General features: G+C 38.4%; 9 protein-coding genes, 1 long non-coding RNA gene, 7 other non-coding genes and 6 pseudogenes across 43 annotated transcripts; 13 read left to right on the forward strand and 10 right to left on the reverse strand.

The window, feature by feature from the left end:
* The first annotated feature begins 22,092 nt into the window (after positions 1–22,092).
* On the forward strand, positions 22,093–124,788 carry KIAA2012 (KIAA2012 ortholog). 4 transcript variants are annotated; one of them, XM_032354455.1, is made up of 24 exons: positions 22,110–23,080; positions 24,263–24,547; positions 38,564–38,723; positions 40,888–41,043; positions 44,665–44,807; positions 45,895–46,078; positions 46,705–46,847; positions 49,786–49,954; positions 50,499–50,648; positions 53,942–54,112; positions 55,863–55,973; positions 66,842–66,910; positions 74,837–74,913; positions 88,552–88,689; positions 97,043–97,115; positions 108,583–108,667; positions 110,604–110,760; positions 112,645–112,759; positions 114,231–114,559; positions 117,207–117,418; positions 118,051–118,223; positions 119,036–119,255; positions 121,710–121,868; positions 123,290–124,788. In XM_032354455.1, exons 1-23 carry the CDS (start codon positions 22,997–22,999, stop codon positions 121,846–121,848), a joined length of 3,543 nt encoding a protein of 1,180 aa, XP_032210346.1. In that variant the 5' UTR covers positions 22,110–22,996; the 3' UTR covers positions 121,849–121,868; positions 123,290–124,788. The 4 variants fall into 4 exon arrangements, with proteins under 4 accessions (XP_032210345.1, XP_032210344.1, XP_032210343.1 ...); XM_032354454.1 differs by lacking the exons at positions 118,051–118,223; positions 119,036–119,255; positions 121,710–121,868; positions 123,290–124,788 and adding an exon at positions 116,844–116,847 and having other exon boundaries at positions 22,093–23,080; positions 55,863–55,967; positions 117,218–117,375; XM_032354453.1 differs by lacking the exons at positions 118,051–118,223; positions 119,036–119,255; positions 121,710–121,868; positions 123,290–124,788 and adding an exon at positions 116,844–116,847 and having other exon boundaries at positions 22,093–23,080; positions 55,866–55,973; positions 117,218–117,375.
* A 207-nt stretch (positions 124,789–124,995) lies between these two features.
* SUMO1 (small ubiquitin like modifier 1) lies at positions 124,996–152,220 on the reverse strand. The gene is made up of 5 exons (XM_032354456.1): positions 152,050–152,220; positions 138,803–138,877; positions 135,410–135,487; positions 132,307–132,378; positions 124,996–125,839 (listed from the first exon to the last, which is right to left on the reverse strand). Exons 1-5 carry the CDS (start codon positions 152,059–152,061, stop codon positions 125,771–125,773), a joined length of 306 nt encoding a protein of 101 aa, XP_032210347.1. The 5' UTR covers positions 152,062–152,220; the 3' UTR covers positions 124,996–125,770.
* A 1,958-nt stretch (positions 152,221–154,178) lies between these two features.
* On the forward strand, positions 154,179–157,214 carry LOC116597027 (annotated as a pseudogene).
* A 19,470-nt stretch (positions 157,215–176,684) lies between these two features.
* On the forward strand, positions 176,685–207,668 carry NOP58 (NOP58 ribonucleoprotein). 3 transcript variants are annotated; one of them, XM_032354458.1, is made up of 15 exons: positions 176,685–176,909; positions 184,071–184,147; positions 186,178–186,230; positions 190,346–190,467; positions 193,782–193,918; positions 195,968–196,032; positions 197,246–197,380; positions 198,144–198,289; positions 199,044–199,170; positions 200,751–200,914; positions 202,031–202,165; positions 202,364–202,425; positions 204,343–204,476; positions 206,872–207,038; positions 207,397–207,668. In XM_032354458.1, exons 1-15 carry the CDS (start codon positions 176,865–176,867, stop codon positions 207,445–207,447), a joined length of 1,620 nt encoding a protein of 539 aa, XP_032210349.1. In that variant the 5' UTR covers positions 176,685–176,864; the 3' UTR covers positions 207,448–207,668. The 3 variants fall into 3 exon arrangements, with proteins under 3 accessions (XP_032210349.1, XP_032210350.1, XP_032210351.1); XM_032354459.1 differs by lacking the exons at positions 176,685–176,909; positions 184,071–184,147 and adding exons at positions 186,437–186,552; positions 186,786–186,832 and having other exon boundaries at positions 186,180–186,230; XM_032354460.1 differs by lacking the exons at positions 176,685–176,909; positions 184,071–184,147 and adding an exon at positions 186,437–186,552 and having other exon boundaries at positions 186,181–186,230.
* LOC116598013 lies at positions 184,898–184,986 on the forward strand. The gene has a single exon (XR_004288923.1). It is a non-coding gene; the product is annotated as a small nucleolar RNA SNORD70 (small nucleolar RNA).
* LOC116598014 lies at positions 186,331–186,417 on the forward strand. Its single transcript, XR_004288924.1, has one exon. It is a non-coding gene; the product is annotated as a small nucleolar RNA SNORD70 (small nucleolar RNA).
* On the forward strand, positions 198,350–198,429 carry LOC116598020. Its single transcript, XR_004288930.1, has one exon. It is a non-coding gene; the product is annotated as a small nucleolar RNA SNORD11B (small nucleolar RNA).
* Positions 199,324–199,407, forward strand: LOC116598019. The gene has a single exon (XR_004288929.1). It is a non-coding gene; the product is annotated as a small nucleolar RNA SNORD11 (small nucleolar RNA).
* Positions 207,669–222,944: 15,276 nt separating the features above from the next.
* Positions 222,945–223,028, reverse strand: LOC116598016. Its single transcript, XR_004288926.1, has one exon. It is a non-coding gene; the product is annotated as a small nucleolar RNA SNORD88 (small nucleolar RNA).
* A 12,885-nt stretch (positions 223,029–235,913) lies between these two features.
* On the reverse strand, positions 235,914–236,020 carry LOC116597956. Its single transcript, XR_004288870.1, has one exon. It is a non-coding gene; the product is annotated as a U6 spliceosomal RNA (small nuclear RNA).
* A 22,226-nt stretch (positions 236,021–258,246) lies between these two features.
* Positions 258,247–466,203, forward strand: BMPR2 (bone morphogenetic protein receptor type 2). 3 transcript variants are annotated; one of them, XM_032354461.1, is made up of 14 exons: positions 258,247–258,339; positions 258,528–258,605; positions 369,139–369,309; positions 371,147–371,317; positions 413,943–414,053; positions 414,764–414,855; positions 417,803–418,033; positions 418,759–418,873; positions 423,154–423,314; positions 424,278–424,425; positions 430,197–430,333; positions 453,576–453,748; positions 456,081–457,360; positions 458,773–466,203. In XM_032354461.1, the coding sequence occupies exons 1-14, from the start codon at positions 258,321–258,323 to the stop codon at positions 459,021–459,023; spliced, it is 3,138 nt and encodes a 1,045-aa protein (XP_032210352.1). In that variant the 5' UTR covers positions 258,247–258,320; the 3' UTR covers positions 459,024–466,203. The 3 variants fall into 3 exon arrangements, with proteins under 3 accessions (XP_032210352.1, XP_032210353.1, XP_032210354.1); XM_032354462.1 differs by lacking the exons at positions 258,247–258,339; positions 258,528–258,605 and adding an exon at positions 347,293–347,735; XM_032354463.1 differs by lacking the exons at positions 258,247–258,339; positions 258,528–258,605; positions 369,139–369,309; positions 371,147–371,317 and adding an exon at positions 400,916–401,152.
* LOC116598018 lies at positions 378,851–378,972 on the reverse strand. Its single transcript, XR_004288928.1, has one exon. It is a non-coding gene; the product is annotated as a U6atac minor spliceosomal RNA (small nuclear RNA).
* Positions 466,204–469,352: 3,149 nt separating the features above from the next.
* On the forward strand, positions 469,353–469,441 carry LOC116597947 (annotated as a pseudogene).
* Positions 469,442–512,697: 43,256 nt separating this feature from the next.
* On the forward strand, positions 512,698–581,536 carry FAM117B (family with sequence similarity 117 member B). The gene is made up of 8 exons (XM_032354464.1): positions 512,698–513,648; positions 550,320–550,471; positions 557,037–557,129; positions 558,835–558,948; positions 569,190–569,333; positions 570,819–571,044; positions 573,107–573,227; positions 579,180–581,536. Exons 1-8 carry the CDS (start codon positions 513,051–513,053, stop codon positions 579,496–579,498), a joined length of 1,767 nt encoding a protein of 588 aa, XP_032210355.1. The 5' UTR covers positions 512,698–513,050; the 3' UTR covers positions 579,499–581,536.
* ICA1L (islet cell autoantigen 1 like) lies at positions 579,072–663,023 on the reverse strand. Of its 7 annotated transcripts, XR_004288468.1 has the most exons (15): positions 662,646–663,023; positions 653,290–653,440; positions 637,856–638,024; positions 634,468–634,540; positions 632,874–632,997; positions 631,524–631,722; positions 629,646–629,771; positions 627,724–627,822; positions 626,321–626,403; positions 624,041–624,084; positions 613,686–613,760; positions 607,757–608,011; positions 604,814–604,903; positions 599,370–599,629; positions 579,072–579,090 (listed from the first exon to the last, which is right to left on the reverse strand). XR_004288468.1 is itself a non-coding variant. In XM_032354470.1 (14 exons), exons 2-14 carry the CDS (start codon positions 653,313–653,315, stop codon positions 599,514–599,516), a joined length of 1,476 nt encoding a protein of 491 aa, XP_032210361.1. In that variant the 5' UTR covers positions 653,316–653,440; positions 662,646–663,023; the 3' UTR covers positions 597,553–599,513. The 7 variants fall into 7 exon arrangements, 6 of the variants coding, with proteins under 6 accessions (XP_032210361.1, XP_032210357.1, XP_032210358.1 ...); XM_032354470.1 differs by lacking the exon at positions 579,072–579,090 and having other exon boundaries at positions 597,553–599,629; positions 613,686–613,757; XM_032354466.1 differs by lacking the exon at positions 579,072–579,090 and having other exon boundaries at positions 597,553–599,629.
* Positions 663,024–665,024: 2,001 nt separating this feature from the next.
* Positions 665,025–666,211, forward strand: LOC116597157. The gene is made up of 2 exons (XR_004288472.1): positions 665,025–665,429; positions 666,078–666,211. It is a non-coding gene; the product is annotated as an uncharacterized LOC116597157 (long non-coding RNA).
* Positions 666,212–671,259: 5,048 nt separating this feature from the next.
* Positions 671,260–692,109, reverse strand: WDR12 (WD repeat domain 12). Its single transcript, XM_032354478.1, has 14 exons — positions 692,030–692,109; positions 691,349–691,449; positions 686,425–686,519; positions 682,620–682,714; positions 681,698–681,804; positions 680,572–680,687; positions 680,001–680,155; positions 678,627–678,672; positions 676,868–676,953; positions 675,647–675,787; positions 675,440–675,545; positions 675,146–675,278; positions 672,914–672,986; positions 671,260–671,911 (listed from the first exon to the last, which is right to left on the reverse strand). The coding sequence occupies exons 2-14, from the start codon at positions 691,387–691,389 to the stop codon at positions 671,834–671,836; spliced, it is 1,272 nt and encodes a 423-aa protein (XP_032210369.1). The 5' UTR covers positions 691,390–691,449; positions 692,030–692,109; the 3' UTR covers positions 671,260–671,833.
* A 32-nt stretch (positions 692,110–692,141) lies between these two features.
* On the forward strand, positions 692,142–768,837 carry CARF (calcium responsive transcription factor). Of its 7 annotated transcripts, none has more exons than XR_004288471.1 (18): positions 692,142–692,244; positions 696,258–696,423; positions 709,627–709,744; positions 711,635–711,853; positions 720,983–721,103; positions 722,175–722,304; positions 723,544–723,628; positions 729,919–730,108; positions 735,355–735,475; positions 738,770–738,913; positions 743,177–743,410; positions 744,936–745,098; positions 746,878–746,941; positions 750,976–751,106; positions 751,486–751,858; positions 756,588–756,616; positions 767,955–768,093; positions 768,444–768,837. XR_004288471.1 is itself a non-coding variant. In XM_032354472.1 (18 exons), exons 3-18 carry the CDS (start codon positions 709,667–709,669, stop codon positions 767,989–767,991), a joined length of 2,232 nt encoding a protein of 743 aa, XP_032210363.1. In that variant the 5' UTR covers positions 692,142–692,244; positions 696,258–696,423; positions 709,627–709,666; the 3' UTR covers positions 767,992–768,188. The 7 variants fall into 7 exon arrangements, 4 of the variants coding, with proteins under 4 accessions (XP_032210363.1, XP_032210366.1, XP_032210364.1 ...); XR_004288470.1 differs by lacking the exon at positions 768,444–768,837 and adding an exon at positions 754,244–754,421 and having other exon boundaries at positions 767,955–768,007; XM_032354472.1 differs by lacking the exon at positions 768,444–768,837 and adding an exon at positions 753,421–753,533 and having other exon boundaries at positions 767,955–768,188.
* On the reverse strand, positions 737,892–738,557 carry LOC116597491 (annotated as a pseudogene).
* LOC116597155 lies at positions 740,002–741,900 on the reverse strand (annotated as a pseudogene).
* A 34,978-nt stretch (positions 768,838–803,815) lies between the features above and the next one.
* Positions 803,816–996,833, forward strand: NBEAL1 (neurobeachin like 1). 8 transcript variants are annotated; one of them, XM_032354484.1, is made up of 56 exons: positions 803,817–804,033; positions 805,064–805,352; positions 830,151–830,242; positions 834,698–834,859; positions 848,760–848,841; positions 849,453–849,580; positions 859,298–859,380; positions 865,378–865,463; positions 869,181–869,487; positions 870,902–871,008; positions 881,273–881,359; positions 883,410–883,493; positions 886,503–886,601; positions 886,689–887,269; positions 887,988–888,120; positions 888,731–888,850; positions 890,751–891,054; positions 893,618–893,703; positions 898,101–898,190; positions 898,805–898,973; positions 899,428–899,561; positions 900,009–900,168; positions 900,274–900,376; positions 900,921–901,077; positions 902,771–902,929; positions 905,030–905,189; positions 908,881–908,969; positions 910,996–911,571; positions 911,911–912,086; positions 912,803–912,956; positions 913,455–913,583; positions 918,270–918,575; positions 918,673–918,822; positions 923,671–923,828; positions 925,918–926,042; positions 931,246–931,372; positions 942,201–942,349; positions 943,179–943,312; positions 944,920–945,021; positions 946,599–946,694; positions 947,083–947,207; positions 949,587–949,727; positions 952,950–953,080; positions 955,577–955,686; positions 964,160–964,277; positions 966,722–966,819; positions 975,916–976,032; positions 979,155–979,244; positions 983,085–983,194; positions 984,598–984,770; positions 987,062–987,156; positions 989,009–989,125; positions 989,781–989,942; positions 991,493–991,641; positions 993,444–993,579; positions 996,039–996,833. In XM_032354484.1, exons 2-56 carry the CDS (start codon positions 805,302–805,304, stop codon positions 996,138–996,140), a joined length of 8,169 nt encoding a protein of 2,722 aa, XP_032210375.1. In that variant the 5' UTR covers positions 803,817–804,033; positions 805,064–805,301; the 3' UTR covers positions 996,141–996,833. The 8 variants fall into 8 exon arrangements, with proteins under 8 accessions (XP_032210370.1, XP_032210371.1, XP_032210372.1 ...); XM_032354479.1 differs by lacking the exon at positions 996,039–996,833 and having other exon boundaries at positions 803,816–804,033; positions 993,444–995,431; XM_032354480.1 differs by lacking the exon at positions 996,039–996,833 and having other exon boundaries at positions 803,816–804,024; positions 993,444–995,431.
* LOC116597161 lies at positions 841,746–842,350 on the reverse strand (annotated as a pseudogene).
* LOC116596845 lies at positions 850,054–853,143 on the reverse strand (annotated as a pseudogene).
* Positions 996,834–1,007,337: the final 10,504 nt, after the last annotated feature.

Genomic DNA, 1,007,337 nt, shown 5'->3' on the forward strand with positions numbered 1-1,007,337 from the left:
TCCCTAAAGCTGAGAAACCAGGAAGTTCAGTGACTTTCAGCCTAAGTCCCCTTCATTTCTATATCACACTGCGTACATCTTTCTGCTTTTTCCGCCCCACTACCCTAACTAAAGAGTTGTGGGTATCCATAGACTCAACTCGGTCTTTGAAATATCACTAAAAGTGTGATTAACTTCTCTTGGGATTGTGAAAGACGTATATTCCAAGTCATGTGCTGTTTGTTAGTGGGGAATCAGACCCTGCCTTTCCATGACCTATGTTTAATGACTTCACCTCCCATGACAGGGTCTCACAGGACGATCACAGTCACCAGTGGGGGAAGCTTATAGACTTGTGAAGCCAAAATGGGTTTGAATTTAGCTGATCTCATTGCGTTCTTACATAAAAGGGATTGCAGAGGAGCCCAATAAGAACCCCCTGGGACAAAGTGACTCAAGGTCAACATCCAACTCCAGATGACTCACTGCGTGTGTCCTCAAGTATTCACCCTGTATCCAGCCCCCTCCCCCCAAGATGAGAGATTTGAGAAATAATGACAGATTCTCTCAGAAGTTTGGGAGTTGTTTGGAAAAAATGAGTTAATGGCTCTCTCCAAGCATGAAAAAAGTCACCACTGTTACTCTGATTTGGGGAAATAACTTTGGCTTAGTTGTTGAGTGCAAGGTACTAAAATGGTCAAGGGACACAAGACTGTCTCACAGCCAACCTAGGCTCTGTCACCCTCCAGCCTGAGATGTCCGACTTCCCAACCATGGCACCCTGGGAGGTTGAAAAGCCCATCTATGAACTCCGTTTGAAGAATAAGGCAAAGCAGGCAACTCCCCATCTGAGAGGCACTTGTGGCTACCTCTGCGAGACTTGCCCCGGGGAAGGTTCCGAGGGAAATCCTGCTTTCCCTGCGGTTGTCCTCCTTCCTCTACAGTCGGGCAGACTCTGAGTGTTTAAGAGGCATAGTGGACGCCGAAGACAAGGTCAGTGGCTTGAGACCCAACAGCTGGTGCTATATATTTCCTTCTGCCAGCAACTGCAATTTCTCCTTGGCTCTGTCCTCTCCCTTAATCCCTACAGTTGGCCAACTAACTCGGATTCTAGCTCCTCCCCATGACCTCCATCTCTTGCTTAGATCACGATAATGGCCCCCTAACTGATCTCCCTGCCTGCATTTTGGTCCCTCCTCCAATTCATCTCCACCCTGTGCCAGAGAGAATCACAGTCAATGGAATTATGACTGTGTCTCTTCTTCATTTAAAACCGTAACTGAAGGGGCGCCTGAATGGCTTAGTTGGTTGAGAGTCTACCTTCGGCTCAGGTCATGATCCCAGGGTCCTGGGATCAAGCCCCACATTAGGCTCCCTGTTTGGTGGGGAATCTGCTTCCCCCTCTTCCTCTGGCCCTCCCCCAATTTGTGCGCTCTCTTGCACGCCCGCTCTCTCTCTCATTCTTTCTCAGATAAATAAATATCTTAAATATGTATAAATATGTATATATATGAAGCATGCAAGTCCTTTCATGATTTCTGCCTAGCTCTCCAGCTTCTTCTCCCACCATTCCTGCTCTTTGGAAAGTACTCTGGTAATGATCTGCTCACAGTCGCCCTACATACTCATGTATCACACAAATTCACTTTTTGATGAAAAGGAGAATTTGTAGCTATTTTGACCACAGAAAGTTAATCAAGCTCTGTATTGGATACACTCCAGCTCTCATGCTCCCTGCAGAAACAGATAGGAATGTGGTTTCAGAAGAAAATGAGGGAGAAGGCCTAGACCCCTCCGTCATCACCCTGGGACATTTCCACATCACCCTGGGATATCTAAGGGAATCCCAAAAAGAAGGAACACTACTGGACTAAAAAAAAAAAAAAAAATCAAGCAAGAGCATTAAGTATTATGAAAGCCTAGGCAGTCATTTGTCTTATATTTAATTTCTGGTGCCCACCATAATATCTAGAACATAGAGATGGTCAGTATACAGGTTGGTTGTGCCCCCCTCAAAGTTGGTCGTGCCCCCCGCCAAAGTTCATGTCCTTCCTGGAACCTCAGAATGTGAACTTACTTGGAAATAGGGTCAGTTCAGATGTAGTTAATAAACTTCAAATGAGGTTATATGAGAATAGGGTGCGCTCTTAATCCAATATGATTGTTGTCCTTATAAAAAGAGGTAGAAGGACACACCAGGAGAATGCCAGTGATGACAGAGGCAGAAACTGGAGTGATGTGTGTATCGGGAGAGGAGCTCCAAGGATTGTTGGCAGCCACCAGAAGCTAGTGAAGGCAAGGACGTGTTCTCTTCTAGAAAATTCAGAAAGAGCATGGTCTTACTGGTATCTTATTTCAGACTATTAGCTTCTTGAACTGAGAGAGAATACATTTCTGTTGTTCCAAGCCACCCTGTGTGTGGTAATTTATTATAGGAACCCTAGGAAAACAGTACACTCAGTGAATGTCTGAAATACAAGAATAAGTGAGTGGATCACATATGGAAAATTATGTGGAGCCAAAGAAAGTATTAGCACCCTTACAGGTATGATTTGTAGCTTATTGGCAAAAAACGATTTCCATTGCCCCATGACCCTGTAACTAGATTAGAGCTGAATGTGTAGTTAGAACTCTAAATACCAGTCTTTCTGTAACCAGCTACAATACCTCACTATAGCTAGAGAACAAAACTAAGAACCCAAAGCTTCTACTCAAGGAATCAGAGATCCTTTTGAAAATCTGATGGAAACAATGGGTTCGGTCCTCAGAAAAACACAAGTACAGTCATATATGCCCAAGATTGCAGATAGTTTCTTCCTACCTCCCCAAACTCATTGAACCAAGATTGAGACCACCTAAATTAGAAGATACCGGTAGGATATTTAAGATTTTCCACCAATTCTTTGAACACACAAAAAATGGAAAGAGGCAACAGAATCATTTCTCCTTTTTAAAATATCCTATTTTATTTTATTTTTTTTTAAAGATTCTATTTATTTATTTGACAGACAGAGATCACTTAGGCAGAGAGGCATGCAGAGAGAGAGGGGGAAGCAGGCTCCCTGCTGAGCAGAGAGCCCAAGGCAGGGCTCGTTCCCAGGACCCTGGGATCCTGACCTGAGTCAAAGGCAGAGGCTTAACCCACTGAGCCACCCAGGCACCCCTAAAATATCGTATTTTAAAGATTTGTATTAAAAAAAATTATTTTATTTATTTTAGGGAGAGAGCATGAGAGCGTAGGGGGTAGAGGCAGAGAGAAACCTCAAGCACCCTCCTTGCTGAGCGTGGACCCTGAGGCAGCGCTCCATCCCACAATCCTGAGATCAGACCTGAGCCAAAACCGAGACTCTGATGCTCCACCAACTGTGCCACCCAGGTGCCCCCATTTCTCCTTTTTAAATCAGGCCATGCCAAATCATCAGGCTCCCATCACTTGGAATGGGCTTCGACGGATCATCTAAGAGCGTGAATGGACCACAGGGGAGCAACATGGCCAGGAAATGCAGAGATCTGAATTCCAAAACCAGCCTTGCCATTTCATTCTTTTGTTCTTTCTCTCTTCTAGTCACACTCAGCCCCACTAAAATATGGTTGCTTTTAGGGTCAGAGGACAGGTTAATGAGATAACGCTGGTAATGCACTTTGCCCCCAGGAAGATGTTGCTATGTAAACATGAGATATTATTAGACATTATCAAACTTTGGCCCAGCCAGCGGCAGCCCAGACAGTGGTGAGTCCTCTTTTTTATCTACTGTTTGGCCAAACTGGGTCCTTTCTCTAAGGCAGAGTGTGGGAGGTCTCCTGCTGTCTGGTGTAGGGGACCCTGATAAGTGGACACTATCATCTCTCCTTGAACAGTGCAAACAGATCATTTGACTACATTTGATTAAAGGCTCCGTCCTTTCCTAACAGCCCCAAATCAATTTATGCATACATATTAAAGAAATAATCTTCAGGGAATTCTTCCTTTCCTGTGTGCGTTAACTTCAATGCGAATTATTCAAATATATCAACAAGAAAATAAGTCTTCCTTCATATTTGGTGGTTGTGATTTTTTAATTACCTCTTAGGAATGATTACATAGAAATTCTCTCTTTATTTCTGCTGTTCGTGGTCAATTTGAAAAAAGGAGAAAAACATGATGATCATTGGTTTCAAGGACATTGGCTTTAGAGCTTATTAAAAGTAACCAAAAGAAAAGAGTAACTTCTACAATTAGTAAATTACAGTCAAACTTAAATGTTTCAGACTAACATTTCCTAGCCTCTCAAAAAAGGCCAAAAAAAAAAAAGGCAACTGCTTGAGTTCTATGGAAATTTGTTAAGAAAAAAATCTCAAGGGAGCTTTTTTCATCATCAGAACTGACAAGGACATAGCGAACCGAGAAAAACCCAAAATGACAGCAGTAATTTTCATCAACATGAAGATGACATAGAATCTTAACGCAGACCCTTAAGAAATCCCACTACAAAGGAAAAAGAGTTCGCCCACAATTACCCACTCCTGCACACATACTAAGTGTACCTGACAGATGACATTAACCAGCGCTCGGCATTCGGTCAAATAACATTTCACCAAATTTCACCAGTCATACTTAACAACCACAAGGATGAACTTGCAAAGAGATTGTTGAATCCTAACCATACAGAGCACAAGAATCTCTCTTCTTCCATTTTGCTTCCCTCTCCGCCTCCCTCCCTCCTTCCCGTTATGTACCAGGTGCTGTGCTCAGTCAAAGTGGATGACCTCCCTTCTACCATCTATAAGATCCGGATTTGAATCAGTTAGATTGCATATCTCACAAATTTTGGAGGGGGTATAGAGATGCACCTTGGGAAGAGGAAATTGTGTTTGGGGTGGGTGTGTGGAATGGGGGCAGTGGAGGGTAGGAGAAGGATAATTTGTAAGAATGACTGCCCTTGGAAGGTCCTATTTCAGACAAATTTGAAAAGTGTAGTTGTATTCTACTGCTAATGTAATATAATGCAGGTAGGATATTTTCTCCATGTATGATAGAGAGAAAGGGAAGCAAATTTTACTTCTTCCCACTTTCTCGCTAGTGGATCAAACATTTAACAGTTACTCAGGACCACCTTAAATGACACCCCCCAACCTATGATACATGATCCTTGTGTGCGTATCCGGGATACGTGGACTCATACTACCGGCTGTGGAAGCGAGACAGTCTCCTCTACTTTTCCTCTCAGAATACTGTGTCCTAGGAACATTCATGCCTCATCACAAAGGAAGAAGGATGAATGAAAGAGAACCCCAGTAGGTTTCAGAAAAAGTTTACATGAAAGTTGTTTAAATACATATTTAACATTTACTAAAAATAGCTCTGATTGCAGGAGAAAATTAATTAAAGTCGACGAAAAGCTTCTAATCAGATTTATGCTATCTGATCGTGTAATTAGACCTGACTTTTAGGCCATCCTAACAAGTTTATTTGAAAAGGGAGAGAGATCATTGTTTATTGGAATGGCAATAATTTGGGTTTCTGTAATTGACTCCTGGTGTGAATACGTTGATGCCTGCTGTTCTCTAAGAGGCAGCATGGAAAGTTTCCAGGAAAAGTTCACATTCCAGGGGCAGCTTTGGAATCTACTTTCCACTGCAACCCAAGTCTGCCATTGGGGCTTGAATTCACCCCAGCAAAACGCCAGCTTTCCAAGGCAGCCTCAGCAGGCGGCAGTCATCACCACCGTGCTGGGGGCGGGGGCGGGGGCACGGGGTGGGGGTGCAGGATAAGGAGCCCAGTTTTGAGCTGGGCCGTCAAGATAATGGAGGGCATTGCCAAAATCTTACCTTTTCCGTGTCCAAAGCACTAAAAAGCACTAACAGCGCCGAACGCTGTGACTTTGGGGCCAACAGCCAGGATTTGGAGACGGCATTAACATTCTGACACTGTCAGTCCAAGAAGAGCCGTGATGAAAGTGGAGAGAGGAGTACTATATCTTTCTCCTCCCGGGGCTCCCAAATTCCCAAAAGCAGTGTTGCCAGTTGCCTGCTAAAAACGAGTACATTCCATAGGAATTTAATAAGGTGCAAAATAAAAATAATCCATAACCCACTTGAAAGCAGAGCACGTTTTCAAGTCCCTCACTAAGCTAAGCTCCAGTAAATTACTGTTTTCTTTAATAGGATGTTTCAGTAAGAAGGAAGGTAGAGAAGAGAGAGGTCCTGAAACAGGAAACAAGGATTTCAAATCCTGGTTTCACTCTCGAGGCCCAAGAGATGACCGAGTCTCCCCACATGATCAGAGCAGCGGCCTTTCTTCCTGCTCTGAGAACACCCAGCGGGCAACGCAGCAAGCGTGAGCCCCACCATTCGGGAAGAGCACGAATCATGGCCCTTTTGCTGACCCACTGGAAAAATACTGATCACTGTGAGGGTAGGCGTCTGACCCAAGCTGGGTCCAGTGGAGCTTTTCCCAGGGAATTAGAATTGGAGTTAAAAAAGAAGTCAGGCTCTCTTTGGGCCTCCAGGCTGTAGGACATGAAGTCCAGGCTCCCTTAAGTGCCATCTTAGCATAGTAAGAAAAAATTAGGGTCTTTTTTTTTTTTTTTTTTTAGAGGGGGGAAGTGAGGGGGTGTGGGAGGGGCAGAGAAAGAATCCTGACTTGGGGCTCCATCTCCCAACCCTGAGATCATGACCTGAGCTAAAATCGCGAGTTGGATGTTTAACTGACTGAGCCCAGCCAGGTGTCCCAGGATTTCTTTTTTCGCCCCCCCCCCTTTTTTTTTTTTTTTTAAAGATTTATTTCTGTGAGTACCGCTCATTCTGTTGGCGTCTACCTTCGCCTCAGGGCATCATCGCAGGGTTCTGGGATTGAGCCCCACATCGGGCTCCCTGCTGGGAGAACCTGCTTCTCCTTCTCCTCTGCCGTTGCCCGTGCTTGGGCTCTCTGGCTCTGTCTCTGTCAGATGAATAAATAAAAAAATCTTAAAAAAAAAAAAAAAGATTTATTTGAGCGAGAGGTGGGTGGGGGGTCAGAAGGAACAGCGAGAGAATCTCAAGCAGGCTCCCCGCTGATTGTGAGCCCAATGCAGGCCTCGATCTCACGACCCTGAGATCATGACCTAAGCCGAAATCAAGAGTCAGATGCTGAACCGACTGAGCCCCCCAGGACCCCCTCCCCCCAGGATGTCTTTCTAATCATCTTCTAGGTCTTCTTCCTTTTTCTCCATGGGACTTTCCTACTTCGTACTGCCTAAAATGTCTCTTACCCTGGAGCATATCTGATGTACCAACTTCTAACACATAGTGGTAACTGGGAAAGGGGAGGGAAAGAAGTGAAACAGTAGATTTAGAACATTGAGGACATCAACCTGGTACCCCACAAGGACTGGGTGCCTGTCCGAGTCCTCCAAGAAGCAGACACCAGGAAAGGGTTAGATGTGCCAGAGATTTATTAGGAAAAACCCCTGTGAGGGAAAACAGGGAGGGCCCCCGGAGTCCTGTCCGGCAGCAGACAGGTCTGGCCCCGCGCCGGAGCGGGAAAAGGAGGAATGTGAGCATGGGAGTGGTCTTAGACTGCTGTGCGGTTCTCACAAATTCTTTAAAAGTTTGGCAAGGGGGGGACGCTTGGCTGGCTCAGTGGATAAAGCATGGGACTCATGATCTCATGAGTTCAAGCCCCGCACTGGGCATGAAGCCTACTAAAAAAAAAAAAAAAAGGGAAAAAAAAACCCCAACACCAAGTTCAACCAGGCAGCCTGGGAGTCCTGGAGACCAAGTCACCCACCAGAGGAGCCCCCCACCCCCAGCGGCAGGGTCTCCCAAGGACAAGTCTGCCTGCCCTCATCCTGCGGTCATCCCCAGTCACTGGCTAGGAGCCGCCCGAGGGAAGGTTGGCTGCGGGGAAATGGCTGGGATGGATTTCGGAGTGTGCACCTGAGGCCCGCGGTCATTACGCTCCGCACAGTTGGAGATCTGAGAGGTCCCTTTTCTCGGTCACCGCAGTCTGCCTCTTCTCTCCACAGGGTCCCATTCAGCACCTCTTTCCTCCACACCCACTTGAATATCACCTGCTTCTCTGCCCTGATTTATTCAAGCAGAAGTATTCTACCCCCCGCCCCCCCGGAATTCCCACAGCGCTTGCTCCATCCTTCCCTCCCGGGACCTAATACTTTGCCTTCTGTTACTTTCTTGCAATGCTCTCTATTTTACATTATGAGTGATCTAACAATAGATCCTCAAGAGAGATTCTCAACAGATTTCAGATACAATGAGCCAAGATTCTATAACGGGGCTGATGGTGGGGTGCTTACCTTATTGGCCTCTGGAGTTTTGACCCGAAACTTCAGAGTTTACCTCATTTAGGCAGCTGCTTTATTCCCTCTGATGTCAGACTCTTTTTTTTTTTTTTAATTTATTTGACAGACAGAGATCACAAGGAGGCAGAGAGGCAGGCAGAGAGAGAGGGGGAAGCAGGCTCCCTGCTGAGCAGAGACCCCCCCACCCATGTGGGACTCGATCCCAGGACCCTGAGATCATGACCTGAGCCGAAGACAGAGGCTTAACCCACTGAGCCACCCAGGTGCCCTGGTGTCAGACTCTTCTGAGTTCACATCTTAACATCTGTAAAACGGGGATGCCACTTAGAACTTGTGTTAAAAGAAATTTGCCGCCCGCTGGCAGGAGAGTAAGTGGAGAGGGAGCTCTTGCTGTCTGCCCATGGGAGAACTTAGCACAGCGTCGTTACAGTAAGTGAAGCAAATGTTTATTGCTGAAGGCACGACTACACTTTCATGTTTTCTAGGAAAACAACGGCCAAGCACTCCAGAGGACACTAGAAGAAGATTGCCAGTCTACACAATGGGCATAGTAATTACATACAACAAAAATGGAGATATCTCAGGAGAAATAGCAGAACCTTTCAAGTTAAGGGAGGTTGGTGTGATGAACTCCTTTATCACAAAGTGACTCTCAGGCCCCAAGTATCTTTTAGAACCTTCCTTATAACTTTCGAGAGAAGCTGTTTACCTTCTAAAAACGTTTAATTTAATTAAGAGTAGAACAAATCATCGGGGCACTTGGGTGGCTCAGTCTGTTAAGCATCTGTCTTTGTCTCTGGTCATGATTCTGGGATCCTGGGATCGAGCCCTGCATCTGGCTTCCTGCTCAGTGGGGAGCTTGCTTCTCCCTCTCCCTCTACTGCTCCCCCTGCTTGTGCTCTCTATGTGTAACATAAATAAAATCTTAAAAAGAAAAAAAGAAGTAGAACAAATTATGAATGCAACCAAACAGGAAATAAAAATGAAACCCTAGCATTCTACCATATGGCTAACAACTATACTGCCTAAGCCTACATTTACTAAGAAGGTCAAGACCCCAAGGTCAGGTGATAAAAAGCAGAGGATCCCCATAATGCTATGCACAACTGTCAACAGTCACAAACGATTCAGAAGAATCCATAGGCTGAAATTGAAAGAGGTTTATTCTCGGTATGCCTGGCTGGCTCAGCTGGTTAAATATATACCTCTTGGTCTCAGAGTTGTGAGTTCAAGCTCTATGTAGGTGGGGAAATTACTTAATAAAATCTTTTTTTAAAAATTATTTTGTCTTATGTATTTATTTGACAGAGAGAGACACACAGAGAGAGGGAACACAAACAGGAGAAGCAGGCTTCCCACCTAGCCTGATGTGGGCCTGGGTCCCAGGACCCTGGGATCATGACCTGAGCCAAAGGCAGATGCTTAACGACTGAGCCACCCAAGTAAAATAAAATCTTAAAAAAATAAAGATCTTAAAAATAAAATCATAAAAAAAAGAAGAGGTCTATTCCCAAACATTAAATGAGGTACTGAAAAAGACTACTCAGATAAGTGCTATATTTATAGTAGTTTTTCCCCCTTAAAACCTGTTAATATATTATCAGTGTATCTAAAAATGTATGGCATCTCAGACTTGAGGAACTAGGGTTACTATAATAATAAGTGGAATAGTTCTTCAACTTTTGACTTTAGGTTGTTGCCAGAATGATTTGTTAAGAACGATTAAATCCACACCCTGTAATAAGAATCCTGTACTGTTTAAATATTGAGTCGGCAAAGCTCAGTACCAATGGTCCTCAACCGGCAGGTTCAATTTACGATAGTTCAACTTATTTTCAGCATTAGGATGATGCCAAAGCAATGCACGTTCAGTAGAAAATTTTTCATTTTCATCTTTGCCCTGGCTAGTGATATGTGGTATGCTATTCTCTCGTGATGGTGGGGGGCAGCAGCGAGCCACAGCTGTCAGTCAGACCAGGATGGAGAGGTGAACCACTGATACATCCGCAATTGTTCCGTACCCATACACCCATGCTTTCTCATTCATTACAGTATTCAATCAATCGCACGAGATGTTCGACCCTTTCTAAAACAGAATTGGGGTTAGACAGTTTGGCCCAGCTGCAGGTTGATGTCGGTGTTCTGAGCATGTTTAAGGTCGGCTAGGCCAACCTCTGATGTTCGGGTTAGGTATATTAAGTGCATTCTCCACTTACAATGACTTTATTGGGACTTAATGCCATCATAAGCTGAGGAAGATCTGTATATGTATATCAATTCACTCTCTTTCCCTTGCCTATTGGAGACCTAGCTTATCAGCCATGAAACTTTTTTTTTTTTTAAGATTTTATGTATTTATTAGAGAGACAGCGTGCACACCAAAAGGGGGAGAGGCAGAGGGGGAGGGAGAAGCAGACTCCCTGCTGCACAGGGAGCCCTTACCTGGGACTCCACCCCAGGACCCTGAGACATGACCTCAGCTGAAGGCAGACACCTAACCAACAGAGCCACCCAGATGCCCCTTCTATGAAACTCTTTTTTGCCAGGCCACAACTCAGCAGAATTATTCTCAGTCAAGTGTTCTAGGCAGCCACTACCAACTGACTGGATTTGGTACACAACAGGAAACCTGTTTGCGATCCCTAGGTCATGTTCTTACATGAAGTTAGCTCCAAAGAATATACAAGGGGTTCTTACATGGGTTTCCCCTCTCTCCACCCTGAAAATTAGCAAAAGCTCACAATGGTATGGCCAAAAGAACCATCTGGGGGTCAGTTTGGAATCTTCTCACAGGTTCTAGAATCTCTAGACCCATGTCCCACAGTGTTTTGAACCTCCCCACCTTGTTACCAATCACAGAAAGTTGTCTTTGCTTACATATTCACAGTATAAGCAGCTTTGAAATAACATACATCTTCCAATTGAGATATTCAAAAGATTTTCTTCCTTCAACTGTGCCCTACAATGCTTGCTGCCTGTTCTGCTAAGTAATGAAAATGGCAGTGTGGTATTTCATAACGTTTTACACTCTCGCTGAGTGTTCTGTGTCTTTATTCTCTGGGTCTTTAATCAGAGTGTGCTATCCTTTGTGAGGAAGGATAAGAATCACTTCCTGCTTAGAATCCAAGCTGAAAAATGTGTCCTTCGGTTCTGGGTATCTTGAAACTTCCACCACCAGTGTCTCCTGGAGAAAAGCATTTTAGGGTATTACTATTTAATCATGCCAAGCCTAGGAACATATAGGCTTCTTGTAACACATCTTATTTTCCCTTGCTAGTCTGTGAGCCTCCTGAGCCCAGGAACTGTACTCTTTATTTATCCCAATTACACATCTTATAACAAAACATTCCTATAGAAGATGCTCCATAATTTTTTTCAGGGAGGGGCTCAAAGGGGAGAGAGAATTCTTCTACGGCACTGGGGTACATCTCCATTTCGATCTGCAGTGACTCTCAGATCTGAGGAAGGATTACCAGAATTTTGTTTCTATAAATATTAACCTCTTCCTCATCTCCATCCCCAAGAATCCCTGACATTCAAGGAATTCTTCAACCTCAGAAAATAAATAACCTTTAGCCAGAATCTGCAGGGGTTGGGGCACTGGTACATATTTCTTCTAGTTCTTACAATGGCCCTCCGAGGCTAAGTGCTATCATCCCCATTTTCCAGATGAGAAAACTGAGGCCCTTAGAGGTTAGGAGTTTTCCCATCATATGCCTAATAGGAGATAGAATCAGCCTGGTCCCCACAGAGCTCCCAAAGGTGTGTTGTTTTTGACAAGTGCCGCGCCCCCTCCCCCTGACATACTTGAACAGCATGTGAGGTCACACCACTGAAAGCCCTCGCCTAGCCAAGCTGTGGCCAGGCTGGCATCGGACACAGAGAGCCTTTCATCCACACGTGGCAACAGGAGAGGACCTTCGCTTGCCCAGGCAGAGGAGCCACAAACCCGACCATCCCTGAATCATGAGCGGGCCCGCTGCACCTGGGCTCTGTGACCAGACGACTGTTTTCTCTTGAGGAACCAGAAAGTTAGGGCAGCACAAATACTCAGGGTGGCCGGCTGGCCAAAAGTCAAACTTCTGTAAATATTCGTGAATTTTGAATGCTTCTGGTTCCTGAATGATGCTATGTGTTTAGCCTTCAGTTAGTCTAAGTGCATGGGAGAAAGTTTGATTTTTAAAAAGCTACGATGGGGGCGCCTGGGTGGCTCAGTGGGTTAAAGCCTCTGCCTTCGGCTCAGGTCATGATCTCAGGGTCCTGGGATTGAGCCCCACATCAGGCTCTCTGCTCAGCAAGGAGCCTGCTTCCTCCTCTCTCTCTGCCTGCCTCTCTGCCTGCTTGTCATCTCTCTCTGTCAAATAAATAAATAAAATTTTTTAAAAAATTATAAAAAAAAATTTAAATAAATAAATAAATAAAAGCTACAATGAATGAAACGGATTGATACCCGTAAACCAAAACTGAGAACAGCTTGCTTCCTCTTTGCTTTGTTGCTTTCACTTTATGGATTCCCTAGACAAAACAAGAAAACCCAAAGCAATTCTCAGTAAGGCTAAAGAATTTCCCCCCTGAGAATGCCCATCTTGATTAAAAAATCGGGTAACTTTTTTTTTTCTCCCCAATGCGGCCGGAACAGCTACTTTTTCCTGCCATTCAGAAGCTGCTGAGACATCTTGGGGCGGGTGGAACAGCCACCTGGCTCCCCGGGTTCGAGCGCAGGCTGACCTCTTTCCGCAGCTTGTGGCTGACTGGGGACAAGCCTTCCACAATATGGATTTTGTTGCCTGACCTCCCTCGACTCAGCAACGCCCCTTGTCACAGCACAGAGCCCGGAGTTATAGCACAGATCAGCCCAGGAAGCAACGAGTCATGAATCACAGAGGCTCAGGGATTTCTGCCGAACAAAGGACTTCAGCGCTGGGAAACTTTCTGGGCCCGACTTTCTCTCTGTCCCAGCGGAAAAGCAGGTAATTTCCAACGGCCGGGTAGAAAGCCCGTGCAAGGATCGCACAAGGCAGGTGTATTCAGCCCAGTCACGGATTTATCGTCTCCCATCCACAAATGTTATTTTTCATACCAGCTGCATCCTAAGCCCTGAGTTAAGATGGTGATTAGTGGTGGTGGTGGGCGTCTCGGTAGGAGCGTTCTTAAGAAGAAAGGGCTTTGATTGAGCCAATGAAAGCTGTTGCCAGGGAACCAGATGCCATGAACAGGCCACTCCAGCAGCGCAAGAATACAAACCGGGAGTGCTGGACTGAGCATGAAGTGTACTTGGCAGCCGAGTCCTACAAGGCCTATTAACCCTTTGTGCACCTAACCATGTCTAGACAGTGAATCAGGGGAAGGATTATCGTAAACATCTTAAAAGCCACTCGTGCTCTCAGTAGCCCCCACTGGAAGGCACTGTTTCCAAGACCTTCTCCCTGCTTGCCTAACAACTCCCCCTGGACAGCAGCTCTGAGAGCCGGTTGGCATTAGAGGTGGGCATGACCGAGGGCTGGCGAGAAGCACGAGGCTCTGCGGAAGGCACCGCTCGTATCTGACCGCACTGTCACCTGCTCCAGTCAACTTGTGATGGAGTCTTAGCCGGTCTTTTGGCCCCCGGGGAAGGGATTCTGCTGCCCCGGGTCGGTCTGCTCTGTGAGAGGAGACGGAAATAGGCCGCTCCTCGACCTTAAATGTAGACTTGCGGAGCTTCCCGGGGCCACCCAGAAGTTGGCAGCCTCTGCCCCATTTTAAGATGGTTGCTGGGAGGAGCGTGGGCACGGGCTGGATGGCAGGAAAATCGCGGAGCAGACAAGGCTGCTGGGGATGCGCCTCCCAACCTGCCTCCCGGGGGTCACTGTCCTCCGTCTTGCCCCACTTCCTCTCCCTCTGTCCCTCATGCGTCTCCTCACCAATCCCAGGTTCAGGCGTCCACTCTGGGTCCCATTCCGTCACAGTGCGATTCATCCCATCTCTCCAGAGGACTTACTTTTTAACTCAGTTCTCAGGAAGACTTGACTTTTCCTTAAAAGCTAAGTAACAGGCAGCGAGATCACCTGTAGGTTATGGGCTCCTGGGTTCCCAAGGAGAAGTGCAGCAATGCACGGGCCTCGAGAGGAAGGTTCTCCCAGAACCCAGGCTCCCTGATGCCCCTTCCTCTTCCTCAGACGGTCCCTCCAGTTCCCTGGGGCTGAGGCAGGGGACATAGCCATTTGTACATCGAAACCTGACCAGTGTGGGCAAATGGTGAGAAGAGGGGGCACCTGGGTGGCTCGGTGGGTTAAGTCTCTGCCTTCAGCTCAGGTCATGATCTCAGGGTCCTGGGATCGAGCCCTGCATCAGGCTTTCTGCTCAGTGGGGAGTCTGCTTCCCTTCTTCTCTCTCTGCCTGCCTCTCTGCCTACTTGTGATCTCTCTGTGTCAAATAAATAAATAGAATCTTAAAAAAAAAAAAATGGTAGGAAGAGAACTTGTGTCTACCTTGGGTTACACAATATGTCCCTGAAAAAACATACATGTTTTATGCATCGAATGAATGTTTCTCTCAAATTATTAGCAGGCAGCTTACAATTTTTTGTACAATTTTTACTCTGTGGTGGTTAGAAAGTATAGAAATTATTCCCATCATGGAGTTTAAAGAGTGACCTGGAAGCCAGGGGACAGATCAGTGTCTGGTTGTACAGCCCAAAAGCTTAGACTCCAAACAAGATTCCCTCCTCTGAGGGGAGGGCTTCCAGAAAGTCACTCTGTCCAGCATTACTGTGTGGGGAGCATTACTAGTGGGGAGAGAATTCACCCATACTCTTAAGTATAGAATGGAATTTTTGGTTAAACTGTACTTTCTATTTACTGAGCACATACTATGTGACAGACACTGTACTCAGTGCCTTACATACATCACCTATTTGTTAATTAAACATCATCAGAAAAATATTTAATGAAAATCAAAAGAAAAACTGTTCCTACAACCACACTAATGACAGTCATAAAATATTTTCTCTTCTTACTCTAATGTTCAGTGGTTCTCAATGATCAGGACCCACATAGCTTTAATGAACGGCATCTGCTCCTACATCCTATCCTCCCTTTGAAACTGAAATCACCGCTGCTCTCATCACCCTCCACAGGTTGGTTCCTACGAAGGTTTCTCACTTTTGCCCCCAGTGACTGGGCCGCTAGCCAGAACAGTGATTGATTTCCTCCATGTTATGAAAGATCCAAAAATGTGTGATTTTTATTTTTTCCCCAGCCTTCCTATCTCCCCCACCATAAATTTAAAAACTTGCAATGACCGTGAGCACTCCTACGAATAAAATGAAGCCCTGAGCAAAAGCATAGCTATATTTGAGACTCCCAAAGCAAACCCTTCAGAAAAATCTAAAATAAATAGATCTTCAGTCCTCTCCTTCCTGAACTAGGCAGGCCGTGAGGTCATAATTTATACATAAAGAGAGAAAGGAAGCAGGGAGTCATCACTGACTTTCTCCCTTGCTATGGTTCTAGAATATTCTTTATTGTCTTTTGTATTTTCTGCTTTCACACCTGACCTACACCACATGAGAAATTAGCCCCAGTCTCTGAGCAAGTCTTGGCAGGTCTCTGCTTCTTCCAACAAGTCTAGGGGGCCGGATCTTAAACACTGATTCTCTTGGGCCCTTTCAGCCTTTGGACACCAAGTTTTTGTTGGCCAGTCTTTAACCTATAGCTTTAAGCTTTGCACTGTAGGCAAACGAGAGCCTATTAAAACAGGCTTTGACCTTATTATCTCTTTTTTGGTATATCTTTCCTACTGGCCCAGAGATCATTCACATCTCTCTGAGCATATGAAAAAGCAAGCAACAAATTTTGTTCAGCTCTTACTATATGCAAGGGTGTTATGGGAAGTATGAAGAATCTCGAGATGTGGTTCCTACCTTCCAAAGACTTACAGTCTAATTGGAAATATAAAACACAAGCAAATGAAAAAACAACAACAAAAAAAAACCCACAAGCAAATGGAAAGAGACTTAGTGATGCAAGGTCATGCTGATTGTCACCTACACAGCCTATATTTTTTTAATTTTAATTATTTTTTTAACATATCATGTATTATTTGCCCCAGGGGTACAGGTCTGTGAATTGTCAGGTTTACACATTTCACAGCACTCACCATAGCACATATGTCCATAACCCCACCGCCCTCTCCCTGCCCCCTCACCCCCCAGCAACCCTGTTTGTTCTGTGAGATTAAGAGTCTCTTATGGTTTGTCTCCCTCTCGATCCTATCCCATTAAAAAAAAAAAAGATACACAGTCTATGTTTTTTTAAAAAATCCTTTGTTTTGACTTTCTCATGCAGCTTGTCTTTGGTACTTACGGTAGGTAGCCACGGATGGTTCTAGCAACCTTCCCTCTACCCTCCCCCCAGAGCAAGAGACTGAAAAGCTAAAAATGTATTTTCCTTGACTCTCTTGCAACTCGATTTGCAAGGTAAAGTGAGGATAAGCAAGGCTGGGGAGATAAGAGTGTTTGGAGGCCTTCACAGGGCCAGACACAGATCTGGGGTCCAGTCCCCAGCTCTGAGGCTGAAGAAGGAGTTGCGGTGACCTCGGTCACATCAGCTTCCCAGCTGCCGGATATTAACCAGGACGTAGCTTCTCAGGAATAGTTGCTACTACTCTGTTGCAGAAATGGGGTGACCAGCAGGCCGAGAAGAGGACCGAATTTGAACAAGAACCCGTTTTGCCTCTGGTTTGTCCTGTGGCTTTGTGCAAATCATTTAATCTCTCTGTGCACTGATCTCTCCTCTGTGGGTAACAAGGGCAACATCAATGACTCTTCTGGGAGGCTGCCCTGCTGGTGCACACAGTTCCTGGAAAACACTATCATACTGCCCTTTATATATTTTTTTAAACTTTTTTTTATTAGAGAAAGAGAGAGCATGAGTGGGGGTGGGAGGGGCAGAGGGAGAGAGAGAATCTCGAGCAGACTCCACGCTAATCAGGGGGCCCGATGCTGGACTCAATCCCAAGACCCTGAGATCACAACCTAAGTCAAAATCAAGAGTCAACTGCTTCACAGACTGCGCCACCCAGGGGTCCCCATACTGCCTTTTAAAGGGGGATAAGGATGCTGACACTCTCCCACAGGCCACTTCCCCAGAAGGGCATCCATTTACCCCCAGCACTTTGGAGCAAGGGACAAATTCCTGGAGGCTGCGGGACACGGCCATGGAACAACATCTCCCTTCTTTGTTTCATGTGGTTCCTATTTATTTACAGAGTGCCATGGTTATTCATGATGCTTTACAAACCATAAAAACAAGGTCTCCACCCTATAGAACTTACAGTGTAATTTAAACAGACATGCGGCATGGACTGACAGGTCGGGCGCGCCGGGAGATGGTGTTGGTGGTATATGACATGGGTGTGGAGGGTTTCTTCTTGAGTTATAAATACTTTCCAGTTACAAGGGCCTTTCATCTGGGATCCCCAAGCACTTTAGAATAGCAATAACCTCGATTGCTTTCTAAATGCACTTTCCATAAACTGCTGTGGGGTCTGAGTAAATGCTTTTAAATGTCTATTAATTGATCGGTACATCTGTTCATTGTCCATATTAAACAGCACAGATGTAAACACGACAGTTTAGGAGAGGCCTGGGCTGTGGTCTGGCTGCTCACTGGTTACAGCCCCTCAGAGGCCTGGGAGCCTTGCCACGGTGTGGGGAGAGCTGGATGGGCCCCTGGGTATTTTGTTCACTCGACCTGGACTCAGCGAGGTCACCTCCTGGAGTTGACCGCATAGCGGTGACTTAAGGTTTCTAAGTCAGGTGAGCTCGGAGGAAGAATTTCCGCTGGAGCAACCTGGAGTCATTCCTCGGCTGACAGTAGTGGTTCTTCCTCGGGTCTCGGTCGCTCAGTCGCTTCCTTCTTGTGTTCCTAACTGTCTTCCCCGAGGAACGACATTTGCAAACAGCAACATCTGTATTTTCTTGCAACTGGAATGGAGTTTCCTCCTTTATGTTCCCAGTCAAAGACCAATTAAGCGGATGATTATTCCTGATGATTTGATTAATTCATTCAAATCCAAGAGAAGGTTGGCCTGGGCTGCAAAGTCCTGAAAGTCCTTCATTCTATCCATTCTTTCTACTGTTCTCCGAGTTATCTTTCTAAAACCCAGATGGAATCCCATCACCCCGCCGGCTTTAAAAAACCTACCTGAGTGAAGTATGTCAATTATCTGTCAATGAAACTGGAAATTTTTAAATTAAAATTTAACATTTAAAAAAAATAATAAATAAATAAATAAAAAGAAAAGGGGGGGGGCAGCTGGGTGGCTCAGTGGGTTAAAGCCTCTGCCTTCGGCTCAGGTCATGATCCCAGGGTCCTGGGGTTGAGCCCCGCATCAGGCTCTCTGCTCAGTGGGGAGCCTGCTTCCTCCTCTCTCTCTGCCTGCTTCTCTGCCTACTTGTGATCTCTGTCAAATAAATAAATAAAATCTTTGAAAAAAAATTTTTTAAATAAACATTAAGAAGTGAAATAAATTAAAAAAAAAGAAAAAAATCAATTCTACTAGAATTCACCCACTCAAATCTATTGTAAAAAGAACCATGTTTTACTACTCACTGCAAACACAGCACAGAAGTGGCTAAGTAAAGCAGTGTTTGAGACTACAAACACTGTAGTACTTTACACAGTCTTTTATTACAGAACAAGTCGAACTAGTGTCATACAAGCTACTCAGAACTACTATGTTTTATGATAAAGTCCATGCGATTCAATTTTCAGTAATGGATCGGGGCTGTTTCTTCCTTTGAAATTCAAAATAAATTTCATTATGAACCTGTGAACCACTTGAGGAAAACAAATACAAAAACAAAGTGACCACTAATGTCCTTTTCAAGTCTGAAGTTCTACGAAAACACGAAGGTTAGGAAATGACCTGTATTTTCATGACCAAAATGTTTGAAATGATACTACTAAAAATGTCTAAGCAATCTAATTCTTTTTTTTTTTTTTTAAGATTTTATTTATTTATTTGACAGAGAGAGATCACAAGTAGGCAGAGAGGCAGGCAGAGAGAGGAGGAAGCAGGTCCCTGCTGAGCAGAGAGCCCGATGCGGGACTCGATCCCAGGACCCTGAGATCATGACCTGAGCCGAAGGCAGTGGCTTAACCCACTGAGCCACCCAGGCGCCCCTAAGCAATCTAATTCTGAATCTAATAATTTCTACGTTTTACTGGCTTTACCTCAAAATCCCTTACATCTATTCTTTCTGTCCCTCTCCCACTCCCGCATCTCATAAAATAAAAGAACAAACAAAGAAACCTGACGAATAAAGTCCAAAGCGCCTTAGTAGGGCACGTGTGGCCTTCATGGCCTTGGCCCACTGGCCTGGTTCTCCAGCGGCATCTCTCCCCACACGACCTGTGGCTTTGGCTACACCAAGGATCTCAAACTTTCCTGTCCGCGCCTCCTGCAATATCCTGTTTCATCTTCCCTCCTTGCCCTACACTGCTCAGTTCATCAAAGCCCACCTTTAATATCCCTCCTCTTCGGAGCCCTCTACAAGGCCCACCACCACACAACACCCACCCCACCTCTTGTCCTGGAGTGCCTACTTATCTCCACTTCCATTGTCATATCTGTCACATGTGTCCTATCTGTCACATGTGTCCTATCTGTCACCCCTCTCAGGTGCTGCTCCATATATGCCTGTCTTCTCTACCCTGCTGGGAGCTGCTGTTCCTTCTTTTTTTTTTAGTTTTATTATTACTGTTGTTGTTTATTAACGTAGAATGTATTATTTGCTTCAGGGGTACAGGTCTGTGACTCATCAGTCTTACACATTTCACAACGTTCACCATAGCACATACAATGTCCATCATCCAGCCACCCTATCCCTGGGAGCCCCCTCCCCTCCAGCAACCCTCAGTTTGTTTCCTGAGATTAAGGGTCCCTTATGGTTTATCTCCCTCTCTGGTTTTGTCTTGTTGCATTTTTTCCTCTCTTCCCCTATGATCCTCTGCCTTGTTCCTTACATTCCTCATATCAGTGAGCTCAAATGAAAATTGTCTTTCTCAGACTGATTTATTTCACTTAGCATAATACCCTATAGTTCCATTCACGTCACTGCAAATGGCAAGATTCGATTTTGATGGGTGCATAACAATCCATTGTATATATATATACCACATCTTCTTTATCCATTCATCTGTTGATGGACATCTGGGCTCTTTCCGTAGTTTGGCTATTGTGGACACTGCTGCTATACACATTGGGGTGCAGGTGCCCCTTCAGATCACATATATTTACATGTTTGGGGTAAATGCCCAGCAGTTCAATTGGTGGGTGGTTAGGGTCTGCTGGGAGCCTCTTGAAGACAGAGGCCATGTATAGTGATATATACTAATATATGTTATATTATATAATTAATTAATAATATATAATTAATATGTATCTCTCCCAGTAAAGTTTTGTGGTGGGTCCCTTTTGCATATCAAAGGGGCAGAAAGGGGAAGAGAGGGAACAACTATAGCTTAAGAGCCCTGTAAACTCTCTGGAACCCTCATTTTGTAGGATTTTCGTCCCACCTGTAGTGAGGAGCTCACTCCACAGTAATGCTGACCAGTCGGCCTTCAGATTATAAAGTGATAAATTCAGCTTTTTGTTTTCTTTTCCTTTTTTAAGATTTTAATTGTGATAAAATATGTACAACATGAAATTTATCATTTCAGTCATTATTTAAATGTACCATCCATTGACATTAAGTACTTTCATGTTGTTGTGCAACTATCACCACCAACCTCCAGAACTTCCTCATCTTCCCAAACTGAAGATTAAACATTAAACACTAACTTTCCCTCCCCCCCTCCCACCTGCCCTGATGAACACCATTCTACCTTGAGTCTCGGAATTTGACTATTTTAAGTACCTCATATAATTGTAATCCTGTAATATTTTCCCCTTTGTGAATGGTTTATTTCACTTAGCATAATGTCTTCAAGTTTCTTCCATATCGTAGCATGAATCTGACTTTTCTTTCCTTTTCAAGGCTGAATAATATTCCACAACTATGTCACATTTTGTTGCTTGACTAATTTCCACATTTTGGCTATTGTGAGTGATACTCACGGGGTGAAACATGGGGTTTTTCAATATCTCTCTGAATCTCTGCTTTCATTTCTTTTGGATTATAAACCCAGAAGTGGGATTCCTGGATCGTATGGTATTCATCTTATTTCTTATACTCATCTTAAATTCTTATTTAAAGAATTGTCATGCTGTTTTCCACGGGGGCTGCACCACTTTGCATTCCCACCAACAGTGCACAAGGGTCCTAATTTCTTCATCTCCTCACTAACACTTGGTATTTTGTTTTGTTTTGTCTTTGAACAATAGCCATTCTAATGGGTACTGCAATGGCACCCACTGGTTTTGACTAAATTCCATTTTGAACCTCTGCATTCAATGTTCTAATTGTCCATGATAAACCCAATCTATTAAATAGCATGACCCGTATTTCTTCCTCGGGAGACTTGAGCCTGCCTCCTCAGAAAGCGACAGAGGGAGATCTAAAACCTAACGGGGCCTGAAGCCTGTTGTACTTCTTCCTGGAGGTCAGTAGGGGGCACTCTCACAAGGTGGCCCTGGAAGTTCAGTAGACTGATGACAGGGCAGGATGGTTTCTAGATCAAAGCTGGGTTCTAGATCACCAGCAAAAGTGTCTTTTGGTTTCCTGAACTTCTTACTGCGTCCTGCCCTCATAGCGTCAGCATCAAGGAGAACCAAGCAGCCCAGGCCATAGCCCTGTTTCTCAAAGTGGGTGCTACTGGTACGCGGAGGGGGAATATTCTGCATCATGCAGGACAGTTGTGGAAAGCACCTCCCCACCCCTTCCCCCCACATCTCTTAAGAGATTGGGAGTTGCCCAAGTGAGACAGACCTGCAAAAGAATCTGGAGATTCCCAGTATCCACACTCACCCATGCAAAGCCACAACTACCATAAAAAGGCCTCATGTCCAGTTGAGAAGATGCTGGAGCTCAGCCAAGGAAAACGTCACAGGTTGCTTTAGGTGACCTAGACGACTCCTCTGAGTCTATCAATGGCTGGTTGACAGTGAAAAGCTGGCCTATCAGGAGAAAAGGGAAGACAGCTCTAAAAGCAAGAAGAGTACTGTAACAGAAAAAATTACCCCAACATCGCTGTGGCTCCTGCAATCAGGACTTGAAATCTGAGCCCGGTCCCTGAACCGTCCCTTTGACCTTCCCTCCCCCGCAGTGTGTGAACACTGCCCTCAGCAGTCCCTGCCTTGCCTCCGCTGGTTGAAGAGACTTCACGTCCCTGTGCTACCATAGCAACCAGGAAACAACCTCCGTTCACAATGAGAAGGATGGTGCAGTGGCCCAGATCAGTATGCGCACGCGGGCCCCGTAACAGAGCAACAGGACAGTGGGACAACAAGGGTGCAGGCGAAGAAGAGAGAGAGAGAGAGGGGTTGCCGGAGGAGGAGACAATCCAGAGCTTGAGATCAGTCTGGATTTTGCGGTTTATTTTTTTTCTCCCGACAAAGACACACACTGTCTAAACTGTGTGGCTGGTTGTTATTAAGAAGCTGCTGTACGAAGGAAAAATGTATTTCATAAAAGGCCCAGTGTTTGTGGTCTTCTCGGGCTCACTGCTGAGCTCAGGAAATCTTGAGGTGTGACCAGTTTTCAGCCTTCAAAACCAAGATGAACTGCCCTTGAGGAGGGTGGTCAGAAGGGAAACATGTTCACGCTCTCCCTCTTGAGCCGGGGACATGGGAAGTTGGTCCAGAACAAACAGAAGCTAGAAGTCTATTTTGAACCAGAGGTGAGTCTTACAGCTGAATAAAGGCATATTTGGGGGGTGGGAAGAGAATGCTCTATTTTTCCATTTGGGGCTGAACCATGCGTGTTTTGGTTTGGTCTGTTGGTGAGGTTGGCGGGGCTGGGGGGTGGTCGAGGGTAGATGTTCCCTCTTCCCTTGGTTAAACTCAAGAAAACAAGGAAGTGTGCTTGCACATCAGTGTTGCCTCTGGGACCCTCTTCCTTCCCCTTGAGCACTCACTTACAGCCTCATTTGCTTTAGACCGAAGGAGATTCCAGACTGTTCAGAATTCAGGCGGTTTGGTTCAAGACCAGAATTTCCACCTGGGTCCTGGGCAAGTTGATGGCCGTTTGGTTTTTAGAAGTTGTGCTCTGCGGTTGAAAGACTGTGTATGTTCGTGCCATTTCAATGGCTTCCTTGAACTTTCTGGAATTCAACCCAGAAGACTCATTACTTGACATAGGCAGAAAAAATAAAAATAATTTTTTAAAAAATCTCATTTTAGAAGATTTTAAAGAGGTGGCAAAATTCCCTTGTACTGGAATTTTATTTCATCGAATCCTGCTGGGAATAAGCAACCCAGTGGGGTTCTTTGAAAATGTTTGGATCACACAGAGACTTCCATTGTCATGGTAGCTTGTCGTGATATTTGACCTTTGCTATATTAAAAGACCTATAAAGTTTCAAAGGACCTCTGTGGCCAATGGCATTTACTTACTTACAAGATATGCAACTACTTTATAGGGCCCTAAATAGCCAAATTAGGTCATGTTACATGGCATCTGGAGTGCAGAGAAAGTCTCCCTGTGTAGAGTGATGCTTGGAATGAACGGTTTTCCCCTAGTTAAACTGCCAGCGAGTCCAGTTCTAATTTCAAAGTTATCTGCTGCCCTTGATAATTGTGACTACTTACTTGCATACCATACATGTTAACTGGCCTACTGAAGCCTCCAGGCATGAACGGCTCTGCTAAAAATTCTATGGCGGTAAAACGGAACCCTGCCCGAGGTTCTCCTGATTCTGAGAGGTGGAGAACGGAATCCATTGCTCAGAAGAGTGGTTGTGTCCTGTGACAGCATGGAAACAACTCACGGAAAATCAGTCACTGCAAAAAGATCAAACACCTTGCACAAGGGCTGTGGCTATGGAGGGGCCTTAGATTGAGGTGGTTTCTTTCCCCTGCAGGATTACTTGAACTGGAAGTCCCCAGAAGATTATGTCCTGGTCAGCAAACCACAGGAGGAGGGCAGTGTCAACCAGCACACCTGGAGCCTCTTTCTCCCTAAAACCTTCAGTACCAGGAAGGGGGCCCTGATCCTCTACTCGGAGGGTTTAGCCATAACAGCATGGACACCAGAGCAGAGGAGGAAAGGCCCCCACCACCCCATAGGCCGCAGGAGGAAGCCAGGTATTGAGCTGCACACACTTCAGGACCTCAAAAAAGCCATCCTGGCCTATGGAAGGAGACAGGTAGGCAGAGCAGTCCTGGGTTTGGGGAAGGCGCTGGCCTGTGTGTCTAGGACTCCAGCTATAGCTTTGGCCATGCCTTCTCAGACCCCAGGGAAGGTGCGAAACCCTAAGATCTCCATTTCCTCATCTCTCTGATGGGATTGTACTCTGGGCCCTCTGGGCCTCACAGAGTTGTCATGGGGCTTAAACAAGATAATGTATGGGAAAGGGCTCTGGAAGCATCCGGGGCAGTGGCTACCACCGTCTTGTATTTTCCTTTCCATTAGAGTAACACAAAGTCCTTTTCAGCTTCAGACGGATCCAGGCCAGCAGACGTTTCATCAGAATCCTTGAAATCCTGCCTCATAGCCACAAGCATCATCATCACACCTCTGATGTTTTTGGCTTTGTGCAAAGGAGAGGAGGAACATTTTAAATATTTACCTTGAGCCCTTCAGCATCTGCAGGAGAAGTTAATGAGTCTTTCCATTCTGAATTTGGTACTAAGAGAAAACCCTTATTTTTCTGATTCATACTTTCTAATGTCATGAGATGTCCACGCGGTCCCTGACTGACATGCACGAGCCCTTTGGCTGAGGCCGTGAGAGAGTCTGGGAAGATGCGTCGCTTCGCTTTATACAATTCTAGGTTACCCCCTAGTTTTTTGTTTTTAAGATTTTGTTTATTTATGTGAGAGAGAAAGTACAAGAGAGAGCAGAGAGAGTTGGGAAGGGAGAGGAATGGCAGGGGCAGAGAGAGAAGCAGACTCCCCGCTGAGCAGAGAGCCTGCTGTCCGGCTCGATCCCACGACCCCGAGATCATGACCCGAGCCGAAGGCAGACGTTTAACCAACTGAGCCACCCAAGCACCTCGATTATTCCCTAGTTTAAAAGTCTGCTGGCTTCTCATTCCCCACAGGCTGAAGTCATTAGCTTCTTAGGCCAGGCCCTTCCTGCTGACTCTCTCTTCCAAAGCTAGCCGCACCTGCTGGTGGTTCTTACCACCACGTTAACTGTGAACCCCTCAAGAACCCACCTGCGAAAACAGCTCACTGTTCCCCAAACACTCTGCACCCTCTTCTAATTGTATGCTTTTGCATCTGCTTCTATGCTCCTGCTTACCCTACAAAGTACAACTCAGATATCATTTCCTCACTGAAGTTTTCTCCCATGTCTCTAGGCAAAGATCTCCCATTGCTCTCTCCTCTGTAAACATTCCCATAGTATCACGCATTGCAATGTATCTCTCTGTCCATCTGCTACTATCTCCTTGAGGGCAGGGCCCATGTCTCAGTTCCAGAAAATAGTGAGTACCCACAACTGTTTGTGGAATGAATAAATCGATCATGTAGGGTATTTTCAGTGTTTCTTCCATCATCTCCCAGTATCATTACTGGGTAACTTATCACCTACTCCTCCCTAGACAGAGCTTCCAAAAGGAAAGATTTCTGTGCCCCCTTTCCTTCTTTCAAAATACAGAGGTGTGTGTGTGTGTGCGTGTGTGTGTGTGTGTGTGTGTGTGTTTTAAAGATTTTATTTATTTATTTGACAGAGGGAGAGAGAAAGAGAGGGAGAGAGCAGCAGAGGGAGAGGGAGAAGCAGATTCCCCGATGAGCAGGGAACCCGAAGCAGGGCTTGATCCCAGAACCCTGGGATCATGACCTGAGCTGAAGGCAGAGGCTTAACCAACTGAGCCACCCAGGTGCCCCCAAATACAGAGAAGCTTCATGATGTGACCAAATGCTCATTGTCCTTTGTCTTAGAATCATGAATTCTTGGGTGAAAGGAAACCAATTGTTATGGAAAGCCTTCTATTATTTTATAGCTATTATTTCATCTTCACGGTGACTCAGTGACATATGGTTTTTCTTGCCGCCTTCCACATATGAGAAAACTGAGGCTCAGAGGAGTTAAGTGATGTGGCCAATGTCTCAGAGCTAGTAAGTGACAGAGTCAGAATTCAAGCCCGGGGGTGCCTACCTCCCCAGGACAGGCATATTGGGTCCTTTGCCCTATTGTCTTTGGGCTCAGAAGGGCCTGCAGAGGTCACCGTGCCAGGCCGTGGCCTGTCTGCCCTCACTTTTACTTTGCTTTGCACAAATGTGGGGTTGAGCACAGGCTATACACAATTCCACAGAAATCTGTATCAACTGGCTTTTAGTTGAATTTGCCAGTGGGAGACGTTGGCAGGAGACTGGAAGGGAGGACAGAAAAAAACAAGGTATTTCTCCCCCTCCGTTCTGTCTCTCGGTGGTGATCACCTCTGTGTCTAGCTCCCCACGGATGGGCCCGGTGTGGCTCCTCACCAGGTTTCTCCTGCTGGGGACCCCCACCTGCTCCTCCCTCAAGCCCAGGGACAGTGCTGGCCTGTAGATCACTCATCTCAGCGTTGCCTGTCCATTGTTGCAGCTTCTGAGCTCTCTAGTCATCTATGCAACCCATTCCCTGAATTAAATTTTTGCTGTGTTTAAATACTAAGAGTGGTTTCTGCTTTCGTGGTTCGACCCTGCTGTGTAGGCTACCTTACTGTCAAGAGTAAGAATACCTTTCACAGCTTTCCAACACTTGACTATTTCAGGCCGCATCAAGAAGGAGAGTCTATTTGGGGATGGATTAGACTTGGGCTCCATGAAAAGAGGGCAAGTTCCCGTCCTCCCGTGGTCCCCCCCTTCCAGGTTTATAAGCCACACCCGTAACAAAACAGAACACTGTCACCTACCCCTGGGTGGGTAGAAGGGAAACTGTGTGAAGAAACCAGAAAGGAAAGAAAAGAAGAGTTACAGGGCGGAAATTTAAGATTAGAGAACATTGTAGGTTGAAATAGGGGCAGCAGGGACGCCTGGGTGGCTCAGTTGGTTAAGCAGCTGCCTTCGGCTCAGGTCATGATCTCAGCGTCCTGGGATCGAGTCCCACATCGGGCTCCTTGCTCAGCAGGGAGCCTGCTTCTCCCTCTGCCTCTGCCTGCCATTCTGTCTGCCTGTGCTTGCTCTCTCCCCCTCTCTCTCTCTGATAAATAAATAAAATCTTTAAAAAAAAAAAAAAAGAAATAGGGGCAGCAATTTGAAGGGATTTGGGATTAAAGAAAACGAACAGCTCAGGAGAGCTTTGTAAACTACAGGCCACCATCTGATTAGGAAAACTACAGACTGGCAAGAAGCTTTTTACATCATAATATCCAGTGCTGAGAAGGCTGTGGGGAAATGAGCTGTCTCATACATCAGGAGCGCACAGTCACATGAGTTTTCTGAAAGGCATTTTGGCAAAAGCCTATGAAGAGCTAATACTCTGATTCGGCATGCTACTTTCAGGAATTTGCCTTAGGAAATAATCAGAGATGTGCCCGATGATTTATGCACAGGAATGTTTACTACAGATTATTATTACTATGCAAAACATTGAAAATAATAAATGTCTAACAATGAAACATTGATTATATAAATTATAGTATAGTCATATAATGAATTTGGGGTTGGGGAATAAAGTCATGTATTAGTCACGAATAACATGATAAAATATCCACAGTATATTCTTAGGGTAGATTACAAAGGAATATTCATCTAATGAAAATACTGAAGTTCATTAACATTTTTTGAGTATTTACTGCATTCCTGCTAACTCAGGTATGCTTCCTATCAGTCCTGAGAGTGTACTATTACTATCTCATTTTATTTATTTATTTTTTAAAAAGATTTTATTTATTTATTTGACAGAGAGAGAGAGATCACAAGTAGGCAGGGAGGCAGGCAGAGAGAGAGCAGGCTCCCTGCTGATCAGAGAGCCCAGTGTGGGGCTTGATCCCAGGACCCTGGGATCATGACCTGGGCCGAGGACAGAGGCTTTAATCCACTGAGCCACCCAGGTGCCCCTTAAAAGTCATTTTTATTTACACATACCTTTTTACCAAACATTATTTTTTTAAATCATGGAGTTTTAAAAATAAAATAAAAATCTATAGGGAATCTCTTATCTTTATATGGATTCCCTGTGTATATGTATGTAATTACAATAGATTTCCTCTTAGTTAAAAAAATAAACAAATAAAACAAAAATTTTAAAAAGTAAAGATCTACTAAAAAAGTAAATATCTATCCCTTTGAAGGAAGTAAAACAGTGGCAGAGAGACTGGGGTTAACCCCAAGGGAGTCAGGAGAGGTCAGGAAGGGAAATGAAATAGGAAAAGTGCTGTAAATTGAGCCCACCAATAACCGTGCCATCTATTTCTCAGGGTCACTATTTCATTGTTCAAATAGTATACAGTTCAGGAGTTAAAAACACCACACTCAAAGTAAAAGAACCAAAATAGGGCAGGAGGGAAGAGGAGATAATTAACAGACAGAGTAGTACTACTTACAGAGGGATCTATTCTGGCTAAACTATGAAATCAGGAAACCTGCGAAAAATTCCAGCTTGTTCAGACCTGTGGTCCTAGAGCCCATCACAGGGAGCTGCAATTAAATTTTTCAACCATCTCCCATTATCTCCAGTTCCATACATGGATATAAAGTCATGGGTGTGGCAGCATATCCATCTGGGTTTCATAGTTCAACATACACTTACTCTTTAACCTTCTTTTTTTTTAAATATTTTATTTATTTATTTGACAGAGAGAGAGATCACAAGTAGGCAGAGAGGCAGGCAGAGAGAGAGGGGGAAGCAGGCTCCCCGCTGAGCAGAGAGCCCGATGCGGGACTCGATCCCAGGACCCTGAGATCATGACCTGAGCCGAAGGCAGCGGCTTAACCCACTGAGCCACCCAGGCACCCCTCTCTTTAACCTTCTTGATGGCCCAACTCCTAATGAGCAAAGGTTAAGTGCTAAGTCAAGTGATTAGATATCAGAGTTCTCACACTTGTAGATACACACAATATGTTCCTGGGTTGTTTTTTTTTTTTTAAAGGAGAAAATATTGTTAAAACATTTCCGAAGTGGTTACCATTTTTCCTGAGGGGTTGAATTCATTCGGCTTCCCATTATTTAGAATTCGAATAGCTCTAAAACCTAAATAACCATAATCTGGGGTAGTATCGAAATGATAGTCATGATGATTCTCTTGAAACATGGCAGAATCTTCAAATACTTCTCAAATCATCAGAAATATGACATAATTTTCCCATTGTTTTAGTATGTCTTGTTCTTTTTTACAAATGCATTTTAGTTTTATTGGGTTACAAAGAGTGTGAGCCTTTTTGGGTGTTGGCATTTTTTGTTTTTTCTTAAGTAACCTCTGTACTGTGGGACTTGAACTCACAACCCAGAGATCAAGAGTTGCATGCTCTATCGACTGAGCCAGCCAGGTGCCCTAGTATTTTTAATTTTTTTAAAGAGTTATTTATTTATTTACTTAGAGAGGGACGGGGAGGGGCAGATGGAAGGGGAGAGAAGATTCCCTGCTGAGCACGGAAGGGGCCCATGAAGGATGCAGGGCTCCATCCCACGACCCTGAGATCATGACCTGAGTCAACCAAAGAGTCAATCACTTAACCAACTGAGCCACCCAGGTGCCCCTCTTATTTTTATAGTTTTAGAATTTTGTAAATCTGGTGATATTTTTAAGTGTCCAACGATGGAACATAAATAGCATATTAAAAATAATTTGTTTCAAAAACTAAATTCACAGAGCATCCCATTTCTCTGTCCCAGTGAGGGATAAATAGAATTCAGATTACTATAGTGGATTTCAACCAAGGTTGCATTGCCATCTCCCTTATAAACCTGGCTACATTTAAGGGGAATGTAAACCTTGCTCCACTGAATATATCCCTACACATTCTACCCTGTCTATTATCTGAGCCTCAAGGTTCTTAACTCTTTATTTGGTGTTTTCAGCCAAAGTCCAAGCCATGAAGGCACATTCAGGCTACTATCTTATCAAGTAATACTGTGAGAAATGTGTTTTTTGAGTAAAATTTATTTTCCTGTCCTGAACATAATGGTTCATCATACAAAATGGAATAGTAGGGAATATAAGTTATTTTTTTTTTAAGATTTTATTTATTTATTTGACAGACAGAGATCACAGGTAGGCAGAGAGGCAGGCAGAGAGAGAGAGGAGGAAGCAGGCTCCCTGAGGAGCAGAGAGTCCGATGCGGGGCTCGATCCCAGGACCCTGGGATCACGACCTGAGCCGAAGGCAGAGGCTTTAACCCACTGAGCCACCCAGGCGCCCCTATAAGTTATTTTTTGAGCCAAAGACCAGGAGGAAGAAGTTCCTTTTGCGACAACCTGCTACTTGTTTGATGGTTTTCCTAAGAAATGCTCAGTGCTGACGGCTATCAACAAAGCATCAAGTAGGCACCAAAGCAGCGAAAGGTTAACAGAGTGACCTGACTATACTCTTTCTGCCAACTGTCCTCCATTTGAGCTGTTCCTGAGCACTTGTACGTAGAGCCTTTAGGAGAGCCAGAAATAGGAAAGATCAAAAGTGAATCACGGTTCAACCATGGCAATGAGGTCAAAGGTACTGCCAGTAATAGCTAGCACTAATTGAGTGCTTAGTGTATGCCAGGCATTTTATCTATATAACCTCACTCAATTTGCACAAGTTTATGAGTTGGGTATTAGTTTTATCCCCCAGTTGTAGGAGGAAACATTCGGGCTTGAAGTTAATTAACTTGCCCAAAGTTACACATCTGAGGGGTGGAGCTAGGATTAGAAGCCAGACAACTGATTCCAAAGCCCAACTCCTAATGCTTAGAGGGCCTGATTTTGAAGATTCCACATGCTCCAGAGAAAAGAAGCACCTCTCTTGCTTTAAGAGCAGTTTTTAAAAAGGGATCTGGGTCTTCCTAAACATCCCTTAAAACCATTTACAATTCTAGGAAAGCAAATCAGATTTTCATCAAAATCAGCCTGGGTTATAGGTAGTAAGTTCCTAGTTAGCCATATATACGATCCAATCGACTTCTCTTTTTCTAGGTTTTATGTACTTCATCCACTGGGTCCCTTGTATGACCAACAAATAGAGAACATTTATACTAATGGCTAACACTTATGTAACACTATTATATCCATGACTATTATAAGCACTTTACACTTATTATCTCATTTAATCCTCATAGCAACTTTATAAGGTGTGTTGTAAACTTTATAACAACTTAAAAATATATTTAAAAGTATACATATATAAAGCATATAACAACTTTATAAGGTGTGTAACATAAAATTTACCACTTAATTTTAAATATACAGTTCAGTGGCTGTAAGTACATTCACATTGTTGTACAATAATTATCAGCATCCATCTCCAGAACCCAAAAGATTTTATTTTATTTGTTCTTTTTAAAAGAAGTATTTATTTGAGAGAGAGAGAGAGAGAGAGCGCACAGGTAAAGTGAGGGAGGGACAGAGGGCGAGGGAGAGAGAGAATTTCCAGCAAACTCCCCGCTAAGGGCAGAGCGAGACACAGATATGGGTTTGATGAAGATTCTCTTCCTCTCCCTCTGCCCCTGGCTTGTTTCACTTAGCGTAACATCTTCAAGGTTCATTCATGCTGTAGCCTGTAGTGTATCCGAATTTTTTTTAAGCTGAATAATAATCCTCTATGTATAGAGCTTTGTTTAGCCATTCATCAGTCAATAGACATTTAGATTGTGTCCATACTTTGACTATTATGAATAAGGTCGCTATACATGTGGGTCTACAAATATCTATCTCCTCAGGCCACCTGGCTGGCTCAGTTGGGTGTAGAGATTACTTAAAAATAAAATCCTAAAAAAAATCTTAAAAAAAAAATCTGTTTATGTCTCTGCTTTCATTTCTTTAGAGTCCATATCAGAAGTGGAATTGCTGAATCATATAGTAATTTTATTTTTCGTTTTTTGAGGAGCTGCCATATTGTTTTCCATAGCAGCAGCTGCATCATTTCACATTCCCACCAGAAATACACAAGGGTCCCAATTTCTCCACATCCGCACTAACACTTGTTATCTTCTGCTGTTGTTGTTGTTGTTGCTGTTTTAATAACAGCCATCTTAATGGGTGTGAAGTGGTATTTTGTCATGGTTTTGATTTTCATTTCCTTCCCATTGAGCTGACTTTTCATGTCCTTATTGGCCATTTGTATCCCTGTTTTAGAGAATTGTATATTCGAGTCCTTTGTCCATTGTTAAAATCAGGTCATTTTGCTTTGTTTGCTTTTGAGTTGCAGGAGTTCTTTATATATTCTAGATATTAATCCCTTATCAGATAGATGATTTGCAAATAATTTATCCAGTTCTGTGCATTGTCTTTTCAGTCTGTTGACAGTATTCTTTGATGCACGAGTTTTAAATTTTTATGAAGTCCAACTTATCCATTTTTTCTTTTGTTGCCTGCTCTTCTGGTGTCATATATACAATAAATTATTTCCAAATCCAGTGTCATGAAGCTTTTCTCCTATGTTTTCTTCTTAAAAGTTTCATAATTTTAGCTCTTATACTTAGGTCTTTGATCCATTTTGAGTTAGTTTTTGTGTATGGTGTGAGGTAATGGTCCAGCTTCATTTTTTTGCATGTAGGCTATGTACTTTTATTATCCTCGTTTGACAGTTTCTTAACTGAGGCACAGATGGGTCAAGTAAGTTCCCCAAAGTCACAAAGCTAGTAAATAATGGAGCGCGGAATCAAACCCAGGCCGACTGAGCTCTTACAAGAACTGAAGCTTAATTCTTGCCATTTTCAATTCTAATTGTTATTATCTTTGCTTTTATGACATGTGGCTGGTCAACACTTTGATGTTAAATGGTGTGGTCAGGAATCAAGCAACAATGGGACTATGGGAAAATTCAGACCACTTTCTGATTCTCTCTCTCTCACTCTTTTTGTTTTAAGAATCAGTTATCTATTTGAGAGCGAGAGAGCATGAACAGGATGGGCAGAAGGAGAGGGAGAGAGAATCACAAGCATACTCTGCCCTGAGCATGGACCCCAGTATGGGGCCAATCCCACAACCCTGAGATCATGACCTGAGCAGAAACCAAGAGTCAGATGCTTCACTGACTGCATCTCCCAGGCACCCCAATTCTCTTTTTAATGGCCTGATATCCAGGAACATATAGTCACCACAGATATATGGAAGAGAGATAATATCGTTTGCCCAGAACTGCAGAAATTAAATCTGCAGAGAAAACGGTTGGCTGAGAGTGGTAGTGTTTACACAGAACCGATTAGAGTCAGGCTACGGGTGGAGAAGGCTTTCTAGGCACCGCTGCAAGTGGTACACATCTCTCCGTTCCCATTACACCCCCACTCGTACCCCAGTGGCAGGTCCCTTGTATCTCCGCGGCTGGCTCCAGTCAGACCTGCACAGGTGCGACAACCACGGGTGGTCAGCCTCTGTGGGAAAGCTTGGCCTTTGCCAAGGCAAACTGGCTCCGGCAAGCCTGACTGCAAAACAGGAGGCAGCTGTGTTCTTCCTCAGAGAAGAACTTCTGATGGAAGCAGGCAGTCCAAGAGACAGGTGTTCAGCAGGGAAGGACAGGCATTTTGGGGATTTCGATTCAAACGTGCCAGCATCTTGAGGGGTTATTAACTTGTCAGTGCCTAGAATCGTGTCTGACCTACATCAGAGGCTCAACACATCATTGTTGGATGAACATATTAGCTGTCAGGGTGTGACAGGGAAAGGCTATAACCTCTACCCAGCAGGGGTGTGCAAGGACCAGATTAAAGTGACTACGTCTTGGAGGAGGTAGAATTTGAGGCGAGTCTTATGGTACAAATAAGTGGAGAGAAACCTTCCAGTCATCGGTAAGGGAAGGCCTAGAGGGGAGAACCAGTGGAAGAAAGTCAGGACAATGAGGCAGGTAAGACTCTTAGCCTGGAAATGGACCTGGAGAAGTGGGGGGGCTCAGATCGTGCAGGGTTTTGTCTGTTGGTCTTGGGATTTCTGGACTCCTCTCTTCACCCCTCTGTCAACTCCCGCACGCAAAGGCTGGCCACCGTCTGTGGTGAGATGGCGGCTGGCTGTCTGGGCTTGGCACCCTGCCACGCTGTATCTGCTGAGCAGCCTGCAGCGGCTCCCTCCATTCTCTGGAAACCCTCACTGGCCAGCACTGGGGCAGGGTGGACATGACCGCCAGTGCTCAGCGGGGGCGGTGGGGGTGGAGAAGGCACTTGGGGTCTTCTCTGCTCCTCCGCATATGGAGGCCTGGCGGGCACTGCCACATGGCTGGCCAGAGAAAGTCCCTTATTAAAGGAAGCATTCTGGTAGAGTGGGGACAACAGGCTGCGCTGTGCACAGTAATTACTCTTTTCAGAAGAAACCAAAAGCTGGAATTGATTGGCAAAGCCAAGGCAAGCCTGAGAATCCAGCCTCCCGCTGTCACTTATTTCCCCGTTCCAGAAACTCCCTTCCCAGCTCCCTTCTGTCTCCTTTTAGGTTTTATAGAAACTTCTGGTAGTTAGAGGTCCAGGTTAATGTTAGAGAAGGAATTGAGAGGAGGATGGGTGTAATAAAATAAATTAATTTTTAACATGTTTTCCATGTCTTAATATCATCTAACCATATTATTGGATTTTTAATTTCAAAAAAGGAAGGCAAGAAAAAAAAACAACTAACTGTAACTTTATGCCCAAGACTCTATTACCACTGTTATTAGAATTTTAATATATTTTCTTGCAGTTTTTCCATCGTGATTATACATGTATAAAATATACTTTTATGAGATTATAATTGTACTTTACATTCTCTCTTGAATCTTTCTTTTTTCTATTTAACATATTATTCTACGCCTTGGAAATGACTGAATAGGTTTAACCCTGCCTGGTCTTCTTGGTAGCTCTAAGCAGGCCTTGGGCCTCTCTCTCGGGGCATCAGTGTATCCAATGACATGTGAGATCTATTAAGCAACTTCACAGACATGATTTGAGAAATAACTAAGAGAAACCAGAAAACTGGAAAAAACTTAAGAGAAACTGTGGCAGGCAGAATCATGACTTCCGAAGATGTCTATGTCCTAATCCCTGGACTGTATTAGGTTAAATGGCAAAGGAAAATAAAGGTTGCAGATGGAATTAAGGTTACTAATCAGATGACCTTGAAACAAAGAGATTATTGGGGTGCCTGGATGGCTCAGTTGGTTGAGCCTCTGACTCTTGGATTCAATTCAGGTCATGATCTCAGGGTCGGTGGGATTGAGGCCCACCTCAGGCTCTGTGTTCAGTGGGAAGTTGGCTTCCCCTTCCTTCTCCCTCTGCCCCTCCCCCTGCTCACAAGCATGCACTCTCTTTCTCTCTCTCTCAAATAAATAAATTTTAATTTAAAAAAATCTTAATTTTTAGAAAGATTATCCTGGATTATCTGGGCAGGTTAATGCATCACGAGGATCCTTTAAAGTGTTAGAAGGAATTGAAAGGGAGAACCAGAGAGATAGCAGCACGAGAAGGACTTAGCCCAGTTTTGCTGGGTTTAAAGATGGACGAGGGGTTCACAAGCAAGGAATGCAGGCAGCCTCTAGGGACTGGAAAACGCCAAGAAACAGATTATCCTCTAGAGTGTCCAGAAAGAAAACAGCCCTGTCAACACCTTGACGCTAGCCCAGTGAGATCTATTTTAAACTTCTGACTTCCAGAGCTATAAGATCATAAATGTTTATTGTTTAAAGCCACTAAGTATATGGTAATTTGTCAAAGCAGCAATAGGAAACTGGAGCACCTGGTGGCTCAGTCAGTTAAGTGTCTGCCTTTGGCTCAGGTCATGATCTGAGAGTTCCGGGATCAAGCCCCACACTGTGGGGCTGGGGGGGTGGTCTCTGCTCAGCGGGGAGCCTGCTTCTCCCTCTCCCACTGCCCCTTCCCCTGTGTGTGCTCTCTCTCTCTCTTTGCTCTCACTCTCACTCTCAAATAAATAAATAAAATCTTTTTTTTAAAGAAAACAAAGCACCAATAGGAAACCAATACAGAGACCAAGATCAGCTTTCAAACTACAGGCAAAATATGTCTAGATACCCCAAATTCCAGGACAAAGGACTTCCTAACTCTTCTTGGCAACTCTCTGCCCATCTAGCACGTTGCCCAGTAGAGCTGCAGAACCAGCCTGATACTGCAGAAATACCCATGACTGGGCTCTTGTCCAGATCAACCAGTACATCATGCCGTCTGCGCAGGGACTGTAGCGTCTCAGATGAGGCTTGGTAGTGTTGCATTCAGAGAAAAGTCTGGAAGCAAAGATTTACAGGAAGGGAATGAAGCTCCAGGTCACCCAAAAAAGGCCTTTGATCTTATGGCTTCCTATTGCATGACTTAAAACCACAGTACCGAGCACTTAGAAGATGCTCAGGAAAGATGACCAATGTTTGTTTGATTACCAAATGAACAAATGAAGAGAGAGAGAGAACTTGAGCCACTTTGCTTCCACTGCCTTCCCTATAATTCTTTCTTCTCCATCTGTCTTATTTGTCCCTTCTCCTCCAGTGCCTGGCATATTGTTTGATGCACGGTATGAATGAATAATTGAATGGACGAATGAATGAATGAATATCTACCCTGGGTAACTGTTTCTCTCTCCCCAGCAGAGATACTCTTTTGTCCTATGGACTTTGGCTTCCCAACCTTCCTTTTAGCTGAAGAAGACTCTGGTGGCCTTGACTCTTCAGCTACAGCTGTAGGCTGTCCTTCTGAGGCATTTTGATATCCTGAATACATCAGAATGGGGAGCAAACCACAGATTAGCTCCATAGAATAAGAACCCAAAACCCAAGGCCTTCCTTTCCACATTAAGCAGGTTCTATATTCCCATAGTATTTTTCCTTTTTTCTTTACTTTTTAAAATTTAACCATTCTTCTTTGGTAAATTCTGGCAGGATATGGCAAAGCAACCCAGGCCTGTGGTTTACTGACCTCATCAGTGATTCCCTGATGGTTGGGGAGAAACTGACCAGGAACTAGCATGAGGGAACTTTCTGGGCTATATTTTGTTTTGTGTGGTGGCTACCAAGGTGTATACAATTGTCAGATTTTATTAAACTAAACATTTTAGCTTTGTGCATGTTATGATATAGAAATGATGTCTCAGTTTCTTAAAAATCTGTAGGAGAATGCAGCGCCTGGGTGGCTCAGTTGGTTCAGTGTCCAATTCTTGGTTTCAGGTCAGGATCTCAGGGTCGTGAGAATCAAGTCCTGTGTCAGGATCCACACTCAGGACCAAGTCGGCTTGGGATTTTCTCTCTCCCTCTGCCCTTCCCCCCACTCACATTCTCTCTCTCTCTTTCAAGTAAGTAAATAAATCTTTTTTAAAAATTCTGTAGGAGAAGGACTCTGAAATCACAATCTATTCAACAGTCAAGAATACCATGATTGATTGGTGATGTCCACCATAGACAAGGGGGAGGCGGACAGATGTCAACCCAAGTCCTCGTGTTTGCGGTTCTTGTCCTTAACTGATCATCCTACGAGAGTTCTGCATCACTCGAGTAATTATAGTATTAACTCACCCACATTAAAGGATTATAATGAGGTGAAAGTTCTTTGTAGAATATATATGCCCACCTCAGTGTAAGATGTTCTTATTCCCATTTGTTTCCCGTGAGTCTTGCACAGTGGAACTGACTTTGGCTGATAGGTTCCCAGAAAATTCTCCTGGGCTGCAATGAAAGGCAGCAGAGCCAGATATTTCCAGAGTGCCAGGCTTCCCAGTAACATGAACATAGTCTGTGTGTCCCAGTATTCATACTGTAAACATTGACCGGCGATGCTGACTTGTTGAGCTGACTTTCCCACTGCCCTATAGGACCACTTTTTCAGGTACTAAAATGATTTCCACAGCCTGAACTAAGTAATGTGTTTTCTTTGAGGCTCTTGTTCTTTTCTGACGCTTCGTCTCAAGACGGGGTCCGGAATGTCTCCTTTGTCCTTCTTCCAACTGCAAATCTGCAGGGGCCTCTCACAGCTTTGCTCTGTGGGCTCTTGGTTTATGTCTGTCGGCCGAGGCACCTGTTTCAGGGGCCTTTAGGCCCCTTCCAGGAGTCTCCCCGATTACTGATGAGGATTATGCTAACCAGAGTGTATCACTGGGAGGCTCAGGACTCCGCAGCCGCGCTGTTTCCTGACTGGTGTCCCCACAGAGGGAACAGGACAGAGCCTGGCAGCCGTACCTCCATTTCCGAAGCCAACCAGAGAGCCAGGGCCAACGGCAGATGCAGCCTGGGTATTCAGCCAAGAGATACCTCCGAGGCCTCTTGCGGACATGGCCCCCTGACACCATGTACAGGCTCCAATGTGCAGGTCAGTGGGGCTATGGGAGGACATACATGCTGAGATGCCCTGCCTTGAATTCTGATGTGAGAGTATTTTCCATCAAGTCCTGAAACACTAGAATTTCCGGTCCAATTTTGTGTAAGACAGACAAAGGTGCTTCAGCTTAGGAGCTGAGAGCCTCTGTCATACGTTTTGCCTTTTGTCCTCTCCCACATTTGCAGAGGAACATACAACCTGAAGTCTTGCCTTCTCTCTAGCTCTTCTCAGGACCTTCACAGCCCACATCCCAAGTGGAACTTTCTTGCCAACCTTCCCCACCAAGAGACTTCAGGTCCTCCAGATCAATCCCTCTCTTTTACAAGATAAGGAAAAGGAGGCTGGGGGAGAGAGGGCAAAGTAAGTTATCCAAAGTCATTCAGTCAAAAGCAGAACTGGGACCAGGAGACAAATCCTCCCCACGCACCCCCACCAGCTCCCACATTCACCCCACCACTCCCTAGTTGCCCTTCTGAGGTGATCTCAGCTCCAGGAAGTGGGACTGTTAGGCCTCCTCCTCCTAAAGATGGCAGCTCTCCGATACCACCCACCGAGGAGATGGATGCCCTTCTGCTGAGCAGAGACCCAAACGGACTCTGTAAAGGCTTAAAAACGAAAACAGGAAACTGTTGGGGATCCAAGTTGCCAGGTTTAGCGCATACACACAGGGACCCACACAGACATACACAGATACATAGACATAGTGCCACACGTGGCTTTCTTCCACATAGAGTATATGCATGGAATAAACCCTATACACAGACACATATGGACACAGAGAGTTAAACTTGCAATATTTGGTACATATTTTTGCTTTAAAAAAGTATTCATTGTTTATCTGAAATCCAAATTTTTTTAAAAAATCCAACTTTAACTGGACATCCTGTATTTTATTTGGCAAACCTGTTGGGGATGAGAGGAGTGAGAAGTAGGACTTGCCAGTGCCCATTGGGTGTCTGCCATTTCTTCAGCACAAACAGACAGGACCAAAGGAAGACTGACTTGCTTTTTGCTTTATAGGTTTACTTTGGGAAGGGAGAGAAAACAGCTCTCTCCCCAGTAAGTGATGACTGAAGGAAAATGAGATGTGGGTTTGTCCAGTAATTGGTTTTACCTTCATGGTAGGCCCAGCATTAGAGGCAGTTTCATTATTTAACACTTGTAAGAAAGAGCCCCTTAACCAAAGATATATTTATCACTGGGTGGAGCAGAGGACACAGCAGACCACGGCCCCATAGACTAGGCCCAACACTGTCTAGGACAAGAACCCCACTTCACATCAAAAAATGCCTCAGACCCCTTTTTGGAAGTCATATGGCCACAATGTGTAGTTTAAGAAAGGATTCGTGTGTATGTGCATTCTTGGGCCCCTTGCCATAATACGTCACCAGTATACCTCTTGACGGTGAGACCCTCAAGCTAGAGGGACAACAGCAACACTGTGGTATGAGATCACTGGCCCAGTGACCTCCACCAGAGAGCTCACGTCTCAGAGCTCACTACCCTTGTGATGCTGGTGTATGTTCTCCGGTCCCATCTTTTCACCCCTATGATAACTCCTTCAGACCCTTTAGGCCCACATTTTCTACAAATGCTTCTCTGACAACTCCAGCCAATATCGAGCTCCCTATTTTCTGACCTTATATCACACTGACCTTTGGGGCCACAAAGTTGAGCACAGGAAAGCTTGGTCTCTCCAACGGACCTCTTTTAGTGCCTCTAAAAAGGGGCCATGCTAGCCGTCATAAGCCCCCATTAAATACTTGTAGAATGACTGAGTTGAGAATCATGGGGCCTACAGAACCAAGTAGGATACCTCCAGGAGAAACCTTCAGATTCTCCTCTTGAAGCAGGAGGGATCTTCTACCCAACCCCAAAGAAGCAGCCATGCTTCTTCCACCAGGGAGACCCAGGTCTTGGAAATGGTGAAGTGGAAGAAACCCACATGTGGCACAGGACCAGAAGTACCCAAGACACTGAACAGAGAACCCTCCGTGGGTTCTATACAATTTTAATCCCTCCATCTTCTAGTTGTCTTCTTTAACGGGAAATGTCTAAAGCGAAGACTAGTGTAAGTGGGGAACCTTGTAGTCATCTCCAAGACCTCTGGACTGGCATCACTGTTTCTACCAATAACTCCCAACCTACTCTTCAGGGTACATCAAGGATTCTGTGCTGCTCCAGGACAGTCAACTTAATGTACCAAAGAATCTCAGGCCACAACAGGATCTTTCAGGCGTACCCCTAAAATACCATCTCCTGCCTGTCTTCCCTCCATTTTGGATTCAACAAGGAAAATCTTTTGAACAAGGTACATGTTGATTTTATGACCAGATCTCAAACATTTAGATTTTTAACACTTTAAAATGGAGTTACTCAAAATAAGGGAATTCTGGGTTTCATTGTCTTTAGACCAGAATTATCCAACCGTACGTTCTGCAATGATGGATTATTCTATAATAGATACTGTCCAATTGGTAGCCATTAGCCATATGTGGCTATTGAGCACTTGAAATGTTGGAAGTATGACTGTGAAACTGATTTTTTTTATTTTTACTTATTTATGATTAATTTACATGTAAACAGCCACATGTGGCTATTGGGTACTGTATTAAACAGTACAGGTCTAGACTCTAGATTTTAGACTTCTTAGGCCTGTTCTACTCTAACATTCTTTAATTCTATGGTTTTGTGGCAATATCATAAGAAAAAATCCAGGTTTTGGAGCACTGTCCTCTCTCTTACTAGATGTAAGATCTTGAGCAAGTCACTTAACCTCTTGGAGCTTCTGTTTGCTCATCTCTGTAATGAACATAGTAAGACCTGCTTCATTACTGTACAGAAGATTACTGAATTGTCTGTAAGCTGTTCAGTACTATGGGGGGTTTTATTTGTCAAAATTATTCTTGGGAACTTGAAGCAATAAACGAGCCAAAAATTGCCATTGTTAAGGGAGATAAGAAAAGAGGACTGAGTAACACTAATGGACATAGAGTAAGACATTGGCTAGTGCCAGGGTTTTCGAGAAAAGAGAAGGGAAGAACAAGAGCCTAACATGATATAGTTATTTTTTTCTGAAATGAAAAAAGGAATTTTCCAGAAATAATGATAGTGCTTAACCAAGTCTTGTCCTTAGAAAAGGATCTGGTCAGGATAAGTAGATTATCTGGTCTATCCAATGAATGGAGAAGAATGTGGCATGTTCTCATTAAACATTCCTGCCAAATACTTCCCTTAAGTCTTGACTCTAGAACCAGAGAATTTTGGTTATAACCTGACCCACATATAGTTCATATACAGGAAATATGCTGGTCAGGCAATTGTATTCCTCTTTGTAAATTAATACCCTGGCTTATAGAGTCTCTATGTACTTTGCTAATGTGGGTCAAGATCTCTGAAACCAGTTGATTCTGGGACACTAAAAAGATCTAATTTCTGGGCCATTCTTGGCCTGGGAATGGGTGAATTTGCCCAGGTAATGCTCCTGTGTTGGGACTTTCTGTCCTTCCCCAGGTGGCACCCCATTTGACATTGCCTTATGTCCTCTCTCTTCAAAAATCCCACTGTCTCCAATTAATATCCTTGGATTTTGATGTCCTAGGGTCTATAAATACTAGATAGGGGACTGAAGTACTTTCATTTGGGGAGTAGATCAGCACTGCACATCTAAGGGATCAAGTGATTTCCTTAGTTAATGCCATATGCCAAGGGCTGAAACAATCAGGAAGAAAACAGAGAGGCCATATAGAATTGTAATTAAACATGTGGCCATTAGCACCAGATCCCAAGCCATCTGACCTCTCGGGGCTTCAGTTTCCTCGTGTATAAAATGGAGATGACCACACCCACCTTTGCCTCACAGGGTTGGATGTTGGAGTTAAATGGGATAATGCCATATCTGGCACATAGTAGGCACTCAATAAATGCTAGGTATAGACCTTCCTACCTTGTGTATTTCAGCATAATTACTAATCACAGTGCCTCATTGCTCACGATCATAAGGACCAAAAATTAATTTGCAAAGAAATAAAAAGAGCTCATTGGCTATAACTTGAACCCTGACGGATGGTTTTATTGGTTTTAATTTCATCTTCCCTTGGCCTCCCTCTTTCTTCCAGACACTTTATTTGGAAAAGTAGGAAAAGTCCCAGCTGCAAATATAAGATTTCCCCAACTATGTGATGTTGGTCATGTCACTTATGCTCCCTGGGTCCTTAGTTTGCTAATCTGCAAACTGGAAGTAATGGTATCTGCTTTCTACCCTCTCTGGGTCATTGTAAAAAAAAATATCACAGAAAAGGACAAAGGTAAAAAAGCTCTCCAAGACCTCTAAATTGCTACTCCATTTCACATTATTTGGGTAATCTGAATCCAAATTTTGAGACACAGAGACCAAGTTTTATGGTCTCCTTTCAACAACTGAAACTTCCAATACCTTGCTTGCACACCTGTTTCTATTAAGCATAAGCACATGAGCCAGAGATGATGTTTCCTGAGAAAAATCTTGGTTTCCCTTGAATAGATTGAGTCATATATTCAATATCACCTGGGATACAGCCAAAGGGAAGAAGGCTTCTGTCTATCCCCTGCCCACGGTGCCTCCTGCCCCAACTCAGTCTACTGCAGTCGGCTGTCCGCTGAGTGAGTGGCCACTTGCCAGAGTTTCACTTCCTCTGCCCTCAGAAATGCATTTGGTTCCAGGTGAATCTGACCAGAAAGGATGGACCCGAAGTCTGGCTTGGCCCCAAAGGATCACTCTAGAATACACAGAAAGGTCTTTAGTGCCACACCCTGTATGGTGTTGTGGTCCTCTTGGGGCAGGCCTAGTGTTGCCCTGGACCTCCCCGGATTAAGGGGTTCCCCAGGGCTCGTCAGGTTTCCCTGGGCCGCTAAAACCTGAGCAGATCCCTCTGAACCTGAGCCTGGTCTACCTCTGCTCCACCCACATTCTTGGCTTTGGCTCAGACCCCCAAACAGTCAGGAGCCAATGGGCAAAGGAAGGAGAACTGGAGGGAAGGAGCAGCCTCGCAAGTGGGCATCTGGCTTTGGACCCATGACACCAAGGAAGGGAATGACGCAGGGGATGACGAGGGTTGGGGAGTATAGACAGAAGGTGAGGCTGGCTGGGAGCCTCCATAAGTCTGGAGTTCCAACATATACAGGGCCCCTGAACGGCTTCCAGAAACCCATGGTTGAAAGACAGTCCCATATTGTTCCCCAGAACAGCGTGCTGAGAGAGAAGGTGTTGCTAAAGCAGCGCCAAACAAGGAAGGTTTGCCAGATCGTTTCAGCAATAAATCTACCTTGAGTAAGTGATGAAAATAGCTGCGGGACCCTTTACCCCACCGATGAAAGATTTGTGAACTCGGCTGGAGTCATCTGTTGACTCAGATCCTTCCTGAGCGTTGCACAGACAGGGTGAGTTCAGAGAGCGAAGCAGCCGTCCATCACAGCACATTCCGCAAGTAAACAACCAGCAGATGGCCCAGGAAATCAAGTGCTTCCGCCTGAGCATCTCAGTGACGACAGAGCAGGGATGCGGGTCTGTCCTCCACGATCACACCACTGTTATCCTCTTGTCTTTCCGTCTGCAAAGGGCCATCATGTTCATTATTCTGTATGAGCTCCAGACAACTCTGTGAGGCAGCAAGGGCAAGGAATCAGTATCCCCACTTTACAGATGAGGAAACTGAGTCCAAGAAATGAAGACTCAGTCCCAAGCCTCCTGATTCCTAGTGCAGTTCTGTTCTATAGACCTGATACCACTTCCATGAAGGCACTAGCAGAAATACAGGAAAAAGGAGGGAAGAGAAACAAGGGCGTTGATCAACACTTTTGCTCAGAAGAGCAAGTAGGGAGGCAGCTTGGAAGCAGCTAATAGCATCAGCCTATCTCTGGGTTGACTAGGCTGACCCACTGTTCACCTTTGCAGGGCAGCAGGGCCTGGCTGAAGGGGAAGCTGGGGCTAGCGGACGTGTGGACCAGGGCTCCAGAGCCAAGAGCTACGGCAGTCAGGGGATTCACTTGCCGCAACTCAGGAAGCAGCCATGGCAGGAAGCTGAAACCCAGGCAGAGGTACCATTTCTGGTGGGCTCCCCTCTGTCATGGTTCTTGACTTCAGAGGGGATACGCCCTCCCTTCACTGTTTCTTAGGGTTCCTCCAGAGAAGGGAAGAGGACTTCGAGCCTATGGACCACTGTTTCCCAAAGTGTCACGTGTGGAACCCTGCCAGCGTCTCAATGAGAAAAAAAAGAAGTTCATGGCCAAATACATTTAGGAAATGCTACATACCATGTTCTCCTCCCAGAGGGTCACAGGGCACACTTAAATATGGGCCATTTGAGGGAAGTTCTATAGGTAAAGTAGCTGGTTTTACCTGAACTCATGGGTTTCCAAACTTATTTAACCATAGGGTCCCCCTCCACTCTTTACCCCATCTAGGCAGCTGTCGTCTTCTCTAGGGAAAAGAGCTCATGGCCTTAGAATTGGAAAAGGCTTGGTTTGGGTCTTGCCTCTGACAAGTCATGGTGAATGTGATAAAGAAACTTAAAAGGAGCCTGAATGACCTCCTTTGTAAAATGGAGCTGTTACCATACAGACTCGTTAGGCCACTCTGAGGATTAAATACATTAGGATATAAATGTGCTTTCTTAACTCTAAGGCCTGTGTGTGTGTGTCAGAATGTGTGTGTGTGTGTGTGTGTGTACAAGATGACAGTGGTTCCGAGCAACAGAGACAACACATGCTCCTATCTTTAAGCTCATTCGACTGACGAGAAAGTCACATGCCACTGGGAGCTGAAAAGGGGAGAAGGGAGCTGCCACACGGAGAAGGGCAGAGGGAGAGACATTTTACAATGCATAAAGACAAGGACATAGAGCTTCGTTTTGATTTTTAAATTTTCCTGCAGGAAAGCACTATATGAAAAAAAAGAAAGAAAACTATATGTCAGGCATAGTTAAAGGTCATTCTTGCTCTCATGATAATACAATGTTTTATTATAACAGATAGCATTGGAGAACATATTGTTACAACTGTTTTTCTTCCTAAACTGCAAAAGAAATTTCTTCCTTGCCGCTGAGAGTCTAGCCACAAGGTCTGACTGAACTGGTCTGTTTCTTCAGAGAGCCTGTTTATAGGATGTGTATCTGTCGTTCCCCAGGACACATCAATAGAGAATCACTACCGTATACACACTTCAAAGGAGAGCCACAGTGAAAACATACAGCAAACCTCCCGAAGGGCCTCTGGGCATGCCCACATCGGCCATTCTTGGCTCCCGAGTGACAAATCTCAGATTACGTTCTATGGAGGGGCCTTTCCCAACAGAAAGGCAGATCTCAACGGTAAGAAGCGAAACATCTTGCTGGTTCATCTCGGTAACCCTAATCATGCAGAGTTCATCTGAGAACACTGAGGCACACCCAGTGTCACTGCCTCGGGCCTCTCCTCTTCGAAAGTAACAGCCGGAGTCCGGCAGAAGGCGGCAACAACACCGCCAGCCTCCTTGCCTAGGACTCAAGCGCACACATTCTGCCCTCAGACTGCCGCGGGGTAAATTAATCCCACTTTCCAGCTGTGATCTTGAGCAGTTATTTGGTCTTGCCCAGGCTCAGTTTCCTCACCTATAGAATGGGGATAACCTAATACCTTCCTAAGACTATTTTGGGGATTAGGTGAGTTACTGGAGAGAAAATACTTTGTATCATTCTTTTCCTATACTTAGCACTGAATATGTGTTAACTGTTAATACTAGCGTTATAATTCTCTCCAGCACCTGACGTGCCAGCAAGAACCCAACCCAGGTGATGAGACTAGGGCTCCCTGAACCTGCCTCAGCTAAAGCCATGGCTCTCTCAGTGCCTGTTCTTGCCTCTATTCCTGGTAACCCCAAAGTGACAAAAGTTGAAGGTCAACTGTCCATTCTCATACCTGCAACTCATACGTTCTCATTCCCATCCTGTTTCTACAGACAGACAAGGGAATATAAAACTCCATAAGGGCCGAAGCAGCCACTTGTTCCCGGAGCCTCCTGCTGAAAGATGCCTTTTCCCTCCTCTAGCACCTGCTACCGGCTCAGAGAACAACACAGCTGGGGAAGCGAAGAAGAAAAAGGTTGTATGTGTGCGTGTGCACGTGCGCATGCGTGTTCGCCCTTCAAAGATTAATCTCAATCCGGGAACGAGGGAACTCAAAGGGATGTCTCAAACAGAGAACTGGCCTTACTCGCTCTTGAGCTCACCATGTGGAGCTGAAATAAAACGGTTATAATTTACTAAATGTTGAAAATAGTGAAGTACAAGGAGTTTCAACTGCAACTGCCCCCCGCCCCCCGCCGCCCCTAGTTCTACCTTATGATATTACCACACTCTGGTGGCAACAGGGTCCTTTGTGCTATGAGGGGGCTGGGGCTTATCTGTAAATATGTAAGAACAGAATTTGAGCTTGCAAGCCATTGACCCACTTCAAACTCGAAATGCTGGTGATCTTAATCCAGCAATGGTTTTGCTTAATTGAGAATCTGTCACCTTTGAAAATGTACAGTAAATCTGGCAGCTTTACCAGCCAAAAGTCAAGTATACCTTCTCCCCTCAGGAATATTCCTAGCTGTCTCTGGCCTTGTCCTGCTTTGCAATTCTGTGCAGGTCTTCGGTGGTTTGAAGGTACCTGTGCTGAGCAGGAGCAGTGGGGCTCTGGAATGTTCTGTCCCGTAGCAGCTGCGTGAACTCAAGCCAGTCACTCACCCCTCTGAGCTTCACTGACCTCATCTGTGCACACGGATAGTAATGCCCACCTCAGGCTGATGGAGGGATCACACGAGATAATGCATTCCTGTGAAAGTATCTCGTCTTGGAATGGGAACAAGAGCAATGTTTGTTCACTGTGGGGACTCAGCCTCCGAAATGGCGTTGGAGGAGCCATGGGCAACTCCAGGTGCTCCTGACGCCAATGAGGGAGGTTCTTTTCAACCTGCTCAGGATTTTCTCAGATTTCCTGTGTCTAACCTGATCAAAACCTTCCCACCCACACCAGAAGGGCCTCTGTCTTCTGAGGTTCCTTAGGGACGCAAACAGTAGGCCTGATCTGCCCGAGTCACTGCTGTCTTGAGGAAAGCTCTTGATCCCATATCCCAGGTCAGCCCAGATCCAAGCCAGGCACAGAGAACAGGAGTCCTTTCCTTCAACCCATGTGTATGGGTTGGCAGAGGAAGGCAATATTTTCTACTATATCAAAACTCTATAAAGTTTTAATTAGAATAAAGAAATTAAGGATTGGTTTGTCATCATACCTCATACAAATCATACGGGTTTCCACCTGGATTTCTCAATGCAATCCTTGTCAAACAACGTGCACCAGGTCAGTGTTCAGGAAAGGGCAGCTGGTGGGCAGCTGGCACTGGGCAATGAAGGTCTCCAGGAACATAAAGATCCTATGTGCAGGTATTTGATTAAATCGTTTTCTTAATGTCTGTTTTTAAAAGATTTTATTTATTTGATAGACAGAGATCACAAGGAGGCAGAGAGGCAGGCAGAGAGAGAGAGGAGGAAGCAGGCTCCCTACAGAGCAGAGACCCCTTTGTGGGGCTTGATCCCAGGACTCTGGGATCATGACCTGAGCCAAAGACAGAGGCTTTAATCCACTGAGCCACCTAGGCACCCCTCTTAATGTCTTGAAATCATAAATATCACCCTGCATATACTTGGGTGAATTTCCTTCCTCATTCAACTCTAAACATGGATGATGCTTACATGTGTTTCTGATCATTTTTTTTCTCTTTGAACACTAAAAAAAAAAAAAAAAAAAAATTGAGAAACATTTTTATTTTTCCTTCTGTGAAATTGAACTCCTTGAAACCCAGCACACATGTACATTTCACAGAGCCAAGTTCATATGTTAAGAGCTGCAAACTAAAAGACATTTCCAGCAACTTCTGCTTTTTAAAGATTTATTTATTTTATTTGCGAGAGAGCGAGAGAGAGAGAGGTGGGGAGGGGCAGAGGCAGATCAAGAGAGAAACCCAAGCAGACTCTGTGCTGAGCACAGAGCCCGACACAGCGCTCGATCTCAAGACCCTAGTTAACAATTTGAGCCAAAACCAAGAGATAGACCCTCAGGTGAGTTTTGACATGTCCCTCAGCAACTTTTGAACAACTGGAAAGAGAAGGCTCTAAGTACTACCCCAATGTCTCTCTCCCTCTCTCTGTCTCCCTTTCTCTCTGGACGCACACACACACGCACTCGCACACACACATATTAGGGTTTTTTTGGATACCAAAAAAACTGGGTTAAAGTTGTTGCTGCCTTTGTTACGGGGTGATTCATTTTCAGCTCTGTTCATACTGCAGAAACATAGGGACGCCTAGATACCCTGCAAGTGGCGAGACTGGGCATTAAACCTAATAAGAGGAGAGTCTACCCTCAAAGAAACAGAGGCAAAATTCTAATTCCAAACACCATTGTAACTGTATGTAATTCATTTACTACTCACGGCAACCTGATGAGGTAAGAAGTATGATTACTTCCATTTTACAGAAAACGAATTTGAGGCTTAGAGAGTTTACATAAAGCAAGCAAGCACAAATGCATATTCCTGCTTTCTGCCCTTTCTAGCCTAAAAGGTGGCAGAATGTTCTTCTGCTTTTTCCCCTTAGCAACATACATAGAGGTTCTTCCCTCTCTGTACATAGAAACCTCAGCTGTATCATTCCATCCCAGCTTAATTTCCCCAGCTACAAGACAAAGAAAGACTAGAGTTTGTCTTGAAGGCTGGTGAATTTATCACTTTATATTTCTCAGGGGAGTAAGAGGCTGGATTAAGGGAGGGGCATTGCCAGGTTCCCAAAGAGCAGAGCGACAGGGCTTTGATCAGAGAGCTAGGCGCCGCCGCGCCGGCTGGCTCCACTTCTCCACCACGGGTACCAAGGCTACATCACCCCCTGCAGCACCTGGCACCAGACTTACAAGAAGATGCGGTGTCATTTGTCCTCTGCAAGCAGCAGTTTTTAAATACCTGCCGTGATAGGTTTGGTTTTGTTTTACAATTTTTCTCCAGGTGCCAAAGGCGTTGACGTTACCCCCTCTCCCAGAGGAACAGCCCAGAGTCCTGGACCCCCTGAGGAGTCCACTTAAAGCCAGTGAAGCTCCAGCAGAGCTCTTCATCCTCCCTGTGGAGATTCATTTCCACACCCAACACCCCCCAAAAGAAAAACCACACCAAAGAGGTAGGTCCCCAGTGTTTGCGTGTTCCTCGTGGAACACAGGCAGGTCAGTAAACACTGGGACGGGGGTGGGGGTTCTCCCTAATGTAACCATTTCCTAAATCATAGGTGACCCTCTCCAGGGTCATCCCCTTCAGAGCATGTTTTTTAAAGGAAGAAAAAGAACAAATGTCTTCTGGTCATATTTGTGTGTCCCCATATGGTAGGTAGTAAAGACAGCCTCGGGCAGTTTCATGCTAACCTCTTACCTGTTAGCTGGACTCCAAAGGATATGCCCCTTACAAGCTCTTGTGAAAGTACCAGAATTGCCTCTCATGGGCCAGGCGTGGCTTGTATGCCCAACCTGGACCCAATCACCACAGCTCAGACAGTGAGGAGTGCCCACGTGCCAGGCTTCAGTCGCATGCCTACCCCCAGAGTCAGGGAGTAGACACAGATCCACCCAGACCACATATGGGAGCAGAGGGGGAAAGACGGGCCTCCAGAAGAAGAGACGGCTGGCCAAAACCACAGACATCTCCAAAACTTGGCTTTCTCTGTCTCCTAGGTGCTCCACACCCTGAGGCAGGACCAGAAACAGAAGAAAAGTCCAGGCCTTTCTGGAAACCTTCCCTGAAGCATGCATCCCTAGGAAAGCCAAGGGAGTTAACCGTGCGTCTCCCAGCGGGCACAGGCAGGGACATGCTCTCACGTCAAGGTAGCTCTCCATTCCCTCCAGTACCCCACAGGACTCTCACCCCAAAGGGAAGCAAGGCAAGACACACGAGAGTCCTCAGCCGTGCAAAAGGAGGCTGGAAGGGAGGCTAGTTCCTCCCTTGCCTCTTGAAGATGACTTAATTCAGGCAGCTCCTGCCTTTTAACCCAAGTGCTACAATGAAACCACTTTAGCGTCTAGTTCATGCAACTTACTCAGTGAATCACCCCTTACTAATGGTTTCTGGCTGTAGACCCAAAACAGCACCCAGCTCACTGAACATTTCTGCATACTTTATAGTTTATCCTATGTTTTTAACCAATGACATTTCATTTCTAATCAATTTAGGAATACATACTTATTCATTAAAAGTCTTAATATCAATGAAAGACTTCATTCCGATTTTTCAAAACATCATATAGACATGTGAAACCATACACACGAGTGTATCTAAGCGTGTTTTTTATGTGTTGATAAGTTGGAAATAATGGGTCAGATTCTGGAAAGCCCCTCGCTTTCAGAAAACTGGACCTCCTTTCCAAAGGGCAAAATGACTACATGACAAACGCTAAGTAATCTCTGACCAGTGGTAATTAGGTCATGATCCAGGGGTCCTGCGATCGAGCCCCACATGGGGCTCCCGGCTCAGTGGGGAGCCTGCTTCTCCCTCTCCCTCTGCTGGGCCACCCTCTGCCCCACTTGTGGTTACTCGCTATCTCTCAAATAAATGGATAAAATCCTTAAAAAAAAAAATTGACAGTTAATTTGTCTGAGGTCACCCAACGGCAAGTGACCTCGCTGGGGCTGGAGTTCGGGCCCTCTGCCTCCATCCTCCTGCTCACTACACTATACCGTCTTCCAGAATAAACAAAACAATGAGCCTGGGTCAGGAAGTTCTTGAGATGTTTCAGTTTTGAGAGCTTCCTTTGATAACTGGGGCAGGGGCTTGTTTACTCTATCTCTTAAGTGAGAGTTAATCATCCTAAAGACGCTGAAGTTTCCTTTAAAAAAAAATTTGTTTTAAAAAAAACAAATATGGGCAAGGGTCACTCTGTGCGAACAGGTAGGAAAGGAACTTGCCATCTGTGCACCACGACGGCCAGTGCACGGTCTGAGCCACTGGGATCAATGGCAACACCAGGGGGTTTCATCTTTGGTGTCCTCGCTTCGCACGGCTCTCCGCCTGTTTTGAGTGGCCATGCCCACCAAGGAGCTAGCACTTGTCCGTCCTCTGCCACCCTGCCAAGGGGAAGCTGCTCTAAGAAATCCGTGATACCTCGGTGTTAGCTAGTTCAGTATGTGACCAAACCGAATCAGAGAAGCCTCAAGAAGAGTCTAAAGAGGCAAGATTTGCATGGTAGTCTTTCCTACAAAGACTCCGGGGGCAGGCCTGCTGGGTGACCGTCAGTTAAGCGTGTAACTCTTGGTTTTGGCTCAGGTCATGATCTCAGGGTCCTAAGATACAGTCCCATGTCGGGCTCCCCCCCCACCCCCCGCCCAAGCACGGAGTTTGCTTGATCTGTTCTCTCCCTCTTCCCCTCTCCTTCCTCTCCACCTAAAATAAATAAATACACCTTTATTTTTTTTAAGGTTTTATTTACTTAAGAGAGAGAGAGGATATGAGAGAGAGATCACAATCAAAGGGGAGAAGCAGGCTTCCCGCTGAGCAAGGAGCCCGACATGGGGCTCGATCCTAGGACCGCAGAATCATGACCAGTGCCAAAGGCAGATGCTTAACCGACTGAGCCTCCAGGTGCCCCAATAAATAAATCTTTAAAAAAAAAAAAAAGAAAGAAAGAAAGAAAAAGAAGAAGACTCCTGGGATAAGGGTGTCTAAAGCTACCAAGCAGGGACTATCCCATTGCCAGAGGCTGCATGTAGCCATTTACATGCTTAGCCCTGGATTATCGCACCTTTAATATCATAAAAATAAAACCCGATTTTAGATATGCACATACGCCAGACGTATTTTATTGCCAAACCCTTGAGATTAAATTGCAGACTTTGTATATTTCTTCTCTTATCATCACGTATCTCCTAAGAGCACTGATTTTCTCCCTCATAATCACAATGCAATTACCACACTCAAGAAACTTTATTATTTGATATATAGTCCATATTCCAATTTTCATAATTATACCAATAATGTTCCTTGTGGTTCCTCCCCCCTCCCCCCCAATCAATCCAGGATTCTACTCAAGATCATGTATTGTATTTAACTGTCCCATGTCCTTAGAACCTTGTTTTTCATAACATGAGCATTTTTGAAGACAGTAGGCCAGCTGCTTTTCAGAATGAGGCTCGATTTTGATTTGTCTGTTTCCTTGTGATTAGATTTGGATCCAACATTTTGGGCAAGAACAGTATGTAGGTCATGATGCATCTTTCTCGGCATATCACATCAAGAGACAGGAAATATGCCTTCATATTTATTCCACTTGTTATCATTTGTTTCATTACAGGGGATGTTAAAATTCATTATTTAGTTAAAGGTGGTGTCTACTAGATTTCTCCATTGTAAAGATAACTTTTCCCTTTGCAATAAATAAGTGGCCCGTGATACTTTGAAATTATGTGTGAAGCCAGCTTTTAAACACAACAGCAACACTGTGTTGAATAGGAAATAAACACCACTCCCTCTGAGATGAAGACATGGTCTCAATCACTTAGATTACTGGGTTTCACCCTTCCTGGAGTAGTCCCTACCGATTTTGAAAAAGAACCGGAGAAAGAACAGAAGTAGAGGGCACGGTGTGCTTTGTGCATTTTCATCAATCCCATTACCCTCTAACTAGCATCTGGAAGGTGCTACTTTGTACTTTACGACCTTGAGGAGTCATGTGATCATCGGCTCTGCTTAGAAAAATTGCTTTGTGGTTGGATCTGTAGCCAACAACCCCATAAGCTCAAAAGCTGGAGTCTTTTTTGTTTGAGCCTTTGTTTGGGGGGCTAGAAGGATCCCACAGCCTCTGTAGCCTTTTTTCTCTCTCTCAGGATCCCATCGACAAGACGACAACCACCACCACCACCACTCCAGTCCTCCCAGTTACTGGAAGGTCCCAACTGAAGGACCCTTGTTCCAGCCACCTTGGCCTCCATTGGTGGTGGAAAGGAGTCACTTGGCCTCTACTCCTCAGCGGGGCTAGAAAAGAGGGACAAACTTAGGAATGAGCGAAATAAACCAGCCTAAGCACAAGGAGCACAAGAAAGAAAGAAAGAAAGAAAAAGGTTCTTTCTCCTTCTTGCTGATTCAGAGTTCTCTCTCACTTGTGTTTTTTCTCCTTTTGCTTTGAAAGATGATGATGGCCCACCCCAGAATGTGACCCCACCACTGTCCCTGATTAAAGAAAGAAAAAGTCCAGAGAGCCGGAGGGGCCTGGACAGCCCCAGGACATCAAGCTACAGCAGCTCCATGGGTCCCTTGGATATGAGAAGGCCCAGGGGGGCACTCCCAGCAGAAGGACAAGGTAATCACTCTTGGGGGGCACAGATGTTCCCCCTCCCCCACGCTCAGCTTGTCTTTGGTTCTGGGCTCACTTTAATCATCTGCAGGGCCACACAGCAGCTGTGAAGCAAGCTGTCTGAAAGCCGCCCCATTGAAAAGGGGGAAATCAGCAGTGTTTCCAACAGTGTCTGGGATTAATGTTCACCACGCATATTCCTAAAAGAGTCAGTACATGTTTTAAGAGTTTGTTGCACCAACACGCAGTGTCAAGCCGTTCTGTGCTCTTCTCATTCCTGGCAGCGATGTGCAATGACACAGCTCCCTGTGCTCACCAGGGATACACGTTCCCGGGTTACTAGGCAATCCTCAACACCCTCCCAGGGGCCAGGGAGCCTGGTGACAGGACTCTGCCGAGAGGAAGAAGTCCCCATAAAGAAGTCCCCCTCCAGCCCAGGGTAGAGCCCGAGGCCTATCCACAGAGGGAGGAGGACTCTGGATTTCTCTCGAAGGGCGAGGCAAAGTAAATCCACCTCCTCTGTGACAGGCACACTGAAATTTCTTATCCCTAAGAGCTGACAGTCTAGGAGGAGACTGGGATGCTTAGACAGAGCCAATAACGCAGAGACGTTGCAGTGATTGCTTCCACGGGGGCTGGGATCTAAAGGCAGCTCATAAAGCAAAAACGGCTTAGAGTCCAAATCACCCCCTGAAATACCCTGGGGGAGGTGCCGTGCTGGACACGGACGGCACCACTTTCTGGAAGGGACAGCCCAGCCAGCTGTTCCTCCTTCATGGGAGTGCGGGGCTACTGTCTCTGGCTGAACACCAAAGGACGGAGACTGGTGTGTGTTTGGGTGCCAGACACTGCGAAGAAAGTGTCTCGGTTAACAGCAGAATCACACTCGGGGCTGCGAGAAGCTCACACTCTGAGAGGCACGTGGGAACTGAGAGCCACAAAGACAGCGGGTGCGGCATCTTTCATTTTTATCTCCTGCTCACTCAAGGACCGGATGCCTCACCCTTTCAGTCCCTTGGTCCCTCCTCCTCTTCCCTCGTCCCTCTCCCCTCCTCCAAGCATCTATAGTTGAAGCCTTGTAAGCACAAATTAAATACATCCATCAGTATCTCCATTACGTGTTTGCAGCTTCTCTGCCACCGAAATGGTCAACCTCAAACCCCCTTCTCCCCTAACTCACTCTCTCTCTCTCTCTCTCTCTTCCTCTCCAAAGACGTCGTTTTCATTTATAAACTGTTTTGGCCCAGAACCTCTCTCTTACAACCCCCTCCCTTTTGTAGTTGCCTGGCAGGGATCCTCTATTACATTTGATACAAATGAACCAAACTTTAGCTACAGTCAGTCAGTTACAAGCCTGTTCCTGGGAGGTTGAAGAGCCCAGGACAAACTACACCAAATAGACACACACACACAACCCCACCTGGACATGTTTGTAAAGGGAGAATTGGATTAGTGGTTTGAGCCTCTGTCTTCGGCTCAGGTCATGATCTCAGGGTCCTGGGATCAAGCCCTGCATCAGGCTCTCTGCTTAGCGGGGAGCCTGCTTCCCTCTCTCTCTCTGCTTGCCTCTCTGCCTACTTGTGATCTCTCTGTCAAATAAATAAAATAAAATCTTTAAAAAGAAAACAAAGAATGAATGCCAGGGCCATGACAATGATGGCGAGCACGTGACCACACTGGCTTCTCCCCGTGGGGGGTTCAAGGAGCCTCCCCTGCAGTGACGCTAACACCGGCCATTCTTGTGCTTATTTTCAAGAAGATTCCAGAGACCCCACACTGGGACACTTCTCGCCAGGTCCAGATGAACAAAACATCTGCCTGTTCCTCCCCGGGCCTACTGAAACCAAGGAGCCTCTTTCAGGTAAAGGTAAGATGATACATCCCAGGCCAGCCTCACGTATACATGGGAACATTTTACCTGTAGCTTCCAAGACTTCCCAGCAGCAGAGACATCATTAAAAACAGATGCAAGCCAGCCAGTTTCTTCCCTCTCACTGACACAGAGGTGCCTCTGTAGCTCAGACACAATAACCCAATGTTTGCACGACAAGTTTGCTCTTGCTGGAGCATCTGGAGGCGGAAGTTCCTGCAGAATGGCTTGGAGGAGGTCTCCTGTGCCACGCTGATGCCTTGATGAGAACGATAAGCCCTTTTGGTAATTGCCCAAACTAAACACTGCCTTTTCGCTTGTTTCCAACCACCCTCCAGAGATGGAGATGGCTAATTGGTAATCCAATCAGGTACCCTTGTTATATGCGTTGGTTCATTGCTGCGAATCATCTGGCTTCTGACAGATCATCAAGCCAGTTTCCAAAAACCCTTCTGGCACGTTACTTTTTTGGAGAAGAGATGCTGGCTCTGGACAATAGCCATTTTGCAAAGAAAAAAAAAAGTGAAGTCAGAGGGTGAGGAGTACCAACCACCCAGGATCCACCACGATGTGTGCGTGTGAGAGTACGCCCCGCAGGCCTCTTGGCGAGGCAGATTAAAATCTGCGCTCATTTGGTAGGTTAGGTCACCCCTGGCTTAATAAAAAGAGAATGGATTCAAAGCCAGGAGATCTGAGTAGGCCTGGCTTGTCCTCTCCATCCGTCTCTGGGTCAGTCCCTCCCAATGTCCAAGGGTCCTCCTCCCATCCAAAGTGAGAGGATCAGCTCTTATTTTGATGAGGCCGGAAGTCTCCTGACCATTGCTACAGTTTATGTGTTGTGTCTATTCCTCTGGAAGTAGCTTCCTAGCACATGGGTTTCCAGAAACTTGAAGGCATTAGGTTCCAAATTCAGTGTTAAAACTACTTGTGTTATCTCATGAGATAAATACAAAAATAGCTTGGTCCTGACTTGGTGGAAGCAGGATTTAGACAGGTGGAGGCCACTGTCAGTGTGACACAGCTGGGCTAACAACCAGAGGGCACATGATTCTGTTCACCTGCTGCACATTTTTCTACTCTGTTCCAGGAGAAATAACCCCCCTTCTGGCAAAGCAAGAGTCAGAAGCAGAAAAAGAAAACATTCAGGTTTTAAGGAGGCTGTCAGGTCGTCGATAGGATGTTTCAGTCATTTTGGGGTTCCCAGCGGCCAACACAGCCCCTGACACATACACAGCAGAATCACAATCGATTTTCAGTGAAAAAAATCTTTCAACAATTTCCACACTAAAGGAAGAAAGAGAGAAATGAAATTTCTGATGAATAAACAGAGACTGGCCTGCCATCTTGTGCTAGTCCCATGAACAGTGTATTTAATCCTACCTGTCTCTCAAACCTAAAAGCATTCACTGTAAGCTTGTTGAAGGTGTGACTCTATCAGTCAGTCAGTCAGTCAGTAGCCTCGCCCCAGCCTTTCCTCCACTTACCATCGGTGGGTCTTCGGTCTCGATGGTGACTGGAATGTGCCCTGGAAGTCAAAGCAGAACCTCAAACCCACCTTCCCTACAGGGGCCTATAGGCCATATCTAGCCCTCACAGAGGATCTATGAACAGGACAGGTTTGTTGCTGTTCTGTTTCATTTTGGGAAGCAGCATACTCAAAAAAAAAGGGTCAACTCTTGCAAAGGATTTGCTCCAATTACACCAAACTCTTCGTAGCTCAGTTTGCTTAGATCCGTCTTGACCACACTCCCCACCCTGCCCTTCAGTCTTGTCTCCCATCACATCCGGTTCCACTCTTCTCTTGCCAGTGGCCCATACATTCAGGCTTCCTTCTCTTACCTCCCAGCCTTGGCCCAAGTGCCCACAAATGCTGAGCATGGTTTTAAGCTCCAGGGGCGCCTGGGTGGCTCAGTGGGTTAAGCCGCTGCCTTCGGCTCGGGTCATGATCTCAGGGTCCTGGGTCCTGGGATCGAGCCCCGCATCGGGCTCTCTGCTCAGCAGGGAGCCTGCTTCCCTCCTCTCTCTCTGCCTGCCTCTCTGCCTACTTGTGATCTCTGTCAAATAAATAAGTAAATCAATCAATCAATCAATCAATCAATCTTAAGCTCCAGGCAAGGACTCACCTTTCCTGGGACAGTTTCCTTAACAAATCTACCTCCTCTCAGACAACTGCTGCAGCCCATTCCCCTCTCTCAATCCCACTTTTGTAATTGTTGTATTTATCTGCATCTGTTTTCTGTTGAGTTCCCAAATATTACATGAGTCCTAGAGAGCCTCTTATCTTTATCATATGTCCGAGAAATACTTGTTGATTGACCGAGTACCCCTGGTGCCACAAAGGAAAGTTCCTTGGGGATCATAAATGGTTACTTTTTTAATTTAAAAAAGTCTTGAGTAAAGAAGACAGTATGATCTGTCTGATCTTTCTTTCACTTTCAGACTCTGTCAACATCTATTTGGAAATAAATTCTTGGGCAATTAGATCATGATATCTTACTTTCAAAGAGCCTAGAGAAATGAATATAAACCTCCAGAAGAGGGGGGGGGGGAAGATGCAAAGGCTAGAGCTGGAATTTGACCCTTTTGGTCGTGTTGGGATGTTGCAGCACTTAGAAAATTCAAAGACTTAAAAAAGGAGAATTTCACTTGGAAGGATTTAAGTCAAAGCAGTGGATATGTGCTCTGCGTTGCTTACCCTTGGGTCAGACCCTTCACCCATCTTCCCAGTCACAGTGGCCACAAGAGATGTTTTCTCTCAGAAGTTTTTTCAGTCAGAAGTGTCTTACTGCAGGCCACCTGAGTGGCTCAGTCAGTTGAGTGTCTGACTCTTGATTTTGGCTCAGGTCATGATCTCAGGGTCCCGGGATCAAGCTCCATGGGACTCTGCGCCCACCAGGAAGTCTTCTTCAGGATTCTCTCTCTCTCTCTCTCTCCCTCTGCCTCTCCCCCAGCATGCACATGTTCTTTCTTGCCCTCTCTCTCTTTCAAATAAATAATATATCTTAAAAAAAAAAAAGTGTTTTATTGCAAGAAGTTCACGATGTCTGTGCCAGCGATCGAGGTTGGGACTTCAGGTCTCATATAAATTTAAATTCTTGATCTCTTTCAGAGTTCCCAGTTAGCGCTTGTTCTTGTCCTAAATGGATGTTTACCCCAAATATGTTCCTTATGTTTTGGTCATTTAATTAAGCATCCTTGTTCTCATACCTTTTTCCTAGTATGTCTGCAAATTCTTTGACTCTTGTCTCTTCAGTAGGGAGAAGCTGATATTCCTTCCCTCGAGTGTAGACTGGACGTAGCAGCTCACTTCTAATAAATGTAGAATATGATCGAAGTGATAGTGTGTGGCTTCTGCGCCTGGGTCATAAGAGGCGCTGCTGTTTCCTCCTCACTCTCCCCCTCCCTTGGATTACTCACTCTGGGGAAAGCCGGCCACCCTGTCAGGAGGCCATTCAAGCACGCTGGTGGAGAGGTCCATATGGCAAGGCGGTAACACCTCCTGCCAGCAGCTAGAATAAACTCTCCAGGTTTATGCATGAGCCAGCTAGAGAGGACATGCTCCCAGCCCCAGGGAAACCTTCAGATGGCTGCGTCCTGCCTGCCACGGGGACTGCCTCACAAGAAACTCCGCACCAGAATCACACACCAAAGCCACTCCCAGATTCTCACAGAAACCGTGTGAGATATCATAAGGGTTTATTGTTCTAAGGTCACTAGATTTGGGGGTAATTAGTTTTGGTAATAGATCATATACTCCGTGTCACTTCCTGGTGCTCAGCAATTTGGTAAACAGAAAGATGAAGGGTCTAAGAATATCCCAGCTGGTCTCAAAACACTGATTATTTGGAGGCAAACATATACTCAATGGTTGACTTTCTCTTTGTTTTCCCCATTTGGCATCTGTGATAAGGCTGGTTGTGGCATCCCATGGGTAAAAGAATATGATTTTCTTTGAGAAGTCTTTCTCTTAGCAACTGTTGCTTTAGAGAAGATGCCTGGAGATTCTTTTTAAAGATTTTATTTATTTATTTGACACACAGAGAGAGCGATCACAAGTAGGCAGAAAGGCAGGCGGGGGGGGGGGGGGGAGTAGGCGCCCCGCCTAGCAGAGAGCCCGATGTGGGGCTCGATCCCAGGACCCCGAGATCATGATCCGAGCCGAAGGCAGAGGCTTAACCCACTGAACCACCCAGGCGCCCCACGTCTGGATACTTAACGGAGGAAAAGTCCTTTAGATATAGTAGTGTGAGGGACAAAAAGAAAGAACCCCAGACTAAATGTCCAAAGTCTTGAGTTATTCTCAGCTCTGCCACCTGTGGTTTCTGTGATGACGGGCAAGTAATTTCACTGCTGTGGACTTCAGCTTCCTCATATAGGGAAAGAGGAGCTGGAATTAGATCCAGTCCTCCCAGCGGATGTCCCATAGAACTCCAGTTCCTCACAAGGCTAACAGGCATTATATAAAAAATCAAAACGTTCTGAGGTCAAATAGGTGTGGAAACCAGGGGGCAAAAGCTAAGCAGATTCCTTACGCGGGATTTCACAAGGACTCAAATCTGCTCATGGGCATTCCTGCTGTCTCAGACGCTGTGCACCTGACCGCTTAGTTCTTTGTTGTTTTCGGCAAAGCATCATGTGGATCTAAATCATTTTTGGAACACACCTTGGAAAATGCGAAACAGAGGTTTCTGTGGTCCCTTCCAGCTGCGATGCTGTATGTTACTAAATATGCTCTTTTCTGATAGGGCAGCTCTGCTGTCTGAATCTGGAAGCGGGATCTCAGCCATTCAGTAACTCATGACTGCTCTTATTTTCATTTTCCAAACATCACTCTGAATCCACAGTTCATCCCTCTCTGAGGGAGAAGTAGAGGAAGGTAAGAAGAAGCCAGTGTGGCAACAGGCCTTTGTGCCCCAATCTGGGTTTGTTAATAACCCATAAGAAATCACATTGACAGTTTTAGGGATCTTGGGTTAACTGAAATAAAGGAAAACATGACCAGATAGGGTCCGTCCCTGGACACCCAGCATTTCCTTCCAGTGGGCCCTCCTGTCCTGCCGAGCCTAGAAGGCTAGAGACACTTCCCAGATCCTTTGCCATCAGGAGGCTGCCCACGAATTTGTGTTCTGCCAAAGAGCTGCCCTTGCAAGAGACACTGGAGGGCAGAAGCCAGGCAGAAGCTCTGGGCTGCTGACCCTAGCAAGCAAGTTCATGAAGACTGAGTGGATCCAGTGGCGGGCCCGACAGCAACTTTATAAGCACCAAGTTCTATAGAGTAACTCTGGTCCTTTTTCAAATATCTGGTGGTTTCCGTTCTCCACTAAGCCCGGCCCGACACGCTCTCCTTACAGAAATTAGGGGAGATTCCTGTGAAGCTCGGCGTGGGGCTAATTTGGATCTGTCACATCCACCACAGGGCGGGTTGTGATGCTGCGCTTGTTCCTGGACTTCACAGAGAAGTAGGTTCTTTCCCTCAGCACAGTGAGACTGGCAAAGCCCCAGCAGCCCGTACTGGAAGGTGTTCCGATAGCCACCAGCAGAGAGCCACTAAAAAACATTAGGGAGCCTCCTCTCCTTTGACAAAGACCTCTCCTGATTCATAGAAGCACAAAGACTCCCCTACCTCACATTTGGCTGAAAATGTGTCATCACTACTTTATGCTTCCCAAAGAAGAAAAATGTCAAAAAATAATAGTTCTCTCTGAATCTGCTCAGAATTTTTATTTTTTAGAAAAAAAATCAGTATGAAGTGTTGAAGAATATTTAGTTCCTCTTTAGTTTTTGCATATGGTGGGACTTACGTTTTTTACAAAGCCCGTGAAACTATGAATTCTACCTCCTTTACTTTTGATCCCATTCAGAGAGCCTTCAAGTCGAGCGGGAATGTAAGCATTGCCTTCATCACCGTTTAATACCAGACAGACTCGCTGAGGACACTAGTGGATAAAATGGGCAACCGCAGAGCCGCCTGGTTGAAGTGGGGTTGGTCTGTCCCCCCACAACTTCTCCACAGCCCAACTAATTCTTCCCCTCCTAAGAGGACACCCAGGGAGGGTGTCACGCCACTGCAGCTACGAGACCACAATGTGAAAGTCTCTCATTTTGTAGATAAGGACCGTGAGGCCCAGATAAGTGTGGTGATTTGCTCAAAGTTACACTGCTTCTATGTGGCAGATCTAAGGCTCAAATCCAGATTTTTCCACCCCCGATTAGGTCAAAGCTCTTCCCACTAAATCATACTTGCCTCTCGCCTTATTAGTCGAAGTCTCCAGGCTTCAAGGACTCGCTGAATTCCCACCTTCCTTGTGATGCCTCAACCCCTGCTGAAGGCTATTTTCTTAGGTTCCCCTCATTCTCATGGTCTGGGCCTCTCACCAAGCACTCCATCACTTTCTTTGTCTTCTTTACTTTTTTTTTTTTTTTTAAAGATTTTATTTATTTATTTGACAAAGAGAGAGATCACAAGTAGGCAGCAAGGCAGGCTGGGGTGGGGGTTGGGGGAGCAGGCTCCCTGCTAATTAGAGAACCCAATACAGGGCTCGATCCCAGGACCCTGAGATCATGACCTGAGCTGAAGGCAGAGGCTTAACCTCCTGAACCACCCAGGTGACCCTTTATTACTTTTTTTCCTTCTTTCCTCTCCAAGATTTGAAATTCCTATGGGTAGATCCCCTTTATCTACTTCTGAATATCCCAGGAAACAGCATGTGCCCTCCTGGAACACAGCCCATAATTAAGGATTGAAGCCGTGAGTAGCAAAGAGTCGAATTGTTCCCCAATATCCATTCTTTCATTATCTTGTTAGAAGCGCCTAAGTTCAGTTCAAGAGATGGCTGCTGGCTAGAAATTCTGCTTCTCAGCCTCTCTTGCAACCAAGCATGGCTCTGTGACTACGTTGTGGCTAAAGAAATGGGAACAAATGTAACATGTGCAACTTTTAGGTCATTTTCTTGAAAGGACATTGCTCTCTCTCCTCTTCACTGAAGAAGGTCCTCTTTCCCCTTGGACTTGGCTGAGGTGGTGAAATAGCTTCAACCATGGGGAGGAGGGCCATACTCTATGGGATAACAGAGCCATAAGATCCAGGAAACCTCATCGCTCAGATGACTTCATGGAGCAAAGCCACCTTGGTCTGCCCACCTACCTCTCAGCTCTTTCCTGAAAGAGAAATACATGTTTATCTTTCAGAGTCTTTTGGTTACAGCAGCTTGCCATGTTCCTTAGCTAAAACAACAACTGTAATATCTGCCATCCTAGTTTACACTTTATAACAGTCAAACCAGATTCAAGATGCCTGGGTGGCTCAGTCGGTTAAGCATCTGCCTTTGGCTTGGGTCATGATCTCAGGGTCCTGGGGTCGAGTCCCTTATTGGGCTTCTTGCTCAGTGGGGAGCCTGCGTCTCCCTCTGCCTGCTGCTCCCCCTGCTTGTCCTCTGTCTCTTCTCTCTGTCTCTCTCTGACAAATAAGTAAAATCTTTCAAAAATGAAACAAAAAAATCAGCGTATACTTGGGGCGCCTAGGTGGCTCAGTCGGTGGAGCTTCCAACACTTGGTTTTGGCTCAAGTCAGGTCATGACCTCAGGGTCACAACATGGAGCCCCAAGTGGCTCGGCGCTCAGCAGGGTTTCTGCTTGAAGATTCGCTCCCTCTGCCCCTCTCCCCCACACATGCATGTTCTCTCTCAAATAAATAAGTAAATCTTTAAAAAAAAAAAAAAAAAAAAAGGTCGTACTTGCAGTACGTCTTGTAAAGTATTAAATAAAATTCTGATATAAAATATTATTGCACCTAAAGGAGAGAAGACCCATGACATGTGTGCTTGATGCCTTTGGTAAAATATGAACACCTACAGTATGCAGGGGACAGAGAACAATGCTGATATTGAGGGCAAACTCTGTCAGGCACTGTGTCCCTCCGTCATCTCATTCCAGGAGCCCAGGAATCCCACGAAGTGAGTATTTTCCTTCACGTGTCACAGCTGAGGAAACTGAAACACAGGAGCCCAACTCCCCTGCACACGCTGATGGTACCTGGTAAGCAGCCGGCTTTGTCCTTCCCAGGGCCACTTGCCCCAGAGCCTGGGCTCTTCCCCCGCTGCTTCTGAGGCTCAGCACCTGTGGCTAATGCCCTGCAGGGACTCACAGACACGTGAGGACAGACTCACAAGCAATGAACTCTACCATAGGGCAGGATGGAAAGAGTGCTTCGTTGGAGGTCTAACCGACTAATTCCAACCTAGGCACCTGGGAAGGGTGTTTGCAGAGAGATCCCGTTTGCACTGGCCTTTGAGAAACCAGGGGAAGAGGATAAACAGAGAAGAGAGAGACAGGACCAGCGGAGAGACCAGCATGAACCCAAACAGAGAGAGACAGAAAAAGAGAATATGTGTGGGAAAGGACAAGTGGTCCGTGTGAACGGGCTGGGAGGGGCTTCCCGGGAGGCGATGGGGCTGAAAGTCAGGTCAGGGCCAGACCAGAGAAGGCCTTGTGCTCCAGGGTAATGCTGAGATGCTGCTTTCTCGGCACCAAGGAATCACAGATGTTTGAGGAGGGATGTCATGTCGCCCAGTGCGCGTGCCAGCATGAAGGGACAGGCAAGAGAAAAGGCTGAGCATTCAGGCCACTGCGGAGCCATCCAGGCAGCAGCTGACAACAGCCGAACAGAAGGCCACACGCAGACCTCGGAGATGCTGCCTGGCTGTGGGGACAGGAGCAGTTCTCTGAACCCCAGCAGCCAGTGACAAGCCTGATAATAGAGTCTCTTTTCAAAACAGGCTACTATTCTCATCTCCAATTTTAGACTCAAATTCCTTTTTTCATTTTCACTTTCAGTGAAGAGGGTTTCTTCAGGGTGTGTGTGTGTGTGTGTGTGTGTGTGTGTGTGTGATGTCTCATACTTGAGATAAAGCAACAGTCAAGGCCCTGGATCCCGCCACCCGCCCACCAGCAGACACGACGCCGCAGCCTTCTGACAGGCGTTCTGTTCCGGCCACCTCCCTCACTTTAAGTCAAACTCCCACCAACACACATAAAAAATGAATTCCAGTGTCACACACCTCTCAGCGTGTCACTGTGCCGCATGCCTGTTTTGTGGCTTCTGCATTCTTGGGGAAGTGGTGGAGCTTCCTAGCAGACAACTGTGGTAAACAGTAGGCGTCCTAAGGAAAACCCTGAGAGCAAACAGCTTGGGAGCTTCGAGGCAAAGGCCAAGGCGGTAAGCAGTGATGGAAAGTGTGTGTGTAACCCTCCTGTACCCTCTTACCCCAACACACATTGAGGTTTCTCTTTCATGGTTGTTTTAGCCTCTTTTTCCTCTCCAACCACCGACCACTCAATTCTTTGAGGGAAAATTAACATTCATTATGCAATTTATCTCTCTCCTTTTAATCCAGAGTGTCTGTCTCCAAGGTCCCTACTCAATAATTAATGTTTGTTCTCATTTCCCATTCTCCAGAGCATCCATTCTTGAACTGTAGGGTCAACAATTAACACTAATTATGGCTTTTCGTCTCTCCAGTGTTGGTTCTTAGAATCCCAAGTTGCCCTGCTCAGCCTAAGTTATGTGTGCACGCGGCTGGGTCTGCACTCCGAGGTGGAAAAACACCACGGAATGGGCTTTTGCAAGCCCACCACAGTTTAGCAAATCAATAAAAACAAACATTGTTTTTTGGCAACCTCTTTAGTATATTTTTTATCAGTAATGAGACCAGGAAGCATGAATACTTACATACACGTATTTAGAAAGTAGTAGGGAGGAGGGGGCAGTTAGAGCATCTCAAAATCTTTTTTTCTTTTTCTTCTCTTTAAAGATTTTATTTATTTATTTGCCAGAGAGAGGGGGAGAGAGCGCGCGCGAGTAGGCGAGCACAGGCAGAGAGAGTGGCAGCAGAGGCAGAGGGAGAAGCAGGCTCCCTGCCGAGCAAGGAGCCCGATGTGGGACTCGATCCCAGGACGCTGGGATCATGACCTGAGCCGAAGGCAGCTGCTTAACCAACTGAGCCACCCACGTGTCCCTCAAAATCTTTTTCAAGTTGAATTTTCTACGATTCCGCCTGACTTTTTCCTCCCTATGGCTATCTCCTCAATATCTCACACACACCCCACCCCCCATACACCCCAGATTTCCCATTAAAAACTGTTCTTCCGTCTCAGATCCACACAGCTGACCTCTTTGCTAGTATCACCGACCCCCCGCCCTTAAAATGGTCTTTCTCTGGTCCATCAAGCAAATTCTCCTCATCCACTAAAACAGCATTGTTTTAACCAGTTTTCATTTTGACTGACAAGGACAGCCAGGAGAAGGATTCTCGCCCAAGGTAACTTTAAGAAATTGGGGAAAAAAAAAAAAAAATTCAGGGCTGTGCAGAAGCCTGTCTGTCTTCTTGGCTGGATCAGATGGGCTAGAATCCGTCCTGTCTGCCCTGGTCCAACCCTTGTATTTGCGCTACAGCTGCCGGCTGGGGCTCCCACTTGTCTGTCACCCCCATCGCCGCGCGCACTGGGGCCCCACAGCACATCTGCTCTTCAAACCTGGGCATGTCCTCCCAGCGTGTGTCAGGCCTTAACTGTTTCGTGCTCTTGCTCTGTCAGAAGTTTTCCTCGCAGAATTTCAGCATCGTGGTCCCTCCTGGATTTCACCCTTAAACACCTTAAACAAAAGTTATTCTTTTCCTTGATGCTTTTAAAATCCCAGCTCAATCTTCTCTCCGTGATGGCATCAACACATTTTTTTTTTTAAACCCCTCCATTCATTACGAGAATTCAACATCGAAGCCACCCCCTGGTTTTCCCTTGTCTTGAGGTAAGAAAAGTAGCTTTTTTCAAGAGTTTTCCACGCTCACAGGTAAAACGCCTCTTGTTTTTCAGCCTATGACTCTGTCCATTCAAATACCAGCCATGAAGAGGAGGGGTCTAGAATTCAACGTCCCCTAAAAGGTAAGCTTTTCCTCTAAAGGAGTCACCTCTACTTCTCCTCTAGATCATGGGATTTGCCTGCACCTTATTCCATACAGGGACCTCTAGAAACACAGTTTCTCCACAAAATGGCAATAAGGAGGAAAGAGGATTCGCTTCTTGGAGAGCCTGGGCAATGTGGTGTCCTCGTGAGTGACCCATGGGCAACGCTGTGTGCTGTGGCTTGAGTGTAAATATTAGGGGAGAAGAGAAGCCAGACTAAGAGCTTGTGCTTAGCTCGCCCCGAAGGAAAACGTACAGGGACGTCCTGTGGCTTCTGCAGGCCACACGCCGCACGCGTCACAGTTTAACGAGGTGGGCACGGCCCCCAGAGTTGTGCACAGCTCCACCTGCACAACCACGAATGAGGAGACCCTCTGGGACATCCTCTCAGGCACGTATTCAAAACGGAGGGCTGAGGCCAGCTTTTCACCTTCCACGCTTCCGTTCATACTCCGTTTCCCGCGCGTAGCAAGAAGCAAAAACTAGGAGCAGAAGTTGACTCCGCGGCTCATTCCGTGCCTCCCGCCACTGCTGCTGCTGCTTCAGCCCGGGGTGGGGGAAAGGTTGGTTACATAGAGACCTTCTCTCTCTCCTAAAAATAGTCTTTGATTAATAGAGAGACGTGTGTGGTCTGCCTCGCTGCTTGTCTGGGGACAGGCGGCAATGAATCCTGAATGAGGGACCCGCTATGGTGACAGGAAGCGATGCCCCAGATGGCGTGCTGGAGCCAGGGCTTGGTGGCGGGGGGCAGACTGTTTTTGCCAGAGACTACAAAACCAGAAGGGGAACAGGCACCATCATACGCTTGCCAATCTCAAAATCTGTAAGCAGAGAAGTGCCGAGAACTTGGCATTCCGCGTCACCTCTCCTGCCATTCTCCTTGGATGGACGTCCTGGCCGTGGTGGGAAGTTTCAGCGTCAGTGCTGTTCATTCTCACGTGTTCGCTGGAACTGGGCCAGGGCTGCTCTTAACAGGAGCCCTCTAGGGGAGGAGGAGGATGGAGGTGACGGGGAGGACGGAGACGACAGCCACCAGTTGTCTGGCTTTGACAAGCCAAACGCTGTGCTGAGTGCTCGACAGTCATCGTTTCACTTCATCGGCGCAGCAATGACATGGGGCAAAGTCTGTCATTATCCTCATTTTTCATCTGGGACAGTGTGGCTCAGAGAGGTTAAGTGACTTGCCCGAGGTCACACAGCTATGGGGAGACGCTGTGATGTGAACCCCAGAACGCTGCTTTTTTACCACAATGAAGAGTGAGGAGCGATGTCAGTCTAAACAGGCATGTTGCCATCTGACAAAGTGGAGACTTTAGGAAGTTCCTGACTTTATGACACACACAAATAAATGGCTTCTGTTGCATATCCCTTTCTCCCTCCAGTTCCCCATCCTTGGCATCAGACACCCTTTTGAGGGTAACACTGAAAATGATTTGCAACTTTTAGAAACATGGGGAAAAGGGAGTTGGGAAAAAAAAAAAAAAAAATAGGAACAGTCTGAGAGAAGCCAAACTCTTGAGACAGATTTTCTAGGAAGATAGGCCATTTATAGGGTAGCTCTCTGGACCAAAAACATTCTTCCTAATATAGCCAAAAATGCTGTAATTTCACTTCATTCTACTAAAACCTTATTAATAGATTCACTTTGAATTCAGAAGTATTCTCTTAAAAGTTTGATACTTCTGAGAAGCTAATAGTCATTCACACTTTAGTCATATATATTTAACCATACGCACACACACACACATGCACACACACACAGATACACACACACAATCTCCATCCAGATGGCTGTTCTCTTGCAACCTAGCTGAGAACTGCTGTTTAGAAGGACTAAAAATTCTGACAGGGGTAGAAAGAGAGGTGGGTAATTTGAGGGTAAAGAGAATTTTAAGAATTGAAACATGCCTGACTGGTGGATTGATCTGGAAGGCTTGGGCGAACTGAAGACATTAGCTATATGGAGGAAAAAGGAAGAAGAAAAATGCAGAAAGGGATACAGTAGAGCGCCAAAGACAAACTTGGACTATTTCAGAATTGCCCCATGGCAAGCTCTATATTCAGGAAAAGGAAAGGAACCTTTTATTTCTTCTTTTCTCTACTCCTAGTAACTAAAGACCTTAGGCTAATGCAAATCTCCTTCTTATTTCCAAGCTTTTGAACATCCTATTGCCTCTGCCTGGAGTACAATTCCTCATCTCCTTCTATCCCCTAACATTTTTTAAAATTATGGTAAAATATACATAACATAAAAATTGCCATCTTAACCATGTTAAGTGTAGCATTCAGTAGGGTGAAGCAGATTCACATTATTGTGCAACCAATCTCCAGAACTCTTCTCTTGGAAAACAAATGCTGTACTTACTAAGTAGCAGCTCCCCATTCCAACAGGCCTGCCCTTATAAGCTTAGGGCACCTCTTTTAGGGCTTAGATGTAGGACACATACTTGCTCCTTTGATTTGCTCAGTGACCTTAACAAAAAATTCTTGTATCTCTTTGTGCTTAAGACTCCCATTTGTTTTTAAGAAAATGGATACAACACTACTCTGAAAATATGTAATACTCCCTGGCATTGAGTTCAAAGAGCAATTTAAGACTCCTATTCATTGGACAGACCTATAGATCTTTCACAACTTTTTGTTTTCTTTTCGGCCATTTGGTTTGAATGAATATTTTCAGGAAAAAAATGACAGGATTCTAAAGAATTACATAGATGGTGGACTTTGGGAACTTGTGGACTTGAAGATCAGTTTCCCCTATTTGCAAATGACTTCGCAAATCAGGGATACAGACAATACGTCATCATACAGAGGCCTGAAGTCAAACCGAAGACATTACGAGGCTGTAAAACAGAAGACCATCCCTAGGCTAGTGAGTGCACCTAGCGCTCCTCTGAGCACCCACATCTCACTGTTGTGATCTATATTCATTGTAACTTGTGCAATTACTCTCATGACATTCTTTTTCAAAAAGAAGAGCACTGACTCTCTTCATATAAATATTGGTTAATGGACCTAAATAGAAGGCCAATTGCTGGGCCTGGTGATGAAAGCAAGAGAAGGTGATGTGGTCTAACATTTTGGTGGTTCTCTGCCAAGAAAAAAAAAAAAAAAAAGTTTTATAAATCACCCTAACCCTTTATTTATAGACTCATTAAGATCTTGAAGAACTCCCCCTCTTTTTATTAAGGATATGATATGCACTAGGGGTATATCTAAGGATTCTTGAAATTCTCAGAATGTGTCCCTTCCAAGTAGCCAGAATCTGTGGTTCACTTAGTGTATAATATGCACAAGGGATCAGGATCTGTTCAAGCTGTGAGGTAGTGCTTAGCCCAAAGCATTTTAAGGCTGGTATGGATTTTAAGATGTATGTGTGTGCATGAGCTTTGAGTACGTGAATGTATTACCAGTTATATGTCTCAACCTATAATATGGGTTACAGTATTATTTTTTCTTCTGTCAGAATGATCAAAAAATTATAACTTTCATTAACTAATAATCCATTAATACTCTTTACTGTTTTATCACTCCTCAGACATTTGTGCCGTAAAGAAACAGGAGGCTTTTCTTTAGGATTTTTTTTCCCTCCTAGCTTCTCCCTTGCTTCTTTCACACATCTTCCTGTGTGGCTTATGGATTTTCATTTACTGTTGTTTTAATTCTCCACAATTCCTTACTTGGAAAATAACGAAGACACAAGCATTGGAACATGCCCAATAGAAAGAATTAATGAGTCTGTTTTACAAAGCACATAGGATTGCTCATTCATTTATTCATTCAACAAACACTAATCGACCATCTACTAATGCCATATACAGTGGAAGGCACATGAATACAGTTGAGAGACAAAGTCCATGCCTTAGTATCATCCACAAGAGTGAAGTATGGTGACAACTATAAATGAGTGCAGACTCACTCAACCTGGAGCTCGAGAAAGCTTTAGGAATGAGAGAACACTTAAGCTCACTTTCTACGGATATATGTAGGAACTCGCCAAGTGGAGAGAAGGAAAGGATGCTCCAGGGAAAGGGACCACATTAAGGTTGGAGAACATGGTAACATAGAAGAAATGGAAGCGGCTTCTAAAGATGGGCCCCCAGGGCACAGTTAGGGAAGGGAGTGGGGGAGAAATGCAGTTAGCTAGTGATGGGATCAGGAGCCAGATCATGAAAAGTAACTGTAGCAACTAAGAAATGTATCCCAAAGATTGTGAGATCCCACTGACACAGGAATGGATATAACCAGATTTTTATTTTAGAGAAATGACTTTTCCAACTGTGTGAAAAATGGATTGAAGAGGGCAAGTCTAGAGGCTGGGAGACCAGATGTCCATACTTACCTGAGAGTGAGTGACCAAGAACAGTGTCTTCCACAGAATTGAGATCACCACATGAATTGAAGTGTTTCTTGTTAATTATCCTCTTCCTCACAGTCTTCTACCACAGGCATCCTTATTAATCCTATGATGTATCTTGACTGGAGGGTTTCTCATGAAGTTGATATTTTGCTGCCACACAACTTGAATTTAAATTCCATCATCTAGCTTGCCTTCCATTTTGGGTTTGGTAAACTGCCATGTACCTTTGGACTGCTCCATAAAAAATAATTTATGAGCTTTTAACAGACGTTGGTGTTCCCAAAGCTAAAGCCAAACCCTTGAGACTGAGCTAGACTTAGTCTAAGAAGACATAAGTAAGTAAAAGAGCTGTTATCCCAACTTGCAAGAAAAATATTGCCCTTGCATTTACTAGGCATTTCCATATTTAAATTCGGACCAACTTCTATCTTCTAGAGGACTCTATCTGGCTCCTTTAATAGAACTCCCTGGGGTATGTCTTTAGCTTGGAGATTTTCTCAGGTCTTGAGTAATTGATATGCCCATTTCGCCCTCCTGTTCATCTATGATTTAAAGTAAAAAATGTGTAGCATTAAAAAAAATGTGTAGCATAAACAAGGTCTTAAATCTTACCCCAAGGATTTGATAATGACAATACCAAAAAGCCATCTTGGGTCTTGGTTTCCTGCATGAAACAAGCAGATCAAGATTTATTATAACACATCAAACGCTCCATAGGTCATAGGCATCTTGCGTCATATCATATAAAATATTTTTAGATATCATTCTTAAGAAAAGGTCAGCAGGGCTATGTAAAGGGACCAGAATTATCTTCCTTTTATGGTTAGTTTATACTAGGAAGATTTTTTTTAAATTAATCTGGAATTTGCCTTTGCATTTTCCATTTTTGACCACAAATACAAAACCATGAAGGTACAAAGCCTGACTTTTAGGATTCCTCCCATTGGCTTCTGCTAGGATCAGCAGGTCCATGTGTAAAATTGTGAGAAGGCGAACGTGCTTTCTGGGATCTGTTTGGCCGTGGAGATCTCCCCTCTCCAACGAGGAACCACTGCAAATTATGGGTAAAGTGTCATGAAAGCACACTAGGGATCAAAGAGTAATCATGTCTCAGAAATGACATCTGTGGGAAAAGGCCCTAAACATACTTAAAGAGGCTCCTGCCAGCACCTCCAAAAGCTACCGCGCTGGTAACCACAGAATGTTTGGTCACTTTGGAGCCTGTGGGTCTGATGTTCTTTCCCAAGCCCTAACATACAACCACAAAAGAGCCAGGTGGCCTGGGCTGCCTAATAAGATAACTTTTTGGTTGGGTCTCTATTCTGATACCAGGTGAGGCCCCCCAGAGCATCCCATATCAAGGGAAATAAGTATTAGGAAACAATGGGAATAAATATGACTGTATTTATTTCACTTTTATCAAAACAATGAACATTGTCAACATGGGTTTAAATGAAAGGAAATTTTAAGCCACCCTATTCCGTGCTAGAATCGGATGCTCTTTGTTCTTTCCTGCTTTTGAGTGTTTGGTGAAGGATCCTATGATTTGAAGAAGGCAGAAGAGTTTGGGATGAGACCCCATCTGGTAAGGGTCATCTCTGAAACAGCCTGATATCTGGTGGGAACACTATCTCCTTGCTAAAAGCCTGTGGTTAGATTAATGCTAGCATTCGAAAATCTGCTCTGGCCTGATGGTGGGCCGCCAGAGGAGGAATGTGTTTTCTGTTTATCTCTTCAGCGGCAGCACTGTTCATCACAGAAAGACTCTGAGCTCCCAGTTTCGAGCAGGTCTGGAAGCTGCGCGGTCTGTGGCCTGTGAATGTACACACCAGTTCAGAATGATGAGGAAGAGCCAGGCCCGGGTTCACGGCCAGTTGCCCGCACTGGGTGATGGGTCAGGCAGTTTCTCCAGCTTGATAACAAGGGTAGATCCTGCCACATTGTCTGGAGAGGAAGCCTCACCCCCCCACCCACTGCTTTATCTCCCAGGAATGCGGTTTGAATTGTAACTCCTCCTTGACAGCGTGGACCTCAGTAAATTACCAAGGTCTTGACCCAAGAGATGGAGAAGTTCTAAGCGATTTTTTTAGTCTCCTATCTAAAACTGTGTTTACATTTCCTGAACTCTGGCTGACTGATTCATTCTCCTGGTGTTGCAAGAACTTTCTTTATGCATTAGAATTTATAAGTTTCATTTCTAAGAGACTCAAGCTTCCTTCCAAGCCACAGTGAAGTGAACCTCATCTCAACACAATTCTGCTGGGCTAGATGTGTCCAGAGGATGGATCATGGCCAAGCAGCTGTGATGTGGCAAGCTCAAGCGAAGCTAACGGAGGGAGTGCAATGTGGAAGGAAAAGTGTTAGAAACTAGGAAGATTTGGGTTCTAGTCTCACACTATTTCAAGGAATAACCTCAAGCCAATCTCATGAAACCACTCTCTGGGCCTCAGTTTCCCCGGCTGTTTCAAAAAAGAAATATTTTAAATCTGTCTCCAAAAGCCACTTCCAAACAAGAAGAACAGGACAGCTGAGAAACAACAGAAAAGGAAAGGTCAGCCCACAAGGAATGAATAGAAACTCGGGTCAAAGAGACAAAGATGCCACGGGCTCTTAAAAGTAGCAAGCATAGAAATAACTTTCTGCTGGACACCCAGCCCACACTAGACACTGACTAAAACCCTTGTCACTGGAGCCATGTGCTTAGCTAAATCTGTTCCTCAAATAAACATTCCTTTATAAACATTAAATTCACTTTCTCGGGGATAAAAAGAAAAATAAAATAAATCCTATCCTTTCGCAGCATGGGGTTTGAGTCTTGGACTCAAAATCGCTCCTGAAAACCTCACTAGTTGTACAAGCTCGGGTAGGTTAGTTCACGTTTCAAGCCTCAGCTTCCACACCTGTCCAGAGCAGGGACCCAGCAGCCGTGGAGGAAAACCATGTAGATCAACTCCACGGCCGAGTCTGCGTGGCAGCTGCTTTGCGGCGAGTGCCACGATTTCCCTTAGTGCCCCCTCACCGGCCGTCCTTTGGCCTTTGCCTCTGTTTGCTTTATGTTTCCACTTCTCCTGTTGCCCTTCCACATTATAAGGGGAGAGCGAAATCTCTGATCTCTCTATCTGGAAGGCTGCAAAAGCGTTTTTCTACTTCAGTGAAGTACGATCATACAAAATTTATATTCAACAGTATCAGCAGATATTTTCCCATCAATATTTCCTTTTTAATTTCAGCTTTATCTGAATTTTAGTAGCACAAGGAATTTACTTTAGTTCTCTAAAAGAGCAACCAAAACAAGAAAAATAGAAATCCGAGTATGAGTTTTCAACACAGTATTTAACATGCTGTGTAGACAATGCTTCTAGAGGGTACAGGTGTTGTTTGGTGAGTAAATACGGAGGTCGTAGAGGTGTGTGTGTGTGTGTGTGTGTGTGTGTGTGTTTATAATCTTATATACATGAACTAGGTTTGTATGTATATAGTATATATAAAAATTAACTAGACCTGGATCTGACAACTTTGATCGTTTTCTCTGATTTTCACCATAGCAAACACTGAATCCAGAACCTATCTTCTCACGAATCTTCATGAAGCCTCACCTTTGACCCAAAAACCAGAGAACCAGGTACAGTACTGACTCTGAATGAGCCTGAGACTGGGAGGCAGGAATTTGGGGTTCTTGGACCAGCTTGCTGTGTGACCCTGGGTGAGACTGTTCCCCTCTCTGGGCCTCATTTGCCTCATCAGTAAAATGAGACAAGTGGATTATAAAATCACATAGGTTCCTTGGAACATCTTAACACAACCTGGACTATTTTGTGTGGCTCTTATGTGCCTGAATGAGTTGAAACAGCCTTTCCCTGACTTCTGCAAAGTCAAAAAGGTAACAAGGAAACACAGAAATGTATCATCCATCAAGGCAGTAGGCCCTAAGACTTTGTACCAAGGGCCCATCTTTTTTCCCATCCATTTCTCATTCCTAATGGGGAGGGGGAAAGTAGCAACCAAGAAAAAAAAGTAAGGGGCGCCTGGGTGGCTCAGTGGGGTAAAGCCTCTGCTTTTGGTTCAGGTCATGATCCCAGGGTCCTAGGATGGAGCCCCACATCGGGCCCTCTGCTCAGCAGGGAGCCTGCTTCCTCCTCTCTCTCTGCCTGCCTCTCTGCCTACTTGTATCTCTGTCAAATAAATAAATAAAATCTTAAAAAAAAAAAAAAACAAAGAAAAAAGTAAGGATACTGTGAAGAAAGGAGAAAAATGCTTCATTTGGATAGGTCAGAAGTATCTGTTAGTGTTTCAAGGATGTACCTTCACACATATTTATAAGTCTGTTCCTCCATTTGTGAGGTTGCAACTGTCTTCAGACTCACTCTAGAGAGACAACTCAGGGGAATTCCTAGAACTGGGCCCAGGGTCTCCGAGAACCGAAGGAGAAGCAGCACAGCTCCAAGGCCTTCTCAGGTCTCTCCCTGCTGTGCCACAGCCTAGGCAGGGAGAGGGGGGTATGATCTCCATTTCTCCCTTGTCCCCCCCTCCCCCCTTCCTGCCAGAGCCTGGCTTTCTCCTCTTCCCTCACATTCATGAAAAAACAATAATAATAAAAATAGTTTTGTTTTCATGTGTGTGCCTAGCTGGGTTCTGAGGAAGGATCTGAACTCTCCCTGTGAGAACCCCAGGCCTGGGTCAGGCCTCCGCTGAGGTAAAACACAGCTGAGCTGACCCTTCCTGCTGCTGAGGAACCACTGAACCAACCTCTGCATTTTGTTTTCTTTTCTTTTTTTCTTTTTTTAACATGCCTGCTTTGAAGACAGCCTTTATAAGGGATCTAGAAGGTCTTCTTTTTTAAGAGAGTCTGTGAGTAAGGAAAATATAACTATGCTATATTTTGCTAATTCCACAATTCCAAAGGCCTAGCGGATGCCTCACGTACCCTAGACACGCTCCAAACTCACCCAGTTTGGAGGCGGCATTTCCGGAGGCCTAACATCACCTGCCATAAAAGGGTGTCTCGGCCACGTCAGAATGAAGCCCTAGACTGAATTATTAACCTCGCAGTCAGAAAGAGGAACACCAGACCGAGGGTCTTAAACTCTAATCCTGGGTTTCCCCTGTGAGGCGGCGGCCAACCAGCTTACTCGGAGAACTTCTCGAGTCTTCTTTGTGAAAGGAGGGCCCTTGCTCCCCCACAGAACCTGTGGGTTTGTTCAAGTCCCAGCAGTCGTACCCCCAAAGGAAAGCCATTTGAGGGAAAGTCTAGGGAGCCCCACCACCCCTAAACCCAGAGAAACAGGGGGGTGGGGCGGAGGAAGGGGAGGGGCTCCCGGGCCTCCCCCACCCCTGACTTCTTGAGGCCAACAGCCCTTTATTAGATTAATCACTGACTTCAATTTTAACTACTTCCTCAACCTACTCCATGTAAATGACTAATTTCATGTTTACTATAAAGCATCTGGAAAGGATTTAGAAACAAATTTCTGCCCAGCCGACTGCAGTCACGTACCTTGACTGGCCGCTGGCGAATCCAGTGGATTCCTCGCAGGGCTGCCTCCCCCGCTCTGGAGCAGGCTAGGATCTCACACAAAATCGATCTCTATCAGCACCAGCGGTTTCTACTTTTCTTTCCTTTCCCTTAATTCCTCACTCACCCACCCCCTCCCTCCCCTCCCTGGGGTCTGACCATATTAGGAGTTCGGGCCCGTAAAACACTTGCAACTTTTTTTGAGCATTGCGCTAGCTGCGAGGAAAGCGGGGGAGAAACAAAAACAAAAACCCACCAGAGGTGGACTATTCGGGCGTCACTTGCTTTCACAAGTCCCAGAGCCAGATCCGGGGAACGAGTTCTCCGGGGTCGAGGGAGCAGGGGGGCGGGGGTGGGAGCGGCAGGGAAAGCCAGCGGGGACCGGGTTCGCGGATCCGGGCGCCGGCAGCGGGAGGCTGCCCCCGGGTGCCCCCTAGCGGCTGCCTGGGAAACCGCGGCGGCGCGTGGCGGCGCCGGCGGCGCGCGCGGCGGAAGAGAGCGGGAAGGACCGGGGCTCCCGCCTCCCGCACGCGCGGTGGCCCAGCCCGGCGACTGGCTCCCGAGGCGCCCGCTCCACTCCCGGCCGAGGATCGGGGCCTCGAGGCAAACCCGCCGAGAGCAATGGGAGTCGCCACGACCTCGACAGCTTGCCGGGAGTTGGAGGAGGGGGTCGAGTCGCCGAGCGAGGGCGGAGAAACTACCAGGGCAAAAACGTGCAGATGAAAAGAGCCGTGAAAAGAGAAAAAGGAGACAAGCAGACACGTTCCAACTCCAAGCTCCCACTTCCTCTTTCAAACGCACTGCCTCCCCACTGTGAACAGAATCAAGTATTTATGAAGGCATTTTTTGCATATTAATAGCCGCATACGGAGCATTGCCAGCTCTCAAGTGCTCAAGGTAGGATGCCCTTTTTTTAATGCAGGTCCTCCAGGCTCCTCCCGGAACCCGGGGTCCTCCTCCACCTGTATTTTCCTTTCTGCCCTGTGGCTCCTCCTCAGGCCTTTCATTCGATTAAAAGAAATTAGTTCCCCCGCACACCGTCGGCCGCCGAGTCCTGCTCTTACCTCGGTGGCTGACATCAATCGCTAGAGAAGCTTCTCGTCTTCCCCAGGGCCTCTCCCTGGCGAGGCTGCAGGTTGGGTGAGGTGACCGGCCCCTAAAAAGAGTATTAAAATTGTAAATGAAAATTCCAGCAGGAAATGTTAACGTATCTATGCTGTAGGGACAGAAAGGCAAAACTTTAAAAAATAATAATAATAATAAAGTTTTTTTTTAAAAAATGGTGTTAACTGTGACAGCATGGCTATCTATGCTCGACAATGATGACATGCAATTTTAAAAGAAAAACAGTGAGAACCAGTTAGAGAAGTAAGTAAAAGACATAAACAATTTATATCAAAAATAATAGCCATGGGAAACAAGGATGGAAAAGTATTTATCCCGAGTCGTAGTTTGAATGCAGCTTAGGACAAACTGGAGGTATCATTATCTCCAAAATGATATAAAATATCTTATATTTGAGGTGTATGTCTTCTTCCACTTTTTTTTTTAATGGTAACCCCCTGGACTGCCTATGTTTTGGTGGCACTGGTAAACTTAATACACTCCTGGTGGGTTGTGATTTGGTTTAATCCAGTTGTAAAGCAAACTGGCAATATAAATTTGTGAAGCATGAAAGAAATATTCCCACTCGTTTGTTCAGTATTTCTGACTCCTAGGAATTTATCTTAAGGAAATAATTCAGCTTAAAAAAAAAAGTGAGTGAAGATGTCCACTGCAGCATTATCTATAATAAGGAAAAATTGGAAACACCCTACTAGTCCAACATCAGAGAAATGATTACTTTAATTATGACATCTCCCTCTCGGTGAGTGGTTTAATTCATTCATTAAAAAATGATGCTTGTTCATACTAGAAACTGTGACTTAATGCTCAGTTTCTCGCCTCCACACCATCAACATTTTGCACCAGACACTCTCTGTCGTTGGGAGCTTTCCCATGTGTTGTAGGATGTTGAACAGTATCCCCAGACTTTTACCCAGTAGATGCCAGTAACAGAGCCCCACAGTTGTAACCATAAAAAGTGTCTCCAGACCTTGCCAAATGTCCCCTGAGGAGAAATATCAGTGCCCCCCGCCCAAGTTGAGATCTACGGATCACATTTTAAAAGTGGAAATCGAAGTGATATTACCTAGAACTAACTACAGCTAGAGAAAAATAATAAATGTATCTACTAGGAAAAGACTGGCAAAAAAAAAAAAAAACATGCAAAAAAGTGCAATCATGCTCATTTGAAATTAAGGCTGTGTTGAGGTGAGGTTTTGGTTTTGGTTTGTCTTCTTGTTTTTCACCGCTTTTCTTTCTTTTTTTTTTTTTTTTCCCCAAAATTCCCCCTGTAAGAAGGAAAATGAATCAAGCGGAAAACTGGTTTTATTCAAGTCTGGCTTAAAGTGATCTAGGAGTCAGAGTAAACAAGCATACAGCAAGCTGAACAAGACTGTAGTGCCATTGTTTTTAAACTACTGTTAGTTAAAATTATTAAGTTTTTATTAAATAGTTGGGATAGAGGCACCGGAATTCTCCTTTGAAAGATCTCAACCCCTTGTCAGCATTTTATTCCTCTGACCCTAGGCCCCAAGGGACAGCAAATTTGCCTCTTTTTTGGAAAAGTTTGATTCTCAAACGATGAAACTCTTGTGTACTCAGATCCATCCATGTAAGCTGGAAGCAAGAAGGGTCCTTAGGCCACTGGTTTATGGAGCTGTCAGGGCAGAGAGCTTGTCAGTAAAGAGTATCAAAGTACATGCTCCAACCTTAATTAGATTTCCCAAGAATCACTGCATCTCTTTGTTTAAAACAAGAAAGAAACTATCTCACACTCTTCACGTTGTCTATTTTCTCCTTTTGTTAAGGAAAGCAAACATCCTTTCTCACATGCTTTATCTTGGGTTTTGTTTTGCTGCTTTGTGGGGATTAGAACTTTGGTAGTGTCCTAAAAATCCTGTTAAACTGGAATTATGTCCCTTTTTCCCATCTCACAAAGCCACTTCTATTTCAACCTATATTATCTCTTAAGTTGAGGTTTCGTGAGATTTTAAGCGTATGAATTTGTGTTTGATCTTAGGTGTCCTAAATTTACCTCTTTGGGATTTCAAAGAGTAGCCTGTAATTCTAGCACACTAGGATTTAAGTTGAATAAACCTATGTTGACCCCATCTGTTTCCTTGGTGGTTTCACAGATGGTGTTCATATCCCCTTTCAGCCTCCCTCTTGCAGAACAAAAAAACAACAGCATACACACCAAAACCCACCTGTAGACACACTAAGTTTTTGTACAAAGGTAACCTTTTGTTTCAGTGTCCTTCTGAAGCATAGCCTGCCTTCTGTTGAGATTTTGGGCAGTTATCTGAAAGAACAAGCTACTGATCTTTAAAGACAGACCCCCACCCCCCACCCCCACCCCCCCCACCCCCAAACACCGCCACCTGCCTCCCATTTTGCCCAATTCACCTTTGTATCCCTTGTATTTAGCACAGTTCCTGGCACATGGTAGCTACTGAAAAAAAAAATTGACAAATTAATCTCCAGTTGACATTAAGGACCGTGTTCTGGGTAGAAAAGCTATAATCCTCCGAATAGGATTTGGAAATTGCGCTTGCTTTATTTCCAGTGATAACGATATGAAGTTCAGCTGGCATTTCTGTTACAGCTCACACAATCTCCAGGTACTTCCTGCCATTGGTGGGCACGATTTGGTATTTCACTCTCTGGGTCATGTGCAGATCAGAAATGTCACTAGGCATCCTTCCTGAAGATCTTTTTGAGGCTGATAAGTACGATTGGGCTTATGATTGATTCCCAAGAGAATTAACTGTCTGCATCTCCCCAGCCAGAGAAATAGGCTTTACTCCCTCACCTTTTGCTTCTCATTTCCAAAGGCATGTCCTGGCATTTCCCCAGGTTCCATGCTGCTTTCCTCTCCGCTTTCCCTCTCTTCCCTCCTCCCCACTCTCTCTCCTGGCTTTGTAAATAATTTTGGTCGTGGAGCTGGATACCAAGGTTTTTTGAAGATCTAAGCAGACTTCAACTTCTGGTTCAACCTCACCCCCAGGACTATTTTATCAGCTCAAAACCCCACTGACAATTTAAGGATGATTTACTAAGATTGTTTTTAATCATAAAACCAAGGCTTTCATATTTGGAATTTTCACTCTAACTATCATTGATTCTAGGAAGTCTGTGTTTACTGATCTATTCGCTGCTGGTTCCAACCAGGCACATGATCGGTGCCTAGTTGATTTCTTTCCTTTTTTTCCCTTTTATTATGGAAAATTTCAAACACGTGCAAAAGTAGAGAGAATAATATAATAAACCTCCACTTTATAATAAGTATCAACAATTATCTCCCCATCATCTTGAGAGGGTCTTTTTAGATAATAGTATCAGCCGATGTTGTTGAGGTTTACTATGTGCAGCATTGATTTTTTTCCCTCTATCCTTATGGTATCCCTGTGAAGTAGGCACAGTATTATCTCCATTTTACAGATGTGGAAACAGATGTCACGACAGAGTCCCATTCAGCCCGTGACCTGCCCTTGCAAAGAGGTCTGCTGGTTTGGGAATCCCACAGAGCAGCTTCCTCCCAACAGGCTGTGTGGTTTCAGGCAGGTTATTCACCCTCTCTGAGGCCCGATTTCTTCATCTGTGAAAGATAATAATACGTTCCTCATGGGGGTCATGACAAGAATTAGACGAAACAACATATGGAAAGGGACTAGCACAGTGTTTGTCGCTGAGCCATCCCAATCAATTACAAGAGTGTTCTGTTCCCTTGCTCTCTGCTTGGAAGCCATGATAAAACACAACGTGGCGCTTGTATACAATCGCAAAGGTCAGATGTGGAAAAGGAGAAGCTTGAAAAGTAGGAATAATTTCAAGGACTGTGAGCCAGTCTACTTACTACTGTCCCCCGCCCCCACTCTGCCCTCCCCGCAAGCCCCACTGTCGCCCCAACCAAGTACTCCCCATGTTGTCTCGATTTTCGCTGCTTACATTTCTACCTCCTAGAGATTCCTTTGGGTTTCTCATATCTCGTTGTGAATTTTTCTTTTTTTTAATTGTTTTCTGTCGTGCACCTAAGGAAGCACAGTTGAAAGGTTAAAGGCCTGGGATGGCGGGGGTTGGGGGCGGTGGCAGAGGATTTTGGAGTCAGGAGCCATGTATCCCGCCCCTGCCTGAGACAGTGCCCCCCTCCCCTCACCCCCTCTCCCTCCCACCCAGCACCGGGCTGCCCAAGGAAACGGAGAGGTCAGAGGACAGGAGGGCCCAAAGGAAAGGAAGGGGGCGGGAAAGAAAGGGGAAGGAGATCTTTGTTTCTGGCCCTCCAGCTTTCTTGGCTGCCCCAGCACTACCGGGGCTAGTTCAACTTTTTAGTCCAGCTAAATGGTGGGTTAGATAAACTTTTATGGGCCAGTGTGGGCATCAAAGCAACATGGGTATCATTTCTTTTTCTAGTGAACATTGACCGATTTTAAATGACCTCTTACAGTGCAATCAGTTGGCAAGTTGAGATTCCCGGGCTCTCGGTGGGCTGTCAGATTGGAAAAGTCACACCAGACTCAGCAGTAACAAGGAAGTTACAGAGTTTGGGGTTAAAGAGTTGGGTAAGAAGGAGGTAGGCACTCGTTCAGATTTCCTACCCTGCACCCCAGCACCTCTCATCTCCTGGTCTGAAATAGGATGCGTCATCTCTAAACACAGGCACAGTTCCAGCCTGAAGACAGCCAGACACCCCCTCACAGAAAAAGCTAGTTTCTACCTCCCCTGGGGCAAAAGAGATCACTATTTTGGCTTAAAATTTTTCTCCTCCAGCTCCTGCTAAGCCAGATAAACAACGATTCTGTTGTGTCAACAAAGCACTTAATTAAACTGAAGACAATTATCAATTAGAACTCATGAATAAGATTTACTCCCAGATAGTAGAAGTCTGTGGAATGAAGGTGTCCTGGGTTTCATTATTCAAAAGCTCCCTGAGGGGAATAGTGCAGCCGGTTGGCCCCATTGGATAGGTAGGGAAACTGAGGCACCAAAAGCTTGATGACATGGCAAGAGTCCCTAAATGAGTCTCTCATAAAAGCTAAGACCGGAGATTGCAGTGTTTCTCTTCCTAATCTAAGTTAGCTAGCTATTGGGGCTAAATTTGCTAAATACTCAGGAGAAACGTGAAATCTCCTTTGGTAGAGCTGTGGCATAAAAAAGTGGATGGAAACCAAAATCTGTGCCAGGGCGGGAAATAAGAAGGCTCTTCTGGCTTCCAACCAAACTGTCTGTTTGCCAGGCCTCCTTGCAGAGCCGCTCCCAAAACCGTCCACTCAGCCCATCTCACCAGGACCAAATTGCCTTTAGAACACAAAATGTGAGCCAGGATGTCAGGTGGCCAAGATGAACAGGCCGAACCCAGGTGCCAGGCACATGGGCCGCTGGGCACAGTGGTGATGAGTGGAACCACACTCTTCAGAAAGAGCCTGGGCAGGCAGACCAAGTTATGGAATTGGGGTCCTGGAGTTCTCTCTGGCCTCCTAAAGACTAGAGGTCTTCTGTTCCTCCAGGCCAAGGAAACCTAGACAGAGACAAGGTCTAAGATGGGGACCAACAGCTGGCTGGGTTGCTGACCTTGCACGGGAGTTACCCTGAGCTGATGGTCTACACAAAGCCTGTGGCCCGCTCACATCCCTCCCCAAGCAGCCCAGTCATAGGGAGCCCCGCGGGGCTCCATTCCCCTCCCAGCTCCCCCCGTGTCCCCATTCCTACCGCCTACTGTTAGTTCCACCGGCAAGAAATAACAGGGCCTGAGAAGGCCAAGTGCTGGGGAACTGGCCAGACCCTTCAGCCCATGGCTCCCCGGCTGGAGTGGCCCTTTCCAGGATTTGGTCCCCACCCACCCAGCAGGGAGCATGGTGAGGGGGCAGCTGAGAATCCTAGCCCTCCTCACCCCTCCCCACCCCCAGTGACTAAATCTCTCAGATCTGTCCATCCCCGCTGGGATTCAGAGTTCCCCCAACCCCCAGGAAAGTGCAGGGACAGACTCTCGGCCTAGGAGGGGGGCCTGGTGGTCCAAAGGAGAGCCTGGCTCTTTTCCTTTTGTTTGCTCACAGGAGGGGACAAATGCCCTGTGTGCACAGAGGTTTGATGTGACAACTTGATAGACCCCATGAGGGTTTCAGCAAAGGCCTCCCGACCCTGCTCTCCATGCATTAAGATAATGATGGGGTGTGTGCCCCAGCGCATTTCAGATCTTGGCTACAAAGGCTCTCCTTCCTTCTGTTTTCTTCCTCGGGCTCAGCCTGCACACAGGTTCCCAGAGACTCTTGGCAGCTTTCTCTCAGGCAGAATGAAGTTGTGAGCTGCGTGGGAGGCAGTTAGCGAGAATGTTGCAGCCTCCTTAATGAGGGACAATAGCTCTTCTTGGAGCCATTAAGCTGCAGCTATGGAGATGGGGAACCCCAATTAGAAAGGAGTGGGAGAAGTAAAGAGGAGGGTCTGAGAGATGCCTGCGGGACAGATTGTATCTTGGGTGGCTCTGTGGGACCCATGGGTGGAGCTCGGGCTGACTGAGTTTAGAATCTGCTTTCCTTCTCCAGGTAAGACCTTCCAGTGGCTGTAGAGCCAACCCGTAGGGTGGTGACCCTTCTCAATACACGAGTTGAAATGAGAAGGGAAACTTAACCGGACAGCAGGGCTTTTCTCTAAGTTTGAGGCTCAGATATTACAGGAGTAAGAAAGGAAATGGTATTTTTTTAATGGACATCCTCTGTAAGTTTTACTGCATTAGGTATATGTACGTATGGGTTTTGGTATCATAGCCCATAGCTCCCTTTTGTTCTGGCTCTGAGCTCAATCACATTATGTTTACAGCAAGATAATAATCCTGGATTTTCCATGGCTCTCTCTGTCAGAGTGTAAGATTAGCTCTTGAATTCATTAACAGCCGTCTCCTTTTAAATGTCAGATAACTTTCTAAATGCCAAGTCCTTACGCAACACCTTCTGTGCAATTCAAATCAGCTTTACCAAATTAACTCATTAATCTTTATTGTTTCATTTGCTGAAGAGAAAGGCTTCCAGGTGTTTTTAGCACAACATGAAAATATTAGTTACAATACAGTATGGGTGGGTTTTGATTTTCGGCTAAGTATTTCACCCTCCCATGGGTTTTGTAATCATTCGCATTGAAATCTACACACACGCAAAAAGAAGATACAAAAAAGCATCAGGCTTCTCTGCTTTCTGCTGATCCCCCCTTTTTCCTTCCCTTCTGTCCATCCTTCTGCTTCTTATCCTTATCCTCTGCAACTTCAGATACGTGACTCCTGTTTACTATTTATTCTGTTCTCTTTGCTCTCAAAAGAGCCCAGGAGGTGCTCTTCCGCGTAGAAAACAGAAGCGTGCCTCGCGGGACCAGGGACGGAGCCCAGAGGGCTGGTCAGAACAGGCCTAGGAATCAGGAATTCCGCTTTCCTTTTCAGAGGACCCCTGCACAGTTTTACCTCTGAATAGTCGGAGACAGGCCACCCTGATGGCTGAGGATAGAGCCTTCCCAGGGCGAGTCCAGAATTCTTGTCACCCGCTCTCTGCCCCCGTCATCTCCAGAGTCTTCCCTCATCACCCAAAGGCAAGTCCCACCCCTCCCTATCCTATCCCATTTCATTGTCTTCATAGATGTATCACGATCTAAAATCACCCTGCTTCTGTACGTGTTTGTTTGTCTGACACATACAATGTCACTGTATAAATAACAGCTTAATTGCGTAAATGCAAACCCATCCCAACACATGGCTTTCTTGCCAGATTTCAACTTCCTGACTTTTTTCTCTTCTCACCACCTCCCAGAATCCTCTTTACATATTTAATCTTTCCTTTCCTCTCATCTCCTAAGCCCCCTTTCACTGCCATTTATTTGTTAGAACATTCGAACGTAATAAGCAAAAACACTTCTTTGCATTCCAGTGACTGTAGAACCTTGGTGAAGACATTCCATCAAGCTAAAATTCATGGCCCCTCAAGTTAAGGAGATGAACCATACAATCAAAAGAATTGTTGTATCGAAAGATTTATAGGCTGGGGGGCACCTGGGTAGTTCCGTTGGTTAAGTGTCAGACTCTTGATCTCAGCCCAGGTCTTGATCTCAGGGTCGTGAGTTCAAGCCCCATGTTGGGCTCCACGCTGGGTATGGAGCCTACTTAAAAAAAACAAAAAACAAAAAAAAGATTTACAGGTCAGCTGATATGGAGAGATTTTCCCAAAGCCTCTCAACTCCCTACTCTTCAGTCTGAGTCCCACATCAGGAGTTAATTCTAGCCATTGGAACTGGCTGTGACTATGCTTTCATCCCCTGGGCTAACACAAAATCTTCTCCTGAAGGTAATGGAGAACTTTCCCTCAAATCGGTATCGTCTGATTTCTATTATCGCATCCAGTGATTTCATGTGTGATTTTGGAAGCTAGGAAGCTTCGAAATTTTTGTCTGATTCTAGCTTGGACCAAATGTTTTCATTTGTTCTAGAAACAGGGAGGGGCTCTCTCCCTCCAAGGAGCTAATCAGATATATGACTGAGATGACAAAAAATTGGATATGTGTTTGTCCAGAAAAGTCTTTATCTCTAGCCACATTTCAAAACAAAGGAAACGGACGGAGGTGTTCATCAAAATGATGGCTCTTTGTGGGGACCCAACTGCTAATTCATCATTAATATTTTTAAATAAATGTTATAGGAGGGGGAGTTTATAATGGCCCAGGGAGACATCCGAGATCTAAAAAATATGGAAATGATCAAATCCACACCCACGGTGATCTCATGGCATACTAGTGACCCCAGCAAATCAGCCCTGAAAAATAACAGATAACTTTCCTTTTTGGAACTGAGGAGCCGGTGCTACGCGGAGGACAGGCTCTGGAGGTCAGCCCATACTTCTGGTCGAGCCGTCTTCACTGGCCTCCCCCATGGTAACTGAATCCCGCAACACAAAGCTTGCCCCAATGTGATTGTTACTCTTTTGTTCAGCACATATCTGTCAAGTATGTACTGTTTCCAGACTCAGTGCCTCGGAACAGCACAGTCCCGGGTCCTGCCCTCATGGAGCTTACAGTGGGCGGGGAGGCGAGTCAGCCATCCTGCAGGGCCATCCTTGGGGACCACAGGGGACGTGCTCCGTGCTGTGGGTGAAAGACCCAGATGAGCCAGGCCTGAAGGAGGAGGAGGAGTTAGGAGGGAGGCATGTGTTCCCGTGAAAGGGAAGGCCATTGCTCCAGGAACTGAAGGTCAGGGTTGGCGGCAGCTCTTTGCACTTGCTGTTCCCACAGTGAGGTAAACCGTTCCTGCAGAGAGCCCCACAGAACCTGCCCTGGCCTTCTTCAGAGCTCTGCTCAAACGTCACTTTTTTTTTTTTTTTAAAGATTTTATTTATTTGCGAGAGAGAGAACCTAAGTAGGCAGGCAGGCAGAGGGAAAGGGAGAAGGAGGCTCTCCACTGAGCAGGGAGCTGGATGCGGGACTCGATGCCAGGACCCCAGAATCACGACCCGAGCCAATGGCAGATGCTTAACTGACTGAGCCACCCGGGTGCCCCTCAAGCATCACCTTCTTCTAGAACCTTCTCTGAGTGCCCTGCTTAAAACTGCAGCCTCGACTGCCATCCCCACCTCCTCCTTACTCCCCTCTCTGCTTTATTTTTTTCCGTATCACAAATCCCCGGCAGACATAACCTGTGTTCCCCTGGCTGCTTGTCTCCTCCCTCCCACTGGGATGTCTGCGCCGTTTTCACAAGGGTGGAGACTTCTCTGTTTCTTGCACTGTCGTCTCTGCTCTGCGGGGCATAGAAAAGGCACTCGACAGATATTAGTTGAATGACAGAATAAGGCAGAAGAGATGGTCCAGAGCCATCTCTTACCAAACAAAAAGGGTCTTCCAAGTGAGTTGGCCTTCATGCTGAGGGCAAAGGCCTTTTTACGTTGTAAGCAGAGAAGAAGACTGGTGTGGTCCGCTTTGCGTCTTGGAAGATCCCCCAGCTTGCGCTATGGAGCAGGGGTTGGAAAGCACCTTCAGATCGAACTTTGCTGTGCTCTGAATCATGACATCATTTGCCTGTGGTGCTAACAGGAGGGAGCACAGCCCAGGAAATTAAAGAGGCCCAGGGGCCTCCCATTCTTCCTTCCCTCTTGCTAGACACATTCAAATCACTCTCCCTAATGTATCAGCTACATTTTAAGCTTGCAAATAGACTGGAATCTTGCTAAAATCTTATCTGCAAGGTGGATTTGATAACCTTTTGTGGAAACCACGCAAGCATTAAAAAGATCTCATTAAGAAAGGAGACTGGGGCAGACGGTGATTTCCGCTCTGCCGTTTACCAGCTGTAACTCCCAGAGCCTCTAGTGCCTCATCTGGGAAATGGGAATAACAAGAAAACAGGGGTGTTGTGAGGACTGAATAAAACCACTACAAACCCCGAACACAGGAAGGTCCTTTTTGCCCCTTTCCCATTATACTGACCCCAGCTACGAATTAATAACCAGTCTTGGATTATCCTCTATACATCTGGGTCCCCTGTGGCTTCGATGGCAAAAATAGGTGTTATGACTAGTGTTACAACGATGAAAAATTACTTTCTATAAATATTTGGGGATTTAGACTAGCTCTTGTCGCACTATATATCATTCCTATGAAAGTTGGGCTTTCTGCTTCTCTTCACAGGGAGCCCAGCAGTCCTTGGAGGCAGCAGCTCAGAAGACAGGAGAGCCTCAAAGTTGTATAAATAAAGGGCTGATATGTTCAAACAGAAAAGAATTTTACACGCGCAAGCTGCACATCGACATGACGCCGTTCCTGAAGGTGATCTCACACTGAGAAGACGAGGGGTTTTAGAGACATGTACACAGGCATTGCAGTTAATACATTTCTGCATGGTACAAAAACAGCTTCAGAAGTCCCTCAGAGTTCCTGCTTTATCAGAAGGGACAGAAAATAGGCAGTTTGTAGCGGATGAAGGAGGAACAAATTAGGACAGTAATCACAGCCAGCCATCGGGGACAAATCAGTTGGGTGTCTGGTTTGGGTGGTGGGGGACAGAGAAAAGAGAGGAGAAAGGACAACCTTGAACTACCTCATAAAACAAGCAAATACAATTCATTTTTTTTCTTGACGGTAGCTAAAATAATTGTTACTCTTGTATCACGGTAACTGAGTGGAGCTGGTTTTCTGATCGGAGAAGACTGATTCTTGGTAACTATTTGCAAGTCAACTGTGTATCTTCTTTGAATGTCTGAACTTCTTTTCTGTTGTCTAAGGGCTCATTATTCTCCTAAGCACAGCTTCAGATCTAGTTAAGGGTCCTGAGCGTTCCTGTGGTGGGATGTCATTTGCCCACCACTGCAATAGTCTCTCCTGTCCCCGGCATGTGACACGGTGCCTGGCACTGCAAGGCGCTCACTGATGGCCCCATAAATGGGCCCCCTTCTAATCCAACAGCCCTCTAGCTTGGGGTCCTCTTCTCACCCATTCTTTGTCCCCTAAAAGCTGAACGAACTGGAAATAAGTGATCAGGGAGTAAAAGAAAACTAATCAGGAACCAAGCAGGCAAGACTTGGCATGAAAGGATCTCCAGTCCTTTGTACAACCCTATTAGAGCAACATGCCAGGCCCTAGATAAGCAGTGACTAGGAGAGGGACCTGGGTGGCTCAATTGGTGAAGCATCTGCCTTTGGCTCAGGCCTTGATCCCAGGGTCCTGGGATTGAGTCTCACACTGGGCTTCTTGTTCGCTTTGTCTGCTGCTCCCCCTACATGTGCTTCCTCTCTCTCTCTCTTTCCCTGGCACATAAATAAATAAGATCTATCAAAAAAAAAAAATTTTTTTTTTAATAAGATATATTTTAAAAAAGAAGAAGTGACCAGGAAAGAGAAACAGGGGAAAAGAAATCAGATCCCTGCAGGTTCGTGATGGTGGCACTAGCTAATGCTGTAAAGGTCAGAGGCTTGGGAGGTCATGAGGGTCACCCCCTCACCTCAGTGAATCCAGAGTTCTCAGGTTACGTCTTCTCTCGGCCACTCCAGTCCCAGCCCAGCAGTGTGGGGCTTCCGTGAAGAGGCATGTGTCTTTCCCCAGTCTGTCTCACTCCATGGCTGGGCTCTGCGTTCCTCCATTTCCTTTTGGTTAGGGTCTCTCCCCATGTAACAAGATGGTCGCTGACTTCTCTTTTCTAGATCATTCTGGTACTGAATCTCATTGGCCCGACTTGGGTCACATCCCCATGCCCAGATGAATCAGTCTGATCAGGAAATTGAAATACACTAATTGGCCCAGCCCAAAGTCACAGGCACCAAGAATAGAGAGGGGAGCAATGTCTCAAAAAGGAAAAAGAGGATCCTTATAACGCTAATAAGAGAGAATTATTCTGGACAGGACACAATTTTTTTTTTTCTGCAAGTATTCAAAACAATGAGTTTAATTCATTACATATTATATTAGTTTGCCAGGGCCACCAAACAAAGTTCCACAGACTGGGTGGCTTAGTGGAAATTTATTTCCTCACAATTCTGGAAGCCAAAAGTCTGAGATCTAGGTGTTGGAAGGGTTGCTTTCTCCTGAGGCCTTTCTCCTTGGCTGGTAGATAGCCATCTTCTCCCTTATCTTCACATGGTCTTCCCTCTGCACATGTTTGTGTCCTAATCACCTCCTCTTATGAGACACCAGTCACGTTGGATTAGACCCCACGCCAATGATGAGCTCACTTTATTTTAAGTTTTTAAAGGCCGTACCTCCGAGGACAGTCACGTTCTGAGGTACTTGTGGTGGGCTTCAATATATTAAAATTGGAGGAATACCGTTCACTCTAAAATACTTATGAAACAACCCTTTTTTTTCTTAGCATCCGCTTAGTTCTCCCCTTGGGGCCTGTAGAATCATGGTTAGTACTTCCTGGGATATCATCAACATCATCACTACTCACTCATTGAATGTGTCTGGCCCTTTCTGGGCATTTGGAATACATCAGCAAACAAAAGAACCAGGATCCTTGTCCTGTCCTAGGCAATATGTATAGTATGTCCAAAGGTGATAATTACTATGGAAATGAGATAGATATATTTATGGAGCATCCAGAAACTGCAGAATTGAGAGTGTAGAATTTTACAGTAATTTTTTTGTGTGTGTAGTGTCCACAATGCTTTTGAGTTATGCTTTCTGTTCAGCAGTGTCGGCGCCGTGTTACAGAGGGAAGGCATTGTCACCCCAGAAGCCCACTTTCCAGTCCACCCTTTCCAAGGCTCACAGAAACTGTAACTTGGCCTGCTTCTGCAGGGGACCCGCAGAGCACACAAGAGGCTCTCTGCCCCCCAGGCTGTCCTTCCCCAAAAGATCACGCCTTTTCTTGGGAATGTTCAGTGTTAAAAGCTCTCCTTCGGTAAACCTTCCCCTTCGTGGCATGGTAGCTCCTGGATTCTTAGGAAATCCTTAAATATTGCAGGAAAGGACAGATCTCAGATCTTGTGTAGAAAAGGATGGTGAATTCAAACAGAGAAAGTCCTGTCCTCAGCATCTGGAGCTTAACAGAAACCAGCTCATTCTACACATGTCATTTGTACATTTCCTGCCTATCCACAGGGCATTTCATTCATTTTTCTTCTTCCTGGTGTGTGTAGGAAGCACTGAACATTTCAGGGTTTGAGAGTAAGAGATAAAAATATTGAGACAGAAAAGGGGAATGGAAAGAGATGCAAATAATCATAATTGCTAACATTAGCGAGCACTTACTCTATGCCAGACTCTGTTCTAATGCATTTAATTCACAAAACGAACCCAAGAAATAGGTAACATTATCCCATCTGACAGATGACAAATCTAAGGCATTGAGAGGTTAAGTAACTCCCCAAATGTCCTACAGTTAGTAAATGACAGACACAAAGCCCAGCTCCAGAGCCCATGTTCTCAACCATCTTCCTTAAAGCCTCACTGCAAACCCCAAATGAGTGACCTTGTAACACTTCTGGGACTGTGCATGCTCTTTAGTAAAATGGAAATAGTAATACTGGACATCCATAGTTGCCCCGTCAATAGCGAGGCAAGAATTACATGAAATAATAATCTTGAAAGAATATCCACACCTACAGAAGATTCATAAAGGAGAAAAAAACCCGAACATTCATCGATTCCTACTTAGGGCCAGTTCCATGTTAGAACTTTATTTAATCCCCCCCCCCCCCCCCCCCCCCCCCGCCCTCCCTTCCTGGTGAGTGTGTAGGGATCTCCGCTGTGCAGATGAGGATCCTGGGCTGGTAAAATGAGCGAGTGATTGGTGACATGAGGCCAGCAGAGGGCGCCAGGAGCTAAAGCCACAAAACCAGCGATACCTGGTCTTGACAAGGTCAGTCTACTCTTTTCCTGCGAAGAACTCAATGGTACATCTTTGTTTCAACTTTAGAACCTAGGAGAGGAGCAGAGAATTAATAATATACTTAAATCTTAATAACACAAGATACCTTATGATTTTCAAAAATCGGTTTTCTTTTTTAAAGAAAATGTGTGGGATATTTATAATACACAAGAAAAGTACTAGCTTGAGGTTGAAACTCTTAAATAAGATACTGAATTTCTTTTTCTTTTCTTTTCTTTTTTTTTTTTTTTTTTAAGATTTTATTTACTGGGGTGCCTGGGTGGCGCAGTGGGTTAAGCCTCTGCCTTCAGCTCAGGTCATGGTCTCAGAGTCCTGGTATGGAGCCCCACATCAGGCTCTCTGCTCAGCAGGGAGCCTGCTTCCCCCCTCTCTCTGCCTGCCTCTCTGCCTACTTGTGATCTCTGTCCATCAATTAAAAAAAAAATTTTTTTTTTAATTTTATTTAGTTATGTGTCAGAGAGAGAACATAAGCAAGGAGAGGGGCAGGCAGAGCAGGCAGAGGGAGAAGCAGGCTCCCCGCTGACCACAGAGCCCAGTGCAGGACTTGATCCCAGCATCCCTGGGAGCATGACTTGAGCTGAAGACTCACATTCAAGGACTGAGCCATCAAGGCATCCCTCTCCCCCACACCCCGCCAAGATTTCCTTTATTTATTTAATTAATTTTGAGAGCAACAGAGATAGCAAGCACGAGGAGAGGCAGAAGAGGGAGAAGCAACTCCCTGCTTAGCAGGAGCCCCATGTGGGACTCGATCCCAGGACCTTGGGATCACAACCCAAGCTGAAGGCAGACACTTAACAGAATGAGCCCCCGCAGGCGCCCTTGGATAGATTTTCTTCTGTTATTAAGAAGTTGTTGAAATTAGTCATTTAGATGCATGTATTGTGGTATGTTACACAGAATTTCCAAATGTATTTTCCTAAATACTGTACGGGAAGAAGCCCGTACAGTATTTATTACTCCTCCCATTTCCCAGATGGGGAGAGTGAGGGGCCGAGGGGAGGTCGTGTGGCTGGCTGCTGGCGCACCGGCTCCCCACTCTGACTCCGGCACCCCACTGTCCTCCATCCTCCCGGGGCCCCTCAGGAAAGCCTGCACTGAGCCTAGAAGTCCCGTGCTGGAGGGGGCACTGCGTGCAAGGGTAGTGGGCAAGACGAGTGGAAGATTCTCCAACAAGAGAGAACTACAGGCCACCTGGCCGGCCCCTGTCCGCTGAGGAAACTGAGGCTTGGGGTTTAAGTCAGCGGCATGCTCTGTAAGGCAGGAAGTGTAAGAGTAGGGCCTCGGGGTGGTCTGACCACAGGACCCGCACCCCAGCCACTGGGGCAGCTGCGTCTCTCATCTGGGTTCGGTGCTGCGCTTTGTGTTTATGAAGCATTTGTTCCTGTCCCCACCCACCCCAGCCCAGGGATACCACCCTGCCGCCGGGGCTCGTTCTAAACACAGCTCAGCCCCCTCACGGGTTTGCTTGAAGTTTCTTAACCACGTCCCCATGGGCCTTCTGGTTAAATCCTGGCATCAAAGATGTATTTCTTTTATAAATAGAAAAATAGAACAAATCCATTCTTTTTTTTAAAACTCCATCCTGCAGCCTGCAAGGTCTGGCCCCTACCTCATTCTGCTGTCCACGCTCGGCAGCCACACCACACTACCCCCTGACCAGCACCGGCTGCTTCCTCCACCGGGAACTCCCCTAGCTCCCCATCCCTGCAAGACTCAGCGCCCTGTCGCCTGGCAAACAAGCCTTCCTCGGATTAACAGCTTTGCATTCTGGGGGGTCCTGTGGAAACCCGTCATGAGCTCTCACAAGTACCACAGCATCACGGTCCTGAGTTCTATGTCGTTTCTCCACAAGCCAAGGGCTCTGTGCTCCCAGGGCCTAGCGCACGTCCCGGCACACAGCACCCAGCAGTGCTCATGCGCTGAATGAAGCGATGGAGAGCAAACGACTTGGCCAGAATAACCGAGTGGGATGATGGAATTTCCAGTCCTTCGGTTTGTTTCACTCACTCACCGGGGTGTTAGGAGCTTTGATCACTCAGTTTAGTCATTGCATTGGTAATTCATACTAAAAATGACAAATTGCTTTTTATTTGCTTTAGACTTTTTTTTTTTTTAAGATTTTATTCATTTGAGAGGGAGTGAGAACACAGGGAGAGTGAGAGAAAGAAGCAAACTGCACCTGAACAGAGAGCAGGAAGCAGGGCTCGAACCCAGGACCCTGAGATCATGACCTGAGCTGAAGACAGACGCTTAACCCACTGAGCCACCCAGGCACCCCAGTTTAGGTTTTTTAAAATTGATATAGTTGGCCTACAATGTCATGTTAGTAATATTTTTGGTTTTGTTTTAAGATTTTATTTATTTATTTGACAGAGAGAGACAGCTAGAGAGGGAACACAAGCAGGGGGAGTGGGAGAGGGAGAAGCAGGTTCTCGGCTGAGCAGGGACCCTGATGTGGGGCTTGATCCCAGGACTCCAGGATCATGACCTGAGCCGAAGGCAGACGCTTAACCACTGAGCCACCCAGGTGCCCAGTAGTTTTAGTTTTTTAATTTGGATTTTGAATTTGAAATATACTCAGATGGTCTTTGAAAATTTGAGTATGAAAGGGTATGTCTCTTAGCTATTCAGCTTCCCTCCCCTTGGGTTCCACTGTGGCCAGCTTCCTGTGTGTCCTTCCTGACCTGTAGTACTCATGCATAAGCCAGTACACGTAGAAGAATACACAGACACATGTTTTATACACACTTTAATATCATACACATTGTTCAGAGTCTTACATCGTTTTTCTTGATAGATCTTAGAGTTTTTCCTATGTTAATTCATAAAGAGATGCTTTTGCAGTTGTATAATATTACATAGTGTGAATTACCATAATTTATTTGGCTAGTCATCAATTGGTAGCACTTGTAGGTTGTTTCAAAACTGCTAAAATAAATGATAGGTATAAGTCATCTATCATGTGTGTTTATTTATCTAAAACATGATAGGTTTTTTTTTATATAGTTTTCTGAGCAACAGACAGAATTTCAAATTCAGACTACTTCTTTTTCTAACAGAGACCTGCCAGAAGGTTCTTTAAAAGTCCCTCCCTCTGCCCCCATCTCCCCATCCGTAAAATGAAAATATTTCTTGCCCTGAAGGCTCATAGCTACAGGTCGTTAAGACTGAAGGTTTGTCTTTCTTGTCTTTGAAATTCTCCCAAAGGAGCAAGCTTGTTTCTCCCTTTTAATCCAATTTCCTGTAGATTAAAAGGATTTATAAAGAGGAATTTTTCTTTCAGTTTATCTGTTTTCTACTCATAACTTAGCAGTTTACAGTGACTGAGGTGGGTTTTCCTGCTGTAATTTTTCAAAAAAAAAAAAATAACCTTTCCATTTATTTAGGGATGCATGGTTTTCACTGCACCAAAGCCAATCTGCTTTGTCTCCAAAATGAGAAATCCGAAAGAAAGAAAATCACTGTGCTTGCTTCAGAAGCACATGTACTGAAATTGGAATGATACAGAGATTAGTACAAGGCCCACGTTGGGATAGAGATGACTAAAAAATTAATAATAATAAACTTAAAAAATAAATCAATAAAAGTTTAAAAAGCCAAAAAAGAAAATTATTTACCTGCTCTAGCTCTATTTTTTTAACATATCTTATTTATTTATGTATTTATTTATTTAATTATATAATCTCTATGCCCAATGTGTGGCTCGAACTCACAACCCTGAGATCCTAAGTCACATGCTCTTCTAACTGAGCCAGCCAGGTGCCCCAGCTCCAGCTCCTTTATGTCAGACTGTCTCATCCGCTACCAACACGAAGCGAACAAGTGAGAAACACGCAGGGTACAAAGCTATAGAGTAGAGAAGGAATGTAAAACAAATTAGCAGATAATTGTTTCTTCCCAAAGCAGCTTGGGCATTTGATAACAAATAATTTTTTTTTTTTTTTTGTCAGAGAGAGTGAGCACAGGCAGACAGAGTGGCAGTCAGAGGCAGAGAGAGAAGCAGGCTTCCTGCTGAGCAAGGAGCCCGATGTGGGACTCGATCCCAGGACACTGGGATCATGACCTGAGCCGAAGGCAGCCGCTTAACCAACTGAGCCACCCAGGCGTCCCCATAACAAAGAATTCTAACTGCACAGCCAGTTAGGACCACTGTCACGGAGATTTCTAGGTGGTGGATGGCACCAGTTTGTATGGTGAAACACTGTACAAGCTGATGTTTGAATGGTGAAACACTGGGAGAAAGGAGGAAGAAGGGATTAGATGTGATAAAGCCCCCAATCCGTGGTAATCCTGGAAACTCTACAAAAGGCCAATCTGACCCTTTTGCTTCCCCTCCTTAAACCCTCAGTACCTTCCATTTGTTCTCAAGACCAAAGCCCTTAATCTACCGTTAAGACCCACCCTTCCCATTCTTTCAGAGTCGGCCCTCATCACCCCGTCAAGTCCGTGGAAGTACCTTGCTTCCTTCCCGAGTTGGACTTGGCGTGTGGCATTCTTCTCCTTGCCCCCAGTTAAGGCCAGGCATGGAGCCCCGTCCACATGGACGGGCAAGCCCCCCACAAGAGAAGTACAGCTGAGACCCCCACCGGTGCTCAACACTGCGGCTAAGCCCACCTGCCTCTTTAGCTTCCTTCCCGGGGCTGCTAGACTTCTTGGACACTGAAGTTAAAATAGGCTGACAAAGAAGAAACACTAGGAAAATTTGGTTTCCTTTTACCAAAGGACATGGACCACAGGAGTGTTTGCCTTTATTTTGCCTTACATATTTTTTATTCTGTGTTAACCTCATAGGAAAATGGAGATGAGCTAGACGATCATGAAGAACCAGGAGAACCCCTCGGAGAGAATCATCAAGACGACCAAGGTAGAGACAGCTGGGTTGGGTTTTAAATCTTATCACAATAATTGTCTGATGAGGTTTGCACTGGTTCAAAGATGTTCATGCAGAATGACCCCTCCACTTCCTCTCAGGGCCGGAAGTCAGAAAACATGCCAAAATGCCGAGTTCAGACGCTGACGGTTCTTAGTGTATCACAGACCTACTGATGATTGCGTGCTTTTATATCCTCGGGCTTACAGAAAGATTTCTGTCCTGCCAGGGGCAGCAGACTGATGACAGAGAATGGAGACTCTGGGGCATCAGGAACAGGCTGCATGAGCCCCTCCCCATCTCTGATCCCCTTGCTTGCCCACGGGCTCGGATATGCGGGTGCAGGAGCCAAGATTCCCTGCCCAGAGGGTTAATATTCCAGCAGAGGTGGCGACCAGTATCTTTAGAGACCCAGACCTTGCTACCTACCACCCTGGGTGGCCAGAGCTGTTGAAGTGTGGCTCCTCCGAAAATGATAGTACATTTAATACTGATGATTCTAGGAAATATTGGGCCTAGAACTGGGCTTTTTGGCATAGTTCATGTTCCTAGACCTGAGCTCAACTCTAAGCTCTTCGTGGGGGCACCCGTGTATCTGCGTGATGCTACGTTTGGATAGCCCCAGGGAACAGGACTGTTCGCTGTCCTCGCTGCATCTCGTGGGAGTGGAGACGGGCATGTGAGAGACTCTTGTGTTCCCACGGGGTAGACACGTGCTGGCTGGAAAGAAGTGGTGGTTGTTGGCTGTACAAAGGCATCCAGCAGAGGGAGCAAACAGGGGCATACACTCTGCTCCCAAAGCCAGGCAGCTCAGGACTGGGGTCTCCATGCTCTGGGGGCTCCTCTTCCTACTTGGCCGGTCTACAGGGGTGCCTTGCTTGGTTCACATAAAGTGCTCTACAGAGGCTAGCAGCAGCTCTGAGCAGCTGAGTGGAGAACATGGCCTCTGCTGTAACCCCTCTGTGCCTCAGTGTCCCTAACTGGGGCTGAAGACAGTACTCCCCACGTACTGCATGAGACTGCCTGAGGAGTCAATGAACTAATTCACACACAGTAGCCCTTTCACAAATATTAATCTTGACTTGGATATATTAATGATTAAGCGTCTACCCTCTCATGGCCACGGTTTATCAACCTGTGAAATGAAACCACGACTCTTCCTATCTCCTCTAGAACCCATGAGGTGAGGAAGACTGTGAAAACGCACTAGAGATAAATGCGCAAAGTCACGGATTTGGGATTTTACCCTACACTTGATATTTTCCTGTTTACGTATTTTATTATTTCTTTCAGTTGACATTCTAGACAAAAATAATTTTTATACTCATTTTGGAAGATTTCATTGCTAGGGCACCTGGGTCGCTCTGTTGGTTGGCTATGTTGGGTCGCGATCTCAGGGTCATGGGATTGAGCCCTATGTAGGGCCCCGAGCTGGGTGTGGAGCCTGCTTGAAATTCTCTCTTCCTTCTCCCTCTGCCCACCATCCCTCCTTGTGTGCTCTCTCTCTTTCTTTAAAAAAGAATTTTTAAAAATTTAAAAAGATTTTACTTCATTGCTTCTGCATATAAGACAATAGAATATTGTGGTTGCCCAATTTCTAGGTTTGGTCAAGCTTTTAAGCAAAGTTTTTGCTAAAACAAGCCTCCCACCCCCTCCATTTTCAAAGCTGAGTGACAATAGCCAAGGAAACATGTTCCAGTCTTCAGACCTTTCTTATCCTAAGTCACATATGTAGAATGTGAACACTGACGAGACTCCAAGATCTCGGCCAAGTGCAGGGGAGGTTTTAGGCAGTGCAGAACAAGGCAGTCCAAACAGGCTTCCTGGCTCACAGCAGAGCGACGGGCTCTGGCTGAGTTCCGTAAAGGTTATCCAGACAGTCTTTAATGCAGTGAAATATCACTGCAGAAAATTAAAGAAGGCATTTGCCTGTCCTGAATGATAAATGCTAATGTTTAAAAAGGATTTCAAATCTTTGAAGGAAAACAAGACAGCACGCCAAGGAATTCTTTTTTTTAACTATTTAAAGAGCACTCTTCCCCTCCTAGGTCTTACATCTAATGGCTAGGATTTTTCTTCTACACTAAATTAAGTAGTGATCTTCATGCTTAAATTATGAGCAGTGAGTCAGTGCCATCTCCCCGGAGAATACCTTGGATCTCAGATTCGGTGAGGTGACTACATGCCGCTTTTCACCGGACAAACCAAAGAGGGTTCAGAAAATTGCTCATGTTAAATACAAAAGTTTCCTTTCTAACCTCTTTTCCCCAACCCCATGGCCCAAAGAAAGAATAACAATTCAATTCTTGTTTATTTCCTAGGCCAGCAGTTCTCAAACTTCAGGGTGTATCAGAACCCCCTGAGAGGCTGGTTAAAATAGATTTGGGGGCCCTGTCCCCAGAGTTTCCGATTCGATCTGGGTTGAGGTCATGGAATTTACAATTTTAGTAAGTTCGCTAGTGATGCTAATAGCAGTGGCACAGGGACCACACTTTGAGAATCACTGCCTTGGGCCTTGTTTCTAGAATTTATTTCTCTTAAATTTAGCAGCGATTTGATTTCATCTGTTCTTTCAAAAATAATGAGGATGGAAGGAGTAGGGGTACTGTCTAGGCAGCGTCATAGTGATCAAAAGCACTGACAGCAAGTCTGATTCTCTGGGTTCAGGTCCTGGTTTCCCCACTTACTAACTGCAGGCCCTGGAGTGTACTACTGAACTTCTCTGGGCATCTTCTTCTTCATCTGTAAAATGTAGGTACTAATACTGCTTATCTCATAAGGTGACGGAGAGATAAAAGAGTTAATACGTGCAACATATACCAGTGTCTGGCATACAGTAAGTGCTCACTAAAGGCTAACTCTTCATCTATTTCTTGGAAACCTTAATTTAGTAGCCATAAATTGCACCTTGTCAGGAGAGGCTGGTGCTAAGTTGATAACATGATGATTACTTTCTAGATCAGTCTCAGTGATGGTGGAGGGCGGGGCTTGATCTTGGGGGACTGATGGAGTGAGTCCTCTGTGTAAGTCCTTCTTTTCCTTAAGGCCGAGTGTGGGCCGCAGACCCAGTCTGAACGAGGCAGTCTTACCGGCCTCCGCATTCTGTGAGTGTCTCTGGAGCCTTCTCCAACGTTAGTGACGTAACCCCTTCAAGTGCGGCAGAACTTAATATTTTCTTAGGGGTGGGAGGTTTGGGGAGCCCTGCATGAGGTACAGAGGATCCCTAATGAAGAGCCTCAAACAATGGGGAGAAAAGTCGAAACACGTGTCTCACAGAAACCTTTAGAAACCAGTGAGCCACTTCTATTCTGCAACGGGAAAAAAAGGCTCAGAGCTTTATTCAAAAGACAGATGTGTAATAGTTAGGATATTGATTCTAACAAAGGCCAAGATAAAATGACTTCAAATAAGATGGAAGGTTTATTTCTCCCTTGTGGAAAAGTCCAGTCCGGCAGGCAAGGCATAGGACAGCTCGGCCCCCATTCCTTCTCTCTGCAATACCGTTTGCCATTACCCTGCTCTACCTGGTCAGAGCTGGCTCAGCATGTCCTCACCCTCACACAGAAGACATCCGTGTCCTCTGTGTGTGTCCTCTGTGTCCTTCTGTCCTCACACAGAAGACATCAGTGCTGGGCCCACTGCTGCCTGCTAGGAGCACAGTTCCCAGTGGCCCACCTAGCTACAAGGAGAGGTTTAAAAGCCTGTCCTCAGGGGCAGTTCCTGACTCCAGGCATAAAAAGCTCCAGAAGGAGCAAATCTAATGACTTCCCTGCCTGCGCAAAGAAGTAAGGAGTAGCCAGTGTTGCAAAAATTTCTCTTAAAGCTATGGAAAAAATAAAGAGATCAGAAGTGTGTGCCCGGGAGTTGAGATGGTGCCACGGCCCCAGAACCTCCAGCTTGGAAAGTGGTATCCACTTGTGACTTGATGTCAGTCAAGGCTCCTTGCTCCTGATTTGCTCCCTGTGAGGCCTACACAGTCACTGTAGCCTGCCAGGCTCTGCGGTCTGGAGCCCCCGTATTGGGTTCAGAATAATCTGCTGCTTCTTAGCAGCGGAATGAACTACACACTCAGTTACATCTTTATTTTTTGCTCCTGGAAAGTATTTCAAAGTCCTTCTTGGTGGGAAGTGGTCCATCCTTAAGAATGTTTCTGGCTCATTCTGCTTAACTCAAAATGGAAACCCCAGGGAAGTCCCCAGAATCCCAGAACCCAGCTGTTGCCCCTTGATCCTGAAAATTCTCTTCACCTTCCAGGAAGTAAAGCTTATTTCTAACTTGAGACCCAAGTTCATCAAAGCCAAAAAGCAGGGGCGCCTGGGTGGCTCAGTCATTAAGCATCTGCCTTCAGATCAGGACATGATCCCAGGGTGCTGGGATCGAGTCCTGCATTGGGGTCCCTGATCGGCGGGAAGCCTGCTTCTCCCTCTCCCACTCCCCTGCTTGTATTCCTTCTCTCACAGTCTCTCTCTCTCTGTCAAATAAATAAATAAAATCTTAAAAAAAGAAAACGGAAGTTGAAGCTAGAGACAAGGACAACATAAGAAAGGAAATTTACAGACCAATCTCACTTATGATCAAAGATGCAAAACTCCTAAATAAAATATTAGCCAATCAAGTCCTTAAGCTTATATTTAAATATATAATGTTTTATGATATAGGGTGTGTGTGTATGTGTGTGTGTGTGTGTGTGTGTGTGTGTGTGTATCCCAGAAACTCAAAGATGGTCTAATATGGGAACTTCTGTTTATGTAATTCACATCAAGAGATTAAAGGAGAAAAACCTTAGGGTCATCTCACTGGATACAAAAGGAAAAATAAATTTATGATATTCACCCACTCATGATTTAAAATGATCAAAATGGGAACAGAGGAAGACTTGCCAATTTTAATAAAGACTGTCTACCAAAAACCTGCAGTAAACATTCCACTTTAATGGTGGAAATTTTAAAAGAATTCTCTCGAGACAAAGAACTAGGTAGGGTAAGGACGCCCTCTGTCATTGCTTCTATTTCAACATGGGGGTAGCACAGTAGGGAAACCAAAAGAAAGGAAAAAGACAGAAAGAAGGAAATGACAGTGTCATTATCCCCAGACAATAGAATTACTTACATGGAAAATCTGAGGGTCTCTCCGGACAAGTTATTAGAAGACAAAAATTCAACAAGATTACTAAATATAGAACAATACATAAAACTCAATTGTGGAGAAACAATAGCGTGTCAAAACATAAAGCACAATTTATAATGCAATGTTAGGATCGTTGTTATCATGGAAAACCCCAACCATACACCAGGACGAACAGAACAGCACAAGAATCCCATGGGCCCAACTCCTGGCTGATACTGTTCACCCATATCCCCGACCCCTCCCTTCCATTTTATTTTCAAACAAATTTTCCAGTCTTATATCATTTTACCCATATACCCTTGTGTATATATATCTCTTTCTAAAAAACAAGAAAAGACATTTTTGACATAACCCTAATATCACCATTGCACCTAAAAATTAGAACTATTCTTTAATATCATTGAATATTCTGTATTTTCAATGCCATAACTGTCTCATAATGATTATAATTGTTTCAGAGTTTGTTTGTTTGGAGTTGGTTGGTGTGGCCTTTACGTGGCCTTTAATTTCTAAGTTCCCTCCATTTCTTTTCCTTTACCCTCTTTTAGTTTATTTTTAAGAAATTGAGTCACTTGTCCTAAGGAGTTTCCCACAATCTAGATTTCGCTGTTGGCTTCCTCATGGTGTAGTTTAATGTGTTTCTCTGTCTTCTCTATCCCCTGTAACAAAAGTTAGTACTCAGGTCTAGAGACCTGGTCAGATTCAGATTTGGTTTTCCCCTTTAGCAAGACTGTTTCCTGGAAGGCATTGTGTTCTTCCATCAGGAAACGAACGTTTGCTTGATCCCTTCACAAGCCAACAGCTACAGATCCATTCATTCACAGACGTTGTGAAACAGTGTTACTGAAATTCTGTTGTTCCTTCTCCTTGTTACTTGGCAAACTCCTCCCAAAAGAAACAAAACAACTTTTCCTCCTCCACCGCTTGTCCACTGGTACAGTGTATATAGGAATGGAGGATAAATGTAATTTTTAAATACATATGTATAGATAAATGTATATATATCCTACAAATAAATGAAAAAAGGTGTGTGAGATTTGCTTGAAGAAATTACAAAATTTCATTAAATTAAATTAAAAGAGCCAAAAATAGATAGAACATTTTGTATGCTGCTGTATAGAATGTTCACAAATAGGAAGGTAACAATTCTCCCTAAATTAATCTGCAAATTCAGTGCAATTATGGTTTTTCTCAGTCCCCAGTTGGGTTTTTGGAAGAACATAAGTTGATCCCAAAATTCATAAAGGGGTCTAAAATAACCAATAAAATTTTGAAGAAAAACAGAGTCCAAATTCTAAAATATCAAAAATATTAAATATCAAAAACGACTTTAAGGCCTTATGATATTGGCTTAGGGTCAGACAGAAGAAAATAAAGAATCCAGAAATAAATGCATCCACATATGGAAACATTATATGGCAAAAGTATAAAGAATGAAATATATATATGTGTGTGTGTGTATATATATATATATATATATATATATATACTATATAACTATTTTTCAGTATATAATTTTGAAATAACTGGTTATCCAATTTTAAAATCTTTACCTCACAAAATATCAGGTATAATTTTTGAAAAAGCAAAAAATAATTTTTTTAAGATTTTATTTTTAAGTAATCTCTATACCCAGCATGGTATTAGAACTCACAACCCCAAGATCAAGAGTCTCGTGCTCTTCCAACTGAGCCAGCTAGGCACCCCTGAAAAAGCCAAAATTTAAAAATTTTTAGAAGATTTTAAATTTTTTAGAAGAAAATATAGAAGAATATCTTTATGAATTTGGGAAAGGAAAAAATTTGCTACCTATGATTCAAAACATAAACCATAGAGAAAACTATTGACAACCTTGGTTATATTAAAATTTAAAAATTTTTTTTTAAAGATTTTATTTATTTATTTGACAGAGAGAGATCACAAGTAGGCAGAGAGGCAGGCAGAGAGAGAGGAGGAAGCAGGCTCCCTGCTGAGCAGAGAGCCCCATGTGGGACTCGATCCCAGGACCCTGAGATCATGACCTGAGCCGAATGCAGCGGCTTAACCCACTGAGCCACCCAGGCGCCCCAAAATTTAAAATTTTTGACAAGACAGCAAATACAAAGTTAAAAGGCAAGTCACAGTGGTGTGCAACTCTTGATATCGGGTTGTAAGTTTGAGCCCCGTGTTGGGTATAGAGATTACCAAAATAAATAAATAAATAAATAAAAGCTTGAGTGGGGGGGAGACAAATCATAGACAAAAAGACAATATCAGCAGTGCATAAAACCAACAAGGCATTAATATCCAAAATGCAGCAAGAACTGCTACAAATAGAGAAGGAAAAGACAATCAACCCAAATAAAATATGGCTAAAAGATATGAACAGGCAATTAACAGAAGAGGAAACCTAAGTAAATGGCTGTGTAAAAAAAAGTCAACTTTGGGGTGCCTGGGTGGCTCAGTGGGTTAAGCTGCTGCCTTCGGCTCAGGTCATGATCTCAGGGTCCTGGGATCGAGTCCCACATCCGGGCTCTCTGCTCAGCGGGGAGCCTGCTTCCCTCTCTCACTCTCTCTGCCTGCCTCTCTGCCTACTTGTGATCTCTGTCTGTCAAATAAATAAATAAAATCTTAAAAAAAAAAAAAGTCAACTTTGCAGCTAATCAAGATAATTCTAATTCAAACAAAAAATAAAAACAAGAAAAATCATTATATATGTATGTATATACACATGCATATGCATATTGTGGACTTTTACATTTTGGCTAATCTGATATATAATCTATATATGATATATATAATCTCTATATATAATCTGATATATGTTTTATATAATCTACAATCTATATATAATCTATATATCTATATACAGATATGGGTTTGTTTATTTTGGGTTTTTTTTTAAGATTTTATTTATTTGAGGGGCACCTGGGTGGCTCAGTGGCTTAAGCCTCTGCCTTGGGCTCAGGTCATGATCTCAGGGTCCTGGGATGGAGCCCCGCATCGGGCTCTCTGCTCAGCAGGGAACCTGCTTCCTCCTCTCTCTCTGCCTGCCTCTCTGCCTACTTGTGTATCTCTCTCTCTGTCAAATAAATAAATAAAATCTTAAAAAAAAAAAGATTTTATTTGAGAGAAACGGCACAAAGCAAGGAGAGGCAAAGGGAGAAGAAGCAGACTCTCCCTTGAGCAGGAAGCCAACGGCTGGGCTGATCCCAGGACCCCGAGATCACGACCTGAGCGGAAGGCAGATACTCAACCATTGGAGCCACCCAGGTTCCCCAGTGAAGGTCTTACTACCTGCTTCAGAGGAGAAGGGGCAGTGGTCAGAGAATCCTTCTCTCACGTGCTGTTCCTCAAATTCCTTCAGCTTGAAATATTTAATATGCAAAGGTTCTATATTTTGGGGTAGTGTGCCCCATGACAAACACCAAATTTAAGAGAACGGTTACCACCAAGGAAAGAATGAAAGAAACGGGATTGAATGGGATACAAAAAAGTCTTGGACAGTATCTGAAATACTTTATTTCTTTAGAAAAAATGTGAATCGGGATATGGCAAAATGTTAACATTTCACAGAGCTGGGTGGTAAGGACATGGGTGCTCAGTGTTCGCTATTTTTTTCTACACTCTGCATTCGCAAAATATCTTACAGATTCTTGAAAAGCAGTTAAAAAAGTTGTACACTAGTCTATTCCAATACTTCCTAAATACCAGGTTATTATACTAGAGGTGGGGGCGGAGTTGGGGGCGGCTTTTTTGAGGAGCTCTTTTCTAGGGTCCCCCTCCCAGAACTGACCCGGGCTGCAGTTCTAATCAACTTGGTGAAGTTATGCCCATGTAGGACTTTGGGTTTTGGTCAATACAAATGCGCCCTCTGCTGGTCCTATAGTGCTCTGTCCCAAAGTTCAAGAGAGCTGTGAGGAGCTGTGAATGTCATCAGTGCGATGGCTTTACTGAACCAGCCACCTTGGGGCCTGCCACCCCCCCCCCCCCGGCACCCCGCTTCCTCCAGAGTTTCCCCTTATCACAATTCTGTTAATGTTCCATATGATCCAAGACAAAATAAATTCCAAGGTACCACCCCGATCAACCTCCCCAATTTCCCCAAGCACCCCGTACATTAACAATTTTGTCCCCACTGCTAGATCGGGAAATTGATATGGGACACAACACATGCCACCCTTCAAGTTTAAGAATGACAGGAAAAAAAAAAAAAAACAAGTGACAAAGATGCTGTGGGCTGGGAAGGAGTGAAGGTGTCACAGACAACTTTGAATGCTGAAAAATGGATTAACTGTAGGGGTGATGTTGGCAGGATGACAGGTGAATTTTTTCCTTTCCAATCTTTCCTTAAAGGTATAATACCTATAAACAAAATTGAGGAAAAATAAATTCACAGAAGAATCTACTGCTCAAAGAGAAATAGAGACTGCCTATTAGAGTCTTCCTTTTTAGAAGTTTTCTTTTATTTTTTGGTTTTGTTTTATTTTGTGTTAATATCCATCTTCCCCGATAAAATTTAAGCACCCCAAGTCTAGGTGTTTCCATCCTACTCCCCCCTGTATTCCCAGTACCTAACACAATTCCTGGCATGTAGTAAATATCTAATAAGCATGTGACAAATGAAGGAAGGAAATGAACATTTTCTCAGGATAAATCAGTACAAATTTTCTGGGGAACAATTTAGCAGAAAACACTGTGCCTTAAATACTTATATTCTTTAATAATCATAGATGTGAACAAAGAGTAGATCTTTAAATAATCAAAAACATATCTTTCAAGGATATGTCATGCAAAGTTCTTACTAATTATAAAAAATTTGGAACAATCTGAATTTTAAGTTACATTTAGTTAACTCAGTTATGGTACATCTGTACAGTGAAATGTTATGCTGTTATTACAGTCACTTTCAGGAATATTTAATTATAAGGGAAATTCTGATAACAAAAGTAAATTAAAATTATATATACTTTTTAAAATTCCATTAAAATGAGTATATATTATATATGCATGAAAGTGCATACACCAAAATATTTGCAATAATTGTATGTGAGTAGAGTGATCATGGGTGAGGGTTTTTTTGGTTCTTTGTTTATTTCTACCAAGTGCCAACCCTGTTTTATGTATTTTATTTGTATTAACATTTTTTCTTTATTGAGGGATAATTGACATATGATAACTTACACTTATTTAAATTTTATAATTAGGTAGGTTTCTTAAAGTGTTAAATAATACTATTTATTTCTCCTGTAAAGATTTTAATGCAGCCAACATCACTTTTTCTAGTTTTTCTTAAGTTTTTTTTTTTTTAAGATTTTACTTATTTGTTTCATAGACAGAAAGAGATCACAAGCAGGCAGAGAGACAGGCAGAGAGGGTGGGAGAAGCAGGCTCCCTGCTGAGCAGAGAGCCAGATGCGGATGTGGGGCTCGATCCCAGGACTCTGGGATCATGACCTGAGCCGAAGGCAGAGGCCCAACCCACTGAGCCACCCAGGCTAGTTTTTCTTAGGTTTTTAAAAAATATTTTATTTATTTATTTGAGACAGACAGAGAGAGAGAGGGTGCGTGCACACAAGCAGGGGGGAGGCAGCAGGAGAGGGAGAAGCCTATTCCCCGCTGAGCAGGGAGACTGATGTAGAACTTGATCTCAGGACCCTGGGATCATGACCTGAGCCTGAAGGCAGATGCTAAAATGACTGAGCCACCCCATCTTCCCTAATCAATTTCATTTTCAGTGTTATAACCACACTGGGGTTTTAAGAAGAAATCTAAACACACAGAGCCCTCCTAGTCTATTATTTTTTTCTTGTTTTCTTTTATAGCCCTTATTTATTTACATATGTATTTTATAGAGTTCTAACACACTACTCTATAGTTTACATTTTTACTTTTTTATACCATATTTTCCATATTGCTTATCTTTTTAACCATAATTTTAAATGTCAAATTAATGCATCATGAATTGTTTCCTCAATCTCCCACTATTGAGTTGTTTTTAATTTTTCATTATTAATAACAAAGTTATAACAACTTTGGACCAAAATCTTGTTCTTTTGAATTATTTCTTCATGATAAATACCCAGGAGTGAGATCCTGATCAAAGACAGGAACATTTTTCTGGTTCTTGGTACATACTGTCCCATCGCTTTCCCAAAGAGTCTACTAATTGTAATGTCACTTGCTATGGGCCAGCACTGCTTTGTGCAGCATTTGCTTATTTTCTAGGTATAACATACTTCACTGTACTAATCTATGTGTCGTTGACTGCGAACCTAGCAGATGTTTCCCCATGTCTGGGATTGTTTTCTATTACCTCTTGTCCTTTGCATTAAGGATGCTCTTTGTCCTCACAGACCACGAGCTGAGGAGTATGATCCCTGACCCTCTAAGAGCTTCCCTGGCTGACCATGACCCTGATGCAGATACTGTCCGAAAGACGTAAGTGTTCAAAGCTGTAATGACATGGACTGCTCCATTTTTGTTTCATTTTTCTTTGTTTGTTTTAAAGTCACTACTCTACACCCAACCCGGGGCTTGATCTCACGACCCCGGGACCAAGAATTACATTCTCTACTGGCTGAGCTAGCCAAGCACCCCTCCTTTTTCTGTTTGTAATTAATTTAATTTTTGTCTTTTCTAAGCATGAAGATTCTCAGGCTAGCTGCATACTCGAACATCTAGAATGATTGTTTTAGAAACGGAGTCTTGGGGAGGATTATACTGTGACATGCTTCCTCCTTCAACCATATTCTTTGGCTGGGTGGGTGAGGAGTGAAGTTTAACAGCATGGAAACCACTTTCTCCATTTTTCTAAGTAGCTGAGATCTACGAACGGGCCTAGAAAGGAGGAGTCTGTCATCTCAGCCTTGGTTTCTCCTCTCAGCGTTCGGTCGGCTCTGGGTAAAACAAATAGTACTTAATAGTACTAACACAAGTAGCTAACACATAGAAAGTGCTTCCTATGCGCTCTCTGGGCTTATTTGAAGCTCACTGACCAAGGCTCGGCCTATAGCCCCCATCACTTGACCTAAGCCCCATCTGGCATTGGCAGCCAGAACTATAGCCTATTGTGACCCCCCATGAGGTCAGTGACTTGAGAACCTACCCTTGCCTACCCCGTAAGGAGTCTCTCCTGGGTCAAAAAGGCTTTATGCTCTCTACAAACAAAGGGAGGGAGGCACGCTATGGTGTGGAGGCAGCTACCCACAAAATTCCATTTTTTAGCTTTTATACCTCGGCTTTTTCCACCATGGATTCAAATGACTTATAGCAACCCCGTCGCCAAGAAAAAGGTGAGGTGACCAAAAAAGAAAAAAAATTTTGAGCCAGAGGATTAAAAAAAAAGAATACCAATAACACTTCACAGAAGTCACTATAGTCCTTGTAACTAAAGATCAGACTTGCAGTTTTGAATAGAGATTCCTAAATGTGAAAGCAAAAAAAGAAAAAAGAAAGACAGACTGACAGACAAGAAAGATAAGACGAAGAAGCAGCAGCAACACAGTCAGGTTTGTGGTTCTCATTTGCAGCGCACCTGCTCCTCGGGGGAAATCAATGTTTTCCTAGCATTAAATTCTAAAGGATAAATCTTCTGTGGGTTTTTATAGAGTGACATTGAAGGATTTAAAGACTCATATATTTACAGGAAATTCCATTTACCTCATTCAACAAATATTTCTCAAGCTTCTCCAGTAAGGTCCTGTACTAGCGCAGCACAGTGAATGTAATACTGATTTAGCTAGAAAATAAAATGCCCAGAACCAGCGCATTGTTGCTGTCTAAGAGACGGATTCTTGGGGAGGTAGCTGCTGCTGCCGCTTTCCTGAAACCCACGTGGCTATTTTTTAGGGGCCCTTTTGCCCAGAGAACATAAGTCTGTTCTCCTCAAGGCAGAGAGTCAGTGACAGCAATCCTACAGGGGATCACACAGACACAGCACGTGACCTTTTGGTGGCCAGATCTGATCAGGAATAGAATTCCAAAGGGCATAACAGAGTGGATGGATAGTGGCATGTTCCTAAGACAGTCTTTCTTAAAGGTCATTTATTTTCAGCTAAGCCTTTGATAGAAGACCTTTGGTTCGACAACCATGTGTCATTCAACCAAAGGCATAAATACACAACCCCAGAGAGGCAAACTATTTCTTCTGCGCTCTAAATTGAGGATTTAACCGAAGAGAATCTAAAGGGAAGACTCGACTTGTTACTCTACCTTCTTCAGGGCTGTGTTGAGGAAAAGAAGGTTAACCCAAGTGTGTAAAATGTCCATGACAGCGCTGCAGAAATGGGGGCTCAGTGTTTGCTGACTCTTCCTCTTCCTTGTCCAGCAGAGTTTTCGATTCAGTCTGGTCCTGTTGTTTCATTCTTTCTTCAAGGGGCAGAGACTATGATGTACGCCATCTGCCCGGGACACTCCCAGGACACGAGTCCCCAGACAGGCTGGGTCCTGTAGATGCCTCTCTTCTTCCAAGAGGATCGGAGGGGAGGACCGAAGCGAGACTGTTCGACCAGCAGGCTCTAGGCGACCTCAGCGTGAGTGTTAACATCCAGGAGCCTGGTCCAAAGCTTGCTCCCAGTGGGCTCCCATGTACAGTTGCGTAAGTGCTGACTCTGTATGATGGGGATGGCAAAGGGACAAGTGAGAGCTGAAATCCAGTCTGCGGTTCACTCATCACGCCCTGCGTCCCCGCAATGGGCTTCATTCTCCCAAAGGATGGCGTGCCCATGTCTAATTCCTACAAAGGTACTAAAAGGAAACTTCAGTTACCTACACACCACTTCTGGCGCCAGATGTGTGGAGTCTTTCTCCACATCAATCAGTCTCCAGCTCAAAGGACACCAACTGGGTGCCCCATCGTTCAATTCTGACCCTGCCTGGAGTTTGCACAGCCCCCACAGGTGAAGGGCACGGTCCCACGAGACTGCCCCCACTTCAGACACAAGACTTCAGTCACAAGTCCCAGGTTGTCACCAATACATGGAGGGTTCCCACAAGCCCTTTCTCAGTTTTGATAATTCACTAGAATGGTTCACAAACCTCAGAAAGTCATTTCCTTGCTATAATTGACTTATTGCAAAGGACGTTTTAAAGATTTTATTGTTTTTTGTCTTTTTTTAAGATTTTATTTATTTGAAAGAGAGAGGAGGAATGAGTGATCCCAGGGAGGGCCAGAGGGAGAGGGAGAAGCAGGCTCCCCACTGAGCAGGGAGGCCGGCGTGGGGCTCTATCCCAGGACCCTGAGACCATGACCTGAGCCAAAGGCAGATGCTTAACCAACTGAGCCACCCGGGTGCCCCAAACATTTTATTATTAAGTAATCCCTACACCCAACACGGGGCTCGAACTTAGAACCCCAAGCTCAAGAGTTACACACTCCGCCAACTGAGCCAGCCAGGCGCACCTTACAGAGGATATGTTAAGGGATACGTCTGAACAGCCACATGAAAGGGTACATAGGCCAAGGTCGAGAAGAGTCCCAAATGCGAGCGCTTCTGTCTCCATGGAGGTGAGGGTGTGTTCCCCACTCCCTGCACGTGGATGTGTTCACCAACCCCGCAGCAAGCCACACTCATTTGGTTCAGGTTTTACAGAGGCTTCATCAGTACAGGCCTTGATCGATAAAAGCATTGATTAAAGCAAGCTAGCCTGTTCGTCCTCTGAGGTTGGCGGTATTGGGCTGAACGTTCCAACCCTCTAATAACACAGTTGGTTCCCCTGGTAACCAGCACCCCCTCCTAAGGTGCTTTCTAAAATCAACTCATTAACACAATCTCAGGTGTGGTTGGAAAGAGTTGTGTTAATGAAAAGCAAAAGCCACTCTTTCCACATTTATGCTCTAGGAATTACAATGGCTTCAGGAGCTCCATGCCAGAGACTGGCGATCAAGACCAAATACGTATTATGTCAAAATATTACCGGCACTGAGTGGGTAGCCGCGTCCCCACTCTGCCATCCTCTCTTAGGAGGACTCTCCATGGTTGTCCCAGCCCATGGGGAAAGGTGAAGACTGACGTGGTTGTGGTCATCTGCTTGAGAAACTTCTGGAAAGTTAGCAAATGATGCAACAGTGACTAAAGCTGGCTTTGATTTAAACTAAACAATATTTGTAGCAATAGCAATCTATCAAAGTTAAAAATTGCTTCACTTTGATCCAACTCTGTAGATCATGATTTAGCATCAAGAAAGTGTGTTCTGTTCCTCTTTCCTCCTCTGGCATTAGACCCAGCAGGATTAAAGGAAAGGCTGAAGCTGAGCATCTCAGCACCAGCTCCATTCTAAGACTCCCTCTTCTGCTCCATGTGGAACCCACACAAAGCCCATTCGAAGCCGTGCTGTTTTGGTCAACATACTCTTCCTTTGACGGTTTTTTTCTTCCTTGTTTCCTGCACATCATGGTCCTTTTCCTTAATTTTTAGGAGATGGAGTTGATTGGCAAAGCCAAGAGAAAGAAAAGAACCAGGACAGACAAGTCCAAGGCGCCCAAGGGGAGGAAAGAAGGAAAGGTCCACAGGGAAGCAGAGGCCACTGTTGGTAAGGGGGACTGTGCCCTTGACAAGCGACCCAGGAAAAGACACCTAGTGGGGGCTGGGAGGTGTCACAGAGAATCAGCATGAATCCGGTGGGACGAACCACCTGCTTTTGAGTCTTTTGGACTATGTCTGGTTAAGACGCTGTTGCAGCGTTACTTCATGTCAGTATCTTAGGAGAGAGGGAAGAGAGGAAACCAGGCTTGCCTTGAGACTTGCAACAAGAGAGGAAATAATAAAAACATCCCCTAGTTACTGAATACCCACTGTATTGAGAGCCCCACACACGCGACATCATGAAATTCCCAGAACATCGCCCTTAAAGTAAGCATTATTATTATTATTTTTAAAGATTTTATTTATTTATTAGACAGAGATCACAAGTAGGCAGAGAGGCAGCCAGAGAGAGAGAGAGGGAAGCAGGCTTCCCACTGAGCAGAGAGCCCGATGCGGGGCTCGATCCCAGGACCCTGAGATCATGACCTGAGCCGAAGGCAGAGGCTTTAACCCACTGAGGCATCCAGGCACCCCAGTAAGCATTATTATTATTATAAGGCGTAGTGGTTGAGGCTTGAGAGAGATAGGGTGGCTTGCATTAGATCAAACAGACTGGACAGGAATTGGTGGACCCAGACTCGGAGCCTGACGTTTGATTCCAAGTACATGGTCTTACCGTGTCTCTGTGAACGGATAACGATCCTCATTTGAGAACGGGGCATGGGGGAAGGGGAAGGATGAAAGGGGCTCTGAATGAGCACCCCCGCTGCTGTTTTTCTTCTTGGCTCCCTGTGTTGCACTTTCCAAGGAGTGTAGAATCCCATGCTTCTGAAGACCTTAGCTTAAAACTTAACACCCGCTCTTTCCTGGCCATATGACTGAGAAGACCCTCCAGGCACATCAAAGGCTGTCAGAAAGGAAGGGATTGGACTGTCTCGTGGGCCCAATCTATTTTTGAGATTTGCTCTTTAAAGTCTTGCTGACCTTACGTTGTTGTAGCCCATGACTTGGGTTGCATTGGCAGGACTGGGGAAGGGAAATCCTTGTGGTCCCCAGAGGTGAACTGAGGAAGAGTTCGGAGAGGATGGAAGGCTTAAACTCTGCCAGGTTTCAAAACCGCATCTTGAAGCCAGACTCTTGAGGCTTGACTTTCCGTGTGTGTCTGTAGTTTTCCCCCGTGGAGAGTCTTGCTTCTACCGTAGATCAGGATGAAACAGACCTTCTTTAGTAGAAAGACTACTGAATGACAGTTGATCCAAACAGGATAAGGTAGTTTCTCAAAGGGTGGTCTGTGGACTGTCCTTCTCAAAACACTTGGCGTGAACATTAATATGCAGTTTCCTGCAGAATCAGACTCTGGGAGTGGGGCCCAGGAATCTATACCCCAGGTGATTCCACCGAAGTTTAGAAGCTACTGGAAAACAGGCAGAGGTGACATTTACTTAGCTACAACTCTGTCCCCCATTGTTCTTCTCCAGGAAAATCAAAGGAAGCAAAGGCTGAAAAGAAATCAGAATTAATTCCTAAAGAAAAAAAACCAAGAGCCAAAAGGAAAAGTACACAGAAGGAAAGGAATCTGGATGTAGCAGAGCTGAGTGGGCCTGATGTCATTAACTCTAAGGAAACAGAAGACACTACTGAGAGAGGTTTCTCCCCTGCAGAGTCTGTGGTAGAGGACCCTGGGCTCTCCCACGAATATGATGCTCAGGAGAGCCAAGTGTCCATAGACAGAAGATCATCACCTGCCCAGACCGCACCTGCCAACAGGGGATCTCAAGAAGAACGAAGTTACGAGGACCCTTCCAAAGTAAGGTCCAATACTCTCACCTGGGCCAGAGAGATTTCTGTTCTCACTGGTACCACGGCAGAGGTGGGGGAAACTGCCCTGAACCACGTTGCAGTTACTGAAACAGTGCTACTACAGCTTGGTTTCAGTTGTTCTACTTTGATACCGTCTGACCCTTTAAGAAAAGGCACAGCGTGGCAAAGCCCCTCTGAAATGATGTGTTCTGTGAGGTTTCCAAGATGCCACAGCATATACGCAACCCATAAGGAACAAGAAGTTGGCACAGGCTTCACGGTTGCAGGGAAAGGTGGACTTTGACCATCAGAGCCAAGTACCTACCCTCTTTTTTTTTTTTTTAATTTAATTATTAGAGAGCATGAGCAGAGAGAGGGAGAAGCAGACTCCCTGCTGAGCAGAGAGCCTGACATGGGGCTCGATCCCAGGACCCTGAGATCATGACCTGAGCCAAAGGCAGCCTCTTAAGCAACTAAGCCACCCAGGTGCCCCCCCCCAACCCTTGGCCCTACCCCACCCCACCACCACCAAGCACATATCCTTGACTTGGCCTGGCTAGGAGCTCATGTTTTGTTTACCACCCAAAGGCTACAGAAATTCCTCCTTTCCTAAGCTGCTTTTCTGTGGCACATAGCTGTCAGACACGTATCTGTCTGTCTTTACAAGGTGCTGCAGCATATAAAAGTTATTTTGTTTCAGGAGCCTTGATTCTAATGTCAAGTATTTAAGAGAAAAATTGAGTGAGTGTAAGGAAAATTACCCTTGAAAATCTCTGCAATTAATTTTTTTAAAAGATTTTATTGCAGAGGCAGAGGCAGAGGCAGGGGGAGAAGCAGGCTCCCTGCCAAGCAAGGAGCCTGATGTGGGACTTGATCCCAGGACGCTGGGATCATGACCCAAGCTGAAGGCAGACACTTAATCGACTGAGCCACCCAGCCTTCCCTCTACAATGAATTTTTTTTTAAGATTTTATTTATTTATTTGACAGACCGAGATCACAAGTAGGCAGAGAGGAAGGCGGGGGTGGGGGTGGGGAGGCTCCCTGCTAAGCAGAGAGCCCGATGTGGGGCTCGATCCCAGGACCCTGAGATCATGAGCTGAGCCGAGGACTAAGGCTTTAACCCACTGAGCCACTCAGGCGCCCCTACAATGAATTTTTAAAAATACCACACAGATATATCTCTCAGTAAGACCAACACAAGCAAACTTTCTTCTGCTGTTGGAATAAATCTTTTTTTTTTTTAATATTTTGTTTATTTATTTGAGAGAGAGAAAGCATAAGAGGGAAGAAGGTCAGAGGGTGAAGCAGACTCCCCGTGAAGCTGGAGCCCGATGTGGGACTCAATCGCGGGACTCCGGGATCATGACCTGAGCTGAAGGCAGTCGCTTAACCAACTGAGCCACCCAGGTGCCCCCGGAATAAATCAATTTTTTCCACTGGCATGAAGGTGCTGAACTACATTTGTTGTAGGGGAGAAAAAAAGAGTATCTTTGAATGCCACAATTATACTCACAGCTAAACTGCTATGCTTAACCCCACATAAGTTACAGGTGCATATGGTGCAACTCTGCTGAATCTCATTTAATCTTTACGGCCACATTTGTGCGCCAGATGTGATTATCCCCATTTCTCAGACCTCGAAACTGAGGCTTAGAGATAAGCAGCCCAGTTGCCAGAAGTTACGTAACCATCATGCCGTAAAGCCGAGACTTACATCCAGGTCCTTTGACTCTATAAGTAGGGCTCTTGTCAGTTTTAAATTACTATGGTTTTCTTTATTTTATTGCCCACGGTCAACTAAAAAGGGTTTCAGAGAGATTTTTCCTTTATCGTTCCCAATCCTCCTAGCTGCGCAGACTATGGACTTCTGCTCTACACCGCAGGTGAAAATTTTAAGCTGTGGGCAGAACTTTCCTGAATCTGTGAAAGAATCAGAATTTCTTAGATGTATTATCAAGCCAAAGTACTCTGCTGCTCTGCAAAGGCTAATAAGCCGCTTAGTTTCACCCCAAGCGCAGGATACGCAAAGCTCCCATGGAAGAGTTACAGTCAAAGTTTCCCTCCTGGGCTCATTTCTGACAATGTATAGAGGGTGTTAGGGAGAAAAGGAAAGTGAAGACATCCTTCATTTTAGCTGAGAAAACCTTCTGTTTAAAAAGTGGGTTTGCCTGGGACTCAATGTGAGTCTAATACATTGACATCTAAGACCACCTGTGGTAAGTTAGGCTTTATCTAGAACCTGTGCTTCCCAGTCCTGGGTCACCAGAGAAGCTTCTAGAAACCACCAAGGCCCCCCCCCCCACCCAGGTGTTCTCATTGAATTGGTCTGGGAGGGGCCTTGGCCTCAAGTCCGGTTTAAAAGCTCCTTACGTGATTGTAAAGTGCAGCAAGGATCGAAAACTCCAGACGACCATGTGCCAAACGTTATTTTGGCACTTGCCCTACTTCAGTTAACCCCGGTAACAGCCCCAAGAGGAAGACAATATCGGGAAAATTAAGTTGAGACCTCGAAGCGAGTACGAAGCCTGGACCTAGGCCAGTCAGACCGCCCAGCCCCAAGCAGAGGCCACGGTCTGTGCGGAAACCACTGGGGACTCGTCTCGGAGCTGGGGAGGAGGGCAGGCCCCCGAGACAGGCTCTGCCTTTCACCAGAACATTCTGGTTCCTCAGGCCAAGAGGGAGCGAGAGGGAGCTTCCCGGGACAGGCTGCGAGCGGAGAGGGCCGCGATGAGGCACGCAGAGGTGGAGAGGAAGAGAAGGGAACAGGCGGAGCAGCAGCGGCTCCTGGAGGAGCAGCTGGAGAGAGCAGAGAAGATGCAGGAGGAGCTGGAGCTGGAGCAGCGCGCCCGCGCGGAGGAGAAGCGGTGGGTCCCGCAGGCCTCGGCCGCTGGCAGGTCGGGGGCAGCGGGAAAAGCCCAGGTCGACCTCCACTAGCGCCAGGGTTGGTTCTGAGGCTCGTGCCCAGTAGGCAGACAGCACGGCCCGTTCTCTGTTCCCTGTTGGAAGGTACCGGGTTGTTCCTGACCCTGACGGAGCCTCCAGGTTCATGTTCATGGGGTGTTCTTGGAAGGGCTTTGCTTCCCAGCCCAGCAGGCCTTTGCTGAGTCCCTGCATCTGTCTGCATTGTTCTAGATTCTTTTCATAGGCCTTGACTCATTTCATTTACTCTTTCCAACAACCCTGGGAGGCCTCCAGAGTTCTACGGTTCATCTCCTAACAGTGGAAAATGAAGCTTGGGGAAGGAGTGCCCCTGCCCCAGAGCACAGGGCTGTGCGAGGAAACCTGCGGCTTCCAGCTCCAGGCCAGCGGCCTTCTTGCTTCTGCTCTTTGCTTGGCTTCCCTTGGACACCCAGTGTCCTCTGAGTGGCATGTCCCCGTGGCCCGTAGCCTCAAAGCACGCCCCCTACCCCCCGGGGCACTGCCCATGGGTTCGTCTCACGAGGATGTCCCAGTTTGGGCGGCCATTTCCCTGACCATCCCGTGGCTGTTTCCTCAGCCTGAGGAAACAGAGACTCGAAGAAGAACAGCAGCGGCGGGAGGAAGAGGAGAGGAAGCAACAACTCCAGTTGCAGGTGGCCCGGGAGAGGGCCCGGCGGCAGCAGGAGGAGTTCCGGAGGAAACTTCGAGAACTGCAGAGAAGAAAGCAGCAGGAGGAAGCCGAGCGGGCGGGTGAGGAAGGGCTCCTGGAGCCGCCTGCACCTCCTATCTGGGGCAGATGTATTTTTATCCCACTGTGGGTGTGCACTTGACTCTCCCTGGAGTTATTCCTACCCTAAGCCTTGGTGCGTGAAGCAGTCTAAATGCATAAGCTCTTCTTTCTAGAAGGGATGAGTCTGTGTGACCGCAGTGAGCCGAGACACATGATCAAAATAAACACAGACTCACTCGTGGAAAGGACTCTTGGCCGCACTCCCAATTCAGTCACCTCCTGAACTGGGATCCTGCCCCTCCCATGGCCCTTCCAGCATTGCCCAGGGGCTGCCTACATGGGGGCTGGAGCCCTGCTTGCCCATGGAAGCAAACATCTGGGTGGCTTCAGGGCAGCTTTTCACGTGTGGACCTGCACGATCTCTGTGGCCTCACTTGTGAGGCTCAGCATGTGTCAGCAGGTGACCCGCTTCCGGCCGGTCAGCTCAGCCGAGCAAGCACAAAATTTCTCCAGACCCCGACCTGACGCCTCTCCCCAGCTCCCTGCATATTTCCCACGAGTACCTCAGGCTCTGGAAAATTCTCTGCCAAGGTTTTGTACTCATTTTGTACTCATATGTGCACTGCACATAGTACGTGCTTAATAGAGGACTCTTAAATTTGTACATGGACCCCAACTTGATCCCCACAGAGGAGCTGGCAGCTGGCAGGGAAGCCGGCATAGTATCTCCTGGCGAGTCCTTGGGAATCAGACTTGGGGGTTGGGTCTGAGAACTTTCTCCAGGAACAGGACCCCCGTGGAACCTACCCCTCTCCCACTTTCTATTCTGCAGAGGCTGAGAAGCAAAGGCAGAAGGAACTGGAAATGCAGTTAGCAGAGGAAGAAAAACGCCTGCTGGAAATGGCTGAAGAAGAACGGCTGGAGCACCTGCGGAGGAAACAGGAGGCCGAGGAGAAGGCTCGGCTCGAAGCGGAGGAGAGAAGGCAGCGGGAAGAGGAGGCAGCACGGCTGGCCCTGCAGGAAGCCATGACGCGAGCACAGGAGGAAGCCAGGTAGGGGATAGTCGGGCAACAGTTGCCACAGGGAGATGGTTTCAAGGGCTTGATTCCCCATTTGCACGGCCTCCGGACAAGGGAAGTTCTCCCGCTTTCCGTACGCGTGGTTTGGAAGAACTAAAATCCTGAGATTGTTTTGCTGTCGGTATCACAGAATGTCTTCATGGCTTATAGACTTTGTAGTGAAGCTGGAAGGGAGTTTAGATTTCGTCACTCTCAGCCTTCTGGTTTACAGATTAGAAAATTGAGTCCTTAGGAGGCAGGGAGGGATCTTGATCAAGTCGAAGAGTGAGTCAGCAGCCGTGCCAGGACCACATCTGAGACCCCCTGATTCTGAACCACTGCCCTTCTCAGTATTTTCTGGTTACATTCAATGTGCCAAACACTCTTCTGGACACTGAGAATTCAGAAGTAAGCAAAACAGATGTCTCTTCTCCCTTGGCATTTACATTCTGGGGCTGGGGGTAGAAAGACAATTTTTTTTTTAGCTGGCAATAGATGCTAGACAGAAAAAGTTTTAAACGTGTGACAGGATTGCAGGACCCTTCCTTCAGATTGGTTGCCAAGGGCAAAGCTTTTCATAGTTCTATAAGGTGAAACCTGAATGGCAGAGAGCCACATAAACATCTGGGAAGAGACTATCCCAGCAGGTAAACAGTGAGGGCAACGGTTCACAGGAAGGAATGCAACTAGCATGTTGGAAGAATAAAGGAAAGTCATATGGCTGGAACTAAGGGAACAAGGCACAGCTACTTCCAGATGAGATCAGAGAAGTAAGCTAAGACCAGATCTCATGAGAAACTTGTTTGGTGCACTAATTATCAGGGGCCAATGGTATCCCCCCCCATTCTTTTACAATAGTAAAGATCATTTCATCTTTCTGATAATACAATTTCTTGAGCAATGTGGTTTCAATGGACTCTAAAAGCTAGGTGCTCTATCATTGCTTTCTTACGAATTTCCACTCCTTAGAGAAAGCAACAAATAGATATCATTCTTTAGAATCGTCAAAATTGAAGGGTACAGAGACCCAACACAGAAAAGCGTGTGAGTCCAGTCTTGACTGTAACAGTTTACCCACCTCAGATGTGTTTTTCTACAACTTAAGCTGAACCGAAGTGAAAAAGTACTCTTCAGGGGACCAGAAAGCGAAGACAGCCAGAACCATTCTATTTCAAGGGTTTCCACCTCACCTTGAGTTGCTCACCTCCTGGGCTTTTCTCAACTGTTGCCCACCCCAGCTGTGAAGTGAATTCAAAGACAGATTAGGGAAGTCTTGATTCAAAATCAAAATTATGTATTCCATGTGTCAGAGCAGCAGGACTGGGTTCGTAAGTATTGAGACCAAAAGCAAGCTGAATGGTTTTGTAAAGCTAGTCCAAGTAGCTGAAGGCAGAAAACCAAGTAATTAAAGCAGTGAGAGGTATAGCCTCAGTGCACCCAGAGGTAGAACTTAATGCCAGCTGGCTTTATCTCATCTTCACTTGGGTGACATCGGCCCAGGTACTTTAACTTCTTTCTCTGGCCTGTTTCCTCATCTCTAAAACAAGGGAGTCCCTTCCAGCAATACGAGTTTAAGAACTGCTAGCTTTGCCTTTCCTTTCACTTTTCTAGTAGTAAAAGTAAATATGATCTTCCACTAAAATGCGAGATCAGCAGCCCCAAGTCTGATGATTGCTCAAAACCAAAGTTCTTCTACTAGCTTATAAGAGCAATTTTTTAAAATTTATTTTTTAAAATTAACATATATGTATTATTCGCCTCAGGGTACAGGTCTGTGAATCCTCAGACTTACAAAATTCACAGCACTCACCACAGCACATACCCTCCCCAGTGACCATAACGCGGCCACCCTATCCCTCCTCCCCAACCCCCAGCAACCCCCAGTTTGTTTCGGGAGATTTAGAGTCTCTTATGGTTTGTCTCCCTCCTGATCCCATCTTGTTTCATTTTTTTCCCTCCCTACCCCCGACCCCCCCAGTCCTGCCTCTCAAATTCCTCACATCAGAGAGATCATGTAACTGTGATTGATTTATTTCGCTCAGCATAATACCCTCTAGTTCTATCCATGTATTTGCAAATGGCAAAATTTTTTTCTTTTGATGGCTGCACAGTGTTCCATTGTACATATATACCACATCTTCTTTATCCATTCATCTGTTGATGGACAGCTAGGTTCTTCCCATAGTTTGGCTATTGTGGACTTGCTGCTATAAACATTGGGGTGCACGTGCCCCTTCAGATCACTACACTTGTATCTTTGAGGTAAATACCAGTAGTGCGATTGCTGGGTCGTAGGGTAGCTGTTTTCAACTTTTTGAGGAACCTCCATGCTGTTTTCCAGAGTGGCTGCACCAGCTTGCATTCCCACCAACAGTGTAGGAGGGGTCTATACGGGCAATTTCTAAGATGCTTAATCATATCTGGATTGTGGTTGGCTTGTCTCCTTAGGCAAAAAGCTGCTTTGGAGAAACATCTTCATTTCCATCAAGAACTCTGTAAGGAAGCCAGTGCCCTACAGTGGACACATAACATTTCCAGATCGTGGGTCTACTCTTATTTCCAGTTCCTACAAATACCCAGACCTTAAGACTAGAAGAAAACCAAAAAGTAAGTTGGGAGGTGGTGACAGAAGTGTTTCTGTAGTGATGTCCCATTTCATCTGGTTTACCTCAACCCACACCTCACATCACTCTAGGACCTCCATTCCCACAAACCCTCCCTACCACACATACTCAAGTAAACTCTTCACTCACCTAAATCCTTTATGGTCTCTAGAACCACATAAATCCAGAAGCTTTGGTGCCTAAAACTGGCCAATAATTTCATTTCAGTTCGAACTGCAGTAAATTCAGTTGAGTTTCAATTAGTAAGACTAACATCATCTTAAGATAGTCAAAGCACTTCATCTGATAATGTGTATGAGAGTTGCAGATAAATGGAAATTCCATAATGCAAATAATTCTGAATAAGCTAAGGAGTTAGTTCATATTTTGAGAAATTTATTGTCTATTTATAAGGCAAAAGCACATCCATTTCAACCTAAGAATTAAAATGTCATGTCCGCTTAAAAGAAGGTAATCACTTGGTAAACGTTCACTTGAGCAAAAGGATATTCTCACTTCCTCAAAATACAGATTTTAGAGCTGCACTGGCCAATAAGTAGCCACATGGAACTATTTAAACATAAGTTAAGACATTCAAGTCTCCAGTCACACTAGCCACATTTCAAGTGCTCAACAGCCACATGTAGCTACTGGCTACTAAGGAGTTAGTTCATATTTTGAGAAATTTATTGTCTATTTATAAGGCAAAAGCACATCCATTTCAACCTAAGAATTAAAATGTCATGTCCGCTTAAAAGAAGGTAATCACTTGGTAAACGTTCACTTGAGCAAAAGGATATTCTCACTTCCTCAAAATACAGATTTTAGAGCTGCACTGGCCAATAAGTAGCCACATGGAACTATTTAAACATAAGTTAAGACATTCAAGTCTCCAGTCACACTAGCCACATTTCAAGTGCTCAACAGCCACATGTAGCTACTGGCTACCTTACTAGACAGTGCGGATGCAGAACATTTCCATCCTCTCAGAAGGTTCTACTGGACAGCACTGTCCTAGACCCCGGTAATTAACAAATCTTGAGGGTTTGTTCCTGTGCCTTTAAAATCCAACCACTCACATAGTTTCCCCATTTTAAAAAAAGATTTATTCATTTATTTAGAGAGCAAGCAAGAGCACACGGTGGGGAGGGGCAGAGGGAGAGGAAGTCTCAAGCGGACTCCACAATGAGCGCAGAGCCCCATGTGGGGGCTCGATCTAACAACCCAAAATCACGACCAGAGCCAAAACCCAAGAGCTGGACATTCAACCCAGGGCGCAACCTAGGCACCCTCATAACTTCATTTTTAAAATCATACTGACACTATTAAGGTATAGTCTTGATTAGGTAATTTTTCTTTAACATCTCCTTAAGTGTCAACAAGTATCTAATTAAAGTATCTATCCTAAAATGATCATTAAAAAAGGGATGGAAGATCTTTACAAGCAAGATACACAGAAGGATGTTAAAGCCAGCAGTAGCTGAATCTGAACTTTCCCACAAATTTCCTTTGGCCCTCCTCTGTGCTTCACTGTCCGCAGCTGAAAAGCTTAGTATTTGCAGATAATTCCCTCAGATTTCTCACCAGTGCTTGTGAAGTATTTGCTCTCTACAGGAACTGTACTTCTACAATCCAGAAGTCAAGTTTAATTGTGATTCTGTATTGCTGTTATTGAACTTGTTTAGGTTTGATGCTTATTTTTAACTTCTTGCTTTATGTAAAACAGAAATAAAATGGCCAAAACACTGGCAATCAGTCACAGTGATTTTAAATATGTCACAAACTTTCTTACAATTGTCCATCCTACTAGCACAGTCATTCATCAAGTCACTCAGTGGTGCATGAGCAGGTGAGAAAGGAGCGTGTCAAATACTACAGAACAGGCACTCAAGGAAAACATCCTTGTGGGGGCAGTTACCATTACCGACTTGATCGGCTCCCTTCTACAGATTTAGGGTGCTGCGGTCAACCACCAGATGGAGCGGCTACACGAAATGTTACTGAAGGTTCCTTTCCCAATCTGATGTCCTATAAAATCGTTGCTGTGAAAGTTCTATTTTACCAGCTCTGCTACACCAGAGAAGCACATTTTAGTAAGTTAAACCATAGCAGAATGCAATGTGTTTTGAAGAATTCAATAAACTAAAAAAGATGATTTCCCCAGTAGCTACGCTCCACCACCTAAATGCTAAGAACTTTCAGAGATCCAAACGAAATTAAGATACCAAACTGCATACTCACACATTTTGAATAGCTCAAGTAGCCTGTCGAGTTTGTCACTCAGGCCTGACAGAAATGTGCATTTAGGATTTTCCAGAAATGGACCCAGTCCTAGTTGCTATTTACTATAATAAATGCCAGGTAACAGTCTGAAAGCTCTAATTTACCAAAACTATACATGTACAATACAAATAATCTTTCGGTTAGGGTCAGACATAGAAAGTTATAAGGCAAGCCAATTATTTTTCAACAGGTGACTTGAGTAGGTATTTAAGCTCTAACAGTTTACAAAATCAGAGAGAGGTTTTTATTTGCTCTTCTAAAGTATCAGATGACATTCTACCTGGGATAACAGGAAATTAGATTCTGTGTACGCATACACACATATACTAAACTCTGATTTGAAGAGTTAAAAGGTTAAGCCCTCTAATAGGAACCAATTTGATACTTTAACTTTACACAAGTTTAAATATTTAAGATATAAAGAAATAAAAAGCAAATAAAAACAAAGTATACCAAACCTTAACTGAGCAGAGAACATTCTGTAAATTATTAAAGGAAAAACTTAAAATTACCGATATGAATCAATTAAGAATTTTTGGCATGCCCATTTATTCAACATGATTGGGAACTATATCATAGATATGCACCATACAGGAATATCCAGTTAAAAAAAAAAAAAAAAAACCCAGAACACTGAGTATTTAAGAAGGTAGTGTGGCCTTAATTAAACCCTTAATTCAAAGGCACTTCAGTAGCTTTCAGTGCTTCAAAGTCATAATCATCATCACTGTACAGTACTGAAAAATTTATTTGTACCATGTACAAACAATAATTTCCAGTATTATGCAAGAAAACTTTGTTATAGGCATTTTTTCTTACTATACAATTAAAAATAAAATAAACATTAGTACGGTTTTTACAAATACTTTGTTTATTTTAATTAAGCTGGTACAGACAATGTCCATTTAAAACCCATATCCCAGGCCAAAAAGTACAAATAAAATCAAAAAGAGCAGTGTTCTGTTGAATACACATCTGCATGAATAACTTTATTAACTGCTAATGAAAATTAGAACTTTTCTGGGATCTTCTGACAAGACTTTTCTTTTATCTTAAAATGCCTTCTCTTCAGTGAAGCCATCTTTGGAGTTAGTCATTACTCTCCCCATCTTGGTCATCTCGACTCCAGCCCGGTGTTTCTCTTCTTTTGGTCCAGACCCTCAAATTTTAAAAGTAGCTTCAAGTTAAGGAAAGGTCATTTTTCCACAGTTCAGTTCTCTGAAAAACTTCCATCTCCCACTGAAAGTCACAGTCCAGGAGCGAAGCCATCACATGCTAGAACTTCAGGGCCAATTGGAAAGTCATCATGAACACTCGCATGGTCGATCTTATTTATCACAAGCCTGAAAATGCACAGTCCTGGAAAAGGTGGCCTCTCTGTGCACACATGTAATTTTTAAAAAGGAGAGGATAATATGAACAGGGCTGAGGTTTGATCACCAAAAATCAGCACAATGAAAACAAGTGATAATGAATAATGGGCACTAGAATTCAAATTACCAGATGTTTTAAAGAGATGGGGTGCCAGTTTTCAATTCCGTTTCGAACACCACATTACAAAAGAACTATTTTTAAAAATAAAAAAGGATTGAGGGTAAAAGAAAAAAAAAATAAAAAGAATATCTAAATCGTTGAGTGACCCCCTGTTTGTTCCTGATAAACTTCAATCACATCTTCTTCCTCCATTCCCAGCTGTAAGAGGATAAGAAAACGTTAGAATATAATGGCACTATTTTTTAATTGGCTGCAATTATGTGGCCATTGTTTTAAAGTACAAAAAGATACAAAAGTGATCCATCATTACCCTGTTTTAAGAATCTAGGTTTCCAAAAAATAAATAAATAAATAAATAATTTAAAAATTAAAAAAAAAAAAAAAAAGAATCTAGGTTTCCTGGGCGCCTGGGTGGCTCAGTGGGTTAAGCCGCTGCCTTCGGCTCAGGTCATGATCTCAGGGTCCTGGGATCAAGTCCCACATCGGGCTCTCTGCTCAACGGGGAGCCTGCTTCCCTCTCTCTCTCTTTCTGCCTACCTCTCTGCCTACTTGTGATCTCTCTCTGTCAAATAAATAAATAAAAATATTTAAAAAAAAAAAGAATCTAGGTTTCCTTTAATCTAAAGAACGTAAGAGGTATGTATGTCTTTCTTCCTGATTCTACCTGTGAAGTCATTCATTTGCTCCTGCTGAACAATTTCACCTCCCAGTTTATTCAGCATAGAAAGTGTCTTTTTTATTTATTTCTTAGAGTGTGAGCATGGGGGTGGGGGAGAGGTAGAGGAAGAAGGAGACAGAGAATCTTACGCAAGCCCAGTGCAGAGCCCTATGCAGGGCTCAATCTCACCACCCTGAGATCATGACCTTAGCTGAAATTAAGAGTCATATGCTTAGGGGACGCCTGGGTGGCTCAGTTGGCTAAGCAGCTGCCTTCAGCTCAGGTCATGATCCCAGCGTCCTGGGATCGAGTCCCACATCGGGCTCCTTGCTCAGCAGGGAGCCTGCTTCTCCCTCTGCCTCTGCCTGCCATTCTGTCTGCCTGTGCTCGCGCTCTCCCCCACCCCAGTAAATAAATAAAAAATCTTAAAAAAAAAAAAAAAAAAGTCATATGCTTAACCCCACTGAGCCACCCAGGCGCCCCAAAATGTGTGTGTGTGTGTGTGTGTGTGTGTGTGTGTGTGTGTTTTAAACCTCAAGAGTTGTAAATCTAATGAAACCTGTACTTAATAGTTTAAAATGCAATAGTTTGGGGGCGCGTGGGTGGGTTGGTTGGGCAACTGCCTTCAGCTCGGGCCATGATCCTGGAGTCCCAGGTTCAAGTCCTACATCAGGCTCCCTGCTCAGGGGGAGTCTGCTTCTCCTTCTGACCTCTCCCCTCTCGTTCTCTCTCTCTCTCTGTTTCAGATAAATAAAATCTTAAAAAAAAAAATTTAATGCAATAATTTGATGATGTATTTTCTAAAAAACCATTTTACATCTAGATGTAATTACTTGATATAATCTCTTTATTTCAAAAAACCTGACCTCACTCTGAAATGTATGTGGTTTTAGTTAGAAAACTACTGCCTAAGGATTTACTTCAAAGTGGTTTGCTTCGTCATCTACAATTCCTTCTGGCATGTAACTATTCTTTTGATAGTGACCACTCTGACTAAACACACATCTACTCTTATTCAATAACTTCAAGTTTTATAGGCTAGATTTGTATGGTCAGCCCAGCCCTTCTCAATTCTTAAAGAAAAAAAGGCTCCTTCAAAATGCCTTTTACAGAACACTAAGCAAAGAAGAGGCAATTATTGTGTGGGATTTTTTTTTTTTAATGTGTTCTATATGCACTGAAGTGTTCTGTAATTTTTTCCTTAAAGACATTATTAACAATGGCTGCCTCTGAGAAATGGGAACGCAGACATATTCAGAGTATATCTACTTTCCATTTAAAATACTTCAGTAGTTTGGTTTTTATTACTTTTAACTATGAGTGTATCCTTTATTTAAAAAAGAAGAGTACATAAGCAGGTATGGTGTTACACAGAAACCCAGGTTTTACCCTCAGTGAAGGTAAAGGAACATCACTCTCTTGACTCCGGTGCGCATTCAAGGTTCAGAAGTACTATAACAGGCAGACTGAAAACAAAAACTAGCATATTCCACTAAATTATAGTGGATCACAAAAGCAAATGAAAAATAAAAGGAAAGTCTAAGATCACTAATCTCTAATGAGAAAAGGTTCACGTGATATTTTCGGTGCAGAACTGTAAAATAAGAAAAAAATACTCTAAGAAATTTAAAAATAAAACAGACATAGGGGAGCGTTGGTGGCACAGTGGGTTGAGCATCCAACACTTGGTCTGCACTCAGGTCATGACCTCAGGGTTGAGAGAGACCCTGCACCAGGCTCCATGCCCACGTGGAATCTGCTCGAGATTCTCTCTCCCCACTCCTCTGCCCCTGGGCCCCCGCACTCACGCTTTCTAATAAACAAATCTTTAAAAAAAATAGATTCAGGATTTTTTAGGTGATTAGGCTGGCTTTAGTGTTATGGAGATTTTGATTGTAGTATATATATGAATGTTAAAATAATTATTAAAGACGCTATTAAAACTTAATTTAAAGATTTTATTTTTAAGTAATATCTACACCCAACATGAGGGTCAAACTCGCAAGTCCAAGATCAAGAGTCACATATTCCACTGACTGAGACAACCAGGGTACCCCAAAACTTAATTTTACTGCACATATCATACCTGGTAAATACTGCAAGAATAAAATGCCAAACATGACAAGAAACCTTTAAGTCAGAAAGGCAGCAAATATCCTCCAACTATGGAAAATGTGAAGCAATCAGCTTCAAGAAGTATCTTTGTAGAGATGAATAAACAACAGTACGAGGAGTTACTCCCTAAATACCTACAGTCTCCCTCCGCCCCATGATGCTTCTTTAATGACAAGGAGGAATGTATCGCTAAAATGTAGTCAGGATCTACTGTGTTTTGGGGGAGGCTTTTAGATTTTATTTATTTACTTGAAAGAGGGAGAAAGAAAGCACAGGTGGGAGGTAAGGAGGGACAGAGGGAGAGAGAAGCAGACCCCCACTGAGCAGGGAGTCCGATGCAGGGCTCAATCCAGGGACTCCGGGATCATGACCTGAGCTGAAGGCAGACACTAAATCGACTGAGCCACCCAGGAATCCCAATAGCTACTGTGTTGAGGAGATTCTATCAAATTAGGACAGGGAAAACACCAGTTGAGTTTGGAACATCTAATTGTGCCAGGCATTTAGAAAATACTCAAGGGGGCGCCAGGGTGGCTCAGTCATTGCAGCGTAAGACTCAGTCTCAGGGTTATGAGTTCAAGCTCTACATCAGGTGTATAGATTACTTAAAATATCAAATCCTGAGCGTCTGGGTGGCTCAGTTGGTCGAGTGACTGCCTCCGGCTCAGGTCATGATCCTGGAGTCCCGGGATCGAGTTCCGCAGAGGGCTGCCTGCTCAGAACAGGGTCTGCTTCTCCCTCCGAACTTCCCCCTCTCATGCTTGTTCTCTCTCTCTCAAATAAATATATAAAATCTTTAAAAAATAAAAAAAAAGTAATAAAATCTTAAAAGAAAATAAAAGTACTCAAGAAAGTAGGTTGATACTAAACCAGGGAAAAGTAACAACTGTACTGTTAAAAAAGAAACCAATTAAACTGAGTGATAAAAATAAACATCACTGTTTACTGATAATAAAGGGACTGACGTCATGTATTCCAGCTATCACACCCTAAGAGACACATCACCATTTATGTGGTATTCCAGCCCCAAATGCATAACCTGAATCTAATCATGAGGAAACAGACCAGCCCAAATTGAGGGACTTCGTAGAAAACACCTGGTTTGTATCCTTTAACAATATAAATGTCATGAAAGACAAAGGCGGCTGAGGAACTGTTCCAAATTAAAGATGATTAAAGAGACACCTAAATAAAATATCTTCATACCGAACCGGATCATGTGATGGAGGAGAAGATTTGTTACAGGAGACACAATTGGGACAAATGATAAAATTAGGTTGTAAAGTATTCTAACAGTGTTAAGTGTCCTGAATTTATGAGCACTGGGGTTACATAAAACAATATACTTATTCTTAAGAAATGCACACTAAAATATTCAGTAGTAAATGCCAGTGGTATATGCAATCTACTCCAAAGTAGTAATAAATACATATATATGGGCAGAAGGAAATAAGTAAAGGTGGTCAAACTTTAAAAATAAGCCAAAGTAGGTGGACGAGAGTATAATTTTTGGTACTATTCTTACAAGTTTTCTATAAGATGAAAATTATTTCAAAATAAAAACTTGAAAAAAGATGGAGATATGTCAAAAAGAGCACAGACACCAACCCCACTGGGCAATCTCTAAAGAATATTCATACAGTTTCAAAGTATCTCCCCACAAATTATTTATTAATTAAAAAGGAAAATAACTTGGGGCGGCTGGGTGGCTCAGTAAGTTAAGCCTCTGCCTTCGGCTCAGGTCATGATCCCGGCATCCTGGGATTCGAGCCCAGTATCAGGCTCTCTGCTTCCTGCCACCCCCCTCTGCCTGCCTCTGTGCCTACCTGTGATCTCTCTCTCTGTGTCAAATAAATAAATAAAAGCTAAAAAAAGAAAAAAAAAAAGGAAAATAACAACAAATAGATCTGGCAGTTACCAAAGTTGCCCAAAGTTAATGTTACCCAGGACAGGCCAAGTGGCCATCATGTGGCTCCTGATGTGATGCACCTGAGAGCACAAAGCTTCACTCCGTGCTCCTGCTACCAAATATGCAAAACTGAATCTAACCATGAGGCAACATCAGAAAGGACATTCTAAAACATGGCCTGAACTCTTTAAAAATGTCTGGGGGGAGGGGGCGCCTGGGTGGCTCAGTGGGTTAAAGCCTCTGCCTTCAGCTTAGGTCATGATCCCCAGGTTCTGAGATCTAGCCCCGCATCAGGCTCTCTGCCCAGCAGGGATCCTGCTTCCCTTCCTCTCTCTCTGCCTGCCTCTCTGCCTACTTGTGATCTCCCTTGTGTCAAATAAATCAATAAAATCTTAAAAAAAAAAAAAAAAGTCTGTGTGGGGGCTCCTGGGTGGCTCAGTGGGTTAAGCCTCTGCTTTCAGCGTATAAAGGCCCCGTATAGGGCGCTCTGCTCAGCAAGAAGCCTGCTTCCCCCAAGCCCCTGCCTACCTCTCTGCCTACTTGTGATCTCTCTGTCAAATAAATAAATAAAATCTTTAAAAAAAAAAACCTTTATATAAAAAAAAAAGTCAGTGCAACTTACAATGAAAACTGAATAATTGTTCTAGATAAAAGAAAGCTAAGGAGGGACGATAACTAGTTAGAAGATACTAATCCTAGATGGGATCCTCGGTCAAGTTTTTTAAAAAAAAGCTATAAGGGACCTTTCTGGGATAAATAGCAAAATCTATTTTGACTACATATTTGATAAGAGTACTAGAGCACTGTCAAATCTTCTGTATTTGATAATTTAACTGTGACTCTTAGGAGGTAACCAAAATATTTAGGGCTAAAAGGTCATGATATCTGCAAATTTTTTTTTTAAGATTTTATTTATTTATTTGTCAGAAAGAGAGAGAGCGAAATCACACAAGCAGGCAGAGTGGCAGGCAGAGGCAGAGAGAGAGGTAGGCTCCCTGCTGAGCAAGAAGCCCAATGTGGGACTCGATCCCAGGACCCTGGGATCATGACCTGAGCCGAAGGCAGCAGCTTAACCGACTGAGCCACCCAGGCGTCCCATGATATCTGCAAATTAATCTCAAATGATCCACCAATAATGACAGTGTATATAGAGAAAGTGATAAAGCAAATGTGTCATAATATTAATTGGTGAATCTAATGAAAATGTTATATGGTAGAACATTATATTAGTCTTATAACAACTGTAAGTTTGAAATGTTTTCAAATAAAAATTTAATAACAATAGATCATTCCCACTATCAGAAATAGCAGAAATATTATTTTATATTTGAAGGGGGAAATCTGTCCAAATATAAAAGCACACACACATACACACCCTCTCCCACACTTTATGACTTTAAGATACCTCTCAGGGGAGAGGGGATATAAACACAAAGAGTCCATACAATGAAACAAAGACACAGAAGCATTAAAAAAATAAATCAAGATGACAGAGCCAAATATATATTAATATATACTAAACTTCTATATTAAGTTCTCAAAATGGGTCACACATCAAAAACAGAATCATAAAAGGTCACCATCACCAAGAAAGTGCACCAGAAATCTGCCAAATTTGAGCAGATTTGTTCCTCTTAAAAAAAACTTGCAGGTTCTCCCTCTCTCTCTCCCTCCCCCTGCTGTGCATGACCTGACAAATAAATAAATAAAATCTTTTAAAAAGAGTTATTTATAAAAATCTCTACACCCAACGTGGGGCTCAAATGCACAACCCTGAGATCAAGAGTTGCACAGTCTACAGACTAAGCCAGCCAGGAGTTCCACCACCTCTCTTTTTATTGGACTTTTAAAGGCAATATATGGACATTCAACCCAAAGACTATTTTTCTATTATTCAAGAAAAGGGTAGTTTAATACCAGTGAACCAAACATTCAATGCAGGATTTAACATTTTTCTTCACTCAGAGAAGAAATTATACTCACTTCTTTTGGAGTGTGATTATCAGCAATTCTCTGACCTTCAAAGAGAAACCTGAGTGAATTCATTGGAACTCCCTGAAAAGGTTAAAAAACACACACACACACACAAGAATCTTAAAACAGGTAGTAGGAACTTTGAGCACAAAAAGCAAACATGAAAGCTTCAACAGAATACACTGAACATAAGGCTAGACATATCTATCCTATCCTAATTAGCATCGAGGACCACCTATCTGCTAGGTCCTCCCTATACCAACTATTTCACATACATAATCCTAACGTTCACCGCCACAACCCTGGAAGGTAGGTAGGATCACCTTATCTTCATTTCACAGCTAAGGAATCTAAGGCATGGAGAGGGCATACAAGTTGGACAGCAATTTAAGGCTCAATCTGTTTCTAAGCTTATGCTCTCAACCACTATTCTTCTAGTTTCCTCTAAAAGCTCTAAGCTAAATAAAAGATTAAATTAGAAATTGGATGAGCACCCTCACTAGTTTCCAACCATACAAGCAAAATAAATTTTTAGCAGATAAAATCACAGAAATTTGGTACAGCACTACAGCTAGCCAGGTGAGCGACAGTCACCTGTGATGACATAGATAACACTGTTAAGTTTCAAAAGAAGTTATTAAAATATATTTTTCTAATCAATTACTCAACAAAAATAGCTAAAAGGGAAGAAATGACTCATTTAAAGAGAAACTGCTTCACTAATAAGTATTAATCAAGAATAATTTCTTTAGTCCAAAAGTTTTAGAGAAATTTAAAACTATCTCCCAATAAGTATTAATACATAAATATATGGGACCATGCAAATTAACCCTTCATTTGATTTTAAATTCTAGACTTCTAAAAAACAATACAATAAGCATAACTGACAAGAGCAAAATATTCTTTGATTTTAATTATATAATCTTTTAAAAAATATTATCCTGTGTTGGGGTCAAGAAAGTTTCTATAGAAACTGGCCTAAAACATCAAAATGTAAGAATGATTCAATAAATATTCATATATGTTTCAATCTCTCTACTGGGTGTTACATACTTAATAAATTAAGTATAAATTAAGTTTGTTACATAATTAATAAATTAAGTTTCCTATTCCTTGTATATCAGTAAATATAAGGAGAAGATTATCAAGCTTCTGTGAACTAAGTATAAACTCTTTTTCTGAAGACTGTATAGGGGGCACCTGGGTGGCTCAGCCCTCTAGTGTCTGCCTTCGGTTCAGGTCATGATCTCAGGGTCCGCATCAGGCTCCCTGCTCAGCACGAACCCTGCTTCTCCCTCTCACACTTGCCATGCTTGCGTTTCCTCTCTCCCTGCCTCTCTGTCAAATAAATAAATAAAATCTTTTTTTAAAAACTAAAATAGACTGTATACTCTGAACAAGAGTATTCTTTCTGAATAAGAAAGTTGGAAATGATTCCAAATTGATAGTTTTAATTGTCTCTCTAAACCTGGCACCTTTAATTTTGGGTCAAAGTTACTCACTTTAGCATTCTGATTGAACTCTTTATTTTGCATTGTTTTTCCTCAATAATCAACTCCATCACCTACAGATGGGGTGAAGACTTGCTGTTGTGAGAACTCTACAACAACGCCTTTAAGTATCTAGCAGAGCGCACTTAATGTATGTTCCTTCCCTGTGAATATCTCCATTTTGCTCCCAGCAATATCATTAAAATGTGAACTGAGCCCCAATTAATCAAATTTTACTGAATTTAACAACTAACATCAAAAACAGAGAGCTGTTTTAGTTATCCTAACACCTAAGTGATCTCTTTTTTTCTGGCAGAAGTGATTTTTATGTTGGTTACAAATTTAAACTATAAAAAGCACACTTCTAAAAATAAGACCAGTATTACCTAAGTTAATATCATGTAATATTCAATTATTAAACTATTGGCTCTTACATATACTAATTTCAATTATATTTTCTGTTTTATTAATAATAATTAATATTCATTGAGCATTTAAAAAGATTTTATTTATTTATTTGACAGAGAGAGACACAGCAAGAGTGGGAACACAAGCAGCGGGAGTGGGAGAAGAACCAGGCTTCCCGCTGAGCGGGGAACCCAATGCGGGGCTCGATCCCAAGACCCTTGAATCATGACCTGAGCTGAAGGCAGACACTTAACAACTGAGCCACCCAGGTGCCCCATCATTGAGCATGTTTAAGCATCATGTTAAGAGCTTTATGTAGGTCATCTGCATGAGGTAGGTACTGTAATATTCCCAATCTACTAATGGGGAAGCAAAGCACATAATTTGTCTAAGATCCCACAGACAGTGGGAGAGACTGAATTTGAATCTAAGTAGGTTAAAGGTATTATTGATCTAATAATAATCGAGCTCATGAAGGCCAGAATCTGAGGTTTTTCTATTAGTGAATCAACAAGCCGTCTTTATTTTTTTGGAAAAAAAAAAAAAAAAATTCTTTGATGTTGAAAATGCAGAATGCAATTAGCAATAATCTGTAATACTACATATAAAGATAATAAGCTAACACTATTAGGGGCACCTGCATGGCTCAGTGGGTTGGGCCTCTGACTCTGGCTTGGGTCATGATCTCAGGGTTCTAGAATCAAGTCCTGCATCAAGCTCTCTGCTCAGAGGGCAGCCTGCTTTCCCCTCCCCCTCTGCCTCCCTGTTTGCCTACTTGTGATTTCTCTCTGTGTCAAATAAATAAATAAAATCTTTAAAAAAATTAAAAAATGAAAAATACCCAAACAATACTAGTACTTAACTTTAACATATGGCTAACCAGTCATGATTAAAAATGAGGAAACTTCACAGTGATCACCAAAAATTACTTGCCTTTACTGTTATATATATGGGTAAGCCATTAAGATAGATATACTCATATAACCATTTTTACAACTCTGAGTTACTTTTCAAAACACTTCTGGCATACCTTATGAATTCAAATTTTGAAATGGGCCACAATGGGAAAAAGGCAATTAAACAAGGTATAAGGAGTACTCTCCTTTATCTGCTAATAGTGAAAATAATAAAAGATCATTTTTCTTTTGATAGCCTCCTTACAAGAAAAATTAATGACATATAACACACTGTATTTTATTCCATAACATACAAACCTGTCTTTGACAGTATGATTCTTTGAGTTTCTTGAGATGTGTTGTCATTTTCACTTTGAAGTGAATCTCACTGCTATCCTAAGGAGATAAAAGAAAAATAATTATCCCTTTGTGTAAACTATTTGTTTTGCTTGAAACAAATTATTTACTTTCACATATACTACACACAGAAACATAAACCCTGTCACTAATACCTCCCCACTAAAATACTTTTTAACATTCCTAACAAGGTTTATTAAAACACTACTCTAGGGGTGCCTGGGTGGCTCAGTGGGTTAAGCCACTGCCTTCGGCTCAGGTCATGATCTCAGGGTCCTGAGATCGAGTCCCGCGTCGGGCTCTCTGCTCAGCAGGGAGCCTGCTTCCCTTCCTCTCTCTCTGCCTACTTGTGATCTCTCTCTCTCTCTCTCTGTGTCAAATAAATAAACAAACAAATAAATAAATAAATCTTTAAAAAAAAAAAAAAAAAAAGTACTACTCTAATCATCTTCAGGGCGCCTGGGTGGCTCCGTGGGTTAAGCCTCTGCCTTCGGCTCAGGTCATGATCTCAGGGTCCTGGGATGGAGCCCTCAACTGGGCTCTCTGCTTGGCGTAGAGCCTGCCTCCTCTCTCTCTCTCTGCCGGCCTCTCTGCCTACTTGTGATCTCTGTCAAATAAATAAATAAAATCTTAAAAAAAAAAACCAACACTCTAATCATCTTCAAAGTTACTTTATGTCCATTTCAAAAGAAATTTAATAAAACAAACAATCTGTCTTGGAGGTTAAAATTAGCATTATAGGGGCTCCTGGGTGGCTCAGTAAGTTAAAGCCTCTGCCTTCAGCTCAGGTCATGATCCCAGGGTCCTGGGATCAAGACCCACATCGGGCTCTCTGCTCAGCGGGGAGCCCGCCTCCCCCTCTCTCTCTGCCTGCCTCTCTGCCTACTTGTGATCTCCGTCAAGTAAATAAGTATAATCCTTTAAAAAAATTAGCAGTATAAATAAAAGCATTTATGTCAAAGAATGCATCCCTTCATAATCGCATATCTATTCTATTTTCAAAATAAAGTTGAACTATCACAAACACCCAAAAGCAACTCAAAACAAAAAGTACCCCCCACAACTGAAGTATTGTTGAAGGTGGTCCAACCTACAAGAGAGGTATATACCATAAAGTAACAGACAAGAAACTCATGTCTGTCAAGAAGTCACCCCACAGAGTCCAGTTTCTCTCACAAGAGTAAAATGAATAAAAACCTGACTCAAATTGATTTATGGGACCACAGATTATTTTCTTCTACCCAGACTGTCAAACAAACTATCAGGCAACTATTAGAAAATAATTCAGGTAAAAGTTCAAAGCCAATCCTTACGATTACATATCACATTCACAAGTGCGTATTAGTGAAGGTTGCATGTTTACAATTCTTGTTTGTGACTATAGAGAAAAGCAAATTTTCTTCCTATGGATAATTTCACAAACAGACAAAATTTCTACAGCATATCTCATGCCATACACTAAAATCATTTCCAGATAAATTAAGGAGCTAGCATTAACATACATTTTTACTATTTTGAAGAACTCTTTTCCTAACCTTGACATTGGGAAATCTGTATTCTAAAGCAAGAGTTTAGCCTAGAAGACACAGCAAAAAAGGACACCGATAGCTGAAAATGTCACCCAGCAGTTAAGAGACACTAGAGAAAATATTCACAACAGATAGACAAGAAAAACCAAGGGGCACCTGGGTGGCTCAGCCAGTTAAGTGTCTGCCCTGTTCAGTGTAGGTCATGATCCCAGGGTCCTGGGATCCAGCCCTGCATAGAGCTCCCTGCTCAGCAGAGAGCCTGCTTCTCCCTCTCCCTCTGCTGCTCCCTGTGCTGTACTCTGTCAAATAGATAATTAAAATCTCAAAAAATAAATTTTTCAAAATAAGATAAACATAGAAAATGGGAAAAGGATATAAACATAAAATATAAACGTAGTAGGGGTGCCTGGGTGGCTCAGTTGTTAAGCAGCTGCCTTCAGCTCAGGCCCTGATCCCAGAGTCCTGGGACTGAGCCCAGCATAGGGCTCCCTGTTCAGCGGGGTGTCTGCTTCTCCCTCTCTCATTCCCCTTGCTTGTGTTCCCTCTCTCACTGTCTCTGTCAAAGAAATAAATAAAATGTTTAAAAAATATATGTAAACGCAGTAGGTCAGTAGTAGCCTAATGTCACACCACAATGCCTACCTCACTTCATCTCATCACGTATGCATTTCGTCATCTCACATTACCACAAGGATGAGTACAGTAAGGATCAAGTGAGATCACATTCACATGACTACATTATAGTATATAGTTATAATTGTTCTATTTTATTATTAGCTATTATTGCTAATGTCTCACTGAGACTAATTTACAAATTAAACTTCAACAGAGGTATATAAGTATAGAAAAAAAACACAGTATATATAGGGGTTTAGGGGTTCAGTACTATCCACAGTTTCAAGGATCCAGTGGCGGCGGGGGGGGTCTTAGAACATATCCCCACAGATAAGAAGGGAAAACTGTATGAAGATTGACTCCTCCAACAATTTTCAACTAACCTTATTATCAGTTAATATCTTTAAAAAGATCAATAAAGAGGGGCACCTAGGTGGCTCAGTGGGTTAAGCTGCCTTCAGCTCAGGTCATGATCCCAGAGTCCTGGGATCGAGCCCTACATCGGGCTCTCTGCTCAGCGGGAAGCCTGCTTCCGCCTCTCTCTCTCTCTGCCTGCCTCTCTGCCTACTGCCTACTTGTGATCTCTCTCTCTGTCAAATAAATAAATAAAATCTTTAAAAAAATAAAAATAAAAATAAAAAATAAAAATAAAGATCCAGTCTGAGGAAAAGAGATGCCAGGAAAGAGAATGGGGCAGGAAAATGGTTGAGAGGCCCTTTGGTTTAAGGTTGGCCCCTAACACTCAACAGTATTTACTGTACTTGCTACTGAAGATGCTAACAAAAAAAAAAAAAAAAAAAGTTTTTATCTGGAGAAATTAAGATAATCTAAATCTGCCTAGGATCAATAAAACAGTATCAGCCTCTTCTATCTCCAACAACAGATGCATATGTAGTAAATGAAAATGCCATTTTAATTTTATTTTAAAGATTCTATTTCAGAGAAAGTACATGCGTGCACGCACACACAGGAGGCGGGGGCAGAGGAAGAGGGACAATCAGCCTCAACCTGAGGAGGAGTGGCCCCAATGCTGGCCTGATCCCAGGACTCCAAGATCACAACCAAAGGTGAAGTCAGACACTTAACTGGCTGAGTCACCCAGGTGCCCCCAAAATGCCACTTTTCAATAATTTGCCTTATTTAAATCATTTTTCTGGTGTCAGAAATTACTTACGCTTTAGAGTTAAAGGAGAAAAATAATGAAACTCACCTGTCCAATGACTTTGAGTTTAATGTATTCTCCCTCCTTCTTATCCCCCAAGTCCTCAGTTGAAGGTTTTGCCTCCTGAAAGAAAAGTATATTTAAAGATAAAAGTTCCTACATGCTGTTTTTTTAATGAAGATTTTATTTATTTGACACAGAGACCGAGACAGTGAGAGAGAGAGAGAGAGAGAGCACAAGCAGGCAGAGCGGCAGGCAGGCAGAGGGGGAGAGAGAAGCAGGCTCCCCGCAGAGCAAGAAGCCTGATGCAGGGCTCAATTCTAGAACCCCGGGATCATGACCTGAGCCAAAGGCAGCTGCTTAACCAGCTGAGCCACCCAGGCATCCCCGCATATGCTATTTTAATTACTTACTTAATGAGTACCCATCTCTCTGAGTACAAAATTTGCACTTAAGAATATAAAAATCATTATTTTCTCTGCCACGCAAATTAAGGGGAAAAGTCCTAATTACGATCTGAAACACAACTGTGCTAGAAATCAAAAAGGAGATCTCTTTTATTATAATATACTAGAGTAACAGTTCTAAAACCTCACCATATATAGGAATCACCTCAAGGACTTTAAATGCCTGCTGGGCCCCACTTCCAGCTTTTTATTCAGTAGGTCTGGGCTAAGGCTGTAATTTGCATTTCTAATAAGTTACCAATTGGTGCTATGCTGCTCTGCAAAGGAAAAACCTAGAAACCACAACCCAGTCAACTCCTATTAGTCTGAAGCAGCTTGTTCTCCATAAACCGTAAAATATTCTGAATCCAAGATTCTCTTCTCATAGCCTATCGGAAGTTAACTACTCCAGTTGCAAAACTGTACCCAGAAATATAAATAAGCCAAATTAGCATAAGAAAATCTATTTGGGAAGGAAAATTAAAGAGTATATTAGCCTAATGTACTCTAGAGTCAAATCAGTTTTATAGCATCTACTTATTTTAGACTATCTGAACCAATCTATCCAATTTTAAAAGATTAGGTTTGGCTAAAAAAACTTAGGGGGAATAAGTAGAATAAGTAAAAAGTACAGCATAGGTAGGAACAGGAAAGAAGAGACAAAATTTGAAACAAGAAAAGAGGGTTATAAAATAATTTTGGGGGCGCCTGGATGGCTCAGTTGGTCAAGCCACTGCCTTTGGGTCAGGTCAGGATCCTGGAGTCTGGGGATGGAGTCCCGCATCGGGCTCCCAGCTCCACAGGGACTCTGTTTCTCCCTCCGATCTTCACCCCTCATGCCTGCTTGCTCACACTCTCGCTCTCTCTCAAATGAATTAAAAAAATAATAATAATCTTTAAAAAAATTAAAAAATAAAATAATTTCAAATGAAGGGATACTGAAATGAAAATGAAGTTAATACAATAAATTACTTAAAACAATTTCATCATGAAGTACCTAAGAAAAGCAAGCCACGGAAGTAGTTTGGAAATTTTTAGTCAATGTGTTAAAAATAGCTTTCCTGGATACCTTACCTTAATTTGGCTACCGAATTAGCCACTTACTTAAATATATTCTCGTTAAACATGTAATAATTTCTGTTAATCCACACTTTTTAAAAGAATAGACCAACTACGTTGTATTTTACAACCAAAATAACAGGGGCCACTATAACCTGTATATCTCGTGCCAGTAACTTAAAATTCCAAGTCTTCGGGACGCCTGGGTGGCTCAGTTGGTTGATCCCAGGGTCCTGGAATCAAGTCCCACATCCGGCTCCTTGCTCAGCAGGGAGCCTGCTTCTCGCTCTGCCTCTGCCTGCCTCTCTGCCTGCTTGTTCTCTCTCTCTCTCTCTCTCTGACAAATAAATAAGTAAATAAAATCTTAAAAAAAAAAAATAAAAGCCTTCAACATTCAAACTTTAACAGAACATAATAAACTGCAAGTAGCTTTTAACTTTAAGATCCAGGATAGAGTCCAGGGAAATGCTTAGAGTTCAGAATTGAGTTCGTCAGTGTAAATCCTTGCCCGTTTTTCATTCTGCAGTACGTTCACCACTTGCTGACTACCGCATATTTTGACAGCAGACAAAATGAACCTGCTTTAGTGAGACAATATTTCACTTGAAAACTAGATGACTGTCTTTAAATAGTCTCACCACCACCTTTCTATGAATTTATATTCATAGTAAACAGTTGCTTCGTCCCTTAAGTATCTAGAGAGGATAAGGACAGTTTATTCCATGCAGTGAAGAGCAATAAAGAGCCATGAAACCCTGAGTTCTGCGGAACTGAGGAAAAAGGCGTGTTAGGAAGCGGTTGTCTGAATTAACACAAAGGAGGAGAACCCCACCCCCCACCCGCAGCAGCAATTCATCGGCACAATGGGAGTGATTTTGCTCCAGTTTCTTAGCTAAGATAGCTGTAGAGGCTACTAAAGGACAAAAGAGTTCTTTCCCCTCCTCCAATGCCTCGTCCACCCTGCTTTTCTAAAGCACAGCTTCTCGGACTGGATAACCGCGTCTATCTAAAAGCATTAACAGCTCCCAGAACTTTAAGGCCTAGAACCAAACTCCACAGCACCGAATTCAGTTCCTCCGTTACAAACTCAAATTCTCATTTCTCCCTCACCACTTGCTTTACAAACCTGAGGATTCGCGGAAACTGGACTATCTGCTATTCCCCAACTAAGTCCATCAGCATGCTTCTACCTTCAGCCCTGTGTGGTTCCAGTTTCCTTTATCTAGAATGTATATCCTCCCTCAGACCCTCCTGAAATCACCTCACAGAAATCCAACCCACACATCATTTGAAGTCCAGTATTAAAAAACCAAACCTCCTCCAGAAACCACAGCAGCCCCTAACCTTCCAACTGGGCCTAATATTTTCCTTTCATGCTTGTATTTGCAATTTCTTCATCTCTCATGGCATTTATTTTCAATTTTAAAATACTCCCCCTTCAACCATTTTCTCCAGTTGTCCTCATCTTTTTCTTCAAACTTCTTAGGTCAGTACTTAGCATTAACTGCCTCCACTTTCACCCTTAACCCACTATCGTCTGGTTTATACATCACCATTCCACTTGACACTGCTCTCACCAAGGTTCCAGTTTGACGCCTTATTACTAAATCCATCAGACAATTTCAAATCTCACCTTTAACTCTACAATAAATACTGATGACTTCTTCCTTGGAAACTCGATACCTTTGGCCTCCAAGGTTCCACTCTCTCCTTATCTTAACTAATTCCTTAAATGCTGGGTCTCCTCTAGATCCCAAGTTCTCAATCCTCTGCTTTGTTCTCCCTCAGTGACCCATGATTCCAAACACTTTTCAGATACAAATGACTCAGTCATCCTCTCCAACCAGACAACTTTTCTGAGTTTTACACTCATTTATCCAAGCACTCGGCCATCTCCCCTTTGGATGTTCCATGGGTACCTGAATATAAGTATCTAAAACTGAATGCATTATCTCTAACTCCTCTCCTAGTTTTAACTCTCCTTCCTGAAAACCACAATTAAAAAAAGAAAAAGAATTCCTCCTGGAGTCCCAATTACAATAAATGGTCACCACACACTCAACTAACTGCCCCAAAGAGATACTCATGTGTCATCTGTGGCTATTCTGCCTCTCTTAAATCTCACAGTTAATCTTCATCCTTCTGACAATGTTATCTGTTGGTGGCTCTCAAGTTTATCCTTCTCTCCATTGCACTGCTTTATTTCAGGTACTCATTGTTGCACATGAATATTACTACAACAGATGCCCCCAGTCTTCCTCCCTTCAATTCTCCAAATACCACCAAAGCCATCTCAAAAATGCAATCTGATTTGCCCAGAATCTTCAATTCGAAGTCCTTAGCTGACACACAAGTACATATACTTGTACTTGTACATACAAGTTCATGTACTATTCTCCTACCTCTCTTGCTAGTATCATTTGCTCCGCAATTTGATCTCTAATTCCTTACACATGGCACCCTCTACCCTATCTCCACCATCTCTGTACACGTTAATCACCTCTGCTTAGAACACCCTTTCTTACCCTCTTTCAATACCACTCAGGCATCACGTCCTACAAAAATGATTTCTCTAATCACCCTCTTAAACATTCCCATAATGCTTAATCTATTAATTTTACTTTTATCTATTAATGCTTACTTTTATCTGTAATAACCACATATTTGCATATCTGTATCTTCAACCAGATTTTGAGTTCCTCACTGGCATACTTCACTCACTCTTCACTGTATTTCTTTTTTTTTTTTTTTTAAAGATTTTATTTATTCATTTGACAGATAGAGATCACAAGTAGGCAGAGAGACAGGCAGAGAGAGAGGCAGAAGCAGGCTTCCCGCTGAGCAGAGAGCCTGATGGGGGGCTCGATCCCAGGACCCTGAGATCATGACCTGAGCCGAAGGCAGAGGCTTTAACCCACTGAGCCACCCAGGCGCCCCTCTTCACTGTATTTCTGATCAAGCACAATGCCTGAGACTTTGAAGATATTCAATATGCTTGTTAAATAAATTAATGTTTTCTATGACAGTTTTGTCTTGACTTCCCTACAAGTTTACAAAGAGAGGACCCAAAGTTTTTTCATCTTTATCATCTTTGTAATGCCAGACAAATACTAGGCAGTTATTCAAAGCCTGCTGAATAGAGTTAACAACATTATTTTCTGTATCATACCACAAAATCTTACTAATGCTTCATACCTCTACTGTACACAATAGTCACAAGTAAAAACACTTTCAGTTTTTTGTATTCGACAGTTGGAAATAAAAGATAATTCACTTCAACTGCATAAGAACATGTGAACAACTAGGATACGAAATTTTCAAAAATAAGCCACCCGTTTCCCTAGTCACTACATGTTGGTGATCTCGTCCAACTCTGCAGCACTATGGCAATGTCATCTGTACCACTTGTTTAACAGCCTCATGCTTGCTTAATGCAGTCATCCAAATTTTCATGTATGTGTTTTCTTTTGACAAACTCGTCTGAAAAACAAGAAGATCTTGGGGGTAAGAGGCCAAAGATCATCCCCAGTGATCTCAGTGTCTTTTGCGTGTCTTCTTTCCTTCTCTTCCCTGTAAAAAAGCAGCCAATACAGAATGGTATGGCACACTAGTCACAAAAACAGTGAAAGTATTCATTCAGCACCGGGTGTGGGACACTAGGTCATCAGGGAAAAGAGAACCCCGGAGAGGACTGGTTGATTTGGCTAGATAGGATACACAGTCCTAGAACAGAAGAAACTGTTAATGGAAAGAAAACTAAATATATGAACAAAATCAAAGAGAGGAACCAGAAAACTCTAAATTTTCAGATCTGTGTCATCCAGGGCCTGAACCACGGTAACTGGAATGGTAGAGGAATTTACCAGGCACAAGGCACTACCAGCTCTTCCTTCCAAGACATAGAGGGAACAGCTTGAAAATAGAAGATGGCTGGATTTGGAAAGAGAACTAGACTGGAAAGAACAAAAAAACCAACAAATGTCTGAAATTCATGAGAAGAATTTTACTGTGCCATTTCAAAGTCAAAAGAAAAAGAACTCTGATTATAAGTATTGGCAATCAGAAAGAAAGAAACAAAGGAAAGAGAAAAGAAAAAAGCAGCATTGGCAATCAGTATGTTGACAATTTAATCTCATGAAGGGAGCATCATACTTAACTACCTCCAATTTGTCAATGATCCTTCGAGCAATACAAGAATTGCCCATTCTTGGGGGTGGGGGATGAGAGAAGGAGCAGGAATCCTAGGGAAATACATATTTACTCTTATCTGATGACATTAACAAATCTTCATTTTTTAAGGTGTGATAACAGTATTGTAACAGTATTTTTACTGTTTTTACAGTATTTTTAAATGTGTAACAGTATTGTCAAAAGGAAAGTTCTTCTCTTTTAGAGAGATACATATTGAAACATTTACAGATGAAATGATATAATGTCCACCATTGCCTTCAAAATATGAGGAGTGGACTGGAGCAGTGCAGATGAAATAAAATAGGCCAGAAGACCGGTATATGAGTACATTACACACATATTAAAGTTTCCATAAAACCTTTCACAGAAAATGCATTCACTCAAAGTTTCAAAAAAAAAAAAAAATCTCTAAACTCTAAACCATAGGTCTGACTATAATACCTCAGTTTATTTCATTTTATTTCTTTATGAAAAAAGTCCAATACGGTAAGCTGGATAATTCTAATACTTACATCCATTATTAAAATATACAAAACACAAAGCACCTGAGTGGCTCAGCTGGTTAAGCCTCTGCCTTCGGCTCAGGCTCAGGTCATGATCCCACCGTCCTGGGATTGAGCCCCAAACTGGGCTCCCTGCTCAGCCTCGGGGTGTGTGTGTGTGTGTGTGTGTGTGTGTGTGTGTATAACCCAAATTACAATAACATCATCTCCCTCCTATTTCAATGGATTTACCACAATTCTAAAAATACAAAAATAAACATACACTTTTAGTTTCACACTGCATATGTTCAAACTTCAGGCACAGTACTGGAGATCTGTAATGAAACCAACCAGACCCAGGCCCATAACTTCAAGGTTTAAGTCAAGCTGTCCAGACACCAGATCCTTTGCAAATTTACATTCAACCCTACAACTGTGATTAAACAGTAGATATGCAACTTCTCAGGAACTAAAAAACACAATTGAAAATCACACTGGTTGTGTAAAACTACTCTTCGAGCCTAGACTAAGGACCCTAGGCAAAGCCTGGAACAAACTGCCTTGACTGTATACAAAAGTCCCAGCAAACAGATTTAGAGGTATGGCAGACATTCCCCCTTTTTCCTTACAAAGGGAAGACTAGATTTGCCCAGCTAAAAAACATATTTCTCAGTGTCTCATGGCCACATGACATAGTGCTGGCCAACAAGATAAAAGGTGACAGACTTTGTTAGCACATACTTTTCCCCTTTGCTCCATCCCTTTCTCCTGCCTGGAATAAAGACACAAAGTAACTTCTTTGTGCCCACAGGAGACAGGCATGAGAGTGAAGACATCTGTTATGGATGGGGGAAAAAGGAGTATGAAGGCATTGTGGAGCTGCCTTAGTAGGCCTGAACTAACTACTTATGTCCAGACTTCCTGTTTCATAAGAAAAATGAGCTGCTACTTGTTTAATGTACTATACATCAGGTTTTCTGTTACTCAGCCCAAAAGAAATCCAAGCAGACATAGAAGGTACTGTAAATAGGTATCATTTGCTTTATATTAAAAACAGAACCTAGAAAACTACCTCAATATGCATCAAGAGTAGAATAAGTCAGGTGTGGTAAAGTTATACAATGGAATGCAATTTAACAATGCAATTTAATAACCTACAACTATGCACAATATCGACAAATCTCCAAATAATGCTGAGCAAAAGAAGTCATACACAGAAGTACACCCATATGACTCCCATTTATGTAACATGGTAATATATAAAAACAGGTAAGCTCATCTAGTAGTCAGGCCAGTGGTTCTTTTTTTCTTTTTTTTTTTTTTTTTAAGATTTTTATTTATTTATTTAACAGACAGAGATCACAAGTAGGCAGAGAAGCAGGCAGAGAGAGAGGAAGAAGCAGGCTCCCAACTGAGCAGAGAGCCCGATGTGGGCCTCCATCCCAGGTCCCTGGGATCATGACCTGAGCCGAAGGCAGAGGCTTTAACCCACTGAGCCACCCAGGCGCCCAGGCCAGTGGTTCTTAATCTGAGTACTAGCTGCATGGAATACGTTCACTTTGTGAAAATCCAGCAAACTGTAAATATGTGTGTGTGTGTGTGTGTGTGTGTGCGCGCGCGCGCGTGCGCACACGCATCTTTGGTAAAACTGTGGAGAATAACTGGGCCTAAATATTGAGAACAAGAGTCCAGCAAACAGAACTCCACTTTTCCTTCAGAGTCCCATTAGCTCAGTAAAGACAATGGAATGCAAAAATAATGGTCAAAATAAAAAAGTGTAACAAATACAATGTATCCTAAAATAAACTGAAGTTATGTTGTAGGAATATCCACAATTTAAACTAGTAAGGGGCTACCTGGCTGGCTGAGTCAGAAGAGCATGTAACTCTTGGTCCCAAGGTCATGAGTTCAAGCCCCACATTGGGTACAGATTACTTAAATTAATTTTCTTTTTAAATTTAACTGTTAAAGTGCTCAATAACAGGATGTGTGACATACCCACATGACTTTTTTAAGGAAGCAGAGTATCAGAAAATGACCTCCCAAAACTCACTTTAAGAAAATTCTAAAATGGGATACTAAACCTATCTTAGAGAAAATTATCCATAACAATCCCAAAGTCCTGGAAAAAGCAAATGACTTGATCTTAGAGATAAAGTTACCAGATCTACTGCTAATAGAAATAAAGATCAAGATATGTAAAGGGGGTGCCCATGTGGCTAAGCTGCTTAAGTGTCTGCCTTGGGCTCAGGTCAGGATCCCAGGGTCCTGGGGCTGAGCCCCACAAATCAATGGGGAGCCTGCTCCTCCCTCTCCCTGCTGTTTGTGCTCTCTCTCACATGCGCGTGCACACGCTCTCTCTCAAAATAAATAAATAAGTAAAATCTTAAAAAAAAAAAAAAAAGGGAATGTGAAAACTACTCCATGACAACCAATCCTTCCTCAATAAGGAAGAAACATCATGGAGGCCGAAAGAGGAGGAGGAAGATACCACCAGCTGCTTCAAGTTTTTGAAGCAGTCTTCCAATTCTAGGGCCTAGAATGGTGCCTAGTACATACTGACATTCTATAAATACCTGTTAAGTGAATGAATCTGACCACTTATTCCTTCAAAAACTTACTAAGTATCCAGTCACTGTGCCGGGCACTTCAGGAAAAAAGAATGAATAAAGCCTGATTCCTGACCCTCAAAAGCAGTCTAATGAAGAAAGACACTTAAGTAAATAATTGTAACACTATATATAAAAGCTATAATAGAGACATTTTCAGCTTTCCTGGCAATATCATAACCAACGAATGAGGTTTATCCCAGGTGAAGATTACTGCTAAGGGGGCTAACAAATAAAGACATATTTGACAACTGCTTTATTGTTCTGAATTTGAACTATTCAACTAACCTTCATCACTACTCTAACCAGTTTTCAAAAACAATTAAATATTGTTTTGGTGACATTTTATTTGCAATATTTTACTATAACCTGTACGGCTGCAACATCCACTAGCAGCAACTCATGTCTATCACAAAGAAGAGAGACTGTATTGTATCAATACTCTCTTAGGGCATGGAATGCTTACTGTATGTATCAGGAACTACACGCTCAAGTCATAGCTGCAGTTTACCAATCTTATTATGTGATATAAATAGTAGTATACATAATTATGAATTTTAATATATACCCAATTCATCATATTCTCATGCCATCTCAAGCTAACAGTAAGATCAATAAACATCGACAATAAGGAAGAGACAAAGAATACTGAAGGGGAATAATGCTATCCTGACAGAAGAAATACCATTAATGTGGTTGATTAAAGATAACTGTAAATTCTTTGTTACTGTTCCCATTGAGAAATGAAATCTAAATGCCTTTTCCTTGTTGACTATAGTTAATAATACTGTATTGCATATTTGAAAATTGCAAAGAGATTAGATCTTAAGTTCTCATTACAAGAAAAAAAAAACTGTAAATGAGTGGTGACGATTGTTAAGTAGACATACTGGAGTGATCAACTCACAATATATACACAAATAACAAATCATTATGCCGTACACTGGAAGCTAACATGTTATATGCCTATTATATCCCCCCAAAAAATAAATAAATGTCTTTCCCTTGAATTTGGGCTGGCCTTAGTGATCTGCCTGACCAAGAGAATGCAGAGGTCACCTCCAAGGCTAGGTCCTAAGAAGCTTGAGGTTTCCACACACAGTTCTCTGGGAACAGTCACACTCTTGTGAGCCCTGAGCCACCACAGATCAATATCCTAGAGTTCCTATGTTGTACAAAACACATGATGAAACCCCTCAGAGAGGCCTTGTGACTTTATGAAGAGCCCATCCATTCCAGCCCCTGACCATTAATCCCAGCTAAGGCCCCATAACACACCAAGTCCAGCCCATTTAGAGCCCCGCCCAAATTGCAGCTAGATGAGCAAAATATGAAACTGCTGATTTAAGTCACTAAGTTTTGACGCAGGTTGTAAGATACCAACAGATAACCAGAATTACACAATGCTTCCAAATCCTTGACTAAAAGGAAAATAAAAGAAATTCATTCAGACTCTCTCTGAGGTGGGAGTGGAGAGAGTGAACCTGCTTATAACAGACGGTTAGCATTTCAAGTAAATCAGTCATCCAATTATTACAAATCAACAGACCTGAATTAAAGACCTGAAGTTCATGCTGTCTTTGATGACTTGGGCATGGGTAAGAAGGAGGGGAACACTATAAACCTGAATACAAGCGAGGAAGGGAAAATATTTGTACGAGTTACCCATACCCATTTTGATAGTGAGCTTCTGGTTCTATATTAAGTGCTTAGATTTTGCTGCAAGGTGAAACCAGGCTAAAGGAGAGCACCCAATGAGATCTATTATTGGTTAAAGGTCACTCTTTATCCTTTTTGAGGGATCATGGAAGCTGATGAAAGCTATAGGCCCTTTCTCGCTAATAATTAATTAATTAATTAATTAATTTTAAAAAATTTTAAAAACACGTGTACAGATACAAAACACCATACAATTTCAATGCATTTTTGGCCCTTAGGGTCCACGAAATTTGGGCTTAGAACCTGTTTTAGAGGATTATTCAGTAATTGTTCACAAATCCACTATATAATTATAAGAAAGTATTTCACTCAAATTTACAAAATAATTTCTCACTCATCAATGGAGGATCCAGCAATTCAAGTCTTGATTTTAATGTCCACCTATTTTTTTTATCTAAAATTGTTATTCAACTGCAACAGCTTAGCCCAGGCAACAAACTTCTGAAAGGTGCCTCAGAAAATGTATCCTTCTAAAAAGATCTTGGTTTAAGTTTGTATTACCTTTTGGGGACAGTGCTTCAGTCTCATGCTGCTGATATTGCACAGTAATAACTTGAGATTCTTACTCCTGCTCGTAAGCCTCTTAAGGGTAAGAGTTCAGCTTCATATCACTTTAAATCCTCAGCACCCAGCACTGATATTGTAGTGGGTCTTAATTAATAATGATGCTGGTCAAACAGACTGGAGCAACAGTTCTCAAACTTTTTGGTCTCATGACTCTTGTATACTCTTAGAAATTATTTAGAACCCCATAAAGCTTTTGTTAGGTTGGTGATATTTATTGAGGTTTACAGTATCAGACATCGAAACTGAGAAATGTTTTTAAGTATTCATTAATTCATTCAAAAATAACAATAAACCCACTATATATCAGCAGATAAGATTTTTATTTAAAATAAAAATATTTGAAAATATTTTTCAAAACTAAACAAGTGAGAACAACACTACTTTGCATTTTTTGCAAATCTTTTATGTCTGGCTTATAATAGAGTCTGGCTTATAATAGAAAGCTGCGGGATTTTCACATCCGCTTCTACATTTCAATCTGTTGTGATATCACAGGTCATGTTAGTGTTTAGAAAACACCAGTGAACATTCATGAAAGGATGACAATGAAAAAGACAAATAATTACTAGTATTATCATGAAAACAGTTTTGACCTCAAGGACCTTCTAAAAAAGAACATCTGTCCATCTATTAGTGTACCAAGTCCGTTATTTCTTCTTTCGTGCCTCTCAATGACTGGAATTCAAACTGAAGCAATAAATTCTACAATTTAATTTATAATTCTGTACATTGCTCTTTCATCAGACTATGACAAATTTCAACATGCTTCTTAACACCAAAATAAAAGGCTGATGAAACTAAGCATTTACCTGTTCTTTCCCCGGTAACCAAGTAAACAACTATCCAGGGAGATACTTATAATGCCACTTATAATTCCCATACCAATTTGGGAATTAATCTAGACTGTTAGTTAAGAAGATCCATCCAAAACTAATCTAGATTATGATTAAGCTTTAAAAATATCAATGTACATTTACCCAATCGTACAAATCCACAAAAGAAAGCCTCACTTGCTCTCATCCAGTGGTACAAAACTGAACCTGGTTGAAAACCAGGGGAATAACTGTGTTCAATTCAAAAGTTCAAGTACATTAGGAAGTTGAATGAAAAACAAACTTTCTAGATAACTATCACGAAACAAGCAAAAGATCCAAAAAGACTTAAAAGTCAAAGTCATCTGAGCAAACAAAACAAAGTCCAGACAAAAACCTTATGAATTAAAAACTAGCTTAAACGTGGTTAACTGAAGAAGGATGAGGAAGAAAAACTTACCAAGCAAAAGCGAACACTCCTGATCGAGTGCAAATCCCAAGTAAATTCTTGATACTAACACTGAGATGGAAGACTCTGCCATTATAGACCGCTTTCCGTGAATATTACGCAACTGCTCTACATACACGAAGTTTTCCCATCCTTTCCCTCAAAAGCATCAGTCAGCTTGAGGTTAATGCTCAGATGAAATGTTTTCTGTTGCTCTAGCAGTTTTGCTCTACTTTGTTTCTCGGCTATTCTGAGTGCTCTCTTACAACTGGAGAGTTGCTGAACCAATCCCGAGTAAGAAATGTTAAAGTACAAGAAAAGAGGCGACAGCTCTGCACCACCACACGGAAAAAGACTAAGCGGAGCAGCGGCTGCCCTGCCCTAGCTGCGATCCGAACAGAAAGCAGAGCTTTTTAGGTTCCCAGCAACACCAGACGTCTCCCGCCCCCATGTCCCCACTCCTGGACTATCTAAACACCGAAAACCAAAAAGTGGAGTCCACCCGCTTTTCAGGGCCAGAGAGTCTCCGGGCTGGGATCCTCTCCCGTTACATAACTGGGGCCTAGCGCCCTGCTTCTGCAGTCAGCCCCTAGGACAGAGAGACGGACGTGTTCCCCGGGGACCCTCTCAGGGAGGTGGACGCTGGGCTCTGCACCTGGTCGACCCCGGAAAAAGAAGGGGGGACGACTCGAGCGAGGCCGCAATCAGAGACGCTGGGGCACAGGGGGTGATGAACAGGCCCGGAGAGGAGCAGGGCGGCTCCTGGAGGCCCGCCGCAGGCCCCGGCGTCTCCGACACTAAGTCCACTCCCCTCCCTCTCCGGCCGAGTCCCCACCGGCCGCCCCCTCCCCCATTCCGCGCTCCCCTCCCCCGCGTCTCCATCCCCGGCCCCAGCCGAGAGGCAGGCGGACCAGCCGAGTAAGGCCTCGGCCACGGCCAAAGGACCGCTCCCAACCCAGCACCTGGTCAGACATGGTGACGGTGGCTTCACCCAGGGTCTCCGCACAGCAGCGGCCTCGGGTAGGCAGAACCTCGCTCCGGGGTTTACAAATCCGTCTCTCTTCCCCACAGCACAACACCGCGGCTGCAGGGACTTCCGCCACGCCCTGCGTCACTTCCGCTACGCGCTGGGAGGAGGGATGGGGAAAAGAGGAAAGGAGAGGCGGGAAAACGGGTGGGGGAGCTGCCCCGGGGCGAGAGGGCCCTGGAGCTGCTTTATTGGTGGTCGCTCGGGTGAATGAACAACAGTCTCCTCAGCTCCACTGAGGAGTAGACTTTTCGCCTCCGCCCGGAGCCTGCCCTCCAGTGGAAAAGTTCCCGGTCTTAGTGTTTGGAAACATACTAACAGCCACACTCCTGCCCCTCTGACACCTCGCTCGTTTTCGAAAGCTGAGCCAAGATGTTTCTATTGTCTCTTCCTGGCCTTGCTCGTAAACTTCCCCAAGGACATTAGATTGAATACCAGTGCTTTTTACCATACAGCTAACTTTTGATTAACCAGCCACCCTGCCCAACTCATAACCTCGATTTTAAAAAGATTAAAAAAAGATCCCATTGGACGCGATCTTGATGGCTACTGATGAAAGAGATTCTAGGGAAAGATTTAAACCAGTAAGGAGGAAGTAGTAATTCTGACCTTGCTTTAAGTTAAAGAATGATCCTTGTATGACTTCTTTAAAATACAATGGCCCTGCTGGCAGAAGGGTAGGAGATAAGGATTTAGACAAATGAAATAGAATTGAGATTCTGGAAATAATAAGCCTTCACACACTGATTAATTTTCGACAAGAATATCAAGACAATTCAGTGGTGAAACTCACGAAAAATTAACTTGAATGGATCAAAGGCCTAAATGTAAGAGCCAAAACTACAAAACTCTTAGGAGATGGGGCGCGTGGGTGACTCAGTTAAGCAAGGGCCTCAATTTTGCTCAGGCTACGTTCTCAGGGTTGTGAGATAAAACCCCAGCACAGTCTGCTTGAGATTCTCTCTCTCTCTCCCTCTCCTGCTCCCTCTGCCCTTCCCAGCTGCACTCTCTCTCTAAATAAGTTAATTAAATCTTAAAAAAAAAAAAAACTCAGGAGAAAACATAGGCATAAGTCTTCTTGGCCTTTGATTAGGCAATGGATTTTTAGATATGACACCAAAAACACAAGCAACCAAAGAAAAATAAATTAAATTTCATCGAAATTAAAAACTTCTGTCTTTTGTGTTGAAAAAAATATAAAGAATGAAGAAAATATTTGCAAGTAACATATCTGCTAAGGATCTAATAGAATACACAAAGAACTATCACAATCCAGTCATAAAAAGATAAATAATACAATTTTTATTTTTATTTATTTTTTTTAAGATTTTATTTATTTATTTGACAGACAGAGATCACAAGCAGGTAGAGAGGCAGGCAGAGAGAGGAGGAAGCAGGCTCCCTGCTGAGCAGAGAGCCCGATGCGGGACTCGATCCCAGTACCCTGAGATCATGACCGGAGCCGAAGGCAGAGGCTTAACCCTCTGAGCCACCCAGGCACCCAATAATACAATTTTTAAATGGACAAAAGATCTGAATAGACATTGCTCCTAAGAAAATGTGCAAATGGACAAATGGATAAGAAAAATGTTCACCATCATTAGCCATCAGCGAAATGCATATTAAAACTACAATGAGGGGTACCTGTGTGGCTCAGTCGAGGGAGCTTCCAACTCTTGATTTCGGCTCAGGTGGTGTTCCCCAGGTCATGGGATGAAGCCCTGTGTGCAGCTCCCCACTTAGCAGACAGTCTGCTTCTTTCCCTCCTTCCCTTCCCCCAGCTGAACTGTGCACATGGATGCTGTTTCTCTCTCCATCTCTCTCTCTGAAGTGAATAAATTAAAACACACACTATACACAATGAGATATTATTTCATGCCCACTAAAATGTCTGTAACCAAAAAGACAGATGACAATAATTTTTGACAAAGATATGGAGAAATTGGAACTCGTATACTGCTAAGCGGGAACATGAGCAGCTTTGGACATTTCCATGCTACCCAGGGCGGAGTCCCTACAGTGTTATTTTGCATTCCCATCATAACTTAAACGGAAATTTTCACAATGTCCAGAGACATTGATGTCCTACAAATGAAGGAGGAGGATGTCCTCAAATTCTTTACAGCAGAAACCCACTTAGGTGGCACCAACCTTGACTTCCAAATGCAACAGAACATCTACAAAAGGAAAAATGATGGTATCTACATATCCACCTGAAGAGAACCTGGGAGGAGCTTCTGCTGGCAGCTCTTGCCATTGTTGCCATTGAAAAGTCAGCTGATGTCAGGGTCATATCATCCAAGAACACTAGCCTTTGAGCTATGCTTAAGTTTGCTGCTGCTGCTGCTGCTGCTGCTGCTGCTGCTGCTGCTGCTGCTGCTGCTGCTGGAACCACTCCTATAGCTGGAAGCTTCACTAACCAGATCCAGGCAGCCTTCTGGAAGCCGGGACTCCGAGTGGTTACTGATCCCAGGGTTGATCACCAGCCTCTCTCAGAGGCATCTAATGTCAACCTTCCTACCACCACTCTGTCACATGGACTCTCCCCTGAGCTATAAGGACATTGCCATCCCTTGCAACAAGGGAGCTCACTCAGTGCGTCTAGTGCCGTAGACAATGACTGGGAAGTTCTGCGCATGCGTGGCACCATTTCCCATGATCACCCGTGGGAGACTGTGCCTGAAGAGATTGAAAAGGGTAAGCAGGCCGCTGCTGAAACGACTATGACCAAGGAAGAATTTCAGGGTGAATGGACTGCTCCCGCTCCTGGATTCACTGCTACTCTGCCTGAGGCCGCAGACTGGTCTGAAAGCGAGCAGGGGCCCTCCGTGCCTAGTCAGCAGCTCCCTCCCGGGGACTGGAGACCTCAGCCAGCCACTGAAGACTGGTCCGCAGCTCCCACTGCTCCGGCCACTGGATGGGTAGGAACAACCACTGAGTGGTCTTTTTTTTTTTTTTTTAAGATTTTATTTATTTATTTGACAGACAGAGATCACAAGCAGGCAGAGAGGCAGGGAAGCAGGCTCCCTGCTGAGCAAAGAACCCAATGCAGGGCTGGATGCAGGGCTCCATCCCAGGACCCTGAGATCATGACCTGAGCCGAGGGCAGAGGCTTAACCCACTGAGCCACCCTGGTGCCCCACCACTGAGTGGTCTTAAGTGCTCTTTCACAGCAAACAAAAGGGATAAAAGGTTAACAGAAAATAAACAGATTCTAAAAGTTAAAAAAAAAAAAATCAAAGGCTTTGGAAAATATTCTGGCAATTCCTCACAGTGTTAAAGTAACCATGACCCAGCAATTCTGATAGATATATATCAAGATAATGGATAAAATACATCCGTACGAAAACATGTACACAAATATTCACAGCAGCATTATCCATGATAGCAAAAAAGTGGAAACAATCCAAATGTCAACTAACTTATGGATAAACAAAAGCAGAATATACATAAAATGGAATATTATTAGGCCATAACAATGAACTACTCATACAATGTGGAAGACGCTTGAAAATATTATGCTAAGTTAAGGGAAACAGCCACAAAGTATGGTTCTATTTATATGGTATGTCCAAAATAGGGAAATCTACAGACAGGAAGTAGTTACAGGCGCACCTCAGAAATATTGCAGGTTTTATTCCAGATCACTGCAATAAAGTGACTATCACAATAAAGCTAATCAAATAAATTATTTAGTTTTTCAGTACATGTAAAAATTGTTTACACTAAAAAAAATTGTTCACACTACACTAGTAGTCTATTATGGGTACAGTAGTATTGTATCTTAAAAACAATGTACATATCTTAATTTTTAAATATTTTATTGCAGGGTGCCCGAGTGGCTTAAAAGCCTGAGTCGTTTAAGCACCTGCCTTTGACTCAGGTCATGATCCCAGAGTCCTGGGACTGAGTTCCCCATCCGGCTCCCTGCTCACTGGGGAGTCTGCTTTTCCCTCTGCCTGCTGCCCTGCCTGCTTGTGTTCTCTCTCACTTTCTCTGACAAATAAATAAAATCTAAAAAAATAAAAATTTAAGGGGATCCTGGGTGGCTCAGTCACTAAGCGTCTGCCTTCAGCTCAGGTCATGATCCCCGGGTCCTGAGATCCAGCCCGGCATCAGGCTTCCTACTCAGTGGGAAGCCTGCTTCTCCCTCTCCCACTCCCCCTGCTTGTGTTCCTTCTCTTACTCTCTCTCTGTCTGTGTCAAATAAATAAATAAAATCTTTTTAAAAATAAATAAATAGGGGCGCCTGGGTGGCTCAGTGGGTTAAAGCCTCTGCCTTCGGCTCAGGTCATGATCCCAGGGTCCTGGGATCGAGCCCCACATCGGGCTCTCTGCTCTGTGGGGAGTCTGCTTCCTCCTCTCTCTCTGCCTGCCTCTCTGCCTACTTGTGATCTCTGTCTGTCAAATAAATACATAAATAAATCTTTAAATAAATAAATAAGTTTTAAAATAAATAAATAAGAAACATTGATTCACTGAATTTTGTAGACCTCCTAAATGTTGACACATTTCATTATAAAATATTTAACAATCATATTATTTTCACAGACTCATCACAAAATATCTTCAATAGTATTCATTATTTTTAGACTCATCAGAAAAAAACTTTTATTCATTACTGTCGAATTCACAATGATGAATCTGAGTTTCCCGAAATGGTAATTTTTGCATAAAGCCTCAGATTTTTGTCATTTACAACAAATACTGGCAATTGTTTTGTTAGACTTATTTGTTCATTTTTTTGAGAAAATATCTGCTACATGTCTAATGATTATTGGCCTGCCATTTGTTCTATCACTTAGAAACAGTGCTCCTTTTATTTAAAGTGGCTAAATCAGCTTGTAACTCAATCTTTTATGTACTTTTCCTGGAGATAGCCATCTTATGGAGAATAAATACCTGCATTTCTTTATATAGAATATTTTTTAAATGTTATTCAAGCACTGACATTTAATAAAATTAGTGTTTTTGTGCCCTACTGCTGCTATAACAAATTTCCACAAACTTCATGGCTTATAAGAACACAGTTTATCATTTTACAGCTCTGGAAATCAGAAGTCAAGGTGTTGCAGTGCTACATTCTTTCTGGAGGCTTGAGGGGAGAATTCCTTTTATTACCTCTTTTAGTTTCTGGAGGCCCCCTGCGTTTTTTGGTTTATGACCCCTTCCTTCATCTCCAAGGCCTGATGGATATTTAGCAACTACCTTCTCACCCCTACCCACTTCCCTCTCCCTCTCCTCCTCACCTTCTGCTGTGGCCACATCTGCTTCTCTGACTCTGACCCTTCTGTCTCCCTTCTCTAAAAACACTTGTGATGACACTGAACTATCTAGGTTATTCAGGATAACCACCTTGTCTCAAGATCCTTAATCACAGCTACAAAATCTTATTTACCTATATGTAAGGTAACATATTCACATATTTCAGGGAGTGAGAAGTGGACATGTTGGGACACCTGGATGGCTCAGGTGGTTAAGCATCTGCCTTCAGCTCAGGTCATGATTCCAGGGTCCTGGGATGGAGTCCCACATCGGGCTTCTTGCTCAGCATGGAGACTGCTTCTCCCTCTGCCTGCTGCTCCGTCTCTTGTGCGCTGTCTCCCTCTCTCTCTCCATAAATATATAAAATCCATAAAAAAATCTTTTAATTACAAAAAGTAATATATCTTATTTTTCCCCTCTTCAAAAAACCCAGTTCATCCCAAATTATATACGAAATCAATGGTCTATTTCATTTCTTTTAAAGGTTTTGTTTATTTATTTGAGAGAAAGAGATAGAGAGCATGAGCAAGGTGGAAGGGCAGAGGGAGAGGGAGAAGCAGACTCCCTGATGAGCCTGTTGGGGTATTCGATCCAAAGACCCTGAGATCATGACCTGAGCTAAAGGTAGACACTTAACCGACTGAGCCACCCAAGCACCCTAGTGAATTATTTCAAAGACAGTAATCTGATTGTACATCTTCAACAGGAGATAATCTAGGAACAAAATGTGTAAACTTTCAATGAAGTTAATATTAATAATAATATTAGTATTGTTATTCTGAAGCTATTATATATCAAGTATAGAACAAAGCATATAAATATTTTAAATCTATAGAATCAGTAGGATGATACCCCCTTTTTATTCCTGATACTGCTTGTTTGTACCTTCTCTATTTTTTCTTCAACAGTCTTATAAGATGTGTATTAATTTTATTAGTCACCTAAAAAAAAACACTTTTGCTTAATTCTCTATATTGCAGGTTTATTGCTATTTTTTTCTGCTTGTATGCCATTTTTTCCTGATTTTTTTGCTTTTAATTTGCTTTCTTTAGCTTTTTGAGATTAATACTGAGATCTGATTTTTAACCTTTTTCTCTAATAAATATATGTATTTTTATTTCATATTATTTTTTTAAGTAGGCTCCATACCCTGAGTAGAGCTCAACACGGGGCCCAAACTCATTACCCCAAGATCAAGACATGAACCAAAATCAAGAATCAGATGCTTAACTGACTTAGCCACCCAGCACCCCTAAATATATATGTTTTTAGAAATAAATATTTGGGGAGGAGGAAAAAAAATAAAGGTAAATATTTCACTCTAAACATAGCTTCAGCCTCATCCCACAAAGTTTGAAATATTATATTAATATTTTCATTATTAGTTAATTCAAGAAGGAGACATCTTGGGATAAAGCAAAACTATCACTTAAAAAACACAGTAGTAGGGGTGCCTGGGGGGGCTCAATCATTAAGGGTCTGCCTTTAGCTCAGGTCATGATCCCAGGGTCCTGGGATTGAGCCCTGCATCAGGCTCCCAGCTTGGCAAGGAGCCTGCTTCTCCCTCTCCCTCTGCTTGTGTGCTCGCTCTCGCTGTGTCTCTCTCTGTCAAATAAATAAATAAGATCTTTTTTTTAAATAAATAAGATCTTTAAAAAATTAAAATAAATAAATAAATAAAATGAGATGAATCTACCAACAGCATTTTTCACAGAAGTAGAACAAACAATCTTAAAATTTGTTTGGAACCACAAAACGCCCTGAACAGCCAAAGAAATTTTAAAAAACAAAATGGAGGTATCCCAGTTCCAGACATCAAGTTACGTTACAAAGCTGTTGTAACCAAAACGGTATGGTACTGGTGCAAAAACAGAACATAAATCAATAGAACAGAACAGAAAACCCATAAATAAACCCAAAATTATATGGTTAATTGATCTTTGACAAAGGAGGAGAAAGAATATATAATGGGAAGAAAACAGTCCCTTCAAGAAATGGTGTTGGGAAAACTGGACAGCTACGTGCAAAAGAATGAAAGGGGACCACTTACTTACACTGTAACGCAAAAGTAAATTAAAGATGGATTAAAGACCTAAATGTGAGACCTGAAACCATAAAAATCTTAGAAGAGAGGGCCATTTGGGTGGCTCAGTCAGTTAAGCATCCAACTCTTGATTTTGGTTTAGGTCATGATCTCAGGGTCTCCAGATCTAGCCCCATGTCAGGCTCTGTGCTTAGCAAGAAATCTGCTTGAGATTCTCTCCCTCTCCTGCCCTTCCCTCACTCTCTCTTTCTCTCAAATAAATAAATAAATCTTTAAAAAAAAAAACCCTGAAAGACAACACAGGCAGTAATTTCTCTGACATTGGCCATAGCAACATTTTTCTTGCCTCCATATGTCTCCTGAAGCAAGGGAAATAAAACCAAAAATAAACTTGGGACTGCATCAAAATAAAAAACTTCTTGGAGGGGGCACCTGGGTGGCTGAGTCATTAAGTGTCCAACTCCTGATTTTGGCTCGGGTCATGATCTCAGGGTCATGAGGTCAAGCCCCATGTCAGGCTCTGTGCTTAGCCGGGAGTCTGCTTGAGAGTCTCTCTCCCCGTCTCCCTCTGCACCCCACTCCAAACTAAATAAATTCTTTTTTTACAAAAGCTTCTTGGGGCACCTGGCTGGCTCAATCAACAAAGTACGTGACTCTTAATCTTGGGACTTTACGTTTGAGCCCCACATTGGGTGTAGAAATCACTTTTTTAAAAATCTGCACAGCAAAGGAAACAATCAACAATACTAAAAGGCAACCTACCGAATGGGAGAAGATATTTGCAAATGACATATCTGATATGAATAAATATGCCCATTTTTTAAATTATCTAGTTTTAAAAGTGAGCTGTATTTAGTGGAGGCAGGAGGAATTATATGATTTATGTTTCTATGGGGAAAGAAAACTGCTGCTAAAGTACTACTATTACTGTTACTAACAGCAGCAAACACCATTCGTAAGACACTTTCTTAAGCTGAATCAATTATTTTATTTAATATTCACAATGACCCTAAGAAATAAGTCTATAATAACACTGTTTGCAGATAAGCAAAATGGAGTATAGTTTAAGTAAGTAACTTGTCTAAGAGCCCATAGACAAAAAGATAAAATTTGAAACCGGGCAATTTGGCTCCAAAGTCCATTATCTTAACCCACTGTGCCAAGTCATCTGAAATATAGTATAAGTAATTATATTTATATAATATACATATAGTCATATAATTTATATTTATGTCATAAATAAGTTATTTTATATACTATAAGTAATTATATTTATATACTATGAATAATTTCTGTATGTATCATACATAATACAAATATATAAATATCATATATAAGTATGTTTTATATATAAGTATTTATTTATATATAATATACATATTTTATATATATTGTATGAAGTAATATACATATAAAATATGTATATTATATTTATAAAAGCATATACATTCAGAATATGTATATTATCATCTTTTTTCTTTTTTTTTTTTCTTTTTAAAATGATTTTATTTATTATTTGACAGAGAGAGACACAGTGAGATAGGGAACACAAGCAGGGGGAGTGGGAGAAGGAGAAGCAGACTCCCCACAGAGCTGGGAACCTGACACGGGGCTTGATCCCAGGACCCCGGGATCATGACCTGAGCTGAAGTCAGACGTTTAATCACTGAGCCACCCAGGTGCCCCCAGAGTTTACAATCTTGTACATCAAACTTTTGGGGTTTTTTAGCTTTTAATTTGGAAATAATTATAAATTCACAGGAAGTTGAAAAGACAGTATAGAGAGGTTCCATATACTCTTTATTCCTCTTCCCCAATGGCTACATCTTATGTAACTACAGTAAGATTATCAAACCCAGGAGCTTAACATTGTTACAGTATATGTATATGGCGTGATGACATTTTATCACATATATAAATTCATGTAAAAACCACCCTGATGAAGACACAGACTATTTCATCACCACAAAGATCACCTTTATGCTCTTCCTTTATAGTAGTTGTCACCCCCACCCCATCTCTAACCCTTGTGAACCACTAATTTGTTTTCCATCTCTATATCTTTGTCATTTCAAGAATGTTATATAAATGGAATTATAAAGTATGTGATCACTTTTATCTGTTAGTTTCATGGAAAGTCCCCAGTTCTTGCCCCTTTCTTATTTTTAAAAAATTTTAAATTTAAATTCAATTAACATTTAATGTATTATTTGTTTCGGAGTACAGGTCTATGATTCATCAGTCTTATATAATAACCAGCACTTCTTACAACATATATCCTCCCCGATGTCCATCATCCAGTTACCCCATCACTCCACTCCCTCCCCATTAACATGTAATTTATATTTATAAATTTATATACATATTTATAATATATAAATATAAATGTAATATATAAATCTATGGGTTTTTTGTTTTGGAGGGTTTTTTAATAGATTTTATTTATTTATTTATTTGATTGAGAGAGAGAAAGCATACAAACGGTGGAGAGGGGCAGAAGGAGAGGGAGAAGCAGACTCCCTGCTGAGCAGGGAGCCTGCCACGGAGCTTGATCCCAGGATCTTGAGATCATGACCTGAGCCGAAGGCAGACACTCAACCGATTGAACCACCCAGGTGTCCCAATATATGTTATATATATAAAAGCATATACATACAGAGTTTACAAAGTTATACATCAAACTCTTAACAATTGTTATTTCTTTTTTTTAAGATTTTATTTATTTATCTGACAGACAGAGACTACAAGTAGGCAGAGAGAGAGGAGGAAGCAGACTCCCCATGGAGCAGAGAGCCTAATGTGGGGCTTGATCCCAGGACCCCAGGATCATGACCTGAGCCAAAGGCAGAGGCTTTAACCCTCTGAGCCACCCAGGTGCCCCCCCTTTTTTTTTCAAGAGAGGAGGAACAGGGAGAGGAAGAGATAAGAGATGGAGAGGAACAGAGGAGAGAGAGAAAATGTTCAGCAGTTTGCACATCCAGCACTGAGCCCAATGTGAGGCTCGATTGCATAACCCTGAGATCATGACCTGAGCTAAAATCAAGAGTCGGACACTGAACCAACTGACTGAGCCACCCAGGTGCCCCAACAATGCTTATTTCTTGAGGAGGCATTACAGGGACTTCTAAATTCTAAGTTATTTTGGGGAGGTGCTAACATTTAGATTGTTTGTTATCCAATGAATATACTACTTTTGTAGACAAATAACAACTTTGCCATGAGCCAAGCACTGATCTAAGTATGGGGGAAACTGTATATTAGTAATAAGGTAACTAGCTACGAACAAATAACTCAAAGATTTCAATGTCATAACAAAATTAGGCTTTATTTTTTATTCACATCACAGCCCCAATTGGGTGTTTAGAAGGCAGTCTTTCTTATTTTGATTCAAGGATTGTGTCTCCTATCAACTTATCATGGGACCATCTTCTCAGGCAAGTATATGCAAACATTTTCCATAAAAAGACAAAGAGTAAATATTGTAGGTTTTGTGGGACAAACTGTCACCATTCTGCCATGAAAGCAGCCATAGATAATAAATAAATAATTGGGCATCACTGTGTCCCAATAAACCTTTATTTACAAAAAATGTAGTGGGCTGGATTTCACCCACGGATGACAGTTGACCAGTCCTTATTCCAGGGTCTTCTTAGAGTTCTGGATTGGATCTTCTCTGCATTCAAGAGGTCAGGGGAAATAATAAGGCAAGCTAGAAAGGGAACTGGACTTGACCCATACCCCTTTGGCCAGAATCCAGACACATAGCCCCAAGCAAATGAGCCTGGGATATGATATTTTCTTGTGACTCAACAAAAGGAAAAGAGACCGGTGACCAGCTAGTGAACCTGCAGCAGAGTCAGCTCTTTTTGTCACCAAATATCCCATTTACTATTTTTCCTTTGTATAGATAATACTCTCCATCTCCAAAGAGGACAGCCCAAAGTTCCACCCAGTAAATACATTCAGTTCAAAGTCCAAGCTCTCCAGGTGATGTCCAGTTTTCTCCGTCAGGCTTGGATGTGGCTCTTCACAGTCTGGTCACCTATGAACTAAAAAGACAAATGATCTGGGGCACCTGGGTGGCTCAGTGGGTTAAAGCCTCTGCCTTTGGCTCGGGTCATGATCCCAGGGTCCTGGGTTGGAGCCCCGCATCAGGCTCTCTGCTCAGCGGGGGGCCTGCTTCACCCCCACCCTGCCTGGCTCTCTGCTTCCTTGTGATCTCTGTCAAATAAATAAATAAAATCATAAAAAAAATTAAAAGACAAATAATCTACCCAAACACAGCCATATCCATTGGTAATGCACTAAAGACAGGAAAACCGAAAAACGTACTCATTCAGAAGAAGGAAGAATTGAACACACAGCACTCACTGGGTCACAGCAATTCTGAAATCCCACTGGGTGAATATGGTAAAGGTCTCTTTCTCTGGGGCTGGGTCCACACCTCTGATGGTTCTGCTACCTCACAACAACCCGCTACCCCATAGTCATGTCCTCAGTCCACTCAAGCTCCAATACCCTGTACTGGGCAACCATGGACACAAATGTCTTCCTCCCCCTCCAAGTTCGGACACCCGTTGCTAGGCCTCCCCTCCACAGGACACCCTCTTTAACCCAGGCAGGCTCTGAGCCTCTGTCCAGATGATACCATACGGACACTTAGTTTCCCAGCTTCATCTAATGACTTTAGATAGATAGAATAGTTTAGTAAGAGAAAGAGAGAAAAAAGAAGGAAGAGAAAATAAATGGGAAAAAGAACGACGAAAGACTCAAAGCCCTTTTTTTAAAAAATATAGGGTTTTTTGTTTTGTTTTGATTTGTTTTAAGAGAGAGAGCATGCATGGAGGGGAGGGCGGAGGGAGAGGGAGAGAATCTTAAGCAGGCCCCACACCCACGCCCAGCATGGAGCCAGACACAGGGCTCAATCTCACAACCCTGAGATCAAGACCTGAGCCAAAGTCCAGAGTCAGACACTTAACTGACTGAGCCACCCAGGTGCCCCAGCTCAGGGCCTTTCTTAACTAATTTCTTATTATTGAGGTGTAGCAGCAGTCAGAATTTTTACCTGCAAAGTTCCAATTTTTAGATTTTATTTCCTTGTATTTCTTTTTACAAATCCATGAGGGAATTCTTTCTTTTAATATCTTGGACACAGTGTTAAAAATAACCTCTATTAAGTTTCTATTTTCTATTCCCCCAGGACTCAGTAGACACATAGTCTGCTGCTCAAGTAATCTCAGGCAACAATTTTGCCAAATGTTTTGCCACTGCATCTCACAACTAACCTTCTTTCCATGGACAGATTTTAGATGCACCGCAGCCCATGACCCAGTTACTGTGTAGATGCCGCATAGGTTTGTTGGTCTGTTTGTTCTTATAGTTGTTTCCTACTGTAAGCAGTGAGCAAAACACATAAAGCCTCTACTCTTACTGAGCTTACATTCTGGAGTATTCCTCTAACTTGTCAGCTGGTTTTATTTTAGGAAGGGCATGATTGTTTTAAATTGTGCTTGGGACTTGTTTTCATCAGGTACAGTAAAACATGGAGACACAGCAACTGTCATAAAGGAACAAGTGTTTTTATACTCACGGATCCCTAGAAGCAGGAGGCACACAGCACATCACAGAAGACCAAACAGCAACCACCATGAGGCAGACAAGAGGGGTTCGGGAGGAGGGAATGCAAAAGCTTTTCTTTTGGTTTTCTCAGGAAAGAACAGGTAAGGCAGGGTAAGCAAGCTGAGCAGTTTAGGATTGGATAGTTTGACTTCTGTGAGCTCTCGGCAATAGGTGTGGTCCCCAGATGCCCAGTACCTGGCCCTGGAGTGATTTAGGGCAGAAGGTTAGGGTCCTGAACTGCAGGAACCTGACCAAAGGAGGTGTGTACTCAAGATTCATTGGTTTGCATATCAAAGACCTTTTCCCAGGTAAGTCCTTGATGATCTCCAGGAATTTGCTAACTCTGGAAGGGGCAGTTCCTTGCTGGGTCCTTAAGGTCCCAAGACGTCAAAGCATCATAAAATATAAAACATTTTGAAAGGCGAGGAACACTGGGGGGCCCAGCTGGCTCAGTTGGTAGAACATACAACTCTTTGAACTTGGGACTGTGAACCCAAGCTCCACGTTGGGTATAGAGATTTCTTTAAAAAAAATTTTTTTTTAATCTTAAAAAGAATTTAAGGGGCACCTGGGTGGCTCAATTGTTAAGCATCTGCCTTCAGCTCAGGTCATGATCCCAGGGTCCTGGGATTGAGCCCCGCATGGGCTCCCTGCTCAGCAGGAGGCCTGCGTCTCCTCTCCCACTCCCCCTGCTTGTGTTTCCTCTCTCGCTGTGTATCTCTCTGTCAAATAAATAAATAAAATCTTTCTTAAAAAATTTAAATGTGAGGAATACTGAGCTCTCTGACTAGAAGATAATCCTATTCCCTACCTAGTTCCCTTCACTTGGATCAGTCCCATCCACTCAGCAGCACTCAAATGATACCTCCTTCAGCCACATTTTCTCATCCCCTAATATACATCATCCATATTCAAAAAGCATCAAGATTTTGCACACTTCCTTCCTCTCTATCATCTTCTTTCTCTCCTGAATTTCTCTTAAGGCAACCCCAGACATGTCATTTCATCCAAACATACTTCAGAATGCATTCCTTTAAAAAAAAAATGGCTGTTTTCTTAAATTATCATATTATTTAGAAATAAAATCACTCTTCTCTTTTAAAAGAGTAATTAGGGGGCACCTGGATGGCTCAATTGTTAAGCCGCTGCCTTCGGCTCAGGTCATGATCTCAGGGACCTGGAATCGAGTCCCGCATCGGGCTCTCTGCGCAGCAGGGAGCCTGCTTCCCTCTCTCTCTCTCTGCCTGCCTCTCCAACTACTTGTGATTTCTCTCTGTCAAATAAATAAATAAAATCTTTAAAAAAAAAAAAAAAGAGTAATTAGTATTTTGAGTTATGGTGCTTCTCTGTGGTAGCCAGAATAACCCCCACCCCCACCCCCAAAATGTCCATTTCTAGTCTCTAGAACCCGTGGACATGTTACCATGCATGGCAAAAGGGAATTTACAGATGCAACTAAGACTCTTGAGATGGTAGAGTTATCCTGAATTATTCAGATGTGCCAAATATTATACGAGTCCTTAGAATTAAAAGAAGAAGGCAAGATAGCCAGAGTCCGAAAAGGAGATGTGACAGCTGAAGCAAGGCCATGAATGTGGGAAACCTTCAGAAGCTGGAAAAGGCAAAGAAACAGATTCTCCCCTGGAGCCTCCAAGCTCTAGCTGTCCTGCTGACGCACTGATTTTAGCCCAGTGAGACTTTTTTTTTTTTTTAAACTTATTTGACAGAGAGAGACACAGCGAGAGAGGGAACACAAGCAGGGGGAGGGGGAGAGGGAGAAGCAGGCTTTCTGCTGAGCAGGGAGTCCGATGCAGGGCTTGATTCCAGGACCCTGGGATCATGACTTGAGCCGAAGGCAGTCACTTAATGCCTGAGCCACCCAGACACCCCAGGCCAATTTTTTACCTACAACTATAAGATAACAAAATCTGTGCTGTTTTAAGCCACTAACTTTGTGGTAATTTGCTACAGCAACACTAGCAGACTAATGTACTTTGTATGTGAATATGAATGTATTCTAGCTGACTTAAAAGTACACTATTACTGAAACATACATCTATCAATAACCGATAATATCTTGATTATATATGATTACTTTATAGAAATTGAGTTTTCTTTTTCTTTTAAGATTTTTATTTTTAAGTAATTGCTACACCCAACATGGGGCTTAAACTTACAACCCCAAGATCAAAGGTTACATATTCTACCAACTGAGCCACCCAGGAACTCTGAACTTTTCTTTTATTGAGCAGTTCTTTGTAATTTTGAGCTTGAGAAACAAGAGAACTTTCATACTCATGCTGAAATAATTAAGTATCTGGAGAATGCCAAACATATTTAATTATGATTAGCATCATCTCCTTTAACCAGATGAAAGTAAACTTCTTTGTGGTTCATCCATTGCTATCTAGGAAACTCCAAATAAAGTTTAGGTGTAACTGTTTTACTATTTTGAATTTGAGGTTTGAATGTAAGAACAATATTTTAAAATCTTATTTTTAATTTAATTTAAATTTTTTTCATTTTTTAAAGATTTATCAGAGAAGACAAGATATGAACATAAGTCATATAAGCATTAATATTTATAAGCCAATCAAAATAAGAGTTCTGTTAAACTTTAGATAAGTGGGGACACCTGGGTGGTTCAGTGGGTTAAGCCTCTGCCTTCTGCTCAGGTCATGTTCTAGGGGTCCTGGGATGGAGCCTTCAGACAGGCTCCCTCCTTGCTAGGGAGCCTGCTTCTCCTTCTGCCTGTTGCTCCCTGCTTGTGTGTGCTTACTCTCTCTCTTTCTCTCTCTCTCTGACAAATCAATAAATAAAATCTTTTTTAAAAACTTTAGATCAGTTATAATCTAATATATATATATTTTTGAAAATGGGCAAAAGTTTACTGCATGTTTACTCAGAAAATATTTCACACAATAGAAGAATCTTATGTAAATCTTGGGCAAGCTAGGAATTTCAGAAGAATTTTATAACTGGATTTCTCCTTGTGTCATTATGCATTGTGTTTTGTAATACTTTTAAGTCAGGCTATGGACCAAATAGGGGCATAACTTTAAGATTTATTAATATCTTGTCCATACATAAAGCTTTGCTCCAACTTGGCTTAGTTCATTTGTATATTTCCATAAGGCTTTCCTATTTCCCTTTGAAAAAGGGAGAGAGAAAAAGTCTTGCTTCTAGAATGCTTTAGATTTCTTCAGAGATCATGAATCTCCAGACAAGTCAGAAACGTCAAGTCCTTCTCTAGATTCCCATTCTATCACACATTCAGGCTCATTCATGTAGCTGTTATATAAACCAAATGAATCATTTTTTAAAAAGATTTTATTTATTTACTTGAGTGAGAGAGAGAACGTGAGCAGCGGAAGGACAGTGGGAGAGGGACAGGCAGTCTCCCTACAGAGCAGGGAGCCTGACATGGGGTTCGATCCCAAGACCCTGAGATCATGACCTGAACTGATATCAGATGCTTAACCACCCAGGTGCCCCCCAAATGAGTCATTTTAAAGTCCTCTTGTCTCTTCTCTAAATCTATATGCCTAGAGTTAACCAAACAGCAAAGTTTACAGCCATCTGTCATGTTTAGGGAGCACACAGTCCTCCACAAGATTGTTCTTACTCTGACAGTAAATGCAAATTTTTTTTTAAAGATTTTATTTATTTATTTGACAGAGATCACAAGTAGTCAGAGAGGCAGGCAGAGAGAGAGGAGGAAGCAGGCTCCCTGATAAGCAGAGAGCCCGATGTGGGGCTCGATCCCAGGACCCTGGGATCATGACCTGAGCTGAAGGCAGAAGCTTTAACCCGCTGAGCCACCCAGGCGCCCACTAAATGCAAATTTTAAGGGGTTCCCAAAATCACCTTGAGGCTTGTTAGTGTACTAGAATGACCCAAAGAATTTACTGAAAGCTGTTGTATTCATGGTTACAATTTTTTTTTAAGATTTTATTTATTTATTTGACAGACAGAGATCACAAGTAGGCAGAGAGGCAGGCAGAGAAAGAGAGAGAGAGGAAGCAGTCTTCCTGCTGAGCAGAGAGCCCGATGCCGGGCTCAATCCCAGGACTCTGAGATCATGACCTGAGCTGAATGCAGAGGCTTTAACCCACTGAGACACCCAGGCACCCCCATGGTTACAATTTTTCTAAAAGATTTTATTTATTTGAGAGAGGGACAGAGATAGTGACAGAGAGCACAAGTAGGGAGGACAGGGAAAAGCAGGCTCTTCGCCGAGCAGAGAGCCCGATGCGGGGCCAATTCCAGGACCCTGAGATCATGACCTGAGCCGAAGGCAGACATTCAACCGACTGAACCACCCAGGTGCCCCCATGGTTACAATTTTTTGCTTTTAATTTTTATCCACACCCAAAGTGGGGCTCAAACTGACAACCCTTGAGATCAAGAATTCCAATTCCACTGACTGAGTCAGCCAGGGGATCCTCCTGGTTACTATTTATTATGAGGAAATGATAAATATCAAAATCAGCCAATGAAAGAAACACAATAAGGCAAAATCTAGGAGAGCTCCAAACACAAAATTTCCAACGTCCTCTCCCATCGAGTTAGTGTGTTGTTACTGTCCCAGTGTTTGTGTTTGACAATATTCGTGGACTTCCACCAACCAGGGAAGCTCCCTTGACCTTTCAGGTCCAGAGTTTTTATTAAGGCTTCATTACATAGGCATGACTGATTGATTGATTGTCCACTGGGTTGAACTCAGTCTCCAGCTTAGTCACATGGTTGTCACATGACCAACCCCCACCCTAAACAAAGACACTTCTTTCAAACAGAGATTACCTCCCAGAAGTCAAGAGCACAGGCCAAACCTCTCTTTGAGAAAAGTCAAATTACTTCCCATAGATCTTTGAAAAGAATTTCAGTTTTTTTCTTTCATTGCATTCATTTTCTTCCCTTCGATGATAATCCTTCTGATTGTATACAAATGACAGATTTTTATGATCAATTAGTTTTTAATAGTTTTCAGAGAGAGGTGGGTAGTCACAGATACAGAAATATAAATGAGGGGCACCTGGGTGGCTCAGTGGGTTAAAGCCTCTGGCTTTGGCTCGGGTCATGATCCCAAGGTCCTGGGATCGAACCCCACGTCAGGCTATCTGCTCAGCAGGGAGCCTGCTTCCCCCTCTCTCTCTCTCTCTGCCTGCCTCTCTGCCTACTTGTAATCTGTCTGTCGAGTAAATAAATAAAATCTTTAAAAAAAAAAAAAGAAACATAAGTGAACCATTACAAAGGCTCCCTACCTTTCTCTTTCAGTGAAGGAAAATATTTTCTTCATTTATGCACAAACAGAAAACTAGTAGCCACAGTCTTCCAATTCAAGGGCTGAAAGGAAACACAGAGTATAAAATTTACCAGCTGGTTATGGCTGTTCCAGATGTCAAAGAGTTGTTTTCTATTCACAGATACATAGAAAATTTAAAGCTCGTAATGACTCACAGAATAAACAAAAATACAAACCAACAAATAACCAAAAAAAAAATTTTTTTTTTAAAAGACAGATACTCATGTATATTAACTGTATTCAATTAAAAAAAAAAAATCAGACTTTCTGACTTCTGCTACCCAACCATGACCAGACTCCCTGTGTCTGTCTGCCATCTGGCCTAGAACAAATGGTTATATCGTAAACAAACAAACAAATAAATAAATGCCAGATTCCATGTTTCTGCCACCAGCAATTGTACACAAATCAAAACCAGAACTACATCCAGATCTGGTCATAAACTAGAAAGAGAATCAAACAGAAAAAGACTTCGAGTGAAGTGCTATTACACAGGAGAGTGAACTGAGGAGCTAAGAAGATTACATCCAGGTAAAAATAGCCCACATGGTACCCTTCTCTGGCACTGCAGTCAGTTGAGATCTGATAGGTAAACTCTACCTGGCTTCCCAGTGGAATCGCTAGAACTGCTGAGGAAGTCTAAAAGAGAAAGTCATTTAGGAAAAAATTTACTTGCCAAGGAAGTTATTAAAGGGCCTAGTATTTAAAACACTTGCTCATCACAAACCAAAACGAAACAAAAGAACCTGTATTAAAAGGAAAATGCTCATTTAATTTGGTTACCAAGGTTATTTAATAAAGGGGAAAAAAATAGCAGTTTTTTCACATGAATATCTCATCTATCGAGCTTTTCCCTGTCTGCAGGTATTAACATAGGAAAAGGGAGGGATGGAGTTGTTTTTGTTTGAGAGTATAATTTACATTAAATTGCAAGATTTCATTTAACTAGGGATCTACAACTAAAATCTGGTTGTGTTCTGTTTTTTGTTTGTTTTCTTGGGGGGCAATGGCACGCGCGCGCGTGTGTGTGTGTGTGTGTATTTATTTCCTATCTGTAGGATGCGATATGCATGTTTACTCTTTTTTTTTTAAGATTTTATTTATTTATTTGACAGAGAAATCACAAGTAGACGGAGAGGCAGGCAGAGAGAGAGAGAGGGAAGCAGGCTCCCTGCTGAGTAGAAAGCCCGATGCGGGACTCGATTCCAGGACCCTGAGATCATGACCTGAGCCGAAGGCAGCAGCTTAACCCACTGAGCCACCCAGGCGCTCTGCATGTTTACTCTTTTAAAAAAATTATTCATTTATTTATTTGACAGAGATCACAAGTAGGTAAAGAGGCAGGCAGAGAGAGAGGGGGGAAGCAGGCTCCCTGCTGAGCAGAGACCCCCCCCCATGTGGGGGTTCCATCCCAGAACCCTGGGATCATGACCTGAGCCGAAGGTAGAGGCTTAACCCACTGAGCCACCAAGGCCCCCCTGCATGTTTACTCTTAGTGGAAAGAAAGCATGTCAATTTTGTTCCACATTTCTTTAGTTTCCTTTTTGATCTCTCCCTCCTCTGGTCTATTTGAATTACAGTCCTTTTCTTTTTTTAAGATTTTATTTATTTATTAGACACAGAGAGAGACAGACAGACAGAGAGAACACAAGCAGGGGGACTGGGAGAGGAAGAAGCAGGCTTCCAGCTGAGCAGAGAGCTCGAAGCGGGGCTGGATCCCAGGACACTGGCAAGGCAGTCGCTTAACGACTGAGCCACCCAGGCGCCCCTGAATTACAGTCTTAATTTAATTTAATTACATGGTAATCGTTGTCATTTACTGAGCACTTAAATAAGGTCAACAAAGATATTATCTTGCTTAATAGTCACAATAACTCTGTGAGGTAGATGTTACTCCTATTTTACACACAAGAAAAGTGCCAAGAAGTTAAATCATTTACCCAGGGACCTAAAGATCTGTTAAGTAGTAAGAGGTAAAACTGAGATTTGGACTCTGCCTTACTTTTGCTGTGTTGTAATTGTGTTGTACTAGTCTGCTTTCCCCACAAATCAGCAGCAACTTGAGGGCAGGGATTATGTATTCTGTATCTTTAACCAGAATAAAGTATAGGGTCTAGAATGCAGTAGACATATAAATGAATGAGCTATCTTTTTTTTTTTTTTTTTTTTTTTTTTGAGAGAGAGAGAGAGAGAGCATGAGCAGGGGGAGGGGCAGAGGGAAAGGGAGAAGCAGACTCTGCTCAGCCAGGACCTCAATGGGGGCTCAAAGGCAGATGCTTAGCCAAATGAGCCACCAAGGCATCCTATGAATGAGTTACTTTCAGTATTTTAGAATTTTTAAACATGTATAAGTCTTATTTTTGGAAAAGCTACATTGAGCTCATTGTGGGCAAGGAATGTTGAGACTTGAGGTACTAATGTCAAAGATTAGAGGCCAGCTAACAGTCTGTTCAGGCCCGTTATCAGGATGTCGTTCAGGGTCTGGACCTTAGCCTTATAAGTAAGAAACTCAGTTTTGACCAGAAATCCAGAGTTGATTAGTTTAGAGAGGATTGTTCATTTTGTTCAAGTTCACAAGAAAATGAGGAAAGAGGGGCACCTGCGTGGCTCAGTGGGTTGAGCCTCTGCCTTTGGCTCAGGTCATGATCTCAGGGTCCTGGGATGGAGACCCACATCAGGCTTTCCGCTCAGTGGGGTGACTGCTCCCCCACCCCCTGCCTGCTTCTCTGCCTACCTATGATCTCTGTCAAATAAATAAATAAAATCATTAAAGAAAGAAAAAAGAAAATGATGAAAGAGCATAACGGTAATTAACTGGTCAGAGAGGACACTTTTTTGGGCTGTTCAGAGTTAGGTGACACAACTTCCCAGAACACAGATCACTTCTGTGTTCCCTAGGTAGGCTACCCTCTCTGAAGGCTATCCAAACTGTTATGTCTCAATGTTCTGGAATTTTTTTTTTTTTAATTCAAGAAACTTTTTAACTAAAATAGTCGGAACTCCATTGAAACATGCTCTTACATAGGATCTATAGTACATAGGGCAAATAAGGGAATTAATATTTTCATTTAGGGGGCACCTGCGTGGCTCAGCCCATAGACCGTGTGACTCCTAATCTCAGGGTTGTGAGTTTGAGCCCCACTTTTGGTGTAGAGATTACTTAAAAATAAATTCTTTTAAAAAAAGAAAATATTTTCCTTCAAGTACTGATCTGATGGCAGGAAACCCTCAGAAAATGCCAGGCTGGAGAGATGACAATAGGCTCATGAAAGGCAATCATCCCGAATCTCGTCGCATGAGCCAAATTGAGCAGGAAAGAAGGCATGGCTGTTAGAATTGGTGGCCTGAGATTTGAGCCTGTTTCCAACCCATGTCCTAACTGCCTCTAGAAAGAGTACTCCAAGTACCCACGGTCTCTTAAAGGAGAGGACTTTGGCAAAACGAAAAATATGGCTCAGAAAAGAACAGGTGAAGAAGCACCAAGCTGCTTCCCTGCTACTTGGAGAGGAACAAGAACCCTTGAAGGTGGTGTCGTACAGAAAATGGGCCATGGTGTGGGCAGCACCTGTGTTCAGTGATGTGGCAGCTGTCACCAGAAAGCGTTACTAGCAGACAGCAGAGCAACGGAATGCAGAGCGACAGGCAGCAGCTCAACAATTCTATGACAGAAACAATCTCTACGGCCCAGCCTCTGGGGATTCCTAAAGGAAACCATGAAGGAGGTTGTGTCATCATGGGTTCTTAACTTCTTTGAAAAGGCAAGTGAGGGTAATAATTAGAGTACTTGTTGCGAGAATTACATCATATGACGAGCATTGAAAACAAATACTAATTGTTACATTGATAAACATGTTAATTCATTAATTTTAAATGGGGTCATTTATTAGTCAGGACTATCATACTGGTCATATTGGTCATACTGTTTTGAGAACATACCAGGCACACTCTTGCTTGGGTGTCTTTAAATAAACTGTTCTCTTTGCCTGAAATAATTTTCCTCCAGATATTCTGAGAGCTGGCTCCCTAAAGTCATTTATTCAAATGTCAACTCAACGAGGCATTTCCTGGTCATCCAGGAATATCTTATTCCCCTATCCTGCTTTCTTTTTCTCTGTAGCACCTAGTATTCTCTATTATACTAGATATTTATTTATTTAGTTTCCTCTCACTAGAATATAAGTTCCATGAAGTGTGGAGATTTTTCCATGTTTTGTTGACTCTTATGTCCTTAGTGCCTTTAAGAATGTTTGACAGAGAGTAAATACTCATATCTGTTGACTACATAAAAGATGTTTACTACTTTAACGACATGAAAGATCCAAGCATCTCCTTCCGTTTATTGCAAGGCACATGGGAGGTCTCAGAACAAAAGGATATCTTTTGCTAATATCAGTTGGTCCCAAGAAGTACAGGGAGCCTGTATTAGTGCCTTGAAATTTAAACCCATTATTCATTCCAGTCTTTCATTCACTCATCACTAGTCATATTTATGTATTTATGTAGGAGTCCCTAACATGAGCCAGATACTAGCTTGGTACTGGGCATCCATCAGTGAAATTTCATGGAGCTTATATTCTAGCTAGGTCAGGGTTGGGGCTAGAGGGTGGGGAGAGAACCCAAGACCCAAATGACCTTTGTCATTTCACCATGCTAAGTCATTGCTGAAGTTCTAAGTCCTTCTTCGGGGTTATCTATACTCTCCCATGTTCTCCTCATACTTCTTTGTGCTATCTCCCCTTGACCTAGTACTTTGTTTAATCAAGTATTAAATCTCTTATTTTTCTCTTGCAACAGGGAATTTTCAGACAATTACTGTATTTGGCCGAGATCCAAATCCAAATCCAGAGTCAGCTCTGAACCCGGCACTAAAGCAGCACTGAGCTGATTATATAAATGGCAACGTGCAAATACAACTTCTCCGAGAAGCCACAGTAAAGAGGGTGCTCCGTGAATAAGTGGTTTCATTTCTCTCTGAGTAAAGGTTGGAAGCTTTAGATGCAAGAAAAAGAATTTTACTTCCTGCAAACATTTATTCATTAAATGGTTAAGAATTTTTGAAGAGGGGCACCTGGATGGCTCAGTCGGTTGAGCATGCGTCTTTTGATACTTGGGGTTGTAAGTTTGAGCCCCATGTTGGGTGTAGAGATTACTTAAAAAAAAAAAAAAAAATCTGGGGCACCTGGGTGGCTCAGTGGGTTAAAGCCTCTGCCTTCGGCCCAGGTCATGATCCCAGGGTCCTGGGATCGAGCCCCACATCTGGCTCTCTGATCAGCGGGGAGTCTGCTTCCCTTCCTCTCTCTCTGCCTGCCTCTCTGCCTACTTGTGACCTCTGTCTGTCAAAAAAAAAAAAAATCTTAAAAAAAAGTAAACTAGACCAAAAAAGATGTATCTTATTAAATGATATGATACCACAAACAGACGCGGGGCTTCCACTTCACCCACCTACCCTTCTTTTCCCAGTGAAGCCACTTTGCCTCCCTGACCACGCCGAATCCTACCGGTATAATCAACTATGCTCTGGTCGGTACCCTAGATTCCCCCACCCCTTGATTTTTTTGCCCATGTTCATCTTTTCTGTTATTCAGTCCAGGATTTTCATTCCTCTAGATCCTAGGTTCCAGAGCTGCTTGAAAAAAAATCAAGTTACTTAGTATTTCAAAACTTTCAGCAGGTTGCAGCTTAATGTTTACAGACAATCCGCATATAAGGCCTGGGAAGTGAGGAAGGAAACTTCGCTCCCATTGTGGAATAATTGAGTTATTTAAGTCAGTCATTCAAACTGAAAAGTCCCAGAAAAGCCAGTTCCACTAAGACTAGGACGTAAAGCCTAAATGTCTACCCTAGGAATCACTGCAGCAAAAATGGGAGAGGCCTTCATATACATGAAAGACATCTGTGCTAAAAACCAGTTTGGCCAGAGAGAAAAGAACCGCCAGCCCTGCTCGCACGTACGGGGATAGTCATGGTGTCATCCTGAGAACCTCACTGCAGGGCAGCGCCATCCAGCGAGTAAAATTAAGGGGCTAGCATTTCCCAAATTTCAGATGCTTTGGGCAAACGCACGAAACAACTCCGCATTTCTCTCATGGTAAAATATATCACATGCAGGAATTTTTAAAAATAATAAAAAGCAAAGTTTCTCCCCTTTAGGTTTCCGTACCGCTTAAAAGCTCGCTTTGGCCCCTAAGAAATCTCGCGACATTTTCTTCCTTTCTCCTTTTTTCCTCCTCCCCCTTCCCACCCGGTCGGCGGGAACAAACCGGAAGCGACGTCCCGTTACCTGTCGGAAGTGACGTCATACCCCAGAAGCCCTAGAGAAGGAGAAGCGCGTTCCGGCGTTCTGCCCAGAGTCGAGTTCGGAACGTTTGGACAGCGTGGTCTGGTTCTTCGCGAGGAGGCGTGCGCATTTGTGCGCGGCCGGTTGCGGCCTTGCAGGCCTTTGGGGGCCGAAAGTTTGGCGTGTTTTCGTTGGTACAGAGCCGCGGCGGGCCGCGCAGCCCCCTGACCCGGCCTCACCATGTTGGTGCTATTCGAAACGTCCGTCGGCTACGCCATCTTTAAGGTAAGTTGCAGGTGGAACCGTTGGAGGGGCAAGGCTTGTGCTGGACAGGAGAGGACAAGGAAGGACGAAGGGGAGGACGACACTGCTCAGGGTCGCGTGGGAGCCGTTTTCTCTGAAAATCAGCAGAGCGCTTTGGGCCTGGGAGGCGCGTGTTTCGGTGAACACGTGGCCGCGCCGTTTTGGGCGCCTGGTTCTGTGTTACGGGTTTGGCCCGGTGAGATGGGTGGGCAGGAGGCTTACGGAATTTCACAGGTAAAGGTATGGATTTTGGGGATTATTCTGAGTGTTTTTGAGGAATGTTTGAAAGGTTTTAAGCGGAGGAATGACCTGATCTAAAGTTGGCTTTTAATGAAGTTGCTCTCCTCTGTGGAGAACAGATTACAGGAGGCAAGAAAGGAACCCAGAATATTTTTGTATTAATCGAAACAAGATGAAATTGCTTGGATCGAGGTTGGTATGGAGGGAAACAAATACCAGGAGAAATTTTGAAGGTAGAACTGGTGGGATTGGTTGATCAATGGAGAATGTGGGTTTGGGGTTGCATGGGTACCTGATGGTGGGGAAGAGAAAAAACGAAGTTTTGGAGGGGGGCTTCTCCAGGGGAAGATACTAAAAAGGTCCAGTTTGGGCTGTGAAACTTGGGGTATTACTTAGACGTGGAAATGCAATCGTCATTTTAAGTTTCAGGCCTAAGGGAGAAATCCCGGGCCGATGGTAATCAATTTGAGATATGGTTGTCTTAATAGGGAAAGTTTGAAACTTAAAGATATCAGCCCAGAACTGATTGAACCATGGGGCATTCGTGTGGTAGGATGCTATTGAGATGTTCTAAAGGAGGAGATAAACAGTACTATCCATGTGCCAGGCACTCCTCTGAGCTCTACAAATGTAGCAACGAAAAACAGAATTTTCATTTAACTCCCCTAAGGTAAAAATCCTGGATAAAATGTCTATAGTATGGTTCTTTGCATCAAAAAACTATGTATGTGGTATGAGTGCAGAAAATATGGAATCAGCATTCCAAAATGTTGATTTAGAGGAGCTTTTGATGTTATTTTTTTAAGCTTTTTTCCCCCAGACATTTGAAAATATTTTCCATTTGCACTTGTTACATTACTTACTGTTTTTAAGAGATAAACTAATAAAAGCCGAAAGCTAGCTTTGCTTATTTTTTCTCATTGGGGTTGTCTGTAATTGCAGTAGTAGAAATTTTAAGGGACTGTAAAAGGGTTTAGAGCCTGGGAGTGTGTCTGATTTTACTTTCACCCAGCTTTTTGCAGTCTCTTCTAAATTTTTTTTTTTTTTTTTTAAGATTTCATTTATTTATTTGACAGACAGAGATCACAAGCAGGCAGAGAGGCAGGCAGAGAGAGAGAGAGAGGAGGAAGCAGAGGGCCCGATGTGGGGCTGGATCCCAGGACCCCGGATCGTGACCTGAGCCGAAGGCAGAGGCTATAACCCACTGAGCCTCCCAGGCGCCCCCTTTTCTAAATTCTTAAGTAGAATTCTGCACCTGCCAAATTTTCTTAGCCAACATATTCATATCCATATTTTGAATTAGTGTGTGTGGATGACTTATCCTCTAAGTAGATGGTAAGTATACTGTCCAGCACTAAGGGAGGCACAACTGCACAGTCGGTCCACTGGTTGCTGCTGTTGGTAGGAAGGAATTGGCTTAGCAATTGTCTGGTTTTTAAACCTGGGATATAAAAGATTCAGTTGTGTCTTTTGGTGAATTACTGATTTCTTTTAATGAAGGGTATTCTCCAGAAAATAAGTCTGGAGTATTCTGTCAGTTTTTAATGGTATCCATTGGCAAGTTACTGTTCAAAATTATTGAATTGTGGTTTATGGGTTAAGTAACGTGATAGAGAAATAACTAAAGGCTTGAATACATTGGTAAAATAATTCGATTCCAAATATTTCAATTAATAGACGTTACTAATTGTTAATAATAGAGACATAGAAAATGTTCTGGAATTGGTGGTTGCATAGTTTTCTGAATATATAATGAGAAGTAAGTTGTACACGTTAGAAGAGTGACTATTATGGTGTATAAATTGTACCTTAAAAATAGATCTCTCGTACAAGGTTATTAGCTCTGTTTCCCATAATCAGAATGCTGGGGTCTAAAACTTGGTTGCATAAAATTTATGCTTTAGTGGGAATGCTTTCAGAAATTTTTAGAATTTTTTTTTTTTTTAAATTTTAGAACTTTTAACCTCAGGCCATAGGAATACATTTTATATCATGATCTAGTGTACATATGTGCACATATACAGTGATTTACAAAGAATTAATTTGCTTGTAAAAAATTACTGGATGTTAACAAGGTTATATATGAATGCAAAGACAATACTAAATGAACTGTTAATATTTTTAGGGTATTGTAAAAACTCAGCTTATGTCCATTGTATCATGAGGCATCTTTTAGTTTTACTTACCCAGACCTTTTGTGGCTATGCTGCCCAAAATGATTGCCACTGGCTATTTATTTAGCATTTTATGTACATAGCTATTTAGCACTTCAAATTTGGCTAGTAGAGCTGTGGAAATCAATTTTTAGTTTAATTCATTTAAATTTCAGTAGTCCCATTGTGTAGTACAGCCATGTGGTGTAGTATTGTGTTCATTTCCTCACACCTGGAGGAAGAGATTTTTTTAAATGTGTATACCGGAGTTTATGTATTAATAAGATTACTGAGCAGTATTTTTTCCAGCTTCATTTATTGGGTATGGTTTACATACTGTGTAACCCACTATTGTAAATGTGCAGTTTGGTACATTTTAGTAAAATCTGTACAACTGTGCAAGTTGCAATCCAGTTTTAAAATACTTCCTCTTAAAAAGTTACCTCCTGACCATTTGTAGGTCAGTCAGACCCAGCTTTAGGCAGCTACTTGCTGTATAATTTTGTCATTTTTAAAAATTTCATGTAAATAGAGTAATAGTTTTTTTGTGTCTGGCTTTTTTCACTTAGCTTGCTTTTGAAGCTAATCCATGTTGCATATATCAGTCTATTCCTTTTTGAGTAATTCGCTTTTGAAACTATTCCAGGTCGTCCTATACAACTCAAGCTTCCTAAAACAGGACTTACCCATTTTGTTTGTGGAGTAACTCTAAAAAGCATTTTAGCATTGAATGTTTAGATAAAACATAGGAAATCTCAAAGTAAGCAGTTAAGTGAAAATTAAGGACACTTTTTAAAAAAAATATTTTATTTATTTATTTGACAGACAGAGATCACAAGTAGGCAGAGAAGCAGGCAGAGAGAGAGGAGGAAGCAAGCTCCCTGCTGAGCAGAGAGCCCGATGCGGGACTCGATCCCAGGACCCTGGGATCATGACCTGAGCCGAAGGCAGAGGCTTTAACCCACTGAGCCACCCAGGCGCCCCTTAAGGACACTTTTGATATAGTGTGCTCTTTCCTCTATAAATTTCATGCGTGTCTGGGATGGAGGAAGATACTCTAAGAACATCTGGCATGCTGTGGATGCATTTGTGTTTGTGTTCTACTCTTTTTTTGAAAAATTTCAAGGAGGCAAGTGGTAGATGATAAAGAACCTCCACGTACACCATCACTCAGTTTCAGCAGACCCATTTTGTGGGCCATCTCTCCCCTTCGCCTCCCCACATTGTTTGAAGCAAATTGCTGCACATTTAGTTTTATCTATAAATAAGTATGTGTCAGGAGTTCACTGTGAAGGTGCGCACACAGGTGTCTTTCTACAGTGTCACCCCCCCCATGTTAGCTTTATTCAGTTTCAAAGCAAAGTTAGTATGATTATAATGCAGGGCTCCAAACATGATGACATTTCACTACCTGCATAACTTGGCTTACACATCACAGCAAAGCTCAACAAACACAACAAACAAGACAGAACAAGGGGAATTGGAGGTAGGAAGTTAATGCAGTCTTTGACTGCACAGTTGAAATCAGGCCTAGGTCTGGTCCAGGTCACCTCATAGCACTAGTTGCTTATGTTCAGGCAGTGGAGGACCTTTTTTCTTTTTAAGATTTTTATTTATTTATTTGAAAGAGAAAGAGAAGTGCACGCTGGTGAGCCAGGGGAGTGGCAGAGAAGCTGACTCTCCACTGAGCAGAGAGCCCAATGTGGGACCCGATCCCAGGACTCCAGGATCATGACCTGAGCTGAGGGCAGACGCCCAACCACCCAGGCACCTCAGACAATCTATATTTTGTTCAGAGGTCACTTGTGCAGTGCGTTCCATGGCAGCTACCTCTCTGATGTGGTCAGATGTGAGAGGATTAAAAAGGTCTTGATGAGTTTGCTGTGCAGATCTTTCATTTCAAAAGGGATTTATTCAGTCTTGATTAGCAAACCTCTGTTTCTGCTGGTTATAGTTTCTGAGTGGGTCTCAGCCGGTGCTGGTTCGGCAGTATTTGGTCTTAGCTGCAATGCCCTTGGTTGCTTGTGCCACTGCTTGGCAGAAGTTACTGCTTGACAGGAGTGACTCCATTTTGCTCTCTCTAGTATGGACAAGATAAAGACTAGTATTAAAACTAGCAAACGGTAGCTGCTGTACTTAAGATTTTAGTGTCAATAACTACACATTTCTGCTTGGAAATGGAGATAATTCCATCTTAATCCAAAATGGACTGAAATATGGACTTTACATACAAATGTTTTCAGATTTCTTTGTGTGAAAATGAATGACTAAAATTTGAGGCATATTTTTCAGGAAATGTAGAAGTTATTTCTAATTATATTTTGTTCAGACTGTCTCTTTTGGTAATTTCTCTTAGGTATGTTGTAGCACAATTGGGAGTGCCAAGGTTTTATTTGCCATAACAGTGTCTTTGGAGACCTTTGAGTAGTCATGAATGTTTCCATTACATTTCCTTTGTTACTTTAAGAATGCTGATAATATCTGTTGAATATGCCAATAGTTACCCAAATGTTATCTACAAATATACTTGTTTTTCAACTAGGAAAAAATGTAAATTTTATTCATGAGTCATATCCCCTGTTTGGTACATATCCTCTCAACAGTTCCTGAACTTTGGATATGGTTAGTGGATTCTCTGAATAAACTATTTCCAAAAATCAGTACTGTTCTGTGAACTTCCTTTATCAGAAAATAACTGAGTTAATGTTTCGGCACATTCATGAGGAATGTCTTTGGATTCTAAAGTTCTCATGATAGGCAAAATAGAACTGTTAGTGGCTTGTAACTTTTAGTATGTGTGAAGATTTTTAGTAAACTCTGTGCAAAACATGGGGCTCTGAGTTCAGAAGTTGCATACTCTGTGGACTGAGCTAGCCAGGTGCCCCAGCTTGTAATTTTTTTTTTTAAGATTTTATTTATTTATGACAGAGTGATAGGGAGAGGGAACACAAGCACAGGGAAGCTGGAGAGGGAGAAGCAGGCTCCCCGCTGAGCAGGGAGCCCAATACCGGGCTAAAATCGATTTGACTAACTTCTCAAGTTCTGTAAATACATCAATTCAGCTGTGTGTGATTGAATTAACCAAGACAACAGATCCTTAAAATCCTCCAGGCACACTTGCCTGACAGAAATTAAGTGCAACTTGTAGTGTTGTATTCATGCTTTATCACAAAAATACGTAGTAGACTATAACTGGGCAGTAAATCCTACTGTGTAAATATTCTGTGATAATACAGATTTGGTGAAATGTCTATCAGTATAGGTTTTAATTTTATCAGCTGGAATTTCCCCCCTAAGAAGATATGCATAATATCTACTTGCATCTTATTTCACCAAATTGTTTTTTAAAGATTTTATTTATTTATTTGACAGAGAGATCACAAGTAGGCAGCGAGGCAGGCAGTGATCAAAAGTAGACAGAGAGGCAGTTGGGGGGTGGGGGTGCAGGCTCCCCGGCGAGCAGAGAGCCTGATGCGGGGCTTGATCCCAGGACCCGAGATCATGACCTGAGCTGAAGGCAAAGGCTTAACCCACTGAGCCACTCCAGTGCCCCATTTCACCCAATTTAATATGCTCTTATTTTGCACTGCTAATTAAACTTACTCTCATCAATTAGAAGGCATCCCAATTTTAAGAATGTCAAATATGGGGAAGTACATTTTAGAATTGATTCTATCCTGTGTAATACTTAGGCAGTTTACTTACTACATTGGGTATTGATTGGAGTATAGGGAAATAAGTATAATTAATTCTTGATTTAAGTGAAATTAATAGATTCTTTTGAAAGCAGTTTGGTAGCATCTGTCAGATGTAAAGTAATGCATTTCCTATGTGATTAATTAACTCCACTTCCAGTAAAATCTGTCTTATAGAAGTACAACATATATACATACAAAACTGTTTTCAGAAGGAGAATACGGAAAATTTAGAAAAACCCTGAACATCTGTAAGGGCATAAGATGATGGTATATTCATACAGTGCAGTTCTAGGTTGTTAAAACCTAGAATGGTGTCCATGTTATGCTAAGTGGTATAGTATGATTTCTAAAGGTATGTGTAAATAAAATGTTGACAGTCAAAAAGCCTTAAAGAATATATATATACCTAAAAGTTCATGACTTTTTTGTAAAGTGCCCCCTTTTTTATTTTTTTTAAGTTTTCTTACAACAGGATGTATCTTAAAATTGATGGTACCTTAGTTTTAGAGAGAACTCCATTAGCAGTAAATAAAACTTCTTCCTTATTCTAGAAAGCAGGCAAAAGAAGTCTTTTTTTTTTTTTTAATTAATTAATTAATTAATTAGAGAGAGAGAGAGAGAGAGAGAGAGAGATCACAAGTAGGCACAGAGGGAGGAGGAAGCAGGCTCCCGGCTGAGCAAATAGCCTGATGCAGGGCTCCATCCCAGGACCCTGGGATCATGACCTGAGCTGAAGGCAGAGGCTTTAACACACTGAGCCACCCAGGTGCCCCAAAAGAAGTCTTTTGATGTTCTGTGAATATGAGACCCTTTGTGAAGGGGTTAGTGGTTCCTTCAAAATAGGAAGTTTTCATCAAAGACCTCAGCTGAATTCCATTCGGTTACAGTATTAATTTGACCAAAATTTTATGGTGGGTAAGAAAACTTTCTTGTTACTTCAGTGAGAAAAATAGCTTCCACACTCATTTTACATATGCAGTTGCACTTGAAGTGTGTAGTTATGTATGCCTAAGGATCCCATTTGAATAAAATTATTTAAATATTTGTTACAGGTTTTGAATGAGAAGAAACTTCAAGAGGTTGATAGTTTGTGGAAAGAATTTGAAACTCCAGAGAAAGCAAATAAAATGTAAGTCATCTTGAAACTAAGAATTTAGCAGTTAACATTTTGTTGGTGTTTGTTAGTGGTGGTGGTGGTGGTTTTAAGATTTTTATTTATTTAGAGAGAGAGAGCCTGTGAGTGGGGGGGGGTAGGAGCAAAGGGAGAAGGGCAAGCAGACTCTGAGCATAGAACCTGGCGTGGGGCCTGATCCCACAACCCTGAGATCATGACTTGAATGGAAATCAAGAGCCAGATACTTAACTGTCTGAGCCACCCGGGTACCCCTGTTGTTTTAATCTCTATACCCAGTGTGGGACTGGAACCCATGACCCTGAGATCCAAAAGTCGCATGCTCTACTGGCTAGGGGCCCCAAGTGGTGAGATCATTGAATAGTAATGTATCTGTAGATCTCTTACTGACTTGGAGAGAGGTCAGTGGTGTACTGAGGAAACCATGCTTCAGAATGATTGTATCAGGGGATCCCATTTTTGCAGGATTCTTGTTTATCTCTATATGCTCTTATGCAAGCATAGAGAGAGATGAAGTGCTACTTCAGAAAGGTGAAGTGAGGCAGAATAAGATGAAATTACTGCTTTTCCTAAAATCTTTGTATTATTGTTAAGTGTGTATTTAAGGGACCCCCCCCCCCCCCGCCCGGGGTTTTTGTTCATGGCAGGTAAGAAAATCTTCCTTAAAACACCACTATTTTAGGTATTATAGAAGACTAGCTTTTCTTTTTCAAGAGCTGTATGCTTCATTTGGCTGAGTTAACCTGATTCATTGTTGTCAATGATGTATTCTTGTTGGAACTGAATATAAATGATCTAACTCAAATATTCGTCACTACCACTGAGACAACAATGAATTAATGAATTAATTGTATATTTCTGTTTCAATATAAAATGGTGTTACCTTGCATATACCTTGCATGGGGGGAAAGGTGGCTAAATAAGGGTAACAGGAATCAGATTTGATGATAAGCTATTTCTTTTCTTTTCTTTTTTAAAGATTTTATATATTTATTTGACACAGAGAGAGAGAGATCACAAGCAGGCAGAGAGGGGGCGGGGAAGCAGGCTCCTTGCCAAGCAGAGAGCAGACGTTGAGTCCCACGACCCTGAGATCAGTACCCAAGCTGAAGGCAGAGGCTTAGACCACTGAGCCCCCAGGCGCCCCAATGATAAGCTATTTCTTTTTTCTTTTTTTTAAAGATTTTATTTATTTATTTATTTGATAGACAGAGATCACAAGTAGGCAGAGAGGCAGGCAGAGAGAGAGGAGGAAGCAGGCTCCCCGCTGAGCAGAGAGCCCGATGTGGGGCTCGATCCCAGGACCCCGGGATCATGACCCGAGCTGAAGGCAGAGGCTTTAACCCACTGAGCCACCCAGGTGCCCCTGATAAGCTATTTCTTTTTTTTTTTTTTTTTTTTTAAGATTTTATTTATTTATTTGACAGAGAGAAACCACAAGTACACTGAGAGGCAGGCAGAGAGAGAGAGAAGGAAGCAGGCTCCCTGCCGAGCAGAGAGCCCGATGCGGGACTCGATCCCAGGACCCTGAGATCATGACCTGAGCCGAAGGCAGTGGCTTAACCCGCTGAGCCACCCAGGCGCCCCTGATAAGCTATTTCTTAACAGACTTTGTACTAGATGGACAAATCACTGTTGTTGAGATTCCTGACTTAGGAGGGACTCTTAATACCTTTTCTAAGGTCTCTTTTCTGTGTGATACAAGGATCTGTGTCCAGCTTTATAAGCAGCAGAGGTTATGTTGAAGCTTCAGCATCTTTCCTGTGGTTGGGATGTGGTATCAAACCTCTTTGCTGATCATTTTCCTTCAAAGTCTATAACCTCTGCAGCAGTCCAGACATTATTCACCTAACATTTAGAGATACTGGTTGTTTCAAGAATTTACCTAACTTTGCACCCTGATGCCTAGTGATGGGAAAGTTTATTTTGTTGGTACGTGTTTCGGAAACAATCCAAAACCTTTTTCCTAAATACGTGGCTTCTACCCAATCAATACGCCCTTGTAACTTTTCTTTTTTTCCTTCTAGAGTAAAGCTAAAACATTTTGAGAAATTTCAGGATACAGCAGAAGCATTAGCAGGTAAAGTGAAAGACTAGCTTTTTTTGGTTTTGTTTTCAATCTTGTCAGTTGATTATCCTTATCAAAAGATGATTTGCTTCAGTTGCCTGAGTTAACCTTATTCAATGTTGTCAATGATGCATTCTTTCTGGAATTGAATTTAAGTGATATAACTCAAATTCGTCACTACCACTGAGACAACATTGAGTTAGCTTTTTTCACCATAGGGTTTGTTCCCCCCATGTGATGAGAGGTGAGAAGTGGTTAAATTGATCTCCCTGTGGAAACCAACAGCATAATGCTGAAGCACAATTCAGTAAAAGCTGTTCTGCAAGGGACCAAGGTAATGTAGTCAAGTACACAGCTCTCTGATAATTTTAATCCAGGGGTAAAGTTGAGAATAGCTAGGGTTCACAATTGAAGTAATAATAAAGCAGCTCTCTAAAAGTATGTTTTTAGTGCAGCCACGCACATTATTATTAAAAGCTTTAGGAAAACTAGTAGGCTTTTGTATGTATGGTTTGGTTTGGTTTTTAATGCAAAAACTACACCTAGGGGGAAAAAAACTACACCTAGGGTGAAGAGTTAATCCGAAGGGGACATAAGAATGGATGACTCTCAAGGTTTGTGTTTTTTTTTAACGTTAGGAAAAACAAGAAGACTGGATATATGGATTTTTCATTTGCTTAAGTTCCATATATCAAATCAGCCAACTGCTTGGCGGACCATAAGGAAGAATATGGCATATAATTAGGAATTTCACAGACCCAAATAATTTTGTTCATCAGCCCCAATAAAAGGGTATAATTCTCTTGTAAAAATTAGGAATGTAATTAAACATGCTGGAATATTAATGGGCTGCCCCCAACATTAGCAGTAGGGTAGCTGAAAGAAGACCCCAAAATGGGGCCAATTTTTTAATTTTTAAAAATAGTTCAAATAAATAAATAAAATATTAAAAAAATAAAAATAGTTTTAGGACTGCTTTATCGGTTAAGTCAATAATTAAAGCCTCATAGAACCATTAAAGCACAACTATGATAATTTTTGCCTGGAGGTTTTTTATTATTATTATTAATATTTTAAAATAATCTCTACATCCATCATGGGGCTTGAACTCATGGCCCCAAGATTGAGTCACATGCTCTTCCAACTGAGCCAGCCAAGCACCCCTGCCTTGGAGAATTTTTTAAAAGATCTATTTATCACAGCTCTAGAATTTTATGGGTAGAATTTGTTAAGACCCCAAGTGAGATTGTGTTTACTCTTCTCCTACTCTGGGGGGCATTATTCACAAAGAGTGATTTGAACTTCTGCTGGAGTTGTAAAGTGGAGGCATAAAGTGGTCCCAAGTGGCTTCTTTTGAATTCCTTTTTGCATATTATCTCTTTTATCTTTTTTGAGATATTTCTGACCTTATATATTAAATAGATAGATTAAATAAATAAATAAATAGGTATATTAAATAGTCCTTACTAAATAGACCAAATTCTCTCCAGACATGAAGCAGGTTTTTTGCTTTTAATAGGTAATGTATTGATCATGTACTTGTCAGGTTTTATACTCATGATTTCAAAATTGTTCCCTGTGGGGTAGATGTTAAACACTATTTATAGGAAAACTGAGGCTCAAGGGATATATCCTTTTCTTCCTGAGCTCTTGATATTCCTGAAAATAAGGTAAGGTAAATGGCCAAATGCCATGCTAGCTGAGGATTTGAAGTCAACTCCAGCCCTCCCCCCATCTACCTTCTGTGAAGGCAGAGACTGTGCTGTTACTCACCATCAAATTCCTGGAGTCTAGCACATAGATATTTTGGGTAAAAGAATGAAAGTAGTGAGCTCTGTCAGGAATCTGCCTTTTCCTATCTATTTTTACCAGAAACTCCAATATCACCGTATTAAGAGAGCAGTCTTTCCTGGGAATTACCTTCCTGCTCCCTGTTACAAAGAAATTTTGATCTAACAGATCCCAGACTGAGTGATTATAGATATTATAGTATGCATTTAAAAGCCCATACCCTAAGAAACAGTCTGATGGGTTGTGATATCAAGAATATCTGGCTCAGTCCATAAAGCATGAGACTTCTGGTTTCAGAGTCATGAGTTTAAGCCTCTTGTTGGATGTAGAGCGTACTTTAAAAAAAAAAAAAAATCTTTGGGGTGCCTGGCTGGCTCAGTTGGAAAAGCATGTGACTCTTGATCTCAGAGTCATGAGTTTGAGTGCCAGTTGGCTGTGGAGATTACTTTAATAAATAAACTATTAAAAGATGAAAATAAAAGGTTGATTTTTTTTTTTTAAGATTTTATTTATTTATTTATTTGACAGAGAGAGATCACAAGCAGATGGAGAGGCAGGCAGAGAGAGAGAGAGAGAGGGAAGCAGGCTCCCTGCCGAGCAGAGAGCCCGATGCAGGACTCGACCCCAGGACCCTGAGATCATGACCTGAGCCGAAGGCAGCGGCTTAACCCACTGAGCCACCCAGGCGCCCTAAAAGGTTGAATTTTTAAAAGGACTTTATTTTTAAAGATTTTATTTATTTATTTGACAGAGAGAGACGGTGAGAGAGGGAACATAAGCAAGGGGAACGTGAGAGGGAGAAGCAGGCTTCCCACCGAGCAGGGAGCCTGATGTGGGGCTCGATCCCAGGACCCCAGGATCATGTCCCAAGCTGAAGGCAGATACCCAGCAGCTGAGCCACCCACGCACCCCTTTCCTTAAAGAATTTAAAGCACCTGGGTGGTGCAGCTGGTAACTATACGATTCTTGGTTTTGGCTCAGGTTATGAGATGGAGCTGGCTGGCATCTGTGCAGAGTCTTCTTGCTTTCATATTCTCTTTAAATCTTCCAAAAAAAAAAAAAAATTTACATTGGTCGTAGAAGTTCAGATATACATTTGTATGGAGAACTTTATTTTCACAGTCTGAATTTTCAAGTTGCAAGTCTTCCAAATACTGCAGAAAATTTTGGTACTATCTCTCTCTCTGACAAATAATAAAATTAAAAAAAGAAAAAAAAATTTTGGTACCAGCCTACATTTGGATGAAGTGGAAGGATTACTAGGGGATGCCGAAAAGTGGCTAGTAAAGTACAAGACTCAGTTTCTTTCCCCTTTACCTTGTCACCATTTCTGGCATCTTTTACTAGAAAGTAGAAAGATAGAAACTCAGATAGAAAGGAGTCAGTGTTGTACAATATGGTATATCAAAGGTATAACCTAACAAAGTAGCTTGAGACTCTGCTTCTTAGAATGTGGCAACCTCTGTAAGAGCTGTGTTGTAGCTAGATGATTTTTGTCCTCACCATTCATCTTCCCAGATAACAGATGAAATGGACTTACAACTCAAATGGATGGAGGTGTGATCAGGAAGAAAGAGAAGGTACCTGGCTGATTAAGGATTAACTGCCTGGCCTTCGAAATTGGGGCTGACTTCTTCTTAGAAGGCATACGTAAATTCAGCCCAAACTGCGACAGATAGCAGAAGAGATGTTAACCCATGTGGGTCCGGAAGATTCTAAGTGTAGGCCTAAGGAAGGGTGAGAGTTAACAAAGTTGCAGATTTAGAACCTGCCAAAAATGAAAGCAGTCCCAAATGGAATAGCCTGCCTTTGAGTAGTGAGTTCTCCATCACTGGAGGTTTACAAGCAGAGGCCTGATGCTGTATCTGGATCTGGAATTAGCAAAGCCTCCACTCAGGCATGTTTATACTGCAGCAGGACCTTTCACAGGCTTGACGGATTTTAGTATATTTCCCAGAGCATCAGGCCAGTCTGTCTACAGTGACACTGGAGAGTGAATCTATTTGTCATTCCAAGATAGGTTGTTTCTAATATTTTATGATTCCAGTTCTGTCTGGATTCAAGAGTAGATTTCATGTGACATAAGGAATGCTGGATCTGCTTTTAACTTCTGGTTCTAGAGCTGAAATGAGTGGAAGGTCGGAAGAGACTGGGTTGTGTAACTCCTTCACTGTTTCCTACATTTATCATTTCATTTTAGAAGTAGTGTTAAATTCAGAGTTTTTGAAAGGAAATGCTTATTTTCCTTTATTCTTTAAGTTTAAATGAGATCTTGAAGTTCTTAACATTAAAAAAACTTGAGAGTTAACTCTTTTGTTTTTTCTTTTTCCCAAAAGCATTCACAGCTCTGATGGAGGGCAAAATCAATAAGCAGCTGAAGAAAGTTCTGAAGAAAATAGTAAAAGAAGCCCATGAACCCTTGGCTGTAGCTGATGCTAAACTAGGAGGGGTCATAAAGGTAAGTATGTTTTTTGTGCCTGCTAATCAGACCTCCCCATACAGCATAGTAACTACAAAGCGTAGCCTTTGAATTGAGTTGTTTGTTGTAAGTTCTCATACGTGATCTTTTTTTCCCCTGTGCTACAGAATAATTTATTTCCAATATGATTATCAGGACAAAATACATACAAGTAATGCCTGTTCATTGTAGAAAATAATTAATAACCCCAAGAAATAATAAAAATTAGCTTTAACCTTGCCACCCAGAGATCTGTTAACACTATGTATATCCTGCCATGTTTTTGTTTAGTCACGTTTCTGTTTCTGAAATTTCAACAGAAATGAGGACATGACATTTCTTTTTAGTGTATGTATTTTATTAGAAAACTTTCTCGCAGGGGGTAGAGTCTCTGGAGATGAAAGTGGAAAGACTGGAAAAGTGGGCTCCCAAGCATGAAAAGGCAAAACAGTTTGAAAGCTGGTTATGATAGTTTGATCTTCAGTGGTTATAGTAAATACTGTAGGGACAGTGAGCATACCTCTGATTTTTTAAGTAGGATTTATATTATGTTGTAGGTCTTTTTTTTTTTTTTTTTAAATAAAGATTTTATTCATTTATTTGACAGATCACAAGTAGGCAGAGAGGCAGGCAGAGAGGAAGAAGCAGGCTCCCCGCTGAGCTGAGAGCCTGAGATCATGACCTGAGCCAAAGGCAGAGGCTTTAACTCATTGAGCTACCCAGGCGCCCCTGTTGTAGGTCTTCTTAGATAGAAAAATGCTAAGGAGATTTGAGAGGCTGTTTTTTTTTTTTTTTTTTTTTTTTTTTTTTTTTTTTTTGTAGATTTTCTTTTTTTTTTTTAAGATTTTATTTATTTATTTGACAGAGAGAGATCACAAGTAGGCAGAGAGGCAGGCAGAGAGAGAGGAGGAAGCAGGCTCCCTGCTGAGCAGAGAGCCCGATGTGGGACTCGATCCCAGGACCCTGAGATCATGACCTGAGCCGAAGGCAGCGGCTTAACCCACTGAGCCACCCAGGTGCCCCGAGAGGCTGTTTTTTTAGGTCAGGGTTGTGAATTTAAGAAGTTCAGTTAATTTTTTTTTTTTTTTTTTTTTTTTAGTTCAGTTAAATTTTATTTCTAATTCTTTCTGGTGAGTAATGAAGTTTTCTGTGAGGGTGCAGTCTATCCCCATTCTTTGAACTGCCCATAAGCCTTAGTGTGTAATTTTTTTTTTAGGATTTTTTTAAAAAAATTATTTGACAGAGCGAGATGCGGCGAGAGAGGGAACACAAGCAGAGGGAATGAGTGGAGAGGGAGACTAAGTGCGGGGCTCAGTCCCAGGACCCTGGGATCATGACCTGAGCCAAAGGCAGACACTTGACGACAGCCACCCAGGTGCCCAGTTTGTAATTCTCTGTTAAAAAAAAAAAAAAAAAACATTAAATTTTAGGGACGGGGAGCCTGCTTCTTGTCCCTCTGCCTGCTCCTCCACCTGCTTCTGCTCTCTCTGTTACAAATAAATAATAAGGTGGTTTTTTTTTTTTTTGTTGTTGTTGTTGTTGTTGTTTTTTGTAAGATTTTTTATTTATGTGAGAGAGAGTGAGAGAGCATGAGCGGGGAAAACAGACTCCCCGGAGAGCTGGGAGCCTGGTGCGGGACTCGATCCTGGGAGTCCGGGATCATGACCTGAGTGGAAGGTAGTGTTAACCAACTGAGCCACTCAGGTGCCCCAAGATCTTTTTTTAATTTTTTTTTTAATATTTTTATTTATTTATTTGACAGACCACAAGTAGAGTCAGGCAGAGAGAGGGGGAAAGCAGGCTCCCCGCTGAGCAGGGAGCCTGATGCGGGGCTCGATCCCAAGACCCTGAGACCATTACCTGAGTTGAAGGCAGAGGCTTAACCCACTGAGCCACCCATGTGCCCCAAGATCTTTTTTTAAAAAAAGCATTAAATTTGGGGCACCTAGGTGGCTTAGTCATAAAGCATCTGCCTTTGGCATAGGTCATGATACCAGGGTCCTGGGATTGAAGCCCGCATCAGACTCCCTACTCTGCAGGAAGCCTACTTCTCCCTCTCTTACTCTTCCTGCTTGTGTTCCCTCTCTCACTGTTGCTCTCTCTGTCAAATAATAAAATCTTTTTTTAAAAGTACTAAATTTTAGCATAATAAATACAGGATGATAAATTGCTAAATGGTGGGATTATAGGTATCTTTAGTTTTTATTTTTTAAGATTTTATTTATTCATTTGACTGACAGAGATCACAAGTAGGCAGAGAGGCAGGCAGAAAGAGAGGAGGAAGCATGCTCCCTGCTGAGCAGGGAGCCCAGTGCAGGGCTTGATCCCGGGACCCTGGAATCATGGCCCGAGCCAAAGGCAGAGGTTTAACCCACTGAGCAACTCAGGTGCCCCAAATGAAATCTTAAAAAAATTCTGTGTATAACTTCAGACTCCCCCAGAAATTTACTACTGAAAGCCTATTGTTGACCAGAAGTCTTACCAATAATGTAAATAGCTGATTAACCCATATTTTGTATATGTGTTAGATACTGTGTTCTTACAATAAAAGCAGGAGAGAAAGATTTTACATATTTGACACACAGAGATCACAAGTAGACAGAGAGGCAGTCAGAGAGAAGGAGAAACATGCTCCCTGCTGGGCAGAGAGCCCAATGCAGGGGTTCTGTCCCAGGACCCTGAGATCATGAGATCTGCTGAAGGCAGATGCCTAAGTGGTTGAGCCAGCAAGCATCCCCAAAATTGTAATTTCTCTCTCTCTGTCTCTCTCTTTTTTTTTTTTTTTTAAAGATTTTATTTATTTATTTGTCAGAGAACAGAACCATCGAGAGCAGCAGGCAGAGGGAGAAGCAGGCTTCCTGCTGAACAAAGAGCCCATTGTGGGACTCCATCCTAGGACCCTGGCATCATGCATGACCTGAGCTGAAGGCAGACGCTTAACTTACTGAGCCGCGCAGGCATCCCTATTTCTCTTTTTTTAAAGATTTTCTTTATTTTGGGGGCGCCTGAGTGGCTTAGTCGTTTAAGCATCTGCATTTAGCTCAGGTCATGATCCCAGAGTCCTGAGATCGAGTCATGCATCAGGTTCCCTCTCACTGTCTCTCTCTCTGTCAAATAAATAAAGTCTTCAGGAAAAAAAAGTTTATTTTGAGAGAGAGAGAGCATGAGTGAGGGGGAGGGACAGAGGGAGAGGCAGACTTCCTGCTGAGCAGGGAACCCAATGGGGGGCTCTGTCCCAGGACCCCGTGATCATGACCTGAGTCCCCTAAGTGTACAAAACTTCTATTTCATTAATACAGATGTTCTTCTTACAGGAAAAGCTGAATCTCAGTTGTATCCATAGTCCTGTCGTCAATGAACTTATGAGAGGAATCCGTTCCCAAATGGATGGATTAATCCCTGGTGTAGAACCACGTGAAATGGCAGCTATGTGTCTTGGATTGGCACACAGGTGAGATTTACTGGAAAAGAAAGTCCACTTATTCCTGTTTAGTAAGCAGTTGCGTTGCACTGGTTTAAGCATATTAAAATACTAATTTAATTCTCAATAATCTTTTGAGGAAGGTAGTAGTGGTATCCTCATTTTATAGATGAATCTGATGCCCAGAATCAGTTCACCTCGTAAGTAATGAAGCCTGGATTGGAGCCCAGGCAGTCCTCATCGTAGACATTCTCTATCCTTCAAGTGTTGGGCCCCACAACTCTTGGGCTTTCTCTTTTCCCTAATGTCTGACTGAATCATTTGCTGTTCCTCCATCTTTTCATCTCCCCAAATCTCATCTGCTGTGGTCTTCTTCTGTCTTTATCTGTTTTATTCCGATTTGTATTGACTTTTTATAGTAAGGCAAAGAGAAACGCATTGACCTGTCGTGTTTAACCTGAGGTCCATCAGAACCGCATTTCTGCTGAGCTCTGATATGTTCTGAAAAGCTTGGCATTCTGTGAAATTGCACTAAAATAATAGGGGTTTTTTTTGTTGTTGTTGTTGTTTAAGATTTTATTTATTTATTTGACAAAGGGGGCTCGGGAGCAGGCTCCCTGCCAAGCAGAGAGCCTGATGTGGGGCTTGATCCCAGGACCCTAAGATCATGACCTGAGCCGAAGGCGGAGGCTTAACCCACTGAGCCATCCAGGCGCCCCAATAACAGGGTTTTTAAGTGAGAAAAAAATAGGGTTAAAGGTGGGCTGCTGAGAACTTATGTGACTTTATAACTGGAGCGCTATCAAAACTAGTGCTACGTACTAATGCAGTTAGAAAGATGTGTACATTTATATTAAAGGAATAACAAAACAAGCAGAGGTCTGTACCTTTGGACAAAAAATAGCAACAATTAACAGAAGGGTTAAAGCTGCTGAGTTACAAAGATGAACAATACACATAAAAATCAATAACTTTGTAATAAGCATTTTTAAGAGCGCACAAGCAGCTAAGCTGAGTCAAGATTCAAGCTTGTGATTAATTGACATTGTATAACAGTAGTGGTTCTCATTCAAGGGCAGTTAAATATCACTTCGAGGACATTTGGCAATGTCTAGAGACATTTTTGGCTGTTACAGGTGGGATCAGATCTCTACTAACATCATGGGTGGAGGACAGGAATATTACTAAACATCCACAATTCACAGAATAGGCCCCTACAACAAAGAATTATCAGTCCCACATTGTTAACAGTGCTAAGATTAGGAAAACCTTATGTTTAATACTGTTCTTCCATATCTTTCTGTTTTCAGGTGTTAATGCTACACATTTATTTACCTGCTGGTATCCTTGAAACCCTGTAAACATTGTATATGAACCAGTGTGATTTGTACTACACAGCATTATCCTGTTTGTCTTTCACAAATTAATTCACATTTCAGGAACATGGGTTATAGCAGGACGTATATTCTCTGTTTTAAGATTTTATTTTAGAGAGCAAGCTTGATTGAGGGGGAGGGGCAGAGGGAGAGTGGCGCAGAGAGCCCTGTGGAGTAGAGAGCCCTTTGTGGGCCTAGATCCCAGAGACCTGGGATTATGACCTGAGCCAAAGGCAGATGCCCAACCAACTGAGCCACCCGGACGCCCTTGCATTTTCTTTTTAAGTGTGTATTTCCTAATTTTGCACATTGTATTCTCATTCAACTGGTTTTCCTATGTTGGGAAAATTAATGTAGCTCTGAGGAGAAGGATTTGGGGGTTTTTTGTGGTTTTTTTGTTGTTGTTGTTTTGTTTTTGACAGACTCACAGTGAGAGAGGGAACATGAGGAGGGGAAGTGGGAGAGGGAGAAGCAGGCATCCTGCAGAGCAAAGAGCCCAGTGCAGGGCTTGATCCCAGTACCCGGGATCATGACCTGAGCTGAAAGCAATGCTTAACGACTGAGCTACCCAGGCGCCCCTAAGGGATTTGGGTTTTTAAAAAGTTTTTAAAAAGATAGATAAATAAAAAGTTTTTTAAGATGTTAATTAAACTCATTCCGTAGACTCTGTCAGTAATTTTTTATTTTCCCCCTTTATCCCCAGCTTGTCCCGATACAGATTGAAATTCAGTGCTGATAAAGTGGACACCATGATTGTTCAGGCAATTTGTAAGTATAATGCATATGATGTCTGATCCTTATAACTTTTTTGTGCTGTTAAAACTATCTCTTATAAAAAAAAAACTATCTCTTATAATTTTATCAGTTGAGGAAGGAAAGGGAGATTAATTAGAATTTTTAATAGTGAAGTAAATAACTAGAAAATGCAGAATAGAAAAGGCAAGCCACCCGTAATTTGACTAGTTGGAGATAATGTGAATTAACACTAGTGATGTTAACAGATTTGTTTCCCATGCGGCATATCAATACGTGGGATCTACTGCTTTGTGCTTTTTACACTTGGCTTTATAATAGGTCAGTCCTATGCCATTAAGTGAATTTTGGAAACCTCAAATCCTTGTTTCCACTTTTAAAAATCCCTTTAGATGGCAATTACATTTCTGGGTATGTGCTCCGAAGACCTGAAAGCAGGTACTCACAGATAGATACGCACCTGTGTCTGTAGCAGCGTTACTCCAATAGCCAAAAAACGCAAACCACCTAAATACCTATAACAGATGAATAGATAAACAGAATGGGGCCCATTCACACAATGGATAATTTTTATTTTAGATGAATAGATAAACAGAATGGGGCCCATTCACACAATGGATAATTTTTATTTTTACTTTCTTTTAAAAAAACATTTATTCTTAAGTCAGAGAGAGTGTAATTATAAGCAGGGGGAGTGGCAGGCCAAAGGAGAAGCAGGCTCCCTGCTGAGCAAGGAGTCCTTTGTGGGACTTGATCCCAAGTCCCTAGGATCATGACCTGAGCCAAAGGCAGCTGCTTAAACTGCTGAAACACCCAGGCGTCCCAGATAATTACTATTTTTAAACCTTAAAAAGGTTTACAACATGGATGAATTTTGAAAATGTGCTGAGAAATAAGCCATACAAAAAAGACAACTGTTGTGTTTTTCCATTAATGAGGTACCTAGAACAGGCAAACTGATAAAAGACCGAAAGTAGAAGAGATTACCAAGAGATGGGGGAAGATTGGGGGTGAGGTGTTCCTATTTAATGGGTGCAGAGTTTCCATGTGGATGCTGAAAGAGTTCTGGAAATGGGTAGTGGGTGATTGTTAAATAACATTGTGAATGTGCTTGATGCCACTGAAACCTGCAGTTGAAAATGCTTAAAATGATAAGTTCTATGTATATTTTAGTTTTTTAAAGCCATTTTATGTTCCTCTTTTTCTCTTTCATTTTAATCTACTGCAGCCTTGTTAGATGACTTAGATAAAGAACTAAACAACTATATTATGCGGTGTAGAGAATGGTATGGCTGGCATTTCCCTGAATTAGGAAAAATTATTTCAGATAATCTGACATACTGCAAGTGTTTACAGAAAGTCGGTGAGTAACTATCCTTTAAGGCATTGAAAATAACAATTTATTTGCATCCCAAAACATGAGTTGTAATATTTTTTCTTAATAAGCTTCCCAGAGTTCCTTGTGCCTTGTGTGTATTTTGGGAGTGTAGTCAAATTAGGGTCTATTAGAATTCAGAGACCGTTGACTTCAGTGGCCAGTAAAGCAAGAGATCATGGTTCTCATATTTGGTTTTTCTTAAAATGGCTTCTTAACATGGAATGTATCTCATAGGGAATTTATCATTAATAGGGGCAACTGTAGACTTGGGATATCCTGCATATGTTATAATACTAAAGTTGGTACTGCTCTCTATACTGTTTTGTATACTGTTTTGTATTCCATACCAGTGTACAGTAATATTAGTAGAAAAACCCGAGTATTGTTAATAAATAGAATTTACCAGGCTTATATTGCATTACTGTATTACTGCCCCAAGAATTCATGGCCCTGGATTTAATAAAACCTTAGCTATAAATTGTCTGTTACAGTGTTATTCTATTTCATGGGGTATTTTGTTTTTATTCTAATTTATATCTTTTTAGAGGGAGATGATGGGGAGAAATTTTAATCTCTAAAAATCAAGCCTTACATAAGGGAAATTAGTAGGTCAAACTTGTTCGCTTTTTGTTTTGTTTAGGCACCCTTTTCATTGGCTTTCCTCTACTTTTTTTTTTATTTGACTATTTGGATTTTATATAATTTGTTGAAGAGTGATTCTCCCTCATCCTCTGCAAACATTCCGTAGGCGATAGGAAGAATTATGCCTCAGCCACACTTTCTGAACTACTGCCAGAGGAAGTTGAAGCCGAGGTGAAAGCAGCTGCAGAGATATCAATGGGAACGGAGGTTTCAGAAGAAGATATTTGCAATATTCTGCATCTCTGCACGCAGGTAAACTGTACGCATGGAGAAGCTAGTTGTGGTGGGACCGGCTATGTAATAACAACTTTCTGATGGCGATGATGATTTTTAAACTTGATCCCCCTGATAAATATGAGGGTGTTCAGTCACTACCTCATCTGATGCCATCTTGATTTATATACTTCAGGGGGGAAATACATACTGAAGTAAGTTGAAAGAAGATTATCTAATTTATTTATACTAGCATTGTCTGGATAATGAATTATGAATCCCTTAAGGAAACAGAAATACAGCTTGAGTTATTTAATTCCAGCCTTTATGTTTATAGCCTGGAATGCTTCCCCCCGCCCCCACCCCCCATTTGGAGATCACTGAAGAAGAATCACAAAAAGGAGGCTGGCCCAGTCAGTAGAGCATGTGACTCTTGATCTTGGGGTTATAAGTTCAAGCCCCATGTTGGGTGTAAAGATTACTTAATAAAATCTTTAAAAAAAAAAAAAAGAAAATCACACATGCAAAAAAGAATCACAGAGAGGATGACATAATGTCAAGCCCTTAGACTTTTTTAAAATAACAGTAATATTGACTAGTATATTAGCTTGTTTGCATTTATTATCTCATAAAATATATGAAAATGGGAAGCTGAGATAAAGAATGCTTTGTTTTCCCAGGATTACGCGGCTTATCTATGATAGTTTAGGGCTCCAGTGTTTTCAGGCATGTGGTTTTTATGTAATTTTTACACAAGTCATTTATGGTATATTCATCTTGTTTCTTATACTAGGTAATTGAAATCTCAGAATATAGAACCCAGCTCTATGAATATCTACAAAATCGAATGATGGCCATTGCACCAAATGTTACAGTCATGGTTGGGGAATTAGTGGGAGCACGGCTCATTGCTCATGCAGGTGATGATTTTAATGTAACCTATAAATAGGGATACCTAGAGTAGATTGTTTTCTACCTAGGATTATTTTTTCATCTTCAAATTACATTTATTAGAAATTATAGGTAATAAATATAAGTAGATGGTGTATGGGAGAGGACTAAGGACCAAGTAAGTGTTCAATGATGATTCTGATTCCTGTGCCTGATTTCCTTTTGGGTAATGAAGGCATCTTCAGTCACTACCTCTTCTGAGACACTTGGGGTCCGTTGTCAGAAATTTATTACCATTAATGAGAATAATCAGATGAATGCAGGAGCATGAAATCCGTTAATATTTCCTAATACTAAAAATTTAACCAGATTAGGGGCACCTGGGTGGCTCAGTTGGTTAAGTGCTTGACTCTTAATTTTGGCTCAGGTCATGATCTCAAGATTGTGAGATTGAGCCCAGCATTGGGCTCCACTCTGGGCATGGAGCCTGCACAAGATTCTCTCCTCTCTCCCTTTCTGCCGTGTCCCCGCCCCCCCCCAGCACACACACCCCTCTAAAACAAAACAAAACAAAAAAATCATCAGATTAAATAGCAGTAGTTCTCAAAACAGGTGATACATACCCTTGATCAAGAATCTGGTTCACTGCTGAGTTTGCTGTTTTAGTATATTTGACATGCAAAATATTTTTAATGAATTTATAATAAGACTTCATGTATATATATGGTGATGTTACAAAGAAGGTATGCTATAAAAATATACTGTATAATTGAATATTTGCAAATAGAGTGAAATACTATTATATTATTGGAGTTAATCATTAAAATCTGTCACAGAAGATCATAAAATATCCTCTATATCAAAGTATCTAAACTAGAATAGCCCCTCTAACGACATCATTAATCAGACAGACAGGCCATTCAGATGCCCTCAGCTGTGAGGCTGGGATTGTCTGGTTGGTTTTGTTTTCTGCATCCAAATTTTCATAGCCTTAACTACACTTTGGTGGTAAGAGATGCAGGGCTTAACAGAAGTCTGTTGAATTTTAAGTAGGTATATAGTGGTTGAGCATTAATATTGGGGGTCTGTTCTGACAAAATCTATGCAATAAATCTAACAAAGCAGCAACTTTTTATCCCTGATTAGTATGCTTCTATCTCCTCATCCGTATCTTAAACAACAGATAGAGTGTGAGAAAGTTAACGCATAGTGATACTGTTGAGATGTCCTGTGAGTGTCCCTCTGTTTGTATGTTTTTTTCATACCTGAAGTAGAATATTTGATGTCTAAAGACCTCCGCAGTGGTATGCTAATGGAATGTAGAATAGTTAATGCCATCTCTGGGGCTAGTAAGCGTATAATTGGAGTAATAAGCTTAACCTTCAGTTTGTCCTCAGCGTTCACTGTAAGCGTCTGCTTACGCTGCTCCATGAATGAACCACAAACGCTGAGGCTTTTTAGGGAATCTCAGACTAGAATCTGTATTGTGTCAGATTTTTTATTTACTCGGTGCCTGTAATATTAAGATTATATGTCTGACACTTAATACATGGAACGTTGAAGTACTTGGAATTGCATTCCTTGTAACTACTACTTTTATTTTTGGAAGGTTCTCTTTTGAATTTGGCCAAACATGCAGCTTCTACGGTTCAGATTCTTGGAGCAGAAAAGGCACTCTTCAGAGCCCTCAAGTCTAGACGAGATACCCCAAAATACGGTCTCATTTACCATGCTTCACTTGTAGGCCAGACAAGTCCGAAACACAAAGGAAAGGTGAGTTGCATGTCTTCTGAGGCAGGTTGTTTTTTGTTCTTTTTTTCCCCCAGATAACTCCTCTTCTGCCTGTTCTGTGGTATGCAATAAAATTTTTTCGTTTCTTTTTCATTAAATAGAGAATGATGAATTCTTGAGCTAAAAAGCACTTTTGTGTACTGAAAGAAAATAATATTAGTAAGTGTTGCTGGGGGCGCCTGGCTGACTCATAGTCAGTAGAGCATGCAGCTCTTGTTTATGGGGTCATGAGTTCCCAGCCCCATGTTGGGTGTAGAGCTTACTTTAAACATATATATATATATATATATATATATATATATATATATGTATAGTTACTATTATTTTTTTTAAGATAAAGTATTACTAATTTTGTTAAAGCCATTTTCTTTTGCTGTATTAGGATTTTTCTAGAATCCACCTGTTGTGAAGGATGGAGTGGATGGCACATCAAAAGTTTTCTATGTGGCAAGAAATCAATTTAACATCATTATTTATAAATTAAAAAATAATAACCATGCACTGTGCTCAACTCTTAGTGGGACTTAAGTGAGTCCTTTTAATAGCCCTTTGAGATGTAGGGTATCTGTCTTACAGATGAAAAAGCTGAGTCTTTGGCACATTAAGTACTTGCAAGCTTTTTGCTTAGGGCACATAATTTAACAAATTGAAATGTTAAGGAAAAAAAACTTGAAATGTTACAAAATTCAGAGCTGATTGATGAAAGGGGCTGAAAAATTGTTAATTAGCTTACAAGGGCGGTTGTGCCTTTTCCAGATGACATGGTGCAGAACTAAGGCCATTGAGTAGAAATTAAAGGAAGACATTAGGAAGGTAGTTTGAGCTTGTTTTAGACATGAACTACTGCAAGATCATCTCATCCAACAAAGTGAATGGAGTTATGTGTAACCAGTTAGCCACTGAGAGATTCAGATAAAGCTAGGTGGCTTGAGTTGTATGATTCATAATAATTTTATAATTCCTGACTTTAAAAAAATCCTACAGTGAGTGATAGAGTTGATGATTTGCTCCAGTTTTCTCATGAGTAAGTTATTGAGGATTTTAATGTCTCAACTTGGAATATAGTTTGAGTGCCTCTGACTTCAAGTTCTCTATCAGATTTCTCGAATGCTGGCAGCCAAAACTGTTCTGGCCATTCGGTATGATGCTTTTGGTGAAGACTCCAGTTCTGCGATGGGAGTTGAGAACCGAGCCAAATTAGAGGCCAGGTTGAGGACCTTGGAAGATAGAGGGGTAAGGACCGTATCCTGCCTATTGGTAGAAATTTTAGCTGTCAAAAATGAATAAACTTCAACTGGTCTATGTACTTACTCATTTCACCTACTAAGCAGTTCTATTTTAATGATTAATATTATTATGTCTTATTATGTTTTTTTCCCTGCTGTTAAACAGTTTCCCTCGTATTTACTAAGAATTGATATCTTTTCTTAGATAAGGAAAATCAGTGGAACGGGAAAAGCATTAGCAAAAACAGAAAAATACGAACATAAAAGGTGAGTACATTCGGGGAGGAGGGGTGAGCAATACCTGCTTGATGCAATTTTAGTTGACAGCTGCAGTGTTTATAACAAAACGTAAACACTTCAGTGTCTTATTTCTCTTTGCTATTTGTAGTTCTCCATATTTAGAATTTTTAATCACATAAACTTTTTTTTTTTTTTAAGATTTTATTTATTTATTTGACAGAGAGAGATCACAAGCAGACGGAGAGGCAGGCAGAGAGGGAGACAGAGGGAAGCGGGGCTCCCCGCTGAGCAGAGAGCCCAGTGCGGGACTCGATCCCAGGATCCTGAGATCATGACCTGAGCCGAAGGCAGCGGCTTAATCCACTGAGCCACCCAGGCGCCCCAATCACATAAACATTTTTATATTGTAATAAATAGATACATCGTATATATTTTGGTTTTTCTCTTTTCCTTTAAAGTCTTATTTAAGTAATCTCTTTACCCAACATGGGGCTCAAACTCAGAATCCAAAGATCAAGAGTGATGTGCTCCTTAAACCAAACCAGCCAGGTGCCCCTTGGCTTTTTTTCCCCTTCTTAATATTTAACTTGTTCATTTTCGGGTGTTGATAGTATGTATTTGTCATTCATAGCTTCTGTATCGTATAGCATCTGTCACAAAGAAAATCAATTCCGTTAATTCACAGTGAAACCTAAAGACAGAAAAGTCTGAAAATAGCTAAAAGGCGTAATAGTAAAGTATTCAGACCTCACCATGAAACGAACAAAAGATATGTGTAGAGAGAGATATTGTGGCTATTTGAGGTGATGTTCAGTACTGCTAAGGTTCTGATGGTGCAACTTTTCTGGGAAGTGGTTTGGCAGTATGTACAGGAGCCTTTAAAATGTTTCTAGTCATTTACCCATAAATTCTCCCTGAGGACTCCTGTCATTCCTTAAGAATTTTAATTCATTCCCCAAGGCTCCTGGGTGGCTCAGTGGGTTAAGCCTCTGCCTTTGGCTCAGGTCATGATCTCAGGGTCCTGGGATCAGGCCCCGGATCGTGCTCTCTGCTCAGCGGGGAGCCTGCTTCCCCCCTCTGTCTTTTCATGCTGCTCTTCCTACTTGTGACGTCTCTCTCTGTGTCAAATAAATAAATAAAATCTTTTTTTAAAAAAAGAATTTTAATAGTATACTTTTAAACTGGACAATGAGTAACAATCTTACTGTATATATTCATATATATATTTAAACATATGTATTTAGAAAAATTGTTTCCTTTATTCTGGAAAGAAAGCAGAAGTGTTCTGTGGGCATTAACATTTTGTTTTATGAATGACTACATATATATTTTGTAATGATTAAAGTTGAATTTGGTGTCTTTATTTGATAAGTGTGGATTTTATTTTTTAAAGATTTTATTTATTTATTTGACAGAGATCACAGGTAGGCAGAGAGAGAGGAGGAAGCAGGCTCCCTGCTGAGCAGAGAGCCAGATGCAGGGCTCGATCCCAGAACCCTGAGATCATGACCTGAGTGGGAGGCAGAGACTTTAACCCACTGAGCTACCCAGGTGCCCCTGAATTACCCTATTTCTAAAACTTAAATTGCTTCGGTTTTTAATTTCTAGAGTAATCATTTGTTGTAAAGAAATTTTCTGTTTTTCCCCATACTGACTGACTGTTTTTCTATACCGTAGTCAGTCATTACATTGATTACTAAATGAGAATTCATTTTAGCTCACCACTTCTTTGAAGTGTGATTGACTTATGTGGAAAATAGTGATTGATACCTCCTTACCTTTTGGAAATTACTAGTTTTCATAAACTGCCTCAAAACCACTAAAATGAAGCAGTATTATATGCTTATGTAAGTATTATCTAATGGCATTTCTTTTAAACTACCTTAGAATTATTTCATTTACAAGTATTTATAGAGATTTTCTATAATTCTTTGACTCTTATAGTGAAGTCAAGACTTACGATCCTTCTGGTGATTCCACACTACCAGCCTGTTCTAAAAAACGCAAGATAGAACAGGTAGATAAAGAAGATGAAATTGTTGAAAAGAAGGCCAAAAAAGCCAAGGTTAAAATTAAAGGTCAGTTTGAATTTTTTAAATGTCGTTCATATTCATATTCTTTAAGAAAGACTTCGTATGTCGTGGGGAAATACATGCCGTTGAACTTTATTGAGAAACCACCCATATTGAAAGTTAATGGTGTTTTAATAAGCCATCGTTATGTTCCTTGAGAACAGTTAAGGTATTAAGTTTATCAGACTTCATAGAGGAGTGTGAGAAGCATTTCTTTGAAAATATGGAATCCCGTATTATGTTAAGTACACCAAACTTTAGTTCCTACCACGTGAACTATTTTGGTAATTAGCTTAAAAAGAAAAAAAGTTCATGGTTTTTAAGTTAGTTGCCAAAATATTTTTGTTATATTGTTTTCTGTTACATAGAATGGACTAGAGTAATAACATTGGTAACCTACCATTATAATAATAATATTTAATAGGTACTTTCCAGCGAACTCAGCTGTCTTGCAAAGTTGATGAGCAAGTAACCCCATTTACTAACAATACCTTTGTTGAGTTTGGTTTCTAAATAGCTTAGTGGTTAAAAGTATATTATCAGCAAATGTGGGTTCCTGCCCTGGCTGAAGAAAACATAAACAACTATTTAACTCCTATGTTTCTCTGTTTATTGAACAGTGAGGTGATCCCTAAGCCCATTAGTAGCATTTGAAACAGCAGACTCCAGTGTCTGCACTTGCACTTGCGCATCCAGTAAACGTTTCAAACTTAACATTCCTGTGTCCTTGTCACTCTCAGTCTGTTGCTCCACAAATTTGTCTTACTAATGGCAGTTCTAGTTGCTTTAGCCTTTAGCCTTGACTGTTTTCTTAAAACCCAAATCTACTCTGGCACCAAATCCTTTTTCTTTTTTTTTTTTTTTGTAAATTTTTCTTAAGTAAACCCTGTCCCCAGTGTGTGGCTCAAACTTAAAAGTCCCAAGATCAGGAGTCACATGTTCCACCAACTGAGCTAGCCAGGTGCCCCTGTTCTGGCAACAAATCCTGTCAGTGCAGTTCTGCTTTGAAATATGTATCCAGAATCTAACCACTTGCCTTATCCACAACTGCTTTTCTTTCTTTTTTTTTTTTTTTTTTTTTTAAGATTTTATTTATTTATTTGACAGAGAGAAATCACAAGTAGGCAGAGAGAGAGAGGAGGAAGCAGGCTCCCTGCTGAGCAGAGAGCCCGATGTGGGACTCGATCCCAGGACCCTGAGATCATGACCTGAGCCGAAGGCAGCGGCTTAACCCACTGAGCCACCCAGGTGCCCCCACAACTGCTTTTCTTAATGTAGCAGCCAGAAGGGCACCATTAATTCTCTCATTCAGTTTTATTCCTTTTAGCCACACTGGCCTCCTCATTATTCTTTGATCCTGCCAACTCTCCTCTTCTTCCAAAATAACCTTAGCTTTTGCTTTTCTCTTTACCTGGAGTATTTTGCCTCAAGACAGGTGCCATCTTTTCACTCCTTTGCCTCTTCCAGGTGTTGCCTGACTGTCCTATCTGAAGTACCCGTACGCACTGCCTTCCTCAGTGTGCCTCTTCCTGATTTATTTTCATTCTTAGCACGGATTACTGTGTAAAATATTATATGGTTACTCTTTTGATTCCCTCCAGTCCTTAAAAAAAAAAAAAAAGGCTACAAAAGGACAGGGATTTGTCTGTTATATGCCCTGTTGCGTCCAGTTGTCTAGGATATAGCCTGGCACTTAGTAGGTACTAAATAAATTTTTTGGTGAACGAGTTTCTAGTGATAGGTATATATTATGGAGTCCTCTTTTTTTTTTTAAGTCCTCATTCTTAAGAGCCAAGCATGATATGTTATCTCATTAAATCTGGTAAGATGGGCGGTAAAAGGGGTTTAGAGAACTCAGTGACTTCTCAGGGTCACAACAGGTTGAAACAAACCCAGGTCTTTTAACTTCAGAGCACAATTTTTTTTTTTTTAAGATTTTGTTTGTTAGAGCGAGAGAGCACAAGCAGGGGGAGCATCAAGTGGAGGGAGAGGGAGAAGCAGGCTTCCCGCCGAGCAAGGAGCCCGAAGCAGGGCTCAGTCTCAGGACCCTGGGACTGTGACCCGAGCCAAAGGCAGATGCTTAACCCACTGAGCCAACTACGAGCCCCTCTAGAGCACAGATTCTTAATCCTTTCTATTATAAGTGACAACTGCCAAAAAACATTGAGTTTGGAGATCCTATGATCTGTTTCAATCCTAATTTCCGTAGATAGCTGCATGACCTCATAAAGTTGGTGATCTTGGACTAGGTAGGTGTTTGAAGAACCTTTCCACTTAAAGAATTTTATAATAAACATTGGATAGTTAGCCAGAGTGATGGGGGAAAACTGAGATTTGAAAGGTGGGAAAGTGAGGTCTTGATATAATGTTAATTGTTGTGTGTGTACTTGACCCCGCTCAGTTGAAGAAGCCCCCGTAGCAACAGAGGAAGAAGAGGAGGAAGAAGGAGTACTCGTGGTGGAAGAACAGGAGACATCTGTGAAGAAGAAGAAGAAGAAGGACAAAAAGAAACACATTAAGGAAGAACCACTTTCTGAGGAAGAACCATGCACCAGCACAGCAATTCCTGTATGTTTGTTTTTAATCCTTTGTTGGCGCAGGCCGGGTTTCTGTTTTATTGAACTGTCTGAATTAGAAACGAGCAGGCAGTTGAGGTGGTTTTTATTGATGGAACAGTAAAACAAAAATGATATTGTTGTAAAAAGGCCAAACCTAAAATCTTACTACAAAATGGGTTTACTTTGAGGAAGAGAGAATATAACTTGCTACATATTATCATAGAGGTGATTTTTATATTTTTAGGTCTTAATCGTTTACCAAAATTTATTTTTGAGGGAAATTGATCTACTTCACTTCTTATAAAGTTACTGTTCCTCACCCATACATTTACAGCTTTTTCAAAAGCATTCTTATTTGTTACTTTCAGAGTCCAGAGAAAAAGAAGAAAAAGAAAAAAAAGAAAGATAATGAGGACTAATTGAAGGGAATCATCTTTGAGCCATCGGGACACATCACACCTAAGATTCAGTCAGGAGTGTATCAGAAATGTTCCGTAATTGAGCGAAGGTTGGATGCGACAGAGTTCCTACTCATCGATACCTTTTCAAACCTACGTGTCTTGACACAAGTTCTGTTAACTTGATTATGTCATTTCTCAGTCTTTGTTACACAAATAAAAATATTTTCTTTGTATTTTAAGGTAGTTCTGTGATCTCTGTATTTTAGTACATAATTATGACCATTTCTGTATTTAGCATTTAATGATGATTATTGCTTTGATAAGTGTCGCTGAAAAGTGAGAGTTGTGAATTGTTCATTCTAGCCTTCTGGAAGGCTGTGATTAGGTGGACCAATTTAAGAGCTTTACTCTAATGTTTCTTTTTCCCTTTTTGACTTTTTTCTCCTGTTTTTCTGCCTCTGTATTTATTTAAATAAAGCTGTGTTTTGTGTTCAAAATTTTAAAATGAGGTGAGCAAAACTATCCTGTATCCCTTCAGAAAGAAAAAAAAATTGTATCTATAACATGATTTTATTTCATAGTTCTGACTGGAGCAACAAAATAATTATTAACATTAACATAGATGGAGATTTTTTTCTAAGGTGACATTTTTAAAAGGATAAGAAAATGATTTTATAATAGTAAAGAATGGGCGGGATAACAGGAAAACAAGATGACCAAAATAAAATGTCCATGGGTATCAACCAGGACATAGAACACCAAAGAGAAACCCTTGTTTCTAAAATAGTGTTTCCTGGAAGTGGAAAACGGCCTGGCGGACAGCTGCGAGTTTCGTAGGGCTGTTCAGTCTTGCATCGCTTGTGTGCAGGGGTGTGATGGTAGAGCCCAGCTCAGTGAAAGCATTCAGCAGGTGGATGAGCCAAAATGATTCCAGTTTTGGGACACCTGGGTGGCTCAGTCAAGCGTTTTGATTTCTTTCAATTCAGGTCGTAAGCGTGGTGTCTCGGGGTCCAACCCTATGTCTGGCTACCTGCTTAGTGGGGAGTCTGCTTCTCCCTCTCCCTCTGCTCCCCCACTGTGCGTGCTTGCTCCCCACCGCCGCTGCATGCTCACTTGCTCGCTCAAATGAATAAATAAAATCTTTTTAATAAAATGATTATAGCTTTGAGTTCCCTCTGCTTTTCATGTAACTTTTGGCAAGTCCACTAAACAAAGTTAACTTTAGTTCCTCACTTGTAAATTCGAGATGAGGTCAACTTTACCTCTCCATCTAACAATGGCTTGTAGGGGAAAAAAAAAGATAAAAATTTTCAGAGGTTTAAGTATACTTCAAATTTAGATATTTGAAGTAAATGCTACAGGAAGTACATGTAGCCATCCCCAGACACAATTACAAAATAAAACTGGTTATTTTGCTCCCAGAAGAATGTTCCCATCATTAGTACCTCAGACACATTCTTGACTTGGGACGTAACAGATTTTTAGTTTTTATTTTTTTAATTATTTTATTTTATTTTTTGACAACAGATTTTTAACAGCTTCTGATGAAAGTTGCCCATAGACCTGCCAAGGGCTGTAAAAGTTTTCTATCTGAAACAGGATAGACTTTGAGAATGCTAATTGATAAACTTCTAATCACTTCAAATGGTCTCATACAGGCCTGGGGAAAAATCTAGTTAATCACAGAGCTATCAAATTAATTGACATATACTATATTACTAGTTTCAGAGATAGAATTAATCAGTTACATACAGTGACCAGTTGATTACTTCAAATGCCTGTCCTTAATGTCCATCACCCAGTTACTGCATCCCCCCCACCTCCCCAAGCCATCAGTTTGCCTAAGGGCTAAAGTCTTAACTGTTCAAAACACTAACCACAAGGTATGTTCTGGTTCTTTGTACTAAAATGAAGTTCTACCAAGGAGCTTTAGGATCTTACTCTGTAATGGGAAGTGCAGGTGGGTTTTATATGACTGAAGTTTGATGAGCAAACAATTTCCGTTGAGTGGGCCCCATAAAATACTTAAGACCTGATTATCTGGGTGCTGGCTGACAGTTGGTAGAGCTTGGGACTCGGGTTGTGAAGTCAAGCCCCACACTGGGTGTAGAGATTACTTGAAAAAATTTAAAAAGCTTGCTGATTCTCAAAAAGTGAAAAAGCAATGATTCTCCACTGTATTCCACATCCCTTCAAAAGTGTAAATTTAAGTTTTTTGGTTTGAACAACTGTATCAGGGCACCTGGGTGGCTCAGTTAAGCATGGGATGGTGGCTTCAGCTCAGGTGGTGATCTCTGTCCTGGGTCAAGTCCTCTATGGGGCTTGATCTCAGGGTCTTGAGTTCAAGCCCTATGTTGGGCTCCAAACTGGGGCATCAGGCCTACTTTAAACAGTTCACGGGGTGCCTGGGTGGCTCAGTGGGTTAAAGCCTTTGCCTTCGGCTTAGGTCACCAAATCAGGGTCCTGGGATTGAGCCCTGCATGGGCTCTCGCTTAGCAGGGAGTCTGCTTCCCCCTCTCTCTGTCTCTGTCTGCCTCTCTGCCTACTTGTGATCTCTGTCAAATAAAATCCTTAAATAAAAATCAGTTCATAGAGAAGTAAATAGAGTAATCTTTATTTCTGTATCTCTACTACTTTGTGTCCTCAGTGTGCTTTTGCATGGCCTTGGAGGAGCTGTACTCTCCAGAACTCCAAGCTCAGATCACTTTTCTGCAGTTCTCTGAAGAGTTCTTTTCAATGCTTTGTTGCTTCTCCAAGGCCATCATTTTTTTTTTTTTTTAAGATTTTAAAATTTATTTTAGAGGGTGTGCAGGGCAGGGGCAGAAGGAGAGCGAATCCTGAAGCAGATTCCCTGTTGGCGGAGCCCGGCCCCAGGACTGTGAGAAGATGACCTGAGCTGAAACCAAGAGTCAACCCACAGCCATCCAGGTGCCTCCCAGAGCATCCTTTACAACTGGTTTCAGGCCCATCCTCTATCCCAGCTGTACCATTTAGAATAATGGGCATTAGGCCCCAGTAATTAAAACCTTTAACATGTGTGAGAATCACCCGGGGATCCTGATAAACTGCAGATGAGTCCAGCAGATCTGGGATGGAGCCCATGAGTCTTCATTTTTAGGAAGCTCTTAGGTGCTTCTTGTTGGAGGTCACACTTAGGGTATATGGTAAAATACTCAGGCATATTACTCAAACTTGCTCTGAGAATAAAGTGGAGAATGCTTAAAGGGGTCTTATAAACCATTCACTTCCGGGGTGCCTGGGTGGCTCAGTTGCTTAAGCAACCGCCTTCGGCTCAGGTCATGGTCCCGGAGTCCCAGGATCAAGTTCCGCATCGGGCTCCCAGCTCCATGGGGAGTCTGCTTCTCCCTCTGACCTTCTTGCCTCTCATGCTGTCTCTCATTGCCTCTCTCTCAAATAAATAAATAAGAATCTTTAAAAAAAAAAAAATTCATTTCCTCCTGTATCTCTTGAATATCTCCATTCCCCAAATTGTAGACCTTCCTGTGTTCTTACCTGTAAGGACCTTAATCTTTGTGTAGTGATGAGTGAATGACCTGTGGACGAATTAACTAGATTTTTGTGTTATTTTCAGAAGAAAATAGAATTAAGAGCACCGGGGCACCTGGCTGGCTCAGACATTAGAGCTCTGTGACTCTTGATATTGAGGTTGTGAGTTTGAGCCCCATGCTGGGTGTAGAGTTTACTTAAAATAAAAACTAAGAAGGCCACTTCTGAGTTCGTTTTTCTCATCGTGAGCTTTTTTTGTTTTTTAATTCTTATTTTTTTAGTTTTTCTTTTAATTCCAGTTAACAGTGTTATTTGTCTTTATTTATTTAAGAGTGCACAAGCTGAGGGAGTGACAGAGAGAGGGGGAGAAGGAGGAAGAAGACACCCCACTGAGCCTGGAGCCCAACACAGGGCTCCATTCCACAACCCCAAGATCACCCCAGCCAAAATCAAGAGTCAAAAACACTTAACCTGCTGAGCCACCCACGTGCCCCAGAATTTTTTTTTTTTTTAAGATTTTATTTATTTGTCAGAGAGAGAGAACGCGAGCACAAGCACAAGCAGGGAGAGTGGCAGGCAGAGGTGGAGAGAGAAGCAGGCTCCCTGCCGAGCAAGGAGCCTGATGCGGGACTCTATTCCTGGACTCTGGGATCATGACCTGAGCCGAAGGCAGTGGCTTAACCCACTGAGCCACCCAGGCGCTCCCCAGAAATGGTCTGAAACAAAATGGTGTTGGGGCGACTAGGTGGCTCAGTTGGCTAAGTGTCCAACTTCGGATTTACACTGCAGATGTGATCTCAAGGTCGGTGGTGATCTCAGGGTCCCGAGACCAAGGCTCACTTCCCTGATGGAGCTCCATGTTCTTCAGGGCGGCGGCCCGAGATCCGCCCGGTTCTGCCCATTCCCCACTCACTCTCCTGTGCGCGCGCGCGCCTTCACGTGTTCTCTCTCTCTCTCTCTCTCTCGCAAATTAAGTCTTTAAAATCACTTTTTTTTTTTTTTAAGATTTTATTTATTTATCAGAGAGAGAGGTGGGGAGAGAGTAAGCACAGGCAGACGGAGTAGCAGGCAGAGGCAGAGGGAGAAGCAGGCTCCCTGCTGAGCAAGGAGCCCGACGTGGGACTCGATCCCAGGATGCTGGGATCATGACCTGAGCCGAAGGCAGCTGCTTAACCAACTGAGCCACCCAGGTGTCCCTTTAAAATCACTTCTTAAAGCAATGTCAAATGGTAATTCTTCTGGAGTACTTTACACTTGTACTGGGTTTTAAGGAGAAATTGGAAGTAATTAGAGAAATGGTTCTCAAATCTTGTGGGAACTTCATACATCTGGAGAAATTTTTTTAAAGGCACATTTCTGGGATCCCTTGGTGGCTCAGTTGTTAGGCATCTGCTTTGCGCTCAGGGGTCCTGGGACTGAGTTCCACATCGAGCTCCTTGCTCAGGAGGGGGCCTGCTTCTCCCTCTGCCTGCCCTCCCGCGGCTTGTGCTCTCTCTCGCTCTCACAAATGAAATCTTAAAAAATAAAAATAAAAATAAAACGTACATTTCTGATTTGGCAGATCGAGGATATAGGCCTCAAGAATACGCACTTTGACAATTTTGACAAGCTGACGATGCTTCCACCTTTACCACTGTACTAGGAGGATTCTTTTACCTTGCAAACTAGTACCTTCTTTGATGCCCAAGACGTCAGGCCTTTGCCTCTTAGTATTAGGAGAGCATCCCTGCAGTACCACTGCCGGCCAGCGGCTGTGCTGTTTCACTAGTTAATTTTGAGGAGACACAGGCTGGGCGCTTAACGTGTGCCGTGATTTTCCCACATAAATGGGGCCAACTTTGGATAGGTACGAGAAGTACCATTATCAGCCTTGTTTCCTGTCCCAAGGGTTTGCTTTTGAAGGAATGGAATTGCTGATTCTGCAGGTGTTCTGTACACATCTAATATAACAGTGAAAAAACTTAGTCATTGTTTTACTAAGTTTGTGAGAATAAAATCCCAGATTTAAGGCAGCACACACAGAGGAGAAAGTACACAAAAGCGTCTTTGAAAGAAACATCAATGAGAAATGTATGGACTAGCCCCAGATGTGTAAGTGGCTGAGAATTTCTCAGTCTGAATTGGTTGACTCTAACCTTAAAGAATGTGCAAATCACATGAAAACTGATTTTGTGTCATTTTTATACTAGCATCATTTTATCGTGTCCAAGGGTCTACTATTTAGTATTTTTCTTTGGAGGACTTTCACATTTTGTTTTTTCTTACATTGGTTTTTGTTACCATTTTATTACAAAACTGTAATGAATGCCTTATACGTTTGTCTTTATATACTTGTGTTTCCTTAGGATACATTTCTAGATGTAGAATTACTGTATCAAAGGGATACAAGTGTAAAATAATACCAGTTTGTGGGGCTAGCCGCCTCGGTGAGTAGAGCATGGGACTCTTGATCTCAGGGTCATGAGTTTAAGTCCCATGTTGGGTGTGGAACCTACTTAAAATAAAACAGAGGCGCCTGGTGGCTCAGTCGGTTGAGGGCCTGCCTTTAGCTTGGGTCACAATCCTAGGACCCTGGCATCAAGTCCCACACTGGGCTCCTTGCCCAGAAGGAAGTCCACTTCCCCCTCTCCCTCTGCTTCCCATTTCCCCTGCTTTTGCTTGCTTTCGCTGTCTGAAAAATAAAACAGACACGATTTTTTAGAAATAAATAGTACCAGTTGGCTTTCAAAATATTGTGGTAATTTATACTCCAACCAATAGTCTTAAAAGAAAGTTCCTTTTTCAGGAACTGTCTCGTAACTGTCTTTATTAGCATCTGCTCTTAACCACCCGCACCCCCATTTTTAAAAAAGATTTTATTTATGGGCGCCTGGGTGGCTCAGTCGGTTGGGTGGCTCAGTTGGTTGGGCCTTCAGCTCGGGTCACGGTCCCAGGGTCAAGGGATTGAGTCCCGCATTGGGCTCCCAGCTCCATGGGGAGTCTGCTTCTCCCTCTGACCTTCTCGCCTCTCATGCTCTCTCTCACTGTCTCTCTCTCAAATAAATAAAATCTTTAAAAAAAAAGATTTTACTTATTGATTTGTCAGAGAGAGAGGGAGGCAGAGGGAGAAACAGGCTTCCCACTGAGCAAGGAGCCCGAGATGCTGGACTCGATCCCAGAACTCTGGGATTATGACCTGAGCCAAAGGCAGGTGCTTAACTGACTGAGCTGGTCACTCATCCCAACCCTTTACTTTTTAGCAAAGCTTTTGCACAATTAACTTTTTAAAAATATTAACTTGAATTAAGTGGTTTTAAACTGGATTATTTTCCTTTTCTACCTCTTAAAATTGTGCAGTCAATATATACAAAAGGACTCCATCCTATCACTACATAACTGAAATCCCATTCAAGGATTAAACTCTCCCACCCGGCCTCTTGCAATTAACCCAAAGTGGGAATTTGTATGGATAGAAAATTAACCTTGTCTTCAACATACTACAACTCTAGGTGTCAGAAAATTGTCCTAACCATAATCTAGTGACAAGAAGATTGTCCACCCTCCCCCCAGGTTTATGCAAAGAACAGCCCGTACGACCGTGCACAGCCCTGCACTGCTTCTGTGGCTCTTAATTATGGTCTTTTATCATTTGTTAGAAAGTACAAAGTAGTAAGCCGAAAATGATTAACATTTAATGATTTTATTTATTCTAGAGAGAGAGTGTGAGCACACGCAGGGTGGGGGCGGGGCAGGAGCACAGGGAGAGGGACAAGGAGGCTCCACACTGAGTGCAGAGCCTGTCTCAGCGCTTGGTACCCCGACCTCAAGATCACAATCTGAGCCAAAACCAGGAGTCGGAGGCTCAACCAACTGAGCCACCCAGGTACCCTGATAATTAACGTTTATTGAGTACTTACAATGTGCCAGGTGCTCTTGACTTCCCGTCTAGCAACCTTTCTAATAAATACTATAATCATGCCCACTTTATACGTGAGGAAACGGAGGCACAGAGAGCTTAAGGAACTTAGTCAATGTCACTCGAGTCATTAGGAGCGCCTCTCAAATGCTTCTGAAAAGTGCAAGCCATTCTATGTTGGAACACTTTCTTAATAGCACGAAGTTAACACAAATCTTTTTGAAATAATATCTGGTGGGCATATAGATATCCATCATTATTTTCTCATTTTTTTCTGTATGCTTGAAAGTGATCATAATTAAAAGTTGTATTCTTTAAAAGAAATAACATGCTATTTATTTTGCTTTGATTCTATGTTTTTGTAAAAAAGATTTTATTTATTTATTTGACAGACAGAAATCACAAGTATGCAGAGAGGCAGGCCAGAAAGGGGGGGGAGGCAGGCAGCAGGGAGCCCAATACGGGGCTTGATCCCAGGACCCTGGGATCATGACCTGAGCCAAAGGCAGAGGCTTTAACCCACTGAGCCACCCAGGCGCCCCTAATTCTATGGTCTTTATCTCCAAAAACTTCGAAGTTCAATCTTTACAGCATTCTTGGCCAACATGCATTTGGAGACGCCCTCTATGGGCCAGGTGCTTGTTAAATAGCCAGAACCCGCCCAAGGGAGCAGAGGGGATGCAGCTCCTGCTGCCCTCGGAAGGCACAAAGGGAACCGAAAACCTTAGAGCCTCCTGAGGAAGGCCATACTCTCGTAACCTTGTAAGTCCTTTCTTGCTTGAGAAACGGGGAACACAGGGAAGCAACATATACAGAGAGAAAACAAGAAATGGGGGCACCTGGGTGGCTCAGTGAGTTAAGCATCGGCCTTAAGCTTGGGTCATGATCCCGGGGTCCTGGGATCGAGCCCCACATCAGGCTTCTTGTTCAGCAGGGAGCCTGTTTCTCTCTCTGCCTGCTGTTCCCCCTGCTTGTGCTCTCTCTCTCTCTCTCAAATAAATAGATGATCTTAGAGAAAATGAGATGATGAAGGCAAAAGCTGCAAAGTGGAATTTGAGTCTATGGAAGAGAAATCCCTCTCCCTCCCCCTGCTAGCCCGGAGATGCTACCCACGGAAGAAAGTAGAAAACAGAAATGGCAGCAACAGAGACCTACTCCTGGCAGGTTCCGGAGCTGTAAGCACAGCCGGGCCCCCGGTGCTCCATATCCCCACCCTCAGACCCCTTCCCAACACCTCTCGGGCTGTGAGTGAGCGAGAGAGCGGCGCTGTGCGGTGCAAGTGTAGGGAAGCGACTTCTCGGCACTTCCAGCCGCTTTCCTTACCTGAACTGAGAAGCAGAGACGGCCTTGGTTTCTAGCAGAGGTGGATGGAAGTGCCTGACTCCAGGAAGAGAAATGGTCAGACAACAAATGCGTCTATTTATAACCTGTAATCTGCTGGGCCAGCAACATGCTAATAACCAGCTGGGCGTGATGGAGAGGCCGCAAGCCGACGGTCAGAATGGGACGATCCTTGCACTAGTGGGCAGAGAAAATGATACGTGTGAAAGTGCTGCGTGAGCCAAAAAGCACTGTGAGAAGTGTCCTTGCTATTATGAGCCGGTTTCCCCACATACTAGTGCATGTCCTTGGGCAAATCAACCCGTGCCTTCTCTGAGCCTCAGTTTCTTCATCCATAGAATGGAAATAATAACTCTTTGTCTTACAGGCCTCTTGGAAGCTCAGGTAATCTATGCAAAAATTCCTTGTAGGGACACCTGGGTGACTTCAGCTCAGATCATGAACCCAGGGTCCTGGGATCAAGTCCAGTATCAGGTTCCCTGCTTGGGGGGGGGGGTGCCTGCTTCTCCTTCTCCCACTCCGCCTGCTGTGCTCTCTCTCTCTCTCTCTGACAAATGAATAAATAAAACCTTTAAAATAATGTAAAATAGGGACACCTGGCTGGCTCAGTCAGCAGAGTATGCAACTCTTGATCTCTAGGTCATGAGTTCAAGCCTGACATTGAGTGTGGAAATTACTAAAAAACAAACAAACAAAAACTTTAAAAAGTTTTTAAAAATGTAAAATAAATGAGCCTATAGTCAAAAGCTATTATGATGTATGTTTTATCTAAAGCTATGAGATTGGCTGTTTGTTTTGTTGTTAATGGTTCGGTTTCTCTGTAGAGATCATAAGGGGGTATATATTTTTTTTGATTAGTTTTGTGGTTTCACCAGTGTAATCACCAAGCCTTTTCCAGTAAAGAGTAAAATGGGAAGTGGGAAGTATAAATGAACAAATTACTTGTGATTATTCATTTCCCCACCCTTGCCCTTACTTAAGCCCCAATTACTAGTCTTTATACTTTAGGCTGAGAAATCAGTCCTTGATTTTGCAGATTTTGAAGGTCTCATCCCCATTTTGTAGAACTAGAATCACAGAAGAATTAAGGGGACAGAATCATAACTCCATCTTCTACCTGTTTAACATACTTGAGAAACATGTTTGTGAAATGCTAGACTGAGGACCAAAGGGTTGTGAATATAAATTAATGCAAATGATCTGAGTTTATCTTACATGATCTATATTATAACTTAGAAGAGCGTAAATAGATATTAAGATGTTGCGCTTCATTTTCTACTTGTTCTAGACAGGCTTTTCTCTTTCTCACAGTCTTCCGTGGGGCCTTCCTCCCTCTCTGAACAATTCTTCCCAAATCACAAATTGTTTTCCCAGCCTGTGAAACGGAGGGACTCGCTCGCCAGAGCATTACGGCAATTGTGTTCTTCTGAAGGAAATCCTTTTTTTAACTGCCAGGAATTTCAGGCTCCAAACTTGGCGGGGCCGGTGGCGGGCGGGGGAGGGGGGCGGATATTTTGGTGTAATGCCAGGTAATTGCCTACTTTCCCTTTAGCCATCTGAAGGCGACTGGCTGGAACCCAAGGGTAAAACCACAGTCTCCCAGGGCTAAAAGGAAGAGACTTTCAGGGATCCTGGGAGACTGAGACCAGTCATTTCTCCTCCAAGCAGACAGGACCTCTTTCCAACCACAGCCTAGCAGAACATAACGCCTTACAAGGAGAAATCCCAAGATGCCATTCATCACAAGAGTGTTAAAGCCAGTATCACGAAACATTGTCTTTCATCTAGAGGAGTCTGGCAAACTTTTCCTGAAAAGGACCAGTACGTATTTTAGTTGTCGCAGACCATATGCCTTCTATTTGCAATGACTTTACTCTGTCTGCCATGTGGTACAAAGTAGCCACAGACAACACCGGAGCCAACAAGCCCGAGTTCCCACTAACCTTACAGACAAGCTTACTTACCTGAAACTAATGTAACATTGTGAGTCAACTACAATTAAAAAAAAAAATTGTGGACACTGAACTGTGAATTGCATTTAATTTTCACGTCACATAAAATAATTCCTTTGTCCCCCAGCCATTTACAAATGAAAAACAAAAAACAAAAAACCCACAAACAAACATTTTTAGCTCATAGACTGTAGGAAAACAAGCAGCTGACTATAGTTTATTGACCCTTGATCTAAACCACTGCTTTTCAGACAGCTTTGGCAAGTCCTCTGAGGGCAGAAAGAGCTGGTAGCACTAGGCAGTCCCTGTTCGGGCTTTCATTACTGGAGCCATTCCCCTTTTTCCTGGTTTATATATGAGGTGCTCAGGTTTGGGGGATTTTGTTTTGTTTTGTTTTGTTTTGGGGTCTTTTGAAAGCTTTTTTTTGCATTGAAGTAGAGTTGACATATTTGTTCCAGGTGGTTTTGTGTTGTTTTTTTTTTTTAAGATTTTTAAATTTATTTCACACAGAGAGAGGGATCACAAACAGGCAGAGAGGCAGGCGTGCTCAGCTCCCTGCTGAGCAGAGAGCCTGATGCAGGACTTGATCCCAGGACCTGGGATCATGACCTGAGCCAAAGGCAGAGGCTTTAATCCACTGAACCACCCAGGCGCCCCTTGTTCCAGGTATAAAACAGTGATCTGACATTTATATACATTATGAAATGATCACTACAGTAAGTCTTGTTACCATCTGTCCCCACACAAATATTCTAATATTACTGACTACTCCTTAAGTTACATCTCTTTGACTTAATTATTTTGTACCTGGAAGTTCGTGTCTTCTCAGGTTTCGTTTTATTTACGGAAAGGTTGCCATAGCAAAAAGTCACTCATCTAACCAGAAGCCTCTTGTTGCAACTTCAGTCCATTTTCTTTTGGTCGTCCCTCAGAGAGGATAGAGAATAGTTTATCTAGCTCACTTTGAGGGCCTTTCAGAAAATAATCAATAGTTCGATCTATTTTTTATTTAGGTGTTTAGAGAGGAGGGCAGAGGGAGAGGGAGAGAGAGAATCTTAAGGAGGCTCCACATCCAGTGCAGAGTCTACACAGGGCTCGATCTCACGACCCTAAGATCATGACCTGAGCCGAAATCAAGAGGCAGGCACTTAACCCACTGAGCTACCCAGGCGCCCTAATCAATAACTAAATCTTTTTTTTTTTTAAGATTTTATTGATTTATTTGACAGGCAGATCACAAGTAGGCAGAGAGGCAGGCAGAGAGAGAGGAGGAAGCGGGTTCCTTGCTGAGCTGAGAGCCCGATGTGGGGCTCGATCCCAGGACCCTGGGATCATGACCTGAGCTGAAGGCAGAGGCTTTAACCCACTGAGCCACCCAGGCGCCCCACAATAATTCAATCTTATATAAGCCTTGTCTTTTCATCTACCTCATAAGTCTGTCATATTTTGCCAGTTCTTTAGTTTATATTTGCGATTTTTCTCTCCAAGTTCTCAAAGTCCTACAAAATTCCGCAAACTGAAATAATACATCCCTGGGAAGAGCATCTGGCCGTGTACCCACGCTTCTCTGTTAATCAGCATGTCCAGCAGCACCGTGGCTAGAGGGAAAGCCCAAACCATGCCAGAAGAGAGAAACAAGTGGCAAGGCCAAGGAGACTGCTTGGAGTCTGGTCTGAAGGCTAAAGGAATCCCTATGCGGGCAAAAAAAGCTTGAGGCCAGAATCCAGGGAAATGTTGACTAGACAAGAAATGAAGTGGGGAGGTAGGGCGAGCAAGCAGTTTAGGATAGGTGCCTTGAGTAACACAGGGGGGCCTCAAGATAATCTCCTATGGCTCCTTGTTAGTAAAAAATAAATTCTACCTCCAACGTGGGGCTCAAACTCGTGACCCAGCTATCCAGAGTTGCATGCTCTTCTGACCGTAACCAGGAGCCCCCGCCATGTCTCTTTTATACAAAACTAATACATGGGTCATCACAGAAAAAAAAATCATATGCTAAATCATCTGGTTGATTCAGTTGATGGAGCGTGCCATTCTTTTTGGGTTTTTTTTTTTTTAAGATTTTATTTATTTATTTATTTATGTGCGAGGGAGAGAGAGAGCGAGCCTGAGCGAGCAGAGGAGGGCACAGGGAGAGGGAAAAGGAGAGAATCTCCAGCGGACTTTGTGCTGAGCACAGACCCCCATGTGGGCCTTGATCTCACAACCATGAGCTGGTGACCTGAACTGCTTAACTGACTGAACCGCCCAGGTGCCCTGCAGCGTGTGATTCTTGATCTTGGGTTGCAAGTTCAAGACCCACCTTGGGGGTAGAGATTATGTAATAAATACACAAATAAATAAATAGATACATCTTTTTAAAAAATTACGTACTAAAGAACTCAAATCACCTGTAATCCTGCCACTCAGAGAGGGTAACTGTTAAAAATTTGGTGTGTGTCCTTCCAGAATTTTTCCTATGACCATCCCTATTTATAAGTTTTATATATTCAGTTGAGTCATTTGGATGTCTCATGGGCGATTCAAATTCACTGTATGCCAAAAGTGTTTCTTTATCTCCTCTAAACCTGCTTTACTAATACCTACTGCCTTTTATAAACCGTGGCATTCCTGGCCCTGGTTTTCCCTCCCCACCATCCCATGGGTCATTAACTCCCTGGTTAGCTCTTTTCTTCCAGAAGTCAGATTAGTTACACTCTGACCCATTCTTTCTAAAACATAAATATGACTTTTTTTATTCTTAAGCAAATATAAAACATGTTTATTTCAGAAAGAGTCTTGGGGTACCTGGGTGGCTCAGTCAGTTGGGCATCTGACTCTTGATTTCGGCTTGGGTCCTAATCTCAGGGTCATGAGATCAAGACCTGCATCGGGCTCTATGCTACGTATGGAGCCTGCTTGGGAGTTTCTCTCTCCCTCCGCCCCTCCCCCCACTTCCTTCTCTTCCACTCTCTCCCTCCGCCTGCCCCAAGAACAAAAGAGAGTCTTTACATCACGCTCTCCGTGTAGAGTGGGCAGCGTCACTGCCAGCTAATATTTTGCTACTCACTGGACATCTGAGAGTTAGCATTGTCAGGGAAACCAAAAAAAGCTGCTCCTGAAAAGCCAGCCTTGGTCCCTATGAAGTCAGGCTTCTGTACCTGAAAGTTGAATTCCAGAGCCAGAAGGTACCTTTGGAGCCCAGCTCTAAAATGAATTAGCTATGGGGGCACCTGGCTGGCTCAGTCGGTAGAGTGTGCGACTCTTGACCTTGAGGTTGGTAGTTCAAGCCCCACATAGAGTGGACAGATTACTTACAAGTAAAATCTTTTTTTCCTCCAAAGATTTTATTTATTTATTTGACACAGAGAGAGAGCTCACAAGTAAGCAGGCAGAGAGAGAGGGCGGGGAAAGCAGGATCCCCACTAAGCAGAGAGCCCGATGTGGGGCTCGATCCCAGGACCCCGAGACCATGACCTGAGCTGAAGGCAGAGGCTCAACCCACTGAGCCTCCCAGGCGCCCCACAAATAAGATCTTTAAAGTGAGCTGGTTGTGGAGGTGGAGGTGTCTGATGTTGAGTGTACCTTGTAATTTCGAATCTAAGGACTATTCGGAAGTGGGTAATTAATCTCCATTAACACTGGTGCCTTCTCCTTAGGGTCTGAGGCTCCCTGGAGAGAGGAAGTGTCCCCAGATAACAGGTCTGCTCTCATACTCTGCTGTATTAATAACAGGGAACGTTCACCGAGCGCTCGCTGTGGGCCAGGCACTGTGCTGAGAGCTTGGTTTTCCTGATGTCTCTGACTCCTACCCCAGCACTCTGAGTGAGGCGTGTGTATCAGAAGAGGAAAGGGAGGCTTAGATGCTAAGTTAGGTAATTGGTCCAAGGCCACAAGAGCTAGAAAGTATAAGGGCTGAGATGTGACCCAGGCTAAGTGACTTCAGAGTCCTAACTTTTAGGGCATTTGGCTGCTGCTGTCCATACTCAAGCCTCCACAGTGAGGACGAGGGTCAAAGAGAAGAGGAGGTTTCCCAGGAGGATGAACCCCTGCGGTCTGGTGGAAGTGAGGGCCTGGGCATAAACCCCCACTCCAGAGAGAGTAAAATTGAGGCCCAACTGTGACCCCAAAACTTCTGCTAGGGAATGAAGGCCTGAACCAGACAGAGGCCCCCGCACTGGAATGGGCCCATGTAGACTGTTGAAGACACCCCGGGTGGGGAGTCAGCTACCCCTGAGAAGGCGGCTCAAAGCCAGCCAGTCGGCCGCTCTCCTGCGTCCACTGCTGTTGGGGCAGCTTCCTTACCTGCTGTACGTGTCCTAATTGAACAACCCATATGCGGAGTCAACTGAAACCTTCAGGATTCCAAGTAACACTCGTCACCTCAACCATATATTGGCCTTGTGAGCTACCAAATGCCTGAAGATCAGATGTACGTCCATTTAGCGATTATTTCTTGGGTACAGGCTTAGCTTCAGGCTCCATGTCAGATGCTGGGGAGATAGCAGCGAACTAGAAAAACAGTCTCTGGGCGCCTGGCTGGCTCGACTGGTAGAGCATGAGTTTTTTTTTTTTTTTTTTTTTTAAGGTTGTATTTATTTATTTACACACAGAGATAGAGAGAGCGCTAGTGGGGGGAAGTGGCAGGCAGAGGGAGAGGGAGAAGCAGGCTCCCTGCTGGGCAAAGAGCCCAACTCAGGGTTCGATTCCAGGACCCTGGGATCATGACCTGAGCCGAAGGCAGACTCTTTTTTTTTTTTTTTTTTTTTTTTTTGAAAGAGGGAGGGTGGAGGAAGAAACAGTCTTGGGGCAGGGGTGGTGGTCCAGAGACATCCAAACCAGGGCCTCTCAGATCCCCAGGTGTCAAAGGTCCTGGGGGGCACTGCATCCTCAGGGGTGATAGGAGCCCAGTCGAAGGCAGACTCTTTAACTGACTGAGGCATGCAGGCGCCCCAAGCATGTGATTCTTGATGTTGGGGTTGTGAGTTCAAGCCCCATGTTGGGCATACAACCTACTAAAAAATGAATAAATAAAAAAACTTCAATCTAAAAAAAAGAAAAACAGTGTATTCATGGAGCATGAGGAGAACACAGACAATAAGGTATGAGGAATGATGTAATGGGACAGTACAGTACTCTAGGAAAACACAAACCAAGAGATTTTCCAACTCAGAGGTTCAGGAACATTTCCTTGAGGAAGGAACTTTTAAGCTGAGACTTGAAGAAACAGGTGTTAGCCAAGGGAAAGGTGAGCCAAGTAGGCAGAGGGAAGGTAGCCTGGAGGAAAGGACATGGAGAAACTGCCAGAGAAGAGTGAGGTCAGCAGTTGGAAGGGGAAATGGAGTCTAGGGAGGGGCTTTTGTTGGGTTTATTATTTTTTTGTTTTTGTTTTTGGAGTTTTTGTTGTTGTTTGTTTTTTGATATAATGTTCCATGATTTTTTGATTGTTGTTGATATTTTTATTTTGCAAGATAGAAGAGGTTTTACAAGATGGGAGAGAAAATGAATTAGGGCAAAAGATAAACAATTGTGAATGTGTGTAAAGGGTAACAGGAAGAGCTACCGCCTTGCAAGAAAAGTGAGCGGATCTTGTTAATTTCCTGCTTGTGACTAACTCTCTAATGACTTCCATGACACGGAAATGAAGACTCATTAGGACCTCCGTGGTCCCTGAGAGGCGGACCCTGAGTATCTCTCTGGCCCCATCTCCTTTCCTTTTGTTCTTTGATCTCAGCCTTGCCCAACCACCTTTCTAACATTTCTCTCACCCATCTCCCCCGGACTGTCAGGATCTGCGTTCTGTATCCTGTAGACGGTAAATCCCCTGAGGGCAGGATCTGGTTTGTCTTGAACATCACCCCACCTCCTGCACCTGATTCAGGAAAAAAGGATGTGCTCAATAAATAGCTTTTGAGTGAATACGTTACCAAGGGAGGAAGGAGAGCATTGCCAGAGAGCACATTAGTGAAGGAAGTGTAATGGTGTTGATGATGCGGTCCGGGTATAAACGTGAATCCCTCAGTGCATTGGGGACCGCTTGGTGAACGGTGAGGGAGGAAAGTGGGTGTCTCTGAAGTACAGAACAGCGATGTTGGACCGGAGGAACAGACAGTTTCTACTGTGTCCCTACTGCTTTCCCTTGGAAGCTGGAAAAAGAACGGTCAGGGGTTAAGTAAGGCATTTGCTTCTACTCATCCTTGGGAACCTTTAAAACTGCATTGCAATCTTTGCTGCTCTTCTAGAGTATAGAAGCTGGAAAGTGGCCCAAGGGAGCCGAAATCCTGACTTTGATTCATAAACATGTTTTTAAGAAAGAGACAAAGAAACAAAAAGAAACTGTGGTTATGACCTAACTATACTCAAGAAATCTCTTGGACTTCCATTGGTTTGGTATTAATGGAAGGCTTTTATCTTCAGAACTTTGTACTTGTGCTGCCAAGCGGAGGGCAGGACGGCAGGACGGGTCAATGCGGAAAGCTCTTTCTAATCACTCCCCTGCGGGCCCTCCCCCAATTCAGAGCTTGCTGGAGGGCTCAACTCCTTGGCTCTCAGAGGTCCCAGGCTAGCATGAAAAATCAGTGGGAAAATGTTCCTTTAGATGTCAAAGCCACAGCTTCTCCCAGAAAACAGGGACAGATGAATAAAGCCGCAGGCAAGGACAGGCAGGTCCTTATGTTGCTTATGTGAACATTCTAAAAATTTCCTCGTAAATGCTGAGCCTGGTGTTCCTAGACAAAATGCTAATACCTTCTGCCCTAAAACACAGTCAATAAAATGAAGGGCACCTCACCTCACCCTCATGGTCTCTGTCTCTTGGGAGGGGCCACATTCAACGGGAAATAACTTATTTAAAAGTGTATTTTACAGCCCATCGCTCCTACCAAGAATTACCTTTTCTCCTATTTTCTGTAAGAATTTTTTATTTTATTTATTTTATGTTTATGTTTTTTAAAAATATTTTTAAAGGTTTTATTCATTTATTTGACAGAGGGAGCAAAAACGGGGAGCGGGAGAGGGAGAGCGGGGTCCCCGCTGAGCAGAGAGCCCGATGCGGGGCTCGATCCCAGGACCCTGGGATCGTGCCCTGAGCTGAATGTGGAGGCTTAACCCACTGAGCCACCCAGGAACCCCTTTAAGAATTTTTTAAATAAAAGTTTTAACTTTGGAATAATTTTAGATTTATGGAAAAGTTGCAGAGATAGTACGGAGTGCCAACACACCCCTCATCCAGTTTCCTGTTAACATCTTTTTTTTTTTTTAAAGATTTTATTTATCCATTTGACAGACAGAGATCACAGATAGGCAGAGAGGCAGGCAGAGAGAGAGGGGGAAGCAGGCTCCCTGCTGAGCAGAGAGCCCGATGCGGGGTTCGATCCCCGGACCCTGGGATCATGACCTGAGCTGAAGGCAGAGGCTTCAAATCACTGAGCCACCCAGGTGCCCCCAAATTTTTTTAAAATTAAGTTCTATGGGGGCACCTGGGTAGTTCAGTGGGTTGGGCCTCTGCCTTTGGCTCAGGTCATGATCTCAGGGTCCTGGGATCGAGCCCTGCATCCGGCTCTCTGTTCCACATGGAACTTGATCTCCCCTCTCTCTCTCTGCCTGCCTCTCTGCCTACTTGTGATCATTCTCTCTATCAGATAAATAAATAAAATCTTAAAAAAAAAAAAAAAGTAAGTTCTATGCCCAACGTGGGGCTCAAACTCCTGACCTGGAGATCAGGAGTCGCATGCTCTGCTGACTAAGCCAGCTGGGTGCCTGTCCTTAGTTTTTGATGACCTGAGTTTTGAGGAGTATTTTGTAGACTGTTCCTCAGATCAGGATGGTCTGATACTTTTCTCACAATTCGATTGGAGTTAAGGGTTCGGGGAAAGAACACCTCAAACTCGAAATGCCCGGCTCATAGTATCAGAGGTGGGAGACAGTACATGGCATCACCAGTGAAGCTAAGCGTCATCACCTGCTTATGGCAGATTTTGCCAGGTTCTCCACTGTAAAGTTACTATTTCACCCTTTTTGTAATCTGTTCTTCTGAAGCAAGTCAGTAAGTCTAACCTATTCTCAAAAAGGTGGAAGGGGTGCCTGGCTGGCTTAGTTGGGGGACCATGCAAATCTTGATGTCCACATTGGAGTCTGAGCCCCACTTTGGGGGTAGAGCCCAACCTCCCCCCACCAAAAAAAAAAAAAAACCCACCAAAACCCCCCTAAAAAACCCAAACCAAAACAAAACAAAACAAAAAAACAGGTGGAGGAGGATTGGGAGAGGGAGAGGGGGAGAGATCAGGCTCACCTCCTGAAAGAGGGAGCATTTACTTAACATTAAGGAGTCTACTTGAGGTTCTTTTCTTCTTCCTCTCCCTTTTCCGCTGCTCCCCGCCCCCACCCACTCTCTCTCTCTAAAATGTAAAATAAATATATGTAAGTATAAAATCAATATAAAATAAATAAATACATAAAATCTGCTTTAAAAGATGTTTAAATTAATTGATTAATTAACATGTTTTGTTGAGAGAGAAAGAGCATGGATATGAGCAGGGTTGGGGGACCAAAGAAGGGACAGGGGCAGGGGCAGAGAGGGAGGGAGAGAATCTCAAGGAGGTTCTGAGTACAGAGCCAGACGGCCAGACGGGGGGCTTGATCTCATGACCCTGAGGTAGATATATAGATACAGATTTTTTTAAAGTAGGCTCCACACCCAGCATGGAGCCCAACTCAGGGCTAGAACTCAGAACTCAGATCAAGACCTGAGCTGAGGGTGCCTGGGTGGCTCAGTCATTAAGCAGCTCCCTTCTGCTCAGGTCATGATCCCAGGGTCCTGGGATCCAGCCCTGCATGGGGCTCCCTGCTCAGCCGGAAGATTGCTTCTTCTTCTCCCTCTCCCCCTCTCTCGCTGTCTCTCTCTCTGTCAAATAAATAAATAAATAAATAAATCTAAAAAAAAAAAAAAAAAAAAAAAAAGACCTGAGCTGAGATTAAGCATCAAACATTTAACAGACTGCTCAGGTGTCCCAAGAAGCTATATATTTTTTAAGTACTTTGCGTATGAATGAGACAATGAAGTCTAGAGGGTGAAAGTGCCACACTGCCAAGTCTGTGTTCTAGACCCCTTCAGCCACCTCCATGTCCTTTAGTTTTCAACATGTCCTAAGTTCTCTGGGCCTCAGTTTTGTTATCTGTAAAATGTGGGTTTGGACGAGCTGGTGTCTAAGGTACTGACAGCTTTAATATTCTTTGGTTCTATTTCATGTGATTCTCACACTAACTACATGAAGCAAGGCATGTAAAAGAGAGAGATGTTTAAATATTTATCTAAAGCTTTTGGTCTTGAATATCCTATTTTTCCCCGTAGAGGACCCAGAGGATACCAAACAGGAGTGTCATTATATAGGAACTGTCCTTAGCAATGTGATTTGAGGAGTATCAGATATCCTTTTTTTTTTTTTTAAGATTTTATTTATTTATTTGAAAGAGAGAGACATAGAGAGAGGGAACACAAGCAGGCGGAGTGGAAGAGGAGAAGCAGGCTTCCCGCTGAGCAGGGAACCCGACGTGGGGCTGGATCCCAGGACCCTGGGATCATGACCCGAACTGAAGGCAGACACCCAACAACTGAGAGACCCAGGAGCCCCTTTTTTAGGGTGTCTGAAGAAGAGAGTCTGCTTCTCCCTCTACTCCTTCCTTCTGCTCCTACACATGCGCAGTCTCTCTCAAATAATCTTTGAAAAAAAAATCAAACAGTAAAATCATCTCTTTTACCAGGCTCACACCTCTGCACTAAACTTTACTACAATCTCCTTTCCTTGTGTCCCAGCTCTGCCGACCCCTCGGAGGCTTCCCGGCTAACACCTCTACTCTGTTCACCTCCAGGAGCCCCGGTGCGGCTGTGTCATATACAAATGTTCCCATCATAACTCAAGTGCCAACCCTTAACAGAACAAACGTAACAGAGGTATGTGCAAAGGGTGATGGGATTCACAGGAGGGAGCGGCAACTCTTAGGAAAATGTAGAAAGGTTTCACTAGGAAAGTGGCCGGATAACTGCAATGTGAAGGGCCAACAGAATTTTCGCTGGTAAGCACAAAGGTTTTTCTAGGTGGAGAGAATAGCATGCACTCTAATTATAAGATACTTCTTTTGAAATAGAAATACACCGCTACGGATAACACAGGGATAATGCTAACATTTTTTAAAAGATTTATTTATTTATTTTAGAGTGTGCGCAGGCAGTGGGGGGGAAGGGTCCGAGGGGGTGGGAGAGAGCCTCCAAGCAGACTGCCCGCTGAGAGTGGATCCTGACACAGTGCTCTCTCCCAGGATGCTGGGATCGTGACCTGAGCCGAAATCCAAAGACGACTGCCCAACCGACTGAGCTACCCAGGTGCCCCAATACTATCATCTTAATATAAGTAAGTCTATTGATTTATTTTACCAATTGATTGGAAGTTTCAGGGTAGCATAAGAATTCTGGTTCCTGGAAAAATGGGAAAAAAGGTTAGAAGTGGAAGTGCTTAAGATAACTCTTCTTAGGTATGCTCTGGCTTAAAGCTCAGAAAATGTCTGATACGTTTTCAGACGAGATCGGGCACGTTCAGGGTGGTACGGCCTAGACTCTGAGATGTTTTCAATACATGATAACAGTAGAACTGACACTGATACTGATCTTGAGGGCAAATAAAGGGCACTAAGCAATCAAGACTGATTCAATCATGGTGATTTCAAAGTAAAACAGTAACAATCCTGTTTTGCCTTTATATAGCATCTTAGAATGTTCAAAGAATTTTGGCCTCCATTAATTTATTTAACCCCGATTGAAGTAGCAAGGAATAAGGATACGAAGGCTCAGAGGGTGTTTTGATTGCAAGCTGAAGGATCACTCTCCTCACTAGCAGAGCTGGACTAAAATCCAGGCATCTCGACTCTGTCTAGCACGCTTTTCATTGCACTTCTGGAACAAATATGACCCTCAGGGTGACATGATGAGAGACTTTCGAAAGAATCCTCAGGAAAGGATATATCCAATAACAGCAAGCTCAAGGCAAACACTGTGAAAAATTACAGTGTTCTGAAAAACAAAGGCCCATACCATGTAATGTTGGATGATTGTTTTTGAATTCCCTTGATTCCCCATCAAGTTGGGTCCTGCACAGACATTCAGGCTCACTCTTTGTTTATTACTTGGCTTGAGTCACTGAAGTCAGTTGATCACGCTATAGTGTGCAGCCCAAACACCCCAGGGCTCACTTCTTCCCACCTCTGCTTGGTGATGAAAATTTCTCAAGTAAGTAGGTGTTATGTGCCAAGAGAGAACCTTGATTAAAAATGCCTGACAGGGAGCAGAGTCCTGGTTTCTTCTTCTCAAAAAACTTTTGAATAAATAGATGGGAAAATTTAGTTGAAAAAAAATTTTTTTTTTAAGTAGGCTCTACACCCAGCATGGAACCCAGTATAGGTCTTGTACTCCCCACCCTGAGATCAAAACCGCCAGAGCTGAAGTCAAGAGTCAGATGGTCAACCAACTGAGCCACCCAGGTGTCCCTTCAATATTTTTTTAAATTTTAATTCATTGGGGTTTAACTCTGTATTATTTTTTTATTTCGTTTTTTTTTAAAAGATTTTATTTATTTATTTGACAGAGAGAGATTACAAGTAGGCAGAGAGGCAGGCAGAGAGAGAGAGGAGGAAGCAGGCTCCCCGCTGAGCAGAGAGCCTGATGCGGGACTCGATCCCAGGACCCTGAGATCATGACCTGAGCCGAAGACAGCGGCTTAACCCACTGAGCCACCCAGGCGCCCCTTTTATTTCGATTTTTAATTTAAATTCTAATTAGTTAACATATATGGTAAAATTGGTTTTCAGTGTAGAACATAGTGATTCATCATTCACACCTCACAAGTAGCCTCCTTAATACCCATCACCCATGTAGCCCACCCCCTCCCTCCTCCCGCCATCAACCCTCAGCTTGAGATATAGCTAAGAGTCTTTTATGGTTTGTTCCCCACCCCCCCACCACCCCCGGTCTCTTTTCTCCCTCTTCCCCTACGTTCTTCTGTTTGGTTTCTTAAATTCCACATATGTAACTGTATTATTTGATCATTGTTTACTTCCTTTTATTTTATCATAGCTTTTTCTAAGTTAAATCATTTGGAGGTCAGCTAGAGTATTTCTCTGAGTAATATCGTTTTACAAAACTTACACAGTATATTTAGGGGGTTCTTTTTTTAAAGATCTTATTTATTTATTTGACAGAGATCACAAGTTGGCAGAAAGGCAGGCAGAGAGAGAGGGCAAAGCAGGCTCCCTGCTGAGCAGAGAGCCCGATGCGGGGCTCGATCCCAGGACCCTGAGATCAGGACCTGAGCCGAAGGCAGAGGCTTTAACCCACTGAGCCACCCAGGCACTCCTATTTAGTAGGTTCTTGAAAGAATGAAGAATACATGAGAATACTTTCTGTTGTATTACATATGAAAAACAGCCGAGCTGGTTGTAGGATTCTGGGATCACAATCATTTTCCTTCAGTTTCTGGTGGTTATTTTTTCACGTCGTCTTCTAGTAGTTGGTGTTAAAGAGAAGTGTGGTAGTATTTGATTCATTTTCTTTGAGGTGGAATTTTTAATAAAATATCTCAATTTTTGTCAGATTTCCTTTTTCTATACTTGAAAATATGTTAAATTTTTATTATAAAACTAAGATTTTATAGATTATAAAACTAAGATCTAGAAAATTTGGAAAGTAGAAAATTTAAAGAAGAAAATTAAAAATAACCAATGAAACTACTACCTGAAGGTAACTACTGCTAATATTTTTTGGTGTGTTCCATTCAGTCTTTATTTTCAGTGCATTAAAATTACACTGAACGTAAGGTGAGCTAACAGTACACGATTGACCACTGAATAACACAGGTTTGAACTGTGCAGGTGCCCTTGTTTTGGTTTTTTTGTTTGTTTGTTTCTGTTTTTGTTTTAAAGACTTTATTTATTTGAGAGAGAGAGCAGAGTGAGAGAGAGGGACAGAGCACAAGTAGGGGAGAAGGACAGAGGAAGAGGGAGAAGCAGACTCCCTGCTTAGCAGGGACCCCAAGGCAGGACTCCATCCCAGGACCCTGGGATCATGACCTGAGCTGAAGGCAGACATTTAACCAACTAAGCCCCCCAGGTGCCCCTGCAGGTGCCCTTGTACATGGACTTTTTTTTCAATACAGTTCAGTACTATAAATGTATTTTCTCTTCCTTATGATTTCTTTTTTGAAAGATTTGGGTCATTTATTTGAGAGGGAGAGAATGAGACAAGAAGATGTCAGTGGGAGAAGCAGACTCCCTGCTGAGCAGGAAGCCCGATGTGGGACTCGATCCTGGGACTCCAGGATCATGACCTGAGCCGAAGGCAGTCGCTTAATTAACTGAGCCACCCAGGCATCCCTCCTTATGATTTCTTAACGTTTTCTTTTCTCTAGCTTACTTTATTGTAAAAATACAGTATACAACACATATAGCATGCAAATATGTATTTGTCAACTGTGTTATCAGTAAGGTTTCCAGCCAACAGCAGGCTATTAGTAAAGTTTTTGGGGAGTCGAAGTTACATGCAGATTTTTTGACTGTGCAGGGTTGGCGCCCCTAATCCCCATGTTGTTTACAGGTAAGCTGTACTTATAATTTTACATAAAGTAAAGAAACTTCTAAAATCATGTGAATTTGTAAACAATTCTAGGATATTTAATTGAAAGACAATGGTTCGGGGCACCTGGGTGGCTCAGTGGGTTAAAGCCTCTGCATTTGGCTCAGGTCATGATCTCAGGGTCCTGGGATCGAGCCCTGCGTCAGGCTCTCTGCTCAGCGGGGAGCCTGCTTCCTCCTCTCCCTCTGCTTGCTTGCTACCTACTTGTGCTCTCTCTCTCTCTCTGTCAAATAAATAAAAATCTTAAAAAAAAAAAAAAGAAATTTAGCACAGAAATTCCCACACAAGTAGGCACAGATTTATATAGCAAGGATGCTCACTGGAAAATTAGAAATTAATGTTCTTCAAAGGGTGGTTGGGCAAATAAGTTATGATCTGTTCATTAATGGAGATTTTGCAGCCACTGAAAGATATTTCTATATAGGAATATAAATTAATTGGGAAAAATAAACAGCAGGTTTAGGAGGGACTGAGACTAGAGGCAGGGCCTAGGCCTAGGGCACAGTAGCTAAGGAGACACTCACTCTTTTTTTTCCTTTTTTTTTGAAAGAGAGAATTTGTGAGAGAGAGAGAGAGAGAGAGCGCACATGCACACGCACACACATCGGGCTTCCTGCTCAGCAGGAAGTCTGCTTCTCCCTCTGCCTCTGCTGCTCCCCTGCTTGTGCTCTGTCTCTCTCTCTGACAAATAAGTAAAACCTTTAAAAAATTAACAATTGTATAATTTTGGTTACAGAAAAAGCAGGGAAGATTTTCAAAAATGATAGGATAAGTACACAGAAGAGTTGTATGTGCTACGTATGAATACTGAATTTGAATACTGAACTGAGTACTTTGTGTATCGTGGTTGGTATCACATCACCGCTATGCAAAGAATGAAATAACGAAAAAGATGAACAAGTATTAAATGCTTTTAAAACATGTATTTTATTTTATTTATTTTTATTTTATTTTATTTATTTATTTGACACAGAGAGAGAGATCACAAGTAGGCAGAGAGGCAGGCAGAGAGGCAGGCAGAGGGTGGCGGGGGGTGGGGGGGAAGCAGGCTTCCCGCTGAGCAGGGAGCCAGATTCGGGGCTCGACCCCAGGACTCTGGGATCATGACCTGAGCTGAAGGCAGAAGCTTTAACCCACTGAGCCACCCAGGCTCCCCAGAAACATGTATTTTAAAAATTGTATGACGGGGTGCCTGGCTGGCTCATTTGTGGGAGCATGTCACTCTTGATCTAGGGTCATACATTTGAGTTCCACGTTGGGTGTAGAGATTATTTAAAAATAAATAAACTTAAAAAAATGTATGACAGCATTCCCTTTGCTAAATTACATACTTGCGAAGTAGAAATTCAAGCAAGAGCCAATTTTAGCTTCTATGTGAATAGTGTCTTCCCATACATGCCTTACCCTTCTCTCTAGATAAAGATCAGATTAGCTGTTTTGCATATGGGAATTTCAAAGCAGTTTAAAGATATTAATTAGTTCTCACAGTTCTGAAGTGGGGGTGTATTATTATGTCTGTTTTCCATATGATAAAGCTGATCGGCTGAATGATTTCCCAGTATTCTGTACCTCATATTATTAGTGAAACCAGAAATACCATTACCTAATTGGCCACGTTTTCTTTTTTGAGAAGAGATTAAACTAATTTTGGGGTAGATTGCCAAACTAAACAGCTATTTATGCATCAAACATTTTGTTAGACATAGAAACATAGGTATTTTTATTTTTATACTTTCTAAATAATCTAAATAAAAAATAAGTAAGTTTCTAAAAAATCTAAATAAATATAATTTCTAAAATGATTAGAAAAAATTATTTCTAAATAATCTAAATAAATATAATATACTTTCTAAAAAGCTAAAAAGCTTTTAAAAACTTCTAAAGTATTCTCCACAGGCAGCATAGGGCCAACTTCAGGCTTAAACTCAAGACCCCGAGATCAAAACCTGAGCTGAGATTAAGAGTCAGATGCTTGGGGCACCTGGGTGGCTTAGTCAGTTAAGGGGCTGCCTTCAGGTCAGGTCATGATTCCAGGGTCCTAGGATCAAGCCCTGAATCATCTCTTTGCTCATCGGGGAGCCTGCTTCTCTCCTGCCTGCCGTTCCTCTCCTGGTGCTTGCTCTCTATTTCTCCCTCTTGCTTTCTGTGTCAAACAAATAAATAAAATCTTTAAAATAAAAGAAAGATGCTTAACTGACTGAGTCATCCAGGCACCCTTGGAGCATTTTAAATTTACTCTATACCCCAATAGATGGTTGGAACAATATTTTCTAAATTAAAAATTTTTTAAGAAATATATAGACAGAGGTAAAGCTCTCTTATAGTTCCATCAGAAATGTGCTTTGGGTATTTTGTCAATTATAAGAAATATACTTACAGATGAAGTAATGTGGTTTAGTGACTAGGACCTACTTTATTTATCTATTTATTTATTTTATTTATTTATTTGACAGAGAGAAATCACAAGTAGGCAGAGAGGCAGGCAGAGAGAGGGGAAGGGAAGCAGGCCCCCTGCTGAGCAGAGAGCCTGATGTGGGACTCGATCCCAGGACCCTGAGATCATGACCCGAGCCGAAGGCAGCGGCTTTAACCCACTGAACCACCCAGGCGCCCCTAGGACCTACTTTAAAAATTTTTTTTTATTAACATAGAATGTACTACTTGTTTCAGGGGTACAGGTCACTTACACAGTTCACAGCACTCTCCATAGCACATACCGTCACCAGTGTCCATCACGCAGCCACCCCTCCCTTCTACCCCCTTCCACTCCAGCAAACTTCAGTTTGTTTCCTGAGATCAACAGTCTCTTATGGTTTGTTCTCCACTCTGGTTTTGTCCCGTTTCATTTTTTCCTCTCTTCCCTCATGATCCTCTGCCTTGTTTCTCAAATCCCACATATCAGCGAGACCATATGAGATACGACCATATCAATCAGAGAAAGATACGAGATCATATCTTTCTCTGATTGACGATTGACTTATTTCGCTCAGCATAATACCCTCTAGTTCCATCCACTTCGTTGCAAAAGGCAAGATTTCATATTTTTGATGACTGCACAATATTCATTGTATATATATATACCGCATCTTTTTTGACCGTTCATCTGCTGATGAATACCCAGGCTCTTTCCATAGTTTGGCTATTGTGGACATTGCTGCTATAAACATTGGGGTGCACGTGCCCCTTCGGATCACTACATCTGTATCTTTAGGGTAAATACCCAGTAGTGCGATTGCTGGGTCATAGGTAGCTCTATTTTCAACTTTTTGAGGAATCTCCATGCTGTTTTCCAGAGTGGCTGCACCAGCTTGCATTCCCACCAACAGTGTAGGAGGGTTCCCCTTTCTCCCCATCCTCGCCAACACCTGTCATTTCCTGACTTGTTAATGTTAGCCATTCTGACTGGTGTGAGGTGATATCTCATTGTGGTTTTGATTTGTATTTCCCTGATGCCGAGTGATGTGGAGCAGTTTTTCATGTGTCTGTTGGCCATTTGGATGTCTTCTTTGTAGAAATCCCTGTTCATGAAGGAGACCTGCTTTTAAAGATCCTGGTCGGGCATTCTGAGGGGATACAATAAATTCTTAGAAAAGGCAGAGCTAAAATATACTTCACTTGTGCCACTACTATACTAACTGCTTTATTCATGGTATCTCATTTAATCAACAACATCACACTTCTCATTTCACAGATGAAGAGAGAGCCTGATGGTGAGACTTACCCAAGTCATGTGAAATAAGGTAAGAAGGCAGGCAGGATTTTAAAAATCAAGTCAATAAAACCAATTTGAAAAAAAAAAAAAAAACCAATTTGATCTTGCCATGTTCTCCTTTTTGTTTTTGATTCCCCCACTTGAATCAGGTGCATGATTTTATGCTGCCATGTTGACCTCTATTTATGAAGATACTCATTTAGACAGCAGTTATAATCTCTTAAATTATTTTTTTCTTTTTTAAATTTAAAATCAATTAACATAGTGTATTAGTAGTTTCAGAGGCAGAGTTTAGTGATTCATTGCTTGCGTATAAAACCCAGCATTCATTCCATCAAGAGCCCTCCTTAATGCCCATCACCCAGTTACCCCAGCCCCCCAGCCACCTCCCCTCCAGCAACCATCAGTTTGTTCCTAGAGTTAAAAAAATATGAATGCTTCACGACTTTGTGTGTCATCCTTGTGCAGAGCCCATGCTAATTTTCTCTGTATTGTTCCAATTTTAGTATGTGTGCTGCCAAAGTGAGCACTAATCTATTTAATTCTTTTTTTTTTTAGATTATTTATTTATTTATCTGACAGACAGAGATCACAAGTAGGCAGAAAGGCAGGCAGAGAGAGAGGAAGGGAAACAGGCTCCCTGCTGAGCAGAGAGCCTGAAGCAGGCCTTGATTCCAGGACCCTGGGATCATGACCTGAGCCGAAGGCAGAGGCTTTAACCCACTGAGCCACCCAGGCGCCCTCTATTTAATTCTTGATCAAATTTTTATGCAGTAACAGTGAAAACTACGTCCAATTTTTTTCTATCCTCATTTTTCTTCTACGGAAACAATTATGTGCAAGATCAACTTTTTCCACGTACATTTTACAGTGAGATTCATTTCAGCCATCGGGTTTATATCCTAGTCAAATTCTGTCCATTTTTTTTTTAAGATTTTATTTATTTATTTGACAGAGAGAGACCACAAGTAGGCAGAGAGGCAGGCAGAGAGAGAGAGAGGGAAGCAGACTCCCTGCTGAGCAGAGAGCCCGATGCGGGACTTGATCCCAGGACCCTGAGATCATGACCTGAGCCGAAGGCAGTGGCTTAACCCACTGAGCCACCCAGGCGCCCCAAATTCTGTCCATTTTTAACGGCTGCTATGGTCAGATTTCTTTCTAGCTCTTATATTCCATGAAAGTTGATTTTTCCCTGGGACCCAAAGTATTCATTGAATTAAAGAGGTAGGGCCAAAACATCCCTTTTTACCTGTGCAAGAATTCAATATAGGTTGTTTCGTACGATGGTAATGAGGTGACAAGTATTAACTGCTCTAGCCACCTCACAGGAGGGAGGCTCAAATGCCAAAAATAGATGTGAAAGTGTTTGTAAGGTGTAAAAGTTAAGTAAATGTCACTTTACTGATTGTTAAAGCAAGTCATATAAATCCATCCTCCTGGAACTGTTCTAGAAGCCAAACACCTTCCTATTCTTGCTGTAATGTTATTTGCAAAAATGCTTGCAGACTTCAGCTGATTTTCTAAGTATATCCTAGTGAGCTGGTGACTTCACTCACTGTTCTCTTGTCATTTGTTTTACGTTCTGACCTCATTAATTTTTCTTTCTCTAGCCCTTGTCCTGAAGTCCTCGGTGACGCAGAGACCAGGCTTGGTACTGTAATGGACTTGTACCATTGGTTATAGGTTCCATCATCTCGGTTGCGGTAACTGTTGCGTGAGACTGAATGATAGTTGGTGCTACTGACTGGCCGTTGTTTGAGAAAAACTAAAACAAACCTGTGACCAGATAGATGCTATCTCAGCAGGGTGCACATAAACTGTTCTTTTAAGAAATTCTTCTCTTATCACCCCTCTCTCTCTTGCTTGATACACTACTTGCTTATGCAAGAGTTAGTTTTGAAGGGAATGGTAAGGCCACTGTTAATCTAAGCAAAGCTAGCAAATTCTAATATTTACTTTAAGGCCTAAAGTTTGTAGGTTCAGGGTTTTTTTTCTTTCCCCTTTCTATATCTTGAAACAGCTTAAGATTTCAAGCATTGTTTTCAACAAACCACATTATTTATAAATACACTGATAATATTAGGTCAAGGCCCATGAGAAGGAAATGATCCAAATTTCATCACATTGATTTTGTCTTCCTCCTAGGGTTAGTATAAGAACTAAGAGATTTTTCCTTTAAGAATTGGCTACATTTCTTGTGTATAGTTTTGTTCTTAAAAGGTATCCTGCAGGGACACCTGGGTGGCTCAGTCCGCTCAGGTCATGATCTCAGGGTCCTGGGATGGAGTCCGCATTGCGCACCTTGCTCAGTGTGGAGCCTGATTTCTCCCTCTAACTGCCGCTCCCGCTGCTTGTGCTCTTGCTCTCTCAAATAAATAAAATCTTTAAAATAAGTAAATAAATAAAATTTTAAAAAGTACCTGCAAAAGGAGTGAAAGTTAGAAGATTAGCAATGTAATTGTTACTGGTAAAATGTCTTTCAGTTCCTTTTTTAAAAAAGGTTTATGAAGATATAATTTGCAGTATAATTCATCCATTCAAAGTGGACAACTCCGTAGCTTTTAGTGTACTCATAGAGTTGTGCAAGCATCACCATGATCAATATTGGCATGTTTTCATCGCCCCAGCAGGAAACACCTTAGCCAGTACTTGTCACTCTGGATTTATTCCCAACTCCTTGCTTCCTCTTCCTAACCCTGCCCCCCTCCCCATCTCCCTCCCCTCCCCGCAACCACTAATCTACTTTCTGTCTCTAGATTTGCCTAATTCTGGACATTTCACATAAATGGAATCATACCATATGTAGTCTTCTGTGACCGGCTTCTTTCACTCAACGTATGGATTTCAAGGTTCATCGGTGTTGTAGCATGTATCACTACTCCATTAATTTTTATGGGTGATTTTTTTTTTTTTAAAGATTTTATTTATTTATTTGACAGAGAGAGATTACAAGTAGGCAGAGAGGCAGGCAGAGAGAGAGAGAGGAGGAAGCAGGCTCCCTGCTGAGCGGAGAGCCTGATGCGGGACTCGATCCCAGGACCCTGAGATCATGACCTGAGCCGAAGGCAGCGGCTTAACCCACTGAGCCACCCAGGTGCCCTTTATGGGTGATTTTATGGATGATTTTTTATGCATGGATATACCACATTTATTTACTCATTTATCAGTTAATGGACATTTGAGTTATTTCCTCTTTATGATTATAATGAACAATGCTGCTATGAATATTTGTGTAGATCTTTTTTCATTTCTCTTGGGTATATACCTAGGATTGGAATTACTGGGTCATATGGTAAATCAGTGCTTAACTTTTGAATAACTGTCAATCTATTTTCCAAAGTAACCACCATTTCACATTCTTAGCAATATCTCATGGTTCTGATTTCCCACATCCTTCTGATGCTTTTTTATTTTAATTTTAATTTTTAAAAATATTTATTTATTTGACACCGAGAGACTGAGAGAACACAAGCAGGGACAGGGGCAGAGGGAGAGGGAGAGCCGGCTCCCTGCTGAGCAGGGAGCCAGCTGGCTTCGGGGCCCAATCCCAGGACCCCAGGATCATGACCTGAGCCAAAGGCAGATGCCCAACCACTGAGCCACCCAGTGGCTATCTTTTTTATCTTAGCCAACTTAGTGAATGATTTTGATTTGTATTCCCCTAATGGCTAAAGAAATCAAACATCATTTCATATTTTTATTGGTCATTTGCATATCTTCTTTGGAGAAATGTCTATTTAGAGCCTTTGTCCATTCTTAAATTGGATTTTCACTTTTAGTTTAGGAAATTCTTTTAATATCTTAAATTCCTCTGAAAATTTCCTGCTGTTTTCTCTGCTACTTAAAAAGTATGCCTTATTTCCACTCACCTATTTATTCAAGTAAGTTCTGTATTTTTTGAGGACCTAATATGTGTCAGATTTATGCTAAATCCTGAGTCTAAAGTCCCAGGCCTTAAGTAATTCATAATCTCTTGGCTTCCTAAAGAGATAATTTGCAATACAATGGTGTAAATGCTATTGTAGACCTCACAATGGGAGATAAAATTGGCTTAACAGAAAAAACCTTTCAGGGATATGGACAGGAAGGTTCTAACTAATGCTGCAGATGAAATATAATGGAGACCATTTTTTAATTTTTTTTAATTTTTTTAATTTTTTTTAAAGATTTTATTTATTTTATTTGACAGACGGAGATTACAAGTAGGCAGAGAGGCAGGCAGAGAGAGAGGGGAGGAAGCAGGCTCCCTGCTGAGCAAAGAGCCCGATGCGGGGCTCAATCCCAGGACCCTGGGATCATGACCTGAGCCGAAGGCAGAGGCTTCAACCCACTGAGCCACCCAGGCGCCCCTGGAGACCAGTTCTCTTGCAGAAAATTTGCAGGGCAGAGCTCTGGCCAAGACTCATCAGTAATACAATTGATAAAGTCTCTATTTGAAGCTAGCATTCAGAAATTACAGGTTTAGAAAATATCACTGCTTTTGCAAATAATAATAAAGACATTGATATCAAAAGTCACCTTGCATTTCAGCCAGATCTGCACAGTTCAAGGACAGATAAAACATATAAAACATATAAAAGAAAATCAGCATTGGACTACACAAGAAGATAAATCAAAACAGAAAACACGACTTAGCCATTTGCAGCTAAAGATTTTCACCAGTTCTATAATGAACAGGAGGTGAAAATACATATCAGAATCTTCTGTATTTCTTTTATGGTTTGTTACAGACAGGCATACTTGTGTTGACTGCATCCAGGAGCTCTTTTATACTATACATTTTAGCCACTTGGTAAGTTGATTTGCTGTCTTCGTGATCCTTTGCTTGAAGACAGCACTGCCATTCCAGCTAAATATGTGAATCTGGTGGATCCTGCCAGGGACAATTAAAATTCTAGTGCCTGACTTGTTTGTTTAACCATTCCTCTTTCTATGCCATGAAGGGCTTGAGGAGACTTACATAGATGACATAATACAATAAAATAGAAAAAAATAAATATAAAAAATATAGGGGTGCCTGGGTGGCTCAGTTGGTTAAGCATCTAATCTTGATTTCAGCTCAGGTCTTGATCACAGGGTTGTGAGCTCAAGCCTGCTTCCCTTCTTCTCTCTCTGCCGGCCTCTCTGCCTACTTGTGATCTCTGTCAAATAAATAAAATAAAATCTTTTTAAAAAATACATAAAAACTTAATAAGTAAATAAAAATTAAAAATAAAAAGATAGTCACAAGTCCAACCAGTAATAAACCAGAGTATTACATAGAATATTAACATATCTAGAAGATTTTTAATAGATATTAGGGTATAGTGCTGATTATAAAGTGTCATCTGTAATTTGTTTTTTGATAATGTTCAGAGAGTTTGCTTAAATTTTTTTGCATTTCCTTACCTTGAGTATAGTATTTGTTCTGGACACCAAAGACTACTTGTATTTTGTTTTTTGTTTTTTTGTTTTAATTTTCTTTGTCTGGAACTGCCATTTGAAATATATTTTTTCTAATTTAAAAAATAATACATTGTAGGAAGCCAAAGTGTATCAAAAACTATAAAGAAGAAAATAAAATAAAAAATCACCCAGACTCCTCTCCCCTCCCAAATTAAAATCAGAAACAATAAAGATAGAAAAGGAAATTTACGCTACTCCGGAGTGTGAACAAAGCTTTTTGGGAACTCGAAAAACAAGGCAGGTAATGATGATCTGGGAATTGGTGAATGCTTAACCCTGCAATTAAGTTGGATTTTGAAAAAAAAAAAAAAAAAAAAGAAAGAGAAAAAGACCAGAAGATGCCTGGAGCAGGGGCAAGGAAAGGTACCGGAGGTGGAGGGAATACTCTGTAGAAAATGGCAGGGCCCCTCCTCCCTTTTCTTTTTAATTAGAAAGGAGGTAAATTTGGGAAAAGACGTGGTAAGTCAGTGAACTGTAAGAGGTCTGAATGTGTCTGGACTCCAGGGGGTAGAAAAGAGAGATAAAGTTGGAAAGATTTTGAAGACCTTGTTCATAAAGCTAAGAAATTAGGTGTCATACTATAAGATTGTCCTTAATGATACCGAAATAGGTGAGACAATGGACAACTAGAAATGTGACGTTGGTCATGAAACTTCCTTGTTTAAGATTTTATTTATTTATTTATTTTGGGGTTTGGTTTTTAAGTAATCTCTACATCTGACATGAGGCTCGAATTTACAACTCTGGGGTCAAGAATCACATGCTCGGGGCGCCTGGGTGGCTCAGTGGGTTAAGCTGCTGCCTTCAGCTCAGGTCATGATCTCAGGGTCCTGGGATCGAGTCCCGCATCGGGCTCTCTGCTCAGCAGGGAGCCTGCTTCCCTCTCTCTCTCTCTCTGCCTGCCTCTCCATCTACTTGTGATTTCTCTCTGTCAATAAATAAATTAAAAATCTTTAAAAAAAAAAAAAAAAGAATCACATGCTCCACCGACTGAGCCAACCAGGTACCCCTGTCATGAAATTTCTAACTAGAAAATTGTTACTTGGCCTAATCACCTCATCATATTGTCATCTGTTTCCCCATTTTCCATCACTACAGCTTTGTGGTCAAGGTAAAACAATCCTTACAGGGAAATGTAGGAAGGCGAGACAATGGCAAATATTTCTTACAGATGTTCTGCATAAAAACTTGGCAAAGAGAAGGCGTATGAGTAATTCTTAGCTGTGAAACCATTCTAGTAATAGTTTGTGTTCGGCACATTTTCCTGAAGGCTTATTTTTGGAAATATGGAAAGATTATTCTGTAATATTTGAAAGAGGAAAAAAAAACCCCTACAAGTCTGATAGCTTCACTTTTTTATTCTGTGCTTTAAGAAGAGTAAAAGCATATAAAGAACTGCTGGATAGTAGCAGATAGACACTGAGAAAATTCATTAATATAAGAACTATGTAATGGAAAACAATCTCCCCCAAGAGTGATGAGTTAGCCAGTAGTGGGCAATGATGATTCTGAAGGGGCGCCTGGGTGGCTCAGTAGGTTAAAGCCTCTGCCTTTGGCTCAGGTTATGATCTTAGGGTCCTGAGATCGAGCCCCACATTGGGCTCTCTGCTCAGTGGGAAGCCTGCTTCCTCCTCTCTCTGCCTGCCTCTTTGACTACTTGTGATCTCTATCAAATAAATAAATAAAATCTTTGAAAAAAACGATGGTTCTGAAGCAAAAGTATATTAAAGATGCCAGAGATACTGTACTGGCTTCATGGTGGATGAGATAGAGACATGCCTGAGATGAGCAGTCCAACATCAGCCTTGTTTTTGAATAACACTTTTGAACTGAGGGGCGCCTGGGTGGCTCAGTGGATTAAGCCGCTGCCTTCGGCTCAGGCCATGATCTCAGGGTCCTGGGATCGAGCCCTGCATCGGGCTCTCTGCTCAGCAGGGAGCCTGCTTCCCCCTCTGTCTCTGCCTGCCTCTCTACCTACTTGTGATCTCTCTCTCTGTCAAATAAAATAAATAAAATCTTTAAAAAAAAAAAACACTTTTGAACTGAAACTTGGATTTCTCTGTAAAATAGAGTGGGTGGTCATCTTGCTTTTCAAACGTTTACAAAAGATTTTATCCAAAATTTGTTGCATGATTTGATTTCCTAACACAAAGGAGGCTTTGAAATCAGTCTTTTACTTGAAGGGAAAAGGAATACATTTAAATGAAAGAGGTTCAAAGTTAAATGCATAATTAGTTTTGTGTTTGGAAAATAAAAACATCACATTTTAGGTTTAAATATCTAATCAGGGAAGATAGGGAAGAGTCTAGATTGAAAAAGAAAAAGTAAAGGACGCCTGGGTGGCTCAGTAGGTTAAGCCTCTGCCTTCGGGTCAGGTCATGGTCTCAGGGTCCTGGGATCGAGTCCTGCATCGGGCTCTCTGCTCAGCGGGGAGGCTGCTTCCCTTCCCCTCTCTCTCTCTGCCTGCCTCTCTGCCTACTTGTGATCTCTGTCTGTCAAATAAATAAATAAAATCTTTAAAAAAAGAAAGAAAGAAAGATTAAAAGAAAGAAAGAAAGAAAAATTAAGCTTTGGTGTGAATACTTCTGTGTCCCAGGGTCCTCTAAAAAGGATGAGTAAGGATATATCTTAGATGGGAGAGGCTGTGAGGACGCGTATTACAGTAGCTTCAGCTGCTCTTGAAATTCTTTGTGTAATTTCCACAAGCAGATAGTCCAGTGCCATTATTTGGAGGTCATTCTGAAAGGCCAGATAAATATTTATCAAAAGCCAGAAAAACTAAAATGCAAGGCCATAAGACAGCCTTGCTTTCTAACTTCAGTACATTTCAAATGCTTATGCAACAGCCTTGCCATCTAAGTGAGAAAAATGTGGATATGCTTAATAACCGGAAAAAATATTGAAAAAGTATCAGACATTCGTAGAATGCACGGTAAAAGAAATACACTCAATTATAATTGTTTTCTTAGATTAAAAGAAATATACTCTATTATAATTGTTTTCGAGATTCAGATAAGCCTATGCAGGATCAGTTTTTTTTTACTTGTTTTGTGTCCTCAATTGGCCGGCTTTTCACTTCAGCGACAATTGAACATTTTCTGAGTAGGTAGCCGCATATGATATAGTCACTATTTCCTGATATTATAAATCTTTCTGGAGAAATACAATTTTCACACATTACGGGGCACCTGGTTGGCTCAGTTGGTAGAAATTGCAAATCTTGATCTCTGGGTTATGAGTTTAAGCCCCACATTAGGCATAGATTTTTTTTTTTTAAGATTTTTATCTATTTATTTATCCGAGAGAGAGAGAGCGAGCGAGCGCACGAGCAGGGGGATCAGCAGGCAGTGGGAGAAGCAGTCTCCCTGCCAAGCAAGGACCCTGATGCGGGACTCTATCCCAGGACTCTGGCATCATGATCTGAGCTGTAAGCAGACGCTTAACTGACTGAGCCACCCAGGCGTTCCTAAATAAATAAAATCTTAAAAAAAAATTGTACATGAAATAATTAGAGAGAAATAACTTGTATCTTTTTTTTTTTAAAGATTTTATTTATTTATTTGATAGAGAGAGAACGCACACAAGTAAGGGGAGCAGTACGCAGAGGGAGAGGGTGAACCAAGCTCCTTGCTGAGCAGGAAGCCCCATAAGCGGCTTGATTCTAGGACCCTGGGATTATGACCAGACAGAAGGCAGACGCTTAAGGTGCCCCTGGGTGGCTTGCACTTTTTAAAAGTAACTTTGACTTTTTAAAAAATAACTTTCACTTAAAAAAAAAAAGATTTTATTTATTTATTTATTTGAGAGAGAGAAAGAGAGAGAGAGCTCACACTCAAGCACATAGTAGGGAAGGGCAGGGGGAGAGGGAGACTCTTAAGCAGACTCTGTGCTGAACACAGAGCCCAATCTCACCACCCTGAGATCATGGCTTGAGCAGAAACCAAGGGTCAGATGCTCAACTGACTGAGCCACCCAGGCCCCCCTAACTTGTGCTTTTCTCACATTTTTGGCAACATTAGATAACTATGTTATGTTCATCATACTGAAATAGAGAGCTTTTAGAAATTAATACTGAGGGGTACCTGGATGGCTCAGTCAGTTAAGCTTCAACCTCTTGATTTCAGCTCAGGTCATGAACTTGGGTCGAGAAATCAAGTCCCCCCCTGGAACTCTATGCTCAGCAGAGTCTGCTTGTCCCTCTCCCTCCCCGGTCTTGCATGTACGTACTCTCTCATTTTAAAAACATCTTCTAGGGCGCCTGGGTGGCTCAGTGGGTTAATCCTCTGCCTTTGGCTCAGGTCGTGATCCCAGGCTCTCTGCTTCGTCAGGGAGCCTGCTTCCCCCTCTCTCTGTCTCTCTGCCTGCCTCTCTGCCTATTAGTGCTCTCTGTCTGTCAAATTTAAAAAAAAATTTTTTTAAAAATTAAATTTAAAAATAATCTTCTAAAAAACGTTAATACTGATATAACATTTATACAATATTATACACCCCAAAAAATATTTAATAAATGGTTGTTGATTGATTAGTAACTTTCATAAGTCATAGTATTTCTCAATAAGTTGAGAAGGGTGATTCAGGGGGCGCCTGGGTGGCTCAGTGGGTTAAGCCTCTACCTTCGGCTCAGGTCATGATTTCAGGGTCCTGGGATTGAGCCCCGCATCAGGCTCTCTGCTCAGCAGGGAGCCTGCTTCCCTCTTTCTCTCTCTCTCTGCCTACCTCTCTGCCTACTTGTGATCTCTATGTCGAATCAATAAATAAAATCTTAAAAAAAAAAAAGGATGATTCTGACCTCTCTGGAGATTACAAAGTTTGAATTATATATTTTGATCACAAATTAGCATGTAACTGGAAAAATCACTTGCTTCTATATTCTGGCTGTGAACAGTGGGGATCACACACATTGAGAAGAAAAATGAAACAAAAGGGAAGAGAAATGTAAGAAACAGTGACTTTTTTTTCTATAAAACTGTATAACTCAGGACTCAAAATTATACAAATAGGTTCACCTATTTCATGAGTAAGTTTAAACAAAGAATCACTATATTTCCACTAATATAAAATAATATGCTGTAGAAAGGTTTTTTCTTAAATAGTTGTTTTCAGCTGTGTCCTTTAGGATACACATGAAACCTGTCATTAAACGTAATTATCCTAAAATGGGAAATTTGTGATACAAATAAATAATAGGGAGAGAAACAAAGATGGCTAGTCTAAACTTATCTTAAAGATGAGGAACTGAGGCCTAGAGAAATGAAATGATTTGTTCGAAGCCCGGAACCATAGTAGTAGAATCAATAGCGGATCTAAAAACATAAAGTGTAAGGGGTGCCTGGCTGGCTCAGTCTGTAGAGCATGCGCCTTGATCTTGAGCTTCTGAGTTTGAGTCCCATGTTGGGTGTAGAGATTACTTATTGAAAAAAACAAAACAGAACAAAGCTTTAGGAACACTATTTCTAATTGTTTCCTTTAACAATTTATATGATTTACTGACATGAGAAGATACTCTGCGGATGTCGAATATTGCCATTCTGCATGGTTTTAAAAGAAAAGGTATTCCTTGAATTGATCCAATGACTTGATAACTTGATGGTTCTCTCACTATATAGAATTAACCAAATCTTAAAAATGTAGAACTACTCAAATTCTTCCATAACCCACTTTATTTTTTTAACCACTGTGGTTTCAATAATTTCCTTTTTTTTTTTTCCAAACAGAACTTCTCATATTTATTAATGAGCCAACCTAATAGTGCAGAAGCATAGTAACAGAGAAGAATCATTTTCCCAATCAAATGTGCCCATTATTCAGGTAGTAGTGATTGCAGAGTGATATGTTACAAGCAAGTGACCTTCCTGTAAGTAACTTAAGTGTGTTGCATGCCAACTTAGTGCGATTCCTTATAAACCCAGGTTAGTTTTCCTCCAATGTGTCCTCTTAGAGTTGTATCTGATTTTATTACCAGTTATCATCTGAATCCACTGGGGGATGGGATGATTCTGCTTTTGTTTCTTGGTCAGGAATCACTTGATCTTCAAAGTCTTGTGAGAAGTTACGGTAAGGAACAGTCAACCACACCCACCACAGTAGTGGAGAAAAGGAGAGGGCTCAAATAATTTTCTCCCAGGGGTATCTGGGTGGCTCAGTAAGAGAAGCATGCAAATCTTGATCTTGGGGCCAAGAGTTTGAGCCCAATGTTGGGTATGGAGATTACTTAAATAAATAAAAGTTAAAAAAATAATTTTCTTCCGATGGCCAGTCTTTGTAATTTCCTTTGTGTCTGTGTACCCTTGGTACCCATGACTCAAGTCAGGTACTCCAGACCCTTATGTTGATCCCCTTGAATCTTTGTATTATTTATGGTATATCCAGTAGTTTGGTTTGTTTCTGTAATTAAAATAATATTTAGGAGTGTCTGGGTGGCTCAGTTGGTTGAATGTCTGCCTTTGGCTTGGGTCATGATCTCAGGGGTTCTGGGATTGAGCCCTGCATCGGGGTCTCTGCTCAGCTGGAGCCTGCTTCTCCATCTCTCTCTGCCTGCCTCTCTGCCTACTTGTGATCTCTCTCTCTGTCAAATAAATAAATGAAATCTTAAAAAAAATTTAAAAATGTACTTAGCTATTTTCCTTCATAATTCTCATTTGTGAATCATGTCCTGGTTTTGTAAAAATTCTCTGACATCATAACAGTCTTACACTGATGTTGTCTGTTGTTTAAGTACTTTATCTGTTGAAGGTAACACATATTATATTACTCTATATAAGTTAGATTATGCTCAATAACTATCCTATAACTTCTGTAGCTTAATATGAGTTTATTTATGCTCAGTAGCTATCCTGTAGCTTCTATAGTTAAAAAAAATTTTTTTAAGATTTTATTTTATTTTTTAAAAGTTTTTATTTAAGTAATCTCTACACCCAATGTAGGGCTTGAACTCACAATGCTGAGAGCAAGAGTCATGTGCTCTACTGAATGAGCGAGCTAGCCAGGTGCCCCTTGTCTGCCCTTTTTTTTTTTTAAAGATGTATTTATTTATTTATTTTGGGGGGGTGAACATGGGGCTTGATCTCACAGCCCTAAGATCATGACCTAAAGCAAAATCAAGGGTCTGATGCTCAACCGACTGAGCTACCCAAGCAGCCCTCTGTCTGACTTTCTTAATACTTTATTAGGATACAGTCCTGGAATTTTATTGATATTCTTAGAGCAATATTTGTGCAGAATTTGAGTGAATTTATCCTATGAAAGCATCAATCTTTTTTTAAAGATTTAAAAAATTTATTTATTTTAGAGAGAGGGAGAGAAGAAGAGAGAGAGTGAGAGCATGCACGGGTGCAGGCAGAGGAAGGGGCAGAGGGAGATACTCTCAGAAGACTCCTTGCTGCATGCAGAGCCCAGCTTGGAGCTTGATCCCATGACTTCAAGATCACAACCTGAGCTAAAATGAAGAGCTGGGTGCTTAACCAATGGAGCCACCTGGGTGCCCACAAAGCATAAATCTTAAAGCCAGTTATTTTCAGATTGTAATCATGTAAACTATAAATAAATAGGACTTCCGATTCTAATCCTGTAAAATACACATTTATATAAGTGTAAATGTACTCACTCAAAATATGAACACATTTCTGGGGCTGACCTGAATTTATCTCTGAAAAAAAAATTTCCATAGCAAGTCAACTGAAAAGCATGAATAAGATTCCAGGAAATATTTTTCTTTTATTTTTTTAATTTTTGAAATTTTTTTTTAGAGAGGGGAGGAAAGGCAGAGGGAGAGGGAGAGAGAGAATCTTAAACAGATTCCATGCTGGGCGTGGAGCCTGACACCAGGCTAGATCTCACAACCCTGAAATCATGACCTCAGCTGAAATCAGGAGTTGGACACTTGATTGACTGAGCCACGCAGGCACCCATTATTCTTCTTTAAGTGGGCCACTATTGCATGCTCTTTCGTAGACTCATTATTAAGTTTGGGATGCCTGGGTGACTCAGTCAGTTGAGCGTCTGACTTCTGCTCAGGTCATAATCCCAGGGTTCTGGGCTCCTTGCTCAGCGGGGAGCCACCTTCTCCCTTTGCCTGCCACTAGCCCTGATTGTGCTCTCTCTCTCTCTCTCTCTCTCTTAGTCTCTCTCTTTCTCTGACAAATAAATAAAATCTTTTTAAAAAAAGACTCACTATGAAATTTAAGTCATTATTACTTTGACACATTGGTTTCTTTAAATAAAATATTTATATATCCCATGAGTCAAACCTCATTGACTCATTGACTCGGGCCCTTTCCCTTGACTTTATCTAAGTTAGTGAATGTTTGTCCTATCACTTCTTGCTTTCTTAAACTTGGGTCTGAAGAATTAATACTGTGGGTGTAATAACACAACTTAATAAATAGTGATCTTAACTTGAAAAAGGCTATTTTATTATAGAATGAAACATGAAAGTATCCTTAAATTATATAGCCAGAGACAAAATGACTGTGTTCATGAAGATCAATTGTTATCCTAATTACCCTATTCCTAGGGCAAGTGGAAGATTTATAGATTCTAGGAATTCCAAGATCTCAGCACCATCCCTATTTAGCCTGTCATAAGGGCAGTGCCAAAGAATTCCAATTTAGTTCATTTCAGCAGTCTTTATTAAGGCCCTGTTATATGCTAGTTACTGCGCTTGTTGCTGGAAATAGAGTGATAAATAAGAGATCGTCCCTCTTTTTAATCTAGTGGGGAGAAAACAAAAGCAACTAATGAAAATGCAACCTGAGAAGCACAGTCTTAGTAGCTTAGAAAAGGTATAGAAGTAATGCTAAGAAGGTCAGTAGAGCTGGTGACTCTTGATCTCCAGGTTTGTGAGTTCAAGCCTCATGTTGGGCCTAGAGCTTACTTAAAAAAAAAAAAAAAAAAAGTATTACGGAAAGGGGATAATTAATTCTGTTTGGCTGTGGGATCAGGGGAATCTTCCTAGAGCTATTACTGTTTGAGATGGGTGTTGTGAACAAAAATTAAGGAGACAGAAGGGGAAAGTGCATTCTTGGCAAATAAAACATCAAGCACAAAGGCATGTGTATTTGAGGAAGTGTAAGCTCTCTGGTATCACAAAGCTTTGCAAGAGCAGAGACTGACTGTTTTGCTTATTGTATCCACAGTAGTCTAGTATAGAGCCTGGAGCACCATAGAAAATAATTATTTGCTGAACAGAAGAATGAATGAAAGAGCCTTGTGTCATTCTAAGGATTTTTAACCTTGTATGTCCCATAGGCTGAAGCTAACTGGAAGCCAGCGGACAAGGGAGTCTTGGAAATTAAGTTTGTAGAAGTCAGTCCCTGAACAAAGAAGAAAGGGGAAGGTAATGAACTGAGAGCAAATAGGCAAATGATCCACACCCTTATTTTTACCTACTAGCCTTGTATAACGTAGCACATCCCTACCTCTCTAACTTTATCTCCCAGGCCCCAATAAACTGACCTCCTTCTTTTTCCTTTCTTTTTTTCCCCCTCTTATTTCAATCGGAAAAAATATTTTTAAATTTTTTTTTTAATCTAGATACAGTTGACACATAATGTTACATTAGTTTCAGGTGTAAAAACTGGCCTTCCTTTTATTCCTCAAATATACCAAGATTGTTCTAACCAGTTCAAGGCCTTTGCTTGTTTCCTAAGCCAGAGACTCTTCTTCTTCTTCTTCTTTTTTTTAAAGATTTTATTTATTTATTTGACAATGAGAGATCACAAGTAGGCAGAGAGGCAGGCAGAGAGAGAGGGGAAGCAGGCTCCCCACTGAGAAAAGAGCCTATTTGGGGCTCCATCCCAGGACCTTGAGATCATGACCTGAGCTAAAGGCAGAGGCCAAACCCACTGAGCCACCCAGGCACCCCAAAAAAGACTCTTCTACCAGATCTTTGCCTAGCAGAGATCAAGTGATATCTCAGGGGTCAAAAGGTAGCTCTCCAAACAAAACTTACCTGGTTAGTCCTTTTAAGGTAGAACAGCTGTCCCCCTCATACTGTCTCTCCTTTCTAAAAGGTAATGTGGTGATTCCCCTAGGGGATCCCTAATCACCTATATCTTTGTAAAATCCCTTCCTGAGTGTGGGTCGAAACTGTGACTTGCTCGTAACAAACTAAATATGGAAAAGGTGATGGGATACCACTCCTAGATTATGTAAGATTTTGTCTTAACATACTGGAGTTAAGAGAGACACTCTCTGTTGCCTTTGACTAACGAAGATACTAGGTTGTGAGAATTCACCTATGGAGAGGACCGCAGGAGCTGAGAACAGCTCCCGGCACCTGAATGAGCTTACCAGGCGGTTCTTCCTCAGTCAGCCCTTTAGATGAGAGCCCCACCTGGCTGATACTTTGATGCAACCCTGTGAGAACCTGAGCAGAGGACCCTGCTAACTCGTGCCTGGACTCCTGATGTATGGAAACTGTGAGGTAATAAATATGGATGGTTTTGAGCTGCTAAGTTTTGGTAATTTGTTAAACAGCAATAGAAAATGAATAGAGGGAAATACTTTGAGGGGATGAGAGGAAGGAACTTGGCTCCTTTGTTCCTTGCTGTGTCATTATACCTAGAATAGTGACTGGCACATAGTTTAATACACATTTGTTGGTTATATGAATGAAAAAAAAAAGATGAATGGGTGAATGGATGAATTTCAGCTGGATGGGAGGAGAGGACAGGACTGGATTTTAGGAACATGGCTAGTAGCCATAATGTAAGGAATACTACTTTCTGAGTTGGGCAGGGGGCAGGGAATCTATAGAATAGGTATATATGTGGTTCAAAGATTTCTGGGAGCAGTCATATCTGATATTCTTGCTTTAAGATTTCCTTTACTAGGACACCTGGGTGGCTCAGTCGGCTAAGCCACAGCCTTTGGCTCGGGTCATGATCTTGGAGTCCCGGGATCGAGTCCCACGTCGGGCTCTCAGCTCTATGGGGAGTCTGCTTCTCCCTCTGACCTTCTCCCCTCTCACGCTCTCTCTCACTCCCTCTCTCACTCTCAAATAAATAAATAAAGTCTTAAAAAAAAAGATTTCCTTTACTAGATTATACAGTTGGCCCTTGAATGATGGGGTTTGAACTATGGGAATCCACTTACACACACATTTTTACGACTACAGTAAAGTACTCTAAATTTTTTTCTATTCCTTATGATTTTCTTTTTCTTTTTTCTTTTATTATTTTTTTAAAAGATTTTATTTTATTGATTTGAGACAGAAAGAGAGAACACGAGCAGGGAAAGAGGTGCAGAGGGAGAAGAAGAGTGAGATGCAGACTCCCCACTATGCAGGGAGCTCAATGTAGGGCTTGATCCCAGAACCCTGAGCCACCCAGGTACCCCTAATTTTTTTTTTAATGATCTTATTTTACTTTATCAATATTTTTTAAAGATTTTATTTTTTAAGGGATCTCTATACTCAATATAGGGCTTGAACTCACAATCCAGAGTTTAAGAGTCATATGCTCTGCTGACTGAGCCAGCCAAGCACACCTAGTTTTTGTTTGTATGCTTGTTCCTTTGTTTTTCTTTGTTAAGTAAGCTCTATGACCAAGGTGGGGCTCAAGCTCATGATCTAGAGATCTACAATTATAGGCTCTACCAACTGAGGAGCCAGGCACCCCATCTTCCTTGTGATTTTTCTGAGCAGGGAGCCTGATGTGGGACTCCATCCCAAGACCCTGGGATCATGACCCATGGTGAAGGCAGATGCCCAACCGACTAGGCACCCCTTGTGATTATCTTAATAACATTTTCTTTCCTCTAGCTTATTTTACTGTGAGAATAAGTATATAGTACATATATCATACAAAATATGTGTTAATTGTCTGTTTATGGTATCGATAAGGCTTCTAATCAAACCGTAGGCTATCAGTAATTAAGTTTTGGGGGAGTCAAAAGTTATATAAAAAAACATAAAAGAAAGTTATATGTAAATTTTCAATTTCATGGAGGTTGGTGCCCCCAACTCCTGCATTGTTCAAGTGTCAGCTATCTTTTTCCTCCTCCTTCTGCTTCTTCCAAAGTCTAAGCCTTAGTAAAATTTTTTTGCCATATTTTGGTATAGCTTGGAGAATAAATAAACTATCCTATTGTTTGGAGGAAAGCAGAGTTCAGTGTCTGGCATCAGCAAGGAAAATCTCTTACAAGATATCAGTAGAGAAGTCCAGAACAAATCAGGTAAACTTGTGGAAAATATGTCTTCCACTGGGATCTTTCAATGCCTGGGAGATGCTGGGTTCTCTTGCCGTTAGTCACTCAGGATGGGAAGCTCAAATGATTTTATTTAGTTCTAAATGGAAGGGAAGGGTGACCCCAGATGCTGGGCTAACTAAAATTTCAAAAGTTAGACAAAAGGAGAAGGAAAGAAATGGGATAATAGATCTAAGTTCCAAATACAAAGTTTTCTTCTTATTATTTTTAAGCCTTTCTTAATATATTTTTTCCCCTTTTTTAAAGATTTATATATTTATCTTAAGGGGTCAAGGTGCAGAGGAAGAGAGAATCCCAAGCAGAATCTGTGCTGAGCACAGAGCCCAACTGGGAGCTGGATCTCACGACCTCGGGATCATGACCTGAGGGGAATGCCCAACTGACTGTGCCACTCAGGCACCCCTAAGCTTTGCTTATTTTAGAAAGAGAGAAATTTAAGGTTGCTTTTAGGTCCAGAGGTTATTGGAGGTGGAGGGGGGTGTCAATCTCCAATCTCATTTTCCTTGTACTCCACAATTGGGTTTTCCCCTCTCCCCACAACTATACCTTAATCTTCCAAAAGGAGACTACGCCATGTCCCATTTCTCAGTTTAGCCCTAAAGATTAAGTCCTGAAGTTTCTAAGCAGCCTCAAGTTGCCTTTCATTATTTTGACCCTGTACTGTGTCCCAGAGCTAACTCTGGGCACCTGTATTATTTTTCTTCTAGAGCTAAGAGTTTTTCTTATACTTTTCTTTGACATTATCCCTTTGTAATGATAAAAATTTATTCTTAGAAGTATTCAGTATCTCTGAGCTTGGGTAACTCCTGTTTATCCTTATTCATATAACGAGGATTCTGCCTAGTTCCTTATTCCAATGCATATCCTAATAATTTGCTGAGTTTCTTTAGACCCTCCCTAAAATGAGGGCTTTCCTTTTACAAGTCTTCTACTTCAGAGGAAAGCTATAATCAATGAGGGGCCTTAATACAGAGTGAAGATCCATCAGTTTTATAGACACTGTTTGTCCCCTTGGATTTCTGTGTTGCTCCTTTCATTTCTTAATTTCTTATGCCAGAGTTTTCCCCTTATGTTAGAAGACTGCCCTATCCTACTTGGGCTTTTGGTGGTTAGAGTACTGGTGATTATTTCCCCCTTGCACACGATGGTAGTGTTAAGGTTGTTACCAGTTCTAGTAACATGGTATAATATTACATTTCCTTTTTCTCTGGAAGTTAGGTTTGGTCATGTGACTTCTTTGGCCAATAAAATGTGATTGGAAGTAAGGTGTATTGCTTCTGAGTGGAAGCATTTTAATGGTTAGAGCAAAAACACTGCAGTATTAGCAATTAAATTTTATGATCCTTACTATAGCTCTCTTTTCTTTTTTTTTTTAAGGAGGCTCTACACCTAACAGGGGGCTTGAATGCAAGATCCCAAGATCAAGAGTCACATGTTCTACCGACTGAGCCAGCCAGGTGCTCCCCTAACTGTAGCAGTCTTGAAAGCATGTATCTCAGTATAGCTTCCAGTAGTCTGATGACCTCAGTGACTAAAATGAGCAGAATCCATGTAGTGGATATTGTGATGAGCTCCCCCGACCCACCCTTTAGGACTACAGCATAACTTCTCCCAACTATTGGAAATGCTGGTGGCTAACAGCTTTCAGCTGGATTCCTCTCTGAGGGTTGGTTTTGGCTAAAGAGAGTCCTCTTGGGGCGCCTGGGCTCAGTGCGTTAGGCCTCTGCCTTCGTCTGGGTCATGGTCTCAGAGCCCTGGAATCCAGCCCCGCATTGGGCTCTCTGCTCAGCGGGGAGCCTGCTCCCTGCGCCCCCCCCCCCGCCCCCCGCTGCCACCTACTTGTGATCTCTCTCTGTTAAATAAATAAAATCTTAAAGAAAAAAAAGAAAAGAAAAGAGAGTCCTCTCATCCAAGGGTCACCTCCCTTCCCTGGGTGCAGCCCACATCCAATGACACGTTGGTGGGAAGGTATAATGATCAGGCCTTCTGTTCCAAGAATCCTACTTGTAATAGGCTTCCTGATGACTTGCATCAAACAGGTAATGTGAGAAATCAAACTTTTGTGGCCATAAGATGCTGAGATGTTTGTTACAATCTAGCCTATCCTGACTGGTGTAGATACCAGACCTTGCCTGCCCTGCCAATCCTTTGTTTTCACTTGAGCTTGACTTGTATTGTCTGTTTGGTCTTTGTGGACATACTGATGGCCCAGTTCTAGTTCTTCCCTGATGGTCTTTCTCATAGTGAGTGAATAGCTATGTCCCAACTGAGATGCTACAAAGAACAACAGAAAAGGGAAGAGGGTTGCCTATCTAGTTGTCTACTAATTATTCCTACCAAGTCAGTGGTATATATATATTTTTTAATATGAATTTCCTAGGATCCATTCTTCTTTTTTATATATTTTACCATACATTTGTAATATGTATAAGAGTACTTAATGTATCTTAGGAAAAATTTTATGTAAATAAAAATAGAATAATCCCAATTTGAGAAAGAACAGTATCCTACTAATTAACAAACTTTCTGCACCTCTAATTTACCAAAATCCCGTTTCTCTGAGTGCTAGATCTTTTTTCTTGAAAGTCAAATGGCAAAATATAGTAGTAAAGGTAATGAATCAAAGCTCCTTCTAATTTTTTCTTTTTCAGGGATTTTACTATATAGAAATATTTCTTTCTGAGAATCCTGGGTTGGCATTATTAAAACCCACAATTATACTACATATTTAGTATGATAACAGCAACTAGTTTAAGGAACATGGAGGTTTATTTACCTCAAGTTCAGATAAAGAGATAAAGGGGGACTTGAACACGCAAATAAAGGGTATGACTTCAGGAGTGTATCTATGAATGTGTCTTTGGAACTGACCTCCACACTGAAAGACCAGTCAAACCAGCCTTCAGAATAAGCCTTCTTATTAGAAGGCAGGCTAGACTTCACCTCTAACATCGACCTCCCACGCAAAATTTCCACCTGGCAGCTCAGAATTAAACACAGACTTCCGATCATGGCATCATGCACGTCGCTTTCTTCCTTTTCTCCCCAGCAAAATCCCACCCAAGTCGACCTGATCCCGCAGGAGGTGTGCAGAGGCTCCAGGGCGGAGGGGGGAGGGGGAGAATTCCTTCTCCGATCCTGATCGCTTGGGTTTTTGCAATTCAAAGAACCGACTAAACAGATTCTTTCCGGGAAGCTTCGGTACCAACAGGACCTTTTCATCTCCTTGGGTGCGAACTCATTCCTGACTCTGAGGCAGCAGCTCCTCACCGCAATTTTCCTTTCGCGGGTCCTAAAAAGCCCCTAAGGCCCACAGCCTTTGTGAATAAAGGCCCACCTCTAAGTGGGAACCGCGCGGCAAAGACAGAGACGCAGATACATTGTATAGAATTAAAAAAAGAGAGTTTTCTTTCTGACTTCGCACCCTTTCAAACGGCCAATACGTGTGTCAGCTAAGAAGGGGTTCGGTGGTGGGCGCTGGAGAGACGCCGCACACCGATAAGAGCAAAAATATCAATTTAGGGTGGTCTCTCCGAGTCCGGCTTTGTCTGAGTCAGCGAGGGGAGCCCGAGGAGGCCGAGGTCTGCGGTTCTGGGAAAGGAGGGTTCTTCTGGATTCTTTGGGATGTGGAGAGGCAGGCTCCGGCCCCAAGAGAGGACGACGGCAGTTCCGCCTCTCAAGGCTTCACTCCAGGAATCCCGGAGGGGACCGCGACACCTCGGTCCGAGGTTCAACCGCGGCTCCGAGGAGTTTGCCAAGGCTGGACAAAAGATGTGGCCACTCTCTCTTCAACACACACACACACACACACACACACACACACACACACACACACACACATCCCGAGCGCGCACGTATGGAAGGTTCGTGCGCGTGAGGGAGAAAGGCCACTGCCGCCCGCTGTGGGTTGCCGGGGACCCCACCCTGCCCTCGGCGGCCGGGAGAGACACGCCACGCGCGGGCCGCCGAGTTGCTCTCGGAGAGCCCGGGAGCGAGGGGCGGGGCCGGGCGGGGCCGCGAGCGCGCAGGCGCAGTGCGGGCTTCCTCGCGCCGCCGCCACTGCGGCCGCCGCCGCCGCCCGCGCTGCACCACAGGCCCGAGACAGACAGGGCCGGGAAGAGCCGGAGACTGAGGAGGAGGCGGAGGCGGCGGCGGAGGCGGGGCGACTCCGGTGACCGGGAGCGCCGCAGACTGGCAGCTGCGGCGACTCCCCCCTTTGTGTCTGGTCTGCTCGGAGCCACTGGAAGTGCTTCCCGGAGGGGTGCGGGGTGTCTCGCCGCCTCGTCGCCCACCCCCCCTCCTCAGCCAGCCACCTACCTCCGCCCTCCCGCCGCCCCCCGCCCTCGGCCCGCGACGCCCGAGCTCCGCCCGGAGCCCTGAGCTGCGGGAGAACGAGGCGGCGGCGGCGGCGGCGGCAGCGGCTTCCTCGGGGCGGGGGTTGTGATTCGCTCACAGGAGCCATTGACGGGAGAAGACGAGGCTTTTCTTCGTGGAATTTACCTCAGGCAAGATCGAGAGGCCGCAGTAAAAAAGAGAGAAAGAGGAGCGAAGCCGGGAGGGCTGGAAAGGGCAGCTCCCCGCACCTCCCCTCCGCCCGCCGTCTCGGGGAGCTCGGGGCCCTGCCTGCTGACCCTGCCCCTCCCCCGCTTCCTACCGCCCCTCGGCGCCCCGGCCGGGCCCTGGCAGAACCTCGCAGGATTGTTGGGCGAAGGCTCGAAGGCGCTGTGGGTTTGTCCATGGAGGCAGCCGCCTCGTTCGATCCGGTCGAGGAACGGGGTTTGTTGTTCTCGCCATCCGAGTGAAGGAAGCACCGAAGCGAAACTTAAGAAGGAATCCTGCCCTCCCGGAGCCACGGGCGATGCGACTCGTGCCGCCGGGCGCCGCCGCCGCCCGCCCGGCTTCGCCCTTCGCGGCAGTCGGGCACTTGGTCTGATCCTCAGCCCCGCCATCGAAGCCCCCGCCTGCCACCCCCCTGCACCCCGGCTATGTTTTCTCGCAGACCTGGATATTTTTTCGACATCGTGAAACTACGAGGGAAATAACTGCGGGGCTTTCTTCCCGTCTCTCTGCTGCTCCACACGGACATGCCTTCAGTTTGGGCGGCCGCGGCACCCCGTCCTCGGCGAGTGAACCTCCCCGGCCGCGAGGGAGAGAAATGAAGGGAATTTCTGCGGCGGAATGAAAGCTCTGCAGCTGGGTCCTCTCATCTGCCATTTGTCCTTTCAAACTGCATTGTAATACCGACGGGCCGGGCGAGTCAGACGGGAGCGAGGACCAGCCTCCCGGCCGCACCTCTCCGCCCGTGTTTACTTTCCATATATATATATATATATTTTTTTTTTTTTCCTTTTTTTTCTCTGCCCTCCTGCTTCTCGGCTGGCCCAGGGATGACTTCTTCGCTGCAGCGGCCCCGGCGGGCACCTTCGCTCCTGTGGACGGTCCTGCTGGTCAGCACGGCGGCCGGTGAGTAGCCCCGCGCGGCGCGTCGGGCCGCTGCCCCTGCGCGTGGCGGGCGACGGAGCCCGCAGAGGCCGAGGCCTGCGCTCGCCCTTCGCGACGCGTCCCGCGATCGCTGTGGAGGGAGCCGCGTCCGGTACCTGCGCGCCCTTCCCGTTCCTTCGAGGGAACGGAGCCTGCCTGTTTTTCTGTAGTTTCGAATCCCTGCTCGCGTAGCCCCCTCCCCATCCCCCACGGGTGGGGGGAAAGACATATTGGGTGTGGTATCTTGACATTTTTAGCTGTGAGGTAATGCAAGGATTAAAAATAATATTTTAATCGCCAATGAACAGTGTCTGTTATGAGATCTTTGGAAACAGAGCTGTAGATTTTTTTTTTTAACATAAAGAAGCGGATTTGGCTTACAGTTAAAAGAACATCAACTACAGAACACACACTTTCGCCTTATTTTTAGATTTAGATCATTCTTTGGGAATCCATGTTACTTTCATTATTCCGAAATGCTACCGAATGAATTGGATGAATGTCGAGGAAGCCAGAACTTTGACATTCTTACTACATTGTATAACACTGTTAATTGTTTTTCGTCAGTCTTCTTTTGTTCCAAAGCATTTTGGTAATTTTATTTTCATCTTTTTAACGTAAAATACACTCGTATTTTATATGCTTTTGGGGTTACTACTGGGCTTAAAAGTATTTTCGATAACTTTATATTTCAGTCATCTGGTATCTGTTGGCTTTCTTGTCATTGGGACAACTTTGACCTCACATCAGACGGCTAGCATATTTGAGTCCTGAAAGTTCTTTGACATTTTACTAAGCTTAAAGGGAGATGGTAGTCATCCTTTCCTTAGGATATTTTCTTTTTAGTTCCCAGACACCTCAGAGAAAGCCTCATTTCTGTTTACAGTTAGTTTTCAGGCAGTCTTTTGGTGATAATGCTTTTAGAAATTTTTGGGAGTGAACTGTACATATTCTTAAGTTTGGTGTAGGATGGCCAAATTGATTATGCATTTAGAGATGAATAAGGGACAATATAACAGCTTTAAAATTTTTACAAGTGTGTACTTTTCATGTTCAATAAATTTCTTATTGTTCTGCTGGACACAGAGGTTGCTTGCTTATTTCCATTTTAAAAGTATGCATTGGGAAAATTCTGAGAGAATATTTAAAGTTTCCTTTAGTGCCTTTGATATTGGTTCATTGTCTATTATATTTATGATAAATCTGTGTAGTTATATTAAAAGAATTCGAACTTCTGAATTGAATGTATTTTGAAACTGACATTTTAATATTCTTAAAACATCACAATTCCTTTCGGGATAAAAATGAACAATTTTTTTCTAGGTTTCTTTATTTTGTGTTAGCTATTGAAATTCTCTAGCTGTAAGTCTTGTGATTACTGTAAAATATGAAGAGAGTAAAAGGCTTTAGGTTTAAGCAGTCATTCTGTGATCAGAAATGTCAGAACATAGACTTTGCGTGTTCTTTGTTATTCTTAACCTTTTGAGAATGTAGATTCTCATTTATAGTTACAGGCTTATCATTTTGTGATCAGAACTGATAACAGTAAGGGAAAGAATGTTGATTTAAAAATACCTTTAATTTGTATTTGGTAAATAAAATAGAATAATGTCCCTTAAAATGGAGGGATTGAAAGAATCACTACTTAAAGTGGTATTGGCCTTTTTTTTTTCTCTAATATTACATAGTACTGGCTGCCAAAATTTGAGAAGCTGGATTTCACAGTAATAATAGTAATAATAATAGCTGGTGTTTGTTTTTATTTATTTATTAAACAGAGAGTGAGAGCAAGAGTGAGAGAGAGAATGCATGCACAAGCAGGGGGAGCGGCTCCTCATTGAGCAGAGAGGGAGAAGCAACTGTTCTAATAGCTTTACATGTAGTTTCTCATTTGATCCTCATGACAGTTCTACACTCCAGGTCTAATTATGTTCCTTTTACAGAGAGGACAAGTGAAGTACAGAGAATTTAAATAACTCACCACAAAGTATATTTTGGAGCCAGGATTATAGCCTGTACCCTTACCTATCACATTAATGATAACAACAGCTTACTCTAATTGGGAACGTAAGATAGAGTAGTGCCTTCACTAGATTAGCCTCTGAAAAGAAGTAGGGATGCTTGATAGGATTGTCATTCAGCACTGGTTATGCAGATGTCATGGTTCTAAATGTGTTATACTTTTCCTGATACTACAGTGGCTAGTATAGTTTTGTTAGGTGCAAGGTGACTAGAGAGAGCCTGTGTGGACTTGGGATACATAGATGTAGTGATGTAACCAGACAGGTGCAGATAGTGTTGCTGATAGGAAAAAAAGTACTAGAAGACTGGCTGATATCACATCCCTCTTTGGGGGCATGGATAAATCCTTTATTTCATTTGAATCCCTCTTTCCCGCTTACTGTATCTGGTTCTTGGATTCCTTAATTCTAAGACTATTTTATATGCAAAAAATTAGAATTTATAGAAAAATATGTGCTTGTTTGGTTTATAAATGAATTCTTAATTTTAATAAAAGGATATAATACAATGCAATATTTACTATAGAATCAGTTTCTGTTAAAATTTCTTTTTTGGAAAAAAAGTTGTCCCTCTTTATTTAGGTTGTAATGGCTACAGATAACATATGTAACCCTATAACCCACCCTACTCTGTGCAGGCCCTTGAGCAGGGTCAGCTTCCCTTTCCTCCAGTCTTCTTTTCCACCTCATTCTTGTCCTTCTTGCCATCCTTGGGTTGCCCGGGAGGCCAGGGAGCCCATGACATTTCAAATGGCCTTTTTCTTGGGATTCACTCCTGGAAGGTTCTCCAGGACATCTGAAGGAACTCAGGATTCTGCATCACATCATAATTCTTCTTCTCCATGGCTGGCTTGAATGTGTCTAATGGCTGGACTGGCATCATTGTTAGTTGAATCTTCCTGCATTTGAAATAATTCACTTGATTTCTTTCTTCTTTTTTAAAGTAAACTCTTGGGCTTGAACTCACAACCTGGAGGTCAAGAGTTGCATGCTCTACTGATTGAGCCAGCCTGTGTGCCTCCCTTGATTGGATTTCAGTTTTACATCTCTTTAGGAATACACACATTGTCTAAAAGAAGATTCATCTATTTAGTTAGGGTTCTTGAGCACTGAAATCAATAAATATTGTTAGGGAACTGGAAATTAGTAATCTTTATTTTTGTATTTCTTAATATGTGGACACTGCAACAGGGCCACTTATGTGTTTTTCTCCCCCCAAGATTTTTATTTATTTATTTAACAAGGAGTGAGAGCAAGAGTGAGAGAGAGAATGCACGCACAAGCAGGAGGAGTCCGATGGAGGGCTCCATCCCAGGAGCCTGGGATCATGATGCTTAATTGACTGATACACCTCCTCCACCCTCATGACCCCCCCACCTTTTAAAAAGGATTTTATTTATTTGAGAGAGAGCATGAGCAGGGGGAACAGACGGAGAGGGAGAGGAGTCTTAAGCAGACTTTGTGCTGAATGCAGAGCCAGATGCAGGGCTGGATCTCATGACCATGTGATCACAGCCTAAGCCCAAACCAGTCAGACACTCAATAGACTGCACCACCCAGGTGCCCTATCACCTGTGGTTTTTGATAAAATTCGTATCTCTGTCACTATAATCTAGATGTACTGAAAGGATCTCACTGGGACCTATACTGTTTTAAGTTTTAAAAAAATATAGGTCCCAGCGAGATCCTGAAAGATTCTCCCTTAGGCAAGTTTGAGGACCCTGATTTATATAGTCAGTCTTAATTGTTTGGATTTTCAAAATATTGTGATTCAGTCAACTTTTGCTGCATAATAGCTGGTAACCACAAAATCATAGTGACATACAACAAGAAGTGTTTATTCTTCTTCATTTGTCTCATTCTTGGGCTGAAGCTAGAGGGACGGGTAACTCCTCTCTGGGGGAAGCTTGTCTTATAGCAATGGCAGAAGTACCAGGAGACAAGCTCAGTCCTACCAGGCATTTTCAGATTCTTGTTCCTCTGACATCCCATTTTACCAAGACCAAAGGCAATAAGTAGTGAAGTACATTCTGGCTGTAATGAGGCCATGGTAATGTATGGACATGTGATCCTGTTGCTAGGAAATGAAGAATTGGGATCTTCAGTCTACCACATATGATCAGGAAGATGATCCTGGTGAGGAGTTTCTCTTACCATTTGAACAGGGCCAAACTCTTTTTTTTTTTAAGATTTTATTTATTTATTTGACAGAGAGAGATCACAAGTAGGCAGAGAGGCAGGCAGAGAGAGAGGAAGGGAAGCAGGCTCCCTGCTGAGCAGAGAGCCTGATGCGGGGCTTGATCCCAGGACCCTGGGATCATGACCTGAGCCGAAGGCAGAGGCTTTAACCCACTGAGCCACTCAGGCACCCCTGATGGGTAAATTCTAACCATAAAAGATACAGGATGAAGTCAGTATAAATTAGTTAATTTTATAAATGGCCATACCAACTATTTTATTTGTTTATAAATGGCCATACCAACTATTTTGGCACTTATTGCCTTGCTTTTGAATATCAGTTATGTGTATTTGCTTTGTCCTCCTAACTGATAATTGCTTCTTGAGGACAGAGTTCATATCTTTTTTTTTTTTTTTTTAAGATTTTATTTATTCATGAGAGAGAGCATGTGCTCAAGAGAACACAAGCAGGGGGAGGTGCCGAGGGAGAAGCGGACTCCCTGCTGGGCAGGGAGCCCAGCTGCTGGACTTGATCCCAGGACCCCGGGATCATGACCTGAGTCAAAGGCAGATGCTTAATTGACTGAGTCACCCAGGTGCCCCAGAGTTCATATCTTAAACTGTTTTGTAATCTATCATATTGCATGCAGATAGAAGATGTTTAAGAAATACTAAATTAGTGAATAATAGAAAGGAATTATAGCCAGGAAATATTCTAAGATTGCTTACTTACCCAAATGATCTATTAGTAATTTATTCTTTGTTCCCATTCCTTCAACTATAAAATGGTTTAAATGGTGTAGTAAGGAGACTCCTGTCTTGAATTAATGAGACCTGAACTCTCTGAAACAGATGACTCAACATAGTTTTCTCAGTTATAGTATTATGGGATTGGACTAGATAATGTTTGAAATGCAGATTCTTGGGAACTGCCTACTTAATCTGAATATGTGGACAGTGAGTTTGGGAATTTACACTTTATTTTAAGATTTATTTTTATTTATTTTAGAGACAGCATGTGCATGAGCAGGGATGGGGCAGAGGGAGAGGGATAGAATCTCAAGCAGACTCCCTGCTGAGCAGGGAGCCTGATGTGGGGATCCATTCCAGGACTCTGGGATCATGACCTGAGCCGCAGGCAGATGCTTAACTGACTAGGCATCCTGAGAATTTTTTATGAAATATTTATAAAAGAAATAGTGCTAAACTAAATTAGACAAGGTAACATTGATTTGGTTTTAGTTACAAGTTAATATCCCATGGACCATTCCAGGTGGATAAATTGCATATATTAGATTTCTATCTACCAAAAGAGAATTATATTCTGATTTGATTGATATCTGCTAGAAAAAAACTAAATACGAAATCGTGAATTTTGGCTATCTTGCATAGTACTTACACATGTGGAAGAGACTCCCATATTACCAAACTATTTCCTCCTTTTAGTTAAATCGTCTAGTCTTTGAATCATTTTTTTTTTTTTAAAGATTTTATTTATTTATCAGTGGGAGAGAGGGGGAGAGAGCGAGCACAGGCAGACAGAATGGCAGGCAGAAGCAGAGGGAGGAGCAGGCTCCCCGCCGAGCAAGGAGCCCGATGCGGGACTCGATCCCAGGACGCCGGGATCATGACCTGAGCCGAAGGCAGCTGCTTAACCAATTGAGCCACCCAGGCGTCCCTCTTTGAATCATTTTTAGAAGCAATGAAGATGACTTTATTTTTATTTTTTTGGAAAGATTCTATCTATTCATTTGACAGGAACGGCGAGAGAGGGAACGCAAGCAGGGGGAATAGGAGGGAGAGAAACAGGACCCCTGCTGAGCAGGGAGCCCCATGCGGGGCTTGATCCCAGGACCCCAGGACCATGAACTGAACTGAAGGCAAATGCCCAATGACTGAGCCATCCAGGCACCCCTGAGAATGACTTTAGTAGAATTTTGGATGCAATAGACTTGATTTTGTTTTTGTTTTTTTAAACACTTTTTAATCTGTGGGATGGGTATGACAACTAAGACTGCTAGATTACAAGAATACATATATAATTTATGTATAGTCTGTGTGAAATAAGGTTAGAAATAAGCCTGTGGGTAAATGACATGAACATTTTTTTTATTTAAAAGAATTTTTAGGGGTGCCTGGCTGGCTCAGTCATTAAGCATCTATCTTTGGCTCAGGTCATGATCCCAGGGTTCTGAGATTGAGCCCCGCATCAGCCTCCCTGCTCAGTGGGAAGCGTGCTTCTCTCCCACTCCCCCACTTGTGTTCCTTCTCTCACTGTGTCTCTCTATCAAATAAATAAATAAAATCTTTGAAAAAATTTTTTTAAAGATTATATTTTTAAGTACTCTCTTCACCCATTTAAAGTATTCTCTATACCACCTGGAGAGTCACATGCTCTACCGACTGAGCCAGCCAGGTGCCCCTGACGTGAACATTTTAGAATACATTGCTTTATCAGAACTGTTAGCACACAGCATTTATTTCTTACTGTTAATTGCACTTTATACGGTAAGTGTTGGACCAGACCCAGTTTCTTTTCCAGTATGCACTCGTGGGAGCTGCGACAAGGGTAGGGGGCATTAATAGGATAGATAATATATGGACGGTGAACTAAAATGCCCAGTCAAAAATATTTATTAGTCTTTCCTTTGTGCGAGGTTCTTTTTAAAATGTTTGTGGATACAACGAAAAACAAGGGGCACCTCTCCTTCCCCAAACATCTCATGCCATAGCCTATATTACTTTCTGAGAGGGAGTTAGAGTTCATGCTATTTGAAGGAAGGGTAGGTATTTTGCAAGTTTTATTAGCATTGTATTATTTCTTTTCTGCCTATTTCTTAGGATCAGAAATTCGTGAAGGTATTCTGCAACACAGGAAAAGAGACTTTGTTCCTGTGTGTCTTCTAGCAGATCGCCACCCTCCTTTTATTTGTCTTCCTGCCAGCTTTTTTTGAAAGAGTAGAGAACACTTCTGGACTTCTGTATCCTCACTCCTTACTTGTCTCATGATGTATATTAGATCATCAGTGACTTCCTAATTGCTTTGTCCAGTGACTTAAGAAAAAAATTATTTATTTATTTGAGAGAGAGAGAGACAGCATGAACAGAGGGGAGGAGCAGAGGGAGAAGGAGAAGCAGACTAACCGCTGGACAGGGCCCAACACGGAGCTTGATTCCAGGACCCTGAGATTACAACCTGAGCCAAAGGCAGACACTAAACTGACTGAGCCACCCAGTCGCCCCTCCAGTGATTTTTCAGTCTTGTTCTTTTTGACTTTTCTACTTAATTTGAGAATTTTGGTCACCCTTTCCTTGAAACTCTTCCTGTCTGACTTTAGTGTCATTGCATTTCTCTGGTTATACATCTTCTCCATCCTCACTTCTCCATAAATGTTCTATTTTCTTCTATTTTAAAAATCTCCCTTAGATTTTTACTCCTCTCCCTTGTTGATTTTCTTGTATTGTTACTCCTCTCCCAAACTTTTTTTTTTTTTTTTAAAGATTTTATTTATTTATTTGACAGAGAGAGATCACAAGTAGGCAGAGAGGCAGGCAGAGAGAGAGAGAGGAGGAAGCAGGCTCCCTGCCGAGCAGAGAGCCCGATGCGGGACTCGATCCCAGGACTCTGAGATCATGACCTGAGCCGAAGGCAGCGGCTTAACCCACTGAGCCACCCAGGCGCCCGCTCCTCTCCCAAACTTTAATTAGTCTGGAAATGATTGATGATTACTAACTCAAACAGGTGAAGCTAGAAAGATTTGAGTTCCTTCCTAGTGGTACCATCAGCTGTTTATTTTGGGAATATCACTTCATTTGGTTCCAGTATCCTCGTTATAAAGTGAAGCGGTTGGCCTACATGATACTTACCCCATTTCTAGCACTTTTGCTTATGGTATGAGAAAAGCAGTGTATTCTTAGTTACTAGTAAGTGTATAACACTTTGAATAATATATTTGGTTCTTATTGAGTATATATGTAGCACTTTGAATTTAGCTTAGTTTAGGGAAAACTGTGGGGCATTCTGCAATGGTTAAAGCACTACTTTGAAAGAAATGTAATTTAATTTTTTGCAAATACATTTTGTGTGTTGATTATGTTAAGACCACAAAAGTGGGGCGCCTGGGTGGCTCAGTGGGTTAAGCCGCTGCCTTTGGCTCAGGTCATGATCTCGGGGTCCTGGGATCGAGTCCCGCATCGGGCTCTCTGCTCAGCAGGGAGCCTGCTTCCCCTCCTCTCTCTCTGCCTGCCTCTCTGCCTACTTGTGATCTCTCTGTCAAATAAATAAAATCTTTAAAAAAAAAAAAACACACAAAACCACAAAAGTGTTCTAGAGAAAGGCATTGTATGGATATTCTGTAATGAAAATATAAAGATAATCTATAACTAAATAGAAAGTGTGCTTTTAAAATAGTTGGAATCCTAGAATTTTAGAGTTGGAAAGGACCTTGAGTAGACTTTAAATAGTTTTTAGTTAAGACAAAAGACAGTCTTGTCTTTTAATTGAACTTTTTATTTTAATTCTAGCTTGTTAATATAATACAGTGTTATGCTAGTTTCAGGTGTACAGTATAGTGACTTGACAGTTCTATATATTATTCAGTGCTCATCAAGATAAGTGTACTATTAATCTCCTTCACCTAGTTCACCCATCTCCCACCCACCTCCCCTCTGATAATCATCTGTTTGTTCTTTGTAGTTAAGAGTCTGTTTTTGGGTTTATCTTTTCTTTCTTATTTTTCTTTTTCTGTTTTGTTTCTTAAATTCCACATATGAGTGAAATCATATGGTATTGTCTTTCTCTGACTGACTTCATTGAGTATTATACTCTATAAATCCATCCCTGTTGTTGCAGATGGCAAGATTTCATTCATAGACACACACACACACACACACACACACACACACACACACTCACACAAACACATCTACATACCGCATCTTTTATAGCCATTCATCTATGGATGGACATTTGGGCTGTGTCCATATCTTCGCTATTGTAAATAATGCTGCAGTAAACATAAGGGTATGTATATTTTTTTGAATTAGGGTTTTTGCATTCTTTGGGTAAATATCTGGTAGTGGGATTACTAGATCATATGGTAATCCCATTTTTAATTTCTTAAAAATATTTATTTATTTATTTTAGAGAGAAGGCACATGCCTGAGGAAGTGTGTGGTGGGATGGGGATTGGGTGTCGGGGGGAGCAGAAGAAAAGGGAGAGAAACTTTAGCAGACTCTGCACTGAGTGAGTGGGGAGCCCAATGTGGGGCTCCATCTTATGATCTTGAGATCACAACCTGAGCCTAAACCAAGAGTCTGAGGCTTAACCAACTGTGCCACCCAGGTGTCCCTATTTTTAAAAAATATTTTATTTATTTATTTGTCATCGAGCATAAGCAGGCAGAGTGGCAGGCAGAGGCAGAGGGAAAAGCAGGTTCCCCTCTGAGCAAGGAGCCTGATGCAGGACTCTATCCCAGGACCCTGGAATCTTGACCTGGTCTGAAGGCAGCTGCATAATGGACTGAGCCACCCAGGCATCCCAGGTGCCCCTGTTCTTAATTTTTTGAGGAACCTCCATACTGTTTTTCACACTGCCTGTACCAGTTTGCATTCCTGCCAGTAGCGCAAGAGGGTTCCTTTTTCTCCACATCCTTGGCAGTTCTGGTTTCTTGTGTTTTTGATTTTAGCCATTCTGACAGGTGTGTGTTGGTATCTCATTGTGGTTTGATTTGCATTTTCCTGATGATGAGTGATATTGAGCATCTTTTCATGTGTCTGTTGGTCATCTGTATGTCTTTGGAGAATGTTAATGTCTTCTGCCCATTTTTAGTTGGATTATTTGGAGTTTTTTGGTGTTGAGTTGTATAAGCTCTTCCTTTTTTTAAAAAAAGATTTTATTTTATTTGAAAGAGCCATCTAGGTGTCCCTGTATAAGCTCTCATATATTTTGGATACTAACCTTTTATTGGGTATATCATTTGTAAATATCTTCTCCCATTCAATAGGCTTTTAGTTTTGTTGTTTCCTTTGCTGTTCAGAAACTTTTTATTTTGTTGAAGTCCCAGTAGTTTATTTTTGCTTTTGTTTTCCTTGCCTCAGGAGACGTATCTAGAAAAATGGTTCTATGAATGATGTCGGAGAAGTTACCCCTGTGTTCTCTTGAAGAGTTTTTATGGTTTCAGGTCTCACATTTATGTCTTTAATCCATTTGGAGTTTATTTTTGTGAATGGTGTAAGAAATTGTTTTAATTTTGGGGCGCCTGGGAGGCCCAGTCGTTTTTGAATTTACTTTTATAGAGATATAGTTGATATGTAACACTGTGTAAGTTTAAGGTATACAGCATATTGAATTGATACATTCCTATATTGCAATATGATTACCCCCATAGTGTTAGCTAACACCTCTGTTACATCATGTAATTATCATTATTGTGTGTGTGGTGGGAACAATTAAAATCTAGTCTCTTAGCAACTTTGAAATTTATAATACCATATTGTATATAATTACTGTGCGTTATATACAGGATTTGTTCATCTAGTGGTTGCAAGTTTGTACTCTTAAACAACAGTTGTCTATTTTTTAATTTTTTAATTGTTTTGTCTTTTTGTTGTTGGATAATAGGAGTTCTTTATATATTATGAATATTAACACTCTATCAAATGATTTCCAAATGTTATGGGCTGAATGTTTAGGTCCCCTCAAATTTCATGTTGAGAGACGCCTGGGTGGCTCAGTTGGTTAAGTGGCTGCCTTCGGCTCAGGTCATGATCCCAGCGTCCTGTGATCGAGTCCCACATTGGGCTCCTTGCTCAGCGGGGAGCCTGCTTCTCCCTCTGCCTCTGCTGCCACTCTGCCTGCCTGTGCGCTCTCTCTCTCTCTCTCTGGCAAATAAATAAATAAAATCTTTAAAAAAAAAAAATTCATGTTGAAATCATAGCCTCCAAGGTGATGGTATTAGAAAGTGAGGCCTTTGGGAGTTGATTAGGTAATGAAAGTGAAGCTCTCATTAATGGGATTAGTACTCTTATGAAAGAGACCCCAGAGAAATCCCTTCCTCTTACCACTTTGTGAGGGTACAACAAAGAGATGGCCATCTAGGAAGTGGATTCTCACCAGTTACAGAATCTGCTGGCACCATGATTTTAGACTTCCCGGACTTCAGAGCAGTTAGAAATAAATGTTTATTGTTTAAAAGACACCCAGTCTCTGTTGTATTCTTAGGGCACCATTGTTTTCTCCTATTCTCTAGGTTCCTTTCTTTTTTCTTTTCTTAATTGTCTTTTTTTTTTTTAAGATTTTATTTATTTATTTGACAGATAGAGATCACAAGTAGACAGAGAGGCAGACAGAGAGAGAGGGGGAAGCAGACTCCTTGCTGAGCAGAGAGCCCAATGCGGGACTCCATCCCAGGACCCTGAGATCATGACCCGAGCTGAAGGCAGCAGCTTAACCCACTGAGCCACCCAGTCACCCCTATAATAAACATTTTCATTAAAGATTCAAAGCTTCAGTTTTGGAAAGGAGCACCAGTTAGATCAAGAATGATGATGACATATTTAGTTGAGGATAAGTTTTTAATGTTTACATCTGACATCTGTTGTTAGTGATTAGAATCCCTAAGGGCCAGTCTAGTGTGAAGAGTAACCTTTAAATTTAGTTACAACTCAAAGGGCCATATTGTGGTGACATGAAAGGCAAGATTAAAAACAGTCAAATGATAACGAGATGAACATTATTCATGTTACTTACTGAAACAAGTTTTTTTGTGTGAGAGAGAACTTTTCTGGGATATTTATTTTTCTTTTGGCTAAACCATGTGTTCGTTTGATGAAATGCTATTAAGAATGTTAATCTAAAAATTTTGTTTAGCTTTTAGCACCAACTGTTATCCAGCTCTTCTGTAGGAATCATTGTTTTGTCCATTTTATTAGGTTTATGAGAAATTCAGTTTTACTGATCCTTGCTGATAAGTCCCTCTGCTGAGAGCAAAACAGTAGTCTTAGATTTATACTAAACTCAAATTTGTACACTAAGCAGCTAATAGGTTTTATATTAATGAAATGGTATAGATTAATGGAAATAGGTTAAATTCGTTATCTGAAAATAGATTAAATTCTAGTTATTTGCAGTTAAGAACTAGTGTGTTGAGGCATGGTTTTTGGAAGCCTATCTCTTGGATAGCTAGGCTAGGTTGTTCTAAAACTGCAGGGGTTATTTTTTGCTCATACTTTATGTTCATTGAAGAATTGCAGGGGTATTCTCATCATTCAGGAATCTGGGTTAATGGATTGCCACCATCTTGAAAGTTAAAATAAAGGTAAAATAAAGTATAAAAAGATCTTTCATGGCAGTTACATACTTTGTCACATCACTTCCACTTAAAGCCCACTATTTAGTCTCTCCTAACCTCTAGGAACTGTGATTTTTCTAAGTATCTAGAAAAGGAATTTGGGGAACAGGACTGATGATGACTGTGGGAAATAATAAGATAAACTTTTTTTGGCTTTGCTTTATATTTTAGATGTATTTTGGTTTTCAGATTTTGACCTTATTTCTTTTAAAAGTCTTTCTGTTACTTATTTATTTATTTAATTTTTAAAGATTTTATTTATTTATTTGACAGACAGAGATCACAAGTAGGCAGAGAGGCAGGCAGAGAGGGAGGGGGAAGCAGTCTCCCCACTGAGCAGAGAGCCAGATGCAGAACTTGATCCCAGGACTCTGAGACCATGACCTGAGCTGAAGGCAGAGGCTTAACCCACTGAGCCACCCCGGTGTCCCACTTTCTGTTTTTTAGAATCCCGAAGTTGTGATAGAAGATCATTGTAAAAATGATTTTATATGATAATGAAGGAGAGAAAATAAAAATATCCATTCCTTCTTTTTCTCTAATTCTTTTCCCTGGATACAACAGGTATTAATAGTTTGGTTGATAATATTTCATACTTTTTTATATGCACTGTAAATAAGTACCTGTGTAATTAGAGTTTTTTTTTTTTTTTTTTTTTTAAAGATTTTATTTATTTATTTGTCAGAGAGAGAGAGCAAGAGCGAGCACAGGCAGAGTGGCAGGCAGAGTCAGAGGGAGAAGCAGGCTCCCTGCGGAGCAAGGAGCCCGATGTGGGACTCGATCCCAGGACGCTGGGATCATGACCCGAGCTGAAGGCAGCTGCTCAACCAACTGAGCCACCCAGGGAGTTTGTTTTTTAAATAGTTAGAATTATATATATCATGTACAAGTTTTCGTTATTAATCATGTAGGATAGTTCTAGAAGCAAGATCATTTGGTTAGAGTTTGCACTTTAAAAATTTTGGTATGAACTTCTAATTTCCCCCCCAAAAGATTGTAGCACTTTCCATTTCCACCACTACTATATCAGAATTTTCATTTCCTTTCTAACTTTTTTTAAAAGATATTTTCTTTTTTTAAGATTTTATCCTTAAGTAACCTCTGCACCCAGCGTGGGTCTCGAACCATAATGCTCTACCAGTCGAACCAGCCAGGTGCCTCCAAAATTTTTCCTTTCTTTCTTTCTTTTTTTTAAAGATTTTATTTATTTATTTGACAGACAGATATCACAAGTAGGCAGAGAGGCAGGCAGAGACAGAGAGAGGGGGAAGCAGGCTGCCCGCTGAGCAGAGAGCCCAATGCGGGGTTTGATCCCGGGACCCTGGGATCATGACCTGAGCCGAAGGCAGAGGCTTTAACCCGCTGAGCCACCCAGGCACCCCAAATTTTTATTTTCTTATTCCTCTTTCAAATGCTATATAATAGCTTTAAAGTTTTTATCAAAACAAAAACATTGTATTGTGTTTCAGTTTGCAGTGCTTTAATTGTTCAGGAAGCTGAGCTGCTTTTCATGGTTATTGGCTAGTTATATTTTTCTGAATTACCTGTTTATGTATCAGATTAATTTTTTAATAGTTTGTTTTTCTTATGTATTTGAAGATGTTGTTTATATATATGATTTTATATTACTAGAATTGTTTCTTTTTTCCTGTATAATATCTGGATTTTGTGTTATCTTAGAAAAGCTTTTACCATATTCACAATTAACAAAAATTCTTCTAGTAGGTAGGTCTTTAGGGTTTCTTTTCCCCCCTGTGTTTAGCAGTTTAGTCTACCTGGAACAATTCTTGGTGTTGTACATATATTAACTCATAAGAATGGTATGAGGTAGATATTGTTATTGTCTTCATTTGCAGATGAGGACTTTTAGAGCCAGAGAAATTAAGAAACTTGCTTAAGGAAGGATAGCTAATAGAGCTAGAATGTAGACATAGCCTATGCTCTTAATGGTTGTGCTCTATTACTTAGTATATAGCCACATTGTCTTTTAATCACCGAATTCCATCTGAATTCACTGAATTGTCTTTTTTAAGAGATCTACTTAGGGGTGCCTGGGTGGCTCAGTTGTTAATCTTCTGCCTTTGGCTCAGGTCATGATCCCAGGGTTCTGGGTTTAAGCCCCAGATTGGGCTCCCTGCTCAGCAGGAAGCCTGCTTCTCCCTCTCCCACTCCCCCCTGCTTGTGTTCTCTTTCTTACTGTCTTTCTGTCAAATAAATAAAGTTTTTCAAAAAGATCTATTTATTTATTTTAGGGACTGAGAGAGAGCCTGCCTATGCATGTGTGCGTGTGAGTGGGGGGAGGGGCAGAGGGAGAGAATCTTCAAACAGACTCCCTGCTGAGTGTGGAGACATACATGGGGCTTGATCTCACCACCCTTGGGATCATCACCTGAACTGAAACCAAGAGTTGGATGCTTAGCTGACTGAGTCACCCAGGCACCCCTCACTGAATTATCTTTCAATGACCAAACTGTCTTTGAATTACTGAATTTCACTGAAAAGCATCATTTGGGACAGTTAATTTGAAATACATACAATATACTTCTGCTAAATAGATTTTTTACTTGTCATGGTAAATAGATGATTAATATCAATTGCTTAAAATGCCTGAGCATGGGAACCCAGACATTTTTTAAGCTCTCAGAGCCTTACCTATTATTTTAATTTAAAAATTTCTAAGAGTCTTGGTTGTTTGGTTTCTTCTAGCTTATAGAAACTGGAGTATCAAATAGATAGATGACTAATATGAATGGCTTAAAATGCTTGAGCATGTAGATTCATTTAATGTATGTAGAACAGCTTTGAGTTAGAACCTATTCTCTGCATGGGACACCTGGGTGGCTCAGTCTGTTGTGTCTGCCTTCGGTTTAGGTCATGGTTCCAGGGTCCTGGGATCAACTCCCACGCTGGGCTCCTTGCTCAGCAGGAGGCCTGCTTCTCCCTTTGCCTCTGTCTGCTGCTCCTCCTCCCCTGCTTGTGCTCTCTCTCTCTGAAAAATAAATAAATGAAATCTTAAAAAACAAAACAAAACACCTATTCTCTGCAATTGGTGTATGGAAATACATAGCATTGTCTGGAATGCTTTTGTCATCCTAGTTGTCCATTATAGTGGTCATGTTTCACAGGGTGTGTACAGAGGTAGGAAAGAATAGTAGTAGCAAAAGGTAAAGGAACAGAATTGGGGGAAGTCTCAGGGAGGAGGGAGTAAAAGCTTACTTTTACTTAAGTAAAAATTTATTTTATTTCCTCTTCTACTATCTCTTGTTCTCCATGCAAACTCTCTCAGCTTGGTCTGGCTTTGTTACCTTTGCCTTTCTTTGATCTTTGTACTGGTGTGGGCTTCAAAGAAGCATATCATTCTTTGATTGTGTAATCTCCTGTAGGGTTTGTGAATTCAGTTTTTATTTTTTATTTTTATTATTTTATTATTTATTTATTATTTTTAAAAAAGATTTTATTGATTTATTTGAAAGAGATCACAAGTAGGCAGAGAGGCAGGCAGAGAGATGGGGGAGACGGGCTCCCCGCCGAGCAAAGAGCCCAATGTGGGGCTTGATCCCAGGACCCTGGGATCATGACCCAAGCCGAAGGCAGAGGCTTTAACCCACTAAGCCACCCAGGCACCCGTGAATTCAGTTTTTAAACAGTAGTTTTGATATTGTAAAGTTTGGGAGCTATTACTTAAAGCAAAGAATTATATTTGAAAAGAGAACTTTGAATAATCAATAAATGATAATATCACCGGTAGGTTAATACGTTAGGAGTACTAAAATTACTGGAGGTTGCACTTATCATACTGTGGCTTAGGTGAGCTGATTCCTGAAATCTTTTGAGTCCATTTGATTTAGGTCACTAATTAGAAAATATGTTGTTTGAAAGGTGCATCTAGTTAAGGTGTTTGGAGAGAGATTCCTGTGAGATTCAACTGAGTGTGGCCTCAGTAATTATCTTGAGAATTGTGTTGGAGAAGCAGAGAATTTCTGTAGCTAATGAATTATTATTTAAAGGTACCTGTTGTATAAAAGATTGTCCAAAAAATATGTTACATTAGTAAAGTAATACTTAAATACAGAGAACTGTATTAGATGCTACTGAGAATAACAGAAAGAGAAATAGCTCTTGTTTAATAATTATTGTTATTAATAACAACAGCTGTTGTTTAAGAACTAAGATCTCTCTTTATGAATATCTACAGTGTGTCCAATGCAGAGTTTTTACAGATATTTTTCTCTAATCAAAATAGCTGCAGGGGACCTGGGTGGCTAAGTCCATTGAGTGTCTGCCTTCGGCTCAGGTCATGATCTTGGGGTCCTGAGATTTAGTCCTGCATTGGGCTCTCTGCTCAGTGGGGAGTCTGCTTCTACCTCTCCACCCCACCCCCATGCTCACTCACTCACTCTCTCTCTCAAATAAATACATCTAAAAAAAAAAGTTTAAAAAATAGCTGAAAGGTAGGTATTTTTCCTATTTTAAAATCAGGGAAACATAAAAAAAAATTCAGGGAAACAGACTAACAGAGGTTAAGTCATTATATAGTATATGGTGTATACTTATAATTTATAGATTACTTATTGAATTATTTGGTGCCTCTTTTGACAGGCATTATGCTAAGTTTATTTCATATGATTCTGATATCAGCTTTGTGATATAGGTATTAATTTTTCATAGATAAGGAAACTGAGGTGCACAGAATTTAAATAAATCACCTAAAACCATACATATAGAATGTGGCAGAACTGGAAATCAGGCCAAGGACTTGGTTTCTGAAAGTGTTTGCTCTTAGCCATATTTCCTCTCAAGATGTTTCTATGCTGTAAAAGAAAATCAGGCACATTGAGGTGCCTTTTAACTTTGAAATTCCATAAATTGTTCCCCATAAAGTAATAAAGTTAGGAAAAAATCAACATCTTCACTCAGTTGTATAAGAATATTTGATTTATTAGCAGAGAGACTATTACTGTTTGATCTGTTAATTCTGTTTCTGAGTTAACATGTATTCACTGAATATGTATATCTTAACTGTTTTAAGGCCTAGAATACTAGGAATTGTGGTCCGAATAGTTGACATACTTACTACCTTGTTATAGGACAGGAGCACACCATGGTATATGGTCAACTGCTGATTGGGTTAAAAAGTCTTAATTTGAAATAACATACACAGAATGCATACAGGCAGTGATTTTTTTTTTTTAAGATTTTTATTTATTTGTCAGAGAGTGAGCGAGCACATGCACAAGCAGTGGGAGAGGCATACAGAGGGAGAAGCAGGCTCCCTGCTGATCAAGGAGCCTGATGTGGGACTCAATCTCAGGATCCTGAGTCGAAGGTAGCCACTTAACCGACTGAGCCACCCAGCTGTCCCTAGGCAGTGATTTTTAAAAAGATGCTAATAATCTGGCCAGTGGATAAATCATTGTGACTAGACAGGAGTGTACTACAGTTCACAATTCCTGGGATTGGGCTAAGGGAATTGTTCTAATTATGGACTATTCCCTATAAGAGCAGCCAGGTGACCAAGGCACAGTGACCAATGTGTGGTAAATACAGGTGTGAGCCAACCCTAAGCAGTGGGGACAGAGGCTGAGAGGCCTAGTCAAGTGGGCTAGATTGTACAAAAAAAGAGGAGGGGAAAATTCAGCAGCCTGAATAATCCTTTGTCATTCCTATGGCCATTGAGTTTTAGATCTGATTGACAGTCATCCACTGAGTTCCTGGTTGAGCTGGGTGGTGATGAAGGCGGAAGCTATTTGGTGTGTATTTATCAGGCTTTATTTAAGGTTGGTTCAGCTGCTGTACTCAGCTCTGAAGACTTGAGAGATCTGGCTCATGGTATCATCCTTCATGGGGAAAGAGTGGTGAGGGGAGTATACTTGACTAGGAGGCCCCAATAAAGTAGCAGTCCAGAATAGAGATATGCATGTAAGAGCTCACTGATACTGTTTAGGGTTGCATTTACAGCTACATTTGTCCCACAACATTTATTCTTGACTGTTGGGAGTTTTGGGACTATCTAGTTACATCTATTTGATTTGACTACAGAATTAAATGAGATAAAAGGAAACACTGTAACTAAAAAGCAAGTAATAAAAGCAAGGGATGTCAAAAAGAGATGCAGGAAAAGAAACCCTATTTTAATTATTAGGTAATACATATATATATATATATATATTTTTTTTTAAAGATTTTATTTATTTATTTGACAGAGAGAGAGATCACAAGTAGGCAGAGAGGCAGGCAGAGAGAGGAGGGGAAGCAGGCTCCCTGCTGAGCAGAGAACCCGATGCGATGCGGAGCTCGATCCCAGGACCCTGGGATCATGACCTGAGCTGAAGGCAGAGGCTTAACCCACTGAGCCATCCAGGCGCCCCTTAGGTAATATATATATTAAGTGGTTCATCATGGATACTGTCTGCTTGAATTTTGAGGGTTTTTCAGATGTCACAACAATACATTTCCTTGATGTGAGTGCTTATAGTTTTCTTTAGCAAGAAACTTTTTAAGGTTATCTTATAACTAGTATACTAAGGCTGGGAGCAAGGTCACTAAATAACTTATTTCCTAAAAGAACACCATGTTTCAGGATTTTTAGTCCCCTGTTTAAGGATTTTTAAAATCTATAATCTCATTTAAACACATTGCAGTAATAAGAGAAAATGACTCTTTGGTTTCAGTGTTTTATGATTATATTTCTTTCTTTCTTTTTTTTTTTTTTTTTAAGATTTTATTTATTTATTTCAGAGAGAGCACAAATGGGGTGAGGGGCAGAGGGAGAACCAGGCTCTCCGCTTAGCAGGGAGCCCAATGGAGGGCTTGATCCCAGGACCCTGGGATCATGACCGGAGTCAAAGGCAGATGCTTGATCACCTGAGCCACCCAAACACCCCTATGACTACATTTCTATGGAGAAAAGTAAAGATAATTTAAATTGAAAATGCCTTTTCATATTGTCATTTTTTTTTTTTTTTAAAGATTTAATTTATTTGACAGAGAGAAAGCGAGAGAGAGAGAGCGCACAAGTAGAGCGGCGGGCAGAAGGAGAGGGAGAAGCAGGCTCCTTGCTCAGCAGGGAGCCTGATCCGGGACTCGATCCCAGGACCATGGAATCATGACATGAGCCATAGGTAGTCACTTAACCAACTGAGCCACTCAGGTGCCCCATTTTGTCATCTTTAGAGATTTTTCTTTAGGAATGTTTTTGGGGAAATTTCTCATTCTTTTCTAATTACATATAAAAAATGGGTATTAAAAAAAGGGCTGTATGGAAGCAAATTATATGCTGTAATGCACCTAATGTTGCCACGTACGATTAATGAAGGAGACAAGGAGTCCATTTAGCCATCCCAGGGAAACAACTCATTGTAGTGCTTTTCTATAGGGAAGTAATTGAAGTAAGTGTGAAGACATAGGTTTAAGGACAAGAAGGCAAGTTTGTAACACCCATGAGATAAATTAAGATAAAACACTCACCTGCTGATTTTTAAAATATTCTTTTCTATGTCCTCTAGTATTTGAACAGTTTAATATGAAATATTGAGCACAATAGTTGGAAGACTTACATTCTGTAATCTAGCTTTTTCATGTTGTATTTATGAAGATTAGGTTAAAAGAATGTCATAGTGTCTTTTTTTTTTATAGAATTTTATTTATTTTTTAGCAGAGAGAGAGACAGCAAGAGAGGGAAACAAGCAGGAGGAATGGGAGAGGGAGCAGCAGGCTTCCTGCTGAGTGGGGATCCTGATGCAGGGCTCGAGCCCAGAACCCTGGAATCATGACCTGAACCGAAGGTAGATGCTTAATGACTGAGCCACCCAGATGCCCCAAAAGAATGTCATAATGCCTTATAGCTATGAACAAGATGTTTGGATCACTGTCTCAGATGGAACTTACATACTTGTTGAGAAGACAGATCATAAATAAGTAGTAAATACATAAATATTTGTACAAGATAATTAGAGATTATGATCTATGTCACAGGGCTATATTAGAGGGTAAATTGGGAAGGCCATTTCAATAAGGGGTCAGTGAGGGTTTCCTTACAAAGTGTTGTTTGAAGAATTAAAATGAGTATGATAGGTGAATAATTGCAGGAAGAACATTCCAGGTAGTCGAACAGAAAGTACAAAGGCTGGGAGGTGGGAAAGAGTTTGGTATTTTCTAAGATTAGAAAGGAGACTGGTGTGGCTGAAATGTAGTGAGCTAGGGAGAGAGATGCATGACTAAAGTTTAGATAGGTGGGCAGAAACCAAATTATGTGAGGCCTTTAAGGCCACGGTATAAAGATGAAGAGTTTGAATTTTATTCTGAGATAATGGGAAATGCTATTGAAAGATTTTAAGCAAGGTGATTTCTTTTTTTTTTGTTAATAATTTTTAAAATTTTTTATTAACATATAATGTATTAGCCCCAGGGGTACAGGTCTGTGAATCACCGGGTTTACACACTTCACAGCACTCACCATAGCACATACCGTCCCCAATGTCCATAACCCCACCACCCTCTCCCTATCCCCCTCCCCACCGGCAACCCTCAGTTTTTTGTGAGATTAAGAGTCTCTTAAGGTTTGTCTCCTTCCTGATCCCATCTTGTTTCATTTATTCTTTTCCTACCCCCCAAGTCCCCCACATTGCATCTCCACTTCCTCATATCAGGGAGATCATATGATAGTTGTCTTTCTCCGATTGACTTATTTTGCTAAGCATGATAGCCTCTAGTTCTATCCACATCGTCGCAAATGGCAAGATTTCATTTCTTTTGATGGCAAGCAGGGTAATTTCATGATCTAATTTTCATTTTTTAAAGATCATTTTCAGTTGTAGATAGAAAAGGATAAGAGAGGAGCTATAGGGGAAACAGGAAACTGGTTAGGCAATTGTAGTCAAGAAGGACAAGGGTGGTGACAGGTTGGATTTTGCCCTCTGGTATTGTTAAGTAACACGGTTTTATCATTACAGAACTGCTTATATAATATATATTTTTTTAAATATCAAGAATTATTTCTTGGATATAGAATGTATAGTTCAGTTAGTTTTAAAAACTGTTTCCCTCAAATGTTCATTTTAGAGATCTACATTATATAAAGTTTTCAGTAAGTATTCTACAAATATGTGTTAGTGTTATCTGTACTTTTTAATTTATTCTAAGAATGTAAACATGGAAAGTATTTTACCTCAAGTATTAATTCAAAGAATAAGGATAGAGTCCATCCCCTTGGATTCCTTTTATGATACATAGAATACAGACTACAAGGATAATTCCTACTCATATGGCCCTTTGTAGATGAGGACTTTCCTGTTTGTCCTGTTCTTAAAAGGCTTATTATTGCAATGCTTGAAGACTTGGGTCACGTCTCATTTGTATTCTTATTTAAAGTACAGGTGATCTTTTTTCCCATGTAAGCAGTGTTCAGTGTATCACTTTGAGATTTTTGTTGTTTTTTGTTATAGTCCTCTTTTTCCTCCATATCACAGAGAAGTCCTCCTTTATTTATCCCTAGTAGTTTTTTGCCTGTTCAACTTTTTCTCATCCTTAGTTATTTTCAAATAATATTGGAGGCTGCTAGTTTTCGTACTTGGGCTTCAGAATAAAGTTGGTATCCCTGTAGTCTCTAATGTAAGCTCTACACTTAATGTGGTGATATAGAATAAAGTTGGCATGACTACTGCAGTCTTTAATGTAAGCTCTGCACCCAATGTGGGTCTTGAATTTATGACCCTAAGATTAAGAGTGTGTGTTCTATTGATTTAGTTAGCTGGTGTCCCCCTCCCCCAATCTTCTTCTTCTTTTTTTTTTCTTTCCTTTCTTTCTTTCTTTTTTTTTTTTTTTAAAGATTATTTATTTATTTATTTGACAGAGATCACAAGTAGGCAGAGAGGTAGGCAGAGAGAGAGGAAGGGAAGCAGGCTCCCTGCTGAGCAGAGAGTCCCATGCGGGGCTCGATCCCAGGACCCTGGGATCACGACTGGAGCCGAAGGCAGAGGCTTTAACCTGCTGAGCCACCCAGGTGCCCCCTCACCCAATCTTCTAATTAGACCTGGAATTATGGAATTAATTAGACTTCCAATTATGAGCAATAACAGTTTCACCATGAAGGTATCTTTTTTTTTTTTTTAAGATTTTATTTATTTATTTGAGATAGATAGCAAGCACAGTTGGGAGAGAGGGACAGAGGGAGAGGGAGCAGACTCCCTGCTGAGCAAGGAGCCCAATGCAAAACTTGATCGCAGGACCCTGGGATCAGGACCTAAGCTGAAGGCAGATGCTTAACTGACTGAGCCACTCCAGTGCCCCACCAGTGAAGGTGTCTTATAGTAGAGTGATAGCTCCATAAGGGAATGGAATAATTGGGGTTAAAATCAGGGTAGAATTTAGATGAAGTAAAGATTTTATGTCCATGAGTAGGTGAAATATCATTTGTTTTATTTTATTTTATTTTTAATTTTTAAAGATTTTTATTTATTTGAGAGAGAGACAGTGAGAGAGAGCATGAGCGAGGAGAAGGTCAGAGGGAGAAGCAGACTCCCCATTCATTCCCTGATGTGGGACTTGATCCCAGGACTCCGGGATCATGACCTGAGCCGAAGGCAGTCGTCCAACCAACTGAGCCACTCAGGCGTCCCAAATATCATTTGTTTTAAAAAATACTTTATTTTTAAAAAATATTTTATTTATTTATTTTTAAAGATTTTATTTATTCATTTAAGAGAGAGACAGAGCACAAGCAGGGGAGAGGCAGAGGGAGAAGCAGACTCCCTGCTCAGCTGGGAGCCCAACATGGGGCTTGATCCCAGGACCTGGAGATCATGACCAAAGCTGAAGGCAGATGCTCAACCATCTGAGCCACCCAGGTGCCCCAAGATTTTATTTATTTGAGAGAGAGAGTGCATGAAAGAGAGAGAGAGCAGGAGCAGAGACAGAGGGAGAGGGAGAAGCAGACTCCCTGCTGAGCAGAGAGACTGATGCAGGGCTTGATCCGAGGCCCCAAGTTCATGACTTGAGTCAAAGGCAGACATTTAACTGACTGAGCCACCCAGGTGCCCCACAGTTTACTATTTTAATTTGTAGATACTTAAATATTCAAAGCTATGTAATATTTTTTTTTAAAAGATTTTATTTATTTATTTGACAGACAGAGATCACAAGTAGACAGGAAGGCTGGCAGAGAGAAAGAAGCAGGCTTCCCACTGAGTAGAGAGCCTGATTCAGGCCTCAATCCCAGGACCCTGAGATCATGACCTGGGCTGAAGGCAGAGGCTTAACCCACTGAGCCACCCAGACACCCCTGGAAGCTATGTAGTATTAATGGCTCTGTTTTCTTCTATTATTTAAAATTTAAAAACTAGCACATATACAGAGAGTATACATTTAGAGAAAGGTTTTCCATCAGTTTTTCTTTTTAGTCTCTGAGAAGAAGCTTTTCTACTCTGCAATTTCCCAGTATGTTAAATTTCTTAATTGTTTTCTCCTTGGGAAGTTTTCTTATCTTTTAAAAAATTATCTTGAATTTGGGTGCCTAGCTGGCTTAGTCAGTAGAGCATGTGACTCTTGATCTCAAGATTGTGGTTCAGGCTCCACTTTGGGTGTAGAGATTACTTAAAAATAAAATCTTTAAACAAATTATCTTGAATTAAGGGAATTATTTATAAATTAGTACTTTTTTTGGGGGGGGAAGAGCATCATTATTCATTTCTCAGGACTTTAATTTTGAAAAATAAGAGTTATTTTACATATTAAATGTTATAGACTCATAAAGAGGACAATTAAGTCCAAACAAATTGGAGATTAACTTTAAAGCACCAAATTCTATCCGTATTTGACTTTTTAAGGTTTATGGTTAATTGTATAAACCCTAAATACATAACATGATGATTTTTCACAGAGAAGTTTTCACAGAGGAATTTTCACAGTGTAATAATGTACGTATATCCAGCACCCTATACATTAACTTTAGGAACCCTATTGCAGCTTTTTTTGTGTCACCATCTTGACTTATACCATAGCTTAATATTGTATATAGGTGGAAAATTAATTCTTTTTTTTCTTTTTTTTTTGTACTCTGTACTCCGAACATGGTGCTCAAATTCATGACCCTGAGATCAAAAGTCACATGCTCTTTCATCTGAGCCATCCAGGTGCTCTACAAATTTGTCTTAACAGGGAAAAGCACTTACCTCTGCTTAATTTTAGGATAATATTTTTTAAAAAGATTTATTTATTTATTTGAGAGTGAGAACGAGAGGGAACATGCACAAGGAGGGGAAAGGGAAGGGCCTGAGGGAAGGGGAGAGAAATCCTCAAACAGAGTCTCCACTGAGTGAAGAGCCTGACACAGGGCTGGATCCCAGGACCCTGACGTCATGACCTGACTGAAATCAAAAGTTGGTTATTTTAAACGATGGAATCACGCTCCTTGGGATAATTTTGACTAGCTATCCAACTTTGTTTTTCCTGGTAACTTCTCTTTCTTTATTTTTCTCTTAGTCCTGCAAAGACTGTGGTTATTACTGTGCCTATTTAAGGTTGAAGATAATACTTAGCCGCCTTCTTGGGAATGAGGGACATAAATTCCAATTGTGCAGAAGTTTTGCCAAATGGAAACTAAATGGGCAGAATCAACTTTGAAGGTATGAAGCAAAACATGAAGGTTAGTAGGTAATATCAAAACCCGAGTAGATAGAGGGGAAAAAGCCCATTTCTTAAATTTCTCATACATTCAACATTCATAGAGATCCATGTTTGGGAGACTTTAGAGGCAAATGAAGGTGTAAGAGTAAGAAGACACAAGTAGGCATTTGTTACTTTAACAATGGCGGTGCTTTCACATTTTCATCAGGTGTAAAAGTGATCAGTTTTTGTCAATGAATTAGCTTATATTTTCTGTTAAAATTTTTTTACTTAAGTCAGATGACTTTTTCTTAATTCTGTTTTAAAAAGACCTAAGATTCCAAGGTGCAATAATTATTTCCAGTCTCAGAATTATATCTCATCATGATTATGTCACTCAGTTAACTTACTCCATACCTATAGTGCTCACTCAAACAACCTTTGGATTTCAGTCAAGCAGGGTTCATTGAAGTATTCTCAAAAAACCATAGAGTGTTACTGATAGTTCTCTGGAGAAACATCATTATATATAAACATTTGGCTTATATATATTTTTAAAGTTTATTTGTTTAAGCAATTGATACACCTATCTTAGGGCTTGACCAATCCTGAGATTAAGAGGCACGTGCTCTACCTGTTGAGCCAGCCAGTTGCCCCCATATTTGGTATATTTTATATGAAAGTTGGTTTATAGTAAGTTATCAAAAGCTTGAAATATTTTATTATTTTTTGAAACCCATAGAATAAAACTTTATTGAAGTTTTGACAGAGTAATTGGTACTGGACTGTTTCCCCAGCTGTAAACAGCTATAAAACTGGGGGGAACTATGTGAGGCAACAGTTTATTTTTTGTTTATTTTTTTAAAGAAAAGTCATTTTTTCTTTTTTAAGATTTTATTTATTTATTTGAGAGAGAGAGATCACAAGTAGGCAGAGAGGCAGGCAGAGAGAGAGGGGGAAGCAGGCTCCCTGCTGAGCAGAGAGCTGATATGGGGCTCCATCCCAGAACCCCGAGGTCATGACCTAAGCCAAAGGCAGAGGCTTAACCCACTGAACCACCCAGGCGCTCCAAGGTGACAGTTTATAGGCCCTGGAAGACACCTGTGATTTTTTTAAAAGTAGGGACTCTCATGAGGTGATGCTGATGACCAGCACAGCCTGTCTCTACCTTCAGTGATTTCTCAATTATCACAGTGTAAAAAGCTTTTTTATAAAGGACTGAAATGCTTGTCAAGTTGAGAAGATTTCCTGTAAATTACTATTTTTCACTATCAGCCAGAGATGTTGAATTATTGCTATACCTGTATCAGATCAAAACATCTGCATAATATGCATAAAGGGTTTGAAGAGTAATTGGTACATCAAACCCATTTTTTTCATAGACATTTTCACTTTGGTATATATTCTTTTCAATTGTTTCTTCTTCTTCTTCTTCTTTTTTTTTTTTTTTTAAAGATTTTATTTATTTATTTGACAGAAAGATCACAGGTAGGCAGAGAGAGATGAGGAAGCAGGCTCCCTGCTGGGCAGAGAGCCCAATGCGGGGCTCGATCCCAGGACCCTGAGATCATGACCCGAGCCGAAAGCAGAGGCTTAACCCACTGAGCCACCCAGGCACCCCGTTTATTCTTCTTTTGGTCACCTTGAATCAGTGTATCTTTCTATTCCCTTCCCCCTGTTATCTTACCACCAGAATCATAACCAGGTCTCCCCATCCTTAAAAACATAGAAGTAAGGAAATGAAACAGACAAACACCAGACACATACACATATTGACTGTGTTGCTCCTTGTTTTATGGTTATTTTCACTGCTAGATTTCTTAACCCTTTGCAGTTAACTTCTATAATTTTATTAAGACAGCATTTCTAGAAGTTATAAAATTTAATATCCTTTGTCCAGTCTCATTTGAAACTTTCTTTTTGAACCCATTTGTGTTCAATAATAGTATTTATATTGAAAGATTAATTTAATTTTAATCCTCCACAAACATATATTCTTACTTTGGTACATAAGATTTATAACTAAGATGGAAGACAGTTAAAATGAAATCTTTATCAAGGTCAGTCTTTATATTTTAAATTTATTATTACCAGAGTAATATGAGAGAAAATAACCATCACTTAAATACTTAAATTTAAAAGAAGATTTTTGGTGAATATATCTTTTTTTCTTTTAAAGATTTTATTTATTTATTTCACAGAGAGAGAGACAGATCACAAGCAGGCAGGCAGAGAGAGAGAGGAGGAAGCAGACTCCCTGCTGAGCAGAGAGCCCAATGTGGGGCTCCATTCCAGGACTCTGAGATCATGGCCTGAGCCGAAGGCAGAGGCTTAACCCATTGAGCCACCCAGGTGCCCCTCATGTTTAAAATAAACGTATATATGTTTGAATTTCAAGTTTCTTTGTAATAGATGTAGATTTTATTTTTTTAAATTTCATTTTATTTTTTTCAGTTTTCAAGATTAGATGTAGATTTTAAATTTAATAACCAACTTTATACCACCTCAGCTAAATTAGTGTAAGAAGTTTGAAATATTGAGCCATGCTATTGATTTGATTCTCACTTTCTCCTTTTCTATTTTAGGCTTTTCTAGTTGTTTTAATTAAAATTAACCTGTCCAAAGGAAAAAGCTCTTTTTCTTTATACACGTTATAAGTTAGTGTTACATATTATATATGAAAAATAACATATTAGCTGTCATTTTTTGAGTATTTAATATGTGTGAGATATTATAACAGTTTTGTTACTATTTTTTTTTAAAGATTCGTGTATTTATTCTAGAGAGAGAAAGTATGCAGGGAGGGGAAGAGGGAGAGGGAGAGGGAGAGAGGGAGAGAGAAACTTTAGCAGATTCCTTGCTGAGCTTGGAGCCCTATGCAGGGCTGGATCCCATGACCCTGAGATCATGACCTGAGTGGGAACTAATAATCAGATGCTTAACTGATTGCACCACCTCAGGGGTGCCCCAATTTTGTTATTTATAAAAAATCTTTTCAATCTTTGTGAAGTACAGAATCTTATTTAAGAAACCCCAGCCTTAGAAAAATTAGGTAACTCTCCATGGTAATTTAGCTAGTCATAATGCTAGGGTTTGAATTCAGGTAGTCTGGTTTCTGAGCTCACCCTCTCATTGACAGTATGTAACTTTTCTTCTTTGTATGCTCTTTTAAAAGGTCTAGGAGTCTAAGTTGAGAGGAATTAATACTTGGCTTTGATGGCTCAGTAGTACTGTCTTATGCTCAAGACCTGCCAATAAGAATATTCTCTTTCTTGTAAGATACCCTTGAAGAATAGAAAATAAATGAGTTGGGTCTGTTTTCTAGAGAACAGCAAGGTCATATAAAAAAATCTTTTAAAATACATTTCTGATACCCAGGACAATTTAAAAATGAAAAGATAGTATCCAAACTGCCGAGAATATAGCATTCATAAACTATATGAAATTACTCTGTGAAACCCATCTCTACTGTAATTTTCATGAAAGGATGTAATTAAATTTTTTATGAAAAATTTGCTTCATAAATGAGATTAAGTATTGGATTATAGTGGTTTTAATTTAGTTTTATTTAAAAAATTTTTTTAAATAAAAAAAATAAAAAGCTTGGAATAAAGAGTTATTTATTCCAGAAAGAGAGGTAACATTCTTGAGAGTGAGTGGGGAGAAGGGTATAGGGAGACATGAGAAATTTTAGCAACTCCTTGCTGAGCTTGGAGCCTGCATAGGTCTTGATCCCACAACCCTAAGATCACAACCCAAGCCAAAACCAAGAGTCAGATGCCCAACTGGCTAAGCCGCCCAGGTACCTCTTAATTAACTAATTTTTTAAAGATGAGCTCTACATACAATATGGACTTGAACTCACAACCCTAAAATAAGAGTTCTGTTGACTGAGCCAGCCACGTGCCCCATTAAGTTTCTTTTTTGGTTGTTTTTAAAGATGTTATTTATTTATTTGACAGAGATCACAAGCAGGCAGACAGGCAGGCAGAGAGAGGGAGAGAGAAGCAGGCTCCCTGCTTGAGCAGAGAGCCCGACGTGAGGCTTGATCCCAGGACCCTGAGATCATGACCTGAGCCGAAGGCAGAGGCTTAACCCCCAGAGCCACCCAGGTGCCCCTCTTTTTTGGTTGTTTTTAAAAAGTTAGAATAAAGATTGTGTTTCATTTTCACATATTAAAATTGCTTAAATGCGGATTTATAAGAAATACTTAAAGATGTTTTTTCTAAAGTGACTTTACTTCTGTGCGTTTATAGAATCTTATAGTTAAAAATTTTATCATTTAAAAATTGCTGAGGATGATTTGTAGGAAATGCTTAATTTTCATCATTTTTTCTCCTAATGTTTTTCTGTTCATAGAGTTTCCTGGTTGTCCCTTGGTTAAAAAAGAATGGGTAGGGGTGCCTGGGTAGCTCAGTTGTTTGGACGACTGCCTTCAGCTCAGGTCATGATCCTGGAGTCCCGGGATCGAGTCCCACATCAGGCTCCCAGCTCCATGGGGAGTCTGCTTCTCCCTCTGACCTTCTCCTCACTCATGCTCTCTCTCAAATAAATAAATAAAATCTTAAAAAAAAAAAGGAATGGGTAGTTTAGAATGCCTAGGTTTTTCCACAATATCTTTGAATGTCAATAGTGATATTGCTAATCATAGAAAAAGTGGAATAATTGAATAAAAAAGCATTTATTTCAGCTCATAAAATTTTTACATTTTTTTTTGTTAATACAGAATATTTTAGCTCTTGAGTAAGTAGTAAAGCTCATATTTAGGGATTTTTGTCATAACTATTGGCCTCCATAATAACAGAAATTAAAAATCATTATTAGATTTGATATACTTCTTATTTTAGAATTAGTTGATATTAAATATTGTGAGGAAATGTTTATATTGAAAGAAAATCTCATAGTTGTAATTCAAAAATACTAAAATTTAGGAGTTTTTTTTTTTTTAAGAGATTTTATTTATGTGATAGAGAAAGAGAGATCACAAGTAGGCAGAGAGGCAGACTGAGAGGGAGGGGGAAGCAGGCTCCCCACTGAGCAGAGAGCCCGATGCGGGGCTCGATCCCAGGACCCTGAGATCATGACCTGAGCCGAAGGCAGAGGCTTAACCCACTGAGCCACCGAGGCGCCCCACTGAGCCACCCAGGCACCCCTAAAATTTGGGAGTTTCTTGAGTTTCTTTGGAATATCAAGATAATTTGTGTATCAGATTCATTTATTTCCATTGTAGGGAGTCTGAAACTTAAAAAGTATTTTAGTTCAAGTATTATTTTCTTATTTGCAAAGTGAATCTTGTGTAGGAGATAGTTGTTCTGGATATAAAATATAAATAGAAAGAAAAATAACAATTAGTTTATGCTCCCTTTTATCAAAGAATGCATAATAAACTCCCTTAACTTCATTGTATAAAACTGAAGCCAATTGAAATTGCACTCTATACCCATTAAACAAATACCTCATTTAAGTGGAATTAAGTACTACTGTTCTTTTTGTGCCTTACTTTTTTATTTAGTATAATGTTCTCGGGGTTCTTCCATATTGTAGCATGTTAGGATTTTCTTCCTTTTTTTATAATTATTTTTGAAAGATAGATTAATTAATTAGTTAATTAATAGAGAAGAGTGCATGAGCAAGGGGAGTGCATGGAGAGAGGGAGAAAGAATCTCAAGCAGACTCCTTGCTGAGCACGGAGCCCAGTGTGGGCTCCATCTTACAACTCTTGAGATCATGAGCTGAGCTAAAATCAAGAGTTGGATGTCCAACCAACTGAGCCACCCAGGCACCCCAGAATTTTCTTCCCTTTAAAGGTGCTCAGCAGTTTTTTGACCTTGAAAATAATATATAAAACAGAGTTCCTAGTTTCCCATCTACCCTCCACACTACTACGCACACTGCTACTACCAGAAAAGTAGTAGTTTTTATCTTTCTTCAGGAGTTTATAGAAGCTCCATTTAGGAACTTTTGGCCTAATAACTTTAGGAACTTTTGGCCTAATAACTTTAAATATTTGTTCATTTGATTCAGTAACTGCTAATGGTGAGATTCTTCCAGATAATTTGGTTAGTTTGACTTTTGACCTGACTTTAAGTTTGAAGACCTATCATATACTGTGCTCTTACTGTGTGCTTGGTACCTATATAGGGAGATCTGCAGAGTCCAGTACAAGATGTAGGCTCTTTGCAAATTCTAAACAAAAAGGTAACCCAGCCACCCTATCCCTCCCCACTACCCCCCAGCAACCCTCAGTTTGTTTCCTGAAATTAAGAGTCTCGGGGCACCTGGGTAGCTAAGGTCATGATCTCAGGGTCCTGGGATCGAGCCCTGCATTGGACTCTCGGCTCAGCAGGGGCCTTTTTCCCCCTACCCCTCTGCCTGCCTCTCTGCCTACTTGTGATCGCTCTCTCTCTCTCAAATAAATAAAATCTTAAAAAAAAGAAAAAAAGAGTCTCTTATGGTTTGTCTCCCTCCTGATCCCATCTTATTTCATTTTTTTCCCTAACTACCCCTCACAACCCCCCGCCCTGCCTCTAAAATTCCTTATATCAGAGAGATCATATGATAATTGTCTCTCTCTGATTGAATTATTTCGCTCAGCATAATACTATCTAGTTCCATCCATGTCATTGCAAATGGCAAGATTTAATTTCTTTTGATGGCTGCAGAGTATTCCATTGTGTATATATATATACACCACATCTTCTTTATCCATTCATCTGTTGATAGCTTGATTCTTTCCATAGTTTGGCTCTTGTGGACATTGCTGCTATAAACATTCAGGTGCACATGCCCCTTTGGACACTACATTTGTATCATTAGGATAAATACCAGTAGTGCAATTGCTGGGTTGTAGGGTAGCTCTATTTTCAACTGTTTGAGGAACCTCCATGCTGTTTTCCAGAGTGGCTGCACCAGCTTGCATTCCCACCAACAGTGTAGGAGGGTTCCCCTTTCTCCGCATCCTCTCTAATATCTGTCATTTCCTTAGTTGTTAATTTTAGCCATTCTGACTGGTGTGAGATGGTATCTCACTGTGGTTTTGATTTGTATTTCCTTGATGGCGAGTGATGTGGAGCACTTTTTCATGTGTCTGTTGGCCATCTGGATGTCTTCTTTGCAGAAATGTCGTTCATGTCTTCTCTCCATTTGTTGATTGGATTATTTGTTCTTTGGGTATTGAGTTTGATAAGTTCTTTATAGATTTTGGATACTAGCCCTTTATCTGGAGCGTCATTTACAGATATCTTCTCCCATTATGTCAGTTGTCTTTTGGTTTTATTTACTGTTTCCTTTGCTGTGCAGAAGGTTTTTATCTTGATTAAGTTCGAAGAGTTCATTTTTCCCCTTTCTTCTCTTGCTTTTGGTGATGTTTCTAGGAAGAAGTTGCTGTGGCTGAGGTTGAAGAGGTTGCTGCCTCAAGAATTTTGATGGATTCCTGTCTCACACTGAGGTCTTTCATCCATTTTGAGTCTATTTTTATGTGTGGTGTAAGGAAATAGCCCAGTTATATTTTTCTGCATGTGACTGTACAATTTTCCCAACACCGTTTGTTGAAGAGACTTTTTTCCATTGGACATTCCTACCTGCTTTGTTGAAGATTAGTTGACCATAGAGTTGAAGGTCTTTTTTTGGGCTCTCTATTCTGTTCTGTTGATTTATGTGTCTTTTTTTGTGCCAGTACCATACTCTCTTGATAATGATGGCTTTGTAATAGAGCCTGAAATCTGGAATTTTGATGCCACCAACTTTGACTTTATTTTTTAACATTCCTCTGGCTATTTGGCGTCTTTTCTGGTTCCATATAAATTTTTAGGATTATTTGTTCCATTTCTTTAAAAAAATTAATGGTATTTTGATAAGGATTGCATTAAATGTGTAGATTGTTTTAGGTAGCATAGACATTTTCACAATATTTGTTCTTCCAATCCATGAGCCTGGAATGTTTTTCCATTTCTTTGGGTCTTCCTCAATTTCTTTCATGTGTATTTTATCATATTCTGAGTACAGATTCTTTGCCTCTTTGGTTAGGTTTATTCCTAGGTATCTTATTGTATTGGGTGCAACTGTAAATGGGAACAACTCTTTAATTTCTCTTTCTTCTGTCTTGTTGTTGCTGTATAGAAATGCAACTGATTTCTGTGCATTGATTTTTATATCCTGACACTTTACTGAGTTCTTGTGTGAATTCTAGGAGTTTTGGAATGGAGTCTTTTGGGTTTTCAACATAAAGTATCATATCATCTGCAAAGAATGAGAGTTTGACTTCTTCTTTGCTGATTCAGATGCCTTTTATTTCTTTCTGTTGTATGATTGCTGAGGCTAGGACTTCTAGTACTGTGTTGAAAAGCAGTGGCGATTGTGGACATCCCTGCTGTCCGTGTTCCTGACCTTAGGGGAAAAGCTCTCAGTTCTTCTCCATTGAGGGTTATATTTGCTCTGGGTTTTTCATAGATGGCTTTGATGATATTAGGTATGTACCCTCTTTCCCTGCACTTTGAAGAGTTTTGATCAAGAAAGGATACTGTACTTTGTCAGATGGGTTTTCAGCATCTATTAAGAGTATCATGTGGTTCTTGTTCTTTCTTTTATTAATGTGTTGTATCACATGGATTGATTTGTGGATGTTATACCAACCTTACAGCCCTGGAATAAATCCCGCTTTGTAGTGGTGAATAATCCTTTTAAGTACTGTTGGATTCTATTGACTAGTATTTTGGTGAGAATTTTTGCATCTGTGTTCATCAAGGATATTGTTTTGTAATTCTCCTTTTTGATGGGGTCTTGTCTGGCTTTAGGATCAAGATAATGCTGGCCTCCTAAAATGAGTTTGGCAGTTTTCCTTCCATTTCTATTTTCTGGAAAAATTTTAGGAGAATAGGTATTAGCTCTTCTTTAAGTGTTTGGTAGAAATCCCCTCAGAAGCCATCTGGCCCTGGTCTCTTGTTTGTTGGGAGATTTTTGATGACTGCTTCAATCTCCATACTGTTTATGGGTCTGTTCAGGTTTTCTATTTTCCTGGTTCGGTTTTGATGGTTTATACCTGTCTAGGAGTGCACCCATTTCTTCCAGATTGTCAAATTTGCTGGCATATAGTTGCTCATAATATGTTCTTATAATTGTTTGTATTTCTTTGGTGTTGGTTGTAATCTCTCCTCTTTCATTCATGATTTTATTTATTTGGGTCCTTTCTCTTTTCTTTTTGTTAAGTTTGGCCAGGGGTTTATCAATCTGATTAATTCTTTCAAAGAACAAGCTCCTAGTGTCATTGATTTGTTCTACTGTTTTTTTGGTTTCTATTTCATTGATTTCTGCTCTGCTCTATTATTTCTCTTCTCCTTCTGGGTTAGGCTTTCTTTGGTGTTCTTTCTCCAGCTCCTTTAGGTGTAGGGTTAGGTTGTGTACTTGAGACCTTTCTTCTTTGTTGAGAAGGGCTTATATGGCTATATGCTTTCCTCTCAGGACCACCTTTGCTGTGTCCCACAGATTTTGAACAGTTGTGTTTTCATTTTCATTTGTTACCATGAATTTTTAAAATTCTTCTTTCTGGGGCGCCTGGGTGGCTCAGTGGGTTAAGCCGCCGCCTTCAGCTCGGGTCATGATCTCAGGGTCCTGGGATCGAGCCCCGCGTTGGGCTCTCTGCTCAGCGGGGAGCCTGCTTCCCTTCCTCTCTCTCTGCCTGTCTCTCTGCCTACTTGTGATCTCTCACTGTCAAATAAATAAATAAAATCTTAAAAAAAAAATTCTTCTTTCATTTCCTGGTTGACCCATGCATTCTTTAGTAGGATGCTCTTTAGCCTCCATGTATTTGAGTTCTTTCCAACTTTGCTCTTGTGATGGAGTTCTAGTTTCAAAGCATTATGGTCTGAAAATATGCAGGGAATTATCCTAGTCTTTTAGTACCTGTTGAGACCTGATTTATGACCCAGGGTGTGATCTGTTCTGGAGAACATTCCATGGGCACTAGAGAAGAATGTGTATTCTGTTGCTTTGGGATGGAATGTTCTGAATATATCTATGATGTCCATCTGGTCCAATGTGTCATTTAAAGCCCTTATTTTCTTGTTGATCTTTTGCTTAGATGATCTGTCCATTTCAGTGAGGGGGCTGTTAAAGTCCCCTACTATTACTGTATTATTGTCAATGTGTTTCTTCGATTTTGTTATTAATTGGTTTATATAGTTGGCTGCTCCCATGTTAGGGGCATAGATATTTAAAATTGTTAGATTTCTTGTTGGACAGAGCCTTTGAATATGATATAGTGTCCTTCCTCATCTCTTATTATAGTCTTACTTAAAATCTAATTTATCTTATATAAGGATTGCCACCCTAGCTTTCTTTTGATGTCCATTAGCATGGTAAATTGTTTTCCATCCCCTCACTTTAAATATGGAGATGTCTTCAGGTCTAAAATGAGTTTCTTGCAGACAGTATATTGATGGGTTTTGTTTTCTTATCCATTCTGATACCTTGTGTCTTTTGAATGGGGCATTTAGCCCATTTACAATCAGGGTAACTATTGAAAGATATGAATTTCATGCCATTATATTGCCTGTAAGGTGACTGTTTCTGTATATTGTTTCTGTTCCTTTCTGGTCTCCTACTTTTAGTCTCTCTCTTTGCTTAGAGGATCCCTTTCAATATTTCCTATAGGGTTGGTTTGGCATTTACAAATTCTTTTAATTTTTGTTTGCCCTGGAATCTTTTTATCTCTCCTTCTATGTTCGGTGATAGCCTAGCTGGATATAGTATTCTTGGCTACATATTTTTCTCATTTAGTCCTCTGAATGTATCATGCCAGTTCTTTCAGGCTTGCTGGGTCTCTGGGTAAGTCTGCTGCCAATCTAATAGTTCTACTATTTTATGTTACAGACTTCTTGTCCCAAGCTGCTTTCGGGATTTTCTCTTTCTCACTAAGACTAGTAAGTTTTACTATTAGATGACGGGGTGTGGACCTATTTTTATTGATTTTGAGGAGGGTTCTCTGTGCCTCCTGGATTTTGATGCTTGTTCCCTTTGCCATATTATGGAAATTCTCTATTATAGTATGCTCCAATATATCTTCTGCCCCTTTCTCTCTTTCTTCTTCTTCTGGAATCCCAAGTATTCTAATATTGTTTTGTCTTATTGTATCACTTACCTCTCGACTTCTCCCCTTGTGGTCCAGTAGTTGTTTGTTTATTCCCTATCATTTGTTCTTCTGTATCACTAATTCTCTCTTCTGCCTCATTTATCCTAGCAGTAAGAGCCTCCGTTCTGATTGCACCTCATTAAGTCCTTTTTTGATTTCAGTTTGGTTAGATTTTAGTTCTTCTATTTCTCCAGAAAGGGCTTTTATTTCTCCAGACAGGTTTCTCTAATATCCTCCATGCCTTTTTTGAGTCCAGCTAGCACCTTGGGAGTCGTTATATGAACTCTAGATCTGACATATTACCAATGTATTATTAGGTCCTTAGCCATTGGTACTGCTCTTGTTCTTTTTTTTGTGGTGAGGTTTTCTGCCTTTTCATTTTTATCCAGATAAGTATATATGAATGAGAGAATAAAATACCAAAAGGGTGGCAGAGACCCCAGAAAAATGTACGCTAACCAAATCAGAAGAGCCCCTAATCGGGGGGAGAAGAAAGAGGGTAAAAAGAAATTTAAGAAAATAAATATATGTATATATTAGACTGGTGAATAGAACAGAGCCGCCCACTTGATTTTGGGTGTATTTTGGTCTCTTAGAAGAAACTCCCTCTCAAAATTAAAAAAAAAAAGAAAAACATTATATACAAAAATAAGGGTACACATGATGAAGGGATGGAATATGACTGTAAAGATGAATATTTAAAACAAATTCTAAAAAGGCAATTGATAATATAAGTTGGTTGGAAAAAGAAAGAATAAAAAAGGGCGGTGGGGGGGAGAGACTGCTCAGGCTGGAGACTAGAACAAAGCCCTATGCTAGATTTAGGGTATACTTTGATCTGTTGGAAGAAATTTTATCCCAAAATATTTTAGGGAAAAAAAAAAAAAGGCCTTATATGTATGCAGAAAATAAGGTTAAATACAATGAAGGATAAAATATGACTATAATAATGAAGGTTTAAAAGTTTTTTTTTTTCTTTAGAAAGATAAACTAGTTAAAAAATGTTAAAAGAGGAAAGAGGAAACGTTAAAAAAAATTAGGATAAGAAAAAAATAAAATTAAAAAAATTTAATTTAACTTTGGAAGACTAAAGGATCATGAGGAGAAAGCAATGAATTCGATGTATTGCTTTCCCCTATCTCTGGAGTTCTGCTGTCCTCTTTGATTGATGAGCTTGGTCTTGGCTGGGTGTTCTTGCTGATCTTCTTGGGGAGGGGCCTGATGTAAAGATTCTCAAATGTCTTTGCCCAAGGTGGAATTGCACCACCCTTGCCAGGGGCCAGGCTAAGAAATCTGCTTGAGTTCGTGCTGGGGAGTTTTTGTTCCCTGAACACTTTCCCTAGAGCTCTGGAGGATGGGAATGAAAATGGTGGCTTCCCAGTCACTGGCCCAGAGGAGCTGAGAGCTTGGGGCCCCACTCCGCAGTGCACCCTCAGAGAAAAGCAGTCAATCCTTCTTGTCCCCCTGGTCTCCGGCCACCCTCTGTGGTCACCTGGCCTGTGACCCAGCATTTGTCTCTGGCACACAGCCCGATTTGGAGTCTCCAAACCCAGCACATTCCTGCCTCAAGAAGAGGAAGGTGAGCCTCCCTGGATCTGCCAGTTGTGGTGTCCCTACTCAAAGAGCAGTGGCCCGCCTGTGCTGCAGATCACGGTTTAAGGTAACCCCGATGTCAGAGCTCACTTCTCGGCTCTGTCTCTGTAGTTGGCTTCCCCGCTCCAATACCTGGGAGCTCTGCCACACTCAGACACCCCGATCTTTCAGTGACTCTGCGGGGCCTGAGACCACACTGTCCCTGTGAGGGCTCCATCCCTGCTTAGCCTCTGGAGTGATGTCCCTCAGTGGAGCAGACTTCTAAAAGTTCAGATTTTGTGCTCTGCTGCACCACTGCTTGCCAGGAGCTGGTTCTCCCCCATATCTTCCTGTCGTTTCAGATTCACTTCTTGCACGTCCTACCTTTTAGAAAGTGGTCGATTTTCTGTTCCTAGAATTGCTGCTCTTCTTCCCTTCGTTCTCCTGTTGAGTTTTTAAGTGTTCGGAATGGTTTGATAACTATCTACTGTACTCCTGAGACCTGATGTCATTTCAGTCCACTACTCCTCCGTCATCTTGCCTCTCTCTCCTCCCTTCTGTCTTTACATGTTTAATGAACATAATGATTATACTGTATCTAATGAGAATTTTTAAATTTGTTTTTATTCCTACATGGTGATTTTCATAACAAATGATACTTAGCCTCAGATTACAAAATAAATTAGCTAAGTAGTGCTTAGTTTTAAGATTTTTATACAAAAAAGGATATTTAACTTTATCATTTGAGTCTCTTAATTTTTATTTTAGCTACTTATTGAGAAAACTTTTTGTTACCTCACATTACTTATTTATTACTAAGTATAGTTGACATATATATCGGGTGGAACATACTTTTGATTAGTTTTTTGTGTTCTTTTATTCATGTAAATGAGTTAAAATTTTTTTATTCAATTTTACTTTTATGATCTAGTTCTAATACTGAATTTTGAACTCTCATAAATTATGCTTTATTTAGATAAAATTGTTTTAAACTACTGACCTAAAAAAATACAGCTTGTTTAAAATAATACATGTATATAACAAAAAAAATTCAGATTGTGTATAAGAGTATACAATGAAATGGATATTTATAACATTCTTATTATCTAAGCCTGGCAAAGGTTGGCAGCTTTCTTTTACTTAGATGTCACTCAGCCTGCTGAGTATACAAATGTCTTTTATTTGCTTGGAACCCAACTTAGCAGTAGTGAGTGAGGGGGAACTGGTGATGATTGCCAACAGTACCTCACATTTCATGTCACCCTTTATGTAATCATGAATTTAGATGACATGTGGTGGCAATACCTGAAAGGAACATGGTTCTGAAAGTCAAAGTTTTATTTTTATCAGTTGTGGGTGGGTTTATTTATTTATTTACTTATTTATATTTTATTATTATTATTTTTTCTTACTACAGTGGGTATGAATTTTTCTGGTAGCTGATACAAACAATTACAGTGTATTAAGAACTTTGCTGAAGCATTCCAGGGAAAAAGTATTCTGAAATGAGACTAGATAAAAGTTATTTTGTTTTGTTAATAGATTTTGGAGCAGTCTTTTAGTAAGACCACATTTACTTCAAGTTTTGTATGCCAACTAAAATGGCTTCATTTCCATATAAGTTGCTAATCCTTAATATATATTTTATATATACACATAATGTTTTCTTTGGTATGACTATGATAAATCTTCATTATGTAATATTTTAAGTTGATATAAATGGGTACTATTTTTGGAGTGTTATTTTTAAAGCAAAAAGATGAGCCAGAATGTTAATCTTTAACACGTATAGTGTATAAAAACTTGAAGTGCCAGATAAAGGGATGTAGTAGCAACCATGGAGTCTCAACATGTTAATTATTTCAACTTTTTTACACATAAATATAATTTAGTTTTTGTTCCTGAGTGATTTCAAGACTATCTGCATTTTCCTTTTAGGGTGGTTCTGTAATTATGATCTAGTAAAGTGTTGGAAATCACAATGGTTGCTTAAAATGAACATGCAGCAAAAAAGATTCAAGAATGCTTTTATAAAGAGCTCTATTGTTAGCACAATTTTGCTTGTGGTTCCTGTCTTTTAGGGGAAGCTGTAATGCCTAAAAGTTGCCAGGACTTCATTAAGCTAATGTTGGATCATAGCCAGACATTCAATTGGTCAAGACCCCAGCCTTCTCTGAGACCCAAGAGGTTCAGGAAAAGGAGTAAGGTCGGAGCGGGAGGTGGAATAAATAGACTTTTTTTACATAGTAATTTATGTATTTATTGTGTAAGAAGGGTTTAGCAGACTTTTGGAATTAATTTGCCTTAAAGCCTTCTAAACCTTTTTGTATAGTAGCATTCCTAGTATTGGCCCTTCCATTTTTTTAGTTAACCAGAAGAAATATTGAAAGCAAGACTTGAATTTTTTCTTGTTTAGTTTTGAACAAAGTAGTACTTTTTTTTTTTTTTAAGATTTTATTTATTTGAGAGAGAGAGCAAGTGAGCAAGACAGAGAACACAAGCCAGGGGGAGAGGAAGAAGGAGAAGCAGACTCCCCGCTGAGCCTGGAGCTTGATGCTAGGTTTGATCCCAGGACCCTGAGATCATGACCTGAACCAAAGGCAGAGACGCTTAACCAACTGAGCCACCCAAGTGCCACAGCAATACTTATTTTTGAAAATTTAAATTAGAAATGTCATTAGAATGACACCTTCATGAAGTTAATGTTCAACTCATTTTAAGAAAGCAAAATTACAACTATCATCTTATTTGTTCAGATTCTTTAGATTTTATTTATTTTTAAGAAGATTTTATTTATTTACTAGAAGGAGAATGAGTGGGGTTAGGGGCTGAGGGAGTTGGAGAAGTGGACTCCCCACTGAGTGCAGAGTCTGTCATGAGGCTTGATCCCAGTACCCCAAGGTCATGACCTGAGCCAACATCAGACACACTTGACTGACTGACCACTCAGCAGCCCCTTGATTCTTTAGATTTTATAGTTTTGTTTTAATTTTTATGTATTTATTTATCTAAGATTTTATTAATTTATTTGACAGAGAAAGAGCACAAGCAGGGGGAGCAGCAGGCTCCCCGTTGAACATGGAACCCAATGCAGGACTTGATTCCAGGACCCTGGGATCATGACCTGAGCCAAAAGCAGACTTTTTCTTTTTCTTTTTCTTTTCTTTTCTCTTAATTTTTTATTTTTATTTTTTTAAGATTTTATTTTTTATTTAAATTATTTAACTTTTAAATTTAAATTATTTAAATTTTATATTTTATTTTTATTCTTATTTTTGAGAGGGAGAGAGCATAAGCAAGAGCACAAGAACAGGGGGAGGGAGAAGCAGACTCCCTCCTGAGCAGGGAGCCTGATGCAGGCTCTCTCCTAGGATGCTGGGATCGTGACCTGAGCAGAAGGCAGACGCTTTCCACACTGAGTTACCCAGGAGCTCCTAAAGCTGGGAGCTGACTGAGCCACTCAGGCGTCCTTACAGTTTTGTTTTTAAAGAGTAATTTTTTTTTTTTAAAGATTTTATTATTTTAAGAAAGAGAGCGAGTGTACATGACAGGGGAAAGGGCAGAGGGAGAAGTGGGAGAAGCAGACTCCCCACTGAGCCAGCAGCCTGATGCGGGACTCAGTCCCAGGATCCCTGGGATCGTGACCTGAGCTGAAGGCAGACACTTAACCAACTGAGTCACACAGGCATCCCAGTAATTTTTTTTTTTTTTTAAAGGTTTGATTTTTAAGTAATCTCTACTGAATGTGGGGCTTGAATGCACAACCCCAAGGTCAAGAGTCACCTGCTTCGCCCACTGAGTAGCTGAGTGGCCAGCCAGGTGCCTCTAAAAAGAGTTTAGAGCCTGCTGTTCATTTCACTTACTCTCTATATATGTGGGTGTACACTTGCTTAAGAGTGAGATATTAAGGGCCTTAACTCTATATTTTTTACATTTCTATAGTACTTGAATTTTATTATGCCAGCTTTATAAGTCTTAAAATTATTGTGATTAGAAATAGTTTAAAACTAATAAAATGACTTATTTAAAAATCACTTCAGAGATGAAATTTTGTCTTTCACCAGATATATGGATTTATAAGTGACTCTCCAGTAGAGATGATTATTATTTATTTAACAGATGAATAATTAATGAACACCAGATATTGGTGATATAGTCTTAAACTAGAGAAATGTATTCCTTTTCATAGTTCAAAGGATCAAGAATTTTAATTTTCTTCAAAAAATATTTGTGCATGTAAGACTATTTCACTTAAATGCTGTGTTAGAAAACACTTGAACTTTCTGATTTTTAACATCTTTAAAAGTAGATATGAATAATTTAAAGTAGACATTGCAAAAAAGACGGCATTCTGTCTGGTGTTTTCATATATATAATACATTTGTTCCATTAATGTTTCTTCAGTGGACCAGAAAAAAAAGAGAAAGTATGTAGATGAGCACTTGAACAAGAGAAAGATTTCACTGAAGTAGAATCTGTATTTAATACTGATTTATTTATTTTTTTAAGATTTTCTTTATTTGAGAGAGTGAGAGAGAGAGAGAGAAAGTGAAAGGGGGGAGGGGCAGAGGGAGAAGGCTGATCAGGAAGCTACCATTATGGGACTCCATCCTGACCCCAGGATCATGACCGGAGCCAAAGGCAGCTGCTTAACCAACTGAGCCACCCAGGCACCCCAGTACTGATTTATACATCAGTTTGGTGGTCCTCAAAATGTGGTTTTTGAGCACTTGGGGAGTCCCTCTGACCCTATCAGTGGATTGTAATGTCAAACATATTTTCATAATAGTTCTAAGATGTTTTTTGCATTTCTCACTGAGTTGATACTTGCACCGATGGTGCAGAAGCAGTAGTGCGTAAAACTCCTAACTCATAGCACAAGTCAGGGTGGTGGCACTGAACTGTACTAGTTTTCATTTTGATCTTCACTAAGAGCTTGCTTTAAAAAGTTTCAGGGTGCCTGTGTGGCTCAGTATTGGACTCTTGATTTCAGCTGAGGTCATGATCTCAGGGTTCTGAGATTGAGTCCTGAGTCAGGCTCCTTGCTCAGCGGGGAGTCTGCTTCTCTCTCTCTCCTCCTGTCTCTATTCCTGCTCATGCATGCATGCATTCTCTCTCCAATAAATAAATAAATCTTTATTTTTTTAAAAAAAGATTTTATTTTTTTGTCAGAGAGAGAGAGCGAGTGCAGGCAGAGGCAGAGGGAGAAGCAGGCTCCCCGCTGAGCAAGGAGCCTGATGTGGGACTCGATCCCAGGACGCTGGGATCCTGACCTGAGCCGAAGGCAGCTGCTCAACCAACTGAGCCACCCAGGCGTCCCTAAATTTTTTTTTTTTTTAAGGCAGTTTCATTTAAGACTCTCCTTGGCTGAAGTAGTAAAAGTTATTAATTTTAATTTTAATTTAATTAATTTTAATTTAATTTTAATCTTTTGAGTAATTGTCTTTTTAAATATTTTATGTGACAAAATGAGAAGTACAGGTATTTCTACTGATGATTGTCTTTTGCAAAAGTACTTGTGTAGTTGAATTGGTAGCAGAACGAGCTGCCTTTCATGGAGCACTATTTTAATTTTAAAGAATTGACATGTAAACTATGGTTATTGAGATTTTGGCAGACATTTTCTTAAAAATGAGTGAATCTTGTCATTTTAAGAAAATCAGCTGATAGAACTTATTGCTAGTAATAAAATTTGAGCTTTTAAAGTGAAAAACAGAATTTTGGAGAACTTATATTCCTTTTTAGGAGGTTGATTTAAAGACTTCTCTAATGAGACCAGTGGTGTTATTAACAAACATGATTTTTTTTTTTTTGTAATGTATAATGATATGTGTCAACCTTTGAAAGAGCTACATAAGTCAGTGAATCAGTATTTTCCAAGAGGACAATGTGTATTGTTATAAAATTCTGCATAAGTAAAAGATCGTTTTAAAGGGCAAGCTAGATCAATGGATTTTAAGCAGTATAAAAAGTTCATCGATATGTTTTCTGATTCCACTTTGTAACTCTTAAGAAATTACTTGTTGGGTTTTGGTGTAGTATCAAAAGATAGTATCCAGTGGCACCTGGCTGGCTCAGTCAAAGGAGTGTGGTGTAATCAGTCCCCACGTTGGGTATAGAGATTCCAAAAAAAAAAAATTAAATTAAAAAAAGATAGAGAGTATCTACAGTTCTCTGAAGTGCTATTAAAATACTCCTCCCTTTTCCAACTACGTATCTATGTGAAGCTGAATTTTCTTCCATTCAACAAAAATAACATATCAAAACAGACTGAATGCAGAAATAGGTATGAGAATCTAGTTGTCTTCTGTTAAGGCAAATATTCAAGGTTTTCAGAATGAGAAAACTGCCAGTCTTTTCAATAAATTTTTAAAATTTAGAAATGGAGTTATTTTTCATAAAATAAACAAATATAAATATTTTAAATATTAAAAGTAATGAATTAATTTAAATTGCAAATGTTTTAATATTGATAGAGGTATGACCCGTAATATAGTAATTCTTTGGGGGTACTCAAAGAGGTTCTGAGACGTAAAAGTTTGAGAACCAAACTAAAGCTTTTTGTGCTGAGGTTAGATAAAGGGGATTGTCTTATTAAAGGTTTTGAGCTACTTTAATGTAAAATTGTGCTCAAAAAGAACTTTGAATAGTTATGGATTGTTTTAGTGGCCATGTGATTATAATTTGACATGATTAGATTTAATGGCTCAGGAGAGTATTTTACTCAGTCTTGGTTTGTTTCTGTCTCTTTTGGCATACCCAGTTTAAGATAAAACAGCTCCTAGATGTTTTGAAAACTCTTAAAAATTCAAAATATTTTTAATTTTATGCCAAGACTGGGAGGGGGAGTTATATTTTTTTATAGCTTGCCAAGTTGCATGGATAAAGTCCTTGGTTATGGAAATGAACAGAACTGCCTTTGTTCTCAGGAGGTTCACAGTTTTGCAGAAGAGCCTGATGTGTAACCAGATGGAATGTAGATGGATGAATGATGAGGACTGGGGTCCAGTCTCCTTGAGAGTAATGATCTTATCAGTTAAGAATGATGGGAGACCTGTGGGGCACCTGGGTGACCCAGTCAGTTAAACGTCTGCCTTTGGCTCAGGTCGTGATTCTGGGGTCCTGGGATTGAGCCCCGCACTGGGCTCCCTGTTGGGCGGGAAGCCTGCTTCTTTCTCTCCCACTCCTTCTGCTTGTGTTCCCTTTCTCGCCATGTCTGTCTGTCAAGTAAATAAAAAAATCTTGAAAAAAGGAAAGATTTTATTTATTTATTAAAGAGAGAGAGGTAGAGAGTGCACAAGCATGGGGAGGGGCAGGGAAGAAGCAGACTCCCCGCTGAGCAGGGAGCCCTATTTGGGGCTCACGCACATATTTATATGTTGAAGTCCTGACCCCTTTACCTCAGAATGTTGCCTTATTTGGGAATAGGTCCTTGAAGGTATAATTAGTAAGATGAAATCACGGTAGAGTAAGGTGAGCCCCTATTCCAACAGGCCTGGTGTCCTTATAAAAAGGGGAATTTTGAACACAGACTTAGGCACAAGGAGAGCACCATGTGAAGATGAAGGTAGCAATCTGTAAACCATGAAATGCTAAAGATTGCCAGGAAATCACGCTAAGAGAGACATGGAACAAATATTCCCCTTCATAGTGTTTAGAAGGAACCAACCTGGCTGACACCTTGATCTCAGATTTTTAGCCTCCAGAACTGAGACAATAAGTTTCTGTTGCTTAAGCCACCCAATTTGTGGGACTTTTGTTTCAGCATTCTTAGCAAACTATTGCAGATCTTCTGGCCTGGGTTGTAGTTTTCACCTTACCTTTCGAACGTTGGCCTAGGCTCGTTTTCATATGATATCTTATACTGTACTTCCTTGATACTTTTTCAACGTCATAAAACTCAGAACATTTTGCTTAGGAAAGATCCAAAGTAGAATTTAATTTGGTTTAACAAATCTGAAAACTGTTTTTGATTAAGTCACTGTGATGTATTGAGCAAGTAAGGATGTTAGAGCCAAAAGATCTGGGTTTGCATTCCTACTGTGTGAGCTTGGTAAGTCATGTAACGTATTTTATTTTATTTTTTTGAAGATTTAATTAATTTATTTGACAGAGAGTGAGGGATCACAAGTAGGCAGAGAGGCAGGTAGAGAGAGAGAGGGAAGCAGGCTCCTTGCTGAGCAGAGAGCCCATTCTGGGGCTTAATCAGGATCCTGAGATCATGACCTAAGCCGAAGGCAGAGGCCTAACCCACTGAGCCACCCAGGGGCCCCTCACGTAACTTTTTTAGATCTCAGTTTTATTCTTTTAAAATAAGTAGTTGACTCCAGGAACCTTCTCCTTTTCAGAGCCCCCCCCCCCCATCTTCACCCTAGGTAGTCTGTTCCTGTCCCAGGCTTGTGATGGGCAAGGGGAACTTTGTTGGGAATAAACTTCACTCTCTGGAAGATAAAATAAAATAAGTAGTTGAATTTGAAGACCCTTTCTAACTGTAAAAGATACTGACACCTATTTGACTTGATAAATTATTTGGGTAGTATTTTAGCTTGGGAATTGAACTGATATGCTTTAATGTTTTTGTTTTTACATGGCTAAGGCATATATTTCATAGAACTGCTTATGGAAATATATTTCATAGAACTTGACTTTTGGTCAAAATTTTTACTATAAAATAGTACTAATTAAGTAGAAAAAGGCTATTACGATTCGAACTGTGTCAAAAGCTATTGCTTTCCCTGCCTATCTTTTATTATTTCAGACTATGTCTGGATGCTTAACTGAATTCCATTTAGAGCATTGGTTCCCAGATTTTTCTTATTATGCCATAAATTGGACAGTAATGAGGTTTTGTTGTCCTGAAACCTGAAGAGAAAACCAGATACAGTAGTTAGTACTGTTTAGCTGTTCTGTCATTTCCTCTGCTATCATGTTTTATTCATTCATTAAAAGTCCAGACATAGAGAGGTTGAGTGCTGGCAGGGTACTACATAATTGTGGGACCTAGGGCATAAATGAAAGTGTGGGCCTTTTTGTTCAAAAAGCAGGAAAAAAGTGATGTTAAAGATACTAAAATATAGGCAACTCTTCTATCCACAGGTCCATTCCCCATGCTTTGATAAAACCACCTTTTTGTGCCAAAAGAATATAAAAGATGCTAAAATATACAGCTTTTCCCTTTCTTTTGCAGTCTTTTTTTTTGACTTGTCATAAGGTATTTTTACTTATAATTTAATGTCATTCTAATTAAAGAGTAATTTAAAATTTAAACCATTGGTTTGACTTTTACCATTCATTTTTATATTGTGCAATGCCCATCTAAGATGCAAACAGAGATGCTTGGCTGGCTCAGTCCAAAGAGTGGTCAACTCTTTATCTTGGGATTGTGGGTTTGAGCCCTATTGTGCGTGTAGAGATTACTTAAATAAATAAAAACTTTAAAAAATAAAATTAAATACAAATATGAGAATATTAACTCATTTGTGCAAATACTGAAATTACACAGTAATATTTTGTAGCTCTGTATGTATAGTTTGTTTTAGAACAGTAGAAGCACTGTACGAAGCTAACTCAGCTGTTTTTCTTTTTCTTTTTTTTTTTTTTTAAAGTTTTTTTTATTTATTAATTTGACAGAGAGAAATCACAAGTAGACAGAGAGGCAGCCAGAGAGAGAGAGAGAGGGAAGCAGGCTCTCCGCTGAGCAGAGAGCCCGATGCGGGACTCGATCCCAGGACCCTGAGATCATGACCTGAGCCGAAGGCAGCGGCTTAACCCACTGAGCCACCCAGGCGCCCTATTTTTCTTTTTAATACATGCATATTCTTCCAACGTTCTGCCTTTGGCTTATTGATGAATAAGGAAGGACCGAGAGGAAAAGGCATTATGGGTTTCCCTTTCTTTACCTTTCCTTCTCTATCATCAAATTCAGTATAAGTGGTTGTCAAAGATGGGCAAGTAGTAGAAGTAAGAAGGATATGATAGGGTTTTTTGCTTGTTCATGTTTTATATTGCCTTCTGGGTTCCAAGTAAGTTGTGACCTCTTGGGGCTGTAAGCACGCCCTTCCCCAGATGAAAATTAACATAATTTTCTTTGTATTCTGTGGCTGGGGAAGAGACTATTATTTTTCACAGAATTCTTGCTAGTCCTCTTGTGGATCATGTCGGAAGGGTCTCAGGTTGTGACCAATGAGTTAAGGAAATTTATTATATGCTATTAGCCATTTGTATAGAGTTAAGTTATTTAATAGGAATTTAAGAACCAGGCCAGAACAGGCGTCTAACTGTTCTGTTTTCTGGGACATAAACGTTGTTTCCTGACTGTGGAATACTTTTAGCAAATCAGAATTGCTCTCTAGGTACACCTAACTAATCTATTATGATTGGACCCGGTTTTACGGGGAAACCATTCATTGAGCATCAATGAATAAATAAACCTTTGTGCCAGAGATTGGCAAACTTTTTGGGTTGTGGTGTCATTCCAGCTTGAAGTTAGGCACAAGTGAGAAGTTGTGGTTTGGTTAATTTACATGTATCACCCTATCACTATTGTGCCCTGGTAGAGATGGCAAAAATAGTCTAATAAACTTGAAACTATGGTGATGCTGTAATCAATATTAGGAGTGGCTGAGTTCTGGGTTAGTATACCTGAGCAGTCTTTTCAGGCATCATTCTCCATGCTTATATTTGTTCTGTCCATTTGGCATCTTGTTGGTTGTTACAAATATTGGTGGATCTAGTTCAGGTACTTCTCCTTAATAATGTTTGCATACTGTGTTCTGCATAAATATTATGCCCTGGAGTTGTATAATTAGTGCCTTTTAAAATTTTTTTTAAAGTAGGCTTTATGCTCAATGTGGGGCTTGAACTCATGATCCCAAGATCCAATTGTATGTCCTACTGACTGAGCTGGCCAGGTGCCCATTGTGTTTTTTGTTTTGTTTTTTTTTAAAGAGGTTCTTTTAATTTGCAATTTAATAAAGAAAACATAGAAGGTTGATTAAGAAAAATTAAATCTACTTATTGAATAAAAATAAGGTACAACTCGAATATAATCACATATGAGATGATGAGTTAAATGCGCAGATAAATGGGCTTGGACTTGATGTTCAGAAGTTTGTGGATTATATTATATAAAACATTTGTGAAGTGCTTTTTAAAGACTTTGCAGTTTGGGGGCACTTGGATGGCTCGTTTGATTAAGCATCTGTCTTCAGCTCAGGTCATAATCCAGTGTCCTGGGATCCAGTGTCTGGCTCCCCACTCAGTGAGGAGTCTGCTACTCCCTCTGCCCCTCCACCTCCCCTGCTTGTATGCACACAAAAACTGCCTTCTTTTTTTTTTTTTTTTAAGGATTTTATTTATTTGAGAGAGAACGTGAAAGTGAGCAGGCTGGAGGAACATGGGGAAGAGAGGGAGGGGGAAAGAATCTCAAGGCGACTCTATGCTAAGCGTGGAGCCCCACACATGCTCTACCTCCCAACCCTCAGACGGTGACCTGAGCCAAAACCAAGAGTCAGGCACTTAACTGACTGAGCCACCCAGGTGCCCCTAAAAACTTTGCACTTTTATGTGGCAGAATAATTTAATATGCTCGTTTCCTTATAGAAACCATGTATCTATGGTTGCTACTTAGCTCTATCAAATATCCACCCATATGCACCAGTTAGTTAAATTACTTCTTACAAAAAAATTGGTCTTGATAAGTTTTTGCTGTAAGGTTTTCATTATCATCAGATGTTGATTGTACTAGCACAATAGTATATAAAATCTAGGGAGGAAACAAATGAATGTGAACCATAGCAGTTAATGGGTCTTCCTCAAAGCTGTCATTTAGAGATTAATGTATGTAAAGCACTTAGCACTATGCCCAGCACAGAGGATGCTTCCAACAAGTGTTTTTAAAATACATATAAATTTAGATTCTTGTAAGCATTAGTATTAATTATAGTAAAGATTTTTCAGTCACTGTTATCAGTCTTCTATCTTTGAGATTTGAAAGCAGCAGGAAATAGGGCATAGGACCTACAAGGAAACACCCATATTTTTATTTCACATTCCACTTGAACTATCTTAGAAACACAGGGTAAAGCATCAAACAATGGTTGTATAAGTTTTTGTTTTTGTTTTTTCCTTTTTACCTGTCTCTTTATCTCCTTTTTTCATTTTAGTTTACTGGGGGTGGAGTGTCCTATGTCTGGACGTGTCTGAAATGTCTTGAATGGATTCATTAATATGGAACATTGTGAATGTTTCTTTGTCAAAGAGATAATGACTTTTGTTCCCAATCCCATTCATTTGTCAAAGAAACTAAATAAAATACTCTTCTTAAATGTTCATTAAAACAGGTTTGTGATTCCAAAAATACATAAATCATTAAGATCAAACAGAATATGGAAAGAACTCAATCAGATATATAAATAATAACAAATGAACCTAATTGTATTATAAATGAATAATATACTGAAGGGGTGAAGAATTAGTCTAAACTCTGAAAAACCATAAAAGACAGAAAATATTATATACAGTATTGTACTTTAATTAGTTCATTTCTTTCTCATAGAGGCATGGGTTAGTATTTCTGAATTTTTCTTAGCAATTCTACTTTAAATGTATACTTGTATTGAACAAGTAAGTAAAAACATTGTGAGTAATGACAACTAGGCTCTTAACTCTCCATGGAGAAGTCCTGGAAGTAATGATGCTATAGTAACAATCTGTTGCCTCGATCTTGGTTTCTAAATAACACTCTTCAATAAATGAAACTCTGAAATGATTGATTCCAGGACTGGAACAGGGAAATCAAGAAGAACTTGGAACATTTAATGGTACAGGAGGTGCTCAAAAAAATGATGATGGCTATGTTGGAAAGGTATAGCCTGCTTGAAGCCATTTCTACTGTCCAGAGCTGGGACAAAATAAATAATAATAGTATTGGATTAGAATCCAAAGAATAAAATAAATGTCTATGAGTCCATAGTAACGTAAACAAGGGAAAAGGGACACTTTTTTTTTTTTAATAAACATATAATATATTTTTATCCCCAGGGGTACAGGTCTGTGAATCACCAGGTTTACACACTTCACAGCACTCACCACAGCACATACCCTCCCCAATGTCTATAACCCCATCCCCCTTCTCCCAACTCCCCTTCCCCCAGCAACCCTCAGTTTATTTTGTGAGATTAAGAGTCACTTATGGTTTGTCTCCCTCCTGATCCCATCTTGTTTCATTTATTTTTCTCCTACCCCCTTGACCCCCCATGTTGCATCTCCACTTCCTCATATCAGGGAGATCATATGATAGTTGTCTTTCTCCGATTGACTTATTTTGCTAAGCATGATACCCTCTAGTTCCATCCATGTCGTCGCAAATGGCAAGATTTCATTTCTTTTGATGACTGCATAGTATTCCATTGTGTATATATAGCACATCTTCTTTATCCATTCATCTGTTGATGGACATCTAGGTTCTTTCCATAGTTTGGCTGTTGTAGACATTGCTGCTATAAACATTTGGGTGCACGTGCCCCTTTGGATCACTACGTTCGTATCTTTAGGGTAAATACCCAGTAGTGCAATTGCTGGGTCATAGGGTAGTTCTATTTTCAACATTTTGAGGAACCTCCATGCTGTTTTCCAGAGTGGTTGCACCAGCTTGCATTCCCACCAACAGTGTAGGAGGGTTCCCCTTTCTCTGCATCCTCGCCAGCATATATCATTTCCTGACTTGTTAATTTTAGCCATTCTGACTGGTGTGAGGTGATATCTCATTGTGGTTTTGATTTGTATTTCTGTGATGCCGAGTGATGTGGAGCACTTTTTCATGTGTCTGTTGGCCATCTGGATGTCTTCTTTGCAGAAATGTCTGTTCATGTCTTCTGCCCATTTCTTGATTGGATTATATGTTCTTTGGGTGTTGAGTTTGCTAAGTTCTTTATAGATTTTGAACACTAGCCCTTTATCTGATATGTCGTTTGCAAATATCTTCTCCCATTCTCTCAGTTGTCTTTTGGTTTTGTTAACTGTTTCCTTTGCTGTGCAAAAGCTTTTGATCTTGATGAGATCCCAATAGTTCATTTTTGCCCTTGCTTCCCTTGCCTTTGGTGATGTTTCTAGGAAGATGTTGTTGTGGCTGAGGTTGAAGAGGTTGCTGCCTGTGTTAAGGCACACCTTTTTAAATTTACTTTTTCAGGGGCGCCTGGGTGGCTCAGTGGGTTGAGGCCTCTGCCTTCGGCTCTGGTCATGATCTCAGGGTCCTGGGATAGAGCCCTGCATAGGGCTCTCTGCTTAGTGGGGAGCCTGCTTCCCCCTTCTCTCTCTCTGCCTGCCTCTCTGCCTACTTGTGATGTCTCTCTGTCAAAAAAATAAATAAAATCTTTAAAAAGAAAATTTACTTTTTCAGTTAATAAATTGTATTTTAGAGTGGATTTTTTCACAGCAACATTTTTACAGTAGAATTCTAGTTAATGAGTGAGGAAATAAAAAACCATCACTAGGCAAGTATCAGGCAGGTTCTTGTTGCAGGTAAGAACCAATCATTGGATGTTAAAATTAGTGGGTGAGAGTATGGTGAGAAACAAGATACTTGTATAGTCTCAAAGTATCTTCCCCACAGGATAATTTTTAATTACAAAGAGAAACCATAATTACAGTGGAGAAACCTGAAGACACCACCCTCACAGACACATTAACAGCTCATATGCTTTCTGATAAGGACACAGCATTGATGCTCTCTGGTATTCTTCCAGAAAAGCTTAGTCTCAGTTTAATCGTGAGAAAGAAGTGACAAACCCAAATTGAGGAACACTTTATAAAATAACTTATTATTTCTTTAAAGAAGTCTTAAGGTCATGGAAAAAAATCATCTATTGGAGGAGACTAAGGAAACTGGATTTGGGTAGAATCCTGGATCAGAAAAGGACGTTGGTGGGAAAATGAATAAAATTTGAATAAGGTCTGTAGATTAGTTAGTTGTATTGTATCAGTGCTAATTTTCTGGTTTCCATAATTGTACTCTGGTTGTGTAAGATGTTAATAATATTAGGGGAAACTGGGTTAAGGTTATACAAAAAGTGTACTGTTTGGGCATATTTTCTGCAGGCTTAAAATATTTTCAGTAAAATGTTGAAATGACAGGTGTGTGTCCCTTATAATTCTAAAAATACTTAAGGTGATAAAAGGAGTTCTTGAGATAATAAAATGATGAAGTCACCAAAACTTAAGACTAAATTTCAGTTAATTCTTTAGCCAGATTCATTCATCCTTGACAAATTTTACTTTAAAATTGTTATGAAAGGTATCCTTTCCTTTGCCTATTTGTCCATGTAATCATTATCTTAAAATTTTTTGTACCATAAGAATTAGGAATTAGGGGTGTGTGGTGGCTCAGTTGGTTAGTTGTTTGCCTTTGGCTGAGGTCATAATCTCAGGTTCCTAGAATGGAGTCATGTGTTGGGCTTGCTGCTCAGCAGGGAATCTGCTTCTCCTTCTCCCTTTGCCCCTTCCCCCATGCTCTCTCTCACTATCTTTCTGTCTTTCTCAAATAAATAAATAAATAAAATCTTAAAAAAATAAAAAAGAAAGAAATAGGAATTCAAATGTTTGAATCTAAAGCAAGGAACTCCTGGGTGCTTGGCTGTCTGGGATGGTAGAACATATAACTCTTGACCTCAGAGTTGTAGTTTCAAGCCCCATGTTGGGTATAGAGATTACTTAAAAATAAAATCTTAAACAAACAGGCAAACAAAAAAGTAAAAAACAAGGAACACCTTGACCTGAGAGAAACTTTAGACATAAGAAAGATAATTCCAGGGGTGTCTGGCTGGGTCAGTCTGTGGAGCATGTGACTCTTGATCTTGGGGTTGTGGGTTTGAGCCCCACATTGTGTGTAGAGATTATTTAAAAATAAAATCTTAAAAAAAAAAAACGATAATCCAGTTTTGGATTGAGTCTTTACATTAGAGTCAAAAACTAAAACAAAACCCTCTGTCCAAACTCATTGTGCATCCAAGGATATTTTTAACTCAGAGAGAAGGGGCACTGTGTTTGCATAGGAAAACAAATGGTTGAAAAGGAAAAAGTCTAACTGTTTGAATACCATACATGAAAGAGATTAGTGACTAGGATCTGTATAGGTAGTGTGGTTTCAGGCTGTGGGGGAAAAGTGAGAGTCTTTAATTTGTAGAGATTACCGGATGATAAGATGAAGAGTCAATTAAGCTGTAAAAGGTTTTTTTTTTTGGGCGGGGGTTAATATAGGACAGGGAGAGCAGAGAGCAAGCTGTAGGGACCTGTGGGATGTGTTGATCAATATGGAAAGGGTCAGCTTAGAGAAGCTGAATATACATTTCTATATTCTCTAAAAATAATAAAAGCTAGTCAAGAAATTTCTAGGGAGTTGTCTGTGTCAGAAATTTTTGAAATGAAAGTTTTGACTTTTGAGCCTAAATAGACATGGTTCAATGTGAATCCTCAAATCCATTTTCAGCCCTCAAGTTTAGTCTGAAAACATAGACAATTAAATCAGAACATTAGATGTAGTAAAACTTTACCTTAGTGAACATGTTATACTTTTTACATAGTTTCCCTTGTACTTGAACTCGCAGGTATTCTTTGTGCAGTCTCTGTGTCATTTTAGGATGGCCAAAATAAAAGCTTCCTAAAAATGTACTTTGATATGGTATCTTTGCGTAGAAGGAGAGTATGCTTCCCAGTAATAGTTAAGATTTTAAAAGATTCCTTTTTAGTGCTAAGTCTCATAAATCTTGGTGTCCCAAATGTTATCGATACAATAATTTCTAAAGCTATTTGGTGCAGGAATCATTATAAATACTGAATTCTCTGTTTTTGTCATTTTCTGGTTTGTTTGTTTTTTTTACATAGGTTTATTTTTATTTCCACTTGAAATCTTAGATTGAGTTTCAGATCATCACAAAGAGCAGACTTGTAGGAAAAAAAACAGTGTTTTCTTTCTACCCTCCTAGATTCTTCACTGGGGCTCTCTGACAAAAGATAGATTAATACAAATTTATTTAATATAAGTTTTACATGACACAAGAGCCTTCATAAGGAAATGAAGACCCAGAGAAGTAGATAAGCTTGAGCATTATTATACTAGAATGGTTGAAGAGTGGAGAGTCATGGAAAAATGTAAAACAAAAGGATATGAGTTAGAGGTAGTAATAAATTGGGAGAAACAAGGCCCATTTGTTTAGATCCTTTCTGTGGTCAGTAACTTAGAACTACTCTTCACCTTGGAGTATGAGTCCAAAGGTAGGTCATTAGAGTACAGCTGTTATTCCATAATGTATGTATTATTAATTTAGTATTATATGTACTAAAATTGCCCTACATTGGCACCTATCTTTCTAATACCTTTGGCTCCAGCTTTAAAGAGTTGAATTTTGTTGGAGCTTGCCTAGGTATGCAAATGATAGTTTCTGAATATTCTCTGTAGTGGGCCAACATATTCTGTTTGTTAGAAGGTTCTTTAAGTGTCTGTGGAAATGGGCTACAGCATATTTCAGGCTCCCCCCATTACCTACTAACCTCATTTTGAAATGGCTGATTTGTAACAGTGCTGTTGTCCTACGGCTTTGTGCCAAATGGAATGAGTTTTCTTCCCTTTAGCCCAGAATGAGTCTTGAGTTTTTACTATTTTATTGGAAGTCATATAAAGAAAATATATATTGTATCTTGGAGAACTTCGCCAAGATCAAAGATTATCACTTTGAATTTAATAGTATTTTATAATGTTCAGAATGTTCTCACATGTATTTTCTCATTTGCTAGAGTATTATATCAGTATTTTTCCTCTGGTGGGAATAGTAGCCCAATCTATCATCACTTATAAATTACTATACTTTTAAGATATAACTTATATTTGGTACCTATAATTCTCAGTAAAAATACAGGCAAGAATTGTTTTGTGAATTTTATAATCAGGTGATAATAAATCTTGAAGGAAAACTAGAGTTTATATAATCATTAACCACACTACTAAAAAAGTTTTTGTGCAGACTTATTTTCCTATTTATACTTATGGTGGGTCCATTGTCTTCAAAAATTATTATTTAATTGGTAGTTCTGAAGGTATGTAATTGAAGCAGGAAGAGGAAAATTTTTTTTGCATGTATACTATGTTCTGTGTTTGCATATGTGTATATATGTACACACACACAATTGATCATCATTTTTTTTTTTTTTTTTTTACAATTGATCATCATTATTCCCATGGATTCATATTTGCAAATTCACTAACTCATTCAAATTTGTTTGTAACCCCAAAATTAATAGTCATGGCACTTTTGTGGTCTTTGTTGTGGACATATGCAGAGCTGTGAAGAATTTGTATCATTTGATATCCATGTTCCCAGCTGAGTTTGAACAAGGTGATATTCTGCCTTCTTTTTTCAGTTCTCTTTTATGAAGAAGTGTCCTTTTCATGGTCAGTTTAGTGCCACATTTTTCTTTTTGTGCTTTTTTGGTGATTTCACTGTTTACAAATGGCCCACAAATGTAGCGCTGAACTGTTGTTTGGTGTTTCCTTTCATTCCTCTCCTCCCTTCCCTTCCCTTCCCCTCTCCTCCTCTTCCCTCCCCTCCCCTTCCCCTTCCCCTTTCCTTTCTTTCAACGATTTTATTTATTTATTTGACAGAGAGAGCAAGTGCCCACGCATGCACCCAAGCAGAGGAAGTGGCAGGCAGAGGGAGAGAAGCAGGCTTCCTGCCAAGCAGGGAGCCTGATGCGGGGCTCTATCCTAGGACCCTGGGATCTTGAACCCCCAGCCAAAGGCAGATGCTTAACTGACTGAGCCTCCAAGGGCCCTCTATTGTTTGGTGTTTCTAAATGCAAGAAGGCTTTTCTCCTTATGGAGAAAATACCTATGTTAACTAAGCTTCATCCAGGCATGAGTTATAAAGCTGTTGGCTCTGAGTTCAATGTTAATGAGTAAAAAATATATATTAAATAAGGTGTCTTTAAATGGGGAAATACATAAAACAATGTTATATATTGATTGGTTGATGAGTATGAAAACGTCTGTAGAAAGCTGAAGAGTTTTTAAAGCAATGCTTTAAACGTTTGATTGGTTGATGAAAAGATGACCAGAGAATATAGGAACTTAACTTTCTCCTACATGTTCGCTATTGGCTAATTCATTGTTTGCAATGACTTTACAGAACATACAAGAACCAACTGGAAAAAATCAAGTGTATATGATACCTATTTACATATTATATATTAAACATGTAATTAATATTAATGTTGTATATTATTAATTATATATGTGTTTCATATATCCCTCTCTTATCTAATCCTACAAAAACATCCATACCCTTATAGATAAGGAAAAGGAAGGTAGACACAATTAAGTGATTTGTCCAATATAATTACCAGAATTCAAAGTCTTGACTCCAAAGTCTGTACTCTTTTTAGATTATACTATCTGCTTTGCCTAGGAAATATAAAAGCACATGTAAATATATTGTGGCATGCACTTAGATTGCAAGGAAAGTAAGTTTCCCCCTCATATCTATTTGAAAATTAAATTGCTTTTGTTTTTAAATTCAATATTATGTACTTTTTAACAATTAAAAAAACTTCTATGGTGATTGATTTAGGATAAATTTCTGTAGATAGTTTCGTTGATTCTTTTTGGATTTATGTTTAATTACAGTCTTAAGTGGAAAATGTGAAATAGCACAGTTTTAGTTTCCAACTAACAGTTTTAGTTTAGTTTCCTATGCTTAGAGTGTCTACTTTCTCTAGAAGAAAACAGTATCCTGTTGATTCTCAAGCTTTTCGCTATTTTTTTCCCCCCAAACAGCATGATGAGAAATTAGAAAAAACTTCATTTACAAAATAAAGGTGCAGGGGCACCTGACTGGTTCTGTTGGTAGAGCATGTGACTCGATCTTTTGGTTGTGAATTTGAGCCCCATATTGGGGCTAGAGATTACTTAAAAATAAAATCTTAAAAAAAAATACATATATCCAAAGAAATATTGGGCAATTACAAAATTAAGTTTGAAGGGAATATTTTTACTAAATAGGATAGCACAATTAATGAAATTAATTTATACACAGAAGCTTAGTGGATTTTGTTGCTTTGCCTTACACATCCAGACTCCTTCCAAATATTGCTTCCAATTAAGGCTTCTTGGTTTGAGTTCGTGGATGAAACCTGCTGGCATTCCTGAATATGCATTTGTTACATTACACTTCCTGCCTGGAGTATGAAAACATCTGTAGAAGGTTGAAGAATTTTAAAACAATTCTTAGTAATCTTGTTTTATATATGAGGTCCAGTTTAGGAGAAAAAAGAATTACCATGTTTCATTTAAAAAAAAAAAGAAAAGTTGCATTTTTCTTTTAAAACCAGGCAGTGATGTATTTGCAGACCTACAGTTACCTGTCTGAAAAAAGCTACCCCCTTAGAATCTTAAGTCTGTATACTAATACTCCTACCGTTTTCTGTAGTATCTGGTAGCCAGGTTGTTCTATTTAATGTGTTTTTAAACACGTTTTTCATGGTTTAGGATGGAGAAGTGCTTAGAGGAGAAGAATTTTAGGAACTTGGACATAGTTAAGTAGCATCAGAGTTTAGCCATAGATAACGGGCCCCCCAAAAATAGTTCCACTAAGATTCATAGATGTTAGGAAAGCAGGAGAGAGGGAAAACAATTTTTTTTTCTTTTTGCATATGGAGTGGGTCAATGAGAAGAACACAAGAATTTGAAAGGTGAGTGTACACTAAATAACATGTACTGTCATTTTATTTTTTGCTTTTCTTTAAAGTTTTTCTTTTATTATTTATTATTTGACAGACAGACATCACAAGTAGGCAGAGAGAGACAGAGAGGAGAAGCAGGCTCCCCGCTGAGCAGAGAGCCCTATGCGGGGCTCGAACCCAGGACCCTGGGATCATGACCTGAGCTAAAGGCAGAGGCTTTAACCCACTGAGCTGCCCAGGCACCCCTGTACTGTTGTTTTAAAGTTCATTAATATTTTTCTTTTTTTCTTTTTAACTTTTTTTTTTTAAGATTTTATTTATTTATTTATTTGACAGACAGAGATCACAAGTAGGCAAAGAGGCAGGCAGAGAGAGGGAGGAAGCAGGCTCCCTGCTGAGCAGAGAGCTCGATGTGGGGCTTGATCCCAGGACCCTGAGATCATGACCTGAGCCGAAGGCAGAGGCTTTAACCCACTGAGCCACCCAGGCACCCCTAAATATTTTTCTTTTTCTTTCTTTCTTTCTTTCTTTTTTTTTTTTTTTTAAGATTTTATTTATTTATTTGACAGAGAGAGATCACAAGTAGGCAGAGAGGAAGGCAGAGAGAGGGAGGTAAGCAGGCTCCCCACTGAGCAGAAAGCCTGATGGACCCTGGGATCATGACCTGAGCCGAAGACAGAGGCTTTAACCCACTGAGCCACCCAGGCGCCCCCTAAATATATTTCTTAAGCTCACTTCAAAAAGCAGAAAATAATTTTAAAAGAAACTTACAAATCACAGCTGCTATTTATCTTACTCTGTGGCTAGTTTGAAGTACTCATTACAGAGTTCTTCAGGTTGCCATTTCCAGTATCTCATCCTCAGTGAAGTTTGTATATTGTTTTAAAAACCAAAATTCATCTCAATCAATTTGAAGATCTGATTGGCTTCATTCAGTGATTTATTAATCAGGAGTATCCATCTAGCTAATAGAAAGGAGCTGTGAAGAACTGAACAAAATGGGAGACTTCAATAGGTATAAGGGGGCAGAGACAATGAGCAGATTACCTCATGTTTGAGGGACAGAAGAAGTCTATCAGGCAGATTACCTCACTAGTGCTGATCAGGAAATTCCAGATTTACTGGTTTGTGGCAGAAGTTGAAACTGCACTTAGGTTGTATAGTAGGTCTTGAGTTGGTGATGTGGGGCTTGGCACAGGTGATTCCATTTTGGACCTGGGATATATTTGTGGTGTTTCTTTTTTTTTTTTTTTAAGTTTATTTTTTAATAATAAACTTTTAATAATATTTCCACCCAGTGTGGGAATCAGACTCATGACCCGGAGATCAAGAGTCCCTCGCTCTATCAACTGAGTCGGTCAGGTTCCCCCCTCTCTCTTATTCTTAATTAATTAATTAATTAATTAACATTTTAAAAGTAGGCTCTATGCCTAGTGTGAAGCCCAGTGCAGGGCTTGAACTCCTGCCGCTGAGATCAAGTCAGACGCTTAACTGACTGAGCCACCCAGGTGCCCCCCTTTTTCCAAACAATTATTATTATTATTAATATTAATAAATAATATTAGTAAAATTAATAAAATTATTATAATCATAAAGATAAGGAGCTAGATATTAGCAAGAAAGTAGCAACAGAGATACGAGGAGGAGATGATGACTTAGGGACTGTTAAAAGTGTTCCTAACTTTATGGTTTCATATGTGACCTCTATTCCAAAATGAGCATTAACAGGTATAATATTAAAAGATAATGTACCTAAGCTGAAAAACAAAATTAACATCTTCTTGAAATAGAAATGCAAAGTGTTGTGCATAACCAAATCATAGGGACAGAAGTTGGCAACAATGAGCACAAAATAGGTTCTTGTAAGGTTAACGGGGTACAAAAATGACTAAGTGATAAGATCAGAACCAGCGTTCCAGCTTAAAGCCAGGTTTTGTTTCTTCTTGAAAGGAAATAAAAACAAACACCTCCCCACAAAAACCCCAACTCCCCCCACCCAAAAAAACCCAACCCAGTTTCTTGCTTCTTGGGCCTAGGATTTGTTTCATAAATTGTGGATCTAAGGAATATGAAAATGAAGACACAAATCCTTATTACCAGGAACTTAACTAGGGTCACTGGATTTGTGACAGGATCTGCAACATCCCCCAAATTTTTGCAGGGTTGAAGTTGCAAAATACCATTATAGGAGCTAGTTCTGTACTAAGGGAAACAAACACCTGACATTGTGCTGGAGAGGAGGTGGTGATTAGGAAATTGGGGGAGAGAACAAACAAAAACTCTGAGCCTGAAAACTTAAATTTCAAAACATAATGAAAAAAATCTAATACTGAGGAAGCTCATTGGAAATGAACCAGAAGTTACAAGAAAGAAAGAAAGGCACCTATACTTCTATGTGGGTAAAAAAATCTGTGTGTGAAAAATTTAAAGAAGGGGCACCTGGGTGGCTCAGTGGACTAAACGTCTGCCTTCGGCTCAGGTCATGATCTCAGGGTCCTGGGATCAAGCCCTCTCCTCTGCTCTGCAGGGAGCCTGCTTCTCTCCACCTCCCCCACCCCGCCTGACTCTCTCCCTACTTGTGATCTCTGTCAAATAAATAAATAAAATCTTGAAGAAAAAAAAAAAGAAAAACATAAAATACAAATTTATAACCTTGGTTTAGGAAAGGATTTCTTTTAAAAGTTACAAAAAAAAAAAAAAAAAGGGGCGCCTGGGTGGCTCAGTGGGTTAAGCTGCTGCCTTCGGCTCAGGTCATGATCTCAGGGGCCTGGGATCGAGCCCCGCATTGGGCTCTCTGCTCGTTGAGGAGCCTGCTTCCTCCTCTCTCTCTGCCTCCCTTTCTGCCTGCCTCTCTGCCTGCTTGTCATCTCTCTCTGTCAAATAAATAAATAAAATCTTAAAAAAAAAAAAGTTACAAAAAAATCAAAGAATAAAGGGTAACTTAATTTTATTAAAGTTTAAAATTCTGTGCAACAGGAGATACTACAGAGTGAAAATTGGAGCTACAGATTGAGAAAGATATTTGTAACATATATAATCAATTAAAGATTATTACCTAAAATATGAAAAACACCGTTAAACAAACTAATAGGTTAAAGGAAAAGTGGGAAAGGATTTGAATAGGCAGTTCACAAAATAGACAACCTGCATGGTTAATAAACATCTGAATAGATACATCTGTTAATCAAGGAAATGCCAGAAAGAGGAATAAAAAAATTCTGGAGGGTCTGACATTAGCAATTAAATGCTGTCACTAGAATTAATACATCACTTAGGTTCTCAGTTATGAGGATGAGCAGATCTTGCCTGCTGACCTGTAGGACATGGAGGAAGATAAGAAATAAACCTTTTTTGTTGTTGTTGTTTTTTCAACTTTTGTTGTTTAAAGCCACTGAGATTTTGGGATTATTAGTGCACATAATCTAGTGTATTTTTATTGATAACAGGGAAGAAGTAAATGGCTTTGGGGGAGTTTAAGTATATATCCTTGTGTACCTTAAATTATTATATATGTGTATTACTTCAAAAAATAAAATTATTCTGGTTATTTCATACAGATTGGATTATGAGAGGATGTAGAGAATCCAGTAGGAGGCTATCAGTGTTGTTTAGGCAAGAGATGATGACAACCAGAACTAGGATTGGTACACTGGATAGAGATTAAAACCTGTTTTGTAGATGAAGTCTAGAGGTATTTTGGAGGTGAAATTCATTGTATTTGGTAATTAATTGGATTTTATTATTTCTGCAATAGAATTTTTATGGTGACCATGCAATACTTTTGCAGGCCAAACTAAAGTTCCTAGCTAAAAATAATGAGGCCTGTAACAAGATTTCATTGTCCTTTGAGCCTTAAAACCTTTTCATTCCTCTATTATTATTTCTCTGAGGTAGTTTGATTTCTTCACTTCACTTGCATCTTTATTTCCATTCTCTTTTTAAAAAATAAAATAACATTTTTTAAAAGATTTTATTAATTTATTTGAGAAAGAGAGAGAGCACAAGCCAGGGAGAGAGACAGAGGGAGAAAGAAGCAGACTCCCAGCTGAGCAGGGAGTTCTATGCTAGCCTCCATCCCAGGAACCTGAGATCATGGCCTAAGTTGAAGGCAGACACTTAACCTAACCAACTGAGCCACTCAGGCATCCCTATAAATAAGAATTTTGTTATGCCTCCATTGCATTATTATGAGAAACACGTTTTATTGTGTCGCCCACCTCCTATCTATTCATACTACAGTTCTTCCACATTTTGAACAATCTAATTTTCCCTAGGTGCTATTGCAGTGTCGTTTTTTACATGCTTCAAGAACTATAGCAGCCTCCTATCTACAGAACAAAATACAGTTTATAGGACACAGTATAACATTCTACTCTATTAACCTTTTCCTGTTACTCCTTCTCTAACGGGCACACACATATACACATTCATTCTCTGTAGTTCATCAGAGAACTTAATGATTCATAGTTCCTATGCCTGTGGTTCTGTTCATATTGTTCTTGAATGCCTTTGTACCTGTCAATATCTTACTTGGCCTTTTTGGGTACATTATAAATCCTCCATCTAGAAGTTTGTGCTGCGTGTGCCTGTGGCATCTTATTTGCTTCTGTCCTGGCACTTTTATTCCAAAATGTTTCCTTTTTTATTTTTCTGGCTGAGTTACTGACAACCAGTATTCACCCTGTTGCCTAGACCACAAATACAGTGAGCTTTGGTTCTTGATTATTCTTTTTAACTTCCATGCCTATTTCCACCAGAGCATCCAACTAGATGCCAAGGTAATACTCTTATTTCTAAGGAAATTAACATTATCTAGAAACAACTATAGCATATGTAGCATACAGAAATTCTTTTCTTAACTCTTACAGTAAGCCTTGAGTGATTTTTCTTATTCCCATTACCTAGGTGAGGGAACTAAAGTTCAAAGAGGCTAAGTAACTTGTACAGGGTTAAATGTTAAGTTTTTTTGTGTGACTTCAAGGCCTGTGCTAGGTCCATTTGGCCCCACAAATATTTCTCTAATCTGTTACCTTCTCCTTATTTTTTTCTGTTCCTGCCTTTATAATTTTTCTCTCTGGTTTATTGCATTAGCTTTCTAACTGGTACAATGCCTCTCTTCTCTTCCTCCCCCAATCTCTTTTTCATACTCTGCCAGAGTACTTTTCTAAAATACAAATCTTCGTTTTATTTTCCTGCTTAAAATTCTTCAGTGGTTCCCCTGTGGCTCACAAAATGAAGTTCAAACTCCTTATCATAGCACATCCATCATCTGGTTCCTGCTTACATTTTCAACATCATTTCCTACTACTTTCCCTTTCCCACTCTGCATTCCAGCAACACAGAACTATTTATGCTTACTGGAACTTAATATGTTCTCTCTAAGCTTTTTGCTTTTGGAATTTTCCCCTTGCTTGGAATTTCCTTCTCTCCTGGCCTGCCCTGTAAATCCTTACTTTTGTACCACAGTTCAGCTCAAGCTGCATTTCTGTGATGTGGACATTTAAAAATAATTCCTTGACGTTCTCTAGAGGAATGAAGCAGTGTTAGGCTTATCTAAGTCCTTTTATTTTACTTCTAGTAGAGCATTTAACACATTGTATGATGTTTTTGTCACCTATTTAACAAGGAATCTTAAGGGTAGAATTTTCTTTTCTCTGTTTTTTTTTGGTGGGGGGATTGACAGGTAACTCTACCCTTAACATGGGCCTCAAACTCATGACCCCAAGCTCAAGAGTCACATGCTCTATCGACTGAGCTAGCCAGGTGCCTCATGGGTAGAATTTTCATCTGGAATTTAGGATGAGTATCTCTTTAATTCTAGTCCCTAATATAGTGTTTTGCTTAGTAGGTATTTATATTAATCTCATGGGATACCATAACAAAGTACCATAGACCTGGTGTTTTTTGTTTTTTTTTTTAAAGATTTTTTCTTTATTTATCTGACAGAGATCACAAGTAGGCAGAGAGGCAGGCAGAGAGAGAGGAGGAAGCAGGCTCCCTGCAGAGCAGAAAGCCCAATGTGGGGCTCGATCCCAGGACCCTGGGATCATGACCTGAGCCACCCAGGTGCCCCGACCTGGTGGTTTAAATAACAAATTTATTTTCTCTTATTTCTGGAGAATAGAAGTCCAAGACAGTATCCTAGGATGGTTAGGTTCTGGTAAGGGCGCTCATTCTTGATTTGCAGACAACCACCTTCATACTGTGTGTCCCCACGGGTTTTTCCTTGGTATGTGCATGTGGAGAGAGAAATCTCTCTTTCTCTTATAAGGCCACCAATGCTATTGGATTAGGACCCTAGGGTGTCTTTTATTATTCTTTTTCTACTACTTCATTTAACTTACCTCCTTAAAAGCCATTATCTCCAAATACAATCACATTGGGGGTTATATTTTAATTTGAGGGGATATAGTGAATTTGGGGACATATACTTTAGTCCATAGCAGTATTCAGTATTTGTTGAAAGAATTGTTAAATTCTTCTTATAATTCACTGTTTATATGTTTGTCTTTGCCATTAGATTATACATTTCTTTTGCTAAAGTAGGCTCCATACCCAGTGTGGGGTTTTAACTCACAATCCTGAGATCAAGAGTCATATACTCTATCAGCTGAGCCAGACAGATGCCCCATATTATACATTTCTTGAGAGTAGGGACTGTTTCCTATTTTTGTATTTCTCAGACTTGAATATATGGATTTTTAAGAGTGGTTAAATGAGTTAAGGTAATCGCATTATAGAATGAGATTATTGATGTGTTATTTAAGTCAGATAGATGCCTAAGCAGAGTTTCTGGCCTGTTAATTGTGACTTTTTGTCTACTGCAGGTCTCATGTTCTTTGTCTTCATATTTCAAGGCAAGCATTATTATCAGTTTCTTACATATTTTTTCTTATGTATGCTGTTCATATGTAAGTCTTATATATATTTGTAATTACAGGGTTTTTATCTTTAAAGATAATTATATAAAATAACTGGCACGATGTAATATAATACAGATTTTAAGTCCATAAATCTTAGTTTCCTTCCCCTTCCTTTCAGGAAGAGATGGTGACTTAAGGATTCCTTTAGGATTCTTTCAGGGTTTGCTGTCATTTTATAATTTAAAATACTTTTAATTTTCAGATCACATATAAGTATCAAAGTAATATCTAACATCAGGTAATGAATTATTTTTTACCAGTTTTTTGAGATTAGTCTGTATCATCATGTTTCATTCCATTAGCTAGTGGTGCTTAATAGGAGTGATTTCCTTTTTGCCCAGGACATTTGGCAATGTTTGGATACATTTTTGGTTGTTAACAACTAGGGGATGTGACTAGGATTTACTTGAATATCCTACGATGCACAGGACAGCACAATTATCTGGCTCCAAATGCCAGTAGTGCTGAGATTGGAAAACAGTAATTAGCGTAAATAATAATGAATTGAGTATAAGTCATGGCCTCTTTCATTCTTTCTGTAATTATAATATGTGTTCACTCTTCACTTTATGATTTTCTAATTTTAAATCTAAAGTGATCCTTGATTAGATGTTGTCTGATGTGCAGCAGATGTGTATATCTGTTCTTTTTCAGATTCTAATCTTAAAATATTTAATCTTATTGGGGCACCTGGGTGGCTCAGTGGGTTAAAGCCTGTGCCTTTGGCTCAGGTCATGGTCTCAGGGTCCTGGGATCGAGCCCTGCATCGGGCTCTCTGCTTAGCAGGTTTTCACCTTAATTAAATACATGCCAAATATAGTGGAAGGCATGTTTTTCTTAAACTAAATGAAAAAGTGATTCTTAACTGTTCATTATATGTTGCCACTTTTAAGTTTGACCTGACCCCATTCCATAGTCCACTGAAAGCTAAAATTATAAAGCTGTCTGCCATCTGGTAAGATAGCAAACGACTGCCTAGGATGTTCAAGAGTGTCATTTGCCAGATTAGGGGCAAGTAAGATCTGTGTCTAAACTTCACCTTTACCAGGCTCCTTAGGGATATTAATAATGTAATTTTTCTTTGGGTTTGGCAATTAGATGTGAAGGTGTTTCCTAATGGAAGTAAAGTCATAAAGAGTAGGTGACATGAATATCTCTGGATTGAGTGATAATTTCAAGAAGATGTGAGCTTCATGGGGAAGGTAACAATGTTTTGAGTCACTGGTAGCCTTCACACTTACTGCCTCTTAGTTTCCATCTTACTTTTCCGTTCCCTACAACCTTCCTTACTGTTTGTATACAAGAGGAGAAACAGATTAGGAAATAGAAAGAGGGGAAATGACTAATTGATTTTGGGAAGTTCTGAGTGTGAGGCGGTTGTGAATTACCAAGTTAAAATCTCTGGAAGGTTTTGATATACTAATTGGGAGCTCAAGAAAAATGTTTCATTTCGAGATTTCTATGTCATTAGTGAACAGCTGATATATGAAACTAATGAGTTATTCACAGGATGGAGTGTACAGTGAATAGAAAATAGTTCAGAATAGATACCTGGAGGTTACCAATAATTAGGAAGTCCATAGAGATTAAGGGGCTTACAAAATAGATTAAGAACTGGTCAGAGAGAGTAAGAAAATCACAATTAAAAATCAAGATTAAATCAAGATTAAAAAGCAAAGAGAGAAGTATGGTTATTAAAGCCAGATGTCTTAGGGGTGAGTAATTGAATTTAGGACTAAAAAAAAGTCCACTGAATTGGATTAGAAAGTCCCTTTTAAGAAGTTTTGTTTTGGGTGGCTTAGATGGTTAAGCGTGGGACTCTTGGTTTTGGCTCAGGTCATGATCTCATGATCCTGAGATTGAGCCTTGTGCAGAGTTTGCTTGTCCTACCTCCCCCTATGCCCACTCACCCACCCCAGCCCTCATGCTGCCTGAGTACTCTCTCTCTCAAATAAATAATATCTTTTAAAAAAACTTTTTGTTGGAGTACAGTTGGTTTACATTAAAGATGTATAGATAAACTTCCACTTAGAAATACATTAGTCACTCTTAAAATATTCATTACTTCAGGAACTTCTTAGGAAATAGGGCAGTCTTTTTCATTCTGATTACTGTCTTACAAAGGGCATTGATACATTAGGATTAGGGATATTGATCAATGCATACAGAACTGTACAATCTTATGTGGTAATCCTGGTAGGAAAATGGGCATATAAAGTTGCTACGTATAGAAGTAAACTTATGAATGACCATTTTAAAGATTTTATTTATTTATTTGAGAGGGAGCACTAGCAGTAGGGAGGGGCAGAGGGAGAAAGAGCAGGGAACCTGATGTGAGGCTCGATCCCAGAACTCTGGGATTATGATCTGAGCCGAATGTAGATGAGCCACCCAGGCACCCCATGGATGACTATTTTAGATAATTAGTTATTGTTGTGGGTTGAATTATGTCCCCCAAAAGGATATGTTAAAGTTCTAACCCTCAGTGCCTGTGAATTTGACCTTATTTAGAAACAGGGCCTTTGCTGATGTAGTCAAGGTAAGATGAGGTCATACTGAATTAGGGTGGTCCTAATCCAGTATGACTAGTGTCCTTAAATGAGATAAAGACAGACACATAGGGGGAATGTGCTGGTGTGATGATGGATTCAGAGATTGGAGTGATTCCATCTGCAAGCCAAGAAACACTCAGAGATTGTTAGCTAGAAGTAAAAAGAGCCAAGGCAGGATTCCCTTCTACACATTTCAGAGGGAGCATAGCTCTGCCAACACCTTGATTCTGGACTTCTGGCCTCCAGAACTGTGAGGCAATACATTTTCATTGTTTTAAGGCACTCAGTTTATGGTAGTTTGTTATGCTAGTCCTAGGAAACTCAATACAGCCATTGACTCCTTAGCTTTGATGATGATGACGAGATTCAGTAAGATTGAAGGTAACTCTGAATTATTGAAAAATCGAGTCTTTTAAAAAATTTTAATTCAGTTAATAAATATGTAATGTATTTTTGGTTTCAGAGGTACAGGTCTGTGATTCATCAGTATTAAATAATATCCAGTGCTCTTTACATCACATGCCTTCCTCAGTGTCCATCACCCAGTTACCCCATCCTTTCAACCTCTACCCTCTAACAACCCTCAGTTTATTTCCTGTGATTAAGAGTCTCTCCTGGTTTGTCTCTCTCTGATTTAATCTTGTTTCATTTTTTCCTCTCTTCCCCCATGATCCTCTGTTTAGTTTCTTAAATTCCGCATATCATTGAGATCATATGATAATTGTCTTTCTCTGATTGACTTATTTTGCTTAGCATAATACCCTCTAATTCCATCCACATCATTGCAAATGGCAAGATTTCTTTTTTTGATGACTGTGTAATATTCCATTGTGTTTATGTGTGTGTGTGTGTGTGTGTGTGTGTGTGTGTGTGTGTGTATCACATCATCTTCATTTGTTGAGGGACATCTGGGTTCTCTCTATAGTTTGGCTGTTGCGGACTTTGCTGCTATAAACATTGGGGTGCAGGTGCCCCTTTGGATCACTGCATTTGTATCTTTAGGGTAAATACCCAGTAATGCAGTTGCTGGGTCATAGGGTAGCCCTATTTTCAAATTTTTGAGGAACCTCCATGCTGTTTTCCAGAGTCGCTGCAAGAGCTTGCATTCCCACTAACAGTGTAGGAGGGTTCCCTTTTTTCTCCACATCCTTGCCAACATCTGCAGTTTCCTGACTTGTTAATTTTAGCCATTCTGGCTGGTGTGAAGTGGTATCTCATCGTGGTTTTGAAAAAATCTAGTCTTCTGAACTAATTTGTCTGAAGGTCTTAATTTTTTTTTTTTTTTTTTAATTTAAGAGAATCTTTTTTTTTTTTTTTAAATTTTTTATTTATTTATTTGACAGAGAGAGATGACAAGCAGGCAGAGAGGCAGGCAGAGAGAGGAGGAAGCAGGCTCCCTGCCGAGCAGAGAGCCCAATGTGGGGCTCGATCCCAGGACCCTGAGATCATGACCTGAGCCGAAGGCAGCGGCTTAACCCACTGAGCCACCCAGGCGCCCCATGAACTAATTTGTCTGAAGGTCTTAATTGAAATCCAGTGATATTTCTGGACTCACCTGATTTCATGACAAGGAGAGACTGGCCTTTTCAATTATTGTGGCCCTGTAAGTCATATCTCCTATCAGCTGGTACATCTGCGAGGGGTCTGGATCATGAATAATATTTTTGTATTTTAGATTAACTCTCTGTAGCCTGATACTTTTTTCTTTGTTTCATAGTGAAATTTGTTGATAATATATGCTCTACTTCATTAATGTTTTTTGGGGGAAGTTGCAGTGGTTTTAACTGGATTAAAGCCATAGTTTTGTTTTTTGCTTTTTTTTTTTAATAATTTTTTATTTTTTATAAACATATATTTTTATCCCCAGGGGTACATGCTTTTTTTTTTCTTTGAAGAAAGTATATAGTTGCTGGACAGCAGAGAGCTTTTTGCTAGATGATTAAAAGATACTCAACAGATTTCTTTGTTTGCAGTGTCTTCCAAGCCTCCAGATGTACTCCTTTAAGACTAAATTTTTGAGCATTTCCCATTAAAAAATGCACATATTCACCTGTATTAAATTTCAAAGCCTTTAGCTTTAGAACCCCTGAAACCGAGGTTAAGACTAAAGCTCAGTTCACTAGAGGTATTTAATCATAGTGATTGTGGTAGAACAGGAGAGTAAACAACTCTTGGAAGGAAGAGTGACGATGCTCTTTGGGTAACATTCTCCTGATGGGAACCGTGGCCTAGATCCTAAGAGTTTCTATGCTGGGGCCTAGGCTAAATTAATGACTTGGGATTTTCAGTTAATTAATTTTTTTTTTCTGGTGAGGATAAAGTATTGAATTTTTAGCAAAGGCTTAAATTTTTTATTTTCTGAAGAAAAATAATATAGAGATAACAAGTTGGAAGTATGGACAAAGTATAACTTAAGGGAAATTATTTACAAGTGAACTTGTATTTCTCATACTGGTAACTGATTGTATTTTTCTCAAGAACATTGTCAGAAGTGGTAACACAGTTTATAACAATGATCATAAATAGCAGATATATACAAATTAATTGAATGAAGTATCAATTCTAGGAAATAAATATCCACCCATTTATCCTCTGTGTATAGGCATAGGTGCCAGTACTATATGTGTGTAGGAAACAGAATCACCCTCCATACCCTTACCTGCCCCAACAAGTTCTTTAATATAAAAATGAATACAGGGATGGGAGTTAGCTTTAATTTGATAAAAAATAAAGCCTCCTGGCAAAAGAGGGGAAATATAAAGTCAGTTGCAGTTAATCTAGCCAGTGGATTGGGAGCAATAAGAATCCATGTTTACTGTGTTTTCATTCAAAAAGATAATTTAAACTAAGCTGTACTTCATTGTGGTTCAGGAGAGTTTTGTCTTCTGAGCTTCTGAGTTGATCTGTGGGCTGTGACTAGCATTAAAAAAAAAAAATAGCACATAGTAAGAAAAGGAATTGTATCATGAAATTTGTGTTTCACATATACGTGTAAGTATGTGTGTACCAGATAATAACTCAGAAAAGCATTTCTTAGGTTGTTTAAGTTAACTGTATAATGGCACATCACTGGAATAGTGATAATAAATTGGTCATTTTCATGAAAAAACTATTTTATTTTGATAAAGAGATCTCATTTGCTTCTTGACCTTGTGATTTGCAACAGTGCATGACCTATCTTTTGAATTACAGTTTACCCTTATATAATATTATATATAATAATATTATATATAATTATATATGTAATACCCTTATATATACACATATAATACCCTTATTTGTATATACATACGTATATACCCTTATAAATACGTATATATCTCCATGTTTTGTATATACACATTTTTATATCCATGTTTTATGTGTACATATATATGTGTATTTTATATGTATACACATGTATATAAATACAGTTTTGAACTATGTGGGTCCTCTTACGTGTGGATTTTTTTGGGGGGATAAACACAGTGTGTACTTTTTCTTTATTATGATTTCCGTAATAACATTTTCTTTTGTCTGGCTTACTTTATTGTAAGAATACAGTATATAATACATATAACATACAAAATCTGTGTTAATCAACTATTTATGTTATTGGTAAGGCATCTGGTCAACAGGAGGCTGCTGCTTAGGTTTTGTGGGAGTCAAAAATTGTATATGGAATTTTGACTGCACCCTTAACTAACCCCCATCTTGTTCAAGGGTCAACTGTAGTAAGCTCCTGAAAATATATAAATAGATCATCTATCAGAGGTGTTACATATAGGATGAATTACTGCTTTTTAATGGAAATTTGACTTCCCTGGTTCTTTCTAAGTAATATTTCATACTTCTAACTTTTTATGGTCCTATTCCTAGAAAATGATGTATTCTTTTTGTACAGCCTTGATCTGTGGGTGTGTTTTACTTTTTATAGCTTTCTGTGTTTGCAGTTTTTCTAGGTTCAGTGTGGGGGAAAACAGCAAGGAAAAATGTGAAACAAAACTTTTTGTACCTTAAGCATGAATTAGAGTTTAAGAAAACTTGGCTCTGGCCAAACAACAATAAAAGATTTGTCTCACCTCTCTTCACCCCCCCTGCAATAATCCACTCCCTCCCGAAGTTTCTCCAGCTGTACTGAAAATAACCTCAACCTGAATTGGCTTTGTCAGACTTGGCAGTTTTGCAAGATACAGGACTATATAATTTTTTACTAAATCTTTGCAAAATATTTTGTTTTGCAGTGGGAATTGTGTATCAGAGCTTGCTTTTTTATTTACATACTTTCCCATGTCATCCAAATGGAAAATTCTTCTTTGTAGTAAATTAAAAATCTCTTTTTGGGCTTCTCTCAAAGTCCTTTAAATTTACCACTTTCAGGAATTTCAAATGATTTTTTATATCTTTTCCTTGTATATTTTCAGTTGTTGCAAATAAATTTTAAGATATTATATATTGCTTAATAAAAGTATAATATTCACATGTAATATTTACTCTAACAGTTTTATAAGAAATAATTTACATTTCATATAATTCACCAACTTAAATTGGAGAATTCAGTGGTTTTTATCATATTTAGCATTCTTCAACTGTCACCATGGTCAATTTTAGAGAATTTAATGACCCCCAGAAGAAGCCCTATACCCATTAGCAGGAATTCTTTATGCATTCCTTCTTCCAGCCCTGGCAACTACTAATTTACTTACTATCTTTTAAGAATTTGCCCATTCTGGACATTTCATATAAATGAAGTCATAGAGTGTGTGACCTTTTTTGTCTGGCTTCTTTCAGTTAGCATAATGTGTTCGAGGTTCATCCATGTTGTAGGAAGTATCATTGATTCATTTGTTTTTATTGCCTAATATGCTCTTATGGATATACCATATTTTATTTATCCATTTATCAATTGATGGATACTTAGGTCACTTATATTTTTTGATTATTATGAATAATGTGGTCATGGGTATTCAGGTACAGGTTTTTGTGTGAATATATGTTTTTATATCTTTTGGTTATATACCTGAGAGTAGAATTGCTGGGTCATATTGGTTGAGTTGTAAGAGGTCTTTTTATATTCTGGCTACTACTCCTTGATAAGACATATAATTTGTAATTTTTCCCCCTTATTCTTGGATTGTCTTCACTTTCTGAATGTTGTACTTTGTTTTTTGTTTTTTTAAAACTTAAATTTATTTTTTTTCTTTAAAATTTTATTTAAATTCAAGTTAGTTAACTTATAGTGTAGTAATAGTTTCAGGGATAACATTTAGCGATTCATCATTTTCATGTAACACCCAGTGCTCATTACAACAAGTGCACTTCTTAATGCCCATCACCCATTTAGCCCATCCCTCACCCACATCACCTCCAGTAACTCTCAGTTTGTTCCTTAGAGTTAAGAGTCTCTTATGGTTGGCCTCCCTCTCTGTTTTTCCTTCCCTGGATGGTGTACTTTGAAGAATAAAAGTTTTTAATTTTATTAAAGTCCAAATGACCTGTTTTTCCTGTTTTGTTTTAATTGTAATTTTTGGTGTTATAGTTAAGAAACTTTCATCTCATTCAAGGTCACAAAGATGTTTGTTTATGTTTTTTTTTTTTTTTCTGAGAATTTTATAGCTTGAGTTCTTACATTTAAAGTGTATGATCTTTTTTTTATTTTTTATTTTTTATAAGGGAGGAGGGAGGGACAGAGAGAGAAAATTTTAAACAGGCTCTATGCCCAGCATGGAGCTTGATGTGGGGCTCAGCCTCACAGCTCTGAAATCATGACCTGAGCCCAAATGAAGATCAGATGCTTAATCAACTGAGCCACCCAGGTGCCTTAAAGTCTGTGATCCATTTTGAGTAAATTTTTGTATATGGTAGGAGGTGGGGGATCCAACTTTATTTATTTTTAAATATTTTATTTACTTATTTGTCAGAGAGAGTAGAGTGCACAAGCAGGCAGAGGCAGAGAGAGAAGCAGGCTCCCCACCGAGGAGCCCGATGCGGGGCTCAATCCCAGGACCTCGGGATCATGACCTGAGCTGAAGGCAGAGGCTTTAACCCACTGAACCACCCAGGCGCCCCATAAATGGAATTTTTTAAAAAGATTTATTTCAGAGAAAGCATAGTGGGGGGACAGAGGGAGAGAATTTTGAAGCAGACACCCTCCCGAGTGTGAACCTGACACAGGGCTTGGTTCCACAACCCATGTGATCATGACTTGAGCCAAAACCAAGAGTTGGCGCTCAACCATATGAGCTACTGAGGCGCCCCTGGAATTTTTTCTTAATTGCACTTTTGTATTGTTCGTTGCTAGCTTATACAAATATAATTGATTTTGTCTATTGATCTTGTATTCTGCAACCTTGCTGAAATCATTTATTAGCTATAATAGTTCAGCCATGTTATGGCATGTATCAGGAGCTCCTTCCTTCCTTCCTTCCTTCCTTCCTTCCTTCCTTCCTTCCTTCCTTCTTCTCCCTCCCTTCTTTCCTCCCTCCCTCCCTCTTCTTTTCTTCCCTCCCCCTTCCTCCTTTCTTTCTTTCTCTCTCTCTCTTTTTAAAGATTTTATTTACCCATTTGACAAAGAGAGAGAGAGAGCACACAAGCAGGGGGAGGAGCAGACAGGGAGAGGGAGAAACAGGCTCCCCACTGAGCAAGAAGCCCGATGCAGGGCTCGATCCCAGTACCCTGGGAATCATGACCTGAGCTGAATGAAGGCAGACACTTAACTGACTGAGCCACTCAGGTGCCCTCTTTCTTTCTTCCCTTTCCCTCCCTCTCTCCCTTCCTTCCTCTGTCCCTCCCTCCCTCCCTTCCTTCCTTCCTTCCTCCCTTCTGCAAAAATACAAAACATAAAATTCACTCTGCCATCACTTTGCAAGTGTGCAAACAGATGCAAATTATTATGCAGCGACCTTTCTACTTTCCCTTTGTATCAGTTTGACTGCTTTAGATACCTCATGTAAGTGGAGTGGTGATTGTCAGGGGCTAGGTGGAGGGGTCCAGAGTTTCTGGGTTTAGAGTTTCAGTCATGAAGGCTAGGAGGGTCTGGAGATCTGTTGTATACTTGCAATAAGGAAGTCAGCCTCTTGCATTAGAGCCCCACCTTAATAGTCTTTTTGTGACTGCTTTATTTCTCTTAACATAATGTCTTCAAGACTCATCCATGTTATAGTATATGACAATATTTCCTTCTTTTTAAAAGGCTAAATAATATTTCATTATATGTATATACCATATACCACATTTTCTTTATCCATTCATGTACTGATGAACACTTAGGTTGCTTCTACCTCTTGGCAACTATGAAAAGCTGCAGTGAATATAGGTGCTATGAACTGAATTGTGTTCCCCCCAAATTCATATGTTGAAGCCCTATGTTCCAAAACGACTGTACTTGAAATAGGATGGGTAAGGAGGTGATAACGATTATGGTGGGGCCCTAATCCAGTATGTTGGTGTCCTTATAAGAAGAGGAAGAGATACCAGAGCACACTAGTTTGCACTCTGTCTCTTTCTCTCTTTCTCTGTTTTGTGTGGATATGATGAGAAGTTGGCTGTTTCAAGCCAGGAAAAGAGTTCTCACTGGAGAACTGGATTGGCTGGCACCTTGAATTTAGACTTAACAGCATCCAGAACTGTGAGAGAAAAAGCTTCTATTGTTTAAGGACTTAAAAAATTTATTTATTTATTTATTTATTTTAGAGAGGAAGAGAAGTCGAGCGAGGTGAGGGCAGAGGTAGAGGGAGAGAAAGAATCTTCAATCCCCATTAAGTGTGGGGCCGGACATGGGGCTTGACATGGGGCTCGCTCCCAGCATCATGACCTGAGCCGAAACCAAAAGTCCGATGGCCAACCAACTGAACGACTCAGGCACCCCAAAGTTTCTCTTGTTTAAGTCAGTTTGTGGTATTTTGTTACAGTAGTCTTAGCTGACTAATAAAATAGGTGTGCAAATATCTCTTTGAGATTTTATTTTCAGTTCCTTTGGATGTATATTCAGAAGTGAGATCGGTGGATCATATAGTAGTTCAATTTTACATCTTTTGAGGAACCTCCATATTATTTTTCATAACATTTGTTCCATTTTACATTTTCACTAACAGGCCCAAGAGTTCCAATTTTTCCAAATCCGTAGTAACACTTGTTAGTTTCTTTCTTCTTCTTTTTTTTTATAGTGGCCATTTTAATGGGTATGATGTCATATCTTCTGGTTTTGATTTGCATTTTTCTCATGATTAGTGATGTTGAGCATCTTTTCAAGTGCTTATTGGCCATTCATATATCTTTTTTTGAGGAATGTCTATTCTAATCCATTTCCCATTTTTTAAATTGGTTGTGGTTTTTTGGGGGGCAGGAGGGGCTTTGTATGTCTACACTTGTGTTGTAGGAGTTTGCATATTATGGATATCAATCCCTTATCAGATACATGAGTTGCAAATATTTTCTCCCATTCCCTAGGTTGCCATTTTACTCCTTTTTTTTTTTTTTTTAAGATTTATTTATTTATTTGACAGAGATCACAAGTAGGCAGAGAGGCAGGCAGAGAGAGGAGGAAGCAGGTTCCCTGCTGAGCAGAGAGCCCGATTCGGGGCTGGATCCCAGGAACCGGGGACCATGACCCGAGCCGAAAGCAGAGGCTTTAACCCACTGAGCCACCCAGGCACCCCCCCTTTTTACTCTTGATAGTTTCTTTCTCTGGGTAGAAGTTTTGAAGTTTGACATAGCTCCATTTATCTGTATTTGCTTTTGTTTCCTGTTCTTTTTGTATCTTACCCTTGAAATCATTGATAAATCAAATGTCATGAAGTTTTCCACCTGTGTTTGATCCTAGGGTCTTTGTAGTTTCAGGACTTACATTTAGGTCTTTTCTTCATTTTGAGTTGTTTTTAATATATGGTATAAGGTAAGGAAGTGTCCAACTTTTTTCTATGCATTTGGGCATCTGGTTTTCTTACTACCATTTATTGGAGACAATTTTTTTTAATTAAAAAATTTATTTTGTATTTATTATAGAGAGAGAGGGAGTGAGAGAGAACACAAGAGGGACAGAGGGAGAAGGAGAAGCAGACTTCCTGCTGAGTAGGGAGAGAGACGCAGGGCTCCATCCCAGGACCTGGAGATCATGACCTGAGCCAAAGGCTTAACCAACTGAACCACCCAGGCACCCCAAGAGAGAGAATCTTAAGCAAGCTCTATGCTTCTCATGGAGACTAACACAGGGCTCAATCTCAGTGACCTGAGATCCTGATCTGAGCCAAAATCAAGAGTCAGGATGCCTAATTGACTGAGCCTCCTAGGCGCCCTTGTAGCTTTGTAAAGTTTTGTAATCAGGAGGTTTGAGGCTTTCAGCTTTGTTCTTCTTTCTCTGGATTGTTTTGGTTCTTCAGGGCCTTTTGAGATTCCATATGAGTACTTTTTTTTTTATTCAAAAATTAATTGTATGGCCATATCACATTTTATTAATGCATTCATTAGTCAATGAAAATTTGAGTGGCTTCCAAGTTTTTTTTTTCTCTTATGACTTATTCTGCTATGAACATTAGTGTACAGTTATTATGTGGATATATGTTCTCAGTTTTCTGGGTACATACCTAAAAGAGTAATCATTGGGTCATGTGGTAGTTCTATGTTTAAGCTTTTGAGGATCTGCCAGACTGTTCCTTAAAGTAGTTGTACAATTTTATATTCCCACCAGCAATATAGGAGGGTTCCAATTTCTCTACATCCTTGTAAACATTTCTATTGCTTATAGCAATCTTGGTGGGTGCTATTGTAATTTCCTGGATATATCATATAGAAAAGTCTTTCAGGATTGGTTCAAGAAAGAACATGCTGGGATGCCTGGGTGGCTCAGTTGTTTAAGCAACTGCCTTCAGCTCAGGTCATGATCTCAGGTCCTAGGATGGAGCCCTGCATCGGGCTCCTTGTTCATCTGGGAGCCTGCTATTCCCTTTTCCCATGCTAGTCATTCCTCCACCTGTGCTCTGTGTCAAATAAATGAGATCTTTAAAAAAGAAAACAAAAGAAAGAAAGAATATGCCTTTTTGTTTACTTAGATTTCTAAACAGGATATTTCTATTGGTACGTCTCTGCCCACTGAGAAGAAAAAATTGCATTGTAATATTCTTAGAGCAGGGTTTTTCTACTTTGGCACTGTTGACACCTTGTGCTGGATAATTCTTTATGTGTGTGTGCATGGGGGAAGCGTATGTGCATTGTAAAATTGTTAGCAGCGTTCCTGGTCTCTATTCACAGATGCCGGAGTAAAATGGTCTCCAAACAATGCCAAATGTCCTCTGGGGGGTACACTTGTCCCTGGGTGAGGACTTTACTGAAAGAAATACAATCATATCCTTTTTCGTCAGTCTAGATTTTGCTATTTTTGTCATTCACAGGAATGTTTAACTTTGCTCAGCAAAATTTTACAAAATTTTAATCTTACAAGTAAGAAAACTGAGTTATTGCTTTAAAATCTTGCTAAATAATTCCCAAGGGAGTTTTTCCTCATAGAGTTTAAACTTATATTCATAGAATAGAGTTGTTTTGTTTTCTTTTTCTTTCCCTTTCTTTTTTTTTGGTTTAAGATTTTATTTATTTATTTGAGAGAGAGAGCGCATGAGAGGGGAGAGGTCAGAGGGAGAAGCAGACTCTGCGCTGACCAGGGAATCCCAGTGTGGGGCTCGATCCACATGACCTGAACCGAAGGCAGTTGCTTAACCAACTGAGCTACCCAGGTGCCCTCTTTTATCTTATTTTCTTGAATGATTAATTTTGAAATAAAGTATTTCGGGTACATACTCTTCTGAAGAAATTTTTAGAATTATGTAACCCAAGATGTTGAGTTAGACAGGACCTTAAAGAAAGTTCAACAATTTTTTGATTTCTAGATTGAAACCTGGAAAAATTGTGTAATTTGTTTCAATTAACCTTGTAATCTGCTTGGTGACAGAAGTAAGACCAAAACACAGAGGGGAGGTGGGTGACAGGATGGTTTAAATAGGTGATGAGAATTAAGGAATGTATTTGTGATAAGCACTGAGTGCTGTGTGGAAGTGTTGTATCACTATATTGTACACCAGAAATTAATATTACACTGTTATGTTAACTAATGAATTTAAATAAAAACTTAAAAAAGAGAGAGAGACCTATGGTGTTGGTTTTTTTTTTTTTTTTTTTTTTTTGGGAGAGGAGAGGTTTGCTTGTTTTTTGTTTTTGTTTTTTTAAGTGGTAAATGTAGGTTTATTTAATGTGTAGGGATGGAAAGATTAGTTTGCTTTTGGGTAAAAGTTAACTTATAGTCCATTTCATACCACACAAATTAGTGACAGATAGATTATAATGATAAACAGTAAAAAATAATTTTAAAAAACAGGCAATGAGAAAATAGAGTAAAATAGAAATCAACATTTTAGGGTACTGAAAATATTCTGTATGATATTGAAATGATAGAGATATTTCATTATATATCTCACGAAACCCATAGAATGTACAGTACCAAGAATGAACTGTAGGCTTTGGGTGACTATGAAATGTCAGTGAATTTTCATCATTTGTAACAAATAGGTGGCTCAGTCAGTTGAGCATTCGATTTTTTATTTCAGCTCTGGTCATGATCTCAGAGGGTCATGAGATAGAGCCTCGCGTAATGGCTATGCGTGTGTGAGGGCTAATGTATACAGGAAATACCTGTACCTTTTGAATTTTGCTGTTAGCCTAAAACTGCTCTGAAAAACAAATAGTCTTTAAAAAAAAGAAGGGAAGAACTAATCAAATAAAAAATATAGATGTGAACACTTACTGAATCTCTGAAAAGAAAGAGGCCTTTATTTAGTGTGATGGGAAAATAAACTAAGAGAAATGTTTTTTTTAAGATTTTATTTATTTATTTGAAAGAAAGAGATACACAGCGAGAGAGGAAACACAACCTGGGGGAGTGGGAAAGGGAGAAGCAGGCTTCCTGCTTGAGCAGGGAGCCTGATGTGGGGCTGGATCCCAGGACCCCAGGACCATAACCCAAGTGAAGGCAGACGTTCAATGACTGAGCCATCCTGGCATCCCCTAAGAGAAGATCTTGATATATTAATAATATAAAATTGGGCCTTTTGCTTTTTAATAAAACAATATTTCTGTCTTCCATTATGTCCTTAGAAAGACATGTTCTTTTGATTCCCAGGTCAGCACTTTCTCCAATGCACTATGTTTTACTGAACTAGTAAGTTTTCCCCTCTCAATTTAATTTGCTCTATTCTTTCTGGAATCAATTATATTATAAAAGACACAGTTGTATGTATAAATAAGTAGTTTGGTATGATTTACATAAGAATGAACAGCTGGGTAAAGTGAAAGCCTAGCACTTTCTTTTAAGAATTTATATTCTTAGATATTTGGGAGCAGATACATACACTTGTCTGCCCATGTGTATGTATCTATTATTATAATGACATTTGACTGAATAGTACGTATAGTTTACCTAGGACTTTGGAGATGTTTTTAGTTTGTTTTGGTGGATAGTGTATAGTAGGTTCTGGCTGGGTTGTCAGCTTAGTTTTTGTTTTTTCTGTGCAGGATTGTTGAAGTTTAATTTAAATAAAATAGCACTCGCCCTTTTAAGTATTCAGCTTGTTAATTTTTTTTTTTTTTAAGATTTTATTAAAGAGAAAGAGAAAGAGCAAGCATGAGCAAGAGAGGAAGGGGAAGGGGCAGAGGGAGACACAGACACAGACTTGCTGCTGAGCAGGGAGCCTCATGGGAGGTTCAATCCCAGGACCCCAGGATCATGACCTGAATCAAAGGCAGACGTTTGACCAGCTGAGCAACCCAGGTACCCTTCAGCTTGTTAAGTTTTTGCAAATGAATATGGTTGTGTAACCACCACCACAATCATTAAGAACATTTTCATCCTTAGAATTTTTCCTCTTGCCTGTTTACCCTTGCTTTCTGCTTTCACCCCTTGCTCCAGACTACCATCAGTGTCTGTCTCTGTAATTTTCAGTCTCTATAATTTTATCTTTAGTATTTTTTATATGTAAAATTGATTATTAATTAGTGTAATAAATTAATGTAGGACTAAGTGTTCACTTAGAAGTATGTCTTATGCCTTTTCATCTTTAAAAACAAAAAATAGGCTCCTGAGTGGCTCAGTCATTAATTATCTACCTTCAGCTCAGGTCATGATCTCAGGGTCCTGGGATCAAGCCCCATATCAGGCTCCCTGCTCAGTGGGAAGCCTGCTCCCCCTCTCCCACTCCTCCTGCTTGTGTTCCCTCTCTCACTGTCAAATAAATACATAAAAATCTTTAAAAAAATTAAAAAATAAAAACAAAAATATAGAGTCAGCTGGGTGGTTCAGCAGTTAAACGTCTGACTCTTGATTTCGGTTTAGGTCATGATATCAGGGTGGTGAGATCGAGCCCCTTGTCTGGCTCTGTACTGGGTGTGGAGCCTGCTTGGGATTCTCTCTCCCTCTCCCTCTGTCCCTTGCCTTCTCTCTCTTACTCTCAAATTAAAAAAATAATAAAAATTTAAAAATTAACGACTTTATGTTTTGTGGTAAATTAGGCATTTTTGTATTTGTGTATGTGTATTTGTATTTTAATACATGGAGTTATATAATGTGTATTCTTTTATGTCTGACTTATTTCATTAGGATATGATTTTTAGATTCACCAGTGTTGTTACATGTATCTGGAATTCATTCCTTTCTATTGCTGAGTAGTATTCTTTAGGCTGTTGTGAATAATACCATTGTGAATGAATATCTTGTATACTAGTCTTTGTGAGAACATATGTTTTCATTTCATGGAGTACTTAGAAGGGAAATTGCTAAGTAGCATATAAGTATATGTTTACTTTTATAAGAAACTGCCCAACTTTTCCAAAGTGTCTTTACTGTTTAACATTTTCAGTAGCAATGTTTGAGAGTTCTGATTGCTTCACACGTTTGCCTGGGTTGCTTTTTTGGTTTGTTTATATGTGTGTGTGTGTGTGCGCACACACACACACACACACACACTATATCATGGTTTTTTAAAGACTAGTAAGTGTGTTCTGTATGTGGAACTTTTTTGGGTAGAAATATATATTTTTTAAATATATATATATATATATATTTTTTTAAAGATTTTTTAAATTTATTTATCAGAGAGAGAGAGGGGGAGAGAGCGAGCACAGGCAGACAGAATGGCAGGCAGAGGCAGAGGGAGAAGCAGGCTCCCCGCTGAGCAAGGAGCCCAATGTGGGACTCGATCCCAGGACGCTGGGATCATGACCTGTGCCGAAGGCAGCTGCTTAACCAACTGAGCCACCCAGGCGTCCCAAGGGTAGAAATATTTTTGTGGAGGTTGCCAGAGTTTTTTTTAGAGCAGTAGAGATGTGATCAACTTTGGATCAAACAGTCCACTCTTTGGTTCATCTTTAAAAACAAAACACTCTCTTGAGAGAGAGGATGAGAGAGAGAGCATGAGAGGGGAGAAGGTCAGAGGGAGAAGCAGACTCCCCATGGACCTGGGGGCCCTATGCAGGACTCGATCCCAGGGCTCTAGGATCATGACCTGAGCCGAAGGCAGTTGCCCAACCAACTGAGCCAACCAGGTCTCCTTATTCACCCTTTTTTACCTATAGAATTAACTCTTCAGGGACGCCTGGGTGGCTCAGTTGGTTAAGCAGCTGCCTTCGGCTCAGGTCATGATCCCAGCGTCCTGGGATCGAGTCCCACATCGGGCTCCTTGCTCGGCGGGGAGCCTGCTTCTCCCTCTGCCTCTGCCTGCCATTCTGTCTGCCTGTGCTCGCTCTCTCCCCCTCTCTCTCTCTGATAAATAAATAAAATCTTAAAAAAAAAAAAAAAAAGAATTAACTCTTCATTTAGAAGTATATCTTAAGCTTCTTAATCTCTAAAAAACTGAACGAAATAACTTTATTAATGAATTAGACTTTTGTGCAAAGAATAGTAAATATGTGACATCTTTGCTACATTCCATCAATAAATACTTCAGGACAGTGCCTCACTCCTTTTATTTTTACTTGTTTATTTTTTTAAGTATTTATTTATTTATTTATTTATTTTTCATAATCCCAAAGAGCCCCTTAAGCCCATTATGGAGCTCAAACTCACAACCCTGAGATCAGGAGTCACATGCTTTTTTGAGTGAAGCAGCCAGGTGCCCCTCAGTCCTGTTTTACTTTTTTTTGTTGTTTGTTTTTTAAAGATTCATTCATTTATTCATTCATTCATTCATTTTGGAGAGCACATGCATGTGCATGTGAGTCAGGAGAGTGGTGGAGCTAGAGGCAGAGAATCCTAACAGATTCCGTGCTAACCATGGAGTCCAATTTAGGGCCAAATCCTGGGACCCATGAGATCATGACCTGAGCCAAAATCACAAGTCCCATGCTTAACCTCCTGAGCCCCCCGGGTGCTACCCCTTATCCTTTTATTATAGATATTCTTCAAGATATATAAATATAATCTTATATAAGCCCCTTAAAACTTGAGGATTAGTATACTGGGTGCCTGGTTGCTCAGTTGGTTAACTGTCTGCCTTCAGCAGAGGTCATGATCTCAGGATCCTGGAATTGGGCTCCCTGCTCTGCGGGGAGGCTGCTTCTCCCTCTGCCCCTCCCCACCTCTTGTGCTCTCTCTCACTCTGCCATCTCTCTCAAATAAATAAACATTTTTTTTTCTTTTAAGATTTTATTTATTTATTGGTCAAGAGAAAGAGCACAAGCAGAGGGAATGGCAGGCAGAGGGAGAGGGAGAAGCAGGCTCCCCACTGAGCAAAGAGCCTGATGAGGAACTCTATCCCAGGACCCTGGGATCACAACCTGAGCCAAAGGCAGATGGCCAACTGACTGAGCCACCCAGGCATCCCCCAAATAAATAAATCTTAAAAAAAATTTATTTACTGAGAATTCTGTGTAATTAAATATGTGCAACAACTTTTAATTTCTAGAATTTTACATTTGCTTCTGTTTTTACTAGTTAATTGTCTATCTGTATACCATAGTGATGGGCCTATTAGACCTTCAGTTTTGATGTCATTTTAGTTGTGTATAATAGTGTACTAATAATACCAATTCCTAATCTCACCACATTTTGGAATATATGCTTCTAGTCCTTTTACACACACACACACACACACACACATATTCTCTCTCTCGTACATTAATGAACAAAAAAGAAATTATGTTGTGCCAATGTTTAACATGGTGTTTTCCATTTAAAAAAATCTTGTAGTTTTTTTTTCCCTATGTCAACAAACCAAATCTAAACAACTTCCTATGACTGCATAGTATTTTATTTTGGATATACTCTGGTTTTGATAGCCTGAATATTTATCAGAGAGAATTGATTATTTCCAATTTTTACTATTTTAAATGATGTTCCTATAAGTATACATATATATTTACATATCTGTTATTTCTTTAGTATAATAGCTTGAAAGAGAATTTGGGGGCCTAAGGGCATCTACATTAAAAATTTTTATGAATGGGGTGTCTGGCTGGCTCTGTCCCTTGAAGCATGTGACTCTTTATCTTGGGGTTGCAAATTCCAGCCCCACATTGGGTGTGAAGATTACTTAAAAATAAAATCTTAAAAAAATTTTTATGTAAAACACCAAGTTGCTCTCCAGGAAAGCTGTGGCAAATTATGTGGATAAAGAATATTTTCAGGATATTCTAAAATTTACTCTGTCAGAATAGCTAGAGTGATCATTGATTGCAACATGGGAAGAAAAACTGTCATCCAAAGTGTTTTTATGAAACTCTTAATGTATTTGTTTTATGACTTGTTTATTTTTATCACTAGAATTTAAGGACTTTGAGGGTAGGGGCACTATTACGTTATGTATGTACACTGTATTTTATTCTCATATTTTCAGATTTAGAATAATGCCTGGCATAGAACAGGTACTTAATAAGTATTTGAATCGTTGCATGAGTGTTCGTAGGCCCCTGGGTATATAAATCTCTTGGAGGTTTGGGCGTGGCTTATCTGTGTGGTTTTTTTTTTTTATGGCTTAGTGTTGCTATGAATTAGGGGAGAACAATGTATCTCATTGATGTTTGAGTGTGCTTGGATTACCTAACAGATTTTGTCAACTCTGAGTTGGTGAATGTATCTGTGTATATTTTTTTTTTCTTAAAATATTTTATTTATTTATTTGAAAGGGAGAGAGAGAGAGAGAGAGTGAGGCAGCAAATGCATGAACTGAGAGGAGGGAGAAGTAAACTCCCCGCTGATCAGGGAGCTTGACGTGAGGTTTGATTCCAGGACCTTGAGATCAAGAAACTGAGGGCAGATATTTAACCAACTGAGCCACTCAGGCACCCCTATTTGTGTGTATTTTAGTTAACCTTTAAGAAAAAAAATTTTTTTCTATCAACTTGATCTTATTTCAAAATGCCAGTGGCCACAACACTCAGTAATATTAGTGGGTTGTTTGTGACTCCGTTCCCTTGACACATTTACGTATGAGGCAGAAACCATTTCAGCTGCTCTGAAGGAGGAGTCCGTTGGTCTTATGATGCTGCTGGGTCCCAAAGCACTTCTGGATTCTAAGGTGGCAGAGCTTCAACAAAGAAGGGGGTCCCTGCCTCCTGTAGAGCCTAGTTAACCTTTTTTAAAAAAAGGTTTATTTATTTTAGAGGGAGCAGGTGGGGGCAGAGGGAGAGGGAGAGAGAGAATCTCAAGAAGAGACCCTGGTGAGTGCAGAGCCCCATGTGGGGTTCATGACCCTTAAATCTTGACCTGAGCTAAAATTAAGAGTTGGACACTCAATGGACTGGCCACCCAGGCGCCCCTTAATCAGCTTTTGATTGCCTTTCTTTTTAGGCATCTATGCAGAAAAGGCGTTAACATAGTAGTCTTGCTTTCTTTAGAAGGGTTTGCTTATAAGTTGGCGCTTGGCTGGCATATGAGAAATTAGATTTTGGGAGTGTTCCTACCCTTTCATAACTGATAAGATTGATTTGTTATATCTAAACTGTTTATACAGATAATATGGTTTGTATTGAGCATCTCCTTTTCTTCTGGGAGTCTGGCATTTTGGTTTATGTATTTTTTTTTTTTAAGATTTTATTTATTTATTTGACAGACATACAGAGATCACAAGTAGGCAGAGAGGCAGGCTCCCTGCTGAGCAGAGAGCCCGAAGTGGGGCTCAATTCCACGACCCTGGGATCATGACCTTGAGCCGAAGGCAGAGGCTTTAACCTACTGAGCCACCCAGGTGCCCTTGGTTTATGTTCTGATCAGTTTGTGCTAGGTAGAGGGTGCCTACATGACAAGCTCCCCAATAAAAACTTTGGGCACTGAATCTCTAATAAGCTTCCTTAATTCAATAGCATTTCACATATTTGTCATATTTCACTGCTGGAGGAATTAAGTGCCTCATGTATGACTCCATGGGGAAGAGACTCTTGGAAGCTTGTACCTGATTTTCTTCAAATCTCACCTCGCCTATGGCTTTTTCCTTTGTTGATTTTGGTTTGTACTATTTTGCTGTAACAAATTATACTTGTGAGTAGGAGTCCTATGAGTCCTGTCAGTGAATCACTGAACCCATCTTAAAGGTGCACCTTATGGAGATTGTAATCATCTTCCCACTCTGCTCTCTCTTGGACATTATGGGAACGTTCAGCAGAATGATAGTTTAATCTGTTGTAATGTGGATACAGAAATACATAATTTAAGGTGTAATTATTTAATTTTTAAAAGGATTAGAATAATAAGGGACTTATTTTTTTTTAAGATTTTATTTATTTATTTGATAGAGATTACAAGTAGTCAGAGAGGCAGGCAGAGAGAGGAGGAAGCAGATTCTCCGCAGAGCAGAGAGCCCAGTGTGGGGCTCGATCCCAGGACGTGGGGCTTGATCCCAGAACCCTGAGACCGTGACCTGAGCCGAAGGCAGAGACTTTAACCCACTGAGCCACCCAGGCACCCCTATAAGGGACTTATTTATTATACTTGATTTATTATAATCCAATTTTATAAATTTAAGTTTATACCAGATTTTATAGGGACATTTCTGTTAGGTTAAGCCACTCTTTCCCTTGTTTATTTCTTAATAGAATTGTAGTGATACTCTGAAATCCTAATTGTGTTTGTCCTGAGAAATTTGTGTTCTAGGAAAAGGATATTGTTGCTTCAGCTATTCTCTTATTTGCCTCTGTTATGCAAGGTTCTTGTTGTTTATTTTAGATAGTTCATTTTGACACTTAGATAAACAGAAGCCAAACACACAAACATACCCAGAATTAGTCCCTGAACTTTGTTCTAGGGTAAAGATAAGGCATTTAGACTTCTCCAGTACAGATAAATAATGTCACAGCTACTGAAAAATGGGTGTTATGTGACTCTTGGATTGTTTAGATGGACAGTGAAAGTTTTCTTTTTTTACACATTTCTCAGTGATGTTTTATGAGCAATTACTTACTCATTAACTTGTGAACTTATTTTTGCCAAATGAACCATTCAAGATGGGGACCACAATTTATAAGCACATATACTGAAGTTATTCTTTAAAAAGTCTTAGTACATGAGAACGCTACAAAATTTATTCATTGGAGAAGCAGGCTTTCACAAAAGTGGGAAATTTTAACTTTTCAAATGGACAGTGAAAGTCTTAAAAAATCCTGCCAACAAAGCTGAAGAGAAAACTTACATTCATCCATAGGACCTGCTTTTTTTTTTTTTTTTTAAAGATTTTATTTATTTATTTGACAGAGAGAGAGATCACAATTAGGCAGAGAGACAGACAGAGAGAGAGATGAGGAGAAGCAGGCTCCCTGCTGAGCAGAGAGCCCCATGCGGGACTCGATCCCAGGCCCCTGGGACCATGACCCAAGCCGAAGGCAGAGGCCCAAGCCACTGAGCCACCCAGGCGCCCCCATAGGACCTGCTTTTAAAAGGATTATAGATTTGACTTAATAAAACATCTTTATATATCAGTTGTTCACAACATGCAAAAAGTTTCTCTTTCTTGTTGAGCTTTGTACGTGTTTCTGCTTTTTAATAAATGGACTTAGTTGAAGTATAAACTGCGTATGTTTAAACTGTAAAATCTGATGAATTTTTGTAATGTATATACTCATGAACACCCCCCACAATCAACATAGAACATTTTCATCATCTCTCAAAGATTCTGTGTGCCCTTCTGTAGTCTGTTTTTCACCTCTGCCACTAGCATGAGGCAACCACTGATCTGCTTTAGATAACTCTGTATTTTCTAGGATTTCATATAAATGGGATTTTCATATTAATGAAATTCTATGATCTCATGTATAGTGTTTTTCACAGTGACACCATTTTCACAATGATATTGAAATTCATCCATATTGTTCCATGTGTCAATAGTTTATTCCTTTTACTGCTTAGCAGCATTATGTGGATATATTACATTTTGTTGTTCCATTCACTAATTTTTGGATTTGGATTGCTTCCATTTTGGGGGCTATTATAAAGCTACTATTGTACTTGTTTTTGCATGGACATTCATTTTTCTTTTGCTGGTATGCCCTACCTTTTGTTCACTTGAAAAAATAATTCTAGTAATACTTCTTGTCCTTGGCAAAAAAATAGGGGAAGGAAACACATCAATTATTTACTTATTCAGTAAATATATATTGAATGCTGGGCATAATGCCATGTGCTAAAAACACAGTAGTGTACAAGAATTCAGATCCTGCTGCCACAGAGTTTACAATTTGGTGAGTTAAGCCAGGCATATTACAATAGTTAGTGTAGAGATTTTGTGAAGAATGGAATGCTATAGAGCATATAATATGGGTTCCCCCATCACTGGTCTGGGGTGATTAGGGAAAGATTCTTTGAAGAAAAAAAGTTAAGATGAGTGGGAGTTAAGTAAATTATGCATTCCAGGTAGAGGGAATAGAATTAACAGAGACTCTTAGGTGAGAAAGATGGTACTCTCGGGCCTCTGTTGGGGTGAAGGTAGAGGGATTTGCAGTTGCTAGATCATGCAGGCACTTATATACCATCTTAAGCACTCTGGAAATGAAAATCAAACAAAGAAGTAACATGGTTCAGTTATGGATCTCAGCTCAATTTATACCGTGGTCAGCTTTTTTGAGTAAGTACTTTATAGTCTCTTCATTTCCAAAAATTTTACCTTTCCGCTTTAATTCTATTGATTACTTTTAATCATAAGCTTTAGGAAGGGATGCTGTTAATTCTTTTAAGTTTTGGTAAAGAGTGCTATCAGGAAGATGAGCAGAACATTGGAATAAAACTGAAATCCTCCTCATTTTATTTTCTTATTTATTTCTGATAAAGTAAAATTTAAATATCAAGATACTAGTGGAATACTAATGTTTTAAACTTCCATTTATCTAAGAAAAAAGGCTATTTGCAGGAAATAAATTTTGCAAGAGACCTGATATATAATTCTTGGTTACAGTCTGATGACCTTTTCTAACCTAGTAAGATGTTAAGATACTAAGAACTCTTTTATAGTACTTTCTCTGAGGCTAGGAAAATGAAATCTTTTTGGAGGAGCAGGATTGTTGTAACAGTTTACGGTTGTACTTTAAAAAATAAAAGCAAAAAGTGAGTATAATCTCAAGCTATTTTTGTTTATATGTAGTGCCTGATATATAAACTACTAGAGCTGCACTATCTAATATAGGCACAAAGCTATATTAGCTTGTCATAACAAAATTCCCTAGATTGAATGGCTTAAACAACAGGAATTTATTTCTCACAGTTCTAGAGGCTGGGAAGTCCAAGTTCAAGGTGCTGGCTCATTCATTTCCCAGTTAAACTCTCTCTTCCTGGTTTGTAGATGCCTATCTTCTGGCTGTGTTCTCACATGGTGGAGAGGGATGGGGGAGAGACAGGAAGCAAGCTGTCTGATTTTTCTTCTTCTAAGGGCACTAATCCCGTCATCAAAGTCTTACCCTCATGATTTCAACTAAACCTGATTACCTCCCAAAGGCTTCGTCTCTGAACACCATCATAGTGAATTTTGAGGAGGAATAAGTCCATAGCAGTCTCTGTTTAAATTTGTATTTAAATTAGTTGAAGTTAATGGGGTACCTTGGTGGCCCAGTTGGTTAAGCATCCGACTCTTGATTTTGGCTTAGGTCCTGATCTCAGGGTGGTGAGATCAAGCCCCTTGTCAGGCTCTGTGCTCAGTGCAGTCTGCTTGTCCCCCTCTCTCTGTTCCTCCCCTTGTGCGCATGCTTGCTCTCTCTCAGATAAATAAATGAAAAAAATCGTTGAAAAAAATTGATTGAAGTTAAACAGTAAAAAACTTTAGTTCCTAGTTGCATTAACCATATTTCAAGTGCTTAATAGCCATATGTAGCTAGTGACAATTTTATTGGGCAGTACAGATTATAGAGTATTTCTGTCTTTGCAGAAAATTATACTGCATAGACAGTGTCTTTAGTGCTTTCAAGATCATTATGGATCATAAGAAAGATGTTAGTACTATTTTGGGTTAAGAGACAAAGCTCTGATTGCATCTACCTTGGAGTCTGCTCTCCTCAGTGAACACCTACATAATGGACTCTTTTAGAAAGTAGTGTTTTTTGTTTGGGTGCAGTGATTAGTTTTATTTTAAAGTTTTTGTTTTTGTTTTGAAAGCCTCCTGCTTGCTGTGTTATTATCCTAGTGGGTTCTTTTGTATAATTTTTACTTTAAAGTAGTTTTGCTAATTGTTTCAGATCTGATCAGAAAGATTGTTTCTATATATAGAGCACTTTTCAAAGCTCATTCCTACATCTCTGCAAGCCATGGTGAACCTGGGTTTGGAGATGGCTGTCTCCTAGAAGGTGCAGAGTAGTATGAACTCTTCTTTCTAATAACAATAAATGTATGAGTTGGTTGGCATTCTTCCTTTCCTCCTCCCTTCCCTTCCTTCCTTCCTTTTTGTCTTTATTTTTTTTAATGTGCTACATACCAATTTGTTAATTTTAGAGGGGTATATACCTTTCTAGTAACCCTATATTGCTGTCCTTCAAATTGCCCGTTTTCAAAATGGATTTATTGTCTATGTGTCCACACTAGTATTATTAGCACCTGATCCAAAATAATGAATGACATTTTTAAAGTATTTATTCATTTATTTAAATAACTATACACCCAACATGGGGCTTGAGCTCATGATCCTGAGATCAAGAGTCGCATGCTCTTCCAACCCAGCCAGCCAGGTGCCTCAAAATAATGAATGAGATGAAACTTCATGTTGTAAGATTTTGAGCTAGAACAATAGCCTTGTGTTTGTTTTGGGTTTTGTATATTGTGGTGGTCATATCTAGTTCAGTTATTTATTGCTTCAGACAGTGCAGGGTTTTTTGTTTCTTCTGACACAATTTTTGTAACTGTGAAGGTGCTCTCTAATTATTCATTGAACAAACTTTGAACCAATGATAATTGTCTTGTAAATACTTTACTATCTCATACAGCATTTAGCATAGTTCTGTATATGTATTGGTCACCGAGTCAGTTATTTATTAATGTGTGCTCCCTATAAGTATTATACTGAGACATCTATTTCTAGATTTTTTATAAGTGGAGATCTGATTTTAGAATAGCAGAGAATATTTGAAAAATTAGCCATTTATAAACTATCAAATAATAAAATTTTATAATAAAGTCCCATGTAATAGATCTTGATATTGGCTCTATTATAGGAATATATATTACTATAACTCATTTACGTGGATATGAGTTAACAGTTTCTTATGACAATCATATGTTTCTGGTGATTTCTTCAAGAATATGTATCAGTAATGTTTTTGGAATAAAAGAGGAAAGAAAAATAATAAAATACATCAATTTATTTTTAGAAAGCTATGGTTTCATTTTTTTTTTTTTAAAGATTTCTTTATTTGAAAGAGAGAGTGTGCACGTGCCCACGTATACAAGTGGGGGAAGGGGCAGAGGGAAAGAATCTCAAGCAGGCTCCCTGCTGAGCAGGGAGCCTGACTCTTAGGATCCATGAGATCATGACCTGAGCTGAAACCAAGAGTCAGACATTTAACTGACTAAACCACCCAGGTGCCCCATGGTTTCTTTTTTCTTTATTCTTCTTTTGATTGCTACAGATAAGCCATTGAGATCTTTGGAAACATGGTAATTCTCCTCAAACTTTCATTTCCCAAACCAGTATCAAACAATAGAACGAGGTACTTCTCAAAGAATGACAACAACAACAAAAAACATAGGTTACAAATGGGTTCCGGGCTGGCCCAGTAAGTAGAGCATGCAACTCTTTTTTTTTTTTTTAATGTTTTATTTATTTATTTGAGAGCAAGAGAGCTGAAGGCAGATGCTTAACTGGCACCCAGGTGTCTGAGCATGCAACTCTTAATCTCAGGGTTGTGAGTTCAAGCTCCATGTTGGTTATAGAGTCTACTTAAAATGAAAAAAAAAAAAAAACCCCAAAAAACACCACAGGTTACAAAGTTCTGTTTTTTTAAGTAAATGGTGGGACATCTTCAGTTTAAATGGCATGATAATATATTGTCAGTTCTGTATAATGTTACTTTCTTGGGGAAAACATTCATTTAACATATCTATAAAACTGATTTTTTTAATGGAAACAACCTAAAATTTTATAAATTTTTTATTCTAATATTTATTTAATAGCTAATTTAATTTAATTTAATATTTAATTTAATTCTAAATAAAAATTTTTAAATTCTATTAACATAGGATGTATTGTTTGCTTCAGGGTACAGGTCTGTGATTCATCAGCCTTACACAATTCACAGCACTCATCATAGCACATACCCTCCCCATTGTCCATCATATAGCCACCCCATCCTTCCCACCCCTTCCCTGTCCAGCAACCCTGTTTGTTTCCTGAGATTAAGAGTCTCTTATGGTTTGTCTCCCTTTCTGATTTCATCTTGTTTCGTTTTTCCCTCCCTTCCCCTATGATCCTCTGTCTTAGTTCTCAAATTCCTCATATCAGGGAGATCATATGATAATTGTCTTACTCTGATTGACTTGTTTCACTTAGCATAATACCCTCCAGTTCCATCCACGTCATTGCAAATGGCAAGATTTCATTTTTTGATGGCTGCATAATATTCCATGGTGTGTGTGTGTGTACACACACACACACACACACACACACCCCACATCTTCTTTATCCATCCTTTGATGGACATCTAGGCTCTTTCCATAGTTTGGCTATTGTGGACATTGCTGCATAAACATTGGGGTACGTGTGCTCCTTCGGATCAGTACATTTGTATCTTTAGGTAAACTGATTTTTAAAAAATTTGAGTGCTTCATTTCCTTGTTTTCTTTGTCAGTGCCTCCTGTTAGAATTTGGCTCTGCCCTATTTCAAACTCTCCTTTTTAGTCCTTCTGTATCTTTGAGTTTAACAGATATTCAAAGTAGATGCTAGCCAAGATGTAATCATTTCTTTCATCTTCACATTTCTCTTTATTTCAGTTGCCTTTTATTTGACATGTGTATTTTTTACATTCTTTAAACCAATTTTCTTATTTATTTTGTTCTTCAGTATGTATCTGCCTATAAGTAAACTGTTATTTATAACTACAGTTTTCATGTCTTCCAAATCTCTCCAGTGTATAAATTGATTATCACTAAGTTCTAAAAAGCTTTTGTAGAGTTAGTTTGAAAAAGCTGTTTTCTATAATTGTGTACAATTTCTGGAGTTTTACATTAATTGGCCTAACTTCTGTGCTATATATCTTGAAGATGGAAAAAGTGTAGGCTGTTCTCAAAATGTTGGAGTGAGAAAGTATGATGTCCTGTTGCCAAAAATAAGGTTATTTTCATACTGTCTCTGCTAGAACTCTTGCTTTAAGCATTTCCCTTTAAGTGAATTCCCTTTCTTTGTGAAGGTCTAGTTTTTTGAATAACTGCTTATCAAACTTTTTGTCAGCTACCACCTGGCTATTCTCATCCAGAATATTCACACTCAAACCACTTCTAGTTATTTGGCAAACATGATTTATTCAATAGAATTTTACTCAATTCTGTTAAATAAAAATATGAAAAGTACTTATCATGAGAAATGGAACAATATTTGTAATTCTTGGGGATTGATTCTGCATTTGAAAATTATATGAAGTTAAACAAAAAAGGCCATAGTATTTAAATTGTTTGGCATTAGAATACCCATGCTATTAAGAAAAAGTTAACCATAAGAGGACTTTCCCATTTCTTCCTTCGTTCCTTCTCTCCTTCCTTCCTTTCTTTCTTCCTTCCTTTTTCTTTTTTCTTTTCTCTTTCTTTCTCTCTCTTCTTTCTCTTTTTCTTTTTTCTCTCTTTCTCTCTCTTTTCTTTCTTTCTTTCTCTCTCTTTCTTTCATTGAGCCTCATGCCCAAAGTGGGGCTTGAATTTACAACCCTGAGATCAAGAATCACATACACATTCTACTGACTGAGCCAGTCAGGTCCCCAAGAGTACTCTTAAACAAGGAGGAAGAACATTCTTGTACTTAACATCTTGACAGGTATAATTAAAAATTCGGTAAATTTTGATGACTCTCATAAGCAATAATGTTTAAATTAAAAAAAAAAAAAAGTTTCAAGGTGCCTGGGTGGCTCAGTGGTTGGGCCTCTGCCTTCAGCTTGGGTCATGATCTCAGGGTCCTGGGATCGAGCCCCGCATCAGACTCTCTGCTCATTGGGGAGCCTGCTCCCCCTCCCCGACTGCCCACTTCTCTGCCCACTTGTGATCTCTCTCTCTCTCTCTCTGTCAAATAAATAAAATCTTAAAAAAAAAAAAGGTTTCAGAGTTCTATATACTACATTTTATTTAGGTTTTTTTTTTTTTCTTTTAAAGTAAACTCTGCCCCCAGTGTGGGCCTCAAACCCATGACCCCAAGATCAAGAGTCATATGCTCTACTGACTGAGCCAGCTAGGTGCCCTAATTTCATGCAGGTTTTAAAGATTTTAATTAATTAACTAGTTAATTTAAGAGAGAGCACGTCCACACACATGCGGACAGGCACACACACAAGGAGCAGGGGGAAGGGCAGCGGGGAGAAGAGGGAAAAACAGTGTCTGCTCTGGGTATAGAGAACCTGCCTGGGGCTCAATATCACTACCTGGAGATCATGACCTAAGCTGAAATCAAGAGCCTCACACTCAACTGACTGAGCCACCGAGGTACCTCCTCATAGAGATTTTTAAAACACCCTCGAGGGGCACCTGGCTGGCTCAGTTGGTAAAGTATGTGACTCTTGATCTCAGAGTTAAAAGTTTGAGCCCCATGTTGGGTGTAGGGATTACTTAAAATCTTTAATATTCATGAAAGTACCTTCAAACAATGCCAAGTACTATTTATGGGTATATATGTAGTAAAAATATAAAACAGTAGATGTAAAGGTTAAACACAGATTTCATGAGTGTGGTTACTTTTCAAGAAACTGGATCAGGGAAAGGGTCTAGATAAATTTCTGGGTGTGAACATAACATTTAGAATATATTCAGAGCTATTTAAACCCCAAATATTATGTGTTAGATCTGGATGATGTGTACTATGGATAATGGCATACTTTTTGGTGGTTTGGAAATTTTTGTATTAGAAAGGAAAAAAAATCAAAAGGAAAAATAAAATTAGTATTAAAGAAAATAAAGAAACAGACATGGTACATACTATAAAACTGAATAAGAGTCCTGAAAGAACAACTTCAATGGCTCTCACAGAAGTAGAGGAAAATACAAAAACAATGAAATAGAATATACTGATTTGGGAGACTGTGTGTTCATAATATTACTGTCATTTCTGAAACAGATAAGACAAAGGAATGAAAACAGTTATCAAAGCATAAGTATTGTTTTCCTATTCTCAAAGAAGACCAAACTCTTTACATTGAAAGGATTCAATGAGTGTCAAATATATAGTACAAAGAAAACAAGGTCAAGCCTCTGCCTTGGGCTTAGGTCATGATCTTAGGGTCCTGGGATCCCGGGGCTCTCTGCTCAACAGGAAGCTTGCTTACTCCTCTCTGCCTGCCTCTCAGCCTCTTTGTGATTTCTCTGTCTGGCAAATAAATAAATAAAATCTAAAAAAAAAAAAAAAAAAGAGGGAGGGAGAGAACAGTACTTAGATACCTGCTAATAAATTGTTGGGATTAAAAAGAAAAAAGAAAATTAAATCTATAAACATTTGTATTAGTCTACCATTCCCTGGTTGGTGAAAAGGAACTAAAATCAAGCTTTGCCTCTGATGCTCATTATGAGCTGTGCTAACAGTTTTGACACAAAAATGAAGATTCCAGGATAAAGGAAAAGCAAGGAAACATGAGTTGGGTTCTTTTTAGTGTATTTTTAAAAATTAACATATAATGTATTATTTGCTTCAGGGGTACAGGTCTGTGAATCATCAGTCTTATACAATTCACAGCACTCACCATAGCACATACCTTCCCCAATGTCCATAACCCAGCCACCCTATCCCTCCCCTCCCCCAACCCCCAGAAATCCTCAGTTTGTTTCCTGAGACTAAGAGTCTCTTATGGTTTGTCTCCCTCCCTGGTCCCATCTTGTTTTATTTTTTTCCCTCCCTACCCTCCTCAACCCCCCTGCCCTGCCTCTCTAATTCCTCAAATCAGAGAGATCATATGATAATTGTCTTTCTCTGATTGGCTTATTTCACATAGCATAATACTTTATAGTCTAGTTCCATCCACGTTGTTGCAAATGGCAAGATTTCAGAAACATGAGTTTTAAACTAGAAGCAGCAGTTCATTTGACAGTAAGAATTGACTTGATTCAATTTATTACCTAAATGGTAAAGAAAATAAAAAATCACATATTTTTACATTCTCTTAGTTATTTGACAAACATATTCATATAATTTGAATTAATTATTTATATATTACTTTTTCCTATCTCCTTAAGGGTCAGGAATCATATAATAAATTTCCTTGGTACCTCCCTACTATGGGGAGTGAGGTAGCATTTTGGAGAGGATGGTTCTTTTACTAGGAAAGCTATTTTGCATAATGCAGAACATTTAGTACCTCTGGCTATTGGACTTAAAGCATAACAAAGACCCCTCAGTCATTGTGACAACCAAAACAAAACAAACAAACAAAATACAGGCCTACATTGGAAATATTGTGGTGGGTTCCAGATCACAGCAATAAAGTGAACATCACAATAAAGTGAATCAAATGAATTTCTTGATTTTCCAGTGCATATAAAAGTTGTGTTTATGCGATATTATAGTCTATTACATGTACAATAGCATTACATCTAAAAAGTAATATTCATACCATAATTTAAATCTATTTTATTGCTAAAATATACTGATCCTCCTCTGAGCTTTTGATGAATCATTTTTTTGCTGATGGAGGGTCTTGCCTTGGTGTTCATGTCTGCTGACTGATCAGGGTGGTGGTTGCTGAAGGTTGGATGTCTGTGGCAATTTCTTAAAATAAGACAACAATGAAGTTGACCTCATCAGTTAACTTCCTTTCAAGGATAATTTCTCTGTTGCACATGATGCTGTTTGATAGCATTTTAGTCCACAGTAGAATTCTTTCAAAAATGTGATCAATCCTCTCAAACTCTGCCACTCCTTATCAGCTAAGTTTATGTAATATTCTAAATCTTTTGTTGTCATTTCAATAATCTTCACAGTGTCTTCATCAGGAGCAGATCTATCTTAAGAAACCACTTTCTTTGCTCATCTGTAAAAAGCCAATTCCTCATCTATACAAGTTTTATCATGTAATTATAGCAGTTTAGTCACATCTTCAGGCTTTATTTCTAATTCTAGTTCTCTTAGATTTTCGCCACTTTTGCAGTTACTTCTTCCACTGAGGCCTTGAACTACTCAGAATTGTCCATGAGAGTTGGAATGTTCCAAACTCTTGTTCATTTCAATATTTTGACCTCTTCCCATGAATCATGAGTGTTCTTAATGGCATCTCAAATGGTGAATCCTTCCCAGAAGATTTTCAATTTACTTTGTCCAAATCCATCAGAGAAATCACTGTTTATGACAGGCACAGCCATAGTAAATGTATTTCTTAAATAATAAGACTTGATAGTCAAAATGACTCTTGCATTTACGGGCTACAGAATGGATTATGTGTTAATAGGCATGAAAGCAGCATTAATCTCTGTTCATCTCCACCAGAAGTCTTGGGTCACCATGTGTATTGTCAATGAGCATGAAATTTTTTTTTCTGAGCAATAGCTCTCAACAGTGGGCTTAAAATACTCAGTAAACCATATTGTAGACAGATGTGCCATCATCCAGATTAGTTGTTCCTTTTATAGAGTACAAGCAGAAGTGGGTTTAGCGTAATTCTTAGGGGCTGTAGGATTTTTTGATTGGTCAATGAGCATTGGCTTCACCTTGGTTACCAGTTGCATTAATTCCTAAGAAGAGAGTCAGCCTGTGCTTTGAAACTTTGAGGCTAGGCATTGACTTCTCTCTAACTATGAAGGTCCTAGACGGCATCATTTTCCTGTATAAGACTGTGTTGTCTATGTTGAAAATCTGTTGTTTAGTATAACCACTTTCATTAATTATTTTGGCTAGTTCTTCTGGATAACTTGATTCAGCTTCTCCATCAGTACTTGCTTCGTCTTGCACTTTTATGTTACAGAGATGGCTTCTTTACTTAAACCTCATGAACCAACCTCTGCTAGTTTCTAGCTTTTCTTCTACAGTGTCCTCACCTCTCTCAGCCTTCATTGAATTGGAGAGAGTTAGGTCCTTGTTCTGCATTAGGCTTTGACTTAAGGGAACGTTGTATGGTTTGATCTTCTACCCAGACCACTAAAACTTTCTCTATATCAGCAATAAGGGTGTTTGGTTTTCTTATCATTCATGTGTTCACTGGAGTAGCACTTTTAATTCCCTTTAAGAAATTTTCCTTTGTTCACAACTTGACTAATTGACATAAGTGGCATAGGTTTTAGTCTGTCTAGCCTCTGGGCACACCTTCCTCACTAAGCTTAAATATTTCTAGCTTTTGATTGAAAGTGGGAGATGTGTGATTCTTCTTTTCACTTGATCACATAGAGACCATTTTAGGGTTATTAACTGGCCTAATTTCAGTATTGTGTCACAGAGAATAGGGAGGCCCAAGGAAAGAGCAGAGAAATAGGGAACTGCTGGTGACTGGAGCTATCAGGACACACAAAACATTTGTCAATTAAGTTTCCTGTCTTACTGGGGTGCCTGGGTGGCTCAGTGGGTTAGGCCTCTGCCTTCAGCTCAGGTCATGATCTCTGGGTCCTGGGATCCAGCCCTGCATCAGGCTCTCTGCTCAGCGAGGAGCCTGCTTCCCCCTCTCTCTCTCTGCCTGCTTCTCTGCCTACTTGTGATCTCTCTCTCTGTCAAATAAATAAATAAAATATTTAAAAAAAAAAAAGTTTGCTATCTTACTTAGTTGTAAGTTTGTGGCAACCCAAAGTAATTACAATAGTAAAAGCAAAGATCACTATTCAAATTTCACCATAATGACCATAATAATAATAAAAAAGTTTGAAATAATGTGAGGATTATCAAAATGTGATACACAGACATAAAGTGAACAAATGCTACTAGGAAAATAGTGCTGATAAACTTCCTTGATGCAAGTTTGATACCACAAACCTTCAATTTGTCAAAAACTCAGTATCTGGGAAGCTCAATGAAGCAAGGTATGTCTGTAGCACTTCCACACATTTTCAATTGACCCTTCTGGACAAGTGTTCCTGTCTAAATTAGGAACTGCTTTTCATCTACTGATTTCTACTCAGGATGTCGCCCAGTGTGTACCAATCAAAATAAAAAGGGTAGCTGTCTAAATATTTTTAATAATGCAAATTATTGTAGTAATTCCCATCTTTTACCTAGGTTTTTTTGTTTGTTTGTTTGTTTGTTTTTATCATGTCTCTTTATCACGCCCCATATATTTTTTAAAAAAGAGACTTTAGGGGCTCAGTGGGTTAAAGCCTCTGCCTTCAACTCAGTTCAAGGTCCCTCAGTGAGTGGCTCAGTGGGTTAAAGCCTCTGCCTTCAACTCAGTTCAAGGTCCCAGGGTCCTGGGATCGAGCCCCACATCAAGCTCTCTGCTCCGCGGGGAGCCTGCTTCTCCCTCTCTCTCCGCCTGCCTCTCTGCCTACTTGTGATCTCTCTCTGTCAAATAAATAAATAAAATCTTTAAAAAAGAGAGGGGCTTGGGGCACCTGGGTGGCTCAGTAGGTTAAAGCCTCTGCCTTCGGCTCAGGTCATGATCCCAGGGTCCTGGGATCGAGCCCCGCATCCAGCTCTCTGCTCGGCAGGGAGCCTGCTTCCTCCTCTCTCTCTGCCTGCCTCTCTGTCTACTTGTGATCTCTGTCTGTCAAATAAATAAATAAAATCTTTAAAAAAAAAAGAGAGAGAGAGAGAGACTTTATTTAGTAGAGTAGTTTTAGGTTCACTGCAGAATCGAGTGGAAGGTACAGAGATTGTTCTCATATAGCCCTTGCCCAGATGGGCTGCCTCCACTATCAAAATTAAGTTGACTACCTTTCCCTCTATTCCCAGTTTGCTGAGAGTTTTCATCATAAACAGGTATTGGATTTTTTCACGTGCTTTTTCTGCATCTGTTGATTTAATCATGTGACTTTTCTTTTTAGCCTTAATGTGTGATAGGTTACATTAATTGATTTTCAGATATAGAACCAGCTTTGACCACCTGTAATACATTTTCTTATACATTTTTTCCGCAAAGGCTATAGATAGGACTTGTGATTTTTCAGTCTTAGCAATTCTGTGTTCAAAGCTCCTTGAAAGGATTCTATTTTTATGTATTGGGCTGCCCCCCCCTTTTTAGATTTATTTATTTGTTTATTTATTTATTTGAGAAAGACAGGGAACATGAGTGAGCATGAGCAGAAGAGGAGCAGAGGGAGAAGCAGACTCCCCGCTGAGCCGGGAGCCTGACATGGGGCTGAATCCCAGGATCCTGGGATCATGTGTGACCTGAGTGGAATGCAGATGCTTAAATGACTGAGCAACCCAGGTGCCCCTTTACATTGTTTTAACTTAAATATTTCATACATAAAATGAAGAGATAAAACTATTAAAACTAAAGTTCTTCTTAGTGTTCTATTTCTATGATTTGTGTCTAGAATATTTAGGGTGTTATTGCCAAAAAAGCCCAACCAACATTTTAAAATTTTTATTATGGGGGTGCCTGAGTATCTTAGTCGGTTGAGCATCCGACTCTTGATTTCAGTTCAGGTCATGATCTCAGGGTTGTGAGATTGAGCCCCACATCAGTCTCTGCACTCGGCATGGAGCCTGCTTCTCCCTCCCCCTCTGCTCCCCACCTGTAGTTCTCTATCTCTCTCTGTCTTCTCTCTCTCAAGTAAATAAATAAAATCTTTTTAAAAAAATTTTATTGTGAAATATTTCAAACACAGACAAATATTGAAGACCAAGATTTAGCAGGTAGTACATTTTGTCATAGTTGCATTTGATTAACTTAAAAAAATGTATGTGTGCATGCATTAGGTTAGTTAGAACTCCACTCCTTAATTATATTTCCTTTCCTCCTTAACCACAATTGATCACTCTCCTGAAGTTTGTATAAATCTTTTTTTTTAATTATACCTACATTTTTAGTGCATATCCTATGCATCCATAAACAACCTACATTATTATTTTGAGTTATTTTACTTTATATGAATGATTTCATACTGCATAATGTCACCATCCTCTCACTTCCTTATGTGGCTGGTCACAAGAATCCTCACCATCCTCTCACATCCTTGAAAATGACCCATATCAAGTTACTTTGTTCCTAAATTTTCTTCATCAGAAATTTCTTTTTGAGATAAAGCATTGCATTTCTCAAAAGTCGCCCTTTAAAAATTAATTAGCTTTTGAGAGCAGTCTTAGGTACAAAGGAAAATGACTTAGAAATACCGAGAGTTCCCATATATCCCCATCCCTACACAGGCAGAGCTGCCCTACTATTGATATCCTGCACCTCTGTGATGCATTGATAGAACTGATGAACCTGCAAATACTCATCATCATCACTTAGAGTCCACAGTTTACTCATAGGTTCATTCTTGGTATCGTACATTCTATGGACAAATATATAATGACATTATCCACCATTATAGTATCATACAGAAGAGTTGTATTGCCCTAAAAATTCTCTGCTTTGCGTGGTCATCTCTCCCTTCCCCCAGCTCCTGGCAGCCACTGATCTTTTTATTATCTCCATAGTTTTGCTTTTTCCAGAATGTCATATATTTGGAATCATACAATGTATATAGCTTTTTCAGATTGGATTCTTTCACTTTCTGGTCTCCTCCAGAGTCTTTCCATGTCTTTGTTTATCCATCAGCTGAGGGACATTTGGGTTAAAAATAGTTTGGGTGACTACAAATAAAGTCATTCTAAGCATTTAGATAAAAGTTTTTGTGTGAACATAGTTTTTATTACATGTAGGGCAGTACCTAGGAGTGGGATTACATAGTTAAATGTTAAACAGACTTACAAGAAACTATCAAACTGTTTTCCACAGTGGCTGTACCATTTTGCATTTTCATCAGAGTTGTTTTCCCTCCTGTGACAGAATCCTTGGCAATACTTGGTATTGTCAAGGGTTTATTGTTTTGTTTTATTTTGAACTTCTGGTCATTGTAATAGATGTGTAGTTCTATTTTATTATAGTTTTAATTTGCATATTTTAATGTGAAATTCACATTTTTCATGTGAAAACCTATTTGTCAAATGCCTTTTTATTTTTATGTAGGGGAAAGGAAATAGATATAAAGATTGGTGGATCAATCTTGTCCTTGGCATGCTTCTAAGAAAAGCTGGCCAGCAGAGTTTTGCACATTAAAGGGCCCTGGGTGTCCAGGGATAGGGCATACTTTGCCTGTTTGACCTTATTACAAAGGACTAGTCTTTGTTTAAACAACAACAAAAACACCCCATAACTGGAGTCTCTCATTTCATATATTTAATGCCATAATTAACTGGTATTTATTTTGTCACATTTTACTTTGTTTTTATGTCAGGAATGCTGCTTGAATGACTCTTTAAGCTAAGATTTCATAGTACAAGACAGTTTCTGCCAGTATTCTTGAAGTACTGGTCAGAGGAGGTTAGGAAATTTGAATGCTTTTAAAGCTTTTAATGAACAAATGTTTGGTCATACGTATGGGTCATATATATTGATGGGTCATAGTGTATTCTATTGGTAGAGCACATAGTCTTAATGTCAAGTTCCTTTTTGTAGACACCATACTTTATCTTTCTAGAATATTATTCTTGTTTTACTTTAAATAAACAAGATTCCTTTTAAAATTGAACATGTACACAGATGTGCATAGCAGTTTTATTTCTGATAGCCAAGAACTAGAAACTACCCAGATGACCTTTTTAAAGGGTGTAAAGTTAGATTGTAGTCCATCCATAGTATGGAATGCTACTCTCTAAAAAGTAATAAACTATTGATATATGCAACAACTGGGATGAACCTCAAGGAAAATTTGCTCAGTGAAAAAAAGCCAATCTCAAAAGGATGTGCATTGCAGGATTCTATTTATATAACAGTTGAGAAATAGCATAATTATCAAACTGGAGAACAGATTAGTGGTTGCTGTATTTTAGGAATGGAGACAAACAGATGGTGATTATAAATCATTAACATGAGGGAGTCTTGTGATAGTACAGTTAAGTATCTTGATTTTTATTTATTTTATTACTATTATTTTTAAAGATTTTAATTATTCATTTGTTAAAGAGAGAGAGAGCCCAAGCAAAGGGAGCACCTGACAGAAGGAGAGGGAGAAGCAGGCTCTCCGCTGAGTGGGGAGCCTGATGTGGAACTCGATCCCAGGACCCTGGGATCATGACCTGAGCCAAAGACAGATGCTTAACTGACTGAGCCATCCAGGTGTCCCTTGATTTTTTTTTTTTTTAAAGATTTTATTTATTTATTTAACAGAGAGCACAAGCAGGGGGAGTGGCAGGCAGAGGGAGAGGCAGAAGCAGAGTCCCTGCTGAGCAGGGAGCCCAATGTGGGGCTCCATCCCAGGACCTTGAGACCATGGCCTGAGCTAAGGGGAAATGCCTAACTGTTTGAGCCACCCAGGCAACCTGAGTATTTTGATTTTGATAAAATGTTAACAGAATTGCATAGATTTGCAGTGCATGCATCCAGTACTGCATGTAAAACTGGCAAAATCCGAAAAAGCTGTACGAATTGTTCTAATGTCAATTTCCTGACTTTGGTATTGCGTAGTGTTTGTGGAATGTTTGCACTGAGGAGAGAGGCATTCAACTTCATTCTGCATTTCTTTCCAACTACCTATAAGTCTCTAATTATTTAAAAATAAAAAATTTTCAATCAAAAATATTTGATTCAACTACAAATACTCTTGTTTTTGAAGTGTCTAAGTAAAACGTGGATATTTTTCATGAAAATTCAAATAATATAGGAGTATTTGGCAACAAGGGAAAGGGGCAAATAGTTAATTTTTTTTTTTAAGATTTTATTTATTTATTTGACAGAGATCACAAGTAGGCAGAGAGACAGGCAGAGAGAAAGAGAGAGGAGGAAGCAGGCTCTCCGCGGAGCAGACAGCCCGATTGGGGGCTCGATCCCAGGACCCTGGGATCATGACCTGAGCCGAAAGCAGAGGCTTTAACCCACTGAGCCACCCAGGCGCCCCGGCAAATAGTTAATATTTTCAGAGTAGTTGGTTTTTTTCCTTTCTCTCTTCCCCTTGTAAAAATAAAGAAGTATAATGATGTTGCTGATTTGTATCTATAATGATAGTTAACTGATGCAGACATGATAAAACTATGCCATACCTTTACACCCTACTTTCTTGGTAGTGTTGTATCATTGAGCGGGAAATTCAAGAGAGCTTAGTATTCCAGACAATACGGTATCTGTTTCTGGAAATTAAATGCTGCATAGGATTAGAAAATATTGATCCAGGAAGCATATGTAAACAGAAAATGGTGACTTTATTCTCAGTAATTTGGATGTGTATGAGGGAGAAAATAGTGTAATATTGTTTTTACACTCATACTATTTTTATAGCTTCATTTATTGTCAAGTGGTAGAAAGACTAGATGATTATTGCCTAGATTTTGTACCCTCTGAATGGGAATATGATATTGAGTAGCTATGAAAAGTGTCTGTCCTTAATCCTGTTGGGGATTTGTGCCATACAAAATGAGTTAAATAAACCTGATATTGCTCTAGGAACAAATGAAGTTCACCTCCAGCTTGGTGTGGAGATACACATGTAAACAGATAAAATATAACCCTAAAGTAATTAAGAGTAAAGAGCTTTGGAGCAAGAAAAAGTAACATACTGGATATTGGGAACATGTGTATAAAGGCCAGGAAAGGTCTTCCTATGTTAGTGGGAACCGAGAATGGAGGAGTGGGATCAATCAGTGGCAAGAAGTGGATGGGTCCCAGGGCTTGCTTACTTATGAGGCACAGGAGGCATAGGGCAGGGCATAGGGCCCAAAGTATTTCTGGAGGCCATTGATAATTTCTTTTAAAATCAGAAGGAAAAAATGAACTTTACGATTAAAGAAAATGTTTTAATGTTTAATTTTAATATATTTTCTTTATACCAATGCAGTTACAAAACGTAATTTTAAATATTATTATTAAAGATTTTATTTATTTGAGAGAGAGACAGAGATCACAAGCGGGGAGGAGAGGGAGAAGCATGCTCCCTGTTGCGCAGGGAGCCTGACGTGGAGGTCAGTCCCAGGACCCTGGGATCATAATCTGAGATGAAGGCAGGTGTTTGGCGGACTCAGCCACCTAGGTGTCTCTTAAATCTTTTTTTATAGAGGGAGGGGCCCATGAAAAAAAAAAGTTCCTTGTGCCCACAGAAATGATCATCCATTTTTGTTGGTTCTTGATTGTGGAGGATCTTACAAACGAACTGAAGAGTTTGGATTTAATTCTAGAACATTAGGGACCTAACAGATTTTAAGCATAATCAGTTCTCTCTTTTTATGATGATACCTCTGTCAGCAGTTTGGATGAGACTATTTCTAGTTTAATGTGGTTATATTAAATTAGAATTGTTTTAGTGCTTATTATAAGCAAATATCACCTGTTTAAAATGACGAGAACAATTAAAAAAATATTTTATTTATTTATTTGAGAGAGAAGGAATGAGTGGTGGGGGAGGCAGGGGTGGGGCAGAGGGAGAGAAGACGACTCTGCTGAGTGAGGAGCCTTTCTCACAGCTTTATCTCATGACCCTGAGATCATGACCTGAGCCAAAATCAGGAGTTGGAAGCTTAATAACTGAGCCACCCAGGCGCCCCAAGGAGAACAATTTTTTTAAAGACCCATGTCTAATTACTGCTGTACCTGGTTAAGAGCATCCCTTAAAAGACATTGACCATAATGACTATACTTTGATCAGAATTTGTCTAGCTGTTGACCAATTTAGAATACCTGTGTAAATGATCAGGTCTGTGTATATGATCTGTGACAGTATAATGCTAGGCTATACTATTTCTTATCGTAATCTTTGCTTCATCCCTATTTTTCCTACATTATTTTTGAAGAATCCCTAGCTTTATACACAGATACTGCTGGTACTGATCTCAACAAATAGCATTAAAAAAAAAAAGATTTTATTTATTTATTTGTCAGAGAGAGAGAGAAAGAGCATAAGCAATGGGAGCAGGAGGCAGAGGGAGAAGCAGGCTCTCTGTAGATCAAGAAGCCCTATGAGAGACTCTATCCCAGGTCTCTGGGATCGTGAGCTGAGCTGAAGGCAGGTGGTTAGCCAATTGAGTCACCCAGGCGTCCCTCAACAAATAGCATTTTTTTTTTTAAAGATTTTATTTATTTATGACAGAGAGAGATAGAGAGAGAGAGAACATAAGCACAAGGGAGCTGAAGAGGGAGAAGCAGGCTCCCCGCTGAGCAGGGAGCCTGATATGGGGCTTGATCCTAGGACAATGAGATCATGACCTGAGCCGAAGGCAGACACCTGACTGAGCCACCCAGGTGCCCCAACAAATAGCATTTTAAAAAAGATATTTATTTATATATACTTTTTATTTTATTTAAATTCAATTAATGAACATATAATGTATTATTAGTTTCAGAGGTAGAGCTCAGTGATTCATCAGTTTTATATAATACCCAGTGCTCATTATATCATGTGTCCTCCTTCGTGTCAATCACAGTTACCCATCCCTCCAACAACCCTCAGTTTCAACAAATAGCATTTTAAAAGCTGCAAATACTGTTTTGTAAAACTTAGCTTTGTTTTTTTGACAAAGGGCTGTTTAGTTATAATTCTTGCTAGTATACCTTTATATTGCATAAAAATTTCCTGAATCATAATTTGAAAGAGTTACTGTTAAAATAGCAAATTATAATTGGTCTATACTAATGCCACTGTCACGAAATAATTCCTGAAAAGTAGGCTGATGTTATTTTTTTAAAAAGATTTTATTTATTTATTTGAAAGACAGAGATCACAGGTAGGCAGAGAGGGGGTGGGGGAGGCAGACTCCCCGCTGAGCAGAGAGCCCAATGCGGTGCTCAATCCCAGGACCCTGAGATAGTGACCTGAGGCGCCGAAGGCAGAGGCTCAACCCACTGAGCAACCCAGGCACCCCAGACTGATGTTATTTTAAGAAAAAATTATTTAGTAAAAACTCAGGGGTATTAAAGATATGATTCATTTCCCTCTAATTTGTACCTTTATTGTTTTGACATTCATTTCAGCTTAGTAGCTGTGGGGTATGAAGAGGGATACCTAGGGGAGGTTGGATTTGTTTGTTTTTTGTCTTTTTCTATAAGGAGAACTTTAGGTTTCAGTCATCAAATTATTTAATAATGGCACTAAAAGGGGCACCTGGGTGGCTCAGTGGGTTAAAGCCTCTGCCTTCGGCTCAGGTCATGATCCCAGGGTCCTGGGATCGATCCCCATATCAGACTCTCAGAGAGCCTGCTTCCCTTCCTCCCTCTCTACCTAATTGTGATCTCTGTCTGTCAAATAAATAAATAAAATCTAAAAAAAAAATAATGGCACTAAAAAATTTACACATGTTCAGGCCGTTAGCTACTTTTCAATTACAAAGGATATCTAAGAAGAGCAAAAAATTTTGTTCTAACATCTTTTTCTTCACAGAAGCATACCTTTTCTTTTTATATTTAAAGTAAATAAGGCAGTTTTATTTATGACTTCTTTACTTCCAGGTACAGTTAAATCTGTATTCATTAACTCAATATTTAACACAAAATTCTAGTAAAAATAGATAATAGGTGAGGAGGGGGAAAATAGGATATCTTGGTTATGGAAAACTGGAGTTATTGAGTTCATAAATTCTGACCTTTCTAACAATCAAGACAAAAATGGAAATTAAGTGGATTGTGTAACTTTAATATGTGGTATTGAAGGTAAGGAGCACTTAACCCGAGTCAAAAAAAGGTTGGGATGCCTGGCTGACTCAGTCGGAAGAACATGTGACTTTTGATCTTGGGTTTGTGAGTTTGAGCCCCATGCTGGATGTAGAGATGACTAAAAAAATAATAAAAAATTTAAGAAAATAGGATGGGACAGGAAAAAGAAATTATGCCTTATAGATATGCTTTTTTATATCTCTATTACAGAGTTTTTGTTTGTAGTTTGAATCACTTAAGTATGAATCTTTGTGTTGTGTCTGCTTTGTATGTAGAAATATATTTGATTTTAATCTTTATAATCACTTGGTAAAGTTTGAAAATTAGGATAATCTGAGGAAATACTGATATTAAATGTGTAAAATGATCTAGTAAATATAATTAAATTTATCATTAAATGAATTTTAATATGTGGCTACATGTTGCAGAAATATAGTTGAATCAAAATTAGGCCGATGTCCTAGAATTAGTTTTTATAAATAGGCTATAGTATATTTTTTTTGGCTATTTAGTTGTTATTGGTAGTATCTTATACAAGACTTCCTGAAATGGTTTTAAATGTGGAAATCAAGTTACATTTATATTTTAGTAATTACTCTCTTTGAGTACTGAATTCAGTAATTATTGTCTGTCTCCAAATGGACGATATAAGATGCTTGAAGGGTAGAACTCTATATTATGTAATTATGAATACCCTATTTGCCTAGGCCAATACTTTTAAGGTGCTTCCTCTTGTAATAAATATGGCAGGTCATTGTGTCTAAATGGACTAGGTATATAGTTCTTGGCTCTTTCATTTCTTCCCCAGAGTTTGGTCCTTAGTTCTATAGGTTCAGAAACATTATTTTCGTAGGTCATCTCCGGTGCTAAGGTGTTAGTGAATTAAGCCATACGAGATAGGATATAAACCCAAAATTAATAAATAAATCAAAAGCCCAAGAGGCCATATATATATATATATATGTATGTATTAGACTGTTATTCTGGTTAGTCAAACCTTAGGAAAGTCAACTTGAAACCAAATAAGGAACCTTTTACTTCTTTGTTTTTCTCAGCAATGTTAGTAAATATTTGTTAGCTGATAAATTATGTGGCAAATATTCTATTGAAATTAGCTAAATCAGATTATGTGTATAGAAAAAGATTAACTAGAATTGAAAGTACACTGTGTTGTCCCTTCAGCATAACGTGTGACTGAGCATTTCTGTTTCTGGCTTTTATATTGATATTTTTAATAACAAAGTCTTTTTTTTTTTGCCAATGAATATTCTTAGTTTTAAAAACAAATTTACTAAGGTATATTTTATATACCATGAAATTCACTCATTTTAAGTGACTGATTTTTTTAAAAAATAAATTTACAGAGGTGTGCTGCCATTACCACAGTCTAATTTTAGAATATTTCCATCTACCCAAAAAGAAATTATGTACCCACTGGTAGTGATTCTCCTCATCCATAGTTTACCATACCCAATGATGTATGTTTAGCTTTCTGACTGTAAAGTATTATAAAAGTGAATACTGCAGAATTTCCCAAAATTATTCAACCCTCTAGGTTTGTTAATTTGTTTGTTTTGAAGTTTTGATAATTTAAAGCATGGACATTGAAAATGATGGTTCTTTATTCATATACCTAAATTATTTAATGGGAGAGTAGTGAGAATAATTTGCGTAAGAAAGGATTGCTTTTGGGAAATCAGTTTTCAAGCATCTTTTTTTTTTTTTAAAGATTTTATTTATTTGACAGACAGAGATCACAAGTAGGCAGAAAGGCAGGCAGAGAGAGAGAAGAAGGAAAGCAGGCTCCCTGCTGAGCAGAGAGCCCAAGGCGGGGCTCCATCTCAGGACCCTGAGACCATGACCTGAGCTGAAGGCAGAGGCTTAACCCACTGAGCCACCCAGGTGCCCCAGTTTTCAAGCTTCTTATTTGGAGGTGACAAATTAATGAACAGAAAGGAATTATTGAATAAATATAAATTACAAATGTATTTAGGTCTTGTTAAGGACTTAGTAGGGAAATTTATAGTCCCTTTCAAAAAGACTAAGATTTTGTATAATAATGTGTTGCCAGGGTTTTCATGAAATTAAATTTGTCATTCTTTTATTTATTTTAGCTTCTCAGAACCAAGAACGTCTATGTGCATTTAAAGATCCATATCAACAAGACCTTGGGATAGGCGAGAGTCGAATCTCTCATGAAAATGGAACAATTTTATGCTCAAAAGGTAGCACTTGCTATGGCCTTTGGGAGAAATCAAAAGGGGACATAAATCTCGTAAAACAAGGCAAGTAACACTTTTCTTACCTGAAATAACTTTGTGTTTCATAAAATTGAAGGTATCTTTTATCTAAAAAGGACCCAGAGGTAGATTAAACCTTTCCCAGGAAAACAGTAAGTTTCAAAATACATATCCATGTATATATTCACCCATTAGCCCCAAATTTGTAGAGGGTAATAGGTTTTTAGCTTATTTTAATAACATTTTTCTTATTACAGTGTTAATATATCTTCATTCTACAAAGTTTAGAAAATATAGAAAACTATGAGAAAAACAAATGTGTACAGTTCCATACATTTTTTTTTTTTTTAAGATTTTACTTATTTATTTGACACAGAGAGACAGCAAGAGAGGGAACACAAGGAGGGGGGATGGGAGAGGGAGAAGCAGGCTTCCTGCTGAGCAGGGAGCCTGATTTGGGGCTCAATCCCAGGACCCTGGGATCATGACCTGAGCCGAAGGCTGATGCTTAACGACTGAGCCCCCCAGGTGCCCCTACAATTCCATACTCTTACAAATTATTTTACATATTAGTTTATTCCCTGCAAGTATATTTTTTATGGATCTCTATGTTTATATGTATGTGGCCTTATTTTTCAAAATTAGGATGATACTCTATGTATAAACAGTTTCATACCCAATATTTCTTTTCTTTTCTTTTTTTTTTTTAAGATTGTATTTATCTATTTGACAGAGAGAGATCACAGGTAGGTAGAGAGGCTGGCAGAGAGAGAGAGAGAGAGAGAGGGAAGCAGGCTCCCCGCTGAGCAGAGAGCCCGATGTGGGACTCAATCCCAGGACTCTGAGATCATGACCCGAGCCGAAGGCAGTGGCTTAACCCTCTGAGCCACCCAGGCGCCCCCCTACCCAATATTTCTTATCTTAAATTATATTATGAACATTTTCCTATGTCTTTAAATATACTTTGAAAACATTTATCAGCTCTGTACAATATTCCGTTGTATGCACGTATTGTTTATATGCAGTTTAGTTACAGATTACTCTGTTGTTGGACAGTGTATTGTGTTCTACTGTGATACATAATGCTTCAGTGGACATCTTTGAATGTAAATCTTTCATTGTATCTGATTATTTCCCTGGAATAGATTGCAGAAGGTAGTGTTATTAGATAATAAAGCATGAATATTTTAAAGGCTCTTTATGAAAATTGCCATGTGGCTTTCTATAAATGCTATATACATTTACATTCTTCCCAACAGTATATGGGAGTATTACTGAAATCTTGTTATGATAATATATTATTATTATTATTTTTTAATATATTATTTTTTTAAACTTAGAACAGTTTAATAGATATAAACAAAAAAGAAATCTTACTGTTGCTTTATTAATAATTCTTAGATTAATGATGAGGTTAAACATTTATTAGTGGCTTTTCTCCCCATGAAGTGCTTGTTAAAACTCTGCCATTTTAGTTATTGTTGTTGTTGTTGTTGTTGTTATTTTAAAAATGTAGGGGTGCCCTGGGTGGCTCAGTGGGTTAAGTCTCTGCCTTTAGCTCAGATCAGGATCTCAGGGATCATGCATGGGAGCGAGCCCCGCGTTGGGCTCTCTGCTCGGAAGGGAGCCTGCTTCCCCCTCTCTCTGCCTGCCTCTCTGCCTACTTGTGATCTCTCTCTCTCTGTGTCAAATAAATAAATAAAATCTTTTAAAAATGTTTTTTAAATGTGTATTTCCCGTTCATTTGTAGGAGTGGTTTATAACTCATATGTATTATGTACTTTACTGTGTCACATTGATTGCAATTATTTCTTTGTTGTTTTCCTTTTAACTTTATTTATTGTATTAACCCTAACTTGTTTGCATTAATATCAATTTGTAGGCTGTTGGTCTCACATTGGAGATCCCCAGGAGTGTCACTATGAAGAATGCGTAGTAACTACTACCCCTCCCTCAATTCAAAATGGTACATACCGTTTCTGCTGCTGTAGCACAGATTTGTGTAATGTCAACTTCACTGAGAATTTTCCACCTCCAGACACAACACCACTCAGTAAGTAGTTTAAGTAATTTACTTTCCTTGTTGTTAATTCTTTTCTCCAAAGATCCGCAAAATTAAAAAAAATATATAAAAACATCCGGTTTGGCAGAGGGAAAAAGAGAGTTCAAACATTATGAGACCACATCTAGTTAACACCTGAAATCCAAAAGAGGTGCACCAGGATTTCCAGGGTATCACAAGAGTACCAAATAAGTTTGAATCGAGATATGGTACTTTCCAGCCTCTGTGAAGCTATTCTTCCAACAGTACAAATATACATACATGTGTGGATGCCTGGCTAGTTCCTAGTTGATAGAGCATGCAACTCTTGATCACAGGGTCATGAGTTCAAATCACATATTGGACATAGAGCTTACTTTAAAAAAAAAAAAAAACAACTTATGGAGGCGCCTGGGTGGCTCAGTTGATTAAGCCGTCAACTTGATTTTGTCTCTGGTCATGAGATCAAGTCCTGCATCAGGGTCCACACTCAGTGTGGAGTCTGCTTGAGATTCTCTCTCTCCCTCCTCATTACCCCTTCACCCACTCACTCTCTCTTAAATAAATAAACTATAAAAAAAAAAAAACCCTCACATATTAAAAAAAACAAAAACCTCACATATTAAAAAAAAAAACCCTCAGACATAGAGTTATTCAGTGCAGTATTATTTATAACTGTAAAACACTGGGAACTCTTAAATGTTCAGGAATAGATTAGTTAAAATATACTATGATATATACATATAATGGAGTACTAACTGTACCTCTATAACCAAAAATGAGTAAGGTCTCTATGAATTTATATAGAGTGATTTCTGGAGATAATGTTAGGAGAATAAAAAGCATATAAATACTGTGTTGTCTCTTGTGTAAGACAGAAAACTTATCTTTACAAAAAGAAACAGGATAAACTGAAAGATAACTAAGTTGGTTACTTAATGGGATGCAGAGAAAGGAGTGGAATGAAAGAACTAATGTAAGGATTTTACAAACACAGTGTTTTACTCTTTATACTACTTCGGGCAATATGGGATGTAAGAGATGGGAGGAGAATTGCAGACAAATACTGAACTCTTTCAAGTTTGTTTTCTAGGAGCCTGGACTAAGCAATTGTGAAACAATTGTAGATGTATAATAAGATTAAGAAATAAGTACATGGTGTTGATGCTTTTGGGAGCCAGTGCTCTTACTGAGGAAATAGGCACATACAATTATAGATGGAGGAATACAATAGAATACTGTATGGATAGATTATAATTCAAGGTATGAGAAAGGATTTATGATTTTAAAATAAACATATGTATGTGTTACATGCATCGATATGTGGCCATGTCTATATGTGTATGCATGTGTATATATTTGTATTTATGTGTGTAGTGTATACACACATCCCTATATATAAATATTTCTTAGCTCTATTTGTTGAAAAGGATAAGAAGCCATAAATAATACCCCAGTAGCAGTAAACAAATGTAATACTCAGATTTAGATTCTAATACCACTCCCCCGCGAAAAGAAGTTAGGCTCCTTGGAAAAATGACTTACTCTAAGACTAGAGCAGAATAGGTGCAAGATAAGCCAGAAGTATCCTATAACACTAGAAAGTAAGGAAAAGAAGTGCCCCCAAATGCCGGGGGAGACTGGTCACAGGAAATAGGATCCAGCTTGAAGAAATTCCTACTGTCTAAATTTGGGACAATTTGAGTGCTAAAGAAGTACAGTAACAAATTGTAAACCACTGGAGGGAAGATGAATTCATGAGTCAATGCTGATAGCAGAGAAGGAAGAAGAGAGAGTACTTGCTTATAGTAGAATGCCAGGTGCCAGCTGGTAGGTTTAGGGGAGTGGAGTTGGAAAATTATCCTTCTGTAGCCATCATGGTAAGGATTGGATCAGGCAGGAATAACCAAAACATCCTAAATCTAAGGGCATTTTGAATATGGAGCTAGTTTATTTGCATTATTATTTTTTTTAAAGATTTTATTTATTTATTTGACAGAGATGCAGCAAGAGAAAGGGAACACAAGCAGGGGGAGTGAGAGAGGGAGAAGCAGGCTTCTCCTGCAGGGAGCTGGATGCGGGGCTAGATCCTGGGACCCTGGGATCATGCCCTGAGCTGAAGGCAGATGCTTAATGACTGAGCCACTCAGGCGCCCTAGGATATTTGCATTATTTTAAAGTGTCTCCCACATATTGTAAGGGAAATATTAGTAATTATAAGTTGAGGATATTGGGTAACACCTTGATCAGGTAATTAAAATCAGCATCATTAATGGAGGGCAAGATGGACCCTGTCCATGATACCCTGAGAAGGACACAGTATCACTAATGGAGTACTGTATTTCATCCAAGAATGCATAACCAGAATCTAATCATGAGGGAACATCACACAAACCATGAACTAGGAGTGCTCTGTTATTAGAAGGGGATTTGTCAAAAATGCCAATGTCCTATAAAGCAAAGAGACTGTGGGAAAGATCTAGATAAAAAGGAGGCTAAAGAAACTTTACAACATGCCTAATTCTCGTATGCTGGATGTGAAAAATATGATAAAGGACATTGTTAGACCAATTGGCAAAAGAGATGAATAAGGAATTATTTCAATTTTAAATATACTGAAGCTGGTAACAGTACGACGGTTATATAAGAGAATATCCATATTCCTAGGAAATATCCCAAGAAATGTTTAGAAATAAGGGACAATAATATGTGTGTGTGTATTAATTTCCCTGAGATGGTTCAAAAAAAGTATTTGCGTGTGTGGTACGCACAGAAAGAGAAAAGAATGGGGGGCGCCAGGGTAACTCAGTTGGTTAAGAGTCTGCCTTTAGCTTGGGTCATGATCTCAGGGTCCTGAGGCTGAGCCCCATGTCAGGCTCCCTGATCAGTTGGGGGAGTCTGCTTCTCCTTCTCCCTTCCCCTGCTTGTGCTCTCTCACTCCCTCAAACAAAATTAAAAAAATAAATAAATAAATAAAAATAAAGCAAGCAAATGGGCATAAAATGGTAACAATAAGTGAAATTGGGTAAAGATGTATGGTTATTCTTTGTACTCTTCTCATTCTTAGAACTATTCTGAAAGTTTTATATTATTTCCAAATAAAAATTTAAAAATTTATCTTTTTGGAATATAGCACATTTCAAGAATTCTCTGTCAGGAGCTTTTATTAGTCCATACTCTGAGATCTTCGGTTTGGGATGATTTCCTTTGATTTGTTGAAACACTGAACTGAAAGTAGTAGGATGTTTTTCATATCTACTCAAGGCCATTAGCTTTTATTCTGAATTGGCTACACTTATTTTCCACAAAGAAGCAAACAAACAAAATAAGATTTCTAATTTCCACTTGTACATCTAGCTAGATGAAAGAGAAGTGAATTTATGCATAAGTTCTCCTCAATATTTTTATAGCTACATTTCAGAATGTTACTGAGATTTTGGTCTACTATAATCTTTTTTCTTTAATCTTTATTTTTTATTTTTTTATAAACACATAATGTATTTTTATCCCCAGGGGTGGTACAGGTCTGTGAATCACCAGGTTTACACACTTCACAGCACTCACTGTAGCACATACCCTCCCCAATATCCATAACCCCACCCCCCTCTCTGGACCCCCCTCCCCCTATTAACCCTGTTTGTTTTGTGAGATTAAGAGTCACTTATGGTTTGTCTCCCTCCCAATCCCATCTTGTTTCATTTATACTTCTCCTACCCCCCGCAACCTCTCATGTTTTATCTCTACTTCCTCATATCAGGGAGATCATATGATAGCTGTCTTTCTCTGATTGACTTATTTCACTAAGCATGATACCCTCTAGTTCCATCCACATCATCACAAATGGCAAGATTTCATTTCTTTTCATGGCTGCATAGTATTCCATAGTATATATATATCACATCTTCTTTTCTTTCCATAGTTTGGCTATTGTAGACATTGCTGCTATAAACATTCGAGTGCACGTGCCCCTTCAGATCACTACATTTGTATCTTTAGGGTAAATATCCAGTAGTGCAATTGCTGGATCATAGGGTAGTTCTATTTTCAACATTTTGAGGAACCTCCATGCTGTTTTCCAGAGTGGTTGCACCAGCTTGCGTTCCCACCAACAGTGTAGGAGAGTTCTCCTTTCTCCGCATCCTCGCCAGCATCTGTCATTTCCTGACTTGTTAATTGTAGCCATTCTGACTGGTGTAAGATGATAACTCATTGTGGTTTTAATTTGTATTTCCCTGATGCCGAATGATGTGGAGCACTTTTTCATGTGTCTGTTGGCCATCTGGATGTCTTCTTTGCATAAATGTCTGTTCATGTCTTCTGCCCATTTCTTGATTGGATTATTTGTTCTTTGGGTGTTGAGTTTGCTAAGTTCTTTATAGATTTTGGACACTAGCCCTTTATCTGATATGTCGTTTGCAAATATTTTCTCCCATTCTCTCAGTTGTCTTTTGGTTTTGTTAACTGTTTCCTTTGCTGTGCAAAAGCCTTTGATCTTGATGAAATCCCAATAGTTCATTTTTGACCTTGCTTCCCTTGCCTTTGGCGATGTTCCTACTTCAGATCGCATAAATCTTTCGCCTTTTACTATAATCTTTTGAACCAAAAGCTGAAGTATTGCTAACGAGGAATCAGTTATGTTAGCCCAATAAAAAGGGAACGTGCTTTTTAAGTAAAGTGCTGTAATATGGGAACATTGGCTCAATTTACTTCTTTTGTTCTAAACAAAGTAAGTGAATTTGAAGGTAGCAAACAAGATGAATATTTATTTTTGCATTAACCTCAAGAAAAATAGTCGTATTGAATGTCAGACATTTAGTCTATAAATAATAAGTGCTTGATCAAAATAAAAATAGATTTAAAGTGTTGAAGTTTAAAGAAATTGATTAAAATATTAAGACGCCTGGGTGTCTCAGTTAGTTAAGCGTCTCTTTTTTCACACTTCCTGATTTTTTAATTTAAATTAAAAAAATTTTTTTCAGTATTCCAAGATTCATTTTTTATGCACCACACCCAGTGCTCCATGCAATACATGCCCTCCTTAATACCCACCACCAGGCTCATCCAAACCCCCAACCTCCTCCCCTCTAAGGAATAACACCAAGGATACTGGGAGAAGGAGAGGAGAAGTGAGTTGGGGGGAAATCAGAGGGGGAGACAAACTATGAGAGACTGTGAACACTGAGAAGCGTCTGGCTCTTGATTTGGGCATAGGTCATGATCTCAGGGTCATAACACAGAGCCTTATGTCAGGTTCTGTGCTTAGTGTGGAGTCTGCTCAAGAACTTTCCCTCTCCCTCTGCCCCTCCCCTGCTCTTGCTCTCTTTCTCTCTCTCTAAAATAAATAAAATCTTTTAAAAGTATGTGTATATATAAAATTAAGAAGCAGAACTTTTTGTTCTTGGTATACATCAATAGAAAGTCTGGTGATGGTGATTTTTCTCTCCTTTAAAATTTTCCATTATAAAAATACCACTTATTGAATATTTAACATACATATTTGTCAAAAACATTTATATATGTTTAAAATTTGCTAGAAATATGGTGCACACTTTTAAGTTATGGAGAAGTAGAATAGTGTGTGTTGACTGTTGAAGAGGAAGGTTACATATTATTCTTATATTGTTGCATTATTTGAATCTTTAACCTGAGAATATAGTTGTATATAATGTTTAAGAAACTATTAAGGGAATACCTGCTTGTTAAATTCGAAAAGTAGAAAAATGAGATAAGTGGAAAGAAGAGAAATAACCTTTAATAAGTTCTATATCCAAATACAATCATTATTAACATTTTGGATATTTTTTTCTAGTCTCTCTTTAATTTTTGTATATTTTAAAACTTTGCTGAGATCATTTTGAAATATGATTTGGATTGGGTTTTGTTTTGGGGGGATTTTTTTGAGCAAGAGAGAGAGAGAAAGGTGAGTGGGCAGAGGAAGAGAGTGAGAATCTTAAAAAGGCTCCACTCTCAGCACAGGGCACAGTGTGGGGCTTGAGATCATGAATTGAGCCAAAATCAAGAGTTGGATGCTTAACTGAGCTACCCGGGCTGCTCCTTGGATTATTTTTATTAGTGAGGTTCATGTGTTTTTTTTCTCTCTGTTTTGAGTTTCCTGTGTTCATTGCCTATCTGTAATATTCTTTTTCAATAATGAAGCTAATTAGCTTTGAGAAGAATGATTTAGAGTAGTCTGAAATCACATCATTTCATCTCTTGTTAGTTTGTCTTGATACCATAGGGATGACAGGAGCTACATTTTAAATAGTAATTTAATATGCATTTGTAACATTTAAAAAAAAAATCTTTGAACCTTGGTTCTTCCTAGAGAAAGACCGTTAATATCTTTCATTAGAAGTTCAATGCTCATTTATAGTGCTAAATTATACATTAATCAAGGTGTCAAAAATAAAATGTTCATTACTCATTCTTCTGAGAACAGTGTTCACTGAAACAGTATCTCCAAACCTCTCATGATGTTTTTGTAATGACTGTTAAAGCTTTGCATTTCCATAATGTTTTATAATTTCAAAGTGCTGTCACATCTATAAACTCTTTGAAGATGTGTCCATAATATTTGAGTAGCCTAATAAAAAACAAACCCATTTGTCCTAATGAGTAACTGTGCTAACTCAGATTGGTCGTTGAAGTGGTTGTCTTTCTCTAGCACATTTAGCTTGCAGCTTATCTTTTTAAAACTTTTTACCTATTATTGTATTGACAATCAATGTCAGGTGTTAATATTTTGGGCCCACAACAACAAAAAAATTATTTCAAACTTACAAAAACTTCCATATACCTTTTACCACAGATTCACCAGTTATTAACATTTTGCTGTTTGCTTTATTATTCTCCTCCATATATATACATATGCCAATCACTATTTTTTTTCTGAACCTTTTGCAAATAAGTTGCAGGCATCATGCCTAAATTTCCACATATTTTGTAATTGTCTTTGGCTCTTCTTCTACTAGATTCTTTTTTTTTTCTTTTTCTTTTTTTTTTTAGATTTTATTTTTCCTTTATTTGGTAGAGAGCCTGTGAGAAAGTATGAGAGTGGGAGGGACAGAGGGATGAACAGACTTCCTGCTGGATGGGGAGCCTGATATGAGGCTCTATCTCAGGACCCTGGGATCATCACCTGAGCTAAAGACAGGCAGTTAACCAACTGAGCCACCCAGGTGCCCCAACTAGATTCTTCAAAAAAATTTTTATTAAAGTATAGTTGACACACAGTGTTATGTTTTAGGTGCACAATACAGTGATTCAGTTATCTCTTTTTAATATGCTGTGTTCACAAGTACAGCTACCATCTGTCACCATACAACAATATCATTGACTATATTCCCTATGCTGTACCTTTTATTCCCATGACTTAACCATTACATAACTGAAAAGCTGTATCTATCATTCTCCTTAACTCATTTTGGCCCATCTCCTTACTCCCTTTCCTCTGGCAACCATCAGTTCGTTCTCTGTATTTATAGGTCTGATTCTTTTGTTTATTCAATTGTTTTGTTTTTTATTTTCCACATAAGAGTGAAATCATAAATATGATAGTTAGATACCTGAAGTAGGAGGCAGTGCCTTAACCATATGTGTATTGTCAAGCCTAAGGGCCTTTTACATCCTTGTCAAGGGTAGTGCTAACCTCTCCTTTCATACAACACTCTTCTACAAGATTCTAAAGTCTTTGGAGATAGGAACTTCTTAATGCTCCTTTGTCTCTGCAGTGACCAGTACAGTGTCAGGTATATAATGGTGGGAGTGCAATAAATGTTTGTTGAATGAATAATTTAATAAAAGGACATATGCTAATGTATAAACTCTGACATATTTTCAGATGCTTGAAGGGAGTAGATTTGTTGTCCTTTATAATCTGGCAAAAGTTGAAATCATTGGATTTACTCACTAATGGACAGGTATTTATTGAAAGCTGGTTGCTACATTCAATTTAAAAGGACAAATTGTTTATGGGATAACAAGTACAGACAAAAGTAGAACAATTATTAACTCCCTTATTTTAAATTCATTATGGTAAAATAAAAAAGTATAATTGTTCCCATTCTCCTTTTCATTCCTAAGAAGGAAGCATCGAATTTTAATTATAATTTTTAAAGATTTTATTTATTTATCTGACAGAGAGAGAGATTACAAGTAGGCAGAGTGGCAGGCAGACAGAGAGGGGGAAGCAGGTTCCCTGCTGAGCAGAGAGCCCGATGTGGGGCTCGATCCCAGGACCCTGAGACCATGACCTGAGCCGAAGGCAGAGGCTTAACCCACTGAGCCACCCAGGCACCCCTAATTTTAATTTTTTTTAAAGGTTTTATTTATTTGACAGAGAGACACAGCGAGAGAGGGAATATAAGGGGAGTGGGAGAGGGAGAAGTAGGTTTCCCACTGAGCAGGGACCCTGATGTGGGGCTCCATCCCAGGACTCTGGGATCATGACCTGAGCCATGTAGATGCCTTGCAAATCTTAATTTTTAAAATAATGCAGGAATTTAGAAAATTTTCCCTAGGTAGATACTGTTACGTGATCTCATTTTCAGAGACCCTTACTCAAAAAGTACAATTGTAGCATATTTTAATACTGGTAAAGAAAATGATGCATAAGTAGATTATGGCTTTTTTAAAGGTTATGTTCTAGGGAAACAGCAGAAGGTACTTAATGTTCTCTTTAGCCTATTCATTTCTCTCTTGATTGTTTTCAGCTGAACAGTTTACTTCCTGACCTCAAACTATTTATTGCTGTTACTGGAATTCTATCTTTCTCATGAATTGTACAGTTACACAATATCCAGAACCCTTTTACCTGCCTTCCTACCGCTATACCTCATACACTGAGTAGAGTTAAACCAGTGGCAATGAAGAAATATATGGAGAACTGAGAATAGCAAAAATAGGTCTCTTTCCTCAGAAAAAGCTTGTTTGTTTTTTTTAATCAACCTCAGTTGAAGCTGAAGACCATGAGGTAGTTAGTGATAGAAGTTAAAGCATACGATAGCAGTGGATCTTTAAGAATAAAGTGAAAGGAGTTGCCAGGGAAAATATAACCAATCCATGACCATAAGTGTATATCTGTAATTTTTTTGATCCACAGAGTCTTATATTATAATCATTTAAAAATTACCTTGATGTGGAGTTAGGGGAGTGAAGAAAGGTTATTCCACTTACCTTTAGTTCTTAATTTTTTTTTTTTTGCAAATTACAGATTTTGCTTAGTCTTATAAAACTGCCTTACATAGTTTTTTGGAGGCAATGAGATATTGTACAAATTAATGAAATCTGTGCAGACTTCTGGCTGTTTTACTAAAAAAATTCAGAATGAGAAGTCCAACTGATGCTTTTGTTGAAACATAAATGAAATGTCTGTTTTAAAATATATATCAGCAGTTTTGTATTAATTTAGAAAAAAGTATGTGAGCATTATTAAACCCTAAAAATTAAAGTTCTGTTTGGACTGTAGATGACCAATGTTTCTAGTCAGTGAGGCCCCAGGTGTTTGTTTTCAGAAAAACAAAAACAAAAAACCTTTCCTCCAATTCCAGCATTGGAGGTAAAGTTTAAATGCTGTGCTCCTCCATTAGGAAGGATTATTACCATTTTTTTAAAAAAGGGAAAGGAAAAAGAACTTCTGATATTTAGAAAATCCTTGTCAATTATTTTGCTGTAACCCGTGATCTGATGTTCAGGTCTGAGGTTGCCGTCAGAGACCTGGAGCATGTGTTCAGCCAGAAACTCATTATGAAATAATTCCCCAAGAAAAAAAATTGGCTACAGATGAGATTATAGGGTATGTGGTTGATAACTCATATTCTAGATCTTTGTGCCTGATTTTTTCCAAAGAATTTTTCCTCTAGTTGTGAGTTTATGTTTCAGGGTTGTTTTGTTTTTTTTTTTTTTCTTTTTTTTCTTTTTTCAGGGAGTAGGTTCCATATTTGACTACTTCATTATATGGGAACCTTAAAAAATATAAGCCACTGAGTGTCTGATGGGAAGCAGGTGGTCCATAAATATTTTCAATAAATGGAACAAATAAATCTTTGAATTTCTAAAAAAAAAAATAAGCCAATGGTAATGTACCTGTTCAGTACTTAATTATAGGCAGAACTGGCTCTAGACACATTTAGGAATTTTTACTTCTTTTCTTCCCTTGATATCTTATTTTCTGAGTCCCTATATTTTTTTCTTAGGAGACCCTTCCTCTGTTGTACCTAGTATGATAAGTTAACTTTTATAAGCACTGTCCTTTCTTTCCCCATCAACATATGGTGTTCTTACTTCTGTTTCTCTTCACATACTAGTGTTTTTTTCTTTTTAAAAAAATATTTATTTATTTATTTATCTATTTGACAGAGATCACATGTAGGCAGAGAGGCAGGCAGAGAGAGAGAGGGAGAGACAGGCTCCCTGCTGAGCCAGAGAGCCTGATGTGGGACTCTATCCCAGGATCCTGGGATCATGACCTGAGCCGAAGGTAGAGGCTTTAACTCACTGAGCCATTCAGGCACCCATTAGATATTTAATGAGTTTTGCCTCATAAAATACTTACAGTAAAATAAATAAATAAATAAATAAATAAATAAAATACTTACAGTAAATATAAGATTCTTAGAGAATGTTATTCTGGGTGGGGTAAATGTAGTAATGAAATTTTAAATCACTTTATCTGGATTATAGACTTACTAGACTGAGCAGTCTTTTTACAATAAAAATATAAAGGGAATTTGGGCATTTAACGTATAGTGAAATCAAAACTAGCTAAATAGTATTTTTCAAAATTCACTATGTGTCGGACATTGTTCTAAATGCTGTCTATGTTATGTATTCAGCATTTACAGTTAATCCTTACAGAAACATATGAAATGATTACTGTTACATTCTTATTTTACATTGAGAACACTTAGGCACAGATACATAATTTAGCAAGTCACATAGTTAAAAAGTGGTAGAGCCAAGATTCAAACTTAGGTGTTTTGGCTCCAGAGTATGTTATTAATTATTGCTTTTTATTGGTTTTAATCATTACTCTCTATAATCAGTTGTTATTAATCATTACTCTTATACCCCAACAGGGGGCCAGTTTATATATGTTAATTTATTCATTTGGAAGGAGAGAAAAGATTATTTTGAAAATACTTGATCACATTTCCTAAAATTTAAGAACTCCTCATAATTCTTTAACCATATCTCTGTACCACTGAGTATCATAAAATGTTTTCTATATTCACATGACATATTGCTTTATTACTTAATATTTTTCTTCAAATTATCTCATTAAAATTATATGTTCTTTAAAGGGAAACTTTCTACCACTACTGTAAATGGAAAGCCAATGTCGTAAGTAGAGCTAACATTAAAAATTATTTATTTGAAAATAAATAAAATGAAAATAAACCATATATATATTAGCTAACCAGATATTGTTGCCTGCCAAACTGTCTGAAATTTAAAGCTTACTTTCTCTGTGTTAAAAGAGAATAGCAAATAGAGATAATAGAGATTCATTGTCACCAAGTTGAGGTTTTCTTCTTTTGTAGCTAGACAAAAGATAGAAAACTAACACACTAACATAGGTCTATCTACCACCTAAAACCAGAAGTCTAACACTTTAGGAAAGTGAGCTATATTATTCTGAGTCTCTTCAAACCATAAGAGACTTTGCAGTACCCATTCTGTTTAAAAAGTAAATCAGTCTTTAAGTAAATCAATTTATATTTGTAATATTTTACTTTCTTATACCCTTAAATCATGCTTATTTGTTTATATATTCCCAGTTTGAAAGAAATGTATAATTATTGCAAGGTTTATTTATTTATTTTTTCAGATCTATATGATTTATTCTATAAAAGTCATATCTCATTTTTATTTATTTATTTTTATTTTTTATTTACATATAATGTATTATTAGCCCCAGGGGTACAGGTCTGTGAATTGTCAAGTTTACACACTCCACAGCACTCACCATAGCATATACCCTCCCCAAAGTGCAAGGTTTACTTTAAACAGTTTCTTGTGAAGATTTCTAGAATTAGTATAATTAACCTTCCTAACAAGAAAGTAAACAAAGTAATTAAGACAGTAGAAAGGCAGACAAAAATTTGTCATTTTCTAAAAAATTAAATAGACCTAAGTCATTGTATTTTGTGTTGGAGGTTCTTGGGTAAAAATCAGTATAAAAATGTAAAGTGCTTTTATTTTCTTTAATTTACATCACTCATTAAGTTGATTGTTGGATCATATTGTTGAGAAAGATTTAAGTTTAAGAAATCATATTCTTAAAAAAAAGAAAGAAATCACATTCTAATTTATGCTGCGCTGTTAAGATTAGAAATTCTAACTTCAGTGTCTGGCAGCAAATGTCTTTATCTCACACCAAGCTAGAAAATAGAAAAGAAAGCCTACATTCAAAGAAACTGACATATGGCTTAGGGCCACAGATAAGTTTTTAGCTGCTGTGAATTTATGATGGTTTTTCAGTTTTTACTGCTTCTATGACAGCATTAAAGTGATTGAATAGATACAAAAAGGGAAATATGGGTGGCCAGAAGTTTTTGCTTAGTACTTGATGAAGCATTTTAGCAAGAGACAAAGTATGTTGTTCTTTTTTACACGTATTAAAAATATTAGGGGTGCCTGGGTGGCTCAGTGGGTTAAGCTTCTGCCTTCGGCTGAGGTCATGATCTCAGGGTCCTGGGATCGAGCCCCTCAGGGTCCTGCTATCGAGCTTCCCCCCGCCCTGCCTGCTTCTCTGCCTACTTGTGATCTCTGTCAAATAAATAAATAAAATCTTTAAAAATAAATATTAGTAGAGAGGGGTGTTGCAAGAGAAGTAAAGTATGTATCTTTTAGAAAATAGTCTTTAATGCAATAGTAACAAGATTTCATTTGCACGCATTATGTGGTGTTAGTCAAACAGTTTTCGTTCTAAAATTTTGCTACCTCTGCCCTATTGAATATCAATCCCAATCTGTACCTACATATTTTGTCCCTCTTCTCTCAAAAAAAAGTAATCCTTATTCATGTTGGTATTTTTAAAATTTGTATTACTTGGTCCTGACGAACAAAGCAAAACCTGTTTACTAACCCGGTTTTACTGACAAAGTCAGTGGAAGCTTTTGGTCTGTAAAATATAAGACCCACGCGTTTATCGTGGAATTGACTGGTATTTAAAAGTAAATGTCTTCTAAAATAGTAGACAATTTTGGATGTAGAAGTAAGAAATAATTTTCATGTCTTTAACATCTATAATTTTTCTTATCTTTATGTCCAGTTCCATGTGTATTCCTTTGTACCTGTCTTAGCTATTTCTCATTTCCTGTATCCAGTATCTCTGATTACTGAGAATTTTCTGCATATGTTCATATAGAAATAGTGATTATCTATCTAATATATATTTAGTGGTTTTATATGCCAGATTACCATAAAAAGTAGAGTCACTGGGGCACCTGGGTGGCTCAGTTGGTTGAATGGGTGCCTTTGGCTCAGGTCATGATCTCAGGGTCCTAGGTTCGAGCCCAAAGTTGGGCTCCCTGCTTGGTCGCGAGTCTGTCTTCCTCTCCCTTTGCTCCTCCCCCCTGCTCATCCTCTCTCTCTCTCTCAAATAAATAAACAAATAAAATCTTATAAAAAAGTAGAGTTACAGATAAAAAAGGACTTTCAAAACCAAGATGAAACTAGCCATGATTTGGATAGCAACTGTCTTTATAACATCATTTTTTTTTTTAAATTGGGATATACTTGACATGTAACATTATATTGCTTTCAGGTGTTCGATATAATGAGTTGCTTTTTGTTTGTATTGCAAAATGATCACCACAGTCAGTCTAGTTAAAATCTGTCATTGTGCATAATCACAAAATTTTTTGTTCTTGTAGTGAGAACTTGAAGCTTTACTCTCAAAAACTTTCAAATATTCAGTATAGTATTGTTAAGTGTAGTTACTATGCAGTACATTTTATCCCTATGACTTGTTTATTTTATAACTGGGAATTGGTACATTTTGACCCCCTTCATCCCTTTGACCCACCCCTTTCCTCTGACTAGCAGTAATCTATTCTCTGTATCTATGAGCTTGGGGTTTTTTGTTGTTGTTACGTTTCACATTCCACATATAAGTGAAATTATATAGTACTTGTCTCTCTCTGTTTGACTTATTTCACTTTAGCATAATGCCTTTGGGTCCATCCATATTGTGGTAAATGGCAAGATTGCTTCCCTTTTTTATGGCTGAATAATATTCACACACACACACACACACACACACACACACACACACACTCTCTCTGTCTGTCTGTCTCTCTCTCTCTCTCTCTCACACATCCATTGATGGCCCCTTAGGTGTTTCCAGATCCTCACTATTGTAAATAATGCTGCAATGAACATTGGGATGCATATATTTTGTTCGATTAGTCTTTTGTTTTCTTTAGATAAATATCCGAAGTTGAGTTGCTTGATCATATAGTAGTTCTGTTTTTCATTTTTTGATGAACCTCCATACTCTTTCCCATAGTTGGCTATACCAGTTTGCATTTCTACCAGCAGTGCACAAGGGTTCCCATTTTCCACATCCTCGCCAATTCTTGTTATTTCTTGTCTTTTTGATAAAAATTTTTAATAGTAATTGAAGAGATACAATTTTGGTTGGAAATGCACTAACAACTTAAGTACTGTTATAAGCTCTTTTCAAATTGTTTCTTTTAAAAAAGTACATTATATTCTAGCTATAATATGAAATTAGCCTAATCATCCTCTAAAAAATAGGATCATATAAGGGAGGAAAGTGTAATGTTTAAAAAAATATTCACTTGCGTCTTTGGGAGGTCTATAACATAAAGATTAAGAGCTTTGGCTCTCCTGGGATACCTTGGTGGCTCTGTCATTGGGTGTCTGCCTTTGGCTCAGGTCCTGATTCCAGGGTTCTGGGATTGAGCTCTGAGTTGGGCTTCCTGCTCAGCAGGGAGTCTGCATCTACCCCTGCCCTCCCATTTGTGTTCTCTTTCTCTCTCTCTTTCAAATAAATGAACAAATACATCTTTAAAAACAGAAAAGAGTGTTTGGCCCTCAGTCTTAGTGCATGGGTTAAAAATCTTCCTGTTCTACTTAGTAAACATATCCTTGAACAGGTTACTTAGCCTCTTTATATATTAAGTACTTCATGTACAAAGTAATACTACTTATTTTATATGATTGTTGTATAGATTAAACAAGATAGTGCATGTAGAGTGCCTAGCATATACTAAACATTTATTATATAGTAGTTATGATTAGGAGAAAACTGTCCTTAGGTCTTTTTTAAAAACCAAGTGTTACAAACATCATTCCTCATTTGATTTTCTTTTTACCATTAAGGACATTTTTCTGTTCATTTTAATTTATTATATGAGAGCCTATATTCTAAGTCTTTTCTTATTTGAAGAAAGGATGTTATGAGTTTCTCATAATGTGTTCAAGTTCCTGTGTCCTTCCAGTTGAGAAATAGAACAAAGATAATATTTTCTGCATCTTCTGTTAACCTCATCCCTCACTTTAAAAAAAGCTATAAGAAGTTATTTCTGTATATAAAGAAAAAAATATATAAAGAAATATAAATATATATAAAGAAAAAATATAAAGGAAAAAATCTTAGTCAATTAGAATTGATCTCCTATATTTCCACATAGATTCAATAATTATTAACATTATTCAGTTTTGCATTCTCCATTACCTCCTCCTTTCTGGATGGGTGGATGGATGGATACATACCTGTTTTTGTTGTTGTTGCTATTGTTGAATCATTTGAAAGTAAGCTACAAGTATCACATGCATCTCTTAGAAATGTAAGACAAATGCTCATCTCAAATCCAAGATAGTTAATAATAATTCATAACATAAGCCAGTATCTAGTCCGAGCTTAGCCTTTCCCATAATAACTCTTAAGACTTTTTTCTCAAACAGAATTCAGTCAAGGTTGATACATTGCATTTGACTGTTTTGTCTGTTTAATTTCTGTTAATCTAATATAGTCTCTCCCTCTCCTACCTTTTTAAATTATCCATGAAATTGACTTCTAGAGATTCTAAGCAGTTGTCCCTATATTCTGGATTTGTCCAATTATTTTACTGTATTTTTAATCCCTTGAAATTTCTAACTTGGATGTTAAGTCTAGAAGGTTGATTTGATTTGGGTTAAATTATTAGCAAGAATACCTCATGGGTGATATTGCAAACTTCATATTGTATCATATCGAGTCACAGTATCAGTTCAGATGACAACACTTTGTTGAAAAGGTACATTTTTGGGGTGCCTGGGTGGCTTAGTGGGCTAAAGCCTCTGCCTTCGGCTCAGGTCATGATCTCAGGGTCCTGGGATCAAGCCCCGCATAGGGCTCTCTGCTCAGCAGGGAGCCTGTTTCCCCCCTCTCTCTGCCTGCTTTGTCTGCTTGTGATCTCTCTTTCTCTGTCAAATAAATAAAATATTGGGGGAAAAAAAAGAAAAGAAAAGGTACATTTTCCCCCTTTGCATTTAGTAAGTCACTGGTGGGTAGATAATTTGGCACCCGACAAATAATTTTGCTATTAAACCACCATTTTACTTAATGGCTTCAGCATGCATTATCCTTTCCCAAACCTATTATATTACAGATTCAAAATGATGATTTTCTAGTTCTGTCATTTTACTCTAATAGCTGGCATTCTTATGTTTAAAAAAAAAAAAAGAAAAAGAAAAAGAGGGACGCAGGGGGTGCTCAGTCAGTTAAGCTTCTGCCTTAGACTGAGGTGATGCCAGGGTCCTGGGATCAAGTCCTGCATTGGGCTCCTTTCTCAGTGGAGAACCTATTTCTCCCTCTCCCTCTGCTGCTCCTCCTGCTGTGTTCTCTCTCTCTCTCACAAATAAATAAATAAATAAATAAAATCTTTAAAAAGAAGAAGAAAAGAGAAAGAAAGGCTTTTTTTTAGTATTACTATGGATTTGTGGATTTTTAAAATAAAGATTTATTTATTTTAGAAGGAGGAGGGAGAGAGCACATGTAAGGGAGAAGAAGAGGGAGAGAATCTCAAGCAGACTCCCTGCTGAGCACAGACTCTGATGTGCTCAATCCCACAGCCCTGAGCTGAAATCAAGAGTTGGATGCTTAACCAAATTAGCCACCCAGGTGCCCCATGGACTTGTGGATTTTTATTTTAATGCTGAAATAATCTTGAATTTGCCAGAATAGTACTCTTAAGTTTGTTCTTTGTGACTTAAAAAAAAAAAAACACAGCTTTATTGACATAGAGTTCACATATCATAATGTTCACCATTTTAATATCTATAAATGTGTAAAATTCCGTTTTTTGGTGTATTTACAGTATTGTGCAAACATCACCACTATTTAACTAGAGAGCATTTTCATTACCCGAAAAGAAAAACTCTCAAGTAATTAGCAGTCATTCTCCATTACCCTCCACTCCCCGCCCCAGGCTTTGGCAACCCCTAATGTACTTACTGTCTATATGGATTTGCCTATTTTGGGCATTTACATAAATGGAATTATAGAATATGTGGTCTTTTATGTCTGACTGTTTTCACTTAGCATCATATTTTCAAGGTTCATTTGTGTTGTAGCATGTATCAGTAACTCATTTCTTTTTATGGGCAAATAGTATTATCTTATATAGCTTTACCAGTTTTTGTTTATTCATTCGTTAGTTGATGGACAGTTGTTTTTTTTCCTGTGTTGGCTATTATAAATAATGCTATGAACAGTGATGTATACATTTTTGTGGGGACATATGTTTTCAGTTCTCTTGGGCATATACCAAGTAGTAGAAGAGTTGCCTCTTAGGTAACTCCGTGTTTAACTCTTGATGAACTGCCAAGCTGTTACCCAAAGTGGCTGAACCACTTTACATTCTCACCAGCAATGTTGTCCATATCTGCAAAAATGGCAGCTTGGATTTTGGTAGGCTCTGCAGTGAATCTGTAGACCAGTTTGGGGAATATTACCATCTTAACAACGTTAAGTTTTCTAATCTATGAACATGAGATGGCGTCCCTATTATTTAGGCGTTCTTTAATTTATTTCAACAATGTTTTATAGTGTACAAAAATACACTTCCTTTGATAAATTTATCCTAATTATTATTATTATCTAAAAGATTTTATTTATTTGACAGACAGAGATCACAATTAGGCAGAGAGGCAGGCAGAGAGAGAGGAAGGGATACAGGCTCTCTGCTCAGCAGAGAGCCCGATGTGGGGCTTGATCCCAGGACCCTGGGATCATGACCTGAGCCGAAGGCAGAGGCTTTAACCCACTGAGCCACCCAGGCGCCCAAATTTATCCTAATTACTTATCTTTATTGTAGTTTGTCTCTTGCTAAAATAGCTACACATTGTGTATATTACCATTTATAAGACACAAGTTTTTAAAATGTTTAGTTCAATAAAATACACATAAACATAAAATTTATCATCTTAACCATTTTTAAAATGTGAACACATTTCCTTCTGTTTTAAAGATGGCCATTTTAAAAGGTTCAATAAAATAGCATATTTTGAATAACTTAAATGATATTTTTGGGGGCACGTTACAACATGTGTTGTATGTTTTTCTTATCTTTTTATGCCTCTGGCTATTGCTAAAAACTAAATTCCCTCTAAAACTTTAGGAAGCACCAAGCCTCCTTTATTTACAGATTTGTAAATAAAGGGTGAAAATATTGAAAATATTGGGTGGCTCAGTGGGTTAAAGCCTCTGCCTTTGGCGCAGGTCATGATCCCAGGATTCTGGGATCGAGCCCTGCATCGGGCTCTCTGCTCAGCGGAAAGCCTGCTTCCTCCAGTCTCTCTCTCTGCTTGCCTCTCTGCCTACTTGTGATCTCCGTCTGTACAGATTTAGACTTGGAGTGCTGTGGTCCTACTCCAAGAATATTTATTGTTTCTACTCAAGGTGTAAGTTATTTCTCTTCTAAAGATGGACCCGAATTCCTTAAGAGGTTTTTAAGACACCAGAAGTAAAAAGTGCCCTGTGTTAATGAAAAGTTCTGTAATATTACCGTCTTCTCCCAGATTTCTTTTTCTATGTAAGGGCTTTAGTGCCCAGGTTGAGGGCATGGGCAAGAATATTTTTAGTAGAACTACCATTTGGCATTTGGGTGATATCCTAGTTGTGCAAGACTGTTCCAAATCTTGAAGGATTTTTAAATCCCCTAGTTAAGACTTACTAAATGCCAGCAGTCCTCACATCGTAGTCATTGTGGCAATCTTTAAAAATGGCCCTTATATATTTTAAAAGGCCTCTCCCAGTAGAAGGAAGAGCATGTGTTTTGAGAAAGAAAGGATATTATAGTACATATATAGAATATAAATATATAAATGAAGGGGTGTCTGGGTGGCTCAGTAGGTTAAGAGTCTGCCTTTGGCTCAGGTTGTTATCCCTGGGTCCTGGGATCAAGCCCCAGGTTGAACACCCTGCTCAGAGGGAAGTCTACTTCTCCTTCTTTCTCTGACCCTCCTCTCTGCTTGTGCTCTCACTCATGCACTTTCTTTCTCTCAAATGAAAAAATAAAAAAAATTTTAAAAATATGTAAATGGGGGCGCCTGGGTGGCTCAGTGGGTTAAAGCCTCTGCCTTCAGCTTGAGTCATGATCTCAGGGTCCTGGGATCGAGCCCGCGTGTCGGGCTCTCTGCTTAACAGGGAGTCTGCTTCCCTTCCTCCTTCTTTGCCTGCCTCTCTGCCCTCTGTGATCTCTGTTTGTCAATGAATAAATAAAATCTTTTAAAAAAAATATGTAAATATACACAAATACTTATAAATATATATCAATATAGTACAAATATTCCCTTAATTCTCCATTCTAAAAGAAAGCTTAAAATAGTAGAAAACAGGTAGACCCAGAATTTGTGTCTCTTTGAAATTATCTGGTTATTTACCAATACGAGTTCTGAAATACTTGGATTATTTTGAAATACCAAATAATAAAACATACATGAAAAGCCCACATTTTCCATCTTATTTCATTTTCTAATCATTTTGGGAATTAATTGTATGGTCTATTCTACGTAAAATCAAGAACTTTTAAAAATGTTATTATGGACTGCCATGTTTTTTTATATTTTGAAAAAGCATGTATACAAACCATACTTACTATAATTGATTTCCCCAATTTTACTAATGAGAAATGTACCTACCTAATTTGAGATTTTAAGCAGCATGAGATCAAACTATTTTTAGTTATGTACTGTAAGTAAAATTTCACTCAAATTGGTCCTGACATACGTAAGCCTATAAAGTCTTACTAAGCATAAATATGATTTTCAAGAGTTTTTTCCCCTCAACATTGAAAATAGCATACAGTATTTGATAATAGTCATCTAAGAACTTACAGTTGTAGAATACCCTGGGTCAGAAGCTTTTAATGAGTATATAGACTGAAAACTGAAAATTCTATACAGCATCAGGTTCATACTTCAAGCTTAAGTGCCAACAAAACTTTGAACATAATAATTTGCCTGTGATAGTCAATAGTTAATTTTTCTATCAATGATGAATAATGATTAGGCTCCCATGAAACTTGAGTTATAGTTCAAAAATAAATGAAATATAAGGTAAATGTAAAGAATGATCTCTGAGGCACCCCCTCTATCATAACTCCATACAAAGGCCATACATTGCTATAAAGTCAAGTGTCCTATTTCTGAAGAGTTTACTGGCCTGGATTTAACTCTCTTCAAATTATACTTCCTTTTCTGTATTGGTTAAGATTAAATTTCCTGGAAAATAATACAACCTAGATAGTTTATATGTTTTTACAGAAATGTTGGTAAGGGGCGCCTGGGTGGTTCAATTGTTGAGCGACTGCCTTTGGCTTACGTCCTGGGATCACGTCTCACATCAGGCTCCCTGCTCAGCAGGAAGTCTGCTTCTCCCTCTGACATTCCCCCTCTCATTCTGTCTCTTTTCTTTCATTATCTCTCTCTCAAATAAACAAATAAAAGCTTAAAAAAAAAAGAAATGTTAATAAGGCTTGTACAATAATTCTCAAATGTTACAATAAATCAGATGCACTTGGGGGCCATTGAAAGAGATTCTGGCCTCACCCTCATATTCTCTTATTTGGTGGACCTGTGGTAGAGCTAAATAATTTGCATGTCTGACAAGTTCCCAAGTGATGGCTATTTGTTTCAGAAACTATACTCAGAGGACCGGTAGGCTAGAGAAGCAGAATATAGCTTGAGCTTTCAGAACCATACCACAGAGTCAGACTAAGGGAGTCAGTATCTCTTCTCAGAAAGCATAGTGGTATGATTCTCTAGAATCATATTGCCATTTTCATTATCCTGAAGCCATCACATTCTGGAAACCACTATTGCTGCTATCTTCAGAATATTATAACACTGACCATACCTTGCACCAGCAGAATACTTCATGCACTTCTATTCTATTGCCATGAATTGGGTGACTAGACATATGTCTCTACTGATACAACATATGGTAGATTGAAATATGGTTCCCCAAAGATAGCAGATTCTCATCCATGGAACTCGTAAACCTCATTTGGCAAAAAGACCTTTGCTGATGTGTTTGATTAAATTAAGGATCTTATGATGGGGAGATTATCCTGGGTTATCTGGGTGGTCCCTAAATGTCATCGTGTGCCCTTAGAGAGGCAGAGGGGAATTTGACACAGAGAATAGAAGAAGACGGTGTGACTATGGCAGCAGTGATTGGAGTGGTGCAGCCACAATATAGGAAGTATCAGCAGCCACCAGAAGCTGGAAGAGGGTAGAGCCACTGAAGCAGTGCAACCCTGCTGACATCATTCAGCCCAATGAAACTGATTTCAAACTTCTGGCAACCAGAACCATAAGATAATAAATTTTATCATTTTAAGTCTCTAAGGTTGTGCTAAATTTGTTACAGCAGCCATAGGAAACTGATACATAACCACAGAAAAATTGTTTCTACCAGCCGTGTTTGCTTTTAGAAACGGAAGAACAGGTCCAGGGCACTTGGGTGGCTCAGTGGGTTAAAGCCTCTGCCTTCTGCTCAGGTCATGATCCCAGGGTCCTGGGATTGAGCCCCACGTCAGGCTCTCTGCTCGGCGGGGAGCCTGCTTCCTCCTCTCTCTCTGCCTGCCTTTCTGCCTACTTGTGATTTCTGTCAAATGAATAAATAAAATCTTTTAAAAAATTTAAAAAAGAAGAAGAAGAAGAAGAAGAAGAAGAGGTCCATTTTCACTTCCAGATCTTTTGTAAGTGTATTCAGTTGGCTGAAGCTACATTAAATCTGAAATTGTAGCTGTAGAAGAGTCTAGGAAATATAGACTTTTCACTTTCTAGCCTCTGCATTTCAGGAAGGCACACTAGAATGAAGGTAAAATGAATGTTAAGGGGGAAGTCTTATCTATCTGCCACATTTTTATTATTATTCCATTATTACAGTATCACAATATATATCACATTTCTTCTTAGCTACATGCTGTAACTTCCTGGGAGAATGAGGTTCACAGAGAGGCGCAGTGAGTAGACCAGGGAAAGAAATGAAAGGTAGGAGGTGTTTCTACTCCAGCAGAATCTTTTGTCTCTCTCTCAATATGTGTTTCCGAAGAAGCAGTCACAGTCCAGCTGTGCCACTGCCCTTCGGTTCCCTGATCTTTGTTTGCCACCTGCTCCCTAGTGCCTTTGTTCAGGCGTATTTTAGTGCCTCTAGTCCCAGGACTGTATTGATTAAGCACTTATACAGACATCCATCCTCAGGATATTGTCACAGACTTCCCTTTTTTCTTTCCCTTTCTCCCACCTCTTCAGCTGCTCACCCCTATGCCTGTGTTTCAGAATGGGCATCTATTCCTAGGGCCAGATGCTAGAGATCTTCAGAAAATTCTTGGCAGCTTCAAAATCTTTTAGCAACATTTCTCAAGAGTTTGGTTTATGTAACTTCTTCGAGGCAATAAATCAACTTTTAGACTGTTCTTCATGGCATACCGTATCATATGTCATATCCTGAGTTAACTCACCTGCACAGGTATTTATTTGAAAATCTAAGCACCCAGGACATTCAAATAATTGTGTTCTAAAATGATTTTTAAGAAATGATTATCCATTAAAAAATATCATGCCATGGTAATAAATAATTAACTAAGACACAGTGCATGGTAAGGATGTAGTTAGCAGGGTGTTAAAATTATTTGGTAATTTCATAGAATTACAGTCTGCATGATTATAGACTGGGTGGAACAGATATTATAGATAATCACAGAGATCTCCCAGGTCTTTGGTTGATAATGTACTTGTGATTGTTCTTGTTCATTTATGTTTTGTAAGTAACAAGCCGTTTTAAAGTATTGAACTCCATATTATACTTTCTGTTCCTAAACCCATTTTTTTAAAAGATTTTATTTGTTTATTTGACAGAGGGCAGGTAGGGGAGGTGGGGGGAAGCAGGCTCCCTGCTGAGCAGAGAGCCTGATGCAGGGGCTCTATCCCAGGACACCGAGATCATGACCTGAGCCGAAGGCAGAGATTTAACCCACTGAGCCACTCAGGCGCCCCCCCAAATCCATTTTTTAAAAAGATTTTATTTATTTATTTGTCAGAGAGAGAGAGAGAGCACAAGAAGGCAGAGTGGCAGGCAGAGGCAAAGAGAAAAGCAGGCTCCCTGCTGAGCAAGGAGCTGGATGTGGGACTCAATCCCAGGACCCTGGGATCATGACCTGAGCCAAAGGCAGCTGCTTAACCAAGGGAGCCACACACGTGTCCCGTAAATCCATTTAACAGAATGAAAAACCCACGGTTTGCATCCAGAGGATATTAGAACTCTGTTGCATTCTTAATTTTCTTTTTTTAATATTATATGCCTTAGGAGTTAGGATATCTAAATTCTGAGAATTTTCTGAGAATTTATCCTACAGTTGTATACATATATTTTTGAACTGAATATAAACAAAGGCATTCACTGTAGCATTGTTTGTTATAGCAAGGTAATAGAAGTCTAAATGTGAACTGATAGAGGACAGGTTAAAAAATTTTGGTACAACAGTATAATGGAATAGTTCGAAGCTTTAAACAAAAGAGTTAAAAGCTTTCTCTGGACTAATTTATAGAAAGATCTCCACCATATATTATTAAGGATTGCAAACTGTCAGGGTTGGGGGAAGAGTGGATGTACCATATATTCAATTTTGCTTCTACATACATGAAGAAATTCTGAAAGAATACAGAAGAAAGTACAAAGTGTACTTACTTGTATATATATATGAGTGGATGTGTATGTGTAGATTTTGTCTACCAGAGTGTATTTTGTTTAGTAAAAATTACTTTTCCCTTTTAAAAAAAATTAATCAAATTCATCTCAGTGCCACACCACTGAGCAAGTCATGTATTTCCAGCTGCCAAAGCTGTTGACAAGAGATTGGTGTTTTGAAGTAAAGGAAAAGGAAATTGATGTTTTTGTTTTCTTTATGTAGACTAAAATACACTGAAATAAGTGTTAACAGTATCTATAAAGCATTTTATGAATACTGAAAATTGTCACTAAGTTCTGCTCTTTATGATATATATATTTTTGATATTTAAAAAAAAAAATCATCTTCTTAAAAGATCAGAACCATTCTCTTAAACTGCTTTCTTAAAGTTGTGGTAAAATATACATAACATAAAATTGATCTTCTTAACCATTTTTAAGTGTACAGTTTAGTAATGTTAAATATATTCATATTGTTTTGCAACCAATCTCCAGAACTCTTTTTATCCTGTATAATTGAGGTTCACAAAAGGTAAATAAAATGTTGATCTTTGGGGAGTATTACATATCTTATCCCACAAAACAACTGAAGTGCTATGTTTTAAATAAATATATTTAATTTTTCTAATGTTAAAAATTCATTCTATAGCTAATATTGCCGCTATAGGCATTACTTATAGACTCTTGTTTGAATGTTAATATGTCTATAGTTGTAAGGACAACATGGGCAGAACTAGAAAAAAAATTTATCCTACAGCATTCCTAAATGTCTAATTTTAGACTGAAATTTGTATATGTTTGCGCACATCTCTGGAAGATGTTACATGCCACTAGTAGGTATACTCTTATTTGTCAGCTATTACCAATAATATTTCATCAGTAAGCCACCTTTAAGCTCAGTGGCTTTAACAGTAAGCATTTTTTTTTTCATGATCATAGGTATATAGATCAGCTGGAGTTTGCCTGATATAGGCTGGACTCCATTCCAGGCTGCAGGGTCAGTCCAGGTCTTCTCTGTCTGGGACTCAGGATCAAGAAGTAGCATCTACTCAGAAAGAGTTCTCCTCATAGTGGATTATTTGATCACAAGGTATACAAACACAACTAAAGAAGAATTACTCTCAAAATTTTAAATGCAGATTTATTTTAGGGTCTACATATTTTGTATCAGTTCTGTTTTGTATGTTTAAAAAATGCTCATTTTACACTGAAAAAACAAAATTAAAAAATACTCACTTCTTTTAAAATAAAAATGGTTGTGTATTAGAATGAATATCCAAAATCTACCACAATTGGTATAAAACAAAATCATTTCTCACTCTGCTAGCTTTTAATGCAAATGTTTAGTTACTTAGTTGTGTAATATAGCCTGTCAGTTATTATAAGGATCAGTACTTTTTCTTCACTGTTAGGTTAGTGTTTTTAGTTGATAACTTTTGAAGTGTTGGATATGTAAAAGAATTGGAGCTACTGAACAGTCATCCATTTAAAAAGCTTACGGTGGTTTGTTTTGCAATTTGATATAATACAAAGAGATTTTTTAAAAACTTAAATTGCTTTTATCTCACCTTTATCACATAGAGATCATATGATCACTACGGCTTTTTTGTTTGTCAGTTTTTAAAGGTTTTTGTTTGAAAAGCATGATAGAATTGGACTAAAAATAGAAGTTCCTGCATTGTCTAGAATGTCACCAGTGCTACTAAGCAGGACATGTGGGTGCCTTTAAGACAGGTTTGCAGACAGGAATATGTAAAGGGACAAAGAAAGGAACATGAAAGAGAAAGAAAAGGTAAAAAAAAAGGATTGGAAAAAAGAAGTGCCTGTGTAGGGCAAAGATATAGTACTGGCAAGAATTATTCTAACTCTGCTGTGAAGTGTGTAAACCTGGCGATTCACAGACCTGTACCCCTGGGGATAAAAATATATATTTATAAAAAATAAAAATTAAAAAAAAAAAGAATTACTCTAACTCCCCCTGGCCTTACCAGTGCCCTGGGTATTCTGTCAATTTACCTCCTTATTCTCACTATCTAAAGAGTGGGGTTTAGTAGGAACTGAACAAATATTTAGGGACAGTTTGGGTGAGAATATCCATAATGGTCTGATGGAGACCCTATTCCTTTTAGTGTCCTTTCATGGAAGACTAGATGTGCATGTTTAGAAGTTCCCTTTTAAAGGATTGTCAGATAAGATTCTGTAAATGCTTTGAGGGTAGGGGATAAGGGAAATCTGAGCACAATGGAAAGGATGAATTAAGGATTTCGTTGTTTTTAGATATGTATTAAGAATGGTCTTTTGAACAGTGCTAATTTCATAAAGCCTTGTCCAGTAAGGCATGTTTTCCTCTACCCTATCTCTCAATCTCAAAGCTTTTCTTTCTGCTCTGTTCCTACCTTAGTGCATCTTTTATTAAGTCTGGCCTTCTTGGCTGCTAGCTATTGCCTCTGCTGCCAAAACATTGGAAACAGCAAGAGGATATGCAACTTTTCATTTGTCAACTTCGTTTAATATTTTTCTCTTGCCAACAAAATTGGGTACTTTAAAAATACTAAGTATAACTGAAAAACCAAATGTTTACATTTGTGGAGTATTTCTATGAGCTTAGTAGGGATTACCTATATTGATCTTTTAATTATTATGACTCCCAGACTCATTGCAAGGAAAAATAACTGCATTTGTTATCTAGAAAAGCAACCCTGAATTAATTTCATGTGCATCCCAACAGCATGGTTAAATCTTCAAAACATTATTGAAAACAAGAAGCAAGGTGTAAAAATTCCATTTATATAAAATTCAGAAATAGGCATTAAAAAACCTCAAACCTAAGCAATCAGAGAATGTAATACTATTAAGAAGGGCAAGGAAATTATTACTCAGTAGTCAGCATAGTGCCTATTGCTGGGGAGGAGAAAGGCTGTTAAGACCAAAAGGGGCACGTAGGTGATTTTTAGGATCCTGAATATTCTATTTCTTGGCGTAGCTACATAAGTGTTTATTTCATAATAATTCACTGAACCGTACATTTGTATTATAAACACTTGTGCATATGGGATTTTTTTTGTAAAAAAAAATAGTTTAAAAGATTGGAAAACAACTGTGGGAAAAACTAGAAAATAGAAATTTAATAGAAAAAAGCTAATTCTCTTTACATATCTATCTTGCTTTCCTTATAAGATTGAGGACATTACTATCATAATGAAAAGAATATTAAATGGGGGGAGTTGTCTGTACAACACAACTCATATTTTATTTTCTAGTAATAAGCAAATGACTGGAAGATATAAATTCCACTTTTATACTCACATTATTTCATGGTCACTTTCTGAGAACAATTGTCTCTAGTATGAATTCTGGATTTAAAAGTATCATTTATAGACAGGAAAATTGACTCGGGATCTCCGAGTGATTCATCTCTTAGGTTTGATTTTGTATTGTGGGATTTTAATTGATTGAACCACCCAGGCATTCCTGTATTGTGAGATTTTAAGTTTTGCTTTATTTAATTTTATTTTAAATAATGAATATTGCATAGTTAGATTTCAGTTTTTCTTGTGTTAATTTAGTTTGTTGCTTTCTGAGAAGTATTCAATGATTATTTTTCAAAACTATTGCAGAGTAACAACCTTTATGTTTTATCATATCTATGTATAAAGGTAAAAAATAAAATCTCAATAGAATATAGGCAATTAGGCCCGGCAGAATTATATCAAAAATATTTAGTGGTATATTCTTTATACTCTGATAGACTTTACTTTTTTAATTGTAGCATGGTCTAGAGATTAATCTTTATCTTCCATTTTCTTGTATTTACTAAAAATTCTATATGTATTTACTTAAATCCTGTTTTTAATGACTTTATTTAATAACTTTACTCCAATGAAATATAATTAATTTTGTTACTTTTAATTCATTCTTTAATGAAGGAAATAAAATGCTAAAATTCAGTCCCTTCTAATCCCAGAACAGCTCTTTTAAAGAAATTATAAATACAAAGCTAGAAGTTAAGAAGGATAAGCACTGAAGGTCTTTCCTGTGTTTTCTTGTCAGTCCTCCCTCCTCCAACCTTTTTTTGGTTTAACTTAGATTGTTTCTCTTTCTCTTCTTTTCCTTAGTTTTCCACTGTTGCTTTTATAATTCTGCCATAAAATGCCTGGACTCAGGCATTTTAGAGCATGAACTGTTTTATTTATTGTTGTTATTTATTGTGTTTCTTACAAGCAAGGTCTATTCACAGTAATTAATGTGGCAAGTTAAATTTAAAGTAGTCCTAAATATTCAGTATCACATGCCAACTTAGAAAAAAACAAGAAATCTGCCTCCTCTCCATTTGCTTTTTAGACATTAAACATTAACATTAATCTGATTATGATTACTATATAGTTACCATTCCAAACATATTATTTAAATCAACATTGTTTATTCTTTGTAAAAATATTTGTTTAAAACATTGATCTGCACAGTATATCATCAGTACAGAAAAGATACTTAGGAATCTGAATTGTTTTGCTAAGGAATTCATTTAACTTTGATCACATCAATTGTTTTGATTTTAAAAGTTTTTCTCTGCTTTTATGAATAAATACATTGCTTTTAAAAAAATGTTTTTAAACCTAATCCCTAATTTGCCTTTCCACGCACAGTTGTAAAAGATTAAGGAGCCAACAAACCACCAGTGTGTTATATTTAAGATTTCCTTTGTTGCTGCTGCACATGCAACAATGTTATTCTTTCTTTGACACAGACCCAGACAAAGGCTGAGTGTAGCAAGGAAGCAGACAGCACGCCTCCAGTAGTGGCCCCTGCCTGGCTCCAGGATTTGTAAACAGAAACATCCCAGGCTCCAATGAAGCAGACAGCGGTTCCCTGTCTGTTCTGCATTCAGGAAGCACTTGCTTGCATAAACCCAGTCACTGCACACAGACATACATAGCTGTGTTTACATTTGGCTGAGTATTTAATTGAAAAAGCTAATAAGGAGGAAGACAAGGGTTTAATTTATTAGAGCTAGAGGAACAAGACAATTTCAGGTATGGCATATACTGTATATGTAGCATATATGTTTAAAAGAAAAAGATTTTATAAAGAAACAAAAAACAAAAGGAGTTTTATGGTCAAAAGCCTCTTTTGTTGCACACATATGTGAATAAACATATTAAAATATTTTTCCTGGCAGTTTTCCTGGGATCTCATTGGTTTAGACTATATAATGTATCCTGAGAAGATTTTTACTTGAAATATTTAACCATTAATGTGGTTTTTAACATGTTTTAAAAATCTGTTTTAACGCGTTTGTCATCATCATTGTTATATAAATTAATAATTTCTGTCTCAGATTTGGGGTTAATAAATATTTTTATGTAAAAGTGATGTTAATTTTTTTGTGTGGTAAATTTAAGATTAAGAGCAAAGAGAATACAAAAAAAAAACTTTAGAAGCCTCATACAGAATTTTGGAATTAGAAAGACCTTAAAAGTTACCTAGTATAACCACTTTTCAAAAACTAGTTTAATTCATTTTAATAACAAACTTACAGGAAAACAACATTAAAAACATGTACTTGCATAGAGGACAACTCAGAAAAATATAGTGAATGGATGGACTCTACTGTATGATAAAAATGCTACAAACACCACTTAGTTCTTGCCAATAAGAAATTTACTTGTTCTTTCAAAATCCAAATGCTGGCACCATCCAGAAACATTTGCAGGTTTATTTATAACTGTTATAAAATTAAACTGCTGAAACTCGGTCAGTGAAACTATTTGACTTATCTTAATGCTTTCTGTCCCCTCACTTATATTAAAAATTCACATATAAATAAAAATGGAAAAACTACAGTACTGGTTTCTGTTCCCTATTTTTCTACTCTCAATTATGTACTTGTGTAGGTACCTTTTGACCCTTTGTGGAAAGATGTCTAACATTAGAACTACAAATGACAGGAAGGAAGGAAAAAAAAGTGGATTTTTGTTATTGTTTTTGAAGATGAAATGTTTCCTCTCATAGTAGATTCTTTTTTTGTTTTTTTTTTTTTTTAAGATTTTATTTATTTATTTGACAGAGCACAAGTAGGCAGAGCAGCAGGCAGAGGGAGAAGGAGAAGCAGGCTCTCCACTGAGCAGAGGGCCCGATGTGGGGCTCCATCCCAGGACCCTGGGATCATGACTTGAGCCGAAGGCAGCTGCTTAACCGACTGAGCCACCCAGGTTCGCGCATTCTCCATACCTGTGGCATACTACTTTGGCATAATTGTTACACTTTGGTATGGATAGCACACAGGTTGGTGTCTTCAAAAAAATAACAAAACAGGCCTTGATTGCCTACTGCAAAGCACCAGTCATTAACTCTACTCTGGAAGTGCAGATTTGTTTTGTTTTGACATCCTTTGCAGTTTCCCACACCAAATGTTGGAAAGGAAGACTGGGAGTCGGAATTTCATTGGAATTCTAATAACATCTGATTTCATGGACTATTACGGTACCAAGGCTATAACAATGAAGTAAGATTCTTCACTATAAGCAGCCCATATAGATGCTACAGAATTTTTGTATTAAATATAAAATTTCTAGTATAATTTTTAAGAAAAATCTTAGACTTTTTAGTCTGTTTTCTTATATTCTTTTATAACAAGTTAGTCCAAGTTATTAAAAAAATAGTAGATCAAGTACATAACAACATCAAAAAGAGCAGGCAGAGGATAAGATGGAAAAATTGGAAATAAGATGCAAATTTTAGAAAAACTCAATGGTCTGAGAGTCCCTAATACATTCTAAGAATTATCACTATAGGCTAATTGATAATTCAAAATTATACCTAGTCATGCAAAAAGAAATGTGGTTTAATATATCTACTTTAAGAAGGCAGAAAAATGTGTATTTTTCAGAGCATTTTATACAAAATATTACAAGTTTAAAAATGTATTTAATTGGGGTGCCTGGGTGGCCTAGTGGGTTAAAGCCTCAGCTTTCGGCTCAGGTCATGATCCCAGGGTCCTGAGATCAAGCCCCGCATAGAGCTCTCTGCTCAGCAGGGAGCCTGCTTCTTCCTCTCTCTCTCTGCCTGCTTCTCTGCCTACTTGTGATCTCTGTCTGTCAAATAAATGAATAAAATCTTTGGAAAAAAAAAAGTATTTGATTGCAGATAGTCACTGGCCTCTTTTCCAGCAATTTTGCCTCTTTACTAATAATTTTTCAGTGATGCTAATGGTCGAGGGAAATCGTCCCTTTTGGAGGATGGATGAAGACAATGAGCTTAGTTTTGAGTATGTTGTTTATATATATCTAGAATGTTCAGTAGGAAAAAAAATATTCATTAGGAAGAAAACTACATTTGTTAAAGAACCTCTATATGTACATGAGTTGATTAGGGCGTTATTTAATCCACATATTTCAGAGATCAGTCCAGCTGTTGCATCTGCAAATCAAAGAGATTTTCCTGGTACACGTTTCTTCCTCCACAGCTGAACAGTTGAGTCAGGTGGAAGGCAGAGACTTTTTCTTTGTTCCGTTTTAAAGATTATTCAAAGCTTTTTAGTTTCAACTCCTCACCATTGGTTTTGGTAATCCATATTTGACTCTTCCCTAGTTCCCTACTTAAGGATGTCTTCAGTTAGGCAAAATGTAGAATGTAGTACCTCACATTTCTGTTACAGTAGTTTTTCTCATGGATTATCTGTATATGACATGCACAGGAGAAGAGATCATTCAAGGCTATCTTACCTTTAATTTCAAATAAAACCAGCACTTACATTCTTATGGATACCAACTCTTTATTAGCTGTATCATTTGCACATATCTTTTCCCATTCCAAAGGTTGCCCTTTAGTTTTGTTGATTGTTTCCTTTGCTGTGAAGTTATCTTGATGAAGTCCCATTAGTTCATTTTTGCTTTTGTTTCCCTTGCCTCAGACCTGTCTTGTAATATGTTGCTCCGGCTGATATCAGAGAGATTGCTGCCTGTCTTTTCCTCTAGGATTTTGATGGTTTTCTCTCTCACATACAGGTCTTCCATCCATTTTGAATTTATTTTTGTATATGGTATAAGATAGTGGTCCAGTTTCATTCTTTTGCATATGGCTGTCCAGTTTTCCCAACACCATTTATTAAAGAGACAGTCTTTTTTCCATTGGACATTCTTTCCTACTTTGTCAAAGATTAGTTGACTGTATAATTGTGGTTCTATTTCTGGGTTTTCTGTTCTGTTCCATTGATCTGTGTGTTTGTCTTTGTGCCAGTACCATATATCTTTTTTTTTTTTAAGATTTTATTTATTTATTTGACAGGCAGAGATTACAAGTAGGCTGAGAGGCAGGCAGAGAGAGAGAAGGAGGAAGCAGGCTCCCCGCTGAGCAGAGAGCCCGATGCGGGGCTTGATCCCAGGACCCTGGGATCATGACCTGAGCTGAAGGCAGAGGCTTTAACCCACTGAGCCACCCAGGCGCCCCAGTACCATATATCTTGATCACTACAGCTTTGTAGTATAACTTGAAGTCCAGAATTGTGATGACTCTAGCTTTGCTTTTCTTTTTTAAGATTGCTTTGGCTATTCAGGGTCTTTTGTGATTCTGTAAAATTTTGAGATTGTTTGTTCTAGCTCTATTGAAAATGCTGGTGGTATTTTGATAGCGATTGCATTAAATGTGTAAATTGCTTTGAGTAGTATAGGCATTTTAATAATATTTATTCTTCCAATCCATGAGCTTAGGATGTTTTTTTCATTTCTTTATGTCATCTTCATTTTTTTTTCCTCTTTCTTTTTTTTAAAAGATTTTATTTACATAGGTGTGTGAGAAAGAGAAAGCATTAGCAGTGGGGAGGGAGAGAGACAGACAGAATCCCTGCTAAGGAGGGAGCCCAATTTGGAACTTGATCTTAGGACTCTGGGATCATGACCTGAGCTGAAGGCAGACACTTAAACCGATGAGCCACCCAGGTGCCCTTTGTGTCATCTTCAATTTCTTTCATAAGTGTTTTGTAGTTTTCAGAGTACAAGTCTTTTACCTTTTTGGTAGGTTTATTCATAGGTATCTTACAGTCTTGGGTGTAATTATAAATGGAATTGATTCCTTGGTTTCTCTTTCTGTTGCTTCATTATTGGTGTATAGAAATGCCACAGATTTCCATACATTAATTTTGTGTCCTGCATCTTCGTGTATCATTGGTGGTTCGTGCTGAATTCGTGTATCAGGTCAAGCCATTTTTTGGTGGAGTCTTTCGGGTTTTCTATGGAGTATCATGTTGTCTGAAAATAGTGAAAGCTTGACTTTTTGCTTGCCAGTTTGGATGCCTTGTATTTATTTTTGTTGTCTGATTGCTGAGGCTAGGTCTTCTAGTACTGTGTTAAATAACAGTGGTGAGAGTGGACATCCCAGTCTTGTTCCGAACCAACCCTGGAGGAAAAGCTCTCAGTTTTTCCCATTGAAGATTATATTAACTGTGGGTCTTTGGGTCTTTCATATATGGCCTTTCTGATGTTGAGATATGTTCCCTCTATTTCTACTTTGTTGTTTTTGTTTTTGTTTTTAAGATTTATTTATTTTAGAGAGAGAGAGAGTGCAAGCAGGGGTATCAGTAGGGGAGAAGGAGAGAATCTCAAGCAGACTCCCACACCATACAAGGCTCAATCCCATAACCTGGAGATCATGATCTGAGCCAAAATCAAGAGTAGGATGCGTAACTGACCGAGCCAGCCAGGTACCCCTTGCTGGGGGCCCCTGGGTAGCTCAGTCAGATAAACAGCCTACTCATGGTTTCAGATCTCAGGATCCTGGGATCCAGCCCTGTGTAGGGTTCCATGCTCAGCGTGGAGTCTGCTTCTCTCCGTGTTCCTCTGCCCCTCCCCCTGCTCTCTATCTCTTTCTCTCTCTCAAATAAATAAATCTAAAAAAAAAAAAAAAAAAAGAATGGATGCTGTCCTTTGTCAGATGCTTTACTGCATCTGTTTTGAGAGGGTCATATGGTTCTTACCCTTTCTTTTAATGTGGTATATCACATTGATGGATTTGCAAATATTGAACCACCCTTGTAGCCTAGGAATAAATCTCAGTTGATCATGGCGAATGATTCTTTTAATGTACTTTTGAATTTGATTTCCTAGTATTTTGTTGAGAATTTTTGCATCCACATTTATTGCCCTGTAATTTTATCTTATTAGTGTAGTCTCTGTCTGGTTTTGGAAACATGTAATGTTGGCCTGATAGAGTGAGTTTGGAAGTTTTCCTACCACTTCTGTTTTTTGGAACAATTTGAGAAGAATAGGTATTAACTCTTCTTTAAAATGTTTGATAGAATTCCCCTGGGAGGCCTTCTATGTATGTTCTTATGAAGCATATTTAAATCACACCGTCTACAACTTTTTTTTATGGTTCAACTACCCTTTTTAAGACTGGGTATAGCTTTTCTCATCTTTTTAGTGATTTAAAGTTTCCTTTTAGTAGTAGAATAGATATAATAACTACAAAATATATTGAATTCCATTGTAGAATAAAATAGCTTTTTTGTTTAGATTGCTGGACCCTGTTTTTTTATGGGTGCTATCCATAAAGAATTTGATTCCATTATTTATTTTAAAGGTAGTGCCATGCTCATTAATTCTACTGAATAAAATACGAATCTTTTGCAGGAGGGAAAATTGTGTATTTTGGATGTCAGTTACTGTTTTGTAATCTGGAGATGTCATTTACAAAGCCTTTGACTTAGATAATGCTGAACAGGGTGCTATTTGAATAGGCATACACATGAGAAGCAGTTCTTGATTTACAAAAGCATTTATTCCTTTTGGAATCTGTTGTTTGCAGTATTCTTGGTGGCTTCATGATAAGCCCCAAGCTTCTGATAATAAACAATATCCCAGACCTTTTGGTTTCATATCAAGCTGATCTATGATTTTTCAACAGCCCACAATTATACAAAACTGTTTAAGTGTGCTTAAGAGCATTTTTTAAGTGGTTTTATCTCCTTCTCCTTATTTACTTCTGTAGTTCATTCTGGAGAAATCATTTGATTATCCTATGTTGATGATACCTCTAGGATTTAGATAGCCCTGTGCATTTGATTTACTATGTGCCTGTTTTAATAATCTTATCTTTTAATATTTTGGAATAAGGAGCAAGCAGAGAATAATAGCTTATCTTTTGGGTAAACCTTCTGGCCATTTAATATGAAGTACGATTCAAAGATGACAATATGAAATTGCTCTGAAGTTGATAAGATGCCTGTGGCATGTTTGTATTTTGTAGACAAGGGAAAGTAAGTTGAAAACTATCATTTTATTCTGCAGTTTGTTTGGCATAGAGTTTAAGGAGGATTTTTGTTTCTTTAGTATATCTTATGTTATCAGATACTAGAATTTCTAAACTCAGACTTTAAGGGGAGCTGGGACACCAAAAATATGTGAGTATGTGTTGGAAGATAATTCTTTTTTTTTTTTTTTTTTTTTTTTTGAGTATCATTCACACACAATATTCCACGAGTTTCAGGTGTTCAACATAGTGATTTAGATAATTCTTCCGTGGTAACAAAGCAGGAACATTTTGTATCCCACTAACAAAAAGGACAACTCATACATAGAAACTGGTCCTACACTGTGGGCCCTTAGGGAGCAAGAGGTAAGCTCTTTTAAAATGATGGTGGTTGTCGAGCTCTGCATTGGGCTCTCTGCTCAGCAGGGAGCCTGCTTCCTTCTCTCTCTCTCTGCCTGCTTCTCTGTGATCTCCGTCTGTCAAATAAATAAATAAAATCTTTTTAAAAAAATAAATAAAATAAAGTGATGGTTGTTGTGATGCCTGGGTGGCTCAGTCATTTAAGTCTGACTTCGGCTCAGGTCATGATCCTCAGGGTCCTGGAACTTACCCACATATTGGGCTCCCTGCTCAGCGAGGAATCTGCTTGTCCTTCTGCCCCCTCATCCTTGCCCCCACCCTGCTTGTGCTCGCTGTCTCTCTCAAATAATTAAATAAAATCTTTAAAAAAAGATAGTTGTTGGTTTTTTCTGCCTAGAATAAAAATAGTGCATATTAATTGTAGAAAATTTAGAAAATATATTTACAAAAATCGCTCAAAGTCTTTAACATGTTAGTGCATTTCCTTTTAGTCTTTTTCTGTGCATAAGTATTTTATGGTAAAACATATATAAAACATAGTTTAACATAAAATATCATTAAACCCATGTCAAGAAAGAGAACATCCCAGATAACCCCTGTGTTGTATCTCTTCTTAATCACAACTCCTATTTCCTTCATAAAGATAGCTATTACTCTGACCCTTAGTGATAATCATTTCCTCACTTTTCTTTATAGCTTCTCTGTTTTCTATTATATCCCCAAGTTTAATGTAGTTTAATAGTTCCATTTTTTGAACTTTGTATCAGTTAAATCATAGCGTCCTCTCTGGTCTCTTGATCCTTCACACAATACGGTGTTTTAAAATTTGTGCTATTGAGTAAAGCTATAATTCTTCTGGCAATTTTTGTTTTTTTTTTTTCTTTTTAAAAATATAATGAATGCAAGTCACTTCCATTGCTATGTAGTATTCTATTGTGTGGCTATACCATAACTTACTTTTCCATTCTCTTGCTGATAAATATTTGGGTTGTTTCTAATTTTTGTATACTATGAATAAATCAGTTATGAACATTCTTGAACATATGTCCTAGTTCACATGAAATTTTCCAACGTATATAACTAGGAGTAGAATTGCTTAGTCATTGTGTATATGTATCTTCAGCTCTAGTAAGTAATGTTAAACTGTTTCCAAAGAAGTTGTGCCAATTTGGACTACAAGCAAAAGTATATGAAAGTTCTCTGCCAACACTTTTGCTCATAGTAATTTTTCATGGGGTTTAAAAAAGGGAATTAAAAATATAATCCATCACTACCAAATAATTGGGAGGGTTGGAAAAATATTCCAGTGTCTTTCTGCTGCCCAGGAAACAGATGGGCAAGAGCAAATTGTCTAAAATAAGATCATAGAAATAAACACAAAGGTGTCACTAATTATCTTAAATGTAAATGGATTAAGCAATCCAGTTAAAAGACAAAGATAATTGGATTGATTTTAAAACATGAAGATAAACACCATATACACAAATTAACTCAAAATGGATTGGTAACCTAACTATAAAAAGCTAGAAACATAGAACTTTTAGAAAAAAACATGGGGTATATCTTAATAACCTTGGATTTAGCAGTGAATTCTTACGTATAACACCAAAATTCAAACAACAAAAGAAAAAATGAACAATGTGGATATCATCAAAATTAAAAGTTTTTGTGCCTTAAAACACATATCAAGAAAGTGAAAAGATAGGCTATATGTTACAACATGGCTGAATCTTGAAAACATGCTATGTTAAAGGAAATAAACTAGACACAAAAGAACAAATATTACATGATTCCACTGATATGATATATTAATAGCAGGCAAATTCATAGAGACAGAAAGTAGATTTGAGATCTGGGGGCTGGAAGAAGGGGAGAATAGGGAATTATTTTTTAATAGTTACCAAGTTCTCATTGGAGTGATAAAAATATTTTGAAAACAGGTAGTGATAATGATTGCACAGTGTTGTAAATGTTATTGATGCCACTCTTTTTACAATTATGGAGTGGTTAAAAAGGTAAATTTTATGTCTTATATATTCCTCACAATTTTTAAAAATCAATAATGTAATATTTCAAAAACCATTGATTAAATACTTTAAATTTTTATTTATTATTTATTTCCTTTTTTGGAGAGGGGGAAGATGGGGTAGAGAGAGAGGGAGAATCAAGAGAATCTTAAGCAGGCTCCACACCCAGCGCAGAGCCTGACATGGGGCTTGAAATCACGACCTGAGCCAAGACTGAGTTACACGCTTGCCCAACTGAGCCACCCAAGCATCCTGAATTATACACTTTAAATTAATGAATTGTATGTTGTATGAATTATATGTCAACAAAATATTTTTAAAAGACTAATAAGCCTACTACTGTTTAGTTATAAGAGATACATCTAACACATAAGGATACAGAAAGATAAACAATAAGTTGATGGAAAAAATATTAGCTATATTAGTATCAGATCAAATGGACTTTAAGAAAAACATTACCAGAGACAAGGAGGGTCACATTTTAAAGACAGATATTCATTTAACAGGAAGATAGGACAATTGAAAATTTGTATACAGCTAGCAATATAGCTTTGAAATATATGAGCCAAAAATGGATACAACTAAAAAAATAAAGTCTTAATTATAATAGATTTTAACACAACTTTCTAGTAATTGATAAGCAGTCAAAAATTTAATAAACAGATATGCCCTACTCAGTTAACACACAGAAAGATGTTCACAAGCTTATTTTTAAAGGCAATGAAGTATAAACAACAGAAATTGGGGTCTTAAAGAATTCTTAATGATATAGGACAGTGTTAATTGAAAAGAACCAGACCACAAAGTTGGATTTAGTAATTCCAATCTTGTTTAAAGTATTATCTGTAGATTGGAAAAATACTTTATCGTTGATTTTAAACACTTTGACTAGGATGTACATCAGTAAGATTTTCTTTGCATTATCCCTGCTTGGGGTTCACTGATCTTAAATCTATGGTTGGTTGTCTTTCATCAGTTTTGAAAACATTTTGTGCATTATCTCTTTGAGTGTATCTTCTATACTATTTCCTGTCTCTCCTACTGTGTTTCTAATTAATGTATATTAGGCCATTTGATACTGTCTTATAGATACTGGATTCTCTATTTTTTCCTCTCTCTTTCCTCTTTGTGATATAATTTGGATAATCTGTTGATGTGTATTCGAATTTGTTGATTCTTTTGTCAGTGGTATCTTTTCTGCTGATAATCACATCACAAGAATTCTTTAGGTCCACTACCATGCATTTAATTCCTAACAATTCCATTTGGCTTTTTTCTAATTTCTCTATCTTATCTGACATTTTCCATCTGTTCATTCATGTGTCCACTTTTTCCACTACCATTTTTTTTTTTAAGATTTTTGTTTATTTGAGAGAGAGAGAGAGAGAGAGCACATGAGCGGGGAGGAACAGAGGGAGAGGATGAAACAGAGTGCCCGCTAAGAAGGGACCCTGGTAATGTGGGGCTTGGTCCCAGGACCCTGAGATTGTGACCTGAGCCAAAGGTAGATGCTTAATTGAGTGAGCCACCCAAGCAGCCCTCCACTGTATTTTTAACACACTTTTCATAGTTTTTTTTTAAGTCTCTGATACTTTCATCATCAGTGGTTGTTTCTGTTGAGGACTTCCTTTTTTGACATTGAACCATATTTTCTTGCTTCTTCACATCTTTTGACTTCTGGTTGAATAATGAACATTGCAGATAAAAGAAGAATAGAGTGTAAAATAAATATTATTTATGTTGAGAAAAGGATACACCCTGTTTTGTCAAGCTACTATAATGAGGGGCTAAATGAACTCTGTTAGCTGAGCTTTATCTGGGCTTTGTTGTTACCTCAGTTTGATTCATTTCATTATAGGTTTCAAATGCTCTGAGGGCAGAATGCCTACAGAGGGCACCTCAGTAGGATTTGATATCAGTGCTTAATAGGATTTCTCTTAGCTCTCCTTTGCCTTCACTCTTTGGTAAGCCCTATACTCTGGCACTTCAGGAAAGAGCTTTCTCAACTTTAATAGCCCTTACCCAGCCACAGGTGGACCCTGTTGTAATCAGTGAAAGCCTGCATGCCCACAAGGTTTACGTTAGCTCTCTTGACCTATTCTCAGGCTTTAGCAGGCCTTTTGTACCTACACATAATGGGGTTCTCTCAGTTTTCGACTGTGACTACTTGGTAGAGGCCTATAGAAAAGAGTTCGTAGGTATCTGCAAGCTCTTTTGGTGTTCACAGTCCCTAGGTGTTCTTAGTTATCTGCTATCCAGTACTCTTATGCCTTAAGAATTTGTTAAATGTTTAGCTGTTCCCTTCTACCCACATCTGTGGGTGGTGTCCTCTTCCACTAACTGCATTACCAAGGATAAAAGCAGTTTTAGGTCTCTTCTGTCTTAGAAAGGGGTTGTCACATACTAGCATCTTAATATATTGGCTTCTTTGTGTCCTTAGCTCTTAATGAACTTTAAAGAAAAAGCCATGATTTTGTAGGCTTATTAGGTGTCTTGGCTTATTATTAGGGTGGAAATAAAATTTGTTTGCATCTTTTTACACCCTAAACAAAATTAGAAGTAACTTTTTTCACATTTTAACATATGATGTATTACTTCACCCTATAAAACTTATGTCGACACAAAAATCTGTATACGAATGTTTATAGCAACTTTATTCATAGCTGCCAGAATTGGAAGAAACCAAAGTGTCTTTCAGTAGGTGAGTGGATAAATGCTGGTACATCCATGCCATGGGATATCATTAGCTGATAAAAAGCAGTGAACTATTCAGCCACGAAAAGACATGGGGGAAATTTATATGCATATTGTTGAGTGAAAGAAGGTAGTCTGAAAAAGCTACATAGTGTATTATTTCAACTATATGACATTCTGGAAAAGGCAAAACTATAGACGCAGTAAAAATATCGGTTGCCAGAGTCTAGTGGGAGCTGGAGTTGAGGAATGAATAGGTGGAGCACAGGACACTTTAGGTTAGCAGAACTACTCTGTATGATACTGTATTGGTGAATACATGGCATTATGCATCTGTTAAAACCCATAGAACTATACAGCACAAGGAGTGAAAGCTAATGTAAACTATGGACTTTAGTTAGTATATCAATAGTGGTTCATCAGTTGTAACAAATACACTACACTGTATCAGTCTGCTCCAGCAGCCATAAGGGAAGAAAAATAATTTTTCTTCTACCATTCTAGGTTCTTCGCTGAAGGTGTCATGTCCCCTATACCACCATAATGAAAAGACAGTGTAACAAGAGAAAAAGAGGTTTAACAACATATACACTTTCTGCATACATGGGACATACCCAGGAAAACTGAGTAATTCCCTAAAATGGCCCAAGTCGCCACCCCAAATATTATCTCTAGTTAAACCAAAGGAAGGGGGGTGGAAAGGAGGTTAAGGTAAGACCAGTTATGGTAGGTTACTAGGAAAAGCACAGTAAACAAGTATATGTTTGCTGTGCACATTTAAGTCCATGCCTTCTCTATTGATGAAGGTTGCTAGAGTTTTAGTCATTTTCCTCTTTAGGACAGAGAGGGAGATACCTTACAAATGGAGATTTTCCTTATAAATGTAAATGTCTCTTACAAAAGGGCAACTTCTTATTTTTCAGAGTTTCTTCGGTGTTCTTAAAAATACCCAGCTCAAGATAGTCATGCTTATTTTGGGGGTACTGTATTCTGCTATCCCTCACAGCCACAACAAAATAGAATTGACCGTGTTGCTTAAACAACAGAAATCTATTTCCTCACAATCCTGGAGGCTAGAAGTCCAAGATTTGGGTGCTACCATGGTTAGGTTATATTGAGAACTCTCTTCCTGGTGTGCAGATGGCTGCTTTTTCACTGTTTCCTCACATGGTAGAGACAGAGAGAAAGCAAGCCCTCTGATAGCTCTTCCTATAAGGCCACTAATCCTGTCATAAAGTCCCCACCCCCCTGGCCTCATCTGAACCTCATCCCAAGGGACCCATCTCCAAAAATCATCACCTTGTGGGTTAATGCTTCAACATACGAATTTTAAGGGATCACAGTTCAGTCCATAGTACATTTTGTTTATTCATTCATCAGTTTATGAACATTCATGTTTTTTTCACTTTGGGTTATTATAATTAGTGGTACCATGAAAATTCCTGTAGAAGTGTTTGTTTGAATACTTGTTTTCAATTCTTTGGGGTATGCCTAGGAGTGGAATTGCTAGGTCTTATGGTAATTCTATGTTTAAATTTTTGAAGAACTTCCAAAATGTTTTCTACTGCATTTAATGATAATTTAAATTATAATTTTTTAAATTGTAGCCAGCCCAGTGTGTGTGACTTGATATCTCATGGTAAAATGAGCTTTTATATGCAAAATTATATATAATTTTGTATGTTGGAAGTAGGTACAATTATCATTATGTTGAAGTCTATTAAAATCCAAAAAGTACCAAAGAAAAGCCAAATAACTTGCTAAATGCCACTGAGAGAGTGGTGTTGAATCAAGATTTAAAACCAAATGTGATTCCAAAGACTGTTTTCTTAAATATTCTATTATTCTGCCTGAGCTGTTCCATGATATAATAGATATTCAAATAATAAGCACAACCAACAGGTGTTTCAGTGTTGTAAATCTGTATAAGATCATTTGTGTGGTTAAAAATATATAATTTGCAATTATCACAGATTTATTATTAATTTTTCTTTAATTTCCTTTGATGCAAAAACATTGATTTGACTATATATTGACACAGGCTTTCTGTCAGTATTTAACAAACTAGTGAAAAAAGATGACTGTTTTTAAATTTGTCTTATTTTAGGTCCACCTCATTCATTTAATCGAGATGAGACAATAATCATTGCTTTGGCATCAGTCTCTGTATTAGCTGTTTTGATAGTTGCCTTATGCTTCGGATACAGGATGCTGACAGGTAAAAATATTACCTTTTTTCCTATTGTTTATTAAATACACCATTTAATAGGAATCAGTTTTCTCCTTTTTAAAAATCTCTGCGCTCCCATCCTTATCTCTTCGCAAACATTTTTCCTAGTTTTTGTGAAAAGTTAAAAAAATGTCCAAAATACCTCAGCTTCAATGATTATCACATTGATATATTATCCATAGCCCTGCTTATCACATCTGAGGTAGTGGGTTATTTTGAAATGAATCACATATATCATTTATCTGTAAAAAACTTTAGTATTATCTCTGAAATATAAGGACTAACCACAATACCATTTTTCACATCTACATAAATAAATAAGTAATTCTTTAGTATCATCAACTGTCCAGTCAGTTCTACTGAACTTTAGGTTTGATGAGCTTTTTAGGAAATCCGTACCCATTCATTCATTTGAATAACTTTAATAAAACCTTTAATGTTTCTGCAATATTTTAAACAAGGTCTGTTGTTGGAATTATCTCCCAAAATTCAACTTTAATATTATTACTCATCATTCTTCATTTATAGATGGACTCTTAGTTTAGTAAATAGTTTTACTCTTGGTGACATTGGGCATAAATCTTGCTGCCTTCCCTTTTGTAGCTCTTCTTTTTAACTAAATGTAATAAAAAAGTATAATAAAGATCTTCATGTTAAGAGAACCATATCTTGGTAACTTCTTTTTCCCACTTTTATAGGAGACCGTAAGCAAGGTCTTCACAGTATGAACATGATGGAGGCAGCAGCATCAGAACCCTCTCTTGACCTGGATAATCTGAAACTGTTGGAGGTAAGATTGTTCTTAGATATTGTGGGCTCTTCTTTCTGCTGTCGTAATAACATCTGAGACAGTAACTTTACTCACTTACTACATCATTCATCCATTTATTCCACTAACATTTATTAACTATCAGCTTAGTGCCAAAGCCTATTGTAAGCACTGAGGATATAGGAACAGTACAGATAGTCTCCTTGAGGCTTATATTCTTTTCTCTTTTTTTAAAGTTTTATTTATTTGAGAAAGAGAGCCGGGGCGGGGGGGTGCAGAGGGAGAGGAGAGATAGAATCTCTAGAAGACTCCTGCTGAGCTCAGAGCCCTTGCACCATGGTGCTCCATCCCAGGACCCTGAGATTATGACCTGAGCAGAAATCAAGAGTCAGCCAGCCACTTAACTGACTGAGACACCCAGGCTCCCTTTGTGGTTTATATTCTAGTGGGAAAAGAGTCTACAAACAGGTTAAACAAATAAATGTATATTATTTCTAGTAATAGTAGTAAATGTTATAGAGAAAAGTAAAGCAGATAAGAAGATAAAAATATGGAAATAGAGTTGGTAAAGAGAGTATATTTAGAAAGGAGACAGTATATTTAGGAAGGAGATGATCTTTGAGTAGAGACTGCATTGATATGGGAATAAAGAGATGAGGTTCTGAAAAGAATATACTTTCAAGCAATCCATAATATATGCCTAATGAATATTCCTTGTCTTTGCATATATTATGTATTTTTATAGGTACATGCAACTGTTATGTATTATGTTGGATTTAATTTTCATTTCGTAATATCTCAGAGCCTATGTTAAAGTCTTACCATGATGAATATTTTTATGATCATTACTAGAATAAGTAAACTATGATCCCCAAACTAGAGACTATTAAATAATATATATGATAGATTTGATTATATAAAACATTTTAGGAAACCTCTGTTTAGAAGAAAAGTACAATACATAAAGTTAAAAGATTCCAAAAAAGCATTTCAGCACATGAAAAGGAATTGTTCAAGAGCTGGTATAAATCAATAGTAGAAACAATCCATAAAAAATGGACAAAAAACATGAAGTGCCAATTCACAAAGGAATTAAATGTAACTTTTAAACGTATAATAAGATGTCCAGTTTATTAAATTAAAAAAATACTAATTAAAACCATAGAATATTATCTTGGGCTGAAAAAACACTTCCAAACATTGCTGATTTAACTATATATTGATACAATGTTTCTAAAGGGCATTTTATCAGTCTGTTATAATTTTAACCTAGAAATAGTGAATGAAATATAATGAAAACCCTTAAATAAATGATAGTAAATTCTTAACCTGTTTCAGTAAAGTGAAAGAAATATCCAGAAGCCAAAAATGAAGATGCACATGGGTTGCATTTTGCTGATTTTATTTTTTTTATTGTGTCCTGGATATTAAGAATGTTATATTTTGGATACCCTATGTTCTGTTAGGCTTTTCTTTCTTTCTTTCTTTCTTTTTTTTTTTTTTTTTAATTAAAAAAAAAATTTTTTTTTTAAGATTTCATTTATCCATTTGACAGAGAGAAATCACAAGCAGACAGAGAGGCAGGCAGAGAGAGAGGAGGAAGCAGGCTCCCTCCGAGCAGAGAGCCCGATGCGGGACTCGATCCCAAGACCCTGAGATCATGACCTGAGCCGAAGGCAGCGGCCCAACCCACTGAGCCACCCAGGCGCCCATCTTTCTTTCTTTCTTTAAGATTTTATTTATTTATTTGAAAGCGGGGGGCACCTGGATGGCTCAGTTGGTTAAGTGGCTGCCTTCTGCGCAAGTCATGATCCCAGGGTACTGGGACTGAGCCCTGCATCCGGGTTTCTGCTCAGCGGAGAGCCTGCTTCTCCCTCTCCCTGCTGCTCTGCCTACTTATCTTCTCTCTCCATCTCTCTAATAAATAAATAAAATCTTAAAAAGAGAGAGAGAATGAGTGAAAGGGAGAGCATGAACAGGGAGAGAAGCAGACTTCCCTGCTGAGCAGCAAACCTGACATGGGGCTCAATCTCAGTACCCTGGGATCATGACCTGAGCCGAAAACAGACACTTAACCAACTGAGCCACTCAGGTGCCCCCTGTTAGGTTTTTCTAAATTGTGTTTGTTTCCTCTGTTTGTTTTAATAGGCAGTTAACTTGGTTGGATATGCTGCAAACTCATCTCTTAGGCAAAAGCTCAAAATCTCAGCACAATTATTTTATCTTTAGCTGAAATTGGTCTCGTGTATTTGCTAGGTTTCCCGCCTCTCACTCTGTTCTGTGGGAATCACTTTCCAGAATCTGTGGTTGCCCTTAATTCTGTCCTCTGGTTCCTAGGGCCAGAATGATTATGGATTTTCTATTACAGTTCTAGCTCCCCTGCAGAGTGTTCTTTCAGCCTGCTCTCAGACTAAGAGATATAAAAATGGGTAGTAGTTCACCCTAGGCATTCCTTTCTAAGTGTTGACTCCCAGAATCTACTTCCTTTATGTTCATTCTCTAGCACTTTCAGATTTCTTTTTAAAGTTTTGTTCAGAGGCTCCTGGGTGGCTCAGTGGGTTAAGCGTCTGCCTTTTGCTCAGGTCATAATCCTGGGGTCCTGAGGTTGAGCCCCATGTTGGGCTCCCTGCTCAGCATGAAGTCTGCTGGTCCCATTCCCTTTCCCCTCTCTCCCCTGGTGTTCCCTTTCATTCTCTCTCTCTCTCTCTAATAAATAAATAAATTTTAAAAAATTAAAATGAAATTTTGTTCAGAGTTCATAGTTGTTATCTGTGGGAGGTCTGGGTGTGGTAGGACCTTCCTGAGCCATATGAGATATGGAGTTTATTAGTTTCTTGACATTGAAGTAATTTAAACTATAAGCAAGAGAGAGCTATAGTCTACATTTAGATTTATACTTTTCTAGAAAATTTGATTTTTCAGTTGTGATATGAATTAATATCTTGCTTTCTTCAAAACAAATTTATAGCTGATTGGCCGAGGTCGATATGGAGCAGTTTATAAAGGTTCTTTAGATGAGCGTCCAGTTGCTGTAAAAGTGTTTTCCTTCGCAAACCGTCAGAATTTTATCAATGAGAAGAACATTTACAGAGTGCCTTTGATGGAACATGACAACATTGCTCGCTTTATAGTTGGAGATGAGAGAGTTACTGCAGATGGACGCATGGAGTATTTGCTTGTGATGGAGTATTATCCCAATGTAAGTTCTTTATAAAAATTAAAGTGACATTTATATTAGCTGTCAATCAAATTTTCAGGACTACTGCTCTGTAAAGCACTGGTGGTTTGCAACTGGTTATTAATGGTCTGCAGTGAGATAAGGATCTCACATCAGAATGTGAATCAACTAAGTCACTGGTTAACTGTTTAATTCATCTGTCTCTGTCTCTTTCTCCCTCTCAGCAAGACTTTCTCGATGAAGGAAACAGTGTTTTGATTGACATTCATTCTGGTACAAGCTCCTTATCCCTGTCTGGTTATAAATAGTTTGTAGAAGAGCACCTTTAGTAACACTGACACATATATATTTATGAAAGCTTTCTGTCTTATACTTGTAAAACAAAAAAATATAATTTGTATTTGTACTGGTAAGAGATACATTGTGAAGAAAGAGTCTAAAAAACTTTTTTCTATCTTAATTTGGTAAAGGAGCATTTAATGTGAAATAACCTTTTATACTTTTTAATATTGGAGAAATAAAAATTAATAATGTTTAAATTATCCTTTCATTCCTCCTCCCCTTTCTACTCATGGAAATGTCTCTTTTGAGATATTGAAATGTCATAGTTCATGAGATCTTCATGGAATCCTAACCTACTTAAAAACTTTATAAGGCTGTTGCTAATTTATCTTGTCCTGTACAGGTAAATTAATTCCTTTTTTTTTTTTTTTTTTTTGTATGTGTGTACTTTTTCCTTTATATAGGGATCTCTATGCAAGTATTTGAGTCTCCATACAAGTGATTGGGTCAGCTCTTGCCGTCTGGCTCATTCTGTGACTCGGGGACTGGCTTATCTTCATACAGAATTGCCACGAGGAGGTAAAACAATGAATAGAAGACGAATGACACCCATATAGGGTCAAAATTCACAAAGGGAAATTTTATTCATATCTTCAAACTAAGAATATATTTATTTAATAGCAGATTTATTATTAAACAGCTGTTTGAAAGATCTGGCACGATGAAATGGATTTGAAATGTAATAAGAATAAGAAAAAGAACTTAAAGACTCTAGAGAGGTCATGGATCTCATTGAGATTTTTATTAGAGCTCTGAACACCTTCTTAGAAAAGATACATGCATAGTATACTTTTAAGAATGCTCTTTTGATTCTAATGGTTCACAGACCTTTTAAAATCATCATGCACTTAGGTTAAAAACCTCTTAGCTTAAAAACCTCTTAGCTAGGCTATACTACATTTCCTTGCATTTATTTGCTTATTTAAATGAAATACAGTGCATTGCCAATTCTTTACTTTTAACATCATATGGACTTTATTCTGTGGTTGGTCTTGAGTATAAAACTTGTGTGTATCTTTTTATAATTCAGTGTTTCTCTTAGCTAGAATTAGGTTTGGTCATATCTGTCAGGGGAAAATAATAGGCTTTAATAAGAATGGAAATTTTTTCCCATGTAAGAATTTAGAGAGAGGTGGTCTAAGATTGGCTTGGTAGCACCATAGAATTATTGGAGCCTTATTATTATCTCTTCCATTATTCTTTATATATGGCTAACGTTTCCAAGGTCACCTCATTGTCCATCTTGCTGTATATCCGCTAATTAGTAGGCGAAAGAAAGGGAAGGTAGAAGAAATTATAGCCTTCTGTCTCCAGAAGTCCTACTCTTCTACTTATGTTTTATTTTCCAGAACTTAATTCACACTTAACTACTGCATTTATCTTCAAGAGATGCTGAAAATACAGTTGTTATTATTATTGTTGTTGTTTTTAAGCTGAGTGTGTTGATATCTCAAATAATATTGGATTCTGTTACCAAGTAGAAAGAAGAAAATGCATGGTGGGGATTTCATAACTGTGTGGTTGTATTCTTTGCCATAACTCTAGTTTTCTTTAGCACCTGTGTGCCTTTTTGCTCCTTGTTCAGAGAATCTCTTTAATTCATTTACTTTCATACTTTGTTTAAAAATACACCTCCCATCATAAGCTTGCTTTAAAACTAAATCTTTGTTCTTTTTCAAGCTTTCATCCCTTATGGGATTTTTCTTGTCATACTATAGCCCAGAATATTGCTTTTCCAGTTTCTCTGACCTCTGTAGATAAGAGAATCGTTAATGTATCAATTTCTTAGATCTTTGTTCTATTCTGTAATAGCATGGATCATCTTTTCTAGCTGCTGCTTCATATATAAATAATTTCTCCTGAATAATTTATCACTTCATTTATCCTGACATCTTGCTTTTCCTGAATACAGAATTGACCAATCTTATTGCCTATGTCAGCAATTTGATGCACTTATTCTAGTGCTTTAGCACATTAATCATTTGGACTGTGTTTCCTTACTCTTAAATATTATTGTAATTCATTGAAAGAGCTGACTTAGCACAGAATTTAAAATACCACACTAATCCTCCTTTTTAAGACTTACATGATTCAGCAAGGTTTCAAGTCAAACATTGGCTGAAAAGAATGATTGCCATCAAATAAGAGTTTTATTTAATGTAGATGTTGCTCTCAAATACTACCTAATATTATCTTTTAAACTAGTTAACCTCTTTATTTTAACTGTGTGTATGTGTGTTTGTGTGCATGTATATATATATAATATATATTTTATATATATATAAAATATATATTATATATATTTATATATTTTCTATATTTATATATATTATATATATGTTATATAAAATATATGCTATTGCAAAAAATGTTAGTACCTATTTGATTTTTTTAATGATTTTATTTATTTGACAGAGATGGAGAGAGCAGAATATGAGCAGGGGGAGTGGGATAGGGAAAGCAAACTTCCCGTTGAGCAGGGATCCCGATGTGGGGCTCAGTCCCAGGACCCTGGGTTCATGATCCAAGCTAAAGGCAGACACTTAATGACTGAGGCACCCAGGCACCCCTGATTTTTAAAATTGGAAATATGCTATAATATTTCAAAATATTTAAAGTGTTATTTCACTCTTTTTTCAGAGAATGCTGTTTTTCCCAGTATCTTCAGATGTAACTTTGCTATTTAGCATTGAAATTTTATAGTAAGGAATAATACTATTATTAGTTATTCAGCTGTTTTTTGCTTCAGAACAAATAAGGAGGAGTTGAACCTGTTTGTTTATTTGTAATTGTCTTTCTTGTGAATTTTTTCTTTAGAATGTCTATGAATCTTGTTACCGTACTCACCCCAGAAAAATCTGACAAAGACCATATAGCTCATAGATCACTCAAATATAAACAGAAAATTACTATTAGCTAGTACATCCTTCCAGGTCCTTTCTGTGTGTGTGTGTGTGTGTGTGTGTGTGTGTGTGTGTGTGTGTAAATATCCACAGAGAGACTTTTTTATTCAGGTTTTATTTTTTAACACAATTGAAATAATATGTCCTGCTTTTCTTTGAGATATTTTCCTGTCACAGTGCTGCTACCCAGGGCAAAATCACTGTATATTTTGCTCCTTTCTCGTCATCCCCTACCCCGAAATAAAAAGGATTAAAAGGTATACCGAGGAGAACTTTAAGGGGAAAAGTCTCTCAAAGGGTAGTCTATAGTTCTTCCTCTTGAATTGGTGATAAATCCTCTCTTCCTTTTCTTCTTTCTCTCTTACCTTTTTTGTTCCCCTTCTCCATTTCTTTTTTTCTTTTTTTTTTCTCATTACATAGAAGAAAGTAATATCCTGTTTTCCTCTCTGGCTGTCTCACCGATTTGTTCATTGCCCATTCTCCCCATTATTTGCCTGGTTTCCCTAAGTATGAGATCTTTTAGTTTAAGTATTGATTTGGGGTTAATATACAAATATTTTCCAAATATAGAAACATTTTTATATCTCTATAAATTTTGTATATAAATATCACCTCGAGATTATACCATATATACTAGTATTATGGTTTTATGCAGAATAAGAAATGTAACTCTTCTAGGGGTTGAACGAATCATGTTAGTACAAACTTTAGAAAACTGGACCATGAACTGAAAGGGGAGAAAATGAACAGGGAAGATCAATGATAACTACCATTTTTTAGATCCATGGTAACTACTATTTTTTCCTCCAGTTGTGCTGTGTGCTCTTTTTAAAAAATATATATCAAAGGAATCATTATCCTCTTTTTAGTTTCACTGCTGGTGAAATTGCAATCTGATTTTCATTAATGAGAGTAATGACTAAATGCTGAGGCTATTCGTACCTAAATATAAATACTCAGTAAACTTATCATTGACTTTGTTCTGATTGCTCTGTTTCTTTTTATACCTAGAGAGTTATTTTAAGTTTAAGAAATTGTGGTATAGAATTTTTTTTCAATTCAAGAACTGTAGTTTTGCTGAATAATATTTATATAAGGTTTCCTTATAGAGAGGGAAAAATACATTATGCTTTTCATGAGGTGCCTTAGGTTAGATACATGTGTGCCAACTCTTTTAAATTCAGGTAAAACATACTCTGTTTTTGCCTTCATGGAGTGAATGGTCTAGTGATAATAGAACGAATATAATAGTGCTTTGCTTCTCTGTAAAATAAGAAAATAGGTTTTCACATCTTGCTGAGAGAGAGCAGCTCCTCTCCTCATTCTCCAGGTCCATTGGAAAACTATTCCTAGTTTGATTTGAAGAACTGAGGTGGGCTTAGAGACAGGGCTAAACCTGAGGACAGAACTGGGATGTTCCATCACAGGTTTGATCTGTTAAGCCATAGGAGAATAGTACAACATACGTTTACAAATTTTGGAGCCATCTCAGTTTTTCACTGATAGTTATTTTAGACAAGCTGACTTTAAAAAATTTTTATACTAAATATTTCTTTCTCTGTTGCCTCCTTTTACTACCCTAGAAATGAGGAGAAAAAAACCAAGTGTATGTTAAAATAAGAAGCAATAGCATGTTGGCTATTCGCTTGCAGCTAAATATTTAAAGCTTAATTAATTATACATGCAACAGTAGTTTATGTTGCAAAATATAGTGAAAATAGTAATGATTATGAGTTGAAATTTTGCTTTCTTGTTTCCTTTTTTGTTATTAGAAAATTAATGTCCAGAAAAATAATACAATCGTCTATATTTATGTAGTCCCTATTATATGCATGCTTACTTTATGTCCAAGAGTGCTATTTAAGCATTAATAAATACTTGAAATTATCTAAACAGATCATTATAAACCTGCAATTTCCCATCGAGATTTAAACAGCAGAAATGTCCTGGTGAAAAATGATGGAACCTGTGTTATTAGTGACTTTGGATTATCCATGAGGCTGACTGGAAATAGACTGGTACGCCCAGGGGAAGAAGATAATGCAGCCATAAGTGAGGTGAGTATATACAAAATGTATAACTCTGACATACCTTGGGAACATAATGAATGGCATTAAAAAAAATCAAGACAGGACAGTTACCCTTACATGCTACCAATTCAGCATATTAAGAATTACAAAATTAAAAAATATAAAAGACATTATATGAAGTTTATCAGTTATTTATGGAAATCACTGCCATTCCAACTCATGTTTGACAAGTATTCGGAGGAAGTGTTTAGGAACTGACTTAACATTGCCAGTTTGAGATAGGACAGTCACCTTCTGATAATCACTATTAAAATGTGGAACACATCCTTCCTAACATTTTTCTCTGCATTCACATACATATGTCTGTGTGTGTGTGTGTGTGTGTGTGTTAATATATATATCTTATATATTTATATATAAATAAATATATAGATATAGATTTTTTTTAACTTAAAACAATTTTTAGGGGTGCCTCAGTAGCTCAGTTGGTTGAAGGTCTGACTCTTGATTTCAGCTCATCTTTAGATGGTGAGATTGATCCCTGCCTCGGGCTCTGTGGTCAGCATGGAGTCTGCCTAAAATTCTCTCTCTTCCTCTCCCTCTACCCCTCCCCCTGTTTTTGTGCTCTCTCCTTAAATAAATAAATAAAATCTTTAACATTTAAAAAATTTTTTTAAATATTAAATGGTACATGTTGTTGTATAGTTTTCTCATTGTGTCTTAGAAATGTTTCTGCTTTGACATACATAGGATGGTATAGTGCATTCTTCTTGATTGATGAATAGTATTAAGTAGGATGGATTTCCCATAGTTTAATTATTCAAGAAGGGCATTTTATAGGTAAAAAATTTGGTATAGAAGGTTTCAGTGACATGTTTAGGATCAAATAACATATCATTGACATGAAATTTATGTACAACCTCTGATCTAATGTATGGCTTTCAGAATATGCTATATTCTGTCCTGAAAAATATCACTGTAATTTAACAGGTTGGCACAATCAGATATATGGCACCAGAAGTCCTAGAAGGAGCTGTGAACCTGAGGGACTGTGAATCAGCTTTGAAACAAGTAGACATGTATGCACTTGGACTCATTTATTGGGAGATATTTATGAGATGTACAGACCTTTTCCCAGGTAGGAGAATTGCTATCAAAAATTGATATATGTTTTAAAGTGAAGCAGTTATATCTTCTTTTTCTACCTATATTAAATAAGTCAACATTTTTTTTTTTAATTTTTTTTTTTATTTCCAGTATAACAGTATTCATTATTTTTGCACCACACCCCGTGCTCCATGCAATCCGTGCCCTCTATAATACCCACCACCTGGTACCCCAACCTCCCACCCCCCGTCCCTTCAAAACCCTCAGATTGTTTTTCAGAGTCCATAGTCTCTCATGGTTCACCTCCCCTTCCAATTTCCCCCAACTCCCTTCTCCACTCTAAGTCCCCATGTCCTCCATGCTATTTGTTATGCTCCACAAATAAGTGAAACCATATGATAATTGACTCTCTCTGCTTGACTTATTTCACTCAGCATAATCTCTTCCAGTCCCGTCCATGTTGCTACAAAAGTTGGGTATTCATCCTTTCTGATGGAGGCATAATACTCTATCCCCAGGGGTACAGGTCTGTGAATCACCAGGTTTACACACTTCACAGCACTCACCAAAGCACATACCCTCCCCAATGTCCATAATCCCACCCCCTTCTCCCAAACCCCCTCCCCCCAGCAACCCTCAGTTTGAACATGGGGGCTTAAGTGGGTAGGAGAAGAATAAATGAAACAAGATGGGATTGGGAGGGAGACAAACCATAAGTCAACATTTTTGCTTTTACTTTCATTTAAACCTTTAGTTCATTGCCATCTAGTGTTCAGAAGCATCATTAGCAGAAGGATGTCAATCAGGAAAAATTTTTAAAAGGACTTCAAGTTTTGCATCTGAGTGCAGTTTAATTAATTGCTCATAATAGCTTATCTGTGTTTAGTTTGGTCTCTGATTGCTTTAACAGTCATGGTTGTCCTTATCCAGCCTCTGAGCATTTGATAAGCTACACTTTGAATGTTTCCTCAATTGACCCAAGTAAAAAATTAGAAACAATGAATTAACTATTGAAGCACTTTTTCTTTCTTTTTCCTTTATTTTTTTCATTCTCCATTCTTTTGTTGTTGTAGTTAAGATTTTTATTTATTTGACAGAGATCACAAGTAGGCAGAGAGAGGCAGAGGTGGTCGGGGGGAGGTAGGCTCCCTGTTGAGCAGAGAGCCCAACGCGGGTCTCAATCCTGAGGCTTGATTCCAGGACCCTGAGACTACCTGAGCCAAAGACAGAGGCTTAACCCACTGAGCCATCCTGGCGCCCCTTCATTCTCCATTCTTGACTTTGTGCTTTCCTTCCTTTCTTTTAATGAAAGAACACTCATATAATATGAATGCTTGTTTGAGGCTTATTTGAATTAGCCAAATGATTTTATAGTTTTTATCTTTTTGTTAGAATTATATTACTGTCCTTATTGTCCTATAAAAACTTTAACTATCAATATATGCATTGCATTCTTCTAGATGACATACAAAATTATTTGATATATATAGCTTCTATCTTACAGAAATAACATTAAAAGCACAGAAAAGGAAAACAGTCAATTGAATCAGCATTAGACAAATTATGAAATGAAGCTATTGAATAAAAACAAGGATTAGTGGTAGGGTTGAATTTTTTGGCTTTAAAACCTTTAAGCACTTAATAGTTTATAATTCTAAAAATAAAATAAGTTAATAATTATTTAGATTGACTACAGGTCCATCAGTTATTATTTAGAAGCATTTTTCCCTCTTTAATTGGAAGTATGGAGTACTCAATTGAAGTATTTTTCTGGACATAGCAAAACTGCAGTAGTATCACACATATTATTGGAACTTTTGCAACTTTTTATTTCTATTATTGGAATTTGGCCACAGATTTTTTTTAATGCATCCTAATCCATAATATTTTGTTTTTTAGAAGCATGTCTGACTAAAATGATTCTTATACCAGCATTAGTATATTGCCATCAACAACAGTTTTTGGACAACTATTGCAGTCAGAGAATAACTATTGCTTTTGGTCTGATAAATAATAAAGAGCAATATCAAGTGTTTGAAAAGGGAAAGGCAGAGTGCCTTGGTGGCACAGATGGTTAAGCATCCAATTCTTAGTTTTGTCTCAGGTCATAATCTCAGAGTCCTGAGATTGAGCCCCACATGGGGCTCCATCCTCAGCATGGAGTATACCTGAAGGTTCTCTGCCTCTTCCCCATGCTTACGCGCTCTCTCTCTCTTAAATAAATCTTTAAAAAAGAAGAAAAAAGAAAAGGGAAAGGCAATTCAATCTTATTTGCCTATTATTTTAGTAACATGTAGGATGAATTGAAATAGAAAGAATTAAAGGCAGTTTAAAAAGGGAAAAGACAGGCTCATTCAGTAGAGCATGTGATTCTTGATCTCTGGGTTGCAGCCAAGAGTTTGAGTCCCATTTTGGGGGTGGAGATTACTAAAAAAACAATAGTTAAAAACAGGGAAAAGAAATAAGGCGTTACTGTTTAATGGATACATAGTTTCTGTTTGGGAAGATGAAAAACATTCTAGAGATGGGTAGTAGAGATGGTTGCACATTATTAATGTACTTGTTACCAGGGGACTAACTATATGCTTAAAAATTGTTAAAATGGTAAATATGAAAATAAAAATAAAAGAAAAAAAACAAGAGTTGCTATAAGAGATCCTATAATCTTGGATATGGAAATTGACAAGAAAAGGCACATGTAAGAAAATGTAGAGGAGAAATCTGTCATTTTGCTTAGCTATTAGAAGAAAATCTAAGGAATTGGGAAATACTCAGAGATCAAAGAAATAGGGTGGCAGCCAGGAACTTGGGAAAAAATATTGGTTTACATTGGAAAGGTGAGTTAGTTATGGAGACTTTTGGATGGGGTATTGATGGGACAACTGAAGAAAAAATTTTTAAAGAATTTTTTTAAATTAGGAGGATTTGAGAGAATTTAAAGTGTTTTGGAAATTATCTATATACAGATGGTAAATGGGAACTTATGAGTGAATGCTCTTTTCTAAGAGAACAAATGGAGAATGCAAAAAAATTGAGCAGTGAAGACTGCATATTGGGGGACCTCCCTGTACCAGTAGGTTAGTTAAGAATACCATTGGTCAGAAAAATAGTGAGAAAACTAAGAAATAATATCTTGGAAGTCAATGTTAGAAAATGTTAAGAACCCATATTGATAGCAGTAGATGTAATATGAAGTCAAAAGGAAATAGAACTGAGGAATGATCTTTGAATTTGAATTGGAGGATGTCATTAATATTCTTAGAGGAGATTCTGTGCAATAGAGAAGACAGAAATGTTACAGAGTATGGAAAGGAAAAGTATTAAGACAGCACAGGAAGAAGATTTAGGGTACTCTTAAAAATTTTAACAATGAAATGGGAGGGAGTTGAATAAAAAGGATCCCAAAAACATACTAATCAGCATAGAATAGCATGTTATAATGATACAATTCTTGGAAAACATTTTTTCAAACTTTTATGGTATACCTCCAAATGCAGTACATGCTATATTATTATATGTAAACATTATGTTATGTAGACTGACTCTCAGTAAAATATTTGCAAAATAAAGGAATTAGGTGTCTGTATTACAAAAAAGGAGTGAAATACTACAATATTTATAAAAAGGAGAAATATGGAAGGAAGAAAGAAAATAGGAAAGCTAGAGAAAAAAAAAAAGAAAAAAGAGAACAAGCATAATTTAAGAAGGGAACTAGAAAGTTCCTAACTGCTTAGAGACATAATTAATAAATAGCAAATAAGGTGAGAAGAATAGTGTCTGATATTCTTAGGCATTTGATCTGTTTTGGACAGTTTGAAAGAAAATGGGATTATAAAACTTCCCTTGAGCAATCTACTGATTATAAAGTTTTAAGGAAATCCAGTAAGACTATTAGAATTCATGATGATGATGATGATGTCACTGACATTCATTTCTTTATATCTCTAGTGCCTAATACTAAGTTAGCTCTAAATAAGTATCTATTAAACAATTAGATTTAGAGCCATGAAAATTTATTAGAAAATTGACAGTTCTTAATGTCACTTCATTTACAAAGTAAGATTGTTCATCAGTTTTATTTAGCAGGTTTTCTAATTTTATTTTAGACCTGATTAAAACAAATAAGTAAAATTGTGTATTTTTAATTATTCTGAACCAGCATTTGGGAAAAAATAAGAAATAGTACTTAGAAGATATATACATGTGTTGTGTTTATGTCTCAGAGAGACAGGTAAGATATACTAGTAAATATCTTAGCATTCACAGGTACTGTGGGTTGAGGTTTTATCAAATGAGGTTTCATGAATGAAAGTGATACACTAGCAGGATTGAATCTTTCAGTTTTGTCTTTCGAAGTTCAATATTTGATGGCAATAAGTATCTGCTTAAATGTTTAGAGTATGTGAAAATATCTCTTGTATAGATAGTGTAATACTCCAAAATTTGGGGGTTGTACTGCACAAATTATAGAATTAACCTTTGTAATATAATCTTTCTTCATATTGGAGGAGAGCAATTGTTTACATGTTGTTTTGAATATCCAAATTGAAACAAAAATTAAAAACATGTTTATAAAGTACTTTCTATCTGGGTCATTATAACTTTTATATTATCTCCATGTGAGTGAGATAAGGAAGACAGCCATTGCCATTTTGCTGACAGGAAAATTAAAACAGAGTAAATGACTTTTCCAGGGTCTCCTCAGTGGCTTAGTCAGTTAAGCATCTGACTCTTGATTTTGGCTCAGGTTTGATCTCTTGATCTCAGGGTTATGAGATCAAGCCCCGTGTTGGCTGGAGCTTGCTTGTCTGTCAGTCTTTCTGTCTCTCTCTCAAAATAAATAAATAAAATAAAATGACTTCCTGAAGAAAGATGAAGCCAGGATTAGAGTTTAAGTGCCTTATCCTACATTCTGGTGTTCTTCCTTCTAATTTATCTTGTCATTTTAATGGAGTGGGACTGGTGCCAAGAGACAGGAAGAATCTCTCTCCTGTGTTTGTCAAGATTTTGACTAGACCATTGGTTTTCTGACTGTTGGTCCCAGAGATCTTCTGTATGCTCAATATGTTTATTACGTTTAATTTGATAACATTTTGTAAAAATCATGAGCTTTTCATCACAAGCAGCTAATTGTGCTTATTTGGTGATAAATAGGGGTATTAAACAGTGGTAGAATAGTTAATGATACTTAAAAATCCTTGATCTAGATACTGTTTCTTAAGAGGATTTTTAAAACATATCAATATATTGATTTTTCCAATATGGCCAATATCATAAAAATTTTTGTGACATTTGATACAATCTGGCTGGACTATAGTAGAGATGGTGACATATTAAGACAGCATGACTATACATCCTATATGCTTATATTTGGTTGTACAAACATTTGTTGTACTAGATCTTGGACTTTTTCCTCATATTCACCACCCTTGATCCCTATATGGGATAAGAATTCAGCATTTTCAAGTATTAAGTACAACTTATGTATCTAATAACCCCCCCAATTTAGTAATACTAGAAACCATTTAAAAATAGCTATGTCCAGTGCTGAAACTACCACTTGATTTATCAACAGACGTTTAACTTATCAAAGGCTATTCTAAGTAAAGCATTTATTAATAATGTATTAAATCCACAACAGGATCTCTTTTGGATTTCCAAATATGTCCTAAAAGGTTAAAAAAAAAAAAAGATTATGACATAATTTCTCTGCTTACTTGATATCAGAAATTCTGCTGTTATTCCATCATTTTAACATAGTTGGAAATTTTACTCTAACCTTCTTTTAAAAAAAATACACAGGTGAATCTGTACCAGAATACCAGATGGCTTTTCAGACAGAAGTTGGAAACCATCCCACTTTTGAAGATATGCAGGTTCTGGTATCTAGGGAAAAACAGAGACCCAAGTTCCCAGAAGCTTGGAAAGAAAATAGCCTGGTAAGAAAAACTAAATTTTTAATGACTGAATATGTTTTAATGTTGTTTGAAGTAAAAATAGACTGTTAATAGTTTTTAGAGCTGTCTAATGCCAGAAATCCAGCTTACTTGACTTCTATGATGTTATACATTTTCAAATTTTTCAGTATAAAAAAGTCCTCTTTTTTGGTTCAGTTTCAGTCATTTCCAAATAGAAAACACTAGTGAGACTAACTTCCGTCTGAAGGTTGCCAGATTGAGTAACAGCTGGAATAATTAACATGTTAATATTTTAAACATTATTGAAATTCCATCTTATTCTCTTGAGAGTGGTACCAAAAATGGTAATTAGTGCAGATGTGTATATGCAGTGACTAATAGAAATTTAAACTACCTCAAAAAGAAACCAAAGTGTGCTTATAAATTCTACTTACTAAAAACGCAGTCTAGGGGCAGGCACTTGGCTGGCTTTGGTAGATCATGCAACTCTTGATCTTCGGGTTGTAAGTTCAAGCCTCGCACTTTGTATCACATTGTATAGAGCTTTCTTAAAAATAAAATCTGTAGGGATACCTGGGTGGCTCAGTCAGTTAAGTGTCTGCCTTTGGCTTTGGTGGTGAGCCCAGGATTCTGGGATCGAGCCCTGCATTAGGCTCCTTGCTGAGAGAGCTTCTCTGTCTCCCTCTGCCTGCTGCTCTGCCTACTTGTGCTCTCTCTGTCTGTCAGATAAATAAATAAAATCTTTTAAAAAACAAATTTAGTCCAAAACACTAAAATATCTTCAAAAGCTCCCATCATTTTGGTAAATTGTTGCTACAGCTACAAACATTTATATGCACACAAACACACAAACACCCTCTTTCTCTTTCTGTTACATAATTTTTTAACATAAACAGCATCATTTCATTATCCACTATCATTTCTGCAGCTTATTTTTTTACTCATGGGCAGTTTCTCATGTCAGTACCTATAGATGTATCTCTTTCACCATTTGGTCAGTATTCCATTATATGTCATAATTACTGAATTATCCCTCACTGATGGAATACCCTGTATTTCTTATTTTAAACATTTTTTAAAGAATCATGAAGTTATGGGGCACGTGGGTGGCTCAGTGGGTTAAGTCTCTGCCTTCGGCTCAGGTCATGATCTCAGGTCCTGGGATTGAGCCCCACTTCTGGCTCTCTGCTCAGCAGGGAACCCGCTTCCCCCCCCTCTCTGTCTGCCTCTCTGCCTACTTGTGATCTCTCTCTCTCTGTGTGTCAAATAAATAAATAAACTTTTTAAAAAGAGATTTTTTAAAAATTATGAAGGTAATGCCTATACGTGGTAAATCAAATCAAATTAAGTGGAAGGGCATAAAAAAGGAAAAGGAAAAAGCTACAGAACCCTACCACCAGTCTTCAAAAGAAACTCCTATTAACAGTGTTGTGAGGTTTTGGTTTTTGTTCTATTTTTTTCTCCTGGAGGTTACTGTTATAACTGTAAACACTATATCGTTATTTATTATTATCTCTCATTTTCTCTCTCCTAGGTTTGTAATATTTGAGCTATTATTACATAATTTATGTTTTGTCCACAAATAGATCTAAAATTTAAAATAAAAACATCAGAAATTTTAGAATTATGATTGTGTAAACATCCACTGCATAATATAGTATTGTACTTGGACTCCTAGAGAAGGAAGAGAAAATCCTGTTAGTTACTATAAACCTCGCTGCTTGAGGAAAAATGTTTCAAAAGTCACTATCCACTGGAGTCTCTGATTTTTTTGTCACTTTGTTCTTTCTTTCTTTATAGATTCTATTAAGAAGCAACGTTCTTTGAAAATCTCGTTCTTTTTCTTGTAAATCATCTTTGATGAAGTTCCTCTTTAAGTGATGTCTGTTAGTATGTGCATGAGATTACGAATCCTTGAACCTTCAAAAATGTTTATATCTTGCCCTCACATTTGAGTAACAATTTGGCCACGTAATGGTTTCAAGATCAAAATCACATTTTCCTCATAGTGGTTCCTTTGAAATCACTATTCCACTGTCCTCAAGCATTCAGACATGTTAATTCCAGAGGCTACCAGGCTCATTCCATTACTTTTTGTCTTTTTGTTTACTCCTTGTTTTCTTGTCTTTATGAGCTTTTAAGCCTGTTTTTTTTTTTTTTTTTTTTTAATTATCACAGTTTACCTGGATATATGGAGGCGTGGATCTTTTCACACATTTTGTTTTGCACTAGACGGGATTTCAGTTTGAAAACTCAGATTTCTTCAGTTCAGAGGAATTTTTCTTTATTATTTACAAAATTATTTCTTCTCTTCCATTTCTTTCTTCTGAAATTCCCATAGACAAATATTGGTCCACCTGACATTCCAGGTATCAATTTTTTTTCTTGTATTTTCCGTTTTTTTGTTTGTACATTGTTCAAGACTTACTCTGCTTTAACATTCAAATCACTCATTCATTTCTCACCTTTACCACTCTATTAGTTACTTGTTCATTAAAATCCTAACTTTTGACAGTCATATATATCATTTCTAGAAATTGTTAATGTTTGCTTCTTCCATAGCAATCTGTCACTGTTTTAAGAATGTGACAGGAATTATTTTTATCAATTATTTCTAAAGGTGTAAATCAGAATTTTTGACACTTTATACAAATAATTTTCTTGATTATAAAGAACAAAAATGAAAAAAATTCTACTCAACAGTTTAAATCACTTTGTTATGTATATTCACTGTCTGCATAGGATTAGAATATTTTCATTCTTGATCCTGACTTATATGGGGTGGTGGCATGTCAGAGAGAGGCTACAGAGAATTTGTGTGTTTACATTCAGATTTAGACTGAATATTTTCCTCCATTGGTCATCTTTGTCATTTTGTCCATTGGTCAGTGAAGGCTTCTGCTTCAAATGAGATTGAAATCTTCTTAAAGGCAACTGAAGACCTATTGCCAAAAACGTATGCCCAAGATTACCTCTAAACTGCAGTCCATAGTATGGGAACTGGGATTGAAGGTGAGAGGCTGAATCCTGCACCAGAATTCATTAGATATGCTAACCTCACAGAGAATCCCTCAAAGAAAAATCTCTTCATAAAATTTTATCTAGTAAAATAATTTTCTTTCTTTAGTTGTTTTATTTCACCAGAGAAATCTGACTCATTATTTTGAAAATCTCTTGGCAACCCTACCATTACATGATGACCATCATATGCATATTTACCTGAAAACTTTTTGCTTCCAATTTAGAGTAGGTTGTTAAGGAGGGGCTAAAGTGATACTTGGTTTACTTCCAGTGAATCCACTTAAATCTAACATGCTGCAGTTAATAGAACTGCTTCTCTGGGGGCACCTGGGTGGCTCAGAGGGTTAAGTTTCTAACTTCAGCTCAGGTCATGATCTCAGGGTCCTGGGATCAAGCCCCACATTGGGCTCTCTGCTCGGCGGGGAGCCTGCTTCTCCCATTCTCTCTGTGACCTACTTGTGGTCTTTCTCGCTTTGTCAAATAAATAAATAAAATCTTTAAAAAAACAAAACAAAACAAACTACTTCTCTGAAAAGCAATCCAGCCCTAGAGAGGTACATTTTAAATGCATAGTATAGAAAAAGATGGAAATACACCTATGTCTAAAAGAAAACATTTTTGCTTCATAATTGCATTGAAATTTAAAAAAAATTTTATAATAACAAAACTCAAAAATCTTCCAAATATGAATGAGTCTAGCTTTTAGGGGTTTTTAGGGGTGCCTGGGTAGCTCAGATGGTTAGGCATCTGCCTTTGGCTCGGGTCATGGTCCCAGGATCCTGGAATCAAGCCCCGCATTTAGGTCCCTACTCAATGGGGAGCCTTCTTCTCCCTCTTTCTCTACTCTTCCCCCTGCTTGTGCTCTCTCGCTCTTTCTGTCATATAAATAAATAAAACTCTTAAAAAACAAAGAACAAAAAACTACTTAAAAAAAATTTTTTTTTATTAACACATAATGTATTTATTTGCCTCAGGGGTACAAGTCTTTGAATCATCAGGCTTACACACTTCACAGCACCCACCATAGCACATACCCTCCCCAATGTCCATAACCCAATCACTCTCTCCATACCCCCCTCCCCCCAGCAACCATCATTCTGAGATTAACAGTCTCTTATGGTTTGTCTCCCTCCCGATCCCATCTTGTTTCATTTTTTCCTTCCCTATCCCCCAAGCCTCCCACTTTGCCTCTCAAATTCCTCATATCAGAGAGATCATATGATAATTGTCTTTCTCTGATTGAATTATTTTGCTCAGCATGATACCCTCTAGTTCCATGCATGTCGTTGCAAACGGCAAGATGTCATTTCTTTTGATGGCTGCATAGTTTTCTATTGTATACATATATACCACATCTTCTTTATACATTCATCTGTTGATGGACATCTAGGTTCTTTCCACAGTCTGGCTATTGTGGAGATTGCTGCTATAAACATTCCGGTGCTCATGCCCCTTTGGATCACTACATTTGTATCTTTAGGGTAAATACCCAGTAGTGTGATTGCTGGGTCACAGGGAGTAGCTCTATTTTCAACTTTTTGAGGAACTTCCATGCTCTTTTCCAGAGTGGTTGCACCAGCTTACATTCCCACCAACAGGGTAAGAGGGTTCCCCTTTCTCTGCATCCTCACCAGCATCTGTTGTTTCCCGACTTGTTAATTTTAGCCATTCTGACTGGTGTGAGGTGGTATCTCACTATGGTTTGGTTTGTATTTCCCTGATGCCGAGTGATGTGGAGCACTCTTTCATGTGTCTGTTGGCCATCTGGGTGTCTTCTTTGCAGAAATGTCTGTTCATGTCCTCTGCCCATTTCTTGATGGGATTATTTGTTCTTTGGGTGTTGAGTTTGAAAAGTTCTTTATAGATTTTGGATACTAGCCCTTTATCTTATATGTTGTTTGCAAATTTCTTCTCCCATTCTGTCAGTTGTCTTTTGGTTTTGTTGACTGTTTCCTTTGCTACGCAAAAGCTTTTGATCTTGATGAAGTCCCGGTAGTTCATTTTTGCCCTTGCTTCCCTTGCCTTTGGCAATGTTTCTAGGAAGAAGTTGCTGTGGCTAAAGTCAAAGAGGTTGCTGCCTGTGTTCTCCTCAAGGATTTTCATGGATTCCTTTCTTACATTAAGGTCTTTCATCTATTTGAAGTCTGTTTTTGTGTGTGGTGTAAGGAAATGGTCCAGTTTCATTTTTCTGCATGTGGCTGTCCAATTTTCTCAACACCATTTGTTGAAGAGAGGCTGTCTTTTTTCCATTGGACATTCTTTTCTGCTTTGTCAAAGATTAGTTGACCATAGAGTTGAGGGTCTATTTCTGGGCTCTCTATTCTGTTCCATTGATCTATGTGTCTGTTTTCGTGCCAGTACCATACTGTCTTGATGATGACAGCTTTGTAATAGAGCTTGAAGTCTGGAATTGTGATGCCACCAGATTTGGTTTTCTTTTTCAACATTCCTGCCACCTTTTGAGGTCTTTTCTAAGGTTCCATATAAATTTTAGGGTTATTTGTTCCATTTCTTTGAAAGAAGGTAGATGGTATTTTGATAGGGATTGCATTATACATGTAGATTGCTTTAGGTAGCATAGACATTTTCACAATTATTTGTTCTTCCAATCCATGAGTATGGAACGTTTTTCAATTTCTTGGTGTCTTCAGTTTCTTTCATGAGTACTTTATAGTTTTATAAGTATAGATTCTTTACCTCTTTGGTTAGGTTTATTCCTAGGTATCTTATGGTTTTGGATGCAATTATAAATGGGATCAACTCCTTAATTTCTCTTTCTTCTCTCTTGTTGGTGTGTAGAAATGCAACTGATTTCTCTGCATTGATTTTATATCCTGATACTTTATTGAATTCCTGTACAAGTTCTAGCGGATTTGGAGTGGAGTCTTGGGTTTTCCACATAAAATATCATATCATCTGCAAAGAGTGATAGTTTGACTTCTTCTTTGTCGATTTGGATGCCTTTAATTTTTTGTTGTCTGATTGCTGACACTAGAACTTCTAGTACTGTGTTGAATAACGGTGGTGATAACGGACATCCCTGCCGTGTTCCTGACCTTAGTGGAAAAGCTCTCAGTTTTTCTCCATTGAGAATGATACTCGCTTTGGGTTTTCCATAGATGGCTTTGAGGATATTGAGGTATGTACCCTCTATCCCTACAGTTTGAAGAGTTTTGATCAAGAAAGGATGCTAGGGGCCCCTGGGTAGCTCAGTTGTTAAGCAACTGCCTTTGGCTCAGGTCATGATCCCAGGGTTCTGGGATCGAGCCCCACGTTGAGCTCCCTGCTTGGTAGGAGGCCTGCTTCTCCCTCTCCCACTCCCTCTGCTTGTGTTCCTTTTCTCGGTGCATATCTATCAAATAAATAAACTATATATTTTTTTAAAAAGATGCTATACTTTGTCAGATGCTTTTTCAGCAACTATTGAGAATATCATATGGTTCTTGTTCTTTCTTTTATTAATGTATTATATCATATGGATTGATTTGCAGATGTTGAACCAACCTTGCAGCACTGGAATAACTCCTATTAGTCACCATTGGTCATGGTGAATAATCCTTTTAATGTACTGTTAGATCCTATTGGCTGGTATCTTGGTGAGAATTTTTGCATCTGTGTTCATCAAGGATATTGGTCTGTAGTGTTCATCAAGGATATTGGTCTGTAAGTCTCTTTTTTTGATGGGGTCTTTGTCTGGTTTTGGGATGAAGGTAATGCTGGCCTCATAAAAAGAGTTTGGAAGTTTTCCTTCCATTTCTATTTTCTGTAATAGTTTCAGGAGAATATGTTTTAATTCTTCTTTAAGTGTTTGGTAGAATTCCCCTGGGAAGCCATCTGGCCCTGGTCTCTTGTTTGTTGGGAGATTTTTGATGACTGCTTCAATCTCCTTACTGTTTATGGGTCTGTTCAGGTTTTCTATTTTCCTGGTTCGGTTTTGATGGTTTATAAACCATCAAATTATACATGTAGATTGCTTTAGGTAGCATAGACATTTTCACAATATTTGTTTTTCCAATCCATGAGTATGGAACGTTTCAGTTTCTTTGTGTCTTCCTCAGAAGACAAAGACACTCCTAGACAGGAGTGTCTAGGAGTGCACCCATTTCTTCCAGATTGTCAGTTTTGCTGGCATATAGTTGCTCATAATATGTTCTTACAGTTGTTTGTATTTCTTGGGTGTTGGTTGTAATCTCTCCTCTTTCATTCATGATTTTATTTATTTGGGTCCTTTCTCTTTTCTTTTTGTTAAATTTGGCCAGGGGTTTATCAATCTGCTTAATTCTTTCAAAGAACCAGCTTCTAGTTTCATTGATTTGTTCTACTGTTTTTTTGGTTTCTATTTCATTGATTTCTGCTGTGCTCTTTATTATTTCTCTTCTCCTGCTGGGTTAGCCTTTCTTTGGTGTTCTTTCTCCAGCTCCTTTAGGTGTAGGGTTAGGTTGTGTACTTGAGACCTTTCTTCTTGGTTGAGAAGGTCTTATATTGCTATATACTTTCCTCTCAGGACCACCTTTGCTGTGTCCCACAGATTTTGAACAGTTGTGTTTTCATTTTCATTTGTTTCCATGAATTTTTAAATTTTTCTTTAATTTCCTGGTTGACCCATTCATTCTTTAGTAGGATGCTCTTTAGCCTCCATGTATTTGAGTTCTTTCCAACTTTCCTCTTTATTGAGTTCTAGCTTAGAGCATTGTGGTCTGAAAATATGCAGGGAATGATCCCCATCTTTTGGTACCAGTTGAGACCTGATTTGTGACCCAGAATGTGATCTGTTTTGGGGAATGTTCCATGTGCACTAGAGAAGAATGTGTATTCTGTTGCTTTGGGGTGGTATGTTCTCTATATATCTGTGATGTCCATCTGGTCCAGTGTGTCATTTAAGGCCTTTATTTCCTTGTTGATCTTTTGCTTGGATGATCTGTCCATATCAGGTGAGGGGGATGTTAAAGTCCCCTACTATTATTGTATTATTATCAATGTGTTTCTTTGATTTTGTTATTAATTTGTTTATATAGTTGGCTGCTCCCATGTTAGGGGCATAGATATTTAAAATTGTTAGATCTTCTTGTTGGACAGACCCTTTGAGTATGATATAGTATCCTTCCTCATCTCTTATTATAGTCTTTCACTCAAAATCTAGTAGATTTGATATAAGGATTGCCATTCTAGCTTTCTTTTGATGTCCATTAGCATGGTAAATTGTTTTCCACCCCCTCACTTGAAATCTGGAGGTGTCTTCGGGTCTAAAATGAGTTTCTTGTAGACAGCATATTGACAGGTTTTGTTTTGTTTTTTATCCATTCTGCTACCCTTTGTCTTTTGGTTGGGGCATTTAGCCCATTTTACTTTCAGGGTAACTATTGAAAGATATGAATTTAGTGTCACTGTATTGCCTGTAAGGTGACTGTTACTCTATATTATCTCTGTTCCTTTCTTGTCTACTATTTTTAGGCTCTCTCTTTGCTTAGAGGACCCCTTTCAATATTTCCTATAGGGCTGGTTTGGTGTTTACAAATTCTTTTCATTCTTGTTTGTCCTGGAATCTTTTTATCTCTTCTTCTGTTTTCAATGATAGCATAGCTGGATATAGTATTCTTGGCTGCATGTGTTTCTCACTTAATGCTTTGAATATATTATGCCAGTTCTTTCTGGCCTGCCAGGTCTCTATGGATAAGTCTGCTGCCAATTTAATATTTTTACCATTGTATGTTACCGACTTGTTGCCCCAAGCTGCTCTCAGGATTTTCTCTTTGTCACTAAGACTTTAAGTTTTACTATTAAATGATGCTGTGTGGACCTGTTTTTATTGATATTGAGGGGGATTCTCTGTGCCTCCTGGTTTTTGATGCTTGTTCCCTTTGCCATATTAGAGAAATTCTTCACTATAATTCACTCCAATATACCTTCTACCCCCCTCTCTCTTTCTTCTTCTTCTGAAATCCCAATTATTGTAATATTGTTTCACCTTATGGTATCACTTATCTTTTGAATTCTCCCCTCGTGGTCCAGTAGTTGTTTGTCTCTCTTTTGCTCAGCTTCTTTATTCTCTGTCATTTGGTCTTCTTTGTCAGTGATTTTCTCTTCTGCCTGATTTATCCTAGCAGTAAGAGCCTCCATTTTTTATTGTATCTCATTAATAGCTTTTTTAATTTCAGCTTGGTTAAATTTTAGTTCTTTTATTTCTCCAGAAAGGGCTTTTATTTCTCCAGACAGCATTTCTCTAATATCTTCCATACCTTTTTCGAGCCCAACTAGCACCTTGAGAACTGTCTTTCTGAACTCTAGATCTGACATATTACCAATGTCCTAGCCTTCAGTACAGCCTCTTGTTCTTTTTTTTGTGGTGAGTTTTTCTGTCTTGTCATTATATGCAGATAAGAATATATGAACGAGAGAATAAAATACTAAAAGGGTGGCAAAGACCGCAGAAAAATGTATGCTAACCAAATCAAAAGAGACCCCAAATAGGGGGGAGAAGAAAGGGGGTAAAAAGAAATTTAAAAAATTATATATATATTAGACTGGTGAATAGAACAGATCCACCCACTTGACTTTGGGTGTATTTTAGTCTTTTAAAAGAAACTACCTCCCAAAATTTTAAAGAAAGTTTTATATATATATATATATATATATTCCAAAATAAGAGTAAACATGATGAAGGGATGAAATATGACTATAAAGATGGAAATTTTAAAAAAAAAATCTAAAAAAGGAATTGATATGTTGGTTGGAAAAAGAAAGAAAAAGAAAGTGGAGAGAATTTGCTCAGGCTAGAGACTAGAACAAAGCCCTGTGCTAGATTTAGGGCATATTTTGATCTATTGAATGAAATTGTATCCCCAAATTTTTTATACGAAAAAACCTTATATGTATACAAAAAATAAAGCTAGTTACAGTGGAGGATAAACTATGACTATAATAATGAAGGTTTTAAAAGATTTTTTTAGAAAGATATTTTTCAGATAAAGTAGTTAAAAAACATTAAAAGAGGAAAGAGGAAAAGTTTTAAAAATTTAGAATAAGAAAAAAATAAAATTAAAGAAATTTAATTAACTTTGTAAGACTAAAGAATCATGGGGAGAAAGCCATAAATTCCATGCTTTGCTTTCTCCTCCTCTGGAATTCTGCTGTTCTCCTTGATCACTGAGCCTGGTCTTGGCTGGATTTCTTGCTGATCTTCTAGGGGAGGGGCCTCTTGCCTTGATTCTCAGATGTCTTTGCCCAGGTGGAATTGTGCCACCCTTGTCAGGGGCCAGGCTAAGTTATCTGCTCAGGTTCGCTCTCGGGAGCTTTTGTTCCCTGAACAGTTTCCCTCGAGCTCTGGAGGACGGGAATGAAAGTGGCGGCCTCCCAGTCACTGGCCCAGAGGAGCCGAGAGCTCGGGGCCCCATTCCTCAGTGTGCTCTCTGAGAAATGTAGTCAATCCCTCCCGTCTCCCTGGTCTCCGGCCACCCTCTGTGTCACCCGGCCTGTGACCCAGCATTTCTGTCTCTGGCACACAGCCCGGTTTGGAGTCTCCAAACCCAGCAGATTCCTGCCTCTAGAGAAGGAAGGTGAGTCTCCCCAGATCAGCCACTTGTGGGGTCCCTGCTCAAAGAGCAGTGGCCCGACTGTGCCTCAGATCACAGGTTAAGGTGACCTCTAGCTGAGAAGTCACTCCTCAGCTCCGTCTCTATAGTTGGCTTCCCTGCTCTGATACCTGCGAGCTCTGCTACACTCAGATACCCCCAGTCCTTCGGTGACTCCGCAGGGCCTGAGACCACACTGTCCCCACAAGGTTCCAGCCCCGCTTCGCCTCTGGAGCAATGTCCCTTAGTGGAACAAACTTCTAAAAATTCAGATTCTGTGCTCCATTGCTCCACCAGTTGCTGGGAGCCAGCCCCTTGCCCTGCGGTCTATCTTCCCATTGCTTCAGATTCACTTCTCTGCACGTCCTACTATAAAGAAAGTGGTCAATTTTCTGTTTCTAGAATTGCTGCTCTTCTTCTCTTTGATCTCCTGTTGGGTTTGTAGGTGTTGGGAATGGTTCGATGACTATCTACCTGAACTCCTGTGACCTGATGTCATCTCACTTCCCCTCTTTCATTTCTCAAAAAACTAGTTTTTAAAAACTGCCAGGGATGGGATGGTGCCTGGGTGGCTCATTTGGTTAAGTGGCTGCCTTCAGCGCAAGTCATGATCCCAGGGCCCTGGGGTTGAGACCCACATCAGGGTTCCTGCTCACCAGGAGCCTGCTTCTCCCTCTCCCTCTCTCTGCTGTTCCACCTGCTTGTGTTCTCTCTGTGTCCAATAAATAAATAAAATCTTTCTTAAAAAATTGCCAGGGACTCAACACGTAGATCAGTCAATAAAACGGGGAAGAATAGTCTCCTGATAAAAATGAAAGAACAGACAATAGTCTGAGGAAAATACATGAAAATGTTAACCATAGCTATCTCTGAATATTGGATTCATGAATAACTTTTTCTTTTTTCCCCCTCTGTACTTTCAGAATTTATAGTAAAAATGAACTGTTGTAAAAATTACATATATGTACACACAGTTTAAATTGGAATAACAAAAAATTGTAGATGAATTTTATTTTAAAATAATTTTTTTCCAGGGTGCTTGGATGGTGCAGTCAGTGAGGTGTCAGCTCTTGGTTTCAGTTCAGGTTGAGCTCTCAGGGTCATGAGATTGAGTCTTGCATAGGGCTCCATGCTCAGCATGGAATCTGCTTGGAGTTTCCCTCTCCCTGTCTATCTGCCAACACACTCCCACACCCTTTCCCTCTCTTACTCTCAAATAAATAAATTTTAAAATAGCTTTTTGTCTCACATCTAAAACTTTAAGGTATAATTTGTTCAACTACGCTACCGTTCTTCATGTTTCATTCTTTTCCAAATTTTTTTTTTAAGATTTTATTTATTTCTTTGTCGGAGAGAGAGCACAAGCAGCGGGAGCAGCAGGCAGAGGGAAAAGCAAGCTCCCACCTGAGCAAGGAGTCCGATGTAGTTCTGGATCCCAAGACCCTGGGATTATGCATGACCTAAGCTGAAGGCAGACACAGCCAACTGAGCCACCCAGGCATCCCCCTTTTCTAAATTTTTAACTTCCATTTCTTAATCTGTCTTGAATAGTGGCTTGTTCTCTTTCCCCTCTTGAAATCATTTGTCTGGTTTATCTTTAATCCTTAGTCTTAGTTCTGCATAACCTCTCTTGCTCAACAGTTTTATCTAAATATATTGTCATGTAAAAGTTTGAAACTGGGGCATCTGGGTGGCTCAGTCGTTAAGTGTCTGCCTTAAGTTCAAGTCATGATCCCATGACTTGATCCTGGGATAGAGTCCCACATTGGGCTCCCTGCTCTGTAGGAAGCCTGCTTCTCCCTCTCCCACTGCCCCCGCTTGTGTTCCCTCTCTAGCTGTATCTCTTTCTGTCAAATAGATAAATAAAATCTTAAAAAAAAAAAAGTGTGAAACTTTCTCAGTTGTTTTTTTTCCCTCCTCTAGTCTCTACTTTCTCCACCCCATTTAATCTAGTCTTCTAAAATGTACTATATGTTCCAGAAGCTATCCCTTCTTTTTTTCACATTTATTTCAGTTTTTATATTTCTCTTCTTGACAAATCAGCAAACTTGCTGTGGTCTAGAATTCAACATTTTCCATGCTTTTTTTCCTCATACAGCCTACACTAGGAAATGCAAGTATACATCATGATATAGTGTCTTTAGGTTAATACTTAACCTTACTATGTACTCTGTGTTCTCTTATTTGCTATTCTAATCTAGAGTATTTCATTTTGGGGAGACTGGTGTAGTTATTTGTTTTAAATGTTGGTTCTCAACCCACTAAACTCATTTCATAACCCATTCATGAGCACCCACTTCCATTTTCCTGTCATTACAGAGGAAAGATTTTTTAAATTTCTTGTCTTTTTTCCCATTTTTTTCCTGCTTATCTTTCTTCAGCAGTGTTTTGAATGATATCCCCTTTATCTCATTTATCCAAATGTTGGATATCATTATTTGTATATGTGCAGTTAGAGTCCCTTGTTGAAGCACTCATCTGATTTTACCCAAATATTTATAATTTTCTTAATCTTATTTTCTCCCCTCAAAAAATTTTAACATTTGAAAGAGATATACTTGATATGGATTAAACTGCACATATTAATGATACATAATTTTTAGGTTTTGGAATATGTATATACCCATAAAACCATCACTATAGTCATAATTATGAACATGTCAGTTACCCTCTAAATTTCTCTTTTGTCCTTTTATAGTTGCTTCTTCTTGCCTCTTTCTTTTCTCCATGAATCCCCAGGCAACTACTGATCTGCTTTCTGTCACTAATGATTTGTATACCTTTTCTAGAATTTTATATAAATGGAACCATACAGTATGTACTATTTTTATCTGGCTTCTTCCACATAGTTTAATCATTTTCAGATTCATTCATGTTGATATGTATTTCAGTAGTTTATTCCTTTTTATTGCTGAGTAGCGTTCCTTTGAATGGAACAATTCTTTTGAATACTTCAACTGGTTTACCCATTCACTTGGTGATGAATATTTGGATTGTTTCCAGTTTTTGGATACCAGAAGTAAAGCTCTTATGAACTTTCATGTGCAAGTCTTTGTATGGACATCTGCTTTCATTCTCTTGAGTAAATACCTAAGAGTAGAACGGGTGCATCATGTTACATGTCTGCGTAACTTTTTAAGAAAGTGCCGAACATTTTTCCGAAGTGACTGTACCATTTTACATTCCCACCAAGAGTATATGAGAGTTTCAGTTCCTCTACATCCTTGCCAATACTCAGTATGAACATGCTTTTTAATTTTAGATATTCTAATAAGTGTGCAATAGTATCTGATTATGGTTTTAATTTACATTTCCCTGATGACTAATAATATTTAGCATCTTTTCATTTGCTTATTTGCCATCCTTGTTCCTTCTTTGATGACATGTCTATTCAAGTCTTTTGCCTACTTTTAAACTGAATGGATTGTTTTCCTACTGTTAAGTTTTGAAGCTCTTTATATATTCTGAATACAAGTCCCTTATCAGATATATGATTCAAAAATATTTCTTCCCAGACTGTGGCTTGTGTCATTCTCTTAAGAGTATATTTATAAGGGCAGAGAGTTTTAATTTTGCTGAAGCCCAATTTATCAGTTTTTTCTTTCATGGATATATTTTTAGTTTCATATTTTAGAAATCCTTGTGTAACCCAAGGTCACAAAAATTATCTTCTGTATTTTCTTCTAGAAATTGTATAGGTCTATGACCCATTTTGAGGTTGTTATATCTTATTTTTTGGATCTTTTGCATAGTGTGAGGTATGGATCAATATTCATTCTTCTGTATATGGATATCTAATTGTTTCCTACCATTTATTTTTAGAGACTACTTTTTCTCAATTTAATTAATTGCTTTTGTAGTCTTTGTCAAAAATTCGTTGTCTGTATGTATGTAGGTCTATATCCGGACTCTTTATTGTTGCATTGACCTATATGTCTGTCTCATTGCCAGTACTTCAGCATTTTACTGTGTCTTGAAATCAGGTAACATTAGTCCTCCGCCTTCGTTCTTTTCACAGTGTTTTGGCTGTTCTATGTTCTTTACATTTTATAATCAATGAATTTTATAATCAGCTTTTCAATTTCTACATTGAACCTGTTTGGATTTTTATTAAAATTAAATTAAATCTATAAATCAATTTGAGAAGAATTGACATTTTAGTAATATTGAATCATATTAATATAGATTCTTAATTATTGTTTTATGCATTTTTCTCTTAAATTGTATTTGAAAAAAAGAAGCGTCACAAACCAAAAATACCCTATACTGGCTTTTATATTTACCTATGTATAGTTTCTTTGACCAGTGTTCTTCATTTCTTCAAGTTATTGTCTAATGCCCTTTCACTTGAGCCTGAATGATCTCCTTTGGCATTTCTCATAGGGCAGATCTGCTAGCAACAAGCCCCCTCAGCTATTGTTTATATAAGAATGTCTTAATTTCTCCTTCATTATTGAAGGATAATTTTGTTTGATAATAGAATTCTTGGTTACCACTTGTTTTCTTTCAGTACTTTAAATATATCATGTCCCTGCCTCTGGCTTCTATGGTTTCTGATGAGAAATTGGTTATTAACTTTTTTTTTTTTTTTCTAAGAGAGAGGGAATTATTAACTTTTATTTAGGATCCCTTGTACATTTCAAGTCACATCTCTTGCTTTTGTCGAGAATCTTCATCTTTGGCTTTTTATAGTTTGATTACAGTATGTCTCAGGATAGAACCTTTTGAGTATATTCTACATAGAGTTTATTGAGTTTCTTGGATATGTTGTTTCTATTATTAAATTTAGAAAGTTTTGGACCATTATTTTTTCAAATATTCTTTCTGCCCCTTTTTCTTTCATCTCCTTGTGGGGTTCCCATTCTGTGTATTTTGGAATGATTGATGACCTCACAAATCTTTTAGGCTCTGTTTATCTTTCTTCGTTATTTTTTGTTTGTTTGTTTGTTTGTTTCTGTTCCTCATACTGCGTAATTTTTTCAGTCATTCGGTAATTCTTCTCTCTGTTCATAGCTGCTGTTTGAATCACTGTAGTGAATTTTTCATTTCAGTTTTTTTACTTTTAAGCTCCAAAGTGTCTTTCTGGCTCCTTTTTATAATTCTTATCTCTTTATTGGTATTCTCCAGTTGATGAAAAACTGCTTTCCTACTTCCTTTAATTCTTTGTCCATGGTTTCCTTCATCTTTTGAGCATATTTAAATTTTTTGGTACTAACTCCAGTATCTTAATTTCCTCAGGGACAGTTTCTTTCATTTCTTTTTTCCTATTGAATGGGCCATATATTCTTGGGTTTTTGCAAGCTTTGTGATTTTTTAAGACTGGATATTCTGAATATTCTGATTAGCAAAAAGAAATCAAAAGAAAAAAAGTTAAAATACTCCCCAAGCCTTTGCAGTTTGGCTTTGTGTTGGGGCCCTCCTTTAACATTCATCCAGACCCTTACAAGTTCTGCTTTAGCCTTCACTTTCTGCTAGCGCTGAGCCTAACAACCAGCCAGTTATGAAAACTTATGGTCTTCTTTGAGCATGCATCCCACCCTGGATGAGTGCTTGGCTTTCTAGGTTTCCCAGTATATACAGTTTTTCAAAACCCTCATTCCCCCAAAGTGTCTCACACCCTAGGTTTTCCTCCCTCGCTTCCAGCTTTTCTTTTGTGTGGTTCGATTTTTGTATTTTGCCCCAGGCTATAACACTTGTTCATTTGGCTTTCAGTGATTTCAAGGAATGTTCTCCACTTAGTCATATCTACTTCTCTTTTCCGAGAAAGTTCTGAATTAGGCAGAATAAAGACAGACCCCCTTCTTTGGTTCTTCAGGGAATTCACAGACATGTTAGAACAGACAACATAATTCCTTGGGAACAGTATCATTTTCCTCCCTCTGGAAATCAGGTTCCTACACGGGGAACACAGACTTCTATCTTCACATTTTTACTTGGTTGCTCTCAACATTTGACTAACTTCCGTAGCTTCAGTAAGGTTGATTCTGACAGTTTTTACCAGGATTTTTGTATTTCTGTGGGAGCATGTCTCCTGGTTTCCTTCTTCTGGTGTCTTCACTAATGTCCTCATACAGTGAGTTGGGAAATACCCTTTCCTCTTTGATTTTCTGAATAGAATTGGCATTATCTCCTTCTTGAATGTTTAGTAGAATTCAATAGTGAAACCACTGGGGCCTGGATTTTTCTTTGTGGGAAAGTTTTAAACTATAAATTTATAGATACAGGAACTATTCAAATCATCTGTTGTTTTTTTTTTAAGTCAGCTTTGACAGTTTATATCTTTGAAGGAATTTGTCCATTTCATCAAAATTGTCAAATCCTTTCTTAATATTTGTTTGAAGATTTTAAACTAACTCCCCATTGGTGACTTAATCTTCCTGTTTCTATACAGTTTATTTCCTTAATTTTCTCTTATCTCCTTTTTTACTTATTCTGGGATATTCATCATTGCTTTACTTCTAGGTCAACATTCTATGACCAAATCATTATTTTTAGGACCCTCAGAACTCCATGTATAGTCAACCTCTTTAAATTCTCAGCTATTTTTCTAATTTTCCCTTTTCCCATTTCATATTAATTTACTTCTAAATCTTATATAAATGATTTAATAACCATTATTTTAACTTTGTTTGTAACTTATAATAGATTTTTCTCAAAAAAATGATCAAGTTACAACTTCTATAATAGAACCCATTTATCCACTGGGAACTGGCTGTGTTCTATCAGCATAGTTTAGAGCCAGTCATCATAGGATAATGTATAAACTGTAGAGCTCTGCTGCCTGGGCTATGATCTTAGTTTTGCCACTTATTAGCTATGTGCTCTAATTTCTCCTCTGGGCCTCTTTTCCTGCATATGAAAAGTGAGGATGATAATAGTACCTCAAATAAGAATTAAGTGAATTAGAACACAGTCTAGTACATAGTAAGAACTCAACAGTTGTTAACTATTATTATGCGTCAACAATGATTCAGTCTTTTTTTTTTTTTTTTTAAAGATTTATTTATTTATTTGACAGAGAGAGAGAGATCACAAGCAGACAGGGAGGCAGGAAGAGAGAGAGAGAGAGAGAGGAGGAAGCAGGCTCCCTGCTGAGCAGAGAGCCCGATGCGGGGCTCGATCCCAGGATACTGGGATCATGACCTGAGCTGAAGGCAGAGGCTTTAACCCACTGAGCCACCCAGGCGCCCCATGATTCAGTCTTAAATATAGAAACTTCTCAGAGGTAGAGTTTCTGTTTACCAAATTTTATTCATCATCCAGAACAGTGCCTTGGTCAATGTCTTATTTTGGCAGGGGTGAGAATGGGTAGAGGTGGGATCTCTTTTTGAAAAAGTATTTTTACAAATTATTTTCCAACTGTATAATGAAAAGTAACCAATATAGCTTCATTCAGTGTCTCTCTTTGCTCCAGATACAGAAAACAGCCACTATACAAATTTTAGCTGCTTGGATTTTGGTGTTTCTGAGCTCTTCCGGGCAATTGGTGAATGGGTGCTCTATTTTGGAAAGGAAAGGGTCTCTTTCAGTTTTGTGTGGAAAGGCATCTAAATCTTTGTTTTAGAAAGATTTCAGTGTGTACACTTCATTGTGTTGCACTTCATGTTTAGTAATAAAGAATATGAATGTGTAGATCTGTGTGAGTGGTATATGACAGGTATGTGTTTGAATAAAAAAGTAATAAAGTTTCTGTGAAAGAATACCCAAGAAATTGGTAACATTGGTTGCCTATAGACGGGGGAAATGGGTGGTTGGTGGATAAGAATGGAAGGGAGATTGTATTCTTTTTCTGACATTTTGAATTTATTGACACATACATATATTACCTATTCAAAAAATTTATTAAATGTATGTGGTTAAAATTCAAAGTTCAAACAATCCCCAGACATATAAAAGGCCCTCCAAGGAAACAACCACTATTGCATTCCTTCTGTAGGCTTTAGAAATTTCTGTGGATTACATGACTATACGTTTTTATATCCCTTTCTAATATATAGATGGGAATTACTACATCCACTCACCTTACAATTTCTACTTAGCAATTGGAAACATATACATCTTCCTAATTCTTTAACCCACTGAGCCACCCAGGAGCCCCTACATCTTCCTAATTCTTTTCATTCTATATGGTATCCATTACACGGCAAGTTTTTAGCCAGATCCCTATTAGAGGACATGTGGGTAGTAGCTTTTGCTGTTAAAAATGATACTGCAATGAACATCTTATACACACATTTTTCTACAAATATATAAATGTGTTTGAGGAATAGATTCCCAGAAGTAGTATTGCTGACTCAGAGGGTAAATAAATACATTTATAATTTGTTATTGATAGATTACCCTCCAAATTGAGGACACTCCTGACAATAGTATAAGTGCCTGCTTTCCCATCACCAACACTTTGTATTATAAAAATATTTTGATCTTTCTTAATGCGATAGGTAGAAATGGATCTTGTTTCAATTTGCAGCTAGTAAGTACTAGAACCAAGATTGGAAGCCAGGTTCTTAATTGCCACTCTTGCTACGAAACTGGAACTAATATTCTTTTTTTTTTTTTTTTTAAGATTTTATTTATTTATTTGACAGACAAAGATCACAAGTAGGCGGAGAGGCAGGCAGAGAGAGAGGAGGAAGCAGGGTCCCCGCTGAGCAGAGAGCCCCATGCGGGACTCGATCTCAGGACCCCAGGGTCATGACCCGAGCCGAAGGCCGAGGCTTTAACCCACTGAGCCACCCAGGCACCCTGGAACTAATATTCTTAACTACTATACTATACTGCCTCAACATAGTAAGATTAAGCATCTTTGCATATTTTTTTAGGAATTTGCACTTCTTGTTTATGTGCCCTTTGTCCATATTTCTATTATGCATCTACTATCATTTTTTAAATGTCTTGTTGCTAGCAAGCATCACAGAAATTCAGCGAAGAAGCATCAAAAGATGCTAAAACTAGTGGGTAAAAAGATGAATAGAGAATAATATATTTACGGAGACTTTAAGTATTTCCTCCACTCCAAAAACACTGAATAAAGTCTTTAAAAAAAAAAAAACCTGATTGAGTATAAAAGGGAAAAATGAAACTTTATAATAGAGAAACCTGGCAGGCACCAACTCAGACATGTGATCAAGGTTGTAATCATGTGATCTTCACTAGTAATGAGACAAATCAAAATTGTGAGCCACTTGAGAATGCAATGAGAAGAACACAGCATCTCTAGGGACGCCTGGGTGGCTCAGTTGTTAAGCATCTGCATTTGGCTTAGGTCATGATCCCAGGGTCCTGGGCTCAAGTTCTTTTATCAGGCTCCTTGTTCAGCAGGAGCCTGCTTCTCCCTCTGCCTGCTGCTCCTCCTGCTTTTGCTCTCTCTTTCTCTCTCTGACAAGTAGATAAATAAAATCTTAAAAAGAGAGAAAAAGAGGGAAGGACAGAAGGAAGAAAGGAAGGAAGGAGAGAGAGGGAGAAAGAAAGAAAGAAAAGGAAAGGAAAGGAAAGGAAAAAAAGAACACAGCATCTCTTTTGTGATTTTTCTGCCAAAGTTTCAAATCGTGAATCTAACCATGAAGAAATATCATTAAATTGAGATTCTAAAAAGTAACTGGCTGGGGCCCTTGGGTGGTTCAGTTGGTTAAACGTCTGACTGTTGATTTCGGCTCTGGTCATGATCTCAGATTTGTGGGATTGAGCCCCCACATGGGGACTCATGCTCAGCAGAAGTCTGCTTGAGACTCTTTCTCTCTTTCTCCCTTTGTCCTTCCCTCCCCCCCAGCCCCACTTTCTTGCTTTCTCCCACAAATAATAAATAAATCCTTTTTTAAAAAGTAACTGGCCTATAATCTTCTAAAATGTCAAATCCATGAAAGATAAGAAGTGTTAGATAGCATCTATAATTATGCTGCCATTGGAACATTAAATATATTTATTAAAAATTTTTTGAAATTGTTTCAAAATTGAAAGACCAGTTCATTTTATCAAACCAATATCAAAATCCAGTAAGGTAAATGTGTAACTATTTTTAGAGGTATATTTATTTTAAAAAAAAATTGCTGATTTCTGAACTCCCTCTGTTATTTTCAAATCTGAGTCAGTTTTAAATCCATTACATATAGTTTTTTCTCATGTTGATGGATTTCGTATTTGGAATTCAACTTCTTGCTAAAATTGATTTGTAATCCCAAAGCCAATATTCTGAATGCTTTTATGATCATTCATGGATATACAGAGTAGCGAAAAACTTTAGTCACCAGATACACATGTTTCCAACTGAGGTCAACAGGTCCTCTGCCTTTTTGTTTCATCTCTTACACTATAAACAGATGTCCTTTTTGCTATTTTGTGTATTTCTCACAATTTAGGGGCATTTTGTTAGTGATTTCTGGTTTAAAGTAGCTCCCATGTGTAGTGCTAAAGGGCTGAGTAGTGTTCATAAGCACTGGAAGGCTGTGATATGCCTTTTGAAGAAGGAAAAAATGTGCTAGATTTACTTTGTTAGGGGATGATGTAGAATGCTGTTGGTCATGAGCACAGTTAATAAAATTAATACCTATTTTTAAAGGTATCTTTAAACAGAAAAACAAATAAAACAAGATTATGTATTGATCAGTTGACAAAAATATTGTGGCCAGAGGCTCACAGGAGCATAACCTTATATTCCCCCTAGGAGAAATGGTTCAGTGTTCACTATTCAGCATTTACTACAACTTTGTAGAACATGACTACCATAAATAACAGATTCAATTGTACTTCTAACATAAACACCAAACTTCTACCTCAAGAGGGTAGTTTTCCTTAAACTCCAGATGATCACTATCTATTCTTCAGGTTCTTCCAATTTTTGAGAAATAGGTAGATGATTATTTAATGAGAGGATTATTAATTGATATCTATACCTGTTGTTTTAATTTTAATTTTTACTCAAAAGTCAGAGCCTGGAACATATATTCAAATAGATTCCAAAATTCAGTGTAGGGGCACCTGGGTGGCACAGTCAGTTAAGCATCCAGCTCTTGATTTTGGCTCAGGTCATGATCTCAAGGTCATGAGATCAAGCCCCACCATGGGCGCTACCGTTAGTGTGGAGCCTGCTTCACACACTCTCTCTCTCTCTTTCCCTCTGCTCCTCACCCCCTCAAATAAGTAAATAAATCTTCTAAAAAATCAGTGTAGGTGCGCCTGGGTGGCTCAGTGGGCTAAAGCCTCTGCCTTCAGCTCAGGTCATGATCCCGGGGTCCTGGGATCGAGCCCCTCATCGGGCTCTCTGCTCAGCAAAGAGCCTGCTTACCCCCCTACCCGCCCCCGCCTGCCTGCCTCTCTGCCTACTTGTGATCTCTGTCTGTCAAATAAATAAAATCTTTTTTAAAAAAAATCAGTGTAAATTTCAGCCTTAAAAGATATATTTTGGGGGCGCCTGGGTGGCTCAGTGGGTTAAGCCGCTGCCTTCAGCTCAGGTCATGATCCCAGGGTTCTGGGATCGAGTCCCGCATCGGGCTCTCTGCTCAGCAGGGAGCCTGCTTCCCTTCCTGTCTCTCTGCCTGCCTCTCCACTTACTTGTGATCTCTCTCTGTCAAATAAATAAATAAATCTTTAAAAAGATAGATTTTGGATTTGTGCTGTGGTCAGAATTGGGGAACCAGCATTGCCACACTGAGGCAGGCAGCTTAAGAGCTAAGGGAGCAAGAAAGATGGTATCAAGGGTGGGCCATGGTGTGGGTATTGATTTAGCATATGCCCACAACAAACACCATCAGATTTCCTGCAGGTTAAGATTTTTTTGTTAGAGAACACAAATTATTAGGAAAACACTAAAAATAGTGCCAAAAAAGCTAACAAGGATTTTAGCTTAAAATAGGCTTGTACGATAAAATGCCCAGATAAAGCATTGCATGGAATACATACTAAAAATGATTTGTCAGTTATCTAAAACATTAAAATTAAGTGCTATTCTACATTATTTTTTAGATCTGGCAACCCTCATCCTAATTTTTTTGAAAGCATTTTAAAAGTGCAAGAACTGTGAATATCTGCAGCAAAAAGCTCTGAAGCCTAATAAACACAAGTCAAAAAAAACAAGTCTGAAAGGATTCTGGATGACAGTTTGTGAAATCTGTTTTTAAAAAAGGAAGTTCAAACCAACTTTCCCCAAAAGGGAGACTATTGTTCATTGCTGATAAAGATGAATACTACAGAATAGACCGTTTTTGATACTATCACTGAAATTAGTTTAAAGAAAAAGAAAACGCCAAGTCTTTAAACTGCACAGTATGAGTGAAGTACTCTTTACCAGGTGTAAAAAAGCTAACCTAGAGATTGAAGATAGCCTGGTGCCAAAATTCCATCAAACTCAAAACTCATTTTTTAAGTGGAATTAGTGGCTTTTGCTAGAAATAACAAGGAACAATGTCAGAAACCTGTGACCTTGATGAACCACATAACTTTTTCACATTTATGGCTAATTCTTTAGGAGTTAAGTTAAACCTTCCTTGTTTGCTTACATTAAGTTCCTCATCTTTTGAGAAAAATGACGCTTTACAAATCTCTGAAGTCTAAAATATTTTATTATAGCTGTATAAAATATTGGTTAAAGATAATTGATTTTTCTTTTACTTCATGTCACTAAAAATCTTAGTTGTTTTTTTTTGTTAAAGATATACTTTTTGACATGTACTTTATTATAGGCAGTGAGGTCACTCAAGGAGACAATCGAAGACTGTTGGGACCAGGATGCGGAGGCCCGGCTTACTGCACAGTGTGCTGAGGAGCGAATGGCTGAACTTATGATGATATGGGAAAGAAACAAATCTGTGAGCCCAACAGTCAATCCCATGTCTACTGCTATGCAGAATGAGCGGTAAGACCTTGGAGGGGTTTGACATTCATCAGCCAGTATTGAAAACTGAGACTAAACAGAGATTAGGGAAGAAATACTATTAAGCCAGTCTAAAAAGACAATGATTAATTCATACAATCTAACATTGTGGTATTTTTTTCAATATGCCCATTTTTTGCTAGAGATTTTTGTTTGGCATAAGTGCAAGATGGAATTTGTGATATTTTGATATCTCAAGATATAGTAAAAGAGGTTAGTCTTTATTAATGCTCCTACTTCCCTAAAATAATAAAGGCAAAACATCCTCATGGTTCCAAAAGTTTATAAGCACTTCTGCTTATATTGTCTCATTTATCATTTGTTGCCATTATTTCTTTCTCTTACTTTTTATTTATTTATTTATTTTTAGGGAGAATAGAACTATGAAATTGGCTATTTAACCACTGTTTCACTAGAGACCAAGATTTCAGTCTTCCTATCCAATGTTCTTTTGTTTATAGAATATCCTACAACTACTTAACATGAAAGCAATTCGTTAGGTTTTTCTATCCCATCATAAATATTACTTTATGAGACATTTCTTTGTTAAATTATGATCTTTCATTCTAAATAAAAGGGCTTTTTAAAAAATTCCTTTAAAAAATTGCAACTTTCAGATAATGGTAACCTATGTTTCTTTCTTGTATGTTTGGGGGAATGTTTTCCCCCAAATTTGTCATTTTATTTAATACATGTTAAAATTTTTCAGAAAAGCACCCAGGAAAGAGTTACCAGAGAAAATTGAGATAAAACCATACTTGATTATTGAATTTTTTTTTTTTGCTATTTTCTATTCTAATTTTTAAGAGCAATTTGTGTTATAAACTATAGACCAAAATTGGGTTTACACTGCTTATGTTTGGACTGAATTAGCTTCAGCATGTGAACCCTTATCCCTGATATTTCAGCAAGTCAAGGAAGGTAAAGACTAGCAATCCTAAATTCAAATTTTCGTGCTTTGTGCCACTTGAGGATAGTCTTCTGCTTCTGTCTCCCCTGATCTCTGTATTTTCTGTGTGCTCTAGCATGTTATTTGTACCTCTCTCAGGCGTAAGTTACTTTTAACTCTAAGTACTTTTAAACTTTTTCTAAATGGTAAGAAATCTTTGATGGGACCCTCCCTTGTATTGACCATTTTTCACCCCCTAAGTCCTTCAGCTCTGTGTTTTTACATGCTGTTTCTCATGTCCATAGTCATTTCTAAATAGTTTCCCTGAAATCATGCACTACACAACTACTTTTTTATTCTTCACCCTCCTGTCATTCTCCTTGAGCTGCTGCTTTTCTCCTAATACTTGTATCTAATAATATTCCCATTGTTTAGTTAAAGCTATCCCTGCCTTTATTTTATTTTTTTCCTGCCTTTATTTTAAATGACCTAAATATATTTAGTGTGATGCTTAAGAACCATCCCTCTCAAGGTATGATAAGGACTGTGAAGAACTCTTGATAACTGGAGAGTAGTTCTGAATTGTTCCTTTATCTGAATGTCACACTCTTTCTTATACTCTTAGTCTGTAGAAGTTTCATTGATATGGCTCAATTTGCCCCCAGAAAGGTACATTCCATTGCTAGACTTCCTCTTAATGGAAGCATGGAAGCACTTTGGAAGAACCTAAAAGCTTATATTCTTTTTACCATTTGGCTGTTGTAACTTAATTGGTAAAGTATTTATTGAGTTGCCACTATGTATCTAGTATTGTAGGAGTACAAAAGAAGCATATAGTGGCTCCTCCTCTCATGAATCTTTATATCTGGTTGTGCAAGTATACAGTTCATAAAGATGTATTTGGTAATGTTACAAAGCTATAGGGGAGATTTTTTAAATTAACTCTTATAAACCAAAATAATGAACATCCATAAAAAACATATCTAGATCCACTAGGTTTTCAGTAGTCATATTTCATATAAAACTAGCATTTAGGGGCACCTGGGTGGCTCATTTGGTTAAGTGTCTGCATTTGGCTCAGGTCATGATCTCAGGGTCCTGGGATGGAGCCCCACTGGGCTCTGTGCTCGGTGGGGAGCCTGCTTCTCTCTCTCCCTCTGCCCCTCTCTTCAACTCTTGCTCTCTCTCTCTTGTGTGCTCTCTCTCCCTCAAATAAATATCTTTAAAAAAAAACCAACTAGCGTTTAGCAAGTTATTAATTGACACTTAATTGTGTGATCAGAATTTTTACATTACCTCTAGTGCAGTGTGGTTAGGAACAAAATAAAAAGCAGTTCATCCTTTAAAATCAGTGGTTTTAAACTTGGAGGGTCAGTTTGCCATAAGTGTACATTCTCAGTGTGGCACTTTTTTTCTTTCTTTAAGCAACCTGTCACACAATAGGCGTGTGCCAAAGATTGGCCCTTATCCAGATTATTCTTCTTCCTCATACATTGAAGACTCTATCCATCATACTGACAGCATTGTGAAGAATATTTCCTCCGAACATTCGATGTCTAGCACACCGTTGACTATAGGGGAAAAGAATCGAAATTCAATCAACTATGAACGGCAGCAAGCACAAGCTCGAATCCCCAGCCCTGAAACAAGCGTCACCAGCCTGTCCACCAACACAACCACCACAAACACCACTGGCCTCACTCCAAGCACTGGCATGACCACTATATCTGAGATACCATACTCAGATGAAACAAATCTGCATGCCACCAGTGTTTCACAGCCCATTGGACCAACCCCTGTCTGCTTACAACTTACGGAAGAAGACTTGGAGACCAACAAGCTGGACCCAAAAGAAGTTGATAAGAACCTCAAGGAAAGTTCTGATGAGAATCTCATGGAGCATTCTCTTAAACAGTTCAGTGGGCCAGACCCACTGAGCAGCACCAGTTCTAGCTTGCTTTACCCACTCATAAAACTTGCAGTAGAAGCGACTGGACAGCAGGACTTCACACAAGCTGCAAATGGCCAGGCGTGTTTAATTCCAGATGTTCCACCTGCTCAGATCTATCCTTTGCCCAAGCAACAAAACCTTCCTAAGAGACCTACTAGTTTGCCTTTAAACACCAAAAATTCAACAAAGGAGCCCCGGCTGAAATTTGGCAGCAAGCACAAATCAAACTTGAAACAAGTAGAAACTGGAGTGGCCAAGATGAATACCATCAATGCTGCGGAACCTCATGTGGTGACAGTCACCATGAATGGTGTGGCAGGTAGAAACCACACTGTTAACTCCCATACTGCCACTACCCAGTATGTTAATGGGGCAGTACCGTCTGGCCAGACAGCCAACACAGTGGCACACAGGGGCCAAGAAATGCTGCAGAATCAATTCATTAGTGAGGATACCCGACTGAATATTAATTCCAGTCCTGATGAGCATGAACCTTTACTGAGACGAGAGCAGCAGGCTGGCCATGACGAAGGTGTTCTCGATCGTCTTGTGGACAGGAGGGATCGGCCACTGGAAGGTGGCCGAACTAATTCCAATAACAACAACAGTAATCCGTGTTCAGAGCAAGATGTTCCTACACAGGGTGTTCCAAGCACAGTAGCAGATCCTGGACCACCAAAACCCAGAAAAGCACAGAGGCCTAATTCTCTGGATCTTTCAGCCACAAATGTCCTTGATGGCAGCGGTTTGCAGTGTAAGTGAAGGGATCATTTAATCTCTCCTGCTTGTCTTTTGGGACCGTTTAATTACTTAGATAAAATTGAATTGTGTTTTCAACTTGCAGTTACTTATTTTTACCGCTTTTGGAAACATGGTAAGCCACTTGGTTGGACTCAAAAGTAATCAGACTGTTGTAAAGAAAAAAAGTAATTTTTTGTTGTTGGTAGTCAATGTCACAACAGTCAGAACTTAATACCAACTTTAACACATGCCTTACGTAGCTGCTGGTTCATAATGCAATTCACGTACTTGCTGTGAATGGTTGAAACTAAGTAAATACGAGTTTGAAAGCTCCAGGTAAAATGATGTCAGTAGAACTTTGAAACACTTGTTGAGTATTTTAATATCTGTTATGTACATACAGATTTTATCAGACCTAACCTTAAATCTTTAAAATCTGGAGAAAATTCAGAAAAAAAATCATTTTTTTTTAAACTGAAGTTCTTGGTCTTGGGGGGATTTTTTTTTTTTTTTTAGTATCATCTTGTCCAAGAGTTACGTGTTGAGCCTCCTCCTGCCTGCCTATGGCATCTTGCCACAGGTCCCCTAAACAGATAACTTGATACATGGTTTCTAGCACCAAAGAGATTATAACACAAGACAGCACACCAAAATCTTTAATAGTCATCATTATACAAGTGATTTCTCTTTTAGGCTGACAGCACTTTATGGAAAGAAAGCAGTTATGTTTTATGGTTGTTGTCAAGGACTACAAAATGGCCTAAAGGGATTTGGCTCTCAGAAATTAATCAGTAGGGGGCACCTACCTAGCTCAGTCAGTGGAGCATGCAGCTTGATCTTGGCATATGGGTTTGAGCTCCATGTGGGCCTAGAGTTTCCTTAAAAAAAGAAAAAAATCAGAATCTATCCCCTTATTTGAGTGGCTTGTATTATAGGCCAATTGATACACCCTATAGCAGGGCTCCACAGCAATAAAATGTCTTTTCAGTTGTGGGAAGGGGAAATTACCAGAAAATTAATACTATAGTATTTATATCATTCTTCTGAAAATATTATATGCCATGTACCTTTAATCTGCTTTGAACATTAAGTAGAATGATTAAATGCATTTTGCCAAGTTAGGAACACTACCAACAAGGAGAGAATTTGAGAATACAGCTGAAAACTTCCAATTTTCTCTTCTGTTTTTGCTTGCCCAGTAGAATAATCCAACCAGTTATGAAAACGATTGGGCTTAAAGAGTCTCAGAATAAGTTGGTTAAGGTTTGCCTAGAAAATAATTGCCTGGCATCATGAATTTCAAGTAATGTCTATTAATACCTCCTGCAGATATTAGTTTGATCTGTTCTTGAGTTACAACCCTAATTTCTTACTATTTAATAGTTTCTTTATATATAGTTTATTTTCCTGTCCTTTTATTTTCAGTCGGTGAGTCAACACAAGATGGCAAATCAGGATCTGGTGAAAAGATTAAGAAACGTGTGAAAACTCCCTATTCTCTTAAGCGGTGGCGCCCCTCCACCTGGGTCATCTCCACTGAACCACTGGACTGTGAGGTCAACAACAATGGCAGTGACAGGGCAGTTCATTCCAAATCCAGCACCGCAGTTTACCTTGCAGAAGGAGGCACTGCCACAACCATGGTCTCTAAAGATATAGGAATGAACTGTCTGTGAAATATTTTCAAGCCTATGGAGTGAAATTATTTTTTGCATCATTTAAACGTGCAGAAGACCTTTTAAAAAAACTGCTTTATCTTCCTGTCAGTACCCTCTCCCACCCTGCAACAGGACTTGCTTTAAATAGATTTCAGCTATGCAGAAAAATTTAGCTTATGCTTCCATATTTTTTAATTTTGTTTTTTTAAGTTTTGCACTTTTGTTTAGTCTCATTAAAGTTATATTTGTCTGTTATGACCACAGAATTATATGTGTGTGTATCAAAAGTGGTCTCAAAATATTTTTTTAAGAAAAAAAGCAAAAACAATGTATTGCTGATAATCAGTTTGGACCAGTTTCTAAAGGTCATTAAAGCAGAAGCAAATTAAGACAGGTTTGACTGCAGTGGTGTCTGATATCCATGTTTTATTTCTGGGCACAAGCTAGTTTATATGTTGAACTGTTCCTGAACATATTATCTGTTGGACATTCTTTTCTCTTGTGTTTTGTTGAATGTGCAATAGTCTATAGTCCACAAATAAGCTTTCTTGTAAGCTCTCTTCCTAACAGAGCACACATTCTTCCATAGTAAATACATTTTTCTGCCCCAACCCCCATACTTTTGGCAGGTCAGTTCTATGGCATTGATTTTTGCACAAGAGAGAGCAGCTACCTGATTTCTTGCTTTCTCTCTCCTTATGGAGAATGCAGAAACATTGTCTCAAAGGGCTCTAAAAAAGGAACTACCAAAACCTAACTTGAAATGCCATTTCTTTTAACCTTCCAAGTCCTAAATGTTTCTTTCCAGGCATTTTAATAAACATATTTGGTTCTGGTTTTTGGAAGTTCATAAGAGAGCATAGAACAAAGTAAACGAAGTCAAATATTAGCCTTTCTTCCTTTTATTTTATTTTTATATGTATGTTCATGATCCATATTCATTTATTTAAGAAGCACATTTTTATTGGAAAACTTACAGAGCTATACTTCTAAGGAATTTTTAAGTAGGTAGATGGTTAAGACTATATAGTGTTATAGCCTTCATTCTCTGAATAGGCCATCTTTGACTCAAATAAAATTACATTTCCTATTTAAAATAACTTCAAAAGTAATTCATAGTTTTGAACCAGTAGTAACTTTTTATTCTCTTCCCTGCAATGCCTGGTGACTTTATCTGAAAATGAGTCCTCTTCCCATGACCTAAAACACTGTGTGGAAAAATCATTCATCTGGCATGCCAAATCCCTGTGGAAGGAAAGATTGCTGCCAAACCTATCATTTTTGAGCAGACTGAGGCTTACCTCTCTTTTTTCAAAACTGTTTCTTCACTAACCCCATTTTCATAATTTGTCTTTTTGTCAGCTTTTCATATGATCTTTGATATATGAGCAGCATTTATTATTTACATTATATTAGAATATACCTTTTAGTGATAACACATTAAGTATCCTTCAAGTCATATTGTTTTTTAAAAAGCTTCCTTTGCTTCTTTCCTTACTGATAGTTATCTCTAAACAACAACCTCAGCATGTTTTTTAAAAATAAAGCACTTTATGTCAAATAAGGGACTTTTTTTATAAGCACAAATTATTTTCTATCAATTTGCAAACAGTGATGTTCTCACTTAATTTTTCCAGATTCTCAGAGTACTTAATAGATGTTATTTAACTAAGTTCTAAGATTTCTCTGAAAGATTAAAAGCTAAGAGAAAAACACAAATGCCCATATTCTTGCTTTTAGGTTTTTATCTCCTGAACAATGTTTTCTCACTTGTATTCCTCTATCTTCATCATTTAGCTAAAGATAACATAAGTTTCCCAATTTGCTGTCCAAGATATTTATAATTTACTATATAAGGCTTCTGGTTTTTGTCATCTATTATAATCCTATGAGTTAGATGTTATAACACTTCACATTTATGCTGATGGATGGCTGAACACAGTTTTGAATTTTTAGAAGTAAGATGATTTTTTTAGTGCCCAGGATATCCACCTTTTGTGTTTTATTGGCCCTTCTCTTGATTCAGATACTTAACATTTTTCAGTCTTCTTGCATAATTATTTTTCTATCTATGTAACAAATTATTTATATCTTTCTCACCAAATTTTCACTTAGTTCTCTTGCCTTTAAATGTCTTTAAGCTGCATTTCATTATTTTCAAACACGTGTAGGATATCTTTGAATCAAAGTAAATCACATTCCTTCTCCAATTGAGGCTAAATGACCATTTGAGATCTAACTGATCATTTCCTGACGGAAGTTATCCTACCTTACTTTGTGTTGAGGCTACTTGGTTGTAATTTTTCCAGCATCTTTTTTTTTTTTTTTGATGTTTAATATTAAAATGCTTTCAAGAATTTATATACCAAAATAAAAGAATCCTTTTAAGTTTCCCATTTCATGCAAGCATGTTTAAAACAAATAATTTTCTTTCCCTGGTTTTTTTAGTAGATCCTTAAAAAATAGGAAGAGTAAAAATTGTACATCAGACCAATTTAGAATCTGTAATATACAAGCAAGCAAAATTACTTAAAATATTTGCTAACTTTATTCATCTAATAATGTTTCTTAAAGCGAATATTTAACTGCTGTCAATATTTTGCATGTAGAAAAGCATTTGGATCCTTTAAATAAAGGCCATTTAGTGAAAAAATATTAAAATTCACTTTGCTAGTGTTACAACCTTAAAAGCATCATAATAGGTAATCAAATCCTAATATTAATTCCCTGAACTATCCTAACTGTATGTCAGAACTAGATAATTTAAAGAACTTGATTTGAATTGGGTTTAGACAAAAATTATTTAATCATAATTCCTAACAATGTTCCCCCTTTTAAAATTAATAATTTGGGGAAAAAGAAACCAATATCAGTGTAAAATGTTATGAAAGGGCACAGGATTTGAATAACAGTAACTGATGATTTGTTATATACTGAATGCTGGGATATACATTCACAACTCTTCTAATCCTCATAGCAACTATTTAAAGATCATAGTTAATATTTCCACTTTGCAGATTGAGGAAATTGAAGCAAAGAAAAGCTAAGTCATTTGCCCAAGTTCCACATCCTAGTAATAGAGAAAGCTAGATTTTAACTTGGGTTTGCCTCTCCACATCTCTCTCATCCACACCACACTGCCTACACACTCTATGACAGGATGTGTGATATAGTGACATTTTGTAAGAAATTCAGTCATTACACACCAGCACAAATATGGCTTGTATATAGGCCAAACCAGATACCTTAATCACTTTCAAAGTTAGACGAACATAAGACATGTGGACATGTCTATGCTGGCTGTTGCTTGAGAAATAATTACCAATTCAAGATGAAATTCAACCCCACATCTGCCATCAGGAATCCTAAAATTATTTCTCTTCTCTTTACTCCTAATATTCTTGCATTGTAGAACTAAAGGTAAAGTAAATTTTAAGGGAAAAGTGAAGGTGGCTTATGAGAACAAAGATTTTTCCCTAAATTGATGCCATACTTGACTTGGAGGAATTAATTTAACATGGCTTTTAAGTCTCATCAATCCTTTGACTCCATCTTGAAAATTTCTGCTTGTAATGACTTAGAGAAGATTTTGCTAATCCAAAGAGCTAATTGAGGAAGACATAGAAAGGATACAAAGGTATCCTTTTTTACAAAGCAGTTTCGATAGCTTCCTTACACGTACCCACTTACTGCAGAAAATGTACATTGGTTCTGAATGTGAAAATAATTAAAGGTAGGAGCATTCAAGTAAGTATGTGTTTCAGTGGGAATTGTCACAAAATTTAGCAAGTGTTTTTATTTAAAATATTTTCAAGTTTGGCATCTAAAGCCAAATAGAATACGTGGTAGGCCACAGCTATTTGCTGAACTTTCCATCCTCAAAGTCATTTTAAATGGAAGAATACTTCAATAATTTTTTTTGTTTCTTTTTTCAATATTTATGGAAATGAATATTTCATTGGAGGTAGTTAGCTCCTAGAACTTGAGATTACATTGTACTCCTGAACAGCCTTCTATAAATTTATGTTGAACTTACTTCGAGTTATGTGTAGGTCATTATATAACTATTCATAGATTGCTTTATATATTACTTTATCTTCAAGCTAACTTATTAGAAATTGTACACACAGTTGATTATCTAGACCTGTGTAACACTCCCACACACACCCCAGGAGTTTTTTTCAGACTGAGATGTTTCTAAATATACTTTTTGCTGTCAGTTCGCTCTTCAGCAGATAAAATTGCATTTTAATTTGTAGATTCTGAACTATGCAAATGTTAGCCAAAACTACCTTGCATGATCCACTCTTAAATATATTCCTTGACTTAGTAAATCTGGCAAATCACTGTTTGAGCTAGTTACACAAATATTATTATCAAAAGAAGGCTTTTCTATAGCTTCTCAGATTAAACTAGTATAGAAGAAAAGAAATCTCAGGGTGCTCTGGTGCACCTACCCATTACTTTCCTTCAACTGCCTTTTAGTTTGTGTCTGACTTGCTGTATCCCTTGGTTATCTGAGTTGCAATCTTCTGTGTCAGGAAAGTTTTCTTCATGTCTATTCTGCTTCCCTCCTGTTTTATTTTATGTGCATTTGTCTCCTCCAGCAGTTAAAAAAAAAAGTTGGCCATCTTCTCCAGTATTGTCATTTTTCATTATGCTTCAAGCTTCTCAATTAACATCTAAGTCTCAGTTCTTCAGACAAAACTGCTTTGGTTCCCTTAGCATTTCCTTCTCAGCCCTATTTTAATAACTATTTATACTTAAGAACACCTAAAATTATATTTTACATTATATTCGAATTCATTACTCCCATTTAAATAATAGTTCAGTAGGATAGAATTGAGAATTTGAGATGTAGTAACATCTGAATTGTTTGACAATGGATCCAACCATCAGATTGTCAGAAAATCAGCTCTTAATTTGAGTTTTGTATTATCTAACATTTCCTACTAAATTGTGGAGTTTTATAATTTTATATTCTCATTAGTTCTAACTAAAAAGCCATGCATACAGAATTATATATAATTTTGCCATTAAAATTTTTAACCTATATTGCAGCAAGCTTAGCATTATAATTGAGCCACAACATTTTACACTTTTCCTTGTATCAAATATTAAACACAAAATGCAAGATTACCTTTCAAAAACCTTATAATAATCAGGTATTATCTATGGACATTTTTGCAGACCACTTTTGAAATACTTATTATTTTGCAACATAGACTGGACTATAACGACTTTCATTTAACTTTTAAGTGGCTGGTTAAAGTTGAGTGTTTGTGCATATAAAAAAAAAATCCAGGATTTTATCTCGTGGCTGATACATTTGAAAGTAAGTAATTCAGAAGATTTAATGCTGTATATTAGAATTATGCCCCAAATAAATCTATCATATTTTGAAAATTCCAATTCTGTTATTATGTGATGTTCATAGTTTTACTATTAATTGTAGTGACATTCATTTTTTTGAACTTAATTTGCAACCCAGATTCTAAAGTTTAAGAGAAGAAATCTTAAGAAATAAATCACATCGCTAGGGTAATCCATTTTATGATTGAATTTTTAAAAAAATTACAACTTTCAAAAAATGTTTCAAAAGGCAACATATAGGTTTTTTCCTTTTTTTTTTTTTTGTACTTTTAGATTTCAGAAACATCTTCATGTGTTAGACTCATTCTATAGACATAATATTACTTAAAAACTCAGGGTCCTTTTCATCCTTTGCACATGAGAAACTAATTGGTAACAAACAAGCAATTAGTCCAGTTGAATATTTAAAGTGTTTGTTGCATATACAGTTCATTTAATGTTTCATCTTATGATTTGACTTAATTTACATAGACATAACATCAGATTTCATTAATTATAAAAACTTGCCCAGTTCTGTAGTTACTGAATAGAGGGAAATGACTCAACCAACTGGCTACGTGTTGCAGCCTATTTAGGCCTTAGAGTTGAAGCATCATCTTAAAACCATTTCTCTTCTTTGGGTAAATGGTTATACATGATGGGACAAATCATTTCATTTTGCTTTGTTTTTTAATAGGAGAACTTAGTAAAGTTATTCCTCTGAGATAAAATTTTCTTGAAGTAATTCAACATTATAAAACTCTTCTAAAAGTGAATTAATGAGTTTATAGCCTTAGTAATAGTTTGGATGGTTTTGAGGAGGTAACCTATGGTAAGCTGTTTATCACCTTGTTATATCCAAATAGAATTTTTCCTTCAATCAGACAAATCAAAGCTCCAAATTGATATGCTGTAGACTTAAAATCCTAGCAGTGAAGTTATTTGTAACCAGTCTCTTGTCTCAGGCTCTTCACCTTATTACCAATCCTCTTAAGTATGATAGGGAAACATATTTTTAAAGGAGCTTAACAGTAAGAAAACTAAATTACTAAAAGATGCAATTCAAAGATAGGTTCTGGTTAAAACTGAATTGCTTGGCTTCTGTGGCTTTTCTTTTTCTCGTCACATTTATTTATTTAAAGTTTTTGTATGCCTCGTCATGTTTCCATGGAAATTATATTGTGTAAGTGTTTGTATAAGCTGGAATCATCCTTAATTTTCTGTTGATAATTTTTCAAATGAAGATAAGTGGATAATTGTAAAGTACACTAACTCTTAGGGTATTGTAGTAGCTGAAACATGGAGATGTGTAGCTGCCGTGCTTTTTCTGAATGGACAGGAGAAACATAAGCTACAGAGTATTCATTTCTGAGGATGCTTTTCTGGAATAAGAAAGGCTGAAAAATATTGGCAATTCCTCAGAACCCTCTTTCTTGTTAACGGGTATCTTTTGTTGGTGTGTTTTGCTCTTACATTACAGATAGAATATCATATGAATTTATGAATAATTACTTTCAGTTATTTTTGCTTTTGTAAAAGCCGTCTGAGACCTTGCTATGCTGTGTAAGTTGTGTTTGATGGATCAGTGTGAGTATGAAATAAAGCAAATCACTTTTCTTTTGTATTATCTATGGATGCCACTATGAAAGCTGACATTAAGCCACTAAAGAGTTTTTTATGAATAATTGTAAGTAAATGCTTTGATATATATAAACCTAAATAAAAAGATTGTATTGCTACAGAGACATTGGAGAAGGAAATTTTAAGACAGTTCTTTAGGTTTAAAAAAGGCTTGCTGTAAAATGGTGCATTATTCCATTTATTAAAGATCATATTAATGACAACAGTAATTGTATCTTTTGATTTTATTAGGTCCCCAGAAATTATGACTGTTAGTGTGATATTTTAGGTGTTTTGCACCAGAATAGTAAATGTTTTAATATACTCATTACTCAATATGATACAGTTTTTTAAAAATCAACTAACATTAGAATAATAGTTGCAGGGGCGCCTGGGTGGCTCAGTGGGTTAAAGCCTCTGCCTTCGGCTCAGGTCATGACCCCAGAGTCCTGGGATCGAGCCCCGTGTCAGGCTCTCTGCTCTGCAGGGAGCCTGCTTCCTCCTCTCTCTCTCTCTCTGCCTGCCTCTCTGCCTACTTGTGATCTCTGTCTGTCAAATAAATAAAAAATCTTTAAGAAAAAAAAAAAGAATAGTTGCACACTTTCTGTATACTAGGCACTGTGGTAGTTAATTCTACATATGTAGAATAAATAAAATACACATTGTCCCCATTTTAAAAATTAGAAAACTGGTTCAGGGAAGTTAAATGTCTTGTCCAAAGCCACAGAACTGGTAAAATGGGATTCAATGTATTTCCCATTTTGCTTTGAACTAATAGTTTAAAATCTCTGGTTATGGCAAGAAAATTCAAAAATAAAAGCAAGAATGGCCCAGCAGTAAAAAGAATAGCCAGGAACATACATGAAGCAATTTGCTGTTACTGAAATGCTAACAGGTACCAAAACAACTGTCTCTACTGGCCTAACATTGATGTGTTTGTACTAAACATCATCAAATAATCTTTTAAGTTAGATCCTCATGTTTTTAAAAGTCCTTTTTATTGCATTTAAGTCCTAAATACTGCATTTAAAAGTTGTTTGCATTTAAAAAATTACAATAAAAAGCCCTAAATAGGGGCGCCTGGGTGGCTCAGTGGGTTAAGCCTCTGCCTTCGGCTCAGGTCATGATCTCAGGGTCCTGGGATCGAGCCCCACATCGGGCTCTCTGCTTGGCAGTGAGCCTGCTTCCCCCTTTCTCTGCCTGCCTCTCTGCCTACTTGTGATCTCTCTCTCTCTCTGTCAAATAAATAAATAAAATCTTTTAAAAAAAAAGTCCTAAATATTGCATTTAAAAGTTAAAATGCAATATGAGTTTGTGAAGGCATCATAGATATTTTTAAAGATTTTGTTTGTCAGAAAGCAAGAGCACGAGCAGGGGGACCAGCAGGCGAGGGGGAAAGCAGGTTCACCGCTAAGCATGACCGAAGCCGAATGCAGACACTTAACTGACTGAGCCACCCAGGGACCCCATATTGTTTTTGACTCCAGATGAATTCACTGTATTAGCTAAGCGTCCTGGAGTAAGATCCTGTATAAATCCACAGGATAGCCATGTTTTAAAAGAATGCTAGACTCGGGTGCCTGGCTGACTCGATTGGTAGAGCATGTGACCTTTGGTCTTGTGGTGAGTTTGAGCCTCACGTAGAGATTATTTAAAAAAATAAAAATAAAAATTTTATAAACAATAGAAAAAAAGTGTCAGACCTGCCTTAAGTAGATGCCAAGGGAATATTTGTTTTAGGAGAAGCATGGCCTACTCTTGTAGGCACTTAATATTTTAGGGATAATAGATTTGGGGCACCATTTCCCTTTTGATTTGCATGCCCTACATTGACAATACAATGTTATGGGCTACTGTTGCAATTCTCTACAGGACCCACTATGTAATATTCAGGATGATAACTAAATGTCCTTAGAGAAAATATGATGGCCTGGGAAAAATACATAATGACCTACTGAATCTTTTAATAAGAACGTCTCACAAGTAAAAATTATTTTCATTTACACCTACATCTATCTGATCCATCTTCCTAGTTTACAGCCTCTGCAAATGACTAACTTTAGCTAGTGATTAATCTTTCTAATAATGAATTTTCCCCTTATTTTCTAGTCTTTTTCAAATTAAATTATATATTTAGGCAGCTTTCATTTTATTATTATAATGTGTTATTACTCATTTTTTGGAAATTGAATCACTATTACTGTACTGAGAGATCCAAAAAGTTTGCTATTATTCCTGCCCACCAGGAACTTAAACCACCTTGTGGAGGAGTAAAGGCCTAAGAAGAAATAGTTACATCCAAACAAGATGACATGTTAAGTGCCCAAGTTAGTGGTAAACTACATGTTCAATATGTGTTTAAAGAGCCAAAGAAGACTTTAGTGAGGAAATGATTATTGAAGAGAGTCTTGAAAGGATAGGTGAGGTTTCAGTAGGAAAAATGAAGGCAGGAAATTTGAAGTGACCAGAGACAGATAAGGAAGAATAGGGACTGGAAATAAGAAGTAGATCCAAATATCTTTTGAAAACCAGACCCAGGTGTCTAGACTTGCTGTCATAGCCAACAAGGAGACCAAATCTTAGCTAGGAAGGACCTTGACAGAAATTTTTAAAGAAGTTTGGACTGAGAGGTATGCAGGATAGATTAGAAAGGAAAGTGATTAGAGTGAGGGCATGAGAGAAACTGCAAATAAAATGCAGTTTTCGTTGTGATCAGTAAGTTCCTTTTTCAAAGGCGCATCAAAAAAATTTCTGAACACCCTGTGTGTAACAAGTACCATCGTAGATAAAAGACACAGCGCCACTCTCAAGTTGCTCATAGTTGATTTGGAGAATATTATAGTACAGGTTGTAAGTATTATGATAGAGTGAAAGTCCAGTGTATTATGGAAGTACATGGCAAAGGTATCTAATGCACTCTTACTGAATCAGACAATTTCTCCTTTTGAAAGAACTTTTCCTCACTGTCTTAAAATATGAGTAAGAATTAATTAAGAGATGAGCCATGGCCCTCTCAGCAGATGTTATAGCACCCATGAAGCCCTACAGAGGGGCTGAGAGGGTGGAGCTTTTTCAAGGGGCCAGGAGGATATTAGATTGGAATAGAGTTTGGGATACTAAGTGAAAGTTACGAAGGGAAATGGCACAGAAGAACCCAGATGACCCAGCTGGGACTATATCACAAAAGAGCTAGCATGCTATGCTAACAGTTTGGACTTACCCTGGAAGTCAGTGGAAGAATTTAAGCAGAGGAGTTTCTACTTAAGAAACTCAGCTGGTAATATAAAGAATCAACTGAGAGGAAAGAACTGAATATAGAGCATAGGAACTAGTGTGGGACTGGCAAGAGATAATGAGGGCCTTAAAACAAAGTTGAGCTTTGCACAGTGGCAGTATCATAGCCAATGAGGTCTATCCGAGGCGCGATTCTTGCTAATTGAAAACAAGGTTGAGTCAGTGATGGAGAGGCAGCAGCAGCAGGTTGGGTCAGGATTAAAGAGAACCAATGGGACCCAACTAACTACTGAGATGAGCACTGTAAAGGCAAAGATTGTAACTTCAAGGTCCTAATATGGCAAAAGAATGAGAGAAATTTAAAATCTCAGAGAATATGCAGCTCATTGCCTTTATAGATTTTTAAAATAGAACAATTTTGACGTCATGTGTTCCAGTTTTTGGTTCCAAAAACGTGTGCAGACACCTTTCACCTATTACCTGTAGAAATGATTCAAGAACAGAGTCTTCTCTAGGTAAGCCACACAGAAGTTCAATTTTATCTTTTTTTTATCTTTTTGAGTGAATGCCTATCTTTCATTCTTTATCTTTTATCTCTTTGAGTTGAGTCTAATACCAACTTGTTGCACATAGTAATATGCTAGGCCATTGGGGGTGGTGCTTGCTATAAAAATGAGTTTCAAGAGCAGCCTTAAAAGGAGAAAATAGAAAAAAAAAAGGAGCAATAACAATAAAAAGATAGCCTAAGATGGCAGATGGTGGAAAGATAATGAGGAAGTTGTGTCAAGGGTAGATGGGTGATCTTCCACAAGAAGTGCTCGAGTCCTCCTGCTGGAGCTCCTTTCTCCCATCCTGTCCTCAACCTACTTAACTTCTCAACCCTTGAGCACTTCCTTTCCTCTCTCCACAATTAAAAAGGAAGGTAGAAAAACCCAGAAGCTAACTATTCAGGGACACAAGTATCCTAAATGCATGTTCGGTTTGTTTTTAATTGGATAAATGAAACAGATAAAAGAGGAAGTTTTCTTTTGCTTAACCTTTCCATAGATTGAAACAATCAAGAATTTATGTAAGACAGCATAGAAAATATGCATAAATTCCCAAGAAAAATATATTCAAGAAAACAAATTATTCTCCTTAGATGTCATGTAGAACTTCAGAACTACTCGGGTCTTTTTTTTTTTTTTTAAGATTTTATTTATTTATTTGAGAGAGGGGGTAGATAAAGCTTGAGGGGAGCTAGAGGGGAGTGGGGCAGAGGGAGAAGCAGGGAGACTGACACAGGATTTGTTCCATCCGGGACCATGACCTGGCCAAAGGTAGATGCTTAATTGACTGAGCCACCCAGGTAACCCTACTTGGGTCTTTTAAAGTAAAAATTTTATTCAGTTTTTAAAGTAAGTAAATAAGTTTATTAAACTTGTTTATCCATGACACTGGTGAAGTCCTCTAGGAGACACATACTCTCATATGTAGAAAAGTAAACATTTTCAGTAAAATTTTATAGTAAAAACTCTTAGCTGTATCTCCTTAACTCCCATTGCCCCTTTTAACTGAGTTTCAAAACCCCACTGTGACCTGTTGCAACAGGCATTTAGTCTTTTTGTTTGTTTCTCCCTATTTTAAGCAATTTTACACTTTTTTTTTTAAGATTTTATTTATTTGACACAGAGAGATCACAAGAAGGCAGAGAGGCAGGCAGAGAGAGGGGGAAGCAGGCTCCATGCTGAGTGGAGAGCTGGATGTGGGGCTCAATCCCAGGACCCTGAGATCATGACCCAAGCCGAAGGCAGAGGCTTTAACCCACTGAGCCACACCCAGGTACCGCACAATTTTACACTCTGTTGCCAGTCATCTTGTTAATACTCTTACCTAGTTACCCAATGGTTCAAACTCCTCAACCTGAAATTCCAAGTTGTAGCAATTTACTTTTCTAGCCTTATCTTCTACCACTCTACTAAATAGTTTCTAGTTACTTGTTTACTTTATATCCTTACCAGGTTGTCAGCTTTTTGCATCATGGAGGGAGTCTTGTCTTTTTTTTTTTTTTTTTTTTTTGGCCTGAAGTACTGATTTTTTTTAAAGATTTTGTTTATTTATTTGACAGACAGAGATCACAAGTAGGCAGAGAGGCAGGCAGAGAAAGAGGAAGAAGCAGGCTCCCCACTGAGCAGAGAGCCTGATGTGGGACTCGATCCCAGGACCCTGAGATTATGACCCAAGCCGAAGGCAGAGGCTTTAACCCACTGAGCCACCAGGTGCCCCTGAAGTACTGATTTTAATTGATGGGTAAGCTAATACCAAAATAGTGGGGTTTTTAAAAATTTTTTAAAAGATTTTATTTATTTATTTGAGAGCAAGAGCAGAGTGAGAGAGAACTTGATCGGGGGTGGGGGTGAGGGAAAGAGGGAAAGTGAAAAGCAGATGCCCCACCGAGCAGGGAGTCGGATGTGGGGCTCAATCCCAGGACTTTGAAACCATGACCTGAGCAGAAGGCAGACACTTAACCTATGGAGCCCCCTAAGAGCCCTGGTTTTTAAATTTTTAAGCAGATTTTCATTTAACTTCTACTAATCAGGTTTCTTAATCTGAGTTCTCTGTGTGCTTGAAAGTCATCTAACTATAAGTCAGTCAGTGAAGTTGTTCTGTGAGATTTGTGGCCTCTCTTTAGGGTTAAAACTGACCAAAGTGATAAGCACTGAGAAAAAGTGTAGATGTGCGAGAGAGAGAGAGAGAGAGAGAGAGAGAGAGAGAATTTTAAATAAATGAGCAATGGTATCATCTATAAACTACTTTCAGCAGGTATGGTTTTAGAAAAAGTGAGAGTTAGTGGGTTTAGAAAAAGCTCCATTAGTAAACGTTTTTATCTTTTTTGGTTCATACTGCAGTGTTTTTACTCTTGACTTCTGCAGTCATGTTAATAAAACAAAATCACTCGTCTTCAGGCATCCAGCGACAGGACGGTGTACCACTTTGGCCACCAGGCGGCTCCCTTATTTCATGTTCTAAGAACTGGAGCTCTCGCCGTTCTTTTCCGTGGCCGGATGTGTCTCATTAAATTTGGTTCACAATGTTTTCTTACTGAATCTGAATAATAGACAGAACAGGCTCCATAAAGCTATTTAACTTTAGAAGAGTCCAATGCTTTACAGTAACAGAGGAGATTGAGGTTACCAGGCAGAAAGTTTACAGGTTACGCCTTCTCCCCAGAAGAACATAAACACCAAAGCCAGGACTTAATAAACAAGACCTTGTTAAGACCTCACTTTAGTCCTGCAATGAAACATCATTTACAGTTTCTGAGACCTAACAGAGGTGTCTAATACATAGTGGTTTGAACATTTTCATGCAACACTAGCATTTGCCAGGATTCTATCAAAGTTTAGCAGAGCTCTATGAAGGCATTTTTACAAGCAAAGTTAGGCTTTAGAGTGTTTTTTTTTTTTTTTTAATTTCTTTGACAGACAGAGATCACAAGGAGGCAGAGAGGCAGTCAGAGAGAGGGGGGGAAAGCAGGCTCCCTGTCGAGCAGAGAGCCCGATGCGGGGCTCGATCCCAGGACCCCGGGACCATGACCTGAGCCGAAGGCAGAGGCTTCAACCCACTGAGCCACCCAGGCGCCCCAGGCTTTAGAGTTTTTTAAAAACCATCATTGACTTTGGCTTTCTTGATATTCAATTTTTTGCAAAAAATTTTCTGATTATTTTCTCCCCTTATTTTCTCTTCTCTGATTATTTTCTATCATTAAAATTGCATTTTAACAATATTCAGAATTGTTAAACAGCCTTTAGGATTCCTCATTTTATGATATATTATCATAAAAAAGAAAAAAAAAGTATTAATTGCTCTAAAGCTTTCGTGTTTTTAGGTTTTCATTATGAAGCCTTCGTATGCATAGGGGTACCTGGCTGGCTCAGTCCATGGGACATGTCACTCTTGACATTGGAATAATGGGTTCAAGCCCCACATTGAACATAGAGCTTGTATTTAAAAAAAAAAAAAAAAAGAAAAAGAAAAGAAAGGAAAAAAAAAGGAAAACTTCAGATGTATAAAATGACAGGAAGTTCCCCAAAGATAAGGTCATATTTGGAATATTAGGTGGTAAATGCAGCTACTGATATCTCCTTTACTGAAGACGAAAGTATAATAAGGAAGAAAGAGATATCACTACATCTATTCTAATAAACCAAAATATCCAAAATGAAGAGGGTAATGTTGAGCTATCACAGATCATCTCTGACTTGAATGTGACTCAGGTTGCCTATTTCAGGAATGTTGGATAATTTTTAATATTACTTTATTACCTAAATCTGAGCAGCTATTTATTCATATGTTTTCAAAAGATAAATCATTTAACCCCATCTTCCAAACACTAATCCTTCTGGATTTGAAGCCTTTCTACTAAAACACATTGATTCAAGTCTTCCATGTGTTTCAAGCAGAACCTCTTTCAACTTGAAAATTCTTAGAAACATGAAGAATGATGTATAGGCAAAAACCAGAAAGGGTAGTAATTGGCTTTTTGTTGTTACTGTTTATAGAAAGGGAAAAGGGCAGAAGGAGAGGGAGAGAGAATCTTAAGCAGGCTCCATGCCCAGAGCAGAGCCTAATGCAGGGGTCTGTTTCACAAACCCGAGATCATGACCTGAGCCAAAATCAAGAGTCAGATGCTTCACTGACTGAGCCACCCAGGTGCCCCATGACTTTTAACCTATAAAGAAAAAAGCTTCATCCTTTCAAAGAGGTTCATACACAAATATTTTATATTCCCCAGCCTGTTAAAATTAGAAAAATCAGAATTAGGATTCCTTTAATTCATAGATTGTCTGAAGTTCTGGAAATATCCTGTCTTAAGGTGAGTAGAATCTCAGTTAATTGTGCCCTGTGTAGATCTTCCTCTTGATTAGTTTTGATTTTCTGTATTATTTACATACTTAACATATAAGAGGAAACGAATTTAATATCTATTCTCCAGGAAAGGAATAAACTCATGATGAGCCTACAGCTGAACTCAGCCAAGTCCGTTGTATTTTGCTCGATCTGTATATTTAAAATTCGATTTTATTTGAATCCCTTTTTGGCAGGACCTGGACTCTTCTAAAACCCAGCAATTCTTAATTTCTTCTACCCATCAAGTCCTACTCATTTATGTTACGTTTCTAATGTTTGTAAACTTTTGGTCTGTGCCCCCTGTTCCAGGAAGTCCTGTCGCAGGCATTACCTGGATATAAGGGCCTTGAGGAAATGCTTGGCATATTGGAATAACTCAAGAGGAGAGGCGCTAAAACTGAAGTAAGGCAGTTTGTTTTGCTCTCTCCACTGGTGAGCACTTTTCTTCTTCCCTAAGAAGTTGACTCTTATTTCTTTATTATTCCTCCATCTCTCTTTGAAACCCATTCATGGGGCGAATGACTACTTCGTTGTTTTTTTTTTTAAGCTCTGTTTGAAAAGGGAGGGAGGGGTGCATGGGTGGCTCAGTTGATTAAGAGTCTGGCTCTTGATTTGGGCTCTGCGTCAGGCTCTGCACTGGGTGTGGAGCCAGCTTCTCTTTCTCACTCCCTCTTCCTCTGCCCCTCTCCCAACCACTTGCACACTCTCTCTCTCTAAGTAAATAAGTAAGTCTTTTAAAAAAAATTTTTTATAGCTGTGTTATTCTGTCCCAATATGGCTTTCTTTAAACCAAAAGCAAACTTCTTTATGTAAGCATCACCATGCAAAATGGAATAATCAGCAATCACCCCATACTGAACCCTGCCTGGTTGTTTTTACAGAGGTTTCTCTTTCTTTTTTCCCTTTTTGGGAGGCTTCTTTCTGTTTTTTGTTTGTTTGTTTTGTTTTTTTAAAGATTTATTTATTTATTTGAGAGGGAAGGGAAGAGCAGGGGGAGGTAGAGAGGGAGAGAGAATCCTCAAGAAGACTCCCCAGTAGAGCATGGATCTGATGCAGGGCTCAGTCCCACAACCCTGAGACCAGGACTTGAGCCAAAATCAAGAGTCGGATGCTTAACTGACTGAGCCATCCAGGAACCCTGAAGGCTTCTCTTTATTAATGCTTTCTTTTTTAACTTGGTAGGAAAGACAATCAGCAAAAATAGAAAAGGGAGGCCACTCTTGAGAAAAGAAAAGGAGACAGAAAGGATTTCAATTCCTCCTTTTAGAATGGTCGGACCAGAGAGAAGAGGCACTCAAAAACTTAATTGCTGTAGATCAGTCCCTTGCTTCGTAGCTAGTTCAGCCAAAGATGTGTGGAGCTGTGTGCTACTGGCCTTCTCAGAAACTCACCTCAGTGTCCTTGCCCTTCACAGTCAAGACTTATCCATACTGTTTCTCACCTGAAATCTTTCTTTCTTTATTTTTTTTTAAAGATTTATTTATTTATTTGCGAGAGAGATCATGAGTGTGAAGAGCAGAGGGAGAGGGAGAAAGAATCCCAATAAGACTCCGCACTGAGTGTGGAGCCCCTCCTAGGGCTTGATCTCAGGACCCTGAAATCATGACCAGAGCTGAAACCAAGAGTGGGCCACTTAACTGACGATGCCACCCAGGGGCCCCTCTACAATTTTTCTGGTTGTAACCCTGGGTTATTTATTCTTTTAGTTGCTTGTGTCAAATGAAGCACTTGGTGATATGCTTTTAAATAGACAGATTTCAAAGTTAATATAAAATCTCCCCTACAATTTTTCTGCTCTGTGCAATAAAATCTCCATCTTGTTAGTCTCTTTCTCATATGTCTTATTTTGAAAATCTCTCCTTATTTGTGGCTAAACTTTCTCTGTTTTGTTGTCACCTAAATTATAGGAGCCCAAATCAAAACTTTAATACTTTCAATTTAGTATATAATGAATTATTTACAATTTCATTTTCCAAGATTTATGTTTATTGTACAGCATACAGAGAGACCTCCCTAAGCAAATCTACTATCCAAAAGCATCTTTAAAAAAAAAAAAAGAAGGGGCGCCTGGGTGGCTCAGTGGGTTAAAGCCTCTGCCTTTGGCTCAGGTCATGATTCCAGGGTCCTGGGATCGGCCCGCATCGGGCTCTCTGCTCAGCGGGGAGCCTGCTTCCTTCTATCTCTTTGCCTGCCTCTCTGCCTACTGTGATTTCTGTCTGTCAAATAAATAAATAAATAAAATCTTAAAAAAAAAATAAAATAAAAAAGAAAAAGAAAAAGAACTTTTTATAAAAAAATAAATTAATTAAAAAAAAAAACTCTCCTCCAGTAGAAATATTCTTTTCAGAAACATTTATCATGCAAATTAGCATGTGTTTGTATTATTTGGGAGAGTAAGAAGAGAAAGTATTTGCAAATTGAAGCAATTTAAAGCTGCCAATTTTATAGAAAGTAACACTATGTCTCTGTGTCATGTTATTCTACACTGCTCTTTCCCACACCTTTCTTTGGAAGTCTCCAACCAAAGACAAAATTTAAAGGGTTTCATTTCTACTGCTATCCTCCAGCCTAAGTAATTAAATTCCTCCCCAGATAGTAGGTAAAACAGAAATCAAATTAACTTCTCAATTAAAAGAAGTAAAAGTAAACATATGTATTAATAATCTCTCTTCCTCTTCCTCTCTCTTCCAAATAATTAAATTGATTTGGACTCTGACTCTTTATTTTGTAAGATTACATTTTAACTGAAACAGAGAAAGCAAGAACTTCCCTTAAAATTCAAACAGTTCCTTGAATTTTTCAGTTAAGCTCCACCCTTGGCAACTGACTTCCCAAAGGTATGAGCCAACACCCAAATCCCCTTTGTACCTGGAATTAGGGAAGAATATTTCTGTGTGTGTGAGTGTGTGTGTGTGTGTGTGTGTGTGAGAGAGAGAGAGAGACAGAGACAGAGACAGAGACAGAGACAGACAACAAATTAAAGCTGAGAAAACTGGAATTCATAAAACCCTTTTGATCCCTAGAGTAGTGGAAAATCCATTTCACTTACATTGTTACCCAGAAGTTAGAAGTGGCAAAACATAGAGCCCTTACTGTCGTAGAAACATATCAGGCCACACCGGTGAAAGAAGTAAGTGGTTTGAATAGCGCTGCCCATTCTTTTTTGTTGAAAAAACACCCTCTTCCCACCTTTTTCCAGGAAACTACCAAGCTCCTCGCTTCTTTCTGTACTCACCAGTTCTACACCTTTGTCTGGTAAACTCAGGAATCTGCATTTCCAAAGGGCGTGGCTTACTTCACAGAATTCGTGGGTCATTTTAAAATGATTTCTTTCTGATATGGTCTAGGTTAAAGCTTGATTTCATAGTCCTATTCTGGATAGTTATGCTTTGCCACTTGAAAAAAATTTTGTCTAGTCTTGCATCTTCTGTAAGTAAGTAGGTTTTACCAGGTGGAAATAAAATTGTCTTTAATATGTAGGCTGGTTATTTTGGGAAAAGATTAAATCCTTACATGTTAGTTACTTTTAAAATTGACTAATTCATACATTCAACAAATATTTTTTGATCATCTACCATCATTGTCATTTCTAACATATTTTAACCTATATATTGGTTTATTCATAAAAAATGATATTAGCTTATTAAATAATAAGAATAATAAGAATAAATTTCAATTTTAAAGATTTTCAAATTCAGTAAAATGGTTTATGTATGAAAGAAATTTGCACTAACCAGATGAAAATGTCACTTCATGTAGTGTTCACTCTATTTCACAATTTTAAACTTAAACATAAATGAAACTTTAAATGATTATATAGAATGAGAGAATAGAAATCATTGTATATCTTAATCTCTATAATCACATGGTATCGTTTTTTTAATCTACTGTTTAAATTCAAGAATATTACATACTATAGGAGTCTGAGATAAAAACTAGTCCCCAAATAAGCTGAACAATTCTGAGCTGTTGTGAATCTACTCTTTTTTTTTTTAAAGATTTTATGTAAATTTACTCTTAAAATGCCTTTGTGTAGATTAATCTGCACGTTTTGAGAAACTGCTATTTAAATGGGAATTCTCAGAATCAACTTTTATGTAAAACAAAATGCTTATTGAAGCATAAGTAATATAAATGTGCTAATTTGAAGCTTTCATTAGTGAGACTCGGTAATAGCATCAATCGGTAATAGCATCAATCGGTACAGAATTAATACCAACAAAAGAATTTGGGAGGGAGTGTTCCATCATTGACATTATTAGAATCAAAGACTAATGGTGATAATAGAAAGCAAATCAACTCCTAGTTTGTTTTTCTTATTGTATTTAAACACAGCTCCTTATTGCCTGAGCTAGGAAAGTACTACCCCTCCTTCTCTGTTCTCGTTACCCAGCTGCTGACCAGAGCCCCGCGTGCTGTCAAGTGTGGGCACACCATGTTGGGCAGAACAAACGATCTCCTGTTTTCATGGTGCTTCCAAGTTCATGGGAGATCAACAGAGAATAAGTAAACAAATAAGAATTTACAAAATTCAAAGGGCTATGCGGGAAATTAACCAGACACAGAGACAGAGAATTATAAGAAATCTATTAGGCAAGGTGGTGAAAGAAGGCTCTCATTCTGGGTGCTGGATGAGCAAGGGGGGTGCGAATTGAAGCTGGCAGAACTGAAGTTGGCTTTGAAGAATTAGGCTTTTATTCAAAGCACACAGACAAAAAAATCCAAGTTTTGAGCAGTGGAACATAAGCTTATGTTTCCAAAAGATGACATTGGCTACTATGCGGAGAACAGATTGAATTCTGGCAAGAAGAGATTCTTGAAAACCTGCTAGAGTATGTCTATCCTGGAGAAAGATACTCGTGGCTTGGCCTTGAGAGATGGCAACGGTGATGGAAAAATTAGCAAGATGTTTTCAGTAGGAATGAATGAAAGCAGGGAATGAGGTAAGGCAAGTTGTCAAGAATGATGCCCAGGCGTTGGCTTGTGTAGGAGGAAAATGCTGATTTTTACTTGAAAGAGAAGTTTGGTAAGGGGCATGTTTCCTAATGGTAACTTGATCCAACATGCATCTCTCTGTGAATTTTTAGTTTGGTTTTTTTTTTAAGATTTTATTTATTTATTTGCCAGAGAGAGATCACAAGTAGGCAGAGAGGCAGGCAGAGAGAGAGAGAGAAGGAAGCGGGCTCCCTGCTGAGCAGAGAGCCCGATGCGGGACTTGATCCCAGGACCCCGAGATCATGACCCGAGCCAAAGGCAGCGGCTTAACCCACTGAGCCACCCAGGCGCCCAGTAGTTTTGTTTTTAATAGACTTTAGTTTTACAACAGTTTTAGGTTCACAGAATAATTGAGTAGGAAATACAGAGAATTCCCATATACCTCCTGCCGCTCCTCCCCGTCTCCCCACCCCTAGCCTCTCTATGTCAACATTTCACATCCGACTGGTACATTTGTTAAAATCAACTAATCTACATTCACACATCATCATCACCCCAAATTAACACTTTACATCAAGGTTCACACTTCTTGTACATTTTATGAGTTTTGACCAATGTATAATGACATGTATCTACCATTATAGTATCAAACAGAGTAGTTTCACTGCCCTAAAAACCCTCTGGGTTCTGCTTATTTATCTCTCGCTCCTCCTAACCCTTGGTAATCACTGAGTTTTCACCTTCTCCAGGGTTTTGCTTTTTCCAGGATGTCGTATCACGAGAATTATATAGTATTTAGCTTTTTCAGACTGGTTTCTTCTCTTAGTAATATGCACTTAAGTATTCTCTATGTCTTTTCATGGCTTAATAGCTCATTTCTTTTTTAACATGGAGTAATATCCCATTGTATTGAAGGATCAAAGTTTATTTATCCTTGGTTGACTTCTTGGTGTTTCCAAACCCTGGCAATTCTGAACAAATCTGTAAACATCAGGTGCAGGTTTTTAGGTAAAGAGAAGTTTTCAGTTCATCTGGGTAGATACCAAGGAGCGCAATCGCCGGGTCATATGGTAAGAGTATGTTTAGTTTGTCAGAAACCGCCAAACAGCCTTCCAAAGTGGCTATAACATTTTGCATTCCCATCAACAATGAATGTTGCTCCACATACTTGCTAGCATTTCATATTGTCAGTGTTTGGATTTTCACCATTCTGTTGGGTGTCTAGTGGTATCTCATTGTTGCTTTAATTTGCAATTCTCTAATGACATGTATGTTGAACATCTTTTCATATGTGTATTTGCCATCCATATATCTTTCCTGGTGAGGTACCTGTTCAGGCCTTTTGCCCATTTTTTAAAAAGATTTTTATTTATTTATTTTATTTCCTACTTAATCTTTTTTCTTTTTCTTTTCCTTTTTTCTCTAGATTTTATTAATTTATTTGAGAGAGAGAGAAAGCACAAGCTGGGGCGGAAGGGACAGAGGAAGAGGGAGAAGAAGACTCTCCACTGAGCAGGGCGCCCAGCGCCGGGCTTGTTCCAGCCCAAGACCCCGAGATCATGAGCCACCCAGGTGCCTCTCATTTTTTAAAGCTTTTAAAAGAGTTTTTTGTGTATATATTTTTTCATTTAAAAAAATCTTAATTTCACTACAGTCAACATACAGGTGTACAATATAGTCATTCATAATTCTATACATTACTTAGTGCTTATCATGATAAGTGAACTCTTTAATCCTTTTCAGCTGATTTACCCATCCCCCCACCTGCCTCCCGTCTGGTGACCATCAGTTTGTTCTCTACAGTTTAAAGTCTGTTTCTTGGTTTGCCTCCCTCTCTCTTTATTTTCCCCATTTGTTCATTTGCTTTGAGTGAGATCATACAGTATTTGTCTTTCTCTGACTGATTTATTTTGCTTAACATTATACCCTCTAGCTCCTACCATTTTGAGTTTATTTTTGCCTGTGGTGTAAGAAAGTGTTCCAGTTTCTTCTTTTGTTTTTTTGTTTGTTTGTTTGTTTTTGCAAGTAGCTGTCGAGTTTTCCAAACATCATTTGTTGAAGAAGTTGTCTTTTTCCCCTTGTATATTCTTGCCTCCTTTGTCAAAGATTAATTGATCCTATACCTATAGGTTTGTTTCTGGGTTTTTTATTCTGTTCCATTGATCCGTGTGTCTATTTTTGTGTCAGTACCATACTTTTTTTTTTTATTACTATAGCTTTGTAATACAACTTGAAGTCCAGAATTCTAACACCTCCAGTTTTGCTTTTCTTTTTCAAGATTGTTTTGACTATTTAGTCTTTGTGGCTCCATAAAAATTTTAAGATTGTTTGTTCTAGTTCTGTGAAAAATGCTGTTGGTATTTTGACAAGGTTGCTTTGGGTAGTATGGACACTTAACAATACTTGTTCTCCCAATCCATAAGCATGGAATATCTTTCCATTTGTTTGTGTCATTTTCAATTTCTTTTATCAGTGTTTTTATAGTTTTCAGAATACAGGTCTTTCACTTCTTTGGTTAGGCTTATTCCTGGGTGTTTTATTATTTTTGATGTAACTGTAAATGGGATTATTTTCTTTATTTCTCTTTCTGCTATTTCATTATTAGTCCATAGAAACGCAACAGATTTCTCTATATCAGTGTTATATCCTGCAACTTTACTGAATTCATTTATCAGTTCTAGTAGTTTTTTGGAAGAATCTTCAGGGTTTTCTATATATAGTAGCATGTCATCTACAAATAATGGAAGTTTGAGCTCTCCCTTACTTATTAGAGGGCTTTTTATTTCTTTTTGTTTGATTGCTGTGGCTAGGGCTTCTAGTACTATGTTGAGTAAGAGTGGTGAGAGCGGACAACCCTTTCTTATTCCTGATCTTGGGGGAAGAACTCTTAGTTTTCACCATTGAGTATGATGTTACCTGTGAGATTTTCATCTGTCACCTTTATTATGTTGAGGTATGTTCTATGTAGACCTACTTTGTTAAGGGTTTTTTATCATCAATGGATGTTGTACTTTGTCAAATGCTTTTTCTGCATTTATTGGAATGATCATGATTTTTATCCTTTCTCTTGTTGATATGATGTATTTCATTGATTGATTTGCAAATATTGAACCACCTTTGCATCCCAGGAATAAATCCCACTTGATCATGGTGAATGGTTTTTTAAATGGATTGTTGGATTAGGTTTGCTATTTTGTTGAGGATTTTTGCCTCTATGTTTATCAGAGATATTGGCCTGTAGTTCTCTTTTTTTATGGTGTCTTTATCTGATTTTGGGATCAGGGTAATGCTGGCATTATAGAATGAATTTGGAAGTTTTCTTTCCTCTTCCATTGTTTGGAATAGTTTCAAAGGAATAGGAATTAACTTTTCTTTAAATGTTTGGTAGAATACACCTGTGAAGTCCACTGGTCCTGAACTTTTGTTTGTTGGTAGTTTTTAAATTACTGATTCAATTTTATTGCTGGTGATCAGTCTGTTCAAATTTTCTATTTCTTCCCAATTCAGTTTTAGGAGGTTATTTGTTGATAGGAATTTATCTGTTTCTTCTAGGTTGTCCAATTTGTGGCATATAATTTGTCATAATGTTCTCTTATAATTCTTTGTATTTCTCTGGTATTGGTTGTTATTTTTTCTCTTTCATTTCTGATTTTATTTATTTGAGTCCTCTTCCTTTTTATTATGAATCTGGCTAAAGGTTTATCAGTTTTGTTGATCTTTCAAAAGAACCTGTTCCTGAGGTGATTGATCTATTCTATTGGTTTTTTGTTTGTTTGTTTTTAGTTTCTATGTCATTTATTTTTGCTAGTCTTTATTATTTCCTACCTTCCACTTGTTTTGGTTTCTGTTTCTTCTTTTTCTAGCTCTTTTAGGTATAAAGTTAAATTATTTATTTAAGATTTTCCTAGCTTCTTGAGGTAGGCCTGAGTTGCTATAACCTTCACTCTTAGAACAAGTTTTACTACATCCCAAAGATTTTGGACCATTGTGTTTTCATTTTCATTTATTTCCATGTATTTTTTTTCTTTCCTCTTTGATTTCTTGTTTCAGTCATTCATGGTTTAGTAGCAGGTAATCTAACCTTCATGTATTTGTGTCCTTTTTTTTCTTGTGGTTTTTTTTTTTTCTAGTTTCATAGTGTTGTGATCAGTAAAGATGCATGGTATGACCTTAATGTTTTTGAGTTTGTTAAGACTTGTTTTGTAGCCTAACCAGTGACCTATTATGGGGAATGTTCCATGTACACTTGAAAAGGGTCTATTTGGGGCACCTGGGTGGCTCAGTGCGTTAAGCCTCTGCCTTTGGCTCAGGTCATGATCTCAGGGTCCTGGGATCGAGCCCTGCATCAGGCTCCCTCCTTTAGCAGGAAGCCTGCTTCCCCCTCTTTCTTTGCCTACCTCTCTGCCTCATTGTGTTCTCTCTCTCTCTGTCAAATAAATAAATGAAATATTTTTTTAAAAAAGGAAAAGAAAAGGGTGTGTATTCTCCTGTTTTAGTTGGAATATTCTGGATAGAGAATCTGATAGATCCGTCTAGGCCAGTGTATTGTTCATAGCCACTGTTTCCTTGTTGATTTTCTGTTTGGATGATCTATCCATTGATGTAAGTGGAGTGTTAACGTTCCCCTATTATTATTGCATTACTATAGATTACTTCCTTTTATGCTTGTTGTAAGTTCCTTTATGTATCTGGGTGCTCTTGTTCTGGGTACACGAATATTTACAATTGTTATATCTTCTTGTTGGATCATTCCCTTTGTGATTATTTAGTGTCCCTCTTTGTCTCTTATTACAGTCTTGTTTTAAAGTCTATTTTGTCTGAATAAGTATTACTACCCTAGCTTTCTTTTGACATCCATTTGCTTGATAAATGTTTCTTCATTCTCTTACTTTAAGTCTATATGTGTTTTTCAGTCTGAAATGAGTCTCTTGTAAGTAGCATATCTTGCTTTTTTATTCATTCACTCACTGTATGTCTCTTGACTGGAAGGTTTAGTCCATTTACATTCAAAGTAATTATCGATACAAATGTACTTATTGCCATTTTGTTACTTATTTACTGGTTGGTTGGTTTTGTAGGGTTTTTTTGTTTTGTTTTGTAGTTTTTCTCTCTTTCTTCTCTCACTCTCTCACAGTTTGCCGACTCTCTTCAGTGATATTTTTCAGTTTCTTTTTCATTATTTTTTGCATGTCTATTACTGGTTTTTTATTTGTGGTTACCATTATGTTTATATATAATATCTTACGCATATGCAGTCTATATTAAGTTGATGATTGCTTAAGTTTGAACCCATTCTCTTTTTTTTTAAGATTTTATTTCTTTAATTTTAATTTTATTTTTTTAACAGAGACAGAGACAACTAGAGAGGTAACAAAATTTTAATTTTATTTCTTTAACAGAGACAGAGACAACTAGAGAGGTAACAAAAGCAGGGGCGTTGGAAGAGGGAGAAGCAGGTCTCCTGCTGAGCAGGGGGCCTGACGCAGGGCTCGATCCCAGGACCTTGGGATCATGACCTGAGCTGAGGGCAGACACTTAATGACTAAGCCACCCAGGAGCCCCAGATTTGAACCCATTCTTTACTTCTCACTCTCCCATGATTTAGGTATATGGAGTTATACTTTACAGCCCTTTATTTTGTGAATCCCTTAACTGATTTTTATAGATATATTTAATTCTATTGCTTTGCGCTTCCTACATTTCTCACTCTTATTTATGGTCTTTCCTTTCCATTCAAAGTGTCCGTTTGAACATATCTTTCAGGGCTGGTTTAGTGGTGATTAATTCCTTTAACTTTTGATTTTCTGGGAAACTCTATCCCTCCTTCTTTTCTGAACGACAGCCTTGCTGGATAGAATATTCATGGTTGCAGGTTTTTTTCTTCTAGCACTTTGCCTATACCATGCCACTCTGTTCTAGCCTGCAAAGTTTCTTTTCTTTTTTTTTTTTTTAAGATTTTATTTATTTATTTGAGAGTGAGAACAAGAGAGAGAGCACGAGTGGGGTGAAAAGCAGAGGGAGAAGCAGACTCCCCATTGAGCAGGGAGCCCGACGTGGGGCTTAATCCTGGGACTCTGGGATCATGACCTGAGGCAAAAGTGGACACTTAGCTGACTGAGCCAGTTTACTAGATTACCCCTAGCCTGCAAAGTTTCTGCTGAAAAATCAGCTGACAGCCTTACGGGATTTCCCTTGTAGGTAACTGTTTTATTTCCTCTTGCTGGTTTTGAAACTCTTTCTTTATCACTACCATTTGCCACTTCAATTACTATGTGTCTTGGTATAGACCTCCTTGGGTTGATTTTGTTGGGGGCTCGTGTGTCTCCTGGATCTAGATTTCTGTTTCCTTCCACAGATTAAAGAAGTTTTCAGCTGTTATTTGTGTAAATAAATTTTCTGTCCCCTTTTCCCTTTCTTCTCCTTCTGGGATCCCTATAATGTGAATGTTATTACGCTTGATGGTGTTGTTGAGTTCCCTTAGTCTATTTTCATTTTTTATTTTTTTTCTCTCCTTGATCACTTTCCATAACTTTGTCTTCCAGATCGCCAATACCTTCTTCTGCTTCCTCTAGTCTACTATGTATTCTATCCAGTATATATTTAATTTCAGTTACTGAGTTCTTCATCTCTGACTGATTTTTATGTTTTCTCTTTGTTGAAGATCTCACTGAGATATTCCATTCTTTCCTCTACTGCAGTGAGTATCTTTATGTTTTAAGGCCAGTGTATTGTTCAAAGCCACTGTTTCCTTGTTGATTTTCTGTTTGGATGATCTATCCATTCCCCTTTTAAATTCTCTATCAGGCATATTACTTATCTGTTTTGTTTAGTTCCCTTGCTATGATTTTGTCCTTCTCTTACATTTGTCTCTCTGTAACTCTTTATATGTATTAGAAAAATCAGCTACGTCTCCCACTCTTGAAAGTAGTGGCCTTCTGAAGAAGTTCTTTTTTTTTTTTTTAAAGATTTTATTTATTTATTTGACAGAGAGAAATCACAAGTAGATGGAGAGGCAGGCAGAGAGAGAGAGAGAGGGAAGCAGGCTCTCTGCCGAGCAGAGAGCCTGATGCGGGACTCGATCCCAGGACCCTGAGATCATGACCTGAGCCGAAGGCAGCGGCTTAACCCACTGAGCCACCTAGGCGCCCCCTGAAGAAGTTCTATAGTGTCCTGCAGTGCAACAGCCCATGTTCAACAGAACCTGGGCTTAGGGGTGTCTGCTACATGTGTTGCATGTGCCCTACTGTTATGGTTGAGCTGCATTTGCCTTCAGTCCAGTCATCTCCAATGCCTCTCTCTGCCTATTGTGTGCAGGGTTTGGTCCCTGTGTTGCAGTCTGGGGCTGCCTTTGGCTTGAAAGACCAGACCAGGCATTTCCCAGGGATGCAATAACACTGAAATGCAGAGTGCTTTCCCTATATCTTCCTTTTGAGAAGCTTTTGTTGGTGGGTGGGGCTTGTAGTCAGACCCTGTGTCTGCCCCAGCACACTGCTGGGGCCACAGATGGACTGGTATGTGTGGTTATTTTCTTTTCTCCCCAAGACAGGAATCACTTTGGAGTGGTTCTGTCCCTGTCGGGGCTGCTTGAACACTCCCAGGTTTGTGGCACTGCTTTGGGTGAGCTCTGGCCAAGGGCTTATCAGAGTGGGAAGATCTACAGGACAATGTGAGGGTGGGGTGTGAGATGCCAGAGAAATCCATGCTGGTCCACTGCAGGGGGTGGGACGTGCAGCCTCTTGGGAAAACTCCTCTCAAGACCAGCCAGGGTTGGAGGGGGCAGATCTGCAGAAGGGAGAGGCAATGTGTACTGTTAACAAAGTAGGTGGCAGGTATGCTGCTGTGCTTTTTCCAGGAGGTATCCGTTTATCTAGGCTTGGGCAGGGCAGGGAAATGGCACTTGCCAGCTCTTCTGTTCTTGGAGAAATTTCCCAATGATCCCTACCCCTCCAGCTCTGAGATAAGTAAATGAATCTTCCCATATACCCCAGGCATTTTTCAAATTGTTGTGTCTATGCTACATCTCAGTGGGGCTGTTTGTTGTGCCATCTCTTTAGGGGCAGTGACTCAGTTTCCTATTGCCCTCTCAATCTCTCAGGTGTTAAGCCCCATTAATTGTAAGAACTCAGAAGTTTAGGTCCTTTTGATTTTCAAAGCCAAATGTTATGGGGATTTGTCTTCCCAGTGCAGGTCCCCCATGCCTGGGGTGCCTGGTGCAGGGGTCTTCTCCTCTCCCCACTCCACACTCATCATGTCCCTCCCTCCTCTGGACAGTCCAGTGGGTCATTTGGGCTCCTGACTGGGTCTCCGCCCTTACTGTTCTTTTCGGTGTGGCCTCTACATTTAGCTCTGGAGAGTCAGTTCTGCCAGTCTTCAGGACATTTTCTGGGTTATTTGTACAGATTTGGGTGTTGTATAGTTGCATCTGTGGGAGGAGGTGATCTTGGTGTCTTCCTACTCCACTGTCTTCCCCAGAAGTCCTTAGGTAACAGTTCTGTATCAGATATATCTTTTGCAAATATTTCTTCCCAGTCCGTGGCTCATCTTCTCATGCTTTTGATTAGCTTTCTGTTTTATATCTTCAAACCACTGTTTCATGTTTCATTTTTTTTTTTTAGAGAATTTTTTTTAAAAATTTATTTATCAGAGAGAGAGAGGGAGAGAGAGCGAGCGCAGGCAGACAGAATGGCAGGCAGAGGCAGAGGAAGAAGCAGGCTCCGTGCCGAGCAAGGAGCCCGATGTGGGACTCGATCCCAGGACGCTGGGATCATGACCTGAGGCGAAGGCAGCTGCTTAACCAACTGAGCCACCCAGGCGTCCCATTTTAATTCAGTTAAATGCAGAAATCTTTTATATTCTATAAGGCTTTCTTTTCTCTCTCTTTTTCTCTCTCTCTCTTTCTCTCTCTCTCTATATATAGGGGGCAAGCAGGGGGCAAGGGGCAGAGGGAGACAAAGAAGAAGACTCCCTGATCAGTGGGGAGCCCTGTGGGACTCAGTCCCAAGACCCAGGATCCCAAGACCATGACCTGAGCTGAAGGCAGATGCTCAACTGACTGAAACACCCAGGCACCCTAAAAATGAATATATTTTATTATTACAAAGGCAATATGTAGTCTTCATGGAAAATTAAAAAAAAAAAAAACACAATTCGGAAAGAGAGGAAGATCCTGTGAAAAAGTCTGGCACCTAGAAGACTAGTGGCCTTGGGAATATCTGGAAACCACACCCTTGGCCTGGGCAATTTGACAATACATGCCAGAAGCCTAAAAAAGATACCCACCCTTTGACCCAACAATTCATGTTTAGAAATGTATTCCAATAAAATAATTGGATGTGTGCCCAGAGAACTGAATACAAGGATGTTCCTAATTGGACAAAAATTAGAAACAACTTATATTCATTTGCTAGGGCTACCATACAAAGCACCACAGACTGGGTGGCTTAAACAACAGGAATTTATTTCTCACAATTCTGGAGCCTAGAATCCAAGATCAACATAGCAGCAAGATTTGTTTCCTCTGAGGCTTCTCTCCTCAGAGAAGGAGAAATAAAAAATAGTTTATTTATTTATTTGACACAGGAAGTGGGGGAGAGCATGCACAAATAGGGGGGAGCGGTAGGTAGGGGAGAAGCAGGCTCCCCGCTGGACAAGGAGACTGATATGGGACTTGATCTCAAGGCCCGCCCAACAGACTGTGCCACCCTGGTACCCCAGTATTTTTTTTTTTTTTTTAAGATTTTATGTATTTATTTGACAGAGAGAAATCACAAGTAGATGGAGAGGCAGGCAGAGAGAGAGAGAGGGAAGCAGGCTCCCCGCTGAGCAGAGAGCCCGATGTGGGACTCTATCTCAGGACCCTGAGATCATGACACGAGCCGAAGGCAGTGGCTTAACCCACTGAGCCACCCAGGCGCCCCCCCCCCCAGTATTTTTTGATAACAATTCTCTGCCATGTTATTTTCCTTTAGCCATCCTTCTAGATGGCCATCCTCTTCCTGTGTCTTCATATAGTCTTATGTCTTCTGCTTAGGTCTATGTCCAAATTTCCTCTTCTTAAGGGACCAGTCCTAGTGGATTAAGGCCCACCCTCATGACCTCATTTCAACTTAATTATCTCTTTAAAATCCCATCTCTAAATAAAACCACATTCTGAGATACTGGGGTTTAGGACTTCAACATATAAATCTTAGGGAGATATGATTCATCCCATAACACAACCTATTCCAAGAATTGGGAATTAGTAAAATAAATTATGATATAGTCATACATCCATAATTATAGTTCATGTATGAGTTTTGAATTCATATTAAAATATGGTATTAAAAATAGGCCTAGAAATTTACATGGCACAGATAGACTTTCATGATGTATGTTGGTCAATGGAAAGAATAGGCTACAAAATAATATGGGTATTTTCTTTTCTTTCTTTTCTTCTTTCCTTCCTTCCTTCATTCCTCCCTCCCTCCCTCTTTCTTTCTCTCTCTCTCTCTCTCTCTCTCTCCTTCCTTCCTAAGTAGACTCTACACCCAGCATGGAGCCCCATGCAGGGCTTGAACTTGCAACCCTGAGATCATGACCTGAGCAGAGACAAAGAATCTCAACGAGCTGAGTCACCGAGGCACCCCTGATTCTTTTTCTTTCTCTGTGTGGAATAAATACACAAATGCACAGAAAAATAGCTGAAAAGGCTTAACAGCAATTACATTTGGGAGATGATATGGTTGATATTAATTTGTTTTATTTCTGTTTATTTATTTGTTGCTTAACTATGCATCTACATTTTTTTCCACAGTAAGTTTGTGCACTATTTTAAAAGAAACCTCTTGTGACACAAATACCTTCCCCCACCCCCACCAAAAAAGGGGGAAATCTACCCTATGCCTCAGTATTTTTTTTAAAGATTTATTTATTTATTTGACAGAGAGAGATCACAAGTAGGCAGAGAGAGAGAGAAGGAAGCAGGCTCCCGGCCGAGCAGAGAGCCCGATGTGGGGCTCGATCCCAGGACCCTGGGATCATGACCCGAGCCAAAGGCTTAACCCACTGAGCCACCCAGGCGCCCCCTAAGTATGTTTTTTAATATTTAATTTATTTGACACAAGAAGCAGGGGAGAACATGCACAAAAAGGGGGAGTGGTAGACAGAGGAGAGGTAGGCTCCCTACCGAACAAGGAGCCTGATGTGGGACTTGATCTCAGGACCTGCCCAACCGACTGAGCCACCTAGATGCCCCAGTATTTTTTGATAACAATTCTTGCCATGTTATTGTCCTTTAGCTATTCTCCTTTCCTGCTCCTAAGCTGAGTTTTAGTGGACGATGAAAGCTCACTGTTTCTATTTGTCCCCATATAGTGATAGCCTGCTCATTTAATGTGCACTGAAGTGCTCAGGGTACTTAATTCTTTTTTGGAGATTATTTGGAAAGGTTTTTGCTTAATCATAGGCATTACTGAAGCCAGTGACATTATGATGAAATGATTCATCTTGGTTTAGGGGTTATGATCCAATAGGCTCTGAGCTCTATTTTCAAATTTATAGAGAAGACTTAAAAAAAAAAAATAGAGTGGATTCCCAAAAAGAGAGAAGGGTGAAATACGTTCAGAGTCTTGATCTCTGTGATTTCTAGCTGAGGAGGCAGAGGGTGCCTATTCACACCTCATTCACAGGAGAGTGAACTATAGTCATTTTTCTTCTAAAGTCTGCTGTTTCTTCAGAGGCTGAGAAATTACTCTCTTTTAAGCCAGCTCCTCATTCCCCCAGCCCCCACCCCACTTCTGTAGCTTGGGTGATTTATGCACAAAATAAGTAATGTCTGAATAAAAAGACAACAGCTAAGTTAAGACATGATGAAGTAATTTGAGGCTACCTGTATGCAGGACGCCGCACATCAAGCCTTCTCTTTGCATTATACGCCCGCATGGCCATTGAAGCTTTTGGTGCACTGAAATGTAGCAGCTCCCCAGGTTGTTACCTGTAGTAGTGATGGATTTAGTGTTCCTACACCTGTGTAAGCAGGTGGTCCTCACCAAGAGCACAACTTGAGAATTTAGTCTTGTAATAAAGACGGTGTTTTGTATTGAGCACCTTTGTTTACACCTCTGGCAAGTCTTAACAATTCGTCTAAAATTAAGAATCCTCTCAAGAGGCACATATTTCATAGACTGCTTCTTGCCCTCAACCTACCAAACAAAAAGAGCTGCTTATGCTGATTTGTCCATTTTCAGAGCAGAGTAGTGATCATGCACTCCAGATTCCTAGCATTTTGCTTTGATCCAGAATAAAATTTGATTAAATGACTATTTACATCTATTATTTACACCGCTCTTGGTGAGCAGCCTTGATTACAGTGTCTGACCTCTGTGCTCCTGGCCAGTAAGTGTGAATTAGGGATGCTCTTCAGGTCGGTTCTTGCAGTGGCCAGTCAGCCCTTACTACCTTGTAATACTTGGGAGTTGGTGAAAATGTTAAGAGGGGAAAGAAACCAGAAAGTTGCCTACCAAGGTGTCTCTGGCAGAACTCTCCTGAATAGTTGTTTGATCTTTGGTCAGACCTGGATTGTACTTAGATAAGAGATTATCGGTGAATATAGAGTCTTACAGGTCTTTGCTCCAGGCTGACAGCAATTCAAGGACATGGGCCATGTCTTTGTCTTGAGAATTCTAGGCCTGGCACAGAACAGGCACATGATATGTATCTGTTCCATTTAATTCTCAATCAACCACCTACTTCCTTATGATCCTCATTTTATATATATTTTTCTGCTACTAACCTGGGAAGGAATAAAATTCTATAGGGTTATGAGGCTTGAATATTATTCTAATATTACTTGATATTTTGGAGACGAATGACACACCTGAAACTAATGTAATATTATGTGTCAACTATACTTCAATTAAAAAAACAAAACAAACGCATACATTTTTTTTTTTAAAGTAGACTCTATGCCTAACATGGGGCTTGAATTTGTGATTCCAAGAACAACAGTCACGTGCTCTACTGACTGAGCCAGCCAGGTGCCCCCAATCAATAAATGTTTTTTAAAAACATTAGAGATGAAAGAGACCTTAGAGATATTACTAGAGAATGCCTTCATTTTACAAATGGGAAACTGAAATTCACAGAGGTTAAATGACTTCAAAGCTGGTTAGTGGCCAAGATGAAGCCAGAAGAATCCAGGTCCTCTTGGCTCCCAGTTTGCTACTAAATACTCCTGAGCCACTAAGAAGACTGCGTCTGTTCTAAGTTATACTGTTTGGTTTTTTTCCTTTCCTCTTTTTCTACCTCTCTTCACATATTAGGTTTTTGTGGGGTTTTTTTTCCCCCTCCCACATGGACGTGAGATCAGCGTGCAAATCAGAGAACTTGAATGTTTTTAGAAAAACTGGGCTATATTGTGTTTGTGGCCCAGCATGGTGGGGGTGGAACTTTATCTTTCCGGAGAGGTATTATATTTTCTCATGTCCTCTGAGCTGTGGTCGAATGTGAGAGCTTACCCAAGTGCCGATATCTTTACTGCTCAGTGAATGTACCTTGCACTGGTATGTCAGGAGACTGATTTCTCTTCTTGGCTCTGTCATCATTCCTGAGGCCTTGGGAAACTTAATTTTCCTCCATGGGCCTCAGTTCCTCATTTATAAAATATAGAACCTGGACCAAACGAGCCCTAAGTTCGTATGATTCTATCTGTTTCCACTTCTGATTTATAAACATTTAAAATAACGTTTTTCTACCTTTAAAGTAAAAGCCACACTTAAGCTCTGTGGAATTTGGTCACCCTTACATTTTTATGTGAATGTTGACAGGTTTTCTCTGCTCTCTTTGGTATAACTGGAATGATTTAATTTTTTAATTTTTTTTAAAAGATTTTATTTATTTATTTAATTGACACAGAGAGAGAGAGAGAGAGACAGCAAGACTGGGAACACAAGCAGGGTGGGAGAGGGAGGCGCGGGCTTCCTGCTGAGCAGAAAGCCTGATGCAGGGCTCAATGTGTGGGTTGGGGGTGTGGGGGGAGCTCGGTCCCAGGACCCCAGGATCATGACCTGAGCTGAAGACAGAGCTTAACGACTGAGCAACCCAGGTGCCCCCTAATTTTTTAATTTCAGTGGCTTCAATTACTATCTTCCATTTATCGTTCTACCAAAGAAGTAACTGGCACAATGGTTAAAGTTGATCTATGACTCCGTTCCTTCAAGCCTTATTTCAAGCATTACTTCGAAAATCTCTAAACCTCCTCTTCTAGCCGTCACTCATCTGGAGTACGCGTTGTCTGTGCATCCTGGCTTTTTTGCTTCTTGTGGAACTGGGAGAGAGGGAATAGTGTCTCCTCAGGATCAGGAATCCTGGGAGGTGCCCGGAGAGGGAACATCTTTTTTTTTTTTTTTTAAGATTTTATTTATTTATTTAACAGAGAGAGATCACAAGTAGGCAGAGAGGCAGGCAGAGAGAGAGGAGGAAGCAGGCTTCCTGCTGAGCAGAGAGCCCGATGCAGGGCTCGATCCCAGGACCCTGGGTTCATGACCCAAGCCAAAGGCAGAGGCTTTAACCCACTGAGCCACCCAGGCGCCCCCCTCCCAGAGGGGGAACATTAAGTAGAGGGAGGGAAACCGGCCAGAAGGCTGACTCTGCCATAGCAGGTGACAAGGAGTTAGTTGCAACCTGACTCCTCTCCCCACTGTGGGGTTATTGGCTTTGTGTTGTCTCCGCAAAGTCCCCTAGACATGTCACGGCAGCCTATCCCTTGCCTCTCCGGCTTACATACCTCCACACCCCGGAATGCAGAATCCAGAGATCAGCTTTTCTGGCTGCAGTTGAAAGGATGCCCTGTTCGTCAGAGGCAAGTGGCCGGACTTATCCTGAAAATTACCCTGATGTGCAAAGCTGCCCAATGCACAGTTGCTTGTTACCTGCGCTTACAGGAACACGAGGCCCAGCGTGGCATTCCTTTGCCTGTAGCAGACCTTTCTCTTTTGCATCAACTGTTTCACACCATCAATCACTCGACGGCATTTATGAAGCCCTTGCCTTAAGAGTGAAGGAAGGTTGAGAAGGAAGAGAAGCCATGAGCTCTGGCTTTGAGGACAGAAATTGAGGAGAGAAGACTTGAGAATGCATAAAAACACTAAGTACTACATAAACAAGTATAAGTGAACATAATAGAGAGTATTTCCAGACATTTTTAGGAGTTCACTGGCATGATCAAGCTTGGGTGAAGTTAGTCAGAGAAGACTTGTAGTTTCTTAGAAGATGGTCACTGCAAATTTAATTGAATATGTGAATATATATACCTAGAGAATCTGAGAAAATTTTTTACAAAGGATTGAAATGATTACAGAAAACCCCACCAAGTCATATTCTAGAGAACACCAAAGACACAAATGAAAAAAAAAAATCACATGGCAAACATGTGAGAAGGGCTTGAGTAGAGAGACTGAGGAAGCTAAACAGGTGATTTGTAGAAACACACCTGAATGCCAAGCTGAGGAATTGGATCTGATCAAATTCGTAACAGGGAGCCACCAGAGGTTCTTAAAAATGGAAATGGCATATGAAATCATCAAGGAAGATTAAGCTTCCCACTATATATAAACTAATAGAGAAAAATTAGTGGCAGGACCCACGTCAGGGCTGTAGCTGTGGAAACGCGGTGAAGATAAACTGGTGGTATGAGGTGGAACCAAGTAGCAGGGCTTGACCTGGGTTTGGACAGTAACAGCCAACATTCACCGGTTGCTTTCTATGTGCTAGTCATGGAGCTGAGGGCTTGTCACGTGACGCAGGACTCTATGAGAAGAAATTAAATAACTTGCTCCAGATCATGCAACATGAGTGAGGAACTGGAATCTGAACGGATCGCTGGCTCTAAAGGACTTAACTACTATGCTAGACTGCATCTCTGAAGTCAAACAGGAAGGGAAAAAATTACCCTAGTGCTGGAGCTGAGAGTTTGCCCTTCAGGTTCAGACTCCCTGGGATTTCATCCTATCTTATGACACTAGCTGTCCACTCCTGGATAGTCCACTGAAAATCCTACCCTTCTTTTTCCTTGTCTATAAAACTGGAAATAAATAGGGGCGCCTGGGTGGCTCCGTCGGTTAAGTGTCCGGCTCCAGGTCAGGTCATGATCTCAGGGTCCTCGGATCAAGCCCCACACCGGGCTCCCTGCTCAGTGGAGAGCCTGCTTCTCCCTTTCCCTCTGCTCCTCCCCCTACTCGTGCTCCCTTTCCCTCTCCCTCTGTCTCTCTCTCAAATAAATAAAATCTTTTTTAAAAATGGGGATAAATAGTACTTGTGTCAAGGACTGCTATAAAGCAGAGAAGTGTTATAGTATGTACTCTGCTCGTCCCACTGCCTGACACGTGGTGAGTGTTCAGTAAATGTTAACCACCAATAAAATGGTTGTTATCATCCTACGTCTTAGATCCTGGCAAAATAGTGCTATAATTGGCAGAATAATAAAAAAGGGGAAATTTGGTTTAAGGTTATTTTCCTCTCACGAGTCCTTTGCTCTTGAGTTATAGAAGATTTAGGGATCAGTAGAATCATGCTAAGGGAATTGATGAGAAAGGTAGTAATGTCCCTAAGAGAAGAAAATGCCAGTCTTACAGATCACTGAAGAAAAATCATGCTAGAAGTGAGGGAGACAGAGGGAAGCGAAGACGTTGGTTAGTGTCGAGTCTCTTGGGGTTGTAGGCAGGGAGGAATGGGGTTGCCATTTTATTAACTTACAGAGGAGCATGAATTTAACTTCCCCTTTGGTTTCCTCTTTTTCATCCTCACTATTAATAGACTGTGCATGTACTGAGAAGTAATCCATGCTACAATGCTTCCTCAGAACTGTATGCACTGAAAACGCAGCTGGTGGGGGAGACTTTAAAAGGACATTGCTTAAAGAAAAATACAAAAAGCAATAACATGACAGGTGACTGCCATTGTTCATAGATCAGAGGGCTGCTAGTCCTCTGAAGTCCTTTTCTTCCTAAAGAGAGCTCCAAGAGGTCTTTGTGCCCCACATGTAATGACTACTTAGGAGCTGAGTCAAACAAGGACTCTTATTTTAGTTTTCTAAATACCAAGTCTGGGCAGGCCCGTGTTTTCACTACGTGGGTGGGGTACGTGGTTAAGCTAATTCACCTCACAGGGTACCATGGCTCAGTTAATTCTCTCAAATGACCAGAGACAGCCTAAGTGGGGAGCTAAGCTACTTCCCACTGAGCGTAACAGGAAGCAGGGATTTGACATTCTACCTTTCCAGTTCCTTCTGTATTCTGGCGTGGCTAAGTGATATTGAGAAAAGACAGAGTAATCATTGGTGACATTAGTGCTCTCAAAGTCATTCACTTGAAAACATTTATTGACAATGGTGAGTATATGTAGAGAATACAATATCAGGTACATAGTAGAAAGTTATATGTTGTTGGCTATGAGCCAGGGTTTGGACTGCACATTTGCCAATATACAATATTTAATTGGATGAGCCTGGTGATGGGTATTAAGGAGGGCATGGATTGCATGGAGCACTGGGTGTTATACGCAAACTATGAGTCATAGAACACTACATCAAAAACTAATGATATACTGTATGGTGACTAACATAACATGATTTTAAAAAATTGCATTTCTTTTTATTTTTAAGTAATCTCAGGCTCGAACTACAACCCTGAGATCATGCTCTATTGACTGAGCCCACCAGGTACCCCTAAATGGCATTTCTTTCTTTCTTTCTTTTTTTTTTTTTAAGATTTTATTTATTTATTTGACAGAGATCACAAGAAGGCAGAAAGGCAGGCAGAGAGAGAGGAGGAAGCAGGCTCCCTGCTGAGCAGAGAGTCAGATGAGGGGCTCGATCCCAGGACCCTGAGATCATGACCTGAGTCTAAGACTGAGGCTTAACACACTGAGCCACCGAGGTGCCCCCTTAACTGCATTTCTTTAAGCAAAATTCAGCTCTATCTACAGATAAGAAAGATTAGGTACAATATAGATTGGGTGCATTTTCTCACTTTTGAGAAGATGTGAAGAAATCCCAGCTTCCATCTAGCCATGGCAAAGTGATGGCGATTATGCAGCAGTGACTGGTGTCTGTGAGCTCCTGTTAAGTGGTTGTTACAGAATTTGAAAGGGCAAGGCATATTTCATGTACTAGTCCTCAACCATCTCCATCAAGCTGTTACCATGGAAACAGAAAACTTAAAGACTTCCTTACAATCATTTTGGAAGGGAAATGTCTATTTCTAGCTGATATTTGGCCTCCCTAAAGTAGAGTTTATGAAGAGTTTCTTATTGTCTACTATGTAGTGAGAAATTTAGCACAAAACAGGGAGCAACATTGTGGGGCAAAATGATTAGCAATCACAAAAAGGAAAAAACCCACTTTGATGAGCACAGAGCTAGGTCCTACAGGCCAGTTATGACCTGAATATAATTTAGGTACTCTAGAAGTAACTTATCTTCATGTTCTGTGGCCTGCCTCTCTCTAGCTTGCAGCTGAATAGTTTCTTGCCCTAACTATTCTCATAACCTTACAGAGCAATCACCAATTTGAGATTAGATCTCCTGTGAACACTCAAGTCATAAACTCAATATCAGTTACCAAAGATCATCTGGCTCAGCATTTTTTTTTAACCTGCTACATCCTTAAGGGTAAATAAGACCTAGCACCTCTTGATAGGTTTCCACTTTTGTCTCTACAGCTATGCCAATTAAATAGCTTTTTTTGAGAATCTACTTTTGTTTTCAAGAAAGATGAAGAATTTAGTGTTTCATACAGCCTATGTTAATACTAATTCTGAAGCAAAGTGGAACCCATGGAAAAGAAGAATTTATTTCAGTCTATTTTACCACTTGGAACATTAATTCCATAAGGAAAATACTTTATTAAATTCTGCTGGTATTTAAAGCTTATGAAATGCATTTGCTTGGTTCTTTTAAACCACATTGAACTTTTTTCTTTGGATGCTTCCAAAATTGCATTGGAATTTATCACATTTTAAAATGCATGTTCTTAGATACCACAATTTCCCCTCAAGGAATTTCTTCCAGAAAATACTCCCATTAAATGAAAGACCATTCTGAACTTGAAGCTGCTCAGCCCGGTTTCTGCCCTTGGCTCCAAGAATGCCAGACAAGAGACTGGCCGATTCTCTTCTGAAAAAATTTAACAGCACAAGAAAAATGATTTTTGGAGGCCCTCCAACAAAGCGGGTGGATTCCTGCTTCATGACCCCAAAGTAAAGCCCACCAAGGACAAGCCCCATGTGAGTACACAGCACTAACAACTACCTATTATGTGAAAGTCAGTTGACATTTGAGGAATGTCTCTATCATGAAAGGTAGACACCAAAACAAAGGAATTTTTGCGAAGTAGAGACAATGCAGGAAGATAAATTATATCCGCGAAACATGAATAAACAACAATGGAGTACTATATTAAAAAGGAGTGATCCGAGAATAAAGGGAGCTCTTGGAAATGAAAAATACGATTGCTGAAATAAGATATTCATACAAGCACTGGAAGACAAAGACAAGGGAATTTCCCAGAAGGTAGATCTAAGAGAGGACATAGAAACGGAATAAAAGAGAGAGTAACAGGGTTAGTCCAGGAAGCTCAAGATTTCTTGAAAAATGGAGAGGCAGAGATACAGAGAAGAGAACAGACTACATCAGAGTCCCTATAGCAAACCCACTTCACCCCATATAGTGCAAATAAAGAGATTTTTACCAAGTGACTACTTAAAGAATGGTGAGCAGGAAGGATTAGGGAGCACATAAAGGTGGTAGAGTGCCCAGAGACAAGTCTCAGTGAGAAACTTCGAGTCCCAGGGCAGAAGAGGCTGGGTCAGAGCAGATGGTGTAAATGGAAGGCAGTGACAACCCGAGCCCAGGAGGAAGGGCCTCCCGGGGGGGGAGATACAGCTACTATCCAGGAGACGTGAGTCTTCATAAGGGATACAGCAGAGAAGAAATACTCTGACTTCTCTCTCTTTCTGTGATCTGATCTCACTTTGGCCAACCCTAGCCAGAAACCAGCTAACAGAATTATAGTGCACAGGAACCACTCAGGGCAGGGCAGGGCTAGTGAGTGAAGAGAAATATATTGGTAAAGAATAATGCAACAACATTTTCCCATCTGAAAAAACAGCTGGTGTCCATCACAGGGTATCTAAAAAACAAAATAAAACAGCACCCTCCATAAGGCACAGCACAATGAAATTTCAGAATACCATTAACAAAGAGGAGATCCTAAAAGCTTCCGAAGAGGAAAAAACAGATCATATATAAAGGATCAGAAATGACAATGGCATTGGATAAATGAACAGCAACACTGAATGCTATATGACAATGGAATAATGTCTTCACATTTCTGAGGAAACATTCTTTCTGAGCCAAATTGTCAATCAAGTGCAAGGTGGAAAAAAGACATTTGCAAACATGCAACGTCTCAAAAAATTTACCTTCTATACACGATTTCTTAGGAAGCTATTATAAAACAATGGAGTAAACAAACAAAGAAACACAAACGAAAGACTCTGGGTTGAGGGAACTTGATATATGCGCAGCCAAGAAGGGAATGTAAATCCTAGGCTGACAGCTGTGCAGAAATCCTAGAACATATCTTGTTTAAACAGAGCGGGAGGAAAGAAGCCTCCATTAAGATGTCTTTAAGGGAAAAAATCACTGATCCTTTTCAGAGAGTTTTAACAGTTCTTTGGAGGGTTTGGAAAAGGCAATGAAAATGAAGCAAATGACTGCTAAAGAAAATCAGCCCTCTAAAGCTATTTGATTTCTTAATTTGTGTATACGTATTGCTTTCATACAACATTAACTTTAAAAGACTCTCACAAGAATGCAAAGTGTAGGTACAAAGATATCATTATATCACTGTATGTTATATCACAAAATTGAAAATAACCTAAATGTCCATCAGCAGGACAATGATTGAATTATGGTATAGCCAAATGACAGCATGCCATGTATCCTTTAAAAAGGAGAGGGTGCAGTTGGTCGAGCGTCCAACTCTTGGGGTTTTAGCTCAGGTCATGATCTCAGGGTTGTGAGATAGAGCCCCACATCTAGTTCTACAGGCAGCTCCGAGTCGGCTTGCGATTCTTTCTCTCCCTCTGCCCCTTCCCCCCAATCCTGCTCGCATGCTCTCTCTCCCTCTCCCTAAAATAAAATAAAATATTTAAAAAAAAAAAAAAAGAAGAGAGCATCTAGATGTATACTGAGTCTTAGAAATTTGTTTGGGGTGGGGGAACAGGTTTCAAAACGTGTACCCATAAAGTGATATTATTTTTAAAGTAAAAAAATTTTTATAAGGGGGTGCCTGGGTGGCTCAGTCAGTTAAGCTGCTGCCTTCAGCTCAGGTCATGATCCTGGGGTCCTGGGATCCATCCCCGCACCCATCCAGCTAGTTGTTCAGCGGGGAGCCTGCTTCTCCCCTGCCTGCCACTCCCCCTGCTTGTGCTTGCTCTCTCCCTCTCTCTGTGTCAATAAATAAATAAGAATCTTTAAAAAAAATTCTTTTAAGTATATATTACCTTATATGCAGAAAAACAAAAGATTGGGGAAATGTGGATTTTTACTTTCTAATTAAATTGTTTTTTAATTTTTAATTTTTTAAAAAGATTTTATTTATTTATTTGACAGATAGAGATCACAAGTAGGCAGAGAGGCAGGCAGAGAGAGAGGAGGAAGCAGGCTCCCTGCTGAGCAGAGAGCCTGATGTAGGCCTCAATCCCAGAACCCTGAGATCATGACCTGAGCTGAAGGCAGAGGCTTAACCCACTGAGCCACCCAGGTTCCCCAATTTTTAATTTTTTAAATTACTTTTCAGTACTAGAATTCATTCTTTATGCACCACACCCAGTGCTCCATGCAATACGTGCCCTCCTTAATACCCATCACCAGGCTGGCCCAACTTCCTACCCCTCACCCCTTTAAAACCCTCAGATTGTTTTTCAGAGTCCATAGTCTCTCACGGTTCATCTCCCCCTCTGATTTCCCTCAACTCCCTTCTCCTCTCCATCTCCCCATGTCTTCCGTGTTATTTCTTATGCTCCACAAATAAGTGGAACCATCTCTCTGCCTGGCTTATTTCACTCAGCATAATCTCTTCCAGTCCTGTCCATGTTGCTACAAAAGTTGGGTATTCATCCTTTCTGATGGAGGCATAATACTCCATAGTGTATATGGACCACATCTTCCTTATCCATTCGTCCGTTGAAGGGCATCTTGGTTCTTTCCACAGTTTGGCGACCATGGCCATTACTGCTATGAACATTGGGGTGCAGATGGCCCTTCTTTTCACTATATCTTTATCTTTGGGGTAAATACCCAGTAGTGCAATTGCAGGGTCATAGGGTAGCTCTATTTTTAATTTCTTGAGGAATCTCCACATTGCTTTCCAAAGTGGCTACACCAACTTGCATTCCCACCAACAGTGTAAGAGGGTTCCCCTTTCTCCACATCCCCTCCAACACATGTTGTTTCCTGTCATGTTAATTTTGGCCATTCTAACTGGTGTAAGTAAGGTGGTATCTCAATGTGGTTTTAATTTGAGTCTCTCTGATGGCTAGTGATGATGAACATTTTTTCATGTGTCTGATAGCCATTTGTATGTCTTCACTGGAGAAGTGTCTGTTCATGTCTCCTGCCCATTTTTTGACATGATTATCTGTTTTGTGTGTGTTGAGTTTGAGAAGTTCTTTACAGATCCTGGATATCAGCCTTTTGTCTGTACTGTCATTTGCAAATATCTTTTCCCATTCTGTGGGTTGCCTCTTTGTTTTGTTGACTGTTTCCTCTGCTGTGCATCTAATTAAAATTTTTTGTATTGAGTTGTTGTTTTAATCAGGATGGACTTTGTGTACTCAGAAAAATCAACACAGATGAATTTCCAATAAGATTACTTTGGGGCTTAGAAATCAATTTTTCCATACCTTCACTTAACAATATTCATTTATCAAACTTTTGTGTTTGGTATTGGAGAGACAGAGATAAATAAAATATATTTTCACCTTCAGTTTTATCATAGTCCAGTGGAAAGGTTTTTAAACACCCCCGTGCTTCAGAGCTAGAATAAATGTTTGATCTGAGTTTCATTTACAAAATATATTTTAAATATTAAAACATGTGTAACAAAATCATTTAATTTAATATTAAAAATTTTAATACATTGAAACCACCTTTTTTTTTCTTAAAGATTTATTTACTATTTTCTCTTAGAGAGAGAGTGTGTGTGCATGAGAGCTGGGGAGGGATACTGAGTATCAGGAGGCCAAGATGGGACTCAATCCCATGACCCTGAGATCATGACCTGAGTTGAAATCATGAGTCAGATGCTTAATCCACTGAGCCACCCAGATGTCCCAAGGGACCATCCTTTGTTAATGTCTACTGTCAGGTAAACTATCATTTTTGTCATCTGTAAATTTTTCCTGTTACTTTAAAGCATATATTTGAATTTATTGTAAACATGTCATTACATAGAAAGGTTGTAGCTTTACCTTGATCTTTTTAAAATCCAATGCGCATATGTCTGCTTCTAGAAAAATCTGCAGGTGACTGCGACCATAGCATAAGAGCTGAGCGCAATTAAATACACAGCAGAGTTCATCTGCCTGGTGTACATTTTTTTTTTAAAGTAAACTACATCCAATGTGGGATTTGAACTCACATCCCGAGATCAAGAATTACATGCTTTACCAACTGAGCCAGCCAAGCGCCCACTGATGTACATTTTTATGTGCAATAATAAATAAACGGGATAACATGTCAGGTAGCACAGGTAGAGTTTTGCAGGTTCTTAAATTTAGAGCTTATAAGTTTCCCGTATTTGACTTTTATAATACAAGATATGAACAGTTGCCTATTTTTGTGAACCAATTTTTAAAAGATTTTATTATGGACACTTTGAAGTAGACACAAAGTAAACAACAGAATAATGAACAACTTTATACTTATCACCCAGCTTCCACAATTACGAGCATGCTATCATTCTCGCGTCATCCAAATCTCCATCTGTTTCCCCACTTGATTATTCTTTCCAATAAACATTTCCTATCACTCCCATTTCAGGTTTCTGAATCTGTCTAGTTGAAGAACTATTGCCATTTGCAGTCATTTAGCTATGTTGATCAGCTTTGTTTCTCAATATTATCCAATCTAGAGGTGCCTGGGTGGCTCAGTGGTTCAAGCCTCTGCCTTGGGCGCAGGTCATGATCCCAAGGTTCTGGGATCGAGCCCAGCATTGGGCTCTCTGCTCAGCAGGGAGCCTGCTTCCCCCTCTCTCTCTGCCTGCCTCTCTGCCTACTTGTGATCTCTCTCTCTCTCTCTCTCTCTGTCAAATAAATAAATAAATAAAATCTTCAAAAAATACATCATCCAATCTAAACAAAATACAGAAAAATGTTGGATACTGAAGCTTACACAAGTCTGCGCTTATCATTTACAAGTCCTAATTTCAAACTTTCATGTTCATCAGAATAACCTGATTTTGAGATTTTTTTCTTACATTGAATTTTTTTTTGTTAAAACTAATAAAGAAACATGCTTTAAAGACTTCAAATATCAGGGGCACCTGGTGACTCAGTTGCTGAAGCAGCTGACTCTTGGTTTTGGTTCAGGTCATGATCTCAGGGTTCTGGGATCAAGCCCCACGTTGGGCTCTGCACATACTGTGGAGTGTGCTTGAGATTCTCTCTCTGTCTCTCTCTCTTTGCCCCTCCCCCTGCTCATGCTCTCTAAATGAATAAATACATAAATAAATAGAATCTTTTTTAAAAAAAACCTTCAAAAACTGTACGGAGTGTGGATAAAAAAAAAATGAACATCTTCCTTCCCCTTCCTATGTAGTTCCTCTTTTCAGCGGCCAATTTCTTTGTTTTTTTAATATTATTTTATTTCTTTTTTAAAAAATTATTTTTATTAACATAGAATATGTTATTTGTCCCAGGGTACAGGTCTGTGAACCATCAGGCTTACTCACCACACAGCACATGCCCTCCCCAGTGTCCATAGCCCAGCCACCCTCTCCCTCCCCTCTTCCCCCCAGCAACCCTCAGTTTGTTTTGTGAGATTAAGAGTCTCTTATGGTTTGTCTCCCTCCTGATCCCATCTTGTTTCATTTTTTTCCCTCCCTACCCCCCACAACTCCCCACCCTGCCGCTCAAATTCCTATACGATATTCATACGATAATTGAGATCATACTATAGAGAACTCACTCGTATGATAGAGATCATATGATAATTGTCTTTCTCTGATTGACTTATTTTGCTCAGCATAATACCCTCTAGGTCCATCCACATTCAGCAACCAATTTCTTGAGACAATTTTCAGAAATGCTCTCTGCATGCACATACAAGCATGTACATAACTATAATCCTTTAAAAAAGAAACCGTGCTGGCAGTGTACCATGCTTTTGTTCATGACTATATCTTTTTAATGCATGGATCAGATCAAAGAGTTTCTGAAAAGGCACAGAAACTGCTGGTATAGGGAAACTATATCTTTAATAGCACAACATCAGTGAACACAGGCAAGAGGGAGCCAATATCTTGCTTTTGGAAAGTAGAAAAGTCATATGATATTCGAGCTGAATCTTCATGGAAACACCTACATGGCAGAAAAGTAGAAGATTGTTTTTCAGTTATGACACTTACCAATTCCAGACCTTATTTATTTATTTATTTATTTATTTATTTATTTTCTTTTTTTTCTTTCTTCATGGCAATTGGCAGGTACAAAATATCTAGAGCAGCTGCTCGTTTGTCAAAAGTCATCCCTACTAGGGTGAAAGAATATTAGAATATGCATCCGAAGACCTGGGTTCTAGTTTTAGAAAGTCATGTGACCTTTTTAGTTTCCTCATTTGTATAATGGGGATACCATGTACTTGTGATTCTCACCAGGTTTTTGAGAGTAGCTGCTGAACTCAAGTACTATCTTATGGGAAAGCAAATTGTCTTTGGGGTCTAAGGGACATAGGTTTGAAGTCACTGTTCTGCTGCTGTGAACGGTGCAGTTGCCAAATCATTCAGTCCATTCACAGGAAATTATTGAGTATCTGCCATACTCACAGTGCAGACACTGTCCTAGGCATGAAGATAGAAGGGTGAAGAAGACAGATAGGTAATTAAATTGTTTTTCAGCAGTATGGGCTGACACTGGGCTAAAACCAAGAAGTAGTGGTAAATCCTTAGGCAGTCTCATTTCCTCGCACAGCTACAAATTACATCTATATGCTGAAAATCCCCAAATTTATACCTCCTGGCCTGACCTCTCCGAACTTGAGTCTTACATATACAACTGCCTTTTCAATGACTCCTTTTCAGTAATTCACAAGAAACTCAAACATCATACTTTCAAACCTAGACTGATTTCAGGCTCCCAAGGCTATCCCTCCCTCCTCTCTTGCCCATCTTTGCAAACAGACCACCAACGACCAAGGGGTTCAAGCCAGAGATCTGGGGGACGGCCCTGACAGCTCCTCTCTCTTATTTCCCACAACCTGGAAGACAAATTAGTTCCACCTAGAAGGTAGGTCTTGAATCCATCTACTGTTTTTCTCTCTGCAATCCCCCTTGCTTTTTTTTTTTTTCCCTCTAAGATTTTATTTATTTGAGAGAGAGGGAGAAAGAGCATGCATGAGCAGGGTCGGGGAGAGCAGAGGGAAAGGGAAAAGCAGACTCCCAACTTAGCAAGGAGACCCATGTGGGGCTCAATTCCAGGACCCTGAGATCGTGACCTGAACTGAAGGCAGATGCTTAGCCAACTGAGCCACCCAAGTGCCCCAGCCCCTTTGGTTCTTTGCAATAGACTCCTCGCCATTTTCCTTGCTACTTCCTGCTCCCCAACAAGTCATTGGCCACAGTGGTCAGAGGAGATTCTCAGGATGAAAGCAAAGGCAATGGTACTGATAACAAACACAAAACAAATTAAAGGAAACTGAAAATATAAGAATTCTTTCATTCCCACATCTTTCTAGGAAGAATTCCACTCTCCCCATCAATACCCACCCCACCCCGCCCCAAGCCTCGGGCTTCTGTCGTGCTGATCAGGATAAATTGGCTGAGGTGCAGATTTAGGTCAGAAAGCATAGATGGACTTACATTAACAAGGGTAGGAAATGGAATCTTGAAGAAGAGAGAAGGAAGCCAACAAAAGAAGAGCCAAGTCCAGATCTGGCCTACTTTTTTTTTTTTTTTAATATTTTACTTATTTATTTGTCAGAGTGAGCACAGGCAGACAGAGTGGAAGGCAGAGGCAGATGGAGAAGCAGGCTCCCGCTGAGCGAGGATCCCGATGTGGGGACTCGATCCCAGGACGCTGGGATCATGACCTGAGCCGAAGGCAGCGGCTTAACCAACTGAGCCACGCAGGCGTCCCTGGCCTACTTTTTTGGGGTAATATTCAGAAAGAAGAGAGATTGGAGAGTGTTGCTGTGTTGTACTGAGCAAAACTTAGAAAGATAGATCAAGATTTTTTTTTTATCATGTTTACTGAGACTCATATACAGAAATTTCCATTTTGTGCTTATTTCATAGACTTCAGTAAATATTAGACTGCTTTTCATTTTTATATTCAGTATCTGTTGTTTCCTTTAAATGAGATCTTATGCTGATATGGGCAATGAGTAGGCTCAGCTTTATTTAAAATACACCATAGCACTTAAGATAAAATCTAAAACCCTTACCAAGGCCTAAACATCTCTAAATCATCTAGCCTCTATTACCTCTCCAGTCTCCTCTCTGAACTCATCTCCCCTTTACTGACACTGGTCTTCTTTTGGTTCCTCAAGCACACAGAGCCTTTTCCTTCCTTAGACTCTGCACACCTATTTCTTGTTTGGAATTCTCTTTCCATGGATGACTCTTTCTTCTCTTTTTGGTCTCATCTAAAGTGTCACCTTTTCAGAAAGTGCTTTCCACCCAGCTTAGCTAGATCTCCATTTTGTTGTTGTTCATGGAACTCTACGGTTTCCTTTGTAGAGCTTTTGCAGGTGGTCATTTCTTCACATGTGTGCTTATGTGTATGTGCACACATGCCTCTTTTGCTCATTGTCTGTCTCCCGCAGATTTAAATCCAAGAAGACAATGAGCTTGTGGGTTTGTTCATTGCTGTAGAGCCAGTGCCTCATAGTGCTCTGCACAGAGAAGGCTGCCAATGACTATTCGTTGAGTGAACAAACAAGCTCTTATATAGCTTAACATTGACAAGAAAATACAGATACTGAAGGTAATGTGTTATGCTGACTACAACAGGGAAGTATGGTGTTCCTATGAACTTGAGGAAGCTAATTTAAGGGATACCTGGGTGGTTTAGTCGGTTCAGCATCTACCTTTGGCTCAGGTCATGATCCCAGGGCCCTGGGATCAAGTTCCGCATTGGGCTCCCTGCTCAGCTGGAAGTCTGCTTCTCCCTCTGCCCCTCTCCCCACCCATGCTCTCTCTCTCCCCCTCAAAAATAAACAAATTTTAAAAAAATCTTTAAAAAAAAAAAAAAAGGAAGCTAATTTAAGTGGGGGAGCAAAACAATCCAAGCTTTCCTGATCTAGGAACAGATCAGGAATTGGACTAGTAATGAGAGTGAAGGAGTGTTCTAGGCAGAGGAAATAATGTGTGAAGGCCTCAGGACGAGCGTATGAGGTATTTGGGGGAAACCAGAGAAGACAGTATGCCTGGAGCCTATAGAGGAAGAGGTGGGCCCATGGAATGTGTGGTAAGCCTTAGGACTGGGAGCTTTGTCCCAAGAGAAATGGAAAGCTTCAGATAGTAGAGCAAGGTAATGAAGTTGGTAGTTTTAAAAGACTACTACTCTAGATGTGTGGGGAATGGATTACAGGTGAGGAACGGGGAGCCTAGAGAAGTAGGCTGGGGCAAGGATGATCTTGGGCGACTGGCTAGGCGAGTGTGAGAGGAAGACCAGAGAAGACAGAGGCATGGCTGGAGGCTGTGGTGAGTTTGGAGAAGAGTGGTGGATTCACAAAATATTTAGAAGCTAGGGTAGTTAAGATATGGTGAGTCATTGGACTTGCCATAATGGACCGTGAGAGCCACAGTGACTTCCCTGGTTTTGTTTTAGACTGCTGAGTAGATAGTGGCACCAGTTATTTAGATGAGGGAAAATTGGAGGAGGAGCCAGTTGTTGTATGTGATGAGTGGAGGGAAGATGCCGATCCACCTGTGGACAGGGTTTGAGGCACCTGTGAGGGACACAAGGTGAGATGTCCAGCAGGCGGTTAAATAGATGGCAGTGTGAGGGTCAGTCAGTGGAATTCTGCATACAAATGGGCCATCGGTCTAGGGAGTGAGTGGAGTCAAAGGCTTGGGATAGAGTCCTGAGGTCCCTTACCATTTAAGGGTCAGAGAGGGAAGAAGCCAGGAAAAATGACCAAGGAGTAGAGAGGTGAGAATAACACCAGAATGTGTGAAGCTATGGAAAACCTTCATGAAATGTTCTTAGACAGGGACACCTGGGTGGCTCAGTCAGTTAAGCATCTGCCTTAGGTCATAATGCTACGATCCTGGGATCGAGTCCTGCAGCAGACTCCTTGCTCTGCGGAGAGCCTGCTTCTCCCTCTGCCTGCGCTCCCCCTGCTTGTGCTCTCTCTCTCCCTCTGACAAATAAATAAATGAATAAAATCTTAAAAAAAAAAAAAGAAATGGTCATAGACAAAAGTCTCTGTGAAGCAGCAGTCAAATTTTGAGGAAGAACATCACTCAGCAATTTAAATTCTGATAATTCTGCTCTTTCATTAGGAAATTGTATACAGTAGTCCCCTCTTATCCTAGGGAGATACATTCCAAGACCCACAGGGGATGACTAAAATTGCAAATACTACCAAACTTTACGTACACCATGCTTTTTCCTATACACACATACTTATGATAAAGTTATGATAAAGTTTAATTTATAAATTAGGCAGAGTAAGGGATAAATGATAATTCATAACAAAATAGAAAAACATCCTGCAGTAAAAGTTACATGAATGTGGTCTCTCTCAAAATATACTTACTCACACTTCTTGGGATGATGTGAAATGAAAAGCCTACAAGAGGAGATGAAGTGACATGTCATAGGCATTGCGACATAGTTAGGCTAATAGTGACCTCTAAGTATTTGTCAGAAGTGGGATCATCTGCTTTCAGACTGAGGTGGACTGTTGGTAACTGAAACCATGAAAAGCGAAAACATGGATAAGCGGGGCTATTGTACCAGCATTTCTTGGGGAAGAGAATACCTCCTCAAATCCCATCTTAAAAATGACTATTTTCTTTTCATATTAGTATCTTACCCTTCAGTATTTGTTTATAATGCATAAACTTTTTTTTTGTATTATTGCAGTTACAATGGATACATTTTAGTTTTTCCATTTTGGAGTGAAAGGAATTTATGACTTTGTAATTATCATTTTAGTGGCTGTATACTGTTCTGTTAGATAACATTTTAGAGAGTTACAAAAGGCTAAGTCTGACTTCATTAAAACTGAAGAAGGAAAAGAAAACTACAGGAAGATAAACTTTTTCTCAAAATCCACCCTCCTTTACCAAAACAAGATCACTTTATTTAATTTTTATTTTTTTTAAGTAGGTGCCACACCCTGTGTGGAGCCCAGCACAACAGGCAGTCCAACATGGGGCTCAAACTCATGACCCTTAGATCAGGAGTTGGCTACTTAGTCAACTGTGCCACACAGGTACCCTAAAAAGATCATTTTAAAGAGTTAAGAAAACACAGAAGCAAATGAGCCTGTCAGTAATGTTGTCTTCTGGAGTTTAAATACAGATAAACCAATTTCAATATGACACTTCTTCAACTTCATACATAAGTTGAATGATATAAGAACAGGGTTAAACCGGAGGGAGACATGTTTATTCTGTTGATCCTTGAAATACAATGACTTATTTCATAAACTGGGAAACTGAAGACCAGTATGCCACCTTGATGTACATTGTTCTGAATCTTCAACAACATAATAAAGTCAAGGGCAAGAGTAAATGATGCTTTTATGCATTGACATTAAATCTTAAAAACAAGGGCACCTGGCTGTCAGTAAATTTAAATTTATTTGACAGAGAGAGAGCACAAGCAGGGGGAGGGGCAGAGGAAGAGGGAGAAGCAGACTCCCCACCAAGCAGGGAGCCCAATGCGGGGCTCTATCCCAGGATGCTAGGATCACCATCCAAGATGAAGGCAGACACCCAACTGACTGAGCCACCCAGATACCTGGAGTATGCAACTCTTGATCTCAAGGTTCTGAGTTCAGGGCCACATTGGGCGTGGGTCCTACTTAAAAAAAAAAAAAAATATATATATATATATATATATATATACACACACACACACACACACACAGACACATATATTTTTTAAAGATTTTATTTATTTGAAAGACAGAGGTCACAAGTAGGCAGAAAGGCAGGCAGAGAGAGAGAGAGAGACAGGGGAGGAAGTAGGCTTTCTACTGAGCAGAGAGCCCAATGCGGTCTCAATCCCAGGTTTGGTGACATCAGAAGTAATTGATCAGGCACATCTGAAACAATGTAACATTGCGTATCAACTATACTCCAAATTTTTTTATTTAAAAAGAAAAATAAACACACTGAGGATGGAGGGATTAATTAAAAGGGTAAGCAAAAACATAATAATCTTGAACTCATCAGGAAAAGAAAAATTGATCAGGAAACCCCAAATATGAGGGCTGCTGAACTCCCTCAGTTTAATTCAGTTAAGTTTGTATTGAGCTCCTGCTTTGTGCAGGACAAAGGTGTCAGATACAGTGTCCATGACATCTTTATTTAAAGGTTTATTTTAACTCTTATTTTTTTTTTTTAAAGATTTTTTTAAATTTATTTATTGACAGAGAGAAATCACAAGTAGATGGAGAGGCAGGCAGAGAGAGAGAGAGGGAAGCAGGCTCCCTGCTGAGCAGAGAGCCCGATGCAGGACTCGATTCCAGGACCCCGAGATCATGACCCGAGCCGAAGGCAGAGGCTTAACCCACTGAGCCACCCAGGCGCCCTTTTTTTTTTTTTTTTTTTTTAAGATTTTATTTGTTTATTTGACAGAGTGAGAGAGATCACAAGTAGGCAAAGGCAGGCAGAGAGAGAGGGGGGAAGCAGGCTCCCTACTGAGCAGAGAGCCCGATTTGGGGCTCGGTCCCAGGACCCTGAGACCATGACCTGAGCCGAAGGCAGACGCTTAACCCACTGAGCCACCCAGGTGCCCCTCTTATTCATTGTTTTAAGATGGGACTTCACTATCTGTGTGGATCTTGTCGGCAGTTTCCTGTGTGTCCTGTCTCATGAGCAGCTGTTTCTGTCTTACCACAGGTTGTTGGGAACCGCAGTGATACAAGATCTTTTCCGAGCACCAGCCGCTTAAGGCAGGTTCATGGGTCAAGGGCTTGGGGTCTTTTTTGTGATAAGGGGAGAGAGGAGGAACGGGTGATAAGGAGAGAGGTCGGCCTCTGAATCCCAGGGAGGCTCTGGAGTTACTGAGTATCTTCTATACACTATATTCTCATTTAACCCTTGGTTAGTTATCATAATTATATGAAGGAGATGGTTCTGCATTTTACAGATAAGGAAACTGGCTAGTGATCCATCTGTCTAAGGTTATGGAGTAAGTGGTGGGTCTGGGATATTCGAAGGCTTTCCTCCACAGTGCACAGTGTCCCAGTAGAATTTCAAGTCCAGAGTGAATCATCCTGTGCCCTTCACTTTCACATTTTTACAAGACGAAGTCTGTCTAGAATGTACATCTAATAACCTAGTAAAAGAGGTCATGGGCAGGCAATTTGTAACCTGAGAAGTCAAGTCAGTAGGTAGTGTTGGGTCTGACTTTCCTTTTTTGGGGGCGTGGGGGTCTTGATAAGGAGCTCCTAAGATTATTTTAGACTAGTGTTATTGCGTGTCTCCCTAAGTTCCTGCCCATACTACAAACACGTTTCCTTCATCATACAAAAATATGAATTTATAGGAGCGCCGTTCTGTCCGAAATAACAATGTAGCAAATAAATCCCTTTGCAAACTATGGCACTTCACAAACTGGTAAGGTAGCACACATCTTTCCAAGGTCTCGCGGAACTGGGAAGTAGCTGATTAAAATAAATTCTTGATGGCTGGAGATACAGGAAGGGAGCGACAGGGCTTGGTAACTGGACTTCGTAGCCACCATCTAAAACCACATTCTAACCAGCAGTTCTCATCTTTCTGAGATCTGCCTCTTTTAAACAAACAAACAAAAAGGGGTCGAGGTGTAAAATGCCAATAAAATCAATGAAATCTCTCCTCTGGGCTCTGTCCAAACGTTGACGGAATTAGGACAGAACAAAAAGGGATGCACTTCCACACCCTCTGAGCTCTAAAACCGAGGTAGGAAATTAGTTATGGGGAAAAGACAGCCTTGGGACCGCTCTGCGTCGGGACATTCCCTTTGGCAATATTCCAGAGTCCGAGTCCCCAGGGCTCCCTCCAGTGGGAAGGGAAAGGCGCGCGTGGCCAGGCGCGCGTACGCGTACCTTCACGTGTACACACACATACACACGCGCGCGCGCGCGCACACATTACACATACACACGGCCTGCTTCCCCCGCTCCCCTTCCCCCGGGGGGCGGGGTCTCTTTCTCTTTAAAGAGCAGACGGTCTCGGCGCAAACCCAGGCTCTCTAAGGCCCCGGGGGCCCGAGACCCGCTGCTAGCAGCCAATGGGCGCGGTGGAGCGGCTCGAGCGCGGCTGACGCTGCACCAATGGGCGTTCGCGGGGGGCGGGGGCAGCGGAGGAGACACTATTGTTGATGAGCAGGAGCGGCGGCGGCGGCGGTGGCGGCGGCTGCACCACCTCGTTGCTGCCGGCCGCGGCCCGGGCGCCCCCTGCTCCCCGGATTCCGGCTTCGTCACCCCGTCGCGGGGACCTTCCCTCCGGCCTCGAGAATCCAACCCCTGCAACCCAACAACAACAATCGTCCCCCCCTCCCCCGTCTCGCCCAGTCACCGGGAAGGGGGGGGACCATGTCCCAGCGGGTGAGGCGCAATGGGTCCCCCACGCCGGCTGGCTCCCTCGGGGGCGGTGCGGTCGCCACGGCCGGGGGAGCCGGGAGCCGCCTGCAACCCATGAGGGCGACGGTTCCGTTCCAGCTGAAGCAGCAGCAGCAACATGGCAGCCCCACGCGGAGCAACGGCGGCGGCGGCGGCAACAACGGCGGCTGCTGTGGTGGCGCCTCAGGCCCCTCAGGCGGCGGCAGCGGCGGCGGCGGGGGCCCGCGCACCGCCTCGCGCAGCACGAGCCCCACGCGCGGCGGCGGGAATGCGGCCGCGCGCACTAGCCCCACAGTGGCCACGCAGACGGGCGCGTCCGCGACGTCCACGCGAGGCACCAGCCCCACGCGCGGCACCGCGCCCGGGGCTCGCGGGAGCCCCCCACGGCCACCGCCCCCGCCGCCGCTGCTGGGCACCGTGTCGTCGCCTTGCTCGTCGCCCACCCACCTGTGGACTGGCGAGGTGAGCGCGGCCCCACCCCCAGCCCGCGTCCGGCACCGCAGAAGGTCCCCGGAGCAGAGCCGTAGTTCCCCGGAGAGGAGGAGCCCGAGCGCCCCGGTTTGCAAAGCAGGTACGTGCTGGGGACCGCGCGGCGAGGGGAAGGCGGCGGGAAGGGGTCCTGGGCGCGCGCTGCTTTCGCGCGGGGACTGCGGCGCTACCGCGGAGCGGGGCGGCCGGGGGCGGGGCTGGGGGCGGGGCCCGGGTGGTGCGGGGCCGCCTTCCCGGGGCGAGCCCGGCGCGGTCTGCACCGCTCCCTGTTTGTCTGGTTCCCGGCTCTGCCGACCTCGCGCGGGTCGGGGATGGTGCAGGTGGGGCCGCTAACCCTGTGGCTGCGCTGAGACGCGTTAATGATAAACCTGGGCTTCTGGCAGCCGACGGGTTACTGCTCGCCCTACCTTGGGGGTGAGGCTGGGAGTGGTTTGTCACTTGGTTTAGGTGATAATGGTTACTGTTAGTATAGCACATGTCTGTGCGAAGTATTTCTCTTTCGCAAAACAGTTTCAGATTGTAAAGCTCGAATTCATTAGCATAGCAGATTTGGATCCCTGAAGACGGGAGGCTGGGAGCGTTGTGGGCATTTCCTAAGACCTGATAACTGGGTAGCAAGGAACAAGTTAAGGAATATTCCTTTGGAAGGATTATGGGTTTTATCGTAGAATCTGGGTGTATCTCTGAAATACTGATACTGTTTAGATGTAAAACCATTTATTTGTTTTATTTAAAAAAAAAAAAAAGCCACCGTTTGTCTTCCTTGATATTATTTTAGGGACCAAAAAACCCTGTTGTCTTTTTCTGTGTACTTGGGAGCTTTCTTGGAAAAGGTTCTGAATGGAGCTGTTTGGTCCGCTGACGTCATTCATGAAGAGTAACTAAAAAAGAAATTCAAATTGTGAAAGTGGAGAAATACTTGTCATCTGATTACCTCCGTTTTAGAATCTGCTGGAAAAAAAAAAAAAGAAATGGGTGGTTTTTAGCTTATGCAGTTATATTATAGACATGTAGCTTTGTTTTTCCCATGCCAAGAGAATGTCTTAAGTATCTTTGAGGCAAAATTACTGGAAATTTCAGGAATTTTAGTAGTACAGTACTTCCCAACCAAATAAAAGAGATTATTAAGTGGTTTCAAGGCTCCCTTCAAAAATGCAGGGAGCAGGGTGAGTCTTTCTTATTGTTATTTTATCAAAGAGTTTAGACAGTGGATACGTTTTTCAGAGAGAGTGCCCGGGAAAGTGATCAGTAGTGTTTACTAATTAGAAAAAGACTGTTTTAAACTTTTTGAAAATGCAGGTTTTTTCAACGTCAATTGTTAGAAGTACTAGAATCTTCCTCCCCCTCAAATAATAGTAATCACTTTACTGAGCTCCTGCTGTATGGTGATTTACCTACAAGACCTCATTTTAACTCTCAGGGTAGGTTTCAGAGATTAAGTAACAAGTGGTGAAGTTGATACTTGAATTCTGCTGGGTGATACTCCAAAACCATGTCTTTTACATCAAGAGGTAAGATAGAACCTTACACGTGCCTAGGTTTTGAAACATCTCTTAGGTGTACCTGGTGAACACGATTACTTCAGTTTGCCTTCAGCCGGCATAGTGTGGAAAGTGGAAGGGAAGAAGGAGGTGGTGACCCCAGTCTGATAACAAAATGTGGCTACCCGCTCAACTGTGTGCCCCTTGAAGCAGAGCAGCAACCTGAGGAGAGCCTGGTTAAATTAAGTATTGGCAAAGAGTGGAGGAAGGTGTTCTTTTTTTCTGCTCTTTAGGACTCTTCTGGAATCTCAGTCTCCTCATGTACTCCCTCTTCATGTTTCCCAAAGCTCCCCTGTCCCAGATCTGTCATTCCATTCATGTTGTAAAATTAACCCTTCTCAGAAGCTTCCCGTCTCCCCACCAAAACCAAAAAACACAAGCCAGAAAATAAAAACTTCCTCTTCTAGCACAGCACGCTGAACTAACTAGATGTGAAAGGAGTAGTGTCTGTCATTAAGTTACACTGAAGTGAATGTCTGATAGCTTCCTTCCCAGGAATGCCTTGGTTCACTCTAGTGGGTTTTTATGCAGAGTACAACTTTCAGATTTCAAGTCTGCATAACACAAACTAGATAATTTGCTGTTTTCTTCAGACTCAATCTGAAAGGAGAGAAGAGGGAAAAAGGAGAATCTTTTTAATTGCCGAGACTCCCTTTTTTATTAAAGGAGACTTATCGGGGCGCCTAGGTGGCTCAGTGGGTTAAAGCCTCTGTCTTCGGCTCAGGTTATGATCTCAGAGTCCTGGGATTGAGCCCCGCATCGGGCTCTCTGCTCAGCAGGGAGCCTGCTTCCCCCCCACTCTCTCTCTGCCTGCCTCTCTGCCTACTTGTAATCTCTGCCTGTCAAATAAATAAATAAGTAAAATCTTAAAAAAAAGAAAAAAAGTAAAGGAGAATTATCACCAGTTTCCAGCCTCAGTGAAATGTACAAATCCTTACAGGTAGTGGGAAAGGGACTATAGTTTTATAAACCTCATATGACTCAAATTCCAGGGACCATCTAGTTAAGGCTCCAACTTCAAGGTGTCTCTGATGCCCTGACCTTTTAGGGAATCCAGTATCTGAAAGCCTCTCAGTTGAAGGTGTCAGAGTCTTTAGAGGGGCATCCCCATTCTTCCACATTCCTGCCGGGTTGCTTTATTCTTCTCCCAGCGTTAAAGATAATCATTTATTAATCCAGAACTTTCTTCTCTTGACTACTATAAAGTAATCCAAGTACCTATTCCTGACATATTTTAAACTTCTCACCTTCAGTGCCTGCCATCTCCATGGCAAACTGGTTTGCCATTAGGAACTGAGAAATGCTTAGAGAGTGTAACTAGGCAACAGTGTTAACTACAGATACAATGAGGAAGAAAAAAAAATGAGGAAGAAGGTGAGGTTTGTTTTTGTGCTTTCCCTCCTTTTATCTTAATAAAATGTCAAATAGGCACATTACAAGTGGAGAGGTGGCATATTAGAATAGGCTTTGGATAGACAGTCTGGGTTTAATACCAGTTTTCCACAACTTAGAAGCCATATGATATGGGGAAGTGAATAACATTCTAACCCTTGACTTTCTTATCTGTAAAATAGGTGATGATGGAGGATATCTACTTCATGTGGTGGTAAGGATTAAATGAAAGGAAATTGAAAAATATTCAGCACAGTACCTAAGTATAAAAGTTAGATATTGTGTATCCTATTAGTTTTGCTTCTAGTTTTAGCGGATGTAACATAAAGTTGCCAGTGTAGGCTTAGTTTTCATGGTCGTATGCAATTTCAGATTGGAGAGAATATTGCCTGTGAGCCTCCAGAACTGTAGTTCAAGTGTGGTCTGTGCTTCATCTGTATCAGAATTACTTAGGGTCCTTGCTACAAATGCAGACTTTGAAAGTCCCCCACCGCAGGCTCCTGTGATTTTTGTTATGGGCCAAATTAGAAAAGCAGGCCCTAGAAGCCCCAAAGGAAAATAGTTTGAAAACTCATTGCAGAAAAGAACACTAGTGCAGTGTGTAAAAATTATTTTTTCAGTGTGGCTGATATGTACATAGCAATATGTGTTTTTACTAATTTTCTGCTTACTTGTATACATTACGTTATGTATGAATTTGGTAGTTTATTGGGGTAAGGGTAGTTTACTGGGGCAAGAGCAGCAACAAGAGATGGACTTCTCTGGACTAATAATCAGGAGATCAGTTGGCAGGATTTCATATCTGTGGCATCTTAGACTTCTGCTTTCTAGTACTTTGTGAAATATGCAGCTTTAGGAATTCAGTGTTTCTCTAACTTTTGGAGGATCGATGCTAACTTCATACTGTCAGAGGAATCCTTTTGGTTTGTTATGTCTGTATTTTACAGTTTGAAGATGAGGCAAAGTGGAACCTTACTATTCAACATCTTGGCTAGCAGAATTTACATTTGATTCAGTTCTGTAAGGGCGCCTGGGTCACTCAGTCGGTTAAATGTCTGCCTTCAGCTCAGGTCATGATCGCAGGGTTATGAGATTGAGCCCTATGTTGGGCTCCGCTCTGGGCGTGGAGCCTGCTTAAGATTCTTTCTCTCCCTTTCCCTCTGCTTCTCCCCACCCTCCTGTCTCTTAAAAAAAGGGGAGGGGGGAGGATACTAGTAGTGTTTAGAGTAGAGGATTGTTAGAAGGATAAAATCCTTTTAAAATCTGTGTGGTTATAGAAATCTCTCAATATTGGCTGTTTTCATTTCATCTTTATCATCCTCATCATCCAAAGGTTTAGACATTTGGGGTAATTTGTTAGTGGTAGTAGTATTTACTTTTTTTTTTTTTTTTTTTTTTTTTAGTGTTTACCTTCTTAAGGTGTGTAGCATTTATAATTACTTAGGATGAGTAGAACATGAATTTGAGACGGGAGAGACTATAGGATAGTAACTAAGGCATCGAGCACGTGAATTTAAGTGCTAAAGAAGTGGGAATGGCAGGGATAAAAGAGGGTGAGGAGACTTTGATTTGGTAACCTGTTGGACAGAGGGATTGAGAAAGAGGCAGTTGAGGATAATTGGTTGGTTGATGGTACTAATTGTGATAATACAGGAGGGAGTCCACGCTTGTGAAAAGAAAATGAACAAAGTGTAGTTTAAATGTTTAGTTTTTCTTCTCAGGAAAAGTTTGAATTGGGGCAAAAAGTTGGGACTCATTGATTTCCGTTCAGTAAACAGTCATTTAACATGTACTTCGGGCTAGGCATTTGCATGTGGGCAGTGCTTGAAATGATGAGAATGGGTCCGATGATGGGAGGAGGCTCAGGATAGAACTCTGGGAGAAAACAGGCATTTTAAGGGTAGAAAGAAAAGCCAGTGAGAAGCATGAGAATGGGAGGCGAAATGGTAGAATAGCGTTGAGAAAGCCAAAAGAAAGATTGGATTTCAAGGAGGGGATGATAAAGATTTTCAAATTCTCTGAAGAGAACAAGTAGGGTGGCCCTGGAGAATAGGCTTTTGAATTTGATGATTCAGATGACCATCTGATGATGATGATGATGGCTGAGAGAAAGTAGTTTGTGGGGGACAGAAATTGGATTAAAGTGGTAGGTGAGGGTTATTAAGTAAGGGTAATGAGGGGAGCCTGGGTGGCTCAGTGGGTTAAGCCTCAGGTCATGATCCCAGGATTCTCTGCTTGGTGGGGGTCCTGCTTCCCCCTCTCTTTGCCTGCCTCTCTGCCTACTTGTGATCTCTGTCTGTCAAATAAATGAATAAAATATTTAAAAGAAAAGAAGTAAGGGTAATGATTAAAAATTACTCTTAAGGAGTACAAATTTCTCTTATGTCACTGAAAGGAAGGAAAGTGACAAAACAGGATGAAGAGTTGAGCTAAGGTTCATTTGTTTGTTTATAGAGTAGGGAAATTTTATGCATGTTTTTTAGGTGTGGGGAAAGGATTCAGGGGAGAATGAGACTGCTAGTGTAAGAGAAAATGAAAATAGTAGATGGACCAAGGTCATGGATAATGTGAGCGGCAGTGGGATCTAGCCCACCCAGTTTGAAAATCTCAGACATGACTAAGGACACTTCTTTCTCTGAGAATAAGAAGGTGGTGAGGGTGGGTTAAAATGACAACTTGAGCAAGAGAAGGGAAGGAAGCAGTAGAAGGGAAGGAAGTTGAGAAAGTCAGCTACTTGCGTGTCCAAACTCCTTGAAGAAAAGAAAATGGCATAATTGTCGAATACTATATTTTTAAGTTTAAATTTTGTTTTTATCAAAGTACATTTATATAATTAAAAATATCAAATAGCACTGGGGTCCCTGGCTGGCTCAGTCGGTAGAGCATGTGATTTTTGATCTTGGGGTTGTGAGTTCAAGCCCCATATTGGGTGTAGAGATTACTTAAACCTTAAAGAAAAAAAAATCAAATAACACTGAACTTACAATCAAATAAGATGTTTTCTGGTCACATCTCTCTCTGCTCCTACCTCCTGCCCTTAGAGACCGTCCATTTCAACTCTTGGTACTCTTTGTTTCTGGGGAAACTTTTTAAATCACTTCTCCTTTCTGTTGTCTGTTGTATCTTTTTGGAACTCCTGCTATGTGGGACCCCTTGGATTGAACTACTACTACTTTTCTTATTTCTGTCCTAGTTTATCTTTTTCTTCTTTTTTTCTAGCGGCTTTATTTTATCCTCTGTCCTTTAAATTGATTTTTAAATCTTGGTCATCATATTTTCGTTTTTCAAGAGAATTTACCTTGCTGTGTGATTGTCAGGGTCTACTAAAAATGTTTATAAAAGGTGTAAATACCCTCACAGTTGCCCTCTGCATTATCTTCAGAGTTCTTTTTGTCTTGAACTTTTCTTCTGTCATGTTGAAAAGTAGTTTTCTATTAATATTTAAATAAGACCCGAAAAACGCTGATTAGGTGTTCTGTCTGGCTAGGTCAGGATGGTGGGCTGGGGGATCTTACAAGAGAATGATGACAAAAGAACTCTCTAGTGTAGGTTTTTTTCCTGCCAGGTTTCCCAGGGAAGGGTTCTACAGTATCGTGCCTGAGGTTAAGTCCAGGGTCTGCCTAGTTAATCTCACTAAAGCAGTTTTTCCCAGTCTTTTTGCATGGGGGATAATTTCTGTTGCTCAAGGAACTCCTGCTTTGATGGTCACTAAGCTGAGATATAATGGTATGGTGGTAATTAATACACTGAGTACAGACTGATCTCTCTGTGGATCTATTTGACCAACGTATTGTAAGTTTATTCATTTTGTATAATTTTCCCTGCTACCTTTTCTTGGGGAAAAACAGTTTAGCTCACCTTTCTTGAGATCAGTCTTCCTTTTTTTCTCTTTCTCACCCCTCTCTCTTCACTCCTTCCTTTCTTTCCTTCCATTCTTTCCTCTCTTTTCTCCTCTCTCCACTCATCTTTTCCCCCCTCTCCCCCTCTCTTTCAAGCTCCGTGCCCGCCATGGGGCTCAGACTCATGACCCAAAAATCGAGAGTTGTGTGCTCCACTGACTGAGCCAGCCAGGCACCCCAATCTCTTTCCCTTTCATAGATTTTTTAAAATCCCTAATACATTTTGCTTAAATGGCTTAAACCAAATGGGATTCAATTTTTCTAAAGGTAAATTTAGTAGTGAAGTTGGTAAAGTTGGTTTTTACAATATGAAAATTTATTGACAAAGGTATATAATAAAGCTATGGAAACCATAACCCAAGATAATATGAAAAAAACAGCCTGAGACACAATTTATATAATAGTTTGAAATAATTCTTTCCAAGTAATGCGATCTGTCTCAAATATAAGTTATGCAGAATCGTACACATCTTTTTGTTCCTTGATCTCTTTTTTATATACACTAAAAGTGATGTTTCAGAAATAAAAACAAAATTTTATCTCTTTAAGGCAATACATGTACAGTTTTGCTGTACAAATACTCAATTCTGGGTTGAACTTGAAGTGAGCACACCCACATTTCATTTTCAAATGAAATGAAACATTTCTGTCCTTGCTCTTGATGCTTGTTAAGCAAGAAAAAGTTTGTTTATTCATATAAGAAGTTGAAAATGCAGCAAATTATTCATTGCTTTACTGTGAGTGGCAAGGCATTTTTCTTTGCACTGAAATCTAGAATTTCTGTTGGACAGTTCAGGAAGTTTTGGGTTGAGTTAAAATCAGATTGCAGCTAATTTATCACTTAATATGTCTGCTTTCAAAACTTGGTTGAAACATCTTTTCTGATGTTGTCTTTTTTCCTGTCTGTTGTCCTTGGGGGCTATACCTTTCTATTCCTTCTGTATTATAGGAGTATAATAGAAGAGTTTCCTGTTAAAGGCTTGCATATAGTTTAGGTGAAATTACCTATAGTTTATTCCCAGAAAACCTACATGAAATTTTTAGTTGACCATTCTTCTTTATGAGCTAGTGTAAAATTCTTCTGGGAGTAAACTTAAGTATTTTGGGGGATTCTTGCTCTTAAAGAGCTGATTTTGTAGTTTTATGTTACAGTTTACCTACCAGCATATTTTCCTTCCCCCGCTTTCCTTTCTTTCTCTGCAGATAATATGTGCACGTGGTGAAAAAAATTGTAAATGGTAAAAGAAAATAGTCTTCTCCAGACTTGTCTTTAAGTTTATTATTTTCAGAAAAATTCAGTTAGCTGTTTCTTGTATTATTCCAGAGTTATTCTGTGGCATATACAAGTATGAATATGTGTGCCTGTGTTTACAGGGTTATTTACCATTCATTATTTCATCAGGCTTTTAAAAAAATTTATTTATTTTTAAAGATTTTATTTATTTGAGAGAGAAAGATCACAAGTAGGCAGAGAGGCAGGCAGGGGTAGGGGGGAAGCAGGCCCCCGCTGAGCAGAGAGCCCCATGTGGGGCTCGATCCCAGGACTCTGGGATCATGACCTGAGCCGAAGGCAGAGGCTTTAACCCACTGAGCCACCCAGGTGCCCCAGATGCCCTTTTTTTGAACATTTAGATCATTTCCAGTCTTCTGCTGTTCAGTGGCACATTATGTTAAATATTCTTATTTATACTTTTTTGTGTAATTAAGAGTTTATCTGTAGGATGAATGCTTAGAAATGAAATATCTTGGCCGGAGATACACATTTTTCTTTCTTTTGTCAAGGATATGTCAGGACTTGGTATCAGTTCATACTTGACTTCCAGGAGCCTGTTTTTTTCCCCCCGTCTCCCTTTGGATTACTATTTTTTTTTAGATTGCATTTTATCTCCACTATTAGTTATTAGTTATATCTCATCTTACTGTTTTTTTTTTTTAAGATTTAAAAAAAAATTTATTTATTTAACAGACAGAGATCACAAGTAGGCAGAGAAGCAGGCAGAGAGAGAGGAGGAAGCAGACTCCCAGCTGAGCAGAGAGCCCAATGCGGGCCTCAATCCCAGGACCCTGGGATCATGACCTGAGCCGAAGGCAGAGGCTTTAACCCACTGAACCACGCAGGAGCCCTCATCTTACTGTTTTGTTAGTGGTTGCACTCGAGCAGGACTGTCCAAGAGAACTTCTACAGTGATGGCTATGTTCTGTATCTGTGTTGTCTAATATTTCATGTTATAATTTTCTGTTAATACACTTCCATTTCCTGCCTCCTAAATATTCTGCTTCTCTGTTATAAATCCTATAATACATTGTTACTGTTTTTACTTTAGATGAATATCTTTTATAAGCAATTAAAAATAAGAAAAAATCTTTTATATTTACTCATTTTTACGTCTTCAGTACTCTCAAATTGTGTGAAAAAGTGGTTGTAGTGTGAATGAAAAAGGGCTTATTTGAAAAGCAAATAATTGATAGGACTTGTTAACTGATTACATTTGAGGGATGAGGGAAATGAGAGAGCATAATGAAGGCTGAGATTTTTGTCCTAATTGGGTGATTAAGTTAATAATGTTAATGACAACAGGTTTCATAAATGCTGCTATATTCTACAGGCGTACAGAGTAGATCGTACTCTTTTGGAGTATGGTGCATTGACACTTTTAATAATAACATGGACATTTTGGAAGATAAAAAATTTTTTTACACTTCTAATTTAGCATTCTTTTTTTTTTAAGATTTTATTTATTTACTTGAGAGACAGAGATCACAAGTAGGCAGAGAGGTAGGCAGAGAGAGAGAGAGAGAGGAGGAAGCCGGCTTCCTGCTGAGCGGTGAGCCCGATGTGGGGCTCGATCCCAGGATTTTTTAACCCACTGAGCTACCCAGGTGCCCCTAATTTAGCATTTTTGAAAATTATATTACTTGGTGTTTTACTGTGATTTTCTAAGTTCTGGTAGTTTCTGGAAAACCATTTCACATCATTTATGTTTTCCTATTGTGCATGTACTGGTATGTCTAAAGATAAGGATGAGTAATGTCTCTTTATATTATTTTAGGACTTAAGCTCACTCTGTGCAGAGTAGCTTAAAAGATATTAAGAAGACATCCCTGGCCTTACTGACTTTAGAATTAAAGAGAGAGGCAGTATAGAATTTCGCAATAGTCAAGGGTTAATATTGACTTGTTCCATATAAACAAGAAAATACATAACATTACTAAGAAGAGTAACATTGAATGTTAATCAGGCAAAAGCCTGATAATGGCCATATGGGACACTGTGATGAGTCAGAGTGCTTTATGTAGAGATACGGATTGCTGAGTGATTTGCAGGTAGATGTTCTTCACTTTCCTAGAAAGGAGTTTCATTAATGGTATCGCTAAGATTTCTTGAAATGTCTGCTCCTGGAAACTGATTTAGTGCCATACGAATGCACCTGATCTACTTCAGAAATGTTATGTTTCTTGTATAAGAAAGGCTTGGAACCCGTATCTTTGGACAGTCTCCCTACCAATGAATTTTTTTTTAAAATATCGTGTGGCCCACCCATTACTTCTGTTAGAATTAATCTGTTCTTTTCTCCCTTCTGTTGGGGGAATCGAGGCAGGGAGAGCTTTTAAGATTTAAATGAGACCCAGTAATATTTTGTTTGAATGAATGGATGGATTCCTGTCTTTAAAAAATACTTGTAAAGACCCATGCCCCATCCTTGATTTTTTGGTCTGTTTTTTCCCTATTTGTTTGGAAGCCTTGGGTACAGTGGATTTCGCCTGAATACTTGAGTACTATTTTTTTGCCTTATAAATGAACTTTGTGTATGAAAATTATACCGCTAGCTCATTATTGAGTATATTATCTCCAAAAATCCTTGGCGTCCTCCTTTGGAGATTCCTTTAATACTGGAGGGTTGTATATTTCTAGTAACAGTTTATTAGATGATTCTGGTCCATCTACACACTCTTGACTAGTACTGTATATTTATTTATTTTTTACAGTTTTATTTATTTGACAGAGAGGGAGACAGGGAACATAAGGCTTCCTGCTGCACAGGGAGCCTGATGTGGGGCTCAGTCCCAGGACCCTGGGATCTTGATCTGAGTTGAAGGCAGATGCTTAACAACTGAGCCACCCAGGCACCCCTTGACTGATGCTTTTTAAGTTAATAGTATACTTTTAATTGCTAACTGGTTTTAAAGCTAAGTATGGTAAGAGATTATAGAACAGTTTCCCCCTTTTAAAGCTTTGAAAAATGTAATGATAAGCTTTTTTATTTTTTCTTCTTAGAGTGTGTTGGGGTGTAAAGGGCAGAGCGAGAGGGAAAGAGAGAGTCCTAAGCAGGCTCTATGTCCAGCGCAGAGCCTGATGCAGGGCTTGGTCTCATGACCCTGAGTTCATGACCCGACCTGAAGTCAAAAGAGTTCTACACTTAGCTGACTGAGCCACCCAGGCACCCTATGTAGTGTTAAGTTTTTAAAGTAAAGCCAAAAAAACCCCACAACACTCTATGGGTGTCAGACTTGTACCATTAAAAAAATGTGTGTGGGGGCGCCTGGCTGGCTCAGTGGGTTAAGCCTCTGCCTTTGGCTCAGGTCATGATCTCAGGGTCCTGGGATCGAGCCCCGAATAGGACTCTCTGCTCAGCTGGGAGCCTGTTTCCCTCTCTCTCTCTGCCTCTCTGCCTACTTGTGATCTCTCTCTGTCAAATAAATAAATAAAATCTTTTAAAAAAAATGTGTGAATCGACGTAAATTTTTTAATGAGTCTGAACCTTCAAATAAGAGGTAAGAAAGTGTGATATGCTATTTGTATTATAAGGTTGAAATCTCTACCAAGTTTATAAATTTTGGCTTAAGCATTCTGTTTAGTGGACTTTTGTTTCTATTTTCCTCCTTATAAATTACTTTAATAAAAATCTTTGTAATGTATTTCGGGGGCAGTATGAATATACATTTATATATGTCCTCTTTAGAAAAAGGTCCCAGGATTGAAATTATTGAGTGAAGTTTTAAATAATGTGATTTTTTTTCCGTAGCATTGCTTTCCGAAAAAGGATTGAATCACTTTACCCTGTCAACAGAAAGCAGTATATCTACCTGTTGCTGTGAAGTCTTGCCAGAATTAGACTTGATGCCGTTTCTTTAGTTTTTACCAGTTCAGTGTGTACAATAGTCTACATCATGGTTTTCATTTGTATTTCCTTACATATTTCCATAGTGAGTATTTGAGACAATATTTTAATCATTCTCAGGTAGTAGCTACTTAATATCATTTAGTAAGAAATAATGCTGTTACTAATAACAGGGCTGAATATTCTTTTAAAATGTTTATTCACTGTTCATGTGGAGTCTTAACTTTGTATTTATTGAATGATGCTTTATTCACTGAGGATGTTTCATTTTTAGCTATTCCTATTTTTATTTTTTTAAAAGTTTTTACTTATTTATTTGAGAGAGAGAGTGAGAGAGATTGAGAGAACGAGTTGGGGGAGAGGCAGAGAGAGAAGCAGACTCCCCATGGTGCAGGGAGCTCGATGGGCTGCTCGATTTCAGGACCCCAGGATCGTGACCTGAACTGAAGACAGACGTAACCAACTGAGCCATCCAGGCATCCGCTATTTCTGTTTGGCAGGTGTGTGGGGTATAAGCTTTATTGAGGTATAATTTACATACACCAAAATTCATCCTTTTTTAATACACTGCTGTGTGAATTTTGATAAATAACACAGTCCTGTAGCCACAACCATGATCAATGTATAGAATATTTCTGTTACCCGTAAATGTTTCTCAAACCTGTTTAAGCCAAAAGCTACTCCTTTTACCTCTAGGCCAGGTGCAGCAACCACTGATACATTTTTTTAACATCATATAAATGAGTTATATAGTACTTTGTTTCTTGAGTTTGGCTCCATTTTCTTAGCATAATGCATTTGAGATTCTTTAATGTGGGGCTCCTGAGTGACTCAGTTAGTTGAGAGTCTGACTCTTGATTTCGGCTCAGGTCATGATCCTCAGGGTTGGAGATCTGATACTGTGTTGGGCCCCGCATTGGGCTCTGCACTTAACAGAGTCTGCTTTCTCTCTCTCAAATAAATTAAAAGAAAAAAAATTCATTAATGTTATTGCACATATCAGTAGTTCATTCCTTTTTATATCTAATATTCCATTATATAAATGTACCCCAGTTTGTGTATTCATTCACTAGTTGAAGGATATTTGGGGGTTCTCATTCCTGATACTAGAAATTTGTGCCTTCTCTCTCTTTCTTTTTTATAGGCAGTCTTAGGTTTATCATTTTTGTAGATCTTGTCAAAGAACCAGTTTTTGGTTTCATTTACATTGTTATTTTTCTGTTTCATTGATTTCTGTTCCTGTCTTTATTATTTTTCTTTGTTCTACTTGATTTAGGTTGAATTTACTTTTTCTGGTTGCTTCTCTGATGGAAGCTTTAAATTACTGATTTGAGACTTTCTTTTCTAATACAAGCATTTGATGCTGTACATTTTTCTCTGAGCAGTTTACCTGCATGCCACAAAATTTGATTTAAAAAAAATTTGATTTTAATTTTTTTAGTACCTAATGCTGTGAAACAACACTGTATAGAAATTATCTTCTTTCATGAAGATAGAAGTATTTTCAAATGTATGTGTGGAAGCATCAGGCAAGTGCCATTTTCTTCACTTTGTGTACCAACACTGCATAGAGAGCATTTTTAAAAAAAAATTTAAATTTAATTTTACTTAATTTTTTCAGTTAGATTTTAAATTTTAACATACCGTGCAAGTTTGGTATTTTGCATTTTCATTTTAATTTAGTTCAAAATATTTTCTAGTTTCCCTGAGACTTCTTTTTTGGCTCATGAGTTATTTATAAACATTTTGTTTGAGGGTTTTTCTAGATTGCTTTCTTTTATTGATTTTTAAAGAGAACATACTTTTTTTTTTTTTAAGATTTTATTTATTTATTTGACAGAGACATAGTGAGAGGGAACACAAGCAGGGGTTGTGGGAAAGGGAGAAAAAGCCTTCCTGCTGAGCAAGGAGCCCAGTGAGGGGCTCTATTCCAGGACCGTGGGATCATGACCTGAGCCAAAGGCAGATGCTTAATAACTGAGCTACCCAGGCGCTCTGAGAATATACTTTCTATAATTTTATTTCTTCTAAATATTTTAGGGTTTGTTTTATGTCCCTGGATATGATCTGCCTTGCCAAATGATTCATCTGCCTTGACAAATGTGCCCTTATGCATTGTGCTATTGTTGAATGGAGTGTTCTGTAAATTTAAATTAGGTAAAATCGACAGTTTTCAGGTCTTCTATATTCTTGCAGATTTTCAGTCTACTTATTTTATCAGTTCCTGAGAGAGAAGTTGAATTCTCCAAATATAATAGTGGATTTTTCTTCTATTTCTGTTTGCTTTGGCTTTGTGTATTTTGACACTTATTTTTTAATCTGCAGAAACGTCTAGAATCATTATGTCTTTTTGGGATTGACCTTTTTAATCATTATGCATTTTTTCTTTATCTCTCTGGTAATTTTCTTTGTTCTGAAACCTACTTTGATTAATGTTTGTGTGTGGTCTATTTTTTCTGTCCTTTCTATATTATTCTATATTTCCATTTTATCTGCATTGTATTTGGTGTGTTTGTCTTATAGACTGCATATAGTTGGGCTGTGGGGATTTTTTCTTTTTATTTGTTTGTTTGTTTTTTTAAGTAGGCTTTATGCCCCGTGTGGGACTTGAATTCATGACCCTGAGATAAAGGGTTGCATGCTTTACTGACTGAGCCAGACAGACGAGGTCTGTTTTTTGTTTGTTTGTTTTTGTTTTAATTTAACCTGATGATCTCTGTTTTTAATGTGTTTACATCATTTACATTTAGAGCAATTATTATATTTTGCTATAGACCTGCTTTTTTATTGTTGTTTTCCCTTCTGTTTTTTTGTGTTACCCTCTTACCTATCTTTGGATTACTTGACAATTTTTTAATAATCCATTTTAAGGTAAATACTGGCTTTTTTGCTTTCTCTTTGTATAGATTTTTTGTTGTTGATAGCTATGGGGATTACAATAGAGATAACTAACTTTTTACATCCTTCTAGTAAAAGGTAGAAATTCTTTAATTGGTTGTGTCTCTTTAGACTCTTTCTTTTATGTTATAGTCTATATATTACATCTTTATATGTTGAAAGCCTTATGCAGATCATATATGATTGTATGTATGGACCTGTACACTTTGCCCTTATAAAATTTGACATAATAATAATTGTTTTAGAAGAAAACTCAATGATAAAGGTTCTAGCTGATTAAAATTTGATATAGTCAAAGGTAGATTGGGTCTTTATTGTAAGCTTTTTATTGAAAACAATTGAAATGGAAGAAAATCATTTTAGCAAAATAAGCGTGAAGTTGGAAAAAATAATTTATGCTTCTCAATAAATTAACCAAAAACTAAGCTGGCTCAGTAGAGTTTGCACTGGAGAGTACTTTGTAAAAAACTTGTTACAAACACACATATACGTACTCATAGCTTTGGGTGAAGATGTAGGGACTAAAGACTTGAAGAGTTAGAGAAGCTCTAACTGGGGCATCTGGGTTTTTTGTTTGTTTTTTCCTGTCTGAGTGTGTATATAAGTACATTTATGTTCTAAAAAGTGTCAGGTATTTTTATGTGCTACCTGGGTTTCCACTGATCGGATGGGGAAATACAGTACAGATAACTTTTTCTTTCTTTCTTTCTTTCTTTTTTTTCTTTTTTAACTTTTACTTTCTACTTGAACAGTTCTGTTTTTTGAATACTTTTAAATAGAATATTTCGGGGCTCCTGGGTGGCTCAGTGGGTTAAGCCTCTGTCTTTGGCTCAGGTCATGCTCTCAGGGTCCTGGGATCGAGCTCCGTATCAGGCTCTCTGCTCAGCTGGTAGCCTGCTTCCCTCCCTCTCTCTCTGCCTGCCTCTTTGCCTACTTGTGATATCTGTCAAATAAATAAGTAAAATCTTAAAAAAAAAATAGAATGTTTCATTTCTGTAATAAAATGGCTAATAAAATATCTGTTTGGTGGGTGCCTGGGTGACTCAGTTGGTTAAGCATATGACTCTTGATTTTGGCTCAGCTCGTGATCGAGCCCTGTGAGGGGCTCTGTGCTGTGTGTAGAACATCCTTAAGATTCTTTCTTTCCCTCTCCCCCCAATCCCTGTGCATAAACCTGCTTGCTCTCTTACTTTTAAAACAAAACAAAACAAAACAAAACAAAAAAACCGAAACTATTTGTATCATAGCAGTGATTTATAATGGAGTTAAACGTTAAAAAAAGAAAGATTAAAAATACAACATTAGTGTTAGTTCCACTTTTTCCAGGCCTCTGTTTAGACTGTTGGTAAATTTTTCTCTTTGAGCTGGCTTCTTCTATATATGCGTTCTCTATTTTCGTAGAAATGATGTTCTGTTCTTAAATCCACTGAAGAAAATAATTACATCTAGAGGAACAGCTTTGTCATGGTGCCCTTGGTTGGTACTTTTACTATGTTTTAGACCAATCTCAAGATGAACCTTAGCCATTGGGCCCCACTATGACATTTAGGGGTCTAAGTTAAAGTAAATAACTTACACTGGATTATTCTAGTTGAAGAGGTGTGCTGACTGTGTTTATTTCTGCTAGGTTTCCATCTTTTGAAGCCCTTCGGATAGTGGCAGTTTAGGATAGGGAAGTGATCATCTGGCATGGCTGAAGCACCAAAAAGAGTAGTGGATGAGGTCATGGAATAGTACAGAGGATAGCGGTAGAGTTAGAAGTAAAATCACTATCAAATCAGTGTACATACGACTGGTCAAAATAACTAGGTCGTAAAGATTTTACTGAGAGATACCTGTCAGATCAATGGGCAGAACTACCCTACATGCATTAAACTTAGTTTATCTAGAATATCTAAACATTTAGGAAATACAATTTTTAAAATATTCTGCTTTATAGTTTTAAAGAGATATCAGTACTAATCCTCAGCTGACATAAGGATTTATTTAAAAGCGGCATTATTCAGAGTGTAGAACAGAACATTGGATTTAGAGTGCAGTTTTCTTTATTTTCTGTATGACCAAAGAGGAAAGGAAGCATGTTTGAATTTATGCCTCTTGAGTTGGATGCATGCCTCCAGATTAGGCTATACTTAGTCCCATTTCATAGATGAGAATTCTTGGGACCCAAAGAGTTAAGTCTTGTAGTATTTTTGAGAGTTAATAAATGTGGGATTTTGACTCCTACTTCATTTCGAGACCTGTTTTGTTTTTCTCCCCCTGAAGATTTTATTTATTTATTAGAGAGAGTGAGCATGAGCCAGGAGTTGGGGGCGGGGCGGGGGGGTGTGGTGGGAATGACAGCGGGAAAGGGAGAAGCGGGACCCTGGTATCATCACCTGAGTTGAAGGCAGATACTTAACTGACTGAACCACCCAGGCACTCCAGGGCCTATATTTTTAAATTTTGACACAATATAATTTGACATAATTGAGCCAGCATTGGATAATTTTTACAAATAGATATCATACTAGGCTGGATGGTTTGAAAGAAGACAAAAATAAAGCGTTGCGCATACCAGAAGTTCCTTCCCTCTTCCTTCTAGTTGGAGGAGTATCTAGTAGTGAGTGCCTCTAAGATTGTCTAATATAGGAGTAGTCTTAGGGGAAGCAGAGAATAAATACACTGATAAATCAGTGGATAGAATGATCTGGAAAAATTGGTTGAACAGGTTGTAAAACAGGGCATTTCAAGTAGAAATGTTTTTGAGTGTTTTAAAATTACATCAGTATTTGGTAAACACAAATATTATAGTGTAATGTTAGAAATTTCGTAACAGACATGATTTCAAAAATAAAGCAGCAGTGATTCAAGGAGAGAAAATTGTAATTGAAAAAGAAAAGTATGTTTTTGTTTTTTTTAACAGTAGTTCTGATGTAACGTCAGTGTGTTTACTTGCCAACAGGTTTATCAGTCACACATAGTGTAGAAATCAGTGAGGTTTTTTTTACTTGTGGAAATCTTTGTTTTTATTGCCGGAAGTGCAATAAAAAATACCAACTTTGCAAAATTAATAATCAGGAGAGGAAAAAGTTTGCTTATTTTGGAAAGCAGGGGGAGGGGAGATGAGCCGGAAGATATTTTCTGCTGAAATTATTCAGATCGTTGTTGTTGTTGTTGTTGTATTTTAAATCTGTTAACTGAGTCAAGCTTAAATTATAAAAACGATTCTTGGAGATATTTTGGCCAAGAGGGAACATAACTAAGAGAAATGTTCCTCACACTGTTTCAGCTGGAACTTTCAGGCATGTCATTGTAAAAGTATTTCCTTAAGTCATCCTTCAGAAGAAACAGTAGCCGACTGTTGCTTTTTTTTCCTTTGGGATCCTATCTTTCAGTGTTTTATTAGGTCAGAGATGAAGAAATGTTAAAAGCACCAATTTGCTTTATCCATTTTTCTTTCTTTTTTTTTTTTTTTTTTAATTTTTCCTTTGCTTCATGTAGTATTTTTCTAGACTCTTGGTTGTAAATAACAACCCAACTTCTGAGTAGAATGGCAATAGAATACATAAAATTCTGAATAACCAAGAACTTGGATAGATGGGTCCATAAGGATAAAATGTTTTCAGGATACTTTGTAATAATCCCTTAATCTTTCACCTGTGTCTGTTAACTTCACTCTGTTCTGCTGTCTCAAATGAACATTTATTGAGTATCTACTATGTGCAAGACACAATTTTAGTTGCTGGAGAAACAATCGAAATAAACAAATGAAATGAAACAGTAAGTTTGTCTCCTCAAGGATCATACTTTCTAGTGTAGGAACTTTCTCTCCATAGCTGCGAACAAGGCCACAAACTATTCCAGACTCCTATTTCTTCTGTAAAACCCATGAGGCAAGTGGGCTTCCTCTCTACCAACTCCAGCTAAAAAAAATTCCAGGGAAGGACTTAGGTTTTGTGCCCATTCCAGAACCAGTAACTACACCCAATAGGATGAGGTTCTATTTTTAACCAAGTCTGGGTCATTGGTTAAATGACCATGACTCTGGGTCATGCTGTTCAAAGACCAGAGTCCGTTACCAAAAGAAGGAGAGAGGTCAGAAAAGAGTATATACTACACAGGCAGATGGTAGCTCTTCCCTGATGTTTACATTTTGAAGTTTGAGTTCTTGTATTCAGAGTTTCAAATGAACTTACTAAATATGCCAACACTTTTCTAGCTTTGAAAGCTTAAAGGTGTTGGTCTCTCTCCTATTTTCTAAATCAAGGGTAATTGTAGTCTTCAGTTTGATACCCAAAGAGCCAGACAGATAATTTAAATGATTCAGTATATTGTTTCCCATATTATTTGCCACATTGACAGGAGTGTTGTCTTGTATAAAGACCTAGTTTTAGATGTTCATGTTATATGGTGTTTTGAGGTTTCTAGGTGCCTCAACATTTCTTTAATTTTAATGGTGGTCTCTAAGACCTGTAAATTTTATTTTTCCACCTTAATTGTATATTGAGCATGTATAGCTAACCAGTATTTCCTTTATTGATGGATACATCAGAAACAGTAAAAGTAAGGGCAGTTAGTTTTCACAAAACTGAAGATTCATTAGTTTATCTTCTAGCAAAGAAATGCAGTGGAATATCTTTCTCTTTGAATAAAGTTTTGGCACTGCTTAGTGTAAAAGTTTTCGAAAAGGTTTTTCCAGGGGCACCTGGGTGGCTCAGTTGGTTAAGCAACTCTTGATTTTGGTTTAGGTCATGATCTCAGGGTCATGAGATCCAGCCCCATGTAGGGCTCCCTACACCCCTTAGCTGAGGGAGTCTGCTTCTCTTCCTTGGCCCCCTCCCCTTGCTTTTGCTCTCTCTCCCACTCTATAAATAAATAAAATCTTAAAAAAAAAATAAAGGTCTTTTCCAGTGGCTAATTTATCTACATAATAAAAAGTACAGTTTCATACAAAAACTTTAATAATTTTCATGGGTTCCAGTATGTTCTCCAATCTAAAAATTTTTTTAATAAAGTTTATTTTAGTTTATTATTGGGGGTTTAGATAAAAGGCCTATGCTTAACATTTTCAGGCACACAATGCTGAGGAAGTGAACACCTCACCTGTACCAGTATACATGAAAATCCTACTCAGTTTAAGTTGAAAAATGATTGCAGGAAAATATGTGGTAGAGGAGAACATTTGAATATGAGGCCTCAGCTCAGTTTCTTTCTGATGACTTCAACATTAGATCTTATTTTTAAATGAAACATGTTCTCTTCAAAATAGAAAATATCTATAATTATGTTAAGAAAATATAAACTGCGAGGGCGCCTGGGTTGTTGGTTGGTTAAGTACTGACACTTGATTCCACCTAAGGTCTTGATCTCAGGGCTGTGAGTTCGAGCCCAACTTTGGTCTCCTTGCTGGGGATGGAGCTTACTTAAAAAAAAAAGTATGAATTGTCAGAATTTTAGTAGAATTTTGGTTTCTGTAGGAGGCTATAGTTAAGAAAACAATAGGTATTTGTTTTATATTCCAAATAAATTATATCAAGTGTACATTATTGCTCTGGAAATTGATATTCCTTAGCCTACTCAATTTTCAATTGAGAAGACTATGAAGAAAGCTCAGGGTCATTATGCCAGATATTAGACTAACCAGGAGTAGGTAAACCTTTTCTGGAAAGGTCCAGACAGTAAGTACTTTGAACTTGTATGCCATATACTTTCTGTCACAACAGTCATCTCTGACATTGTAGCAAGAAATCAGCCATAGATAACATGTAAATAAATTAGTATGGCTATGTTTTAATACAGTTTTATTTACAGACACTGATATTTGAATTTCACGTAATTTTTACACGACACAAAATACTCTTGGTGTTTTTTCCAACCTTCTAGAAAGTAAATACCCATTCTTAGCTACGTGGCCCATGGTCATAGTTTGCTGATCCCTGCTCTATTCTATAATTGATCAAGGTGACAAGGAATACCTTCAGGGATCTTATAGCCTAGTGTAAGAGACAGACTGTTGAGTTCAGTAGACTGTGTGGCAAACACTCAAATATATATTTAGTGCTGATAGGAACACAGAAGAAATATATTTCGCCTAGAAAGTTAGGGAAAGTTTCTTGGATATGATTCTTTTTTATTTTATTATTATTATTTTTTTAATCTACTTGACAGAGAAATCACAAGTAGGCAGAAGTAGACAGAGAGGCAGGCAGAGAGAGAGGGAGAAGCAGGCTCCCTGCTGAGCAGAGAGCCCGATGTGGGGCTCAGTCCCAGGACCCTGAGATCATGACCTGAGCCAAAGGCAGAGGCTTAACCCACTGAGCCACCCAGGCGCCCCTGGATATAATTCTTGAACTGGGTCTTAAGTAAGAGTGGGTGGGCTTTCATCAGGTTAAGAAGAAAGGAAGTTAGCCAGCCATACTCTGTCTCTGTGGCCTTGCCATGTTGACTGTATTTTGATTTCTTGAGCAAAATACTCTCTTCTGCCTTATGTCCATTGCACTTTCTTTATTCTTCGCTTGAAGAACTCTTCCTGTCTATCTAACTCATGCTAATTCTTCAGGTCTCAGCGTGATGATACCTCTGTTTCACAAGCTTCCAGAGCAGTCTGTTCTTCTCCCTTCTTAAGAGTCATTAGGTTTGGGGCCCCTGGGTGGCTCAGTAGGTTAAGTCTCTGCCTTCGGCTCAGGTCATGATCCCAGGGTCCTGAGATCGAGCCCCGCATTGGGCTCTCTGCTCAGCAGGGAGCCTGCTTCCCCCTCTCTCTCTACCTGCCTCTCTGCCTACTTGTGCTCTGTCAAACAGATAAATAGAATCTTAAAAAAAAAAAAGAGAGCTTTATTTAAAAAAGGGGGGGTCATTAGGTTTCTGATTGCCTGTTTAGAACTTGCCTATCCCAACAGATGTAAATGAGCATAGTGCTTGGCAATATGTTGGTTTCAAATATTTTTAATTTTTAAAAATAATATGTGTACATGACTGAAAGAAACTTATGCCTCATGGAAGGATTTAAAATGGAAAGTAAATATTCTTCTCGATGGCCCCTTATTAACAGTTTTTTTGGATATTCTTAAAGAATTTTTGTATATGATATACTCCTGCACACATACCCCCATGCATCCTATATTTTATTTTTTATTCATTTATATTTAAGATATGATTTATTTATTTGTTAGAGAGAGAAGGAGAGAGAGAGAACAAATGTGTACAGCCAGAGGGAGTGGCAGGCAGAGGCAGAAGCAGACTCCCTGTGGAGTAAGGAGCCAGATGTGGGACTCGATCTCAGGACCCTGGGATAGTGACCTGAGCCAAAGGCAGAAGCTTAATTGACTGAGCCACCCAGGTGTTCCTTCATACATATGTTCTATAAATTTTTGGCAAATTTAGTAGAATGGTGTCATACTATATACAGAGTTACCTGTTTTTATTGTTGAACTTGGAGTGTTTTCTATACATAGAGCCATTTCTCTTTTGAAGAGACTATTTTTAACTTTTATTTTTAGGTATAAATAATTTATATAGAATAGAACTCACTCATTTTATTGAGGTTGTATTTTATATGTAGATATACATGATCTAATAAATTTAATTGAATACATAAACTAGGAGGTCATAGGTATATCTAGATTAATACTTGAAATTTTTTATTTTTTATAAAATCTGTATGATGTACCAGGGATGTTCTAAATGCTCTGCATAGATTTTTTTTTTTAAACAGTCTTCATAGGAGATCTTAAGCAGAGTATTATAATTATCCCCTTTTTACAGATGGGGAAACTGAAAGTACAGAGATGTAAATAATGTGCAAAATAATATATTTGGTAAATGATAGACCAGGGTTTTTAATCCACACAGTGTGGTGGACAGAGCCTCTGTTTTAACCACTGTATTTTATTGACTTTTTCTTGGAGCAATAGAAAAATTAGGAAATACAGGCTGGGCACATTTTGAGAAGTATTTAAATGCAGGTTAAGATTATAGATTTTATTCAGTGTGTACTGTGGAATCATTGGAAACTTCTGAGGGGATGAGTAACCTGACCAGAGGGTAGCCAGCGTAGGACGGAGGGAGTGGGGAGAAACCGGAGGCAGACGAGTATGGTGTAGTAGTTCAAGAAGTGATGGAAAGCCGAAATTAGGACCATAGTAATTGGTGTGGGAAGGAATGGCTGGAAATATATTGTCTTGGTAAATCTTAGTTTTTGTTGGGAGGGTTGAGAGGAGAGGAGAGGGTCAAGTGTTTTTGGAAGGCCAAGAGTGCTTCTGCCTCCGGGCGTTTTCACCTTGTTCTCTCCAGCATCGCTCCTCAGATGCCCTTGTCTCTCTCCTGTGTCTGTTCCTAAGGTCTTTATTCACATGTCACCTTACCAGAAAGGCTTTCCCTAACTTCTGTATAAAATGGCAACCCCCCAGGGGTGCTTGGGTGGTGCAGTCTGTTAAGCATCTGACTCTTGGTTTCAGCTGAGGGCCCTGACCTCAAGGTCATGATCTCAGGATCGCGAGACCCAGCTCACATCAGGCTCTGCATAGAGTCTGCTTAAGACTCTGCCTCTCCTTCTGGCCCCTGCACACTGTTGTTTCTCTCTCTAAACAAATAAGTCTTCTTAAAAAAAAATGGCGACCCCTTGCAGCATGTTCCCTAACTCCTTCACCCCACTTTGTTTTTCTCTGTCGTTAGTATCTAACATATTTGTTGACTTAATGGTCTACTTCCCCTGTTAGAGTATGTTTTCCAAAAGCAGGGACCTTTCTCTTTTCTTCATTCCTGTATCTGTAATAGATGCTTAGTAAATGTTTATTGAATGAATGCTGTTGAAGGTAGGCAAAATAGTATGAATAGAGAAGGCAATAGAAATGATAGGTTCAGAATTGCTTGTGTGTTGCTCTAAACATATATGGTAGGCAGTTCTAAATTTATGTCTCATGCAAAGGAGAGAGAGAACTAATGGTATGGATGTTAATAAGTACAACATATGTTTACTGATTGATATTAAAATTCTAAAGTACAGGGGCACCTGGATGGCTCAGTGGGTTAAAGCCTCTGCCTTTGGCTCAGGTCATGATCCTGGGGTCCTGGGATTGAGCCCCACATGGGGCTCTCTGCTCAGCGGGGAGCCTGCTTCGTCCTCTCTCTCTGCCTGCCTCTCTGCCGACTTGTGATCTCTGTCTGTCAAATAAATAAATAAAGTCATTTAAAAAAAAAATTCTAAAGTAACTTTTGAAATAGGAAGCTTAAGTTCTTTTTACTTTTTGTATTTTGTTCCTTTATTGTCACTCTTTGAAGACTGCTGTTAGCAAGTGTTTATTAGTTGCAGATGGATTTGTTTATTTTAGTTTGGTTTTTTTGTTTGTTTTCAAGAAAAGTGAAAGACTACAATGGGAGCCCAGAAAGGAGCTATGGCATATTTATGAACTGAAGTAGCATAAAATTTGTTTACAGTTGGCTGGTGTTGTATATGCGATAGGGCTAAGTCCTTGTTTCACCACAAAGCATTTCCTCTTCCTGCTTGTTTTGGACTTGATTTTGGTATTAAAAAAAGTTGCTAGTGCCAGCTTCAGAGTGATGAATTAAAGGCCAGTCATTCCTTCATAAAGTTTTTACTTTATTTCTTTCCCTTCTTAAGAACTTTTATTAAAGGATCATGTCTAACTTTTTGCTTTCTATTCATGCCTCAGACTATCCAGTGTGATTTCTGCCTGTTGGCTTTATTGAAATGGCTTTTGACTTTTGAAGGGAATGCAGTATCCTTACATGCTAGGAATTTTATGCATTTTTTTCTTCTTAATCATCACAGCGATCCAGAGGCAGTATCTTTCTCAAACTTCTCTTTCTTTGCAGGACCCTGGAATATTCCTGTTTCTAGGGTTTCAGTCAGTCCTCGTTTTTCTTATGCATCATCAGCTGTTTGTTTACCAATAGCTTTTTACACAGATTACTTCCAAATTTGTCCTTCTGGCATAGAACTCCAGACACACTCTGTAGACCCATTAATGTGTAAAACATTCTATACCTATATGAAACTTAGTGGGGGTGAAATTGAACTAATTAAATTCTGGTTGCCCAAACCTGAAACTTTTGGAAGTCATAATAATGGTAGATGCTTGTTCACTGTGCATAAGCTTTGTCATTTAGTCCTCACAACAACCCTGTTTCTTTTACAGATCCATTAAGAGAGGTTCAGAATAGTTAAGTAACTTAACCAGGTGACAGTATAGCTGATGGAGTTGGATTTGAATAAGGTCTGGATAGTTTCAGATTACATATTTTTTCGAATCCGCTGCACTTCTGTTCTGCTCCTTTCATCATGAACATAGTGCACATAGACTCCCCTAAGAGGACTCAGTACTATGATCTCTTGAATTGCTCAGGAATATTTCATGTCTTGATTCTACTTGCCTTGCTTACTTGGATCATTTTTTTTTTTTTTTAAAGATTTTATTTATTTATTTGACAGAGAGAAATCACAAGTAGATGGAGAGGCAGGCAGAGAGAGAGAGGGAAGCAGGCTCCCTGCTGAGCAGAGAGCCCGATGCGGGCCTCGATCCCAGGACCCTGAGATCATGACCTGAGCCGAAGGCAGCGGCTTAACCCACTGAGCCACCCAGGCGCCCTACTTGGATCATTTTAATAGCCACTTGATATATTTTCCTGACTTAGTTTATTCTCCATCCATACTGCTGCATAAACATTTCTTCTAAAATACAAATCTGATTATGTCATTTACTTCACAAAATCCAAAATCTGGGATGCCTAGGTGGCTCAGTTGGTTAAGCTCCCAACTCTTGATTTTGGCTCAGGTCATGGTGTCAGGGTTGTGAGCCCAGGCCCTGGGTTGGGCCCTGCACTGGGTGTGGAGCCTGTTTAAGATTCTTTCTCTCTCTCTGGGATGCCTGTTAAGCATCTACCTTTGGCTCAGGTCATGATCCCAGGACCCATGGACCCATGATTCCAGGGTCCTGGAATCGAGTCATACATCGGGTTCCTTGCTCAGCCAGGAGCCTGCCTTTCCCTCTGCCTCCTGTTCCCTCTGCTTGTGCTGTCTCTCTCTGACAAATAAATAAATAAAATCTTAAAAAAAAAAAAAGATTCTTTCTCTCTCTCTCCCTTTGTGACCCCTCCCTTCCCCCCACCCCTGTGTGCATCTCTCTTAAAAAAAAAAAAAAAGAAAAGAAATTCAAGGTCAAGTGGCTTTCGCAATAATCCAAGTGAGAAAGGCAAGACCTTTTCTAGCCAATTCATGGTCATATTGCATCATTCTTTTGTTTCAGCCATTATAAAGTACATGTAGTTCTTAGAGCTATATTTCACTTTTTTTTTTTTTTCTTTTGTCATGTCCTTTTCTATTGGCATGACTTTGGAACCAGGCAGTGAATGCAGGTTGTAAAACTTTTGTTGATCATGATAGAGAAGTTTCTTTGAGCAGACTATAAATTTGGGCTTTGAAGAATGTCCAAGTGAGGGCTCAAAAGGAAATGAGAAATGTATTGTTGAAAACTGAAGGAAGAGGGTTTCTTGTTCTGCTGAGGCAGAAATCTTAGCAACACTCTTGCCTTCAGTAGGATGGAGAGTAGGAAGTGTGCCTAATGAACTGGGTGATTTATGGATCTGTGGAGATTTCTAAGCAAAATGTTGAAGGACTTTTAAGCAAAAATGTGGAAAAGATTTCTTCTTGCTGCTTTTAGTAAAATGTGAGGTCTGTGAGTCTTCCTCTTAACACTGTGGATATAACCACTCTTCTAGTATTTGTCATACTATGTCGTATGTCCTTAATTACCTGTATTTCTTAAGTAGGCTGTGAGTCCTGTGACAGATCTTTTAATATAGTCATTTAGATCTTGCTCAGAGTCCAGTTTTAAAGAGATTTACACTCAAACCTTGGCTCTGTCTATTACTTTGTAACGGTGACAAGTTATTTAATTTTTCTAAACTTCTATTTCCTCATCTGGAGAATGGGATTAATGGTAATAAACTCCTAAAGATTATGCATTTTGACTTTCACACTCACCACTGTGTCACCAGTACCTAGAAGAGTCTAGTAATAGGTGTTTAATAAAGATTTATTGAATTAATGAACTGAGTAATCTCTGCCTCAGAGTGTTAAAATGAGGTAATGCATGGAATGCAATTAGCACAATGCCTGATATGTATTAATTGCTCAATCAGTGTTAGCTGTATTTAGGTATTTTTTTCTCATTATTTTTATTTTCATCTTTATCCTCATTATATATATAGTTCCATGTGCTTCAAAACTATTCTGTGAATAAAATAACTCACTAAGCAAAAGATTTGTTTATAGTTCTGGATAATAGCTCAGGAATAACTTGATTATTTGCACATGAAGAGATTTCTGCTTCTGGCCCTGAGAAGAAATCATCTCTGAACTTAACTTCCTATGGTAAACAGTGAGAAAATTGGACAAAAGACATCATACAGCTGTTTTTAGATATTGGACAACAAGCAGTGTGGGAATGTGATTCGTGAGAAAAGGGGAACAAGTAAGATGAGTGCTATTAATTTCCCTGGATTTCTGCTAGAAGACACATTTCAGAGCGTAGTGCAGGCAGGGGAAGTCTTGTCAGTCCATTATGTCTGGTTGAATTGATGAGATAGAGATTGTAGTTCAGAGAGTTTGAAGTGGCTGAAAATTGCTAGACACAACTTCAGAGAGAAGAGGGAATCATGTAGCAAAAGAGTTCTAGAGATCTGCATAGGGGCTTCCTTTAGCTGTTGTTAAAGGACTATATAGAATGTGTGTATGTACAGTAAAACTCCATGAGCCTGGACAAGGATTGACTGGGGAGCTGTAAGTTGAATAATTCCCAGAGCTGAGGAACTGCTCATGCACTTAGCAGATAGATTTGTGAGACCTTCCCCTGCGACCCCCTTCCCCTACTGCCTTTTATCACCCAGGATGTTCGGTAGAGATCCCAAAAGGACCATGCCTTAGTAGTAAGGCTAACCTAGATGAGAATAAAATCTACCCTCAGTCTGTTCTAAAACTTAAAAGCAATCTTCAAAGATGAAGCTGATCCACAGGTAACTTAATTGACTTTCAAAAGCCTAACGACTTTAAAGGAAGATAACAAAATCCAGACACTTAAAAGTATGTCATTGTGTATAGCATTCAATAAAAAAAATTACTCGAATCAGGAAAAGATGAACTCCTGGAGAAGACTTAAAGACTAAGATAACAAAGACAATAGAATTAGCAGACAAAAACTGTAGAGCTTCACATGAAACATGGGCTTTCACCTAGTCATCTTTTGCTGGTGGAGGGTTTTGCTGTGATGTTAATAGCTGCTGACTACCAGGGTGGTGGTTGCTGAAAGTTGGGGTGGCTATAGAAATTTCTTAAAGTAAGGCAACAATGAAATTTGCCACATAAATTTGCCTTATAAATATGCTCAAAGATTTAAAGGAAAACAGTGTAGTGAGAAGGAAAAGTAAATTTTAAAAAGAATGAACAGAATTTGTACAGATGAGAAATATTAAGTGAAATGAAAAAAATCACTGATTGGGATTAACAGCAGTTTTTTATCTGATGAAGGAAAGATTAGTGAACCTGAGGACAGCAGTAGAAACTATCCAAAAATTAAACAGAGAAAAGAAAGATATAAATAAATGAACAGAATTTTTGTGATCTGTGGTATATTATAGGTATAATTTTACTCCAGAAGTAACAGGGAGAGGGGAAATAGTTTAAAGAAATAGTGACTGAAAATTTCCCAACTTTATAGAGATTATAAACCTTCTGATCTGGGGGTTCAATATCCCAAGCAGAATAAACACAAAGACCGTACTGAGGCACATCTAAATCAAATGGCTGAAAACTAGTGTTAGAGAAAAAGTTTAAAGCAGCTAGAGAAAAATGACATTTTGTGTACAGAGGGATAAAACATGACAAATTTATCCTTAGAAGTAATACATGACAACATAATGTAAGGACTTTTTTTTTTTTTTTTTTTTAACTTGAACTTGAATTTGACATACCATGTTATGTTAGTTTCAGGTCTACAACATAGTGATTCAAGAATTCTAAAGAGTGCTCACCATGACTCCTATTCTCATTTTAAAATTTGTTAACAATACATAACATTTGATTTTTTACTATTACATTTAAAAAATATATGAAACTACAAAGACCTGAAATTTATATTGAAATGCAAGTAGACAATATTGAAAATTGCCTCAAAAAACATCATTAAGAAAATAAAAAGGCACACCTCAGACTAGGCAAAAATCTTCACCTACATATATGTGACAAAGGACTTGTGTCCAGAATGCAGGCATACCTCAGAGATACTGCAGGTTTGGTTCCAGACTGCCACCATAAAGTGAATGTTGCAATAAAATGAGTCAAGTTAGTTTTTAAATTTCCCAGTGTATATAAAAGTTAACGCTATACTACACTGTAGCATGTTAAGTGTGCAATAGCATTATGTCAAAAACAAAAACAAGGTATATACCTTAATTGGAACATGCTAACCATCACATGGGCTTTCAGCTAGTCATCTTTTGCTGGTGGAGGGTTTTGCTGTGATGTTAATAGCTGCTGACTACCAGGGTGGTGGTTGCTGAAAGTTGGGGTGGCTATGGAAATTTCTTAAAGTAAGGCAACAGTGAAATTTGCCACATTGATTGACTTTTCCTTTCATGAATGATTTCTCTATAGCATGTGATGCTTTTTGATAGCAACTTTACCCAGAATAGAACTTTTTTCCAGAATTCAGGTTAAACCCTGCTGCTGCTTTACCAAGTTAATGTAATATTCTAAATCTTTTGTCATCATTTCAGCAGTCTTCATACATAGCATCTTCACCAGAAATAGATTTCAAGAAACTACTTTCTTTGCTCATCTGTAAGAATCAACTCATCTGTTCAAGTTTTATCATAAAACTGTAGCACCAATCTTCAGACTCCACTTCTAAGTTTTGCTGTTTCTGCCATATCTGTAGTTACTTCTGCCACTCAAGTCTTGAATCCCTCAGTCATCCATAAGGTTGGGATCCATGTCTTCCAAACGCCCTTTATGTTGATATTTGGACCTCTTCCCCCAAATCATAAATGTTCTTAGTGGTATCTAGAATGGTGAATCCTTACCAAAGGTTTTCAATTTTACTTTGCCCACATCCATCCAAGGAATCACCATCTAAGCAGCTACAGTCTTATGTATTTTTTTGAAAGATTTTTATTTATTTATTTGAGAGAGATCACAAGTAAGCAGAGAGGCAGGCAGAGAGAGAGAGAGAGAGAGAGGGGGAAAGGGAAGCAGGCTCCCTGCCGAGCAGAGAGCCTGATGCAGGCCCCGATCCCAGGACCCTGAGATTGTGAGCCGAGCCGAAGGCAGAGGCTTAACCCACTGAGCCACCCAGGCGCCCATGAAATGTATTTCTTAAATAAGACAAGTCAAAATGACTCCTTGATCCATGGGCTGTGGAATGGATCTTGTGTTAGCAGGCACAAAAACATTGATCTGGCTGTATGTATACCTCCATCAGAACTCTTGGGTTACCAGGTGCATTATCAGCGAGCAGTAATATTTGGAAAGGAATCTTTTTTTCCTGATCAGTAGGTTTCAACAGTGGGTTTAAAATATTCAGTAAACCATGTTGTAAACGGATATGCTGTCATCCAGGTTCTATTCTTCCATTTATAAAGCGCAGGCAGAGTAGCTTTAGCATAATTCTTAAGGGCCCAAGAATTTTCAGAATGCTCGATGAGCAGTGGCTTTACCCTGGTTACCAGCTGTATTAATCCCTAACAGAACAGCTAGTCTCTCATTTGAAGACTTGAAGCCAGGCGTTGACTTCTCTCTAGCCATGAAAGTCCTAGGTGACATTTTTTTCCTATATAAGGCTGTTTCATCTACATCAAGAATCTGTTGTTTGGTATGGCAATCCTCTTTTAATTATTTTAGCTGGGTCTTCTGAATAACTTGGTATAGCTTCTACATCAGTACTTGCTGCTTCATCTTGTACTTATGTTATAGAGATGGTTTTTTCTTTTTTTTTCCTAAACATTATTTTTATTTATTTTTTAAAAGCAGGCTCCGTGCCCAACATGGGGCTCAAACTCACAACCCTGAGTTCAAGAGTCACATGCTCTACTGACTGAGCCAGCCAGGGGCCCCAAGGTGGCTTATTTTCTTAACCCTCATGAACCAACCTCTCCTACTTTCCAACTTTTCTTCTGCAGCTTCCTCACCTCTCTCAGTCTTCATAGAATTGAAGAGAGTTAGGGCCTTGCTCTGGATTAGGCTTTGACTTAAGGGAATGTTGTGCCTGGTTCGATCTTCTATCCAGACCACTAAAACTTTGTCCATATCAGTATTAAGGCTGTTTGGCTTTCTTCCCATTCATATGTTCACTGGAGTGAAATTTTCTTTTTTTAGTATTTTATTTATTTATTTGACACAGAGAAAGAGATACTGAGGGGGAGAGAGAGAGAAAGTGTGTGTGTGCAAGAAAGTGCACAAACAGGGGGAGCAGCCGGCAGAGGGAGAGGGAGAAACAGGCTCCCTTCCAGCTGGGGCTCAGTCAGGATCCTGGGATCAAGACCCCAGCCAAAGGAAGATACTTGACCAACTGAACCACCCAGGCACCCCTGGAGTAAACTTTTAATTTTCTTCAAGAACTTTTCCTTTGCATTCACAACTTGGATAACTGTTTAGTACAAGAGGGCTGGCTTTTGGCCTTTCATGGCTTTGGACACACCGTCCTCACTAAGCTTAGTCATTTCTAGCTTTTGATTGAAAGTGAGGGATGTGTGATTCTTTTTTTCACTTGATCACACTGTAGGGTTATTAATTGGTCTAAGTTCAGTATTGTTGTGTCCCAGGGAATAGGGAGGCTCAAGGAGAGGGAGAGAAAAGGGGGGACCTGCTGGTTAGTGGAGTGATCAGAACACACAGCATTTATCGGCTAAGTTTACCATCTTATATAGGTGTGGTTTGTGGTACCCCAAAGTGATTACAGTAATAATATCAAGGATCACTGATCACAGATACCATAACAAATATAATGATGAAAATTTGAAATACTGCAAGAATTATCAAAATGTGACGCAAAGACATGAAGTGAGCAAATGCTGTTCAAAAAATGGTACAGATAGATTTATTCAATTCAGGGTTGCCACAAACCCTTAATTTGTAGAAAATGCAGTATCTGTCAAGTGCATTAAAGTGAAGCACAAGAAAATTAGATATGCTGATATTTCTTTCCATAGACATTTTGAGGGATGGGGGAGTATGCGTGTGTGTGTGTGTGTGTGTGTGTGTGTGTGTGTGTAGGAGGAAGTTTAGACAGTGGATGAAAAGGCATATACTTCATAGGAATTTAATCAGATTATGCATATTTAATATAAAGTTGACTATATTTTACTTGAAATTAATGAGAAAAGGAAGCTAAAATGAAACTGAAGCAACTCCTTTAATTTAAATATTTCTTCCGCAGAAGAAAAGATCTCTATAAAACTAAGAAAAGAGAGATCAGGAGTAATGCTTTTAAAGTACTGATAATGTATAAAAATATAAATTGCCAGTAAAATATGAATATTTTCTAACTCGATAATAATTGAAATGCAAATCAAATGGTATTTTTCATCTTTGATTGGCAGAAATTGATGAAGTACACTGCAGAATATGGGCAAATAAGTATTCTTAGGAGAGCAAAATACTTTCTGGTGGAAAGCATTTTGGCAGTACTTAACATTTTAACCTATGTATGTCCTTGGATATACAATTTGATGTCTAGAAATTTTTTTCACGGAGATAATTAAATGTAAAAAGATACATATTTGCCTCTAGAAATGTCCATCATTTATGGGATTAAGTCAAAGTGTATCTATTCCGTAGGACCATATACGGTTATTAAAAATGGTAATGTAGGGACGCCTGGGTGGCTCAGTTGGTTAAGTGGCTGCCTTTGGCTCAGGTCATGATCCCAGCATCCTGGAATCGAGTCCCACATCGGGCTCCTTGCTTGGCGGGGAGCCTGCTTCTCCCTCTGCCTCTGCTGCCACTCTGCCTGCCTGTGACCGCGCGCGCACACACTCTCGCTCTCTCTCTCTCCCTCTCCCTCTCTGGCAAATAAATGAATAAATAAATAAATAATCGTATTTAAAAAATGGTAACGTATTGTAGATTTATATTTATTGCAATGGAAATAGGTCCTCAACAAGCCCATTTTATTTCTCAGCAGTAAGTAATATCACACCTAATGGGGCCTCATTTACATAAAATTGTGTGAGTGAGTGGTAGACAAACTTCTGCAAGAAATAGTCATTAAAATGGTTATCTCTGAGTGGTGGCCTTTTGGGATTACTTTTATTTGTACTGTTAGATTTCTTTATGAGGCGTATTTATCATTTTTATACTTGAAAAAGGAGAGATTCTCCCCCACCCTTTCTGAGCAAATATGAATACAGCCTTTTAAGCCAGTACCTGATTAAGTTCTACAAATACCTAAATCTAATAAGGGCTGTAGAATGTGTTAATTTAATACCTAGGGGCTGTGGTTTGGGACACTCTACTGTTGCCGTTTTGAAGTCACTCAGGAACCTGTAGAACTGGTCACAGATAGTTGGGGAGTTCTGAACTCCAGAGCCCAAGGCACCGACTGCTGTTTTTAATGTCACACCCTGCTGTGGTTAACTTCTTTAAAGACTTGATTGTTAAAAAACAAAGTCAAGTTTGAAGCTTTGTTTTGTTTTGATTTACTCCCCTCCCCCCCAGCTTTATTGACATAAAATTGACAAAGTGGTAAAATATTTAAAGTGTATACCTGATGATTTGATAAACCTGTACAGTGTGAAAGGCTTCCTGCAATCTGTTTAACTCCTGTGTCCATCACCTCACATATGCCTCTTTCCGTTCTGCCTCCGCAAAGTTTAATTGTGCAATGCAGTTTATCAGCCCCAACACCATGTTACCTGTGAGGTCTTCAGACCTTGTTTATGGTATGGCTGAAAGGTCGTACCCTTTCATCAACCTCTCCCCATTTTCCAATGACCCGGCAATCGCTTTCCTATGAGTTCCACTTTTTTTTTCTTTTCTTTTTTTTTTTTTTTTTGAAGCTTTGCATGTAATTAGTACCAGGCAGTATTTGATTCTGTTGCTTTACTTTGGATTAATATAAGAGTATTGTAGTTTATTTTGCACACTTGCCCTTGTTGATGAAGAATAGTAACATTAGAAGCCATTCTGTTCTCTGCATTTTCTCAGGTACTGTCTTAATCCTTGGTGTGGAGGGGAAGGGAGAGTTCCTGTCTGCAAAATCTCATTCTCTACTGGGACATTCAAGGGACTACTTCTGTGAACCATGCTGTGGCAACACACAGTAGGTCTTCTGACTTAGAAGTTGGTGTGTTTCTTGGGCTTGGGTAGATGTTCAAGGAAGATTTTCCAGAGGAGATCCCTGAACTGAGTTTTGAATTGCAGTTTAGACAGCCGAGCTGAAGTTGGAAAGGTCAAACATTGGATTAGCCAAACCAAAGAAAGGGATATCTAGGGAAATTTAAGTAGAGACAGAGGCGAGGAGGCGCGCAAGGACATGGCACTTGCTGGGAACTGCAGGTCATTCAGCAGGTAGGGATTGGGTTGGTACAGGCAGTCGAGGGAGGCTGGAGAGGCCTGATCATGAAGGGTCTTGTCAGCTGTCAGAGAGGTTCTTTCGCAGAACTTCCCCGTAAATACAGCCTTTGTTCAGGTAGGATGGGGATCTTTGAGTCGTTTTGACTCTTGAGGTCCTTCCCTCCCCTAAACTCTGCCATCATTAAGCACCAAAGCCTGTCGATTTCAGAAACTTAGATTGAAATGTAATAATGACAAGCTAAATGTAGACTGTGCTCTTTACAGCAGACTGTAACTTAGTCTTTTTAATTTCTAGGGCTTTGCATTGGCTCACAGACCTTTAGTAAATGTTCAAATGAATGGGTTACAGAAAGGGAGTTCCAAAGAGAAAATGTTTAGTATATTCACATGTGACCATGTATAATTTTTCTGATCTCCCATTTCATTATGGAAAATTTAATAATCTTGGGAGGCCTATTTGAAAAGTCAACCCTTGGATAATTAAAAATCTTCAAAATGGAATCAGACCCATTAGTAAGGACTGTTTGATTAGGTGGGGAACTGAAGCAGTAACGCAGGAGGGAAATAAGTACCAGACAGTCTGGCAATTTCATCTTGATGAATATACCCCAGTTTACAGAGTATATGTGTCTTTTTTTTCCCTCCCCCAGCTGAGAACAATCTTCTTGTGACCGTCCCAGTAGAGATTAATTTTTTAGTTTAAGGAAAATTGTGAGCATGTACATTTATTGCTTTTTACTTGTCATAATGTAAGAACGTGCTTTCTTGAACTTATGGATCTGTACTCTATTTTCTGTTTATTATAAAAGAAGGACTACAGAGAGATGGTTAGCATTTGCAACAATTAGGCATTGTTTTAGTGAAATAATTGTGCCATTTGGAAGCAAATTATGTATCTGAGGCATATCTGTGAAGCAGCTTTATGATTATCAACAACACAGCTGCTGTAACTATTATGTTAGTGGAATTGAATCTTTTGTTATATGGGTCAGGGAACCAGCAGCTGAACTTTCATAGTTGTAACTATGCAAGATTCTTATTAAGACATAATGTATTACAAAGGGGGGTGGTCTCAAAGTGTTTTCATATATGGGCTTGAGAAGAGTAAGATATTTGTTATATAGAACTAGAATGATAGCATTGTAATACAATCCTACTTATGCATATATTTATATTTAATATTTTTAAAGTCTTTTCTTTCCGTAATTAATATTTTGAACCTTTTCTTTTTCTTCCTTGCCTGCTTGCTGGCTTTTTCTTTTTCCTTCCTTCCTTCCTTCCTCTCTCTTTTTCTTTCTTTTCGTAATGTTTAAAGCATAAATTAGCTAAGCCCATTTCCTTCCCCCATTTAAAAAAAGAAAAGGAGATATAAAGATGTTTTTTCTGTGTCACCTCTTACTTCCCATTACCTCTAATTTTTTTAGTTTTTATTTTTTGCTTACATCTAAATACATACCCTGTGTAGCTTGAAATGGAAAGACTTTTGCATATGGCTTCAATGATAGCTCCTGTAGCCTGGTTGATATAACTTCATTGTAACAAAATCTCCCTGAGATATGTGTCGTATAGAGCTGATTAAAATGGAATTTTCCCACAACTTTATCTTAACTGCCTTGTATCATTTTGAGTATAGGTGGTGTAATGGTAAGTATTTTGTGTGTTATACCTATTTAGTCTTAAAACCAAGATGAACATTTTTAAAATGGTTAGATATACATTTGTCTTATTTTCTGTTTTTCTGTAGAGATGATTACAGTTGTAACAAATAATACAACTTTTGTATACTTTGCCCTGTCTCCCTCAATGATAACATTTTGTAGAACTGTAGTACAGTATTATAGCCAGGATATGGATGTGTTGTACAATCTGTTCCTCTTAATTTGGATTTTTCATTTGACTTGAACTCACTTGTGCATGTATATAATTCTTGCACTGTTTAATCTTCTCTGTATGTTTGTCCATCTATCACTGCAGTCAGGCTGAAGAGCTCCTTATCACAAGGGTCTCTCTCGTTGCCCTGTTACAAGGCCTGCTTCTCTTCTGCCGCTTCATTTTCCCTCTCTTATCTCTAACTTTGGCCGCTACTAATCTTTAGTCCATGTCTAAAACTTTTTTCATTTCAGTATTGGTATATAAATGAAATCATAGAGTATGTAACCATTAGAGACTAACTGTTTTCACTCAATGTAATTCCTTGGAGATTCACCCAAGTTTGTGTGAATCAGTAGCTTATTCACTTGTTTTTTATATTTATTTCCACATTGTTTAAAACCTAGTTTGTACTTTGTTTCCTTCATAATCCATTTTTAAAATACATATATTTGTTTTAAATCTAGGTGACAAAACACGACCGCCATCCTCAAGTCCCTCTAGTATTATCCGCCGGACTTCCTCTCTGGATACTCTGGCTGCGCCATACCTTGCAGGGCACTGGCCTCGTGATAGCCATGGGCAAGCTGCTCCTTGCATGAGGGACAAGGCTACACAGGTAGGTTTATTCAGATTCTTATCCTGAAATGTTTTAGCCTGAAACTGTTTCCCATAACATTATTTGTTTAATGCTGTGCTCAAATTCTTGAAACATTAGTGTGTATTAGAATAACCTGAGAAGCTTATCAAAAGTGCAGATTCCCAGGCCTGACCTCTAGATACTTTGTAGTAGGCTTTGGTTGAGGCTTGGAAATGTGCATTTTGAAGAGTTCCCAAAGTAATTCCAATACATAAGGATAATTTATGGACACGCTTTTCACCCCATTTCCTCTTTATTGTTAGTCTAGAACATCAGAATATATTTAATATGTTGAATTTATAACAGTAAGAATTAATTTACTTTCCATCTAACCCTATATTTTGGTGCCAAAATTCGTTATGTATTGGGAGATGGGGTTATAGTATGTTGCAGATAGATTCTGTAAATGTAAACATCCTGACAAAAGAGAACCTGGGAGCAAAGTTTTATACTTTGAGATTTATGAGGTTTTTTTTAAGATTTTTTTTTTTTTTTTTAACTTGACAGACAGAGATCACAAGTAGGCAGAAAGGCAGGCAGGTAGAGAGGGCAGATCACAAGTAGGCAGAGAGGCAGGCTCCCTGCCAAGCAGAGAGCCCAAGGCGGGGCTCGATCCCAGGACCCTGAGATCAGGACCTGAGCCGAAGGCAGAAGCTTTAACCCATTGAGCCACCCAGGTGCCCTTTATGAGGTTTTTTAATTAAAAGAATCTTAGAGTATGTAACCCCTGGCTGGCTTAGTTGGCAGAGCATGCAACTCTTGATCTTTGGGGTTGTGAGTTCAAATCCCACATTGGGTATAGAGATTACTAAAAATAAATAAAGAAAAGGTTCTTATGAAATCATTTAGATCTACTTCCTGATTTTACAAATGAGGAAGCTGAGGTCCAAGATCCTAAAGCCAGGTGATGACTGCGTCTGTAGTTTCTTTCATAGCACTTACTATAATTAAAGTTAATTGGGCGGTTGTCTATTCATTTATTTAATGTTTCTTACACTCATTAGATGTTGAGCCTGTGGCCTGGCTCATCCATTTCTGTGTTTTCATCTCCGGGATTTAGTACTGTCCCTGAGAGAATAAGCCCTCCACGGTTATTTGCAAAGGAATGAATGAGCAGAATGATTAAAGCCGTATTGCTAGTGAAGAATGAAAATCAGTTAAAGAGTTAAAAGTTTCTTTATATTGACTGTTGAAAATCAGCTAAGGTATATCTTGACTTAGACTTCAAATTTACATCACTTATGGTAGCTTGATCCCAGCACTTTGTGAAAAGAATATCCTTTTATAGAACCAAGTAAACATACTTTGCGGTGGTTTTGGATTTGCATTTTGGTTTCCACAATTCCACATGTTCTTGTTGGCCTTATTTTGTTTTCTGTTCTGATATTCTTGAAACTGAGTCCCACTGTTAGAGTAGATGGTTGGGATATGAGATTACCTTGAGGTTTATATTCCAGTGGCAAATACAGAAATGAAAACAGAGTCTGTGCTCCTCAAAATTAACAAATATTTTGAGAAACTGACTTTAACCAGAGTTGTAGAAGATTCTCCCTTTACTCAGAATCCCTAAGTTTGCTGAGATTAGGGCATATAGTATGGAAAATGAGCACTTCCTTCTTGCTTTCTACTTAATCCACGTGCCATGTTTAAATTACTCTGGGTATCAGAGTAGTTTAGTACTCGGTCATCCTTGAACATTTCTGCAACCCTTGATATCTCCTCTGCAGTTTCAGGTTCAGTGGGTTCAGATATTTTGTCTTATCAGTAAGAATAAACAATCCTAGAAGCCAATGGGAGCCCACCTAGCTCTGACTACATTGAATTAAAATATAAAGCTCATACTTGCTTCACCTTTTTCTAAATGTCCCCCAAATTGGGAATGTTAAGGGTACAAATCTAAAGAAAACTTAGAATTATCATACTGTTTATCTTGCCTGTAAAGCTTACATTAGAATCTCCTAAGGTATAATGCAGCAGTAGCTGGGTGCTCTACTCTTTCATATGCGTTAGTTCTCCAATTCCCTCTTGGTAGGTGTTGGATTCCCTAATGTATGTTTGCTAGTTTATTAAGTCAGTTTTTTTAAGTTTTTTTTTTTTTTTTTAATATTTTATTTATTTGAGAGAGAGAGAGCACAAGCAAGGGAAGCAGCAGAGGAAGAGGGAGAAGCAGGCTCCCCACTGATCAGGGAGCCCAGTGCGGGACTTGATGCCAGGATCCTTAGATTATGACTGAGCCAAAGGCAGACGCTTAACTGACTGAGCCACCCAGGTGTCCCTTAAATCAGCTTTTTAAAATTTGGTAAAATATATATAACATAAAATTTGCAATTTTTAGGTAAAACAATTAAGTAACATTAATTACATTCATAACATTGTGCAACCATTGCCATTATGTTTCCAAAACTTTTCATCACCCTAAACAAGACTCTGTAACTCCTCTTTTCTTTCTCCAGCCCCTGTAACCACTATTCAACTTTCTGTTTCTGTGATTTTGCTTGTTCTAGGTACTTCTTATTTGTGGAAGCATACAATATTTGTAATTCTATATCTGGTTCATTTTGCTAAGCATTATGTTTTCAGGGTTTATCCATGTTGAACCATTTCTTTTTCCTGGCTGAATAATATTCCATTGTATTGGTAAACATGTTTATCCATTTATCTGTGGACATTTGGGCTTTTTACAAATTTTGGCTATTCTGAACAATGCTGAAATGAACATTGCTTTATAGGTATCTGTTTGAATCTCCACTTTCAATTCCTTTTGGTACATATATAGGAGTGAAATTGCTGAGTCATATATTTAGCTTTTAGAGGAACTGCCATACTGTTTTCACAGCAGCTGCACCAGTTTGTGTTCCCTCCAGTGACGTATAAGGGCTCCCATTTCTCCATATCCTCACCAAGCCTTATTTTCCTGTTCTTTTTCAGTATAGCTATCCTAATAGGTATGAAATTGTATCTTACGGGTTTTATCTATATTTTCCTAATGATGAATGATGTTGAGCATCTTTTCATGTGCTTTTTGTGTATCTTCTTTGGAGTCAGTCACTTCTATGCCTTTGTTTCCTCTTTGTAAAATGGGAGAAGAATAGTACCTATCTTTTAAGATTATTGTAAGGATTAAACAAAGAAATACGTGTAAACCCTTAGAACAATGTGTGGCACATAGTAAGCATTTTGTAAATGCTTGCCATTAAAACTACTACCTTTGATTATTGTCAGAACAAGGATGGCATGTTGGTTTCCTGTCTTACGCCTTTTGTTGATTGCTTAGCTTCCTGGAGCATTATGCTGAAAAGATTTGGGCTAACCGTTACTGGGCCTGACTGGCTATTTTTGCCCTTGATGAGAGGCCCCGGGCTCTTTTATCAGCCCTGGTCCATATAGTGCTAGAGCAGTAAGTATGATGGAAGTAATTTATTTTATATTATAGATGGGTACTTCCAGGGAGTTCCTCTAAGACTTTAGACAAAACATATCATGTCACCACTTAGAGCCCTGGTTCTTCATTTAAAAAAAAAAAAAAAAATGTGTGAGTCTAAGGTCTAGGTATCTTAGGGATGAGTGGGAATGGAAAGAGGAGGTTCTGGAAAATGCAGAGAAAGGCAAGGTTAAAATTTAGGAATATGGAGCAAGTTTTTAAGATGTTGATTGCCTATCCTCTGCTCCCCGCTCACCCCGTTATTTGTTTTGGGTCATGAGCATGCGTGTGTGATTAAAATTCTATTGTACATGATTATTTGTGTCCTTACTTGACACAAAGATAGTAAAAATATGGCATCATTCCTTTTTTTCTATATCTTTGGCACACTTTGGTCATTCCCTATGAACTCAAAGAGTCTGAGAGTCTAGCAGTACTGTAGCTCGCTGTTGCCAGTGGAGCAGGGCTGGTCTGTCACTTCTGCTTTAGAGTTTGATACACTGCTTAATACTACATTGTCCCCAACTTCTGCCTCCTGTCCCCCCACCTCCCATGTTCTTTTAAAGATTCTTTTAAAAACTGACCATTTGGGAAGCCTGGGTTGAGCGTCTGCCTTCGGCTCAGGTCATGATCCCAGTGTCCTGGGATCAAGTCCTGCATTGGGCTCCATGCTTGGTGGGGAGCCAGTCTTTCCCTCTCTTTCTGCCCTTCTCCTTGCCTGTGCTCTCACTTTCCCTCTCTCTGCCAAATGCATAAATAAAATATTTTTTAAAAACCTAATAAAATTAAATACTTTGTAAATTAGAGACTAAAATGCGGAATTGCTGAAGGTAGCAGTTCATAGCAATACCACACTATGTCTTAGTGTTATGAAATGAGAGTACTGAAGAGGTGGATCGGCTTTTTAAAAAAATTACTTTTTGACTAACTCTTGCATTTTGTATAAAACCTTGGTCCACTGGTTAAAATTGGTAATATTAAGAAGGAAGGAACATGTTAAAATCCTTTTTCTCTTTTCCAGACCTAAATCTAATGACCTCTGTATGAGCTCTTTGGTTGGCTTCTCAGTAGCTTTGCCTTTCTTATTGGTTAAGCCGAGGATTCTGAAATAATCTAAATTTCTAGATACTTTACCACTTCACTGGTGTTCCTGTCCTTTTTTCACATTTTTAGATCAGAAATTAGCAAAGCTGTCTATTGCTTTTCATGCTTACTTTTATTTTTCTTGCTTAATTCTCTTGCTCTCATTATCTTCAATTTGTTTTTAACAAATCTAGAGAAAACTTTTATATATGTGATGTGTATATATTCTTTTACAACCTTGTTTTTTATTTAAGGACATTACTCTATCCATATAGAAAGATTCTCTCCTAAAACGCCTGCCCTCCACCCCATCCGCATATAGAGAAGTATTGTTTTGAACAGGCCATATATTCATCCTTACACTACAAAACAAAATTTAAGAGGTACGGAAGTATATACAGTGAAGGAAGGATCTTCCTCCCATGAGGCGGCCACTGTTAATGTTACTTATGTTACCATGTATATCCTTGCAGAGATACTTTACATAGTGTGTATTCCTTCTAGTGGCACTGGTTAAGGGAAGTTGCTATGCACACTGTGAGGAGCCTTGAGTTTTTCACTTAACAGTCTCACAGAGATTATTGTGAATTTCCTTATTCATTTTTTTAAACTTGAATATTCTTTTGTTAAGACACACCATTATTTAACAAATCCTTTGTTTACATTGTTCTAATCTTTTACTTGTAAAAATAGTGCTGCTGGGAATAATAGGCTGTATCATTTTGTTCACAAAGATATATATTTTGTACATCTGCATGATAAATTACAAAAGAAGGTGAGTCAACAGTATATGCATTTGCAACATTGACAGCAGTTGCCTAGTCCTCCTTCTGTAAAGGCTGTACTAATTTGCAATTCACCAGCAATACAGGAAAATACTTATCAGATTGCCCAGTCTCAGCGGTTTTAACTTGGTTCTTACGGGTGAGAGTGAGCATATTTTCACATACTAAGAACTCATTTGTATTTTTTTTCTCCTAATACAATGTATTTGAATTCTGGATTTTGTAGAACCACTAAGGATTTACCATTTGTGAGGCTATACTTTTGCAGATACCTAAATCAAGTCCAGACATTGTATAGATGTTAAGATTATGAACTCCAGAGTCTTAGATTTTTATCTTGGCTTTGCCACTTCTCAGCTGTGAGACATTAGGCAACTTACCAGACCTCCTTATCTGCAGAACCTGTAGAGCTTCTTATATATATTCAATCAGATAATAGGGGGAAGACCTTTCACTATACTTCTACGAAGCAAAGTGCCTAGCACATAATAAGATCACAGGAATGTTAGCTATTATTAGTATGCTCAACAAATGCTATACTTATGTAAAAATAATAACTAAGCATTTATTAATAATAGAAATGAAGGAAATAGGCAAAAATATTATAATTAAAATAAGTGCTGCTAGAAGAATTTTGGGTTATTGTGCTATTTTAAATAACCTAGTACTTAATTTTCTTTAATGGGAATGCATTGTATAATAGAAAAGTGTATACTTTTTAAAGAAATGAAACGTTTTCAGGTTTATTGAGATAAAATTCACATACACAGCACTGTTTAAGTTTTTGTACAGTATGACTTGGAATACACATATTATGAAATGATTGTCACAGTGAGTTTAGTTAACATCCATTACCTCATATAGGTTAAAAAAAATTTTTTTTTTCTTCTGATGAGAACTTTTAGGATCTACTCTTCTGGCAGTTTTCAAGTATACCATATAGCGGTATGAAGTATAGTGATCTTACTATACATTACATCTCCAGTACTTATTTATCTTATAACTGGAGGTTTGTACCTTGAGATCACCTTCATCCACCTCCCCCTTATGCCTCTGATAAGCACAAATCTGATTCCTTTTTCTCTGAGTTTGTTTTTTAGATTCCACATGTGAGATCATAATGGTATTTGTCTTTCTCTGCCTGACTTATTTGATGGAACATAATGCCCTTCAGGTCCATCTATCCTGTTGCAAATATGGTATACATTTATTGTTAAATGGTTAACTTACCCGTTGCCTCTTTTTTCCATTATAGACAGAGAGTGCATGGGCCGAAGAATACTCTGAAAAGAAGAAAGGGTCTCACAAGCGGTCAGCATCATGGGGCAGTACAGATCAACTTAAAGAGGTCAGGAAAATGGGTCCAAGAACTGGATGTGGAATTTGATCCCTTCCTTGAAGTTGTAGGCAATAAGGATTTGTCACTTTCCGTTGTTTTGTTTTGTGTTGTTTTTATTTTTATTTTTTTGGTTGTTTTGTTTACTTGAAAAATAATGAAAATAGTTATTATATTGATTGGATGAAGATTTGAATGAGGGAAGTGTACACATTACTTATCAGCTTATGTTTTTCTTTCTCCTTTTGTTTTATTAAACCAGAGTCCATACCTGTTTTGTTTTTGTTTTTAAGATTTTTAAAATGTATTTATTTGAGAGAGAGCACAAGTGGGATGAGGGGCAGAGAGAGAAGCAGACTCCCCACCAAGCAGAGAGCCCAGTGCAGGACTCAATCCCAGGAGCCTGGGATCATGAACTGAGCAGAAGACAGATGCTTAACCGACTGAGCCACCCAGGCACCCCCAGAGTCCATACCTGTTAACATAAGCTAAGCATCAAATATGTAAAATTGTAATGATACAACAGATTCACATTTATTATTTCTGTATATAATGGTAGTATTTTCGAAATTCAGTAACCCAATACAGCCAAGTTGATTGTGGCCCTATGCTGATTACCATTTTCTGTGCTTACAATTATGTTGTTTCTACTTTACATAATATAGAACTAAAGATTTACTCAAGGAGTAATATAGAATATTGATTGAAATTATATTTGTTATGTAAAGATTGTGTCTGTGAATGCATTTCATGGCTTGAATTGATTTTTAAATACTGTTAAATTTTTGGAGCTATTGAAGACTAGGTGTTTAAAGAAATCTAAATAAAATCACTCATTTTTAGGACAGTGAGAATAATTTTCATTATTTTTAAATTCTTTCTGAAAGTTACAATGTTATTCTAAGTGCTGAAAACTTCATTGGTTTAGTACTGGGAGGCTCGGAAGGCTCTGAACAGTGTTGGAACATAATTTTTATTTCTCCTCAAAAGAAAGATACACATACATGCACACATAATGGGTGTGTATATGTATATATATAAGTTTCATGCAGTAAATCAGATTTTGTGGCAGGGTTTTATTTTTTCTATTTTGTGTGTGTGTGTGTGTGTGTGTGTGTGTGTGTGTGTGAGAGAGAGAGAGAGAGAGAGAGAGAGAGAGACAGGGTTTTATTTTTTTATTTTTTTAAAATGATTTTATTTATTTATTAGAGAGCATGAGAGGAGAGAGGTCAGCGGGAGAAGCAGACTCCCTGGGAATTTCTCCTGAGCAGGGAGTCTGATGCGGGACTCGATCCCAGGACTCCAGGATCATGACCTGAGCCGAAGGCAGTTGCTTAACCAACTGAGCCACCCAGGTGCCCCGAGAGACAGGGTTTTAAAAGAAAAGATTTATTAAGGGATAATTTTACTGATTCTTATTAAGGAAGGATATGTTTTATGTAGCTTGGAAAACTCTGATGCACTTTTTTAATTTAATTTTTTTTTTTTTTTTTTTTTTAAAGATTTTATTTATTCATTTGAGAGAGAGAGACAGTGAGAGAGAGAGCATGAGCGAGGAGAAGGTCAGAGGAAGAAGCAGACTCCCCATGGAGCTGGGAGCCCGATGCGGGACTCGATCCCGGGACTCCAGGATCATGACCTGAGCCGAAGGCAGTCGTCCAACCAACTGAGCCACCCAGGCGTCCCTTAATTTACTTTTTATTCTTCTCCTTTTCAGATTGCAAAATTACGCCAGCAGTTGCAGAGAAGTAAACACAGCAGTCGACATCATCGAGATAAAGAAAGACAGTCTCCATTCCATGGCAACCATGCAGCTATTAACCAGTGTCAGGTAAGAGCACAAATACTGCAAAATCCAAACAAGGGATTTGTTGTTTTCCTGCTGATATGTTAATTTATAGGTAACTCTTCTGGACAGAAATGTCCAGAAGCATATTTGAAACAGTGATTAAATACTGAATCAGCCTTAATAAAAAAAAAAAAAACCTAGAATACTAAGTTGATAAGTGATACTTTCCTTTAGTGATCTGTGATTTGACTTTTAGAGGGCATAGCTAATCACATTTTGATTTCATATTTGTGTCTTTATCAGTTCAGTATACTGAGGCAGACTAATAGAGAAAGAGAAGCATTGGCTATAGAAGTGGACCCGGGATGAACAACCTGTTCTACGTCTCAATTTCCTCATCTGAAGATTGAGGATAATAATGATACATCTCATAGAATCTTTTAGTAGGGAAAACCTTTAACTGCTTTGATTCCTGTAGAGAACCTGATGAACGGCTCTTGATGGTTCATCCAGGGAGCATTTCTCTTTAACCAGATTGAAATCATATGGCATCCTTGTCAAAAAGAGCCAAAAAAAGTTTGCCCACCCTTTTTATAGGGTGATAGCTTCTGATAGCCAAGTATATGTGGATTTTTTTTCAAGAGAAAGTAGAAGTGTATGTTTTTTTGAATTAATTTCGCCCTTAAATGTTGATACATGGGTCAAATTCAACTTCATAAATTTATAGTTTGGTTATAGTTTCTAACAGCTTTTTTCCATTTATAAGGTATTTTAATTATTAAATGTGAGTACACAGTAATACATTTAAAAACCTAAAAAAACCTGCATTTATGTTTGGAGAAGTAGAAAATACAAAATTGAAAAAATAAAAAAATGAAAAATTTGAATAGACTAATAACTGTCAAAATTGGAATACTAACTCAAAACCAAACTCTTACTTTCAAAAGGCTACAGACTCCGGTGGCTTTATAGGTGAATTTGCCAACCTTCTACTCCCTCTAATTTATCCATTAATAATTTGTATGTATTTCTGAGAGATAAGGCCACCTTTTATCTCCAAACTCATATTATTATCCTCAGGTAGAATAAGAGTTACGATTGAACTTTATTGAATTACGTGATATGTTTTAGGAGTTAGTAAGTTTCTGTAGTGATTTTTTTTAAGTTGCATTAAAATTAGCAATTAAAGTAGTAAAATTAACCAAAATTTGTCTCTCCCCTCTTAAAAGTTGAATAACATTATTGGCATTTGCACAAATTTCATGTTTAACTCTGAAACATCTCTTCCCAGAGAAGGTAAGGACTAGAAAATAGAGAAACTTGAAAAGTAAATTTATGTAACTTGAGTTTTGTACACTTGACGCGGCAAACATCTTGAGTTTTTTGAGCACTCATCGCCAACTAGAGATGAGTACATGAGCGTCACGAGAGCTGTGCCGTGGTGGTTGTGTGTCGTTGAAACTTTCAGACTGTGGAACATGAAGATTCTGTGAAGTGAACAGCTTTGGTTTTTAGTTGGTTCTCTCTCTAGTGGAGAAAAGTACCACTTTGAGATTGTATACTTTTTGAGGTCATTCCTCCATCCATGCAACATTTATTAAATATCTACGATATAGCTCATACTAGTACTCATTGGGGATGCAGTGATAAATTACCACCCCCCACCAAGTCTCAGATAGCTGAAAGTAAAAAATTACTACCCCATGTCATGAATGTGTTGGTAGTGTTTGGGAGAATTGACACTGTTACAGAAGGGGTATTAATTATCCTTGGACTGGCTCTGGAGCCATCTATAAAGGCTTTTCGGAGCAATTCGTGTCTAAGCAGATTCCTGCAAGCTGACTGAGCTAGTCTTCTAGAGGTGGAAGAAATCATGGCTCCAGGTAGGAGTACAGGTAAGAGATTAGGCTAGAGAGTTAAATAGCAGCCACACCTGAAAGTCTTAATGTCTCATTTATTAAGAAGTTTGGACTTCATCTTAGAGGCACCAAAAAACTATATTTTTAAATGCAGCAGATTGATTTTAATAGTGGTTATTGTCAGTTCAGAGTAGAGAATAAATTTGGAGGAGGACAAGATTAGAGGCAGGAAAACTATTTAAGAATAGGGTTTATAGGGGCACCTGGGTGGCTCAGTGGATTAAAGCCTCTGCCTTCAGCTCAGGTCCTGATCCCAGGGTCCTGGGATCGAGCCCCGCATCGCATCTCACTCTCTGCTCAGCAGGGAGCCTGCTTCCCTTCTCTCTCTCTCTGCCTGCCTCTCTGCCTACGTGTGATCTCTGTCAAATAAATAAATAAAATCTTAAAAAAAAAAAAAAAAAGAATAGGGTTTATAGGGACGCCTGGGTGGCTCAGTCAGTTAAGGGTCTGCCTTCGGCTCAGGTCATGATCTTAGGGTCCTGGGATTGAGCCCCACATTGGGGCTCAGCAGGGAGCCCGATTCTTCCTCTCCCTCTACAGGTCCCCCTTGCTTGTGCTCTTTCTCTCTTTCTGACACACAAACATAAATAAATAAAATATTTTTTTTAAAAAAGAATAGGGTTTATAATCCAAGTACGAAATGACAGTGGCCTAAAATAAGCTAGGAGCTATGGTGCTAGAGAGAATGGCCAAATCTGAGTGGTATTTAGAAAGCAGTAATTAATAGTTGAAGTCTATTAAGTGCTTACAATATGGCAAACACTACTCCGCTTTTGTATGTATTATTAGCATTTAATCCTCATTTTGGGGGTGGGGCTTGTTACTGTCCTTGTCTTACAGACAAGGTAATTAAGGCCCAGAGAATTAAGGAATCTTGTTTTAGGTCATATGAGACAAAGCTCATATTCTAACCCAGGCATTTTGACTTCAGAATCTGAGTTTTTTAAATGTGTGTGAGGTGGTGATCAGAGGAGAGTGGCGGAGAGATAGGAGTACAAGGGTGATGCCGATTCTAGCCTTTAAAATACGAGTTCAGGGGCGCCTGGCTGGCTCCGTGGGTTCAGCCTCTGCCTTCTGCTCGGGTCTTGATCTCAGGGTCCTGGGATCAAGTCCCACATCAGGCTCTCTGCTCGGCAGGGAGCCTGCTTCCCCCTCTCTCTCTGCCTCCCTCTCTACCTATTTGTGATCTCTCTCTCTCTGTCAAATAAATAAAATCTTTAAAAAAAAAAAAAAATACGAGTTAAGGGGTGCCTGGGTGGCTGGGTTGGTTAAGCAACTGCCTTCATCTCAGGTCATGATCCTGGAGTCCTAGGATCGAGTCCCACATCGGGCTGCCTGCTCAGTGGAGAGTCTGCTTCTCCCTTTGACCCTCTCCCCTCTCATGCTCTTTCTCTCACTCTCATTCTCTCTCAAATAAATAAAATCTTTAAAAAATAAAATATGAGTTAAAAAAAATACATCCATCTACCTCACACCATGTACAAAAGTAACTTAAAATAGATCAAAGACCTAAATGTAAGAGCTGATACTAAAAGCTCTTAGATGAAAACATAGGCTCAAATGTGGGGTTGGATTAGGCTGTGGTTTGTTAGGCGTGACACCAAAAGTGCAAAACAAAGGAGATATATTGGATTTTATCAAAATTAAAAACTTTTGTGCTTCAAAAGACACTTTACCAAAAAAGTAAAAATACAACTGACAAATTAAAAGATATTTGCAGATCATGTTATTTGATAAAGCACTTGTATTTAGAATATATACAGAATTCTTGTGGCTAGTAATAAAAAGATAACCCAATTTTAAGATGAGCAAAGGATCTAAATAGGGAGTTCTCCAAAGAAGATACACAACTAGCCACTAAGCACCTGAAAAAGTGCCATCATTCCTTGTTCGGTAGGGAAATGCAATTAAGAATTCCAGTGGGGGGGATTGCCTGGGGGACTCAGTCATTAAGCCTCTGCCTTGGGCTCAGGTCTTGATCCGAAAGTCCCAGGATCAAGTCCTGTATGAGGCTCCCCCTCAGCGGGGGGTCTGCTTCTCCCTCTTCCCCTCCTCCCAGCTTGTGCTCTCTCTCGTTCTCTCTCTCTCAGATAAATAAATAAAATCTTTAAAATAAACAGGGGCGCCTGGGTGGCTCAGTTGTTAAGTGTCTGTCTTCGGCTCAGGTCATGATCCTAGAGTCCTGGGATCAAGCCCCACAACTGGCTCTCTACTCGATGGGAGGCCTGCTTCTCCCTCTCCCACTCCCGCTGCTTGTGTTCCCTCTCTTGCTGTCTCTCTATCAAATGAATAAAATCTTGAAAAAAAAAATAAATCTTAAAAAAAAAGACTTGTACACAAATGTTCATAACAGCAAGGCTCATAAAATTTGGAAACAACCCAGATATTTATCTGGAAACAACCCAGATATTTATCAACCAGTGAATGGATAAATAAAATATAGTGTATCCATCAATGGAATATTATCCAGTCATAAAAAGGGAGTACTGAGGCATGCAACAGCATGGGGGAACCTTGAGAACATTACACTAATTGAAAGAACTAGACACTAAAGAACACATATGATTCACCTTAAATGTCCAGAATAGGCAGACCTAAAGAGACACATTATAGATTGGTGATTGCCTGTTGCTGGGAGGCTCGGGTGGAAATGGAGTGACTGCTGATGGGTAAGGGATTTTTTTTAGTGTGCTTCTAAAATTAATTATAATGGTTGCAAAATTCTTCAATAATCATTAAAACAGTTTTACACTTTAAATGGGTGAATGATATGGTATTGTGAGTTATATTTCAGTAAGCTCTTACCAAAAATATCTGCCAACCAGCATTAAAAACAAATACATAAAATGCAATATATTTGTCTAGAAATAATAGATGAGATGGTAGAAACCAAAAAATAAACTGGAGGGGTGCCTGGGGGGCTCAGTGGCTTAAAGCCTCTGCCTTCGGCTCAGGTCATGATCTCAGGGTCCTGAGATCAAGCCCCGCATTGGGGCTCTTTGAGGTAGGACCTAATATAAAAGAAATAATGAACCAGTTGGGTTCTCACTAGGCTTTTCTACAAATTTCATATTGAACTTATTTTTTTTAAAGCTTTTTTTTTTTTTTTTTTAATTTTTGGGCCTTTTTTTTTTTTTTTTTTAAAGTAATCTCTGAACCCAACATGGGGCTCGAACTCATAACTGCAAGAGTGGTATGTTCTACTCATGGGGCGCCTGGGTGGCTCAGTGGGTTAAAACCTCTGCCTTCGGCTCTGATCATGATCCCAGGGTCCTGGGATTGAGCCCCGCATCAGGCTCTCTGCTCAGCGGTAAGCCTGTTTCTCTTCCTCTCTCTCTCTCTGCCTGCCTCTCTGCCTACTTGTGATCTCTGTCTGTCAAATAAATAAGTAAAATCTTAAAAAAAAAAAAGAGTTGTATGTTCTACTGATGGAACCAGCTGGGCACCCCCAGCTTTTATTACTAAAAGTATTTATATGCTTATCACAGAAATTTTAGAAACAAAATATACCAAATAGAAAAATTTTATCTCAATAAAGTTATTTTTTAAAAAATCAAATAGAAAAAAACCATCCAGAGTCTCATCCTCTAAAGACATCATCTTCTTTTTTCTTTGCATTTTTGTTGCGATCATACCATATTTTATTCTTTACATATTTTTTAACATTCTGTGGAGCATCTCCCAAATTTTGGCCATTTAGTTGGGGTCCAGTATCTCTGTGCTTAAAGCTTTTTCTGTATTTTACTTTTCTAGGGATAGATTTTCTATTATTTGGTTAAGAAATTTGAATATTTGGGGGAAGGGGTCTTTGATTTTTCTCTTGATGGACTTTCCAGGTTATTAAAATGTTTTGTTTGTATTTCATTTTATGTGGATTACTTTTACTGAGGAAATTCCTTTAGTGTTCCTTAGTGTTTTGCAACAATCAAGGGTCAATATTGCTGTTCTCATAGTAGTATACTCTACAACCACTAGTTAACAAAACGTCTTTTTCTTGGGCTTATGATGGTTTTATTACAGTTAGAAAAGAATTCTCACATACTTTTTTGAGTGGTTCTTTCCTTGGAAATTCAGGGGGAAAATCATTTGTATGAGGAATAAATGCTGCCAGCTTCTTCGAAGAGAATCTTTCATATTTCATTGGTTTCCAAAATTGATGAAGCCTTCAGATGCTTAAAATGTCATATTTTTAGGGAGTATTTCAAGAAATACTCTCATTTAGAAAATACAGCCAACACATTTCAAAATTGTTTAGGGATTAGAATCAGATGTTAGTAACAGAGGAGTATAGACGCAGGTATCTTCACACCCCATAAACTAATGTAGAGGTGAGAATTAAAATATCATGGAGGTGTTTTCTGGCTGTTTGTTAGAGCGTCAAGCAAGAAAGCCCTCCCATTGGATTTTCTTACTTCATATGGGCTGGGGACACTATAGTTTTGCAGCAGCCTAGGTGGGTTTGAGGGCAAAGGGATAGTGAGGTAGAAAAGGGAAAAAAAAACTTATTGACATCTGAGGAATGAAGGGCATTGTACCTTCAAAATGAAAATTGCTGCTCTGCACTGGAATCTTCAAATGCCAGTCCAAGAAGTGATTGCTATTCTTCAATTCTTAAAGATTTTACCACTTAGAAATCAAAAGAGTAGGTACTTGGGATATGTCCTTTATTAAACAGTATAGCTGCAGCGTAGAAGAACAAAGGGGGCTGCCGGATGAGAACAGTGATTGCTGGAGGCCAGGACGAGAGTAAGGGGGACAGGGCAGGAGGGATCAGGGCCACACAGAAGACCCGGTTCAAAACCTGTAAGATACAAAGGCTTTTTTTTTCTGATGTGTTCTGATTTTTTTTTCTTCTTCTTTTACCACTCCAGACAGTTTTTCCCTCCCTTTTGATATGTTGGGCTCAGATTTGGTACATTCTGGCACACATTTCTCTCCTAGATCTCTGCTGAATTGCTGACTAGATCTTTTTCTATACTACTTTCCTCTTAAAGCACATTTTTCTTCCTTCGAAAATTTAACTGTATTTCTTTTCCCTATTCAGCTACTGCTTCAGTGGGTTTTCTTCCTATCTTTCTTCTCTCTCTGTTATACACAGTCTTACCTCCACACTTTGAAACAGGTATTTAAGTTGTAGATTGATCTTAGAAGATTTGGGATTGGCCAAACCTTTTGGTGGTCTTTTCTTTCTTTGTTGGCTCTCAGCTTTTAGACAGAATTTGATCTTGTTCTGTTTTTCAAGATTTTATTTATTTATTAGAGCGAGAGAGAGAGAAAATGAGTTGGGGGGAGCAGAGGGAGAGGGACAAGCAGACTCCCCGCGGAGCAGGGATCCTGACATGGGGCCCCATCCCAGGACCCTGAAATCATGACCTGAGCCAAAGCAGATGCTTAAAACCCACTAAGCCAGCCAGCTGCCCCAGGCAGAATTTTATCTTTAAACTGTAATATATATAGACATATGGAGAACATAAGTAGAAAAATAAAACTTTAAATGGTGATTCATCTAATTTAAACCTTTAATTGATTGGAAGATACTCTGATTTGAAGAGAAAGAAACAAAAGTTGAGAAAATAGGAGATCCTTATTCTTGATGTTTCCAAAGGATAGATCTTAGGAGAGGAGAGATTTTACCTCAGTACAATGAAGAGCTTTTAATCTTTCAGTGCTGTCTGAAGATGATTTCTCAGTTAAAGTAACTCACTTATATTTTCATATACTGACTTATATTTAGAAATACAAATTTTATTACAGAAACCTATATAGATATGGGAAAAATAAATTACACACACATGCACATAAAATTCCCTAGGCATCCTTGAAATGAAGTGTGAAAGTTTAATAATTTTTTTTTTTTTAAGATAGTTTAGAGTATGGTTTATGTGAGGAATGAAATCAGAGGCCTATTACCTTCTACTTCTGGAACAGTCATAGTGTGTTTAATGAAGAAAGTCTCTCCCAGGCAGCTTGAGTGGATTACTTGTCTTCAAATCATATAAGTAGTTAGAGTAATTACAGTTGAACCTTTGCTTCATTTACCTAAAATGCTATGTTGACCTTAAGGAGGTGGCAGTTGTCTTTCTTTTCCTTCTTTTTTTTTTGCTTTGCTTTAAACAAACTAAACTGTTGATAAATACTTGCTGCTCTTTGGATTCTATTTGAGAAGAACTTACCGGCTGTGTAGGGCGTGACTTCTCAGCTACCTTGACAAGCAGTAACCATGTGTACAGTCGGTTACGATACTGGCAATTTCTGTGTAGGGGCATTTCCCAACATAACAGCCAGAAAACTTAGGCTTCCTGTTACTAAGGTATTTATGATTCTAAAATCCAAGAAGGTCAGCATTTTGCAAAAGACCTTGTCAGAGCATCCTTCCCTTCTAGTCTCCTTTTTCATTTCTGTAACTTAGCAGTTATAAACCAAATGCATATCTGAAAATGCCATCCAGTGCAAGCTATTATTTTTGTGACATTGAGAAAAGAAAATTAAGCTTAGAGTTGAGTATCTTTCAGTTAAAAGGAAAAAAACCCCGTATTTATTAAATATGTACTAACTCCTGAGATCTTTGTCTCTGCCGGTGCTCTGCTCTGCCATTATTTCCGGACACAGGAAGAGCCCAGGCAGAGGGAGGATGAGCGCGTGACAGAATGTTCGAATGCGCGCTCCACTCCAGACGAGTGAGCTGTAGATTGCTCTGACTGCTTTTTCAGTCTGACTCTGTTTCCTGTCACCTCAGTACTTCCTTTCTTATATTGGATCAAGTCCCCATTCTTCTGTAACCTTAATTGCTTCCGTACAGCCCCCACCTCCAAATAATAGCCACTTTGGGTTTAGAGCATTTTAAAAGGGGACGCAGACTTTCAGTTGATAGCACCAGCCTCGTTGAGTCAGCTCCGTGTCTGATCTAGACTCCTTTAGGCAGTGGCAACAAGGAGAGGCCTAAGAGGCAACATTGCTTAGTTTTCTTGGGCCCCTGGTCTGTCTCCCTTTCTCTGCATGTAACCTGGGAAACATTGCACGCCCTCCGAGAGAGGGGGCTGTGAACGGAGGGAGAGGACACGTGCTTCCGGCCCGGGGCGGATGGATGCTCTGTAAACAGTAGCTGCAACTCGGATTTTGTCTTTTCCCTCTTACGTATTTTATGTTTACAATAATTTCTTGCCTTTTCACAATCTTTCTCTGGTACCATTTTCTCCTAGTAGTATCTTCTCATTTTCCCCCTTTTTTAGTCTCTCTGTTCCCCAGTCTCCTCTACATACCCTCAAGCTTCTCCTGTTACCTGTTCTCTTATCACTTCCGTCTCTCCTTTCTGTCCGCTCCAGACAGAAGCTTCCTCTTGGCTTTTTTCTTGTAAATTTGCCAAGGATGGAAATTTGCCTTTCCTAAGGATTGTTGTTGTGTTAGGCTTATTTTAAAACATTCTTATTTATAAAGGTGAGCAGAAAAGAAGAGGAGAAATATAGGTTCAACAGGAAGTTCTGTATCAGGTAAAGGTTAGATCCATTGAATGGAAACAAGTGATGATTGGAGGCCCTGTTACCTTTGTCTCCTTGACCACCTTCCCCTAGAAGAGGTTTTTCAAAGAAACCACCCTGCAGGAAGAATGGGTTAATCCATTTCTTTACTAGGTAGCTGGACAGTAGGCGGGATGATCTTCTGGCTTGCTGTTGCTGGCCGCTTTAGCAGATACCTCTGTAATTCTAGTGTCATAGTCTACTTTGAGTATCTTGTCAGGAAAGAGTAATATCCTTTAATTATGTAATCAGTTATTTCTTTTCAAAAGTAATATGCCAGTGGAAAAAGGAGGAAAATGAATTATATCATTTTCTTTCCTTAGCAAAACATATTAAAATCATCACAGTGGAAGTATAAATAATTAAATTTCACAGGGAAGGTATTCTCGTGTCTGCAGTCCTGCTGCTATATGTGGACTTGGGGACCGATTTTGTTTTTTCCAACCAAAATATTTTTTTCTGATAAATCACCTTTTAAAAAATTTTTTCCCTGGAGGATAGTTGTGGCACTAGAAGACGATTTTAAGTTATGTTCTAAAACCTGAACTCTATTACAGTCATAAAAGAATTTTTGAGATTGACATTCTTTTAATATTTTTCTTTATTCCTCCTCTCTTTACAGTCCTCATAGATGTGAATAAACTTCTGAGATTCTGCTTTGATTATCTGGAGTTCTGGCTTTAAATTCTATTTTGTGTATACCAAGGAACATGTTTGGTTACTCACGCTTTTGTGAGGCCTGTAAACTTAATTTTGATTTATTTTAGAGTTATGCATGTCAATGGGAAGTATGCTTCAAACTACAGAATTTAAATGAAACCCTCTCCCCCCTCCCCCGCTTTTTCTTCAGGCTCCTGTTCCAAAGAGTGCACTTATTCCCGTAATTCCCATCACCAAATCAACAGGCTCCCGGTTCCGGAATAGTGTGGAAGGATTGAATCAGGAGATTGAAATAATCATTAAAGAGACTGGGGAAAAGGAAGAACAACTTATAGTAAGTAATCTTGTTTCTTAAAATTGTCCTTCCACATTAACTCTTCTAATTCTTTAAAAAGTTACAGTTTCAGTTTCCATATTTACTTACGTTTCTTCCTTTTCATTGAGAAAGAATGAAAATCTGTCTCTTTCGAGAAACTTCAACCTTAGCAAGTGAATGAAAAGTTTTAATTTGTTTGCATCTCATAGAGATAACTGATACGACTTAAATTTAGGTCCCTGAACAGAAACTACTTTTTGTTTATCTGAATTTAAAAATCACTAGACAGGTGTTACACTTCTCATCTGCTATAACTCCATGTAACAAAAGTTTAGATTACAAATTTGTTGGGGACGGAGGTGTATGACTTCAAATACTTTCTAAGAAGGAATCTACCTGTTCCTTACTGTTTGATTGTGAGTTACTGTTTGGTTGACTTTATGATCATGTGATAAGACATGGAGAGCCTAGGTGGCTCAGTTGTTTAAGGATCTGCTTTTGGCTCAGGTCATGATCCCAGGGTGCAGCGATCGAGCCCCACCTCAGGCTCCATGCTTAGCTGTGAGCCTGCATCTCCCTTTCCCTCTACCCCTCTCTCTCTTCCTCTCTCTCAAATAAATAAAATCTTTTTAAAAATACATGTTAAGACATAAGAATGATTCCTATGTAAGACACAGTTAGAAAATTCCTGTATATATTTAAGAGTGTGTCACAGTATATTTAAGCTTACATTCTTCAGTGAAAGAGGAATTGGGGAGTTTGAAGTATTTTATTGAAGCTTAAGATACCTGCTCTATGAAGATGAAAGGTTGGTTTAGCTTAGAAAGACATAGCTCCCCACACGCTGTTGCCCATACTGCATGATGAGTAACCCCCCCCCCCCCCCGATAGAAGAGAGGTACATGAACCAAAGGGCGCTGGTTTTCCTCCCAAGTGAGCCGCACAGGATTTCCTCTGAATGTTCTTGATTCCCCCCCTATAATTACTATTGCTACCATTAACCTTTCCCTTATTAAGGAAAGTTTCTTTGGAAAAACAGGGGGATGTATGTGGGCAGAGGATGAAAGTAACAGGACCTGTCATCAAATATCACTAGTTCACACAATGGCTAACCACCTGTTCTGATACGGAACATGGGGTTATACCTAGGTTTCTTTTCTCTTCTCTCTTTTACCATGGCAGTTCTTCACAAGTTTAAAAATACTTAGCCATAACTGAATCACTGCATTTATCATTCAGCAAGCTTTGACCACCTGTTGTGGACCTACCCCCGGAGTACAGAGTCATCGCATATGTTGCGCATTGCTTAGTAGGGCAGTCTTACGAGACAGGGAGGTCACTTAGGGAGCAACAGAAAGCCTTTTTTCTCGATAGGCCTTATAAAGGGGGCACTTCTGATCTCTGAGTCATCTGGAACAATAGGGGAGGGTTGATAGGGGGTGCATTTCTGGTGAATTTTGAAATCAATGATAAAACACTTATGTTTTTGAAATTTTGTAACAGCCGCAAGATATTCCAGACGGGCATCGGGCACCGCCCCCCCTCGTGCAGAGAAGTAGCAGCACACGCAGCATCGACACGCAGACCCCCGGTGGGGCAGACAAGGGGAGCAACAACAGCAGCCGTTCTCAGTCCGTGTCCCCCACATCATTCCTCACCATCTCCAACGAAGGTAGCGAAGAGAGCCCTTGTTCGGCGGATGACCTGCTTGTCGATCCCAGGGAGAAAGGTACAGTGCGGGAGGAGTTTGCCAGATCAGTGGGCTGCCCCTGTCGTATCATTCGTCCCGTTCATTTTGTAGAACACACACACTTAAGGCTACTAAGGTAATTACTTTGACATACGTTCTTAACATAGATTTTAAAAACTTGAAGTACAAACCAGTCAGGTTTTACTGTGGTGCCAAGTGATGGTCTCCCTGGGTGGGTTTATGGACTTTGGTTTGTATCTTTTTTTTTTTCTTTTTCTTGTTAATACTAGTTCCGTATTAGTGGGAAACATCCTTTTTGGTATAAATGGACATTTGTCTTGAAAGATTTTGTTTTCTTTCACCTTAGTTTTCTTGTTTTTACTACCTTACTATTTACAGTTGAACTTGAAACTTCAAATTAATGTTTTTCAGAATATCTTTCTGTGACATTTCTAACACGAATTAAGCTGACTTATGTCAATGCAAGATGAGTATTGAAGGCCAGACCGTAGTGAAAGGTTGGAAGGCTACTTACAGTCCAAAGTCTCTGTGCAACTCAGAAGATAACTTGGAGACTTAAGCTGTTTGCATATTACTTACTAATGTTCTTGCCTTTTAAAACAAACATGGCCTGTCATCTGTCTGTATCAGGGCAGTATTTTGTTAGCCTAACCCAAGTTACTCTGTGTACTTGAGAGCAATGATATGTTTGTAAATTCTGCAGCCCAGTTTAGAACCTACTACTCCAAGTGTGATGAATGCCCTAAAAAGTTACAATTGGCCATTATTTGGTTGCCTAAATGACTGAGGCTGTAACAAGTGCAAAGAACATAAGATTTCCTGAGGAAGTCCGTTAAAGCTATGGGCAGTTGTAAATGTTATTATTTTGAGCCCCCCCCTTTTTTTTTTAAACCAGCTTAAGTTAAGTAAAATATGGCTATTCCAGGCCAACACCCTCCACCAGTTAAATCACAAGCCCTGGGGGGGTCGGATACAAGTACCAGTAGTTTTTAATGCTCCCAGGTGATTCCACTCTGTAGGAGGTCTGACACCTTTAACAGAATTCAGTCTTTTGCTTGGAATCTGCATAATTAACTACTACTTATACGTATTGTTAGGATTGAAAGGAATGGTAAATACAAACCATTTAGCACAGCTCCTGGTACTTAGTGCTCAATCAAATGTAACACTGCCCCCCACCCTTTAAAAAACATGGCCATTAAACTCTGCCCCTTTTTTCCCATACTTTCTACTTTCACTTCAGTAGCAAGTTGGAACTCCATGAATTACATGTAATGCTTTATTTGACCTTAGGAGAACTGGTGACTGGTTAGCTTCTCTGAGTTTCTTTTATAAGTAAACAAGGCCACAGTGCTACTGCCTACAAAAAATTTATGGCTTAGTTGACACAGTCAGACTGAAAATTTAGGACACTTAGGTAATGTATTAGGAATTTTAAGTCAATGTAGTGGAAGCTGAGGATGTCAGCCCTGAACAGGAATGCCAGAGTTGAAGTTTTTGCTTCGATAGGGTTAATTTGGAAAGATTTTCAAAACTTCGAGCTAGACTTTGAAGGAAGTTTTGGCAAATGACTAGAGATGAACCTGTTAGGTATGGGGAAGTTCACAGGCAGAACGGAAGCCTTTGGAGTACATTGCTTCTCACTGCCCGGAGCAGAGATTGTATTTACAGGAGCAGAGAAATTAAGAAATGCTGCAGGGCAGGCGGGGAGTGAATGACAAGCCACAGGGAAGAGCCGTCTCAGCTACCTGTGCTGGAAGAGAGGAACCGGCATTTGAGTCCGACTGCTGGTCCTGTAACAGAAGTAAGGGAGCAGGGTGTCGGGGTCAAGTGAGATAGGCCTAAGCTGTAGTAACTGTAAGTGGAAAAGAAATAAGCATGTTTTGTTTATAAGTTTATTTAACCAACATGAATTATCCCCTCTTTAGCAGGTATTGTGTCTTACGAGGGGCGTGTTGATGAATAAAACCCTGTTCTTAGCCTCAAGTAGTGTGGGGAGAGGCCATGTGCACGTGAGTGTATTATGACTGCATTTATGTGGTAATATTGCCTTAGTAATCCAGCATGCCGTGTTTTGCAGAGAATGGGAACAACTCTCCTTTGCCCAAATATGCAACGTCTCCAAAACCTAACAACAGTTACATGTTCAAAAGGGAACCTCCCGAGGGCTGTGAAAGGGTCAAAGTCTTTGAGGAATGCTCGTAAGTATCCCAATAACTTCTATTATGAGAATTTTCGAGTAAGTTGAAGAACAGCACAGTGATTGCCCGTATATCCGCAGCCCAGACTCCGTAGTTGACGTTCTGTTGATGCGTGCTTCGTCTGCACATGGTGCTGGTAGTTTCTGCTAAAGTATGTGGAAATAAGTTACAGATAACATGACACTTCACTGTAACTATTTAATATTTAATAGTTTAGGAGACAAATTTAATATTTGTCTCCTAAAAGTAACCATAGTACTCCCACATAACCAAAATATTATTATCAGACCAAACAAAATTAACAACAGTGCTTAATATCAGCAAATACCCAGTTTCTTTCAAGGATTGAATTCCCTTCAGATTTTATGTACTTTTGGTCTCTAATTCTTTAAACGGTATTAGAAATATTTTGTCTATCTGTATAGGAAATAGAGTTCTACTACTTTGTAGAATCGGGTTACTGTGATGACGATAATGTAAGCAGCAGGATTTTTTTTTTTTTTTAAAGATTTTATTTATTTATTTGACAGAGATCACAAGGAGGCAGAGAGGCAGGCAGAGAGAGAGGAGGAAGCAGGATCCCCGCTGAGCAGAGAGCCCGATGTGGGGCTCGATCCCAGGACCCTGGGATCATGACCTGAGCCGAAGGCAGAGGCTTTAACTCACTGAGCCACCCAGGTGCCCCAAGCAGCAGTATTTTAAATCATGTCCAGGACCGTTGATACATAATTTCCTGTGCTCATATTTCTGCTGACTGGTACTCCAGGGGAAGCACTATAATTTTAGACTCAAAATTTGCTCAGAATTAGCCTTAGTAATTTCAGCAGCCATGGCTCCTCGCTTTGTAAGTGATGGCTACAGCATTGTAAGTATGCGCGAGACCGCAGATGCACGACTGGACGTTATTCGGGGATGTGATGGTAGTACCGAGCTCTCGCTACCTATACCTAGTCTTGCTGCGGCTGCACGTCTTACAGTCACTCTTCTGGGTTTTTCTCGCTTGTGAAACCTGAAGCACAATGTGAAGATTGTCCGCCTTGTCTGACTCGTGTCATCGATCTTTTCCCTCCTTTATGAACATCTTGGAATCCTTTTGAAATATGGCATCCTTTTGTTCATCTGTGTGCTCCGGTCAGTGCTTCCTTTCACCTAAATGCTGAATAATTTCGCCAAGCAAAGAGCATTGTTTTTGAATTCCCTCAGTTTCTTTCTTTTTTTTTTTTAATTCCCTCAATTTCTATACTAGGAAATCCCAGCTGTCAGTGTCCTGTCTGCCTTTGTGACAGTAATTGAAAACTCCGTTTTAGCAACTGCTCCCCTGCCCCCACCCCCCTTGCCTGCTATGTTAGACTAAAAGCTTGACTGGTGCCAGCGAAAATTGAAGCAGAATTTCTCCAGACCTGCTCCATGGACTCCCTGAATCATCATCTTCTGGGGTATGAGTTGGAGCTGCAGATTCCCAAGCCTCATTCCAGGCCTAATGCATAAATATGGAGGCAGGACCAGGACTGTGCATCTCTGACAAACACCCCATTTTTTTTTTAAAGATTTTATTTATTTATTTGACAGAAAGAGATCACAAGTAGGCAGAGAGGCAGGCAGAGAGAGAGAGAGGAGGAAGCAGGCTCTCTGATTGCAGGGGACTCGATGCGGGACTCGATCGAGGGACCACAAGATCCTGACCTGAGCCGAAGACAGAGGCTTAACCCACTGAGCCACCTAGGCACCCAACACCTAATTTTTTATGGCCAAGTTGCAGATGCTGGCTTAGACTTTTCCAGAAGAGTTCTTAAGATGTAGAATCATTTTACTAAGTAAAAGTCACATGGGCCAAATGGACCTTTTTGGAGTTGAGCTCATTGATTTACTCATTGGTAGGTAAAATTGCCCAAATGCGGCGGTGCCTGGGTGGCTCAGTTAAGCAAGCGCCCAACTCTTGATTTCAGCTTAGGTCATGATCTCTGGATCTTGGGGTTGAGCCCGCATGGGGCTTACACTCAGCATAGAGTCTGCTTGGAATTCTCTCTCCCTCCGCCCCCCACCCCCCGCCGTCATGCTCACGTGCTCATTCTCTCTTTCTCTGAATAAATAAATAAAATCTTAAAAAAAAAAGGTTGTCCGAATGCAGAGAAATCGTTGATTGGTTCAAAAACAGTTTCAATTCCTTTTATAAATCACTGACTGAATAGTTGTTATTTTGGTTGGTGTCATGTGGTATCTGGCTTTAACTTTGAATTTGGAAAATTTCTCAGGACTTAGTATCTGAACTATGTACATACTGTTACATTATTTGTATCTAAAGGGAGGGAAGAATGGATAGGGCTGTGTGTGTGTGGATGGATAGCTAGATCAGAGAAATAGAAGGTAAACTTTAACATCGTACATGTTTTATGGCACATCCATCTGTTATTGGTAGGTAAACTTGCTCTTTTTAAAATGAACAGAGTTTGTTATACATTATACTGATAGGAAGGATGTGTGGCATACAGAAACTTATTCTTTCTTAAACATTTTCATTACATTTCAAAAATAAATGAACAACAGTATCGTAACAATACTGTTATGATGACGATACGTTACAGATACAAACAACAGTATCGTAAGAATGGATTCCTTAGAGGTAATTTTTAAGTTTCTGTCAATAAAACAAATGACTCAAGGTCTAAAAAGTTAGTCTCTTCTTACCTACCTCTGGCAAAATGAGAGCAAACCCACTGGACACACTAGCAACAAACAAACATAGATTATTGGGCCCAGTTAAACATTTCAGGGTTATTTAATCATTCCTTGAAGAATATTTTTAACTCTTAACTAATGTTTGAAAGGCAGTAACTCGGGGAACCTGGGTGGCTCAGTTGTTAAGCGACTGCTTTTGGCTTGGGTTGTGATCCAGGGTCCAGGATCGAGCCCCGCATCGGGCTCCCTGCTCCTTGTGGGAAGCCTGCTTCTCCCTCTCCCAGTCGCCCTGCTTGTGTTCCTTCTCTCACTGAGTCTCTCTCTGTCCAATAAATAAATAAAATTTAAAAAAAAAAAAAAAAGGCAGTAACTTTGACATGAACTGGGGATCGGAGTGGGGTGAGGGTTGTTTCTAGAACTGTATGTTTATTTACCTGAAAGAAAATGGGTGGTTGAATTTAGACCCAGAATTTAAACCACAGCTTGTACTTTCAGTCTTTCTGTTCTTTGTGATACAGCACATACCATAGCCGTATCGTCTGTACTTAGTCCTTTTTTAAAGAAAGTCACATATGCTATTTCTTCCTCCAAACTAAAGAATTCCTTGGCCTTAGTTACCTTACATTCCTAGGTATTATGGCCTCTTTGCAGTATAGCGGTGTTATTAAAAATATAACATGACCCTCCTCTCTCTCTCCCTCCTTTCGATTATAAGTAACTTGGGTCCACCATTTTCTTTGCTGCTAATTTATGCCTGCATTTAAAGATACATATACAAGCTTTTTAAAAAAGATAAGAAAGAATTCCTTGCATCAGTATAAGAATACCTAGAATTACTATGCAGCCCATCCATCAGGTTTTCAGAAAGTTAGCTCCAACAGTTATATCCACTTTGAGACACAATCCTTTTGGAATAATTTCTTAAGGAAAAATAAAAATTTAAAGTTAGTTCTGAGATTTTTTTTTTCCCCCTCTATTTATGCTTACTGAGTTGAAGAAAGCTTTGAAGTAGTATTGGTTCTTGGGGCTTCTGCTAGCGTAGGTATACACCGGTTTTCCACCCCGGTGCTAGATGAGTGGTTTGCTTCTAGACAGATGTTAGAGATCAGGAGTGATTCCTCTGCTAGGTTGGGGTGGCCACTGGAAGAGGGGACAAAGGTAGGTTTTTTTGTGGGGGAATTTTAGTGCTATTTACTGTTAATGTTTTGTTTGATCTTGGCACTAGTTCCTACTGTTTATATTATTTTCTGTGAGCTCTGTTTTAATGAAAGCAGTAAGGAAATTTATTTTTAACAAGATAACCTCAAAAAAATTAATTAACTAAAAACCTAGGCCTCACCTCACTTGGAGGATTGGCCTTTTTTCCCTAAGAATGAAAGTTATTTCCGATAATTCCACCTTCAGAAGAAAATTTAAGCATTTTTAAATTATGGAAACCTAACCTCAGCCTCCTGTTTTCTTTAAGGAATTGAAAACCACACTCTCATATATTAGAGGAGTGCGTTCCCTTCTTATCACTGATCTATCCAAATACACTTGTGGCCCTAGAAGTACTTGACGTTTCCACTGTATATTGGAACAGTGCATAAGTAAATCACCAGTTAAATGATTTCTTTGTTCTTAAATTACTGTATTTGTCAAAGCTGTCCTTGGGTAGGATTCACTATTAATAAAATCTGCCCACCAAAAGCATTGTCTACTTGGAGCTTTTGGAGGGGGGGTACCATTCCCCAGGTCTGTTGTTCACTAATTTTTAAAAAGATTTTAATTAATTAATTTATTTATGTTATAGAGAGAGCAGAAGCAGGAAGAGTGGCAGGCAGAGGGAGAACGCTCCCCACTGAGCAAGGAGCTTGATACGGGACTCTATCTTAGAACCCTGGGATCGTGACCTGAGCTGATTAATAACTGATTAATCAGTCAATTGACTGATTGATTAATTGATTGATAATAATCAATATTAATAATAATTAATAATTGATTAATAATCAAGTGTCCTGATTATTAATTTCTTACAACTCAGCTCAGATGTTACTTCCCTTGTAAGACTTTTTTTTTTTTTTTTTACCAAATTCTCCCTCTTCCTCTGTGCCACAGGTTATCCACTCTCCTGTGCTATCTTTAAACCTTTTATAAGATATTTTTATCACATCTCTTGGACCCTTTACAGGAGTTCTTAACCTTTTTTTGTTCTGTGGACACCATTGGCAGTGTGGCAAAGATTAGGGATGCTTGAAGTAATTCATAACTTCTCTGAATAATGTTTTACATGGAAGATTACAAATGGGATTAATTATGTTGAAATACAGTTCTATTCCCAGTACCTCCCACCCCCCCACCACACACAAAAACTACATATTTAATCAGTCTCCTGCGGATTGTTTCATTTTGGGGGTCCCCAGAATCTAATGCAGAGTTGGCACACTTGAATTTAAATTTTAAAAATTTCATTAGGAGAGGTAAGAACCAATCATACTTTTATCGTATGATCATATTACCTTTTCGCAGCTGAATTTTGATTTACTTAGGTTCTCCTACCTTAATTTCTTTTTAATTTTGTGGCACTTCATATTTAACAATTTAATTTTTTAGTATCTTTTTTTTCATAGAACACCATTAATACTACCCGTTCCCAACCATCTGGGTTAGTTTTCAGGAGTACCTGGAGACAGGAAGGGACAGTGATTAGTTTTATTTTGAGTTTACATTCCCATTATGTTTCTCAGACAACCGTCTTGGTTAACTCAGAAAATTTGTTTGAGGCAAAGGGATTCTTAAGCACACTTGAAGAGAAAACTCACACCTACCAAAGTTTAGTCGCGCAGTGGTGGAATTTAGCAAGAGAGGGATGTTGTGTGTCATTAATTGACTTGCCTTCTCCCTTCAGAATAGTACAGGCTTTGGAAAAACCATAGTAGTGGAACATATTTTTGTCTTTAAACATCTAGAATTTCTTTTGCCTTAGGAAATTGTTTATTCCTAATGGCTGTCTTAGATCTTCATTGAGATGCAGAGGTCGTCGGCCTGGGTCCCCTGTATGGTGCACGGGATTCTTCAGGGAACTGAAAGCAGCAAAAATAAATGATGTCCTTTTGGCATTCTAAGTACATATTTTGAATTATGTGTCTAATTCCATTTTGGCCCATAGCATTTGAAGCTTTTGCTATTTCTTGTATGTGTAAGTTACCTGTTTAGAAAAAAAAAAAAAAATAGTGAAAGAACTTACTTCCCATGATCTGTGACTTAACAACAACCGGTTGTCTGTTCTGTGCCTAGGCCAAAACAACTCCATGAAATCCCAGCCTTTTACTGTCCCGACAAAAACAAAGTGAATTTCATTCCTAAAAGCGGCTCTGCCTTCTGCCTCGTCAGCATCCTCAAGCCACTCCTTCCCACACCAGATCTCACCCTCAAGGGCTCTGGTCACAGTCTGACAGTTAGCACAGGCATGACCACCGCGCTGCTGCAGCCCATCGCTGTGGCCTCCCTGTCTACAAACACAGAGCAAGACCGAGTCTCTCGAGGAACGAGTACAGTCATGCCCTCGGCCTCTCTGCTCCCACCACCAGAACCCATTGAGGAAGCCGAAGGATAGGTCACAGGGCCATGTGGCCGGTTTTCCGAGCAACTGAGAACCTCCTCAGATCATTTCTCTGTGATGGCATCGCGCGCGCCCGGTTGGCTGTGAAGTGTGCTCCAGCTCTCGGCGGGGACGAGTCACAGTGTGGCTTCTGGAAGAAGGCAGCGCCCTCTGATGGCTTTGCTCACTCGTGAAGGCGGATCCTCATTGCTTAGCCTGCTTTTTCTTAAAGCACTGGTTGAAACAAGAAAGGTCTCATTCTTTACTTTTGGAGGGCCGGTATCACATCATTTTTTTGTTTTCAAATCAAACTTCTTTAAAAAAACAAACAAACAAACAACTGATCCCTGCAAACTAATTCCTGAAGGGAGACATGAATGATGCTGCAAGAACCATCTTTTATATGAAAATGACTATTTTATAATGCCAGTGTTACATTTTCTGAAACGTAGCAAACAGGATGTTCAAAGATTCGTTAGTGGCCTCTTGTTTCTTGTTTCCCTTTCTAGATGTGTGCTTTTCTCAGCTGTTTCTAGCTTTGGGACCAAAGGGATTGTTGACATTTTCCCAGCAATCTTAATCTCATGACTATGTTTTTCTCCCAAACAAGAATTGATAGGTAAATGCATTGAGCAAATATATAACAAGAGATAAAAAGCAATATTAAATATGAGTACTTTATGTGATTTATGTTTTTTGATGTCAGAAGTTTGTGCTTTGGGTGAAATACTTGTAAAACTACTGTTTTCTTCACTACACCTGTATACATTTCACTGTGTGGTCAGAAAAGTTATAGTCTGGAGACAAGTGCTTTAACATGTTCTCACCCATCATTGGAACTTGGTTGAAAAGTCAGTGAGCCAAAAGGAAACTACCCAGTGTTGATGACTAGCTAGGAGTAAGGAGCCCCTTTGGATTTCTACAAAATGCTTATCACACAATCTCTCTTTATCATCACTGTATCATAGTTCCAAGAGGTCCTAAAATGACTGTGCATGGATTTCCTCCTTTGCTTTTGTGATGTTGTTGTCTCGTGGAGTTGGTCAGGGTCAGTAGTTTGCCAGGAGTGTAATCCATTGAATAGCAATCCGTAGTCACAGAATCTTGCGACTGACATTTTCTTGACGGTGGCGGACACTGAGATAATGTTGCTTACAGATTTTGCTAGTTTTCCCTCCAGCATTCCACATAGTGGGGAAGACAGGCCAGGAGAGCTTCGGAGCATATAAACAAAAGAGATCTTTGAAAAATCCATACAGTTTTGGATTTAGGCTCACCTTAATATAATCACTGCCAGTATCACGTGCCAACGGTATCATGTTTCGTGTACGTGGTAGTGAAAGTAAGGAGCAGCTCTTTTTAAAAATGAGTTTCGGCAAACAGTATTGATAAAAAGCATCCTTCTAAGATCTTCATATACTACCTATGATGCAATAATTTAATGTTCCTCTACATACTATAGGGAGAAAAAAATTTAAATACTTGTAAAAGGGAACAGTTTAGAAAGTTTAATATGTCAGTTTGTTTGGACATAAACCATCAGAGGAAACCTCGTGGTAGCAATAAATCTTCTGAAAGGACTTCTTATACTCATGCACCTTTAAAACATCTAAGTAATTAAAATTATGCCCTATGAAGTTTAAAATGGAGATGTATTTAGGCAAATTAGATAAATTCAAACATTTGTATAAGTCTGTCAGGTTTCAGTTGGTAGCACTCCTGAATTTCGGTACCTTCTCCATCCAAAACTACTTTACTTGGAATTAGTACGCTGTGGCTTCTCAATCAGTAAAACTCAGTTCTTCAGGATCTAAATTTTCTGGTTTGTTGGTTTCTTGAGAACCTTGATTCTTTGCCTTATTTGTTACGTGTCTTGACTTTACCTTTTCGCCCCTGAGAACTGCTCTATCCAGAAGTACAGAAGAAAAGGTAATGAAACTCACCAGGTGAGTTGATCTGAATGGTAGGAGGAGGAGGTTAAAAACAAGTTTTTAAAACCCTCAGTTTTGGGATTACTTGAATTTATTAAATCTGTTCTTTACCTTACACTTATTTTCTGTCCATTCCTGTAAATCACAGGGGTGTTTTATAAGTAAAATGCCACTTTATAAACAGTTTTTCCCTTTTGTGCATATATGTGTGATTCACTTCTTTCTGTAGAGTTTCAGATCTCCTGAATCTAAAGTAATTTAAAACCGGAATAGGAGAACAAGTTGGAGAGTTATTATTTACATAGTCTTATAAGTGGAATTTTGAATGTTTGGTTGTAAGGGGAATGTGAATTTGCAGGTAAATTAATTGTAGGGCAACCAAACATATCCCTTGGGTTTGGGAGAAATAGAGCCTGAGATTTGAAAGAAAGACAAAAAGGTACAAGGTCCAAACAGCTCTAACTGCCAGTGCCAAAGGGCTGATTTTTAAGCATATGAGCTTTATTGCAGTCTTGAAAAATATTAACCCATAGGTCCATTCAGCTCTTTTGCTTAACCCTTAGTTCACAGGTGGCTGATTTTTAAAAGAAATGGATCTACTTTCAAAAGAATATTTTCTATAATTATATTCCATAATTATCTTGTTATTCTGTAGAACACTGTATAGAAGGTAAATTAGGATAGCTTCAATGGGAATATAATTTAAATTTTTAAAAGTTTTCAATAAATTTGCTTCCATTGCAGGAAAAGAAATAGGTGGCATGTATGTTTTGGCAAAAGGAGCTATTCTCTAGTTATTTTCTTTGTCTTGAGTTTCTTAAGTTATTTTTTACTCTTGATGTCTTCCTTCTGATGATGAAAACATAAAAAGATTATCGTTTCTGGTCATGACTAAGTCTCTTCCTTGTCGTGGCTTTTGTTAGCAGTTATATTTTTTAAATACCTGTTCTGCCTCTTTGGTTAATATGATGAGGATGGATGCCAAAATTATTTTTGAACTAGAGTCTTCATTTTGTTTAAAATATTTCTTACTTCTTATGACAAGCCAAATCAGCCTTTTAGAAGGTGCTATTGCTAACTTTGGAGTAACTGGCAGCAAGAAAGCCTTTTTTTTTTTTTTTTTTCCTTTTTAATGGTTGGCTTTTGCTGGAAAGAGGATATTTTTTAAAATGGCAGAATTTATAGCCTTCTCTCCAAGATTAGGATTGGGTTGTCAAGATTTTCTTCTGTTAAAGGAAATAAAAGAAAAATTGCCATTACTGAGTTCAGTTTACTGTTTTAAACTTAAGATTCGTTCCTTAATGCTTGGAATTTTGATGTCTCAAAACCGGACCAGCGGAAGTGCTGAATTTGCATTAAAAAAGCTAAGAATACTTCGCACTTTAAGGTTTAAGTTTTACTCTGCTTAAATTAATGATAAGCAGAGCAGCCCTGAACAATATTTTGTTTATACAATCCTGTTGAAGAATATAATTTATGGTTTTCTTTAAAAGTCTGTATCTTTCATCTCTGTTTAAGCTGTGTAAATCTTTTTAAAATGCAATTTTTAAAAATTTTGTTTTTCTAACAAAAATGTCCCAAAAAATAGCATTTCCAATGGTGATAAATATTGTTATTATGTACTTATGTATTCCATGTATCTGACACTTACTGCTGCCTCACAAGAAAATAGAACTTTTATGTTAAAAATAAAGTCTGTTCTTCTTGAGAGTTTTTTTTCCTGTGTACTTTTATGAATGTTGTTACTTCAGTTCATATTTTCTTTTCAGACACTTCTAGCCTGAAATAACTTATAAATAGTACATTCTTTTTCACAAATATATATAGAAAAATGAGTGTGTCTAAGTAGCACGAAATATAATATTGTCAGTTATTCCTTCTATTTCTTTACTTGCTCTGGAAATTAAAGTACCTGATCTTTGTGGTAAACTGTGATAAACTGAAAGACAGTACCTGTTTATAAGTAATTCATTACTTCATAGGTAGACATTTAGCTGGTACACTTAATTTTATCCTGAAGTACACACAGAGGATTTTTTCCTTTTGTTTGGTAAATCACTTTTCTGAATCAGCCATATGTTTCCATAAGTACGGTGGTTTATATATGCAAGGTAGGTGTTCAGGCTCGGGGGTTTAGTCCATATGCATAGAGCAGAACTAGTCAGAGATGCCCAATGAAGGCTGTGTTGTACGGTGTCTGTATAACATGTAGAAAATAAAAAAGTCATCACAGCAGTCAGTCATAAAAAGTGGTCATAAAATTACATTGTAAAAAATTCTAAAACTTATTTGTGGGGGAAATCGCTGGAATTTGGAGGTCGCTAAGGACTACCTCCTTACATTCTAATGTAACCTAGCATCACATGTAAAGAAGATCACAGATTGGTTCCAAATTTTCAATTTTTTTTTCTCTCAGTCATTGCCCTCCAACTTTAAAGAGGTTGAGAGGAAAAAAACTGTATTTTTTTTAAAAGAGAGAACAAGAGAGAGCAAACAAGCAGGGGGCGGGGGGGTGGTAGGGGGCAGAGGCAGAAGGAGATGGAGAGAGCTCATGACCCTGAGATCACGATCTGAAACCCAGGGGGTTGCTTAACCAACTGTGCTACCCAGGCACTCCAAGAGGAGAAAATTTAGATCTCAAGTTGGGTGTTCCTCTCTTCTATTTATTTGATTTTTTTTTCTTTGATTCGTTAAAATATACCATACACACAAAACTTTTTAGGTCTGTAATCTTTTCCCTTTCAATTGCTTGTAAGTGGTTGGATGTGAGATACAGGACCCTTTTCATAGCCGTTCCCTGCCAGTGTGTCAGTATCAGCTTTTCTCCTTGCTAAGATAAGGTGTGCTTTTAAAATATCTTTATTTTAAACTTCTAGAGCATAGTGTGGTATACAAATAGTCTTTGTATCTCTTTGGTTTAAGTGTTTTCCAAACTGGGTCTTGAAATGAATGTAATGGGTCTAACCAGTGTTTTGTTTTGTTTTTTAATGAAGCAGAATAGAAAAAAAATATACATAAGGAGAGTATTACTTGTGTGTAAAACTCTTGCTAGACGTAGATACACATTAGGTTGTAAAATAAAAGCAATTTCTTACTGTGAGTTGGAATCAAAATGGTTTGAGAAAGACTGCTCTAGATACAGCTTTTTGTGTGTATGCCTTTAGGTTGGTTTGGTATCTTAACAGAGAGGAGACTAGAGTCTTTAAGACATTGTCTCTAATTCCCTTTAATTAGTATCTCCAAATTGCTGGATTTGTAAAAATAAAATACTAGTCTTTTCTGCGTTCGCATCCTTTTCAAACTGAGAATTCACTTCTGTACTCCTTGTTGGATTGTGTATGCCTGTATGGATTAATCTTGCTAAATCATTATGTTTTCGAGATGATTGTCTTGGAGTCTTCTCCATGTTATTTTTCTCCAGTTATTTTTGAGATCGTTGGGATAATGCAGAGGAGGTGCAGAGAAAGCCCTGTATTTAGGGCCACAATTTGATACCCGCTCTGGCTCAGCAGCTTAGAGGTCATGGGAGCTTGAGCAAAGAAGTCCCCTTGTTGAGCTTCACTTTTCTTTTTGATGAGATGAAAGGAATAAATAGTGCTTGTCTGTGAAGTGGCTACTGAATGTGAAAATAGCTTCACTTAAAAAACTAGAAGCAGGGGCGCCTGGGTGGCTCAGTGGGTTAAAGCCTCTGCCTTCGGCTCGGGTCATGATCCCAGGGTTCTGGAATCGAGCCCCGCATCAGGCTCTCTGCTCAGTGGGGAGCCTGCTTCCTCCTCTCTCTCTCTCTCTCTCTCTGCCTGCTTCTCTGCCTACTTGTGATCTCTGTCTGTCAAATAAATAAAATCTTAAAAAAAAAAAACAACAAAAAACTAGAAGCAAACACTTGTTATCTCCTCTATATTTTGGTAGATAAGTTTTTTCAATCTTTAAGAAAGCCCAAAGTTTTCAATCTTAGGAAATGGTCCCATGTAGTTCATTTTAGCTTATAAAGTTGTAATACATTTAATCTTTGAACAACAGTTTGTTTTTTTTTTTCAATAAATACTGGAAAAATTTTTAAAGATTTTTGACAGTTTGAAAAAAATAAATGAACTATATACCTTAGAATTATTAAAAAAAATTAAAGGTATCTCATGAATGCACAAAATATGTGTGTGTAGTAGTCTATTTTATCATTTACTACCATAAAATACACACAAAATATCCCAAATTAAAATTTATCAAAACTTGGTTGCACACGTAGCCATATATGGTCCCATTTATAGTCAAGAGCATTATAAACAAACGTAAAGATGTACTATAAAATAACTGCATAAAATTTACTGTCGTGCATCCTATGTTACTGTAATAATTTTGTTTACCTGTTTCTATTGCAGTAAGTTCAGGTGTTACAAGTATCCTCTTAAAATGCTGTGTGACATTTAAAAAAAAATTTTTTTTAAATGCTGTGTGACATTAATCATCATGAGCAGGTCGTCTTTTCAGTAAGTTACATAGGACAGTAAAAAGTGATCGTGCGGTTCTCATGTATTTTTCGTGTTTAGTGCAATACCATAAACCTTGACTAAACACCGTGGGACCCATACAAAGTGCCACTAGATATGCCAGAAGTTCTCTCAAGAAGCAGAGAAAAAAAATAGAATTGTTCGATAATTTACCATAGCTTGAGGTCTGAAGCTGCAGTAGCAACACTTTTAAGATAAATTAGTATATGGACCATTTTAAAAAAAAAAAAAAAAAAAAAAAAAAAGGCGAAGGCACTGTAGCTACATCAGCAGGCATGAAAACCTTGCAAAACACCTTTTTATCTTACATTGAAAATGCAGCTTTTATGTGGGTACAGAATCACTGTAAGAAAGGCATACCTGTAGACTAATGCAATATGAGAAAACCTGAAGTTACTATATGACAAAACAAAAGGAAAAATGAAGGATTCAAAGCTAGAGAATTTAATGCCAGGAAGGAACGGTTTGTTAATTTTGGGAAGTGGTTTGGTTTCAAAAATGTCAAGATAACCGAACACCTTCTGATGACCAAGAGGCAGCAGATAAGTTCCCAGACATTGTAAAGACAAGCTTCATTAAGAAAATAAGATGAAAGAGGATATCTGCCAGAACAGGTTTTTATTTTTATTTTTTTAAAGATTTTATTTATTTGACAGAGATCACAAGTAGGCAGAGAGGCAGAAGCAGGCTCCCCACCGAGCAGAGAGCCCGATGCGGGGCTCGATCCCAGAACCCTGGGATCATGACCCGAGCCGAAGGCAGAGGCTTTAACCCACTGAGCCACCCAGGCGCCCCACTGAACAGTTTTTAATGCAGATCAAAGTGCCTTATTCTTGGGGGGAAATGCCATTAAAGGACATTTAATAGGAAGAAAAGTGAGCACTATAATTGGAGGCAGGAATAGATAAGCTAATTACACTTTTTTGTGTGCAAATGTAGTTGGGTTTATGATCAGACCGCCCTTCTCTATAAAGCTACTGATCCCCCAGTCAAGGGAAAAGGTATCAGCAGCCAGTTTTCCACAACAAAAACATCTGGACAAGGAGAACTCATTTCCTGGGTTGGTTCCACGGATGCTTTGTCCTTGAAGTCAGGAAGTACCTTGCCAATGAGGGACTGCCTTTTAAAATTTTTTTTGATATTGGACAATGCCCTGGTCACCCTAGGACCCCATGAGTTCACCAAAGACATCAAACTGGTCTACTTGCCCCCAAACACGGTGTCTCTAATTCAGCCTACAAGTCAGGGGTCCATAGGGACTTTTTTTTTTTTTTTTTTTAAGATTTCATTAATTTATTTGTCAGAGCACAGCAGGGGGAGCAGCAGAGAGAGGGAGAAGCAGGCTCCCCACTGAGCAAGGAGCTTCATGCGGGACTCGATCCCAGGACCCCAGGATCAAGACCTGAGCCGAAGGCAGACGCTTAACTGACTGAGCCCCCCAGGGGGTCCCAAAGGGACTTTTAAGGCTCATTACACACTGTACTGAATGGAAAATATTGTCAACACCATGGAAGAGAATCCTGCTAGAACATCATGAAAGGCTTGAAGGAAGGATTACACCACTGTTACAGAAAAAGCTGTGAAAGCCATGAAACCCAGAAGAAATTTCTACTGGAGAAAATGGCATCCACATGTTCTGTATGATTTCACAGGACTTAAGACAGTCCATCAAGGAAATCGTGAGAGACTGTGGATGTGGCAAAAACAACGTGTGTGTGAAGAACCTCAGACATAGGTTTCTTGGAGAAATTCAAGAGCTGACAGACCCCACGCAAGAGGAATTAACAAAAAATGTGATGGAGGGGAGAGCTTCCCAGCCCGTGCCCGACCACAAGCACGAGGATGTAGAAGCAGCGGCACCAGAAAGAGTGGACACGCAACAGTCTGGCACAAGGTTTGCATATTCAAGACGACCTTCCACTTGTTTCGTAACATGGACCCTTCTGTGATGTGGGCGCTGAAACCAAAGCAAAGGGTAGAAGGAGGCGTGATAGCAAATAGAATTACTTTTAGAGAAACAAGGAAGCAAAAAAAGCAGGTTTTGACATGACTGTGCATTTCCCTAAGGTTGACCCTGAGTGCGCCTGCTCCTCCTGCCTTGTGTCGCCGCCACCCTGGGGACCGAGTGAGGTCAGACGCCCCCCAGCCCCAGCCCTGCTGCCCTGTCAGCACGAAGGTGAGGATGGTGATCTTTAGGGGGCTCCCACTTAATGAGTAGTAACTAAACACGATGCCATGCTGCTGATAAACGCAACCGTTGTGTATGTCGCACCTTCGCGTGGCGACCTGGAGACTGTATGGCGGGAACTGCGTGAGACGTTTTTGTGTCGTCGTCGTACTGCCCGAGTGTTCATTGTGTCGAGCATCACGTGCAGGACTCCCAGTGGGTCGCCTGTCCTCACGCAGGCAGAAGGTGAGTGACGTTTAATATAAAATTCATGTGTTAGTTTTGTTTATAACCTTGTTTTTAAGGATTATGTTACCGTACGTTCTGCTTCTCATAACTGGAGCAGCTGTGTCAGCCTATCCTCACAGGTAAGTGGTATTTTTTTTTTAAAGATTTTATTTATTTATTTGACAGAGAGATCACAAGTAGGCAGAGAGGCAGGCGGGGTGGGGGCAAGCAGACTCCCCACTGAGCAGAGAGCCCGATGCGGGGCTTGATCCCAGGACCCTGAGATCATGACCTGAGCTGAAGGCAGAGGCTTAACCCACTGAGCCACCCAGGCACCCCAGTAAGTGGTATTTTTTAAAAAGTACTGTTTCCAGTACCGTATTGTGGATAACACTCCTGCTGAAGGTGGGCCGTAAAAGCGTAACGATCCGTTCGTTAGTGTATGGCCAGGCTGCTGGGAAGCTGTCAGGCTGATGCTGCTTCACTATTGGGGCGTGAATTGTTCGCCTGTGAATAAGTATGAATTTCTTTTTCACATGATCTTCATTTTTGATGACTAGTGTTAGTAATTCATAGCATCTACAATCTTGTGGAAGCATTGATGTATGTGCTGAGAGATGATTAAGTCTGTAAACACATGATATCAAAAAATTACAGTACTATAGGGGTGCCTGGGTGGCTCAGTGGATTAAAGCCTCTGCCTTCGGCTCAGGTCATGATCCCAGGGTGCTGGGATTGAGCCCCGCATCGGGCTCTCGGGAGCCTGCTTCCTCCTCTCTCTCTGCCTGCCTCTCTGCCTACTTGTGATCTCTGTCAAATAAAAAAAAAATAATTAAGAAAATTACAGTACTATAAATGTATCTTAACGATCTCAGTATTTTCATTTCTCTGACTTCATTGTGAGAATGCAGTATGTGACGTACAAAATGTGTTATTCGTAAGCCTTCTGATCAACAGAAGGCGAGTACTAAGTAGCCTTCAGTTTTGGAGGAGTCAGAAGTTACACATGGACTTTCAACTGTGCGTTGGGGGGCGGTTGGCTAACCATCCTGCGCTGCTTGAGGGCCAGCTGTACAGTCAAGGATATGGAGCCGAAATCGTAATAAAAATAGGTAGCACTGCTGGTCGCTTACCAAGCACCAGACACCTTGTATGGTAACTGTTTCCCCTGATCTTTGCAATGACCCTGCAAAGCCAGACACTGCTGTTTGTACTGTCTTACAGATGACCAAATCCGATTTAGGTGACCTCTTCCGTGGTCATCGGGGAAATGTCAAAGTTTGGCTTTGAACCAGGTCTGACTACAGGACTCCAACACAAAGCCTTACTGCCACTTCCTCCGTTATCAGTGACTGAAATTAGGTGTTCGGTGTCACTGCAGATGACGCGCCATCGAGCCATTGTCTTGCTTTTCTTTGCCGCCCTCTTCACTACTTCAGCTGCCGGCAGCTTGGCTCGGAGGACGAAGAGAAGGTGAGGCTCGTTGGGCACCAGTTCCCTACCAGAGAGGCTGCGGCCACCAGTCCTCGAGCGGTCGGTCTCACGCTGCACAGCTGCAGAGATTCCAGAGACACACTTGAGCAGCGGAGCACAAGTTCTAGAGACGCAGAAGTTGACTTCGGCCACATATTGGTGGATTTCTTTTAACCCACCTTTTGAGGAAAAGACTGACTGACTTATTTTTTAATTTATTTCATCGTGATCCATGCACCCCTCAATCCCCACGGCCCGTTCCCCCATTCTCTCCACCGCCTTCCCTGTGGTAACCATCCGTTCTCTCCAAGACTGTTGCTTGGTTTGGCCTTTTTCCCATTTGACCGTTTGTTTTGATTCCTAAATTGCACATATGAGGGAGGTCATGGGGTATTTGTCTTTTTCTGACTTTCTTATTTCACTTAGAATTATGCTCCCTAGCTCCACCTGTTGCTGAACATGGCAAGATCTCACGCCGATGGCCGAGGGGCGCCCCCCCCCCCCACGCCCCGTGAACCTGCACACCCGCACAGGGCGCCCCCGCCGGCGTCCATGCTGCGGGCCCGGGGCTGCTGCTGCGGCGCTCGGGCTGTCGTGAGTAAGGCCGCCGGGAACACCAGGACGCCTGGAGCCCGTCGAAGTAGGGCTTTTGTATTTCTATGGTAAACCCCCAGCAGTGCGATTACTGGCTCGTGGGGTAGCTCCATTTTTAATTTCTCGAGGACGCCCCGTGCTGGCTTCCGCAGCGGCTGCCCGGGTTTCACCGGCGGCTCCTTTGCCCCACGTCCCTGCCAACCCTTGTTGTTTCTTGGGTTTGAGTCTTTCTAACAGGTGTGAAGGGATACCTCGCTGTGGCTTGGATTTGCATTTCCCTGATGATGAGGGATGTTAAGGCTTTTATTCATGTCTGGTGGCCATCTGGGCGTCGTCTTTGGAGAAATGTCTGCTATGGGGCTCTTAGGGGGCTCAGTCAGCTCAGCATCTGCCTTCAGCTCGGACCGTGATCCCAGGGTCCTGGGGTCCAGGCCCGCATCCGGCTCCCTCCCCAGGGAGTCTCCCTACTCCCTGCTGGTGCTTTCTAATAAGTAAAATCTTTTTTTTTTTTTTAAGATTTTATTTATTTATTTGAGAGAGAGACAGTGAGAGAGAGCATGAGCGAGGAGAAGGTCAGAGGGAGAAGCAGACTCCCCGTGGAGCTGGGAGCCCGAGGCGGGACTCGATCCCGAGACTCCGGGATCACGACCTGAGCCGAAGGCAGTCGTCCAACCCACTGAGCCACCCAGGCGTCCCTCTAATAAGTAAAATCTTAAGAAAAAAGAAATATTTGTTATGTCTTCTGCCCATTTTAAAAAATATATTTATTTAAAAAATAAAAATAAAAAAATTTAAAAGATTTTATTTATTTACTTGACAGAGAAATCACAAGTAGGCAGAGAGGCAGGCAGAGAGAGAGGAGGATTTGCCTATTTTTAAATTGGATTATCCGTTTGGTGAGTATTGAATTAAGTTCTTTTCTATTTTGGATACTAACCCTTTATCAGATAGGACATTTGCAAGTATCTTCTCCTGATACATTGCCTTTTTAATTTTGTTGACTGTGTCTTATGCTATGCAGAAACTTTCTATTCTGATATAGTCCCGTTTGTTTTTTTTTTTATTTTATTTATTTATTTGACAGACAGAGATCACAAGTAGGCAGAGAGGCAGGCAGAGAGGAGGAAGCAGGCTCCCTGCCGAGCAGAGAGCCCAATGTGGGGCTCGATTCCAGGACCCTGAGATGATGACCTGAGCCGAAACCAGGCTTAACCCACTGAGCCACCCAGGTGCCCCCCAATAGTTTATTTTTGCTTTTATTTCTCTTGCCTCAGGAGACATCTAGAAAAATGTTGCTACAACCAATGTCATTGAAATTGCGGTTCTTTTTAAGTACTGTTAGGGCCTTCAGGTCTCACATTTAGGTTTTTATTCCATTTCCAGTTTATTTTTGTGTGTGGTGTAAGAAAGTAGTCCGGTTTCTCCCCCCCCCCCCCTCCCCGTGTTGAAGCAGGTTTTCCCAAAACCATTTGTTGAAGAGACTTTTTCCCATTGTTAGTCATTCCTCCTTTGTCAAAGATTAACTGACCAAATAATTGTGGGTTTATTTCAGGGTTTTCTGTCCTATTGCATTGATCTGTTTTTCAGTGCTAGTACCATACTATTTTAATTACCACCACTTTGTAATGTAACTTGAAATTTGCAATTGTGATACCTCCAGTTTTTTTCTTTTTCAGAATTGCTTTGGCTGTTTATTCAAGGTCTTTCGTGGTTCTATACAAGTTATAGGATTATTTGTTCTTTGAAAAATGCTGTTGGTATTTTGATAGGGATTGCATTAAATCTGTAGATTGCTTTGGGTAGTGTAGACATTTTAACAATATTTGTTCTTCTTCCAACCCATGAAAATGGAATGTCTTTCATTGGTGTTTCCTAGTTTTCAGAGTACTGGTCATTTACGTCTTTCATTAAATACTTCATTGTTTTCAGTGCAGTTGTAAATAGGATCATTTTCTTAATTTCACGTCTTGTTGCTTTATTTTTAGTGTGTAAGAATTGCAACAGATTTCTGTACAGTGATTTTGTATCCTCTTTACCAAATTCACTTATCAGTTCTAGTATCACTGCAAATAGTGAGAAGTTTACTTCTTCCTTACCAGTTCGGGTGCCTTTTATTTCTTTTTGTTGTCTGATTGCTGTGGCTAGGATTGTGTTGAATAAAAGTGGTGACCGTGGACATCTCTGTCTTGTTCCTGACCTCAGGGGAAAAGCTCTCAGTGTTTCACCATTAAGTATGATATTAACTGGGTTTTTCCTATATGGCCTTTATTCTATTGAAGTATATTCCCTCTACACTTACTCTGTGTAGGGTTTTTGTGATGAATGGGTGGTGTACTTTGTCAAATGCTTTTCCCTGCATCTGTTGAAATGATTATATCCTTTTTATCCTTTCTCTTGTTTATGTGATGTATCCTGTTCCGTGATTTGCAAATATTGAACTACCCTTGCAACCCAAGAATAAAATCTCACTTGATTGTCGTGTATGATTTTTAAATGTATTGTTGAATTTGATTTGCTATTTTATTGAGGATTTTTGCATCTATAATTCATGAGAGATATTGGCCCATTGTTCTCTTTTCTGTGTGTTGTCTTTATCTAGTATTGATAGCAGGGTCATAGTGTCCTCATAGGATGCACTGGAAGTTTTCCTTCCTCTTGTATTTTTTGGAATAGTTTGAGAATAACAAGTATTAATTTTTCTTTAAATGTTTGGTAGAATTTGCAGGTGAAGATGTCTGGGCCTGGACCTTTGTGTTTTGGGAGACTTCAAATTACTGATTCAGTTTCATTGCTGGCAATTGAATCTGTTCAAATTTTCTATTTCTTCTTGCTTTAGTTTTGGTAAGTATATGCTCCTAGAATATTTTTTTCTTTTTTTTAAATTTAAATTCAATTAGCCAACATATAGTACATCCTTAGTTTCAGGTGTAGAGTTCAGTAATTCATCAGTTGTGTGTCACACCCAGCACTCAGCACGTTACGTGCCTTCCTTAATTGCCTGTCACACAGTCACCCCCACTGACCTCCCCTCCAGGAACCCTCTCAGTTTGTTTCCTATAATTAAGAATCCCTCATAGTTTGTCTCTCTCTCTGATCTCTTCCCAGTTTTCCCTCCCTTCCCCTCTGATCCTCTGGGCTGTTTCTTATATTCCGCATATGAGTGAAACCATATAATTATCTTTTTCTGATTGACTTATTTCCCTATTATTCCTATTATTGGTATTTGTCCTTGATGGCTGAGTAATAGTCCATTGTATATATGGCTCCTGTCTTCTTTATCCATTCATCTGTCGGTGGACATCTGGGCTCTTCCCACAGTTTGGCCGTTGTGGACACTGCTGCTCTAAACACGGGGGTGCGAATGCCCCTTTAGATCACTACATTTGTATCTTTATGTCTCTAGAATTTATCCATTTCTCTCAGGTTGTCCAACTTGTTGGCATATAGGTTTTCATAATATTCTGTTAAAATTGTTTGTATTTCTCTGGTTTGGTTGTTATTTCTCCGCTTTCATTAGTGGTTTTATCTGGGTCCTCTTTCTCTTTCAGTGGGTCCTGTTAGAGTTTATCAATTTTGTGATCTTTTCAAAGAAACAGCTCCTGGTTTCATTAATCTGTTCTACTGGGTTTTTTTGTTTGTTTTGTTTTTAAGATTTTATTTTTTTGAGAGGGTGTGTGTGTGCACAAACAGGGTGAGCAGCAGGCAGAGGGAAAGGGAGAAGCAGATTCCCCGCTGAGCAGGGAGCCTGGTGCGGGGCTTAATCCCAGGACCCTGGGATCATGACCTGAGTCAAAGGCAGACCCTTAGCAACTGAACCACCCAGTTGCTCTGTTTTGTTTTGTTTTTTTTTTTTAGTTTCTATGTCATTTATTTCTGCTCTAATCTTTAGTATTTCCTTCCTTTTGCTGGGTTTGGGTTTTATTCCTATTTTTCTAGCTCCTTTAGAGGAGGAAGGTTAGGGCATTTTGAGATTTTTCTTGCTTCTTGAGGTATGCCTGTATTGCTCTAAGCTTCCCTTTTAGAGCCAATTTTGGTGCATCCCAAAGATTTTTTGTTTTCATTTTCATTTGTTTCCATGCAATTTTTTTCCTTTGACTTCCTGGTTGACTCATGCATTGTTCTAGTAGCACGTTATTTAATATCCATGTGTTTGTATTCTTGCCATATTTTTCTTGTGGTTGATTTCATAGCACATGGTCAGAAAAGATACATGGTAGGACTAATTTTTTTGAATTTGTTGAGACTTACTTTGTGGCCTAACGTGATCTGTTCTGGAGAACGTTCCACGTGCACTTGAAAAGAATGTGTGCTCTTCTCTTCGGTATGAAATGTTCTGAATGTCTAAAATCCGTCTGGTCTAGTGTGTCCGTTCAAAGCCACTGTTTACTCGTTGACTTTCTGTTTGGATGCTCCATCCATCCATGGGAGTAGGCGCTGAAGCGTTACTACTGTATTGATGCTATTGTATTACTGTCAGTTTGTTAACTGTTTTATGTATTTGTGTGCATAATATTGGGTGCATAAATATTTACAATTGTTATATCTTTTTTTTAAGATTTTATTTGAGAGAGAGCAGGAGAGAGTGCTTAAGCAGGGGGACGGGCAGAGGGAAAAGCAGACTCCCCTGCTGAGCAGCAGGGAGCCTGACGTGGGGCTCGATCCTAGGATCCTGAGACCATGACCCGAGCCAAAGGCAGATGCCTAACCGACTGAGCCACCCAAGCGCCCCTGAAATTGTTCTATCATCTTGTTGGATTCTCCCCTTTTTTATTATATAGTATCCTTCTTGGTCTCGTTAGAGTCTTTGTTTGAAAGTATAGTTTGGGGGCGCCTCAGTGGCTCAGTGGGTTGGGGCCTCTGCCTTCAGCTCAGGTCGTGGTCCCAGGGTCCTGGGATCAAGCCCCACATCGGGCTCTCTGCTCAGCGGGGAGCCTGCTTCCCCTTCTCTCTCTGTCTGCCTCTCTGCCTACTTGTGATCTCTGTCTGTCAAATAAATAAATTTAAAAAAAAAAAAAAAAAGAAAGTATAGTTTGCCAGGGGGTTCTTGGCTGGCTCCGTCAGAAGAACAAGTGACTCTCGATCTTGGGGTCATAAGCTCAAGCGCCATGTTGGGTATAGAGATTATGTAAATAAATTAACTTGAAAAAAAAAGTCTATATACAGTATTGCTACCCCAGCTTTCTTTTGACATTCATTTGCATGATAAATGTTTCTCCATCCCCTCACTTTCAAAATGTAGGTGTCTTTCAGTCAGAAATGAGCCTCTTACAGGAGTATATAGATGGATCTGGTCAAAAGTAATTTTTTAATCTTAATTTGGCATGCTCATTTCAGACAGAAGACAGAATCACCTGGATCAATTTAATTTATATGTAAGGCCAAAGGCACTCTGAATTAACAGTGTATAATGTTAATAGAGGTTATCCTGGATGGTAGGGTTGTGAATGATTTTTCTTAAATGAGAGGCTATTACCTTGATATGGGGAAATGGAAGCTTTTTTCCTTTAATGTAAAAACATGCACTTCAAAATCTTACCTATTAATACCACCTGGATCTCCTTTTTGTATTTATTCTTTGGACATTGATTGGTTCCTTATACCACTGAATGAAGAACCATGTTTAAACTTTAAATGCCAAGGACAGTTTTTAATTCGACTTTTTAAAAGTCTTTTTAAATGATACATAAAAAAGGAGATATTTTATGGTTGGCAAATTAATGTGACTCATCCTGTTCAATAGGTTTTTATTGCCATATTTAAATACCTTACCATTGTATGTTTTATGTGCATTACTTTCAATACTGCTGAATTAATATTTAAAGTTTGTATTTCCTTCCTAGCTTAATTTCAGTATCCCAAGATTCTGGGGCTGCTTCATTGCTCAAGGTAAGAAAACAGAGGGCCTGTCAATACTATGGAAGAAGATACAAACTAGATTGATTCTGGCTTCCTTTTATTCCTGCCTTCAGCAATCAGGTTAAATACTGTGCTTATATTTCGTTGGTTCTTGTTTCTAGGCTCAAAATTTTAATATTGATGGTTTGTATTTTGGTACTGATTATATTTAAACAAAGAGCACATTCTGTTATTTCTCAGATCTTATAACATCCCTTCTGTATGAAGTAAGTTAAAAAGAATGAGTCTCACAAAGATATTCATTGCCTTGGTTTTATTTTCATTCTGTGTTATCTGTATCAATTCAAACTACCTTTTAAATACTATGGTCCTGAGGTAAAACCCGAATTTTCTAATAGGTTAACAATAATTAGATTTGTATTGAATACTTTAGGAAATCAACCTTTTTGTCTTATGCCATCTTGTAATCTTCATTAAAAGAGGCTCAGGAAAATAGAGCACAAACTTACTTTGTTCTTATGCTGTGAGACCTCTGCCTTCCCAGATGGTCTATAAAGATAGTTATGTGAAATAAATATCCGTCGTTGAAATACAAACACTGAATTTCATTGTGCAAATACTGAAGCCTATTTTTTTTTTTTTAAATACAGTTCGTTTCTAACCATATCAGAGCTATGTTTTACAAGTAATGAAAGGTTTCAAAAAATACAAAGTCACACCGATCTCGTCTTAATATGCCCTGGTAATCCTGACTCACTTGTAAAGTGGTCGTAAGAAAGATTAGACAAATTTTAGTTCTTCTGGGGCTTTTCTGAGCTTACATGCATTCTTAATTTGGTAATAAAAAGGAGGAGATATTATTTTCCCCCATTTAATATAAAAACATCCATTTACTTTGAAAGAGTTCTCAACCGACCTTTGGTTAAGGCTATTTCTTACTGAATGTTTGATCTAGATTTAAACAAATAGCAAGCGATCACCCTTCTACTCTGTTTCTCGTGTTTTTCCTTCACTCCCTACTGAATAGGTGGTTTGTTTCCTTTATATTAGCGGTCTAGGTATTATATAGCCAGATTTCTGTTTCTGGCCTCTAGATGACTGAACTTCAAATAATTTATCTTAAAAAAATACAGTTACCTTCATTTTAACAACAGTTTTCAATGTGCTCTTCAAAAATGGGGTTGTTCGATTTGTTGAAATTATAACTGAACTTGCTCAGACAGTTAATGTTGCTTTTGGATCAAATGGGCAGCTATATACTCTGAGAGAAAAAAAATGTTAAGAGAATCTAAACAGTAATAAAAATCTATTGTGGTTTTTTTTTTTTTTTTTTTGAGGACTTTTTTCCTTTGGAAATTGAGTGCAGCGTGAATACACTGGTAGGGATTCTGGCTTGGAAAGTGGTTTTCCTCGGTGTTCAGGCGTCTTTGTTTATGTGAGATAACGGACTGCTTTGCACGCACGTGAAGGAGATACACAAATATTTTTGAACTAATGTATTAGTGAAAGAAAAATGGCGCAAACTTGAGATCCAAAGTTAGCATTATGTTTGAAGTGTTCAAAGTTGACAGTACAGAGTCACCATAGGTACAGAATTTAGATTGTGATTGTGGTCACAGCCCTTGGTGATTGAATCTTCTGGAGAGCTTCACTGAATAAAAAGGAAGAGGTAAAAATGCTTCTGACTGAAAGTATAACCAAATAAGGAAACAAGAGTAAGCATGAAAAGACTACATACCCTTTTCCTGAATCTGTGTTTCTGATCCTCAGATCAGGTCTTTCCAGCCTATGCGATGCTGCCCCACACACGTGACCTCCTGCAGGGCTCGGGCAGCTCCGGGGGTAGCTCGCCCAGAGCGCTGTGCTTGGAGGTGGACTGCACTTTCCCCTCTCTGCTGCACTTCCAAACAATGTTTATTTAGAGTGACTTAGACATTACAAGCCATTCTCTTGTATACAATAAATAAGCCTGTTTGTTTAAAACCAGGAACACATGGAAACTATTGTGAACGCTTTCGTTAAAATGTTCCCTTCTAGAGATGTAATGGACTGGGTGATAAAGAGACACCTGGAGAGTTGCCTCAAAGCCGAAGGCTGGGCAAGAAAAAAGAACAGGAAATGAAGTGATATGTATATCCAGTGGCTGTGAGTTCACTGGCCTAGACTAACTTCCCTCCAGGAAGCATAATCATTTTTTCTCAGTAATCAAATAGAGCCTCAGAAGGCGTCACCCACAGAAAGGGAAAAGTGGAAAAATAAGACCCTTTCTGATTGATCATGTAGAGCCTTCTGTGACTGCCAGAAAAGAAATCTGGATTAAATCATGTCAAGAAATAGGTAATAAAGTATACAAATATGTACAAGAATAAGCTTAGAATTTCTCCCTCATTCAGACAGAAGTTTCTGGGTAATTACAGGAATACTATTGCCAGTTGCTTAGGGGTCGTCCTTCCCTTGCTTGCTTTTCAGAAAGAATGTGAGTGCTCGACACTGTGGTAGCAACATGTGAGAAACCAGGCTGAAGACACCTGTACAATGTCTTGAATATTACTGGCCATTCTTGGGGATCAGGAGATGGGTTTATGAGTTTCTGCAGAAGATAGATTTAGCAAACACATCATCCTGCTACTTTGCCTTGAAAATTCAGTAATGGAATTGAGGGGTGTCCATGATTTTCTATGAAGGAAAAAAACTAAGTGATATTACATTTTAGCCTCCAAGTGGAGAAAAGCACCAAGTTTCTCTGATTTCATTAAAGCGAACTGAGTTCTCAAATCTTACTCCACTTTTCTAACTAAAGACAAAACTGTTCTGGTTCTAGTGCTATTTTCCACAACAGAAAACTCCCCCTGCTACGGTTTTATTTAAAAACCACCCCCAAATCACAACCCAATTTACATGCTGTCTTCATCCACATAAGGAACTGTCACAGCCAGCAAGGTAACTTACACACATACGGCTTTCCAAATAAGCCCAATTCCTTATTTACAGAAGTACTTCTAGCTATTATTTTGACATAAATTTTGGTCTCTCTTTCAGACTCAGTGGCTCATAATATTTTCCACATATTATCAACAGCTGCAAATCCAAGATATTAAAGAAATACTTAATCTATTCAAATGTAGTCCTTACCATCTCTTTAAAGTTGGCTGAAAACTGTTAGATTCACAAACACGATGCTTTTGTGTATGGGTTACAATATAAACTCCTTTCCACAAAGGCAATATGTTGAAAAATTGATGTCTCAAGGCCACTGAAGTGACAAGATAATTTCAGTCAGGCATTGAGAAGTTCATCATCTGAGTGTCCAATAGCATCAGGGTTTGCAAGTGGATCCAAGTCTGCAAATAGATTGAACCAAGCTGACATGTCTTGGTTACCATTGTTGGGAGCTATTAAAGAAGAAAAAACACATTTAAGAGTCTCAGGTGTTTAAAATCACATTACTATACCATTTACTTGATTTTACTTTATTTTTTTTAATGCCATATACTTCTACTTTGTTCTCTTAAGATGCTAGCTTTTATTTTTATTTATTTATGAGATTTTATTCACTGGAGAGCGAGCGAGCACAAGCGGGGGCAGGGGAGGGGCACCGGGAGAGGCGGCAGCGACTCCCTGGACTCGGGGATCATGACCTGAGCCCCAGGCTGACGCTCTACTGACTGAGCCGCCCAGGCGTCCCTCCTTGATAATTCTGAGAAGCTAATAATGCAGGTACCTTGTGGTTTGCTGAATCCTTTCTATGTAAGTAATTTTATGTTGCTCTGAGAAATGGTTAAAAATGAACAGGCAGGCAGTAATGGTTTTATAAACACAGATAATTCATAGAAGTCTCTCAGGTAAGGTTCAGAAGTGAAAGTAACCTTTGTTCCCACTCTGCAGGAACATTACATTTGTAAACTTGGTGTTTAAAGATTATAAAATATTAAACATAGGAGGAAGAAAATCCTCCTATCACATACTCAACAATTCTTAACATACTCAACAATTCTCATTTTGGTTTAAAGTTGTTTCCTTTGTCTTGTCCATGTGCATTTTACAGATTTTTGATACATTTTATGGAGTGGATTGTGTCACAGATACAACCTCCTGTTAACCAATTCCCTGTCACCTCCCTGTGGAGACTGGAAAATCACATATGTCAATAGTCTATAGGTTGAACTGTGGCAGAGATTTCAAGGATATATATTTAGGTAAAAGGCTGAAACTATTAAAAGAATGCACAGTGGCCCAGACAGTCATCTCAGAAGGCTAGGCTGTTAAGAATTTCAATTTTTATTAAAATTCTCAGGCTTAATTTTATTAAATTGAAGCCTCAATGATTATAGACAAATAGCTTTCCCAGTACTTCTGTTTCCCAATAGTTCTTTCCCTATGTTCACTTACAAAATTTATTTTACAGCCTCTATCTTAAATGATTAAACACAAATTTAGTTTTCGTGGGTTTTAGAAAAAAAAATTATAAATAGGCTGAATCCCAAAGGGATGGCTGTATTTTGATTCAGCTGGTGTCAGTCTCTGATTTGCTTGGAGTTGACGAATTTTCTGATTTATCCCAGTACACAAAGTACTGGAAAGACTAGAATCCAAGAGTCTACAATGATACATATCAACAAATTAAAAAAAAAAAAATGAGGGGCAAGAAAAAGCCGTTCCATACAGTAGAATGTCAACTAATAAGTGCAGAAGGATTGAGGAAAGAGAAAAACCACCATTTGGCAATAACCATAGTAATAAATATTTCATGCGAAGAATGCTAAATTAGTGGGTGAAACTTGGATGGAAACAAGCCATTTACACAGTTTCAAAATATTTTTCCCACAAAATACTACAAATGGAGAAATCTAATAGTAATTTTATAGTGTAGTCACCTGGGAGACACTGTCTCAATCAACTGACCAAAGTTACCATCTCAAGCAACGGGACAGTTCAGACGTCATGTGCCTCCTGATACTACAGAGGCATGGAGCACCTGGGTGGCTCAGTGGGGTAAGTCTCTGCCTTCCCCTCAGGTCATGATCCCAGGGTCCTGGGATTGAGCCCCACATCAGGCTCTCTGCTTGGCAGGGGGCCTGCTTCTGCCTGCCTCTCTGCCTACTTGTGATCTCTCTCCCTCTGTAAAATAAATAAATAAAATCTTTAAAAAAAAAAAAAAAAAAAGGCACAACATCACTCTTGTTAGGCTCGTCCTGCCAAAATCCCTAACCTGAATCTAACTACGAAAAAAAAAAAATCAGATAAACCAAACTTGAAGAATATTCTACAAAATAAATGACCTCTATGCTCTAGAGAAGTCAGGATGAGGAAAGACAAAGATTAAGGAACTATCCCAGATTAAAGGCAATTAAAGAGACTTGACACTAAATGCAGTGTCAGATCCTGGATTGGATCCTGCACGGGGTGGGCGAAACCTCTTTCTCTTTTGTTATAAAAAAGCACAGGGGCGCCTGGGTGGCTCAGTGGGTTAAATGCCTGCCTTTGACTCAAGTCATGATACGGGGGTCTCAGAATCAAGCCCTGTGTCTAGCTCCCTGCTCAGCAGGAAGTCTGCTTCTCCCTCTGTCCCGCAGCCCGCTCATGTTCTCTTGCAAATAAATGAATAAAATCTTTAAAGAAAACAAAACATTAGTGGGACAATTGGCAAATCTCAATAAGGTCTATAAATTAGATAACAGTATGACGTTAATTTCCTGATTTTGATAACTGAATTGCAATTATGTAAAAGAATATCCTTATTTTTAGGAAAAAGATAATGAAGTATTTAAGCTTAAAGGACTATTATGTCTGGTACTTTCTAGTCTCTGAATAATTTCAGTTCAGAAGAAATTATATATATTATACACACACAGAATAAGACAAATACGATTCACATTTTGGAAAATCTTGGTGAAGTCACAGGAATATTTTTTATTATAATCACAAGCCTTTCTATAGTTTTGAAAATTTAAAAATATTGATACAATGTCATAAACCACTAAAAAATACGAGTCCATATAGGGGCACCTGGGTGGCTCAGTCAGTTAAGCGTCTACCTTTGGCTCATATCATGATCCCAGGGTCCTGGAATCAATTCCCACATTGGGGTCCCTCTTCAGTGGGGAGCCTGCCTCTCCCTCTGCTGCTTCCCCTGCTTGTGCTCTGTCAAATCAATTCTTTTCAAAAAATGTTACTCCAGGGACGTCTGGGTGGCTCAGTTGGTTGGGCGGCTGCCTTCGGCTCAGGTCATGATCCCCGCGTCCTCGGATCGAGTCCCACATCGGGCTCCTTGCTCAGCGGGGAGCCTGCTTCTCCCTCTGCCTCTGCCTGCCAATCTCTCTGCCTGTGCTCACTCTGAGAAATAAATAAAATCTTAAAAAAAAAATGTTAGTCCACATGGGTAGTACATAAATGGGGAAGGAGAGAGGCTGTTTGTAGCAGAGTGCTGAGGGCGGGCAGAAGCAGTGAACTGTATGGCCAGTGAATTATGTGTCAATAAGACTATTTAAAATTATGATCAAATAGCTAAGATTTTAAAAAATTAATATATCCATATAAAGGAATATTAAACCTTAAAAGGGAGAAAATCCTGTCACATGCTACAACATGGGTGAACTGTGAGGACGTTAGACTAAATGAAATAAGCCAGTCCTGGGAAGACAAATACTGGGTGAGGTGCCCAGGGCAGTCGCATTCACAGAAACAAACTCTGATGGTGGTTAGCAGCAGAGGAAAGGGATTCGTTGTTCGGATCTAAAGTTTCAGATCCGCAAAATGAAAAAGCTCTGGAGATCGTTCCAGCGCACTATGCACAGACTTAACATTATTGAACTGTTCACCTACAAATGGTTACGGTGGTTCTGTGTTTTCTACGATAATAAAAATGCAGAGGGAGTGCTGTGGTTAGAAAATCATCATGTTTTACCACCCGTCATAGTGAAGACTGAATCAGGCCAAAAGCAACGCTGGACGCTAAATTGAAGTAGCGATTGTGACGCCGGGCTGGACTTGGGCGCAGAGTGTCCCCTCACAGACCGCTCACTGACTGCAGAGAGGGTAAAGCAGCATAAAGTGGGAAATATTTAGGAGGAAAACTGGACCACTCTTTGGACCACGCTCACCATTAGTCTCGCCGGCGAGGGAGAAGCGGACAACATCAGCTTTCAGCTGCGCAGCCCTGAGAGGGGGGCGCCGCCGGGGCTGTCCTCCAGGCAAGAATGAAGAACCTGAACTTAACCGTGAAGAAAAGCTGTGGAAACATTTCAGGTTAAAAGAGGCCAGAGAGACTGGACTAGTGGGCATCTGAACCTAGACTCACTTCCAGACAGAGAAAGCGCTGCAGGGGGCGTGACTGTGGCAGCTCACCAAGCCGGAATACAGACGCGTGACGGGTTACAGGGAGAGTATCATGTTATTACTGTCCATTTTCTGACATTTGCAACCGTACTGTGGTTATGCGAGAGAACGTACCAGTTCTTAGGAAATGTGCACCGAAGTACTTTGGGGGTAAATAGTCATGATGCGTGTAACTCACCCTTGAGTGGTGCAGAATAAAATAACAGACACACGTCTACACCAGCAAAATACGAACAGCAGATGAACCTCATAAAGGGGACACAGGTATTCTCTGTGCTACTTTCACTTATGCAATACATCTGTACGTTTGAAATTATTTCCAATTAAAATTTTTAAAAATCAGCAGCAGTGACTAAGATTATTATGTATCTAAAATCCTGACAGAGTGTCTGTTTTCTCCGCAACCCCACACGGTAGTTCCAGCACGGATCAGTTCTGCAGGTGCCGACAGTCCGGGTTCACAATGAGTGTGAGCCAGGCCCTTGCTGAACACCTGAATGCACTGTTTGTCAATAGGCATCTTGAACTCAAAGAACACCTTCTGCCTCCAATGCTATCACCCCTTACCAACAAACCTCAACACAAAATTCAAAAAATTAAACTACACAATTTAGTTTACTATGACAAGCCCACAGGTTCTATTCAGTTTTTTCCATGATGAGGGATAGCCAGGTATAACTTACATTTTATTTATTTAAATATTTTATTTATTTATTTATTATTTTTTAAGAAGATTTTATTTATTTATCTGTCAGAAAGAGCACAAGCAGGGGGAGTGGCAGGCAGAGGGAGAAGAAGGTTCTCGGCTGAGCAAGGAGCCCAAAGCGGTGCTTGATCCCACTGGGATCATGACCTGAGCCAAAGGCAGACGCTTAACCGACTGAGCCACCCCGCGATCCCTATGTATTTAGTTGAGAGAGAGAGAGAGAGAGAGAACTTGTGTGCACAAGTAGGGCAAGTAGGGGAGGAGAAGGAGAGGAAGAGAGAGAACTGCGCAGACTCCGCAGCGGAGCCTCACAACCCTGAGATCACGACCTGAGATCACGACCTGAGCCAAAATCAAGAGTTGGGACGCTTAGCCAACTGAGCCAACCAAGTGCCCCTATAACTTTCATTTTATTATTAACAAAATATTTTTCTGGACACTATGAAGCAAACACTATAAAATGATACTTTTCTAAATTTATCTGCATTCAACCGATTGCTAATATAATGGCAAAGACTATAAGTATATAACTTACACTTTGTTGATTTCTTTGGACTCTGTGAAGGCACTGGCTGGTTATCAGTGTGTGGAAGGGGAACTTCTAATCCCTCTTGGGAGGCCCAGCCTGGGGGAGGGAAGTACGGAATTACCCGTTGTTAGTCAAGTAGGAAGCAGCATCAGAAAAAATAAGAAAACGTAAAAATATCTGCTGAGTCCTCAAATCTTTCTATCAGGGTGAGATTCTACAATGTAAGACACAGGAGACACTTAAAATGTATCTGCAATTATGTATTTTAGTCAAATCATCTAAGTTTAGTTCCAGCTAGAATTAGACTTCCTTATAGTTTTCTAAGTGGTTTTGAAATACAAGTTTTCTTTTTAAACAACTGCAAATAGATGAGGCACAGAAAGAATTTCTGAGGGGTTGGGAGAGAGGAAATACACCTGCCAATTAGAATCTTGAAACCTTTAAGTATGTTTATATCCTTGGATTTAGTAATCCTAGTTCCAGAAATTTATCTTGAGTAAATAATTTAAGTGACGGGAAAAAAGCACACATATGGTTATGTTTATTGTGGCATTATCTATAAAATGAAAAAGTTGTAACAGTAAGGAAGGAATTATGGGAGATAAAGGCGACAAGATATTATGCAGTCATTAAAAAGTATCATTACGAATACCCATTACTAAAACAGTGAAATGTTTGCCATAACATGAGAAATGATTTAGGCTATAATTAAAATGCAGCACTAGAAACGAACCTAGATTACGCTGCCTACTACCCTCCTTGAACAGAAGAGATCACGGAAAGCCCAAGTTTGTTCTTAGAGTTCCTAGAACAGAGATCTTTTAACTCAGGGTAGCTCACTTTCCTGGTTTACACTGCAGTAGAGTAAGAAGTCATAAAGAAAAGGCTGGTGAAGTAGGAGCGGCCTGCAGTAGGAGGCAGAAGACCAGATTTTGGTTTCCTCTTAATTTTTACTGCCTGGGGATTTTAAGCAAGACACCATTTCAACAGAGTATCAGTTGCCTGGGCCATTGCTTGGGAACATCCTGTCAGCCTACAGGCAGGGACCAGAACAGAGGCTCTGAGTGGTGAAAAAATACCGCTGATAATGTACAGCCAGAAAAGAAGAAAAGATCCAGTGCTGCTAGCGATGCGCAAGTCGGGGAGAGAGCAGTGGGACTGCACGTGGGGAAGGAGTCTGTTTGTAAATGGGGCTAACTATTAGGCCACTGACCAGGCATATAAGAGTAACTTTTTTTCTAAAATTTTATAGTAAAACATTTGAATTATCCTCAGAGTGCCTCTTTATCAGATGAAACTGTTTTCTTACTTTTAGGCTATTTAACAAATTCTTACTGAGTGATTACTGAACTGCTCTTTTATTTATTGAGCTAACTTTATGCTGCAGTCCTGGAAAGCACAAAGATAAATCACCCCACAGATTGTGCCCTTGAGGTGCTTACGGATTGGAAGACATGATGGTCTTGCAGATACAGGATGAACATAAGTATTTTATTTATTTTTTAATTTTTAAAAATTTTTTATTTGACAGAAAGAGAGACCACAAGCCGAGGGAGCAGAGCAGCAGGCAGAGGGAGAGGGAGAAGCAAGTTCCCCACTGAGTGGGGAGTGCAACACAGGACTCGATCCCAAAACCCTGGGATCATGACTTGAGCCAAAGGCAGCGCTTAACCAACTGAGCCACCCAGGAGCCCCTAAACGTAAGTATTTTCATAAAAAGTACAATGCATTAAGATCCTGTTAGGTGTTGGGAACCATTTCCTACTCGGGGATGGAAGACAGGGACAAAAGGCAAGAGGAACTATGATGACAGCCATGAAAACAGGGCGCTGTGGGAGGCCAGAGGCGGGAGAAAGCACACACCGGGCAGCACGGAAGAAATACTCAGTTATTGGCGGCCACGGAGAAAACACTGGACTGGGAATCCACCACAGGCTCAAGCCTGTGCTCCATTACTGAACACCATAAACGAAAGCAGCAACACAAGAAATGATGTTTCAGAGAGATCTGAAAATTAGTCAATATAGTTAGAAAGTGGCTAAGTATTTTGATGTAAGCTACGAGAGAGGAGTGGACACAGAGGCACAAGTTCTATCCTGGAGCCCTTTGTTTCTTCATTTTTTAAAAAAATGTAAGCAGAGTGAGGACATCAGTGTCTGCCTCTTGGAGAATGAACCGTGGGGGAAGCCTGGTCCGTGACCTGGGATTTGGGCGGCCGGGTAGGAAACTCCAGCAGCAGCCCAGGAAGCCAAATAAGGCTCTAAATGCCTCTGGTAACAGAAATGGAGAGAAGGAATGTGAAACTGGAGACATATTTTCGAAACAGAACTGGCAGTACTTAGCAACCAATACGGCAGTGGGGAGCAAGAAGACTCTGAAGGTGCTGGGTTGGACACAGGCTGGTAGGACAGTAGGTCAGTCGAGGGAGCGCCTGACGTAGAGACAAAGCAGGTGACCCTTAGGAAAACACCCTGCCCCGCTTTCTGCCACCATCCTCCAGTCCTGCTCCCTTGCCCAGGAAGCTGCCGTGGAACTACCCTTGTCTGCTCTGAACCCAAGGGGAGAGAACACACCGAGATTTATTAGAGGGAAGAAACAGTATCACCTGCCCTAGGCAAGAGTAGCTTAGCAGGTCAAGAGTTTAAAATAAGACCCGGATTTTTTATGTAGAGAAGACTGGAGAAAGTCAATGTATAAAGTGGGTTTGACAGAGGTGGCAGGAAAGCAGCCCTTGTTTTGCCCTTGTCGATATACTCCGGTCATGGTAATGACCGGACTACTGGTGGTAGTATTTGTTACTTTTGCAGTTGATAGGTGAGACACAGATTTTGCCTAGTAGTACCGAAGTTAAATCAATATCCTTGTTGATTTTAGCATCTACATACACACAGTTTTGCTTCACAAAGATAAATTAAGTTATGACTGTCTAAATGTTTCGTAGGCACTTACTGTTAAAAGCTCCAGCAGCATGAAGGCCAAGGTCAAAAAGCTGTGAAGGAAGGAATCGTGAGGAATGAGCAAGAGGCTCTGACCCCACAGCAGGCTCCCGTGACGTGAAGCTGGCCCCAGGGCTCCCGAAGGCAGTCTGGCATTCTGGGGTAAATTCACCAGTACTTGAAGAACCAGGACTTAGGACGTTGTTGAGAAATGAGAATTCCTTCTCAAAATCATCTTCCAGTGAATCTATCGGGAAATCTTTTACAACTGTTGAATGAACATAAAAACTGAAGGCTTCTTTTCAAGGAAATGAGAGTAGAACATAGGGCAGATCAAATTTGTTTCATTGTTCTCATACATTACTATAATTTTTGAAAGTTTTTTTTAACATAATTTATAATGAACAATTAAACTGATTGGAAACTTATGAGAAATTATTTCTAATTGGATAGTCTAGTCTCTAGAAATTGTTCCAAGGACACACATGAGGAAACATTTATTGAAGACAATCTATTAGAAATCTTGGACTAAGACTTCTAATGGTATTTGAACTAAGAATCATTTCCTTCCTGCCCTCCTTCCAATTCAGCACAATGGAAATTCTACTCTACACCTGTGTGGCCAAACACACAAGGCTCCCTTCTCCCCTAGTTATGTTCTTAGGAGAGGGAAGATGTCAGCATTTCATATCCTGTTCTCAGTTACTTGGCTAAGTCTGGGCAGTACAGTCAAGAGGTGGAAGCACCCAGATAAAAAGACCACAGTCATAAGATGAGACTCTGATTTGAGTCACAAAAGGATGGGGCGGTTTGCAGATAAATGGATAATCATCCCCAAATTTCTTGAAAACATTAATGTACTCATTCATCAAGCTTAATAAAACCCATGCAGAATCAATATAAAGAGATCTATATCTAGATACATCATAGGCAAATCACTGAAAGTCAAAGATAAAGAAAAAATCCCCCCATTCATAAATGGGAAGAATCAATATTGTCCGGCTGGCAATTGACTCCAAATGAATTCAACATAATTCATACTCAACATAATTCATCATTCATTCATGTAGGAATTCAACATAATTCCTATCAAAATCCCAGTAGGCTCTTTTGGATAGAGATTGACAAGATGATTGTAAAATTTTTATGGAAATGCAAAGGAGTTAGAATAGCCAAAACAGTTTTGAGAAAAGAACAATGCTGTGGGACTACTACCACCAAATTTCAAAAATTTCCTGTAAAACCACAGTAATCAAGACAATATGGTTCTGGTCAAGGACAGATATACAGACTAGTGGAACAGAAACTAGAATCCAGAAACACAAACTTTTTTTTCTTTGGTCACTAGATTTTAACAAAAATGCCAAGAAAATTACATGGAGTAAGAAATGTCCTTGCAGTAAATGGTCCAGGAACAACTGGATGTGCATATGCAATAAACAAAAAACAAAAATTAAAAGACATACCTCACACCAAAAACACCAATTAACTCAAATTGATCATAGTCCTACATATAAGAGCTAAAATTATAAAACTTCAAGAAGAGTACATAAGAGAAAATCTTTGTAACTTTGGGTATGAAGAGTTTCTAGACAGGATACCAAAAGAACATATAAGAAAGAAAGTAAGTTGAACTTTGTAAAATTTTTAAAATTTTGTATTTTAAGAGGCAAAATTTTTTTTTCTTAAAGATTTATTATTTATTTATTTGACAGAGATCACAAGTAGGCAGAGATGGGGGAAACAGGCTCCCCGCTGAGCAGGGAGCCTGATGTGGGACTTGATCCCAGGACCCTGAGATCATGACCCGAGCTGAAGGCAGAGGTTTAACCCACTGAGCGACCCAGGCACCCCATTAAGAGGCAAAGTTCAGAAAATAAGATGACTAGGATAAAATATTTACAAGTTATATGTCTGACAAAGAATTTGCATCAAGAATAAAGAAATCTTGCAACTTAATAATAAGGTAAATAACCCAATTTTAAAATAGGCAAATAGCCCTGGGGCTAATAATACATTATATGTTAATAAAAAAAATTAAAATAGGCAAATAGGTCTTCATAGATTTGTCAACAAAGATATATGAATGGCCAATAAACACAGGAAAAGATACTCAACATCATAAATCACTGGAGAAGTGCAAATTAAAGCCACAAATTGGAAGTACTAAAATGTACATTTTAAAGAGACAACACTCGTGTTGACAAAGAAATGGAAAAACTAGACACCTCATTCTTTGCTAGTGGGAATAAAATGGTAGTAGAGCCATTTTTTTTTAAAGATTTTATTTATTAATTTGACAGAGAGAAATCACAAGTAGACGGAGAGGCAGCCAGAGAGAGAGAGAGAGGGAAGCAGGCTCTCTGCTGAGCAGAGAGCCCGATGCGGGACTCCATCCCAGGACCCTGAGATCATGACCTGAGCCGAAGGCAGCGGCTTAACCCACTGAGCCACCCAGGCGCCCCGTTAGTAGAGCCATTTTTAAAAAACAATTTGACAGCTCCTTAAAAAGATATACTCAACTTACCACACAACCTAGCAATTCCATTCCTAGGAATCTAACAAAGAAAAATGAAAGCTTATGTCCATACTCAGAGAAGTATTTGAATGATCATAGCAACAATATTATAATAGCCAAAAAACATAAATAATCAAATGTTCATCAACTGGTAAATGGATAAACATAATGTGGTATATCCATACAATGGAATATAATCATGAATAAAAAGTAAGGAATCTTGGGGCGCCTGGGTGGCTCAGTGGGTTAAGCCTCTGTCATTGGCTCAGGTCATGATCTCAGGGTCCTAGGATGGAGCCCTGCATTGGGCTCTCTGCTCAGCAGGGAGCCTGCTTCCCCCCTCTCTGCCTCCTGCTCTGCCTACTTGTGATCTCTCTCTGTCCGATAAAAAAATAAATCTTTTTTTTTTTTTAAAGTAAGGAATCAGAGTTAGCAAAATGCAGCATATACATATAATGGAATATTCAGTCTTGTAAATGAAGGAAATTCTGCAATACACCACTGTATGGATGAACCTTGAGGACGTTATGCTAAGTAAAATAAACTAGTCAGAAAAAGACAAGTACTGTATGATTCCAAATACATGACATACTTGGATGTCAAAATCAGAGAGACAGAAAGGAGAATGCTGGGTGTCGGGCTGGGCAGAGGTGGGGTGATGGGGAATTATCGTTGAATGGATACAGCCTTTCAGTTTTATAATGAAAAGAGTTATAGAGCTGAATGTTGATGATGCTTGCATAATATTATGTATGTAATATCGCTGAATTGTACACTTAAAACAGGATGGTAAATTTTATGTGTATTTTATAATTTAAAAATTAAGAAAAAAAAAGTAAATGAACTACTGCTGTATGCAACATGGATGAATCTAGAAAAACATTAGGCTTAATGGAATACATCTAAAGCCAAACACAGAAGACTACCTTTTGTACAATTTTAGTCTAAGAAAGGGAAATTTATAGAGATTAGTATTCTTCTAGGCCTGAGAGTTGAGAGTGAGGATTGTAAACAGTATGAGAGAATTTTTAAAAATATTCTAATATTCAGTGTGGTTATAGATGCACAACTCTATAAATTTACTAAAAATTGCTGAATTTTGCATTTAGAACTGGTAATTTTTTAAAACTTATTATCTCCATAAAGCTGTTAAATAATCAAGAGATTTTATACAAGTCTATGCAAATAAATCTGACAATCTAGACAAAATGAGTTATTTGAGAAAAATAAAACTTATTAAAATTGATCCCAGTACATAAGAAAAGGTTAAACAGACCAATTTCCATAGAGAAGTAAACACAAAAAGGTACCAGGCCTAAATGTTTTCACAGGGAAATCAACAGCAATGTACAAATAGTAAATAAAATATCAGCAAATTAATGCACAATGACAAAGCTGGACTTATAACTGGAATGCAAGGATGGTATAATATCAGGAAACCTATTAATACAGTTAATCATATTAACACATTGAGGAAGAAAAATAATTGCTGGCATAGATACTGTTGTCAAAATTCAATAACGATTCCTCATAAGAACTCTTAAGAAATTAGAAATGTATGGATACTTCTTTAACTTCATAAAACATACACCACATATCAAAAGCCAACATCCTAATTAATTCAGAAACATTACAGGAACTCCCATTAAAATCGGGAAATGCTCACCACTATTTAACATCATTCTGGAGGTAGTAACCAGGCAATGAAACCAAAGAAATCAATTATAATAAAAAGAATTGGTAAAGAGAGAACAGGATTATCTCTGTTTGCAAACGACATGTTGGTATACCTAGAAAATCCTAGACAATCAATGATAAAACTAACCCAAACTAAAAAAATTCAGCACGGTAGCAGCATATAGTATTAACATGCAAAAAATCAATAGCATTTATGTGCACAAAACAATAACCAGTTAAAAATATAATGGAAAAGGGGCACCTGTCTGGCTCAGTTGGTACACAGCATGCAACTCTTGATCTCATGGTCGTGAGTTAGAGCCCCATATTGGGCATAAAGATTACTTAAAATAGATATATATTACACATGTATATATATTTGTATGTAAAACACATATATATACACATATATATGTATATGAAAGGTATAAATATACATATGAAAAGAAAACCTCATTTATAATGGCAAAAAACATAATACTTAGAATAATAAGAACTGCTCAAATCCTATATGAAAAAAACCTATAGGGACGCCTGGGTGGCTCAGTTGGTTAAGCGGCTGCCTTCGGCTCAGGTCATGATCCCAGCGTCCTGGGATCGAGTCCCACATCGGGCTCCTTGCTCGGCAGGGAGCCTGCTTCTCCCTCTGCCTCTAGCCTACCACTCTCTGCCTGTGCTTGCACTCTGTATCTCTCTCTCTCTCTAACAAATAAATAAAAATCTTAAAAAGAAAAGAAAAGAAAAAAACCTATAAAAGATACACAAGGAAATTTTAACAAATAGAAAAATCTCCCTTGTTTCTGGGTAGGATGTCTAATCACTATCAAACTGTCAGTTTTCCACATTTAATGTGATCACAATAAAAGGAACAATGAGCCTTTTTATGGAGCTAGACAATACAATATAAAGCTTATGTTGAAAAATAAACATGAAAGAATCACTAAGAAAATAATGAAAATGATACTAGCCCTATCAGATGTAAAAACACAAAAGAAAATTTCTGTAATTAAAACAGTGTGGGACTGGTACAAGCATACATCAGGGAAAAATAAAGAGAGTCCAGAAACAGACCCAAGTACATACAGAAATCTAGTATATGAGTGGAAGTTATCTCAAATTCCTATGGCAAAGACAGCATTTCAAAAAAATGATAAAGGATGGCCGCCTGCAAAACAATCACATTTAAGCCATCACTAGTACCATATGGCTAAAAAAAACTCCAAGTGAGAGATATAAATGTAAAAAATAAAAGTATACAAATATTAGAAGACAGCATAAATAAACTCTAACTTGGGTTTTACATATGACAAAAATCAAGATCTAATAAAAGATTAATAAATTTGACTACATAATATTATTTTTTAATTTTCATGGCAAGAAACAACTACATGAAAAGACAAAAGACAGGTAACATAGTGGGAAAAAAATATTTGCAACATAAAGATATTCAAAGTAGTATTTAGAGTGTCTACAACTGCTGGATGACAGAGGGACACCAGAGAGTGAGACAGACACTGTCCATCCAGTCCTCACAGTTACACAGATCCATTTGGACAAGAGCTCAGACATATAAAACAAATAATGCCTTAATTTCCATTGATATGTGCTATAAAATAGAAGTAAAGCATTGCATCCCTGTGTAGAGACCTATACAGGTTTTAATGTTAAGGAAATAATTATTAAATTAAAACTAAATAATTTTAAATAATAAACTATCCATATATATAATGAAATTACCATTTCTTACCATTTTCAGAATGAGAAAACTGAGGTGCTTCAAACTCTCTTATTTGAAAATGCTTTTCCTTGTAACCTTCAGCTACTGAAACAAAATGACATAAAAGATAAGCTGAATAAGTAGAAATTTAGCATGCTTATTTACTATAATATTTTATAATAATCTGGCCTAAGTGTGCAATTGACCACATCAGTTTATAATATGTATAAAATGGAAATGTAAAAATTTAAAGAACTATATATAAAAATCACATTTGTGTGTATGAGTATATATATGTGTGCATACATGTATATTTGTGTGCATAGATGGTTCCTGACTTACAATTTTTTGACTTCATAATGATACAAAGGAGATAATCAGTAGAAACTGTACTTCAGATTTTGAATTTGATATTTTCCCAGGCTAGTGAGACATAATACAGTATTCTCTTGTGATGCTGGGCAGAAGCAACGAGCTGCGGCTCCCAGTCAACCATGGGATCACGGGATAAACAAATGATACAATTAACAATCTTCGGTACCCATAAGACCATCCTGTTTTCAGTTTCAGTATTTGATAAATTATATGAGATACTCAATACTTAATTATGAATTAGGCTTTGTGGTAGATCATTTTGCCTACCTGCAGGCTAACAGAAGTGTTCTGAGCCAGGATAAGCTATGATGTTCTTATGTTAGATATATTAAATGCATTTTGACTTATGATATTTGCCTTTTTTCGGTATAGAAAATAAATATCTTATGATATTTTTAATTTTAATTCCAGTATAATTAAAATACAGTGTTACATTAGTTTGAGGTGTTCGACTTATATTTTCAACTTACGATAGGTTTATCAGAACATAACCCCATCTAAAGTTGAAAAAGATCTGTAATACAATATGTATAATTCACACACAAAAAACTTTATAATACCCGTAAGTATTCAGGTCCTTTGTTACATCTCTGTCCCCTTGAAAGTATAAAGTTTTCACATTCCAGGTAAACTGGTACATCTGCTATGAAAAACAGTATCGAGGTTCTCCCCAAAATTAAAAATAGAACTGCCAAATGATTCAGCAGTGCCACTTCTGGGTATTTTATATGAAAAAAAAAAAAGAACCCAAAATCCACTACCTCAAAAATATATATGTACCCCCATGTTCGCTGTGGTATTATTTACAATAACCAAGACATGGAAACAAACCAAGTGTCCATCAGTGGACAAATGGGTAAAGAAAATGTGGGGTGTGTGTGTGTGTGTGTGTGTGTGTGTGTGTAAAATATTAATCAGCTATTAAAAAATGAGATCTTGCTATTTTCAACAACATGGATGGACTTATAAACATTATGCCATGTAAAATAAGTAAGATAGAGAAAGACAAATACTGCATGATCTTGCTTGTATGTAGAATTTAAAAAACAAAAAGACAAAAACCAAGCTCACAGACAGACCAGATTTGGTAGTTGCTGGAGGCAGGGGATGGGGGAGGTAGGCAAAATAGGTAAAGAGGGTCAAAAGGGATAAACTTTTGGTTATAAAATAAATAAAAGATATGTAATATAACATGGTGACTAGTTAATAATACTGTATTGCATACTTGAAAGTTGCTGAATGAATAAATCTTAAAAGTTCTCATCACAAGAAAAAAATTTTCTAACTGTATGGTGATGGGTGTTAACTAGACTTATTGATTCTTTCACACTGTAAGAGTGAATCACACTGTAACAGTGTGATTCTTTCACACTGTATACAAATATCAAATCATTATGTTATAAATCTGAAACTAGTATGTCATTTATACCTCAATTAAAGAAAAGTTTTCACATTCCGAAGCCTAGCCCTTTCCGTGTGTCTAATTCTGTAATCTCTGAAAGTCCATTTTATATTTTGTTCTGCTTGTTCTCCATGTCTCTGGACAACAGATATTTATTTTACGTGCACAGTTGTAACCAGCTTCTCCGCATTCCTCACCTCCACCAAAGTGAGACTAGTAGTAATTTCATATGAAGGCAAAGATCAAAAAAATGTGCTAAAAGACAGCATACCCCCAAAGCTCTCCAGGCAAAAAGTTGTTTATAAAAAAAGATCTCCAAGTTTGGGGTATATACTGAGACAAGTTATGCCCTATCATTAATCTGGGATCCAGTTTCCCACATAATTCATCTGTACCTCATCAGCAACCCAATATAAACACAGGCCAGGAAGAAAAAAAGAAAGAAAGAAAGAAAAGCCAAAAAAGTCCAAGATTTTGACATCTTCAACTATATCAAGGACACCTTTTAAAAAGATAATGAAACCAAAATGTCTCCTACATAAAACATGAATAGTGTTGCTGCTGTACAGTGAGCTTAGAAGGTGTAATACATTTAAGGACAAGGTAGTAATATCTCTACTACATTCTTCTTAAAAGTTGGTGCTCAATTTGAGATACTACAAAAGAAAATGGAAAAAGTTAAACCAAACAAAGTAGTCAAAAGAAAAACAAAATCAAAAGAAAGGTATAAGGAATTCAGTGTTATTTAGCTTTAAGATAAGGAAGCAAAGGATAAATTGGGTTCTAAGTTCAAATAGTATAAAGATGGTTTAAAACTACAGAAGATAAAAAAACAGACTATCAATAAAGATTTCAGTTGAACTCTAGAAAAATCTGGGAATGAGAAAGAGATTCTGGAGGTGGCCAGAGAAGGGAATGAAGAAGAGAGTAAGAGTTTGAGGGCAGGGAAAGAATGGGTGACTCAGTCACACACCATGGAAATTTTGGTAAGCTACAGAAACAGAGTTTGGGGAATGGAAAATTAGTGAAAAACAGACCTGAAGAACTTACCTAGACCCGAAGAAAAGAAGGAAAAGAGATGGAAAATATGAAAGAGAGGACAAAAGATATGAAAGACGAATGAAAAGGTCCAACATAAGCTTACTGAGGTTCCAGAGGAGAAAACAGAGAAAATGGAGGAGCAATATTTTAAAAGATAATGGTGGATGTATACATATTTATCATATATAAAAAAAGACGATAATGGCTGAGCATTTTCCAGAACTAATAAAAGACACAGTTACAGGAAATATAACTTATACTATGAAAGATGAAAAAATTTTAAAAACCTGCTCATTTGGACACATGGTACTGAAACAGCAAGAACACCAAAATGAACAGCATATCCTTAAAGCAGCCAGAAAGAAAAACCAAATTCACTAAATAATTAGACTAACAGAAGATTTCTCAATAGCCCAGGGAAAACAGAAAACAATACAATATTTACAAAGTGGTGAAAGAAAATACCAACCAACCTAAAATTATTTACTAAGCAAAACTGTCTTTCAAAAATAAGAAATAACAATTATTTACAAACATAAGCCAAGTTTACCATCATGGAATCTTTAATAACTTCCAAAACTAAAAGCTATAGTTACAGAAAAGGAAAATGAGGTCACAATGAAGATCTGAAATATATGAAGAAATAATAACAAAGAAAAAATACTGGTACAATACAAATAACATTTCTTCATAAAACAAAAATATTTTTTATTGCTATGTGGGAACTCACAAAAAGAAATAAAACATTGAAGAATAATAGTTGGTGAAGTGAGATGAAAGTGACTGGATTTAGTTTAAGATCTTTGTAATGTTTTGGGAATACTGAGATAGTCATAAACCTAGCCTTTATTTCAAGTACGAATGATATGGACACCTGGGTGGCTCAGTCGGTTAAAGTATGCATGATAAAACTCAAGGGAAACCACCAAAAACAAATAAAATGTGTAACTTCCAAACTAGTACATGGGGTGGGGGGAGGACTAAGAAATCTTCAAAAACAATAATAAAATCTTAATCAATCCAAAGTAAGCCCAAACAGGGGACAAGAGAATGGGGTAGAACAAAACAAAGAGAAAACAGAAAGTACAAGTCCAAATATAAACCACGGCAATAAATGTAAATGGACTAAATTCATCAAAAAAAAGAATGACAAACTGATATATGGGGCCTTTAAAAAAAATCCAGCTTAATTTTATTTATAAGAGACATAACCTAAGATATAAGAACATGGGAAAGTTGAAATTAAAAGTGCATAAAGGGGTATACAAAGCAAATACTAACAAAAATAAAACTACTTAAGCTAAGCTAATGTCATATAGAGGGAACTATAAGCCAAGAAGTAATATTAGGGACAGAAGGGGTCATCATATTATTAACAGATTAATTTGCTAAACAGATATAAGAATTCTAAACTGGGGTGCCTGGGTGGCTCCGTCAGTTGAGTGTCCAACTCTTGGTTTCAGCTGGTCATGTTCTCAGGGTTATGAGATTGGGCCCTGGGTCAGGCTCTCTGCTCAGCGTGGAGTGTGCTTGAGATTCTCTCCCTCTTCCCCTACCCCCATTTGTGCTCCTTCCCTCTCTACAATAAATAAGGGGTTCCTGGGTGGCTCAGTCAGTTAGGTGGCTGCTTTTAGCTCAAGTCATGATCTAAGGGCCCGGGTAGTGAGCTCAGCATTGGGCTTCCTGCTCAGCAGGAGGTCGGCTTCTCCTCCTTCTGCTGCTGTCCCTTCTTGTACTCTTTTGCTCCCATGCTCTCTTTCTCTCTCTCAAATAAATAAAATCTTTAAAAAGAGATTTTAAACTTCTATGCAACCATCACTCCAAAAACCTAAGTATATAAAGTGAAAAAGTGCAGGAAGAATGAAAACCCACTTCAGTAGCAGAGATTTCAAAGTACATTTCTCAATTACTGATATATTAAGTAAATTAAAAAATTAGTAAAGCTATAAAAGACTTAAAGCAGCACAAATAATTAGCTTGATGTAACAGATATGTAGGCTCTTGCACTCAATGATTAGAGAACACATCAAGCCCATGGAATATTTAGAAAATTTGTCCACTTCTTAGTCCATAGACAGTGTCCCAATAATTCAAAGAATCGGTATGACAAGGATACATTCTCTGACCATGATGAAATTAAGTTAAAAAATCAATGACAAAAAGGTTAATTTCAGTATCCCCTTAATTTGCTGATTTTAGAAACACAATTTAAAATCACTCATGGCCATAGATGACAAAAGATACAATGAAAAGCTAAAAACAATTTAAATCAGATTATAATGAAAATACTATATATCAAAGTTTCTGGAATCCATACAATGGATTAAGCAATATAAAGGAAGTACCAACACAAACTGTGTCATGGATAAAGCTCGAAGTGTTACATGAAGTGAAAAAAGATACAAGGACACCACACATGGCATGATTCTAGCTACATGAAATGTCCAGAAAAGGCCTAGGAATGGGAATGGGTATTACAGCAAGCAGGTGTAAAGGATCTTACTGCTGAGGGGATGAAAAGGTTCTAAATCTGACTTCTAGAGATAGTTGCAATGCTCTGTAGTAACTAAAAATTACTCATTTATACAACAGAATGAGTTTTAGGATAAAATATACCTCAATAAAGCCTTTTTTAAAAAAACTTGTGGGATAAGAAAAAGAGAAAGTTTAGCTTAAAAAAAAAACCAAAAAAAACAAAAATAATAGAGGAAGAAAATAATGAAGGTAAGAACTAAAATTAATGAAACAGAAACAAAGATTCAATAGAAAACCAAAAAGAAAGAAAACCAAAAGCTGATTTGTTGAAAGAATAAACCCTTACCAAAATTCATTAAGAGAAAAAGAGAGAAGGAACAAATAAATATCTGGAATTAGAGAGTAGACATAATGGGACACCTGGGTGGCTCAGCTGGTTGAGCATCTGACTCTTGATTTTGGCTCAGGTCATGATCTCAGCGCTGTAAGACCGAGCTCTGCATTAGGCTCCAAGATCAGCAAGTCTGCTTGGATTCTCTCTCTCCCTCTCCCTCTGCCCCTCCTCACACTTGTGTTATTTCTCTCACTAAAATAAATAAGCTCTTAAAAAAAAAAAAAAAGTAGGGCGCCTGGGTGGCTCAGTGGGTTAAAGACTCTGCCTTTGGCTCGGGTCATGATCTCAGGGTCCTGGGATCGAGCCCCGCATTGGGCTTTCTGCTCAGCAAGAAACCTGCTTCTCCCTCTCTCTCTCTGCCTGCCTCTCTGCCTTCTTGTAATCTGTCAAATAAATAAATAAAATCTTTTAAAAAAGTAGACATAATGACTGATACAGCAGTTTTTAAAGATTGAATTATGCTACAAATGAATGTTGAAACTACAAAAATGTCCATTATATTTCATCTAGGCCTTTTAAAAAATGCTCTCTACTTGGGTACGGGATTATGTATGCACAAGAAGCTAACCTTCTGAACATATACTTGAAGCTGGTTAGCTACACAAGTCCACAATTATTGTTTATCAATATGCTCTGTATCTATGTGTACACTTAAAAATGCCTCTTGCATTAAACTGTACACCTATCATGTGCCATGTAGTTTATAAATATCTTTAGTCTTAATATCTCTGTAAGGTAGGAGTATATGACTCATATTTCAGATGAGAAAAATGGGAAAGGTAAATATGACTTGTTTTTAAAAGCTGGCATTCAAACCCTGGTTTTTCTGACTCCAAAGCTGCACTGATTGAATATATACTGATTGTATACATAATCTGTATTTATAAAAAAAAAAAAAAAAGAAGAACATGTATTGAAGTGTGAGGAGAAGCTTGAAACTTATTCATACCACCCTGAAATAAATGTCTACATTAAAAGCCCTCATCTTGGAGAAAAATCAAAATTCCCTAAGGAAAATAATTAGACCTTCTAATGAGGTGCTGCTAGAAACCTAACTCATTGCTGAGTACAGCCTCCAGGCCCACATGACCAGGAAGCCTGGACTGAGACCCTGGGAAGTTACAAAGCACATCCTACCACCCACCCAGAAAGAGAAACAAGTCAGCAGCCCCACCTGAGTATGAAGCCTAATCTCCTGCCCTGATCACCGGGAAGACCTAACAGTGACTGTGGGGGGCTCCAGAGCCCAGCGTACAGTGCTGCCCTGCAGCCAGCTCCTGTTTATAGCACTGCCTGGCACGGAGGCCACGCAGATGGCCGTGCTAGCTGCTGAGCACAGCCTGCCGTCCCAAGCGAGCAGGGAGCCCAGGCAGTGATCCCACTCAGTTGTAAAACACAGCCTCATGCCCTGCCCAGTCATGCAATAAAGCATGAGGCCCACTCAGCTAGGAAGTATGGCCAGCAATCTTGCCCAACAGCAGAGAACAGCCACCGCCCTGCCTGATGTAGAACCCAGCCTCTGCAGTCTCAATTGCAAAGCACTGGGTGAGCCCATATCAGACCATGAAGCCCTGCCTGTGACCCTGCCTGAAAAAAGAGGCTTGGCAGTGGCATCCTTTGATCAGAGATGACTGTGAAGCCCAGCTAGTGACCCTGCCTGACCTCAGAGCACAGCCCTTTCACCAGGGATCCCAGCTAACAGCACCACTTAAACACAAAATACAGCCAATGGGTCTTTTCCAACCTCAGAGCACGAGCAGCACCTTTGTCCAGTCAGATACAACAACACACTGTAATCACACTGTCAAAAGTCAAAGACTGAATTTTTAAAGCAGCAAGAGAAAAGTGACTTCTCACATATGAGGGAGCCACTATAAGACTGTAAGCAGATTTCTCAGGAGAAATTTTGCAGGCCAGGAGACAGCAGTATGATATACTCTAAATACTGAAAGAAAAAACCTCAGTGAAGAATATTATACCCAGCAAAGCTGTCCTTCAGAAATGAGAGATAAAGCCCTTCTCAAACAAATGAAAGTTGAGATAGTTCACCGACCATAGACCTCCCTTACAGGAAGGCTAAAGGACATTCTACAAGACGAAATGAAAAGATGTTAAATAACCTTATAAAACCACATGAATGTGTACGGCGCATAGGTAAAGGTAAATATATAGTCAAAGATTATATAATATTGGAAGAGTTTTGGATAAATCACTTTAAACTCCAGTTTAAAAAGCAAGCATTAAAAATAACTCTAACTACAATAATTTGTTATTGGATACACAATGAAAAAGGTGTAAACTAAAATGTGAGGGGGAGAAAACTGTGGAGTTTCTGTATACTAATGAAGTTCTTATTAGCTTAAAATAGGATGTTATAGTTCATGATTGCATATAGAATGGAATTACTCAACCATTAAAAAGAATTAAATCTTGCCATTTGTGACATGACAGACCTAGAAGATACTAAGAAGTTACTATGCTATGTGAAACAAGTCAGACAGAGAAGGACAAATACATTATGATTCCCCTTATATCAGGACTAAAAAAAAAAAAAAAAAACCAAAATGGAGCAAAACAAAACAAACAACAACATAGAGAACTACCCTTTGAATATAGATATAGAGAAATAGTGGTTGCCAGAGGAGAGTGGGGTGGAGACATAAACAACATACATAATGGGGATTATGAGGTACAAACTTCCAGTCATAAAACAGATAAGTTACGAGAGTGGAAAGTACAGTACAGGGAATAGAAATGACAATATTGTAATAACTTTGCAAGATGACTACATTTATTATGGTGAACATTTCATAATGTCCATAACTGTCAAATCCCTGTGTTTTGTACCTGAAACTATTATAGAATTTGTTTATTTATTTGACAGAGAGAGAGAGAGAACAAGTGGGGGTCAGGGCGGTGGTAGGCAGAGAGAGCAGGAGAAACAGGCTCCCCACTGAGCAGGGAGCCTGATGTGGGGCTTTCTCCCAGGACCCTGAGATCATGACCCAAGCTGAAGACAGATGGTTAACTGACTGAGCCACTAGGTGCCCACAGTACCGGGAACTAATATATGTCAACTATACTTCAATTAAAAAAAAACACCTGGGAAAAGACTCTTTGACGTTGGTGTTGGCAATGATTTTTTTGCATTGGACACCAAAAACACAAGAAACAAAGGCAACAATAAAGAAGATTACATGAAACTAAAAATCCTCGGCACAGCAAAAAAAAATAACAATCAGGGACGCCGGGGTGGCTCAGTGGTTTAAGCCTCTGCCTTCAGCTCAGGTCATGATCTCAGTGTCCTGGGATCGAGCCCCACATCAGGCTCTCTGCTCAGTGTGGAGCCTGCTTCCCCCTCTCTTTCTGCCTGCCTCGCTGCCTAATTGTGATCTCTCTCTGTGTCAAATAAATAAATAAAATCTTAAAAAAAAATAACAATCAACAATCAAAAACCCAACCACATTTGCCTACAGAATGAGTAAAATATTTGCAAACCATCTGTATGATAAGGGGTTCCTATCCAAAATATGTAAGGAACTCATAACTTAATAGCAAAAACAAAATAACCTGATTAAAAAAGGGCAAAAGAACCTAGATACACATTTTTCCAACTGCAGAAGACATGTACACAGCCAACACATACAGGAAAAGGTGCTCCACGAAACACGACTCATCAGGGAAACAGAAATCAAAACCACAGTGAGCTATCACCTCACGCTTGTTAGAACGCTAGTATCAAAAAGAGAAGAGATAGCAAGTGTGGGACAGGCTATGGAGAAAAGGGAACCCTTGTGCATTGTTGGGGGGAATGTAAATTGGGGCAGCCATTATGAAAAGTAGTATGGAGGTTCCTCAAAATATTAAAAACAGAACTAGCATATGTTCCAGCACTTCCACTTCTGGGTATATATCCAAGGGAAATAAAATTATTATCTTGAAGACCTATCTGCATCCCCATGTTCTTTGCAGTATTATTTACAATAGCCAAGACATGGAAACAACTGAAGTGTCCATCACAGATAAATGGATAAAGAAAATGTCATGTATATAGATATGTATAATAGAATCAAATTGAATATTATTTGCTCATAAAATAACATGGATGAATCTGGAGGATATTATGCTAAGTGAAATAAGTTAAAGAAAGATAAATACTATGGGATCTCACTTAAAGTTTAGATCTTAAAAAGCCAAACTCAGAAACAAAGAGTAGGTTGGTGGTTATTAGGGTCCAGGAGGGGAGAAACGGTGAAATTTGGTCAAAGGGTATAAACTTCCAGGAAAAGATGATAAAGTTCTGGGGATAATGTACATCGTGACAACAGTTAACAATACCATATTACATACTTGACATTTGCTAAGAGAATAAGTTTTAAATGTTCTTGCTACCAAAAGGTATATAGTACCTATGTGAGGGGATAGATGTGTTAGCTACGTTTATAGTGCTAATCATTTAGCAATACGTACTATATCAAATCATCACATGGTATACCTTAATCCTACACAGTGTTATATGTCAACTATAACTCAATAAAGCTGGGGGGAAAAGAAAGCTAACTCAAAAGTGTTTAAATAGAAGAGATTTATAAATGGATTTAACATTTTTTTTTAAATGAATGGATATTAATACAATCTGTTTTAAAAGGTTGTGACAAACTGTTTTGACATTTCAAATGTGATCATTTCACATCTTACCTGGTTCATTTCCCAAGCTCACTTCCTCATCTGACAAAACTAACCTAAAGTAAAAACCAAAAAATGCAAAGATTTTGGTTAAAATATACTCAGGACTCATATCCTATAATTGTATATGGTTAAAAAAAATTTTTTTTAACTGAGATGACATATAAAATAGTTGTCTTGTAGATAGCTCTAAAATCTGAGACAAATGCCACTTCTTCTCTAGATCTACACAGACTATGAAAATAATCCTTCATCCCTTATTCTTTCAACAACAGTTACCGAGTACTGAGGAAGCACCAGGCACCATGTTTGGTATTACAGGCACCGTGCTAAGTGCTACGTATAGTGAACATCTGTCACCAAAGTCCTGGAGTATGAGGTTTCATTTTCAAGCACGGAAGCAATTTGCTCAAGAATACTTGGGATCTAAATAGAGGGAATGAAGAATCACAGAAAAAATGGAGCGCTCTATTTTGAACAAAGTGATGTTTGCACAAGAAGACACATTTGCCTAAAATATTCTCAGTCAATACTAATTTTGGATATCTGTATCATACATCTGCAGTAAAAAAATTAGACAAAGAAATTGAACATAGATTAAGGCATTATTCCTGGAGTTTAACCTCATAACTCCAGTATTAGAGGCTGTCTTTAATAAATCTTTAAAGATACATAAAAAGCAATACAGGTACCGACTGCTTTTCAAAAGTTTGCATTATGCTTCTACAGAAGACCTACGTCAGTACCCACCTTTGCTAACTGAAAGAAGTCCAAAGAGGATTTTCACTTTTATAAAAAAAGCAAAAAGCAAAAAACAGTGTTGTTTTACAAGGAGCCCTTTTAGAGGCGGTGTGACCCTGAGCAGCGACAGCAGCGCCACCAGGCTCCTTCCCTGAGAACTACACTCAGCCTCTCAGCATTAAGACACTCGAGTTCTGAATGGTGTCTGTGCACAGCTGTGCTTTATCTAGGTTTATTTTGTGCATATGCTAGCAAGATGTGTGCTAGGGTGTCAGGAAAGCCTGAGAGAGGTTATTTTTGGGGTCTAGAAAAAAATTTTCCACAAAAATTAATGGTAATTGCTTCTTTGCCTTATACTGTATACTGGCTTATGAAATGTTTCATTGGAATACTCCACTTTCAGATAGCAGGGGAAACCTACATGGTATTTATTTGCAAAAAACACAAAAATAAACCTACAGAGGAAGTAGATACTAATGACTTGGAATGAAATTTCCAATAACAGCATATATACATGGGTTTTTAAACAACTTGGATGGAAGAAAAAATAAAATGCTTTGTACTTTGTTAGTTAACTGAAAAGGTAGTTATCATAATGCCGAAGATGCATGAGAGGATTTTGAATAAAACTTTCATGAAATGTGATAGTGGAAAAATTTTACTAAATGAATATATTTCATGTAACATAAGATATTAAATGTTAATGTATAAGTTTCAGTTATAACTATACATTTGGTTAATCTACATCCTAAAATGTTTATATAGTCAAGTTAGCCATAATATTTGTTTGGATTTCCCCACAAAGAAAAGAGGGACCTGCTGATATCCTGGATCACGTTTCACTCAGCAATACACGGTCTGTCACAGTTTGGGTCTTATTTCTGGGTTTGTTACTACACTCAGTGCAACCTGGTTAAAATGAGAAGTGGAAGCTCTGAAAGGAAAACAAGAGTATGATAAAAAGGGAAACAGGCAACGTACAGGATGTGCATGGCAAGAAGCCCCATTTTCAGGCAACCAGCCCCAGTCCTATTGGTGTTGCTCTGGAGATAGATTTTCAGTAGCTTCTGTTTCATAGCTGCTGGCACCTGTCCCTTTCTCTTGCAAGCTGGCCCTTCTGGGATTCTAGGTAGAGGCTCTTAATACAAAGCTCAGTCTCCCAAACTACAGAATTTGGAGTTATCGCCTCAACCTGTTCTGTACTGTTACCATCAACTTTGCTTGCCATGTCTAAAATAGGGGGGAAAATCAGGCTTCAAAACAAATGTTTAATATTAACTGGTAAAATGGGGCACCTGGCTGGCTAGTCAGTAGAGCACCTGATTCTTGATCTCTGGGTCGTGAGTTCAAGTCCCCTGTTGGGTGTAGAACTCACTTAAAAAAAAAAAAATCTCTTAAAGATATTAACTGGAAAAATGACATAGAAATAAATATTCAGTAAGTCAGAAAAGAAACAACTCTTTCCATATATATCATGTATCAGTAGCCACAGTTTCTAAATATATATTATTATATATCAGTATCCATAATACCATACTTCTGCCTGCTTACTTATTGAGGTTTTCAGTGAGAGAACTGTTCTCTATTTGTTCTTTGTGGTCTTCAGTAAACTTGCTTGGAGTGTCCTGTAGTTGCTAAGGACAAGAAATTCAATGTTAAGTAGATGGAATGTTTCTCTCTTTGTGCAAACAAAGAGAATAAAAATTCTAAAAAACAACATAAAATGGGGATAATTTTGAAGTAGACTAGAGAGTGGGAGAGATGGGATGTAATGTAAATTGTAATGTAAATTGAACTAAGCCCTGTGTCTCTGTTTATCCTGGCTGCCTATGGCAACCATATGGCCTAGGACATAGGCTAGCCGCAGGCTTTCTAAGTCATGGCTGAAGATTTTCAACTTCATGTGAACAGAAATTAGATATTAAATTTGCCTAAAAACACAGTATGCTATCCAGTGAAACATTAATATAGAAATAAAAAACATATGCACAACAAAATACATAAAGACTAATACGAGGGGATCTATTAGACTGGAAGATGCTCTGTCAGAACATGACTTAAAAATCCATACCAAGCCCCAGGAATACACAGGTGCAAGATAGGGATCTATCCCAGATACCACATCTAGCTTGAGTAATCTCAACAATAACATTTTCAAGCTCTATTTAAAACAAGACAATTCACAGACCCATACCCCTGGGGCAAATAATAAATTATATGTTAAAAAAAAATAAAAATAAAATAAAACAAGGCAGAGAGATAGGTTCAAAGGCATTGAAATCTAGCCTAACCAAAGTAAAGAAATGATTACCATGGTGTGACTCTGCTAGATAAGCCATATGCAAAGAAGACTGACAGGAAGATACTCAAATGTTAAAAACCTGAGAGTACCTTTTACTATGTAAGCATTACAGAAAGAGTTGATCTAATACAAGAGAGTAGTCTCTTAAGCTGTAATCACCATAATTTTTGCATCATGAATCACATCTACATATGATTCTATTCTCTACAGAAGAAAACTATACTTTACAACATGAGTATAAAAGTAAAGGAAGGAAATTTTTAAGTTCTAAAATTGTCAGGTATGTACTCTGGTTGTTTTTGAAAAGCAACGCCCATTTTCCATTGCTTGTTCCTCCGAAGTTTTTCTTTTCCATAACTTTTTCTTATCTCATTTGCATTTTAATTTTCTTTTCTCTTGCTGGCTCTTTTACTCCCCACCTCTAACCCCCACCCAATATCTTGAGCCCACCAGCAGTATTCTCACATATTTGTTTAGTGTTGCTGGTAGCACTTGGAATTAGGGAAGTACTGAAAAACAACTGGCTAAAGGAGTGTAGGAAAATGTTTCCCAGTGTTTTGTGAATTGAAAGTTAGGCTTAGCACAAAATACTTTCGGTGTTATCCAAATGAAGTATAATATATCTAACAAAAGAACATGGAAAGAAATGTACCTTGACAGCTACAAAATCATATGGATGGAAGCCAGTACAGGCCCCATGGATCTGGGACATCAATCGAGCTGTTTTCTCCCAGAATCCAAGCAGTGTCCTCTGCAGAGAAAGAAAGGTTGTCACTACAGATACGATTTTTTTTCACTGCTGTTCTTCCTCACTAATGTAGGTAGATGAATGGTTGCTGAATAATAAGCAGTAGGAAGTAAAATCAATTTCCAGGTTTGGGAACCACACAGCCATGTAAATAGTAATTCTGCATAAGAACTGGCATCTGGGGGTACCTGGGTGGCTCAGTGGGTTAAGCCTCTGCCTTCGGCTCAGGTCATGATCTCAGGGTCCTGGGATCGAGCCCTGCATCGGGCTCTCTGCTCAGCGGGGAGCCTGCTTCTTTCTCTCACTCTGCCTGCCTCTCTGCCTACTTGTGATCTCTCTCTGTCCAATAAATAAACAAATAAAAATCTTAAAAAAAAAAGAACTGGCATCTGTATTGGCATATATGTGTGCCTATCTGTACACAGCAGTGGAATGTACACTGGAATCAGCTAGAGAGTAATACTAGTAGATTAGAACACTTTCTGAAGAGTCCAAAAGAGAAATGTTAAAAGCACAAAAATACTGTATTTATAGTAGGGGTATATGTGTAAATCTCTATGTTGGTAAGCATATATAAACCCTTATTAATTGGAAAAAAAATAGTATGTACCACTAAATTTAGTCTTTCATTCAGGGCACAAGAAAGAAAAAAAAAAAATGTGTTCTCCAGCCAACTCCAGTAACTGAACATTTTCCTGGGGTTTCAAAGTCCCTAGTCAAAGTAAGGGGGCTGGATGGAGAGAATAAGGAGAGCCCAACGACAAGCTGCTGTGTTTCAGGCGTAGGCTACATGGATTGCCGCGCTTTTATTTTAAGTGTGTCCTTTCTGGACTCCTGAATTCCACAATACTGAATGGAAGGAGGCAGATTTCCTACAAGGCCCAGTGAATGGGCCTTGTTTATTACTTAGTTTATTATTTATTATTTAGTTTATTATTCTTATCTTATGTAAATACAGTTTATTCTATTTTGCCATTCATGAATACATGTTAAAATTAGTCATTGCTGGGGCGCCTGGGTGGCTCATTGGTTTAAAGCCTCTGCCTTTGGCTTGGGTCGTGATCCCAGGGTCCTGGGATAGAGCCCCATGTCGGGTTCTCTGCTCAGCGGGGAGCCTGCTTCCTCCTCTCTCTCTGCCTGCCTTTCTGCCTACTTGTGATCTCTGTCTGTCGAATAAATAAATAAAATCTTTTAAAAAATTAGTCACTGCTACTAATTAACATCTAACTTACTCGTTGCATGATATTTATGTGTGATTTGAGGTAATAGAAGTGCAGGTGAAACTCCTGAGGTTAAAGTGGTGGGAGATGGCAACTTGGCAGAATGAAAAGAACACAGGACCCAGCATGAGAACACTTAGGTTTTTAGCCCAAATTACCATGTACTTTAATTCTCCTATATTTCACTTTCCTCAACTATAAAATGACAGGAAAGTTTTAAACTACTGGGCCACCGCTAGTAAACTATTTTAATAGTTTAAAATAATTTTAAACTATTGGGCCAAACAACAGTTTCAAGTTTTAAACTACTGGGTTGAGGATGTGAAACCTGCCTCAACGCTCCCCACTCAAACCTAGATGGCCCCTAAGTCTCCCTCTCCTAGGACACCAAGAAGAATAACATGAAGATACAGGAGTAAGGAATCCCGAATGTCTTTTTCAGTCTAGAATTCTATGATTCTCTGTCATAACCTCGGTAAGGCAATTTTCAAAGTCAAAACAATCTGATTAGTTATGCAATTTTTTTATACCCTTTAGACAACTTTTAAAAAGGAATCTCACCACTCATCTTTAGTGCAAGGACATGCTGACCATGGAGGTGGGTACCTGGTAGGTAGTGAGTGAGTGAGATAACATATTGCAGCGACTAGCTCCAAGTAAATCCACTTTCTGACAAACATCCATCTTTAACTTGTCAAAAGAAGCTTTGCTATTTCTCACTTGGATCTGTACCTGCAACCACAATAATATTTATTATTATTACTGATAATACAGACACAAATATACCATATAGGCTCATGATACATATTTTCAGGCACATGAAATTGTAATAAACATGACTAATTCGGTTTCCTTATATTATTATTTCATGATTAATGGTAAAGATTTTGGCTATTTTTAGTAATTGTAGGAGATTCTTTCCAATGGATATCTTTATGCTGAGAAAGTATGCAGTGATAAATGGAAGTATATAGTTAAGAAGAAAAAAAACCCCACAGAGTCCAAATAATAAGAAACATCCAAAACTACTGATGGATAATATCTAGCTAACAGAAGAATGAATGGAAAGGGGACATAGTTAACGTGTTGAGAAGCATTAATCATAGTTCTGAATCATGGAGATACATTTATAAATTTAAATATAGGCCTATCATATTTCTTACACGTGAGGTAAGTCGTATGTCACCAAGTGGCATGAATATTCAACTTTTAAATACACTATTGATTCATTCAAGAAGTATTTATAAGGTATCTATTATGTGCCAGGCACTGGGATATCGTGGTGAACAAAACACTGTTCTTTCCCACCATCCCTGAGTGAGGAGGCACAGGAAAAAACAGTAGTAAATAAATATATAAGATCATCTCAAGTTGCAAAGATAACATATAAGTGAAAAGAAATTACTACTTTTGGTAAGATGATGAGGGAAGCCTTTGGTGAGCTCATGCAAGATGTTTGAACTGGGACAGAAAGAAGATGAATGAGCCATGCCAACATTCTGAGAAGAGCATTCTAGGCTCAGGGAAAAGCAAGGACAAAAGTGTTGGGCATGGGAGGTCAGTGAAGAGTTTAATATGTTTGCAGAACAATACGGAATAGGCTAGAACATATTCCTTCCTGGGGCATGAAAAGGGCTAGAGTATAGGGAGTGTAAGATGTGGCTGCACAGGGACCAGGAAACAGGCTGTGCAGGGCTACCTGGGTCCAGATAATTTTAGAATGCATTATTTTTCAATTAAAATTTAGGCGAAATTCGGATAACATAAACTTAACCATTTAAAAAATATACAATTCAGTGACATTAGTGTATTCACAATATTGTCTAACAACTCCCTTGGATTATATTCTAATTGTCAAGGTTTATAAAGGGGAAAGAATACCAGGTTGCTTGGCCTCTACGGTGGTTTGGGTAAAGGCTCCACCAATATTAAATACGATTTATAGCATATGTACACTATTTATTAAATGAAGGAGTGAGTGAATTTTATTATTCATATATGGTAAATTTAGGGCATACAATTCATAAGTAGTCTATTTAGCAAAAACACAAGTCCATACATACTTTGAATGTCTATGGCCAAACTAGGTATTGTAGCAGAAGAAGAATCTGATAATCTTCACTTTTTCTTATAATAATCAAGTTACCTGAAATTTTACTTAAATTATTTATTTTTTCCTCACTAATAAACTATTTCCCTCCCTCAAATCCCAAAAGTCCAGAGAAGAAACATTTAAAGGGTGGTGACATCTACCGCGAGAGGGATAAAAAACAAACTAATAGAAAATGTTGATAGGGTGGGGATGTCACTCAAAGAGTAAAAAAGTGTGAACTTTTGTACTTCAAAGGTCTCTAAGCAACCAAGAATTTTATAATATAATGTGTTTTAAAAATAGCCTGGTATTTTATGATCTTGAATAAATTATTCTGTGCAAGTTCACGAGGTTTATGTATCAAGAAACTGACAGGGAAGGGCTTCTCATACTTTTCTGAACTTTTCCATTTGTTTTAGGGTGTCTGGGTCCAGCTCTTGGGACACGTCCTTCATCCACAGCAGGGCTCCTCTGTATTCTGTGCGCGCCTGTTCCATCCGATTGATTGTCATCAAGGTATCAGATACCGCCCTGTGACTGAATGTTGTTACTTCTTGCTTAAGACGAGACAGAGGAGTATACAGGGCCAATCTAACGGCAGAGAGGTAAAAACCAGAGGGATGTACATCCCATAAACAAAATAAAAAACAAAGGTTTAAAACCATAAAGCATATCTGCTGTGAGGATGAGTCTATAAAACAGGAAATTATTAAGATGCCTAAGGAACTTTAGAAAGCAAATAAAGATCATATAGCCAACTCTGAATTGTTAATGATGATGTGTCTATATCTCCCCCTTCTCTTATTTTAAGACATATATTATTTTTGCAATATTTTTTATGTTAATCTACGCATAAATAACCTGCCAATAATTCTGCCCTTTAGAAAAGTGTTCCGTGGGTAAAAGAGATCCTGTATTCACAAAGCATAATCCTATAAATAGAAAGTCTTTCATGTGACAAATTTGAGGTAAAACCTGGGTATAGAGAAGCAGATAAAACGCTAGAAGAACTAGTCAGTGTTGAGTTCTTAGCAGCTGAGGATGAGAACAAAAAAATCAAGAATTTAAGAAACACAAATCAAACCTAGCTCCTCTAGTCACCATTTTTTACTTAGTTACACTGAAGGGCCTTGTACTGAGTGTTCCTTTGTTAGTTCCTTAACGATGGGCTTTTGCTCTGATGTGGTGTTTCAGAATAAAGCCACTCAAGTTATACATCGTCACTGCAGGTCTGATAAGACCTGTTTCTATTTTTCTTCTGAAAATGCAAAGATTTTGACTGTATTTAGTAAATGTAGGAGAGTCTTTGCTGCAGGTATCTTTATGTTAAAAATTTATAAAGTGATAAATGCCAAATATTTAAGAAGAAAAAATGCTTCCTGCTTAAAAAGAAGGAAAGTTCTAATGTACTCCTAGATAGTACAGTGTCCAAAAAAAGAAAGAAAATAATTAAAATACACATATTTTTATATGTATGTACCTGTTACATTAAACCACCTAAGAAATTTAAATACAGGCTTAAAGCCTATTTCTAGGAATTAAGCAACCTAAAATGTCCATTTTTAAGTAATTCTTTTACATACAAAATAAATAAGAGGCATCAAAACAATTATATGCTGTAATCTCTCTTTTAACCCTTTACTGAAATGACCGGTAACCTTTACAGATATGCAAATTTAGAAACATAGGCCAAAACTATCATGTTGAGTACAGTTTTAAGGATGATGTAAAAAATCGTAAACCTCTGCTTGGCTGAAGCACAGAGGGCCTTGCCGGCAGCATCCATCATTTTACCAGCGGGGGTCGGATCTCGTTCTGCTTGAGACTTTAAAAAGATTCCCAGCTCATTTTCTTCCTCTGATATAACTAGGAAAAAAATCACAATATAGTTAGCTGTTTCATTTCATCATTTGTTTAGAACACACAACAAAAATTCTCAATATGGGGCGCCTGGGTGGCTCAGTGGGTTAAGCCGCTGCCTTCCGCTCAGGTCATGATCCCAGGGTCCTGGGATCGAGGCCCGCATCGGGCTCTCTGCTCAGCAGGGAGCCTGCTTCCCTCTCTCTCTGCCTGCCTCTCCATCTACTTGTGATTTCTCTCTGTCAAATAAATAAATAAAATCTTTTAAATAAAAAAAAATTCTCAATATGTAAGAATTACTTGGAGGAAGGAGAAGCTTATTTTAAAAATGCAAATTCCTGGGGCTACATTTACAGAGATTCTGATTTTATAGGTCTTAGTATCTGCTTCCCCCTACCCACAAGTACTCTGGATGGTTTTGATGTAAATTCTGTGAATTCTCAGAACTTGCATTTGGGAAAGACTGATCTTTAGTGAAGAAAAAAAAAAAAAGTTCCAAAATGACAAAACCACAAATGATGCACTAGCAATTGTGCAGACATGCATTTTAGGATCATTGCCTCTTAGTAAGTATTCGTATCCTATTTAAACTTAACTTAATCTTGACCCCCACCCTGGCTTCGGTGACATGTATTCAGTATCCCACGTGCACAGACATTCACAATTTTACTGCTGTAACTGTAAAAGTTGTCATGTAGTATACTAGTACTCAGAGTGTGGTCCACCGATTAATTCCAGTCCAGAACCACTTGTTACCAGCCTGTAACAGGTACCAAAACTAAGAAGCTGTTTAGAAACTTACTAATTGGGGTATTTTATATCTGTTGAACCTAATAATAATAAAGAAGTATGCTTACATTATTCATGTCTTCTTTAATTTCATTTTTCTAGAAATTAATTTTTATTGTATATTATAAAAGTGTCAGTTTACAACAGATTGAAAGTAAAACATGAAACAAAAGTGGTCTTTGACCACAAAGTTTTAGAAGTCTGACCCACTAATCACAATAAGACTAATAAGTGGGGGAGCCCATAAAGTGTTCAAATTATAAGCTTAAAGTGACAAATGACTAATGTCATGCCAATTACACCCTGGTTCACTGCTGGAAAAGCTGAAGTTAAAAACTGAAAGAGGAAGAGGTGCCAGCTGACTCAGTCAGTAGAGCATGTGACTCTTGATTTTGGGGTCGTGAGTTCAAGCTCCACGCTAGGCATAGAGTCTACTAAAAAAAAAACAAAAATGAAAAAACTGAAAGGGGGAGTCCCTCAGTACGTCTAAGGCAGCAGCAGAACTCAAGCCCCTCACTTGCTAGCCCCCCATTCCCACCGCTCCTTGCTGTCACTTCGTCATAAGGAACCATTCACAAAATAGTTCAATAAACTATTGTTTTTGTATTAAATATTTAATTCACAAAAATGCAAGTGAATTATTTGTTGTAAATGAGAATTATTGGATAGATATCTAGGATTTCATACCATTGAGTCTTAGCTGGTATTTCTCAACTATCTTCAGAAGTTCAGCGCATGTCTCTTGAATGGAGTGAAAAACCTTTGAAATACAAATTTTATTAGGACAATCTATAGAACCATAAGCAAATATAATATATATGTTATAAGCACTTTGAAAGCAGAACATTTCCTTTTAAGTGGTATGTCTGTTTTCCTCGACTTCGATGTACTTCACTATTGGTTTTATTTTATTTAAGATATTTATTTATTTATTTATTTGTCAGAGAGAGAAAGAGAGAGAGAGAGAGAGAGAGAGCGCGCGCATAGGCAGACAGAGTGGCAGGCAGAGGCAGAGGGAGAAGCAGGCTCCCCGCAGAGCAAGGAGCCCGATGTGGGACTCGATCCCAGGACGCTGGGATCATGACCTGAGCCGAAGGCAGCTGCCCAACCAACTGAGCCACCCAGGTGTCCCTGGTTTTATTTTTGATATAGAAAATTGAGATTCCCCCAAAAGGGCTGGAAAAAATGGTGATAAATACATGGGAATTAATAAAAATTTGTAACTGTTGAGTCTGTCCTCCTCTCAGCTCCAAACTAGCTAAATAACAAAAATGTGAATCCAATATAAACTGGATCAAATAGGGGCGCCTGTGTGGCTCAGTTGGTTGGGCAACTGCCTTCGGCTCAGGTCATGATCCTGGATTTCCAGGATCGAGTCCTGCATCGGGCTCCCAGTACCTTGGGGAGTCTGCTTCTCCCTCTGACCTCCTCTCTCATGCTCTCTCTCACTCATTCTCCCTCAAATAAATAAATAAAATCTTTAAAACAAACAAACAAACAAAAAACTGGATCAAATAGTGCCAATTACAGATGAAAAGAGTATAGATAACCTTAGAAAATGTTAACTCTCAATCTGGCTTTTCTACAATATTATCTTTAGCATAACAGGTGAGTGAATTACCATAAAAATTAAGTAATATATTATAACATCAAAAATAAATTACTTCCAGATTGTTTTTGTTTGGGATTGTCCCTTCATTACCACTGTTACAAATAGCTAACAGAAAAATAAAACATCCAGTACACACCCATTTCAAAGTAAGCACATGAAAATTTGAGATTAGGACACATTATACACATGAGATGACTCTTCATACATATCTATAAATTAAGGTTTTCCCAGGAAGATGGGGTGGCATAGGTTTTAGGGTACAGCCTTCTTCCCACAAAGTGCTCTGCTGAAGAACTTTTACAAGACTTTAATTCAAAAAGACCTTGGCACTGTAGCATAGTATTAGGCACTAATAACCTTTTGAGTATCAAATAAATTTCCAATATCACCATTGAACCTGTGTATTCCCTCTCTGAAACAGTTTTCTTATTATTTTGATATGTGATTAGACCCAAGGAAGATCAGTGATAGACACTAAAATCTAAATGGAGGAGCAACCATCAACTTTCCATATAAGGTTAGGTATGTTTGAAATGAATTTGGTAGATGGAATTGGCAACTTAAAAAGCTGTTTTAAAATCACATGGAAGACTAGAAAAAGATATAAAAATGATTGTTCTAGGGTGCCTGGGTGGCTCAGTGGGTTAAAGCCTCTGCCTTCTGCTCAGGTCATGATCCCAGGGTCCTGGGATCGAGGCCTGCATTGGGCTCTCTGCTCAGCTGGGAGCCTGCTTCCCCCTCTCTCTGCCTACTTGCGATCTCTGTCTGTCAAATAAATAAAATCTTTTTTTTTTAATTTAAAAAAATTAAAAATGATTGTTCTACTATGATGAAATGATTATAGTTGTTTTTTCCCCCCATGGGTCTTTGAAAGATTTATATACAACTGCTTTTTACTTTTAGAATGAATTTTTTTTAATGTAAGGGGAAGTATAATTTGACAAAACTGTAATATATTTAAAGCATATAACATGATGATATAAGTATACATTCAATGAAAATTTTTCTCAATCTTAAAAAATAAAATAATGTGGGAGAAAGTATTTGGGTGATTTCAAGTATTTGTCTAATGGACAAGAAAATATGCCACACAGATTACCTAACAATGTAAAACAGGACAGTAAAATTTACTTATGTGGGAATATATGTGGAAACAGTAAAGAGTTCCTTTAGCCTCAAAATACTGATTACTTAGGGGCGCCTGGGTGGCTCAGTGGGCTAAGCCGCTGCCTTCGGCTCAGGTCATCATCTCGGGGTCCTGGGATTGAGTCCCACATCGGGCTCTCTGCTCAGCAGGGAGCCTGCTTTCCCCCCTCTCTCTCTCTCTCTGCCTGCCTCTCTGCCTACTTGTGATCTCTGTTAAATAGATAAATAAAATCTTTTTAAAAAAAATACTGATTACTTATAATCAAGTCCCTTCATTTTTTCAACACTTGTCATTGAATCATAAGAAGAATACTTTTCAAAACAGATAGTACAAGCTTGTTAATTTGTTATCTATTTCTACATTTGTTATGGCGATGACATAACTTTATGTTTTGTAGAATAAAAATACTTAGTAGATTATGACCTATTTAACGAGATCTGTACTTTTAAGGATTGCAACAAATGATTATATTCCAAGCATAATAGAACTCCTTCTTGGAAATATTTTTAAAAAGTTATTTTCAATTAGTATATATACATAGAATTAGTAAACCTGCATTTAAAAACCCAGACCTTTTTGTATATATCGGAGACTTTTCTCCAATTAGTTTAATTACTTAAAAGTGTAAAACACTTACAGGTTTAAAGTAGTTTCATGGTAATTACTTATTTTATTTAAAATGAAAAACATAGCCAAAAAACACATTACAAAATACTTTAATAACTCTATCCCTTAATTATACAGAAACAAAGACTCTAACTTTAAAAATCCTCACTCAGGGGACACTGGCAGGCAGACTCAGTCAGTGGAGCATGTAACTCTTGATCTCAGGGCTGTGAGCCCCACAATGGGTGTAGAGATTATTTAAATAAAGAAATGAACTTTAAAAAATAATAAAAAAATTAAAAACCTCATTATTTGATTTCAGTTAATTTCAACGAGATATAAGACGACACATAAAAGTAGCGCAAAAATTACAACATGATATATAATGAATATATGGTCTCAATTAAGAATATAATTAATTAATTAATATTTAGCTTAAAAACTAATACTTGCACCAGAGAAATTGTTTAATTATTCTTTCTCTAATTTATGAGTACCAGTTCTGCCGATTCTCAACTTATGAGAATTGTGACCTCCTATGCAGAAGATCTGATTGTGGGGGAATAGCTCAGTGGTAGAGAATTTGACTGCAGAAGATCTGTTTGACAGATGAATACAATTAAACATTCTATTATCAAATTTGCAAGCTCTTCAGTCATAGTCCCAAAGAATAACCACTTACATGCAACATAAAGAATCCTCAAATTTACCTCGAGCTTAGCATCCAGTTCAGCATCAGATGCCACCACGTGCTCATCCTCCTTTTTTCCTGTTGCTTTGATAAAGACTTGTTTAGTTTTCCAGTATTTCTTCTGCATTCTGCTAACTACTGACTGGTTATCTTCTGGTCTGGGTTGCCCAAAGGAATCCATGGAGTGACTACAAAGAAAAGACTAACATTTCTTAAATTTTTTTTAATAATATATATCTAATCAGCGAGTATTTAATCTGATTGAAAAAGTGAAAGATACTAAATGGAATATTCATGTTAATAACTTTACATAATATTTGGTCTGTATGGTCTAAACTTATGACACAACTTGCACAAGTAACAGGCAAAAAGATTAATGATGCTTACATTAATTTCAGTTAGGAGACAAAGGTGATAAAACTATTAAAATTTTGTAATAATGATTAGAAATAACTTTATTTTATTTAACCGTCTATTTATGGACATCTATTAGTTTCTAATATTTACCTTGTAATAATACTGCAAAATGAACTTATACACACATCTTTGCATGTTATTATCATTTCCTTTAAAAAGTCTGCTATAGTTACAACTGCTATGTCAGAATACACATTTAATAAATACTCGTAGCTATGCAAACACTCAGATACACACTCTTTTTTATAACTCAAAGAAATACTTTAGTATCCAATAAATAAACAAAAATAAAAATCTTAGGTATAGGGGAGATATGTTAGCAATAAAAATGGGAGCAGCCTGGGTGGCTCAAAAAAGCATTCGACTCTTGATCCTAGGGTCACAAGTCTGAGTTATTTATAAAAATTATTAAAAAAAAAAAAAAAGAAAGAAAGAAGGAAATTGCAACCTGTCAACTTGAAAATTAATGTCTAAGTAATTCCCCTGGGTAGCCATCTGGCCCTGGGTTCTTGTTTGTTAGGAGACTTTTGATTATTGCTTCAATTTCCTTACTGGTTATGGGTCTGTTCAGGTTTTCTATTTCTTCCTGGTTCAATTTTGGTAGTTTATATGTCTCTAGGAATGAAGCCATTTCTTCCAGATTGTCTAATTTGCTGGTGTGTAGTTGCTTATAATATGTTCTTATAATTGTTTGTATTTCCTTGGTGTGGGTTGGATGCTCTTTAGCCTCCATGTATTTGAGTTCTTTCCAACTTTCCTCTTGTGGTTAAGTTCTAGTTTCAAAGCACTATGGTCCAAAAATATGCAGGGAATGATCTCAATATTTTGATACCAGTTGAGACCTGATGTGATCTCTTCTGGAGAGTGTTCCATGCACACTAGAGAAGAATGTGTATTCTGCTGCTTTGGGATGGTATGTTCTGAATGTATCTGTGAAGTCCATCTGGTCCAGTGTGTCATTTAAAGCCTTTATTTCCTTGTCAATCTTTTGCTTAAATCATCTGTCCATTTCAGTGAGGGAGGTGTTAAAGTCCACTACTATTATTGTATTATTGTTGATGTGTCTCTCTGATTTTGTTATTAATTGGCTTATATAATTAGCTGCTCCCATGTTAGGGACATAGATATTTAAAATTCTTAGGTCTTCTTGTTGGGTAGACCCTCTAAGTATTATTATATAGTGTCCTTCCTCATTTCTTATTATAGTCTTCAGCTTAAAATCTAATTTGTCTGATATAAGGATTGCCACTCCAGCTTTGTTTTGATGTCCATTAGCATGGTAAATTATTTTCCACCCCCTCCCTTTCAACCTGGAGTTGTCTTTGGGTCTAAAATGAGTTTCTTGCAGACAGTATATCGATGAGTCTTGTTTTTTAAATCCAATCTGATACTCTGTGCTTTTTGATTGGGGCATTTAGCACATTTACATTCAGGGTAACTACTAAAAGATATGAATTTAGTGCTGCTGTATTGCCTGTAAGGTGACTATTACTGTATATTGTCTCCATTCATTTCTGTTCTATGTTACTTTTAGACTTTCTCTTTGTTTAGAGGATCCCTTTCAATATTTCCTGTAGGGTTGGTTTGGTATTTGCAAATTGTTTTAGTTTTTGTTTCTCCCAGAAGCTTTTTATCTCTCCTTTTATTTTCAATGACAGCCTAGCTGGATATAGTTTTTTTGTTTTTTGTTTGTTTGTATTCTTGGCTGCATACTTTTCTAATTCAGTGCTCTGAATATATCATGCCAGTCCTTTCTGGCTTGCCAGGTCTCTGTGGATAGGTCTGCTGCCAATCTAATGTTTCTACCATTGTTGGTTACCAACCTCTTGTTCTGAGCTGCTTTCAGGATATTCTCTTTGTCTCTGAGACTTGTAAGTTGTACTATTAGATGACAGGGTGTTGACTTATTTTTATTGTGCCTCCTGGATTTTGATGCCTGTGTCCTTCCCCAAATTAGGGAAGTTCTTTGTAATAATCTTATCCGATTTACCTTCTGCCCCTCTCTTTCCTCTTCTTCTGGGATCCCAATTATTCTAATATTGTTTCATCTTATGGTATCACTTATCTCTTGAATTCTCTCCTCATGACCCAGTAGTTATTTATCTTTTTCTCAGCTTCTTTATTCTCCATCATTTGGTCTTCTATATTGCTAATTCTCTCTTCTGCCTCATTTATCCTAGCAGTTACAGCCTCCATTTCCAATTACACCTCATTAATAGCCTTTTTTATTTTGACTTGGTTAGATTTTAGTTCTTTTGTTTCTCCAGGAAGGGATTCTCTAGTGTCATCTATGCTTTTTTTCAAGCCCAGCTATTGTCTTTGTAATAGTCATTTTGAACTCTAGTTCTGACATCTTACTAATATCCATATTCATTAGGTCCCTGGCAGTTGGCACTGCCTCTTTTTTCTTTGAGGTGAGTTTTTCTGTTTTGTCATTTTGTACAGAGAAGAATAGATGAATGAGAGAACAGAATGCTAGAAGGGTAACAACAACCCCAGAAAAATATATACTAAACAAATCAGAAAAGAATTGAAACTGGGGGGAAAGTAAGGGGTGGGGGGAGAAGAAGAAAATGATCAGGCTGGTGAATAGAACAGAGCCACACACTAGATTTTGGGTGTATTTTGGTCTGTTAGAAATACTTCCTCCCAAAATTTTAAAGAAAGAAAAACTTATATATATATACAAAAATAAGGGTAAATACAATGAAGGGATGGAATATGATTGTAAAGATGAAAATTTTAAAAGACTTTTAAAAAGGAATTGATAAAATGTTGGTTGAAAAAAGAAAGAAAATAAATAAAATTTTTTAAAAAGGGGAGAATGTGATCAGGTGGGAGACTAGAACAAAGCATATACTAGGTAAAGGCTATCTTTCAGTTTGTTAGAAGAAACTGTACCCAAAAAGTTTAAATAAATAAATGTGTGTGTGTGTGTGTGTGTGTGTGTGTGTGTGTGTGTGTGTGTGTGTAAAATAAGGTTAAATATAATGAAGGGATAGAATATGTCTGTACAAATGAAAATTTAAAAAGATTTTTAGAAGGATTTGATAAGATGTTGGTTGAAAAGGAAAGAAGAAACATTCAAAAAATAGAAAAAGAAAAAAATAAAGAAATTTTTAACAATTAACTGGAAAGACTAAAGAATCATGGGGGAAAAGTCATGAATTGTATGTGCTGTATTCCCCTAACGCTGGAGTTTTGCAGTTCTCATTGATGGGTAAACTTGGTCTTGGCTGGATGTTCTTGCTTATCTTCAGGGAGAGGGGCCTGAATCAAAGCAATCAAATGTCTTTGCTGGAGATGGAACTACACTGCCCTTGCCAGGGGCCAGGCTAAGTAATCTGGTTTGCTCTTGGTAGCTAAGTAGTCTAGGTTTGCTCTTGGTACCTTTTGTTCCCTGAAAGCTTTCTATACAGCTTTGGATGATGAGAATGAAAATGGCGGCCTCCTAATTTCTGGTCCCAGAGGAGCTGAGAACTTAGGGTCTGCCTCCTCAGTGCATCCTCAGAGAAAAGCAGTCAATCACTCCTGTCTTCTTGCTCTGGCCACACTCCATGCTCATCCAGCCTGTGACCAAGCATTTCTTTTTTTCTTTAAAGAATTTATTTATTTATTTAGTTGACAGAGATCACAAGTATGCAGAGAGGCAGGTGGGGTGGGGGGGGAAGCAGGCTCCCCACCAAGCAGAGAACTGGATGCAGGGCTCAATCCCAGGACCCCAGGATCATGACCTGAGCCAAAGGCAGAGGCTTACCCCACTGAGCCACTCAGGTGCCCTTGACCAAGGATTTCTGTCTCTGGCACACAACCCCATTTGGCATCTCCAAACTCAGCAGATTTCTGTGGCATGCTCCTGCGCCACTCCTCCCAGGGGAGGAAGGGGAGTCTACCTGGATCTGCCACTTGTTGGGTCCCTGCTCAAAGAGTAGTGGTCCAGTTGTGTCATGGATCAGTTTATGGCATCCCCGAGCTGAGATAGGTAGTCAGTTTCTAGACATTCTCTGAATACTCTGCTTTGGATATCCTCCTGGATTCCTGGCAGTTCAGGTTTGTTAACATTTAAATTATATTATATATATAAATGCAGAACCTCTCATATGTGATGCTGGATAATATGGCTGGACATAAGTTGAGACAGAAAATAGAGAATTTAATCTTGGTACAGAATCAAATTGGATTTGATACAATCATTATACCGTTCCAACACATGAAGAATCTTGAGGGAAAACTTGCAGTTCATCTTTCCTGTCCAATTTCTGTCTGCTTTTGGTTGCTCTTGACTGCTTCCAATTAGTTTTCCTCCCAGACTATTATTAGCATGAGGGTCAGTCCAATTGTATGACAAACCGCTGATTTCTTCTACTAAGCTGAATGCAAGTTCAGGCCATATCAATTAAGAGAACAAAATTCCAGGGAGCATCAGAAGAGAACATCTCTTCCCTGCTCCTACTTCAACGCTGACAGAGCTCAAATAGTATATTCCTTGCCTCTCTCCACTCCCTCACTATGTCCTTCATGGAGAAGAAAATGTAATTTACCAGACTAGACTTGAGAAAAATAAACTTAACCCTCCCTTTTCTCTCTGTAAAGCAGCTATCCTGACTGCAGAGAGCACACATTTCCTGGCAAGGGGAGGATAGTGGCTGGGGGGGTAAATCTGCAAAAGATGAGATTTGCACATTTGTGGTTTTTTACTAAGGGCACTGCTGAAACTGCTTGCCACTGGAGGTAGGTTGAACAGAAAGCAGAATCTTATAGGCTTGAGATATCAAGTTCAAGGCTGATGAACTACAGAAATTTAGGAAGGATATCCCAGAAGAGAGGGAGCAAAGGAGATGATCCCTAAAATCTGTATATAAAGTCCTCCCAAGACCTGTGCTGATTACTAAACTAATCATGAAGTGAGGGAAGGGACTCCAAGGATGCCGGCAGAAAAAACAAACAAACAAACAAACAAACAAACAAAAAACAGCTGGAAACTAAAGTAATTAAGTAGAGATTCAAGCTACTACCACTATAGAGAAGAATGTCTAGAGCTTGAGTTCAGCCTAGTTACCTGCCCTCTAGAAAAAAAGCTATTCTTCAGAAAAGCAAAACAGAATCCAGAGTCTCTAAAACTCATCATTTAAAATGCCAAGTAACCGGGGCACCTGGGTAGCTCAGTGGGTTAAGCCTCTGACTTTGGCTCTGGGTCCTGGGATTGAGCCTTGCATCGGGCTCTCTACTCAGCAGGGAGTTGGCTTCCTCCTCTCTCTCTGTCTGCCTCTCTGCCTACTTGTGATCTCTCTCTCTCTCTCTGTCAAATAAATAAATAAATAAATAAATGGGGTGCCTGGGTGGCTCAGTGGGTTAAAGCCTCTGCCTTCAGCTCAGGTCATGATCTCAGGGTCCTGAGATTGAGCCCCACATCGGGCTCTCTGCTCAGTAGGGAGCCTGCTTCCCCCTCTCTCTCTGCCTGCCTCTCTCCCTACTTATGATTTCTGTCTGTCAAACAAATAAATAAATAAATCTTTTATTTTTTTTTTTAAGATTTTTTTTTTTGACAGAGGGAGAGAGAGATCACAAGCAGGCAGAGAAAATTATGTTATGTACATATTATGTACAGGGCAAGAAAAAAGCAAATTACAGGCAGTTTCTCAATGAAAACAACAAAAACCAGACTACAGTGGAGGAATATATTTAGGGTATTGAATGAAAGAAAACAAACTATCAGCCCATAATCTGTATCTATCAAAACTATCCTTTAAAAATGAAAGTAAAATACATTTTCAGATAAAGAACCGAGAGAATCCATGGCTGGGGGACTTTCAGAAATGCTAACATTTTCTTCAGGCTGAATGAAAATTATAACAGTAATTTGGATCCACAGGAAATAATAAAGATAACTGGAATTAGTAAGGTTTTGGGTAAATATGAGCTTTTCCTTTCTTAATTTCTTTAAAAGTTTGGGCACCTGAGTGTCTCAGTTGGTTAAGCAGCAGCCTTTAGTTCAGGTCTCGATCTCAGGGTCCTGGGATCAAGCCCTGCCTTGGAGTCCCTGCTCAACAGGGAGTCTGCTTCTCCCTCTGCCCTTCCCAATCCCCTTGTGCTCTCTCTGCAAAATAAATAAAATCTTTTTTTTAAACTTCTTTAAAAGTCATAGTTCAACATATGCAGACAAAAATAAAATAGCTCAATTATCAACATTCTGCCATTTTAAAAGTAGATTTTTAATTTCTTTAAGGATTTATTCATCTTAGAGAGAGCAAGAGCGAAAGGGGCTGAGGGAGGAGAGAGAATCCCAAGCAGAGATCCCATACGGAGTGCATAATGGGGGGGGATCTCAATCCCAGGACCCCGAGATTTATGACCTGAGCCGAGATCAAGAGTCAGACACTTAACTGACTGCACCTCCCAGGTACCCCAATAATCTGCCATATTTGTATCATTCATACTTTCACCTAATCCTACCACCTCATTCTATCATCATCATCATTAATACATGGCTCTTTTTGGTAATATTTACATACACTGATGTGTATAATTTGGGGCTGTATACTTTTGACAAATGGATATTATGGTATAGAATATTTCTAATGCCCCAGAAAATTCCCCTGTATCCTTTTTCAGGCAATGCCTAGCCTATAAGAAATAATAACAGTTTTTATTTTTTTTACCTCAGTTTCTCCTTCTCTAGTTAGGGCATTTTTTTTAAATTGCTGAATAGTAACCCATTGTGTGAATGTAACAACAGGTCTTCATTTTTTACTACTATAAGTAAAGCTGCTATGAACTACTTGTGATCTTTATTTCAAATAAATAAATAAAATCTTTTTAAAAAAATCTAGATGAACAATTTCCTGTATTTTTCTTTCTTTTTTTTTTAAAGCTATTATTGACCCATGGAAGACTCATTTTCTTGTTTGTTCATTTACTTGTGTATTGATTCTTTAACTTCTTCCTCATTTCCATCTCTCCTTACAATCATTCTAATGTGCTTGAATGTGTACTTTTTTTTAATTTGAATGTAGTCTTGTAAAATGAGTTATGTACACATTCTAAATATATAAAAATGATACAGTGTTGCAGATTTTATTTCTGACTTTTTGGGTGTTTTTCACTCAGCCCTTGTTTTTAGGTTCTACATATGTTGCTATGTATGTATCTGTTCTGTTGTTTCCATTATGCAACATTCTTTATTGTTTAATTCTTTGAGGATAGAATCCTCATGTCTTAGCGCATCTATTGCAGTCAATGAGAAGTCTGTTTTTCTGTACTGTTTTTTTTGGGGGGGTAAATTCCTCAGTACAATCTTTCAATTTAAGAATTCTCTCTTCAGTTTTGTCTAGAGTTCATCCCAGCCTTTAAGATTTGTTTTTTAATATCCAGTGACTATTTCTTTCTTCTGTAATTTTCAAGATTTCTAATTGGTTCCTCATATTCCTCTTCTTGTCCTTTATAACGGTGACCATCCTATAATTTTTCACTTTGGCACCCTAAATATATAGAATTCTAAGACTCTTCTACAAAATTATTTTTACCTGGAATGAATTCATGTTCCAAATGTTGATTTTGTTTAATTTTATAGGCTCATTTTGAGTACAGAATCTTTAATTTTTTCCTTCTTCCCTCTGTAATTATTTTATTTCTCCTTACTAGTGGCTATACAGTTGTTTTTCATTCACCTTCAGGGTTCCTACTTCCACAGAATCTTATACTGTTGTTTTAGGGCACCTGTCGTAGTGATATCTGAAATACCATTGATCTAATCAGGTTTGAAAGAAAGGTGTATGGGAAACACTTAATTTCTACCAACCTGGAGAAACTGACCTCCTAGATACCAGAGACTATTTCTATATTGAGAGCTCAGCACATCTGTTTCAGCCCCATTTACTTCTTTATTTTTCCACTTTGTTTTGGTTTATGCTTACCCTATTATCTAGGCAAGATACATCTTTTTGGATTTGCTTCTAAATTTCTTTTCTAATTACCATGAGTTGAGAGCAAATGTTACTATGCCATCTTAACTAGAAATCTACTTTATTTCCAGTAAGAGTACAATTTCTTTTTTTTACTTGAACACAGTCACCATATAGAACATTTTATTCCTTTTTGCACCATATAATATTTAAATGTTTTAGCTATTTCTTGGATTTGGAGTACAAATCTTAAAATAGAACAAATCAATATTCTCTTTAGAGGTAGTTCTATACTCACTTTAACATCTCATTACTGTGACATCACTATAAAGGAAGCAAAACAGACTGATGGTAATATGCAGACTGATGAAAGTACTAAAATCCCTTGAGAAAAATAATCTGTAAAGACTTTTGGCTAAATATAACATAATTGCTTGATGCAATTAAGAAAATACATTAGACAAGTTTGCTGTTTAATATTAATGAAAACTCCTGATTACTCTGGCTCCCAAGCCATAACTTTTATTACAAACACAATCAGCATTTCCTCAAAGAATCAGAGTTTGTTAATGATTTCAACTAATGATATGAAACAGTCCAAAATGTCAACTAATTTTTTCTCTACAGTGGGATAAAGAGTGATAATTTTCTGTAGTTTCCAAATTTACTACAATTAACATATAAAACTAGCTTTTGTGTAACTATTATTATTTTGAAAAATGTTTACTTGATTATCAAGCTCATTTCTATCTTTTTGGCTTTGTCTTTTTCACTTTTATTTATCATTATTATTAGGTAGTACTAGCAAGCCCTTATCCAAAGTGAGAGTCATTCCATTCATTCATTGTTAAAGGACACATTAAATAGTTATACTTTTATACAATTTTATTTATGAATTAGTAAGTGTATAAAAGAAGTCTGAGGGTGCCTGGGTGGCTCAGTGAGTTAAGCCTCTGCCTTCTGCTCAGGTCATGATCTCAGGGTCCTGGGATCGAGTCCCACATCAGGCTCTCTGCTCAGCAGGGAGCCTGCTTCCTCCTCTCTCTCCGCCTGCCTCTCTGCCTACTTGTGATCTCTGTCTGTCAAATAGATAATAAAATCTTTAAAAAAATAAGTCTGAGGAGGTAAAAGTTATTACAAAGACTGTGTATTAATATCACATATAATTATTGACAAGGAAACTCCTATTCCCTTCTCCTGCCAACAATCTCACACCTATTAATAATAGAAAGAAGATTAGAATTCAGGTGTTCTAGGTCCACAAGTGAAATATTGAAGAAACACAGAGATCTTAACAGCATGAGACAAGAAAATGTCATTTCAAAAACAGGCTGAAGAAGGAAAATGTAGGTAGGTGATATATTGTAGAGGTCTCTATATTTTATTTAATAGGTATTGTGGGCCGATAAATGTTTTTGAGCAGCAGAAAGTTAGATCGTTCATAACAATCTTTCCACATTCCAGACATAATAAGAATCAGGACCAGGAATATTACCATAAGAACAGATGTGAAGGAAGAATCTACAGAATTTGGTTAGTAATGACTTAACAGTTTTGCCCCTGAAAAATAAGGAGGTTTAGAAGAAATGGGAACATTATGCATCTGATGTGTGAAATTCTGAGTTTGAAATGGTAAGTGGCATCTGAGTTCACAGAAATATCTAAAAGCAATTACAACTGTAGTGATAAAGATTATTTCAAGATTGGGTCTCTATTCAGACTGCCTAGGTTTGAACCTAGTAACTCTACTAGGTCTCGCTGTGGGAACTTGTGTGAGTTACATTAATCTCTCTGACCTTTATTTTCTCATCAGTAAAACAGGAATAATGAAGTAAATAGATTGGTATAAGAATTAAATGTGAAAATACATGTAAAGTACTTAGAACAGATATTGTTGATATTTAAGAAGCATTATTTTATACTTTCTCATTTTAAATTTTATTGGTGCTCAGATTAGAAATGGTGATTTGGGGGACATGTGGGTGGCTCAGTCGGTTAAGTGTCTGATTCTTAATTTCGGCTTAGCTCATGATCTCAGGGTTATCTGACTGAGCCCCATGGCGGAGTCTGCACTGGACCTGGAGCCTGCTTAAGATTCTCTCTCCCTCTCAGACAAACCACAAGACTCTTAATCTCAGGAAACAAACTGAGGGTTGCTGGAGGGGAGGGAATGTGTGGAATGGGGTGGCTGGTGATGGACATCGGGGAGAGTGTGTGCTGTGAACTGTGTACGACTGATGATTCACAGACCTGTACCCCCAAAACAAATAGTACATTATATGTTAATAAATTTTAAAAAGCTTCTCTCTCTCCCTCTCACTCTGCCCCTTCCCCATAAAAAAAAAAAATGGTGACTTGGGAATTAGCTAAAAAAAGACAGTTAAACAGTAAGAACTGATGAGACCTTCAAAAAAGAAAGCAGAAAGGTGGTAAAATTTAGAGAGGGTTCGAGGAAGGTGAATCAAATTCAGACCAGGTTCTTGGTATTGTGCTATGGATTCACTATGATATGAATGATACAGGTTAATGAGAAATGTGTTCTTTATATAATAGATATTTAAATCACATAACTAAAAGAAATTGAACTTCAGAGGTTATCTAGTTTAGCTGTCGATTTTGGTTCAAAAGGGATGAAGACGTCTATAAAATGAGAGAATAATAGAAGGCTTATAAAAACCTTTTCACAACTAAGAGTACAGAACAATTACATAAAGAAAACACATTCTATACAGAGTAGAGTGAAAAGCTGACATTAATTCTCTCAGCAGTGCTGTAAAGGGATTAGAGTATTTTTTATACTCATTTGTTACAAAATTATTCACCAGTACATTAGCAATACACTGTGCTTATTGAAATTTTCATTAATAAGGTGACTGATCAATATGAACTTGGTAACATTAGACCATTTTTGACCTATAAAATGAGCAATTTCAGATGGTTCAACCTAATAAAAAGATCTCAAGTTCACCAATGTAATCTAGCTCATCTCTAAAGAATGTGGTTTGTGCACAAATGATCTGCTTAACCAAGAACACATCTCAACTGAAGTCAGGGATCTAGGCTGACTGCAAAACTGGTCTGCAGAGAAAAAATTAGTTCTGAGATGCTTTTTTTCTACAACAGCAGACATAAGTAGATCCACCAGATTGCATGGTCCACAAAGCTGTACTTACTGACTATATGGCCTTTTACCAAAAAAAAAAAAAAAAAAAAAAAAGTTTACAAACCCCTGACCTAGACCATGATTCTCAAAATTATAAGGAATCATAAGTCTCTTTAAGGTTTACTGTTTGTAATAAGACAATGCCTATCTTTGTTCATATGCATGTATATATATGTATACACACATATATGTACACATACATTATATATATGTTTTATATATATATAAAATATATAATTTTTAAAGATACTACCTGACTAATCTTTCATCAACTGTCCATTAATTTGGGAATGGTTTTTAGTTTTGGCCAATGAGTAGATTAAGTTTATTTGCCCCCTTTCTTGGATGGAGATAAACTGAAGCCCATTAAAATTATTAGGGACTACAGGGACCTTGGGTGGCTCAGTTGGTTAAGCAACTGCCTTCGAATCAGGTCATGATCCTGGAGTCCCAGGATCAAGTCCCGCATCAGTCTCCGTGCTTGGTGGAGAATCTTCTTCTCCCTCTGATCCTCCCCGCCGTCATGATCTCTCTCTTTCTCATCCTCTCTCAAATAAATAAAATCTTTAAGAAAAAGATTAACAAGGACTACAGATATGAAAGAATCAAGTCACAGATTGAGAATCTGCCTTGAAACTGCCCTAAATAATATATTCTATATAAAGCATCAGCTTCAGTATTTGACTAGAATTGCATAAAAGTTATAAACATGAATCTTTTCAAATACATAAATTAACTATTGTTTAGCCAAACATAGTTTGGTTACTGAGATACCAGAAGCATTACAGTACTAGAGTAATTGAAATTAATAAATACAAAAGGGACATCTGGGTGGCTTATTCAGTTAAGCGTCTTCCTTTGGCTCAGGTCATGATTTCCTGGTCTTGGGTTCGAGCCCTACTTTGGTCTTTCAGGCTCTCTGCTCAGCGGGGAGTGTGCTTCTCCCTTGCCTCCTGCTCTCCCTCAATCCCCACATGTGATCTCTTTCTCAAATAAATAAAATATTTTTAAAAATAAGATTAATAAATACAATGGACACTAGAATTAGTGTAGAACTAAATTAGCTGAAATTTCTAAGTAGTCTCAATAAGGAAGTCAGTTTCGAATGTACATTAAATGCTGGCTTTGTTCTGGGGGCTACAACTTGGCACTCCAATCATAACATCAATAAGGCAATGACCTGAGAAAAGCAGTTAAAATAAATATAGAGCTGTGTTTATCTAAAATAGAAGACAATATTTACCATTCAATCACAGACAGAGAGATCCTGTACTAAGAAGGTAGGTTGCCCACAGAGAGGTTACCATCTTGACCAAATATTCTTATTTAAATACATTTTTGTTTTGTTTTAAGATTTTATTTATTTATTTGACCAAGAGAGACACAGCAAAAGAGGGAACACAAGTAGGGGGATTGAGAGAGGGAGAAACACGCTTCCCACCCAGCAGGGAGCCCAATGCAGGGCTTGATCCCAGGACCCTGGGTTCACGACACAACTTGAGCTGAAGGCAGACACTTAACAACTGAGCCACTCAGGTGCTCCGTAACCAAACAGTCTTATAAAATGACTAGAGTTTAATCATTTTTAAAAAGATTTTTACTTATTTACTTGAGAGAAAGAGAGAGGGAGAGCACAGAGGGAGAGGAAAAGCAGACCCTTTCTGAGCAGGGGGCCCAATATGGGACTTGTCTCAGGACTCTGGGATCATGAGCTGAGCGGAAGGCAGATGCTCAACTGACTTGAGTCACCCAGGTGCCCCTTTAATCTAGATTTTTTTAAAGATTATATTTATTTGAGTTTAATCATTTTTCTACAAGAATTCAAAATTATACAGAAGGTAAAGTCTTAAGGGAGGCTTATGATACCTATATCTAGATGTTTCTGATAATCTTAGCATTACTACATACTAGTAATTTGTAGAACTCTTGACAATTTTTTAAATTGTCACACATTTCATCACCTTTGATCCTTATAATAACCCCAAAAGCTACAAATGTTAGATTTCATTATTCCAGTTCTATAGAGATCACTGAGGCTCTGTGAAATTGGGCGAAATTTCTCAAAAGAACATCTTGATACTTAACACATATCCAGGTCTTCTGACTCCATAAGCACTGTTCTTTTCCATTTTGAAGGCGGGAAAAATGTGATTCAAGATGTCTCCTACCTTATAGTGAGTTAAGTGAAATATATAATATTTAGTTCCTAATTTTCAGGTAACCCACTTCGAAAAACCTAGAGGTTTTCAGGAACTAGCTAGGTACATAAAAATTGGTGTTGCTTATAAGAATGAAGATGAGAGAGAGATATTAACAAAATTAACAAGTTCTGATTGCAAACTACATTTGAATTTCTAGTTACCATAAAATTTATTTTTATAGAAATAGTCTATAATTTCAGTAGTCAGTGTAATTTTAGTCTGTAAAGAAGTTAAAAAAAACCAAAACAGATCAGAGCTCATTTTTTCCAAAAGTGATGCTTCAAGATTATCTACTTATCAGACTTTCTGCTTAAGAATTTACTATAGAAATATAATTTACTTATATCATTTTAATCATATCATTTCATAAAGAACAGAAAGAGCATTTAAAATAGATTATTGGAAAACAAAACTTGAAAAATATTAATGGAGTCAGTAAGACCATTCAAACCATAAACAGTATATTAAGAGGGGCTCTGGCTGGCTCAGTCAGTAGGGAGTGTGACTCTTGATCTCAGGGTCATGCGTTCAAGACCCATACTGGGTGTAGAGATTACTTAAATAAATATTTTTAATTAAAAAATAAGAAACAACAGTAACTAAAGGGGCACCTCGCTGGCCATCAGGGAAGCATATGACTTGATCTCAAAGTTATGAGTTCAAGCTCCACACTTGGTGTGGAAATTACTTTAAAAAAGTTTTTTTTAATCTTAATAAGTTAAGGAAAAGGAAGTAAACTACAGAAGAAGTTTTATTTTTGAAAGAATCTTTTTAATAGTTTAAAGTATCAAAAATTAAATCTTTATGTTAAAAAGATATTAGAGCTAATCTCCAATGAAATTTAAGAATATTTCCAACTTCACTGCATATTTCCAGTCCTTTGATATACCCAATCTTCCCAAGTGCAGAGCCTCTCATGAGGACCAAATGGGATAACATATGCAAAATTGCTTTGAAAAATACAAAGTTGTGGGGTGCCTGGCTGGCTCATTTGGTAGAACATGCAACTCTTGATCTCAGGGTTGTGAGTTCAAGCCCCATATTAGGCACAGACTTTACTTAAAAAAAATAAATAAAGTTGAATGCAAGTATAAGACATTCTTTTAATTATTACATACAACCTATAAATATACTTGATCTTAGCCAAAAGGCTGAGAAGTTATTACATATAGCTTCTAAATAAACAAAAATACATAGGATATAAATTTTTAATTTTTTTTTAAATTTCATTTATTTATTTGACAAAGAGAGAGAATAAAAGCAAGCAGAGTAGCAGGCAGAGGGGAAGGGAGAAGCAGGCTCCCCATGGAGCCAGGAGTCTGATGTGGGGCTCCATTCCAGGACCCTGGGATCATGACCTGAGCCGAAGGCAGATGCTTAACAGACTGAGCCACCCAAGTGCCCTGGATGTAAATTTTTAAAACATGAAACATGAAATTTATTTAACTGACTTAATTTTAAAGCTCAAGTTAAGAAATAACCTGGAAGAGGCTATTAAAAACAGAGTATTAAAAAACAGGGTACCCTGTTAAAAATGCAGATTGACCCCATGCACTTAACTGCTTTTCCTTCCCTAACCCACTAAAATAACAGTAAAAGAATAAAACAAAAATGTAAGCCATTAACTCATAAGTACAAAAAGAGTCAGTATAATGACAAGAGCAGATGAGAGACTTCAATACATTTTGGAGAGGAAGTTGTCCCCTAAGCTTTAACAGAGGAATGCTGATAAACAATGAGTTAATTACCTTAAGAATATCGAAAGACGTACCATTTGGAAGCGGAAGAAGGATTCATTGAAGTCTGTATATAGCTGGCTGGACCCCGAGGTCCCTTTCTAATCTGTGTCAGTCAATGGGGGTTGAAGAATTGAACCAAGAACGTTCTGGACTTGGGCAAGACAACACAGCAGAAGACTCAACCTAAAAACAAAATGATAAAGTGAAAGTCTACATACAGAACTGTTGAATGTCAAGTGATTTTTCCATTCTTTGCTCACCAGTAGCAAAGCATCCCCTACCCCACACACAACCCTTTCCATTCCTTAGGAAAGACTATAACATCTTTTCTCTGGAAAGAATTAAAAGCTCCAGAGTAAAGGATTATGTCATTTGGACATTATAAAAGGATGAATCTTTGCCTATTCACTGTAGAGCAAAATATGCCACTAACAAGCTCAGTCATAAATACGAAGCTTCTGCTTAGTTTTACTAGTCTTCCTCTTAAATATAAATGAAAACCCAAAGATCAACAGATATCTGAAGGAAGTCTTCAGTAAGAAAGACCTCTGACCCAAACCAACAAATAGAAAAAAGAAAAAAGCTGTGGGTAATTAAGAAAATATAGGAAGAAAACACAAATTAGTTACTTTGAGAGTAACTAGTACTCTTGAAGAGGAATAATAAAAGAATAAGAAAGGGTTCTCTGGGTGGCACAGTTGGTTGTCTCGGACTCTTGGTTTCAGCTCAGGTTATGATCTCAGGGTTGTGAGATTAAGCCCCATGTGGAGCTCTGAGCTCAGCATGGAATCTGCTTGAGATTCTCTCTCCCTCTCCTGTCCCTCTCCCTGCTCACACTCTCTTTCCCTCTCTCTCAAACAAACAAACAAATAAATAAATAAATCTTTTTTAAAAAGAATAAGAAAGAACCCTTGTGAAAAAGATAGGATAGCTGAAAATTTTTTTAAAATTTAATAAAAAGGGGGTGCCTTGGTGGCTCAGTCCCTGGACATCTGCCTTCAGCTCAGGTCATGATCCCAGCATCCTGGGATTGGAGCCCGCATCAGGCTCCCTGCTCAGTGGGAAAGCCTGCTTCTCCTTCTCCAGCTCCCCACTGCTCGTGTTCCCTCTCTCGTGGTCTGTCTCTGTCAAATAAATAAATAAAATCTTTTTTAAAAATCTTAATAAGAGGGTTGAAAAATAACTGAAGGACCTAAATCTCCATCCAAAGAGAGATTTATTCCAAAAATGCATCATTGTGAACTTTCAGGAAACCGGGTGTAAGAAGATCCTAGAAGTTTTAAGAGAAAAAGTAGATTATGTACAAATTATTGGGAGTCAGAAAAATAGATTCTTCAAAAGTAGGAATGTAATATGGAAGACCAAAATCCAACCCGGAAGAGCAACAAAGGAAAGGCTCAGGATGCATAGAAAAGTAGCTCAGGGGCACATGTCTGTCTCAGTAGCACATGTAACTCTTGATCTTGGGGTTGTGAATTTGAGCCCCATGCTGGGTGTAGAGATAAGTTAAAAATAAAATCTTAGGGGAAAAAAAAGGGGAACAAGCAGCTCAAATTTAAGCAGGAAGATAGACTCTGGAAAAGAGACCTCTAGGTGGACTCCTTGTGGGGCTCAGTTGGTTAAGTGTCTGCCTTCTGCTTTGGTCATGATTCCAAGGTCCTGGGATCAAGCCCCATGTGGGGCTCCTTGCTCAGTGGGGAGTCTGCTTCTCCCGCTGACCCTTTCCCTGCCTGTACTCTCTCTCTTTCACTCAAATGAATAAACAAAATCTTAAAAAAAAATTGATTGTTCACAATGACATAAACACTAATTGGATGTAACAAAAGCAGTATTGTATCTATAGTGGGGAAGGACAAGTGGTAACAGCGGTGGTGAAGTGTAGCTAATTCCTGATCTGCCATTTAAGGTACATAATGCCTTAAATCAATAAATCAAATATCAGCATATAGTGGTATCTGCTGGTACAGTCAGTAGAGGGTGTGACTCTTGATCTCAGGGCTCGAAGTTTGAGCCTCATGTTGCGTGTAGAGATTACTTAAAAATAAAATATTTTAAAAATCTACATATAAACAGAATTTAGAGGTGGGGGAGCATACCAGCGGAAATAGGTTGAAGGTAGGTGCCAATGGAGATCAAAACTTGACCAGGAATGGGAAGGTTGCCTTTATGCATTATAATCCTTGAATATTTGACTGTTAAAGGGTCATATACAACTTTAATAAAATAATATTTAAAAAATAATTTAAAAATTTAACTTTTTTTTCCTTTCCAGATAGATTTTTTTAAAATTTTTTTTCAGCGTAACAGTATTCATTGTTTTTGCACCACACCCAGTGCTCCATGCAATCCGTGCCCTCTCCAATATAATAAATGGAACATAAGCAAATTTTAAAAAGAAATATCTAGGCAAGGTAAGATAGAAATAAGAAAAAACTTTTTTTTTTAAGATTTTATTTATTTACTTGAGAGAGCGAGCACAGAGGGAGAGGGGGAGGTAAACCCCCATTGAGCAGGGGGCCCAATGCAGGACCCAATCCCAGGACCCAAGTGGAAAGCAAATGCTTAGCCAACTGAGCCACCCAGGAGCCCCTTTATTTTTAAATTAGAGAACTCACTTTTCGTAAGTGAAAAGACAAACACCATTTGAAAGATAAGGACAAAACAAGAATAGGCAATTCACAAAAGAACTTCAAAGATGCAATGAATACACAAAAATGTTATCTCTTGTAACTCAAGATGCACAAACGTAAGAAAAGTATGTTCATCTGTTAGATGAGCAAGGATTTAAAAGGTTAAAAGCTTCTGGGAAAGAGGGGGAAATGCATGCATGTTTGCATAATTCCTTTTGCTGACCAAAACAGCACCAAAATTAGAGAAGGAAACCCCTGTGCAAAATAGCCACATCTCAACAGTATTGATTCCAGCAAATAAATCTCAGCTACCAGGTTTTGCATCATATTTAAAGAGGATGTCCAAATCTGCGATGCATCTCCTCTAATCTCAAACAGATTCAGTTTTGGCAGATTGAGTGGGTCCTGAAGAACACTTCCCCATAATCAATCACTAACTTGAAAACACGAGTCCTTAAAGACATAGCAGCCAGACTTATGGAGAAAGCGGACAGCATTCTACCTGGTACCTATCTCCCTATCACAGCCTGGCAGAGAAGACTACTAAAGAAGAGATCATGGTGTCTAAGGTGGGGATGTCTCTTTTCTTCTAGTTTCCATGAGGACAGACTTTCCATAAATCTTCCTAGTGTCTTGCCCCTTTACCCCTTAAGTGAGAAACCTGACTGGTGAGTTCACCATTCGTCCGCATTTTTTGAGTGGGGAGAGCTAATTTATCAAAAGTCTTAGGTAAACATGTCTATTACAAAGATCCAAAGTATCCCTTGGGTGGGCTACTCCAAGTCTGGGCTGGGGACAGACATATGAGAAGACCACCTATACCATACATATCTTCCAACAGCTCTCTCAACAATGAAGTTGGTATTTTATCTCCACCTGCCTAACTAAGCTCTTTCGACCACATCTGAATTGGTCCCAATCTGAGGAAGGAACAAAAGAGCCAAGAAGTGTCATGTACTGGGCTCCCTAAACTTACAGTTGCCATGACATTTTTTATTTTCCTCATCAGGAGCCCAAGCATGGCTGTAGAGAAACAGAAACAGTAAGCTAGTGGCCAACCTGCACAGCAGAGTAAAGCAGATCAATCAGAGATATGTCAGCATTGCTCTGTGTCTGGCGTGAATGTTTAACATGTGTTATGGGAACCTGCTTACAGAAAGCATATGACAACTGTGTCACCAAGCAGCCAGTTTAAAGAAGAGAGATCACGACAATGTGTTCAGTCTCCTGTCTCAGCCTCTAAGGCAGATTTCCAATGACTTATGCCATTTTTGGGCAAAGAGCAGGCCAGAACTTTTCAACAATAAATAACATAAAAATGTAAGACTGCATAAGAGGAGAAGGGATCATAATGTGGAAAAGAGGGGGAAAAAACCATACATTTGAAGAGCTGCTTCATAAAATAGAATTTTAAAGAACTGCTTTGTATCAAATAAATAGAACATAAGTCCATAAAACAGATTTTTAAAAAGAGCTGAAACAAACAAAAGATGAAAAGAAAAAAAGAAAAAATGCCACAGTACTTGAAGTCATATTAGAAACAACTCCAAGTAGAAAAGATACTTCAGAAAGCCAAGTTAATAATAAGGATGACAAGCCAAGGAAAATCATTCAGAATGAATATGACAAAATAAAGGTGGTTAGACTCTAACAAAGAAGTCAGAACAAAGATGATAGATTTGTAAGATAAACAATTGAAATCTAACATAAGTAATATTCTTAGGGAGACAAACAATATGAAACAGCCAAAATATTCAAGGATATAGAAGTGAAAAACTGAAAGATCTTATTATGTATCAGGAAAAATTAACAAGAAATGATCAAGATTTAAGATATATTATGGAATGTTGCCAAATTTTAAGGATGGAAAAAGGATGCTTTTAGGATCTAGAAGAAACAGGGTCACCTACAAATTAAATAATTTATGCTGGCCTCATTCATCTCCTCAGCAACATTAGACAATGGATACAAGTGAGTACTGTGGACAATGTGGAGTGAAAAAGAATACAACTTGGGGGCACCTGGGTGGCTAAATCAGTTAAGCATCTGCCTTTGGCTCAGGTCATGATCCCAGAGTCCTGGGATCGAGTTCCCACTAGGGCTCCCAGTAGGACTCCCAGGGAGCCTGCTTCTCCTTCTCCCTCTGCTGTTCCCCCTGCTTGTGCTCTTGCTCTGTTAATACCTAAAATCTTAAAAAGGGAAGGAAGGAAGGAAAAGAAAAAGAATATGACATGGAATTTTCTACATAGGGGAATATAATTTTAATGGATATTTAACATTCCATTTAATGGATGTGTTATAATTTACTAAAATGGTACACTACTGATGGATATTTAAAGATTGTTTCTGGAATATTATTAAATCATGCTGGATAAAAAATAAGAATAAACGCATATGTATTATTTAAGATACATGCAAGTTTATCTATAGGTTAAAATCCTGGAAGTATGTTGGCTGAATCAAAGGGTATATACATTTAAAATTTGTCATCTTCCTAAATTGTCCTCCATAAACATTGTACTGATTTTTATGCCCACCAGTAATGGAGGAAAGTGCTTGTTCACTGCAACTCAGCATACTGTTATTAAATTTCTAATTTTTCTCAACCTTATAGATAAAAATTATTTTTATAATAATTTTTATTGTTAATAATTTGGAATTATCTTACCATATTTTTAAAAAGATTTATCTATTTATTTGCGAGAGAGAGAGAGGGAGAGAGAGTGAGGGCACATGAGCCGGGGGTGGGAGGGATGAATGGCCAGAGAGAGAGAATCCTCAAGCCAACTCCCCAGTGAGTGTGAAGCCTGACATGGGGCTAGAACTCACAACCCCAAAGTCATGACCTGAACCAAAACCAAGAAACAGACACTTAACTGACTGAGCCACCCAGGCAACCCTATCTTAACATAATTCATCCACTGAAGACATCATCATAAAGGTACACCATTATTTTACATATCTCTATTGAAGAAAATGAGCTACAAAGTAAATGGTTTCAAGTCATCAATTTTCAAACACATAAAAAATTCAGAGGACTCTGGGATCATGACCTAAGCCCAAGGCAGACACTAAACCAACTGAGCCACCCAGGCACCACCCTCTCCCCCACTTTAAAAAGATTTTATTTGAAAGAGCGAGAGCTCTCAAGAGAGAGCAGAGTGGGGAAGAGAGGGAGAAGCATTTTCTTAAGGATTTTTATCAAGAAAGGATGGTATATTTTGCTGAATGCTTTTTCTTCATATATTGAGAGGATCATATGGTTCTTATTCTTTTTTTTTTTATTATTAATGTGGTGTATCACATGTTCTGTGGATGTCGAAATTTGTGGATATTCCTGCAGCCCAGGAATAAATGCCTCTTGGTCATGTTGAAAAGATGTGCTCTATATACACACAACAGAATAATGAAATCTTGCCATTTGCAATGATGTGGCTAGAACTAGAGTATATTATGCTAAAACGAAGTTAGTCAGAGAAAGAGAAATACCTTATGATTTCACTCCCATGAGGAATCTAAGAAACAAAACAGATGAGCATAGGGGAAGGGAAGGAAAAATAAGATAAAAACAGAGAGAGGAGCAAACTCTAAGAGACTTAAATGCAGGGAACAGACTGAGGGTTGCTGGAGGAGAGGTGGGTGGGGGGATGGGGTACTTGGGTGATGAGCATAAGGAGGGCATGTGATGTCATGAGCACTGGGTGTTACATGTAACTGATGAATCACTAAATTCTACCTCTGAAACTAATACTGCACTATATATGAACTAACTTGAATTTAAATAAAATCCTGAAAGAACACAAAAAGCATAAATATGTTGATAAATACAAAGGAATAAACATTTTAAACATTACATATACACATGCATCTTTAAATTTCACTAAAAGATTACTGATTCTTTAAATTAAAAGAAATAAAAATACAGAGCACATGTAGAAGTAAAATATATAGAAGGTAAAATCACAAAAGGTGAGAAGATGGTAATTATAAGTATGAAGGGTGATACTCCTAAACTGTTCAGGAAGGACTAGAATGTTTGAAAATCAGCGGTGATAAATTCAAGACACATATGTAATCAATCTCTAAGATCATCAATAAAAGTATAACATGAAGAGACTAAACTAAAAAGACAGAAAAAGAAATATTCTTCTAAAAACTCAGTTCACCCAAAAAGGCAGCCGGGGAAGAGAACAAAAGAATAAATGAGAAAATGGAAAAAGAAGACCAATATGCTTTATCCAAACACAGAAAAAAGTTAGAAAAATAGAAGTGGACTGTATAACACTATTAAAACACAACGACTGTTATGAGACTGAATAAACAACTACACCCCAACAATCTGTAGTTTATAAAAAACACACTTTAAGCATAAACACACAGACGAGTTAAGAGGAAAAAGATGGCAAGAAGCAAACATTAAGCTTATATTTATGTCCGACAGAACAGGCATCCATGTAAAAAGTATTTTCAGGGACAAAAATGGACATTTCATAATGATAAAAGGGTCAATTTGACAAAAAGACACAGCTATCTTAAAAGTGTATGTGACTAACAACACTACCAAATCCATGGTAAAGCCTGACATAACTGAACAGAGAAACAGATAAATCTATAATCATAATTAGAGACTTGAGACTTAACACTTCACCCAGAGTAACTGACAGAATAAGGAGACATTAAAAGTGAATATACAAGGTTTGAGCAACACTCTCAACCAGCTTTGCCTAACTGACATTTAGGGCACTCCACCAACCACCAGTAGAATACACATTTTTCCCTGAGGGTAACTGGAACATTTCAATACCTTTAAATTTATTTATTTTTTCTTCTTGCCTAATCTAACCTTGACTAACCTATTATAGACCATAGGTTTGTATATGTTTTCTGACCACAACATCACTAATTTAGGAATCAACAGCAGCAATCTAAAAATTCTAAAATATTTGGAAATAAGGTAACACGCCTAAATAAATAATGGATCAAAGAAATCACGGAGACATTTTGAAGGATCTTTAACTTAATGAAAACATTCCAAACTTGTAGGATTTAGCTAAAGGAAGCTTAGAGAAAAACTTGCAGGTTTAAATGCTTATATAAAAGGAAGAAAGGTATAAAAATCAATTATTTCTTTCCACCTTAATAAGTTAGAAAAAGAGGAGCAAATTAAACCCAAAATAAAAGAAACAGAATGAAAGTAAGAGTAGAAATCTGTGAAATAGAAAACAGACATATACAGAAAATCAACAAAGTCAAAAATTTTAGTTGTAGGACATAGCACACATGAAATCACAAAGTCGGACAGTGTCAATAAAACAATTTATATCATCTGTTTTATATCTGATATATTTTGATATTTGGTACTAGTTCAGTCACTGGTATAAATTTTTATTAATTATTTATAATAAATATTTCTAATAAAAATGTGATTCCCTAGTTTCCCCACCAGTCTCACGCTGGCACCAGTCTCATATTTTCAGCTTTCCCACTTTGGACTGGCTGAGCTCTGAGCACCCATTTAACTCTAAAATTATAATGATTTATCTAGCAATTATAATTACTTATAATTAGAGCAATGTCTTGCACACAGTTATTTCAATGGCTAGAGGCACAATCATTCTGCACTATTAAATACAGAAATTTCAAAGAATAACGGTTAACGCTGGGCACAGCCAAATATAAAACGATTAAAATTTTTCATCATATAAAAAGTATATACGCACCATTGGTTGTTTATTTGGCCCATACATGTGTAATTAACTCCTACTAAAGGAGGAGGCACCTGTGGCTACTCCATAAATATTGATGCTAAAACGATGAAAGTAATATCTATGCTGCCTAAGTCTGAACCTAATAAATCAATACATAAACGCTTAGAGAAAATCCAAAGCCGGGGATAAACGTGATCATCCCGATAAGCTGTTTTCCAGTGACCCGCAGTTTACAGCAGGGTGTACGCTCCGCGCGCGAACATCATCTATGACATGAAAAACAATCCCACCCCCTCTGCTGGCAGACCCGCAGCATCGCGGGGTGCTTGCCAGGTCGGATTTTTCCCCCTCTCCATCTTGCTCAGAGCATCAGGTATCTGCCCACTGACAGCATCCGGGCCCCCGACCCGGTGATCCGCCAGCCCGAGGGGCGCCGCGGCCGCGTTCACCGCCGCAGGCCGGAGCATTCGTGCGCGGGAGCCCGCGGAGCTCGGCCATCCCGCAGTTCGCCCCAAACCGCACATTTACTTGGGTTTTGTTTTTGCCCAACGCTTGCCACTTCCTTCTAAAGAAGGCATTTCCATTACAAAATAATGACATAAAAATAAGCACAACGGGGAAAAAGGAGGTCAGCAGGGGAAGCATCTAAAGGCTGGGAGCATCTGCCCTGCGGGAAGCGATCTCCACCTTCCGGGGAATCGCCCGAACAAGCCTCGGCTCCTGCGCACGTCCGCCAGCGGGGCCCGCGGGCGGGCAGCTCCTGGCGTCCGGAGGGGCTCCAAGCCCGCCGAAAACCACGCCTGGCCCGTTCGGCCCCGGGGGGCTCGGACCCGGACACCGTCCGGGAGGGAGGCCGCAGGGGCCGGCGAGGCCCTGAGAGACCGCGTGCGCGCGTGGCGTGCACCTCCCGCCGCGCCTCCACCTCAGGGCGTCGCCACGGGAACCGAGGGTTTGGCCTCCGGCCGGGTAGGCCGGGGGCGGTGGGGGTGGGGGGATCCCTGACCGCCGCCGGGAGGGAGGGGGGGGCCCCGGGAGGCCGCAGACTCTCACCGCCAGCTGAAGCCGCGACGCGCCGGTCCTCCGCCACCTCGGGTCGCACTTGGCTGCGCGGAGGTCCGTCCCGGCACCCGTTCCCGCCGCCGCCCGCGAGCCCCGAGACGCCGCCGGGCCACTCCCGCAGCCCGTGCCCCTCCGCACCCGAGCGTGGAGGTGTCGGGCTCCGGCTGCGGGACGCGGGAGATTTAAACCGGGCGGCCTGGCGCGCGCCGAAGCCGCGCTGCCCTCGGCGTCTCGCTCTGGCGTCCGCGGTCTCGCCCTTTCGGGCTCTGCGCTAACCCCGCGAGGCCCGGCTCTCGGTCCGTTTTTTTTTGACGAACCCCGGGACGCATTGTGGTCTGTCTTTACCAAGTGACAGTGGTTAACAAACACCGAAACGGTCGGAACGTCAGAAGTAAGGAACTGGGGGTGAGACCCGCGAGGCATTCTCGGTTTCTTCAAGCCCAGCGCCCTCCGCCCGGGTCCCTCCCTGCCACCTCCGAGTCCACACCGCACCCGCCAGGCCTGCCCGGGGCCACCCCTACCCGGCCAGGTGCTTCGGAGCCGCAGGCATCCCTGAATCCTGGGGCGCTACTCAGGACCAGGGCCCGCACGCGGTAACTGTTCACGTGCTGTATTTAACTCTTAGGATAAGGGTTTAAAGAGGATTAACTAAACAGCTGTTAATAACTGACCTCAAATGCACATATACATAACCAGAATCTGTGGTCATAAATGAGTCTTCCAGAGGAAAAGGCAACATTTGAGCCTAAAACTAAAGAATAAAAATAGGTGAATTGTTTCTGGTGGAAGAGAATTTAAATTCAAAGAATTTTCAAACGTGACTCAAAATATCCTATCACTTTACCAAAGCTTTACAAAGTATGAATTACCACTGTGACACAGCCTACGAAGGCAAAAAGCTTACACTCCAGGTGATAGCTGTAAGTCTGTAAGATCGTGAAAGACGGAGTGAGATTCTAGAATATTATTACAAAGTTCTTACCTTAAAAACCTGAAAGTGGTTTTAGAATAGGAAAAAGAATAGGCTATGTATACTAGAGTTAACTTGGACTGAAAATAGTAAAAGGTCTTTAGGCCGGGATTCTAACCCTGAAATATATGGTGCTTCAAGGAATGGGTGAATACCTGAAATAATATGCCAAATTTTGGTGGAGGTCTTTTAAAAGTATTTTTTGGAAATGTAACCAAATCCAAGTTCCACTCTCCGAAGCACAGCAAAGCCAATCGCTGAGACGTCATGTATAAAAGAGTTTATTCTAGAGGCAGCCAAAGAAAAGACATAATAGGGCAAGCTTCAAATCTGCCACCTAGAAGGGGAAGAGAAGTTTTTTTATAACAACAGGGGTTGGGATTACATATATATTGATGAAAAGTGTGGTGAAAACTTGTGGTTATTCATAAGGAAAGATGGAACATGCTTACTGAGCAAATGTGTAACATACATCCTGTACTCCTGGTGGAGACTTAAAATGAGGCAAAATTCAGCCCCTGCTATCAGACATCTTAAGACAAGGAAAGGGACTATGGGTTTTCTCCAGGAAAGCCGGGATAAACTGGAGGGGCTCTTGCGCTCATTATCTAGGGTAAGGAAAATAGGGCCTTGCTGTTCATAGGCTGGAACCATATCCGTGACTTCTAGCCTAGGTCTCCCTAGTTAATTTGTCAACGGGGTCTGTAATCACACAACAGCTGATTAGGGAGAAACGGATCTCTGAAAAACAAGCTTTAGCTCTCTGAATTTCAACCTCATTAACCCTGTGGGGACAACCTCAGAAAGAGTCCACAGCTTTCCTGATTCTTCAAGTCCAGACCCTTAGAAGGGTAAGAATTAGCATTTGGCAGTAAGGATGACTGCTATACTTCCTCAGATCTTTCCTGACTCACTCATGGTAAGTTTGGCATCCCTCCTAAGGACATATTTCTACTCTCAACAACTGTAATTATTTTTCTGCCTGTCTTCCTCACTAGATGCTGAGCTCCTCCAAAGTAAAACGTCTATGCATTTTGGGAGCTTTACCTCTTAAACACAGAGCCTAATACACACTGCATTCTGAATGAGTTTATTCAATCAGTAAGTGAACAGAAGCAAAGACAGCTAATTGACAACTGAAGGATACTGTATAAAATATCTAAAAAGAGTTGAACACCTTTCTTCTCAAAGAATAAATGATTCTAATATGGTAAGAAAATGACTTTCAGAATGTTACTATATACATGTTAAGTTTCTTGGGGTATTTTAGAAAATGCTTCTTCCAATAGAATGAACTTTTGTTTTTTAAAATATTTTATTTGTCCATTTGACAGAGGGAGACAGCACAAGCAGGCAGAGCTGCAGAGGGAGAGAAGCAGGCTCCCTAGTGAGCAGGGAGCCCGATGAGGGGCTCCATGTGGGGCTTGATCCCCAGACCATGGAATCACCACTCACGTCAAAGGCAGAGGCCCAACTGACTGCAAGTGCCCCCAACAGGATGAAGTTTAACTTAAGATACTAAACTTCAGCTCAATCTCAAGCAGACAAAAATCCTCCAAGAAATATACCAGAAGTTGTAGTGACTACGGTCAAGGCCTGTTGGTTTTGTTCACCTTTTGGAGAAAATTACTGGAAGATACACAATGTCTCCAAGCCACCATAAAATGAAGCATTTATACATAATTACATTTCCTTCACAGGTCACACAGAAAGGTGGGCAAATGGTAGCAGAGTATAAGAATGGCTTCTGCAAACAAGGTCGAGCTACGGACACTCCTGGGCAGGAATCGGGTTTTTTTAATCAGGTATTTGATATATGTTTATAGAATGAGTTAATGATCTTGTTAGCTGTTGGGTTGATAAGAAAATATTTGGGGGCACCTGGGTGGCTCAGTTGTTAAGCGGCTACCTTCGGCTCAGGTCATGATCCCAGGGTCCTGGGATCAAGCCCCACATTGAGCTCCCTGCTTGGCAGGAAGTCTGTTTCTCCCTCTCCCACTCCCCATGCTTGTATTCCCTCTCTGTCAAGTAAGTAAATAAAATCTTTAAAAAAAATATTTAAATGCCTTGTACTAGTCCCTTAACATATAATGAGGCACCCAGAGTAGTTAAAATTTAGTGTTTCATAAATAAGTTTTAGGAAACAAAAGAATTAACACTATTAAAATGCTTTGTGCAAATATTTATATAAGTGTTACTTAATTTTTTTTTTTTTTAAGATTTTACTTATTGAGAGAGCACAAGCAGGAGGAGAGGCAGAGGGAGAGGGAGAAGGAAAAGGAGAAGCAGGCTCCCCACTGAGCCAGGAGCGGGGCACGGGGCTCCACCCCAGGACCTGGACATCATGACCTAAGCCGAAGGCAGATGTTTAACCATCTGAGCCATGCAGGTGCCCCTCTTTAATTTTCTATCAACAGATTTATCCTAATATAAAGTGTTTTCCTCCACTGTAGGAAAAACAATTAGATGACTTGGAATGTGGGGCTTCACAAATTTGGGACCCAGAGCAAAAAGCAGCAATGATTTTTTGCACTATCAAGCAAAGCTCTTGTTAATCTACTAAATAAAACTTCAGTTGATATTAAAACACATATCAAGAATGCCACGCTTTTTTATTTACTCTTATAAAGGACTAGGGATCTACTGAACCAGATGTCATGGAAATAGCTCATTTCTTTAAGGTGTTCCACTTTCCTTTTAATCTGTGTGATCTTTTCAAGTAAGTCAGAAGTAACAGGTCCGTGGCAGTTAGGGTATGGAGAGCTATCTTCTCAGATGTGCTACACTAGTACTTACATAGGGCAAGCTAAATGTGCTCTCTACCATACAGCATTTTTGTTGATTCAGGTGAGGCTAGAATTAGAGACAGTATTATTAGGATGATTTTTTTTAAGATTTTATTTATTTATTTGACAGACAGAGATCACAAGTAGGCAGCGAAGCAGGCAGAGAGAGGAAGAAGCAGGCTCCCTGCTAAGCAGAGAGCCCGATCCCAGGCTCGATCCCAGGACTCTGGGATCATGATATGAGCTGAAGGCAGAGGCTTTAACCCACTGAGTCACCCAGGCGCCCCAGGATGATTTTTTAAAATGTGAAATGTTATAAACCTACAAGAAAAAGTATTTCCTCCCCCTAAAATAACCACTGAACTGAATTTGGTATTAGTAATTCCCCAGCATGATGTCTATACTTTTACTATCCATACAACTGTTTGATGTTGCTCACCTTCTCAGATTGTACCTAACAAAATCCTTTCTCTGTATCTCTAATTATTGAGGCATGTGTCCTGTCTCCATCATTAATTGGCTATATACTGTAATTGGCTATAGATATTTCTACAGTTACCTTTTCCTCATATATAATTCCCATATGAAAAGAAATGGGTCTTTAAAGAACACTGTATGTTATTATGTTAATACACTTAGTAGTACACTAAAATTGAAATCAATTTTAATCCCCAAAACATGCAAAGCTGAACATAACATTATGGTAATTTGGTAACAATGAATGTCACTTAGGTTTATATATAATCTTTCTCTTACATAGGTGAAAACATCTTCAAATTTGTTCTTCACTTATAAAAATATCATTCTTATGAATGACTTAAGAATTAGCAGAATATATATGCAGTAGTTAAGAGCTTGAGCACTAAACTCGGATACATCCAAATTCAAATCCTGACTTATTTACTAGCCACATGAAATCTGGTCAAGTAACTTGACCCCTCTAACATAATATATTCCTCCTTTAAAATAAAGATCACGTCGTCATTTTAATGTCAAAGGATTGCTATGGCAGGATACAGATGGATTTGGGTGTTTTTTTGGTTTTTGTTTGTTTATCATTTTAATAGACACTGCCAGAAAATAATTTACTTCTTCAGATCTGTGAATATCAGTGGATATTGTAACAAAGATAGCCTACCTAACCCTATTAAGCAACTCCCCTCAAAATCCCAAGTTACATTAAAGACCTATCTAAAAAGTTCAAAATCAAAACCATAAGAAACTGGGACTCCTGGGTGGGTCATTTGCTTAAGTGTCTGCATTCGGCTCAGGTCCTGATCCTGGGATTAGGTCCTGCATCCGGCTCCCTGCTCAGTGGCGAGCCTGCTTCACCCTCTGCCTGCTGCTCTCCCTGCTTGTGCTCTCTGACAAATAAATAAAATCTTAAAAAAACAAACAAACAAACAGAAGAAACAGCAAGTATTGGCAAGGATGTAAAGAAAAAGGAATGCTCTGCACTGTTAGTGGGAATGCAAACTTGTGCAGTTACTGTGGAAATGTTATATGGTATGGAGGTCCCTCAAAAAGTTCAAAATAGAACTACCCTAAAATTCAGTAATCACACTATTTACTCCTAAAATACAAAAACCCTAATTCAAAGGGATACATGCACCCCTCTTTGTTGCAGCATTATTTACAACAGCCAAACTACAGAAACAGCCCAAGTGTGCATCAATAGATGAACCAAAAAAGACGATGTGGCATATATACACACAATGGATTACTCAGCTGTAAAAAATGAAATCTCACCATTTGCAATGACATGGACAGAAACAGAGAATAATGTTAAGTGAAGTAAGTCAGAGAAAGACAAGTACTATGTGATTTCATTCATGTGAATTTAAGAACACAACAAAGAGAAAAGACAAACCAAGAAACAGCCTTGTAACTTTACAGAACAAACTGACAGTTACCAGAGGTAAAGTGGATGAGGGGTATGAGAAATAGGTGATAGGGATTAAGGAGCACTTGCTGTGATGAGCCCTGGGTGACCTAAGGAATCGCCCAATCACTGTATTATTCAAGAGAAACTAATATCACACATTATGTTAACTATATCAGCATTTAAATGAATCTTAAAGGGGCACCTGGGTAGCTCAATGGGTTAAAGCCATGATCCCAGAGTCCTGGGATGGAGTCCTGCATGGCAGTGGGTGGGGGGGTGGGGTGTGTCTGCTCAGCAGGGCGCCTGCTTCCTCCTCTCTGCCTACTTGTGATCTCTGTCAAATAAATTTTTAAAAACTCTTTAAATGAATCTTAAAAAGGAAAAAAGATGAATTTAGCTTATGTAACAAAATGCTAATTAACAGGTTTTTTTAATAGCTCAAACCCCCATCCTATACCTCTTCTTAGTATGTTTGATACTAGAAGTCTTTGGTAGTCTAAAACTCTCAGTATTAAAGTAAATAAAAGTTCCTTTTATTAGCAGTTTCTCATTAGCAAAATTTGATTTTACCTTTTCAAACCTGATTCCAATTAGTGGCTTTTTAAGTAAAATAAATAATTGAATATTGCTTGCATATGCAGAGTCTCAAATGTTATTTTTTTCTTTTTAAGGGAAGTATAAAGATTATTTCTCCTTATATTTGTTTTATATAAGCAAATGATTTTTCAAGATTAGAACACAGCAGAATTTTTAAGCAAATGATTTTTCAAGATTAGAACACAGCAGAATTTTTGTGAAGTCTTTTTTTCCCCTAAAGATTTTATTTCTTTGACAGAGACAGCGAGAGCGGGAACACAAACATGGCCAGTGGAAGACGGAGAGGCAGGCTTCCCACCCAGCAGGGAGCTGGATGTGGGACTCGATCCCAGGACCCTGGAATCATGACCTGAGCCAAAGGCAGATGCTTAATGACTGAGCCACCCAGGCGCCCTTGTGAAAAGATTTTAATGTTATAATCATAAATTCCCAGATAGTATTTGGTTTGCAGGGTTGTTTGTTCAATTATGCAATTATGTGTATATAAATGTAAACTTTCATTTGTTCTTTTTCCGATAATGACAGGAAGCACTTTGATATATTATTATGCATCAATGACAACAGTTTCAAAATGGCCAATCGAAATTCAAAGGACAAAGCAAATACTGGTCATCTATTCATAGACAACCTTTTATGTTTTGTCTGCACTCTACGTAGAATTAAAAATCTTACGTAACTCAAGTTTCTGCCCTAATACTCTCTAGGTAATTGTCACAGCCAGGTGACAAAGAGTTTCTTAAAACTTTGCTTGATGAGGTAAGAGCAAGTATCAACATGTTTAGGAATGTCAAAATTTATGGCAAAGATGGCATGAATAAACTTGTACCAGTCAGCGGGTCCTGAGTACTGCACTGCCTTGTTCCTAACTCTGCCCAGTGCTAGGAAAGTAGCCACACTCATTTCTCCACAAGAATCTCAGGAACAGATAAGTCTATGTAAAGCCCTTGTCTCTGATGTAACTAAAAAAGAGGAAAGTGAACCACAGAAATGGGGAGTATTTTAGGAGTAAATAGTGTGATTACTGAATGAGGAAAAGGTGGAGTACGGAGGTAGGACAGCAATATGTTGTAAGAGCACGGAGTCTTCAGTTGGCCTCTCATATTTTTCCTGTTTGAGGAGAAAGATCTGAGCTATCTGAGTTATACAAGAGAAACTTGGCAGAGATTGATCCCAGACACTCGATCACTAATGTTACACCCATCATCCCAAGGGAGAAAGCATGAACCATGAATGTATCCTCCTTGCAATCAGGATTGAGAAGTAAGTGAGGGACCAATACTTGACCAATACCACTTCCTTCTTTGTCTACTACACCTAATAAGTAAGCCTCTTTACCTTTGCTTCAGCTACCCAGTATATGCATACAAATGAAAAGCCCAGACTGGGTGAGTCAAGAAAAACATTTAGGTAACTCTGACAAAGGGTCATTCAGAGAACATTCAAAACAAGAATATAAATTCTTCTTTGTCCTATAAAACTTACACTTCCAGACACTACAGATATGATGAAATTTATACCAATCGGCACTAAGTGAGAAAAACACACTGGTATATTTTCTTGCTAACTTGATATTCACTTTTTTGTTTGTTTGTTTTTAAGATTTACTGGAGAGAGAGCAAGAGAGGGAGAGAAAGTACCAAGGGAGAGGGAAAAACAGACTCTCTGCTGAGCAGAGAGCCTGATGCAGGGCTTTATCCCAGGACCCCTTGATCATGACCTGACACTTAATCGACTGAGCTACCCAGGCACCCCTGGTTTTTTGGCATTTCTTTTAAGAAATGATATAATAACTATGGCTCTAGCTCTTATATGAAGATGAGGATCATATCCTAAGGATAGACGGAGCCTGGGTCCCTAAAAGTGTGGAAGGAAACCATTCTCCCAGCCTTGGTCTGCCTCTGGATTTCATCTTAGAGGAGAACTAAACTCCTAACTGGCTTAATCCACTGTTAATTTGGCTCTCAATTATAGCCAAGTATATGTATTACTTCCTGGACCTCTGTGATAGGAACATTTTATGAGATACACTGCATTACAGTCTGTAATGAGACCAACCTTATTCTCCATATATTAGACGCTGAAATGCTCTGCTTGAGGAATACCAATCCATTAAAGATGGAAGTCACACTTTAAGAAGATACTTACTTTAAATATTTGGTATATAACATATTCATTAAGATAAATGCTAATGATATAAAATTTATAGAATGTTTATTATCTAATACTGACTGGAAGGTTTTGTCTAAAGATTCTATTCTATACAAGGAAAGGCTGGGGAGAAAGATTCCTGGTTACCATGAAATCTGTATGCAATTTCTAAAGGATTCTAACATATCTTTAATACAAAGGATTCTAATAAGTCTTTAATAGATATCTAACATATCTTTAATACTTCACTTAAAATATGTCAACAAACTCTTAATTGGCAGCATCTACATGTTTTAATGTTCTGAATACCCACAAAGTCTTATTATAGTTAGACATCACTTATCTTACCTAAAACAAATTGTATTTCTAATTTTTTCTCTATTAGAATTTATTAGTTTCCTTAAGATCCTTTTTTTAAACAGCTAACATTGGAAAACTTAAGTTTCCCAACAGAAATAAAATCTCTATTTCACTGGAAAATTACTCTATTTTTAATATAAGTTTTTACAGCATTTCAAAAGCAAATGTTACTTCAAAGCAATGCCTGTGAAAGGAACTCTGTTTAGCTTCAAGAGTTAATGGCAGAGAGGGCAGGTCACGTTTTATATTTTAACAACACAAACTATTGTATAATAAATACAAAATAAAAAGACAGTGATAGCTATTATCAAGGGTGAAAACATTGTATAAACTTAAAGAGGCTGCTTTCTGAACCATCACTGATGTAATATGGGGCTTCTTGATCAATTTCATTTACAGAAACAATCTCTGTAGTCAAATTTATCATTCACGTTCAGGCCCCCACATGAGAAGTAGTAGGTGAATATCTGTAGGAATACAGTTTATTGTCTGCTCCTCCACTCAGAAGTAACTGTGTAAAGGAAGAGAAAAAAATATGTAAGTAAACATAATTATTTCATATGATAGTTAAACATAAATACTGATGATTCTGATTACAGAAGGAATAATTTAGAGTAATACTTAAATGGACCACTTACATCAATTTTCACTACCATATTATAATACACTATATAAAAACTTTAAAAGTGATCATTTAAATTCGGTTGAGGCATGATATGCTATTGTACTTCCTATGAGGTATTTGTTAAGAAATGTAATAAAATTTAAAAGTTTTAGGGGTGATATAATTTTATCTACTTAAGAAAATAAAGTTTTATAGGAGAGTATCTTAATTGTTTGCAGGTAAATGGATATTATAACTTATTCAAGCAGCCCTAGGACCTGTATTTGGAAAGAATTCTTCAACAATAACAGCTAATATATTTATATATAAAAATGAGTAGGGGCGCCTGGGTGGCTCAGTGGGTTGAGCCGCTGCCTTCGGCTCAGGTCATGATCTCAGGGTCCTGGGATCAAGTCCCGCATCGGGCTCTCTGCTCAGCGGGGAGCCTGCTTCCCTCTCTCTCTCTCTGCCTGCCTCTCCATCTACTTGTGATTTCTCTCTGTCAAATAAAATAAAATAAAAATCTTAAAAAAAAAAAAAAAGAAATGTATAAAAATGAGTAAACTGTAATTCTTTAAGCACATTTTATAGTCTAGACTTACTCTGCAAGATTTTTTTTAAATGAGAAATACTTAGAATTGGTTTAATGGAGCAAATTTATGGACTTAAAACATTTCATTAAAATACTTGAGAAAAAAACTGCTTCAAAACTTTCAAATTTTATTTACTAATTATTAAGAACAGATTTGTTTCTTCTTTGAATGAGATGTGAGATTTTTACAAATAATATTAAGGGAAACTTAGAATACAGAATTATAATTATCAGCCACATTGAAATTAGTAACTGCTTAAATACACACACCAGATTCTCTATTTTTCCTCTTTACCAAATAACTAGTAAGTTCTTACCCCTGTGTCTGTCCAGTCTACACTCAGAACTTTGTCTTCATGAGCAGCCAGATCATAGAGAGGAGCCTTACAACTAAAAGATCAAAGTACTACCATGTTATATGCATTTTACAACATTAAAAAATATTTATGACTAATTGCAATTTTTTCTGAAAACTTTACAGACTATATCATCCTTGCCCCAATAACCAGTTAATCCTAAGATCCTGAGTATTTACTTGACCATCTCTCCTGATTTTCCCCTATCATTAGCAGAATACAGAGATTTATTACAACAAATATTCAGGAAAAATGCTATTTATTTATAAATACTTATTCATAATCAGACATTTTCACACTTCCTTGATTAATTTTCTTTTATCCTCAAATCATGGCTTTATATATCCTTTGTCCATCCATATATATGCTGATAACTCTCAAGTTTATATCTTTAGCCCAAACTTCTGCCCTGATTTTGATATGCATATCCAATGCCCATCATCCGTATGTCTTATGGGTACTATAAATTTAATAAAACAACCAAAACTCTGGATTTTTCCCTCATAAACTTGTTTCTCTACTCTTTTCCATCACAGTAAGTTGCATTAGTAATGACCCAATTGCTCAGGCAGAAAATAATGGACATTATCCCTTGATTCCTATTTCCATAGTCTGTCCATGAGCCAATCCTGCCAAAGAGCTGTCTTTAAAATATACCTAGAATCCAACCTAGAACCCCTCTGCTGCCATTCTTCCAACCTCTTTAGAGCACCCACAAAGCCTTCCACATTATACTTAGAATGGAACTCAAATTCCTTACCATGGCCCATAGGGTCCTGCTCAGTATAACCACTACCTGCTTCATCTCCTGCCACTCTTCTTGCTTACGCCATCCCATCAACACTGGCCCTCTTGCTATTTTGCCAACATGCCAAAATGTTCCACATTTTTTTGGGAAGGTTTTTATTTATTTATTTGACAGAGACACAGTGAGAGAGGGCACGTAAGCAGGGGGAGTGGGAGAGGGAGAGCAGGCTTCCTGCTGAACAGGGAGCCCGATGAGGGGCTCGATTCCACAACCCTGGGATCATGATCTGAGCCGAAGGCAAACATTTAACAATGCCACCCAGGCACCCCAAGATTTTCCATACCTTATCTGGTATTCCCTCTAACCATGATTTGTGGCTGACTATTACCTTCCCATTGTTCAGTTCACTGGAAAATAACTTTCAAGAAGAGCCCATTCCTAAATTTTCTTCAAAGCACTTACTACTATTAACAGAAACCATATGCTAACTGCAACATAAAGTATCCAACTAAAATTCAATGTAAACAGCCTTATAGATGTTAACAAATCATGCAGCACAAGGTAGTGTAAGGATGTCAGAATACTGATTTAGGCAAACAACAAACATGTATTTGATTACTGTCTCTCCATTCTACTTCTAAAAATATGTAAGTAAACTGTGTATGCATTTCATTGGGGGTACTCTCTCTCTCTGTATGTAACAGTATCAAAAAAGAAACTACAGTCTACTTATCTTTTAAATTATGTATTTTTTACCTAATTTTCTATTACCATATGATTTATTATTTGATTATAGTTTCATTTATTCAGAGACCACTGGCCGCCTATATCATATTTATATTAAGGTTCAAGATAATCTTTTTCAGGGATACCTGGGTGGCTCAGTGGGTTAAGCCTCTCCTTTGGGCTCAGGTCATATCTCAGGGTCCTGGGCTCAAGCTCCACATCGAGCTCTCTGCTCAGTGGGGAGCCTGCTTCCCTTCCTCTCTCTATGCCTGCCTCTCTGCCAAATAAATAAATAAAATCTTTAAAAATAAGATAATCTTTTTCAGAATGCAAAAAATAACCTATCAACATGAAGAAAATCCCTTTGAGGGGCGCCTGGGTGGCTCAGTTGTTAAGCATCTGCCTTCGGCTCGGGTCCCAGGGTCCTGGGATTGAGTCCCATGTTGGGCTCCCCGCTCAGCTAAGTCTGCTTCTCCCTCTCCCACTCCCCTGCTTCTGATCCCTCTGTCTCTGTCTCTGTCTCTCTCTCAAATAAATAAAAATCCCTTTGACCCTGGCTTTTCTTTCTGATACCAATATTTATCAACTCAGGTTATATAACCAAAAACCATTCTTTTACCCTTCTGCTTCTGGATAATCTTTTCAGCATTCATTTCATTTTCTCTGTATATAATAGGTAATCAATGTTATTTTCTTTGTAGATTATAAATAGGATTTACCTTCTTGTATCCCACAGTTTGACAATGTTATCTAAAGAACCTGAAATCAGCTGCTGCTCATGGGTAGGAGACCACTTTAATGATGTGACCCAGCCTGTATGTGAGGTTAGGGACAGCGACACCAAAGAACCATCTGAACAAAATAAAAAAGATAATAATTATTGAATTTTAGAAGAGAAGTAGGCAGAACCCAAAACAATGTTTGTAGAAATTTATCTTTTCATGCACATCTCTAGTGTGAGGAGAAACATGTTATTTACACATATTTCTCCACCAGTGATTTACAGAACTTACCTTTAGTTCGAGGATCCCACAGTCTGATATGCCTATCTGTGCTTCCAGATGCTAAACGTTTACAAAGTGGAGAATAGGATATACAATTAAACACTTTATTTCCTGTCTGAAAAACAAAGAGGAAAGAACATTTAACCATGGTGGGCTAGAAATAACCATCTTTAGAAGCTCAAAGTTTAACAGAGAACCACTGAATTTATGTCTTACCAAAGTTGACTTAAGACTGCCAGACTCTACATCCCACACCCTAATTGTGTGGTCCCAAGATGCACTGCAGATTTCTTCAGCATCTGACCACAGAACTGAAGAAATTGCTTCCTTATGGCCAGAGAGGGTCACTATGGGAGTCTAGAAATAAGATACCCAAAAGGAAAAGCATTTTCAGTTTAGAATAATTGAAACAACAATAGGAGTTATTTACTTGTGAAGCCCATATGCCAGATGCTTTAGCTTTCATATCCTGCCTTATTTCTTCTTTACGACAATCCTCCAAAACAGGTACGTGTTTTGTTTTGTTTTTTTAAGATTTTATTTATTTATTTGACAGAGAGAGATCACAAGTAGGCAGAGAGGCAGGCAGAGAGAGAGGAGGAAGGAGGCTCCCTGTTGAGCAGAGAGCCTGATGCGGGCCTTGATCCCAGAACCCTGGGATCATGGCCTGAGCCGAAGGCAGGGGCTTTAACCCACTGCGCCACCCAGACGCCCCCAGGTACATGTTTTTATTTTATAGGTGAAGACACTTAAGTGGAGAAAGAGAACTTGCTCAAGGTCATACAGCTTATACACGGTGGATTTAAGTTTGAACCCAAATATTACTCCCAAATTTGTAGTCCTTCCTCTATATCCTGATGCTTTCTCAACTGTTCTGCTTTTTACTTTGAAAAGTTTAATATTAACCCTATCTTAATTCTCTCATATGGACATGTCATATGTAGAAGTCAGCTGAAAAGCTCTGGGGTCAGAGAAATCTATGTTTGAGTCAAGGTGCTGCCATTTTTTCCCTCACTCCTCCAAGTAAATGAATCTCAAGAGGTTATTCTCACCCTTTCCTCAACACCTATTGTCCACTCTTTAAATAATGCTCCTGGTTCATTTATTAGTACTCCAAAATCTCTAATGTTTTTCTCCAATTAAAATCCCCAAACTAGGTGCAATGTCTATCTTAAATATAAGGAACACATGAAGGAGAGGGGAAAAGATTTCTGAAAAGGGAGACCGTTAATCTACTTCTATAACTCTGTTATATTTAACCTCCTTAAATATTATCATCTCATCTGTAATGTAAGGGGCTTATATCAGAGATCAGCAGTTTCTCATAAAGATCCAGAGAGTATTTTAGCCTCTCTAGTCTCTGTTGTATATTCTTTGTTTTTTAAACCCCTTAAAAATATAAAAATCACTCTTAGCTCTTAGTGCAAAAATACTTACCCTCGTTAGTCCCAACTGCTCTGTTTTCTGTTTCTTTCTTGGTCGATTTGTGGATTCCTCCATTTCATCTTCTTCATCTGTAGGAACTGTATCACAGAGAATTAGATTTGATATGTGAAAAATTTATGGTAAATATTAATTGCAAAGTTTGACTGATTGATTGACTGTAACCCCTACATCCAACATGGGGCTTGAACTCATGATCCTAAGATCAAGAGTTGGATGCTCTACCACCTTACCCAGCCAGGCACCCCCTGATTATCAACAGTCTTAAAAGATTTCTTATTTTTCTGGGTATATGTTTTCTCCATGTTATCTCAACTGGTTAGGGAATGGATATTTCTCTTTATTCTGGTTAACAGAAGTTTATATGTAAAAACAATACCCGGGTTAGGTTATCAATCTTCCAAAAGGAGAAAGCAAAAAACAGAGTACACTAAAATCCTAAAGTCTAACCAGTTTGATATTTTGCTATGTATTTAAGATCATCTTTATGATTATTCACTTTACCATATCTATGAAATACTGCTTACTATTAGTTGTAGGATAGTTTGCTCAAATTGCATTTGTATTATGAAGGAATGGCAAGGTTAAACAAACACATTAAAAGGAGATACAATCCAGTCATGTTTATTTTTCATGACTATTTCACTTTCTTAACAATGAATTAAAAGTATTTCAGACAGTAAAATATTTCATGAAAGGAAAAATTATCCTAATAACTTTCTGCCTCAAAACTGTTTGCTTTAAGGGGCGCCTGGGTGGCTCAGTCCGTTAAGTGTTCAACTCCTGATTTTGGATCAGGTCACGATCTCAGAGCTTCAGGATCCGCACCTGCCAGGAAGTCTGCTTGAGATTCTCTCTCTCCCCCTTTGCCCTGGCCCCCATTACTGCGCACTGTCTCTCTCTTTCTAAAATAAACCTTAAAAAAAAAAAAAAAAAAAAAAAAAGAAACTGTTTTCTTTAAGCATTACTGGGAGATCATCTGAAATGATATCTATATTTCCCGCCACCTTATACCGCTCAAGCTTTTCTTGATTCCCCCAACTCTACTTTGTGAACTGTATTTAGGGTATTGTACCGTAATACAGAGATTCCCTCAGAAGTAACAGCGATTTTGCTCTGTTTACCTGTTTAAATAATTCTAGACTATTAGTTCTTTTTCATTTAAATATCTGTGGGTCTTCACCTTTTTTCCTCCTCACTATTATTGTCAAGGCACCTTCCTCTAAGACTCCTCCCTCCTCCAACTCTTTCTCCTCTAATTGTTCCTTCTACGTTTCCAAAGTTAAAAAATTAAGTTTGGTAAAACTGCATTCAAATTTTTTTTTTTTTAAAGTATAACCAGAAAAAAAAATTTTTTTTTTTTAAGTAAATCAGCTTAACTTTCTTAAAAGCTTACATTTCTTAAAAGAAATTTCTCTAATATTGGAGTGTATCAAAATGACTCAGAAGGTATTTCAAATGCCAGTTTCCAGAATATAAGAACTCTGAGAACTAAGGCAGTTATGTCCTACTGTATCATTGTGTTGTTGGTTACTTGCAGCAATTCAGTGACTTGGTTCAGTAAATAAGAGGGTGGTAGACAGAAACACATTTTTAAATGTGTTTAAAGAAGTATATTAATTTTTCTCTACATGCTCCTTTATCTGTATCCTCAAAAGCTCGGGTCCATTTTTATGGAAAAATCTGTGTTAAATAGTCTTTCACTGAAATTCCTGAAACTCCATTAACAAGTCAAAGTACAAGAAGTATTTACCTGTAGACCAGATCTTTAGCATCTTATCCCAGGAGCCACTGCAAAACTAAAAAGATATATATAAAGAGAAAAAGAGTATGTAACATAATTTACCATATTTTTTGCCTTCTTTTTCTATTTATAACTTAAAACCTTTACTTTGTTCTTAAGTCCTTTACTATTATGGTATCATCTACACTGATGATAGGAGGCTTCCTAGTCTCCTGAAAGTTGTATCCTCAATCTCTTGGCAACGGAAGGAGCTGCCGTTGTTACATGGCCCTGCACCTGGGCTATGGTGCTAAGACTGAGGTGGGCAGCTGGTCTACACTGTGCACACATGTCCCTTCTTCCTTTAGGACCTTTTTTGGAGAACTTGTGTTCCAGAGAGTTGAAGTTAGTCTTTTTTCAGGGACAGATGGTATAGGATGTAAAACCTAGGAATACTGAAAGCCAGGTTTTACTGCCACATGGAAAAAGCCAGTTAGAGGTGAAAGAGAATAAAGTCAGCTTAGAGAGATGGGGTTGGGGCGGGGAATATTGGCCACATTCAAGCTCAACTCTTTGGTTCCTAAGACCCAAATGCTGGTGATGTGATTGTTCACTTCTTCGTGGATCTCACAATCTTTTAAGCTGAAAAATGTTCAAGATGAGTTTCTATCCCTTATGGCCAAGAGATAGGATATGACTAATTCATTTAGGTTTTGACTTGACAATATGTAAACCTCATTTATGGCTCAATATGAATAATCATAAATCTTCACCTCTGAATGCATGAAATGTCCTCTGCTATGCTAACTAGCAAAGAAATACCGAAGAAACATTCCCCAATCCAAAATTTTCAATGTGCTTTAGGGAACTTTCAAATGGCAAGAGAATTTATAACCCTTCCGAAGTCATACAGTGTTGTACTCAGGCTTGTTTCCTTTTAACTAACTTGGACCATTTTGTCAGGATAGAGTAAATCAGCAATACTAGTAAAACCACCTCTATTAACACTAACCTTAACATACACTAAGGCTTAGATGATCAACTAGACATTTTCAATTGATGACAGCACTGAGAAGCACTGAAGACTGAAAGTGTCAATCACTGTGATTAAAGAATGTTACACCCCTTGTTTACCTGATTTCATAAAATTTCTGCCGTTTACATAAAGTCTAAACTAGAGAAACCCAGACTGAGGAAGTAAATCTTTATATCTCTTCTTTTAAGATTATTTACTTTGGGTTCAAAATCATATTTGCTAATTATCAACTATTATGAAAGTAGGACTATCACAATGAATACATGAAGAAAAAAATTTTTGAGTAAGAAGCTCAAACTTTAATTCAACAGTACTAGTACTAGTAGTAGTACAACTAGTACAACTAGTACAACACACTAGCTACTTACTTTAGTTCCCGTGCTATCAACAGCTATAGAGCCCACACTTCCAGCATGACCTCTGCAGCAGTGCAGGGCTTTCACCTTGTTTCTCTCCACGTTCCACTCCCATAAGAGAATCGTCTGATCCATAGAGGCACTCAGTAGAAGGCAAGACAAACTATCTGAAGAGAGGAGAAGAGAAGAATAAGAACAAAGTAGTACAAAATTTTAAAATACATGGTGTTCTGAAACTGAAGAATCAAATTTTTTTGTTCTTGAGAAAGACATTAGCCATCTTAGAAAAAGAAGTAACATGGTATAAAAGGATGATCCTTCAAAAATACTATAAAATAGGAGTTGAACACAGTATTAACTTGAAAGTATATTTTATCTGTTGTACGTAGGGATTTAACTCTACCACTTACAGATTTTCTTACATAATCTTTTTCTGCTTGAACATTTTATTTTTGAAAGGCCTCACAAAAACTGAGGCATTGAGGCACTTCCAACACCATCTCCATTCTGCCCCAGCACTGAAAATGGCTTATTTCCAATTTCCTATGCAGGATTCCTTTCAGTTTAGGCAAAGAGTCCTAACCTTTTTTCACCCAGGCCACATCTTTTACAACGTCTGTATGTCCCACAATGGTCATTATTGACTTTCCTTCCAAGGACCAGATCCGAGAAGTCTTATCATAAGAACCAGTTAAGATCCTATGAAGAGAAAAAAAAAACCCATAAAATACAAAAAGCAGCTTTTTCAAAACCTGCAATCAAGTATATTTCTAAAGTAATGACAAAGTAAACCTTCAGGATTATACTAATTTTTTTTTTAGCATGAAGACTAAGATTTCAAAACACACCCAAATAGATTAGAAGAGGTTATGTTCGACTTTTCATAACCTCCTAAAAATAAAAATGTAACTGAAAAACCCTAGATTTCATTTTCATTACTGTTGTCAACACTATAACTCCCAGGGAACTTACTTATAAAGCCTAACAGTCCTTTGTACTTAACCAGTGAAAACTTTTTAATAGAAAAACCCTAGATTTCATTTTCATTACTGTTGTCAACACTATAACTCCCAGGGAACTTACTTATAAAGCCTAACAGTCCTTTGTACTTAACCAGTGAAAACTTTTTAATAGAAAAACAGCAAAATCACCTAAAGTAAAAGTAAAACCAGTAAAAAAAATCACTTGGGAAACAACTCCAGGAAGATATTCTTTGAAGGAAGGAAGCTTGTACTATGATTCACTCACTAAGATGCTTTTCTACAAGTATGGCCAGTGAGGGTTTGCCATGTATATCTGCTCGAATCTAGTCTGCCTTTGTTAGTCCCAAAATAACATGATCTGCATCTTCATGGTAACAGGCTAGGAGATTTGTGGCTATAAAAGTTCTTTTCTCCTTCTGTGAAACAAATTATATCTTTGGTCTAATAAGCAACACACTCAAATAAAACAAATACCCTAAGACACTTGACTTACCCAATATACTGACAAATGTCAATACAACATCTTGAGACAGAACAGAAAACCTATTAATAGATATGTTTCTTCTTAAATAAAGTGAAGGAGAGATCTTCACCATGGTCATCAAGACATATATCACAAAATTACTTTTACAAAGAACACAGTCAATCGGAGAAGAATATTCACACAGTACACTTAAAAAGACTGCGGGAGGTGGCATGGACAGAAGAACATTCATACGGCAGTACCATTCCTCTGCCCCTTGGATGGAACTGATCCAGTCATCATGGAACATGCATTGCTCTGGCTGAGGAGCAGTGTACTTCTCCACATATTCCAGTTCCACAACCTCTTCCTAGACACAGAGAAATAACCAGAAATCAATCGGGCAGTACAGTTTTAAAATCGTACACTATTAACAGGTCTCCTTCATGTCAGTCCCCACATAACTCCAAAAATTTGGAGCCATGTGAAGGTGAAAAACTTCATTTGACCTAAAAGTACTATTAAAAACATTAATGACCTTGGAAAATTTATGCCAAAAGTGCAGGGTAGGTGGAGGGGAGACTATAAGAAACTTTCAAAAATAAAATCAAAATCATAAAAGCATCCTGTTTAATGAGGATGACGGGAAAGTTCTGGATATGGACAGTAGTGATGCATGCATATTACTATGAATGTACATAATGCCACTGAATTATACACTTAAAGATGGTTAAAATGATAAATTGTAATTTTATCACAGTTCTAAAACCTGCCTAAAAGTATAAAAGCAATTATAAATTATAAAAGCAATAGTAAGGGAACTTTAAAAATTAGAGGAAGGGGGAACCACTCTAAATCCCAATAACCTAACCCGTAGTTTTTATATGTACACAATCATTTTGTACACCTTTATTAGCAGTAAACATATATTTGCTATTCCCTTTCTTGACAATTCTTCCATAAATACGAAAGTTCCTTCCCATATTGGTTCACCTGCATTTCCTAATACACCTTCAGATGAGGGGATTTCAAAACTGAATACAGAAAAACTAAAGTTCAAATTTCTAGAAAAAAACAATAATCAAAAAAATTTGGGGTTGCTAAAGACACAGGTGATTCTAAAAGCTTTCCACATTATCTGAAAACACTGGACATAAAATACAGCAGGTAAACATTTGAACTTACTGAGGAGATGTTTTCCAGTTCCATGTGTTTGAGCAAGGGCATTCGCAGAAACTGACCCTTGATAAGGAAATCGAACTCCACATGTTTGTGGAACTCTAAAGAAAATGCATAACAAAATGATCACTCTTAGAACCTGAAGTAACGTCAGCAGAGGTATATGAGAAACCCCCAAATAAACAGGTACCTTTTATCCCAGTGTGGCCTGGGAGTGTCTCCAGAATTTCTCTATGGCATAACTGGGCCATGTATTCCAGTATGCTATGTGATTTTTAAGAACAGAGTACTTTCCTCTGTCGGTATAATTTTTTATCGGTGGTGTTGGTATAATTATCTCTATTTAAAAAACCTTTTTATTCTATGGATAATTCCAAATATATACAAAAGTAGGAATAACATTATGAAACCTCATCTCTATCACATATGATGACAATTACCAACTCATGGGCGTCATCTATATACCTCATTCCACTCCTCTGCTGATTTATTTTAAAATCAAACCCTTGCAATGCTATAATTCTATCTGTAAATGCTTTAGTTCGTATTTCTAAAATATAAGGACTTAAAAAAATAGTGGCAATGTTAAAAAATTTAATCATTATTCCTCTTAATATTAAATAGCCAATGTTCATGCTTCCTGGTTTCATGAATGTCTTTTTACAGTGAGTTCTTTAGAATCAGCATCCAAAGTCCACACATTATATTTGATTAATAGGTCTTATTTAATCTTTAACATTTTTCCCTCCTCCTTTTTATCCCTTGGCATTTATTTGTAAAAGAAACTAGGCCATCTGTCTTCATTCTGGATTTGATTACATCTCCATGGTATCCATTAGCATGTTTCCTCTACCACCTACATGTCCTGTACACTAGGCAGACCTAAACACTTGATTAGATTTCAGGTGTGCTTTTTTTAGGGGGTAAGAATATTTACACATAGTATTATGTGTCTCCTATCGCATCACATCTGGAAGTGTATTATCTTGATCTGTTTCTTTGATGTGAAAAAATCTGTATCTGAGCTCTGATAATGTCCCTCTTATCTCATCCATCATAATATTCTGTCAGTCTTTTAACTAATTAATAGTTTTATCAGTTATTGATAATCACTACCCATTATTTCACTTGGAGTTACAAAATGCTAAAAATTCTTCATTTTTATTGCATTTATTAGCTAGGATACTTCTGAAAAAACTCTCATTGATTATTTGGATTGTTACTTTTTAAAAATCTGAAATCTGAATCATTTGCATCTTCAACTCAAGAGCAATGACTTTCTCACTTAATTTATTAAAAAAGAAACCAATGTTCATTCTAAAAATTTAAAAAAATATGCAACTGTTTGGGCAATAACAAACATCCATATATCCATATACTGGTAATGCAAAGCATCTATTGCAAGAATAATTCTTTTTTTCTTTTTTCTTTTATTTTTAAAGAGAGAAAGTGTGAGTTGGTGGGGAGAGGTAGAAGGAGAGAGAATCCCAAGCAGGTTCCACACCCAGCAAGGAGCCCAACACAAGGCTCAATCTCATGACGCTGAGATCATGACCCTAGCTGCAATCAAGAATTAGAGGCTTAGCCAAGTGAGCCACCCAAGCACCCCTATTATGAGAATTATTATTATAGTTGAGATATTTTTTTCAATAAGAATATACGATAGTCAGGCAATTTAGAAGTAACTATGTATCAAAATCTCTATACATCAACAGATGGAAGTAAAGACAAAGACCAGTGGGAAATGTTACATGAATAGCTCTGAATGAAAAACAACAGCTTGCTAGTAATGAAAACATTGCAGACCTTGCCACATGCCCCACCAAAAAAAAAAATAAAGTGGTTCAAAAACATGTCAGGAATGTCTGGCTGCTTGCGTTGGAAGACCATGAGACTTTTGTTCTAGGGGTCATGAATTCAAGTCCCACATTGGGTGTAGAGATTACTAAAAAAAGAAAAGAAAAGAAAAGGAAAACAAAACATCTTCTCACACTTAACAAAAAAAATTATGGGACTATTTCAAGATGGAGAAGGGGAAAAAAATCAGGCATTAGTTTATAACTCTCACCTCTCCATTCCTCCAGCTAGGGTAGAATCAAAAGAACGCTGAAGTATCAGAAACATCTGTTTACTTCAGTGGCGGGGGGTGGGGGGGTAGGGGGGGGTGGGAGGTTGGGGTACCAGGTGGTGGAGCTGTTGGGCTCCTTGCTGGGTGTAGAGGGCACGGATTGCATGGAGCACTGGGTGTGGCGAAAAAATAATGAATACTGTTATGCTGAAAAAAAAAAAGAAACATCTGTTTAAAAATATGCTTGCTTTGGGGCACCTGGGTGGCTCAGTAAGTAGGTTAAGTGTCTGCCTTCAGCTCAGGTCATGATCCTAGAGTCCCAGGATTGAGACCTGCATCAGGTTCCCCCCTCAGCGGGGAGCATGCTTCTCCCTCTGCCTCTCAACCCACTTGTTCTCTCCCTCCCTCAAATAAGTAAATAAAATCTTTAAAAAAATAAAATAAAAACAAAACTTGTCAATGACATCACCATTTGGAAGCAAGAATATTTTTATTTTTTTAAAGTTTATTTTATATTTTTAAAGATTTTATTTATTTATTTGGCAGAGATATTGAGAGAGCAAGAGAGAGTGAGAGAGCATGCACAAGGAGGGGGAGTGGAGAGGGAGGAGCAGGCTCCCTGCTGAGCAGGGAGGTGGAGGTGGGGCTCCATCCCAGGGCTGGATCATGACTGGGGCTGAAGGCAGACATTCAAACAACTGAGCTACCCAGGTGCTCAGACAAGTTTTATTTTGAAAGATCATGCTTTATGTTATTCTCAATTTTTCTGTTTAAATCTTCTATTTTATGTATGATTTCATCAATTTTTTAAAAAGTCTGATTATAGAAAATGTCAAACATAAGCAAAAGAAGAGAGTAATAAACCTTCACATACCTCTCATCCAATTTTAACAATTATTAACCCATGACCAATCTTGTTTCATCAATATTTTTGCATACTTTGTTCATATTAATTTTATGGGCTAATAATTTATTTTCACACAACAGCATATATTTAATATTTATATCTTTTTTTTTTCTTAAAATATTTTATTTATTTGACAGACAGAGATCACAAATAGGCAGAGAGGCAGGCAGAGAGAGAGGAAGGGAAGCAGGCTCCCCGGCGAGCAGAGAGCCCAATGCGGAGCTCGATCCCAGGAGCCTGGGATCATGACCTGAACCGAAGGCAGAGGCTTTAAGCCACTGAGCCACCCAGGCGCCCCTAATATTTACATCTTTTGAATGTTTTACTTGATACCCTTTATAAATCTTTATCCATTAATTTTTCAATGAATTCTAAAGACTTAAAAAAATACCAGTACTAATATTGGCATCTGTTATTACACAAAATACTCAAATAGTGACATTGTCATTTTGCTTTGTATAAGTATAGCTCTTAAGTAAGATCCAAGCACCTAGATGCTTATTCTATGTCTACCCATCCGAGCCCTTTCTAGCACAATCACAATGTCATAACTATTACACTAAAATATTATTCCCAAATCTCAATCACCATATTGCCTTAAAAACAAATTAAACTGAAATAATTTTTTCCAAAAAATTCTATTTCAAAGCACTTGAAAAAGCATCATGCAGCAGGAAAACCCATGTTACAATTTATAACTTTTACCATTACAAAATGCATACAGTATCATAAAATAAGGCCAAAAGAGGAGGAAATAAAATAAAAATGTGATTTATTTTATAGTGTAGTTCGTGGCACTGCACCCTCTCCTAACTTCTCAAAGCCTTGATACCCACCATTTTTGGCCTCCAGCAATTTATTGATGATGTTACTAAGGTCAGCAATTTCAGAGGCTGCAGGAATTGAGAAGGGAACATCATCTACCGCGTATCTGTAAAAAGGAAATGATACGTCAACGTCAAACTACAGATATTTTAACAAGTGTGCATCTATTCATTCAACAAGTATTTAATGGTATCTATTACATGCCAGACATTTTGCTAAATGGGGTTAACAAAAATAAATTAGGACATGATCTCTGTTCTCAGAAAGGGTCAGAGTCTGGTAATCAAAATACAAAAAAGTACATAAGAACAATGTCATAAGTGATATACAGAATGGGAGAACAAAGAAGCTGTAGGTCATTTCAACCAAAGGATAAAAAAACAGGGTATAAAAGAATGCACAAGGAAGATCACTCTTAAGTTACATCTGTTAAGTGACTTTGTCAGTAACAGAGGTAGACAGAAGGGGTGCCGAACAGCAGGAAGAGCAGTAACCAATAGCTAACAGTTACTAAACTGCCAACTCAGCCTACTCCACAAAGTGTGATTTTGCTCTAGACAGTGACCAAACGTAAGGTTAAGGAGATGTGCACAAAATGGTTAATCCAGCATGTGAAGTAATTTTTACTTCTTTCTCTAGGCAATGAGGTATCACTGTAGTAGTCCTAATTAAAGAATATTATCATTGGAATTTTGTTTCATTAGCTCTTCCTGGCAGCACTGTTGAGACTGGATTAGAGGAACACACAACAAGGGTCAAATTACAAAACTATTCTAAGAGAGAATGGGAGAAAATATGTGCAAATCACGTTTCTGATAAAGAACTTTTATCTAGAATATATAAAGTACACTTACAACTCAATAATAAAAAGACAACACAATTTGAAAAACAGGCAAAGAATTATAATAGACATTTCTCCAAAGAAGATAGACAAATGGCCAACAGGCACATGAAAACGATGCTCCACATCATTATTCATCAAGGAAATGTAAATCAAAACATACAATATCAGTTTGCAGTCACTATAATAACTATAATAAAAAAGAACGAAGTGTTGGTGAGGAAGTGGTGAAATTCAAACCTTTATTCATTAGTGATGGGAATGTAAAATGGTACAGTTGCTTTGGGAAAACCTGGCAGTTCCTCAAAAAGTTAAACATGAAACTACCATTTAATCCAGCAACTCCACTTCTACATCTATACCTGAGAGAGATGAAAATACATGACCACACAAAATCTTGTACACAGGGGCACCTGGGTGGCTCAGCTGGTTAAGCAACAGACTCTTGGTTACAGCTCAGGTCATTATCTCAGGTCATGAGATCAAGCCCCATGTTAGGCTCCAGGCTTAGCTCAGAGTCTGCTAAAAAAAGACTCTCCTTCTTCTTCTGCCCCTCTCCCCTGCTCACTTTCACTCTCCCCTCCCCCAAACAAATAAATCTTTAAAACAAGAACAACAAAACCTTGTACACAAAAGTTCACATCACCACTACTCATAATAGCCAAAAAGTGGAAATAATCCAAATGTCCATCAACTTAAAAATTGTAAACAAAATTTGGTATCCCATATCCATATAATGGAATATTATTTGGCCACAAAAAAGAATGATGGGGCCCCTGGGTGGCTAAGTCGTTAAGCTTCTGCCTCTGACTCAGGTCATGATCGCAGGGTCCTGGGATTGAGCCCTGCGTTGGGCTCCCTGCCCGGCGGGAAGCCTGCTTCTCCCTCTCCCACTCCCCCTGCTTCTGTTCCCTTTCTCGCTGTGTGTATATTTGTCAAATAAATAAATAAAATCTTAAAAGAATGAGTACTGATACATATTACAAAATGGATGAATATTGTAAACATCATCCTAAGAAAGTGAAAGAAGCCAGTCACAAAGACTACATATAATTTTTTTTAAAAAGATTTTATTTGAGACAGAGTAAGAGCTAGAGGGAGAGACCGCACACACAGGGAGAGAAGCAGAATCCCCAGTGAGCAGGGAGCCTGACATAGGGCTAGATCATGACCTGAGCCAAAGGCAGTTGCTTAATCGACTGAGCCACCCAGGCATTTACATTATATTTATAATTTAATGTATTTATATATAATACATTTATAATACATAATTTACATTATATTTCTAATTTAATGTATTTACATATAATTTAATATATTTACATTATATTACATTTATATGAAATTCAGAACAGACAAATCCACAGACAGAAAGTAGATTAGTGGTTGTCAAGGGCTCGGTTGGAAGGATTAGGGGGTAATAGCTAAAAGGTGGTGAAAAATGTTCTAAAATTGTGGTGATGGTTGTACAATTTTGCAAATATTAGACACTTTATTTTTATTTATTGAAGGACTTTATTCACTTACTTAACAGAGAAAGAGAGAGAGAGAGAGCACAAGCAGGGGGAGCAGCAGAGGGACAGGGAGAAGCAGGCTCTCCACTGAGCAGGAGGCCCAATGCGGGGCTGGATCCCAGGAGTCTGGGATCATGACCTGAGTCAAAGGCAGATGCTTAAGCAACTGAGCCACTCAGGTGCCCCAATACTGGACACTTTAAAGTGTAAATTCTGGGGGTGCCTGGGTGGCTCAGTGGGTTGAGCTTCTGTCTTCGGCTCAGGTCATGATCTCAGGGTCCTGGGATCAAGCCCCGCATCAGGCTCCCTGCTTGGTGGGGAATCTGCTTCCCCCCTTCTCTCTTCCTGAATCTCTGCCTACTTGTTATCTCTCTCTCTCTCTGTCAAATAAATAAGTAAAACCTTAAAATAAAAATGTGAATTCTGTTGTATGTGAATTACATCTCAAGAAAGTTGTTCTAAGAAAAAAAAGTCTAAAGCCTGATTTAAAGCCCTAGCCATGGGGAATGGAAAAGTTTCAAAAGATGGTAAGGTAGAATCCAGGAGCTCATCAAGACATAATACAATAAATCTTTTCGCCACAATGAAGTAGACAGCTTCAGATCTTGTTAAAATGTAGATTCTCAATCAGTAGATCTGAGGTGGAATCTGAGATTCTACTTTTTCTAATGAGCTCCTAAGTGATGCTGATGCTGCTAATCTTCAAACTACACTTTGAATAGTAAGGCTACAGTTATATTTATATGTATTATACCTTAAAAAAAATGTAAATAATGATTTAGGTTCTCCAAAAGGTAACAAAACCTAGAATTAAAGTGTTAGGTTTTTCTGGGGGTGCCTGAATGGCTCATTTGGTTGGGCGTTTGATTCCTGGTTTTGGCTCAGATCATGATCTCATGTGTAGTGAGATCAAACCCTGCATTGGGCTCAACGCTCAGTGGGGCATCTGCTTGGAATTCTCTCCCTCTCCCCTTTTCCCTCTCCCCCGACTTGCACAAAAGCGCTCTCTCTCCAAAATAAATAAATAAATCTTAAAAAAGAGAAAACACTCCCAAGAAGTTTTTAGTTTTTCCCTTCGCTTACTATTTGGTCAGTAAAATGAGGGGGAGAAAGTAGCATAATTCATACACACGTTTACGTAAGTCATACACATATATGTAAAAAAAATTACCCCCCCCCATTTTACTCACCAGAACACATACTATGTATAAGAAGCAAGAAGCAAGAACTTAATTTTTAGGTTCTGTTACCTTTTTGAAGCATTTAAAAACACACACACACACACACACAAACGTATATATAATGTTTATCCATTTACCTCAGGGGTTAAAACATAGTGGTCTATTATTTCTTAAACTTCATGTGAATCAATGATTATCTCAATAAGAATTTCAATTAGAAAAAAAATAGTGTTCATGCTATTGTACCACCTTCCTTAAAAAGTATCTAGACCTAGTATAAATACTCATGTGCATTGATAATACAATTTATGTATCCTGTAAGCCAAAATACAAGAGGAGTGAATATGACTTACCCAGTCAACTCATAAAGCTAAAAAGAACCAAAGACATAATCATAATTGAGGTGGAAGTTTTCTAGTTTACCACTGACATTAGCTCGTTAATACAAAAAATATTCATTACATATCATCAGCATGGGAAGAACTTGACAAACATTTGTTGACTCAGTCAATCCAAGACTATAATTCTCAGTCCCCTACCACCAAAAAACTTACACTGTAGCTGAAGAGACACTAAGAAAAAGTAATAGTATAATATACACTGCAAGACTGAATACAATTAGGTTTCAAATGAATGCTACTGACCTAGGGACCATTAGCAAAAATGCTCACACGCACACACACACACACGCACACAGATATATATACCCACACGCATCCATGTATAAGCATATATATAAATACACAAACCAACTTAATTAACTTTATATATATAAATAAATATATTATTTATTAATTTATTATTTATCAATAATTATTATTTATTAACTTAATTATATATATAAATAAATAACCAACTTAATTAACTTTACAGTCTTTTATCAAAAACCGGTTCTACCAACGCCCTAATCAGAGTTCCACTTTCTAGCCTGATTTAGAAAAGAATCGTGGATCACCTACTTAAAAAGAAAACAAACCTGTGTTTTCAGAAACGGTGAAACACCACTAGCAGGCAGCCTGTAACAATTAGGTCCATTGTGCATTTTAAAAAATTACGTACGTGCATCATTCAGGAAGCAAACCTGAAGCTCTTCAGATCCCTCTACACTCGCAATTCAAATTACCCACAGCCTGAGAAGCCAGGCAAAAAAAAAAAAAAAAAAAAAAAAAAAAGGATCTGTGATCTCAGAGGTCGATCCCGGAGAAATCCTGGCAAGGTACAGCTTCCGATCGAGTGGGAAACTCATTCAAGACAGGAGTACGGGAAAAAAGGGGGGAGGGGGAAGCGGGGAGAAATTGAGAGCAAAGACAACTGAGGCTCCACAAAGTCACACGGAAGGAGTTCTTGGTAAGGATCCTAGGGAGGCGAGAGGAGAGGAAAGAAAAGGACGCTTACTTACTTCTTGTTGTCAGTGAAGAAGCGTGTCTGGAGCTGAGCCATGGCGAGGAGAACACACAGACTTGTCTCCAGAAGCGTAAGTGGTAACAGGCAGCAGGCGCTCTGGTCTGTTACAAAAAGAGGCAGCTCAAAATTAGCTCGCCCAGGTACGCGAGAAGATGCAGCCTTCCGGGCTTCCGCTTTCCTTCCTCCGGCCTCCACAGCAACCAGACAACCACGAGGCTGCTCCGACCCAGAGACCAGCCCACACACATCAACTACCTATTCCTAGATTTAGGACTCATCGATGAGAGAAGCATAGATTTAAAGGCGGAGTGTCCCTACGTTCTTAAAAATTTATTTCTTTAAATATATTTAGGCCTGTGATCGATTATGGAGATACGGAAAGGCCCGATTCAAACTGCTTCTATCTCTTCTTCATTTTAAGAGGTTGTCCTCAGAACGGATACTTCAAACACAGTTCCTAGACACTACCACTCCCAGAAAGCTGCGCTTCTCAGGCGCCGTGACCACTGGGAATTGTAGTCTTTTGCCACGCTGCTCTCCGGATATCTTATTGGCGTTTAATTTTTCCAGTTCCAGCCAGATATGTATTATATTTCCTCTGCCTTCAACTTTAATTTATGAAAGACTTTACGGCTTTATTTTCTTACGCATAATCCCAATCATAACCTCACTTTACCGAGCCTTTCGGAGGGTTCCCGCCTCTAGCTCCAGGCTTTAGATCCAGGTGAGAGCCCGGGCTACAGAAAAAAAAAAAAAAAAAAGACTCAAAAAGGAAACGAACGACGGTGGCCGATAGTGGTCGAGTCTCCCAGGACTGCGCGGCGCGCTCTCAGAAGGATGCGCCTGCGCATTGTGCTGGTCTCCATGGCAGGGCCTCGGAGCCAAGACGAGGTTGAGTAGACTCGTTTTGAATTTTCTCCCCTCCGCTCCGGCACCTCGTGGACTTCCCTCCTCGCCCTGTAGGGCTCTCGGAAGCGGCGGGACTGGGGGAGTTGGGGGTTTGGCCGAGTTGTCCGCGCCCACGAACGGGACGCTACCTCCCAACCCCCCTTTCTTTCCTCCTGCCTCTTCCTCCCGTCACCTCCCGACCAGCCTGCTCCCTGAGCAACGCTGGCTCCTGCGGTAGTCGGGCCCGGGTGGTGACTTCAGCGCCCCGCCTCGGGGCCTCTTCGGGGCCCCACACGATGAGGCCCACTAACCCCCTCCCGGGACTGCGCCGGGGGGCCTCGGGAAGGCAGGCTGGAGAAGGTGGAGATTAAGTGTCTGGGGAAGGGTTGCTGAGCCCCAGGACACGCCACCGCCGCGGAGAAGGACCCAGACCCCTTGGGCGGGAGCGCCTGGTGTGTGGTCCTTCGCACAGCCAAGAGCCCCGCTTTATAGCTTTTGTGTTTTTTGTTTTGCCTTTTTTTGTTTGTTTTTTTTCCTCCCTAGGAGCCCTTTTATATCTTCTTATTAGGAGGGGAAAGGCGTCCTCCCCCACATTCTCCTACGCTGTTTGACTCCCCCCCCCCCCCCCTCGGTCTTGAAGTTACCTAAAGGCCTATACCTAACTCGAAATGGTCCGGAGAGTTACTCTAATTGAATTTAGTTGTTCGCTGTGGGAGGATGGAGGGAGAGATGCTATCTAGAACTCAAAGTTACTTTTTTAAGTCTTTCGCCAAAACTGCAAGAGGGGGACTTCAAGAGACAGCAGTTTAGAATCAGGCAAAACTGGATCGCAGAATTTGTGGGCAGAGCGGTATGTGTGCAGGTGAAAACAACTTGAGTTTTCCTTTGCGTTGTTTAAAGATGCGCTGCAATTAAGTAGGCACCTGGTATTGAAATCAACCATAGCCTGTGAGAAAGTATTTAAACAATTGCAAGCGGAAAAATAATATTTTACTGGAAAGCAATGGTAATGAAAGGAGGATATTTTCAGTTCACTCACCTTTCTACAATGCGGGCTCTCCAACCTGAATGCCTCAGCAACTTCTTATCCGCCCTGGACCGCACGTGGGTCACTGTGAGAATGAATTGCCACGTAGTAAATGTTAAATTTATCCCCATCATTTTCATTTAGATGTCAGTTTGGCTAGAAGCTTTGCCAGCCTGAACAAATAAGGAAGAATGGCCTCATGGTTAGAGGAATTTCTCTTAGAGAAAAAGAACACCTCTGTACTGAAGTCCTAGGAAAGGAGGAACTGAGGTTGCAAACAAACCTGTGGTCATTTAACCATGTGATTCATTGGGATGGTGAGAATTGTATACCTTAAATAAGTTAGACCACCTGAAACTTGAAACACTTTCTTAACTGAAGTCTTGCTATTTAATTCGTATTTTCTGAATTTGGTAGAGGTGGATAGAAATTTGACAGTTTTAAACATTCTCCTTTAATGTTAAGTGATTTTTGAGATACAGCAGTAAAATTGCCTGAATTAACATTCATAGAGCCCCAGATAATCTTCAAATAATTAGGTTCTTTTTCAGATAACTTTTTTTTACTATTGATAAAATATTATTGGTTAAAATATCTTTGAAAAATGTATAGATAGAGGGGTTCCTGGCTGGCTCAGTCAGTGGAGCAAGCAACCCTTGATCTCTGGGTTGTAAATTCGAGCCCAACATTTAAGATTACTTAAAATCTTAAAAATAACAAATTTTAAAAGTTTAATAAATTTTAGTGGTCAACAATTTGACATTTACCAAAATAATAAAGTACAATACCCGATAGTCACTATAGGTTGATCTTAATTTGAATGGAGTAGTATGACCGGTAAGATACAAAACCTAGATATGTACTTCGTAAGATAAACCTTCAATTTGCAAAGCAGAAATGTTGAATTCACCAAAGTACAGTTTTCGTTTAAGACCTTCCTTTAGTTAAGGAAAATTATAAGTGTTCAGAGCAACTGAACACCCACTATGATGGCTTTGGTGTTTTTTTTCAGTAGTGACTCTTGTCGTATTTGGTGTTCTCTCCATGCAGTACTTAGGGTAGTACTTTTGAGTGTTTTTCTTGGAACATTAACTTCAGGCTTTTTGTTCTTGATGATTTCCTACATAATTCATTTACTGTGGTTTTCATGAAGACACATTGTTATCTGGAAAATCACAGCTTGGAAGACTTGTGTCTCTATTATAGGTTTCTTTTTTTCTGCATATAATGGCATGGTAGGGTATGATCTGAAGACTATGCATGGGCTTCAGAGTTCTATATATTTTGGGTTTTGGTTTTTTTTCCAACTTAATTTTGAATCTGAGCCTTAATGCTCTTTGTGATCTTAGGCAAGTTACTTGACAGCTTTGGTCTTCTTATCTCTAGAGGTAAGATCCAACTCAGTGGATGTGAGGATTAAATGAAATAATCTGTAGAGCTCTCAAAGAGCAGAGGTAAAAAGAGTTGTGTACTTACAGGGTAAAAAATGAATGGAAACCAAGATTATAGGGAAGTTAATAGGGCAAACCTTAAGATTAAAGAGACATTGTGAACATTGGCCTTAAATTTTTTTTTCCAGTGAAAATTTAAAATAAGTTATTGTTTATATATATTTACATATATTTAAAATTTTGATGTTGACTTAACATACTAAAACTTTCCAAACCAATCTTTAAAAAAATATATAGATGTCCTATCAAATATTTGTGAACTAGGAGTCTTGATTTATTTTTGACACCACTGATAGTCATTTTGCATACATCATAAAAGGAACTTTGTGTCATTTACGTACCCTAAAAGATGAGAGAAATTTTATTTTCTAACGTACTTTTGAGCAACATTTTTAATGTTAATAAGTTAAAAGATCTGGCTTTGATGTTTAATATATTTCAAGATCCTTTAAATATTAGGACACTAAAAGGGACCTAGAATTAGGAGAGTCTCTAAAACTGAAAGTGTCTTCATCTTTCAGTTACCCTGTTTGGGTATTTATTCTCAGGTAATTGGCTTTAACAGATACATTTTACCGCACCCAAGACTGTAAAGGAAACTCAACAAAATAATCAGATGTTAAGAGAGAACTACCTCTAAAGTACTGAACAAATAAAATTTGCTGCTGAACAGAAGCAAAACAGCAATGGCCCAAATATGGTCCACAGAGATGTGAGTGACCTGAAAAGAAAAGAAAAGCCCGAATAGCCAGTCTTTTCCTTTCTGCCATACAGTCAAATATGTATAAACAATAAAAAGCCCCCTTTCCCTATAAAACATGAAACTTTTTTAACAGTTTCTTCCTAATCTTTGTTTTTGATGTGAGGTAAAGTCCACTTTTTTAATGTGAGAAATTTCTCTTAGAGAAAAAGAACACCTTTTCTAGAAATATTCTAGAAAGCAATTTAACAGCAAAATGTAATGCTTTAGTGTGTGTTCTGAACTCCAATCATTAACTGCCTATACATGTAATACTTTCTTCTTTCTGTTTTCTTTATGTAATCCCAATACTATTTGCTTAAGAACTAACCTTGTCAAACCAATTCCAGGATGTTTTACAGGGTGTTGTTTAGGGAGGGTGATCTTTAGTCTCAAGCTTCTGTGGTTCCAGAAGATGCCCTGTTAGTAAATATTTCATGAGAGAAATGCAATTTACTGAGGAGGTCTTTGAGTAGTAGTTACAGAATGTGACTTGGAACAAAACTAGAGTCCACATGCCTAATTTTAGGTAAGGAAACTGACAGAGAGGTTAAGTCACATACTCCTGGACACATGCAGCTATCTGTCAAGTCAGTCCTAATCTTTAGTTTTCTTCAGCGGAGTGAGTCACAGGATGGTTCTGCTGTACTAGGAAGGCAGCTGTGCTCACCACTATACCGCCAGCGCAGTTCTGGACTAGGCTGGTAATGGCTATTTTATAATAAAATCTGCATAAAATCTAGTAGTTTTCTTTATGTCTAGGAAAAGAAAATATATATTGAATACTTTCTCATTACAGAAGAAATGCTGCTGTGAAGACACAATTATGGCTCTCACACAAATGAAGCCACAACTGTCATAATTTAGTGCCCCTCAAAGGAAGCACTTGAGTGGACAAGAGAGGGCATTTCTGGGACTAGTAAAATGTTTGAGGCCTGAGTTTATACTTGAGCTACTTCCTGAAGGTAATATTTTTATTTTTAACTAATTGAAAGGAACATCTCTATAAAAGTCAACTATTACCTATTATATATTAATGAAAAATCAGATTATACTTTGGATATAGGTACTTTGTTCTCTTTGTGTTTACCAGTTAGAAGAAGGCATTTTATACCTAGCTACTTAATATCTTTGTTCTTAAAAATGTCACTTTGATATAGTTAATTGAACATTAGGGGGATGCCTGGGTAGCTCAGTAGGTTAAGCATCTGCCTTTGGCTCAGGTCCTGGGATCAAGTTCCATGTTGGGGCCCCTTGCTCAGGGGGAGCCTGCTTCTCCCTCTGCCTGCCACTCGCCCTGCTTGTGCTTTCTCTCTCTCTCTCAATCTCTCTCTTTTTCTGACAAATAAATAAATAAAATCTTAAAAAAAAAGGTTAATACTTTGTAGCATGTACTGACGTTGAGGTTAGATGGGAATATTGGATATTTTAAGTCACCCTGCATTTGTCAGGATTGAAAAGCATGCAGATTGATGGGGGAATTAAGGGAGGAAGGAGTAATACTTTTCCCTTCATTCAAAAAATTTGATTTTGAAAAGGATGTCTGTAGCATAGGAATGTACTTTCAACTTCCAATTCAACAATGGATTAGTTAATAGATACCGAAACCCATTTTTCCATATAGAAACTACTTTAAGTAGTATTTTCCCAGTTTAACCATATAAAATTTCTTTAACCTGTAGTATAGACGTATATGCTGAAAGGAAGATTTTGAGTTTTGAGTTCCAAAAGACAGCGGAAAAAGAAATTGTCTTTTGAGTGGCAAAATCCCAGTTTTTTTTTTTTTTTAAGATTTTATTTATTTATTTGACAGACAGAGATCACAAGCAGGCAGAGAAGCAGGCAGAGAGAGGGGGAAGCAGGCTCCCCGCTGAGCAGAAAGCCCGATGCGGGGCTCGATCCCAGGACCCTGGGATCACAACCCGAGCCGAAAGCAGAGGCCCTAACCCACTAAGCCACCCAGGCGCCCCCAAAATCCCAGTCTGAATAAAATCCTGAAGTAGGTGGTTTATGTTTGGCAGTGTTCTTCTGTTAACATTTTTTTTTTTAAGATTTTATTTATTTATTTGACAGACAGAAATCACAAGTAGGCAGAGAGGCAGGCAGAGAGAGAGGAAGGGAAGCAGGCTCCCCGCTGAGCAGAGAGCCCGACGCAGGGCTCGATCCCAGGACCCTGGGATCATGACCTGGGCCGAAGGCAGAGGCTTAACCCACTGAGCCACCCAGGTGCCCCTTCTGTTAACATCTTCACCACCTTTCCTGGTATAAATCCCTGGGGCGTTCATCCTGCCTTCCTCATTGCAGCACAGCTCAGGCCTCTGCTGAAGCCCTTTTAAATGTTCTGAGCTTTAGGTGTACTTGCTTTCTCACCTCCAGATTAAACTTTCCAGGGTAGCTATTCTGAACTTTTCTTCTTCTTCTTCTTCTTCTTCTTCTTCTTCTTCTTCTTCTTCTTCTTCTTCTTCTTTTTTTTTTTTTAAGATTTTATTTATTTATTTGACAGAGATCACAAGTAGGCAGAGAGAGGGGAAGCAGGCTCCCTGCTGAGCAGAGAGCCAGATGGATGTGTGGCTTGATCCCAGGACCCTGAGATCATGACCTGAGCCGAAGGCAGAGGCTTTAACCCACTGAGCCACCCAGGCATCCCCATGAACTCTTCTTAAATGAAGAAAGCTGTATAAATTTAATATATAAATTTACACAAATTTGTTAATGACTGATACTATGTCCAGAGTGTTTTTAGTTTTAAGAGAAAATGTTGAGGTGCCTGGGTGGCTCAGTCATTAAACATCTGCCTTCTGCTTAGGTCATGATCCGAGGTCCTGGGATCGAGCCCCACATCAAGCTCCTTGTCCAGTGGGAATCTGCTTTTCTCTCTCCCATTCCCCCAGCTTGTGTTCTCTCTCTCACTGTATCTCTCTGTCAAATAAACAAATTAATTAAATTAAATAAAAAGGGCTTATTATCTCCAGTGAAAATTTCAGCTTGGATAAGAGAAAGTAAATAAAAACAAAAAAAATTTATAATGGGATCAGGGCATCTATTAGGAAACTGGAAGCAAGTCTTTAGAATTCTTTCCCCCCTAAGCTATTTGCACTTTTTACTTCTTCTCAATCTCCAGTTTTGAATCTGTTTGCAGGATGTTTTCTCAGTGATTACAGTGTCTGCAAGATTTGAACTCTAGCTTTTTCAAGGGATCAGAGGTGTTTATATTGTTTGCAGGAGGGCTTTGGTGCTTTAGGGACTGCCTCTAATTGAATTTCAACCAAGAAAAGTGGAGAACGAAATATGAACAAAGAATTTCTTTTAGCATCTGTAATTTGTTAACCTATCAAAAAAAAAAAGATTTAAAGCTATAACTAATGAAGGAAGAAGGGAATTTTTTTCTGTGACTTTGATAGAGTTCCTGTTGCAATAGCAAGAGCAGGATTTGGGATCAGTATATGTGCCTTGGTCAGCCACTTAGTGTATTTATAATCTTGGAAAAGTTACTTAATTGCCTGAGTCTTGTGTCTTTACATGTAAATTGGAGCAAGTAACTGAATCACAGGGTTGTTGAAAGGATTATATAAAATGACATATATGAAATACTTTTAGGGGTGCCTGGGTGGCTCAGTTGGTTAAACTTCCCAATTCTTAATTTCAGCCTACATCGTGGTCCTGGGGTGGTGAGGTCCAGCCTGTGCCATGCTCCATGATCAGTGGGTAGTCTGCTTCTCTCCCTCTGCCCTAACCCCTGCTCACAGTCCCTCTCAAATAAACAAATCTTAAACAAAAAAACCAGAAAACTTTTTAGCATAGTGCTTTACCATAGTGCCCATTAATTGATAACCCCATAACCTTAAGCCCTTAAGCAGTGAGCCTCAATTTCCTTTTCAGTAAAAGGTTGGTAATAGGTTCTACATCACAGAATATAGAGTCATTATTAATAATTCTAGCTTGTAATTGTTAAGTATAATAAACATTCAGGGGTGCCTGGGTGGCTTAGTCAGTTAAGCACCTGCCTTGGGCTCAGGTCACGGTCCCGGAATCCCGGGATCGAGCCCCACATCAGGCTTCTCATTTGGGAGCCTGCTTTCTTCTCTCGCTCTGCCTGCTGCTCCACCTGCTTGTGCTCTCTTTCTGTCAAATAAATAAAAACAAACTTTTTTTAAAAAAATTTTATTTATTTATTTCACAGAGCACAAGCAGGAGGAGTAGCAGGTAGAGTGAGAGGGAGAAGCAGACTCCCTGCTGAGTAAGGAGTCGGATGCAGGCCTCGATCCCAGGATCCTGGGATTCTGACCTGAGCTGAAGGTAGTTGCTTAACCAACTGAACCACCGAGGTGCCCCAATAAAAATAATCTTCAAAAAAGAACCATTCGGGGCACCTGGGAGGCTTAGTCGCTGGGCTTCTGACTTTGGCTCAGGTCGTGATCCTGGGGTTCTGAGATCGAGCCCAGCATTGGGCTGCCTGCTCTATGGGAAGCCTGCTTCCCCCTCTCCCACTACCCCTGCTTGTGTTCCCTCTCTCACTGTGTCTCATAAATAAATAAATAAATAAATAAATAAATAAATAAATGTTCTTGAATCTCATGTTAAATAAAATCTTGAAAAAAAATTCAATAAACTTTATATTATATAGCTTTGACAAATTTATAATCTTCATCTATTTTGTGTTTATATTTAAAACTCAGAGAACTCTCAAAAATGTTTTTTTTAAAGAGACTTATTCACTTATTTTAGAGAAAGAGAAAGAGGGAGAGTGATGGGGTCAGGGAGGAGCAGAGGAGAGAAAGTCCTAAGCAGACCCCAGACTGAGCATGGAGCCAGACATGGGACTTGATCTCACGATGCTGAGAACACAACCTGAGCCAAAACCAAGCATCGGAGGCTTAACTGACTGTCTATCCAGGTGCCCCTCAAAAAGATTTCTTAATCTTGATGTCACCGTGGTTAGATGGTGAATATTTCTTTTCATTTTTTAAGATTTTATTTATTGATTTGACAGAGAGAGAGATCACAAGCAGGCGGAGAGGCAGGCAGAGATGGGGGGGGACCAGGGAGCCTGATGCGGGGCTCGATCCCAGGACCCTGAGATCATGACTGGAGCCGAAGGCAGAGGCTTTAACCCACTGAGCCACCCAGGCGCCCCTAGACAGTGAATATTTCAATAAACTTACACTGAATTGTATTCTTTTTTTTTTTTTTAAAGATTTTATATATTTATTTGACAGAGAGAAATCACAAGTAGTCGGAGAGGCAGGCAGAGAGAGAGAGAGGGAAGGAGGCTCCCCGCTGAGCAGAGAGCCCGATGCTGGACTCGATTCCAGGACCCTGAGATCATGACCTGAGCCGAAGACAGCGTCTTAACCCACTGAGCCACCCAGGCGCCCCACACTGAATTGTATTCTTGACAGCAATTATTTCAGTCTTAATGCATCCCTCAGTGGTACTTTATTTTCATTTGACTCTATAAGACTTTTCTTTTTGAATAGTGTTATTTTTCTACTGTGGACATTGGAAGATTTACAGAAAAATCAATAGCTTTATAGAAAAACTGAGCAGGGCACCGAGTTGGCATCGTCAGTTAAGCATCCAGCTCTTGGTTTCAGCTTGGGTGGTGGTCTTGGGTCATGGAATCCAGCTCTGCCTCCGGCTCCACCCAGCATGGAGTCTGCTTGAGATTCTCTCTCCTCTCCCTGCCCCTCCCACTTCTCTCTTTCTCTCTCGCTCAAATAAATCTTTTTAAAAAATAAAGAAAGAAGGATCAAGCAGGGAATACAAAGATTGCTGTATTCCTGCCCCCACAACATTCCTTTCTCTGTGTGCTAGCACAGTTTTCCTTGTTGTTAACATTTTGCATTAGTGTGGCACATTTCTTTTTTTATTTTTATTTTTTAATATTTATTTATTTAATAAACTCTCTGCCCAACATGGGACTAGAACTCCCAGTCCTGAGATGAAGAGCTGCATGCCCCACAGACTGAGCCAGCCAGGTACCCCTAGTGTGGTATATTTCTTCAAGTTAATGAACCAATATTGATACAGTATCATGGACAAGTCTATAGCTTGCATTAAGGTTCGCTATTTGTGTTGTATAATTTTATGCATTTTGACAAAACCGATGTCAAAATATCATGTATCCACCATAACAGTATCATAAAGAATTGTTTCATCACAATAAAAATTTCTCAACCTGTGGCAACTATTTATCTTGTTACTGAGTCTATAGTTTTGCCTTTTCAAGAATGTCATATATTTGAGGGCACCTAGGTGGCTCAGTGGGTTAAAGCCTCTGCCTTCAGCTCAGGTCATGATCCCAGAGTCCTGGGATCTAGCCCCACATCGGGCTCTCTGCTCAGCAGGGACCCTGCTTTCTCCTCTCTCTCTGCCTGCCTCTCCGCCTACTTGTGATCTCTGTGAAATAAATAAATAAAATCTTTAAAAAAAAAAAGTCATATATTTGAAATCGTATTAGTATGCAGGCTTTTCAGAGTGACTTCTTTTACTTATCAAAATATGTTTAAAGTTTTCCTTGTCTTTTGTGGCTTAATAGCCTTTTTAAAAAAATCGAAGTATAGGGGCGCCTGGGTGGCTCAGTGGGTTAAAGCCTCTGCCTTCGGCCCAGGTCATGATCCTGGAATCCTGGGATCGAGCCCCACATCGGGCTCTCTGCTCAGCGGGGACCCTGCTTCCTCCTCTCTCTCTGTCTGCCTCTCTGCCTACTTGTGATCTCTGTCTGTCAAATAAATAAATAAAATCCTTAAAAAAAAATTGAAGTATAGTTCACATATAATAGCAGTTCAGGTATACAACATAGCGATTTGACAATTATAAACATTATGAAATGCTTACCGTGATAAGTATAGGTACTGTCTGCCTCCATTAAAAAGTTATTACAAGGGGTGCCTGGCTGGCTCAGCGGGTTAAGCCGCTGCCTTCCGCTCAGGTCATGATCCCAGGATCCTGGGATCAGGTCCCGCATCGGGCTCCTTGCTCAGCGGGGAGCCTGCTTCTCTCTCTGCCTCTCCCTGCCACTCTGCCTGCTTGTGCTCTCTCTCTGTCTGACAAATAAATAAATAAAATCTAAAAAAAAAAAAGTTATTACAATATTATTGACTAGATTCTGTGTGCTGTACATTTTATCCTTGTGAGATACTATTTTTTTTTTAAAGATTTTATTTATTTATTTGACAGAGAGAGAGATCACAAGTAGGCAGAGAGGCAGGCAGAGAGAGAGGAGGAAGCAGGCTCCCCGCTGAGCAGAGAGCCCGATGCGGGGCTCGATCCAGGACCTGAGATCATGACCTGACGGAAGGCAGCGGCTTAACCCACTGAGCCACCCAGGCGCCCCTAGAGATACTATTTTTTTGAGAGAGAGCGAGCAAGCAGGGAGGAGGGAGCGGGAGAGATTTTTTTTTTTTTTAAGATTTATTTATTATTTTAGGGAGCAAGGGAGGGGGCAGAGGAAGAGGGAGAGAGAGAATCTCAAGTAGACTGCACTCAGCACAGAACCTGACTTGGACCTCAGTCTCACAACCCTGAGACCGTGACCTGGACTGAAACCAAGAGCTGGACGCCTAACGTGACTGAGCCATCCAGGCACCACCTGACTTGCTTCTTTTGTAACTGGAAGATGGTATCTCTTAATTCTACATGTAAGAGAGATCACGTGGTGTTTGCCTTTCTCTAGTTGTTTGTCTATTTTCTTTAGTAAAGTGTGTACTCAAATATTTTGCCCACTTTTTATTGGGTGGTTGTCTTATAATTGGGTTGAAACAGTTCTTTACAGAGTTGGGATATAAATTCCTTTATCAAGGGACGCCTGGGGGGCTCAGTCAGTGGAGTGTCTGCCTTCGGCTCAGGTCGTGATCCCAGGGTCCTGGGATGGAGTCCTGCGGTGGGCTCCTTGCTCGGTGGGGAGCCTCTTCTCCCTCTCCCTCTGTTGCTCTCCCTGCTTGTGCTCTCTCCATCTCTCTCTCTCTCTCTCTCTCTCTGTCAAATGAATACACTCTAAAAAAAAAAAAAAGGAGAAATATGTTTTGCAAATATTTTCTCCCAAAATGTTATGAACAAAAGTTTCATTTTGGTGAAGTCCAATTTGTAGACATATTTTTGTGCTTTTTGTGTCATATTTAAGATATTTTTGCCAAACCTAGAGTCACAAAGATTTTTCCCTATGATTTCTTCTAGAAGTTTTATAGTTTTATTGGCCATGATTGTTTCAAGCTGATTTTTAAATATGGTTTGAGGTAAGTGTCATTTATTGTTTTGCATATAGCTATTGTTTCAGCTCCATTTGTCGAAAAGACTGTCCTTTTTCTCTTAATTGCCTTGGCACCTTTATCTAAAAGCATTTGACTAGGAGCACCTAATTTCTGCTTGAGATTCTCTCTCTCTCTGCCCCTCCCCCTGTTCTCTCTCTCTCTCTCTCTCTCTCTCTCAAATAACTAAGTCTTAAAAGAAAAAAAAGCAATGACTATATATGTGAGGCTTTCTTACTGGATTCTCTGTTCTGTTCATTGATCTCTTTGTCTTTACACTAATACCAAGTATCCTGATTATTTTAGTTTCATGACAAGTCTCAAAATCAGAAAGTTTAAGAATTCCAATTCTGTTGTTTTTTCCCCCAAGTTTTTGGTGCTATTTTGACCTTTGAACTATTTTTTTTTTTTTTTAAGAGAGGGAGAGATGGAAGATGGGGACACCGGACTCAGTCTCATGACTCTGAGATCATGACCTAAGCTGAAATTGAGAGTTTGGACACTTAACTGATTGAGCCACCCAGATACTCCCTTTATATATTCTAGACCTTATCAGAGATTTAATTTACAAATATTTCCTCCCATCTGTAGGTTGTCTTTTCATTCTTGTCATGGTGTCCTTTGCACAGATGTTTTTATTTTTTTATTTTTAGTTTTATTTTTTAAAGATTTTATATATTTATTTGACAGAGATCACAAGTAGGCAGAGAGGCAGGCAGAGGAGGGCGGGAAGCAGGCTCCCTGCTGAGCAGAGAGCCTGATGTGGGACTCGATCCCAGGACCCTGACATCATGACCTGAGCCGAAGGCAGAGGCTTAACACACTGAGCTGCCCAGGCGCCCCAAAAAGTTTTTATTTTTATAATGTCCAGTTTACCTATTTTTAATTTTGACTCTACAGTTTTTTGGTGTTCTAGCTATGGGAAGCATTGCCAAATCCAAGGTCATGAAGATTTATCCTTATATTTTCTTCCAAGAATTTTATGGTTTTAACTCTTACATTTAGGTTCTTGATCTATTTTAGGATTTTTTGTTTGTTTTTTTGTTTACCTTTTTTATGTACTATGAGGTAGGGGTTCGTTTTCATTATTTTGTATTTGGATATTGAGTTGTCCCAGCACCAGTTGTTGAAGAAGACTATTCATTTCTCACTGGATCCCTTTGGTACCCTTGTTGAAAATTATTTGACCATAGTTGTTTTGAGTTTTTTCTGGACTCTCAATTCTATTCCATTGATCCACATGTCTATCCTCAAGTCATTACTACATTCTTTTGAGTATTGTAGCTTTTTGTTTGTTTGTTTGTTTGTTTGTTTTGAGTATTGTAGCTTTGTAGTAAGATTTGAAGAATGAGTCCTCCAACTTTGTTCTTTTTCAAGATTGTTTTGGCTGTTTAGGTTCCATGTAATTCTATATGAATTTGGCTTTTCCATAACTAAAAAAAAGACCATTGGGATTTTGATAAGGATTGCATTGAATCTCTACATTGCTTTGGATAGTATTACCATGTTCGTGTTTGCCAATTCCAGGAACACAGTATGTCTTTCCATTTATTTACATCTTTAATTTTATTCAACAGTATTTTATAGTTTTAATGTACTAGTCTTATACTTCTTGCTTAAATTTGTTTATCAGTATTTTATTCTTGTTGATAAGATTGCAAATGAATCATTTTCTTAATTTCATTTTATTTTGGGATTGCTCATTGCTACTATATAGAAATACAATGGAGGGTTTTTTTTCTTTTTAAAGATTTTATTTATTCATTTGAGACAGAGAGCATGAGCATGGGTGAGGCAGAGGAAGAGGGAGAAGCAAACTTCCCGCTGAACTGGGAGCCTAATGTGGGGCTTGATTCCAGGACCTGGAGATCATGACCTGAGCCGAAGGCAGATGCTTAACCATCTGAGCCACCCAGGCACCCCGCACTTTTTTTTAGAAATATGATAGAATTTTGCATATTTATCTTATATCCTGTAACTTTGTTGAATTTTTTAGCTCTGATAGTGTTTTTGGGAATTCTTCAGGATTTTCTATATACAAGACCAAGACCATAGGCGAATAGATATAGGTGTGCGTTTGTTCTTAGTATTTTCTCATGATCTTTTTAGTTTCTGTAAGATTTTATAGACATGTCCCATTTCAATTTCTGATTCTAGTTATTAGTGTCTGTTCTTTTTTTATTGTCAGTCTCGATAAAGTTTTGTCAATTTTATCAATCTTTTTGAAGAACCAACTTTTAGATTGATTAATTCTTTGCTTTTCTATTCTTGATTTTGCTTATCTCTAATCTATATTATTTTCTTCCTTCTACTAGATTTCAATTTAGTTGGCTCTTGTTTATTTTTGAAGAATAATGTCAGGTTATTGTTTTGAGGGTTTTTTTCTTTTCTTTTTTTAAAATATAGGCCTATTTGCACTAGATTTCCCTCTGAGCATTGCTTTTCCTGCATCCCATACGTTTTAATACACTGTGTTTATCTCTCATCACCCCCTCCTGAGTTACGGGTATTTTATTTAGTTCTTCAGTATTTTATTTCTATTCTTAAAACACACATATACAAAATTATAATAGCATTATTGTTATTTATACAGACAGTGTTTATTTGGATTTTTCTGAGAGTTATTAGTTTTCTAGCTTACCATTTTTCTGGCATCTCAGGATTTCCCTCTGGTATCATTTTTATTCTCTGCATTCTTTAGAAATTTCTTTCTTGTAGGATCTATTCATTGTAAATTTTCAGTTTTTTAAAACGTTTTCTTTTTAAAGATTTTATTTATTTATTTGAAAGAGAGAGAGAGAGAGAGAGAGAGAGAGCAGAAGCAGGGAGAGCAGCAGAGGAAGGGAGAGAAGCAGGCTCCTTGCTAAGCCGGGAGCCCAATGTGGGGCTCGATCCCACTGCGAACATGACCTGAACTGAAGGTAGACACGTAACTGACTGAGCCACCCAGGCACCCCTCAGTTTTTTAAAATCTTAAAATATCTTCCTCTCACCCTGCTTTGTGAAAGAAATCGTTTTGAGCTTATATAATCAAATGCTGAGAATTAATTTTCTTTTTTTTAACATGACTTCTGCCAGTGTTGCTATTGAATAGTCTGCTATATATCTAATGTCAGTACCCCATGGGTGATCTTATCTCTTGCTTCACTTTTAGATTTTCCTTTCTTTTTAGAATTTTGTACTTCTACTACATTGGGTATAGATTTCTTTTGATTAATTTTGGTACATTTTGTACTTTATCTGTGGATTCAGTGTTGAAAAATTGTTAGCTACTATCTCCTCAAGTACTGTCAGCCAGCCGTTTTTTCTATTTCTTTTCTATTCTTCTGAGATTCCAATTATAAGTATGTTATACTTTTTCTATTTTGTTTAAGTCTCTTCATGTTTTTTATCTTCTGTTTTTCCTGTGATGAATTCTGGGTAATTTTTTAAAATATGGCTTCTAATTTAATAGTTTTTTCTACCAAATTTATTCTATTTAATGAATCCATTGACTTACTTTTTTTTTTTTTTAAGATTTTATTTATTTATTTAACAGAGAGAGATCACAAGTAGGCAGAGAGGCGGGCAGAGAGAGAGAGGAGGAAGCAGGCACCCTGCTGAGCAGAGAGCCCGATGCGGGCCTCGATCCCAGGACCCTGAGATCATGACCTGAGCCGAAGGCAGCGGCTTAACCCACTGAGCCACCCAGGTGCCCCATTTTTTTTTTTTTTTAAATTTCTGAAAGTTCTGTTTAGTTCTCTTTCAGATTAAACTTTTCAGTCTTGTTGCTTGCTTATTCCTGTTATTCATTCAGTTTATTTCTTTGAGTTTAAAATGGTTATTTTATATTCACTGTCAGATGGTTCCAATATTTGAAGTTTAAGGAGGTGTCTAACTTTGCTGACTCTTTCTTTTGAAGGTTTATTTCCTGTGTTTTTGGCATTCTGATTATAAGCTTATATTGAATCTCATATGAAAGGAAACTAATGCCTTAATTGGGTTTGGGTTCCTCCAAATAATAGCTCTGTTTGGTCTTACCAGAAGCTGGGCTAAACTATTGTCTCAAGATCTTTCAGGTTCCTAGTCTTATCTTGGGAATTTTAATTTCCCCTCCCCTAAGCCACTTATCCCCACCCCACTTTCCCAGCCGTAAAACTTGTGTGTTAGTACTGCTGTTGCAGGAATTTTCCTCTTTGCTTGTGCTTTTCACTTGGGTTTTGGCTCACAGTTTTTTCTTTTCTTTTCTTTTTTTTTTTTTTTTGGTGGGGGAGGGGACATAGACAACAGGGAGTGGCCCTGTAACAGCTCCTAGTCACAAAGTATTTTTAGACCCACTTTCTTTTTTTTGTTTTCTAGCAAGAGAGCCTTCTATATTATCTAATCTACCATATTGCCATTAGTGGAACTTTCTGTTTTGTAAACTATATATAAAACATGTTATTCCTAAGTTTTATATATGTAAAAAATTCAAAATGGAACAGAACCAGAACATTATAAAATAAAATTGCCCTAAACCTGAGAGGGACCTATAGGTTTTTGGGATTTTTGTAATGAATTAGAATACAAGTGATAATTTAAAATCTTAAAAGAGAAACAACTTTAAGATATTTTAAAGTTATATATTAAAAATAAGACTGATTTTTAACCTATTACAATTTATATTTGAATAGAAATATAATATTTTGGAAATAAGAAATGGCAAACCTTGTAGATTTTCTGAAATGGTTAATTTTACAAATGTATGTATGGATGCTATCAAAGAAAAGTATTTTCAGTGTGTTCAAATATATATACCAACTAAGTCTTAAGTACAAGGTATAAATTTAAATTATAGCATAGGGTGACTTTATTGTATATATCCTGGCTGTGATGTGGTTACATGTGTTAAAATCCATGGAACTACATAGCGAAAACAAAAAACTAAGTTCAATTTAAAGCATGTTAATTTAAAAATAAAAACTTTCAGGATTTTTAAGAAGACTTTGTGCTGCTTTATTAAAAATAAAATTAAGTGTGTACATTCTTAAAAAGATTCTATGAAGTTTATTTTATATTACAAATTTTCTAGTGTTACTCTCCACTAGCTTTGTTTTGACCTTACTCCGGTTTTGAGATTTAAAGCATCATTACTTTCAGATAATCCAGAATCTAGTATTATATTACAGTAAGCCAGGTTTTCTGAACCTCAGCAACATTGATATCTTTGTTTTGGAGGCTGCCGTGAGCATTCCAAAATATTTAGTAGTACCCCTAGCTTCTCTCCATTAGATTCTAGTAGCACTCTTCTCTCATTTTTGACAACCAAAAATATTTCCAAACTTTGCCAAATATCCCAAGGGGGCAGTGTGTGTGTGTGTGTGTGTGTATGGGTGTGTGTGTAAAGCCAGGTCACCACTAGAGCTAACCACTGTACCAAGCCTAAGTGGCTCAAACTTTTGGAATACATATTTATTCATTTTCAAAGTTTGTCAACCCAGTATTAGTGGTATGATGTGCATTATGGTAAGATCTGTTTGTATATAATCTGTCTACACCAAAACATCTTTTCTAAAATTATCTAATGCTACAATAGTATGTGCTCAACTCATAAAATTAAGAACCTTTATTTGCATTAAATCTTTATAAAATGAGAATTTTAGAAGTATTTGAAAGGGTGAAAAGTACCTGTCCCATAACAACAATCTTAATTAACCAGTATATGAGTTTAATCAAGGGTAAGATGAAGAAACTACATAATGGTAATCTTTGTTTTGGCCTGAATGTATTCTGGTGACTTCGCAAGTCATTTAACAAAAATGTTTATTTTCTTAATCTATAGAATGGAAATTATTTAACCTGAGTAGTATGGGTTAACACAGTAGGAGAAATGTGAGATTTATTTAAGACAGACATTCCATAAAAATGTTAAGTGCTTTCATCAGATACTTACATTTTTTTCAGCTATTAACTAATAGAAGAAAATGGAATTGAATATACCAGCATGGAACAATCTAACGATTCCCTAAGAGTCAACCATAATGATTCTGAAGAATCAAAAACAGATTCTCAAGTATATGAGGTAAGAATTTAACTAGGAACTTTTTCCCATTCCATTTAACAACTTCTATATTTTTTTAAGGTTTTATTTATTTATTTGATGGATAACACAAGCATGGAAAGTGGCAGGCAGAGGTTAGAGAAACAGGCTCCCTGTGCAGCAGGGAGCCTTATGTGGGGCTTGATCCTAGGATCATGGTCTGACCCAAAGGCAGATGCTTAACCAACTGAGCCACCCAGGTGCCCCCATTTAATAACTTTTTAATGTATAAGAAATAGTATTATATTTAATTTTATTCAAGAAAGTTACAGTTTATCCACAATTCTATCATACACTTAACTTTATAATATAGAGCTTTACTTAAAAGTAAAGCTTTTTTTTTTTTTTTTAATTTGACAGAGATCACAAGTTGGCAGAGAGAGAGGAAAGCAGGCTCCCTACTGAGCAGAGAGCCCAGTGCAGGGCTTGATCTCAAGACCCTGAGATCATGACCTGAGCTGAAGGCAGATGCTTAACCCACTGAGTCACCCAGGTGCACCAAAAGTAAAGCTTTTACTTAAAAGCTCTATTATAAAAATTCTATATTCTTAAAATCTATATATAAAGAAAAATCTGTGTTTTAAATTATATATCATGACTTCAGGATGTGTTCCCATGGACAGTTTTATTTTAATACGATTGAAATAAAATATAAAAATCAACAATTTCGGTTTAGAACAAACAGCTTTCTGTCTATATCAGTCTGTGTGAATTGACAACTCTTGTGAAAAATGAAGTGAATAATTAACTGAGAAATGAATCTTTCCATTTTTATTATAGCTTTCTATTTATTTTACTTTAAATTCCAGATAATTAACATATTATATTAGTTTCAGGTATATAATATATTGGTTCAACTGTTTTATACATCACCAAGTGCTCATCACAAGTGCAGTCCTGGGTGCCTGGGTGGCTCAGTCTAAGGTTGGGCATCTGATTGTTCATCTCAGCTCAGGTCTTAATCTCAGGGTTGTTAGTTTGGGCCCTGCATTGGCCATGGAACCTACTTTAACAAAGTGTAAAAACAAAAACAAAAACAAAAACAAAAACAAATTGTAAAAACAAACAAAAACCCAAAAAATCCCCCAAAACAAGTACATTCCTGAATCCCCATCTCCTATTTAACCTGTCCACCCCACCTCCCCACCCCCTGCTCTAGTAATCATCAGTATGTTCTCTTTTATTAATAGTCTGTTTCTTGATTTCTCTTTCTCTTTATCCCTTTCCTCATTTGTTTGTTTCTTAAATTCCATATATGAGTGAAATCATATGGTATTTCTCTTTCTTTGACTGACTTCACTTAGCATTATACTTTCTAGCTCCATCCATGTTGTTGCACATGGCAAGATGTCATTCTTTTTTTTTTATGGCTGAATAATATTCCATTGTGTCTTATACCACATCTTCATCAAGTCATACCACATCCATTCATCAATCATTGGATACTTAGGCTGTTTCCATAATTTGGTTATTGTAAATAATGCTGCTGTATAAACATATGGGTTCATGTATCCCTTTGAATTAATGTTTTTGTATTTCCTGATAAATACCCAATATTGTGATTACTGGATCATAAGGTAGTTATATTTTTAATTTTTTGAGGAACCTCCATACTGTTTCCACAGTGGCTAATAAACATTCTTTGTTTTGTGGTGTGTGTTTTTTTTTTTTTTTTATTATAACATTACGGGCTCCGGGCTGGTTCAATTGATAGAGCCTGCTACTCTTGGGGTTGTGAATTTGAGTCCCATGTTGGGTGTAGAGATTACTTAAAACCTTAAAAAAAAATTTTTTTTTTAATTTAAAAGATACAAATTGTGACATATTTTACAAACACCCTTAGTGCTTTTTTTTTTTTTTTCTTTACAAAAGCATCTAACCTGCATGGACTCCAGGGATCCTTCCTTTGGACAGAATGGTTCTCCTAGAGTTTTACCCATCGCCTCTCATGAAGCAGATAATTCACTCACATCACAGAATATACCAGGGCAGACACAGACTCTTTCTGCAGAACAATTCCATCTAGTGGACCAAAATAAGCAACCTATTCAATATGAACTCCAGTCATTGGGGGATTCTAATGCACAAATGGTGAGTGTATTTTATAAATAATCAGTTTTATGCTATTTAGCAAAATGTATTAACCTTACTAGATGACCTTAATTTCTTGAAACTGTTGACTTGCGTTGCTTTGAAAATACTGTTTCCATGACGTTCATTTTTATGTTACCTGATTTTAAAAGATTTCATTTTAGGATTACTAATAGAATATAAAACTACTTCCCAGTCACTAGGTCTAGGTACACTGTTACTTTGAGATCAGTTGGAAATGTATCATAATACGTGACTAGTGCCAGAGTTTACTTACATTTATTTTCATGTATGCATTTGACTGAACTCAAGGTTATTGCTTTATCCATCTCTCGGGTCACTAACTTGCATGCCACAGGTTGGTATGCCTTCTTGAAGCAAAAGAAAACAATGGAAATAGCAGTGGTATACTGGCAATTAGACATAGCTTCGCTGATGTAGATACGTATGTGTCATGTAAGTAACAGTGCATAAAAGGTGAAAATGCTGCTTTAAATTGTTTCTGAAATATTCATGGCCAAGTTTGAGTAGAAGAAATAAAAGATGGTTTTGTTGGAAATTAAAGAGAATTATTGAGAAAAACTTTGTTTCTCTCTGACTAATAAGAATATCCTTACATTAAAAAAAAAAGAATATCTTTACATTAATAATACAAAGAATAACATATGTCTTGTTTACCTGTTTTCCAAATTTTCTGCAATGGGTATTAATTACATAATAGAATTATTTTATTTTTATTTTTTTTAAAAGGTTTTATTTATTTGACAGAGAAATCACAAGTAGGCAAAGAGGCAGGCAGAGAGAGAGGAGGAAGCAGGCTCCCTGCTGAGCCTGTTGGGGTATTCGATCCAAGGGCCCTGAGATCATGACCTGAGCTAAAGGTAGACAATTAACCAACTGAGCCACCCAAGCACCTTAGTGAATTATTTTAAAGACAGTAATCTGATTGTACATCTCTAACAAGATATAATCTAGAAACAAAATGTGTAAACTTTTCAATGAATTTAATATTAATAATAATCTTAGTATTGTTATTCTGCAGCTATTATATATCAAGTATAGAACAAAGCATATAAATATCTTAAATCTATAGAATCAGTAGGATGATGCCCCCATTTTCTTCCTGACACTGCTTGTTTGCACCTTCTCTATTTTTTCTTGAACAGTCTTATAAGATGTGTATTAATTTTATTAGTCATTTATAAAGATTTTATTTATTTATTTTTTTGTCAGAGAGAGAGAGAGAGCGCACAAGCAGGCAGAGAGGCAGGCAGAAAGAGAGGAGGAAGCAGGCTCCCTGCTGAGCAGAGAGTCCGATGCAGGGCTAGATCCCAGGACCCTGGAATCATGACCTGAGCTGAAGGCAGAGGCTTTAACCACTGAGCCACCCAGGCACCCTAAGAGCAATTTTAGATTCAAAGCAAAACTGAGCAGAAGTATAGTGATGCTTAAAAAAAACCCTGCCCCTATACATGCATGGTCTTTCCCATTTTCAAGATCTCCCACCATATGGAGCCTTTTTAAAAAAAAAATTTTTTTTAATGTGATTTTTTTTGATGTAGAAGTTATCAAGGAAGTAGTAAAGATTCTGTAGTGGATGAATCTGCAACAAATGAAGAGGTTTTAAAGTGAAGCAGGGATGGTATTTTTGGATTTATCAGATATATCGTACAGTACACAAGGAGCCCAGTAAATATGACTACTTATTAGTCAAGGTTTTCTGATAATATTCATGGTCTGCCTCAAATAAAATGCATTGCAACAGGTGACTTTTCAAAACTTTGATTTCATAGCGAAGATTAAAAGTAACTTTCTTTTAAAATAGGAAAAGTAATATTATTGTCACTGTTATCAAATTACATGAACTGAAAATAGTTTTCTAGGTACCAGGTAGAAGGAAGCTATGGGAGGAGAAAGCTAAGGAAGGGGAAAGTGGAGGAGGCTCTCCTCCACTCTACATAGGAAACATATTTCCAAAAGTTAGAGGTATTCCACAGATCTTTCTTAATTATGAAATTTTCATATGAGTAAATAAATTATAAATATATGTGTTTTATTTGGATTTAGTAGATTTATTTTCTAAGAATGAATGGAATATTTTTTTACAAGTATTTGATCTTATTTAAGGAGAAAGGAATTTAAAAACCATGTTATTACTGTTGCCTTTTAAAGCCCAGCAATATTTCTTGTATTGTTTTTGTCTTCTTTTAGGTTAAGTAAAATCATCAGATAATGGGAAGCAGTATAAAATAGTTGTTTGAATTTGGGTTTGAATTTCAACTCACCACCCTATCTTGCATGAGTTGTGTAACCTCTTATGACAATATCCTCAAGTATAAAATGTATATACTTGATTTACATATGATAGGGAATAAATACAATAATGCATGTAAAGTCTTGCCATTTAGTATGCATTCAACAAACGTCAAGCAATTATTGTCATCAGAGTTTACAGTTACTTTTTCATGATGAAGTGATAAGAGTTATGGCAAGGTATTTTTATCTTAAGAAACTTGATAAACTTTGGGGGAGGGAAACAATTACTAGTCTTAATTTCTGAGAAATGTTTACAGTAATTGTCCCTAAAGCATCTACTTCATTGAAATTTTTTTCAAATTTAATTTTTTTTCAATTAAAATTTTTTTCCAATGACCCTCTTAAAACTAGAGCTGCAGTCTCTGTCACGCATCAGTAATGTTTTCATGTTTTATAAAACAGAAAGGCTGTCTTACCTCCAGGCTGGAGAATGGGAGGCTGCCATTTTTCATTCCTGTCCTCCAGGGCTCTACAGAAAGTGTTCAGGGAACAAAAGAGCTCCTGAGAGCAAACAGTAGATTACTTAGCCTGGCCCCTGGCAAGGGCAGTGCAATTCCACCTCGGGCAAAGACATTTGAGAATCACCCCAGAAGATCAGCAAGAACATCCAGCCAAGACCAAGCTCACTGATCAAGGAGGACAGTGGAATTCCAGAGGAAGAGAAAGCAAAGCATGGAATTCATGGCTTTCACCTCATGATTCTTTAGTCTTGCAAAGTTAATTAAATTTATTTTATTTAATTTTTTCTTATTCTAATTTTATTTAACGTGTCCTCTTTGCTCTTTTAAGGTTTTTTAATTAGTTTATCTTAACAATACTTTCTTTAAAAAAACTTTTTAAACCTCCATTATTGTAGTCATATTTTATCTTTATCCTTCATAGTATTTATATTTTTTGTATACATAAAGGGTTTTTTCTTATACAAAAATTTTGGGATACAGTTTCTTCCAATAGATCAAAATATACCCTAAATATAGGATAGGGCTTTGATATGGTCTCCAGCCTGAGCAAATTCTCTCCTCTTTCTTTTTCCAGCCAACTTATCTTATCAATTCCTTGTTTAGAATTCTTTTTTTATTTTCATCTTTACAGTCATATTCCGTTCCTTCTCATGTTTGTTCTTATTTTGATGTATATATATATAAGTTTTTCTTTCTTTAAAAATTTTGGGAGGTAGTTTCTTTTAAGAGACCAAAATACACCCAAATCAAGTGGGTGGCTCTGTTCTATTCACCAGTCTATCATATAGTTTTAAAAAATTTTTTTTTTATAAATTTCTTTTTACCCCTTTTCTTCTTCCCCTATTTGGGGTCTCTTCTGATTTGGTTAGCGTACATTTTTCTGGGGTCTTTGCCACCCTTTTAGTGTTTCATTCTCTCCTTCATATATTCTTCTCTGGGTAAAATGAAAAGGCGGGAAAAACTCACCACATACAAAAAAAGAACAAGAGGCAGTACCAAAGGCTAGGGACCTAATCAGTATGGACATTGGTAAAATGTCAGATCGAGAGTTCAGAATGATGATTCTCAAGGTGTTACCTGGGCTCCAAACAGGCATGGAAGATATTAGAGAAACCCTGTCTAGAGAAATAAAAGCCCTTTCTGGAGAAATAAAAGAATTAAAATCTAACCAAGCTGAGATCAAAAAAGCTATTAATTAGGTGCCATAAAAAATGGAGGCTCTTACTGTTAGGATAAATGAGGCAGAAGAGAGAATCACTGACAAAGAAGACCAAATGACAGAGAATAAAGAAGCTGAGCAAAAGAGAGACAAACAACTACTGGACCATGAGGGAAGAATTTGAGAGATAAGTGATATCATAAGATGAAACAATATTAGAAGAATTGGGATTCCAGAAGAAGAAGAAAGAGAGAGGGGCCAGAATGTATATTGGAGTGGACTATAACAGAGAATTTCCCTAATACGGCAAAGAGAGCAAGCATCAATATCCAGGAGGCACAGAGAACGCACCCTCCCCCCAAAATCAATAAGAATAGGTCTATATCCCGTCATCTAATAGTAACACTTACAAGTCTTAGTGACAAAAAGAAAATCCTGAAAGCAGCTCAGGGCAAGAAGTCTGTAACATACAATGGTATCATACTCAAAATAATGGAATCTGCTAAATCATACTCAAAGGGTCTGTCCAACAATAAGAGCTAACAATTTTAAATGTCTGTTCCCCTAAAATGGGAGCAGCCAACTATATAAACCAATTAATAACAAAATTAAAGAAACACTTGACAATAATACAATAATAGTAGGGGATTTTAACCCCCCCCCCCCCCCCCCGCCTCACTGAAATGGACAGATCATCAAGGGAATAGATCAACAAGGGAATAAAGACCTTAAATGACACACTGGACCAGATGGACATAACAGATATATTCAGAGCATTCCATCCCAAAGCAACAATACACATTCTTTTCTGGTGCTCATGGAACATTCTCCAGAATAGATCACATCCTGGGTCACAAATCAGGTCTCAACTGGTACCAAAAGACGAATCATTCCCTGCGTATTCTCAGACCACAGTGCTCTGAAACTAGAACTCAATCACAAGAGGAAAGTTGGAAAGAACTCAAATACACGGAGACTAAAGAGCATCCTTCTAAAGAATGAATGGGTCAACCAGGAAATTAAAGAAGAATTGAAAAAATTCATGGAAACAAATGATAATGAAAACACAGCTGTTCAAAATCTGTGGGACACAGCAAAGGTGGTCCTGAGAAGAAAGTATATAGCCATACAAGTCTTTCTTAAGAAACAAGAAGGTCTCAGGTACACAGCCTAACCCTATACCCAAAGGAGCTGGAGAAAGAACAGCAAAGAAAGCCTAAACCCAGCAGGAGAAGAGAAATAAAGATCAGAGCAGAAATCAGTGAAATAGAAACTGAAAGAATGAGAGAACAAATCAATGAAACTAGGAGCTGGTTCTTTGAAAGAATTAATAAGATTGTTAAACTCCTGGCCAAACTTATCAGAAAGAAAAGAGAAAGGACCCAAATAATAAAAATCATGAATGAAAGAGGAGAGATGACAACCAACACCAAAGAATAAAAACAAGTATAGGAACATATTATGAGCAACTGTACACCAGCAAATCTGACAATCTGGAAGAAATGGCTGCATTCATAGAGATACATAATCTACCAAAACTGAACCAGGAAGAAACAGACCCATAATCAGTAAGGAGATTGAAGCAGTCATCAAAAATCTCCCAACAAACAAGAGTCCAGGGCCAAATGGTTTCCCAGGGGAATTCTACCAAACATTTAAAGAAGAAATAATACCTATTCTCCTGAAACTGTTCCAGAAAACAGAAATGGAAGGAAAACTTCCAAACTCATTTTATGAGGCCACATTACCTTGATCCCAAAACCAGACAGAGACCCCATCAAAAAGAATTACAGACCAATATCCTAGATGAATACAGATATGAAAATTCTCACCAAAATACCGGCCAGTAGGATCCAATAGTACATTGAAAGGATTATTCGCCACAAGCAAGTGGGATTTATTCCAGGGCTGCAAGGTTGGTTCAGCATTCGCAAATCAGTCAATGTGATATAGTACATTAAGAAAAGAAAGGAAAGAACCATATGATATTCTCAATAGATGCAGAAAAAGCATTTGACAAAGTACAGCATCCTTTCTAGATCAAAACTCTTCAAAGTATAGGGATAGAGGGTACATACCTCAATATCTTCAAAGCCATCTAGGAAAAACCCACCATGAATATCATTCTCAGTGGAGACAAAATGAGAGCTTTTCTGCTAAGGTCAAGAATACAGCAGGGATGTCCGCTATCACCACTGCTATTCAACATAGTACTAGGAATCCTACCCTCAGCAATCAGACAACAAAAAGAAATTAAAGGCACCCAAATTAGCAAAGTAGAAGTCAAACTATCACTCTTTGCAGATGATATGATACTTTATGTGGAAAACCCAAAAGACTCCACTCCAAAACTGCTAGAACTTGTACAGGAATTCAGTAAAGTGTCAGGATATAAAATCTATGCACAGAAATCAGTTGCATTTCTATTCACCAACAACAAGACAAAAGAAAGAGAAATGAAGGAGTCAATCCCATTTACAATTGCACCCAAAACCGTAAGATACCTAGGAATAAACCTAACCAAAGAGGCAAAGAATCTGTACTCAGAAAACTATTAAGTACTCATGAAAGAAATTGAGGAAGACACAAAGAAATGGAAAAATGTTCCATGCTCATGGATCGGAAGCACAAATATTGTGCAAATGTCTATGCTAACTAATGCAACCTACACATATAATGCAATCCCTATCAAAATACTACCTTTTTTTTTTTCAAAAAAATGAAACAAATAAACCTAAAGTTTATATGGAACCAGAAAAGACCTTGAATAGCCAGAGGAATGTTGAAAAATAAAGCTAAAGTTGGTGGCATCACAATTCCAGACTTCAAGCTCTATTACAAAGCTGTCATCATCAAGACAGTATGGTACTGGCACAAAAACAGACACATAGATCAATGGAACAGAATAGAGAGCCCAGAAATAGATCCTCAACTCTATAGTCTACTAATCTTTGACAAAGCAGGAAAGAATGTCCAATGGAATAAAGACAGTCTCTTCAACAGATGGTGTTGGGAAAATTGGACAGCCATATGCAGAAAAATGAAACTGGACCATTTGCTTACACCACGCACGAAAATAAGACCCAAAATGGATGAAAGACCTCAGTGTGAGAAAGGAATCCATCAAAATCCTTAAGGAGAACACAGGCACCAACCTCTTTGACCTCAGCCACAGCAACTTCTTCCTAGAAACATCGCCAAAGGCAAGGGAAGCAAGGGCAAAAATGAACTATTGGGACTTCATCAAGATCATAAGCTTTTGCACAGCAAAGGAAACAGTTAACAAAACCAAAAGGAAACTGACAGAATGGGAGAAGATATTTGGGAATGACATATCAGATACAGGGCTAGTATCCAAAATCTATAAAGAACTTATCAAACTCAATAGTCAAAGAATAATCCAATCAAGAAATAGGCAGAGGATATGAATAGACACTTCTGCAAAGAAGACGTCCAGGTGGCCAACAGAATCATGAAAAAGTGCTCCACATCACTTGGCATCAGGGAAATACAAATCAAAACCACAATGAGATACCATCTCACACCAGTTAGAATGGCTAAAATTAACAAAAAAACGACAGATGCTGGTAAGGATGCAAAGAAAGGGGAGCCCTCCTACCCTGTAGGTGGGAATGCAAGCTGGTGCAGCCACTCTGGAAAACAGCATGGAGGTTCCTCAAAAAGTTGAAGTAATCGCACTACTGGGTATTTACCCTAAAGATACAAATGTAGTGATACGAAGGGGCGTGTGCACCCGAATGTTTATAGCAGCAATGTCCACAATTGCCAAAGTATGGAAAGAACCTAGATGTCCATCAACAGATGAATGGATAAAGATGTGGTATATATATACAATGGAATACTATGCAACCATCAAAAGAAATGACATCTTGCCATTTGCAATGACATGAATGGAACTAGAGGGTATTATGCTGAGCAAAATAAGTCAATCAGAGAAAAACAATTATATGATCTCCCTGATATAAGGAATTTGAGAGGCAATGTGGGGGGTATAAGGGGTAGGGGAGGAAAAAATGAAACAAGCTGGGATCGGGAGGGAGACAAAGCATAAGAGACTCAATGTCACAAAACAAACTCAGGCTTGCTTGGGGGAGGGGGTATGGAGAGGGTGTTTGGGTTATGGACATTGGGGAGGGTGTGCACTATGGTCAGAGCTGTGAAGTGTGTAAGCCTTATGATTCACAGACTGGTATCCCTGGGGCAAATAAAATATGTTAATTTTAAAAATTTAATTTAAAAAAGGCCCTCTTGGTAAGTGTGTTGGAATGATTACAAAGAATTACTTGAATAAGAATTGAGGCTCGTAGACCTTGGGTAAAACAGTTACACTGTGTCAATAGAAGAGTAATATGTTAGGTAATAAAGTGTACAGGGTGTCCAAAAAGTCTGGAAATGTAAGATAAACTTGTCTTCAAATGGAGGACACGTATTGCATGGAGCACTGGATGTGGTACATAAACAATTTTTGAACACTGAGAAAAAATAAATTAAATTTTAAAAAATATATTAGTTTTGTTTTTCAAATGTTGGGCTCAAAATCTTTTTTTTTTTTCCAGCTTTAGACACCCTTTTAGTTGACAGTTCTCTAAATTTAAGGTAATAGATTCAATGTTAAGCTGAAGGAAAAAATAGAAATAATAAACATATAATTTTTTTTATATTTTCAGACTTTTGGGGCATTCTTTGGTATTCCTTATGGACCAAGACAGAATATATAAAAATTCAAAGATATAAAAATAAATTCTGTTTAATTAGACATCTAACAAGATACAGTGTGAGATACGAATGAAAGTGACATAAAATACAGAACAAATGACTACCACACAAATAATCCAAACACATAGGGATATAATACAGTAAGTAGAAAAAAAGCAAATACATTAAGTCCTGTGAGATTCTTGTTCACATTACTAAGTAATTAGACCTCATACATGTGTAATGATTAAGACCATAGGTGGTTAAGATCATAGGACACAGAGTCAAATTTCCTGTTTTGAATCCTAGCTTTAACACTTACCAGCTCCGAAAGAGTACCTCAGTGTTTTCATCTACAAAATGAGGGAAATAATAGTGTCTACCATACAGATAGGCATGTCTTTAATCATTTATTTAGTAATAATTGTGTTAAAGCATTGTTGGCTTATGCATTTGATTTCTTTCTTAATGTTCAAGATGATTGTTGCCAACCCCTCAGAAAATGGACAGGTGCTGCGTGTAATTCCATCTACACAGACAGGAATGGCACAAGTGATTGTACCTCAGGGGCAGCTTGTGGATGTGAATAGTCCTCAGGGTGAGTAATCATGGGATATATGGGATTTAAGAATGTTTTAAAGAACAGATATATATATATCAGAAAATCACCTCATGAAAGTCCGTGCTAAAATCGATCTCTTTGGGTAAGGTTGTGAACTGAATAATTAGAAAAAGTTTCTTAGCCCAAATAAATTTCAAGTTCATTTTTCAACTCCTGTCTAGGTTAGCTGTCTATTTCATTTTGGAATTCTGTGAAGCTGGTTGACTCTTGCTTCCTCCCAAATGACCAGTGAGCATAAAATAAATTCTTTTTAATTATAATAACAGTAATAACAGCTACAATAACAAGATTATAGTGCTAATAGTTACTGGAGAAATTATTATATTTGTATTTTTATCAATATTGTTGTTAGCCATGTGATTCATTACTCTTTTATTTAACTATTTTTTTCATCCTCTTTGCTCTTCTTTTTTTCCTTCAGACTCAGAAAGGAGAATCATGCTCCCCATTTTTTTTTTTACTCTTTCTTAACCTATTGATAATATTCCTGTTAGTTCTTTTCTTTTACTTTTTTTCCTTTTCTATCTAATACCATTGCTACACTGTTTCATCGTTCATTCATAGCTAATGATTTAGAATAGATATTTTTACCTTAGTGATATGGTTCGCCTTTGTTAGTAGTTAAAACTTAAGGGAAAAAACAGTTTGAAGACAAAATGAAAAACATGGTATAAAAATGAAAAAAAAAGAGTCTGATACTAACGATGTATTATATACAGGCTAGTTGAATTTAAAAATTTTTTTTTAAAAAATGAAAAAGTTTTATACTTTCCTATTATATTATGAAACTGTTAACATAACAATTGTACCACTTTTATATTCTAGCTGTTCAATATAAGCTTCAAAAATGTAATTACAGAATTTCAGTAGTCAGTATTATAATTAGAAACTAAACAGATTTATTAGGGAAATTCTCAATAAAACATTGTAAGTTTTGGCATCTTTATCTTGCCTTTCGTATTTCAAATCGATGAGTTCTACTTAGTTACATTCTCACGGACTTATTCAAGATACTGACGTTGCATTGTTCTTGTTATTGCTGTTAAGATGTCTCTGAAGAGAAGTCCAATGATAGAAATTTACCAACTGTAAGAGTGGATGTTCTAGCAGATCATACCAGTAGTTACACTCTTCATCCACAAGCATCTGTCACATTGCCCAAAAAGACAGTGGCCAGGTGAGTCCATGGGAAAGAGGAGTTCATGTTTTGAAATTATCATGGAAATCTTTTTTAAAATTATCATATCTAAAGTGAGCTGACTAAAAAAAAGATTATAAATTCAAGAAATAGAATAAACTATCATCAAATTGTCAAATATCTTTAATTATTTAAATGACATCTTGGCAACTTAGGAGACTGTTTTAGAAGTTATGTCAGGGGCACCTGAGGAGTTCAGTGGGATAAAGACTCTGCCATCAGCTCAGGTCATGATCCCAGTGTCCTGGGATCGAGTCCTGCATGGGGCTGTCTGCTCAGTGGGGATCCTGCTGACCCCCTCCCCTGTCTGCCTCTCTGCCTACTTGTGATCTGTCTGTCAAATAAATAAAATCTTTAAATTAAAAAAAAAAAAGCTATAATGTCTAATGTGCTACTTTTCCTCAGTGACACTTGCCTGTTGTCTTTTGAAGCAATCTGAAAACATCTGGCACTAATAGAGGTTTTAGAATAAAGAAATATCCATTCAAAAAAAAAAAAAAGAAATATCCGTTCTAGTTCCTAAAATGTTTAATGGTTCATCATCTTTTTATGTATTTAATTCCTCTGTGGTAAAGTAATGAAGTGTTTTTTGTTAACATGTTTCAGCTTTTATTTTTGCCTTAACACTATAATAATTTAGGCAAATGTAGATATGGATTTTGTATTATTTATATTCTTTTAACTCTTAAAGACAGTATTAAAAATTTATACACTAGTAATTACATTTTGTCTTAGAGCTTGACATAGTATCATGTTAACTTAATGAGTCACCTGAAGATGTTTTATTGGCTCATTTTTTCGTTAAATGAAAAACAATTATATAATGAAATAAAATGAGAAGACTACAAAATAAGATTTGAAGGAGATATTAAAATACTTAATTTTGTTGGGGCTATAGATATTTGGAAGAAAAAACATAGGCCTTTTCTTTAGCAACTAATAAAATAGTGCTGTTTAAAGAAAATTATAATTAAAATACACCCACCAACTCTCTTGTTATTATTACAGTTAAGATCTTATATCTTCTATTTTTTCAAATAAACTCTACACCCAGCTTAAACCATTTGTGCCAGCCAGATACCCCTGTTATTACAGTTTCTTACTGATGACCTCAGTATATTTTCTGTAACACTGGCTAAAGGGATAAAACGGTTGAATGTCGTATGTGTGTTTGTGTGTGTATAATATATATTTATGTATATTCCTTCCTTGTCCCAGAATGCTTGAAGAACCCTTTCTGGCTCCTCTCCAGCCACTTTCTTCTAACACACCTATGTGGGCCTGCCGTCTTAGGAGCTGTGAGGTGAGTTAAAAATAATCCTTACCTAGATTCATTAAATTGATTATTGTTATAATCAATCAAAATGTCCACTTTTGACTGTATCTGTAATACTTTGTTTTAATGCTAACTCTGACCTCATCTGTTCTTTTATTCCTTAGAGAGTGTAAGCTCTGTTAAAGCAGAGATCATATAAATTCCTTCATGCTTCACTATCATTTCTTCTCTTGCATGTCTTCCATGCAAGGTAATCTTCATTATTATGTTTTTCTACTTTTTATTTTTTGACCATTACTTTTTCTTTACTTGTACTTATTTCTTTTCATATTCTCAATGAAAATACTTTAAGTTTTGCTGTTTGACTTTGCTTTATTTCTCTACATTTTATCCCTTGGAGAGCTGATCAACTTTGTTAACTTTCAACTCTCACTTTTATAAAAATGATTTCCAAATCTTTATCACTGGTTCTTTAATTATGCCCTTGCCCCAGATCTCCAGCTACTTAATTGGAGCTTTACTTAATTTCACCTCAATTCACCAGGTGCTAAACAGAAATTACCATGTCACAACTAGCTGTACTTTTTTTTTTTTTAACATTTATGTGTTAAGGTTTTTTAAAAATTTTATTTATTTATTTGACAGAGAGAGGAATCACAAGTAGGCAGAGCAGCAGGTAGAGAGAGAGAGGAGGAAGCAGGCTCCCTACTGAGCAAAGAGCCCGATGCAGAGCTTGATCCCAGGACCCTGAGATCACAACCTGAGCCAAAGGCAGAGAAGTCCAACCCACTGAGCCACCCAGGTGCCCCAACTAGCTGTACTTCTAAACTCCTTATCTGTTTAATGACAAATACCTTTTCCTTAGACATTCAGGCAGAATGTTTTTTTTTTTTAATATTTTATTTATTTATTTGACAGAGAGAGAAAGAACACAAGCAGGGGAGTGGAAGAGAGAGAAGCAGATTCCCCATTGAGAAGGGAGCCCAATGTGGGGCTCAGTCCTAGAACCCTGGGATCATGGCCTGAGCCTCCCAAGCACCCCTAGGCACAGTGTTTTGTTTTATTTTATTTTATTTTTTTAATTTTTTTTAGAGATTATGTATTTATTTAACAGCGAGAGACATACAGTGAGAGAGGAAACACAAGCAGGGGGAGCGGCAAAGGGAGAGGGAGAAGCAGGCTCCCCACCGAGCAGGGAGCCACATGTGGGGCTCCATCCCAGGACCCCAGGATCACGGCCCCCCGAAGGCAGAAGCCCAAAGACTGAGCCACCTGGGCGCCCCCACAGTGTTTTAGATTAAATTCTTCCTTTCCCATACTAAAGTAATCATCTGATTCTTTTAGTTTTTCCTTTAAAGTATCTGTCTTGGGATGCCTGGTGGCTCAGTCAGTTAAGCATCTGCCTTTGACTCAAGTCATGATCCCAGAGTCCTGGGTTCAAGTCCCACATCTGGCTCCCTGCTAAGCTAGGAGTCCACTTCTCCCTCTGCCCCCTATTCCCTCTGATTATGCCCCACCTCCTGACAAATAAATTAATTTAATTTAATTTAAAAAGAACCTAATAAGACATTCTTAAATAAATAAAATCTCTCTCTTTTTATGGAGTGATTGGGGCCTCCTTCTTCATAGATTTTTGTTATCTAGAACTTAATTATGGTAACAGCCTTTACTTTAATCTCTGACTCTTCTATTTCTGGGGCCTACTGTCTAGTTTTCTAAAAATACCTTCTTTAAATATTGCTTTCATTATTTCTTCTCACTGCCCAATAAGTTCAGTGTCATTTTTTCCATATCATTCACCACTATACATGGCTTTCAAGATCTTCCATAATCTGGTATTATCTTTTCCTGTTTTATTTTCTACTTTTTTTTTTAAAAGATTTTATTTATTAATTTGACAGAGATCACAAGCAGGCAAAGAGGCAGGCAGAGAGAGAGGAGGAAGCAGGCTCCCTGCTGAGCAGAGAGCCCGACGTGGGGCTCTATCCCAGGATTCTGGGATCATGACCGGAGCTGAAGGCAGAGGCTTTAACCCACTGAGCCACCCAGGCACCCCTATTTTCTACTTTTCTCCCAACTCATCCTTCATTCTTGTTAAGCCTTGTCTTCCTCAACACTTCTGTACAAACACTTCAGAATCTTCCTTTATCTCTGCCTTGACTTGTTTTTGTTGCCATTTCCTAATCTGGTTTATTTTCTTCTGTTTCCTTTCTAACTATTCTTAAATCCTAATGCAAGTCCTGTGTATCTTTTCTGTAAAGAATTATTATTTTAGCTTTTACCTATTTATCTCTTTAAGTGCTTTGGTATTTATTATCACTGCCATTCTTAATTAATTGCCTAATTATTTGTTCATCATTACATAACATTTAGACTATACACTTTTGAGAGAAGAGACCATGCTTTTGTACCTGTAAACTGTACATGATAATGACTAATTATTAAAATCCTTCATTGTTTTATTTTTTATTTTTATTTATTTATTTTTTAAGATTTATTTATTTATTTATTTGACAGAGAGAGAGACAGAGATCACAAGTAGGCAGAGATTCAGGAAGAGAGAGAGGGGGAAGAGGCTCCCTGCTGAACAGAGAGCCCGATGCAGGGCTTGATTCCAGGACCCTGAGATCTAGACCTGAGCCGAAGGCAGAGGCTTAACCCACTGAGCCAGCCAGGCACCCCACAATGCTTCATTTTTTTATTCAGATTTTCAAAATGGAAAGGAAAAACATTACTTCCGTTTTAATATTTCATGAGTGTTCTAATAATAAAGTCTAATGATGTGACATATTGTATTGAGTAGAACAATTTTAGTATTGTTGCTTTTCTTTTTTTCTTTTTTTTTTAAAGATTTTATTTATTTATTTGACAGATAAGAGACCAGAAGTGGGCAGAGAGGCAGGCGGTGGCGGGGAGGGGGCAGGCTCCTGCGAGCAGAGAGCCTGATGTGGGACTCGATCCCAGGACCCTGAGATCATGACCTGAGCTGAAGGCAGAGGCTTTAACCCACTGAGCCACCCAGGTGCCCCAGTATTGTTGCTTTTCTAAGTCATTTATATATAAATCTATTTGTACAGGTAGGTAGACAGATTTTTTCCCCCCTCACACTTTTTGTTTATTATAGTTTTTCACAGGTTTCCAAAAGTAACTATTATTGTTGTTTGTTTGATGAGGGTTTTTTTTTTTTAATATTTATTTATTATTTTAGAGAAAGAGAGAGAGAGCATGAGCAGGGTGAAGGGGAGAGGGAGAGAAGAGAGCGTGTCAAGCAGACTCCCTGCTGAGCCCAGAGCCATCACGGGGCAATCAGAGTTGAAACCAAGGGTCACATGCTTATCCGACTGAGCCACACAGGCGTCCCTGATGAGGATTTTTAAAATCATTATTGTAAACTTTACAGAATACTATAGACATTAAAGCATTAGCAATTAATGTAGTCAAATCAGCTTGTCTTAACAACCATGTGCGTTGTGTGGCTTACCTATTGTCATACATCTTGTAAGAAATTCATCAAAACTGTCCAACAGAATGAGTATCTCTATCAGTAAAGGATTCTTTCTTCTCTCCTAAGCTGTATAGTAGTGAAAAATAGTTTTGATTAATGGCTGAGAAAATATTTTCTGCATTTTGCTTCAGAATATTGTTTAATAGTGGCATCTGGGTGGCTTAGTCTTTTGAGTGTCTGACTTTGGCTCAAGTCGTGATCTTGGTGTCCTAGGATCAAGCCCTGCGTTGGGCTCTCTGCTCAGTGGGGAGTCTGCTTGCCTGATTCCTCTCCCTCTGTCCCTACCCTCCACTCATGCTCTCTCTCTCTCAAATAAATAGTCTTTAAAAATATATATAGATATGGGCGCCTGGGTGGCTCAGGTGGTTAAGCCGCTGCCTTCGGCTCAGGTCGTGATCTCAGGGTCCTGGGATCGAGTCCCACATCGGGCTCTCTGCTCAGCAGGGGGCCTGCTTCCCTTCCTCTCTCTGTGATCTCTTCCCTTCCTCTCTCCTACTGTGATCTCTCTCTGTCAAATAAATAAATAAAATCTTTAAAATATATATATATATAGATAGATAGATATAGTTTAATAATCCTTTTTACTTTCTGACTTTTCATTTAAATTGTTTTTCCATACGCATTTTTTAGGTTTGACCAAAGTGTACTAGCTGGATAAATTTCAAAACTGTATTAAACTTTTATCTCCTGGGGGTACCTGGGTGGCTCAGTGGGTTAAGCTTCTGCCTTCTGCTCAGGTCATGATCTCAGGGTCCTGGGATCGAGCCTTCCATCGGGCTCTGTGCTCAGTGGGGAGCCTGCTTCCCCCTTTCTCGGCCTGCCTGCTTGTGATCTCTCACTTTCTCTCTGTCAAATAAATAAATAAAATCTAAAAAAAAAAATATTAAACTTTCATCTCCTGATAGAGGTCTGGTTATATTATACTAATTCTGAATTTTTTTTTCATTGAAAACTTTATAAACTCTGTTCATTTTCTTTGTTAAAAAATGTTAATAGGTGGACTTTATGTTTCTACTTGTATTTGCAGTTGATATTTGATGAAGAAATATCTGGGCTAGAAAAATATTTGTAAGACTAGGAATTTTTATTATTATTAGGGGTAATTGGAGATAATGTATTGCTTGACATAAGATTCTCTCTTCTTCTTTTTTAAAAGATTTTATTTATTTATTTGACAGAGATCACAAGTAGGCAGGGGGAGGAGGGAAGCCACCCAGGAGCCCACAGATTGTTTCTTCTTATTATGACCTAAAGTACAGCCACAACAGTGTTTTTATTAAATATATGCTTGCAGGGTGAAATATTTAGTCTAATAAAAAGATTCCTAGTCCCATATCTCTGGTCTTGCTCCCTTTAATGGAGAAACATACATGGAATCATTTGTAGGTCTATGTGCCTTTTAGTGCAGGAGATCACAGTTAATAGATATTTCTCTATTGGTATGGAAAAAGCTTCTACTTTTGTTAAGTTTACTTACATGTTTGTGGAGAGATAATATCAGTTATTCACACTATTTACATCTTCCTTGTTTCAGGAAGAATGAAGATAGCTTACAAAATACATAAAATATAGTAGCAAGGTGGAAATTAAAATAGGAACTAAAGAATAAAGAAAAGCAAGAATGTAACCATAAAATGGAAGTAAGAAATGTATATCTTAATGAACTGTGGGTATGCACGCACACATACATATATATGTGTGCACATACACACATACTTTCCTATAATTTAAGCATTTACATTTCAAAAAGGAGAAGCCCAGTTACTAAATTCTGTGTCCACGGGTGGCTGGGGGCTCAGTGGATTAAGCCTCTGCCTTCGGCTCAGGTCATGATCTCAGGGTCCTGGGATTGAGCCCCACATTAGGCTCTCTGCTCAGCAGGGAGCCTGCCTCCCCCCTCTCTCTCTGCCTGCATCTCTGCCTACTTGTGATCTCTCTCTCTCTGTCAAATAAATTAATTAATTAATAAATATTAAAGAAAAATAAATTCTGTGTCCATTAGATAAAAGTAATTAATTTCCATGAAATAAAACCATTAACTATTTTTGGTACTAAGTTCAGACAATTTTCTCTCAGGGAAGGATCTTCTTAAAAAGAATTTTGATAGAGACGTCTGGGTGGCTCAGTTGGTTGGACGACTGCCTTCGGCTCAGGTCATGATCCTGGAGTCCCGGGATCGAGTCCCGCCACGGGCTCCCAGCTCCATGCGGAGTCTGCTTCTCCCTCTGACCTTCTCCTCGCTCATGCTCTCTCTCACTGTCTCTCTCTCAAATAAATAAATAAAATCTTTAAAAAAAAAAAAAAAGAATTTTGATAAAATGAGCAAATTCTTTTATATTATTTAAGAGATACTATCACAGTTTTCATAAGCTTTCAAAAAGATTGATGTCATACCAAAATTAATTTTAGCAAAAGAAGCCCCATAGGAAACCAGTACTTTTACGGCTGGTTTTGTGCCGATCTTTTTGGATCCAGAGGTAGGATTTTAAATATACGATGAATGGATACACAATGTGTTCTTCAAACTATCCTCCCTAAATATTATTTCTCTCAAGCAAAATTTTGATACTGATGGTGTGGTCATGAGTTTGACATTATATTCTCTAACATATTTGGAGAATATCTACTTGATAATGCTAGTTAAAAGCAGAGCAGATACACTGGTTGTAATAGATCATTAATCTGAGAGGACAATGACAGTCTCTTTTGAAAACTGATGAGTCTTTTATCTTGGACAACCACTTCATTTAATTTTTTGTACAATGAAACATATTTGCTAATAATTTTGTTATTTAATTTCTACCACATGCAGAAAATTGGAGATTCATACCGTGGCTACTGTGTAAGTGAGACCGAATTAGAAAGTGTTCTAACATTTCATAAGCAGCAAACACAGAGTGTTTGGGGGACCCGCCAATCTCCAAGTCCAGCCAAGCCAGCTACACGCTTGATGTGGAAATCTCAGTATGTCCCATATGATGGAATCCCATTTGTTAATGCAGGTACTTTTTTAAGGGAATTATTTTAAAAGGTTCAGCACTGCCATGATCCATTGTAAAAATATGGTTTTCCTAAAAATTTCCTACCAAAATGTCGTTTTTGTGAATGCCAACTAAATGTTAATTGATGAAAATGCATGTTAAACTAAAAAGAAAACTTAAATATGACCAATTATTTTATGAAATTTTATTTTGATATATTAGAATAAATAAATAATACTTCCTTAGATATTATGCTGATACATAGAAAATAAAAATATTAACAGAGCAATTTTATTATTCTAAATATGTATATCTGTTGGATTTTTTTTAATCCAGTCCAGATATTCTCACCTCCCTTGATTCGTCTTGTTGGACAAATTTGTATTCATCTTATATTTTATAGCTCATAACTCTCAAGTTACTGTGTAGAATTTGAATGCATTCTGGTGTTATACAGAATTGTAATATTAGGATTCTCAAGCATCAAATGTGTTACATATGCTAGTCAAATATTGGGCTAGTGTGTATTAAAGGGGTAGAGTTTTGTGTGTGTGTGTTTTTAAGATTTTAAGTAATCTCTACACCCAGTGTGGGGCTTCAGCTCACAACCCTGAGATAAGAGTTGCATGCTACACCGAATGAGCCAGCCAGATGCCCCTAAAGTGGTGGAGTTTCAGTTTCCAGAGGAGTTTCAGTTTCCAGAGATTCACCCTCAGGCTAGTCAAATCCCAAAAAACATGACGACAAGTGATTTATTTTAGGACTGGGGAAATACTGATTTAGCTGGAAGAGTTGCAGTCTCATCTTGGACCTCTGAGGATAAAAAAAGATATGTGGAGGAATATGAGGTACATGTAACCTTTTCTGCCCAGGTTTCATCAGTATTCTATAAAAGAAATACAACATTTTCCCCCTCCCTAGTTCTAATCCCCATGCTAACTCTCCACAGGCAGCCACTACATAAATTTGGTGTATATCTTTCCAGTCTGTATTTTTATACTTTATCACACATATTTGTATTTACAATAATGTATTTTATTGTTTTGAGTATTTTGAAATATTCATAAATGGTAAACTGTGGACATTGTTATGTAAATTTTTGCTCACCCTTATTTCTTGAAATCCATCTATAATGATGCTTACAGATCTTAATTTAACGAGTACATAACGTTCCAGCATATGACGGAACCACAATTATTTTTCTACTAATGATCATTTAGGATATTTCTAATTTTCAATATTACAAAGAATGCTATAGTCAAACAATATACAATTTCTTTTGAAAAGATGAAAATAAGTTAATAGTGCATGCATTAAAGTGGAAATGCTGAGTTGCAAAGTATGCCCATTTCATTTTTACAAGATTATCTCAAGTTGCTCTCTAAAGTGGTTGTACAAGAGCCATCCCCCAAAAACGAAATCTTGCATTTGCAACAACATAGATGAAACTAGAGGATATTACGCTAAGCGAAATAAGTCAGAGAAAGACAGTTATCATATGACCTCACTCATATGTGGAATTTCAGAAATGAAGCAGAGTATCATAGGGTAAGGGAGGGGGAAAAGAAAGCAAGACAAAATCAGAGAGGGGCGCCTGGGTGGCTCAGTGGGTTAAGCCGCTGCCTTCGGCTCAGGTCATGATCTCAGAGTCCTGGGATCGAGTCCCGCATCAGGCTCTCTGCTGAGCAGAGAGCCTGCTTCCCTCTCTCTCTCTCTGGCTGCCTCTCCGTCTACTTGTGATTTCTGTCAAATTAATAAAAAAAAAGACAAAATCAGAGAGAGAGAGACAAACCATAAGAGACTCTTGTTCATAGGAAACAAACTGAGAGTTGCTGAAACAAACGAGAGGGGTGAGGGATTGGGGTAATCGGGTGATAGACATTAAAGAAGGCACATGATATAATGAGCACTGGGTACTATATGAGACTGATCAATCACGGACTCTACCTCTGAAACTAATAACACCCTGTATTAATTAGTTGAGTTTAAATTAAAGAAAGACCACCTAGTAAAAAAATAAAAAATAAAGTGGTCGTACAGATGCAAAATCTGTTCTCTAAAATTTTTGGCCACATGTATTTCAGAATTTTTGGAATGTAATATATTACAGAATACTCAACAGCAAGTATTCTGTTGACCCTATCACATAATCGAACATAGTAATATTTTATGGTTAGTAACACTGAGAGGTACAAAGATTATAAATAGTCACATAAAGTTCAGGTCAGGTTTTGCAATTAAATGCGTTCCAAAAAATTTTGTGTTCTGAACTTCTTCAGTTTCAGAATTGTACGTGTGGAATTAGCAACCTGTACCAATTGTTACTTGTTTCAGCAATGTATGAAAATTTCCCTTTCCTTCATTTACCTTATGACACAGCATTGTCAGACTTTAAAAGTCTTTATATTCTGGAAATTTTCATATATATAAATATAGATACATATCTAAAAGTAAAGGTAACATATCTAATAGTATGTGTGTGTGTGTGTATATCTATATATGTCTGTATCTCAAAGTGAAGGTAATAATATGTAGAATCCTATGACTCTCCCTGTATCCATCATCCAGCTTCAACCACTATTAGCATATGATCATTCTAGACTCATTTATATCCCTACCCACTTTTTCATTCCTCACCTCCAAGATGATTTTATAGCAAATTCCAGATATCCAGTTGCTTTATCTATAATTACCAAAGTATATATTATATTCTAAAATAAATATCTCTAAGAGATAAGGATCTTTGTATATGTACATACATACAATGACAATCACATTATCGTAAAAGAATTAACAGTTTTTTTTTAATGTCATAAAATGTCCAATGTCACATTTCTTTACTTATCTAATAATTCTTTTCCATAGGTTTGTTCAAATTCACATCCAGACAGATTTCACAGTTTACATTTGGTTTTATCTCTTGAAATTTTTCTAAAAATCTCTCTCCTCTTTTCCCCCAGGTAGTTTATCATGTAGAGTTTTCTGTATTCTGAGTTTTGTTGATTCCATCTCTGTGCTGTAGTTCAACATGTTTTTTAAAAATCCCCTATATTTCCTGTGGACTGTTAGATCTAGAGGCTTGATTAAATGAAGATTTGATCTCCATTAAAGTATTTTGCAAGAATATATCATGGGTGTGTTCTGTACTTCTTATTGCTGCCTATGTACAACACCTTTTTGTGATGTTAAAATTCATCAGTGGATTCAGTTATTTTAGAATACTGTCAGATTTTTTATTTTTGCCAATGTGAAGAGTGTGAGATGGTATTTTCCTATTGCTTGAATTTGCATTTCCGTATTTACTAGTAAAGTTGAACATCTTTTTATTTGTTCATTTAATATCTTTTTTTTCCTTTCTGAATTGCCTATTCATAGTCTTTACCCATTTTTCTGTTTGGTCCTTTATTATTATGTTTTTTAATAAATTTTTAAAAAGATTTTGTTTATTTGGCAGAGAGAGAGATCACAAGAGGCAGAGAGGCAGACAGAGAGAGAGAGGGAAGCAGGCTCCCTGCTGAGCAGAGAGCCCAATGGAGGGCTCAATCCCCAAATCCTGGGATCATGACCTGAGCTGAAGGCAGAGGCTTTAGCCCACTGAGCCACCCAGGCACCCCTGGTTCTTTATTTTTAAAAATTATTTGTAGCTCTTTACATTCTCCATATTAATTCTTTATTATTATTATTATTATCTCTAAGTTAATATAAATTCTAAAGTTTATATTTAAAATTTCTAAGCTTTAAATTTTAAAGTCAGCTTTATCAACACTATTACTTATGATTCTTTTTTATTTTATATTTGAAAAATTTGCTGTACTAGAATAGGATATTTTACTTTTTAAAGCCATAAACTATATAGTTTTCACATACACTTATTTATATTCTACTGCTGTGTAACAAATTACCCAAAACTTGATGGCTGAAAACAAAAAACATTTATCTCGGGTTTCTGTGAGTCAGGAATCAAAGAGCAGCTTAGCAAGGTGGTTCTGCCTCAGTTTCTTTCACAAGACTGCAGTTGAGGTGTTGGCTGGAGCTGTAGTCATCTCACCATTTGGCTGGGGGAGGATCTGCTTCCAAGCTCACTCAGGTGGCTTATTCCTTGCCACATGGGCCTCTGCACAGAGCTGCCTCACTGCAGACAGTTGATTTCGCCCAGAGAGACCAATCCAAGCAAGAGCAAGAGAGTACCCAGGATGGAAGTCACAGTCTTTTTATAACCTTATATCAAAAATAACATCTCCTCACTTCAGCCATGTTCATTAGAAGTAAGTTAAGTAAGTTTCCATTGGTAAGTCAGTCAGTGTAGCCCATGCTCAAGGGGAGGGAATTAAACAAGGACGTGATTAACGTGACGTCATTTTCAGGGATCATTGGGGGCCGTCTCAGAGGCTGGTTATTACATTATTGTAGTCCCCCCTTATCCGCAGTTTCACTTTCCAAGGTTTCAGTTGCCTGTTCTCAACCACAGTCTGGAAGCAGATGATCCTCCTTCTGACGTAGTGTCAGAAGGTGAATAGTAGCCTAAGGCTATGTCCCAGTGCCTTTGTCATTCACCTCATTTCATCTCATCACATAGGCATTTTATCATCTCACATCATCACAAGAAGAAGAAGGGTGAGTACAGTACAATAAGATATTTTGAGAGAGACCCCATTCATACAGCTTTTATGACAGTATATTGTTAGAATTGTTCTATTTTATAAGTTATTGTAGTTGCTCTTTTACTGTGCCTAATTTATTAATTGAACTTTATTATAGGTATATATAGGTAGGAAAAAACATAGTTTATATAGAGTTTAGTATTGTCCATCCTTTCAGGCATTCACTGTGGGTCTTGGAACGTATCCCCCGCGGATAAGGGGGGACAACTGTATTCTAACAGTACAAATAGAAATAAGGAAAAATTATAAAAGAATATAAAAACTTTACATAACAATATTTACTAACAAATGTAGCTTTTGCTAATTTCTACTTATGGAGTGGTGAAATTTTATTATTAAAAACCATATGTATGTAAATATCAGATAACATTCAGTAACTGTGGTATTTGTAAATTTCTTTAACCATAATGTACTTTTGATAAATACTATAATCTTTTAAACTTACATGTTTATACATCTTAGTAAGACTTACTGATGTTTTCTTTCCTTAAAGTTGTGTAATTGAAAGTATAAATTTGGACATTGCCACCACTGAGTTATTTTTATTCTAGTGTCTAGAACAGATGGATATTTGAATTAATATCAATAGTTGGTTTTGGCCCACAGGGAGTAGAGCCGTGGTAATGGAGTGCCAGTATGGGCCAAGGAGAAAAGGTTTCCAGTTAAAAAAAATCAGTGAGCAGGAGAGCAGGTCTTGTCAGCTCTACAAAGCCACTTGTCCAGCCCGGTAAGCTTTATTTTCTTTAATTTTCTGTTTATTAACTATTTATTTTCTAATAACTAATGTGCACATTTTTATTGCGTTTAAACAATGCCAATAAGTGTACAGTACAGTATGTTTCCTTTTACTTCTACTCCCTATGTCCCTTTTTATTTATTTGTTTATTATTATATTCAGTTAGCCACCATATAGTACATCATTAGTTTTTGATGTAGTGTTCAACGATTCATTAGTCCTATGTCCCTTTTTAAGGCAACAGCTCTTACCAGCTTCCTGAGTAACTCTCCAAAGATATTCTGTGTATGTGCATGCATACCTATCCTCCTTTATACTCATAAATGCTGAAATCTCAGTAAAACTTATTAATATTTTCTTTCCTTAAAGTTAGGTAATAGTAGGTGCCTCATTAGCTCAGTAGGTAGCATGTCAGTCTCAAAAGTTAGGTAGTAGTATACTTTCTTTCCTGCTCTGAATTCACATTGCTTTATTTCTATTTTAAATGCCTATTGTGGTTATTTACTGCACAACTGTTTTTGCTTCACACTAGTGTGAATGTGATGACATATACCACTCTGTGCTTTGTTTTTGTTTTTGTTATTTCATTCCCAATATATCTCAAAATTGTCTCCATATCTGCACATGAAAGGACTTGTTCCTTCTTTGCATTTATTTATTTTTAAAAATTGAAATATAATTGGCATATAACATTATATTAGTTTCATGGTTCCTTCTTTTCAGGAGCCATACAATATTGCATTTATGGATGGATTGTCATTTACTGAGTTAGTCCTCTAATGATGGACATGTAAGATCTGAAAAGTATTCTTTATTATTATATACAAAGCTCCAGTTAATAACATTATACCTATTTGTATACTTGTGCAAGTACATCAGTAGAGTAAATTTGTTGAAATGAAATTGCTAGTGCAAAGGTTATATTATTTTAAATGTTTACAGGTGGTATTATGAAGACAATCGCTCTTTAGAAAGATTTTAACAATAATATTCATACCAGCAATGTATGAGATCAACATAATTAAGTTTTAGATAGACTAAGACTACAGATTGGTGATTGCTTTGGGTGAGAATGAAAAATTGGAAGCAATAAAAGATTTTTGTAATGTTCTTTCTAATTTATTTTTAGACATTGAAAGTTTTAAATTCTCAGATAAAATTTTAAAAGATACCATATAAGGGTTGGGTATAGTTAATCTTTGAAATATTTTATTTCAGTGTCACATTTTATATCACAAACCTGTACATTCTCAAGAAGTTCTTCAAATTAGTTCAGAAGAGTTTTCATAACTTTAGGTAATATTTAAACCTGACTGTGAAATAAAACTTTTAACTGCTTTTAAATATAAGCAGTATAAAACTTTAGATATAATTTGGGAGAAAACCTCTCTGTGTGAAGAAATAACTTTATTCGCTATATCATTCTACAAGTACTTTTTGAATATCAGTTGTGCCCCACAACACTTTGGGTGCCATGGGAAAGAGGGAGACTGAAAGAGGTACTAGATTTTACTTAATCATGGGAAACTTAAAATATAGTTGAGGCAGATCAGAAAACAAAAAACTGTTGGAAAAGATAATGGTATAGTATATAGTACCAAATGTGTCAGTTAGCTAACTCAGCAGAGAAGGAACATATCCATGCAAATTCATTAACAGGGAAGAAAGCACAACTTAACATGAATGCTGAAGTTTAGGTTGCTTTTGGGTAGATAAAGAGTGAGAGGGGAGATATTGTAGGTCAGGAAATTATATGAATAAAGATATGATGTGATTGTATTTTTGGTATCAGAGGAGGAAGGAACATTGAAATGATAAACTTGTCTGAAAAAAGCAATTTTACATTTGAAGTAATTGAAAGTTAGATTAGGTAAATAAGCTAGAATCATATGGGATGTCTTGACTGCTGCCAAGAAATTTGTACTCAATTAAAGAGCAGGTAGATTCTTCAACAGAGAAGTACAAATGTGAAGAATTATTGTAGTATTAATATATCAAGTAGATTTAAGGAACGGGACCAAGAGGCCCAGAAGGAGGCTATTAAATTAATCTAGGCATGAGGTTTTTGTTTATGTTTAAGGTCTAATTATCATTTATTTTTACAAGTAGCAAAGTTCCTCCCTTTTTTCCTGGCTTATTGTATATGAATATAAAAAAGTATTGATTTCACACTGCCTCCCACTCCAACAGAATGGGGTAACGGAAGTTGTGAGTTGAAAGTAGCCTCCTAACACCAAGGTGATTTCCTCTTTACCTGGGACTTGAACTCTGGTGCTCTCATCAGTTATCCTCTTACCATTTTCTTTTCAGTTTATGAAAATCAATGAGTTTATGAGCATCCTTCCCAGTAGACGGGACTGCAAATTCTTTGGGAAGTCAGTAACTCATGGAAGACAGGGTTGCACTGTCACTTTACGATTTGTGGAACGGAAGGCTGAAGAATCAATTCATACCATTTTCCAAGAATAAGCTCATATTCTATACAGGGATGTGGAGAATCATCAGTACAATGAAACAATGGTTGAATAAAGTTGTGAGTGATGAAATCAGAACTCTTGAACAGTAGAAAGACTTCACTGAGGGCTTTACATTTCAGAGAACTGTTCATTGCTATCCAGTACATATCCCATGGGGCACTCCAGTTAAGTTTAGGAAATACACCTCCCCATACACAGGAGTTGGTAGCTTCTTGACCTTTAGTGGTGACTTTGGGAAATCCTGGTGCCATAAGGGTATCTGTGTTCTCATCATCCGACCACTGTATTTCTTCTGCCTTATTATCACTGTTTGGCTAAGAACTTGTTGGCGGATCTTCTCTTCCTGAAACCACCAGAGTTCCATCATCAAGTAAATAACCCTTCACATTCTGAGGAGTGGAAGAATGACACGTAAGGGTAAGGCTTCCGAACAGCGGCCGCCACACAGAGAACCGACAGTGCGGCACATGGTCCTCCTTGATTCTCCAGCTGCCGCAGCTGCTGCCCGTCCCCTCCCAGAGCCCCCGGCACGAGTGTTTTATGGCTTCCAGGAAAATTGGGAAGAGGCAAATACAGAAACAAAAGTTAATATCCATAAATATTCAGATATTTTTCCTGATGTCTTGATTATTGTTAATTTGCTACATATTGCGCACTGAGAATATGGCTTATTTTTCAACATAATCCGCTGAATGCTCTCTCTAGTTTAATTGATTTTTCTCTAAACTTCAGTGCATAAACTTCCACTTGGTAAATTTGATTTTCTTGATATTATAATGAAAGAAATTCTTCTTTTACTTACAAACAGGATTTACATTAAAAAGGTACAGAAGTTTCCTGAATATAGAGTTCCTACAGACCCCAAAATTGATAGGAAAATAATCCGAATGGAGCAGGAAAAAGCCTTTAACATGTTAAAGAAGAACTTGGTAGATGCTGGCGGTGTTCTTAGGTATGACATTTATATTATTATTTTTACAAATTTATTAGCTCCATTTACAAGGTATTTTTAAGAGAAATTATAAGTATGTCTTCTAATTATTTCATTAAGAATGGTTTTTATAAGGGCGGTGTCTCATTAGCAATTCCCTAAGTATTAAAATTTGCCACAGTGCAAGCCATTGAGTTTATCAACCACATGTTCTGATAATGCTTACCAAAGACTTACGAATACCAAATGGAAATTTTTCCCAAAATGACAAATATGTCTTTAGCAACACATATAGTTATATATTTCATACTTTGTTTCTGATATTTCTTAGGAGCCAAACTTATAGTCACCTATTTATATATTTTTTTAAACCCATCTTTGATTACCTAAGTAGCCAGAAATTAATTTTAAGCCCTACATAAAATTGCATTTTATATACTTTTTATGCTTCACAGTTTACATAGGAAGAATGTTGGCTGGCTTTCTTACTTTTCTTTATGTGTTCGTCCACAGGAAGAATTTACAGTAGTACAATGGGATTAAGTGCAATATAGTTTTTGTAAAAACAAAATAAACCAAAAAAACACTTTTGGATATGGACACCTGGGTAGCTTGGTTGATTGGGTGTTCCAACCCTTGGTTTCAGCTCAGGTCATGATTTTGGAGTTGTGGGATCAAGCCATGTCAGACTCCATGCTCAGTGGGGAGTTTGCTCTTCTCTCACTGCCCATCCCCAGGGTTGTGGGCCCACTTTCTCTCTCTCTCATAGACAAATCTTTAAAAAAATAAATACATAAGTATGTAAAATGAACCTTTGGATATATGAAAAATGAGTAGCCAATAATTAGATCATTCAGTTTGGAGAACATTGCATATAATTTTTTTTGCCAATTTTAAATACAGTTTTATTTAAGACATTGCATTTTCCATTTAACAATACAGTGCTTATAAAGTGCAATGTTTATTTCCTTTCGTGTGCACATATTCCATATTCAGGTATCAAGAATACCCAGTTTTTTGCTATAGCAGCTCAACTCTACAGCTGCTATGGAATTTGCTATAAGTTTGGGTCCTTTGAATATTGTGTGTGGAACAATGCTAGACCTATTTATTCTCAGGTTGCTTTAATCAGCCTCTTCAGTGGTGGGCCCAGAGGAGGCACCACCAGAGGGAGGAGCTCCACCACCAAGGAAGCCTCCAGGCACTCCTCCTGGCATGCGCCCTACACTCTGGTACAGCTTGGTGATGATGGGATTGCAGACTTTCTCCAGCTCTTTCTGTTCGTGTTCAAATTCTTCCTTCTTGGCAGTCTGGTTCTTATCAAGCCGGTTGATGATTCCATTGCACTTGTCAAGAATCTTCTGTTTGTCTTCATCATTTATCTTGCCCTGAAGTTTTTCATCTTCAACAGTTGCTTTCATGTTGAATGTGTAAGACTCAAGTGAATTCTTGGAAGACACCTTGTCCCGCTGTTTCTCATCTTCAGCTTTGTACTTCTCAGCTTCCTGGACCATGCGCTCAATATCTTCCTTGCTCAAGCCACCCTTGTCATTAGTGATGGTAATCTTGTTCTCTTTGAGGATACCATTAGCATCAATATCAAAAGTGACCTCAATCAGTGGGACACCATGAGGGGCAGGAGGTATGCCTGTGAGTTCAAACTTTGCAAATAGGTTGTTGTCCTTGGTCATGGCATGCTCTACCTTCATACACCTGAATAAGCATACCAGGCTGGTTGTCGGAGTAGGTAGTGAAGATCTGTGTCTGTTTGGTAGAAATGGTAGTATGATGCTTAATGAGAACAGTCATGACTCGTCCAGCAGTTTCTATGCCAAGAGAAAGTGGAATGACATCCAATAACAGCAAACCTTGAACATTTCCAGGTTTGTCTCCAGAAAGGATGGCTGCCTGGACAGCTGCACCATAAGCAACAGCCTCGTCAGGGTTGATGCTCTTATTCAGTTCTTTTCCACTGAAGAAATCTTGGAGAAGTTTCTGAATCTTGGGGATATGGGTAGAAACACCCACCAGGACAGTATCGTGGATCTGAGACTTGTGTAACTTGGCATCCTGAAGGGCTTTCTATACAGGGTCCAGGGTGCCACAGAACAGGTCAGCATTTAATTCTTCAAACCCAGCATGAGTGATAGAAGTATAGAAGTTGATTCCTTCATACAGAGAATCAATCTCAATACTGGCCTGGGTGCTGAAAGAAAGTGTACGCTTAGCACGTTCACAAGCAGTACAGAGATGACGAACTTCCCCTTTGTTTTCACTGATATCTTTCTTATGTTTGCGCTTGAACTCTGCAATAAAATGGTTGACCATTCAGTTGTCAAAGTCTTCTCCACCTAAGAAGTGGTGGGTGTCTCCAGCTGTGCACTTAACCTGAAAGATCCCATCTTCTGTAGTAAGGATTGGCACATCAAAAGTGTCATCTCCTAAGTCAAAGATCAGCACATTCCATTCAGCTCTAACTCTTTTGTCTAAGCCATAAGCAATAGCTTCAGCAGTTGGCTCATTGATGATTCAAAGTATATTGAGACCAGCAATAGTTCCAGTACCTTTGGTAGCCTGACGCTGAGAATCATTGAAGTACACAGGTACTGTGACAACTGCATTGGTAACCGTCTTCTCAAGATAAGCCTCTGTGATTTCCTTCATTTTCGTCAAAACCATAGAAGACACCTCCTCTGAATAGAAGCTTTTTGTCTCTCCCTTGTATTCTATTTGGACCTTGGGCCTGTCAGCATCATTCACCACCATGAAAGGCCAATGCTTCATATCAGATTGGACAACAGCATCATCAAATCTCTGTCTAATCAGGCATTTGGCTTCAAAATCTGTGCTGGTGGGGTTCATCACAACTTGATTCTTTGCAGCATCACCGATCAATCATTCAGTGTCCATGAAGGTGACATAACTTGGGGTGGTTCGGTTTTCCTGATCACTGGCCATTATTTCCACTTTCCCATGCTGGAAGACACCCACGCAGGAGTAGGTGGTGCCAAAATCGATGCCGACTGACATGGTTGCTTCTGTGTAGGCCTGGCTCAGCTTGAGAAGAACACAGCAATCCAAAGATCTAGCCCCACATTCAATGAGGGGGAGAACATTGCATATAATTTTTAAATAGCCTCCATTTTACGCAGTATCAGTCATTGCAAGCACTTTGTACAAAAGTATCAATTAAAACAGTATCCTACCAGATCATTTTCCTAGCATCTGTTCTTTTGTACTGCAATATGAAAGACCTATATTCATCTTCTAGTTGATCCTCTTGCTCATTGGAGCAATAAGAGCTGTGTGCAGTAGAGGGGCTGTGGAGCAATAGAGGTAGTATATTGAGCTCCTGTTAGGGAAGATTCTCCCACTGAGCTCAGCCTTGGTAGACTCTGAATTATAGCCACCTTTTGTTTGGAAGGATTATAGGTGGAACATAGAAGTTATAATTTGGGGACAAAATCATAGAAGAATGGGAAAATACACAGTTTAGAAGATGATGACTTTAAAAGTCTCATTATTTTGAGGTAAATTTAATTAGCATGAAATTTAAAATGCCATTTTCATATATACTGAACTCCTATACCCTCCTTAACTAAAGGGCCATAGTGAAAATCCATAAGGTTTTATGAAGATTTTTATTTAATTGGATAGAAAGCCAACTTAGAAGAGTCAAGCAGGGGCGTGGGGGTGCTTGGGTGGCTCAGTTGGTTGGTCCAGCTCAGGATGTTGAGATGAGCCCCAAATTAGACTCCATGCTCGGTACAGAGTCTGCTTGAGATTCTCTGCCTCGCCTGCCCTTTCCACTCTCCTTCTGCTCCTTCTTGCCCCCATGTGTGCATGTGCTCTCTCTTTCTCTCTCTCAAATAAATAAATATTTCTAAAAAGAAGAAGACTAGAACATTTTAAATTTTGTTTATATCTATTCTTTTTATTTTTATTTTTTTCAAATATTTTATTTGTTTATTTGACAGAGACAGCGAGAGAGGGAACACAAATAGGGGGCATGGGAGAGGGAGAAGCAGGCTCCCCACTGAGCAGAGAGCCCGATGCGGGGCTCGATCCCAGGACCCTGAGATCATGACCTGAGCTGAAGGCAGAGGCTTAACCTGAGCCACCCAGGTGCCCTGATATCTATTATTTTAAAAATTTAGTTACATTTACTTAGTATGATATACAGTCTTTTCTTAAAAGATTATTCTTTTTCTTGTTGAGTTTTAATATAAATAACTATGATTCTTGCCTTCATCTAGTAACATAATTTTAAATATTTCTTATCAGGTGGTATGTACAGTTACCTACAAAGCAAGCCCATCAGTACCATGAATTAGAGACTTCCTGCCTCCCTTTGCCACCTTCCCCTTTTCCTGTGTCTTCTCTTGAAGAAGAGGAAACTGCAATTAGGGATGAGAACTGTGCATTACCCTCACGTCTACATCCCCAAGTAGCACACAAGATTCAAGAATTAGTGTCACAGGGAATAGAACAAGTATATACAGTAAGGAAACAGCTAAGGTACAGTAAAATTATTCTTTTACATTTTTCATTATTGTTTGTTGGTTTAAATAACGTATTTATCATCATAGACATTTTCCAAGATATGTGGTGTCAGAATAGTTAAGGAATATAATTTATTAATTCATTAAAATAATCTTATTTATGAACTGATCATTTTCTAGCAGATACTTGGCAAGCTGTGAGTAATGATTCAGCTTAATCATTTGAAATATTCCATATTCAAATTTAGCAAATTGGACTATTTCTGAATTATGTATAAATTGAATTACATAATAAATGCTATTAGAGGAAAAAAAAGCCTTTGTAGAGCCAAAAATTTTAAAACCTAGACCAGGATACTTACTTAAGCTATTTGAAATGCAGTGAAACTGTATTGTAACAAAAGAACATGGATAGTTCTTTGTATGATGGAAGTTTAAATGTAGCACTCTGGTCCAGTGTTACCGATTCTCAGGATACAATACTCATGATCGCATTTATTCTTGCAACTACATAAAGTGGGTGTATTTACCTCCATCCCGCACATAAGAAAGCAGGTACTACAAGTGGTTAAATAACTGGCTCGAGTGATAGAGGCAGAACTGAAATCTAGATCTAATGCTACAGCCTGTGCTCTTTTACTGTGATTTCTGGTACTTAACTGGCATTACTCCTACTGGTTATTATGTAGTCCAATCTGAATAACAACGAATATATTTCCTAGGATTATGTCTTAGTTAATACATGATTTTCCCAATTAGCAGTTTTCTCAGACCTCTTACATTCATTTTCATTGGGGCATTGTTAGAACAGAGCCAAGATTTGGTAAAGTCGTACATTATTTACTAAACTTAACCCTTAAGAACAGAGGTGTAATTCAGCTCTACAGTATGATCTATAGAATGTAATGCATAAACCATATAAATATTGGACTTTATAATTTTTTATATATTGATGTGTCAATGCCACCTTCTATTTCTATATTTCTCTTTTGTCTACTTAAATTCAATCAGGTCATATTTCATATTGTGATGTCTTTTGGCAGCAGAGTAACATGATGTTTATACAGTAAGCTGGGTGTAGGCCCAGGCTCTCATGCTTTCTGGCTAGATGTATAACTTTGGCAAATTATTTAACTTCAACAGCCCTTCGTTCCCTTATCTGTAAAGTGTGAATGATAATTGCACTTATCTCACAGGATTATAGTCAGCATTAAAGGAGATCCTTGATGTGAAATGTTCAGTATACTGCCTGACATAGCATTCAAAACATATTATGCTTAAACTGACAATAATGATTCCTATAAAAATGTCCAAGCTTACTCTAGATATAGAGGTATTTAATCAATGAAAGTATTATATTGCTTTAATCTGTATGATTTATTTGATTTAATATGCAGAAAAAATTAAGGGGAAAAATATAAATTATAAAGCTGTAAACATAATTTACAGAATTTTATGCTAAAAAAGAACTATTTTCTCCTTTGATCTGAAGTGTATTACTAGGCTGTTTATGTTTTTATTCTGTTTTATGCTCTCCACAGAAAATTTGTAGAAAGAGAACTATTTAAACCTGATGAAGTACCTGAGAGACATAATTTATCCTTTTTTCCAACTGTAAATGATATTAAAAATCACATCCATGAGGTACAGAAATCCTTGAGAAATGGAGATAATGTGTATAACTCAGAGATTATTCCAGCAACGGTAGGATTACAATTGTAATTCTTTGTTTTATTATAGAATCTTTCTCATCTTCTCTTACTATTTGGCCTAATGGGGTTGTTGTTATTAGGCCATATAAATAACTGTAGCCATATAAACATAAACATGTTTATATAAACATATAATCATAAACATATAAAAATAGTAGTTTTGGGGTGCCTTGGTGGCGCAGTTTATAAAGCATCCAGCTCTTGGTTTTAGCTCAGCTCTGATCTCAGGGTGACGCGATCGAGCCCCGCGTCAGGCTCCATTCTCAGTGCGCAGTCTGCTTGAGTTTCTCTCTCCCTCTTCTTGTGCCATTCCCACCCTGAGCTCTCTCTCTCACTGAAATAAATCTTTTTCTTTAAGATATTATTTATTTATTTGACAGAGTGAGAATGCGCACAAGCAAGGGGAGCAGCAGGCAGAGGGAGAGGGAGAAGCACACTCCCCACTGAGCAAGGAGCACAATTCGATCCCAGGACCCTAGCCAAAGGCAGCTGCTTAACCGACTGAGCCACTGAGTCACCCCTGAAATAAATAAATCTTTTTTTTAAAAAAAGGAGGGGCACCTGGATGGCTCAGTCAGTTAGGCATTTGCTTTCAGGTTGGGTCATGATTCTAGGGTCCTGTAATCAAGCCCTGTGTCAAGCTTCTTGCATAGCAGAGAGTCTGCTTCTATTCTCCCTCTGCCCCTGCTCCTTGTGCTCTCTCTCTATCAAATAAATAAATAAAATCTTTTTTTTTTTAAGAAAAAATAGTCGTTTTTTTTTTTAATTTTTTTAAAGATTTATTTTATTTTATTTATTTATTCGACAAAGAGAGAGATCACAAGCAGGCAGAGAGAGAGGGGAGCAGACTCCCTGCTGAGCCAAGAGCCTGATGTGGGGCTTGATCCCAAGACCCTGAGATCATGACCTGAGCCGAAGGCAGAGACTCAACCCCTGAGACACCCAGGTGCCCCTAAAAAATAAAATCTTTGAATTAAAAAAAAAAAAAATAGACAAGTTTCAGTAGAATAGTTCAGACTTGAATACACAAAGGGATGGTGTTCATTCTATATGCCGTCTATGGACATCAATTTTATCTCATTCTGTGAAACTCTAATTTCCCCCAGAATATTGGTCAGTTCTGTGAAAATTTTGCTTACTCTGAAGAGTATAATGTAATTATATAAAAACTACTAATTATAATACAGGAAGTAATTATAGCATTAAAACCTTTGTAATGGGGCACCTGGGTGGCTCAGTCAGTTAAGGGTCCCAACTCTTGACTTCAGTTCAGGTCATGACTTTCTGCCTCTCCCTCTCCCCAGTGCTTACATGTGCTCCCTCTTGCTCTCTAAAATAAATAAATAAATCTTTCAAAAAAAAAAAAAAAATCTCAGTAGCAACACCCTTTGCTTCTCAAGTTTTTACTATTATGTCTTCTTACCTAAATAGATTCAGATTATAAGCTAGTGCTACTATTCTTTTCCATCCCAGACTCTCTTAATTATTCACTATCCAAAGTTCGGGAAGTAAAATGGATTTGGTTAGCAATAATCTTTGCCATCTGTACTTGCTATCCAAATTCTTGCTATCTGAACTTGGGAATAATATTGTATTTAGATAGTGAAGTATACTTATGTTTTGAGAATGTAAACAAATGAAGAGTGTAATTACTGAATAAAACACAGTTACGCTATCACTGAATAAAATATGATAGTTGTATTGATATTTTAAAGCATTTTTTAATATAAATGCTTTATTGTTTTTACTGAAATATACGTTCCCATTCCAGCTTCAGTGGACTGCAGATAATGGGCATATTCTCAGAGAGACTGTGACAGTTACATTTGCAGAAGGTAGGTTATTTTGAGTATCTTTAAATAAAATCAGTATTAAAACTGGAAGACACTGAAGATATTATCTCATCTAATCAAAATTTTTTCATGGATAAAGAAACCATGGCCCAAAGAGACAGGAACAACTATGTTAGGATTTGTCAAAATAATTCTAGCTGTTTAAACGTATATACTTACATGTTACTCACATATACTTCCTTATAAATGTTATTTAGCTGTAAAAAAGGATGACACGTTCCCTTTTATAATGACATGGATGGACCTAGAGAGTACTGTGCTAAGTAAAATAAATCAAACTTCTAATGAGAAAGACAAATACCATATGATTTCACTCATATGCGGACTCTGATGAACAAAACACGTGAATAAACAAGAAGCAGAATCAGACTTATAAATACAGAGAACTAGCTGATGGTTGCCGAAGGGGAGAGGTGGTGTGGGATGGGCAAAATGGGTGAAAGGGAGTAGGAGAAGGCTTCCAGTTATGGAATGAATAAGTCACAGGAATGAAAGGCGTAGGTCACCTGGGTGGCTCAGTTGGCTTAGAAACCGTTTTGGCTTCATTTCAGATCATGACCTCACGGTCATGAGATTGAGCTCTCCATGCTCAGTGGGGAGTCTGCCTGAAGATTCTCTCTCCCTTCCCTCTCCTCTCAAATAATTTTTTTTTTTTTTAAGGCACAACATAGGGAATATAGTCAGTGATACACAATCACAATGTTTGGTGACAGTTTTGGTAGGTATACTTGTGGTGAGCATGGCATAAGATATAGGGAAGTTGAATCACTGTTACACACCTGGAACTAATGTAACATCGTGTGTCAACTGTATGCAAACAAAAGTAAAAAATAAGGGGTACCTGGCTGGCTTAGTTGGAAGAGCATATGACTCTTGATGTTGGGTTTGTGAGTTCAGGTCCCACAGTGGGTGTAGATCTAGACTACCAAAAATAAATAAATAAACCAAAAAAAATTTCTTCATATAATCAGCTTTTGTGCTTTATGTTTAAATTTTGAGGTTGATACTAATACAGATCACTATAAAGCTAGGCTAATTCCAGTAATAATATCCTTAAGATACCTTGATCAGGAAATTTTATCCATTTTACATGGTTTGCTTTTTCTCATATGCTGTTTCTCCTATGTTATCTTACTATTCCAAGCTGTCCTTGTGTGAGAATAGTGACAGAGACATGTAACTTAATCTAGGGAGTAGGGAAATAACGCTTGAGAAAGTGGCTTTTAAACCGAGAACTGCAGAATGGATAGGAATTTGTCGATCCAAAGAATACCATGTTTGAAAGCTAAGCAACAAAGAGCTTGTCATGTTCAAGGAACTTAAGAAAGTTGGTGTGGTTTTAAGCATAGACAGTGCTTGGAGATAAAACTAGATATGCAGAATGGGCTTAGGAGGCCCTTTGAGCTGTCCAAATGAAAGGTGTGATAGTGATTTAGTCTCCATTTAGTGGCATTTATACTAGAATTGGACAGATTTTAATTGTTTTCAAAGGTTTTGGTTATTGATTGAATAGGTGTGGGGGGTAAAAGAATAGGAATGATCTGGGATGACTCCTGAGTTTCTTCCATGAGCAACTGATGGGTAGTGGCATTTACTGAGGTAGGCAATACTGGTTTAAGAATAGGATTTGGTAATGACAAGGGGAAAGAAAAAAAATTGATGAAATCAGGTTTGGAAAGCTTAGGTATCACAGCCATTTCAATTGAGTGGATTGGGAAGAAGCCACATTGGGATGGTTGAAGAGTGAATGAGTGGTGAATGAAGAAGTAGAGACAGTGTGCTAGGAAGAGAATACAGGGTTGAGGGAAGGTATTTTCAGATAGAAGAGATCTGAAGAGAGAGATGAAGATGAAGGTACTAGATAGCTTTGATGATGAGAAGTTGAGGAAATTTCTGATAATTTCTCTTTTCTCTTTAAAAGTGCTAAGAGTTAAAAAGATCTTAGGAAGTGTGACCAAGATTAGCCATTTGAAATCTTCTATAATGTAGAATGGGAGAGGGGCGCCTGGGTGGCAGATGCCGTAGGGCATTTGCCTTTGGCTTGGGTCGTGATCCTGGGGTCCTGGGATCGAGCCCCACATCAGGCTCCCTGCTTGGTGGGGAGCCTGCTTCTCCCTCTCCCACTCCCCCTGCTTGTGTTCCCTCTCTTACTATGTCTCTCTCTGTCAAGTAAATAAAAACTTTAAAATATATAGAGAGAGAATGGGAGAAACCTTGTAAGGTTGTCAGGTACAGGTAGGTGAAGGTCCTGTTGAAGTTGGTGATCATAAATTGGTATTAGTAGTAAGTTTCTTTTTCAGTGGCATTCAGCTTCGCACGTACAGGCACTGGAAGCCATTTTCATTCAGTGCTCAGATTGTACCAGGTTGTAACAAAAGTACAAAGAAGCAAGGGAGATTAGAGGATTTTCAGGATAGTGACTGAAGCTGTAACCGTGGGATTCGACTAAGCTGGATGGGGAGAGAAGTTTATTAAGTGAGAAGTTGATGTATCTGAAGAAAACTGAGGAATCAAAGGCCTGGAGGTTCACCTGAGGTCGAGTAATTGTAGTGAAGTACTTAAGCAAAATCCCTGGAAGAATAAGAGGTTGTGATCAAAGAATGGGATATCTGAAGTAGAGATTTTTAGATGTAGAAGAGTCGAGGGTATGATAGTAGTAGTGGGTGACTGCAGCAGAGTGAAGTACAAGGACAATTAGAAATGAAGATGCCAGAAAGTGAAGTAAGTCAGACAGAGAAAGACATATACCATGTGACTTCATTTATATGTAGAATCTGAAAACCAAAACAAATAAGCAAATGAAAAGCAGAAACAGACCCATAAATACAGAGAACAAACTGATGCTTGCCAGAGGCGGGGGAGTGGTGAGAGATGGGCAAAATGGGTGCAGGGCAGTGGGAGATACAGGTTTCGGGTTCTGGAAGGAGCAAGTCGCAGGGATAAAAGGGAACATAATCAATGGTACTGTGATGGCCTCGTATAGTGGCAGAGAGTAGCTACACTTGAAATGAGCATAGCACAACATCTAAACTTGTGGAGTCATTATAGCTGAAACTGTTGTAACACTGTGTATCACCTATACCTTAATTTAAGAAAAAGAACTAACGAAGCCAAGAAATGTGAAAGTATTGTTTAATCTTCTCAACAGTCCCTTGAAGAAGATTCTCTTACTATCCTGATTTTACAGATGAAACTGGGGTTTACAAACCGAGTAGCATGTTGAAGTTACAGAGAAAAGCGAGCTAGTGCGTAATTCCATCCCTGTCTCATGCCAGGGCCATTTTGAAAAATTACTTAGTTTCAATATGGAAGCAATAAACAGTTGTTGATAATTGGTTTTTAATTGACTTAAAGAGATTAATTAATTTTAATTAAATTAAAATTAACATTAATATTTGGATTAATACATAGAAATTACATGAGAGGGATTATATTCCCTAAGGACAATTACTTTAGCAATTGAGATAATAGGAAAACAGAGAGATTTTTACTCTTAGTCATTTATTCCAAAATGAGTTCTTAGAAGAAATTTAGTGCTGCTATTTTGGAGGACCCACTTCCTGTCAGGCATTGTCCTAGGCATTAGGGCTACCAAAGATGAATTAAGTTTGGTCTCTGTGACTGAGAGGCTTCATAGGTTTCACACATCCAGAGAAGTTTAGAGGTAGTCTAGCATCATAGCACGGAAAATGGGCTAGAGTAGAGCTATAAAACATAATCTTTCAAGGAAAAAACTACTGTTTCTAACATCACATCCTAGATATACTGAATTAAAATTAATGGAGGTTGAACCTCAGAATGTATATTTTCGAAAAGTTCCTGAGTGATTCTGATTCTACCAGGTCTGGAAACAGTGAACAAAAGAACTTCTTAAAGTCCTTTTCAAACCTTTGAATTTATTTCCTATTCTAATTGTAATAGTAAGTGTTGTAATAAAATGTAGTGTCATATAACATAGAAAACATAAACATTATTTTGTTATGATAGATGATTTTTTTTATATATATATAACTTAGGAAATTCACCGGGGGAATCAATTAACACCAAAGTGGAAACAAATCAGACAAGGCGTTCTTTGTCTCCAGAGCCGGCCCACTTGCTTTCTTCACTTTCCTCATTTCAACCAAAAATATTTACACAATTACAGGTAGGTATCCAGTGAAATAGACAGAACTGAAGCCCCTCCCTTTCTTCCTTAATCTCTCTTCTTCTAGGGATGTTATAGAATTATTAGAGAATTATAATAATGATCACAGATGTTTTTATTATTAATTTCCTGATGTTTTTGTATCTTGATATAAGATCATTTAAATAATACATTTTTAAAAAGTTGGAGTTGACTGTGCATGCAGTAAAATTTTAGTTGTACTACTTTTCCTTTGATTCTTGTTTCTGTCCTTGATATTTGTTAGTAATTATATTCCTCTATTTTATTTCAATTATGTTTCAAAAGAATAATATATCCTATGAGAAAATTATACTTAGTAAATTTAAACATTTTGATGTAACTCTTTTCGGTTTAAAAGGGTTTGCAGTTGCAACCAAGATTCACTTCTCCTGATGGACCATCGGCTGTGATATCAGTAAATAACCACCCTTCCTCCAGTCCTTCAAGACTTCTGGATTCATTAGAAAGTACTGTACTGAATAATAATTCTCTGCTGCTTGGTCAAAGTCATAGTCTTCAAACAGATACATGCCTAACCCCAAACAGTAGCATTATTGCTTCTACCATGACTAGCCTTCCAGGACCAGATCAAAATCTGGCTGCAATGGACCAGCTGGTGGAAGTTGGAGATGTTGAGGATGCAGAGAATATGGAAGGAGGTGTTCACCGGATTCTGCTGGGAAATGGGCAGACCATCCCAATACAGATTATAGATAGCCACCCAGCTCTTAGTAAGTTAAAAGCAACTTGTGATTTTATTTTTAACCTTTTTGGACTATCATTACTGTTACACTACAGAAAAAAACAATCATTTCTACTCAGGGGTTTATAAAATATATAAGAAAGTGAAACTAACTAGAAAAAGGGAAAAATATCAAGAGCATAATAACTCCTAAGCTTTTTAATTTTTTCTTCTCCATCAAAATTGTTCTCTAATTACCTCAGTTTACATAGAAAATCTGTGGTGATACAAAATCAGAGGGTCATTGTAGAATGCATGAAAAAAATGAGAAACTTTATTCTTTCAAAGATTATGTATGTATGTATTATAGACGGAGAGGGCATAGGCAGGGGGGAGGAGTGGAGAGAAAGAGAGAAGCAGACTCCCCACTGAGCAGAGAACTGAGTGGGGCTTAATCCCAGGACTCTGAGATGATGACCTGAGCCAAAGGCAGCCACATAACTGACGGAGCCACCTAGGTGCCCCATAAAATGAGAAACTTTCAAAGGAAAACTTATAGTGTACAGGTTACTATGGAAAAAATGTTACAAGGAAAAATGGAATGAAGTGGACAGATATAAAGGTTAAAGATTTTGAGTTATAAACTTTAATGTTGAGTTCTATGGAAACGGAAAGGGAACTAGTTAAGCCTTAGGGACTTGGGTTTAATCCAAGACCTTGTTAACTTTACTTTGTAACAAACCCAGTCAACCTACTCCTACTTGACCTACGTCACTCCCTTTCACATAGATTGTTTCGGATTGCGAACTTTTGTGGAGAAAGATATGCAGTTTGCTTTGAATAACAAAAATCTTCATAGAAATCTTCATAGAAATCCTTAGAACATGCAAAGTATTTACCCTAGATTCTTAGACTTCATTCTTCTGGGTAAGGAAAAGTGTAAGTTAGTTCCTTCCAGAAAAGAATCGTTTTCTTAAAAGTAATAATTCCAAAAGATTTTAAATTTTAAATTTTAAAAAAATTTTGGAATTGTTACTTTTTTATTCTAAATTTTTTGGAATTGTTACTTTTAAGAAAATTTATCTGGAGAGCTGTGGTTCAGTAGTTGTCACTACTGAATAAGTTTAGTAGAAGTTTAGTAGAAAAGAGGGAAAGGAATATAGGTGAATTAATCCTCAGAACTTCATGTAATAGTTGGTGGTGTCCCCATTCTACAGATAGGTTAATCAAGGCTCAGAGAGGTTAAGTAATTACCTAGAAGTGATAGAGCAGGGATTTGAACCCAGATCTTCTGCCTTCAAAGTTTCTTTCCATTCTAACATGCTTCCTCCCTCTCTGTGTTGTACCAAGGTATTTCTGGGAGCTCTAATCAGATTGCTTTAAAGGAGACCCTCTTGGAATCTGAAATTGCATGATTTATCAAGTTAGATCATGATCTGAGGGGCTACTTCACCTGAATATGAATCCTAAGGGTCACTCAAATCCATCCTCTACTGGTTTTCTTTATGGTGTGGGCTAAACTCCTTAACACATCCATATGTGACAAGCATTAGGGGTGTTAACACACTTGCCTGAGCAAATATTGGTCCCCTTAATCTTGGTTCCCTTTAGCAACTGAAAAACTGATATCCCTGAGAAAGAGACATCTCACCTGCCAGTTCAAGATAGTGTCGCTGGTATGCTGCATTCAGATTAATATGGTCATAAGTACTTTAAAATCAATGGTAAGTGCCTTGTGCAGTGTTTCAGATAAGCAGACATACAGCTTGTACAGCTAAGTCAGAACTCTCCATGAAGAGGTGGCATATTTTTTTCTAAAGTACTCATGTAGTTGAGTTTCTTTAGGGAGGGAGTATTTGCCTTGACATATGGCTACATATGGAGGCCATAGTAGACTGGTAACAAATCTGTAAATTTGTAATACATATACCTACTGTTTGCAAAACATCATTTTCCAATAATAGGAGGCTTCCTGACTTTTGTTTACTCATAGTTTTAAAGGTAGTTAAATTTAAATATGAGATAGTCCTCATACTTTCATGAAATTATGGACTGCTTTTTTATCAGAGCATCTGTAGAGGAGAGGAACTCTGGTTTTCTTAGTCTTTTCTTGTTTTCATTCCCAGCAGGATACTGAAGAAACTGTTTTTAAACTTCTCAACATTTAATTTTTTATTATTGTTCTTTTTCTTTAAAATTTTTTATTGAAGTTTAGTTGACATACAATAGTACATTAGTTTCAGGTATACACATCCTGAAAGAATTTATTATGAATGACTAAGATGTCAGAAGTACTGAGTTTTCAAATACACTGACTGTTTTTTAAAAAACGACTGTTTCTTGCTTTGCTTCTAAATTCATATAATTATAAGGATTCCAGTCTTGTAAGTTTACATTAACCTTTAGGGTTTTTCTTTTATGTTTGGTTTTAAAGTTGAAGAAAATCCAGAAGGTACCATTTCTCTGAGCCAAGTTAAGCAAGAACCCAAAGAACCAGCATTGTCTATGGAAGCAAAAAAAAATTTGGACTGTAAGAAATTATCTGCCACATAAATTATTGAAGCTTTTCAGAATTTATAACTTGGGTAACTTCTGATGTCATAAAAAAGAAAGTGAATATTGTCAAAGTGCAGTATTGTGATAGATGGACTAAAGACTAGTTCAATGAGCAACTTTGATTTAAAACTGATATGTTTGTTGCCAAGTCCATATTTTTGGAAGCTATTTTACTGCTGTCATTTTGTATAATTCTTATGCTTTTTGATTATCTAATGAGGCCAGTATTTCAAAAGATCATCTGAATTTATTCATGACAATATAGTCTGAACACAAATAGTTACATAACTCATCTCTTGAAAATATCTAATTTGGGTTCTGAAAAGACAAAAACAACAAAAAATAGTGTGTGTGTGTGTGTGTGAGAGAGAGAGAGAGAGAGAGATTGTGTGTGTGTGTGTGTGTGTGTGACTGTGTGTTGACTTTTTATTTAAAAGTGATAAAAGAACTTACTGCCTCTTTAAAGTTGTGAAGAAATTCTTTACATTATAGCAGACAGGTGAGAGATTATTTGTAGTCTGTCACATTAGGGAAGATAAAACAGTCGTAGATTTGAATCATAACATGAAGCCCAGCATTCTCATTTGTGGAAACAGTAGTTGCATTTTGGCTTCTTCCATTATAATTTTTTATACTTCAAACTACAAACCAATAGCATACTAATGGTCATCTAATAGAAATTTAAAGTGTCTTGGTAAGTACTTATAATTTTAACTTGAATTAATCAGATAAAACACAGAAATAAATGTATATTGCATGGATTTATATAGTACTGTAGGTAAAGCACTACTTATGGATAGGAAAATGTAGAAATTGAGAGAATTCAGAAAAAATAACAGACTTCCCCTGGTGTTTACAGATGATTTGGGGGACTTTTTGGTATCAGCAGGGGATTTTTTTTTTTTCCTATTTTGTATTGAAGATTCAGCTCTGGTTGGAAAACAATTTGAGTTGTATTTATTTTTCTATGCCAGAGTTCTTACTGAATTGGTGGTATTAGAATTTATGCTATTTCAAGGTAAGTATTTGTAGTTAAAAAATTAGTTCATATTTAACACTTTAAAACAGCTGATGTGTATGTATATTTACTTGTTGAGTAAGTATATTTACTCGAAATACTGAATAAGTACTGATCACTATATTCATTGTAAGCTTCTGTTTTCTGGAAGGTTGGCAAACTAGAAATGTCAATTATAAACTGTCAAGAAATCAACGTAAAGGCTTTTTTTACCCCAAGGACCATGTGTGGGTATATTTAAGCTTTTATTTTAAAATAATAAGGATTTCAAATGGATATGAATATTTAATATTCAAAGGATATGAGATATAATATGAAATTTAACCTTAATATTTTACATGAATATGAGTCATTTTTTGCTTTTCTAAATCCAGTCTCCCATTCTTAATTCATTTTAATTGTCGCAGGTACATATGTATCTAAGTATAAAGCATTGTTCTATTAGAAGTGAGTAGAACTTTAATAAAAACATCTTGCTCTTTAGATTTATACCCTATTTAATATAAAATGTATTATTTATGCCCCTATTTAATACAAAGTTAATATTTAATTACATATATGATTTTTAGTTAGAATATCTAACTGTTCTAAGAACTGAAAATATTTGATGTCAGCATTTTAGAGGCAGGCTGCCAAATCTGATTATGTTACTCTAAGTTAAACACAGCTCTTAATTACCTCAAACCCAGATTCCTCTTAGTCTGTGTGTACTTAAAGGGTATAAGTCTAAATTTATATTATAGTGTTACATTGTAGATAACATTCTTTTCATTTGTTATTTCCAGTTTATGGAAACTGTTTTCAAGATTTTAAGTAATCTTTACTTTTTATTAATGGCAATAGCTTATTAAATATTTTACCAATTTAACTATGTTCCTTTGGAGACATTCTTTTCTTTTTTGATGTTGAGTTGTTAAGGAGAAATGCTTGTTAAGATACAAACTCTAGTGAATTACCTACGAGAATGAGAGATGTTAGAGGATTCAGACTTTGGCACTTAACAAAACACAGTTTTAACAAAACACAGTTAAAAAATATTTCTCTCACTTCATTCTATGTGAATGTCTCTCTGGTACTCATTTTTATTTTTGTTTTTATGAGGACAGAAAGTTACAGTGCATCCACCTCACAAACAAAAAGCAAAATTAAAAAAGAGCATGAAGGAAGGTTTCAGTCCCTAATTGTATACTCTTTTGGTTTTTAGGTAGAAACTGGAACTATCAATATTTTCATGTAAGTATTTCAATGAGTAGCTCTTTAAAAATAGTTTCTAAATTTTTAAAAATTCATGTGTCCTCTAAATGCATGTTCAGTCACAATATATCAGTATTGTATTTTAAAGGTGCTTAGCATCGCTTTTTTAAAAGTATGTTTACGTATTTTAAATATTCAGTTATTTTTTAAAAGCACAGGGTATTAAATACAAGTGCATAAAACTTTCAGTATCTATATTTCGCATTCTCCTAACAGCTCTACAGCAAACTTTGACATCTGCTCTTTTGTATGATGTATTGCAAGGTGTAATATATGTAGTAGTGAGTTGGACATTCGAAATAAAGTTAGAAATTCATAATTACAGCTGAGCTTTTTTCATCATTGTAGTTTCCATGTTCCAAAGCCTCCCAGTGAACTTTATATATACTACAGTGAGTTATAGATAAACACTGCCATGGTGGGCTTTTTCCTTCAATATTAATTTCTCCATAAGCAGTTAACATGCTTAAAAGAAAAAGCTTTTATACTAAGTACCTTGTCTTATCCAAGGTAAATGTTTTTTAAAAGTCGCAAAAACGATAGAAAATAGATTTTGGAAGCTGGTCCTGCATTGCAGTTTTTGATTTTGAGGCCCACCAGCTTGTGTTTCATTTTTATATCCTGTCAAAATACAGACTTAATCATGTGAGTATGTGAAAGATGTCATTTAATTTGTACCAGATTTTTTAAAAAGTTTTAAAATGTGTGTGTATATACATATATATATATATTGTAACTTAATGTATAGTGTCCTTGTTATAATGTCATTTTTTTCATTAAAAATCCTGTGTTATTTTTTTCTTAAACTTGTTGGTAGTTTTCTTTTTATACTTTTTCTGGGGATAGTGGTAGTTTTGTTCCTCTTAAAGATGTTAAATAAACACTTTAATTACCTGCGAACTTTGGCTAGAAATTTATGGTCAATTTGGAACTTGAAAGTTTTCCAGCATAACTACCAGTAACTCATGTTATCATTCCATTTAGGAACATATATGCATTTAGTACTCTCAGCTCAGCCAACCATCAACGTTTTAATATAATGCATGTAATAAGGTATTAGTAATTCTTTTACTCACATCTTGGCATTGTGATATCTTTAAGTACAGCTTTATATTTCTTGGTTAAAAAGGAGGGATCATCAGTGTTTTCCATTCTGGCTTTTCTCTTCCTATTCCTTTTCTTTTCTTTTCTTTCTTTCTTTCTTTCTTTCTTTTTTTTTTTTTTTTTTTTCCGCTTTATTCCACCTGCCTCTTTGTAGTACTATAGAAAATCTTACTGTCTCCAGAAGGGGTACTGTATTAACTATTCCCTATGAGCTGATTTAGCTTCAGACATCTTAAATGGTGAATTGCTTTGGTATCTAAATGTCTGTTATTCTACTTAATTAACTTAGTTGTAATGGCAAAGCCTTTGTGTGCTTTGCCATATACACATTAACTATGAAAACTATTGTTAAATAATGCAAATATTTGTTGCTGACTGAAGTCTTAAAACTTTAGGAATAAAATCAGAATCTTAAAAAAACTCACTAGGGGATTCTAAATTTGATTCATAAGAAAAATAAATAAGTTGTATGGTTAATATTGAAAACCTCTGAAAATGTAATATGGGTATAATTGCGCAGAGGAAATGTTCAGGGGTAAAACTTGAAATCAATAAATAAGTTTGAGAATTCTAATGTACAGCATAGTAATTATAATCAATAATACCTCATAATATTCAAAGTTGCTCAGAGACTACATCTAAAAGGAAAGAATAGGGGGTAATAAAAGGGAACAAATAATTGTGTGACATGATAGTGATTTTTAGCTAACTCTATGATGGTAATATATTGCAAAATATAAATTACCAAATCAACATATTGTATACCTTAAACTTAATATGTTAATCATATCTCAATTAGGAAAAAAAAAAGAATTCTGAAACCAGAGGACAGAGTAGGAGTCCGATATTAGAGTTTTTAAAAATATTTTTATTGAAGTATAATCGACATAAAATAAATTGCACATATTTAAAGTACATAATTTAGTAAGTTTTGATATATGTATACATCTATGAAACTATCACCACAATTAAGATAATGAACATATCCATCACCTCTAAATACATTCCCTCTTCTTCTGTTTCCCATTCCTACCTCACCATCCCCAAACAACTAACTGATTTGCTTTCTGTCATGAGAGATCAGTTTGCTTTGGCTACAATTTTATAAAAATTATCTGGTATGAACATTTTTTATGACTCTTGTCACTCAGCATAGTTATTTTCAGATTAATCTGTGTCAGAATATATGAATAGCCCATTCCTTTTTACTGCTGATATTCCATTGTATGGATATACCACAATTTGTCTATCCATTCACCTGTTGATGAATAGCTGGGTTGTTTGCAATTCTTGGCTATTACAAATAAAACTGCTATGAACATTTGTATAAAAGTCTTTTTATGAATATATGCTTTCATTTCTCTTAAGTAAATAGTAGTGGAATACCTGGGTTATGTGGTAGGTGTATATTTAACATTTTAGGAAACTCAAGTGATTTTTCTGAAGTGGTTATGCCACCTTACATTCCTGTCAGGTGTATGTGAGAGTTCTAGCCAACACTTGGTAGGGGCTGGCTTTTACATTATAGGCATTGTAATAGGTATATAGTAGTATCTCATTGTGGTTTTAATTTCCATTTCTGTGATGACCAGTGCCGTTGAACATCTTTTCATGTGTTACATGCCATCTGTATATCTTCTTTAGTGGAGTGTCTGTTTGGATCTTTACCTCATTTTTTTTTTTTAAACAACTTACAATCCCCAGAGGTTGGGCATTTTTTTTTTTAAGATTTTATTTATTTATTTGACAGACAGAGATCACAAGTAGACAGAGAGACAGGCAGAGAGAGAGAGGAGGAAGCAGGCTCCCCGCCGAGCAGAGAGCCTGATGCAGGGCTCGATCCCAGGACCCTGAGATCATGACCTGAGCCAAAGGCAGAGGCTTTAACCCACTGAGCCACCCAGGTGCCCCTCTTTACCTCATTTTTAAATGGAATTGTTTTCTTATTATAGAGGTTTAGGAAGTATATTCTAGATACCAGTCCTTTTTTCGTTTTTAAAGATTTTATTCATTTATTTGATAGAGCATAGCCGCGGGAGCGGCAGGCAGAGGAAGAGGGAGAAGGAGGCTCCCCACTGAGCAGGAAGCTGGATGCAGGGCTGCATCCCAGGACCCTGGGATCATGACAGCTGCACCACCCAGGCACCCCATAAAGAGCAGTTCTTAATTGTGATTAAGTCCAGTGTATCTTTTTTTTCCTTTGTGGATCAGACTTTTGTGTAAGAGATCTTTGCCTAACCCAAGATTAGATTTTTCTCCAGGTTTTCTTCTCAGAAATTTTATAACTGAGTTTACATTTAGGTGCATCATCCATTTTGAGTCAATTTTTATATACATAGTACACGATCCTTTTTGCATATGAATACCCAATTGTTTCAGTACCATTTTATGAAGACTGTATTTCTCTACTGAATTAAATTTATACCCTTGATGAAAAAATTCATTGATCATGTATATTTGGGTGACTTTCTGGAATCTGTTCATTTTCATTGATACATTGTCTATCTCAGTGGTCTCAAGCAGGGCAATTTTGCCTCTGGGGGACATTACACGAAGTCTGGAGACAGTTTCAGTAGTGATAGTTAGGGAGATACTACTGGTTTCTGATAGAAGCCAGAGCTTCTGCTCAACATTGTACAATGTATAGAACAGTTCCTACAATAAAGAATTGTCTGGTGCAAAATGTCTGTAGTACCAAGATTGGAAAAGTTGGGTCCATATTGATGCCAGTAGCACATTGTCTTGATTACTATAGCTTTAAATAAGTCTTGAAGTCAGGTAATAGAGCCTTTGGGTTTTTTTTAAATTTTTTATTAAAAAAATTTTTTTTAAGATTTTACTTACTTGTCAGAGAGAGAGGGAGAGAGAGCATAGGCAGGGAGAGTGGCAGGCGGAGAGAGAGGGAGAAGCAGGCTCCCCACTGAGCAAGGACCCCAATGCAAGGCTCAATTCCAGGACCCTGGGATCATGACCTGAGCTGAAGGCAGACACTCAACCTACCTACTAAGCCACCCAGGCTTCCTGGTAATGCAGTCTTTGAATCTTACTCTTCCTTTAAAATTTCTTCTGGCTCTTCTAAGTTCTTTGTTTTTCCATGTGAATTTTAGAATCTCATTCTCAATTTCTTTTTTTTTAAATGCCTGATAGGATTTTGACTGGGTTGATGTAGACTATATAGATCAATTTGGGGATTATTGAAATCTTAATATTGATACTTAATTTTTTCCTTGACAATATCTTAAGAGTTTTCAGTGTATAGGTCTCACATATCTTTTGTCAGATTTATCACTAAGAACTTCTTTTTTTTTTTTTTAAGATTTTATTTATTTATTTGACAGACAGGTCACAAGTAGGCAGAGAGACAGGCAAAGAGAGAGAGGGGAACCTGCTGCTGAGCAGAGACCTTGATGTGGGGCTGGATCCCAGGACCCTGAGATCATGACCTGAGCCGAAGGCAGAGGCTTTAACCCACTGAGCCACCCAGGTGCCCCTCACTAAGAGCTTCTAAATGACGTTTTTTAATTTCAATTTCTCATTTTTGCATAATATGAAATACAATTGATATGCTTTATGGGTCTTTTATTTTGCAACCTTCTTAAACTCACTTATTCTCATAGATTTTTCGTATACTCTATTAGATTTTTTTTCCGTAGACAATTAATGCTGTTTTACATCTTCCTTTCCAATCTGGATGCTTTGTATTTCTTTTTCAAAGCTGTTACACTGACTGGAATCTAAAGTACAGCTTTGATTAGAACTAGTTAGAGTAGACCTTGCCTTGTTTCTAATCTTAGGGGGAAAGCATTTAGTCTTTCACTATTATGAGGTTAACCATAATTTTAGAATATGTCTTACCAAATTGAATGAGAGTCATCCTGTTTTAGTGTGCTGAGAATTTTTGTTAGGAATGGATATTTGATTTTGTCAGGTGCTTTTTCTGCATATGTTGAGATGATCATTTGGTTTTTCCTTTTTTTAGTCTCACAGTATGATCAAAGACTTAGACTGAATTTCAAAGGGTAAAACAGCCTTGCATCCTTGCATTCCTGGAATAAATCATACTTATTCATCAAGATGCATTATCCTGTTTTATACATTGTTGGGTTTCAATTGCATTTAATGTCACTATTGATATGGTTGTGTTTGAGTCTTCCCTTCCATCTTGTTATTTGTTCAGTCTATACTTTGCTCCCTTTTCTTATTCTGCCTTTTGGTGCAATTGCCCTTTTTTAATGATTCAGCTTTACCTCCTTTATTGACTTATTAGCTGTAACTCTTGTTATTTTAATGATTAACGTTTATACTGTACAATACCAGTCTACCTTCAAATACTATTCCATCATTTCACATATAGTGTAAGAATTTTACAATAATATACTTAAGTTTTTCCACTTATTTGTGCTATTTTATTTCTATGCATCTTATAACTTCACAATACATTACGATTTATACTTTAAATAATCAAATAAATAAAAAATTTATACTTTAAATATATATCTTATATATATTATTTTTATATATCTTCCTGCTTTTTTGCGTTCCTGGTAACTTTTGATTGGATGTCAGACATAACTTCTGCCTTGTTGGGTGCTGGATATTTTTGTATTCCTATTCCTATTCTTGAGTTTTGTTCTAGGTCACAGTTAACTTTCTTAGAAACAGTTTGTACCTTTAATATCTTGCTTTCAAGCTTTGTAGTGTTAATATTGTCTCATTATTGAAGCAAATCCCTTCTGAGTACTCTACACTGCTTTTGAATTAATGAGGTTTTCTACTCTGGCTGGTGGGAATAGGCACTCTTCTGAACCCTATGAGCCTCAGAGGGTTATTCTCCTTCTAGTCTCAAGTAATTTCTTAATACTCATGCACTGATCATTAAAAACTCTGTCGAATGTTAGAGAGTGCTCTTCTGCAGAGCTCTGGAGTTTTCCGTGTAGCTCTCTTCCCCAGTACTTTATCCTACAACTCTAGTTGCTTTGGCCTTCCTTGATTGCAAGTTTCATGTCCTCCCTCTGAGAGGCTCTGCCTAGTTTTCCACTCTGTGTGCCACAGCCTGGAAACTCTTCAGACAGCAGTCTGGGATGGCATAAGCCTCATCTCATTTGTTTTCCATCTCTCAGGGATCATTGTTCTCTCTTGCATAATGTCCAGTGTTTTGAGAATCATTGTTTCATATATTTTATCGAGTTTTATAGTTGTTTCAGGCAGGAGGGTGAATCTGATCGCTTGTACTCCATGTTGACTAGATACGGAAGTTCTCCAGACAGTGTTGATATCATGTCCCATTTAGGTTTCTGCAAGCGGTTGAATTGGGAGAGGACATAGAGGCTGTAAGGGAAGCATAAGGATAGATCGTGAGATGGAGTAAGGTACCACAAATCTGGGTGAGACAAGTAGGTATCATGGTGGGATTTAGGGTATAGGATTGGTCCAAAGTAATTCTCCAGGACAGCCTGATTATATAGGGACCCCCTTTGATGGTATAGTTTCCAGTCCCCACTGCCATGGTTCCACCAATCATAATGACTCAGCCTTCTGTGTACCTGACAGAGTTAGGCCATGCAGGATATCAAAATGAATGATTTAAAATTTGTCTTAAAGGCACTTACTGTCTATTACAGACAATATATAACTTTATACAAGATAGAAAATGGTAAATTTGATCATAGGGATATGGATAAAATCATATAAGAATTAAGAAGAAGGGGCGCCTGGGTGGCTCTGTGGGTTAAGCCTCTGCCTTTGGCTCAGGTCATGATCTCAGGGTCCTAGGATCGAGCCCAAGTCGAGCTCTCTGCTCAGCGGGGAGCCTGCTTCTCCCTCTCTCTCTGCCTGCTGCTCTGCCTGTTTGTGATATCTCTCTCTCTGTCAAATAAATAAATAAAATCTTTAAATAAAAAAAAAAGATTTAAGAAGATGACATTACTTACAAGGAAGAGCACTGACAGTAAGCACCAGGTATTGTACTTGGTGCTTTGTATTGTTTGGTTAAAGCACTTGGCATTTTGCCTGGCAAAAAGTAAGTCATTCCTTATTTTTATAGCTAGGATCGGTGATTAAGAGCATGTGCTCTGAAGTTGGACAGTTAGATTTGAATACCACCTCCTCTTAATTACCTTTGTAACTTGGTCAAATTACTTAAACTTTCAGTTCTTCATATTTTTCTTTATTCTGAAGAAATAGTAGTAGCTACCTAACTATTATAAGGATTTAATTAACTTTTGTTGAAATCTTGGAATCTGTGACATACCAGTCAATGTATGTTCATTTTTATAATTAATATTAATAATAAAATGTTAAGTCCTGAAAGGTAAGTGTGATCCTTATTTATTTTTTTTTTTAAGTAAGCTCTACATCCAGTGTGGAGCCCAACATAATGCTTGAATTCCTGACCCTGAGATCAAGACCTGAGCTGAAATCAAGAGTTGGAAGCTCAACCAGCTGACCCACCCAGGCACCCCATCTGTATTTTCAAGATGATGTATCTGTTAGAGAGCGTCTTGGGCTGCTTGCAACAGACACATGATTGTCGTGGCTTAACAAAATAAAGAGGTCTAACCTTTTTTATGAAACCAGATCTGAAGGCAGTCTCACCAGGGCTGGTATGGTGGTTCCCTGTGCCCACCAGGAGCCGAGCCTCCCTTAATCTTTTCATATAACCATGTCTAACATGTGGCTATCATCTGTGTATTTGTTGGTTTTTTGTCCATGATGGTTGCTCTACTTGCAGCACGGATGAGAGTTCAGATTGTAAGAATGGAATGGGCAAAAGGCCTATGCTGGGAGAATGAGCCAAAGGTCTTTTTTAGGAGACCCATCCGCAACTTCCACTTTTATCGGATTGGTTAGAAGAGTTACATAACCATCCCACTTAGAAGGGCTGCTAGGAAATGTAGTTCTTTTGAAATCTGGATACCACCCCAAGAAAAATTGCATTTTAGTAAGACAGAATTCATTGACTAACATTGACTAACTTTTAGGCCACTAATGATGTCTCTCACAAATGGGAAAACTGAAATTCAGAAATTCAATTGTTTGAGGTTGTTAAAACAACTACAAAGTGATAAAGTTAATATTGATAGCAAGGTCTGTCCAGTACCATTCCACATTCCTTTTGCCACACGGTCCAGCAAACAAGTGATCTTTTCATTATAGGATCTTTAAGTTGGATCTTTCATGACATGGACATGAGATTAAAATGCAGATGTATAGAATTCAAGGAGCAAGTAGAGGGAATTATAAGGCTCTTTTGGGGATGCAAACACAACGTTCATTTTGATGAGAGTTTTAGGAGTCAATGAAGGAAAGAAGTTGGGGAAAAGACTGGAAAGGTGAGAGAAAGCTTAAATGGTAGAAATTCTAGAAGGCCAGACAAAGAATTTTATATTTTGCTTAGTATGTGTTACATTTAAAGTCTTATTGAAATGATCCATTAAAGGGGCCCATTGAATCAAAAACCTTTTCTAGGGGTGCCTCGGTGGCTTGGTCGGTTGCGCATCTGCCTTTGGCTCAGGTCATGATCCCTGGGTCCTGGGTTTGAGCCCCACAGCTCCGTATCTGCTCTGCTCAGCCCGGAGCCTGCTTCTCCCCACCTCTGCCTGCTGCTCTCCCTGCTTGTATACACCCTCTCTCTCTTTCTCTCTGTCAAATAAATAAAATCTTTAAAAATTAGAGCACTTTCCTAAAATTTGGATGAAACTTAAAATTTTGCAGGTTTCTGAAGGTAGGTATAATGGGCAAATGGAAGTGCCAGAGTCATTTTTTGATTATCATAATAAAATTGTATAACAAATTTCTGGCCTTGACTACTGTATCTATAATTACTTTATAGAAGCTGTTGGGTTTTTACATTTATGTTCTACAAAGACACTCAAAAATCTTAAAAATGGACATTCATTCATTCTGCAAAGCAGACATATTTCCTGCCCTTTTGGAGTTTACATTCCAGTAAAGGGAGAAAGATAATAAACAGTAATAAGTATATATAAACATAAGCACATTGTATATGTTTATATGAAAGTATATGTACTTAAATGTATTATTGTATGTATACTATATGTTTATACATCAGGTTGACAAGTGAGAGAGTATAAAAGTGGAGCAGAGAAAAACATACAGAGTATGGTAAGAGTTGCAGTTTTTAAATAGGGCAGCCAGAATGGGCCTCATTGAGAAGGTACCTGCAAGCAAATTCTTCAAGACCATAAAGAGGGTCATACAGATCCCATGCAGAGCAGTGCAAATAAGAGGGAACTGCAGGATCAGGTAGTATTCGCTGTGCCTGAAGGTCAGAACAAGGCTAATGTGTTGGGAATGGAGAGAGCAAGTCAGAGAGTCCTGGGAAATGAGGTCAGAGAGCTAACAGGGGTCCGGTCACGTAGTGTCTTACAATCCGTCTTAAAGATTTTGGCTTTTATTCTGAGCAGAAATGGAAAGCTGTTGCCAAACTTTGAGCAGAATGACAACATAATATGACACTCTTTAAGAGCATAATTTTGGGGATGCCTGGGGGGCTCAGTTGGTTGAACATCCACTCTTTGATTTTGGCTCAGGTTGTGATCTCAGAGTCATGAGATCAAGCCCTGCATGGGCCTCCGTGCTCAGCGTGTAGTCTGCTCAAGATTTTCATTCCCCTTCTCCCTCTGTTCCTCCCCGTACTCTTTCTCTTTCTCTCTCAAATAAATAAATAAATAAATAAATTTGGCCATTATATTAAGAACAAACTTTATCTCTCTCTCCCTACTCGATTAAAACTGTAGGGGCAAGGATCTTTGTCTTTTTTGGTTTGTTGATCTATGACAGTGGCAGATGCTGAGAAAATATTTTTGAGTGAATATCCAGCTTTTAGAGTTTTTTATTTTTTTATAAGGATAAAAAAATAAATGGGGAACAACCTAAAGAGAGTAGGGAAAGTTGTTAAGGAAGCTGCGGAAGATATATTTTTGAGTAGGAGAAAGGGGATCTAGTCCTTAAGGAGGGGGCTTAACTTTAGATAGTCCCATGGATAGCTTATCTGTGGACAGAGGACAAAGCAGACTGTATGGGTAGCGATGCTGGTACGAGACTACAAGGGAGAGTCTGGGAATTCTCTTGATTGCTTCAATTTTCTGTGAAATAAGAAGCAAAGCCCTTAGGTAGCTGTGAAGGTGGGTGTGTGGGGGAAGCATGTTGAGGAGAAAAGCTAGTTTGAGAGGAATGAGGCAAGGGAAGTATAATATTAATGGGTCTGCTTGACTAAGGGTTCATTTAAGGTTCATGTTCATAAATTGAAAATCAGATTAGTCAACTTGTTTGTGTGTTTTTGTCCAATCATGATCAGCAGTGGCTGAGTATTGAGAACCAGACACTGTGTTACCTGCTGGCTGTATGAAAGGTTAGCAAGACCTAATCCTAGCCCTATAGGGACTCACAGTGTAGTGGCAGGCAGGTTGTTTGGTTTGGTTTGGTTTTTAAGATTTATTTATTTTAGAGAGCACAGGCGCAGGAGGAGGGGCAGAGGGAAAGGGAGAGAATCTCAAGCCGACTCCCTGCTGAGCTGGGAACCCTACCTAGGGCTGGATCTCACTACCCAGAGATCATGACCTGAGCGGAAATCAAGAGCCAGCCGCTTAACCAATTGAGCCACGTAGGTACCTTGTGGCAGACAGTTTTTTCATCAACTAGTCATAAAATGGTGGGATAAGTACTTTCAATTCAAACAAAGGAAAAAGCGTTGTAAATCAAAGAAGTTCCAGCCTACTGGACAATTGAGGTTATGGAGGGAATAACAGATTAGTCTAAGAAGGCGAAAGATTATGAAAGAATCACTTCTAAACTCTGACCTCCCACTGTCCAATCAAAAAGGTATTATGTATAAACTTTGTGTCATTCCAGTCAGATCCTCTGCCTTGCAACTCATCTTAAAATAGATCCCAGAGGGGCACCTGGGTGGCTCAGTGGGTTAAAGCCTCTGTCTTCAGCTCAGATCATCATCCTAGGGTCCACATTGGGCTCCCTGCTCATCAGGGAGCCTGCTTCCTCCTCTCTCTCTGTCTGCTTCTCTGCCTACTTCTGATCTCTGTCAAATAAATAAATAAAATCTTTAAAAAAAAAAAAAGATCCCAGAATTCATAAATACTGCACCTCTAACTTCCCCTGTGAGATGCTAAGACTATCCAGATAGTATTCTCCCTTACTGCAATAAGCAAAAACCTCAGTTTTGCTTTATCAACAGGTTATTTTGGAGGTATTTTAAAGGAGCCAGCATTTGACGGTCTTGGAGTTCTAATCAAAACTGGTCATCTTGGGAACAGCATGCTTTTCTGAGGCGTTTTGAGCCTCCTGCACAGGGTCTCTCCTATGGCAGTGGTGAGGTAAGTTCATGTGGGTTTGAGCTCTGATTTCTAATTTTTTAATCAAATACTCCAGATGCTAAGTTTAATTTGTTTTGTTTAGTTTGAGCATGGTATGTCAGAATAAACTCTTTAAAAATCCGTGATTGGGGCGCCTGGGTGGCTCAGTGGGTTAAAGCCTCAGGTCATGATCCCAGGATCCTGGGATCGAGCCCCGCATAGGGCTCTCTGCTCAGCGGGAAGCCCGCTTCCTCCTCTCTTTCTGCCTGCCTCTCTGCCTACTTGTGATCTCTGTCAAAAAATAAATAATATATTTTTTAAAAAATAAAATAAAAATCCATTGATTGATCAGAAAAACTTTTACTTGGTAGAAATCTGCATTATTACTGTCAACACTACTGTTTGTCCTTGTCATTTCTTCGTTGCGGATCTATGAGAGGAAGTTCACACGGATGAAGATGGGTGCACACTCGCAGGTTCAGAAGGTTTCTCTTCAGACTGCCATCCTTTGGAAAAACTGTCTCAAGTCATTTATGGAAGTTTTATGAGAATTTTGCCCACTCTTTTTTGTTTTGTCCATGAAAGCCTGATTCTCTTTAGGAGGGAGTACCCAAGATTCAAGACTCACATTTGGCTAAGAGTTGTCAGACTCATGGGTTTATCTTTAGTTTGGTTCTATAGCCATTCTGGACTGGACTCCTGCATCTTAAATGTATTTATGCTAGAATCGTGTCTTGTTTGCTTTCTAAATGATAAAAAGAATTATTTGGAATTATAATTGGTTTATAATTACATATACATATATAATTACATACAGTTATATAATTATAATTGGTTATAATCAGGGAAACTTTTGATACAAACAAAACTGTTCCATTTGGGGAGGTACTTTGAAGCAAAAAGAAAGCAATATCCCAAACACACACATTTTAAGGCAAGAGGAAAATTCCAAAATATATTGAAGGGATTATGAAATTGCCTCCTTAAAAGATTCTTTGGCAAAGGCAAGAGAAAATTTTGAAAAATTTAAAACTGTCTTTTCTAAATCCTTTCAAATCACAGTTTGACCATGATGTTCTTTATTCTTCTATTCCACTTCTTTGTCCCATGTTCCTCCATTTCCCTCTGTCCTGTCTCTCCTTCTGACTTTTTTTTCTTCCCTTCAAAATGCCCCATAAAGAGAGAGTTTTATTACTCTAAAACAGAAAGATCACTTTAATACCCCTCTCATTTTTATACTTAAGGTATTAACAATTATTGGCATTTTTATCATATAAAATCAAATTATCATGGGGCCTAAATTACAGTTTAAACCAGTGGTAATGACTGATTCCCCTCCCTCATCCTCTCTTGTGTGCATGTATGTCAAAATAGGTTTTCCTGCATCTAAACTTTCCCCTCGCTTTAATTAAGCAGAGATAATTAGTCTTTTAGTGATAATTTTGTATTTGACTAAAGCTGGACACTCTCGTTTTTAATTTCTATTCCTCTTCTTTTCCCTCCCTAGGGAAACATTAAAGATTAATTGATGAAAACAGTTATTCTCTCATTACGTGTTCAGTCCAGGAATGTCTAGTAAAGAATTTCTAAAATAGAAAAATCGTTAAACTGTGTTGTGCTTCTGTTTCTTCAAAATTACTTTAAAGAGATATTTCTGGTTAAAACTACAGGAAAAGAGACACTTGGGTGGCTCTGTCACTTGAGCATAGACTCTTAATTTTGGCTCAGGTCATGATCTTAGGGTCATGAGATAGAACCCTACACTGGGCTCCATGTCCAGCACAGAGTCTGCTTGTCTCCCTCTCTTTATTCCTCCCCATGCTCGCTCATCCTCTCTCTCTCTCTGTGTCTCTTGCTCAAATAAATAAATGAAGTCTTTAAAAACTGCAAGAAAAGAAGAAAAACACCTTGATTCCAAGATGAAGGGCTTTGAGGCAGGATTTAAAAGAGTTTTTATAATTTCATTTATGAATACAAAGTTTATATGTCATGCAGAAAATGTTCATAAGATATTCCTGATAGAGGAATCATTGGACAAATTAGAATGAGTTAATCACACTGGTTTAAAGGATTAAAAAACAATTATCTTCCTAACTTTAAAAAGTCACATTAATGAAAAAAAAAAGTCACATTAATGCCAACAGGATATGTTAGTTTATGTAAGAAGATTGAACATCTCATAATTTAAACTTTATATAATTTCTTGCATTGGATTTATGGGACAAATTATTATAATTTCTACAAATTATTTATGCTTACAAAAATTTAGAATCATGATTAACTAGATAAAATTGTAATAATAGGTATCTTCTAAAAGTTTATAATCTTATTTCTACAATATCAAAATTCTTTTTTTTAATATTTTATTTATTTATTTGACAGACAGTGATCACAAGTAGGCAGAGAGGCAGAGAGAGAGAAAGGAGGAAGCAGGCTCCCTGCTGAGCAGAGAGCCCGATGTGGGGCTCGATCCCAGGACCCTGGGATCATGACCCAAGTCGAAGGCAGAGGCTTTAACCCACTGAGCCACCAAGCCGCCCCTATAATATCAAAATTCTTAAAGACTTTATATTTAGGGCTCCTGGGTGACTCAGTCAGTTAAGCATCTGCCTTTGGCTTGGGTCATGATCCCAGGGTCCTGGAATTGAGCCCTGACTTGGGGCTCCCTGCTCGGGACAGTCTGCTTCTCCATCTGCCTCTGCCCCCTCCCTTGCTTGTGCTCTCTTTCTCTCTCAAATAAACAAATAAAATCTTAAAAAAAAAACACAACACTTCATATTTAACTAAAATGGTAATTTCTAGTTCCTTAGCTAACTTAAAGACCTTAAACAAAGGTTAAACTGAGTTAATTGATACATAATCTTTGAATACTTGGACAAACTCTAAAGAAAAAAAAATGAGTGACATTGGTCACTGAACAGTTTTATTTTACTGCTATTCTTACATGTTTAAAAACAGATATAGATTGGGACTCCTGGCTGGCTTAGTTGGTAGAGCATTTGACTCTTGATCTCAGGTTTGCAAGTTTAAGCCCCACATTGGACCTGGAGCTTACTTTTAAAAAATAAAAATAAAAATAGATGCAGATATACAGGATGTGAAAATAATTTTGGAATTTATTTATTTATTTATTTTTAAAGTAAACTCCATACCCAGTGTGGAGCCCAGCTTGGGGCTTCAACCCATGACTCTGAGATCAAGACCTGAGCTGAGATCAAGAATCAGCCTCTGGTGGTGGGTATTAAGGAGGGCACGTATTGCATGGAGCACTGGGTGTGGTACATAAACAATGAATCTTGGAACACTGAAAAAAAAATTACCAAAAAAAAAAGATACACTAGCGGGAAAAAAAAAAAAATCAGACACTTAACCAACTAAGCCACCCAGGCATCCCTGGATTTTGTTATATACATAATCTCCTTAAAATTTATAAAGACAATGTGACAAACATACTCATTAGAAAAAGAACTAAACAATTCTTATTTTCTGTCTTCTAGTTTTGTCTAGGAAGAAATAAAAGTTAGTCATCTAGGTTAAATGGAGCAAGTAAGACTATATTCTATATAATTACAGAGAGAGAGGACTATGTAGGCAAAACCATGTGTATGGTTTGTTTCTTAAAGAAATTGTACTTAGTATGATATTTTGATAGAAGGCTGAAGTGGCCTTCTAAAAGCAGAGCTTCAGTGTTAACTCAGAGGCAGCATTCTGAAAGGATTGATGCCATCCTTCAAGATGTAATATATGCCTTATTCCAGAGAACTCTGTATGTTGCTGTGTTCCTGACATGGGTCCAGTCACCAAATAGCCCCGATGACATTCCCAGTGACACACTGAGAGATTTTATTCTTCCCATCCCTTGTAGGGATGGAGGTCCTGGTCCCCAAAGGGAGCACACTCTTGCCAGAGGGACCACAGTGTTTTTGTTCAACTATAAGATAAGGCTGCTGTTAGTGCACTTTGACATCCCTGTGTCTGGGCACCAACAGGTAAGAAGAGGCATCAGCATTGTGGCAGGGGTGATCAATCCAGTTCAGTAGGAGGACATAGGCAGGGGGACTGCAGGTGGAACCCCGACGATTCATGTGGACACCTTCTTGTGTTTCCATGCCCCACTGTAACTGAATGGATGCATGCAGCACTGTCAGCGTAAGAACAATAGCTCAGTCCCCTAAGGGGACTGCTGAGATTTCCAATTTGAGTCCTACTGATGTGGGAAACGAGGGCAAAAGAAAAATTAAAGATCCCATTGACAAATCCTTGCAATAGGCCAAGTGACATTCCTCTAGGAATTCAGCTGCCTCAATGTTAATATTTTGCTATGGGGAAAAGACCGTGTTAGCCTGATCCCCAGGATCCTGTAAGTCTAGTTTAACATAAAAAAATTCCTTTGGAAACTTCCTTTATCTCTACACCCCAAGATACATGTTGGCAGTCAGATATACATCTGAAGGGTCTCACGACTAAAGTTTTATCAGACAGTAATAGATGACCTTTTCCTAGCAATAGCCCCCTCAGTGTCCTGGAAACCTTGTTTCCGATATTGCTTAGAGCCTTACACTATCCCTAACCCCCTCCCAACTTGAAAGTATATAATCACCACTCCTCATGACCCCAGTGCCACTTTTTCTTTGCATGGGTCCTGTCCCTATGATTTCATAAAACCACCTTTTTCACCAAAGATGTCTCAAGAATTCTTTCTTGGCTAATGGCCCTGAACCCTAACATCTTTCCTACATCAGTCCCACCAGTAAGCCCCCAAGACCTGGTGAGGTAATAGCTGAGGGTTAGTTAGAATAACTCCTGGAAGTAGGGGAGCATGAATACCAGTTGTGACTCCAGAGATCAACTGTAGTGTCAGAGGTTCCTTCTGAGTTTCCTCTTGGGAAGATGGGCCCAGAAGAACCACGGAACACTGGCCCTCTGACCTGTGGGAAGAGAGAAGTCTGTTCAGCACAAGAGGTCGGCCATGACAGCTGTGAAAATGAGCCACTGCGGATGGAGTAATTGACAAATGGTCGCAGCCACTATGCTCTGGATCTACCATGGTGCTTGTGCAGAAGATGTGTTTCCCGCAGGCTGCTCCCAGACAATGGCTGAGACGGCAAAAGTATGAAAATGATCCCATTTCTGTGAGAAGGAGGACTCTGACGTGAGGTTTCCCCATCAGCCTTGCAGACTTTACTCAATACTAATGAGGCCCTTGCATTGAAGAACTGAAGTTGGACTCCCCGCATCCCAAGCCTCATAAATATCTTATGTTTGCCCTTCTTCCTCAGAGACACCACTAAGGTCTGTCAAGGTGGTGGTCTCCTTACTGCAATAAGCAAAATACATAGTTTTTCTTTATCAACAGGTTATTGTAGGGGTATTTTTAGGCAGGTAGCATTCAACAGATGAGAAGGAACCATCATTCAAAATTAGAGGGAAGAGCTTCACAGGTAGGCGGAATAGTAAATGCGAAGGCCTTGAGGTGGGAAAAGGGTATTAAAGGACAGAAAGGCCAGTGTGGTTTTAGCTTAGAAGCAATAGAGAAGGTGGTATGAGATGAGGTCAGTCAAGTACAGAAGGCCTTGGAGTCCATGGTAATTATAGTACCAATATCATTCTGAGTAAAACAAAACCCATTAGAGGGTTTTTAATGGAGGCGTGATTTACCTGGTTTATATGTTGTAGAAGAATGTGTTATGAAGGGACATGAATGGAAATGGGGCCAGCAATTCAATGATTGGAATAGCGCAGGTGAGACCTTAGGTGATTTAGATCTAGAGTGATAGCAATACAGGAAGCAAAGAGAAATGGACAAATTCAGAAGATATTTTAGAGGTGACATCATCAGGACTTGCTGACTGGTTGGCAGTTGGGGAGGACATGGGGGGATGTGTGTGAAGGAAGGCAAGGAACGAAGAGTGACTCCAGCCAGGGTTTCACCCTTGAGCAACTGTGTGAATGGTAGTGAATTTTACTGAGTTGAGGAAAACTGAGGGGAGGAATAGATTCAGATGAGAAAAGCAAGAGCTCTTTTTGGAACCTGTCTGGTTTTGACTTCCAAATTGAAATATTAAGTAGGCACTTAGAGTTCTAAGTCTAGAGGTCAGGATTGGAGATAAACATTGTTGTGATTGATGAACATACGGATGGTAATGAGAAACTAGAGAACAGAGACACCACCTGAGGAAAAAAATCCAGATAAAGAAGAGGATTGCCCAGGATCTAGCCCTGAGGCCTTCCAGCATTCAGGTTAGCTGGAGCAGGAAATACATGTAAGACATTAAAAGGAACACCAAGAATACTTAAAACTGGTAAATTGAGTCCACTTTGGAACCTGTGAGGAAAAATTGGGGCAGAAAGTATCTCAGATTACGTTAGTTGCTAATTAAAGCAATCTGTTCCACCCTTCAGTTAACAAATACGTATTCAGTGTATACAATGTATTATAACAGAGGTGTCCAAGAGACATTACAACAATAAGGTGGTAAGTCCAGTCTGAATGGCCCTTAATAAACCATGTTTATATATAACACTCCCCTACAAGTGAGGCATGTCAGATTTTTAGACTTGATTGTAAAAATATTTCAGAAAAGTCTGTCTTTCTGCTTTGTAGTCTTTAATTTTTTTAATTTGTTTTTTAACATCTTAATTTTTCTTTTTTTCAGTGTTCCAAGATTCACTGTAGTCTTTTTTTAAAAGGATTTTATTTATTTATGAGACAGAGAACGGTTGCACAAGGGGGGAGGGGCAAAGGGAGAGGGAGAAGCAGGCTCCCCACCGACCCTAAGATCATGACCATAATCAGAGCATAAAGCAGACACTCAACCAACTAAGCCATCCAGGTGCCCCTGTTTTCTAGTCTTTTTTCTTTCTTTCTTTCTTTCTTTCTTTTTTTTTTAAAGATTTTATTTATTTATTTGACAGACAAAGATCACAAGCAGGCAGAGAGGCATGCAGAGAGAGAGGAGGAAGCAGGCTTCCTGCAGAGCAGAGAGCCTGATGTGGGGCTCGATCCCAGGACCCCAGGATCATGACCTGAGCCAAAGGCAGAGGCCCTAACCCACTGAGCCACCCGGGTGCCCCTTCTAATCTTTTTAAAACTACCTTTAACTCTCAATTTTTATCTTTTTTATACATTATTAAACTTTTAATTTAATAAACATTAAACCTTTTTTTTTAAAGATTTTTATTTCTTTATTTGATAGACAGAGAGAGATCACAAGTTGTCAGAGAGGCAGGCAGAGAGAGAGGGGGAAGCAGGCTCCCCGCTGAGCAGAGAGCCCGATGTGGGGCTCCATCCCAGGACCCTGAGATCATGACCTGAGCCGAAGGCAGAGGCTTAAACCACTGAGCCACCCAGGTGCCCCTAAACATTAAACTTTTTAATTTATTTTGCTTTTGCCTAAAATATGTTTAGGTGGCAGTAATAAATTCTGCCTTTAAAAAAGATGATTAGAATTATATAAATATATTAACTATCTTAAGAAGACACTTCTCAGTTCAGGCTGGATTAACATGTAAAAATACATTGTAATGCTTTAATATTCTTCTAGAAGGGTTTAACCAAATGATATAGGAAAAAAAAAAACAACTAGCTTGTAGTAGCTATAAAAATACAATTTGTGGCTTTCAAAATAACAGCCTTCTGTATCAGTTGCGTAATAGTGATTATTTATTCATGGAGTCTTTTTATTTCCATGGAAACACAGATCATTTTAATTTTTAATTACACTAGAGTTTACAGTTCCATAGACTTTAACTCTGTAGTAGCAACTACAGAAGCTAGAGTTTTACCCATTTCCACTTTAAAAAATATGAAGGAGGAAGAGAGGGTTTTAAATGATCATGAAGTTCATTTAGTTACAACCTTTAGCTGCGTAATTTCTCCTAAACATGCCCTGCAATTTGTTGTTCAATTAATTCTTCATTTTTTGTCTACACCCTTTGGCTAGAAGTGTTTTCACAGGAAATGACTGCAGTGTGAAATTCAGCAATGGGTGCTGCTAAGTAGTTTGTGAGATATCTAAAGTTGTGAAGTAGTAGAAACAGAAGACTAGCTCTGCCACTTAAATCAGCTGAATTACCTTAGGGGAACCATTTCATTTTCCTGGCCCATGATTTCTTTCTCTGCAATCTGAAGACTGAGGCTGAATGATAGAATTCAATGATTCTCTGAAATAGCGTGACTATGTGGTGCCCAGGACTTGTGGCAACTATCCGCATGGGCCTTACAAATATGGTCATAGTATTTCTCATGACGGGAGTATTTGTCAACAGGGACTGGATGCAGAACAGTAATAAAAAGCTATTAAACCAAACAGTCTGTTCACGAAGTGGATCTAGTGAGAATTTTATAGATAGGAAATCTTTCTTTTAACCCCCTTTTTGTATCATTGCATTTCCTGATACATAAGTTTTACAGGTTCGGTTCCTGTTTGATCAAGGTAATTTTCAGAGTACAAACGATGTTGCTGTTGCAGTCGTTCTAATCTATTACTAGTTGTTGTTACTCTCTTACTGTGCCTAATCTATAAATTAAAATTTATCATAGGTATATAGGAAAAACATAGTTTGTTTGGGTTTAGTATTGTCCATGGTTTCAGGCATCCATTGAGCGTCTTGGAACATTTCTCCCACGGATAAGAGAGGACTGCAGTAATTTGTCCTCTTTAAACATAATTTGGATCATATACAGTTATAAATCCTGCTTTTTCAAAAAATGAACACTATACCGTATTGAAAGTTTCTTCACAATTGTTTTTAATTGATGCATAATATTGCATAGCATGTTTTTCACATCCATTTTACTCATCCCCAGATTGTTGAACATTTAGATATTTTCAATATTTTTAATGCCAAATATTTTTTGTATAAAAGTCATTTTTTGCATCTCTGACTATGTTTTTAATTTGGATTCCTACACATAAAATAACTGTTGAAACAGCATAAGCATTTTTACTCCTGTTAATATTATCAAGTTTTTTTCCATTAATGTTATACTGTTTGTCTATTCAAAGTAGTTTTTGATTGTGCATTAAATCCCATCCTCGGGGCACCTGGGTGGCTCAGTGGGTTAAAGCTAAAAGCCTTCGGCTCGGGTCATGATCCCAGGGTTCTGGGATCGAGCCCCACATCAAGCCCCACACTCGCTCTCTGCTTGGTGGGGAGCCTGCTTCCTCCTCTCTCTCTGCCTGCCTCTCTGCCTGCTTGTGATCTCTGTCTGTCAAATAAATGGATAAAATCTTTAAAAAAAAAATCACATCCTCATGAGAATTAAATATAATTTAAAGACTTTCTAATTTGAAAAACCTTTTGTTCAAATTAACATTTTTATTAGGTGTTTTCATATATATATTTTTATGTGAAATGCAGTCTTTTCAATAGCCCATTTTTAGATCTTAGCCAAAAGGCGGAGAAGTGATTCACTAGTCCATTTTTATATTGCTGTTCAGCTAAAAAAATAAATTTCTATTGGCCTTTATTTTTTTAATGTGAAAAAAATTTTTTTAAATTTCTTTTTAATTTCTAAATATTTTTTTGAGATCTTTGAGTCATTTGACTTTTTAAGTTCAATGAAAAACATTTAGGGAAAAGCAGTAGAAAAGAGATGGGGAAAGTTAACTCTTAGGATAGAGTGTAAATCAGTGGAAGAACAGCCCAATGTGAATCCTGTGTTATGTAATGTTCGTAAATTCTATCTTTGTCTCTGCAGTCCTTTGTTTATTTTTTAAAAACATATTCATGGGATCATTGTTTTTCTCTTATTACTCGAGCAGATCTCTGGTTGTAAAAGATTAAAATATGGAAATATGCATAGGAAATTACTTCCTCGCTAAACATTTCCTTATAGATAACCATTATCCACAGCATTTTAGAGTAGAGTATTCCTATTGTTATTCTATTGATATGTATAGATCTCCATATTCTTTAAAATGTGTATATATAAGTATACATGAACATATATATAAAAGTAAATGGATCATATAATGCCTACTATTCAGAATCTTAAGTTTCCTTACCTACTAATATGTCCTCAAGAGCTTCCTTTTTCTCCCTACAGTGTAAGAAGCATCCTTTCCCGCATTATATACACGACACATGACTGTAATAAAAAATGTGATTAAGATACGAAAGATGTTTTTAAAATAATAAAAATCACCTGAAATCAGTCCAGAGATAACCACCATTAATATTTTGGCAACCATTCTTTCATGCATCTCTTAATATATCATATGTAATTAGTGTTTTTTCTGACACCAGCTGGTATACTGCAATTCAGTTCTGGCTTCAGCCACCCGAAATTAACACAGACCTCACAGATTGAAAGGCATGGTTTCCAACAAGACTGCCCCTACTTCAGACACCAGTCAAAAATAGGGTCCCCAGGCCACCTGCATGTCCAGCAAATCTGGGACAATCCCATGACCTCTGAAGATTTGATAATTTGCTGGAATGACTCAGAACTATATTTAACAATTACAGTTTATTAGAAGGATCCAAGTCAGAAACAGCCTAATTAAGAGACATTTAAGGTGAGGTCTGGGAGAGTCCTGAATGCAGAGGTTCCCATACCTTTTCCTCATGGAATCAGGACACTCCACCCTCCCACGATATCAGTGTGCACACCAACCAGGAAGGACCACCTTTCTAAGGTTTTTTATTTATTTATTTATTTATTCCTGACGAGGGGCTTGATCCCAGGACACTGGGATCATGGCCCGAGCTGAAGGCAGAGGTTTTAACCCACTGAGCCACCCAGGCACCCCCATAACTGGTACTTTTATTGGAGTTTCTTTACATAGATATAATTGATTAAAGAATTAGCCTGTGATGGAACTCATTCTCTAGCTGCCTCCTTTTCCCAGACGTCAGGAGGTTGGGTTGATATCATATGATTGAAAGTCCGAACCTTGTAATCACATGGTTGGTCTTTCAGGTATGACCAGCCATCCTGAACTATCGAAGCTATCTAGGGCCCACCATGATTAACCTTATTTGCATAAATTAAGATGAGATCCAAAGGGCTCATGAGTAACAGACATTCCTTTTACTTGGGAAATTCTGGGAATTTAGTTCACTCCCACGAACCAAAGACAAAGGTGAGTTAAATCCTTTATTATACAGAAATGTCATATATAGTTTGTTTTTTATTGTAGATGCCTGTTTTTGTCTCTGATTTCTTACTGTGTCTATATATTAGTTCTATCTCATTTTTTCTCCAAGGCTATGGTGTGAAACCTAACATGTTTTATATATTAAATGTCTTAACTCTGTCTATAAATAGTTCTTTTCCCTTTTTCTAGTTTGCCCTTTAATTTGGTAATTAAAATGCTTAGTCCTATGCTTAGTTCTTCTCCTTTAGACAACAAATAAATATTTATCTAAAATTTCTTACTGCTTTTAAGTCTTCTTTTTCCCCTGTATTTTGAACTTATTTTGGTGTGGAGTACAGGTAAAGTTTAAATAGAGGTTTTTTTTATTTTGTTTTGTTTTTTAAGTAACTGATTGTCCCAACACAATAAAATGAATTTTCATTTTTTAGATTTACCCTTGCAAGGAATGGGTGAGTTGTAAGGAATTTGGGGTTTGATATGTTATGAGCAAGGCATTATTATCCCCATTTTTTAGATGAATACACTGAGATTCAAAGTGGTTAAATAATTTTCCCCCATTATCTGGAAAGGGCAGAATTGTCTATCTGAATCTAAAGCCTAAAAAGCACATTTATTAAACACATTTTTTTAAAGGGGGCATTTAAAAATGGCCAACATCGGAGTCACACATCAGTACCAGATGACTTAGTAGGTACCTAAGATTATAAAATAATTTGATCTGATATGATGATTGAAAATTAAGAAAAACAGAGGTCAAAATCTAGTCATGACAGTGGAAAATTAAATTAAGCATAAGTGTAGGATATCCAAACACAAAATAATTTCCCACTGTGTTGATCAATTTAAATTAATACTCTACTTACTACTGAATCTTTCAAAAATGACTAAAAATGTTCACCAAATTTTGGGAGTATGCTTATAATCATCTGGAAAGTTTTGTGATGCACATATATATATTTTTTAATTTATTTAACAGACAGAGATCACAAGCAGGCAGAGAGGCAGGCAGAGAGTGAGGGGGAAGCAGGCTCCCGGGTGAGCAAAGAGGCTGATGCGGGGCTCGATCCCAGGACCCTGGAATCATGACCTGAGCCGAAGGCAGAGGCTTTGACCCACTGAGCCACCCAGGCGCCCAATTGTGATCACATATTAAGAAAATTCATATTAGGAAGTCCAAAGGGGCATATTAAGGAGGTAGAAATCTTCCTGAGCAACTCAAATTCAGAGACTCCTGCATTATAGAGGACTATTCAAAGACACATGCTATACATTAAGACAGAAATTGAGGGGTGTTTGGGTGACTTTGGCTCAGGTCATGGTCCTGGGGTCTTGGGATCCAGTCCTGCATGAGGCTCCCTGCTTGGCAGGAAGCCTGCTCTTCCCGCTCTTCCTCTGTCAAATAAATAAATAAAATCTTGAAAAAAAAAAAGTCGTGACAGTGGAAAATTAAATTAAGCATAAGTGTAGGATATCCAAATGGAAGATCATAAGAGATGTTGATTTGTGATCAAGTGACTTCACAAAAGCAATTCCTTATATTTTAATGTGAACAGAGACTCATTTGTTTAAAGATGGTAATGATGGGTACTGAATTTCAGGAGGGCCCACTAGTTGATAAAAACAATTTAGTGGGAAAGTATCACTTTTTTCTCTTCTCCTGTCTGTAATAGGGCACATTGAGAAACATTTATACTTAAAAACTAGAATGTTAAACTGAAAAGAAGGAGCAAAATAATTAAGGTCACCACAGATGAACCAAGTAGTTAAAATTTCATAGATACAAAGCAAGTGGAGAAGATGCTATTTTGTGAAATATGGCATCAGCATTCACTATATTTATATAGTAATACATTTTTTTTAAAGTAGGCTCCATGCCCACAGTAGGACTTCAATTTAGGACTGAGATCAAGAGTCACATGCTCTATAGACTGAGCCAGCCAGTCACCCCATAATATATTTACTATTAAATATACTACTGAATACATTATAAAAATTGGCTACTATTGCATGAATTATAAAAATCTGCTCTAGACTCTGACTTCCTACATTAATCTTACCTTTAGGTACTATTATATTTGGTTAATACTTTATAGTAATAATATATTTACAATAATAAATATAACCTTCTCCAAGTTATACAGCATTCAGATTATCAGTAATGGTGAATCATAAAGTGATTGCTTATTTTGTTTGAGTAGGCAGGCAGTTAGGTTCTAGCAGGAGGCTCCAAACCCTGCTTCTAAGAGATCCTTGCCCTGAGTAATGAATATGCCACCCCCTAGTTTATAGCTGCTACTAAAAGATAAAAACCCAAACCCAAGAGTCAAAGCTCCCATACTTGCTCTTTGTTTTTCATGTTCACTCTCACTCTCTATCTTATTTTAGTTCCAGTATAGTTAGCATACAAGTTTATATTATTTTCAGGTGTAAAATGTAGTAATTCAACAATTTCGTACATTACTCAGTGCTTATCATGATAAGTGTACCTTTTAATCCTCTTCGCCTATATTACCCATCCCCCTACTTCAGTCTCCTCTGGTAACCACCATTTTCTTCTCTATAGTTAACAGTCTGTTTCTTGATTTGTCTCTTTTTTTCCCGTCTTTGATTGATTTGTTTCTTAAATTTCACATGAGTGAAATCATACGGTATTTGTCTTTCTCTGATTGACTTGTTTTGCATAGTGTTATACTCTCTAGCTCCATCCATGTTGTTGCAAATGGCAAGATTTCATTCTTTTTGATGATTAATGTTTCATTACACACACACACACACATCACTTCTTTTTCCATTAATCTGTTGATAGACATTTGTGCTCTTTCCATATCTTGGCTATTGTAGACATTGCTGCTATAAATATCAGGGTGCATATATCCCTTCAAATCAGCATTTTTGTATCCTTTGGGTAAATACCTAGTAGTGTGATTGCTGGATCATAGGATAGTTCTATTTTTAACTTTTTAAGGAATCTCCAAACTGTTCTCCAGAGTGACTGCACCGGTTTGTGTTCCCATCAATAGTGCAAGAGGTTTTCCCTTTCTCTGTATCCTTGCCAACACCTGTTGTTTCTTGTGTTGTTGATTTTATCCCTTCTCACAGGTGTGAAGTGATACCTCATTGTAGTTTTGATTTGCATTTTCCTGAAAATGAGTTAGGTTGAGCCTCTCTTCATGTGTCTTTTGGCCATTTGTCTATCTTCTTTGGAGAAATGTCTATTCATGCCTCCTACCCATTTTTAATTGGGTTTTTGTTTTTTTAGGTGTTGAGTTACATAAGTCTTTATATATTTTGAACACTAACTCTTTATTGGATATGTAATTTGCTAATATCCTCTCCCATTCTGTAGGTTGCCTTTTCATTTTGTTGACTGTTTCCTTTGCTATGCCAAAGGAAACTCTTTATATAGTCACAACAGTTTTGTTTTGTTTGCTTTTGTTTCCCTTGTCTCAGGAGGCATATATAGAAAGATGTTGCTATGATTGATGTCAGAGAAATTACTGCCTTTGCTCTCTCTTCTAGGATTTTTATGGTTTCAGGTCTCACACTTAGGTCTTCAGTCATTTTGAATTTATTTTTGTCTATGATGTAAGAAGGTGGTCGTGTTTCTTTTGCATGTAGCTGTACAGTTTTTCCAACACCATTTGTTGAAGATATTATCTTTTCCTCATTGGATATCCTTGCCTACTTTGTCAAAGATTAGTTGTGGTTTTATTTCTGGGTTTCTATTCTGTTCCGTTAATCTATGTGCCTATTTGTGTGCCTGCCAGTACCATGCTGTTTTGATCACTACAGCTTTATAATATAACTTGAAATCTGGAATTGTGATGCTTTGAGCTTCGGTTTTCTTTTTCAAAATTGCTTTGGCTAATCAGGGTCTTTTGTGGTTCCATACAAATTTTAGGATTGTTCATTCTAGTTCTGTAAGAAGTGCTGTTGGTATTTTGATAGGAATACTTTAAATCTGTAGATTGCCTTGGGTAGTAATGACATATTAACAGTATTTTTTCTTCCAATCCATGAGCATGGATTGTCTTTCAATTTCTTTGTGTTATCCTCAATTTCTTTCATCAGTGCTTTATAGTTTTCAGAGTACAGGTTTTTACCTCTTTGGTTAGGTTTGTACCTAGGTATCTTATTATTTTTAGTGCAATTATAAATGGGATTATTCTCTTAATTTCTCTTTCTGCTGCTTCATTATTGGTGTATAGAAATGTGACATATTTCTGTACATTGATTTTGTATCTTGCAGTTTTACTGAAGTCATGTATCAGTTCTGGTAGTTCTTTTAGTGGAGTCTTTTGAGTTTTCTGTATATAGTATCATATTATCTGCAATAGTGAATGTTTTACTTCTTCCTTAATGATTTGGATGCCTTTTATTTCCTTCTGTTGTCTGATGGCTGTGCCTAGGATTTCCAGTCATATGTTGAATAAAATGGTGAGAATGGGCTTCTTTGTCTTGTTGCTAACCATAGGGAGGAAGTTCTCGTTTTTTCCTCCATTGAGTTGATATTAGCTGTTTTTCATATTCAACCTTTATTATGTTGAGGTATATTCGTTCTAAACCTACTTTGTTGAGGGTTTTTATAATGAATGGATTTTGTATTTTGTCAAATGCTTTTTCTGCACTTATTGAAGTGATCATATTTTTTTTTATCCTTTTTCTTAAAGATGTGCTGTATCTCACTGATTTATTTGGGAATATTGAACCACTGTTGCATCCCAGGAATAAATGCCATGTGATCATGGTGAATGATTATTTTAATGTTTTGTTGGTCTTGGTTTGCTAATATTTTGTTGAGGATATTTATGTCTATGTTCATTGGAGATACTGCCCTGAAGTTCTCTTTTTTTGTGGTGTCTTTATCTGGTTTTGGTATCGGGGTGATACTGTACTCAGAGAATGAGTTTGGAAGTTTTCTTTCCTCTTCTATTTTTTGCAATAATTTGAGAAGAATGGATATTAATTCTTCTTTAAATGTTTGGTAGAATTCGCTTGTGAAGGCATCTGCTCCTGAATTTTTTGTTTTAGGGGAGTGTTTTGATTAATGATTTAATTTTATTGTTGGTAATCAATGTGTTCAAATTTCCTATTTCTTCCTAATTCAATTTTGGGAAGTTATATGTTTTAAGGAATTTATCCATTTCTTCTAGGTTGTCCCAATTTGTTGGCATATAATTTTTCATATTCTCTTATAATTATTTGTATTTCCTTGGTGTTGATTTTTATTTCTGCTTTCATTTGTGATTTTGTTCTCTCTCTCCTTCTCTCGAGCTCATCTGCTCTCACATCTAAAGAATGTACTTTCAGTTTAATAAACTTTCCTGCTTGTGTTGCTCCTTTGCTATCCTGGGTCTGTCCTTGAGTTCTTTCTGGTGATGAGAAGAAGGATCTTCAGCAACATCTTTGGGATGGGTTGGGTGGAGGCTCCAGGGCCTGGGGTCTCTCAAGTTCACCTGGCAACAATTTAATTTATATTTACTTTAGCTGGTTCCAAAATATGATAATAAATAACATTTATTGAGTGCCAGATGCTTTGTACTTATCAGTTAATCCTCACACCTGGCCTGGATTATTATCCCAATTCTATGGAAGAAAAACAAATAGGTAGATTAAGTACATTGCCCAAGATTATACATAACTAGGAAGCCAAGAAGCCAAGAATCCTATAGCCATATAGCTATATAATCCTTCCTATAGCTAGGAAGCCAAGAATCAAAGATCTAAACTCAAGACCTTTTTACCCCAAAGTCTGTGTTAAAATCAGATTTAACTCTAAATTAAACAATTCATGAGCTATCAGAATTCACCACATGGAAGAATATACTTCCTGCCAATCTAGAGTCTGTAAATTAAAAGATAAGGGACTGTAGGATATGCATTAATATATTAATGGGGGAACTAATATTTTTTCCAAAGTAGTATTAACACTTTAGTTTTATTTGCAACCTACCTTGATATTCAAAATATCTTGCAGGAAAATATTTAATTAAAAAGATATTATAAAGATTTGATAAACAGAGGGATGATATTTAAGTTTTCTTTCTTTATTTATTTTTAATATAAGTTCTGTACCCAACATGGCTCTCAAATTCAAACCCCAAAATCAAGAGTTGCATGCTCTACCTAGTGAGCCAGCCAGACACCCTGAGGGCAATTTTTAAGGAACACTGGCACTGAACTACTGTCTTAGATTTTTTTTTTTAAGATTTTATTTAATTGTCAGAGAGAGGGAGAGTGAGCACAGGCAGACAGAATGGCAGGCAGAGGGAGAAGCAGGCTCCCTGCTGAGCAAGGAGCCCGATGTGGAACTCAATCCCAGGATGCCGGGATCATGACCTGAGCCGAAGGCAGCCGCTTAACCAACTGAGCCACCCAGGCATACCCTATCAAAGGATATTTAACTTGGAAAGTAAGCATTACATTCTGTAATTCATACACATTTGAAACTCTCTAGATTTTAGATCTTTTCTAGTTTGCCAAGAGTTTATGAGTAGATGTTGACTTTTGTCACATACTATATCTTTTGAGATCATTATATGATTTTCCTCCCTTAGTCTGAGACATTTGTGAAATGCATAGATTGTTTTTTTAAGTTTTTATTTTAATTACAGTTAGTTATCATACAGCATTGTGTTAGTTTCAGATGTACAATATAGTGATTCAACCCTTCCATATAACACTCTTTGTTCATGACTACAAGTATACTCCTTAATCTCCATCGTCTGTTTAACTCATTCCTCTACCTTTCCTCCCTTCTGGGAGGAAAGTTTGTTTTCTATATAAATTGGTGTTTAAATGATACGTGTCATACATATCTTCTGGTCCATATGCACACATTTTCTCCAGCTACATAAAGATAGTTGGATCATTGGATATACATATGTTTAGCTTTCCCAGATACTGCCAAACTGATTTGCAAACTGACTGTACCCATGTATATTCTCACTAATAGTGTATGATAATTGCAGTTTCATATCTTTTGTTGTCAGACTTCCTAATTTTTCAAAACTGATAAATATTTATTGTTTTTTTTTTTAAAGATTTTATTTATTTATTTGACAGACAGAAATCACAAGTAGGCAGAGAAGCAGGCAGAGAGAGAGAAGGGGAAACAGGCTCCTGCTGAGCAGAGAGCCCTATGTGGGGCTCGATCCCAGGATCCTGAGACCATGACCTGAGCCGAAGGCCGAGACTTAATCTGCTGAGCCACCCAGGTGCCCTTATTTATTGTTTCTTAAATTGTGGCTTTAATTTTCATTTCCTTAAGTGCAAATGAGTTTGAGTACCTTTTCAGTATTTGTTCACCATTTATATTTCCCTTCCTGTGAATGGCCAATCCAAATATTTTGCCCATTTAAAAACTTCTCAAGAAACAAGGAAAGTCTCAAATACACAACCTAACCTTACACCTAAAAGAACTAGGGAAAGAACAGCAAAGAAAGCCTAAACCCAGAAGGAGAAGAGAATTACTAAAGATTAGAGCAGAAATCAATGAAATAGAAGCCAAAAGAACAGTAGAACAGATCAACAAAACTAAGAGCTGGTTCTTTAAAGTAATTAATAATAAATTAAAATAATTTATAATAATAAATAATATTAAATTAATAAATTAAATAAATAAATTAAAAATAAATAAATAAAAAATCCCTGGCCAGACTTATCAAAAAAGAGAGAGAGAGGGAGAGAGAGAAAGAGAAAGGACCCAGAAAAATAATGAGTGAAACAAGAGAGATGACAATCAACACCGAAGAAATACAATTCTAAGAACCAACAAATTAGGCAATCTGGAAGAAATGCATGCTTTCCTAGAAAAGTATGAACTACCAAAACTGAATCAGGGAGAAATAGAAAACGTGAACAACCCATAGCCAGCAAGGAAATTGAAGTAGTAATAAAAAATCTCTCAATAGGGGGGTCGGGGGTGGGTAGGGATAGGGTGGCTAGGTTATGGACATTGGGGAGGGTATGTGTTATAGTGAGTGCTGTGAATTGTGTAAGACTGATGATTCAGAGACCTGTGCCCTGGGGCAAATAAGACATTATATGTTAGTTTAAAAAAAAAAAAGAAAAGAAAAGAAAAAAAAATCTCCCAACAAACAAGAGTGCAGGGCCAGATGCATCCCAGAGGAATTCTACCAAATGTTTAAAAAAGAATTAATACCCATTTTTCTGAAGCTGTTACAAAAAAAAAAAAAAAAAAAAAAAAAAAAAGAAAGAAAGAAAGAAAGGAGAGGATAAATGGAAGGAACACTTCCAAATTCTTTCTAGGAAGCCAGGATTAACCTTCCTTCCAAAACCAGATAAAGACCCCACAAAAAGGAGAATTGTAGGCCAATATCCCTGATGAACATGGATGCAAAAATTCTTACCAAGGTACTAGCCAATAAATCCAACAGTACATTAAAAGGAGTATTCCCCACAACCAAGTGGGATTTATTCCTGGCCTGGGTAGTTGAACATCTGCATATCAACCAATGTGATACAATACATAAATAAAAGAAAGGACAAGAACCATATGATCCTCTCAATAGATGCAGAAAAAAAATTTGATGAAATACAGCATCCTTTCTTTTTTTTTTCTTTTTTAAAGTTTTATTTATTTATTTGACAGAGATCACAAATAGGCAGAGAGGCAGGCAGACAGAGAGAGGGGAGGAAGCAGGCTCCCCACTGAGCAGAGAGCCTGATGTGGGGCTTGATCCCAGGACCCTGAGATCCATGACCTGAGCCGAAGGCAGATGCTTAACCCACTGAGCCACCCAGGTGCCCCAAATGGTTGCTTTATGCCACCAAGTTTTACTAAGTTTTTTTAATGCATAGCATAATTGTATTTTGCTTAAAAATATACTTATCATTGAATACATTTGGAAAAATGGGGGGAAATGCACCCTGAGTTGTAATGGTTGTCTCTGGTTCACACATATTTCCAGAAAATGACACAAAGTTGCCTAAAAGGAAGAGAAATTTTACTCAAATTTTAAGATATCTGATGATCTTTCCAAATATTTATTTTTATTTCATTTATTTAAACAAAAACAACAACAACAATTCATCCATTTCTTCCACCCCTCAACCCTGTCTCTGGCAACCATCAATCCATCCTCTGTATCTATGAGCTTGGTTTTTACAGTGTTTCTCTTTCTCTTTCTTATTTCACTGAACATAATGCCTTTGAGGAGCACCACTAAGTTTTAAGACGGTTTGTTATATAAGAATTGTAGAATAAAAAGACCATAGGAACCTTTCAGAAGAATGTTGTGATAAGTGCAACTTAATAGTTTTAAGTCTCTGGAGATAGTAAGAGAATCAAACAAGCCATGTTCAGTCATCCTGATGACATTGGGAATTAGGGTCTTATGGCAAACTGCAAGTTGTTCTCCCCAAATCCATCTCATAGTATTAGCTAGACATATGGATTCCTAGTATGAAATAGAATTTTCCAGGATCCTTTCCAGCTAGATGTAGGTGTAGACTAAGGTCTTGCTCATGGAATATGAGAGATGAGTGCAACTTCTATGTTATCTAGGAGGAACTGGTCTTTCATTTCCACTTTCTATTCCTTTCTATAAGCTGATTAATGAGGACAGCATCCTGGGGGCTGGAAGAGCAGTGAGAAGGGGAGAACTAGGGTCCTTAAGTCTTTGTGGAATGAAGTTGCCTATTACCTGGGCAGTTTTCCTCCCTTAATACTGTTACAAGAGAATGCTTTAAATTCCTGTCTTATTTAATCCGCTGCATTTTGTGTCTGTGTTACATTAGTCTACTCCACTCCCCACCCCCACCCCTTAATTTAAACAGGTAGTTAAAAATAGGAGTGGAGAGACAGAAAGATAATAGGATTCCTAGGAGCACAGCCTAGGAAGCTGGCAAGATTGGAAATTATCAAGATGTCACTTTAAAGCAAAATCTGTAAAGGGGGGATCGGGAAGCTAAAAGGGAAAGGAAGTTGCTGTCTTTTAGTAATCATATGCTGACTCAGCTGGTCAGTTACTGGTCACTCAGGTCTCTGGAATTTATAATCACTTCTATAACCTCTATTGTTGTTGTTTTTTTGGTTTGTTTGTTTTTTCTTCTTTTTTTTTTATTAAATTGATTTACTTATTTTCAGAAAAACAGTATTCATTATTTTTTCACCATACCCAGTGCTCCATGCAATCCGTGCCCTCTATAATACCCACCACCTGGTACCCCAACCTCCCACACCCCCGCCACTTCAAACCCCTCAGATTGTTTTTCAGAGTCCATAGTCTCTCATGACTCACCTCCCCTTCCAATTTCCCCCAACTCCCTTCTCCTCTCTAACACCCCTTGTCCTCCATGATATTTGTTATGCTCTACAAATAAGTGAAGCCATATGATAATTGACACTCTCTGCTTGACTTATTTCACTCAGCATAATCTCTTCCAGTCCCGTCCATGTTGCTACAAAAGTTGGGTGTTCATCCTTTCTGATGGAGGCATAATACTCCATAGTGTATATGGACCACATCGTCCTTATCCATTCGTCCGTTGAAGGGCATCTTGGTTCTTTCCATAGTTTGGCAACCGTGGCCATTAACCTCTATTGTTTTTTAATAGTTATTACAGCTGACTGATGAGAAATAAAATTCATAATGGATAAAATATTACACAAAATGTCCTAACTGGCTTTTAGAATTCTTGCCTTTTGTCCATATCCCAGTCAAGTGGAACAACTGCACCTCTCTCTCTAATGATAAACTATACATAAGGAGAAGTTTACCATTCTAACTGTTTTAAAGTGTACAGTTCATTACCATTCAGTACATTCACACTGTTGTGCAACCATCACCACTATCCATCTCCAGAACTTTTTCATCATCTCTAACTTTAACTCTATAACCATTAAAAATAATTCCCCATCCTACACCACCCTTAGTGGTCCTCTTTTTTTGGTAATAAAATATTAATAAAACATCAGAAAACCTTTAATAAGACTGAGTGGCTAACTGTAAACAGTAAGAAGATATAATTGGAAAAGTAGAGTTTTGTATGCCATTTCTGTTTGTGAAATTATTCAGATGAGGATATATTCTCTACAGAGGCTGCTTGATTTCTCATCTGGAAACCTAAAAACTAAATTGAGACATTTTTTCTTTAATTTGCTACTCTCCCTCTTGATTTGTACTGAAATAAGCTTTTCTTTCATTTGTGCTTATTTCTTGAGGGCACTATTTTCCATCTGCTAATTCACAGCTGGAAACCATAATCTTCTTGATCTGCTAATGTGTTTCACCATGATGAATCATGTGAGAAACAAAAGCTAATGATCCTTTTGGAGATAAATATGAGAATATAATTCTCAGTAAACAAAGATCTTTCCCTTTAATTAAATCCATTATAATAAAATAGGTAAGGTGAAATAAGTAAAAATATATAACTTTTTCCAGAAATGTCTTTTAAAAACTGTGAAGCATTTTATGTTTTAATCATTGTTGAGTTGACTGCCTTTAATATGTGTCAAACTATCAATTTAAGTAGGAACTACTCAATCTCGAATTTTTAAAAAATGTTACCTTTTTTTTTTTAAGATTTTATTTATTTATTTATTTATTTATTTATTTGATGAAGAGAGAGAGACAGCAAGAGAGGTAACACAAGCAAGGAAGTAGGAGAGGGAGAAGCAGGCTGAACAGGGAGCCTGACATGGGGCTCTAACCCAGGACCCTGGGATCATGACCTGAGCTGAAGGCAGAGCCTAATGACTGAGCCACCCAGGCGCCCCATCCTTTTTGATTACTATTAAAATTTTGTTGAATATGGAAAAGTAAAGCCATATGAGTCATAGTTATAGTGCTTTACCTCCGACACTATAGATCTTAGAACCTTAATTCCAAATAAGCTGATAATTATTAATGTACTTTATTACTCAAAAAATAAAAGCCAATAAATCAAATGAATATACAAATCAAAAGAATTATCCAAAAAACTGAAAACCAGTGCCAGATGTAGTTCCTAAGAATGCTACTAAATTAATGTCAGAAATACCACACGTTCTTTACTTACTATGAAGAATGTAGGGGAAAAAAGTAATTGAGATGTATGGTTGTACCACATACATGGGATAGAGATTACACGGAGGTTTTTTTCTTTTCTATTTTAAGATTTTATGATTTTATTTTATTATTCTTTAAAAAGATTTTATTTATTTATTTGACAGAGAAAGGGATCACAAGTAGGCAGAGAGGCTGGCAGAGAGAGAGGTGGAAAACAGGCTCCCCATTGAGCAGAGAGCCTGATGCGAGGCTTGATCCCTGAACCCTGAGATCATGACCCAAGTGGAAGGCAGAGGCTCAACCCACTGAGCAACCCAGGCACCCCAAGATTTTATTTTTAATTAATCTCTATGCCCAAAGCGGGGCTCAAACTTAACAACCCCAAGATCAAGAGTCAGCCAGGTGCCCCTTATTCTCTTTTAAATTCTTATTGTATTGATGTAAGAAAGAAATAATACTTGATATGTAACAACAGATCGCAGATATTGATTAACTTGTATTTGAATTAGAGCAATTGGGTTTCAAATAAAGCTGCTTTCTTAGAAAAAGAACCCTCTCCTAATCTCAAAATTTTCTTTTCTTCACATTTAAGTAAAAAGGAAATAATAATTTAAAAAGAGAAAATGTTAATTTACAAGTAAAATTTTCCTGTAATTTCTTTTTTCTTCTTCTTTTTCTTTTTCTTTTTTCTTCTTGATTAAAGATTTTTTTTTCCTCTACTGTACACTATGGAAGTCTTAACTTTCAATTAACTTCCCAGCTACCATAGAATGTTCATTATAGATGAAAGTGAAGTGGTTTTCTTTCATGTTTCAGCTGAATTTTAATTACTGTATTCTGTGTGTTAAGAAGAGTATAGGATTACATGTTGCCTTGGGAAAGATATCACAAGGTCTAGGACAACAAATGAAATTTTAATCTTCTGAGGGCCTTGCTTTAAAGCTCTCATTTGACTTGGAATGAAATCTAAATAATTGAATCAGCATTCAGGACTCAATGTGAACTAGTTGCAACCTTTATGTTCCCAACCTCATCTTCTTCCTTCTTCTACCCGAGTTAGACTGCTCAAGTAAATCATGATCTCTTCAAAATTCAGAGGAGATTTTCCTTAGGAAATTCTTGGGAGTCAATCCTTAAGCATACTCTTTTCAGACTTCTCTCTTTTTCCTTTTTCTGACATTCTTTCAAGATCTAGTTCGGGTACCACTTCCTTCCTTAATTGTTGTAATCACTTGGTGGTATCTCCCTGCACATCTGTCCACTGAATGTCCCCACCCTTTAAGAATTCTCTTTATTCTATTTATATTCCTTTCTCTGTCTTATGTTTCTGATCTGGCTCTTCCATCTTGAGTGCTGAAGAGGTTATTAGAAAGACATAGACCTACATAGAAAATAACATTGGTGTAAAATTCAGTTATAATTAATATATATGAATTTTGCATTTCTCTTTTGCTAGCCTGCTCTGTGACCTTGTGCCAGTTAAACTTCCTTGAACTACAGTTATCTAATCTGTAAAATGAAGAGAATTCCATTTGCTTTGCAATGTTAGTTTGAGAATTAGAGATAAAATATGTAAAGCACGTTGTATTATGTACATAGTAAACATTCAACAAACTACTATGTGTACTTGATTTTTGTCCCCATTCTAGTGGTAGCCACCAATAGGAAGCCCTGTTGAGTTAATTTGCACGGTTGATTTGCATCTACCTTTCCTCTTATGGGGATCCTGAAAGACATCTTTTATTTATTTATTTTTAAAGGGTTATTTGAGACAGACAGATGGAGAGAACACCCAGGTGGGAGGAGGAGCAGAAGGAGACGGGGAGGGAGAGAAGCAGACTCCCCACTGAGCGTGGAGTCTGACATGGGCTTGATCTCACAACCCTGAGACTCTGACCTGAGCGGAAATCAAGAGTCAGACACTTACCTGACTGAGCCACCAAGGCCCCCCCGAAGGACATCTTACATGCTTAGGAAATCCGGGGAATCTGAGGTTCTCAGCTGGGGATGATTTTGCCTCCAGTTTTGCCCCCAAGATGTATGGCTTTGTCTGGGGACATTTTTGGTGGTTCCAGCTGAAAGATACTATTGGCATTTACTGGGTAAAGGCCAGGAATGCTGTTAAACAGTCCACAATGAACAGTGCAAAAAAAAATTAGTCCAGTCCAAATGTCATTCGTACTGAGGATGAGAAACCCTGCTTTAAACTCATAATCTTATGGACTCTGAAAAGGCAGCACAATATAGTCAAAAAAGTCCAAGATTAAGGAGTTTGGGGTTCTAGTTCTAGTTCCTGCACAAATGGTGCATTGCAGGACAAGTAATTTAACTTATTCTTCTATCCTCTGTTTGCTACCATGTAAATTAGCTTTAGAGCTACACTGTCCAATATGGCAGTCATTAGCCACAGGTGTCTATTTAACTTAAATTAAGTAAAAGTAAAATTTCTCTGTTGTGCAGGTCACATTGCAGTTGTTCAGTAGCAGTGTATGGCTAATGGCAACTGCGCTGAACAGCACAAATGTGGAAAATTTCCATCATTGCAAAAGTTTTTATTGAACAGTGCTGGACTGGAGGCTTCACTACATTCAGAATCAAGCCTTGATTTTTCAATATTTAAAATGGAGATATAGAATGACATGATCTCTAAGGTAACTTTCAGTTCTCCAGTTTTGTGATTCTAATTTTTTTAAATTTTATTTTAAGTAAACTTTGTGCCACACGTGGGCTCAAACTCATGACCCTGAGGAGCACCTGGGTGGCTCAGTTGGTTGAGTGTCCAACTCTTGGTTTGGGATCAGGCTGTGATCTCAGGGTCCTGGGATCAAGCCCTGCATTGGGCTCCACGCTCGGTGCAGAGTTTGCTTGTCCCTCTCCCTCTGCTCCTCCCCCCGCCCCTTTCTCAAGTAAATAAAATCTTTTAAAAAACCTCACAACCCTGGGATAAAGAGCCACATGGTCTGCCAACTGAGCCAGCCAAGCACCCTTAGTTTTGTGACTCTGAAGGAGAATACATAAAATAATGTACCTTACTAAAAGAATGGTAGATGGGTGGCTAAGAGACTTTGGAATTACCTATATTCTAATCAGTGCAATCATAATTAGAGCATTTGTCTTTACATGTCTGACCCTGAAGCTTAAACAACTTTATGGTACCTACCACAAAGATAAGGACTAGACTTCCAGTTTCTGGTTCAGCATGTAAAGATCTTCAAAGCCACGGGGCACCTGGGTGTCTCAGTTGTTACGTGTCAGCCTTCAGCTCAGGTCGTGATCCTGGGGTCCTGGGATAGACCCCCACATCAGACTCCCTTCGTGGTCGGAGGCCTGCTTCTCTCTCTCCCATGCCCCCTGCTTGTGTTCCCTCTCTTGCTATGTCTCTCTCTGCCAAAGAAAGAAAGAAAGAAAGAAAGGAAGAAAGAAAGAAAGAAAATCTTAAAAAAAAAAAAAAAAGTTATCACTCTATCCTAATACCAAGTAAAATGCCAAACAAACTGAAAACTCAGTTATACTTAGCTCCATCAGAGATGTGAAGTCACAGGGCAAAAAAGTACTCCCAAAACTGAAGAGACAGGTAAATATGAGATTTGCAAGTTCTCAGAGCAGAAATCCTTCACAGAATCTTCACTAGGGACCCAGACTGTGATGCAAAAACCTAAACTATAATTGATGAACTGCTGGAGGCCCAAAGTGGGTAAGTCTGAGAGTTAAAAAATTTAGAGGGTCCCAGTCATGGGCAGGCGGCACAATTTCTAGGAGCTTGACGAAGTTCTCAGAGTAAATATTGGAGAAAAATCCCTGCATGTTTCCGGTACGGGACGAGGAAAAGGAACCATTTCAAGTAACCAGAGCATTCTATTCTTTTTAACAAGACCTGGCATCAAGAGAAGCTATTTTACCAGAGCTTTACTGATCAGGGGTCAGGAAAATACCCAACTCCAGCCCACTTGAGCCTTCCTTTCCCATTTAAGTGGGGGAAAAGCTGGGAAACACTCCTGAAGTTCACAGTTCACAAACACAGTCTCACTAAGAGACTGAGACCTAATCATAGGACTGTAGAAAGCTTCCCGTATCCTAACATCTTCCCACCTCACTACTGAAGGCCTATTCATTGCAGTTCCTTTTACATTGCACATCCTGTCTGGTTATCAAAAACTTATTAAGGCATACATAAAGGCAGAAAACACAGTTTGAAGAGACAGAATAAGGATCAGAGCCAGACTCATATATGGCAGGGATGTTGAGAATTATCATACAAGGAATTTAAGACAATTATGATTAATATGCTAATGGCTACAATAAATTAAACAGCATGCAAGAAGAGATGGATAGTGTACACTGAGAGATGGAAATTCTGAGATTCAAGAAAAAGTGCTACAGATCAAAAGCACTATAACAGGGGCGCCTGGGTGGCTCGGTGGTTTAAGCTCTCCCTTCAGCTCAGGTCATGATCTCAGGGTCCTGGGATGGAACCCCGCATCTGGCTCTCTGCTCAGCGGGGAGCCTGCTTCCCCTCTCTCTCTCTGCCTACTTGTGATCTCTCCCTCTTTCTCTGTCAAATAAATAAAATCTTTAAAAACAAAAGCACTATAACAGACATGAAGAATGACTTTTATCAGTAGACTGGACACAGTTGAGAAAACACTCTTCGGGCTTGAGGATATGTTAACAGAAACTTCCAAAATGGAAACACAAACAGGAAAAAAACTGAAAAAATAAAAACAGAATAGCCAAGACCTGTGGAACAACTACAGAGAGTGCAGCATATGTAATGGGCACACCAGAGGAGAAAAAAGGAACAGAAGAAATATTTGAAGTGATAAAGTCTGAAAATTTCCCCAAAGGAAAGACAGACACCAAATCACAGTTCCAGGAATCTGAGAGAACACCAAGTAGGATAAATGCCCAAAAAAACTACAACTAGACATATCATATTCAAATATTAGAATATCAAAGATAGAGAAAATTTTTTTTTATGATTTTATTTATTTTTCAGAGCAAGCACAGGAAGCAAGGAGAGCAGCAGAAAGAGTGAAAACAAGAAGTTTAATGTGGGACTCGATCCCAGGACTCTGGGATCATGACCTGAGCTGAAGGCAAACACTTAATCGACTGAGCCACCCAGGCTTCCCAAAGATAAGAGAAAAGTCTTGAAAGAAGCCAAGGGGGAAAAGTACCTATTTATAGAGAAGCAAAGATAAAAATTATGTCTGACTACTTTTCAGAAATCATTTGAGCAAATAAAGAGTGGAGTGAATTATTTAAAGTACTGAAAGTAAAAACACCTACCTAGAATTCTGTACCTTGTGAAATTATCCTTCAAAAATGAAGGGGGTAAATACCCAGTAGTGAAATGGCAGGGTCATAGAGTAGCTCTATTTTTAATTTTTTGAGGAATCGCCACACTGTTTTCCAAAGTGGCTGCACCAACTTGCATTCCCACCAACAGTGTAAGAGGGTAGAGGGTTCCCCTTTCTCCACATGCTCTCCAATACTTGTTTCCTGTCTTGTTAATTTTGGCCATTCTAACTGGTGTAAAGTAGTAGTGAAAAGAAGGGCCATCAGTACCCCAATGTTCATAGCAGCAATGGCCACAGAGACAAGATGCCCTACAACAAATGAATGGATAAAGAAGATATGGTCCATATATACAATGGAATTTTATGCCTCCATCAGAAAGGATGAATATCTAACTTTTGTATCAACATGGACAGGACTAGAGGAGATTATGCTGAGTGAAATAAGCCAAGCAGAGAGTCAACTATCATATGGTTTCACTTACTTGAGGAACATAAAGAATAACATGGAGGAGATTGGGAGAAGGAGAGGAGAAGTGAGTTGGGGGAAACTGGAGGGGGAGATGAACCACGAGAGACTATGGACTCTGAGAAACAAACTGAGGGTTTTAGAGGGGAGGCGGGTGGGGAGTTGGGTGAGCCTGGTGGTGGGTATTATGGAGGGAACGTATTGCATGGAGCACTGGGTGTGGCATAACAATGAATCTTGGGACACTGAAAAAATAAAATTTAAAAGAAATGAAGGGAGTAGAAATAAAGCCTTTCTTAGACAAAATACATAAATAATAAAAAAGAATTAAGGGAAATTCTTGCCTTCCAAGCAATGTTAATAGTTCTTCAGAGGAGCACCTGGGTGGCTTAGTCGACTTGGCTTGGGTCATGATCTCAGGGTTGTTAGCTTGTCAGGTTCCAGGCTGGGTATGGAGTGTGCTTAAGTGCCCCCCCCCCCCCCCCGCTCTCCCCAGCTCACTCTCTGTCTCTCTTAAAAAAAATTTGTTTTTCAGAGAGAAGAAAAAAGATACAGGTCAGCAACTCCAATCTATGTAAAGAGAAGAAGAACATCAGAGAAAGAATAAGTGAAGATAAAACCTTTTATTTTTCAATGCTCTAACAATTATTTAAAATAATATCAATAATACATTCAATTATGTGTTTTTATATATATGCATTTACATGCTTATGTAGGTGAAATGAATGGCAGCAATGATACAGGGGATGGAGGGAGGAATTAGGAAATATTTTGTTATTATAAGGCTCTTATAATATCTGTGAAACAGTATATGGTTATTTAAAAGTGGATTTGCTGAAAGGGTATGGGCACCCGAATGTTTATAGCAGCAATGTCCACAATAGCCAAACTATGGAAAGAACCTAGATGTCCATCAACAGATGAATGGATAAAGAAAATGTGGTATATATGTATAACGGAATACTATGCAGCCATCAAAAGAAATGAAATCTTGCCATTTGCGACGACATGGATGGAACTAGAGGGTATTACGCTGAGCAAAATAAGGCAATCAGAGAAAGACAATTATATTATCTCTCTGATATGAGGAATTTGAGAGGGGGGATGCCATGGGGGAAGGGAAGGAAAAAAGAAAGAAGATGGGACTGGGAAGAGAGACAAACCGTAAGAGACTCTTAATCTCAGGAAACACTATTTTAAAAGACAGAGATTGTCAAAGTGGGTCAAAAAATAAGACTCAACTAGGTTGTCTGTAAGAAGCAAACTTTAAATATAAAGACACACATAGGTGAAAAATAGATGGCAGAGAAAGATAAACCATCCTAACACTAATCAAAAGAAAGAAGGAATAGCTATATTAACCTCAGACAGAGCAGACTTCAGAGAAAGAAAATTTATCAGGGATAAAGAGGGGGATTACATAATGATAAAGGGGCCAATTATCCAAGAGGATATACAAATTCTTGGGGTGCCTGGGTGGTTCTGTCAGTAGGCACACGAGTCTTGATCACAGGTTTGTGAGGTCAAGTTCCATATTGGGCATGGAGCTTACTTTAAATAAATAAATTAACTAATTAAAAAATAAGCAAATTCTTGGGGTGCCTGGGTGGCTCAGTGGGTTGAGCTGCTGCCTTCGGCTCGGGTCATGATCTGAGGGTCCTGGGATCGAGTCCCACATCGGGCTCTCTGCTCAGCAGGGAGCCTGCTTCCCTCTCTCTCTCTCTGCCTGCCTCTCCATCTACTTGTGATTTCTCTTTGTCAAAAAAATAAAATCTTTTAAAAAAAAAGCAAATTCTTTTTTTTTTAATTAAAAAAAAGTCTTAATATGTATGTACTTAAGAAGAAAACATCAAATGTGAGGAAACACTGATAAAATTGCAAGGAGAAATAGATGAATCCACTCCAATTATATAAAAAAATGAACAAATCCTGCAGGCAGACATAAGGACAGAGTTGAATTCAATGTCACCATCAATCATACTGGATACAGTGGATGTCTATCAACTGCATTACACAACAGCAGAACACATATTATTTTTAAGTTTACATGGAAAATGTGTCAAGATAGCTCCATTCTGTGACTAAAACACACCTTCACACATTTAAAACAATAGACCTTAGGGGCAAAACTGGGAGCTTTTCACCTAAGTTCAGGAACAAGACAAGAATGTCCATTCTCACGAGTTTTATTGAACATAGTACTAGAAATCCTAGACACAGCCATCAGATTACAGAAAGAAATAAAAGGCATCTAAATCATTATGGAAGAATTAAAATATTCACTATTGCAGATGACATGATACTATATATAGAAAACCCAAAAGACTCCATGGAATGAACTACTAGAACTGATAAATTAATTCAGTAAAGTTGCAAGATGCAAAAGCAGGGGGGAGGGGCAGAGGAAGAAGCAGATCCCCCACTGAGCAGGGATCCTGACCTGGGGCTGGGTCCCAGGACCCTGAGATCATGACCAGAGCCGAAGGCAGATGCTCAACTGACTGAGCCACCTAGGTGCCCCTAAACAACACACTTCTAAGTAATATATGGTTAAAGAAGAAATTCCATGAAAAGTTAAAACATATTTTGAACTAAATGAAAGTGTAAATACAACTTATTAAAACTTGTGAGGTGTGGGGGCGCCTGGGTGGCTCAGTCTGTTAAACATCTGCCATCTGCCTTTGGCTCAGGTCATGATCCCATCATGGAGACCACTTCTCCCTTTCCCCCTCCTCCCTGCTCATTCTCTCTCTCTCTCTCTCTCTTTCTCTGTCAAATACATAACATCTTAAACCGCACACACACAAACTTTTGAGGTGTGCAGCAAAGTCAGTGCTAGAGGGAAATTTATAGCACTGAATGCATTAGAATAGAAGTAAAATCTAAAATCATTCATCTAAACTTTTAGGAAACTAGAAAAAGAATAGCAGGAACAAATAAGAAAAAATTAGAGCAGAAATCAATGAAATTGGAAACAGGGAACAATATTGAGACTCAATAAAACCAAAAACTGGTTTTAGGAAAAGATTATCAAAACCAACAAGGCTGTAGCCATGCTGACTGAAAAGGTATGGATTCAAGCGAAATGGGCAGGACAGAACTCATGAACAGGGAAGTTCAGAGCAATAACTTGTTTGTATGTCTCCAGCTCTGCCCAAGTGAAACCTTGTTCTAACACAGTTGAGTATCTGCCTCAGTTGGCAGGTTGTCCATAATGGGAATGACTGTATGCAGGTTTTTACAAGATATCACTAACAAGTTAATCTTACTAATTTTACTGGCTTTGAATTATAGCCAAAAAGCAATCCAAGATTGTAATTTACCTCTCTTCTTTTAAGGAAGAGTTTTCTTTTTTAAGATTTTATTTATTAATTTGTCAGAGAAAGCATAAGTAGGGAGAGCAGCTCGCAAAGGGAGAGAGAGAAGTAGGCTCTGATGTAGTGCTGGATCCCAGGACTCTGAGATCATGACCTAAGCCAAAGGTAGATGCTTAACCAACTGAGCCACCCAAGTGTCCCTATAATTTACTTCTTTATGTAATTATTTTTCTGGGATGATAATGCCCTGACTGATTTACATAAGTTATCCAATAGTCTTGGTAGATGTAATTTGCATTGTTAATTAATTTGGTAACAATCTAAGGTTATATACCTGAAGTGAACTGGGACTCCTAACCCTGTTATCAGATAAGAATCTATCTGAACTCAGAAACATCCAGTGGATTTAGGCAGACCCTTTTCAGTTCATGAGTATGCCTTTCGAAAATAAAGAGAATCCTCACTACAGTAGAGTAGGAAAGATAGAAAGGGAGGTTAGAAGCCAGTGGGAGCCAGTACTATTCAACATCAGTTACCAGAACTGTTAATTATAGACCTCAAAAGAAGAATCTTAAACAGGGGAGAATTATCAGTTACAGTCCCCAATAGGGAAAGAGGTACATTGCATCTTCTGCAAGAAATCTACTATCCCTGCAACTTGGCCAGCAAGAAACCATCATTGTGCAGAACTCGTGCTTTTGTCCAATGGACTTTCATTCAGAGCAAACTCTCCCAACTTCCTCCTCCTCCATAAAATAAAGTTCCTCTCCTTTGTTTGTTGGATTTGCATATGGTTTTGCCTTAGAGTGCTTGTTCTGAATTGCAATTCTGTTATTCCCAGATAAAGCCATTTTTTGCTGGCTTTAAAAAATTTTTTTCAATAAATTTATTATTTGAGAGAAAGTGAATGAGAGAGAGAGAGAGAGCATGCGTAGGGAGGGTAGGGGCACAGGGAGAAGCACACTCCTTACCGAGCAGGGAGCCCAATTTGGGGCTTGATCCAGAACTCTGGGATCATGACCTGAGCCTAAGGGAGCTGCTCAAATGACTGAGCCACCCAGGCACCCCTCTGGTTTTCTTTTTAAGGTTAACATCTTTTGTCAGGAAAATTAGGCCAGAAATATGATTTTAACATAAGGCCATGTTGTTTCAGAAGGCAACTAACAGTCTTAATAAGAAAATGTGTTCTCCAGATGGCAAATGTGTTTGCCTTGAGGTATATCTGAACATAAAGAGGTTATAGCTTCATTACTGGAGACACCTAAGTATTGGTTAAGGACCCACTCATAAAACTAAAGCTTATCCCCACTCCAGGGAGATGTCAGAAATCTCAGCAGTGGAAGACTTGTTTTCATCCTGCTGACATCTAGATGTCATCTAAATGCAGCAGAATTTGACAGACTCAAGAAGAGACTTAGAATAATACACAGACGTATGGTGAATTAGACTATTTCATTTTATAGTCTGCAAATATTTATTGGGCACTTATTGTGTAGAAGACACTATTCAAGGACCTGAAAATCTATACAAGTGAATAAAGTCCCTGTTTTTTAAAAATTTTTAAAAAGATATTATTTATTTTTTTATTTGACAGAGATCAAAAGTAGGCAGAGAGGCAGGCAGAGAGAGGAGGAAGCAGGCTCCCCACCGGGCAAAGAGCCCGATGCGGGACCCTGTGATCAAGACCCCAGCCAAAGGCAGAGGCTTTAACCCACTGAGCCACCCAGGCACCCCAAGTCCCTGTCTTAATAGTGCTTACATTTTACTGGGGGGAATTCATAATAGACAAAGAAATTGTATGTCAGCTGTTAGGTGTTACAGTGAAATATAGCGTAAGGGAGAAAAAGGGATGCTATTTTCCAAAGAAAAGGATGAGGGATGCTTTACTGATGTCTTATAGTGTTTGGGCTGGTATAACAACTGCCACAGACTGGGTAGATTACAAACAATTTTTTTTTTTTTTTTAAAGCTCTATAGGCTGGAGGTCCAAGATAGGGTGATTATGTGAATGCCATCTTCCAGATCTCAGACATCTTCTATTCTCACGCAGTGAGAAGGGCTAGGGAAGCTGTCTGAAATTGATTTCATAAGAAACTAATCCCATTCATAAGGACTCCTCCCTCAGCCCTATTTCCAAAGGCCCTACCTCCTAATACCATTACTTGGGGTGTTAGGATGTCAACATATGAATTTTGGAAGGACACAAACATTCAGACTATCCTAACGGAAAAGGTGATTCTTCAGCAGAGACGGGAAGATTGTGTGTGGACATTCGGGGAAGGAGCATTCCAGGCAGAGGGACTGCTTAAGTAAAATCACTGAAAATGGAGTAGCTTTGTGAATTTGAGGAGCAGCGAGGAAGCCATTGGTCTGGACTAAAATAAGAGAAGGCCAGAGTAGTTGGAGGAAGTTAGAGAGCGGAGTGTGGAAGGAAAACCTTGTTCACTGTTTTAAGTCGGATGGGAAACTACTGGAGAGTTTTTAGGAGAGGGGTGACATCTTCTTTCTAGGTTAAAAGGTCACTTTGCTTACTGTGTTGGGAGATCCGTGGGTGAGGAGAGTGCGTAGGCTGGCGCTATTATAATAACCTCGAAAAGATTTAGTGGCACCTCACCTCGGACTGCTAGTGGTGGTGGTATATAAAAAGTAACGGAATGGGCGTGGCTGTGTTCTAACCAACTTTCCAACGCTAAAACTTGAATTTCGCCTGATTTTCAAATGTCACTAAATATGATTTTTAATAATTTTAAACTACATACCAAGCAAGACAGTCTGCAAAACCTAAAATATTTACTGTTTACAGTTTGCCAAATTTTGGTATAGATGAAACAAGATAGGACATTAGTTGGTAATCTCTGAAGATGGGTGATGGCGTGTGGAGTTTCCTTATACTAGTTTACGTTTGCATATGGTTGACATTTTTCCTAATACAAGTTTTTACAGCGTTTAGGTATACCAGAGGTGATTCATCGACGTGTCTTCCCATTCCATTTAGACTAATATCTCCTGAAAGTTGTCTGTGTCTAGGAAATGCAGCCTTTGCTTTTTGTTTTCACGAAAAAGCAAAAACCCTTTGAAGCCTTTAGTATTGTCAAAATCATCCCTTCGGATCGGACATTTCGCAACGTGGAAAGTAAAAAGCACAAACGCGATTAGGGGAAAAGGACTTTTTTGTTTTTGTTTTGTTTTCACATTACTAAACGCGCCCAAGACTAAGCCCCTTTTAACACGACATCAAGACGAAATCCCCTTTAGTGAGCGCTCCAGGATTCTCCGCCCCCGGATGCATCCCGGAAATGACGCCGTCCGCGGAAAGCTACCGTCCCCTGTAGTGGCGGGGCACGAACGTCAGCACGTCGCTCAGCCTACAACGCCAGCCTGGGTACGACTCGCTGGAACGCCCCAGCTGGCGCCCGTCCCCGAACCTTCGGGAGCGCGGTCGACTGCGACTGCGCAGGAATGCTGGGGCGGGTCTTCAAGTCACCCGCCCCCTTCCAGCCTGGGCAGCCAATGAGCAGCTCCTGCCCCGGGGCCGGGTAAATCCTTAGAGGCCGGAGCGATTAGCCGAGAGGACGGTCCCGCCCTTGGCTCCTCCAGGCCCTCGCTCCCCGCCTCGCGCGGTCCCCGCCCCGCCTCCCTCTCCCGCCCGCCTGTCCTCCTGCGAGGTGACACGGGGCTTCGGCTGGGGAAGGGGGCGAGGGAAGTAAGTTAGACGTCGGCCTGGCGGCCTTGGCGCAGCCCCCCGACGTGAGCGCGGTGAGGGGAGCGGGTCTTGGGGACGAAGGGGCTGTGCGGCAGATGTGGGAGGGCCCGGGGTGCGCCGTAGAGCCTGGGGCGGCTGCGAGGGGGCGAGGGGGACCCGGGTGTGTCCCAGGGCGGCCGGCCGGGCGTGGAGAGCGGGTCGGAGGATGCCGAGCTCGCGTCGCCCCATTTCCAGAGCTGCTCCTCGCAGCTTGGCACACCTTAGGGTTGCCTCTGTTCTGGCTGGCTGGGATGCGAGGAGGCAATTTAAAGATCCCTGAAAACCCGGGGAGGGTCGGTGCGGCTCCTTTCTTCCGGGATGGAGAGGGTGTGAGGCCAGGTGGGCTGGTCAACTTTCACTCTCCCAGACTGTTAAAATAAACAAACCAGGAATTCTTCACCCTCCTCCCCACGCCCTGCCCTGCGACTGAACGACAAACATTCCCAACAAGTTTTGAGAAGCAGACTAGAAAATTCTAAGGGATTCTTTGTCTTGGAACTACAGCACTACTGAGTGTGGCTTTATGTTTATAGAAAATAAACGAGTGGCTACGGGATGCATTTTGGGTTGTGAGTACTCATCTTTCAGGATCTGCCCTAGGGAATTTTTTTTTTTTTTAATTTATTTGACAGACAGAGATTACAAGTAGGCAGAGAGGCAGTCAGAGAGAGGAGGAAGCAGGATCCCTGCTGAGCAAAGAGCCCGATGCGGGGCTCGAGCCCGGGACCCTCGGATCTCGATCCCGGGACCCTGGGATCATGATCCTGGGACCCTGGGATCTTGACCTGGGCTGAAGGTAAAGGCTTTAACTCACTGAGCCACCCAGGCCCCCCTGCCCTAGGGAATTCTGACTTGATGTTGGTGTGAAATATTGTGTTGGCCGCGATGTTTTCCTGAAGCACAGTTTCTGTGAACTCAACTAGAAAAGCTTAGCTGGTTGTTTGCGGGAAGTGAAGTCAATCATCTATAGTTCTGATCAATCTACATTTTTAAAAATATGGTCTCTGTTTCTAGCAAACCTTTGCGTATTTTTCTCTTTCGCAGATTTATTTAATCGCCCAGCTCCCACTGATGAAGATTAGTTGGAGTAACTGCTTGAACTGAATTTTATTGGCCAGAAGACAGCCCATTTGTTTCACTTCTTTTTGTTTTCCCTGCTGCTTTGAGCTTTACTGTAACGGCTGAAAAACTTGGAGAATAAAGTGAACATGCTGTGGTCTTGAACACATTTTTTTTTTTTTTTTTTTGGAGGAAAAATTAAAGTGCCAGAGTGAAAGCCAGAATGGCATCCAGAGAGAGGCTCTTTGAACTTTGGATGCTTTATTGTACAAAGGTAATTGCTTTCCTTTTTATTCCTAAGTTTTAAAATACTTTGTTATAAAATTTTGTGACTGGCCTTATTTTATTTAACGGAGTAGCATATTTTTATTCATAGTAGTGAGGTCAAATTTAAAAACATGGAGTTTTCTGTTTTCCCCATTTCCCGGGTTTGAACACATACACAATACTGACAAATTTTTAAATCCTATAGGTATGGTTTTGATATCTTTCTTTCTTTAACAGAGAGAGAGAGATCACAAGTAGGTAGAGAGGCAGGCAGAGAGAGAGGGGGAAGCAGTCTCCCTGCTGAGCAGAGAGCCCGATGTGGAGCTCAGTCCCCGGACCCTGAGATCATGACCTGAGCCGGAGGCAGAGGCTTTAACCCACTGAGCCACCCAGGCACCCCTGGTTTTGATATTTTTCTTAAGTGATCCCCCAAATTATATGTGATATTATGACCTTAGGAGAAAAATAAAATATTTGCTTATGTGTTTTTCTTTTTCTCCCACAAATTGGAGGTGGGCTAGAGATATTTTTATGAGAAGAGCATTTAGCATTTTTCTTATAATTAACCTTTTAATTGGCTTAAAAAAAAAAAAAAAGGTTATTCCTTATGAGAAAATGGTTATTGGTTTGAGGTGGTTACTATAAGTTTACTGCGATGATAGGACTTTCTGAGTGTTGTCTCATTTGAGTCACACAAAAATCCTGTGAGATGGGTTTTGTAATTATCCCCTTTCGCTGATACGAAAATTGATGCAGAGCTTAAACGGGGCTATGAGAATCAGAACCACCTGAGTCAGGTCCATGCTTTTATCCATTATGACTCCTTAGTATATTTTATTTTTCCATTTTTTTAAAAGATTTTATTTATTTATTTGACAGACAGATCACAAGTAGACAGAGAGGCAGGCAGAGAGAGAGGACTAAGCAGGCTCCCCGCTGGGATTATGACCTGAGCTGAAGGCAGAGGCTTTAACCCACTGAGCCACCCAGGCACCCCTATTTTCTCATTTAAAAGGAAATTTTTGTGTTTGTCTTTATGTGAATTTTTACACCTTAGCCTTGATTTTGGGTTGTTGGGGGAGAAATATACTACTTAGAAACATGTTTTTCAAGAGAGGAGCTACATTAGTACTTTGAAGATACTGGCGAGAGTTAGAGAAACATCTCTAATTTACTACTTGAGTTACTTTAAGTCTGGTTAAGTTCTCAGGTCTCGGCTTCTGTTTCTGCATTATCCCTCTGGGCTCCTTTTTTATTCAGCTTTTTAAAGAACAAGTTATTCTTTAACAAACGATCTCAGTTATCTCTAATACTAAATTTTAGAGATCACACTGGAATTTTCTTTGACTTCCTGGTTTGGCAGTTCTCAAAATTACTGAAGGACATCCACTTTGAAATGTTTGATATGGATTTTTAAAATAGCTTTTTAGTCTTGTGTAATTTAATGCCAGAAATGTCTTTTTAAAAATAGACCACTCTTCTAATAAAAAGGAATTTAATTCACCACTTTTGAAAATAGTCACTAACATATGTCAGCCAAAAATTAAAATGCATTTTAGTATGAATGTCTGGTGGTCCAAAAATGATTTATTTAAAAATACATTAAACTTAGTAGGTTTTACATTTTTAGGATGACAAAAGGTAAATGGCATTACATTGTCTTGTTCATTAATTATGTTGCTTGTAGGTGGAGTTCTTGTTTTGTCATTGTGCTTATTGAAAAGTTGGTATGGGCACCTGGCTGGTTCAGCTGGTAGAGTGTGCAGCTCATGATCTCGGGGTTGTGAGTTTGAGCCCCGCATTGGGTGTAGAGATTACTTAAAAATAAAATCTTTAAAAAAAAAAAATAGTTTGTTGGCATACCCAGAGTTATATTCTTGATAACTTAATATAAATACGAATCTTCACTCTTCTATGAAGATGTCTAAGTAAACAACGAAGACCCTTCATGGTCAAATTTTAGAGCCTATTTTTGGTCTGGAAGATAAGTCACTCCCCCCTTTTTTTATAAATCCATTTTTATGTTTAAGATTTAAATCAGTTGTGCACGTAATAAGATTTAAGATTTTTTCAACTCTTTTCAAAAATTGTTATTAAAATAATGATTTAATGTTTCATCAGTTTACTTATAAGCTTGTAAGCTAGGTAACAACTTTGTTTTCTACCAACACCTTGAATTCAAATAGTTTCCAAGTATATATCCCAGGTTTAACACTTCTGCTCCCCTGTTGAGGAGGATTAGCAAATGCCCAGGTCCTTATACCCTAGGCTTATTATTCTCATTCTAGCATTTTGTCTTTCAAAACACCTGCCTTTTTTTCCCACCTAACTTTAAATACCATTTTTAACACCTCTAATGGGCCATCAGTCTTCTTCAGGATTGCACAGATCTTTTAACTTAGCTCCAACTTGGACTTCTGTGTGGGCTTGTAATTGAGAAGTCAAGTTTTGGTTCTGCTCCTTTTTATTTTGTGACCTTGCGCAAGACTTACCTCTTTGGTCTCATTTTCTCATATTTCACTTAAGAGTGTGTGTGTGTATAGGGAGAATGCTTGTTTAACTCACCCTTAAGATTTTCATTTGTTTTGACCTCGAAGTGAGGCGTATTTTGTCCTTATGCTTGTGGATTGTCATATAGACCTAAAGTTCATCCTTAAGCTCTTCCTTATGGAAAATTTCAAGTGGACATAAATAAAGAAGATAATCTAGTGAACACTTTTGTATCTGTCATCCTGTTTCTATTCATGTTCAGTAATGTTTTCAATAATCTACTACCCCTGCATTGTTTTAAATCCTAGACAACATAATCTTATCTAATAAGTATTTAAAAGTATATCTATAAAACAAGAACTCTTCTTAAAAACAATCAGAATATGATAATTCTTTGAATCATCAAATACCTGGTCAGTATTCAAACTTTTCTGTAGTATCATAAATTTATTTTCCTGCTGTTTGTTTGATTCCAAGTATACACATCATATTTGTTGAAAATGTCTGTTAAATATTTTAACATGTCTGTTAAATATTTCTCCCTCACCATACTTTTTGTTCCTTCTATTTATTTGTTGACAAAACCAGCTTTTGACTTTAGCATTTTCCTCAGTCTGGATTTTGCTGGTTACATCCTTGATTTTAATTGTGTTTCTCTCCTGGTGTCTGCAAACTAGCCGATCTAGAGATGTGGCTGTTTGACATTCTATTTGGTGGGGGAAGCCTAGAATAATTTATAAGTGTCTCTGCTATCAGTGACTTTTACCTACATGTATCGATTATTTCATTAGGAATTTGCAAAACTGTGATATTCCAATTCTATCATTTCTTTTTTTTTTAAAAAAAAAGATTTATTTATTTATTTATTTGACAGAGAGAGAGAGAGATCACAAGTAGGCAGAGAGGCAGGCAGAGAGAGAGAGGAGGAAGCAGGCTCCCTGCTGAGCAGAGAGCCGGATGCGGGACTCGATCCCAGGACCCTGAGATCATGACCTGAGCGGAAGGCAGCCGCTTAACCCACTGAGCCACCCAGGCGCCCCCAATTCTATCATTTCTTTATTGGCAGAACATACATAGACAAGCATTCCCTTGTCAGCTGTTTGACAGTTCCTTGAAGGGAAGGCAGGCAGAAGAAATATTTGATTCTTTCTCTTTGTTTTAATGACTGGATTTATTAGCATCCCCCAAGGTGACCACTTATCTTTCTTAAGTATCAAGTTGATCTTTTTTTTTTTTTCAAAGATTTTATTTATTTATTTGAAAGAGAGCGAGAGGGAGAGAGCACAAGCAGGGGGAGTGGCAGGCGGAGGGAGAGGGAGAAGCAGGCTCCCAGTTGAGCAGGGAGCACAATGTGGGGTTCATCCCAGGATCCTGACCTGAGCCGAAGACAGACTCTTAACTGACCCAGGTGCCCCTCAAGTTCATCTTTAATGATTAAAATTTAAATATTGTCTACCATTTTGCTGCCCTAGTTAGTGTGCTATACATACCAAACATCGTATACATACCAGATAAAGAAGATGACTTTGAAAATTTTTTAAAGTCTGCTCTAGAGTGGTAGGGTTAGGACATCCTCCGTATTTGCCACAGTGATAACCTGCATAGGTATTCCACAGTTTATTAGTCATAGATCAATATTAAGATACTGTTCTAGGGTTTTTGTAATGTTTTAAAAGTTACCACTTAGAAATGTAAAATTTTAGTATGTGTTTAAATAGGGTTATGTCAGAAATAGTCCTTGGGTCATACTGTTTAGGTAGGCAAAAGAAAAGAGAATATATAAATATGTTTTCTATTAGTCTGGGTTTGGTTGTAAGCCTAAATGCTAGTGATTAAAGGCTTTCAAGTACAATTAAAATAAATTACTGGTTTCAGTTTTTAGCGGGTGGCTTCCCACATATTAAACTTGGCTATTTGTTTTTCTCTTTTTTTTCTTTCTTTCTGCTTTTTTTTTTTTTTTTTTAAAGATTTTATTTATTTATTTGACACAGAGAGAGAGATCACAAGTAGGCAGAGAGGCAGGCAGGGGTGGTGGTGGGGGGAGCAGGCTCCCTGCTGAGCAGAGATCCTGATGTGGGGCTTGATCCTAGGACCCTGAGATCATGACCTGAGCTGAAGGCAGAGGCTTAACCCACTGAGCCACCCAGGCGCCCTTTGGCTATTTTTTTTTCTAACCAAACTTTTCAGGTCTTGATTTTTCGCTTTCTCCTTCTCGGAGTAGAAATTAATTGCATTGTTAGAAACATGCATCTTCTTAGTGGCTTATTTTTTAATGTCATGTAGTTATTATTACATAATATAGGAAGGATGATTTCTGAACACCCAGCATTCCTATGTTCTACAGATAATTCCACTAGATTATGTAGTCTGAACTTTTCTTAAAAGGTCATATCCACCCAGGATCAAGGATTTCATTAACAGTGCATTTTATATAGCTCTTATAAGTTAAACATTAATTTGAACAGGTTTAATCATGTATCTGTATTTTAGTTTAGTACTTAACTATTTCTTTTCTTTTTTTTTTTTTTTTTAAAGATTTTCTCTATTTATTTGACAGACAGAGGTCACAAGTAGGCAGAGAGGCAGGCAGAGAGAGAGGAAGGGAAGCAGACTCCCTGCTGATCAGAGAGCCAGACGTGGGGCTCGATCCCAGGACCCCGGGACCATGACCCGGGCCAAAGGCAGAGGCTTCAACCCACTGAGCCACCCAGGCGCCCCAGTACTTAACTATTTCTTGTCTGCGCATGTTTTTCTTAAGTTTTAAAGACAAATTGATTTACATTTCAGTTCATATTATCTGTAGTAGGCACCATGTTATTCCCTGTATCCTTTGACTTTTTTTTTACATAATGTGCTTATGGTAAGAGAGAGAGTGCTGAGAGCAGTTTTCATCTCTATATTATCATACAACTTTTTGGAATTCATAGATTATAACTAGCAAGACATACATGTATCATAAAATCCTTCTCTCAACTCCCCTTGGATAGGCATTAGGATATATTTCTGTTTCACATTTAGCCTTTTGGGAGTGCTATAGTTGATCCCCAGAATAGGCAAAAGAGAAACTGAGCTTCTCAAATTCTTAGATAAGATTAAGTTATTTTTGTTCCGGGTAGTGGAAAGTATCAAATGCATGAACTCACTAAAAAGATACAAGGTGACTCAAAAGCATCATGACATTTGAAATGTGGCAATGTGGGTTGAAAATTTATGGTTCATTTTGGTCATTTGCTTTTTTTTTTTTTGGATACTCATTTTACACTAAAAAGTTTTGTGAAGCTACAGAATTAGAGCCAAGATTTAGTCCCAGTTTTGCTTCTGAGCTTAAGGAAGGACCTGACAAGAGGGTTACATAATTTCTTCATGTTAACAGTTTTCTCATCTGTGAAATGGAAAGAAATAACTATTTTAGCATCTCAGAGCTGTTGAGAAAAGATGAATTGATTATATTAAATGCACTGTAAGGCTACGAAATATAAAATGTTATCTTTGTTAGTTCTGAAATACATGTATGAACTGGACAGTGTATCATTACTTCCATTTTGCCTTTATTTAATATTACAGAACAATATTCAAATCTTTTTATCTAGTGATGAAGCAGTGCTCATCAGTGTCTTAATTTTTTTTTTTTTTAGATTTTATTTATTTATTTGACAGACAGAGATCACAAGTAGGCAGAGGGGCAGGCAGAGAGAGAAAGAAGCAGGCTCCCTGCTGAGTAGAGAACCCAATGTGGGGCTCAGTCCTAGGACCCTGGGATCAGGACCTGAGCTGAAGGCAGAGGCTTTAACCCACCGAGCCACCCAGGTGCCCCTCATCAGTGTCTTAATTTTTAATCTGTTTTTATTTTTCTTTCAAGCATAGTGCTTAATTATCCTAATATGAGATTTTTTTTTTTACTCTAAACCAAGTTTGTTTTGGACCTTGGTGATGCTCCATTTCCTGCTGTTGCCCTTTGTCCTGCTAAATCTGGAATATGACTGAAATAGATAGTTTTGCAATGAGCTCAGAGTAAACTTCCTTTTCAGAATAAAAGTTTTGCTTCATAAAGAAAATAGCATTTAGAGTTGTTTTATTCAGATAAAAAGGCAAGTAGCTCTTTTTTAAATGTAGATTTGGAAAAAATGGGATGAACATAAACTCTTCCAATGAGAAAATTATAATTTAATTATAATCCAAAGTGAAGCTTTTAGTAAGATACCACAATATACATCAGCCCTTATAATTTAACCTATATTTAATAAGTCTCTGGTATGTGTAAAATAGAAAATGGCTCTTAATTTTCTGTGGCTTAATAATGACTTTGTATATAAGGGAAGTAAAGTTTGACTTGAAGCAAAACAAAAAAAATTGCTTAGCAGCTTAGTAGTAGTGGTTAACCTGTTTATGTTAGGGTTAGATGTGAAAGCAAGAAATGAATATTTTATATGAATAAACATGGAAGTAGCCTTTAGGAAAGGAATATTACCTTTGTGGTTTGACTTGAGGAGCTCATGCACCACTTGAAAAAATTGTTAAGATGCATGAGCATTTCTTACTTACTTTTTGAGTATCAAAGTTTGAACTTCCCTGGTAGAAAGTAGAATTGATAGCACTTAATTGTGTAGATAGGAGCATGAGTGAAAAATAATAGGCTAAAATAATTCTCAATTTTTTTCTTGGTAGATTCAGGTTTATTGGCAATTATTGAAGAGTTATGTGGAAGTAAGAAGAGAAGAAGGTCATAGGGAGCCCTGGGGAACATGATCACTTAAGAAGAGTTTGTAAAGGGTTTATATAGGAGGAGGACCAGGAGTGAGCAGTTGTGTCAAGTAGAAGGCTTTTATAAAGAGGGGACTAGTCAATATTGTCAAATTCAGTATGGCAATAAAGAAAAGCATTATGGAACATATATTGGAATGGATAGTTAAGAGATTATTGTTGGGGTGCCTGGGTGGCACAGACTCTTGGCTCAGGTAGTGATCTCAGTGTTGAGAGACTGAACCCCACATGGGGGCTCTGTGCTCAGTGAGGAGTCTGCTTCCCTTCCTCTCCCTCTACCCCTTTCCCCACCTCCCCATGCCTTCTCTCTCTCTCTCAAATAAATACTTTTTAAAAAAGAGATTATTATTGGCTCTAGCCAAGTAATTCTAAAACAAGTGGGAAAAATGTTAAAAATACAAATCCCCACTTCATTAATTTTTAAATTAAATGTAGCAGGCTTAAAATTACTGCCAGACTGCTGCTTTTAAGGTTTGAAAATGTTAATTTTGATTTTTGTACTTCTCTGGCCAAGGGACCTTTATTGCTGTCTGTACCACACTTTGCATGGCACTACTCTAGAATATCTGAAAAGTTTCAGATTGCCAAGAATCCATCTGTAATTTGAAAAATGTAGCTCTACAAATTGAAAAGTCACTGATATTCGTTGGTAGCAGTGCAAATGTGACCACTGAAATTGAGTACTAGTTACAAGGTAGTCCACTTTAATATACTTAAATTAATTTGAAATTAATAGAAATGTGAATACAAACTTCACAAACTTTTATATGAAACCTATGGACCCAGAAATATTTCTAATAATCCCAGGGTTCTTGGACATGTTTTAGGAAACCTTGATCAGTATTGACACGTTGTTGCTACCTTACCTTTTCTATAGCTTCCTTTCCCTATTGCAAAATTAGTTGGCAGGTTTATTACAAGGGGGTGAAATTCGGGATCAAGAATGTAGTCCACTACTTTCTGAATTCTTGGTTACAGTTATTCATATCTTTCCCATATACAAAATCTGCTTCATCTCCATTTTAAGAATTCCAGAAGTCTCATCCAATCATGGAATTAGTTGAAACCCAAGATCTTGTAATATGTATTAGGTTTAGTTGTGGTTTTTATTGATACTGAGACCCGTGACCTCAGAAGATACTGTTGGTATCTGGCCCCGATCAACCCAACATACTGTGGTAACTGAAATAGGAATGCCACAGTAAAGACTCTTGAAACAACAGGAAGAATGGGAGGCATATAGGAGCCTTTGGTCCACAGCAGTTCTGAAAACTGGGCAAATGTGTCCTGGTCTCTTTACTTTCAGAGAAGGAATGTTCCATGGTTCTGTTCGTGGGTGTAGTTGCACAGGCCACTGTTCTTTATTGCTCTTGGCTCCATATTCTTAGATGTTCTTTTGGTACATCTGAGGAGGGCACTGGAGACCATACTTTCTTATGACTGAACAACTCATCTGGCTTCCTGCGTACAGAAAGTCCCCTATAGAAAATGGGAAGTCCACTTTCTAATTCTTCTGCCTTCACTTATTTTCTCTTGTCTTAGAAACTACATTGTCTAGTAACTCCAGCATGATGTTCTGTAGTATTTGGAACAAAAGACGTATTTGTCTTCCCCTTCACTTTAGCGGGGAAAATGCTGGTGTTTCCTGTTAGGTTAGCTTCAGGCGTTGGGACTAAGAACTATAATGTATAGTTCCTCTAACTCATGGATCAGATTTATGGTAGGTAAATGATAGATGTTTTACTTTATTCATTTTTTTCTTAGGTATACTATTGATACTTCTTTTTTTTTTTTTTTTAAGATTTTATTTATTTGACAGAGAACACAAGTAGGCAGACAGGCAGGCAGAGAGAGAGAGAGAGAGAGAGAGAAGCAGGCTCTGCACTGAGTAGAGAGCCCGATGCGGGGCTCGATCCCAGGACCCTGGAATCATGACCTGGGCTGAAGGCAGAGGCTTTAACCCGCTGAGCCACCCAGGCGCCCCGACAAGCTGGTATTTTTTAGACTATTGATACTTCTAATGCAGGTTTGCTACTTTTACAATATATTATAAAACTACTTAGAATAGTTTTATGTGTGTACTTGTTAAGATGTGGATAATTAGACTATTCCTAAGTTCCAGAAAAATACTAAAGTTGAAAAAGTTATGAAAAAATCATAACTTACTTTAATCTTTGGTAGTTAGTGGTTGCCATTTTAAATATTCTCCTTTATTAGAATCATTATGAATTATAAGTAGGTACTTTGGAATCAGGCACTGCACTTAATTCTTAGTAGTCCTTCATTATAAAATAGGTAAAATATAATGCTTATAGATCAAAGTTTATTGCCCTGTAGTATATGAATTTAAGTGTTTGACCTACCTAACTTGCTTTTTCTGTTTATACCTAGAGGTTTTGACAAACTTTTGATTTATTTTATGAAAATGGTATTTATTTTTTCAGAAAATTTTATTCTGGTCATTCAAAATCTACTAAGATGTGGTAGCTATCTGAAATGACTGGCATCTGCCATAACTGTAAATCAGTTTCTTTGATGTGGTCAGAATTCAGACAAGAGTTAGCAACACTCATTTCCTCCTCATTTCCTTAGCTTTTACCAAAAAGAATGGAAGTCACCTTATTTCTTTTTCAATAAGGAAAATGAGGAGCTCTGCACTTAAATATATTTAATATGTCCTATACAGTTTTTTTAAAACTTTTTTTTTTTTTTTAGTAAAATGTGTGTGCATGGGCCAGCAATGGTGCTGGGGGGATGGGGAGGAAGAGGGGCAGAGAGAGATGGAGAGAGACTCTTAAGCAGGCTCCACACCCAGCACCAAGCTCAACGTGGGGCTCAGTCTCACAACCCTGAGATTGGGACCTGAGCTTAAATCAAGAAACAGACACTTAACTGGTTGAGCTACTATACTGTCTTTTAAAATATTCAAAGTAATGTCTTCTTATCTATATCTAAGGCATATCAACCTGTTCTTTCTTTTTTTTTTTTAATTAAATTTTTTTGTTTTTTAATTAACAGTAATATATTATTTGTTTCAGGCGTCCAGCTCTGTGATTTATCAGTCTTACCCAACACCCAGCATTTACAACAACACATACCCTCCCCAGTGTCCCATCACCCAGCCACCCCATCCCCCATCCCCCTCCCCTCTGTAACCCTCAGTTTGTTTCCTAAGATTAAGAGGCTCTTATGGTTTATCTCCCTCTCTAGTTTCATCTTGTTTTCATTTTTTCTTGTTTTCCCCTATGATTCTCTGTTTTGTTTCTTAAATTACAAATATCAGTGAGATAATATGATAATTGTCTTTCTCTGATTGATGTGTTTTGCTTACAATAATACCCTCTAGTTCCATTCACCTTGTTGCAAATGGCAAGATTTCGTTTTTTGATGGCTGAGTAGTATTCCATTGTAGATATATACCACATCTTCTATATCCATTTATCAGTTGATGGACATCTGGGCTCTTTCCCTAGTTTGCCTATTGTGGACATTGCTGCTATAAATATTGGGGAACAGGCGCCCCTTTAGATCACTACCTTTCTATCTTTGGGGTAAATACCTGGTAGTGCAATTGCAGGGTCATAGGGTAGAGCTATTTTCAACTTTTTGAGGAACCTCCATACTGTTTTCCAGAGTGGCTGCACCAGCTTGTATTCCCACCAACAGTGTAGGAGGGTTCCCTTTTCTCTGCATCCTTGCCAACATCTGTAGTTTCCTGATTTGTTAATTTTAGCCATTCTGACTGGTGTGAGGTGGTATCTCATTGTGGTTTTGATTGTATTTCCCTAATGCCGAGTGATATTGAGCACTTTTTCATGTGTCTTTTGGCCATTTGGATGTCTTCTTTGCAGAAACATCTGTTCATGTCTTCTGTCCATTTCTTGATTGGATTATTTGTTCTTTGGGTGTTTCAACATTTTAATTTATGTTTTGTGACTTAAATTCAAACTCAGAGTTGTCTATTCACATTGAACCAAAGCATTAACGGATTCATACGTCTCTCAAAAAAGTTTACAATTTGCCTCTAAAAAAAATTCAGTTTTGTTTGATATATTTGTCCAATTTTTTTTCATGACATTAAAACATTTGAATAGTAAGAAAGATAAGTACTATTTTAATTTATGATATTATTATGAGGTGAATTTATACTTTTTTATTGAGCAATTTTGACTTAGGATTTTTATCAAAATACAATATTTAAATAAGTTTAAATGAAAATTTCAATTTTCAAGTGAATGAGCTTCCTTTTAGGCATAAAAATACATAAATTTTCTAATTTAGATTTATGTTGAAAGGAAAGTAGTGTTTTATGTTAGAATTAAAATTTTTTAAATTTAAGATACAATTAGTTATAGAAAATACAGACATGCTGAAAGTAAAAATTTCATTTTTCAGAGATATTTCAGTTAAAGTACTTTATGGGTGTCTATAAATTAATTACCTTTACTACTATGAATCATTAAGATACTAAATTTGAAAAACTTCAGTCTGACATGAAACTTCAACTTGAAGCTTTTAAGCTCCAATTAAAAAGTATCAGTGTTATATTTAGTTAATACATTCACAATGGTAGGCTTTTCTTAAAAGAATTCACTGTAGGTAGGGGTGCCTGATTGGCTCAGTTGTAAGAGTATGCAACTCTTGATCTCAGGGTCTTGAATTTGAGCTCCATGTTGGGTATAGAGATTACTTTAAAAAATAAATAAATAAACTTAAGAAAACTTTAAAAAAACAAACAAACAGAATTCAGGGACTCCTGGGTGGCTCAGTGCATTTAGCATCTTTGGCTTAGGTCATGTTTCCAGAGTCCTGGGATCATGTCCTGCATCAGGCTTCTTGCTTAGCAGGGAGTCTGCTTCTCCCTCTGCCTGCCGTTCCCCCTGCTTGTGTGCTCTCTGTCAAATAAATGAATAAATGAAATCTTAAAAGAAAAAAAAGTTTTATTTTTTATTATTTTATTTTATTTATTTGACACAGAGAGGCAATGAGAGAGAGAGAGAGGGAGCACAAGCAGGAGGAGCAACAGAGGGAGAGGGAGAAGCAGGCGCAGGCTCTCCACTGAGCAGGGAGCCTGAAGTGGGGCTTGATCCCAGGACCCTAAGATCATGACCCAAGTGGAATGCAGACGCTTAAGGACTGAACCACCCAGGTGCCCCAAATAAATAAAATCTTTAAAAAAAAAAAAAAAAGGATTCACTGTAGTCCAATTCAACTAGTTATTGGGTGCTTACTGTATACAGATGGTATTTACTGTCATCTTATCCCTTAAATTGTGTATTTTTCTCTTTTTAAAAAATTTTAAACTAGCTTTTTTTAGAGCAGTTTTAGGTTCATAGCAGAATTGAACAGAAAGTACAGAGAGTTCGTTTGTATTTCCTGTCCTTACATATGTACAGCCTTTCCTGCTATTAGCATCCCATACCACTGCGGTACATTTGATCACTTGACTGCCTTTCCAAAAACACCTGATGTCAGACATTTCTTTACCTGTCTACTGTGTGTGAAACTCCAAGGTGAACACAAAATTAATGCAGCAAGTCACGTTATACCTAACATTAAAACATTCCAGATGTTGGCTTTTCAAGTCTTGCTAAGTTTAGCCGAATTTTCTGCACTACGTTTATCAAACCTGGAACTTAATTATCTGAACAACAGGTTTGGTTTTTTCCCCCTTAATTTAAGAAATACAGGGACGCCTGGGTGACTTAGTTGAGCATCTGTCTCAGGTCATAATCCCAGGGTCCTGGGATCAGGCTCCTTGCTCAGTGGGGGGTCTGCTTCTCCCTCTGCCGGCTGCTCCCCTGATTGTTCTTTCTCTCTCTCCCTTTGACAAAGGAGTAAGTACAATCTTAAAAAAAAAAAAAATTAAATAAATAAAATAAAAATAAAGATATACCAAAAGTAAAATTTGAAATCTTCTCTCTAGGGATTGGTGTATTCTACGCCTAATTTTTTATCTAGACCTCTGTTTGAATGTTGCTTTTTCATTTATGTTAAAATGACTTCCAAACCTTTTAAGATATGACACATTTTCTTTTCATCAAAATTTTGTCTCTTTTATCTATTTAATTGACTGACTTCGTCTCCAAATAGTGAGTTTCCCGTTTAGATTGGGGGCTTAGATGTGAGACCTTAGGGAAGATGAATGAAGTCATCACGGATTGCTTAAAGAGAGAGCATTTGGTCAAGGTTTTAAAGAATGAATAGCAGTTTAGTAGCCACAGAATATGTTCCAGGCTCATAGAAATCCTGACCAAAGGTATGAAGGAAAAGTGACCTTAGTTTAGACTTTACTTTTGGTAATAAATTAGTCTAGGTTGTTAGACCAACCCTACTGAAAATCATTTACGATTCTGAATAAAATTAAGAAATATCTTAATGTCATTGAGAAGCTGGCAAGATGATGGTAAGGCATTATGAGGCTATATCTTAGTGAAAACAGGAACTTAGGTAGATGGAGAATAAAGCTACCTTTCCTGGCGAACTTGATCTTTTGTGTTTTCGTGGTCTTGTGGATGGAAGGAAGAAATCAAAGGTAAGGGACTAATCAGAGTGAGAAGTCTAATAGATTTTTCCATTATGACCCCTAAAAGAATATACGTGGGGTAAAGGTCAAGTGGAAACAAACCCACCTAACTCTTTGATCTTCACTTGGGGATTCCAGGAGAAAATGACTGTGTTAACAGAGCCAAAAGGTAAAAGAGACCACCAGTTGATTCTTTCATGAATTTGCAAATCAAATTTCCCTTTCATTGTAGGGAAAGTCCAAAAGCCCTAGGTCTTGCAGACTAGTCTGTGGCTTGGTAAAAGCAAACGCAGTCCTTCTGGAAGAAGAAATTTCAGTTCAGATACCAAATATTTTTTCAAAATGCAACTTAATACTTTGATTCATGATGTGTGAATCAACCATACTAGACTCTCATTGCCTTGGAATTTCTTTCATATTTTCCAAGGGATTTGACAGATTCTCTAGTCTTTATTTGCACTGATTGGCATATGGTAGGTAATTCTTTTGCATGTATTTCAGTTTCCTCTATTTGAGGGTATCTGCCATTATCAACTTTGTAAAGCCCTTAGCTGTTGCCTTGCCATAAAACATAAAATTGTGATTATTTCTGTAGTAAGGAATAGGTATATCATTAATGTCAAATTATACCCTTGTGCTCTGTTTTCATGTCTTTTTTTTGTATACATGAAAACTTCATTTTATTGCATAATTATATTATAATTTTTTAGCCTATTAAATTCAACATAGAGTAATTTGTACATGAATCTAGTGAAAGGACAGTATGAAACAGCTTTTACCAGGTTTGCACGGGCATTGACAAGTAGGTCTTAATAGCAGCCTCTCTGGATAAGATGCGTTTTGATTTCAAAGATTTTGTTTTTGATTTTGTTTTAAAAACAAAACAACTTAGAATCAGAGAAATATGATATAAAAAGCGAACCAACGGTTTCAAAAAAAGAAACAGAGTATCTAGAAATAGGGGGGAAACCTAATAATAATTTTAACCTAATAAACTTGTTTAAGAACCAGTAAATGTGGTTGATAAGAGTTTAGACAGTCAAAGAGAATTAGTTAATTGGACGGGAGATAAGTCCTTTCTACAGGATAAAGTAGGAGTCAAAGAAATGGAAGATAGGGAAGAAAGTTTAAGAGGTAGGAGGGCTAGTATGAAAAGGCTTAATCCATGTTTAATTGGACTCTGCAGTCAAGTGCTTTGCCACTGAGCTGTACCTCCACTTTAATTGGACTCTGAAAAGGAAAGGAAAGGAAAAATGAAACAAATGTAATATTTGAAGAGATTACAGGTGAGAGCGTTCCAAGATTAATGAAAGTCCACTGAATTTCAACCAGAATAATTAAAACTAATTCCATATCAAGATACATTTTAGGGAAACTGTAGTGGTTTTGCAGGAAACCCAAAAAAAAAAAAAATCTTAAAAGCTGTCAGAGGATAAAAAAAAGATTATCTTAAAAGGGATGACAGATTAATAGCTGATTTTTCAGTAAGAATGACAGAAGGAAAAAGGTTGACATTTTTAATCTATTACTTCTAACCAAATGAAATTTTTCCAAAGGGTAAAGTGAAATAAAGCCATGTTGACCAAAACAAAACAGTTGTGTTCACCAGGAAGATGTAACAATTTTAAATTTGTGTGTACCTCGTAGTCTTAAAGCAAGCACAGAGAAATGAACATATGACAATTGTAAGGGTTTTTTTTTTCTATTTAACTTGCCTTACTAATTAAGAAAAAAAAGTCAGTACTTGATAGAAGGAATAGACAAGTCAGTAAAGATACAGAAGACTCAAACAATAGAATTGATAAACTTGATGTTATGGATCTATGTAGAACACTATACCCAACAAACATTCCTTTCAAGCACACATTTACAAAAGTGATATAACAGACCTTAGAGCAAATTTCAACAAATTTCTAATGATCAAAATAATAGAGTATATTTAACAATGACAATGAAAGAAGATAACAATAGCGAAAAGATTAAAAAGGAATGTTTGGAAGCCATAAAATACCCTTTTTTTTTTTTTTTAAAAGATTTATTTATTTATTTATTTGACAGACAGAGATCACAAGTAGGCAGAGAAGCAGGCAGAGAGAGAGAGGGAAGCAGGCTCCCCGCTGAGCAGAGAGCCCGATGTGGGACTCGATCCCAGGACCCTGAGATCATGACCTGAGCTGAAGGCTTAACCCACTGAGCCACCCAGGTGCCCCCATGAAATACCCTTTTAAATAAACTTTTGATTAGAAAACAAGCAATAAAAATTAGAATTTTGAGGGGCACCCGTGTGGCTCAATCAGGTGTCTGACTCCTGATTTTTGCCTCAGCTAATGATTTCAGGGTTGTGAGATGGAGACCCAAGCCTGCTCTCTTCCTCTCCCTCTGTCCCTCCTCCCCCCCAAAATAGATAAGTAAGAATTTGGGGGGACCTGAATGATACTGTATTTTAGAACTTGATGGGAAGTGGCTACACATTACTTAGGAAAATTTATTGCTTTAATACATCTATTTAGGGGCACCTGGGTAGCTCAGTCTGTTAAGCCTCTGCCTTTGGCTCAGGTCATGATCCCAGGGTCCTGGGACTGAGTCCTGCATTGGGCTTCTTTCTCAGCAGGGATCCTGATTCTCCCTCTGCCTGGTGTTCCCCCTGCTTGTGTTCTCTCTGTCAAATAAATAAAACCTTAAAAAAATACATATGTTTAAAAAAAGGCTAAAAATTAGTGAACTAGAAAGACATTTGTGGTCACCAGTCTTTAAGATCCTCACATCCTCTCCTACATTGTACAGGGTTCTTTCGTGACCATAGAATTTGGCAAAAGTGATGGTGTATCATTTCTGAAATTAGAAAAGACATTCTTGTTATCATCTCAGTTATTCCTTTTTTTTCTTGGCTAAGTGACTCGGTGCAGCCAGCTGCTGTGTTGTGTTCAGCCCAATGGAGAGGCCCATGCTGTGAAGAACGGAAGCCTTGCCAGCCACCACATGAGTGAGGCTGAAGGTAGTTCTTCCAGCCCAGTCTAGCTTTGCTATGACTGTAGCCCTGCTTGACATCTTCATTATGAGGAAGGCTCATGAGAAATTCTGAGCTGGTTTTGAATTCCTCACCCAAAAAACTGATAAAATATTTGTTGTTTAAACTCCTGAATTTATTTAATTTGTTATGCAGAAATAGATTATTAATACACCACCCATTTCAAGAAGACAAGAATAAATACAAAGAAGGTAGAGTGAGGGAAATTAAAAGTTTTTTAATGTGAAAATTCTCAAATTTATTGTTATTCAGTTTTTGCAAGAAATACACATATATAAGAAGGCTGACATATATTAAGGAGTGTATTGAATTTTAATAAGTCACTATATAACATCTTGGGATGAATGGCATGAACTATATGTATATAATCTTAAGAATGTAGAGGTGAGATTGAGAGTATGTTAATAGCAGTTTCTTTTGCAAGTCTCAGTTATTTCTGATTTTAATTGTCAATAACTCCCTTTTTAATTTTTTCTTTTTTTTTAATTAAATTTTTTTTTCAGTGTTCCAGAGTTCATTGTTCATGTACCTCACCCAGTGCTCCATGCAGTACGTGCCCTCCTTAATAGCCACCATCAGGCTCACCCAACCCCCCATCCCCTCCAAAACCCTCAGTTTGTTTCTCAGAGTCCACAGTCTCTCATGGTTTGTCTCCCCCTGGGATTTCCCCCAACTCACTTCTCTCCTTCTTCCAGTGTCCTCCATATTATTTCTTAATGCTCCACATGTAAGTGAGACCATATGATAGTTGACTCTCTGCTTGATTTATTTCACTCAGCATAATCTCCTCCAGTCCTGTCCATGTTGATACAAAAGTTGGGTATTTATCCTTTCTGATGGAGGCGTAATACTCCATTGTATATATGGACCATATCTTCTTTATCCATTCGTCTGTTGAAGGGCATCTTGTTTCTTTCCACAGTTTGGTGACTGTGGCTATTGCTGCTTTGAACATTGGGGTACAGATGGTCCTTCTTTTCACTACATCTGTATCTTTAAGGTAAATACCCAGTAGTGCAATTGCAGGGTTATAGGATAGCTATATTTTTAATTTCTTAAGGAATGCACCAACTTGCATTCCCACCAACAGTGTAAGAGGGTTCCCCTTTATCCACATCCTCTCCAACACTTGTTTACTGTCCTGTTGATTTTGGCCATTCTGACTGGTGTAAGGTGGTTTTGATATGAATCTCCCTGATTGCTAATGATGATGAACATTTTTTCATGTGTCTCTTAGCCATTTGAATGTCTTCTTTGGAGAAGTGTCTGTTCATGTCTTCTGCCCTCCATTTTTTGACGTGATTATCTCTTCTGTGTGTGTTGAGTTTGAGGAGTTTTTATAGATCTTGGATGTCAGCCCTTTGTAGTGTCATCTGTGAATATCTTCTCCCATTACATGGGTTGCCTCTTTGTTTTGTTGACTGTTTTCCTTTGCTGTGCAGAAACTTTTGATTTTGATTGAGTCCCAAAAGTTTATTTTTGCTTTTGTTTCCTTTGCCTTTGGGGACATGTCTTGAAAGAAGTTGGCTGTGGCTGATGTTGAAGAGATTAATTGTCAATGTTCTTCTCTAGGATTTTGATAGATTCCTGCCTCATGTTGAGTTCTTTTATCTATTTCGAGTTTACCTTTGTGTATGCAGTAAGAGAATGGTCGAGTTTCATTCTTCCATACATAACTGTCCAGTTTTCCCAGCACCATTTATTGAAGAGATTGTCTTTTTTCCACTTTATATTTTTCCTGCTTTGTTGAAGATTATTTGACCGTAGAGTTGAGGCTCTCTACTCTGTTCCACTGGTCTATCTGTCTGTTTTTGTGCCAGTACCATGCAGTTTTGGTGATCACAGCTTTATAGTGAAGCTTGAAATCAGGCAATGTGATGCCCCCCGTTTTATTTTTCTTTTTCAATATTTCCTTAACAATTCGGGGTCTCCTCTGGTTCCATACAAATTTTAGGATTATTTGTTCCAGCTCTTTGAAAAATGCCGGTGGAACTTTGATCAGGATGGCATTGAAAGTATAGATTGCTCTAGGTAGTATGGACATTTTAACAATGTTTATTCTTCCCACCCATGAACATGGAATGCTCTTCCATCTTTTTTCTCTCTTCTTCAGTTTCTTTCATGAGTGTTCTGTAGTTCCTCGAGTATAGATCCTTTACCTCTTTTTTTTAAAGATTTCATTTTAAGGACTCTCTACCCCCACTGTGGGGCTTGAACTCACAACCCCAAGATCAAGAGTTGTGTATTCTACCAACTGAGCCAGCTAGGCTTCACCTTTTTATTATTTCAATACTGCTTTACTTCTTAATAATATAGGCTTAATAATAAAGGCTGTTGTGCCTTTTATTTATTTATGCCTTTCTTCTGTAGAACAGTGAGCACTTTGAGGATAAGATTATAGGTTTTTTGTTTGTTTCTCTAGGTAAAATTGACTTAAGATTACATTTTAGTTGTCATCATAGCCATAGAGTCTAGTACTATTCTTTTTTTTTTTTTAAGATTTTATTTATTTATTTGACAGAGAGAGATCATAAGTAGGCAGAGAGGCAGGTGGGGGGGTGGGGGTGGAATGCAGGCTCCCCACTGAACAGGGACCCTGATGCGGGGCTCTATCCAGGACCCTGAGATCATGACATGAGCTGAAGGCAGAGGCTTAACCCACTGAGCCACCCAGGTGTACCGAGTCTAGTACTGTTCTTGATTTATATGGTTAGTATGTACTTACTAAATGTTTTTTTGAGGTAGCTAGATTCTGTCAAGAAAAACTTGAGGACTGACCTGAAAGATGATTTACCCTTAATAATTGTGTTTCTATTGAGGGGAGATTTATCTTCTTTTGGTAGGAATTAGAAACTATATTATGAATGTAACTGACTTAAATGAACTTTTATAAATGTAGCTCATATGTAAGTTGGGAACTGCCTAGTATTAGTTGAAATACATCTATGTATTTAAAAGTTTATAGTTTTAAAACTTGAAGGAATACTGCATTCCATTATTGCATGGAGGAAGTCAGGTGTTCCCCTATTTTTACCTGTAATCTCACCCCTTAAGAGCTAGGTGAAATTGCTTGGATTTCCTAATTCCATTACCTACTAATGCTTTCCAACAGGGGAGTAGGTGTTAAGATAAAAGCCTTCTGTGCATTAATGTAATTTAAATAATCACATTTGGCTAGTGGCTACTGTATTGGGCAGTGTTTAAACTTCATCCTGTGGTAATGGGGGCCATTGAAGGTATTTGAACAGGAGGGAAGAAATGATTAGGTTTAAATTTAACAAATCCCATTAGTAACTGTGTATAGGGAGGAGAAATTAAAGCTATAAAGATCAGTAGAGACCTATATAACAGTTCAAATGAAAGATTATTTTAAACAATGGCAGATGATTGAATGAATATTTGAGAGCAGAATCAGTAAAGTTGATTTTGTAGTTATTTTGTAAGTGCTTATTTTATTAACACTGAATCATGGCCAATTTAATAGCAAAGTCTGTATCTTAATAATGGTAACTGGCATGTTTTAAATAATCGCTAAATGACAGGCATTGTTGAATGCATTGCATGTATTATCTTATTTAGTCCTCTCAACACTCTATGAGGTAGGAAATAATATTATAGATGAAGAACGGAATGCAGAAATCAAGTAACCTGGCCAAAGTCACATAGATAATAAACGCAAAGAGATTTAAAAAGAAAAGAATACAATTAAAATCATTGGTCAAGGGGGATCATTTATATTTGTTGCATAGGGTATTCTGTTTTATGGGAGTTTCCTAATTTTGACACGTAGTGGGTTATAAAAATATTAATACTTAAGCATATACTTTGTGCGAGGAATTATTCTAAGTCCTTGACATGTATTAGATTAATTTTTATAACAGCCCTGTAAGAAAGATACTTTAATTATATTCATTTTTATAGAGGAAAAAACTGATAGGATGATTTGTTCAAGAAACTGGCAAAGCAGGTATTAGAGTCCCTGTAATTTGGCCCCAGTGCTCCTGAGTACATAGTACGTTTATGTGTTATGTTAATAGTGTACAAATGGTAAGATAGATTGTACTATGGTGTTTCAGTATACCAGACTCTTAACCATGAAAGTGACTAAATTTGAGATTTAATTAATATGGTTTCTGGATTTGTGGAGATCTTTCTTTTTATGATTTTTGGCAGTAAAATGTAGATTCTCTAAGAATTTTATCAGGCTGTATAGGATGTGGCTGGTTTTTTGTGTTAAATTGTTTATGGCTTTGAGTTTGCTGACCCTGCTAACTCTTTTCCTCTATTTGCTCACTAAAGCTGTGCTCGTATTTCAAAGATAGCATAGTGTAGTAGAAGGAGCACAGATGGATTCATGTATCTTGCATTTTAATCCCAGAACTATCAATTACTAACTGTGTGACTGGACAAGTTACATATTCTAGAACATCCCTTTTCTAACCTACAAAATGGGGAAATGAAACCTCTGGGTAGGTGTAAGGAGTAAATGGAATGATACGTATTTGAAAATGCCTGTTGTAGTACTTAGCACATAGCATATGCTCAAATAACTACAAGTGCTTTACTTTTTATTAAATGAAACATTTCCAGATTTAAGTATCATTTCTTTCAGTATAGTTGTTCAGCTTCCTAGGAGAACCTTGTACCTGCCAACCACTTGGTAACCCTGACCTTTAGACTGAACCAGATACTGTAGAGTTCCTAAATAAACTATGAGGACAAATGCATTAATTCTTTATGGTGTTATGAGACTGTTTTGTGTCTAACTTTTACAGAGAGATAATCCTCTGCTTTATTAAAAATGATAGGGAAAACTTCAGCTATTTGTATTTCTGGATTCCTATTCTGAGTGGATAAATGAATAAATGAATACTGTGCTAGTTGAAAATGAAAATAGCAAGTAATGGAACCCTTGAGAAAATTTCTCACATGAGAAATCTTTTTCGGAATTATTTCCATTTTATTTCTCAGTGATGATGTAGATAGTGGCAATTTACAATCTGATTTTGGAACAGTGTATTAATAGAAAAAAGCAAATACACAAAAGGTCAGCAGTCTCTGTACATTCTGGGAACATTCTTTTAGCAATTCTGATTTGTAGTGTAATGCTTTTATTTTAGGAAATAAATTACTTGAGTTCCCTTCCCAAGTGCAGTGCCTAACCAATAATATTTAATGACTAAGTAAAACTTCTGAGAATTGTTGAAATTGACTGCAGTAAAGAAGAGTTAAGGAGAGGAAGGAAATAAATTTGAGCATCATTTTTAGTGATTTATATTTAAAAAGACATTTCTGAGGAAGCATTTTATTTCAAATAAGCTTTGAGATATAACTTACAGTCTGTGAAATGCACACATTTTAAGTGTGAAATTGCATGTTTTGATGCAGGCAAACATTGTGTAACTACTATATTAAAAAATAGAAAATTCCTGTCACCTAGGAAAGTTTCCTTTCTGTCCCTTTATAGTCAGTCCTCTGACAGAGAGCCAGTGATCTAATTTCTGTCACCATAGCCTGCTCTAGAACTTTGTATAAATGAAATCATACAGTGTATACACTTTAATGCCTGGCATTTCTTGCTGAGTCATGATTTTAAAATTTCTGCTTGTCATTGTATCAACTTTTCATTTAGTGTTATTCCTGAATAGTAATCCACTGTATGAATATACAATACTTTCTTTGTCAGTGAACAGTTTGATGGAATTTTAGGCTGTCTCTAGCATTTGCCTATTAAAAATAAATCTTCTATGAGCATTTTTTACATTTTTGTAGTTCTGTGATTTTCCTTCTCTCATGGAAGGGCCATGTGACATGTCTATGTTTAACGTTAAAAGAAACTGTCAAAGGGGCACTTGGGTCACTCAGTGGGTTAAGCCTTTGCCTTCAGGCTCAGGTCATGATCTCTGGGTCTTGGGATTGAGCCCCTCATCAGGCTCTCTACTCAGCAGGGAGTCTGCTCCCCCCCAACCCCTCCTTCTTCTCTGCCTACTTGTGATCTCTCTCTGTCAAATAAATCTTAAAAAAAAAAAAAAGAGAGAAACTGCTAAACTATTTTCTAAATGATTATACCATTTTATACTCCCACCAGAAGTGTGAGTTCTAGTTGCTCCACATCTTCTCCAGTACTTGGAATTAACAGGGTTTTTGGTTTTGGCCATTCTAGTGAGTGTGCAGTGGGTATTCCATTTGATTTTTATTTGCTTTTCTCTGGAGAGCTAATGATTTTGAGCATGCTTTCATATCTTGGTCATTCCTGTATCCCCGTTCGTGAAGTGTCTGCCCTTTGTCCATCTTTAAATTGAGTGGTTGTCCTTTTGGTATTGATTTTTAGGAGTTTTTTTTTTTTTTAAGATTTTATTTATTTATTTGACAGAGAGAGATCACAAGTAGGCAGAGTCAGGCAGAGAGAGAGAGAGAGAAGCAGGCTCCCCGCTGAGCAAAGAGCCTGATGCGGGGCTTGATCCCAGGACACTGAGATCATGACCTGAGCTGAAGGCAGTGGCTTAATCCACTGAGCCACCCAGGCACCCCGATTTTTAGGAGTTCTTTATATATTCTTGGTGTAAGTTCTTTGTCAGATACATGTATTAAGAATATTTTCAACTTGTATATGGCATGCCTTTTCATTTCCTTAATGGTGTCTTTTGATGGATAGATGCTTTTTAATTTTGATTAAAACTTATTATTATCTTTTTGGTTTGTGATTTTTTTGTGTGCTCCCCAAGAAATCTACGTCTACCCCAAGGTTGCAAAGGTGTATCTCATAAAAGGTATATTATGTCTCCTATATTTTCTTTTAGAAGAGTTTTAATTTTTATGTTTAGGTTAATGATCTATATGTGATTTTTATTCATGTATCTTCTATTTCTCACTAATTCATTAAACACATATGTATTGAGCACCTGCTCGTTGCCAGGCACTGTCCATTAGTTAACGAAAAGAAGTCACTTGTGGGGGCGCCTGGGTGGATCAGTGGGTTAAAGCCTCTGCCTTCGGCTCAGGTCATGTTCCAGGGTCCTGGGACGGAGTCCCGCATGGGGCTCTCTGCTCAGCAGGGAGCCTGCTTCCTCCTCTCTCTGCCTGCCTCTCTGCCTACTTGTGATCTCTCTCTGTCAAATAAATAAATAAAATCTTTACCAAAAAAAAATAGAAGTCACTTGTGATAAGCCCTTAGAAAGGCCTTACACTTGTGAAGCCTATATTCTAGGGGTAATGACAGACAATAAATTAATAACTAAGTAAATGACATGGTATGATAGATGGTGAGAAAGCATTGTGGGGTGGGGAAAAGAATAGGATCAGGTAAAGGTTAGTAAGAAGATTTGCAGTTTTAAGAAAGGGTGGTAAAGTAGGCTTTTTTGAGAATGTTGTTTAAGGAATGACTTGAAGAAGGTGAGTTAGCCATGCATCTATCTGGGGGAAGAGTCTTCTGGGTCGAGAAAACAGCTACTGAAAGGAGCTGAGGTGGGAGTATGTCTGGCTCGTCTCAGTAACAGCCAGGAAGCCAGAGTAGTACAGGGTAATAGTGGATAAGGTCAGAGAGACAGGGGAGGGCAAATTGTTTAGAATCTTGTAGAACATTGTTAAGACTGTAGCTCTTTGTGTGAGTGACATGGGAAGCCATTTGAGGGTTCCCTGTACTTAATAGACATTTTATTATTTTTTTTAAAGATTTAACTTATTTATTTGAGAGCGAGAGAGAGAACATGAGTGGCAGGGAGGGACTCAGGAAGAGGTAGAAGCAAACTCCCCGCTGGGCAGGGAACTGATGTGGGCCTCCATCCCAGGATCCTGAGATCATGATCTGAGCTGAAGGCAGACACTTAACCTGACAGCCACCCCAGGCGCCCCTATACTTCATAGACATTTTAAAATAGCACATACGTTTTCATGAATATAACTTAAGAGATTTCATATTATTGCTTCATATCTGCTTATAGGAATGAAAGCATTTTTTTTTTTTCTGATAGATATACTTAATCTTGGTTTTCTTATTTCAGAAAGATCCAGATTACCTGAAGCTCTGGTTGGACAATTTTGTTTCTAGCTATGAACAGTTCTTAGATGTTGACTTTGAAAAGCTGCCTACCAGGTATGTAGAAACAATTTCTTAACCTTAGATGAGTTTGTTAATTTGAGGCACAAAGAGTTCATTGAAGACCTGTTAGAAGAATGGCGATTATGTGACATGCAAAGTATTCCTGCATAACCCTGCTCTCATGGCAGACTTTGTTAATTGATTATAGCAGGTTTTCCTGCTAATATGAAACTTGGCTCCTAGGAGTAGAGAGAACTAACTACTAGCAACTGGATGTCCTGCAGTTCACTTCATTTCTAATGCTAACTACCTGGAGTTAGTGGCAGATCCCACAGATTAAGGGCAAAGTCCTCAACCAGACTGCCTTTGCTTCAGATACCAGTTGCAAGTCTTGGAAGCCACCCATATCTCTGACCAACTGGATACAAATTTGAAAGCTTTCATGACTCAGTAATTAGTTCAGTAATTAGACTCACAGAATTCACTGAAAACACTATACTTAAAATTATGGTTTCATTATAGAGTAAGGTCTTAAAAAACATCTTGGAGGAGGTAAAGTATTCAGATTTTTCAAAGCTAGATTTAAAAATCATAAAATGGGGGGGAATTCAAATTTTGTGGAAAAGTGCAAGTGAAAGTATAAATCTTAGCTCCCATTGCTCTGTCTACTACCATCCTACATTACAATTCCTAGGCCCATTTCCAAGAAAAAGTTTTCACCTTTTTCTCAGGCCATCTTGAAAATGTCATAGTTGTTACTCAGGTAAGAGAGTTTAGGTTGGCTGGGGTAAAAAGCTGGAGAAAAAAAGGAGACACTAGACTTTAGCCACAAAAGGAATCCATTTCTAGAGATATACTGAGGTTGAAGGGGAGAAATGGGTGGTGGTCGATGACGAGAAAGACTATTTAGAGAATTATAAATCTTCAAGGAAGAAAGTGTTTTCAGTTTGGGGATGGAGGTAGGCAGTAAGAGGGTGGGCCTGTGTGAACTGAGCCTAGAGAATCAGAAGCCAGATCATAAAATGCCATGCATGCATTGCTAATGGACTTACATTTTTTGTAACAGAAGATGCGAGGCTCTACTAAAGAATTTTCTGCATGGAAATGTCATGATGAATTTTGTTTTTTAAAAGTCCTTATGGTAGCATTAGGAGTTTGAACTGGAAATGTTTGAGACTGAAGGCAAGAAGCACAGTTAAGAGGCAGTTTTAATAATTCAGAGAAGAAATCATTAGAGCTTTGGACCAAGGCATTGAACTTAAGATGTGCTTTAATGCTCAGAAAGCACTAGTGCTTCATTATTTATAAATACAGTTTCAGAATTCTTCATTAGATGATTTGTAGTAGGTTTATAAATGTTGAAAACTATTAAATCTTGAACTCAAAACAAGATTACATATTATTGGTTTCTACTCATAGACATATTCTTGTGGTTTGTGCTTAGAAGTGCTTTTGTTTTAATAATTTGCAGCTCATTTAAAATCATGAGCCTAAGGATTTTATGAAGTCAGGATTTGGGCCTTTGACTACTTTGAATATTGAAATGAAGTCTTCTAAAGTTTGTAAGATGCACTTATTATACATATCTCCTTTCTTGGGAGGTCATATCTAAAAACATTATGTAGACTTACATTGCTACTGTATTTAAAATAAGATGAAGAATGCCCGAGCATTGCCTTTTTCATAATTTAGCTGGTTTATTTAAAATTTTATTTCATACCTGACAGAAAACTAAACTATGAATTTAGATTTTACTAATAGAAAACTTTTAGTTTTTCAAGTGAACATGATGTACAAGATGTGTAAAACTAGTCTGTTCACCTTAAAGATAAGAAACTCACAGATAATCCTCGTTTAAATTAAACTGACTTGGTAGAATTTCCAAGTTAGAGAATTCAAAATGCAAGGCAAGGAATGCTTTTCCCAGAATTTAAAGCCTTGGAATTTAAGCTGGACTTTTTTCTGTGTTAGATGGAGACAATAATGGGCAGCTGTTTAATACAGACATTTAGTAGCCAAACAGAGGAGTGAAACAGATTTCTGGGGATTGGGAAATTTCAGCAAAAGATGCTTAGAATTTGGGGGCGGTAAAGTCCTAATGATGGGAAAATGCTTCCAAATTCTTAAATCCTCATCACATTAGGAATATGGCCAAAACTTTCTCAACTTTATGAGTCATGTTAATCAAAGCCCAATTTTATAATGAGTATAAGTACAACAATAGATTTCTCTTTTAGGAGATAATTTTTTTTCTGTCTAGTAAAAAAAAATTTTAAAGATGTTATTTATTTATTTGACAGAGAGAGAGATCACAAGTAGGCAGAGAGGCAGGCAGAGAGAGGGGGAAGCAGGCTCCCTGCTGAGCAGAGAGCCCAATGCGGGGCTCAGTCCTCAGACCCTGAGATCAGGACCTGAGCTGAAGGAAGAGGCTTAATCCACTGAGTCATCCAGTTGCCCTTGTCTAGTAAAAATTTTTTTAATGCAAAAAAGAATGGGACAATGAAGGAAAAAGGGAAGAAATCCTTTAAGTAACTAGGATTGAATATTGGGAAATCTAATGTTTCTTTCTTGTTGACTTATGATTTTGGAAAAGTGAGTAGGAATAATTTAGCTTAGTCTTAAAAATCAGTTATATTTAAATTTAAATATTATTTAGAAGTTACTGTGGTTTTCCTCATCACCTCTTTTTAGCTCTCTAGCACGGAAAAATGTATATATAAAAATGAGAGTTTTTCTTATACCACCTATAAAAGAGAATGAAGGAATCCAAGTTATAAGTGAAGTGATTCCCAGACTAAAATGAAACATGTATTTTTGTGACATGGTTATAGAGTTCTGCAGCCTTGGTAAGGTGCTTTATGATTTCTGTGTAATTAAAGTGATGTGTTTATTTTATAAAGCACTTTATGTTGTGGGATGATTCTAGAAGAGGCTAAAAACATTTGTCATACATAATTATATGACTACTGGTAAGGTGTTTCAAATTTTTCTGTCTACAGTGAATGAAGCTTTAAACTCAGGGTAAAAATAATAGTAAATCTTCATATTAACTGTTACCTGAAGAAGATACTGTTTAAAGTATGATTATCATTTAATCATAGGAGCTCTTCATGGTGCTCCTTTGCAATTAGGTATTTTTCTTAATAGAGATAGGAAAATTAGTATTCAGTGACTTTATGAAAAGATTTGTAGGCTTTAGTGATAGTATATTTAAAACATATTACATTTTTATAGTTCTTTACATATTTCATTGTTAAAAATGCACATTGACCTTTTGCTTTCAGAACCCTGTGAAATAGGGCAGATGATATTACAATGTTACAGATTAGGGTACTTCAGAGATTAAGTACCATACTTTATGGTGCAGAGGTGGAACTTGGTACAAAGGTCTTCTCACGTAGATTCTAGGGGAATCTCTCTAAGACAGAGTAGCCAGTCACATCTGGTCTTGGTTTTGTCCTTAAAGATCCAGATGGTCGTCTTTTTTTTTTTTTTTAAGATTTTATTTATATTTATTTGACAGGGAGAGAGACAGTGAGAGGGGAAACACAAGCAGGGGCAGTGGGAGAGGGGGAGAAGAAGGCTTCTTGCAGAGTAGGGAGCCCCACATGGGGCTCAATCCCAGGACGCTGGGATCATGACCTGAGCGGAAGGCAGACGCTTACGACTGAGCCCCCCCAGGCACCCCCTAGATGGTCTTCTTACCCAGAAACCTGTTGTCATAAAATATTTATGTATTACTTTAAAAAAATTTATTAATGTTCATGCTTAGGGTTCTCCATTCACCTTTCTCCTTTCCTTTTGCTGGTTAATTTCTCTCTCTCTTCTGACCACATGGCTTAGGAAGCCTATAGTAGGTGAATATTGTTTATTTAGTAAAGTAGTTGACAGATAGTAAATTAGTTATAGGTACTCCATTTTTATTTGCTAGTTATTGTTCCTTTTAGAAATGGTATATATATTGGGGCGCTTGGGTGGCTCAGTGGGTTAAAGCCTCTGCCTTCGGCTCAGGTCATGATCCCAGGATCCTGGGCTCGATCCCAGGATCCTGGGATTGAGCCCAGCATCGGGCTCTCTGCTCAGTGGAGCCTGCTTCTCCCTCTCTCTCTGCCTACTTGTGATCTCTCTCTCTGTGTCAAATAAATAAATAAAAATTAAAAAAAAATAGAAATGGTATATACATATATATATACACACGCGTTTTATTTCTAAGTAGAAAGTGAATTAATTCTTAATATTTTCTTTGAAAATAGAACAATTTAAGATATTGAATAGATTCTCTAACTCTCCCTCTTTTCAGTAAGCCTCTTCTGAAATGAGAGTAACTACTGTGCTCTACTAACCTTCTAAAGGATCACAGTGATCATCTGGTGGTGACTTGCAGAGAAGGCATAGAGCATCTGGAATAAAAGAGTTTCTTTAGGGTTTGAGGTGAAAATGGAATTCCTTTAACGTGTCAAAGATTTTAGTCCTGTATTTAATCAGCCTTCTTATTTTTCCCCCTTATAGGGTAGACGATGTGCCTCCAGGAATATCTCTCCTTCCTGATAACATTCTGCAGGTTTTAAGGATCCAGCTACTACAGTGTGTTCAGAAAATGGCAGATGGGTTAGAGGAACAACAGCAAGCTTTGTCAGTTTTGCTTGTCAAGTTCTTCATTATTCTTTGCAGGTATCTGGTACAAACAATCTAGTTATATGCTTTTAAAAATTACCAAAATAACAATGCATTTGTCGATTATTAATGTTTGTTGTTCATATGGAGCTTTAAAGATGAGTGTGCCATTTTTTTTTAAGAGTTTATTATTTTTATTTGAGAGAGAGGGAGAGAAAGAGAGAGGGAGCACAAGCAGGGGAAGAGCAGAGGGAGCAGGTGAAGCAGGCTTCCTGCTGATGGCAGAGCCCAACTCAGAGCTCCATCCCAGGACCCTGAGAATGGGACCTGAGCCAAAGGCAGACGTTTAACCAATGGAGCCACCCAGGCATCCCTTGAGTGCACCCTTTATGAACGGCTTATGATTTGTTATAATACTGGAAGGCTTTTTGTTTGTTTATTTAATATTTTACTTTATTTGAAGTACGCTCCGTGCTCAATTTTGGCCTCAAACTCAGGACCCTGAGATCAAGCGTCTCATTCATGTTCCACCGGCTGAGCCAGCCAGGTGCCCTACTAGAAAGCCTTTTAGGTACCATACTTAGTTATAGAGAGACTCAGCCAAAATTTAAAAAAAAAAAAAAATTATTCTAAAGACAGTGACTGAAGTTTTTACCTAACCAAGATTTGTTGCACAAGTACTGTGTATTATTATTTGTGAAATGTATTTTTCTAATCGTTCATTTTATAATTTCACCAAAAAAAGTAGAATTATTCTATAGCTTATATTTCCAGGTTTATAGATGATTAGGTCTGTGGCACTTAAATTTTGATGTGCGTAAGTATCAACTGGGAAGCTTAATAGGAATGCAGAGCTTGAGCCTTATGGAAATTCTGACTCCAAAGAGCTCAGGCATTCTGGTTTTTCATGAATTCCCTATTAACCTGCATATGCAAATTTAAGAACTGTTGGGTTAGGGGCATTTTATTCCTCTTTAAAGTCTATCTTCTTTTTGGAAACCATTTCCTATAATATATGCTATTTGATTTATAAGTATTTTAGAATTAGTAGACAAACAGGGACTTAAATTACTGTGCATTTATTTACCTTTCACATAATTGCTCATTGTATTTGATTGCAGGAATCATGGGAAGATTGAGCAATAATTGCTAAAATGTTTTCCCTGTAATTTAGGCTCTCCCAGAATTGTAGACATTTTTTTGATTTTGTGCTCTTTATTATCCTTAAAATTCAGAAAAATAATATAAGAATTAAAGGGTTGAGGGAAAGAGGGTTTATTTAGGCAATAAAACATGAGTTGGTTTGTTGATCTGTTGTTATATTTTATCCTCTTAACTACTTAGTACAGTTTTATAGAAATCAGAAATCTATAGATAAATAACTGTCTTAAATTTAGTATGTTTAGGGGCTCCTGGGTGGCTCCATTGGTTCTAAGTGTCTGCTTTCGGCTCAGGTCATGATCCCAGGGTCCTGGGATCGAGCGCTGCATCGGGCTCCCTCTCTAGCAGGGAGTCTACTTCTCCTTCTCCCTCTGCTTTTCCCACCACTCATGCTCTTTCTCTGTCTCTCTCACTCAAATAAATAGATGAAATCTTAAAAAAATAAATCCATGTTCAGCTCTTTTTAAAAAATTATTTATTTATTTATCTTGAAACAGAAAAAGAGAGAGCATAGGTGTGTGCATGCAACTGGGGGGAGGGGGAGAGGGGGAGAGAGAGAGAATCCCAAGCAGCCTCCGCTCAGCATGGAGCCTGATACAGGGCTTGATCTCATGACCTCGAGATCACAACCTGAGCTGAAATCAAGAGTTGGAAGCCCAACTAAATGAGCCACCCAGGCTCCCATAGCTCTTTATCATTATAGGCAAACACTGGAATATTCCAACACATCTTTTGGTTGAATTTTTTTTATTAGGAGATAATCTCATGATAAGTGTAAAGTTTATTTTATTTCAAATTTAATGTTTAATAGCTATCAATCACAGAATGTGTTTCTATTTTCAGAGACCTCATTTTTTAAAAAGAATTCTTTTAAAAATTTTTAATAAGTTTTATGTGGTATAGCAGTTTAATTTTATATAAAAATTTGGAAAAAGTATAGAGTTTCTGTATGCTCTTTTTCCGTCCTCCATAGTTCCCCTATTATTAAGATCTTACATTAGGTTGGTACCTTTGTTACAATGATGAATAGGTATTGATACATCATTAAAGTCTGTAGAGTACATTAGAGTTTACTGTGTTGTACAGTTCTATGAGTTTTGACAAATGCGTATCGTCATGTATCTACCTTTATGGTATCTTACAGAATAATTTCATCACCCTAAAAATGCCCCATGTTCCATCTATTCATTTCTCTCTGGTCATGTCCAACATTTGACAACCACTGATTTTTTTTTTTTTATTATACCTATAGTGTTGCTTTTCCCAGGATGTTTCATATAGTGTACACCATTTTCACACTGACTGCTTTCACTTAGGAAGTAGATTTAAGGTTCTTCCATGTCTTTTAGTGGTTTTTTTTTTTAATTTGCTTTTCTTTTTTTTTTCTAATTAACATATAATGCATTATTGGCCCCAGGGGTTCAGGTCTTTGAATCATCAGGCTTACACACTTCACAGCGCTTGCCATAGCACATACCCTCCCCAATGTCCATAACCCAGCCACCCTCTCCATACTCCCCTACCTCCAGCAACCCTCAGTTTGTTTTGTGAGATCAAGAGTCTCTTATGATTTGTCTCCCTCCCGATCCCATCTTGTTTCATTTTTTCCTTCCAAACCCCCCATGTTGCCTCTCAAATTCGTCATATCAGAGAGATCATATGATAATTGTCTTTCTCTGATTGACTTATTTTGCTCAGCCTAATACCCTCTAGTTCCATCCATGTTATTGCAAATGGCAAGATGTCTTTTCTTTTGATGGCTGCATAGTGTTCCATTGTATATATATACCACATCTTCTTTATCCATTCATCTGTTGATGGACATCTAGGTTCTTTCCATACTTTGGCTATTGTGGACATTGCTGCTATAAACGTTCGGGTGCTCATGCCCCTTCAGATCTCTACATTTGTATCTTTTTTTTTTTTTTTAAAGATTTTATTTATTTATTTGTCAGAGAGAGAGCAAGTGAGAGCAAGCACAGGCAGACAGAGTGGAAGGCAGAGTCAGAGGGAGAAGCAGGCTCCCTGCGGAGCAAGGAGCCCGATGTGGGACTCGATCCCAGGACGCTGGGATCATGACCTGAGCCGAAGGCAGCTGCTCAACCAACTGAGCCACCCAGGCGTCCCTCTACATTTGTATCTTTAGGGTAAATACCCAGTAATGAAGTTGCTGGGTCATGGGATAGCTCTATTTTCAAGTTTTTGAGGAACCTCCATGCCGTTTTCCAGAGTGGCTGCACCAGCTTGCATTCCCACCAACAGGGTAGGAGGGTTCCCCTTTCTCTGCATCCTCACCAGCATCTGTTTTTTCCTGACTTGTTAATTTTAGCCATTCTGACTGGTGTGAGGTGATATCTCATTGTGGTTTTGATTTGTATTTCCCTGATGCTGAGTGATGTGGAGCACTTTTTCATGTGTCTGTTGGCCATCTGGATGTTTTCTTTGCAGAAATGTCTCTTCATGTCCTCTACCCATTTCTTGATTGGGTTATTTGGGGTCTTTTCTGGTTCCATACAAACTTTAGGCTTATTTGTTCCATTTCTTTGAAGAAAGTTCCTCGTATTTTGATTGAGATTGCATTAAATGTATAGATTGCTCTAGGCAGCATAGACATTTTCACAATATTTGTTCTTCCAGTCCATGAGCATGGAACATTTTCCATTTCTTTGTATCTTCCTCAATTTCTTTCATGAGTATTTTATAGTTTTCTGAGTACAGATTCTTTGCCTCTTTGGTTAGGTTTATTCCCAAGTATCTTGTGGTTTTGGGTACAATTGTAAATGGGATTGATTCCTTAATTTCTCTTTCTTCTGTCTTGTGGTGTATAGAAATGCAACTGATTTCTATGCATTGATTTTATATCCTGATACTTTACTGAATTCCTGTACAAGTTCTAGCAGATTTGGAATGGAGTCTTGGCTTTTCCACATAAAGTATCATATCATCTGCCAAAAGTGATAGTTTGACTTCTTCTTTGCTGGTTTGGAATTGCTTTTGGTTGTCTGATTGCTGAGGCTAGGACTTCTAGTACTATGTTGAATAGCAGTGGTGATAGTGGACATCCCTGCCATGTTCCTGGCCTTAGCAGAAAAGCTCTCGGTTTTTCTCCATTGAGGATGATCTTTGCAGTGGGTTTTTCTTAGATATCTGGCTTTGATGATATTGACGTGTGTACCCTCTATCCCAACACTTGGAAGAGTTTTGATCTAGAAAGGATGCTGTACTGTGTTGAATGGTTTTTCAGCATTTATTGAGAGTATCATATGGTTCTTGTTCTTTCTTTTATTAGTGTATTGTATCACATTGATTTGCAATGTTGAACCAACCTTGCAGCCCAGGAATAAATCCCACTTGGTCATGATGAATAATCCTCTTAATGTACTGTTGGATCCTATTGGCTAGTATTTTGGTGAGAATTTCCCATCTGTGTAAATCAAGGATATTGGTCTGTAATTCTTTTTTTTTTCCTTTCTTTTTCTGGTCTAAAATGAGTTTCTTGTAGACAGCATATTGATGGGTTTTGTTTTTTTAACCCATTATGATACTCTGTATCTTTCGATTGTGGCATTTAGGTCATTTACATTCAGTGTAACTACTGAAAGATATGAATTTAGTGCCATTGTATTGCCTGTAAGGTGACTGTTACTGTATATTGTCTCTGTTCCTTTCTGGTCTACTACTTGTAGGCTCTCTCTTTGTTTAGAGGACCACGTTCACTATTAACTATAGGGCTGGTTTGGTGTTTACAAATTCTTTTAGTTTTTGTTGTCCTGCAAGCTTTTTATCTCTGCTTCTATTTTCGGTGATAGTCTAGCTGGATATAGTATTCTTGGTTGCATGTTCTTCTCATTTGGTGCTCTGAATATATTACGCCACTTCTTTCTGGCCTTCCAGGTCTCTGTGGGTAAGTCTGCTTCCAATCTAATATTTTTACCATTATGTGTTACATATTTCTTGTCTGAGGCTGCTTTCAGGATTTTGTCACTAAGACTTGTGAGTTTTACTATTAGATGACAGAGTGTGGACCTATTTTTACTGATTTTGAGGGGGTTCTCTGTGCCTCCTGCATTTTGATGCTTGTTCCCCTTGCCATATTAGTGAAATTCTCCACTATAATTTGCTCCAGTATACTCTCTGCCCCCCTCTCTCTTTCTTCTTCTTCTGGAATCCCAATTCTTCTAATATTGTTTCATCTTTTGGTATCATTATGTCTCAACTTCTCCCCTCATGTTTCAGTAGTTATTTGTCTCTATTTTGCTCAGTTTCTTTATTCTCCATCATTTGGTCTTCTATATCACTATTTCTCTCTTCTGCCTCATTTATCCTAGCAGTAAGAGCCTCCTTTTTTTTTTCTTTAAAGATTTTATGTAATTTTTTTGACAGAGATCACAAGGAGGCAGAGAGGCAAGCAGAGAGAGAGGAAGGTAAGCAGGCTCCCTGCTGAGCAGAGAACCCAATGTGGGGCTCAATCCTAGGACCCTGGGAACACAACCTGCGCCAAAGGCAGAGGCTTTAACCCACTGAGCCACCCAGACTCCCCAAGAGCCTCCAATTTTTTTTTTTTTTTAAGATTTATTTATTTATTTGACAGATCACAAGCAGGCAGAGAAGCAGGCAGAGAGAGGGGAGGAAACAGGCTCCCTGCTGAGTGGAGAGCCTGATGCAGAACTCGATCCCAGGACCCTGGGGCCATGACCTGAGCCAAAGGCTGAGACTTTAACCCACTGAGCCACTCAGGTGCCCTGAGCCTCCAATTTTTATTGCACCTCATTTATAGCTTTTTTGATTTCAGCTTGGTTATATTTTAGTTTTTTTATTTCTCCAGGTTACTTCTAGTTTTTGGCAATTATCCGTATGGCTACTGTAAACATTTGTGTAGATTTTTCCATGGGCATTAGTTTTCAACTTGTTTGTATAAATGCTTTCACTCTGTCAGCACCTCCTCCTTTCCCTGAGGCAGCACAATCTGGTTTATTCTCCCAGTTATTTTCCTTGGAGCCTATGAGGGGGGGTCTTCATGCCCTGTCGCTACTTCTTTGGGGAATGTGGGTGTAAACCCAGGATTGGGGGCCTGTCTGCTCGCCCCCTCACCCATCCAGTATCTTAGATTCCTGCCCTCTAGCACAGCCTCTTTCTGCTCTTCTTTCATCTTTAGAACCCAGTTCTTTGTGCTGTCTCTTACCTGTCTTACCTGTGGCCTATCCTCCAGCTTGTATTTAAGTCCTTGTTATACCCCCCCACCCCCCACTCTCAGCTTCCCCTCTATCAAGTCATGTATTTTGTAAGGAACAGTGACTTGGGGAAAGATGGGAAGGACAAAAAATCAATTTCCGCTGGTCCTTAGGTGTGTGAAGTGTTTATGCAGAGAAAAAAATAAATAGAAAAATAATTGTTATGAACATGAATGTATAGATATGTCTGGTGAAGGTTCTTTGGGGTACATATCCAAAAGTGGACATGCTGGGTCATATGCTAACTGAATCTTAAATTTTTGAGGAATTGCCATACTGTTTTTCATAGCAGTGTCTGGAACCTGTTACATTCCCATTGGCAGTGCTCAGATTTTTTTTTTTTTTCCAATTTATTTGACAGACAGAGATCACAAGTAGGCAGAGAGGCAGGCAGAGAGAGAGGAAGGAAAGCAGGCTCCCTGCTAAGCAGAGAGCCCAATGCGGGGCTTGGTCCCAGGACCCTGGGATCATGACCTGAGCCGAAAGCAGAGGCTTTAACCCACTGAGCCACCCAGGTGCCCCCCCGCTGCCTTTTTTTTTTAAGAGAAAATTCAACAGTGTCCATTCAGCTCAGTTTGGTGGCCACTTCTTTAGCCTTTGCCTTTTCAAGCTTGGTGATGCGAGCCACAAATTTCAGGCCCAGGATTTTGCCTCCCCAGTAGCAGCAGATCTCATCGTATCTGTCATTATAATTGGTCCTGATGGCCTGCACCAGATTTGCCAGGGCTCTTTTGTCTTCCAAGTTGATCTGTGTGAAGGCGACAGTGGTGCAGGTCTTTCTGTGGACCAGACACCCCAGCCTCGCCTTCCTCTTGGTAATGCATTAGGGAACCCTCATATGATGACTCAGAGCAAGCAGGAAAACCACTAGCTCAGTGGGATCCATCTCATGTGCAGCCACTACCAGCTGAGCCTTCTTGTTTTCCACCAGGGTGGTGACAGTGTTAACCCTGGCTTGGAGGATAGGCGGCCCCTTAGTGGGGACATCCACTTTGCCTACAGCTTTCTTCTCAGGCAGGGCCAACATTCTCTGATTCTTCTGTTGCTTTGTCTCTGGTCTGTGCTTATGGGCCAGCTTAAGCAGTTGAGTTGCTGTCTGGTGGTCCAAGGCCTAGGTGAACTGGTTAATCGCAGGAGGCACTTTTAAACATTTATAGAGAATAGTCCTTTGTTGCTACAGCCAGATGTAACAGGGCCATCCTTGCCAATACATGTTGTTTTCTGTTTGGGTTTTTAAATTTTTTGTTTTTGTTTTTGTTTTTGTTTTTTTGGAGGGGGAGGGGCAAAAGGAGAGGAAGAAAGAGAATCTTAAGCAGGGTCCATGCCCAGTGTGGAGCCTGATGTGGGGATTGATCTCCTGTCCTGAGCCAAAATCAAGAGTTGGACACTTAACCACCTAATCCTTCCAGGCTCCCTGGGGCTTTTTTGTTTTTGTTTTTTTATAGTATCATCCCAATGGGTGTGAGGGGGTACCTCATTATAATTTCAATTTGCATGTCTCTAGTGATTTTTGATGTTGAGCATCTTTTCATGTGTTTATTGGCCATTCATATAGTAGTTCTTTGGAGAATTGTCTGTTCAAGTCTTTTGCCATTTTTGAATTGGGTTGATTTTTGAATGTTGAGATTTAGGAACTCTATATATTCTGAATATTAATCCCTTGTCAGATACATGATTTGTAAGTTTTGTGAGTTGCCTTTTTGCTCTATTAATAGTGTCTTTTGGGGCGCCTGGGTGGCTCAGTGGGTTAAGCTTCTGCCTTCAGCCCAGGTCATGATCTCAGGGTCCTGGGATCGAGCCCCGCATCGGGCTCTCTGCTTAGCAGGAGGCCTGCTTCCCTTCCTCTCTCTCTCTGCCTGCCTCTCTGCCTACTTGTGATCTCTCTCTCTCTGTGTCAAATAAATAAAATCTTAAAAAAAAAAAAATAGTGTCTTTTGATGCATAAATTTTAAATTTTCATGAAATCCAATTCGTCTGTTTTTACTTTTGTTACCTATACCTCTGGTATCCTATCCAAGAAATCAAATCTGCTGTCATGAAGCTCTTGTACTTTATTTTGTTCTAAGAGTTTTGTTGTTTTAGGTCTTACATGTAGTTTCTTGATCCATTTGAGTTAGTATTTGTATATTGTGTCAGGTAAGGTTCCAGTTTCATTCTTTTGCTTGTGGGTATCCAGTTTTCCCAACATCACTTTGTTGGGAAAAGTCTTTCCTTTCCCCATCGGATTACATCGGGATCCTTGTCAAAAGCATACATGTGAGGATTTATTTCAGGGCTTTTTTTTTTTCTTTTTAAAGATTTTATTTATCTATCTATTTATTTATTTATTTTTAAAGATTATTTATTTATTTATTTGAGAGAGAGAGTGAGAGAGAGAGAGAGCATGAGAGGGGAGAAGGTCAGAGGGAGAAGCAGACTCCCCTTGGAGCTGGAAGCCCGATGTGGGACTCGATCCCGGGACTCCAGGATCATGACCTGAGCCGAAGGCAGTCGCTTAACCAACTGAGCCACCCAGGTGCCCCAACTATTTATTTATTTGACAGACAGAGATCACAAGTAGGCAGAGAGGCAGGCAGAGAGAGAGAGGGGGGAGAAGCAGGCCTCCTGCTGAGCAGGGAGCCCGATGTGGGGCTCGAACCCAGGACCCTGGGATCGTGACCTGAGCCGAAGGCAGAGGCTTTAACCCACTGAGCCACCCAGGCACCCCTATTTCAGGGCTATTTTATTCCTTTTGTCTTTATGCCTTTCTTTATGCCACTGTCACTGTTTGATTATTTATACTTTGTACTAAGAAAAAAAATTAAAAAGTGTGAGTCTTCCAGTTTGGTCTTCTTTATCAAAATTGATTTTGCTATGAAGGGTTTTTCTGTTTCTGCAAAAAACATTAGGATTTTGATAAGGATTGCATTGAATCTGTAGATTGTTTTGGGTAGTTTTGATGTTTTAATGGTAAGATGTCTTCTGCTCTGTGAACATGACATCTCTTTTATCTCTTTTAAAGTAATGTTTATATTTATCTCTTTTAAAGTAATCTTGCAGCAATTTTTTTTGTTGTCATTTTCCAAGTCTTTCTCTTCTTGGTTAAATTAATTCCTAAGTATTTTATTCTTAATGCTATTATAAATGAAACTGTCTTCATGATAATACTTTTTCATTATTTATTTTTTATGTATTAGAATGCACTGGATTTTTATGTGGTGAGTTTTTTATCCTAATATTTTGCTGAATTCATTTATTAATTCTCATGGTTTGTGTTTAATCTTAAGCATTTTCTTCATATAAGATTATATCAGATGCAAATAGATAATTTTACCTCCTCTTTTCCAGTTTATGTGCTTTTTCTTGCCTAATAGCTTTGGTTGGAACTTTCAGTACTGTGTTGAATAGAGGCAGTCAAAGTGACCATCTTTGCCTCATACCTGTTCTTAGAGGAAAAGCTTTCAGTCTTTCACGGTAGAGTATGATTCTGCTGTAGAATTTTTATGTATGGCTTTTTATTATGTTGAGGTACTTCATCCACGACCGTTTAAGTTCCCTTAAAGTTACTTCAGCCAGAGAGCAAGGGGCTCCCAACAGTGGGACAAGGTGCACTAACAATGGCTGCCCATCTCTTTCTCTGCATTTCTGTATCAGAAGCAGCAGTCAGTGATCAGAGCACAAATTCCTGATATTTGAAGGACAAGGTCCTTTTGCCCACCCTGGTTCCTTTAACTTGTTAGCTGGAGGTTCTGGGAAGATGTGCAGAGCTGCCTACCACATGAATGGTTGTTACTATGCTAATAATAGCTGAAATTTACCAAAATTAATGAACATTAACTGCAGTTTACTGTCCCATATCTTCCCCTGGAAGTTGGCAGCATGCAGCAGACTTCAGAGTTCCAGAATAAGTTTTATCCAGCACAGTTGTTTTCTAGGTGTGGAGACAGATTCCTGGTGCTTCCTTTTCTGCCATCATCCTAGACTCCTCCATAGGATCTTTGAATTTTATCTCTCCTGTACTTTTTCTTTTCCCAAAGAAGTCATGCCAGTCTGACTTCTTATATTAAAAACTGTTAATCCTTTTTTTTTTTAAACTAGTCAACTTTATTCATTTACTTTTTATATATTTGTTTAAAAACTTTAAATTAACATATAGGGGTGCCTGGGTGGCTCATTCGGTTAAGGGGCTGCCTTCAACTTGGGTCATGATCCCAGAGCCTTGGGATCAAGCCCCACATCCGGCTCCCTGCTCAGCTGGGAGCCTGCTTCTCCCTCTTCCTCCGCTGGTGGCTCTGCTACTTGCGGTCTCTCTCTGTCTCTCTGTCAAATAAATAAATAGAATCTTAAAAAATTAACATATAATGTATTACTTGTTTCAGGGGTACAGGTCTGTTATTTCTGTTGTTTTTTGGGTTCTTTTAACATCTTTTGTATTTTATTTTATTTTTTAATTTAAATTCAGTTAATACATAGTGTATTAGTAGTTTCAGAGGTAGAGTTCAGTGATTCATCAGTCTTACATAACACCCAGTGCTCATTACATCACATCACGTACCCTCCTTTAATGACCATCACCCAGTTACCCCATCCCCCACCCATCCCCTCCATCAGCCTCAGTTGTTTCTTCTGATTAGGAGTCTCTTAAGGTTTGTCTCCTTCACTGATTCCATCTTGTTTTCCCCCTCCCTTCCTCTATGATCCTCTGTTTTATTTCTTAAATTACACATATGAGTGAGATCATATATTAATTGTCTTTCTCTGATTGACTTATTTTGCTTAGCATAACACCCTCTAATTCTATCTATGTCATCGCAAATGGGCCTCTGCTGTATTTTAGATAAATAGTATTTTTCATGTCACAGTGACTCAAAAGTGAAAATTAATAGACTGTTTTATTATGCTAAGAAGAAGATTGGTGATGTTAGATGCAGGAAATGCTAGCATTATGTGTCCTGTCTTGTTTTGTAAGAATGAGACAAAAATGAGGACCACGACCACATTGTAATTAAACATCACTTATTGAGCCACTCATTGCTTTAAACAAGATATATACTACGCATATGGAAAACCCAAAAGACTCCACCCCCAAACTACTAGAATTCATACAGCAATTCAGTAACGTGGCAGGATACAAAGTCAATATACAGAAATCAGTGGCTTTCTTATATACTAACAATGAAAATACAGAAAGGGACATTAGAGAATCAATTCCATTTACTATAGCACCAAGAACGGTAAGATAGCTGGGAATAAACCTAACCAAAGAGGTAAAGGATCTGTACTCGAGGAACTACAGAACACTCATGAAAGAAATTGAAGAAGACACAAAAAGATGGAAGACCATTCCATGCTCTTGGGTCGGAAGAATAAACATTGTTAAAATGTCTATACTGCCTAGAGCAATCTATACTTTTAATGCCATTCCGATCAAAATTCCACCGGTATTTTTCAAAGAGCTGGAGCCAATAATCTTAAAATTTGTATGGAATCAGAAGAGACCCTGAATCGCTAAGGAAATGTTGAAAAACAAAAATAAAACTGGGGGCATTACGTTACCTGATTTCAAGCTTTACTATAAAGCTGTGATCACCAAGACAGAATGGTGTACTGGCATAAAAGCAGACACATAGACCAGTGGAACAGAGTAGAGAGCCCAGATATGGACTCTCAACTCTATGGTCAAATAATCTTTGACAAAACAGGAAAAAATATACAGTGGAAAAAAGACAGTCTCTTCAATAAATGGTGCTGGGAAAACCGGACAGCTATATGTAGAAGAATGAAACTCGACCATTCTCTTACACCATACACAAAGATAAACTCAAAATGGATAAAAGACCTCAGTGTGAGACAGGAATCCATCAGAATCCTAGAGGAGAACATAGGCAGTAATCTCTTTGATATCAGCCACAGCAACTTCTTTCAAGATATGTCTCCAAAGGCAAAGGAAACAAAAACAAAAATGAACTTTTGGGACTTCATCAAAATCAAAAGCTTCTGCTCAGCAAAGGAAACAGTCAACAAAACAAAGAGGCAACCCACGGAATGGGAGAAGATGTTTGCAAATGACAGTACAGACAAAAGGTTGATATCCAGGATCTATAAAGAACTCCTCAAACTCAACACACACAAAACAGATAATCATATAAAAAAAATGGGCAGAAGATATGAACAGACACTTCTCCAATGAAGACATACAAATGGCTATCAGACACATGAAAAAATGTTCATCATCACTAATCATCGAGGAGATTCAAATTAAAACCACATTGAGATATCACCTTACACCAGTTAGAATGGCCAAAATTAACAAGACAGGAAACAACATGTGTTGGAGGGGATGTGGAGAAAGGGGAACCCTCTTACATTGTTGGTGGGAATGCAAGTTGGTACAGCCACTTTGGTGAACAGTGTGGAGATTCCTCAAGAAATTAAAAATAGAGCTTCCCTATGACCCTGCCATTGCACTCCTGGGTATTTACCCCAAAGATACAGATGTAGTGAAAAGAAGGGCCATCTGTACCCCAATGTTTATAGCAGCGATGGCCATGGTCTCCAGACTGTGGAAAGAACCAAGATGTCCTTCAACGGACGAATGGATAAGGAAGATGTGGTCCATATACACTATGGAGTATGATGCCTCCATCAGAAACGATGAATACCCAACTTTTGTAGCAACATGGACGGGACTGGAAGAGATTATGCTGAGTGAAATAAGTCAAGCAGAGAGAGTCAATTATCATATGGTTTCACTTATTTGTGGAGCATAACAAATAGCATGGAGGACAAGGGGAGATGGAGAGGAGAAGGAGGTCAAGGGACATTGGTAGGGGAGGTGAACCCTGAGAGACTGTGGACTCTGAAAAACAATCTGAGGGTTTTGAAGGGGCCGGGGGTGGGAGGTTGGGGGAACCAGGTGGTGGGTATTAGAGATGGCATGGATTGCATGGAGCACTGGGTGTGGTGCAAAAACAATGAATATTGTTACGCTGAAAAGAAATTAAAAATTAAAAAAAAAATATATATATATATATACTACACTCTCATGGTGAAGGTATGTACAGATGCTGGCTTTTCTATCAAGGCCTTTCAGTATAGTTGAGAAATATGTCTAGATAAAGGGAACTGTAATTTCAAAGAGCAAAATGAAAATTCTGAAACTATACATATGCTATAATGGCAATAATATGTGCAAAACCAAACTAAGAATCTGCATACAAAAATAAAACAAACCTGAAAAGAAATAATCCAGAATGTCAATAGTTGTGAATATTTGGGTTGTGAGAATATTTCTGATTTTTGTTTCTCTTTTGTTTCTACTTTGTGATATTTTTTACTTTTTCTATAATAAATAATTGCTAATCAGCATGTACTTCTTAAGCATTCTGTTTAGAGTAGCTAAATGGTGCTTGAGGTGTGTTTCACATTCTTAGTGGAAAAACAGTTATGTAATATATTGATTTTAAGTTTTAATAAACGTCATTTATATTTCCTTTACCAGCATGTATTTTCAAAATTCATCCTGAATAGATGAACATACATTTTTGGCACTATTCATATAATAAATATTCTTTTTTTCCTCACAGAAATTTATCTAATGTGGAAGAAATTGGGACTTGCTCATATATTAATCATGTCATTACTATGACAACACTCTATATTCAGCAGGTAGGTGACTTAATATATTCCTTTTGTTGCTTTACTGAGGGTAACTAGGTTTTACTTTTTAAAATATTATCATAAAGTTAAATGTTTTTAGAGGAGGTAATCAAGAAATGAATTAAAATTTCCATTAGGTACTATATATTTCAGAAATCTTAAACATATTATCTAAGAAAAGTAATTATTAATATATTTTATTTTAATTAAAAATGAAAGTATTTTATAAACAGCTTTTTACAATGACATAATTTGTCATTTTATGTATATTATATATATTATATGTTATTTATCATCAAATATTCCTCTTATTGAAAACATATTCTGTTTTGCTATCCATTCAAAACTCTTCCTAGGCCATATTTAAAATTTGAAGGATTATGTGCAGTCCAGTCCATATGATTAACAAACTCTTCCTAGGCCATATTTAAAATTTGAAGGATTATGTGCAGTCCAGTCCATATGATTAACTGATGCTTTAAACTCCATTGGAACTTAGGTTTATTTGAATAAAAATGATTTATTAGATAATTAATAAAACATGTTGCCTTTAAATGATGTAGGTATGTTATGCAATTTAATATTTCTGACTATAATTTTTTTTTTAATTTTACTCCCAGTTAAAAAGCAAAAAGAAAGAGAAGGAATTGGCAGATCAGACATCTATTGAAGAATTTGTAATCCATGCATTGGCATTTTGTGAGAGTTTATATGATCCATATCGGAATTGGAGGCATAGAATTTCAGGGTATGTCTTATAAATCATAATGTTCACTTAAAACCTGAATGTCGGGGCCCCTGTGTGGCTAGGTGGGTTAGGCCTCTGCCTTCGCCTCAGGTCATGATCTCATGGTCCTGGGATCCAGCCCCACATCGGGCTCTCTGCTCAGCGGGGAGCCTGCTTCCCCTCCCCCCCACTGCCTGCCTCTCTGCCTACTTGTGATCTGTCAAAATAAATAAACTCTTAAAAAAAACCTGAATGTCATAAATATATGTAATTCTTCAATGCAGGTCTTACTCTCTGTGAAAGAAGTATATAAGGTGTGTATAAGATCCTTATCTTTATCTCTGAGATGTAGAACCATGTTAGAAGTAATGAAATTTCCTATAAACTCTTGTTTTGGAATTCTAATAATCTGATAAGAAAATTTCAAAGCACAGTAACATCAAGTAGAGTGTACATATTTTTCAAGGAAAGTTCTATGTTTTTTTAAGCTCATTTCATGGGATGAAAATGAGTTTAACAATATTTTGTCTCTTAATGGTGGAGCTTGTGTCCACTAGGGTCTGGTCAGGAAAACGGAAATCATACCAGGTATTTTATAAGACATAATGGAAGGAAATTGTTAAATAGGTATAGAGGACTCAAAAAGCAAGTAGGGATACTGATGTAATACAGAGATAGTGACTTCAGGAAGCAGCTACTTCCCTGGGGATATGGGACAAAAGGAAGAAACTGGAGTTACCTGAAACTATAAGTTTGGAGAAGAGCTCCTATAGTTGGGTCTCAGCCCTCTGTTGAAAGAGCATTGCTTAGCTGTGCGGATATCACTGAGCAGCCGTGAGTAGGCTGGTGCTGGAATTACCAAAAATAACCTGAAGACAAAGAACCAGCTGTGAATGCTACAGTTAAGAACAGTTGGCTGATAAGAAAAGAAGGAATAAGAAATCAGTTTCTTTTTCACCCTTAGCCTTCCATTCTCCGTTTAGTATGCACTATTGGTGAATCCCAGCAGTGGAGTACCTGGAAAAAGAGAAGTATAGTTTGCAGAGTGCTTGTCACAGCATCACAAAGCAGATAGAATATAGGATGATGGGTTTGCAGCTTAGTGACAGTAGTATAAATACCAGTTTAGGGCTCACAGAGAAGAGTTTTGAACTCATATCTTTATTACCAGTGGACACAGAATAGGAAGAGTTGTATCATCAACTATAGTCAGGCTACTTTTTTAGGTCTCCCAATCTGCTATGTTTTCAATCTCAAGATTTTTTGAGATTGAAAAATCTTTTCAATTTTTCCGTTTTCATTTTTAATTTAATCAACCTCCTTATACCAGCACACTTCCTGCAACTTGTCGCTACTAAAATGTTTGGTGTTTATAGTCTTATTAGGGTCTTATACCCTCACTTTGAGTTGCCACCATTAGATAATGGTGAAGAATTGATTAACTGAGAGAACATTTATGTAGACTATATGGTGGTACTTTGTTCTGTGTAGTGATATTTTATTGAAATAACACATCCTATAGTTAAAGTAAGAAATAAAAAGTAGATATAAGAGGAATAATTACTGTAGTTATTAAATATAACAATCCTATCTACTTATTTTTACACGGTCTTTCCTTTATATGTTGAAAGAAGTTGTCTTTATTAGGTTTCATCATAGAAACAGAACCAGTAGGGGGTGTGTGTGTGTGCTCGGGTGTGTGCACGTGCTTGCGTGTGCACGCATGCATGTACACGCATAAAATGAGTTTTATTATAAGCAGTTGCTTCATGTGATTTTAGAGGCAGACCAATCCAAATCTGCAGTGTGGGCTCTCAGGTGTATGACCTAGGAAAGCCAAAGTACAATTACAGTCTGAAAGCTGGCAGATAGAAAGCCAACGTTCTAGTTCTGGTCCAAATGTAGTCAGGCTGGAGACCCAGAACTGATGATGCAGATGAAGTCCAAAGACAGGCTGGTGGAGAACTCCCCCTTGCTTAGAGAGGCCAGTTTTTTTGTTCTGCTCAGTCTTTCCACTGACTAATTGAGCCATTTAGTATAGGGTAATCTCCTTGATCCATATTTGAGCAATTTGAATGTTGTATTTTTTTTTTAAAGATTTTATTTGATAGAGAGACAGCGAGAGAGGGAACATAGCAAGAGGAGTAAGAGAGGTAGAAGCAGGCTTCCCGCTGAGCAGGGACCCCGATGTGGGGCTCCATCTCAGGATCCCAGGATCATGGCCTAAGCTGAAGGCAGATGCTTAATGACTGAGCCACCCAGGTGCCCCTGTATTTGACCAATTTAAATGTTAATCTCATCCAAAAACACCCTCCCAAGCTGACACATTAAATTAACCATCACATTGTCCTAATAATTTTCTTGACTGTTCATTAATGGGAAGTAAGTCATGACTTCTGAATGCTTCCTTGAATGCTTCCTTTTCTCCCCTTCCCCACCAGAGGAACAATATTGTGTTCAAAGAAATATTGCAATTTGAACCAGGGTTAAAAGGTGCTATCTAACAGGAGTCCTGCTTTAAAGAATAGATAAAAATAGTTTGTACTTATTATGTCAAAATACCAACATAAGCTGTACCTAGCTTTTGCTTACAGTGCACTTATGTTTTTGGAAATTCATGACTCTCAAATTTGTGTCAAGTAAACAGTTCTATTACCATTTACTTAGTATTGAATACTTCTTTTCTATTGAGCTTTAATATGTCTCTTTTCCCAGAGAGAAAGTGCTTTGAATTTTCCTTGACAAAGATGTTTTATCTGTCAGGATTAGACAGATGATGTTACAATAACAAACAAAGGGTTAGAATAACAAAGTTCTGTTTCTTGTTCATGCTGTCTGCCGTCTTTGGCAGGAAGCCTCAGTCATCATAGTCCCTCAAGATCCTAAGCTAACAGAGGAGCAAGCATCTAAGGCTTTGCTAATTACCACTTGAGAAAAAAGAAAGCTCTGAAATGTCTCACATTAGCAATTTAATGCTCTCGGCTGGTCATGACACATCTTATTTTCATTCAGAACTCATCGGTCAGGATTAGTCCCACATCCCCATCTACTGCAGTGAAACCAAAAAGTTAGTTCTACTTTGACTAGAAAGGGTAGACATGGGAATCATTGGCAGACTGCACTGTCACTGCCTTTTGCCTCTGCTTGAGCACTGCTCATGACTCTTTGAAGATTGAAAGAGGCACATAACAGTGTTCATTTGTAGCCTTTCTACTCATGTATCACTATGGTTCTCAAAAAAGAGTCTTTTGGTTTTCTTTTTGGTTTTTCTTTTCTTTTTCTCTTTCTGGTTTTCCAGAAAGACTTATAATATACAGAGGGGAGGGGTTCCTTCTTGGCTGCTGCTTTCCTCATTGCTGCCAGCACATAGCTTAACTTCTCTTTCCTCTTGGCACGGATGTGTGTTTGCACAATTTTCTTGATGAACTTGAGGGCGCCCTTGCCCTTAGAGACCTTGAATACTCCATGTCACACTGCTCATATGGGGTGAAGCCACACACCTCTTGGATCATGTCCCGCACGAACTTGGTGTGCCTTAGGTTGCTCACATTCTTTGTCATCTTGTGGCCCTTGTTGAGGCCCATTGGCCATAGGTAGTGGAGAGCCTTAGCTTCTTCTCCTCCATGACTCCCTTGGTGGAAGCTAGTGTTCTCTCTATTTTTACATTGATGCTAGGGATTTCTTAAGGAAATTATATCTCTTCCTTTCATTCTTGCTACTTCCCCATCCTCTACCTTAGATCTGTCAGTAATGGCAAATCTAAGAAAATGTTTTAAGTTTTGAAATAATGACAGGTAGTTTTTCTTTATAGATAGCAAGACGTATACAGAAAGAGGAACATGAGATCAGTCTGAAAATGACAGAGGAGAAGCTTTTGAAGGAATCTTAATAAGAACAAAATGAATTTAAAATTGGGGGAATGAGAGAAGATATAAAAAAAGTCGATCTGACAACAAATTGAAACAAATAAATTTGGTAAATGAAAGCAAAAAACAACTTTTGAGAGCCAAAAACAAGAAGATATTTAAATGCTATGGTATAGAAAGAGAATTCTGCATAAATAAAGTAACAGGAAGAGGAACAAAGTAATGGATGAGTGGTGGCATTTCCTAACTATGTCCAATATACATACCAGGAATTAGGCCGGAAGCTGTCCCCATATCTCTACAGGGCATAACAAATTTTGCTCTTAATAGTAGGAACTGCTTCAGAGGTAAACAGTATAGCAAGGGTTCAGACTTGGGTTTCTTTGACTTTGGTAGGGAAATGAAACATACTACAAATAAATCATGGAATTAGGAAAAATCTATAGCTCATGGGAGACCTATACAAGGGAGCTATAGCAATAACTTATATACTGATCTAATTCTGAAGTTAAGTGGAAACATGAAATGTATTTTCTTATGTATTATTTATGTTTGTTGCTTACTAAAACAACTAAAACAGATTAGAACGAATGTAAATTAGCATTATTCCAAATGCAGAGCCATTTAAAAGTATGTTTCTTAGGGCGCCTGGGTGGCTTAGTTAGTTAAGTGTCCCAACTCTTGGTTTTGCCTCAGGTCGTGATTGTAGTACAGTCCTGGGATCTGTCCCTGCACTCTGTTGTCAGTGTATGGTGGAGTCTGCTTGAGGATTCTTTCTCCCTCTGACCCTCCCCCTGCTAGCGTGCTGTTGCTCTCTCTCAAATAAATCTTAAAAAAAAAAAAAAAAGATGAAATATATGGATTTTTTCATCTCTCCAGATGTAATTTGATTTAAGGAATAGATTTGATTAATCTATTAGCTCAATTTTGATTCTGTTTGTAGCATCTTACATATTTAGAAAGATTTTCTCAAGTGGAACTAAAATATATGTAGGGAAAGAATTCTTTCCTGAAAAGGCCTTATCATTCAAGAATTTATTTAAAAATATATTTATTGAGTTTCTACTTTGTGCAGTCTAAGTACAGTAGGACTTACTACCTGCCCAAAGAGAAAAACAATTTAATTAGACTAAATTATGCCCTGGGGCTCCTTCTGGCCAAATCTGGGACAATGTATATATGAAAATAAATAATTGCCATAAAGAACTATAAACAGGGCCACCTAGCTGGCTCAATCAATAGAGCATATAACTCTTGATCTTGGAGTCATGAGTTTGTGCTCCACACTAGGTGTAGAGTTCACTTAAAAAAAAAAAAATAAAAAGAATTATAAACCATTGGCTGGGGGTGGAGAGAGGAATTAATGAGTCCATACCAGTGATAGATGATAGCTAGGCAGGTGGGTGGGTGGGTGGATGGCTGGATTGATAGGTAGGTAGGGAGGTAAATAGATAGATAAAGGGAAAAGAGGATCCTTGCTTATAGTAGAAGGCTAAGTGCCAATTAGTAAATGTATAGGGATTGTTGGAAGAAAATCTGCATTTTACACAAATTATAAGAAAGATGTGGATCAGGATGGTAAATCTAGGGAAAGTTTTGGTAAAGAGCATGATTTTTGCATGGTTTTAAAATGTTTCGCCACAGATTATTCATTGCAAAGGAAAAATTAGTAGTTATTTTGTATAGTACTGAATAGTACATTGACTGGATGATCAAAATTAGCATCAGTGACGAGCAGATGGACATCTGTGCCTCCAACTGTGATGCTCTTAGAGGGACATATCATTGCTTTTATAGTATTCCTCCAAGAATGCATAATCTGAATCTAATTATATAGAAACATCAAGCAAACCCAAAATAAAGAATATTTTAATGAATAAAAGGAAGGAGTGTGGGACAGTATTCTTCAAAAATGTCCTAAAGGCTGTAGAAATGTTTCAGATTGAGAGAGGACAAAGAGACATGACAGCCAGATGAAATATCTGGACAGGAAGCTGTACTGAGAGGGGGAGAAAATGCTGCAAAGGATACTAATGGGTCAGTTAACAAAATGGGATTACAAATGGTAGATAAATGTTTTATTTTAATATTAAATGTATTAAAATTTAGAATTATACTGTTATTGTGTAAGACCATATCAGGTATTCACTAAAGTATTTAGAAGTAATATACCAAAATATACATAATTTCCCTTTAAATGTTCTGGAAAGTGCTATTTGTGTGAATGCATGTATATATAAATATGTGTCCTTTGTATAATAGGGAAAGGTGAACAAAAGATAAAGGATTTGGGTAAAATTTTCATGATGAATGTGGGTGAGATATATTTGAAGTTACACAATTTTTATTCTTGCAACTTTTGCAAGAACTTGAATTTATTTCCAGATTAAAACCTTAAGAGAAATAGTTATGTCTTAGGCATGATGGCAACATAAAAAAGAAGTACAAAGTAATTGACCAAGGGACACGAACTTAGAAAACTAAGATGCAAACATGTTTTACAACCCTCAGAAATTGGTATGTGTTAGCCTCTGCTAGGTGCCACGTGCTTGACCCAAATATCAAATAATAATTTAACAAGAAAGTACACTGTGATTTAAAAATAAGACTAAATTCAATTTTAGCTATTCTGTCTTAACCTGTTGCAAATGTATAGTACAAACTACTTATGATTCAATGTTTGTGTTACATATAATGGTTTTTACCCCTTTTACTCATGTTAGTATATTAAATTTCAGTACAACAATAATGGTAATTAAAACATTTTTTTATTTTACTTTTTTAAGATTTTATTTATCTGTTAGAGAGAGAGAGAGAAAGAGAGAACTGAAGCAGGAAGAGGGAGCAGACCCTTGCTGACCCAGGGAGCCTGATGTGGGACTAAGTCTCAGGACTCTAAGATCATGACCTGCACCAAAGGCAGATTCTTTTTTTTTTTTTTTTTTTTTTTTTTTAATTTTTTCAACTTATTTATTTTCAGAAAAACAGTATTCATTATTTTTTCACCACACCCAGTGCTCCATGCAATCCATGCCCTCTATAATACCACCACTTGGTACCCCAACCTCCCACCCCCCCGCCACTTCAAACCCCTCAGATTGTTTTTCAGAGTCCATAGTCTCTCGTGATTCACCTCCCCTTCCAATTTACCCCAACTCCCTTCTCCTCTCTAACACCCCTTATCCTCCATGTTATTTGTTATGCTCCACAAATAAGTGAAACCATATGATAATTGACTCTCTCTGCTTGACTTATTTCACTCAGCATAATCTCTTCCAGTCCCGTCCATGTTGCTACAAAAGTTGGGTATTCATCCTTTCTGATGGAGGCATAATACTCCATAGTGTATATGGACCACATCTTCCTTATCCATTCGTTCGTTGAAGGGCATCTTGGTTCTTTCCATAGTTTGGCGACCGTGGCCATTGCTGCTATAAACATTGGCCCCTCTTTTCACGACATCTGTATCCTTGAGGTAAATACCCAGGAGTGCAATTCAAAGGCAGATTCTTAACCAACTGAGCTACCCCAGAACCCAGGAATTTTTTTAAATCATTTTTTTAAAGATTTTATTAGAGAGACCACAAGCAGGGGGAGCGGCAGAGGGAAAGGAAGAAGCAGGTTCCCTGTTCAGCAGGAAGCCCCACTGGGGCTTGATCCCAGAACCCTAGGATGACCTGGGCCATCTGCCTTTGGCAGATGACTGAGCCACCGAGGTGCTCCATAATCGAAATTATTTATGTTCATATGTTATATCTAATACAGGGTCTTTAGAATAAGTCATTATTCACAAATTGCAGGAGTACATATTCATTATATTACTAAAGTAAGAATGTATATTGTTTGTAGTACAGGATATTTGGATAGGATATATCCAATCTGTTAGTTCATACTATAACTTATAATAAATGTGCCAAATATAAACAATGTAAGTAATCTCATGGAAAGACCTAACTGAAAGCTAAATCATCATTTTAATTTTTTTTTTAAATTTCTATAAACATATAATGTATTTTTATCCCCAGGGGTACAGGTCTGTGAATTGCCAGGCTTACACACTTAACAGCACTCACCATAGCACATACCTTTCCCAATGTCCATAACCCCACCCCCCTCTTCTGACCCCCCTCCCCCCCAAATTGTCATTTTAAAATTAATTTTTCTATCACATTAATTTTTTTAAAGGCATGACTGAATTTTTAATTCGAAACCCTAGTAATATTTGCATTATCTTAAAGACATAAGGAAAATCTCAGTACTGGTTTTAATTAAATAGAAAGATCCAATAATATTCTAGGATATTATGTTTGAATTTAAGATAAACACAAAATATGATAATTCTTCTGCCTTCTCCACAATGGAAATAGACACAGATTTGGGGGCACCTGGGTGGCTCAGTTGGGTTAAGTATATGCCTTCAACTTAGGTCATGATCCCACTGGGGTCCTGGGATCAAGTACCACATCAGGCTCCCTGCTCAGTGGGGAACCTGGTTTTCCCTCTGCCTGCCGCTCTCCATGCTTGTGTGCACACACTTTCTCCATGTCAAATAAATAAAATCTTAAAAAAAAAAAAAAGGGAGTAGGCAGAGATTTGGAAAGCATTGTAGCAAATGCTGCCTAATACAATTTCTAGTGAATCTGAATATTAGATCTGGATTTTAGTACTCTTTATTCTGTCATTATTGACAGCTGTGTCTATCTTTTTTGACTTATTATGTCGCCAATGGACTTTTCTTTCTAGCTTTAAGAAAACAGTTTTAATATCTCAATTATGGTTTTCAAAAAGAAGTCCTCTTAATCTGTTGCTTTATCAGTAGATCATATTTGGACATATAGAAGTTCTTTGTGGCTGTTTTTCAAATACTTTCCTTTTTTGTTGGATTTACGTAATAACATTAAGAGTTTTTTCCAGGGTATGAAAAAAGTGTCTCAGTTCTTTGTTTTTTGTTTAGTTTTCTGCAGTCCGCTAGTTAGATGTATCATTTTAACAGTAGCTTTTATTTCCCAATCCCCCACAACCATGCTCATTTAAGATACTCATTTTGTGTTGAAATGGAATGATCTTGGTAAAAGCACATGATAACTTGTGTGCCTTACCAAAGTCTATCGAAATATTTCAGCTATCAGAACTACTGGAATTGTCATTAAAAACCAAAATAATTCCCGGGTACCTGGGTGGCTCAGTCAGTTAAGCATCTCCCTTTGGCTCAGGTCATGATTTCAGGGTTCTGGGATCAAGCCCTGCATCTGGTCCCTGCTCAGCAGGGAGCTTGCTTTTCCCTCTCCCTCAGCCCTTCCCTCCCCTCCAGACCCACTCATGCTTGCTCTGCTTTCACTCTGTCAAATAAAAAATAAAATCCTTAAAAAAAAATAATCCCAGCCCATACTAGATCTACATTAATTTAAAATGGAAGAAGGCAGTGGAATAGGTTCTTTGTATTCAGATAAAGTTTCAGAAAGTGGCAGAGTGGTGTGATTTCTGATCAGTTTTATTTGCCCTGTGATAATAAGTTACAGACTTAGGTGTCAAATTAGCAGTATTGCTGAAAAACTATTTTTACAGATTGGAAATTTTTAAATGCCTAGCTCCTTTTTCTGTTTCTAGTTGTTTGGTGACTTAACCTGGCTTCTTGTTTCACCATTAAGCATTTAGAATTTTTTTTCTTAATTCAAAAGAAGAAATCTCTCATTGGTGAGCATTTAAATTGTAGGCCAGACTTTGTTTTTAAAATTATCTCAATCCTAGGGGTGTATTGTTCAGTATATACATATAAAGTAATACATTAAATTTATTTTATAGTTGTTTCTGTAATTATGCCATCTCTACTCACCATGGTTATAATTTGGTATTAACTTCTTTTTAATGACAGACGAATCCTTAGTACTGTGGAAAAGAGCAGACAGAAATATAAACCAGCTTCTCTCACAGTGGAGTTTGTCCCTTTCTTTTATCGTAAGTATCGATCCTAATTTCTCATTGATTTTGATGTTATTCTGATTATTCTTTATATTCTTATTCTGATTCTACTTTATTCATCTTTGTGTATTTGTAAACTAAAGGTTATAGGAACCTGTCACTGGAGTACTTGATTCATACTTTGCTATGATTATTGTTCTTCCTCTAATTTATTGTTCTGAAAGTGTTTTTATTTTGAGAAGAGCTTAATATTGTAATGACTGTAGTATAGACCTTCTGAATTTTTACTGAAATAAATGTAAGAGTAGCATGGGGGCCCAGCTTGTGCATGGCCACTGCCGGGTAGCCTGAGGCCAGGGCCTCCTGCCCAGGCACTACAGAGCTGGGCTGTGAGCTGGTGGTGGACTCATGGATGAGGCCTCCCTTTTGCCAGTTGGGGCTCAATAGAGCTGAGTGCAGCCTGGGCCCAGGCCATATTTGGGATAGGGGGCTAACAGGCCCACTCACCCCACAGGTGGATGGCGTAGGGGTGATGGTGATGGACACCCTAGAGGAAGAGAGCTTTGCACTGTCCTTTTCCACCTCTGATACAGAATTTGATGCTGTGGTTGGATTTTATTAATCATGGATGAAGAATTCCCGTTATTAAAGGAAATTTTTATAGACAGGCACTCCCACCTGTTTGTAATGAGTATATGTCTTTGGTAGACAAGTATATTGAAGAACATCTGCTAGAGCAGATTCCTGGATTTAACATGGTGACTCGCACAGCGTCTTTCTAGCTCTGCGAAGATGAAGTAGCTCGTGATATATTGGACATGCTGTTCATGTTTACAGCTTTTCTGGCTTTTTAAAAGAAATGTTTCTGAGCAGAAAAAGAAGGCTGGGGACTGGGTTTAAGGAGCAATTTAGTGGTGACTTTGTGATGCCACTCATCGTTATCAGCTTCCCAGACAGATCTGAGGCCCTAGGGCACATCTCTAGGCTGGGTGATCATTGTGGGTGTGCCAGCCCATTAGCCTGGGGGATGCTAAAGCTAACGGGACAGAAGAATACATCTTAGAAAGAATGACTCTGTTTTGCAGCTGTTCATTAATGTTAAGTATTGTTGGGTTGAAAAGAAAATTACCTGACCCTCCTGGGACCTGTTTCTCCCGTAACACCTTCTTGTATTCAGTGACCGTGTTACTCCTCCCTGTAGTAGACACCTTTCTCAGGACTTTTGAGTCACGCTCAAAGGCCAGCATTCCACCTGGGGGCCTCTTCCCCATTGTACATGTTGGTGTCAGTGTTTTTCACCATCACCAACCTTCTTTGGCCCAACAGGCTTTGCATGTCCCAACAGGCATTTTGTACACTCCGGTTTTTATATGTATCAGAATTTTAATCCTGCAGTCTCACTGGGGTTTTTGACTGGGAGTATTTATCCAGGCCATTAAGCCAGCTGATCATCCTGAAATTTCTGAAGCTTCTCCTGTAACAGTTAGTCTTGGCTAAAGAATCAAGTGAGGGAGGTGGGCCTTTACCCAAAAGCTACATGTGAAGATAAGTTTGTAGTCTTATATTTACAATCCTTGTGTCACTGTCTTCTGCTGGTCGTGATGTAGTTCCACTGTTAATTGAACTCATTGTAAGCATTTTGAAAAAAATATTTTTATAGATGAATACTCAGGCTAACGTAGTAGATGTAATCTTAGAACTTCCATGATCACCCACTTGAAGATCAAATTAATATATGCTGTGTGCTTTTTAGTTATTAGTACTATGAAAGCAAAAATGCTTTCTGCCTTGGTGTTTCTGTGTTAATAAGCACCAGTAAATGTATACTTCTGCTGAAGGTAAGTTAAAAGGTATCCTTTTCTTATAGCATGTTAAGTGTTTGTGTAGGTTTGCTAAAACCCTTGCTGTATAAACAGGTTCATTAGGTTTTCTGTTGAGGTAAGGAATTCCTTCTTCCTGTCAAAATCTACCAAGATGGTTTCCATGGGTGTAACCAGGTCAGCATGAGTAGGATACAGCAGATAGCTTTACTGTTCATCTATTTGCTTTGATTCAGTTCAGTGTTTGAAAGAACATTACTGACCAGAAAACTTGCTGTCATATCTCCAGAAAGAAGAACATAGTTGTTGAATTCCTGATGTGTTCTCTTTCTTTCTCTAGCCACACACACACACAAACACCCCCATACCCATATGTGTATATATGTATATAAATTTTCTGCTTATTAATTTTTAAACCTTTTTATTTATTTATTAAACCTTTTTATTTATTTATTAAACCTTTTTATTTATTTATTTTTTAAGATTTTATTTATTTATTTGTCAGAGAGAGTGAGCACAGGCAGACAGAGTGGCAGGCAGAGGCAGAGGGAGAAGCAGGCTCCCCGCTGAGCAAGGAACCCCATGCGGGACTCGATCCCAGGATGCTGGGATCATGACCTGAGCCGAAGGCAGCCGCTCAACCAACTGAGCCACCCAGGCATCCCTTATTAAACCTTTTTAAAGTAAAAATTCTTTACTGAATTTTCACTTGGCTGTTTTGGTTTTAAAGGATGATCTATAGGTTATGTGTTTTTTAATGTGTTTTCACTTAAATAGTTACGTGAGTTAAAAAAATTAAAAAAACACCTTAGGAGTAACAGGAAGACATTAGGAGAAGGAAAGGAAAAGTGAATTGCGGGAAATTGGAGGGGGAGACGAAGCATGAGAGTGTTGGGTCCCCCAATAATGGGTCCATGGTCAAAGGAGCGAGACTGATACAAAGCGAGGGTCAAGCAAAGCTTTATTTCACGCCAAGCATCAAGAATCAAACCGGCTGTCAAACAGACTGGTCGGGCCATCCCTTACAGAAAGGGCGACCTCTCTCTTCTTTACAGACGAGCTTTTAAGGGCAAAGGCCATGTGGTTGGGCCTGGCCACGCACTGGTGACCAATGAGATTGTAACACAGAGAAAGCTGTACAGTCCTGCTAGGTCACACATAAGTGACCAATTGAATTACAGTTTACCTTATAGTAGCTATTTGAACTAGCCTATCACCTTAGTCAGAATTGGCACCCAAAAGACGGGCAAAAGGCGGGGCCCACACTCTTTGGTAGCTCTGGAGACAGTATGCATGCTTTACTGATTGGATGTCTCCACCTGACCCGACTCATCCCTGCATTTGGGCTGTTATCTCCACCTGACCTGACCCACACTTGTATTTGGGCTTTGTTACCAGAGACTGGTTTCCCAGACTTGCTTTTAAGTAAGCTCCTGGGTCGGTTTAAGTTTTACTGCATAAACAATAAAATGGCTGTTCAACCGGGGTGGGGCCGCTCTAGCTGAATAGGCCCTTTACACGAGACTGTGGACTCTGAGAAAAAAACTGCTGAGGGTTTTGCAAGAGAGGTTTGGGTGGGGGGGAAAGGTGAGCCTGGTGGTGGGTATTAAGGAGGGCATGTATTGCATGGAGCATTGGGTGTGGTGCATGAACAGTGAATCTTGGAACACTGAAAAAATTAAATAAAAAAATTAAAAATTAAATAATCAAACTAAAAAAAACTTAGAAGAGATTTGGCTATTATAGGTGTGATCTATGTGGATTTAATTTTCTTTCTTAAAAAATGGTTATGCCGTAGTTCAAGAATATGGAAAATATTGCAGAATATATACAAGGAATACCTTGTGTTTCCTACTCTCATTTGTCAAATCTTGCCGTAACATTTGGCCATATTTGCTTTAGTTCTCTTTTCTTTTTTTCCTAAGAATTTAAAACAAAACAGAAATAGCTCTTTTTTTTTTTTTTTTTTTTTTGCTTTTGTGGATTGGAAATGAATGTACACACATTAAAGGTATGATTTTTAAAAAGAGAGAGAGAAATAGTGCTTTGTTTGAGTGCCTGGTGAAGATGATTGCAGTACCCACTCTGTTTGACCACCAGTAGTAATATTGGCTTCAGCTAGATAATCAAAATAGGCTGATTTCTGGATTCTATTTTTTTGTTCCACATAGCTGCCCTTATGATATTACCACACTATATTGATTGTTGTGACTTTATGCTAAATCTTGAAATCATGAAGTCCTCTAACTTTGTTTTTCTTCAAAAATTTTTTGGCTGTTCTGGACCCTTCACATTTTTATATGCATTTTAGAAACCAGTTTTTAAATGTTTTTTTTTTTTACAAAAACGCCTGCTGATATATTTGTTTGGGATTGTATTGCATCTAGGAACTGTTTTAGGAGAATTGACATCTTGAGAATACTGAGACTTCTAGTGCATGAATCTGATAATCTCATTATTTGTTACTTATTTCTTCAATCAATATTTTATAGTTTGCAGAATATAGATTGTGCACATATTTTGATAGTTTATCCCAAAGAAGTTATCACAGGTACTTAGAAATGTGAAGTCTTTAAAATAAACTATTGTAGATTTTTTAAAAGGTGAGTTTCATTTTTATTTCCTATCTTTAATAATGACATTTCCCTTTTTACCCATAGTAATATTCCTTGCCTTACCTTGATAATATTTCTTGACTGTTTTGTCAGATACTGACATAGCCCCTCCAGCATTCTTATGATTAACGGTTTACATGGTATATCTTTTTATATCCTGTACATATTTTCTGTGTGTCTCCTGTGGCTGATTAGAACTCTGTCTTCTTGCAGCTCTGTGTAAAATCTCACAGTTACTCAACTTAAAACTTCTTGCTAGGTTTTTTTCCTGCCTTGTGGGATTTCACAGTATCATATAAGATTGATACTTTGACTCAAAGTGAGTCCTACTAATATTTCTGGAGTGCTTTCTCTTTATACCTTCCACTCCTGTACTGCATGCCTAGGCCTTCTCAAACGTTTCATCTGCCTCCTAACTCAGCAAATAGTCATCTTCCTTTAGGTTTTCCCTTTTCTGTGCAGTTGTTCTGAATGTATGTACAGCAGGAAACTGAGATAATCATTGAGCTTATTTGTTTCTCTTGAGAGAAGGAAAGTTTCTAGAGTGCATTAATTTCTACCTATATTGTCTAATTTTCTAGTTATTTCTAGGAGGAAGCCATGGATAGTGACAGTTATTCCAGCATAGCTGGAATCATTTAATTTTTTAAATGTAGTTTTCTGTCAGTATATTTACCTCAAAGCTGTTTGTTTTTGGTAATGTTTATTATGTATAAAATTGAAATAATTATGTTGTTACACCTTGTCTATGATATATAAAAAATATTCATTACTGGGTTATTAGACTATCAAAATGAAGAGGAAAATCATAAAAGTTTATCAGTAAAGAACTGGTTAAGTAAATTAAGGTACATCATTGTATTGGTCATAAAAATGAATAAGGAAGATAAAATATGTAAGATACCCAGTATATATTAGTGTTAAAAACAGAAAACATGATGCAGTGGTATATATATACTTTTTTTTTTTTTTAAGGTGTGGGGAGCATGGTATATTGAGAAATAGGTTTGGGGGAGACTTAGTTTTGGTCACAGTTGTTTTATGCTGTTTTAATTATTCTTTGTCATGTGCATGTATAACCTTTTGAAAACAATAAAATACTTTATAATACTAAAAGAGGGGTTATTTTTGGTACCAGAACTTTAGAATGTTTGCCTTGGAATAAACCCAGGAAATCTTTTCATCCAATTATTCCAATTTTATAGTTGAATAATTATTGTCAATTATACTAATAAGAGGAAGTAGTAGTAGCAAAAAAACACATCTAATTTAATGTCAGATTTCATTTAGCTTCTAGCCTTGTCACTTAGCAGCTCTGTAACTTTAAGACCTTTTACTTGCTCATTTATAAGTAAGGGCAAAACATCCTCACATGGAGTATTATGAGAATTAAATGAGATAACATAACTAATCTAAACTACTACCTGGTAGATGGTTTCTGTTTTCCTTTATTATGAGAAAATGCGTATCAACCTTGCCTTTTAAGGAATTTTAGCCTTTTAATAGTTTTTAATGTTTCAGTGTCAGACATTCCTTAGAGATAAGTCATACTGTGAAAGAGAAATCTTACTTGTTTTATTTGTGTATTATATTCACAGAGTGTTTTCAGGAAAGTGAACATCTCAAGGAAAGTCTCAAGTGTTGCTTATTGCACCTCTTTGGAGCCATTGTGGCCGGTGGGCAGGTGAGGAAAGTGTTGAAAGTTAATATTTAAAAAAATAGTTAACAGTGCAAAAAGTTTTCCATGGATTATTTATTTTTTTTAAATTTTTATTTATTTATTTGACAGAGAGAGATCACAAGTAGGCAGAGAGGCAGGCAGAGAGAGGGAGAAGCAGGCTCCCTGCTGAGCAGAGGGCCCAATGCGGGGCTTGATCCCAGGACCCTGGGATTATGACCTGAGCCAAAGGCAGATGCCTAACCCACTGAGGCACCCAGGCGCCCCGATTTCCGTGGATTATTTAATTTATTCTTTGATCTTTTATAATTTCATGAACCACACAGATATTTTTCCGAGTTTATAGCTTGTTTAAAACTAATCTTTTATTTAAAACGTCTTTAAAAACCTAATAATATTAGCACTAACAATAAAATTGCTACATAAATAACCATATTTAACAATATTTTATTGTAAGTTCTTAGTTGTGTTGACTTTAGCTACTAGTTCTTACCTTAAATAAATAAAATCACCCCTTGTTACGCTACATGATGAAATCAAACTCAAAATTAAGTATATCTGACTTAACCACTCTTCTGTCTATGTAATTTCTAAATGCATATATACAAGGTTTATGTGCTTTTTTTTTTCAACAAACCCAACCAGCTTTTTATTACTCACAAGAAAGAAATTTTAGTAATACTTACTTCTTTATTTTTGAAGGTGAGTATCTTAAAAGTTGTCTGTGGTAGACTTTGAGTATAAGTACTTGTTGAAATAGAATTATAGTTCAGAAAGAACTTCTTCTATGTTTTCTTTAAGTACATAGTTTAGATCAGAAGTTTCTAACACCTTTTGTCCTGCATAAAGCCCTCTGTTGGAATATTTCAAATGCATGCAATAAAATACATAAGATCGGAAAAGAAACTAGTTATGCTAAAATGCAGGTACTAAAATACTAAAATAAATTTGTAACATAGTATTGTATTTTTATAACACACTAAAGATATAGAGCAGCAAGTCTAGTAATAAATGTGATTTCATAAAAAAGACAAACATGATGTTTTAAGACATTGCAACAACTATAAAAGATGAAAATATATAGGATTTCTTTTGGTTAACAAAATTTCAGATATTGCTAATAATAGTATTTGGGTTTCCTAGTAGCCTACCTTTCTTTTTCCTCTTCACTCTAGTAGAAGAGTCTTTTTTTGTGAGGGGGATAATGACTAGAATCTTATTTTTCAGTTTGTTTGCTTTGTCACCTTCCTTTATTAGTTGATAATCTTTTTTTGCATCAGTATCTACTCATTTCCATCATTTCTCTGCTACTAAAAATAAGAATTAACAAGTATACATGAATAAAATTGGAAATGACGTTGTTTTTGACTAGTGGAGAAGCTGGTTGGATCCTGTTACCATTTTGAACACACAGAGACTTGTTTTTGTTAGTGCCTAGGGGTTATCAAGCCTTGAGAGACCTCCCGTAATTAAAACTCACATAGAAATCAAGAGACCTTCAGTAATTAAAACTCACATAGAAATCAAGTAGATACTTGAAGCCCAATTTATTATTTTATATAGTAAAAATACTCAAAATCCTTATAATCAGGTTATATAGCTGTATTTGTAGCTATTTTGAGGTCAGAAGTTTATTTATTGAATATAGAGTAAGGACAGGGATATTTAGAGAGATGTTTAGATGAATTGAATATTTAAAGGTGTAAATGGCAGGAAAATTGAATGGTATTGGCAAGGACTAAGTCCTTTCACTCCTAAATGGCAGGAAAATTGAAGTCCTGTGACTGGTCTCCCTTCTCCAAGCATCATGCCTGGACTTCCCGTTGACATAGGTGTTGTTTTGCATTATGTTAAGAGGATAAGCTTTAGAGACAGACTGACAGAGGTTTGAATCCCATGTCTGTCTCTCGTAGTGTGACCTTGGATAAACTATTTACGTGTGTTTTAGTTTCTTTCTTTACATGTGTTTTAGTTTCTTTATAATAAGAAAACAGTAACAATTACAAGATAGTCATAAGGACCAAATGACACATGATATATGTAAAGTGCTTATAAGCGCTCAGTAAGTCACAGATCTATCAGATTTGTGATTCCCATAATTAGTAGTAAATACTAAAACTAGAACAGCTTAAGTTAGAATTTTTACCTTTTTCCTTCATAAAAAAATAAAGTAGCAGTAAGTAGTCCAGAGTTAATCTGGTGGCTCTGGGATCTTAAGAGGATCCAGGTTCCTTCTGAATGTCAACTTGTTATTATTTCTTTTGCTACATGATTAGCTTCTAGAGTTCTAACCATTTGCATTTGCACTTTGGGCACAAAAATGGAGGGGAGACGAGGAGGGAGACTAATGGCATGGGCCAGCTATCTTTAAAGGAGACGCTGAAAGCTGACACTCATCTTTTTAAATCTCATTTGGCAAACTCCATGAGATAACTGCGAACAAGGGAAATACGTCCAAATAATAACTTCGATTAAAAAAAAACAAACAAAACTTGCTTCCTCCGCCTCTTTGGCCACAAGGGAGGTTAGGAAATGTAATCTTTATTTCTACTAGCCTCCTGTCCACCAAAACATCAGGGATTCTTTTAATAAGGAAGTGGAGGAAAATGGATGTTGGGTGCTCTGTGGACAGTTTCTTCCATTGTAGCCCTTGTTACTGCTATTATTTATTATATTGATAATAATAAGCTCTAATGGCCTAAGTGCTGTTACTTTCAGATGATTTTGCATCATTATGTTTGGATTCATTCTATATCAATTTAACAGTTTTAGGCAATATATATTATTTCTAAGTTTAATGGATCACCTTGAATAGCTACCAGTTATTTAGAATTTCAGAAATATGTTTGTAGAACCAGAGTCAAGCCAGTCCTCTTATATCTCTATGTCATTTGGGATGAATTTGCTATAACCAACATAAAACCCTAGAGGAGCTCAGCCAAATTGAGAATTTTGGATTTTTTTGTTTGTTTGTTTGTATTAGAAATCTAGATGTAGGCAGTTCTGGGCTGGTACAGCAGCTCCATGGTATCGGCAAGGACTAAGTCCTTTCACATTCCTCTTCTTGCTCTCTTTAGCCTATTACTTTAATTCTTGGGTTTGTTTCTTCATGACTTAAAGGTGGCTCCAAACATGGTATCTGCATTCCAGGCAGGCAAAAGATGAAAAGGCCAAGAGCAAAGGGTCCTTCTGTTTTTATCTGTCAAGTTGTATTTCCTTCATAGTCTACTAGCATATATTCTTGACCAGAACTATGACCCATGGCTACCCCAAGCTGTAAGGGAGGGTGGTAAACAAGTTTTCTATGTAGGCAGATTGCTACCTGAATAAAAATGAAAATCTAGTAATCTAGCAAGGAAATGAAAACTTAATATGCATAAAAACTAGCAATGTCTATCAGGTATGCGCTTAAAATTTTTTATGTTGATTTATTAAAAGAAAAAGTCTACAGGGTCTCCTGGGTGGCTCATTCATTAAGCGTCTGCCTTCAGCTTGGGTCATGATCCTGGGGTCCCGGGATTGAGCCCCGCATCAGGCTCCCTGTTCAGCGGGAAGCCTGCTTCTGCCTCTCCCCCTCCCCCTGCTTGAGTTCCCTCTCTCGCTGTCAAATAAATAAAATCCTTTAAAAAACAAAAGAAAGTCTGCAGATTTATTAAACTTTATTTTTACAAACATCCAGAACTTCAGTTTGGTTTGGGTTTCACGTTTATTATCATGTTTCAGAGGAATGCTTTGCAAGCAATTTCTCCAGCCACCATGGAAGTTCTCATGAGAGTTTTGGCGGATTGTGATTCCTGGGAGGATGGAAATCCTGAAGAAGTGGGTAGGAAGATAGAACTTACTCTGAAGTGCCTTACAGAAGTGGTCCATATCCTTCTCACTAGCAGCTCTGATCAACGTCAGGTGGAAACCAGCACTATTTTAGAGAACTATTTTAAATTGCTAAATTCAGATCATTCAGCTTTACCTAATCAAAGGAGATCCAGACAGTGGGAAAGCCGGTTCATAGCTCTGCAGATCAAAATGTTGAGTAAGTATTACATAAAATTTATTATACTCCATTTTCTCTGAGTCTGTTTTTTTAGACTTTATTTGAAATTCAAGGCTGTCATATAGAAGTATTGATTGTTTAATTCAGCTATTATGTAACTTGAGATTATGACTTTAAAATAATTAACATGGAATCAATTTGTTTATAGCATCTTTGCTTTAACGAAATTGAGCCTCTATTGTTTTTTGAAAGTGTATTCCATTAAAAGCATCACTGTTAAAAAGAAAGTCAGCTATTATTTTCAAATTCTAGGAAAAGTAAGTTTTTAGGAGATGGCATTTGTGTTGTCTAACCTATGGCAAGAGTAACATGGCAATATTATGTGTCCTTCTGTAAATCTCTGTAGATGTCACTTTAACATCTATCCTTTCTTCAGAGGGCCTCTATTTGGTTTTTCTCAGAGCCTCTATGTATGTGTGTCTGTTTCTCTGCCCTCTCTTTGTTTTGTTGGTTTTTCTCTGTAAGCGCTTTCATCAGTATATGTGATTTCTTACTGCATTCCCCTGTTAGATTGATAGTACAAGTATTATTAATTGAGAGTTTATTTTTTATAGAAATAAAATATTTTCATTACAGCTGTACTAGGAAATTTGGATAAGAAGTTTTTTATATTCTACAACCTAGACATAACCGACATTAATGGTTTATTGTACAGCTCTAGAGACTTAAAAACATGGTTGTACGAGGGTGTGTGTGGTATCCAACTTAAAAATATTGGACCTCAAAATCTTGGTGAAACTTGATCAGTGCACAACAAGAGACTTTGTTTCTGTAAGAAAATAAGATTCCTTTTATCTAGTTTCTGTTCTCTTATAAAACATGTTTTATAATTGTATAAATTATAACTTTCTAAGAAAGTTTGAGTCTCTATTGAATGGACTTCTTATTTATTAAGGACTATTGTATTACTTATGCCAGTTTTCCCTTGATTTCTGAATGACGGTATCTGTTCAGTAGGAAACAAGAGCAAACCATCATCATGAATGGATCGAATCCCTAAGTCTTATTTTCTGGCCACATGCTAATTTTATATTGTATAAATGAGACTGTTGCAGAATATAACTAACTAGGTGTTGCTTATTAATAGCGAGTTGGAAACCACAGTTAGTTATACTTGAGCATTATAATGGAAGAATAACTGTAATCTTTGGGAAATATATATCACTCTTATGTAGAAAAACAAATATTTTTAATAATAAACTATAAAAATATTCATTTTTCTTAACAAGTAATAAGTAGTTTTTTTTTTCCAATCTCCATCCCTATTTCTTCCTAATTCATTTTACATCTGTTTGTCACTGAAAAGCCTAAATTAAAAATATGGCCAGAGGGAAATGTTTCTGTGATCCCAAATTTTCCACTATATAAATCGATTTTGTTTTTATTTTCCTAGATACCATCACAGCCATGTTAGATTGCACCGATAGGCCTGTTCTTCAGGCCATTTTTCTTAACAGTAATTGCTTTGAACATCTCATACGACTGCTGCAGAATTGCAAGGTATTTTTCTATTATTATTGTCTTTCACTTTAAAAAGCTATTATTTTGTTTATGCTCTGATTCAAATTTAAACATATTACTAATTTTCTTTTTTTGATTATGGTAAAATATAAAATTTACCATCTTAACTATGTTTAAGTGTATCAGTCAGTGGTACTGAATGCATTCACACTGTTGTGCAGCTGTCACCACCTTCCATTCTCTATAATCCTCTACGTCTTATGGAACTGAAACTCTATACACATTAAACAGTTCCTCATTCTCCCCTCTCCCCAACCCCTGGCTACCTCCATTAAACTTTCTGTCTCTATGATTTGTGGATACTCTAAATACCTCATGTAAGTAGAGTCATATAGTATTTCTATTTTTGTGACTGACTTATTTCCCTTAGCATTATGGCCTCAAGATTCATCCATGTTGTGGCATATTGCAGAATTTTCTTTTTTTAGGCTGAACAATATTCTACTGTGTCTACATACCACATTTTGTTTACCTAGTCATGTGTTAATGGACTTTTGTATTGATTATACCTTTTGGCTATTTTGGATAATGCTGCTGTGATCCTGAATATACCCATATCTCTTTAAGTCCCTGCTTTTGTTCTTTTGGATATATTCCAGAAGTGAGATTGCTGGATCATATAGTAATTAAATTTTTAGTATTTTGAGGAACCACCTCACTGTTCTCCACAATGGTTGTGCCATTTTACATTCCTGTGAACAATGCACAAGGCTTATAATTTTTTAGGCTCTCCTTGACAGTTACTTTCTTCTTTCTGATGATCTCTAATTCTAATGGGTATGAAGTGGTATCTCATTGTGATTTTAATTTGCCCTGAGCATCTTTTCATATGCTTATTGGCTATTTGTATAGGTTCTTTGGAGAAATGTCTATGCAAGTTCTTTGTGCATTTTTTAATTGGGTTGTTTGTTTTTGTTGTTGAGTTTTAAAGTCTTTTGTTGTACATTGTTAAAATTTGGTGTGAGCATTTGATGTATATAATTTTGTGCTTTTGTTTCATTTAAGATGATTTTGTTTGCATTTTCCTATGTATGATTTAAATACCTATATAATATTAAGTAGATGTGCCATAATGTACCTATTTCCTGTGGCAGATACTCAACTTAATTTCCAACTTTTTTGCTGTTACATAACTCCTTCAAGTTCATAGACTAGAATTCTATTTCTAGTAGAATTTCTAGGTCAAAGGGCATAATGTGCTTTTTTTAAAGTTAGGGAACATTGTATAGAAACAATTTGTAAATAATTGGGGATTATGGAAAAGTAAGAAAATAGAAATACTGTTAATGTTCTTGGTATATACTGCCAATTTGCTATTATTTTTCTTTTTTATTAGTTTACACTTGTAGCAGATTTGTGTATATGTAATAATATCTGATTATTATATTTTCATAAATTTCAAGATGATATCAGAAATTTTTTAGAGTGTGTCTTGAAAAGCCTTTGAAAATGGAACTACTTCAAAGAGCTTTTACTTTTCTGTTTGAGGTATTCTTTTCATGGAATCTGTGCTGTAAAAACTAGGGTTTCATCCTGATTTTGTGCAGATATCCCAAAAGGATGATTTTAATATCAGCCCCTCAAATTTTTCCATGCTATTAGGAGAGAGATAAATGAAAGCATTTATGTCACTATGTTGTTCTTAGCTTTCAGTGAAAAGTTAAGAAATCACATTTTAAAAATAAGGAATATAAAACCAAAAAAACAATAGAGGAAATCAACAAAACTAGGAGCTGGTTCTTTGAAAGAATTAATAAAATTGATAAACCCCTGGCCAGACTTATCAAAAAGAAAAGAGAAAGGACCCAAATAAATAAAATCATGAATGAAAGAGGAGAGATCACAACTAACACCAAAGAAATACAAACTATTATAAGAACATACTATGAGCAACTCTACGCCAACAAATTTGACAATCTGGAAGAAATGGATGCATTCCTAGAAACATATAAACTACCACAACTGAACCAGGAAGAAATAGAAAGCCTGAACAGACCCATAACCAGTAAGGAGATTGAAACAGTCATTAAAAATCTCCAAAAACAAAAGCCCAGGGCCAGACGGCTTCCCGGGGGAATTCTACCAAACATTTAAAGAAGAACTAATTCCTATTCTCCTGAAACTGTTCCTAAAAATAGAAATGGAAGGAAAACTTCCAAACTCATTTTATGAGGCCCGCATCACCTTGATCCCAAAACCAGACAAGGATCCCATCAAAAAAGAGAGCTATAGACCAATATCCTTGATGAACACAGATGCGAAAATTCTCACCAAAATACTAGCCAATAGGATTCAACAATACATTAAAAGGATTATTCACCACGACCAAGTGGGATTTATTCCAGGGCTGCAAGGTTGGTTCAACATCCGCAAATCAGTCAATATGATACAACACATCAATAAAAGAAAGAACAAGAACCATATGATACTCTCAATAGATGCTGAAAAAGCATTTGACAAAGTACAGCATCCCTTCCTGATCAAGACTCTTCAAAGTGTAGGGATAGAGGGCACATACCTCAATATCATCAAAGCCCTCTATGAAAAACCCACCGCAAATATTCTCAATGGAGAAAAACTAAAAGCTTTTCCGCTAAGGTCAGGAACACATCAGGGATGTCCATTATCACCACTGCTATTCAACATAGTACTAGAAGTCCTAGCCTCAGCAATCAGACAACAAAAGGAAATTAAAGGCATCCAAATTGGCAAAGAAGAAGTCAAATTATCACTCTTCGCAGATGATATGATACTATATGTGAAAAACCCAAAAGACTCCACTCCAAAACTGCTAGACCTTGTACAGGAATTCAGTAAAGTGTCAGGATATAAAATCAATGCACAGAAATCAGTTGCATTTCTCTACACCAACAACAGGACAGAAGAAAGAGAAATGAAGGAGTCAATCCCATTTACAGTTGCACCCCAAACCATAAGATACCTAGGAATAATCCTAACCAAAGAGGCACAGAATCTATACTCAGAAAACTATAAAGTACTCATGAAAGAAATTGAGGAAGAAACAAAGAAATGGAAAAATGTTCCATGCTCCTGGATTGGAAGAATAAATATTGTGAAAATGTCTGTGCTACCTAAAGCAATCTACACATTTAATGCAATTCCTATCAAAGTACCATCCATCTTTTTCAAAGAAATGGAACAAATAATTCTAAAATTTATATGGAACCAGAAAAGACCTCGAATAGCCAACGGGATAGTGAAAAAGAAAGCCAACGTTGGTGGCATCACAATTCCAGACTTCAAGCTCTATTACAAAGCTGTCATCATCAAGACAGCATGGTACTGGCACAAAAACAGACACATAGATCAATGGAACAGAATAGAGAGCCCAGAAATAGACCCTCAACTCTGTGGTCAGCTAATCTTCGACAAAGCAGGAAAGAATGTCCAATGGAAAAAAGACAGCCTCTTCAATAAATGGTGTTGGGAAAATTGGACAGGCACATGCAGAAAAATGAAATTGGACCATTTCTTTACACCACACACGAAAATAGACTCAAAATGGATGAAGGACCTCAATGTGCGAAAGGAATCCATCAAAATCCTTGAGGAGAAACAGGCAGCAATCTATTCGACCTCAGCTGCAGCAACATCTTCCTAGGAACATCGCCAAAGGCAAGGGACGCAAGGGCAAAAATGAACTATTGAGATTTCATCAAGATCAAAAGCTTTTGCACAGCAACGGAAACAGTCAACAAAATCAAAAGACAACTGACAGAATGGGAGAAGATATTTGCAAATGACGTATCAGATAAAGGACTAGTGTCCAAAATCTATAGAGAACTTAGCAAACTCAACACCCAAAGAACAAATAATCCAGTCAAGAAATGGGCAGAGGACATGAACAGACATTTCTGCAAAGAAGACATCTAGATGGCCAAAAGATACATGAAAAAGTGCTCCATATCACTCGGCATCAGGGAAATACAGATCAAAACCACAATGAGATATCACCTCACACCAGTCAGAATGGCTAAAATCAACAAGTCAGGAAATGACAAATGCTGGCGAGGTTGCGGAGAAAGGGGAACCCTCCTACACTGTTGGTGGGAATGCAGGCTGGTGCAACCACTCTGGAAAACAGCATGGAGGTTCCTCAAAATGTTGAAAATAGAACTGCCCTATGATCCAGCAATTGCACTACTGGGTATTTACCCTAAAGATACAAACGTAGTGATCCAAAGGGGCACGTGCACCCGAATGTTTATAGCAGCAATGTCCACAATAGCCAAACTATGGAAAGCACCTAGATGTCCATCAACAGATGAATGGATGAAGAAGATGTGGTATATATACACAATGGAATACTATGCAGCCATCAAAAGAAATGAAATCTTGCCATTTGCAACAACATGGTTGGAACTAGAGCATATCATGCTTAGCGAAATAAGTCAAGCAGAGAAAGACAACTATCATATGATCTCCCTGATATGAGGAAGTGGTGTTGCAACATGGGGGCTTAATTGGGTAGGAGAAGAATAAATGAAACAAGATGGGATTGGGAGGGAGACAAACCATAAGTGACTCTTAATCTCACAAAACAAACTGAGGGTTGCTGGGGAGAGGGGAGTTGGGAGAAGGGGGATGGGGTTATGGACATTGGGGAGGGTATGTCCTTTGGTGAGTGCTGTGAAGTGTGTAAACCTGGCAATTCACAGACCTGTACCCCTGGGGATAAAAATATATGTTTATAAAAAATAAAAAATTAACAAAAAAATAAGGAATATATATTCATGATGTAAATTGTGATGAACATTTATAGAGTCAATGAAAGTACTAAATTACCACTAGAGAGTGAACAAGCCTCCCCCCATCCCTTAAACTTGTTCTTAGGAAAGAAATCCTAGGGAGATGAAAACAGCATAAGAAAACTTAATAAAACCTTTTGTTTGTTGTTAAAAAATATATATATATATCAGTTACAAAGGCAACTTCATCAAGACAAAACCTCCCATGTATAAGAGAACCTGCCAGTCACACACTGTAGAAGGGTAAATCACTGGGATAAAATGTAGTTCTGCCCAAATTGATTAGTGTTTTTCTTCAATATGTGAAACTCAGGTATTTTTTAAAATGTCATATCATGGTCAACAATATCTTTTTAAAAAGTACAAAGCTTTTTAGCATAGCAGTCATGATGTTGAGCTAATATTTATTCTTTCTACTGTTGTATAGGCCAGAGTTTCTTGTAATTTAGATCTGGAGACTTGCTGACAGTCCTTGTGTTTTAAAATTTAATTATTTGATAGCACTTACTACATTTTGTTTTGAGACAGGATATGCTAGACTAGAAACCCATTTCAGAGGGGAAGGCTAGGCTTTGGGACCATTCCCAGCCTTCTCTGCTGGAGGTAGTGTCCTAGGCAGGCTATTCTAGTCAGTATCACTATAAACTCATCACTAACCATTATGGTTATGGAGTCCTAACAACATGGAAGAACCTTTGAAATAAATTGCCCAGTCCTTTCATTATACAAATGAAGAAATTTGTCCTAAGAGACTAAATGATAAGCACAAGGTTAATATGTTTCATGATGGAGGCAGGATTTCTTACCCAGGTATTCTGACCCTGGGTTCACTGGTTGTAGAAGTTTTGTTGTACTGGTACTTAAGATCAATAGAAAAATGTTTTCTGTATATTAAATATGGGAGGAGTACAGGTTTTATTGATGAATATACTTGATAGGGATAGGTTAATAGGATTCTTAAATATATAAAAATGGAATCTTATGAAAACTTTTTTTTTTTAACTTATTTAACAGACAGAGATCACAAATAGGCAGAGAGAAAGGAGGAAGCAGGCTCTCTGCTCAGCATAGAGCCTAATGTGGGGCTAGATCCCAGGACCTAGGACCCTGGGATCATGACCTGAGCCGAAGGCAGAGGCTTTAACCCACTGAGCCACTCAGGCACCCCAAAAACTTTGTTCTTAAATGTATTACAGGGTGCTACAGATGATTATGATAGACTTCTGTTTAAATTATTTTGTTAGTAAGGAATCAAGAATTTATTTTGGTTTAGATAGTAATACAGAATAGAATCAAGACAACTGTTGTTTAAATATTCAGACCCAGAGGAAACATTGTCAACTAAAGCTTATTAAACAAACATTTTGTGAATTACATGGAAAACTTCAGGCTGACTGCTGTAGTTTCTATGCTTTGTTTTTTATGAGATTCGCCAGCCAGTTTATGCATTAATTTCCTTCAGTATTTATGTGTGGACCTTTGGCTTGTCAAAATGAGTTTCATCATACTGTGAAGTACTTAGAATATAATCAGTGGAATCATACATTTAACTTTCCTGATAGCTATGATGAATGTTAAACATTTGAGAGTTGTTTTTTTGTCACCATATTGTATTTTGGAAGGGGCATATGCTTTAAATTTTTGTAAAATTATTTTTAGAAGCTTTCCAAGGGTATTTGGAGTAATGAGAAGAAAATAACAGCAAATTTCTAGTAGCAAAGAGAAGAATTCAAAACCATAACATTTACTTTAGCACTCTGCTTGGAGTGTTTTTGTTTTTTGTTTTTTTTTAATGAACATATAATGTATTATTAGCCCCAGGGGTACAGGTCTGTGAATCGCCAGGTTTACACACTTAAAGCACTTACCATATCACATACCCTTCCCAATGTCCCTAACCCCCCCCCTCCCCCCACCCCACAACCCTCAGTTTGTTTTGTGACATTAAGAGTCTCTTGTTTGTCTCCCTCCTGATCCCAACTTGTTTCATTTATTCTTTTCCTATCCCCCAAACCCCCCATGCTGCATCTCTACTTCCTCATATCAGGGTGATCATATGATAGTTGTCTTTCTCTGATTGATTTATTTCGCTAAGCATAGTACTCTCTAGTTCCATCCACATCATCGCAAATGGGAAGATTTCATTTCTTTTGATGGCTGCATAGTATTCCATTGTATATATATATACCACATCTTTTTTATCCATTCATCTGTTGATGGACATCTAGGTTCTTTCCATAGTTCGGCTGTTGTGGACATTGCTGCTATAAACATTTGGGTGCACGTGCCCCTTCAGATCACTACATTTATATCTTTAGGGTAAATACCCAGTAGTGCAATTTCTGCTTGGAGTTTTAATCAGTTTTTTTATAGGTCTTTTTTTTTTTTTTTTAAAAGATTTTATTTATTTATTTGACAGACAGAGATCACAAGTAGGCAGAGTGGCAGGCAGAGAGAGAGGAGGAAGCAGGCTCCCTGCTGAGCAGAGAGTCCGATATGGGGCTCGATCCCAGGACCCTGGGATCATGACCTGAGCCGAAGGCAGAGGCTTTAACCCACTGAGCCACCCAGGCACCCCAGGTTTTAATCAGTTTTTTAAAAATACAGACATTGCGATGTATTCTAAATGTGTAAAGTTCTATTTGAGGACTTGAGTCATAAGATTCTGGAAAGCTATTGATACTGTTGTCTTGTTCACATTCCTTAATTTGTTTTCTTCACTTTCTTCTTTTCTTCTCCACATCTACCTTTAAAAATCAACTACAAGAAAAAATTTATCATTAAGGCAGTCTTAGTAGGAATGATAATTTATGAAAGGAGCAACTAAGGGATGCTTTGTGAAAAAGAATGTTGGGAGTAGATACATAGCATGATATAGTTGAAAGGTTTATTTTGGGAGTTGTACTTGCCTGGATTCATACACATTGCCTTATTTGAACAAGTTTCTTTTTATTTTTTTAAAGTTCTAGAGCAATGATTAATAATAGATTTTAATGGAGGAACATGAAATCAAAAACACATTTTCTTAATCTTTTAATAAAACATGTCTGTATATATAATTATTTAAATTTTAAAACTGTGGCAAAATACCCATAACAATATTTCCATGTATATTCTTCTTCTTCTTCTTCTTTTTTTAGATTTTGTTTATTTGACCTAGAGAGAGAGAGACAGCGAGGGAGGGAATAGAAGAAAGGGGAGAGGGAGAAGGTTTCTCGCTGAGCAGGGAGTCCAACACAGGGCTTGATCCCAGGACCCTGGGATCATGACCTGAGCCAAAGGCATACACTTAACGACTCAGCCACCCAGGCACCTTTTCCAAGGATATACTTTTCTTTACAAAATTGGAATACCAGTGAATATTTTTGTATTCTGTTTTAAATGTATTATATCACGAGTCTTTCCCATATATTTTTCAAAAACATTGTTTTTAACGACTGCAAATATTTCAATTAGCATTTCTCAAAGTATGGGGTCCCCAATATCATTTTAGGGAATCTGTAGTCTAATCTTAACATTTCAGTTTGAGGCTAGATTTTTTTCATAAACTTGAATCAAAACAACATCATCATAACAGTCTGAATGCAAAGTAGGTATTAGAGTTCATCTGTCTTCTATCAAGTCAGACTTCTTAAAGAGATTACAGAAATGTAAAAGCAGTGCCATTCTCACTAATGTAATTTATTAAAAAATAAAGGTTTTTTTTTATAAAGATGTGTTATGTCATCATATAATAGGTTTATTGTTTTTGAATGACTAAACAAATATTATTTTAATATCTTGATTTTCATTTCTCCTATGGAAAATATTAAGAGATGTAACTCCATATAAACAGAAGTTCTTTGGTATTTTCAATAATTTTTAAGACTATTAAGTGATCCTGAGGCCAAAAAGTTTAAGGACTTCCCTTTCAGCGTATGGTTGAATCATAATTTATTTAATTATCTCACTATTTAATGATATTTGGGTGGTTTCTTTATGTTATTGTAAATAAAGCTGAAGTGAGCATCTTGGTTCTAAAATCTTCATTTGAGTTTCTGACCACTTTTAGGTAGATGTTTAGAAATACAGTTACTGACAAGAGGTAATTTTGAAATTCTTGATATGGGTTACTTTCTGGAAAGCCTTTACTCATTTTTGCTCTCATCGGTTTTTAGCATTCCTGTGTTCTTGCACCAGATAATATGGAGTATTACTATTTTAAAAATTGGGGTTGACCAGTCAGTTAAGCATCTCCCTTCAGCTCAGGTCATGATCCCAGGGTCCTAGGATGGAGCCCTCCATCAGGCGCTCTGCTCAGCAGGGAGTCTGCTTCTCCCTCTCTCTTTGCCCCTCCACCCTGCTTGTGTTCTCTGTCTCTCAAATAAGTGAATAAAATCTTTAAAAGTAAATTTTGTTGTTAATAATAACAGCTTCCATTTATTAAATTCTTATTACGTGCTAGATACTGTGTTAATAACCTAGCGTGGATTATCTCATTTAATCCATGCCTCTATTTCATGAGTTACTCTTTTCCCTTTTGGGAAAATAAGCTTAGAGAAGTTTTTCTTAAAACCAACAGCTAATAATTAGCAGAACTACAATTCATATCCATGTTTCTATTCCAAAGCCTGTGTTGTATACACTAACTATTTTTAGGTTAAGCTTTATATATGTTCTGCATATCATATCATACCTTATCTTTATTTTATTTTATATCGCATTATTTCAGTATATTACTGGACTTTTGTTTTCTATTTTCTGAAATGATAGAACTTCCTTCTTAGGATGCTCTTGTTAAATTCCTTTATAAATCTTTTTTTCCCTTTCTACTTCCATTTGAACTTTCTTTTTATCTAAAATGTGCCTGAGATCTTTGGGAATGCTAGTTTTATACACTTAAACCAAAATACTAGATTCCCTTAGCAATCTCCGTGTATGTCAGAGATAATCCTAATCCCCTTTTGTGTAGAAACTAATATAAATTATACTCAACTCTTGATAATTTTGGAAAATACCCATCTCCTTTGTCAAAGCACATTAATGTACTTGAGACTGAGAAGTATTTTCAGAAAGAACTCTTTAAAGTTAAATAGCATTTTACAAACATACTTGACTACAGAATCCTTATTGTACATTATTTACTACAGTATCTTTAATCTGTCTCAATAGCAAATTTCCTTTTTTGTGAGACATTTATTTTCTGCTGATTCTTTAAGAATTTAGAAATGTTAACTAATCTCCTTGTTGCTATTATTTCTTATTTTAGTAACTTTGAGTTCCAAGAGAGAAATAACTAACAATTAATCATATGGTGTATTTAGTTTGTACCCCAAAAAGTGAATAGTTGATTGTCAGTTTAAAAGTGATATACTTCACCAGTGGGTTCTTGAATTTATTTTCAAGAAACATGGAAATCCACTTAAACTTCATTTCTGCTTATAGGTAACTATTTAATGTTCTTTCTCCATTATTCTTGTCTCTGTTTTTAACAGCTGTTTTTAAATGCTAACAATAAGGTGGCAGACAAGAACGAGAAAGACCTTGCCAACAAATTACTGACAGAAATAAATGAGGACCAGGTATCTAAAAAACCTGCATCTTGTTTCAGCTGAAGTCCAAAATCAGTCAATGGGAACAACTATTCCTGTACTTTTCTTCTTATGTCTTAAAATACACAAACACTATCTAATTCTAATCTTCATTAATTATTTTTGAAAATTGTTAAAAAATTAAAAATAAATTTTTTTCATCTAAAAGATAAATACGTTGAAATCTTGGTGGTTGATATAAAAGATCAACAGTATTCCATCTGTGTATGTGTGCATCCTTTTCAGTTTAAGGAGACACAGAGTACAGGAATGGGATCCCAATATCAATGCTGTCCACGTGGTGGTGACTTCATATTTTGGGAGCTTCTTTCTCTAAGCATTGCGGTGTATTGGGACCTTAGGCTTTGTTTGTGAGTTTGTATGGTCAATTTTAATATCTTGATTCTTTGCTTCTTTTTGACAAGTAATGATTATAATTCAGTGGACATCCAAATCCTGGAGGAAGGGGAGAAGATGCTTAACACTTTGAATCTTAATTTAGCATAAAACTTAACTGTTTTCCTTTCTTAAAGTCACCTCTGTATGGATATAGAGGAGAAATAAGCAGTTTTTGTTGCCTTTCAGCATTAAGTAATTCAGTTTTGAAGAAACTACCGATTAAAAATGCTTTGGTTTTTTTCCTTTTCCAAAATGTTTTGAGAGAGCTTACATGATATCTTTTATTATTTTAATACCGAGATTTGTAAATAGAATTGTATTATAAAGAGACATGAAAATCTATTATTTTCTGTTCAGGATATAAAATACCGACTATAGAGTACTATTTTAGATTTCTCTATGTTAGTTTTAAGGACTTCTTATTTAGATTAATTAAAATATTTAAAATGATACTGATAAGAGGTTTATATTAATATTCCTAATTGTAGATACTACTGATGTCTAGTAGTCTTGAACAAAGTGTAGGAAAGATCTTATTCATATGAAATTCTTTATACAGAATGATTAATGTAAACTATGTATATGTAGTAATATTTAATAACATCAACAAAATTCAAGATACTGGCTTATATAACTTGCCTAAAAGTGGTAGAGCTTAGCTTAAAATGACAAAAATCTAATGAGTCCCCTTTTACTCAAATCGTTTTTAGTGGGAGGGAGAAAGGAAAATTCTATTCATGGAATAACTAGTTTTAAGTCATAGTAATATATTCCCAAAGGCAGATTTTGGGGACTATGAGTTTTTATAACTTTCTGCTTCTCCTGCTATGCTTTCATGGTTGATTAAACCTAATGATATAAGTCGTGTTCAGTTTTTTAATGTTATTAATGTTAGCTTTTGTTTTCACTTTTTTTCCCTCTAAATGTACAGCCCTGAAATTTAACACATCTCTTTATGATGAAGCTTAAACAGAAATTCACAAAATGAAGCTGAAGCTGGTTTTTATTTTTTAATTATTTTTTACAGCTTTTGACATTAAGGGTTGCCTTCTCAAAAATGTGATAATGATTATAGTTATTTGATTTTCTATTCTGCCTCAAATTTTGCATTTTATGTTAAAAATAGATATGCCTTATGTTTACTAGTATGATCAGTGAATAAACATACCATTTCAATTATAATGCAGGGCTTGTAAACCAAATAGACAACACCATTTTAAACATCTTATTATACATGCTAATGAAATTTCAAACTAGGAAGTTAGTATATTTCTGAAGGGAAATTAAAATATGATAGAATTGCCAATGATAGACTTCCCTTCCTTCCTCTGGGGATTGTCCATTATTTTTTAAAGCATGTATTAAGCTTGGTGTTCTTTTTGGTTTTTGTTTTTTTTCCAAAACATTTCAAAGTAATGAGTGAATTTAACTTTATCCTTCTTGACACATGGCTTCTTTTCTGTCAGGTGGGTAACTTTTTTTGCAGGTATGTCTCAGAAATCTGTTCTATTGGAAAAAGAATGTATTGCATGTTAAGTAATTGTTTTTTCAGGTTTTCAGAACAAAGGTTTCCTAATGGAATACAAATCTCAAACACATTATTAATTTCTTACCCTTTTTTTTTTCTCTCTCTCTCTGGTAGGTGTTTCAGGGACAGTTGGATTGTTTGGCTATATCAGCCATTCAGGCTTTGACAGCAGTAATGAACAAATCTCCAGCTGCTAAGGTGAAACATGCATCCTCAATCTCTAAAATGTTATTTTATTTTATTTTTATGAACATATAATGTATTATTAGCCCCAGGGATACAGGTCTGTGAATTGCCAGGTTTACACACTTCACAGCACTCACCATAGCACATACCCTTCCCAATGTCCATAACCTCACCACCCTCTCCCTACCCACCACCTCCCCCGCAACCCTCAGTTTGTTTTGTGAGATTAGGAGTCTCTTACGGTTTGTCTCCCTCCCGATCCCATCTTGTTTCATAAGATGTTGTTTTAGATAAACTAATTTTCACTGTATAATTCCCAAAGTAATGTATGAAAGTATGTATATAATACCTGTGGCTCTACACCTGAAGTGAAAAAGTCACAAACTATTTCAGTGTCAGAATCATTTTGCTAATAATTTTAGAGTAAAATACCTATGGGCACTACTTTGGGATTATACGATAGAACAGTCAACTAGTAGAGATTTACAGTGTCAGTCAACAAAGGTAGCACTGGTGTTGAAATGATCATTTTATGTGATTCAGTTGTTAGTGTGTCTAAGAATTACATTTTATATCATAATTTTTCTTCATTAATAAAATAATTACTCTTTCACTATTTCTCAGCTTATGACTGCCTAGGTTGTGACCATTGTGAACATTTTCTACATGTGAACAGCCTTATCAGTTTGGGACTTGTTTTTCCAGATGGCCTTGGAAAATCTCAGGATTTTCTTTCTGTCTCATTCACGACCACTGACCTTGTCCTGCTGTTCACTCATGCTCGTTTTGTGCTAGTAATTGTCTCATTGAATAGTTTTAAGGATTGGTGAGATCATCTGTGTAAGGTGGTAAGCATAGTGCCAGGCATATGGTAAATGCTTAATAATTATCAGTGTCTATCATCATCATCATTATTCTTATTATTACCATTTTACCTTCTCTCTACCACCTCTAATATATTTCATGTTTTGCCTTTTTTTTTTGTTTTCATGTTTTGCCTTTCTAATGGCAGACATGAGTAAACTATTCATTGTTACCTAAGCCATGCCTTCAGTAGTAGTCCTTGCTTTCCACTGGTTTTTCTTAGGAATCTAACAATTGCTCTATAGTTGTTGCTATATATAACTCATGGTTAGATGCCTACCAGATAGGCTTTTACAACTTTTATAGGCTTGCTTGGGAATCGAATCCCATTTATAATAGTTGCTTTAAGAAAAAAATCATTTAAAAAAAAAAAAGAAAAAAAATCATTTTAAGTTCTTAGTAATTGGTTTATGAGTATAATGGATTGGCTTCACTGTATTATGATATTCAGACCTGGAATGATGCTCAAATCTTATTAAAATATAAATTTTTTTATTATATTATCCTTTGCATGGTTTGAAATTCAAAATGTTATTTTTAAAATACCCTTTTTGGGGGTATCTGTGTGGCTCAGTCACTTAAGTGTCAGACTCTTGACCTCAGCTCAGACCTTAATTTCAGGTTGTGAGATTGACCCCCACGTCTAGCTCCATGCTCAGCATGGAGTCATCGTTAAAGTCTCTCTCACCCTTTCCCTCAGCTCCTCTCCCCACTCATGCTTTCTCTCTTTCTCTTTTTCTTTTTCTCTCCCTAAATAAATAAAATAAATAGAATATTTAAAAAAGAAACCTCTTTTAAAAAATGATTGGTATTCTTTCTTTTAAGTTTTTATTTATATTTCAGGTAGTTAGCATACAGTGTAATACTAGTTTCAGGTGTACAATGTAGTGTTTCAACAATTCCGTATAATACTCAGTGCTCATCACAAGTACACTTCTTCTTTTTTAAGATTTTATCTATTTGACAGAGAGAGACCATTAGTTTGTTCTCTGTAGTTAAGACGTTGTTTCTTGCTTTGCCCCCTCCCCCTCTCCTTTTTTTTTTTTTTCCTTTGTTGCCCTTGGCCTGTTTGTCTTGTTTCTTAAATACCACATATAAATGAAATCATATGATATTTGTCTTTCTCTAACGGACTTATTTCTCTTAACATAATACTCTCTAGGTCCATCTGTGTCATTGCAAACGACAAGATTTCATTCTTTTTTTATAGCTGAGTAATATTACATCATGTATATATTTATATGTTTGTCTCTCTGTATCGATCTATCTGTACACACACACACTCTCACACTACATCTTCTTTACCCATTCATCAGTTGATGGACACTTCGGCTGTTTCCATAATTTGGCCATTGTAGCTAATACTGCTATAAACATAGGGCTACTGTATTCCTTTGAATTAGTATTTAAAAATGCGTTTTGAAAAAAGATTTTCTTCCTACCCTTGGCTCACAGTCAACTAGTTCCCCTCTCCAGAGATAGCCAGTTACCCATTTTGTTTGAATTTTTTGATTTTATAGTAAGTGTATAAATTTATATCTGAGTTACTGGACCAATTTAGTATTACTAGCTTTTTTGGTTATCTTTTTATTTTACTTTATAGTTTTGTGTGCCCACAAGTTCAAAAATATATAGGACTTAGACCTTACTAAAATGAACTTGATGTTCCAGATAAGACAGTCCATTTAGATACAGAAAGCAGAGAGAAAACTACCTACTTTTTTCTGGTCACCACTCAATATTGTGAGAACTCGTTAGTCTTCTGAGACTGCTGTCTGACTCCTGTTATCACTAGAGTCTCCTCATTTTTTCTTGAGTTTTGTTTTTACTTCACGTATTACTGTGTAATTACAAATCAAGTGAGGAAAGGAAGTAATTGTACCCTAATCTGAAATTAATATAATAATTTTATAATATTCAATTATTGCTTATTTCATTTATTTTACATTTTGGTGGATTATGGTCACATCATATTTCAGGAGGTATGTGGAATCCATTTTAAGATGAAGAAGTGATGTAAGAAGCAAATATTGAACTCAGTCTTTTCAATATTAAGTTAATTAAACAGGTGTTACTCAGCTTTTTAAATATTCCAACAAATTCAGTCTTTGGAAATGTGCTTTGTTGGATTTATTTCCCTTTTTTCCCTTCCTCTAGGAAGTATTTAAAGAAAGAATTGGTTATACACATATGTTTGAGGTTTTAAAATCCCTGGGTCAGCCACCACTGGAACTACTTAAAGAACTCATGAATATGGTGAGTTTTTTAGCTTTGTTAAACAAGTAACATTATCTCCATTTCCCAGGTGGTTACTAACCTTTTGTCTTTTATGTTACTTTATAGGCTGTAGAGGGTGACCACACTTCAGTTGGGATTTTGGGCATTAGTAATGTCCATCCTCTCTTGCTTCTTATCCGGTGGCTTCCAGAGCTAGAATCCCATGATCTGCAAATCTTCATCTCTGATTGGCTGAAAAGAATTTGTTGTATTAATAGGCAGAGCCGAACTATTTGTGTCAATGCAAACATGGGGATTCACATCATCGAAACCCTTGATTCCCATTCTTCCCTCCACCGAACTTGTGCTGAGAACTTGATTGCACTTCATGGTTCCTTGGGGAGTCAGTCAGTGAGCTCAGAAGAAATCCTTCGACTACTAAGATTGCTGAGAGTGGATGAACCTGAGTATATTCACCCCTATACCACTCCTGTGACTCGAGCAATTCTGACAATGGCCCGTAAACAAAGTCTAGAAAGCGCACTGCAGTATTTTAACTTGTCACATAGTATGGCAGGAATTTCTGTGCCTTCCATACAGAAGTGGCCAGGGTCTGCCTTTTCTTTCAATGCTTGGTTTTGCTTAGATCAGGATCAGTTGACTCTTGGCAACGCTAACAAAGGAGGAAAAAGAAAACAATTGTACAGGTACTGTACAAGTTACGGAATATAAATGAATACTGTCATAACAGTATATGCTGTAATTCCCAAATAGGAAAAAGCTTTTTAAGCTTTCTAAATGCAGACAGTTTATCTGAAGCCTCTTTATCCTTTGGGTGTACACAGTTTAATTATAAGTGTTTTATTGCTTTCTTGATATTGATTACATAGCTCAAATATTTTGCCGGTTCTTATGCTAGTTTGGGAAGAAAGTTCCTTCTTAAAAGTATTGTAAAAGTAGAGAAAAAGGAATAACAAATTTTAAAATGAATGGTGATCTTTGTGATCCATTGAAGAATCTGTGTATTTATATGAAGGATCAGAAAACCTTTGTGTATGTACATCCAAACTTAAGTTACTTCAGTAACTAATAATTTTTAATATGCCTTGTGATTTTTAAAGACTTTCATTTATGCTTTCTGAATCCTGTTTGAAAGAATTTTGAAGATTTGCAAGTTTATCATTTTACTGGAATTTTAATGGAATTCCACTCGGTATGGCTACCTTTTATAATTTACTAAACCATTAAGCCCAAAAAAGATTTAAGAATTATCTTTCAAGCAAGACTGGACTGATACTTGGCAATAGAATGTAAGCCACAGCATTACTGATAAAGATATTCATGATAACATGGTTTTGTGTGTTTCAGTGATGATAAAGCTGAACAACTGATTTCAAAAGTTCTGATAATATATATTTTTGTTAGCTTCTTTACAGGAAGTGGCATGGGTTTTGAAGCTTTTATTACCCATTCAGGTATGTTGGTTGTGGCAGTGTGCACAAAAAGAGAATATGCTACAGTTATGCTTCCTGACCACAGTTTCTGTGATTCCCTCTGGGTAAGGTTTCAGGACATCACATTTAACTTTCTGGTTCTTTGCTTTAAAAACACATTTGGTGCATGTACATCAGGATTTGTCTCCTTTTTGAGAGTTAATTTTTACTTTAAAATTCTATGAATGTTCAAGTTTATAAGGAAGTTAATATCACTTTTTTCATCATTATAAATTAAGCAGGAGTAAGTTTTCTCCTAAAAAGTTAAAAGGAAATGTTATCATTCCTTTCAAGTTTTCTAGAATCAGATTTGATTTTGAAATTAATTTAAAATGAGAACATAAGTTATTGAAAACATTGCATTTCCGTTGCATAAGGTATAAATTGCTTCTTATTAGAAAAATTAATTGTAAAGAATATTCAGACTTGGGAAATGCAGAGAAGATACTCTGTTACAATTATGTGTAAATTTCTAGAACAGATTAAATGTCTTTATAGTACTACAGAAAAAATTGTCATTCACTTTAAGAACAAAATTTTAACCAGCATTTAATTATCTTAAACTCAATGTTCTACTGTTCACACAAACTAGTTATAAAGTAATACTCTGAAACAGTTGTCATTTCAAAGATTTAATGTAATTTTAGTCTTTAAATGTATATTTTACTTTATTAGCACAACATAACCATTGTTCACATGCCTGGAAAAAGACCCTTTGGTCAGAGCCTTGTCTTTATCTATGACAATGGACAGCAGAAGGTCTCTGCGCCTCTCAGATTTCCTGCCATGAACGAAGTAAGCACATCTAACTTACTCTTTTTTTTTTTTTTAATTTAAATTCACTTAATTAACATATAGTGTATCACTGGTTTCAGAGGTAGAGTTCAGTGATTCATCAGTCTTACATAATTCACCGTGTTCATCACGTCACATGCCCTCGCCCACTTACCCATCGCTCCCTCCTTCCTCCCCCTCCAGCAACCCTCAGCTTGTTTCCTATGATTAAGAGTCTCTTATGGTTTGTCTCCCTCTCTGGTTTCATCTTGTTTTATTTTTTCTCTCTTCCCTATGAGCCTCTTTTGTTTCTCAAATTCCTCATATCAGGTAGATCATACAATAATTGTCTTCTCTGATTGACTTATTTCGCTTAGCATAATACCCTCTAGTTCCATCCACGTCGTTGCCAATGGCAAGGTTTCATTTTTTCTTGATGGCTGCACAGTATTCCACTCTATATGTATATAAAACACATCTTTATCCATTCATCTGTTGATAGACATCTGGGCTCTTTCCATAGTTTGGCTACTGTGGACACTGCTGCTATACACAGTGGGGTACATGTTTCCCAACAGATGACTGCATGTGTATCTTTGTGGTAAATGCCCACTAGTTCAGTTGCTGGGTCATAGGGTAGCTCTGTTTTCAACTTTTTGAGGAATCTCCGTACTGTTTTCCAGAGTGGCTGCACCACCTTGCATTCCCACCAGCAGTGTAAGAGTGTTTCCCTTTCTCTGTATCTAACCTACCCTTTATGGGACCCATTGATTGAGAACTTTTATAAAATTTCAGTTTAATGTAGAAGGTTCTGTTTATTTTAAATATGTGCCCATGAATTTTAAAGTGTTTTCTATATTCTAAGATATAGTAAGTTAAAATTTAATAATATTAGTCTATTATTATTAGAGGAAGTCAGGCTTAAAATAGGAAAGCCAGAGAAATTGAGTAGAGCAGAGCAAAGGGTCATTAAGTAAAGCTCTCCAAGGGACGCCTGGCTGGCTCAGTTGGAAGAGCTTGGGACTCTTGACCTTTGGGTTGTGAGTTCGAGCCCCATATTGGGTGTAAAGTTTCCTTAAAAATAAAATCTATAAATAAATAATAAATAAAGCCCACCAAGTATACAAAATACTTAGAGACTCTTTTGTTGGACTCATTTCTATCCCACTGAATTTGAATTAATAATGAAGAAACTTTAAACCTTTACATATTATATTATAGTCAAATATAAGATGGAATTTATTTACTGAGATAATTCTTAACATTAGTGTAAATGTTTTTTGAGAATTCTTAGATGATTTTGAAAGAGCCTTTATTGAAGATAACGAAATTTATTATTTCCCAAGTTCTTCTAGGATTCTAGTAATTTCTTTAAGATTTTATTTATTTGACAGGGATCACAAATTGGCAGAGGTAGGCAGAGAGAGGGGGAAGCAATGAGGGACTTGATCCTAGAACCTTGGGATCATGACGTGAGCTGAAGGCAGAGGCTTAACCCACTGAGCCACCCAGGTGCCCTGGATTCTAGTAATTTCTAGTTGAAGTTCATCCTGATGCTCATTATAGGATAACCTGTAATTGTATTATTATGCTAATGTGTGGTTTTTAAAATAAATTTTAAAGGGAGAAAAGTAGTAATTTCCTCTAGTTTAGAATATAGTAAAATAGTGGAAGTTTTTAAAAATACTCATTGAAACGTGAGTTATAAAAGTAATGCATCGAAATCCCATAGGCCGAAAGTAATATCTATAATGACTTTGTATATATGCACACGCACACACATTATGATCCCATAAAATTAAAACTTCCAGTTTTATCTTCCATCTATTTGTTTTCTTTATTTTATGTACTATTTTATTTTCAATATCAAGATAGAGATGTAATTAAAATTATGTGATTTATTTTGTTTCTTAATTTATAGCCTTTTATTTCCTGCTGCATTGGTTCAGCTGGGCAAAGAACCACCACTCCTCCACCTTCCCAAATCCCAGATCCACCTTTTTCTTCCCCCATTACCCCTCATCGGACATCATTTGGCGGAATTCTGTCGTCAGCCTCCTGGGGAGGAACACTTGAAAAATCAAAATTGATTACCAAATTGATATCAGCTGGAACCCAAGATAGTGAATGGGGCTGCCCCACATCTCTGGAGGGTCAGCTAGGGTCTGTTATCATCTTCTTTGAAGCACTACAGCCTCCTCAGGTGAAGGCATTGTATTTAGCAGGTGAGCATGTATAGTCATACTATTTAAACTTAAATAGTCTTTTTGTTGCCTACATATATTTTGAAGAATATATTTGATCTGAAGAGTGTATTAGTATTCGTAATGAAAGCTGAAAGGGAAGAAGAAGCCTACTACATTCCATGCCCCCTCCCTCCAACTTGATTAGAATATTATTGACATACAACAGGTAAGTTTAGAAAATACAATGTAATGATTTGATACACATATATATTACAAAATGATTACCAAAATAAGGTTAGTTAGGACCTGCATCCCTCACATAATTACAGTGTTTTACATGTGTGGTGATAACATTTAAGATCTACTCTCTTAATAACTTCTTGGGGTAAAATATAGTGTAGTTAATTATAGTACACCATAGTTTTTTTGGTAGGCATAAGTAAAGCAAACGTTTAGGAAATTTTTTAAAAAATTTATTTATTTGAGGGGCGCCTGGGTGGCTCAGTGGTTTAAGCCGCTGCCTTCGGCTCAGGTCATGATCTCAGGGTCCTGGGATCGAGTCCTGCATGGGGCTCTCTGCTCGGCAGGGAGCCTGCTTCCCTCTCTCTCTCTCTCTGCCTGCCTCTCCATCTACTTGTGATTTCTCTCTGTCAAATAAATAAATAAAATCTTTAAAAAAAAATTTATTTATTTGACAGAGATAGATCATAAGCAGATAGAGAGGCAGGCAGAGAGAGGGGGAAGCAGGCTCCCTGCTGAGCAGAGAGCCCAACATGGGGCTCAATCCCAGGACCCTGAAATCATGACCTGAGCCGAAGGCAGAGGCTTAACCACTGAGCCACCCCAGGCGCCCTAGGAAATTTTTTAAACATCATCCATAATAATGTCTGTATTAGTCTGTTAGGAGTGCTGTAACTCCATACCACAGACTTGGGTGGCTTATACACTATTTCCTTACAATTCTGAGTGTTACAATTCCAAGATCAAATTTCCTTCAGGCTTGGTTTGTTGAGAACTCTCCCTGGCCTGTGGATGGCTACCTTCTCACTATGTACTCACATGGCATCCATCCTCACTTGGTGTATGTGCAAAGAGAAAGATATCTATTCCTCTTCTTATAAGGGGCCCTTTTGACGTCACTTAACCTTACTTACCCTAAAGACCTCCAAATATAGTCATAAAGAGGGTTAGAGCTTCAACATATGAGTTTGTGGGGGGAACATTTTTCAGTATATAATATTGCCAATACTTTTGACAGATTTTAATAAATCGGTGAAACAAAATATAAACCTGTATTTATAAGAAATCATATGACTGATTCTAAAATCATGTGAGTCTTGTTCTAAAACTTGTCATTTTTATAATTTATTATTAATATACCTGAAGAAATGAGAACAGAAGAATTAGGAGACCTTGGATAAGATTATAAGCTATTTTTGTTTTGGCTTTTTCCTTTCCTTTTGGCTGTGATTTTAAAGATACACACTGATGGTTATTATTGGATCATAACTATTTTCAAAATTCAAAATCTCTAAGTATTCATATATATTAACTGCAGAAGAGCTATTTTATGTAAAAATGTCTTTTTTAGGTAACATAGGAGTTTTGAGGTGAATGGGACTGCCCAAACTTTGAACGTTTATATTAGAATCTTATTATTACTTTAAAACTCACCAAAGTATATGAAAGTGCTCTATAATCTAAATAAACTTGAAGTTACTGAGTCATTTAGTGTAGTCATTATAGCTTATATAGTTTGGATTTTATTTTCATAATTTTTCCAACTTATAATTCTCTTATAAAATAATAATTATTTGTTGTATAGTCTTCATAATGATTGTTTTGAATGGCTGCATAATAGTTCATTGAATCCATATTGCATGATTTACTTAGGTTGTTTATAATTTTTAATTTGATATAAACTTCAGGTATTAAATGAAATGAACTATTTGTACTTTTGGTGTTTTTCCTTATTTGGGTGGGTTTACTTATGATAAATTCCCAGGATAAATATTCGGAGTGTTAGAATTTTGGCGGTGGGGGGGGCTTTCAGTAATGTTGCCTAATCAGTTTCCAAAAGGCGTATACAAATTCACAGTGCATACTACTAAAATGTAGGTAATACTAGTTTCATCACAGGCTCATTAAGATGGCATGATCAGTACTGTTGCCTCAATTTTTGGGGGGAAGATGGAACCTTGTTGTAATTTTTGTTTCTTTGATTTTTTAGTAAGTCCTCTTATTTTACTGTTCAATTTCTATGTTATCTATTCACAGTATTGGTTGATTGTTTTGCTCTTCTGTCACATAAATTTAAATTACATTAGATAAATTAATAGGTGAATTTAGTTATATTTGATATTAGTTTTTTAATATCATATAAAATTTCCTTTCTGTATTGGAGATCTAACCACCCCCCAGCTTTTCTAGGTTTTAGACAAACTACAGGTGGTATAAAAATAAAGTTCATTTTGGCTAGTATGTTTTAACTGTTTTAAGTGGCTTGAAACGACTTAATTTTAAATTTTATTCTAATTACACAAACCAAGGTGGCCATATATATTCAGTGATGTTTGTGTATATGTGTATAAATAATTTTCAGGTCCAAACTGTTTAAGCCCTTGGAAATTTCAGGAGTCTGACATGGGTGACCTGCCGGCTAACATCCTTCTTCACTACACCGCAAAGGTGAGTGTAAATGCACGGCGTGTGTCTGGTTGTAATTATCCTGTGAGCTACAATTCCTTTCTTGTTCCTTTTGTCATTTCAATGGATAATTAAGAAGGACAGACTTGAATTTCCATTAAAAAATTATTAATTTTCGAAAGAAGAGGAAAAGCAATAAAATTAAAGTGCAGTTCTCAACTAGGATTCAGATGTTAATCATTATGTCATCCCAGTAGTATGAGTGGGAATCGGGGTGGGAATTTTTACTAATGAATTGACATCAGTAAATGAAACCGTTTAAACTTTTTGTTATCCTACTTCTTTGGAAGGAGAGATTAAACAAAATTATGCTCAACATATTTTTGCTTATTTTTTAAATGTAATGCAAGAAAACAAACCCCCAAAAATGGAATGTTTATTTCAGAAGGAGGAAAAAGAAACTACGTATATGCATAGCATGTGTTGTCCTTTTTCCTTCAAAGAGCTACCTAGTGAAAGTAATTAAGGTCAACAAGGGCTGAGGGAAAGATGAAATGTAGAACTGGGAGGAAGAAAAAAAAAGTGGCATAAACAATATTAGTTGTCTTTGTTATACTAAATGTTACATTGACCCAGAAAGTGCTTTTTGTGAGATTATACACTATAGAACTTTTTTTCTAGTTGAGCCAGCTAGTACCTGGTCATAATTTAATACTTTGAATACTTATTTATTATATTTAACCTAATAAAATTTACCTATCATTTGTATTCCCCTAACTTTTTTTTTTTTTAAGATTTTATTATTTATTTATTTGACAGACAGAGATCACAGGTAGGTAGAGAGGCAGAGGCAGACGGCGGGGGGGGGGGGGGGGAGCAGGCACCCTGCCGAGCAGAGAGCCCGATGCGGGGCTCGATCCCAGGACCCTGGGACCATGACCTGAGCCGAAGGCAGAGGCCTTAACCCACTGAGCCACCCAGGCGCCCCTTCCCCTAACTTTTTATTTTAATTAATTTCAAGCGTAGAGAGGTTGAAAGAATGGTAAACTGAAATCCTGTGTACTCTCCATTCATTCACTAATTCACTAACCACTAACCACTAACCATTGCCGTACCTGTTGACTTTGTCTCCAGTCTTTTGTGAAGGCAGATTGACATCACAGTTAGACACTTTACTCCTAAGTATTTCTGTGTAATCATTAACCTACCCAGGAAAATTATGAATAATTTTTGTACTATATGATTCATTCAAATTTTCCCCAAAATACTTTGTTTAGCCTTTTCAAAACTTAAGTCTGGATCAAGGTTCATGCATTGCATTGGCTATAATGTGTCTTGGGCCTCCTTTTTTTTAGTGTTTGCCTTTTGTAACATTAACTTTTTTCCAAAGATATGTTTGTCTGCTGAACTAGGCTTTATTTTCTTGGCAAGAACTATATCATATACTTATTTTTACTCTATTATAAGTAGATAGGAAATAATTGAATTTAATCTCACTAATGTATTTGTTAGCATGTTCTAGACATGTGATAGCTAATGGAATCTTTCTGGCAGTATGGTTTTCATATTCTTTTTTCAGATTTAAACTTGATAAAATTAGGTTGAATTTTTACTATTAGAACTTCCAACAGTAAAAAATCTGTAATAAGAAAATAGCCATTCTTGTTTTTCTTCAGGAAACTCAGATGACAAATATATACAATAAAGAATTTCTTGGAAGAATATTTCTTGAAAATGATGATAAAATCATGATACGAGGGTTCTGTGTTTAACAGAGTTTTGGAGAAATGTATTCTGTATATCCATTTTTGGAGATTGATGATACACTTGAAAAATCTTGTTAGAATCCTGTTAGAAACTAGTTTACTTTTATTTTATTCTACTTTTTCAACAGTTATTTGAGCATAGAACATGTTCTATTTTTTAATCTCACTCACTAACAAATGCTAGTCTGGGAGGAGCTGCTCTAGAGGATTTTTTTTGACAGTCAACAGTTCTTCATTTTTGTACTCATTTGTAGGAGGTGTCAAACCATCCATTGTTGGTAATTTTTTTTTTTTTTAAGATTTTTATTTATTTATTTGTAAGGGAGAGAGGAGCGAGAGTGAGCACAGGCAGTCAGAGTGACAGGCAGAGGCAGAGGGAGAAGCAGGCTCCCTGCCAAGCAAGGAGCCCGATGTGGGACTCGATCCCAGGACGCTGGGATCATGACCTGAGCTGAAGGCAGCTGCTTAACCAACTGAGCCACCCAGGCGTCCCATTGTTGGTAATTTTTTGAGTGTCTTCTCCAAGCCAAGAATTGTGCGGAACTTTCAGGATATAAAGATGAATAAAGTGTCTGACTTTAAGAAGCTTATAACCTAACGTGAAGTAAATATGTTAAAAAAAAAAAGTGCAACATAATTTTATGAGCATTTTTCATTTTAGTTACCATTTATTGAGTATTTACACTATATCAAGCATTATGCTAAATGTTTTACACGTATTGTTTCACTTACCCTTCACAAAAATCCAAGAGTTATATGATATTACTTGTGTCTTTTATAAGTGCTAGTTTTCTTAGGCTCAGTAAAGACAAGTAACTTGCCTAGCCTCATAATTGTAGTGAGTGGTAGTGCTGGATATATAACTCAGCCTATTTAATGCATATCCTTAACCTATACAATATTTTTGTGTTGGAATTAGGTACAAATACAGTGAGCAACAAAGGAGAGTGGTTGGTTCTTTCAGAAGGCTAGAAGATCATAGAAAAGATGGTTTGATTTCTGTTTTAAAGAGCAGAGTTGAGGAGGCATGTGCCAGGCCTAACAAGCAGCATCTTCAAAGGCACATACTGTAAAACTGGGATCTACATATATTTGGGTTTAGGGCGCTAAGTAAGCAGGCACTAAGAAGAGAAGATGGCAGGAAATTAAATTAGAGGGCACGTGGAGGCCAGATGATAGCATCCTCCTATGCCAGGCTAACTAGGCAGTGCACAGGATTTTGAGAAGAACAAAATATAATTAGGTTTGCATTTTAGAAAAAAGGTCTGAAGCTGCACTGTGAAAGTTGGATTGGAGGGATAGCAGATGGGAGGCAGTCATGCCATAAGGAGTTTTACTGTGTGAGGACAAGTCGTAGATACACGATACCCAAACAAAGGTTGTAATGGGAGAAAAACATTTCTGTCTCTGAGACTAATATAGTTTACATTGGGTTAACTGTAAACTTGATTTACATTTGTTTTATTAAAGCATATTTCCTCAGTTGCTTTAAGAAGAAAATAACTAATACATCATTTGTGCTACAATTTATAGGGTTTGGGGTTTTTCGTTTGATTGTTTTCGGGGGGGGTGGTTTTGGAATGGTGATTGGATTCAAGGATACTTCATTATCTGCAAATTCACAGATTGAACATGAAGTTGTGTGCTTTATAATTCTTTATGGAAGTTAATAAATTTGACAATTCAAGAACATGGAAGAAAATAGTGTCTTATGTCTGTGACTGGATTTTTGTAAATTGTTTTGTGATTTCTGTATCACATTTTAACCATGTATTTTATATGTATCAGTGAAATTATGCTTAGCGAAATACTGATGGGAATAAAACAGAACTTTTTTTTTAAGATTTTATTTATTTTACAGATGGAGATCACAAGTAGGCAGAGAGGCGGGGGGGGGGGAAGGGGGAGTAGGCTCCCTGCTGAGCAGAGAGCTCCATGCGGGGCTCCATCCCAGGACCCTGGGATCATGACCTGAGCCAAAGGCAGAGGCTTTAACCCACTGAGGCACCCAAGTGCTCCCAGAACACTGAACTTTTTAAAAAGCCAAAAATCTGTTTGCATATAATTGGCTTAAAACTTCTCTATTTTTAGTTGTTTTAACTTCACAGAATTTTTAAAAATTGTTAATTGAAGTATATAGATGACACACAGTGTTACATTAGTTTCAGGTGTACAACATAGTGATTTGACAAGTCTACGTTATGCTGTGCTCACAAGTGTAACTGCCCTCTGTCACTGCACATCACTGATGCACATCACTGACTATATCTCCTTTGCTTTACTTTTTATCCCTGTCACTTACTCATTCCGTAACTGGAAGCCTTTATTTTCCACTCCCCTTCACCTGGTTTGCCCATGGCCCTCTCTTCCCCTTCCCCTGTGGCAACTATCACTTCATTCTTAAAAGAGAAAAAATTTTAAACTATGGTGACCGGTGAGTAAGTTGCTGCTCATCTGTCAAATGGTATGCAGCAGTGACCTGCTTTAGAGTCTGGTCCCTGAACTTTTAAAGGACAATTAGAATAGTAATACTAAACTTCATATTGTAAGCATCTTATCCTTGACTATAATATATACCCTTTTAAATTATGGTGAAATGTTTCACATATAGTTAAAATTATGTTTTGTCCTCATTGTGCTTAGCTGTTTGCCATATTTTCCTTTTATTCTTAGGCCTGCAAAAATTCAATCTGTCTTGATTTATCTACTAATTGTTTGCATGGAAGATTAACAGGAAACAAAGTAGTGAACTGGGATATTAAGGTAAGTTAATGATGAGCTACATAATATGTAAGTTTACTGATCCTTTTAAAGAGTTTATCTTTTAAGCACCACTGGATTGATCTGAATAATAAATCCCGGTAAAAATTTTTGCTGGCAGGATAAACTGTTTGAAGTATAAACAGATAGGTAGTTGAATGATTAATTTGCTTGAAACTTAGTTACCTCCTTAAACCATGTCATGAATGTAACAGTTTCCTTAAGAAGAATATACTGCCTTGGTTCATTGCTCCACTTTTAAGGTATTTATACTATTATAAATATATAAAGGGTGGCTCAGTGTTTCCTCTTATTTCACTCGTGTTATATTATAAAGTCTACTTAATGGGGTCAAATTTAAATTGCCTGTGTTTGGAATCCCTAAACTTTGGAAAACAAAGGTGCAGTAAAAATGGTCAGGCATGGTCTCAAGTATCGACTGTGGTGACCCCGTGGCTATTCTTGAAAGCAGCTGCCCAAACAAGGAAGGGTTCCTTTAGCTTCGACATTGTCTGAAAGTTTAGCAAATTGTAACTTCATACATGCTTGTGTGAATATTAAATGACAGAATTGTGCTTGTTTTATAAAATTAAAAAATTGTAATTGTCTTTTTTCAGGACATCATAAACTGCATAGGTGGATTAAATGTATTGTTTCCTCTGTTGGAACAAATCAGCCACTTGGGTGAAGGACAGATTTCTGAAGGAATGAATGAAAGCACAGTTTCTGAATTGATAACGCCTGTAGAAGGAGATTGGGTTGTACTGACCTCCACGAAGGCATCAGGTATTGAGATAAAATTAATACAAGATAGTCATTGAAAGATTTGGTTATTAATTGAAAAATAGATAAAAATGTCTTACCACCGTTAGGAAGAAACTTAACCATTTGTAGCTGAAGCAGCCCACTCCTAATTTTACTAATGTAATTCAAAAGTTCATAATACCTTAGTCAAAAAAATTAAGAGGTTGGTTTTACTCTTGACTATCCTTAATTTGTACTATTAGTGGAAATATGATAGAACTGCTAAATTTATGGTAATGAAAATACTTGCATGTGTATGTAAGTATGTGATATGCACTCACTGCTTTTCTCTGACACTTGCATTCTGCAAGTGACCTTTGGAAGCAAATTGCTCAACCAAATTTGTTTGTTACAACACGTACTATAACATAGAAAATGTGATGTAAAAGTGATTAGAGTAATTATGATAATTAAAGACATGTTCACAATTCCTCAGAGTCAAGATTAGAAAGGAATTTAATTGCAACATTTATCTTGATTGTGAAGCACTTTATTCAAAGACATCCTATCAACCAGGACAATCTTACTCACTCCCATGGAGTTGCCACTCTTGGTGCCTTGCTGCAGAAGGTGAGCTTGTTTAACATTCGAAGATATGGCCAATGATTGTAATTAGCAATTTGTCTTTAGGGATTTTCTTCTTACTAAGTAAAATGTTTTTTTAAAAACACTTATGTGGCTGCAGTTATATTAGTGGACATATTTTTATTTCACAGGCAGATTTTTAAAACCTACTCTGAATCACCTTTTTACAAGAATTACTCATCTTATCTAACAGTATATAATCTTTGATATGTAGGACTTTGTTTATATTGGTATTTGGGATATTTGATAAATCTAAGACTGTTTTGGAAAAATATGTTCTAATGTACCTTGGTAAATTAAAGTTTAAGTTTATATTTTTGTAACAAAGATTCTCATATTTAGATGTTCTAAATTAATCATTTGAAATTAAATGTAGCTTAATGATAATTATTAAACTGAAATTTACAGGACCCTCATCTGTTTGAATTTCAGGTGCCAAGCTCCTTGATGGATGTTAATGTACTGATGGCAGTTCAGTTATTAATTGAACAGGTATCATTAGAGAAAAATATGCAGCTCCTGCAGCAAATGTATCAATATTTACTCTTTGACTTCCGTATTTGGAACCGTGGAGATTTTCCCTTTCGAATTGGTGAGAACAGTCGTTGGATCAAATTTTACGTTTGTTTTAGAAATTTATAACTACCTGTGAGGTTTTATTTTAGTTATTCATTTAAGAGTGAACTTTGTATTTTAGGTCATATACAGTATCTTTCCACCATCATCAAAGACAGCAGAAGAGTTTTCCGAAAGAAGTATGGTGTGCAGTTTCTCCTAGATACACTTAGGATTTATTATGGGTATGATGTCCTTGCTCCTTCTCAGTTTGATGTTGTTTTCTGCCTGCTGCTTGCTTGGAATGTCTAGATTACTTATTTTCCAGAAATTCTAACATCCTTTAACTTCAGAAAGATGATGAAGAGGTTAAGAGGATGAACAATGGATCACGTAGATTGGGTTTGAATCTTGTGTTTCATTAATTGTCTGTCTGTAGGCAACTTACTCAACTTTTCTGTGCTTAAGTTTTCTTGTCTGTGACAAAGAGATAATAAACCTGTGACATCCTATCCATTTTCAGGATTAAACTAAATGTATTAGTAACATGTAAAGCACTTAAAATTGTGTCTGTTACCTAGTGTTGTTTAAATATAAGCTGTTTTAACTATATCTTTGTCATTGAAACCCAAGGTTTTCCTTAAAAGGAAAAAGAAAACAAAGATACCATGAATTCTAATAGTTACATGGAAACATCTTTTTTTAAACTAAGAATTCTTTTGTATAAAAAAAGCACTAAAATGTAAACATTTTAAATTTCAATTCTTGCACTTTTACTTTCTCTTTCAGGAGTGATTGTAAATACAGTGAGCTGTCTCTAGATGACATTCGAACAATAAGGACTTCTTTGTATGGACTGATTAAATATTTTCTGTGCAAAGGTGGAACTCATGAAGAGATACAGAGTATTATGGGTTACATAGCCGCTATCAATGAAGAAGAACAGGTATTTTGCTCAAGAAAAATCTGTTTTTTTCTTTTTCACTCTTGAGTTGCTGTATCATCTTCTTTTGAAATTACACATATATTAAAAATATTTTTAAAGTAAGATGTTTATTATGTAAAATACAGTATTTTGCAGTTAAAGAAGTGAATTTTTATTTCCCAACTGAAAGTTAAATAAAATAATAGATGGTGATGCAATAAAATATTCTAGTTAGCTAAAAAGTAGTATCTGAAAATAGTTGTTTGGCAGTTCTGAAGCCTTTTTTCATAGGTCACATAATGTATATTTACCTGTCATCAAAGATACTGGGCAGATTTCTGACATGAATTTTAACATAGGTTCTTAAAAATTTTGCATAAAGAATAAATTATATTTCTATTTTTATATACTTTTACGTACATTTCTCATTTATACCTCAGAGCTACCCTTTAAGACAATAGTTCTCAATGTGTGGTTCCTGACCAGATTTACCTGTCATAAATGCACACTTACTGAACCACACCTTCCAGGTAGTTACGGTGCATGGTAAAATTTGAGGACCACTGATGTTAAGTATACAGACCAGGAATCAGTCTTCCCACTTGCGCATTTGGAAGTACTTTTCAGATAGATTAGGTGACTTAAAAAGTTATACAGCGGACAAACATGGGAACAGAACACAGGTATATTTACTGCTATTTCTCTGCTCTTTCTGTATACCACTCTCAGCACCAAACTTGAGTATCCTTAATTTATGCTGATTCAAATATTTTGTGCTCTATAATGAAGTATTTGTTGTGTACTCAGAGATTACATGACTTCAAAATTGATTTATATAAATGAGTTAACTTAATCTATTTCCCCATAAAGTTAGACTACTTCAGAAGCTTCTTTTGGGGCACCTGAGTGGCTCAGTCGATTAAGCATCTGCCTTCGGCTCAGGTCATGATCCCAGGGTCCTGGGATCAAGCCCCACATCAGGCTACTTGCGCAGCAGAGAGCCCGCTTCTCCCTGTCTCTCTGCTGCTCCCCCTGCTTTCGCTCTTTCTCTGTCAAATAAATACATAAAATACTGAAAAGAAGAAGAAGAAGAAGCAACAGCAGCAGCAGAAGCTTTTTATTTAGAGTAACCAGTAGTCTTATTTCATGATAGCTGTGTTGTCACCCACTGTGATTCATTGCCAGTGATATTTTCTTGGTCAGTTCAGTCAAAGAGGTATTTATTGAATGCTGATTATACACACAGAGTAATAGTAGATACTATAGGTATGTTATAATGAATGAATTAGCATTCTTTTAACCTAAAGAAGCAGGGGTGGATAAGAGAGGTTTATAAATAATTATGAAACAAACAAACAAACAAAAAGATACTATGACAACAGCTATAAGAGAGAAACAAAGTCCTATGAGGTTTTCATAGAAGAGTATTACTGTTGAGAAGACCAGGAAAGGTTTTATGGAAGACATGGTTTTTTATGTGGCTACAGCATTATATATATGGCCCAGCAGGTGAATATTCATGTTGAGAGGATCTACAAAAGGAAATAAGCCAAAAGCAGAATGGAGGTAAAAGGCATGGCTGTTTCAGAAGACATCAGATCATTGAGTTAAGCACTAAAACATTGGGGTATATAGGATTTAGTTTAAATATGACTTTATTTGTACTTCCATATATAAGTGTGGTTGTTTGTTTTGTGTTGTTTAATTTTAAAAGCTCTTTGGAATTTTGGATATGCTCTTCAGTCTTCTCCGTACCAGCCCAACTAGAGGTCAGCTTTTCTTGTTGCTGTTTGAACCAGGAAATGCTGACATACTTTATGCCTTGCTGTTAAATCAGAAGTACTCTGACAGACTAAGAGAAATCGTTTTTAAGGTACAAACATTTCTTAAGCATCTTTATATTTGGTGACATTTGTGAGTATATGAATTTACTTGTAAATATCCATTTTATGAATGTAAATTCTTTTTTCACGTCTACTTTAATTTTAAGTTGTTGTAGGGTTGCCTGGCTGACTCAGTAGGTTAAGTGTCCAGCTCTTGATCTTAGTTCAGGTCTCAGTCTCAGGATCATGGGTTCAAGTCCTGTGTTGGGCTCCATGTTGGGTGTGAAGCCTACATTAAAAATTAATTAATTAATTCTTCAGTTTGTTTTGATATATATTTCTCCTATTTTGAACATTTAAAAACTAATTGTAATTGTAATCTGATCAGTTATTTAGTGGAAAATCCACTTTGTTATATCAACCTCAGTATAAAACCTCTTATTTCCCTTTTTTGCCTTCTTTTAAAAAACATTTTTTTATTTGAGTATAATTGATATGTAATGTTACAGTAGCTTCAGGTATACAATGTAGTGATTCTGCAAGTTTATGCATTATGCTGTGCTCACCACAAGTGTAGGAACCATCTGTCACTGTACAACCTTATTATAATACCATTGACTATGTTTCCTTTGCTCTACCTTTTATTCCTGTGATTACTCATTTCATAACTAGAGGTGTGTACCTCCCACTCTCTTTCACTAATTTTGTCTCATTTCTCTTCTGACTTACCATGGGTCTGTGTGGCAGGTCAGACATTTTAGCAGTTAATTATAATAACCAACCTTATGTAGCACCCACTATTTATCAGGCAGTATACATTCTTCATATATTAGCTAACTTAGTCCTTGCAAAAACTTTACGAAGTTGATATTATTAGTCCCATTTTACAGATAAACTGAGGCCGGAGAGGTTAGTAACTTGTCAAAGGATAATGAATATATTTTGTTAAGCTATCCAAAGTAGTCACTTTGAGCTTTAGTTGAAGCCATCCACCTCACCTTTTTTTGTTAAAAATAAAAGAGTTAGTCGGGACACCTAGGTGGCTCAGTGGGTTAAGCCTCTGCCTTCAGCTCAGGTCATGATCTCAGGGTCCTGGGATCAAGTCCCGCATCGGGCTCTCTGCTCACCAGGGAGCTTGCTTCTCCCCACCCCCTGACCTGCTTCTCTGCCTACTTGTGATCTCTGTCTGTCCATGAATAAATAAAAATCTTAAAAAATAAAAAGAGTCATATTTCCACTTCTCATGATTTATTCTGTTCATTATGCCTGATCGCCTGTGACATTTGTTTCCTCTTGTTTCATTAGTGTTACATTATAAAGTTTACATAGGGGTCAAGTTTGGATTGCCTCTGTTTAGAATCCCTAAACTTTAGAAAACAAAAGTGCAATAAAAATTACCTGGCGTAGTCTCTCATGAGTATTAATTATGGTGACCCCTGTGGCTGCTTTTTAAAGTATCTGCCCAAACAAATGTTCCTTTATGGAGATGAAATGTTATTTGTTCAAAAATGGCCTTATATGGATTGTTCATCATACTATTCTGCCAAAATTACCCTTTCCATAGGGTTTCAGTATGTCACTTTTAAAATATTGATCTCACTTCAAAAAGTATGGAATTACTAACTCATTCTCCCATTTTGGCATATGGATGTGTTGCTTCACAAGATGTTTCCTTGTTCTTGACAATTATTTTGATAACTCTTATATAAATGTTACATAAATGTTCGATAAATCACTAGATGTATCTGGAATATCTTTTTGCTCATTCACAACATACTTTTGTTTTTCATGGAGGCTGTAGGGTTTGTTTCTATCTAAGCCTTAGCCATTAAAAAGGAAGTTTTATTTCTTTGATCTGCAACACATGTAAACACGGGAAACACATGTAAACACATGTAAACTACAGGTTTATATATATTAATTATTTAAATACAAATGCATTTTAGTTCAATCTTCTTAAATCCATTTTTTAATAAGAGTATGATATGGAATATTCCTCCCTGTTACTGCTGGGTTTGTTTGTTACACTTAAGCAAAAAATGATTCTCCAAAATCATGCTTGTACAGTAACATTATATTTAATATTAACTTAAGTGACAGACTGTTCTTAGTTCTCTGTATTGAGAAGAATATATTACTGTTATGACCAGGTTATGGAACAAATGTTGAAATGCACAAACGTTTATGAACGAAGTAAACAACGTATTCGGCTCAGAGAAGTTGGCTATTCAGGATTGGGACTTCTTCTTAATGAAGCACCCATTAATACCTCTCTCATTAAAAGCCTCACCAATCAAATTATAAATACAGGTATGATTAAGGCTGATAATACTGATATATTTAAGAAATGTTCTTCGTAGTAGCATAATTCTATTTGATGGTTCTCAATTGTTTTTTTCTAAAGAGTTTTTTCCCCCTTCCTCAGGTTACTTTTTAACTATTTATTATTTGATTCAGCAGGGCTTTCCTTAGGTACTATTTTTTATTTACCTTTTTTGTTTTTGTCTCCCCAGGGCATAGTAGTACCTTACTTGGTAGGCTTTCAATAATTATTGATTCATTGATTAGTAAATAATAGGGTCCTCTATAATAAGAAAAGGATGCTAGAGAAAATAAAGAAAACATGTTTTTTTTTCTTTAGGGAGCTTAAATCCTTAATTTCAGATATTCTTTTAGATATTCTTTCTTGTTTCTCTTTTTTTTAAAATAAAACTTTTTTAGTACTTACTATAAACTGTAGTGTTTATGTCAGATGCTAAGGGTTCAAAAGGTATAAGTTAAGGTTCTTTGTTTTGAATGGTTTAACTTCTCATTGATAAGTATATAAGATATAGTACATTTACATAAAAAGATAAATAATAGTACAAGATCAAAACAGTATGGATAGTGTGTTCAGGCAACTAAAAGAAAAGAACAGTTATTTAGGGCTTACTTAGGAGACTTTCAAATATTCTAAATCTATTTTCTTCATAAAATTTAAACATCTGTAATTCTTACTTTATTTTTTTAAACATTTATTTATTTTAGAGAGAGTGCATGTGGGGGAGGGTAAGGAAGAAGGAAAGAAAGAGTCTTCAAACATACTCCCCGACACAGGGCTTGATCCCAGGACTCCGAGATAATGACCTGTGGTGAAATCAGGAGTTAGCTGGTTAATTGGCTAAGGCACCTTGGAGCCCCTCTATAATCCTTATTTTAAATGAAACAGTTATTTCAGTACTTATATAACTATTTCCCACAGTTCAGTGTTCAAGAAAGAATTTGAAAAAGAAGAGGATAGCTGGAAGCATCACAGTTCTTGGTTTCAAACTATACTACAAAGTTACAGTAATCCAAACAGTATGGTACTAGCATAAAAACACACATAGACCAGTGGAACAGAATTGAAAGTCCAGAAATAAAACCGTGTATATCTGGTCAACTAATATTTGACAAGGGATCCAAGAATACTCAGTATGGGAAAAATAGTCTATTCAATGAATGGTGTTAGGAAAACTGGATATTCATATGCAAAAGAATGAAAATGGGCCCTTATCTTACACCACTCACAAAAATTAACTTGAAATGAATTAAAGATTTAAATGTAAGCCCTGAATTATATAACTCCTAGAAGAAAACACGAGGAGGAGGAGGAGAAGTACTTACATTTGTCTTGGCAATGACACCAGAAACACAAGCAGTAAAAGCAAAAATAAACAAGTGGGACTTTATCCAACTAAAAAGCTTCTCCACAGGAAGAAAAACCATAAACAAAGTGAAAAGGCAGTCTATAGGGTGGAAGAAAATACTAGTGAATCAAATATCTGAGAGGGGATTAATTATCTAAAATATGTAAGGAAATCCTACAACATAGCAACAAAAATCCAATTAAAAAATGAACAAGGTACTAGACACATCACTGGAAACAAGGGAAACAAAAGCAAAAATGAACTATTGGGACTTCATCAAGATGAAAAACCTCTGTATAGCAAGGGGAACAATCAACAAAACTAAAAGGCGGCCTATGAAATAGAAGAACAACTTGCAAATGAGGGTTAATATCCAAAATCTGTAAGGAACTTATTAAATTCAACACCCAAAAAAACAAATAATCCAGTTAAGAAATGGGCAGAAGACCTGAATAGGTATTTCTCGAAAGAAGACATCCAGATGGCTAAAAGGTACTCAACGTCACTCATCATCAGGGAAAGACAAATCAAAACCATAATGAGATACCACCTCACACCTGTCAGAATGGCTAAAATTAACAATACAGGAAACAGCAAGGCTGCAGAGAAACAGGAATCCTTTTGCATTCTTGGTGGGAAAGCAAACAGGTGCAGCCACTCTGGAGAACAGTATGGCCAATTCCTAAAAAAGCTAAAAATTTATAAATTCCTACTTAGGAATGTATGGCAGTTCCTAAAAAAACTACCTTATGATCCAACAATCATACTTCTAGGTATTTACCCAAGGGATACAGAAATAAAGATTTGAAGGGGTACATGAATCCCAGGCTTATAGCATTAATATCAACAATAGCCAAACCATGGAAGGAGCCCCAAAGCCCATCAACTGATGAATGGATAAAGAAGATAGTGGAATACTAGTCAACCATCAAAAAATGAAATTTTGCCATTTGCGATGACGTGGTTGGAGCCAGAGTTTATTACGCTAAGTGAAATAAGTCCATCAGAGAAAGACAAATACCATATGATTTCACTCATATGCAGAATTTAGGGGGAAAAAATGGATGAACTTTCAGGAGGGGGAAAGAAAAGAGATGGGAAAACAGATCATGAGAGACTCTTCAATTAGAAGACAAACTGAGGGTTGATGGAGGGTGATGGATATTAAGGAGGCCACATGTTATGATGAGCACTGGGTGTTGCATGTAAATGATGAACCACTGAAATCAACTCCTGAAACCAGTATTGAACTGTATGTCAACTAACTAAAATTAAAAAAAAAAAAAAAAAAAAACAAAGGGCATGAATAGACATATTTGCAAAGAAGACGTGCAAATAACCAGTAGGTAGTTGACAAGGTGCTCCACATCTCTAATCATAAGGGAAGTGTAAATCAAAACCACAAGGAGATAACACTTCACACCTGAAAAGGTGGCTCTTTCCAAAAGGACAGTAACAAGTGGTGGTGAAGATACGGCGAAGGGAAACCCTTGTGCATTGTTGCTGGGAATGCAAATTAGATGGCCACTGTGGAAAACAGTATGGAGGTTCCTCCAAAAATTAAAAATAGAACTGTCATAAATGCCAACAATCCATCTTCTAGATACATATCCAAAGAAAATGAAATCAGTATCTTGAAGAGTTTTCTGCATCCTCATGTTCATTGCAGCATCATTTATAATAGCCAAGACATACACAACCTGAATGTCTGCTGATGGGTGAGTGGATAATGATGAGGTGTTTTATATGAATATTATTCAGCCATTTGTAACAGAAGAACCTGCAGGGCATTATTCTGCTAAGTGAAATAAGTCAGAGAAGGACACATACTCTGTGGTCTCACTTATAGGTGAAATTCATAAAACCAACCTCCTAGAAACAGTAGATTGGTAGTTGCCAGGGCTGGGGGCAGAGGGCAAATGAGTGAAGGTGGCCAAAGAGTACAAGCTTCCACTTATAAGATGAATAAGTTCTGGGGATCTAAAGTACAACCTGGTGACTATAGTAAATAATACTATGCACTTGGAAGTTGCTTAAAGAGCAGATCTTAAACGTTTTCACCACTAAAGGAAAATAGTTACTATGTGAAGTGATGGATGTTAACTAGCCTTATTGTGGTAATTATTTTGTGGTATATATCAGGTTATCATGTTGTAAATTAAATTTATATGCTGTTTTATGGCAGTTATATCGCCATAAAGCTAGAAAAAAACAAAGGATATCTTGTTGGCAGCGAGAAAAATAAAAATGAAACAATTATTATCTGTCACTCACAGTCTCTTTGGCTATCTCTGGAATTTAATTTTAAATTTTTATTTTTTTTCCCACCATAGATCCTGCTATTAATTTCAAAGATCTGTTGTCTGTGGTATATATATCTCACAGAACACATATAAATGTCAGAGTGGTTATCTGCAGAAAGGTTAGTAAACTTTTAAGATGTACTTTAAAAATGACAGTATTATTATACTGTGAATAATTCTGATGAATAATTTTATATTCATGATGAATATATTAATGAATAAATTATACTGAGTATTTTACACTGAGTGCACATTTTAATTTCTGTTATTTTATAAGTGACACAATTTTATAAATAAGTAATTTTCTTTTTTGGGGTGAATTAACTTCATTGTAATTAAAAAATCAGCATAGAAATGTGTTCTTAGCTTTACATGGTCTCCTGGAAATATTTCCTTTCCACAGTAAAAAAAAAAATTAGTACCAGAGAATAGTTTTTTGTCAGGAAATTTCAACGATTATGACCATTTCTAATTCATATATCATATTTTAGAATTTCTAAATCTTGAACTTTGTGGAAAAGCAACAGTAGCTTGCCTTCCATGCATGCCTTTAACTGAGTCAAGAAATAGTTACCCGTGTGCTGCTTTCTGATTTTGGCCTTCTCTCTCTTCCGCTAGTAGTCACTGACCTACTATTTAATTTGCTTCCTTGCTTTTTTTTTTACTTTTACTCCCTAATTATGTTACTGTATTTTTCCATCTGTAAGTCTGAATATATATCTTTTTCTTTAACAGCTGTGTATAGTTTTTATTCTGTGACTATTGTATAAAGTATTACCTGGTTCCCTATTTATGGGTGTTTAGGTTGTCTCCTGTTTTTCTGTGTAAAACTTCTGTTAAGAACTTTTTTACATATATTTTTACCTGGTTTTGATAGTACATCTATGAGATATTATCCATGAAATGGAATTGCTGTGTCAGAGTGTACTCGTATTCCACATTTTGATGGATTCTGGCGTAGCGTTCTTGAAGCAGGTCATAGAGATTGATTCTTTCCTTTCAGTTTGAAAACAGCTTTCAATGCAGCCTCATTTTTATCCATTACACGCATATAAAGTAGCCATAAAATAAGTCTTATTTTATGGAAATATTAAAATCATGAAAATTTCTTTCCTAAGAAAAAAATGGATATTCTGCATCAGTAGAGTAATGGTAGCTCACCGACAGCATTAGTGAGGAAAGGAACTTCACATCATTGTGACTCATTGTGACATGTTGCTTTTTGTATCAGCATCAGCATGAATTTGAGCCACTGATTCTGAAGTCCCTACCAACATTATTCATCTCCTATGACACTTGCCAGGGTTAGAGATAAATGAGATTTTCTAAATACTGGGAGCAAAAATTATTTTCAACTACATAGAAGTTTACTGGCTTTGTGATAAAAATGTTTGAAAGATCTTATCTGGGTATCTGACAGTGTTTAAGAATTTGTTGTTATCCAAAAAAATGTGGAATCAGTTGTACTGTAGAAATCATACATATTGGCATGTCAGTGTCTCTTCTGTAATTTCAGTTTCTTTTTACAGCTAAATAGTGGCATCCATCTTGTTAGAATTAGTGTTTGTACAGTAAGAGTTAATGGAAAAAATATGTTTTTGCAAAAGCAACCATTAACTTTGCCTGGAAAAAAAAATGAGCCAAGGAAACATTCTTGGGATATCTAGATTCTATTAAAGTGTCAGTGTGTCGTCTTTACTATTCCCTTAACCCTAGGGCCAGAACAGGGCCTGGTACATAGTACGTATTCAGTATTTGCTTAACAAATGTAGTAGGCTCATAGCATATATTTAGTTGAGAGGATATAGCTTTATTACATTTTATGTATACTTCATTCTATTATATTTTCTTTCTGACCAAATTAATAACATGAATATGTTCACATGTGGAGGATCATTTTTCCCTTTTTTATCTTTCAGCAAATATTTAAGTGCTATGTACAACGAGTAATATGCAGATTAGTTAAAAACACAGTATGTACCCTACAGATAGTTTGTAATCCAGTTAAGAATATGATCTTGTGAAAGTTTATCTTCCCACAGCTTTTCATTAAATTACTTTGTCACTAAAATAACCGAAAAGGAACTGTGTTTGATGTGAAGTACTGTGTACTTTTTGATGAGTTTTGTATTCCTAATCTTGCAGATTTTACAGATTTTGCTGTCCCAGCCAGATGCAGCACATCAGATATCTCAACAAGTGGGTTGGCAAGACACTTTAATTAGGCTTTTTTTAAAAACCAATTTTGAAAATGGCAATACTCTTCATAAGCACAGTAGGGCTGTTTCAGTAAAAGACAGTGACAAAAATTTATCAGCTGAAGATACTAAGAAGAACTTTGATGAAAAGATTGATGAGGAAAAAATCAACTCTTTTGCCTCAGCCAATGTGTCTTCAGATCAGTGGAGTTTAGAGGATGGACACTCTCTAGACTCCAGCACCCCATTATTTCAAGAAGATAGTTCTGTGGGAGAATTATCTTTCAGATCAGAGAATCAAGAAGAATTCTGGAATAATAACCCTTCACATCTGAGTTTAGATCTCAGTGGAATAGACTCGTGTGAACTGAGCGACAGTGGAAGTCACATGCTGGACAGCCTGCCCAGCACGCCCTCCCCGATAGAATCTACCAAATCATTTTCCGTGCAGTCTGACAAAGAGAGCGGCGTCATAAATGATCCTGGGTTTGGCGATGACTTCTCTTTACTTGAAAGCCAAGAGGTAAAATTCCTTATGTGTCCAAATGCTGTTTTTATTTTCACATGTCTGTTACATACTTCTAATCCTGTGTACTTGTTAACAATTCCATATTCTGTTCATGTTCTGAGTCTCATGATGAAAGATTTTTGGAAGCCTGGAAGTCACTGAATTGTATCTTGAGAAAAGCAGGTGTTTTAGTCATCCTCGTATCTCTAGAGCCTACTTAGCAAAGTTCCGGGTTCATCAAGACACTTAAAAAATATGTTAAATGATTACAGTCAGTATATGTGATGGTTCTTTCTATGTGCTTTTAACACCACCTCCTTCCAATAATTTAATATTAGTTCATCTTTTTTCTAGAGATGTGAGGAGGAGCTTCTTCAATTACTGACAAATATTTTGAACTATGTAATGTGTAGGGGATTAGAAAAGTCTGATGATAGTACTTGGATTGAACGGGGACAAGTGTTTTCAGCACTAAGTAAACCGGGAATATCCAGTGAACTACTTCGACCATCAGATGAAATAAAATTAATGTAAGCATTCAGTTGGTGATTTCCTCTTTCCTTTGGAGTGGATGGGAGTCTAAAATAATCCTTTTTATTGAACATTTATTCAGGATTCAGTGGGCTTAGTGAGAGAAAAGGAAAAACTTCATGCTCAGCCCCTTTTCCTCTCTGTTGCCATTTTAATGGAATCTAGAGAGAAATCCAAAGGTGTGAGGAGATTTAAATCTTTAGTTTGGGCTTCAGTAATATATAATCCTTATTGTTTAAATTAGTTTTTGTAACATGTAAACATTTCGTGTATTGTGTTCTGCAGTCTTGTCCGTGTTTGAGAGTTTCCATGCTGAGGGAACCAAGCAATGTTTTCATAAAAATTACTTCTGTAAAGCACTTAGAGTTCTCTGCAGGGCTAGATCTTCTGCAAGACCTATAAGGCTTTTTTTTTCTTACCTTCCCAGTTTCCAACTTTAAACTTTTAAGTACCTACTAGAGACTGGAATTTGAATTATTTCAATAGCTTTTTTATAATTAAACAGATAACTTTTACTTTGCCTTTTATATTAAGTTTATTAAAGATAGATATTTTAGAGATTAAAAAGCTGCTTCATTGTTATTAAATATCTTCTGATCCTTTACAGTGATAATATATCTTTAAAGACATAATAATGAATAACTGGATTTCTTTTCATGTTTTACTATTTTTCTAAACTTAAAATGATTTTAAGAGGATTTTCTTTTGCACTTAGTTTGCTACAGAACATGTTAGAATGGACAGTCACAGAAAACAGAGAATCAAAAATGAATCCTGTAACTGCTGAAAATGCCTTCCGACTCATCTTGATCATACAGGACTTTCTGCAGTCAGAGGGGCTTGTTAATTCAAACATGTGGACTGAGAAGGTGCAGTAATAACTCCTTGATATTATTTTTCTGGTAGGCAAGGACTTTATTCAACAAAAAATTTGTGCCCTCTTTTTTTTTTTTTTTTTAAGATTTTATTTATTTATTTGACAGAGATCACAGGTTGGCAGAGAAGCAGGCAGAGAGAGAAAGGGGTGGGTGAAGCAGGCTCCCTGCTGAGCAGAGAGCCCGATGCTGGCCTTGATCCCAGGACCCTGAGATCATGACCTGAGCTGAAGGCAGAGGCTTAACCCACTGAGCCACCCAGGCGCCCCTGTACCCTCTCTGTTTAGAGCAATAATATTTAATCAGATACAGTGAATATGGATAAAAAGTGATAGTTAACTTTGTTAGCTATTACTAGAATAGTTCTTTTGGCTTTTATCAATTGAACATTAAGCTAGTTTTGAAATATTTATGATGTGTATTACTTTGGGGAAAACTCATCAGTAGATTTTTAAGACAATTTTTTTTTTCTCAATTTTTCCCTTGTGATAGCTTTTAGACGATCTGATGCTGCTCTTCGATGGTCTGTCTGTTTGGTATTCTGAGAGTCAAGTATGGGCAAAACTTTCTCGAATCCAAATCCAGTTGCTTCTAGGATTCATTGGAAGGGGGAATTTGCAGGTTTGTCAGTTCTTTTGCATTATTTTCTATACTTTGCATGCAGCATAGGAGTTATTTGTGTACTAACTAAATGATAATAAATTTTCAGTATTTTTATTTTTTTAATAGTTCCCAAAAATATCCATGATTTCCCTCGAGTCAGAAAGAGGCTTCAGAGGCAGCTGATTGATTGTTTCTTCCTGATGTGTATGACTCAGTGTAATTTTAAGTTTTCCTTTTAAAGGATTTATACTTAGCCCTTTTTATTTTCTTTTGATAATTAGAATTTTAAGTACTTGGTAGGGGTAGGTATGGTTTCTAATATATATAAACTTGCCATAATGATGAGAATAGAGATTAAAATTCTATAAGGTTGCTATATTTTTTAAAGGCCATAGTTTTCAATAGATTTTTTTTTTCTAATTGTAGAAGTAACATGTACTCATGGAAAATACACACACAAAAAAAGAGAAGAAAATAAATCCATCATCCCATAGCCCGAGAAGAAATAACTATCAGTATTTTTATATGTGTATATTTTTTTCAGATGATTGAAATTTTCACATATTTTGATAATATGATAATGTGACTAGTACTATGTTACTATTTAAAAATAGGGTTTTTTTTTTCTTAATCACAAAAGTGACATATTCATTGTAGAAACATGGAAAATGCAGAAAAGCTAGATAAATAAGAAGATGGGCTTTCTGATACATGGATGGTGGAAGCTTGACTTGTGCAGCCATTCAAATGCAACTGGAAAATACATGAATTAGGTACTTTAAAAAAATGATCACACTCTTATATTCAGATAATAATCCAAAATGCCAGACATTTGTACACATAGATGTTCATGGTAGTATTCTATTTTTCTCTACCTAGAAGTAAGATGAGGATAGCTTTTGGGGCTTTTTCAGTAATACTAGCTTCATGGCTGTCAAAGCAGTAGCAACCAGTATGCCAGATAGTTATTTTAGATGTGAGGACTCTTTTTTTTTTTTTCCTTTCCCACTTCTAGTCACCCTCAGTGTTTATCTTCGATGAAATTTCCATAAATAAAATATCTGTTTAATTTGTCCACCATTAAATATCCAGTGTCTGTTCCATAGTAGGGCTCTATAAATACTTGTTAAATAAAGATTCAAGTGGGCATATGCACCCCATGTTTATAACAGCAGTGTTTTTTTGTTTTTTTGTTTTTTTGTTTTTTTTAAAGATTTTATTTATTTATTTGACAGAGAGAAATCACAAATAGATAGAGAGGCAGGCAGAGAGAGAGAGAGGGAAGCAGGCTCTCTGCTGAGCAGAGAGCCCGATGCGGGACTCGATCCCAGGACTCTGAGATCATGACCTGAGCCGAAGGCAGCGGCTTAACCCACTGAGCCACCCAGGCGCCCAACAGCAGTGTTTTTAATAGTCACATGTGGAAAGAGCTCAGATGTGCATCAACAGATGAATGGATAAAGATGATGTGGTATATATGTATGTATAATACGCACACACACACGCACAGACACAATGGAATATTACTCAGCCATCAAAAAGAATGAAGTCTTGCCATTTGCTATGAGGTGGATGGAACTAGATGGTATTATGCTAAGTGAAATATGTCAATCAGAGAAAGACAAATACCATATGATTTCACTTATATAAGAAATTTTAAGAAACAAAACAGAAACAGGGGAGGGGAAGGAAAAATAAGATGATAATAGAGAGGGAGGCGAACCATAAGAGATTCTTAATTATAAGAAACAAACTGAGGGTTGCTGGAGGGGACATGGCGGGGGGATGGAGCAATTGGGTGATAGGCATTAAGGAGGGCACTTGAAGTGATGAACACTGGGTGTTGTATGCAACTGATGAATCACTAGATTCTGACTCTGAAACTAATAATACACTATATGGTAATTAAATTGAACTTAAATTTTAAAAAACATGAAGGCAAAACATAGAGCACATAACCTATAGGTAAGATACCTTATTTACCAGTAGTTAGTAACCTAAAACATTTTTTACTAGCTGGTTGTTAAATTTTTTCCTCTTGGGAATAAAAACATAAAAGGCTGGGAAAGCAACTTCTTCCCTTAAAGGGGTTATAATAGAGCTTCTTTGCCAATCTGGCTACAAACTTGTTTTGTTTCACTCATACTTATTAGTTAATTGCCTGTATATAAGTATTATATTGACATAAATGTCAGCATTTCCTAACTTCTAAAGCAGGATTAGGTGGTTGTTGATTTATTTAGTGCAGCATATGGTCTCCATTTTGTCCCTAGTTAACTCATCCAGTGATGAGAATATGAAATCATCTGGAGGAGCTTTTTTAAAAATACCTTTGTGGGTCATCATTCTTAGTAATTATATCAGAATGGAGGAGCTAAGGCATTGGTATTTTTTATAATTTCTCAGGTGACCCTAATCTAGTTCTCTTTATAGTGGAGGTGGGGGGGGGTCATATGTATCACACTACTTATGTAGTGTGTGTGTGTGTGTGTGTGTGTGTGTGTGTCCAAAATTAAGACAGTGGTTAAATAAATTATCTTGTATTCATTACAAGTATCTTTATAATTTTAAATAAATACATAAGTATATGGTTTATTTGATCATAAGTTAAAAACAAAGCACTAGATATTTAACTTTAATTAAAATAAACAGTATTTTGAAAAACTCACAGCAAAAAAGCCCAGAATTGCTAGTATTGAAATTTCCTGTATGATGAGATTTTATATCCTTTTTTCTTATATTTGTTGTTCTCTATTAGAATTAAGTTGTTTTAGTCACATCCAAAGACTAAAATGAAGGATTTGCAAAAGTCTGAGGAGAGGATAAAAGTTTCACCAGTCGAAGCTTAAGTTAAAAGTAGAAAAGTTAAAGTCTTGAGCCATCGTAGATATTGTTTCCTCCAGTGCTATTTGCCTTTTTAAGGCTTGTGTGGAAAGACTGCTTAAGGTCTCTTACTGCCTCGGCCTGCAAAGACCTGTGCATACAGCTCAGACTGCCTTGAAACAAGTACAGTCATAAAGTGATGTCAGAGTCTCATAACTTCCCTCTTGTCTCTTGCTTTTCTTCATTTTGAAAGTAATAAGATCCAACATTGTAATATATAGTGTTAGGTGAGAAGGAGATAGTTTATATCATTTGTCTTACCATGGTTATATGGCTTAGATCTGGTCTGGACAGAAGGAGACCCCATTTATGACTTAATTTACCTTCCTTTGTTAAGGTTAAGGACAATGTTTAATGGGAATATGGAGCATTCCTTTGCCTGGACTTATTAGTACATGTATTTTCCTTGGGAAGTTTAAGGGTAGTAAACTTTTTTTGTCAAGGACTCAGTCTCTCTTGTACCTATGCTTTATGTATCATAATGCTTTGATTCCAAATAACAGAAGCATCAACCCAAACTGACTGAGTTTAGGAGATTTATTGGCTCATATAATAGCAAATTCTGTAGTTCAGTTTAAGGCATAATTTAATCAAGGATTCTGTTCCATTTATTTGCTGTTTTCACAGCACTCCTTTCGCTCACGAGTCAGCTTATCTTAAGCTGGCTGCCCTTGTCACAAAATGTCTGCCAATAGCATTTGGTGCTACATGCTTCCTCATTTATATCAGATAAAAAGAGTGTTTCTGGAGCACCTGCGTGGTCCAGTTGGTGATGTGTCTGCCTTTGGCTCAGGTCATGATCTCAGAGTTCTGGGATAGAGCCCCTGCTCAGCGGGGAGTCTTCTTCTCCCTCTCCCTTTGCCCCATCCTGGCCCCCTCCCCACTCATGCTCTCTCTCTCAAATAAATAAATAGAATCTTCAAGAAAGAGAGAGAGAGTCCTTCTTTCTACCGTCACTGTTGGTAGACAGTTCTTCATGGATCTCTTGTGTTTCTCTGTATCTTATAAATAGAGGCACTAGATGTCTTCATTATGAACTATCTTTTTGAGGACGCAGATATAGTCAACAACTTTGGAAGACCAAGATTCTGTCTCCCTCCAGAGCAAAAGGCAGGTTTATTTACTGCCCAGTATAATAAAGATAGTGTCTCCCTCCAAGGAAAAGTTCAGGCTAATTTACTGCCTGGTATAGAAGATTTAGGTTCCTTATGTTTGGGGTTCCTCCCATACTGCAGCCACTGGTGTGCATCCATCATCTAGTCCTGTTCATCTCTCCCCATGGGATAGCAGTTCAGGACACTGATATTCTGGCTGTTGGGATTGCTGTAGGTCTTTGTCTCTGAACCAGGAGTCTCATGTCTTCTGCTAGCATGTAAGAAACTGTGGCAAGCTAATTTGTTAACTTGGAGGTTAGGCAAAATCTGAAACCCTTCACAGTGCTTGACAGTTATTATGTGAAAGTTCTGAACTTGAACTGATGAGGCCACCCCCAAATGAATCCCTGTGACTCAAACAGCGACATGAGTTGACTGAAAGATTAGTTACCTGAGCCACTCACTGTGGAAGGTGGTTGGATATTCTGTTTGGTTTATATTGTTTAAGACCTATTGTTGGAACTAGAGATGGAATCCTTCCCCTATCCTTGCAGACTTTAAGGAGTAGAATCGATGTTGGGGTGATTAATTATCCACTCCACCTTTTCTGTATGTTCTGCTTTTGTAATTATGATTTTGAAAAAAAAAAAAAACTTTAGGAAGAGCCAGAGAACTTTGCTAAATGTCTGCTTTATTCTGTTCTTTCTCACCTATATTGTTTCCTCAGGTTTGTGCAATGGCATCAGCTAAGCTAAACACCCTTCTTCAAACCAAAGTGATTGAAAATCAGGATGAAGCGTGTTACATTTTAGGGAAGCTGGAACATGTTCTAAGTCAGTCAATTAAGGAACAGACTGAAACCTATTCATTTCTGATTCCCCTGGTCCGTACCCTGGTTTCCAAAATCTATGAACTTCTCTTCATGAACTTGCACCTGCCTTCTTTACCTTTTACCAATGGTAGCTCTTCATTTTTTGAAGATTTTCAAGAATATTGCAGTTCAAATGAATGGCAAGTTTACATCGAAAAATATGTAAGTTTTAATCTATTTTGAGTGATATTTTTCTAAGTTGTCGTTTTTCTAGAAGTCTCTGTTAAATTTTCTGTGTATATTTATGTATATTTACAAGATCGTGCCTTACATGAAGCAGTATGAAGCCCATACATTTTATGAGGGTCACGAGGACATGGCGGTTTATTGGAAGAATTGTTATGAAGCCTTAATGGTGAACATGCACAAGCGAGACCGGGAAGGAGGAGAAAGCAAGCTTAAGTTTCAGGTGAAAATTATTAAATGTTTTTCGGATCTAGTTTTTCATGTTGATTTCAAGCATTTAATATTCAGATAAGAGTAAACACGTCTGAACTCTGAAAACAAATGGTATTTCCTGTTGTTCGAAAATTATTTCAGAATTGAGGGTGGTGGGTAGCTCATTCGGTTAAGCATCTGCCTTCGGCTCTAGTCGTGATGGGTCAATTCCCACATCTGGCTCCCTGCTCAGCGAGGTGTCTGCTTCTCCGTTTGCCTCTCCCCCCTGCTTGTGATCTTTCTCTCTCTGGTAAATAAATAAAATCTTCAAAATATTTTAGAAGTGAAAGAAAAAGATTAGTCAGTAACAACTAAAAAGTTAATGTCAAAATGTTCTATGCATAGTTAATATGTAAAAAGTCTGTTAAGCTGGTAGTACATATCTCTAAGGAGGCTGGGCATATATCAGTGCTTACAGAATATTTATAGCACTAAATACTTGCTTTAGAAAAGAAGGAAGACCTCAAATTAATAATTTAAGTTTCTATCTTAAACTAGAGAAAGAAAACTAATCTAAACTAGTTTCAAATAAGAAACTAACAAAAATAAGAGCAGAAATCAATGAAATTGAAAGCAGGAAAACAGTAGAGAAAATTAAAACTAAAATCTCGTTCTTTAGAATGTCAATAAAATTGGGGTGCCTGGGTGGCGCAGTTGGTTAAGCATCTGATTCTTGGTTTCAGCTCTGTTTGTGATCTCAGGGTTGTAAAGTTGAGCCCTGAGTGAGGCTCTGCTCTCAGTGTGTAGTCTTGGGACTCTTTCCCTTTCCTTCTGCTCCTCCCCAGCACTCACTCACACTCTCTGTCTCTCGAATAAATACTAAAATAAATACATAAATCTTTTGGAAAATGTCAATAAAATTAATAAACTTCTAGCCAGATTGACAAGGCAAAAAAAGAAAGTGGAAAATTATCATTACCAGGAATATTGGGGCATATCACCACTGACCCCTCATATACCAACATGATAATAAGAGACTGCCACCAAACAATCTATTCACATAAATAAGATGACTTAAGTGGATCAATTTCTTGATACATGTAAATTTCTAAAACTAATTCCATAATAAATTGATGGCCTGGATAATCTTTTCTATTAAAGAAATTTAGTTTATACTTTAAAAACCTTCTGAGGTGCCTGGGCATCTACCTTCAGCTCAGATCATGATCCCAGGGTCCTGGGTTCGAGTCCCAAATTGGGCTCTCTGCTCAGCGGGGAGTTTGCCTCTCCCTCTCCCTCTGCTTGTGCTTTCTCTTTCTCTCTTTCTCTCTCCCTCTGTCTGTCTCTCTCTCTCTCCAATAAATAAATAAGTAAATAAGTAAATAAATACCTTCCAAAAGGGAAAATTCCAGGCCTAAGTGGTTTCACTGGTGAATTCTGTTGAACATTTAATGGAAAAATAACGCCAATTCCTCATAATCTTTTTAGAAAACAGAAAAGTAGAATCACTTCTCAAATCATTATCTGAAGGCAATAGTATCCTCTTATTGAAATCATACAAAAATCCAAAAATACACCTGAAACTCCTGTAACAGTACATATTTATTATATTGGTTAAAAATCACAAAAGTGGTACAAGAAAACTACAATCAGACTACAGATCTGGCAATATATAAAAAACTACAATATTTCTTAGGAATATAAATGCAAACTGGATCCAGCAATATATAAAAAAAATAATACATTATACCAGGTGATTTATCCTGGAATGCAAGATTGCTTCAGCATTTGATAATTAATATAATGATAGTGGACCAAATTCATATTTGTTGAAATGAAACTAATGATCATATCCATAGATGTAGAGAAAGCATTCGACAAAATTCAGCGTCCATTTTATGTTCAAAGCTGTCAGCAAACTAGAAATAGAAAAGAATCTCTATAAAAATCCACAGCCAGCTTCATATTTAAAGATGGAAAACTGGGTGCTCCTGGGTGGTACAGTCAGTTAAGCATCTGACTCTTGGTTTTCACTCAGGTCATCTCAGGGTCGTAGGATCAAGCCCCATGTCAGACTCAGCACAGAGTCTGCTTGATTCTCTCTCCCTCTGACCCTCCTGCCCCTTGCGCTCTTGCTTCCTCTCTCTCATTCTCTCTCTCAATTAAATAAATCTGTAGGGGGGGGAAAAGATGGAAAACTGAGTGCTTTTCTTATAAGAAGAGAACTAGGTGAGAACATCTACTCTCACCGGTCCTCTAGTCACTGTTCTACTGTAAGTCCTAGCAAATGCATTAAGATGAGAAACAGAGGGGCGCCTGGATGGCTCAGTCTATGGAGCATCTGACTCTTGGTTTCCTCTGAGGTCGTGAGCTCAGGGGTCATGGTATTGAGCCCCATGTCTGGCTCAGCACAGAGTCCGCTTGAGATTCTCCTGTCCCTCTCCTCCACCCCTCCCCCTGGGTGCATCATGCTTTCTCTCTCTCAAGTAAATATAAATTTTTTAAAAAAGAATAGAAAAAGAAATAAAAGTCATTTACCTTGAGAAGGAAGAAATAAAACTACTTGCAGATATTACGATTATATGGATAATTTGAATGAATTTACCAGAAATCTCTTGTGATTAATGAGTTTAACAGCATTTCAGGACATAAGATCAATACACAAAATTTAATCATATTTCTGTATACTAACAACGAACTACTGGAAACTGAAATTTTGAAAAAGTACGGTCTACAATAGCTCTAAAAAGAATAAAATACTCATATCTATCTAACAAAATCTGTACAGGACCTAAAAACAAACATGATGAAACAAAGATGACCAAATAAAAATACATTTATTCCATAAAATGATATAAAAAGAAACCTTTGTAATCCACCACTATTAACATTTTGGTATATATCCTTCCTGATTTTTATGTATATATGTGGTTAAACCAAAATGACAGTTTTATTTGTTTGTTTGTTTGCTACTCCTTTTCTTGAAATGTACTGTGAGGGCACCTGGGTGACTACCTTCAGCCCAAGTCATGATCTCAGGGGTCCTGGGATTGATTCCTGCTTCCCGCTCCTTGCATGGTGGGAAGCCTGCTGCTCCCCCCTGCTTGTGCTCACTCGTGCTCTTTTGGTCTCTCTCTCTCTCTGACAAATAAAATCTTTTTTTTTTTTTTTTAAACTGTTGCACTGTCCTCATAGTTCTGTCAATTTCTATTCCAGTCAATACTTTCTCTGCAACTTTACCCTTAGCTTTTCTAGGGAAACCTAACCTTAAAATATTCTTCTGGCTTAAACTTCACCCACCATGAAATGGATGTTTAATTATTATGAAGCTATCATGACTTCAGTTTTCTTAGCAAGGATCTGTGGTAAATATTTGATAATACCAAATCATTGATTTCCTAAAGGTCTAGTAACAATTATAGTAATAACAGCTACATTTCACTGAGAGCTCACTACTTTTCTGGCACTGTAGTAAGCACTTTAAATCTTAATCTTTTTTGATGACAATTATTGTCAGCTTCATCTTAGAGTTGAGGATACTGGGCCTCAGAGAATTAAGTAGCTAAGATTTGTACCCAGACCTAACTCCAGAGTTACTTTTTTTTTTAAGGTTTTATTTATTTGAGAGAAAGAGAGCATACACACACAAGCCTAGGGCAGGGACAGAGGGAAAGGGAGACTCAGACTCTTCACTGAGCCGGATGCAAGGCTGATCTCAGGACCCCAAGATCAAGATCATGACCTGAGCCAAAGCAGGCATTTAACCAGTTGAGCCCAAAGAGTTATATTCTTAACCACGCTCTGCTGTACTACCGCTCTAAAGATATGTTATAGGCAAACAGTGAATCATGGAACACTACAGCAAAAACTAATGATCTACTGTATGATGACTAACATTACATAATTTTAAAAATAATAAAAAGTAAATAAAAGATGTCTTTTAAATCCATGTCTTTAACTGTTTTCAGTGTAATTCAGTATTGATTTTTGAAATAAATTAATACTGTTAATTTAATTCCTGATAGATGAATATCAATGTGAGTCAGAGAAGTCAGTCTTACCGCTTGTCTTTTTGAAAACTGTAAAACTCGGGGCGCCTGGGTGGCTCAGTCGGTTAGGTGTCTGCCTTCGGCTTGGGTCATGGTCCCGGGATCCTGGGATCAAGCCCCATATCGGGCTCCCTGCTGAGCTCCCTGCTTCTCCCTCTCCTCCCCACTTGTGCTTTCCATTACTGTCACTGTCACTCTCTCTCTCTCTCAAGTAAATAAAATTTTTTAGAAAAGTATAAAACTTGAATTTCAGGGCTTAACGTTATATCCTGATAGAACCTATTATTAGGGTCTATATTATCCTGAAAACTGGACTAAGTGTATGAATTCATTTGCTAATAACTAGGATGTTACTCAGAGAGCAGCAGTCCAAATGATGAAATTTTTCATTGTGACAGATTTGCCTCTGTAGATTTCTTTTGTCTTTGGCATTTCTTTTCCGGTCCCAGTATTAGTATGGATGTGGTTACTCTTCCTTCTGCTGTATTTTAAGCATGACTCTCATTCCATTGCCTTAAAAACCAAAGGATCCCAAAGGAAGATCATTTTATTTGACTGTATGACATTAATAATTCTGAGTTTCTGTAAAAAATCCTGTACTGAGGTACGTTACACTTTTGAAGTCCTTCACATGTTTAATTTTCTAAGTTTTACAAAATACAGATAAACTATAGTTAGAATCATATGCTTCATTAAAGAAAGTTATTCTAATGGAACAAGAAAGTACTGTTGGTTACCAGCTTCTTTCCGTTACTGCATGGTTTTTTTGGGTCAGGTTTTTAAAATTCTTTAAATAAATGATTCAATGCTATTATTTATTGCTGTTTCAGGAATTTTTTGTGGAACCATTTAATAGAAAAGCACGGCAAGAGAACTTGAGGTATAATAATACCCTTAAACAACTTAGCAGCCAACAGTTAATCACTCTGAGACGCTGGAAGGCAGTACAGCTCTACCTCACATCTGAAAGGGGACCTTGGGCTAAAAGGTAGGAGGATATTATTTATCAAATAACCCTTTCTTCTTTAGAACTCCTGCCTAGAACTTTTTGAGCCACTGACCTCTCCAGTCTGATTTTTAAAACATTCAATTTATAAAAATTGTGTTTAATTAATTTGGTTTTCTTTTTGTGAATTACAGGTCTGGAATGTTTAGAGCTTTGTATATATGTTTTTCACATGGAGTTACTTCCCTGCCTTTTACCCTGTCATGTAGAATTTAAGTCTTGAATCTGTCTTCCTGATACTGCCTCTTTGAGCTAGTTAGTGATGTTATATGTTTCACTGTTTTACAATTTACTTGATTCTAAGTCACATACGTTTTGCTGAATTACATATATATATAAAAAATAATGTAATATGTAATATATATGTATAATACACCCCTTTTATTGTGGTAAAATACACATAATACAAACTTTACCATTTTAGCCATTTAAAAATATCCAATTTAGTGACATTAAGTACATTCATAGTATGCAACTGTCTAGCTTCAGAACATTTTCATTACTGCAAAAAGAAACTCTGGACCTGTTAGGCAATCATTCTCTATTCTTTTACCCAGCTCCTGGCAACCACCAATCCATTTTCTTTCTCTATGAAATTGTGTATTCTTGATACTTTATATAAATAGAGTCATATAATATGTGGCCTTAATCCTTTCACTTAGCATTATGTTTTCATTGTATTGTAGCATGTGTCAGTACTTCTTTTTTAATGGCCATATAATATTCCTTTGTGTGGATATTCCACATTTTGTCTCCTCATTCACGAAATGATAGACATTTGGGTTTTCCATATGGCTATTATAAATAGTACTGCTATGAACATTTGTGAACAAGTGTTTGTGTCAGTATTTTTTTAATTTCTTATTTTTAAGATTTTATTTATTTGAGAGAAAAGAGATCATGAATGGGGTCTGGGGCAGAGGGAGAAGCAGGCTCCACCCTGAGCAGGGAGCCTGATGCAGGGCCAGGACTCCAGGATCATGACCTGAGCTAAAGGCATTTGCTTAACCAACTGAGCCACCCAGGTACCCCTCAACATCTGTTTTTTCATTCCTTTAAGAAAGTATACACGTACAAATAAAATCAGATAATCCAGTGTCTAACTTACCGAGAAATTGCCAGTTGTCCACAGCATTATTTAACATTCCCATCAGCATTGTTTGCTGGTTCTAGTTTCTCCACAGCCTTACCAGTACTTGTAAAATTTTTCCAATTTTTTAAATTATGACTGTCCTTGTGGATGTAAAGTGGTATCATATGATTTTTTTATTTGTATTTCCTAATGACCAGTGACATTGAGTATCTTTTCATGCACTTGCTGGCCATTTGTATATCTTTCTGAAGAAATGTCTATTCAAGTTCTTTGCCCATTTTCAAATGAGATTGTTTGACATTTTATGGTTGAATTTTAAGAGTTCTTTTTCTCAATAATAGACCCTTACCAGATATGTGATTTGTAAATATGTAGGTTATCTTTTCACTTTCTTGATAGTTGCCTTTGGTATACGAATTTTTTTAAATTTCAAAGTCCAATTTATCTCTTTTTTTTTTCCTTTTGTTGTTTGTTTTTGATATATCTAAGAAACCATTCCCAAATCCAGGTAACAAGATTTGCTCCTGACTTTTCTTCTAAGGGTTTTAGCTCTTATATTTAGATCAATTATATTCTCGTTATTTGTAGCAAAATTATTTTACTGTGAACACTGTATTAGAATAAATTCATTGTATAGCTAATTAAGAACTTCCATTGAGCAGTTAAAGAGTAAAAGATACCAGGCTATAAGTGTGAAGATTTATGTTCAATTCTTATTTCTGATACCTGCAAACAACTTGGCATCTCAGGCAAATAATTTAGCCTGTCTTAGGTTCTTCATGTAAAAACTGCAGCTGTGCATATCCACACTGGTTTTCTTTCAGGGTTCTTTGGGTCAAACGAGATAATGAATGTGTTTTTATAAAATGGTGCTAAACAAATGCAAAATTCCTGATACTTTCTTACTCTGTTTCAATCAACCAATCTTTGTAACTTCAAGCTAAGTAATTTTACTTGTTTACTTATGAATATTCATAGGAAGCAAAGTCCAATTCACTGGAAACTAGCTAATGTAGAAAATTACTCCCGCATGAGACTTAAGTTGGTGCCAAATATTAACTTCAAAACTCATGAAGACGCTAGTGCATTGAGAGATAATCTAGGTGAGTTCTGATGCTTGTTTAATTATTTGTTATCTTAGTGAGGGTATTGTGGGTTGGTATTGTTTTTGTTAATTGTTTCAGAATTGCTTACTCAGGAATGAAGTGTGCCATTTTGTTTTCTAAATGTTAAGATACTATTTACAAAGCTTTGTTGTACAGAAATTAGTTGATACTTAAAGGGTTGTAAAGGTTAAATTCTGTTACCTTTGGCCTAAATCTAAGATGAATTACTGTATGAATTAATTGTAATTTTTCAAAGAAAAACATAATTATAATCCTAAAATGATACTGTAGTTTATGTGCAATGTACTATCTCTTGTATCCATTGTGGTATATTGAGACAGTGTTTCTTTTCCCATAGACTGCTTACCTTGATTGAGGCTACTGTTAGATATATTTAGAATTCTTAGCAATGCTTTTGATCTTTGTTTTATAACCTGTTCTTTTTAAACCTTTAGTATCTTAGATGGGCCAATGCCTTTTTCTAGAGAAAAGTACAAAAACACATAGCTTAGCAGTATTTCGAAACAGATTTCAAAGAGTCTCTACAACTCTTTAGGAAATCCCGCCTTTCTAACCATCTGAGTTCATATCTCCCTTTTTGAAGACAGGTCTGTGAAATACCCAAAATATTGACTCTCGAGTTATTGGCAGTCATATGTGTACTAAGTTGCTTTATCATAGCCACCTTGTGTTCAGTGACTAAGTTTTAGATGAAATTCAAGTACTAGTTTTTAAGTCTTTTTAAAGTTGCCTTAATATATTGGCCAATACAGTTGATGCCATAAATTAATCCAGTGTGCTATCTGTAATGCCTGGCATTTACAGTCTTACATCCTAAAATAAATCAGATACAGTAACTCATTTCCTTTCATGCAAAATAATGGCCCAACCCTACCCATGAAAGAAACTCTAATAAGAGTATCTTATATATGATGTCGCTTGCATACAGCTTGTTCTCCCTGTACGGATCTTGAGACAATTATACTTTCTCTACTCCTTGAAATTTTACTACACTTATCACTCAGCAAATATCTGTGGTGAATGACTTGAATCTAGTAATTCTTAAAGAATAGTGTCCTCTGGGGCGCCTGGGTGGCTCAGTGGGTTAAAGCCTCTGCCTTCAGCTCAGGTCATGATCGGGCTCTCTGCTCAGCAGCGAGCTTGCTTCCTCCTCTCTGCCTACTTGTGATCTCTGTCTGTCAAATAAATAAAATCTTAAAAAAAAAAAAAAGAATAGTGTCCTCTATTGTTTTCTTCTTTTTTGTGTGAAGAAATCCCTCCCAGGAAATTTCCTGTTCCTCTTCCTCTCCTCACCCCTCTATACTGGTACACAGATACAATTTTATGCCCCTTCTTCTTGGTTTTAAATAAATCTAGGAAAACTCATGTTCTTTCTTTTATTCATTTCTCAGTTTTTCTCCTTACCTAATTTTCAAATATACCCCAAGTATAATAGTGACAGAAAGATAGTTCAGAAGAAACAAAAATTCATAGTGTGATCAATCTCTAAAGCTCTTTAAAGTTTCCAAAGTATCCTTCAGAAGTAATTGTAAAATGTTCTACCTATTCCTTATTTTTGTCTGTAAGTATTTTCATTAGCTGCCAGAATTCATAGTATTTTAAAAATATTTTCTTATTTTGTTTTGTTTAACATAACCCAATACTGCTGTGAAAGCATCCCATTGCAAGTGTGCAGACCAGTGTTTACATTGTGGGCTAAACTACAAAATAACTTTTATCTGTAGCATTTTTGATGAGAAATTCATTGTGAATTAAACAGGTGATTTGTAAAGTATCTTTTGAAACACAACCACCTACAAATTATGGAATTTAAATAGTTGGTGGGACACCTGGGTGAGTAGCTTAGTGGGTTAAGCCTCTGCCTTTGGCTCAGGTCATGGTCTCAGGGTCCTGGGATCAAGCCCCACATCAGGCTCTCTGCTCAGCTGGGAGCCTGCTTCACCCCCCCTGCCTCTCTGCCTACTTGTGATCTCTCTCTCTCTCTGTCAAATAAATAAATAAAATATTTTTTTTAAAAATATTTGGTTTTAGAGAAAAAAATGGTTTTGTTTGTTTTTTTGTTGTTTGTTTTGGTTTGGTTTGGGTTTTAGAGAAATTTTTTTGCCCTTACTTCTTCATTAGAAATACTCTTCCCTGAGTATTTGCAACAACTTATTTTTAGTCCTTACACCGTTTCTATTATCTCTGAACTTAGGTAGTAATCCTCCTGTATAAGTATTTATATTTTTTTAGCGCTGGTTCTTAACCTCCTACTTTTTTTATTTGTTTATTTGGGTTTTTTTTTTTTTTTTACCAATTTTTAGTCTTCTTTTCTTGGTCACCTTTTAAATGATCGTGTTCCCTGGTCCATACCATTTTGCCTTTTACTTACGCTTTCTGTGAAGTGGTGATTTCATGACCTTACCAGTGTATATGAAATGATGCTTTCTCACCTGTATTTCTAATTCTTACTGCCTTTTGAACTTTAGACCAAGGTTTCCAATTGCGTGTCTGCCTGTTGAGATACCTCTTCCACAGACACCTCCATATAAAAGTTCTGAAACTGAATTTGTTATCTTGCTCACTTGTCTACCCCTCAATCCTAGACTCTGCTTTTCTTGTATCTTGGTTGTAGTTTTATTTTCTCCATCTATTAGTTTCTCAGAATCATTAATATTAACCATGAATCTATGCTTATCCCTCCTAATCCCCTACACGTAATAGGTATAATGTCCTGTTAATTCTCCCTTACACATCTTTTGAATGTTTTTTCTTATTCTCATTCCCTTTGCTGTTGCCATGGCTTAGCTTAGTGCTACCTTTTCCTAAAATTAACAGTAGTTTCCCAGCTGGCCTCTTTGCCTGACGTGTTTCCCATCCTCATTTTATTCACCAATCTTTCTTTAAAAAAAAAAAAAATTATTTGAGAGGCAGAGAGCACGAGCAAGGGGGAGGAGTAGGCTCCCCAGTGAACAGGGAGCTTGCCCTGGGCTCCAACTCAGGACCCTAACTCAGGACCCTGGGATCATGACCTGAGCCAAAGGCAGAGGCTTTAACCCAAAGAGCCACCCAGGTGCCCCTCATTCACCAATCTTATCAAATTTTGAACTTACACCCTTAATGGAGTAACGTCATTCATCTACATAAAGTCTGTTTTCTATTTGTGTTGGATTATCTAGATTCCTTATTTTCAGTTTTATTGCATATCTCATGTGCTTTGTTTAATTAAGTGTTTAACAATAAATTTTGGCATACAAAATAAATTAGGCTACATGAAGAAACATGTTCAGTAAAAATAGTAAATTGTCCTAGGAAAAGTGTGAGCCAGTATCTCCCTAGGTATAGACAAAGGTGTGATCAAAGCAGATTTACATAGATGTAAAATGTACAAAATGCATTTGTACATTATGTTGACTCATTTTTTATGTCTGAGCAATGATACCATTTGAAAAACTAAGGGAGGATTTGTCATCTTTATAATGTTTTGTTACTTAGGGTTTTTTTGTTTTGTTTTGTTTTCTTCTTTTTCATTGGAGGGGTGGAAGGGCAGAGGAACAGAGAGAATCTTCACAAGGCTTCACTAGTATGAATTATTTTTATTTCCCACAACTGAAATATCTTTATTCAAAGTTACATACATAAATTTTTCCCAGTCCTACCTATAAATTATGCAGTTATTTTTATTACTATTCTTATGTTACTCAGGTAATTGAGAAGTGGCTGTATAATAGTGATAGCTGCTGTTTATCTTATACTTACTGTGATGTGCTGTGTCCCCATTTCACAGTTAAGAAAACAGATTCAGAGGAGTCACCTGGTTAATAAGTGGTAGAACAGAATCTGGATTGAAGTTTACACTTCACAGCCTTCATTCATCCCATTATACTAGCCCTGCCTTCTTATAAAATGTATAGTTTATAAAATGTATTGCATTTATTGCATATATTTGTATCCAGAATTACTTATTAAATTTCATGTGTACCAGGAAAAAAAAAAAAAAACTTTAGCTCTTGGGTTATGTATTCTCTTCCAATTAAAGATAATTTGTCATCTTCTTTCTTAATGTTTCCTTAGTACAAATACAAAGTAAGAATAGTTCTATTAAGTTAATACAGTGAGAATAATTCTTTCTATGACTTATTGGCATACTTTAGAACTAAAGAGATTACTTGGCCCATGTTGAAATATAAATAATACAATCATTAAAATAGATAACATATTTTTAAAACATTTATTCCTTTTATTATACATGTAATAGTTTTTAAGATCACAAATAATCATGTATAAAAACTTTTCTGTAGTAAACTGAGGTTTTTTCCCTCAGATTAATTTAAGAGAGGGGTGCCTACGTGGCTCAGTCATTGGGCAGCTGTCTTCGGTTAGGGTCATGATCCCAGGGTCCTGGGATCAAGCCCTGCATTGGGCTCCCTGCTTGGCAGGAAGCCTGCTTCTCCCTCTCCCACTCCCCTTGCTTGTGTTCCCTCTCTCGCTATGTCTCTGTCAAAAAAATAAATAAAATCTTAAAAAAAAAAAAAAAGATTTATTTGAGAGAGAGCTCATGAGTGCAGGGGCGGGGGCAGAGGTGTGAGGAGCAGAGGGAGAGAGAGAGAATCCCAAGTATACTCACCTCTGGGCACAGAGAGCCCCACACAGTGCTCGATCCCACAACCCCACCTGAGCCTAAACCAAGAGCTGACGCAAAACCAACTGAGTAACCCAGGGACCCTGTACATTGCTTTTTTATCTTAGAAAATGTTAAGTCCTTCTTAGTTTTTTTCCAGTTTTATTAAGATATAATTGACATACAGTACTGTGTAAGTGTAGAGCTTAATGACTTGAGATATGCACATATTGCAAAATGATCTGGGCAGTGTACAGTTAACATCCATCACATCATTACAAAATTTTTTTTCCTTATGATGAGACCTTTTAGGATCTCTCGTAGCAACTTTCAGCTATGCCATATAGCATTGTTAACTGGTCCTCATGCCCATTATATGCCCAGTACTTTATTATCTTACAACTGGAAGTTTATACCTTTTCACTCCTTCACCCAATTCCCCTGCCCTTCTCCTTTACTTAAAATAATGTAATACTTACATTATTATTATTATGTAATTAATAGTCAGGAATTATAGAAGGACTGTAATAAGATTTTTTTTTTACTGGTTTAATGGATATTTTGTATTTATTTAAACAGGTATCCAACACTCACAGCCTTCCAGTGACTCATTGCTTTTGGAAGTAGTGAAACAAGTAAAAGTTAGCAATATGGAGGAGGATAAATTCGACCTTCCTGAAGACGACTTAACAGCCAGAGCAAATATGTATGTATAAGGATTTGAAAGAATTAAAAATTATTTTGTTCTGAAAAATGGGCCTATAAAATTGTGGAAGGTATTTGCTTATAATCCTAAGTACATTGACCCTGAATAATAAAAGTTTGAACTGCATGGGTCCACATATATACAATTTTTTTTTTCAGTAAATACAGTATAGTACTATAAATGTATTTTCTGAGTAATTTACTTAAAAACATTTTCTTTTTTCTAGCTTACTTTATTATAAGAATACAATATGTATTATTGACTGTGTATATTATTGGTAAGGCTTCTGGTCAACAGTAGGCAATCAATAGTTAAATTTTTAGGGAGTCAGATTTATTCATGGATTTTTGACTACACAGGGTTCAGTGCCACTAACCCCTGCATTATTCAAGGGTCAACTGTATTTCCAGCATCGATCTGTTACTGCTGTCAGCTGTTAAGTGTCTATCAGTATTAACAGAAAATATATTAATTTCCTTAACTCTCCTTTGTGTTATTATTGTCATCACTATAGGCTTTCATATGTTTTAACCCCAATAATACAGTTTATTTTTTACTATATTTTTAAATTTAAATTCAGTTAATTAACATATAGCATATTACTAGTTTCGAGGTAGAGTTCAGTGATCCGTCAGTCTTATATAATATACAGTGCTCATTCCGTCACATGCTCTCCTTAACGGCCCATCACCTAGTTGCACCATCCCCCCTTCACCTCCCCTCCAGCAACCCTCCGTTTGTTTCCTATAATTAAGAGTCTTACAGTTTGTCTCCCTCTCTGATTGTCTTGTTTTATTTTTCCCTCCCTTCCCCCATGATCCTCTGTTTAGTTTCTTAAATTCCACATATGAGTGAGATCATACGTTGTCTTTCTCTGATTTACTTACTTCACCTAGCATAATACCTTCTAGTTCTATACACATCGTCACAAATAGCAAGATTCCATTTCTTGATGGCTGAGTAGTATTCCATTCTCTATCTATACACCACATCTTCTTTATCCACTCATCAGTTGTTGGACATTTGGGTTCTTATTAGTTTGGCTATTGAGGACATTGCTGCTATAAACATGGGGTGCAGGTGCCCCTTCAGGTCACTATATTTATATCATTGGGTAAAAGTGCAGTTGCTGGGTTGTAGGGTAGCTCCATTTTCAGCTTTTTGAGGAACCTCCATACAGTTTTCCAGAGTGACTACACCAGCTCGCATTCCCACGAAGTGTCAGAGGGTTCCCTTTTCTCCATATCCCTGCCAACATCCGTTGTTTCCTGACTTGTTAATTTTAGCCATTCTGACTGGTGTGAGGTGGTATCCCATTGTGTGTTGTTGGTTTTTTTTTTTTTTTAAAGACTTTATTTATTTGACAGACAGAGATCACAAGTAGGCAGAGAGAGAGGAGGAAGCAGGCTCCCCACTGAGCAGAGAGCCTGATGCGGGGCTCCATCTGAGGTCCCTGGGATCATGACCTGAGCCGAAAGCAGAGGCGCACACTGAGCCACCCAGGCGCCCCTCTCATTGTGGTTTTGATTTGTATTTCCCTGATGCCAAGTGATGTGGAGCATTTCTTCATGGATCTGTTGGCCTTTTGTATGTCTTCTTTGGAGAAATATCTGTTCGCGTCTTCTGCCCATTTCTTGATTTGATTAGTTCTTTGGGTGTTGAGTTTGGTAAGTTCTTTACAGATTTTTGATAGTAGCCCTTTATCTGATAAAGACATTTATCTGATAAGACATTTGCAAATATCTTCTTCCATTCTGTTGGTTGTCTTTGGATTTTGTTTCCTTTGCTGGGCAAAAGTTTTTTATCTTGATGAAATCCCAATTTTCATTTTTGCCTTTATTCCCCTTCCCTTTGGAGACCTGTCTAGGTCACAGAGGTAGCTGCCTGTGTTTTCCTCTAGGATTCTCATGGATTCCTGTCTTACATTTAGTTCTTTCTTCCATTTTGAATTTATTTCTGTTTATTGTGTAAGAAAGTGACCCAGTTTCATTCTTCTGCATGTGGCTATCCAATTTTCCAACACCATTTGTTGAAGAGACTTTTTTCCATTGGATATTCTTTCCTACTTTGTCAAAGATTAGCTGACCATAGAGTTGAGGGTCCATTTCTGGTTTCTCTCTTCTATTCCACTGATCTATGTGTCTGTTTTTGTGCCAGTACCATACTGTCTTGATGACTATAGCTCTGTAATAGAGCTTAAAGTCAGAATTGTGATGTCACCAGCTTTTTTTTCTTTCTCAACGTTCCTTTGGCTATTTGGGGTCTTTTCTGATTCCATACAAATTTTAGAATCATTTGTACCACCTCTGTGAAAAAAGTTGATCGTATTTTGATAGGTACCTTGAATATATAGGTGGCATAAACATTTTAATATTTTTTCCTCCAATCCATGAGCATGGAATTTTTTCCATTTCTTTGTGTCTTCCTCAATTTCATGAGTACTTTATAGTTCTCTGAGTACAGATTCTTTTACTCTTTGGTGAGGTTTATTCCCAGGTATCTTGTGATTTTGGGTGCAATTGTAAATGGGACTGACTCCTTAATTTCTTTTTTCTGTTTCATTATTAGTGTGTAGAAATGCAATTGATTTCTGTGCATTGATTTTATATCCTGCCAATTTGTTGAATTCCTGCATGAGATCTAACAATTTGGGGGTGGAGTCTTTTGGGTTTTCCACATAGAATGGAAGAATAAGAGTTTGTCATCTGTGAAGAGGGAGAGTCTGACTTCTTTGCCAATTAGGATGCCTTTTATTTCTTTTTGTTGTCTGATTGCAGAAGCGATGATGTCTAATACTATGTTGAACAGTGGTGGTAGTGGACATCCCGGTCATGTTTCTGACCTTAGAGAAAAGCTGTCAGGTTTTCCCCATTAAGAATGACATTTGCTGTGGGCTTTTCTTACATGGATTTTATGATCTTGAGGTATGTTTACTCTATCCTGACACTGTGAAGAGTTTTAGTCAAGAAAGGATACTGTACTTTGTCAGATTTCTTTTCTGCATCATTTGAGAGGATCATACAGTTCTTGTCCTTTCTTTTATTAATGTAGTGTATCACATTGATTTGTGGATGTTGAACCACCCTTGCAGCCCGGGAGTAAATCCCTCTTGGTCATGGTGAATAATCCTTTTAATGTGCTTTTGGATCCTATTGTCTAGTATGTTGCTGAGAATTCTGTGTTCATCAGGGATATTGGTTTATAATTGTCCTTTTTGTCAGGGTCTTTGTCTGGCGTTGGGATCAAGGTAATATTGCCCTCGTAATAAGAGTTTGGAAGTTTTCCTTCCATTTGTATGTTTCATGTCTTCAGAGGAATAGGTATTAATTTTTCTTTAAATGTTGGGTAGGACTCCCCTAGGAAGCCATCTGGCCCTGGACTCTTTTTTGTTGGGAGATTTTTGATTACTCCTTCAATTTCCTTTCTGGTTATGGGTCTATTTGGGTTTTCTGTTTCTTCCAGTTTCAGTTTTGGTAGTTTACGTCTCTAGGGATGCATCCATTTTTTCCAGATTGTCTAATTTATTGGCATACAGTTGCTCATAGTATATTCTTTTAATTGTCTTTATTGTTGGTTGTGATCTCTCATCTTGCATTCATGATTTTATTTATCTGGGTCCTTTCTCGTCTCTTTTTGATAAGTCTGGCCAGGGGGTTATCAGTCTTATTAATTCTTTCAAAGAACCAGCTCCTAGTTTCGTTGATCTGGTATCCGGTTCTTTTCATTGATTTCAGCTCTAATCTTTATTCTCTTCTCCTGATGGGTTTAGGCTTTATTTGCTCTTCTTTCTCCAGCTCCTACAGGTATAAGTTAGGTTGTGTATTTGAGACCTTTCTTGTTTCTTGAGAAAAGCTTGTATTGCTCTATACTTCCCTCTTAGGACTGCTTTTGCTGCATCCCAAAGATTTTGAACAGTTGTGTTTTCATTTTCATTTGTTTCCGTGAATTTTTTAAATTCTTCAATTTTCTGGCTGATCCATTCATTGTTTAGTAGGATGCTCTTTAGCTTTCATGTATTTGAGTTCTTTCCAAATTTCCTCTTGTAATTGAGTTGAAGTTTCAAAGCATTGTGGTCTCAAAGTGTGCAGGGAATAATCTCAGTCTTTTGGTACCAGTTGAGACCTGATTTGCGACCCAATGTATGGTTTTTTCTGGAGAATGTTCCTTATGCACTCGAGAAGATGTGTATTCTGTTGCTTTAGGATGGAATGCTCTGAATATATCTGTGAAGTCCATCTGGTCCAATGTGTCATACAAAGTCCTTCTTTCCTTGCTGATCTTCTGCTTAGGTGATCTGTCCCTTGCGGTAAGTAAGTAAGTACTTGCTGTAAGTTAGTCCCTCACTATTATTGTATTTCTTTAATTTTGTTATTAATTGGCTTACATAATTGTCTGCTCCCATGTTAGGGGCGTAAGTATTTAAAATTATTAGATCTTCTTGTTAAACAGACCCTTTAATTATGATACAGTGCCCTTCCTCACCACTTAGTACAGTCTTTGGGTTAAAATCTAATTTGTCTGGTACAAGGATTGCCTCCCCAGCTTTCTTTTGATGTCCATTAGCATGATAAATGGTTTTCCACTCCGCACTTTCAGTCTGGGGTTGTCTTTGGGTCTAAAATGAGTCTCTTGCAGATAGCATATCAATGGATCTTGCTTTTTTATCCAATTTGATACCCAGTGTCTTTTGACTGGAAGCATTTAGCCTATTTACATTTAGAGTAACTATTGAAAGATAGGAATTTAGTGCCATTGTATTACCTGTACAGTCAGTGTTCCTGTATATTGTCTCTGTTTCTGGTCTGTGTTACTTTTGGGGTCTCTTTTCTCTTAAAGGATCCACTTTAATATTTGTCGCAGGGCTGGTTTAGTTTCTGTTCGTCCTGGAAGTGTTTTATCTCCTATTTTGAATGATAGCCTTGTCGGACAAAGTATTCTTGGATGTGTATTTTTCTCCTTTAGCACCTGAATATATCATGCCTGTCCTTTCTGGCCTGCCAGGTCTCTGTGGATAGGACTGCTGACAGTCTAATGTTTCTGCCCTTGTAGGTTTGTTTGTTTGTTTGTTTGTTTAAATTTTTAATTTATTTGGACTCATCATTTTTTTTTATTATGTTCGATTAGCCACTGGTTAGTACACCATTAGTTTTTAACATAGTGTTCAGTGATTCAATAGTTGTGTATAACACCCAGCACTCTACCCTTGTAGTTTACGGACCTTTTGTCCCGAACTGCTTTCAGGGTTCCTTTTTGTCTCTAAGTTTTGCAAGCTACACTACTATATGTTCAGATGTGGACCTGTTTTTATTGATTTAGAAGGGGGATTCTCTGTGCCTCCTGGACTTCAATGTCTGTTTCCTTCCCCAGATAGGGACGTTCTCCACTATAATTTGTTCCAATATACCTTCTGCCGCCCCCCCCAATCTTTTGTCTTCTTCTGGGATCCCTATTATTCTAATATTGTTTTGCTTTATCACTTATCTCTCAAATTCTCCTCCGTGATCAAGTAGTTTTTTATCTCTCTTTTTCTCAGCTTCTCTCCATCGTTTGGTCTTCTATATCACTAATTCTCCCTTCTGTCTCATTTATCTTAGTAGTTAGGGCCTCCATCTTTTTTTTTTTAAGATTTTATTTATTTATTTATTTGTCAGAGAGAGAGCAAGCGAGAGCGAGCACAGGCAGACAGAGTGGAAGGCAGAGTCAGAGGAAGAAGCAGGCTCCCTGTGGAGCAAGGAGCCCGATGTGGAACTCGATCCCAGGATCATGACCTGAGCTGAAGGCAGCTGCTCAACCAACTGAGCCACCCAGGCGTCCCAGAGCCTCCATTTTTTATTGTATCTCATTAATAGCCTTTTTTATTTCAACTTGGTTAGATTTAATTCTTTCATTTTTTTCAGAAAGGGATTTTCTAGTGTCTTCTGTGCTCTTTTCAAGCATATCTTGTATCTTTATAATCTTTATTCTGAGCTCTCGTTCCGACATCTTACTCATGCCCATACTGATTAGGTCCTTGGCAGTCATTACTGCCTCTTGTTCTCTTTTTTGAGGTGAGTTTTTCCATCTTGTCATTCTTATAGAAAGTGATCACTTTTCTATTTGTAGAATTGCAGCAATTCTCTTAGATCTCTGGTTGAGTTCACAGGTGTTCAGAATGATTTGGTAGCTGTCTAGCTGAATTTGCGGGACCAGACAAAACAAGTACTCCTACTCCTCTGCCATCTTGGACTCCTCTCCCAACAATATAGTTTAATAGTTACTGTTTTAGGCATTTATCTAAATTAGTTAAAGGAAAATAATTACCATGCTTATATACTTTGTTTCTTTGTGCACAGAGTACATCTGGTGTCATGTCCTTTCAGCCTGAAGGATTTGTGTTGTTTTCTTATAAGGAAGGTCTGATAGCCACATATTCTCTCAGTCTTTGTTATCTGTGGAAGTCTTTATTTTTGCCTCCATTTTTGGCTTCTTCTTAAAAACTAGAGTTCTATTTTTTTGAAAATTAAGATTCGTATAAAATTTACTAGGTTAAAGTGTACTGTTGCACAGGTTTTAGTATATTCACAGTGTGAACATTACCACTAATTCCAGAACATTTCCATCAGTCTGAAAGGAAATCTTATCCTTTTCAGTAGTCACTCCCAATTTTCCCCTTTGTACATCCCGTGGAAACTACTGATCTGCTTTCTGTCTCTATTAGATTTGCCTGTTTTCAACATTTAATTTATTTCTTAAAATATGTGTCCTTTTGTGTCCGTCTCATTTCATTCAAGATAATGATTCAAGGTTCATTCATGAGGAGCATGTAACTGTATTTCATTCCTTTTTAGTTGAATAATATTCCATCATATGGCTATACCACTTTTGTTTATTCATCAATTGATGAACTTATAGTTATTTCTACTTTTTGGCTATTAAAAATAATACTTCATGAGTATTCATATACAAATCTTTGTGTCAACATACATTTTCACTTACATTGGGTATATACCTAGGAATGAATTTGTTAGTCATATAGTAATTCTGTGTTTATTTAAGGAATTACAAAATTATTTCCACAATGACTATACCGTTTAACATTCCCCCAAGTAATGTATGGGGATTTAAATTTCTCCACGTCTACCCCAATGTTTGTTCTTTTATATGTTTACTTATTATACTATCCTATATGATTTGAAATGGTACCTTGTAATTTTAATTTGCATTTTCCTAATCACTGTTGATGCCGAGCATCTTTTCATGTATATATTTACTATTTATATATCTTTTTTGGACAAATATTTATGCAAATCCTTTCCTCACTTTTTAATTGGGGTATCTTTTAATTATTAAGTTATAATAGTTTATTTTAGGAGTAAATGTCCTATCAGATGTATGAATTTAAAAATGTTCTTCTGTTGAATGTGTTTTCCTTCATTTTATTGATTCACAGAAGTTTTACATTTTCTAAGTTTTATATATTGTCTCTTACATTTAGGTCTTTGAACCATTTTTAGTTAATTTTTGTATGTGGTATGACATGGGAGTCCACATTCATTCTTTTTTATGTGATTATCCAGTTGCCTGGGAACCATTATTATTTTTTTTTTTTTAAAGGGTAGTTTTTGCTGGATATACAGTTCTTAGTGGACACTTTTTTTTTTTCCCTTTCAGCGTTTTTTTTAAAGATTTTACTTATTTATTTGACAGAGAGAGATCACAAGTAGATGGAGAGGCAGGCAGAGAGAGATGGGGGGGGGAAGCAGGCTCCCCGCTGAGCAGAGAGCCCGATGTGGGACTCGATCCCAGGACCCTGAGACCATGACCCGAGCCGAAGGCAGCAGCTTTAACCCACTGAGCCACCCAGGCGCCCTCCTTTCAGCATTTTGAATATGTCATCCCACTACCTTTTAGTGTCCTGTATTATTGTGGTTTTTTGTCCTTACCTTTCAACACCTCGGCTTTATGTCCATGATATCTTTGGATATTCATGAGATCTTCCTGGATGTGTAGATTATTATTACTACTACTACTATTGTTGTTGTTGTTGCTGTTACTGTTATTGTTATTTAGGAAGTTGTCAGGCATTATTTCTTCAAATATATGTTTCGCCCTTTTTCCTCTGTCTTCTCCTTCTGGGCATTCCTTTACACACATTTTTTTCTCCCATGATGGTAATAACGCTTTGAGGTGTTTTCATCCTGCTTTTTTTTTCTTTGTGTGGCTTCAGATTGGACAGTTTGTTTTGAACTGTCTTCAAGAGTCTTGGGTCTTTCTTCTGCAAGTTCAAATACGCTATTATGTCCTTCTGGTGAATTTTTCATTTAGTTATGCTTTTTGATTGGACAGTTTTCCATGTGGTTCTTTTTTTTTTATGTATGTAGTTTCTGTCTCTTTTTTAAATAATTTTTTTATTTTTTTATAAACATATAATGTATTATTAGCCCCGGGGTACAGGTCTGTGAATCACCAGGTTTACACACTTCACAGCACTCATCATAGCACATACCCTCCCCAATGTCCTTAATCCCACCACTCTCTCCCTACGCCCCTTCACCTGGCAACCCTCAGTTTGTTTTATGAGATTAAGAGTCTCTTATGGTTTGTCTCCCTCCAGATCCCATCTTGTTTCATTTATTTTTTTCCTACCCCCCCCCAACTCCCCACGTTGTATCTCCACTTCCTCATATCAGGGAGATCATATGATAATTGTCTTTCTCCGATTGACTTATTTTGCTAAGCATAATACCCTCTAGTTCCATCCACGTCGTCACAAATGGCAAGATTTCATTTCTTTTGATGGCCGCATAGTATTCCATTGTATATATATACCACATCTTCTTTATCCATTCATCTGTTCATAGACATCTAGGTTCTTTCCATAATTTGGCTACTGTGGACATGTAATTTCTGTCTCTTAATTGACAGTCTCTATTTGACTAGGCTTTGTTGCCATAATGCACTTTAGTTCTTTAAATATAGTTTACTTTACTTGTTTTAATGTATTTATGATAGCTACTTTACAGTCTTTGTGTACTAAGTTGAACATGTGGTCCCCCAAAGATAGTTTCTTTTTATTGCTTTTGTCTTTATAGCCCATACTTTACCTTTTCTTTGTATGTCTCATAATTTTCTTGAAATCTGTGCATTTTAGATAATAAATTGTAACCACTTGGGTTTCCTATACCCTTCCTTGATGGTGGTTATTGTGGTGATATTTTTGTTTAGTGATTTTCCTGGACTAATTCTGTAGAGTATGTCTTACCTGCTGTGTGTTGCTACTGATATCTGTATTCATTGGGGTTTTGTCTCACTTTGTTTTGTTTTTAGACAAAAAGTCTCTTTAAAAAAAACCAAAATAAAACTGGCCTTTTAGTTAGTTAGTATAGCTTGGTGGTCAGCCAATAATCATTTAGTTGATTATATTTAAGCCCCTTGTTCCAAAAGACTGCCATTCTTTGCCAGTAGAATTATGTGTGCTTTAGGGAATGTGTTCAAATTTTGTGATTTACACATCTGCCCTTTTACTTTCTATTGTAAAGATTCACCTTCAGCCAAAAATGAGTAGCTAAGACCCCAATATATAATTTATTCTGAACATCACTTTTTTTGTGGATTATAAGCTACACATGCCATATATTTCTTTGGAACTTATTTTAGTAGTATTACAAATTGACCAGGTTCAATAGTATAGTTTGTTAGCATAAATAAGTTCATATAATTTTAATAATTTTTAAGATTTCCTTGATAATTTTCAAGGAATTGGGTAAGGTTAGTTATATAGGGTGCTATCTTTGGTATATTAATCAACCTTTTAATAGGGATTTTATTTTCTCACTTTAATGACTAGTAAATCCAGTGAATATTCAGTCTCATTAATTACAAACTAAAAAACCAAAACCTTTCTTTCATAAAATATAAATAACCTTCAGATTATTTACTCCTTTAGGTCACTTATTTCTCTATTTCATCACTATAAATATTGGAATTTCACTGTTTAGGAAAAACATTCTTGATTTTTATTTACTTATTTTTTTTTAAAGCTTAGCTTTAAGTCATGGGCTGCAATATCACCAGTTAGGTTGGTGATACTTGATACTTCAGGATACTTCCTCCTGGAACTCCACTGGGGGGAAAAATTATACTTAGTCATTGCTATCCTGGAAATAGGGCAGATGTGAAATATCTAGGACCAGGAAGCACCTGACTTGAAAGATTTACTTGAATGGCATTCTGTGAGTGGTAGGAGTTCCTATTTCTTTATCTGGCAGTCAGAAGTCACCTAAGCCATCAGAAGACTCACCCTTCCCAGTTATCTTGTCCAAAAAAATAAAGTGAAGCAGTTTTCTTGATACAAGGTGACTTCACTCTAAATAAGGTATTGCAGTAGTATCATCCCCAGTCCCACGGTCAGGGGACATTACCTAGATTTAGTTACTCTTAAGAAATTTCATTTTACAGTTTGAGAATCAGTTACAGTTAATGCTTCTGATAATTATTTGTAAAACATCACTAATGATGCAGTCCTTTATTCACAGATTCATAAGTTCTCAATTCATGCCTCCCAAATATAACTAAAATCCCAAATTGCTGTATGTTTGAATTGTTCTCTGCCAGTAGTCTTAAAGATTCACTATGTTTTGTTTTAATGGGTCACATACAATTAAAATGTAAAAATTTTTTTCTGAAACTGGGTTATTGGGCAATAACATTTGGACAGCATTTCAGTAATTTAATATGCAGTAAAATATATTTTTTTAAGTAATGCAATTATGCTTTCTTAATACTCTTTTCCATTTACACAGAATACATTGTTCAGGGGTTTTTGTTTGGTTTTTACTTGTTTTTACAGTGATGAGAAAGAAGAACAGGATCAAAAAGAAAAATTGGTGTTGTCAGAAGACTGTGAACTCATTACAATAATTGACGTCATTCCTGGCAGATTAGAAATCACTACTCAACACGTTTACTTCTATGATTGCAGCATTGAAAAAGAAGATGGTGAGGAGTTCTGGGGGAATAGTTTCTGTTGTTCAGTAGTTAAGTATCCAGTTTATCAAGTATTAATGAGAAGAAAATAATAAGATAGGACTGGAATTGTGGTCTATCGTCTAAAAGGAGAAATACAAAATCAATATGGGATTCAGTTTATTATTCAACAGTGTATTAAAAGGAATGCTTTTTTATCAATGTTTTTAACGGTTTTGATGAAAGGGGATTGCTGTAAAGTTTTTGTAAAATGCAATCTTAATTTTATTTGTACATTTATTTCCATCAGTTTCTCACCTAGTCCTTTGAAAAGAAAAAGGATATTTAAATCTAAAATGCCAATATAAAGAGAAAAGGAAAAAATGTTTTTGAGATATAATAATCAGGATTATTCTCTGTTCTCATGAGAAGGAAGGGGAACAGCTATAGAATTTTTTTAAAGTTTTAAACCATTTACAGGCTCCTGGGTGGCTCAGACACTTAAGCATCCTACTGTTGATTTCACTTAGGTCATGATCTCAGGGTTTTGAGATTGAGCCCGAGCCGCTTTCGTGCTGGGTGTGGAGACTGCTTAGGATTCTCTCTCTCTCCCCCTTCTTTTGCAAGCCCCCACCCCCTGCATGCATGTTGCACGCTCGCTCGCTTGCTCTCTCTCTCTCTCTCAAAAAAGTAAATGTAAGAAGCCATTTAAACATCCACTAAATTTAACAAATGATTTCTGTGAAACGAATTTAATTCCTTTTCCTTAAGTGCTACTTTTGTCAGGAACTAGGAGATATTTTCTGCATAACATGAGGAACTTCATATGGTACCTTGGTCACAAGATTTCTTCTGTTTTTAGGAGTAGGCTTTGATTTCAAGTGGCCTCATTCTCAAATTCGAGAGATTCACCTGCGGCGTTATAATTTAAGGAGGTCAGCTCTTGAGATTTTTCATGTTGACCAATCCAACTACTTTCTCAATTTCAAAAAAGAGGTATGTAAGATGCTGCCTTTCTGGAAGTCCCAGAGTATTAGCTTGAAGTAATTTTCTGGTTGGTGAGCTATAATGAAACTCTGGACTCTACTCATCTGTGAAGTCAAAATACTAGAGGAAAAAACATGTGCCTTGGGAGCTAAGTAGTAAATTAATTTTGGGGGGATTTATGTTTGAGTATTTTTTAGGGTGCTTGTTTTCAGTTTTTAATCTATGAGTAAATAAATCAGTAAAATACTGGGTGTCAGCCAATAGGTGCCTCACGCAATATCCAGTTGTGAAATAATATGCAATATATATGATATGATAGGATTGTTGAAATTGGGTTCAGTTCAGTTAAATAATAATGAGACAGGTATTTCTTCTGGGAATAGAGTAAATTCTGGAATAGTGTAAGTAGTTAAGAGATTATCCTTAAAGCCTGATTATCTGGATCAAGATACTAGCTATTTATCTTCAGCATGTTACTTGGGATGCTTGCCCCCAACCTTCCTTCCCTCTGTTACTTGCTTTGGGTGACACTTGCATCAGTTTATGATAGGTCTCCTGTCTTGCCTAGCTCTCTCTTCATTTTCTGTCACAGGCATCTCTCCTAATAAAATCGTTGAATATTCAGTTCCATTTTCTTTATCTGCTTCGGAGATTATCTGAATTAGCACAGTCAGTAACTAAGTTTCTGTTCATTTGTGGGATCCAGGTTTACTTACAGATGATTTTGTTCAGAGGTTTAAAGGGCATTTCTGTGTATTTACAAAAGGATACTTTTTTTACTATTAAAAATAAAATTTCCCAGTAGGAATATACAAAGCTTGTGTTTTTTAGGAAGCTATGTCATATAATTAAACCAACCATGCTCCTGTTGAATACTGTACATTTATTTGTATAACTTTATTTATAGTTTTTAAAGCACATTTATATATGGTTCTAACCTTTATAGCAACCTTCAGATTCACTGTGGCAAGTTCTGTTACTCCTTTTTTAATAGGTGAGGAAACTGAAGTTCAAAGACGAATTTATGACTTTATTTGTATAGCCTTGAGGAATTCAGAAAACTGTAAGGGTAGAGATTAATTATGTTTAATGTATAAATGAGACTCAGTAAAGTAATTGATTTGCGAGTATGATTAGTAAATGACAGGACTGAGTTGGAATTGGACTCCAGCTTGTTTTCTGATTCAGTATCTGCTGATCATTCCATTATATCCTGTAACTTCTTCAAAAAAATATATAACTTGACTTCATCAAACCTAGTAGAGTAGTTAAAGCCATAATCCTCTATTAAAGAAAAATGTCCAGAAGAGGCAGATTTGTAGAGGCACGAAGTAGATTAGTGGTTATCAGGGAATGAGATGGGGTAAGAATTGGGGGGTTGATGACTAGTCAGTATGAAGTTTCTTTCAAGGATGACGAAAATGTTCCAGAGTTAGATAGTGTTTATGGTTGCACAGCTCTTTGAATATATTTTTTTTTAAAAAGCCCACTGAATTATCTACTCCAAAAGAGTAAATTTTGTGGTATGTGAAATGTATTTCAATAAAGCAGTTACAAAAGTCGCAATCCCAATTTGTCTTGATCAATTTTTAAACTGTAAATACTATTTTTTATAGGTTAGAAACAAAGTATATAGTAGACTGTTGTCACTTCATTCTCCAGTTAGTTCTGGTACGAGATCACCACAGGAATTATTCAAAGCATCTGGGTTGACACAGGTAGGAAATTTCAACACTGTTGTAATGTTCATATTATATTTCAGGCTTGTGCCTAAAACTTGCTCTTCTGATTATTTTATTTTGGTTATTACAACCATTCTTCCATTCAAATTGATCTTTTGAATTATCTTTGAATCTTTCTGTTTCACTAACACTGTGTCCTGTCTTTCAGCTCCCATACCATTTGGCTCATGGGGTATATCTTACAAATTCTTCTATTTTAATAATTTTACTTTTTAAAATATAACAGGTGGCCTTGCTGGGTTTTTCTTTTTCTCTTCTTTAATATTTTGTTTATTTATTTGACACAGAGAGACAATACAAGCTTGAGAGCTTGAGAGGCAATACAAGCAGGGGGTGTGGGAGAGAGAGAAGCCGGCTTCCCACTGATCAGGGAGCCTGTTACAGGCCTCAATCCCAGGACCCTGGGGTCATGACCTGAGTCAAAGGCAGACACTTAACCACCGGGCCACCCAGGCACCCCTTGTTGGGTTTTTCTAATAATAAAATTTATCTATGCATGAGGTAAAATGTGGGAAAATACAAAAGACGCCATGGGGGAAAAAGGAAAAAAAAAAACATCAGTTCATTTATTAGCCAGATCTGATTAATGCTCTTGTATATTTTGTTCTCACCTATATCCCAGTATATCTTGAATTTCTACTACCAGCATCCAAGGAAAGGCCGTTGTTTTTTTGTTTTCCAGAACTGTCAATAGTCTGCTGATTTAGGTCTCTAAATTAGGTCTCCCTCTTCGATATGCTTTAATCATAATCTGAAGTGTTGCTCTTGTTCAAAAACCATCAGCAATTCATTCGTATTGCTTATGGAATAAGCTTCATTTAATGGGGTATTTGCTATTTTTTTGTGGAGTAAACTTTATTAAAGTACTTCTAAAGTTAGCACTCAAGTGTAATTATAATTGGGCTTTCTATTAAATCTATATATATAGATTCATTTCTCACCATTCCCTTAAATGTATTATTTGCTTAAGGCAAACAGTAAACTTAAAAGTGAATGTAATCTGTCAGCAAAATTCTCGAGCATACCCATACTGTGTAGAGTAATTAATAGGCTAGTGATTAAAAGAAAATGGTGATTATGTTTTTCTTTAGGAAATTATCTACTGTAGCAAAATCTCAAGGCAGTTCTCTGGGAATAGTTAGATAATATTTATTTAAAATTTACAGATCATTTTAGTACATTAGGATGCTTTTCTTTAATATGTGGACTTCTGAAAATTATCAGTTTATAACAAAATTTTCCATGTTGGACAGTCCTAAAATTGACATTTTTGAGATATTTAAATAACTTAATTGGAAAAAAGAACTCTTATGCATTTTTTGACTATAATAAAAATTTATGTTTGATTTTCTCTTCCTTTTCTAAAGACCAGTTTTTAAAGGAAAGAAATTTAGGAAAAGTTGATTGATTTAAGCCTTTTTTGAAGTCCCATTCCTTTTATTAGTAAGATGATGAAGATAATGGGAACAAAAGATTATGTTAGTAGTATCTGTAATAGTTACTAACTTCTAAAAATTTAAGTGAGTTCTGATTTTGCTTTTTGTACTATCTAGAAATGGGTGAACAGAGAGATATCAAATTTTGACTACCTCATTCAAATAAATACAATGGCAGGACGAACCTATAATGACCTTGCGCAGTATCCTGTGGTAAGTTTTATAGAAATCTCATAAATATGGGGTTACCTTTCAGTTTTATAATACACGAAAAATGTATGTGTATGATGATTATTTGTCATCTTTAAAAAAGAAACAAAAACGGTTTCTGCCTTTTGTATATTTTCTACCTGCTATCTTCAAAACGTATATAAACATGTAGAGTATTTAAATAATAAAAGCTTTTTTTTCACTTCATTGAAAATATTCCAGTGGAATTATAGGAAATAATGCTTCTGGTTATGGAACTGAAAATGAATAAACATTTGAAACAGGGAAAAATATTTTTAAAGACTAACCGTTTTTGTCTTTAGATAAGCATTTGATATTACAACGTCTCTGGAAAGGAATGTCTAAATTGTAAATTATGGCTCTTTTTTAGTTTCCCTGGATTTTACAAGATTATACTTCAGAAGAATTGGACCTCAATAACCCATCTGTATTTCGAGATCTTTCCAAACCAATTGGGGTAGTTAATGACAGAAATGCCAAAGCCATGCGAGAAAAGTAAGTGCATTTTATCCTTTTTGAAAGATACCCATCACTTTTGATGGTATTTTCAATTTGCATTGATTTCTAATATGGCCAACCAAGTGTTACTTTTCTTAAATGCACAACTATTTTTGGTAATCAGTCTGATAATCCCTTCACTGTATCTTCTTGAAAATATATGATTATCCCTCAAGTATCTTACCTATATTCAGTTAATTTCACTTCTGTGACAATTTAAATTGATTTTGTTTAGAGTTCTTTTCACCTTTTATGTGCTGAAGGGTAATTTTTCTTCCCAGATATTTTAGCGTTATTAACCTCCTACTCAACATGAAAAAATACCTTTAATTTAATACAGTACTTTGGTAGATATAAAATTAATACTAACCTATGATTCACAAATAATGTGAATAAAGTATACCAAAATGTGTAGAAAGTTGCTATCTTTTAATAAGGAAAGGAATTTTTATAATTCTGTATATTTATGATCTATCCTGTGAATGTCTTACAATGTTTTTCCTCAAAGCAAGCTGCTGACAGGTAAAAGAATAATCTAATTTTAATTTCCCTTTTTCTCCATGTGAAATTGTGGATGAATTGTTAGTAATGACTTACATTAAGTGCAAAACTATTTTGCAAACAAATAATGTAGATTTATTTGAAAGTACTTTTTTTTTCCATTTTATCTGCAAATCTATTTTAGGACTCTTTGTAGTGTTTGATACTTGATTTGATTTACTAGTGGAATTCTGCATAAATGTAACCTCACTATCATTAGTCAAATTTTTTTGACAATAACAAAAAAACAAGCTTTTAAAAATACTGTTCCAATTTTAATAGTGTATGTTTTTGCATAGATGGCGATGACTTTGACCTGAAAGCTTTTTATTCTCCTGAATATTAATGATTTCTTTGTAAAAGGAAATTGGCCTCAACTCGATGAACTAATTACTGTTTTGGTTTGAAAAGTTTAGTGTTTATTTCCTCCAAAAAACTATTTTTTTTTTTTTTTTGACAATGTAGAAATTTTTTTCTTTTCTTTTTTTTTTTTTTTTTTTTTTTTTTTTTTTTTGGCAGATCAAGTTAAAGCTGAAAAAAATTTTTTTAAGAATTTATTTATTTACTGGGGCGCCTGGGTGGCTCAGTGGGTTAAGCTGCTGCCTTCGGCTCAGGTCATGATCTCAGGGTCCTGGGATCGAGCCCTACATCGGACTCTCTGCTCAGCAGGGAGCCTGCTGTCTCCTCTCTCTCTGCCTGCCTCTCTGCCTGCTTGTCATCTCTCTCTGTCAAATAAATAAATAAAATCTTTAAAAATAAATTTATTTATTTACTTATTTGACAGAGATCACAAGTAGGCAGAGGCAGGCAGAGAGAGAGGCAGGCTCCCCACTGAGCAGAGAGCCCGATGCGGGGCTTGATCCCAGGATCATGACCTGAGCTGAAGGCAGAGGCTTTAACCCACTGAGCCACCCAGGCACCCCCAAAAACTTATTCAGATTTTGTACCCACTAATTCAGATGTCAGTATTCAAACCACCATTCAAAACAATTACTTATTGGTAGTGCTTATAGAATTAACCATATATATATATATATATGTATATATATATATAAAAGATATATATATATATACATATATATATATATATATAAAGGATATATATATATATCCTTTCCTTTTTATCTACTTTAGGTCTTCCTATCCATCATCTTCCTTCCTAGACAACCTTCTTTTTCCTTTAATTAATAGACATTCATTTCCACAATTCTTGACTGATCCTCCATATTTTCTTCCATTATCTTGTCCACAAAAGGATGTCTCATTATCACATTGCTTATGGTAGCAGAAAAATCAAATAACCCTTTATATCCAAAACTAAAGAAATGTTTAATTGTCATACATTCGTATATGTTACTGTTATAAATACCAGGTGCTGTTAAAAAGTAGACTATTGAGTCATTTGGAAAGACAAATAGAAAACTGCTAAATGAAAAAATAGGTGGTGAACAATATATTATGTATAGCACTTTTACATTGAAATACATTTGTGTACTAACTTATACATTAAGGGTGACAGATTTTCATCAAAATGTTAATGTTAATTATCTTTGTGCTTGATTTTAAGTTTCTCCTTTTTTGGTACTCTGTGTTTTCTAATTTATCTACAGTGAATACATATTATTGCATAATATGAAACACAGTATTACTGTTTCTAGTGATAAAGTATTAATGAATAATTTTTTCATTTATTAACTTGGTATGATGATATGAATATGTAAATAATGAATATTAATAAGGACTTCTTAAAAACTATGTTTTTAGCAATGCACTACAACCTTATGTCCTAATTTAATATTACTATTATGGTTATAAAAGTTTAGTTTCTCTTTTTAGATATGAAAATTTTGAGGATCCCATGGGAACTATTGATAAATTTCATTATGGTACTCACTATTCAAATTCTGCTGGGGTTATGCACTATCTTATTCGGACAGAACCATTCACCACCCTCCACATCCAGCTTCAGAGTGGAAGGTATGTTTTGGGTAAATAAGCTATTTTCTTAAGACTACATGTTAGCATTGAAAACTCCTTTGTGTCATGTACTATATAACAGGGCCTTATCAGTTTCAGTCTCCTCTATTAGATTTTATTTCATTTAATAGCCTCTAAATAAAAACAGCCAAACTAGTTTGAGAATAAGTCACTCCAACTGACTTACACAAATGACCTTTAAGGAGAATTCCTTTTTATGGTTATCTAGCTCTGTAGCTTTGTGATTGTTACTGGTTTTAGGTACCTGCCAGAGACTGAGAGTTTGAACTGATTTAGACCTAGATCCATGACATCTGCCAGAGATTTAAACCTAACCAATGCCTATGTGGTCCTCTTTAAAATATTATTAAAGAATAAAAATGAGGAGGAATGAGGGGCTCTTACATAACGCACACAGGTCTATGATTCCATTGTATTATCATATTACCTCTCAGAATTATAATATATTATGTTCACACTTTCCTGATAATCTTAAAGAAACAAACTTCTTTATGAATCCTCGGTTTTCCAATGTATCCTCTCTATAGCTTCCTACTTACTTACATTTTATCTCTGTATTGCCTTATTCTTTAACATTACTATTTCACCTTTCCTGTGCACCCAATCGAGCTATGTAAACATTGCCTTTTCTATTCTCCATGCATATAGTTTTTTATCTCTCAAAATTAACCTTACTCCTATCTTTAGTGCAATAAGCCTTGGCTTTCAAGAAGAGACTCTGTCCCTGTGATCACATTAACCATCTCCAAATGTTACATACACATGATAGCAGGTAGTTTTCTCCCCATTAAGGTATAATTGGGTCTTTTCAGCTTTTAATGATTTTAACAATTAGTGATTTTACTACAAGGCTTCAGAAATAGACTCTCTGCTTCAAAAGACTCCATCAAGAATGGAAGAGGACAACCCATTCAGGGGAGGAAAATATTTGTAGGTTGTAAATCTGCTGAGGGACTTGAAGTCTACAATACAATAACCTTTACAGTGCAGTAATAGACAGATAACCCAATTAAAAGCTGAACAACGGATCTGAATGGACATTTCTCCAAAGAAGAATATAAATGTCCAAGAAACATACGAAAAGATGCTGAATATCCTTAGTCATCGGAGAAATTCAAATCAAAACCAAATTGAGATAACCTCTTCACACCTCCAAGGATGGCTATAATAAAAACGACAGGTAATACTAGTGTTGATGAGCATGGTGAGAAGCTAGAACCCTTATGTACTGCCTGTGGAAATGAAAAATGCTGTAGCCTCTGTGGAAAACAGTTTGGCAGTTCTTCAAAGTTCTTCAAAGGGTTAAACATAAAATTATCCTGACTTAGTAATTCCATTCTTAGCTATACACCCCAAATAATTGAAAACATATGTTCACACAAAAACTTATATACAGGTGTACATAGCAGCATTATTTGTAATAGCCAAAAAGTAAAAACAGCCCGAAGGTTGTTTGTCTGTCAGGTGATAAAGGAATAAATAAATGTGGTATATCCATACAATGGAATATTACTTGGCCATGAGTAGATAAAAGGAATGAAAGATACATGTTGTAACATGAATGATCCCCGCAAACAGTATGCTAAATGTAATAAGCCAGACATAGAAAGCCACATGCTGTATGATTTACATGCAGTGTCCCATAGAGACAGAAAGTAGATTTGCAGTTGCCCGAGTTGAGGTAGGGTGGATAGAGAGTAACTGCTAATAGATACAAGGTTTCCTTAGGAGTGACGGAAATGTTCAGAACTGATTGTGGTGATCGTTGCACAACTCATGAATATATTGAAAACCATTGAATTGTGAATTGAATGTGAATTATATCTCAGTAAAGCAGTTCTCCCAAACAAAAAATTCTGCCATTAAAACTCTATCTCCTTGAATTTGGATACAATTAGACTTTATTGATGACCCAATCATTGACCGTAATTAAATTCAGAATTCTGCTAATTTCAGCTCCACCTCAAACCAAGATTGGTAGGTATTACTAAATAAATCCAGGAAAACAATGTGAAAGGAAATTAAACAGGCGTTTATGCTTTTTGTGAATAGAAAATATGTAAAAACAGTATAATAAAATCACAGCATGACTACTTGAGCTTCTTTCAACTACCATAGGCCTGTGATGGAACTTAAAAATAAAATCAGATAATAGTATATGCAAAGAAAATACAAAAATATTTTTTAAATATAAAATTTTTATATATAAGTATATATATTTAATATATCATATATTTATATATTAATATTTAATATATATATTATAAAAAGAACCATTTCCCTAACTCACCCTCTGGTTTTTAGAAGAGTTTGTATAGAGGATTAAATCAGCAGCTCTCCTATGGATCTGTTAACCATGTATATTAATAATGATATTTAAATTCTGTGAATCTAAAATATCCAAATAATGTTTATTCACTCTCAGTAATGAATTTTACTCAGCAAAAATTAGGCCTTTCTTTAAAAGTCTCTTAGGTTTACATTTAATTACTTAAAAATTTTCTCCAGTGTGATTTGGTTTTCAGCTCTTCTAACTAAAATGATACTAGTGATTAACATTAAAGTGAGGGGTGCCTGGTTGGCTCCATCATTTGAGTGTCTGCCTTCCGCTTGGGTCATGTTCCCAGGTCCTGGGATTGAGCCCCGCATGGGGTTCCCTGCTCAGCTGGGAGCCTGCTTCTTTCTCTCCCTCTGCCCTCACTGTCCCCTATTGCCACTCACTCCACTCTCACACTCTCTCTCTCTCAAATAAATAAATAAAAACTTCAAAAAAAAAGTTGTATTTAGTTCCTGGCAACAAAATATGAAAGATTATCATATGAACGTATCATATTATCTTAAGTACGAAAAACAAATTGTATTTTAATTTAATTTAATTTAAAAGATTTTATTTATTTATTTGACAGAGAGAGGGATAGCACAAACGGGGAGTAGGAGAGGGAGCAGTAGGCTCCCCGCTGAATAGGGAACCTGATGGGGGGCCCAATCCCCCTGGGATCATGACCTGAGCCAAAGGCAGACACTTAAACTGACTGAGCCACCTAAGTGCCTCCCAAATTGTGCTTTTAGACATTAAGAGAGAGGTGAATGAAAGAGAAGCTCTAATCATTAGGAGCCTGAAGGGAGTGTAAGGCTTGTTTCATGGCTATTGTTGCTGTCACAGAAGTTTACTCATTGTTCTCTGTCAATCTCCACATGCAGGTTTGACTGTGCAGATCGACAGTTCCATTCCATCCCTGCAACCTGGCAGGCTCTCATGGACAATGCATATGATGTGAAGGAGCTTATTCCTGAATTCTTCTATTTCCCAGAGTTTTTGGAAAATCAAAATCGTAAGAAATGAGAGATTAAAAATTTTGACTCAACGGGTCCCAGTGAAGGATCCTGAAAAATACCTTTCAGGAAATTTTTGTGATATTCTCTAGATTACTTAAGGTTCATTCTGTCTGTTATTCATAGATAGGGTTTGACTGATGCCTGGATGTAGTCTTACTTTTCCAGGGAAGTGCTGTGGTGAACCAGGATAAATAAGTCATATTTGAATTGGTGAGAGAATTTATCAGAGTATTGGGTTTTCTAGAACCCAATGCAAAAATGCAAAAATGGCCATATGCTATTTCAGCCATATAGCTAGCCACTTCGGCTAAAAGTGTTTGAGTTAGGGATGGGAAAGAAAATAAAAGTATGTGAGTTAGATAAGATGAGGATTTAAACCAGGGGTTTGCAGACTGTAGGTCATGGGTCAGATCCACAGGGTAGACTCATTTGTTTATAAATAAAATTTTGTTGGAACACAGCCAAGCCAGTTCATCTACATGTAGATTGTGGCTGCTTTCATAGAATAACAGCTTATTTGAGTAGTTACAACAGAGACCATTGGGCTCACACAACAAAAAATATTTATTCTTTGACACTTAATGGAAAAAGTTGGCTGACTCCTGGTTTAGAGCAGAAGAGAGGAGGCAAATTGAAATTAATGACAAGTTATAAGTTACTACAATATTTGAAAAATCATATTATGTTTTTGAAGTAGAGCATTATGGAGCCAAAGACAGTCTTTAAAAATATCCAAATACTTCCTCTATGAAGGAATTTTAGATTTCCTTTTAAGCACAGTAAGAAAAGGAGAAGATTGTTACTCCTGGGGTTCTTAAGGAAAATTACAGTTTCAAAGGACCATTACCAACTTCCTTTTCTTCCCCTAGTATGAAGTGTTAATGTTTGACCCTTTGCTTCTGTAGTAGAGTTGTTTGCCACACTAGGGAGAACATATCCAGGGCTTTGTGTCCTCTGATCATGCACTCTGGGACATGCTGTTGGAGGCGGGCATCTGATTTCTCAGTGTAAGGTATTTAAAGTTGGTCCCTTGCAGAAAATCAAATCAATCTATCAACGGACTCTGATTCTAGAGTTTGAGCCATAGGACTGGACCTGCCAAAACAGGGTATCCGGGCTAGGAGGATGAGCAGATTAAATTTGGACACAGAAGTTAAGATACTCTTAGCTTGACAATTTCTGATGTTCACTAGAGCAAGTTGCTGTCTTGAACTACTGTCTTGCCGGCTTCCTTTTCTAACTGTATATCGCTTCTCTGTTCGAAATGAGTTAGGTGGGAGAAAGCAAAGAGCATTTCTTAGAATGTCGATAAATTTTAATATTAATTAGCAAAACAAATATTAGTAAAACTAACTCAAAATTGTGCAAGAAAATTTTAGTATTTTCCACAGTGTAAACCCTAAGGTATGGTAGTATCCAGGTAGCTTAACAACATCATCAAAGCCAAGTTCTTCCTGTATTTTCATTCTGCTGTTCCAAGTGTTTGGGCTTTGTCCTTGGCTAGTCCCTCTCATGGTTACAAATGACTGAAGCATTTCTAGTCTTCATAGGCAGATACAATAGTGTCTTAGAAGTGGATTGTTAATTCTTTTTGTCATTTCTTAAAAGTGAGAAATCCTTTCTTGTAACCTCTCCTTATTGTGCTTATACCAGTCAGCCTGCTACAGGCATAAAATAAAGCACAAGGATGGATACTTGAGTAAAATCAAGGTTCTGTTACCAAATAAGGAGGGATGGCTAGCAGGTTGGCAACAATGTCTGTTACACAGTAGTTGGGTTAGCAAAGCCACAGGCCCTGTGCCTCCTGTCATTTTATGACATTCAAACCTCTTTCCAGCTTTGGGACACACTGATATTTTAGGGTAGATTCTTTTATGAAGATCTTTTATGTGAACACTTGTCTCTTTCCATGCTATATAAACAAGAAAACCTCATCTTTGGGATAGTTTTGTCAAAGTACTATATTTTAACTATATGAGAAAATCTTTATGTCAGTATTACTTAGAAGAGGGCTATACAAATACATATTTTTTTATTATGACAAATACAACACTTCTTTGAGTGTATTTAAAGTATAAGTTACACCAAAAAGCACTAAGGAGCTGTATTTTGTAAATTAACCATTACAGGGACTATATTAATTATTTTTAATGTCAGAATACTGAATATTGCATTTTTGTTTAGATTAAGGTTTTGGCCATATCTATAGTATACCCTGCTGCTCAACCAAAAATCAGTTGTTAATCTGATTTGCTTTATAATAACTAATTTAGAAGTATTTTATTTTCATTTACCTGTTTAATCAACTGGTAAAATACATTTCAATATGAAAAGAATTATTTTTACATGTTCAGTAAATTTAGATCAAGAAGGGAACTTGATTCTCACCTATTAGAGAAGAAGTCTCAGTTTTGCCAAGAATTGTATATCTGTTTTACTTGATTTATTTAAATCTAAAATTATTTGATGCATTTATCTTTTACTTGTCTTAGAATTTAACTTGGGCTGTCTGCAAGTTTCCAAAGAAGTAGTAAATGACGTCATTCTCCCCAAATGGGCTAAGTCAGCTGAAGATTTCATCTATAAACATAGGAAAGCTCTGGTAAGATTTTGTTGTTTAGTTATTAGGTTACTAAGATAGAGATGCATGTGTTCTCTAGAGAATAGATTAATGTATATCTAGCTGTTATTTTTTTAGATTAATTTGTCATCTATTGTATACTATTGTGGAGAGTATAATATAATTTATTTTGAGGTTATGAATCTTCTGATATAGTAAGAATACGGTATAGTCCTGTGGCTATATAGCAAAAAAAAAAAAAATACATACATATATATATGTGTGTGTGTGTGTGTGTGTGTTTATATATATTTAGTTCTATAAGATAACCACCTGTTGTATTTTAAGCTATTCCATCCACCAAGCCGATGTCATTTGGTGTTTTGCATTTGTTTTAGATCTAACAAGGATGAGGGACTCTTAGGTGGCTCAGTTGGTTAAGTGTCCAACTTGGTTTCAGCTCAAGTCATGATCTTAGGGTCTTGGGAACAAGCCCCTTGCTAAGCCGCATACTCAGTGTGGAGATCGCTTGAGATTCTCTCTCTCCCTCCTCTTTTCTCCTCCCCCAGCTCGTGCTTGTGCTCTCTTTCTCTCCTTCTCTCTCAGATAAATAAATAAATAAAATCTTAAAAAAAAAAAAAAACAAGGATGAGTACATTCTTGTTTTCTCTGAAGAATTTCAGTAAGTTTTTAATATGACTGCTAAATCCTCAATTCCACTTTTTAAAAAATGTTAGTTTTTAGCTGAATTTCTAGTTTGGGATTTAAAGAGTTGTGAGAGCTAAGCACTGTTATTATGTCATTTTGTAAATGATGCTTTTTCCCCCCACAATAGTCCACTTAGTTCTCTGTCTAAACTGAAATGTCTCAGAGTCTGAAGCTAATTAGGCCAATACTTGGAAACATTCCATGTCATTAGTATATAGTATGTCAGTTTTATAAAAATCAGAATTAGATCATAATATTTGTAAGCAATAGCACTATGCATGAATAAGGAATTGGGAAAAAAATTAAGCAACTCAGAAAAAAACCTGTTACTTATTGGCTAGCCAGGACCTTCTCAGATGCATTCCTCTGTATCTATGATATGAAGTTGGGGTCTAGGATTTTAGGAAGATATGCTCCTTGTATTAATATATTAGAAGCCTCTGTTTCAGTTATATATTGCTGTGCAATAACCTATCCAAAATTTAGTGGCTTAAAATACAGTCATTTTATTATCTCTCACAGTTCTGTGAGTTAACTGGTCTCAACTGAAAAGTTCTCATCTAGCTTGAAAAGTTCTCATCTTGCAAGGTTCTCATGCCCTTGCAGTCATAGCAGCTGAGATGGAGTCATATGCATTGAGAGACACTGGGATGCTGGGCTTTTCTTCTTTCCCATGTAATCTCAGGATATCTCCTATTCATGTGGTCGCTCTAGCTAGGTAGGCAGACATGCACCTGTCTACGGCTCAGGAAGGAGTACAAAATTGGAAGCTTCCATGCTTTCTTAAGGCTTAAGGCTGTGAATGGTCACCGCACTTCTGTCACCTTGTCAGAGTCAGACAGTAATAGGATCAGTGCAGATTCAAGAGGAGGGAAGGTAATCTCCATCTCTTAGTGGTGGGAGGGGAAAAAGAATTTGCAACCATCTTTAATCCCACCCACAGTCTGCTCTCTGATTACAAATTATTTGCATTCCTTCTACATGCAAAATGTATGTACTTCCTCTCAAGATCCTCCCAAAATCTCATGTCAGCAACCTTTAAAGTCAGGAATCTGCAAACTTCTTTTCTGTAGAGGACTAGATAGTAAATATTTTCGCTGGCTTTAAGGTCTGTGTTGAAATTCTGCCACTGCAATGCAAAAGAAAACGGATGTGGCTTTTTTGTACTACTCTACAAATCTGGAGCTAGTAAAATTTGGGCCACAAGCCGTAACTAGTTAACTGATCCCTGCATTAAGGCATGAGGTCTGAAGTCCGGAATCTTGTTAGTAATCTAAATCAAATGGATGTGGGCATAAAACTATTCAGGTTTGTCTGCTCTTGCATCTGAAGACTGTAGAGTAAAGAGACAGGCTCTCTGTCCCTGCGTAACAACAGTGGTGTGACAAAGACAGAAGAACCATCATAGACATTCTCATTTAAAAGAGAAATTAGAAGGGGTGCCTGGCTAGCTCAGTCCCTAGAGCATGTGACTCTTGATCTATGGGCTTATGTGTTTGAGCCCCACATTGGGCGTAGAATTTAATTTAAAAAGGTGGAAGAGTGGGGCGCCTGGGTGGCTCAGTGGGTTAAGCCTCTGCCTTCGGCTCAGGTCATGATCTCAGGGTCCTGGGATCGAGCCCCGTGTCGGGCTCTCTGCTCAGCAGGAAGCCTGTTTCCCTTCCTTTCTCTCTCTGCCTGCCTCTCTGCCTACTTGTGATCTCCGTCTGTCAAATAAATAAATAAAATCTTAAAAAAATTAAAAAAAAAAAAGTGGAAGAGATTATACTGAGTGAAATAAGTCAAACAGAGAGAGTCAATCATATGGTTTCACTTATTTGTGGAGCATAACAAAAAGCATGGAGGACATGGGGAGTTAGAGAGAAGGGGGTTGGGGTAAATTGGAAGGGGAGGTGAATCATGAGAGACTATGGACTCTGAAAAACAATCTGAGGGGTTTGAAGTGGCGGGGGTGGTGGGAGGGAGGTTGGGGTGCCAGGTGGTGGGTATTATAGAGGGCACGGATTGCATGGAGCACTAGGTGCGGTGCAAAAATAATGATACTGTTGTGCTGAAAATAAATAAATTAAAAAAAAAAAAGGTGGAAGAGAAAAACAAGAGATACCTAGCAGAAACTGGATTACAACAATTCAGAATTCCAGCAGGGACTTGTTTTCAGTTCCTTTATTAGGGCCCAGTCCTTTTCCCTCAGAGTGGTTCCCCATGGCTATTTTGTTTTACCCTTTGGCTCTTAGCTTCCTGCTTTGAGCCATTCTTTTACATTAAAAAAACATATATACATTCTTTATTTTACATTAAAAAAAAAAATGTTTCCATGAGTATCTTTGTCAGCCCCTTACTTAACCACAGTAAATTGGAAGCCAAAGATCTCATCTTTTTTGAACAGTTTCTGCCTCTTTCAGTCTGAACTAATAACAGTATATTTTAAAATTTTACGGGTTTCAGGGCGCTTGGGTGGCTCAGTCAGAGCATCTGCCTTCATCTCAGGTCATGATCCCAAGGCCCTGGGATCAAGCCCCGCATCAGGCTCTATGCTCAGTAGAGAGCCTGCTTCTTCCTCTCCCTTTCCCTGACACCACTTTGCCTTTGTGCTCTCTGTCTCTCTGTCAGGTAAATAAATAAAATCTTTAAAAAAATAAAATAGAGGCACCTGGGTGGCTCAGTCAGTTAAGCTGCTGCCTTCAGCTTGGGCATGATCCTGGGGTCCTGGGATCGAATCCCACATCAGGCTCCCTGCTCTGTGGGGAGCCTGCTTCTCCCTCTTCCTCTGCCTGCCTCTCTCCCTGCTTGTGCTATCTCTCTGTCAAATAAATAAATAAAACCTAAAAAAAAAAGACTTAAAAAATAAAATCTTATAAATTTCTTATGCATCATCTTTATTGGATAATAACCATTTCACATTACTTTAGAAAACAGTGGGTCCAGTGGGAGGCTGCTGTGGGAAAATTAAGATTCTTAAGATGTTCTATTTTCTATTCTCACCAAAGTATAGGCAATAGGATCCAACAGTACATTAAAAGGATTGTTCACCACAACCAAGTGGGATTTATTCCTGGGCTACAAGGTTGGTTGAACATCAGCAGATCAGTCAGTGTGATACATTAATAAAAGAAAGAACAAGAGCCATATGATAAATTCTCAGTAGATGAATTTGATGAAGTACAGCATCCTTTTTTGATCAAAACTCTAAAGGGAATAGGTAGTAGGTATAGAGGATACATACCTCAATATCATAAAAGCCATGTATGAAAAACCCACAGCGAATATCATTCTCAATGGGGAAAAACTGAGAGCTTTTCCCAGAAGGTCTGCAACACAGCAGGGATGTCCACTATCACCACTGCTATTCAACATAGTACTAGAAGTCCTAGCCTCAGCAGTCAGACAACAAAAAGAAATAAAAGGTATCTGAATCTGCAAAGAAGTCAAACTCTCACTCTTTGCAGATAATATGATACTTTATGTGGAAAACCCAAAGAATCCACCCCAAAACTGCTAGAACTCATACAGGAATTCAGTAATGTGTCAGGACATAAAATCAGTGCACAGAAGTCAGTTGCATTTCTATACACCAACAGCAAAGACAGAAGAAAGAGAAATTAAGGAATCAATCAAATTTATTTGTTTATTTTAAGATTATTTATTTATTTGACAGAGGAAGAAAGGTCACAGGTAAGCAGAGAGGCAGGCAGAGAGATAGGGGGAAGCAGGTTCCCCACTGAGCAGAGAGCCCGATGTGGGGCTCGATCCCAGGACCATGAAATCGACCTGAGCTGAAGGCAGAGGCTTAACCCACTGGGCCACCCAGGCGCCCCTCAATCAAATTTATAATTGCACCCAAAACCATAAGATACCTGGGAATAAACCTAACCAAAGAGGCAAAGAATCTATACTAAGAAAACTATAAAGTACTCATGAAAGAAATTGTGAGGAAGACACAGAGAAATGGAAAAACACTCCGTGCTCATGGATTGGAAGAACAAATATTTTAAAATGTCTGTGCCACCTAGAGCAATCTACATATTTAATGCAATCCCTATCAAAATACCATCAATTTTTTTAAAAGAAATGGAACAAATAATCCTAAAATTTGTATGGAACCAGAAAAGACCACGAATAAGCGAGAGGAATGTTGAAAAAAAAAGCCAAAGTTGGTGCCATTCACAATTCCAGACTTCAAGCTCTATTACAAAGAGCTTGAATCATTAAGACAATATGGTACTGGCACAAAAACAGACACATAGATCAGTGGAACAGAATTAAGAGCCCAGAAATTGACCCTCAACTCTGTGGTCAACTATCTTTGACAAAGCAGGAAGGAATGTCCAGTGGAAAAAAGACAGTCTCTTCAACAAATGGTGTTGGGAAAATTGGACAGTCACATGCAGAAAAATGAAACTGGGCCATTTCCTTACACCATCCCAAAAAAAGACTCAAAATGGATGAAAGACCCCAATGTGAGACAGGAATCCATCAAAATTCTTAAGGAGAACACAGCAACTTCTTCCTAGAAACATCGCCAAAGGTGAGGGAAACAAGGGTAAAAATGAACTACTGGTACTTCAAAAGAAGCACAGCAAAGGAAACAGTCAACAAAACCAAAAGGAAACTGACAGAATGGGAGAAGATATTTGCAAATGACATATCAGATAAAGGGCTAGTATCCAAAATCTATAAAGAACTTATCAAACTCAACACCCAAAGAACAAATAATCCAATCAAGAAATGGGCAGAAGACATGAATGGACAGTTCTGCAAAGAAGACATCCAAATGGCCAAGAGACACATGAAAAAGTGCTCTACATCACCCAGCATCAGAGAAATACAAATCAAAACCACAGTGACATACCACCTCAAACCAGTCAGACTGGTTAAAATTAACCAGTCAGGAAATGACAGATGTTGGTGAGGATACGGAGAAAGGGGAACTCTCCTATGTTGTTGGTGGGAATGCAAGCTGGTGTAGTCATTCTGGAAAATAGTATGGTGGTTCCACAAAAAGTTGGAAATAGAACTACCCTATGACCCAGCAATCCTACTACTGGGTATTTACCCTAAAGATACAAATGCAGTGATCCAAAGGGGCATGTGCACTCCAGTGTTTATAGCAGCAGTGTCCACAATAGCCAAACTATGGAAAGAGCCTAGATGAATGGATAAAGAAAATGTGGTGTGTATATATATATATATACACACATATACACATACATATATACAGTGAAATACTGTGCAGCCATCAAGAAAAAATGAGATCTTGCCATTTGCAATGATGTGGATGGAACTAGAGGGTATTATGCTAAGGGAAATAAGTCAATCAGAGAAAGACAAATATCTTGTGATCTCTCTGATATGAGGAATTTGAGAGGCAAGGCAGGGGTGGGGGGAGGGAGGGAAAAATGAAACAAGGTGGGACTAGAGAGGGAGAAAAACCGTAAGAGACCCTTAATCTTGGGAAACAAACTGAGGGTTGCTGGAGGGGGTGGGGGGAGGAATAGGCTGGCTGGTGGTGGACATTGGGGAGGGTATGTGCTATGGTGAGTGCTGTGAACTGTGTAAGACTGATGATTTAACACACCTGTACCCCAAAACAAATGATATATGTTAATTATTTTTAAACTTTTTAAAAAAAGTGTTCTATTTTCTAGTTGAGTGGGTCTTTGCAGCACAGCCTTAAATCTTTGAAGTCTCAAGCACATTGCTTCATAGCCATAGTCTTGAACTAAACTTTCACCTAAGGCTGTATTTTACTGGTGACTCTCTTGATTTGATCACTGACCTTGGCCATTTCTCAATTAAAGATTGTGCTCTCTAGTATCCAGGGAATGAAATAATTTTAATTGGAACCCAGCAAGACCTGCTCCTTTATATTTTTTTTAATTATGCTTAAAACCTGATTTTTTTTTTCCAGATTTTATCTACTTATTTGAGAGAGAGAGACAGATAGCGTGAGCAGGGAGGAGAGGGAGAAACAGGCTCCCCGCTGAGGAGGGAGCCCCATGCAGAACTCCATGCCACCTCCCTGGGATCGTGACCTGAGCTGAAGGAAGACCATGAACCCACTGAGCCACTCAGGCATCCCATGAATAGTTATTTTTTTAAATTCATCTTACTCCTTCCACACTTTGTCACAGGCAGCTAAAAAGACCAATTAGCATGAAAGTCTCCATCCCCAGATAACACCAAGGATCTATAATGAACTCCTCAAACTCAACACACACAAAACAGATAATCATATCAAAAAATGGGCAGAAGATATGGACAGACACTTCTCCAATAAAGACATACAAATGGCTCCCAGACACATGAAAAAATGTTCATCATCACTAGCCATCAGGGCGATTCAAATTAAAACCACATTGAGATACCACCTTACACCAGTTAGAATAGCGAAAATTAGCAAGACAGGAAACAACATGTGTTGGAGGGGATATGGAAAAAGGGGAACCCTCTTACACTGTTGGTGAGAATGCAAGTTGGTACAACCTCTTTGGAGAACAGTGTGGATATTCCTTAAGAGATTAAAAATAGAGCTTCCCTATGACCCTGCAATTGCACTACTGGGTATTTACCCCAAAGATACAGATGTAGTGAAAAGAAGGGCCATCTGTACCCCAATGTTTATAGCAGCAATGGCCACGGTCGCCAAACTGTGGAAAGAACCAAGATGCCCTTCAACAGACGAATGGATAAGGAAGATGTGGTCCATATACACTACGGAGTATTATGCCTCCATCAGAAAGGACAAATACCCAACTTTTGTAGCAACATGGACGGGACTGGAAGAGATTATGCTGAGTGCAATAAGTTAAGCAGAGAGAGTCAATTATCATATGGTTTCACTTATTTGTGGAGCATAACAAAAAGCATGGAGGACATGGGGAGTTAGAAGGGTGTTGGGGTAAATTGGAAGGGGAGGTGAGTCATGAGAGACTATGGACTCTGAAAAACAATCTGAGGGGTTTGAAGTGGTGGGGGGGTGGGAGGTCGGGGTACCAGGTGGTGGGTATTATAGAGGGCACGGATTGCATGGAGCACTGGGTATGGAGAAAAAATAATGATACTGTTATGCTGAAAATAAATAAATGAAAAAAGAAAAAAAACACCCAGGTGCTCATAACAACACATGTGCTCCTTAATCCCCATCATCTATTTAGCCCATTCCCCCACCCACTGTATGGAAGTGTTGAAAAAACTATGTTGTACACAAAAATCTAATATTACAAAAAAATCTATCCCCAAATTCATGATGGAAATAAACTTGAGCCCCCTTTTCTCTTGTCTCAGTAACAATTTCCATACTGTCTTTCAAAGCGTAACTAACAGGCTTCAGGAGGTCCTTCAAGCCTCTGCCTGCCACACAGTCCACCTTCTTAGTGGGGTGGTGTCAGATTGGCTAGGTTGAAGGGAGTGATTTTCAGCCACCTTTAATCAACACCAACTGGTTTGTTTCTCTGAATTGAATTTCTAGAAAACTATTTCAGTGGAAATTTCACAGCAAATATATATTCATAGCCATCATTAAGTTTTTTGTTGTTGATATTTAGGCTATTGAGTTATTTTCTTGCCCATTAGTTAAGAAGTATATATGTTATTAAATATTAATAAATATGTCTACATTATACTAGATAGAATATATTCAAAATATGGGATAGATACTAATTAAATGTTTTAACATGATTTTGGAATAATTTTATTTTCAGTGATAAGATTTGTGTGTGGAAATTGTTAATTTTCTCTTACTTTTTTAAAGGACCAGTGATTACATTGTAGTTGGAAGGTATCTCTATATTATTTGTTCTTTTTCTAGGAGTCTGAATATGTTTCTGCTCATCTTCATGAATGGATAGATCTGATTTTTGGCTACAAACAGAGGGGGCCAGCTGCAGTGGAAGCACTGAATGTTTTCTATTACTGTAGTTATGAAGGTATAAGCCTATATACTTTTTATCTTACATCCCATTGATGGAAAGTATCATTTAATAGGTGTTTATATGTGATATTTTGGTCATGAGAAAGACTACATTTAAAAATTGTTTTAATGATCTTTTCTATTTGAAATATTAAGAGACTGATGTGTGGTTTTCTTTTTAAATAGTAGTTAAGAGTATGTATGCAAATCTTCACTTTGCACAGTTGAGGAAACCATCAACAAAACAAAAAAGCAGCCTACTCAGTGGGAAAAGGTATTTGCAAGTGATATATCCAATAAGGGGTTAATATACAAAATATATGAAGAATTTGTATAACTCAACACCAAAGAAAAGAATCTGATTTTAAAAATGGTCAGAGAACCTGAAGAGACGTTTTTCCAAAGAAGACATACAGATGCCAATAGACACATGAAAAGATGTTCAGCATCATTCATCATCAGGGAAATGCAAATCAAAACCATAGTTTAAAAAACAAACAAACAGTGAGAAATTATCTTATGCCTGTCGGAATGGCTACAATAATAAACACAAGGAATAACAAGTGTTAGCAAGGATATGGAGAAAAAAGAACCTTTGTGCATTTGTGCATCCACTGTGAAAAACAGTATGGAGGTTTTTCAAAAAATTAAAAATAGAAGTCTGCTATGATCAGTAATCCCACTACTGGATATTTGCCCAAAGAATATGAAAACGCTAATTTGAAAAGCTCTGTACCCTTATGTTTATGGCGCCATTATTTACAGTAGCCAAGATAGGGAAGCAACCAGTGTCCATTGATAGATGAATAGATAAGATATGAAATATATATATATATATATATATACACACACACACACACACACACACAAACATATACAATGGAACATTACTTTGCCATAAAAAAGAATGTGATCTTGTCATTTGTAACAATATAGATGGATCTAGAGGGTGTAATGTTAAGAGATCTAAGTCAGAGAAAGACAAATACCATATGATGTCACTCATATGTGGAATTTAAGAAAAAAAAGAAATGAGTTAAGGGGGAAAAAAAAAATACAAACCCAGAAAGAGAGTCTTAACTATAGAGAACAAACTGATGGTTACCAGAGGGGAGAAGATGGAAGGAGGAGTTAAATAGATGATGGGGTTAAGGAGTGCCCTTGTCCTGATGAGCAGCAGGTGATGTATGGAATTGATGAATTACTGTGTTGTACACCTAAAACTAGTATTCCACTTTATGTTAACTGGAACATAAGTAAAACTTTAAAAAAAGAAAAGCTGTTAGAATTTAAAAATGATTTGTTCTAAAAAACACAAAACGAACAAAGTAAAAGACAAAAAGACAGACTCTTGAAATACAGAGAACAAACTCAGTGGTTGCCAGAGGGGATATAGGTGCAGGGAAGAGTGAAAGGGGAAAAAAAAAATAAGTATATGTGCATATCTACTTAGAAATGTCAGTTATTGGTGGCATAAAAGTTTTAGATTACTTGCCGTAAGTGTCCTATTCAATCAGGTCCTAAAATAAATACTCAAGTGTTGATTGTTAGCAGATTTTGAAAGAAGATCTTTAGTATTATAAATAACAAACTCTTCAAATGTTTATTTAAAAAAAAAGGTGACATCATTCTAATGTTTAGCTTGGAATCAAGAACATTTTCTGAAGGGTTTAAAAGCTTTAAGAAGTAGTTTTCTCTAATTTTTCAGTAGTAAAGATTGTGAATAGTGTGAATTTATGTGAACTTGAACAGAGTCCACATCCCTTTTGGTAAATAGACAAGCATGTATTTGTGTTGCCATATTCATCTGGTAATAGTTTTGTAGAGAGCTAGTATGCATGGTAGTTATGAGCATAGGCTTTGAAATCCGACTTCCCTAGTTTGGCCACTTACCAGCCATATCAAGTACAGTTGGGTATTGTCACCTATGCCAGTATTTGTTAGATAAGCAATAACTTTTAGTAGTATTTTGTGTGATTATTATACCTGGTTCAGCTTGATTATCATGAAGAAAACAATTAGATGTACTGTGAGATAGTTTGTATGTTTTCAAGAAAAATTTTTATGCACTACCAGTTAACTTTTGCTTAAAATAGTTTTGTTCTAAATCATGGATAGAATTTATTTTTATACATATTTAATGTTTGGAGTTGCTGTTTTTTAAAAAATTGCCTCTTGGGGTGCCGGGATGGCTCAGTGGATTAGTGTCCAGCTTTTCATTTCAGCTCAGGTCATGATCTCAGGCTTATGGGATTAAGGCCTGAGTTGGGCTCTATAAAATAAATAAATTAAATCGTATAAAATATTAAAAATTGCCTTCCTCACAGTATTCTTTCAAATTGAAGAACAGAATGATATTTTGTTGAAAATACACTATTCAGTTTCATATATTAATCAACATGTTTGACTTCCTGATTTGTTTTCACTCTGTAGTGAGTTGACTACTTCTCCTTGTTTTAGGAGCTGTGGATCTGGATGCCTTAACAGATGAGAAGGAAAGAAAAGCCTTAGAAGGGATGATTAATAATTTTGGGCAAACACCTTGTCAACTGTTAAAGGTATCATTAAAGTTATTGATTATTTAAAAAATGTTATTGATTACATAGGAAGTCTAAAACTTAATTGCTAAGGAGTACTACCAGCATTTTCAAATATTTTAATTATTTAAACCTGTATCTCTCAGAATTATCTAGAATTTAAGAAAAATTATACTGTCACTTAAAAAATAAATAGATTGTGGCGCCTGGGTGGCTCAGTGGTTTAAAGCCTCTGCCTTCGGCTCCGGTCATGATCCCAGGGTGCTGGGATCGAGCCCCACGTCGGGCTCTCTGCTCGGCGGGGAGCCTGCTTCCTCCTCTCTCTCTCCGCCTGCTTCTCTGCCTACTTGTGATCTCTGTCAAATAAATAATAAATAAAAAATTTTAAAAAAGTAAATAGATTTAAGTGTTGATTCCTATTTTGAAATAAAATATCGTAGTCAAAATCCGCATATATAGTCAATAACTTAAATCACAGAGGAGTTTTATTTTTACTCAGAAAGCCAATCACTTCATTTTGTTTAAACAACTAAAATGTTACTGCAACAGGATTTGGATTCATAACCATCCAACTTAGAAGTGTTTCTACCATGCCGTGTCTCCTCTGAAATAATAGCTGTAAACTCCTTTATTGAATTCAGACCACTTTCCATGTTCTGTGGGCTGTTATTTATATCCTAATAATGACATTTCCTGCCTTAGTTGCCTCACTTTATTATAAGTATGTTACAGGCGGCAACTGTTCCTAATTATTTTATATGTTTCTTGCATATAGTATTTGTGTAGTAAATATTTATAAATTGAATCTCCACAAGTGCTACAGCAAGAATGTATCTAAATTGTGGCCTATAAATATGTTGAGCTTTTGTTAATTCAGTTATCAGACTAAGGTTTGTAATTGCTACTGTTCCTTAGCAGAGTTTGTTTAAAGCCTCCAACATTCGCTCTTTTCACAGAATAGTCATATTTAAAATCAATGCTTTATATCTATCTGCTGTTAGAATGCAAAAGTAACAGAAGAAAACAGAACACTTCATTGAGCTTTGAAGTAGATTCTATAATATTTTTGTACCAGCTTTAAACTTTTCTTTTTTTCGTAAGAGTAGTGCTAATTAGTTTTTATCACCATAAAAAATTACCAAAAAAGTCAGCCTTTAAAAAAAAAAAAGTCAGCCTTTGATCTTTTTCTTAATTCTTTATTTAAATTCAATTTCATTAACATATAGTGTATTATTAGTTTTAGGGGTAGAATTTAGTGACTCATCAGTTGCATGTAATACCCAGTGCTCATTATATCACGTGACCTCCTTAATGCCCATTACCCAGTTACCTCATTCCCCCACTCACCTCCCCTCCATCAATCCTCAGTTTGTTCCCAGTAGTTATGTCTCTTACGGTTTGCTTCCCTCTGTTTTTATCATGTTTTATTTTTCCTTCCCTTCCTCTATGTTCATTTGCCTTGTTTCTTAAGTTCCATGTATGAGTAAGATCATATGATAATTATCTTTCTCTGATTGACATATTTTGCTTAGCATAATAACCTCTAGTTCCATCCAGGTCATTGCAAATGGCAAGACTTCTTTTCTGATGGATGAGTAGGATTCTGTTCTCTCTATATATACCACATCTTCTTTATCCATTCATCAGTTGATGGACATCTGGCTTCTTTCCATAGTCTGGCTATTGTGGACATTGCTGCTATAAACACTGGGGTACAGATACCCCTTCAGATCACTACATTTGTATCTTTGAGGTAAATACCTAGTAGTGCAATTGCTGAGTTATAGGGTAACTCCATTTTCAACTTTTTGAGGAGCCTCTGTATTGTTTTCCAGAGTGACTACACCAGTTTGCATTCCCACCAACACCTTTTTCCGCATCCTCACCAACACCTGTTGTTTCCTGACTTAATTAATTAACTTTAGCCATTCTGACTGATGTGAGGTGGTATCTCATTGTGGTTTTGATTTGTATTTCCCTTATGCCAGGTGATGTGTCTGTTGGCCATTTTTGTGTCTTCTTTGGAGAAATAGCTGTTCATGTCTCCTGCCCATTTCTTGATTAGATTAGTTGTTCTTTGTGTGTTGAGATGGTAAGTTCTTTATAGATTTTTGTACTAACCCTTTATCTGATAAGACATTTGCAAATATCTTCTCCCATTCTGTTGGTTGTCTTGGTTTTGTTTCCTTTGTTGTGCAAAGCTTTTTATCTTGATGAAGTCCCAATTTTCACTTTTGCCTACCCTATGGAGACCTCTATCTAGTAAGATGTTGCTGTGGCCGAGGTCACAGAGGTTGCTGCCTGTTTTCTTCTCTAGGATTCTCATGGATTCCTATCTTACATTTAGTTCTTTTTCCATTTTAATTTATTTCTGTGTGTGGTGTAACAAAGTGGTCCAGTTTTATTCTTCTGCATGTGGCTGTACAATTTTCCAACACCATTTGTTGAACAGACTTTCTTTTTTTTTTTTTTTTAAAGATTTTATTTATTTATTTGACAGAGAGAAATTACAAGTACACTGAGAGGCAGGCAGAGAGAGAGAGAGAGAAGGAAGCAGGCTCCCTGCTGAGCAGAGAGCCCGATGCGGGACTCGATCCCAGGACCCTGAGATCATGACCTGAGCCGAAGGCAGCGGCTTAACCCACTGAGCCACCCAGGCGCCCCCAGACTTTCTTTTTTCCATTGGATATTCTTTCCTACTTTGTCAAAGATTAGTTAACAATAGAGTTGAGGGTTCTCTCTTCTGTTCCACTGAGCTGTGTGTCTGTTTGGGGGCCAGTACCGTACTGTTTTGATGATTATAGCTTTGTAATAGAGCTTGAAGTTCAGAATTGTGATGTCACTATCTTTGGTTTTCATTTTCAACATTCCTTTGGCTATTTGGGGTCTTTTCTGGTTCTATACAAATTTTAGAATCATTTGTTCTGCCTCTGTGAAAAAAGTTGATGGTATTTTGATAGATACATTGAGTGTATAGGTTGCTCTAGGTGGCATAGACATTTTAATATTTGTTCTTCCAATCCATGGGCATGGAACATTTTTCCATTTTATTTTTGTCTTTCCTAAATTGCTTTCATAAGTGTTCTATAGTTTTCAGAGTACAAATCTTTTACCTCTTTGGTTAGGTTTATTCCTTGGTATTTTACAGTTCTTGGTGCAATTGTGAACAAGATTGATTTCCTTGATTTTTCTTTCTACTGCTTCACTGTTAGTCTGTAGAAATACCACAGACTTCTGTGTGTTGATTTTTATATCCTGGAATTTTCTGAATTCCTATATCAGTTCTAGCAACTTTTTGGTGGAGTCTTTCAGGTTTTCCACATAGAATATCATGTCATCTGCAAATAGTGAAAGTGTGACTTCTTCCTTACTGATTTGGATGCCTTTAATTTCTTTTTATTTTCCAATTGCCGAGGCTAGGACTTCCAGTACCATGTTGAACAACAGTGATGAAAGTGGACATTCCTTTTGTGTTCCTGGCCATAAAAGAAAAGCTCTCTGTTTTTCCCATTGTGAATGATAGTCACTGTGGGTCTTTCGTGTATGGTCTTTATTATGTTGAGATATGTTTCCTCTATCCCTACATGTGGAGGATTTTTAATCAAGAAAAGATTGTATATTTTGTCAAATGTTTTTTCTGCATCTATTGAGAGGCTTGTGTGGTTCTTATCCTTTATTTTATTAATACAGTATATCATGTTCATTGATTTGCAGATGTTGAACCACCTGTGCAGCCCAGGAATAAATTCCACTTGGTCATGATGAATTATTCTTTTAATGTACTTACTGGATCCTATTAGCTAGTCTCTTGTTGAGAATTTTTGCATCCATGTTCATCAGGATATTGGCCTTTGGTTCTCCTTTTTGGTGGGGTCTTTGGTTTAGGGATCAAGGTAATGCTGGCCTCAGAGAATGAGTTTGGAAATTTTTCTTTCATTTCTAATTTTTGGAAGTTTCAGAAGAAGAATTATTAATTCTTCAAATGTTTGGTAGAATTCCCCTGAGCAAACCATCCGGCCCTGGACTTTTGTTTGTTGGGAGATTGTTGATTACTGATTCAATTTCTTTGCAGGTTATAGGTCTGTTAGGTTTTCTATTTACTCCTGTTTCAGTTTTGATAGTTTGTATATTTCTAGGAATTTATCCATGTCTCAGATTGCCTAATTTGTTGGCATATAATTGATCATAATATTCTCTTATAATTGTTTGTGTTTCTTTGGCGTTGGTTGTGATCGCTCCTCTTTCATTCATGATTGTATTTATTTAGGTCCTGTCTCTTTTCTTTTTGATAAGTCTGGCCAGGGATTTATCAATCTTCTTCTTTCAAAGAACCAGCTCCTAGTTTCATTGATCTGTTCTACTGTTCTTTTGGCTTCTATTTCTTTGATTTCTGTTCTGATCTTTATTTATTCTCTTCTCCTGGTAGATTTAGGCTTTATTTGCTGTTCCTTCTCTAGCTTCTTTTTGATGTAAGGTTAGGCTGTGTATTTGAGCCTTTTCTTGCTTCTTGAGGAAGGCCTGTATTGTTATATATTGAGGTATACCTATATTGGTATATACTTCATTCTGGACCACCTTTGCTGTATCCCAAAGTTTGTGAACTGTCATGTTTTCATTTTCATTTGCTTCCCTATATTTTTTTAAATTCTTCTTTAATTTCTTGTGGACCCATTCATTCTTTAGTATGATGCTCTTTAACCTCCATGTATTTGTGGCCCTTTCAAATTTTTTTCTTGTGGTTGACTTCAAGCTTAATAGCATTGTGGTCTGAAAATAGCATAGTATGATCTCAGTCTTTTTTGTACTGGTCAAGTCCTGATTTGTGACTCAGTATGTGATCTATTCTGGAGAATGTTCCATGTGCACTCTAAAAAAAGTGTGTATTCTGCTGCTTTAGGATGAAATGCTCTGAATATATCTGTGAAGTCCATCTGGTCCAGTGTGTCATTTAAAGCCCTTGTTTCCTTGTTAATCTTCGGCTTAGATGATCTGTTCATTGCTGTGAGTGGGGTGTTAAAGTCCCCTACTGTTATTGTATTGTTATCAATGACTTTCCTTAAGGTTGTTATTAATTGATTTATATATTTGGCTGCTTCCAAGTTAGGGGCATAAGTATTTACAAAGGTTAGATCTTCTGGTTGAATCGATTCCTTATTATGATATAGTGTCCTTTTCCATCTCTTATTGCAGTCTTTAATTTGAAACATAGTTTGTCTGATATAAAGATGGTCACTTCAGCTTTCTTTTGATGTCCCTTAGCATAATAAATGGTGGAGATACCCTCACTTTCAATCTGGAGGTGTCCTTGGTCTGAAATTAGTCTCTTTTAAGCAGCATATCAATAGGTCTTATTTTTCTGTCCATTCTTATACCCTATGTCTTTTTTTTTTTTTTTTAAAGATTTTATTTATTTATTTGACAGAGAGAGAAATCACAAGCAGGCAGAGAGGCAGGCAGAGAGAGGAGGAAGCAGGCTCCCCGCTGAGCAGAGAGCCCGATGCGGGACTCGATCCAGGACCCTGGGATCATGACCTGAGCCGAAGGCAGCGGCTTAACCCACTGAGCCACCCAGGCGCCCCTATACCCTATGTCTTTTGATTATTTAGTCCATTTACATTCAGAGTAATTACTGAAAGATACGAATTCAGTATTACTGTATTACTTGTAAAATCATTATTCCTGTAGATTGTCTACATTCTTTTCTGGTCATTGTTACTTTTGGTATCTCTTTTGCTCATATGGGCCCCCTTTCATCAGGGTTGCTTTACTGTTCACTGTTCCTTTAGTTTTTATTTTGTCTTGGAAGCTGTTTATCTCTCCTTCTCTTCTGAATTACAGCCTTACTGGATAAAGTATTCTTGGGTGCATATTTTTTGCATTTAGCTCGTTGAATACATCATGCCAGTCCTTTCTGACCTACCAGGTCTCTATGACAGGTCAGCTGCCAGCCTTACATGTCTGCTGTTGTAGGTTAAGGACCTCTTGTCCCAAGCTGCTTTCAGAATTTTCTCTTTATCTTTGTAATTTGTAAGTTTCACTATTAACATGTCATGGTGTTGGCCTATTTTTGTTGCTTTTGTAGGGAGTTCTCTGTGCCTCTTGGACTTGAGTGTATGTTTCCTTCCCCATGTTCAGAAAGTTCTCTGCCATGATTTGTTCAAATAAACCTTCTGTCCCCATTTTGCCCGCTTTTCTTCTGGGACTCCTATAATATGGATATTATTTCACTTTTTGGAATTGCTGAGTTCCCTAAGCCTACCTTCATGCTTTAATAGTTTTAGTCCCCTCTCCTTTTCACATTCATTACTTTCTATAATTCTATCTTCTCTATCACTGATTCACTCTTCTGCTTTGTTCATGCTTGTTTTTATGGCCTCTACTTGGGTCTGTATCTCAGTTATAGGGTTTTTAATTTTAACCTGACTAGATTTTAGTTTTTATCTCTATAATAAAGGATTCTCTAGGGTCTTCTCTACTTTTTTCATGCCCAGCTAGTATCTTTATAATTGTCGTTTTAAATTCTAGTTTAGACATTTTACTTATATCTGTATTGATTAAATTCCTGACTGTGAATACTACCCCACCTTCTTTCTTTTGGGGTGAATTTCTCTGTCTTGTCATTTTGTCCAGAAAAGAAAAGAAAAAGAAAAACAACAATATCAACAGAAAAGAACTAAATCCTGGATGTGTTTTAGTCTGCTTGTTAAAAGAAACTAGATCCCAGGCATGTGGGTGGTTCATTTGGTTAAGCATCTGTCTTCAGCTCAGGTCATGATCCCAGGGCCCTGGGATTGAGTCCCACATCAGGCTCTTGCTCACTGGGGAGTCTGCTTCTCCTTCTGCCCTTCCCCCTTACTCATGATCTCTCTTGTACTCTCTCTCTCAAATAAATATTAAAAAGAAAATAAACTAGATCCCAAAATAAGAAAATTATACACACACACACAATGAAAAGAAACAAAAAATAAAACATCTATATAATGTTTATGAAAGTAAACATTTAAAAAAGAATTGGAAAAAAATAAGAAAATAACAAAAAATAATAATGAAAGACTAAAGAATAAAAATACAAAGAATACTAGCTACTGTTTTCTCCTAGAGCTGAAGTTTTTCAGCCCTTTATGATCAGTAGACTTGGTACAGGAGAGTTGTTTGTGCTGGTCTTCTGGGAGAGGGGCCCCATTATGCTCATTCTCAGGTGGACTTGCTTTGCTGTAGTGGAAATGTACCTGCATTGCAAGGGAGGCAGGGGCTAGTGTAAGCGGCTGCAGACTCCACTAGGTGGCTCTCTTTTGCTCCCTGAGGACTTCAGCACTGACAGGCAGGATGAATATGGCAGGACTCTGTTTTCTAGCCCCCCAAGCTGAAAATGTGTGCCCCCCACTCTTCAGTGAGCCCTCACAGAAAAGCACTCATTCACTCTTGTCTCCCGCATTTCTGTCAGAACTCTGTGTTCACCCTCCCCACGTCCAAGCTTTTTTATCCCTAGCATCTGACTGAATTTCAAAATTCCAAAGTTTAGGGACTCCCACGGTTTGGACCCGCCCTATTCCTCCCAGAGATGGTCTTGCCCCACTTCTGCCATTTGGGAAACCTGTCTCAGGAAAGCAGTCGCTTGATCACGCAGGGGATCAGCTTATGGCAACACAGAGCAGAAAGCTGGCACTTAGACTCACTGTTGTCAGCTGGCTTCTACGCTCCTGTACCTGGGAACTCTGCCACCCTTAGGTGCCACCCGTTCTTCTTGTAACCCCAGGGATCCTCAGATCATGCTGTCACACCTGGGATTCTGCCCCACTTCACCATCTGAGCACCTTTAAGCCAGGCATGTCCCTCACTGTAGGAGCAGTCTTCCAAAAGTTTTGATTTTGCACTCAGCTGCTTATGATGCTTTGTGGTAGCCTCCTTAAGCAGGCCCCTCCCCACGGCTGTATCCTCCGCGCTCTCACACTGGATGCAAGTCTCTGTACCTCCTACCTTCCAAACAGTGGTTGCTTTTCTACTTTTAGACTTACAGCATTTCTTTTCTCAGATCTCCAGTTGATTTCTTGGGTGTTCAGAATGATTTGATAACTATCTAGTTGTATTTGAGGGCTGAGACAAACTTAAATCCCTCTACTCCTCCACCATCTTAACTTCCAGGCAGCCTTTGATTTAAAATAAAGTGAATCGTACTCATATGGATTGAGAGCTAAATATCGAAGTACTTATAGCTGTCATATTATTTTCTGTCATTTAATATTTTGTGATATAGAAAAATCCCCTTTAGATGGAATTCTGTTCTATATTTTAATTATGCTTTTTGCTTATTAATTTGATTTGCCATTTACTTCTAATTTAATAAAGGTAACACTGTTCTGTGTTGCTGACATTAAAGTTAAGGAAGAATATTTTATTTGAAAATGATTGCAGCAATATTTATAATTTGATTTTGATAGTATTGACATTTTGATTTTTATTTCAGGAAATAAGGATTTACCCATATGAATTTTGACTTTTGAATGATTCATTTAATTTTACCAAATATTTATTAAGCATCTATCATACTCAATACACTGTTCTAGGTATCAAAAATTCAAAAATGAGTAAGATTTGTTTTCTGGTTTTAAAATACCTTTGCCTAAGGGTACCTGACTAGCTCAGTCAGTGGAGTGTGCACCTCTTGATCTCGGGATTGTGCGTTCAAGCCCCATATTGGGTGTAGAGATTACTTTAAAATTACTTAAAAATTATTTTAAAAATCTTTAAAAAGATACCCATTGCCTAGTTGGAAAAGATAGACCATAAACAACTACATGATCCAACACAGAAATAATTACTAAATAAAATACTAAACAAAACAGTGTGCTAGTAAAAATAATAAAAGAATTGTTAATTCTGGCTTAGAAATTCAAGACGGACATCAATAAGAAAAACTTTAAAGTAGAAGTAGGGTTTCTCTAGAAATGAGCAGCATAAAAACTCTGCTGAAGGAGTAGTCTGAACAGTGGCCTAGAATTTGTCAACAGTTCATGGTGTGTAATCCATTGTAGCAAGAGCCCAGTATGTGTGCAGGAATACAGTGAGAGATGTCTTAATATAGTTATGGAGTTATTTTTTCTTAAAATTATTTTGAAGGAACCACATCCTCCTAGATTGTCAGCAGAAGAAGCAGTGCAGAAGCAGACCAAAACAGACACTTCAATCCTAAATGTATTTCAACATCTCTCCGAACTCAAGTCATTTTTTATAGAGGTAATATCCAGCTTGGTAATATCAAAGTATTTTCTCTGTGAATTCTATACACCAATCAATGCTCCTTTTATTCTCAAAAGGAGGGGGGTCATAATATTTAATCCAAAATAGTAAGTAATATTGCAGTAATATATTCTTGGTTTTTAAAACAATCTTGCTGAAAGTTTTTGTTTGCTGCTGAGTGGTAGTGAGACCTATTTTTCTTGGCTTGCTGTCTTCTACTTCACATTTTCCAGACAACGAAGAATAAATAATTTGATTTAAATTGCTTTTCGTGACAGCTGAAATGATACATAGAGTGTAAAATAACTCCTAATTATAGTGTCTGCTCATTTATAAAATATGTCCCAATAAGTCAGATTGTTAATTGCTAATATCAGAAGGAATAATCAAGTAAAACAGGATAGTTGTTGCTATAATTGAAAGAGTACTTTAAATTCAAACGTTTATATACGTACTGAATTTTTGTTCACAGTGTAAATGTGAAATGCATTTGTACCTATGGATTTGGTTAAGACATAATATTCTTGGCAAGAAGAAAAATGATGATAAAAAGTTATTAAGAATAGTTTGGAAATGTGTGAAAAAAGCAGTAGCTCTCACACAATACAATAGACATTGGAAAACTTTTCTTAAAGGGCCAGATAATAAATATTTTCAACTCTGTAGTCAAAAGGTAAAATCAAGAATGTTATATAGGTACTTATGTAACCACTTAAAATACAACCATTTAAAAATGTAAAAACCATTCTTTGCTTACCCACAGCCTATAAAACAGGTGGTAGGTTGGACTTGTACCATAGGCCGTTTGTCAAATCCTGCCTTAGAACATCATTATAATGTGTTTCTTAGGTTCACTAGCATGGGAAATCATTATAGAATTTTTAAATAATTTGGTGTTAAAAAATTTTATAAAGTTTCTATTATAATTAGCTTTATATTGGGTTTTATTCAAATGAATCATGTTGTACTAAACTCTATAGTACTTTAAATGTTTTCCCATGGTAAAGACACTTCATAATTAATTCTTGCCACTCCTTTCCTAGAGTCATGTTTAGTGAGATATAGTTATTTAGTGTTTAACAATACAAACTCTCCAGAATCAGTTGTTTTCCCAAAGTATCTAAGTCAGTTGCCTGGAACTTGGCATACATAGAAACAGTGCTTAGAAATGATGACTCTTTTGGGGCCCCTGTCTGACTCAGTCAGTAAAGCATGTGACTCTTGATCTTGGGATCATGAGTTCAAGACCCATGTTAGACATAGAGCTTAACTTTTAAAAAGAAAGAAAAAAGAAAAGATGACTAATTCCTGGATGTGTTCTGGGTTCCTAAGACCATCTCAGGTTTGATGATTTGCTGGAAGGACTCAGGGTATTCAACATATGGTTGTACTCAGCTAAAATTTATTACAGTGAAAGGATACAAAACAACACCAGCAAAGGACGAAGGCACGTGGGGTGTAGTAGAGAGGAAATCGGGGCAAGTCTCCAAGAATCCTCTCCTAGGACAGTCACATAGGACATGCAATGACATGTGAAAACACATGTTTGTCTACCAGGGAAACTCATTAGAGACTCAACACTCAGGGTTTTTATTAGGGGCTGGTCACACGTGCCTTGTCCATGCCAAAATTCCAGGCTCCCAGGAGAAAATAGGGTCTTCAGCATAAACCATGTTGTTTGCACAATTAATCTATGAAAAACAAGCTGCTTTTATCCTTGAGGACAAGTTTTGTATCAGTGTAAGGAGCTCTGACCACCAAGTTCCCAGATGCAAGCCAGGGGCCAACCTTAAAGGCAGGCCGTTCTAAGGAGACTGTTTCGAGCCTGCTATGATAACTCTACACTGCACATAGACAACCCATTATTGAACACATAATCTGATGCACATGTTATACTATATTATGCAATGGTAATAAAATTATTTCATCATGTCTAATAATTTGTGACCTTGTTTTTATAGAATAATGCATTTCAAGTTCCATCTGTAGATTCAGTGACATTTGAACCCTTTGAACCCAACATGTCACAGGGTAGTTAGCCCCAGGACCAGTATCTGGAGCAGGACAAAGAACACAATAAATATCCTTGGGTGCTAATAATTTGTTAATCCCTGTTCATCATTGTAGGGGGAGCTATTTCCCACCTCATTCCTATGAAAAGAGAAGGCCTGTCTGTAGTTATCTCTTCCTAGTTGCTAAAATGGTAAAGAAAACAGAGATAGCAGTGAAAGCAAAGGCCTGATAAATGGATTTCTTCAAACACCATGTTCATTTATGCTATGCAAATGTAAGTTGTTCTCATGATTCACGGAGTGAAGAGAAGAGATAGGGACTAATTTTGTATGGTTTATAATTCTTTATTTAATTCATGTAAGTATCTTAGAATAATACCTGATACATAGCATATACCCAATAATGTTAGGTTATAATTTATCTAATAAATGTGAAGTATAATTTATGAACTACTGTTACATCAAAAAACTTAGTTCAAATCACTCTTCTCTTTCATGTTGTAATGAGATAATGGCAGATATTTTCTAAGGACTTTATTTTCTGGTACTATTGTTCCATCATTCTGGATTTTCTCACTTAATGGGATAGATCTATGTTTTGAAAGTTAAACCCAAAAAGAACTTCTATAAAAATATAACCAGTTATTGTATTTGACTTGGCAATATGCTCTTATATGGTCTACATTTTCTACTTTATATTTATGTCAGCATGGCAAGGGAAAAGGAAAGATTTGAAATCATTGGCTGTGTTAAATGGTTGATGCTTCTTGAAATCTGCATTTCTCTTTCACAGCAGAGTAAAATACAAGAAAATTATGGGTTTTAGAAGTTTGAAGTATGCCACTCAACAAACATGGTACAAAGTTCCTTTCCTACATTTTTTAGGCTTTTTAAAAAAGTATTATTTGATACACACTGTTACATTAGTTTCAAGTGTACAGCATAATGATTCTCCTTTTCTACATTTTAATTAAATGGTACGTTTTGATAGAGTAAAATGCTGTCTCACAGGGTTCATTCTTGTTTAAAGAAATAGAAGTTTTCAGTAACTTAAACCTAATAAAGATAAGCAGAACTAGCCACTAAGCCTCTGTCTTTATTTTATAGGGAATTAGTGATGGCGTCCCACTAATCAAGGCCGTTGTCCCCAAAAATCAGTCTCGTTCTTTTATGTCTCAAGGCAGTCCTGAGTTATTGGTAAGTTGACTTATATTTTTTTCACACTGCTACATCAAAATACATTATAAAAAACTTACAAAAAATACATTACAAAATACTTACAAAATACATTACAGAAAACTTACCAAAAAAATTGAGAAAATGAATTTTTAAAGACTTCTTAAAAATTATAAAGAAGATTTTTATGAAATTATTTTGATCAAATATGAAAATGTATTTTCTGAGGACACCTGAGAGGCACCGTCAGTTAAGCATTCAGCTCTTGGTTTCATCTCAGGTCATGATCTCAGGGTCCTACGGTGGAGCCTAGCCTAGGGCTCCATGCTCAGCATGGAGTCTGCTTGAGAGTCTCTCTCTCCCTCTGCCCCTCCTGCTCATGCTCTCTCTAAAATAAATAAATAAATCTTTTAAAAATACATGTCTTCTAGATACACAGCTTTTATTTCAATTACTTAACTGTAATTCTTTTTTTTTTATTTCAATAAATATGTCTCAATTTATTACTTGCTTTTGGTCTGTTTTTAGAACCAGAAATAGTTGTTTCGGTTTTTTTTTTTAACTTTTCATTTAAATTCCAGTTAGTTAACATACAGTGTAATACTAGGTTCAGGTATACAATACAGTGATTCAGCACTTCCATACGTCACCTGGTGCTCATCACAACAGGTGCCCTCCTTAACAGCCGCCCCTCCTTACCTGTTTAACCCATCTCCCCTCCCATCCCCCTTCTGGTAACAGTGTGTTTCTTGGTTTGCCTCTCTCTCTCTGTCTTTGTCCCATTTGCTCATTTATTTGCTTTCTTTCTTAAATTCTACATGTGAGTGAAATCATATGGTATTTGTTTTTGATGACTAATTTTGCTTGGCATAATACTCTCTAGCTCCATCCATGTCATTGCAAATAGCAAGATTTTATTCCTTTTTATGGCTGAGTAGTATTCCATTATGTGTAGATAGACAGGCAGACCACATCTTTATCCATTCATCAGTTGATAGACACTTGGGCTGTTTCCATAATTTGGCTATTGTAGTAATGCTATAAATATTGGGGTATGTTTATCCCTTTAAATTAGTGCTAGACAGGGTGCCTGGGTGGCTCAGTCAGTTAAGCGGCTGCCTTTGCTCAGGTCATAATCCCAGGGTCCTGGGATCAAGCCCCATATCAGGCTCCAGGCTAGACCGAGAGCCTGCTTCTCCCTCTCCCTGCTGCTCTGCCTACTTGTGTTCTATCTCTCTGTCAAATAAAATCTTTAAAAAAATTTTTTTAAACCAAATTAAAATAAAATAAAAATAAATTAGTGTTGGTTATTGGTCTATTCAAATTCTATTTCTTCCTGTTTCAGCTTTGGCAATTTATGTGTTTTGGGGACTTTATCTGTTTCTTTCAGGTTGTGCAATTTGTTGGCATATAGTTTTTCATAATATTCTCTTGTAATTGTATTTCTGTGGTGTTGGTGGTTATTCTTTCCCCTCTCGTTTATGATTTTATTTGGGTACTTCCTTTCTCTCTCTTTTTTTTTTTTTTTTTAAGATTTATTTATTATTTTAGAGCAAGTGAGAAAGGGAGGGATCGAGGGAAAGGGAGAGCATCTCCAGCAGACTCCCCACTGAGTGGGGAGCCTGATATGGGGCTTGATCTCACAACCCTGAGATCATGACCTGGGCCAAAACCAAGAGTTGGAGATTTAACAGAGTGAACCACCCAGGCACACCTCTTTTCTTTCGATTGAGTCTACAGGTTTATCAGTTGTATTATTTTTTTCAAATGACTAGCTCCTGGTTTCATTGATCTGTTGTATTAGTAGTAGTAGTAGTAGTAGTAGTAGTTTATCATTTATTACTTTAGGCTTCGTTTGCTGTTCTTTTTCTAGCTCCTTTAGGTATAAGGTTAGATTATTTGAGATTTTCCTTGCTTTTTGAGGTAGGCCTCTATTGCTATATACTTCCCTCTTAGGACCATTTTTGCTGCATCCCAAAGGCAGACTGTTGTGTTTTCATTTTCATTTCTTTCTATATATTTTATTTCTTTTATTTCTTGGTTGACCTATTCATTGTTTAAGTGCCTGCTATTTAACCCCATGTATTTGTGGTCTTTGCAGATTTTTTCATTGAAGTTGACTTCTAGTTTCATAGCGTTATTCAAGTTAACTGTAATTCTAAAGTTTATTTGGAATAATAAATATCTGAAAATACCAGAAAATTTTGTACAAGATAAAAATACAATATAATATCATCTATTATAATATATTATAAGGCAGTAAAAGAATGAAAATGAGAAGTAATACAAAGTTGATTAAAGTATATACACTCAGAACGTGTTAGTGAGTGCTTTATATAAATTTTGTAATTTAATCCACCAACAATCCTGTGAGATAGGCACTATTATTATTTCTCTTGTACAGATGAGAAATTAGAACTCAAATGTAATTTGCTCATAGTTGCAGAGCTAGCAAGCAAGGGATCTGGGCCGCAGGTACATGGACTGTCTTATTCACATTCGGTCATATACAAATTATAAGACAGGAGTATAGCACAGGGAACAGTAGAGATTCCAGAATTAAACCTATTTTTCTAAGTATGTATATTGTGTGTTTGCTTATGAAAGGAAGTCTAGAAAGACATACTCCAAAAAAAGTGCCTTTCAGTGGTAGAATTCTTGTCATTTTCACCTTTAATACCTGTATTTCTTTAAGTTATGTCTTCTTTGTAATCTGTTTTATAATTGGGGGGGGCTTTTCATTATTCACTATAAGGGACACCTGGGTGGCTCAGTTGCTTAAGCCTCTGACTCTTGGTTTTGGCTCAGATCATGATCTCAGGGTTGTGAGATAAAGTCCTATATTAGGCTCGGTGCTCAGAGGGGAGTCTGCTTGGGATTCTCTCTCTCACTCTGCCCCTCTTCCCTGTGCTCGCCTGTTCTCTCTGTCTTTCAAATAAATAAATCTTAAAAAAAAAAAAAGAAAAAAAGAATATTCACTATGACTATCACTAAGAGAGAGCTTCTTAATTTCTTTTAATAACTTTTAATTTCTTCCAAATGCCAACTAATAGATGTTAGTAAACTTTGAGAAATGAGGAGAAAAATTATCTCACTAAAGAAAGATACAGAGGCCCTTGGGTGGCTCAGTGGTTAAGCATCTGACTTGGGCTCAGGTCATGACCTTAGGGTCCTGGGATTGAGCCCCACATTGGGCTCCCCACTCAGGGTGGGGAGTCTGTCCCCTTCTCTTTGCCCCTCCCTTGAACATGCTCTTTCTCCCTCTGTGTCTCTCAAATAAATAAAATCTAAAAAAACGGAGAGATAATTGAACAACTTTTCTTGCCATGAGATATAAGATAAACTAAAAGATAAGAATAAACAGATTTTTCCATTTTAAGACTTTATTATTATTTTATTTTTTTTTTAAAGGTTTATTTATTTATTTGACAGACAGAGGTCACAAGTAGGCAGAGAGAGAGGAGGAAGCAGGCTCTCCACTGAGCAGAGAGCCCGATGCGAGGCTCGATCCCAGGACCCTGGGATTATGACCTGAGCCGAAGACAGAGGCTTTAACCCACTGAGCCACCCAGTCACCCCTTTATTAATTTTTATTATTAAGGCTTTATGCAGGGCACTTGGTTGGCTCAGTCAGTAGAGTATGTGATTTCAGGGTTGTGAGTTTGAGCCCCACTTTGGGTATAGAGATTACCTAAAAATAAAATCTTAAAGAGAAAAAGAATTAATGAGTTTTGTGCTTTAAGTACACAATCCCACATTATTCCTTAATGGTAAATGCTAGCATCATATGAACATTCCATTATTTTGTGCTGCTTTCTTTAATCTTTTATTTCATTTTTGTCTTCATATGTTCTTTACCAGATAACAGTAAACATGAATTACATTGTTGGAACCCATGGATGGCTGCCTTATGACAGAAACATTTCCAATTACTTTACATTCATCAAAGATCAAACTGTAACAAATCCCAAGTAAGTAAATGAATATTTAAAGCAAAACAGGTGCACCTGGTACCTTATTGCTGGGAAAAACAGCTAAATTGATTGGTGTCATTTTGAAAGTAATATAGTAGACATGTAGATTTTCTTCCCTTTTTCCCTCTTCCTGGCTTCAGGATAAAATAATTTTTATAATACCATTATAGAAACAGAAATTAGGATACCTGGGTGACTCAGTCAGCTAAGCGTCTGCCTTCAGCTTGGGTCATGATCCCAGAGTCGTGGAAGTGAGTCTTGAATCAGGCTTCTAGCTCTGCCTGCCACTCCCATGCTTGTGGCACTCTCTCTCTCTCGCTCTCTTGCTCTCTGACAAATAAATAAAATATTTTTTAAAAAAAGAAATTATTAGTAGTTTTTAGGCTTGATTGTATTTTTATTGTACAATTTTACTTATAAATAAGCCTTGTATATTTTATATAAGAATTTATTATTTACCTTAGTTAATTTTTTATTTTGTTTACTTTTATTATTTCTTTTAGATTTTTTAAAATTTATTTATTACCTTAGTTAATTTTTTAAATATCCAAAGATTACATCTTAAATTCAAGTAATGTTTCCCTTACTCCGAGTTGTATTAGGAGTATGTATGTTTATTAGGAGTGATGTCTTTTTTCCTTCTTATCCCATGTAGGACTTAGTACTGTTGTGCTTGGCACAAAGCATACCTTCAGCAAATTAATACTGAATAATAAAGTTCTAGAGCTGAACTGTCAGAATTGGCCCTCATTCTCTGTGTACACACTGAGGTGTAATAACTTCTTTTTTTATGTTCAGTTAGCCAACATATAGTACATCATTAGTTTTTGGTGTAGTATTCAGTGATTCATTGGTTGTGTATAACTTCATTGTGTCTCTGCAAAATCTAGATTGGCTGACCTCACAGGTATTTATTTCACAGGAAAGCAGATAAAAACCCATATCCTTGCTTTCGTTTGAGTGAGAAATGATCTTTATGAGTATTGTTAGGTACACATTTATCTGCCTGTGGAGTAGATTCCTGGTTTCAGTTGATTTCCAACTTTCCTCATCCTGTCATATCCTTATCTTGTCCTTTATAGTTTGATACTATCATTTACAGAATTGACAATCTTCCTAACCTGGCTTTGAAAGGCAAGACTTAAATCTTTTCCACACCTTCACCAGTCTCAACTTCTTTAGCTTAACCCTTGAGACTATTTGTTATGTACCATGTTGTGTAATAAAAAATATGAATACTATTAATATATTTTCTGAAAGTTGTTATTCATTAATGGACATTTCAAATTGAATGGTTGAACAGATTAATTTTTTTTCTTTCTCAGAGAGATTTAAAAAATAATTGGTATCAGCCTAAGTGATCTTTTAAGGAAAAGTCTAATATTTCATTGTGTTTACAGAACTCAGCGTATCATGAATGGTCCTTTTGCTCCAGGGCTGGAGATCACTTCTAAGCTATTCATAGTATCACATGATGCGAAGTTGCTTTTCAGTGCTGGACACTGGGATAATAGCATTCAAGTGATGTCGCTTACAAAAGGCAAAATTATTTCACACAATATTAGACACATGGGTAAGTATTAACTTTTTTTCCCCAAAAAAGAAAAGTTTCACTTTCTTCTAACTACAAAAGTGTAGTACATGTTCCTATAGAAAGCATTAAAATTTACCTTCGAAGCTAAGTAAACTTTTTGATAGAGCAGTTAAGAACATTATGGTTTCTTTAAGAGTATTTATGCATTTGGGATACACTAAATACTATATAAACTAAATACAGCTTTATAGTATCTGAACAATGTTAGGCTAAGTCTTTTTTTAAAAAATTAGTTGAAAACCAGTGCCTGGGTGACTCAGTTGGTTGAACACCCAACTCTTGGTTTCTGCTCAGGTCATGATGCCAGGGTAGTAGGATGGAGCCCCACATTGACTCTGCAACTCAGCAGGGAGTCTGCTTGAGATTCTCTCCCTCTCCCTCTACCCCACCTCTCTCTCAAAATACATAAATCTTTTAAAAATAAAAATAAATAAAAATTAGTTAATACAAATAAGAATTTTAAGACAAAATGGTTAAAAAAAATCTGTCATTGTTGAATAAGACATCACCTGCCCTATTAGTTAAGCATGGAGGAGGTAAATTACTGAAGGTAGTTTAACCTGGTGCTTCTCAGTGTTCCAGCCTTCAGTAAAAGAATAAAATATTGTGGGAGTGCCTGGGTGGCTCCGTAGGTTAAGTGTCCAGCTCTTGATTTTGGCTCAGTTTGCGATCTCAGGGATGTAAGATTGGCCCGTGTCTGGCTCTGCACTGGGCTCCACACTGGGCATGGAACCTGTTAAAGATTCTCTTTCTCTCTGCCCCTCAGTCCCTCCCTCTCTCCACACTCGCTGTCTCTAAAAACAAAAGACCATGTAGATTTTCCCCTAGTATACCTATTAGGAAAGGGAAATGGTCTGCTACTAATTCTATACAGGTGACTCCTGAGATGACACTTAGCTCAGGTTTTTACTGTTTAGTAAAAAAATGTATTTCATATTGAGAATTTGCAATGTAATATGTACTAATTTGGTTAGAGGTACGTATTCCATAGGATTGCAGTGCTTAATAGGAGTAGAAGGTGAATGCGAATGAGAGAGTAAGAGAGCAGAGCAGCATATCAGAACTTCCTGGGAATCCATTCCAAGCCACCTCACCCACTGCCCGGACTCCAGCAGACGTTTCCCCGCCCCATGTATACTCTTCACTCTCAAAGCTCTTCTACTTGAGTTTAACACTGCTTCTTTTTTTTTTTTTTTTTCATTTTTTAAAAATTTCTTTTCAGTGTTCCAAAATTCATTGTTTATGCACCTCACCCAGTGCTCCATGCAATATGTGCCCTCCATAGTACCCACTACTGGGCTCACCCAACCTCCCACTCCCCTCTCCTCCAAAACCTTCAGTTTGTCTCTCAGAGTCCACAGTCTCATGGTTCGTCTGTCTCCCCCTCCTATTTCCCCCAACTCATTTCTCCTCTCCATCTCCCCATGTCCTCTGTGTCATTCCTTATGTTCCACAAGTAAGTGAAACCATAGGATAATTGACTTTTTCTGCTTGGCTTATTTCACTCAGCATAATCTCGTCCAGTCCCATCCATGTTGATACAAAAGTTGGGTATTCATCCTTTCTGATGGAGGCATAATATTCCATTGTATATGTGGACCGTATCTTCTTTATCCATTCATCTGTTGAAGGACATCTTGGTTCTTTCCACATTTTGGCAACTGTGGCCATTGCTGCTATGAACATTGGGGTACAGGTGGCCCTTCTTTTCACTACATTTGTATCTTTGAGGTAAATACCCAGTAGTAACACTGCTTCTTTCCTGAGGTGCCTGGCTGGCTCAATTGGTACAGCATGTGACTCTTGATCTCAGGGGTGTAAGTGTGAGCCCCACATTGGGTACAGAGATTACTTAAAAATAAAATCTTTAACATTCTTTTTTTTTTTTAAGATTTTATTTATTTATTTTAGAAAGGAGGAGTTGGGGAGGAAGAGGGGCAAAGGGAGAGAGAGAATCCCAAGCAAGCTCCACTCTTAGCACAAAGCCCAACTCAGAGCCTGATATCACAACTCTGAGATCACAACTTGAGCCAAAAATCTAGAGTCAGGGCATCTACACCCAGGTGGCCTAAAAATAAAATCTTTAAAAAAAAAAAAAAAATACTGCTTCTTTCCTGTGTCACCCTTTCTCGGTGCTTTTCTGTTGCCATTCTCACACTTCTCCTGCTAAAACAACTAATTTAGTAATAGAATATAAATTAAAATTGCTCTTAGAGCTTTATTCAGAAAAACCACACCATTTCATCTTTGTAATTCCTTTTTTCTTACAGATATTGTGACTTGTTTAGCTACAGATTATTGTGGAATACATTTGATTTCTGGTTCCAGAGATACTACATGTATGATATGGCAAATAACACAACAGGTAGTTACACTGTATCTTCCTTTCTGGTGGGACTGCTAAAAATTACAGATTTATTATTTTCATCAACCGTATTATACTCTTCATAATGTTCCTTCAAGAAAGTGTCCTTTTTCTTTATGGCTTTTAGGTTTTCTACTTTGGTTAACAGTCTTTCTTCTCCAAATTTGTTAAAATAATTACCTAAAAATTTTCTTGTAATATTTTTCTTTATTTTTTTTACATTTGATTCTTTAATCCATTGATAATTAACTTTTCTATAAGTTTAATATAGAGGAAGAGTATAGATATATGCTCTGTATATAATTATAAAACAAATACCATGGCAACTACTCAAACATTCTATATCTATATATAGAAAGTAATGTACAAACAAAACATGCTAAACACAAGTGAAGACAACAACTCAAGTATAGAGAGATCTCTGAGATAAAATTGTGTTATTAGAAGAATATAAGAATATTAATTCAGTAAAACATGAAGGACCTCAAAGATGAAATTATACAGTGCCATAATAAGATGAAAAGGAGGGGCACCTAGGTAGCTTAGTTGGTTTAACATCTGCCTTCAGCTCAGGTCATGATCACAGGGTCCTGGTATCAAGCCCCACATCAGGATCCCTGCTTGGTGGGGATTCTGCTTCTCCCTCTCCCTCTGCCCCCGTGCATACTCTCTTGCTCACTCTCTCTCAAATTAAAAAATTAAATTAAAAAAAAAAAGATGGAGGGGTGCCTGGGTGGCTCAGGTGGTTAAGCATCTGCCTTCTGCTCAGGTCATGATCCCAGGGTCCTGGGATCGAGTCCCGCATCAGGCTTCCTGCTCGCCAGGGAGTCTGCTTCTCCCTCTACTGCTCCCCTGCTTGTGTTCTTTCACTTTCTTTCTCTCTCTCAAATAAATAAATGAAATCTTTAAAAAAAAAAAAAAAAAAGATGGAAAGGATTATCACCTGGGTAGCTCAGTCGGCTTAGGAACTGACTCTTGATTTCAGCTCAGGTCATGGTCTGGGTTGTGGAATGGAGCCCTGCATCCAGATCCACGCTCAGTGGGGGTTCTGCTTCTCTCCGTCTCTTTCTGCCCCTCCCTCCCACTCACTCATGTGTGTGTGCGCTTGCTCTCGCTCTCGCTCTCTCTCTCTCTCTCTCTCAAAATAAATAAATAAATAAATAATAAGATGAAAAGGGTGACTGCGGAAGAATCAAACCAATATTAAAACCAATACCATTACAAATATAATAAGTAAACTCAAAAGTAGAAACAGCAAGCAACAGATTGGATGTGGCTGAATATCAAATTACTAATATGAAATATTTAAAATAATGAAGTTCTATAAAATAGGTCACAGAGATACAGTATAGGGACCATAGCTAATATATTATAATAACGTTGTGTAGTGACAGGTGATAATTACATTTACCATGGTCAGTATTAACATAATTTACAGAACTGTTGAGTCATTGTTGTATACCTGACATTTTAAGTCAACCAAAAAAAAGAAAGAAAAGACATTTTATGTCAACCAAAACAAAGAAAGAAAAGTATTCAGAGAAAGAATATGAAGTTTATTTGTAGTACAGGAAGAGCAAATCTGTGGATGAAAAGGACAAATAATACACCTGTTAGAATTGATCCAATGCAGTCAACTTGGAAATTATTCAGATTAAGTGTTGGAGCTTCAAAAGACAGAATAATTTGAGAATCCAAGGAGGAACACAGAATGAGTCTTGTTATGAATACATGCTGTGGTAAGAACTAGTTGCAATATTACTTTGTGATTAGACAATTTAAATATAGTATAAAACTTTTTGTAGAAAATAGCCTACTAGAAAATTAACATTTGCTTCTCTTTCGACCTTAGGGAGGTGTTCCTGTGGGCTTAGCATCTAAACCCTTTCAGATTCTGTATGGACACACCGATGAGGTATTGAGTGTTGGCATCAGCACTGAACTAGATATGGCAGTGTCAGGATCAAGGGTAAGATTTCACCTTTAAGAAATGCTCACTTTTTTCAGGGTGCCTGGGTGGCTCAGTCAGTTAAGCATCCGACTCTTGATTTTGGCTCAGCTCATGATCTCAGGGTCATGGGATTGAACCCCACCCTGGGCTCCATACTCAGTGGGGAGTCTGAGATTCTCTCTCCCTCTCCCTCTGCCCCCCCGTCCCTCACTCTCTCTCTAAAGATAAATAAATAAATCTTAAAAAAAAAAAAAAAGAAATGCTAATTTTTTTCTACAAATTGAGAAGGAATATTATATTTAATTATTTTCATGCTTGCTTTGGAGGCACATATGTTAAAATTGGAATGACAAATTTTCTTCTAGGGGGACTAGTAAAAGTATAGGAATTCTTTATTGTTTGTGTAGGACTTTGCAGAAGTAGCATAACACAGAAGAAACTTAAAGAGACTGGATTCTACTTTGGTATTTTACTGGTCTTATTAGTTACAGAAAGAGAGCATCTGATGAAATAAAATACTGTTTCAAATTTCAAGATTGAAATTTTTCCTAAGATAACATGAGTCCTTGGTAGAATAATCATTTTCTGAGTTCATTTCCTGTATTTATTTATCTGGCCTTCTTTTTTGTTGTTCTGTTTCTCTTTTTTATACTCTACTATTTTCTGTATGTAGGATGGCACTGTGATTATACATACCATTCAGAAAGGTCAATACATGAGGACTTTACGGCCACCTTCTGAGAGTTCTGTGCTCCTGACTGTTCCTAATTTGGCTATATCTTGGGAAGGACATATTGTTATCTATTCCAGCATTGAAGAAAAGACCAATCTCAAGGTATATAACAGTTACGTGCAGGAGGGCTAGACTATCTATAAGCCTGTCATTTTCTTTCCATGTTATACTGTATATATGAGGCATTTTGATGAACACCATATTTTGAAAAGGATATGTTCCTTTCATCTTTTAATTTGTTTATTCCTTACCATTAGATGGACCCCATCACAGTGTTGGCCTCATGTTCATATTTTGTTTTAGGGATTTCTATTGACCTATATAATACATGATTGCAAAAAGAATTTCTGGTTATGTGGGACTTCAGAAGCTTCAGTGGAAATTATAACCAAATTAAATTCTTTTTGCAAAGGTTGGGTATAAAGGAGCCATAAATTATATTCCTTTTCTTTCCATGATCAAGTTTTTTAAAAAATTAGAGCACTGATGGGGTGCCTGGGTGGCTCAGTTGGTTAAGGTCATGATCCTGGGGTTTGGGGATTGAGCCCCAAGTTGGGCCCCCTGCTCAAGGAGTCTGCTTGTCCCTCTCCTTCTGCCCCTCACCAGGCTTATGCGCTCGCTCGCTCACTCTCTCTCTCTCAAATAAATAAAATATTAAAAAAAAAATTTTTTTTTAAATAATAAAATTTAGAGAACCGGGTCCTGGGTGGCTTTAGTTGGTTAAACATCCAACTCTTGATTTCAGATCAGGTCATGATTTCAGGGTCGTGAGATTGAACCCTGCATTGGATTCCCCACTGAGTGGGGAGTCTGCTTGGGATTCTCTCTCTCTCTCTTTCCCCTGCCCCTCCCCCACTTGCATGCCCAAATACACATACATTCTTTCTTTCTTTCTCTTTATCTCTCTCAAAAAAAAAATATTTTTTAAAATTTTTAAATTTTGTTGGTAGAGCATGAGACTCTTGATCCCCGGTTATGAGTTCAAGCCATACACTGGGCTTTTATTATTTTATTTTAATAAAAATGGGCTTTTTAATTTTATTTTAAAATAAATTTATTTTTTAAAAATAAATTATTTTTAAAAACTGTAGCTTTAAAAAAAGTTAGAGTCTTTTTGTTCTGTGTTAAAAATGTGGGGCTTAAAAAATGTCATGTGGGATTTTTTTAGGCTGAGTGAGATTTTAATTCTTTTGGAGGGATGAGAGTACCTGTTTAATATTTATTTACTTGGCAATTACTTATTTAAATATTTTCTTAAAATATACAGCTACTTTTCATTTAAAATCACAGTAATAATATTGTCTACACACTTTTTCTTTAAACATAACTAACTGTAGGGGCTCCTGGGTGGCTCAGTTGCTTGAGTGGCTGCCTTCTGCTAAGGCTGTGATCCCAGGTTCCTGCTCGGTGGGAAGCCTGCTTCTCCCTTTCCCACTCTCTCTGCCTGTGTTCCCTCCCTTGCTGTGTTTCTCTCTGTCAAATAAATAAATAAAACTTTTAAAATAATAAAAATAAAAAATAAGCATAACTATATGTTTATTTCAAAATTTTAAATCCAGTAGTCATTCTGTTATAGTCACAGTTTTAATTGCCGGTATTAAAACCCCATTTTCATTTGAGATCATTAACTTTTCTTCATCTAATCTTTACAGGATAAGAATGCATTACATCTGTTTTCCATAAATGGCAAGTATCTAGGGTCCCAAGTCCTGACAGAACAAGTATCAGATATATGTATCACTGGAGAACATATTATCACGGGCAGCTTACAAGGCTTCCTGTCCATAAGAAATCTCCACAGGTAAATAATAAGATTCTTTGAAGTCTCACTTAAGAAAAGGTGGTAATAGGGGCACCTCACTGGAGCATGCAACTCTTGATCTTGGGGTTGTGTGTTTGAATCCCATGTTTTAGGTAGAGATTACTTAACAATAAAATCTTTAAAAAAGAAGGAAAGAGGGACGCCCAGGTGGTTCAGTGGGTTAAAGCCTATTCCTTTGGCTCAGGTCATGGTCTCAGGGTCCTGGGATCGAGCCCTGCATCAGGCTCTCTGCTCGATAGGGAGCCTACTTCCTGCCTGCTTCTCTGCCTACTTATGATCTCTCTCTCTGTCAAATAAATAAATAAAATATTTTTTTAAAAAAAGAAGAAGGAAAGAAAGAAAGAAAGAAAAGGTAGTAATACTTGCAGCCTAGAGTAGAAATCAGCAATCACAGATTTCTAATTTTTTGTAAAGTTTATCATTTATTGTGAACGTGTCATTTTTTAACAACTCTGAAAAAAATTGGGGAAGCTAAATTATTTCTGGATTAGTAAATGAAATATAGATGTATGTTTTAAAAATGTAGGAAACTTTATGTTATGTGTATTTTAGCATAGTAAAATTTTTTTTAAAAAGCCAGGAAAAGAATTTTCATTGTGCCAAGTCTGGATTATAGATTTGTAAATTTGTTCAGTTATATTTTGAATTTTTACAAACTACAGCTAGGTCTTAAAAATTGTTTTTAATTGTGGTAAAACAAACTAAAGTATTTTTAAGGCTAATGTATCTGTTCATGATTGTGTATTATGTGTATGTAAAATTGGTGGGGAGTCTTATTATTTAAAGCACTGAAGGAAAAGGATGTTTAAATAGTGGAAATGTTTTTAAGTTTTATATTCTTCATATTTACTAACATACATACAAAGCACTATTACTCTTTGTATTCCCAAATATATCCTTTCCTCCATTTTTAAAAAATTGATTATGGTTTATATTTACATTTATATTCCTGAGACTGTCTTGGCCCCTCCCAAACCATTCTTATAAATCATTTCCTGATCCCAGGGTGTTCTCTCTTCCCACATTCATATCAGAATCACTTCTGTACCAACATCCTTTCCCCATTTTTGTAATTCTTTTTATTTTTGTCATTCTTTCTCCAGCAATAAAGCACCGAGTCCCTATTTGAATCATAGCTTTCCAACATTTTCTTTTACAGTATTGTTAAGAGAATCCCAGATCAGTAGTGAGGGGGAAAAAAAGAGAATCCCAGATCAGAAAAATGAATGAGATCTTTTAGCAGGTTGGTCCAAACATAGTGTGTACATCAGAGGATTCTTTATTCTTTAATCCTAAAAGCTATGGACATTTTCCATAATTGAGTATTATGTTATGTTTTTATATAATTCTGTTTTTAAATATTATATATTATTTTATTATGTTTTATCTTATATGTTTATATATTATATTTTCTAAGACAAGGCGAATAGAACAGTTTCATCAACCTTACCCCCCAACATGCACACGAACACTTTTTGAACTTTTTCCTTTTTATTCTACTTTAACTTTTTAATCAACAAGGTAAAAATCATTTCGTGAGAGATCATATATATGGTTAGAAGAAAAACAGATGTTGAGACTAGGAAAAAAAACAGTATGTATTTTAAGTAATGCTGTAATGTGGGCCCTTGTGTGAGTCATTCAGGCTTTCTGAATCTAAGTTACACATCTGTAAAATTAGAATGCAGAATCAATGATCATTAGGTTATCTCTCAGGTATAAGATTCTCTGAATCTATTATGTATCTGTGTAATTATGTGTGTGTTTTATTTCTCTTTTAGTTTGAATCTCAGCATGAACCCATTAGCCATGCGAATGCCTATCCACTGTGTTTGTGTCACCAAAGAATACAGCCATATTCTTGTAGGATTAGAAGATGGCAAATTGATTGTAGTGGGTGTTGGGAAACCAGCTGAGGTAAAACACAGCATCAAGAACTTCTTTTCCCATACTGTGGGGGATTCCTTTGGTTCTCCTTTGTTCCAGCTGAATCAGAAGTCTCCATTATGGATGAACAAACTAAAAACCAAATTTGATTTTTCAAAGGGCAGTAAATGAAAAGGTCATAAATCTAATACTCAAGAGTGATGTTTATATTGTGATATAAGTGAAAGCACATATTTGGCGGTTTCTATCACTCTGTATGAATAAGGAAGTTCTTTTATTATCTATCTTTCCAAATCTAGATTCAAGACACTACTTGGATTTCTAATACATAAAAGCCTTTATAAAAAATGAAATACAGACTCCAACAATAAAACTATATACTTTACTTTCAACAAGAATACCAGAATTAGCAGAACAAATATGCTTAATTCTCAGTGAGTTTCTTGTACTTAACTATAGATTTGCCAGTGGCTTATCAGTCACTGAATATTCAGATACCATAAATCTGGTATTGTTCCTTCGAAAACTTAGTGGCTATATTCCAAGTAATTTAGTGATTCTTCTAGAAAATTTCTTTTATTATATAGAGTCAAATTAAGCATTATAAATTTGTACTGATTGCATCAGTCTCTTCTGAGAAATCTAAAATAATGGCAACTCTTGGAATCATTTTAAGAGAAGACACTAGTGAATAACACACTGTCACTGGTTTTAGTAAATCTACCACGGATCATGGGGGCCTTTTTGTTTTATATATATTTTAAGGTTTTGTTAGTTCTTATACTCTTTTTCAAGATATTATTGTAACAAAACAGAGGTCTTATTAAATTGATATTGTCATTTACCTTTAGTTTAACAATCCCCCAAACAATCTCAGCAAGTCCATATCTTGGTATTCACTTATATTTAAAACATTTTAAGCACTTTTTCTCACTGAGTATGCTTCACTTTTTTATTTTACTGATTTTTTTTTAAGTGAAGTGACCATTATGTGCACACATTTTCTTCTAAAAATTGATTGGGGAAAAAACCCCTAAATAGCTTCATTTCATAGGCCTCAGTCAGTGTTTTGTACTACTTACTAAATAAGTTTTTTGTCTTCACTGAAAGATTTTTGTAGTCTACAACACAGAGAATCTGAATTATATGTAGATTTTGAATAGGAGTATTTATCATTTTATATCTTTGGATGTATCAGCTGAAGTATAGTTCTACGTTAGTATATAATTGAATACTTAGAATCTTGCATAATTGAAATATAATTGTGTATGACAGTATCAAAATTAAATCAAGATTTAGGTATGAAAAGATTTTTATTTCAATATCTGAATTTATCTAAAAGATCAAAATCTTGATTAATGTATATTTTAAGTCATCAGTTTTATATGTTACATTCTCAGTACAAAATTTGTATTTATAAATGAAGTGGTAATGTGGTAGTAGAGTAATGGAAACAATGTTTCTGGAAATACACCTAGAAATGAAAATGTAAAACAAGCATCCCAAAGTGTCTTTGCATGAGCCTTGATTTTTTTTTACCCCTTCAATAAGTGTCCCTTAGAGAAGTATAACCATTGAAAAAGAGTGGCAGATGAATCACCATTAAGAAGTAGGTTGCACTTGGGAAAGTAATTCTGACATCATAATCATATGTTTAGACTGAGAAATGTTTCCCACATGGGTTCTTTTTTTGCCCTACCTAGAAGTTTAAGCACTTTTAGAGGGGAATTTATTCACCAGTTGAATTAATATTTAATAATTATTATATTCTGAGAAGTATGGCAGGTGGTAAAAATTTAATGATGGATAAAATGTGATTCTTATCTTCAGAGAACTGATGCTGTTTTTGTTTTCTAAATCACATTTTATCATTCTCTTGTTAAATATTATTTTTTTAAATTCTTATATATCAAAATATCCTAAAGTTATTTTCTTTTCATCTAAACATTATTTTACTTTCTTCTTATCCCTGTGATAAGCATTAATATTACTTAAATACAAGAGGAGAAGATACTCAACTTATGTGTCTTATTAAAGTATAATTTCGGAAGATTATTTTAATATAGTAAAATATACTTTTGTTAATTAAAAAAAATTTTATTATGTTCATTTGGACAACATTTAACACATCATTAGTTTTTGATGTAGTGTTCAAGAATTCATTAGTTGCATATAACACCTGGTTTTGTTAATTTATAAAGAAAGGGACTCTGGTAATTTGGACAAACTGGGACACTTAATTTTATAAAATTTAGAATTAACATTAGTATTAGACCTTTCTTAGTTGAAAGACAACCAATGTAGAGAAGCCTTTCTTTAATTATTATTAATCACGAATCACTAAAATGTTAATTATTCTGTTAACAAAACTACGTTCTGCATTCTACAGAATCAGTGTCTTGTATATCAATTTCGTTTCTTTTTTTTTTTTTTTCTTTCTTTTTTCTTAATAACATCTATTCTTTGTTTCTCTGAATTACTTTAAACAGATGCGTTCAGGTCAGCTTTCTCGAAAATTGTGGGGATCTAGCAAGCGACTCAGCCAGATTTCAGCTGGAGAAACTGAATATAATACTCAAGATTTCAAGTGATTACTATTTCCATCTTCTGTCATGGATAAATGAAACTTGATTTATTGCTTTGGCACTTTAACCACATCTCTCAACTCTCTGAAATATATCTGGGCTTTTATCACTGAAAATTACTTAGGGATTACCAAAATTCAGTATGCTATGTGTATATAAAGACATTGGTTGTATTATTATCCACTTTAAAAATTTCTGGTTAACATTGAATCCAGTCTTATTGACTAATTCTTGATCTACACCAAGGATTTGAGAAAATACAATTGAATTAGATTTGTGGTTCATTCCTGACGATCATTAGATCCATTGAGGAAGAAAACTTCCAAAAATGAAGAAGTTGTATATAATTCCATTATTATCCTAACCAGCAAAATGTAAGATATTTCTAAGAAGAGTACAGATGATCGGACAGTTGAGAGACATGGCTTTTAATGTATTCTTTATTTAATCATTTTTCTATTTACTGACCACCATATTTAAAAATTCATCAGTTTATTTATGGAACTTCTGATTAGGGTAATATTTTAAAGGCATTTGTTGCACACTTGGATTTTCAAAACTCAATGTAAATTCCAGGTTTTCATGATAAGTTGAATATAAGACAGTTGAAACCGGTACATTGGGTCATTCCACTACTACTTAGCATATTACTAATGAGAACTTACTGAAATACATTATTATGCTTAAATAATAAAGGTTAAGTAGGAATAAGAGAAACAAGAGATATATTTTGCAGATACATTTCATTAGTAGTATAATGAAGGAAAAATGCTGATTATGATTTTGACAGGTGGACCCTTTAAGTAGCATTTGCAACACAATTTATATTTGCAAAGTTCAAAATTTCTTGGCTTATTCCTTACTAAGCAAATACTGTGTCTTTCCCCGTAATTAGAAGTGTTAGCAATGATACCCAAATACATTAATATTTTTACCTATAACTTCCATGTGATTGATAAATGAATTGAAAAGATTTGTATCACTTAAACTTGTCATGTAGATATAGTAATTTTTAAAAAACATTTCTATTTCATGTTATGTATAACTTTTAAGATAATTTTATTATAATAGTTAAGTATTACATATGCTTAATATTCACTATTTTAAAGTAAAAAGCTGATAGATTTATTTTGGAATTCAAAGAGATTGTTAAACCTAGTGCTTTTATAAGGTCATCTTTGGAGTTAAGTCAGAGAGCTTTTTCAACTATAAGTGTCCTTAATCTGAGATTCCATGAGTTTGGGGGAATTTATAAATCCTCTGAAATTGTATGGAAATTCTGCGTGTTAACTGCGTTTTTTTCAGGAGTGCATGTGTGGCTTTCATAAAGGGGTCTGTGATCAGAAGGGAAAAAAAGACTTCTCACAATAATAGTTTCTTATAATGCTCCTTTTTATTCCACAAATCATAGATTTCCTTACATCTAGTTGTCTTCTCAATGGCATCTTTAAGAAACTTTCCCTCTGTAATTCTTCTCTTTGGTTGTCCACAGTATTTAATACCATTTTCTTTAATCCTATGAGTGAGTAAAACAGTTAAGAGAAGTACAAGATTCAGTTTAGGGAAGCTTTTTGAATAGATATGATCTGTTTGAGTCAGGACTGATAACTTACAAAAGAATTTTCATTCCAATTATTTAAAATCCCCTGCTCTGTTCAGTAAAAGAAAACAATACCATCAACAAAAAAACGGTTATGTTTTAGGTAAGAAGCACTGAAATAAACCAATGCAGCAAGTGTAAAATAGAGCATATATAAATGTGAAAATTTCCGTTTTAAGGACTTAAGAAATTTCTGATGAAAATGTCTCAAAACAAGTCAATAGAGATAATTACTTATTGAGATTTGTTGCTTCTATTTATTTCATTCAGTTTTTTATATTACATTTTTTAGGAGGTTTCAGGTCATCAGAACCAACATGACTGACTTTTGATATTTTAAATGTTGATTTTTTTTAAACTGTTCTGAATCAAAATGTTGGAGATTTTTCTTTTGCTTACTCATCTGGAGATTTTGGTATAAGGATGTCTTCTTTATTTTTAAGGTTACTTAATGTTGGTTTTGGAATTATTTTGGATGAATGCTTACAAAAATTACAAAGAAGTTTAACTTTTCAGGGCAAAGTCCCCAAATTTATGGTGTTTTATTTTGCTGCTCTTTAGATGGAAGAACCAAACAAGCAGTATTCATTTTATAGCACAAATAGAAGACCCTTCATTCACAGTAAAATAAATATCCTACCTAGACTAACAGTAGATGCTCAGAACTGTGGAATGATTCCTTATATTAGTTTTTCCAAAAAGTAAAAACCAAAAATGTAATATTTTCAGGAAAACCTAAGAATACTAATACTAGTCTAGGGGAATGGAACTTGTGTTTAGCTATTAAAGTAAGCAAATATAGTAAAATATAAACCTCTATATGAAAAATATAAACCTCTTCTAAACAGTGTAGCCCACTGAATTAAAAATGACTAGATAGAATCACTGGAAAGATATACTTTGGGGGATTCTGGTATATTTAGTGTAACCCATAGAAGATGTTTCTATTTATATAATGAGATAAATGAACAACGGTATGATTAGAATAGAGTAACAGGTGATTTTAGCTCATCATATAATATCTCAACTTGGCTGCTATGAAGTTTGTTATCTAAGGAAATTTTCATCTGCTTTTGCTTCTTGACACTGGTGGTGAGGGGAATCATCAACGAAATCAATGAAAGATCTCAGCATCCTGGTGATAGAGATTTATACTAGGATAATGGTTTTACTCTTAGAAAATGAGGTCTCAGATATTAAAACATACAATAACTGTTTTCATTTAGAGAATAAAGAACCAGTTTTTCACTCTCCAATTAGTATTCCATGATGCTTAGATAAAATTGGACGAGAAAAGAAAAAATAGATCAGGGCATGAAAATTAGAAAAGTATATGATGAAACTAAAGCTTGTCCAGTTGGCTTAAAATCTTTTAAGCCTGTGAAGCTCATGTCAGCTATTAATAAGTTTCTACCTGTTAGTTTCCATTAGGTAACAGCAATTTTTTTTAAGGTCACATCCTTTCTGTAGGAAAGAAAATGCCAGGCATTCATGTCATTAGCAAGGAATGTCAGTGAGGCTTCCTTTTTTTCTCTATATAAGGCATGTAACAACTATCCTTAAAGAACTGGTATTGAAAATCAGTTTTATGCATTTGAAGGAGTAAATGTACTCTCATAATTAATTAGAATTTAGATTTGAATGTTGAATCTTAACCTAAGATTGTTTATATTTTACTTGAATAAGAGTAGGCCGAGGAAATTTTAACTTGAGCGGCACTCGGGTGGCTCAGTTATTAAGCGTCTGCCTTCGGCTCAGGTCATGTTCCCAGAGTCCTGGACTGGAGCCCCATAACAGAGGCTCCCTGCTGGGGGGGGGAGGGGCTGCTTCTCCTCCCACTCCCCCTGCTTGTGTTCCCTCCGTTGCTGTCTCTCTCTCTCTCTCTCTGTCAATTGAATAAATGAAATCTTAAAAAAAAAATTTTTAACTCGAATATCAGATTTTTATTTAATGATGATAGACACATGGCCTTTAAGTATATTTTTATTGTTATTACTAAAGAAATCACTAATGGAAATCTTTTAGTTAAATTTAAAAAGGTTAGCTCCTTTTATATATTTACATTTATAAAATGAGTAGCATTGTCTTTATCATCCTTCAAGTGAAAAGATACAAGTGCATGAACTCTATTAAATATAAATATTAAATAATACATATTACATGTACTGTCATAGGATGTGTGTGTGAATGAGTGAAGGTTGGTCTTTTCAAATACATCAATACAATTGTCTTCATAAATAAGTTCCTACACCTGTCTGTGGGATAAAAGTTTTAACTGATATAATGAATTTGTGTTCTTTTTCTTTTCTAAATCTTATCTCTTGCTTTCCTCTATCACCCAGACTCCTAGCTTGTGCTAATTACTGTTAATCAGCTGACTCTGTTCTTTCCCAGTAAGTGGTCAACCGTAAATATTTTTATTACTCCCAACAAATATCCATTCTCAATATTCTTTTTGCCTAATTCCTTTATCATATACAACCAACATTTGCTTTGCTTAAAATTTGACCCCACCCAGAACATTGTTCTAAAGAACTTTCCTATATCTTGGTGGTGCTTTTTCTCATGACATTATTGCAACAACCATATAGTATTATTAGCCATCATTTCAATATTATTAAAATGCCAGCCACAGCTTCTTTAATTTGGATCTAGAATTTTCTTAAGCCAGTGTTTCTTAATGGAGATTGCAGATCAGACTTGTCTGTGAAGTTCTATAATATACAGAAGTCTAGGCACTACTCTGGACTTTCTGAATCTCTTAGTATAAAAAAATTATGCCTCAGGATTTTTAAGTCTTAAAATATTTTACACTATAGACATTATAGTCAGGGGCGCCTGGGTGGCTTAGTTGTGAAGTGTCTGCCTTCAGCTCTGGTGTCATGATCCCAGAGTCCTGGAATCAAGCCCCACATGGCATTGGGCTCCCTGCGGAGCCTGTTCTCCCTCTCCCCACTCCCCTAGCTTGTGTTCCCTCTCTTGCTGTCTCCGTCTCTGTCTCTCTCTCTGTCTGTCAAATAAATAAGTAAAATCTTAAAAAAAAAAAAAATTATATCTGTTTATTTTTATAAGTCAGATTGCTTATTCACAGGCCTATATGAAAATAGGTTTAATCATTATCCTTGGAAACATTTTTCTTTTTCCTTTTTTTTTTTTTTTTAAAGATTTTATTTATTTATTTATTTAACAGAGAGAGATACACAGCAAGAGAAGGAACACAAGCAGGGGGAGTGGGAGAGGGAGCAGCAAGCTTCCCGCAGAGCAGGGAGCCCAATGCGGGGCTCCATCCCAAGACCCTGGGATCATGACCTGAGCAGAAGGCAGATGCTTAACCACTGAGCCACCCAGGCACCCCTTGGAGACATTTTTCTAAAATTTGTTCAGAATGGCTTTCTTGCCTTTGTTTTGCTTGCCACTGAACCAGTCAAATTTCCTTTTCAGTTATTATTATAACTTTCTTCAGACCTTTCACATTTGAATATTATAACTAAAATTTGCTTCCAAAAAGTGTGTGTTTGCTTTTATTAGTTTCTAGTGACTGTCAGTGAATATTTTGTGTATGTGAATTATTTAACACTTTAAAGTATCAATAAAAAGCACGAGTTACCAAATGCTAGGTTTAAAAATAGAATTAGGTCTCTCATAGCCTTGAAGGTAGTAATTATTAGAATTTTTCTAATTAAAAAGCCCTGGATATATTCCCTAAGTACTTCTGATGACTTCTCAGTATGGAAAAAAACTTTAAATTTTTCATATAAAAAGTCCTAATATTACAGAAAATAAAGCATTAACATTTAAGATATTTAGGCCTATATTGGAAATGATGCTGTTTTCTATGTTAAAAATATAAAGCCATCCTTAAAAATATATATATACATATATATATATATATGTGTATATATATATATATGTATATATATAATCTCCATCCTAGCTATAGGAGTTGTATGATTTTCTTCAGTATAAGAAACCTGTCTAAATAAGTGGCTATCACATACTTTTAGCTAGAGTACATAATTCATCAGACATATCTTAGATTATCTCACTGGCATTTGTTGTCACATGTGGTTGATTTCTAAACATATTACAGGATTTGGACCTATGAAGCTAATGGCTGTAGTGAAAAATAAAAGGACAGAGATACAACTGTATTTACTTTTGTCTTAATGCCTATAATTTTATAAACTGAAAATTCAAGGGAAAAGAACAAATAGAAAGTCACTAATACAACATTTGTTTTCTGTGGTATAGATTTTTAATGTTTCCTTTGAAAGTTATTTTACAAATATTACCATAATACTAAAAACAGCACAGTTCTGTCATTGAATTACTCATTCATTTTTCAAAGTTAACTGTTAGTGGAGTTTTGGGTGTTTTGGGTGTGTTTTTCCACTTATAATATGATGGCTATCTCATTTAAAATCTATAACTATTTTTGAATGTACAAAATGATTAGCTATTTGTAATATTATAATGTAGCACTGTAATTTAAGAATAGAAGGTTAGGATTTAGGTAGGGTTGAAAAAGAAAATTATATTTTTTTGATTAAAATATAAACTTTTTAAAGAGTTTTATTCCAATTGGACCTTTTAAAATTTTATTTTGGTAATAATATATTTCAAAATAATAAGTATTAAAACCGGAGGTTCTCTGGTAGCCAGGGTACTAACTAGTTAAAGTTAAAATGCTATTTTTGATGTCCCTTCCCTTGGAAACATTTCCTACACTACCCATGCAATGCGTTTTTAAGATTTAACGGGCTCAAAAAAAATAAATTTAGTGGGCTCAACCTATAAATTCAACAAATGCCTGTCTTGCATTTTGAAGGAAAAGCTTACCTGTGATTGGCATTATTTTGCTCTTCAGAATGTTAAAATCATAGTAATCATAAACACTTTAGAAGTGGTTCTGGTAAGGAGATACCAGTTGTTAGACCTAACTGAAAAAATTCAGCCTCTTAATTTCTTACATAGGGATTAAAGAAAATAACTTTATTTTTTTCCTTTGGGATTTTGATTGCTTTTATAAGTATCATAGTCTCTACCTTCTTCTAAAATTATGACATATTACAACAGATCTTGCTGTCGAAGATCTTTTACATTTTAGACTTTTTTTTCCCCCTCTTCTAACATGTTACTTCTCTCTGTGATTCAAAAATACTACCATCAAAAATACTTGTGGATACTTTGTCTCATAATTAGCTTTACTTTACGTAAGAAGAATTGTTAGAAAACTGTATGGCTGGTCTGTTTTCTTCAGAAACTCTTCAAGAGTATGGCGTTCCTTCCCTCAGTGGTTAGCTTTTATATACTTAGAGCAAAAAATTTAGCAAAAAATAATCAGAGATTTAGCTAGACATTGTCTATCAGATGCACTGCTATAAAAATGAATCCATTAAGACAGAAAAATATCAACCACATATGATTTGTCTCTTATGTTGGTTTTTCTGGGACCCGGATGAAATAGGAACGTTTAGTGTTTTCATAGAAGGTGACAGTGACTTGAATGCATGCGAGTGCACATAGTCAGAGGAGGACAGCTGAAAGTTCAGAATTACTTGTTTTAAAGAAAAATACTTGCAAATTGTGCTGCTACTTAAATATTTAAGGAATTCAAAAAGTTGTGTAGTTATCATTAAGCGGTCCTTCTCATTTATTCTACTGGAATTGACCATGAAAAAGAGAATATTAAGCCTTATTTATATCTAATTATTGACTGTGCAAACTGTGACTCAGTGAATATTTGTATGCCAAAAAACGGTCTTAAAGTTGAGAAAATTTTTAATAAAGATGTGTAAATAATTTTGATTAGTCTTCTCATTATAATGAAGTTACTGTTAATTTGGTGCAATACATTCTTTCCTTCCTCATCTTTTTAAGGTTGAATATATAAGATGTATGTTTTGTTTTGTTACATTGTGTTTGAAAATTTTTCAGTGTGTGTATATGAGCTAATATTTGATTTGTTTCTGTATAGCATGATTGAAAATAATTGAGAATTTTGCACTTTTTTTAGTCCTTTGGAAATTTGTATTCTAACAGTTTTTAAGAATATACATTTATTTTGTACATAATACATTAGCTTTGTATATGAAAATGGGTTCAAATCAAATAAAAAATGATGTTACTTTCTTCAGTTGATTTGTAATTCTCACATCATAGTCTGATTAGAATTTAGCCTTGGTTAAATTATTTGAGTGAGCAAGAGATTAAATACAGTTTTTGTTAAGCAGCAAATTGATCACTGCTTTCATATGAGAATTTCTTCTGCAGTCCTGTGTGTACAAGATAAATGTTAGGTTAATTGACCAGTTTTTGTTATATATAACAACAGATATTATGCCTTTGGTTTTAAAGCCACCTCAGAAACTTGTTACATTTCCTCCCTCAGGGAATGATCATAAGCCAGAGATGTCCATTTGTAGTTCATTGAATAATACATTAAGCTGGGCTTTTTTTTTTCCTTAACTTTCTTTCCTTTCACATAATTAAAATCTTTTATTCATCAACTTTTGACAGTCTAAATGTTGACCTAATCCTCTTATGTTTGTTAATAAATCCTAATCCATAATAAAACAGAATCCAAGCTCTTTGTCAGGGTCTTTCTAAGTACTTTTGTCTAGATCTAGAGTAACAACACGCAGAAATGAACATTAACCTTTTTCTAGCCTGATGCCATCGATATATGATACTACACTTTTATTGAAGACAGTGTTAGAATTGGAAATTTCCTGCATTAATTTCATCTGGTAAGATCTCACAGTCATAGGACAGTCAAAGCCAGATCAGTAAAAAGTTTAATTAAGAGTGTCTTGCTTTTGTGAGATAGTCTGTAACACCATAGCAAGCAGTATATTCATTTCTAGTGTTATTTTTTCTTAAGACAACCTTCATTCTTCGGGTGCTTGGGTGGCCCAGTCTGTTAAGCGTCTGCCTTTGGCTCAGGTCATGATCCCAGGGTCCTGGAATCAAGCCTCACATTGGGCTCCCTGCTCAGTGGGGAACCTGGTTCTCCCTCTACCTCTGCCCGCTGCTCCCCTACTTGTGCTCTGTCTCTCTGTCAAATAAATGGATGAAATTTAAAAAAAAAAAAAAAAACTACCTTCATTCTTTAATTTCTCACAGTTGTCTTACATACCATCAATAGATCCTAATGTACTAGTGTACTAGGGTCACTACTATTTTTTAAGTATACTGAAACAGGAAGTTTTGATCTATGATCAACAATATTGGTCAAGATTCTGAGATACTATCTTGTGTCTAATAGACTGTGATAGAATGGAAAGGGCCTGTACCTGCAACTAAAGATCTGGTTTCAATTACTTCGTGTACAAAACAGAACATTAGTAATGGTTTAGGGATCAAATGAAATTATATTAAAGGTTCAGAGGTTAAAAATATACTATTGGGGGTGCCTGGCTGGCTCAGTTGTAAGAGCATGCGACATGATCTCAGTCAGGATCATGAGTTCGAGTCCCATTTTAGTGAAGAGATTATTAAAAAAAATAAAAATCAGAACAAGGAAATGCAGGATCATTGATTACCCTGTGAATGTAAATTGTAAGCCTGGCATATCATTAATCAGAGCAGACACAGGCAGTCATCTGAAGAATGATGAGATGTATCAGGATGGCTGTTAGGTAAGTTGTGATTCATAAGATCATAAACCAAAAATTTTTTTAAAAAGGAAATACACCATTGTAAAACAATTTTTTTTTAAGATTTTATTTATTTATTTGAGAGAGAGACAGGGAGAGAGAGCATGAGTGAGGAGAAGGTCAGAGGGAGAAGCAGACTCCCCATGGAGCCGGGAGCCTGATGTGGGACTTGATCCCGGGACTCCGGGATCATGACCTGAGCCGAAGGCAGTCGTCCTACCAACTGAGCCACCCAGGCGTCCCATTGTAAAACAATTTTAATTTCACTTTAATGAAAGGCCAATTGACATATTAGTTATAAGAATCCAGATTATTGCTACATATGTTTAAATATTAGGTAACAAGTATGGGATTCTTAATAAAAATGTACTAAAAGGTTATTAATAAATTATTAAGGGAATATGTGATACATACGCTATGGAAAATGTAGAGACAAATCTTATTCAAGGAGCTCATTGCTTACATTATCTTTCACAAAAAAAAATATCTCTATCTTGGCAAGGAGTAATCTTTTTTTTTTATACACGTATAATGTGTTTTTATCCCCAGGGGTACAGGTCTGTGAATCGTCAGGTTTACACACTTGGCAGCACTCACCATAGCATATACCCTCCCCAATGTCCATAACCCCACCCCCCTCTCCCGACCCCCCTCCCTCCAGCAACCCTCAGTTTGTTTTGTGAGATTAAGAGTCACTTATGGTTTGTCTCCCTCCTGATCCCATCTTGTTTCATTTATTCTTCTCCTAACCCCCCACATTGCATCTCCACTTCCTCATCTCAGGGAGATCATATGATAGTTGTCTTTCTCCGATTGACTTATTTCACTAAGCATGATACCCTCTAGTGCCATCCACATCGTTGCAAATGGCAAGATTTCATATTTTTTGATGGCTGCATAGTATTCCATTGTATATATATATATACCACATCTTCTTTATCCATTCATCTGTTGATGGACATCTAGCTTCTTTCCATAGTTTGGCTATTGTAGACATTGCTGCTATAAACATTCTGGTGCATGTGCCCCTTCGGATCACTATGTTTATATCTTTAGGGTAAATACCCAGTAGTGCTATTCTGGGTCATAGGGTAGTTCTATTTTCAACTTTTTGAGGAACTTCCATACTGTTTTCCAGAGTGGCTGCACCAGCTTGCATTCCCACCAACAGTGTAGGAGGGTTCCCCTTTCTCCGCATCCTTGCCAGCATCTGTCATTTCCTGACTTGTTGATTTTAGCCATTCTGACTGGTGTGAGGTGATATCTCATTGTGGTTTTGATTTGTCTTCTTTGCAGAAATGTCTGTTCATGTCCTCTGCCCATTTCTTGACTGGATTATTTGTTCTTTGGGTGTTGAGTTTGCTAAGTTCTTTATAGATTTTGAACACTAGTCCTTTATTTGATATGTCGTTTGCAAATAGCTTCTCCCATTCTGTCAGTTGTTTTTTGGTTTTGTTAACTGTTTCCTTTGCTGTGCAAAAGCTTTTGATCTTGATGAAATCCCAATAGTTCATTTTTGCCCTTGCTACCCTTGCCTTTGGTGATGTTCCTAGGAAGATGTTGCTGCGGCTGAGGTCGAAGAGGTTGCTGCCTGTGTTCTCCTCAAGGATTTTGATGGATTCCTTTCTCACATTGAGGTCCTTCATCCATTTTGAGTCTATTTTTGTGTGTGGTGTAAGGAAATGGTCCAATTTCATTTTTCCTCCTGTGGCCGTCCAATTTTCCCAGCACCATTTGTTGATGAGACTGTCTTTCTTACGTTGGACATTCTTTCCTGCTTTGTCAAAGATTAGTTGACCATAAAGTTGAGGGTCTATTTCTGGGCTCTCTATTCTGTTCCATTGATCTATGTGTCTGTTTTTGTGCCAGTACCATGCTGTTTTGATGATGACAGCTTTGTAATAGAGCTTGAAGTCTGGAATTGTGATGCCACCAACTTTGGTTT

Source organism: Mustela erminea, chromosome 8 (genome assembly GCF_009829155.1).
Source record: "Mustela erminea isolate mMusErm1 chromosome 8, mMusErm1.Pri, whole genome shotgun sequence".
In the NCBI taxonomy this organism is placed as follows: domain Eukaryota; kingdom Metazoa; phylum Chordata; class Mammalia; order Carnivora; family Mustelidae; genus Mustela; species Mustela erminea.

Excerpts from the sequence above, each read along its gene's own strand:
- KIAA2012 (XM_032354455.1), top strand. The coding sequence starts at position 22,997 with ATGTTCACGCTCTCCCTCTTGAGCCGGGGACATGGGAAGTTGGTCCAG. Across the intron at positions 108,668-110,603 it reads GCAGATACTGTCCGAAAGAC|GGGCAGAGACTATGATGTAC; the intron begins GTAAGTGTTCAA and ends TCTTTCTTCAAG. Across the intron at positions 118,224-119,035 it reads GGAGGAAGCCGAGCGGGCGG|AGGCTGAGAAGCAAAGGCAG; the intron begins GTGAGGAAGGGC and ends TCTATTCTGCAG.
- SUMO1 (XM_032354456.1), bottom strand. Across the intron at positions 132,379-135,409 it reads AATCATACTGTCAAAGACAG|GGAGTTCCAATGAATTCACT; the intron begins GTTTGTATGTTA and ends TAACCTTTTCAG. Across the intron at positions 125,840-132,306 it reads ATAATCACACTCCAAAAGAA|CTGGGAATGGAGGAAGAAGA; the intron begins GTGAGTATAATT and ends ATCCTCTTACAG.
- NOP58 (XM_032354458.1), top strand. The coding sequence starts at position 176,865 with ATGTTGGTGCTATTCGAAACGTCCGTCGGCTACGCCATCTTTAAG. Across the intron at positions 176,910-184,070 it reads TCGGCTACGCCATCTTTAAG|GTTTTGAATGAGAAGAAACT; the intron begins GTAAGTTGCAGG and ends TATTTGTTACAG. Across the intron at positions 202,166-202,363 it reads GGACCTTGGAAGATAGAGGG|ATAAGGAAAATCAGTGGAAC; the intron begins GTAAGGACCGTA and ends ATCTTTTCTTAG.
- BMPR2 (XM_032354461.1), top strand. Across the intron at positions 258,606-369,138 it reads GCTGGTCAGCACGGCGGCCG|CTTCTCAGAACCAAGAACGT; the intron begins GTGAGTAGCCCC and ends TATTTATTTTAG. Across the intron at positions 414,054-414,763 it reads CGGATACAGGATGCTGACAG|GAGACCGTAAGCAAGGTCTT; the intron begins GTAAAAATATTA and ends CCACTTTTATAG.
- FAM117B (XM_032354464.1), top strand. The coding sequence starts at position 513,051 with ATGTCCCAGCGGGTGAGGCGCAATGGGTCCCCCACGCCGGCTGGCTCC. Across the intron at positions 558,949-569,189 it reads CAGCTATTAACCAGTGTCAG|GCTCCTGTTCCAAAGAGTGC; the intron begins GTAAGAGCACAA and ends CTTTTTCTTCAG. Across the intron at positions 571,045-573,106 it reads TGTCGATCCCAGGGAGAAAG|AGAATGGGAACAACTCTCCT; the intron begins GTACAGTGCGGG and ends CGTGTTTTGCAG.
- ICA1L (XM_032354466.1), bottom strand. The coding sequence starts at position 653,315 with ATGAATCCTTCTTCCGCTTCCAAATG. Across the intron at positions 629,772-631,523 it reads AAATGGAAAAGTTCAGAAAA|GTACAGATCCAAGTGAGAAA; the intron begins GTATGAGAAGCC and ends TTGTGGTTGCAG. Across the intron at positions 624,085-626,320 it reads CTCACTGAAAACCTCAATAA|GTTAGTTTTGTCAGATGAGG; the intron begins GTAAGCAGGCAG and ends TTTTTACTTTAG.
- WDR12 (XM_032354478.1), bottom strand. The coding sequence starts at position 691,389 with ATGGCTCAGCTCCAGACACGCTTCTTCACTGACAACAAGAA. Across the intron at positions 686,520-691,348 it reads TTCTTCACTGACAACAAGAA|ATACGCGGTAGATGATGTTC; the intron begins GTAAGTAAGCGT and ends TCCTTTTTACAG. Across the intron at positions 675,546-675,646 it reads GCAGTCTTAAGTCAACTTTG|ACAGGAAATAAAGTGTTTAA; the intron begins GTAAGACATAAA and ends TTTGTTTTTCAG.
- CARF (XM_032354472.1), top strand. The coding sequence starts at position 709,667 with ATGGAACAATCTAACGATTCCCTAAGAGTCAACCATAATGATTCTGAA. Across the intron at positions 711,854-720,982 it reads GGGATTCTAATGCACAAATG|ATGATTGTTGCCAACCCCTC; the intron begins GTGAGTGTATTT and ends TTAATGTTCAAG. Across the intron at positions 722,305-723,543 it reads CCCAAAAAGACAGTGGCCAG|AATGCTTGAAGAACCCTTTC; the intron begins GTGAGTCCATGG and ends TCCTTGTCCCAG.
- NBEAL1 (XM_032354479.1), top strand. The coding sequence starts at position 805,302 with ATGGCATCCAGAGAGAGGCTCTTTGAACTTTGGATGCTTTATTGTACA. Across the intron at positions 911,572-911,910 it reads CTTTACTTGAAAGCCAAGAG|AGATGTGAGGAGGAGCTTCT; the intron begins GTAAAATTCCTT and ends TCTTTTTTCTAG. Across the intron at positions 946,695-947,082 it reads ACCTTGCGCAGTATCCTGTG|TTTCCCTGGATTTTACAAGA; the intron begins GTAAGTTTTATA and ends GCTCTTTTTTAG.